We start from the raw sequence: 1,087,434 nt of genomic DNA on the forward strand, positions 1-1,087,434 counted from the left end.
ATTTCACAAGGAAACATGGTTAAAAATCTGAGAGGACAGTTTAAAACAAACTCCATCTTCAGCAATTGACAATGCCTGCCCAATTCTTTAACATGTAAGTGCAAAGGCGACTGGATTCTAAGAGATTAAAGATTTCTTGTCAAGGCCATGAAAATCTCAGCTTCTCTGTCGTCATTTCTTGCGTGCTTCATGCTGAAATGTGTACCTAATTTATGTGAGCTGTGCTGTTGTGTCTCATTTCATTTATGCAGATGCAGTTCTAGTCATGAGTAGTTAGGGTAGTTTTGCTTTAAACAAAAAAGAAGAGCCACTTATAAGAAAGAGGGGTCTTTAAAAGTACCTTTTCTCTAATGAAATGAGCATTGTTCAGCTAGGCATACATTACTCAGTCTGGTTCTTACCTTTCCTGTGTCTTTTGATCCTGAGGCCAAAGCCCGTGGCACTGATCCATGTGGGTGTTGTCATTCCAGCTGGGAAGGATGAGTTCTTGCAGCAACGTATGTGGGTCCAGACAGGCACAGGTTGCCGCTGAGGGCGGGTACCAGCGCTATGGAGTCCGGTCCTACCTGCACCAGTTTTATGAGGACTGTACCGCCTCAATGTGGGAGTATGAGGATGATTTTCAGATCCAGAGATCACCTAACAGGTGGAGCTCAGTATTCTGGAAGGTAAGAAAGGAGTATGTGTTTAACTTAGAGGATGGAAAAATTATTAGACATAGTTAATACTGCAGCTGTGGAGGATGAAGAGGCTTAGTACTCTCTGTGATCACTCCTGATGATACTAAATGTATTTTTCTCGGTACATCACTCTTGGTGCTACTAAATGCATTTTTCTTCCCTTAGGAAAGAAGAATCCAAACCTTGGGCCAAAGAAAGCCTCTAAACAGAGCACAATTATTGATGAGCGGGTTAAACATAAATAGGTGCGATTCCCATATGAATTATTAATATTGCTATTAATAATGTGCCACTAAATTCACTCACTGGAGGCATTCATAGGCAAAACATTACATTCTTTTAGCCTCCCTTACAGGGTTGCTAAGTATCATTTGACAAGTTGCAACAATTATTAAAAAGAAATCATTCAGTATTTAGAGAGAGTTAATGACGAGATATAGTGTAGTGGTCAGTATACCAGCTCTGCCTCTACCAAGTGTGTGATCATGGGGCTCTCTGACCCCAGCCTCCCCAGATGAAGGAGTCTCATTAGATAATTAGTGAGCATCCACTCGGTGCCAAAAGGGTTCAAAGTGCTGGAGTTAAAGTGGTAAACGGGCAAAGAAAAAGTCACCTCCCTCACGGAGCTTACAATCTATCATGGGAAACAGACTGTGAAGAAAGAAACCACATGATAGAATTATAGGTAGTGACAGTGCTGTGGATGACAAGGAGTGACGGAGACCAGATTTGGATGTGCTGATGGTCGAAGGCGTTCAGAGGAGATGCCATCTCAGTGAATGCTAGGATAAGCTGAGGGAACAGACCTGGCTGAACGTCACCCGAGACTGGGAAGTGAGTCCAGAAGCTCTGAAATGGAAACAAGCTTGGTGTGTTTGAAAAAGAGCAAGAGGTCTCCACTCTGGTTGGAGTGGGGTGAGAAAAGGGTCAGGCAATAAATTAAGAAAAATAACAGGGCACAGATGACTTTTGTAGAGCCTTGTATACCATAGTGAGGACTTGGGTTTTTACCTCGAGAGACATGGGAAGCCACTGGAAGACGGTGATTAGTTTAGAGGGTGTTGAAGTCCCCAGGCAAGAGATGCTGGTGGAGTTAACGGAGGTGGTGAAAAGTAGTCAGATTCAGCTAAAGGTTATGCCTGTTAGACATCCAAGCAGGGATCTCTAGTGGCAATTGAAAATATATAATCTACAGCTTGTGGCCTGGGAGTTACTGACACACAGAATCTCTGCCAGGCACGGGACTTCTGAGATCATCCAGGAGGGGACTATGGATGTAGCAGAGAAGAGGGCATTGGGACGTTCCGACATCTAGAACCTAAGGGAAGGAAGAGGCTTCAGGAAGGGATACTGAGAAGGTGAACCTCAGATGATGCCATGGTCTTCCCCCAGCTCTAACAATCTTTGTTTCTCTCAAAAGATTCCAGAACTTTTTGACATACACATTGACATAAACTTGCAACTTACTGGCCATATCAGGAGAGGCGTTATGACAGGAGAGGCGGACGAGGAGAGGCGTAGGACGAGAGGCGTATCAGGAGAGGCCTATCAGGAGAGGTGTATCGGGAGAGGCGCATCAGGAGAGGCCTATCAGGAGAGGTGTATCGGGAGAGGCGTATTGGGAGAGGCCTATCAGGAGAGGTGTATCGGGAGAGGCGCATCGGGAGAGGCCTATCAGGAGAGGTGTATCGGGAGAGGCGTATTGGGAGAGGCCTATCAGGAGAGGTGTATCGGGAGAGGCGCATCGGGAGAGGCCTATCAGGAGAGGTGTATCGGGAGAGGCGCATCGGGAGAGGCCTATCAGGAGAGGTGTATCGGGAGAGGCGCATCAGGAGAGGCCTATCAGGAGAGGTGTATCAGAAGAGGCCTATCAGGAGAGGCCTATCAGGAGAGGCGTCTCAGGAGAGGCGTATCACGGGAGGCAGTAGAGCATAGTAATCGTGAATATGAATTCTAACCTCAGACTTCATGAGCTCAAATCCCAGCTCTTCCGTTTAATCGTTCTACAACCTTGAGCAAATTAATTGGCCTTATGGGGGCTTCTAATGGTGATACTTATAGCATCTTCCACATAAAAGAGGCAAAATTAAATGAGGTAATATTCACAAAGAGCATAACACAGTCCTGGTATGTACTTAGTAAGCATTAGCTATATGAGCTACTATTACTGGTTGCTGTAGAAAGCACTGAGTTCTTAAATGGAAAAAAACTTGAAATAGAATTAATAAAATGTTAGGTAATACAGTTGTTAGCAAAGATAACCCAAGACCCGAGTGTCTTCATTCAAAATCACATTCTTGTCACACATTCTGCATATCAAAACTGGTCAAGTCAGCATCCTTGCCCTGTAGAAATCTCCCCTCTGACAAATCCTTACTGGCCTTAGCCAATGAAACGCTTAGCCAGGCTCGGCACATCTTGTATTTACCCAGATATGTGGGTGCTTGTTTCCCTATGTGTCAAAGAAAAGGTATTTGCCTGACAGATCTATTGTGCCAAGAGCCTGAAATGCCACTGACACACAGAATACTGTGTGTTCTTGGAACTCCAAAGCACTGGTTATGATTCATGAACCTGTAAACCCATCAAACAAGAAATGTGCATTCTGCGTTTAAAACACAGAACTCACAGTAAATTACCAACCCCAGAATTCAGATTTCATTAATTTTTCCATTCCAAATCAAGATCCAAAAATATTTATTTGCTGTGGCGCTGGAGTCCTGGATGTGTACCTTAACCACAAAACAAGAAGCCTAGTGTCAACTTGACTAACCTAGGAATTCACTGTCTTAAAGACCTTCTCTCTACCAAGGGATGAACCAGCTGTTCCTGGGTTTCCTCCTAGGGAATATGAGTGAATTCATTCCATTGGATTTATGAAGCGCTTTGTACCAACACAGGAAAAGGCGCCAGCTATGCTCATGTTTCTATTATCATTCTGTTTTTATGTTTTTTTCTTGTATTCAGACTGCATCTGTAGGTGGCTCAAGTTGCCGGCTTCTCCTTTGCCTGCTTCCACTGTACTGCTGCAAGGGTCATGCTGGCCTCTCACCGGGGGCTGAGTGCACAGTGCTTTAGCAGGACTCTGTCCTTGAGGCAGCTTTAAGCAGTGGGCAGCAAGACTCAATGAGAACAGAGATTGGAATCAAATGTGTCTGAGATAGAATCTTTATTGCATGTATCCGCCTAACATCGATTTTACCGTATCATTCTGCCTTTCTTCAAATATGTAGCTGTCCAACACGCACCAGGCTATACGGGAGCCTCCGGGATTCTGATGTGAGTAAGCTCCTCTTTTTCAGAGGTGAACAAATATTGTTCTTCAAAGATGTTGAATATTTGTGAACAAATATTGTTCTTCACCTCTGAATAAGATATAGCCCTTGACCTGAAAGAGTTGGCAGCCAAATAGGGGAGGTGACCATGTACACAGATTGTTATAATGCAATATGCTAAATGCCCCACTTAAAGCGGGCACAGTACTTACTGGGAGCACAGGGTTTGAGGGGCAGGGTGGAGTGGGTATCTGCTGCAGCCTAGAGGAAGAAATGGCTCTAAGAGGAGGTCGCATGTAAGCAAGCAGGAACGGGGTATCTCAATAGAGAGACGTTGCAAGAGCCTAGAGCCATCGGAGAGTACAGCATGTTCAGGAGGCTGCAAAGAGTTGCCTGTGGCTGGAATAAATGTTCAAAAGCTGAAGAGTCAGGAATTGAACATGGGAATGTAAACAAGAGCCAGTGCACGGAAAGCTCTGAAGGGCTATGTAATAGACATTTCTTCATAGTCTTTCAGCTTGAGTACAGTGAGGGGGCATGATATTCAAGCTAGGCTTTCCTAGGAGGGGTGTCATGATGAAGTGTAAACACACACACACACACACACACACACACACACACTGCCACATACTTTCTCAGTGTCTCAGAAATCCTAGGTTACTGCATGACTGCCTCAGCCACTTCTAATTTATCTCACTGCCCACAGCTGACGCCCTCCATAAAAATTGATGTAACATAGTCCCATCACCCATTGCTGCTGCTCCAGAATCAATCAAGCTATGGTGGAATTTTTTTTTCTTATCTTTGCCTTTGACCTTGACTAAGGCTGTCACCACTTGATTGTCCATGCATCAAACAGTGCCGTATGCAGGTGTGAAACCAATGGGAGCAGTCTTCTCAGCCCTTACCACTCTCTTCTCACCTCAGGGTTATCTTCTTGCCTTTTCCTCCACCTGTCTCAGAAATCGTATCAGCCTGTGTCAGAGGTTCATGTGTCATGAGGGCGCCCGATGCTGATGGGCAGGCGCAGGGCATGACCGCCTCCACGGCCTCACTAACTGTGAAAGTGACTCCGGCCCTTCTCTTTGCTGTCAAGACCCAGGCTGTTTCTCCCATCTGTCCTGACCTCTCCAGTTGCCCCTCTTAAGCTAAGTCAGAGTTTAAACTTAAGCCCTTGGATTTTCCTTCAAAGTTTTGTTAGATATTAAGAAGTTAGTTTTATACTAGAGATGAGAGTAGCTGTGGAAGACTCTTCTTTTTAAATCACAAGTAAATGTCGCATCTGTTCGTCATGTACAACACGTTGTTTTGAAATACATATACAATGTGGCATGACTACATCAAACTCATTAATATATGCATTACCTCACATGCTCTTTTGTGGTAAGAACACTTAAAATCTATTGCAGCAATTTTCAAGAACGCAAGACTGTTACAGACTGTAGTCACCATGTGTCCAATGGGTCTCTTGAATTTACTCTGCTTAACTGAAATTATGTGTCTTTCAAACAAAATCTTCCCAAGGCGGCTTTCTCCCACTCACTCCCAGTTCTTCTCTACTTCTATGATTTCAACTTTTTTAGATTTCACATAGAAGTGAGATCATACGATATTTGTCTTTCTCTGCCTGCCTCATTTCACTTGACTTAATGTCCCGTGGAAGACTAGAAAAGAAGCCATGTGGTACAATTTCTGTTGATAAAAGATTCCGCAGCTTGTCTTTGAAGGATGGAGTGATAGAGATCATCAGGACACTGCTGCAGTGTTCCAGGCAAGATATAATAATGGGACAGGACAAAAAAGATTCAAGAGATGCTTAAGAGAGAGAGTGACCAAGACTGAATGATCCACCACTCTGACTGGGAGGAGCAAGTTCATGGCTGGGCGGATGGGAAGAACACAAATAGAGAAATCGGGAAGGAAGTGGCTGGGCACCATTTTTAATTTTTTGGGTTTGAGGAGCCGTTGGGATATTTTTCTAGAGATTCCCCTGTTGGTTATCAGAAATACGGTCTAGAGCTCCAGACAAAAATCCAGGCTGGAATTGGAGGTTTGGAAGTCATTGGTAACAGGCAGGAGTTGAAACTGCAGCTTCCAGTTAAACCCTAAATAGAACATGGTGAATAAAAAGAGGTGGAGGTCAAGGGTAGACTCCTGAGCCCGGTGTGGTGGTGCGTGCCTGTAACCCCAGAGGACTCAGCAGGCTAAGCATGGAGGATCGCTTCAGGCCAAGAGTTCACAGCTGCAATGAGCCATGCTTGCACTGCTGCACTCTGGCCTGCAGGACAGACAGTGACCCAGTCTCTAAAAAAGGTGAGGAAGGGTAGAATCTTGGGGAACACCAATAATTTATGAAGAACATCCAGCAAAGCAGATTGAGCATGAGTTGTTTAGAGCAGAGATACAAGGAGAAGTATGTCAGAGACAGCATGGGGAACGGCTTCACAAAAGTTTAAGTGTTTCGTATCAACGAACGGAGAAGATCTAAGTGAGCTGAAGAAAGAAATTAAGTTTGACATTAAATTGGACAATTAAGAGATCCTTTGTAACCTCAGAGAAGCAGGTTTAAGGAAATTGTGGAGGACTCGGCGTGGCTGTCAAGGGCAGAAAGGACTCTGAGCAGTAGGAAGAGAGGGGACGCAGGGCTGGAGAACTGCTTTCGAAGATGGAGGTAGTTGAATGTGTTTATGCACTGGAGGAAGGAATCTCTGTTAGGTGGAAGAGGTGATGTGATTTCACTGTCCAGTTAAAGGGTCTAGGACGACTGTGAGGTCAGGCTGTGGAAGGACCTCGATCATCACCAGGCATCAGTTCTTGCTTCATAAAGCTCAGTGTCAAGCTGAGGCAAGCAGGGACTGAGGGGCTAGAGTCCGCCCCCACTGCTGGCATCCATCACGCTCAGAGCTGACGTCCTGCTCAGGAGAGGTCAGCACAGCCCTCAGGGCGGATGCAGAAGAAAAAGCCCATCTTCGCCCTTGATATGGTTCCCCTAAATAACCTCTAACCCAGATAGTGCCTTGCACACGCAGCTCCATCCAGCACTCCCCGCACGCCAGGCGGTTCTTCCCTGCCATGGCAGTTCCTGCTTCCAGCAGTCATTCCTGCCTCCTCTCTGCCAGAACAGCTGTGCCGCGGCTGCTGCCAGCTCTGTCTGTTGGAGTCAACTGCATTTTCAGGCCTCATCATCTCACTGGGATACAATGAAAGGATGCTGGTCAAAACAGCAGCAGTCTCTGGCCTGTAGCCCCCACCAAACAGAATTTCTGGCATGCAAATGAGTTCTCCTTCCTCTCCAACTTTCCTTTCCAGCAGCAGGAACTGGGTTTTCACACATCCTCCCACAGCCAAGAGTGGAATCGGAAGTCACAGCACAAAAACTGTCCTCGCTGCTGTTTCAGGGGTTTGTCACCACCAGGAGAGGCCCTTCTCTGTCATCACTGGAGCTGGCCTTCCCACCCCAAGGCTCCAGGCTGCTCCACTGAGCCTGAAGGAGGACCCTCCCAGGGCACGCCAGCTCTTCTGTGTGGCCCTCAACAAGGCTGCTTTGCCTGCTCAGAACCTTAAACAACCTCTGCATTGCAATGTTTTGACTCCCTCAGTTTGACAGCCCTCTTTCTGTTAGACCTGGGATCACTTCGACTTAGAACTGTGTCCAGAGACAATTTTTATGATGTTGTTGAAATCACAACTTCAATCTTTATTCCTTCCAGTGCTCCAGCCTGGTACCAGGACTAAGCCAATGTAGCCCAGCTGCTCTTCTCACCTCCCTTATGCTCTGTGAGAGGGTTGGAAGCAGCCTACTCATGACTGTCTCCTTCCTACCTAGCATCCCACGCTCTCCCTCTGTGCTTGAACAGGTCCGGAATTCTCAGTGGCTGCATCTCTTGGAGAGTCTCATTAGCGACTGGCGTGGAAAGCACCTTCAGAAGCCTTGAGGTCAGCTGTTCACTATGCTGCTTTCCCAGTACAGAGGGCGAGCCTCTCTGATTCTCCGACATCAGCGGGAAAGGGGAGCAGGTTCAGAAAGGCCAGCCATGTTCCAGTTCTTCAAGTGAGCAGGAATCTGCCATCTGCAAGCCATGGTTTGCCTTTTAGCTTCCAAAGGAAAGTCCAGGAGTGGATTTTGATCGAAATCACTGCTCAGCTGAGGAGCGGACTTCTCTGAGAACCAACCACCTTTCTCTGTGTTCAGCTGGTGGTTTACGTCAGGCAGGCAGGGTTGCATATTGAGTGTCAGGCTGGAACAGAGCCCTGGGAAGCAGGACACACAGACAGTGGGTCTCATTTGCTGTCAGAATCTCAGAAACTGGACAGATATCTTTTGGCTATCCTCAAGTTTTTAGAATTAATGCCAATTTTTCAGCAGGCAGGTAATTTAGTGAGAAAGGAAGCATGTCACCATGGGTATTTAATTTCATGTGTGCTTTCAGAATTTTCTGAAGTGAGTCATTTTCTAAAAGTTATAAATAATGGTTAGTCTTGGAAGGTAAATGTACTTGCCACCATTTTTAGAAAAATGTAGAAAGCAATCCAAAATGTTATATCTTACAGCCCAATTTTTCCTGTGGTACTTATATCTTACATAAAACAGCTTTTTTTTAATTTCAGAAGACATCCTATTGACTCTCTCTGATTTTCAGTTTCCTTACAATATGACGTAATGGAAATTTGTTCACGTATGGTGGCTAAAACTCCTTTGGGGTTCAAATAAAAATAATAGAAAGAAATATGCAAAATAGTAATTGGTGAAGTATTATGGGCAGAAGAAACATCATGGGTAGGAGGCTCACACACAGATCTGTATTAGAACTGGTCACACCATCTGCTATTTATGGGACCATCAACTATACTTCTTTTTCTTTTTCTTTTTCTTTTTTTGAAATGGAGTTGCGCTCTTGTTGCCTAGGCTGGAGTTCAATGGCACAATCTCAGCTCACTGCAACCCCCGCCCCCCTGAATTCAAGAAGCAATTCTCCTGCCTCAGCCTCCCAAGTAGCTGGGATTACAGGCATGCCTCATCACATCCAGCTAATTTTGTAATTTTAGTAGGGATGGGGTTTCATCATGTTGGCCAGGCTGGTCAAACCCCTGACCTCAGGTGATCTGCCTGCCTCGGCCTCCCAAAATGTTAAGGATTATGGGCGTGAGTCACCATGCCCAGCTGAACTATCCTGCTTTAACCTTATAAACATACATAAGATTTCTTATAGATGAAATGGGAATAAAAATACCTACTTCTCATAAGATGCTTGTGAGGATTAAATGAAAATACATCTAGCACTAGCCCAGATCATAAGAGATGTTCAATAATAGCAGTTACTTTTTTGCTAGGGTGATAGATTTGTGAATATGTTTCCCTTCTATTAGCCAACCCTCCTTTATCAGTGTATTATCTCAAAAATTTAAATATTAAAGAGTAAATGATGTTATGTATCTGGTTATTTTCCTAACCTTGTTATTCTAACTAAAGCCAATTAAGAACAGAAGGAGATGAAAAAATGTGTTTAAAAAGTAACAATGTTAGCTATTCCTTATTCCAAGGGCTGAGCAACTGTAATACTGTTACCAATGTAGCATAACAATTTTACAAGTGGTGTCTTTCCAAATGAGAAGAAGAATAGCTACTTATTACAATTTGTAACTTTGCCAGATGCAAGGCTAAGTGCTTTTATGCATAGTCTCATTTCGTCCTGGCGACTCTTCTAGGAGGTAGGTATTATGAGCATTTGTCATTTTATAGATGGGGAAATTAATGACAAGAGCTTTTATGTAACTTTCCTTCTATGATTCAAGAGCTAGGTAGTGGTGGTAGAATCCAAGTGCGAGTCTATTTATTCCAAACCTGTGATCGTAGCCACCAAATGGTACATCATTTCCATCTGTAGTGTGTGACATTTCATTAGGACTTGACCTAATGCAGTTTAACCTCCACCTGCCATTCTGAACACTTCCTAGCATCTGCACAAGTACAGCCCACATAGCTACACGTGAGAGGAGAAAGAGCACTGGCCTGGAGACTAGCTCTGTGGCTTCTAACCCTGCCTCTGCAGCTTGCTAGCTGTCCATCTTTGGCCTATGACTTACCCTCTCTGAGACTACATTTCTTTACCTGTAAACTGGCAATTAAGGTTCCTTCTCTGCTTACTTGGAAAAGAGGTGAGTAGTTACAAAGCCTGTCCATGTCCTCCAGCCAAAACTACTGGGAAGACCACTCGATGCTGCTGTATGTATTACTGGAGTTGAATGTATTACTCATTACAGGGACAGAGAAAGTCACCATAGGAGAATGTAGGGCGTTGGAGTCTGAGAGTGTGAAAGGAAGTATAATATCATAGGATGTGGCTCTGGTTGGGTGCTTTCAGGGAGGGGCTAATGAACCAAGAGTTCATTCTGGATTGTTAGGGACAGTGCTGTGACTGGATATCTTAATAAATCTTATGTATAGAGAGGGTAGACCAGAGTGAGACTAAAGCTGTCATGGGTAAAGAAGTAGCCTTCATTCGTATTAGCCAGGAGAAGGGGCCATGTGGCCTTTTGTGATTTTACAAGGACCTGGTTTTTGTCTGTGCATAGAAGAAGTGATGAAGAGGCACTGTGTTTTCTCATCACACCGTGGTCCCAGCACGAGCACGTGTCACCGTTCTGTGAGATGTGCCTGGCAGAGCAGCATGGCTTTGCTGTGAGCTCCTAGCCAGCTTCTAACAACATCGAGGCCTGGGGAACACAGCAAGGCCAGCTCCTGGATATCAGGGCTACTTTTCTCCCTCAAGACCAAATGAGACAATGTAAGCAAAAGAAGCAAAAGAAAGTTTTGTCAATTACAAAGCATCATGAAAATTTTAAAAAAAATTACATATATATGTATATATATATATATATATATATATATATATATATATGTATATATATATATATCTCAAGACTGAATGCTGGAGTTTTGGGTTGGTATTAAAATTGGAAAGAAGATCACCTTTCACCTTTTACAACCAAAAATTAAGTAGGTGTTTCCTGCAAATTTGGTAACAGAAATCTTCACTTCTCTCAGGAAACAGACAAGTGCTGCCCTCGAGGGCTCAGGGTAAGCGAAAGCACCCTCCTCACTCAGTCTGGCTTCTGTCGTTATCTGCCTCTAGGTCGGACTCATCTCAGGTGCAGTCTTCGTGATCCTCGGATTGACTGTTCTGGCAGTGGGCTTTCTTGTGCCGCCCAAAATCGAAGCATTTGGTGAAGCCGACTTTGTGGTGGTCGACACGCATGCTGTCCAGTTCAACAGTGCTCTTGACATGTATAAGCTGGCAGGAGCCGTTCTCTTCTGCATCGGGGGTACATCCATGGCAGGGTGCCTGCTGATGTCAGTGTTTGCAAAGAGCTACTCCAAAGAAGAAAAGTTCCTCCAGCAGAAGTTTAAAGAACGAATCGCAGACATCAAAGCCCACACTCAGCCCGTTACAAAAGCTCCAGGGCCAGGGGAAACGACGATTCCAGTCACTTTGTCCAGGGTTCAAAATGTCCAGCCTCTATCAGCAACCTGAAACTTTTCCCACCCCAGTTCTTGTCTGATTTATGCCTGTGGTTAAAAGCAGCAGGCCGATTTTTCAGAGGAAGAAGATGTGGCATGGACTGCCCCAAGGCTGTGTTCAGCTGTGGGCAGCACGGTGGGTGGACTCACACTTGCTCGGTCCAGCCGGCTCTGGCAGAGGTCAGGGCCATGCCTAAGTCTGTGCATGGGCATCCAGCTGCTTAAGATGGGTGCTTCCTTGTGCCTGGCCACCAGGAGCCCCCTGGAACTCCTCTTTCATAGATTGTGACTCTGTGTTGTTTTCCATGTTATTTGAAAGTGCCGAACAGTTTAGACCAGCTCACCAATGGCTAATGTGGTTCACTTTACTTTCTAATGCTGGTTTATCTAATGTTTCCTTCGTGGTGCTGTCTTCCCTTCCAGTCTCACTATGTGTAAGATTTTTGTCATGTGTGTTCATAGAAATGTGGAATTTTCTGATTTTGATCCGAATATGTCTTTTAACTATATCTTGACATGAGGTTCCTGACATTGAATACAAAGTTGTCAGCATTCACAAATCTTTTTGCTTTCTCCATGGTCTTTTTTTCCGTTTGAGATGAAGTGCTATTCTTTTGCCCAGGTTGGAGTGCAGTGGTGAAATCATAGTACACTGCAGCCTGGAACTCCCAGGCTCAAGTGATCCTCCCACCTCAGCCTCCCAAGCAGCTGGGACTACAGGCACCTGCCACCACCCCCAGCCAGTATTAAAAAAAAAAACTTTTTAGAGGCAGAAATTTGCTATCCAATTTTTTTAAAAAAGCTGAAATTGCCAACTTTCAAGTCTTGACCAAAAAATTAATTTTAAGAGAGTCTACTTCTGCAGTGTTCCAAAGTACTGAATTAGAAACCAGGAAATTTTAGTTTCTTCTACTACCTGTGTGATCTTGGGGAACTTATTTAACCTTTCGGACCTCATTTTTCCCTTTAGTATAATGGGAGTCCTGGATCATAATATGTCTGGGCTCTCATCACTCAGACATCCAAGATTCCATTTCTGTGGAATCTCGTTGTATCATCGAGTCTCTCCCCAACAGATGTTTGTAATGTTCTGTGGCTCTCACACATGGTGGGTTCTCTCAGAATTAGACTCCTGGAAAGCCACCGAGTCAGCAGCCTTCACACTATCTACCCTTAAATAGTCAACCCCAGCAATGTATAAAATGCTGTCGTATTTTTATAAAAACAAAAGTAAGCCATCCTCAAATAAGGAAGCCCTTGGTAGATATTCACCTTAAAAAGGGTTTTTGTTCTCAAACAAGATGCTTTGTGGTCCAGCAAGATGTTCATCTCATTCTTGCACTTTTGTTTAATTTGTGGATTCAGAGTAGACTGAGGAAAATGGAAAATGTGACCTTGGCATTTTCTTAGAATTGTACCACCTTAGAGCCATGTCTTTTTTTTTTTTTTCTCCTTCCTCCACTGGATAAATAAAATATGTGAACAAGCAGAACCTGGATTGCATTGTCATTTCTTCAGTGTGGTTATTTTCTCTCCAACATGTAATTTTCCATTCTGAGACTGAATAAGCTCTGATGTTTCCCCGGCTAAATGGAAGAATAAATGAAGCAATTAGTACTCTTTGTGCACAGTGTTTATTTTGCACAGTCCAGCATAAAACACAGGACAAATCAGTATCCTCAGCAAGGATCATTGGCCAGATTCTGGAGAAATCATTCCAGCTTCCTCAGGTTCTCTATCTTCCAGTGGAAATACCATTTTAATTTTATTCTGTAAAGACTCATCCAAGCCCCGAAGCAACTGTTCAAGGCAACATTGTTTGAAGCTCTCCCTGCTTGCCTCTGTCTTGTGTACCAATGAATCTTTGAGGACGAGACTTGACTTGTAAAAACCTCCAGAATGAAAAATTATGGCTGGCAGGGCTTGGAAACTTCTAGGTACAGACATAATAGCAACTATTTAAAAGGCAGCTGAAGGCCTAAAAGAAGCTGAGGTGGTTACAGTAGGAGCTGGGTCTGGAAGAGCAGCTCAGCATGCCCTGTCTTTCCTGTTCAGCCCAGGCTTCATGGAAGCAGGTACTTTGTAGGGACCCTCCCATCCCATGAGGCAAGGACTGGGCATTGTTGTGGCAGAGCAGAGAAAGGTGGCTGAACCGAACTAGGAATGCAGTATGCTCTTTGGAAAGAATGCAGGCTGTAGGTAATCAGAGGCTGGGAAGCAGTGGACTACACTTTTTTTTTTTTTTTTTTTTTTGAGACAGAGTCTTGCTCTGTCTCCAGGCTGGAGTGCAGTGGCATCATCTTGGCTCACTGCAACCTCCCACTACTGGTTCAAGCCATTCTCCTGCCTCAGCCTCCTGAGTAACTGGAATTATAGGTATGTGCCACCACGCCCAGTGAATTTTTGTATTTTCAGTAGAGACAGGGTTTCACCATGTTGGCCAGGATGGTCTTGATCTCCTGACCTCATGATCTGCTTGCCTCGGCCTCCCAAAGTATTGGGATTACAGGCATGAACCCTTGCGCCCGGCCAGACAACACAGTTTTTAAAGATATTTCCTGGCCTGGATTGAGCAGACATCTCAATTGTATGGCAAACAAGAATGACCATAGAGCCGTGATCCCAGCCTGAGTGCCTGCACTGAACCAGTCTTTCCCTTCAGTACTGACACTTCTAAAACAAAGGGAAACCACATTCCTATGATGCTAAGATGGCAACTGGAGAAACTTAGAAATGGGTTCTGGCCAAGAGGTCAGGTACTCACGGGTGCTTGGAGTGACAGAAACCTTAGATGGGGTTGTTTGTTTGTTTGTTTGTTTGTTTGTTTGTTTGTTTTTTGAGACAGACTCTCACTCTGTCGCCCAGGCTGGAGTGCAGTGGTGCGACCTCTGTTCACCGCAACTTCTGGCTCCCGAGTTCAGGCAATTCTCCTGCCTCAGCCTCCTGAGTAGCTGGGATTACAGGCATGCGCCACCATGCTCAGCTAATTTTTGTATTTTAGTAGAGACGGGGTTTCACCATGTTGACCAGGATGGTCTCGATCTCTTGACCTCATGATCCACCCGCCTCGGCCTCCCAAAGTGCTGGGATTACAAGCGTGAGCCACCGCACCCGGCCTGTTTAGTTTTTTTCTTGTAAATTTGTTTTAAGTTCTCTGTACAATAGGAAAGACTTGGAACCAACCCAAATGCCCATCAACGATAGACTGAATAAAGTAAATGTAGCACCTATACACCATGGAATACTATGAAACCATAAAAAAGGATGAGTTCATGTCTTTTGCAGGGACATAGATGAAACTGGAAACCATCATTCTCAGCAAACTGACACAGGAACACAAAACCAAACATCATATGTTCTCACTCATAAGTAGGTGTTGAACAATGAGAACACATGAACACAGGGAAGGGAACATCACACACCTGGGTCTGTCGGGGGAGAGGGGCTAGGGGAGGGATAGCAGGGAGTGGGGGCATTAGGAAGGAGAAATACCGAACATAGATGACAGAGGTATGGATGCAGAAGAACACCATGGCACGTGTATACCTATGTAACCAGCCTGCACGTTCTGCACATGTACCCCAGAAGTTAAAGTGTAATTAAAGAAAGAAAAGACAACAGAAAGAAACCTTAGATAACATGGGCCCACCCCAGGCAGATGTTTCCCCACCCCTTTGTCAATACTCACTGGCATTTGCTTGGGTACTTCCAGTGATCCCATGCCTACTGTCCTACAGCTGGGCTGCTACAGCTGATAATGGCTCTGTATGGTTAGGAAACCTGGCCTCGTGTCTTTCCAAACTCTGCCTTGCTAAACCTTCTACACATTGGATAATATTTCATAATTCAAAGTTACCTTGAAGTCTAATCCTCTTACATGTGACCAGTGAGCTCATTCTTTCAATTGTATCACCTCCCTGTTTGTCTTCTTCATAGAGATATTTCTATACGTTTTTAATGTTCCCAATTTAGTTAATGCCACCTATTAAAAAGGGTCCCCAGAGGTTTTAGGAATTATATATGTTAGAGATTCCCTAACTTCATTAATAGTGTTACTATGTGCACGGTACCGCAAACAAGAATACAATGACAGAAGGTTGTGTAAGCAGGCTCCTGGGATCTGTCCAGCTCCTTTCTGGTTTTATTCTAGTCATATCCAATCACACTCCCCTCTCTAAATGTACCTTTACTTTCATGCCCCTATGCCTTCCCTCACAATGCTTATTTTCCCAAGAATAACTACCTGCCTATTACCTGGTTATGAACTCATCATTCAAGGCCACATCAAGAAATAGTAGCAAGAATAACAATAACTAACCTGTATTGAGTGGGAGGCATCATTGAAGCGTTTCATATATATCAATTCATTTAATTTTCAAAAACACCTATGAGGTCAGGACTAATATCATGTACCCACTTTATAGGAAAGGAAACAGACAGAGAAGATAACTCATCCAAGGGTCATCAGTAACTGACACAGGCAAGATTTAAATTCAAGCAGTCTGGCTCCAGAGACCGTTTGAGTTAAGCCACTATGCCAATATGTTGTTCTGCTTCCAGGAATTCCACCTTTTCTCCGCAGCTTCTCCTTGCTTGCTGTCTCTCTGTCTCTGTCTCTGTCTCTGTCTGTCTCTCTCTCTCTCTCTCTCTCTCTCTCACACACACACACACACACACAGAGGCTCAGACTTAATGTCTCTTCCTCAATAAATTCAGCACTTCGTACAAACACATTCTATCCCATTTATCTCTCTTAATGATGGTGATTTGTTCACACATCTGTCCTTCCATTAGAAGCTGACTATTAGCTGCTTGGATACAGAAAGCATATCTTAATAAGTGGTACACGCTCAGAATCAAATATGTGAAAGCGATGTGTTACTACTATATGGCTATTTAAAACAATTACTGCACTTCTTTTATTCAGAGCTAAGCAATGTGCTGGCACTATAAAGGGATGATGAGTAGAGGCACTAATGTTTTTGCATATCGTGGGGGTGTGTGCGTGTGAGTGTGTCTGTGTGTGTGTGTAAGGAAAAAAAAGAATTTTCTAGAGAGGACTGAGCTAAGAGTATGAATATGGGTTCCCCAAAGCAAAGCTTCCCTCCACATAACATTTTAGTGGGAGAAGCCCTGTCTGATGACTAGCTCACCACTTCTATATCTAAAAGCAAAATCTTCCAGACAACGAGTCTTGCCCACTGACACAGAGCTAACAGTCATACTTTGCAGGCCAGCAAGAGACCAATGGAACAGCTCAACGCACCTGGTCAAGAGCAGAGTGAATTGTTTCCAGCAGTCCTGAATAAACAATCTGGTCTTTCATCCTTAAATATGAAAGTACAACCTGAGCCATCTGACATCTGTGAAAAACCAGCACCTTGAAGGAGGACATACACAGGGAGTAATAGACTCGGTGGGAAACATAAGTACTTCAGAAATCACAGAACTCTAAACAGAATCTCATTAGTCTTCAAGAAGAAATTAAAGCCATAAGATAAAAATAGAATACTATGAAAAAAGAACATCAAGCAGCTCAAAATAACAAATAACTCAGTAAGTTTAAAGTACTTCCTGGAAAGTTAAATAATCCCTCTTTTTAAAAAACAAAAATTATGAGACAATTGGTAAAGACATACAAATTCAAATCAAGGAGAAAAAGATAACAGAAAACAGTAATAGAGAAGAAATTATCAGTAAAATAATAGAAAAAAAATTCCAAAGCTATAGGATACAAAAAAAAAAATCTTCAGATTGAAAATGCCTGCTGAAGACCAGGTGTGGTGGCTTACAACTGTAATCCTAGCACTTTGGGAATCCAAGGTGGGCAGATTACTTGAAGTTAGGAGTTCAAGACCAGCCTGGCCAACATAGTGAAACCTCATCGCTACAAAAATACAAAAATTAGCTGGGCGTAGTGGTACACATCTGTAATCCCAATTGCTCGGGAGGCTGAGGCAGGAGGATTGCTTGTACCCAGGAGTAGAGGCTGCAGTGAGCAGAGTTTGCTACCCCACTGCACTCCAGCTTGGGCGACAAAGTGAGACTCCATCTCAAAAAAAGGAAAGAAAGAAAAATCCTGCTGAATATTCAGCAATATGAAAGGTTAAAAGGAAAAGTCAGGCATGCTTTTGTGAAATTTTTGGACACAAAAGATTAAAAGATCCAAGAAGCCTCCCAAAGAGCAGCAGCCCACCTACAAAATGATAAAAGTCAGACTGGGGAAAGAGCAGGTATGATCTGTGCAAAAGATGGCAATCGAGGTAACTGAGTCTATAGAAAACTTGTTCCTCTTAGCAAGAAGGAAAAGGCAAAGCAATAGAAACTCCAGGAAGAAAACTTTTTAATAAATTGCTCAAAGAAATAATGGTTGTGACATGATGGGGAAGAACTGGTAGAATATAAGAAAAATGAAGCCACTGGAAACTTGACCTTCCCACGAGACACACATTCTATTTATGTTGAACAAAAGCTGCGACTATTGAACCCACAGAGAAAAAACTCAAATCTTGTCACCTCAGTAGTTTGCAGTGATGATCATTATAAAGTCAAAGTAATGCAAGCTCTTCCAACTTGTTTTCACCTTTCAGAATCAAACTGTAGCCGAAAGTCTAAATTACGATTGTAAAAATGATTACAGAAAACAGTAATAGAGACTGGGACTTGGAGAGAAAGCTAACACATTGGAGCCTTCTACACATTGTAAAATGAACTCCATATATGTGATAAATCTGATTATATGAAAAGGAAGGTAGGGCTAGCAAAATCTGAAAAGCAAATTTAAAAAAAAAAAACTAAGAGGAGATAAAGACAGGGATACTAACAGTCTCACTGGTTTAGTGAAGAGTCATGATTAACCATCTTAGCCTATTTGGGCTGTTAGAACAAAATGTGGTAGACTGGGTGGCTTATGGACAGCAGACATTTGTTTCTCACAGTTCCTGGAGGCCGGGAAGTTCAAGATACATCAAGAGCAGATTTAGCGTCTGGGGAGGGCTGCCCTCTGTTTCATCGACGGTGCTTTCCAACTGTGTCCTTGCTTGTTGGAAGAGGGGACATCTGGTTTCTTTAGCCTCCTGCAAGGGCACAAATCTCATTCATAAGGGCTCTACCCTCATGCCCCACTCACCTTCCAAAAGCTTCACCTCCTAACTGTATCACAGCGAGGGTTAGGTCTCAACTTGTGAATTATGGGGGGTTACAAACAATCAATCTGTAGTCGTAGCTGCCTAAAGTTTATAGAAAAAAATGACAAGTTTATAATTTATAACTGTAAAGATAACTCAATGAAACAATTAAAAATAAAGCATATCAAACAATGGAAAGAGGAGAGAGAATAAAATGAGAGAGAGGGAAAATAAATTTAACCCCTTATCTTTAATTGTAAGAAATCAGGCCAGGCACGGTGGCTCATGCCTTTAATCCCAGCACTTTGGGAGGTTGAGGCAGGTGGATCACTTGAGCTCGAGAGTTTGAGCTTAGCCTGGGCAACATGGAAAAGTCCTGTCTCTACTTTTAAAAAAGTGCAAAAATTAGCCAGGCACGGTGGCGCATGCCTGTGATTCCACCTACTTGGGAGGCCGAAGCTGGAGGATCGCTTGAGCTAGGTGGAGGCTGCAGTGAGCCAAGGCTGCACCACTGCACTCCAGCCTGGGCGATAAACCAGACCCTGTCTCAAATAAAAGTCAATCATTATTATCTCCATTAATAAATCAAGAAATAGTAAATAGTATTTAAAGTTATAGAGGAAGCCACTAGAAGAATTTCAAACAGGAAGTGTTAAAAAGAGATTGCCTCTGAGGGGCTGGGGGAAGCCAGGGGTAAGGGAGGATGATTTTTACTCACATCATGAAGATCAAGAAGATCCCAGTCATAGCCCTGGTCCTGTAGTTCTTATACAGACTTTAATCTAATTTCTGTGGCGTTAGATGCTGCAAAAAAAAGAGGACACAAGCATTAACGAATCCTTAAAGCAAAATGATTGATTTACTTGAAGGTTCTGGGAAGCCCTCAAAGGAAGTGATATTTAATTTGTGTCTTGAAATATGAGTAGAAGCTAACCAGAGTGATCTTGGGTTCATAAGGGATTTGTTCTTTTTGGGGGGAGGTTGCAGGTCAGGGGTAGTGGCTGATGGGAAGAAACAGAGAAGAGCTTCCCAGGCAGAGGCAACAACATGTGCAAATATACACAGCCAAGACTGAGCGAGGCACGTTGAAAAATTGTAAGAAGCCCATCCTAGCTGGGGCAGCCCATGAGCCCTGGGGGGAGTGTCTAGAGATGGCAAGGCCGACAAGCTCTGTCACCAAGCCACTGCACCTCCGGCAGGCGCCATTTGCAGTGCCTACAATGTCAGTAACACCCCCTAGAGCTGTGCTGCAGGGCCGCACTGAGGGAGGAGCCTGAGTAGTCGCAGAGGATGAGGTTTGCTACAGAAGACCAAGATCAGACCAGAGGTAATGAGGGAAACTCCAGGACTGAAGACAACCGCTGAGAGCAGTGGTATGCGGAGCACAGCAGCGAAGGCATCGGACATAAACGCAAAGGGGACAGAGGAGGGTCCTTGTTCTGCGCCTCTACCCTCAAGCTGTGTTAGCTTTCTCTCCAATCCCAGTCTCTACAACAACACCAACTTCTGAATCAGAGGAATCGTTTCCTTTGCCTTCTGAGAAATGGAAACTGTCAACGAGAAACGCTGGGCTTCTGTCAGAATGGGCCCTCTAACGAATGTGACGCTGTATCTTGCCCCTAAGCCAATTTCCATCTGCTCTAGGATGAAAGGGGAGGTGGGAGAGCCCACAGTCTGCATGTCGCCAGTCAGCCTCTGCAGAGTATTGCGTCGGGAAACAGAGCTCAGGAATGGAGCCACACGGAGAGAATTCACTGAAACAGCTAAGATGTGTCGCAAGCTTCCTCTTTGCCAAGTGAGGTGACAAATAACATTATGCATTTCGCATTGAACATAATTTATCCTTGAAGGAATTCTGAGGATGACTACAATTACCTTCTCCATTTTAAAGATAAGCAAATCTAGGCTCAGAGAGAGGAAGTGAGTCACCCAAGGTGTCATGCAGCCAGAAAATGATTCAACTAGCATTTAAACCCAGGTCGCCTGACTCAAAGACTTCCTCCCCGTGAGAAGATTCTGCCAGAAAGAATGAGAAAGTAGCTGCAACTCGTCTCTGTTGAACATGTCCCAGATTCGACACACCTTTTAGCATGGGGCTCTGCGCTTTTACCAAGGATGCAAAAAAATAAGCAACAAATATTATATATAACAAATTATATGTGATAAAAGCTATATATGTAATCAAACTACTACATGGGAATTCACTCTAAACCATTGCAGGCAATAGAAATAAGATTCCACTAAACTAGAGTGCTGAGCTAGTGAAAGATTGGTCCGGAATGCTATCGTTGTCTTCCCATAAATTTTATAAGAACAAATCTGTAATCCGCAAGCTCCTTGAAGCTTGGTACCATGTCTTACTCATATTTCTTCACAACACCTAGCACAGTATCTGATTCACAGACACTCAATGACTGTTTGCTGAATTGAGGTGTTTGAGGGAACTGCAATAACTGTCCTTAGCAAACAGAACTCCTGGTGACCTGCACCAATCCATAGGCTATGGGTAAGAATCTTATGTGTCATGCAGCACGTGAGTGCCCTGCACACTTTGACCTATCTTAAAATGCATTCACTTGGATTCCTGGAAGGTGTCAATCTCCCACCAGAGATATCTGCTTTTTTTTTTTTTTTTTTTTTTTTTTTTTTTGAGACAGAGTCTCACTCTGTTGCCCAGGCTGGAGTGCAGTGGCACAATCTCTGCTCACTGCAACCTCTACCTCCCAGGCTCAAATAATTCTCCTGTGTTAGTCTCCCAAGCAGCTGGGACCACAGGAGCCCACCACCCCTCCTGGCTAATTTTTGTATTTTTAGTAGAGATGAGGTTTCACCATACTGGTCAGGCTGGTCTTGAACTCCCGACCTCAGGTGATCCACCTGCCTCAACCTCCCAGAGTGCTGGGATTACAGGCATGAGCCACCATTCCCGGCTGATGTGTGCATTTTTAACTATGTGAGCACAGCTCACCTCTGACTGAGGGAGGCAGGAGAGCCTAATGGTTAAGCATGCAAGCTCCAGAGTCAGATGCTATCCATTCAAGCTTTGGCTCTATCATTTTGGAGACTTTCAAAGGTAGAGCATTGGCCAAATCACAACTCTCTGGGCCTCGGTTTCCTCATCTATTAAGAATGATTAAAAATTTGTACCTACTGCGGTTGCTGTTGAGGATTAAGTGAGTTAGCACAGCTAAAGCAACCAGAGCAATGACTTACACAGAGCTAGCACTTAATAAATGCTCATTGTTACTGTCTGGGGCAAGGCCCATTTGAAGCACACCTAATTAAGGTTTCGGCAGAGTCTTAAGGTTCCCATTTGGCAATGTACACATTTGCCTTCCCCTCTACCGTCACCCCTACTGTCGGATCTGAAGTGATTTGGAACTCACCAAACAGGGCGCTGACCTTTTCAACATCAAGTGTAATTAAGGCTAGTGAAGAGCTCAAGTGTGATGTTTCATGTCTTTCCATGTAGTTTAGTGAGAAAGATTAACCATTAAAATGTCGCATCAGTTATTTTCAGCCTTTCAGAATGACGGCGACTTCCAGCCAGCTCTTTATCCCAGAAAAGATCCAGAACAGAATCTGACTTGATGAACTTCCTAGACCTGAATGGATGTTACTGGGTCATGTTGCTCCAACATTAAGGATGAAAAGCTTCAACAAACGTGGGTGGCTGGTGTAGACTCACCTGCTTCAGGTGACATTCAAAAGGCTGCTGATGTGTCATGGTGAGGCTGCACCAGGCTGGCCCGAGAGCCTCCTTCCTCCTTCCATGGAGCGGAGCTGGCTGAAGGGGCTGGGCATTCCAGGTTCAAGGAGCTGAGTCTCTGCGATGCATTGAATGTCTTGCTTCCTGTAGACTGACGGCTTGAGCGCATCAACCTCATGTTCATCCACCACATTTTCCATTTGGTTCACTGCATGGTTTCTATTTCCAAAACATAATCTCAGTCATGTCCCCACCTGCCTCACCCTAACTCTTTAAGTTGCAAATGTGTAGTCTCCTCTGAGTAGGCATGCTTTTGTGGAAGACAATAGAAATTCCCCAAATTGCCTTCTTACTCCCAACCTGTAAAATGTGCCTACCCTAGAGTGTAATAATATATCCATACTTTTATTTTTGCATACTCTGTCTGGTGTTACCTGGTTAAATTAGAAGCTGTAGAACATAGTGGTTAGTAATATGAGCAGAGAGGGAGTGAATTGAGACTTTGCAATTTACTAGTTGTGGGACTTGAAGCTAATTATTTACTCCATGTATTACACACTTCATCAATAAAACTGAAGTACCGCATGTTCTCTCTCATAAGTGGGTGTTGAACAATGAGAACACATGGACACAGAGAGGGAAACATCACACACTGGGGTCTGTTGGGGGGTGTGGGGCTAAAGGAGGGAGAGCAGGGGGTGGGGAGATTGGGGAGGGATAACATTAGGAGAAATACCTAATGTAGGTAATGGGGAGATGGAGGCAGCAAACCACCAAGGCATATGTATACCTATGTAACAATCCTGCACGATCTGCCCATGTACCCCAGAATTTAAATTTTTTAAAAAAAAGGAAGTAATAGTATCTTCCTCATAGGGCTCTAGTGAAATTTTTTTTAAAAATACACATAAGCGCTTTAGAAGGGGACGTATCAAGGACTTAGAGAATCACATTAACACAATATTTTTGTTCTTGAACTATTCACTGCTCTTGCAGCCAGCTGTTGTTGTTGTTGTTGTTTTTGTTACAAGTCTCCTAGTGGGCAGGGATTCAACCACTCACACACAGTGCCAAGCAGAGACTCGTGCTTAGTAATGCTCTTCTGTTAATGGCTAATGATGGGAATAAGAATGAGGGAAGAAGATGCCAAATAAGATCTAGGTTTTTTAAATAAACTAAGGGCAAAACGATTTCTCTAGCAGCAAAATTTCCAAATGCATTTCCACCATCATCTCAAGCTTCCAATTTGCTAATACAATTTCCTGCTTTCAAATACTGAACACCAAACAGGAAATTAGTTTGAGGATGATGGTCTCCAGCCAAAGAAAGGAAAGCAATTTCCAAGGCAAGCAACCAGACACCTTTCCTAGGACATCCTCGAAAACTGGATACAACCAGCATGGACCTCGAAGTAACCTCAGTGGACTTGAAAGTTTCACTCTGAGAAACGAAGGACAAAATTGCACTTCCTCATCTGAATAACCCAAACCATCATCAAAATGTCGTTTTCTGCCCGTAGATGGCCTGTCAGGAATGCAAATGCTGAAGAACGTGACGCTGCAGCCGGCTTTGCAGTGGTGACCCCTCTTTGTGTCAGGGTCACCTGTGCAAGGAACAGCAAAGCCAGGATATAGAGCTTGAATTAGACCTGGTTTACTCTCCGGCAGCTGAGGCATGATGCTCTACATGGCAGAGGTCCCAATAAACATTTTATTGATGATGAAAAACATATATAGATCGCCACCCAAGCGTGATGCCTGAGCAGGTACGCGGATGCCCACTAGTATTTTACCAGAAGCCTAACAACCTTCACCACTTCATGGATGACCACCTGCACATCATAGAAACTTTCCAATGTACCATTCACATCATCTGCAGCTATTCTAGGTGGGCTGCATGGGATGGGATCAACCATAGTTAGGGCTCTAAGGTAGCCATGAAGACCAATTCCCCAAATTCTACATAGAAGCAAAGAGTTTTTGTGTTCAGCGCTGTGAAGCTTACCAAAGCTAATGCCAAGATGATTACACAGCAGGCACAATGGGCTTGCTCCATCCCACTCTCAGACACACACACTCACGCCACCATTAGCGCCAATACCATCTCCCCTCTCTTTCTAAGGGACATCCTAAAAATTAATCAGAAGCTTTAGTTTAAAAAAAAAAAAAAAGCTGTGAACCTACATGGGCTGTATTTTTGTTAATAATGAAAAAGAACCAAGAAATCCGTTGTAGCTCAAAAGTGGGCAGCAGAGAAGCAGAAAGAAGCCAGGGAAGGTTGCCAGGAGTTTCAAAAGAAGATGCCAAAAACCAAGTAAAAAAAAAAATCAAGCTAATAATTATAAGCTCTCACAGCCACTGAATGCTCCCTCCATGCTGAGTGCCGTACAAACACTCGGCCTTAAATCCTCACAGGTAAACCAAGCAGCATATAATTATCATTTATCTTTTACATAAAGGAGGAAACTGCAGCTCAGAGAGGTTGGAAAAGTTGCCTAAGTCACACAGTAAGTTTCAAATCCAAAACTAAACCCAAGTCTGCCTGATGCTGCCTGTGTACGTAAGCACTAGAGACAGGGACGTGACCCAGATGGAAGAGGAAGATAGTCAAGGAGGTAGCAGGAGCTGGCAAGGTTAGGGTGGTCTGCGCATGAGGGATTCTGACTCAGGGACGCTCACAGAAAGTCAAGCTCGGCCAGGCCTGGTGGCTCACCAGCACTTTGGGAGGCCAAGGCACGTGGATCACCTGAGGTCAGGAGTTCAAGACCAGCCTGGCCAACATGGTGAAACCCCGCCTCAACTAAAAATACAAACATTAGCCGGACATGGTGGCGGACACCTGTAGTCCCAGCTACTCGGGAGGCTGAGGCAGGAGAACTGCTTGAACCTGGGAGGCGGAGGTTGCAGTGAGCCAAGATTGTGCCTCTGCACTCCAGCCTGGGTGACAGAGCAAGATTCCATCTCAAAAAAAAAGAGTCAAGCTCACCCTTGTCTGGTGATGGCATGTATTCCTGAGTGTTCTTAGAACGGAGCTGCGTAATGGTTACTTAGAGCTAGCATGTCCAAATCCTACTCATACACCTAGTCTCAGTTCAAATGCTACTTCTTCCACAGTCTTTGCTGATTTCTCAGATGGAAGTGGAAATGATCCCTCTCCTTCCACTGAATGTCTTCATCTTTATTTCTCTAATGCCCCTTTAGCACTTTCTATCTTATAGGATATCAATATTTCAACAAATATTGATCATCCACCATTAGACAGGAAAATGTTCAACTTATTAATATCCAATTGATATGAAATTGTAGTGATAGATGGCTCAGTCTCCTCTAAAGATGTGAGCTCCTCTTTCATTAAGTAGATTTGGGGGCTGGGTGTAGTGGCTCATGCCGGTAATCCCAATACTTTGGGAGGCTGAGGCAGGCAGACCACATGAGGCCAGGAGTTCAAGACCAGCCTGGCCAATAGAGAGAAACTCTGTCCCTATTAAAAACACGAAGAGAGAGAGATCCAAGATGGCTGATCACTAGCAGCTCGGGATTGTAGCTCCCAGTGAAAACGCAAAGAAGGAGAGGACGCCATACCTTCACATGAATTCTTGTTGCTCACGCACCAGGAGATTCCCAGCGGAGGAGCCCCACGGGCCACCAGCGCGACTCTTGTGACCGGCGAGGCGGTTTTGCCGGCGCCTTGGAGCGACGGTTCTTGGTGCAGAGTCAGAAAAGCACCATCAATCTTAACGCCGCTGATTCAGTCGGTGCAGTGGGTTGCTCAGATTTCGGCGCTGAGAATCAATAAGTCGGACGTCCACTCAGAAAACCAATTACAAAGACGGTAAATACAAAGACCACAGATGGATAAATTTATAACGAAGGGAAGAAAACAGCCAAAAAAGGCTGAGAATACCCAAGAGCAGAACGCCTCTCCCTCAACAGGGGATCACAGTTCCTCATCAGCAACGGAACAAGGCTTGATGGAGAACGAGTGTGTTCCAATTACAGAAGCAGGCTTCAAAATGTGGATAATGAGAAACTTCTGTGAATTAAAAGAACTTGTTTTAAACCAATCCAAAGAAACTAAGAACTTTGAAAAAAGATTTGACGAAATGTTAAAAAGAATACACAATTTAGAGAGGAATATAAGTGAATTGATGGAGCTGAAAAACACAATACGAGAACTTCGTGAAGTATGCACAAGTTTTAACAGCCGAATTGATCAAGCAGAAGAAAGGATATCAGAGGTCGAAGACCAACTCAATGAAATAAAACAAGAAGACAAGATTAGAGAAAAAAGGATAAAAAGGAATGAGCAAAGTCTCCAAGAAATATGGGACTATGTGAAAAGACCTAATCTACGCTTGATAGGTGTACCTGAATGTGATGAAGAGAATGAATCCAAGCTGGAAAATACGCTTCAGGATATTATTCAGGAAAATTTTCCCAACTTAGTAAGGCAGGATAATATTCAGCTCCAGGTAATACAGAGAACACCACAAAGATATTCCTCAAGAAGAGCAACTCCAAGGCACATAATCGTCAGATTCACCAGGGTTGAAATGAAGGAGAAAATACTAAGGGCAGCCAGAGAGAAAGGTCAGGTTACCCACAAAGGGAAGCCTATCAGACTTACAGCAGATCTCTCAACAGAAACCCTACAAGCCAGAAGAGAATGGGGACCAATATTCAACATCCTTAAAGAAAAGAACTTTCAACCCAGAATTTCACATCCAGCCAAACTAAGCTTCACAAGTGAAGGAAAAATAAAGTTTTTTGTGAATAAGCAAGCACTCGGAGATTTCATCACCACCAGGCCTGCTTTACAAGAGATTCTGAAAGAAGCACTACACATAGAAAGGAACAAACAGTATCAGCCTTTCTAAAAAAATACCAAAAAGAGCATCAATATAATGAAGAATTTACATCAACTAATGGGCAAAATAGCCAGCTAATATTAACTGGCAGTATTAAACTCACATATATTATTGATTCTAAATTTAAATTGACTAAATCCCCCATCCAAAGACAGACAGGCAATTTGAATAAAAAACTAAAACCGATCAGTATGCTGCATCCAGACCCATCTCACATTCAAGGATACACAAAGATTTAAAACAAGAGATGGAGAAGGATTTACCAACCAAACAGAGAGCTAAAATAAATAAATAAAAAGCAGAAGTTAAAATTAAGATCAAAAGAAACAAAGATCAAAAGAAGCAAAGAAGGACATTATATAATGATAAAAGGATCAATGCAACAACAAGAAGAGCTAAAGTTCCTAAATATATACGCATCCAATACAGGAATACGTAGATCAGTACCACATCATATCAACTTAGAAGTTTAAACGAAATGTTCGTTGGCTCCTTGTTTGTTATTCTCTTCCCTCATTTTCTTTTATGTCTCCATTATTAAGGACAATTATAGGCATACCCATATTTAGACTGTATTCTAGCCCAGGCAATAAAGCAATACCCCCATTCTCTCTCCCTCTTCTTCTTTCTCTTTCTTCCTCTTCTTTATTCTTTTTCTTATAAAAAAATAAAAATAATAGAAAAAAAAAGAAAAATGCTGAACCTCATTTGCATTTCACTAGAGAAATGCACATCAAAACCACCATGAGATACTATTTCACAAAAATAAATAAATAAATAAATAAATAAAAACACAAAAATTAGCTGGGTTTGGTGATGCATGTCTATAACCCCAGCTACTCAGGAGGCTGAGGTAGGAGAACCGCTTGAACCTGGGAGGTAAATGTTGCAGTGAGCTGAGATCACGCCACTGCACTCCAGCCTGGGCAACAGAGCGAGACTCTGTCTCAGGGAAAGAAAAAAAGGGAGATTTGGGAAGGTGTCAGCTTTTCCAGTCCCTCTTTCCTCTAGCTGGAGTCTGTGGCTGAGGCCTGGCCAACCGTATATGGGCAGAAATAATTGTGCACCTCACCCCCACCTGGCCTTTGAGAAGCTCCCCTGTGATTCTGGTTTCCCTCTTTTACCAATTTCCAGCTGGATGTCCAGAGGCTGGGCACCCTGGGAGCCGTGAGTAAACGGCCATTGCCCCATCAACCTGCTTCCCTAAAGAATTGTGTAGCAATACAATTCCCCAACCCTTGCCTTATACCTTAACTTTATGTGAACTCTTGTTTATATTTATATAAATGTATATTTTGTTAAACCACTGAAATGTTATAGTTATGTGTCAAGATAAAACAAGAGGAGTAAGATTCAGCCACTACTATGGTAAATTCAGGAGGTAAATTCTCAATATCCTCACTCATTTTCTATATTCCATCTGTTACTACAGCAAAAACTTCTCAATTTAGGTGTAGAAAAGTTTGTTTTCTTTGCTAATAAAGAATTTTGAAGTCGGTAAAGTTTCTCATGGAGCACGGTTTCATGTGAATTATCACTTCCGTGCATTGCCCTTCACTCTTTGTCATTATTTCTGGCCGTTATTTGATATTTTGCACTGAACTAAGGAGAAGAGCTGTGATAGGACAACATGCCGTGTCTAATCTGAGGACTCAAACATACACTCTCACCATCAAATGTAATGTTAGTTGTGGGTTTTTAATAAATACCTTAATGCAGGTTTTTTAAAAAGGGGACAGAAAAGAAAATGAGAGCTCTCCCTAACATAGGTTCTCTCATGCAACAGCCACTTTAGGAACAGGGAATTAGAAACAGTGTACTCTCCTAGGCTCCTAGAAATAGCATGGACACAAGATTTCTTGCTATCCACCATAGCCTCTTGGTAGTTAAAAAAAAAAAAAAAAAAGACCTGTATAAAGTCAAAGTCCAATTTTACAACATGCAGGTCTCAAACATATACTACCCAAGTAGTTTGGGACTCCAAAATCAAAGAATATACATCATGTTGGTCTAAGAACCGTGAAACTCTAGGACACTGGCAAAAGGAAATGTGAAACCTCTCCAGAAAGACTTCTACAACCCAGAGTATAAATGGCCTCATGCAAGCAAAGGATCCAAAGATGAGCTCACAGTGAAAATGCCCAGGCCGAACAAATAAAAGAACCTCAGGACAGCAGCTCAGCAGACGCAGCAGACGGGGAAAAAGGCACCCAAGGAAACAAAAATCATTCGTAAAATTCTGGGTATTTGTAACTGAATATTTAAATTTAGATATTCTCAAAAATATTAAAATTGTAAAAGGAATAGAAAATGTAACGAAAAAAACAAGATTTCTGAACAGACAAAAAGAAAACCAAATTTGAGAGAACCAAATAGACTTCAAAAAATGAAAACCCTAGTCATTAATCTTAAAAATCAAATGAAAGTAAAAAAAAAAAAAAAAAAAAAAAAAAAAAACCAGCAGATTGGATGCAGCCAAGGAAGGATTTGGGGAACTGAAGAAAGATCTGAAGTAACGACCCATAACCCAAAATAAAGATATAAAAGAATAAAAATGTGAAAGAAAGACTGAAACTAGGAAAAAGAACTAAATATCCTCGATGTATCTAAAAAGAGTTGAAGAAGGAGATAAAAATCGAAATGGGGTGGAGGTAATACTTGAAATGATAATATCTGAGAACTTTCCAGAATTAGGAGAAAAAATATGAAAAATAAATAGAAACAGCAAAATTAAGTAGTAGAATGAAGTCAAAACATATATGAATTGAACTTTCTATATAAAAGACAATGATTCACAGATTCGATTTTCAATATCCAGTTATTTGCCGTTTACAAGGGATACTCTCATAATGGCACAGAAAAGTTGAAAGTAAGAGAATGAAAAAAGTTATGTCTGTTCTAACACTACCCACAAAGCACTGTCACAGTCGTATGACATCCAAAGAAAAAACCAATAGCCCTTTAGCAAGATCATGAATGTAATTCTCTGGCTCACTGAAATGCAAACTGCTTCTGATTCTCCTTCCTGATAGAAATTGAGACGAATGCCTAGGCCAGATCAATAGCCACATAAAATAAAATGAACAGAGGCTGCGTTCATCTTTTCTAATAAAGATCCTGCATCTGACACAAGCTCTTGTGTTTGAGGCTAGTACTTTGTTCAGTAATGGTAGTACATTATTATCACCATGATCCATTACGATTTTGCTGTAGCCAGACCAGTAAATTACACAGGGATGTAACGGGAATGCTACCCTTGCAGCCTTTAAATATTTGAGGATAGCACTAATACCTCCCATTCCCTCACTATGTGGTATTTTATTTTACTGGCCTAGGAGGGGCTTCTACTTGGCCTTTTCTACTATAATACCTCTTATTCTATGATTCATGGGTCCTTCCAGTAGAAGATACCTTAAGATTATTTAAAAAAAAGGAAACCTAGAGTTCATAGGGACGAATATGTGAAGATTCTGTCAACACCTAAGAATAGTGATTGTGATTATACATTTGGGACCGAAGAAATATAACCGCTCATTGGATCTGTGAATGCAGAGGGCCCACTGTGCTATAGACTTTGGTGAGGACTCCATTTATTATCTGATTCTTGTATGTCCTATTGTAACAGAGGAGGCCAGGTGTTACCTTGGGTCTTCAAGAATCCAACAGTGCTCAGAAAAGCTGTACATTTCCTCTTTTGTCAGTGTACAGATTATCCAAGGAATTGGCTTCTAGGGCCCTTTGGGGAAGGACTTGGGAAATTACCAAACTGCCCACACCAGGGTGTGTCTGAGTCCTCCTCATGGGGACCCAGCTTCTTCAGTTGATGGGCTCTGACTAAAAAATAGCTCAGAATGAAACCCAGGCAAAGGATTTTCACTGTTTATTGAAACAGCTGACCTTTGCTTTCTGCTTAACCGTTCTCTTATTTATTTATTATTTATTTCTTTTTTCCGAGTCTCACCCTGTCACCCAGGCTGGAGTGCAGTGGCATGACCTCGGCTCACTGCAACCTCCGCCTCCCATGTTCAAGTGATTCTCCTGCCTCAGCCTCCTGAGTAGCTGGGATTACAGGTGTATACCACCACACCAGGCTAACTTTTGTATTTTTTTGTTGAGATGGGGTTTCACTATGTTGGCCAGGCTGGTCTTTAACTCCTGATCTCGTGATCCACCCACCTTGGCCTTGCAAAGTGCTGGGATTACAGGCATGAGCCACTGCACCCAACCTGCTCAACCATTCTTTACTCTACTGGATAATATACATTAAACACACCCTTGATACCCACCCATACATCTTGCCTTTGAAACACCATATCCAGTTGACCGTGTTTACAGAGTCTGCAAGTCACGGCCTTCTGGCTGTCCTTCCAATATTGCCATCCATAATACAATTCTCACCTTGCTTCTGATGGTTCAGTGCTGTTCTGGGACACCCTGTTACCTTTATTGCTGCTAGAGAACCAGCTTTCCAATGGCATCTCCTACTTTCTACCCTGGCCTACAAAGGACAGCCACTACTGAGATCCTCTAACATGCTGGTGTTCACCAGCACACCGATCATCTTGACAAATGCTGCACCTGCAAGCTCTCCTAACACGTCCCTGTTTTACATAGGAGACTCATTCTCACATGCTCATAACAATGTGCCTTTTGACCCCTTCCTCTATAGTCCACCATCACAGTCTGGCATCTCTACTTTATCTATTTGGGACCTGTGCTTTTGGCAATCTTCCAAGAGCCATCCCAGCAGCACCAGAGATCTGTCTTCCAGGACTCTTGCTGGGGGATTGTCTTGTGTCACCAGGGCATGGCCCCAATTTTACAAGCTCTTCCTTATCCAGTTCCATATTCTTTCCCAGTTGATCCAACACCCTCAGAACTAGCTTTAGGCATGCCACCCTGCCTCTTGCAGGAGAGTAAGCATTGTCTAGTAAGTGGGCTCTGCTCCCATTTGAAGCCTCCACAGAGACTTCAGGTAACGAGGGGTCTCTACCTTCCAACAAAGGAGAGTGGGTGATTTCCACACATGCAAAACATTTAGAGGAAAGGGGAGGAAGTTCCAAGTTCTCAAATGCAGACACCCTGATGGTCCCACATCAAGTCCTGGGGTTCTAATCCTTCCCCATAAAGGACTTGACACTGACATAGGCAACTTATCTAGACTTACTTGAGAATTCCTAGTTCCAATCTTCAGCTCTATGTGCTTTTGAATATGGTTTGTTTGTTTGTTTGCACGACAGAGTCTCACTCTGTTGCCCAGGCTGGAGTACAGTGGCACAATCTCAGCTCACTGCAATCTTGGCCTCTTGGGTTCAAGCAATTCTCCTGCCTCAGCCTCCTGAGTAGCTGGGATTACAGGCACCTGCCACCGTGTCCAGCTAATTTTTGTATTTTTAGTAGAGATGGGGTTTCACCATGTTGGCTGGCCAGGCTGGTCTAGAACTCCTGACCTCGTGATCCACCCACCTCGGCCTCCCAAAGTGCTGGGATTACAGGCGTGAGCCATCACGCCCAGCCTAAAGAAGTATTCTTCTAAGTGTTACCAATGAAGTCCTCTGAATTTCACTTGGCGTTGAATTGTTGATTAGTATATATCTGTGCTTGTCATTTCTTTTTCAATTCTTAAAGTGTGCTTAGTGAAAGCAACCTAATTCCATAATCTGCCTTAGAGTTACTATTTCTCCACATACCTCCTGTGAAAGAAAAATAAATCTCAGGACCCCAAACTCACTATGCCAAAGGGAAAGTTAAGCTTGAGTCACACCAAAACAAACAAACAAACGAACAAACCTGCTTGCCTTTTGTTCCCAGATAGCTGTAATTTCACATGCTTATTTTATCTTATATAATGTAAAATATAGATTTAATGTGAAACAAATGCCTGACTTTTCCCCCTACTCCCTTTTTAATTGCACAGAAAATGTAGGTTCACTGAGTGCTACTCAAAGGCTCCTAAGACTATAGTCTTATTGCTTACCCTCCCTTTTTTTCCCTCTTGCTTTCTCTTTTCCCTTAAATACTGAAATTTCCAAAGTCCTTTATGGAAAAAGCACTGGTCACAGATCCTACAGTTACTTTTGTTTCTACTTCCAGTCACGTCCTCAACCTTAGCAAAATAAACCTCTAATCGACTGAGCTCTGCCTCCGTCCCTTTCCGGTTTACACTCCAAACTCCACAGGCACTGCTCTAGCTAGTGCACCCTTTTCTACTTCTAAACTGTCCCAGTTTGCCACAGATGAAAATCTTAGCAATCACACTGCTCCAACCTGCCAGAGACTTTCAAAACTCCATTTACCTCCAGTGACGAGACATCCATTGCTGTCAGGCCACCAAGTTATCCATTCCCAGAATTCCATCCTGAAAATCTATTTCCAAAGCTTGAGCTATTCTGATACCCCTGTCTTAGGTTGGGTCCCCTAGATGCAGAACCCGAGATGGGGATTCTTCTACAATTTATTGAGGGATGGTTCATAAAAGGAGAGAAGCAGCAGCACAGGGTAGAGGGGAAAATAAAGCAAGATGTGGCCCAAGATTTGGATGAAAACGATTGCAAGACGCAGCCTGATCCCACCCTGGAGCAAAAGGATGCAGAGTGTGGAACTCTGGCGCACACACTGCACCAGTTAGTACCACCTTGTGGCAAAGGGATGACGTTTTCCCTTTTAGGCCAGTCTGTTGCTGACTGCAAGCTATTAATGCAAGAAGGAAACCTCCGGGCCAAGGCAGCTTCTGTTCGACTGCAGGCGATTCTCTGAAGCAAGTGAACACTCACTCGAGAGTGGAGAAAAAGCATCCCTAGGTGTGGTGGTGGCCATCTTGGACAGCGGTGTGCCACTTGTCAACACAAGGACTTGTCACAGTTAACAGAGACTGTGCTAAAGTTAAAGAACACCCACATAGCATGTGACAGGTGGGTGCACCAGCCGGGTGAAATGGGGTCTGGGTAGAGCACTAGCAGCACGCATCTCCCCATGAGTCAACGAACAAACAGAAAATTACAAAATCCATTTAAAGCCAGATGACCCCCAAAAAAATTTTACATCAAAATTTGAGGTTATAGCTAATGTGATACATACTAGTAAACGTATAGCCTCAAAAGCATGTTAAAATGAATAAAGCCAAATTGTAACTAGCAAGGCATGCAACTTAAGAAATTATAGAAAACAGAAAGTAGAAAAAAGGAAATATTTGTGATAGGAAAAGAACAACAAGGAAATAGAAAAAACAAATAGTACAGAGGATCAAAAAATGTGTTGCTTTAGAAAACATTAATAAAAATGAGTATCTGGCAATAATGAACAAAGAAAAGAAAAGCAGATGCAAATAATATTGGAAATGAAGAAAGATAACATGACTACATTAGGTAGGAGTTGTTAAAAGTTCTAAATCTCCTCTAAATAACTTTTGGAAAATAAATTTGAAAATATGAAAGAAATGAACAATTTTTTAAAGAAATATGGATTGCTAATTCAATTCAATAAACGGAAAACCTCAACAGACAGGTAACCAGAAAAGAAACCAAATTTTAAAAAAGAAAAACTACTTTAACCATACACATACACACACACAATACCAGGCTGAGCCAGTTTGATAAGTAATCAAACACTCAAGAAAGAGATGACCCAAATCGACAAATGTTTTCATGAGTAGAAAACAAGGGAAAGCCCTCTTCCTTATTTTATGAAGCTACCATAACCATACTACTATACTCAGAAAAGAGGATGTATGAAAACAATCAAAATACATCAATTCTATTTACAAACTGAGGTATAAAAATTCTAAATATTAGCAAATCAAATCCGGAAACATGTAAAGTTGCATATATATATATATATATATATATATATATATATATGAAACCAATTACTGTTTGTCTTAAGAATGTAAGAACGGTTTAACATTAGAGAAAAAAGTACTGTAATTTACATTTAAAAAACTAAAGGAGAAGCTTGAGAATCTTAATGGAAGCAGAGTTTTATAAAATTCATTCATAGTTCATAAATAAACTCTTGCAGACTTTTCAAAAAAAAAACAACTCTTAGAAAACTAGGAGTACATCGATATAAGACATCTACCAGAGACATAAGCAAACATCACACTTACTGTTAAATACTAGAAGCATTCCCTTAATGTTAAGGGAAGACAAAAATATCTGCCATGGCTGCTTCCATTCAATATGTACTAGTGGTTATGGTTTACTCAGTAAGAAAAGTAAGTAATAATTTTAAGGATTGAAACAGGAAAAAAACAAATGTTACTTTTGCAGATAACATTACAGTCTTCATTAAAGTCCTCCAAACCACTTCTAATAAATTCAGTAAGGTGCTGAATACAACATCAACTTAGAGAAATCAACAACATTCCAATAATAAACATATTTATTAACAACTGGAAACCATTTTTCAATTATCCCATTTACGACAGCCACAGAACTGTAATATAGCTAAAAGTAAATAGGTTAAAAAAACTCATGTTCAAGACTTTTATAATAAAACTATAAAAATTTTTGGAAGGTTTTTTTAAAGACCTGGATTAATTGATGTTTTAAATTTATAGATAAGACATCTTAATATTATAAACACCTAAGCATTTCTAATAAAAATCTCAAGCAGTTTCTTCGCAGAATCTGACAGTTGATCCTGTAAGTTTGTATGGAACAGTAAAGAGCCAACATATTTTTGAATGGAGTACAGAGATTCACTCAACCAAACATCACTTTTTATTATAAACCTATAGTAATTTAAATGTACAGTTTTGGCATTGAGAGCCCAATAAAACAGAACAGAAACAGACCATCAGACCAGAGAATGTACAGACAAACCCTCCTCTACAGGCCATTTACCGTAAACAATATTTCCTTCACCTTTGAATGTGAGAAATGTAATAAGCTATCGTGAAGACAGCTGGCGACCTCCAGACTTCTCCTAAGAGGTCATTCTTATCCCAAGAGGTCGTATCTAAAAGTTCCATGAGAAGGCGGGAACATGGCATGAAATACTGCATGCCGTTTTGTATTGCACATTGTCCTGAGCATTTTTTGCATGCCTGTTAATGTTTTCTAATGTTTTTATTAGAAACTCTGCCCTTCAGTATCTTAAATGAGATATGCTTCTCATTGTATCCAAACTGTCAGCCAGCCTGAATATAAAAGAAAGTGACAGTCACCAGGAGGTGGAGGAGCAAGTTCCAGATTGTATCTGACTTGACCCCAGTCACTTCTTTGCATCACCTCCCCACTCCCCATTGCTACCGGTTCCAATACCCTTCTAAGGAAGGGAGATTCTCGCCAGAAGACTAAGAAATCGGTACGAATATATATGATAAGAACTTAATGTTGCCTTGAGTAGGAAACAAAAGGAATTTATGGAAAACCCTTCTGAACTAATACTTTCTCTTGTCTACTCACTGACAATGACAAGAGTAAAAGAGCTTATTATATCATCTAAGACCTGGCAAGGAGAAGGAATTTGTATCAGTGTGTCCTAACAAAATACTGCAGACCAGAGCCTTAAACAACAGGTGTTTATAATTCTCACAGGTCCGGAGGCTGGAAGTCCAAGGTGAAGGTGCCAGCAGATGTGGTTTCTGAGGAAGGCTCTCTTCCTAGCTTGTAGGTAGCTGTCTTCACATGGTGAAAAGAGAGGGAGCTCTGGGGTCTCTTTCTCTCCTTATAAGAACACCCGGTCCTTCTGGATTAGGGTCCCACACTTAAGACCTCCGTTAACATTTATTACATCTACAGTATCATTCGTCTTAGCCAAAAGGCCAAGAAGCCATTGCTAATTACTTCTATAAAGGCCTTATCTCCAAATACAGTCACAATGCAGTTGGGACTTCAACACATGAACTGGGAGGAGGGGAGTGGGATCACAATTCAGTCTGCAGTTGGATTTTCCTCCAAACTTGAGCCAACAACGTCCCTAAAACACATGGGAACTTCGTGTATGACTAAGGTGCCATTATAAACCAATGGGGAAAAGACAGCTTATTCAATAAGTAATGCTAAGACAACTTGCTATCATATTAAAAAACAAAGCTCAATTAAGTCTTTAACTACAACACACGCAAGAATTTTCTCCTGATTGAAGCCCTAAATGCAAAAAGCAAAATTTAAATAAATTGAAAGAATTAATATATAATCTGTATAATAAATACACAGACAGTTCCCAACTTACAATGGGAATTTAATTTTTCAACTTTATGATGGTGCAAAAGCCATATGCATTTAATAGAAACCATCGTTCAAGTACCCATGCAACCATTTTATTTTTTACTTTCAGTCTTCAGTAAATGATATTAGACAGTCAACATCTTATTATAAAGTAGGCTTTCTGTTAGATGATTTTGTGCAACTCTAGGCTATTGTACATGATCTGAACATGTTGAAGGTAGGCTAGGCTAAGCTATGATATTTGGTAGGTTAGGAATATTAAATGCATTTCTGACTCACAATCTGTAATGTGTTTATCAGGATGTAACCTCATTGTAAGTCGAAGAACATCTGAAATTGACTTCAGAGTTCAGATTTCTTAAAGAAAGCACATAAAACAAGCTATCAAGAAAAATGTTAACATATTTGACTATACTAATATTAAAAACTTATCTAGACTAATATCATTTTTAGAAAAGCAAAAAAGAAAGATAAACCACAAGCTGGCAGAGATATTTGTAGGGCCTATGATCAGCAAAGGTTATAAACGGTATTTAAAGAAGTCCTTCCAAGCAATAGCAAAAAGTCTACAACACAGTAGAAAAAGTGAGCTAAGCAAATGAAGGGGAACACTTACGGCCAGTAAACAAGATCAGGAAAGCGCCTATTAGTAAACAATGAAGCAATATTTCTCAGAATTTTTTGTTATCAGATGAAGTAGAACTTAATGACAAAAGGAGTGAAAGAATTGTTTAAGAAGACTCTCAGGTTTCTAGGTAGGGAGGCGACTAGCATCATTAATCAGGATAGGCAATGTAGGAACAGACGTATATGTTCAAGAGCAGAGAACATCTGAGTTGGATGTAACTATGAGATATCCAAGTGAGTGTTGTGGACGTAGGTCTGCAGCTCTCACAGAGAACCCTGACCTAGAGACATAGATTTGGGCATCAAAAACACACAGGCAGCTGTTAAAATCGTGACTGTGAATGAGATTGCTCAGGGAAATCCTGTGTATTGGAAGAGTTAAGAGAAGCCACTAAATTAGCAGCCAGAAATTACAAAAGAGCCAGGACAATCCTAACAGTTATCTGTAGCCAAAGAGAACAAATATAGTATAACCGATGGGAGCTGCTTCATCTAGCTTTGAATTGAATGTGTATTTGTCTTTGCATTTTTAAAATGATTTCTGTTACCACTAAAGCAATGAATTTGTTAAATCAACCAAAAGTAAAGGAAGTGCCGGACATCTGAAATCATTTATTTTTTTTAAATGAATGAGTGAATTTGATTATGAGGGTATCTGAGAATCCTATGCAAAGCTTTAATAGACTACAGTCCCACAAGGAGGGAGAAAAAACACTTGGAAATCTGCAGGAAAGCTGCTTGTTTACACTCATAAGTAAGTATTTTACAACAACAAACACATGTTAGCGATTTTACAATACCTTGTAGAAATTACATTGGTGGTAGTGGAAAATTTCTAATGTCAATTAACCATGCAGTCTAGAGAGACTTGACGGTGGCAATTTAGATGCCTCATTTTTTGCAGAGGCTTGCTTTTTTTTTTTTTTTTTTTTTTTAAGAAATACATTAATGTACACTCCTTAGTCATGGGATCCAATCACACTTTTTTATTATAACATGTCAATTAAACAAAATGCTTGTGCTTCACTACTTTGGTTTCTCAAACATAGAGAAAATAACAAAACTATTTCAAAAATAGAATGAAAGCAGTGAATATCCACAAACTAAAGCAGAATTTTCATACAATTATAAACTGATTCCTATAGATGTATGTATACAAAATGTATGTAATGTGTGTAATCTATTCCGTTTTTAAATATACCTTTCTTTATCACAAAAGCTCTGGACCTATGTTTCTATAAAACTATTCCATAAAAGAAATAATGGTGACATTTTGAATATACCTAAAATTTTTATCAAATAAACAACATGTATGTGAAACTGTAAAAAAAAAATTCTTTACATAATGAAGCTTAATATACATGCCAAACAGAAATAGAAGTATCTTTTAATGTGCTGAATTTCTACATGGTTTTAAGTAAAAAATGTTTTCATTGTATTTGTGAAAAGCCATAAAAAGGATTAATACATGCAATATTAGCAACATAACATCCTAAACAAGCAATAAACCATCTAAACACATTTTAATTATATAAAATGTAGGTCTATTTACTCAAAAGATCAAACAGTAAACTTCTGCATTTTAGAGCGTACACTGATACAGAAGTAAAAACCTAAATGCTCATAGTTTGATCAAAACACAATTTTTCTTACAGAGACATTCTAAAAATACTAAGTCATTTAAAAACAATGAGCTCAATTGAATCTTTACTTACATCAACCATCACCCATTATCATTGTACATACGAAAGATTTAAGACACAAGAAAAAACACCGAAGCAGAAGACAAAACGGGCTTTCTCAAAAATTCTTCTAAGAATGACTACAACCATTCCCTCTTCCCATATGTCACTGCATTAGTGACAATAAATGAAACACAATTAAACTATATGGTTCAAGCTGATGAAACTGCAGAGAATTCATTTGGACCCATTCTTAGAGTAAAGCTGAAGTCATCGTTGGCGTAAGTCACTGGAGCTCCATCAGTTACCTCCTGATTCTATAAATGTCTTATGGTAAACCAGACAATTTAAAACAGTTGCCTAATTCCCCGTCTCCTACAGGATGTTATGCCTTTTCAAAAACAGTATCTTTTTCCTTATCAACATAAGGGAACACTCTTGTATTCCCCATTCATATCACTCGAACTTCATGGGAGGAAACATACAAATTTCATGTAGGGAGAACAAAAATCCGTCCCATCTAAATGTCCTGACATGTTTTAAAAAGGAAAAATCCTATGATATTTACAAAACCGATATTTAACAACAAACAACTGTATGTGTTCTTCATCACAGAATAACAGTCTAACCTTTAAAAAATGATTCTATTCCTGGAGGATGTTATATTCACATAAAAATGCCAAAATGCTTCTGCACTGAACCTGAACATTATATAAACCAGTGGACCAGCAAGTTAGTCTTTCATTCTATTTATGATACACCTGGCTAACTGGTATGAAAAAAAGTCCTTGCTACACCTATGTAAATCACACGTGCACACACACACATTCACAAACAGTAGTAACAGAGTCTGTATTGGTATAAAAGAGTCTGCACTTGAAAAGTACTGTGCATAAGCTTGAGGAAAAGAACCGCACTCTGTAGTTACTTCAGGAAAACAAGATGTATGTCTTGGTTTTTTTTTGGTTTGTTTCTGTGATATATCACATTTTAAAAACCAGATTTGTTTCAACACCTCCCTAGAATACATTTGTCATTGAAATGCTAGTTTCTTTCTTATTTGAAGAATTGTAAATCTCTTAAAAGTCTTAGAAAATCACGATTTAAAGTACCATACTATATGTCATTTCTTAGCATTTCCTCTCACGTTTTAACTCATCACTTCTCTCAGCTTCACCCAAAAGAGCCTTATTTTATTAGTAACACCAAGCCGCAGGAGGCCTTTTTAATGTTTTAAAGTGTGTGAGTGCATCTGTGTAAGTATTTGATATGTATCTATGTCTATATGCTATATTTCTGTTCAGATTGGCAAGAGTTTCATTTTGATGCTTTCTGTTCAGCAATTCATCTACTTTTTAAACTCTGCTTTTGCCATTTGCTGAACAAAAAATGAAAGAAAACTTCATGTTGTCATGCAGCCATTATTTCAAATACACAGATTTTTTTCTAGGCGAATAAACCTTATTCGGTTTATTCTAGGTGAATAAACCTTATTTGGCATATAAGGTAGGTCACTCAATGAAAATGTTGAAGATGTTAGTTTATGAGCTATAAACTGAAAGAGTTAGCATGAATAATACCATATTAACATGCGTTCACAACTGTGAACCTACAGAGATACCTCACTCTGAGCCACTCTTGTATGGGATGGTTCTGTCTTCACACACTACATAGCAAGAAATCATACAATAAAACAGGAGGCATGACAGTATCACACTCTTCCTATGAGTGTGGCATCCTAACATTCTCCCAAAAACCATGAAAAAAACCTTGAAATATAAAGTATTTCTAAGGTCATATAGAAGAGTAACAAGCAAAAAGTGATTTTATGGTCATAGTATCATATTTTATAACTAGAAGTCATTGGGCACTCAGTAGCTATTTTAACAGAAGCTAACCCAGGTAAAACATCCTCAAAATGACTTTCATCAAAATCTTTATTTGCTCTGTAAAACTCTTAATGCCCCAATTTTACTAACAAACTAGTTGTTTACAAGTGTCTTAAAATCCAGATAAGTTTAACTAAGTAGTTTCATAAAATATTTTTTAAAAGTATGTAGCATCACAAAGAATTAACATCTTAAAGCATTATATTGGTTATCACATAAAAGCATCATAAGTTTTTCATAGCACCCTCTCTAGAAAACAGTACATGAAGCCTACCGAGATCTCGTCTGTCAAACTCACATCAATGATCCCCAGTCTGTCAATGAGTCTCACTTAACTGGAGGAGCTGGTATGCCACAGAGATCACCATCCTCCACAGAGAACACTGCCACATTTGTGGTGTGAATGAACTTTCAGCATTTACGTTAAAGTCATCTCTGAAGTGACACCCACAATTTTAATTCCCAGTGGATGATTTCTTCCTCAGCTAAATACCTTTTTTTTGTAACATGTTTGCAAAGGGTCTTAAAGTGGTAAGTTGTTATTCATTCCCTCAAAATAGGTCACAATTGTATCTTGTCAACTGGTAGTAAAATAGGCACACACATGGAATGAATATGTCCCCAGTTTTAAGGTTTTTTGCTACGGTTATAGTGACCTTCTTGAAGTATACTTAAAATACCAAAGGCTATTCTCATGTAAAATATCAATGCTGTGCTTCCTTAAAATGACTCTTTAGGAGTTTCCTAAAACCTAAAGTTCATAATATAATGAAGAAAAGGACAGGAAAAAAAGAGAAATATTTTTATTAAAGGAGGAAAAGAGAAAGAGAGAAACTCTCCACTGAAGAAAGAAAAAAGAATCACCTTGATAATCAGTTATAATTTCTTACATGTAATCACTTACTTTTATAAACTATTTGAAATCATTAACTCCAGACCCAGTAATAGTGCACAAATTTAATATTAAAAGATCTATTGGGGCCAGGTATGGTGGCTCACACCTGTAACCCCAACATTTTGGGAGGCCCAGGAAGACAGATCACCTGAGGTCAGGAGCTTGAGACCAGCCTGGTCAAAAATGGGAAAACAGACATCTCTACTAAAAATACAAAAATTAGACAGGCGCGGTGGCGGGCACCTGTAATCCCAGCTCAGGTGCTTGAACCCCGGGGGCAGAGGTTGCAGTAAGCCAAGATTGGCCACTACACTCCAGCCTGGGCAGCAAGAGACTCCATTTCACAAAAAAAGTTTTTAAGTAATTTTTAAAAAGACCAATTGGTCTATTTGCCTAGTAACACAACATGGTTGCTTATAGCCCACAGTGCTTTATACCATCTCATTTGAAAAAGTAAGCCTAGTAGTAGAAAGCACAATTTAGATTTTACACTAGAAAGATAAAGCGCCCTGTGTATAATGCAGGCTCCCAGATCATTATATCCTGTGTCATTATCTCTTTCAAACACTGTTATATTATCATCTCTGTTTACACTTCCTATTTGTGGAAAATACTAAAATCATGTTGAGAAAAAAATACATCAATTTTCTATAGTCTTATTAAGTGCTTTATATAACTGCCAATTCTTTATTCCAAATGAAACCCGGAAGAGAAAAATCTTTTAAACTTACAATAATGAATTTTAGAAAAGCACCAGGAGTTAAAATTTCACACTTACAACTTTCACATAACTAAAAATATATCCTTTAAGAAAAAATATCTATATTTATGGAAGAACATCCTCTCTTAAGAATTCAGAAAAGAATGAAATTATGTTTTCCCCATATATACCTCACAAGTCAACTATAAATCAATCTAATCAGTCCAGGAAGTTGTGATCAGGAATCGGCTTCATTAAAATAACTTCTAAAGTTTTTTTCTGACAATTTCTATCAGATGCCTTCTAATTATAAAGAAACCTGCTCGAATTTCTAAATAGATCATGCTAGGAAAAATAAATATTTGCTGATACCCTTAGAGCAAAAACATTCCTAATAGAAATAAGGCAAAAAAAAAAAAAAAAAAAAAAAACAAGTGAAACTGAGCAGTCACAAACTCTTCATATAGCCTACTTTTTTCTTCCTAATACACTGTTTTATTTTTGTTAAAAACTATCTGAGAATAATTTAATCTTTGGAATGCCAATAACAACTTCTCTAATTTAATGACATCAGGGAGAAGTGAGAGATATTATTGGTAAAGATAGACTGGATTAGTGAATATCCATAGGATTTCCATTATTTGCAAACCAGTCATCCAGGCTTTACAATATAACGGGGAGCTCCTTTAGAATTCCTTCTTGAGTATGGGCCATTGCAGCCACAAGCATGCAAACCTGAAAGGACTGAGGGAGGGCGTGGCAATACTAGTCACTGACACGCTGAACCAGTGCTTCCTCCCACCAGCAGGAACACCTCGCATTGTCTTTGTCGTTCATTTAAGGTGGATTTTGTCTAAGAAGGAAGGAAGAAAGGTATGTTAGCAAGCACATACACACCATGGAATACTATGCAGCCATAAAAAAAGATGAGTTCACGTCCTTTGTAGGGTCATGGGTGAATCTGGAAACCATCATTCTCAGCAAACTGACACAAGAACAGAAAATCAAACATCTCATTTCTCACTCATAGGTGGGTGTTGAACAATGAGAACACATGGACACAGGGAGGGGAGCATCACACACTGGGGTCTGTTGGAGTGGGGGCAAGGGAGGGACAGTGGGTGAGGGGGGAGGTCGGGGAGGGATAGCATGGGGAGAAATGCCAGATGTAGGTGACAGGGGGATGGAGGCAGCAAACCACCTTGCCATGTATGTACCTATGCAACAATCCTGCATGATCTGTACATGTACCCCAGAACCTAAAGTACAATTAAAAAAAAATCTGGGAAAAAATACAAGTCATGGAAACATTTTGCTCTATTGCCATCTCCAAATTATGTCTGAAAGTAAATCGCAATTTGTTCATTCAAGAGTTTATTGCTTTAAGAAAACAGTGTATCCTTTCCTATTACCAGTTCTTTAAAATTCTATGTCTTCTAGATGAAAAAATTCTTTAGAATAAGCTGCCTTCTAAATGTATAATAATGTGTACAGTAAGAGTGATCCTATTTTTTTATCCTTTACAAATATAAGTGGCAAATTGTCTTCCATTGCAAATTCTCCTCTGTCCCCTCTTATCTGGTATTTCTATATGACTTTTTAAAGCACATGCAATAAAAATAATTCTGCATTAGTAGCCATTAAAAGTTATCTAGTCTTCCACTAGGATCCTAATGTTAAAATTCAGTAGGTAGTATTCGATCGTAGTGTCACATTATATTCAGCAATAAGTATGTGCTTATCTTTCAAGTATCATAACCCTTCATTTTTCTTGCAATCCATACACCCTTTTAAAAAATCTTCTATGCCACAGCAGCATAGTCCTTGTTTTGTTCGTTGTTTTCATTTTCTTGTGGACTAGTAATTTTTACTTCTGGCCTTGGTGGTCTTCGAGGGTCTAAATCAGCCTAGAAGAAGACAGAGCAAAACAACGATATTTAGCTGTTTGGTTCACAAAGGTCGTGACACTTACAAAGAAAAAAATTACTCAATATTCTATTTAATTACATAAATATTTAACTAAAAACAGTTCCTTGGGTTCCCTTTGTCTTCGTGTCTATCATGACCCAGTGGACATACCGTTTTCTCAACACTTGCACAAAAGTTCTTTTGGGGACCATCGTCTATTGTGTGCTTTAAAGGCACAGAATCATTTTGTATGCTGCAGGCTTTATCTTTCTCATTTTTCTTTATTTCTCCTTGAGTTTTTCTTTAATATATGTATACTTTTCAGTTTAGCATTTTCAGAGACAAAGGAAGACACAATTCAGGGGTGTTCTCCTAATTTTAGTTCCTTCCTAGAATTCACAAATTCATTGTGAATATGGTACCAATTACCGTCAAGTATCAAGTAGGTAAGAACAAGACAGAAAATCAAAATGTGGATGCAGGATCTCTCCTCAACTACTGCTCCTGCCACTGGGTTTCTCCTGTTATTAATAACATTGTCTCATAGACAACTCACCTTTCCCCAACTAAACTGAAAACTGAGCGGGTGACATTAGAACTAGCTGGTTTGCAAACTCTTCTATATGAAATCCTAAAGGCTCCACAGCCCCCACAAGGGCACTCATTGTGGGGGACAGAGTAGCTCCAGGATCCCCAAACCACACAAGCCATAATTTGTGCTTTAAAAAAGAAATCATATATATACATACATAAAATTTTTTAAATGACTTAAAAAAGAAATCATATATATACATATATATATGTGTGTGTGTGTGTGTGATTAAATGGAAATATATATACATTTAATGGAGTTAATGGAGTTACATGTATATAAATTTACATTTAATCACTTATTTTTATAAACTATTTGAAATCGTTAACTCCAAACCCAGTAATAGAGCACAAATTTAATATTAAAAGACCAAGTGGGGCAGGGCGCAGTGGCTCTCACCTGTAATCCCAACATTTTGGGAGGCCGAGGAAGGCAGATCACCTGAGGTCAGGAGTTTGAGACCAGCCTGACCAACATGGTAAAACACCCATCTCTACTACAACAATTAGCTGGGTATGGTGGTGGCAGGCTACACACATACACACACACACATACACACATTACTAATGCTGTGTCTTCTTTCACACTGTTCCTTTGTGAAATGTCTCAAATGCTATCTTGAATATAGTACAAGTTCTATCTCAATAAATGTAAATTGTTTCTTGTGAATTCACTGTATTTCCGGCTGTTTTCCTACAATCATCTCTCACTTTGTACAAGAATTGTTACATGGAACAAAATGTTACACAGTAAATGAAGTTTCTAGTCATTTTATTAGTAAGCAGTCCTTCTGTAAAAGTTAATTATTAATTTTAACTTATAATCCACATAAATTTGGTTTTTTATATATTTCAGTATGCTTAAAATACACCTTCACTAATATCTTAGGGAGAACAAGATAAATTATATCACTGTTATAACAAAGAAATGAGTCAAGTAAGATTAAACCTCTCTGTTAGTAACTGCTCTGTTACTAATTAGGCCAGGCGTGGTGCCTCACGCCTGTAATCCCATCACTTTGAGAGACCAAGGGAAAAGGACTGCTTGAGCCCAGGAGTTCAAAAACAGCTTGTTCAACACAGGGAACGGGATCGCCTCCCTATTAAAAAAAAAAAAAAAAAAAAAAAAAAACAGGCTGTCTGCGGTGGCTCACACCTGTAATCCCAGCACTTTGGGAAGCTAAGGAGGCCAGATCATGCAGTCAGGAGACCAAGACCAGCCTGGCCAACATGGTGAAAACCCGTCTCTACTAAAAACGCAAAAATTAGCTGGGTATGGTGGTGTGAGCCTGTAATTCCAGCCACCTGGGAGGCTGAGGAAGGAGAACTACTTGAACCCAGGAGATAGAGGTTTCAGTGAGCCGAGATTATGCCACTGCACTCCAGCCTGGCAACAGAGTGAGGCTCCATCTCAAAAAAAAAAAAACAGCCTGGCATGGTGTCATCTGTGGTCCCAGCTATTCACAGGAGGATGAGGTGGGAAGATCACTTGATCCCAGGAGGTCAAAGCTGCAATCAAGCCACTGAACTGACTACAGCCTGGGTAACAGAGTGAAACCTTGTCCTCCCCCCAACAACAACAACAAAAAATCCCTGATTAGGCTTTGCATCAAAAACAAAAAGAGGGCACTTCCTCATTTGAATTCCCAAGAATTTAGATTCACCCTCATGACATACTACAGACCATTGCCACATTACAGAAGCTTGATCTTGACAGATACTTAATTCCTATCAAAAGCCTATTTTACCCTTTAAAAAAATTATTCATTTATTATAATTGGCAAATAATGGTGTTTTGAAATATGTATTCACTGTGGAATGTCTTAATTAACTAGCATATGTCTTGCCTCACATACTTATTATCTTTTGTGGTGAGAACACTTCAAATCTACCCTCTTAGTGATTTTCAAGTATACATTGTTAGTAGAGATAGACACCTTGTTGTACAATACATCTCTTGAACTTATTCCTCCTTTCTAACAGGAACTGTGTATCATTAGACCAACATCTCTCCAACCCCCATACTCTGTCCCTGGTAACTACCATTCTACCTTCTACGTCTATGAGTTTAACATTTTTAGATTACACATATATGTGAGATCGCGTGGTATGCGTCTTTAGCTGGTTTATTTCACGTAACATAATAACCTCCAGGTTTATCCATGTTGTTGCAAATTACAGCATTATTTTTTTAAGTTATATTTGTAGAAGATGGAAGGACAGGCAATCCATTCGTTTCTGTAAAATCTATTTATGTCACATATTGAATTAAGCTAGACCGCTGGAGAAATTCATGCTTTGGATCTTACCATCTAGTCCCACATAGAATTACACTTTGATTTCATTTTGTAAGCTTTCATCAAAAGCTACTACAACCAACAGTTTTATGAAACCTACTATTACAATTGCCATATAAATGACACTAAGGACCATGTAGAACTACACATGGGGAATTTCTTACAGAAGAGGACTGTGATTATCTCACCTTGAGAAAAGATAAAATGAGAGACATGCTGAGCATTTTCATGTAGATGTTAAGAAGAGTTTCAATACGCCATATAGTGAATTACAGATAGCTGTGTACTGCTATTGAAACCTGGCCACCAGAACATTTTGCATTTTGCCACTGCTAAACTTGCTCTTCCTACGCAAGATAACTCAGATGCATCAACAACAAATCATCAAGCAGACCTCATTCATCACAGTGTGTGTTAGGAACGAGCAGATCAAGGCCCATTTCAGCAGTTACAGCCGAGGGAGGTGGACCTTGATCTGATGGACAGACAGGCAGGGAGGGGATAAGCAGATGGTGAGAATGTTGTGGAGAACATTCTGCCTCTTATGCTTTGAGACTCAACTTAAGCCTGGCAGCAATGGGGTCATATTGTCCCGTGGAAGAATGCCAGGACTGATGAGTATCCAGCTCCAGGATCAGACGCAGGAGGACAGGCTAGGAAGAGACAGGTTTCACCACGTATTACTTTTTTTGTTCTTTTGTTTTTACCACATTTTTCTCTATCTCCTCTGTGTACTAAATAGAACTGTATACTACCAAGTGCCTGATGTGTTGAATGCTTAATTTGATTAATCTATTTGAAGTAGAACAATCGAACTAGACTTCAGTACTTCCAGAGATCAAACAAGTCACTCATAATAGAGACAGTATTCTTTATTTCATGTCTAGGTCTCACTGGTCTTGATATTCTTTTCTGGTTTCTACCTTCTCTGATCTTAACTTATTTTTATTTTTTGATATTTCTTTGATTCTGTACGTTTTTAGAAGGCTCTGTACATTTTCTTGTAAAATGAGGCAGAAGGTGGACAGACGGAAGGATGAAAGGCAGAAGGGCCGACATGGACTGTCAGGTAGGTCAATGGCAGTACTTGTTAAATGGTTGAAATAACTAGTAAATAAAGTCACTAAATGGTATGGACTCTTTCATACTCAACCGTAAGGGGTTTCCATACAAGTACTAAACACTTGGTGAATTCTGTAAATGCATGCATGTATGCACACATACACATATTCAAGCATTCATGACATAAGTAAGCAAAAGCAATAGGAATACCTCATCTGGTTCACTGCCATCCCCTTGAGACATTCTTTCCTCTTCTGGGGCCAGGTGAAGCTCATTATTAACCTGCTCTAGCTCCTCACCATTTTCTTCATCAGTGACTCCACTGACAGGAGCAGGGCCTGCCCGCTCCTCACCGAGATCCAGAGTCTCCTCGCCTTGCTGAGGGGCATCTGTGGCCTCCCCACCTCCCTCCTCTTCAAGGTCGCCATTCACTCCCGAAAAGTCTTCGTTCTGTTCTGCATCCTTATTTGCCTTCTCTCCATCTTCTTCCTCATCTACTATTTCTGCTGGCCTCTGATGGATCAAAAGGAAAAATGCATAAAAATAAGAAGCATAGCAGAAAATTTCCACTGCACATCATAGTAATGTAATACTTATTACAGTCCAGTAAAACCTCCTTAAATGTGCATAATACTTTACAGTGTAGAATGTGCTTATGATTACTGAGTACTTACCATAAGCCACATGTGACAAGCACTCCCTCATTTAATCCTCACAACGATTCTTTGACATGGGTATCATTCCCATTTCGCAGACGAGAAAACTAAACAGGGAAAGCCCAAGATCCCACAAGAAGAGCCAGAGTTTTAACGAAACCTGTGACTCCAGAACAAGGGCTCCCCCATGGCAGACAGAAAACCAAACAAACCTCAGGGTCCTTGGCCAGTATCTAGTAAAGTGCCCGGCCCAGAGGAGGTGGTTTAAAAAAAAAAAGTCTTTGTGCAGAGATGATCATCCTCAGTGCTAAGGATGAGGGCAATGGCACCAGGCTGTGAATTCATGTTTTCTGATGTGGAATACAGACAGCTTTCTCCACAATGCCTAAGGAAGCTGACAGCTTATCTCTAAATACAATAACTGATTGTCCTGAAGATCGAAGGGCAAGAAAGTGTACATGTTCTCTATAAAAATAATAAATGCTGAAGTATTTTATAAGGCTTAATCAAACATTTTACTGTTCTACTGTTATTTAGATACACATAAATCTGCTTCAAGAGGGAACAGGAGGCCAAATTCCAGAGCCAAGACTTTGGAGAAAAACCCAGGTTCACATCCTAACTTTGGTTACCTAACTTTGGTGAGTTTCAGATTCCCCATTTGTAAAATGGGAATGTAACAAAACTTCCACGGAGATTAAATGAGAAAAGTTATATAAAACGTCATAGTTTGTGGCCCATCATAGATCCTAAAAACGTGGCAATCTCTTCCCATTTGTTACAATACATTCTTTCTTGGAGCTACCATATTTCTTCAATGCTATCAGTAAAACCACAGTTTTGTTTTAATGGTAGGGTACAAAGATTTGATGTTAGATCTCATTATTGCCTCTGTCTAGCTGCCTGACAATGGACAGGTCACTTAATTCCCCTTCCTGTAAAATGAGAGTTTGGAACCCAATTATCCCTGCCTCCCCTTTCAACTCGAGAAGCCCATCTCTTCTAACTGACCAAACAATTGACCAGACTTTTCTAACATTACAGAAGTTAACATAATGCTTTCCGTTTTAAAAGTAAAGGAAGGAAGGAAATGAAGGGGAGTAGACGAAAAGTATGGAATATAATTCCACACATTATATTTTGAAGAAGAAAGAATTGGAACTAGTAGTAATTCTTATCTTCTGTCAAAAATTAAGTCTTGGATTTAATTATATACCACCAAATATATATTTTTTAAATGGAGGAAAAAATAGTTGTTCTTCGATATTGGAAAAACCATAGTGTTTGTCATTATGCAGATTAAAAGATACCATAAGGTTGAGCTGTTCCAATTTTATTTGGATGCTTAAGGTCAAACAGTGGAGAGTCCTAGCTATCACTGAGCATGTCATCAGGGTGGATCCCTCAAAAACGCAGAATGCTGGACAGAAACTCAGGTCCAGAGGGAGATGGATCTGCCAGCTGGTGCTAAAAGGCAAAAGATGTATGAACGTAACTCACAATGCTTGGTAAGAGGTTTCTGATGTTTAATGCATGTGACCTAAATGAACAAAAATGAGAAAAGTCTCCAATCTCTAACAGAGAGTAACATTTCCAGTTTCCCCACCAGACTCTTGCCTTACCCTCTCTCCAAAGGAACAGGCTTAGCAAGGCACTGAGACACACACACACACACACACACACACACACACACACACACACACACCCCTGAAGTGATAAGGAGAGGAGAGCTTGGCAAGGGAAAGATCAGCATTGTCATTATAAAAACGAAACAGAGAATACATCACACATGAAAATGGGTTGCATTTCTACACTAACAGAAAGGACATTACAGAAACAATTTCATTTACAATAGCATCAAAAAGAATAAAATACTTAGGAATTAGCAAAGGAGGTGAAAGACTTGTGCAATGAAAACTACAAAACACTGCCCCCCCAAAATTTAAAAGACATAATAAATGGCATAATAAAAGGCATAATGAGCAGGTCCCATGTTAATGTATTAGAATAGTTAATATTGTTAAGATGTCAGTATTACCCAAAGTGATCTACAGATTCAATGCAATCCCTGTCAAAACCCCAGTGACATTTTTTTGCAGAAAGAGAAAACCCATCCTGCAATTCAAATGGAGTCTCAAGGGACCCTGAATGGCCAAAACAATTTCGAAAAAGGACAAAATTGGAGAATTTCCACCTCTTTATTTCAAAGCTTACTACAAAGCTGTAATACCAAAACCAGTTTGGTCCTGGAATTAAGACAGATGTACAGACCAATGGAATAGAACAGCGAGTCTAGAAATAAACCTTCACATATACAGTCAAATGGTTTCTGACAAGGGTGCCAAGACCATTCAGCAGAGAAAGGATAGTCTTTCAATAAACTGTGCTGGAAAGGACAGGGTGCCAAGACCATTCAGCAGGGAAAGGACAATCTTTCAACAATTTGTGCTGGAAAGGACAGTCTTTCAACTGGTTATCTACATGCAAAAGAATGAAGCCGCATCCTTACCTAACATATATACAAAAATTAACTCTAAATGAATGAAAGACCTGAATTTAAAACCTAAAACTATAAACCCTTAGAGGAAAACATAGGGCAAAAGCTTTATGGCACTGGATTTGGCAATGATTTCTTAGACATGGCACTAAAGACATCGGCAACACAAAAAAAATACATAAATGGGACTTCATAAAAATAAAACTTTGTACTTCAAAAGACAATACTAACAGAGTCAAAATGCAATTTACAGAATAGGAGGGAGTGTTTGTAAATCATTTATCTGATAGGGGCTTGAGATCCAGAACACACAGAGAACACCCAAAACACTAACAACAGAAAGTCTCATTCAAAAATGTGCAAAGTACTTGAATAGACATTTCTGCAAAGAAGATATACAAATGGCCAATAATCACATGAAAAGATCCTCAACAATACTAATAATTAGGGAAATACAATTAAGACTACAATAAGATACTACCTCCCACCCATCAGTATGACAATAAATAAATAAATAAACAGAAGAAAATAAGGCAAGGATGTGGAGAACTGGAACTCCTGGGCATTTTTCATGGGGAAGCAAAATGCTGCAGCCACCTGCAAAACAGTATGGTGCTTCCCCCAAAAGTTCAAAACAGAATCACCAAATGATCCAGCAACTCCGCTTCCAGGTAAGCACCCAAAAGAACTGATAAAGTAGGGTCTTGAAGAAATATTTGTACAGCCAAGTTTGTAGCAGAATTATTCAAAATACCTGGAAATACGGAAGCAACCCGTATGTTCATCAACAGATGAGTGGATAATCAAAATGTAGTCATTCCATACAACGGAATATTGTTCAGCCTTACAAAGAAAGAAAATCCTGATACAAAATGGGTGAAACAGAGATACTAGGCTAAGTGAAATAAGCGAGTCACACAAAAAGACAGATACTGTATGATTCTACCTATGTGAGGTACGTAGATCAGTTAAACTCATAGAGACATGGAGTAGAATGTGGTTGCCAGGTGGAGGGCGGGAGACATTGGCAGTTCCTATTTAATGGGTATGGAGTTTCAGTTTTGCCAGATGAAAGGAGTTTTGGAGCTGGCTGCTGGTGGTGGTTACACAACATTGTGAATGTATTTCATACCACTGAACTGTATGTACACTTAAAACTGGTCAAGATGATAAATATTGCATTATGACTATATTACCACACACAAAAAATAGAGCAGAAAATAATGTCCTGAGCCAAAGATTACATTTCTGCATCACTGAAGAGCAAGGACTCCTAGGGAGTTCAGGAAAGGAGCCCACACCAGGAAGTCAAGAGTTTTCCTTTCCCAAGACACTAAGACAGAGAGGAGACTTCCAAGAGGGAAGAAAGAATAGCAAACCCACCTAGAGAAAACACAATGGATGGCTCCCCACAAACATGTCAGAAGAACCCAGGAAAAGGCCTGTGGACCTTTGGCCCACAGACAAGTTTCCTTCCTTGGACTCTGCGGGATGGTGTACATGGCCATTGTGGGACCCTGAGATACACGTAGGGGACTCTCAGGCCTCATTGCTTCAGTGACTGGGCCTAGGGCACCCATCTGTGTTAGGCAGTAATCCGAGTTCCCAATTCAGAAATAAATACCACTGTCTCTGAGATCAAAGAGTGCTTCCAGTTGGGGTGCTTGGCCAGAGACTTCTACAACTCTGTGTCAACAGTGTTTGCAGGTAGTGACAGGTGAGAAAGGAGGGGCAAATGGAAGTGCAAATGCCAAGGACCCCTCTGTGCCAGACGTCACACTCAGCATTTCATGCAACGCTCACCACAGCCCTATGAGTTACATTTCTTATACCTGTTAGACAAACAGAGAAAATGAGAAGTCGCCTCAAACTTCCCACATCACAGGGCAGGTGACCAAGCAGGGCTAGGGTGCCAAACAAAGGCATTCTTATCCCATGGTCCTAGTGTCTTGCCTTAAATTAATAACCAAACAAGTTGCCACTGTAAGGACACTCACATGTACTTTCAATGGCCAGAAAACATGAGATCTGCAGTAGGCAACGTTACTTTTACTGTGTAAAGAATTACTGACCTGAGGCCAGGCATGGTGGCTCACGCCTGTAATCCTAGCCCTTTAGAGGCAGACTGCCTGAGCCTGGAAGTTCAAGAACACCCTGCGGGCAACATGATGAAACCCTGTCTCTACTAAAATACAAAAAATTTGCCGGGCTTAGTGGTACAATCCTGTAATCCCAGCTACTCGGGAGGCTGAGGCAGGAGAATTGCTTGAGCCTGGGAGGTAGAGGTTGCAGTGAGCCAAGGTCACGCCACTGCGCTCCAGCCTGGGTGACAGAGCAAAACTCCATCTCAAAAAAAAAAAAAAAAGTGAATTACTGACCTGGAAACAAAATATTTTGGGGATTTCTATCACTGACTTTTGGTGTGATCTAGGAAGGAAAATATTATAAGGATTGTCTAGCAGAGTACCTGAAGCAGTACAGAACAAAAGCCCCAACACACAACAGCACTGATGGCCAATAGATTTCTTTTTAAATTACCTCTGACAATTGAACTGTAAAACACTCTCCTAGAAATGGTTTCGATCCTTACTGTGCCTAAACTTGCCCTATTATTAAGAGCAACCTTTTTTAGTTTCAAAGAGAAGTTGTATAGAATTTCTTAATAAAATAATTAATAACTAAAAACTTGTAATTTACTGTAATAGTTCAGGATTCTGGATATGGTCCTCACCTCTCTGAGGATATATCACAAGTGCTTGCTGAAGTGTGTTAAGGTGATCACAGCTAAGTAAGAAAATGTCTATTTTCCTTTCCTGATATCTGGATTTACACTTAAAATTGCAAAATAATATGTCATTTTTTAATTTTTAGTTTTATGTTTCTCAGCCTTATCTCTTAATTTATCTAGAATTCCCAAACACATATACATTTTTTTTCTCCTTTTAATGCAAACGGCTGGTATATACCCTAATTTCTTTTTAGAGAAGAAGACAACTGGTTCTAAGTTCAGGCCCTGACTCTTAGCCATTATTACCACCAGTACTAACAAGAACTATTACACTTTCATCCCATTATTCCTATTAGACTTTCCCAGCACAGCTATTTTTAGTCATTAAATGAAGCCACATCTGGTTAGCTCAACTTTAAGAAATGCTAGATTATGGTGCTGAAATACCAATATGATCAATTTAAATAAGACTATAATATTAGTTAAAAGGTTTACAATCCTTTAAAATATCCTGAGTCATTATTACAATGACACTACAATTCAGGGCAAAAAAAAAAAATGCTGCTATGACAGATCTGTAATGAATAAATGAAAAGCAATGTACTTTTTGGTGTAATCTCCTTTGAAGCAGACATTAAATTATTAAAGATGTTTCCAGTGTATACATCAATCAAATCATCCCCAGAAGGAACACTGGATTTTACAACCATCCATCCATCCACACATACACACACACACACACACACACACACAGGTATACACACACACACACATATACACACACAGATAAAATCTATACCACGGTGCGAGTCTGCAAAGAAGGAAAACAGCACTGCTTCTACATAACTATTCTTTAGGATAAAAAAGAAATATCAGAGGCAAAAGAGGAGCATTCCTGAAGAGGAATCTGGTACCCCTCACACAAACTCAGAGCTATCACCAACCCTGGGAATCTCTAGTTCATTTAGACCGTTGGGTCTGATTCACATGGCCTAATCATCCTCACTCTCAGTGATGTTTATTCTTTGCTTCCAAGTTCCCTGGCATCCATGTTTCACAACAAGTTTACCATCCAATAGCTTTCGGCTGCTGTTTCCAAACTGCTATCTACTAATACTTCCAAAAGTCATACGAATGTACAAACAAGAGATACTAAACGAGGGTAACTTCCATACATTAGTACATGCACCCAAGCAAAAAATGACTCTATCTTCCATTGGAATGACAGGCTGGCAGTGGTCACTTACGGATGCAATAAATAATGCCAAACATTAGTTAGCATATTGTGCTTCTCAGAGCTCTTTCACATACAGGGGTCATCATAGTAACGAGGCACCTGGCTAAGGCTGACCCCTAATCTATAGCCAGTGGGTACAGAGGCAGAGGAGCCGCCGGGCGGGGCTGGGAGCCATGTCTCTGCTTTTCTCCGGCGTCTGCTCATCACTGATCATGTTTCTTACAGACTCAGACTTGAAAAACTGACTCTGCTCCCTGAATGTTATCCTTTTCATCTGTTTAGCAGTATCAAATCAGAGACAAACCCCATCTTCTCACTTTTTTGGGCTGAAATGTGCCCTCTCTCCTAATTCTTAGGTCAAAGTCTTAACCCCAGTACCTCATAATGTGACTGTATTTGGAGGCGATTATGTAAAAATTAGGTCATGAGAGTGGGCCCTAATGCAATCTGACTCATGTCACGCCAAGAAGAGAGGCCTGAGAACAAACCAACCCCGCCAACACCTTGATCTCAGACTTGGGGCCTCCCATTACCCATTCTGTGCCACCCCACTTCTCATGCCATGCCTTACACCTTCACCCAGGATGCCCTTCTTCCCCATGGGTGGAACCACCTGCTCTAGAAAGCCTTCCTGCTTCCTCAGGTGACTGCCACTCCTCACCTGTGCCCTTCTAGTATTTTTAGTGAATATAAATTGCTATTGTATAGATGCCCCCAAATATTTGGAATGATTATAGAATAAAGGGGAAATATCAGCCCTCACACCATGGAGGCCTTCTGGAAGTTTCTTGAAGGGCTTTCTGCTATTTATCTTTGTTCCTATCACCACTGACTCTGGATATTCATCTTAAGTAAGACACAAATGTTCCTCTCCCAGGTAAATGCGTCATGTGTCTCCAGGAAGGCACTGATGACAAGGCTCACATTTATCCAGAGCTCACCAGGTGCCTGGTACTACGGCCTAGGCACCTCATATGCATGATCATATTTCCACTAACCTCACAACAATTATTTGAGAAATTATGATCCTAATTTGCAGATAAGGAAACTGAAGCACAGGGAGTTAGGTAAACTTGTCCAAAATTCCTCAAGTAGTGATAAAAGGATTTGAATTCTTTGACCACTGGATTGTAATACATATTTTCCTAAGATAAAATACAGAGCAAACGAATATCTATGTTAAATTCGATGGATGTTCCCGAGTTACTTCCAGCCTCGTGGCTCCTAGGCCAGCACCTCACTGTCGCCTGGGGATCTTGTTAAAGGCAGAGTCGGAGACACAAGCTTCTGTGATGCTGACAGCACTGGTCCCCAGATGAGACTGGGCACAGCAGGGCTGTAAATCACGTATAACACAGCATGCTCGTGACTATGCCACTCCAAAAATCACTTTGGGTTAACAGTTCTCATTGTAATGGCGCCCTGAAATCATGTCTCTTTAAATGAAGGTTGCCTTTTGAACTTAAAAATTACCAGTCAATTTACGGAAAGTTGGAAAACAGTGGAAGGACTGACTGCTGACAATGATTTCTGGCCATAAAGACAGTTCTACAAGATTTATTCCAATTACATCACCATGCCACTGTTTATTAAGAGTCAATGTTATAAAAGGAAACTCATCGCTGCAAAAGCAATAAATCAGAAAGATTTTATATTTTATATTGTTATACTTTATGCTCAAAGTCTTAACCCCTCTGACACTTATGTCAAATTTCAGTCAATTTTGTGATGAAAATTTTTAAGAGAACCTGTTTTCAGGTAGAAATTGTTTCTCTAAGGAGTACATACATATTGAAACTTCAGGACTAGCTCATGCCTATGACTAATTGTGTAACAGTATACACTGTATAAAGCACAATTCTTCTGTTTCACTGGAGTTAAAAAAGGATATTCATTATATTCTACCCTAAATCCCCATTAAACTAATGTACATAATGGTATAACAATGATCACAAAAGTCATTTAAACCTAAATGATTCCAGCCTCACAGCTTCTCGGGCATGCATCCAGAGTGCAACTAGATTAATGGGCATGTTACACAGATAAAAAATATATGTACAATTACAGACAATACGTACCCTTAAACAGAGAGGTTTTTGTAAGAAAGTCAGGACTTCTACCTTTTAAGAAACACATTATTTATTATAAGTAATTGCTCCTAATACTTCTTATTAGAAAAGCTATGCCAGATTTTCTCCTTAACATGACACCAGCGTTGGCATTTTGAGTGCATTTTGCCTGAGTTTGCCTCCATGTGTACCTTGCTATTTATTTTGTAACTGACATTCTGAGAAAATGGTTGATTTGTATGGGAAGACAGAAAAGGTCTGGTAGTTATTATCGCTGGCTACATCCTAGCGGGGACAGCTCAGGGGAAATCGTTAAGTATTCAGGTTTTCAAGAGAATATGCATGCAGTTACTAAGGTTAACTCAGGATTCGTGAGTGGTAAGGGGAAAGAAGATGGAATATGGAAATTATATGGAAATCACCCACAAAATATTGAAGGCATCAATTACTTGGAAGGTATTTCCACAGGCAGATGGGGCTGCCCAAATGACTTACACTTTAAACTCATATCACACCTCTGACAGTAACAGCAGCAGCGAAAATTAGAAACGGGGAAAGGCATCTAAAGAGCGACCACAGCTCATGTCCAGCCCACTTTAGAAGTAAACGTGATATTTCTTATATTTACATCAGAATTCCTGGGTGATATTACTTTAATGTTTATGGCCTTTGCTATCAAAAATAACAGCACAAGTAAGAATTTTTTAGTCAGGATGTCCTATCTCACCACCCAGCCCTCCTCCTCATTCACACCCATTATTTCTCTGTCCCTGAAACAACCTAGACCCAGAAATTGAAGATCAAAACCAATAAACATGAAAAAGACTACCTTCGATGTCCTTTTTTTCCATGTAACATTTACCGCATTTGAAATCTGGGAAACTGTGTGGATTTGGTACAGGTTTTGAGGTAGGAGATATTTCTGTGGATTTTATGGCAGCATTCAGGCATAGATGCTGAAAATACAGAAGTCATCGTACTTGTTTTTATTATTTCTGTTCCCATGGAAACCAAAATCATCTCCTACCCAAGTTGAATGAGGTGTTTTGAAATAATCCGTTTCAACTTTTTGTGATAGCAAAGTACCACTTCTTGTTTTCAGCTTTTAGAGGCTCACAGAAAAAAAAGGCAGGAGCGGGGAGGGTTTGAAAGCACAAAGACCTACAAAAAGAGTGGTTATATTCAGAGACACGACTCTGTAAGTACAGAAGAAGACTGCAGCGGTGGCCAGTCACCCAGAAGTTGTCTCACCCAGGACCCGGAAGCCCCACCAGTTCCTGTGACACCCATATGAAAATATATGAAAAACTGAAAACGTACTTAAATGCCATGACAATAGTTAATTATCATTAGAAAAAAATTCCCCACCCAATTTTTTCAAGTTACAAGTAAATGTTGATTTTCTTTCATTTATATCAGAAATCCCTGAGGTCTACATTTTAATGTTTAAAACCATTTCTATCATTTAAATACAAATCTACAAACATGATGCCACAAAAAAAAGCCTTACTGATGACGCATAGAGAAATGAAGAACTCTGGTCATTCTGATTCTAACCCTTTCAGCCATGTGCAATGCTTGTAGTGCCTAATGTGAATATGATTCACTAAGATTAGACTGAAAATAAAGCATGATTAATACACCATTTTCACACAATCCCTTTTAAATCAGGAATAGCAGTGAAGGTTGCGTGGTCCTCAGATAGAATACATTGCCCTTTATGGGCTAATTAGAAGCCCCTCATCTTCTCACTTCTCTTCCTTAAGATGTGAAAGGAGAGGACCAAACTGAAGCCAGGACCCCTGTGTTAACTCTACTAGGAGATCATGTCTCTGCGGGAAAATGGCTTTTCTCCACTGTGGGGTTTTGTTTCTTCAATGGCAAAATAAGCAGCTTACGTCAGGTTCCCTTCTGGTTCTAAATATTTTATAATTCTGTTTAGTAAATGCATTTCTCATTGAAGTCAGTTTGGGGGACGTGTCACAGAAAGCAGCCTCCTTTACCTTTCTACATATTTTATCATATATGGAAAAGCAACACAGAAAGCTCTGCATCTTGCTCACTTTTCACAACAGGAGCTGCAGGTAGCTGCTGATTCTCCATTAGCAGCAGGTAGAGTCAATGACAAGACCAACTCAGAGCGTGGGGAACAAAGCTAGGGTGATGGGCATATTTGGTTTTTAAACCTCCTATTTCTGGATATAGCCTCTAACCTGCAGATTCTTCAAAACAGCATTATGTTACGTTTTGAAGACCGATACAGACCAATAGTCACAAGCTCAAATGATCCTGGGGGCAGGTCAATTATAAATTTATAACTGAAGAGAGAGAATAGCTAATAGGGACTGCTGCAGCCTGTGGAAGACTGAAGAACAGACCGCCTACTAAAGAGATGCACATGTTGTCAGCCCTGTGCCAGGCAAAGAAGATTCCTTCGGAGCAAATTTGGTCACAGGCTGCCATCCCTATTATGGATTCTCTGAAAACAGCTCTGATGGATCAGTATTAAAGTGGTTTCTTGTTAAACACAACAGACTGAACAAACATGAGTTTTTTTCTTAGCTGCCTTCAGATGCTCCTCTAAAGCATCAGTAAAGGCAATTTTAAAAGGATGAACCCATAAGGACACAGGAGAGTGGAAAGGGAATATCAGCCACCAAATTCGGGAAATAGTAAAGCAAATGGTTGTGGGGAAAATGGCTGGATGACGGCTGACCTGAGGAAGCTAAAATCCCAGCCTGTAGAAGAAGCCAAGAGGTAGGCCCCTGCATGCTTCGAAACCTGGAGAAGGCTCGGGGATGGGGGCACCATCTGCCTGTGAAATACGGGGCACAGATAACTGTGGCTAAAAATAGGTGGATTGGCTCAGAGTCTTTACAGGAAGCAAATAGATCCCCGAGATCACCTCCCTTAAGAAACATGGGAGGTTTGCTCTCTGGAGATGTAGAACCTTAGGGAAGCTGGACTCACGTACAGCTGAGAACAAGGGCACTATACTGAAACTGAGAAGAATCAATCTCTTGATTCATGCCTCTTTCTCACAGTCAGATCCCAAAATGTTGACAGCTAGGTTTTTATCAACAAGGCAAACGAATGAGACTCCTCCTTACAGATACTAAAAACTGGAGGAGGTCTGCCAATGAAATGGCCAAAACCAATCACCCCACAGTGACACCTCCCCTGCCTATGCGCAATGCGTTCTTAATGCCTCACTCTAAAATGTAACCAGCCAAGGAAAGACTCTGACATGGATACAGAGATAAAAACAGAAAGAGACAAACTAAAAAAGAAACTTAAAAGAAAAAAAGCATAGTTCAAGAAAGTAAAGTATAAAATAATAGAGCATCAATCCCAGGAGAGAAAAGGGAAGATATCACATTTATAAAACAAGAATAGGATGCTATAAAAAGGAACATTCAGAGAATGTGAAAGAGCTCTTAGATGTTAAAAATATAATGACTAGGAAATAATCAAAAGAAGATAAAAGTTGAGGCTTTTTTTTTTATGTGAAAAAGTTAAAAAAAAATCCATAGAGATGAAAAGTAGGAGAGACAATTAGATAATCCCTCTAGGATGCCCTATATTCAAATTCCTGGACTTCTAGAAAGAGAGTAGGGAAATAAAGAGAAGAAAATTCTCAAAGAAACAATATAGTAATTTTTTCCAAAACTGAAAGCACACATTTTAAGAATTAAAAAGCCCATTGACTACCCAGTCAAATAAGCAAAAAGGCCTACACCAAGACACATAACTGGAAATTTTCAGAATACCAGAAACAAAGAAAATAGTTCAAAAGCCTTCAGAGAAAGAAAAAAAGGTTATGTTGAAAGAAACGGAATACCATCAAACTTCTCAACTACCATTCTGAATGGAAAGAAAAACAGAGTAATCTTCTCACAATTCCGAGAGAAGTTATATCAAACCAAAAATTGTATACCTCGCCATACTCACTGTCAAGTTTGATTAGAGGAGGAAAATAAAAGACATTTTCAGACACGCAAAGTCTCAGAAAAATGTGTTTCCTATGAAGCTTTTCTCTGGAGGCAACTAGAGGTGAGTTTCACAAAAAATGAAGGTGTAACGTAACCAAGATAGAGGAAAACACAGAATCCAAAAAAATAAGAATCATCCACCGAGGAAGCAAAGGAAATTGTCAAAATAATGGTGAAGAAAAATGCCAGGACAACTCTGAAAAGCAGATCTAAGGAACAACTTACCAGCTTGAGGCGGCTGACTGGGGAGATGGAGAAAAAATAAAGACTTCAGTATCACTAAATGTGTATGAATTATGAAGAAGGCAGTTCTTGCAAAGTTTGGAGATGGCTAAGTAACAGGTACATAGAAAACAAAGCAAGGGAAGAAAATAGTCAATTATTAACTGAGGCAAGAGGGAAAAAAAGTTACCCAAGAAAGGAAACATAAGTAGAGTACACTAAATGGTTCAACTAAGAATTATACTTACAAAGTAGAAATAACGTACAAATGTGAACTTAACCAAAAGTATTACAAAATTATAGCGGAAAGAAAAAAGAAAGGCAAAGGCATCTGCATGTGTTTGTATGTCTGTGGCCTTATTTTTGATGGGGTAAGAGTTTGGTTAAAAAAAAAAATCTAAATAATCATCTTCCATAGTAATTTGACAAAAAATTAATAAATCAAGATATATACAAAGCAAGGCAAATCAAGAAAGTTAATAAAACAAATAAAATCAAGATTTTATCAAATTTGAGATACCACTCAATTAAAGGGATCTCCATTCTTTTATGTACATCTAAATATAAAATAATTTTTAAATTAAAAATTTGTTTAATTAAAATAATTTTTTACATAATTTTTAATTAAACTATGAGATGCCATCACTTGTAAGAACCAAGTGCCTCAGAGCTATTAAAATGGGGAACAGATTAGAAATAAAGCAGTATTCCGTAAGAAATAGCTAACCTAGTTTAAATGAGGTAACAATAAAAAAAAAAAGAAAAAAAAAAAAAAGAAATATATTATTATTATTATTATTTTTAGTTCAACAATAGATTTGTATATATTAAGACTTTGGTACTATTTTGGATATTTACTTATTGAATATTCAAAAATTAAACTTTTTACTGTAAATTTCAAAAAAAAAATAAAATAAAATAAAATAAAATAAAATAAATGAGGTAACTATATGAAACAGAAATTGTGGTGAGAAGGGGTGTGGTAAATGGTTGCTATTTTTGTTATAATCTTTGTTGAACTGATTGACATTTAAAAATATGTGTACAATTGTTATTAAAAATAAATTTTAAACAAATAAGAAAATAGAATATATCACAGCCTCCAATTTAAAAAAGTATTTCATTGTTTTAATGTTCACGATGCTGGATTAAATACTATTTAATGAAACTACTTAGCATAAAAATGTTTTTCCATTCTCATTATTTTACTAATCAAAATCAACTACAAATGGGAAAAGCAATAAAACAATCAGAAATCACTCCAAAGTTACTATCTCCATCTTCTGCTCAGTTCTGTCGAATTAAACTCCAAAAATACAATTGCGTATTTGGTTCTTTCATAATTATTGGCCCATGTTTCTGAAATGGTAAATTCTCTTGCCTGATCCTTAGTTACCAGGGCAGTTTACTTACCTAAAGGAAGCAGACTCATTTCTTACTTCCTTAGCTTGGAAAAGCACCACCTTATAAACGGGGCATATTGACACAGGGTCATGAGCGCCAAAGCATAATCACAGGCATCAGCTAATCAGGCACTTATTTCACTGCTGATGGCCAACCCCAGACTGATTTGGAACGTGCATACACAAAACAGGTTACTTTTGAAAAAGTATCTTAGACTTATTAGACCTAAACTCACCTCTAGGGAAAGACGTTTGCTCTGGCCTCCCCAAATGCATGCTAGAACGTGAACATCTTCAGTTTGGGCATGGGTGTGGAAGTGCTACCAGGTCCATCATCCTTAACATGTCTCTAACCAATGAAAAGAGTTTGGACCTTGGGGCAGAGCTCAGACTCTTTCTTAGCTGGAGTTAGTCCACAATGCCCCATAACATACACATGCAAATACACCTGTATGTACACACACAAACATGCATGCTGGATGGTACCAGGAGAGGCTAGCAAGGACGATGAAAGAGACAAGTTAGCATGCCATAGTTTCATGAGTGCTGGCCAAAAACATGAGACTACTGAGTCAGTGACAAAGGACTTTATTGCTCATGCAGTAGCAGTAGCCAAAATATGAGCATCTGCACCCAAGGCCCAATTCCCACAATGAGAAGGGGGCTAGGTATGCACCCAGTCCTTTGCATTTCAGGAGAAGAACCTCAAGCTTACGGCAACCAAACTTTTTTTTCAAATATTGTTATAGTAAAATATACATTACATAAAATTTACCATTTTAACCACTCTTACGTGTACAAGTCAACGGCATTAAGTCTTTCAAAATGGGCAGTAAACCTGCCTGACCTTTACACAATAGGGGGACACTGTCTTTATTATGTTGGACAATAAAGAAACCTGGCCTTTGCCCCAGAGCAGAGTTTCTCAATCTCCGCTCCAGTGACATTCTGGGCTGCATGTTTTTTTGTTGTGAAGACTCTCATGTGCATTACAAGATAATTCACAGCAGCCCTGGCCAACACCAACGAGATGCCCATAGAACTCCCCCAGTTATGACACCAAAAGTGGTCCCAGAATTCGCCGTATGTCTCCTTGGAGACAAAATCACCACCAGTTGAGAACAGTTGTTCCAGAAGAAGTCATTCTCTGTGTCTTCCAAGGCCATTCGCTATACAAATATCCCTGAAGGGATGGTTCAGAAGAAAGGCTAGCAGTGCCTCTGCTCACAAGATGTGCAGAATCACAGCAGACCCACGGAGAACTGCCTCCCAGTGAAAGCCTTGACACTGACTTCTAAAACTTAATCTGCTTCTCAGGAATGGATAAATAACTTGACCAATTTGCACATGATACTTACATACAGAGACACACACACACGCACACGCACACACACGCACACACATACACACACACTTCCTTCTTCGTGGCCCTTTGACTAAAATTACAACGCAGATCATTTCGATGACAGGAAAATAGTCCAAAGACATTAACTAGCTAATGGCCTTAAAGGGAGTGTATTTAAGTACCTTTTCTAGCTAAGTCAAGTAGTATACCATGACCATATTTTCTTTTTTAATTAGAATTTTGTTTTCCTTTCTGGATTAATAACTGGCTTTCTTTTTTTAATGTAGGGCTCTCCCCTCAGATCACTCCTCTACCTTTAAGTTCAACAGACTGCATTTAAGTCCCATTTCCTCCAATTAATGTGGTACAGCCTTGAGCAAGTAATTTCACCTCCATGAGCTCACTTCCTTTACATATTTATAGACAGATGGATACAGAGAGACCATTTAGACCTATCTGGTTTCTTTTTTGAGATGGAGTCTTGCTGTACCATCCAGGCTAAAGTGAAGGGGCACAATCTCGGCTCACTGAAACCTCTGCCTCTCAGATTCTTGTGCCTCAGCCTCCCAATTACCTGGAATTACAGGCGCACGTCACCACATCCAGCTAATGTTTTGTATTTTCAGTAGAGACCAGGTTTCACTATGTTGTCCAGGCTGTTCTCGAACTCCTGACTTGAGGTGATCCACTTACCTCAGCCTCCCAGAATTTTGGGATTACAGGCATGAACCACCACGCCCAGCCCCAATAAGACCTATCTTATAGGGCTGTTTTCCCAAGTATATGAGATAAATAAAAATGCCTAGTCCAGTGTCTGCCACCCAGTAGGTACTTAAGCAATGGTAGCAACTGTTTAATGCAGATCACCATTGTGGCCTGTTGCACAGTTGCTCTTACTGTAATGAAACAAATGGGCTTTCAACTAATTTCTCCACACTGTTATGTATAATATAGCTGCTTAGGATGGAGAGTAAACGTCAGAAGACCATAGAGAATGGCTCTAACCTGACTTCATAAGCACCTCGTACCGAACAAACAAACTGGACAATCCCAATGTGATGACCCAGAGAGTCCAAGAAGAGGGTAATTCTAATCTTTGGTTCCCTGGCTTCATTTCCTCCAAGCAGACATCAATTTGTTGATATTGCCCAGCTTTTACCAACTGGTTTCTCAGTATCTCTTGCACACCTGCATTTTAATAAGCTAGCACTCACAAGGTAAATAAGAAATCAAGCCCTGTAGACACACATCCAAGGCTGTTCAAGTATTATCAGAGATCAATTTTCCCTCCCAACTGCCCTTCCTGAGGATCATGAAACGTAAAAGTAAAGAAATATCTCTCACCGATTTGCAAGTTAAGTAAGTGATTAACAGAGAAATTTCTCTTTTGTTAATAATGCTATGATTTTCTTTTAATATTTGACATTGTAACTCTGGAATATAAATTAGTCTTGGTTTCTGCAGCTATCAGTGTTGTATATACATGATGACTGTGTATATACAGTGATCGTGATCATTCTGCTTTGTCTTAAAATATTTAATTATAGCTTCACAGAAGACTTAAACTTTCATCTCCCCTCAGGAAAAAAATACTTCTAAATTTGGTTTGTAAAAAATTGTTAGTTGTAACTAATCCTGGATAATAAATTGGATTTTTGAAATCTGCCTGATTTTTAGCACGTTAGGCTTTTCATCAGGAAGGCGGCAGTTGCAGACAACGCCTGTGGAATAATCAAGCAGCAATTTCACTGCCGCACTGTTAAGACAAATATGGTTGAGAAGATCATCTATGGAATTTGTTGGATTGTGAAATTTGCTTTTAGAAAAAGAAATATCATATAGCAGTCAGAGGACAAGTGGCAGTTCCTAGTGATTTCTCCCCATTCCCCTGAGTCTGGGATTATTATTTCCCCCTCCTCACCTAACAATCCTCTACTTAGAATTGTAGGGAAGCTTGCTGAATTATATTAAAAAGCAAAATTAACACTGTTAGTCTGTTCTATAAGCACATGTGAGTATGTATACACACACACACACACACACACACATACACACACCTCCTAGAAGTACAGTGCTCTACTGGCCTAAGAAAGAAAATCAATACACACACAGCAAACATTTGAGTTGCATTTATATACGCAATTTCTTTATGGAAAACAAATTCCAACCACAACAATTTCAACGACCCTAAAGGCAAGAACATAATGGCATCTTTTAAAAATGCCTTTCTGAAGATAGGCAAATAGGAGCAGCTCTGGTCTGCAGCTCCCAGCGAGATCAACTCAGAAAGGTGGGTGATTTCTGCATTTCCAACTGAGGTTCCCAGCTCATCTCTTAGGGACTGGTTAGACAGTGAGTGTAGCCCACGGAGGGTGAGCAGAAGCAGGGTGGCACATCGCCTCACCTGGAAAGTGCAAGGGGTTGGGGAACTCCCTCCTTTAGCGAAGGGAAGCCACAAGGGACTGTGCCATGAGGAATGGTACACTCCGCTCTAGATACTACGCCTTTCCCACAGCCTTCACAACCTGCAGACAAGCAGATTCCCTCGGGTGCCTACACCACCAGGGCCCCGGGTTTCAAGCACAAAGTTGGGAGGCCTTTTGGGCAGACACTGAGCCAGCTGCAGGAGTTTTCTTAATACCCCAGTGGCACCTGGAATGCTAGTGAGACAGAAGTGTTCACTCGCCTAGAAAGCGGGCTGAAGCCGGGAAGCCAAGTGGTCTATCTAGCTCAGCGTATCCCACCCCCACGGAGCCCAGCAAGCTAAGATCCAGTGGCTTGAAATTCTCACTGCTGGCACAGCCATCTGAAGTTGACTTGGGACACTTGAGCTTGGGGACAGGGGGGCAACCGCATTACTGAGGCTTGAGTAGGCAGTTTTCCCCTCACAGTGCAAACGAGGTGCCTGCAAGTTCAGACTGAGCAGAGCACACTGCAGCTCAGTAAAGCCGCTGCCAGACTGCCTCTCCAGATTCCTCCTCCCTGAGCAGGGCATCTCTGAAAGGCAGGCAGCAGCCCAGTCACGGACTTATAGAAAAAACTCCCATCTTCCTGGGACAGAGCACCTGGGGAAAGGGGCAGCTGTGGGCGCAGCTTCAGCAGACTTAAACATTCCTGCCTGCTGGCTCTTAAGAGAGCAGCAGATCTCCCAGCACTCGAGCTCTGCTAACGGACAGACTGCCTCCTCAAGTGGGTCTGGGACCCCCATGCCTCCTGACGAGGAGACACCTCCCAGCAGGGGTCGAAAGAAGCCTCATACAGGAGAGCTCCGGCTGGCATCTGGTGGGTGCCCCTCTGGGACAAGCTTCCAGAGGAAGGAACAGGCAGCAGTCTTTGCTGTTCTGCAGCCTCCACTGGTGATACCCAGGCAAACGGTCTGGAGACCTCCAGCAGACCTGCAGCAGAGGGGCCTCACTGTTAGAAAGAAAACTAAAAAACACAAAGCAATAGCATCAACATCAACAAAAAGGATGTTCACACAGAAACCCCATCCGAAGGTCACCAACATCAAAGACCAAAGGTAGATACATCCACAAAGATGAGAAAAAACTAGCACAAAAATGCTGAAAATCCCAAAAACCAGAACGCCTCTTCTCCTTCAAAGGATCACAACTCCTCCCCAGCAAGAAAATAAAACTGGATGGAGAATGAGTCTGATGAATTTACAGAAGTAGGCTTCAGATGGTGGGTAATAACAAACTACTCTGAGCTCAAGGAGCATGTTCTAACCCAACGCAAGGAAGCTAAGAACCTTGAGAAAAGGTTGGACAAATTGCTAACTAGAATAACCAGTTTAAAGAATAACATAAATGACCTGATGGAGCTGAAAAACAGCATGAGAACTTCATGAAGCTTACACAGTATCAATAGCTGAACTGATCAAGTGGAAGAAAGGATATCAGAGACTGAAGGTCAACTTCATGAAAAAAACCATGAAGACCAGATTAGAGAAAAAAAAATGAAAAGGAACAAATAAAGCCTCCAAGAAATATGGGACTATGTGAAAAGACCAAACCTACATTTGATTGGTGTATCTGAAAGTGATGGGGAGAATGGAACCAAGCTGGAAAAAAACTCTTCAGGATATTAACCAGGAGAACTTCCCCAACTTAGAAGGGAGGCCAACGTTCAAATTCAGGAAATACAGAGAATATGACAAAGATACTCTTCAAGAAGAGCAACCCCAAGACACATAATTGTGAGATTCACCAAGGTTGAAATGAAGGTTAAAAAATGCTAAGGGCCACCAGAAAGGTCATATTACCCACAAAAGGAAGCCCATCAGACTCACAGCAGATCTCTCTGCCAAAACCCTACAAGCCAGAAGAGAGTGGGGGTCAATATTCAACATTCTTAAAGGAAAGAATTTTCAACCCAGAATTTCATATCCAGCCAAACTAAGCTTCATAAGTGAAGAAGAAATAAAATCCTTTACAGACAAGCAAATGTTGAGAGATTCTGTCGCCACAGGCCTCTGTTCCAACAGCTCCTGAAGGAAGCACTAAACATGGAAAGGAAAAACTGGTACCAGCCGTTGAAAAAACATACCCAATTGTAAAGACGCTTGACACTATGAAAAAACTGCATCAACTAAAGAGCAAAACAACCAGCTAGCATTATAATGATTGGATCAAATGCGCACCTAACAATATTAACCATAAATGCCCCAATTAAAAGACACAGACTGGCAAATTGGTTAAAGAGTCAAGATCCATCATCAGTGTGCTGTAGTCACGAGACCCATCTCATGTGCAAAGACACTCATAGGCTCAAAATAAAGGAATGGAGGAATATTTACCAAGCAAAAGGAAATTAAAAAGAAGCAGGGGTTGCAATCATACTCTCTGATAAAACAGACTTAAAACGAATAAAGATTTAAAAAGACAAAGAAGGGCGTTACACAGCAGTAAAGGCATCAATGCAACAAGATGAATCAAATATCCTATATACATATGCACCAAATACAGGAGCACCCAGATTCATAAAGCAAGTTCTTAGAGACAAAGAGACTTAGACTCCCACACAATAATAGTGGGAGACTGTAACAGTCCACTGTCAAATTAGACAGACTAACAGGACAGAAAATTAACAAGGATGTCCAGGACTTGAACTCACTCAGCTTTGCATCAAGCAGACCTAATAGATATCTACAGAACCCTCCACTCCAAATCAACAGAATGTACATTCTTCTCAGCACCACACTGCACTTATTCTAAAACTGACCATGTAATTGGAAGAAAAACACTCCTTAGTAAATGCAAAGGAGTGGAAATCATAATAATCTCTCAGACCACAGTGCAATCAAATTAGAACTCAGGATTAAGAAACTCACCAAAAACCACACAACTATATGGAAACCGAACAACCTGTTCCTGAATGACTACTGGGTAAATAATGAAATTAAGGCAGAAATAAATAAGTTCCTTAAAATCAATGAAAGTCAGGCCACAATGTACCAAAATCTCTGGGATGCAGCAAAAGCAGTGTTTAGAGGGAAATTTATAGCACTAAATGCCTACAGGAGAAAGTAGGAAATATCTAAAATCAACACCCTAACATCACAGTTAAAAGAACCAGAGAAGCAAGAGCAAACAAATTCAAAAGCTAGCAGAAGACAAGAAAAAACTAAGAAGAGAGCAAAACTAAAGGAGACAGAGACATGAAAAACCATTCAAAAACCCAGTGAATACAGGAGCTGGGTTTTTTTTTTAAAGATTAACAAAAATAGACCACTAGCCATACTACTAAAGAAAAGGGAGAAGTGTCAAATAGACACAATAAAAAATGATAAAGGGGATATCACCTCTGATCCCACAGAAATACAAACTACTAACAGAGAATACTGTAAACACTTCTACGCAAGTAAACTAGAAAATCTAGAAAAAATTGGATACATTCCTGGACACATACACTTTCCCAAGACTAAACCAGGAAGAAGTCGAATCCCTGAGTTGAACAATAACAAGTTCTAAAATTGAAGCAGTAATTAATAGCCTACCAACCAAAAACAGTCCAGGACCAGACAGATTCACAGCCAAATTCTACTAGAGGTACAAAGAGGACCTGGTACCATTCCTTCTGAAACTATTCCAAACAAGAGAAAAAGAGGGACTCCTCCCTAACTCATTTTATGAGGGTAGCATCATTCTGATAACAAAACTTGGCAGAGACACACAAAATAAGAAAATTTCAGACCAATAGTCGTGATGAACATCAATGGCAAAATCCTCAATACAATACTGGAAAATCAAAGTCTGCAGCACAACCAAAGCTTATCCGTGACGATGAAGTTGGCTTTCTCGCTAGGATGCAAGGCTGGTTTGACATACGCAAATCTATAAATGTAATCCATCACATAAACAGAACCAATGATAAAAGCCACATGATTATCTAAGTAGATGCAGAAAAGACCTTCAATAAAATTCAACATCCCTTTATACAAAAAAAAAAAACCTCAATAAACTACATATTAATGGAACGATCTCAAAATAATAAGAGCTATTTATGACAAACCCACAACCAGTATCATATTGAATGGGCAAAAGCTGGAGGCATTCCCTTTGAAAACTGGCACAAGACAAAGATGCCCTCTCTCACCACTCCTATTCAACATAGTATTGAAAGTTCGGGCCAGGGCAGGCAGGCAAGAGAAAGAAATAAAGGGTATTCAAACAGGAAGAGAGGAAGTCAAATTGTCTCTGTTTGCAGATGACATAAATGTGTATTTAGAAAACCCCATCATCTCAGTCCAAAATCTCCTTAAGCTGATAAGTAATTCAGCAAAGTCTCAGGATACAAAATCAATGTGCAAAAATTACGGGCATTCCTATACACCAGTAATAGACAGACAGAGAAACAAATCATGAGTGAACTCCCATTCACAACTGCTACAAAGAAAATAAAATATCTAAGAATACAACTTACAAGGGATGTGAAGGATGTCTTCAAAAACTACAAACCATTGATCAAGGAAATAAGAGAGGACACAAACAAATGGAAAAACATTCCATGCTCATGGATAGAAAGAATTAATATTGTGAAAATGTCCATATTACCCAAAACAATTTATAGATTCAATGCTATTCCCATCAAGCTACCATTGAACTTTCTTCACAGAATTAGAAAAAACTACTTTAAATTTCAAGTGGAACCAAAAAGAGCCCATATAGCCAAGATAATCCCAAGCAAAAAGAACAAAGCTGGTGGCATCACACTATCTGACTTCAAACTATACTACAAGGCTACAGTAACCAAAACAGCATGATACTGGTACCAAAACAGATATACAGAAAATGAAACAGAACAGAGGCCACAGAAATCACACACACATACATCTACAACCATCAGATCTTTGATAAACCTGACAAAATCAAGCAATGGAGAAAGGATTCCCTGTCTAATAAATGGTGTTGGGAAAACTGGCTAGCCATATGCAGAAAACTCAAACTGGACCTCTTCCTTACAGCTTAGACAAAAATTAACTCAAGATGGATTAAAGACTTAAGACCTAAAACCATAAAAACTCTAGAAGAAAACCTAGAAAATACCATTCAGGACACAGGCATGGGCAAAGACTTCATGAATTAAACACCGAAAGCAATGGCAACGAATGCCAACATTAACAAATAGGATTGAATTAAACTAAAGAGCTTCTGCACAGCAAAAGAAACTAACATCAGAGTGAACAGGCAACCTACAGAATGGGAGAAATATTTGCAATCTGTCCATCTGACAAAGGGCTAATATGCAGAATCTACAAGGAACTTAAACAAATTTACAAGAAAAAAACAAAAACACCCCATCAAAAAGTATGCGAAGGATATGAACAAAACCTTCCCAAAAGACAACATGTATGCAGCCAACAAACATATGAAATAAAGCTCATCATCACTTGTCATTAGAGAAATGTAAATAAAAAACACAGCGAGATACCATCTCATGCCAGTTAGAACGGCACTCATTTCAATGTCAGGAAACAACAGCTGCTAGAGAGGATGTGGAGAAATAGGAACTCTTTTACACTGTTGGTGGGAGTGTAAATTAGTTCAACCATTGTGGAAGACAGTGTGTTGATTCCTAAGGATCTAGAACCAGAAATATCATTTGACCCAGCAATCTCATTACTGGGTATATACCCAAAGGATTATAAATCATTCTACTAGAAAGACACATGCACATGTATGTTTATTGCAGCACTGTTCACAATAGCAAAGACTTGAAACCAACCCAAATACCCATCAAGGACAGACTGGATAAGGAAAATGTGGCACATATACACCATGGAATACTATGCAGCCATAAAAGAGAATGAATTCACGTCCTTTGCAGGGATACGGATGAAGCTGGAAACCATCATTCTCAGTAAACTAACACAGGAACAGAAAACCAAACACCACATGTTCTCATGCATAAAGGTGAGTTAAACAATAAGAACACATGGACACAGCAAGGGGAACATCACACACCAGGGCCTGTCAGCGGGTGGGGGATTGGGGAGGAATAGCCTTAGGAGAAATACCTAATGTAGATGACAGGCTAATGGGTGCAGCAAACCACCATGGCACATGTATACCTATGTAACAAACCTGCACATTCTACACATGTACCCCAGAACTTAAAATATAATTTTTAAAAATTCTTTTCTAAGCAAGTAAAGACGTTTTTCCAGATGAAAATCTCAAAACAATACCCTTTTTTGTATCAAACTTGATCACTATTTATCTCATACCTAATCCCATCCCATCTTGTTCTTCAGTGCTCTTTATTAAGGATATATCATTTTCTGTATTTAAAAAAAAAGACTTGGTCTAGGCCGCGCATGGTGGCTCATGCCTGTAATCCCAGCACTTTGGGAGGCTGAGGTGGATGGATCACGAAATCAGGAGTTTGAGACCATCCTGGCCAACATGGTGAAACGTCAACTCTACAAAAAAGACTTGGTCTAAGCGGCTACTTTTCACAAGAATACTAGGATAAAGAATGGAAGGGTGTTTTGTCATGTTCTTAAGGTTGATCAGCCACATAGTATCTTAGAGGGTTTAATTCATGCAGGTATAGGAACAGTATGTAGAAGATAACACAAAACTTGAAAGAAAAAAAATGATAATTGGCTTATACATATTATTTAGGCATGGAGATTACCTGATCAAGCGGAACCTCAATTTGAGTATCTTCATCTTCTTGGACTTCTGCTGCCCCCCGTGTTTCAGACCTCTCTGCTCCAGCTTTGAAAATGCCTTCATCTATTGAGACAAACATACAGTGAAAATCAAAATCCAATTGTGACATCGTGTGGCTGAATTCAGACATTACAATCAAATACTTATTTTTAATCGATATTTGGGTTCACGTTTTAGTTGATAGTATTTTTGTGCCCCCCACTACCACCGTACCCCCAATTGTTTCACATTTTCATTGAGAAAACATCCAGGGGTCAAAACAAGGCTGATCCCATAGGGTAAAGCTCTCTCAAAGCTCCTGTTCACCCTTTGGCTACTGACTTACTAACATAGCCCCTTGTTCAGGCATTGAGATGGGAAGAAATTCACAGCTATAATCCCCGTTCCCCGTCCTATCCACAAAACAGTGAAAATGCTTGGTGCTTTAAAATACTGCTTTTAGAAATTTACCTTTCCCAAGAGAATGCTATACACTCAATATAATGTATTGGAATAATTCTCTCTATTCAGAGTATTATAAAAAGTGTTTTTACTGCAGCAGAATCATAGAGTTGACTTTCCATATCTCACCAAAAAATCAATGTCATTTATTTTGCAGATCTCTACAAGATTTTCACAGCCTATGACTTGAAATCCCTAACTATAAAATGTAAACTAAATCTCTGACTTGAGGTTAAGCTCCTTCAACTTGCTTTCCTCTGGAAAGCAATAATAGCTGTTTTCCATATTTGAAGTAGTTTAATGTCTCCCCTCAGCCTTCTCTTCTTCAGGCCAAGTAATCAAAGAATCGCAGAAGCATTTGTCATTCTGTCTGTCTACTCGCCTCAAGACAGGTTTAGTGCTTCAGCCATTCTCACAGATGTTTGCTCTGTCCAATTTTTAAGGCTCTCCAGGGATGGAGATTTTACCTCCTTCCCCGGTAATGTATTACAATATTTGATTAACCCTACAGTCTAGAAAATATATTTTTATCTTTGGTCTTAAAACCCCCTCTATCTCTTTAATGGAAGCTTGTCGCCCAGAGCATAATTATTTGACATGTTTTATATAGATCTTTCATATTGCTAAAGCTATGAAGTCACTCTTAATTAAATGTAAGATATATTTTTACACTTGGTGAGGACTAATTCTATGCAAGGCATGAGGTGAACCCAGGAGACAGCCTAAGACATGAATGAGATGTGAACTGTTCCCTCGAGTTGCTTCCAGTCCAGTGAGGAGACAAACACCTCCGATCAGGTGAATGATGAGTAAGGGTGATAGCAGAGTATTATGGAAGCTGAAAATATACAGCCCAGTGAGGAAGGAATGAAGGAAAGAAGGAAGGCAAGAGGAAGGGAGGGAAAGAGTGAAGAAAAATAAGTATGTGTGACATTCATTTCTACCTTCTGAAATTACCTTGGAAAACAACCATCACAGTCAGATGCTGAACTCAATAGACTACAGTTATGACGTATGCACATGACTTTTTGAATGACATTTTGTGTCCAAATGCTGTACTTGCTTGCACAGAGACTACAAAGAGAGGCCTACAGCTACCCAAGGAATATAGTCTTAATACATTCAATGAAATGTTTAACTATATCCAAGCAGAGCTATGAATGGTTTGCAGATGTGTTTTAGAAGAAACATTTTACCAGAAAAGAAGAATACAATTGATAATAACAAATAAAATAAAATTGAAAGGGCACTGGAATGGAAAATGACGACCATAAGGATATAAACAGCAAAGAGACAAATAAGCAAAGCTCAGAGCTGTGCTGTGCACAGTGACACAAAGAGAGAATATGAAGACTTTGTTTTAATGTTCACCGCAGGTATGGGGAAGGATGTTGTTTATCAGGGAACCAAATGTTTAAGCTATTGCCATTAGCAGCACAGAGCCAAATAATAAACATCAGAAAGAAATCCTTAAGAATAAACAGTGATCAAAAAAAGGCAGCACAGCGAGAAAGGCTTTTGTGATAGACCTACTAGGATTTTCATTTTTACTATAAATGTTATATAAAATTAAGGGCAGAATATTAATTTTTAGAGAAAAAATATTTTAAATATCTTTGGTTATAAATTGTTTATATGCATTTTAGAAAACTTGGAAGGTGATGAAAATAATTGTCTTTTTAATCTCATGACCCAGAGACAGTCATCACTAATATTTTGACAATTCTTTCCTTTCCTCCCTCACTCCATGTCTCTCTCTCTCTCTCCCTCTCTCTCTCTCTCTCTCTCTCTCACACACACACACACACACTCTCTCTCTCTCTCTCTCTCACACACACACACAAAACTGGGATCTTATTATACATGTAATTTTTAAAATCATTTTTTACTTTAAAACTGTATCATGAGCATTTCTCAGGACACTAAATGTTACGTGAAAACATAATAAATAGCTGCATGTTGTGGTGTCATACTTGAATCAATGGACGATAGATAATGAATAATGCAAAATAGAAACTTTTAATGAATAGGTACTATTCATTTGATTGATGGGTGAACATGCATTAAGATCTACTGCATACTAGTCACTCTGGAAAATAGGAAAGCGCTGCTCTTGAGGGTTTGGCATCCCATGGAGAGAGACCATCACAGAGACAAGAGCTGTCTCCCCTTCCACAGTCACACCCTGTAGCTCCTTTCCTATCTTAGGAGTTTGTTTCCCAAGAATAAGCATGGCGCACTGCACACACTAAGTCCTCAATTAGGATTTATTGAAATGTAAGACAAAACACAAGTCCCGGCAGTTTCATCTCTTTCTCACATGTTGACTCCCCTCCTGCTCTGTGCACCCCTACAGCCATGGATCGGCACCCACCATGCTCAGTATTAAGTTCTGTCTTCCAACATCATCTCCTGGGCATACTCACACCCTGGTTTTGATACAATTAATTCCAAGGAATCCTCAGGCTCTTCTTTGATTTTTCTCCTCTACTTCATTTTAAAGGAAATCTGACCAACCCTGTATGTAACCATCTGAGTCACTTCAGTACCATGTGATGAGTAACTTCAATACCAATACTCTGCACCCTTGAATACTCCAACTCTTCAACTCCATTGACATCCCCTCAATTTCACGTTGCTTTAGATCATTTTCATCAAATGGAGTGATTTCAATCACAGCCCACATGCGGTTAGGGCCAAAAACCTTGCAGGTCACGGACCCCCAGTGGTTTTTCATGGGTCACCCTATGCCCTCCAAGTCTAGGTTGCCGCTTCTACCCTGCCCCCGGGTGGCTGCCCGTCAGGAGTCTTACTCATGGTTCAAATCTTATTCGGCTGTCAATGTCTTCATGAAAATCTCCTCTGATCTTATCCTGTGACCCCACAACCACACAGAACCAACGGCTCCCTCCTCTGCACTACTTCTTTCTCCCACATACTTCATTTATTCATGATCACACTTACTTTAAACAATTTATTTTACCAGTTCTGCCCCCTTCTCCACTAGACCACAAGCTCCTTTAGGCACAGATCACAGTTTCTGTACTGTGCCTAGCACAATGTCAGCCTCATAACAGGTTTTGACATGCTCCTTAAACTGAACTAACAATACAAAGCATTATATAAACACCAAAATTTTGGCATTGTCTGCAAGTATTACTTGTAATAGAATCTATATGTGTATATACTTCATCCAAGGCCAAGATCCGTGGACCAATGTGAATGTTCACAAGCAAATTAGGCCTTACATCATAAAATTAAAATCATTTAACACCAAAGAATTGCCAACAAGGCCAAACTGCAGTGGAAAAGAATCTGAATGATAAGATGAGAATATGTTTCCCCTCTGCCAATGCCATCATTAAAAGCAACTGAAGACACGTTTCATGGAAGAAGTCAAAGATAAAACACTGAAAATTTAAAACACCTGCTTGCAGGGATAGATTCCATGCGAAGTTTGCGAAAGTATTTCCCTTTTTATCAAGGGTAACATTATTTGAGCACTTCAAAACCTTACCATATTCCTTTTATTACTGCTAATTTAAACTTGCACAGTAAATTTATGGATTTCGATCATGACAGCACTATTCTGTGCCATGGTTACCTAGTTATTGCTACAACAACATCAGATATTCTAACCACAACTCATGAAGAGTGAGTGGCACCTAGGGCTGAGGTATTTTGTCCCCAATGAGACACAGAAGCAGTTTTAACGTCGCTCAGGATTTTGAGAAAAACAGGAACTTAGTCTTACTCCACACTAATATCGACAGGTGAGCGATCCTTTCTGCCACACACGGCCCACCTGTGAACTTTTTGGTGTGCCTGTAATAGTTCTGCACACATTCAAGAGTTGTTCTGAGTCCCCTCTTAGTGAGCATTAGTATGTTTTTTCAACTGCTCATGAAATGTCTTGAGTTTTAGCAATTTTGCTTCCTCTAAAACAGATTGTACACGGTAAATAGAATAACAGAATGCCTGTGTACCATATAAAAGTAAACTTTTCTCTAGGTAGAAAAAGTGGGCTCCTGGGGAAAGTAATCATGGGATGGCCCACCATCTCGGAATGTGAGCACCTAGTGCTTAGCTGTCTGGAGTGGTGGTCTCTTCCTCGCCCCCACACTTTCCCCTGGCTCTTGCTAGTCCATCTTCTGTAACAGCACCCCAAAGCCATTGCTCTAGTCAAAATTATCAGTGAGCATAATTATGACAATATTTATTATCTCATTTGATTGATCTTTCGGCAGCTTTTAATGTAGCCGATCTCAGGATGTGGGTGAGTGGGTGGGTGGGTGTATCTTCACTCACTGTCCTGGTTTCACCAGAAGCTTCTCTTCAGTCTCCATGGCCAATCCATTCTCCTCTGTTCAACTTCTAAGTATTGGTCCACCTCAGAGCTGTACGGTGAACCAGCTTCTCTATCTTCACACTTTCTTTTAGATTAATCTCATGGCAACCTTAGTTTGAAAAACGTGTCAATGACTCTCTAATGTATATCTTCAGACTCAACTTCTTTACAGGTTCCAAAACATATATATCTACCTAATTGCCTAACTTGAAACTTCACCTTGGCTGTCCAATAGGCACCTCAACCTTAACATGGTCAAAACAGAACTCTGGCTCCCCACCCTAAACTGCTCATTTCCCGGATTCCCCATCCCAGGAAATGGCACCTCTTCTCAACCCCAAAATCCAGGAATTATCATTATGTCCTTCCTGACCTCAGTTTCTATATCCATTCCATTGTCAAGTCTTCTCAATTCAAGCTCCTTTTAAAAGTCTATCTCAAATATATTCATTTATTTCCATCTCCACTCCCAACTTGGTCTAATCACCAAAATTCGTCTCTTTCTTCTTCCACTCTTGCTATCTCATACTCATCCTCCATACAATAGCCAAGTTCTCTTAATAGATCATTTTTAAAGTATTTAATTAATTCCACAGCTTAGAAACTCTCCAGCATCGTTCCATCACACATGGAATCCCAGTTCCTTCCGTCGGCTTACAGAGAAGTGAGCTGGCACGGAACTCCTCCAGCTGCACTGTGTATTTCTTTATCTTCACACATGAAACTCAAGCTCCATAGACCTTCAAACGGTTCCTCACTAGAAAGCTCTTTCCTACCTTATGGCTTTGTTCTCCATACAGTCTGTGCTTTAAACGTTTTTTTCCCCATTTTCACATTGCCAGTCAGATCTCAGGAAACCCTCTCTGTTCCAATTCCAGTAGCCAATCATTCATTTCTAGTGCCCTGGCTTAATTCTCTACCTTGCACTCACTGTGTGTGTCAGTTTCCACTGAAGTGTAAGCTCCAAGAGACCAGGCAGTTTGTCTGTGTTTTTCACTGTTCCATCACCAGCACTTAAAGGTGCTCGGTACGTGGAAGACACTCAGAAGGTATTTGCTGAAAGAAGGAAGAGTGTGCAGTACAAAAAATATTTGCTGTACTGAAGTAGAACGTAAGGAGCCAGCAACTTAGCCATGAGCTCAGTGCATTAATCCTTCATGTTCTTACAAGGTTTTGCCCCAATCTGACCACACTTGGCAGTACAGTATTTGGATGGAGAGTAGAGAGGAGAAACGAAGGAAAGTGAAGAGAAAGACAGACTGAGGTACAACCTACACAGGGATCAACAAATGACGTGAAGGGTGGTAGGTAGAATAATGACCCTGGCAAAGATGTCCATATCCCGATCCTAAGAAACTATAAGCATATCATATTACATGGCAAAGGGGAATTATGGTTGCAGATGGAATTAAGGGTGCTAAGCAGCTGACCTTGAGATGGGAAAATAATCCTGGGTTATTCATATGAACCCAATATAATCACAAGGGTCCTTGCGAGTGAAAAAGAGGAAGAGACTCAGAGTGGGACTGAAACAGTGCAAACAAGACTTGAGGCTCCACTGCTGGCTTTGAAGATGGAAAGGCCGCAAGCCAAGGAACACAGGCAGCCTGAATGAACTGAAGAAAGCACTGATGTGAATTCTTGCCTAGAGCCTCCAGAAGGAACACAGCCCTGATGACACCTTGTTTTAATCCCGTAAGGCCTATTTTGGAGTTCTGACCTCTAGAACTGTAAGGTAACAATTCTGTGTTCTTCTAAGGCACCAGGTTTGTGGTGATTTGTCACAACAGCAACAGGAAAATGATGCAACATGTGTCCAGAAATCATGTTGTAGGGCAGGGGTCCCCAACTCCCGAGGCCACAGACTGGAAGTGGTCTGTGGCCTGTCAGGAACTGGGCTGCACGGCAGGAGGTAAGCAGCAGATGAGTGACAATTCCCGCCTGAGCTCCAGCTCCCATCAGATCAGCAGCGGCATCAGATTCTCAAAGGGGCGTGAACCCTCCTGCGAACCGCGCGTGCAAGGGATCAGGGTTGTGCATTCCTTACGAGAGTCTACCTGATGCCGTGTGATCTGCGGTGGAACGGTTTCATCCCAGAAGCATCCCCCCACACCCCTGAAGAAACTCTCTTCCACAAAACTGGTCCCTGGTCCCAAAAAGATTGAGAACCACTGTTCTAGAGAGAACATCTGCAATGGCCACCACAGACCCACTTCCTGAGTCCTGTAGATACCTGCTGTGCAAAAGCAGGCCTTTCAGATACCCTCTGCTCCTCCTGCTAAAACGATAGTGTCAGAAAACCCTCCTTTGAGCCCCTGCCTTCTGTTTTCCTTCTCTAACAGTTATTACTTCTCTTTCTCACGCTCCTCAAGTTGCAAAAACACTGACACCCACACATCTGCCAGAGAAAAGGTATTCTATTTTTTAAGTCTTACCCTGCCCTAAAAACCTCTGTCGTAAAAGCCATTTGCTAGCCAACTAAAAAACAAGGATAAATTTGATACACAATACCGTTCTGATTCAATTACTACGTGAAGGATCAGATTCAATGCTTGGATGCACACTACACCCAAATTCAGCTCTCGTCTCTTTTGCTTTGAATGTGAACAGACATTTTAGTGTATATTACACAGTAAAGCCATAACAAACACTCTAGTGAAAGTAAAAATGCTCCTCCATTATTTTTTACTTATCCCCTATGAATTTTATTGCTTACAAAATGAAAGCAGAGACGCTGAGGTAGGGAAGTCATGTCATCACTGTATTGTTCATAACAAATAGGAATCTGCTTCCCCTACTGAAACACGAAATAAATGCTTGTGTGATTTTCACTCTCCTGCAACTAGGAGAACTAAAATGAAAGCACTGCCTTGTTTCAGTTCATCACTGTTTCAGTTTAACAATATTGCAATTCTTTCATGTTCTCAAATTTTAAAAGTGACCAAATAATTAATGAAATTTTCAGGTAATTAAAGATAATCAGAATTTATGCCTACCATTCTTGCTTTTTCACCAAAATTACTAAAAATTATTCCTAAATGGTATTGTAATCCATATTTTAGTATGTTTAGTGTTTGAAACTGATTGAGATTTATCAGGATAAGTAAGAAAAAATAATATAATGGTCAGTTCTAAATACTTATAGAAATCTTAGATGTCTATCAACTAGAAACTCTTTTACTATAATTTATCACTAAGACTGCCTATAACAATAAAAATGTGGAATCAACTTTAAAACAAAGTATTAATTTTTAAAAGTAGCTCATTAAAACCAGCATAGTACTGGCAAAAAAATGTGGTGACCAAGGAGTTTATAATATTGAATATATAAATTATATCCCAAGAAGAAAAAAAGGTGTATCTATTTATAAGGCAATGCTCTTCAGGTGTCACATCAGTCACCAGAGGCAGAATTAAAATTGGTAAGAAGGTGATATAAAAATAATTTTCATTAGCTTAGTGCTAATGTGAACTACATTCACGTGAAATATATTGAATTTTTATATAACTTTTTACAGATATAGATTGTTGTCATCACAGCATCTCGCTGAAAATTAATGGAAGCACGTCCAGAAAAGTGACCCAGTAGGATAGGGTCTTTCGGAAGCTTGGCAAGTGGTGAGGTGGAGAGGAAGGGCCTGTTCACATGTAATAATATCTCCTTATGAAAGGGTATGAGCCAACTCTCCTGAGATCCCTGCCACAACTTATGTAATATGCCTCTTTGCGCCAGCTTTCTGGATTAAATATAAGAAATGTCATCATAAGGAAGACTGAAAAACTAATCAAATGACAGCTAATGTTCTGAGTGCCTGTAATTGAGTACAGTGATACAACCCAAATGTCCAAATGTTTTTTAAACTCTAATCTTCTCCACATGTTTTATTAAGTCCCATCAGCCCGATGGAAACTCTTCACCGAAACAAGAATATAACAAGTCATATTTTTCTTTGGCAGTTTATAACATTACATAAAAATAATTTTATTCACACATTTGTACAGGCTAAGTTTTCTTAACTGAAGTTTGAAATATCTGGCTTCTTTCTGTTTTCCAACTCCCACTTCAGGGTATTAAATCTCATCTGTTATGCAACTGAGTATACATTTGACTATTAGCTATTTGCATAGAATTGATTTCAGTCACCACAGTTATTTAACGTTAACTTTAAATAGGTGTAGCAAAATATTCTAAGGGTAGACAGAAAACAAAAGTAGGATTATTATCATTGATTTCCCCAGATCACAGGTAATTTTGTTCTTATTCCTACATTTCTATTTCCTTATTTTTAGATACAGATATTTCAGATTTTCATCAAAATCAGAAATATTCAGAGTATAAAGAATAAAGCACATATTTATAATACGTATAATTCATGACTTGTCTCATAACCTATATAAATTTTGATATGATTTCTAAAGTCTATATCCGATAAGTGGGACTGAAAATAATTAAGTACCTCTGAGTAGGTTTACCTAAACCAACAAGTATATATAGCCTTAATTCTTCTTTTCTAATTTTGCATCCTTATAAAAATTACACTGCAAATTAGTTTTCGTTCATCAGAATAATTGAATTGTTCCTTTTTCCACCCCAGTGATTTGGAGTTACTTATTTGGCCTGAAATTCACAATTTCTGTTCTTAATTCTGGTTGGTCCAACTACCTCCAAATGACCTTGTATCAGTAGAGCTAGCCGTACTTCTACACTCTAGATTTATCATCAAACAAAGGAAGCACCTGCATGCAACAAAGACACACAGTACTCTTTTAAAAAATTCCTTGAAAATTTTGTGTTCATTCCTTCCTTATTATGCAACATGTACTGAGCCTCCTCACGCTCAGGCATGTGCTGGACGCCAGCCACACAAAGATAAACAAGACACTGACCTGAGGATACGTATTATCTACCGGGGAAGTTACACGGAAAACTCAGCACAGAATGATAAGCGGAGCATGCAAGCCCTACATAAGCTGTTAAGACAGTGCATAAAGTAGGAAAGACAACGGGGAGAGGGAACAGTCAAAGAAGGCTCGTGAGAGACCGAAGCTGCAAATCAAAAGACAAGATAAATTATCATTAAGGAGCAGAGGAAGGGATTCAGGACAGAAAAATCAGCATACGCAAAGGCTTGGAGGCATTGCAGGTTGTATCCGGAGACCTGTAGGCAGATCCGTGTGGCTGCAGCAAGGCTGTAAGCGCTAAGGAGTGGCAGGGTGTAAGGCTCTCTGATGTGACCATGAATATGAACTTGACTGTAAAGATAATGAAGAGCAATTAAGAGGTTTTAGGTGTGGAGTAGGGTGCACAGGGCTGAGGGGGTGTCCTGGAAACAGAGTTGCCTGGTCAGAAGCAGGTGAGGAACTGTGACAGGCTGTGTGTGCAAGCATGAGGTAATGGAAAGCATGATCATCCACGCCCACCTAGGATTGATACCGCTGCAGAGGAGACACCAACAGAGTGAGACCAGACCAGACTGCAGAAAAGAATGCCTGAAACGTGGGCCAGACTGAAGCCACCAAAGGCAATACATATGAAAACGCTGGTAGCCAGGAGATTTCAAAGAAATGAAATGGGAAATAAAACACCCCGTGGTGGGTCAGGATTTCCGAAGCACAGGAGTCGCATCAGCACCAGTCCCGGCTGAGGGGCAGCACGGCTTGCTGGGGTCTCGGCACTGCTCTGCACACCGCAGGTCCTGGACGAAGGCAACGGCAGAAGGATGACACGGAACACTTAATTGACTAGACTCCATGACTGCCAGGATGCGGGAGATGAGGGGAATAGAAGAGCTGAAGGAGGACTCTCAGGTTGACGGCTTGGTTGTGTACATGGTTAACAGTGCTGTTCATCAAGGCTGACCAGGCAGGGGACGGAAGGGGCTGGGAGTAGTTAGAAAGGAAGTATGAGGTCGGATTTTGATAGATTGGTTTGACCCCCTGTTAAACACACTGATAGTAACGTCCAGCAAGTCGCTAGAAATTTAAGTCTGTTAATTAGAACAAGGTTCCAGGACAAAGATGTAGACTGGGAACGGTCAGAATACCACTGATAAAGTCACTGGTCTCAGAATTTGGGATGAAAATAGAAAATGGTCAAGGACAGAGTTCAAGCTAATAACATAACAGGAGGCTGAGGCAGAAGAATTGCTTGAACCCAGGAGGCGGAGGTTGCTGTGAGCCAAGGTCGCGCCATTGCACTCCAGCCTGGGTAACAAGAGCGAAACTCCGCCTCAAAAAAAAAAAAAAAAAAAAAAAAAAAAAGCTAATAACATATAAAAGATAGGCAGAAGAGAAACTCACCAAGATTGAAAAGAAATAGTAAAAGGGAACAGGGGAAAAAAAAAAAAGAGTAGGCTGTCAAGGAAGATGCCGGACAGTGGAACTCAACAACAAAGGCATAATCAATATTAAAGCATGCCACCGTTTCAGCATCCCCATGATCTGGTCACCTACTAACAGTCCTTTTAGTTGAGCATGAAAATCAGTTTACATTGGGGTGTGGCATAAAAAAGAGATGAGGTAGTGGAGACAAGCAGTACAGACGACTCTTTCAAGATGATTGGCTGTGGAGTAAAGAGAGACCATGGCCGTGGGCTAACTCAGAGGCCTGAGGCCATCACGATAGTCAGGGATGAAAGGGGATTAAATCCCATCTCCTCTGAGTCCTGCCTTTATCACAGATGTCAGCACCATAAAGCTTTGGCTAAAACTATGTCTCTAATGCACAGGCATGTCTCATGAAATCCAAACATTTCTGCAGAAACTTAAGCAATTCCCATTCGCTCACGGCCAAGCTAAACCAGAAGAGATCATCTGCATTTGACGACATCAGTGAAACTAGAATCGTACTTCACGAACATACCAATTACTCTTGCTATGCAGATATTTATTAGAGTTTGAACCTTAGCTAAAATCCCAGAATGAATTATGACAACAGGAATCCATTGCAGGAGGTCAGGGGCTGGAGGAGGCAGAAGAAAGTGAGAAACCTGCAGAGCAGCACACATCCAGGCGATAAGAGGCCTTCTACTTGCGTACCTGAATGAAAGCATCTCATTTACTATAATCACTAGCAATCATTTCAGACAGAGAAATACAACACTCCTTAGCTTCAGGCTTCCTAAAAATTCATACAAAGAATCAAAAAAAAAAAAAAAGAGAGAGAGAGAAATCAGGGTTGTAAATTTTCTAAATATAACTTCAGTTGATAAACCTAAGATAGAAGAGTGAAATCATTCTCTAAATATTTATTTCCAAATTACATACATAGTGCACATACTTAAAGAATTAAATACCTAGCTCAAATATGGAAATAAAAATGGACTGGATATGTGTTTTTCAATAGTTATTAATCCCAATTATTACTGAGTAACATCTTTAATAATCCAAGGCCCTAATATTTACTTTCAACTATGAGGAATAATGTTTCTACTGTAAGTATAAAGCAAGTATCAACTACTTTCAAAGCCAATCTAATTCTCAGACAAGGGCTAGTTAACTCTGTAAACTGTGGTTCTCACTCAAGGTAAAGTGGTTTACAGTGTAAATGTGCAAATTATTCATCCTGAATAAAGGGATTGGATTTTTTTCATCTAATCTAATTGGCACAGGTAATATGCCTGAATTGCTCAATAAATCTAAGTGAGGGTGTTTTTAATTTAACTGTTCGAGCATTTTACAGATTAGTATACTTCGACTTGTTTTAAACAGTCAAAGTGAGATCTCTTGAATCTTACGATTTAAGGTGTTTATATTTGCTCCACAGTAATGTTTGAAGAGGATGATAAATTTTTATCAGAGTAGACACCTTGCTAAGATATAATAACTTTAATTGGTGGTTAATCTTCCATCTTAACATAAAATAGAAGTTACAATGTACTCAGTTTAGCATATCTGTTTTGACTATGCATAAAGTCTGCAATTCAAGGAACTGCTGCCAATAAAAAGCAGATAAAAACAAATTTTCCACAAGATTTATTTGTCTGCAATATCCATCATGTTCCAAATTTTATTTAAAGAGTCTAAGATAAGCCCATTTAAGCAATTCTATTGGACTCCATTTTAAAATGGTGACCTAATACAAATATGTCCGTTTATCACCAACTGACACAAACACTCAGATACGAAATGACTGTATGCTATTTAGTGCCCAACTTGAGGGAATCAATTAAACACGAACTATCAAATCATCAGTGGGAAAAGATATTTCAGTAGCCCCAATTAATGATAGGAAGTATCCAAATGAGCCATAAAATAGTACTATTTATTATAAAATCATCAAGGAAGAAGATTCAAAATAGAACAAAACAAACCAGCCAGCATTTTTTTCAGGTGGATTAAGGTTGTTCCAATAACAGATATTGACTGAGCATCCACCAGATTCTGCGCTCTTTTTGTTGTGTGTCATGACTTGTAGACTTGCTCTGTATCTATAGCAAAAATGTATGCATGCCATATTTTAGAAAAGATAGCATACATACCATTTTATCTGCCAATTTTATTTTATTTTATTTTTTCTGACACAGGGTCTCACTCTGCAGAGGTCAGAAAAAATAAAGTGCAGGGGTGCTAACACAGCTTACTGCAGCCCTGACCTCCTGCTCTATCCTCTCACCTCAGCCTCCTGAACAGCTGCGACTACAGCTATTTGTAGAAACGAGGTCTCCCCACATTGCCCAGGCTGGTCTGGAACTCCTGGGCTCAAGTAACCTGCCTACCTCAACCTCCCAAAGTGCTGGGATTACAGGCTTGAGCCACTGCATCTGGCCTATTTTTAAAATAAATGAAGATAAAAGCTTTGGGTGGGGGGGGAAAGATAGGTAACTTTCCTCTCAAGCATATTAACCCATGATTGGGGTTTGTCAATAATTTCATTTCGAAATAAATAAATCTAGAGTCTTAAGTTCAACAGACAGTATCTTTCAGATATACTTGCTTCTTTCTTAACTGATTAATTATGAAATACTAATTATCTACCTGTTTTAATCAGGGAGGAGGAACAGAAATAAAAGTAGTCTTTCATGGAATTTCTTATTGAACTATAATTTTTAAAATATTTCCATTACATTAAGTGCAGCTGAATTAACTTTCATTTGGTTATTATATTTTATATACTTCCAGACACAAGAAAACACAGATGATGGTAAAGTTAAGAAAATATCTGTTTTAGGATAAGTGAGAATGCTGACAGTAGTCAAGAAACATTTTTTTCTTCAACATTTACCTAGAGCAAGATATAAATTAATAATAATGATGATTAATACTTACAGGAAGTTTATTGTGTAATAAATGCCGCTCTAAGCATGTTTCATGAATTCACGAATTTAGTTCCCATAGCAACTTTATGAAGTAATTCCTAGAACCTCCACTTTTTACTTGGGAAACAGAGATATCCTCGAGTTCACAGACAGCAAGTGGTGGAAGCAGGACTCTAAGATAGCAACCTGACACTGGAGTCCAAGCACCTCATGAATTTACCAGTGTTTTCTCATCTGCCAACCATGACCCATTAGCGGGTGGTAACATCAATTTAATGGGGTGCAACGAGTGGGGTTATTTTTAATACAACAGAAAATCAAATGTAGTTGGCTGCATGGATATACGACCTCTGCAATCGCACAGGGCCCTGCTCTGAAGGGCCCCACCAATTGATTTAACACTCGCCTGCCACCAACCACCTTGAAATTCTTAATCATTTTGTCCTTAAACTTGTGCTTTGTAAATGAAGTTCAATGAAAAACTGGAGCAGGCTCCTGAGAAGACAGGGTTGGAAGAGGTATGTTTGCGGTTACCAAGCAAGCATGTGAGGTCAGCATCTGAACAAGATGGGAAGGAGCAGAGAGGGTGCTGGCAGCCCCCAGAGGCCACGCTTGCCATCAACACCAGAACTTACTTCCCAGGAGGAAAGAAGGCAATGGCATTCTAAGAAATAAACACGACCAGGGATAATTCTGTCCTGTTCTTTCTTTCTTACTTAGATCAGCCAACCACTCACACTGAAAACGACCACACAGAAGGAAAGTGAAATATAAGGTAATCCATCCCTCCTTTCCTTCAGCCCTTACTCAACAGTAAGCCTAAGGTAGAGACAGTTGGTAGAATGTATACATATCAAGAAGTGAAACAGAAACAGTTGAGTTAGCGTTATACAGTATTTCCACTCTTCTAATAAGAACAGGATACAGGTACAAAGTAAGAAATGCCAATTGTGTAATTTCACTGATTTCATACTCTCACGTTTTGCATTTAAAATTGGCATTGTACAATGTAAATAGTAAAACTAGTGTTAAGAATTGAAATTTGTAATTTAACTTTTATTTACTCAAAATGACAAACAAGTAAAGCAAATAAAGCAAAACTGGTCAAGAAAGAGAGAAGAAAGGGAAAAGGATGTATTTAACTACTTTTAGCAGCATTTTTTCCCTTATTTTTGAACATGAGGTCCCACATCTTCGTTTTGCTCTCGACCCTACAAATTATGCAGTCAGCCCTGTGCAAGACACATTGGAAGGGTGATCATCATTTCATAAAACTTTTATTTCATGAAACAAATACAGTATACATGGGTGTTATGGATCATGATGTAAATTTTTATCATACTATGGCTCACAGTCAGAAAGCTGAAAAGCCACTTCACTACTATGTTAGTCTGTTATCACACTGCTATGAAGAACTGCCTGAGACTAGGTAATTTATAAAGAAGAAAAGAGATATAATTTACTCACAGGTCCACATGGCTTGGGAGACCTCAGGAAACTTACAGTCATGGCAGAAAGCGAAGGGGAAGCCAGGCACATCTTACATGGTGGCAGGAGAGCGAGCGGGCAAGCGAGCAGGGAAACTGTCACTTGAAACAATCAGATCTCGTGAGAACTCCCTCATGATCATGAGAACAGCATATGGGAACTGCTGCATGATCCAGTCACCTCATGGGGATGACAATTTGAGAGGAGATGTGGGTGGGGACACAGAGCCAAGCCCTATCAGCTACACTGAAGAAAACAAAAGGGGTACGAACCTTCTCTCCTCACCATCCCAAAGGGTAATTCACTTCAGGGGGCACCTTGGTCACCTGAATTTTGGCTCCCTGTTACGTTCTATGTCATATCTAAACTCCGACCAACTTCTAAGGCCGTCGGAATGTGGCCTCAGTTCAGCCTTCTTAACGACACATCCCACGGCTCTGCAACTGGACCCCTCAACCCCAAAGGGACTCGTGATGTCTGCTCACCTGCCCATCCTCCTCCCTATCCCCAGCTCCTACTCCCCTCGGCACCTTCGCTCACGCACACAGTCTCCTCACAGCCACAGTTTTCCCTTCAAGACACAACTTGATGGCCACCCACCCCCGCCAGAAGTCTTTCACCTCTCTGAAGTTTTTAGTCTTACTCTCTGTACCCTAAGAATACCACACAACAGACGATTTAGAGGTCGCTACAGAGAGGAGATGATACTCTTTCACACCGCTTCCCCAAAGCTCACAACATACAACATGGTCAGGTTACACAGAGCACTCCATATGGAGCTACAACAGGGAAAGTGACCTAGTTTTGTTTTGTGTTTTGTTTTTAGACTGTCTACTGCGTGCCAAGTACTTGCCTCACAATTACCCTGGCAAGTAGGTGTTTTTAGTCTACTTTATGGATAAGGAACCTGAAGTTTAAACAATGTGCCTAACATGGCATAGGCAGGAAGTGGCAGAGCCAGGACCAAGGCGCAAGCTTTTCCCTCCGTGATGCCTTTTATTACGCCCATCATTGTCTACAGAACCATGGAGGAAGCATCGCCACTATGACCGCAATTAACTGCAAAGTACACCAATTAGATCAAACCTGAACACATGCTTAAAGAGTCACAGGGGAAAGATATTTTACTTCGAATTTTTAGGCTGCCTCTGAAGTCATGGATGAGAAGAAGCAAATTCACAAGTTAAAAATGGAAATAGCAGGTCTAGGTGGGGAGGTAGGGGGCATATGAGGGTGAGTATGTTTTAGGTCATTTGGGGAAAAGATGAGAAAAAGACAAGAGAATATTCTTTAAAATAAATCACAACTGTATGGCAGTGTACAAATTAAACTTCGGAGGAACAAGAGAGAACAGAGAGCCACTGATTTTTTACAAAGGGCAACTCAGGCACAGCACATAAGGCTTGATGACTTTAAGTCTAGTGTGTGCCTTAACGGACTTTGGAGAAAGAAAAAAGTTTCAGGGTTTTTGCTTAGTGAATGAAAAGTCAATAATTTCACCTGTGAGTTGTGTTTTTTTTTTTTTTTTGAGACAGAGTCTTGCTTTTGTTGCCCAGGCTGGAATGCATTGCAGTGGAACCATCTTGGCTCACTGCAACGTCTGCCTCCCAAGTTCAAGCAATTCTCCTACCTCAGACTCCTGAGCAGCTGAGATTATAGGCGCCCATCACCATGCCTGGATAATTTTTGTATTTTTGGTAGAGACAGGGTTTCACCATGTTGGCCAGGCTGGTCTTGAACTGCTGCCCTCAGGCAATCCACCCGCCTTGGCCTTCCAAAGCGCTGGGATTACAGGTGTGAGCCACCGCACCTGGCCAAGCTTTGCTTTAAAAACTGCAAACCATTATTGAATCTCCTAACCATTTTTTAGGATAATTTTTCGCCAGAAGGAGACAAATTATATTCTTTTTCTCTAACTTAAGAGTTTAGCTATTGGAATCCTTCTATAAAGGGCATAATTGCCAAAATAACCACAGGTTTAATATCGGATTATACCAGGAATCTCAGTGAAAATAAAAATGTTAATGTGGGATATGTGTGTAACATGCACTAATGCACAGTATGAGAACATTTATAACATTTTTTAAATTCTTAGCTCAAAAGTTTAAAAAAGCAAGAGGTTTAATTTCAGGGTAAAGAAAGTCTGAAAAACCATCTGTTTTCCTTAGATGTTCCTAAATCTTATGTATGTTATTTTTCATTAAAATGAAAGTTAAAAATAAGAACATACTAAAAAGTTGAACTACAGACATAATAGCATATCCACATCCATAAAGCAATAGAATATGCTACAATACAAAATAAAAGCAATCAAGAACTGAGTAACTGTTTAAACAGCGATGTTACAAAGTTCTGTTGTTAAAGACGTTATTATTTTCAATCATATTTGCTTATTTGAATACATTTTCCTTTTTTAACTCATATAATCCTTTTTTAGCACATAGCTGAACTTTTAACAAAAAAGACTGATTCAAGTGTATACTTGTGTATGGATATGTGTGTATTAAAAAACCTGATTTTCTCCTTTTCAAAAAGTCAGTGGCCAAATGAATTTAGCACACAATAATGAATTCCAGAGCTGGGCTTAAATGAAAAGTCGCAAACCTCTATCAGAAAACTTTTGGAAAAAGCTATTAAGATGGAGCTCATAATACCATTGAAACTGTGCCTACCTGAATTGACTTCATTATGAATACAATTCCAAGAATATTCACACTGTCCAATTTTACCTTTAAATGTACCACACATTGTTCTTTGTTTTTTTGGTTTTGTTTTTTTTTTTTTTTTTTGAGACGGAGTTTCGCTCTTGTTACCCAGGCTGGAGTGCAATGGCGCAATCTCGGCTCACGGCAACCTCCGCCTCCTGAGTTCAGGCAATTCTCCTGCCTCAGCCTCCTGAGTAGCTGGATTACAGGCACGCACCACCATGCCCAGCTAATTTTTTGTATTTTCAGTAGAGACGGGGTTTCACCATGTTGACCAGGATGGTCTCGATCTCTTGACCTCATGATCCACCCGCCTCAGCCTCCCAAAGTGCTGGGATTACAGGCTTGAGCCACCGCGCCCGGCTATGTTCTTAAGCACATTTTAAGCTGCACTTTTTTAAACTAGGTGATGAAAACACATGCAATTTTATGGTATGGTCACAAAGGACACCTAAGAGAGGCTGGCATTTCTGTGCAAGGGCAAGCAGGGCTCACTGTATGCAAACACAAGGAGCGCTTTGTGGGTCCTGCTTAAAAGAGCTTCCAGAAAGTTCTATTTTGTGTATCGAGCCCACTCTCTCACTTTCCCAGTTTATCTATTTTGTGAGACTCACACAGGTTGCAACAGTTTGACCTTAATTTTAGCACGGCCTTGGAACCATCACAGGTGGTACACACTGGCAAATGAATAATTGAATAAATGCATAATGATAAATTATCCCCAAAAGAAAATTCTAAATTAAGTAAACAATCCATGTAAATTTTTTTGCACATCTGACTTACCTCTTTGAATTTCTTAGCTTATAAAAATAAGCCATAAACGGCATTGAATAAAGATCATACCAACCAGGTTGTTTATAAATTATCATGTGTGTGAGGATCTGCAGCTAACAAGAACTGCCACATTTGACAGTGTAACCGCCAAAATGGGACTTACAAAGAAAAGTACAATTGACACCAAGAGCAGATTGCTATGACCACTATGTATCTGAAAGGGCTTCAGAGTTCAAGCTGTTCTTAAACTTCACTGTGCTGAGCTTTCCCATCAATGGGAAATGTGTGAGAGTTGCTACTTCTAATGACCTTGACCTCATCCTTGGTCTTTGTCTTAACCCTGACGGTTGCGACCATCTGGATCAACTGCAGATGCCCTACCAGGTGCACAGATTCCCACCAACCCTCTCAAGACAGAAAAAAAAAGGAAGATTCAGGAAAGTTTCTCCCTGACAGGCAGAGGTGATGTAAAACTGGCATCATCAGAGTTCACTGGGAATGGGCTCTTTATTCTGCTTTGCAATTTACAAACAGTTCATTCATTCATATATTTGATCAGCTCATTCATATATTCATCCATTCATTCATTCATCTGTTCATTCGCTGAGCACCAACTTGGTACCAACCACTGCCACTACTCCATAGACTTTAAAGGTACAGAGAATCAGAGCCCTGCTCTTCAAGGAAATGGCTATGTGTGCAACTGGGGACACTATGTGTTCTCAGGGTCTAATAGACATTTGCCTGAGGTACAATGGTGCACAAGGGACAAAGTTGTTAACCTAAAGCAAAGAGCATGAGAGGAGAGAATACCAAAGCTGGGGGAAGAAAGAGCAGGGTAAGCAAGGTCATGCAGGTTATGGGTTGTGCATTTGATGAGGCACAGATGATGAACTACAAAGGGTTCCTGGGGTGTGAAGCAATGAAAATGAGGGGAAAAGGTCATGAGAGATAAGGCCTGCAGGGCAGGGTTGGTGGAAGAAGACTCATCAACCAAGTAAAGAAGTCTGGTCCTGAAAAGGGAAGGATCTGGCAAGGGTTTTCTTGGTTTGTGGCTTTATTTTTTATAGAGACAGGGGTCTCCCTATGTTGCCCAGGATTGTCTTGAACTCCTGGGCTCAAGCAACTTTCCCACCTTGGCCTCCCAAAGTGCTGGGTTCAGGTGTGGGCCTTGGCACCCAGCCTCTGGCAGAGTCTAAAAGAGAGGAGAGACCTGCTGAGGTTTGAGCTGCACGAAAACCACTCCGAAAGCAGTTTGGATTTGAGCCGCACTGGGGAAACGTGGGAGGCAGTGGAGCCATGAGGATGGATCAGAGTGTCAGCCTGAGAAGTCAGGGAGCAAACTCTGACACCTTAACATTCAAGGGGAGGCAGAATAAACTAGTCTCCATGAAGGAGGCTGAGAAGACAGACAGACAGACAGACAGAGAGCGAGAGAGAGAAAGCAAATCAAAGATGGCTATCAAAGTTCCAATACAGAAATAACTTTTTGTTGGGTGTGGTGGCTCACACCTGTGATCCCAGCACTTTGGCAGGCCAAGGCAAGAGGATCACTTGAACTCAGGAGTTTGAGATCAGTCTGCGTAACACAATGAGACTCCATCTCTACCAAAAATACACAAAGTCAGCCAGGTACAGTGGTGTGCACCTATAGTCCTAGCTAGTTGGGAGGCTGAAGTGGGAGGATCGCTTGAGCCTGGGAGGCCGGGGACGCAGTGAGCCCAGATTGCATCACTGCACTCCAGCCTGGGGGACAGAGCAGACGCTGTGACAAAAAAAAAAAAAAGAAAAAAAAAAAAAAAGAAAGAAACAACTTTTTAAAGAGAGTGATCAGAGAGCTAAAGAATAACACTTTATAGTCTTGCTTTGTGCCAGGCATTCTATAATAATATTATTATCTCATTTTATAACTGAGGAAATTGAGGCAAACATCATTTAAGTACCTTATGTAAGATTACACAAGTGTTGAGAGAGCCACTTTCATGGGGCAAAGAGGCCAAAAAGATGAAGCTGTAAAAAGATCACTGGATTTAACCAAAGTCACCCTCGGCCAGCATATTTTCCTTAGAAAGTTGAGAAATGACAAATGACTCCGACATGTTGAAGCCTGAATTGGAGGAGAACAGTAAGAGACAGCAAGGGTACGTAGTCTTTTACAGAAGATCATGAAAACGGAGTCGTTACTAATATGATCTGCTCAGTGCTGTTTAACCGAAGCACTTGCTGTGTGTGAATGTGAGTGTGTAGATGCATGTATGTGTACACACATGTGGGGTGTGCGCTGGTGCTCGAAACTGAGGTGGCTGAAGCCAGAAGGTAAAAGGCTTTGTAAGCCCCTCTCAGGAGTGCTGCCCAAGGATGACAGAGAACGAAGATGAGCTCACGATGACCTTCAAGCATCACCTTCTCAAGGAAGCCCACCCTGGCCTCTCCACCTGGTCTCAGCTACCAGTTCCCTCTTCCCTCAAAGAAGAGGGAACTGGTAGCTGAGACCCCTCTTCAGTTCCCTCATCACAGCATGCTGGAGCTGCCTCTATCACAGGTAGCACTTACCAACCCGTCTATACAGACTGATTAACTCCTCTGACTATGAATGCATTGACTCTCATTCTAAATATTACTTTAAAAGAGTTTGAGAGAGGAAGTTTTAAGGGAAGGGACTACATCTTATTCATCTTTGCATCCTTAGCATCTAACAGAGTTATGCAATTAATGCAAAAAATAACAAATGGGCCGGGCGCGGTGGCTCAAGCTTGTAATCCCAGCACTTTGGGAGGCCGATGCAGGTGGATCACAAGGTCAAGAGATCGAGATCATCCTGGTCAACATGGTGAAACCACGTCTCTACTAAAAATACAAAAAACATTAGCTGGGCATGGTGGTGCGTGCCTGTAATCCCAGCTACTCAGGAGGTTGAGGCAGGAGAATTGCCTGAACCCAGGAGGCGGAGGTTGCGGTGAGCCGAGATCGCGCCATTGCACTCCAGCCTGGGTAACAAGAGTGAAACTCCGTCTCAAAAAATAATAATAATAATAATAATAATAAATGTGTGGGTATGTGTTTCCACCAGATTGGTGCTTTAGAAATACACCTCTTGCAGCCATATAAGAGCTGGCATTCAGGGCAATGAGAATGGAGACATTAAAGTCTACTGCCAAGTCTCCACCTCCAATTTGGGGGTCCCTGCCATACCCAGATTTTTATAAATGGTTGCTGGGTCTAAGCCACAGAAAAAAATGTGAAAATGCACAACAGCTGTAGGACTCTGGGTGCTTTTATAATTTTTAAGAATGGTACCAAGTGTACTATTTCAATGAGACATACAATAATTAAGCTGCCAGTAACTCTTGAGCACCTGCGGTATGTTCAACCATTTGTTAGGTGCAATCATTCGAGAAGAAGCAGTAGACACGAGTAAATAAACACGTTTTCTCCTGACCAGAAAATCATGCAGTTAAACTCGATACAGGCACACAAATATGTCTGCATGTCTACATATACTCACTGTATAAAGATATGAAGATGGATAGGAAGCTTACAAACGAGCACCGAAAACTGAGTATCAGCCTGTGACTACAAATCAGTCAACCATACTAAATATACTAACCAGCTTCCCTTCCGAAGCACTCCTCAACATCAGGCAGTCAGAATGTTTTAACTCTTCACTTAAATGGTACGAAATTTCTAACGTCGGCAAGCCTATGATTTATTTATATTTTACGTATTACATTAAAAAACTCTTAGAAAGTTTACACACACACACACACACACACACACACACACACACACACACAGGGTCCTGAAACTATAGCTCCTTGGTAGGTCTGAAACTACTTTTCGTTTTTTTAATTTGACTACCTAATTCATTCCAACTAAATGAATTGTTCCCAAAAAAATCACAGCAACTGATTTCTTGTTTTAAAAATCGCATGCTCCATTAATATCAGAACAGTAAAAACAGTCAGTGTATTACACCAAAATCTAATACAGCAGTTATTCACTACTATACACCACTGTGAAACATTTACTTCTCATATTTTAGCCTACATGCCTGTCTCTTACTACTTTCTCTTGCTTACATCCTTAGCAAAAATCAGTCAACAAATATTTACTCTTTACTCTATTGTGGTCAGCATGACAAAAGGATAAAAGAAGTCTAAAACATAATACTTGCCCATAGTGCATTTACATTTTAATTAGAACTAAACGTCCATTGATTCATAAACTTCTACTGATACCTATGCCTCAAACCCCAAGATTCAGGTATTGTGCTAACATTTGGGATACAAAGATTAACAAAAGACACAGTTCCTGGCCCCAAACAGACCATCGTCATAACAGATAATAATTTACATAATAGATGCCATAAAAAAGGTATGTACCAAGGGCTATTCGTACCATAAGAAATTATTTCTGACTAAGGGCTCAGTGAAGATTTCCCAGATAAACAGATCTGACCAGGCTCCTACGAGGCTTTCACAAGCTCAGTGTGGTCACTACTATGGCCAGACCATCCCCTCTATGAGTCTTAGGGATGAAAACTAGAGTGGACAACGGCAAGGCTTGCATGCAATAGAGACAGGCTCCACGTTTGCGAACGGGAAGCCACCAAAGCTTCTAAGGATGATAGGACTGTGATCCTATCTGTGTTTCAGAACCATAATCTGTGAGAGTGTCAAGAATACACTTAAAGGAGAACACAGGTGGAGGCACACAACCCCATAAGCAGGAATGCTCACGGGAAGAGAACGTGATACAGGGCAATGGCAGCAGAGTCAAGAGGTGGAAATTGATTCCACAGCTATGTTGGAAATAGTCCGAACAGTATCCTGTGGGAGATGGCAAGGAAGAAACGTAAGCCAAAAAAGATGACTCTGAGGTTTCTCACTTAGGCATCTAAGTAGAATATACAAGAAAAATATAATTAAAAAGGATCCACAAAGAATAAATCTGATTTAAAATCTCTTAAGTTTGAAAATCTGGCAACATCATTTCACATACTTGGGAGGCAGCCAGGATGTCAGACTGGGTGATCTGAGAGATTTGGAGAGTAGAGATACAGAAGAGAAAGTGCTTGTGATGTAAGTCTTAGAACGTGACACTCAACAATACGAAGAGAAGGGTAGGAAGGAAGAGAATAAAGACCTGAACTTTCCCACGGCTTTCGAGTTGCTCGAGGGTGGTGATGATTCTCATAGCTGCTGGTCCTATCTTAAAAGAGCCTGCCACTTTCTTCCTTCTCTTCTGTGGTTCGTGCAAAACTACTCTTGTTTTAATTCATAAGTGAGAAGAAACAGAAAGATGTAAAAGCAGCAGACAGGAGTATTACAAAAACTAAAGGAAGGCATTTGAGAAGACGGCAGGGTACCCACAAAATATCAGCATCACGTACTGAGTTAATCAGGCATTAAATAACAGAGGGACGTTCTTGAAAACTAAGTTCTGCATGAGAGGCCAGTTTTGCAACTCAGTAAGCAAATATGAAAGGTTAAGATCAGAGAGAGTGAAAATGATGAAGTCTTTCCAGGGGTCTGCACTCCAGCTGGGCTTTTCCATATGGTCTGCAGAAGAGAGAGATGGGAGAACAGGGCATTCCGGATAGGAATTAGAAAAAAAGAACAGTGGTGGGGCACGGTGGCTCACGCCTATAATCCAGCACTTTGGGAGGCCGAGGTGGGTGGATCACGAGGTCAAGAGATCGAGACCATCTTGGTTAACATGGTGAAACCCCGTCTCTACTAAAAATACAAAAATTAGCTGGGCATGGTGGTGAGAGCTTGTACTCCCAGCTACTCAGGAGGCTGAGGCAGGAGAATTGCTTGAACCCAGGGGGCCGAGGTTGCGGTGAGCCGAGATCACACCATTGCACTCCAGCCTGGGTAACAAGAGCAAAACTCTGTCCCAAAAAATAAAAAAGAAAAGAAAAGAAAGAAAAAAGAAAAAATGAACAAAGCACTGAAGAAGCAGGGATTATCAAGAAATCTAACTAAAGAGACCCATCTTCTGAGATGAATGTCAAGGAGTGAGAGACGAAGCTAGACCACTCAAAAGAGCTATACTGTGGAGCACCTTGAGGATTAAGCAGAAACTCTGGCCGGGCGCGGTGGCTCAAGCCTGTAATCCCAGCACTTTGGGAGGCTGAGGCGGGTGGATCACGAGGTCAAGAGATCAAGACCAACCTGGTCAACATGGTGAAACCCCATCTCTACTAAAAATACAAAAAATTAGCTGGGCATGGTGGCGCGTACCTGTAATCCCAGCTACTCAGGAGGCTGAGGCAGGAGAACTGCCTGAACCCAGGAGGCGGAGGCTGCGGTGAGCCGAGATCGCGCCATTGCACTCCAGCCTGGGTAACAAGAGCGAAACTCCGTCTCAAAAAAAAAAAAAAAAAAAGAAACTCTGGGCAGTTCTAAGACAGGCCATAGCCATACCCACAGGTCCTATCTGCCAGGCATTCCCTACTCCTAGAAGTAACCAACCACAGCAGCCCCAAATTATCCTTGGCAACTCTTTCCACGCCGGCCCCTGACCTGTGACCTGACTCAGAAGGATGACGGAAATGAGAGAACCCACCTGCTGGTTCTGCTAGCTGCACATGATGCAAATGACAACTCTGCCCCAACAACGTTCACAACCGACTGTCCCCCAATTAATCTGGTAAACAGAAGGGGGCATGTCAGAGATGTCCAGGGGCTTACCTCTCAGAAAATTCTGATTAACCTATCAGGATAGGAAGGAAGAGATTAAAGACCTGAACTTTCCCACGGCTTTCAAGCTGCTCGAAGGTGGTGATGATTCCCATAGCTGCTGGTCCTATCTTAAAAGAGCCTGCCACTTTCTTCCTTCTCTTCTGTGGTTTGTGCAAAAATACTCTTCTTTTAATTCACAGGTGGAATGCTGGTAAGCTTCGATAATCTTTTTTCACAGTTTCTAGTAAACACACATAGCAGCAGATGAGACGTGAATTATCAGTATCATAAATAACTGAAGCTAATGAACAAAAAGAGTTTAGCTCTTAAACGATTAGGCATAAAAATCAGCTCTGGCTTTTTTTCAGAATCTGGAAGGCTCCTGTTACTGCAGACACGAGCAAAGGTTACCGTAAATTTGTAGAAATGTCTGCAACCAGCTTGGAGAAATTTACTCATTGGCTTTTTAAATGAAGGCACTTTTTATAGCACTAATTGGAGATTTTTAAGCAGCAGGTGGTAGGCTTTCGCTTTATTTTGTAAGGTAAAGTCTAACAGTTGTCAAATGGCCTGGGTAGAAGTGAATTATTTTGAGTTTTTTCTCAAGCTTTCTGAAATGAAGCGTTTACTGCCTGCCGAGCAGTGGCCTTCTTTTGCCATGTAAATGTGGGATCAATCTAGTTTTAAACAGAAAGATTTTTTTCTAATGCATTTTTGGTATTTTTCAAGCTGTGATACAGCTGATAGGAGTTCTGATAAAATGCAAATTATAGGAAATTCATATTTATAAGCTTTCCCAAGTAATTTTAGAGCACTGACTTTTCAATATCTGCTAATGAAGAATCCCGAAAGCACCACTGTGCACTAACTTTGAATACTTCCTACCTCTGTCTCTTTCCCTAACCCAGGCTCTGGCGGAGGAACCACATCTTGGGTCTTGCCACCCTGAGTCTCATTTTGTGAGCTTGTGGTCACTGTCCCTCGGGAGGATGTGGCTCGGAGTGGACACAGTGGCAGTGGAGGAGAGGTGGGAGTCGTAGGTCATCATCTCTTGAGGAGGGGTAGTTGTCTAGCAGTTATAGTTCTGTTGTGGCACCATTAGATTTCACCATCATATACTTCTAAAGTGCTTTGTGATTCTGTTTTTGGCTTTTAATTTTCCCCCAAAGAATACCGGAAATCATGGCACTGCTACGTAAATGCATTGTGAAAACATACAGACAGGTCTCCCCTTGTTCTTTCTGTATGAGTTTCCTACAGCTACCGTTACAAGTTCCCACAAACTTGGTGGCTTCACACAAGATACGTTTATCGTCTTACAGTTCTGTAGGCCAGAGTCTGAAACGCATCTCACTGGGTTAAAGTCAAGATGTTGGCGGGACTATGTTCCTTCTGGAGGCTCTAGGGCAGAATCCGTGTCCTTGTGTTTTCATGTTATAGAAGCCACCTGCACTCCTTGGCTCATGGCCCCATCCATCCTTAAAGCCAACAATAGCTTGTGGTCAAGTCTTCTTTACATTATCTCTCTGCTTCTAACTCTTCTGCCTCTCTGTCTCACATTTAAAGGACCTTATGATTACACAGGACCCACCACAGTAATTCAGGATCGTCTCCCCATTCCAAGGTCAGCTGATTAGCAACCTTAATTCCCCCTTGCCATGAAACATCTATCCACAGATCCTGGTTTGAGTGTGAATCTTTGGGGGCCATTGTTTTGCTTGACACATTCCCATGAAATCTTTCAGGAAAAAAAAAAAAGTGCAAAACATTTTCAGGGTAGATGTTATCAAAGTAAACTAGCTAGTCAAAAAGAAAAGCAGGTTTCATCTGAGGGAGCTGTCCCTAGAGAATGCTCAAATTCTAATATGATTTTTGTTAAATCCTAATCACTTATGACACTGTCTTCACAGAGCCTGTAAAAGGAGATACTCTGGAAATGTCTCATGCTTACATTATTTTACACTCAATTCCTTCAGCACAACCCCTAACATTGGCCCCACCACTTCCCCTTTGAGAGACCCATGGTTTGGCCATTGGCTTCCCTCTGACCCACCCAGCCTGCTCTTGGCTACAGGTTCCTTCCCAGGACCACAACATGTTCAGAAATTGTCTTGCGACCTCTAGGTTCCAAAGGTAAACAGCTCTTGAGAGAGTTTTCTAAGGAATTTTACTATTAGGAACACTTAAATAAAGTTTTTAAAAATCTTATGTTAATTCAACAATGTTTACTGAGCACCTACTATGTTTCAGGTACTTTTTTTTTTTTTTTTTTTTTTTGTTTCAGATGGCGTTTCACTCTTGTTACCCAGGTTGGAGTGCAATGGCTCAATCTCGGCTCACCACAACCTCCGCCTCCTGGGTTCAGGCAATTCTCCTGCCTCAGCCTCCTGAGTAGCTGGGATTACAGGTACACACCACCATGCCCAGCTAATTTTTTGTATTTTTAGTAGAGACGGGGTTTCACCATGTTGACCAGGATGGTCTCAATCTCTTGACCTCGTGATCCACCCGCCTCGGCCTCCCAAAGTGCTGGGATTACAGGCATGAGCCACGGCACCCAGCCTGTTTCAGGTACTTTTCTAAGCACTGGGAATGCAGAAGTGAACAAAACAAGCCGAAATCACTAGTCTCATATGACGTACACTGGAGAGGAGGCTGCCAATGGAGAGACAAGAAACAGGAACATGGTATCACGTAAGTGGCATGAAGTGCTAGAAACGGGGTCTAATTTTCAATACAGTAGTAACTGAAAAAACAACTTTTAAATAAAGACTCAAGGGCCAGGTGTGATGGCTGAAGCCTATAATCCCGGCACTTTGGGAGGCTGAGGAGGGTGGGTCACTTGACTCCAGGAGTTCAAGACAAGCCTCGGCAACATAGTGAGACACCACCTCTACAAAAAATAAATATAATTAGTTGAATGTGATGGCGCCCACCTCTGGTCCCAGTTACTTGAGAGGCTGAGGTGCAAGGACTGCTTGAGTCCAGGAGTTCAAGGCTGCAAGTGAGCTAGGACTGCACCACTGGACTCCAGCCTGGGCAACAAAGGAAGACTCTGTTTCAAAAAAAAAAAAATTGTAAAGCTTGGAGATTGTGTATCAGAGGGGAGATGCCTCCAGGAAGAGGGAACACCAGTGTAAAGGCCCTGAGGTAGAAGCAAACACAGAAAAACCACGAAGTATTAGGAACTTACAGCTTGTTCACTAAACAACTAGCCTGAGAATTCATTTGAATGCAAACGTACTAGCTCCTGATCCTTTTAAAAATTCTCTTCTACTATTATCTTCATTGTCTATATTAAGGCTCTGCACAGTCCATTGTGTAAATCACCAAAGTATCTACATAGGCCATGCTCCACTCAATAACAGCAAGGGACAAGGCAGAGTCCTAAGAGAAACCAGAAGTCATCACTGAGGGGCAAAAACGCACAGAAAAGGGGGCTTATGTAAGACCCACTTTCTCTGCCCCATGACCTGCCTTCCATCCAGGCAGAGTTCCAAATGCAGAAATGGGAGTGATGAGAAGAAACGTGGCCGGGCGTGGTGGTTCACGCCTGTAATCCCAGCACTTCGGGAGGCCAAGGTGGGCAGATCATGAGGTCAGGAGTTCGAGACCAGCTTGGCTAATGTGGTGAAACCCCATCTCTACTAAAAATACAAAAATTAGTTGGGTGTCATGGCATGTGCCTGTATTCCCAACTACTTGGGAGGCTGAGGCAGAAGAATCACTTGAACCTGGAGGCAGAGGTTGCAGTGAGTTGAGATCAATCTCACGTCTGCACTACACTCCAGCCTGGGTGATAGAGCCAGACTTGAAAAAAAAAAAAGGAAGAGGCATGCTGGGCACCAACTCCCTTTCCTTCCTCATTCCCCGCTCAGCATCACTGCCGTCACGGCTTTCCTTATTTCAGCATCTATGTCCAAGTGTGCTGTGTGCCTCCCTCAGGACAATGTTCACTCCCTGAGAGCAAAAATCTTCCCTGACCTGCTCACACCCATCACCAAGAGGACTCTGGCCCTATTTAGGCCCTGGGTACCATTACGTGCAGGAGGTGCTTTCTGAGACCGAGGCCAGGTACTCCAGTTGCAGGAGACCCATAAAGAAGGAGAAGGTGTCAGGCCAGAAGCTGACTCTTTCTCTGGAAAAATTACTGCATTTTCTACACACAAAAAGTGTGCTTTTAAACGGACACATACCTGTTTCCCGACACAGTCCTTTCCAGCCAGCTCAGATCTGGGTCTTCTTGGGACAAAGAAACAACCCTCCCCCTCCACCACCCTCCACCACTATCACCGTGTTTCTGCCTTTTGTCAATACTTGGGAAGCCTTTATCTGAAGGGAGTGCCATCCTCCTCATTCAAAGGGAACGTGGTGAAGAGAAAGAAGGAAGGAATAGCAGAAGGCATTAAAAAAAAGAGAACTGTAATCATTTATGTGATGAAAAGGTTGTTCTCAGGATGCTGTGCAGAGATACAATGTGAGGGAACTATTCCCATCACATTAATAATCATAATAAAAAGGCCTTCACCTCCCATGACAAGATGCTGCAAATCTAAATAATTCTATCTTCTCCTCTGAATATTTCCCAGGACACAACAGTAGCTCTCAGGCAGAGAGAAATTATTCACTGAGCACATTAAAACACTTTCTTTCAAAAATGACTTCAAGATAACATTTGTTATGCCTTTAGTAATTTCATACACACACACACACACACACACACACACACACACACAACTAAAATGCTCAATTTTGTTGACGGAGTAGTTTAAACTTTATACAACAATTTAATCGAATGGAACAGATATAAAAAGACATATGGTTATGCCATGTCTGAAATATCAGTAATATCCACACACTCCATCAGTGTGTTTAAAGATTTATTCACATAAAATGCCATAAAATTGAAGTACTGCATCTCAATTAACCAGGCACAGAAATATTTTAACTATAGCATAATAAATACTAGTTCACTAAGTTTTCAAACACCTAAGGAATGAAAGTTTATACATCCCCTACAAACAGAAGGACATTCTCTCATTTAAAGGAGCACACTCCTGTCAATGTATTTCAGGACTTTGTCTCACTTGCAAGTTCGCAAAGTCAACTCAATCAGCATGCTCAGGCACTACACAAACTCACAAATACCAAAGTGCAAGCCAGGAGGCCATAAGAATTAATTGGATCATTATATTTTAGAGCCTCAGAGGACTTGAGAAAGTAAATGGTTCAGCTCTTTCATTTCACAATTGAGAACAGAATTGTTGAGTAATTTGCCCAAGGCATGATTACACCCTTATTTCTCAGTTACACAGGCTATGCTTTTTAATTTACAATAGGCTAGATCTGGTTGATAGGCAAAATATTATTTTGATGGGTTGAAAAAGAGAAATCAAAATTATGTTGCTTTAGTGAACATGGAACTCTGTATAGCTTGACACCGGGCCTTCCAGAGGGTCAGTGCTCACCAAATAATGGATAAAGGTGAGTTAATGAATTAATGAATGAATAAAGCTCTTGGATTAAAAAAAAAAAATACTTGCTTCATGTTGTATTTCCTTCTGGCCTAGGAAAACCTGGCCAACTTCCCCTTCCGTATCGTCCCAGGAGCAATGCTGACTTCTTTGTTTTCTATGTTTAATATGGCTTCAAGGGGACACAAACCCTGCAGGTGAGGTGTCCTGTCTGATGACAATGATCAGACTTCATTCCAAAGTTCTAATAAAATAGTCTGCCCTATTCCAAATAATACGTAATTTTTAAGTTTAGGTATACTGTTATGTTCATTTCTAGAATAGTCCTACTGGCCTCACATATAGCTCAACATAAAATCAAAAGAGGCTCTGTTTCTTGGATGTTTGTCTGATTATAAATGATCTATACTTCTTACCTGTGGCCTCTGTCCATTCATATTATGTGGTGTGGTCACTTTCTGTTTATTTGCTTAAATCACTACTGTTTCATAAAAATGCCAAACACTTACCATCTCTACTATTCCAGTTGATACTTCACCCCTTGATGTATTTTAATGTTACCTATTTTGTGTATATATCTTCATCTCCCAATGAGATTATAAATTGCTGTCAAAAATCATTTCTTAAAATACGACAGTGAGTAGTCAATAAATCCATATTATTTTATGCCAGATTTAATTTTTTGAAGCCACTGAGGGAAAAAAATAGCCATGTAAAAGTGTTCTCCAGTGAAGCAGTTTAATTAGAAATTCACTCCTTTCAAAATTGTCTGTGTGCATTTAGGAAAATACACAGTAATGGAAAGGAGCCGAAAGAAGTTTAGTTAGAAGCTCTTAATGAGAAAACAATTCATTTACATAATTGCCGGTTTGCTAGATGAAGAAAAATCAAACATATAGAATATTTGCATTTCAACATAACGGCTAGTAGACTCACTAGTCTCTATATCTTTGTATATAAGATGGTGAAATTTAGTTTGGGAAATGTGTTGATTATGTGCATTTAAGAAGGTTCATTCGATCATTATTTTACTCAACAAACATTTACTGAGTATCTACTAAATGCCAGCTTAAATGCAAATGATACCAAAATGAGTGCATGGTGGACCGTGCCTTTCAGTAGCTCATCATCTTGTGAGGGATGAACGTAAAATGCAAATAGAGTCATGCACAGTTGCATACAGATCAACACTAAGAAGCCAGACATGGACGGACGCAGGAGGCCGACCACAGAAGAAGGTTTAAGGAATATCCTAGGGAAAGGCCACACCTAAGCTGACTCTTGAAAACAAGTAAGCTTTGACAAAAAGACGTTGGTTGGCAGTGTGAGTGAGGAGAACTTCAAAGGAGGCCGTAAAAAAAAAAAAAAATCACGTGGGGCACAGAGGAAATTTCAAGCCACTGAAAGTCATGAGTGATCAAGTCCAGCTTAGGAAGTGTTAGTAGATAATGCAGAAGAGTCAGAACATAAATGTGAGTGCAATATTGACGACACTGGGCTTTGCCCCATGGGCAAGAGGAAGCCAGTGGAGGGTTTGCAGCATGTGAACCATGTAGTCAGATTTGGTTTAGACAGATAACGTTGGGAATGAGTGCAGAACCGAACTCAGAAGGAAAAGACCAGAAGAAAGGACAGCTGTCAGGAGGTTATTGTTGCCTGTGGAGCAAAAAGGAACACCTAAACGAGGGTGGTGGTAGCGGTGGAAAGCAGAGGGGTTTCCTAATATTTAGTAAGTACAATTGCAGACTTGGTGAAAAACTCAAAATACGTAGTAAGAGGAGGAGAAGAGCAAGACTGTGCCTAGATTTCAGGCATAAGCAGATAGTGGTATCAAGCAATACAGACGGTTTTAGAATAGAAGACAGTTTGTTCAGTTTTAGGGATGTTGCGTACAAGATCTTTGGACCCCAAAAACACAGCACGGTCCAAGTGTCAATTTTAAGAAGGGTCTCTCTCACGGACCCCTAGTTATTTCAGTAAGCTTATAAAATAATTAGATCTCACATACACAGCACACTTGCCAAACGCCCAGATTATAGGACGATAGAAATGATAACAAATTAATACTTAATTACAAAATCAAGGCCCAAAATGATCCTGACACACTGAAATATGGATCAACAAAATTACATTTAACAGAAAAACGTGAAAAATTTTGCATTATGGGAGAAAAAAAATACAATTTGACAGCTGGTCATGTGGAAATAAACGAGAACTTTAGTAGTATTTAAACTTAATTTACCTATATTAAGTGTGAAAACTTGAACTTTATTCATAAAAATGTATAACATATTTTTTTAACAATACATCCTTCAGATGGGGGGCGGGGGGCAAAGAACCCTGAGTTTTCCCAAAATGTTTCAGCAGTCATCACAGTGAATGAGGAGATAAGACAGAGGGACCTTCCTCCTTGTCCTGCAAACTCCCTGCAGGCAGGAAAGATCCTTTTACTTCCTATACAAAGTGGAGCTTGCATAAAATGTCCTTCAACAACAGGGTTCCATAGACACAAACATACTCAGTTAAATCCTAGCATACCAAATCCAGCAGCACATCAAAAAGTTAATTCACCATGATCATATAGGCTTTATTTTGGGGATGCAAGTTTGATTCTACATAAACAAATCAATAAATGTGATACACCAACATAAACAGAATTAAGAACAAAAACCATATGATCATCCCAATAGAAGAAAATAAAAGATTTTGATAAAATCCAATATCCCTTCATAATAAAAAGTCTTTAAAAACTAGGCATCAAAGAAACATACTTCACAATAGTAAGAGCCATTTATGGCAAACCCACAAGCCAACATCATAGTGAACAGGCAAAAGCTAGAATCATTCCCCTTGAGAAATGGAAAAAGAGAAGCATCACCACACTCACCACTCCCATTCAACATCATACTGAAAGTCCTAGACAGAGCAATCAGGCAAGAGAAAGATATAAAAGGGATCCAAATATGAGAATTAGTAAGATTATCTCTTCACTGGCTTTATGATTCTATACCTACAAAACCCCAAAGTCTCTGCCAAAAGGCTCCAGAACTGATAAATGACTTCAGTAAAGTTTCAGGTTACAAAAGCACTGTACAAAAATCAGCAGCCTTTCTACACACCAATAATGCACAAGCTAAGAGCGAAATCAAGAACATAATCCCACTTACAATAGCCATTCAGAAAAATAAAACACCTAAGAACACATATAACAAGAAAGTGAAAGATTTCTACAAGGAGAACTTGAAAGAAATCATAGATGACACAAACGGAAAAACATTCCGTGCTCATGAATTGGAAAAACCAGTATCACTAAAATGGTCATACTGCCCAAAGCAATTTACAGACTCAATGCTATTTCCATCCAACATCATTTTCCATACAATTAGAAAAAAACTATTCTAAAATTTATATGGAACCAAAATGAAACCCAAATGCCCAAAGCAATCTTAAGCAAAAAGAACAAATCTGAAGGTGTCACACTACCTGACTTCAAACTATACTACAAGGCTAAAGTAACCCAAACAACATGGTACTGGTACAAACACAGACACAAAGACCAACAGAACAGATACAGACAGAAAGGCCAATGGAAAAGAAAGAGAATCTAAAAATAAAGCTGGACATCTACAGTCATCTGATCTTTGACAAAGTCAGCAAAAATAAGCAATCGGGAAAGAACTCCCTATTCAATATATGGTGCTGGAATAGCTAGCTAGCTAGTCATACATGGAAGAAAGAAAGTGGACTTTTACTTTTTACCATGCGCAAAAATTAACTCAAAATGATTAAAGATTTAAATGTAAAATTTCAAACTACAAGAATCCTAGAAGAAGACCTAGGAAACAGTATTTTGGAACATTGGCCTTGGCAAAGAATTTATAGCTAGGTCCCCAAAGCAACTGACATAAACAGAACTTGACAAGTGGGACCTAATTAAACTAAAGAGCTTCTGCACAGCAAAGGAAACTATCACCAGAGGTAACAGACAAGCTACAGAATGGGAACAAATATTTGCGAACTGTGCATCCAAATAAAAGACTAACATCTAGAATTATAAGGAACGTAAACAAATTGACAAGAAAAAAACAACCTCATTAAGAACTGGACAAACGGCCAGGCATCATGGCTCTCGCCTGTAATCACAGCACTTTGGGAGGCCAATGCAGGTGGATTATCTGAGGTCAGGAGTTCAAAACCAGGCTGGCCAACATGGTGAAACCCCATCTCTACTAAAAATGCAAAAATTAGCTGGTGACGGGTGCCTGTAATCCCAGCTACTCGAGAGGCTGAGGCAGGAGAATTGGTTGAACCAGGCAGACAGAAGCTGCAGTGAGCCGAGATCGTGCCACTGCACACCAGTCTGGGCAACAAGAGTAAAACTCCAACTCAACAACAAAAAAGTGGACAAAGGACATGAACAGACACTTACCAAAAGAAACTATATAAGCAGCCAATAAGCATATGAAAAATGCAATCAAAACCACAGTGAGATGACTGTCTCACACTATTCGGAATGCGTACTATGAAAAGGTAAAAAAATCAAGCCCTAATCGAGAATGGAGAGTGGAAGGAGAAACAGAATCAGAAAAAATTACCTGTTGAGTACTATATTTATTACCTAGGTATTGAAATAATCTGTACACCAAATGCCCATGACACTTAGTTTACCTATATAACAAACCCACACATGTACCCTGGAACCTAAAGTTATAATTTAAAATAGACAAAATAAATTGCAAAAATAAAAGTCAGAAAATAATACATGTTGTGAGGCTGTGGGAAAAAGGGAATGCTTATACACTATTGGTGGGAATGTAAATTAGTTCAGAGACTTTGGAAAGTAGTTGGGAGATTTCACAAAGAACTAAAAACAAAACTGTAATTCAAATCAGTAATCCCATTACTGGTTGTATATCCAAAGGAAAATAAATCCTTCATCAAAAAGACATATGTTATCGGATGTTCATTGCAGGACTATTCACAATAGCAAAGGCATGGAATCACCCTAGGTGTCGATCAATGGTAGATTGGGTAAAGAAAATGTGGTATATATGACCCATAGAATACTACACAGACATAAAAAAGAATGAAATCATGTACTTTGCAACAACATGGATGCAGCTGGAGGCCATTATCCTAAGCAAACTAATGCAGAAACAGAAAACCATAAACCACTTATTATGATATATAAGTGGGAGCTGAACATTGGGTATGCATAAAGATGGGAAAAACAGACACGGAGGACTGTAAGAGAGGAGAAGGAGGAAGGAGGACAAGGGTCGAAAAACTACGTATTGGGTAATACACTTACTACCTGAGCAATGGTTGAAATGTACCCCAAACCACAGCATCAATACAATATGCCCTTGTAACAAACCTGCACATGTCCCCCTGAATCTAAAATAAAAGGTTTTTTAAAAAATCTCAACAGATGCAGAGAAGACCTTTGACAAAATTCAACAGCCCTGTGTACTAAAAATTCTCAATAAACTAGGCATCAATGGAACGTATCTCAAAACAGTAAGAGCTATTTATGACAAACCCGCAGCCAATATCAAACTGAATGGGCAAAAACTGGAAGCATTCCCTTTGAAAGCTGCCACAAGACAAGGGTGCCCTTTCTCCCCTCTCCTATTCAACACAGTATTGGAAGTTCGGGCCAGGGCAAGCAGGCAAGAGAAAGAAATAAAAGGTATTCAAACAGGAAGAGAGGAAGTCAAATTGTTTCTGCAGCTGACATGATTGTATATTTAGAAGACCCCATCATCTCAGCCCCAAATCTCCTTAAGCTGATAAGTAACATCAGCAAAGTCTCAGGATACAAAATCAATGTGCAAAAATTATAAGCATTCCTAGATGCCAATAATAGACAGACAGACAAATCCTGAGTGAACTCCCATTCACAACTGCTACAAAGAGAATAAAATATCTAAGAAGACAACTTACAAAGGATGTAAAGTATCTCCTCAAGGAGAACTACAAACCAGAGCTCAAGGAAATAGGAGAGGACACAAACAGATGGAAAAACATTCCATGCACATGGTTACAAAGAATCACTATTATGAAAATGGCCATATTACCCAAAACAATTTATAGATTCAATGCTATCCTCATCAAGCTACCACTGACTTTCTCCTCAGAATTGAAAAAAAAAAAAAAAAAAGCCCTGATAGCCAAGACAATCCTAAGCAAAAAGAACAAAGCTGGAGGAATCACATTACCTGACTCCAAACTATGCTACAAGGCTACAATAATTAAAACAGCATGGTACTGGTACCAAAACAGAAATATAGACCAATGGAACAAAACAGAGGCCTCAGAAATAATACCACACATCTACAGTCATCTGATCTTTGACAAACCTGACAAAAAACAAGCAATAGGGAAAGGATTCCCTATTTCTTTCTTTTTTTTTTTTTTTTTTTTTTTTGAGAAGGAGTCTTGCTCTATTGCCAGGCTAGAGCACACTGGTGCAATCTCAGCTCACTACAACCTCTGCCTCCTGGGTTCAAGTGATTGTTCCACCTCAGCCTCCTGAGTAGCTGGGACCACAGGCGCATGCCACCACTCTTGGCTAATTTTTGTATTTTTAGTAGAAACAGGGTTTCACTGTGTTGGCCAGGATGGTCTCAACGTCTTGACCTCATGATCTGCCCACCTCAGCCTCCCAAAGTGCTGGGAAGGATTCCCTATTTCATAAATGGTGTTGGGAAAATTGGCTAGCCATATGCAGAAAGCTGAAACTGAATTCCTTTCTTACAACTTATACAAAAGTTAACTCTTACAACTTATACAAAAATTAAAGATTTAAACATAAGACCAAAACCATAAAAAACTTAGAAGAAACCCTAGGCAATACCATTCAGGACATAAGCATGGGCAAGGACTTCATGACTGTAATATCAAAAGCAATGCCAGCAAAAGCCAGTATTGACAAATGAGATCTAATTAAACTAAAGAGCTTCTGCACAGCAAAAGAAACTATCATTAGAGTGAACCAGCAACCAATAGAATGGAAAAAATTTTTTGCAGTCTACCCATCTGACAAAGGGCTAGTATCCAGAATGTACAAAGAACTTAAACAAATTTACAAGAAAAAAAAACAAACAACCCCATTGAAAAGTGGGCAAATGATATGAACAGCCACTTCTCAAAAGGAGACATTTATGCAGCCAATAAACATATGAAAAACAGCTCATCATCACCAGTGATTAGAGAAATGCACATCAAAACCACACTGAGATACCACCTCACGCCAGTTAGAATGGCAATCATTAAAAAGTTAGGAGACAACAGATGCTGGAGAGGATGTGGAGAAATAGGAACACTTTTACACTGTTGGTGGGAGTGTAAATTAGTTCAACCATTGTGGAAGACAGTGTGGCGATTCCTCAAGGACCTAGAACTAGAAATACCATTTAATCCAGCAATCCCATTACTGGGTATATACCCAAAGGATTATAATCACTCTGTTACAAAGACACATACACACATATGTTTATTGGGACATTGTTCACAATAGCAAAGACTTGGAACCAACCCAAATGCCCATCAATGATAGACTAGATAAAGAAAATGTGGCACATATATACCATGGAATACTATGCAATCATGTAAAAGGATGGGTTCGTGTCCTTTGCAGGGACATGGATGAAGCTGTAAATCATCATTCTCAGCAAACTAACACAAGAACAGAAAACCAAACATCACATGTTCTTAATCCTAAGTGGGAATCGAACAATGAGAACACATGGACAAAGGGAGGGGAACATCATACACCAGTTGGGGAGTGGAGGGCTATGGGTGGGAGAGCATTAGGAGAAATACCTAATGTAGATGACGGGGTGATAGGTGCAGCAAACCACCATAGCACATGTATACCTATGTAATAAACCGGCACATTCTGCACATGTACCCCAGAACTTAAAATATTTTTTAAAAAAAAGGAAAAAAGAAACACACACACACACAAAAGGAAAGAGTTCCACCTCTAAAACCACTGATTGTGATCCTGGGGTGTCATCATCCCTGCACAAGTCAAACCACATCTTATATACTTGTGTTTGGTTCCAGGCAGCTCAGGTATTTTGTTGGTGTTTTTTTTTTTTTGTTTTGTTTTGTTTTTTTTTTTTTTTTGAGACAGTCTTGCTCTGTCGCCCAGGCTAAAGTGCTGTGGCATGATCTCAGCTCACTGCAACCTCCGCCTCCCACATTCAAGTGATTCTCATGCCTCAGCCTCCCAAATGGATAGAATTACAGGTGTGCGCCACCATGCCCAGCTAATTATTGTATTTTTAGTAGAGATGGGGTTTCATCGTGTTGGCCAGGCTGGTCTTGAACTCCTGACCTCAGGTGATCCACTGGCCTTGTCTCCCACCAATTTTCTGGGATTACAGGCATGAGCCACAGCACCCAGCCTGACCATCCAAAAGTAGGCTATAACCAGAAGTGAGGGATCCAGAAATCCTTCCTGCAAAGCAATGGCTTAAAGAATCGGGATGTTTTCACGAGAGGAAGACCAAAGTAAGCATCTATACCTGTCTTCAAATATCTAAAGGGTTATCAAATGGAAGAGACAGGTTCTCCACACAGTTCTGCAGATAGCCCCATCGGGAGCACAGGGTGAAGATTATAGGGAATAGATTATAGAGCAACACAAGAAGGGGCTGGTTCATCTTCAGAGCAATAGAAAGGGCTGTCCTGGGAGAACATGAGCTGCTGAAGGTGTGCCAGGAACTCAGCCTACCACAGGAGAGTTTACTAGCTGGAAAAGTTTTGTTGTGCAATGCTAGAGTACATGACATGCATAATCTAACGACATTGTCATTCAGGGCCAAGCATTCATATCATAACATGAGTATTTGCAAACACGAATAAGGCATAGTCCTAGCCCTCACGCACCTCAAAGTCCAGTCAGGGAGGTGAATTTGTAACACATCGTTAGAGTATGTGTGACAGTACAGTGGAGGCAAGGACAACTTCAGTACCAACCCAGAGGAAGAACACCGGGAGGGGCATTCTCTTTGGACCAAAAGGAAGGAGGACAGGATACCATCCTTCTCCTGCTGGACCCAAGGTCCTCATAGACACACACTTCTTCCTGGTACCAGTATCTTATTTTCCATCAAAGGTGACACCTACATCAGAGTCTCTTCTCATTTTATTGTATACGCCTTATTCACTCTGTGATAGGCACATACCGGGAAAGATGACTGGCTCACAGCCAATTCTCTTTCTTCTGGTAGCAAGCAGTGCTCCTATAACACGGAGTCAGCCATGTGACCCAGCTACTCAGGAATCACTTCCATGCCACATTAGGTCCAGGGGTGGGCACATATGTTAAGCTGGGCCAATCGGAATCCTTTCCTGTGATTTTTTTTCAACCTAAAGCTAAAAGGGAAAAGTTCTCCTTATTCACATGTTCCTAGGCTAAAAGGAAATAATCCAGGAGCTGCCTATAGCTATGTTCCCCTTCAATGAGGGAAGTTTATATAAATAAGGGAGAATGAAGCCAAGGGTCTAGAAGAAGCAGAGCGAGACAATTCAAAAAGAAGTTTGTGGCTGTCTGTGTCCTTCATTCATGTTTTCGAGGTCTCTGCCTTTGATCTGGTTTTTGACAGTCTCCAATTCTGTAAATTACCTTTTTCAATACTGAAAATCACTTGGAAGAAAACATACATATAGTAAGATTATTCTTTTCAATACCACTTGGAGAATATCACACCAATCCTAGCTGGTGTGAGACGTACAGAGATAAAAGAGACTATGTGTTTCCGTTTGCTCAGCTAACAATCAACAAGGAGGCAGGCAATGTAATATAGTTAGAAAATACATAAAAATCATGTCTAGCATTATCTGTAAGGTTAAAAGTAAAAATATTTTAAAACCAATGAACACTGAGATTGACCAATTAGACAACATGAACAACCAGTATGGCTATTGACTCTACCAAGAGGTACGAGCTGAAAATCAGCCCTGATTATTTATTACTTAGATTACTTAGATTATTTGTTATTTACTTTAATTTACCCTAAAAATTAATTATCATCCTTGAATCCTCGGTAGCTTTAGAGAGGTACATCAGAAAATAGGAAGAGGTTGGAGTAGTAATTGAACATTGAGTTCATTCCAATTTTTCTGATTATAAGCATCATGAAATTCATCTCCCGCTAACTGAGCTGCAGAGTTCTTTCCATGGTGTTTATTAAACTAAAATTGAAACTGGTAGACTTTTACAAAACTATTTGGACAACAAGGTAAGAATAGGTCTATTCAGCCATATTGCTTTTCAAAGTTATTTCCATCAGTTAATTTACTTTGTGGGCCTAGGTGGTAGAAAATCATTAATGTTATTATTTGGATTACCAGGCATTTTGGAATAAATGATTTACAGACTAGTGGACTAGCCCATTTTCAAAATCAAAGTAATGCAAAAGGGCTCATCAGTGCTCCGCCATCACAGGCTGGATGGATAGTACACATTTAATAGCAGCATGCTGTGGGCAGAACGAGAGGTGGCACACACAGGAAGTAACAGGTAAAGCTGGGTAAGCCAGCGAATCAGTCCCCTCGACAGCTGAGAGTTTAGGCTATAAGAACACTTCGACTGCCCAAAAGCAGTGGGGGCAACTGCATTTCCAGTAAAAGCACGGGAAGGAAACTGAATAGTTTAACAAGATAATGGGCTCCTGGCTTGTGCACAACTACGTGTGTAAAGTCAGAATGTCTGTTCACAACGGGGAACAGGGGAGGCCATTTGTACAGGCTTCCTCGAGTAAAGTCACGTTTTGCCGGTTGTAGGAGTCAAGAATGTGCCATTCCCTAGAGTAGAGTACAGGCGGAAGTTTCACCTTTAGCTTATAGAGCTCAAGCCATGTGGGGCTAGATACGGAGCTTCATTACAGCTATGCACAGTGTACTGTTAGCCTAGATAAGCGGATAAAGGAAAAACAAAGGCCTTTGTGGTTTTTTGTTTTTTGTTTGTTTGTTTGTTTCGAATAAGATTTATTTTCTCAGGAAAAACAGGAACTTACGGAAACACACTACATTTTACAACCAACATTAACTTGTAGTTGGTCCTAACCAGTCCTGGCACAGCCGTCAGAAGTACTAGCTGTTTCACCAGAACCAAGGTGCTGACCCCCAACATGCTTCTCTCAGGGAAAAACGTGTAGTCCTTTAGTGTTTGTGTATATTCTCTTGAAGGCCTTTGTGTTTTACTCTGTAGTTCTCTACAAACCTTTTCAAAACTTCGACCAAAAAGGCTAGAAAGAATGGGGAGTCTTAGACCTTAACAATGCCACATTTTCTACATGGAGCCTCCAGGAGCAGAGGACGTTTTACATAAACGTATTTCACGGAATCATGCACTCCTACAACAGGGCTATGTTTCAAGATTGCGTCTCTTTTGCATGCCACAATAAAAGGTCCAATCAATTGTTTTCTTAGTATTTTTACAGGAAGATTTTAACAAAGAACTAAAAATTAAAATATTTGAAGAAAAAACAGTGACTAATTTCTTAAATACATATATCCTCTAGCATTTTAAGATCATTTCTAAAATACTCTCTAAGTACAGAAAACTCTAAGCTGAAAAAAAAAAACACCATTTTTTCCATATTCATGGAAAGTTCACGAGAGAGAATATTTGAATGGCTTTTGGCAGACTTTTTAAAGACTCACAAAGCATTTAGAGAGTAATCTCAAAAGAACTTATTTAGATAAGCCACCTTTCCCAAAATCCTTCAAACCAGTGATGGTTTATTTTATGTCTTTCCATATTTTAATTGTGTATCCCTGAAGACAGTAGAATATATGAATAGAATATATGAATGTACTTCATATTTTAGTGGCTTTTCAGATAGAAAATACAATTTTCTCAAAAAGAAATCAGGCCAGGTGTTGTGGCTCATGCCTGTAACTCCAGCACTTCGGGAGGCTGAGGTGGGAAGATCGCTTGAGCCCAGGAGTTTGAGACCAGTCTGGGCAACATAGCAAGACCCTACCTCTACAATTTTTTTTTTACATTAGCCTGGTGTGGTAGTGCATGCCTGCATTCCCAGCTACCTGGGAGTAGAGGCATGCACCACCTTTGGCTTCTAAAGCTCATGACCTAGGTGGTAGATACAGACCACGTGGGGTTAGACAGAGAGTGCACAGTGTACTATCACAGCTATGCACAGTGTACTGTTCACTTAGATAAGCACGTAAAGGAAAAACAATGACCTTGTATTTCCTGGGAGGCAGAGGCAGAAGGATCACTTAAGCCAGGAGGTCAAGGCTGACATGAGCTATGACTGCAACACTACACTCCAGCCCAGGTGACAGAGAGAGACCCTGTCTCAAAAAATAGCAATAGTAAAACATCCAAACAGTAAACTAATTGTATGTTATTATTTAGGGGCACCTGTACTATCTAACAAGTAAAATCCAATCTCAGACAGGTCATCGGGATCCTTTGAGCTCAATGTTGTGCCACCTTTGATAGCCTCCTGCTGTTTCAGCCTATGGTCTACACTGACTGGCCAGCCCTCCACTCACCACACCTGCTCGTTCCTCCAGCCTAGGCGCATGCAGGTTCCCTGCCTGAAACATCTTTCCTCTGTCTACCTGGAGAAGGTTTATTTCAGCATTCACTCAACTGCCATCTTCTCTGTGAAGTCTTCCCCCACCTCGCCCTGTTCTCCCACGCCATTCGCCTCCAGCCTCTGTGAGGGTTTTTACCATGCCACAGATGCCCATATCTAATTCTTCACAGGAGACTGTCAGCTTCCCAAGGACAGACACTGCGCTGTGTCCACCTGTCACAGAGCACAAGTGTAGGCCAGGAGTCAATAAATGCTGAATGAACACAGGAAGAAAGGTGGCTGGGCATGATGGCTCACACTTGTAATTCTAGCCCCTTGGGAGGCCAGGGTAGGTGGATCACTTCAGGCCAGGAGTTCAACACCAGCCTGGCCAACATAGCAAAACCCTGTCTCTACCAAAAATACAAAAACCAGTCAGGCACGGTGGCGTGCACCTGTAATCCCAGCTACTCGGGAGGCTGGGGCAGAAGAGTTGCTAGAACGCAAGATGAGAAATTGCAGTAAGCCGAGATTGTGCCAAACACTCCAGCCTGTGTGACAGAACAAGACCTTATCTCAAAAAAAAAGAAAAGAAAGGAAGACGTGAACAAAGGGAAAAATGAATGAATATATTCCCCTGAGAAGGCACTGGAAACCGCCAGTCAAGACGGCTTGGGAGTCCAGCCTCTGAGGCGTCTCATCTGTTCAGACACATAGCAGGGAGACCCAAAACAGAAGAGAACAATTTAAAGGACATTGCCAGACTCAGAAACCAGCTAAACCTCTCAGGAATCAAATGGAGAACAGAGAAACGAAATGGTGAGCAGAGCTGAAACCCTGGGCTCACAGGCATGTCGCCTGGAGAAAGGCAAAGAAGCAGGAAACCCCTGACCTGAAGGTAGCAGAATCTCACCCCATGTGGACAGACGCCAAAGCCAGGCTAGGCGTGAGGCTGCGCGCCTCTGGACACTCACACACAGCACGCTTAACCCGGCTTCTGCTACCTGCTCGCCATGTGATTCTGGGTAAGTTACCACATCTCTCTGTTCCTTATTTGCAAGATGAGGCTAAAAAGAGACCTACCTTATGGGGTCATTAGGACTCAATAATTTAATATGTTTAAAATGCTTGGGGTAACACCTGCCATCTTATGACTGTTGGCTATTGTTGTTACTGTTATTATGGTTATCATTGTTAATAGAATAACAAAACCCCTCTTACCTATTGCCTCAGATGGCAGCTGAGGGGCTAGTTTGGAAGGAAGGCCCAGGCATGATCTCTGGCCACAAGCTGAATTAAACTGTCCCTGGCTCTGTGGCTGATTGTGCCAAGCTTTGGAAATCCTGTGGGGCAGGACCCCCATACTCTAAGTGTGGTTCTGGCCTTTGGGATCAGATACAGACAGAGGGAACCCCAAACCACAGGAATGGGAATGGGAGGTTGAGTGAACAGGGAAGACAGATGTGGAGAGAGACAAGTGAGAAATGAACCACTATGAGGGTACAGAGACAAAACTCCTGTGTCCCTTCACCATCTGGTCTGCTTCAGGATTTTGGTTAATATTTCCCGCTAGTCCCAGTGCCTGTTTTTCCTTTCAGAACTTAGATCTTCAGTACACATTAATAAGGTTGATTAAGCAGCATTCAGCTCAAGACTGTTCACCTCCTGACGCCCAGACACACTACCACCCAAAAGATCTCTCAACAGACAAGCAGTTTCTCTGTTAGAAGCAAACAGCTGCCATACACAGAAAATTCTCAATCTAGAAGGTAAAATCCAGAAGACTTCAAAATAAATAGACTATGTGGCGACTCACAATTAAAAATCTGCTTCTGCTCCTAACATCTTTAAAGAAAGTGAAGAAATGGTGTCCTTCTAGGTTTGCTTCTAAGAGTTCAAATAAAAATATGACTATAAAATGATGTGGAACCAAGAAGCCGAATCAAAGGATTTTTCTTCAAAGAAAGTATGAGATTCATTTAAAACTAAATCAGGGATGGTGGGAAAAGGGCAGAAAACTTACCCACTGTAAAATTACCTGAGATGGGTAGAAATCGCCCTGACCTTTCAACCGTGAAGGAGGCTCACACGGCCACCTCTGAGGCCTAAGACTCTCCTTCATTTGATCTGGCTGGGTAAATGTCACCGTGTTCAATGAGAAAAACAAATTCTGCATCTGGAGGGCATCCTTGGGCAAGAGCATGCAGTGGTCTCTGCCACCTCCTAGACATGGTCCCTGTGCTTTCTCCTTCTTTTCCTGTCCATTCCCCACCGAAAAGGCCACTGCCCTTTGTCTCCCTCCCCTGGAGCCTGTCAGCCCAAGCCTGACTTTCCTGGGCAGTGGTCTGTATTCCACAACATTCTTTCCTCCCCCTGAAAACTCCAATAAAATCCCTCAATGCAAATCTTATGTAGCTGAAATGTAAAGAGACAAAAGAGACTGAGGTGACACAGACCCTCTTTCCTGCTACAAACACCCAGAAATGCAGACAAAATGTCAACTCAGGAGTTTTATTTGGCTGGATGTGGTGGTTCACATCTTTAAACCCAGCACATTAGGAGGTCGAGGTGAACAAATCACTCAAGGACAGGAGTTCAAGACCAGTCTGGCCAACGTGGTGAAACCCTGTTCTACTAAAAATACAAAATGTGGCTGGGTGTGGTGGCTGTGCCTGTAATCCCAGCTACTCAGGTGGTTGAGGCATGAGAATCACTTGCACCCAGGAGGTGGAAGCTGCAGTGAGCTGAGATTGCATCACTGCACTTCAGCCTAGGCAACAGAAGAGAGACTCCATCTCAAAAAATAGTTTTATTCATAGCTGAGCTCAAAAGAAAGGACAATCTCAGTGCTTTAAGGGAAAACAGACAGAAGTTTAGGTTCAAGGGGTTGGGAGTTAGCATTTTAAGGTCCACAAGCAGAGTGTTAAAACCCACATCCCAGCATCACACTGGGATCATTACACAGGTTCCAGATGCCTGAAAAATGCCAGCTGTCCACTAGACCAGAAATAGCAAGAAAGCTTGGCATTTCTCTGGAGTCCTTGAGAAATCAAAACTTCAAGCATGTACTGTGAAAAAGGCTGTAAGATCTGTTCATACTAGTCCAGTGGTCAAGAAAACTCCACCCAATATATTAACCATAAAACTGATCCCAAACCATCCAAAGCCAGAAAAATTCCCATGGACTCAACTGAAGCAAATGAAAAATACTCTGAAGTGATGTTTTCTTAATCCTAGACACACAAGACTGTCTTAGCAAAACAAACAAGACTTCCAATTGAAGATTAGCTCTACATCTAATCTTTGTTGTGTAGACACAACAAAGAGAATTAGCATTTAGAGGACAGCAGAAAATAGAACAATTTTTAAACACATTACTAAAAGCTGCATTAAAATGATTAGAGAGATCAAAGACAATACAAACAATACTGAAAGAAAACAAACGTATAAACAAAAACTGGCAAATTTGAAAAAGTCAACTACAACTACCAGAAATGAAAAATACTGTCATTGAAATTAAAAATTCAATGGAAGGACTAAATACCAAATGGACAGATTGAACAACTAAAGCCAGCTAAAGAGAGTATTTATTAGTGATCTGGAGGTTTTCTTGTTTTTCTTTTTCTTTTCTTTTCTTTTTTTTTTTTTTTTTTTTTTTTTTTTTTGAGACAGAGTCTCTCTCTGTCGCCAGGCGCCAGACTGGAGTGCAGTGGCACCATCTTGGCTCACTGCAACCTTCGTCTCTGAGATTCAAGCGATTCTCCCGCCTCAGCCTCCCCAGCAGCTGGGCTTACAGGGATCTGCCGTCATGGCCAGCTAAATTTTTTTTTTTTTTTTTGAGACAGAGCTTCGCTCTTGTTACCCAGGCTGGAGTGCAATGGCACGATCTCGGCTCACCACAACCTCCGCCTCCTGGGTTCAGGCAATTCTCCTGCCTCAGCCTCCTGAGTAGCTGGGATTATAGGCACGCACCACCATGCCCAGCTAATTTTTTGTATTTTTTTAGTAGAGACGGGGTTTCACCATGTTGGCCAAGCTGGTCTTAAACTCCTGACCTCAGGTGATCTGCCTGTCTTGGCATCCCAAAGTGCTGGGATTACAGGTGTGAGCCACCGCACCAGGCCTGGAGGATGGATTTAAGGACATCAGCAAAAAGCCAACAGACAGAAGAGGTTAAAAAAAAAAAATGAGAGAGCAAATCCCATCAAGCCAAGTTCTAAGAAAGCAAGCTGAGTATTTCCCCATAAGATAGGTATAAATCATGAAATGACATAGTATGTGTATTCTTCAAGGGTTATTTTTTTAAAAAACTTTAAAAATCTGTTATTCCAAAAGACTGGATCTTTAGTCATAAAATTTTAGAAAAAATAGAATAAATTCCCCAATCCTTTTAAATTACATGTCATCTTAGAGGTATTCACTTAATGAACCTCATTGTAAGATCTGCTTTAGATAATGACAAGTCTTTTTTTTTTTTCTTTTTTAAGATGGAGTCTCACTCTGTCATCCAGGCTGGAGTGCAGTGGCATGATCTTGGCTCACTACAACCTCCACCTCCTGGGTTCAAGCGGTTCTCATGCCTCAGCCTCCAGAGTAGCTGGGATTACAGGTACCTGCCACTAATTTTTTCATTTTTAGTAGAGACAGGGCTTCACCATATTGGTCAAGCTGGTCTCAAACTCCTCACCTCAGGTGATCCGCCCACCACAGCCTCCCAAAGTGCAGGGGTTACAGGCATGAGCACTGCGCCCAGCCCAGATAATGACAAGTCTTAACTTGGTAAATGAGAAGACAGAGGGTTGTTGTTGTTTTAATTAACTCGTGTCTTTCCAATATCCCACATACAGGTTTCCTCTTCTTTTGCTAAGTGAAGCATACAGAACTAAGTGAAGAACAATTGTTGCGAAACGAGTCCCATTTTCTCACTAATTTACCTTGTAAAATCAGAAGTATATACCCACAGAAAAAGGTAACCCCAAAAGAGATGAACATGTCTTGTAAAGCAGTTTGCTAAGACTCAGGCTGCTCTGCACTTATGTAAAGAGAGTCAACTATTGCTACGGTTTGAAGAATCCCCAAAGACCACATGAAAAACCTCCAGCCAGTATCCACCATTTGGAATTGCACTAAAGTTATCCCAGCAAAACATTGCTTGAGCACAGGAGTTTGAGGCTGTAGTGTAGCAGTTAAAGTAGTTCGATTGAAGCATACAGGGATTGAGCCACAATTGTGCTACTGCACTCCAGCCTCAGTGACAGGGCCAGACCTTGTCTTCTCAAATATATATATATATATATTTCACATACACATTTCATATATATTTCACACACACACATACATACACACACACACATATGTGTGTGTGTGTGTGTGTGTGTGTGTGTATATATATATATATATAAAATCATAGAAAATGCCCATAACTTGGGGAAGAATCAAACAAGAGACGTTATTATTTGGAACTTAGTGCAACCGAACTTACTGCGGGCTTTCCAGCATGTAATGGTACTGGGAGGGTAAGGAACAAGAGATGGTTTGACGGCCCTAGTCATCTAGAGATGGAGTACGTGGAAGATGGGGCAGGCTAAGGAGGAAAGAGCATGTTGAGAATAAGAAATACTCCGAAAGTAAAACAAAAAACAATCAAAAAAGAAATACTCCAAACAAACTTTCCAAATTAAACGCTATTCAGTCACTCACAGATACATGCTGAGCTTTCAATTCAAGTAAGGATTGGTTATGTATCCTTATCACACACATGAAGAAATGCTGAAGGGGAGCAGTTTGGAATATAGGTACAGTAACAGACTGTGGAGCCATAGCACTGTCTTTTGAAACTATGTTCCTTCACAGCTGTGTACTTTTAAGACTGCTCTTGGCCAGGCATGATGGCTCAGGCCTGCGATTCCAGCACTTTGGGAGGCTGAGACAGGTGGATCACCTGAGGTCAGGAGTTTGAGACCAGCCTGTTCAACATGGTTAAACCATGTCTCTACTAAAAATACAAAAAAATAAGCTGGGTATGGTGGTAAGCCCCTGCAATCTCAGCTATGCTGGAGGCTGAGGCAGGAGAATCACTGAACCTGGGAGGCAGAGGTTGCACTGAGCCGAGGTTGCGCCACTGTACTCCAGCCTGGGCAACAAAAGTCAAACTCCGTCTCAAAAAAATTTAAAACATTTTTTAAAAAGTATTCTTTAACTGTTCTTCAGCTCAGTTTCTGCACGTGCAGATTGGAATAAGATACCTAAAACTGTCATGGGTATTACATGAAAATGTGCTGTGAAGTCCTTAGCAGACCATCACCACCCCTGCCCCCGCTGCTCAACAGATGCAGCCACCATTGTCACCATAGGACACTGCATGGTATAGGGCAGGGGAGCGGCTGCTTCAAACACCAACTTCTTCACTTACCAGATCTAGAACTTCACATACAAGGTACATGGTCTGAACCTCTTCCAGCTCCCAATTCCTCATCTGTAAAACTGAGATACCAGCTGCTTCACGGCGATCTAATGAAACTTCAATTATACAACATGCACAAAGAACTCGGCCTGCCACACAGGCTGTCCTTAATCCACGGCAACCGTTAGTATCATTTTGAGGCACAATTTGCTAAAATCCAGTTTTTCTGGCAGGAGATACGTGATTAAGCAAAGGTAAGACCTTTGGAATATTAAGATACTAAGAGGTGAATTTAATTTGTAATTCCCTCTAGGGCAGACACAGCTGTTAACTACATGCCAGGTGCTTCACCTATTAATTGATGACTTACCCATATGAAAAAATGCACTGACCTACCTCATATAAAAAACCACACACACGCACACAACAAAAATGACTATAAACATTTTCAGAATATCAACTCTTACATAAATATTAAATTAAAATGGGAGCTCAATAGGGAATCACTAGTAAGACGTTTGAAAATCTAAAGCATCTGTTTTCACATTACGCCAATTAACCTAATGCCCTCACTCCTTTAAACCCGTAACTACCAATTACCAACGCCCCAACCAGCGAGCGGCTTTCGTTTCTTTTTGGCTTTAATAATTTTAGGTTTTAGTTTTCTAAATGAAATACAAAATGTAAAGTAAGGTGACCATAATCTCCACAGTTCCTTCTACTTTGATTTGTTATTCTTATTTAAAATATTAAAACTCTTACAATAAGCCACCCATTCTAAAGTGACTCACTTAAGAACACCTGATGACTCTCTAAACAAAGGAATTAGCAGAGTGAAAGGTGCTGCTTTATAATTCTATTTTTAAAAGTTAATGTGAGCCGATTGCTTCCAATGCTTCCATAATTAAAAATATACTACAATCAAAGCTCCGTGGAGATGGCTTTGACTTGCTGAAACCCATTTAACTAGTATTAATTGCTAAAATTCTATTTGGGGATCTGACAGATTGAGTCCCATGTAAGAAGACAATCTGTGTTCACGGATACCTTTTTTTTAATTCAATTGAAAAATTCAATACACTTTCTCTTCTAAAATTTTAAAATAGCAAAGCCCCAGCTTCGCTCACAGCTGTGCTGCTATGATATACAGTAATGTAACCTTTGATAATTTCAGAAGTTTCAGGATAAGGCAAAGATGCGTTTGTTGCAAAATTCCTGTTTCTATCTCCTTATACTCTTACGTATTTTATCCAAACCCAAATAAATCCAACCAAAAGTATTAAATTAAAACATAAAAACATTAAGAGATGAAGAGAAAAGACAGACTTCATTGTAATCATTGTGTATTGTTTTGAAAACCACATCTCCTAACTGTACTTCTCAGACATATCATACCCGTAGCACTATGTTTAGGGATATCAGATACACTACAAAGACTTGTGGAGTAAGAATGGTCCCTCCCTGCCTCCATTCCTCTTTATAATAGCCACATTTAAGTAGCAATATTATTTGAGTCTTAAAGTTAAAGCTCCTCTTCACTGTTTCAGAAGAGAATCGCTGATCGTAGTCTAACGAAATGAAATATATTGCTCACTTTAAGAAGGGCTGCCAGGTAGCAATGACTGAACATAGTAGTGGGCTCATCAACTAGCCACTGATGAGAGCAGAAGGTACTTTACGCACAACTGCAATTGCAGAGATCTAATTAGTTGGCTCAAGTCCTTTGCAGTCTGCCAGGTTTTTACCCTGGTTCTAGCAACCTCCCTCCCCTATCCTCCGACCCTTCTGATCGTCTCTCACTGGACTGAGTCAGAAGCGGACAGTGAATGGTAGAAGGCAATTGGCAAGAGCCTCCAGGCAAGTTGGAATCTATTAAGCCAGAGGTGAACACAAATCGGTGACCTAAAAGCACCAGGCTACAATCAAATGTCAACACCAGGTTGCCGGACCAAAGGAGAAGACAGTGGGGCCAAAAATAAGCAGAAGGTGGCCTGGGTCCTCTGTGTGTCAATAGGCCCTCATCTGTGGCCGGACATCATGGCTGGCTAAGACAGAGCACTAGGGTGGCCCTGCTCTGCTTCAACAAGGATCCTACAGAGGTAAAAATTTTGCAAATATTACATTCTTCTTCCTTATGGCAATGAAAAATATGTTCTCAACATCCATATATTTTAGGCATTCGATTTCTAAAAGCATGTTGTCCCTTCTAATGCTGTAAGGCAAAAGTTACTGCTGGTAACTTTCTAACATACACAATCTGCATACACAAATATATTTATAAAATATGTGAACAATTCTAAAAGGCAGACTGCTTTAGAAGAACAGAAATAATACAAATTATTCTGCAAAGTGTCATTTTCCAACTTATATCCCAGTCGTCACACCTACTCTATTAATTCAGAACTAAGAAAAATAACAGAAAATATAAATCATACCCCTAAAGCACTCCTACACCAGGCACCAAAATTACATCGCATGATGATGCATAATTGTGGCACTTTCAAACAGCATTTGAGAGTGTGTCACAAGCGATGAAAAATGTAATTTATTTCTACTGACAGATATTAATTGCTCTGTGTTAGAGAATTTTTGAACCATTACTGATAAGCAAAAATGGTAACATAAATGCCTTGAAAACAACCACAAGGAAAGACGTAGAGTCTGTTCATAAAACCTCCCATAGCGTAAGAAAAGGCAATTTCTCAAAGAGGACATCTGTTATTAAGATTTGCAAATTGTTGCTATGACACAATGGGAAGAAGCTTGGATGTGAAGTCGCTTCCAGCAAGTGTTATTAATCTCCAATAACACTGGCTAATTGGAGTTTAGAATTCTATCCTGTCTCTCCTAGCAAATTGCCTTAGCTGAGGCAAAACTGGACAGTTTCAGGGGAAACTTCAAAACAGGAGGATACACACGACAATGTGATTTGCTGCCTTCCTTCCCCTCACCTATATCTTTATGCAACAATCTTGCATGTTCTTCACTTGTACCCCAAAACCTAAAATGCAATTTAAAAAATTTACAAAAAAAAAAAAGAAAAAAATTTTAAAAACCCAGGAGGATACATGAAGAATAGCTTATTCCTTTAAAAGTGAACCCCAAATGGCACAAATGAATTTCACTTGTGGTTTGAGAGCTTGTTGTGTTTTTCCTTACTAGTGCTATTATTGTTAATCAGTTTTGGTCTGTTACTTTCGAGATGATAACTTTGGACAGCAATGTTAAGTTACACTGGCTTCCATAGCTGGTATGACTAACCCTAAGTCCTTACCAACCTCCAGAAATTCTGCTGTCTTGGAGAGAACTCTGGGGGAGCTCTTCCATCCACCCTCTTGACACCTGTGTCAATACCCATGCTCTTTTCAGTACAGTCTGCCTAAGCTAAACCTGCCCTCTGCAGCCTGGCTTCCAGCTCTCTGGTCTTGGGCACAATCTGACACCTGTGTCTGAATTCTGCTCTGCCTCCCTATGTCTCTATTTCTATCCACGGCACTGCTGATCTCTTAAAAACCTAAGCTGGATTTCTTAAACGTTTTAAGTGAATCAACTCCCTTCTCCAAAGACTCTATATTAATCTGTTATCATCTTTCTATGCACATTATCATCTCAAATCACATAATCTTTCTAGGATCTGAATGGACTCCTTCCCATTATATTCTGTATACAACCATCAGATAATTTTCCCAAAAACGTGCCATTCACCACATCAAATCCCTGTGCACATTTTCATCCTCTCCAGTGCCTTGCCTCTGTAGCTGCAGAATGATGTCTAAATGTAATAGCTTGGCATTTAAGGCTCTTTAAGACCTAGTACCATCCTACCTCTATGGACCAGGCTACTACTACTTTATGCACTAATACCATCCTGTCCGGCCAAAATAATTTATGGAATACAAACACAAAGTAGTTCAGCTTTCCTGCGTCTGGATTTTTATTCTGACAAATTCCCCATTTTTCCATCTTCTAATTTCAGATCAAATACCAACTTCCCTACAAAGCCATTCCAGCTCATGGTGACTGCCCCGTGACACACATATAGTTCATATTATATACTTCCTTATACTACCGTTAAATCTGTATATTTATCCTACACTTTCCAGCGAGGTGACGAGCCCCTTGAATGGACAATGTCAGGTATTTCTAAAATCCCACAACACATGCTAATGAATGCCTCCTGATGGAGCTATCTGATTGGCTCCTTTAACAAATAAGGTCTAAGGGACACAAAGAAGACCATGCCGGTTTGCCAAGCAAAGCCACAGAACAAAAGGGAAACGGGGCAATGACTGAAACCAGAATTTTAAGAGCAAGACAGCCAAATGAAATCATGCGAAAACATGTATGGATCAAAAAAAATCTAGATCAAAGAAGGAAGCTCTGGTAAAAGCAAGCAAAAGGGCAAACAGATTTAATGTGCGAAAAAGTAGAAAAAGGATGGCAAGGGGAGGATGAGCCTGGAGTCATTCCAAAGCCAAAGTGCAAAATTAAAGAAACCTGACCTAATTGTCAAACATACTGACACAGCACTCAGCAGTGATTACACAAAAACATTCTTCAAGTACCTCTGGAATTGTTACCACATTTCACCCTATACTGACCCATAATGCAAGTCTCAATACAAAGACATTGAAATTATTTATGTTCTCTCACCACAGTGGAATTAAGCCAGAAATCAACAAAAGGAACACCAGAAAATTTCAAACTGTTTTGAAATTAAGTAAGACCATTCTAAATAACCCTGGGTCAAAGACAAAAGGACAAGGGAAATTTTAAAACATTTTACATAAATAATAAGACAAATCAAAACATGCTGGATACAGCTACAGCTGTGATTAAGAGGGAAATTCATGGGCTTAAATGTAATGTTAGGGAAAAACAAGGGCTAAAGATTGATGCTTTAACCATTCCAGAAGATAGCAAAATACTAAGTTAAACTCAAAGAAAGCTGAAGAAAGGAAATCAATATAAGGCAGAGATGTAATGAAAAGTAAAACAAATGTACAATAGAGAAAAACCTAAGTCAAAAGTTAAACTGATTATAAAAAAAGAAAGTTCAAATACAACTGTGAGAATATAAATCATATAATACTAGATCCTACTGGCATTTTCTTTTAAAAGAAGATATAAGGAATACCTTTACACCAATAAATTTTAAAACTTAAGTAAATGAACTTTGCAAACATAGTGAGTCAAAACTGACGCTGGAAAAAATATAAATACGGTCATGCATCATTTAATCATGCATCATTGATCTGAGAAATGCATTGTTAGGCAATTTCATGGACGTGTCAGCGTCACAGAGTACACTTACACAAACCTAAATGGAATAGCCTCTTATACGCCTAGGCTGTGTGGTATAGCGTGCTCCCATGCTGCAAACCTATACAGCGTGCTACTATACTGAGTACTGTAGGCAATTATAACACAATGGTAACTATTCGTGCTTCTAAACACAGAAAAAGTACAGCAAAAAATATGGTATAGGCCGGGCGCGGTGGCTCAAGCCTGTAATCCCAGCACTTTGGGAGGCCGAGGCAGGTGGATCACGAGGTCAACAGATCGAGACCATCCCGGTCAAGATGGTGAAACCCCATCTCTACTAAAAATACAAAAAATTAGCTGGGCATGGTGGCACGTGCCTGTAATCCCAGCTACTCAGGAGGCTGAGGCAGGAGAATTGCCTGAACCCAGGAGGCAAAGGTTGCGGTGAGCCGAGATCGCACCATTGCACTCCAGCCTGGGTAACGAGAGCGAAACTTCGTCTCAAAAAAAAAAAAAATATGGTATAAAAGATTAAAAATGGGTTTTTCCAAGATGGCCTGTGCGACCCGCAGAGACCCTTCCCGAAGCAAATGAGAGCGAGGAGTTGTTAAGCCGAGTCCAGGTTTATTGGGATCTGCGGGCAACCCAGGCGGGAGGGGAGCTGAGCTGCACCCAGCAGTTGCCGGAGAGGGTTTTTATAGGGAGGCGGCCTGTTTAGGCGAGGTGTTGCGGAGTGATTGGTGGAAGGGAGAGCAGAGGAGGGTTTTCTGCGTGCCAGAAGGGGATTGGTCACCTCTTGGCGGGCTTAGGTTTGAATTTTATTGGCTGTCTTGTTTCTAGGCAGACTACTGCAACTGCCAAGGGGTGGGGGATGGGGGTTGGCTTTAGGTTTGGCGGGTTAAGGCTGAGCAGTGATTGGTCGCCCTGCGCTACCAGGCAGAATAGGGTCTGCAGGCGGACTCCAGGAAGTGAGGGACAAAATGGAGGACTGTGGGTTTTTCTACCAAACATTCCCGACTCCTTAAAAAGGAAAAAGGGCGACGAAGTCGTTCTGGCTACTTCCTGCTGGACTTGGGCGAAGAGGGGCCATCTTAAGGAGTCTGGGAGATTGGCAGAGGGGTGTAGGTGTAGTTTGGTGTTGGGTGGCTGGACACCGGCTGCAGCATCATTTGGTTGATGGTAACTCGGGTTAGTTCTTGAAACCGGCGTTGGAGGAACTGGAAAAAACAAGGAGCTATAAGTAGAAGAAGACAGATTATTAGTAAGGGTCCAAGTAGTGGGGATAGGAGGGTATACATGGAAGACGACCACCATGCGGAGGCCTCTGTTGAAAACTTGTAATTTTGGAGGCTGGTTTTGATTTTTTTGGAGATTTTCAATTCGCGTTTCTACCAGTCCAGATTCGTTGACATAGTAGCAGCATTCCTCTTGTAGGAAGATGCAGGTTCCTCCACGCTCCGCTGTAAGTAGATTCAGCGCCCTCCGATTTTGTAGGGCTACCTGGACGACCGAGGTGATCTGTCGTTGGAGAGATGCTAGAGACGCTGCTGAGTCCTCGATGGCTGCCTGAAGTTGTGAGGAAAGGCGAGCCAGAGCTTGGTGAGAATGGAACAATGCTCCTCCTCCCAATCCAGCGGCCAACGCAGAGCCTGCAAGGGACAGGCCCACAGCCACCGGGGGGAAGGCCGCCCTTCGGGTGCGATGAGACGGAGCCTGTGGGACCTGTAGTAAGAGGAACTCGGCCGGAGAGTAGACAGTGAGTCGAGGTACTAAGGTGACTGGAAGGCATAAGAGGGTTGGAGGTTGGCTAGAGGACAGGTTTTTGGTTAGGGTGCGATTGCACTAGAAGAAAATGCCTTGTGGAGCGGTTAGGTAGGTCGAAACCTGTCTGGTGTAGTTACAATGGGAATAATTGTGGCCTAGGGAGTAGCAGGCCGGGAGCTGAGACTCAGGTAAGGCATAGAGTTGTACGTTAGGAATGGGAGTAAAGGGGTTAGATGATTTCGGAGCATTACGCGGAAAGGGAACCAGTACCGCAACGAGAGGAGTCTGCCCAAGAGTGGCACACAGAAGGCAGGAGGTTAAATTAGTACGTCCGGACTGGTTAGCAAGTGCCAATCCCTCCCTGAGGAGGGCGATCCATGAAAAGGGGTGTTGCGGGGTTGGAGTTGCTTTTGTAGGATGTGCTCCTGGGTATGTATGGCAGATTGAACCTGCGTAGAGGTTAGGACGTAGGCGCACCATATGTACAGGTGTGAGGACGGGTACGATTGTTTTGGGAAGTCATAAAGGGCTGCCTTTTGGGGGCTGGTCCATCTTGGGTCCCAAGGGTCGGGAATGGGCAGAGTGAATTGGTCGTCTCCCGTAGGGGCGCCCTGGGAATTGAGTGCGTCAGTTTTGGTTAGACGTGAGAGACTGTTTCTGCCTTTTTTCAGAGTTTTTTCCAGGGCACAGGAGTTCATCCAGACACAACCCAGACAAGAATGCCAGGTAGAAGTCTTACAGGGTTTAGGTTGTCTGTAATGGTAGCAGAGAACAGGGAAGGGGACCCTGGAATTGTAAAACCTAGAAAAGTTGAGCTGTATGGGGCGTGAGCACCCCGTTGTGGGGCAGTCAGTGGTGGCTAGAAGATAATTGTGAGAGTAAGGAGGGAGGTTACAGATATGTTGTGTTTTGGTATAGTTTTCAGTAAGGAAGAATCTCCAGACATACTGAGAGGAGCTAAGTTTTGGTAAGCTTGAGAGATAGAGGGCCAGTAGGAGTACACTCCCAGCGGGGAGAGAGAGAGCCATCAGGGCACCTCTTCACTCGGGACAGGTGGACCCACGACGGGATTTGTGCGACCTTAATGGCTGAAGGGGTGGCGAGGATAACTGTGTAAGGACCCTCCCACCGAGGAACTAGGGGCTTTGGGGTAAGGGTTTTTATGAGGACTGAGTCACCAGGGGAGATACCCTTGGAACTGGTAGGAGAATTAGAGGGATGGGGTATGGAGGAGTTGGCGTGTTCCCTGAGGAGGTTTCTGAGGAGGGTGAAGTAGGGGAGATAGTTTTCTAGAGGGGTTGTGTTTGGAGGTGGAGGGGTGGACAGCAAAAGGGGCGCCCGTAAAGGAGTTCGAACGGGCTGAGCTGTGATGAGCCCCGTGGACGTGCCCGCAACCTGGCAAGGGCTAAGGGAAGCAGGGTGATCCACGACTGTCGGAGTTCTAAGGAGAGTTTGGTGAGCTGCTCCTTGATGAACCCGTTGACTTGCTTTACCTTACCAGAAGATTGAGGATGGTAAGCAGCATGGAGTTTTTACTGGACTCCTAGGGAGGTAGAGACAGCATTAGTGACTTTGGAGATAAAGGCAGGGCTGTTGTCGGACTGGATGGTAGCCGGGAGCCCAAAACGAGGAATGATGTCCTGGATTAGATGGTGGGCCACTTGGTCAGCTGACTCAGAGGTGGTAGGGAAAGCCTCTATCCATCCTGAAAAAGTGTCAACCAGGGTTAACAAATACTTAAAGCGTTTGTGTTTAGGCATATGGGTGAAGTCTATCTGCCAGTCCTGACCCGGTAGAAACCCGCGAAGTTGGTGAAGTTGCTGGCGGAGGTGACACGCCCCTTGAGAATTGGTCTTTGCACACGTGGAGCAGCTTGCGTGGACTTGGTGGATAGTTTGAGCAAGTCCACTGGGGTGTAGCAGAGGTGTAAGGAAGTGAAGTAAGGCTTTTGGTCCAATATGGAGCGAGTTATGGATGTCCTGTATGATAGTGGTTTTCTGGGACTGGGGAAGGATAAGTAGGTTATGCTTAAAGGCCCATCCATCCCTGAAGGCAACACCAGGGGTTTGTTGCAGGGTTTGGAGTTCGGTGTCAGAATACTGGGGGTTGTAACAATGAGATAGAAAACATATTTTGGCTGGGGGTGGACAGTTTTGCGCAGTGTTCCTTGCTGTCCTGTCGGCAAATGCATTACCGAGTGCCTCAGGAGACCCCGAGGACTGATGTCCCCGACAATGAATGATGGCTACTTGTTTGGGCAGTTGGATGGCCTCGATGAGGCCAGCGACAAGCTTGCCATTGATTACCGGGGTACCCTTGGTGGTGAGGAACCCTCTTTCTTTCCAGATCATACAGTGAGAATGTGCAATAAGAAAGGCATACTTGGAGTCTGTGTAGATGTTGACAATTTTGTCTTTTGCCCATTTAAGAGCTTGGGTGAGCGCGACAAGCTCTGCCTGTTGGGAGGTGGTACCTAAAGGTAAGGGGCGGGTTTCAATGACTTCAGAGTGGGTGACGACGGCATACCCAGCTGCGCGAGGTTTGGAGGGACGTGAGAAAGAGCTGCCGTCTACGAAGAGGGTTACGGCTGCCTCTATGGGGGTAGACTGTAGATCTGATCGGGGGGACTGGGCCTCAGATAGAACCTCGGGGCAGCTATGCTCCAGCGGGGAAGCGGCGGGATTAGGAAGGAGGGTGGCCGGGTTTAGGGCAGGACAGTGGGAAAGAGTAATGTTGGGATTTTCTATAAAGAGTAGATGCATAAGCTGGATCTTAGAAGGTCCCAGGTGTGGCAAGGACTGATAGGAAAGGAGTTCCCGGAGCTTATGGGGGGAGAAGACCTGAAGTGGCTGCTGCAAAATTATCTTGAGGGCTTCTGGGGTGAGAATAGTGGCTGCCGCCAGTGCCCGGAGACAAGGTTGCCACCCTTTTTCGGTGGGTCCCAGCTGCTTAGAGAGATAGGCTAAGGGAAGAAGGGTGGGGCCAACGGGCTGCGCTAAGACTCCTAGGGCCACATGAGCCCTTTCATCAGTGTACAGGTGGAAGGGGAGGCTAGGGTTTGGTAAGGCCAGGCCTGTGGAGGCGCATAGAGTTTGGAGTAAGGAGTGAAAGGCTCGTGTGACCGCGCCTGGAGAGGACAACGGTCCTTCAGGAGTGTCTGCGGCGGCTTGGTATAATGGTTTTGCCAGGAGGGCAAAGTTTGGGACCCAGTGGCGGAAGAACCCAACCATTCCCAGGAAGGAGAGTATTTCTGCTGCCGTCTGGGGCGGTTGGAGGGACCTGAGGGCCTGCAAGCGGTCAGCTGTGATAGATTTTTTCCCAGGAGTTATTTGCAGGCCCAGGTAGGTTACAGAGGGGGTGGCTATTTGGGCCTTTTTGAGGGATACGCGGTACCCCCTCGCGCCTAGAAAGTTCAGCAAGAGGGTGGTGGCCCGAATACATTCAGGGTGGCTGGGGGAGCAGACCAGCAGGTCATCAACATATTGAAGGACAACAGAAGGAGCGAGGTTGCAGTCAAGGAGGTCAGCGGCCAGAGCTTGCCCAAATAAGTGAGGGCTGTCCCTGAAGCCCTGGGGGAGGACCGTCCAAGTGAGTTGTTGAGAAAGGTCCGTGTGCGGGTCCTCCCAGGTGAAGGCGAAAATGAAGTACGAATCAGGGTGAAGGGGAATAGTGAAGAAGGCGTCCTTGAGATCCAGGACTGAAAGGAAAGCAGCGTTGGAGGGGATCTTTGAGAGCAAGGTGTAGGGGTTGGGGACAACCGGGTGTATGGGGATGACGGCATCGTTGACCAGGCGGAGATCCTGGACCAGTCGATACTCTCCAGACGGTTTGCGAACAGGGAGGATGGGAGTATTACATGGGGAGTTGATGGGGATGAGGAGGCCACGACCTTTGAGTCTGTTAACGATGGGAGAAAGTCCAAGGTGATGCTTCCTGGAGATGGGGAACTGGGGACGACAGAGGAATCTGGGAGAATGTTCCTTAAGGGAAATTTTGACAGGCTAGTGGTGTTTTGCAATTGTGGGTGTTTCAGTGTTCCAGACCTGAGGGTTGACGTCCGGGAGGAGGGAAGGAGAGTTAGTGGGAGTTGGCGTAGGGTCTGAGCTGTGGAGTAGCGCTAGGAAGCTGCAGTTGGTGATAGGAGGGAAGGTGATGTTGGCGTGGAGTTTGGCAAGAATATCTCGGCCTAACAGGGGTACAGGACAGGAGGGGATGACTAGGAAGGAATGACTAAACAAAGTGGGACCGTATGAGCAAATTAACGGAGGGGTTTGCCGTGGGACGTGAGGGGCGCCATCAATCCCCACAACAGAAACCTGGGAAGGACGAGTTTCGCCATGGTAAAAAGGGAGTGCAGAGAAGGTAGCCCCCGTATCGAGTAAGAAGGAAACACTTTTACCCGCTACCTGAAGCGACACCCTGGGCTCGGCAAGGGTAACCGGGGTTGAAGAGCCAGGGCCTCCCTAGTCGTCTAAGAGTCCCAGCAACTCGGGACCGAAACCTCCGGAAGAATCCGACTTCCGTGCGCTCTGGCCGGAAACCGGATCATCCAGGGTTGCCCTGCGCGATCCAATCCCTCTGCCAGGGGCGGCTGAGGTCTCGGACGCACTAGGGCAGTCTGACTTCCAGTGTCCCGTGAGTTGACAAAGGGGGCAAGGCTTAGTGGGCGGACGGGGTTGTGGGCAGTTGGAGGCCCAGTGACCCTCATTCCCACATTTGAAGCAGGCTCCCGGGGTGGGGGGGCGCTGACGGCCACCCGTTTTTCCGCCTCCTGCCGGCCGCAGAGCTGCTACCAAGGCTTGGGTTTGTAAAGCGACCTTCTGTTTCATTCGAGCTTGGCGAGCTGCCTCTGCCGCATTTTCCCGGGCTTGGCGGGCTGCCTCTGCTGCATCTTCCCGGGCGTTAAAAACTTTAAAGGCCATTTTTACCAGGTCCTGTATGGGGGTTTCCGGCCCATCCTCAACCTTTTTTAGTTTTTTTCGGATATCAGGGGCAGACTGTGAGATGAAATGAGAGGCGAGAACAGTTGCCCCGTTTTGGGACGCAGGGTCTAGCCGGGTGAAACGGACAAGGGCATCTTGCAAGCGGCTGAGAAAGAGAGCGGGATTTTCATCTGGCTTCTGAGTTATTTCTCTGAGTTTATCATAGTTTACCACCTTATTGGAGACAGTATCCATGCCCCGTAGGAGATATTGGAGCATGCGATCGCGAGCTGGGATGTGGGATCCTGGCCCCTCCTGATAATTCCACTGGGGGTCTGTGCTAGGGAGAGCTTCAGCTCCAACAGGGACCTGGTTGGGATTTATAGCATGGTCCCTGTCAGCTGCATGCCTAGCTGCTGCTAGGATGCGCTCATGCTCTTCGGCGGAAAGAGTGGAGGTGCAGATGACATGGATATCATGCCAAGTGAGACTATAGGCCCGAGTAAGGTACTGAAACTCCTTAATATAGGTGGAGGGGTCGGCTGAGAAAGATCCAAGTCGGCGTTCAATTTGAGCCAGGTCTTGGAGAGAGAAAGGAACGTGAACTCTGACGAGTCCCTCCGTCCCGGCCACCTCGCGGAGCGGAGCCAAGACAGCTGGTGGGTGGGATCTAGTACGGGCCGCAACTGGAGGACTTAAAGGGGGTGGTACTGCAACAGTTGGGAGGGAGGAGGAGGACGAGGAAGGAGGAGGAGGAGGAGCTGTGGGAGTGGGGGCGGGGTCTGCAACTGGCGCAACAGTTGGAAGGGAGGAGAAGGACGAGGAGGGAGGAGGAGGAGCTGTGGGAGTGGGGGCGGGGTCTGCAACTGGCGGAGGAAGGGAGTTGGAGTGAGCAGGAGGGGGATGGGATAGGTGGTCAGGCAGCTCCTCCTGCTGTTCGTAAGGAGGGGGAGAGCTGACCTTGGGAGGGGGGGTAGGCCCTGCAGCAGGCGGAAGTGGAGGAGGGTTAAGGTTGGTGTGGGAACGCAAATCCCAAAAAGCCTGGACGTAAGGCACCTCGCGATCCTTGCCAGTACGGCGACAAAAATGGTCTAGGTCTTGTAGGATGTTAAAATCGAAAGTACCAGTCGGAGGCCAATGAGACTGGTTATCAAGTTTATATTGGGGCCAAGCAACCTGGGATAAGAAAATGAGCTTTTTCTTGCGCAAGGTTTGTTTATATCCCAGTTTAGAAAAATTGAGGAGTAAGCACCCGAGGGGGGTGTTACTAGGGATTTTAGACTCCGTGTTCCCCATGGCGCGTGTGGCAGGACCTTCCCTTTAGCGAGATTGGGCTAGAGTGGTGTGGGAAGAGGCGTCCCGTCTGTCCCACGGCCCCTCTAGAGGACGGTAGGAAGAGTCAGGAAGGGCGTCCCCTTGTCTGACCGTTCCTATTGTGGAAGTGGAAGTGGGGGAAGGACCAGAGGAGGCGTCCCTCGTCTGATCACTTCCAAGGCTCCTGGAGCCTGGTTGGAGGATCTGACTCTCGGGCCGGCCGGCGCTTGGCGAGGGATCCGTGGAAGGGGAGACGCAAAAGGAAAAGAGGCCACCACACGCACCGCGGGGAAGATAGGCAAGTAAATGGACTTACCTTATCCGGAGCGTGGAGGCCAATTCAGAGGAAGGGGGGTCGCCGGAGGGAGGGGGCCGCTGGTGGACCAGCCGCCCACACCTCCCGGGTTTCGGCACCAAATGTGCGACCCGCAGAGACCCTTCCCGAAGCAAATGAGAGCGAGGAGTTGTTAAGCCGAGTCCAGGTTTATTGGGATCTGCGGGCAACCCAGGCGGGAGGGGAGCTGAGCTGCACCCAGCAGTTGCCGGAGAGGGTTTTTATAGGGAGGCGGCCTGTTTAGGCGAGGTGTTGCGGAGTGATTGGTGGAAGGGAGAGCAGAGGAGGGTTTTCTGCGTGCCAGAAGGGGATTGGTCACCTCTTGGCGGGCTTAGGTTTGAATTTTATTGGCTGTCTTGTTTCTAGGCAGACTACTGCAACTGCCAAGGGGTGGGGGATGGGGGTTGGCTTTAGGTTTGGCGGGTTAAGGCTGAGCAGTGATTGGTCGCCCTGCGCTACCAGGCAGAATAGGGTCTGCAGGCGGACTCCAGGAAGTGAGGGACAAAATGGAGGACTGTGGGTTTTTCTACCAAACATGGCCGAATAGGAACAGCTCCAGTCTGTAGCCCCCAGCTGATTTTCTGAAAAGGTCAACAAAATAGATAGACCAGCAGCCAAACTAATAAAGAAGAAAAGACAAAAGAATCAAATAGATACAATAAAAAATGATAAAGGGGATATCACCACTGATCCCACAGAAATAAAACTACCATCAGAGAATACTATAAACAGCTCTAAGAAAATAAACTAGAAAATCTAGAAGAAACAGGTAAATTTTTGGACACATACACCCTCCCAAGACTACAGGAAGAAGTCAAATTCCTGAACAGACGAGTAACAAGGTCTAAAATTGAGGCAGTAATTAATAGCCTACCAACCAAAAAAAGTCCAGGACCAGACAGAGTCACAACCAAATTCTACCAGAGTTACAAAGAGGACCTGGTACCATTCCTTCTGAAACTATTCCAAGCAAAAGAAAAAGAGGGACTCCTCCCTAACTCGTTTTCTGAGGCCAGCATCATCCTGATGCTAAAACCTTGTAGAGACACAACCAAAAAAGACAATTTCAGGCCAACAGCTCTGATGAACATCAGTGCGAAAATCCTCAATATAATACTGGCAAACTAAATCCAGCAGCACATCAAAAAGTTTATCCACCACAATCAATTCAGCTTCATCCCTGGGATGCAAGGCTGGTTCAACATACACAAATCAATAAACATAATCCATCACATAAACAGAACTAATGACAAAAAAACACATGATTCTCTCACTAGATGCAGAAAATGCCTTTGACAAAATTCAACAGCCTTCATGCTAAAAACTCTCAATAAAATAGGTATTGATGGAACGTATCTCAAAATAATGAGAGCTGTTTATGACATATCCACAGCCAATATCATACTGAATGGGCAAAAACTGAAAGCATTACCTTTGAAAACTGCCACAAGACAAGGATGCCCTCTCTCACCACTCCTATTCAACATAGTATTGGAAGTTCTGGCCAGGGCAGTCAGGCAAGAGAGAGAAATAAAGGGTATTCAACTAGGAAAAGAGGAAATCAAATTGTCTCCGTTTGTGGAGTTTGTATATTTAGAAAACCTCGTTGTCTCAGCCCAAAATCTCCTTAAGCTGATAAGCAACTTCATTCAGCAAAGTCTCAGGATACAAAATCAATGTGCAAAAATCACAGGCATTCCTATATACCAACAACAGACAAACAAAGAGCCAAATCATGACTGAACTCTCATTCACAACCGCTACAAAGAGAATAAAATACCTACAAATACAACTAACGAGGGAGGTGAAGGACCTTTCCAATGAGAACTACAAACCACTGCTCAACGAAATAAGAGAGGACACAAACAGATGGAAAAACATTCCATGCTTATGGTTAGGAAGAATCAATACCGTGAAAATGGCCATACTACCCAAAGTAATGTATAAATTCAATGCTGTCTCCATCAAGCTACCATTGACTTTCTTCACAGAATTGGGTAAAACGACCTGAAATTTCATATGGAACCAAAAAATAGCCCGCATAGCCAAGACAATCCTAAGCAAAAAGAACAAAGCTGGAGGCATCACATTACCTGACTTCAAACTATACTACAAGCCTACAGTAACAAAAACAGCATGGTACTGGTACCAAAACAGATATATAGACCAATAGAAAACAACAGAGGCCTCAGAACTAATACCACACATCTACAACCATCTGATCTTTGACAAACTTGACAAAAACAAGCAATGGGGAAAGGATTCTGTATTTGATAAACAGTGTTGGGAAAATTAGCTAGCCATATGCAAAAAGCTAAAACTGGATCATCCCGTCCTTATACCTTAAAAATTAACTCAAGATGGATTAAAGACCTAAACGTAAGACCTAAAACCATAAAAACCCTAGAGGAAAACTTTGGCGATACCATTCAGGACAAAGGCATGAGCAAAGACTTCATGACTAAAACACCAAAAGCAATGCCAATGAAAGCCAAAATAGACAAATGGGATCTAATTAAACTAAAGAACTCTGCACAGCAAAAAAATACATCATGGTATTCCCCTTACTAAAAAAAAAAAAAAAGTGTGTATTAGGAGGAGAGAGAGGAAAAAAGAGGAAAGAAGGAAAAAAAAAGAATTAAAAAAAAAAAAAGAAAGAAAAACAGAAGATGACCTTGATGGAAAAAAAAAGTATTTTTTAAAAAAAGATATACTGTGGAACGGTGGAGAATCCCATAACTAACTGCTGAGGAGGGACCTGCTTTGGGGAGTAGGGGAAGGCCCAGGGAGTGGGGCAGGGGGCTGCTTATTCACTCTGGGGATTCGCCATGGACACGTCTCAACTGCGCAAGCTGCTCCCCATGTTTCCCTGCCCCACTTCACCCCCTTGGGGGCTGCTCAAGGGTAGGTGGGCGTGGGTGGTAGGAGGTTTGTTTTTTTTTTTTTTTTTTTTTTTAACCCAGGGCTCTGGAAGGACACCAAACTGTTCTGCTTGTTACCTTCCCTCCGTCTTCTCGCCTTTCACAGTCCCCTCCTGCCTGCTCCTGTCCAGCCAGGTCTACCGCCCACCCCACCCCTCTTCTCCGGCTCCCTGCCCCTCCGGGTTGCCCGGTGATCTGTTTTGTTTCCTTTTGTGTTTCTTTTTCTGTTTTGAGGGTCTTTCTTTGCAGGTTTCTGTAGCTGTAAGATCTCCGTTCCGCTCCCAGTGGCTCCAGTGTAAATTCCCCTTCCCCCTGGGGAAACTTTGTTTTGGGGGGTTTAGGGTTGTTTTTGTTTTTCAGTTTTTGTTTTGTTTTGTTTTGTTTCGTTTTGTTTTCCTTTGCCTTTTTTCCCTTTTATTTAGAGGGAATTGGAGGAAGTGGGAACAGGGAGGTGGGAAGTGGATTTTGTTTATTTTTTTAGCTCATTTCCAGGGGTGGGAATTTTTTTTTAATATGTGTCATGTATAATGTTGTTTTTGAAAATAAAAAAAAAATTGTGGGAGAAATTTTTTGCAATCTATCCATCTGACAAAGGATTAACATTCAGAATCTACAAGGAACTTAAATTTGCAAGAAGAAAACAACCCCATCAAAAAGTGGGCAAAGGATATAAACTGGCTCGTCTCAAAAGAAGACATTTATACAGCCAACAAATATATGAAAAAAAGTTCATCATCACTGGTCATTAGAGAAATGCAATTAGAACCACAATGAGATACCAACTCATGCCAGTTAGAATGGTGATCATTAAAAAAATCAGGAGACAACAGATGCTGGAGGGGATGTGGAGAAATAGGAACATTTTTACACTGTTGGTGCAAGTGTAATTTAGTTCAACCACTGTGGAAGACAGTGTGGCGATTCCTCAAGAATCTAGAACTAGAAATATCATTTGACACAGCAATCCCATTATTGAGTATATATCTAAAGAATTATAAATCATTCTCCTATAAAGACACATACACACGTATGTTTATTGTGGCACTATTCACACCGGCAAAGACTTGGAACCAACCCAAATGCCCATCAATGATAAACTAGAAAAACAAAATGTGGCACATACACTCCATGAAATACTATGTAGCCATAAAAAAAGATGAGTTCATGTCCTTTGCAGGGACATGGATGAAACTGGAAACCATCATTCTCAGGAAACTAACACAAGAAAGAAACAGAAACACAGAAAACCAAACACCACATGGTCTCACTTAAATGTGGGAGTTGAACAATGAGAACACAGGGAGACTGGGAGGGAAACATCACACACTGAGGCCTGTTGGGGGGATGGAGGCTAGGGAAGGGATAGCATTAGGAGAAATACCTAATGTAGATGATAAGTTGATGGGTGCAGCAAGTCACCATGGCATGCATGTACCTATGTGACAAACCTGTACAGTCTGCACATGTATCCCAGTACTTGAAATATAATTTTTTTAAAAAAAGATTTAAAAGAGTTATCTCTATACAGCACTTACCATAAATGGAGCTTGCAAAACTGGAAGTTGCCCTGGGTGAGTCAGTGAGTCGATGGTGAGTAAATGTGAAATCCTAGGACATCACTGTACGCTACAGTAGATTTTATAAGAGCTGTATCCTTAGGCTACACTAAATTTATTTAAAAGAACCTATTTCTTCAATCATAAATTAACCTTAGCTCACTGTAACTTTTTTGTTATAAACTTTTCAATTTTTTAACTTTTTGACTCTTTTATAATAACAAAGCACAAACACATTGTATAACTGTACAAAAAGTGTATTTTCTTTACATTCCTATTCTATAAGCTTTTTCTATTTAAATTTTGTTTTTTATTTTTAAACCTTTTTGTTAAAACTAAGACACAAACATGCACAATAGCCTAGGCCTACGCAGGGACTGGGTCATGGACATCACTATCCCACTGAAAGGTACTCAGGGGCAATAACACAACCAGAGCTGTCATCTCCTACGATAACAATGTCTTCTTCTGGATACCTCCTGAAACACCTGCCTGAGACTGTTCCACCTATAACTGTTTTTCTATAAGTAGAAATACAGTCTAAAATAACAATAAAAATATAGTACAGTAAATACCTAACAATAGTTATTTATTATAATTATCAAGCATTATGTACTATTCTTCATTATCTCTGCTTTTATCCAAGTAGTGACACAATACATTTGTTTGTTGTTTATACCAGCATCACCACAAACACATAACTAATGCACTGTGCTACAACATTACGATGGCTACATCACTAAGGAAATAGAAACTTTTCATCTCCATTGTAATCTTATTGGACCACTGTCATATATGTGGTCTGTCATTAACCAAAAGATTGCTATGCAGCACATAGCTGCACAGTATGTCCCCAACTTACAATGGTTTTATTTACATTTTTTTTACAATGGTGTGAAAGTGATAGGAATTCAGTGCACTACTGAACTTAAAATGGTCTAAGTCAGACCTGAAATTGAAACCATCACGTAACAAAAACTCCAGATCTAAATGACTACATCAGTCAGATGTCAAAAAGATAAAATATCACAGCTAATTTATTCTAGAAATGCAAGGTTAGTTGGATATCCAAAAATAATCAATGTAAGTTGCATTATAAAAAGAGTTTAAAAATCATTTTGACAGATACAGAAAGGGCATTCATGCTCAATATTTTTAAGACTGATCTATAGATTTAGTTCAGTCCCAATCATAATCCCAGCAAGTGTTTTGAGAGAAATTAGGAAGTTGACTCTAAAATGTATATGATATTAAAAGGACCTAGAATAAAGAAGGCAACCTTAAGAAAGAACCAAATACGCTGAAGGATTTATACCCCCAGTATCAAGACATGATAAGAATAAAACTAAAGCAATTAAGGCAGTGCAGCATAAAGATAGACAACAGACCAATGGAACAGTATAGAGAGAACAGAAACAGATTCACATACCAATAAATATCTAAGTTAAGATGAAGGTGACACCACAATGCAGAGGGAGTATCGTGGCATTTCCAATGAAACGTACAGCATCAACTAGACAGCCACATGGAGAAAAACTAATCTTGACCCCTAGGGTTCACACCATGCATAAAAATCAATTCCATACAAATTGTAGCTTTAAAAGTAGAAGGTAAAATAATTTTATATCTGAGTCATAGCACTGAAAAAAAAAAAAGAAAAAAGAAACAAAAAGGACAACCATCAAGCTTCCAGAAGACAACACAGGACACCTTGGGATAGGCCAAAGATACATTTGTTTCGCTTTTTTTATAACCAGACACAGAAAACACTAATCCTAAGGAAAAAGTTAATAAATTATACTTTCTTAAGATGAAGGACTTTTGTTACACACAAAAAAAGTCATACAGAAGTGAAAAGACAAACCACAGAATGAGAAAATATATTTTTGATACATGTGTTCCATAAAGGAATCACATATGAAGAACTCCTACAAATCAACACGAAAAAGGCAGACAATACAACAGAAAATGGACACAAGACCTGAATAGGAAACTTATGAAAAAGCACTTCAGAATGACCAAAATATACATGAAAAGGTATTCAAATTCTTATGATTCATCAGGCAATTGACATTAAAACCACAATGGGATGCCACTACTCATCAGCTACAATGGCTAAATTATTCTTTTAACTGACAGTAATGAGAGTTGGTGAGGCTGTGCAGCAACTTGAATTTTCATACGTGACTTTCAGGAGTGTGAACTAGTACGAGCTCTTTGGAACAGTGTTTGACAATATCTACTAAAGATGAAATATGCTTATCATGTAGCCCAGCAATTCAACAGAAATACACAGGCTGACCAAAGGAAAACAGGAAAATCTTTTATAGTAGCACTACTCATTCAAGCCCCAAACTGGGAACAACACAAAACTCCATCAATTGGGGACTGCACAAAGCGGGGTACAGTCACACATGGAGTTCCATGCTGCTATGAGAATAACAAACCATTGTTATGGGCAACAAAACAGAAGAATAACTTTGAGTGAAAGAAGACCAAGCGTAAAAGGTTACAGCATCGTATATGGTTTTATTTTTAAAAGTTTAAAAATAGAAAAACTAAAGTCAGAATCAAGGTTTTCTTCCTGGGGTGATATCTAGAAAGATGCAGGAGGAGGGGCTTCTGAGATGCTGGACATGTAGTATTTTTTTGTCTGACTATTGATTACATTAGGTCTATTTCATCTGTGGACATTCATAAAAATACGTATGGTTTAAGCACTCTTTTGTATGCACATTATATATAAATAAAAAACTTTCTTTTATTTTCTTAAAATTTTAAATTTTTTTCAAATTATATTCTTTACAGAGATAATCATGTTAAAAAGCCTTTTTTTAAAAATGTGCCCATGTGGCATGTGTGTGTGTCTGTATAAAAAACTAGATGCTCAGATAACGAGAAGAATCTTCACATGCTGGGTATTTCTGCTAGTTGGAGTCAAAGAGAATAGAGCACATGAAAAAAAAAAAACAGATGTAAAAGAAGAAAGATTCATCAGAAAGCTAACAATTGTGTCTTTAAAATGTGTTTGGGAGGCCACTATTTAAAGTTATGCCCCATCATACAAAGTGAGAAATTAGAAATGTAAATAACATTTAGTCTAAAGTGGCTTTTAAATCCTCTAATAATGGAAAATCCGATATCATGTAGACAGCACTATACGAAGAATAATTTTACATTATAAATTGAGAAAAATTCCTCAACTCGGTTTGGTTTTAATAGGCTCCATTTTTTACTGGTATCTTCCTAAGGCTGTTATCTTAGCTGCACAGTGCACCAGTTCTGGGGCCACTCTACCACGTGGACTTTCTAATAAAATTATAACAAGATTAATTTTTCAGTTTTCTCTATACAGAGCCATATATTGCACCTAAGCTCTAATATTGATTTCTTAAGTCAAATAAATGGTCTTTTCTCTAACCTATTACTTCTCCTTGCATTTAAATAAAATGCCTCTGGTTATATAGATATATATCTACTTTGCCTCAACATTGTGGCGGAGACTCTGTTAATCTCTGTGCCACTGGGAAATATTTGATTGGCCAATCTGATTTAATCAAGCTAAACTAGATTAATAAGTATCATCATAAATAATTGCAATGCCTAACCTTCAAATAAAAACATGGCAAAAAAGTATACAATGTGTGAAAAAACTCAGTCCTTCTCTCCTCAAGCTCTTCAGAGATCTATGTGTTATAAACCAAGCCAGATGATGGGTTCACAAAGATGAAAAAGACAAGAAGGAGGAGTCCTGGCTCTCAAAGAGTTGACGTACCAGTGGAGAGAAGGGGCGTGACAGTAATCACAACGTGATACACCTGCGGTAGAGTTGTGTCCCACGAGGAGGCAGAGCAAAGAGAAAGCTCCACTCTGGGAGTCTCAGCGCAGATCTTACAGAAGAGATGACACCACCATTAGCTTAAGGAAAATAAAGTTATGAGTATTCCCTCAGTTGCAAAGAGACATGCGAAAGACATGCAATCGAGAAACTCTAAAATGTTTTGTTCGCCAGATGTTCACGTAGGGAGGCCTGTGGAAGATGAAGTTTGAAAGAATGGCCATGAAAGTGAGAAGCTTCTAAAGAAATGACATCAGAAAAGTTTTGTGTATTTAGAGCACTCTGGTAGAGCTGTGATGGACAGACAGGGAGGGAGCTCGGAGGCTATCTGGAAAAAAGGCTGCAGTAGTCTGCTCCTTAAAAATAAGGAGCTTAAATCAGGGATGGCCAGGAAGGGCCACATTGAAGAGACTCTGAGAAAGTGGAATCAATGAAAATTAGCTCTGACTGGGTGTGAAGAATGAGGCATGGGAAAAATCTAAGATGACTCCAAAGTTAACTGGATTAAAACTGTGTAAGGGAAGACATAGAGGGGATTAGAAAGGAATAAAGCAAGGATTGCTAACATACTGAATTAGCACAATATGTAAACTATTGTCAACAAATGTGAACCTCAGAGAGCCAATCATTCAAAATGAATCCTGAGTCACTCGCTGGGTCTAAATTTAAAATAGAGCCAAGTAGCCATTTGCTGACCAGAGGTCACACACATATAACTCTGAGCTCCCAGAAAAACCACACTTCTGTTCAACTTTGGGACGCTCAGAGTCACCTGAACCAACCAATCAGAGCTCACCTGCCTCAACCAATCAGGGCTCCACTGTAGCAACCAATAGGCGCTAAGCAAGTTTGAATCCTTCATTTGCATCAATGAACCTGGGCAGGAACTTGTGCTTTAAAACCTGAACCCTCCCTTTGTTCTCTGGAACACATCTTCATTTTGCAGTAACGGCTGCATGTCCTTGGTTTGCAAACTGTTCACAGGAATAGTCTTTCCTCAAAATTCCTTTTCAGAGAACTTTTGTTTGTACTGTGCCTCCTCTCCTTTTCTCCCTTTCCACTAACATGGGTCTCACTCAGATTTCAACCTGGGTGATAACCTGAGATAGGGCAGATGTGAAAAACAAGAGCACGTAGGAGGAATCCAAAGCTTGGAGAATTTTTTTTAATGTGTGCATGTAGGATGCACGTGACAAATCAAGGTAAAAATTTCAAGTAGTCAGAAATCTGGGTCTTCATGTAAGAAGAAATTTGTTTCCAGACTCAGATCTATAAAGAAGCTTTTGAGAACGTGTCAAGAGCCTTTCAGTGAGGGACACGTAATAATTAAAAATGAAAGTTTTGTTGTTAAGTAAGTGATGGGCTTTAGAGTAAATAGTGATATTCACAGTCACCATTATGATTTTTAGAAGAGTGCACAGGCAACTTTTAATCTAATGTGAAAACCCATATGAAAAGAACATTATAAGGTTAAACTAGCAAGGAAAACCCTTCCCAACATCAAAAAGAAAACAAAAACAGCAATTCTCTATTGTCCAAAAAGCAAATTTCTAAACAATCCCTCCCCTTCCCTGCTCATATTAAATTAAACTGTGTTTCCAATTTGGAGGGTTAATTAACATTTAACTACTCTTGGTTTAAAATGCATTAGAGATTTAAATGCTGAAACTGGTTATGGTTTTATTTTCTACTTTTTTCAAAATTCTATACCTAGAACTTCCTCTCTCAAATAAATGAGAATTCCCAGTCCCAGCAGTCAGATTTAACCTGTCTCCCCTCTGCTCTCAAAGCCTTGTTCGGTTACTCTATTCTGCTACTTACAATATCCTGCCTTGACTTAGAAACACTTCTGAGTCTCCAATTCAATTTTAAGTTTAATGAGAAGAAAACAAACCAATGTTGGGTTTTGTTTTGTTTTTTTCCTATTTTTATGCCTCTCCTCTCAGTACTCACCATGCTGACAATAAAATTCAGTGGAGCTTATGAGTAAAGACAGTAACCTAGAAGCTACCTGGTATTAAAAAGAATGAACGCTTAAGGTTATTTTTAGTTTGTAAAATTTTTATTAACACAACAAATGGTTCTGTCCGCCCACCTAACTTTTCTCTTCCCTCTCTCCTACTCCTTTCTAATCCTACTGACCTTCTCATAACCTTTTTATCATCTTCCAAGAAACTGCAGCTTTTGGCTTCAGACCAGAGTGGCAGCTGAGTCTTGGGAAGGGGAAGAAACAAAGCTATAAGGAGCAGCTACCGAGGGAAGCGTGAATTAATAATGGGTTGCTGGTTCCCACCTCTCGTCTCTAGGCTCTCTCAGTTCTGGTACTAAAGTTCCTGATCTCTGACTTGGAGACCAGTCCAAACTAACTCATATCTCCTTACATAGATACTGCCTCTTTTGGTACTTTGTACTTTACGGAAGTGTTTTCTCAGTCATATTCATTAGCGTTCCATTATTATAAAAATGCTAAATAACCAGAATCATGTTTCTAAATTATAACCTCAGGGTGAATGTAGGAATAAAGTCTAAAGAGAATTTGATTATTCTCCCAAGTAATTTCTAAAAATTAAACAGGTGGCTTGCCTCACAGTTGAACAGCTGCCTTATATCCATCTAGCTACTAAAGAAGCTTTATTCCTCTGTCCCTGCTGTCTGAGGCTTGCTCAGAAAATAAAAATTTCTAAGAGGTGAACTCATCCATCTAAAATTTATAGAGTGCTGTACTAATTAGGTCTGGAACTCTGTTTTAGTTACCAAACCTTACCAAATTGAAAATGTAATAAATCTCAAATATGCTGGGACAAAAAGTGCCAGAGAAAATATGGAGACCATTTGTCAATGGTGGTGCTCATCGGTTCCTTTCAAGTTTTCGTCCTGGGAGGCTACCCTTCTTGTCTCCCAGAACAATGACAGCCCACACTGCTTATTCCAAAACTGGACTGCATTATTGAGAACTCTGGTAGCAATGAGGGGTGAATGACAGAATCCTTTTATTTAAGAGAAATAGTGATTGTTCCCTTTTGCTCCTAATACATTCTTTGTCTAGTCTGACATGGGAACTGTCTATTCTTTTAATTGGATCTTTTAAACTATTCTGCGGTTACAGCAGAATATTAATTCATTTTAAGATTGCCAAATTTTCACCTCATACAAAAAGAACAATTTTTGAATTCTCAGTTAACATCTTCTCCATATCCTTCATTAAGTACATTTTAAATCAATTTTGCGACTTTTTTTTTTTTTTTTTTGGTGTCCAACTACTCTACAGAATGTCTCTACCTTTGTTTCAGATCCGAGATGTCAGTGCTTTTTTTATTGTTACTAATCTTACACACATAAGGTTTGTAGCCTCTTAGCCCAAGCCGAAGTTCTATGGCAGCTTTGGTGAACAGTTCTCATATGCTTTGAGGTCTTTCTACCTCAAGTTTCTGAGTCTCTCTGAATCCCTTCTCTGGCCAGGGAAGCATGTCCAGCCTGAGTATGGGGTGGGCCGGAGTACCAGCGAGGCAATGCTCCAAGTAAAGCCCTCAAGGGCTGTAACTGGCAGACAGACATCCCAGTTTCCTTGATCCTGCATGGGACAATTCTAAGGTGTGTTTCATGGGCTCTCTGAGAGGGTCCCAGCAGGACTGAGGGCAACTGCCCGCAGGAGTAACTTCTTTTCAGTAATGCCCCTCCTTACTGACTTTTCTCATCCTTCTGTCTTACCTGCCCCTGCTTTCCAAGGTCAATTCCCAAATGAATTGCATGCACCCCAGTCCTTTACTCGGCTCCTCATCTGCTAAGCTTAGCTTTTGGTGAAACCCAAATTAAGACAAACAGGCATCGGCTATCTTAACAACTGCAATGATCATCAACAATGAAGTCGCGCATTCAAAATTCCAACTGAAAAGTATCTCCAACCGAAAAGTCTATGTCAGGAAACTAGGGGGAGCAATATGGCCAAATAAAAGCCTCCAGCAATCACTGTCCACCCCTCAACAGGAAGGCCAAGTTGAACGGCCATTCACACAAGAAACCCCCTTCATAAAAAACAAAAATCAGGTGAGCAATCACAGTGCCTGGTTTGAACAGCACATCAAGGAGAAAGGGACTGAAGATGGTAGGAAAGACAGTCTTGAACTGCCTGCACCACCCTGCTCCCACCCCCATCAGCAGCCTTGTGACACGGAGAGAGAATCTGCGTGCTTGCGGGAGGGAGAGCACGGTAACTGTGAGACTTTGCATTGTAACCCAGGGCTGCCCTGCCACAGCAGAAAGCAACGTGAGGCAGAATTCAGCCAGTGACCATGGAGGTAGCATTTAGACCAGTCCCAGCCAGAGGGAAATTGTCCACCCCAGGATTCAGAACCCAAGTTCAAACTAGCCCCATCACTGAGGGCTAAAGCACTAGAGTGCTTAAATAAACCTCAGAAACTTAAATGAATTTGAAAGGCCGTCTAGGCCACAAAGGCTGCGACTCCTAGGAAAGCCCTAGTGTCACGCTGGCCTTGGACCAGCGGACTGGGGGTGCACACAGCCTAGTGAGACGCCAGCCAGGTGGCTAAGGGAGTGCCTGTGCCACCTCTCCCCCAGCCCCAAGCAGTGTAGCTCACAGCTTCTGGAGAGCTTCCTTTTTTCTGCTAGAGGAGAGGAGGCAGGGGAATAAAGACGACTTTGTCTTGCAACTTGTAAACCAACTCAGCTACAGTAGGATACGGTACCAGGCAGAGCCCTGAGGCACTCATTCCAGCCCCTAGCTCCCAGGTGACATTTCCAGATGCACCCTGGGCCAGAAGAAAATCCACCCTGGGCCAGGAGGGAGAGGAGCTTATTGCCGTGAAGGGAAGGATATGGTTCTGGCTGGATTCACCAGCTGCTGACTGAAGAGCCTGGGTCTGGGTGAACATCGGCAGTAGCCAGGCAGTGGTCACTGTGTGCCTTAGACAAGACCCAATGCTGGACTGGCTTTAGGTCTGATCCAGTGCAGTCCCAGTGGTGGTGGCCACATGGGCTCTTGTGACACCCCTCCCCCAGGATCCAGGCAGCTCAGTATGAAGAGAGACTCCATTTGTTTGTAGGAAAGTAAGAGAAGGGAGAAAGACTCCCTGCCTGGTAATCCAGGGAGTTCTCCTGGATCTTACCCCAGATCACCAAGGCAGTACTTCTGTGACTCTGCAAGATCACAGCATTATTGGGCTTGAGGTGCCCCCCCAATGCAGACCTAACTGCTGTGACCAAAGACTTAGATTACAACATGCAATACCATTTCGATACCTAGAGAGGATTCTCAAAAAAGATGAGTACAAACAAGCCAAAACTGTGAAGACTACAACAGATATCTAACAGTTCGATGCCCAGACATCAACAGACATCCAAAGCGTCAAGACCATCCAGGAAAACATGACCACACCAAACGAACTAAATAAGGCACCAAGGACAATTCCAGAGTGATACAGAGAGATGATCTTTCAGAGAATTCAAAACAGCTCTTTTGAAGAAACTCAATGAAATTCAAGATAACAGAGGAGGAAGTCAGAATTCCATCAGATAAATTTAGTAAGATTGAAGTTATTTGTTTTAATGAAACAGAAATTCTAGAGCTGAAAAATTCATGTGACATACAGAAGAATGCATCAAAGTCACTCAACAGCAGAAATGATCAAGTGGAAAAAATAAAATTAGCCAGAAGACAAGTTATTTGAAAATATACACTGAGAGGAGACAAAACAAGAATTTAAAAAGAATGAAGCAAACTTACAAGAACTAGACAACAGCTGCTAAAGGGCAAATCTCAGAGTGACTGGCCTTCAAGAAGAGGTAGAGGGGGAAACAGGAGTAGAAAGTTTACTCAAAGACTGGTAACAGAGAACTTCCCAAATGTAAAGATATGAATATTCAAGTACAAGAGGGTTATAGAACACCAAGCAGGTTTAACCCAATAAGACGACCTCAAGACATTTAATAATCAAACTCCCAAAGCTCAAGGATACAGAAAATGTCCTAAAAGCAGCAAGAGGAAAGAAACAGCATACAAAGCAGCTGAAATACAGCTGGTAGAAGACTTCTCACTGGCAGCCTGGCAGGCCAATAGAGAGGGGCATGACATATTTGAAGTGCTGAAGGAAAAAAAAAAAAAAAAAAAACTACGCTCCAGCCTGGGTGACAGAACGAGACTATCTCCAAAAAATAAATAAATAAAAATAATTTTATCCCAGAAAACTATATCCAGCAAAAGTATCCTTCAAACATGAAGGAGAACTACTTTCCCAGACAAACAAAAGTTGAGGAATTTTATCAACACCAGATCCGTCTTACAAGAAATGCTAAAGGAAGTTCTTCGATCAAAAAGCAAAGGACATTAATGAGCACTGAGAAATCATCTGAAGCTGCAAAACTCACTGCTAACAGTAAGTATGCAAACACAGAATATCACGCCACTGTAACTGTGATGTGTAAACCGGTAATGTCTTCAGTTGAAATACTAAAAGGTGAACCTATCAAAAGTAACTACAAAAACTTTTCAAGATGTACAGTATAACAAGCTAGAAATAGAAATCATAATATGATTAAAAGTGAGGAGGATGAGGTTAAACTGTAGTTTTTATTAATTTTCTCTTTCCTTGTTAGTTTTTGCAATTAGTGCTAAGTTGTTGTTTGTTTAAAATAATTGGTTTTATAGGATAGTGTTTGCAAGCCTCATGGTAACCTCAAGTCAAAAAAACCTACAACACATATACAAAAAACAAAAAGCAATAAACTAAAACATACCAGAGAAGATCATCTACACTAAAAGGAAGACAGAAGGAAAAGGAGGAAGAGAAGACCACAAAACAACCAGAAAACCACAAAGTGGAAAGAGTAAGCCTTTACTTATCAATAAGATTAAATGTCAACACGCTAAACTCTACTATCAATAAAGAGTGGCTAAATTGAGGTGTTGTTTGTTTTTTTTTAAAAAAAAAAAAGACCCAACAATCTGTTGCCTACAAGAAACACACTTCACCTATAAAGACACACACACTCTGAAAATAAAGGGACACAAAAGTATATTCCATGCAGATGGAAACCATAACATAGCAAAAATAGCTATACTTACATCAGACAAAATAAAATTCAAGACAAAAAGTCTAAAGAGAGGTCATGTGTGATGGCTCACACCTGTAATCCCAGCATTTTGGGAGGCCAAGGTGGGCAGATCACTTTAGCCCAGGAATTCAAGACCAGCCTAGGCAACATGGCAAAACCCCATCTCTACAAAAAAGAGAAAAATATGTATAAGCAGAGATGGAGAAGGTCATTATATAATAATAAAGGAGTTAATTCAGCAAGAGCATATAAGAATTGAAAATACATACACAGCCAATACTGCAGCACCCAGATACATAAAGCAAGTATTTTTAAAGAGAGATAGACCCCAATACAATAATAGCTGGAGACTTCAACATCCGCACTTTCATTATTAGACATGTCATCCAGACAGAAAATCAACAAAGAAATGCTGGACTTATATGCACAATAGACAAAATGGACCTAATAGATATATATGAACCACTTTATACAACAGCTGCAGAACACACATTCTTCTCCTCAACAAATGGATCATTCTCAAGGATAGATGATGATACATTAAGTAACAAAACAAGTCCAAAAAAAAAAAACCTCCAAAAACAAATGAAATCTTATCAAGTATCTTCTCCGACAATGAAATAAAACTAGAAATCAGTAACAAGAGAACGGTGGAAATTGTATAAGTACATGGAAACTAAATAGTACACTCCTAAATGACCAGTAGATCAATGGGTAAATTAAGAAGAAAATGAAAGAATTTCTGCAAGCAAATGGAAATTAAAACACAGCATAACAAAATGTATGGGATATAGTGAAAGCAATGTATAGTGAAACTAAGAGGAAAGTTGATAGCTATATGTGCCTACACCAAAAAAATTAAAAAGAAATTTCAAATGAATACCATAATGATGTATCTTGAAGAATTAGAAAAGCACAAGCAAACCAAATTCAAAACTAATAGAAGAAAAGAAATAAGAACAGAGCAGAAATAAATGAAACTGAAACAAAAAACACAAAAGATCAATGAAATTAAAAGTTAGTTAAAAAAATAAAATTGATAAATCTTTAGCCAGACTCACAAAAAGAGAGAGAGAGGTGGGGAGGGGGGGAGATCCAAATAATTAAAATCAGATAAAATAAAATAAGATACTTAGGAAAAAACTTAACCAAGGAAGTGAAACATCTCTACAATAAAACCTATAAAACATAGATACAAGAAATGATAGAAGACACAAAAAAAGGGAAAGATATTCCGTATTCATGGGTGGGGTACATGGTAGGGACTCAATAAAGGTTCACTGAAAAATCAAAGTGAGAACTTAGGAAAGTGGGGCGGGGCTCATAAGTCTAGAAAGTCATGAAACATGGGGAAGGAAATTCAGACACAGAGAAAGGCTTGGGTTGCAGAGCTTAAGTCCTAGAATGTTTAAGCAACTGTTTTAAAAAATAGGATTTGAGGCCAGGTGCAGTGGCTCACACCTGTAATCCCAGCTCTCTGGGAGGCGGAGGCGGATGCATCACGAGGTCAAGATACCAAGACCATCCTGGCCAAGGTGGTGAAACCCCATCTCTACTAAAACTACAAAAATTAGCCAGGCATGGTGGCTCATGCCTGTAGTCCCAGCTATTCAGGAGGCTGAGGCAGGAGACCCGCTTGAACCTGCGAGGCGGAAGTCGCAGTGAGCCGAGATCACACCACTGCACTCCAGCCTGGTGACAGAGTGAGACTCCGTCTCAAAAAAAAAAAAAAAGAATTTGGTCATTTGATAAATAAACTAGAGGTCAGCTCCCCAAAATATCTACCTTCGTCAAGGTCCCCAAACCCTGGAAAAGAGGGTATAAATGCTAAAGGCAGACTGGGTCCCCGGCTAGCATGTGTGAAAGAAGACAAGACCCGTTATTATATCAGACTGCTAAAGAGAAAAACTCCTTGTTAGAAATGACTAACTCCTACCAGCTGCAAAACAGAAGGGACAGAAATCAATCACCCCCATTTAAAAAGTTAATATGAAATACTGAAGAGTGGAAGAGGAGGCAAACAGGAACACCCCAAAGTCTCCCAGCTAAGCCTGAGTCTACTGTGATACAACAACTTTTTTTTTTTTTTTTTTTTTAAGCAGAGTCTTGCTCTGTCAACCAGGCTAGAGTGCAGTGGTGTGATCTTGGCTCACTGCAATCTCCACCTCCTGGGTCCAAGTGATTTTCCTGCCTCAGCTGAATAAACTGGTATTACAAGCACGCATGACCACACACGGCTAATTTCTGTAAAATTAAAACATCCCTATTTTTAGTAGAGATGGGGTTTCACCATGTTGGTCAGGTTGGTCTAAACACCTGACCCCGTGATGCGCCCACCTCGGCCTCCCAAAGTGCTGGGATTACAGGCAGGAACCATAATTGTGCCCGGCCTACGACACATCAACATTTTTCTCACTAAAAGAAGACAGGTCACAACACATACACGTGAGGGCTTCCCTCACTCGTCCCCCCACCTCCCCTTAGAAGCCGTCACACAGGCACATTCATCTCCTCACCAGCAGCTATGTGTCGGTCTGGCAATTTCTAGAAATCACTAACCACTGATAGATCCTTTGACTCTGGGTAAACTGGTTTCCCCTCTTTTCCCCCTCATTCACTGAACTAGGAAAATGCTGTTGATCCATTCTAAGCATTTGTAAATGAAGCTTATAAAATATCAGATGAAAATGCACTATGAAGACACTCCAAAGCCTGGGTATCGGCAGTGTACCATCACTCAGCGCTTACAGTCCATAGCCCTTAATTTCTACTGTCACGATACAGGTGTAGCTGACCTACACGCACATACACGTCAGCAAACACTGACCCTGTGCAGAACGCTCTGCTGGATGTTTATCTGTGTCCTTTACATGTGACCTACGGTCCAGGATCTGCTGGTACTCTAAAGGACCGGGCCCTTTCCAGGTTTACCCACCCCAGGCCTGACAGGGGAAACAGAGGTGAAGAGGGAGAAAGGGTAATAAACCCCATGGTTAGGTCTTCCTCCTCCCTCCGCCCTGTCACCCTCTATGATAGGCATCTCACCAACATTCGTGACATCAGACACTTCCCTGACCACGCCTCCATCTGGGCCCTTCCTCAGATTCCAGGATCAAATGCTCTGAGTGACCCAATGTCAGCTTCTTTCAGAAAAGCAGTCTTTGATATGCCAGAAACTCACCATCAGGGTGGATGGATATTTTATCTGCAGTAAGCTACAGAAAGATTCCCACCTAGCAGGGTGCAGTGGTTCACACCTGTAATCCCAGCACTTTGGGAGGCCAAGGCCGGCAGATCACTTGAGCTTCGGAGTTTGATACCAGCCTGGGCAACATGGTGAAACCCCGTACCTACAAAAATACAAAAATCAGCCTGGTGTGGTGGCACCTGCCTGTAGTCCCAACTACTTGGTAGGCTGAGGTGGGAGGATCACTTGAGCCCAGGAGGTCGAGGCTGCAGTGACTCGAGATGGTGCCACTGCACTCCAGCCTGGGTGACAGAGTGAGACCCTGCACCTCCACCCCACCTCCCCCCAAAAAAGAAAGTTTCAACCTGACTTTGGAGGCAGCAAAATTAAGGAAAGGCTGTGAACCTTGGAGTTCCTGCTTAGAAGTAATGGGTAGCATCCATGAAAAGGGAGGCAGGCAAGCCCAACTCTGGAACTGGGGAAAAAATAAAGATGTGACGATCCCTAGCTAATCCTCCTGCCAAGGATCACACAGGAAAACCTCTGCCCGTACCTCAGCGTCCCCACCCTAGTCACTCGAGGCCTGGCTCCTCCACCTCTGCATTCCTCTCAGACCCAAACCCAGTTGGATCCTGACCCGGAGGCTCGGCCTCCACCAGGAATTCCACGTAGGCCAGCTCTGTATCCCGCGGCAGCAGGGTCCCACGAGTTCTTGGCATTCTGAAGCGGGACTCCTCATTTGTTTTCCCACTAGAAACACCATTGCACACAGTGGGCGACCTACGTAGCATCGGCAGCACAATGCGGTAAGTCAGGTGAATTATGGCTTACGGAGAATTCTACGGGGTGTTTGTATGGAAAATGCAATCTAGGTATCAAAATACCTACTGAAAATGAATTTCTGGAATGAAATCTTCCGAAGGTTTAAAAATATCTCTGTAATTCAACACCTCACAAACTTTTCCTTTTGAAAACAAAAAGCGTCTTCACACTCAACGCTGGGCTTCATGAAAAAAATAACCCCCAAAAGAATTTACTGCACGGGTCTCAACCGTATATCCGCTGTAAAAGAATGCTTCTCTCATGGCACCTCTCTAGACAGCGAGCAAAGTGTTTAAGAGGACAGGATATGAAGAGAATCCTTTTCTAAAAACGACTAGTATGTTATTCCACTCAAAACTAAGCCATACATCTTCCTAGTATTCAGCCAGCTTTCAATTTTTCAGTCTCTCAGTACTAACACAGATAGCAACGTACACATTTTGAAACTAACTTTTATTAATAGAATCTGAATTCACAATAAACCTCAAGAAAATTATTAAGACCTCTCACTGTCCTAGAAATTGGCTGTACAATCTATCATTCCAATAAGTGGATCATGAAGGTGGAAAAAACACTGATCTTAATAATTTTTATCATACTAGTACTTGATGTAATAAAATCTGACCCCTGTATCCCTCAATACACATTGCCATCGAGATGGGAAGTTGTGATCCACCAAGGGGCAGAAAACCTGTCTTTCCCTGTCATTCGTTCCAGAATTTACAAGGAATTTAAAGAGCTCAACAACAACAAAAAGAGCTGCATTAAAATGTGAGCAAAGAACATAAACAGACATTTTTCAAAAGAAGACATACAAATGGCCGAGAAGCATCTGAAAAACGCTCAACATCACCACTAATCATCAGAGAAATGCAAATTAAAACCACAGTGATACCAATGTACACCAGTCAGAATGTCTATTCTGAAAAAGTCAAAAAAACAACAGACATTAGTGAGGATGCTGAGAAAGGGGAACATGAATACACCATAGGTGGGAATGTCCATTAGCACAATCTCTACAGAAAACGGCATGGAGATTCTTCAAAGAACTGAAAACAGAACTTTCACTCTATCCAACAATTTTGTTACTGGATATCTACTCAAAGGAAAACAAATCATTATACAAAAAAGACACCTGCATGTGTATATTTATCACAGTGCTATCCACAATAGCAAAGATATATAATCAACCTAAGCATCCGTCAATGGATAACTAGAAAAAGAAAATGTGGTGTGTATGCAGACACACACACACACACACACACACACACACACGTATTGTGTGTGTATATGTAGAGATATACACATACATAGATACAGCTATAAACACACACAATAAAGTACTATTCAGCCAAAAAAATGAAGTCATGTCTTTTGCAGCAATGTGGATGGGACTGGAAGTCATTATCCTAACAGAAATAACTCGGAAATGTAAAGTCAAATGGCACATGTTCTCACATATTAGTGGGAGCTAAATAATGTGTACACACGGACATAGAGGATAGAATGATAGACACTGGAGACTCGGAAGGGTGGGAGCCGGAAGAGGGATGAGAAACTACTTCATAGGGACAATTTACATTATTCAAGCTATTTGGACAATTTACGTTATTCAGACTTGACCATGACACAATATATCCATGTAACAAAATTGCACTTGTTTCCCTTAAATTTACACAAATTAAGAAAAAAAATAAAACCTGTATTTCCCTGTTACAGGGTGAATGTGGTGGCAAGGGATACCAATTAATCATAAATCTTACCTTAGCTTATTAAACAAAACCAGTGCGTCACCTGGTGATGTCACCTTGGTGCCTTCTTACATACTTGCTTAACGTACTTGATACCCCTTAGGAGGGACACGTGGGAGAGCACATTTTCCCGATGTGCTTCCGGTTTTGTCCTCAGAGTCTCGTATGCCTGGGAACCATGCAAGTGCCTGGGCTGGTTCATGGCTGAACCAAAGAAGCTCAAGTTTCAATGCCTCGTAACTCTGAGGATGAATTGCAGTTAACACTTCATGCTTGGGGCCACGCAGGCAAACCATGTGCAGGTTGTAGCTATTAAGAAATTCAAGAGCATGACTGCTCAAGGCACTCACCCAACAAGGTCATAATGTTCAGACATCCTTCTGCTGGCACTGCACCTGCTCCCAATCAGTCATCAGGCGTCAAAAAATCACAAGTTTCATGGGAACTATCACAGAACTACACTGGGAATAAGCCAGGATTTGCATCAAGAAAAATATTGGCCCATGTGTGGGCACACAGGCATGATCCCTCACGCAAAGTGAGAGAGAGCCACATCCATCAAAAGAAAACAACTCTTATTTTTGCCTTTGTAATACTTTGCCTTGAAAATATAATTATCACTACAATGTAAGTCAGAGAGATCAGGCTATTTTCTCTGTAGCCTTTTCAATATTCCTACAGAGACCTAAATTCACTACACTTCTTGTGTTCTACAAGGGTTCTAAAAGCACTACATTTTTTCATGTACCCATTACTAATACCTGTTGATATGATCAATCATCCAAAATGCTATGTCAAAACAATTATCATTATTGTTTTGGTTATAGTGGCGAATGCAGCTAGCTACCAGCCTCTAAAGCATATCTCAAGGCACTGCAACTCAAGTGGAAAGTTTAACAAAAGCATGCGCTGGCCAGTTAAGCTGGTATTTAAATGCAACGCTAAAAATGCATTTCACACTCAACTTCATCAATCACCAACCAATCCTACTTTGCATTTTGGCTACCAAAAGAAAATGGGATTTGTTTCCCTGAAGAAATATGTCACTGCTCTGCTTGAATTATTAAGCTTGACTATTACAGAGAGAAACAGAGTCAAAAAAAAAAAAAAGGAAACAAAACAGACCCAGGTTGCCATCTACAGACTGATACAAGCATTGCTCATTGATACAGCATTTGATAACTGAATAAGTAAATAGCAGCAGTTTAAAAATAAAGAAAAAATATGTGACTACAGTTTTAATTATAAAAAAAATCAAGATAGCCTATGAAGTCTCTTTTTTTCTAATTAAAATGAAAATAGTATATAGGTAAAGAACACTAAATCAAACATTTGTACAAGTTAGCATATGCTAGAAAATAAACATAGATATTCAGCCTAACCCTAAAATTTATCACTTTGAAATAAAACTAAACAGCGTATTTAATATCTGACTTAAAATACATTATAAGTAGGAAAAGATATGTAGATTTTATCTCTAAAACGAATTTTTTGTATTTTTTACATTATTATGAGTTCTTACACCCTTCACTTTCAATTTGCTTCCAATTCTTATCGCTTTTACCTTTCTAAAGAATAAGAACCCTCTTGAAACATGAGTATTCAAAAGCACATACTTGGTTCTAATTACTAAAATAGATGGCATTAAAGTAAAAAGCAACTTTAATAATAAATGAATATGAAGGCTGAATTAAAGAATAAGAGAGAAAGAGAAAGGGACGTTTGATATTGTAATCAGGAAATTTTCTATAGTCAAAGACATTTGCAGGGAAATCCATTAAGAAAAAAATTGCTCAATTTTCAGTAGTATGGCCTTAAGCTAATATGCTTAAAGTTATCAAGTGATGGTTTAATCTAGTGAACTGCATAAAACTCTTTTTCATTTTTCCTGGGGAAAAAAAAGTCTTTCGAAGCCAAGATTCATTTTCCAAGTTCTATTTTCTTTCTATCCAAATAAAAAGATACCAAATGCTTCTAGATCACTGGTACAAGCCTATTAGTGGAGAAAAAAATCATTCCCTAAAACCTTCCTTTAAAAGACACCAGCAGTTGTTTCATGTAACAATGAGATCCAGCAGTTTAAAAACCTATAATCTGCACATTAGAAAACCACATTGGAAAACAGAGACTTAAAATGGGCTATTACCTAAAACAACTGCAGGTTTCTCTAAAGACAACATAAAAGAACAGCTGAAGGCTTACACCTTTTCTTTTTAAAATGTTTGCTTCAATGTTAAACATATTTTGTTATCTCCATGCCCACCAAGACAAAATGTTGTTAAATACTACTTGTGAGTTTCTGCAAAAGCAAAAAGACTAATAATTCAACTTTATTTATTTATTTATTTATTTTTTTGGCAGGGTGTCATTTTGTCATGCAGGCTGGAGTGCAGTGCCACAATCATGGCTCACTGCAGCCTCAACCTTCTGGGCTCAAGCGAGCCTCCCATCTCAGACTTCCAAGTAGCTAGGACAACAGGTGCATGTCACTATGACCCACTTTTTTTTTTTTTTTTTTTTTTTTTTTGGTAGAGACAGAGTTTGGCTGTGTTGCCCAAGCTGGTCTCACACTCAAGCAATCTGACACCCGCCTTGGCCCCTCAAAGTGCTGGGATTACAGGCATGAGCCACTGTGCCTGCCAAAAATTCAACTTTTTAATGAAGGTTACTTCCCTGTGAACAAGGACTATGTTAATATAGCCTCTAGTGTTCCCAAGGTTTTACAAATGAGATAACCTGAAAAGATGATTGTTCTCTTTCTTCCAAAGACAACTACTTAATTTAAACACTTTAAAAAAAAATCCTGGAAGCAAGGATTGGGATTTCCATAGGCTAAGAAGAACCTCACAGAAAAGCAGCAAAGAACATCTTAGGAATGGCTTTTAACCACAAATAATTCATGAAAAGTTTAAAATGGGTCCTGTTTCATAGTGGGCTTTAAAGTATTACAGACTTAACCATTTTAAACTTCCATTATTCATTCACTCAACATTTATTAAGTGCCTCATATCTATGAGACCTGTGCCAGTTGCTGGGAATAAGAATAAACTACCAGGACATGGCACAAGGCTTTAGGGGCTTCCCAATCTAGTATGTATTAACTTTTGTAAAAGCCTCTCATATTTTTAGTGCTCAAGGTAAGGTATGTTCTTTGAGGCTAATTTTTTTTCCTTGGTTCCTGGTGAACATTTGCTGACTACATTTCACCCTAGCCTCCCTGGAAAGAACTGTACAAATTTAGAGATAATCAAAACTTTAAAGAGACATCTTAATAAGAACGCACATTTTGCAGATATATAATGAAGCTAAAAATAAATAAGTAAATAAAGTTAAATGAGTTGCCCCAGGTCAACGGCAGAACTGGGACGAGAATCTGGGACTCCTGACTTCCAGCTCCTCTCCACGGTTTAGGTCTTCGGTGATTGAGACCCTCCATTCCTCTGTGGAACTGGTTCACCCATTTCGCCTGTTCTTTTAACCCAGCCCCACGCATCTTTGTTCTGACGCTCTAATCATTTGCGCAGCCTCCTCTAAACCCTCGCAGGAGTTCAAACTGTCTCCTCAGCTGGGAAGTTCCTATCAGCTCTAATTCTAAGGTGACTCTTCATCTTGACTTGGAAATAAGCTAGAGCTTCCAGGTGGAACATAGGGCTCTGCTCATGAATCTGAAACCTGATCCCATCAAACCTCTTCCTGGCACCCCTCGCTGTCCCACGGGTGGGGTTTGTAAGGGGATCTCAGGCAGGAGGAGCAGGATTCATTTCACCTCCCACTGGTCTGCTTCCCAGCCAGCCATTCCCACCCCAGTGTCACTCCACTCTGAGAACATGCTCGGAATGAAACCACAAACGGCCCCTCTTCACAAAAACCTACCATCAAAGTTAACATTTTTCATTGCATACTTCCTTAGTCTACCATACTCTTATCTCACACCAATGAAATCTTGGACTAATGCAGTTTTTTATTTTATGTTATACCATCTCTCACCTGCTAGTGCAAGATGAAACTACATCTAATTATGCTGAATATGTTATTGTTTACTGACAAAATTTTATGTCTATTTAGCATTCTCTTAGTTATCAGTGTAATTAACAAAATGACTTTTCAGGAAGGATGATCTGTGACTAATAAATCATAATGAACATGCGCAAGGGTTACAGACACACAAGTAAGAGAGATCAGTGTCACAGTAGTTGTAGGTAAAAAATATAAATCAGGAAGTATCAGTGTGAGCAGAGGATGAGAAAAGCATACTTTTAAAATAATACCACCACAAGATATATTTGTTCTCAAAACAAGTGTCCGCATGGTATAACATCTAATTACAAATAAAAACTAAGCATAAACAACCCCATCAAAATGCGGGTGAAGGATATGAACAAACACTTTTCAAAAGAAGACATTTATGCAGCTAACAAACATAGGAAAAAAGCTCATCCTCACTGGTCATTAGAGAAACGCAAATCAAACCACATTGAGATATCATCTCACACCAGTTAGAATGGCAATCATCAAAAAATCTGAAGACGCCAGATGTTGGAGAGGATGTGAAAAAATAGGAATGTTTTTACACTGTTGGTGGGAGTGTAAATTAGTTCAACCATTGTGGAAGACATTGTGGCAATTCGTCAAGGATCTAGAAATAGAAATACCATTTGACACAGTAATCCCATTACTGGGTATATACCCAAAGGATTATAAATCGTTCTATTATGAAGACACATGCACACGTATGTTCACTGCAACACTGTTTACAATAGCAAAGACTTGGAACCAACCCAAATGTCCATCATCAATAGACTGGATAAAGAAAATGTGGCACATATACACCATGGAATACTATGCAGCCATAAAAAAGGATGAGTTCCGGTCCTTTGCAGAGACATGGATGAATCTAGAAACCATCATTCTCAGCAAACTGACAAGAACAGAAAACCAAATACTGCATGTTCTCACTCATAACTGGGTGCTGAACAATGAGAACACATGGACACAGGGAGGGGAACATCACACACTGGGGTCTGTTGGGGGCTGGGGGTCTAGGGGAGGGATAGCAGTGGGTGGGGAGATTGGGGAGATTAGGAGAAATACCTAATGTAGGTGATGGGGGGATGGAGGCAGCAAGCCACCATGGCATACATATACCTATGTAACAATACTGCAAGATCTGCACAAGTACCCCAGAACTTAAAGTATAATTAAAAAAAAAAAAATAAGCAGATCAGGCGCAGTGGCTCACACCTGTAATCCCAGCACTTTGGGAGGCTGAGGCGGGTGGATCACAAGGTCAAGAGATCGAGACCACCCTGGTCAACATGGTGAAACCCCGTCTCTACTAAAAATACAAAAAATTTAGCTGGGCATGGTGGCGCGTGCCTGTAATCCCAGCTACTCAGGAGGCTGAGGCAGGAGAATTGCCTGAACCCAGGAGGCGGAGGTTGCGGTGAGCCGAGATCGCGCCATTGCACTCCAGCCTGGGTAACAAGAGCGAAACTCCATCTCAAAAAAAAAAAAAAAAACTAAGCATAAAAACAACAGCATCTCTCGGACACAAATATAATTTTCTTTGAAAACTCTCACGTATGACAATGAGGATTATCTTCTGGGGGCCCAGCGAAACAAATGGATCTATTTAAGAATTAAAATTCTATCACAGCCTTAAGATAATAACAACACACTTACCACTGTTTGGAATGGTTTCTTGTGAATTCTTTAACTTGACATTTTGTTTCACTTTCGTCAGTTTTTCTGAATTTACATCTTCTTTTTTCCCTTTCCTCTTCAAGGGCTGAGGAGATACGTTGTCACTGGATCCAACTGTTGACTTAGATTGGCGATCATTTCCCTAAATGGCAAAATAGTACTCCCTTATTCCCTTATTATTAGCTCATCAACTCTCAGAAAGATTCCTAGTAAATACACGTCGTTAACTACTGGTAAGCAGGGCAGGGGGTTGCACTGTCCCAGTTCTGCAACTGCCCATCTTCATACTGTCACTCCAAATATACCTTCCCGGAGGCAGAAGGGTCTAGGAGAGGGCAGAGGATAAAAACAATAGCTAACCATCACTGCGTTTTTGATATGTACCAGGTACCCTATAAAACAGTATTTGCCCAGTCCTCATACTAGCCCTGTGAGATAGACATCACTGTTACCACGCCACTCTGTAGAAGAGTGAGTGGAGTTTAGAGGATAAATCTTGTGTAAGGTTCTGTAGCCAGCCAGGGACAGAGCAGCTGCCTCCAAAACCACTGTAAATCCACTGCCTTAACCATCCTCCCACTCTCACACCTTCTGCAGAATCACCCAGTCTCTGTTGGATGAGAAATGGTGACTGCCCCCAGAGTGATCAATTAATCTACAAATACTTTCTTAACAAATTGTCACTATGGGTATACAGACGTCATCCTACAACAAGCAGCTGTACACTGTGCTTGGAGATATTCTCGTGTAAATGAGTGTGTTGGTGACCACCATGGTCTCTAAGAACTGCAAATCCAGAGCAACACACAGACTCAAGAGGCTCAGTACCACATGTACCCACTTGCTCCCAAGGGAGCTGCACAGCTAATAGGCCCCTGCTCCCACAAGGAGGCAGCCAAGCTGATCACACCTTCCATGGTTATCTCTGGTCCCCATGTGCCCCTCACAATAAAGACCCTGTGGCTGCCCAAAGTGGGCTCCTACACATGAGTGAGGTTGAGTTTTGGTGGCTCTCATCACTGGCCCAGCACAGCTCCTGGGGAGCCACATGGCAGCCACTACAGTGGAGGCTACTGCAAGGAATAGCTGTGCTGATACTTAGCTACTGCTTGGCCACTGCTACACCAAGAAACTCCCTCTTGCCAGGCACGGTAGTCCCAGCTACTTAGAAGGCAGTGTTGGCAGGACCACTTGAGTCAAGAGTTTGAGGCCAGCCTAAGCAACGTAGCAGGACCCCCTCTATCTCTGAAATTAAAAAGTAGGCTGGTGTGGTGGTACATGCCTGTAGCCCCAACTACTCAAGAGGCTGACATATGTGACCTCAGTCACATCAGGGTCACCACCTGCAGAGGTCTGTCCTGCAGACCCTGACTCAATGCTGGATGCATAAATGCACTCTCACACCCATCTCAGTGATTCAAGTGGACTAGGGATGGTGGTCGGCTGCTGTCAGAGGGGGAATGCAGCTAATGGATCAAGACTCCCTCTGGATTCTCACATTTTTTCAGTGTAAATCTCATAAAAGAGGTTCTAAGTCAGCATGCTTGTGGATAATTCACATGGTTAAAAGAGTGGTTTTATGAATGATAAAAGCTTTTGGCTCCAGGAAGGCCCAGAGTAAAGACCATTACCGGGAAACTGTCCCCTTTGACCTCCCACTCAGAGGGCCATCAGCACAAAGTTTACATGAGCAAACAAATTAGACAAAGGACTGGGGGGTAAACAGAAACCCGGGAAAACCTCTTATCATCCCTGTCTTTTTCCTGTGCTAACTTAATCAACTGGCTTCCTTCAGCCTGTCCCAGTAAAACCTTTCGGCCTTCCAAAAGGTGTCAGACTGTAATCTATAGCTTTCCTCAATATTTCCCTAATATTTTGCCAGCCACCCGGAGTGAATCTTAACAGATACAGGAGGACCACTTAAGCCCAAGAGTCCGAGACGGCAGTGAGCTGTGATCACACCACTGTACTCCAGCCTGGGCAACAGAATGAGACCCTACCTCTAACCAAAAGAAAAGATAAAGATAAAGAAACTTCCTCTTACTAAGGCAGCCCTGGCTCTCAGATGCTCAGGTGCTAAACCTGAAAGTATATGGTGTGAAGGAGGCTGCAGATAGTGGAAAGAATGCAAGTTTTAAAAACCCCAAATACGTGGCTGAGAGCTACTGCTCTGCCACTGAATGCAAGGGACTATGGGCTAACTAATTCTTGATTTCTCTAAGCCTCAGTTTCCTCATTATTTGAGTGGAGTTAATGTACTTGCCTTTAGGTCTCACATGAGGATGTAATGAGAAGGCTTATCAAGTGACCGGTTCAGTGCCTGATGTATAGTGTTTGTTTAGTAAGTATCAGAATGCTTTCTTCAAGAGCAGAGAGTTAATCTTTTTCTTAAAAATCACATCAAGCTCACACCATATTGAGTGTAATCTTTATGCAACATCTGTACTATGCGTGTGTCTGAAAGTAAATGTAGTAATATTAAACAAATCTGCCTAGAAAACTATTATAACTGTTCATTTTAAACATTTATATATTCAGTCATCCAGAAGCATTTAAATGGTTTTAGCCATCACCCAATTAGGAAGAGAAAAATTCACAGCCCTACAAAATGAAGTTATTTATGCTATTTTGTCATAGCCTACAAGTAAATGAATTATGCATAGGTTTATTAACAGTATGAAAACTTGTCCAAATCTATAACACTTTTTGTGTAATTTAATTTCCTATTCTAACGGCAACTTAAACATACAGTTTCCATTTAATTATTACAGTATGCAATCAGAGTTACTTTTTTCTTTTCTTCAAGTATTCTTTCTTGAGAATCTGAAACTCAGCTATAAACTATCTGGCAGAGGAAACAGATACCCAATTATAGTAGAGGTTCCAAAACCATCAGCCAAGTATCATAGCCCCTTTTACTCTCAATACAGCCTTTCATCCCAAGACTCACTTATTTATTTATCTTGAGATACAGTCTTGCTCTGTCATCCAGGCTGGAGTGCAGTGGCGCACTCTCAGCTCACTGCAACCTTTGCTTCCCAGGTTCAAGCAATTCTCCCGCCTCAGCCTCCCACGTAGCTGGGATTACAGGTACATGCCACCACACCCAGCTAATTTTTTTTGTATTTTTAGTAGAGATGGGGTTTCACCATGTTGACCAGGCTGGTCTTGAACTCCTGACCTCAGGTGATCTGCCCTCCTCGGCCTCCCAAATTGCTGGGATTTACAGGTGTGAGCCATTGCACCTAGCCAGTTTTAAAATTTTAAAAGCTTTAGCTGAGAGGATCAACCTTTCACAAGCAGTGAGCAAGCCTCCTAGAATGTTCTGAGATGCTGCTGAACTTGAAGGGACTGGAGTGGAACCTAATGAATGAGAAAGCCTGGCACTCAGCAGGCTCACTTTCTGCAACTCTCTGGGGTAAGCATTACTCACAAAGGGGTACCGCAGGGGAGATGCAGAAGCCCCACTCTGGAGTGTGTGTCATTCTAAGTCACTTCTCTTGATTATGAAAAGACAGAAAAGTTCTGAGTTATCAAATTTCTGATAAAGACACTTGAAAAGGGGTCACACTGGAACACTAAGAAACACTAATTAATTCAAATCACTACATAATGCGCATATTTGGTAGCTGACTCTTGCACATTCAATTATTAATAACTAATCTCTGGGCACTTTGTGAGTAAAAAAGGTAAACCAAACTTGGAGACAGGAAAGAATTTTTTTTGTAATTAGAAAATGTTAAATAGTTGAAATGCTTTTCTTTTCTGGGATTTTTTGTTTGTTTGTTTTAGATCGGCTCTTGTTAGGTTTCCCAGGCTGGCCTCAAACTCCTGGACTCAAGCCATCTTCCCACCCCAGCCTCCTCAATAGCTGGGATTACAAGTGTGTGTCACTGCACACAGCTAAATGTTTTTCTTTAAAAAAAAAAAAAAAAAAAAGAGGGTGAGAGGGGAATAAGAGAAAAAAGTTGATTCATCTACAGTGTTAATAATGTGAAAATAAATACATTTTATATATATAAATATACAATATAAATTATATACACATAGTTCATATGTTTGTATTATACAATTACATAAATTATATATAGCTAGAGAGGGAAAAGGACAAAGAGGGAGGGTTTTTTTTTCTGTAAGCCTTCCACATGTGACTTGTAACTCAAATACATAGATAGTCGTTGCTATTTGCAGGGAATAAGAGACGGAGGAGTTTTGCTATGTCACACACCTATACCAGTAAATAAAACAGTGTCACTGAGTGTCTCTTAGGAGCTACATACACATTAACACAAATACTTACCATACAGGTACGTATTATTTTCACCATTTTATGGATAAATAAATTAACTTTCTCAGGGTCTGATTTTATCTACTGCCTTGAAGCTTTCTAATGCTCAAAGCACTAAAACCTTCTATTATATAGTATGGTTCCCTCAAACAGCCATCCCAGAAGCAACAAATTGTGGCTTTATCTCAAAGTGGAAGAAATCAAGAAGCAGCCTAATTTTACAGGGTGCCCTATGGAAAAACTAGAGCCCATGACATACCCAACCGCTGTCCTGCCCCTTGTCACACACGCATATCAGTATATTCAAGAGGAATACCAAACCTTTGGGCCAAACAAACAAAAAGCCAAAAACAGCCTCCATTCACCCCCTCACTCTACCAAGATTGGAATTTATTCTATTTGTTCTGTTTCCTCGAGACTCTTACTCTATCACCCAGGCTAGAGTGCAGTAGGGCAGTATCAGCTCACTACAACCTCTGCCTCCTGAGTTCAAGCAATTCTCATATCTCAGCCTCCCAAGTAGCTGGGATTACAGACACCTGCCACCCTGCCCTGCTATTTTTTGTACTTTTAGTAGGGACGGGCTTTCAGCACATTGGCCAGGCTGTTCTCGAACTCCTCACCTCAAATGATCCTCCCGCCTTGGCCTCCCAAAGTGCTAGGATTACCGGCATGAGCCACCACACCTGCTCGAGATCAGGATATTCTTTAAATAGTTCCCTAGGCTCTTTCCAACCAGATCCAACCAACTCAACTTTTTTTCATTAGCATATAAACTCATTTCTAGTCCCATGAAACTGTGGCAAAAAATATATAGACCATAAAACATCAAATTTAAAATAATTTTGTGAGAGGTTTGCCTCAGTGAGCAGCCTTCACTATGTGTATATTTCAGGGGTGCACCCAGAGATATTATGAGCCGGGGTGGGGGGGTAGGGGGTGGGGGCTAGATGGTGACTCCACCTGACATTTCTCTCATCTGCATATCTGCTGACGACAGGAGTAAGAAGCTCTTTGACCTACATGAGCCTCAGTTTCCCCCATGGCAAAATAAAGTTTTTGGTGTATGAGGAATTTAATATGTTTATAACTTGCTTCACAGTGACATTGTGATACTTGGATAATAATCAATTTTTTATAAAAACCTTGGAAATCATAATATTTGATCCTGTAAACTACTGGCCATAAGATGTATAAGCCGAATGGTAATAAGGACGACAAAAGATCACCTAGTCATTGGCTTTAACTTTCAAATACTTTTCCGATTTTTCATCTTTTCCAATAGAGGGCACTGCGATTCTACCTGGTGTCACCTCGCCACTGGAAAGCAGCCTTATGCGGATGGGTTTATTTTTCAAGCTCAGGGAATTTAAGATAATTGACTTACTTCTTCCTTTTGTTTTTAAGGCTAGAATCACAACTTGAAATTTTTCTCAGCATGCTCATTTCTGTGGCTTGCAGCACTGTATAAGGAATGACTTCCTGTCTTGCTGACCCACTCAAGCGTGCACCAGCGGGGGTCCCTGTACAGTCCATGGCAGCTGCTTTCCCTCAACTTCTACCAGTCCCTCATCCACACTCCCTTCTATATGCAAAAGAGCAATTCCTAAAAAGCCATGCAGGAAAAATAAATGTCTCAAACTCTAGTTCTGTGTCCCCTTTGATTTACCTCACGAGTTGGGATGCTTTCCCCATTGATTTTGCAGTGGTTCCTAAAGCTGGAAGCGAAGCTTGCCCCAGGCAGCCCCCTTCACTCACACCCCTCCTCTCAGTGCCAGGCAGCTAATGATCTATAAAATGCATGCATTCTCCAGGGAACCAATTCATTATAGGAAAGGAGGAAATTAATCCTGTTAAAAATCGAGTGTGGGACTTTGGATTTACTGGCATAGGAAGTTCTGTGTGGCTCAAAGCCAAACATTCACACGCTGCCTAAGCTGAGTTTGTGAGAGCCTAGCAGGCACTGGGCACCGTGCCAGGGGTTATTCTCCTCTACTCAAACGTAACCTCCCGAAAGAGGCCTTTCCAACCACCCAGCTGAAATAGCACACTCTTTCACCTCCTCTTCCCATGTCTTCATGTATTTTTATTCATGCTTATCCCTAGTGGATATCACATGTATCGTGCATTTGTTGCTGGAATGTAACCTCCATGCATTTAGTATTTTAGAATCTCTGGCCCCTGACGCACCAGAAAAGTGCCCAGGACATCATATGAACTCAATAAATGGTGTTGGATCAATGAATCCATCAATGACAATATGCTAAAAGAGGAGTAATAATAGATGTCTGCACCCACTGCGGCCACCTATCAAACTCACCTGTATCACATTCCTGTACTCCAGCCGTCCCACTGCCTCCTGCTTCTATTCTTGCCCCGATCCACTTCCCTATACCTACCGTAGCCAGAATGAGCACTTAGAAATGTGAAGCAAATTATATCATTCCCTTCCTATAACCCTCAAATGGCACCCTATTGAGAAATAAAATCCAAATTCCTTGCATGGCTGCCTGATTGCGCCCTGCCTGCCTGTCCAATTTCAGCTCCAAGCACCCTGGCCTTCTTTCTGCCCTCCTCGTGTGCCAGGCTCTTTGGCATGGGCCTGTGTGACTTTGTTTCCTCTTCGTGGGATGCTCTTCTTCCCCTGCCTCATCCCTGCACAGCTGGCTCTGTTACATCACTAAGGTCTCAGTTTTAGACAAGTTTATAGAAAGCAATGCCCTGCCACATTTTCTTATCCTCACAGCACTTATCACCATCTGAAATTATTTGTACATCTCTGTTTGTGTGTGTGCGTGTGTGTGTGTGTGTGTGTGTGGCTTTTGTTGTTGTTGTTGTTGTTGTTGTTGTTTTTGCAGAAAGTGATTTATTTAGGCAACGAGAAAGATGAGAGAGAGAAAGCTTCCACGAGGATTGTGGAAGGGAACCCAAGTATGGAATCCCAGAGAGGAAAGCAGCTTCCACACCGAGTGGAAGGGGACTCCAGAGGGGGAAATTCTGGAGAGAGAGTAAGCTTCCACAAGAATGGTCGAAGGGGAGCCAGAGATGGAATCCTTATTTGTACATTTGTTTACTAGTTCTCTCATCCTTCCCATCCAAACCCCCGCAAACACACACATACATACACGCACGCACGCATGCACACATGCACTAGAATGAAAGCACCATGAAATCCAGGTCCTTGTCTATCTACCACTCCAGGCTCAGGACGTATAGCAGTTCCTGGCACTGAGTAGGTGCTCAGTGAATGTGTTTGGAATGGATGACGGATGGGGTACCTGAATACACAGTGCTACGGGCACACTTCAGAAAGAGGGACAAACTCTGCTACCATATTATTTTTCTAAGTCATAGTGTGAAACTACACTTGACAACTTCGTCTTTGCTTTCTATGAGGTGTAAATATACATTATGACTTCGAGTCTTTGTTTGACATCACTTCCTCCTGACACACCGATCTTGTTTTCCTTTTCTCGTCTCTCATATGACTCTGCATTTTCCTTTCATTTCTATCATACTTCCTAAGTATCTGTTGATTTATGGAATCGTTTGTTTCACTTTTGTCTCCTTGAGTGGACCATGAGTCTCAGAGAGAGCATCCAATCTTTGTGTTCATTGCTGTATCCCTGGAGCTTACTGTCTTGTCATACACGTGGAAAATTCAATCATCAGATGAACTGATGTGATGCCCTTGATGGGTCCCAGTATCCACAGCATACAGTCTAATAAACTTCCAAATGAGCAAGAAATACAACTGTATGTATGTACCTACACATGCATTTTAAAGCAAGAAATGCTTTATCCATTTTCAATGAAAATTTTAGTTTTTCAAATTTCAGAATAGCAAACATGTAATTCCAAAGTTCAGTCACTGTGAATGCAAAGAGGTGGGCCATGATTTTTGTCCTGACATCGACTTTCCCTGTGACTTGGGGTCAATTATTCAAATACAATGGGTCTCTGTTTCACTGTCATTCCTCCAGCTATAGTGTAAGAAGTAACAAGCTATTATCTATACAGGACACAGAAGGGAATCTGCTCCAGAGTCCTAAAGAAAAACAAACCAACAAAAAAGCAAAATACAATTTCCAATCCCTAAATTCACGGGTTTTATTTAGCTTTATAGTAGCTATGATATATCTTTCAACTACTGAAATATTCTTCTCACTCCTCTTTCACCCCACACCTGTGAAGTTAGGCTGCCTCAAGCCTGGGCCCTCTGCGGTTCTCACTGCACTGTCTTCCTGCAGGCTCCCTCATCCATTCTCTCACTTGGTAGCACCGCTGAGACGTGCTCTGTGCAAGCTGTGCTGGGTGATGAAGCACCACAGTAACGCCATGTCTGGTCTTCAATGAGGACCATTCCACGGCTGGTCAAATCTGTAACTCAGGCCAGGTGCAGTGGCTCACACGTGGAATCCTAACACTGGGAGGCTAAGGCAGGCCGATCGCTTGAGCCCAGGACTTTGAGAACAGGCTGGACAACAATATGAAACTCTGTCTCTACAGAAAACACAAAAATTACGGGGACGCATGCCTGGAGTCCCAGCTACTCGGGAGACTGAGGTGAGAGGATCACTTGAGACTTGGACATCAAGGCTACAGTAAACCATGATCATGCCACTGCACACCACCCTGGGTGACACAGTGACACCCTGTCTCAAAAAAAAAAAAAAAAAAAAATGGCTGCAACTGTACAACTTCAATCCTGAGGTCCTTGTCCGGCCTCAGCTCTGCCATTTACAACTGCTTGCCACACACTTTAAACTACATTTCCTGATAATACTTCCAAATCAACATGTTTGAAATTATCTAGGTCAGTATTTGCTCTGACTGCCCTCTTCTTGGCCACAGATCATTTTCTCAGATTCCAAGCTTAAAAACCTCAGTTATCTGTGGCCCCAACCTCTCCTTTCCTCTCCGTTAACCCCTTGTATCCAGTCATCACACAAATCCTTTGTTCCCTGGTTTCTTCCTGAACAATCATCACTTCCTGCCGCCTCTGCCACCTCCCCCGTCTAGACTCTGATCCCCTTATACCAAGACAGCTGCAACTGCTTCACAAGCTTCGACTTATCTATGGATTCTCACCATGTGAAGTCTTTCTCCATGTACAAGATCTGATGTTCCCCATATGGACTCAGATTAAAATTCTCACCGCTCAGAAGGATAAAGACTAGACTTTTCATTCTTTTGTTCAAGGCCACATAATAACTGCCACCACCCACCACGTCAGGCACAGGAGCCCCCACGCCAAAAAGGACCATCTGATCCAGTCAGCCTAAGGGACTCACTGACCTGGGGCTCGGGAGCAGCAGCTCTGGGCCAGCTGTGTGGAAGCAATTCCTCCCCTGCTGTTTGCTCAATAGGAGCCTTTGTATTTTATGTTATGCTATTTTGTTTCATTTTTTTGAGACAGGGTTTCACTCTGTTGCCCAGGCTGGAGTGCAGTGGCTCGATCTCAGCTGACTGCAACCTCTGCCTTCAATGGGAGCTTTTGGACATGTCGCTTCTCCTCTGAGAACTTCCTGTACTCATTTCCTTCTTAAACGCAGATGACAAAGATGCCTGCTTTGTGGGGTGAGGTTAAATAAATCACTCGTGTAAAGAGCATGGCCTAGCGTTGAGTCGTCAATGCCCAGTAAGTGTCAGCCAGCGTGACTGGTTCTTCGCATGCCCCTGTCTGCTCCGATCCTCTCACCCTCCCTTGGACCTGAAGGCCCTCTCCCCTCAGCTACCTTTCTCTGAATTTTAAACAGTCTCAAAGGCAGAGCTCAAATTCAACTTCCTCTGTGAACCGCTGCCATGGTCCATTCATTCCTTCCCTCCCTCTCATGGTCACCAGTCTCGACATATTTGGTGTTTCACCTTAGCTTCTTACCTTTTTAAGCTATCTTCTTTATTTCAAGTAGAGGGTAGGTTGCCTGAGGGCAAGAGCTACATTGATTTTTATTTTATTTTTGTCATAAATAGTACAACAGTCTCAGCTAATGAGTTCTTAATAAATATCTGCTATGCTGAGTTCAGCACTAATATACACAAAATTATTTTTCTTTCTTTCAAGAATTGCACGTGATATAACAAAAAAAGGAGGGATCTAAATCATTAGGCGATATCATTTCCTAGAAATCATTTACTTTACAGAATACCAAATGAAGAATGTTGCTTGGTTGATTCAGGGTATTGGTAGGGGGATGTCAAATCAGTTCTGATCACAACTTGTCAGGCAATTCAAGCAAAAGAGAAGGAAGAGAAGCATCCATCAGGAAGAACTGCCGAGGCGACCCTCCGGCCTGACATGAGCTCACCCCATCGTGGAGCACAGACTGGAAATACAAGTAGATCAGGAAATGACCTACTGAAAGCTGTCACTGCTCCCACAGAGTAGGTATTTAATAAATGTTTGCTGAACTAACAAACGATGAATAAATGATAAATGGAAAAAATCTGGATGGCAAACTAAATACTGGGAACAATTCTCAGGCTTTTCAAGGAATATAAATGAGGATTACCCCTTTTCTCACCAAAACTTCCCTTTTAGCCTTTGTTAAAGATAGAAACCAAGACTAGATGATCATTGATGTGACTTACTACAATAGTTCTTATAGTTTCACGTATTACTGCCAAGATTTTCAGCACAATGTAAATTATGTCAGGTGTATACACAAGGAAAAATGTTAACATATATATTCTAAAAATGTTAGCTCTGTTTAGGATAGTTGTAACGGTAAAGTTCTAGTGCTGTTTCACATAACTGTTTATATGCCACAAAGCGGCTAAGTTTTATCTCTTGGAACGTAAATGAAACCCAAAGAACAGTGTCTTTGTATCATAAAAATACAGAACATTAACAAGGAAAGCATCTGATACTTACACTCCCTTTAGACTTTCTGGATCCTACAATAGGAGGCAGTGAAGAAGCTTTCTGACTGTGGAAACAAATTGCAATTTAGAAATCTGGATCGTATTTACAAATAATGTACAATGCAAGATAATTATCATCCCAACCTGGAAGTCAACTGTTTGCTGCTATCTGTGCTTCACAAAAGGTAACCTACACTTTACCATACACTTCACCTATGTTACAAAGATCACAAAATTTCCAAATTCCATCCCAAAAGATTTTTAATGTTTCCTTGTATACTATTTTAATCAATGTTTAAAAATAAGCTTTTGGTATCACCTGAAATTGGTAGAGCATTTTTATCCAGATCACAAAGTGTTCTATTTGCATTTCAAAAAATCATTTCCAAATGTGAGTGATGATTTTTCCAGACTGAGTTAAAAACAAATTTCCTTTGTTTCTCTGATGTCTACTATGTCTACCTCTGATAGAAGAGTAGAGGTAAAACACTGCCATTTGCATTCAGGTAGTTTTTAAACCAGTTGTCCTCACCAAAAAATTAAAAATTCTTTTAGACTATAAGAATAAGTTGTTTTGTTGATATCCGTGTTATTAGGATAAGTTGTTTTGTTGATATCCATGTTGAAAACCCAACTGAATCTCTCCAGAAGGACACATATATAAAAATAATTCTTACTAATTGTGTGAGAAGGACAAACATGAGTTACAGTTTTCTTTCACCATGAAGTACACACTGTTGCTCATAGCAATTAACCCAGAGTTGCTCAGGAAAGGTGGTTAAAGGATTTAATTTCATGGATAGGCAAGGTTGGTTAGCAATAAGTCAGCTGGTAAATAATTCAGAAGTGCTAGAAAACCATGTGCTCTTGCATAGTTCAAACACACCTCTGAAATTCCATGTCATCTATTACTTGTTTAGAAGCTCTTGGCCCGCTTCTCCATCAAGTTACACAAACAGTGAATTAATGGAAAATACGTTGGTAACATTCTGCTCTATCTCTGCAGATGAAAACCACACACACACACACACACACACACACACACACACACACAAATGGGTTTGCAATGGCAACGGGGTCACAGGATCTCTGGGAAAAGCAACAGAGATGGATCCCCGTGCAGCATGAGCAAGCCGAGAGCGGTCCTGCGGCAGGGCCCAGAGCTCTTCCTGAGTGACTCTGCAGCATAGCCCCTTGGCTGAAATAAAGCATCTTTCACAAATATATGACATTTGATGGAGGAAAACTGTGTATAGTACATTGTAATTAGAAGCATAATCCTTAAAATCTTAAACGCATTAACGGTACACCCATCCTCTCTATTTGTGTAAGTGGGATTACGTTGTTTTTATATTTTACAGTTATTCTTAAAACAAGTATAAAATAATAGGGGTTTTTTTTAACACTCTGGGATGTTGCTATCCAAACCAACTGAAAAGTGATTTGGTCTAGCAACTATTCAGACACAAAAACGCCAGGCGTGGTGGCTTGCACCTATAATCCCAGCACCTTGGGAGGCCAAGGCAGGTGGATCACCTGAGGTCGGGAGTTTGAGACCAACCTGAACAACATGGAGAAACGCTGTCTGTACTAAAAATACAAAATTAGCTGGGAGTGGTGCCGCATGCCTGTAATCCCAGACTGAGGCAGGAGAATTGCTTGAACCTTGGAGGCCAAGGTTGTGGTGAGCCGAGATTACACCATTGCACTCCAGCCTGGGAAACAAGAGTGAAATGCCACCTCAAAAAAAAAAAAAACACAAAAACTTGTAATAATGTGTGCCGTAGAGAAGCTCATTGCCCTGTATCTTCTTCAAAAGAATAAATTTTTGCATTTACTATAAATTTCGTGCATTCTAAAAAAAATACTATGTAGTCTTTCATAAATTCCCAGAAATTATATTTTTGTGCAATAACACTCAGTCTCCCATCATGGAAATAAAAACAAAGATCAATATATATCATATATGCTTTCCATTCTAAGTGATAAATAAGATTATCAGTTACATAAAATGTAACAGTGGTCAGCAAAAGACCCAGTGCTATTTCAAGTGATAACTAAAGCATGAGGAGTGAATAACTAGAACTAAGACTTACCCATAAGGCCTTCTCACTGTTGACTTAACAAAAAGTAACTCACTGTAAGGAAGTTTCTTAAACTTATCTCTGCCGACAGCCACATAAAACTGCCCATTCTCCAATTCTGCTCCACTCTCAACAAGTTTTCCTTCTAAAGTGTAAAGCCTGTCAAAAATATGAACACCAACAATTAGAATTTTAACAAATATTTAAAGAACTGCTAAAGATTCCATAGTATTCTGGATGCCAAAAAAATTAAAATTACAAAGTAAATAAAAACACTCTGTGCTTAATTTAGCTCATTTGTTACTATTCTCATTATTGATTATAGATGCCTCAAAGTCATTAGATTCCACTCAATGCTAATGTCATAATGCAGATACACAGACCACCTTGCTATACACCAGGCGTCCCCAAACTTTTTACACAGGGGACCAGTTCACTGTCCCTCAGACCGTTGGAGGGCGGCCACATACTGTGCTCCTCTCACTGAGCACCAATGAAAGAGGTGCCCCTTCCTGAAGTGCGGCGGGGGGCCAGATAAATGGCCTCAGGGGGCCGCATGCGGCCCACTGGCCGTAGTTTGGGGATGCCTGCTATACACAGTTTCATCCCAATGAGCCTGATGATCTAGGATAAGGATCTCTATCGCTGCCATATTAAAATTTTAGAGGAGAAAAATTAACTTGTACAGATCATAGCACTTTAAATAAAGCTCTTTTTCCATTGAACACTGATTCTTCTATTTTGTTAATACTTTTACATTTAATTTTCTTAGCATAGTCATTAGACTGGCAAGCTTCTGACTGCATTATGCGTAAGAACAGCTCTCAACCAAAGTATTACATACAAACACACAGAGAATTGGGTCAGAAACAATGGGGTGAGAGGGCAGGAGGGAAAAGAAGCCATTGCCAGGTTGAATGATGCAGAACTGCATAGCATTTGGGCTTCTTTCTTCTTTTGCCATCTCTTCTAAGCAAAAAAAAGAGTGAACATTGTATCTTCCCAGAATCGAGCAGTTTCACAACAACCTTCCTTTACTGTAAAACTGCTGCCATGAACTATGTTACTTATTAAAAGAACAGTGATAATTTTACCAGATGATTTTAAATGTCCACAGAATTATTTTTAAAGAACAGGAAAATAATTATTAGAAAACTAAGCCAGAAAGTGCGTATTTTTGAAGGTTACAGGTAAAAGCTATTTATAAATGGAAGAATTTCAGTACCATCAAAAAGCTTTCTGTCTTCCTATATTACACAATAAGATCAGATGTCATTTACAGAAGAAAAAAAAAACAAACACTGACCTCTCAGCTTGTTTACTGATGGTATAAATGACTATATCATACAGAACCATGAAATACAATGGAAATAGCCACCAATATTCCTGAAATGTATTTGTGGTTTTAGTTAGTATAAGGATGATCAACTTTCTTTCTTTATCACATTTTACCTCTACTCCTAACAAGTCTAAATATCAACACTTAACACAGAATTCTGTCTTTTCTGCCTTTACCTAGGCTAGACAAAGTGGCCCATGCCTACAGTTCCAGCTACTTGGGAGGCCGAGGCCAGAGGATCACTTGAGTCCAGGAGTTCAAGATCAGCCTGGGCAGTATAGTGAGTCCCTGTCTCAAAACAAAAACAAAAACAAAAACACTTGACCCAGGTTTCTGAATAGGGACATTATTGACATTTTGGACCAGATAATTCTTTGCTGGAGAAGTGAGCAGGCTGCCCTGTACACTGTAAGATGTTCATTAGAGCACCCTTGGCCTCCACCCACTAAATGGTAGTAGTAGCCACCCCTCCCCAGTTGAGACTACCAAAAATGGTTCCAGGCACTGCCACATGCTCCCAAGGGGCAAAATCATGCCTGGTTGAGAACCAATAGCCTAGACCCAAGCATTCTGTTTCCACTTTTCTTCAAAATAGTTATACCTGAATCAGCAGTAATTTTATAGCTGGAAATTAAAAGGCAGCATAGCTGTGGACTCTGGAAACAGCCAAGATTTGACTTGTTTCCTCTGCAAATAGGTAAAATATAGTGAATAAATTATTTTTGTTAATACAGACAAGGTCTTGCTATGTTGCCCCCAGGCTGGTCTCGAACTCTCAAGCTCAGTTCAACTGATCCTCCAGTCTTGGCCTCCCAGGGTGCTGGGATTATAGGCATAAGCTACCACAGCTGGCCCAGCACTGAATAAATTCTAATTCATAATTTTAGCCTTCTTTTAAGTAACTATTGTTTATTTACTTTCTTCTTTTGTCACAAACACAAGAAACATAAGAAGCAAGTTCAATAAACGTGTATGGGATGCTTTTTATATATAAATATACTAATGCATAGGGAGGGGCCAACCATAAGATTTATTAATGTTAAAGAAAAGTGGTCATGTCCCAAGAGAGCAACAACCAAATCTCTCATATCTGCCATTACATTAATAATTACATTTCACATATCCTAAATATATACACACCCAACACAGGAGCACCCAGATTCATAAAGCAAGTTCTTAGAAATCTACTCCCACACAGCAGTAGTGGGAAACTTCAAAACTCCACTGATAGTATTAGACAGATCACAAAGGTGGAAAATTAGCGAAGATACTCAGGACCTGAACTCAACCTTGGACCAAATGGATGTGATAGACTTCTATAGAACTCTCCATCCCCAAATAACAGAATATACATTCTTCTTATGGCCACATGGCACATACTCTAAAATCAACCACAAAGCCAAACATAAAACAATCCTCAGCAAATGCAAAAGAACTGAAATCATACCAATCACACTCTCAGATTGCAGCACAATAAAAATAGAAATCAAGACTTTAAAATTGCCCAAAACCATGCAATTGCATGGAAATTAAACAACTTGCTTCTGAATTACTTTTGGATAAATAATAAAATTAAGGAAGAAATCAAGAGTTTATTTGAAACTGAAAACAAAAACACAACACACCAGAATCTCTGGGACACAGTTAAAGCTGTGTTAAGAGGAAAATTCATAGCACTAAATGCCCACATCAAAAAGTTGGCTGAGTATGGTGGCTCATGCCTGTAATCCCAGCACTTGGGAGGCTGAGGCAGGCAAATTGCCTGAGCTGAGTTCCAGACCAAGCTGGGCAACATGGTGAAACCCTATCTCTACAAAAAATACAAAAAAGTTAGCAAGATATGATGTTACACTCTTGTAGTCCCAGCTACTTGGCTGAAGTGGGAGGACTGCTTGAACCCAGGAGGTTGAGGCTGCAGTAAGCCAAGATCATGCCACTACACTCTGGCCTAGGCAACAGAGCAAGACCCTGTCTCCAAAAAAAAAAGTTAGAAAGACCGCAAATGAACAACCTAGTATCACAACTAAAAGAACTAAAGAAGCAAGAGCAAACCAACTCCAAAGCCAGCAGAAGACAAGAAATAACCAAAATCAGAGCTGAACTTAAGGAGACTGAGACAGGAAAAACTATTCAAAAGATCAACAAATCCAGGAGTTGGTTTTGCAAAAAAAAAACTGATAGGCCAGTAGCTGAAAAGGAGAAAAGAGAGAAGATCCAAATGAACAAATTAGTAGTGACAAAGGGGATGTTACCACTGACCCTACAGAAATAAAAATAACCATCAGAAACTGCAATCTCTGTGCACACACTAGAAAACCTAAAAGGGATGGATAAATTTCTAGACACATACACCCTCCCAAGACTGAACCAGGAAGAAATTTATTCCCTGAACAGACCAGTAACGAACTCTGAAATTGAATCAGTAATGAATAGCCTACCAATCAAAAAGAGCCTAGGACCAGACAGTTTCACGGCCTAATTCTACCAGATGTACAAAGAAGTGGTACCATTTCTAGTGAAACTACTCCAAAAAATTGAGGAGGAGGGACTCCTCTCCAACGTATTCCGTGTGTCCAGCATCATCCTGATACCAAAGCTGGCAGAGATACAACAAAAAAGAAAACTTCAGGCCAAGTTTGTTGTCCTTGATGAACATCAATACAAAAGTCCTCAACAAAATACTCACAATCCAAATTCAGCAGCACATCGAAAAGCTAATCCATTATGATCAAGTAGACTTTATCCCTGGGATGCAACGTCGGCTCAACATATGCAAATCAATAAATGTGATTCACCACATAAACAGAACTTAAGACAAAAACCATATGATCATCTCAATAGATGCAGAAAAGGCTTTCAATAAAATCCAACATCCCTTCAGATTAAACACTCTCAATAGGTATCAGAGGAAAATACTTCAAAATAATAAGAGCCATCTATGGGGCCGGGCGCGGTGGCTCAAGCCTGTAATCCCAGCACTTTGGGAGGCCGAGGCGGGTGGATCACGAGGTCAAGAGACCGAGACCATCCTGGTCAACATGGTGAAACCCCGTCTCTACTAAAAATACAAAAAATTAGCTGGGCATGGTGGCATATGCCTGTAATCCAAGCTACTCAGGAGGCTGAGGCGGGAGAATTGCCTGAACCCAGGAGGTGGAGGTTGCAGTGAGCCGAGATCACGCCATTGCACTCCAGCCTGGGTAACAAGAGTGAAACTCCGTCTCAAAAAAAAAAAAAAAAAAAAAAAAAAAAAAAGAGCCATCTATGAGAAACCCACAGCCAACATCACACTAAATGGGCAAAAACTGGGAGCATTTCCCTTGAAAACCAGCAGAAGAGAGGGATGCCCTCTCTCACCACTCCTATTCAGCATAGTATTGGAAGCCCTTCCCTAGGCAGTCAGGCAAAAGAAAGAAATAAAGAGCATCCAAATAGGATGAGAGGAAGGCCAAACTATTCCCGTTTGCATATGACTCGATTCTGTATCTAGAAAACCTCATAGTCTTGGCCCAAAAGCTTCATCAGCTGATAAATAACTTCAGCAAAGTTTCAGGATACAAAATCAGTGTACAAAGATCAGTAGCATTCATATATTCCAACAACATTCGAGCCAAGAATCAAATCAGAAGCACATTCTCATTCACACTTGGCACCAAAAAAATTAAATACCTAGGACTACAGCTAACCAGGCAGGTAAAGGATCTCTACAATGAGAATTACAAAACACTGCTTAAAGAAAACAGAGATGACACAAATGGAAAAACAGCCCATGCTCATGGATAGAAAGAATCAATATCATGAAAATGGCCTTACTGCCCAAAGTAATTTCCAGATTCAAACTACCAATAACATTCTTCACAGAACTAGAAAAAACTATTTAAAATTTAAATGGAACAAAAAAGCTTAAATAGCCAACATAATCCTAAGCAAAAAAAACAAAGCTGGAGCCGTCCCGTTACCCAACTTTAAACTATACAACATGGATTCAGTAACCAAAACAGCATGGTACTGGGTAAAAAACAGGTATGTAGACCAATGGAACAGAATACAGAGCCCAGAAATAAAATAGTACACCTAGTTTAATCTGTCTTCAACAAAACTAACAAAAACAAGCAATGGGGAATCTATTCAATAAATGGTGCTGGGATAACTGGCTAGCCAGATACAGAAGATTAAAATTGAACTCCTTCCTTATACCATATACAAAAATCAACTCAAGATGGATTAAAGACTTAAATGTAAAACCCAAAACTATAAAAGCTCTGGAAGACAACCTAGGCTGTACCAATCTGGGTGTAGGAACTGGCAAAAATTTTATGACAAAGACACCAAAAGCAATCAAAACAACATTAAAAATTTACAATTGAGATCTAATTAAACTTAAGAGCTTCTGCATATCAAAAGAAACTGCCAACAGAGTAAACAGATAAAGTACAGAATGGGAGAAAATTTTTGTAAATTATGCATCTGACAAAGGCCTAATATCCAGCATTCACAAGAAACTTAAATGAACTTACAAGAAGAAAACAACCACATTAAAAAGTGGGCAAAGGATATGAACAGATACTTTTTAAAAGAAGACATGCAACCAACAAGCATATGAAAAAAAAGCTGATCATATAGAGAAATGCAAACCACAATGAGACACGATCTCACACCAGTCAGAATGGTTATTATTAAAAAGTAAAAAAATAGCAGATGCTAGTATGGTTGAAGAGAAAAGGGAATGCTTATACACTATTGGTGAGAGTGTAAATTAGTTCAGTCATTGTGGAAAGGAGTGTGGCAATTCCTCAAAGAGCTAAAAACAGAACTACCATTTATATTCTTTTGGTATACGCCCAAAAGAATATAAATCATTCTGCCATAAAGATCCATGGACACATATGTTTATTGCAGCACTATTCACAACAGTGAAGACAAACAATCAAACTAAATGTCTGTCAGTGACAGACTGGATAAAGAAAAAGTGGTACATATACACCATGGAATACTATGCAGCTATAAAAAAATGATACCGCATCTTCTGTAGGAACATGGAAGGAGCCGGAGGACAGCATCCTTCACAAACTAACACAGGAACAGAAAACCTAACACCACGTGTTCTCACTTACAATGAGGAGATAAATGATGAGAACACATGCACACAAAGAGAGGAACAACAGGCACTGCAGCCTACTTCAGAGTAGAGGATAGGAGAAGAGAGAAGAACAGTAAAAATAACTATTGGGTACTAGGCTTAGTACTTGAGTGACAAAATAATCTGTATAACAAACACCTGCGACACAAGTTTTACCTATGTAACTAAGCTGCACACGTTCCCGTGAACCTAAAGTACAACTCTAAACAAAAAAAGAAGTTTCTCTAAGCATTCAAGTGTTTGAGCAACATAACTACATTTTCCTTTCTATATTTTTACTTGAATATATTTTATTTCTATATGTAAATTTTTTCATGTTAATATATGCATGAATAGGTATATCTGGCCATGAAATTACCTGTAGATATCTTTGTGTGCTTTATATTACTTACTGTGTAGGTTTACATTTATGTATACCTCAAAGGTCAAAACTATATATGAAAAAAAATATAATTATTGAGATCTGCCTTCACTTCTGATACCAAAATAAAATCCAGCAAAATCAAAGGTTTAAATAAAATTTTAAAATATAAGGAGAAAACAGGAGAATATTCCTATAATCTTGGAGTAAGGAAGATCTAAGCAAGTTGTAAAACATAGTAATTATTATTATTTTTTTTTTTTTTTTTTTTTGAGACGGAGTTTCGCTCTTGTTACCCAGGCTGGAGTGCAATGGCGCGATCTCGGCTCACCGCAACCTCCGCCTCCTGGGTTCAGGCAATTCTCCTGCCTCAGCCTCCTGAGTAGCTGGGATTACAGGCACGTGCCACCATGCCCAGCTAATTTTTTTTTGTATTTTTAGTAGAGACGGGGTTTCACCATGTTGACCAGGATGGTCTCGATCTCTCGACCTCGTGATCCACCCGCCTCGGCCTCCCAAAGTGCTGGGATTACAGGCTTGAGCCACCGTGCCCGGCCAAAACATAGTAATTATAAAAAAAAGATTGAAAATTAGATTGCATTAAAATTTACGATATTTGCATAAAAAAAGAAATGTAGGCCGGGCAACGTGGCTCACACCTGTAACCCCGGCACTTTGGGCTGAGCTAGGCAGATCACAAGGTCAAGAGATCAAGACCATCCTGGCCAACAAAGCGAAACCCCATCTATACTAAAAACACAAAAATTAGCTGGGCACGGTGTCGCATGCCTGTAGTCCCAGCTACTCGGGAGGCTGAGGCAGGACAATTGCTTGAGCCCAGGAGGTGGAGGTTTGCAGTGAGCTGAGACTGCACTGCTGCACTCCAGCCTGGCGACAGAGCGAGACTCTGCCTCAAAAAGAAAAAAGAAATATAAATAAAATGCAAACTGGAAGTGTACTTAAAACTCACATCAGAAAAGGTCAATTTCCCCAATATGTCTATGGCAGTGGTCCCCAACCTTTCTGGCACCAGGAACTGGCTTTGTGGAAGATAATTTCTCCATGGACGGAATGGGGGACGAAATAGTTATGAAATGAAAGTGTTACATCTCAGATCATCAGGAATTAAAGATTCTCATAAGGAGCACACAACCTAGATACCTTGCATGCACAGTTCACAATAGGCTTTGTGCTCCGAGGAGAATCTGATGCTGCTGCTGATCTGACAGTGGGTGGATCTCAGGCAACAATGGCTCCTGCTGCTCACCTCCTGCTGGGCAGTTGGTTCCTAACAAGCCATGGAACAGTACCAGTCCATGGCCTGGGGGTTGGGGACCCCTGGAGAGGGCCTATAAATCAATAAGATAAATGTGCAAAGGCCATGACAGACACTTCAGACACAACGGATATAAATATGTGGCATTTATTTACAGAGTACCTTGGTCATTAAGAACACAGGCTCTGGAGCCAGAAAGCCTGCTAGGCTTGAATCCCAGCCCTGCTACTCAGCATCGGCATCACCCTAGGCAAATCATTTCCCACTACGTGTCTCCCATCTCATGCCTATTAAAAGAGGATCGAAGCACTACTTACCTCATAGAGTTGCTGAGTTAATTAAGTCAAAAATGTAAAGCACTGAGAATAGTGTCTGACACACAAGAATGAGTTTGTGTCCTTTGTAGGGACATGGATGAATCTGGAAACCATCATTCTCAGCAAACTGACACAAGAACAGAAAATCAAACACCACATGTTCTCACTCATAGGCAGGTGTTGAACAATGAGAACGCATGGACACAGGGAGGGGAGCATCACACACTGGCGTCCATTGTGGGGGCTATGGGAGAGATAGTGAGATAGAGGGTGGGGGAGGGATAACGTGGGGAGAAATTTCAGGTATAGGTGATGGGGGGATGGTGGTAACAAACCACCTTGCCGTGAATGTACGTATTCAACAATCTGACATGATCTGCACATGTACCCCAGAATCTAAAGTACAATTAAAAAAAAGAACTTTAAAAAAAAAGAGTCAACAGATGTTGTTGTATATTAAATAAATAAAAATCAAAAACAATGAAAGGCTGTTTTTACTCAACATGAGTGAAAAGACTAAATGTTAGTTTTACTAGACAGGTAACTGACAAATAGGCCTGCTCATAGACTTCTGGTGAAAATATAAATCAGGATAAACTCTTTGGAAGACAATTGGCAGTATCTATCAAAATTTTAAGGACATTTGAAACTTAATTCAACAATTCAACTTCTAGACTATTATATCCTGATAAACTTTGCTTATACAAAAAGACATATGCATGTAATAGCAAAAGATTAGCATGACCTAAATATCCATCCAACCCAAAGGAAAATAAATCATTCTACCAAAAAGAAGCATGCACTGGTATGTTCACCGCAGTGCTATTCATGATGGCAAAGATGTGGAATCAGTCTAGCTGCCCATCAATGGTGGACTGGATAAAGAAAATGTGGTACCCATACACCATGGAATACCATGCAGCCATTAAAAAAAAAAAAAAATCACGAAATCCTGTTCTTTGCAGCAACATGGATGCAGCTGGAGGTCATAATCCTGAGTGAATTAATGCAGGAACAGAAAACCAAATACTACGTATTCTCACTGGTAAGTGGGAGCTTAAATACTGGGTACAGACAGCCACAAAGACAGCAACAGTAGACACTGTTGACTACTAGAGAGGGGAGGGAGGGAAATAGAGCGGTGTGGATTGAAAAACTACTTATTGGATACTATGCTTACTACCTGGGTGACGAGATCTATACCCGAAACCTCAGCATCATGCAATATACCCATGTAACAAACCTGCACATACATTCCCAGAATCTAAAATGAAATTATGAAAAAGAGGTAACTGATCAAATAAATTAGATTGGAAACACTCATTCTATTTTACTGAATGAGATGTTGCCCAACTAAAAATTTTTTAATAAAAAAATTACAATTTGGAATACTTTGTGTTAAAACAGAATACTTTAGGTAGGGCGCAGTGGCTCACACAGATAATCCTAGCACTTTGGGAGGCCAACATGAGTGGATCACTTGAGGTCAGGAGTTCAAAACCAGCCTGGCCAACATGGGGAAATCCCATCTCTACTAAAAAAAATGTTTAAAAATTAGACGGGCATGGTGGCAGGCGCCTGTAATCCCAGCTACTTGGGAGGCTGAGGCAGGAGAATCACTTAAACCCAGGAGGTGGAGGTTGCAGTGAGCCAGGATCACATCACTGCACTCCAGCGTGGGCAACAAGAGCAAAACTCCATCTCTAAAACATAAATAAATAAAAATAAACAGAATACTTTGCAGTCATTAAAAATAATAAAATAGAGGTATCTGTGCTGCTAAGAATAGTTGCTAAGACTTATTATTATAGGAAAAAATCAAAGGGGTGTTTGTATACATGTATTTATTTATTCATATGTATATATGTATTTCCATTTATGTTTTTAAAAACTGGGCCAGGCACAGTGGCTCGTGCCTGTCATCCCAGCACTTTGGGAGGCCAAGGCGGGCAGATTGCTTGGCCCCAGGAGTTCAAGACCAGCTTGGGCAATATGGTGAAATCTCATCTCTACAAAAAAAAAAAAAAAAAAAGCTAGGTGTGGTGGTGCACGCTACTTGCAAGGCTGAAGTGAGAGGATCACGTAAGTCTAGGCAATCGAGGCTGCTGTGAGCTGAGATCACACCATTGCACTCCAGCCTGGGTGACACAGTGAGACCCCGTCTCAAAAAAATAATAAATAAAACAGTAAAAAATTAAAAATGGCCGGGCGTGGTGGCTCAAGCCTGTAATCCCAGCACTTTGGGAGGCCGAGGCGGGTGGATCACGAGGTCAAGAGATCGAGACCATCCTGGTCAACATGGTGAAACCCCATCTCTACTAAAAATATAAAAAATTAGCTGGGCATGGTGGCGCGTGCCTATAATCCCAGCTACTCAGGAGGCTGAGGCAGGAGAATTGCCTGAACCCAGGAGGCGGAGGTTGTGGTGAGCTGAGATCGTGCCATTGCACTCCAGCCTGGGTAACAAAAGCGAAACTCCGCCTCAAAAAAAAAAAATGTATTCGTTTGCATATGCATAGAATATTTCTGAGATGATGCTGAAAAGTACTAGAGAGAGGAACTAGGCATGCTTGAGGTGGGAGAAATACTTTTTATTTATACCATATTTGAAAAGTTTGCCACATGTCAAGCAATCCTTTTAATTAAAACACCTAACTATATTTAAAATCTCCATGGCTATGAGACTGTCGATATTAATATATGTAAATATACAAACATTAAACTGTATACACATTTACCTGAAAGAAATAGTATTCAATCATTTGAGAACTATTTTATCTTGTGTGTGCATAAAAACATAAAAACTTGAAAGAATGTACTCCACCAAAGCAGTATATACACATACCTACTTACAATATGTTGTGCACATGTGTATATTATTTGTAACGCTCCTACCTGAGGGAAAATAAATGTCAGCCTCCATCAGGGGATACTTTCATAGGCTTCACAATTTAAAGCTATGATTTTAATCCTACTTAAATTTCAGAACCTGAGAAAAACGCTTTTGATTTCTTACATTTATATAACTCCAATAAATTATTTCTATGGCTCCTCTTTAAACCCACTAATAGGCAAATAAACTATCAAATAATTATAAATACCTCCTTTTAAATAAAAGGACAATTAAGAGTTAAGAGGCTGGCTCTTTTAAATAATCCTTCTCAACTAAAGTAATGTTGATGCTTGCCAATTTACTCTAAATCAAAAAATAAACATCGTTCATATTTGTGGATGTGCTACTATGTGACAATGACTGTTTTAAGCTCTGCATGTCAATCACCTCATTCCTTAACCCTATGAGGTAAGTACTACTGTATTTCCATTCTACAGATAAAGAAACTGAGGCATACAGAGCCTAACTGGGGAGCCAAAATTCAAATCTACAGACCAGGGACCCCAGAGCCAACTGAGAATATCTTCAACAACATCTTCCAAAGAATAAAATCGTGCGGTTATCTACCAAAACTCCTCCATTTATAAGACTGTTCTGACGCACCTGTGAACAGCACCGTTCCTCAGAGTGATTTTTTCTGTGACCATTTGTAGTATATGATCCCACTGATTCAAGGCTTTCCTGGGGATAAGGAGGCGAGCAGCTGGGTTTATCAGGTCTCCATTTGCAATCAAGCTGCAAAACAGGAGGCAAACCATTTGAAACGGTTACGCCTTGAAAACTGCAATACAAATTCCCAGCCAAAAGGAAACCACCAAGCCAATTTTAACCTGAAGTATAAAGGGTTTCAACTTACAAGATAGTGCAGGGCTCCTGAAGTGGTTTTCTAAAGCGAGCTGACACATTGATCCTGCTGTGGATTACTGGTTTTACCTTTAAAAGCAAAGGGAAAAAATGTAAATCACTAAGCTTATATTAGCTTTCTTTTCCTATAAGGAAAATCTACAGGTTTCTAAGGAACTGCCTGAGACTGGCTACGCCTTTGTTAAAACCTTGCTTTTTTCCCCATTTATATAAACTCTGAGCTCACCCTTTAGCAATATTATAAGCCCTTAACAAAGCTCTCGGGAAAACAAAGAAAATTTTCCCTTAAGCCCTAGGCACACTGCTCGTGATCTGTGCCAAAAACAAACAAACAAAAAACCAGAAATCATGGACTATTACAAAAACATTAAGGCAATTTTTAAACAGTGCTCTCTGAAAAACAACAATAATCCTATAACATCTTGAGCACCACAATGAGATACCATCTCATGCCAGTCAGAATGGTGATCATTAAAAAGTCAGGAAACAACAGATTCTGGAGAGGATATGGAGAAACCAATGCTTTTACACTGTTGGTGGGAGTGTAAATCAGTTCAACCATTACGGAAAACAGTGTGGTGATTTCTCAAGGATCTAGAACCAGAAATACCCATTTTGACCCAGCAATTCCATTATTGGGTATATACCAAAAAAATTATATATCATTCTACTATAAAGACACATGCACACATATGTTTACTGCAGCACTATTCGCAATAGCAAAGACTTGGAACCAACCCAAATGCCCATCAATGATAGACTGGATAAAGAAAATGTGGCACATATACTCTATGGAATACTATGCAGCCATAAAAAAGGATGAGTTCATGTCCTTTGCAGGGACATGGATAAAGCTGGAAACCATCATTCTCAGCAAACTAACACAAGAACAGAAAACCAAACAGTGCATGTTCTCACTCATAAGTGGGAGCTGAACAATGAGAACACATGCACACAGGGAGGGGAACATCACACACCAGGGCCTGTCTGGGGGTCAGAGGGTAGCGGAGGGATAGCACTAGGATAAATACCTAATGTAGATGACACGTTGATGGGTGCAGCCAACCCCATGGCAGGCGTATAGCTACGTAACAAACCTTCACATTCTACACATGTATCCCAGAACTTAAAGTATAATTTAAAAAAAATCTTGAGCTCTGAAGTGCTGTACCTGCAGCCCAAGATACTGTGTTCCATCATCTTTCCTCTCCCATTCTCATGCTCCTGCTTTCTGATCCTTGGCCCCCACCGAGCGCCTGACCCTACCCTTTTCTCTCAAGACTGACACAAGCAACTTTTCCCAGGTTTCACTTCTTCCTCTATCGCCCACTGAATTCGATGCACTCTCACCAGCACCCTCGATTCCTGCAGGCTTTGCAACTGGGTAGATCGATCTCATCACCTTTGCCTCTCTTTTTGCTTCCAGGGTCCCAGCTGCTGTTAGAGAGAACCACTGGGCCCCACGAGCAGCCTTCACCTGAGGCCGACTTTCGGCATCCAGCCAGGGGCTGAACCTCAGTACTGCTTGCTCAGCCAGCCCTCCACTGCTCCCAGGTGGATTCTTTTTCCCATTTCCCACAGTGGAGAGTCCACATTCTCACCTCTCATGCTAACCCCTAAAATCCCACTCCAGGTGCACACACTCTCCGCAGATCATTTCATTCCAAATGTCAAGAACTAGAAGCCAGTAAGTATGAAGCCCCTCAACCTTCCTTCCTTCCGCAACCCACCTCATCTGTATCCTCACCATCTCTCTCCTTGTCTGTCTCAGAAGAAGGAACTGTGTGCCTTAACGAAGCTAGTCCCCCACCCTTGGTTTTGTCGTCTGCTGTCTCAATTTGTTCCATCCATTTCAGACTCTCTACCTCCACCTGGTGTCTTTAACTTCCCCTTGACCTTATGGCCCCTCTCAAGTACAGCTACCGTCTCTGTCTTCGTTATTCCTATTCCCACTTCCTCCCCCGTAGCCTCTCTTCAGGCTTCTGCCATCTGGTGTCCACCTTTAACCCTGGAAGATAAATCCTGACTTTCAAGCACGGCCTGCAAGAACTCCCAGGAACAAGCACCGCTCACCTGGTGCCCTCGTGTCCCAGCAATATTCCTTCCTTCCACACAGACTCCTCGCACGCACTGCAGTCGAACCAGCTGCTCCCTCCACCCCCGAAACAGCATCTGCATCCTCTCCCTGCCTTTGCCCCATCTGGCCAATACACCCTCCTCCTTTCTCTACCTGCTGGAATTGCATGTGCTCTCCAAGGCCCAGCTCAGTGATCACCAATCACTCCCCTCTCATTCTGCTTTCGCTTTCTGTCTCAAACTGCTACTGCTAAGATAGTATTGATTCTTGCACTTTGAGTTTTAGGTGATTTTGCCCCAGGATTTGAAAGGAAAACTTACAAGCAAAGAGCACTAATTTATAAGAATAGGTAACAGTTGTGCTACATTTCACGGCAAGCACTGTACTAAGTAATCTATATGCATTCTGTAGCTTTTAATTATCAAAACCATGTTCTCAAGTAGTATTACTATAGTTCAAATTCACAGGAAGTAACTGGAGCTTGATTAATTAATTGGCCTAAAATCACAAATATTAAGTGGCAGAGTTTTAGTGAACCTGTATCTATGAGCCCCTACCTGCTACACATTTTGCTAGCTTTCCTAAAATTCAAATAGTAACCCTAAATCATTTACGGGACTCCATTCTTGGTATAATTATGACATCTCTGAAAGAAACAAATATGAGTAATTTTTCCGTGACTCTCCTGTGCCTAAAATAGTACGTGGCATTGCCTATGAATTGCACAATAAATGTTTCTTACAATTTAATACTCTAGGCTGGCTGCAGTGGCTCACGCCTGTAATCCCAGCACATTGGGAGAATGAGGTGGGCAGATCACCTGAGGTCAGGAATTTGAAACCAGCCTGGCCAACACAGTGAAACCCCATGTCTATTAAAAATACATAAAATTAGCCAGGCGGGGTGATGCACGCGTGTAGTCCCAGCTACTCGGGAGGCTGAGGCATGAGGATTGCTTGAAGCCAGGAGGTGGAGGTTGCAGCAAGCCAAGATTGCACCATTGCACTCCAGCCTGGGCAACAAACTGAGACTCTGTCTCAAAAGAAAAAGAAATGTTTAACAGGTAATGTATGCACCTGAACACAATTCAAGTGGTTAAAGGGGGTGTATAGGAAAAATGAAGTGCCCTTCCCACTCCTGTGCCCTAATCACCAAGCTGCAACCAGAGTTAGAAATATTCCTTCAAAGATAGTCTATACATATACATGCATATTATCTTCTGTAGATAGCATGCACATATAATTTTTAAATGCAATGATGTCCTGCTCTACCCATTCTTCAGCACACTGCTTTTTTAATTTAACAGTTTATCATGGACATTGTTTCAAACTGGTACTTACAAGTGAGGGTTAGTTATATCATTCTTTTTCCTTTTTAGAGACGGGTTGTTGCTCTGTCACCCAGGCTAGAGTGCAGCGGTGTGATCATAGCTCACTGTAACCTGGAACTCCTGGGCTCAAGCATTCTACCTTAATGAATTATCTAGCGATGTACTAAGCACATATTTCATCCTCTTCGCAATCTGTGGCTCTCTAACCATACCCATTCTTGATGGTTTAAAATCTTGTTGGATTACTGAATTAAAGGTGAAGGTGAATAACTTTAAAAATCTTGTTTCATTGTCTGAAACGTGTTATTTGGTTTTAGGGCTTAGATAGCTATAAAGAATATACTGAAATTCATGAAAATACATGATTGTTGAAACAATTATGTGATTTGACTCTGAATATGTAAATTATTACTTGAATTCCATCAAACCATCTGTTTTAAATAATTATTGTTTTCCTCATTCGGCATGGCAAAACATTTGTTCCCCAAATGTTCATGGTTAACCAGTTGAATTGAAAACTAATCTTAAAGTTTTATTTCCTCGAGTTACTATAATTAAGTAAATTATTGTTTTCAGATACAGTAAATATCTGAAAAACTACTCAAAGTGGTATACCTGAATTGTAAAAGAAAAAAAGTAAGGTAACTGTATAAAATGCTGCATACTTTTTAAAAACAATACCAGTTTTTATATAAAAAGCATTTTTGGCAGACATTTTAAGTAATAAACCACATACATAAAAATTAAACCAAATCAAATGAGTATAAGGGGAACTTCTTCAGAGCCCCAATCAGGGATAAAGGGTTGGTCAATTGGGGGTACTCTGGGGACACGATCGCTTTAGATGATGGGGAACATAATGATAAATTAGAATTTTTAAATCAAATTTCTTATAAGTGTATTTTCCATACACTCCTCCTTGCACTTTGAAAATAAATGCTACTTCAGGCCAGGCACACTTTGGGAGGCCAAGGTGGGTGGATCACCTGAGGTCAGGAGTTCACAACCATCCATGGTCAACATGGTGAAACCCTGTCTCTACTAAAAATACAGAAATTAGCTGGGCATGGTAGGCACCAGTAATCCCAGCTACTTGGAAGCTGAGGTATGAGAATCGCTTGAACCCAGGAGGTGGTGTCTGCAGTGAGGCAATATTGCACCACTGCACTCCAGCCTGGGCGACAAAAGCGAAACTGTCCCAGAAAAAAAGAAAAGAAATGCTACTTCAATTATGGGGATAATTTTAAGTATCAACACTCCTAGTCATATGGAGGTGGACACCTAGAGACAGAGCATGAGGTATTCCCACTCAGACCCCCATGTACCCAGGGTTGGAGTTCACTGGTGAGCAGGCAGACGAGATTACTTGTGTAATCTGTGACTATGAAACCAATCAAACGGTAAGTTATCATTGCAAAATTCAGACTTTCACTTTGTACTTTGACTTTGTCATTTGAAGAAGAAATCAACACCAAGTAAAAGCAGGACACACTGATGACTGACCTCTTGCTTTGATTCTGCACTGTGCTCAGCATTGTCTTGAAAAACCAAGTTTATTTGGATATTGAGAAGTAGGTTAGCCTAGTGAATTAGAGAGAGGAGTCATCCTGGAACAGGCTGCAGAGGCTGACAAAACCCCACTTCTAACCCCTGAGTGGGGATTAGATAGAAGAAGAATGGATGGATGGATGGATGGATGGATGGATGGATGGATGGTTGGATGGATGGACGGACAGACAGGCAAAATGTTTCTTGGAAATATTTCCAAAGTCAAAGATGGCAAAAGTGACTTAACCATGCTTACCGTGCTGGAATGGGATGAGCTAGGATTCTGGTGCAGAATTTGGATACAAATTGCATGCTCTTTCCAATCTATCACTCTGTCTCTGATATCTTATTTAAATTTAGATTGTGCTTATGTCACAGAGGACCATATAAAAATAACATGCTTCATGTGAACCCAGTAAGTTTATGTAAGCAATTTAAGTCAACTTCACAAATTCCGTAACAGTAGGTCAATATCACAGCTGGGTCAACAGTCGAGTTAAAAGCTAGATGAATCCGTTTGCTATGAAAAATAAACTCAATGAAACCAAAATTGTTCTTTTAAAAATATATATTTGGGCTGGGCCCGGTGGCTTATGCCTGTAATCCCAACACTTTGGGAGGCCGTGGCGGGCGGATCACCTGAGGTCATAAGTTCGAGACCAGTCTGGCCAACATGGTGAAACCCTGTCTCAAAAAAAAAAAAAAATTTAATAAAAATAAAAATATGTATTTGGATTAAAATGATGAAAGTTGATAAACTGCGTGATGAAGGTTGATAAACTGAGTAACTGACTAAAGGTCTGGAATTCTCAATTTTGACACTGCCTAAGCATTTTTACATGAACCAATTCAACACCTCACACCTCAATTTCTAGACAGCTAAAAGTAGGAATAATCCTGCTAAACTAGCCCAAAGGGAGGCTCCATGAACTAATTAATAGAGTAGCAATATCACTCCTGGGGCTGTAAAGTGAATGCTTCAGAGAATCCATCTGCCTCAAATCTCAGCACTCACCACATCTTGAAAACCTGGTCCACAAACACGAAACTCAGTCTAAGGAGGAGAGGAAAGGATGCTGTTAAATGATCCCATCACAAAAATCTAATGACCACTAACCTCTTAGAATAACTGATTATAAAATTTAAAAGCACAGTTTTCAATAAATTTTTAAAAATACATATCAGATTTTTGTGACTGTCCATGAGACAGACAAGCATTTAAAGAAAAATATGTAGTAAAGTTATTTACTTACAAAATACAAGCCAACCTACACAAAGAAGCTTCAACTCTATTTTCTTTATTGTATGGATTTAAGGAAAAGTAGGTTCTCAAAATGGCAATTTTAGAGGAAACTGTTACTACTTAACCAACAGCACACAGCATCAAAGAGAACAAAATCCTTTACAAAATATTGAATCAGCTTTCACCACTTTTTGACAAATGAGAAGGGCCAAGACTAGCAAAAGACACCAGAGTAGAAAACAATTTATCTAGGAGTCAATATAACAAATATGTCCAAATTACAGATTGTTGTAAAAAAAGACTTTTAAAGACTCACCCATTTTTTTTTCCATGTCACTATTTTTTAAATAGGAGAAAGACTGGCTAAGATGTCTGATGAGATCTACTACATTGAGCGGGCCCTGTTTTTGAGGGGATGTGTCATAACTGACATTGCAAAGTGTCAACGTCACTTTGTTACGATGCAAAGAAGTCTAGATGAACTAAATTCCAGAGGGGGACGAACCCTTTCTAAGGGAGAAGAAATCTTCAGCTGCTTTCATCCCCACGGGCACAAAAGGCAGAGGAATAAATCTCCATAGACAGCCTGTGTTAGTCAGCATAACCAAGAAAACCCAGTTGTAGAGCAGATCCACATCACCCATGAATTTTTCCCCATGGGGCCTTCATCAAGTGCACAGAAGTGTAACAAAAGCCAAAAACAGGGCAAAAGAGCAGAGAAAGGAATCCCATGGTGTGGAAAGTTGGGTAATAGAATCTCCAGCAGGGTAAATAGCTAACAGCTGGACTAATTGTAGAGACAGATTTCTAAATCTCACCAGTATTAACTCCCAAGTCCTGCTGCACAGAAAGCAAGCCTTGATTTCACCCTCTAAGTGTTAGAAACCATTAGTAAACAAAATCTAACTAAAACTGAAGCCCAGTCTTTTCCCAGATCAACTATGGATTATACCCTAAGATCAGCTCCTTTCCCTAGCAGCCCAAAAGAAGAAGGGGACATGCTTCTACCTGGGGATAATTATCACCTACTTTAAACTTCTGTAAGTTTTATACAAAATTTCATACAAAATGACTGGCACACAGCAAAAACTACAAAACATACAAATAAAAAGGAAAACAGGATGACCCATTATCAAGAGAAAGTCAAACCCAGAGACGATCATGATACTGAAATTAGCAAATAAGGATTTTAATATAAATATTATACAGGTGCTGAAGAATTCAGTAGAAAAGGTGGAAAAAGATAAAATATGAGGAATTTAAGCCCCAAAATTGAAACTCTAAAGAACCAAATAAAAATTCTACAACTAAAAAAAAAAAAAGAGTATCTGTAATGAAGAATTCATTCCAAGCACTTTAGCAGATTAGACACAATAGAACATGCCCTGAGAAAATCTCTTCCAAGAAGGAAGTTGAAAGAAAGACCTTTTTCAGACAGACAAAAGCCAAAAGCATTGACTGTTGCCAGACCCATGGTACAAAAAAATTGTAAAGGAAGTTCTTCAGACAAGGAAAATAATACAAGATAGAAACCTAGATCTGCGCAGAATAACAGGACATTGAATGGAAATATGTGAGCAATTTTTAAAACTTAAAAAAAATTAATCCTAAAAGCTACTTTAAAGCAAAAATAATAATGATGATTTATGAGACTGGTAACATACATAAAAGTAAAATATTTAATAAGAACACAAAGGTATGCGTAAAGATAAATGGAATTATACTGTCGTACAGTTCTTCATGAGCTGGCACAATATTATTTGAAGGCAGACTAAAAGAAGTTAAGGACGTATATTGTGAGCCTAGAGTAACTACTAAGAACCAGATCCCTAAGAGGCATAGCTAAAAAGCCAATAGTGAGATGAAATAATTGTGAAACTGTTTGATGAATCTATTACTAGCAAAGGCAGGAAAGAAGGAACAAAAACAATTATTAGATGGAACAAATAAATAACAAGATAGACTCAAATCTAATCATGCCAGTAATTCAGTAAATTGAAATGAGCTAAAGACTCCAATTAAAGGACAGAGACAGGTGGACTAGATGAAAGAACAAGATCTCACTATATACTGTTTGTAAGAGACACTTAAATATAAAGACGTGAGTAGGCCAGGCATAGTGGCTCATGCCCATAATAATCCCAGTACTTCGGGAGGCTGAGATGGGAGGATTGCTTGAGTTCAGGAGTTCAGGACCAGCTTGGGCAACATTAATGAGACCTTGTCTATTAAAAAAAATACAACATTTTTTTAAAGACAAAAACAAGATATGGGTAGATGAAAACTAAGGAAAAATATTTACCAGCTAAATATTAATCAAGTAAATCCAGATGGTTTTGATCAATGCAAAATTATAAAAGAAACATAGTATCCATTTTCTTGATGAATTTTCATAGATTTATATTACAGTGTTTTTTAAACAAATATACTTTTACATCTGGATATATCTTATAGATCACTGTATCCTATATAATACCTGTCATGCTAAAATATCTTTTTCTAGTATTGTGCTCTTTGGGATGTAAGAAAATTGAGCTCCAAAAAATTAAGCTCCAGAAAATTAAGTAACCATTGTCAATCCAAAATAGTACAGCTCCCAAGTATTTGGGGTATATAATCTTCTATGGTATTGAAGAAAAACAGTACGGGAATGCGTAACTGGATAGTTCGTCTCAGTTCAGCAATATGTTGTCTCTGAACCCCATCCTTCTGTGACCATTCTAAGTTTCCTATACCAAGTCCTCCTCCTCTGCACACATTCAGTGCTGGTATTTACCCAACAGAGTTCCATGTCTGCTTTCCCCGCTTTTAACCCAAACACACCCTTGGTCAAATTTATCACATGCCATGTTGTGGATGACCAACATCATTTTGCCAGTGACAACCAAATCCCTAACTCTAGTCCAGATTTTTCTCCTGACACCAAATCTGTAGGCCCGGCTGGATATGTCTAATGCTTTTCATTAAAACTAAGATTTTTTAAAGTCTGTCTGTACCTAAACCATCGTCAATTCAGCAGAGTCACTAAAGCATAAAAAATTTGTTTTGCATTTTTCGATTTTCATAAATCACCTGCATTTTTTTCTCAAAGCAGTTGCAAGAAAATGTTACCACAGGACACATCATTATCAGTGATGACGTCCCAGAGCTCTCGCCCCCTCAAAATCACTTTATCTGTGTCCTTCTTATCTGCCCTCACAGCCCAAGGCCAGGTCCTCACAAATCCTCCAGGAACTATACCCAGCGCGGTCTAACCAGGATTCCTGCCTCTAGCATCTTTGAGGATTCCTGCCTCTCATCCAACTCTGTGTGAATTTGTCTTCCGGAAGCACAGACCCAAACACGTGACACCTATGCAAGCACCTATAAAAGCTGCCACTGGCTTCAGATGATGTGCTCGTGTGTCGGACTTGATTATTTGAGATCACATTTGAGCTGACTGCATTCCACCACACTGTGACCTTATTTCTCACTATTACCACACTTAGCGTTCACTCCGCCGGATAATTTCTCTCCTCTAAAATGCAAATGACTTTGTCTGAACTTTCCATACAATTCTTTTTATAAATTTAGCATATTCCCCAGTGGCATCAATATTTATGTAGACTGCATATTTATTTGTTTGCTTAGTAAACAGCCTTATCTATAACCCAAAAAATTCGTCTTGGTGCTCTGAATACAGAATATACTCAGTACATTCTTTAATTAAACAACAATTAGGACACCAATTTTTGAGCATCTATTATGCTCAGAACTGCATCAAATATGCTCCACATACTACTTTGACTTTTCACAATATCATTCTAAATTTTCTAATAAATTTACAGTTCAGAATTTACAAAAGATTTTCATTTACATTCACATTTGTTCCTCAAAATAACTTTATCTGGTTGCCATTACTCTAACTGTATAGATGGGGAAAGATGAGCCTCCCCATCTCTCAAGGTCACGCAGTAAGGAAAGAAGCAGTCACATGAATCCACTTCTGACTTCCAAGCCACAGTCCTTCCTACTGCTAATACTGTTCAAGACAGAAACTGGCCACCAGCAGAAATAACACACATATTTGTAATCATTTAAACAATATGTTTTTTGAATAAGTAACTGAATACATAGGCAATATTGCATATACTTGACATATATTTTGTGAGGCCTCCATGTGCAAGCCTGCAATCAGAAAGTCTAAAGTCCTGCCTGCCTGGGCTCATCACCCCCCACCACTCTCCACACCCCTCCGTCCCTCCACCCCCTCCACCACCCCCCAACCCCCACCCCTCATTTGCCATTATCCCTGATTGCCTTGTGGAACTTACTCAGAAATAAGCTTCCCCTTACCCCACCCTGCCATCCTGTTATTATGATAATGTGAATACTCCTTACCCAACCCTACCATCTTTACTTTTATCCCACCTGCCACTGTAACCGAGCTTATGGTAATATATACTCCTTGCCGCTACCCCCACCGCTGTAACTGATCTTACTCTCTGTAACTTTTCACTGCCCACCTCAAACCTATAAAACCAACTCCTATCCCACTGCCCTTTGCTAACGCCCTTTTCAGCCTTAGCCCACCTGCACCAGGTGAATAAACAGCTATGTTGCTCACACAAAGCCTGTTTGGGAGTCTCTTCATTCAAACTGCGCGTTTTTAACATGTTTATTTAAATAAATTGGCATATCTAGACCACCCTAATTCAATGGTCCCAATATGTTCTCAAGTCACTCAAGTCTCTCTCCCCCTGGCTACCGTCAACGAGTCTTCACATGAGGCTGACAGTACAATTTATGTACAACCTCAGTGGAATGAAAAATAAAATCTGTTAACCACAGAAACTTCTAGAAATTCCAGACTCCAGCCATGGTGGCAAAAATCAGACCAGCCATGGAAATATTTTGGAAAGAATCTCTTTACTGGCATTGTTATATAATATATTTTTTTTAAATTCCAATTGCACTAACCAGTGAGAACCTAGTTAGAGAAGATGTCTTTGATTATAATGAACAAGCTGTCTGGAACATTCCCAGAAGGGTCCAATTAGTTTTGATGAGCTGATGAAGCCACTCATCTCTACCTGGGTCATCTCTACTGATCCCCAGTTGCTGTACCCAGGACACGGGCTGATTCCCAAAGGAAAGGTTAGTGCTCCTCTGTCAAGTGTGGATTATCATTCCTTATTCAGACGGTTATTTTCCTCCCAATAATGGATACCATAGCAGCCTTGGTTTGCCTATTTTGCCTTATGTGCTATGATCTAAATGAACGCTTCCATTCGCTAACACAGGGAAACCCTGCAAATCAAATTAGCAAACAGCTGATGTGCTATTCAAAAAGAAAGTAAAAGAGTTCTCCTTTAGCCTAAAAAGTGACCCAAAAGATAAGAAACCTATCATAAGTAATACCTTCTTTGGAAAAATCTTCAGTGTAAGTATATATTTAAATAAATGTTTACATTGCTCAGTGTTAGCAAATTTTGATTCTTCAAATCAGTTTTCTTATACACCACAAATTTCCAAACTATTGAAATTCCAGTTTGATTTTCTCTTTCTCGTTTTCTGTGGAATAAATCTCCACAGAAATATTTCCACAGATAATCCCAATATAAACTGAAAACATAATGTAAAGCCTTAAGTGTACCAACTTATTCTAAAAATAATTATTTGCAGTGGGCACTTTATCTTACAAGAAAATAAAAAGTACTTGAATACTTGTTAACGTATTCAAAAGTAAATGCCCATGGGTTTCCCTAATGTTATGCTTAAGAGAATAATATGACCCCCATAAAGTTAAAGAATAACCAATTAACTCAAGAGAATTCTCAGAAGTTACAGGAACCGCCACTAACGAAGCAGAGGGAAAAAAATTAAAGTATTTGGGGACTGTTGGTCTCTTCTTTTGTATTCTTTCTTAACTTACTACACCATACTTCGACTTAACCATTGTCATTTTTCGTTTTATTTTCCCAAATGGGATTTTGCTACCAAGCGTATCTAGGCAGTGGAATGCAAATTTTCCACTAGGAATGCAGAGCAGCTGACAGTGTGTCCATAACAATGCAAGATGCAAGTGAGCGATGCTGAGTATGCCGCAGGCCACCCAGCAGGCGGGTGGACATGCCACCTGCAAGGCAGTAAGTCACCTAGTCCCAGGATCCCCACCGGAGAATGTGCCAACTGTACATCATCTACATTCGGTCCTTCAGAAATACTAAGAAAGCTGTGAACCCACCAACAGATGGCAAGAAAGGGGAAGACAACGTTTTTGGCAGATTTTAGTTTTTCACCCACAATGTGCTGGCTTTGTGATCTCTTCAGAGGATTCAGCAGAGGAGGACAGATGGGGTCCCCACTCACACTGAGCTGACAGGGATGGCAGACAGGAAAGGGGTAAAGGAAAGAACAAGGTGGTACAGCTGACTCAGGAGCACTGGACCGGGAGGCAACTCCTCCTCCCCCTAGAAGCGCAGCTCGTCACTGACTTTCCGGAGGCATCATTTCACCAACCGGGGTGACTTGTCTACTCAGCTACAGGATGAAGGCGCTGCATTTCGACAGTCTCTCCAAGTTCTCACATTCTCCAAAAATACCAAAATGTCATCAAGATCTAAGTTATTTTGAACAAAAATAGAGCTTTTAAAATTAAACTATTAAAAATGTGAGCCAGGGATGGTGGCTCATGCCCGTAATCCCAGCACTTTGGGAGGCCAAGGCAGAAGAATCACTTGAGGCCCAGAGTTCGGGATCAATCTGGGCAACATAGTGAGACTTTGTTTCTAAAAAGATTTGAAATGACCTAGGTGGGGTGACACATGCTTGTAATCCCAGCTACTCCGGAGGCTGAAGTGGGAGGATTGCCTGAGTCTAGGCATTCAAGGTTGAAATGAGCTATGATCATGCCACTGTATACATTCCGGTCTGGGCAGCACAGCAAGGCCTTGTCTCAAAAAAAATTAAAAAAATTAAAAAAATAATTGCTAAGGCAATAGGAATCTCTAGAATGAAACAAATCATCATTATGTGTATCAATAGAATCCAATATTGAAATCTTCTTATAACTTTATAAAATTAACATTTACTAGGTCAGCTAGGTTTTTAATAAAATAATCTATAAACTTCCGTTTCAATTGCTTACTAGATGCCACATTTCACAGGCAAATGTGATAGTAATTAAATTTGAATAAGTGTCAGTGTTTGAAAAAAAGTCCTGAAGATCAGAAACACTTCCTAACACGGTCACGACTGTTCCGCACGTGACCAATGCTGCTGCTAACTCACGTTGTTCTAAGTGGTTTCAGGGTAGAGAAATGTGTCCCGTCCTTAACCAAAACTGATATACTAGTGCTAAGTGCTTGATATTGATCTATGCTTCTTTTTCTTTTTTTTTTTTTCCAAAAGAAATATATTGGCTGGGCGCGGTGGCTCACGCCTGTAATCCTAGCACTTTGGGAGGCTGAGGTGGGTGGATCACCTGAGGTCAGGAGTTCAAAACCAGCCTAGCCATCACAGTGAAACCCCATCTTAAAAAATAAAATAAAATAAAATAAAATAAAATAAAAAACACAAAAATTTGCCAGGCATGGTGGCGCATGCCTGTAATCCCAGCTACTAAGGGGGCTGAGGCAGAAGGGTTGCTTGAACCTGGGAGACAGAGATTGCAGTGAGCTGAGGTCATGCCACTGCGCTCCATATTCCAGCCTGGGCAACAGAGCGAGACTCTGTCTCAAAAATAAAAAAGGAATATATTTTTCTGGAATAGGACTAAAAGCTAAATTTAAGAATCTGATTAATTAACTGATCTATTAATCTGAATACTTAATCAATTTAATCTCAAATTAATCCAGCCTCAGCAGTTTATATTCATTTTTCCCTCTGTTATATAATAGCTATACCTCTCTGATAGATATACTAGTGAAATACATTTTGATTTCCAGAAACACACTTTAAGGCCAATGTTCCTGGATGGAAAACGATATTGATCTATGCTGGGTTTTTTGTTTGTTTGTTTTTTCCCAAATAACCAGCCCCATAAATAGTCCCAGATAACACATGTTTCTGTAGCTCTTTAGCAAAGCACCTGCACCTTAAGGGACGTCCTAGAATCAAGTCATCCACACCAACCACGAGCCTTTACTGCAGTGGTTGAGGACATTCGAAGAACCCCAATGCAGAGAAGAAAGCCTTCCATACATGACACTTCCCTTCCAAAGGAAGAGACAGGCCCTAAGATGCACCCCACATTCTGAAATCTGAAGCTGTCTATAGTAAATCCTCTATGTACCTCATAGTTTAGTTCCTGTCCACAGAGAGGACTCATTCATTCAACGACATCTAACAGTTATCTACTGTGTGATGTGATGGGCACTGGACTAAGTGTTGATTATTTATTGATAAATAAAATAGTCAAGACCCCTGCCTTCACGAAGCCCACAAAATAATACAGAGGGTTAGTGATACATAAAAAAATAAGAAATCAAAACAAAAAAACAAATCATCACAAATTATGAAAAGTGCTCTGAAGAAAATTAGCTAGTCATGGGGTAAGACAGAGATGTCCAAAACCTCTGAAGAAAGAAAACTGGGCATGCCTTGGAGCAGAAAGGAGCTGGAGTGGCTGGGGCGCAGCAGGTAAGAGGCGAGACGGCCAGGCTGGAAGACACAGTGCAGGGCCGCCGACCGCAATGAAAGAAGGCTGGGTTTCAGCCGAGGCAGAAGGAGACTCCACCACAGAGTTTTACAACATCACTCAACTGCCATATGGAGAAGAGACTGCACAGAGCAAGACTGGAAGCAAGGTGACCAAAAAGGAGCCTGGTGAGTTACCCAAGTCAGAGACAATGTAGCTTTTCCCAGGGGATGACTGAGGAAAAAAAGAAAAGTCAGTAAAGCCTAGATATATGTTGGCAGCAGAAGCTGGAACCTGCTGACAGAAGTTTGTAGCTAGTAAAGAGAAGGAGACCCCGGGGCAGTCAGGTGGACAGTGATGCTGTCTACTGCGACAGAGAAGAGCATTTGCCCTGGCTGTAGACCCAGAGTTCAGTCTTGGACATTATATCTGAGACGCCCATGAGACCTCCAGATAGAGGTATCATTCATGCAGGCAGGCTGGCGCTCGATGAAGTCAGGGCTAGCGATACAAATGTGGGAGTAATCAGCATATTGATCATATTTAAAATCATGAAAATGAAAGCTCTCAGCAAGGAAGGGAGCAGAAAGCAAAGAAACTAGTTCTGGATCAAGCTTTGGGGTTGGGTAATGGAGGAGAAAAAAAACCCAGAGGACTCAAGAGAAAAGTGGACAGGGAGGTAGGAGAGTGCAATGGTAAGGGGTGAACCAAGACAGTTTATGAAGCTTCTTAGCAATGCTTCAGAAGCTGAGAGAGAAGGGTCAGCCGCGTGGACTGCCACTACGGGAAATATTACGATAAGCGAGTAAGAAACGAATGCCTAAATACTGCCAAATTCAGAGTGCTTTAAGAAAACCTAAAGTTTTACATATTCTTCAGGTTATTCAAAAACCATTTGTCCAATACTAAGAAATTTGAGGCAAAACTACCTTACCGTTAACATTTTAAATTAATATAATTACTCTGTAGAATTACATATTCAGAGACATAAAATGTGTTATATCCTTTGACACTGAATTTCTTGGTCAGATTTACCCTGATAAAATAATTCAGATGTGGAAAAAAGCTACAAACCTAAAGTTGTTAACTCATATGGCTTCAGTACTCCTCAAAAAAAAAAAAAAAAAAAAAAAAAAAAAAAAAAAAGTGGAATCTAACAATGAAAATTATCTAAATACAATTGAATTAAGTAACTTATGACATCATCTCAAAAAAAAGTATATATTACTATCCTAAATGATGACAAAGACTATGCAAGTATGAAAAATATAAGAAAAATAATATGAGAAAAATAAGAAAAGCTTTGTATAAAATACTCTATGATGACAACCCTGTATGTACATGTATAGACATGTATATATAGACACACATTTGACTTCATAAAAATAAAAAGTTATTTTTCCACGTCAAAAACACTACATATATGTACACATACATGCATATGTCTGTATGTACAGATATATGTATGGAGAAAAACTGGAAGAGAATTTAAAAAAATGAAAACCAATTCTTTTAATGATAGACTTAGGGACAGTATCTTTTGCATCTAAAAAAATTATACTTATTATACTTATTAAACTACTCTTTTGATAATTTTTTAAACAAACTTAAAAATCAATTTTAGCAGGACAGTACTTGTGCATAGACAAATAGACCAGAGGAACAGACTAGAAAGTCCAGAAATAGACCAAAGGAAGTAAGGCCGGGCGCTGTGGCTCACACCTGTAATCCCAGCACTTTGGGAGGCCGAGGCGGGTGCATCACGAGGTCAAGAGATCGAGACCATCTTGGTCAACAAGGTGAAACCCCGTCTCTACTAAAAATACAAAAATTAGCTGGGCATGGTGGCGCGTGCCTGTAATCCCAGCTACTCAGGAGGCTGAGGCAGGAGAATTGCCTGAACCCAGGAGGCGGAGGTTGCGGTGAGCCGAGATCGCGCCATTGCACTCCAGCCTGGGTAACAACAGCGAAACTCCGTCTTAAAAAAAACAAAAAACAAAAAACAAAAAAACAAAGGAAGTACACATGGAAATTTAGTATATGATAAAGCTGGCATTTCAAATCACTGGAGTGAAGATGAACTTTCAATAAATGGCTCTGGGACAGTGTGGTAGCCTAGGTATCTCTGGAAAAAGATAACATTTGATCCATATCTTATACTATAGACAAGAGTGAACTCCAAATGGAATCGCAATATAAAAGTACAAAGTGAAATCACACAAGTAATAGAAGAAAACATGGGTGAATTCTTCTTTAGCCTTGGTATAGAGGACTTTCAAATTATGACTCCAAATCCAGAGGCAATAACCTGGATAAATTTGACTACACAAAAACAAAAAATCATTTTTCCATGACAAAATTACCATAAGCAAAGTCATAAGACAATTGACAAACTAGGAGAAAATATTCACAACCTATACCAGAGATAAAGGTTTAATACCTTTAATGTATAAAGAACTCTCTACACAAATAGAAAAACTCTTTATACTCCGAAAGAAAAAAACTGAAGGACAAGAACAGGTAATTCACTTTTTAAAATAAATCTAAAATTGATCTTTAAACATACAAAACCTTCAAATTTATAACTAGAGAAATGTAAATTAGGACAATACCAACTAGATTTCTCAACTATTAGATGGTAAACAATTAAAAAGTAAGGCAACATATTTGTTTTTTAAGACAGTAGAAACAGACACCCCATGTATTGATGATAGGAACACGAACTGGTACAAAGCTCTAAGAGGGGAATTTAGCCATGTCTAACAAAACTACATATTCCCCATCTTTTGGCCCAGCAATGCCATTTCTATAAATCTACTCTAAATATGTATCTCCAAGAAACAAGACAAAAATACATCATCACAATTTCATTCATTGTAGTATTATTTATAATTGCAAAATATCAGAAACAACCTAGATGTTGATGCATAGGAGAGTGGTTAAATGCAGCACGTCCACAGGGTGGTGGGCTCTGAAGCTGCAGGAAGGAGTGAGAAAGATCTGCACATACCAATACGGAGAGATTTCCAAGACACACTAGGCTGTTTATTATTGTTGTTTTAGTTGTTTTTTGTATAAATTTAAGGGGCACTAGCGCATTTTTGTTACATGGATATACCGCATAGTGGTGAAGTTTGGACTTTTAGTGCATCCATCACGGGAATAATGTACACTATATCCATTACGTAATTTATCATCACTCATCCCCTTCGGCTCCAGCATCCCTCTGAGTCTCTAAAGTCTATCATTCCACATTCTATGTCCATTTGTACACATTAGTTAGTTCCCTCTTATAAGTGGGAATATGTAGCATTTGTCTTCCTGTGTCTAAGTAGTTTCACTTAGGATAACAACCTCCAGTTATATCCACATTGCTGCAAAAAACATAATTTCACTCTTTTTAACAGCTGAATTGTGCGTGCGTGTGTGTATGTGTGTGTGTGTGGTGTGATATCACATTTTCTTTATCCAGTTATTTGTTGATAAACACTTAGGTTGAGTCAGTATCTCTGCCAGTGTGAACAGTACTGAGACAAACATCTGAGTGCAGGTATCTTTGTGATATAACGATTTATTTTCCTTTAGGTAGATACCCAGTAGTGGGACTGCTAGAAATCTCTATACTATTTTCCACAGTAGTTGTGCTAATTTACATTCCCACAAACAGTGTTTAAGTATTTCCTTTTCTCTTGCCAACATTTGTTGTTTTTTTTTTTTTTTTGACTTTTGAATAATAGGCATTCTGACTGGTAGAAGATGATATTTCATTGTAGTTTTAATCTGTACGTCTCTGACGATTAGTGATATTGAGCAGTTTTTCATATGCTTTCATATCTTTGGGAAAATGTCTATTCTTGTCTTTTTCCCACTTTTTAATGAAATTATTTGTGGATTTTTTTTTTTTTTGGTTGTGTTGTTTGAGTTCCTTGTCAATTTGGATATTAGCCCCTGTGGGATGCAGGGTTTGCAAATATTTTCTTCCATTCTGCAGGTTGTCTGTTTACTCTGCTGATTATTCCTTTTGCTGTGTAGCAGCTTTTTAATTTAATTAAGTCCTGTTTGTCTATCTTTGTTTTTTGCTTTGTTTTGTTTGTCTTTTTCTCTGGTCCTTGATTCAGAATATTTTTGTTTTTGTTGCTTGTGCTTTTGAGGTCTTAGTCATGAATTCTTTGCCTAGACCAAAGTCCAGGAGAGATTTTTCCCAGGACATTTTGTTAAGTGAAATACAGAAAAGTGCCAAAGAATATCTACAGTATGTTATCCTTCATATAGGTAAGAAGGGACTATTTTAAGATGTATACATGTATCTGCTCATTTGTGCAAAAGGATAGGATAAGGACAGGAAGGATAAACCAGACTCTAAGGAGCATGGTTTCCTGCAGAGTATGAAGAGGAAGTAAGCAAAAGTAATGGGGGCCGGGCACAGTGGCTCACGCCTGTAATCCCAGCCGTTTGGGAGACCAAGTGGGCAGATCACAAGGTCAAAAGTTCAAGACCAGCCTGGCCAATATGGTGAAATCCCATTCCTACTTAAAAATACAAAAATTAGCTGGACGTGGTGGTGGGTGCCTATAGTCCCAGCCACATGGGAGGCTGAGGCAAGAGAATCACTTGAACGCAGGAGGCAGAGGTTGCCATGAGCCGAGATCACACCACTGCACTCCAGCCTAGGTGACAAAGTAAGACTCCGTCTCAAAAAAAAAAAAAAAAAAAAAAAAAGAATGGGTAGCATGTGGGTAGAAACTGAGTAGCAGAGACAGAGGCAGAGGAGCATCACTTCTCTCAGAATACATTTTGTATAGCTTATGACTTCTAGGACCCTTGCAAATAATTAATACCAACCAAAATATAGAAGGAACAGAAAATAGAAAGATACAGTAACAAATGAACCTAACCGTATTACAAATCAATAAATGGATGAGGATGGAAGAAAACTAACCCAAAGGGCTTGGGAAAATGATATTCTTACTGTATACTGAAGTCTAAGAACAAAAAGAGCTATACACAAATACTGTACCCTAGTCAATTAAATGCTTCTCATAAGAGAATAGTTAGCAATTCTAAAACTCTTTTGTATGTACATTAAAATTAAACCAATGCATAAATGTAATGTGGATAATGAGAGTAGGATTTCCTACTATTACAGAAAGAAGTTACAAATAAGGAACTGGGACAGACTAGAATAAATCCCATGTGCTGGAGTGGAACTGGAGGTATTAGTACAAACTCAGGTTTTTGTTTTCCGGGATTTTGGGGGGTATTTTAGAGACAGAATCTCATTCTGTCACACAGGCTGAAGTGCAGTGGTGCAATCTTGGCTCACTGAAACCTCTGCCTCCCCGTTTCAAGCAAGTCTCCTGCCTCAGCCTCCCAAGGGTAGCTGGGATTACAGGCACCCGCCATCACATCTGACTAATTTTTGTATTTTTAATAGAGATGGCGTTTCACCACGTTGGCCAGGCTGGCCTCATATAATACTGGTTATATTACTCACCAGTAATATAACATGTCCGTATCATATACTGCAAGGACAAACAGAAATTGAAAATAAGAGGCATAATTCTAAAAATAAGAGATCTCCCTCCCCTCCTTTTTCTCGGAGCATTTACTTTAGAAAACTAGAGTCTAAGCACTTTGTCCTCTCTGTGAAATATGTACAATGTTTTTGACCACTAGATGGGCCTTTAGTCAACTTTATGACCCAGGAATGTCCTGCTCAAGGACCTAGCAGTCATCTCTTTGAAATGTAAACAGCAAAAGAGATATCACTGCTATTTCCTAGTCTTTGTGGGAGGATAGGATCCTAACTTTGCTGGGTAGGAGCCTAACTTCCTGTCATAAAGATATGAGGTGTTTGCTTTTCCTCTGGATAAAAACAAATTAGTAATATAAATGGTCACCCCAAATACCAGGTAAAGTTAAAATGAATTAATTATGTGTGACAAATGGTGCTGTCGAGTCCTCTTACCTGAAGACTAGTTTTGTTTATCTTGAAAACATGTGTGTACTGGGTGGCCTCTACTTGGACTTGGCTTTCTAAAAAGGTGAGATTTCTTTTCGTCTTTGCAATCGTTTCATGGACTGCCTGTGATGGCTACCATATTCTGATTTAATGCTTATGTAACAAGAAAAGTTTTCTTTCTCTACTATGTTTTGTGGAGAGAATTTCTGAATTGGGAAAAGACTTTCTTTCAACTATGTTTCTGCAGCATTATCTTCTAACACAATGTTCCGCTGAACAGGGAACATCATTTCCCGGTATTCTTGCTCCCTGAGGACTAAGCTCTGATTTTTCCTCTTGCCCAAATTCCTATCTAAGGGATCTGGGGAATCATGCCCTATAAATCATAAAGTCTCATCAGATGGTTTTATTTGACCCTGTATGTGGCATCTTGCTGTCCAATCTGACTCTGGCATCACAAGGAAGAAAATCAAAATGTTTTACCCCAAAATATATTTCCTTGCCATACCTTGGAATTGCCCTGCAGAGTCTCTTGTGGGACAAATCCACATTCTATAGGAATCTCCTTTTCCCTTTGTTTTCCTTCCTTTCTTTCCAGATCCAGGAGATAACCAACTAAGAGCCAGGTACCCTTTTAAGTCCAATAAGGAACAATTTACAACGTGCTCTCTCTGAAGTCTGCTATCTGAGAACTTCCTCTGCACAATAAAACTAGGTACCCACAATCCTTTTTCTTTAACCTGAACATTGCTTTCTATAGACAAACTCAACCAACTGCCAACCAGAAAATGTTTAAATTTACCTATAGCCTGGAAGCCCCCACTTTGAGTTGTCCCACCTTTCTGAACCAAACAAATGTGTTTCTTGAATGTATTTGATTTATGTCTTATGCCTTCATAAAATATATAAAACCTAGTTGTACCCCAACCACCTTGGGCACATATTCTCAGGACCTCCTGAGGGCTGTGTCACAGACTATAGTCACTCATATTTGGATCAGAATACATCTCTTCAAATATTTTACTCTTTTTGTTGACTCTTTTTGTTGACATGCCCAAAAATAAATCATTTCAACCGGTCACAAGAAAACACCGGGCATGTCCTAAATTAAAGGACGTTCTACAAAGTAACTGACATGCTAGATGTGGTGGCTCACACTTACAATCCTAACACTTTGGGAGGCTGAGGCAGCAGGATCACTGGAGCGCAGGAAACCAAGGCTGCAGTGAGCCAAGATTACACCACTGCGCTAATTCCTGGGTGACAGAGCAAGACTCCGCCTCAATTCAAAAATAAAAATAACTGATCTTCAAAATTGTCAAGGTCATGAAAGACTGAGGAACGGTCACAGGGTCGTTGGTAGTTTTCTACCCAAAAACAACCTAGTTTTGGAAGAAACGAAGGTGACAGGAACACCAAACAAAATGTTAGATCTTAGACTGGATCCTGGACCAGGAAAAAAACATCAGTGGGAAAACTGACAAAATTCTAGTAAGATCTGTAGCTTCTTTAATTGTATCAATTTTAACATCCTAGCATTGGTAACTATGCTACGGTTATGTAGGACATTAACAAAGGAACGGGGTGAAGTAAGGTATATAAAGAATTCTCTGTAAGTTTGTCAACTTTTTTCTAAAATCACTTCAAAATAAACAGTTAAATTAATATAATGTTTAATACACCTTAATGTAAATAAGAGATCTGCTGCATAAGAGGCCTCTCCCTGTCTTCATCTCCCTCCCTGTCTTCTCCCAATAATCAAGCGCAACTATGCACTTACAATGTGATAAAACCACCAAGTGAGGTAACCAGCAACAGTCTCCATTTGCAACTAGACTACATTTAAGCACTTAAGCATAAACTTCCATCATTTGATTACATCGGGTTTTACTGTCGATGCAAAGAAATGTGATCCTCTATTGCTTTGTGAAGCAAGTTGAAAAGAACAACCAAAAACACTCAAGCTAAATTTAACACTAAAGTAATTATTTCCTGTACCACTAAAACAGAGGAGAAAGTACAGTTTTCCCCTGAAGATCAGTCATGGGTTTTGTCACTAATATTCAGAGGGGGTTCTTTTTCCACATACCAAGCTTATTAGCTCAGAACAGGGAGAAACAATGGCTTGTAGTTAACCAGTGAACCTAGCTTAATTGGAAAAATATTTGCATTCCCTAAGGGCAGAAATAGGTCAAAAGAACCCCACTTCCACATCAAAACTGTACCGCCCAGGAGGTCCAAGCACCTGATGTAGATACAGAAGAATGCTCAAGGTTCAGTGAGTTTTTTTCTCAAAAACTGTAAGAAGCTCTTAAAAAGCAACAGTTGAAAAGCGTCCGTGGCCCACCCTGTTACCTAACCAGCCCACTGTGAGCTAATCTCTAACCTACCAGAATGAAACACCTTCACCTAAGAAAGGAAAATGAATGAGAGTGAAACTGTTTTAAGAAAAACACACAGAGAAATAAAATCTGTATTTGGTCCATCTAGATCGTCAGAACTGTGTGTGTTAACAATATTAACACTGTTAATAAACGTTAGCCAAAATAAATAAATCAATCAAAGTCTGTTCCCTCTTTGTCCCATCTTTTTCATATTTTGCCTCCTTCTCTACCTCGATTGTTTGAGTGAGGGTAGCTCATCAAAGAGCCATGACATTTTGGGGCCAGGCACAGCGGCTCACACCTGTAATCCCAACACTTTGGGGGACCAAAGCTGAACGATGGCTTGAGGACAGGAGTTCAAAAACAGCCCAAGTGACATAGCAGACCCTATCTGTACAAAAAGTTAAAAATTTAACCAGGCATAGTGGCTTGTGCCTGTAATTCCAGCTACTGGGGAAGGTGAGGTGGGAGGAAAACTTGAACCCAGGTGTTCAAGGCCACAGCAGGCTATGATTGTGCCACTGCACTCCAACCTAGATGACAAAGCACGAGCTTGTCTAAAAAATTTTTTTTAATTTTTCAAAAAGAGAAAGAGAGGGCTCTGACACTTGGGCATCGAAAATAGTTCTGAGGAAGGAGACCCAGGCATCCGGGATCACCACTCCCTTGACTTCCACACTGCATTTCAATAGAAGAAAAGGCTGGCCTACTGGCGCCTCCTAAATCACCTTCCTATAGACAGCAGGCGTGGTATGGGGGAATCTCTCTGGAAGACATTGCTTTTACTTAAACAAGATCAAACCCCCACCCTACTCTTCCATCCGGAGACCAGAACCCTTTCACATGTGATTCCTAAAACTGTAAACCCAAGACCCTTTCACTTGTAATGTCTAAGGCTATAAACCTGAGATCCTTCCACGTGTAATATCTAGAGTATAAGCCTGTATAAAGGCAGAGCTTCTCTTTGTCAGGAGAGCTTGGCCGTTTAGATGAAGCATAAAGCCTCACTCCTGGGGCTGTAATAATAAACACCTCTTCCTTCCTAGTTCAGTGCCCGAGAGGTCTGTTTCTCACAGCCGATCCTGCATCAGTTCAACTACATCAAAGACAACACAAGTTGAGAGGAAAGGAATTCACATTAAGTGCAATTAAGAGTAAGGCCACGTTTATCTTACTCTCAGTCTGCCTATCATGGGAATGCCTTGGAATCAGGGGTTCCCTGAAGAGGACCCCTCCCCTCTTGGAATAAACCAAAATCAGAATCTCCAGAGCCATGTGGTCCAAACTCAAACGTCCCATCTAGGAGTGAAAGAGCAAGATATCTACTTCCTCACATTTCTCCTCAGTTCTCAAATAAAAGCGCTCTCTTACATTTGCCATCTTTATTCTGTGAACAGTTTTTGTGCTACAGTAAGTAAGCAAATCATGAGATCCTCTGGGGGACAGAAAAATCAGCATGGAATGGAAGTTATCGTGCCAGCAAGAGAAAATGCGAGAGGCTTGAAGCCTCAATCAACCGTCTTCCTTACAGAATAACTTAGATCTTGGTTTCCGTGGGTGAAGACAAGTGGGGGTTATTATCTTCTCTAAGAAGCTAAACATCCCCCACGTGCTTGAAGATGTCACAGGGGAGACCTGGTAGCCCCGTTTCTGTGAGGTTGTGCCTCAAAGAAGAATCAAAGATTTCAGTCACATTAGCAACACCATGTTCTTAGTCCCCAAGTTTTCAGCAAATGTACCGCACAAAATTTTCTGCAATTTCAAGGTACATTTAGCAGGTGCAGGGGGCTTTTATTATGTTTTAATATAACATACTAGAGAAAATCCAGAACATTCTTCTCACTCTCTTCTTCATCACATTCACATCTCACCCTACAGAGCAGAGTTTATTCCTTAATACAACACCAAGGCCTGTTTTTAAAAAAATAAGTATTATACATGTGAATGAGAGATGAGTCACATTTATTTTACCATGTCTCTGGTTTTTAAGTAAAATTACGAAGTCAGAAAGCTGGTTTTCAGTGTTACGGCCTCTCTATGCTTGCTACCATAATATTTACCTGCTATTATTTCAGGCCTTCCTTTACCACACCCAAGTTGAACCCTAGACCACAAACTACCATAATTTTTCTTTATTTCCGATGTATGTAGGAATATAGCATTAAAGTTACTGATCAAGTTTCATGCAAAGTTCCAAAACCAAAGAAAGAAAGAGAGGAAGAAAGAAGAGAGAACAAAAAAAAAAAAGGAGAAAAATAAAGAAAGGAAAGAAAGAGGAAGGGAGAGGGAGGGAGGGGGAAGCCTGCTCTGGCGGTCAACTGGGGCAACAGATGAAGCCTAAGTTTCCTACACGTAACTTGCAATCTTGTAGGTAGCCACACCTATACCAGATTTGCGATTCTCCCGGGTGATGGAGAAGAGAAGGAACATAAATAATCAAAGCACTGGCTAGTCCAAAAGTCATTTAAAATTAAAATCATTAAATCAGATCCTTTCGTTTTGTCGGGATACTTACCACCTCTCTTTTTGACTCAGGCTAATGTTAAAATGAGTCTCCGGGGCCGGGCGCGGTGGCTCACGCCTGTACTCCCAGCACTTTGGAAGGCCAAGGCGGGTGGATCACGAAGTCAAGAGACCGAGACCATCCTGGTCAACATGGTGAAACCCCGTCTCTACTAAAAATACAAAACATTAGCGGGGCATGGTGGCGAGTGCCTGTAATCCCAGCTACTCAGGAGGCTGAGGCAGGAGAATTGCCTGAACCCAGGAAGGGGAGGTTGTGGTAAGCCGAGATCACGCCATTGCACTCCAGCCTGGGTAACAAGAGCGAAACTCCGTATCAAAAAAAAATAAAAAGAGCTGGTTGACATATATATTAACTATAAAGAAAGCAGATATACAAAGGAAGCCAACATTTATCTAACAGAAGAAAAAACACCATCATTTGTATCAGTAAAAAGCATGTATAATGACCGGGCATGGCGGCTCATGTCCATAATCCCAGCACTTTGGGAGGCCGAGGCAAGTGGATCGCTTAAGTCCAGAAGTTCAAGACCAGCCTGGGCAACAATAGCAAAAACCCAACTCTACTGAAAATACAAAAAGTTGGCCAGGTGTGGTGTGCGTGCCTGTAGCGCCAGCTACTCAGGTGGCTGAAGCAGGACTATTGCTTGAGCCCAGGAGATTGAAGCCGAAGTGAGCCTTACCATGCTCCTGCACTCCAGCCTGGGTGACAGAGCAAGACGCTGTCTCAAAAAAAAAAAAAAAGTATGAAGAATTTTCATTTACATCCTCATTTAACCCATACCATACTGTATTCTACTTGCGGTATTTGTGATTACTGTGTCTCCCCAGATAGACAGGCCTACTGTGAGCCCAAGAATTGTCTTCTATCATAATCTTACTCCGTCAGCACAGCTCAGCACCTGGTAAATTGGAGGTAGCAAACGACTATGGATCCCTCTGTATCCGTGAACAAGTCAGTCGGGGCACCTGGACTGTCAGAACTTACTGTTAACTGGATGGTACGTATTTGATGAGGTGAACTGAATTACAAGGAACCCTAGGCTAGGCCAAGTGTTGCTTTCATCACCAATTCACAGTTAAGGAAACCGAGGCCAGGGGCAACCCAGCCAGGACTTTTGACTATAAACCCTGAGATCTTTCTACTTCACATAGCATTTTAATTGCTGTTGATACTTTGTTAACCCTGCTTTTTTTTTTTTTTTTTTTTTTTTTTTGAGGCGGAGTTTCGCTCTTGTTACCCAGGCTGGAGTGCAATGGCGCGATCTCGGCTCACCGCAACCTCCGCCTCCTGGGTTCAGGCAATTCTCCTGCCTCAGCCTCCTGAGTAGCTGGGATTACAGGCACGCACCACCATGCCCAGCTAACTTTTTGTATTTTTAGTAGAGACGAGGCTTCACCTTGCTGACCAGGATGGTCTTGATCTCTTGACCTCGTGATCCACCCGCCTCGGCCTCCCAAAGTGCTGGGATTACAGGCTTGAGCCACCGCGCCTGACCAAACCCTGCTTTTTAAAAACTTATTTCTGCTAATAGCTTCAGGGTCTTTAGCAACTGCTGGCAGGTAATGTGTCTGCATCTCATATATATAATTAGTTTTCGTGTCAACAGTCCACTTTCAGTCAATCTCTTAACATTATAAACTTATAAGGAAGATGTGGAGTGTTACTAGTAAACACAATGGATATTGTTTAAAGAAAAGAATTTTCTGAAAGCCTCTCAAATGTGCTTATTTGCCTTTCCCCTTGCATTTCTCAGTCTCTGCTTAATATATATTTAGCTTGATGCACACTTTGATGCCCAAAATGTGTTACTCTTTGATAGATAGCTGAGATGGCCAGCACAGGGAAATGAGATTCATGCTATTGCATTTCCATGGCTGAAAATACAGACACTTTCCAAGTGAAATAGAAATTCTATCACAATTAACATGAAGAGTTTCTGTGTCAGAAGATATCTAATAAATGTTATTTGCTCAAGATCCAAAGAGAAATACCTTCTTTAAGGGCATACATCTCCTCTGCATGTACAGAAAGCTGGTAAGCCCTATTGCTCAGATCACAGAGTAATTCTAAATCCCCTGCCTACTGGCACTGACTTGTTGACAACTGAGGATTTTATTTATTTATCGATCTATCTATTTATTTATTTATTTATTGGAGATGGAGTTTCACTCGTTACCCAGGCTAGAGTGCAATGGCGTGATCTCGGCTCACCGCAACCTCTGCCTCCTGGGTTCAGGCAATTCTCCTGCCTCAGCCTCCTGAGTAGCTGGGATTACAGGCACACGACACCATGGCCAGCTAATTTTTTGTATTTTTAGTAGAGACGGGGTTTCACCATGTTGACCAGAATGGTCTCGATCTCTTGACCTTGTGATCCACCCCCCTTGGCCTCCCAAAGTGCTGGGATTACGGGCGTGAGCCACCACGCCCAGCCGACAACTGAGGATTTTAAAGTGGATTCCCTTGTGTAGATTTACCTTTACGATTATTAGATCTCAGGGTAAAAGGAATTTAGATTTCTGTTAAGTACTCTATAAAGAATACATCAAGCTGGCTGTGCTTTGGACATCTGAATATGCAAGGCTTGTAGGTTCAACTAATTGAGGCCATAACTTATATCTGAATATCTTCGGGCACAGGGGGAGTTTGGATAGTGTGAATGTCCCAAGAGTTGAGAATCCCTGCATTGGGGACTTGTTATAGCCAGATCCCACTTCTGCCAAGTTTGAGGCCCAGGCCCATGGCCAATCATGCCCCACAGGTATATTGATCAAACTAGTAGCCAACACAGCTGCTAAATTTTATGCTCCCATGTCCCTACTCCTGGCCTTTAACCCACCCTCAATGTCCACTGATCGACTGATTTTTCAAAAACCAGCTCTTCTCTGAAGTGTCCTTTCCATGATTCCCTCATCATGCAATATTAATTGGATGCACCTTGAAACACTTGTCAGCATCGGGCTTAGACAGTGTGGAGAGATTACTACATGTTACTACAGTTATTTGTGTGCATATCTATGCTTCCTGGACAACAAGCTCTTCCCTGGAAAGCAGGAACCATATGGTCCTCATTTTTCATCAACATCATGTATCCGATACATGATAGATATTTACTCAATATTTCTTGATAACCACAGCTCTAAGATAGCCATTTTTTTTTCCAGTTTCCACAGAGGAAATTATATTGTAGTTCTCAGAATCAGGATTTAAACTGAAGGCTATTTGGTTCCAAAATTCACATCTTCTCCACCATGCCATGCCATCTCTCAAGGATAATGCAAAACAGAAGCATTTAGGTTAAAACTGATGAACCCTCCCTTCTGCTGGAAGCCCATAAATGAAACTTTAAAGAGATGATTCAGGCTAAATGAGCTTAATCACCCCAAATGCAGGCAGTATATGTACAGTAATCAAGGAAATATGCACACACACACACACACACACACACACACAAAACCACACAACTGAAGGAGAATATTAACCCTCATTCTTTTTGCACAGAAGCTAGACTTCCTGGAAAGCTTTTATTTGTTTGTTTTCCTGAGCATATAAGCATCAATATTAAGAAGAAAAACAAGCTGAATTAAATCTCTCTTACCAACTTAGGTTTATTTAAAGATTAGTTGAAAAATATACCATTGCATTCCTATTTCATTTCAACTCCTCATTTTCACCTTGCAATCCCAAAATTTTAAAGGTAAGGTAAGACGGAATGGTAATAACTTGGAAGTTAAGATACAATGCAGACAACTTGGGCAACGACTCAACATTCACCATTCAGTGTTCCAAACAGAATGGGGAACTGCAGTTAGAACCAAGCTACCTATTTCCGTGATTCATCTAAGTTTTGCAACAAGAGGCCTAGCTTGCTTGGTGCCTTAATTACATTCAACACAAATAATTCAATGAATCCATGAGATGACACAAAATTCATCCCACATGAAACATTCTTTCCTGCACTATCGTCTATTCTATCAGCATTTATTTTTACAATACCAAACTGAAGACATGAAGAAATTAAAAAAAGGGCACAGGCAGGGAGAAGCTTGTTTGTGTTCAAATGTCCACACTGTGTTCCTTTCCATTTAATTGTAATATTTGCCATAATATGAAATACTGGAGGAAAAACACATTTATTTAAGAAAGCAAGTTTCTTAGACTTTCTTGGATACAGAGGAAAAAATCAGCTACTTTACCCCTCAAATGAAAAAAGAATGATACTCCATCCAGTGTTAGTCCCAACTAAAGTCTTCAGTGAACTCATTACTAGGGACTACTGTGGAATTATTATTGTTTTTTGTTTGTTTGTTTGTTTTTTGAGACAGAGTTTCACTCGTTACCCAGGCTGGAGTGCAATGGCGTGATCTCGGCTCACCGCAACCTCCGCCTCCTGGTTTCAGGCAATTCTTCTGCCTCAGCCTCCTGAGTAGCTGGGATTACAGGCACACACCACCACGGCCAGCTAATTTTTTGTATTTTTAGTAGAGATGGGGTTTCACTACATTGACCAGGATGGTCTCGGGTCTCTTGACCTCATGTTCCACCCGCCTCAGCCTCCCAAAGTGTGGGGATTACAGGCTTGAGCCACCGTGCCCGGCCTATTATTGGTTTTTAAATCCCAGTAAATGTGTTTCAGAATTACTACACCCAATTAGCAATAACCAAAAACTAGCAGCCGGTTTTGTTTGCAAGGGCCGTCTAGTCAATTCCTGGCTGATCCCTCCTGGTATTACTCTCATTATGAGCACTCAGAAGAATAACTGTTTGCAAGGCTTGTTGTGGCAATTATGTTTCCAGGTTACCAACTACCAAACAACCCAGGGCCAAATGTAACTCCTACATGTACTGTTCCAAAGACTCTAAAACCTGCCATATGTATCACAAGATAGATTGCAATCTTCACACCCCGGGGACTACAATAATAAATCAAAGTAAAGAGTCTGGTCACACTGTACAAACATACTGATTGGGCAACCTTGCCCTAAAAAGTCATTCTGTCTAGCTTCAAAAGAAGAAGGAATTTGGCATCTACAACGATCAGAAAAGTTTTTAAAATGGACCACCACGAAGAACACTTGGAGAATTTTTCTCCTGTAAATTTGCTTTGCTAGTGTGCCAGGCGGGCTATCTTCTGCATTCAACACCCTTTCATCTCTCTCACGATTAGTGTGTGCACACCGGATCCCATAGCTCAAAGGGGACAGAGATAACTTGGAAAGAGCAGACAGCCATAGCAATGGAGAAACAGGAGCCACAAGGAATGGTGTTTCAGATGGAAATTATTCCATCTGAATAAGAGAAGGCTAGGTAGGCTGTGGTTTAATTGTATTTTTCAAGACTGTGATGAACCTTACCCACCAGAGGAGTGCCAAAAAGGCTTATATTGCAGTTTTAGAGACTAGGTAGTTTTATCATTTATAGTTGAATTATAATAAAAAGCAACTGGGACATTGACTCTAAGACTACAATATTTGAGGAGAAAAGGAATACTGATATAAAAAGGCAAAAAAAAAAAAAGAATGCTTCTTCCCTGTTCCTTCCAGTATAATAAAGATACATACTTATTGCTTTCTTTTGTTCCCAGCTCTTCCTGATATCTTCCTTCTTTTACTCAAACAGCTAATGAAATTTCACCCCTTCTATGAAATCTTTCCTATCTAACTGGAAGACGGGAAGAGCATTCCCTCCGGTAACAACACGTCATTTCCATAGCTCTCTCCACTCAGCCCTTGAAAGTGCATCGAGCCATTGCTTATACAGTGTTAATAAACCACAGTTAATTCCTCGTTTGAAGTTTTTTAAATTGTCTGTATATACTTTTTTTAAAAAATTCAGAGACAGAGTCTTGCTCTGTCATCCAGGCTGGAGTTCAGTGGCACAATCACAGCTGACTTCACCCTCAACCTCTTGACCTGAAGCGATCTTCCTGCCTTAGCTTCCTGAGTAGCTAGGACAGGAATAGATGGCATGGGCTGGAATGGATGGTACAGCATGGTAATATTTTAAATCTAATCCTTTATTTGATATGATTACTAAAGCACAAAAGTAATTAATTATATTTATAATTAACCTTTATTATATCTAAATATATATTTGAATCTCATCAGAAATATTTGGATATACTTAGAAATATCTAAATTCTTTTAAATATTTTTAGAATTATATAAAGCCATTTCTTTTAGATTATCTGCATGTGAGTATACAGATTTATCAGACTAAATCCTACATGTGATAATATATTTCTACACAATTTTGATGACAGATTATATTTCAGGAGATCAAACTAAGCGGCTTCTTCACATTCTTTTTCCAAGATTGGTAATCTTCCACAAGAAAAAATTTCCACAAGAAAGTGGTGCTTCCTCAGCAACCAGAAAACCAAGGAGAAATTATTTACAGATTGGAGTAAATATGTTGCACAACTATTTTTTAAGTGTACTTAATTCTGAAAGCAATTAGGTAAAAAATCAGTTCTTCATTTTAGGAGGCTAAAAAATAAGAGATTTGGAATAGAAGGAAGCCTGTGTGCAATTCACAAAGTAACCATCAACTATACCGGCATCTGAAGGAATGCAATAACGATGTACCTAAATGAATTGTAATTGAAATACATTCCCAGTGTGGGAGACTGTATTTTTCAAAAACAGCAGTATTTCTTTTTTTTTCTTTTTTTTCTTTTTTTTTTTTTTTAGACGGAGTTTCGCTCTTGTTACCCAGGCTGGAGTGCAATGGCGCGGATCTCGGCTCACCGCAACCTCCGCCTCCTGGGTTCAGGCAATTCTCCTGCCTCAGCCTCCTGAGTAGCTGGGATTACAGGCAAGCGCCACCACGCCCAGCTAATTTTTTTTGTATTTTTTAGTAGAGATGGGGTTTCACCATGTTGACCAGGATGGTCTCGATCTCTTGACCTCGTGATCCACCCGCCTCGGCCTCCCAAAGTGCTGGGATTACAGGCTTGAGCCACCGCGCCCGGCAAAAAACAGCAGTATTTCTGGCTCACATTGATTTTTATAATCTTGCCACTGCCCATCAAGAGATGGAATCTATTTCCCCTCCCCAAAAACCTGGACGGGACTTCGGACTGCCTAGAACAATAGAATGCCAGAGGAGAGTTGCTGCATGGTGTCCAAGCATCATCTTTTGCGCTCGCTTTCTCACTCTCTCTCTCTCTCTCTCGTGTCACCACTCGTGTGTATACAACAGCCCTCAGTTGACTCCAGCATGCAGCTTTTAGGTCTCCAGCTAAGGCTCCGGATATCGTGAAGCAGGGAACAGCCATCTCCGCTGCACCCTCCCCAAATTCCTGACACAGTGGATCCACACACAGAACAAGTCATAGTTTTTGGCTACTAAGTTTTGAAGCGATTTACATGTAGCCTTAATAATTGGAACTGTTTGTTTTTTTAAAAAAAATTGAAACAATTTAAAACATAAAGAAACAGTAGTATTTAAAGCAAAAACTCAATACAGCCATTTTCATATTCCAGTAAAACAGCAAAGTTACTATCCCTTTACACACACACACACACACACACACACACACACACACATTTCTGTGCACAAGATACTGTGCTTGATGCTGGGCTGGTACAAAGATGAGTATAAACAGGCATGGTACCTGACCTCTTGGAGTTTACAATCTAGGAGGAGACCTAGACTTCAGCTATGCAGTCCCACAAAGGTAAAACTCAGCTGTTACAAGTGCTACAAAGGGGAAAGGCCTGACGTACATCAATAATGGAAGACTGACCTCGTTAGGAAAATCAGTCAAGGCTTCCCTGAGGAAATGACACTTGAACTGGGGTAAGTGAATATGAAAAAAAAAAAAAAAAAAGGTAAAAAGAAGAATGAAGGAGAATGCTCCAAACTCAAGAGAACAGCCCTCTGCAAAGGCCCAAAGATAAGAGGTGGCAAGGGGACTCTGTGGACAGAAGAAAGGCCAGAAGTCAAGCCCTGTCTCTTCCATTGCATTTTATTCTTCCAAGTAGCCCAAAGTCCCATCCAGGATCCCAGAGAAAAAAAAAACAGACTCCACTTCTTGAAAGACGGCGGCAGGGTCAGAGAAAAGACAGCAAAAGGAAGTGTTGGAAGTGTGGATCCAGAAAGGTATGAAGATATCTACTGTTAAAAGTTGGGGGCAGTAGTCTAAAACTCTGAATGTCTCCACTGTTCAATGGTGGTGTAAGGACCATCTTTAATGGCTTGGTCCTGTGGCACAGTGTCATCTGGGATCCGGCTGTCTTGATTTTCTCGCTGCTCATTCTCCCAACTTAGTTCTCCAGCCCCGTTGGAGATTTTAAAGGATATTTAATATATTTTCAAAAATTCTTTTTCTGCTAAAACAAGACAGAGACTTCTTTTTTCCCCCCACTTATTGCAAGGAAAACTCTTGGCTACTGCTTCCAGCTTAATAGGGAAAAAATATTAAAAAAAAAAAAAAAGGAAAACTCTTGACTAATTCACATGTGCATGTGTATTTTCATTCTCTCTGTATCTCAGTCTTTGTGAAATTATGCAAACCCTGAACATCTGAAGTACAATTCCAAGATCCAGTTACACATGGAAGTATATTATGTGCTATTTTATTTGCTGAACTATTTTCCTTTTCATGTATTTATATAATAATGATCTCAACTATTTATCAAACGTCCACTCTATGATTACCTCATTCAGAAGTCACAATAAATAACACATAGCACCTGTAGAGAGACTTGTGGCTGACCAAGCACTTACATTTCATGTACACTTGCATTTTCTCCTTTTAGTCACAGCCTGATAAAGCAGCCAATATAATGTCAGGGATCTCTGCCTTCCTTTTTTTTTTTCCAAATACCCAGTCTTCAAGAAGTGAACCCTGTCTTATTTCACTTACGAGCTATTCAATTCATGCAGCCCTTTCTAACATCAGCAACAACCTGGCATAATTTCCATTTACTGAGTTCTAAATATGGATTAGGTATAGTGCTAGGAGCTAAACACATAGCTATACGTTTCTAAGCCAATTTTTTTTTTAAGATAGTAGTTACTATTTTCACATTTTAGATAAGGAACACGAGGCTCATAGAGATCACGTAACTGACACCTTGAGATCTTGGGGAGAAAAGCAGCTTGTCTCCGACACATGATGTTCTTCCCTGTTAACACTCCTCAAATCCTTCAAGTCGCTTTTTTTTTTTTTTTTTTTTTTTTTTTTTTTTTTTTTTTTTGCTTAGTAACTTGGTGTTACTCAAAACATCTGGAAAAAAAATAGCTAAAGGAACCAAATGGTCCTTTGACAGTAGCACAGTAAAAACTTTTAAAAGACGCATTCAGTGATTCTTGGCTCTATGTATCTGTCTGTAATCTCTCCACATTCTGTGGTAAATTTCCATGTAAAAATATTTCTGGTTTCCTATGGGAGCCTTGTTATAAGCAGATATGCCAAAGCCTTTTCAAGCACTGTACTGGAAACATTCAACATAAATATCCTGTCCTATAGGGAATATTTACAAAGCCAAAAAAGAAAAAATATCAATTGAGAATACAACTAAAACAATTCCAGGCAGTATTTTGTGACTAATGATGACTTGTTAAAGAAGAGTATTAAGGGATGGGCACAGTGGCTTTTGCCTGTAATCCCAGCACTTTGGGAGGCCAAGGTGGGCAAATCACTTGAGGTCAGAAGTTCAAGATCATCCTGGCCAGAGTAATGAAACCCCATCTCTACCATAAAAATATATTTTAAAAATTAGCCAGGTGTGGTGACGAGTGCCTGTAATTCCAGCTAGTGGGGAGGCTGAGGCAGGAGAATTGCTTAAACCTGGGAGATGGAGGTTGCAGTGAGCCAAGATCATGCCACTGCCCCCCAGCCTGGGCCATGGAGAGAGACTGTCTCAAAAAAACAAAAAAAAACCCCACAAAACTATTAAAGTAATTAAAAGAATATTTTCTTCCTTTTCTGGATTCAATTTCTAATTCTTTAGTCTTCCTTATATATTTTCTCCTTATCACTAAATCAAGGGATGAAAAATTTTTTAAACCCTTCACCCCCACAAACACCTTTTCGAGCGCAAAAAGATACTGAATGATCATCTTTTAATTAAACTGCATTAATTCTGTAGGAAATGCTTCGCTCTGCACTAACACACAGTATATGAACATGCAGTCCCTAGTCTGCGAGCTCTTGAAAAACATGTCTTCATCAGTTTCTTCCCATGTAAACTCAGAATAACAATGCCTACTTCATAAGGTTGTTGTGAGGATTAAATTGTATCATCTTTGTAAAGTACTTAGAACAACACTAAACACGTCTTAAAGAAATACATGCAGACACATGCGAGCATGCACACACATTCACAGGGAGTTCCAGTCTGATATATCTTTTAACATTTAAGCTGGCTCAGTACTCAAAGTTAATGCTTCAAATATGTCTGCCTGTCATTGTTACTAAAATAAAAATAAAAATAAAAAAATAAAATAAAACAAACTGTATCCCCTGTCTTCATGAAAGCAAATGCCATCTATCCAGTAGTCCAGGCCAGAAACTCAAAAATCATCCAGCTAGTCTTTCTTCACTACCCCACGCCCACTCAATTGCTAAGTTGTGTTTCTCAGATCTGATCCTTCCACCATCTCCACAGCCTCTCCCATCATGAGTGGCACATTTACCCCACCGCATGGTTGCCTGGCTTCCAACTTTGCTGTAGCAACAAGAGTCATTGTGTCAGTTTCCTGATGAAATCCTTCAATAGCTTTCACTTGGCTTTATTTATTTTGAGACAGAATTTCACTCCTGTCGCCCGGGCTGGAGTGCAATGGTGCAATCCCAGCTCATTGCAACCTCTGCCTCCGAGGTTCAAGTGATTCTTCTGACTCAGCCTCCCAAGTAGCTGGGATTACAGGCACCCGCCACCATGCATGGCTAATTTTTATATTTTTAGTCGAGATGGGGTTTCACCATGTTAGCCAGGCTGGTCTTGAACTCCTAACCTCAGGTGATCTGCCCACCTCAGCCTCAGAAAATGTTGGGAAAACAGGCGTAAGCCACCGTGCCCAGCAGCTTTCGGTTGGTTTTGGGCAAAAGTTTAAATTCCTTTTTAAAACCTTTGGTGTTGGTGCCTTTCTACCTCCCATGCCTGGTCTCTCACACAGTGCTGTCCCCATCCTTCTACCCCGACCTCTTCCCACACTTCAGCCAAACAGCACGTGTATGTTTCTCAGATGTGCCCTGTGCTCTCTCACCTGCAGATGTTCACACATGGCATCTCCTTTGCCTGTAATGCTCCTCCTCCTTCTGTTTGCCTGGTGAACATACTCATTTCCTTTAGGTCACAACATATGTATCGTTTCTTCCAGGAATCTTCCAAGGATTCCCCTGGCTTAGGGTGGCCGTCCCTCCAGCAGCCTGTGCCCCGTATCCTCCCTCGCAGCACACTTAGGATGGGTTGTATACAGACCCATGTTCTCCACTAAACAGTCAGCTTCAGGAAAGCTTGCCTCGTCTGGTTTCCTCATCATTGCAAATCCAACAAACCTCATGCCTGGCACATAAACTGGTGCTCAAATCATTTTTTTGATGAAATAATTGGTGATGTTAATTTTTTCCCACCAAAACGTAAGAACCATAAATTTGTGATTAGTGTCATTCCCTTGGGCTCCAAACCCTTCCACATGAAAGGAGGCTCAAAATAATAGCAGAGACCACAGAGAAATTCATCTGCGACTCCTGTTCTCCAGTTTCTGCCAACAAAACCATCTTTATAATCCTTTAGGATCACTTAGATGGAGTACTAGGAGAGTGCCATTATGATCTTATAATTCTGTCTGTGTACTCAGAGGGATTACATCGTGCCTGGGACACACAAGCTAAACTCACATTGCTACATGTTAAAATGTCGACATATAACCAAGATTGTCTATGAATGCATATATTTATAGTGTTGGCCGGGTCCCCTTGACACCAAATTTGATGTATACAGCTCCACTAACTTGATGCTGTAAGATAGAGAGAGCAAAGGGAATTCCTAAAGAGATGAAGAATGATTATTTGAATATGATTATACATAAGGAAATGAATTGGTGAAGCAAGGGAGAGGAATAGAGTTTAGGAATAAATAAAAGAATCACTAAGTAAAACTGCTGAAAATTCCCAGTAAACAATTACATTGCTTGGATTGCATTATATATGTGTCCATGTAGATACATTTAGATAGACTAATAGGTGAGGAAAGTCAAAGTTAATATTATTGATAAAAATAATTAAAATAGAAATAACACAAGGGAATCGAAATCTGATTACAAGAAGTATTGGCTAAAAGAAGGGCAATTTAATCCAATTGCACTTTAATCCAATTTTCATATACTATTTGACTAAATTAAATATTAGTCAAGAGCCTTCATGTGAAACAAGCCATATATTTGCAAAAGCTACACTAAAAGAATTTATTTGCTAGAGAATATTTTAGTTGACATTTCTAATCTTTTTTTAATCCAGCTTTTAAAAGCCAGCATGGAAGATTTAATATCAGCTAATGCAAAATTTATAATACTAGAAACCTAGTTATCCACTTATTTCTAATAAAACAAGCTATAAATATGGAGTTTCATCACTTAGAATTTAATTAACAAAATGCAACTTAAATAATATTAGATGACTTATTTTCTAAAAATTTCTTTTCTTTTTTTTTTTTTTATACAAGGTCTCACTCTGTCACTCAGACCAGAATTCCGTGGCAGCAGGATCTCAGCTCACCACAATCTCCACTTCCTGGGCTCAAGCGATTCTCCTGCCTCAGCCTCCCTAGTAGCTGGCAGGCACATGCCACTACGCCCAGCTAATTTTTGCATTTCTAGTAGAGTTCGGTTTTCACCATGTTGGCCAGGCTGGTCTTGAACTTCTGACCTCAAATGATCCACCCACCTTGGCCTCCCAAAGTGCTGGGATTATAGGCATGAGCCACCATACTCAGCCATTTTCTAAAAATTTCTATAAGTTGGCTTCCCAGTTACACACGGCTGTATAATTTGAAATAGCAAAGATGGCCACAGAGGTTCACAGATCTTTGATACTCAAAAATACAGCTAGAAAGGAGAAAAAAAATACAAAGCAGCAGAGATTGCCATTTGAAATTTCCTAGAGAGACGGTTCCAGGTTAAACATTAGACACTGCAAATAAACCAGGTCAATTTTTTTGTCTCTCTCCCACAATCCTTCACCACTTAAAGTTCTGCCCCCAGCTAACAGGTGGGCTGAAATCAATCTTATTTCAACAAACCAAACATCCAAACTATGTAATCATGGGATTACATCTGAGCTTGATCTGGCTGGCTGCTTATAAAGGAGTCTTTCACAACGATATATGGGAATTTTCATTGTTGACCAAGCTAGACACTAGGGCATACTTACCTGCATACTTCCTGCTGAAATCAACCAAGCGCAGATACAGACCTACTTTTTAAAAAAATGCCCCTATCCCTCCGTTTTGAAATATACTGAAACTTATTTTATTTTACACATGAAGATAGGACTATTAGCCTCCTATTTTCGAGACATGGACCTTTTTAGTTGTTTTCCGAGTTCAGTGATAGATGTAGGCTGAATTACATATATACTTTCCCACAAGCCTTAACCAATACCACACTTAAGAGGACAGCTGGCTCTATAGGGAACAGTCTGGGGCCAGGGACCTAGTAGAGATCTAAGAGGTCCGTGGGTTTCAAGCCCAGGTCCAACTATTCCTCCAGGAAAAATCTTTGGATTTTTTTTTTTTTTTTTTGAGACAGAGTTTTGCTCTTGTTACCCAGGCTGGAGTGCAGTGGCGTAATCTCGGCTCACTGCAACCTCCGCCTCCTGGGTTCAGGCAATTCTCCTGCCTCAGCCTCCTGAGTAGCTGGGCTTACAAGCACGTGCCACCATGCCCAGCTAATTTTTTGTATTTTTAGTAGAGACGGGGTTTCACCATGTTGACCAGGATGGTCTCGATCTGTTGACCTCGTGATCCACCCGCCTCGGCCTCCCAAAGGGCTGGGATTATAGGCGTGAGCCACCGTGCCCAGCCAAATCCAAAGATTTATTGCTGCTCTGGCTACTCTAGACCTTTGAAACAAAGTTTCTCACAATCCAAAAATACTCCCCCAACAATTAGATGTGTAAGAGGGCGCATACGCGCGCACACACACACACACACAATTTGTTCTCAACGAAAGAGAAATAAAATTTAAAGCATTTAACCCAACAAGCTTCTGTATCCAATCAAATGTGAAAGTATCCTCAGAGATGACTTCCTGTACTGGTTTCTTATTACTGATTCCTTTGGGCTTCACTTCCCTTATTCCTTTAATGCATCTCTTCTGGCCACATAATTGGTGGGGGCAAACTGAACCATCTCTTTAGATGGCTGCTATGTCTGTCCAGGGTACTATGCTACCTTCAGTTCTAAATATGAAAACCATACAGCAAAACAGGAATATTCCTCAAACCCTTTACTTTTTGAGACAGAATCTCACTCTGTCTGTCACCCAGGATGGAGTGCAGTGGCGCAACCTCAGCTCACTGCAATCTCCGCCTCCCGGGCTCAAGCAGTTCTCCTGTCTCAGCCTCCCAAGTAGCTGGGACTACAGGCGCCCACTACCGCGTCCAGCTAATTTTTTTGTATTTTTAGTAGAGACAGGGTTTCACCATGTTAGCCAGGATGGTCTCAATCTTCCGACCTCATGATCCACCCGCCTTGTCCTCCCAAAGTGCTAGGATTTACAGGCGTGAGCCACTGTGCCTGGCTGTTACTTTTTTTTTTTTTTTAAATTCTGACCATAAGTGCCAGCAAATCACAGCATCACATGTTTATCTGCACTGAAGAACTCTGAAAGGAGAAACTGTGACAGGAGGTGTCAACACGGATTGCTGCCAGTCACCCCAGCTGTCTTCTCCCACTACTCACTCCTCTGTGGAGTATGGCAGCTGGGAAGTGCTCCTTCTGGGCTTCTGCAAGAAAGCTCTGACCCAGAAAACCTTAGATTAGAGCGCATTTGGAAATTTAAATAAACCTCAATTCACCTCTACCATCTTGGCATACGACTGAAATGTGCAAGTCAGAGGAATGTATTTCTATTTAAAATAGACAGAACGAAGATATCACTCTTACTCTTTCTCTTTCAGTAAGTTTTTAGTAGTTTTCTCCAATGAAAAAGAAAAGGGTTTTCTTTCAAGCTGACTTAATTTGCCAGTGTTCACACAATACCTTAATTTTTACCCCCATTTTGTTACCCAGCTATGATGTAGAGGGCTGATTACCACAGTCTTTGTAGGTATTGAAGCCAATTATTAATTGGGTCTTAATAAATACATTTTTTCCCTTGGATTAATAATCTCTGACATTACATTCCAATACATTTGCTCTTTTTCATGTATCTTACCTTTTAAAACTCTTTACAGAATCCTCCTACAATTACCTCGTCATTGCTGATTGGCAGATGAGTCTTTTTATATCTGTAGGCCTAGAATGTAGTCCATCCACTGCCTGGCTGTTGGTAAATATTCTTGAGAAAATGTAAAATCATACATGAGCAGCATTCAATAAAAAGTTGAACATAATTTATTCGTCATCCTGGTTAGCTGTTGCTATTGATTGAGTTGCATTTTCCTACCATTTATACCATATGGAAATATACACTCATCAGGAAGAGTTCCTCGGACTTTACCAGAAAACTCAATGAGCTCATTCTAATAATTATCCTGAAATATGAATCTAAATATTGATTTTCTAGTAAGTGCACAAGAATCTAAACCTCCATGAACTAAAAGCTTGATATACCTTGGCAGAACTTCAGATCACGCATTATAGTATACAGCCCTGAAATTTCATCTTCTATAGTCCCGAATCCCACCCGATGTAAGAAAAATAAGCTCCTCTCACTTCAGTAGGTATTGCTGTTCCATTGCCAAAAGAATCTCATTTTGGTCAGAATTTAAATGAAAAGTTTTATTGAGAATAGTTTGATACTTCAACTAAGTGGTATTTTTATTTATTTTTAATTGACAAAAATTGTATATATTTATGGAGTACAATGTCATGTTTTGATATATAGTAGTACAGTGTGGAACGATTAAATCGAGCTAGTTAACACATCCATCACCTCACATATGCGTCACTTTTTTGTAGTAGGAACATTTAAAACCCATTTAGCAATTTAAAAATATACATGATTATTAATTATAATCAACATGCTATGCGTAGAGCTCCAGAACATGTCCTTTCTGTCATACTGAAACTTTGTACCCTTTCGCAAACATCTCCCCGTTCCCCACCCTGTCCTCATCCCAACTCCAGTAACCACCATTCTTTTCTCTTCTACGAGTTTGACTTTTAGATTCCACATGCGAGCTTCATTGCTATTCAGCCACAAAAACAAAAGAAACCCTGTCATTTGCAAAAATACGAATGAGCCTGGAGAACATTACGCTAAGTGAAATAAGCCAGGCAGAAAAAAGTGGTATTTTAGACATATTTAGTAATTTAACATTTTACTACTTTTCCTGTTTTTGAAAATGGTTAATAATTATTTTCTAAACGTGTATTAAATTTCTCTTTGCTTAGAACAGCTTACTACTATAAATAAAAAAAACTATACATGCTCTAATATGCATATCTTCTAATTTCACTTTTTTTTTTTTTTTTTTTTTTTTTTTTTTTTTTTTTTGAGACAGAGTTTCGCTCTTGTTACCCAGGCTGGAGTGCAATGGCGTGATCTCGGCTCACCGCAACCTCCGCCTCCTGGGCTCGGGCAATTCTCCTGCCTCAGCCTCCTGAGTAGCTGGGATTACAGGCACGCGCCACCATGCCCAGCTAATTTTTTGTGTTTTTAGTAGAGACGGGGTTTCACCATGTTGACCAGGATGGTCTCGATCTCTTGACCTCGTGATCCACCCGCCTCGGCCTCCCAAAGTGCTGGGATTACAGGCTTGAGCCACCGCGCCCGGCCGATAGGTATTTTTCTTTAGACTGATATTTCACTAGTTGACAGATAAACTTGTCTTTCTCAGTCTTGTTCGAACACACATGCGCGCATCCATACAGATCCATGCACACAGCTCAATACTGACAAAAGGGTAAAACAAGGAAATGCGAAAGAGAAACGAAACACAGCAGCTGTTCCTTAACAGAAAACCTTGGTAAGGTCATGAATACCTTGGAATCACCATGGTCACTGATGTGAACTGGTTTTCCTTAAAAGAATGCTTCTTATGTAGCACTTATATCAGAGTAGCCAAGGAAAGGTATAAAATAAAAGCTTGGGGAGGGGCTTCAATATTGTTGGAAGAATTTACAAAAGTAAGTTTTATTTTCTTTGATTCTCCAATAAATTAGTAAACCTCACTAATATAATCTGGAAAGTGTTCCTCAAGTTAACACAGTCTGGGAAGTGTTCCTCAAGTTAAAGAAGTAAATATTCAGGAGACGGTCTCTTTACTAGTTTCCTCTTTGGAGCCTCTTGGGTCTCAGAATTCCCAAGCTAAAGGTTAGTGAGTTAAACCACATAATCACCATGCCCTCCTGCAGTAAGGTTAATCATTAATGCCTGGAATCTCGATTAATGTCTAGAATCAATTTAATGTCTAGAATCCCATTCTCAACCAAAGAATTTCAGTAGGAAATCTTATAGGACGCTTCATTAGAGATTATGCCTGATTAAACTGAGATGTGAAGTTTTAATAATGATAATCAAAACCTTAAGGACATTCACCTGAGTAAACGACCTGAAATACAAGCTGGGTTCCCACAAACTTATCAGCAAGGCCAAGTTTTACAGTTTCAAACTCTTCCTTTCTCTCTTCCTCTCCTGGTACTCCTAAAATTCTCCACCCCACTAAGAAGAGCAAGGTTGATCCAAGTTTTCCATAAGAGAATACACCTACCTCAATGTATTCAAGAGGATTCAGTAGGATGGCTTATCCAAGAAGAAGGCTGCCTGTCTCTGGGAAGATTTTCACTCTGGTCTTACTTTTGAGGCAGCATTTCTCTGAAGTCCAGATAGCACACTTATTCACTGACAGATTCCGTTCAATCAGGTGAGCCTGACCTTCTACTCTCTCTTCTTGCCTGTATTTCTCTTTTGACTGGTTATTGAGGGTTACTGTTGGATATCAGTAGCAGATGAGGAAGAACTGATCAAAAAAGGGGAAACCCAAAACAGACTACTGATTTTTTAAAAAATATAAATGTGGAGAAGGGAGTAAAAATTACCTTTACTGTGAGGCTGTGCATGGTGGCTCATGCCCATGATCCCAGGATTTTGGGAGACCAGGCAGACAGATCACTCAGGTCAGGAGCTTGAGACCAGCCTGGCCAACATGGTGAAACCCAGTCTATACTAATAATACAAAAATTAGCCAGGCATGGTGGCACACATCTGTAGTCCCAACTACTAGGGCTAGGGAGGCTGAGGCATGAGAATTGTTTGAACCTGGGAGGCAGAAACTGCAGTAAGCCAAGATTGTGGCACTGCACTCCAGCCTGGGTGACAGAGAAAGACTCTGTCTCAAAAAAAAAAAAAAAAAAAAAGTATTTTTACTGCTGACCCTGAGAACATGAATTCACAGAAACAGGAGGAAGGAGAAAAGAAAGAAGTCATCACAAATCATAGTCTCGGGATAGAGCCTGAATTGGCACATAAGACGAAGTATTCTTAAGAATGGTGAAGTACAATAGCACTTAGAGTTGTTGACACTCCTACATGACTTACAAAATCCACTCTACAAACCACTGATAAATTTCACACCATGTAGGCCAGGCATGGTGGCTCATGCCTTGTAATCCCTGCACTTTGGGAGGCTGAGGTGTGTGGATCACCTAACGTAGAGTTCAAGACCAGCCTTGCCAATATGACAAACCCTGTCTCTACTAAAAATACAAATTTAGCCAGGTATGGTGACAGGCGCCTGTAATCCCAGATACTGGGGAAGCTGAGGCATGGAGAATCACTTAAAATGGGAGGTGGAGGTTGCAGTGAATTGAGATCACACCATTGCACTCCAGCCTGGGTAACAGAGTGAGACTGTCTCAAAAAAAATAGAAAATAAAAAAATTCACCACACACCAACTTTTATGAGTGGGGTATTCTTGTGGCCATCAATGAAAGGATTCCATCTCCGGGTAGATGGGGCCTTAAAGAGATACAAACTGTAAGGGAACAAGAGCATCCGTAACTCAACCAATACTAATACCCGTGGAATTCTCAGAAATCTTGGGGAAAGCAATGGAGATGCAAGCCTATTTATCTTAATCATCAGACAGGGACAACCCCAGCTATTATTGAGGTTACGATGAGTAGACTAGGTGTTTATAACTTTAGGAAAACAGAAAATACTTTCCAGGAATTGTTTATTACTCTTCAAAAATTATTCCCATTATACTCTGACTCATTATGAATAATAAAGTTGAAAAGCTATTTAGCCCCCAAAATAGAGCTCTTGAATCAAAGAAATCTGCCTTATACCATGTTCTGCAAAAAAGACCAACATTGGTACAGTTAAAATCAAGGGATACCACACCAGGAAGGCTAAAGATTAGTAAGCTCCATGGACAGCAACCAAGAGCTTAGTTCCCAGCTAACAACCAGTGTCTGGCACATAACAGGCACACATTAAACATAGTTGGCCCTCCAAATGCATGAGTTCTGCACCCACAGATTCAACCAACCACAGACCAAGAAGGAAGAAAAAGAAGAAAAACTTAACATTTTTAAATGACATAAAAACAACATAGTATAATAGCTATTTACATAGCATTTACATTGTACTAGTTATTATTAGTAATCTAGAGATAATTTAGAGTATAGGGAGGATGTGCATAGGTTATACACAAATACGATGACATTTTACGTAAAGACTTGAGAATCCCTGGATTTTGGTATCCTCAGGGGGTACTGGAACCAATCCCCAGGACTGAGTATGGTGAAGAATGGCTATACATGTTGCATGAATAGCATTCATTCAGTATAGCTGCAAATTATCCTACAGGGGTGATAAATGCATCAAACAGAGATTTAACTACAACTAAGTTTATCCCTGAAACAAAATCTAAATAGATGGTGGCAATAAAGGCTTTTAAATTACTTGCGACATCTACCCATTATGTGAAAATCAGAATGACCAGGCACGTGCAAGGCAAATGGACATCTACTTAAACTGGCCCATAAGGAACATCAAAACCATGGCAAATTTAAGCAATTCCCAGCCTTCAGTATGATGGGTACTATACAGGATTAGCAGACCTCCTAGAGACTGCAATCTAACACACAACTCTGACACGTATGTGAAATCCTAATCAGGAGGCTAATAGGAACAAGCTTGCCGTCTGACAAAATTAGACATGTGGACTTGGTGTAGCAAGTGCCAGCACTTAATCTATAAAATGACAGTGACAAAGAGGCAGGAGGGTTTGTAGGTTTCTAGGGTTTGGGGTGTCACTGCGGGATTCTGAAGAGCTAAGGGAAACAGAGATCAGTTTCAGATTCGTTTCTGTTTTTCAGGTGAAAGTAAAAGAATCAGGGATTAACCAGGTTTTCTATGAGGTACAGGAAGTTTAACCAGTAAAGACGTCAGTAAAAGATGGGACTAGCGAAGCCAGTCTGAGAGCACCAGCAGTAAGAAAGCAATAATCACTCCAACAGGAGATCCTTGTGGCATTTTACAGCCCTGTGTCACCACAGGAGAAACAATGTTTCCTGTTAGTTTTACAGTTGGCTTTAAATGTGTCTATCCTCTAACCTTTTCCATCCAAGCTGATTTTCACTCTTTCTAGAGACTGATTTTTGACTCTTTTACAGATATAAGTATTAAATAATGCCCTCTTAATCAAATTATATAAAGAGACTTTCTCAAAACGTTGATCTAAGAGACATAGGACCAAAAATGAAAGAGTCTATTATATTTTAAACCATTTCAAAGTGGCTGACCCACGACCCTAATCCAGTCTTTACTCGCCCGGTCCTCTGAGCACACCTCCAGCACAGCCACCTGCCACTAGGTAATCACAGCGGGTTTCCTTCTCTGTCTTTTCTCCTACATGCTGAACTCCTAAAAAGTAAGAGCAGTGACGTATCCATTTCATGCCTAATGCCTAGCACAATTCCCAGCCCATCATAAGTGCTCCGAAGTCAGGTGCCTCCTCCTCCCCTGTGTGTGTAATATGCACCAAAGCCCCTCACATGGCAAAACAGATGTGTACTCTAAATATCTATTTAAGAATGTCATTAATTCCACCTTGGATGGTTATGGAAAAAAAGAATGTCATTATTTGAAAGACTCACGACACGGATGAGACATGAGGCACATGAATGAACAGTGAGATCTACAATGCCAGGTCAAAGCAGAAGGACGCTTCCATTAGAAGCATCCACAAATGGCTTTGCTGCAACATGATAAAGCCAGAAGTACTTGAACTAGAAGGCTCAATGCAAACTTTGAGCCGTTTAGTTCAACATCTCTAGTACCACATACTAAATTGCATCACTTAGTATGTGGTACTACAGATGTTCATCTGTCTTTTCCGTAAAATTATAAATTCCTGGAGGTGAGAGGTCACACATGTCTCGTTCGTTTTGTTCACTTTGCCAACTGCATTGTATCGGCATTCGATAACATGGAAGCAAAGAGGACAAGGTAGAAAAAGAAGAAGAAAGGAAGCAGAAATCACGGTCCGTAAAGCAAAAGGGTAGGGGCAACAGTAAATGCTGGTAAAGGCATCACACACGCAGAATCAGATGTCCCCACTGCACAGGGACAGAGGACTCCCACAGGCTGCTTTAGGTGAAGAGGAAAGAAAGGAGCCAGTGAATCAGCTTAGAACATGGAAGACAGGATAAGATGTGCAACTGGACTGAGAGGAGAAAGAGGAGGAAGCAAAGAGAGGATGGAGAAGTCATAAATACAAGGAGCTGCGTTACCAAGGCCAGAAGCTAAGAGAATCATCTTCATGAAATCCACCAATGACACAGGGAACGTGGGAAGAAAAATGAAAATACAGCTGAACAAAATACTGAGGAGCAGGAAAAAGAGTACAAGAGCAATCCAGGAGATCTGTGTATTCAGATATTAGTAAAAGCAGGACCTGTGTGTAGAGAGACAGCAATAGGCTGCTCCGAGGTGCCCTGACTCCGCCTAGGTACTAACAACCACAGAGTCACCTTATTCCTCTTTCTCCGTCTCTCTCTTTATTCCCCCTGCCTCCACCCATACTTCCTGCTGTGCAAAGTGTTCACCAGATAGGACCCTATGCTTCTTTTGGGTTAGGTCCATCACAGTTCTGCCTTTCCCTGACCCCACGTGGAGGCCATAAACAGGAAGACAAATAGCACTGGCTGTCCTTTCAATGTCTCTTCAAAGATGAGCCTCCTGGAACGAGCAAGCAGTGACACAAACCACAAAAGAATTTCCAGTGTCGAGGTGACATGCACATTCTATTACCATGACTTGCGGTCAGTAAGCAGGTGCCATCTTGTCTCAATTATTAACTACATAAGAACAACAGATTGTACCATGGTCTTGGGCGAGCTGCTCTGTGAAAAGAGAAGGAATAACTCCCAGCACTCACCGAAAGGGTGTCCCAGCCACAGGGTGTAGGACCCAGTGCCACACACTCTACATGACCCCTGTGAAATGCAAAAGTCTTTCCCTGAAAATGCACTTGGAATAATCAGAATTAGTATGTTTTAGGCAACCAGAAAAACTGAATTGTGTATATTGGGGTGGTGGCTTTTATTATTCAGGCTCATCACTGAAAATCAAACTCTTTGAAATTACCTCAGATTTGAGGGAAATGCCTCCCCATTTTAGTGAAAAAGTTATTTTACTCATCCTTCATAATGACACATTTTTTGAATATGTTTGTGCTACCCCGGCAATGAAACTGCCCCTTGAAACGACTCTTAACCCTCCAATTTCATGGAGTATTAATGTTCTAAATCCAAATTATTTAAAAATAATTCCCTATTGATCTTCCTTCATAGATCATCATACTCCAAAGAATGTTGGCCCTCAATAGCACTTAACAAGATGTCAAATGTTTTCTCAATACATTCATGTTGAAAGGAAATACCTCACCTAAGATTTTTAACGAGCTACAATTTTTGTGAAATGCCAGTGTTCTACCAAGTCTGTTCTCAAAGTTTGAGCATAGATTATCCTCCAACTTATATCAACTTGTTGAACTCCAAAAGTTGGATTATAAGTCTGTTGTGAGAAAGAGAAAGGTAGTTTCCCACACTAAAAATCACACACACGATAGTCTCAGGGCAAATTTCAACTAAACTCTTTTTGACTCACGCTCTACCTAAAACGGCAGTGAAAATACCATAGAATCCACTGTCCAAGTGATACTTGCGCCAAAAAATGCTTTTCCCGTTTCCTTTAGAGATCCCAAGAACCCCAAAACCTTCCTTTCTGGCAATGAAAGTGGGGGCTCTCTTGGCTCAAGGCAGACTTTGAAGGGTAAAGGTCATGGTGTGAACTTTGGGGAGGAAGGTGTCTCCAGACGCGGCATGTGCAGTGAAAAGTGAACACTCTGCTTGTCCAGACCTGGAGGAAAGGTTAGGATGGCAGGGCGCCGTGGGAGAGCGGACTCCAGCGAAGGAGTGGGCAAGCGGGATGTGGGTGCACGGAGATGCGGGAAAGAGCTTGGACCACCAGCTTCTCACCACCTTTCCCATCTCCTTTGCATTCACAAGTCCTTCAACTTTCTCTCTTTTCATCTCCTTTGGAAGGGTTTGTGGGTAAGGACTCAGAAGAAATGAAAGGCCACAGCAGGGCAGCAAGTGTAAAGAAGTAAGGGGGAGGGAGTCATCAGTAGGAAGCAGGACCAAAGAGGGGCAGTCTTTTCTTTTTCTTTTCTTTTCTTTTTTTTTTTTTTTTTTTTTTTTTTTTTTTTGAGACGGAGTTTCGCTCTTATTACCCAGGCTGGAGTGCAGTGGCGCAATCTCGGCTCACCGCAACCTCCGCCTCCTGGGTTCAGACTATTCTCCTGAGGGGCAGTCTTTCATCTGGAGAAAAGACGTAGGTTTTTCACAGCTAAGACGTGCATTCATAAATAAGGATCTCGTATGCTGGCTTCTGCGTAGGTGCAAAGTAAACAGAAACCATGGCCACTGTCCCCGAAGCGAAAAAAAAGTTAGCAAATTAAATAAACTGGAGTTTTTGTGAATGTTTCTGTTATTAAAGATAAAATTTTAAGAAAAAAACTATTTTCGATAAATCTATGGCACACCTGTTGCCTTTTACTAGGGATAATGTCTTCAGCAAGACACTGGCATCCAGAGCGCATATACCATGCTTGCATTTTTTAGGAATTCCCACATCTCAAATTCTATTGTAGAAGTCCAGGTGCCATCACCAATTTCATGCAAGGCAGCATACTTTAAACAGATGTGTATCCTTTCAACAGAATCATATCCAGAACAAACTCACAAAATTGTCCTCTATTACTACTTGAGACAGATCAACTGGTGGTCATTCTTGAGCTGTATTGTAAGCACAACCTGAAAAACGTATACCTTTGTCTACTTGAGGTTACAAAGCCTATCACTTTCATGACTAATCAATTTGATGCCCTGAAAATCAAAAATACAAACCAAAATATTACATTGAATGATATCTGGGAAAGTATCTCTTTCCACAGATTATTTGAATAAGGAGTATAACTTCATCTTCTCCAAATACTGCACAAGTAGAATTTTTTCTTATGCAATATTTTTTCTAGAGGGACCTATTAGGCACAAACATGATGTGAGAGGAAATGGTGGGGGTTGAGGAGAGTCCCTCTGGGGCTCTGGACTATTACTTTTCCTGTTGGTCAGTTCTTCATTGGCAAAACTTACCCATTGGAAGCACCTGTTTATTTCGGGTCCGAATGGGAAGACTGGCTGTCTGGACCAGTGAACAGAGGCCCATTTTGGACCTAACTACAATTTTCCCTGTCTCAGCCTGTGGCCTCAACTTTGTTTTTAATCTTTTTTCCCCCCACAAACTAAAGAATACATCCTACAGAATACGTAAAAACTCCATCGGGGTTTCAGAAGCTATATGGAACGTGGTATTCTGAATATTTCACAAGCTCCTTTTCTAACCTTCACATAAGCTTTCACTAACTATGCTCAACTTGTACTTTGATAGAAGTTAAAACACAGGTGTTTTCCTGACATCACAAGTGTCCAGCATGAAATCTACTCATCCACTCTGAAAGCCTCAGGAGCAGTCAGAGTGATCCTGGCTATTTCCACAACTAAGTTATCACAGGCACGTTAGGATGAGGATACAGCTCTGGTAGATAGAGCTAACAATGGTCAGACTCTTCTCACTTGACAGGGAACCTTCCCATGGATTTCCATCAGAGAATATGCAGCTAGAAAATGAGAAAACATTTTGGACTCTTCTCACTTGACAGGGAACCTTCCCATGGATTTCCATCAGAGAATATGCAGCTAGAAAATGAGAAAACATTTTGTGTCTAATCTTGACATATCCTGCTCATCTTTTTTTTTTTTTTTTTTTTTTTTTTTTTTTTTTTTTTTTTGAGACGGAGTTTCGCTCTTGTTACCCAGGCTGGAGTGCAATGGCGCGATCTCGGCTCACCGCAACCTCCGCCTCCTGGGTTCAGGCAATTCTCCTGCCTCAGCCTCCTGAGTAGCTGGGATTACAGGCATGCGCCACCACGCCCAGCTAATTTTTTGTATTTTTAGTAGAGACGGGGTTTCACCATGTTGACCAGGATGGTCTCGATCTCTCGACCTCGTGATCCACCTGCCTCGGCCTCCCGAAGTGCTGGGATTACAGGCTTGAGCCACCGCACCCGGCATCCTGCTCATCTTAGGACACCTACTCAGTCTTTTCATTTCTGACAATGATTCAAAGAAAAAATTACCTTTGTCTTAAAACATATAACGTCCCATTTCTTTACATTAGAGAACTCATCAAACTAGTGCTGTCCAGATCTCTAAGACACAAACTAGTGCTGTCCAGATCTCTAAGACACGCCATAAAAAACAAGTGACACCATTATTTATTTGAATCTTCAAAATAATATTTGCATTACCTCTGTATTAACAACTTCCATTGGTCTTTTCTTGATTTCTCCTATGTCCAAGTAACTGGGGAAAAAACAAAGAAACAATACAGGTTGCTTTTATAAACTTTAAGTCAGTAATTTGTTTTAAAAAATAATTTAAAAATATAGCAACTGATAGGAAATACTCAACCTTAAAGCAAAAACAAACAGCTACTAATTAAAAGCAATTACAATAGTGAAAACTGATTGCAGTGTCACTAACCAGAGCTGACATGTGTCTACACTAAACTTCAAGAGAAGGAAAGTCGTAGAAATACATACATCTATTAGGAAACATTTTTCTCTCTTAATAAGTAGCTGCTTACTATATACAATATATTTCTAACTCTTACAGATTTGATGTTTAAAAAGACAGGCTTATGTGCAAAGCTTCTTAACTGTTCCATTAAACACAGGCTTGAGGTCCAAGAAAGTACTGGTAGCATGCATTAGGGTAACAACTAGGAAAGGCTGAGAAATTATTTTCTCTATGAGAGCACCTTAATGATTAAAAAAAAAAAAATGCTCAGTCATGTGGGATGACTTTGGTAACTGGTTCAGCTAAGAAACGGATGGGTGGACTAGTTAACCTCTGGGGACCCCTATTATTCCATTACTATTTGCTCTATACATTAACTAGTGATCGTTCTTTGCCTGTCACATAAGCACAACCTGAAAATTGTATACCTTTGTCAACTTTACATATAATATCACTGTGATGTGGTTCCAATTTCAAATGGTCCCTAAAGTGTACTTCATATATAAAATGTGATAAACATTTTAATATTAAAAAGTATGACTCTAACATTTAATTTATAATGATAGATCAATCCTTTACCTCAACTACTGTAATTGCCAACTTGTCCCAAAAAGCTTATGTTAGAATTAATTTTGGCTATTGAAATGTTTTTCTTGTTGCTGTTTGCCTTTTGGGATAATACGCTTTAGTTAATTGATCTATAGAAATTATCATACATTGCCCCTATGTAATAGTAGTCATATTTTAAAAACAGTGCAGACACTCTGTCTTAGCAATAAAATGGGTCTCTTGTGGATCTGCAGGGGCTGATTTTTGAAATAATACCAAAATATTCTGTCAAGTGCAGGAAAGTAATTTCAGATCTACAAGATTAACGTTGTAGAATCAACTTCTAACAATGCGCAGGGAACATCTTCGAGAAAATAATCTCTAGAATTCTCTGCTGTAAAATAAAGGTTTTTAGTGTACGGTATGACATTTGAAATAAATAAAATAAAGGTTTAATAGCTATCTGACATTTAGTTAATGTTTCAAAAATATTAGAAAAATCTAAGTGAAAGCAACTCAAGCTGCAATTTGATCAGTTCCATTTGAAAAAGATGTTGCCGTCTTTCCCAACATCATTTAGGATCTAAATGAAAGCCCATGAATTATCCTCAATATCATTTGGGCTTTATTTTGTTTTGACAGTTGCTCCATTCGATACATAAACTTAGAAGTGCTAAGTTTCAAATATATTCAGCATTCAAGTATTCTTGGCTTCTGTCATTATAACCATAGATACTACTTCTTTAACAGAAATAAAACTGTCATCTGTCAGCATGGAAACCTAACCATGGACACTGTCAAAGCAAATTCAGTTTTTTTGTGTATGAACTGAAAACAGAAATAACACGCAAATGTCTTCGAGAGATTTGAGTCCACCTTCTATTTGGTGTGGAACTGTATCTTTTTTTTTTTTTTTTTTAATCCTGTGAGTTGGTAAGACCCAATATACAAAAGAACATGAATTATAAAAGTGAGTCTACAATTTTTAGCTGTTCATAGATTCGGAACCAGACTTTCATTTCCATGAAATTGCTTTATACGGAAATATTTAATAAAAAATAAAGTATGTAGCAAAAGAAACTGGTCATGGAGATGTCTTACATTTATATAACACTGACGTTTACAAAACACATTCACATCCAGAGCATTTACTTTTTATCACAGCTCTGTGAGGTACAAATGGTTATGTACCTTTTCTGTATTAGGAAACTGGCTAGCTGAGTCAAGTGACTTGCCCAAGGACACAGGACTAATCAACAACTCAGTCTTCAGTCTCCTGGTTTTCTTTTAAGCCCACAGTTTCATTTAGCTCTTTTTTATGAAGTTGAACAAAGCATGCTTAAGAAGCTTCAGGGAAGGGAAAAATAAATCTAAATATATCCCTCCCTTTCCATAAAAAGAATGTCTGACATAACAAAAAGTAGAATAGAATACCTAGAACTCAATTGAAACAAATACAGGAGAGGAAGGATTATGTTCAAGAATTTTAGTGATATTTGAAAACCATTTCCATGAAGTTAAAAAACTTTATTTTTATTTTTATTTTTTTTTTAAGATGGGGTTTCACCATGATGGCTAGGCTGGTCTTGAACTCCTGACCTCAGGTGATCCACCCACCTCGGCCTCCCAAAGTGCTAGGATTACAGGCGTAAGCCACTGTGCCCAGCCTGAATTTTAATTATTAATAATTCAATAATGCTTATGAATTCATAAGCTTAGATTTATGGTCAAGACTTTTTGCTATCCTGGGGCCCAAGATGAATTTCAATTAAAATGTTCTATTCAATTATGGAATACAGTTACCATATGATCCAGCAATTTCACTCTTAGGTATACACAAAAGAGGAATGAAAACTTGTACACAAATATTCATAGATGTATTATTCATAATAGCCAAAATGTGAAACAACCCAAATATACATCAACTGATGAATAGATAAGCATTCATATAAAATGTGGTATACCCAAATCATGAAATGTTATTCAACAATAAAAAGAATGAAGTACTGATGCATGCAACAACATGGATTGACCTTGAAAATATTATAGTCAGTGAAATAAGCCAGACATAAAGGCCACATATTGTATGATTTCATTTATGTGATATGTCCAGAACAGATAAAGTCATAGATTCAGAAAATAGATTAGTGGTTACCAGATGACAGGGGAAAGAGGAAATTGGGAGGTATAAATATTTTGGTGGGAGGGGTGGAAATGAACTACAATTAGTTGGTGGTGATGGTTGTACAACTCTAAATACACTGAAAACAACTGAAATGCTGTGAGAAATATATCTCAATAAAGCTGTAAAAAAAATGGAATATAAAATTCTACCTGTCCAACAATGCTCACCCCAACCAACTCTCAACACACAGTTTCTGTATAACTTTATTTTTCTAATGGCATATATCCCTTTGTACCTTGCATGAAAAATGTTAGCTGCTAAACACAAGGTGTCATGTCTTGTTCATCTTTGTTCCCCAGAGTTGACGGTTTCTTGATTCACTGAACACTTACTATGAGTGAACTCCCTTCCAAGAGCTGGAGATAAGGACCCCTGCCCTTGAAGGTCTAATCACATTACTGGACACAGAAAGTCGACACATACAGTCAGCCAATAAACTCTTCCCGCATTATGCTAACAGCACAAACATGCAGGGGGTGGGAGCAGGGTCACAAAAGTGAGTGTTGTCAATTCTACATAGAATGAAAGGTTGAAAGAATTTAAACAGTATGGGAAATGCAGAGCAACTGTCTCCTCTGCTGGCAATACAGTGTCCAACACTTGCAAGTGATTTTTTAAAAGAAATGTTTATTTAAAGTAAAAGGATGGAGTTCCAGGGGGAAAAAAATCGGGCGGGGGGCGGAGTGGGGGTGGGGGCCGGGAAGAGGAAAGAAGAAGCTGAACAGAAAATGCAAAAGTAGCAAAAGTATCAGTTTGGTCACTAACCTTTTCGAGGATACTTTTTGGGTTTGTTTTTTTTTTTTTTTTTTTTTTTTTTTGAGACGGAGTTTCACTCTTGTTACCCAGGCTGGAGTGCAATGGCGCGATCTCGGCTCACCGCAACCTCCGCCTCCTGGGTTCAGGCAATTCTCCTGCCTCAGCCTCCTGAGTAGCTGGGATTACAGGCACACGCCACCATGCCCAGCTAATTTTTTGTATTTTTAGTAGAGACGGGGTTTCACCATGTTGACCAGGATGGTCTCGATCTCTTGACCTCGTGATCCACCCGCCACGGCCTCCCAAAGTGCTGGGATTACAGGCGTGAGCCACCGCGCCCGGCCTTCAAGGATACTTTTTTTTTAAAAAGGTTCCTCTTGTTTATACGCAGATTTTAAGTTGGCTCCTACTGCTACCCAGCTGAAATTCCTTCTCCAGCCACAGTGCTAACACCTGCCCGCCCAGCTGCAACCGGAGTTTTGAGAGGCATCCATCACACTAAGCAGTCCCAGCCCCTCACCCACTGGGGTGCGGTGGGGTAGAGGTCTGCGATTCCTCACCGCGACCCCGCACGTCGGGCACCCGACACGGTGGGCGCTGGGGGAGACCGACTCACTTGAGTTTCTTGAAGGCTTCCCGGCCTCCAGCCACGTAGTTGCCCCCGCTCTGGATCTGGTCTAGCTTCCGGATGCGGTGGCCGGTCCGCGGGGTGTAGATGTTCCTGACCGCCCCGAAGGGCGCCCGGACGCCGCCGGTCACCTCCTGGAGGAAGACGTCGAAGCTGGACACCTTCTTCTCATGGATGACGACGCGGCGCCCCGCGAAGAAGGGGTCCCCGTTGCGGTACACCAGCACGCTCTTCACCACGGGCTGCGACAGGTGGCTGGACCTGGCGCTGCCGCCGCTCATCTTCCCCGCTCGCCGAGGGGAGGCGCCTCCGCGGCCCCGGAGGCCTCAGCGCACCCAGGGCGCGGGATCGCCTCCTGAAACGGACGAGAAACTGACGAATGCACAGGTGAAAGAGAAGTAACGGCCGTGCGCCGGGCGTCCACCCCGCGGAGACGCTCGGAGCCGCAGGACTCGGGGGAGACGCTCAAGTTTTTCACCGTGGCGCGCACGACCAATCAGCGGCCGCCGTGCGCAGCGCACCTGCTCCTTCTCCTGCCACCGGCAGAATCCAGGTGGACCGCCTCGGAGCAGGTGCAGGAACGCGAGCCGCGCGGGGCCTTCCCACAGGCTCGCCGCGTGAGCGCAGAAGGAGAGAGGAGGACACACACACACACACACACACACAGCCCGCCAAGTGAGGGCAGAAGGAGAGAGGAGGACACACACACAACACACACACACACAGCCCGCCAAGTGAGGGCAGAAGGAGAGAGGAGGACACACACACAACACACACACACAACACACACACACAGCCCGCCGAGTGAGGGCAGAAGGAGAGAGGAGGACACACACACACACACAGCAGGAGAGAGGAGGACACACAACACACACACACACACACACACAGCAGGAGAGAGGACACACACACACACACACACACCCCGCCGCGTGAGCGCAGAAGGAGAGAGGAGGACACACACACACACACACACACACCGCCCGCCGAGTGAGGGCAGAAGGAGAGAGCAGGACACACACACACACACACAGCAGGAGAGAGGAGGACACACACACACACACACACCCCGCCAAGTGAGGGCAGAAGGAGAGAGCAGGACACACACACACACACACACACAGAGCAGGAGAGAGGAGGACACACAACACACACACACACACACACGCACACACACATATCCCAATTTCTTGCCTCGGATCTGTGCTACTCTTTCCAAACAGCTTCATGTTTCTTTTCCCTCCTCTTGTATCCTTACCCCTCAATCTCCTGCTTGCTCCCAAATGAAAGTAATTAAGTTCCTGGCTGTATTTGCCCAGTTTTTTTTGGTTTGTTTGGTTTTGGTTTTGGTTTTTGTTGTTTTGTTTTTGTTTTCGTTTTTGTTTTTTTGCTAGAAAATAATGTCTAAAGCGCATTCAGAGAAGCGGTGCAAAGCCAGGCTCCGTGGCTTACACCTGCAAATTCCAGTACTTTGAGAGGCCGAGGCGGGAGGAATGACTGAGACCAGGAGTTCTATACCAGCCTGGGAAACACTGGGGAACCCCGGTCTCTACAATGCGCCTGTGATCGCTTGAGGCAGGAGTTTGAGACCAACCTGATCCCGTCTCTATAATTAAAAAATAAAATAAAAATGAAGTAGGTGGGCATTGTGTGTGCCTGTGGATCCTGCTATAGCAGAGGCTGAGGCAGGAGGATCACTGGCGCTCAGGAGGTCGAGGCTGCAGTAAGCTATGATTTTGTCAGTGCACTCCCGCCTGGGAGAAACAGCAAGACCGTGTCTCAGCCAAAATAAATAAATAAATATATATATATATATATATATACATACATATATATATATATATACATACATATATATATATATGTATATATATGTATGTAATTGTGTATATAGAGAGAGGGGAGGTCCAGTAACTCATGTCTATAATCCCAGCACTTTGGGAAACTGAGGCAGGAAGCTCACTTGATCCCAGGAGTTTGAGAGTAACCTGAGCAACACAGTAAGACCCCATCATGGAAGGAAGGAAGGAAGGAAGGAAGGAAGGAAGGAAGGAAGGAAGAAGGGAAGAAGGGAAGGTGGGAAGGAGGGAAGGAGGGAGGGAGGGAGGGAGGGAAGAAAAGAAGGAAGGAAGGGGAAGGAAAGGAAGGGGAGGAGGGAGGGAGAGAAGGAGGAAGGAAGGAAGGAGGGAGGGCGGGAGGAAGGAAGGAATTTAAGTGAATGAATGAATGAATGAATGAGTGAATAAGAAACAGAGCGAAGACTCGCGTGTCTAGGACCCCTCCCCGCCTCCCCGCTGAGGAGCGCCGCCCGGCGGGGAAGCCCCAGCGCCTGTCGCGTGAGCACAGCAGGCAGCGCGCCAGCGGGCCCTGGCTGGGGGCGGCCGGGAGGTGCCCTCCGCGGTGGTACCTACCGACGCAAGCGCGCTGGCGAGGGGAGGGGGCTCGGGCGCCGGCCGCGCGGGGGGCGGGGGGCGGGGCGCAGCGGCTCGGTGGCACCGCGGGCACCTCCGCGGCGGCGCGCGTGGCTCACGCCGCTCCTGCAGCTGCTGTTACCTCCGCGGGCCTCGCTCGCCCGGGGGGAAAGGAGTTGTTATTTCCCGCCGTTTCCATAGAAACCGCAGCCTGGCGCGGGGAGCGAGTCGGTGAACCAGGCCTGGCGCCCGGGGATGTGCTGGCTGCGTCGGGCAGAGGCGCAAGAACAGGGGTTTGGGGGAAGAGGGAGAAACGGGTGACATTATCGTGCGCTCACTCAATAAATGGACGCCTCCTGTGTGCCAGGCGCTGGGCTAGAAGCTGGGGCCACGGCAGGGGAGAGGAAAAGCTACACAACGTTGACTGCCGACCCTGTGCCAAGCTTTACGCCAGGGCCGGATTTTTCACTGCAGCAAGAAGGCTGGAAAGGAAAGGCTTTTTCACTGAAAAAAGAAGGCTGAATGATTGGTTGTCCAACAGCCCACATCCGCACCGTTTGTGTAGATTACCTCTGTCTGAGGAATAACGGGACAGGACTTGTGAGAATACTAAGAGCCCCAGTAAAAAGTCGCTTTGTCCAATCCAGTCTAGGACATACATATTGTGGGACCAGGAAAATGTTTAAAGAGTTGAAGTCTTGCAGCTCTTCTCTGCCATGTTCCCTTCATTCCTCCTAAGGCTTTTCTACCATGTGTCGTGTCCCAGTTTCATTACTGACATTCCTAATTCATCATGTATGAATAAAAGGAATAACTGCCATTAATTGAACACTGTAACCACGGACCAGGCATTATGTAAGGCACTTTCTGTAGATTATCTAATTAATATTCACAATAACCTTCAGAGGTAAAGATTACTTTTTCCTCAGATGAGGAAACCGAAAGGTAGAGAAGTCAAAGAAATTTACCTCAGGTCACAGACACAGGAGTTCAAACTCATTCACAGGTTCTAAGGATTCGAAAAAAGAGAGTTTAAACCCAGTTCTGTCTTATTCCACAGGTTCCGTAATCACTGTCACACCACGATGAAAAATGAACGTGTGGCACATTGCAGTCTGGAGAGAAACTTTTTTTTTTTTCCTTCAAGATCTCTGTTCTGAAGAAACTTTTTTTTAAAGCCATGCAATACGTTGATGCCTTGAAAGTTAACAGTTCAAGCACGGGAACAAAAAGTCAAATATCCACATGTTCTCATGTGTAAGCAGGAGCTAAATGAGGAGAACTCACCGACACAAAGAAGGGAACAACAGACACTGGGGCCTACTTGATGGAGAGAGGAAGGAGGGTGAGGAGCAGAAAAAGTAACTATTGGGTACTAAGCTTAGTGCCTGGGCGAGGAAATAATCTGTACAACAAACCCCCATGACACGGGTCACCTATACAACAAACCTGCACATGTACCCCTGAACCTAAAATAAAAGTAAAAAAAAAAAAAAAAAAAAAATTAACAGGTTTCAAAAGAAGGCCAAAGAACAATACAGGGAAGAAAGAGACAAGGGAAATTTTATGAGCTGATTGTGGAGAATACACAAGTTGAGGGATGGATGGGGAAAATATCTGTGAAAATGTTACCACATAGGTGAGCAAGACAAAATACTAATCGACTTGTCATGTGGAATGGAAGGAAATCAATTAAGCAACGCCCTTCCCAAACATCCTGAAATTCCCTATCACCTATATTAGCCTAGTGTAAAATAAAGATGTGTCGCCTCTTTTTCAGAAATTAAGAATGTTATGATAGCAATAGCAGAGCATTAAACCAAACATGAGGTCCTTCTCGATCTGGGACCCCATCGCCAGCCCATGTAGCTGCCCGCATCAAGTCTGTGCCTCCCACGGTGGTATCTCCAGTCCAGATTTGTCTCCTGAGCTTAGATTCATTTATCCAAATGTCTCTTGGATATTATGTGGTGATAACTGTTTCACTGCTGGCTCTTAGGAAGGAAGAGAAGGCCTTGATTCACAGCATTTGCCAGTCTCTGTAGTTTACTCCCAACATGGCCAATTTCCAGATAGCAATCTAACATCACAAAGGCAAGAAAAGTGCAGTAGCAAGCCACTGTGTGGTTTCCACCATGCAGGCACAGCAGGCTTAAGTGACTTTAGAAGCACAGACAGTACTCAAATGTAGAGAGAGATGAGTTCTGAGTATCTATTATCCTTGTTTTCAATATAATTCATTTAATTTTTATTTAATTGTATATACAATTATTTTTATTCAATTGTATATTTATACAATTTTTTTATTTAATTGTGTATTTATACAATTGCTTTTTAACAATGCAATGTTTACAATTCCTGAGAGTTTAACAATTGCTTCACATGCCAGTACAAGGCAGCTCCAAGCACACTATTGTGGACAGCTTCTCTAGACCATCTAAAAGGCAGCCTAGACTCAAAACTCTCACATTGATCTCAAGTTTTCCTCAAAATCACTTCTCCTGTGTTTCCTGTCTCCACAAATGGACCCTCATCTACTCATTTGCTCAAAGCTAGAACATATACATTCCTCTTCCTCATAGAACGCACTGAACTGTGGCAGAGAAACAACAACAAATAGTCACATATGTGCAATCTCTCTCCCTGCTCCTGCTGCTGGCTGAAATGGTTTTGGAGCTCTTCTCTCTTGTGCAAAGTCTGAACACTGAGCAAAGAGAGGTGGCTTCAAGAAGCCAGAAAGGTTAGATAAACCCTGATCACGAAGAGCTGAGGTAGAATGAGGAGCAGAATGCTGGGGAATGAGGAGCTTCAGATGGATGAAAGGGAATATTTGAGAGCACACACAGGAATTCCTGGGAGGGAGGGGTGGGGAGAGTTTTGTATTTTAGCTCCTTCCTAAGTTTGCAAAAGGCATTGAGAACGAAAAAGATGGCCAAAGAAGATGCTCAAAGAACTTCTGCTGTGCATTAAAAATAATACCACCAGCAGAGCACGGTGGCTCAAGCCTGTAATCCCAACACTTTGGGAGGCTAAGGCAGGTGGATCTCTTGAATCCAGCAGTTCGAGCCCAGTCTGGCCAACATAGCAAAACCCCATCTCTACAAAAAAAAAAAAAAAAAAAAAAAAAAACAGAAACAATTATCTGGGTGTAGTGGCATGTACCTGTAGTCCCAGCTACTCAGGAGACTCAGGTGAAAGAATCACCTGAGCCTGGGAAGTTAAGGCTGCAGTGAGCCATGATCATGGCACTACAGCCTGGGTGACAGAGTGAGGCACTGTCTCAAAAAATAAAAAAGAAAAATAATAATACCACCAAGGTATTTGCTGTTTCCTCAAGAGCCTAAATCTCTGAAATGCTTTCAATTATATATTTCTGCTTAAACAATATTTATGTTGATGTAATACTGTGCTGAAAGCAGACCACACTGCACCCTAGGTTTATAAGGGTGCTTCAACTAATCACCAAGTTCTATCAATCCTAACTCTCAAATACTTATTAAATCCTTCAACTCATCACTACGCTCTGTCAATTCTACCTCTCAAATATCTATTAAACCCATCCTCTTATCTCCAAACCCATTTCCACTTGTTGAATTCAAGGCACTGTCATCCCCTGAAAGGCCCTGTCTGCAGTTTCCTTCCCTGCTGTGCATTCTCCACACTCCGGTCAGCCTGGAAGGCTGCTGAAAACACAGATCTATCCAGTTCCCTTTCTAGCGTTCAGTTCTTCAAATGTTCATCTTACGGTGAAATCCAGTATCAGCTTCGATTACAGAGCCCTAAATATACCGCTCCTGTGGCCTTAGTTTCCATCTCTTCTCACACATCCTCCTATGGTTCTCCAAGGTCGAGACTTGGACGCTCGCTTCCTTTAAAATCCCTTTGGGGCCAGGCACGGTGGCTCAAGCCTGTAATCCTAGCACTTTGGGAGGCCGAGGCGGGTGGATCACGAGGTCAAGAGATCGAGACCATCCTGGTCAACATGGTGAAACCCCGACTCTACTAAAAATACAAAAAATTAGCTGGGCGTGGTGGCGCGTGCCTGTAGTCCAGGCTACTTGGGAGGCTAATGTGGGAGGATTGCTTGAGACTGGGAGGCAGAGGTTTCAATGAGCTGAGAGTACCTCTGCACTCCTGCCTGGGTAACAGTGAGACCTCATCTCAAAAAAAAAAGAGAAAAATACTTGAATAGGCAGTTGACAAAAGAAGTAATCTAAATAACCAATAAACATATAAAAAAGGTTTGCTTTGTTAGAAATCAGAGAAATTCAAACTAAAACCTCCAATATTTGCCACAGGATTGACAAAAAATAAGAAATAACCAACCGAGTTCATCAAGAATGCAGAGAAACAGGAACCCTCAGACGCCACTGCTAAGACTATAAACAGGGACAACCACATTGGAAATTACTCCACATATTCTATAAAGCTGAATATGTGTGCACCCCCAATCCCAACAATTCTTCCACTTTGTACATATCCTAGGGAAACTCCCGCACATATGCATCAGGAGACATCTACAACGTCTGTAGAAGCAGTCACATAATGGAAAAACAATCCTGATGTGGCTTCGGCACAGAACGGATAAATACATAGTGACATACTAACACAATGGAATACCATGGAGCAGTGGAAATGAACTCAGGAGCATTCATCAACATGGAAGACTCTTACAAATGGTATGTTGAGCCAATTAAGCAAGACTCAGAGAGTTCACAAACTATAATCCCACTAGTACAAAATTCAAATACATGCAGAACTAAATAAATCCCTGTTTAAGGATCCAATGGGGTGAGTAAGGGACAGTGATAGATACACATTCAGGATAGTGGTGACCCATCGGGATGCAGAATGCGGAATGAAGGGAATGAGACCTAGCAGGTGCACACTGGGATATTGTAGGAAAATAGTAATCTCTCGTTCTTGAGCTGGGGTAGTCTTTGTGTTATTGTTCATGCTTTATGCCATTCACATACATTTACAAATATTCCTGTTATGTATTCATTGTTTAGTGACTTTTTTTCTTCAAAAAGAAGATGAATAAGCTAATTCTCATTTAGAAGGAAGTAAGGGGGAGGGAGGAAAAAGGAAGGAGAGGAAGAAGGGGCGAAGAGTGCGTAAGTTGGAATCTAGACGCTTGCTGGTATCCAGCAAAGAACAGATTGATGGGAGCAGTAACAGTTGGAAGGGCAGCCCACAGTGGTGGCTCATGCCTGTAATCCCAGCACTTTGGGAGGCTGAGGCAGGCGGATCACTTCAGGTCAAGAGTTCAAGACCAGTCTGGCCAGTACAGCAAAACCCATCTCTACTTAAAAAAAAAAAAAAAAAAAAATTACCAAAACATTAGACAGGCATGCTGGCTCACACCTGTAATCCCAGCTACTTGGGAAGCTGAGGCATGAAAATTGGTTGAAACTGGGAGGCGGAGGTTGCAGTGAACCAAGATTGGGCCGTTGCATTCCAGATTGGGCAGCAGAGCAAGACTCCATCTCAAAAAAAAAAATGGAAGGGCCACTCAGAGAGGAGGTGGGGTCTGAAGCTGGGCCTTAAGAGTTCTTGCATGTGAGACAGTGAAGAGATGATGAGGAAATAAAAGGACTTCAGGTGAGAGAAAGAAGATGAGCAAAGACAATATGGAGGGAGAAGCATGGGAACATCCAGCAGGCGAACAGTGGGGTCTCTGACCAGACGCAGCTCAGGATTAGTGAGGAGGCCTGCGGCTGCAGCAGGGAACCCATGGCGAAGGACCGCAACACACAGATGGTTCATCCCCATCTGGAGGAGGCTGAAAACCAGAATACTCAGCGAGGCTGCCAGGGAGGAGCCCCAGCTTGTGGTGACCTGTGTCCCCTCTGAGGAGTAAGAGGGAAACCGTGACTCCACAGGGGTGCTGAAGCCACCTGAGTTCCTTAGCTTTCCTAGTAATCCAAGTCTCACTCTCCTACACTATCTGAAATGCCCTGTAGTGAAGAGAAGTCCCTAGTCTTCTCCTGCTGGAGCTGAATTCTGTGGAATCTGGACTTCCCTGTGCATAAGGGAATGTAGGCTTCCCACCACCCTCTCTGTGGCTGTGATTCTGCACCTGCCCTGAGATTTCCCTGGAGCTCTCCTCCCTGTGGATTGAGGTGAAAAACCCTGAAAATCATATGCCCAGAGGCGCATTAGAGTGTGCAGTGGCTTGGCGATGCACATGTGTCCCGAGAGGAGTCTGCAGCTGACAGCCTGCAAGGCCGGGTCATTCATATGGGGTGCTGCTCAGGAGGGGCCCCAATGTTACATCTGGGTAAGGGGAACATGCTGATCATGGGTGGGTTCTGTGTAAACCAACCCCCCTTCTTACGTATTTAGAGGCAAGGAAGGCTTTCAGTGGTAGATTATGGGGTGCGTGTGTGTGTGTGTGTGTGTACAGATATAAATATTGTTATTCTCCCTGCATAGAAGGTTCCAGTGCCAGCTTTTCATATGATTGGACCCTTCTCGTCATGCAGATTTCAGCTGAATATTTTCCTCATGAGAAAGGCCTCCCTTCGTCCCTCCATGGAAGTCAGTCTCTGGCCACTGCGTGTCACAGCTCCCTGTCGTAGATGCAGGTCATAGCATTCACCACTCTACAGTATTCAAGAAAGTAAGACGTCTATTTCAACACTGTTCTATCTGAAGTGATTACAACAGTGCCTGGCATATAGGTGGGACTCAATGAACGAATAAATATTGTGTGAATGTAAAAGCAGAGAGCTGAAAAGGGAGAGTAAGAGACAGGAAGAGGGAAGGAAGGGAGGCGTCCTAGCTTGAGTCTCAGCAATGTCCACCAGCGGCATTCACAGGTACGTGAGCATACCCGACGGACTGTTAGGTAGACCCGTTAGAAATGTATTTTTATGAGAAACTAAGGCATCTCCCGAAAACAGCAAACAACAACAACAACAAAACAAAACAACAAGCAAATGCTGAAGCAAAAGGAAATAGAGAAGTACACCTGGTCCCAGTTACAAAGCCAGGTCATGAAGATGGGCTCAAACATGATGTAAGCCCAGAATTGCATTTGTCAGTTTCAGTCTCCTTGAACTCATGGAACATGGATGTTGCTACAAGTAAAACCTGAAATGAATATTCAATATAAATTCTATGAGGCATTGAACACAAACAGCCCTTCTTTTGTACTGTATGTAAAATATCATATGGGAGAGGGAGCGGGCGGGGAGAGGCATTCTGGGGCAGGGAGGAGCGTCGCCGTGGCAGGTCTCCCTGGACCCCTGAGGACTCCAGCATAACCAAGGCAGCGGTACTGGCAGGGGACAGCGTCATCCCATAGCGGCAACAGTGCCCGGGGGTCGGCTCCCAGCTGCAGGAGCAGCAAGGCAGGCACAATAAACAGCACCAGAGGGTGCTAGAATGGAGAATGAGGAGCACGTAGCAGCAGTACAGACTTAAGAGGTCCTTGCCTGGGAAATCCTGAAAATAACCGGGGAAATTTCGAAGAAGTCTACGGGATCCACATGTAGTTTTCATATGGAAGCAAGAACCTCACAATATGTGTTTATTAATTTTTACCCATTTTACCTCCAGTCTGAAAGTACAGGGGCTTCAGACATGAAAGTGAGGGAGACAGGTATATATAAAAAAAAAAAAGTCCTAATAATGCTAGGATAAAACAAAAACCAAGAAACTATTTCAAGTATCAATGTTGTTTTTTTAAAAAATAAGAAACTCTGCATTAGAGGGTTTTCCCCAGAAATACTGAGAGGCAGCCACACATCTACTCTAATTTCCTCCACAAACACGCCACCTTGGAGATCCCATTCTGGGGAGCCAAATAATGAGATTCTTCTACCTAAAGCCACTTGTAAACTACAGAACTCCTCGGAGAGATTCCTCAATGCCCCAGGCCTTCTGGAGGCATTTAACTAGCCATCTGGAGGATTCTCCTGTCTCTAGACAATTCTTTCACAGCAAGGAAGAAAATATTGCCTGAGGTTTTCAACCACAGCCAAATTCACTGGAGTCAATAAATGGGTCAGATGGACTATGTAGGGCTGCCGCAGTTGGTTAGGAACAAAACTTTACTCTTGAAGGGACTGCTCTTTTCCTATGCCAGATAGCATGTAGATGTGACCAAAAATATATATTCCAGATGCCAGAGTTCTTTGTTTCAGGCCTTTTTTCAGTTTCACCTCTGAAACTGACTTGTTCAATATTTATTAGTAATGGTAGACTTTTGCTGTAAGAGAGATATCAAGAAAAATGCTGACTAAAGATACACTATATTTTAAAACAAATACACATTCCAACTCATTCATCAAACTATTTAAGCCTTTTAACTAAGTAAATATTTGTATCTATTTCATAAGGATGGTCTCAAAATTGATTTTAAATTGCTTCGCTAAAAATATCATTATACTTCGAAAAAGACTGGTTATCTTGTTTACTTATACATGATACTCAAAACCTGATTTTGAATCTTGGCTTCATCACTTAAGCTGTATCAGCAATAGAAAAGTTACTTAATTTTTCTAAGCCTTAGTGTCCTTATTTATAAAACTGGCATATAAGATTCAAAGAATGTATAGAGCATAGGCCAGGCACAATAACTCACACCTGTAATCCCAGCACTTTGGGAGATCCAGGTGGCTGATCACCTGAGGTCAGGCATTCGAGACCAGCCTGGCTAACATGGTGAAACCCCATCTCTACTAAAAATGCAAAAAAAATTAGCTGGCGTGCTGGCTGGTGCCTGTAAATCCAGCTACTCGGGAGGCTGAGGCAAGAGAATCACTTGAACCCAGGAGGCAGAGGTTGCAGTGAGCCAAGGTCACACCACTGCACTCCAGCTTGGATAAAAAGAGTGACGCTCTGACTCAAAAAAAAAAAAAAAAAAAGCATAGTGCTTAGAGAAGTGCCCAGCACATTGTATGCACCAAAAAGCGTTGTCTCTCTCTCTTTTTGTTTTTTAGATAAATCTTTCTTCTTTCTTGTTAAAATAGTATGGTAAATTCTAAATATTATGTATACAGAAATTGGCCAGACCCAGTAAAATACAACAGAGCGGCTGGGCATGGTGGCTCATGCCTGTAATCCCAGCACTTTAGGAGGCTGAGGTGGGTGGATTGCTTGAGGTCAGGAGTTCAAAACCAGCCTGACCAACATGGTGAAACCTCGTCTCTAAAAAAAAAAAAAAAAAAGAAAAAGAAAAAGGAAAAAAAAATACAACAGAGCAGGAAGGAAAAGGGCCCTGCCTAGAGCTTAGTTGGGGCCTCACTTCTGAGGCGGGCACCATGGGGGCTCTGTCCACATTCACTGGCTTCTCTTTGGCACTGTGTGGCTCCCCTCCGGCTTCTGTGTGCCACGCCTGTGACTCTTCTTCCCATGCTGTCCTCAGACTACTGAAGCAGCATCATCCAAACTGGCAAACAGCAGAGAGTGCCTGACAATTTCTTTCCCTCCCCACCACTCTCCCTACCACCCCCATTCCTACCTCCATCCCTTCTGCTGGGACTGACCGTTGTGAGACTAGGAACGCCCAGCACCCTTGTTTTAGGTCAGGTTAATTCGGAGGCATAATCTATACTTCAGAGCTCCCAAGGGGAATAAAACTGAAGCTGCCCTTGGTGGGATGTTGCCTGACCTGACATCTTACCAATTACTCGGGAAACACTTGCAGAATAAATCACCGTGTAGAAATCCTTGCCTTAGGATCTGCTTCTGGGGAATTCAACACAAGACCCACAAGCGGAATTATCAAAGAAAAGTTTCAATATTACATCTACTTCCAGCTGTCATGCAGGGACATAAAGTCAGCCCGGCAGCTTCTAATTCCTCCCACTGAGGCAGAAATCATTTTAAAAACCGATCTCACAGCAGGGCACAGTGGGACATTCCTGAAGTCCCAGCTACTGGAGGCTGAGGTGGGAGGATTGCTCGAGCCCAGGAGGTCAAGGCTGCGGTGAGCTGTGAATGTGCCACTGCACTCCAGCCTGGGTGACAAAAGAGACTCTGTCTCATTTCAAAAATAAATAAAAAGGCAATCAAAGTTACGATGTCAACATATGAATCGTGGGCAGACATAAATTAGCCTATAACATCCATCGTGTGTAATGCCAGAAGCGCTGCTTCTAACCAGTCACCTCTCCCTTTGTTTAGCGATCCGTTTGTCCTAAAAAGTATCTGGTTTCCATACATTAGTTACGCCCATTTACTTCCTTTCTTTGAAAGTAGATAGACCCACAGGTCTTAAAGCGGACCGAAGATGAGTTGAAAGCCGGTGGTGAATGAAGAAATGTCTAGCCATCAAAGTGTCAAGGAAGGAGGCTTTACTCGGGCGTACCGTCGTATGAACTGTCTACCAGAGAAGGATGTGGCCGGACCCTGCCCTCTAGTGATCACCGACTCATCCACCCTTTGATATGTTTCAGTGTATCCGTTGGCAATATTCGTAATTGTTATCCTAGATTTGCTCTAATACACGCTAGTTTCCAGAAGCTGAAGAATAAAGTAACACACTTTAGTTACAGAAAATCAGAACCCCCCAAGAGAACTCATTAATTATGAGGAGTGAGGGCCAAACCAAAGAGGTGGGCTTTGGCTTATTTTCCCCTTAGCTTTGTTGAAGTATATTTGACAAATGAAAATTGCAGTCTGGGTGTAGTAGCTCACACCTGTAAACACAGCATTTTGGGAGGCCAGGGCTTGAGCCCAAGAGTTCGGGACCAGCACAGTGAGACCCCATCTCTACAAAAATAAAAGAAATTAATTAGGTATAGTGGCATGTGCCTGTAGTCCCAAGCTACTTGGGAGGCTGAGGCGGGAGGATCACCTGAGTCCAAGGTTGAGGTAGCAGTGAGCCGTGATCACACCACTGCACTGCAGCCTGGGTGACAGAGTGAGGCTTTGTCTCAAAAAAAAAAAAAAAAAAAAAAGTATTAAAGAAAACCACATTAAAAAGTTGTATACATTTAAGGTATACAACATGATATGATATACATATACATTATGAAATAAGCACAATCAAGTTAGCATATCCCTCATCTCACATAATTAACATTTTATATGCAGAAGAACACTTAAGATCTATTGTCTTTGCACATTTCAAGGAGTATACCAGATAGTGTTATTGATCATAGTCACAACAATATATGTTACATCCCAGAACTCACTCATCTGATAACTGAAAAACCCAGACACAGTGAGATCAACACTGTAAGATCTCCCTTACATGTAGAATCTTAAAAAAAAAAAAAAAAAAAAAAAAAAAAAAAAAAAAAAGAGGGAGGCAAGAGAGAGGGACAGAGGCAAGAGAGACAGAGAGATTGGCTTTTTTTTTATTTATTTATTTGTAAGACGAGGTTTCACCTTGTTGGTCAGGCTGGTCTTGAACTCCTGATCTCAGATGATCCACCCACCTTGGCCTCCAAAGTGCTTGGATTACAGGTGTGAGCCACCATGCCCGGCCTGAGATTGGCTTTTTAAGTGATTTCTGCCCCGATGGGAGGTTTAAGGTGCTGCTAAGCTGGCCTGATGGCAGAACAGCAGTAGATGCAATATTGAAATTTCTCTTTGAGTAATTCTGCTTGCGGCACAATTTACTCTCTCTCACCAGGAGTTGGTTGTGATTTTTACACAGATTCTTTGAGTCTTTACACAGAAAAGATATTTAAAAGGTGGGTTCCATGGTTCATGCCTGTAATCCCAGCACTTTGGGAGGCTGAGGCAGGAAGAATGCTTCAGCCCAGGAGTTAGAGACCAGCCTGGGCAACACAATAAGATCTCATCATTATTGGAAAAGAAGGAAAAAAGGAAGAAAGGAAGGAAGGAAGGAAGGAAGGAAGGAAAGGCAGGCAGGCTATTTAAATAAAGCAATTTCTCCTCCATGGTGATTTCACAGTCTAGCCACGGGGGAAAAAAACTTTCATAAAACTGGCCAACCTAAGCTCAAAATCCTTTCAACACTCCAGACAATTCTTCGTGTCCTGCACCTACAATTAAATTATTTTTGTCACTCTCAACAGGAGCAAGACCCTCTTAGATTAGAAGTCAATAAAATTATCACTCATTGTCTTCCGCTTGACTCTACAAACTCTGGCAAATACCGCTGGAATGATCTCAAGTGCTACTTACTGCATCAAACTAAGTTTTGTTTTTCTGTTTCTCAGCTCTCAATTACGTAGATGCCTAATCATTAGGTAAACAGGTGTAAATATCTCGTGTACATTAGTCAGAAGCAATGTTTAAAAAAATCAACAACGCCAAAATATAAGGCAGTCAGTGGCTTTCTTCCCCTAAAGAATTCAGGTCTATGATTTGGCTTGCTGCTCCTCCAAATTATCAGATTTCATTAAAGTGAAAATTATAGTAGTGTACATCTGAGGTTGCTGGTTTCTGTTGTTGCTCCTGCTAAACTGTGCTAATCCTTCTGTAATTTAAGATTTGAGCCATAGAACAGTGAAATGAAACTGGATTCACCCTGTTTCTAATTTTCCAGGGGCTTCTTTCATATTTTGACACTCCCGACAGGCTAAATTTCTCCACTGACCTTAATTCTAGACAACTGCAGAACAAAATGTTCTTCTTTTTTTTTTTTTTTTTAACTTCGAAATACTCTCACTCTCCTTTAATACCAACAATTGTGTTTAGATGGCCAAGTGTCTGACTCCATCTCATCAAAAGGCTGCTGCTGGCACCATCCAGTTTGGATTATAAGTTTTTTAGTCAGCAACTTTCACGGATTTTTTTTTTTTTTTTTTTTTTTTTTTTTTTTTTTTTTTTGGTTTATGGACAGTTACTGAGGTCAAACAGCACTATCTCTTAGTACCCAGAGGTTTTTGTTTCATTACAGGGTAAAATGTCTTAAGTCACTGCGAGGTACAATAAATAGCAGACTCGTGAAAGAAAACTACCCCCTGCTGCGAACAACTAAGAGAGAAGTTAACCATTACCAAGTAACAATTTTGCAGGAAATTATGTCACTGATACAGAAGTTATTGGTTAACTGGAGTCCAGTTTCTGGAATTAATATCAAGGACTACTTTCATGAACTCTGATGTCAAAGTCTGAAATTTTTAATTTAAAAAAATTGTACCAGTTGATAAGACTGTGAGCAGGAGAGGGGGTAGTATTACTAAGGCTGGACGCCTTAATATTTTCTACTCACATATATTGGGTTCCACCTTAACCATAAAGACTATGGAAGATTCAGTAATTGCCCAACATAGCATTTTTCAATTTTGGAATCTTTTTTTTATCATTTCCCAGTGATTTTTTATATAATACAATGAAGCCATACTGGGTGTAGATTTTGAAAGCACATTTTGAAGGATCTTTATGAGTGAATAAAAAGGTTTTGGAACATTTAACTTAAAAACGCAGTAAAATGTTACTCAGCACACCCTGAACCCTGACTAATGGAACTTTTCAACCATGATCCACTCAATTTTAATCTGAGGAAGACAACTGACCAAATTAATACCAGAAATTTATTCAAACCAGAGAAGGAGAAGAGAAAGGAAGAGACAAATCCCCACACTTCATTTATTCCAAGACGCACATTTCTTCCCACATCTTTAAATCTCTGAAATCAGGATGTGCCCAACAGTCAATGGAGTCTTACAGTTAACTGTCCTAACCACGTGGTGGGCACGGCATAGGTGCATGACACGAGCAAATCAGAACGTGGTCATACTGTTCACACTGTCACCGCTTCAGCTGAGGGGTGCGCATGGTTATTCTCTCAAATGTTAACTTGAATTTTACAAATATATTTTTTAAGATTGCAACATGATTTAGCACGGAAATGAAGTTTTAGGATGGCCAAGTGTGGTGGCTCACTCCTATGATCCCAGCACTTTGGGAGGCCTAGGCGGGTAGATCACCTGAGGTCGTAAGTTTGAGGCCAGCCTGGCCAACATAGAGAAAACCCGTCTCTACTAAAAATACAAAATTAGCCAGGCGTGGGGGCGCATACCTGTAATCTCAGCTACTTGGGAGGCTGAGGCAGGAGGATCTCTTGAACCTGGGAGTGGGAGGTTGCGGTGAGCCAAGATCGAGTTATTGCACTCCAGCCTTGGCAACAAGAGTGAAACTCCATCTCAAAAAAAAAAAAAAAAGCAGCTTTATGAATGCCTTAACTAAAATTTTGCTTGCATTTCTCCATTAATGTAAGATAATGTTATATTATAAAAATATATGCCTAAAAAAGAGAAATAAGAAAAAAAATCAATATCTAATACATCTAAAAGAATACTTGACCAGGTGCAGTGATTCATGCCTATAAATCCAACGCTTTTGGGAGGCTGATGTGGGAGGCTCACTTGAGGCCAAGAGTTTGTGGCCAGCCTTAGTAACACAGTGAGACCCCTGTCTCTACAAAAAATTTAAAAATTAGCCAAGCGTGATGCTGTGCACCTGTAGTCCTCGCTACTCAAAAGGCTGAGGTGTGAGAGTCATTTGAACCCAGGAGTTCAAAGTGACAGTGAGCTGGGATTGCACAACTTCACTCTAGCCAGGGTGACAGAGTAAAACCGTGTCTCTTAAAAAAAAAAAAAGAATACTTTCAGTAAGTATAACATTTTTGAAAATCTATGTCATAAGAAGGCATTGTGTCATCATTTAAACAGAAAATATTTTCTTTGTGAAGGGTACATAAAATAGTGGCACATCTTGTAATCACAATTACCTTAGATTGTAAGTAGTAGTCATCCCAACCTATAGATCACAAATCTCTCTTACAGCTTTACATATGCAGCTGGACTCTCCCACCACTTGACCTTTCCTTAAGTCTATGCTCCACCTGGCGCAGTGGCTCACGCCTGTAATCACAACACTTTGAGAGGTTGAGGTGGGTAGATCTCTTGAGGTCAGGAGTTCGAGACCAGCCTGGCTAACATGGTGAAACTCCATCTCTACTAAAATAAAAAATTTGCTAGGTATGGTGGTGCATACCTGTAATCCGAGCTACCTAGGAGGCCGAGGCAGCAGAACTGCTTGAACTTGAGAGGCAGAGGTCGCAATGAGCCAAGATCATCATGCCACTGCACTCCAGCCTGGGGAACAGAGCCAGACCCTGCCTCAAAAAAAAAAAAAAGTCCAGTTGCCATCAACATTTCTTCACCTTCAAAAATCACAAAGTTTCCCAGTAGAGGAAGAAGCAAAGCTGGTAGCTGTCTTCTTAGGATCTAGCCATCTTCCTTCACAGATGCTCTTCAATTTATAATGGGGTTATGTCCTGATAAACCCTTTGTAAATGCAAAATACTCTAAGTGAAAATGCACTCAATACACCTAACCTAGCAAACATCACAGCTTAGCCTAACCTGAACACATTCAGAAGATTTATATTACTTTACAGTTAGGCAAAATCATCTCACATCTTTATAACAAAGTGTTGAATACCTCATGTAATTTATTGAATACTGTGCTGAAAGTGAAAAACAGAACGGTTGTGTGGGTACCTTTTTTTTTTTTATTTTGACACAGAGTCTAATTCTGTTGCCCTGGTGGGAGTGCAATGGCACGATCTGGGCTCACTGCAACTTCTGCCTCCCTGGTTCAAGCAATTCTCCTGCCTCAGCCTCCCAAGTAGCTGAAATTACAGGTGCCCACCATCATGCCTGGCTAATTTTTGTATTTCTTAGAGACAGGGTTTCACCATGTTGGCCAAACTGGTCTTGAACTCCTGACCTCAGGTGACCCACCTGCGTTGGCTTCTGGGATTACAGGTGTGAGCCACCACGCCCAGCCGTTGTACTGGTACTCCAAGTATGGTCTCTGCTGAATGTGTGTTGCTTTCACAGCATCATAACTTGAATCACTGTAAGCTGGGGACCGTCTGCACTCTCATTAACCAACTCCGATTGTAAGATGATATGGAAACTAAAAGTGAGTTTATCTGGCATGAGAATGAATTCTAGGGAATTCACTAATAAGAAATTACACGTATAAACACAGCCCAGATCACCAAAGAATCACTAATTACTCTTGCAGAAAAGAACAATCCAGTTTAGAAACATTCCCAATAAGAAGGTTGAAAGAAACATGGATTTCAGGTAAGGCGATGAACGGTTAGCTAAACTATTCATCAAGGAAACCAGAAACCCATGCCCTTACTTGCTGGTTACCAGAAGTTCTGCTATCTCATATTGAAATTTGGATACTTTGAGACCTTTCCTTAGACGTACAGTTATATTAAAATGTACACTTAGCAACATCATTTAAATGAAATTAAAAAAAATTAAAAGGTGCAGATACCTCTCTTATCAGTTTTAAAACATCACTGCTAGCCGGGCACCGTGGCTCATGTCTATAATCCCAGCACTTTAGAAAGCCAAGGCAGGCAGATCACCTGACATCAAGAGTACAAGATCAGGCCGGGCGTGGTGGCTCAAGCCTGTAATCCCAGCACTTTGGGAGGCCGAGGCGGGTGGATCATGAGGTCAAGAGATCGAGACCATCCTGGTCAACATGGTGAAACCCCGTCTCCACTAAGAATACAAAAAATCAGCTGGGCATGGTGGTGCGTGCCTGTAATCCCAGCTACTCAGGAGGCTGAGGCAGGAGAATTGCCTGAACCCAGGAGGCAGAGGTTGCGGTGAGCCGAGATCGCGCCATTGCACTCCAGCCTGGGTAACAAGAGCAAAGCTCCATCTCAAAAAAAAAAAAAAAAAAAGAGTTCAAGACCAGCCTGGCTAACATGATGAAACCCCATCTCTACTAAAAATACAAAATTAGCTGGGCGTGGTGGCATGCACCCGCAATCCCAGCTACTCGGAAGGCTGAGGCAGGAGTACCAACGAACCTGGGAGATGGAGGTTGCAGTGAGCCAGGATCGCACCATTACACTCCAGCCTGGACGACAGAGGAGGACTCTGTCTCAAAAAAAAAAAAAAAAAATACGCATACAAAAAAAATTCACTGCCATGGCTGGTAAACTAAATAAAGTCTAGAATCTTTTCCAACCTTCCCAGGAAAGTGAAATCAAATTCTTCTCAAATCATCTAGATGAGGCATGTGTGAGCCTGGCTTCACATTGCTCATGGAGGCAGAAGGGAGCAGAAGTACAGAGGCATGTCCTGTAGTGAACCTGGCTTCTAAAAAGATAAAAGAGTGAAACTGAATAAATGATACACCATGTCATGCAAAGTTTTATTCTACTTAATTCTGTCTCCCCAAACTAAATTATGCTAAAGTCATTTCTCATGAAATTTGCTGTTATCATTCTTGGCTGTTATCCAGAGCCAATTCAAACATACTACAATATGAAGTGTGTGTACATTTATTTTTGAACACATACAGATGTACACTTGTTAAGATCTACTGTCTTTACAAGCCAAAATCTTAAACATTTGGACAGAAGTTAAATACTTATAAAAAGAAAAAACTGGGCCGGGCTTGGTAGCTCACACCTGTAATCCCAGCACTTTGTGAGTCCGAGGCGGTGGATCACCTGAGGTCAAGAGTTTGAAACCAGCCTGGCCAACATGGTGAAACCCCATCTCTACCAAGAATACAAAACTTTAGCCGGGCCTGGTGGAGGGCGCCAGTAATCTCAGCTACTTGGGAGGCTGAGGCAGGAGAATCACTTGGACCTGGGAGTCAGAGGTTGCAGTGAGCTGAGATCGCACCATTGCACCACTGCACTCCAGCCTGGGCAATAAGAGCAAAGCTCCATTTCAAAAAAAAAAAAAAAAAAGAAAAGAAAAAAGAAAAAAATGCTGCTTTATATTCAACACCTCCTCAATATACCCATCAATTACATATAAAGGTAGAGGCTGCACCAATTACCAACTGTCACCATATGCCATGTGTTTTCTTTAAAAGAGAGAATATTAGTTTTAATACATTTATTCTGAGAAATTCTTTTAAAATAGCTATGTGATATGGCAATATTTCATCTCGAGGCCCTATCTTACACTACTGATTTCAAAAATTAGAACTAAAAAAGGAAATGCAGTGTCAAGAAGCATGAACTTAGATGATAAGAAAGGAGATGTGCTGAGAATATTGTATAATCTTTGTTTCTGACTTCTAGATAGGAATTAACTCTGACAAGCATGTATTAAAAGGTAAGAATAAATAAGCAAGCTTAGGAACAGTGCTCCCTCCTGTGGCCAACCTCCTTGGCAATCACGGGAAAAAGCATCACCTGAAACCCTCTGATGGGTAATGGACACAGACCCCAGAGAAGCACACCTCCCACTGTAGGTGCTGAGTTTAAAAAAAAAAAAAATGGCTCACAAAGCTGGGATTTCAGTTTGTGATAATGGACACAATAAAACAGAACACATTTTAAGTCATAAAAGCATAAAGAAAAATAAACAGTGCTGGAGTCTACTAACGGTTTTACAAATTTTAGTGTCTAACGTATGCGAAGAAGATGTCTGTGAACATTTAAAGGGATACATCTTCTAAAAGAAAAGAAATAGTCTTGGCCAGGTGCAGTGGTTCACGCCTATCATCCCAGCACTTTGGAAGGCTGAGGTGGGTGGATCACGAGGTCAAGAGATCGAGACCATCTTGGTCAACATGGTGATGAGGAAGGAGACCCAGGCTTCTCAGATCAACTTCCCCTTTGACTATCATGCTGCATTTCAATAGAAGAAAAGGTTGACCGACTGTTGTCACGGGTTTTACCTTCCTATAGGTGACAGGCTAGGCCTTGGGGAAACTCTCCAGAAGGCACTATTTTTACTTAAAACAAGATCAAACGAGAAACCTTTTCACATGTGATTCCTGAAACTGTAAACCAAAACCTTTTCACATGAGTCCTAAAACTGTAAACCGGAACCCTTTCATATGTGATTCCTGAACGGTAAACAGAAACCTTTTCACAAGTGAGTCCTGAAACTATGAACCTAAGATTCTTCCACGTGTAACATCTAAATTATAAGCCTATATAAAGGCAGAACCTTCCTTTGTTAGAGGAGCTGGGCTTTTGACAAATTACTGCCTGGTCTCCCAGCCGAATAAATTCCTCCCTCCTTTATTCAGTGTTTGAGAGATCCGTTTCCTGCGGCCGCTCCTGCTACAGTACAGTGAAACCCCGTCTCTACTAAAAATATAAAAATTTTCTGGGCATGGTGGCGCGCGTCTGTAATCCCAGCTACTCAGGAGGCTGAGGCAGGAGAATTGCCTGAACCCAGGAGGCGGAGATTGCGGTGAGCCGAGATCGCGCCATTGCACTCCAGCCTGGGTAACAAGAGTGAAACTCCGTCTCAAAAAAAAAAAAAAAAGAAATAGTCTTGGAGAGTCCAGGTTCGGTGGTTCACACCTGTAATCCCGACACTTTGGGTGGCAGAGGGGGGTGGAACATTTGAGCTCAGGGGTTCGAAACCAGCCTGACCAACGAGGTGAAATCCCGTCTCTACCAAAAATACAAAAAATTAGCCAGGGATGCTGGCACACACCTGTAATCTCAGCTACTCAGGAGGCTGAGGCACGAGAATCACTTGAGGTGGAGGTTGCAGTGGGCCAAGATTGTACCGCTTCCCTCTAGCCTGGATGGCAGAGTGAGACTGTCTAAAAATTAAAAAAAGAAAAAGAAAAACAAACAGAAATAGAATGGTCTTGAGGTTTGTGGATGCTATTCCTTCTTATAAAACACAGTGGTTCTCAACCAGAACCACTCCTAAGACAATGGCAGTGTCTGGAGACATTTCTGGTTGTCCCAGCCCCGGGAGTGGTGCTACTGGGACCTGGTGCGTAAAGGTCAGAAATATTCACCTCTCACCCCCACAAAGAAAATGTCAACAGAACTGACGTTAAGAAATCCTGATATAAGAATATTCTATGATCGTTTTCATGTGCAATTTATAAACCGTAAGCTTTATAAATAGCATTTACTAAATTCAAAGCCAAATACATTTTCAATAAAAGTCCAGCAACTAAATCAGAAATTCAGGAAGTGTGATTCTTATGAACTCAGTCTCATGCCTGATTACATTCTTTTAGTCTTATAATATGGTATACTTACAGTGTTTAGCCATTGCCTTTCAAAATGCAAAATACAGACCAGACACCGTGGCTCACACCTGTCATCCCAGCACTTTGGGAGGCCGAAGCAGATGGATTACCTGAGGTCAGGAGTTTGAGACCAGCCTGGCCAACTTGATGAAACCCTGTCTCTACTAAAAACCCCAAAATTAGCCAGGCATGGTGGCACACACCTGTAATCCCAGCTACTCAGGAGGCTCAGGCAGGAGAATTGCTTGAACCCGTGAGTCGTAGGTTGCAATGAATGGAGCTCACGCACTACACTACTGCCTGGGCAGCAAGAGTGAAACTCGAGCTCAAAAAAAAAAAAAAAAGAAAGAAAATACATTTTGTTTTGGTAGATAGAAAGCATGAAATATAAATTAATATATGTATTATTGTCCCTTGGAGAAATGCTGAGAGAGTAAAATTGTTTAAATTAACTCCAGGTGGATCTAAATGTTTTCAGAAGAAAACATGCCTGCTAGCAAAAGGTGCTTTGAGAGCAGGAGCAGAGAGAGAACAGAGTAACACACACATTGTCACGCCGCCAACAACCAAGGAAAAGCCATTATTTTAGGACTGAGGTCCTCAGCCTGGGATCTTTGTATCCTTAGGTTCTGCAAAAATAAGAAGAGTCTGAAGGCTATTTTCACCGTGTCAAAAATCATCTAATAACAACGGAACATTTGTCAACGATCAAACAGATCAGGCTCTCTAAACTGAAAAACTCAGCGTGTAGACACCTACTACATGGAAGCTCATTCCATCGAATGTAACGTGGCTGGAATTTCTAGACCCTTTACTAAAATAAAATACAGTTCTTCATGTTTAAACAAAAAGTTGAAAACCACCAGCCTCAAGAAACCAAGTCGTTAAGGTGAGTAAGTGTGGAAAAGTAAAACCATAAGACAATATTGTGTCGACTTTATTCTCCCGTTTGCTACTTGCAATCTTCCTACAGTGCTTCGTATGTGATTACAAAGGTGTTAAAACTCAAGCTCTGAATGAAGAGACCCCCCCAGACAGGCTTTGTGTGAGCAACATGGCTGATTATGCACCTGGGTGCAGGTGGGCTGAGACCAACAAGGGTGGCAGCGGAGGGCGGTGAGATAGGAGTTGTTTTATAGGTTTGGGGTGGGCAGCAGAAATTTACAGAAGTTACAGCTGGCAGTTTTTGGCAAGCTGGGAGGGGGTCCTAGGGTGTGGAGTCAGGTGGTTGGGCCAAGGTCGGTTACAAAGTCCAATGCCCTGCTCAGCTGAGGCGGGAATAAGAAACAGTAGAGGAATGTCTCAGGTTAGTTAGGCGCCCCAGGGTTGATGGTTCTTCCTTCCAGCTGCTTCAGGTTTTCTAATTCCGGAAGGCCCTGCGGAGTGTATGTAGGGTACAGGGGTCACAGTGACACCTTACAAAATGCAGGTATTCTGGCTTAAGGCAGAACTTTCGAAAGGACTGCAACCTCCCCAAGTTCAGAATGGTGGCACGCAGTCAGAAAGCCCCAAGGAAAACAGTCAAGAGACTGTCAGACCAGACTTCTGAAAGCTTGACAGAGAACCTCCTCCCACATCAGAGCTGAGGATCCGCATTGGTTTTCATGAAGGAGGCCCATGGGTTGTTTCATCACGGAATTTAATGAAAATTAGAGTGATGGTAACTTCTAACCCCTTTACTACTGTTTTAACCAAGCGAGCGTGAAATCACCACGCAGGGTGGGTTTGCCCCCAATCGTTAAAGGAACCCGGGGCTCCTGGGGGCTTAACAAATAAGAGCCCCGGCTGTCAATCCTGACCTCCTACATTGAGGATCGCCCTCGGTGGCTTTTCCTGAGTGCTTACTCGGCTTTTTTTCTTGGGGCACTTATTTTTAAAGTCCCTCTTGTTTACAGCACGTACATTTTTTCCTAAGGGGGGCCAGGGCCTTTTGCAACGCCCCCTGCCCTCGTGGAATGACTCGTGTTTCCTGAAGGGCTGTTACTGCCTTAGTAACTTTTTTTTTTTTTTTTTTGAGACGGAGTTTCGCTCTTGTTACCCAGGCTGGAGTGCAATGGCGCCATCTCGGCTCACCGCAACCTCCGCCTCCTGGGTTCAGGCAATTCTCCTGCCTCAGCCTCCTGTGTAGCTGGGATTACAGGCACGCGCCCACTCTGTCCTTACTCAGCCTCTGGAATCACTATCCAGTAGGAAAACAGTCATCCAGGGGGCCACAGGAAAGACCACGACCAGGTCATGAACCGCAAATCAAGTCCTTAGCGTGAATTGCATCCTTGAGGTCCAGGACGGTGTAGTCATGGTGGTTCGGGTTCAGGGGTCTCAGGAGGGTATGTGGATTTGGAACCGTGGGGTGGACAGCTTCTACTCTTTCATTTACTCCCCTTACGTCCTGTACTAGCTGGTAATCCTTCGTGCCAGGTTTTAGAATACGGAGCAGAGGAGCGTTCCAGGGTGACTTATAGGTGGTGAGAATTCCTCCTCCCAGGAGTCTTGTGATGTGCGGAGCGACTCCCGGCCTGGCTTCCTGACTCAGTGGGTATTGCCGTACCTGGACCTGAGCTGTTGCCAACAGTTGGACCACGACCGGGGTACGGCGTTCTGCCAGACCTGGGGCGTTGGTATCAGCCCGCACTCCAGGTACACGCTCCTGGAATTGGCGGACGTCTGACGTTGATGCCTGATTTGTTTCTGGTGATGAAGCTTCCTGCAACAGATGCTCATCCGACAGAGCACAGGTGCTGAGGATTTGCTGAGGTGCTTTCGATACGGAGGCCAAAGTGGGGACAGAGAGGCAGGCCCGCTTTTCACAGAAGGAGATGGTATGGTTGCTCAGGGTTTGTGTAGAAGGTCCCGCCCTAATAGCTGGTAAGGGCATTCTGGAAGAACTAAGAAGGAATGGGTGGACATTAGTGACCATATCAGAGCATGGTGTACACCTCTTGCCATATTCAGAGTATTTCCGTATGGGCAGTAGCATCATCCTCTCCTTCCCTGGATATTAGGAACAATATCACCGGACGGGTGTACAGCCCGTCACATCGTGAGTAATATCATCTGTAATCCCCTAGTTATTAGGAGCAGTATCACTGGGGGCTTGTGCACTTTGAGATATTTGGAGTAATAGTCTCTCCGTTTTGGGATACTAGAAACAATATTACAGTGGCGGTGTACGCTTCCTGCGATATTCAGGGTATAATCATTCTCTCTCCCCAGGATATTAGGAACTACATCACAGAAGCGTTGTACACCGCCTGTGACATTGGAACAATCACAGAGTGTACACTTGCTTTCACAATGAGAGTAATACTTAGGATACGATGGATAATATCACAAAATGTACACACATGGGTGTATACCCACTTTGATATTAGAAGTAATTTTTATCTAATATACTAAAAATAATATCCCAAAATATACTCATAATGTGTACATTTATTGGGATCTTACAATAAATGTATATAATATGTACCATATGTACATTTACTGTGATGTACATATGTGTATACATGTCACAGCAAACGTACATAATCTGTACAATATGTACATTTATATGTACATAATGTGTACACAATACGAATGTACATAACGTGTGCAATATGTACACTTATTGTAATATCACAATATCATATATCACAATAATATATATAATACATATCACAGTAAATGTAGATTGTACACATTATGTTCGTATACGTTTATTGTGATATTACAATATGTAAACGTGTACATAATGTACACATGTACATATGTACTATATGTACACATCGTACACATACGTGTGCACATTATGTACATACATACAATATTTACACGTGTACATAATGTGCACATTATGTGCAGATGTACAGTATGTACACGTATACATAATGTACACATTATATTCACGTGTACATAATGTGCACTTTATGTAGAGATGCACAATATGTAAACGTGTACATATATGTACACATCATGTACATATGTAGACGTGTACACAATGGGCACATCATGTACATTATGTACACGTTTACATAATGTGTACATTATGTACAGATATATGGTATGTACACATGTACATATAGGTGCAGATTATGTACATATGTACACGTGTACACAGTGGGCACATCATGTACATTATGTACAATATGTACACATTTACATGTTTACATTATGTACAGATATACGGTATGTGCACATGTACATATAGGCGCAGATTATGTACATATGTACAATACGTACACATGTACCTACAGGTTCACATTATGTACATATGCACAGCCCCCTAGCCCAGGAGCACCGGCACCCCTCCGTGAGCCACAGGACGCTGTATTGCCCCAGTTGCCAGTCTAGCATGAGCAAGAGGGCCCTGCAGTGACTGGTCCGCCACCAGGAGGGGGCACCCAAGCCCACCTTTTCAGATTCCTGAGGCTCCGCCTCCGACGTGCACGCGTCACAGCACCGCCCTTTGTCGCGTCACAGGGGTCTGCGGAGCTGCGTTCTCCACCTTATAGACCTGGGGGCACTGCGAGGGTGGAGCTGCGTCCTCCTCAGCACAGACCCTGGGGTGGGGGTCTTACTGGGAGAGGGCCTTGCAGTGGCCCTAGCTGCCAGAAGAGGGCGGGGGCCCATCGCCGGGAGCAAGAGGGCCCTGCACTGCGCGCCGCCAGTAGGGGGCGCCCGAGCCTGCCCTTTCAGATGACGTCACCGTGCCGGCGTGCCTGGCATCATGGCGGTCTGCGGAGTTGCCTTGTCCTCGGTGCAGACCTGGGGGGCACTGCGAGGGCGGAGCTGTGTTCCCCACAGCATAGACCTAGGGGGCACAGCTTCCCTTTGGGGCAACTCTGGGCTGCGTCCACGGTGAGTAAAACCCTCCCTGTTTGCAGCCCGACTACTTAGGGTCAGAGACTAGTAAGAAGGTCTCGGTGCGGAAACCTGGGCAGCAAAAGCCCCTGTGAACCCTGCGCTCGGAGGTTCTGCGGACACAGGTGGGCGCAGTGCGACGTCCACACCGCAGCCTCAGGAACACACGTAGAGCATTCCTAAGGCACGTAGACATCCGAAATGCGAATCCAACACCCGCAGTGCCTGCGTAGAAACCAGCTGTGATGCTACTGCCCCGCCTCAGTCCTCACTGTGACCATCGAGTCCCCACGTGCAGGCGGCGGGCCACACAGCAGTTGGAATCGTCCGCACTGACCCATCAGTGCAAAAGCTGAAACTAACTAGTGGTTAGGGCTTAGGGTGAGGATTAAGGCTAGGGGTTAGGGTTAGAGTTGGGGCTTACCGGTTAGGCGTTAGGATTTAGGCTAGAAGAATTTTCACAAAATAAACGGTTTATTTGAGCAAAGGAATGATTCATGAATCACACCTGAAGCACCAGAACAGCAAACAGGGCTTGGGGCTTCCAGCTCTTAGCGGTGGCAGCTGAGTGAGGTTTCTCCTCGGCTCCAGCTAGGCGACCGCCTGTTGTGGGGATGGTTCCCTCAGCGTCCCTAGTCATACAGCCAGCTGGTGGCTGGGCTCATTGACATTGACTGGTTGGTTTGTTAATGTTTTTAAGTCACTTTAAATGCCTCCAATTCGGGTTCCGTTTGCTTTGGCAGGACCTCAGGCGAACGCTTCCTCCTGTTTTGCCTTAACGTGTCAAAACCATAATTCATTTTCATTTTACTTTACTGGCATTAATAGAAGTAAATTCACATTTTTGTTGTTATTCAGAAAGTCAGTGTAATTGGCAACCTATTTGTGATGGTGCATAAAATAATGTCTTTTAATCATTAGCATCTTAGATTAGATGAAATATGTTAACTCTATTAAGCTTTGTTATTAAAACATAACAGGAGTTGAGTTTTTCTTTTTTTTTTTTTCTCCTAGGCTTTAACCATTTAAAATACACTCAAGCATCTCCTAATGATGTGGATTTTTTCTGAGAAATTCGTCCTTGGCGATTTCATCCTTGTCAGAACACCATAGAGTGTCCTTTAAAAACATAGATGGTGGCCAGGCGCAGTGGCTCACACCTGTAATCCCAGCACTTTGGGAGGCCGAGGCGGGTGGATCATGAGGTCAAGAGATCGAGACCATCCTGGTCAACATGGTGAAACCCCGTCTCTACTAAAAATACAAAAATTAGCTGCGCATGGTAGCGTGTGCCTGTAATCCCAGCTACTCGGGAAGCTGAGGCAGGAGAATTGCTTGAACCCAGAAGGCGGAGGTTGCAGTGAGCCGAGATCGTGCCACTGCACTCCAGCCTGGGTAACAAGAGCGAAACTCCGTCTCAAAAAAAACCTAGATGGTGTAGCCCACTCCACACATAAGTTATATGGTATAGCCTATTGCTCCAAGGCTACAAACCTGTATAGCGCGTCTCTCTACTGAATGCTGTAGTCAACTGCACACCATGGTGGCTGTGGATTGTGATCCCAAAATGTCTCAATCAGGTCTCAGTCAATTTGGAACGCTTATTTTGTCAAGGTTAAGGACATGCCGGTGACACAGCCTCAGGAGGTCCTGACAACATGGGCCCAAGGTGGGCAGGGTAGAGCTTGCTTTTATGCATTTTAGAGAGACAGGAGACACCAATCAACATGTGTAAGATGTACAGTCGTTTGGTTCAGTAAGGTGGAACAACTAGAAGTAGGAAGGGGGGTGCTTCTGAGTCAGAAGCAGATAAAACAAAAGGTTGCGTTCTTTTGAATCCTTGATCAGCCTTCCACTGAATACAATTTAGTCCGGTTCAGAGAATCTGCATTTTTACATTTACAGTAGGGCAGAGGAATGGTGTGGTCCACAACCTCCGCCTCCCAGGTTCAAGCGATTGTCTTGCCTCAGCCTCCCGAGCAGCTGGGATTACAGGCATGCCCCACCATGCCTGGGTAACTTTTGTATTTTTAGTAGAGATGGGCATCCACCATGCCCAGCCTACTATCGGTATCTTTGCTGTGGTTGAGTATCTGTTTTAAATTAGATATTTACCCAGTTTTAAAATCACGTATATATTGTGTAAATATCTTCTCCGTCTGTCTTGTCTTTTTGTTCTCTGAATACCGTTTTTCACAGTAGAATATTTAGTTTTGTAAAGTCTGTTATCAATATGTTCATGAATTGACATTTGATGTTGTATGTTAAAACTCAACACCAAACCCAATGTCATCTAGATTTTCTTTTAGATTTTTTATAGTTTTGCATTTCCAATTACAGTCTCTGGACTATTTTGAGTAGGTTTTTGTTTTTCTTATTTTGCGTATATATTCGTTTCATTCTACATGACTTCCAGAGTCTTCCATCACTATTTTTGGGAAGGATATAGCTACAGTGGGCTTCATTTTGGCTTGAGTTTCCAAAATTATTACATTGAATAAACTGAATATTGAATTTTATAGGTATTTCAGGACAGCCAGGCGGGGGTGCACATTTGCCGAGAAACTGAGCAAGAGTGTCTGTGCTGAGCTCTGGCGCCACCAGAGGGCGCGCGAACCCATCCCTGACCAACTTCCCTCTGAGGTGCCAGAAGACTTCCTCGGGGCAGCACGGCGGTAGTGTCAACTAAGTCTCGTTCATTGGTGACTAAAAAGCTTCCTTTCCACGGCCCTGAGTGCAGAGAAGAGAGTCTTTAGAGTACTCAGCAAAGGAAGACATTTATCCAGAAAAATGAAATCCCCAAATCCCATCATTACGACATCCTGATATCATTGTCAATATACAGACACAAGGCCGGGCGCGGTGGCTCAAGCCTGTAATCCCAGCACTTTGGGAGGCCGAGGCAGGTGGATCACAAGGTCAAGAGATCGAGACCATCCTGGTCAACATGGTGAAACCCCGTCTCTACTAAGAATACAAAAAATTAGCTGGGCATGGTGGCACGTGCCTGTAATCCCAGCTACTCAGGAGGCTGAGGCAGGAGAATTGCCTGAGCCCAGGAGGCGGAGGTTGCGGTGAGCCGAGATCGCGCCACTGCACTCCAGCCTGGGTAACAAGAGTGAAACTCTGTCTCAAAAAATATATGTATATATATCCAGACACAGTGGCTGCTGAGATATGTTCTCACAGTGGCCTCTAATATAATAATCACACCGTGCCCTAACATTACTATGATATCCATACCGTACCCTAACACCAATATAATATCCACACCATACTCTAGCGCTAATCTGATATCCACACCGTTGCTTCTAATACCAATGTAATACTATCCACATGGTGCCCTGATGCTAATGTAATATCTGCACTGTTCTCCAACACAGTATAATATGTACACATGCCCTAACACTAATATCCACACCGTGCCGCAACACTAATATATCCACACAGTAGCCTCTAATACTAATAAGTATAATTAAATCTACTAAGTGGAGTCTGTTGACATTGAGGCTTTTATAAGGGTTCACAGCTTTGAATGAAGCGTAGCCTCTACAGTGGATTTTGGTGATGTCTCTGCTTTTCTGGCGTAGTTTTGATATGGTTGTTTTAAAAAGTAATTTACTTTTTAATAATGTCATACTTCTAGGAAACTTCCAGTAGCAGTTCAAAATATAACCTGTTTCTTAGAGTCCCCAGCAGTTCTTGCTGCACCAGATTTGCAGCATCCCACAAAATACTCCTGTATATTTTACCCAAAGCAGGGACACTCTCCTAGGTTACCGCCACATAGCCCCTCGATCAGAAAATCGGCATGGTTCCTACGTGATAATTCAGTTCACAAACTCATTTCACTTTTACCTCCTGCCCCGCCTGGGAGTATAACGTGTTTTTTCATTCGGATCCAGTTTTCCTGACACTGTTTCCAAGACTTTCTTGCATATTTATGATCTTGACATATTTAAAGAGCATGAAAGTTTCTGTTTGAACACCTGTTTTCAGGTCTTTGGGGTATATACCTAGGAATGGAATCACTGAGTCATATGGTAACTCTATCTGTAACTGTTTGAAGGAACTTCACATTGTGTGACACAGGCTGCACCATTTCATACTGTCACAGCAGCGTTTAATAGTCCAGGTTTCCGCACATCTTTGTCAACACTTGGTTTTTTTTAGTGTAACTATTCTAGTGTGAGTTAAGGAGTCTCTCTGGTTTGAATTAGGACGAATGATGTTACGCATCTCTCAAGTGCTTGCTGGTGAAGTGTGTATTAAAGGGCTTCATTAGTTTTTAGATTGGATTGTCTTCGTTGTTGAATGGTAAAAGTTATTTATACATTCCGGTTAACAGACACTTATGAAGAATCTTCTGTGCAGATTTTTTCTTCCATTCAGTGAGTTACTGGAACGTAATAAGAGTTTGTAGGTGGTCTCTGCCCAAGTGTCCTGAGGCAGAGCGCTAAGCCTTGTAATGTATGAAGTGATGTGTCTTTGTGTGCTAATGAGATGACTGATGGCTGGGGCCACCTGGACAGCCTCAGTGGGGCTGGTTGTCAGAGAAACCAACCCTGTTGTTAGAGGGTTTGAAATTTCAGCCTCCCTCCCATCTCTGTGAAAGTTAGAGGTGCTGATGGTTGAGCCGAATACCTAAAAGCGCTGTTGGGAACATGCTAACACAGTGGTCCACAAGCTTTTTGACACCAGGGACTGGTTTTGTGGAAGGCAGTTTTTCTATGGCCTGGGTAGGGTGCGTGGATTTGGGATGATTCAAGCACATTACATTTATTATACATGTATTATTATTACAGTGTAATATGTAATGAAATAATGATTTCAGATTGTCTTGTTGCAACTGGACGGTCCCATCTGGGGGTGATGGAGACAGTGACAGATCATCAGACATTAGATTCTCATAAGGAGCATGCAGCCCAGATCCCTCTCATGCACAGTTCACAATAGGGTTCCTGCTTCTATGAGAGTCTAATGCCACTGCTGATCTCTCAGGAGGCGGAGTTCAAGCTGTTGTAACCGAACCAGAGCGAAATCGCCACTCAGACAAAGACTAGGCCAAATGACAAGGTCTTTATTGCCGGCAGCCATGGAGGACTCGCATCTCTCTCACCTGCAGCCCTGAAATGAGGATGTCAAGACCTTTTATGCCTGTAGACCACCTCCTGGGCAGGGGTGAGGGTGAGGGGCTTCAGACATTCCGAGGGCCAGGGAACTTTGGACATTCCGATTGTTGCTTAAGTGGTTCACAGAAGTCAAGATAAGCGTTAGTTTACACATTGCCTGGGTAGGGTGGAAGTTACAGACCCTAGTTAATTATTACAAGTCGCAGGGGCCAAGATGGCGTGGGTTTGGAGTGCTTGCCTGTCACATCAGGGTTACAGAGAGCAGTTTCAACAGAAAGCCGAGGTGTGGTTGAGGTGTGTAGTTTTATGGGGCTTTTACCATGTCATACTACAACCATCCTAACCATCCCTACTCCACCGACAGACCCGAAAGCAGTGTGGTCTTGGGGTAACTTTACTATTTTATTTGGGCTTAACACCAGTTAGGCTAGTACAGATGGTCTCTGACTTACGGTGGTTTGACTGATGATTTTTCAACTTTATGACGGTGCCAGGGTGACACACAATCAGTAGAAACCATCCTTCGGATTTTGAATTTGGGTCTTTTCCCGGGTTTGTGCTATGCTGTGCAATACTCTCGTGGTGCTGGGCAGCAGAAGTGGGCAGAGCTCCAGGTCGGCCAGGTGTCAGCAGGATAAGCGCCCAGTACTCTGCAGTGTACTGTGGTGTCTGATGATTGTGCCCAACCCTCAGCTAACGCACGAGTTCTGAGAATGTTTAAGGCAGGCTAGGCTAGGCTATGATGTTCGGTAGATTAATTAAATGCATTTTTGACGTAGGTATAGATACAGAGATACATAGATATAGACATATCTATAGGGTTGGGCGCAGTGGCTCACGCCTGTAATCCCAGCACTTTGGGAGGCTGAGGCTGGTGGATCACCTGAGCTCAGGAGTTTGAGACCAGTCTGGGCAACAGGAAGAAACCTTGCCTTTACTAAAAATACAAAAAATTAGCTGGGCATGTTGGTACACACCTGTGATCTGAGCTACTTGGGAGGCTGAGGCACAAGAATTGCTTGAACCTGGGAGGTGGAGGTTTCAGTGAGCGGAGATCACACCACGGCACTCAGGCCTGGGTGACATAGGGAGACTCTGTCTCAAAAAAAAACAAAAGATACATCTATAAATAGATATACATGTGTTGATATATCTGTAGATAGACATATAGATATGGGTATATCTATAGATATATGTAGATAGATCTAAATGTGTGTGTATATATATCTATGTATATATGCACATTTTTTTTGAGACAGGAACTCATTTTGTCTCCCAGGCTAGAGTGCTGTGGTGTAATCTTGGCTCACTGCATCTTTGACTTCCTGGCCTCAAGGGATCCTCCTTCCTCAGCCTCTTGAGTAGCTGGGACTACAGGCATGCCACCAGGCCCAGTAAATTTTATTTTTTTTTTAATTTTTGAAAAAGGATCTCACTCTGTTGCCCAGGCTGCTCTCAAACTCCTAGGCTCAAGTAATCCTCCCCCCTCAGCCTCCCAAAGTCCTGGGATTACAGGCATAAGCCACTATGCCTGGCCAGATATTCTCAACTTAAAACGGGTTTATCTGGATGTGACTCTGTCACACATTGAGGACCACCTGGACATACTAAGAGGCAACAAAGGGCCTGCCCTCCTTAGCCTCGTTTGCTGGCTGTTCTTACCCCTCAGTGGTGGTGTTCGATGAGCCTTGGAGACGGTCCTGGGCCCTCTTCTCTCTCTCCCTAGGCAATATCCTGCATTTCCAAGGCCCTGCTTACAAACTATATGCCAAAACCCCTAATTTCTATACCTACCGTAGACTTACTTTCTTCCCAGGTCCAGACCAATGTACCCAACTGTTTTTATTACTATTATTGAGATGGAGTCTTAGTCTGTTGCCCAGGCTGGAGTACAGTGGCCCAATCTCAGCCCACTGCAACCTCGGTCTCCTGGGTCCAAGCGATTCTCCTGCCTCAGCCTCCTAACTGGGATTACAGGCGCAGTCTACCACACCCGCTAACTTTTTGTATTTTTAGTAGAGATGGGGTTTCATCTTGTTTTTCAGGCTGGTCTTGAATTCCTGACCCCATGATCCACCTGCCTCAGCCTCCCAAAGTGCTGGGATTTACAGGTGTGAGCCACTGCACCCTGCTTATTTTTATTATTTGCTTGTTTGTTTGAGATGGAGTCTTGCTCTGTTGCCCAGGCTGGAGTGTAGCGGCACGATCTTGGCTCACTGCAACCTTCACCTCCCAGGTTTAAGCAATTCTTCTGCCTCAGCCTCATGAGTAGCTGGGATTACAGGTGCATGCCACCACATCTAGCTAATTTTTGCGGTTTTTGTAGAGACGGGGTTTTCCCCATGTTGCCGAGGCTGGTCTCATACTCCTGAACTCAACTGATCTACCCTCCTCAGCCTCCCAAAGTGCTAGGATTACATACATGAGCCACTGTACCTAGCCCAACTGTTTATTCTATTGGATATTTATGTGGCAATCTCAAATTCAACAAGCTCAAATGGAACTCCCCATCTAAGCCATCACTTCCTCCAGGGTTCCCTGATTCAGCACATGGCATCATAATTCAGCTTCTTGCTCCTGCTACAATGATACAGTAGGTTTCATCTTTATCTTCTGTTATGAACTGAATTGTGTCCCCCTATAAAACCCGTATGCTGAAACCCTAACCCCCAGTATCTCAGAATGTCACTGAATTTGGAGAAAGGCCTTTAAAGAGATAAAAGCCTTATCTCCAGGTGGGGTTAACTCTATTAGGGTGAGCCCTAATGCAATCTAATGGGTGCCTTTAAAAGAAGAGATTGGGACATCAATAGATACCAGAGATGTGTGTACAGAGGAAAGCCCATGTGAGGACACAGAATATTGACATCCACAAGCCAAGAAGAGAGGTCTCAAATGAAATCAACCCTTGATTTTGTAACCTGATCTTGCACTACTAACTCCCAGAGCTGTGAGAAAATTAATCTCTGTTTTGTTTATGCTACCCAGTGTGTGATACTGTGTTACGGCAGCCCTAGCAACCTAATACACCTTCTTCCTCTAGTTAGTCATCAAGTCCTACTTACTCTACTTCCTATCTCTTTAGTCTAACTTCACCATATCCATTGCACCTGTCCTAGCCCAAGCCCCTGTCAAGTATTCTACGGATGCCTGCTGCATGTAGCCTTCCAAAGGTCTCTCTGCTTTCACTCTCCCCTCTCTATAATCCAGCCTCCAAAAGGAGGCCAGAACAATCATTTAAAAATGAAAGTAGAGCCGGGCGCGGTGGCTCAAGCCTGTAATCCCAGCACTTTGGGAGGCCGAGGTGGGTGGATCACGAGGTCGAGAGATCGAGACCATCCTGGTCAACATGGTGAAACCCCGTCTCTACTAAAAATACAAAAAATGAGCTGGGCATGGTGGCGCTTGCCTGTAATCCCAGCTACTCAGGAGGCTGAGGCAGGAGAATTGCTTGAACCCAGGAGGCGGAGGTTGCGGTGAGCCGAGACCGTGCCATTGCACTCCCAGCCTGGGTAACAAGAGTGGAACTGTGTCTCAAAAAAAAAAAAAAAAAAATGAAAGTAGAATCTCGCTACACACAGTGGCTTATGCCTGTAATCCCAAAGTGCTGACTTTGGGAGACTGAGGCAGGCAGATCACGAGTTTAAGAGATCAAGACCATCCTGGACAACATGGTGAAACCCCTCTCTACTACAAATACAAAAAGTACCTGGGTGTGGTGGTGCACACCTGTGGTCCCAGCTACTCGGGAGGCGGAGGCAGAAGAATCGCTTAAACCCAGAGGGCAGAGGTTTCAGTGAGTGGAGACCATGCCACTGCCCTCCAGCCTGGCAACAGAGTGAGACTCTGTCACACACACACACACAGAAAGTAGAATCTTTGCCCCTGGTTTAAAACCCTTCAAGAGCGCCCCCTGTCTCAAAGAGTGAAATTGAATCTCCTTGCCATAGCTGACAAAGCTTGAGACGAGCATGACCCATTTCCTGCCTATTCCACTGGCCTCATCTGGCATCACTCTGGCTCCTCACCCACCCTGCTCCAGGCACAGCTACCTCTGACAGTTCTTCCAAGACACCAAAAGCACTAGTCTGCCCACAAATTTTCCCCCATGGCTGGAAGTTTTTCTTAGTTCCACCTCTTCATCTTGCTCAGTGTGCCTCACACTATAGATTAGATTCCCATCCAGAACTGCTTCATCTCAGAAATGCTATAGTCTGAATATCCTGCTCTGACCACAGCCTCCTTAAGGCTTTACACCCATGGCGATTATATTATCCCAGCAGACTCCTCCTGGCTGCTCTTCCTTCTCTACCCAACCAAGATAGCGTAACTGATCATCTGAAACCACTATGACTAGGACTTGGAACAGGCAGAACTCATGGGGTGTAATCTTAGAGGACACTTTATTTTTGTCGCTTGCAGTCCCTTTAATCTTGCTGAGTGGGGCTGGTCCTTCTCCTGCCTCCTGATAACTTGGGCAGGTTCCATGACTTTTCTGATCCCTCAGTCCTCTGTTGTACTCTAGTAACTCAGTACCTAAGTTACTCAACTCACTAACTTAAAATGTCCAGTCTCTATGATAATTTCAATTCAGTATTTTACAATGTAAGACCCAATATACTAATCAACACTTCAATCCGCATTCAAAAAAAGACTTGGACCTTCTTTCCTTCTTGGGCTTGGAGAAAGTTTGGTGTAGGTGGAGACCCTGTGCCAGCTCCCTGATCCCTTGCTGCTACCTTTCTGACTCCATGGCTGCTGTGTCTGACTCTGGGTCTGGGGTAGCAAGGCACAGTAAGATGAACCCGAAGCTTTCATTGCAAGAGGGCATCTCGCTCTCCAGGTGGGGCAGATTTACTTTGTTTTTGAGACAAAGTTTCATTCTTTTTGCTCAGGCTGGCATGTAGTCGGACGATATTGACCCACTGCAACCTCTACCTCTTGGGCTCAAGCAATTCTTCTGCCTCAGCTTCCCAATAGCTGGGATTACAGGCATGCGCTACCACACCCAGCTAATTTTGTATTTTTCGTAGAGATGGGTTTCACGATGTTGGCCAGGCTCATCTTGAACTCCTGACCTCAGGTGATCTGCTCTCCTCAGCCTCCCAATGTGCTGTGATTACAGGTGTGAGCCACCACGTCCAGCTGGGGCAGATTTTAAAGCTGACTCTCCTTGTCCGCAGGTTCACATTGTAAAATGTTCTCCCGAGGACTTCTCTTCCACCCCTACCCCAGGCTCGTCTGGTTGCCGTTCCCTTGATAAGGGCAGTGCCCCGCCACATCACTTTGAGTTCTGCCTCTTCTTGCCTCTGAGGCCAGATTCCTCACTGCCTCATATACTGCTCTTTTGGGAAGGATTCTTTTTTAAACAATCCCAGGCTAATATTCTAGTCCCATCTGCACTTTGGGTTTTATGCATCTTTAGAGGAAACACAGTTACTTCCCTGGCGCAAAGCGTCTATTGCTTGCTCAGATGTGAGGCTATAAACTCTTTAAGCTCCTACAATGGTCTTAAGGAGCACCTCTCACTAGGCCTAAGATTAGTGGGCAGGCATCTCCCTCTACCTCTTCCTCCTCATAGTGAACAATGGGGAAGTGGGAATCAAGAAACATGGCTTTTTAGCTCAATGTGCCATGGCACCAAAAAGGTAAGGAAAGAGATTAAGAAATGTTGAGGCGAGATTGTTAATATAGATGAGATTCCGTTGTGGCCTGGGATGAGAGGGAAGACAGTGATCCAGGTTTGATAGCCTTCCGGTTCTTCCTGCCTGCTGTACAGACATAATCAATTCACTGAGACTGAGGTATTGCAGTAAAACAAGAGTTTAATTGATGCAAGGTCAGCCATACCAGAGATGAGGTTATTACTCAGACCAGTCTCCCTGAAGGCTCAGAGGCTAGGGTTTTTATGGACAACCTGGTGGGCAGGGGGCTAGGGAACAGGTGTTGCTGACTGGTTGGGGATGAAATCATAGGGGTGGAAAACAGCCCTCATGCACTGAGTTCTGCACTGGGTGGGACCACAGGACAGGTTGAGTCATGAGTCACAACTTTGGGTGGGGCCAGTCTGAAAAACTTCTCAAAGGACCAATCTTAGCTTCTACAATGGTGATATTATCTATAGGAGCAATTGAGGAGGCACAGATCTTGTGACCTCTGGTCACATGACTCCTGAACAGTAAGGCATTACAGAAACTATGCCTACATTTTGACAGAACTCACGCTTCTTCCATAATTCGAATTTTGAGCCTTTTATTAGTCTTCTGAAGGTGGTTTCAGCCCGCAAACAAGTAGGAAGAGGATATTTTTAGGGTGGGACTATTATAGTTGCTTCAAAGTTAAACTATAAACCAAATTCCTCCATGGTTAGTTTTGCCTATACCTAACAATGACGAAGGACAGCTTGGAGGTCAGCTGTCCTTGGTCATTGTTAGGGATTGGCAAAACTAATAGAGTTTTGAACTAATAGAAGCAAAATGGAGTCAACTATGTCAGATATCTCTTACTGTCATCATCGTTGCAAAGGTGATTTCACAGGTCCCTTTCCCTGCTACTCTATTGAAGCTGTTCCTATGAGGATAATTCCACAGCACCATGTCCAATATAGACAACTCTCATTTCTCATCTTACCCATCAGTAAAATTTGACGTAGAATGAGGAGCACCGACACACACGATTTATATTTTATATTTAATAAAATATAAGATAGCATCAATTCTAAGGTACCATTATTTTATGTACCACCAAGCAAGAAAAAAACCCTGATCAACTATGCTTTCTAAATATGTAGACCGAAAGACATACCTCTATTCCAGTCTTTAAAATATATTTAAAAAGTTAGTCTTAGGTTAAATGCAGTATGTTTGCATATTCTTAAAATATAAGTTAATGAATTGGTTGTCCCTTCCACAGTAGTAATACAAGGCGGACACAAGTTCCATAGAGTTTCTTTCAGGGTCTGTGTGTGGACACGAAGCTAAGGAGACACAGACAGAACCATTTATTCTGCAGTATACTGGAACTGGGGATGGAGTAGGAAGGCGCTGCACAAAGAGAAGGCTTCACACGAGAGAGGATGTTTGACCTGAGCACTGAAGGCAAAGGAAGACTTTCATTGTTGCCTCCAAGGGGCTGAAGTCTGGAAAATCCCTGGGTATAGAGAACATTGCTGGTAGATTTTTCATTTTACTAAAGCTTTAATGATGAGATAAGTATTTCAAACATATTGCATGCCTTCAGAGACATTTCTTTGAGAAAATATGCTATAACTCTCTCTTTTAAAACAAAAAATTTGCACGCAGCACAATGAGACAGCTTTAAGATAACTTTTGCAAAGTCTAAGGAAAATTCTGGAACCTGTCCAGACATAGGACCTTAATTTGTGGCAAGGATTTGCCTGAGAAGGGTGGAAGCCACTGGGGGACTTTGAGCAGAGAGGTCATGAGCGAAGGTATGTTTATGTTTAAATGGGTCACTCTGGCTGTGTGGGAAAGAGACTAGAGAGAGACAGTTGTGGAAGCAGAGAGATGGTGGTGATGGTTTGGGCTAAGTTGGGGGTGGTGGAGAGTAGAAGATGGGTTGGGCTTGGTACCATATATTGAAGTCTGAGTTGACAACATTTGCAGATGCGATATAAGAGGAAGAGAGGCATAGATGTTGGCTCCAAAATTTGTAGCCCGAACAGCAGAGCAATGGTGGTGCTATTTACTGACATAGGGAATTTTGTAAAGGAGCAGTTTTTAATTGAAAACAGACTATGGCATGACATTTGGCTTTGGATGTTAAATTTGAGAGATTTTTCTAGACAGATATCTGAGTATAGATGTCAAGTAAGCATTCTGGAATTCAGGGAAGGTGATGGAGGTACGTATTTACATTTGAGACTGTATAGAATATTTAAAGCCACAAGATTGGATAAGATCTCCCAAGAAGGCTGGGCATGGTGGCTTACACCTATAATCCTAGCACTTTGGGAGGCCGAGGTGGATAAATCACCTGAGCTCAGGAGTTCGAGACCAGCCCAACCAACATGTCAAAACCCCGTATCTACTTAAAATACAAAAATTAGTGGGGTGTGGTAGCAGGTGCCTATAATCCCAGCTATTCAGGAGGCTGAGGCAGGAGAATCGCTTGACCCCAGGGGGCAGAGTTGCAGTGAGCCAAGATCTTTATAGCAAAAGTTAAATACATGACTTTTATTTAACATTAATAAAAGTCGGTCATTTTTGCCACTGTTGGGGCTCAAACAATAATACCCAAAAATAAGATGTTTTGGTATGCTGATTTTTTGGTGTTTGTTTGTTGGTTTGTTTGAAGTCTGAGTATCTGTCATCCAGGCTGGAGTATACTGGCACGATCTGGGCTCACTGCAACCTCCACCTCCCGGGTTCCAGCAATTCTTCTGCCTCAGCCGCCGAAGTAGCTGGCTAATTTTTGTATTTTCAGTTGAGACAGGTTTCGCCATGTTGGCCAGGCTGGTCCTGAAGTCCTAATCTCAAGTGATGCACCCACCTTGGCCTCCCAATGTGCTGAGATTACAATCATGAGCCACCAGGCCTAGCAGCATGCTGAGTCTTTGAATTTAAGGAAACTAAAAGGGTCTCAGAAATAAGCCTAAAAATCAAGGTCTCTCTCTCTCTCACCTTTCCCCTTCCTTTTGTCTCTCTAATACTCTTACTTTTTCCAAGCACCTGGATGGGCTCTCTTTTCCCAATCCCACTCCCCACAGAGCTAGATAAGGAATTTCCTTATCTGACAGAGGAAACTTCTTTTCCAAAGAAATGCAATTGTCTTAAAACCCCCTCCATAGGAGGTTTTAATAACCAGAAGAGATTACCCACCCAGAGAAGAGAAAAAACTGAAAGCCATCACCACACTGATTTTTCATCGATACTTCTGAGGGTAGCTCCGAGAGTTTACCTGGAAACTTTCCCTGTATAATAGGACAATTTTTGTTCAGAGTGAAGTTTCACAGCCTGTCCACACACTATTGTTTGTACTTCTGTCCCACTGAATGTCCAAGGAGAATCATTTGCAAAACCTCTGGTTTTCGGGCCCATTTATACCCATCTGCCTCCACTCAACCAAGAAGGGTATACAAGCATCTGGATCTTATTCAGTTATTGGGTAATCAGTCTTCTGTGATTTTTCCCTATGCACATTAAGTAAACTTCGTATGCTTTTTTTTTTCTACCAATCTGTCTACTCTTAGTTCATTCTAGAAACCTTCAGAGGGCGAAAGTGGGGGCCTTCCCTCTTGCTCCCTACACTGCGTTAAATTTAAATACAAATTACTTGGGAATGGGTAAGCTGCTCATTTCCAAACTGCAATTTTCTTAGGTATGAAAATTCTCCACAAACTGCGAAGCCATGGCACTCCAAGGGCCCAAGAACCCAGGTCTGCCAGCTCACTTAGTGCGGGTAAACGTGTTCCACCCGTCTCCCAGCCCGCCTGCCCCCTCCCTTAGGTACAGGGGCAGGTGCAGGTGCAGGTACAGGGGGAGGGAGGAAGGCCGACGTCTATTGGCCACGGACTTAAGAGACACGCCCACAGGCACCTTCCGAGCGTGCGTGGGGAAGTAACACGCAGGCGCGGCACGCCCCGCCCCGCGCATGCCTGGTGCAAAGCGTCTTCAGGTCGGGCGGCAGATCCTGGCGAGCGCCGCGGTCACGGCGGCCGCCGTCCGGCATGCAGCTCTGGGGTCTGGCCGCTCCCTGCACCTCGCTCCGGCACCATGGAATGCCTGCGGAGTTTGCCCTGCCTCCTGCCTCGCGCGCTGGGATTTCCCCGGCGGAAGCTGTGTGCCCTGGCCTTGGACTTGACCTCTGCGGCCCGTCCCGTTGCTGCGCGCTGCCGCGCCGCCGACCTGGTTGGAAAGAGCCGGGCGGCGCAGCTTTGCGGGCCCGGCAGGCTCCGTGCGGCAGGTACTTGCCCCTCGGCGTCCCCAGCCCTGAGACGCTGGTGTTGCCCCAGCTGCCTTGCGCGGCGCGGCTGTTGCTCCGCGTGTCCTGTGAGATTCACGGGCCCGCGGGCCCAGCTGCGTCCCACCGCCCGGAATGCGACCTTGCTGTGTGCGCTGTGCCCTGCCGGGATCTGAGCGGCCGGCTCTCCGCCTTCTCCCCCACGGCCCTTGCTGCACATTTTGTAACCATGGGAACAACGCAGGAATCGTTTACAGGCGGTGCTCACGTTAGTTAACACCCCGCATAAGTGCTCTTGTGAGAGGTTTCTTGTTGTGTTTTTGAGACAGGGTCTCACTGTGTTGCCCAGGCTGGCCTCGAACTCCTGGCCTCAAGCAGTTTTTCTGCATTAGCCTCCCAAAGCGCGGGGATTACGGGCGTGAGCCACGACACCTGGCTGAGAGGTGTTTTTAAACAAGGGTTTCATCTTACTGTTCCGAAGTCATTAGTATTCATTTCTCTAACCTGTTTTCTGTTTCGTCCTTATGGACACGTTTATACAGTTACTCAGTTGCAGAGATTGAGGACGCTAGGCAGAAGCCTAGAAGTGAGGCTGAAGACTGAGTTGCTTCTGAGAACGACTTGACTTTATTTTCCAATACAGTACTGTATAAGTAAACAGCCAGGGAGATCGGATTGAGGGAAAAAAAGGAATTTTAGTTGCTGTTTATTTTTTCACCAAATGTTGAAGCGTGGTGAAAAGTTAAGATTTTCACAAATGTGAGTGCAAATATTTGAGGAATAAAGGTGTGGAAATCAGTGACTTTTTATCAAGAATATAGCAGTGTTTATCAAATTATGTTTTCTTAATTGTGCTCTCAAAAGCCTCCCACGGTAACTCCTCACCACCACCTCCTTATCCACTTACTAGAGTCTCTCTAAATTAGGTTAGGTGCCCTCACCCTCCATTGATAATGCTTGGGAATCCAGTTTCATCAAGTTGGAGGAATCTTTTAGGACAAGCTTTGACGTTCAGAGTCTCAATCCTGGCCTGGTAAAACCCTGTCTAATTTGTGACATTGAAACATTAAAAGGCATTTGTAATCAGCAAATGCCTTTACCTCTATTCATTTTACCCTGATAGTGATAGTTTGTATTTCGTAAAAGGGAAATGAAACTTCAGATATTAACAAATTACAAGAATTATTACATGTATATAGTGGAAATAGATTAGAAATAAGAATTTTTTTCCGCAGTCTCTGGAGTCATCGTAATTACTTTGGAAGCATAAAACAGCGTCCTCTGTCAGTCATTAAATGTACTTGATTATACTTCAGAGCTCACTTCGACTTAGTGTAATCATGTGTTTTAAGTAGACTAATTTGCAGATAAAGATTTGTCCTCATTCCAGCTCAGTTGGGTATTTCATAAGTATTCACTATAAAGAATATTTGGAGAAGAAGTAAGATCCATAGATTTCATAATTTATAAGCCAGTCAAATAATTCTGATACTGGAATGCTTGAAAGAGGTGGTACTTAGGACCTGTGTCTTCTAAAATGTATCTACTAACAAATGTGCATGAAGAGCCTTTTAAATTATGCAAAAAGAAAGACCAGACATTTTCTTAAATCTCAGAACACGATGTTGCACATTCCTTTATCCAACTCGGAGATATCAGTAATAATTAGAAAGTTAAAAGGGTGATTGGAATCCATCAGTTATTTTAAAGCCTCTCCTAAGCTTTTACGTCTAAAAGTCATTCCCTGCCAAACCTAAGGTAATCACCAACAAATATTAAAATTAACAACAGTATTTCTTCTTTTTTCTCAATAGGAAAAAGATTTAAAAGCAATTTAACAGTCTGAAGGCCTCCACATAGTATGAGAGTTGTGTTTTAGCTCTGTGAAAACCAGCTGTATGATCACAAGGAATTCTCTTAATTTATTCTTCAGGTGAAGTGCACCGGTTTAGAACTTCTGATGCCTCTCAAGCCACTTTAGCCAGTGTAGCCCCAGTATTTACTGTGGTGAGTATGTACAATACCTTGGATATCATACAGAAAGTGCTTCCCATACTTATTAACTCCTTGGACTATTGGCCAGTTTACTTATTTTGAGTTTAATAATGAATCATTATAGTTACTTGTCGTGGCTGTTGTGCCTGGCCAGTGACCTGAATGCCTACTAGATTTGCTTAATAACAATCTTGAACCTTGGCTAATGACTACAGCACCCCTTTTAATACTAGAACAGATCAATCACAATTTAGAGCCATAAAGAGGTTTGAATCTGTGGTTTGCAAAATAATATGCAGGCAGAAGCATCTTGAAGGCAGCAGAGTGTAGTATTTAAAAGTGAATGCTTTGAAAGGTCATGAAATCTGTAACTTTTCTCTGAAATGGTTTGGGTGGTGGCAGGAAGGTAATATGTATCATAAGTATTTTTAGAGAAAGAGAAGGCTGTGGGGGCAAAATGTTAACAAAGTTGACTCTAGGTGAAGGCTATATAGGAATTGGCTGTAATTTCCTTTATACTTGCAACTTCTTTGTAGGCTTTTATTTAAAAAGGAAAAAAATGTGTACCTGTTCTGAGCCAGACTTCCTAAATTCCGATCTCACTCTGCTTTGTATTGACTAGGTGGTCTTAGACAAGTTAGGATAACATCTTTACACTTTAGTTTTCTCATCTGAAAACTGAGCATAACCTACCTTATAGAACTGTTATGAGGATTAAATTAACTCATATATATAAAGCCCTTAAAGTAGTACCTCAAATATATGTCATTATTAGGATTATTTAGAGTTGTTAAGAGCTCTTCTTTATAAACTGTACAGAACTAAATAACCCCAGAACTACATTTAAAAGTTACCACTGTTACTCATTGTTCTGGAAGAGTTGGCCAGTGTAGTGAAGAATACAAAATCAGGGCCAGGCATGGTGGCTCACGCCTGTAATCCCAGCACTTTGGAAGGCTGAGGCGGGCAGATCACTTGAGATCAGGAGTTTGAGACCACCCTGGCGAATGTGGTGAAACCCCCTCTCTACTAAAAATACTAAAAAATTAACCAGGTGCGGTGGCTCATGCCTGTAATCCCAGCACTTTGGGAGGCCGAGGCGGGTGGATCACAAGGTCAAGAGATCGAGACCATCCTGGCCAACATGGTGAAACCCCGTCTCTACTAAAAATGCAAAAATTAGCTGGGCATGGTGGCGTGCGCCTGTAGTCCCAGCTACTCGGGAGGCTGAGGTAGGAGAATTGTTTGAGCCCGGGAGGCGGAGGTTGCAGAGTCGAGACCGTGCCACTGCACTCCAGCCTGGCACCTGGCGACAGAGCAAGACTCTGTCTCAAAAAAAAAAAAAAAAAAAAATCTTATCTATCTATCTATATATATGTGTGTGTATGTACATGTATAAAAATGAGCCCGTTGTGGTGGTACGCACCTGTAGTCGCAGTTATTCAGGAGGCTGAGTTAGGAGAATCATTTGACCCTGGGAGGAGGAAGTTGAAGTGAGCCAAGATTTCACCACTGCACTCCAGCCTGGGCAACAGCACGAGACTCTGTCTAAAAAAAAAAAAAAAAAAAAAAAAAAAATCAAACGTCAAATATTGAAAGTTAGTTGGTTTTTTGTTTTGGTTTTTTTTTTTTTTTTTTTTTGAGATGGAGTTTTGCTCTTGTTACCCAGGCTGGAGTGCAATGGCGCGATCTCGGCTCACTGCAGCCTCCGCCTCCTGGGTTCAGGCAATTCTCCTGCCTCAACTTCCTGAGTAGCTGGGATTACAAGCATGTGCCACCATGCCCAGCTACTTTTTTGTATTTTTAGTAGAGATGGGGTTTCACCATGTGGACCAGGATGGTGTCGATCTCTTGACATTGTGATCCACCCGCTTTGGCCTCCCAAAGTGCTGGGATTACAGGCGTGAGCCACCGCGCCCGGCTGAAAGTTTTTTGCAGGTGAAATAATTGCTAAGAACACTTAAGAATTTCATAAAGCTATGGAATCTGAGAAAAAGAAATTTATGCTGTTTGAAATAGTTTAGAAAGTGAGCTGGTTACAAAGTAAATATTTTTTAAATTATAATTTGTATGATTTTAAAAACAATTTTTAAGTTCCATTAAAGAAAAATACGGTATACATAAATATTGAGATGCAAAAGTTTTCCCCATATGTTGCTCATTGGGAAGGAGGGAGACTACAGAGCAGTTCGTATGATGTTAATATGTTTCATTAGGAAACTGTTTGGAAGGATATTCAGTGAAATAAATACTAACATGGTTTTCTCTAAAATTTGTCATTTCCGATAATTAATATAATTTTATTTTACATCTCCAAATTTTCTGCAGATTTATATATTTGTGAAATATAAGGAGGAAAGCTAGACTATTACACAAATACAGTTTTCTCTGATGTAAATTTTCCTTTAGTGTTGTATGGAATTTATATATTCATATGAATTTTATCTTTGCTTGTGAGAAGAAAGGTAAAATATATGGAGTGAGTTTTTATTGTGTGATTAAGTTAGCATGCATGTTTCCGTGGTAGTAACCCAAGACCTATATTGTACTTGCAACTATATGTTAAGAGTATCTTTCTGAAATATGTATATGATAGTAATAGTAGAGCTCAGTACATAGTGATTCATTAAATATTTCACAACTTTGTGCTTGACTGTGGATAAACATCACAGAAAGAGATTCCCCTACTTTACAGGAAATAGGTGCATTATCTGTATCAAATCCTCCTTCAAACTATCAGAAAAGGTTCTGTAAATCTTTTTTTCTTTTTTTTTTTTTTGGAGAAAGAGTCTTGCTCTGTTGCCCAGTCTGGAGTACGGTGGCACAGTCTCAGCTTACCACAACCTCCACCTCCTGGGTTCAAGCCAATTCTCCTGCCTCAGCCTCCTGAGTAGCTGGGATTATAGGCGTGTGCCACCACACCCGGATTATTTTTGTATTTTTAGTAGAGATGGGGTTTCACCATGTTGGCCAGGTGGGTCTCAAACTCCTGACCTCAGGTGATCTGCCGACCTCGGCCTCTCAAAGTGCTGGGATTACAGGCGTGAGCCATCGAGCCCAGCCAAGTTACTGTAAATCTTTATTGATTTTGCAACACCCACCAAAGAGATTTTAGCCTCATGCAGACATTTAGATTCACAAGACCGGCCTTACTTGGTCCCAGTCTCCTCGGAAGGATAAGGGACAGGAGAAACAGCAGGGTAGTGTTAGGTGTTTCCTCTTCAAAAGAAGTCTTTGCAGCCATCCAGGGGCTTCTTGGTCCTCTGAATGATCACCCAGTTACGAGGAGGTAAGATTCTCAAAGGTGGGTGTGAGATTCACGTTGGCTCGAATTCCCATTCCCCACAGTACCAGTATCTCCTATAACCATCTCAGAGGCACAGCTTACTCTGGTCATGGCAACTAGAGCCACCACGATCAGGAGAGGGCAGAGAGAGATACTGCTTCCGCCTGATGTCTGTAATTTGTTCATCATCTTCCGAGTCTAGTGCAGTCTACCAGTCAGTGGTCATTTTTACCATAAGGAATGTTTCCTAGTAATACAACTGATGATACTCCTTTATCAAATTTCTTTTTTTTTAATTTTTTAAAATTATTTTTATTTTTATTTTTTTCTTTATCTACCACTATAGTAATGAGGACCTTTGTCAAATTTCTAGAGGAACCAAGATAGAAAGTTAAGCCCAGGTCTGACTTTTCCTAACAAAGGAAAAAAGGATTTTTTTTTTTTTAAACCCTTAACTTATAACTGGATTTAATTTTAAAAAGGTCAGTAATGGTTTCTATTTGCATTTCAGCATTTTGGGGCTATTACTCACAATACCATAAGTAGCGTACTAATTTGAAAGAAAATAATTTCTTTTATTCTCTATCTTCAGACAAAATTTGACAAACAGGGAAATGTTACGTCTTTTGGTGAGTATCTGATTAGTATTCTAAATCATTATTTTAAACATTTAGTGAATGAATCTGATGGAAATCGAGAAATTGTAGTTTTTGAGTAGAATATTCTTTACATATGCAGGTGTGTTGAAAGAGGTCTTTCCTCAGCATTTGTCCATCAGTCTTAATTGAAGCTGGCAATACTCATACTGTGCGTATTCTCCCAGAATCATTTTCTTCTAGCAGGAGCCATGTTTCACTCTAACAGGCTGTTGAAGGAATATTTGGGAGAGCGGAGGCTCTCCCTTCTGGGGTAGAGCTGGAGCCCAGAGACTCACTCCTTTTCTCTTTTGTTTCTCTTGTCGGTGTCCCTTTCACTGCTGTCATTCATGCTCCTGAAGCATGTTTAAGGCAGAGTCACACTGACATCGCAGTGGGTGACAAAAGACGAACAGGGATAGGTCACTGCATGGCAGTCACATGGAGCTCTGCTGCTGATGGCTCTCTGTGGACAGCTACTTTTAAAAGTGAGAGTAGGTATTACTTTACTGTGTGACTTGAAATGTGAGTTTCAGATCTCCCCTGAGAATGAATCAGTCTCAAATAAAAAATTCAGTTTTTCTCATTGTAATATTAGTCCAGGAACAAAGAAAATCAAGCTTATCTGTTCACATATATAAAATACTGAAGGTGATATTCTAGTGAGAAAAAATACAAAGTGTGGTTCTGTACAGTTTATATTTAAGAAAGATAACCTGTCTCTAGACCTGGAAATGTGTAGGTTCTGATGATGCATAGTGTGGTTTCTATATTGGTCTCAGGGGAGTGAGAGATTTATGAGGTATAGATAAGAAAATCATTAGTTTGACTATATTTAGCCCAAGTGTGTTTTCTAGGTAAAAATGGATATTATAAAGATTTAATTTTAGTTTTTATTTCTGGTATTAACCAGTAATTATGTTGATGGGGGTGGGAGGACTGCTCTGATGGAAAAACAGAAGCCGCTTAATATATTGGTTTAGCCCTCTCTTTTTATTTCTTTTATAGAAAGGAAGAAAACGGAATTACACCAAGAGTTAGGTCTTCAAGCCAGAGATTTGAGATTTCAGCATGTAATGAGTATCACAACCAGAAACAATAGGATTATCATGAGAATGGAGGTAAAATAACTTATTTCCATCTGTGTTTCTCCAATACAATCTTATAAAAGTTACCTTCTAATTTCCTTGATCAGTATTTGGGTTAAAAGTAATTTTGGAATAAAAATAGCTACATGAAACAGGATATTTTATAGCTTAATGTGCTATTATGAGTAGAACTCATTTTACATGGATTATGTGTAACACTGCTGTGTTTTAAGTTGGGAAAGTTCTGACTGTGGTTTTCATTCTCACTGTTGGAATTTAGTCTCTAATTCTGGAAACTATAAGACAATCCTGATTTACAACAGATATATTTCCAATTGTGTGCAGTTACATGTAATTATAATGTAACCTCAGCTACCAAAAATGTATTCTGTCTTTCCAAATAGCACAGGAATAGACGTTAACTTTTATAGCCTTAATTTAAATTTTTTTAACGCAAAACTTCTGAACTTTCTACCTATTCAGAGAATGCCAAATATAATTTTACTTTCTTCAGTGAGTTAACGTGGATATCGGTTACATTGGTGGGTTAATGTTTAGGTTCAAAAATAGGTGACGAGACACAAGACTCAATGGGATTGGCCCTGTAGTTGGCATGGGACTTTGTTTTCTTCAACAAGTCTTTGATGGCAGATTTTTTTTTTAGTTTTCTAGAATTAATCAAAGTAACAAAAAAATGGGCCAGTAGTGGTAGCATGTGCCCATAGTCCCATCTACTCAGCAGGCCGAAGTGGGAGGGTTGCTTGAGACCAGGAGTTTGTGACCAGCCTGGGCAACAGAGCAAAGATCCCATCTCAATAAATAAATAATACTTTATCAGAAATGGAAGCAGTCTTCTCCCAAGTGATTTTCTCCAGAAATATTCTTTACCCTTGGCTCAGTAGCTAGGATTCTTCGGTGTCTCTTTGGTGGAGAGATACACAGGTAAGTGAAAAAGCAAATTTAGCAGAATGATAATTATATAATGTAACTGGTGGGTATGTGGTGTTCACTGAAATCTTTCAACTTTTCTGTATAATAATTTGCATGAGGCCAGTGCATTGGCTCCCAGCACTTTGGGAGTCCGAGGCGGGTGGATCACCTGAGGTCAGGAGTTCCAAGACCAGCCTGACCAACATGGTGAAACCCGGTCTCTACTAAAAAATAAAAAATTAGCCAGGCATGGTGGCAGGTGCCTGTAATCCCAGCTACTGCAGTGGCTGAGGCAGGAGAATTGCTTGAACCCAGGAGACAGAGGTTGCAGTGAGCCAAGATCGTGCCATTGCACTCCAGCCTGGGCAACAGAGCAAGACTTCATCTAAAAAAAAAAGTTTTCATGATAGACTGCTGGAAAAATGTAAAAATAGAAAATTAATTTCTATATAATGATAGAGTTGCTACCTTTATCTACTTTTAACATGAAAGATACTAGTCTTTTTAGGAAAAATTCTAATTTCATACTGTTCTGAATTAGAATAGTAAGGCTATATTTTATCTTCTTAATTTCAGATTTGGTTCATATGCTTCAGTGTTGTTTTAAAAAGGAAACTTCTATTTGAGCCAAACTAATTATGATTAAACTAAATCTTTTCTTTTTTTTTTTCTTTTTTTTTTTTTTTTTTAAATGAGACAGAGTTTTGCTCTTGTTGCCCAGGCTGGAGTGCTCACTGCAACCTCCGCCTCCTGGGTTCAAGCAGTTCTCTTGCCTCAGCCTCCCTAGTAGCTGGGATTACAGGCATGCACCACCACGCCCAGCTCTAAACTAAATCTATTCTAAAAGTCTACTTAATACCTGAGTTTTAGAAAGATCTTACCTTGTTCCCTTTATTTTCTGTTTTTTTTTCCTAACGATTACCTTGAAAGTCTTAATAAATACATAATTTATGTGAGTAATTCCAATTTTATTGGTATCAAGACATATATTTTTTTAGGTTTCCTTTCTTTTAAAAAAAAATACATTTTATTTTTTAAAAACAGAATGAACACTGATTTGGTTTAGTCTTAATCCAAAATTAGTAAAGTATTAAACCGTATTTTATGAATGCTCTTTTTTCCTACATCTCTACAACTTGCATATATATACACATATATGTATATATATGCATTATATAATATACGCAATATATATGCAATGTATATAATATATATGCAATATATGCATTATATAGATATACATTTATGTATACATATATGTGCAATATATATGTTGTGTACATATAATATACATACATATACAATGTATATACATACATATATAATGTATATACCTGTGTGTGTGTGTATGCACTTAGATATTTATATGTTTTGGGGTGTTTTTTTTTTTTAACAGCATTTGAAAGCTGTGATAACTCCAGAGTGTCTTCTGATACTAGATTATCGTAATTTAAACTTAGAGCAATGGCTGTTTCGGGAACTCCCTTCACAGTTGTCTGGAGAGGGTCAGCTCGTTACGTACCCTTTACCTTTTGAGTTCAGAGCTATAGAAGCACTCCTGCAATATTGGGTAAGTCTGTTTTTATTTAGCTTCTTGGGTTTATTCTGATTCTGAAATGTCATTGAATGGGAATACAAGTTGGTGGTATTGTTTCAACTGCATGTCCCCTGACCACACCCTGCCCTGTCTGTAAGGACCCTGCATGGAGATAACACTTAATCCTTAAAATTTATGACCCTATCAAATATCACTGAAGATTCTAGGTATCCACAGTCTTCAGAGTCACGTTATGGCAGTCAGTGAAGCACATTTCAAGTTTACTACCCTTTTATCCCTTGAGGGGTGATAATTCAAAATACTTAACATCCTGAATGTGATATAAATTAACATATATTTAAAAAATTTAAGTGGATTCCATTTTGTTCTCTAAGACTACGTATATTAAAGAAGTGCTTTACGTGTGATAAATATTAACTCATTCAAGTTATTTTTTGATTTGTCTGTACAGTCCTTTGTGTGACCAGGTAAATGATGCATTTCTTTGAGACCTAGATTGACATGGGAATCACACACAGTTCTTCCAGTGACTCCTTCTTTAAGGGTCCTTAGATGTCTGACACTTCTGCCAGGCTCTGAACAAGGGTGGTTCTTTGCTTTCCTGACCCCACAAATCTTTCATTGTCTTTTCTTGGCCCTGTTAGTCAGTATGGTACTGTTCAGTAACTGGCTACATGCAAGAATTGGTGCTGGGAGCATACTAACCAGAGTGGGAGGAGAGGCGGGTTGAGAGCACATGAGGTAGATTGGATTGGGTGAACCTGGTAAAATTCTCTTTTGTCTGCCTTGCTCTAAAAGAATAGATGGTTATACTTCCTGCTCTGGTTAATAAGCACCAGCTAGCACCAGCCAGATCTAGCACCAGCCAGTGAGACGCTAAGTAGTGGGAGCCCAGTTACCAAGCAGGGGGAAAGCAGAAGAGAGAAAGAAGATGTAAACAGTGGTTAGTGATGGGCTGCACAGGCTGGGTAAACTCTCAGGAGCTCATGCAGTTAGGAGAAAGGCAGGGATCTTAAAGGAGCAGGAGGTGAAGGAGCACGGCTGGGCTGACATGGGTCTCCTGCCTAGAGATTGGCTGTTGGGAGAATAGAGAGGGAGTTCAGATTGTCTGCTGTGATATACTTTCTTCTGCCTTTAAATGGGGTCCCAGGAAGATTTCTTTATGAAACAACACTACATATAAGCAAGACCAGCCATCTCTCAAAAGGGATAAGTTTTTGAACAAAGGAAAGCTCCCCAAACCCACCTGAGGGACCAAGACATGCCTTGAGTAGATGTGCCTCACAAATAGCCTATCTGTGACCCTTAGCAGCCTCCCCAACAATTTCCTGAGTCCACACCTTGCTGAGCAGAGGGTGTGGTATCTCTTAGACGGTAAAAAATGTGGTCTGCGTGTTTGGCTGTCCAGTCTTCCCTCCCCACCACGGACTTCTTTACCCAGAAGCAGTTCGTCTGGAGAATCACAAAATAAACATGTCTGCAAAGGCACTGTGATTCTGGACTCGTCAAATTTAAAAATCTTAGTTTCACAGTAATTGTGCTTCTGAGATAAAGACTGTATGCTGTAATTTATGTCATTAGTTTTATCGCTTGATTCAGTTATATATGCTGTTTGCCAACAGGTATGAAAGTGTTTCAGTATTTTAACAACTATATAGCAGGATTAGTGCATACCTGCTGAATATCAAACCATACTTGTATTAACCTACATGGTATATTTTTTACCTTACTCTGATATGTTTATGTTTTAAAGTTTAAGTTATTTTCAAAGAGCTTTGTAGGAATTTTGAACCATATTCTGTTTACAGAGAACACAAATATTACTAAAAGCTTGTGTTTTAATAATAGAATGGCAGATTTTATTTTAATCCCTCGTGTTTTCATAATGATTGTCTATAGGAGGAAGACTCTTGTAAGAGTTAGCTCCTTTTCAACCACATCTGTGCCTAATGATAACGTGACACATGGTTCTTGGAACCCAGAAGATGTGGTTTTGGAATCATCTTGAATAGGCATTCTAGAATTGACTTTGTTCTGAAATGTTACCAACATTTCAAGCTTCTACAGATTTCTGTATTAAATCAGAGGATTCACTGATCCTGAATATTCTAAAAAGATTGTTTTAATTCTTATGAAAGGTCATGTTGTTATCTAGATCAACACCCTTCAGGGGAAACTTAGCATTTTGCAGCCACTGATCCTTGAGACCTTGGACGCTTTGGTGGACCCCAAACATTCTTCTGTAGACAGAAGCAAACTGCACATTTTATTACAGAATGGCAAAAGGTAAATATGGGTGTTGTACCATATTGGGAGTTGGAGACAGATATCTTTAATTATTAACATTTTGTTTCATAACTATTTTTAAAGTAAGAAAGTAGTCTAGGTGGGAAGTTGAGCTAAAAGGCGCACACAGTCTAATGTTTGTTGGACAGCTACTTTGCATAAAATGTTATAGAAGGCTCTTTTATGCGTGTGATCTCATCTCATCACCCATTCAGTGGTTGGTATTGTCTTCATTTTGAAGATGAGAAAACTGAGGTTTGAGAAACTTTCCTAAACGTACATGGCTAGCAAATGGCATATCTAAATCCAAAATCAAAGTCCATGTTATTCTTTTTCTTTAAAATCATAATGGCTTCCAGAATTTAATAACATTTTATATGTATCATAAATTGAATAAACATGTTCTTGGGAGTTGTACTCCTGAAATCCCTTCAAGAATTAACTTTTAAAATTCCCGATGAGTAGTTTCTTGCCCAAAAATGTTGGAGCGTTTTTATCAGTTAAGAGTAATTTGTCTGTTTTATCACTGCCATGTTGATTAAGAATAAACTTAATTCCCAGACTGAAAATCTTAAATTCACAAGTGATCGTATGTTTCTGAGATAACGTATGCTGAAATTTATATCACTGATTAATTTTATCAATTAATTTAAATTTGGTTTGGGATTTTTGTGGAGTTTTTTGAGACAGGGTTTCACTCTGTTGCCCAGGCTGGAGTGCAGTAGTGCAGTCTCAGCTCACTGCAGCCTTGACCTGCTGGGTGGCAGCTATCCTCCTGCCTCTGCCACCCAAGTAGCTGGACTACAGGTACACACCACCATGCCCAGCTAATCTTTAAAATTTTTTTGTAGAGACAAGATCTCACTATTGTTGTCCAGGCTGGCCTCAAACTCCTGAGCTCAAGCAGTCCTCCTGCCTTGGCCTCCTAAAGTGTTAGGATTACAGGCATGAGCTACCATGCCTGGTCAGATTGATTCTTAATTTACCTGGTAAATACTCACCTTTTTTTTTTTTTTTTTAATAAGTCATTGTTTAGCATGAATGTTTAAGAGAATATACTTGGTAAGATGCTCTAAAAATGCTGTTATCATGAAATGTTCTTAGAAGTTTATTCTGTTGATCATTTTTGTGTACAGTCTATCAGAGTTAGAAACAGATATTAAAATTTTCAAAGAGTCAATTTTGGAGATCTTGGATGAGGAAGAGTTGCTAGAAGAGCTCTGTATATCAAAGTGGAGCGACCCACAAGTCTTGTAAGTATGTCATCATACTTTATTATTTATTTCCTGAGAATAAATCTTTTGAAATTTTTCACAACTTTGTCTAGAAAGGAAAAAAAAAAAGTAAATCTTTTGCCTTTTCTACTTCAAGGTGATTTTTCATACAGAATGTAACATTTTTCTGGACTAAAGAATATAGACGTTTTTCATCCCCAGCTTCACTTTTTCCCTGTGCAGTATCGCATCTAACTCAATTTAATGAGGATATATTGAGTGCTTACTGCATACCCAACATTGCTGACGTGTGGTGAATATAAACACACAGTTACCTTTATATTCAAGGGACTGACCACCAAATTGGCACACACATCTACCAGAATAACTTACCTAGGAAGTAGAGTGGGAGAGAAATTTACATGGAGGAGGGAACAGAGCGGGTAAATACACGAGTAAAGATTAACATGTATTATATAAGTTCATTCTAATAAAAATGCTCATCTTACAAACCTTTTATGAAGTTAGAAATTGTTTATGCTGCTTACTTGTGCACACTCTGGCTAAATGTTTACTTTTGAATACCCAAATATTTTATTTTTTTTGTCTTTCTAGAGCAATATCAGAAATTAATACATTTTTGTAATCAGTTTCCACAGTCTACAGATTTTCTTAAAGCACTTGGAAAAATTGGTTATTTATGTTCTGATAAGGAAATATTAAGATAAAGGGGGCTATATAACGTTTGATTGATAGCGGGTAGGTATGGTAGCAGAAGCTCTTGTTTGCGTTGCTTAGGCCATTCTGTCTGTAATGTGTTTTATGATACAAGCACCTTTTCAGAGTCCTTCCTTTCCCCTTATCTTTTTTTGGTAGGATAGGGGAGCAAAGTTACTACTGATATCATTCAGAAACATTTTTTTCACTTGAAATTAGAGAATGTACACACCTCAAAAGGAAATGGTCTTTACATTTTTAGCTGTGGATTTTGTTTTACCGATAGTGGTGTTGGATTTGCACTAATTCATCTGCATTCACATATCTGGAGTTTTCTGTAACTGGCAGCATGTATCCGCATAAGAGTCTCTTGTATTGTGACCATGTAACACAGTGACGCCAACTAGTCTACATAAGGATGGAGCCTCTTTCCTCAACTTACCTGTAAAGTGTTGAGGATCAGTTGACATAGCTATTCACAAGTTGGCCACAGTAATAGAAAAGACACAGGCGAGCTTTTCCACTGGTGGCTGAATGCTATATACTAATTTAGGAAGTTGTTACTAAGTATATGATACACATGTTGGGGGCATGTTAATTATTTTCTCTTGATTGAAGTGAAAAGAGCAGTACTGGGATTGACCACGCAGAAGAGATGGAGTTGCTATTGGAAAACTACTACCGATTGGCTGACGATCTCTCCAATGCAGCTCGGGAGCTTAGGGTACTGATTGATGATTCACAAAGTATTATTTTCATCAATCTGGACAGGTAAGAAAGTGTTATATAAAACAGTAAGTTTTTTTGTTGTTAGTTTTTTTTGGTTTGTTTTTTGAGACAGACTTCTGCTCTTGTTGCCCAGGCTGGAGTACAACAGCATGATCTCGGCTCACTGCAACCTCTGCCTCCTGGGTTCAAGCAGTTTTGCTGCCTCATCCTCCTGAGTGGCTGGGATTACAGGCATGCACCACCATGCCTGGCTAACTTTGTATTTTTAGTAGAGACAGGGTTTCTCTATTTTGGTCAGGCTTGTCTTAGCAACTCCCAACCTCAGGTTATCCGCCCACCTTGGCCTCTTAAAGTGCTGGGATTACAGGCATGAGCCACCATGCCTGGCCAATAGTAAATATTTTTTTATAAAATAATTATAAAGTTTTTAAGGAAATACCATTTTGTGAGGAATTATGCCATTATTATCATTTATAACTACTACATTGAAGTCCATTTTTTTTTTGGATGTGTAGGTTTCATCCATGTGGTCTCTAATAGATTTGGTGAATGTGCTGTATATAGTTAGTGGGCCCTTCTAATCTCAATAGGTGTTCTCTTCTCCAGCCACCGTAACGTGATGATGAGGTTGAATCTACAGCTGACCATGGGAACGTTTTCGCTTTCGCTGTTTGGACTAGTGGGAGTTGCTTTTGGAATGAATTTGGAATCTTCACTTGAAGAGGTGAGAATGTATTATTATTTCTAAAACTTGGGGGGTTTTGGCCGGGCACGGTGGCTCATACCTGTAATCCCAGCACTTGGGGAGGCCGAGATGGACGGCTCTCCTGAGGTCAGGAGTTTGAGACCAGCCTGTCCAACATGGTGAAACCCCGTCTCTACTAAAAATAGAAAACTTAGCTGGGCACAGTGGTGGGCGCCTGTAATCCCAGCTACTCAGGAGGCTGAGGCAGGACAATCACTTGAACCTGGGAGGCGGAGGTTGCAGTGAGCCCAGATCTCACCACTGCACTCCAGCCTGGAAGACAGAGCGAGACTGTCTCAAAAAGTAACAAGAAACAAAACCTTGGGGGATTTTGAAGATTTTTTTAATGGATTTAAAAAAATAAGTAAAAAGTCGAACCTGTATACTACCATGGTGAAATAAAATATATGCTGTAACTTACAATTCAGGCAGTATTGTTGGACCCTGTTATACCCTAGATAAATACAGCCTAGATTACTTTGTTTCCCAAAATATATAATTACAAGTGGGAAAAGTTAGATACAGTGTCTCTGTGAAGCAGTGTTAGGGTTTTTATTTTTTAATTCTTACATGTCTGGCAATCTACCAGGCAGTTTTCATACTTTATTTGGCTCAATCATTGCAACTCTGAAAATAGATGTATTATCCCTACTTTGTAGATGAGAAGACTGAGGCTCAGAACATTTAAGTAACTTGCCCACATGCACAGAGCTAGAAAATAACAAAATTAGGACTTGAACCCAAAGACTTGTACTTTTTACCGCTCGGCTGCTTTTCCATGTTAACAACTCCCAGAGTTTTTCATTTCATTGTGGTTTTTTGTACAGTCATCCCTCGGTATCCAAGAAGAATTGGTTCCAGGATCCCCACAGATAACCAAAGTCTGTGGGTGTTCAAGTCTCTGATACAAAATGACCCAGTAGAGTCAGCCTTCCAAACCTGCACATGCAGAACCCACTGATGCAGAGGGCTGACTGTATTTTCAGAGAATATCTGATTGTAAGTTTTCTGGAAGTGAACCTCGATGTGCATCTGACACAGTCTGGTGCTGGATTCTGTGTTCTCATTAGTCTAACAGGTCTACTCTCCATTGCTCACACCACCTCTCATTAGGACCACTATACCCTTTTTAAAAGTGGTCTTTATAAGGGGTAAGCCTAATTATTATGAGACGCTCTTCTACATACAACTGTTCAGTGACTTGATTAGCCCTAGGATAAGAATCCTGGCCAGTGGGGCCTTTCCCGGCTGCTGCAGCGACTTGTCCGCATCATGAGTCTCCTCCTGCCACTAGCTGTGTGTGTCCTCAGACGTGCTGCTTCCACTCCTCTCGCCTCAGATCCCTGCTTAGTAGGTGTTCCTTCACTGAATGCAGCGATAACCTGGCCCAGTAAAGTGACTCCCTTTGTCATATGTGCCCAAATAATCCTGCATTTCCATCTGCTGCATTCCTTAAATCTGCAGTTCCTTGTTCAAAGTCCACAAAAGATCATGAGCTCCTTGAAGCAAAAACAATATTAGTCATTTTTAACATACCTTATTGTAAAATGTAAAAGAAAAAGAAGTACATTTTTTATTGCTTGTTATATACCAAGCACTGCTATAGGGCCAGTTAGCAGTGAGTCTGCCCTCGTGTAGGTTACATTGTAGTGGAGGAAAGAGTCAAGAAACAAAGTATGTTAAGTGCTAAGTGCCTTAGAGAAAAACAAAGCCAGAAAAGCAGATAGAGAAAGTGAGGCAGTGGGATGGGTCACGTTTTAGAGATAGGGTGGTCAAGGAAGATGATTCTAAGGGGGTAACATCCTGGTCGAGGCAGGAAGAATCTGCGGGAATGTGTTCTAAGTAGAGGGAACCGCAGATGTAAAGACTGACGCAGGAACGATCTGAGCTTGTTCATGAAGCAGCAAGAAGGTTGGAATAATTAGAAGAGCATGAGTCAGGTGGAGTGGTGGAAAATGAGGTCCCAAATACAGAAAGTATGGTCATGTCAGTTATGTCAAGCATGGTAGCGGTTTGGATTTTTAAGTGGGATGGGAAGCCACTGGAGGTTTGAACCCAAATCTAGGTCATTGGAAAGTTCAGAAGCAAGCAGAATACCTTGTGCAACATAGTCCAACCACTGACATTCTCAAAAGATCTTACATCCAAAGAGCTTTACAGATTCCCTAAATGTGACTGTAGGACTTTCTGTACAAGTCCCTGTCTCTTCCCCAAATAATCTTAAAGAATCATGTTTATGTACATAGACTCAAAGCTAACTCCATTTTATACTTTGATATTTTTCTCTCACTTAATTGCCTACTTTTCAAAGTTTTAAAAGGGAAGATTTTTCCAATTCCTTTCTTGTAGTTTTAGTATGTGCGATCCTAAGTACAGCACAGCCCATTTGTAATGAGTGGTAGGTGGTAGTGAGCTAAGCTTGCTCAGTAGTGAGCTGAACAAGATTCAGATTAATGCCGCATCAGAATTAAAAATTACATATCTTTGTAGGTGTCCTGAAGAGTAGTTGAAACATTCATTAAATCCATGGATGTCAAATGTCTTTATTTCGATATAGTTAAAATTACTTAAAATGGTGAATCTGAGATAGAAAACAAAAATATTTTAAGGTAATTCAGACTTCCGGAAAAGTTCCAAGGATAGTCAAAGAATTCCCATATATTCTTGTTTTTTTTTTTGTTTTGTTTTTTGTTTTTTTAAGACGGAGTTTCGCTCTTGTTACCCAGGCTGGAGTACAATGGCACAATCTCAGCTCACCGCAGCCTCCGCCTCCTGGGTCCAGGCAATTCTCCTGTCTCAGCCTCCTGAGTAGCTGGGATTACAGGCACGCGCCACCACGCCCAGCTTATTTTTTGTATTTTTAGTAGAGACGGGTTTCACCATGTTGACCAGGATGGTCTTGATCTCTTGACCTTGTGATCCATCTGCCTCGGCCTCCCAAAGTGCTGGGATTAGAGGCGTGAGCCACCATGCCCGGCCGTCCCATATATTCTTAAACCAGATTCCAGACATCAATATTTTATCACATTTGCTTTATTCTTTATTTGCTAGACATACTTTATTTTCTAAATTATTTGAGAATAAGAGCAAACGTGATGTTCCTTTACTCCTAAATGTCTTAATAAGTATTTACTAAAACATGGACACTCTCTTTTATAGCCACAGTGCAATTATCAAAATCAAGAATACTGAAATATTTTCCGATTTACAGACCCTACTCAGATTTTACCATTTGTCTCAGTAGTGCTTTTTATCACACAGAAAATCTTGAAGCACATATTGCATATAGGGCTGGGGGCAATGGTTCAAACCTATAATCCCAGCACTTTGGGAGGCTGAGGTGGGCGGATCACTGTAGGCCAGGAGTTCAAGACTAGCCTGACCAACATGATGAAACCCCGTCTCTACTAAAAATAGAAAAATTAGCTGGATGTGGTGGTGCACACTTGTAATCCCAGCTACTCAAGAGGCTGAGACAGGAGAATCGCTTGAATCTTGGAGATGGAGGTTGCAGTGAGCCAAGATTGTGCCACGGCACTCCAGCTTGGGGGAAGAGCGAGACGCCATCTCAGCAAAAACGAGGCAGATTTCTGCTCAATAAATGACATGCATTTCCATCAGTAATAGCTGATCAGTTGTGTAACAGGCTATCTTTGAGAAAGTGAGCTCTCCATCATTGGAGCCAACCAAGCCATGGATGATAACGAATAGCATAGCTATGAATGGGACTCCTTCCTTTTGAGAGATTAAACTGTGTGGTTCTGTAGGTTAACTAAAAACAGTGTGCTGCCGAAGTATTACCATTCTGAAAATGGTGAGGAAGAATGTTTTCGAAGTCTGAGGTTCCTACACTTGGTTGGATCATGATGCCCCTGGTGTCTTAGTAAGTTTTTCACAGTATCCCTAGACAAATAGTGCCTTTTATGTTACAATTCTTTTGTGTTTATTTCCCTTGAAACTTTAAAATATTCTAAGGTTCTATGGTGCCCAGGGCACTAGAGCTCACAGTTTAACAACTGTAGCTATAAGCAAAGACCTTAAATTGCGTGTCCTCTAGCATGATGACGATTAAGATTTGTATGCATGTAAACAAGGTTGGAAAGAAACACAAAGCCAAAGCAGTACATTTGGCTTACAGAGGATTTAAAAATATTTAAAACCTTTTAAATCATGATCCTCTCCTGATTTATTCTCTGGGTGCTACTAAGGCACTTGTTTCTTAGTTTTTTTTTTCTACAGGAAATAGCTGTACAAATAACATAAGGCTTTCAAACTCTGGGGCAGTAACAGTTCAGAGAATCTTCTAAGGAGCCTAGCGTTTTGTGATTGAAATGAGCTGTGTGTTCTCTTTTAGGACCATAGAATTTTTTGGCTGATTACAGGAATTATGTTCATGGGAAGTGGCCTTATCTGGAGGCGCCTGCTTTCATTCCTTGGACGACAGCTAGAAGCTCCGTTGCCTCCTACGGTATGAAGCATATGGTTCGCGGTAGTATTGTGGAAGGGTTATGGTCATCGGCCCTCACATCAGACCACCTGGGCTTAAGCTGTCACAGGCACTATGGCCCTTGCGAGTTACTTTCTCAAACCTCTTTCAGTTTCCCTGTCTGTCAGTTAAGTCAGTATTCTGTGCTTTGTAGAGTTATGGGGAGAATTAAATGAGGTAATATGCATAAAGCACTTATTGGCACACTGCCTAACACAATAAATACTTTAGAAATAGAATTTGTTTAGAACTCTGACATACATTTAAACAGATGTAATTCTGGTATAAGGTTTTGTCATAACCAAATCAAAATGTAAGAAACATTTAGAATGTTCTCATAAGAGAGAGAAAATTCACCTGCATTTTCTTTGTACTTCAAGATGATACCACTTAAGACACTGATACTGCTTTAGTCCTGTCTTCATTAAGTAGTTATATACGATTTTACTATTGGCTTTTTAAAAAAAATAACACAAACTAACATTACTATTTCTGCTTTATTTAGATGGCCTCTTTTTCTAAAAAGACTCTTCTGGCAGACAGAAGCATGGAATTGAAAAGCAGTCTCAGACTGGATGGACTTGGATCAGGAAGGAGCATCCTAACAAACCGTTAGTAGCAACCCTGTGGATACTGAAGGTTTTTATGGTAGTCACAGGAAACTTCTGGTACTCTTTTATTATTTTCTTGTATAGAGTCAGATACTTGAAAAAAATTGAAGACAAAATTCTTTTGGCAGTCACAATACCACAGCTTGATTGCATTTCCAGAATTCTGAGTTAAAGAAACAAAGTATTTGCTTTGTGAAAGGCCAAAATTTTATTTCCTACAAACTTTAAATGCTGTTTTTATAGATTTGATATGTAGCAACACAAGGACAGTAGTGTAGATTTTATTTATACATAATTTATACATATAAAGAAAAGCGCAATTTTTTGCTGAAAGAGGCGCAGGAAGTTGGTAAGCCCATAGGTAGCTATAGTTCTTTGTCAGCATAGGGAATTACGTTCCTGTGAATTTCCTGATTCTCAGGTGACTAAAACTAGCATTCTATGTGTTAACCTTAAATTCTGGAAGTTGAGCTTTAAAAACCAAACTTGAACATAACCTTATTTTCTTGTACTTGCCACCCCTTTTTATTTAAGGTGAACAAAAAATTAATTTCAGCACTGTAAGGATTCCTAATCAAGATTTTACTTTCTCAAAAACTACAGACTAGTTTTCTTTGCTCTCCATAATTAGAGCCTTTGAAAGCAAAGTTGAAAGGAATTACTTCCATTCTGTTACTGTTCTGTAGCTACTGTGTCCATTTATCGATTTTTTAGATACCACCCCTGCCCTGCCCCAAAAGGAAAAATGTTTATTGCCCTGTTTATATGCAATATTCTCTGGAGCTTAAGTACAGTTATGCACTAGAACATTAGTTAAGACTCCCCAAGTAGTATGCATGGAAGGTTCTAGAGTGTCCAGAGCAGCCCTTGCACTACAAATGTACTACGAGAATAAATATGCTAACCCTGATGATATTGAGGGTACATGATTACCGTAATGTGATTTCATATGAGGAAGTTTAGGAGCCCATTTTTCAGGTGGTTTGGTGATAGGAGTAAGAATGTTACTCCAGTAGATGATTTGGAAGAAAACAGTACAAGGAAGGTTTCCCCACTCCTGCGTGTGGTCATGGGAAGCCATCAGAGGCAAGCTGGAGAACAGAATGGAACAGCCTGGGCTAGACTCGGAGCATGGAGCAGCCCCTGTTCACCATGCTGTAGGTCAGAAGCACGCGTCATGGTGTGGCTGTTGGAATGTGAACATACAGCACTCTCTAGTGTTAGGACTCTTAGGATTTTTAAGATTATATTTGATAAGACGTCGACGTCACAGGATACCCTTTCGGCACACCTCAGAGCACACTGCTGCTATTTTGGGTCTTACCACTATAAAATAATAGAAATACTACCTAACCGACATGAAGAATTGGAATCCCAGGGGACAACATTTGATTTGAGTAACATTAGGCATAAGATAGAATGTTGGTCATTTTTCCTTGCAGTTTTATGGAGTTTGTTTTTGAGCATGGGTAAAACAGTTTTCTGATGAATCATGTCAATAAAAGGAAAAATAATGTAACTACCTCCTAAGTCTGATAAAGAAGTTGCTGGTAGTTTACAGAATTCCGGAAGGTGGCTAAATCAAGTATGAGTTCAAAATATTAACTAGTTGCAATCAGCTTATGCCAAAAATATATGAAGTTCCTTGGTTTTAAATTTTGAACTAAAATGGACTGAGTACATGAAGTACTGTTTGAAAGTAGGTACCAAACTCTGGGTTTTGTGAGTGAGTAAGCAATCATATCCCCTGTCGAACATGTCTGGTGTAAGGTGTGATACTGTCTTTGGAAGGCCCGGAAACAAATGTGGGCACAGCAGGTGTCATTTGAGGATGCTACTAACATTTTATTCTTCATGAACATAGACAGATAAGCAGCACTAACCAATTTTGTATTAAAAAGCTATTTATTTTGGTGAGTTATTCCAAGAGTTGTATACAGCTTTATTTTTTTGGAATTGCAATATTAAAGTTGCACTTTGGATTTAGGACTTACTGTCATTACTTTAGTGATACCTACGGAGGTCATCTAATGGATGCTGCACAGAGTAGGGACTACAGGGACCCAAGTTTTGTCCCCATGCCATCTTCAAATAATTTGGGTCTCTTAGGTCCGTGATACAAAGGCATAAAACAATCTTGATCTTGAAGCCTTGAAGAAAGTCGTTACGTATACACAGACATATAGAAAATGCAAATATGTAAATGTCATCTGGTATCTTGAAATAAAGATAAATTTTAGTTCAACTGTTATGGAAGTTCAGATTTCTGTTAATGAGAAATTACAACCTATAAGGTAAGGTCTTTGCATTTTGGTTATTAAGCAGAATCAGTGCTTAGAACTACAGCTAATACTTAGTGGAATGAAAAAGTTAATCTACCTATCAGGATAATATATTAGACTATCAAGTATTAATTTTTTCCTGTATGCCAGGTTTTTTACATATTTGCCATATAAGTTGACATTTTACAGTAGGAGTATAATTTACATTTTTTTGACAATGGTGTTAGTATGGTTAAATGTCCTATAAACTTGAAGGATGCTTCCATTTTTGTGGGTCTTAGCCTCTACCTGGTGCTTGCTATTGGGTGTGTTCAGGACTGAGAAAGAGAAATAATGAGTGAGGTAAATAATGCTGTTTAAACATAGGCCTTATCATTTAGTGAAGTATAAAAACACTGACACTTTATATAAATCCCTCCGTCTAATGAAAAGATCCAGTACTGACAAAAACATACCTTTACTCAAGTGTCAGGTGTCATCAGAGTCTGCTCTACCAAACCGCTCAACGTATAAGTGAATACAGCTAAGTAATTTCTGGTGCCCTAAAAATAACCTTTTAATTAAAAGTAATTCTTCAGATAGGTTTTCACTACCAATAATTGTACCGAAATGAAAGCAAATGGTGCTTCCTTGTGCTTTTGCTGTGCCATAGGTTACTGTGCAGCTAGCAAAGGTACCTCTAAGAAAAATGAAGTCGTCCCGGGAGTGACCCAGAAACGCTCTCTAGGGCTGTGGCTGCTGACGTTTTTGTTAATCTGATCGTCAGCTGGATTCCTCTTCCTGTCCCCTTTTCACAAATCTCTACTCTGCCTTGAGAGACTCGGAGAAGAGAAGGGCTCTTCCCATTTGTTATTTTCTCTTGCTTTTAGTATCATCTCACCAGTGGCAGAAGAAAGAGGTTCTTCCCAATTTAACACAAAATAAACTACTTACTGTTTACAGAGAAGGCCTGCTAATGTTACCAGTGAAACTGAAGCCCTGTGATACATTCCTTTCCCTTTAAGTGTGCCACACTAGCAAAGAAATCCATCCTATAAAAAACAGCCCAGGAACAAGCGAGTCCAAGGCCTGGTTTCTCCTCCATCCCTTTACACTAGCCCGGGGCTCAGGCCACATCTTGTTCCTCTGGTTCTTTTGGCACAACTTGTAATCTAATGTGACAAAGGCTTCCCGTGAGATAGCTTAAAACTAGCAGTGTCGCTAGGCTCTGCTGGTGTTAGCACAGCCAACTCTACAAAAACATTGGAGGGTACAGAAGGGTGATAAAGTCTTAAGAGTTTTTATATTTGTCCTTCGCTATATAAACACTGAAAAGATATTCATCCTCATTAAGAAAGAATTATCGGCCAGGTGCGGTGGCTAACGCCTATAATCACAGCAGTTTGGGAGGTCAAGGCAGGCAGATCACCTGAGGTCAGGAGTTTGAGACTAGCCTGGCCAACATGGTGAAACCCCATCTCTACTAAAAATACAAAAATTAGCCAGGCATGGTGGCAGGCTCCTGTAATCCCAGCTACTCTGGAGGCTGAGGCAGAAGAATCACTTGAACCTGTGCGGGTCGCAGTGATTGTGCCGCTGCGCTCCAGCAGCCTGGGTGACAGCAAGACTATCTCAAAAAAAAAAAAAACAAAACAAAACAAAAAAAAAAAACAGCAGGGGAGATTCTCATTCTTAGCAAACTAACACAGCACTCGGGAACAGAAAACCAAATCGAGCATGTTCTCACAAGTGGGAGCTAACTTGTAAGAACTTAGGAACACAAAGAAAACGACACGGGTCGAGTTGAGAGGGGAGGGTGGGAGGATGGGGAACAGCAACAAAGACAAACCTTCACATGTGCCCCTGAACCTACAATAAACGTTAAGAAGGGCCAAGTCACATGTGACTTGGAAGGTGAGGTCAGCCCTCAGCCCTATGCTCTTCTCTTTCCTATTTCTCATCCCTCAGTTTCTGTTTTTCTGTGTACTGTGCTTTCCATTACACTGACTAGGAAAGTGCCACCAATCTTATTTTTAAATTCAATCTTTTTTTCCAACTTTTAAGTTCGGGGGTCCATGTGCAGGTTTATTACATACAGAAAGGTGTGTCATGGGGGTCTGGTACACAGATCATTTCATTGTGCTAAGTACCCATTTGTTATTTTTCCTGATCCTCTCCTCCCACCTTCCACCCTCTCACAGGCCCCACTGTGTGCTGCTTCCCTCTGTGTGTCCATGTGTTCTCATCTGGCGTCCACTTACAAGTGATAACATGCAGTATTGGGTTTTCTGTTCCTGCATTAGTTTATCAAGGATAACGGCCTACAGCTCCATCCATGTCCCTGCAAAGGGCATGTTTTTTGTTTTTGGTTTTTTGGTTTTTTTTACAGCTGCACAATTCTTTCTTAAAGAAGGATGTTTCTAGGAGGAATTGGGTACAGAGATTGTTCTAACAGATAGCCACAGAGGGACCTTTCCAGGTACTGGAAAGACATTCAAGAGGAAGAAGAAACAGGTTGTACAGCAGGTCTCACTACAGGCAGTAAGTGAGGAAAGAAGAAAGATTTACATGCAAAGGGAGTGAGGAAGTCACCTGTGGAAGGGGGTATGACTCCGCTGAGTGTCTGCTATTTTACATACTCCTGGTGCAGATTTCTTTCCACAGAGTGTGGCTGCTGGTTTGTGTTTCTACTCCCAGGAGCCCCATGTCTGTCAGGAACTACCATAGCTCCACTGGATGTGCCACTGTGTCCACCAAAATGCTCACCATGGATGTGATTCAGCATGAGAGAAGGGGGCAGAGTGGAGAGATGCAGGGAAATCTTCAATCTGAGCCAAGGCTGTAGACATGAAGTGCCCCAGAGAGTCGGGCTCCCAAAGAACTCCTTCCGGCAGCAATGACAACTTGGTTCTGGAAGAGACAAGACACAGAATTCAGGGCCATTCATAACATCTGTTGAGTTCCTACTGTGTAGTCCAGGCATCATGCTATACATGAGATATAAAGATGAGTAAGACACCGGCCAAGTCCCCTGGCTTGAACTCATGCCACTTTCCCTTTGTTTACATACCGCTTTCTGACATCTGTAGGTTCCGAAAACCACAGCGGAGGACGCTTACCCTAATCCCCTATTCTGGCACATAAATCATAAAGCAGAATTATGGCAGTGCATTCTTAGTTCTGGTACAATGTAGAAAACATACCTTGAATAATAAGGACTTCCCCCAGAAGTTGGCTCTGTCGAAGTACTTAGCATACCTCCCACTTAACCTGCTGGTTAAACATTTTAGGACCCATCATTCCGAATTGCCTTCAAAACCTGCTACAAGTTTTTCAAACATTTTCTTCTTTTTTGAGACAGTCTCGCTCTGTCACCCAGACTGGAGCGCTGTGGTGCAATCTCAGCTCACTGCAACCTCTGCTTCCTTGGTTCAGGCGATTCATGTCTCAGTCTCTCAAGTAGCTGGGATTACAAGCCTGTAATCTCAGCACTTTAGGAGGCCCAGGTGGATGGATCACGAGGTCAGGAGATCAAGACTATCCTGGCCAACATGGTAAAACTGTGTCTCTAACTAAAAATACAAAAATTAGCTGGGCATGTTGGTGTGCGCCTGTAGTCCCAGCTACTCTGGAGGCTGAGGCAGGAGAATCACTTGAACCCAGGAGGCGGAGGTTGCAGTGAGATTGCACCACTGTGCTTCAGCCTGGCAACAGAGCGAGACTCCGTCTCAAAAAAAAAATTGCAAAATGAATCAAATGGTAATTTCTTCTCCCTATTCCATGATTTATGGAATTACTCACTTACTAAATTTGCTAAATTTCGGCTTCTCTTTCTTGCCAGAGTCTAGTCATCTTTCCAGATGCAGCTCCAGGCCCGCGACCTCTGCAGGCCCTACCCTGACTCCACCAGCCGAGACTTCCACTCCAGTTGCTGGCTGACCTCCTTTGGCTGTTGGTCATCATATATTGACCTGGATGGTCTTATGGGTCAGTTGTATTTTCCCACCTAGACTCCAAGCACCTGGGGCTGGAACCATGTCCCAGGTTTGTCTGTCTCACAGGTGCTTGGTATAACACTACTCATTATACAGTCAGTTACTGCTCTGTTGAGGCTGCCAAGCTGATGGAAGGTGGCCCCATGAGAAGTTTCAGAAATACAGAGACAGTGACAGCACTACTTAAGGAGATGCTGAATCCTGATTCTAGTTTGTTATGACCAGTTTCATTACTGAATGCGCTTACACTGTAGAAACATAACTTGTATCCAGATCTCAGCAAAAGGCCACTCTGATCATCCTCTGATTGTCAATGCCCATCTTTGAAACATAACATCTGATTTACCTTTATACCCAGAGAGATCAATGCCCCCAAGCTCAGGTAGGTGCTGGAAAAGTAATTTTAACACTAACCCAGGTGAACAATAATTAGGAAGGTGCATTTTCAGTGTTTTATAAAAAGGAATCAAATGACCAGGTGCGGTGGCTCACGCCTATAATCCCAGCACTTTGGGAGGTCAGGGCAGGTGGATCACCTGAGGTTAGGAGTTTGAGACCAGCCTGACCAACATGGTGAAACCCGGTCTCTACTAAAAATGTAAAACTTACCCGGGCGTGGTGGTTACCTGTAGTCCCAGCTACTTGGGAGGCTGAGGCAGGAGAATCACCTGAACCCAGGAGGCAGAGGTTGCAGTGAGCCAAGATTGCACCATTGCACTGCAGCCTGGGCAAAAAGTCAAACTTCATCTCTGAAGAAAAATATAAATTACTTTTGGATAATCTATACCACTACTCTTAATTGATTAAAGTTATAGTTAATATATGTATAGTTTTATAATACATGGGGTTTTTGATCCTAATTTTTGAAATGAATAAAATTATAAATATAAGCTTGTGAGGCTTCCTGTGGTCAGATCTTTCTAGAATCTTCTAAAACTATTAACCTTTTTTTTGTGGTGTGGTTAATCCTACATTTTTAGACCACCCTATTAATGGGTCACTTAAATTGCTGGCCTCTAGAGGGCAGTTTCACCACAATTCTTCCTGATTTCCTCCTCCCACCTTCCACACTGGTCCGCAGGAGCCTGGTTCACAGCCCTTACCAAGTCTAATCTGTGACGGCTTCCCCAGCCCTTCAACCCACTGTTAAGAGTCATTCTTCATACTGTTCATTAGCATTTAATCCTACGGCAATAAAACTATTTGATTTTCCATGTATATAAATCTTATTTTCAAGAACAGGGACTTTGCCGTCTGTCACTCTCTCTCAGAGCCTAGCACAGTTCTATACAGTGTCATAACCTAAAATAAATGGATGAATGCAATCAGTGCTTTAGAGGTGTATTTTAAGGTTAAACATTTTTTTTTTTTGTTTTACTGGAGTGCAGTGGTGTGATGCGGCTCACTGCCACCTCCGCCTCCTGGGTTCAAGCGATTCTCCTACCTCACCTTCCCGAGTAGCTGGGACTACAGGCGTGCACCACCACGCCCAGCTATTTTTTTGTATTTTTAGTAGAGATAAGGTTTTACCATGTTAGCCAGGCTGGCCTTGAACTCCTAACTTCAGGCGATCTACCCGCCTGAGCCTCCCAAAGTGCTGGGATTATAGGTGTAAGCCACCATGCCCGGCCAGGTTCAACTTTCTAACCCACAATATCGAAATTTAAAATGTGTATACTTTTTGACAATCCCACTTTTAAGATGTGGGATATTTGCTCGATTATAAAAAATAGGTACAAGAATGCTCACTATGGAATTGCTTGAAATAGCCCCCAAAAAATGGGGGCACCAGGACTTGTGGATCACTTGAGCCCGGGAGTTCAAGACCAGTCTCTCTCTCTCTCTCTCTCTCTCTCTCTCTCTCTCTCTCTGTCTCTCTCACTATTAACAATGGTTACGCGTTAGGCGTTAAGCCTGGGCACGGTGGTTCAAGCCTGTAATCCTAGCACTTTGGGAGGCCGAGACGGGTGGATCACGAGGTCCAGAGATCGAGACCATCCTGAACCCAGGAGGCGGCGCCATTGCACTCCAGCCTGGGTAACAAGAGCGAAACTCCACCTCAAAAAAAAGACGTTAGGCTTTGTGGGGCATCAGTCTCCAAAGCAGCGAATTAGTTCTGCCTTTGCAGTGCGACAGCAGCCATGGGCAGTCCACCGCAAATGAGCCCACCGTGTTCCACTCCAACGGCATGGGCACTGACATGTCAACAGCATTGAAACTTCACATGTTACAAAATACTCTGTTCTGATTTCTTTTCAGCCATCTCAACATGAGGTGATGTTTTCCATTCATGGCTTTACAAAACTAGGTGGCAGACAAGTTGACCCCGGTCCCTGCCGTAGAGGACAAAACAGGAAGTATAACAAGGGAAACTTTACACCAAAAAAGTGATGGGATTATATGTGAATGTTGCTTTCTCTTTGTGTGTTCTCCTTTTCAAATAAAAATAAAATCTGAACTAAAGGTGAGACCACCAAATCCCACCCTTCGCACTAACATAAACATCAATAAAGCGCAGTTGCTGGGCTCACCTTTGCCTTGGACCTCACGGTGATCAGAGAGCTCCCAAATCTTGAGCTGGCCTGTAAAACACACTCAGTTGATGGGCTTTGCAGAACACAGTGTAATACTTTAAAGCCAAAGGGCATTTATATATATATATATATATATATATATAACCTTTCTTTAGTCCTTCAAGGGATACTTACTTCGGGAGAAATCAATACATATTGGGCCTGAAGGGAAAAAAATGAGAAGAGAACCAATGTTATTACTGTATGTGTGGCTTTTTAAACCCAATTTTTTTTTTTTTTTTTTTTTTTTTTTTGAGACGGAGTTTCACTCTTGTTACCCAGGCTGGAGTACAATGGCGCGATCTCGGCTCACCGCAACCTCCGCCTCCTGGGTTCAGGCAATTCTCCTGTCTCGGCCTCCTGAGTAGCTGGGATAACAGGCACGTACCACCACGCCCAGCTAATTTTTTGTATTTTTAGTAGAGACGGGGTTTCACCTTGTTGACCAAGATGGTCTCAATCTCTTGACCTTGTGATCCACCCGCCTTGGCCTCCCAAAGTGCTGGGATTACAGGCTTCAGCCACCGCACCCGGCCTTTAAAACCTTTAAAACCAATTTTAATTACACCCTTATACTCTCATTTCTACATTTCATTTGTTTTGTTTTGTTTTGGAGATGGAGCCTTGCTCTGTCACCCAGGCTGAAGTGCAGTGGCACAATCTCAGCTTACTGCAACCTCTGCCTCCCAGGTTCAAGCAAGTCTTCTGTCTCAGCCTCCTGAGTAGATGGAATTACAGGTGCGCACCACCACGCTGGCTAATTTTTTAATATTTTTAGTAGAGATGGGATTTCGCCATGTTGGCCAGGCTGGTCTCGAACTCCTGACCTCAAGTGATCCACCCACCTTGGCCTCCCAAAGTGCCGGCATTACAAGAGTGAGCCACTGCTCCTAGCCTCATTTCTACATTTCTTGAATAGCCTTACAAATCTGTATGCCCTTTGACCTCAAAAATTCTACTTATAGAAATACAGGTCAGAAAAATGACCAGATGTATGAAATGTTTATGTGACTATTCACCATATTATTTAAAAGAGTATTAGAAATGGCACAATTGATTAATAAGTTACTTAAATAATGGATAAACTATGGTTTATGTGTAGATAAAACACTCATCAGCCAATAAATATAATATAGAAGTTTATCAGATAACGTAAAAAAATATTCTTGGTATATTGTTAAGTTAAAAAAAAAAAAATCAAGGCGGGGCATGGTGGCTCAAGCCTGTAACTGCAGCCCTTTGGGAGGCTAAGGCAGGTGGATCACTTGAGGTCAGGAGTTTGAGACCAGCATGGGCAACATGATGAAACAGTGCCTCTATTCAAAGTACGCAAATTATCTGGGTGTGATGGTGTGCACCTGTAGTCCCAGCTACTCAGGAAGCTGAGACAGGAGAATCACTTGAACCTGGGAGGCGGAGGCTGTAGTGAGCTGAGATCATGCCACTGCACTCCAGTCTGGATGACAGAGGAAGACTCCATTCCAAAAAAAAAAAAAAAATCAGGTTATAAAATTATGCACAAATTATACACAATAGGATCACAGTTCTTAACCAAAATACCCACAGACATAGTGTAATACTTAAGAGCAGGCTTTACAATCAGATCTTGGTTCAAGTCCCTGTTGTGCCGCGTCCTTCCTGGCAGTGGAAACTTGGATAAAGTTCCTCTCTGATCTTTAATTTTCTTGTTTTAAGACAGGGTCTCCCTATGTTACCTAGGCTGGTCCTGAACTCCTGGGCTCAAGGGATCCTCCTGCCTCAGCGTCTCAGAGTGCTTGGGATTACAGGTGTGAGCCACCACATTCCCCTGAGATCTTTAATTTTTTTTAATCTATAAAGGTGCATAATGTTAATTTTATAGCTTTTATGTGGATTAAATGATACATAGTTCTTAGCATATACATACTAAATGCACAATAAATGGTAGTAATTAAATTCACAGGAAAAATAGTAGCAGGATCCACTCTAAAGGTAAACAGGTATTAGCTCTGCAGAGTGGAATTTTAGGTAATTTTTAACTCTTCATACATTTTTGTATTTTCTTAAATTTTCATAGTAAATTTTCACTAATGTTGCAATTTATTTTTCATATTTTTTTTTCTCTTTTAGACTTTTTATTAAGGCTTACAGCAGAATAATTTTGCAATTTAAAAAAATATTTAAATATTAAAAAATAGGCCAGAGACAGTGGCTCATTCCTCTAATCCCAGCACTTTAGGTTGTAATCCCAGCCTCGCCAACATGGTGAAACCCTGCCTCTGCTACAAAAATACAAGAAATTAGCCAGGCATGGATCTGCCTGTAGCCCCAGCCACTCAGGAAGCTGAGGCAGAAGAATGGCTTGAACCTGGGAGGTGGAGGTTGCAGTGAGACCGTGCCACTGCACTCGAGCCTGGACAACAGAGCAAGACTCTGTCTCAAAAAAAAAAAAAAAAAAAAAAAAAAAAAAAAAAAAAAAACGCAAATAATGAACAAATGTTTTAGGCCCAGGACATGTAACTTAAGGAAACTCACTCAAAAAAAGAAATAAAGAAATGAAACAAAAAGCAAAATAGATAAAGCTTTAATGCAACTCCAGTGACTGGCCAGGCATGGTGGCTTATGCCTGTAATCCCAGCACTTTGGGAGGTGAGGTGGGAAGGATTGCTTAAGCCCAAGAGTTCAATACCAGCCTGGGCAACATAGTGAGGCTCCATCTCTGCAAAAAATACAAAGATTAGCGAGGTGTGGTGGCCCATGTGTGTAGCCCTAGCTACTCAGGAGTCTGAGACAAGAGAATCACCTGAGCCCAGGAGTTCGAGGCTGCAGTGTGCCATCACTGCACCACTGCACTCCCGCCTGAGCGGTGGAAGAGGACTCTGTCTCTATTTTAAAGAAACTTCAATGGCCGTGGCTGTTTTCTTTCTTCTGTGCTGTGGGCACCTAACCAAGCAGTGGCAGGCAGTGACCAGGGACCTACATAACACCAAGTCTGGTGAGACTTTAGCCCTGAGGACAAACACTGCAGAACTGTAAGAAGTACAGGCAGCTGCGGCCCACAAAATACAGGCAGGTGATGGTGTCCTAACCCACCGCTGAATTCAGGTCAGCATTTTATAATGGACATGAGTTAACAAGGGATCAGCAATCAGTGATCCTTTCCCAGTAAGGTATAAATTGTGTACAACACTTTACCTTTTCTTCTGGACATGGAGTTATCCATGATCTGCATTTGCCTGTCACGTCACCAAGGGTGGTCTCTTTGCCATTATATACATAAACTCGGCCATCTTCTCCCCCAAGCAGTCCAGAGGTTATATCTGCTATCCTCAGGGGGGCTGCCATGATGATTTCATCTGTACACAACAAAAACCCACAGAAAGAAGGGTCTGACTCCTGTCACCCTTTCCTTGTTCTGCTACTGGATCCTAACCCAACCTCATGCAAATAATAATTAGTGTCTCCTTTAGTCTGCCCTGATTTCATCCTGGCAAAAGCCTTTGTTCCCTACTTCATTCATCAATAGCAATTACCACAGGTGATTCTCATATTGTCACCTTGAAGGCGTGCAACTCCCTTTCCCATCTCACCTAATTCAAGATCTATCTAAAGGTCCTTAGGCCACTGGGCTGTCACTTTTAAGGGCAGAGCCCAGACTATCCAATTAGGAGATTGGTCCGCTGGGCAAAGGGACTCATTCCTTGGCAACAGGTCCTGTTCCCGTCTTACCTAAGCCATCGTCATCCAGGTCACTCAAGTGCAGAACGCCACCAAATCGAGAGAAGCGGCGGTCTCCACTGAAGGTGCTGAGCAGAGAGGGCTGTGCGTCGGGTGTGAGCGTGTACATCCGAGTGACTCCGCCCTGGTGCAGGGTCATGGTCAGGAATGCCATCTTAGACACGTCATCTGAAAGGAACCACAGTTCCCGCTGGCCTCACAAAAATCAAGGCATTACAGAACACAGAACAGCATCTCACTCTCAAGTGACACCGATCACACGCGATCGTACCGCACTGTCCGTTTCAGTGCTGGTCAATTCCAGCAGTCAGGGAGGTGCAACCAGCTCAGGCACCACAGGACAAACACGAGAAACGTTCGGCGATGTCCCTCCAGGCAGGTATTCCTTCTTCCAGTCTTAGCCTCATCATACAGCTTCCACACGACCATCCTTTTATATTCTCACGTCACACACTGCCTCCGTCACCCCCAGGACTGACAGGTCCAAACACAAGTGGCCTCAGGATGGAGGCCAGACTCTTCACAGAGCCTTACAGAATCTGACTCCCAGTTGGGGACCCAGCCCCACTAACTCTTCTACCCATGCTTCACCGTAAGGAACTGAAACCCCAGCCCATTTGGTCTTAAATTTGGGCCTTTGGACATGACGTGCTCTCTGCCTGGAATAGAAGCACACGCCCTTCCTGCTCCCCTGCCCACATCCCTCTGCTGGCTACTCCTACAGAATTTAGCCCAGGTGTGCCCTCCTCTGGGAAGCCTTTCCTAACCTCCCTGATCTACAGCAGAGGCGGCTTCCCTGTGCTCCCATACATAACACCAAGTCCAGTGGGACTTTAGCTCGGGGCACAAATGCTGCACAACTCCAAGAACTGCAGACAAGCTGGGGCCCACAAAACATAGGCAGGTGATTGTGTCCTGACCCCAGGACCTCTGAGTTCAGGCAAACATTTGATAGTGGACATGAGCTGTTCCCAGTGCCTTCCCAATACCCACAGCAGCGTAGCATCGCTCTGCACTCAATTCTGTGTCTCCTGCCTCAGGCAAACATCCCATAAGCAATGGGGTCACATCCCTGTCCACGGTACCTAGCATGGTGCTTGGTCCTGTACAAGTTTTTAATAAAGTGTTTTTTGACTTCATGAATTTTCAACAGACTCTAAGTTAGTTTTTGGAATTTCACTGTCAACTTTGTTATTTGGAACACAGCTTTAATTTCAGAAATACCAGTGTCACCTGTGGGTTGGGGCAGCTGGTGCCCTCTGAGAAGTTTGCTGTATGCTGGCAAGATGTCAGCACATGGATATGATCTCACATCAGTGTCCACTGAGTTGTGTGTGTAAAACTGAGCTAATCTGACCTTTTTTTTTTTTTTTTTAAACAAACTTGTGCCTTGTTTATGGGAAACAGTTCACTCGAAGCCACTGAGAGCTCAAAGCGGAGTCAGCAATAAGTCAGAAATAACAGCAAGAAAACAGTACGAAATAAGAAATATTCATAAAAGCTCAGCAATCTGGAACTTTCTGATACAGGGTAAACAACCTCACCTAACACAGTGCCTCCTTAGAGAACAATGTGCCAATCAAGTATGACGGTTAATACTCAGAGTGAAAGCCCAAAGTATCAAGAAAAGTTGAAACCAGAGAAAATCTTCATTCCCTTTCTTTTCATGCTTTTTCAAGTGACCGTCAGCTCCCTGGAGCACCCAGGAAAACAATAATATACTTCCAGCTCTCTGTCCACTCCCTGCCTCAGTTCTTCCACAGGCAGGAAGGTGCTGAAGGCTTCTCCCTCTGGCATTGCCACCCACAGGGTGAACACTGGCCCCACTGCACGTGAGAGAATCTCACAGAAGTCACTCCAAGGTCTACCTTTCGGAGCCAAGAATTAGAAATCCTGAATAGAGCTGCCCATTGAGACTGTGTTCTCCACTCCAACTATGTCAGCTCTTCAGAGACATATATATTTTGATATCCATCTGAACGATTCATGAGTGTACTTTGAAAATGATTTCAAATGCACAAGGATGAGGCTGAGTTGTAATTAATCAATACTCCCAAGTCTCTAACATGCATCACACTCTGTTAAACAAGAGAACATAATTTAAAATAATTTCATCAAAGTTTTTTAAAACCCTTCAGAATTAAAACAGAAGAACATAGACACTTAGAAATTTCAGCCATTCACAACACCTCACCCACTCAATCATGCAAATTAAACAATGGATTATCATACACATTTAGACAACTAAGGAGAAAAAAACTCAAGGTACTGTTGCAGGCATTTCTATATTATTTTAGTAATGAAAGTAATTCAAAAGAATTCACTTTTAAAAGGGCTATGTGCAGAGGGCTTTATGAATTCCCAAATTCTACACTGCTGCTGTAAAACAGAATTCCTTCTGCAATGCTTAACCTTCCAGTTAAGGACCATTATCTTTTAGACCTCTATGTTATCTTCATTTCTAACCTAAGCACTAGCTCCTAGGGTTATGTTTGGGTTGTGGGGGTGGCAAGTATTTTTTAAATACACACACAAGTGTTTTACTTCTCAAGTGGAACTTTTCTTCCAGTGGAGGCAGCAGAAAACAGAACTATTGTAAAACACAGATGCATTTCACCAACTCTGTTCTTTTGAAAGCCACAGGAAAGAGGCTATCATCTTGTAATGTGCTTCAAACTTGCCTCTCAGAAAAACCATAAACCTGCCAGGCATGGTGGCTCATGCCTGTAATCCCAGCACTTTGGGAGACCGAGGCAGGAAGATCACTTGAGCTCATGAGTTCAAGACCAGCCCAAGTAATGCAGTGAGACCTCCCCCCCCCCACACTGCTACAGAAAAAAATAGGGCATGGTGCTATGTGCCTGTAGTCTGAGCTACTCAAGAGGCTGAGGTGGGAGGATCACTTGACCTCAGGAGTTCAAGGTACAGTGAGCTGTGATCACACCACTGCACTCCAGCCTGAGCAACAGAGCAAGGCCCTATCACTTAAAAAGAAAAATTATCAACTCTAAGTTACTTAATGTTACCAGCTTTCTGGATTACTGCAAAAGAGTCAAATCTATGAAGATGTCAAGAAGACCTTTTGTATTTGATCATTATAAAAACTGTGAAAAATCCTCAAAAAAAAAAAAAAAAAAAAGAACAGCAGCATAATCGAGGTGTGGTGGCACATGCCTGTATTCCCAGCTACTTGTGAGCCTGAGATGGGAGGATCATTTGAGCCCAGAAGTTCATGGCCAGCCTGGGCAATATTTAAGACTCCATCTCTTAAAAAAAAAAAAAGCATAAAGAAGATTTATATACTATATATTTCTTTCTGGAGAGGGAGTGAGGCAGGTAGGTAGGCAGGTATCTATACACATGCACTTTAAACAAAATGGAGATTTTGTGGATTATAAAATTTTAAATCTGATTCTTTACACATTTAGGCTATTTCTGGCTCTTTGCTACTGCAAAGAACACAGCCATTCCTCCGTATCCAGGGGGACTGGTTCCAGAGCCTTCCACAGATACCTAAATCCACGGATGCTCGAGTCCTGATAGAAAATGGTGTCCTGGCCGGTTGCGGTGGCTCACGCCTGTAATCCCAACACTTTGGGAAGCCTAGCCAGATGAATGGCCTGAGATTAGAGAGTTCAAGATCAGCCTGGCTAACATGGTGAAAATTCCAAAAACAAAACAAAACAAACAAAACTAGCCAGGCATGGTGATGCACACCTCTACTAAAAAAAAGTACAAAAACGAGCCAGGTGTGGTGATGCACACCTGGAGTCCCAGCTACTTCAGAGGCTGAGGCAGAAAAATCACTTGAATCCAGGAGGCAGAGGCTGCAGTGAGCCAAGATCACGCCACTGCACTCCAGCCTGTTGATACAGCAAGACTCCACTCACAAAAAACAATAATCAATTAAAAACCGGTATATCTGTATAACCTACGCACATCCTCTCATACTTTAAAACATCTCTAGATTATAATAGCTAATACAATGTAAATACTATGTCAATTGTTTGTCATGTTGTTTAGAAAATAATGACAAGAAAAAAGTTCTATACATATTCAGGATAGAGTCAACCATCCATTGTGTTTTCAAATATTTGCTGCCAATGGTTGGTTGAATCCACAAATATGGATATAGAGGATAAACTGTCTTGTGATAAATATTCTTTCCCACAGTCCTGAATGCTTTCCTAGGACAGATACATAGAAGTGGTCCATAGAGCATCCAAAGGATGGAAAGGACTTAAGGCTGTTGTCATTCTGCCAAGCCTCTATGAAAGGTTTGTCAACTGACATTGTACCATCAGTGCCAGAGTGCCCACCTCACTTCAGCCTTGCGATCGCTATTACCTCTTTCATCCTGAAAAACTTCATAGTTATTACTCAGCACTCTAAAATCTCTACTAGTCAAACTGCTACATGCAGTGGCCACCGCTGACCCAAGGTTCTGAGACAAAGACAGAGGACAGACTGTCAGGGACGGGACTATCTAAACCAGCTCTCTACACAGACTCCACACTAGCATCCTCAGGTGATGCCCTAAAAGGAGATTAAGCCCGGGCATGGAGCCTCACGACTGTAATCCCAGCGCTTTGGGAGGCCAAGGCAGGCGGATCACCTGAGGTCACGAGTTTGAGACCAGGCTGGCCAACATGGTGAAACCCCATCTCTACTAAAAACAATGTGCTCCATCTTGGGGGACAGAGACTCCATCTCAAAAAAAAAAAAAAAAATGAAATTCTCAAACTTAGATTAATCTGTACCTTACAGCTGCGATTCCCAAACTGCACACTCAAGTGCTTCAGCGAACTCCCAGAGATGCTGTGGATCTTTTGCAATTTCAGAGCTAACAGTGACATCCGTCTGATACCACATGAACTACAAGGTCACGGTTTCGACATGAGAGCCTGCATTCCTTTCAGTGATGCCACATCTTTGCAAGCTGCATGCTGAGGGAAGGTTGTGATCAAATGCAGGCACTATGCAAAAATTGCTCTGGATTAGGAAATGAGGGAAGTTATGTCTCACCTGATTCCAAGCTCAGAGAAGACGTACAGTGCCCAGAAGAGCTAAGTGGTTAGGACATAAATACAGGGTGTGTGCCCATGTCATCACACAGGCGCTGCATTTAGAGAGGTCCTATGCCCGTCTTCATGTTGTCCTGTCTCTGACTCAAAATTGTCAACAATTTTTTTTTAACAAGGGGCTCTGCATTTTTTTTTCTTTTTTCTTTTTTTTGGAGACGGAGTTTCGCTCTTGTTACCCAGGCTGGAGGGCAATGGCGTGATCTCGGCTCACAGCAACCTCCGCCTCCTGGGTTTAGGCAATTCTCCTGCCTCAGCCTCCTGAGCAGCTGGGAGTACAGGCCGTGCCACCATGCCCAGCTAATTTTTTGTATTTTTAGTAGAGACGGGGTTTCACCACGTTGACCAAGATGGTCTCAATGTGTTGACCTCGTGATCCACCCACCTCGGCCTCCCAAAGTGCTGGGATTACAGGCGTGAGCCACCACGCCCTGACGGGGCCCTGAATTTTTATTTGGAATTGAGCCCTACAAATTGTGTGGGCGAAATACAAGGAAAATACAAGTAAAAATGGGAAAATCTGAACAATGCAGGTGAAATGTATAAATAACAATAGCCTGATTGTGACATTAATTTATATAATTATATGTTATACATGTATATATGTGTTACATATATAATATACACTTATCTATGTGTTATGTACATGTTATAAATTAACATATATGCACATATAAAAATTATAATTAAACTTTTTTTACTTTTTTATAAATGTAGTCTCACTCTGCTACCCAGGCTGGAGTGCAGTGATACGATCATAGCTCACTGCAGCCTTGAACTCCTGAGCTCAAGTGATCTTTCCATCTCAGCCTCCTGAGTAGCTAGAACTACACGTGCACCATCACCATGCTACCATTTTTTTTTCCCTGTAGACACGGGGTCTCCCTGTATTGCCCAGGCTGGTCTCAAATTCTTGGTGTCAAATTCTTGGGCTCAAGCAATCTTCCCACCTTAGCCTCCTGAGTAGCTAGGACCACAGGTGTGTGCCACCACATCTGGCTAATTTTTAAAATTTTTAGTGATCCTCCCACCTTAACCTTCCACAGTGCTGCAATTACAGGCATGAGCCACCGCGTCCGGTCTTCTATTTTGTATTATACTTTAGAATAGGAAAAAAAAAATTATCAAGAGACTAAAGGGACCAAAGCCAAGGAACTTTGAGAAACTCTAATTCACAACAGTTGGGTAGAAAGAGTGATGATGAGAATAAAGTTAGTAATGTGTGTTGCAAGAGCTCAGAAATCACTCCCTAGACTGAAAAGCAAAAAAAGATGCCAAAGCGAAGTCAGCACTTTTTTGTTGTTTGAATGCTGTGTCCTCAATTCAATAAAACATTTAGCCATTCCTTTGCCTGATCCACTTCTCTTTTTTTTTTTTTTTTTGAGACTGAGTCTCGCTCGGTCACTCGGACTGGAGTGCAATGGCACAATCTCAGCTCACTGCAACCTCTACCTCCCAAGTTGAAGCAATTCTTGTGGCTCAGCCTCTGGAGTAGCTGGGATTACAGGCACATGCCACCACGCCTGGCTAATTTCTTTATTTTTAGTAGAGACAGGGTTTCACCATGTTGACCAGGCTGGTCTCTAACTTCTGAGCTCAAGTGATCCGCCCACCTCTGCGTCTCAAAGTGCTGCAATTACAGGTGTGAGCCTCAGCGCCTGGCCTGCCCGATCCACTTCTGTTTACTACTTAAATCTTTCCCATATGGCATGAAGCAAAAGTCTTCCCGAAAAATAGTTTGATGATATATAAGAAGAATTTTTTTTTATTGCATTTTAGGTTTTGGGGTACATGTGAAGGACATGCAAGAATGTTGCATAGGGACACACGTGGCAGTGTGATTTGCTGCCTTCCTCCCCTTCACCTATATCTGGCATTTCTCCCCATGCTCTCTCCCCACCTCCCCACCCACCCGTCCCTCCCCCATTTACAGGCTTGAGCCACCTTGCCCAGCCTTGTTTTTTTTTTTTTTTTTTTTTTTTTTTAAAGACTCTTTCCCATAAAGTAAACAGAATAATGATTTATTAAAATATGTCCTCAGGGCTAGGTACCGTCCAACAGGCCTATAATCCCAGCACTTTGGGAGGCCAAGATGGGAGGATCACTTGAGCCCAGGAGTTAGAAACCAGCCTGGCCAACATGGTGAGACTGTCTCTGTAAAAAGTAAAATATTAGGCAATATGGTGGCTGATACACACCTGTAGTTCCAGCTACTCAAGAGGCTGAGGTGCGAGGATCACTTGAGCCCAGGAGGTCAGGGCGTGAGCCGTAACAGCACTGCTGCACTCTTCTACTACGAGGACCTATCTTTTTTTTTTTTGAGACAGTCTTGCCATCTCAAAAAACCTATTCCTAGTGAACTGACTTACACAATTTTTCTCTAGCTCCAAGTTCAATGGGATGGGGCTTTAATACACACTAAGTTACTTTCTTATGTCATTTTCAACAAATCTTTGAAATAGATATTTTATTTTTTTGAGATGAAGTCTTTCTCTGTTGCCCAGGCTGGCGTTCAGTGGCATGATCGTGGATTGCTGCAACTTCCACCTCCTGGGTTCAAGCAATTCTCCTGCCTCCGCCTCTGAGTAGCTGGGATTACAGGTGTGCACCACCATGCCTGGCTCATTTTATTTTTAGTAGAGATGAGGTTTCACCATGTTGGCCAGGCTGGTATCTAACTCCTGACCTCAAGTGATCTTCCCACCTCAGCCTCCCAAAGTGCTGGGATTACAGGTGTGAGCCACTGCAGTGGGCCTATAATAGGTATTTATAATTTCAGTTTTGTGGATGGTCATCCAAAAGTTTTGAGAGGTTAAGTAACTTCCCCAAAGTTACATAAATTGCTATTAAAGAAAAAAAAGAAATACTGAAACCTAGATCTATTCGGCTCCAGATCTGGTATCTTTCCTCCAATAGGACGTGTACAAGGAGCCACGTGACTGGAAGGAAGCGGGGCGTCCGGGGGCACGACCTACCGTGTGTGGGGGCCCCAACCAGCAGCACCTGCGTCAGAGTCCCGTTCATCAGCACACGGCCACTGGACACGGAAGTACCCAGTTTCCCCATTGCCTGTGAGATGCAATACATCAGTAACTGCATAGCAGAGAAAGCCGCCTTGGGGTGTCCACTTCGCTGTGGGGGAGGGCTTGCCGTACCTTGTCTCCAGAAATGGTAAACCAGCTTTGGCGGTTTGGTGGGAAGTAGCCATACACCCTCCCAAGGCTCTTTTTCTCATCTCGGATGCGTAACAAACGGCCCAGCCTAGAAGGAAACACAGTGGGCTTAGCTGCCAGGGAGGGCCGGCCAGGCGCGAAGGCGCAAGGGAAGGAAACGCACCTCCCCATCCAGGCCTCCCAGCAGGGTCTCTGGCCCTGTGACGGGGACTGTCGGAGTTCATCTCAACATCCAGGCTCTCCAGGTGCCACACCTACCACCCTGCCTCCCAACTGACAGCCAGCATAGCGGTACCTATGGTTAGAGGCTCAGCTGTGGTACCCCAGCCCTACGCTGAAGTCCTAACCCCCAGTATCTCAGAATGTGACTCTATTTGAAGACAGAATCTTTAAAGAGGCGATTAAGTTAAGATGAGGACCCTGATCTAATACAACTGGTGTCTTTCAAAGAAGAGGAGAGGCAGGAGGATCACTTGAGGCCAGTTTGAGACCAGCCTGGGCAACATTTCAAGACTCCATCCCTACAAAAATATTTTTAAATTAAAAAAAAAAAAGCTAGGCATGGGCACGTACTTGTAGTCCCAGCCATTCAGGAGGCTCAGGCAGGAGGATCCCTTGAGCCCAGGAGTTTGAGGCTGCAGTAAGTTATGATCACCCACTGCCCTGTGGCCTATGCAACAGTGTGAACCCCCCCACCAAAAAGAACAAAATAGAAGTGGGGAATGGGTCACACACAGAGGGAAGACAGCCGTCTGCAAGCCAAGGAGAGAGGGCTCAGGAGAAAACGACCCTCTGACCTCAACCTTGATCTTGGACTTCTAGCTTCCAGAACTGAGAGCAAATAATACACTTGCCTATTGTATTTTTAAATGTCTGCGGAGGAGAATGTGCAACCTGCCCAGAGCCTCGGCTTTTCCTTCAAAGGCCAAGCACTTCCTCGCCTGTTCCCTGCGCCCCGCACTCTGTGGGCTCCGCAGCAGCAGGCGCCTGGCCCTGGGCTCATGGGTCCCGGGCCTCAGCACCAGCCTCACCTGCTGGCATTCCGCCAGGTGGGGCTCCCCACCAGCAGCAAGGTTCTGTTGTCCACGGTGACGCTGTGAAGGGAGTATCCCAACCAGGCAAAGTCTTCCTCGCCTCTTACCGTCCAGTCGGCTGCCTCCACGTTCAGTTTTTCTAAAGAAGACAACCCGTTCCTTTTGTTAATACTTTAAGTGAGAGGACTACTGGGATGGGAAAAAAGGGTCCTTTTTGTAGCCTGATAGAAATGGGTTCACTTTGCTGAGTTTTTGCCGAAAGTCTTTTATATCCTCATGAGGATTCCAGAAGCCCAATGTCAAAAAGGAATCTCACACTTCATATGAGAAATCCATTTCCAAAGCTTCTGTGGAGTGGAAGGTGTTATTTAGAAAGGCTCTGGCACAGGTGTGGTGGCTCATGCCTTTAATCCCAGCACTTTGGGAGGCCAAAGGGGGGCACATCACCTGAGCTCGGGAGTCCAAGACCAGCCCAACCAATGTGGTGAAACCCCATGTCTACTAAAAATAACAAAAATTAGCTGGGTGTGATGGCATATGCCTGTAGTCCCAGCTTCTCAGGAGGCTGAGAAAGGAGGATTGCTTGAACCCGGGAGGCAGAGGCTGCAGTGAGCCAAGATCATGCCACTGCACTCCAGCCTAGGTGACAGAGGGACACTCTGTCCCCAACCCCCCCCCAAAAAAAAAAAAAAAAAAAGCACAGTCAACAGCACCTCTGAGATGCTTTTGGTGCAAAGCCTCCTGTGTTTCTATTTTACATGGAGACACTATGAGAACAGTCTGCTCGCCCTCTTTGGGTCTCTGCCTAGAAGCTGTGGGTCACTTTTTGTCTGTTCAGTGAATCTATGCACACCACTTGCCAGAACGTCTTTAAGAGTAACAGACTGTGTGAAAATGTTGGTGACATAAACCTGTGTGCAGGGTAAGTCGCTGTACACACAGTGGCCACGGTCTCCACCCATTCCCCATCAGGCACTACCTTCGTCGCTGTGGCTGGGGCCAGAATAAAACGCAGCCACGATTCCCTTCTGCTTCCCTCCGCCTGGGGCGAACGGGGAGCCAATCACCAGATCAGGCTCGCTGTCTCCATTCACATCCGCGGCCAGCAGAGTCCAGCCCAAGTTACAGTAGACGTCCTGAAGAAGAAACCAGGAAAGCACCTTTTACCCAGGCCTGGTGGCAGCTAGGATACAAGTCCCAGGTTTCTGCGCCTGACTGAAGTGGTCAACATACCTGGCAAGAGATGGTGATGTTAGGGGCAGAAGACATTCTTCCTTGCTTGGAACCAAAGTAGACATACACGGCACCCTAGATAAGGACAGACAGCACAGACATGAGGCGCTGGTGGTGACCCAAGAATCTTAAAGAGTGGCAAGACAGCACAGACTGACTCTGGGTCCAGGTATAGTGGCTGATGCCTATAATCCCAGTGCTTTGGGAGGCTGAAGTGGAAACACTGCTTGAGGCCAGGAGTTCAAGAGCAGACTGGACAACACAGTGAGACCCTGTGTCCACGGCAAATTGATGTCTTTTTTGTTTCTTGTTTTTTGATTGCCCATGCTGGAGTGCAACGGGGCAGTCTCGGCTCACTGCAACCTCCATCTCCCGGGTTCAAGTGATTCTCCTGCCTCAATCTCCCTAGTAACTGGGATTACAGGTGAATGCCAGCCACAACACCCAGCTAATTTTTGTATTTTTAATAGAGACAGGGTTTCACCATGTTGATCAGGCTGGTTTTGAAGCCCTGACCTCAGGTGATCCGACCATCTCAGCCTCCCAAAGTGCTGGGATGACAGGCGTGAGCCACCGCACTCAGCAAAAAATTGTTTTTTAAATTAAAGTGAGACCTTGTCAACTTATCACCACCCCTAATGACTAGGAACTTAATGACAGACAGAAACCCATCCTCTGCGTTGCTGCTGGGCTGAAAGGAATTTTTGTTTGTTTTTTGAGACGGTTTTGCTCTTGTTACCCAGGCTGGAGTGCAATGCACAATCTCGGCTCACTGCAACCTCCACCTCCGGGGTTCAGGCAATTCTCCTACCTCAGCCTCCTGAGTAGCTGGGATTACAGGCACGCGCCACCATGCCCAGCTAATTTTTTGTATTTTTAGTAGAGACGGGATTTCACCATGTTGACCAGGATGGTCTCGATCTCTTGACCTCGTGATCCACCCGCCTCAACCTCTCAAAGTGCTGGGATTACAGGCGTGAGCCACCGCGCCCGGCCCAGGAATTTTTTTAAGTCTGTCACTTCCATCAGACTATGAGAGTCCGCACTGCAGAAATGATGCTGTTTTCCTCTTTGCCTCCCCAGCGTCTGCTCAGGATCCTCCATACCAATTGTGCGGTGCACTTCCAGAGTGACTCACTCAGCTCTGTGCCCGCCTCGGGCCCAGCAGTTTCGGGCTCTCCCATGAAGCCTCCTGGGCTGCAGCCCCTTGTACCCATGGCACATCTGAATGCCAACATACCACATGTGTACCATCCGCCCGCCTGAGGATACAGGCTGAGCTGTTTTATTCCGTGTTATCAATCAGTTCCTCTTACACCCTGCCTGTCTCCATCCCCCTTCATTCTAGAAGCACTTTTTTTTCCATCATAAGCCATGTACTAGGTACACAATGGCAAGTAAGACCAATCTCTGCCCTCCTGAAAAGCGGGCACACAGGTCATTATGACACCCATGGTAGAAGGAGCTTTAACAGATCCAAGCACAGGATGCTGTGTGTGGACAAAGAAGCATCAGCCTCACCCAGAAGTTAGATGATACTTTTTGCAAGAAGTGGCAGGTCACTCCTTAAAAAAGACGGGAGAAGACGCTTTTCAAGCAGAGGAAACTGTACGAGCAAAGATCGCAGAGTCAGAGAGCCTGATGAGTTCAGGAAGTGACAGGCGCTGGCATGTCTAGAGATGGAGTGTGAGGAGAAGGGTGAGAGGGGAGCCTGAGCAGGACATCTGGCAGGCGGGAGCCCGTGGCCTCCGTGGTCACACGTGGCTCCTGGATGTGTGGGCCCTGCTATGGTATAAAGTCAGCCCTGTAGACCAGGGCCCAAGATCTCAGCAGCAACAGGCTTGGATCAGCATTTGAGGAAAGGTCCCGGGAAGTCACCTCCCTTCTGTGATAACCAGAAACTACAGATCAGCTGGGATTTCTGTCTCCCTTCACTGGCCTTCAGCATGGTGGGGGAGGGAAAAAAGAACAAAATACCTGGTGCAATTGGGAACCTACAGGGCCCAAATCGGGCCAGGGAGGCAGCAGCAGGTGCCACAAGGTAACTCAAGGTCACGGCAAGAACCCCGCAGGGGCCTGAGATTATCTACTAACAAATGCCCTGTCTGCCACACTGGCCGTCTGCTTCGCTCCAGAAGCTCCCCCTACCGTGGACCTCCCTCAGAGTCCCCCCACCCCCGCCCACCCCATTCTCCTCCAGCCCCACCCCAGCAGCAGCCTTACTCTGTAGGTGAGCTGGTCGGAGCCCACGGAGGGAGCGCCCACAGCCAGGTCAGGCACGCCGTCTTTGTTAAAGTCCAACACCGCCAAGGCCGAGCCAAACCGACCTGAGGGCTGAAGGGGCACAAGTTTACTTACCCTAGGCTGAGCCACGTCCTTGGAAACAGCGCTCCTGACTCCCAGGGTGCGGAGAGGTCTGGGGACCCCCATTGCCACCCAGAAGCCAGAGGTGCAGCAAGCTGTAACACGTCTACAACACATCAGGTAGGGAGCTCTGCCCTCAGCACATTTTCGGCATGTCTGTCTGCCTTCAGAAGCAGCAAAGATGCCAGAGAGCAGAGGGTGGAACTTACAAGTTCTAGGTTTGTCACAAACAGCCTCGTGTATGTTCTGACCCACATTAAGCACCAAACTTATCTTTGAAAGTATCTAAAATAGGCTGGGCCCTGTAGCTCACGCCTGTAATCCCGGCACTTCAGGAGACTAAGGCAGGTGGATCGCCTGAGGTGAGGAGTTCGAGACCAGCCTGGCCAACATAGTGAAACCCCGTCTCTACTAAAAATACAAAAATTAGCCGGGCGTGGTGGCAGGCACCTGTAACCCCAGCTACTCTGGAGGCTGAGGCAGGAGAATCGCTGGAACCTATGAAGCAGAGGTTGCAGTGAGCCAAGGTCGCACCAGTGCACTCCAGCCTGGGCAACAGAGCGAGACTCCATCTCGAAAAGAACAAGTATCTAAAATAACAATCATACAACATTAGCAACAGTAGCTAACATTTGTTGAATAGTCAGGATGCTCCAGAGCCATGCTGACCAAGGTGGGAGCCCCTAGCCAAACAGGACTGTTACATTTAAATTGAAAGTAATTAACATTAATTATAATTAAAAATTCAGTTTCTGGCCCTGCGTGGGCATGGTGGTGGGCGCCTGTAATGCCAGCTACTTGGGAGGCTGAGGCAGGAGAATTGCTTGAACCTGGGAGGCAGAGGTTGCAGTGACCTGATATGGCACCACTACACTCCACCCTGGGCGACAAAAGTGAAATTCCAACTCGAAAAAAAAATTAAATAATACAAATTCAGTTTCTCAGTTGCAATAGCCACATTTCCAATGTTGAGAGCCGGTGTTCTGTGTCTCCTTCACTGGCCAGCACAGCTACAGGACATTCCTGTAGTGCAGAAAGCCCTGCAGGACGGCGCTGCCGTAGACCCTGTTCTGAGCTGTTTAAACGGATTAGGGTGGAACTGCTAGCATCCTTTCACAGCTTACAGATGGGAAACTCAGTCTCTTCAGGGATACTCTTCTTCCCTGGCCTGACTTTCCACATCGTTCTCTTCCTACTGTCTGGAATCAGTCTAGACCTGAATGCAATTCATTCACAACTTATGTAACAATCAGCGGCCTTTCACACACAGTGGTGATTGCCACATAATGCATGAGCTCCACGACCCAGGTTCATTACTTATTGGCTAATCTCTCCACACCCGTGGACAATGGCATGTGTGAGTACTGCCCTTTCCTGTAAGGCAGAAACTTGATAAACAAGACACGCTAGGGCAGGATGGGAACCAGTAACTGGGGCCCTGCCAGTGAGAACTGGTTCATTGCAACACCATCAGCTGCACCATCCAGCCCAGCATTACAAGAGGAACAGAGAATTGTAAAGCAGGCGAGGCCTTGAGATACCTGTCCGAACCTTCATCGTGTAAATGAGGACACGGAGAGGCTCATCGAGGTCAGGGCCTGAGGGCGGGATTCCTATCCCTGGTCCATGCCTTTATCTTGCCATCTTTGAAATCATCTAAGATCATTCGGGGAGGAGGGCATGGAGCCACTGCCTTCCTCACCCAAGTGGTATTTGAGAGACTTTATCACCCACCGGCAGCAGCTGCCTCTCTCATTCCCTGTTCACACGTGCCCAAAGCTTTACACTTTGCACAACAGTATGATGGGGAAAGGCTTTGTAGAGAAGTAAGAAGCAACCGGATTAGATAGATTTATTTTGGAAATTTTTCATTTGGTGTCAGAAGGCTCTGCTAAATGCTGTCCCTCTGAGACTGTGACCTGATATACTGGCCAGTCCCTTACCTGTACGTGTTGAATTTAGAGCTCCTTTCATCAGAGCCCAAACTAGATCATAAACCATTGCTCTTATTTTTCAAAGTGTGTTCATGGCCAGGCATGGTGGCTCATGCCTATAATCCCAGCACTTTGGGAGGCTGAGGTGGGCAGATTGCCTGAGGTCGAGAGTTCAAGACGAGCCTTAGCAATATGGTGAAACCTCGTCTCTATAAAAAATACAAAAATTAGCCGGGCATGGCAGTGCGCACCTGTAGTCCCAGGTACTTGGGATACTGAGACAGGAGAATAACTGAAACCCAGGGGGCAGAGGTTGTAGTGAGCCAACATCACACCACTGCACTCCAGCCTGGCCAACAGACAGAGTGAGACTGCATCTCAAAAAAAAAAAAAAAAAAGCATGTTCAGGTGTGCCATCTTATTTTCTCTTGACAGGATTAACATCACAGCTAACGGTTAAGTGGCTTGCCTGGAAGAAGAATCCCAATGATTTGACCAGAGATCTAGGGTTCCTTCCCTGGCGCTTGACACTCAGAGAACGCAGTGCCAGGCCATTGTCACCAGAAGCCCTACCCTCGTCAGTGACTAGCAGCAGGGCTCTGTGTACCCCTCCTTATTGCTGTTACAAAAACTAATGCCTCTGCTGTTACAAACACTTTCCAGGAGCCTGGCATTCCTGGGAGGAATTAATGCCTGGACTCCACGAGCAACGTTTGTAATTACTGCAGGTTTTTTCAGAAGATGAACAACCACGTAGGACAAAATAACAAAAATCTAAAGAAAAGTCTGGCATTTAGTTAACAGTGATGGACCAAATGTTTTTATTTTTCATTTCTGACAAGTATACCATAATTATGTAAGATGTTGACGTAGGGGAAAATGAGTCAACAGTACATGGGAACTCTCTGAACTATCTTTATATCGTTTCTGTGAATCTCAAATTCTGGCCAGGCGCAGTGGCTCACGCCTGTAATCCTGGCACTTTGGGAGGCCAAGGCAGGTGGATTACCTGAAGTCAGGAGTTTGAGATCAGCCTGGCCAACACAGCAAAACTCCGTCTCTACTAAAAATACAAAAATTAGCCAGGCACGCTGGTGCACACCTGTAGTTCCAGCTTCTTGGGAGGCTGAGGCAGGAGAATTGCTTCAACCTGGGAGGCGGAAGTTGCAAAAAGCAGAGATCACACCACTGCACTCCAGCCTGGGTGACAGAGCAAGCGACTCCACCTCAAAAATAAATAAAATGCTTACAAAGTTTTACAAATCTCTACACTGTGTGTGTGTGTGTGTGTGTGTGTGTGTGTGTGTGTGTGTAAAGAGGTTTTATATTATCAAGAAATCACATCCCAACTGGCCACACAAAGCATTTCTCAACAGCATGTGTGTTTTAGGAAGGTATTAGAGTAATGCCAGAATAACAAACGATGTGAACATGCTTTTAAAAATAAAAAGCGATTTGCAATTGTACACTACCAGCTGTTTGTTACTGTAATTCTTCTTGTTACTAGTTACTCATCCTGGAGAATCTGCCACAAAATGCAAGCAGTGGCTACTGACCACTAGAAGAGAAGGCCTGAGATGGTGTCTCACCTGGAAGCCGTCAAGGATCCCGTGCGCCTCCTGGTCCAGGTCCAGGTCGATGGGGGGCAGGCCCAGGCCACTGCCGTAGAGAAGGTACACGCGCCCGACGTGGACGTGGCCGGGCCGGCTGTAGCCTGGTGCGCCCACCACGAGGTCGCCGTGCCCATCCTGGTTGAGGTCAGCTGAGGCCATTGCCCTTAGAGAAGTGAAAGGACCCGCCATGGTGCCCACTGAGCACGAGCGGTGAAGCTGTCGCCTGCTCCTTTCCCTCCCACAGCCCGGCACGTCAGCTTTCTCTCACTGGTTTTCCTTTCTACAGCTGAGCACGTTAACTTTCTCTCACTGACTTTGCCGCCCTGTGCTGACTGCTGTGATTATTTGCTTCTGAGGCTGTGTTGTTTGTGTGATTCAGTCTCATTCTTTAAGGGGAAAAATACAATACAAATGGACACATCAAGGCTTCTAAGCCTTGCTGGACCACACAACCTGAGAGGATGGAAAGTGTCCTCATGAAGCTTCCCACCCGACGTGTCAAACCGGGGCTTGCCCGAGAGCAGAGAGGAAATCCAGTCCAGCCGAGCCCCTCCAGCCCCTGCGCAGGCTGCTTTCTGATCTGCTCAACTCATTTCGGTGTGTTACCTGATCAAAGACAAGCCTGTGTGAAACAGACTATGCTTCTACCGTCGCCACACAGGCAGCTGCTACTGGGCCAGATCAAGTGTAGCAGAGGCTCCTAGATGAGATGCCACCAGCCACCAGTTACAGAGCTGGGTAAGCCGAGCCAAAGGTTCAGGTGCCACCAATGGGGCTGGAAAGACCGGATGTCACTTGTATATTCTAGGTCTTATCGCCACATAAAGAACAAATGGCAGAACCAAGGACAAATGCAAGAGTACTTGTTTAAGGCCGTGACGGCTCGTGGGAGCGACAGGGATGCCAGGGTGTCCATTGCGCTGTTCTCTGCACTCTGGAGGTTCAGTGCTGGGCAGTAATGGCCCTAGGGATGCTGCTGTGACTGGCTGTCCTTGTGTGGCTGCCAGCCCAGCAGGAGGCCCTTTGGATCTTTCAGGAAGGTAGCCAAGAAGAGCCATTACTCACAAGTGAACGACCAGTGAAGAGAGCATTCACCCCACCCCGCCCCCATCTCCCACACTAGAGCTGAATGCACAGAGGCTCCGAAAGGAAGGGCTATCAGGAATTTGTGCCGAGGAAGGGCAATGCCCTTTGGAATTAAGGGGTGTGATTTTTTTTTTAAAAAAAGCCTTCATTCACACCTCCAGAAAACAGTCACTTTTATGTACTTGGGCTTGGTTTTGCATGTTGTTGCTGTTTTGTTTTGATTTTATTTATTTATAGGGGGGGCTTAGCTTTGGTTGATTTTAAAATCAGAGGAATTCCTAACGTTCTCTTTATACAACTATCACAGTATATCAGCTTTTACCATAAGAAGTTATAATATTTAAATCACTACAGCAGCTATCTGCTTCCATGCTTCTAATGTTATTAGATTACAAAAGAAATCTGTAACAATATATCTCCAGGAACATCAGAGCTTTGCAAAAATTCCAGGAAATAAACCTTTACTGTTGTGATTTAGTAAACCAAAACATCCTTGTATTTAAACACATTTGACCAAATTTAAGGAGATCATTTCGTTGTTACAGTAACTTAACCCTTAAATTAATGCTTTTGGCCAGGCACGGTGGCTCATGCCCGTAAGTAATCCCAGCAATTTGGGAGGCTGAGGCAGATGGATCACTTGGCCTAGGAGTTTGAAACCAGCCTGGATGACAAAGCAAAACCCCATCTCTAGTACAGAAAACTTAATTTTTAAAATCAAATAAGTTAATGCTTTTGTTGATGATAAATTGATTGGCAAACAAGATGCTAACACGTGCCATTTAAAACCATTGCAAAGGGCTGAGCGCTGTGACTCATGCCTGTAATCCCAGTACCTTGGGAGGCTGAGCTGGGCGGATCACTTGAGCCCAGGAGTTTGAGATGAACTTGGCCAACATGGTGAAACCTCGACTCTACTAAAAATTCAAAAATCAGCCAGGTGTGGTGGCACACACCTGTAATCCCAGCTACTCGGGAGGCTGAGGCAGAGAATCCCTTGAACCCAGGAGGCGGACGTTGCAGTGAGCTGTGATCACGCCACTGCACTCCAGCCTGGGCAACAAAGTGAGACTCCGTCTCAAAAATTAAATTAAATTAAAAAACAGATGCATAATGACTGAATAAAATTAATACTGAAGCAAACATTCACAAGTGAGGTAAACTTACAACGTACCAGCCAAGCCTTGCATAAGGAAGCGACACGTAGTAAGATGCCAAGGGGCTGGAGACATGCTTCTGTGACAGCTGAGAGTCACCTGCGAACATGGTCCTGATGTTCCTTTCCAATGCCTTGTACATGAAGGACATCGAATCCTGAAATGAAAGAATCACACAGTCAAGATACATGGCATCATCAACAAAGCTACTGTTTCCTATCCAAAGAATTGGACGTGTATGAAGGAAGTGAGTTTTTACAAGTGCTAAACAATGAACATTAGTTTCCATCAGCAAATAAGATCACGTCGGACAGGCAGTTAGGAGAGTGCCTTATGCTAATGCTGAGGGATGGGAGAGTTACAGCCTGAGAGGCGGGGACCAGCATGCAGAGAAAGAATTCTCGCTGTCCCCCAGGCTGGAGGGCAGTGGTGCAATCTCAGCTGACTGCAACCTCCGCCTACTGGATTCAAGCAATTCTCCTGCCTCAGCCTCCCTGGCAACTGGGATTACAGGTGCGCACCACCACACACACCTAATTTATGTATTTTAGTAGAGAGGGGGTTTCACCACGTTGGCCAGGCTGGTCTCAAATTCCTGACCTTAAGCAAGCCACCTGCCTTGGCCCCCCAAAGTGCTTGGATTACAGGTGTGAGCCACTGTGCCTGGTGGACTAAAAATTTTTACAAGACAAGTCTGGCCAGGTGCAGTGGCTCACACCTGTAATCCTAGCACTTTAGGAGGCTGAGACAGGAGGATCACTTGAGCCTAGGAGTTTGAGACCAGTCTGGGCAACATGGTGAACCCCCATCTTGACAAAAAACATACAAAAAATTCGCTGGGTGTGTTGGAGCATACCTGTAATCCCAGCTACTCAGAAGACTGAAATGGGAGGATCACCTACACCCAGGAGTTTGATGTTGCAGTCAGCCGAGATCCCACCACTGCACTCCAGCCTGAGCAACAGAATGAGTCCCTGCCTCCACAGCAACAAAGACAAGTCCTTTCAATCTCCAACTAGAAACCTTTCTAAACAAACAAACTGGAGTCACACCAGGATGCCAAAGAAATCCTCCAAATCACACCCAAGTTGAGATGTGGCTGTTTTTGCGGCCAGGCAGGCGTGAGAGGTCACATGCACAGTGCTAGGAGCCATCTACCAGAGAATTAGGGGGACAGCAAGCCCGTCAGCTTCGGGTGCTGAATCGTTCTTAACGTGGTTACTGCAGAGACGACGACACAAACTAGAGTCACCCTGAGCAAGCTGGCCAGATACTAGATCTATCCAAGTTAAGGGGACATAACTCTGCATCTACCCGAGAGTGACATGAGACCAAACACAGCGTGCTGGGTCTGCTCAAAGCAGAGCACAGCCAGCTCACAGCATTAAGGCAGCCCGGATGGCGCAGGCTGAGGGAAACCACAGGCTCCGGGGCCCTTTCCGGCATGACTATGCCTTCTGCTTTGCCTACTCTAATCTCGCTGGCAGGCCATGCATAGATTGCCTCGTGCTAAAGCCCAGCTCTGACTTGCTCATTCATCCAGGAAGCAATTAATTAGCTCCTACTGTACGCCGGGCACCATGACAGACACTGCAAACATAAATTCTCTTCTTAGACAATTCATTTCTTTTCAAAGGAGAAAATCCAAACATGGCAAGACAAAATGACATGTGCTTTGATAGAGTCATGTCCCCCTGGTCTGGGACCAGCAACATCATTTAAGGAGGCCTGGGCAAAATTAAAACGTGCAGGCTTTTGTTAACAAATTATTAAGGCCAGGCGCGGTGGCTCACTCCTGTAATCCCAGCCCTCTGGGAGGCCGAGGCTGGTGGATCACGTGAAGTCAGGAGTGCCAGACCAGCCTGGCCAACATGATGAAACCTTATCTCTACTAAAAATACAAAAAGTAGCTGGGCACAGTGGTGGGCGCCTGTAATCCCAGCTACTCAGGAGGCTGAGGCAGGAGAATTGCCTGAACCCATGAAGCAGAGGTTGCAGTGAGCAGAGATGACGCCACTGCTCTCCACCCTGGGCTACAGAGCCAGACTCCGTCTCAGAAACAAACCAACAAAAACATTAAGAATTTTAAGGCAGTAACAGTGGAGCATTAAACCTAAACCAGTCCCATCCCCAATTCCCAGAGACCCCATTCACAAAGGTGTCTACACCCTTCTCCTGACATTAGGAGCCACCGCAACCCAATGCCTACCTCGCTTCCTAAGCCTCTCACAGTAGCTCGTATCCCTTGTCCTGTGTTCCAAGCAAGTAACAGTACTCAGATTTCCCAACACCTGAAACTTCCCCCACCCACTAACAGAAACGGACCCTCACTGATTAAATACTATCTACTGTCCAAGGCCTAACTCAAATGCCACCTCCTGTACGAACCCTTCTCTGTCTGACAGCTTTCAAGGTGAAGCTTTTCTCCTGGTTTTTTGTGAGACAGGGTCTCACTGTACACCCAGGCTGCAGTGCAGTGGTGCAACCTCTGCCTTCCAGGGTCAAGCAATCCTCCCACCTCAGCCTCCTTAACAGCCGAGACGACAAGTGCACACCACCATGCCCGCCTAATTTTTGGGTATTTTTTGCAGAGACAGGGTCTCATTATGTTACCCAGGCTGGTCTGAAACTCCTGCGCTCAAGCAATCCACCTGCCTTGGCCACTTCAAGTGCTGGGATTCCTGGCATGAGCCACGACGCCCACTCTCTGTGGTACCTAGCGAGCCCTCACCCCACCGCTGGCTGCAGTCTGCACTTGCCGGAGTCTGCTCACATCATGGTTAGTTTTGGATTTGTCACTCCTTTTAGATTGAAGTTGTCTAAGCATCAGGGTTCATGGGTCTTTCATTTGATATCCCCCCAGTAGAATGTCTTCACCTAACAGGTAGCTTCACTGATGGATTTCATACACAGTGGGGCTATGCACAGTGAGCCTTCAACACTGCGAACATCGCCGAGACGAAAGCCAAAGCAGGACTGGCCTGGGGGCCCAGGGTCATCCTTACTTGACAGAGGCCACTGAGGAGCACACTCAGGGCTTCTCCAGAACAAACCACCTATGGATGCCAAGAGTATCTGCTGGCCTGGCACATGTCTAAGCCCAGGCTGGAGTGCAGTGGCATAATCAGAGCGCACTGCAGCCTGGAACTCCCGGGCTCAAACGATCCTCCTACCTTGGCCTCCGAGGAGCTGTGACTACAGGCACAGCCATCACACCCCGCTAATTTATTTATTTTTTGTAGAGACAGGGCCTAGCTATGTTGCCCAGGTAAGTCTCAAATTCCTGGCCTCGAGCGGTCCTCCCACCTCAGCCTCCCAGCCACCACATCCCACCACAGGTAACTTTCCATGTACGAATAAACACCCAGGGTCTCTGGAAAACAAGACATCACAAGCAGCAGCATTCCTTTTTCTCAACGTGAGCAGGAAATTCTTACCGGGGTCCAGGAATCAACACTAAAGAACACTCCTCTTTCAGTATAGTTTATATTCCTCTCAGTATTTTTAATTAGGGATGTAGTGAAATTCCTGTGAAAATCATTTTTCTGCATTTTCGAGCTGCGGAGGAGAAAGAGGAACAAACTGGTTAAACTGAGAAAATAATTAACCCCTGAAAAACCGAGCTGAAGAATCCAGTCATGTTCGTCACAGGTCAAAAGACTACAAAATCCTAACATAGGAAGGCTGAAGGAGCAACACAGAGTCTAATTTTAGAAAAACCTTCATTTCACAAAGTCTTTTAGTAAATACATTTCTAAGGCTTAAAATCCTATCCTTAGAAAAATATTTCATATAATCTCAGACCTCCAGGGTAGGAGTAAAAGGCCTCAATTCTTTCCAGATTATGAAAAAATTAAAGGTATTTCAGTATTTCACATAAAAGGGTAAGAAACAGGTATCAGCTGGTGGTGAACTGGTATACTTTTTGTTTGAGACAAAGTCTCGCTCTGTCCCCCAGCCCAGCGTGCAGTGGTGATCTTGGCCCACTGCCACCTCTGCCTCTGGGTTCAAGCAATTCTCCTGCCTCAGCCTCCGAGTAGCCTGGGACTACGGGCATGCACCACCATGCCCAGCTAATTTTTTTGTATTTTTAATGGAGACAGAGTTTGGCCATGTTGGCCAGGCTGGTCTCAGACGCCTGAGCTCAGGTGATCTGTCCACCACAGCCTCACAAAGTGCCGGGATTACAGGCAAGAGCCACTGACCCAGCGGGCATACTGATTTATCTTCAAAGACATGCTAGAAATGAAGATAAAAATACATTTCCACATTTAGAGATGTCAGCCAGCCGTAAGGCAGAGGACTGGAGGACTCAGAGAGGCTTCGGAAATGACAGAAGCGGGGAGTAGACCAAAGCCATAAGTGACGGGGCCCTGGCCAAGCCGCCAGCTAGTGTCACGGCTCTAGCAACCTGAAGGTGGCAAGCCTAACCTAAAGGTGTTCAATGTGATTAACAAACAACACAACTCGGTTAAATGAATAGTTTGCTAGAAAAAAACGAACTCACCCAATTCAAATAAAACAACGAGGACTTCACTGAAACCTTTCTGTGTAATTTTCATTCTTTCAAAGTGCTGATCATTCTACTCAGTACCTTTCATTGCAATACTCTGTATTTGAGTATCCAACTCTCGATCATCCTCAAAGACCTCAGGTAAGCCAACCTCCTGCTCCCAGGACAGGATGCCCTGTTGCAAATCCCCAGAATGCCTTGCATTTTTCTTCCTAACACTTACTGATGGCCACCATTACTCGTTCAGTGCCTATCTACCTGCCAGGCCATAGAGCTGAGAGCAGGAACTGTTTCCGTCTTGTTCACAATGGCATCTCTAGTGTCTGGCAGTTCCTGGCACCTAGTGATTAGTAAATACGATCGTAATGATATCTCTAGTATCTAACCAGTTTCTGGCACCTACTGATTAATATTTTATTACTTGTATTATTTTGGTATATTAATATACATATATTTATAATAACATTATTCAATGAATGCATAAATGACTGGTGGTTGGTGCTTTACTCCAGCAGGAAATATCATTTCCTAAAATACGAGGTGGGCCAGGCATGGTGGCTCATGCCTGTAATCCCAGCACTGTGGGAGGTACGAAGTCAGGAGATCGAGACCATCCTGGCCAACATGGGGAAACCACATCCCTTCCAAAAATGCAAAAAAAAAAAAAAACCTAGGTGTGGTGGCATGCGCCTATAGTCCCAGCTATTCAGGAGGCTTAGGTAGGAAAATGGCTTGAACCTGGGAGGCGGAGGTTGCAGTGAGCCAAGATAGCGCCACTGCACTCCAGCCTGCAGACAGAGCAATACTCCACCTCAAAAAGAGAAAGAAAAAGAAAAAACCAGATCTCTGGCCCTTACTACAAAGGGCTTCTCCCCACACTGTCTCACTGATAAACACATTTTCATGGTGAAATCTGGATAAAATGTATGCGTGCGACAATAATATTGATAGTTGTAATACCAACTCCATTTCTTTTTTTTTTTTCTCAGACAGGGTCTCATTCACCCTGTTGCCTAGGCTGGAGTGTACTGGCGTGGCCTCGGCTCACTGCAGTCTCAACCTCCTAAGCTCAAGCAATCCTCCTGCCTCAGCCTCCCAAGTGGCTGGGACTACAGGCACACACCACCACACCTGGCTAGTTTTCTTCATTTTTTGTAGGTACAGGGCTCTCACTATGTGGCCAAGGCTGGTCCTAAACACCTGGACTTAAGGAATCCTCCTGTCTCAGCCTCCCAGAGGGCTAGGATTACAGGTATGGGCCACTGTGCCCAGCCACTACCATTTAATGAGCAACTCACTCTGTGCTAATTGCTTGACATCCACCATTGTGTAATTCTGGGAGTGTTGATGTGTTTTTTCTGTTTTGCAAGAGGAGGAAGCTACAGCTCCAAAATTCAAGCAGCTAGTTTAAAAATCACATAGCTCTAAGTGGCAAATCTGGAATTTGAACCTACAACAGTCTCTCTACCTATCCCCTGTTGTCAGCCTCTACAGGGCACCCCCTCGAGGTGAGATATACTCTTTCTATGAACAATTTTGGAATCCACTTACCCCTGGGTGTGGTTTTGCTGGCCGCCACATGCGATGAATAGAGGGTTCTCAGGTAGGCTGCAGTCACTGGGGAGACAGTCAAATGAGTTAGACATTCGTCTACTTCTTCACGAGCATGAATTTTACCAAGAATCGGGCATGTGCTTCAACCACCTCCCAAAGGTTTGAAGTCTTCATTATCGCCGGGCACAGTGGCTCACGCCTGTAATCCTAGCAGTTTGGGAGGCTGAGGTGGGGGGATCACCTGAGGTCAGGAGTTCAAGACCAGCCTGGCCATCATGGTGAAACCCCATCTTTAAGGAAAATGGTAATAATAAAGTGTTCTTTATCTAGCCATACAGGACCAGTTAAGAGCCCATATTCTCCCAGAGAGGGTGAAGAGGCTGACAGCTGTCACTATCGTGGTACGCTGCCAGTCACCCCAGACTTAGCCTTTCTCTTCCCTCCCCACCCCACCTGCTAAGCTGCTCCATGCTAACATGAGATGTCTCAATTTGAGACTGTAATAAAAACTGGCTCCCAATTATGCCACCTTCTGCCCAATTATGCACATTTATGCCTATATGACTGCATTTCTCAATTTCATTTCTTTAAAAAATTCCAGCTGGGTGCGGTGGCTCACACCTGTAATCCCAGCACTTTGGGAGGCCGAGGCGGGTGGATCACGAGGTCAAGAGATGGAGACCATCCTGGTCAACATGGTGAAATCCCGTCTCTACTAAAAATACAAAAAAAAGCTGGGCATGGTGGCGCGTGCCTGTAATCCCAGCTACTCAGGAGGCTGAGGCAGGAGAATTGCCTGAGCCCAGGAGGCGGAGGTTGCGGTGAGCCGAGATCGCGCCATTGCACTCCAGCCTGGGTAATGAGAGTGAAACTCTGTCTCAAAAAAAAAAAAAAATTCCATAAATTCAGCAATTAAATAGCTAATGAAGGATGCCCTTTCACAAGTGAAAAAGCTTCTGAGAATGCAAAAGGTAAAAACTCTTCCCATTAGAGGCTCTCCCCCAGCACTGAACGGAAGCATTGAGGGAGTATTAACGTCAGAGAAGATTCTGGAATGAAGCCCATCTTCAGAAGATGCCTATGGAGGTCACTGAAGGAGGCTACAGTAATGCAAAGTCACGTGGAGTGGAGGTGTGAGGAACATTAGGTGCTGAAAAAGAAATTCCACAAAGGGGGTGGGAAAAAGCTGATGGCCAACTTTTCCTACCGAAACATTTCTCTGGCCAACTTTGAGCTGCGGAGAAGGTTCTCTCTTTGAACCTTTGCTCCTCCGTCCCAGGGTGCAGAAGGCGGTCTCACAACATCAGCACTATACTTTCAAATAGACTTTGAGGTGAGCAGAGTTCTGGCGGGGATCGCGACTGCCACTATTTCATTGCTTCTTTAGGAAAATATGCCGTAAGTTCCTAATAACCTAAGAGCGGTGTGGAAGATCATCTAGCACTGGTAAGCTGGGAAATGCCGTCAGTAAGAACATAAAACATTTAGCTTTTCCTTTCTCTTATGAATTTATTTGTGTTGCCTCTTTTTGGAGACTTCGCTGAATTTCCCACAAATATTCATAAATTCTCACCAATCTTTCTTTGCAGATGTATGCAAAGAATCAAACAGCTCACGAAATTCTAAACCTTGGTAAATTAGAACAGGGATCAAGAGATAAGAAGTATGTTATTTCTCAATTTCTTTTCCTAATGAAAGAGTCAGGTCTAGCTACACATTTTCCTTAGCTATTTGGAGAACCAAACCAAACACGAACCCCAAAAAGTGTTTCCCAGTTTGGATGATACAAAACAAGTAATTGCAGGGCCATCACTCAAACATGCCCATCTGTTATGAATCTTTCCAATGTCAACTTTGCTGCCTTCTAAGCATAATTATAATAGTAACCAACACTTCGTACGCGCTTACTCTATGCTAAACCCTTACCTGACTGATCTAATCTACTCCTCACAAAAATTCTATGATAAAAATAGTATTCCTGTCTCAATCTCATAGGTGAGGAAGTAAGATTTCGGAAAGTTTAGCAGCTTGCCCCAGATAACTCAGCAGTGAGTGGCAGGTCTCTTAAATTCTCTACAACCATGGCAGCATGCACCTAGAAGCCACGTCCACACAAGGAGAGCTTGGCGATTTTAGGTGAGGTTTATTTCACTATTAGAAATGGCATTCATAAGAGATTGCTACCCCTGCCAAACTGTGACTCATTGAGTCTTAGAAACCAGTTTATTATGTAGCAAGCGGAGGTCGAATCTGCCATCGAATGGAATTGTGTTTCAAATCAGCACAATATATAATCATGGATAGCGTTGTTTGGATGCCGGCACATGTTTGTAGGGGTGAGGGAGCCTTATCCAGTGTAACATTCGGATGTCTGCCTCTGGAGGTCACTCCCACTCATCAACAGCCAACCCTGCTACGATCCTGACCCGGAGCACTCTCCCAGGCACAGGACCTGCCCAGAGAACCTCTTTCCTACTGCTGGTGGTACGCCCTGAGGCCCCCGCTCTGCCCCATGCCGCTTGGGGGGCTGCCCTCTGTTTCCTAGCCACACCCACATCTGCACCTGCTTCGGGTCAGCAGTGGGAAGACACTGCAGGTCCAACAGGACAGTCAGAAAGGGGTTCTCGGGGCCGGGCGCGGTGGCTCACGCCTGTAATCCCAGCACTTTGGGAGGCCGAGGCGGGTGGATCACGAGGTCAAGAGATCGAGACTGTCCTGGTCAACATGGTGAAACCCCGTCTCTACTAAAAACACAAAAAATTAGCTGGGCATGGTGGCGCGCGCCTGTAATCCCAACTACTCAGGAGGCTGAGGCAGGAGAATTGCCTGAACCCAGGAGGCGGAGGTTGCGGTGAGCCGAGATCGCGCCATTGCACTCCAGCCTGGGTAACAAGAGCGAAACTCCATCTCGGGGTGGGGGGGTGGGTGGAAAGAAAGGGGTTCTCTAGGCTGGGTGTGGTAGTTCATGCCTGTAATCCCAGCACTTTCGGAGGCAGAGGCGGGTAGATCACTTGAGGTCAGGAGACCGAGATCAGCCTGGCCAACCAACATGGCGAAACCCCCTATCTACTAAAAATACCAAAATTAGCCGAGCACAGTGGTGCATGCCTGTAGTCCCGACTACTCAGGAGGCTGAGGCAGGAGAATCGCTTGAACATGGGAGGCAGAGGATGCAGTCAGCCAAGATTGTGCCATTGCACTCCAGCTTGGGTGACAGAAAGAGACCCTGTCAAAAAAAAAAAAAAAAAAAAAAAAAGAAAGGAAGAAAAAGAAAAAGAAAGAAAAGAGAAAAAAGAAATAGGTTCTCTAGCCAGGCGTGGTGGCTCACACCTATAATCCCAGAACTCTGGGAGGCCGAGGTAAGTGGGTTGCTTGATCTCAGGAGGTAGAGACCAGCCTAGGCAACATGGTAAAACCCCGTCTCTACCAAAAATACAAAAAATTAGCTGGATGCAGTGCCATGAGCCTGTGGTTCCAGCTACTTGAGGCTGAGGCTTGAGAATCACTTGAGCCCAGGAGATGGCCCGTTCACCCAGGCTGGAATGCAGTGGCGTATTTCAAGTGAGATCATGCCACTGCACTCCAGCCTGGGTGACACAGCAAGACCCCATCTCAGAAACAAAAAACACACGTGCTCTTCAAAAAAGAAAGAAAGAAAGAAGAAAGAAATTAGATAGCAGAGGAGCATTAGCTTCCTCTGATCTAGGGGTAGGGTAAGTCTCTGAGAGTCTAATGACCTACTATAGCTACAAGTGGGGAGAATCGCAGCCTACCTGATATGTATTTGGGCTGAGCTTCTGATTTACACTTGTTCTGAGCATGCTTAGGAGAAAAGGCACTGCAGGTTCAGCAGCTGTCCCATCTGGGCTCGATGCCAAATTTCAACAGAATGTTTCACAAACGCATTTATTTCTTATTTTATTTTGGAGCGTGTGTTGGAGGGCGTGTAGCTATGGCTCTGTTTGCTTCTGTTTTTTTTTAGTATTAGATGAGGTATCCTTTGACACCCTCAAACCCGAGAGCGTAGTCAGGATAGAGAACTGTGTCACCACACTCTTGTTGCTGTCTACAGCAAGATCACAGCCACTCTGGCGCCTGCGGAGACCTGGCACTCCAGCCCTCAATATGAGTTTTTCCAAAATAAACAAATGGAGGCCGGGTGCGGTGGCTCACACCTGTAATTCCAGCACTTTGGGAGGCCAAGGCAGGTGGATCACTTGAGGCCAGGAGTTTGAGACCAGCCTGGCCGCTGGAGTGAAACTCCATCTCTACTAAAAATACAAAAAGCAGCCATGCATGGTGGTGCAAACCTGTAGTCCTAGCTGCTTCGGAGGCTGCGGCATGGGAATCCCTTCCACCCAGGAGACAGAGGTTGCAGTGAGCCAATATTACGACATTGCACTCCAGCCTGAGCAACAGAGCAAGACTCTGTCTCAAAAAGAGAGAAACAAATGGAGCATGAGCCATTTCTCGCAGACCCCAAATTCTGCAATATCTATTTCTAAAACAGGAGCAATATCAACCAAGCCAAGCAGATGGGAACCAGTCAGGTTTGGAAGATGACTCGGTTTCCATTCTTTCCCTCTTTGAATAGGTTAGGAAACCACTTCACGAGACTTTTTGTTTTGTTTTCTTTTGATGTGATCAGTTGAAAAACCTGAGAGTTATGTCGGGGCCTGAGGTACAAAAGGAAGGGAGTGATTGGTATTAGAAATGGCATAGTAATTCACCTGGTCCCATTCTCCAACATGAAGCTTGTGAGATTGTAAATATTCGTGGACCAAAACGCCATATCATCCAGTCCTCCAAGAAAATACTCTTGGAATTGTTCCACCAAAAACGGGGACTTTGTAGAGTAACTGGGATATAGCTAGGCAGAGAAAAGGAAGCATAAATAAATTAATATAGTACTATAGCTGGTACCTTTACCATCCTTTAAGATTTAGGAGAATGACGCCTTTACCTTGGAAACAGCCAGCATCTCACCGTACCTGCAACATAAGCAGTAATTTTGACTTGTGAGTTGCAGTTTCTAACAGAGAAATGAAGCAAATAATGAAGAAAAAGTTTCATCCACCCATATCCACTGTCAGGCAACTGCCTTTCAATAAGCAGAACCCGTAAATCCAAAATCCAGTCTCAGGAAAGTAAAACATAAAAACTGCTAAGGAAGTCACAACAAAATCAGTTGCACACTGTCCTCCGAGTTCTACTTACATTTCTAAGAACTGGATATGTGCACAGTCAACAATTACATGTTCGGTGATGACTCTCCGACCATAGAGTTTCTCATAAATTCCCAGTAAGTCTTTGACTGGCACATACCTGAAAAACGCAGAATAAAATAAGAGTTGTTTTGATTCTGAAGCTGAAAATAATAGTCACAACAACTGCAGCTAACAGTTGCTCCATGATTATTTTGTGCCAGACACCATATAAAAGTCTTTACATGCGCTAATTATTTAATCCTAGCAGTGATCTCAGGTGGTTAGTACTGTCGTATCCCACTGTACATAAGAAGAAATTATTAAGGGCAAGAAAAGCTAACCAATTTGCCCAATGACGCAGAGCCAACAACTGGTAGCTTCATCAGATATTTATGTAGGTATACAGATCGGAAACTAACTATAAAGTGCAAAAAGAGTGCTTAATTTTGTCAATTCAGAGCTCAAGAGGTAATTTAACCTATTTTCATCCTTTCAAGTTGAATTATTCCCAAGAATTATAAACACCATTACAAAAATGCCTCCTCACTCTGACATCTTAATTTCACAGTATACAAAGTATACAAAAAAAGTATGCAAAGAATAAAAGTATTGTGAAAGGGAAATTAATCTCAGGACCCCCAAATCACTAAGCTAAAGGGAAAAAAAAAAGCCCAGCTGGGAACCATGTAGGGCAAACCTGATTCCCAAACGATTTCTAAGATTGCTACAAAGATTAAAAGCTCCGTATTTCCTCACAATTTACCCAGAAGGAAATTCCTGTGGACAAAAGACAGACAGAACTCCAAAGTCATCCCTCTGCTCCCCTCAGACAAAGGTATATCTGATTGCTTCCTCTGCCTAACTGTTTCACTAAGCCAGCCTAAGACGTAAGTGACACTATTCCCGTAAACTGCGTATTCGTGAAAGGCTAATCGGAAACCGGAAGAATGTCTCTTATCTACCTGACCTGGAAGCCTCCTGCTCGCTTTGAGTTGTCCCATCTTTCTGGGATGAACTAATGGACATTTTACCATTTTTTTTTTTTTTGAGATATTGTCTCACTCTGTCACCCAGGCTGGAGTGCAGTGGGGCAATCTCAGTTCAAACAAGTGGCCTATAAGGGGACTGAACCCATGACACTGATGTCATCAGCACCATGATCTAATTGATTGAGCTAACCAGCCAACAGCCGTTTCACATATATTGATTGACCCCAGGTCTCCCTAACACGTATAGGGAACGAAGCTGTGCTCCGACCGCCTTGGGTACATGTTGCCATCAGGACGCCCTGAGGCTGTGTCATGGGTATGTCCTTAATCTTGGAAAAACAGACTTCCTAATTTGATTGAGACTTGTCTCCAGTGCTTCTTGGTTTACAGTATAAAGCAATGAAAACAATTCTCAATCAGGCTTTTGGTTCACAAATATTAGTTCAGTTGGAAAGAGCAGCATTTAAAAATCAGATTTATACTGAATCATCTTTTAATTTAAAAATCCTCAGAATAAGCAAGCTAAAAATCACAACCAGTAAAATCTCATCTTAGTAGGTTTCTTTTAGGAGGTAAAAGAAAGAAACAATGGAGAGATTCATTTTTTAAGAGCAGCACTGGAATGGCATTCCCAATAAAAATAGCTTAAAAGGCTAGACAAAATAACAGAAAATATTTTTTTAAATGCATCACCAGGCTAGCAGGACAGCAGAAATTTTTCTAAGGCCAAAAACAACTGGACAGAAAACCGTGAGAGGTGAGCAAATGGGACAATCAGCTTTTGCCGAGGACATGTGCCACACCCTACACTGTAGAGTGGAACCTCGCTCTATCGCCCAGGCTGGAGCAGTGGCATGTTCTCAGCAGCTCTTAACCCGAGCCTACCTATTCTAGCAACATGGAATATCACCAAACACAACCAGTGTAACTCCTGTCGTATCTGATAAAGCAGACTTTAATGCGATGCAGCAACTATTATTAGAGATAAAGACGGTTTCTGCATCACAACAAAAAGCTCAATTCACAAGATATCCTTTTGACATTGAATGTACCTAACAATGTATCTTCAAAATATATATACTAAAACAAACTTTGACACAACTATAAGAAACTGAAAAATCTACTACCCTCATGGGGAAAATTTTTTAAACTAATTTATTTCATAATCAGTAGATCACTGTTGGTGGGAGTGTAAATTAGTTCAACCATTGTGGAAGATAGTGTGGAGATTCCTCAAGGGTCTAGAACTAGAAATACCATTTGACCCAGCAATCCCATTACTCAGTATACACCAGAGGGATTATAAGTCATTCTTCTAGAAAGACATTTGTAGCTGGGCACTGTGGCTCATGCCTGTAACCTCAGCACTTTCGGAAGCCAAAGCGGGCAGATAACCTGAGGTCAGGAGTTCCAGACCAGCCTGACCAACATGGAGAAACCTCGTCTCTACTAAAAAATACAAAATTAGCTGGGCGTGGTGGCACATGCATATAATCTCAGCTACTCAGGAGGCTGAGGCAGGAGAATCACTTAAACCTGGGAGGCAGAGGTTGCAGTGATCCAAGGTCGTACCATTACACTCCAGTCTGGGCAACAAGAGCAAAAAACTCTTGTCTCAAAAAATAAAAAATAAAACACAGGCACACGTATGTTTATTACAGCACTGTTCACAATAGCAAAGACTTGGAACCAACCCAGATGCCCATTAAAGACAGGCTGGATAAAGAAAATGTGGCCCTTATACACCATGGAATACTATGCAGCCATAAAAAAGGATGAGTTCACGTCCTTTGCAGGGACATGGATGAAGCCAGAAACTAGCATTCTCAGCAAAGTAACCCAAGAACAGAAAACCAAACACCACATGTTCTCACTCATAAGTGGGAGCTGAACAGCGAGAGCACATGGACACAGGGAGAGGAGTATCACATAGCAAGGCCTGTCGGATGTGGGCGACTAGGGGAGGGATAGAATTAGGAGAAATACCTAATGTAGATGACAGGGTGATGGATACAGCAAATCACCATGGCTCCTGTATTCCTAGGTAACAAACCGGTACATTCTGCACATGTACCCCAGAACTTAAAACATAATAAATTTAAAAACAAAAAAGTGGGCCAGGTGCGGTGGCTCAAGCCTGTAATCCCAGCACTTTGGGAAGCCGAGGCGGGTGGATCACAAGGTCAAGAGATCAAGACTGTCCTGGTAAACATGGTGAAACCTCGTCTCTACTAAAAATACAAAAAATTAGCTGGGCATGGTGGCACGTGCCTGTAGTCCCAACTACTCAGGAGGCTGAGGCAGGAGAATTGCCTGAACCCAGGAGGCGGAGGTTGCGGTGAGCCGAGATCGCGCCATTGCACTCCAGCCTGGGTAACAAGAGTGAAACTCCATCTCAAAAAAAAAATTAAAATAAAAAAAAAAAAGTTGGTAGATCAACCTGATAAAAAGAAATAGTGATGTTATCTTGTTTTTACCCGCTTACAAATCTTTTTATTTGAATGTTAAGTTTTTGGCTTTTTTTTTTTTTTTTTTTTTTTTTTTTTTTTTTTTTTTTTGCGACAGAGTTTTGCTCTCGTCACCCAGGCTGGAATCTAGTGGCATGATCTCAGCTCACTGCAACCTCTGCCTCCCGGGTTCAAGTGATTTTCCTGCCTCAGCCTCCCAAGTCGCTGGGATTACAGGCATGTGCCATATCACACCAGGCTAATTTTTGTATTTTTAGCAGAGACAGGGTTTCACTTTGTTGGTCATGCTGGTCTCAAACTCCTGACCTCAGATGATCTGACTGCCTTGGCTTTCCAAAGTGCTGGGGTTACAGGCATGAGCCACAGTGCCTGGCCTCAGTATTTCAAAATTGCTAATTTTCCAATCTCCAGATTCAATAAACCCTTAATCAAAAATTCCAGCAGTTTTTCTTAGAACATGACAACTTAAACCTAAATCTTATTTGAAAGAACAAAGGCAAAAAATACACAAGGCATTCTGAAGAAAAGGACTAGTTAAAAGATCTACCCTAACAGAGGCCAAGATTTATTATAAAGCTACAGCAATTAAAATAATCAATTGTTCAGGGACCAAAAGGACATAACCGAAAGCTCAGAAACTGACCCATGCATACAAGTAACATTTTAATTTATAACCTAGGGGGGTTCAGTGGCTCATACCTGTAATCCCAACACCTGGGAGGCCAAAGTAGGCGGATCACTTGAGCCCACGAGCTCAGGACCAGACTGGACAATATGGCAAGACCCCAACTGTTACAAAATACTCAAATTTAGCTAGGTAGAGGCTGAGGTGGGAGGATCACTTAGGCCTTGCAGCTGGAGGTTTTAGTGACCCAAAATCACACACTACTGCACTCCAGCCCGAGCAACAGAGTGAGACTGTCTCAAAAAAAAAAAAAAAAAAAAAAAAAAAAAAAAAAAAAAATCAGACAAAGAAAAACAAAACCAAAACAGAGAAGCTACTGCAGATCAGTAGGGAAAGGGTAGACTATTGATCAATCATTCTGGGACAATTCGGTATCTCCATAGGAAAAAAATAAAATTAGATTTACATCTCAGAACATACAAAAAATTAACTCCAGTTAAATGGAAAGACATAAAGCTAAGAAATAAAACTATAAAAGCTTTAGAAGTCTATGTTAGAGAATAACCATTTGCCCCAAGGTAGATGGGTTTTCTTTCCTTTTTTTTTTTTTGAGACAGAGTCTCGCTTTGTCACCAGGCGCCAGGCTGGACTGCAGTGGTGCGATCTTGGCTCACTGCAGCCTCCGCCTGCCGGGTTCAAGCAATTCTTCTGCCTCAGCCTTCCGAGTAGCTGAGACTACAGGTGCACGCCACCGTGCCCAGCTATTTTTTGTATTTTTTTTTTTTTTGTAGAGACTTGACCTCGTGATCCACTGCCTCGGCCTCCCAAAGTGCTGGGATTACAGGCGTGGGCCACTGCACTAGGCCTCCTTTTTTTTTTTGGACACAGGGTCTGTTGCGTAGGCTGGGGTGCAGCGTCAGTCATAGCTCACTAAAGCCTCAAACTCCTGTGCTCAAGTAATCCTCCCACCTCAGCCTCCTAAGCAGATTGGACTACAGGTGCTGGACCACCACACCCTGCTAAGAACAGATTTCTTTTTTGTTTCTTTTCTGAGACAGAGTCTTGCTCTGTTGCCAGGCTGGAGTGCAGTGGCTGGATCTTGTCTCACTGCAAACTTTGCCTCCCAGGTTCAAGTGATTCTCCTTTCTCAACCGCCCGAGTAGCTGGGACTACAGGCATACTCCACCAAATCTGGCTAATATTTTTTATTTTTAGTAAAGACAGGGTTTCCCCATGTTGGCTGGGATAGTCTCAAATCTGACTTCCTTATCAACCCGCCTCAGCCTCCCAAAGTGCTGGGATTACAGGCATGAGCCAGCATGCCCAACCAGAATGGATTTCTTAAATAAGACATCAGCAGTACAGATTAGAAAGGAAAAACTGATTCAGCTACATGAAAATTAATGAATTCTATTAATCAACATACACCATAAAATAAGTGAAAAGACACATCACAACTGTGAAAGACATTTGTAACAACAAAGTGACAAACTGACAAGAGAAAATATTTTAAATATTTAAATCACATATTTAAACGTAAATGTAAATTAGAGGACAGAATATGTCAATAATCACTAATAAGTAAAACGAATCAGCAATCCAACAGAAAAATAGATTGAAAACTGGAAAAAGTTTTCACTTAAAACCAAACACAAATGATCCATCAAACAGAAAAGTTTGACCTCATTAGTAATCTAGGAAATGCAAATTGCAACCTTAGTGAGATACCATTATACACAAACAGGCTGGAAAATTTTAACAGCTGGACAATACCAAGTATTGGAGAATGCAGAAGCAGCAGAATGGTTATACAAAGTTGATGGGAGTGTATGCTGAGATGATCATTTCGAAAAAGTAAAGTTAAGCAATGACTCGTCAACTCTACTCCATTCAAAATTGAGTGGAATTCAATTTTTCCAAGAATCTACTCAGACTATTCTAATCTACAGTTTTGCTTTTCGTAATTTACCAATGCAGAAGGCTTCTAATTATATTGTAAGTTACATTTTCTAAGGAAAAGAGTCAAGGTTCTAAATGCCAAATTTAAATGTACATTGCTCTTACCAGCGTCGTGCAAGGTAATTAAAATTAAATTCAAACTGGCTCAACACGTCTCCTCCTAGGGCATGAGAAAAATATTGACATTTGGTGGATTAGTGACAAACATACTATGCGTCTTTCAACATGCGGTCTGACAAGCCAGATTCTTAGTTTTTCACATCAATACATGTTTTTGTTCATTGTTTTAGGTAAAGACATGCCTTTTTTTTTTTTTTCTTAAGGAAAAGCAACTTGTAAAAATCTTAGTTAGTGAAGCATATAAATTAAGAAACAATTAGCCATATAACCAAAGGTGTTTTTTGTTTTACTTGAGGGAAATATACACCATAAGGGTTTCTTTTTACTAAACACCATTCACCACCTAGTTTAAATATTTAACAGTAATTTACTACTGCAGACAAAAGGTAGGGTTCACCAGTTTAAGGCTAAAGTATTAGGAGAGTAGAGACATTAGCTCATGAATTTTTTTTTTTTTTTTTTTTTTTTTGAGACAGAGTTTAGCTCGTTACCCAGGCTGGAGTGCAATGGCGTGATCTCAGCTCACCACAACCTCCCACTCCCGGGTTCAGGCAATTCTCCTGCCTCAGCCTCCCGAGTAGCTGGAATTACAGGCACGTGCCACCATGCCCAACTAATTTTCTGTATTTTAGTAGAGACGGGGTTTCACCATGTTGACCAGGATGGTCTCGATCTCTTGACCTCGTGATCCACCCACCTCGGCCTCCCAAAGTGCTGGGATTACAGGCGTGAGCCACCGCGCCCAGCCTAGCTCATGAATTTTAACCCAATGTATAAGTAAAGATTTTCTGAAATTATGACATGTTAACAATAAAATGCAGTTTTTTAAACAAAAAATAAACACAAGTTTTTAGAACTACATCTCCATGTTAAATGAGGTACATCTCTACTCTAAATAAACTGCAGCCTTAGAGAATACATGCAACAGGCAAAATATTAAAGACACATTCAAAGCACAGTAGTGATCTCATTATAAGTGAACTATAGCACAAGGAGGAAATCTGGCAAATACAAATAAACGGTACCGAAATCACCAGCCGAGTGAGCCTCAGAATAGGAGCCGTGAAAATCAATCTGAGAAAGAAAGAGAACCGTCTGGTGTGTATTACAAATTGTGGCCCCAACCCTTACTCCCACAAACAAGAGAGTGGTGGGGAGAAGAGAGCTAACTCAATGAACTGCTGAGGATGCGTAATAGACTCGACTTCCACACTAACATTTTATTAGTTAAAAATATGTATACATATATATAGGCAACTGATTTGGATACATACATCTAGTAATAAAGCTACTACAGACAATTCTGCCTTATAGAGTATACGTAACAATTTCTGAGTTGAAGTTGAAATTTCTAACACATTGTAATTAACATTTAAACATACCTTTTAAAATTAAACATTTTATATGTTTAATAAATGTTTAATAAATATCACCAATTAAATATAACACACATTCTAACAGAATGTCATTAACATTAACCAGGGGCCTTCCAGAGGCTAAGTCATCATGTAAGATCACAATTTTCAGTTTGGGGATATGGCATTTTCATATAGGAAGTTAAAAACAAAATGTCCAAAATGGTAGAAATATTAACTTTAAATAGAACTAAGTGGCAGGTATTCCTATCCTTATTAAGAGACACGGCTTGAATAAAACCTAAGATTTCTCAAATAGTTTCGTGACTGAAACAAAACCTTGCATCTATCACTGTCTTCAGTATACACCAGCTGCTCTGCTCTTGTGGATCAATCTACACAGTTGTCAAGACGAATGAAAGGCAGGAATTGGAAAAGATGGGGCCTCTAACCCAACACTGCTATGGGCAGAAGTCTGAACAACCTAACATTTTCCTTTCTTTTAAGACGGTCAGGTTTTGATCTTAGGTGTGACAGTATCCCTCCCATAAAGTCATTCCCCATAAAGGGATGTACTCACAGCTCCCATGGTCCTAAGGAATCCTTGTTCAATGCCCAGGCTATGCCAGCTGACATCTGCCACCATGTGAGAGGCAATTCCGAACAAGAAAGCTACCAATTTCTCTGTGTCCTGTCAAACAAGTAGAGTCAGGTGTGTTTGGGTGATTTCATAGCAACAATCATATGAAAAGTTTTAATAAATATAAAATCATTTATGTTATTGAAACGTAACAAAAAATTTCAGGTGAGTACACTGCAGTTTCTAGCTATTAAAAAAGGGGTTGGGACCGCCGGGCACGGTGGCTCAAGCCTGTAATCCCAGCACTTTGGGAGGCCGAGGCGGGTGGATCACGAGGTCAAGAGATCGAGACCATTCTGGTCAACATGGTGAAACCTCGTCTCTACTAAAAATACAAAAAATTAGCTGGGTATGGTGGCGCATGCCTGTAATCCCAGCTACTCAGGAGGCTGAGGCAGGAGAATTGCCTGAACCCAGGAGGCGGAGGTTGCGGTGAGCCAAGATCGCGCCATTGCACTCCAGCCTGGGTAGCAAGAGTGAAACTCCGTCTCAAAAAAAAGAAAAAAAAAAAAAAAAAAAAAAAAGCGGGGGTTGGGTGCACTGGCTCATGCCTATAATCCCAGCTACTCAGGAGGCTGGGACACAAGAATTGCTTGAACCTGGGAGGTGGAGTTGCAGTGAGCCCCAATCATGCTACTGCACTCCAGCCTGGGAGATAGAGTGAGACTGTCTCAAAAAAACAAAACAAAACAAAACAACACACACACACACACCATAAGGACTTTTAGAAATGTTTTGTGATGTGTTTGTTAGAAGTGCTTTCAGATTAATTACTATCGGAGCAAAATGATGAAGTGATACATCCCAAATTGTGTTTCTAAGTAATTCAAGTATTAGCTGACCATCTACTATGTCCAAGCAATGCACATGACACAAGGTGGAATGGCGAGCAGCCTACGGAGTGGTATAAATGGGGTGAACCAAGTCCGAAAACAGTACAAGGCAGGTCTGGTGCTAAATATTCTAAGGATTAGAGGACCACACCTACCTTCTCCCAGGGAAGAGGGTAGTTCTCTCGGATATAATGAACGCTTGCATTAAGAAACGGAGTCCAGTGAGTACTCTCAGACACATCATGGAATTTTCCTGACAAAACAAAAAGCAGGACTCTGGATTCTCTCTTAAAACTTGGAGAGTGTCAATCCAATTTTCCACAGCCACCCACTGCTGTGTCCCTTCTTCTCTTTCCCTCCTTGCCCCTCAGTTTCTTCTGTTGACATTCCAAAGAAGCCTTTAAATAGGCCAGGCTCAGTGGCTCGTGCCTGTAATCCCAGCACTGTGGGAGGCCAAAGCAGGTAGATCACGTGGTCAGGAGTTCAAGACCAGCCTGGCCAAGATGGTTAAACTCCATCTCTACTAAAAACACAAAAACTAGCTGGGTATGGTGGCACATGCCTGTAATCTCAGCTACTTGGGAGGCTGGGGCAGGAGATCTGCTTGAAATGGGACTCAGGAGGCTGAGGTTGCAGTGAGCCAAGATCGCGCCACTGCACTCCAGCCTGGGCTACAGAGTGAGACTCTGCCTCAAACAAACGAAGAGGAAAGAAAAGAAAAAAACCCGAAGAGCCAGCTGAGATTGTTGAAGAGGCATGGTATCGTTGGCCTGATGACTCAAAGGGGCCGACAGGAAGAAGGGCGGAGCCTAAACCGGTCACACATCTCCAGGCTGGCTACCGGCTTAGAATGGAGGCTGCAAGTGTGTCCATTGCTGTGCTCTGAAGGTAAGGACACAAGCTGAGCTTTGGTTTTATTTTGGGGGCTTTTAAAAAATGTCTTCCTTGCCCCTCACAGTCAGCCTCTTTAAGAGCACAAGAAATAAAAGCTAGTTCATACACTTCCAAGCACTTGTTTGAGTGGGCCAGTGGGTGTCCCGGGTAGCTCTTTTTTCCCCACAAGAAGGGTAGGAAAGACAGAAGTGGCCGCTGTGCTAAACCTCCTGAAGCCGCAAAAGCCTCATGGAGGGCCAAATGTTTCTAAAAGCAAACTAAAAGCAAAACCGCAGAATTCAGATCCCTCGGTTTAATTTTTCTATGCCGTTCCTAAAGTGACAATTGCCGAAGCCATATGAAATCACTTGTTTTTCTGAAAATGAACCAAGACGTTTGATTTGCTCCAACTGTTTTCCTAGAGATAAAGCTTTAAACAATTCTAGTTCTCCAGAGTACAGTAAAACTCCAGAATTAAATACAGCAGGAGCTCTTTTGAACAACCTCAATTTAAAGAAATTGCCAGATGAACTGAAGCTTCCTGATCCCTCTGTAAATCCTACAGACTGGAAGCAAATAAAGTCCCCCCAGGGCCTGCTGAAGGCTGACAGCTGGCAAGCCACACCTAGAGACTTGAACTTACCTGTCTATACCATAGCTCACAAAAGGGTCGCTCCGACCCACTTCTAACCCTGTTTAAACCAGATGTCCTTGTTACTGTAATTATAAAAGCTAATTCAATATTAGGTAAATTAATACAAATGAAGAGTTTTGCCTGTAATGCAGCACTTTGGGAGGCTGAGGTCGGAGAATCCCTTGAGACCAGGAGTTTGAGACTAGCCTCAGCAACAGAGCAAGACCCACCTCTACAAAAACGTTACAAATAAAAAATTAGCCAGGTATGGTGGAACACACCTATTACAGTCTCAGCTATTCAGAAGGCTGAGGCAGGAGGGTCACTTGAGGCCAGAAGTTTGAGGCTACAAAAAGCTGTGATTGCATCACTGCACCCCAGCCTGGGCAACAGGGCAAGGCCCTGTCTCTAAAAAATATATAAATACATTTAAAAAAAAAAAAAAAAACAGAAGGAGATTTTTCTTTGGCACTTAAGTATCTAAAAAAGCTAAAGGCCTTTGAAAGATAAAAGTGAATTACCAAAGAAAAAGAAAACTGCAGTTGAATTAGGTATGTATGAGACAAGGTAAGATGTGGGAAAAGGCATAAAAACTGAAGTGGAACTTGTTTTAAAAAAGAAGACACCGAAGTTGGGATATTTATTCTCCCAGCTCCCCTGGTGTGGGGTCACAGTGGGCTGGCTATGCCACTCAGCTGAAGGCCCAGCTCTGGTCGAGTGCTTTTCTTCATGCAGATGGCTCTCTCCATGGTTCCAGTCTTTGCTCCCCCCACCGAACTATCTTTTGCAATTCCTCACCTCCTGTGCCTATCTTTGAAAATGGTGCCCTTACTAAGCTCCTGTTGAATTACTCAGTTTGAGCGTAAGTTCTGGGTCCTCCTGGGGCCTGGACTGATACAAGCCATGAAGCTAATTTACTGATAATGACATAGGGGAAGGATCGTCAACTTGGACGAGCACTGCCATTTTAAGTTCATCTTGACCAAAAACGGCCTAAATTCAAAGGGCATCAGCCTAACGGGTAGGGTCAGCATAACCACAAACCACAAATAACATCTCCAACCAGAAACATTCCAAACCCCCACCCTACTAGAGACGTCCCAGCCCCGAGATAACCTCCCCTCCAGCTGGAGAAATGTTCAGCCCCAAGGTAACTTTCCCTCTGACCAGAGACATTTCAACCCCACCATAAACTTCTGCCCCACACAGAAACATTCCAAGCTCTCTCACCAATAAATACTCTTAGTCCGTTGTTATACCCAGGTGAGTTAGATGGAACAGTGCCATGCTCTCAGTTTCAAACTGAGAGCCCCTTATTAATTAGCCGGTGACCCGGAGTCGGCTAAGGCTCCAAATTCTCTATGCCTGAGGAAGGGGCTTGATGATCTTTTATACCTTGATTTAGGTATGTGAAGGGGAGCCTAGCTGGAGGAGTTTACAGAAGCACAACAAGCAAGTTAGATAAGGAGGCCGGTAACTAGGAGGCAGGAGGTTCTCATGACTGTTAATTTTTCAAAGACGGTATACACATGTGGTTTCCATGATTGCCAGTTACCGTACTTGTCATGTAATCAATCAAGGATGGGGGCATTCACAACGGCAAGTGGGCTTGCCAAGCAGGCTGTGGTCACAAAGGTTCTATGTTTTGATAGTTCTAAGTACAGCGTGACCCAGCACAGTAGCAAGACCCAGGTATGCACTTAAGGGAGGAGTGGCAGGAGGGGTGAGGCGGGGGTCAAGATGGAGTCTGTCTGGCTAACGCAGGGTAGGTTAGCACACTGAGAGAGCACACTCCCGACCAAAATCAGCCAGAAGCCCCTCTCAGGTTTATTTCTTCAAAATAAAGCTGTCTTTGACTGTTAAGTCTCTCTTCATGTTTCTTTCCTCTTTAACTCTCACAGATAACACTATCTGAGATTTGTTTAACACTTGACAAAATACTGTGCATTAATGACAAGGACAATCCAGTGAGGAAGCAGGGCGGGCATTGTCTTTGCCAAGACATGAAAATTGAGATTCTGTGTATAAGCCACTTTTTCAAGGTCACATGCTAATATAGAAGGAACACAAACTCGGACCCTTTTATCTCTTGCAAAATGTCTTGTATTATGTTTTCACCAAAAAATAAAGTTTTCAGAATTTCTGTGCTTCCGCAGGTCAGTTTTAGCTAAATGGAAAATGCAACTATGTAAACAAAGTCATTAACCAACAATAATGGAAAATATACTGTGCAATTAAAAATACATAATACACACATATGTATTTTAAGTCATAGCTATTCCTATTAACCAAGTAAAAGTGACTTTACTTAGTCCTCAAACCTTCATCTTACCTCCTTTGCAGATGCCGGGGTAAAAGCAATCAGGAAACACGGTTCCAGCCTGATATGCATCCTGGTGTTCTAGCAACAGCTGTAGAGCAGGAAAACAAAGATTAGGGGCTGCCAGTCAACAGCCTGTGGAGTGCAGGTCCCACCGATTTCCCATGAGATGCTAGAACTATGGGTGTATGGACGGAAGGAAAGGGAAAAAGAAAAGCAGGCACCAAGTAAATGAATGATTAAAAGTCATGCATAATCAAAGGTAACACGCAACAGTCTATAACGTCAGGTTCTTCCCTCCCAAACACAGAAAGGCTAATTAAGAAATAGCAGAAATCACTTACCTGAATTTCATTTTCGTTCATTTTTCTCTGTCAACCCAGTAAAGCAGGATTTCCCTAAGGCCTTAAGGTTGTGTGACTGACCCAGAGCGGTCTTTTTGGTTGCTGCTGTTTTTTTGAGATGGAGTTTCGCCCAGGCTGGAGTGGGCAATGGGGCTCACTGCAACCTCCACCTCCCAGGTTTAAGCAATTCTCCTGCCTCCACCTCCCAAGTAGCTGGGATTACAGGTGTGCCTGGCTAATTTTTTTTTTTTTTTTTTTTTTTTTTTTTTTTTTTTAGTAGAGACGGGGTTTTGCCATGTTGGCCAGGCTGACCTTGAACTCCTGACCTCAGGTGACCCACCGATTTCAGCCGATTTCAGTGTTGTGATTACAGGTGTGAGCCACCATGCCTGGCCCAGAGCTGGCTTTTATAAAATTTTCAATGATTCACAGTATAAAGAGAAAGATACACATAAATACACACATGTATCTACGCATCAGTTTATAGTTGCTACCTGAGTTTTTAGTGTAAGGTAACATCCTTTGTGTTTTGGGAGGGCAAAATAAAAAGTCCTTTCTTTTTTAAAATTATGTGAAAGTAGATTTCTTCAGTGTTCTTCCTTGTTCCACTGGCTCACTTCCTTTCATTCTGAGTCCCTTACAGGATGTCTAGCTGCATGCCAGAGGCTAGAAAACACAGACTATATTTCCCAGGCTGTCTCAACTCAGCCCGATACGGCCCAGCCTCCACCATGGAGCCTTCTGGTTTTTCTGCAGCAGAGGTGCCACAGCTCTGGCTTCGCACGTGTTTATGGGCAGAGGACAGGGCAACTGTACTGTTAGAAAGGCAGGTGCCTCAGGTGGTGATGAGGTCCCAGAACCAACAGGTGAGGTGGTGGCTGCTGCTTTTACAAACCGTGTATGAGACAGGTGAATCTGTAGCTAGCAAATGGGGCAGTGACTGTCAGTGGCATGAGGAGCTGCTCCTTGGAAAGCCCATTCTGTGCATGATTTTGGGAGTCCTTTCTCAGCACCTGGCTTAGTCTGCTCCGACAGTTCACCCAGTTGGTAAGCAGTGAATTCTCTAATTTTTGGTTAGAGAATTAATCCTTTCCCTGTCTAAACTAGCAGAGAGGTTTCCATGATCTGCAAATGAACTCTGATAGACACACTGGGCAGTAAAAGCAAAAGTCTGGCAACATCCCTCCCCCCAGGTTTGTTGAGACAGAGTCTTATTCTGTCACCTAGGCTGGAGTGCAATGGCATCATCTCGGCTCACTGCAACCTCTGTCTCCAGAGTTGAAGCAATTCTCCTGCCTCAGCCTCCTGAGTAGCTGGGATTAAAGGTGCATGCCACCATGCCCGGCTAAAATTTTTTTTTGTATTTTCAGTAGATACGGGGGTTTCACCATGTTGGTCAGGTTGGTCTCGAACTCCTAACCTTGTGATCCACCCGCCTCAGCCTCCCAAAGTGCTGGGATTACAGGTGTGAGCCACCACGCCCAGCTCCCTATTTTTTAAAATAAGAACTTATTAATAATGTGGACCATACGGAGTCAACAAAGAAGTACTTCAAGAAATTAATACACAAGGAAAGATACTATCATTTATTTTTTTCTAACCAGTATCCCATTGTCCTCCTTCTAGAGGCAGAATCACCCTCTCCTGCAGAAAGCCGATTCCACACCACTCAGGTAGGGCTGACCAGAGGGCTAAGTGACCAGCACACCCATCCTCACCAGAGTTTGACTCAGAAACTGACCCCTGAGCAAAGTTAGTTCAGTTCATACCTTCCCCAAGACCTCCACTAGAGCTCTGGGAAGATACCCTCTTTCACCTGTGGCTGCTGACCTCTGAGGCAGAGTCGTACACTATCAGTATCCTCCACGTGGAGAAATACAGAAACCGTCTAGAACTCTGGGCCAAGTCTCACACTGCAGGTATCAGTTATATGAACCTATAAAGTCCACTTTTTCCCAGAAGATAGCTTGAGTTGGACTTCTGTCACTGAAAAATAGTAATTAACCTTACTGGCTATTTACTTAACAGCCACTGTTCTAAGCTCCTTATATGTATTAAGACTTGTGCAATCTGCTTCTCCCAGTGAGACAGGTATGCTATTTAATGTGATAAAATAATCTCAAGTAAATTTTGAAAATTATGTCAAATACCAAACTGCTAGGGAATAAACAGGAAGACTAAGGAAGGATGTATCCTTCAGATAGAATAATCTATTTTTGGATTTTTTTTTTTTTTTTTTTTTTTTTTTTTGAGATGGAGTCTTGCTCTGTCACCAGCCTGTAGTGCAGTGGCGTGATCTCGGCTCACTGCAACCTCCACTTCCCAGATTCAAGTGATTCTCCTGCCTCAGCCTCCTGTGATTACAGGTGCCTGCCACCAGGCCCACCTCGTTTTTTTATTTTTTAGTAGAGATGGGGTTTCACCAGGTTGGCCAGGCTGGTCTCCAACTCCTGACCTCAGGTGTTCTACCTGCCTCAGCCTCCCGAAGTGCTGGAATTACAGGTGCGAGCTACCACACTGGCTAAATTCTGTATTTTTTTAGAAGAGACAAGGTTTTGCCATGTTGGCTGGGGTGGTCTTTAACTCCAGATCTCAGGTGATCCACCAAAAATGTATTTTTGGCTGGGCAAGGTGGCTCACACCTATAATTCCAGCACTTTGGGAGGCTAAGGCCAGTGAATTGCTTCAGCCAGGAGTTCAAGACGAGCCTGGGCAACATGGCAAGACCCTCTTTCTACAAAACATTTAAAAATTTACCAAGAATGGTAGTGCTTGCCTGTAGTCTCAGCTACTTGGGAGGCTAAGGCAGGAGGATCACTTGAGTCTAGGAAGTTGAGGATGCAGTGAGCCATGATCACGCCAGTGCCCTCTAGACTGGGCAACAGAGTAAGACCCTATATCAAAAAAAAAAAAAAAGAAAAAGAAAAAGAAAAAGAAAAATGCCTTTTTAAGCTATAGAAACAAAAGATACTGAAACCAAAAGAAACAGATCAATGTAACAAAAAGCACAGAAAGGCCAGGCGCAGTGGCTCACACCTGTTAACCCAGAGCTTTAAGGGGCAGAGGTGAGTGGATCACTCAAGATCAGGAGTTTGAGACCAGCCTAGGAAACATCGTGAAACTTTGACTCTACTGACAATAGAAAAATTAGTGGGGCATGGTGGCACACGCCTGTAATCCCAGCTACTCAGGTGGCTGAGGCAGAAGAATAGCTTGAACTTGGGAGATGGAGGTTGCAGTTAGTTGAGATCATGCCACTGCATTCCAGTCTGGGTGACAGAGTGAGAATCTATCTCAAAAAAAAAAAAAAGAAAAGAAAAAAAAGAAAGGAAAAATATATGCTTAAGGTACAGAAACAAAAATAGTATGATACTGAAACCAAAAGAAACAGATCAGGGAAGCAGAATAAAGAGTACAGAAAGGCTGGGCACAGTGGCTCACGCCTATTATTCCAGCACTTTGAGAAGCAGAAGTGGATCACCTGCAGTCAGGAGCTCGAGATCCGCCTGGGAAACATGGTGAAACCCCGACTCTACTGCAAATACAAAAATTCCCCGGGTATGGTAGCTGGCACCTGTAATCCCAGCTACTCAGGTGGCTGAGGCATGAGAATTGCTTGAACCTGGGTGGTGGAGGTTGCAGTGAGCTGAGATCACACCACTGCACTCCAGCCTGGGTGACAGAGTGAGACTCCATCCCCCCTCACCAAAAAAAAGTACAGAAACAGAGTGAAGCATACATGTAACTTAATGTCTAACAAATGAATAATGCATAGAGTAGTCAACAAATGGTGATGCCACAACCCCACAACAACAAGTATACCATCTTTGAACGGGCAAACCCACGTTCACCCTAGAGCAGGTGTCCCCAGTCCCCAGGCTGTGAACTGGTGCCACTGTGTGGCCTGTTAGGAATGGGGCCACACAGCGGGAGGGGAGCAGTGGGCAAGCAAGCAGTACCACCTGAGCTCCCCCTTCTGCCACAGCAGCGGCAGCACTAGATTCTCAGAGAAGTGTGACTCCCACTGGGAACCGCACATGCTAGGGATCTCGGCTGCACACTCCTTACGAGTATCTAATGCCTGATGATCTGAGATGAAACAGTTTCATTCTAAAACCATCTACCCTCCATCCCCCACCTCATCCATACAATGAATGTCTTCCAGGAATCCAGTCCCCGGTTTTTTGAAACATGGAGACCACTGCCCTAGGTGATAGTGACTTGAAATTAATATTAGCAATGGCTAGTCACTGGATCCCTGTCAACCTTTATACCCAAATAAACGAAAGATGAATTATAAGGTTAAATGTCAAAAATGAAGCCATAAAATTAACAGAATAAAATTTAAGTGAATAATTGTATATCCGTGAAGTGGGAATGATTTTTCTAAGCATCATTTACAAGTAGAAACTGTAGCAGAAAAGACTGATGCATTTAACTACTCAAAAATTGAACATTTCTGCATGTTAAAAATAAATAAAAGAAAAATAAATAGCCATGAGAATTATTTCCTAGATTGAGGGCTAATATCGTTCATAAATAAGCTATTCTTACATGTCAAAATAAAGATAAATATCGTAATACTAAAATTAGCAAAAGACAGGCAATTCACAGAAGGGACAGAAATGGCCAATAAATACTTGAGAATATATTTAAACTCATTAATAAGTTAATAATTAAAATGCCAGGTCAGGCATGATACTCATGCCTGTAATCCTAGCACTTTGGGAGGCCAAGGCAGAAAGACTGCTTGAGTCCAGGAGTTTGAGACCAGCCTGGGCAACATGGTGAAACCCTGTCTCTACAAAAAATACAAAAATCAGCCTGGTGTGGTGGTGTGCGCCTGTAGTCCCAGCTACTCAGGAGGCTGAGTTGAGAGGATCACTTGAACCTGGAAGCTGGAAGTTACAGTGAATTGAGATCATACCACTGCACTGTAGCCTGGGTGACAGAGCCAGACCCAGTCTCAAAAAAAAAAAAAAAAAAATTTAAAATGCCAATTAAACCTAAAACAAAAGCCATTTTCTACCTACCAAATTGATAAAAATGAAAATGAGTAAAGGCCGGGTACAGTGGCTCTGTAATGCCTGTAATGCCAGCACTTTGGGAGGCTGAGGCAGGCAGATCACTTGAGCTCAGGAGTTCGGGGCCAGCTTGGGCAACATCCTGAAACCCCATCTCTATCAAAAATACAAAAAATAAGCTGCTTGTGGTGGCATGCACCTGTGGTCCCAGCTACTCAGGAGGCTGAGGTGGGAGGATCGCTTGAACCTGGGAGGTGGAAGTTGCAATGAGCCGAGATCATGCCACTGCACCCCATCCTGAGTAACAGAGCAAGACCCTGTCTTACAAGAAAAGAAAATGAATAAAAATTAAGCCCTAAAAGTAAAACCATTTCCAAATCTGAAATTGCTTCAAAAAATGTTAATGAAATACATAAGCAATTAAGAGTATTGACCTTTCCCGTGTCATTTACAGTATATCTTCTTTATGTGTCTGTCATATACGTTTAGTTTTATTTTTTTATTCGTTTCTGGGCAAAGGGGATTCATCTGCCCCTGTCAGGCTAAGGAGCTTTGCTAAGCATGATCACGAAATTGGTGGCCCATGCCTGCAATCCCAGCTACTCAGAAGGCTGAAGCAGGAGGATCACTTGATCCCAGGAGTTCAAGACCATCTTAGGCAACAAAGCAGTATCCCACCTCAAAAAAAAAAAAAAAAAAAAAAAGGAAAAAAAGAAGAAATTGATTACATAAAGGAGAAAGAGCACATAAAGATACTGAGAATAATGGGAGCCAGGTTTCTCAGCGTTAGAGAAAGGAGTTAAAGATATGGACGTGGTGAAAGCGACAGTAAATCCTCAAGTGGCGGATTACAATTGGTGGTATTTCCATGTTAACTTATGGTTTAATTATTTATTTATTTTTGGGACAGAGTCTTGTTCTGTCGCCCAGGCTGGAGTGCAGCGGTGCCATCTCGGCTCACTGTGGCCTCCGCCTCCCAGGTTCAATCGATTCTCCTGCCTCAGCCTTCTGAGTAGCTAAGATTACAGGGGCACACCACCATGCCCACCTAATTTTTGTTGTTTTTTGAGACAATGCCTCACTCTGTTGCCCAGGCTGGAGTGCAGTGGCATGATCTCAGCTCACTGAAGCCTCCACCTCCCAGGTTCAAACGATTCTCCTGCCTCAGCCTCCAAGTAACTGGGACCATGGTTTTTTTTATTTTATTTTTTATTTATTTTTGAGACAGAGTCTTGTTCTGTCACCCAGGTTGGAGTACAGTGGTGCAATCTTGGCTCACTGCAGCCTTCACTGCAGTGACACTCTAGGTGTCTGCCACCATGCCCAGCTAATTTTTGTATTTTTAGTGGAGACAGGGTTTCACTATGTAGGTCAGGCTACATAGTGAAATGATTTGAGGATACAGTCAGTTTCAGTTATCTTACCATGCTGCTTCCCAAATGGATTATCAAGACTTAATGTTATCAAATGATCCAATTCTGATGTCAGAAGGGAAGCTAACCACTTACCGAATGTAGGTGTGAAACAATTACATCTTTGTCACAAAGTAGTATTTAGCTATAGAACAAACAGTGCACAGGATCAGAATGTTTTCATGTGAAGATGGGTAAAGGTGAGTCATGGGCTAGTCCTACTAGGATACAGTAGAACACAGAAGTCGGACAGAGAATCTCAGTGCCCATTTCTTAATAAATACTTCCTTCTCCTCCTGGTGACGCAATGTGTGTGCAACACACAGTAACAAGAAGTGGAAAATAAATGATCTCTCTCAATTATGGCTTTTCTTTATGAAAACAAAAAAGATAGGCCAGGCATAGTGGCTCACGCCTGTAATCTCAGTGCTCTGGGAGGCCAAGGTCGGAGGACTGCTTGAGCCCAGGACTTCAAGACAAGCCTGAGCAACCTAGTGAGACCCCATCTCTACAATGAAGACAAAACAGATGTACTCTCCTCAGCAGCACATCTACTAACATTCTAATGATACAGAGAAGAGGAGTAAATTTTCAAAAATGTACTATTTTTAAAATTCCTCAAGTATTTTTTCAAATTATGATTCATATCAAAATCTTTAAAGTGTGCTATATGTAAGATACATATAAAATGTTCAAGGAGCACTTGGAGTAGACATATACCTTTTCACCATAATATTAATGTCTCATAACATTAAACACGAAGAAATTAAAAATGAGTCTTTTTTTTCCCATGGAGTTTCAGTCTTGTTGCCCAGGCTGGAGTGCAATGGTGCGATCTCAGCTCACTGCAATTGAATGGAATCACTGGGTTCAAGCGATTCTTCTGCCTCAGCCTCCTGAGTAGCTGGAATTATAGGCAAGCACCACCATGCCCAGCTAATGTTTTATTTTTAGTAGAGACAGGGTTTCTCCACGCTGGCCAGGCTGGTCTCGAACGCCTGACCTGAGGTGATCCACCTGCCTCGGCCTCCCAAAGTGCTGGGGTAACAGGGGTGAGCCACTGTGCCCAGCCAAAATGAGTCTTAAAATTACTGTTAAAATATCTATTAGGACCTCCGTTTGGCACCTATAGAAGCTAGCTAATGCACAAAAAGAAAAGAACAATCAAGATTTCTACCTCTTTGTAGTTAACACGCCCATTGTGAAGCTCAAGAAACTCCAGCGCTCTGTGTCCTGAGAGAAATAAATACATCAATCAACTAAGTGCAAGTATTACTGAAAATGTAACTCAGTCAAGATTGTTTTCAAAGAAAAACACGTGATTATCTGTCAGGGATTCAGGAAATGAAATAAGTTTGCACTCACTGGCAATCTGCATTAGGTATAATCAGATTTGTGCAGTATTTATATAGTACAAAGCAAGTTTAGACAGTGATTTAGTTTCTGCTTAACTCTTAAATAGCTCTATCACCTTTAGTGCTATTCAACCTCTCTAGACCTCAGTTCCCTCCTACAGAAAAACAAGGTTAAAAAATACCAATGGTGTGGGTTGGTTGGTTGAAATAACTGCTAAGTGACAGAAAATAAATGCTGAATGACAAGCACACTGGCTTACACTTCATAGGAACTCAGGAAACTGTCATCATATTTCGCTTCAGTACTGAGGTAGATAAACCTAAGTACAAAATTCAATGTAACACCTAACCTATGGATTAACCAATGAACCTCAAAGGTGTTTCATCACTGGACCACTTTGGAAGAACAAAATAGTATCAGAAGGCTACTTACTCCACCCCGCACCCACCTGTATACAGACACCCACCCATAGCCTGAATCTCCCAATAATGAAGAAGAAGACTAACATTCCCTGTGAAGTGACATTTGAAGGTAATACCTTATTTATGTTGTGAATCACATCCAATTTTTAAAATTCATATAACAAAAAAACATAGCCACCACTATATTATAAACATTAATATCATAAAAATCACAATCCCCACATACAAATAACCTGTGTATAGGATTCCAGTGATTTAGGCTGAATGGAGAAATTTCTAATTAACTCACTCACATAATGCCAACTTTCCACTCAGGCTCTTTATAAGAAATGAGAAAGTAAACCAAAATATTGATAAAAATCATCTCATTTATTAGTAAATAAATGATGGAGTTTTAGTCTTTTTCTATGTAAAAAAAAAAATTCTCAGAATCTGTGCAGATTCTATTTCAGGAGTTGCCACCCATTACGTTCACATAAATATTATTCTTTAAATATCCATTAAGACCTTTGTTTGGTACTTACTGAAGGAAGCCAAGCAATTATCTGGTTTTATTAACATTTCAGATGCAATCTGTCTTGGAAATTTTTAAACTCTAAGAATTTAAAACCTGAATATTACCATTTATATTTGTTCGTTATCAGCTCACCCTGTAGTTCTGACAATTTCAACTTCACAGAACACAGAACTAGAAGACACTTCAGAATTCTTTAAGAAGTTCATCCCCCTCATTGCTCAGTCACACATCTGCTTACTGCAGGGCTGGAATGAGACCCAAGTCTGAGTCTTTTTCCACTGTTTCACGGCTCCCTTCCAGCAACACATTTTTAACCGAAAGAGCACGAGACCAACTGTCAGGACCCGTAACTCTAGGCCAGGCCACTAACAAGTGAGCTGTAAAGCTGTCTAGTAGCAGTTTCTTCATGCGTAACAGAAAAGAACTGGACTTGGCGACCTCTAGTGTCCTTTCAGATAGTCAAATTCTGTCGTAACAGGTTCTCGCCCATCATAGGTCAGTATATAGGTCTATTTTACACTGATACATTTTCATATTTTGCCTATAATCTTATTCTTTGAAACTTCTGGAGGTAGTGTAACTATTAAATTCTCTCATTTTTATCTAAATTAAAGAAAACTCAGAACATCAGGTATATCTGAAATTAATCTGAAAACTGCGGTAGAATGTTATCATAGCTCACCCTTTTCATGTGTTAAAACATCACAAATACACTTCCTAAAAGAACCAAATCCTTTTGCTAAGAAAGATCTTAAGTGTTCTCATCCCATATGCAAAACACGTGATAGCTATGAGAGGCGATGGAGGATGGCATTAATCACTTCACAAGGCAGACGTGTATCAACAATTTCAATAAAACTAGAAAAATAAAAATTTTAAGTAAGTCTTTGTGGTACCATCTCCCTATATCCAGGATGACTCTGCCTTTGCCCCTGAGGTCGGTGGCACTGGCTTGGTATCCCCTCCCTCTTCCCCCACTCCTGCCATCCTATCAGCACCGTGAATGCGGATTACAGAACTCCCTCACTTCCCTGCCCTTCCTGACGCCAAGCGCCTTTACGGCACCGTGACTCAAGGGACCCACTGCCATGGCCACACGTGGCTCTTTACATATACTTGGAAATGCCTGTCCTAGGACACGTAAAACCACAAAAGTACATTTCTCACTCCTGCCATATTCCACCCATCTTGTTCCTCACCCATTATGTCAGTCTGGCCGCTGCATCGCAAACTCCGGTTTACAGAACTGCTATTTCCCCACCCACAGAAACACGCAGGGGCGCCGTGACCAGCAGGGCATCCGCTCTCTTTATTTGCCCCTTAACTGAAGCCATGCTGCCCACCTCTAGCCCTGCGTGACTGCAATCACCGCCTTCTCCTCCCAGCTGTCAGGCCACTCAGCTCAGTCACGAGGGAAACGGTATTCATCCACGGGCTGGATTTTCAATCTCTTCCTGAATGTCTTTTCACAGATTTCCTGTCCCCTCAGGAACATAACAAGGCACCGGTACTTACCTATTTCTACGTGCGTTGAAATGCCACACGATGACCCTCTGCGGCACAGAGAACCCAGCACGATCAGCAGGCCCGGCCACAACCTGAAAGCAGACATGCTCTCCTTCCCCACAGGCTCTCTGGGGACGTGGGAAGGCTCAGAGCTGCGGCAGCACCCTGACTCCGAAATCCAGGCGCAGACCCGCTGCTTCTCTCTCAGCAGGTCACTGACCCAGGAAACCCAGTCTCATTTCAAAACCCTATCATTTTCCAACGAAGTCAACTGTTCAACTACTGTTTAACTTCACCAGAACAGCAAACAGACTGTACTCCTGGGGGTGGGGGGAGGAGGATAAACCGAAATCTAAAAAGCCTTAGGCCGGAAGCACAGCATCTTCTGCCAGAGGCTTTTTTTCTGAATTTCATTTTAACATGAAATTTCTGTAGACACGCAAGTAAAGCTGTCTCCAGATACGTTTTGCTTTCTATAAAAAGGTTCACCTGTGCATACAGTCAACATACTGGAGCAGCTCACCTTATAGGGGTGGACCTCTCCCGCATCCTTTCTACGCATTCATCAGGCTGTCTTGTCCTGCTTCCTCCGCCTCCCAAGCCACAAGTGTGGGGAAAGCTTCTATAGTGATCAGCTGGAACTGGCATCTCTCTCAGTATTTGGCAACAGATACTGACACTTGAATGGGATTACACAAGAGCGGCCACTCCTGGTCTCTCTACCTCTGGCTATTGTAATAGGCTTATCCAGAGCCCATGGCAAGGCCAGATTCCTGCAGCACAAGCAAAGATGCCAATTGCACTTGGGAGGTGGAAGGAAGGGGGCAGATTTAGGGCCAAGAGACAGGGTTTAGAAAATGTTAAGCTCAGGATAAGTCATGAGGTAGCCAGCTGCACTTAACCCATAGGAAAAATTCAGCTCTTCATGGAACAAATGGTAATCTTAAAGCATAAATTATGTATAGTTTACATTAAAAGCAAGAGATGCAGTCCTAAAAGAGTAGGAGGAAATGGTATTCACTCTCAGGTTAGCCAAATGAAAGGAAAGAAAATAGGGCACATACACACCGTGGAATACTACACAGCCATAAAAAAGGATGAGTTCACGTCCTTTGCAGGGACATGGAGGAAGCTGGAAACCATCATTCTCAGCAAACTGACACAAGAGCACAAAACCAAACACTGCATGTTCTCATTCGTAAGTGGGTGCTGAACAGTGAGAACACATGGACACAGGGAGGGGAACATCACACACTGGGGTCTGTTGGGGCATGAGGGAGCTAGTGAAGAGATAGCAGGGGGTAGAGATTGGGGAGGGATAGCATTAGGAGAAATACCTCATGTAGATGACGGGGTGGATGCAGCAAACCACCACCATGGCACGTGTATACCTGTGTAACAAACCTGCACATTCTGCACATGTACCCCAGAATTTAAAGTATAATAAAAACAGAATTTTACAATAAAAAAAAGAAAGGATGAATCGAAAGTGGGATGATTTGGTCAGGTTTGGTGGCTCACACTTATAATCCCAGCACTTTGGGAGGCCAAGGCAGGTGCGTCACCTCAGGTCAGGAGTCTGAGACCAGCATGATCAACATGTTTAGACCTCATCTCTACTAAAAATACAAAAATTAGTCGGTATGGTGGAAGGTGCCTGTAGTCCCAGCTACTGGGGAGACAGAGGTGGGAGGATCTCTCGAGCCCGGGAGGTAGAGACGGCAGTGAGCCAAGATTTCATCACTGTACTCTAGCCTGGGTGACAGAGCAAGACGAAAGAAAGAAAGAAAAAGAGAGGGAGAGAGGGAGGGAGGGAAGGAGAGAGGAAGGGAGGAAAAGAGAGACAGATAAAAAGTAGAACAATTTGAGACGCTTACTTGTGTGTCCAACAGTTTCCTCTGTAAGCTTAACACAGCTACCTGTACAGCCCCAAGGAAAGGAATTCCCCAGCTCTGCCAAACCTGAGTGCAGTAGGCCCAGGTTAGCTCAGAGCTGGGCTAAACTTAAATACATTTGATGTAAGTTTACAAAACAGCTTGTTAGCCAAACAAAACACACAGCCATATGGCCTCCAGACTAACAGGCATATGGCCTCTGGACCCTTCATTAGCCTAGAGGCCATACATTTTGTTTGGCTAAGATGTTTTGTAAACTTACCTCAAGTTTACAAACTTGTTTTAAAGTTTATACACTTTTTTTAAATGAGAAAATTCATGTAGCAATCTAGATTTCTGGCTCTCTTAAAAACCAAAGAACTGGCATCACCAACTGAGACTCCTATGTCATATGACAACCAGCGACAGCTGAAGAGCCAGCCACCCCCAATGGAGCACGTCCTGTTCCTCCAGTGCCCACCGTCCATGCAGTGTCAGCACGTTTCCACACCCCTTCTGGCCACCAGAGGCCTTTGAGCGTGCCTCCCTCTCACTCTGGGCCTTCCACAGCCTGTGGGTGAGGTAGTGGCAATGATTAACTGGGACTTTGCATATTCTCTCTGAGAAGATCCAAGAGCAGTCAATCAATGATTACAGTCAGAGGGTTGCAGAGGGTCACCAGGGAAAAAGTAATACTGCCTGGAAACAGTATCTAACCAGGTAAGATAAAACAAACCCATCCAAAAAGCACCAAAGAAACGCGTTCAGCCAGGCGTGGTGGCTCATGCCTGTAATCTCAGCACTGTCTGTGCAACACGGCAAAATCCTTCTACCAAAAAAAAAAAAAAAAAAAAAAAAATTAGCGGGCATGGTGGCTTGCACCTGTGGTCCCAGCTACTCAGGAGGTTGAGGCAGGAAGATTGCTTGTACCTGGGAAGCTGAGGTTGCAGTGAGCCGAGATCAGACCACTGCACTCCGGCCTGGGTAAGACCCCCATCTCAAAAAAAAAACAAAAGAAAAAAAGAAATGGGTTCAATTACCAAACAGTACTAATCACAAATGTCTCAATTTCTCATTATATATTTTGTATTGGAGGTACAGAATGATATAAATTTATGAATGTAATAAAATAAGAGGAAATTATTTGCTTAGGAACTGTGATAGTTATGAACACGGTGGCACGCGTCTGCCCTCCCAGCTACTCGGGAAGCTGACGCAGGAAAATCACTTGAACCCAGGAGGTGGCTGATGCAGTGAGCCGAGATCGCACCACTGCACTCCAGCCTGGGTGACAGTAAGATCTTGTCTTAAAAAAAAAGAAAGAAAGAAAGAAAGAAAGAAAGAAAGAAAGAAAGAAAGAAAGAAAGAAAATAGGGGGGATAAGGGTGGAAACTGGGGAGCAGAGGTTCCCGGGACAAAGGCAGGCAAAGGAGAAAGGAGGGAAGACGTCCCTCTCACCTGGTGGTCTCCTCCTTGTAGGTCCTGGTGAGGACACCCAGCCAGGTGCTACCGGCATCAGGACAGGCTGGAAGTAAGACAGGAGCCCAGAGGGAATTGTTTACTCTTGGAATGGGGCCTTGCAGAGGGCCACAAAACTGGAGGGAGACGGGAGGGGCACACTGTGAACTTTCTAAGCTCCGGGCACTTTTGCCTTTGTGAAGTACTTGCTGTTACACAAATAAACAATAAATAGAAAGCACATTTTACATCTGCATTGCTATGTGATTAACATATTAATATGCCACGGGAAAGCTTTTTTCTTTGGATTTTAGAAGAAATTTAACATTTTTGAGTGCTCCTAAAAGTTTTAAGGGCCCTCAGTATCGTCCCTACTGTGCCTAAAGTGTAAGTTATCTGGGAAAGGAAGTGGGCACCGTTTGAAATAGAACCTTCAAAAGGTAAGTGGACTAATTTTTTTTTTTTTTTTTTTTTCTGAGACGGAGTTTCGCTCTTGTTGCCCAGGCTGCAGAGCAATGGCGCGGTCTCGGCTCACTGCAATCTTCGCCTCCTGGGTACAAGCAATTCTCCTGTCTCAGCCTCCAGAGTAGCTGGGATTACAGGCATGTGCCACCATGCCCAGCTAATTTTTTGTATTTTTAGTAGAGACGGGATTTCACCACGTTGGCCAGGCTGGTCTCGAACTCTTGATCTCAGGTAATCCGCCTGCCTCGGCCTCCCAAAGTGCTGGAATGACAGGTGCGAGCCACCACACTGGCCCTAGAGCAATTTTTGAACAAGAGAGGCAGCCACAATTAACTTGACTTTTCTGGGCCTCAGTTGATTGAAGCCTCAATTAAATGATTTCCCCAGGCCAGTAGAAATGGGCTATTCTGGCCAGGTGTGGTGGCTCACGCTTGCAATTCCAGCACTTTGGGAGGCTGAGGCAGGCAGATCACGAGGTCAAGAGATGGAGACCATCCTGGCCAACATGGTGAAACCTCATCGCTACTAAAAATACAAAAATTAGCTGGGCATGGTGGCAGGCACCTACAGTCCCAGCTACTCAGGAGGCTGAGGCAGGAGAATCACTTGAACCAGGGAGGCGAAGGTTGCAGTGAGCCAAGATGGCCCCACTGTACTCTGACAGGGACGGGTACGGGGACAGAGGAAGCAAAGGAAGGGAGGAGAGAGAAATGCGCTATTCTGTTATCCCAGCACTTTGGTAGGCCAAGAAGGGCAGATCACTTGAGGTCAGGCTTTTGAGACCAGTCTGCCCAAAGTGGTGAAACCCAGTCTCCACTAAAAATACAAAACTTAGCCGGGTGTAGTGTTGCATGCCTGTGGTCCCAGCTTCTCGGGAGGTTCAGGTAGGAGAATCGCTTGAACCCAAGAGGCAGAGGCTGCAGGAAACCGAGATCACACCACTGCACTCCAGCCCGGGCGACAGAGTGAGTCTCGGACACACGGACACACACACACACACACACACACGCCCCTCTCCCTCTGCAGGTAGGAGATCTAAACACACCAGCTCCCCAGCCCCAACTGCGAGTAGCTGGGACCACAGGTACCCATTGGCCGACATCCCTATTAGTACTGCCTGGTTCTCCCCAGTTCCTGCAATCAAAGAAGAAAGTAGGCTGAAATTTATTAAACTCTGCTGTTATCAATTGTGCCAATATGACTGGCTCAAAATCGGCCTGACTCAGCAAAAGACAAAGTCAAAATTTAACGTTACTGCCTCAGTATTTTGCAAAAGTCCTAGAAAAAAAAATTCAACGTCCTAGAAAAAGGTGAAACTCTGCAGGAGTTGAGCAAGGGAGGAGCTATATTGAGACTAGTAACCGAAAATCAGTGCATGGGGTTGAGCTTCATTTGCACCCACAAATTCCCAGCAAAGACCTGCTATTTTTATTTTTATTCTCATTAGGCTTTAAGCTTCCCTGATGCTTTGAGAGTTTTAAGCCCAAGTCTAATTTTTGAACGGATAAAGAACGCTGTTTAAAGGTGTTCAATCCTTATACCTTGGTTAATTTTGACAAATGCTTCCTTTTGCTAGTTGGTGGCCCAACTTTAATCCTCCTAGCGGCTTGACCTAGGGGAGCTAGTACGACTTTGAGCACTATACTGAATTTAAAGTAGCAACTGTCATAAGCATTTTACGTTATGTCACAACAAACCCATGGGGTAGATTTGGTTCTATTTTATGTGACTGGACTGAGGTTAACCTGTCGAAGGTCACACAGCCTGTCGGCAACAGACTGAGTTTGGATTCTAGCGTGTTTCCTCCCAAGGCGCTGTTATTTATCGGGAGCGCCCCTAAGATAATGCCTAACACAGCCAGAAAAGCAGCCAGGCGGCAGAACGCGGGGTCACACTTCGCGCCCTCAGGGAACCATCGCTCCCAATGCACCCTTAGTGCTGCGGAGCTCAGCGACGAAGACGCGTGACCGCGGCCTTGGCATCCAGCGCAGGCACCAGCCCCATCTATAGACCGCGCACACATTCCGGGGATGCAGAATTTGGGGAGATGCTGAAAGCGGGTCTCTAGCAGCGGTTGGGGGGCTCGGGAGCAGTTAGTGACGACCGAGTACCCGAAAAGAGGAAAAGTGCCGCAGGTGCATCTGCCCGCGAGCCTCCTCCGTCCCCGACCCCAACCCTCTGCCGGGAGAAGGTCGCGCCCGGAGCGAAGCCGCGCGGCGCTCAGTGCAAGGTCCAGAGGGCGGTGGTGCCGCGCGAAGGGCGCGGAGAGAGGGCGCTGCTCCGCGGCTCGGCCGCCTCCCGCCGGCTCCTGCTCTTCCCCCGCGCGCCCCCGGCTCCGCCTCGCTCCTCCCGCTTCCCCTTGACCCCCGCGCTCCCGTGCGCGCGCGCCCGCTTGCCTGTTTCCCGTCGCCGTCGCGACCCGGGCCATGGCGACCTGCTTCTGGCTGCGGAGCTCCGGGCCCCGGCGCCTCGGGTGGACGTTTCCCGGCTGCCGCCTCCGCCCCCGCGCCGGCGGCCGGGTGGCTGCCTCGGGTCCCGCGCCCGGCCCGGCCCCGCTCCGCGGCTATGCTGGCGGCCTGGCGAGCCTCTCCGCCGCGCTGCTGCGCACGGACAGCTTCGTGGGCGGCCGCTGGCTCCCGGCCGCCGCCACCTTCCCCGTGCAGGACCCGGCCAGCGGCGCCGCCCTGGGCATGGTGGCCGACTGCGGGGTGCCCGAGGCCCGCGCCGCCGTGCGCGCCGCCTACAAGGCTTTCTGCAGCTGGAGGGGGGTCTCGGCCAAGGTGAGAGCGCCCGGGTTCAGGGGGCCAGAGCTGGCCGGAGGCGCGGCGGGGAGAGAAGGGCTTGGCCCCAAGGAGAAACCAGCCGCGTCGCCTCCCTCCGGTGCGCGGCTCCCAGGGATACACAATGCGGAGAGTCAGAGCAACAAGAAGGGAGACGACCAGGAATAAGTTTGCAGCTTTGCGCTGGGCGCTGGGGACGCGGCCCCTGCCCTGCAGCCTCATCAAACGTGTGCACGGCCCAGTAGGGGAGGCAGAACCCGAGCGCCTAGTACCACCAGCTGAGCGTTACGGTCAACAAGCCTAACCGTGGAGGGGCGGGGAGAAGGGGAGGGGTGTCGGGGAAGTGAGAGCACGTGTGGCCCATCAGAGTATCTACAATCACCTCCCCAGCTGCGGGGAGCCCACGTAGGAGGCTGCTACGGCGGCCCATAGGAAGGTTGGTAGTGAGGACCCTGGGCCAGAGGCTCAGAATCGGCCACGAGAGAATCGTAGAAAGATTTGGGCTTTGTGCAGGGGAAGGGAGTCCAGGACCATTCTCCAGGTTTTCAGCCTAAATATGTAAATGCTGCTATTGGCCATTGCGTAGAGAACACAGGAGAATTGGGAACAAGAGGTAAAGGGCCATTAAACAGGACGAACAGAATAAGAAGACGATTCTCCAGGTTTTCAGCCTAAATGCGTAAATGCCCCTATTGGCATTGCGTAGAGAACACAGGGGAATTGGGAGCTAGGAATAAAGGGCCATTAAACAGGAAGAATAGGGCCGGGCGCGGTGGCTCACGCCTATAATCCCAGCACTTTGGGAGGCCGAGACGGGTGGATCACGAGGTCAAGAGATCGAGACCATCCTGGTCAACATGGTGAAACCCCGTCTCTACTAAAAATAAAAAAAAATTAGCTGGGCATGGTGGTGCGTGCCTGTAATCCCAGCTACTCGGGAGGCTGAGGCAGGAGAATTGCTTGAACCCAGGAGGCGGAGGTTGCGGTGAGCCGAGATCGCGCCATTGGACTCCAGCCTGGGTAACAAGAGCGAAACTCCGTCTCAGAAAAAAAAAAAAAAAAAAAAAAAAAAAAAAAAAAAAAAAAAAAAATTAAAAAAACAGGAAGAATAGAATAAGACGACGACGATTATCCAGGTTTTCAGCCTAAATACGTAAATGCCCCTATTGGCATTGCATAGAGAACGCAGGGGAATTGGGAGCTAGGGATAAAGGGCCGTGAAACGGGAGAACAAGGTAAGAAGAAAACTAAGAAAGTTTCTTCTTCCTTCAGGTGTTATATTACGCCTCGAGTCAACGCAGTGCAATTTTTACCCCGTCCTTCAAAGCTCTCCCTCTGAAGGACTGCATCCCATGAGGCCTACGAGTCCAAGAGAGTCTTAGCACTCACGCAGCCGTCAGCTGTTTACTGAGCACCTGCTGTTTGCCCTGCACTGCCGGAGGTGCTTGGGATACATCAGTAAAAGAAAGAAAGATTCTGCCCTTATGGAGCTTACATGGGGTCGAAGGGGAGCAGAAGAGAGATCAGAACTCTAAACAACAAACATAACATCTAAACAAATAAGAATGTGAGAGGTGCTGGGTGCAATATGGGGAGAAAACGTAGACGCAGAAGAGGATCCGGGCCAGAGGGAAGGGGCGAGATGCAGCGTCAATAGTGTTATCGGGAGTATTCCTTAGCTAGGGCTGCCATAGCAAAGAACCCCAGACCGCGAGGCCTGAACAGCAGAAATTTCTCATTTTACAGCTCTGGAGGGTACACGTCCCAGAGCAAGGTGTTGTCATGGTTGGTTTTTTCCAAGGCCTCTCTCCTTGGCTTGCAGAGAAAGCGCATTTGGTCTTTGTATCTCCTCAGAGCTCGGTTTTAGACTCCTCGAGTCTGAGATGTCTGTTCACACCCGAGTGAGGATGTAAAGTAAGCAGCTGGCTATATGAATGAATCTTCCCTCTGTGTCTCCACGTGCTCTCTCTTCTGTGACTCTCTGTGTCTTAATCTCGTAAAAATAAGAGTCTGATTGGATTGGACCCACCAGAATGATTTGATCATAACTCAATTCCCTCTTTAAATGCCCTACCTCCAAATACACTCACATTCTGAGATACTGGGGCGTTAGGACGTCAACATGTCATTATTTGGGGAGCACCGTTCAGCGCATCACATCAGGGTAGGTCTCAATGAGGCCATGAGATGCAAAGACCAAAGGAAGTCAGGAAACTCAGCCAAAGCTGAAGTCAGGAGCATGGCTGACACACTTGGAGAGCAGCGGGAGGCCTGTGGACTGAGCAGAAGGGAAGAGCGGTAGCGGAGGAGGTCACAGGGAGAAGGGGAAGAGAGGGTGGAGCCTGTAGGACCTGTGGGTTATTTAGGGACTTGGGTTTCACTTTGAGTAAGGTGGGGTTTTACCCGTGTCAGGGTTTTAAGCAGAGATATGATCTGATTTACATTTTGAAAGGCCACTATGACCACAGTGCTGAGAATAGATGAAGAAGGGACGGTGGCAGAAGCAGAGACCGGTTAGGAGGATGTTGCACGGATTTAGATGGGAGGCCACAGTGGCTTGAGCCACGGTGGTAGCAGTGGACGAGGTGAAGACTTGTCCCATAAAGGATGTATTTTGAAAGTAGGGCCCGCTAGATTTTCTGATAGATTGTTAAAAGGGAAGTAGGTGAAAGAGAGGGGTTAGTCATGACTCTAGGGCTTTTGGCCTGAAAAATTGGAAGGATGTCCTGAGAGAGGGAAAGGTGTGTGTGTGGAACAGCATTAGGGTGAGACATCAGAGTTCAGTGTTAGACTTACTGAGTCTGAGATGTCTGTTCCCACCCCTGTGAGGATGTCAAGTAAGCAGTTGGATATATGAATCTGGGGTTTGAGAGCAAGCCATGGGCTAGAGGTGTAAATGTGAAATTCACACCTGTGTGTACTGCACATCTACTTAGAGCTGTGAGAATGGCGAGCTAACAGGAAAGGAGTGAACCAGGGCCTGAGCACTGGCTCCCCTAGCATCATGCTGGAGTCCCACGAGGGCCCACGAGGATCAAGGCTGCCATGCAATGGTGTTATACTACCAGTCTGGCCAAAATGGCAAAACCCCGTGCTATACTACCAACCCCAATCAGTGGTTGGTTGGCAGCTGCAGGGCTGGTGTTGGGAGCTGATACTAGCAGCAGCATCCTGTGTTCAGATCACACTGCCCATCCAACATGACAGTGATGTCAGCTTCCATCTTACAAGGGCTTGGATCTTCTCAGGGAACCTTCCTTTTTGAAAGGAGGGGATATATGCTCACACCTGTAATCCCAGAACTTTGGAAGGCCAAGGCAGGTGGATCACCTGCAGTCAGGAGTTCGAGACCAGCCTGTCCAACATGGTGAAACACCGTTCCTACTAAAAATACAAAAATTGGCTGGGCACGGTGGCTCATGCCTGTAATCCCAAAACTGGGAAGCCGAGGCAGTCGGATCACCTGAGGTCAGGAGTTCAAGGCCAGTCTGGTCAAAATGGCAAAACCCCGTCTCTACTAAAAACTATCTTAAAAAATAAAAAATAAGCTGGGCATAGTGGGAGGCGCCTATAATCCCAGCTACTGAGGAGGCTAAGGCAGGAAGAATTGCTTGAACCCCGGAGGCAGAGGTTGCAGTGAGCCATATCATGCCAACTGCACTCTAGTCTGGGTGACAGAGCAAGACTCTGTCTCAAAAATCAGTCAGTCAGTCAGCTAGGCGTGGTGGTGTGTACCTGTAATCCCAGCCACTCAGGAGGCTGAGGCACGAGAATTGCTTCATCTCAGGAGGCAGAGGTTGGTTGCAGTGAACCAAGGTCGCACCACTGCACTCCAGCTTGGGTGACAGAGTCTCACTCTGTCTTAGAAAAATCACGGTTCTTCTTGGCTTTGGAAACCCCCGTGCAGATGCGGGAAGCTGGCGCCCGGGGCAGCTCTCTCTTCACAGTGCCTGGATAGCAGCCCTGGGCTTCTCTAGGCCTTCCTCTTTTTCTATTTGTAAGTGGTTTTATGTGAATGCATTTTTAAAGACTCTTTTAGAAACCATTTCTTCCTTCTTTTTTTTTAGAGACTGGGTCTTGCTGAGTTGCCCAGGCTGGAATACCGTGGGGCTGTCGTGGCTTACTCCATCACTGCAGCCTCAAACGCGCAAGCCCAAGTGGTTCTCCCACCTCGGTCTCCTGAGTAGCTGGGACCACAGGCATGCGCCGCCACGCCCAGCTAATTTGTGTGTGTGTGTGTGTGTGTGTGTGTGTGTAGAGAAGGGGTGTCACTGCATTGCCCAAGCTGCTGTCAAACTCCTGGCCACAGGCAACCCTCCCTCCTTGGCCTTCCCAAGTGTTGGGATTATGGGAATGAGCCTCCACACCTGCTTCTATAACACTGTTAACAATCCAGTGTGTCCCTTGATCTGTTTTTTTGTTGATTGGAAATTTTTAAATTATGGTAAAATATGCCTAACATTTACCATTTCTGCCATTTTTAAGTGTGCATTTCAGTGGCACTCAGTGCACTCGTGTTGTTGTGCCTGGGCTCTCTTCTTAAGTGTGTAAAGCCCTTTTTTATGCCTCACGCCTGCCCCAGGCCTCACGTCAGTCTCTGGGACAAATCCAGCTTACCGTCGAGCCCCTATAATAGGGAACAATACTTGAAGACATTATGCTGACTGAAATAAGCCAGTCACAAAAGGGCAAATGCTGTATGATTTTACTGATATGAGGTACCTAGAGTTGTCAAATTCATAAAGACAGAAAGTAGAATGGGCCAGGCCTGCTGGCTCACAGTTGTAACCTCAGCACTTTGGGGAGGCCGAGGCATTAGCATCACTGAAAGCCCGGGGTCTCAGGTTGCGACGAGCTATGATTGTGCCACTATACTCCAGCCTGGGCATCAGATCAACACCCTATGTAAAATAATAATAATAAAATAGGGAACTATGCATCTGTATGGTAAAATTAAAGTCGTTCTTATTTATCATAAGCAATAATAGCTGTTTCCACAAAACTTTTCTCTTTTTTTAATTTATGACTCAGTATACCTCTTTAGATGTAACTTGAAATTGGATCTCTATTATGTATCAAAGAAGGGTCAGTTAGCATGAGCAATATAGTGGGACCTGGTCTTTTTTTGTATTAAAATACAAAAAAAAATTTATTTTAATTAGCTGAGCTTGATCATCCTGTAGATCCTGTTAGCATGAATAGTCTGTATGGCATGACAGCAACTACTTGAAAGGGAAGATAAGATTTCATTCTGCTTCTGAGTGATGCTGTGATACCTAAGGCACGAAAGCAGAGCTAATAATGCTTTTCTACTTTCACCTTGGCTTATTTTAACAGAGGTGATCGTCGTATGACGTATGTAACAAGATGTTAACTTTGTGATCTAAAGTGTTTAGCTATCGAGCTGGATTCCTTAGTAGACCAAATCTTGTTCTCAAAGCGTTCCCCAGCTATACCTTGTTGTTTAGAGAAAAAGTATTTGTTACATCTCGTCGGATCTATTTTTTGAACTTTTCATCCCCTGTAGTTGCCAATTCCGCATGTACTAGTCGTCTAGAAACAGGTTAAACTGAAGCAACTTGATGGAAGGAACTCTCCACAGGGCTTGTTTCCCAAGGAAAAGTATTGTTTGGAGGAACAAAGTTACAGGCCTCCATAAGCATATCATAAAGCTGTTCACAAATAACAAAGCCAGTCTTGTGGGTGTAAAGGTGGTGCCCGGGTCACATTCTGCTCAAAGTTGTAACAAATGCAAATGAGTTGAAGGAAAGCAATTGGAGCATGCTGGTGTGTGCCTGTGGTCCCACCTACTCAGCGGAGGAGCTGGGAGGATCACCTGAGCCAAGGGAGCAGGAGTTGCAGTGGGCTGTGGTCACACAGCTGCACTCCAGCCTGGGTGACAGAGCAAAATCTTAATCTCCTTTTAAAAATATGTTTTAATTTTTTAAAATTTGTATGCTTCCCACTGTCCAAACCCAGACCTGTCTGAAAGAAAAAACCAGAAGGTTGGTGTCTGTCTCCCATGGCGACTTACCCAGGGTTGTTCAGAAAAATAGAAACAATGTGCTGTGAGAACCAGTGTTATGTATAGACAAGTGGAATCACAGATATATAGGAATACAGGAAGGGACTTCTTGTAAAGGACTGGCTCATTTGACTGTGGATGCTAGGAAGTCCCACCCTCCACCGTCTACACACTGGAGACCTGAGAAAGCTGATAGGTCCAGTCTGAGTTCCAGCCTGGGTCTAAAGGCCTGAGTACCAGGAATGCCAGTGCTGGTGTCTGATAATGGGAGGAAATGGATGTCCTAGCTCATGCAGAAGAGTGACTTTGCCCTTCCTCGGCCACTTTGTTCTTTTCAGGTCCTCAGCAGATTGGATGATGCCCAGCTGAATTTGTGAAGGCAGATCTTTATTCAGTCTACTGATTCAAATGCTAATTTCTTCTGAAAACTCTCACAGACACACCCAGAAATAATGTTTTACCAGCTATCTGGGCATCCTTCAGCCCAGTCAAATTTATACATAAAATTAACCCTCACAGCCAAGGAGAATGAGACCATACAGCTCGTATTTTAGGATATCGAATTTTATTTGCCATTCTGTCTTACCCTTGGCATTTTATTACTTTTCTGCCTTATTTCTTTTGCAGGAGAGGAGTTCATTACTTCGGAAGTGGTACGACTTGATGATAAAAAACAAGGATGATCTTGCCAAAATAATCACAGCTGAAAGTGTAAGTCCAGGGTCCTGGCTTGGTGGGCTGAGAAATTGTCCAGGGATTCTGAGACTAAACTTGGAAAAGGCCCTGACTTCCCATCAGTGCTGGCTGTAGCTGAAGAATATGTGATTCCTTCGCTACTAATCAAATACCAAATCATTATTGTGCCAGGGTACATAGACTTGCTCAAATAAAATTTGTATGTTCGCGTTTATTCTTTAATAGTATCCCAAAACAGATTTTGTTTGGAACTATATGAATAACTGCTGTTTCACCATTCTGATTTTTTCCTGTGACTCTTTTTTTTGTTTGTTTTCATATTGTTTTTGTACATTTTTAATGTACCGATGTTTCTTCCATAGAGATAATAAATTATTTTATATCGTGGTTACAATACTTAGGAGATATTGAAAGGAAGAAAAAAATTAAGACGGTTCCTAATTTGTAAACAATTAGGAATGCAGATTACTCTTGTGGTTTAGGGTGATACAATCATGCATATATTTGGCATTGTAATTCTACTTTCTAAAACTCACACCAAGTCTTCTTGTACCTTGAAGAAATTACGAAGACAGAGCCATGCTTTGCTTATTAGAAGGTGATATGTGGCTTCTTTTCTGATTTGATTTAGGGAAAGCCACTGAAGGAGGCACAGGGAGAAATTCTCTATTCCGCCCTTTTCCTAGAGTGGTTCTCAGAGGAAGCACGCCGTGTTTATGGAGACATTATCTACACCTCTGCAAGAGACAAGCGGGCCCTGGTCCTCAAGCAGCCCGTAGGTGTGGCTGCAGTCATCACCCCGGTAGGTGACGGGATCAGCAAGATCATAGCGTGGGACATGGGATAGGGAGCTGGGAAACCATTCATTCTTCCTCGTGAGCAGGTGTCTTCACCCTGTTAGCTTTGTCACCTGCTCCTGGTTTCCTGATGCTTTTGCTGGATGTGGAAGTGTGTTTCCTGGTCCTCTGTGATAATGTTAGGTGTGGTGGCACTGAATGGAAGGAGGCATTTCTAATGCTGCAAAAGTGAGAAGAGCCACTGGAGGACCCGCGGGCTCTTCTGACTTGGCATAGAGGCTTCTTCCTGGCATTGCCAAGCACCTCTGAAAAGATCTTCTGGTATGTGTCATTCTTCAAAAGACTTAAGATATGACACATTTTAAAAGTTTGGGAAAAATTTTTTGGCTTAGTTGGTGGTTATCATCAACAGCAAAGCATTTGTGGACCCACCAGCAGGCACTGGGCTGGGTTCCAGAGGTGAGAGGCTAAGAAGTAAGGTATCACAGCTGCCACGTGGGGCTGCAGTATATTTGTGGCACACCTACTTTCCCTCTGGGTCCTGCCTTCTACTAGGTCCTGTTAACTTCTCTCCTGTATCTGTCAGCTGGTCTCAAGATGCCTGTGCGTTTCCTGCTCAGCTTAGTTACAGACAGAATCCCCGATGCCTAGACTGACTCGGTTTGACTTGAAGGTCTCTATTTACCAGCTATGAGACCTTGTTCAAATTATTTAACTTCACTGCTCAGTTTTCCTGAACTTGCACATGAGGTTAATATCGACCTCATTGGGTTGTGATAAGGATTTAATTAATTTTAATTTTTAAGTACTTAGAAAAATACCTGCTACAGAGTAAGCACTATGTAAGAGTTTTTCAAAATAAAATACAATACTGTTATTATAGGTAAGTCTATAGGCATCTATAAATATGTATGTGGAAGGAAGTGATCATCTGCCATTTTCAAAACCTTTGCTAATATTATCTCCCATGGGCCTCAGGCCGAATCCCACCCACTGCCTCTGTTTGTAAATAAAGTTTTATTGGGACACAGCCACACCCATTTATATACCTACTGTCTATGGCTGTTTTCACACTACAGTTGCAGAGTTAAGTAGTTGTCATAGAAACCATACATTCTACAAAGCCTAAAAAATTTATGATCTGGCCATTCACAGAAAAAGTTGGCTGACCCCTGGTCTAACTCATTTTTTACTGTGTTAAATACTAAAAATATTTTCTGTCTTCATGAGACTTTATCTCACAGTCCCTCAAGTTGGCGGGGGACAGGTGTTCTGAGAGATCACCTGTGCAACCAAACAGGTTTGTCAATCAGTTGTGCCATGGAATTTATTCACTAACTTCCTGACCTGCCTGCCTTTGCACTAATGAGGCAGTCCTTACTCTCATATACTTCCTCTGCTCTTCTAACCCCAGTGGAATTTCCCCAGTGCCATGATCACCCGGAAGGTGGGGGCTGCCCTGGCAGCTGGCTGCACTGTGGTGGTGAAGCCCGCCGAAGACACGCCCTTCTCTGCGCTGGCCCTGGCTGAGGTGAGCTGCTCCCTGTGTTTGCACAAAGCAAACAAAGTCCAAAACTTGATGTTTATCTGGGACAGAAGGAAGCAGTTTGGAGCCTACTTCTTTCCTACGTCTCCTGACACACAGTGTTGTGTTTTCATCTACTGGCAACTATTTTAAGTCAGCTGTAGCTCTTTTGGGGGAAAAAAATGGATGGGGGATTTTCTGACATCTGCAGGACATGTATTTTCTGCCTCCTGTAAAAATGGTATCCGTCATCTTCATTAAATAGGCACTTAAATGTGGATGTTTCTCACATTTAAGGAACGTATTTACCATTCCCATTCCCAGGTCAATCTGTATTCCATGAGATCTTACTCTCTTGATTTGAAAGCCTCAAGTGGCTTCTCGTGTCACTCAGAGTAAAGTTCAGATTCCCTAGTGGCTTTCAAGGTCCTGTAAGATATCTCTTCCCAACCCCAGTATGCCTCTGACTCGTCCGTCACTCTGGAGCCCCTCACTCTTCATTCATCTTCTTGGAACACTCTGGCCCCTGTCGTGCCCCAGACCCCATCAGACTCGCCCTGCACTCAGACTGTATACTTTCCCTCTGTCTGAAGCACTCTTCCCCAGATACCCACATGACTTGCTTCTTCACGTCTTTATGCAAATGCCACCCTCCCAGGGAGGCCTTCCATGGCCACTCTGTCTGAAAATCACAACTGGGCTGGGCGTGGTGGCTTACGCTTGTAATCCCAGAACTTTGGGAGGCCAAGGCGGGCAGAGCACTTGAGGTCAGGAGTCCGAGACCAGCCTGGCCAACATGGTGAAACCCTGTCTCTACTAAAAATACAAAAATTAGCCGAGCGCAGTGGCATATGCCTGTAATTCCAGCTACTCAGAAGGCTGAGGCAGGAGAATCACTTGAACCTGGGAGGCAGAGGTTGAAGTGAGCTGAGATTGTGTCACTGCACTCCAGCCCAGGTGACGGAGAGAGACTCTGTCTCAAAAAAAGAAAAATCACAACCTCACACTCCGATGCTCCTGCTCCCCTTCTCTGCTTTGCTTTTTTCCTGAAACCACCTACTCTGTCACTATTTGTAGGTGTTTTCAGTGGGCAGGGCTAGGAGATACACATTTACGTGTACACACAGGCACACACACAATACAATGCTGCATGCTGCAGAAATTCCTACAGAAACTTCCAATTCAAATTCAGTTCTATAGAGTTTTTACTTAACTTCTTTTATATCTGCATCTCCTTCTTTCCTGGTTTCTAAGAACTCAGGGAATGACTGAATTAATATTCCATGTATACTAATTACACAGAACAACAGCTTTTGAGTATTAATTTTATTTGGGGTTTTAAAAAATATTAATTTTAATATCATCACCAATGTGCCTATTGGAAATGGATTACTTTTTGGTATTTTCTCTTTCCATTCTCATTTTTAGTAATAAACTCTTATTTTAGAATGTTTTACATCACAGAAACATTGCAGACCGGCGTATTTCCCACATACCCCACACTCAGTTTCTCCTATTACTTACATTAGGATGGCATATTTGTTACAATTAATGAACCAGTCGTGATACATTGTTATTAACTAAAGTCCATACTTTAAAATCCATTGTCAGATTTTATTAGTCTGAACCTAGTCTTCGTTTTCTGTTTCAGGATCTGTTCCAGGATATCACATAACATTTAGTTGTCTTGTCTCCTTAACCCCTCTTGGCTATGAACATTTCTCTGTATTTTAAAATAGTTACGCTGTATCTGCACTGCCAAGACCACAGCCATTACATGCTCTATTCTTTCCAGTTTAACCTTCCTTTAGACTTAGTCCAATAAGCAGCTGTATGTTTATGCTCACCACCACTGCTTATGTCCGTGTCTCTCTGAACCTCATTCTGTAGCAGATTCCTCAGGAAGGGCTCATGGGAGTAATAGTTCCCCTGCTTAAATGTTCACAGTAGTCTGTGCCCGATGTGCTTATAAAGCAGTTTTGCTGGGTATACAATTTTTGGCTTACATTTTTTTTTTTTACTTGATTATCTTAAATATATTCTCCATTTTCTGCTGATATAAAGTGTTGCCTTGAAAATTCAAATGGTAATCTGAGTTTCTTGCCCTTCTAAGTCAACCTGTTTCGTTTTTGCCTACATACACAAAAGTGTTTGGTTGGATTTTTTTCTCCTTTCTCTTTAAAGACCAGTAACGTCACTAGAATATGTCTTTCTGACGATTGCTTTGAGTCCATACTCTAGGTATGCAGTGTGCTCTTTCAGTATGTAGTTTCTAGCCTTTTTGTTTTATATCTCTATAAAGTTTTCAGGACTTGTTCTTCATTGGTTTGGTTTTACTCCTTTAGGAACTCGTATTATCCATGAGTTGAATCTTTTTTATCACTTTCTCTTGTATCTTTTTCATCTTTTCCCTAATTTTAAAAACTATCTCTTTTTTTCCTGGGTACAAAAGATGTGATTTTATTTTTTAATTTTTGTTTCATAGGTTATTGGGGAACCGGTGTTTGGTTACATGATTAAGTTCTTTAGTGGTGATCTGTGAGCTTTTGGTACACCCGTCACCTGAGCAGTACACACTACACACAATTTGTAGTCCCTTATCCCTCACTCCCATCCCACCCTTGCCCCCTGAGGCCCCAAAGTCCATGGTGTCATTCTTAAGCCTTTGCTTCCTCACAGCTTAGCTCCCACTTACACGTGAGAACATACGACATTTAGTTTTCCATTCCTGAGTTACTTCACTTAGAATAATAGTCTCCAGTCTCATCCAGGTCACTGCAGATACCATTACTTCATTCCTTCTTATGGCTGCGTAGTTTTCCATCCTATGTATAAACCACATAGGATGCACTTTATCCACTAGTTGATTATGGGCATTTGGGTTGGTTCCATGGTTTTGCAATTGTGAATTGTGCTGCTATAAACATGAGTGTACAAGTATCTTTTTCGTGTAACGATTTCTTTCCCTCTGGGTAGATAACCAGTAGTGGGATTGCTGGATCAAATGTTTGTTCTACTTTTATTTCTTTAAGGAATCTCCACACTATTTTCCATAGTGTTTGTACTAGTTTATATTCCCACCAGCAATGTAGAAATGTTCCCTGTTCACCGCATCCACGCCAACATCTATTATTTTTTGATTTTTTGACTATGACCAAGCTTGCAGGAGTAATGTATTATTACATTGTGGTTTTTATTTGCATTTCCTTGATCATTACTGATGTTGAGCATTTTTTCATATATTTGTTGGCCATTTGTATATCTTCTTTTGAGAATTGTCTATTCATGTCCTTAGCCCACTTTTTTATGGTATTGTTTGGTTTTTTTGCTTGCTAATCTGTTTGAGTTCATTGCAGATTCTGGATATTAGTCCTTTGTCATATAGATAGATTGTGAAGACTTTCTCCTGCCCTGTGGGTTGTCTGTTTACTCTGTTGACTGCTCCGTTTGCCATGCAAAAGCTCTTCAGTTTAATTAAGTCCCAGCTATTTGTCTTTGTTTTGGTTTCATTTGCTTTTGGGTTCTTGGTCATGAAATCTGGTCGTGGGCCGAGGCCCATGTCTAGAAGGGTTTTTCCAATGTTGTCTTCTAGAATTTTTATAGTTTTAGCACTTAGATCTAAGTCCTTGATTCATCTTGAGTTGATTTTTGTCTAAGGTGAGAGATGAGGACCCAGTTTCATTCTCTTACATGTGGCTAGCCAATTATCCCAGCGCCATTTGTTGAATAGGGTGTCCTTTTCCCGCTTTATGTTTTTGTTTGCTTTATTAAAGATCAGTTGCCTTTAAGTATTTGGCTTTATTTCTGGTCCTCTATTCTGTTCAATTGGTCTGTCTGCCTATTTTATGCCAATAGCATGCTGTTTTGATGATTATGGTCTTACAGTATAGTTTGAAATCAGGTAATGTAATGCTTTCAGATTTATTCTTTTTGCCTAGGATTGCTTTGGCTATGCAGGCTCTTTTTTGGTTCCATATGAATTTTAGTATTTTTTTTTTTAAGACAGAGTTTCACCATGTTGGTCAGGTGGTCTTGAACTCCTGACCTCAGGTGATCCGCCCGCCTTGGCCTCCAAAGTGCTTGGATTACAGGTGTGAGCCACCATGACCAGCCACAATTGTTTTTTCTAGTTCTGTGAAGAATGACAGAGGTATTTTGAGGGGAATTGCACTGAATTTATAGATTGCTTTTGGCAATATGGTTGTTTTCACAATATTGATTCTACCCGTCCACGAGCATGGGATGTATTTCCATTTGATTCTGTCATCTGTGATTTCGTCCAGCAGTGTTTTATAGTTTTCCTTGTAGAGGTCTTTCACCTCCTTGGTTAGATATGTTCCTAAGTATTTTATACAAACATGTTTTTGCAGCTGTTATAAAAGATGTTGAATTCTTGATCTCTCAGCTTGGTTGCTGTTGGCGTATAGAACAGCTACAGATTTGTGCACATTAACATTTTTATCTGGAAACTTTACTGAATTCTTTTTTTTTTTTTTGAGACGGGGTTTCGCTCTTGTTACCCAGGCTGGAGTGCAATGGCGCGATCTCAGCTCACTGCAACCTCCGCCTCCTGGGTTCAAGCAATTCTCCTGCCTCAGCCTCCCTAGTAGCTGGGATTACAGGCACGTGCCACCATGCCCAGCTAATTTTTGTATTTTTAGTAGAGACGGGGTTTCACCATATTGACCAGGATGGTCTCGATCTCTTGACCTCGTGATCCACCTGCCTCGGCCTCCCAAAGTGCTGGGATTACAGGCTTGAGCCACCGCGCCCGGCCCTTTACTGAATTCTTTCATCGGCTCTAGGAGCTTCCTGGAGGAGTGTTCAGGGTTTTCTAGGTAAACAATCATGTTATCAACAAACAGGGGCAGTTTGGCCTCACCGACTTGGATGACCTTTCTTTCTTTCTCTTGTCTGATTGCTCTGGCTAGGACTTCCAGTACTATGTTGAGGAGAAGTGGTGAGAGTGGGCATCCTTGTCTTCTTGTTCCAGTTCTCAAAGGGAATGCTTTCAACTTCTCGCTATTCAATATTATGTTGTCTGTAGGTCTATTATAGATGGCTTATATTACATTGAGGTATGTCCCTGTATGTCCATCTGGCTGAGAGTTTTAATCATAAAGCGATGCTGGATTTTGTTGAATGCTTTTCTGCATCTATTGAGATGATCATGTGATTTTTGTTTTCAATTCTGGTTATGTGGTATATCACATTTATTGACTTGCTTATGTTAAACCATCCTTGCATTCTTGGTATGAAACCCACTTGATCATCTTTTTGATATGTTCTTGGATTTGGTTAGCTAGTATTTTGTTAAGGATTTTTTTTATCTGTGTTCATCAGAGATACAGTCTGTAATTTTTCTTTTTGGCTATGTCCTTTCCTGGTTTTGGTATTAGGGTGATACTGGCTTCACAGAATGATTAAGGGAGGGTTCCCTCTTTCTCTGTCTTGTAGAATAGTGTTAATGGGATTGGTATCAATTCTTCTTTAAATGTCTGGTAGAATTCTGCTGTGAATCCATCTGGTCCTGAACTTTTTTTGTTGGTAATTTCTTTATTACCATTTCAATCTTCCTACTTCTTATTGGTCTGTTCAGGGTATCTCATTCTTTCTGATTTAAGCTAGGAGGGTTGTATGTGTCCTGGAATTTATCCATCTCCTCTAGGTTTTCTAGTTTATGCATGTAACAGTGTTCATAGTAGCCTTGAATGATCTTTCGTACTTCTGTAGTATCAGTTGTAATATCTCCCATTTCATTTCTAGTTGAGCTTATTTGTATATTTCTCTCTTCTCTTCTGGGTTAATCTTGCTAATGTTCTATCAGTTTTATTTGTCTTTTCAAAGAACCAGCTTTTTGTTTCACTTATCTTTTTTATTGTTTGTTTCTGTTTCATTTAGTTCTGCTCTGATCTTGGTTATTTCCTTTCTTCTTCTGGGTTTGGGTTTGGGTTTGGTTTGTTCTCGTTTCTCTAGTTCCTTGAGGTGTGGCCTGCGATTATCTGTTTGTGCTCTTTCAGACTTTTTGATGTCAGCATTTAGGGCCATGAACTTGGCTCTTGGCATTGCCTTTGCTGTATCCCAGAGGTTTTGATAGGTTGTGCCACTGTTCATTCAGTTCAAAGAATTTTTTAATTTCCATCTTGATTTCATTTTTGACCTAATGATCATTCAGGAGCAAGTTATTTAACTTCCATGTATTTGCATGGTTTTGAAGGTTCCTTTTGGAGTTGATTTCCAGCTTTATTTCAGTGTGGTCTGAGAGAGTGCTTGATGTAATTTCCATCTTCTGAAATTCTTCAATAAATCTTCTTAAATTTATTGAGGCTTGTTTTGTGGCCTATCATATGGTCTATCTTAGAGAAAGTTCCATGCGCTAATAAATAGAATGTATATTCTGCAGTTATTGGGTAGAGTCTTCTATAAATATCTGCCAAGTCCCTTTGTTCCAGGGTATAGTTTAAGTCCAGTGTTTCTTTGTTAACTTTCCGTCTTGATGACCTGTCTAGTGCTGTCAGTGGACTATTCAAGTCCCCCATTACTAAACTGATTCTTTCCTATATTCCTTCACCTCATTTCCAAAGTTTTCTGGCTACAGTTCATGTTGGTTATTCTTTTGGGTCTTGGTATAATTTCCTTGTCATCTTTTACCTTGTTTTGAAATTGTAAGTTATGGTTTGAGTATGGGTTTTTTTGTTGTTTGTTCCGTTTTGTTTTTGAGAGGGAATTTCACTCTCATTACCCAAGCTGGAGTGCAATGGTGTGATCTCGGCTTACTACAACCTCTGCCTCCCAGGTTCAAGCCATTCTTCTGCCTCAGCCTCCTGAGTAGCTGGGATTACAGGCACCTGCCACCATACCTGGCTAATTTTTTGTATTTTTAGTAGAGAGGAGGTTTCACCAGGTTGGCCAGGCTGGTCTTGAACTCCTGACCTCAAGCAATCCACCCACCTTGGCCTCCCAGAGTGCCGGGATTACAGGCATGAGCCAATATGCCCAGCCCAGTTTGGGTCTGTTTTGTAGGCATATCTTTCTGACGTGCTTTTGTTGTCTATAGGGATATTATTCTACTTCTTATTATTTTTTCTATTATTTTTTCTTTTTTTTTCTTGAGACAGGGTCTCACTCTGTCACCCAGGTTGGAGTGCAGTGGTGTGATCATGGTTCACTGTAGCCTCAACCTTGAAAGCTCAAGCAGTTCTCCTGCCTCAGCCTCCTGAGTAGCTGGGATCACAGGTGTTGTCAGAAATAAAGCTGTATCATAAGGAAAAGCGAGCACTCAAACAAAACATTTCTCAACAAAGCAAATTTACTTCTGCAGAAGGGTGCATCTTGCATATGGAGCAATGGCGAGAGCATAGAGAGCAAAGGAAAGCAGGGGTTTCTAATTATCTGTAATGCAGCGTCCGCTTCTGTGTCTTTCCCCTTTTTGGCTAGGGTTGGACCACACAATCTAAACAAGGCCTGGTTGGCTAAACTTTCTTAGATAAGGTGGACGCATGATGGGAGAGAGGGGCGAGGAGGAAGGGGTCATCTGCAGTGAACTAGGGAGCCAGTCCTTTCTCAAATAAGGAAAGGAATGTGAGCTGGGGCTCTGGCATGGCTGGGCATGTGGTAAAATCAGAAGAAATGCAGAATGGAAGGTTCGGGGGTACTTGGAATTAAAGAACGAAGAGCAGGCTGTTTGAAGAGGAACCTTGCCGTATCTCACAGGTGTGCACCACCACACCCAGCTAACTTTGTTTTTTTATTTTTTGTAGAGATAGGGTCTCACTATGTTGCCCAGGCTGGTCTAGAACTTCTGGGCTCAAGTGATCCTCCTACTTCGGCCTTCCAAACTGCTGGGGTTTCAAGCATAAGCCACCACACCTAGCTTCTTTTTTATTTTAACAACTTTGTATGGGATTTGACCTCAGTGTTTTTCTCAGAATTTTGTTTACTTTTATGTGAAGTTCATTTTCCTGAACTTTTGGAAGAAGGCCCCATTAGAAACAGCTTCTTTACCTTCACAGAGTACCTGCTGCCTCCTTGTGTGTCGAGAAGAGATAAGGCAGCTTGCTTCCTGAGCCTCTTTCCCCTGCTTGTATCGGCGCCTCCTCACCTTTCTTCACATGGTTCCAGCGGCTGCACTCTCATGCCCTTCAGTCCTTATTGCAGCGTCCCACGTATTCACCTGCCATTGATAAGGCAAGACCCGTTCACTTACAGCTGCTGTCCTCAGATGGAACAGCTGTGGACTATTTGGGGTTCTCGGTTATGGGGTACATCACACAGCCTGTTGCTGCCCCCTGCTTCCTCTCACACAGGTGCTGATAGGACACTCAGGTCTTGTCAATGCAGGTAGTGTATTCTCACCCACTTGTAATTTGTGCTTTATTGTGGAGATACTTTGCCATCTCATCTTGCTGTCAATGTTTGTTATAACTGTGTTGTGAATTGGGTTTGCTAATTGCTGTTTTCATGATGACATTGAGGGAGGTTCACAAACTCTGCTGCTGCCACCATCCTCCCAGAATCTCCAGTCAGATTTATGTAATAAGCTAAGTGTTAATGGATTCTGGAAATTACAATAATTCAGGATATGCCTTATCCAAAGGGAATCTCTACCGAAAGAGCATGAGTGTCCGGCTCGGGCAGCCGTGGGTTTGCACGTGTGTTCTGTTACTCACTAGCACGTGGCCTGGCTGGACTCTTCTCTGCTATGCCTCCCTTCATCGCTTCCCTGGAAAATCACCTTTGGAAAGGCTTTGCCCTGCTGCCCTGCACCTAGTAGGTGCCCACTGAATGCCCCTTTCCAGTTTCCCACCCTTGATTCTACAGCTGATTCAAATAACTTTTTGTTTGGCATCTTTTCTGATTTTTCTCAGGATAGAAATTCTGGGCTTTTTATTTGTTTCTTTGTTTGTTTGAACAGAAGACGGCATTGAAATTTATGCTCTGGCCAGGCGTGGTAGCGCACACCTGTAATCCTAGCACTTTGGGAGGCTGAGGTGGGCGGATCACTTGAGGTCAGGATTTCAAGACAAGCCTGGCCAACATGATGAAACCCTGTATCTACTAAAACTACAAAAATTAGCTGGTGCACACCTGTAATCCTACCTACTCGGAAGACTGAGGCAGGAGAATCACTTGAATCTGGGAGGCGGAAGTTGCAATGAGTGGAGACTGTGTCAATGCACGATAGCGTAGGTGACAGAGCAAGACTCGGTCTCCAGAAAAAAAAGAATGAAAGAGACTTATACGCTAGGATTTTTTTTTTTTTTTTTTTTTTTTGAGACAGGTTCTTGCTCTGTTTCCCAGGCTGGAGTGCAGTGGTGTGATCTTGGTTCACTGTAACCTCACCCTCCAGGGTTCAAGTGATCCTCCCACCTCTGCCTCCACAAGTGCTGGGATTACAGGCGTGAGCCATCGAGCCTGGTAGAAATTTTACTGTAATGATGTTTAACAACACAGTAATATTAATGTGACTTTAGCACTAATAAGAATTGTATCTAAGTTCCAAATATGTTCTTACTCTGTCCCCAGTGTCAGCTTAATTTTTTTCCCATTACTTTTTGGATTAAACATCTTATTTATTCCTTTTTTCCTTTCTTTTCAGTTTGACAAATTGTTTGCTGTTTCTCTTTATAGCTTGCAAGCCAGGCTGGAATTCCTCCGGGCGTCTACAACGTCATTCCCTGCTCTCGAAAGAATGCCACAGAAGTAGGGGAGGCGATTTGCACGGATCCTCTGGTGTCCAAAATTTCCTTTACCGGTTCGACAACTACAGGAAAGGTATGTGACTCAAGTCTCAAAGAAAACAAATGTCTTCCTAATATTTTATCTTGATAGGTTACAAAAGTACTATTTCATTCTGATCACCAATTTTGGAAAGATTTCCAGCAGAGTATTGAAAGCTCTGTTGCAAGCCAGGCATGGTGGCTCACGCCTGTAATTCTACCACTTTGGGAGGCTGAAGTGAGCAGATCACTAGAGGCCAGGAGTTCAAGACCAGTCTGGCCAACATGGTGAAACCCCGTCTCTACAGAATATACAAAGATTAACGAGGCATGGTGGTGCACACCTGTAATCCCAGGGACTCAGGTGGCTGAGGCTTGAGAATCACTTGAACCCAGGAGGCGGAGGTTGCAGTGAGCGAGTCTGCACCACTGCACTTTAGATTGAGTGACAGAGCAAGACTCTAAAAAAAAAAAAAAAAAAAAAAAAAAGGTCTGTTGGTTGAATAAAGTACTATCTGACCATCCTCTGGAGACATTTTTGACAGTTCTTTATGGCATGACATAGGTTCCCGCTTGAAGAAAACCAAAGAAATTGGGGCAGCAATGGGCCCATTATTTTTTGCATTATCTGTTGTATGTGATGGAACTCACGTTTCTTTTAATAATCTAGAATTAGAGATTCTAGAAACACACAATTAATGTTGAAATGGATGTTTCTGAATTGAACAAAAATTGTGTTTAGTCTAAAAATACTTAGAGAAATGGAAAGGTCTTTTTCTTTGAGGTTTTTTCCCCTTAAATAATGAAATGTTCTTTTGTTGTTGTTGTTTTAAATAAAGATGGGGTTTCACCATGATGGCCAGGCTGGTCTTAAACTTCCGACCTCAGGTGATCCACCCACCTCAGCCTCCCAGAGTGCTAGGATTACAGTTGTGAGCCACCACACCTGGCTATAATAAAAGGTTCTTTCCTGAAAACTTAACATGCGTGCCTGTAAGTAGATATTCATTTATCCTTTTAAATGTCCCAAAGAGAAGAAATCAAAGTAGAACAAAAGTTTTTGTTTATGGTGTTTCTCTTCAGAAGGTGTGCTTTTTTTCTACTGGTTTACATATACACATACACATATATGTGTCTACTCATACTGTTCGGCCAAGGCAAGAGGATCGCTTGAGCCCAAGGAGGTCAAGACCAACCTAGGCAACATGGTGAAGCCTTGTCTCTACAAAACAAAACAAAACAACCAGGCTTGGTGGCACACACCTGTACTCCCAGCTTCTTGGGAGGCTGAGGTGAGAGGATCACCTGAGCCTGGGAGGTCCAGGCTGCAGTGAGTCGTGATCTCACCACTGCACTCCAGCCTGGGCAATATGTGTGAGACCCCATTTCAAAAAATAATAAAACTTAAAAAGTCTAATTTCAAAGCTCTTGTAAATCTGTGGTCATTTTAGAAACCATGAGAAGCAGGAAGGAATAATATAATTTTTTTTTTTTTGAGACAGTTGCCCTGTTGCCTAGGCTGGAGTGCAATGATGTGTTCTTGTCTCACTGTAACCTCCGCTTCCTGGGTTCAAAAGATTCCTGTGCCTTAGCCTCTTGAATAGCTACGATTACAGGCATGTGCCACCACGCCTGGCTAATTTTTGTATTATCTGTAGAGATGAGGTTTCGCCATGTTGGCCAGGCTGGTCTGCAACTCCTGGCCTCAAGTGATCCTCCTTCCTATTTTTAACTATTTTGAAAAATAGTTAATGTTGCGTCCAATAAAGAAATACGTTTCGTCTTAAAATTTGAATGACTTTGTTGAACAGTCATGTTTTAGAAAAGATTGTTGATTTTGATTGCTGAAATATTACCATTTGATTGCTGAAATATTAACATAAGGGCACGTACAGGGTACCCACACAGGCCCAGCTTTCCAGCCACTCTGGGTTTTTACCAAGAACCATGTCACAATACTCATGACGCCAGAGTGCACATCACTTCAGGGACAATCCTAGAGCCACCTTGGGCTTGTCACCACTGCCTGTTTCTCTTGAGTCATCTCAAGTGTGGTCCCGTCTTTCCTGAAGCCATGACCAGACAAAGACCTACTATCCTTAATAAAGCACTTAAACATTCCCGTGCAGCTCCTTAGGCTATGAAATCTCCTGCTGGATATTTAAACTGTAATAGCTACGTGTATCAAAAGCCTTACGATCGTACACTGAACTAGCAATTCTAATGTTCATCCTGAAGGAATAATCAGTGTTGTTTTAGCAGCAAGGATGGAAACAACCTAAATGTGCAACAGCTGGGGCCTGGATGCATAAATGACAGAGCAGCCATGCAAGGGGATACCATTCAGGCATCTAAAGCAGAGTTCTAGGCTGGGGACAGTGGCTCACGCCTGCAATCCCTGCACTTTGGGAGGCCGAGGCAGCAGATCAGTTGAGGTCAGGAGTTCAAGACCAGCCTGGCCAACATGGCAAAACCCCATCCCTAATAAATATGCAAAAATCAGCCAGGTGTGGTGGTGCATGCCTGTAATCCCAGCTGCTCGGGATCCCAGGTACTCAGGAGGCTGAGGCAGAAGAATCACTTGAAACCAGAAGGTGGAGGTTGCAGTAACTGGAGTTTGTGCCACTGCACTCCAGTCTGGGCAACAGAGTGAGACTCCATTACAAATAATAATAATAATAATAATAATAATAATAATAAAAAATAAGTGAAGTTCTAGAAACACATGCTGACAAGAGATCTTCATATTACAGTGTCACATTAAAGGAGCAAGGCATAAAGTATTAAGAGTTAAGATAGACGTCCCAAATATGTGACTCATTGGGAAGATAAAGCAGGTGACAAAACTGTTTAATTATATAATTGTACCATCCAGTTTTGTTTTGTTTTTTTAAATAAAATGTACATTTAAAAAAATGTAACCTGCATGGCTAAATTCTAAATGGATATACTTTAAAATGCTATCAGTGCAAGCTATGGGCTGTGGGATACTAGGTGATTTTATTACCTTATCACTATGAGTTTTAAGCCCATCATGTAATTGTTTTAAATAGATAATACACTTACTTCTATGGTTCAGAAAGTAAGACAGTATCAGTGTTTACTGTGATGTCTCATCCTTTCCCCAGCCCTCACTCCCTCCCCTTTTCTATAAGTAATGATTTTTAGTGTCTTGTCATCCCCGTGTTTCTTTTACTAGTTTATTTATTTAGTTAGTTTTTCAAGTGGAGACTCACAATGTTGCCCAGGCTGGTCTGGAACCCCTGGCCTCAAGTAATCCTCCCACCTCAGCCTCTTAAAGTGCTGGGATTTCAGGTGCACACTACCATACCCAGCCTCTTCCCAATGTTTCTTTATCAAATACAAACATAAATTTATATTCTTATTTCTCCCTTTTCTTATGGACAGACTTACCCACTTATCCCATGTATGCTACTCTGCACCTTGCTTTTTTCACACTGTTAATTTTTTTAAACAAAAGCTTAAGAGTCCCGGTAGCGGATTTCTGTGCTCACTCATTCTCTCCTCTGCTCACAGGTCCTGTTGCACCATGCAGCAAACTCTGTGAAAAGGGTGTCCATGGAGCTGGGTGGCCTCGCTCCATTTATAGTATTTGACAGTGCCAACGTGGACCAGGCCGTGGCAGGGGCAATGGCCTCTAAATTTAGGAACGCTGGACAGGTGAGTCCTGGAGAGTATTTCAGGATGTGTGTGTGTGCATGTGTGAGTGTGTATGTTTGTGAGAGTGTGTGCATGTGTGAGTGTGAATGTTTGTGAGTGTGTGCCTGTGTGTGAATGTTTGTGTTATGTGTGCTTGTGTGTATGTTTGTGTGCATGTGTGTGTGCATGTGGGTGAATGTGAGTGTATGCCTGTGAATGTGTTGTGTGTGCATGTGTGTATGCATGTGTGAATGTATTTTGTGCATGTGTGTGTGAATGTGTGTGCATGTGTGAGTGTGAATGTGTGTGCCTGTGTGTGAATGTCTATGTGCATGTGTGTGAATGTGTGTGCATGTGTGTATCTTTGAGTGTGCCTGTGTGAGTGTGAATGTGAGTGTTGTGTGTGCATGTGTGTGTATGTGTGTACATGTGTGAGTGTGAATGTTTGTGAGTGTGTGTGTGGATTACAAAGATCGCACCACCTCTCCTGCCTTATATCCCAGAAGGAAACTTTTCGGTTCCTTCCGTTATTCATTCTTTATTCACTGATTCTTTCAGCAAGTATTTAATGTGTGCCTTCCTTTTTTTTTTTTTTTTAAACCAGGGACTATACTAGGCTCAGAGGGCCTCCCAAAAGTACAGTCCAGTCCCTGGCTTCAAAGAGTTTTCTGAACAGCAGATGCCCTGTAGTCAAATTGTTCTCTCTTTTCTTCTTTCCCCTGCCCTTTGAATCTGGTTATTTTTATAGTTTTCTCTCATTGATCTTTTCTCTATTGAATGATAAAATCATCTGCTCAGACACAGAACAGCCTTGAACAGCTGGGGTCTCTGAGGCCCACAGTGCTAAGGGAAAGAAGGTAAGAAAATGTGGAGGGTGGTGGCAGGGAAAACTCAAAACCCTGCTGCCTGCTATGACCTAGTGAGGCCTCGCTCTCGAGATGGAGGCCGCATCAAAGGTGCCCTCCACAGGGACAGGCCCATGCCAGCAGTGTTTCGGAGGGGTTCTGATTTCCCAGCCTGTCCTGGGGGAGCCGAGGCCTGAGCTCGTGTCTTCATAGGAAATCCTGGAATATGTGATCTATCCGGGACCTTCACAGTTATCTGCTCTACAGACATTGCATTTTACAGATAAGGAAATGAAACTCTTGAAAGAAAAAGTGACTTGCGGTCAGACATCCCTGGGCCATTGTCTCAACTCTGCTGAGGAGCTGGGACTCTGATCCAAGGAGCTGGGACTCTGTCTTCCACTTCTACGATCTTGCCTTCTTAAATATGCTTCAGCATTTCATCGTAAGGGTGCCACCAGTATGCAATTTTAAATGCATTCTAGAAACAGAGTAAATACCCCTGAAAGGTTACATTGTAACAAAGTTATGAAATGTTGCATGATATTCTCTATCAAATGATCTTCATCCTTGCTTTGGCCTTTGGTAAAAAAGTTTTTCCCTTTCACATAAGCTAAATCAGCTTGGTTTTGTCAGAAATAGGTATATTTTCCTTCATAAACACAAAATGTCAGTATGTGTTACCATCAGTTACACTAAAAGGCTACATACAACTTAAGGATAGGTATGGTGGCTCACAGCTGTCATCCCAGCACTTTGGGAGGCCAAGGCAGGAGGATCACTTGAGCCCAGGAGCTGGAGACCAGCCTGGGCAACAGAGTGAGACTCTGTCTCTACACACTTTTTTATTTTTGAAACAGAGTCTCCCTCTGTTGCCCAGGCTGCAGTGCAGTGGTGCGATCTCAGCTCACTGCAACCTCCACCTCCCAGGTTCAAGAGATCCTCCTGCCTCAGCCTCCCGAGTGACTGGGATACAGGTGTGCACATCACACCCAGCTAATGTTTGTGTTTTTAGTACAGACAGGTTTCACTGTGTTGGCCAGGCCAGTCTCGAACTCCTGACCTCAGGTGATCCACCCACCAGCCTCGCAAAGAGCTGACTATAGGCGTGAGCCACTGTGTGCAGCCAAAAAAATTTAAAATTTACCTGGGCATGGTGGCAAGTGCCTACAGTCCCACATACTTGGTGGGCTGAGGTGGAAGAATCCCTTGAGCCTTGGAGGTCAAGGCTACAGTGAACTCACCACTACTGCACTCCAGCCTGGGCAACAGACTGAGACCCTGTCTCAAAAAAAGAAAAGAAAAGTGTATCAGTTGGTGTTGGACCATATTCCTCGTACCCTCTGCGGCAGCATCCCGGTCTCCCAGGAGAACTGCATTCTTCCCCCTTCCCTCCCCCAACCCCGCCATTGTTTTATTATGGCTTATCGAAGCCATTTGAAAAAAACACGGATTGGGCGGCTTTTTTCCCTTTTGTTTTACATACAGGTCCTTACTGCCATCTAATCACAGGTGCGTAACAGCTGTGGAGGGAACTGGAGAGGGACATGTGCTGACTCAGTGCTTTTATCTTTGAGGCCAAGCCCACGTGAGGAGGAAAATGGCAGGTTGCACACAGACAGAACCACAGGGGAAGTGTTTTCACGGGAGGCAGCTTCTGACAGACTGTGTGGGTGTTTTTGTCTCCTGTCTAGACTTGTGTTTGCTCAAACCGATTCTTGGTGCAAAGGGGCATCCATGATGCCTTTGTAAAAGCATTTGCCGAGGCCATCAAGAAGAACCTGCGTGTAGGTAATGGATTTGAGGAAGGAACTACTCAGGGCCCGTTAATTAATGAAAAAGCGGTAGAAAAGGTAAGTTTATTGTATTATTGGTAGTAAATTTCATGGTTTCAGTATCAAATGCTTAATCAGCAAGAAACACTGGCTGGAGCATGTGGGGACAGACATAAGAGGGGTGGGTTGACAGAACGTTACAGCTAGACAGGAGGAATAAGCTCTGGTGTTCTCTAGCACTGTAGGCTGCCTGTAATTAGCAACAATGTATTGTGTATTTTCCAATAGCTTTTATTAGAAGAGTGGATTTTAAACGTTTCCAGTACAAAGAAAGTATCAATATTTGAGGCGACAGATGTGCTGACTACCCTGATTTGGTCATCACATATTGTACACATAAATCAAAGTATCACACCATACACCCCAAATAATGTCCAATTATAATCTGTCAATTAAAGTTAATACCAGCTAAAAAATAAATGATGTTGGAAGGGAAAAAAGTGAAAATAAATGTTAAAGAAAGCACAAAGTATGAGAGATCTACATCTCTACATGGAGTAGATGGAGTTTTCAACTATATTTTCATTAAAAAACTGCAAAAGTTAAAATAAGTTAAAAAATAATAACAGCTAAAAAGAATGATGTTGAAAAGAAAAAAAAAAAAAAACTGAAAACAAAAAAGTCACTTTGGTAAAGTGCCCAGCAATCCTATGTGGAAAACGGTGGAGAAACCCAGGAAAAGTGAGTTTCTGCCTCCCGGTTTCGGAGTCGCGGGCATCGTCTGGGCATGAGCTGCTGGGGCCCTGCCATGGCACCGAGGCCTCCTGCAGTCTTCCCCACAGGTCTTTACTGCCCTCCATAAATTTTGTTACAGTGGTGGTAATTCTATGCTTCACTGCCTCAGCAAGTAGGATCTTGAGACAAAGTTTATTCCTCTTTTGGAATACCTATGGAACGGAAGACTGGCTTTGTTTTGAGACAGTTTGCATTTCAGCTATAATTCTGACGTCCTGTTCTTTCTTTTCTTGATGAAAAAATCCTGGTCAAGAACACGCCTTGGTGAAAGTATCCCAGCCCGGGGCGCAGGATCGCAGATGCCATGTTCAGGATTTAGAGATGTTGAAGGGAAACTGCTTTTAAGAAGAATTTGTTTATTTTAAAAAAAGTTCTAATCCACACTACTGGCTATATGAGACTTCTCTCCTTATTCTACTGTTTTAAAAAAAAATCCTTTCTGGAGTGACAAGAAACTTTCTTATATCAAACATCCAGTATTTTTTTTTTTTTTTTGAGACAGAGTCTCGCTCCGTTGCCTAGGCTGGAGTACAATAGTGCGATCTCAGCGCACTGCAACCTCTGCCTCACTGGGTTGAAGTCCTGCCTCCACCTCCTGAGTAGCTAGGATTACAGATGCCTTCCACCATGCCCGGCTAATTTTTATCTTTTTAGTAGAGATGGTGTTTCACCATGTTGGCCAGGCTGGTCTCAAACTCCTGACCTCAGGTGATCCACCTGCCTCAGCCTCCCTAATTTCTGGGATTACAGGCATGAGCCACCACACCCACCCAGAAATGGTTTTAATGGAATATTTCAAATCAGGAAGACAGTAGAAGCTGAAGATTCTGTGTGGGAAAGAAAGGAGGAGAGGTTGCTGGAGGGAGACACACAGTGAACACACAGCCAGCCCCTCGGTGTACCTGAAGAACCAGAAGCAGGTGAGAGCCGAGTCAGTACTCAGCACAGGAAGCACAGCGAAGCACAAGGAGTGAGAGCCAAGTCAGTACTCAGCACGGGAAGCACAGCAAAGAACCAGAAGCAGGTGAGAGCCGAGTCAGTATTTGGCACGGGAAGCACAGCGAAGCACCAAAAGTGAGAGCCGAGTCAGTACTCAGCACGGGAAGCACAGCAAAGCACCAAAAGTGAGAGCCGAGTCAGTACTCAGCACGGGAAGCACAGCAAAGAACCAGAAGTGAGAGCCGAGTCAGTACTCAGCACGGGAAGCACAGCGAAGAACCAGAAGCAGGTGAGAGCCAAGTCAGTACTCAGCACGGGAAGCATAGTGGAGAACCAGAAGTGAGAGCCAAGTCAGTACTCAGCACGGGAAGCATAATGAAGAACCAGAAGTGAGAGCCAAGTCAGTACTCAGCACGGGAAGCATAGTGGAGAACCAGAAGTGAGAGCCAAGTCAGTACTCGGCACGGGAAGCAGTCAGACCGCTGCTCCTCAGCCTCCTCAGAGCCTAAGAGCCAAGCCCTGACTCCATGGCTGCCTCCACCCCATGGGTGTCGACTCGGCTGAACCCACATCCATTGCCTTGGGAAACACAGGGAAGCATCGAGGTTTGACAAAGTTCTGATAAATTTCTAGATACTGCCTTGGGATTGCTCTAGATAAAGAGTAATTAAAGTTTACATTGGTACTACCTGCGTTTTAGAGGTGACTTTGTACCTTGGGGAAAAACCAGAGGTATGCACTTTCTAGTGAAGGCAATTTGGGTCTAGGCCAGCTGTGGTTCCAGTCCTAGAGTGGGGGTCCTTCACTCACACCGTGCCTTCATCAGCTACAGGTGCCTGGGACTCATCCAAGAAGATGGCGTGCTAGTTAACCTGGGTGTTGGTTTATGTGGAGCAGGCCTAGGCACTGGCATTTTTTAAGTGCCCAGGATGATGCTGGCTTGCAGCCGGGCTGAGAAACCATCCTGTCTTGGAGACGTTTTCCTGTCAGGAAAGACACAGATGTGACCCTCCAGACGGTGCTGCATGCCAGGACTTCAAACAAGCAAACCGCGAGATCTCTTTTTTTGCTGGAAAGAAGTTTGGTGGAAACTACTTTGTTTAAAACAGTTCATTGTGTGCCTTTAGTGTACATACTGTCACAGAGTGGGTTCCAGGAAAAGAAAAAAAGTGCACCTCACATTAATATGACAAGAAAAGGGCAAAGCAGATTATATTTGGGGACCAAAAGGGTAGATCCCTGTTAAGTAGAATTCTTTCTAAAATATAAAATTCATAGGAAGTAAGCCGTCCCAGCTAACGGGGATTAGTTGCAGATGATGCACTGTGAGAGCATTGCAGCGGGGCGTGGATGTTCAAAGAGTGAGTCTCAAAGACAGAATGCATCCATGCCTGTACCTACCTTTCGGAAACCCTATAGAAAATTCAGCTGAAGGCCAGGCGTGGTGGTTCACACCTGTAATCCCAGCATTTGGGAGAGTGAGGTGGGTGGATCACTTGAGGTCAGGAGTTCAAGACCAGCCTGACCAATAGTGAAACTCCATCCCTACCAAGAAAAAAAAAAGGCAGAAAAATAAGCCAGACGTGGTAGCAAGCAGCTGTAGTCCCAGGTACTCAGGAGGCTGAGGCAAGAGAACTGCCTGAACCCAGGAGGTGGAGGTTGCAGTGAGCTGAGATCACACCACTGCACTTCAGCCTGAGTAACAAAGTGAAACTCCATCTCAAAAACAAACAAAAAAAAACAGGAAAGTCAGCTGAAAATGGAAGGGAAAACAACTCCAGTGGACCAAAGATTGTATTGAACTTCTGGAACTCAGAAGGGATTATGCCAACAGAAGTCAAAACAGATGGGTCTACCCAGGGGAACCCTGCAGAGGAAGTTGGTGCCACTTTAAATGACAGACCGTTTCTAGATCCTTTCCAGAACTGGTAGGTATAGAAAACAGGGATGGGGCGGGGGAGATGAAGCTGGTGGATTCGACTTTTACACGGTTTTCTCGGTCCTTCCCACCATCCCTCCCTACCACTACTACCACCAAGACAGCAGAGGCATCTTTTCTGGGCAGGACAGTATTTCTGAATAAATACCGTCTTCCTTTGGGGAAGGGAGCTGCTCTTACGTGAAGCCTGTAAGTTACAATAAACCCAAACTTAAAATAGAAAGACCACTCATGCCACACATCCTCAAATGGATCAACCCAGTTCTTTTGTGTGTGTGTGTGCCCCAAACACACTGCTGGGGCTGGGAGGGAGTAGACCAAGTTAGTTTTGACAGCTCAGTCCTTCATTCAGGAAGATGAACAAGCAAGGGTCGTGATGCAGTAACCGTCAACACGTAAGAGGAACGGGCAGGAGGAAGAAACCCAACAGTCCCTGAGGGAAGCAGACACATTAGGGAACTGGAAGGAATTTTCTAAGAATCTCATTGTGTCCTACAGGAGTTCTGAGAAGACAGAACATCTGTAAACTGTTGATAAGAAGGAAGTTCTAGAAAATGAAGCAATGTAAACAAAGTCTGTAGAAATTAGACACGACTGTCACAAGATTCGGTAGCTGAAGATAGGTAATAAAATGTAGGCAATCTCATGGAGTTTAAAGCAAATGATAGAAAGGCAAAAAATATAGTAGAAATGCCAAAAAATCAGAACTAATCTGAACTACTAATACCTGTCACAGTAGTAGGAGCTTTAGAATAAAATATTTGAGAAGATGGAGGAAGTGACATTACCAAGTAAATTATAAATGGAAACTTCTCAGAATTAGGGGAAAATAATTATTCTGCAGATTGAAAGATTTCACCGATTACCATGTAGGATGAATGAAAAGGGAAATATATATATAATTTTAACTATATATATATAGTTAAACATATATATATAATTTTAACTATATATATATAGTTAAACATATATATAATTTTAACTATATATAGTTAAAATTATATATACGTGTGTGTGTATGTGTGTGTGTGTGTGTGTGTATATATATATATATATTCATGTAATCTCCTAGGATCTTCTGTGCTCCCATAGTGTAAAATTTTAGCTATATAGCTATCACATAAAAGGGTGAGAACCATTTTTGGCTCAGACTTCCTCAGCAACACTAGAAGCGGAGAAGGGCACTCTAAGTGCTGAGGGGAAGTTATTTTGAATCAGAATTCTGTACTCAAGCAAATTATCAATCAGGTGGAGTACCAGATAAAACACCAGACACTTGGTGTATGAAAATTCAGAAACTAGACCACACTGGGTGTACTTTTTTAAAACAATTACTTGAGGAGAATGTGTGTGTCAGAAAGCCATAAACACTCAGTTCAGGAGAGAGGACTACATGGCATGCCAGACGCTGGAAATAATGCAGAATGCAATGAAAGCAAATCCCAGAAACAGCTGGGCCGCCGCGCTAGAAAGAAGTGAATATATATCAGACTACTCAACACACAGGAAGATCAAACACAGAGAAGAGATCACAGAGCAAGGATGAAGGTGACGCTCTTGCCTCTGAGTCTCTGCAAACGTTGTTCCTTCTACAAAAGGAAACCCGCATGCTTTATTTTTAACCTTCTTTTAAAGAAAAAAGATAGAACTAGTTCTAGTTTTCTGCAGTTTAAATGTTCTAAAAGATTGTATCATGTCGAAAGCTGTTTTTCTTCCTCACCACGCAGGTGGAGAAACAGGTGAATGATGCTGTTTGTAAAGGGGCCACCGTGGTGACAGGCGGAAAACGACACCAACTTGGGAAAAACTTCTTTGAGCCCACCCTGCTCAGCAATGTCACCCAGGACATGCTCTGCTCTCATGAAGAGACTTTTGGGCCTCTGGCACCAGTTATCAAGTAAGGTCCCCCAGCCAGCGGGGAGACGGGAGGAAGAATAGAAACGAAAAGGGGAAACCCTGAAAGAGATTTCTGTGCTACTTTAAGGGATGGCTAGGAGGTACACAGCTGTGTTGAGTCCATTGAAGAGCAGAGTGCAATTTATGGGCTTTTAAAAAACAAATCCTAACTTATTTGGACCAACAATTCAACAATTTATTTTCTGAGACAAAGAGTTTTACTCTGTACCCCCAGGCTGCAGTTCACTGCAACCTCACTTCCCAGGTTCAAGTGATTTTCTGGCAACAAACATCCTGAGTAGCTAGCTGGGATTACAGGCGCGCGCCACCATGGTCAGCTACTTTTTGTATTTTTAGTAGAGATGGGGTTTCACCAAGTTAGCCAAGATGGTCTCGAACTCCTGACCTCAGGTGATCTGCCCACCTCAGCCTCCCAAAGTGCTGGGATTACAGGTGTGAGCCACCACGCCCAGCCTCAAATTCTTTAATATACTTTTTCTTACGTTCTGCTAGACTCATTTTTTTCTTTTTTTTGAGACGGAGTCTTATTCCATCACCCATGCTGGAATACAGTGGCACAATCTCAGCGATTCTCGTGCCTCAGCCTCCCGCGTAGCTGGGACTACAGGCGCATGCCTGGCTGATTTTTTGTAATTTAGTAGAGACAGGGTTTCACCATGTTGGCCTGGCTGGTTTCGAACTCCTGACCTCAAGCGATCTGCCCGCCTCAGCCTCCCAAAGTTCTGAGATTACAGGTGTGAACCACCACACCCAGACCTGAGCTCATTTTTCTTCTTAACATATTACACTTCCAAGGGTTATTTCATTGGCGTCAATAGAAAATGAACTTTCTGTGCCCTTTCGTTGTCTTTTGTCTCCCATTTCACAAGTAGATAATAATTTAACCTGGATAAAATTCTAGGTCTAACCTTTCAGAGATACTACTCCTTTATCTACTTGGTTTTTTGCATTTTTTTTTTTTTAGATGGAGTGTAACTGTCGCCCAGGCTGGAGTGCAGTAGCATGATCTCAACTCACTGCAACCTCCACCTCTTGCGTTCAAGTGATTCTCTTGCCTCAGCCTTCTGAGTAGCTGGGACTACAGGTGTGTACCACCACACCCAGCTAATTTTTATATTTTTAGTAGAGACCAGGTTTCATCATGTTGGCCAGGCTGGCCTTGAACTCCTGACCTCAAGTGATCCATCCAACTGCCTCAGCCTCCCAAAGTGTTGGAATTGCAGGTGTGAGGTACCACACTCGGCCTCTTAATCTACTTTTATCCAGGGTTGTTGCCAAGAAATCTGATTCTTGCTTCTTTGAAAGGGATCTACTTTTTCTGTCTAGAAATGATTAGAATTCCTCTTGATCTTTGATACTCATAAATTTTACTATCTGGTATGGCACAGTGGGCTTTCTCAGTTGAGGTCCTGATGTCTTTAATACGGTTTTTTTTTGTTGCTGTTGTTGTTTTGAGATGGAGTCTTGCTCTGTCACCCAGGCTGGAGTGCAGTGGTGCGATGCTGGCTCACTGCAGCCTCCGCCTCCTGAGTTTCCCGGTCCTCTGGCATGGCCAGCATTGGATTCAGAGACAGCTGGCAACTGGTGCTGTCCATTCCATCTTATCCAGGACCAGAAATCTTTCTTATTATGTATTTCATTGGCCTTGTTACATCTTGCTTGTGAAGTTTAATTTTTATTCCACTATTGGGGAAATGGACCACTTGAAGAACATTCATCTTCATTGTTTTAATCAAAACTTTTTACCAAAAATGTGAACTGGACGTTTTCACAGGAAACCGAAGGGACACACCGGGTGGGAATGCAGGCTTTGGGGTTGACTGTGATGTAACTGTACACTTTGCTGCTTCATGCCTGTGTGGCCTTGGACCAGCTGACTTTCCTGTGCTGGCTCTGCCCAGCCCCGCTTTGCAAACCCTGCAGAGAGACAGCTGCTTCCCACTGCTCGTAGAGCTCTGAATTTGGAAATTGGCGTGCTTAGAACTTTCTGCCCCAGTTACAGTTCTGGAACAATAGAGAAATGCCACTGACATCTTATTCCTGAAATAAGATTTTAAAGCTAGAAGGGATTGCACGGGCTGCGGTGCAGTCCCTCATTTCAGAGGGGAAGAGACTCCAAGCATCAGGACATTGTTGAGTAGTGGAGGACACATCGGAGCCTGGCCCCAGCCTCTTCTGAACGTTTTCCTTCTGCAACACCAGGCTGGCTTCTAAAATAGTCGTTAAAATTTTTTTTTTTTTTTTTTTGAGACAGAGTCTCATTCTGTCACCCAGGCTGGAGTGCAATGTCACAATCTCAGCTCACCGCAACCTCCACCTCCCGGGTTCAAGGTATTCTCCTGCCTCAGCCTCCCAAGTAGCTGAGATTACAGGCATGCGCTACCACAGCCAGCTAATTTTATATTTTTAGTAGAGACAGAGCTTCTCCATGTTGGTCAGGCTGGTTTCGAAACCCTGACCTCAGGTGATCTGCCCACATTGGCCTCCCAGAGTGCTGAGATTACAGGCATGAGCCACTGCATGGTCAGTAATCCTGTTTTTGTTTAAAGGGATTTTGTTTGTTCTGGTTATCTCACAGTTGCCGGCATGTTGGTCTGCTTTTTTCTTGTTCTCAGTGTTGATTTGGACACGCCAGCCTTGATCACTGAGTTATCTCGGGAAATGGCGTTGCTTTTTTCTGCAATCTGCTCTTGGATCTCTTTGCACAACTCTGATTTACTCCTTGTGATTATTTGGGAAACGAATCAGAAGAAAAGAAAACCAGCTTCCTTTCCTCTCCCCCTTACATACTTTATAACCTATCTTAACTTTGGCAGGTTCGATACAGAGGAGGAGGCTGTAGCCATTGCCAACGCAGCTGATGTTGGGTTAGCAGGTAGGTGTTTGTCCTTGTCAATAGCAGTCCTGATCATTTTTCTCAAGCTCGTGCCAGATGTACCTTTTTTTTTTTTTTTGAGACGGAGTTTCGCTCTTGTTACCCAGGCTGGAGTGCAATGGCACGATCTCGGCTCACCGCAACCTCCGCCTCCTGGGTTCAAGCAATTCTCCTGCCTCAGCCTCCTGAGTAGCTGGGATTACAGGCACACGCCACCATGCCCAGCTAATTTTTCGTATTTTTAGTAGAGACGGGGTTTCACCATGTTGACCAGGATGGTTTCGATCTCTGGACCTCGTGATCCACCCGCCTCGGCCTCCCAAAGTGCTGGGATTACAGGCTTGAGCCACCACGCCCGGCACCCAGATGTACCTTTTAAACCTCACCCTGGGTTTTGAGACAGAAGCTTCAATGAAGTATGCTTTCCAAGTGGTGGAACGGATTTGGATTTGTGCAGGGACCTGTTTTTTTGCCTTGTCCCCATGATACACATTTGGGAGCTCTCGAATTACAGTGTGGGCCAGGGAGAGCTGTGGGGAGAAGAGAATGTGCACATTATTCTACTTTTCTAGGTGGAGAACTGCACACATCTCAAAGTTCCACGTTCTCAGAGACTTATGCCCAGAAATTCCAAGTGCTCTTTCCTCCCTTTTGCCTGGCTCCTGTAAGCCTGACAGAAAAGGAAGGGCATCAGCAAGGAGCGTCAGGGACAGTGAAAGGAGTGAAGGTGGTGTATGCAGTGGTGCCTCGCTGATGGCCGCCATTCCTTTAGTTTGGAGATGGCCCAGGTGGCCACTGCATGCACTCTATAACCCTGAGAAAGTTATGTCATAGCATCCACAGCAGATGAAGTACCGCAGGAGATACAAAGGCATACAAGATACCACGACAGCTCTATAGAAGCTTCTCTAGCTGTAAGAGAACCATTTATACCAAGAGGAACGATAAGCATGCCATGGGGCCCCGCAGAGGTATCATAAAGCTGGAGTAAGATGTGTGCACAAGGACTTCTAACCCTCAGTTCAACGTTCGTCTCTTCCTTCTCAATGGGATGATGATGGAGGAAGGTGTACCCTCAACTAGGTCATAAATGATGGGCAGGATTCTGGTTGTGCAGAAATTGGAGGAGAGAGATTCTGGGCAGAGGGCGCCAAGGGGGTTCAGAAGCAAAGTTAGAAAGGATGAGGAGAGTGCAGCTGACAGGTTTGGAGAGGATGGCTGGTGACTGGAGCAACGGAAGGTGACGCCGGAAATGTTGGATGAAACTCTGCGGGGAGAGGGTGTTGAATACCCACTGAGGAATTTAACCTTGTTTTATAATCAGGAGTCACAGCAAAAGGCTTGGGCAAAAATGTCATGTAGAAATCTAACAGGTGTGCAGAGTGGACTGAGTAGTAGAAAACAGGAAGAGGGTTTTGATGGGAAATTGTGAGAATAGAATGGAAGCAAGAGGTGACTTTCAAAGGTTTTGAGATGAACAAGTGGACAAGACCAACCTGGGATTTAAATGGGCGCAGGGAAGATTCTAGGCCCAAGTGACTGGACAGTCATCAGTGGTGGCCTCATCTTTAGTTGTGATATCTTTAGTGACTATTCTAAATGCTGGTTACGTCTTTTCTCCCGACGGCAGGTTATTTTTACTCTCAGGACCCAGCCCAGATCTGGAGGGTGGCAGAGCAGCTGGAAGTGGGCATGGTTGGCGTCAACGAAGGACTCATTTCCTCTGTGGAGTGCCCTTTTGGTGGAGTGAAGCAATCCGGGCTTGGGCGAGAGGGGTCCAAGTACGGTATCGATGAGTATCTGGAACTCAAGTATGTGTGTTACGGGGGCTTATAGGATTCTTTGGTTCTTTAAAAACATTTTAAAGGAGGCTTACCTACATATATAGGTACGTGCCATCCGTTATTTTAAACAAACTAATAGGTTTTCAGAGTTACGAATTTTTCAAAACTCATCCAGTCCTTGTAATCTTAAGCAGATGCAAATCCTACCCCTGCCCTTAACCTAACTAGGGACCAATACGTGCCACATGCCTGTGGCTGCAGACTCCAGGAGAACCAGCACTGGATGTACAGAATGAGGCCCTGGCTCCCCGCCGCAGCCTGGGCTGCCTGAGGGTAGGCACAGCGCGAGGCAGGCCAGCCCCTCGGCCGTCACGAAGGCTTGATCACTGCCTGGGCAGCGGCACAATTATCCCCCACGTGGCTACAGAATATGGGCCCAGAGCAACTTGAAGGAGACCCTTGCCTGTGACTGGCAGGCAGGTGAGAGGCCCAGCACCCCTCCCCGGCACCTGCCAGCTCAGCACCTGAGACAGCGAATGTGCCTCTGGGGTGCTGCGGCAGTTTTGAGTAAGTCCTCTTTCAAAGGCGATAAATAGCACGGAATTGTCTGTGCTTCTGAGAGACATGAAGGAGCACCTCTCCCTATTCCTGAACCAGTTTTTTACTTGACGTCTTTATTATCCTAAATTTACCGCTGAATTCTATTTTCATTTCTGTCCTGTTTGCCATTTCATTCCCCTTCCTTAAGGAGGTGAGCTGAAGTGTAAAGCAAAGAATAGCAGGAGCAGCTGGGCAGGGTGGAAGTCACGCAGGGGCATGGCCTGGCTCCTTCCTGAGCTGCCTTGTTCTCTGGGGCGAGTGTTCAGCACCTCCTGCCTCCTACATACGGCGGAGATTCCATACGGGCCTTACTTAGCTCCCTGTGGTATCGTGAGCCAGAGAGAAACTAAAAAGTACTTTGCAAAAAAGTGAAAATTCTAAGGACGTACAGAGCCATTGTTACGAGCAGCATTGCCCAGCCCTTTTTTGCCTCCTGGCAATGGCTTTGCCAAGATGGGAGGAGGCCGATTCCTACCTGCCCACCCACCTGCACCTGAATACATGGCTTTCACCTGCAGCCTGTTCTTTCTGTCCTGGTGTGGTGCTGCTCCCTCACCTCCACAAGAGCTAAAGGACTTTCACGACGGTCAGCTCAAAAGGGAAAGAATTTCTGTAATTGCCAATCCAGTCTGCAGAAGAGGCATGAGCCCTTGAATTTCAGGCACCTTTTATCTAGCAAGAGTTTTTACAGCTCATCATTCAAATAGCACACAAGAAACAAAAGCCCCTATGACCGGTGTTGCCTGTCACTCTGAAAGAAAGACTATCATCTTAAACAGATGCAAATCCAATTAAGAAAATTCTAAGTTCTTCTAGACATGCCTCCTCGCCAAGTAAGAATAAAGGTAATTCCTGGCCAAGAAGGTGGAGATGAAGCGCCTTCCTTTCCCCATCTTTCTCTGTGTAGCCTCCACTTACATCCTGTGGTTATTCTGGGTTGTAAAAGGAAAATGCGAATGAAAGTAGTGCTGGATGCAATTACTCCGGAACCGCACCTAGGATTTAACATCCCTCACTGAGCCACGGGGAAGCTATGTTCCAGTGAGTAAAAGTCTGGCAAGTCCCTGCGCACACAGGGAGCTGCCTGACACCTGGCCTGGGGTGTACCCGCCACCTCCCCAAGGAGAAGGAAGAGCTGAAATCCATCTCCTAGGGACACGGCCCTGGCCTGTCAAGAATCACATCCTCAGCATTTTGACAGCATTTTGCTCTTTATTTGTAGAGTTTTTAGGTGGTTTTATATAACATTCTAATTACTTATGATTTAGGTGTATCCATCCTTTTTCTATTAAGAATACAAATGCTCCAGTCTTATTTTCTGTAAGTCTGGATTACTGATGCTGAGCTGTGTGCAGGAATACTTCCTAATATATTTTTTAACATCGTAAGCCAGTGATTCTTTGGTTGGGTGGCAAATATTGAGTCTGCCTGCATATTTGGCTCAGGGGTTCATAAATTGAGGGCCAGAGACTCATTGTAATCTCCTTGATCCATTTTGTCATTAGAGGAACTAGCTTATTGTTTAGTAAAATGGTCCTTGTTTGTGGGAAGAAGGTGAAGTGTTTTTAACTGAACATTTTGTTGTCTTTTAAATAAAGTACCCATATGTGATGCGATTTTAAAAATGAATACATTGTACCACATGGACTAGAAAAGAACCATCAGATCAGGGGTTGGCAAACTATGGCCCACCAAGCAAATCTGGATGACACTTGTTTTTATACAACCCGCGAGCTAAGAATGGTTTATATGTTTTCAAATGATTGGGTAGAAAATCAAAAGAACAACAATATTTCATGGCATCTGAAAATTGTATGGAATTCAGATTTCAGTGTGCATTAATAAAATGTGATCAGAGCATAGCCACCCCTATTCATTTACGGTACGGTCTGGGCCTGCTTTCTTGGCAGAGTTAAATCGTTGGGACAAGGACAGTATAGCCTGCAATGCCTCGAATGTTTACTGGTCATCTCCTTAAAGAAAAAGTGTGTCAGTTCCTGATCTAGACCAGGAGGGAGACATTGACCTTACTTGCGTTGCTCAGGCATTATTTCATTTTACTGGACACCTCCTGTGAAGAAAGTATTTTTCCAGCATTGCTACCCTGAGTTCCCAGAGAAACTTCCCAGTGATGATAACGCAGATGAAATTAGCCGTGTAACAAGAGTCTATTGGCCTTGAAAAAAGTTCTTGAACTTCCTCCAGCTATGCTGGGATTCTCATTAAAGAGCTGATCTGCTTCTGTATATCCATTTCAGTGGCTTTTAAATATGATTTTATGTGAAGTGCTGTTTATTCTACTAAAGAGACGTGGCAAAAGTAAAAATCAGAAGCAAATTTAAGCAAATCTGCTTCATTGTTAACTTCAGTTATACACTTGAAATTGTGCCACATGACTTTTGCCTCTAAAGACTGGAGCCTAGTGTTTTAATTACCTATGTGGAGCTATTTTAAATAGCATTTTACTTGAATAATACTGACGCTGTCATTGTTTCATGCCGTACTTTGTGGGATAAAATTTACGAATGAGTATGGTAAGGAATTTATAAAGTTTTGCTTTTTAAACATGTGGACATAACTTATTTTTCTAGTTTCTGACAATTGTGTGTTTCAGTGTCTAGCCTGCAGACAAGAGTTGTGTGTGCAATTAATAAATGTTCAATGAACAAACTTTCCTCTCCCAGTGTTAAGGTGTCTGGCTGTGCTTTTTCTCCCTGCTTGGTGACCATTTGAGTATTTACTGGATGATATTACACCAGTTTGCATTTGTGTAAAGAGCACTTCCTCCTGAGAGAGCCGTCATCAGTCAGTCCCTCGGGGAAGGAGCTGGCATGTGAAACTAGAAACCCAGAACTCAGAGAAGGGCCTGTCCATGGTATGTGCTCATAGGATGTTTGCTAAGCTGTACCGAGAGTTTACCCAGTTGCAGGGGTGGCAGTCACAGAAAGGGTATAGTCCAGCCATCCAGCTGTCACAGATTGGCCTCTCTCTCTCTCCTACGTGCCCCACTGTTATCCATTATATACTTTTTTTAAACTGTTTTGTTTGTTTGTTTTGGCTTTTGAGATGGAGCATCACTGTGTCGCCCAGGCTGGAGTACAGTGACACGATCTTGGCTCACTGCAACATCTGTTTCCCAGGTTCAAGCAATTCTTGAAGGTTCTGCCTCAGCCTCCTGAGTAGCTGGGATTACAGGTGCCCACCACCATGCCAGGCTAATTTTTGTATTTTTAGTAGAGACAGGGTTTGGCCATGTTGGCCAGGCTAGTCTCAAACTTTGGATCTCAAGTGATCCACCCACCTCGGCCTCCCAGAGTGCTGGGATAACAGGTGCGAGCCACCACCACGCCCAGCCTGTGTTTTTAAAGTATGAGGGAGAAACTTTCTGAAACCTGCTATCCAGATATAATTACTGTTCATTATTTTAGCAATATGTATTTTAATCCAGTGTTCATTTATATTTTAAGAAATTCCATGTGAGTCCAGGCACTGTGGCCTATGCCCGTAATCTTATCACTTTGGGAGGCGAAGGCGGGCAGATCACTTGAGGTCAGGAGTTTGACACCAACCTGGCCAACATGGTGTAACCCCATCTCTACTGAAAATACAAAAAAAATTAGCCATATATGGTGGTGCATGCCTGTAATCCCAGCTACTCGGGAGACTGAGGCAGGAGAATCACTTGGATACAGTAGGTGGAGGTTGCAGTGAGCCAAGGTCTCACCACTGCACTCCAGCCTGGGTGGCAGGGTAAGATTCCATCTCCAAAAAAAAAAAAAAAAAAAAAAAACAACCCAAAAAAGCAAATTTCATGTGGCCTCACTGAATCTCAAATTCTATCAGGAAGCCTTTAACAAAGGTAGGATCTTCACCAGAAGAAAGAACAGCGTCACCAGACTCACGTCTTCCTTCTAGCCCATTTATTTTATGTATTTCTTTTATTCTGCTTTTGATTTTTAAAATTATTTTGCTGCCAGGAGAAACTATCCAGTTGCTTCTCAATGTGTTTTTTACATGCCAGACCTAAGCCTCTGCTTAGAAGAAAATGTATGGTCATCTTCCTGGTATTTCTTTCACTAATTATCATTACATGTTCACCTGTTATAGCTTCTTGATGTCCCATTTAGCTTACAACACATTAAAAAGCAAATTAGTGTGGTTTTTATTAATCAAGTATGGGAAACCTGTAATCCATCACATAAACAGAACCACATGATTATCTCAACAGATGCACAAAAGGCCTTTGACAAAATTCAAGAGCCCTTCATGCTGAAAACTCTTAATAAACTAGGTATTGATAGAACATATCTCCAAATAGTAAGAGCTATTTATGACAAACCCACAGCCAGTATCATACTGCATGGGCAAAAGCTGGAAGGATTTCCTTTGAATACCAGCACACGACAAGGGTGCCCTCTCTCACCACTCCTATTCAACATAGTATTGGAAGTTCTGGCCAGGGCCATCAGGCAAGAAAAAGAAAGAAAGAGTATTCAGTAAGAAAAAGAGGAAGTCTAATTGTCTCTATTTGCAGATGACATGATTTTATATTTGGAAGACCCCATCATCTCAGCCCCAAATCTCCTTAATCTGATAAGCAACTTTAGCAAAGTCTCAGGATACAAAATCAATGTGCAACAATCACAAGCATTCCTATACACCAATAACAGACCGAGAGCCAAATCAGGAGTGAACTCCCATTCACAATTGCTACAAAGAGAATAAAATACCTAGGAATATAACTAACAAGGGATGTAAAGTATCTCTTCAAGTAGAGCTACAAACTACTGCTCAAGGAAATAAGAGAAGACACAAGCAAATGGAGAAATAGTCCATGCTCATGGTTAGGAAGAATCAGTATCATGAAAATGGCCAGACTGCCCAAAGTTAATTTATAGATTCAATGCTGTCCCTATCAAGCTACCATTGACTTTCTTTACAGAATTAGAAAAAACCACCTTAAACTTCATATGGAACCATAAAACAGCCCATATAGCCAAGACAGTCCTAAGCAAAAAGAAACAAAGATGGAGGCATTATGCTACCTGACTTCAAACTATACTGCAAGGCTACAGTAACCAAAACAGCACGATACTGGTACGAAAACAGAGAGATCAATGAAACAGAACAGAGGCCTCAGAAATAATGCCACACACCTACAACCATCTGATCTTTGACAAACCTGACAGAGACAAGCAATGGGGAAAGGATTCCCTGTTTAATAAATCATGTTGGGAAAACTGGCTAGCCATATGCAGAAAGCTGAAACTGGATCCATTCCTTACACCTTACACAAAAATTAACTTTAGATGGTGTAAAGATTTAAACATAAGACCTAACACCATAAAAACCCTAGAAGAAAACCTAGGCAATACCATTCAGGACGTAGGCATAGGCAAGGACTTCATGACTAAAACACCAAAAGCATTGGCAACAAAAGCCGAAATAGACAAATGGGATCTAATTAAACTTAAGAGTTTCTGCACAGCAAAAGAAACAATCATTAGAGTGAACCGGCAACCAATGGGATGGGAAAAAATTTTTGCAATCTACCCATCTGACAAAGGGCTAATATCCAGAATCTACAAAGAACTTAAATTTACAAGAAAAAAAAAAACCCATCAAAAAGTGGGTGAAGGATATAAACAGACACTTCTCAAAAGAAGACATTTGTGCCGCCAACAAACATGAAAAACAGCTCATCGTCACTGATCATTAGAAAAATGCAAATCAAAACCACACTGAGATACCATCTCAAGCCAGTTAGAATGGCAGAATGGCAATCATTAAAAAATAAGGAGACAACAGATACTGGAGAGGATGCGGCATGCAATATTTATAAATGAACAGAAATGGGTTTGGAAACTGGTAAGGATTTACCTATAAGCCATTCATTGTATCAGCTACCTTGGAACGACTTGCCCCAATTTATTATTATTATTTTTTTCTGAACAGGGTTTCACTCTGCCACCCATGCTGGAGTGCAGTGGCGAGACCATGGCTCACTGAAGCCTTGATTGACCCCCTGGGCTCAAGCAGGCCTCTCACCTCTGCCTCCCAAATAGCTGGGACCACAGGCACATGCCACCACACGCAGTTAATTTTTCTTTTTTTTTTTTTGTACAGTCAGGGTCTCACTATGCTGCCCAGACTGGTCTCAAACTTCTGGGTTCAAGCCATCCTCCCACCTCAGCCTCCCAAAGTGCTGGGATTATGGGAGTGCACCATTGTAGCCAGCCCTCATCATCATTTAGAACACAGATGACACCCCTGCCCAGTGGTTTAGTGGATGGGTGTTTTTGTAAATGTCTCACATTATACAATCACATATTGCTCGACAACAGAGATATATTCTGAGAAATGCATCATTAGGTGATGTCGTCCTTGTACAAACATCATAGATGTCACACAAACCGGATGGTACAGCCTCACACACACCTAAGCCATACGGTCTAGCCTCACACACGCCTAAGCTGCACGGTCTAGCCTGGCACACGCCTAAGCCACACGGTCTAGCCTCGCACACGCCTAAGCCGCACGGTCTAGCCTCGCACACGCCTAAGCCGCATGGTCTAGCCTCGCACACGCCTAAGCCATACGGTCTAGCCTCGCACACGCCTAAGCCATACGGTCTAGCCTCGCACACGCCTAAGCCGTATGGTCTAGCCCAGGCGTCCCCAAACTTTTTACACAGGGGGCCAGTTTACTGTCCCTCAGACTGTTGGAGGGCCGCCACATACTGTGCTCCTCTCACTGACCACCAATGAAAGAGGTGCCCCTTCCTGAAGTGTGGCGGGGGGCCGGATAAATGGCCTCAGGGGGCCGCATGCGGCCCGTGGGTCATAGTTTGGGGACACCTGGTCTAGCCTCACACACGCCTAAGCCACACGGTCTAGCCTCGCACACGCCTAAGCCACACGGTCTAGCCTTGCACACACCTAAGCTGTACGGTCTAGCTTATTGCTCCTAGGCTACAAACCTGCACAGCATGGTACTGTACTGAATACTATAGGCAGTTGTAAGACAATGGCAAATATTTATGTATCTAAACATGGGAAGGTACAGTAAAAATCGGGTATGAAAGATTTAAAAACTACACTTGTATAAGGCACTTACCATGAATGGAGCTTGTAGAACTGGAAGTTGCTCTGGGTAAGTGAGTGAGTGAGTGAGTGGTGAGTGAATGTGAAGGCCTAGGACATGACTGTACACTACTGTCGACTTTTAAACACTCTACACCTAGGCTACACTAAATTTATTAAATAATGTTTTTCTGACCGGGCGCAGGAGCTCACACCTGTAATCCCAGCACTTTGGGAGGCCAAGGCAGGCGAATCATGAGGTTAGAACTTTGAGACCAGCCTGGCCAACATGGTGAAGCCTCGTCTCTACTAAAAATAAAAAAGTTAGCCAGGCGTGGTGGCGCACACCTGCAATCCCATCTACTCAGGAGGCTGAGGCAGGAGAATCACTTTAACCCAGGAGGCAGCGTTTGCAGTGAGCCAAGATTGGGCCACTGTACTCCAGCCTGGGCAACAGAGCAAGACACCATCCCAAAAAGTAATATTTTTCTTTCTTTAATAATAAACCTTAGCTTACTGTAAATTACTCTCTAAACTTAAAATTTTTTAACTTTTTGACTCTTATGATCACACTTAGCTTAAAGCACAAACTAACTGCACAACTATATAAAAACATATTCTTTATATCCTTGTTCTATAAGCCTTTTCAATTTTAAATTTTTTAAAAAACTTTTTTGTTCAAAACTAAGACACAATTACACACATTAGCCTAGGCCTACAAAGGGTAAGGTTCATGGATAGCCACCTCGTCATCTTGCCCTGCTGGAAGGTTTTCAGGGGCAGTAACACTCAGGGACAGCTGGGCCCGGTGGCTCACGCCTGTAATCCCAGCACTTCAGGAAGCTGGGGCAGGCAGATCACTTGAGGCCAGGAATTCAAGGCCAGCCTGGGCAACATGACGAAACCCTGTCTCCACAAAAAAACACAAAAATTAGCCAGGTGTGGTGGCACACGCCTGTCGTCTCAGCTACTCGGGCGGCCGAGGTGCGAGGATTGCTTGAGCCTGACATGTCAGTGCTTCAGTGAGCCATGACTGCTCCACTGCACTCCAGCCTGGGTGACAGGGTGAGACCCTGACTCAAAAACCAAACAAACAAACAAACAAAAAAACAAAAAAAACGCCTGGAGCTAGGATAACAATGGCATCTTCTGGAACACTTCCTGAAGGACCAACCCTAGGTTCTTAGGAGTCGTCACACATCAGAAATACGCCTGTGGTCGTCTGCTGGGTTTCTTTTTTCATCACAGATTTGGTTGGAAGCAGATAATGCGCAAAGAGCACTCCTCCGCTAATGAAAGCCTTTTGGTATTGAGGGGCCCATGTTTCCAAAAAGCACTTACTGAGATGTGCATAAACTTCTCAACTCTTCACTGAATTTCCATGGGATTCTTTTCCTTCTCCTGCAGTTTTTTCGTCCTTGCCTCTTCCTCAGGTATGTGCTCCTGTTCCAGTTCCAACGGCTTCTCATTGGTCAATTCCTCAGGAACCACCTGGAGGGGCCCCTCAGTGTCGTCCTCGTCCGCCCCCAGGTTAAAATAGTTTGCCATCTCAACCGCAGCCTTGAGGATTTTTGCACCCTCCTCGTCCTCGGCAAATCCTTGGAAGTCATGGATGAAACTCTTGACTGTCTTCTTCCAGATGTCACTTATACATTCCTTGGTGACATCACCCCAAGCCCAAGCAAGGGTCCTGATGGAGTCATAGATGGAACCCTCTCGGAACTGCATCAGCGTCTTCTCCATGTGTTTTTCTTGTTGCAGCAATAACCCGAGCAAAGGTTCTCCTCCTCCGGCAGTGGGCCTTAAAAGCTGCTGTAACCCCTTGACCCATTGGTTGGTAGTCATTAATTTCTTGTTTCAAGATTAGTCACTTGATGTGGCCTCTTACCGGCAACAGTAGCCATGGATTTTGTACGCTCGGAGACCATGATGAGCAGAGCAACAGGAGATTAAATCAAGCACAAGAGAAAATAATGCAATCAAGAGACACCACAAACCAGACATTTATGAGGCTACTGCTGGTATAACCCGACATCCGTTTGCTTTGTTTCTGAGACAGGGTCTCACTCTGTCACCTAGGCTGGAGTGCAGAGGCACCGTCACAGCTCACTGCAGCCTTAACCTCCTGGGTTCAAGCGATCCTCCTACCTCAGCCTCCTGAGTAGCTGAGTCTACAGGCACACGCCACCACACGCATCTAACTTTTTTAAACATGTTTTTTTTAATCGAGATGGGGTCTCACCACGTTGTCCTGGGCCCAAACAATCCTCCAGCCTCAGCCTCCCAAAGTGCTGGGATAATAGGAGTGGACCACTGCACCCAGCATACTGTTTTACAGTAAATGTTTTTTATATGTAGAAGGAGCACACTCTGAAATAATAATGAAAAGTACAGTATAATAAATACAGAAACCAGCAGCATGGTCATTTATGATCCAGTATCATATACTGCACATAATTCTATGTGCTATACTGTTACACAACTGGGAATGCAGATTTGTTTCCACCAGCATCGTCACAGATATGCGAGTGATGCACTGGGCTGCATTGGACTTTACGACGGCTACATCACTAGGGGACAGGAACTTTTCAGCTCCATTATCCTTTCATGGGACCGTAAGTCATATATGCAGTCCGTCAACGACAGAAACATCACTAAGCATGGTGTCACCATGTAAAGCTAAGTGCTCTCCTCCTGCTACGGTAACATCTCAGTCCTGCAACCTGGGTTCATCATCTTTAGAACGGAGGCTTCAAATAAAGGAAGTTCACTGCTCACTAATCTCAACTCAAAAAGAGAGGCTCCAGGGACCCACTGATTGGAGAAATGGTGACTTGACTTTTTCTTTCCTTTCTTAACTTTGTTCCTGATTTTAATGGAAATGTTTTTCTTATTTCACTGTTGATTGTATGAGTCTGGCCTTTCCTCCTCAACATCTTTTAACTTTTAATTTTGAAATGATTGTAAATTCATAGAAGTTGCAAAGATAATGCAGAGTCTCGTGTTCCCTTCACCCAACGGTTTGCTTATTACCTATGTAATATAGTATCAAATTTAGAGACAGGGTTTCTCCATGTTGGCCAGGCTGGTCTCGAACTCCAGACCTCAGGTGATCTGCCTGCCTTGGCCTCCCAAAGTGCTGGGATTACAGGCATGAGCCGCCGTGCCCAGCCCCAATTTCACTCGTTTTTATGTGCACTCTTGTAAGTGTTCATATAGCTCTACCCATTTTATCACATCAGCAGGTAGATTTATGCAGGCACCACCTGAAACAAGACACAGAACTGTTTCCTCTCTACCTAGGAACTCGCTTGCAGTATCTCTTCATAACTGACTTTGAAAGTAACTTGGCAAAATTGGTTGCTTTTTTAAACTTTCATTTCACTATAATATACAAAAAAAGGATACATATTTGAGGATGTGAATAGCTCAATGAATTCTCAGAAACAACACACTCTGTAACCAGCACCCAGAACCATGAACTACTACCAGTCCCTGCTTGTGGCCGCTTCTGAAATGACTGTTTCTCAGTGAAGTCACCGAGGCTACAGGTATCTCTTGTTGGTTTTGAGGACTTAATGTTGGGAAACATCTCATTTTTCCTCGAAGATCAACAGGATAATACTTCACTTTGGGAACCTTTAAAATAAGACTTTCATGCTAAGCCTTAGGCTGATTAAGTTACCTCTGCATATTAGTTTGCATTGCTGTAACAAAATACCAGACTGGGTGGCTTACGCAACAGATATTTATTTTCTCAGAGTTCTGGATGCCAGAAGACCAAGATCAAGGTGTTGGCAGGTTTGGTTTCTCCTGACACCCCTCATCTTGGCTTGTAGATGGCCACCTTCTTGCCGTGTCCTCTCGCGATCTTTCCTCTGTGTCTGTGTGCCCTGATGTCTCCCTGCAGGTCCTAATCTCTTCTAATAAGAAAACCAGTTGAAGCCAGGCGAGGTGGCTCAAGCCTGTAATCCCAGAACTTTGGGAGGCTAAGGCAGGCAGATCACAAGGTCAGGAGTTCGAGACCAGCCTGGCCAACATGGTGAAACCCCATCTCTACTAAAAATACAAAAATTAGCTGGGCATGGTGGCATGTGCCTGTAGTCCAAGCTACTCAGGAAGCTGAGGCAAGAGAACTGTTTGAACCCAGTAGGTGGAGGTTGCAGTGAGCCAAGATGGCGCCACTGCCCTCCAGCCTGGGTGACAGAGTGAGACTATCTCAAAACAAATAAAAGGAAAGAAAGAAAACCAGTTGATTTGAATTAGGATTCACCCTAATGGCCTCATTTTACTCATTTTAACTGAATCACCTCTTCAAAGGTTCTATCTCCAAACACATCTGAGGTACTGGGGGTTAGAGCTTCAACCTATGAATTTTGAAGTAACACAATTAATTTAGTTGGCTGGGCACAGTGGTTCACACCTGTAATACCAGCACTTTGGGAGACTGAGGTGGGTGGATCATTTGAGGTCAGGAGTTCCAGGCCAGCCTGGCCAACATGGTGAAACTCCGTCTCTATTAGCCACGTGTGGTGGTGTGTGCCTATAATCCCAGCTACCTGGGAGGCTGAAGCAGGAGAATCGCTTCGACTGGGGAGGCAGAGGTTGCAGTGAGCCAAGATCATGCCATTGCACTCTAGCCTTGGCAACAGAGTGAGACTCCATCTTAAAACAAAGAAAAAAGAAAAAAGGTCATTTAGTCCACAACACTGAAGAAACATTTTTTTAAATTCCTTTATTTTCTGGCCAGTCATGGTGGCTCATGCCTCTAGTCCTAGCACTTTGGGAGGCTGACGCAGGTGGATCATTTGAGGCCAGGAGTTCAAGACTAGCCTTGCCAGGGCCGGGCACGGTGGCTCAAGCTTGTAATCCCAGCACTTTGGGAGACCGAGGCGGGTGGATCACGAGGTCAAGAGATCGAGACCATCCTGGTCAACATGGTGAAACCCCGTCTCTACTAAAAATACAAAAAATTAGCTGGGCATGGTGGCACATGCCTGTAATCCCAGCTACTCAGAAGGCTGAGGCAGGAGAATTGCCTGAACCCAGGAGGCGGAGGTTGCGGTGAGCCGAGATCGCGCCACTGCACTCCAGCCTGGGTAACAAGAGTGAAACTCTGTCTCAAAAAAAAAAAAAAGACTAGCCTTGCCAACATGGTGAAACCCAGTCTCTACTAAAAATATAAAAAGTAGCCGAGTGTGGTAGAACACATCTGTAATCCCAGCTACTCAGGTAGCTGAGGCACAAGAATCACTTGAACTGAGGAGGCATAGGTTTCAATAAGTGAGATTGTACCACTGTACTCCAGCCTGGGCGACAGAGAGAGACTCTGCCTCAATAAATAAATAAATAACAATTTTAGTTTCAGTAATGGAAAGTCATCATTGTTGAGATTATAAAGATTTGGTTCCCTCACTTAGCCTAGTATTTGCTGTCTCAGTAAACTAATGCAGAACTCTTACAGGACTGAAGATGATACAGGAGCCACTTAATGAGTTTAACTACAATGCCCCTATTCCCATTCTGAATACCGCAACAAGCATTTGCCTCAGCAAAATTATGTGAACAAATGTGAACTTGAAAGAGCCAATCCTTCAAGATAAATCCACAGTGGTTAACTGGGCCTTAATTTAAAACAGGCCTAAGTGGGACACCCCCACACACACACACACTGTGGCTCAAACCTGTAATCTCGACACTTTGGGAGGCAGAGGCAGGTAGATCACTTGAGCAGAGGAGTTTGAGAGGAGCCTGGATAGCACTGTGAGACCCCCATCTCTAAAAAAATTAGCCCCCACCTGTAGTCCCCACTACTCAGGAAGCTGAGAGGTGAGAGGATCACGTGAGCCTGGGAGGTCCATGCTGCAGTGAGCCATGATGGCACCACTGCACTCCAGCCTGGGTGACAGAGTAGGACCCTGTCTCAAACAATCAAAAACACCTAAGTGATTATTTGCTAACTAGATGTCACACACATGCTCCTGTTCCCCAAAAACCCACACATTTGTTCCATCTGGGGACTCCAGAGCTCACCTGAACCAATCAATCAGAGCTTACCTGCCTTAACCAATCAGGGCTCAACTGTATCAACCAACCAGAACGCAGCTACACTGACCAATCAGAACTAAGCAAGTTTCATTCCTTCATTTACATATGGACCTGATTGGAAACCTGGGTGGAATTTTGCTGTAAATCCAGAACCCTTGCTTTGCTTTTTTTTTTGAGATGGAGTTTCGCTCTTGTTACCCAGGCTGGAGTGCAATGGCGTGATCTCGGCTCACCGCAACCTCCGCCTCCTGGGTTCAAGCAATTCTCCTGCCCCAGCCTCCTGAGTAGCTGGGATTACAGGCACGCACCACCATGCCCAGCTAATTTTTTGTATTTTTAGTAGAGACGGGGTTTCACCATGTTGACCAGGATGGTCTCGATCTCTCGACCTTGTGATCCACCCGCCTCGGCCTCCCAAAGTGCTGGGATTACAGGCTTGAGCCACCGCGCCCGGCCCCCTTGCTTTGCTTTTTAAAACACATCTGTTTTACACAGAAGGCTGTATCTCTGTGGTTTGGAAGCTGTTCATGCAATAAAGTCTCTTTCCTTCACATTCTTTTTCAGAGAACTTTTGTTCACAGTTGCTAAAGGAGTTAACACAGCCTGGAAATGAAGGGACTTGTTTGAGGGGAAACATAGTATACTATACATGTACAGTACACAGTACTACTATACATGAAACTCCAAAAATACAAGCTAATCTCTAGTGATTGCCAAGGGAGGGGGATTACAAAGAGCCATGAGGAAACATTTATGGGTAATTATATTTGTTCAACAGTTTATTGTGGTCATGGTTTCACAGATATGCACATACATCAAAGCAGCAAAATTGTACTATGTGCAGTTTATTTTTTTTTATTGCATTTTAGGTTTGGGGGTACATGTGAAGAACATGCAAGATTGTTGCATAGGTACACACATGGCAGTGTGATTTGCTGCCTTCCTCCCCTTCACTATATCTGGCATTTCTCCCCATGCTCTCTCTCTCCAACTCCCCACCCCCCGCTGTCCCTCCCCTATTTCCCCCCAACAGACCCCAGTGTGTAGTGCTCCCCTCCCTGTGTCCATGTGTTCTCACCGTTCAACACCCGCCTATGAGTGAGAACATGCGGTGTTTGATTTTCTGTTCTTGTGTCAGTTTGCTGAGAATGATGGTTGCGCAGTTTAGGTGAATTATACCTCAATCTGCCTTTCTTCAGACAGGGTCTCATTCTGTCACCCAGGCTAGAGTACAGTGGCCTAATCTCTGCTCACTGCAGCCTCCATCTCCAGGGCTCAAGCAATCCTCCCACCTCAGTCTCCTGAGTAGCTGGGACTACAGGCATGCATCACAATGCCCAGCTAAATTTTTTTGTGTGTGTTTTTGTAGAGACAGGGTTTGGCCATGTTGCCCAGGCTGGTCTTGAACTCCTGGACTCAAGTGATCCACCCACCTTGGCCTCCCAAACTGCTGGGATGACAAGCATGAGCCACCATGGCCAGCCCTCAATATGCTATCTTAAAAAATGGCTCTATTACTGATAAGAGCTAGATTAGAGGATGTAGTGTAAGTATACTCTCCCCCGAATCTAGTCACCCAACACACTGCAGGCCTTCTAGCACTAGGGATAGACCTCCTGTTACTAGCAGAGAGCTGGCCAGGTGCAGTGGCTCACGCCTATAATCCCAGCACTTAGGGAGGCCAAGGCAGGTGGATCATGAGGTCAGGAGTTCAAGAGCAGCCTCTTCAAGTTGGTAAAACCCTCTCTCTACTAAAAATACAAAAAATTTAGTTGGGTGTGTTGGCAGGCACCTGTGATCCCAGCTACGTGAAAGGTTGAGGCAGAGAATTGCTTGAACCAGGGAGGCAGAAGTTTCAGTGAGCCAACATTGAGCCACTGGACTCCAGCCTGGGCAACAGAGCCAAACTCCATCTCAAGAAAAGAAAAAAAAAAAAAAATAGCAGAGAGCCACTCACGCAGAGGAAGGCAAGTTGACTGAGCATTCTCAGTTCTTCCCAAATGCTTGTCTTCCAACAGGGAAGGAGCAGAGGATATTAGTCCAGGCTTCCACAATTTTTTTTTTCTATAAACAGCCAGAGAGTAAATAGTTTAGGCTTTGCAGACAGTCCCTGTCAAAACTACTTGGTTGTAACATAAGAGCAGCCATAGATAATACGTAAATGAATACGGATGTGTTCCAATAAAACTTTATCAACACAAATCTATATTTCATATAGCTCACATGTTTCAACATTTTTTTGATTTATTTTTAACCATTTGAAAACATAAGACCCACTTTTCGGCTCGTGGGGCGTGCACATACAAGCTGCAAGCCACAGTGTGCTGACCCATACTCAAGGGAAACGCCTCTACAATTTAGCATGAAGAAAACAAATTTCCCCCTAAAAATAACTAAACATTACAGAAAATACAGACACCTTTAGATTAGTGCATATATTTAATAGTGTTATATTAGAAATGATACCTTGTCAACATATAGGGAAAAATATTTTAAGAAATAAAACCAAGATTAAAACAGTCCATAATAGCTTTGTCACTCACGAAAAACGGCAGTCACGCCCTCCCCGCGCACAAAGGGTAGCATCGCAGCTTATTAAGTGCTACATTTTCCCACCTCACTGCATGGTTTTCAGATAATCCTTTAGTCATACACATGCTTAGCCTTGTCATGCCATGGGTTTGAATCCGCCTTCATAGAATGTAAACCAGCAACTAAAATGCTTGTTAGCCTGTGAGCCCTCTGAACACCCACTCCCATATTCTGGGGCCTGTTTTTCACTGTCCAAAGCTCTTCGGGTGCTTTATCTCCCAAAGACCCTCAATAATAAGTGACTACCAGTCCACCATGAAGACTGCTGGCTGGTCATTCCATCTCGTGCTGGGTTCTGCTGAGAAATGGGGTAACAAGACAGGACCCACTCTCCGATCACTACTGTGATGCTTGATTTCCCATAGATTCAAGATCCTTCCTGTGATGGAAGGATCAGAGGCCAGGCTCAGATGGCCAAGGACAGGAAAGGAGGAGGGCAGAAGTACACAGCAAGCCTACAGGGAGGGGTGGCCCGGTGTGGTCCACAGGAGACCAGGCAGGCCACCTCTCCCTCCGTCCTTGGCTCTCTGCACCCATTAAAAGGAATTCCTCTTAGTCTTGGGAACAGAATTTTCAGGTGGCCTGAAAGTTCCACCAGAATTTGCCCTCCATCCATCAAGGCAGGAATTCTTTGTGTAGTGGAAAGCACAATTCACAGTTCAAAACATTTGCATTCTGTTCTTAGATCCCCTACTTCTTGGCCCTGACCCTTGGCAAGCTACTTAACCTCTCTGGGCCTTCAGAGGGCTATCTGCAACATCAGAGTAATAGTGTCTCCTCTTCAAGGTTGGTCCTAAGGATCAACTGAGTATGTAAAATGCATACGTTATGTGGGTGAAGCATTAAGTGTCCACTCCCTTCTTCAGCATTATGTCCGATAACTTCACAATTGGGCTGCTGTCCTCCACGCGAGAAATTCCCATTTGCATGCGAAAAACCATACCCTTGGTCACTTGTTAGGGCAGATTCTAGGCTTATGAAGCTCAATACTGTTTTTTTTTTTTTAATGTTGGTTTTTTTTTTTTTTTTTAAAAAAAAAAGCATCACATTTTCCTTCTAACACTATAGACAGTATTGAATTGGCTAGTTACACAAAGTATAGGCATAAGCAAAAGAATTAATTTAAAAATAGAACAACACTCACACTTTTTGGTTCTACCTTTTCCCAGTAAATGTCCCATGAGGATGAATAGTCCTGAAGATGACAAAAATACCTACAAGCTGAATTTTTTTTTAAGAGCCCATGGAGAAACATTTTCTCTGGCACTCCTGCCCTGGTTGTTTAAATACCTTGCTTATTAATCAGCAATGCAATCCCAGTTTTCCCATGTGTTACAAAAGCTCTGCGCAACAGGCTATTAGGTGTGGTCACAGCACTGGTTCTCTCTCTCATTCTAATCTTCCCACAAAGAATGCCAAAGGCACCACCAAAGCCACCACCCTCAGGGCCAAGGGCGGATGGGGAACTACCCTGAACCAGTCAACTCAGCAGGCTATAATTAACTCCAGTTAATTATAGCTCTGGAGTCCTGCTTTGTGGGTGGGAATATTTTAATTTTCTTTCATGATTGAAATAAGATTTATTCAGTAGAAAAACTTAAACATATATATTTCTGATATGGAGTTTCGCTCTTGTGGCCCAGGCTGGAGTGAACTTAAACGTATTTTTTTTTTTTTAAGATGGGGTTTCACCATATTGGTCAGGCTGGTCTTGAACTCCCTACCTCAGGTGATCCGCCCGCCTTGGCCTCCAAAGTGCTTGGATTACAGGCATGAGCCACCACGCTGGGCCTTAAATGTATTTTTAAACATAGGAAGTGAATATATCTACGTCCGATTCTTTTGGAAAGCACCTGTTGGGTGTCGGGGACCAGAGTATCATAAACACGCCATCCAAGTTAAGACTGACTATATTTCAGAGTTTTGGAATATATACACAATTGCTGAGTCGTTACCCCTATCTACGGCAGTCCAAATGCACAGCCTACAGAACAGAGTAAATATTTAATGAATGAATCACTTCTATTGCATTTAATGTAAACTGGGGCTCGGTTTACATTAGAGAATTATCCCACTACACAACACCGAGAAGCTTCAGTGCAGTTTTTCTTAGAGGAAGAAAAGATAATGTTAAAATGCTACCTTCAACCTGGCTCCTCCGCGCCTTCCCTTGGCCTCAGTCCTGAGAACACAATTCTTCCTCAGCTCTTCAACTGCCCACAGCTGCTTTCTCGAGAGAAGGAAACTGCCACTGACAGCCCAGAATTAAAAACCAGGGGAGCTGTGCACTGTGTGAGGGTTGTCGGCAGAAAGCTTGCTGCGGGCCAGACCCTCCACACCTCCGCAGAAGACAACCCATGCCTCTTAGATAAGCTGTTTTAACAGCCGTCTAACTACAGGTCTTACGAGAGAAACCATGTTTAGAATGCTATTCCTTAGAGGCAGTCACAGCTGCTAAGAGAGAAATCATCCCTCTGTAAATCCTTATTTAATCCACCTTCTCTAAGGTTCTATAGAAAGAGTTGTTCATCTTTAACATGAGCAATATGATATTGTGCCAGCTACAAAAACACAAAACTCTTTTAAGTATATACCTTAGAGTTTTGCCCAGCCTTTATTTCTGTTAACAAGCAGCCCAGTTAAAAGACCAACCTTTTGTTTTGTGCCTCAAAAACCGGTCTTTTAAGACATGGAGATACACACCTAGCCCATTGTCAAAGGATGTAAATGAACTATTCGAAAAGAGTGGGTTATGTGCCGTAACTCACACTGACTGGTGCTGGATTCAAGGGTTCCCAACGGACTGCTCCATTATCTGTCCTTTGAGCAATAACTGGAGGAAGCTCCACTTCTGATGGAACCGTTCATGGAAACCTTTGGATTCCCTCTCTCCCCCATCTTTTCTCGGCTGAAGATTGTGTCCTGGTCACTGTCAAACTCAGACTCGGACACCATCAGGCTGGAGTTGTGCTCTGTGCTTCTGTGCTTGATACCTAGAGAGAAGCAGAGAAGCCCTGAGGAGGACTGCCACGATTCACTTCCGGCTGCCAGTCGTCTGGCTGCAGGGCCCGTGGTGAGCGCCGAGCGGTGCTCTGCGCACCTGGAGAGCAATGGCCCACAGCAGCAGAGTTTGGGTTTCCTAGCAAGTAATTGCAGGGGTTTTGGTGCCTCACCAGAGCTTCAGCCGCAGCTTTGACTCGCCAGCTGCTTAACCCTGGGCAAGATACCTGAGCTGAGCTCTCTGAGCTTTCAGTCTTTATGGGGAAGGTAATACAGCATCTACCCCTGAGTTTATGGGGAGGATTAAGTGAAACAGTGCATTCGAGCTCTTGGCCCAGCCTTTAATGCATCATAAGCATCCGACAAATGAAAGCTGCTGTGATTTTACCACTTGGTTAAAGTATTTTTGGTAGACTATTTGTTCTCAGGGGGTCAAACCAAGAGACAGAACAGGTATTAGATACAATTCCTGCTCTCAAAGAATTTATAGTGTCTAGCTAGCGGTTTAAGACATAGACTTGGCAGGGCATGGTGGCTCATGCCTGTAATCCCAGCCCTTTGGGAGGCTGAGGCAGGAGGATCACTTGAGGCCAGGAGTTCGAGGCTGCAGTGAACTGTGGTTGCATTGCTGTACTCCAGCTTGGGTGACAGAGCAAGACCCTGTCTCAGGAAGAAAAACAAAAAAGACATAAAAGGCACAGACTCATGAGAAGATGGCTCACAACAGGTAATACATTTTTAAAAATCTTCTATAAATTCAGAGGCGATAAGCACGTACACTTATGACGGGGGTTGCTGCAGTGACGATTCCCGTAGGGTGATGTTGCAGAACCTTCTCCTTATTCAGCTAACCGGGTTCCTGTCACACTGCCAGGAAAGATGAGGCTCTTGGACACATAGAGAGGTGAGAAAAATGGAACTTATTGGGCAAAAAGTAAAGAAAGAAAAACTCTGAGCAAATAGGGAGTGTTGCCAACACCGTCTCTCCTCACAGACTGAATTCCAGGTGACCACACAGGAACTGAAAAGGCAGCCTTCGCCCCACTGCAAATGACGCGAACTTCCGTGGCTCCCTCCCCTTCCCGCAGTGCACAGGTGGGCATTATTGACAGAGGATCAGCTGGGGAAGGGCGGGGCCCTCATCAGGACTCAGCAGTCCGGTTTTTCTGCCTTCAGGCTGTTTTAGGCTTGAAGGTGGCCTTTCTCAGGGACCCTTGGCTGTCTCCTGTCTCTATCAGTGAGATTTGAAGAAGGAAGAGAAATTCGGAGGGCAGGGGAAGGGCATGGAGTGTGCAGAGGCATCCAGGAATATTTAGAAAAAAACTAATTTGGAGCAAATGATTCATGTAGGAAATAATGAAGGAGAGGCTGGAGAGAGGCAGGGACCTCACAGAAAAGCACGTGAATACGAAGTTTGGATTTTATCTTATAAGCAGAGGAATGACACTATTAAAATGTTGTTCTAAGATATGCATAAAACCACAGTGTGCAGGATGGAAGGAGAACAGACAGTAAACACAGAGGCTGCTGGGGTCTGAATGTTTGCACCCCCACAAATTCATGTGCTGAAATCTAATCCCTAAATGGTGGTACTAAGAGGTGGGGCCTCGGGCGGTGATCAAAGGGGATTATTACTCACATGAAAGAGGCACCAGAGGCCAGGCACGGTGGCTCACACCTGTAATCCCAGCACTTTGGGAGGCCAAGGAGGGTGGATCACCTGAGGTCAGGAGTTCGAGACCAGCCTGGCCATCATGGTTGAAACCCTGTCTCTATTAAAAATACAAAAAAAAAAAAAAAAAAAAAATAGCTGGGCATGGTGGCAGGTGCCTGTAATCCCAACTACTTGAGAAACAGGCATGAAAATCGCTTGGACCTGGGAGGTGGAGGTTGCAGTGAGCTGAGATCATGCCATTGCACTCCAGCCTGGAGGTTAGAGACTCTGTCTCCAAAACAAAAAGAGGCACCAGAGGCTGCCTTGCCGTTTGCACCATGTGAGGATGCAGGGAGAAGGCGCCGTCTATTAGGAAGTAGCCCTGGCCAGATGCTGAATTTGCCTTCCCAGTCTCCAGAACTCTGGGTAATAAATCCCTGTTGTTCATAAGCTTCCCCGTCTGTGGCGTGTTGTTAGAGCGAGCGGCCCCCGAGGGCCAAGGCGGAGGCAGTGCAGTGTAGGGGAAGAGCCCGGCCTGCAGCCCACCTTCAACACTCACCAGATGCGTTACTTGGGCAAGCTGCTAAACTTTCCCTTGCCTCAGTTTCCTCTTGTGTAAAATGGGGATAATCATTGTACATACCTCACCGAGCTGTGGGTAGGATTAGAATTCAATGAGTAAAGTGCTTCAAAAGTTCCTAGTACGTGTTCAACATTAAATATCTGTTAATGGTTATTATTACTAATAGTTCACAGGTGAAACTGTAAGGACCTGAACTATGGTGGCGATGGTAATGATGAGGAAAGAGGGCAAGAGACTAGCAAGGTTGGGGGGTCTGGAGTGGGGGGCGGCGTGTGCGGAGCACCCGTGACTGAGGTTTCAAACTGGGGTGGTGAGGATGGGGGTTCTATGAATAGACACGGGAATGTCAGAAGGATGAGTGTATTTCAAGATAAAGGTGGGTGTGCCAATGCAGCCTAAAGCACGTTGAGCTCTTAGGAAAAAGTCCGTTGATAATACTAATGATGTTACGCAGTGCAAATGGCGAGCACTCAGCATATGCGACCATGTCTACTTCCTGAGACGCTCTCCTGCCACAGCCCTGTTCGCTACACTCTGTACACGATCGTTCCTCTGACTCGAGTGCTCCTACCCGGCATCGTCCCTGCACTGGCAGAACTCCTTGCACTCCAGTACAATGATCCTTCCTCAGGCTGTGAGCTCCTGTAGAGGCAGGCTCTGTGCTTCCTCCTCTCCCAGTCTCCAGGGCCCACCCCGGTATCTGTGCATAGCACAGGCATTCAACATTCACTGTGAACAATGTTTTGCACCTCACAGCTCTGAAAATGATTATATCTTCCACAAAAACTCACTTAGGCATGAATCCACAATTAGGGAAAATCTACAGAATCGGTGTTCAGCAGCCTCAGAAGGGCCAAAGAAGTTTCATTAAGTGTGCAACAGTTTTAAAAAAAGGCCAGGCAGCATGGCTCACGCCTGTAATCCCAGCACTTTGGGAGGCTGAGGCGGGCAGATCACAAGGTCCGGAGTTCAAGACCAGCCTGACCAACATGGTGAAACCCCGTCTCTTAAAAAGAAAGAAGAAAGTATGCAACAGTTAATAAACAAGAGTGAAAAAGTTAACCAAGGTGGGCAAGAGGTGCTCGTAAGCACAGGGATCAGTACACGTTGTGAGGAAAGCCCATTTTCTGTGAAGCCTTTGTGGCCATCTAGATCAATGGCTAAGTAGATAACGCAGCTGCTGAAAAATGTGAGGCTTTAAAGTGCAAGTGTCTTCTTGCTGCATTTCCGGCCTAGTGGACCTAAAGAGAACAGCATTCAGAGGTGTGCTGTGGGAGCGTGTTCCACTGTCCCCCACCCTCCAACCAGGAGTAGAAAAGTAACCAGGTGCTGGGGACACCTCTGTTTAAAGAGCAGTCCTTGCCCTGTGGTCACTCGTTGGTGCTCAACTGATAACTCTTCATATCCCTTATCCATGCGTGCCTCAAAGTATCATGCCAAAATTTATTAAATTTATAATGAAAACTACTGCCTCCCACCCCCACCCTGCGTTAGCATATTCTCAGGAGAGATGAAAGTTGTTTTCCTTTTTTTTTTTTTTTTTTTTGAGACAGTCTCATTCTGTAGCCCAAGCTAGAGTGCAGTGGTGCAATCTTGGCTAAGTGCAACCTCCACCTCCTGAGCTCAAGTGATCCTTCTGCCTCGGCCTCCCGAGTAGCTGGGATTACAGGCGCGTGCCACCACACCCAGCTGATTTTTTTTTTTTTTTTGTATTTTTTAGTAGAGACAGGGTTTCATCATGTTGCCCAGGGTGGTCTCGAACTACTGAGCTCCAGCGATCCACCCGCCTTGGCCTCTCAAAAGTGCTTGGGTTACAAGCATGAGCCACCGTGCCTGGCCTGAAGGCTGCTTTTGCCCACAGAATCCCAGCCTCACTCTTCCTTCCCAATCAAAGTGCTGACTCCAGCTGACCGTTCTCCCTCCATCCTGGTTAGCTCACAGGCATACCGAGGTTAAATCGTGTGAAGGTGCCAGGCAATGGTTCTAGAGACTGTCTTACCATATTTGGGCCTCAGTTCCATTCTTTCCTGTTCATCCATGTTATCCAGGATGGTGTACTTTGTTTTCTTCCTGATTTTAGTCCTTTTTTGTCTGAAAGGAACAATGAAAAGCTCAACTCAGATCTTTAGAAAGTTAACTGAGATCCAGGATTTAAAACACAGGAAAGACACTGAAGGAAACATTTTGCCTTTATTATGAGGTAGTTTTGGTCTTTTATTAAGGAAGCATATAGAAGGCCAGGTTGAAGCTCAGAGGGACTTTATGCATCTTGGAGAAACACATATCTGGGTATAAACAGCCACATCACTCTTGCCCACTTAGCTACAGGTCTCAGTTAAGCCTCAGGCTGCGGTGCCAGGACCTTTAGTGCAATTCTCAACACCTGTGTTGGCCCAAAGAGCTCCTCTTCATGAGTAATTCCTTACTCAGAAAAGCCTGGATGAGCAAAGGTTCCCCTGAACCTATACCACCCTGCAATGTCCAATGGCTCAGAAATGAAAAGACATCATCAACTCGCAATCAGAAAAAAAAAAAAAAATAGCAAAAATTGACTGGGCGTGGTGGCTCATGCCTGTAATCCCAGCACTTTGGGAGGCCAAGGCTGGTGGATCACTGAGGTCAGGAGTTCGAGACCAGCCTGACTAACCTGATGAAACCCTGTCTCTACTAAAAATAGAAAAATTAGCTGGGCATGGTGGTGGGCACCTGCAATCCCAATTACTCAGGAGGCTGACACAGGAGAATCGCTTGAACCCGGGAGGCGGAGGTTACAGTAAGCCGAGAGCAATGCCACTGCACTCCAGCCTGGGCAACAGAGCAAGACTCTGTATCAAAACAAAAAGCAACAACAAAAAAATACCAAAAATTATAATAAATTCCCACAATGAATTAGCAACAACTGCCCCCTACCTTTCTCATTTTTTTTTTCCCCTCCACATATGAAAGCTAGGCTGGTCCCATATACCTCATCCTACATACAGAGGCTGTTTGAAAATACACATCAAAACCATGCTAAGGCGTGTAGAGAACAAGATAGTAATTTCACAGCATAAAAGCAATTTTCTGAGACCATGATGATCAGGAGCATGGGTCTTAATTTAGCACTTACTAGGTGGTGACTTTGAGAAAATTATTTGAGACTTTTGTGCCTCCATGCCCTTGCCTGTAAAATGGGAGTAAGAATAGTTCATTTCTCACATGGTTGTTGGGAGGACTAAATAAGATAATACATACAAAGCATTTAGCCATTAGTCACAATGGCAAACACTTAATAAATGCTCACAGTTGTCCCTACCATCACCTTCTTCTACTTGACAGATATGTCACAAAGCTCTGGATGTTTAATGCCACGCATGGTAGGGTCACGCCATCCCATATGTCTCTGGGAAAACATAATGGAATTTAGGCCTCTATGTGCCTGTGCCTGGCTCCCTTTCCCCAGTCTCACTTTTGGGAACATAATCACAAATAAAACTAAAATAATCTGTAAGTGATTTCTGAAAAACAACTATTAAAATATATTCTTTTTTTTTTTTTTTAAGACCGAGTTTCACTATGTTGCCAAGCTGGAGTTGAGTGACACAATCTCAGCTCACCACAACCTTCACCTCCCAGGTTCAACCAATTCTCCTGCCTCAGGCTCCCAAGTAGCTGGGATTACAGGCGTGCGCCACCACACCCAGATAATTTTGTATGTTTAGTAGAGATGGGGTTTCACCACGTTGGCCAGGCTGGTCTCAAACTCCTGACTTCCAATGATCCACCCTCCTCAGCCTCCCAACATGCTGGGGTTACAGGCGTGAGTCACCATGCAAGGCCTAAAATATACTTTTTAAAAAATCACATCTTTGGAGAGCATTTGTAGTGTTTCACATGGAAGAGGAGACCTGATGCTCTCTTCTAAGGACTTGAGTAATCACTTTCCCTACAAGTCTCCTCACTGAGGGCTGAGCTTGGAGTTCTGGAAGATTCGGCCAATGAGGCTGCTCGAGGCTTCTCAGAGGTCAGCTCCATGGAAAAAGGAAACACCCGAAGCTAAAGTTCTCTTTGGCGGTGTTATTGCCTCTATGACAGTTTCAAACTTATTAAAAATGATTCAGGTAGATTATTGTTTCACATAATGACGATAATCAAAATCTGCTATTTGTAACAGTATGCTTCTAGATCTCCTTCCTCTGCTGAGACCTGGAAGGCCACTTAGGTACTTGTGATATAGATATAAAATAGATGTCTGTTTTTATCATGGTTCCTGGCTAATAATTCCCACAGCCCTTATAATGCTGGGGCACTTTGGGCCTCAGAAAACAGAATCTCCCTCTCTCTCTGACCTTCTCCTGCCCTCCTTTCACCTGCTCTTTATTCTCCCCAAGGCAAGAACCTTCTCCTGCCTTTCTGTATCCAGTCTGGCTATAAAGAAATTCTCTGACCTACTTTGTCTGATTATAGGTCATAAAACCCTCATTTCAGAAGGAGTTCTGCCTCCTACCCAGGAGGATGGGGCGCTTTACAGAGGGGCGAGAAGAATCTGGACAGGTCTTGCTGGGCTTGCCCACTCAGCCTGTTAGTATCGAATCCTACCCTTTATGTCCAATTACTTTTATACATAGTTATCAATCATGCCTATAAATATCCAATGACGTCTTCAGAGAAGGCCCAAGATGCTGGGGTTCAGAGCGCTTCCAGACAGTCAAACGTGGGGTTCCCGGAGGATGGCACGCCCAGAGGGCATGGAAGCTCTGGGCCCCTTCCCCCTACCTCACCCTGTGCACCTCTTCATCAGTATCCCTGGTAATATCCTTTGTAATAAGCACTGTGTTTCCCTGAGTTCTTTGAGCCACCCTAGCAAATTAACTGAACTCAGGAAGAGAACTGAGGGACCCTATTTATAGTCCGAAGCCCAAGTAAAACAACTTGGAGTATGTAACAGGCATCTGAATGGGGTGGGGGACAGTCTTGGAGCCCTTAACCTGTGGGATCTGACACTATCTCCAGGTCGACAGCATCAAAACTGAATTGCAGGACACCCAGCTGGCGTTCACTGCACACTGTTGCTTGCCTGGTGTGTGGGGAGAATCTCCCAGACACTGGTCACAGCAGTCCTCTGTTGATTGTTGCTGAGTGAGAATACAGTACCAGTTTAGTGACTCTAATGGAGACCGGCAGAGAATAACATTAGATTTGATACAGAACCATTGAACCTCCTAGAAATCACAGGAGCTGCAATGAGAAAAAGCCGCCTCTAATATTCCACTTATCTGGGCACCTATACCTTGTGGTAGAACGTGCATTATAAGGTGTGCTTCAAGTCGAGTTTGTCTTCACAGATAATGTGGCTATTAAACAGCTTAGCGGTTTAACAAGCCCAAGTAAACAATACCTAAGCTGCCATAGCACACTCAGTGTGGTGTCTCTGTTTCCCGAGAATAAGCGCTCTAGGTACCTCTTGTAGCAGCAGATGCAAAGCCAGGTGAAGCCTCCCGTTAGCACAGTAAGAGTAAAAGCCAACACTGTCACATAGAATATACTCCACTCTGAAACACAGGAAAACCAGAGAGGATACAGTTATAGGCTCTTTGTGGAACAACTTTATTCTGATATCACAACAAATATTTCTGAATCCCTGTGAGTAAAGGCCGCCTGTGGCCTACCGTCTGTAACAGTATGGAGTTGATAACGTCTCATCAGGCTGGTAGCAGAGCACAGCAAGGTAAAACACAGATAAATCAAGAACAACCTAAAATTGCCCTGTTTTTATCTACTGGGTTTCAGGGCCTCACGGATCAGGTATTTCATGCTAACCTGGGAACAGAATAATCTGAAATAACTAAAAGCAGTCAGTTACATAGCAATGCCTTTTATATAAACACATACATATGTCACATCAAAATATTCATTCCAGAATGCCAAAAATCACAACCCCCACCCCTAAAAGTTCTGGCTTGGTTTTAATACAGCATCTGTATGGCTGTTTATGGCATGAAAACATTTTTCACAGCCAGAGAACAATTCAGAAACTACTTGACCCTTGTTCTTTCCACATCCTTGCAGAAATCTAATGTGAAAATCTCTGCAACAGTAATTCAGTGGCAGAGAAGCCCAGTTTAACTCTACTAGGCAGCAAAGTTTAATAGGCTGGGCATGGTGGCTCACGCCTGTAATTCTAGCACTTTGGGAAGCTGAGGCGGGCAGATCACTTGAGGTCAGGAATTTGAGACCAGTCTGGCCAACATGGCCAAACCCTATCTCTACTAAAAATACAAAAATTAGCCAGACATGGTGGCGCACACCTGTAGCTCCAGCTACTTGGTAACCTGAGGTAGGAGAATCGCTTCAACCCAGGAGGTGGAGGTTGCAGTGAGCTGGGATTGTGCTAATGCACTCCAGCCTGAGCAACAGGGCAAGACTCCATCTCAAAAAAAGAAAAAAAAGTCTAATTTTATTAAATGTTATATAATCTCACTGGACTAATGATCCAAGAGCTGGCTATTTTCTGCTTTTTATATAGTATTCAATGGAAAGAGAATTTGGCAGTCAGCTCTTACTGTCTTTGCTGCCAGTCACGTCCATCTGGTTCCCCAAACAACAAATTTACTTAGTAGACTGCCATTAAAATATCATGTTCTCCCCGGAAGGGAGCTCAGAGGCACCAGCTCGGCCTGCTGTGGCTCCAGTTTTTGGCGCCTGCCTGTGTAAACAGCTGGAAGAGTGGGCCAAATTCTCTTCTTGACCTGATTCAAGCAGACCCACACCAGGGGCCACCTCACCATCAAATCACACTGAGCCTCGGCCAAGGCAGGCGTAACCCGCAAATGCAGCCCATGGCCCAGGCAGTTCTTCCTTAGAAATGCCAGCAATAGCGAGCTGGTTCTGCTCTGCCAAAGGGAATTTTCTCATTAGGAAGTTTTATGTAAAAGCCTAAAGACATGCCAAAAAGTAGATTGTAAGAAGGGTCTTAACTCACTGCCAAGTAAGCTGGTTCACTTGGCTTCAGGTGAGAAAACACTGAATGTTTTATAGCTGCAAAGCTAGGCAGATAGTTCTCTTTTTTTCTCTTGTCTTCCCTTCTCTTTCTTTCCCTCCCTCCCTTCCTCCCTCCTTCCTTCCTTCCTTTCTTTATTTTTTTTGAGTCAGAGTCTCACTCTGTCCACTCACTGCAGCCTTGACTTCCTCAGCTCAGGCAATTTTCCCACCTCAGCCTCCTGAGTAGCTGGGACTACAGGTGCATGCAACCACACCCAGTTAATTTTTTAAGACAGGGTCTTTTAGCTGGGCATGGTGGCGCGTGCCTGTAATCCCAGCTACACAGGAGGCTGAGGCAGGAGAATTGCCTAAACCCAGGAGGCGGAGGTTGCGGTGAGCCGAGATCGCGCCATTGCACTCCAGCCTGGGTAACAAGAGCGAAACTCCGTCTCAAAAAAAAAAAAAAAAAAAAAGAGACAGGGTCTTACTACGTTGTCCAAGCTGGTTTAGATGTCCTGGGCTCCAGTAGTCCTCCCACCTCAGCCTCTTGAGTAGCAGAGGCTGTGAGAATGCACCACCATGCCTGGCTTATTTTTTAATTTTTTGCAAAGGTGAAGTCTCACTATATTGCCCAGGTTGGTGTCGAGTATTAGGCAGATTTGCCCGAGAATGAGCTGCCTTAAAGCTCCTCGCCCAAAGCCACCTCTGTAGCAGAACTCACCACAGTTGCTCTCTCCATCCCGGATATAACGCTGTATAAAGTTCTCCATCCATAACTGAGAGCAAATGCAGCGCTTTGTGAGGGGGTCGCAGTGGCCATGGCCAGAACACTTCAGAAGGCAACCTGCAGAGCGATGTGCAGGGCTGAGGTCAGCACACAGGAAAGGGAATCCCTGCATTCAGCGTCTTTTGTGTTTGCAGTAGCTTAGGCCCCAAATAAATGCATCCTGCTGAATGAAGAATGTCTTACAGTGTGGACACGGCTTCTAAAAATAGCCCCTCATCGTTGACGATCTCATCAGAAAGCAAATGACAGAAGAAGCCAATCCACACCACGTAGCAAAAGCCTTAAAAATCTTTACTGGTGGTGGGTGGTGGCTCACGCCTGTGATCCCAGCACTTTGGGAGGCCAAGGCAAGTGGATCACTTGAGGACAGGAGTTTGAGACCAGCCTGGCCAACTTGATGAAACTCCATCTCTACTAAAAATTAGCTGGCTGTGATGATGTGCGCCTGTAATGCCAGCTACTTGGGAGGCTGGGACACAAGAATCACTTCAACCCAGGAGGCAGAGGTTTCAGTGAGCCACAATCACACCACCACACTCCAGCCTGGTGACAGAGGGAGACTCAAAAAAGTAGCAAAAACATAACAAGCACATACGGCTGGCCTAAGAACAGAATTCTGAGTATTTATCTGGAGTGTAGTAGCAATCATTGAGGACATACCCGAGGATCTATCTACATTGTAGCATTATTTTAAAACGAACCTTAAAATCCAGGAATAAGGAACTGGTTGTACAATTATGGAATATATCCAGGGTAGAATACTATGGCCGTACAAATCTTTGAGGACATAATCATAATATATATATTTTTAAGAGGCAAGGTCTTGTTGCTGTGTTGCCGAGGCTGGTCTCAAACTCCGAGCCTCAAGACATCCTCCCTCCGCCTCTGGCGTAGCTGGGATTATAGGCACGTGCTACTGTGCCTGGCTCAGAATAAGATTTGAAGTTAAAAATCAGATTAAAAATATATATCAAGTCATCCTGATGGTAGTATTTCTAGAGGTGAGGGAACTGGGAAAACATATATCACAGTGTTAACAAAAATTATCTTTGGATGGTGAGAATTTTGGACTTAGAATTTGGAAAATTATTTTCTTTTTTGTGCCTTTCTGGATATCCTAAATTTTGTACAATAAATAGATAATATTTTTGTAGCTAGAATAAAAAGGAGTTATTGCCAGAGCATGGTGGTTCATGCCTATAATCCCAGCACTTTGGGAGGCCGAGGCAGGCGGATCACTTGAGGCCAGGAGTTCAAGACCAGCCTGGCCAACATAGCGAGAATTCATCTGTACTAAAAATACCAAAAAAAGAAAAAGAAAGAACGAACAAATGAACAGACAGATATTAAAAATTACTTGCTGGGCACAATGGTTCATGCCTGTAATCCCAGCAGTTTGGGAGGCCAAGGCAGATGGATCACAAGGTCAGGAGTTCAAGACCAGCCCGGCCAAGATGATGAGATCCTGTCTCTACTAAAAATAAAAAAATTAGCCAGGTGTGGTGGTGGGTGCCTGTAGTCCCAGCTACTCAGGAGGCTGAGGTAGAGAACTGCTTGAACCTAGGAGGCAGAGGTTGCAGTGAGCCTTAATTGCGCCATTGCATTCCAACCTGGGTGACAGAGCAAGACTCCATCTCAAAAAAAAAAAAAAACTTAGTCCATATTATAACTGAGAAAGTCAATTGTATGCAGACATATGTGTGTGTGTATGTGTGTGTGTGTATATATATATATATATATCTGAAACAAATTAAGTTTTCCTGCCCAAACATTATCATGTCCCTGTAACTCTCGTTTCCCTGGTGTCTACTGAAATGACTACTTCAACATAACAAGTGATTTGTGTTACTCATGAAATGAAGACAGAAACAATGGGACTGTGAATCATTCTGGTGCCCTGGAAGTGGTGGCAAACAGGAGCTAAGAAAAGAGGTACACCTGGAGGAGGCGTTTGTGAGCTGCCTTAAATTTTCAAGGAGCTATATGGCATTATCATCACAACCTAAGGCAGGATGTTCAGAGGACATAAATTATATCTACATGGCTTTTCCAGCCAGTAACACTTATTTGCCTTTAACATTGTTCTTTCTGCCAACGGCCATTATCTTGTGAGTATAACCTTAATTTTGGGCCCATAATTATTATTGCTCTCCATTTTTCTCCCAAGACCAAGAGTAGCTGGCAAATGTGTGTTGCAGGAAACCCACTGGGGAAACAAATGCAGAACAAGTCCCTGGACGCTAAAAGGAAAATGTTCACATGTCACTTCCCTTCTGTGTTTCTAAAACTTATCCATGATAAGCAAGTCTGATTATTCTGAAATATTCCATAGGAACATACCTGCTGTATCAATCCTCAGGACCTTGAAAAGCAAGAAGTCAGCCTTCTCCTTTGAGAGCCGCATGTGCAGAGTTTGGGCCACTTCAGCAGCTTTGAGAACCTTGAAAGGTGGCCCGCTCTGTACGTAAAACACAAGCACGGTGCTGCAGAGGAGACGATGAGAGAGGACAGCCATGTGGTCACTCGGTGACTGACATGGCCTGCCCACCGTAGCATCTGACCTATGAAGCTGGGGAGGTAGACGGCCACAGCTCTGCGGCTTGCCAAGAACAGGGGCATATCTGTGAGCTAAGGAATTGACCCGTTTCTATTTGCAAAGCCTCTTCAGTCTCAGTGTACAGCTGATCAAAGACAGATCTTCAGATAAAAGGAGCAATGTGTCATTTATGTATCAGGTTTTGAAAATCCTAAGCAGAGGGGTCTGGAGAGCTACCAGGTTAGTGAAGAAGAATGCATCTTTGCGCTGGGATGTATGAAGTGTCACACCCCAAACTCCACGGGGATGGAGGCTCCCGTGCTCCGGCCCCTTCTAGAGCTTTCCCTATGTACCTTTTCAGCTGGCTGTTCATTTGTTTCCTTTAATACAACCTTTGCAATAATTCCATAATAGTAAGTTTTTTTAAAGGAGCAATGTATATATGTGCGCAAAAAGACAAATATACACAAAACGATAACTTGCAGTCATGTCTTTCTTTTTACCCTTTTTGAGACATAGTTTACATATCATAAAATTCACCCTTCTAGAATGTCAATTTCATGGCGTTTAGTATATTTACAAAGCTGCACAACCATCACCACTACCTAATTTCAAAACATCTTCATCACCCCAGAAACACAATCCACACTCATTAGCACCCCCTCCCCACTGTCCCTGGCAACCACGAATCTGCTTTTGGTTTCTATGGATTTGCCTTATCTGGACACTTCAGGTAGAGGGAATCATGGAACATGTGGCCATCTGCGTCTGGCTTCTTTCACTTAGCGTCATGTTTTCAGAGTGCATCCGTGTTGTAGCACGTGTCAGTACTTTACTCCTTTTTATTGCCAAACGATATTCTGTTGTATGAATGTATCACATTTTTTATTTGTTCATAGGTCGGTGGACATTTGAGTTCCTTCTACATTCTGGCTATTATGAATTCATGCTATGACCATTCATATAAAAGTTTCTGTGTAGACATAAGTTTTTCATTTTTATTGAGTATATACCTAGGAGTGAAATTAATGGGTTATATGGTAACTGTATGCTTAGTGTACTGAGGAACTGTCGAACTGTATTCCACAGTGACTGTACCATTATACACTCCCACCAGCAATGTACAAGTGCTCCAGTTTCTCCACAGGCTCGTCAGCACTTGCTACGGCCTGTCTTTTGGATTCTAGCCATCCTAGCAGGTGTGAAGTGATAGCTCACTGTGGTTTTGGCTAGCATTTCCCTGGTGGCTAATGGTGAGCATGTCTTCACGTGCTTATCCACCAACTGTATATCTTCTTTGGAGAAATAGCTACTGTAATCTGTCATCATCTCCTAGGGTTGCTGTTAAACATGTCCTACAAAGTGGGTTAAACACGAGAAACTTCTTCTCACAGTTCTGGAGCAATCAGAGTGTTCTGTTAGTTTCGGTGCTGCCGGCGATCCATGGTATTCCTTAGCTGTGGAGGAAATCACTCCAGTCCCTGCCTCTGTCATTAAGTGGTGCTCTGTCTGTGTGTCTCTCTTTGTGTCTCTTGTTCTCTTCTTTAAAGAATGGCTGTCATGGCCAGGTGTGGTGGCTCACACCTGCAATCCCAGCACTTTGGGAGGCCGAGACAGGAGGATCATGAGGCCAGGAGATCGAGACCATCCTAGCCAACATGGAGAAACCCCATCGCTACTAAAAATACAATAATTAGCTGGGTGTGGTGGCAGGTGCCTGTAATCCTAATTACTCAAGAGGCTGAGGCAGGAAAATCGCTTGAACCCAGGAGGCAGAGGTTGCAGTGAGCCGAGATCACGCCACTGCACTCCAGCCTGGTGACAGAATGAGACTCCATCTCAAAAAAAAAAAAAAAGAACAGCAGTCATATTGGTTTAAGAGCCCAGCCTACACCAGTATAACTTCCTAACTAATTATATCTGCAATGACCCTATTTCTAGGTAAGGTCACATTCATAGGTAGCAGAGGTTACGGCTGGACTAGATTTTTTGGAGGATAGAATTCAATCCACAACAAGTGTTTTATAATGAAAGGGTGTTGGATTTTGTCAAATGCTCTTCCTGTGCCTATTGAGAAGATCTTGTGGTTTTGTCCCTTATCCTGTTAATGTGGTTTATTGCATTATTGATTTTTATATATTGAACCACACTTGCATTCCTGGGATAAATCCCACTTCGTTAATCCCACTTGGTTATGGTCTATAATAAACCTTATAATAAGTTGCTGGATTCAGCAACTTACTATGATAGCATTTTGTTGTAGATTTTTGCTTTGATATTCACAAGGAATATTGGTCTGTAGTTCTCATTTCTTGTGATGTCTTTGATTTTAATGTCAAGGTAAAACTAGTCTCATTGAATGAGTTGGGAGATGTTCCCTCCTCTTCTATTTTTTGGACGTTTGTGAAGGACTGTTAATTTTTTAAACGTTTTGCAGATTTCACCAGTGAAGCCAACTGGTCTTGAGCTTTGTGGATAGTTTTCACATTACTAATGTAATCTCTTTGTTACTAATGTAATCTTTATTTGTTATAGCTCAATTTAGATTTTTAAGTTCTTCTCAAGTGAGTTTTTGTAGTTTATGCCTGTTCAGGAATTTGCTCATTTCATCTAGGTTATCTAATTTGTTGACACACAATGATCCATAGTATTCCCTTATAATCTACCACCCCCCACCTTTTTTTGGAAACAGGGTCTCATTCTGTTGCCCAGGCTGGAATGCAGTGATGTGAACATGGCTCACAGCAGCCTCAACCTCCCAGGTGATCCTTTCACCTCGGCCTTTTGGGTAGCTGGGACCACAGGCATGTGCCACCATGCCTGGCTAATTTTTTTTTTTTTTTTGCCCAGGCTGGGGTGCAGTAGTACAAACTCAGCTCACTGCAACCTCCGCCTCCTGGGTTCAAGCGATTCTCCTGCCTCAGCCTCCCAAGTAGCTGGAATTATAGGCACTCGCCACCACACTCAGCTAATTTTTGTGTTTTTAGTACAGATCCAGGCTAGTCTTGAACTCCTGACCTCAAGTAATCCACCCGGCTCAGCCTCCCAAAGTGCTGGGATTACAGGCATGAGCCACTGCGCCTGGCCACCTGGCTAATTTTTTGTGGAGATAGGGTTTTGCCATTGCCTAGGTTGGTCTTGAACTCCTGGGTTCAAGTGATCTGCCTGCCTTGGCATCCCAAAGCATTGGGATTACAGGCATGAGCCACTGCACCCAGCCCTTTTTATTTCTATAAAGTCAGGAGTCATCTGCCTTATTTCATTCCTAATTTTAGTAATATGAGTCTTCTCTATTTTTTTTTCTTAGTATAGCTAAAGATTTATCAATTTTGCTCATCTGCCCAGGAAACAACTTTTGGTTTTGTTGATTTTCAGGCATGTTTTGGATTCAGTAGTTGCTATTTTACAAGGGAAATATATGATCCATTTTAGAAACAGTTTCTTAGAAAATAATTAAAACATGTTTTAATTTGGTGTTTTTCTAAGTGAACTTACATAGTTCTCTGGAAAACTAACCAAAGTGGATGACCTGACAATAGCTAGGCAAATGGAGTTACCGTGAATAGTGGGTTTTCATTTCCATATTCTTTCTCTCCCTCCTCCCCCGCATCCTGGGCTAGATAAGACTTTAAAAATAAAACTCAGCTGGGAATGGTTGCTCACACCTGTAATCCCAGCACTTTGGGAGGCTTAGGCGGGCAGATCACTTGAGGTCAGGAGTTCTGAGACTGGCTTGACCAACACGGTGAAACTCTGCTTCTACTAAAAATACTGAAATTAGCCAGGGGTAGTGGTGGGCACCTGTAGTCCCAGCTACTTGGATAGCTGAGGCAGGAGAATCACTTGACTCTTAAAGGTGGAGGTTATAGTGAGCTGAGATCGTGCCACTGCACTCCAGCCTGGGCAACAGAGTGAGACTCTGTCTTTAAAAATAAAAATAATATGTAAGCAAATAAATAAATAAATAAATAAATCCCAATTAAATACAAAAATCTCATAAAAACTAAAGGCCGGAGTTTCAGCCTCATATCCTCCCTGGAGATGGCAAATGGTAGTCAGTGATCATTGCACATGGAGAGAAGCCTCAGTCCCCACGAGCATGGGGTGGGGACCAGCCCAGCTGTGAGGCATCCTCTTCACCTGCCCTGACCCCTTGCCCGGCTCTGAAGACACAGGAGCTCACAACCGTCTCCCTCTGCCGTTCCTCAGCTCCTTCCCTGAGAGCATTGCCCATCTGTCCGAAAACATCTACTGAGAATCACAGGAAGGACCTGGAAGGAGGCTGGCCTTCCTACTGCCCTTTGCGAAAAAAAAGCACATGAATGGGATGAAAGTGTGTGTAAAATACAGAAGACGCAGAGGGCCGAACAGGTTCCTACTGGACCGGGATGAGGTAAGAGCTGGAACTCTGTAGGGCCAAGGCCCCGCCATGCGTGTGCAGCTCCTACCTGAGATCTGAGTGGGCCCGAATCTTCTGGACCTTGATGTCCGAGTCCAGCACGTTGAGCAGCACAGCCAGCTGCCTCACGAGCGTGTCCTTCCGCTGCTCGGTCAGCTGCCCGGCACCAACCTGCAGGGTCAGCTCCACCAGGCCACTCTTCCTAGGGTCTGGGAAAAGAGAAGGGACAAGATTTTGCACAGGCTTTAGCGTATAGGGAGTGAGGTTTCCATAAGAGCTCAAAATGACTCCCGTGCCACTTCTACATCTGAGCTGCAGGACGCAGGGAAATTCTTCTAAGCACCATTCTAAGAGGCCCAGTATGTGGGAGGCCTTTCCCATGTTGGATCCCAGTTTGTTACTATTTCTTTTCCAGAAGATAACTGGGTGTACCTAATTAGCCTCTGGGCTAACCGAAAATTTCAGCCTCTTCCTACACTTCCCCAGGACTGGAAAGAGAATTTTGCTTGTGAGTGCCACGGGCCCTGCGCGGTTCCCTTAGTGCTGGGTTGTTACGGCCGCTTCACTGGAGCTGCCTCTTCCGTGCCGCAGTATGGAGGCCCTGGTGTCTGCTTCACACTGGGTCTTTGTCTTCTGGCAGGAAAAGAAAATCTAGTTGCCAGATAACATTCTCTCTTTTTTTTTTTTTGAGACAGAGTCTTGCTCTGTCAGCCAGGCTGGAGTGCAGTGGCACGATCTAGGCTCCTGCAACCTCTATCTCCCTGGCTCAAGCAATTCTTCTGCCTCAGCCTCCCCAGCAGCTGGGATCACAGGCATGTGCCACCAGGCTCGGCTGATTTTTGTATTTTTTTTTTAGTAGAGATGGGGTTTCACCATGTTGGCCAGGCTGGTATTGAACTCCTGACCTCAGGCAATCTGTCCACCTCAGCCTTCCAAAGTGCTGGTATTATAGGCGTGAGCCACTGCAACCAGCCAGCCAGATAACATTCTCTTTAAAGAGTGAAAAGGCTGGATCTACCTGGGGATACACAACAAGGTGTAAGAGACATCCTCAAAGTGGGTCGGGCCAAGAGCCGGAGCCAGCCACAGGAGGCCTCCCATGCTGGTCACACCTCTCAGCACAAAGACTGCAAAGGCGACCGGCCAGATCACGCATGGCCAGCCCCAGAGCCCAGGAACACACCTGGCTGCACTTCCACAGTGGCAGTGTCCATGTCCCAGGCCCCCTGACTGTCAGTGACTCGCAAGTGGAAAGCGTACACCCCCTCCACCAGATTCGTAAGCTGCAGCGCCGTGCTGTGGTCAGAGCCGTCAATGACATCCTACGAAAGAACACGGATCACAGGGCAGTTGTCAATACTCACGCCCCAATTTCTGGGCTTCTGTTGACCCCAGTGTCCCATCTTTTTAACACAGGCATGACTTTCAGAGGGAGGCTGCAGGGGAATGGGGTTGTGGGGATAGCTAAAGACAGGAGAAATCCTCAGCATCTCTGCTCCAGAAAGCGCCAGGGGTCGCATCCTCAGTATTTCCTGAGCGGAGTTTACCAAGCACATTCCCGGAATTATTACCAAATAATTAACTGCATGCAACAAAGGGAAAGACCTTTTGAATTAGGGCAAGGACCCTGAGAACAAAACACAGGGTTTCTGGGTCCTATTTTCTTTTTCATTTATTTATTTATTTAGAGAGGGAGCCTCGCTCTGTCACCTAGGCAGGAGTGCAGTGGTGAGATCTCCGCTCATTGCAACCTCTGCCTCCCGGGTTGAAGCAATTCTCCTGCCTCAGCCTCCTGAGGAGCTGGGATTATAGGCACATGCCACCATGCCTGGCTAATTTTCTGTGTTTTTAGTAGAGACGGGGTTTCACTGGGTTAGCCAGGATGATTGCAGTCTCCTGACCTTGTGATCTGCCTGCCTCGGCTTCCCAGAGTGCTGAGATTACAGGCATGAGCCACCACGCCTGGCCCTAGCTCTTATTTTCAGACATAGCTTTACAAAACTCTCATCTTGAATTCACTCATAACATATCATGTTCACCTCAAATAACCAAGACCCTGGGTAGAACCCTCTGTTCTGTGTGCTTCTAAGCTCCAAAGTAATTAGAGAAGAACCTCCCAGATCCCTGCTAACAGAAGGCATGATAGCGAATAAGTGCTCTGAACAGAGACCCACTGTCATTCTATTTAAAGGCTAACCCCCGTCCAGTTGAATCGTGCTAATTCGAGAAGTGCTGAGAAAGTATAAAGCATTTTCAGTTCCTCCCCTGTGACCACTCCTTCAGTACATCGCCAAGCGTGAATCTGTATCACTGCAGTCCTCAGAAACGGCAGGAATGAAGATGTACAGAGTTGTGTCCTAAGAGGCAGAGTGGTCTAATGGGGGTACTATGCCGGCCAGGCGCTAAGAATCCGGGTGTGTCTAGTTTGATTAGAAATGGATTAACCTTGGCCAGGTCACTCTTCATCTCTGTATTCTGCTTTCTGCATCTGTGAAATGGAAACTGCAATCCTTGACCTACTGACTCATCTGGTACAATGTGAGGAACAGGAATGAATCTACCTGGACCAAATGGGAAAGATGGAAAAGCTAAGGAGCAGGATGATTCCCACTGGAAGACTTGACCTCAAAGTCCTTCCAAGCTACGGCTTCCTGCCCCATCCAAAGTCTGTTCAGGAAAAAGAAAGGATTTCAGCTTTTGTTTAAATCTCAAAGCAGCCTGCTGCCCCCAGCCTTGAGAACATTCAAATGTCGAAGCATAAGCACCTTACAGGGAACATGGGAAGACAGATGAAGTCACAGTAGAGATGCTGCCATGGACTGAATTGTGTCCTTCCCAAATTCATATATTGAAGCCCTAACCCCATGTGACTTTATCTAGAAATAGGACCTATATGGAAGTAGTTAAGATTACTTGAAGTCATGAGGGTAGGCCCCTGATCCAATAGGATTAGTGTCCTCATAAGAAGAGACACCAGGGTGCTCTGTTCCCCTGCTATGGGAGGACATGGTAAGAAAGCAGCTGTTTGCAAGCCAGGAAGAAAGACTTCACCTGAAATGGAATTAGCCAGCAACCTGAGCCTGTCTTTCCAGCTTCCGTAAGGGTGACAGAATGAAGTTCTGCTTTTTTTTTTTTTTAAGGATGGGTTTCACCATGTTGGTCAGGCTGGTCTTGAACCCCTGACCTCAGGTGATCCGCCCACCTTGGCCTCTGAAGTGCTTGGATTACAGGCGTGAGCCACCACACCCGGCCCGAAGTTCTGCTGTTTAAGGCTCCTTATGCTTATATCCTACAATATTCTGTGGTATGCTACTGAGGCGGCCCAGGCTGACTGGTGCAGAGGTAATGATAAGCAGTCCAAGTGCCATTCTCTGTCAGTACTCACTCCAGCTGCTGGACTCTGGCCGTCCCGGATCCACAGATAGGACACAATTCCTTGGTCATCAGTAGACTCTGAACCATCCAAAGTAATGGAGTTATTGGGAAGCACAAGAGTATGTCTTCCACCAGCCCGGGCTCTGGGAGGACTATTAGTTTCTAAGTCAAATAGAGCAAAAATGAAAGGAAAGAGACTGATTTAAAACACGAGTGATAGAAGTGGTGTGTCATAAAACACCCACAACTCTTCCACCTTGCAGATACAGTATGCAGATTTTAAATATCCAAAAAGGCACTCTTTCCCAAATGCCTGTAAGATAATGATAGACCTCCTTAAAGCTCCATTTATGCTTAGCTAGCTATCATTTGGGATGAAAAGGTAAAGCAGGTGGCAAGCTATATATTGGGAATTTTTCTAATATTGTTATGCTTTTTCTGTCCTGAAAAACAGAAACAATGATCTTACATACACTTAGGGTGCTGTAAGTGAAAACATTTTAAAATATACTCTGGGTCATTTTGTACTGGTCCACACTATCCGGCCAGAAATATTTCCACTTCAAGTACTGCCAAATCTTGACTCTCTAAGATTAAAAAAAAAAAAAAAAAAACTGAACAAAAAATAAGCTGTGTGCAGTGGCTCACACCTCTAATCCCAGCACATTAGGAGGCTGAAGCAGGAGAATCACAGGAGACCAAGAGTTTGAGACTGGCCTGGGCAGCACAGCAAAACTCCATCTCTACAAAACATTAAAAATTAAAATAATAACAATGGTAATTCAGCCCTCACCTCTCAGACTAGGTGTTAAATGTAAATGAGGCAAGGCCAGTCATGGTGGCTCATAACTGTAATCCTAACAACTGGGGAGGCGGAGGCAGGAAGAGCATTTGAAGCCAGAAGTTCAAGACCAGCCTGGGTAGCAAGACCCCGTCTCCACACACAAAACAAATTAAAAGTATTAGCTGGGCACGGTGACACACACCTGTAGTCCCAGCTCCTCAGGAAGCTGAGGTGGGAGGATCACTTGAGATCAGGAGTTTGAGGCTGCAATGCGCTATGATCGCACCACTAGACTCCAGTCTGGGCAACAGAGTGAGACCCTGTGTCTAGTTTTAAAGTAAAATAATGAGGCAATGTAAGAGCTATTTCTGATGTAAGAGCTTCAGAAAAGAGAGGCCAGGGAGCACTAACCAGACTGGGGCAGAGTGGGGAGACCATAATTAGACACGGCGTCCCCTGAAGATGAGCCTGCCGTGAGGCAAATCCTGCTTGTCCAGATGGGGCTCTGGGACCCGCCTGATCCCTCCAATTTCCCCATAGAAACAAGTCAACATGCCTGTGCAAGCTGTATCTCTACAATAAAATCATTTTAAAAATCTGAATCTGTATCACTTTGCTATTAAAATTGCTTCAGCCTCTCCCAGCTTCCCAGAGGATAAAGTCCAAAGCCCTAGGCATGGCCTGTGGCACATACAACCCTCCATGGCAGAGTCCGTGCCTTGGGCTGCAGCCACTCTCCCGGCATCCCACACCCCTGCCATTCCACAAAGCTTGGACCTTTCCATCCGGCCCGTCTCTTACACTCCCCTGCACTTCAACTCGTAGTGAGTATCCGTTCACTGATTCATTCAACATCTCTGATTTGCCATGAGTCTAGCACTTGCTATACTGAGGATACAGTGGTGTCTGAAGCAAAGGCAATCAGGCAGTTCACAGCCAAATGGGAAGACAGATGAGGAGACAGGTACCTAAAGCAGTACTGCCAGGTCTAGACCACAGATTCCACATTAGGAAACAATACGGAATTTGAAAACATCTCTTTTCTTGAATTTCCAAGGGAGAAAGAAATAAGAAAGCATAACGGTGTCATTTGGACAGGGGTCAGTCATCGCTGGCAGTTGCAGAGGAAGCGTGATGTCGTTAGATGATATGCTTCACAAATAAAAGGAAAGCCTTCTTGCAGAAAGCGACAGGACACAGCTCACGGGAATAGAAGTGAGCTGGCTTTTTTTTTGCCAGGCAGGGGTTCGACATCTGCTGTGAAGAAATAAGCAAACGCCAACATCTCTGAACAGTCGTGACCTGGCTGATGGCCCTGCAGACTCGAGGGCGGAGCGGGCCCAGCCCCGTCCTCAGACCCACTCACCCTTCTTCACGGCCACGGTGAGCGCGGACGTGCTACTCAGTCCCTGCCGGTCTCTCACTGTCAGGCGGAAGTGGTAGGTTCCCACCTGGAGGCCAGTCACGGTGGCTACCGCCTTGTCAGTGTTCTCCATGTCCACTGCACTGGGGCCTCTGGAACACAGGGAAGCCGTTAACGCGAGGGAGGAGGCTGGGCTCCGAACACGACAGGCATGTGATGTGCGCGTTCGTCAATGTTGTGCTCCGGCTGTGATATATGCCATTCAGAGAATTCTAAGAACACTCCATTCATCTGTACTCTCTAGTTCAGTGTACGAGTCACAAGCTAAAACCTATTTCAGATGGAGTCTGCTGGATTACTGGGAAGAGAATACTTGTTCTCGATTTTTTTTAAGTCAAGCTGCCATTGAAATCATCTATCCTTGGAAAATGGAGCCTTAGAAATGACTCCCATTTCTTCTTTGAGTAAAATTAGGTTAAATCCTCACGTATCTTTAGGGAGTCCATGGAGGAGGAGGGAATAAGCCAGGTAAGCCCTCTCCTAAGAGAGAAGCCACAGTAGAGTCATGAAGACAGCGGCTTATCAGCAGTACCGAGGTGGGTCCAGGCTCTTTCTCTGACTATCTGGGCAACCTTAGTCCATGTTATTAGTGTCACAAGCCTCAGTTTCTTCAACTTTAAAGAGGAATAAGATTCTTATTTATCTCTTACAAACCAATACAGGGTTCTATGAGACAGGGCATGTAAAGCTCAGAAAATGTTAGATGACATGGGTCGCCCTTACACTCTGCACTTCTGCTGTCCACAGTCCCTGCAGGGTGGCGTGAGTGTAGACGGGATCACACACAGGTTTCCCTGGGCCTCTTCTGCGGTGAGCTGGTCTCACAGCAGGACGGCCCTGTTCACCTGCCCCGAGCTCCGCCTCCTTCCACTGTCAACACGTCCACCCACACTTAATGAATGTCCTCTTCAACCAGTAACGCCCAGCCACTTCTAGAAACGTGCTTAAATCCCGACTCCTCAAAACACTCTAGCTGACTGTTTACCGCAGATCCTGCAGAGAAGGGATAATATGAGCATTCGGCATGGGCGTGAGTCTGGCCCAGCAGTGAGGCGGGCTACCTGACGTGCTCCCAGTGGTAGAAGACAATGCCGTGGTCATCGCTGCTGCTGCTCCCATCCAGGGTGGCACTTTGCACTGGAAAGATCAGCTCTTTATCAGGGCCAGCCACAGCCACTGGAGGTCTGTTGTTTTCTGGGATTAGGGAAACAGTGTGAAAAAGTATTATCTCTTTAAGTCTGCAATCCCGTGATTTCTTGATTTAAGCAAATCACTCATCTTGAGACCAGGCAGCCATTAGAATATGCAGTGTCCTTTGGAACCCTGGAGTGAAGCAATCCAGCCTCCTAGCTGATCTAGGAGTTGAACAGTTCAAGCTCAAGACTGGGGTTACAGGCAGCCAAGAAACACTGTCTCTAACAGACACATCTTTGGTTTCTTTAAAAAAAAAAAAAAAAATCTTCAGTCAGAGGGACCAAGGAAAGGGAGGAAGGGTGGAAGAAGAGAGGGAAGAAGGGGTTAGGGAGCAAGAAAACTGAGAGGAAGAAAAGAAGGAAGGGAGACAGAGAAGGAGGGAGGTGACATCACAGAGAGGGCGGCGGGGACATTCATGTGAAAAGACCTGCTTCCTCAGGTAGGGCTTACTTCCTTTTGTCTCTGCAGCCTCAGTGCTAACACTTTAAATTAAATGTTGAACAAAAGTAAAAGATATAAAGTAGGCGGGGCATGGTGGCTCACACCTGTAATCGTAGCACTTTGGGAGGCCGAGGTGGGTGGATCACCTGAGGTCAGGAGTTCAAGACCAGCCAGGCCATCATGGTGAAACCCCATCTTTAAAAAAAGATATAAAGTATTGCTGATATTGGCGGGGCGTGGGAGCTCACGCCTGTAATCCCAACACTTTGGGAGGTTGAGGCAGGTGGGTCACTTGAGGCCAGGAGTTTGAGACCAGCAAGGCCAACATAGCGAACCCTATTTCTACTAAAAATCCAAAAATTAGCCAGGCATGGTGGCAAACACCTGTAATCCCAGCAACTCAGGAGGCTGAGGCAGGAGAATCGTTTGAACCTGAGAGGCAGAGATTGCAGTGAGCCGAGTTTGTGCCACTGCACTCCAGCCTAGATGACAGAGTGAGACTCTCTTGAGGAAAAAAAAATTGCTGATATTTATATAAATAGACGAAATATCTGTTAACAAGTAAAAGGTCCAGGTGTGGTGGTTCACGCCTGTAATCCCAGCACTTTGGGAGGCCAAGGGTGAGATAATTGCTTGAGCCCAGGAGTTTGAGACCAGCCTGGGCAACAGATGAGACCCTGTCTCAAAAAAAAAAAAAAAAAAAAAGTCATGTCGTCAAAAGTTGTGGCAGCCATTACCCAATGTCTGGACCACACCACAGTCCTGATGACCCTACTCACTACAGGACTACAGGACAGTGGTCTCCCCTGGCTTTAGGATGGAGTATTGGGGTGACATACATTTACAAAGCCCTTTAGGATGGAGCCCCGGGCACTCTGGGATCATCCATGGACATTCCAGTGCCCGCCCTCCACACCGCCTCCCATTCCCACACCCCTACCTCTTTTCCCTCTCTTCAGTCATAGTAATTCCTTTTCATCTTCGAACGCACGGGACCCCCTTCCTTCCTCGGCGCTCATGCATACTGTCCCATACTGTTCTAATGCACGGGACCCCCTCCCTTCCTTGGTGCTCATGCACACTGTCCCATACTGTTCTAATGCACGGGACCCCCTCCCTTCCTCGGCGCTCATGCGTACTGTCCCGTACTGTTCGAATGCACGGGACCCCCTCTCTTCCTAGGTGCTCATGCACACTGTCTCATACTGTTCTAATGCACGGGACCCCCTTCCTTCCTTGGCGCTCATGCGTACTGTCCCGTACTGTTCTAATACACAGGACCCCCTCCCTTCCTCGGCGCTCATGCACACTGTCTCGTACTGTTCTAATGCACGGGACCCCCTTCCTTCCTCGGCGCTCATGCACACTGTCTCGTACTGTTCTAATGCACGGGACCCCCTTCCTTCCTCGGCGCTCATGCACACTGTCTCGTACTGTTCTAATGCACGGGACCCCCTCCCTTCCTCGGCGCTCATGCACACTGTCTCGTACTGTTCTAATACACAGGACCCCCTCCCTTCCTCGGCGCTGATGCACACTGTCCCGTACTGTTCGAATGCACGGGAACCCCTTCCTCGGCGCTCATGCACACTGTCTCGTACTGTTCTAATGCACGGGACCCCCTCCCTTCCTCGGCGCTCAAGCACACTGTCTCGTACTGTTCTAATACACGGGACCCCCTCCCTTCCTCGGCGCTCATGCACACTGTCCCGTACTGTTCTAATACACGGGACCCCCTCCCTTCCTCGGCGCTCATGCACACTGTCCCGTACTGTTCGAATGCACGGGACCCCCTTCCTTCCTCGGCGCTGATGCACACTGTCTCGTACTGTTCTAATGCACGGGACCCCCTCCCTTCCTCGGCGCTCATGCACACTGTTCCATATTGTTCTAATACACGGGACCCCCTTCCTCGGCGCTCATGCACACTGTCTCGTACTGTTCTAATGCACGGGACCCCCTCCCTTCCTCGGCGCTCATGCACACTGTCTCGTACTGTTCTAATGCACGGGACCCCCTCCCTTCCTCGGCGCTCATGCACACTGTCTCGTACTGTTCTAATGCACGGGACCCCCTTCCTTCCTCGGCGCTCATGCACACTGTCTCGTACTGTTCTAATGCACGGGACCCCCCTCCCTTCCTCGGCGCTCATGCACACTGTTCCATATTGTTCTAATACACAGGACCCCCTTCCTCGGCGCTCATGCGTACTGTCCCGTACTGTTCTAATGCACGGGACCCCCTCCCTTCTTCGGGGCTCATGCATACTGTCCCGTACTGTTCGAATGCACGGGACCCCCTCCCTTCCTCGGCGCTCATGCACACTGTCCCGTACTGTTCTAATACACGGGACCCCCTCCCTTCCTCGGCGCTCATGCACACTGTCCCGTACTGTTCGAATACACGGGACCCCCTCCCTTCCTCGGCGCTCATGCACACTGTCCCGTACTGTTCTAATGCACGGGACCCCCTCCCTTCCTTGGCGCTCATGCACACTGTCTCGTACTGTTCTAATGCACGGGACCCCCTCCCTTCCTCGGCGCTCATGCACACTGTCTCGTACTGTTCTAATGCACGGGACCCCCTCCCTTCCTTGGCGCTCATGCACACTGTCTCGTACTGTTCTAATACACGGGACCCCCTCCCTTCCTCGGCGCTCATGCACACTGTCCCGTACTGTTCTAATACACGGGACCCCCTCCCTTCCTCGGCGCTCATGCACACTGTCCCGTACTGTTCTAATGCACGGGACCCCCTTCCTTCCTTGGCGCTGATGCACACTGTCTCGTACTGTTCTAATGCACGGGACCCCCTTCCTTCCTCGGCGCTCATGCACACTGTTCCATATTGTTCTAATACACGGGACCCCCTTCCTCGGCGCTCATGCACACTGTCTCGTACTGTTCTAATGCACGGGACCCCCTCCCTTCCTCGGCGCTCATGCACACTGTCTCGTACTGTTCTAATGCACGGGACCCCCTCCTTTCCTCGGCGCTCATGCACACTGTCCCGTACTGTTCTAATGCACGGGACCCCCTTCCTTCCTCGGCGCTCATGCACACTGTCTCGTACTGTTCTAATGCACGGGACCCCCCTCCCTTCCTCGGCGCTCATGCACACTGTTCCATATTGTTCTAATACACAGGACCCCCTTCCTCGGCGCTCATGCGTACTGTCCCGTACTGTTCTAATGCACGGGACCCCCTCCCTTCTTCGGGGCTCATGCATACTGTCCCGTACTGTTCGAATGCACGGGACCCCCTCCCTTCCTCGGCGCTCATGCACACTGTCCCGTACTGTTCTAATACACGGGACCCCCTCCCTTCCTCGGCGCTCATGCACACTGTCCCGTACTGTTCGAATACACGGGACCCCCTCCCTTCCTCGGCGCTCATGCACACTGTCCCGTACTGTTCTAATGCACGGGACCCCCTCCCTTCCTTGGCGCTCATGCACACTGTCTCGTACTGTTCTAATGCACGGGACCCCCTCCCTTCCTCGGCGCTCATGCACACTGTCTCGTACTGTTCTAATGCACGGGACCCCCTCCCTTCCTTGGCGCTCATGCACACTGTCTCGTACTGTTCTAATGCACGGGACCCCCTCCCTTCCTCGGCGCTCATGCACACTGTCTCGTACTGTTCTAATGCACGGGACCCCCTCCTTTCCTCGGCGCTCATGCACACTGTCCCGTACTGTTCTAATGCACGGGACCCCCTTCCTTCCTCGGCGCTCATGCACACTGTCTCGTACTGTTCTAATGCACGGGACCCCCCTCCCTTCCTCGGCGCTCATGCACACTGTTCCATATTGTTCTAATACACAGGACCCCCTTCCTCGGCGCTCATGCGTACTGTCCCGTACTGTTCTAATGCACGGGACCCCCTCCCTTCTTCGGGGCTCATGCATACTGTCCCGTACTGTTCGAATGCACGGGACCCCCTTCCTTCCTTGGTGCTCATGCACACTGTTCCATACTGTTTTAATACACAGGACCCCCTCCCTTCCTCGGCTCTCATGCGTACTGTCCCGTACTGTTCGAATGCACAGGACGCCCACCCTTCCTCGGCGCTCATGCATACGTTTCCTCTGCGGAGAACTCTTCCTCTTGCCCTGCACTGCCCACCCCTCCCCTTCTTCCCTGACTGACTGACTGTGACCTGGGTTCTAACCCTGAGCTCCTGTAAGAGCTCTGTTCGGATGCGTCACACCCAGGCGAGCGCTCCCTCTTTGGAATCCTCTAGCACCCTGTGGTTATTTTAGTAAAGCACCAATCACAAAATTTTATGTGAACTTCTCCAGAAGCCCTGCAAGGGCAGAGCTCAAGTCTATCTTGTTTAGTTCCACATCCCCAAGTCTAACTGACAGCTCTTTTTGTGTATTAGCGGCATAAATACGTTGTCTACAGGCTGAGTATAATCTCATCGCTACCTCTAAGGCTGTTTGACTCAGGCGTAGGCAGAGGCCTGCGTTTTCATGAAACTACTAATCAACAGTGACGCTGAACTGTAACGTGTTCCCCAAGGTCAGGCTACATCTGAGTGTCAGGCCACACATGAGAACCAGCCCCTTCAAGACCCCCGGAGCGTTCTACAGCAGAGTGGGGCATGTATGGAAGCATCCACATGGCAAATCAGAGCCCACAGCAGTGCTGTGGATGGCTCTCACTTCATCCTCCATACCACAGATTACAGACAGTCAAGGCGGGATTTAGAACCTCAAAATCAAATTCGTTTTACATGGATCTTCAGCAGCCACAGGCCAGTAACACCACATGGGGCATCTTCAAAGCCCAGAAGCCCAGCTATCATTTCTGCTTTAATCTTCAAGGCCAAATCTCTTTCCCCTCCACCTACCAGGCAAGACGATCACAGTCACCACAGCAGTCGACTGTTGCCCTGAAGAATCTGTCACCACCAGCTGAAATGTATAATATCCTTCCTGCATTGCAGATAAATGAAGGTATGGCGTCTGTACTCCCTAAGTAATGCAAATACAAAAATAACAAACACACAAACGTTAAAAAGCACAAGTAAGTAGTATGACAGAATGAAAAACTAACGATTTTACTTAATACAGAGATCCTGCTCAAAAAAGAAATGTGCTTGGCCGGGCACGATGGTTCACATCTGTAATCCCAGCACTTTGGGAGGCCAAGGCAGGCGGATCACTTGAGGTCAGGAGTTAGAAACCAGTCTGGCCAACATGGTGGAACCCCGTCTCTACTAAATATATATATATTTTAAAAATCAGCTGGATATGGTGGAGGGTGCCTGTAATCCCAGCTACTTCAGAGGCTGAGGCACAAGAATCACTTGGAACCCAGGGGCTGGAGGTTGCAGTGAGCTGAGATTGCACCACTGCCCTGCAGCCTGGGTGACAAAAAAAAAAAAAAAGAAAGAAAAGAAAAAAGAAAAAAATGTGTTGGTCCCCAGGAAAATGTAACATAAAGTCTACCATGTATCCTCATACACTGTTGAAGGAGTGTAAATTAGTATGTGCTTTTTGGAAGCCAATCTCAAAACAGCTATTAAAATATTAAATAAGCACATACTACAACCCAGTAATTTGACTTCTTAGTATCTATTCTAGAGAAACGCACAAGGAGACTCGCCCGTGGATGTTGACTGAAGCACAGTCTGTCACAGCGAAACATGGAAACAGTCCACACGTCCACAAGAGGAGGGCGGCCAAACAGCCTGCAATACACTGTGGAGTGTTAGTTTACAAGAAAGAAGTTGGCTAACACCCTTCTCGGCCTTAGCCCACCTGCACCCAGCTAAATAAAAAAGTAAAATTAAATTTAAAATAAATGAGTTTAAAATCTTAAGGCAGATTTACAAATACTAAAATGGAAAATGTGAAAGACACATCAAGCAAAAAAAGAAAGTTGGATTGTATTAAAAAGCAAACGGCAAAAAAAATTTATAGAAATTACACACGAAAGGTGTGGAACAATGCACACAGTTTGAAAGATACTGCTATGTGTACACACACACACACGTACTCAGACACATGGAAAGGATTCTGGAAGTATACACATTAAACTGATAAAAGTAATTCTCTCCAATAAGGAGAATTGGATGACAGTGATGATCAATTTATTTGAACTTATTTTACCAAAATTTATTTGAGCTTTTTTTTTTTCTAACCACAAGAGGCAATTCATGTATTACTTTTGTAATTGGAAGTAATTTTTTGCTGGACGTGGTGGCTCATGCCTGTGATCCCAGCACTCAGGGAGGCCATGGCAAGAGGGTCACTTGAGCCCAGGAGTTCGAGATCAGCCTGGGCAATGTAAGGCTGGTTGCCTTGCCGGAGTTCGGACACGCCCAACTCCCTCCCCGCTTGAAAATTTACATTATGTCAATCATCTAGCTCCGCCTTGGAAATCCCCTCTGCATTGGGCACCTAACCCCACCCTTGGAAATCCTCTCTGCACTGGGCACCTGACCCCACCCTTGGAAATCCCCTCTGCACTGGGCACCTGACGCCACCCTTGGAACTCCCCTCTGCACTGGGCACCTGACCCCACCCTTGGAAATCCCCTCTGCACTGGGCACCTGACCCCACCCTTGGAAATCCCCTCTGTACTCGGCACCTGACCCCACCCTTGGAAGTCCCCTCTGCACTGGGCACCTGACCCCACCCTTGGAAATCCCCTCTGCACTGGGCACCTGCGCCACCCTTGGAACTCCCCTCTGCACTGGGCACCTGACGCCACCCTTGGAACTCCCCTCTGCACTGGGCACCTGACCCCACCCTTGGAAATCCCCTCTGCACTGGGCACCTGACCCCACCCTTGGAAATCCCCTCTGTACTCGGCACCTGACCCCACCCTTGGAAGTCCCCTCTGCACTGGGCACCTGACCCCACCCTTGGAAATCCCCTCTGCACTGGGCACCTGACCCCACCCTTGGAAATCCCCTCTGTACTCGGCACCTGACCCCACCCTTGGAAGTCCCCTCTGCACTGGGCACCTGACCCCACCCTTGGAAATCCCCTCTGCACTGGGCACCTGACCCCACCCTTGGAAATCCCCTCTGCACTCGGCACTTGGCCCGCTCACCAGAAATCCCACCTACCTACCAATAGCAGCTCACCCTGTCCACATCCTGTTTCTCCAAATCCAATCAAATGCCTTCACTCCCTATAACAACCCACTCCTGAGAGGAATCAGGCGCGACTTCCCTGGCCCCTCTCCCCAGGACCACAGAACCTTGCCCGGGAGCTGAATAAATTGGCATCTAATTTTCTTGTGCTGGCCTCAGTTTCCTTGTTTTTAACTCGGCAATAAACCTTTCAGAGAATAAACTTTACAGGCAACTTGACAAAACCCCATCTGCACAAAAAATGCAAAAATCAGCCAGGTGTGGTGGTGTGTGCCTGTGGTCCTAGCTACTCGGGAGGCTGAGATTGGAGGATCTTTTGAGCCCAGGAGATCAAGGCTACAGTGAGCCATGTCGAATCACTGCACTCGCGCCTGGATGACAGAGTGAGACCCTGTTTCAAAAGAAATAAATAATATAATTTTGTAAAACTCTAAGACAACAAAACTTTTTACAAAGTCATTTATTGAACTGGGTATGTAGTAACTACACTTGGTGACTCCAGTTCACGCCCCTTCCTTGTTATTGTTGGTAACACTTTTAATTACTGCTTATGTTTGAAGTTCATGGCATTATGAAAAGGATTTTTAATTTTGTCTTATTACAATTCATTTACTTTTACAGATCCCAAGATTGTCTAAAGATAAATGTATTTGCATGTATTTTTTAAGGTTTTAATGGAAAACTTTAAAAGAAAATGGATTCAAGATCAATTGCGTTACTAGGGGAACTTCTGAAATTTGAAATGCATATTTTTAAGAACTTTTGAAAAAAACCTTTTTTCCCCCCTACTTTGACTAAATAAGGCAAAGCACCCTTCTCTGAAAAGTTCATCAGAGAAAGTGTAATTTCCCAGGAGTCGCCTCCAAACTGACGTGGTATGTGAATGCTTCTGCACACAGTGTAGAGGAATGCTGTATCTCACCGACACCCCCAGGGCAGCCATGTTTCAGGCAGTTGCAAAGGCTTCACTTCCTTCCCCAGCAAGAGCACAGCCTCAGCAGGCGGCTTGGCACAATTTTTAGATGAATATAGAAGGGTCTGATTCACAGACCTCATCTTTGTGATTGCCGCAGTTAATACAAAGCATCACCCCTTTGGACATCTTAAACAAGCATAAGGCAATAAGGCTGTTACTGTGGAAATGCTTTGGGAAGGAAGAGAGAGGATGTCTGGCAACGGGGCTGGTGTGTAGAGGGGAGGCTCACAGTATGGCCCAGCTTTCAGGAACTTTGGATACATGTCCAGTATGCATGGATGAATGCTGGAGTATTAGCTTTGAATGCATAATTCCTAATAATTAAGTAAAAGAAAATTAGGATTTTTTTTTAACCATGAAAATACAAAATATCCCATCTTCCTGAATCAGAATTCTTAACACAACAGAAGCAAACAGCACACTTGCTACAACCCCTAGGTAGAGATGGACACCACCCAGAGGGTTCTCCAAGGATATCCAGGCAGCTCATGGCTCTTTGGTTCCGTAAATCTACCCGGTCACTTTTAACTCCTCATAATTGCAAAGCATGTTCCAAGAATACGGGAAAGTAAAGCAGGTAAGTTTCCGTGGAATATCTGATTTTATCTTAAATACTAATGAGCAATGTATCTTGGACAGGTGAGGGAACATTTGAAGAAGAAAAGGAAACTGGAAATGTAAGTTCCTATCTTTTGTTTTTTTTTTTCATGAAACTCTCAAATAGTAACATAACTTCAAAAACAGGAAGCTGGTTAGCAGCAAAAACAGATAGCTCTGCCTATCACAAAAAGAATAAATAAACAGCTAGCTCATACACACAACAGAAGTTTCAAGATTATTATGCTGTTAGACAAATACACTCAAAAGGTTTGAGCAAATCAAAAGGCAGATATAAACAAGGTCCTAAAAAGCAACCAGAGGATGCAGACAAGAGAGTAGGGAGTTTCTACAAACAGAAGAAACAGAGTAACAAACCCGATGCGATTCTGATAATGAGGTTTAGATTCAATTATTTCTAAGGTTGCTCCCAATATGAAAATATTTCTCTAACAGATGTGAGACTTTTCTCAAACTGATCTCAAGATCTAATTGTAAACACAGAACCAACTGGTTGCTGTCCTGTGCTTATCTAAGTGGATGAGGGGAGAGGATGTCACCTTGGAAGATCTGTGAGCTTAGGCCCTTTTCTAATAGTTGTAATATATCAGATAATTTCACAAAACAAATTATCTAAATTTAACGGCCTACCCCAACCAATAGCAGATAGATAGATAGATAGAAAGATAGACGATAGATAGATAGATGATAGACAATAGACAGACAGACAGACAGACAGATGGCATAGAGACAGACAAGAGTCTGAAGGCAGCATGGAGAACTTGCCTGCATGGCCACATGCTTGCCCTCACTCTCAGGACCCAGCGACCACTCATAGAAAACAATCTCGTGGTCGTCACTGCTCTGATTTCCATTCAAAGTGATGGAGTTTTGGGGCAAAGTGATGGTATGATTTGGTCCTGCATTAGCAACTGGTGGGAAGTCCACAGCATTGTTGACAATTAGGGCTGCGGTTGTGGCGTTAGTGGCTCCATCCGAGTCTGTAACTGTCAACCTACAGAAAGGAGAAGAATCCATAGTTGCAAGAATATGCCAGGCTGGGCACAGTGGCTCGTGTCTGTAATCCCAGCACTTTGGGAAGCTGGGGTAGGAGGACTGCTTGAGCCCAGGAGTTCTGAGACCAGCTGGGCCACAGAGTGAGACCCTATCTGTATTTAAAAAATAAAAAAAAAATTAGCTGGGGGTTGTCGTGCATACCCATAGTTCTAGGTACTTGGGAGGCTGAGGTGGGAGAATCGTTTGAGCCTGGGAGGTCAAGGCTGCAGTAAGCCGATATTGCTCCACTGCACTCCACCTCAGGCAGCACAGCAAGAGACTGTCCCAAAAAACAACCACCAAAAAAAAAAAAAAAGGGCAGACCAAAAAAATAACTGCCAAATCTCAAGGTACACTTAGGTCAAGTTAGTCGGTTCATGGAACAGTCCTCAGACCAACTTAGAACAGGTACAGATAGAAATTTAAGGAGGAAGCAAAGATAAACACAAAGACTTGACATTTCTGTTTGATTTTGTTGCTGTTGACTATTTTATTTTTAGTTCATAACATATTGATGTTAGAGTTTAACCTTTATGGATTTCTGACTAGTCTGAGATGCTGGGTAAGAAAAACCATCCTCAGCCAACATAGATACCACTCTCCAGTAACAGAGACTAAAAATGGGTCAGGTTTAAGTTCTGCCTTTAGGTTGAGCATACAGAGACAGAAAATCACTCCTAATTTTCAGCTACAAAGCTTTTTAATTTTTAATCCTTTTCTAGAAGACTTGATATTACATTTTCAGGATACGCCTTGCAGAGCAGTGTTAGAATTAAGCACTTTCACATGTGAACCAATGCTCACCCTCTGCAAACACAAAGAGAAATGCATTAACCTCCCTGCGCTAAACTGATGCCTCTGTGTGTTTGTGTGTGTGTGTGTGTGTGTGTGTGTGTGTGTGAGACAGAGTCTCGCTCTGTCGCCCAAACTAGAGTGCAGTGGCATGATCTCGGCTCACTGCAACTTCTGCTTCCCTGGTTCAAGCGATTTTCCTGCCTCAGCCTCCTGAGTAGCTGGGATTACAGGCACCCACCACCACACCCGGCTAATTTTTGTATCTTTGGTAGAGACAAGGTTTCACCATCTTGGCCAGCCTGGTCTCAAAATCCTGACCTCATGATCTACCCGCCTTGGCCCCCGCCAAAGTGCTGGGATTACAGGAGTCAGAGACTGCACCCGGCCCCACTAAACTGATTCCTAATGTGGTCCTGAGAACAGTGAATTCACAAATAGGTCACTTCATCCTTCTACATCAAAGGTGGTGATAGGGACTAGTGATGATGCTAAATAAGTATCAGTAGGCATATGAGAGCAAAGCTGTGGCGGAACGCAGGCCTTCCTCACAGGGCGGGTACACGCGTGGCCTTCCTCATGGGGCGGGTACACGCGTGGCCTTCCTCACGGGGCAGGTACACACGCGGCCTTCCTCACGGGGCGGGTACACGCAGGGCCTTCCTCACGGGGCGGGTACACGCGGGGCCTTCCTCACGGGGCAGGTACATGCAAGGCCTTCCTCACGGGGCGGGTACACGCAGGGCCTTCCTGGCAGGGTGAGTACACGCGGGGCCTTCCTGGCAGGGCGGGTACACGCGGGGCCTTCCTCACAGGCTGAGTACATGTAGGGGGCACCTGTGCATCCTGGGCTTCCTTCCACACTATGCCCCACACTCCACACAACCAAGATCCAGCTTCCACCCTGGCTCTGACAGCAAACCAAACACCTAAAAGTCCTTCCTTCTCAACCAGGCTGAGTCGGGACACCTTCTGGGCCCTTTAGAAAATTTCTTCCTGGGTTAGCAGCAGTAACCTCCTCAATCAGATGGTGAAGAAGAATTAAATAGAAATAAATCAAATGAATCTTATAAAGTGTATTTCACTATATACAAATTTTACCCCAATACATAAATAAAGTTCATATTAATTGATGAGGATATCAGTGTTTCCAGTGGCATCCAACCAAAACCCCCACGAAAGCCAAATCTCCTCTCTTGATCAAAATAAGAAGTGCAGTGTTTTATATGCATTAGTTTAAAGAAACAGTCAACATTTAAGTAGCAGGAAGCACAGTAAAGGCAGGGACCCACTTGCCTGAAACTGTAGTTACCAGGATCAAGGTGAGACAGGCGTAAGATGGGGGAGTCAACGGAAGTCTTCTCTTCCACAAGGGGCCCGCTAATTTCTTCCCAGTGGTAACTCACTATTTCAGTATCATCTGTACTTTCTAAAAGATTGAGAAATAAAGACAAGAATGAAATATAAGAAGAGGAAAACAAGTTTTGTAATTTAATTACTGCATGTTTAAATTCATTTTTACAGGAAATTATATACTTGCCTAGAGCTCAACTGCTATGTACTGTATATTAGAAGGAGGTTCTTTCCTGCTGCTGAAATTATCATTGCTATTTTTCTCCTAGATTTCCACCTGATTTGAGTGAGGCTGTTCCCACTCAGTTGAATATTTAAGAAGCACAATGACAGATGCTTTTGCTTTTAAAAAACAGGGGCCAACAAAATGCAGCACATGGAAACGCTACTTCCGCTCACCTCAACTACAGCATGTGAGCTCCTACTCAACACTGTAAATAGGCATCTGAACTGACAGGCTCAGACTTGAGATGCTTTTCTAGAACTTACAAAACATCTTTTACTGCTTTAATTATTAAGGGGTAAATCCAGAGAAAGGGTCATATCCCTACATGAACATTTTCTATTTCTACTGTAAAAGTGAACAAACAAAATGTGCCGTGCGGATTCGTAGAAACTTAATCCTGGAAGGGGGTGGGTTTCATCTAATTCATTTAAGGAAAGAGGAAGTTTGTGTGACAGATAAATAATCCTGAACAGTGTCCTGGAAATAAGCCATACTGAATTAGAGGAATCAAAATGCGATATATTTCCATTTAAAACATGCTGTAGTTTCACATGGCTAAGAAAGTTCTTTAGGGCCTGGCCATTTGATTGGCAATCGCTGTGAAATATGGGCTATATTTGAATAGAGGCAAATCCTCATGTCAAGGTGCTCTCTGTACATCTTCAGGCTTGCAAAATAGAGCAGCTTCAGCGGCTAACAAGCATTCTCCCGACCACCAAGGCGACCATTCTTCCCTCTTTACAGGATTTGGTATCAGCTTTGTGAGTAAATGTACATAAAACGCAGTTACCTGGTACACTGATAAGGATGAACCTAGTCAATCACAGGATGTTTTCAAAATATATTTACACAAACACCTCTAGTCACTCAGGGGCCCCTTCCACATATACTCCAATAGAAGAATGGACTCTGAACTAACCATTTAAAATACCACACCCCCTCACTGAAGACACCCTTTCTAAGAATTGTTAAAAGTGATTTTACCAGGCCAGGCATGGTGGCTCACGCCTGTAATTCCAGCACTTTGGGAGATTGAGGTGGGCAGATCACAAGATTGGGAGTTCAAGACCAGCCTGACCAACATGGTGAAACCCTGTCTCTACTAAAAATAAAAAATTAGCCAGGTGTGGTGGCGTGCTCCTATAATCCTAGCTACTCAGGAGGTTAGGACAGGAGAAGTGCTTGAACCTACGAGGTGGAGGTTGCAGTGAGGTGGAGGTTGCAGTGAGCTGAGATCACGCCACTGCACTCCAGCCTGGGTGACAGAGCCGAACTCTATTAAAAAAAAAAAAAGTGATTTTCCCATCTGGTTGGGGGTGCTTCCCCTCCTGAGGATCACAGGAGCTCCTCTCTAGCTTCTAATTAATTCTTTTAAAATAATCTAATGGGAGCTCCTCCCTGGTGTCTAATTAATTCTTTTAAAGTAATCTTCTAAAATAATTTACACACATAAAGATGTATCTATACAGTGATTTTCTAACCACTAATCATATATACCACACCAGAAGAGGATTCTTCAACGGTTGCTCTAATTCCCAATTAAATGGCCAGGCCCTAAAGAACTTTCTAATAGAACAGACAAAAGCTGAAGGGAAAATAAGCACAGAGCGGAGAAGCTAAAGGAACTAAAGACAAAAAACTGAGGAAGGAAGTGATCGTTTATCCGAGTAACAGCCCCTAAGTCCTCCCAGCCTTGATGCAGAGCACCCATTATACTTCCTGGCATGCAGAGAAAAAAAAAAAAAATCCCTGAACTATCACAGGATACGCACGGCTGCCATCAATGAGGGCTGACGTCAAAGGCAAAGTGAGCTCCTGCACTTGGGGAGAAACAACTGCTACAGGTGGCAAGCTGACTCTTCTGGCTGCAACAGAAAAAAAGGGCAGTGACTGAGCCCACGTTGTGTATGCATATGTCCTCACCCACAGAAAATTATCTGCTTTCAAAAACTGATGATAAATGTCCTGTCAAGGAGGTGTTTACCCTACCGGCCTCAACTGTGGAGAGCACTTTTTAAAGTCTGGAGTCTCTGTGGATTTCAGGAGCTTGTCTGTACATTTACACTTTTGAATGTAAGCCCAGGCTCAGTTAAGACATGCAATAATAACCAAGGGGCTGGTCACAGAACATGAGCAGTAATTCCAGAGCAGGAGCAAGGAGTTACAGTTCCAGCTCCTGGGATTAACTGGATCTTCAATATCTGACTAAAGGCAAGCCACCACTCCCAACCATGCTTCAGCTGTAAAAATAACCAGGCAGAGTATGCAAAATTTAGAGCTGTCAGGTCCGAGGGTTGGGCTGAAGTTGGTTCGGGGGAGGTTTACCTTAACTGTGTAGGTTGTGCTCTCAGCACAGGTGAGGGGGTGGTGGAGGCTGAAAGCCAGCTGTTCCACTCACCAAGCCAGGGCTGTGACCGCCCAGCTCAAGAACTACCAGTTTCTAATTCACAAGAATGCACTGACTGATGGGCACACATTTTCCCCTGACCTCCTGGTTGCTCCATTGAATGTATTTAACATGCCCCTGCTCCGAAGGTGAAGCTGACTCATGGAGAGTGTATGTAGAAGTTAGGGTGGATGGAGTAATTGCCAGCTAGAGAGGGCTAAGGAAGATTCGCCACCATTCAAGAGCAGCCAGCAATAACCTTGTCAAGCAAGCCCTGTTATACAGAAATTACAACACAACACAATAAAACAAAACCATAATCTTTGCATGTTTTCTCTACCATAGAGTCTAATATAAAATAGATTTTCTCTCTGTCTCTCTCTCTCTCTGTCTCTCTCTCTCTCTCTAGACAGACAGACAGACAGATAGATAGACAGTCATCCAGGCACCGAACATTGAGATAAATGTGTACAACAGGAGGCCATTCTCTTACACAGGCTTACCAGGCTTAACAGTGACATTGACAAATGCTTCTCCAAAGGCATTTTCACTAGAAACAGCGACTTTGAAGACATAAAGTCCGACGGACAACTGTAACATAAAGAAAAGTTACACAAGTCAACTTGCAAAAGCTATGATGGGTCCATTACCTAGTAAAAGAAAAAATATCCCAGAAGCCATGCTCCTAAAGTCGGCATGGAGAAGCGGCTCAGCAGGGAGTCTCATCTGGATCTGTCTAGAGGCTGCCACGCGTTTGAAGCCTGAATTCCGGAACACTAAGGATCACCTAGACAGGCCTTTAGCTTCGCTACAGAGGGCCTCATAGAGGCCTAAGTAAGATGGACCAGCAGAGGACAGCAGTCCTCAACCGTGTGTGTATGAACCAAGCACTTTTACCACCTAGCTCTGGTGGGCTGGCTGCAGGTGGCTGGACGCCACACTTTGAGAACCAGAGCTCAGTGACATGGGAATGATGCAAGTCCACGCTGCACCATGAGCTGTGTGGTCCCAGGAGACAAAGTCAATCATCTGGTAGGAAACCAGACCTCTAGCGGCAAAGTCAGTTTACATAACCTCCTAGGCCAGAAAGACGGCGTGTTTTTTGTGAATGCTTGTATCATACAGCAATACGGCATAGGGCGATCTGTGACCCGGGATGGAATTATTGGCAACTCTAGAGATGCGCCTGATTGAGAACCAGAGATAAGTCGAATGTACTTAACACTGCAAGGAGAGCGAGTGTTAGAACAGGTTTTAACCTCACTGAAGTGCCTGTGGGACACGCAGACTCTTTTCCCCAAGCTGAGGCACACCAAGTAACTCAAATCAAGAAAAGCCATCTGAAGCCTCTTAACCACCTGCCTGGTTTCTTGCATAGCTGAAACTTTATTCATTCATATCCTTCTTGTGGTCTTACCATAAGAAAGACACTTGTGGCCAGCCGTGATGGCTCATGCCTATAATTCCAACACTTTGGGAGGCCAAGGAGGGTAGATCACTTGAAGTCAGGCATTCAAGACCAGCCTGGCCAACACGGTGAAATCCCATCTCTACTAAAAATGCAAAAAAATTAGCCAGCGTGGTGGTGTGCGCCTGTAATCTCAGCTACTCAGGAGGCTGAAGCAGGAAAATCACTTGAACCCGGGAGGCGGAGGTTGCCGTAAGCTTGACTGCACTACTGCACTCCAGCCTGGGCAACGGAGTGAGGCTGTTTCCAAAAAAAAAAAAAAAAAAAAAGAAAGATGTTTGGGTTCCACAGCGAAGAAGGTATGAGCTGAGCTCTGTGCCACTATGCTGTGCTATCAAACACAACCTGCCTCCAGTTACTTACCTGAGAGAGGTTGAGAGTCTGCATGTGTCCTTGTTGTATTTCACCTTGGTAGTCTATGGGTTGGCTTATTAAACTCCATTCATAGTTGTAGGTTGTTTCTGAGAGCAAAAAATAAATATGAGTAGTTATAAATTCTCAGAGGTCACTAGGTAACCTGGGCAGAGGGACAATGATAGCCTTAAAACTACCAGTATAGATTTCTTTAGATATACTAAACTCTGCTTTCTTTTTTTTTTTAACTTATATAGTTTTTATTTATTTGTTTATATCCCCTCACTTTTGCTATCATTTTATGAACTTGATTTTCAACTATCAGCCAAGTAAAGAATAATATGTATCTTCTTAATATAAAATTTCTTTTTTTGTTATAAAAGCATACAACTTACAAGAATTTTTTTAAATGTATAAAGTTAAAAAAAAAACCCTCCCTAATTTAACCATTAGTATTTGATGACTTTTTTTACTAGGGTGCTACATCTGATGATCCGTATCAGTTTTAACATAGTATAATCCACTGTACTTTTCTGTTTTTAACAAAAGGCAAGGAGATTTCAGTTCATTTGATCTATTGTAGGGGTTTATTTAAGGACGTGAAAACAGAATGTAAACATGTCTCTGTGAAGATGAAACTGTCTCCCACCTTCAGATGTTAGTAGTTAAAATATAAGGTACCTCATCTCAAAGGATTAAAATGCAAATGCCAAATATTATCATCTCTAGTTATAAAAATTTGACCCATATGTGATGGAGAAAAAAATTAATTAAGGAACTAACCTCAATGAGAAATAGTCAAACATCTTAAGAATGAGTCTACGTTAAAAAAAAATGCATCTGACAGGCCACAGGTCCCAGGTCAAATGTTCACTGAATGGCAGAGCGCTGGACAAGCAGAAGAGCATTTTCACTGAATTTTTTTGAGCAGCTAGTGTGAGGTATCCTGAGAAGCTCAGAGCCGTGACTGTCAACACCACAGCATCTGCGAACAAACCTGGGGGTGCGCACCACTTCCCTCTCGTTCCAGGGGAGTCCTCCCAGGTTCTGTAGGTTATCCCAGGTCAACAGCTGCAGCGTGGCAGCCTGTCCTGCTCTGCTTTGCATCATCAGAAAGTTATGACTTTCCATCCTGACCAACTAAACACTATCTACTGTATTTAATGTCCTAGACTCTTACTCCATTTTTTTTTTTTTTTTTTTTTTTTTTTTTTTTGAGACGGAGTTTCGCTCTTGTTACCCAGGCTGGAGTGCAATGGCGCGATCTCGGCTCACCGCAACCTCCGCCTCCTGGGTTCAGGCAATTCTCCTGCCTCAGCCTCCTGAGTAGCTGGGATTACAGGCACACACCACCATGCCCAGCTAATGTTTTGTATTTGTAGTAGAGACGGGGTTTCACCATGTTGACCAGGATGGTCTCGATCTCCTGACCTCGCGATCCACCCGCCTCGGCCTCCCAAAGTGCTGCTCTTACTCCATTTTAAACTATTTCAACAAATGTTGATGCTTAGGATAATCAAAGCCTTGTCTTCCAGTTTGGTTTGTGACGTTGTGTGATGTTGTGAAAAAGAATCTGCGTTGTAAACGGCCTGTCAGGACCTGCTGAGGGAGAACACCCACTTCCTGGCGGGGAGGGAGGAAGGTTAAACTCTCACCTGCAGGTGGCGCTGGCACAACAAAGGCCTTCAGCTCAACTTCGTCGTCGGGAAAAGTTATTACTAAGTTATCTCCAGCCGATACCATCAGTTCTTTCACTAAAAGTTAATTAGAAATAATACATGCAATTATATAATACAATGATGTTGCATTACAGTTCTACAATAGATCTGTTTTTAGTATCCATAACATAAAATAGCATATGCTTTTGTAATAGTTCTTCACACGATTTTAGCTAAGGCACGTTTTTCCTCTGTCTAGAAACTGAACTGTGCCCATATTATAGTGCAGGGCTTTAAACCGCATACATGAGTTGGCACTGTGACAAAAATGATGATTCAAATTGACTGAGCAATGTATTGATTGGGTGACGAGTTGCGTGAAACAGGTCTCACACAATCGTGGATTGGGTCCCTTTTCTCCCTTGCTCCCAGCCTTTCTTGACTCCCTGGTGTGAGCTATTTTTAGATAGAAAAAGACTGAGTGTAATCCGAAGTGTTTCTGTCTCCTTAGTCCTACTCCACTCAGTTCTCATGAATTACTGCTAATGGCCTTGTACTTGGAACCTTTCCAAAACAAAATCCAGTCACCCTCAATATAAAAAGCCTAATTTAACTTAAGCAGCGGGAACATTAACTCTTATGAAAAGTGCTTATCCGCCAAGGGAGCATTCAGAACAATACTTGTTTACTTTCTCTATAACCAGGATGACATTGATATATTCATCCATTCTATCGGTTCGCGTCCACTAGACATTAGTTTCACTTATAAAATATATTGTGGTATGTCCAGATAATAAATAGAGAAAAATCAAAGATTTTTTTTTTTTTTTTTTTTTAAAGCTGAGTGCTCTGCAGAGGGACCCTGCCAGGAGAAGTGGGCAGGCTGCTTGTTTTAACCCCCTCCTCTCCTCAGGCCTCAATGCCTCACATGCTCCTAGATCAGCTGCAGAGGCTCTCTGTGGCTTTGCTGGCTCCTCTCTTGCCACTTTCACTAACTCTTTGCCCTGAAAGTCAGGAACTATAGACCTAGAAGGAACGTTGACCCAAACCTATCATGTTACAGATGGGGAGATTAAATCCTAGAAGGGCAACGTTGTCCAAGGCTATGGATAATTAGCAATAGGTCCACCAATAATCAATTAATTTAAAGGTATTTATTTCAACAAACACTTATATACCCGATTAAACTGTGCCAGGCATTGTCCCAAGGGCTTTAAAATGATCAGTTCATTTAATCCTCATTACAACTATGTGCAGTAGGTTCTATTAAAACCCACAGATCCTGGGCCAAACTCTCAGGCCAGTTTCTTTTTCCGTAGACTACACAGCTTCTCTTCCACTATTATCTTTCTCTCAACTGAAGCTCAGAATCAAAGTAAATACAAAAGTTAGAGAGAGTAATCTCCGAAATACATGGCCCACAGAAAAGCTCAGGAAACTGACCCTTAGGTCTTACATATTCTAATAACTTCTTTATTGGACAATCTAATGGAAGCTCTGCAATCCTCACCATGGCCTTTGCAATACCTGGAGTTTTGGCACATCTTCCTTTTTGGAACTACAGGAGATTGGAACATGCTAAGCCAAGATATGACTTGTGAAAAGAAACGAAACCTCGGGACTCCCAAATCACTAAGCCAAAGGGAAAAGTCAAGCTGCGAGGTGTGTCAGGCAAACCTCCATCTCATTTTATTCCTAAATAAGATAACTACAAACATAAAAAAGCTACATTCCTCCCTTACAACTTGCCCACGAGAAGATTCCTCGTGGGTCTCAAGATCTTTACCCTAGAACAGTTTTGGTGAATTTCACCTTGGCCATGTAAATCGATAGCTTCTCTTCACGGGTGCAGGACAAGGGACAGGGCTCTGTCGTCCCTCTGCTCACCTGAGACAAATGCATATCTAATTGCTTTCTCTGCCCTATTGTTTACATAAAAACGCAGATTCACTGAGTCAGACAAGGCGTAAGTGACTATTCCTCTTCACCCTCTCACAAGTACATTGTGTGTTCAGTGACAGGCTGATCAAAGATTCAAAAGAATGCAACCTTTGTCTCTTATCTACCTATGACCTAAAACACCCCCTTCCGGTTGCCCTGCCTTTCTGGACTGAACCAATGTGTGTCTCACACATACTGACTGATGTCTTATGTCTCCCTAAAATGTATAAAACCAAGGTGGTCAGGCACAGTGGCTCACACCTATAATCCTAGCACTTTGGGAGACTGAGGCAGGCAGATCACCTGAGGGCAGAAGTTCAAGACCAGGCTGACTAACACGGAGAAACTCTTTCTCTACTAAAAATACAAAAATGAGCCAGGCATGGTAGTGGGTGCCTGTAATCTCAGCTACTCAGGAAACTGAGGCAAGATAATCGCTTGAACTGCGGAGGCAGAGGTTGCAGTGAGCCGAGGTCACGCCGCTGCACTCCAGCCTGGGTGACAGAGCAAGATTCTGTCTCAAAACAAACAAACAAGCTGTACCCTGACCACCTTGGGTACACGGCATCAGGACCTCCTGAGGCTGTGTCCCTGGTACATTCTTGCCAAAATAAACTTTCTAAATTAATGAGACCTGTCTCGGTTACTTTTGGTTCACAGACTGTAGGAGACTAGACTATGCTACTGAAACTATAACTCTTTGATACATGGATTATTTTGAGCTGATTTTTTTTTTTTTTTTTTTTTGAGAAACAGCAAAGAGGAGCTCTGAAAACAGAAGTTACTCCTTTGTAAGGGGAACTGGTATCCACAAAGGAAATCCCCATTAGTTTTGTTTTGAGACAGAGTCTCGCTCTGTTGCCCAGGCTGGAGTGCAGTGGTGTGATCTCAGCTTACTGCAACCTTCACCTCCTGGGTTCAAGCAATTCTCCTGCCTCAGCCTCCCAAGTAGCTGGGATTACAGGTGTATGCCACCATGCCTGGCTAATTTTTTTTTTTTTTTTTGAGATGAAGTCTCCCTGTCACCCAGGCTGGAGCACAGTGGCACAATCTTGGCTCATTGTAACCTCCACCTCCCAGGTTCAAGCAATTGTCCTGCCTCAGCCTCCCGAGTAGCAGGGACTACAGGTGCGCACCACCACACACCACTAATTTTTGTATTTTTCGTAGAGATGGGGCTTCACCATGTTGGCCACGATGGTCTCAATCTCTTGACCTCATGATCTGCCCACCTCAGCCTCCCAAAGTGCTAGGATTACAGGCGTGAGCCACTGCGCCAGGCCAGAAATCCCCATTTGTAACAATGTCCCTTTCTATACCAGGAAGAGAAGGGTGACTAAATCCCAAGGGATCCCCATCAGTGGAGAAGGTCCTGACAAATCTGCATAAGCCCCACTCTTGCTTACTTTGCTGTTCTGGGCACCTCTGGCCACTTGGCTTCCCCACAACCTTCTTTTCTTTAGTTCAAGATGCTATATAAGCCAGAGTTCCAGGCTACCTCTTTGAGATTTCCTCATTTCCCTGGGTATCTCTCATGTATAGGTAAGATGTACATGTTATAAACTTGTTTTTTTCTCTTGTTCATCTATCTTTTGTTAAAGGGGCACTAGTCTGAACCTTAGAAGGTTAAATGGAAAATGGTTTTATCCTCCTCTGTAGAACTCTCCCCTTCCTTTCTTCCCAGATTCTAGCTTTCCTCTTTACCTCCCACCTCTCTGGCACAACTACCCAATCAGATTTACAGGCTCATTCTGCACTGTCAGCTCCTTATATAATGATGTCCCTCAAGTCCCATACTCAGGCCTCTCCTTAGCTCACTCCCACTGTCTCCCCAGATGATCTTCTATGTCCCCTGTGCCTTCAACTGTCACCTCCACACTGATGACTCGTAATCCTTTATCTTCAGCCCAACTGCTCATCTAATTTCAGTTCTGTATTTTCATATATCTTAGCATCCTCTTCCTTCATCCTTACCTTCATTCAGTCACTCATCTAATCATTATGATTCTGCTCCCTTGCTACCTCCTGAATCGAGTTTCTTCCCTCCATTCCTGCAGCTGCTCACCATAGCCTTTCCATGGATCTTGTTGCCTCTGGTCAACTTAGTCAACTCCACACAATTTTCTTTTTCTTTTGTTTTCATTTTTTACTTTTTTTGAGACAGAGTCTTTCTCTGTCACCCAGGCTGGAGTACAGTGGCACTGTCTCGGCTCATTGTAACCACTGCCTCCAAGTTCAAGCAATTCTCCTGCCCCAACTTCCCAAGTAGGTGGGATTACAGGCGTGCACCACTATGCCCAGTCCTTTTCATTTATTTATTTATTTTTTTTGTAGAGATGGGGTTTCACCATGTTGGCCAGGCTGGTCTCGAACTCCTGACCTCATGATCCACCCGCCTGGGCCTCCCAAAAGGCTGGGATTACAGGCGTGAGCCACCACGCCTGGCCAACACTATTTTCTTAATACAAATCTGATCATTTTGCTTTCCTGCTTAAAAGCATTCAGGGATTCTCCAAACCCATCCAGTAAAGTGCAGAATCTTTAGCATAAAATACATGATCTTTCCAGTTCTTGCCCTGCTTGCCACTCCAGTTCCAGCCACACTGAACCCCTTACACTTCTTCCAGAATGTCCCAGGAGTTCTTGAACTTCTGTTTTTTTTGCATAGGTGATGAATGAGATGATGGATGAAACACTGAACATACTGCCTGGCACTCTATAGGTGCTCAATAAATACAATGATGACTATTGTCATTAAACATGTTGCTCCCTCAACCTGAACAACAGATCAATGCCATTTTTGCCGGCTCACTCTACCCTAGCATCTCCTCTGGAAAGGCATCCCGGGGCCCTCCTAGTGGGTCAAGGTGCCCCTCTGCCCCAACAGCAGCCTCTTACAGCACTCACCACATTGTATCAGAACCACCTCTTTACCTGTCAGTCTCTTCTCCTGGACTATGGAGTCCCTGAGGGAAAAGACACTGTCTTTTTTTTTTTTTTTTGAGACGGAGTTTCACTCTTGTTACCCAGGCTGGAGTGCAATGGTGCGATCTTGGCTCACCGCAACCTCAGCCTCCTGAGTAGCTGGGATTACAGGCACGCACCACCATGCCCAGCTAATTTTTTGTATTTTTAGTAGAGATGGGGTTTCACCATGTTGACCAGGATGGTCTCAATCTCTTAACCTCATGATCCACCTGCCTCGGCCTCCCAAAGTGCTGAGATTACAGGCGTGAGCCACCCCGCCTAGCCTAAAAGACACTGTCTTATTCTTCTTTTTGTTCCCAGTATGCAGCACCGTTTCTGACTAGATGCTCAAAATGTGCTTGGAGGGAATGAGTCAACTTTGAAAGCCGTGACTACCACATTCTACAGCCTTTCTTCAGTACGTCTCTTCCAATTATATTTTTTCAAAGTTACCTGTCCCGGGAGCAGTGGTAGGAGATATGGGTCGTTCAGGTGGGGTGGACCCAGAGAGGGCTGTGCTAGTGGGAGGTGTTGGAAAGCTGTGCTCTGTACTCCCCGCGGTGACTGTGAGCACTGGGCTTTTCTCCATGGCGGCTGGGCTGAGTTCCAGGCTTGCTGGAGGAGGACTATGGGAAGGCATTAGAACCTAAGAGATCAATTACAAGGACAAATAGTTACAAAAAAAAAAAAAGTTCAATTCTCCCAGCAACTCAGTGTTACCTTTTTCATAAACTAGCTTCAGTAATGTTTGAAATGCCATGAACAATATTCCAAAACTCTCAAGTACACTCTTTGCCATCTATTAGAAATATAAGGCAACTGTGGGTTGGACGATTAGTACAGGTGAACACACAAACACTCAAAATAAAGAACGAGAAAGTAATTACAGTAGCCCCTAAACTAATCAGTTCACTGGACTGAATGCTTCTGCCCCACACCTCCCCCGACACCCCACAGATTCATTTGGTGAAATCTTAACCCTCAATGTGGTAGTATTTGGAGGTAGAGCCTTTGGGAATTAATGAGATTATGAGGATAAAGCCTTCATAAATGGGATTAGTGCTTTTATAAGAAGAGGAGAGACAGCTAGCTAGTTGTCTTTCCTCCATGTCAGGACACAGCAAAAAGATGACTACCTCCAAGAAACCCTCACAAGAACCCAACCCTGCTGGCATCCTGATCTCAGACCTCCGAACTTTAGAACTGTGAGTTATACAAGGTTACACCACCCAGATCACGGTTGATATGGCTAGGCTTTGTGTCCCCACCCAAATCTCATCTTGAATTATACTCCCCATGTGTCAAGGAAGAGATCAGATGGAGGAAACGGGATCATGGAGATGGTTTCCTCCATGCTGTTCTTGCCATAGTGAGTTCTCACGAGATCTGGTGGTTTTATAAGCATCTACCATTTCCCCCGCTTGCTCTCTCTCACCTGCCATGACTGCAAGTTCCCTGAGTCCTCCCAAGCCATCCAGAGCTGTGCGTCAATTAAACCTCTTTCCTTTATAAGTTACCCAGTCTTGGGTATGTCTTTATAGCAGTGTGAGAATGGATTAATACAATGGTATTTTGTTGCAGCAAAACAAGCTGAGACAATCACTAAAGCAACAACTGAACACAATCGAATAATTCAGTAGTCAACAGGCTTCTAGAGTAAATCATATTTATTCATTTATCCATTATGTATGACCGATAAAGTTACAGTTAGTCAAGTTAAAGTTTTTTAATTAAATAGTGTATGCCAGAGGGAAAATTCTCATAATATGATAATAAAATATCCTCTGAGACTCAAAGTCAGTAACTGTGTGGAGCCAGGTAAGTAAAGTTCTTAGAATACAGAAGACCCACAGAGGCCATGTACAGTGAGAAACCCACAGAAAGAAAAGCTGTAATTCAAATGTAAATCAGAGAGGGGGGCATCGGTGCTAACTGAAAAGATAACTACTCTTTTCTACAATTGAGAAAAGTGAGTAAGGATACAGCATAAATTTTGTGCTTGGAGGTGTGATCACTGGTATCACCACTAACAGCAATTGAGCTCCCACTGGGTTCCAGATATTTACCGGGCAACTTGTGAAACCTTCTGCAACTACATTTCCAGAACCAAAGCAAAAAAAAAAACAAACAAACAAACAAAAAAAATAATGAAATTACGCTGTATGATCAAACTAAGAGAAACCAATCGACCTACATTTTAAAAATCAGGTAGTGGGTCTACTATATAATTTTCAGATGTTTGATTTAATTGAATTTTCAGGCATCTGGGATTGTGAAGTGAGTGCTATGGATTAAGCTGTGACTCTCTAAGAACAGTATGAAATTTAGAATTACTACAAACCAGGGCTGTAGAATATGTGTGCACAGCATTTTATACTGGGGGCTCTGCAAATCCCATGGGATAAATTGGGGGATTTTTTTGTTTTTAGTTTTATGAAGTCCTGAAAAATTATTGCCAAGCTGAAATAAAGAATGAAGGTAGGCGGTGGTCAGAGAAATTAAGGTACCTTGGGTTGGGGTCACTAAGCCAGAAATGGCTGAGGGGGAAGAAAACCCTTGTCCTGCTTTTCTCTACAACATTCACTTTTCTACCATGCTGCATCTCCAGGCTGGAATCAGATGCCAGTTCTTCCCTTCACTATTCAATAATCCGCCCACAACCTCCACCACAGAGCTCCTCACTGAGTCATCAGGACAAGGTCCTCCCTGACACACCCCTCCAAAGGAAAACGGATCCTCCATGGAAGCCACTGAGCACCAGTATCGCCCACTTCAGCCTTCAAGTTCAGCTGGGCCTCCTCAGTAAAAGTCCCAAATGGCTCTTGTTTCTATGTTCTATACTCATTTACTTTAAAACAGCTTGTTTTAGGTGATTTCTCTAGTCTTGTCCACTGGAAAACACAGTTAGAAAAAATGTCCTGTATCCTCTACAAGTTTGATCTTGATTTATTTTTCATAGACGTCCTATTCAATGGCACTATTTCATGCATAGTGCTGTTATGAATATTCATGTACAAGTTTCTATATAGACATGTTTTGTTTCTCTTGTGTAAATACCCAGAAGTGAAACTGCTGAGTCATGATAACTGCATTTAAGGTTTTGAAAAAATGCAAGGCTGTCTTCCACAGCAGCTACACTAGGGCCAGGCATAGTGGCTCAAACCTATAATCTCAGCATTTTAGGAGGCCAAGGCGGGAGGACTGTTTAAGCCCATGAGTTTGCGACCAGGCTGGGCAACAGAGTGAGGCTCTATCTCTACAAAAATAAAAATAAAAAATTAGTTAGGCTTTGTGGTGCACACGACATAGTCCCAGCTACGGCGGCAAGAGAATCACTTGAGCCCAGGGGTTTAAGGCTGCAGTAAGCCATGTGGCACCTCAGCATTTCAAGCTGGGTGCAGAACAAGAGCCTATCTCTCAAAAAACAAAAACAAAGTGGCTGTAACATCTCACATTCCCACCAGCAATGTATGAGAGTTCCCGTTTCTCTACATCCTGATTAACACTTACGATCTGTTTTTAGTTTTTCTCTAGCTATCCAGTCGATGTGAAGCATCTCATTGTGGTTTTGATTTGCATTTCTCTAAAGATTAGTGGTGCACAGCAGCTTTTCATGTGCTTGTTGGCCATTCTTCTATGATCTTTGGAGAAATTCCATTCAGATCCTTTGCCCATGTTTGAATTAGGCTATTTGTCTTTTTATTATTAAGTTGTAGGAGTTATTTATATATTCAGCATATACAATATTTATGGTATATTTATCCCATTTTGTGGTATATTTATCCCATCAAGAAAGTTTCCCTTTCTTGATGTTGTCATCTGAAATACAAAAGCTTTTACTTTTGATTAATTCAAATTTACCATTTTTCTATTTTAATCCTATGCTTTTGATGTACTAAGAAATAACTGCCTAGCCCAAGTTTACAAAGATTTATGCTGAGTTTTCTTCCATGTATTTTATAGTTTTAACTTATATTGAAATGATTGGTCCATTTTGAGTTAATTTTTTAAAAATAAGGTAAGAAGTAGGGGTCTAAATTTATTCTTTTGCATGTAAGTATCCAGCTGTCCTAACACCATTTGTTGAAAAGACTATTCTTTCCCCATTAAATTTTCTAGGTACCTTTACCAATGGAACTATTTTACTTTTTTTTTTTTTTTTGGGTGAGAGAAGAGATCTTAGTTTCTGTCATGAATTCCAAACTTGGCACTGTGTCACAATGAAATAATGTTTCTTTTGTTTCTTTCTGTTTTAAGAGAGGGGGTCTCACCATCTTGCCCAGGCTGCTCTCTAACTCTTAGGCCCAAGCAATTCTACCTCTGCCTCCCAAGTACTTGGGATTACAGGTGTACATCAGTGTATTGGGCTTGAATATCTGGTTTCTTATTACGCTATGCATCTAATTTTTATGAACACTTATTCGGAGATTGCCTACACATCTCTTGTACTTCAGAAGAAAATCTGTATTTCAGTGGAAGACAGCGTGTTATCAGCAGGGTGAGTTGGCTCACATATGTAATCCTACCACTCTGGGAGGCCAAGGCAGGCAGATCACTTGAGCTCAGGAGTTTGAGACCAACCTGGGCAACATGGCGAAATCCCGTCTCTAACAAAAATATAAATATCAGCCGGAGGCCGGGCGCGGTGGCTCAAGCCTGTAATCCCAGCACTCTGGGAGGCCAAGGCGGGTGGATCACGAGGTCAAGAGATCGAGACCATCCTGGTCAACATGGTGAAACCCCGTCTCTACTAAAAAAAAAAAAATACAAAAAATTAGCTGGGCATGGTGGCGCGTGCCTGTAATCCCAGATACTCAGGAGGCTGAGGCAGGAGAATTGCCTGAACCCAGGAGGCGGAGGTTGCGGTGAGCCGAGATTGCGCCATTGCACTCCAGCCTGGGTAATAAGAGCGAAACTCCGCCTCAAAAAAAAAAAAATCAAAAAAAAATATATATATATATCAGCCGGGTATGGTGGTACGTGCCTGTAGTCCCAGCTACCTTGGTGGGGCTGAGGTGGGAGGATTGCTTAAGCCCAGGAGGTCGAGGCTGCAGTGAGCTGAGATTGCGCCGCTGCACTCCAGCCTGGGTAACAAAATGAGACCCTGTCTCAAAAGATTAAAATAAAATAAAATAAATAAAAAACATATTATCTATTGGATACCCCTCCAGGATGTCTGACTTGTTCTTGTATTTGAGCTATTTTTACAACTCTGTAAGTTGCAGGTCACTGATAACAATGTAATATCCTTATTGTCTATAGACATATAAATTCTCCCCTGCCTGCTAGCGGTTCAACTGAGCTCCCTCCTTTCCTCACCGGAAACCCAGTTTTGCCTCTATTTGCACATTCATTTCAATATATTTTTAAATCTATGAACGTGTCTGTTCTTCAGGTTTTCTGGTAGGATAATTATAATCTCCTAGTTCCCTCAGTGATTAACGAGTAGAATCAAATCTCTAACGTGTTCATTTTATATCTAAACAATTCACAATTTCACCTATTTAGATAATTATCTTTTAACAAAACCAACCTCAAAGAACTAATGAGCCAAACAAAGGATTTTTCGTAGAGCTTGATTTTAGAGAGTTCCATCTATATAAACCAGGAAGTAAATGACTTGGCAGCATTAAAGAGGGTAATTGATACTAATATTTACTGAGATGAGTAAATATGGTTAATCTTTAATACTATCAGATTATTTCTAATGGAAAGTTTTTTCATTTTAATCTAGTTATAAGTACAGAAAAATATAGACACTTCGGAGTTCAAAAAAATATAAGCGGAAAAAAATCTTCTGATTAAATCTTGGCTGGGTGCTGTGGCTCATGCCTGTAATCCTAGCACTAGAGGAGGCTGAGGCGGGTGGCTCACTTAAGGTCAGCAGTTCCAGGCCAGACTGGCCAACATGGCAACATCCTGTCTCTACTAAAAAATACAAAACTTAGCCGGGCACGGTGGTGCACGCCTATAGTCACAGCTACTTGGAAGGCTGATGCAGAAGAATAGGTTGAACCAGGGAGGCAGAGGTGGCAGTGAGTCAAGATAGTGCCACCGCACTCCGGCGTGGGCGACAGAGCAAGAATGTCTCAAAAAAGAAAAGAAAAGAAAAGAAAACTCACATGTAAAAATGACTTCTAGACACTTTTTAGTGATTTTTCACGGTTGAGATTGTGATGTCAATTCAATCCAGCATTCCTCACTTACTCTAACATAAGCACTGGAATTTTAAAAAGGAAAACTTTTCCTTTAAAAAATTCTTAAAGGATTCCCAGGTTCCCTTTTGACTTCATTTCCACATAGGCCTCAGCTTTCTCTGATCAACATGCCGACCACATTCTCAAGTCCTGACCAGGGTCCAAACAAACAGCCTCTGAGCTCTCCGGCTGCCCTCTGCTTGCCACACACGTCTCCTTCCCCGCCTCCCTGGCCTCCTGCCCTTAACACTTGGGCTTTCCACCTGCTTTTGAAATCGTTCCACTCCAGTGACTCTCATTCTTTTTTAACCTGAGCTTTTTCATGGAACTTTTTATGGCGCTTAAGTTCTCTCCTTCGTATCTCTCGTCCTATCCAACTGTTCATGATGCCTTGTGTTTGCAGCAGCCAGAGCACCTGGTCGGTCTGGAAGAAACCTACTAGCATGATTTTCAAGGCCCCTGGGTGGGTGTGTGTGCTGGCCCCAGGGACGGAGATACCATCTCCCTTAAATATTCATAGAGGCATCTCTAGGGAGAAGTGCTCAGTCATTACGAGCAGGCTGACTCCTGAAGGCAGAACTTTGTTCTTTTTAACAGCCTGGTCATGGAGGCACAGCAAAGGAACAAGATGTTCTGCTTCCTAGAAATCTCTGAGAGACAGTCATCTTGCTTGCCACACCTGAGACAGGTGCAGTTAGGAGGAAGCTCCTTATGCTATACAGCCTGAAACAGTGCCCGGCTCCTGAAACCCAGCCCCTCCTGCGGTCTGCCAGCCCGTCCCACCCGCAACCACATCCTGAACACACCCACCTCTTTTCCAGAGCTGCTGCTGGATTGTCCCTGGAGCTGAGAAGCCTTTTCTTTCTCCAGCACGTCTCCTGAAGATGGAGTGGTTGCCGAGGGAAGCAACACACTTCTCTCAGGGAGTTTTGGGGCATGGGTTGAAGCAGGCTCATTCAGGTGATGGAGCTCAGAGTCCTGCTGTTTCTCCGCTGGTACCGCGGGGCCATCTCCAGCAGAGGAGTTGAAGCCCCCCTCACTGCCCGGCAGCAGGCCCCAGTCCGGGTACTCGGCACCCCCTCTGGGCTCCTGCTTGCCACTGGGTTGCAAGAGGTCCTTGTCCAGCTCGCGATAGTCAGCTGAGTACTCAGACATCTCCTCTGGGCCCCGATCTTTGCCTAGAAAGGGCAAGTCCTTTCTGATATCCTCCGGTGAGTCCCCCCAGGTCCCCGAGGGAGAGCCCCTGTTCAGCATCATGTCCCTATAGTCCAGCAGCTGTGCAGGCCTCTGAACCGGCCTGAGCACAAACGTGAGGTAAGACCTGATCGGACCCATCTTCTTGGGCTCACAGTTCTCTTTGTGGGGGCAGCTCACCAGGTAGCAGCGGCCCTCCAACCACCAGGCCAGGTCACAGCTGGGCAGGTCACAGCACGCAGCCGTGCAGTCTACCACAGGGGAGGTATGAGACAACCGCATGATTCTGGTGGTTTCCAGGTTCGGTGAAATGACTGCACTGGAATATGTCCTCCCCTCACTGCACTGCTTACAGGCACAACCTGTAAACAAAGCAGTTTCTAATGAGGGAGAGAGGCACAGCACAGGGAAGCAGCTCCAGCTTAAGAAACCAGAAAAATGGAGTCTTCTCAGTCCCTGGCCAGTCTGGCAAGCAAATAAACAATCAGCATTTCCCACAGAAAGATCACAGCATGATCTTACAGTCAATCCATCAAAACATCCGTCCATACATTCATCCTTCTATCTTTCCACCCACTCAATCATCCTTGGTCCACTCATCCTTCCATTCATTCTCCCATCCATCTTTCTTCCTATCCTTCCACCTTTCTACCCATCCATCTATCCATCCTTCACTCACATACCCATCCATCTACCTTTCCACCCACCCATTCATCTGTCTTTCTAATCTTCTATCTTTCCACTCATCCATCCATCCCTCCATCCCTCCACGCATCCACCCACTCATCCATCCCTCCATCCCTCCATGCATCCACCCACTCATCCATCCATCCATCCCTGCATCCCTCCACGCATCCACCCACTCATCCATCCACCCATCCCTCCATCGCTCCACGCATCCACCCACTCATCCATCCATTCCTTCATACCTCCACGCATCCACCCACTAATCCATCCACCCCTCCATCCCTCCATGTGTCCACCCACTCATCCACCCATCCTTCCATCCCTCCACGCATCCACCCACTCATCCATCCATCCCTCCATCCCTCCACACATCCACCCACTCATCCATCCCTCTATCCCTCCACACATCCAACCACTCATCCATCCATCCATCCATCCATCCATCCCTCCCTCCATGCATCCACCCACTCATCCATCCATCCATCTATCCCTCCATCCCTCCATGCATCGACCCACTCATCCATCCATCCATCCATCCATCCATCCCTCCATGCATCCACCCACTCATCCATCCATCCATCCATCCCTCCATGCACTCACCCACTCATCCATCCATCCATCCATCCCTCCATGCATCCACCCACTCATCGATCCATCCATCCATCCATCCATCCCTCTATGCATACACCCACTCAACCATCTATCTATCCCTCCATCCCTCCATGCATCCACCTGCTCATCCATCCATCCATCCATCCCTCCAACACTCCATGCATCCACCCACTCATCCATCCATCCATCCATCCCTCCATGCACCCACCCACTCATCCATCCATCCATCCATCCCTCCATGCATCCACCCACTCATCCATCCATCCCTCTATCACTCCATGCATCCAACCACCCATCCATCCATCCATCCATCCATCCATCCATCCCTCCAACCCTCCATGCATCCACCCACTCATTCATGCATCCATCTATCCCTCCATCCCTCCATGCATTCACCCACTCATCCATCCATCCCTCCATTCCTGCATGCATCCACCCACTCATCCATCCATCTACCCCTCCATCCCTCCACGCATCCACCCACTCATTCATCATACATCTATCTATCCCTCCATCCCCCATACATCCACCCACTCATCCATCCATCTTTCTAATCTTCTACCTTTCCACTCATCCACCCACCCCTCCATCCCTCCACACATCCACCCACTCATCCATCCATCCCTCCACGCATCCACCCACTCATCTATCCATTCATCCATCCCTCCAACCCTCCATCCATCCACCCACCCATCCATCCATCCCTCCATCCCTGTACGCATCCACCCACTCATCCATCCATCCATCCCTCCATGCATCCACCCACTTATCCATCCATCCATCCATCCCTCCATCCCTCCATGCATCCAACCACTCATCTATCCATTCATCCATCCCTCCATCCCTCCATCCATCCACACGCTCATCCATCCATCCATCCATCCCTCCATCCCTCCATGCATCCACCCACTCATCTATCCATTCATCCATCCCTCCATCCCTCCATCCATCCACTCGCTCATCCATCCATCCATCCTTCCATCCCTGCACACATCCACCCACTCATCCATCCATCCATCCCTCCATCCCTCCATGCATCCACCCACTTATCCATCCATCAATCCATCCATCCCTTCATCCCTCCAAGCATCCACCCACTCATCCATCCATCCATCCATCCCTCCAACCCTCCACGCATCCACCCACTCATCCATCCATCCATCCCTGCATCCCTCCACCCACTCATCCATCCATCTTTCTAATCTTCTACCTTTCCACTCATCCATCCATCCCTCCAACCCTCCACGCATCCACCCACTCATCCATCCATTTATCCATCCCTCCATCCCCCCACGCATCCACCCACTCATCCATCCATCCCTCCATCTATCCCTCTATCCCTCCACACATCCACCAACTCATCCAACCATCTTTCTAATCTTCTATCTTTCCACTCATCCATCCATCCCTCCAAACCTCCACGCATCCACCCACTCATCCATCCCTCCATCCCTCCATGCATCCACCCACTCATCCATCCATCCTTCCATCTCTCCATGCATCCGCCCACTCATCCATCCACCCATCTATCCCTCCATCCCTCCACACATCCACCAACTCATCCATCCATCTTTCTAATCTTCTACTTTTCCACTCATCCATCCATCCCTCCATCCCTCCACACATCCACTCACTTATCCATCCATCCCTCCACCCCTCCACACATCTACCAATTCATCCATCCATCTTTCTAATCTTCTACCTTTCCATCATCCATCCCTCCATCCCTCTATGCATCCACCCACTCATCCATCCATCCATCCATCACTCCATCCCTCCACACATCCACCCACTCATCCACCCATCCCTCCATGCATCCACCCACTCATCCATCCATCCATCCCTCCATCCCTTCATGCATCTACCCACTCATCCATCCATCCATTCCTCCATTCCTCCACACATCCACCCACTCATCCATCCATCTTTCTGATCTTCTACCTTTCCACTCATCCATCTATCCTTCCAAACCTCCACACATCCACCGACTCATCCATCCATCCATCCCTCCCTCCATCCCTCCAGGCATCCATCTACTTATCCATCCAGAGATTCCTGCACCTGTCCATGCACCCTTCCATCCATCTGTTCTCTCTTCATATAGTTTCACTGCACTTACTTATATTATTTATAATATTTTGCTCCTCACTAAAATTCAATTACACAGGTTTACTTTACAAAATAGCATCATGTCTTTGTTGCATTGTTGTTGTTAATTGATTTTTTTTAAGTCTCACAGGCTATTTTAAATTGGATGGATGGATAAATTGACAGGAAAGCAAACTGTCAAGGGAGGCAAGTAGACCTTTGTCTGGTGACGCCTTCAACTCAAAGCTTAGGGCAATGTTGAGTGCAGCTGAAGGTGGCAGATTCCTTGGCACACCTCTGGCATGCACCATTCCTTTGTCCTGCAAAACATCACCTGAATGGGGACTGTTTCGATATACACACTTTAAAAGCAAAGATCTTAAGGCTAAAGTTTGAGAAGGTGGGGCTCCCAACAACGAAATCATTCTTCATTTGGTCCAAGTTGCCATAATTACTTCAGAATCTATTAGACACACTCAAGGAAGCTCTTCAAGAACTATCAAACTAGAGACCAGGGAGCCTGCTGCCCATGTCTGTATGCTCTATAAATCCTAGCCCCATCTGTGGACACAGTAGTTACTTGATGATTGTTGACAAATTAATAAAATCACTGGTTAGCATTTACAAAGGTAAACAAGAAAGAGAAGTCTGAGTATAATGGCTCATACCTGTAATCCCAGCACTTTGGGAGGCCAATGTGGGAGGACTACTTAAGCCCAAGAGGTTGAGGCTGTAGTGAGCCATGATGGCACCACTGCACTCCAGCCCAGGTGACAGAGCAAGACCCTATCTCAGAGAAAAAAAAAAAAAAAGCACCTAGAAGCACCTGCACCTTCTTGAATCTCCACCTGGTTTAACCTTCCTGCCTCCACTATGTCCATCAAGGTGACCCAGAAGTCCTACAAGGTGTCCGCCTCTGGCCTCTGGTCCTTTAGCAGCCACTCCTATACAAGTGGGCCCAGTGCCTGCATCAGCTCCTTGACCTTCTCTAGAGTGGGCAGCAGCAGCAGCTTCCAAGGTGGCCTGGGAACCAGTATGGGTCTGGGTGGAGGCTATGGTGGGGCCAGTGGTATGGAAGACATCACAGCCATCACAGTCAATGAGAGCCTACTGAGCCCCCCTTAAGGTGGAGGTGGACTCCAACATCCAGGCCATCTGGACCCAAGAGAAGGAACAGATCAAGACCTTCAACAACAAGTTTGCCTCCTTTATCAACAAGGCGTGGTTCCTGGAGCAACAGAACAAGATGCTGGAGAGCAGGTGGAGCCTCCTGCAGCAGCAGAAGACGGCTCAGATGAACACGGACTGCACATTCGAGAGCTACATCAACTTTCGGCAGCAGCTGGACATGCTGGGCCAGGAAGAGCTGAAGCTAGAGGCTGAGTTTGGCAACATGCCAGGGCTGGTGGAGGACTTCATGAACAAGTACAAGGACATCAGTAATTTTACAGAAGGCTGGGTGCAGTGGCTCACACCTGTAATCCCAGCACTTTGGGAGGCCAAGGTGGGTGGATCACCTGAGGGCAAGAGTTCAAGACCAGCTGGACCAACATGGTGAAACCCTGTCTCTACTAAAAACACAAAAACTGGCTGGGCATAGGTGGTGGGTGCCTGTAATTCCAGCTACTCAAGAGGCTGAGGCAGGAAAATTGCTTGAATCCAGGAGGCAGAGGTTGCAGTGAGCCAAGATCATGCCATTGTACTCCAGCCTGGGTGACAGAGTAAGACTCCATCTCCAAAAAAAAAAAGAACCACAAATAATTTTAGAGATGGAGAATGAATTTGTCCTCATCAAGAAAGATGTGGATGAAGCTTACACGCACAAGGTAGAGCTGGAGTCTTTCCTGGTGGGGGATGGATGATGAGATCAGCTTCCTCAGACAGCTGCATGAAGGGGAGATCCGGGAGCTGCAGTCCCAGATGTCGGACAGATTCGTGGTGCTGTCCATGGACAAGAGCCGCTCCCTGGACAGAGACAGCATCATTGCTAAGGTCAAGGCCCAGTGCAAGGAGATCACCAACCGCAGCGGGGGTGGGGCTGAGAGCCTACACCAGATCAAGTATGAGGAGGTGCAGGCGCTGGCTGGGAAGCACAGGGATGATCTGCATCATGCAAAGACGGAGATCCCTGAGATGAACCAGAACAGCAGCTGGCTCCAGGCTGCGACTGACGGCCTCAAAGGCCAGAGGGCTTCCCTAGAGGGTACCATCGTGGATGCTGAGCAGCATGGGAAGCTGGCCATTAAGGATGCCAGTGCCAAGCTGTCCTGGCTAGAGATTGCCCTGCAGGTGCCACGCAGGACATGGCACAGAAGCTGCGTGAGTACCAGGAGCTGATGATCATCAAGCCAACCTGGACATCGAGATCGTCACCTGCAAGAAGCTGCTGGAGGACGAGGGGAGCCGGCTGGAGTCTGGGATGCTGAACAAGCGTTTCTGTATGAAGACCACTAGTGGCTACTCAGATGAACTGAGCTTGGCCTATGGGGGCCTCACAAGCCCTAGCCTCAGCTACAGTCTGGGCTCCAGCTTTGGCTCTGGTGGGTGCTCCAGCTCCTTCAGCCGCACCAGCTCCTTCAGGGCCATGGTTGTGAAGAAGATCGAGATCCATGACAGAAAGCTGGTGTCTGAGTCCTCTGATGGTCCTGCCCAAGTGAATGGCCACAGCAGCCCCTCCCAGACCACCCCCTCCTGTGGCTGCCCCAGAGCCTGTGGGGGAGGCTGCTGTGCAGGGGAGCACAGGGGACAGGAGACCCACCTGAGGCTCAGCCCGTCCCTCAGCCCACCCACAGGGGAGCTCACTCCCGACTTGCCTATGCCTCTAGCTACAAAACAATTCAATTGGGATTTTTTGGAAAATAAAGCCTCAGCTAGTTCTGCCAACTGCCCCCCACCCAACAAAAAAAGATGGAAGATGAGCAAATTGCAAATAACATTTATTGGGATGCCATAACTCAGGTACTGATATTTTGAATTAACGGAGAATACCACCTCATAAGAAAAAGGCAAAAGGAATGAAAAAGTAGATATTTGTAAGGAAAAAAATATGGGTCTCTAAACATTAATGACATCATGTAAAACACGAATGAAGGTATTCTCTGGAGTATATTAAACATGAAATAAGGGGACATTTTGTCTTACACACTAAGCAGCGGTGAGTTTAATAAGCTGGGTGGTGGAGCCCCCCCAGTCATGGCAGGGCTTTTCCAGTGGCAGGACTGTCTGGAGTGGCCCTCACATGTAAGATGGTGCTGCTCAGAATCTGAGTGCTTCTAAATCATCTCCAGGTGCTGCTGAAAACTGAGATCCCCAAGCCACACCCAGGAGTTCTAATCCAGTAGGTCTGGAGTGTGGCATGAGAAACCATATTTTGACAAGGGTCTCTCGGCTCGGTGCGGTAGCTCACACCTGTATTCTCAGCACTTTCAGAGGCTGAGGTGGGTGGATCATGAGGTCAGAAGTTCAAGACCACCCTGGCCAAGATGGTGAAACCCAGTCTCTACTAAAAATACAAAAATTAGCCGGGCGTAGTGGCAGGCGCTGTAATCCTAGCTACTCAGGAAGCTGAGGCAGGAGAATCACTTGAACCTGGTGGGGCAGAGGTTGCAGTGAGCCGAAATCGCGCCACTGCACTCCAGCCTGGGAGACAGAGTGAGACTCTGTCTCAAAAAGTAAAAAATAAAATAAAATAAAGAAGGGTCTCTCTAAGGTCATCTTCATTATGGCTTTGCTTCACTTTATCAAACTGTACATAACAGTTTTTCTAGTCATATCACCACCCTTAACGCCTGGTACACTCGGAGGGGCTGAGCTGGACCAGCCTAGCCATGGATCACCATAAATGATGCTCACCAATGATGTTTTGCCATGAGTGTATCCACCATAAACAAAGTGAGTATAGTAAAAATAAAGATTTCTGACCAAAGAAAATCTGGCTTTACCAGTTAGATCTAGTATGCAATTCTTTTCAATATACAAACATAAAGTTTTCCTAGTATATTTGAAATGTGATTTTATTTTCCCATGAAACAGTCATGATAATAAATTTAAATTCCTGTTTACAGAAAACCACTCATGCATGAGGTCTGCCTTTCATGCTTTTACATGTAAAAGAATTCTATTGCAAAGCAAACCAACAGCCCCTTCACTTCGGGTGGATCTGAGTTGCTTACACTAGACAAGAAGCTCATGCCCAACACAGGTATCTCCAGGGTAGAGGTTTACCTGCAATTGTCACCAGCAGCAGCAATGAAGAGAGCACACCTGTAGGGGCTGCCATTCTGCACTGCACAGTGGGTGATGCCAGGCTTCTGAAGCAGCCCTGAAGAGCGTTTGGTGCAAGCTTTCTTTGATGTTTTTCAGGAACCAGATTTGACCTCAAGAACTTCAAAGGAAAAACAGAAAAGAGTAAGGAAGAAAATAGGTAAATGTGGAAACATCCAAAATTATTTCTATCATTCATTCATGTCAGTGGGAAGCCTGTCCTGGTCACATCACAGAGCCACATCCCAGGCATCCATCCAGAGTTTATTCAAACAGACAGTACAGCTTCTAAGAAGAGTCAAGGAATTTTACGCTCACTCTCCTTACAAGCTATGTAAATAAACGAAGACCAACCAAATGAGAAACACAAAGGCTATTTCTTGAGAGCTTGTTATAGCGAGGCAGTCAGCTACCATCACCTATGTTTAGCAGAGACTCAAAGACAGGCAGAGCAGAGGAAAAGCTTTAGAGTGGAGAAAGGGAAAGCCTCAGGTGTGCTGTAATTGGAGGCTGTTTCGGGGAAGGCTGCAGGCGGCTCAGGCTCAGTAGAAGTAGGGCATCCTACGTGGTTGATTAAGAAAGCATGTCTGGCTTTCTCTTACTGGTCCAAAGTTGGAAGAAGGGATTAAAATGAAGGTAGCCACTAGTTATTAATCAAGTCCTGGTCATTCGGGGCTGATTGTTACAGAAGTTACTGTGGAGCTTCCCGGATTGTTTTCCAAGATAGCAATCTGGCTTCTGGGAAGTTTGACTTAGAGCAGGCTGGCTTCCTAGGCTGCTTATTGCAGATAAGGGACTGGTGTCCTGGGCTGTGGATTGTCGGTCAAAATTCTATTTTATGTTTGATCTGGCCATTGTCTGCTTTTATATACAGCCTCTCAAAGCTAAAACGATGAAATAATGATGGAATAAATCATACTACTATATTTCATAAATTCTTTTTTTTTTTTTTTTGAGATAGAGTCTTGCACTGTTATCCAGGCTGAAGTGCTGTGGTGGAATCTCAGCTCACTGCAACTTCTGCCTCCTGCGTTCACGTGAGTCTCGTGCCTCAGCCTCTGAGTAGGTGGCACTACAGGCATGTACTACCACACCCAGCTAATTTTTATATTTTTAGTAGAGATGGGGTTTTGCCATGTTGGCCAGGCTGGTCTCAAACTCCTGGCCTCAAGTGATCTGCCTGTCTTGGCCTTGCAAAGATTACAGGCGTGAGCCATCATGCCCAGCTTCTATTTCATTAATTCTAACACATAAATATTTTTACATTTTACCATTTCTGATATCAGGATGTCCTATAGTTGCAGAAGGCCATGTGCCAGGCAGGAAGTGGGTGGCACTGCTTATGCATGCACATCAGCTGTGCAGAACTGGGGTCGCAGGCTTGGAAGAACATCACGAAGACAACACAAAGCACCCTCCTAAGAAATGCCGCCTCCCCCAAGCTCATGATGGCACACAGGCAGTATCTGTCCTAAGAAACGCCACCCCCCCCAAGCTCATGATGGCACACAGGCAATATCTGTCCTAAGAAATGCCACCTCCCCCAAGCTCATGATGGCACACAGGCAGTATCTGTCCTAAGAAATGCCACCTCCCCCAAGCTCATGACAGCACACAGGCAATATCTGTCCTAAGAAATGCCACCTCCCCCAAGCTCATGATGGCACACAGGCAATATCTATCCTAAGAAATGCCACCTCCCCCAAGCTCATGACGGCACACAGGCAATATCTGTCCTGAGAAATGCCGCCTCCTCCAAGTTCATTATGGCACACAGGCAGTATCTGGAAAAGCCTCAGGTATCGGTAAACACACTGACAAGTTATTGGGCAGGAAGAAAATTTAGGAATACCTTAATGTATGTCACTTATACGTTCCTTTTTACATATGCACAAGAACGAGTCATGATAAAAACTGTCTAAGCACCCCCTCAATCTTTTTCAATTTGTTTAAAACTCTAAGTGAGAAGAAAGTGACGTATCTTGGCTTAGTTGACAACATTTTTTTCCTTAGTGGTATTTAAAACAATTGTGCATCTTATTAAATACAATCATAAGCGTCTTACATTGAATTGAATTTAGTTAATATAAGCACTGTATTTTTGCCTGGTACTTTCTCAGTGTGATCTTCACAACAACTCAGACAGTATTATCATCTCTGCATTAGATGATAGAATTGAGGTTCAAAAAAAGTCAACTGGTTTGCTCAAGGCAGAAGAACCAGTACTAGGTAGTCTGGACTTGGAGCTGCACTCCAAGTGCTTGTTATTTCAAATATGTGACAAAGGCTCCCAGGAGGAAACACGCAAGTTCATGTTCAAAACATCTAGATAAGGTTTCCTAACGTGGTATCAGAATCCTCAGGTGAGTTGCCAGTTGGTATGTTGTAGTAAACTAGATTTTAGTTCCAGTTCACACCATTCTTTCCTACCCACCCCACTTTATTCCTCCTCCCTCCACACAGAGGATGTGTGGATAAAACCTTATGGGAAGGTAAGACTCCTCCTTACCCCTGTTTCCAGAAGCCCTGCAGTACTTTTAGAAATTTATAAGTGTTGGCCAGGAGCAGTGGATCATGCCTGTAATTCCAGCACTCTGGGAGGCCAAGGTGGGTGGATCACCTGAGGTCGGGAGTTTGAGACCAGCCTGGCCAACATGGTGAAACCCCATCTCTACTAAAAATACAATAATTAGCTGGGCGTGGTGCCAGGCACCTGTAATCCCGGCTACTCTGGAGGCTGAGGCAGGAGAATGGCTTGAAACCAGGAGGTTGAGGTTGCAGTGAGCCCCGAGTACACCACTGTACTCCAGTCTGGGTGACAGAGTAAGACTCTGTCTCAAAAAAAAAAAAAAAAAAGGAATTTATAAGCATCCCAGGGATGAAAAAGAGAGAAGGAAACACCGCAACAGGTATCTCCAGTCAGTTATTTCAGAACTCTGGCAGCCTAGGGCAGGCAGAAAATAGCCGGAAAGGACAAGGAGCCTGCAAACAAATCAAGCCTTACTATGGTGTCTGGAAGTTCTAGGCCTTGTTTTTGAGTTTAATCGAGAAACAACTCCAATCATGAGAGTGCTGTCTGTTGAACTGCACCTAGGGGCCTGCCACTGGCCGAAGCACAGGAATGCCTAGCCTGCCACCATCGCCGGCCACGCTCTGGGTAGGTGAAAAGGATCTTTAAGGTCCAGAGCTGGGCTGAGTTAGACCAAGGGACAGGGAGGAACCAGAGCGCAGGTGAGGTAAGGTCAGGAGGTGGGGATAACGCCTCTGTGTCAGTACAACAGATCTGAGGCTATCAGAACACCACTCTGATAAGGTGAAATGGAGGGGGAAAACTAAGCATTTCATGTTTCATGCCTAAAACCTTAGAGGAACAATACCTGGTTGTGCAAAGTTTGCCACCAATAACTTCCTTTGCTTCCAGTGAGGAAAATGTGGTTCGAGACAGGAGGTGGAAGGGAAGACTGGCCATCTCCCATCTGCAGCCATTGACCGCTTCCTAACCAAAGGGCATGAGAACAGCAACTGGTTTCCCAGAAATGACATTTATTCACCTCCCCAAGGTGCTGGGGCCCACAATAGCAACACTGCTATCAGCCAGGGATAACTGGTCAAGAACCCCATGGATAAAGACTGAGCCTCCACAGGACCATATGGTACCTTCAGGCAAATGAAGAAAAGGCAGCTCTAAGAGAAGATACGACTCTGAAGGCACACAGTTTGGTGAATGGACTATAAACCAAATGCCCAATCCCACGGCCCTTTGGCGAATGTCTTTGGTTGTGCAAGGCACAACTTTCACAGCCATATTGTACCTGGAAAGCAATTCATCGTCATTATCTCAGTGCAAACTTACAAGTGCTCAGCATAAAAAGCATTTCCCATTCTCAACAGAGGTACATTAAGGCAAGAAAACACTGCGTCTCCATTTCCTCAACATTAAAAGGCATATGGACTAGATGTTATAAAAAATTCCTTCAGCTCTAATAGCTTATAAGTGTTGCCTTTTTTTGTTTTTGTTTTGAGACAGAGTTTCGCTCTTGTCACCCAGGCTGGAGTGCAACGGCATGATCTCAGCTCATAGCAACCTCTGCCTCCTGGGTTCAAGCAATTCTCCTGCCTAAGCCTCTTGAGTAGCTAGGATTACAGGTACCTGCCACCATGCCCAGCTAATTTTTGTATTTTTCGTAGAGATGGGATTTTACCATGTTGGCCAGGCTGGTCTTGAACTCATGACCTCACATGATCCACCTGCCTTGGCCTCCCAAAGTGCTGGGATTACAGACATGAGCCACTGTGCCCGGCCCAGTGGTAGTACTTTATGGGTTAAATAATGCTTCACATATCTTATTTGATCTACTTGTAGCAACTGTTTCTGAATTAGGAGTTCTCAGTTCTCATTTCACAGGAAAGGATGCTGAGTTTCACAGTCAGCCTTTAGACTGAAGACCTCAAGCTTTCGCTGTGGCACCCCCATTGTCTTTGATGGCTCTGTAAAGTTCGTCCACTCCATTCTGGATTACGTAAGACCTTCCTTACTTATTATTCCATCTACAAATGACCCAGTTCTCTTGACGAACTCGTGCTCTCTCCTGCTCCGTGCCCTTTGCCCACTGCACTGTAGTTTTCCGTCATCAAAAAGGCAGAATTTACATAGAAAGCCTTTCAATTTTAAAGATAAAGCTGAACTGAGAGACAAAATAGAACTTTTAAAATAAGGCTTCACAAGTTCAAAATGTTATAAATAGTACAAGCCCATATATCCTTCCACAAACTCTGCATGGATCAATTTTAAACATGTAAAAGATCTGAAAGCAAATGTCCCCCGCAGTGAAAACTGGTGAGAATAACACATGCTTTTTTATTTTCCTTGTTTGCTTCCTTTCTGATCTGTATTTTCTATTTTTTCTACATTGAACACATCTTACCTTTACATTAACAAAATATGCTTGTAGTTTTCATTTTTATAGAAAACAGGTATCTCAACATGGTCATTCTGATACAGATTTTTAAACAAAATTACCGAGAGATGTTGGAATGGATATTTCTGACTCCACATCTTCCTGGCCGATCTTGTTCCTCAATCTCATCCCTTCTCTGGGTTTCCTGTCATGCATGACCATTCGAAAAGCCTCCCCCCAGCCGAATTCCCTCCCTTCTTTGGGTGACGGTGATGACATCATTGATTCAGAGATGGGATAAGGCTCTGACTGGTGTCAGAGAATGAATGAGATGTGGCGATGGGGTGAGCCCAGAGATGGGCTAGAAATGGGCAAAGCACAGAAACGTATTCCGCAAGGACTGAGCGAGCACTTCCTGTGCCAGGACTTGAACGAGGAAGGGATGAAGGTCAAGGATGCAGAGAATGAGGCTCAAGGCTAAGATGAAGGTGACTGTGGCCAACGCTGCCAGTTCAGTGAACATTCTCCATTTATTCCTTAGCAACAGAACTCCCATAATTATCTGGGGCCCCAGAATACCCCAGCTAACAGACTACATTTCCCAGCCGCCCCTGACCCTTGCAGCTTAGTGTGGTCATGTGATTGTGCACTGGTCAAAGAGGTAATTATTGAATAAAACTTGAGGAAAGCTCTTTTTGGCCTCCTCCTCTCTTCTTCTTCCTGCTGCCTAGAATAGAATACAAGTTCTGGTGCCACAGCAGCCATCTAGGGCGACACGAGGGCCTAGAGAAAGCAAGGCAGTGCTGGGGAGATGGAAGGAGCTGGGTCCTGGAAGGCATGGCACTGCCTACAGCCCCAGACAGCCAACCTCTGAATTCTCTTTTTTTTTGGGGGGGTGGGGGGATGGAGTTTCACTCTTGTTGCCCAGGCTGGAGTGCAATGGCACGATCCCAGCTCACTGAAACCCCCGCCTCCCAGGTTCAAGTGATTCTCTTGCCTCAGCCTCCTGAGTAGCTAGGATTACAGGTGGCCTGGCTAATTTTTTTGTATTTTTAGTGGAGACGGGGTTTCTGCATGTTGGTCAGGCCAGTTTCGAACTCTCGACCTCAGGTGATCTGCCCGCCTCGGCCACCCAAAGTGTCGGGATTAAAGGCATAAGCCACGCCACCCAGCCTTTTTTTTTTTTTGAGGCAGAGTCTTGCTGTGTCACCCAGGCAAGAGTGCAGTGGTGCAATCTTGGCTCACTGAAACCTTTGCCTCCTGGGTTCAAGCAATTCTCCTGACTCAGTCTCTTAAGTAGCTGGGACTACAGGCAGGTGCCACCACGCCCAGCTAATTTTTTGTATTTTTAGTAAAGACAGGGTTTCTCCATGTTGGTCAGGCTGGTCGTGAGCTCCTGAAATCAGGGGATTCCCCCCTCCACCCACCTCAGCCTCCCAAAGTGCTGGGATTACAGGTGTGAGCCACTGTGCCCAGCCCAACCTTTTAATTCTTGAAGAGAAAATAAACTTTTCTCTCATTTAAGCCACTGCTTATCTCAAACATTTCTAAGAAGCCAGGCCAGGTGTGATGGCTCACACCTAAAATCCAAGCATTTTGGAAGGCGGAGGTGGGTGGATCACCTGAAGTCAGGACTTTGAGATCAGCCTGACCAACATGGTGAAACCCCATCTCCACTAAAAATACAAAAGTTAGCTGGGTGTGGTGGCGCATGCCTGTAGTCCCAGTTACTTGGGAGGCTGAGGTAGGTTGAACCTGGGAGGCGGAAGTTGCAGTGAGCTGAGATTGCACCATTGCACTCCAGCCTGGGCAACAAGAGGGAGACTATCTCAAAAAAGAAAAGAGGAGAGAGGAGAGAGGAGAGAGGAGAGGAGAAGAGAAGCCAGACCTATTTTTATCTGATAAGTGACACTATTTAGCCTTTTTTTTTTTTTTCAGCTTATGGATTATAAAATTCATTGGTTCGGGTAAGATTAAAGCAGACACCTACAGTGAGTAATGGCTGCTTTATGGAGAAGGCAAATACTATAAAGCCAAATGAGAATCTAGCCATTTTTAAAGTGACAGATATACCCCTGAATTCTGAAATCACTTATATATAACTAATATGCTTTCGTATAGAAGCAATTAATTTTTTAGGTATATGTATATTTTCTCTCCAACTAAAATACCAACTTCCTAAGGGACCAATTTAAAACATAAGCTGATACATTTATACTTCTAGGTTCTACTTATTTCTTATCTACTAATATTAACAATTTTAGTTAAAAAAATAAATGTGCATTTATGCATAAATGCATGTATGCATTTTAAATAAAAATATGTTCCTTTAGTTAAAAACATTTTTTTAAATGACACGATTTCAAAATTGCTGCTCTATGTGCCAAATAACTTTGCAATCCCCAACTGTGAACAAAGTAATTGGCAGCATAGATAGAAGATGCTTAAACGCCTATTTTTAAGTCTCAAGGAGAAAACAGTTTAAAAAATAAACAGAAGATTAAATTATATCCATCTCTCTTCAAATTCTAACAATTAACAACAGCTAAGTGGGAGACGTAGCAGAACAGCAGCCCAGTCACCGCCACCAGCCCGCACACCTGCTCTCCCGTCGCTCCACTGCCCCTCTCCTCTGCCAGCCACAAAGGAAGAAGTCCCTGCGCTCAGTGAGTGACAATGGCTCCGGCTAATGCAAAGCTGGCTTTGCGGGGGACATGGGGATGGACTCTGGAGACAGGGCCACCCACACAGTGCCCATCTACGAGGGCTATGCCTTCCCCTATGCCATCCGCATCTCGACCTGGCTGGCCAGGACCTGACCGACTACCTCATGAAGATCCTCACAAATGTGGCTACACCTTCCTCACCGTGGCCAAGCAGGAGATCCTCCATCACATCGCCCTGGACTTTCAGCAGATGGCCACCACTGCATCCTCCTCCTCCCTGGAGAATAGCTATGAGCTGCCTGATGGCCAGGTCTCCACCATTGTCAGCGAGAGGTTCTGGTGTCAGGAGGCGCTGTTCCAGCCATCCTTCCTGGGCATGGGATCTTGTGGCATCCACAAGACCACCTTCAACCCCATCATGAAGTGTTACGTGGACATCCTCAAAGACCTGTTTGCCAACATGGTGCTGTCCAGTGGCACCAGAACGTACCCAGGCATCACTGACAGGATGCAGAAGGAGATCACAGCCCTAGTGTGATGAGGATCACGTCGGAGTTACAACCCGAGACGCTGATTACAACTTGTGGAGGTTTGTTCTGCAGACCTTGACTTAACCACGGATGAATGAATGCACTTGTACACCCAGTACGGTAAATTTGAGTGGGCTAGGGATGGTCCTTAGCTGCTTTTAGAGGGCGACTGCAGCTGATTCTGACTCCTTGTTCTTTTTGTATTTAGTATAGATTAAATAACAGAGGTTCTAAGTTAACACACTTGTGGATAATTAACATGGTTAAAAGAGTGGTTTTGGGATCTCGGACTCCCTGGACCCTCCCTCCAGCCCAGCCTTGCTAGCTCCGCCTGCGGTGCGTGCTCCCACCTCTAACTCAAAACGCCTGTCTAGGGCGGTGGAAACAGGTGTGGGGCCTGTGGGAGGACCGTGTACCACGCAGAAGAGGTGCAGTGTGATGGCCGGAGCTTCCACCGCTGCTGCTTTCTCTGCATGGTTTAGCAGGAAAAATTTAGATAGCACAACAGTGGCAATTCATGAAGTAGATGAAGAGATCTACTGCAAATCCTGCTGTGGAAAGAAGTATGGGCCAAAAGGCTACGGTTACGGCCGGGGCGCTGGCACGCTTAACATGGACCGTGGCGAGAGGCTGGGCATCAAACCAGAGAGTGTTCAGCCTCACAGGCCTACGACAAATCCAAACACTTCTAAATTTGCTCAGAAATACGGAGGTGCTGAGAAGTGTTCCAGATGTGGGGATTCTGTATATGCTGCCGAGAAGATCATTGGAACTGGAAAGCCCTGGCACAAAAACTGTTTCCGATGTGCAAAGTGTGGGAAGAGTCTTGAATCAACAACTCTGACTGAAAAAGAAGGTGAAATCTATTGTAAAGGATGCTATGCGAAGAACTTTGGGCCCAAGGGATTTGGCTATGGCCGAGGAGCAGGGGCTCTTGTTCATGCCCAGTAAGGTGTAAACCCAGAACTAATCATCACACACTGAGAATCTCTTCATAATCTAGGCACAGATAAATCCTTAAGACTAAACTACTGTGAAATTCTACCAGCATTAAGTACTGTATATTACCCTGTACTTGGATAGGCTGGCTAACTCGTAGGAAGAGAGCACTGTGTCATATCCTTTTGCTGTGTTCACCAGCATTTTGGGGGAACATTTCTTTTATGTTTTAAATAAAACTTCAGCTCGAAAAAAAAAAAAAGAGTGGTTTTACGAATGATGAAAAGGTTTTGGTTTGCGGGGGCCTAGAATAAACACCATTAATGGGTAATTCTTTCTCAGCTTTCTCCTGAGAAGACCATCCAGCACAAAGTTTACATAGGCAAACAAATCAGAGTAGAGACAAAGGAATGTGGGATAAACAGACTTAACTAGGGAAGCTTTTATTGTCTTTAAATTTTTACCTTATGATGTAATACTTTAAGAAGAACTGGCTGCTTTTAGCCTGTTCCATTAAAACTTTTCAGCTTGGGCCGGGCGTGGTGGCTCAAGCCTGTAATCCCAGCACTTTGGGAGGCCGAGGCGGGTGGATCACGAGGTCGAGAGATCGAGACCATCCTGGTCAACATGGTGAAACCCCGTCTCTACTAAAAATACAAAAAACTAGCTGGGTATGGTGGCGCGTGCGTGTAATCCCAGCTACTCAGGAGGCTGAGGCAGGAGAATTGCCTGAACCCAGGAGGCGGAGGTTGCAGTGAGCCGAGATCGCGCCATTGCACTCCAGCCTGGGTAACAAGAGCGAAACTCCATTTCAAAAAAAAAAAAAAAAAAAAAAACTTTTCAGCCTTCCAAAAGGTTTGAGACTATAATCTTCTAACTTTCCCTAATATTTCCCTAATATTTTGCTAGCCATCCCAAGTGAATCCCAGCACCCTGACATCCAGCACCGTGATCAAGATCACCGCATCCCCAGACTGCAAGTCCTCAGTGTGGATCGGCGGCGCCATCCTGGCCTCACTGTCCACCTTCCAGCAGATGTGGACTAGCAAGCAGGAGTACAAGCCGGTCCCCTCCATCGTCCACCGCAAATGATTCTAAATGGACCGCGAGTGATGCGTAGCGTTTGCTGCATGGGTTAATTCAGAACTATATAAATTTGCCCCTGGCCAATGCATATACCTCATGCTAGCCTCACGAAACTGGAATACACCTTCAAAAAAAAAAAAAAAAAGTCGTTAAAGCTTGTATCTGGTATCAGCACTGGGTTGTAGAACTTGTTGCTGATTTTGACCTTGTATTGAAGTTAACCGTTGCCCTTGGTACTTGGTCAATACTGTGTAGATATCTTTGATTTCAACCCTTAGCACATATGGCTTGGTCATTTTGTGGATCAGGTAAGAACATGCTTGTGGCACACAAGTCTGTGGCTTGGTGGGTCTGCATAGCCAGCAGTCTCCGACATGGGCAGGGTATTCATGTGTCAGTGCTGAGTGTTCTGGGATTTCTCTGGGGGCTGGCAAGGGCTCCTGAACCAGTGGTTTCTGCCCTGCCAGTCTGTCAGGGTTGGAAAATGCAAGTCATAGGACCCAGTTTCCTTGCTTAGCTGACGTTTTCCTGCCAGAACAGTGTGGGCTGTCACTTGCTTTGAGTTGGAAGCGGACTGCATTTACGCCTGTGTAAATGTATTCATCCTTTTAATTTATGTAAGGTTTTTTGTACGCAATTCTCAATTCTTTAAAGAGATGACAACAAATTTTTGTTTTCTACTGTTATGTGAGATTATTAGGCCCCAGCAACACATCACTGTGTAAGAAAAAATAAAAGTGCTGCGGTAACAAAAAACAAACAAACAAACAAACAAACAAAAACACAGAAGACTATAGCAATAAAAAAAATACAGAGAGCATAATAGAAGACTATAGCAACAGCCACAGCAAAAAAATAGAAGACCTAAGACTGACTTTAACAAGATATTTGCATATCTATTTTAAGACAACCTTAAAATGCTACTGAGAAAAATAAATAAATAAAATGCTGCTGAGGAACACACACACACACACACACACAACTTAAATAAATAGAGAAAAACCTTAAATAAATGGAGAAAAACATGAATAAATGTTCTTGGACAAATAGACTCAATATCATAAATGCATCAGCGTTTACTAAATTAACCCATAAAATTCTTCATGTCCAGTAAAATGATACTGGCAGAATTTTTACTTGGGTGAATGAAAAACTAGAAAAAATGAATTTTAAAATTCACATGGGAAAATTAACAAGAAAAAAAGGCCAAACAAAAATTTTTGTAAAAAAAGATTATTGAGGGAAAACTAGTCCTACCATATAATGAAATAAATTGTAAAAAAAAAAAAAACATTAAAAGAGGATGATACAGGTGCAGAAATGGATCACTGAATGGTAAAGATATCCAATAAATGGATCCAAATAGTTCCAAGACCACAAGACATGATTTAAAACGGCATTTCATATCAGTGGAGAAGGCCGGTGCAGTGGCTCACACCTGTAATACCAGCACTTTGGGAGGCTGAGGCCGGTGGATTGCTTGAATCCAGGAGTTAGAAACCAGCCTGGGCAATAGGGCGAAACCCCATCTCCACTAAAAATACAAAATTTAGCTAGGTGCGGTGACAGTCACCAGTAAGCCCAGCTACGCGGGAGGCTGAGGCACGAGAATTGCTTGAACCTGGGAGGTAGAGGCTGCAGTGAGCCGAGATGATGCCACTGCCCTCCAGCCTGGATGACACGGATGGGTGACAGAGCCAGACTCTGTCTCAAAAAAAAAAAATCATCATTGAAGAAAAGTTCGCTATTAAATAAACTGTATTAGAGAAACAGGTAGCCATCTGAGAAAAATGCTAAGCTGTATCCCTGCATCACACTAACACCAAGATAAATTTCTTTTTTTAATTTAAAAAATTTTTACTTTTGGCCAGATACAGTGCCTCACACCTGTAATCCCAGCACTTTGGGAGGCCAAGGTGGATGGATCAACTGAGGTCAGAAGTTTGAGACTAGCCTGGCCAACATGGCAAAACCCTGTCTCTACTAAAAATAGAAAAAACTTCGCCAGGCACGGTGGCAGTTGCCTGTAATCCCAGCTACTCGGGAGGCTGAGACAGGAGAATCGCTTGAACCCGGGAGGCGGAGGCTGCAGTGAGCTGAGCTCATCTCAGGAAAAAAAAATTGTTTTTATTTGCACAGGCGTTGAAATAAATTTCTAATGAAAAACACAAGCCCATAAAAGCAGTATGAGAAACTACAAGACTGACTTTGGCAAGGGTTCCAGGACAATTCAATGGCGAAAGAATAGTCTTTTCAACAAATGATGTTGCAACAGACAGGTATCAACAAGCAAAAGAATAAAATTTGACCCGTACCACACACCATATACAAAAACAATTCAAAATGGATCAAAGACCAAATGTCAGAGCTAAAACTACAAAGCTATTAGAAGAAAACATAAGTGTAAATCTTCATGAACTTCAATTATACAATGATTTCTTAAATATGACAGCAGAAGAACAAAAACAAAAGAAAAAATAGATAAGATCAACACAAAAATGAAAAACTTTTGTGCTTCTAAGGACACCATCAAGAAAGTGAAAAAGTCCACAGAATGGAATGAAAATTCTTGCAAATCAAAATTCTAATATGGGATTTTTATCTAAAATATACAAATAACTATAATTCAATAATAAAAAGATAAATCATTTTAAATATGAACAAGGATCTGAATAGACAGTTCCCCAAAAAAGATACATAAACGACTAATAAGTTCAAGAAAATATGCTCAATATCATTAGCTATCAGGGACATGCAAGTCAGAAAGACAATGAGATACCTCCTCACTCCCACTAGCATGGTGATAATAAAAAGGAAACAATTAAAAATATCATGAAGGATATGAGAAATGGAACCCTCTTGCACTGTTGGCGAGAATGCAAAACAGTGCCCTCACTTGGAAAACACTTTGGCAGCTCCTCAAACACTTAAATAGAGTTACTGTATAACCCAGCAATTCCACTTCTATGTATATATTCAAGAGAAATGAAAACTATAGCCACGAAACAATGTGTACATATTACAGGAGTTAGGCCTGGCAGGGTGGCTCATTCCCGTAATCCCAGCACTTTGGAAGGCTGAGCCCTTTGGAGGGCTGAGCAGGGAGGATTGACTAGGCCCAGGAGTTTGATACCAGCCTGGGCAGCAAAGACTGAGCCTATGTTTTTTTTTTTTTTTGAGCCAACGCTGTCTCAAAATAAATGAATAAATTGTATATGAATGTTCATAATAGCCAAAAAGTAGAAACAAACCAAACATCCATCAACTGAAAAATGGCTAAAAATAATGTAGTATATCCAAGTAAAGGTATATTATTAGAAATGAAGTACTGATATATGCTAGAGTATGAGAAGCCTTGAAAATATGCTTTAAAAAACCCAAAAACATTATGCTAAGTGAAAGAAGCCAGCCAGGAAGAACCACGTATTGTATGATTCCATGTATATAAAATATGTAGGATGGCCAACTCCACATAGACAAAAAGTAAATTAGTAATTGTCCAGGGCTGGGAGACTGGAGGGAAACAGGGAGTAAATTATAAGATGTACAGAGTTTTTGCTTTTTTTTTTTTTCCCGAAGTAATGAAAACATTCTAGGCCAGGTGCAGTGGCTCACATCTGTAATCCCAGCACTTCGGGAGATCCAGGCGGGTGGATCACTGAGGTCAGGAGTTGGAGACCAGCCTGGCCAACATGGTGAAACCCCATCTCTCCTAAAAATACACAAATTAGCTGGGTATTGTGGTGGACACCTGTAGTCCCAGTTACTCAAGAGGCTGAGGCATGAGAATCGCCTGAATCGGAAGGTGGGGGTTGCAGTGAGCTGAGATCATGCACTCCAGCCCGGGTGACAGAGAAAGACTGTTTCCCAAAAACAAGGGAAGGGAAAGAGAGGGAAAGGGAGGGGAGGGCAAAATTGTATCCATTAATAAAATACATGGATTTTTAAAAATGTTATAGGAAATCACCATAAGCGAAGTAAAAGTATCAACAACAAACTGGGAAAATATTTGTAACTCACACTGCAGACAAAGGATAATTTCCCTAATACTTAAGAGCACTTTCAAATTAATAAAAATTCAATACAAAAAGTCTATCAACAGACAGAACATAGAAAAGAAAATATAAGTGCAACTGAAATATATTAAAAGATGCTCAGGCCCAGGGGCACAGTTGCTCACCCATGTTAATTTCAGCACTTTGAGAGGCTGAGGCAGGTGAATCGATTGAGCCCAGGAGTTCAAAACCAGTCTAGGCAACATAGGGAGGCCCTATCCCTTAAAAAAAAAAATTAGCGTGGCATGGTGATACATACCTATAGTCCCAGCTACTCAGAGGGCTGAGGCAGGAGGATCACTTGAGCCCAGGAAGCAGAGGCTGCAGTGAGCTGAGATCATACTGCACTCCAGCCTTGATGATAAAGTGAGACTGTCTCAAAAATAAAAAAAAAAGATGCTCCAATTTACTCTTAAAAAGAAAAATGCAAATTAAAACAATGAGATGCCATTTTTTACTAAGAGATTGTCACATATGAAAAAAGTCTAGGCCAGGCATGGTGGCTCACACCTGTCATCCCAACACTTTGGGAGGCCCAGGCGGGAGGGTCACTTTAGTCCAGGAGTTCAAGGCAGGCCTAGGCAACACAGCGAGACTTGTCGCCACAAAAAATAAAAGAATTAGCCAGGCATGGTGGTGTCATCCATAGTGCCAGCTACTCAGGAGACTGAGGCGAGAGAATCACTTGAATCTGGAAAGTCAAGGCTGCAGTGAGTCCAGATGGTGCCACTGCACTCTAGCTGGGTGACAGAGTGAGACTCTGTCTAAAAAGGAAAGAAAAAGAAAGAAAAGAAAAGATGGAAGAAAGAAAGAAAAACTGGAAACAACCACGTTTGTCAGCAGAAAACCGATTAAATAAACTACAGTCTGCTCATAAAATGGAATACCTTGCATCAATAAAGCTCTTCATGTACTGCTGCATACCGAGAGCTTTTGTGAAGTGCAGAAAGCCAAGTGCAGAATCGTATACACAGTACTCACCTCTTATGGGAAAGAAAATGGGTGGGGAAAATATAAGTATCAATTTGCTTGAAAATGCATAAAATATCTCTGGAAGAATAAACAAAAAATTGTTAACATCTATGCTAATGAGGGGAGAGAGGGCTCAGGGAGATTTTTAAAAAACAAATCATCTTTTGTACTCTGTGAATTATGTGAATGTCTTTAATATTTTAAAAATAAATAAATTTAATAATTCCGCTTTTACTTTTGGTCACTGGGGTCTTAGATCTACTCAGCATGAAGAGCTTTGAGTGAGTTAACACCAGAGAGCAGAAAGAAAAGACCTGGGTTACATGCAAGAAGGGAATCCACCCACAGCACAGAGAGGAGCAGGAGGTGAGCAGGGTGGCCAGACCTAGCAAATGAAAATACAGTGCAGGATTCCCAGGTAAATAAGAATTTCAGGTGAATAATAATTTTTTTCATTCTGCAATATTTGGGACATTGTTTTTTCTTTTTTCTTTTTTTAGGTGGAGTCTCGCTCTATCTCCAGGCTAGAGTGCAGTGGTACGATCTCGGCTCACTGCAACCTCTGCTTCCTGGGTTCAAGCAATTCTCACACCTCAGCCTCCTGAGTAGCTGGGATTACAGGCACCCACCACCACATCCAGCTAATTTTTGTATTTTTAGTTTCACCATGTTGGTCAGGATGGTCTCGATCTCCTCACCCTGTGATCTGCTCACGTCAGCCTCCCAAAGTGCTGGGATTACAGACGTGAGCCACCAGGCCTGGCCAGTATTAGGGACATCCTTATACTGTTTTGTCTGGTAACTCTAGCTATGAGAAAATGCCTATGTGCCCCAAGCGGCCCGTTGAGAACTACAGCTCGTCTATATCTCTCCCAGAAGATCCCCAAACACAACACTGTGAAGAGAAAGAGCTGACATCCACACTTCACTCCAAGAAGCAATAGCTCAACCCAGATTTCAGTCCATATCCTGAATCCCCACTGATGTCTTTATCACTTAATATAAGCACAAACAACTGGTTAACAAGAGAACGAACACAAGGAGGAACAGATAGATCACTTGAGGGAAAGAAAGAAACAAAATAAGGGAAAGACCTCAAAAACAAACTATTGAACAAAAGGAACGGGTTTTAATTTTAATTTTCAATTTTTTTGCATTGAGTAACCTTTATTTCAAAGAGATGGAATTATCACGCTGCTCTGGAACAAATTGTTTGTAAGAGCCGGCTAACAGCTTTCATCTCAGCTGGGGCTGAGTGTATGAAAAACAATCCTGTGTGTGGCAGCCAGGATTCAACAGAGCCAGAATCTGACATTTACTTCTTCACTGGCTTGTGTTTTGGTAAGCCTTGCCCAGAACTATCCTGTGGATAATAAGAGGAATATATTATTGATAGATTTCTCTTTCCATTTCACTGCAGTTGAATTTACTTTTTAGAAAAGTAGCTGTGACCAATAAACAAAGGTCAAATAAGAGCAACCTCAAGATACCCCATGGCAGCTTTCCTAAGCCTGTGATGAACTGCGAGCATGTTTCACAGATTGATTCAAATGATGGAAGGAGCCAGCCTTAGCAATTCCTGCCATATGTCAGGACAGATGCCTCGGGAGAGGGAGCAAAGGCTCCCCACCGTGTCTCCATGCCCTTTTCTCCTCCTGCTCTTCTTTCTCTCACCTCCCAATCGCCCAGTGCTCTCTCCCATACCCTGGAAATATCCAGCTCAAAAGCCGGTTATCTATGCAGCCTTCCTCAGCTTCCCAAACACAGCCTCCAAGCTGAGGTCACTGCTCCCTCCTCTAGACAGGTCCCAAGGCCAGACTATCACCACAAGTGTAACTATGTATTAAAATCATAATTGACATTTGTGAAAAACTACCATGCATTCCAGTGTGTTCCTGGCACTTTGCATCCATTACTTTTAATCCTCTGGGAAAAAAAAAACCAATTACATATTATTGTCCCCGTTTTATAGATGATGAAACTGAGGCTCAGAAAGGTGAAGGTGTCTACGAATTAGACCCAATCTGGGTGTGTCTGATACCACAGAATATGTTCTTTCCCATGCTGGGCTGCATATGTGTCTCTCTCCTTCACGAAGAAAAAAAAATCAGTTGGGTTTTCTTCTAATTCACAAAAGCAATAAATATTTATCATAGAGAATCCAAGCAATTAGGTGTAGCAGAGTGAATGACACTGTTTTATCAGCCATTCCCTCAGCGTCACTCTCTTCTCTGCCAAGTGACCCCACTATGTCATCATCACTCAGCATCTCACTGCCCGATTCCCATACATCCCATTGTAAGCCACAGGGCAAGGGCTCTGTCTGGTTCCCCAACTGCATCTCCAGGAACTATAGGAGGTGTTGGTATATAGTAAGAGCTCGAATTTACTCAATACATGTACGAATGAATAAATGAAGGATAAATCTCCTGAGTAATTAAAAGTGAACTGTAATAGTACTCAGAGTTAATTGTTACAAGTTTTTAAACAATTGCATTAGTTTACATTGTGCAGCTGTTTTACTTTGGTCTTACTTTTATTTGCATACAAGTGGAATGACAAACGTATATTACAGCATTATGAATAATGAAAGACTGGAGACAACCTAAATGCCATCTGACAGGAGACTGCTTTACCAAATTATGATATAGCCAGGTAATGAAACTCGATGCAGCTGCATATACACGTTGGTATTTTGAAATCGCTAGATATTACGTAGAAAAAGCAAGCAAGGTCAGTGACTACAGTGAGCTACCTTTATTAAGAAGAAAGGAGGATGTTTATTTTTATATACCCTATTTGTTTGGGTTTGCAAAAAAATTACAGAAGAATGTAAAACAAAGAATATAAAAGAGAAGTGATTATATTCGGAAGGGAAGAAAAGGAAATTGGTCAGGTGAGACAAGGGCGGGAAAGAGACCTCTCACAGAGTATGTTTTTACATGATTTTACTTAGACAACGTGACGCAGCCCATAAATATTTTAAGTTAATCACTTTTAAAGGCAAATAGTCTTAAAAAACAGCAGTTCCATGCCTACTCTAGAAAGCAGAGCGGAAAGCTGATGGTGAAGCCGCAGCTGGCAGCACTGATGTGTACAACCAGGAGATGTGAGTTTTGCGGATGCAGAAAGGACAGAAGTCAGAGCCTTGGGCTCACTCAAGGTGAGGAGTAGGAACAAAAGTGTCTCACAAAGCCAGAAACCTTAAAGCAGCAGAACCTCGGTGGGGCACGGTAGCTCACGCCTATAAAGCCAGCACATTCGGAGGGCCAGGCAGCCGGATCGCCTGAGGTCAGGAGTTTGACACCAGCCTGGCCAACATGCTGAAACCCCACCTCTACTTAAAATACAAAAATTAGCCAGGTGTGGTAGCGCACGCCTGTAATACCAGTTACTTGGGAGGCTGAGGCAGGAGAATGGCTTGAACCAGGGAGGCAGAGGTTGCAGTGAGCCGAGATTATGCTGCTGCACTCCGGCCTGGGTGACAAAGCAAGACTCTGTCTCAAAGGAAAATAAAAATAATACAAATAAATAAAAGAAGTAGAACCTCGTTCGTGAAAGGGTAGACCAGAAAAAAAATTTGGCCACTGGGCTCTGTATGAAGATTAACTTCCCCTTCTAGAAGTGGTAATTACAGGTCTGCTTCACATGGATTTGGGCTTGGCTTTTCATTACCAGTTTGGTTTAATAAACCCCAGGGGAAGAAATTAACTTAAAGTTGTCCTCAGTTGTCAGTGCCACAGGTACTTGGCAGAGACAATTATAAGTTCCTTCTAGAAGAACTTTTGTCAACCCCAGAGAGAAAATAGACAAACCAGAACTTATAATTCAAAATCACAGTCCAAGTGGAATAGCTCACAGCCATAATTCCAACACTTTGGGAGGTCAAGGGAAGAGGATCACTTGAGTCTAGGAGTCTGAAACCAACCTGGGCAACATAGTGAGACGCCACCTCTACTAAGACTCTAAAAGAAAAAAATTAGCCAGGCATGGTGGTGTACACCTGCAGTCCCTGACAGCTGGGAGGCAGAGGTGGGAGAGTTGCCTGAGTTGAGGCTGCAGTGAGCCATGATCAAACCACTGCAGTCCAGCCTGGGCAACAGGGCAAGACCCTGTCTCAAAAGAACAACAACAACAAAAAAACCCAAACAACAACAAAACCACACAAAAAGTACAAAACCATACAAAAAGTACAAAACACACAGGCACCACAAAGAAAAGCAATGAAAAAGAGATAAGAGTATTAGGTCCCGAGTTCAGATGATGGAATTCTGGCATATAAATATAAAACAAGGTGCTTAAATTTTTTTTTTAAAGGGTCAGGTACAGTGGCTCATGTCTGAAATCCTAGCACTTTGGGAGGCCGACATGGGCGGATCACAAGGTCAGGAGTTCGAGATCAGCCTGGCCAACATGGTGAAACCCTGTCTGTACCGAAAATACAAAAACTAGCTGGGCATGGTGGCATGTGCCTGTAATCCCAGCTACTTGGGAGGTTGAGGCAGGAGAATTGCTTGAACCAGGACCCAGGAGGCAGAGGTTGCAGTGAGCCAAGATTGTGCCACTGGACACCAGCCTGGGCAAAAAAAAAAAAAAGTAGCAAGGTACAAGATTAAAAAAAAAAAAAAAAGATCCTGGCAGATCTGAAAAACAACCAAGCACAACTTCTAAAAACAAAAAGATTTTGGCTATTAAAAACTCAATGGATGAGCTAAATAGTGGATTAGACACTGCTGAAGAGAGAATCTGTGATCTTAGAAAGTCACAGTTGAGCAAGGACTTAGAAAAGATGAAGGAGTGAATCACGTGGAAAGCTGACAGGAAAGCGTTCCCAGGCAGAGGGAAAAAGAAACACAAAGGCTTGAGGAACGGGACTGTGCCCATGTACTGCAGGGACAGCAAGAACGTGAGCATGACTAGAAAAGGGAAAGTGCTAGAAGGTCAGGGAGGGGACGATGGAAGGCCACGTTGTAGGTTAGTACGAGGGATCCTGGCTCTCCCCGTGAGACTGGAAGCATTGCAGGATGAGCTCCCCCCAGCTTCTGTGTTGAAAAGACAGTTTAGCAGTCAAAGGCAGAAACAGAGACAAGTTAGCAGCTTCTGCAATAAGCCAGGCAAGAGGATAGTGTCTTGTAACAAGGCGGTGGCACTGAAGGCCCTGGGAGTCAGAGCCTTGATTTATTTTAAACACAGCATGTAAGATTTGCTGATGGATACGATATAAGGTGTGACACAAGAACAAGAGTCCTAGACGCCTCCGAGCAGCTGGAAGAACGGGGTTGCCATTCTCCAAACTCAAGAGACATCTACATGGAACTGCTGAATAGGCCACAGGATAAACACACCCAGGGTTCATGGGGCAGAGGGCTGGAGATATGCACTGGGAGGCATCATTGTGTAGTTGGTATTCAGAGCCACAAGCCTGCTTTCACCACCAAGAGAATGAGTGCCAGTGAAAAAGGAATGCTCATGCTTGAGGGACAAAATTGAGTAGAAAGAGTGAAAATGCATGAGGGGGGAAGTGGCCTATTTTCAAAATATTCCATGAATATGTCTTAACTAGTCACATGCAGCTGCCAGAGAGGCCTTAATGTGCAAGGGGAAAAACTTAACATAGAGACTTCTGATCTTGACAGTGCCATGTTTTGTGGCAGCAGGGGTGCAAATCACACTACAGCAAATTCCCTGGCTGCTTCAGCCAGAGCAAACCAAACACAGCTCCAGCCTGACTCAAAAGTCCTAACCATCTGAAATGACAATCACTTGGATCCCATTCGCTGTTCATTCTAACACTGCTGGATTAATTGGCTTAAAATCCTGCTTTGTATTTCCTTGGTCAATAATATACTGCTGAAAGTAAGTTAGCAATTTATTTTCAATGTATTTTGTGAAATTGGTTGGAATTAGGGGAGTCAATCTTCCTGAACTTGATATTCCGACATGAAAAAATATGCAAAACTGCTTCACAAATGTAAAGAAAAATCATTTTCATCACAGGGACTGTGGCACTCCAGAGCTTGTTTTTTTTTTTTTTTTTTTTTTTTTTTGAGACGGAGTTTCGCTCTTGTTACCCAGGCTGGAGTGCAATGGCATGATCTCGGCTCACCGCAACCTCCGCCTTCTGGGTTCAGGCACTTCTCCTGCCTCAGCCTCCTGAGTAGCTGGGATTACAGGCACGCGCCACCATGCCCAGCTAATTTTTTTGTATTTTTAGTAGAGACGGGGTTTCACCATGTTGACCAGGATGGTTTCGATCTCTTGACCTCGTGATCCACCCGCCTCGGCCTCCCAAAGTGCTGGGATTACAGGCTTGAGCCACCACGCCCGGCCCCAGAGCTTGGTTTTAATCTTAGTTAAGAAGATCCCAAACATGAGGCCCCTTCAATTTTTATTAAAAAAGGAAATGCTTACAATCCATAATTGCATTTTTGTTTTTCGAGAGTCTTTCTCTGCCACCCAGGCTGGAGTGCAGTGGTGTGATCTCAGCTCATTGCAACCTCCACCTCCTGGATTCATCCCATTCTCCTGCCTCAGCCTCCCAAGTAGCTGGGATTATAGGCATATGCCACCATGCCCGGCTAATTTTTTATTTTTAGTAGAGATGTGGTTTCAGCAAGTTAGCCAGGCTGGTCTTGAACTCCTGGCCTCAGGTGATCCACCTGCCTCATCCTCCCAAAGTGCTGGGATTACAGGCATGAGTCACTGCTCCTGGCCCTATAAGTGTGTTGTGTTTTTGCTTTTTTTTCTATATTCAATATTTCCCTAAAGACAACAGTATTAGTCTGTTCAAGCTTCCATTTAAAAAAAAAAAGTACTCTAGAATGGGTGGCTTAAATAACAGAATTTATTTTCTCAAAGCTCTAGAGATTGAAGGTCCCAGATCAAGGTCTGAAAAGGTCAGTTTCCGGTGAGGGCAGCCCCAGCGCAGGGCACTCTGGCATTTCTTGTAAGAAGTATACTAATTCTATTGGATCCAGGCCCAACCCTTATGACCTCATTTAAATGTAATTACTTCCATAAAGGCCCTGCCTCCAAATATAGTCACAATGGGGGTTGGAGCTTCTTCATTTTGGGGGACACAAACACTCATTCCATAATAGCGCTTATCCCTATGCCTGGGAATGCAGCTGACTTCCTACTGCCAATTCAAAGTAAGAAACAGAAGCTATGTGATATAAGCCAGGGTGGGTAGAGAAGAAAAGTGAAAAGCATACAGTTACACCTACTTCCATTTTAGGGAGTCCCTGTCACGTCCTCCCCACCCTCCCATCTCCCTTCCATTATGTATCTACAAACTCAAGCTTCCAAACGAAGGTGTTCGCTGATATTTAAGCCTTAAGGTCTTATTCTTTCTTAGGATGTTAGCATTTTCATATGGAGATTCCTGAATACAAAAAGGTATTTCAGGTACCTTGGACAGACAATGTATGGGAGATATCCGGGAGATGGGCGACTGTCTTGCGGTTCTCTAATAATAGTTCCTTAAAAGCCTGAGAGAAGCAGCGTGTTGTAGCAACAGACCAAGCCCCCAAGTGTTCATTAAAGAGGAAACTGAGCTCTCCGAAGAGGCAAATCATGGAGCCACGAATCACAATTCGAGGGGACATCCAGAGACACAGCCCACACAAAAAATATATTCACATTAATCGACCTGGGAGGAAACCGGCATCATTGATAAAACCTTGGACAGCTCAGAATAAAGAAGGTTCATCCAGTTCTCCTCTTTCCTGTGCATGGTTCCATTTGGGGAAACAGTGAGTGGAGGCAGACAGGACATAAGAACAGACAAAAGAAAATAAACCACAGTGGGGCCGGGCGCGGTGGCTCAAGCCTGTAATCCCAGCACTCTGGGAGGCCGAGGCGGGTGGATCACGAGGTCGAGAGATCGAGACCATCCTGGTCAACAAGGTGAAACCCCGTCTCTACTAAAAATAGAAAAAATTAGCTGGGTATGGTGGCACGTGCCTGTAATCCCGGCTACTCAGGAGGCTGAGGCAGGAGAATTGCTTGAACCCAGGAGGCGGAGGTTGCGGTGAGCCGAGATCGCGCCATTGCACTCCAGCCTGGGTAACAAGAGCGAAACTCCGTCTCCAAAAACAAAACAAAACAAAACAAAACAAAACAAAACAAAACAAAAAAACAAACATTAAAAGAAAATAAACCACAGCAACACTAGAAAATAAGAATGGACACCCTGAATAGACCCATCATTTCAAATAATTCCTGGAAGCTAGAAAGCAGATGGCACGGCACTGACTGGAAAGGAAGAGAAGCAACTCATTTCCTAGAAAAAGGAAGAGCAGGACTTTCGGTGACAGCACTGGAGAAACTCCAAGCCCTGAGCCGATGTGGATGCAGACAGACAGAACAGGCCGAGGCACAGTCGTGGGGGTGACGCACAAAACCAAAAGCAGATCGCAAGCTAACGCCAGAGAACGACGCTCTTAAGAGATGGAGATCCGCCTGCTGGAGCATCAGAGAAAAGGAGTCTGCGGAAGCACAGCTCTGCCCTGGAATGATCTACTTTATTCCGAAGCACCACACCTCTAGGGCAGACCTCTCCTTGCGGTCGCTACATGGGGAGAGCTCCCCTGCACACACCAGAGAGAAACCTGACCAGACACCACCCACCTATGCACTCAGATGCCACAGCAAACCTCACACGCAACCAGTGAGTGGACAGCTATGTGAGAAAGCAGCCAAGTATCCTAATCACTAGAATGCCTCCCAGAGCAAAGGGAATAGGCGACCAAGGACTGCCAGACACTTGAGAAATTAAAAAAAAAAAAAAAAAAAAAAAAAAACCAGAACATGAAAAAGAAAGACTGTGATAAACAGAAGATTAAAGGAACAAAGAAAAACTTTAAACCACAATTAACAACAATCATTAAAACAGTAATCAATAACCTTGAAAAAATTTGAAAGGATATTGCCTCCATAAAACAAAAATAGGCTGCTACAAAAGACTGCAATAAACTCAGAGAATTAGAAAAATTATTGGAAATTCAAAATATGATTGTTAAAATGAAGACTCAATGAACAAGTGGAATACTTGTTGACAATGCTGGCAGCTAATATGTATTAAGTACCTCCTACATGTTGGGCCCACGCTCTGTTCACATTTTAAACCTACTTGCACACCTAATCATCAAACTAACCCAGTGAGGCAGGCACTATTATTCCTCCTATCTCACAGGTGAGGAAACAGAGTTAAAGAGATTAATGACAGGCGCAGTGGTTCATGCCTCTAACCCTAGCACTTCGGGAGGATAAGGCAAGAGGATCACCCGACGTCAGGAGTTCGAGACTAGCCTGGCCAACATGGAGAAACCCTGTCTCTACTAAAAATACAAAAATTAGCCAGGTGTGATGGCAGATGCCTGTAATCCCAGCTAATCAGGAGGCTGAGGCAGAAAAACAGCTTCAACCGGGGAGATGGAAGTTGCAGTGAACCAGGATTGTGCCACTGCACTCCAGCCTGGGAAACAAAGTCAGATTCTGTCTCAAAAAAAAAAAAAAGAGAGAAAGATAGTAAGTCACTTGCTTAAACAGCGAAAAACTAGTTGAGTCAGAATTCAAAGTCAAGCTATCTGGCTCCAGAAAACCTGTTCCATGCGGCTGAAGGCAAGTTACAAATCTGAAGGTAGAAGTGAGGACATTCCCCTAATGTGGACATGAACACACACACACACACACACACACACACACACACACACGTACACAATGTACACATACAAAAACAAAGGAAAAGAAAATATGGGGCGATGCTGGAAGGCATGGGAAGAGTCCAGAATTTCCACCATCTAGCTAACAGTCATTCTAGGAAGAAAGAACAGAGACAATAGAAGGGAAGAAATGAAGAAATAATAGAACAAAATTTCCTTAACATGAAGAAAACAAGTCTTCAAATTAAAAGGGCCTACACAGTACAAGCAGGATATATGGCCTAGATATCTTGTTAAAAGTTAAGAACTCCAAAAGTAAAGGAAGTACCCTAAAATCTTCTAAAGAGGAAAAAAAAATAGATTATCTTCCAAAGAACCAGGATTACAGAGTAATATCATATTTCTCATAGGCAATGCTAGAACCATGAGGGCAATGGAGGAATTAAAAATTCTAAGGGAGATGAGGAGTGCTGGTGAATGAGTGTGAAATAGTTAGATTAGTTTTTTTTTTTTTTTTGAGACAGAGTTTCGCTCTTGTTACCCAGGCTGGAGTGCAATGGCACGATCTCGGCTCACTGCAACCTCCGCCTCCTGGGTTCAGGCAATTCTCCTGCCTCAGCCTCCTGAGTAGCTGGGATTACAGGCACGTGCCACCACGCCCAGCTAATTTTTTGTATTTTTAGTAGACACGGGGTTTCACCGTGTTGACCGGGATGGTCTCGATCTCTTGACCTCGTGATCCACCCGCCTCGGCCTCCCAAAGTGCTGGGATTACAGGCTTGAGCCACCGCGCCCGGCTACAGTTAGAAAGAATAAGTTCTAGTGTCTGATAGCAAAGTAGAATGACTATAGTTAACAGTAACTTGCCATGTATTTCAAAATAGCTAACGGAAAAGATCTGGAATGTTCCCAACATAAAGAACTGATAAATATTTGTGGTGATGGATATCCCAGTTATCCAAACTGATCTTTATACATTGTATGCTTCTATCAAAACACCACATGTACCCCATAAATATGTACAATTATGTATCCACAAAATAGCCATAAAGATTAAAAACTTTAGGCCGGGCACGGTGGCTCACGCCTGTAATCCCAACACTTTGGGAGGCCAAGGCAGGTGTATCACGAGGTCAAGAGATAAAGACCATTCTGGTCAACATAGTGAAACCCCATCTCTACTAAAAATACAAAAAAAATTAGCTGGGCATGGTGGTGCGTGCCTGTAATCCCAGATACTTGGGAGGCTGAGGCAGGAGAATTGCCTGAACCCAGGAGGTGGAGGCTGCGGTGAGCCAGGATCCGCGCCATTGCACTCCAGCCTGGGTAACAAGAGCGAAACCCCATCTTAAAAAAAAAAAAAAAAGATTGGCCGGGCGCAGTGGCTCAAGCCTGTAATCCCAGCACTTTGGGAGGCCGAGGCGGGTGGATCACGAGGTCAAGAGATCGAGACCATCCTGGTCAACATGGTGAAACCCCGTCTCTACTAAAAATACAAAAAATTAGCTGGGCATGGTGGCGCGTGCCTGTAGTCCCAGCTACTCAGGAGGCTGAGGCAGGAGAATTGCTTGAACCCAGGAGGAGGAGGCTGCGGTGAGCCGAAATCGCGCCATTGCACTCCAGCCTGGGTAACAAGAGCGAAACTCCGTCTCAAAAAAAAAAAAATAAAATAAATTTAGAAGAATGAATTAAAACTCAACAGAATCCTTTAAAATACTTAATAAAATTTATTTGAAAACATAAATAGGCAAAAATATGAATGGATATTTGGGAAATGAGAAGAAAATATAATGATAGATTTAATACTTATTAGAACAAAAAAATCTTCTAAAATGTAAAACCCCAAAAGACTTTTTATTTGGGCTTACTCTGTAACAAACTACAAGTAACAGAACTACAGGATAAGAATTCCTACTTAATAAATGCTCTCATGACAACTGTATATTACTCCTAGAAAGAAAATTTACTTGGATGTTCAAAAGACAAACAAAATAATTAATATGAATAGTAAAGAAAAAAGAAGGAGAAGAAAGGAAATACAGTATTAGTTTCAAACACAGGAACAAAATTATTTTAGATCAATTAAGGAATTAGATATTATCAAAGGCAAGACAAATCCAAAAAAACAACCAATTTCCACAGAACAAAAAGTAGCATTCTCCAGCTAGGCGCAGTGGCTCACGCCTGGAATCCCAGCACTTTGGGAGGCCGAGGTAGGCAGATCATGTCAGATTGAGACCATCCTGGCCAATATGGTGAAATCCCATCTCTACTAAAAACACAAAAATTAGCTGGGCATGGTGGCACGTGCCTGTAGTCCCAGCTACTCGGGAGGCTGAGGCAAGAAAATTGCTTGAACATGGGAGGTGGAGGCTGCTGTGAGCCGAGATTGCACTATTATAGTCCAGCCTGGGCGACAGAATGAGACTCTGTCTCAAAAAAAAAAAAAAAAAAAAATAGCATTCACCAAAAAGCATTTATTTAACACTTGCCATGAATGAATAAAAGTACTAAATATTAGGAATTTAAAGATGAATAAGGCAGGTTTGAGCCTGGCAGACTAACACATGGAGGGAGCCTCCTTCCAACAAACACATGGCCAGGCAGAATTAAATGCAAGCACCCCTTGAAACACACACTCCCTGAGTCAAATTAAGTTCTACAACATGCCTTATTCAATCCACTGTAGCCGCTTTTCTGTCATGTATTCTATGTACTAGAGGAAAGTCTGACCCATAACGGGTGACAAAAGATAAACAAGTACCATAATATTGCCAGACATATCAAAACCAAAGAAACAGCACAATTAATAGTAAAATATAAGTTTTAGTGTGGCTCAAAGTATACATTTTCAAGGGAAACAGTCAAGAAGCAGACAGTAAATGTCAACTGATGTAATAGGCAGAATTCCAAGATGGCCCCATGATGCCGACACCATGTTATTCGTCCCACGATTACATAATAGCAGATGGCAAAAGGATTTTGCAGATATAATTAACATTACTAAACAGTTGCCTTAAAGATAGGGAGATTGTCCAAAGAGTCCTAACCAGTCATATGAGCTGTAAACCAAAAGCTATTAATACAGGTCTCAATCAATATACAAGTTTATTTTGCCAAGGTTAAGAACATGCCCAGCCGGGCGCGGTGGCTCAAGCCTGTAATCCCAGCACTTTGGGAGGCCAAGGCGGGTGGATCACGAGGTCGAGAGATCGAGACCATCCTGGTCAACATGGTGAAACCCCGTCTCTACTAAAAATACAAAAAAATAGCTGGGCATGGTGGCACGTGCCTGTAATCCCAGCCACTCAGGAGGCTGAGGCAGGAGAATTGCCTGAACCCAGGAGGCGGAGGTTGCGGTGAGCCGAGATTGCGCCATTGCACTCCAGCCTGGGTGACAAGAGCAAAACTCTGTCTCAAAAAAAAAAAAAAAGAACATGCCCGGAAGAAAAAAACAAGAAATCACAGAAGTATTCTGTGGTCTGTACCTTTCTTCAAAGATGATTTTGAGAGCTTCAATATTTAAAGGGGAAAAGCTGGCTAGAGTGGAAAGGGGGAGGCTATGGTAATCCACATGTTGCAAGCCAGGGGAACAGTCAATTACATATTTCCCTCAAGCTCTGCAAATCAGTACTTTACAGAAGATAAGGTGAGCTGAGAGCAGCCACCTGTGGAGATATTTATATCTGTAGCTATCTGCTTAGGAATGGAAGGAAAGGCAGTTTCTTGCAGGCCTCCGCTTTCAGCTTATTATTATTTTTTTTACCATAGTGAATTCTGTCCTGAGTTTTTATTTTCCTTTCACAGAACCCGTTAAAAGCAGAGTGTTTTCTCCAGCTGAAAACAGATGAAGCAGTCAGAGAGAAGAGACCCAATATGAGAGAATCTTCCATTGCTGGCTTTGAAGGTGGAGAGGGCTACGTGGAAAGAACCCAAAAGCAGCTTACGGGAGCTGAGAGCAACCCCCAGTGGATATTCAGCAAGAAATGGAGACATTAGTACTACAATCCCAGAGAGCTGAATTCAACAGCCAAAATGAGCTTGGACACAGATTCCTTCCCAGAACCTCCAGAGGAGACTGCATTCAACTGAGAACTTGATGTGGCTCCAGTGAGACCCAAATAAATGCTAATAAATGGGTGTTTTAAGCCACTAAGTTTATGGCAAATTGTTCCACAGCAATAGCAAATTAATGCAACAGGAAGTGGGTAGACATCTTCTGACATTATGAAATATTATGAAAGACTCACAGACACCACTGCACCCTAGAAAGACTAGTGAATCATGTAAATAACGGCTAAAAGAAACTAGAGGCATGTCAATGAGGGACTGAAAACAAATGGAACAAAGATTGCCAAGTTATGCCTCTTTGACACTGCTGAGAATTAATTTACAGTTTCCATTTCCAGAAAAAACGGAACATACATACATGCAACCACAAAACACTGTGAATACATATTTAAGCCCAAAAGAAAAGGAATCTCTAGATATCAGAGATCCAAGAAAAACCAAGGCCAAAGCAGCTATCAAGAGATGACATGGCCGGTTTCCACGGGATTTCAGGATCTGAGCATAGGCGCTAGCAGCAAGCACTGGGCTTTCAGTGGCCGCTTTGGAACAGGATGTACAAGGGATCTTCAGAAAGTTCATAGCCAATGCATATTATGAAAAAACTATGTACATATTTTAATTTTTTTGCACCAAAATAAACTTGTACTAGCTTGTTATAACTTGTCTGAACCACAGCTAGTTTGAGGCACTAAGAAGAATAAAACATCAGTTTGAAAAGAGCTCCTGTTAGAGCAACATGAATTCTGTTAAAATTGAAGCAACAACAAACATCACATTTATGATCAAGTTTGGGTAGAAGAATAGTAAAATCACTGATACTTTACAAAAATCTTTATTAAGAGAATGACGCAAAGAAATCAGCAGTTTATAAATGAGTAACTCGTTTTAACAATGGGTGAGATGATGTGGAAGAAGAAGCCCACAGCAGCAGACCATCCACACCCATTTGCAAAAAGAAAAAGTTCATCTTGTTCATGCCCTAATTTTTTTCCCTTTTTAATTTTTTCCCCCTCAGAGATTATTGTTCTGATGATAACAATAATAAACAAATAATAAACAGCAGAAATAATAGCAGACACCACAGACATCTCAACTGGTTCAGCTTACACAATTCTGATAGAAAAATTAAAGTTGAGCAAACTTTCCACTCCATGGGTACCAAAACCAGAGTGCCCTAGCTGCAGACAAAAGCAGAGCTTTCAAGGAAAATTTTAAACAAGTGGGATCAAAATCTTGAAGAATTTCTTCAAAGCACTGTAACAGAAGATGAAACATGGCTTTACCAGCATGATCCTGAAGACAAAGCACAATCAAAGCAATGGCTACCAAGGAGTGGAAGTGGTCCAGTTAGACCAACAGCAGACTGGTCATGGCAACAGTTTTTCAGGATGCTCAAGGAACTTTTCCTGTTGCCTTTCTGGAGGACCAGAGATAACATCTGCTTATTATGAGAGTGTTTTGAGAAAGTTAGCCAAAGCTTCAGCAAAAAAAGTAAAAATAAAAATAAATGCCTGAGAAAGCTTCACCTGAGAGCCCTGCTCATTCCTCTCATCAAAGAAGAGGAATTTTCAAGAGTTTCCATGGTAAATCATTAGGCACCCACATTACAGTTCCTTCTGTCTTCTTTTTGTTTCCTAGTCTTCAATAATCTTTAAAGGACACTCATTTTCTTTAGTAATGTAAAAGCAATTGCCCAGACTGCTGAGCCCTAGGTAGAAGCATTACAAAATCTGTCTAGAGGGCTACTTCCCAGCAGGGAGTGCATAGAATGTCACCAGAAAAGCAACTCCTACTGAAGATGAGTCACCTTTAAAATATGTAATACATGCTAGGGAGCAAACCAATACAAAGGAGAGGTGGCAGACGAAATCAATGAAAGCAAGAACTGAAAGTAAAAGAGTATCCGAAAGACAGTACAAAATAAGTATGTTTGAAGTGTACAGGGAGAGGCAGAAAAAAATCATAGTAACAAGACAGTAAGCTATTAAAGGTTATGGTTTAAAACATCTCTCTCAAAAGTTGTGTGATTAGAAATACAGCTGCTGAATTTTAAAATCCAGTGAACTGAAATGGAAGCTATATCTGTGGAAATAACCCAAGAAAATAAAAAGCTTGAAAATGCAAACAAATAAGAATTGTAAAGTCATAAGTGGTCCAACAGACATCTTCTGATGGCTCCAAAAGGAAAGAATAAAAAGAATTAGAAAGAGGCAAGATGTGAAGACATCAATTGTAAGAAGAACATATACTAGGGATCTAATGTACAGCATGATAATTATAGCCAACAATCCTGTATTGTTTACTTGAAATTTGTTAAGAGATTAGATCTTAAATATCTTTTTTTTTTTTTTTTTTTTTTGAGACGGAGTTTCGCTCTTGTTACCCAGGCTGGAGTGCAATGGCGCGATCTCGGCTCACCGCAACCTCCGCCTCCTGGGTTCAGGCAATTCTCCTGCCTCAGCCTCCTGAGTAGCTGGGATTACAGGCACGCGCCACCATGCTCAGCTAATTTTTTGTATTTTTAGTAGAGACGGGGTTTCTCCATGTTGACCAGGATGGTCTCGATCTCTTGACCTCGTGATCCACCCGCCTCGGCCTCCCAAAGTGCTGGGATTACAGGCTTGAGCCACCGCGCCCGGCATTAGATCTTAAATATCTCATCAAACACAAACAAACAAACAAACAGACAATAAATAAATAAGTGAGGTGATGGACAGATTCATTACCTGGTTTGTAGTGATCATTTCACGATGTATACAAAATATCAAAACATCACATTCTTCCTGGTAAATACAGCCTATTTTTATCTATCATCATAAAGCTAGAGGGGAAAATCAGACGTAAAGAGATAATGGCAAATAATCTGGCTTATTAACAAGAAGTTATGAGCCAGGTTAAAGTAAATCTATTCCTTTATTCACTGAAATCAAACTGTAGAACATCAAAGACAAAGAGTAGATCCTATAAGGAGCCAGAGACAAAAAACAGATTATCTTAAAAAGAACAATAATTAGACTAACAGCAACATTTTTGTTGGTAACAATAGATGCTAGGAAATAATGGAAATAAAATCTAGCAACTGCCAACCTAGAACTTTATACTCATGTTAGCACTGAAAAGTAGTAATAAAATAAAGGTTCTTTCAGATAGTGATTGAGTTTACTATCCATACATTCTCATTAAAAGAGTTACTATATGACATTTGGGGCTGAATGAAATTTTTTTTTTTTTTTTTTTGAAACGGAGTTTTGCTCGTTACCCAGGCTGGAGTGCAATGGCGCGATCTCGGCTCACTGCAACCTCTGCCTCCTGGGTTCAGGCAATTCTCCTGCCTCAGCCTCCTGAGTAGCTGGGATTACAGGCACGCGCCACCATGCCCAGCTAATTTTTTGTATTTTTAGTAGAGACGGGGTTTCACCATGTTGACCAGGATGGTCTCGATCTCTTGACCTCGTGATCCACCCACCTCGGCCTCCCAAAGTGCTGGGATTACAGGCTTGAGCCACCGCGCCCGGCCTTTTTCTTTTTTTAAGACGGAGTTTCACTCTTGTTACCCAGGCTGGAGTGCAATGGCGCGATCTCGGCTCACTGCAACCTCCGCCTCCTGGGTTCAAGCAATTCTCCTGCCTCAGCCTCCCTAGTAGCTGAGACTACAGGCGTGTGCCACCATACCCAGCTAATTTTTTGTATTTTTAGTAGAGTCGGGATTCCACCATGTTGACCAGGATGGTCTCGATCTCTTGACCTCATGATCCACCCGCCTCGGCCTCCCAAACTGCTGGGATTACAGGCATAAGCCACGGCGCCCGGCCTGAATGAAATTTTTTAGAAGGAGTTATTTATTAAAAGAAAAGCTCAACAGAAAGGACAAAAGAATCATTGGTAAGGAAGAAACTGGCTAACACGTTGGTAAATAATGACATTATTTAAATTAAAATGCTAAATAATAATAAAGTGAAAGACAACAGAGAGGGAAACTGAAGTTAAAGTACACAAAGTCTTATATGCTTTTAGAGAACAGAAAATATAAGTTTAGATTCCAGTGGGGAAAAAAGCTGCAGTTTTATTGATACATAATAGTTGTATGTATTTTCAGGGTATTTTGCTACATGCATACAATGTGTAATTTTTTTTTTTTTTTTTAGACGGAGTTTCACTCTTGTTGCCCAGGCTGGAGTGCAATGGCACATTCTTGGCTCACCGTAACCTCCGCCTCCTGGGTTCAAGCAATTCTCCTGTCTCAGCCTCCCAAGTAGCTGGGATTACAGGCACACGCCACCACGTCCGGCTAATTTTTTTTGTATTTTTAGTAGAGACGGGGTTTCACCATGTCGGCCAAGATGGTCTCGATCTCTTGACCTCGTGATCCACCCGCCTCGGCCTCCCAAAGTGCTGGGATTACAGGCCTGAGCCACCGCGTCCGGCCCCAGTGTGTAATGTTATTAACTTTAGCTATTTTGAAGTAAATATGCACGTTAAAAGTAAAACATAGTCCCTTCTCTATAGAAGCTTATACTATACAGGAATAGGGGAAGTGATGTTATAAAGCGTGCCCAGTGAGCAAGAATGCCATCAGGGAAAGAGAGGTGACATGAGGACATTAGGGAAGACTTGAAAAACATGATGTTGAAGCTCTAGCCTGAGAAATTAGCAGTTTGTTGGAAAAAGAATGCAATCAGGCTGTGGGGACTGGCTGCACATAAAAGGCATGGACTCTTGGAAGAGGTGGCATATTTTGAGTGGTTCCATGTGGCTGTAATGTGGAATAGGTGTGGGTTATGATGCGATAAGAGGATGAAAAGGTAGACCAAGAAGAAATGTTAAAGAACTATACTGGATGGGCCAGGCGTGGTGGCTCACACCTGTAATCCAAGCACTTTGAAGGTCAAGGCGGGTGGATCACCTGAGGTCAGGAGTTCAAGACCAACCTGACCAACATGGTGAAACCCCATCTCTAAAAAATAAGAATAAAAAATAAAATTAAATTAAAAAAAGAACTATACTGGTGACATTAAGAGATCTGCACTTCATTTAGTAGGTGGTGGGGCATACTGATATATTTTTAAAATTTTTTTTGGCGTGGTAAAATATATATAATATAAAATTTACCATTTTAACTTTTTCTGTTTCTGAGACAGGGTCTTCTTCTGTTGCCCAGACTGGAGAGCAGTGGCACAATCATGATAAACTGCAGACTCAACCTCCTGGGCTCCAGTGATCCTCCCACCTCAGCCTCCTGAATAGCTGGGATGACAGGCATGCAGCACCAAGCCTGGCTGACCTTGTGTTTTTGTAGAGACGGGTTTCACCACGTTGCCCAGGCTGGCCTCCACCTTCTGGGCTCAAGTTATCTGCCCACCTCAGCCTCCCCAACTGCTGGAATTACAGGCATGACTGCGCCCGGCCCATTTTAACCATTTTTAAATATGCAATTCAGTAGCAGCCATCATCACTCTATCTACCTCCACAGCTTTTTCACCATCTCAGACTGAAACTCTATATCCATCAAACAATAACACCCCATTGCCACCTACTCCCAGGTCCTGGCAACCTCGATTCTTCTTTTTTTTTTCTTTAAGATGGGGTTTCACCATGATGGCCAGGCTGGTCTTGAACTCCTGACCTCAGGTGATCCACCCACCCTGGCCTCCCAAAGTGCTAGGGTTATAGGCGTGAGCCACCGTGCCCGGCCTCTTCTTCTTGTTTCTACAAATTTCACTATACTAAATACTTCACATAAATAGGATCATACAATGTTGTTTGTGTCCAGCTTATTTCATTTAGCATAATGTCTCCAAGGTTTATCCACGCTGGAGCATGTGTCAAAATTTCCCTCCCTTTTAAGGCTGAGTAACAACCCAGTGTGCGTATTTAACACATTTCATTTATCCACATATCCATCGATGGACATAACATTTAAGATGTATAACCAGGGGAGTAATGTGTTCATGTAACTGCTTTAGAAAGGCAACCCTAGAAGGAGATTCAAGGATACCGCCTGTGAACCAAAAGAGGAACCTGTTTCCAGAAAGTGAAAATGACCAAACAGGTGGAAGAAGTCTAGTAAAAGGTGGTCAGAAATTTCTTTAGGTTTGGGAAAAGCAGTTGTAGAATAGCAGTGGATAGGAAACACTGAAGACTAGTTAACCTAGTTAGCAAGCTCAGAAACACCTATCTGTACGGGAAGACCCTTCCCATAGTACAATAAATTTTGAACATTTGGCACCTATGTTTAAGACAAAGAGGGTGAAGACAGCAAATTAACAAATTATGTTAGCTTCTTCATAAATACAAAATATACTGAGAGATGGTAAAAACAGTTTTCTTGAAAATGAGACATCTCAGCTGGGCGCGGTGGCTCAAGCCTGTAGTCACAGCACTTTGGGAGGCCGAGGCGGGTGGATCACGAGGTCGAAAGATCGAGACCATCCTGGTCAACAAGGTGAAACCCCGTCTCTACTAAAAATACCAAAAACTAGCTGGGCATGGTGGCGCGTGCCTGTAATCCCAGCTACTCAGGAGGCTGAGGCAGGAGAATTGCCTGAGCCCAGGAGGCGGAGGCTGTGGTGAGCCGAGATCGCGCCATTGCACTCCAGCCTGGGTAACAAGAGCAAAATTCCGTCTCAAAAAAAAAAAAAAAAAAGAAAAAGAAAAAAAGAAAATGAGACATCTTAGGCAAGGTACGGTGGCTCATGCCGGTAATTCTAGCACTTAGGAAGGCGGAGATGAGCAGGTCACTTGAGGCCAGGAGTTTGAAACCAGCTGGGGCAACATGGGACCTTGAGGACCTTGTCTCTACAAAAATATAAAAATTAGTTGGGCTTGGTCATGCCTCTAGTCTCAGCGACCAGGAGGCTGAGATGAGAAGATCACTCAAGCCTGGGAGGCAGAGGCTACACTGAGCCAATATGGTACCATTGTACTCCAACCTGGGTGACAGAGCAAGATTCTGTCTCAAAAAAAAAGGAAGGAAGGAAGGAAGGGAGGGAGGGAGGGAGGGAGAGAGGGAGGGAGGGAGGGAGGAAGGGAGGAAGGGAGGAAGGAGGGAGGGAGGGAGGGAGGGACAAAGGAAGGAAAAGAAAGAAAAGAGAGAGAGGGAGGGAAAGAAAGAAGAGAGAAAGAGAAATAGAGAAAGAAGAGAGAGAGAAAGGAAGGCATTTTAAGGGGTTACTTAGAAAAACTTTCAAAGGCAACTTTGTCATATTGATTACAAGACAGTACAGCTGCACATCATATGCTTCACCTTACCGATGAAAACAGAAGGTGCAAAGGTATGCTGACATAACCACAATCCTAGAATAACAGAACTGTGATCCTGGGAAGGGACAGCTCATACCTCCCCACCATCACATGAAAAAACACCCTATCAACTGGAACGCTTAAAACGTATGGGTGTTATGGGTGGTGATGCTGAAGTTAATTTTTCCTCCATGCTTATCACTCTGATACTTAACACATAGAATGGCCCCAACTTCGAAAATTCATTTTTAGGCCCAAATCATCCTCTTATTCAAGCTACTTTACTTAAATTAAATAGATGCTTACTACAATCCTTTGCTTTTTTTTTTTTTTTGAGACAGAGTCTCACTCTATGGCCCAGGCTGGAGTGCAGTGGGGATCTGGGCTCACTGCAACCTTCACCTCCCAAGTTCAAGCAATTCTCCTCCCTCAGCTGGGATTACAGACACCCGCCATCACGCCTGGCTAATTTTTGTATTTTTAGTAGAGATGGGGTTTCACCACGTTGGCCAGGCTGGTCTCAAACTCCTGAACTCAGATGATCCACCTGTCTTGGTCTCCCGAAGTGCTGGGATTATAGGCATGAGGCACGGTGCCCAGCCTCCTTTGCTTTTTTGAACTTAAGGAAAAGAATGACCAGCAAGTTGGCAGGCAGTATAATTCTACATTATTTAGAAAGAAAAATAACTAAAATTTGAACACTATTATCTTTATCTACTGTGTCGTTTCTTTAAGAAGCTTGACTTTAAAATGTAAATACCTACTGTTAAAAGACTGCAAAATGATGCAACATCAGATGCTATTCTGACCCAGCCATTTTTGTTGGTTAATACAAATAAATGAGAAAATATTTTCTCATGATTGAATTCACATCAATAGTGTCTAAAAGTACAGATTTTTAAAGACAAACAGAAAAATAACCTATACTATTCGGGTAATGGGTGCACTAAAAGGTCAGACTTTGACACTATACAATATATCCACATAAAAAAACTGCACTTGTACCCTCTAAATCTAGAGGACAATTAGAAAACAAACAGAAAAATAACCTACCAATTATCCCAGGCCTACTAAAGCAAAGCTCCTTCATTGGGGTATTATATTACCAGAATATTAAACTGACATGATTTTATGATTTTGATTATTACATTTATTATTGTCGCTGTTATGAAGATGCCACAAAAAAGTATACATTTTACAATGATTTGATATCACAAATCAGAACAATCTTTGGACATGTCAAACTAAATCTATTTTTAGTACCAAGTTATTTTTAAGGTATGAAAAATATTTCATGAAAAAGAAAACATCTAAAAAAGAACAACTTTTATTGAAGCGTTATTATTAAAACATGCCAGTGAGCAAAGATCTCTTCAACATATTATTGTATTTAATTTCGTTAAGTAGATCCCATTATTATCTCTGTTTTACCAGTGAGGAAACTGAGGCTTAAAGGGTTTAAAGAATTTGCCAAATGTGATGCAGCCACGAAGTGGCCGAGCCACGCCCAACCCACACCCTCTCAGCGGTCGGTAGCACTCTGCTCCAGAAACAGGCATGCCTGGCTCTACATACAGCAGGTCCTCAATAACAGTTTCATTCACCGTTGGTGACAAAAAAATTCCTGGCCAGGGCCACTGTCTATATGGAGTCTGCTCATTCTCCCCACGTCTGCGTGGGTTTTCTCTGGGCTTCAGTTTCCTCCACATCCCAAAGCTGTGCATATGTCTACACGGTCCCCGTCTGAGTGAGTGGGTGTGTCTGTGAAAGCGCACGCTGTGATGGGTTGGCTTCCTGGACAGGGGACAGGGTGGGTTTCCACCCTGAGCTGCCCAGAGAGACTCTGGCTACCCATGACCTAAAACTGTAATAATTGGGTAAATAATTACCTTGCTTTTATTAATCCTTCTTAACTGTATGTATAGCTCCATTTATTTCTATGTTTAATATTAGAAGTGTTTTGGTCTTTACTTAGAAGTTTGGTGATTTTTTTGTGATCAGAAATATGCTGTAGGAACTTAACTCCTGTTTATATCAATTAGCCTATGGTAAAACTGGTTGTGTTTAAAGGTTCACAGTTCCCAAGAACCTATCAACAACGTTAAGTGAGGACTTAACTATATTTATTTAAAGAGAATGCTTCCTATCTGTTGGCTAGGGGGGAAAATTTAACAGTAAATGTATTATATTAATACATTACCAAAGCTCTCTTTTGACTATTTTTAATTCATAAAGATTTTGGCTGAATTATTTTCATTATTCTGGAACAAAAATTAAGTCCTTGCCTTGGTATTTTACATTACCTGTAGTTCTAAAGAGTCCTTATGTAGTATGCTTACATTTCCCTTTTTCAAATTACAGAGTAATTCAGCTTTCTCTGTGACTCCTATGTCTATAGCTGAATTGGTATCTCCAGTTTTCTTCATATGAATTAAAAATAATATTTTTAAAAGCATAAAATAAAAGTTTACATTTGGCATAACTTTAGTAGTCTCCATGATTGTGGTCTTCTTATAATAAACAAATTGAAGCATTTGGAAAGTGAGCATGTATTTCAGGAACAAAGAAATGAATACTAACATTTACTTCCAAAATTATTGTGTGTAGGCGGGCCATTGTCTACAATTTATTTTTTCTGTTATTATCAAAAACATCCTTCAACTTTTCCATTCAAGCTGTGGAAAAAATACTAACATTTAACCCACAAACAAAAACGTTTCAGATGAACAAATCGGCAATAAAAGTGTATATGAGTATGTACATTGTATTTTTCCTCCTTGTATATTATTAAGATAAATGACCTTAAGATGAAAACTCTCAAAATTTCAGGTTTATCCTCCTGATTAATTTGTGACATTCCTTGGAGGGAATTCAAAGGGAAGAAGAAAAAGGTTTTAAGCTTCAGGTTATGGTCAGGAACAGAGACAAAATGCATTTAGCAAATAACAGGAAAGATCACATAAATAGTTCTGAACGAAGTTTAAAGAAAACGACTCTTCAGCTCTAAAAAAAATTCGACTCATGAGGTTGGGAAAAGACACTCAAATTTCCCCGACCCCACCCTACTAGTAAACAATCCGTGCAGCAATCAAAAAATGCCCTTTCCTGAATGAATGCCCAGAAGAATCTTAAGAAGCTCACCTTCTGAAGTCAGGGTGTCTCGATTCTACTTTTACTGGGTATAACCTGCCTACTGGCTGCCCTCCTTTCCTATTTCTCGGCCAGCCAGGCTGGAAAGCAGATACTGTACCTGGGGTCACTGCTGGCGACACGGAAGCTCGCCCCATTCGGTGCTGCTGGCCCTGAGCATCCCTCGCCGTCCCACTTGTTCCTCCTCGTCGTCACGGCAGGTCTCACACACACACACGTTCACACTCTCGCGGGCGCATCTGCGGTTAGAGGTCCCGCTCCACGCCAGCAACACCCTCGCTTTCTCTTCCCCGGGACTTGGCCCCAGAGGGGCGACTCTGGACCAAGCCCAAGACAGGATGAAGCGACTGCTGCGCTCTCACCTCCGACAGTAACGGCGACCGCCGCCGCGGCTCCACGCAGGCCAGCCGGGTCCGCCGGGGGTGGCACAGCGGGAGCCAGGTTGCACCCCGGGGATCCCCGCCCGCCGGCCGCGGCGCTCCTGCAGGCTCGTGGAAAGCGCGCGCCAGTGATTCAGCGCCTTTCCGTCGCCGCGGTTACCACGGCGACGCGCGCGCACGCGCACACAAGCCCCCGGCGATGGGGGGCGTGGCAGCCGCCCGAGCCCAGCTCCCCGCGTGCGCTCTGAGGACCCGCACCGCGGCGACACTCCCACCCCGCAGGGGACCAAGCAAAGGGCTTTCGGGAATCTGACGGACCTTCTTAGCCTACACCTCCTTTCCTTCGCCAGACCCTTCCCTGTCACCGTGGCCCCAAAGGGTCTGGGGTGAACACTCCCTCCAAATAAACACCTGAGCCAGGGTGGCTCAGGAGAGCCATGGACGCACTGCCTGGGTCAAAGACCCTTCGTGAATGTGTCCCTGAAGAAATGTCACCGCAGCTACATAAGCCCTACTCTTCCAGTGGGAGTCTCTTTGGGCCCTGCTCTGTAATTACCTTTCTATTTTGAGCACGTGCTTTCTGACTGAGACGGGGAACCTGTGCTGGGAGGGGCCCACATCCCCTCCAAGCCTTGCAGGCTAACTGGGTGCCCAGTATAGTTTGACACTGGCATCTTGAGGAAGGTGACAGTCTAAACCACAGAAAACTTGTATGGAAGACTGCATTATTACTATTTTAATAAAGATGCAAAGGCATCTAGAGGTAAGAACGTGAGCAGAAAAGGAAGCCAGTGCATTCTTTGCACATCTCATTACTATGAAGTGTAGTGCAGTGCTTAGGACTGAGTCACACACACACACACTTGATAGATAAGCTCCTTCTAGACCACTACCATTTACCAAAGTGTCTTAGACAAGTTACATAATCTTGATAAACCTGCTTCCACAATTATAAAATGAAGATAATAGCATTCATATAGGATGATTCTGGGAATTAAACAAGATAACCCACATTTAAAGAGTAAAAACCTGTCCAGGACTGAAAGAGTGAAAATTAGCTTGGACTTAGAAAAGGTAGTACTGTCAATCAGGCAGAGAGGACAGACACAAAGTCAGAAGCAGAAGCAAAATTAACAGGCAGTATCGTTTCTTCTGAAATCATGCAGCAGCCACAAAATGACACAACTCCGTATTTGAATGACTACTGCTTTCTGCCTTTGCTTTACTATTCCCATCCATAACTGGGGATACCCAGTTGCTAAACGCCCTTCACTTCCCGCCAGCACCCAATCCCTCATTAATCTGTTTCTCTCAATCTGCCTCAGAAACAGCAACCAACTGGATCCCAGCCTTGATTCCAAGACTCCCTGGAATCCTCTAACAGGAACACAAACCTTACAAAAGACACTTCCTCCTTTCTCTGCTCACATGGCATTCCACAGGTACTCTCTCAATGCATCCAGTCAATTTTCTGATTTTCTCCCCAGTGATCCTTGGCTGATTAGCCTCTGAAGAAATATACTCTTAGCACATACACACATGGGCTTAGGTCAGAACATTTAAGTAAACCGTCTTTTAAACTCAGAGACACTATAATGAGTATCTATTTTCATTTTTGACGAATATATCAGTTTGGTATTGTATGAAAGTGTTACTCTCCATCTCCAGGACAAAGATGTGAGGCCACTCATTACATTTCACTTGTTTTAAGCATTCAGTGGACATCCATTGAGCTCCTGCTATATGCCAGACACTGCAGTAGGTAGTAAGGATAAAATGATGTATCTTAGTATAATTCTTTTACTTTGTGTGCTCTTGTTTATGGTTTTGGTTGGGACATTTGTACAGTAAAAGACAAGAAACTTATTTTGAAGGTGGGAAAAACTGAGGTTTAGCAAGGTACATTTCACATCAGTGGTAAAAATGATGCTTAGCGTGAAGACAGTGTTGCCTCATTGAAACACAAGATTCTAGGCCAGGTGCAGTGGCTTACACCTATAATCCCAGCACTTTGTGGGCTGAGGCAGGAGGATTTTGTGAGTCCAGGAGTTAGAGACCAGCTGGGCAACACAGCAAGATCCTCTCTCCACAAAAAATAAAAACTAGCTGGGTGCATGATGTACACCTGTAATCCCAGCTACCCAAGAGGCTGAGGTGAGAGGATCACTTGTGCCCAGCAGGTTGAGACTGAAAAAAAAAGGAAGATTCTAAGTTGGAATTTCACTAAGCAGGAAGGTAAGGTAAGCAAAGCTATTACACTGGAAAAAGTTTGAAAAGTTCCAAGTAAAAAACTCAAGATACAGCAGATTAGTAGGTTAATGCATTGAGAACTACTGCTCATGCAAGCAGACTAAAAGTGGTTTCTACATGCTTCACTTATAACTTGTTTTTTAGATTTTGTCATAAGCAGTACACAAGAGGGTATTGCATGTAGATGCTGTGAGTTATATAAAAGAAATAATACTTTCACAGCTTTAAGACAATTTGACAATCCTTTATTTAATTAATTTTTGAGATGGTGTTCCGCTCTTCCCGTACTGGCTAGAGTGCAATGGCAGGATCTCGGCTCACTGCAACCTCCGCTTCCAGGTTCAAGCCATTCTCCTGCCTCAGCCTCTTCAGTAGCTGGGATTCCAGGTGCCTGCCATCACTCTCAGCTAATACTTGTATTTCCAGTAGAGATGGGGTTTCATCATGTTGGCTAGGTCAGTCTCTAACTCACGACCTCAGGTCATCCACCTGCCTTGGCCTCCCAAAGTACTAGGACTACAGGTGTGACTCACTACACCCGGCTGATAATCTTTTGTAAAATCTAATATACTACATTGTACTTTTTAAAGAATTTAAACTTTTGGCTGAGCACAGTGGCTCATGTCTGTAATCCCAGCACTTTGGGAGGCCGAGGTGGGTGGATCATGAGGTCAGGAGTTCGAGATCAGCCTGACCAACATGGTGAAACCCCGTCTCTACTAAAAACACAAAAAATAGCTGGGCGTGGTGGCTGGGAGTGGTGGCAGCACATGCCAATAATCACAGCTACTCGGGAGGCTGAGGCAGAATAGCTTGAACCCAAGAGGCGGAGGTTCTGGTGAGACGAGAGTGTGCCATTGCACTCCAGCCTGAGCGACTGAGTCAGACTCCGTCTCAAAAAAAAAAAAAAAAAAAAAAGAATTTAGACTTTCACCCATCTATTTTTTGCAATGTGATTTGAAGTTAACTTTTCCAAATGAAAGCAATTTATGCCAGAACAATCCGTTTCCCATAGAAATGAACTATTGTATTACCTCTATGATGTATGCTACTCAACTATGAACATCTGTTCTCATTTTTTGTTTTTAATGATTAAAATTATGATTAATGTTTAAACTCTTTCTCGTTGTCACTACAAAGGGAATATTACATAAATGTCTTTTTTTGTGTTTAAATTTTGGCACTCCTGATATAAATAAGGTTCTATTAAGTCTATTTATTCTCCCTTGCTTTCTTTTTTTCATACACAGGAAGCACATATAATCTTGGTAATTCTTGGTGGAATCAGAAGAAAATGGAAATCTGTTTTCTTCCACACAAAGAGGAAGAAGCAGCTACAAAGAAGAAGAACTAGAAGCAATTAGCAGGTAAAAAATTTAATCTTATCATGGACACAAAAACATACTAAACCAAACTATAAACAAATAAAATTCTTTATTTAAATTTCTCTTGTGAGGAAAATATTTTTCTTTAAAGCATATTTAAAAGTAATTTGCATTTACTTCCTGTAAAACATTTCCATTTTACAATTAGCCACACTAAAGGCTCTATCTCTTTATGCATTTATTTTTCTGTTAGAAAAATGTTCCATGGTGTTATCAAACTGATTTTAACCATTATCAAGCCTAACTTTGCCTCCGTTGGCAACATGACTAGAAACATGAATCAGAAAGTATTAAGGAATTTTAAGCCATAGGTTTCAATTATAGCTTGCCAATTATGTAGTTAGCTAACAAAAATCACGTCTGATGTAGAATAGCTGTCATCTACTTAACTGCAGATCATCATAGCCTTTCATTTAAGATCAATCAAACTTATGAAATAAAGGATCCAGTCTCAAGAACTCAACAATATCTGTTTTCTTTTGAAGACGTATTTTAAATATTAACAATTTCAGTGCCTGGATGGAAAAATATCAACATTAGCCCAGAGACAATGTGGTCCCTGTCTGGAATCCAGCTGGCAGCTACAAGCACTGTTAAAAACTCTGACAGGCTCTGTGCTCTTTTTTATTAAATAGACTCACATCCTGAACACAGGAATGCATTCATTTAAATAACATTAATCTTTAATGTTGAATTCCGAAAACACAAACACAAATCATAGTTGGCTGTTCTGTGACAATGATCTAGTACATTATTTCCTCCACATAAACCTATCTTTCCAGAAGGTGGAATTGTATCTGCAAAAATCACATTTGAAAAGCATTTTACAATATTACATCTAAGTTGCACAGAAGACCCCAGTGATCACTAGGAAATCTACCACAGTCCAGTTTTTCCAATCCAAGAAGGTCCAAACTTCGGGGAATAATGTGTCCCTCTTCTGCTGCTGCTCTGAAAAATATTCGATCAAAACGAAGCTTACAAGCAGCAGTTATTCCAAGATTAGAGTTCATTTGTGTATCCCATGTATACTGGCAATGTTTAGGTTTGCCCAAAAACTCCCAGACATCCACGATGTTGTTGGGCAAACCACCACATTTGGTAACCTAAAAAGAAAAAGAGTATTACGATATACATAACCTTTTCCCCACTACCTAAAAAACATCCAAAAAGGCCGGGCTCGGTGGCTCAAGCCTGTAATCCCAGCACTTTGGGAGGCCGAGGTGGGTGGATCACGAGGTCGAGAGATCGAGACCATCCTGGTCAACATGGTGAAACCCCGTCTCTACTAAAAATACAAAAAATTAGCTGGGCATGGTGGCGTGTGCCTGTAATCCCAGCTACTCAGGAGGCTGAGGCAGGAGAATTGCCTGAACCCAGGAGGCGGAGGTTGCGGTGAGCCGAGATCGCGCCATTGCACTCCAGCCTGGGTAACAAGAGCGAAACTCCGTCTCAAAAAAAAAAAAAAAAACCATCCAAAAAAGATATTTTTGCTATTATTTGCTATACCGTGTCTGAGTTCAACATTCAAACCAGAATCTCAGAAATTATTAATGCACAAATGCAAAATAACTAGATACATTATAAAAATTATTATGTTGCATAGTAGTAAGAAGGTTAATATAAAAATATCAAGACAGCCAGAGAGGCCAGGGAGGTTTGGAATTTGCCCCTTCTCTTCTGCTGTAAGTAGCTTCCTAACTTTGGGTGTCAGATAAAACTTAGAAGCCTGAACATACATGGCCTGTTACTGCTGTTACCTGTTTTTAAAAACTGAAGTCAAGTAAAAAGAAGACAAAACTGCCACTCCGCTTCAGTCTACAACTTTAGAGGTAGAGCATTTAAATGATCTGATAATGTCAACTGCCTTCAGTTTTATTGGAAGTTTATTAATAATATTAATTCTCTGTTCATTCACACTCCAGGATTTTTTTTAAAAAAATGTATATAGTAACATATACACAATATAAGATTTATCGTTTTAGAAAAAAAAAAAAAATTATTTTTGAGATAGATTCTCACTCTGTTGCCCAGCCTGGAGTTCAGTGGTGCAATCTCAGTTCACTACAGCTTCTGGCTCCCAGGTTCAAGCACTCAGCCTCCTGCCAAGCTGGCATTACAGGCATGTGCCACCATGGCTGGCTAATTTATATGATTTTAGTAGAGATGGGGTTTCACTGTGTTGGCCAGGCTGGTCTCAAACTCCTGGCCTCAAGTGATCTTCCCACGTCGGCCTTCTAAAGTGCTGGGATTACAGGTGTGAGCCACCATGTCTAGCCATTTTAACAATTTTTAAGTGTACAGTGATATAGCATTAACTACATTTACATAGTTATGCAACCGTGACCATCATCCATCTCCAGAACCTTTTCATCTTCCCCAACTGAAACTCTGTATCCATTAAACACTAATTCGCCATTCCCATATTCCCTAGTCCCTGGCAGACACCATCCTAATTTCTGTCTCTATAAATTTGACCAGTTTTGGATATTCATCTAAGAGGAATCACCTAGTATCTTTTCCTTTTTGGAATGACTTCATTCACTCAGCATAATGTCTTTAAGATATACCCATGGCCGGGTGCGCTGGCTTACGCCTGTAATCCCAGCACTTTCGGAGGCCGAGGCAGGTGGATCACGAGGTCAAGAGATTGAGACCATCTTGGCCAACATGGTGAAACCCCGTCTCTACTAAAGTACAAAAAATTAGCCGGGCGTGGTGGTGCATGCCTGTAGTCCCAGCTACTCAGGAGGCTCAGGCAGGAGGATTGCTTGAAACCAGAAAATGGAAGTTGCAGTGAGCCGAGATCACGCCACTGCACTCCAGCCTGGCAATAGAGGGAGACACTGTCTAAAAAAAAAAAAAAAAAACCACCCATATTGTAGCATGTGTCAAAGTTTCTTCCTTTTTAAGTCTGAATAATATTTCACTGTATGCATACAGCACAGTTTGTTTATTCATCTATCAGTGATACCTGGGCTGCTCCCACCTTTTAGCTATTGTGAAGAACATGGCTGTGAACATGGATGGGTACACAAATATCTGTTCAAATACCTGCTTTCACTTCTTTTGTGTACATACACCTAGAAGTGTAACTGATGTATCACACAGTAATTCTACGTGTAATTTTTTAAGGTCCTGAAAAGTTCCAGTGTCTCAACTTAAGTATAGGCAGAGAAAAAGACTTTTGTTTCAGACCTGGAGATCTGGGCATGGTGGTGGCAGGAAAAGTGTGTAAAAAAGGCTAATATGCCAAGAAAGAAAAGGAAACCTCACAAGAAAGGGAGTTATGGATAATCATCATGGTCAAATCTTTCTGTTATTCTCATCTTGCAACTAGGAATACTGCAAAGAAACAACCTTTTCTAAACTCTTCTAAAATCATTTTCTCTTTCTTTCTAATCCTGTGTGTGTGTGTGTGCGCGCGCGCACGTGCACGTGTGTGTATTGTTTTGCGTTGTGTATTTCTCATGCACATTCTTATTTTTCTCCAAAAAGAGTTCCTTCTACCTCTAGGCATACAGCATAGGCTAAACAAGTATCTGCTGAATTGCAGGGTCACTTAAGACATTTTGAGTGACTAAAGGCCCTAGCTTTAACAGCTTTAGTCAAAGGAACCTAAATTAGTTTGCATAGCAATAATCTGTCCTCAAACATCGAACTCAATTTGTACTCACCTCTTGATCCCTTAGGTTTGTATCTCCTGCAAATATAACCGTTGCTGACTCTGGAGCCTCTTGCATTTTCTTTAAAACTATTTTTAACTGATTCATTCGTTCCTTAGCATGCCCTCTGGTGCTCTCCAAATGGGAGGTCATAAGACAAAGCTCATTTCCTGACACATTTGCCTGCAACAGGACAAATAACTAGTTATTAAAATTGGCCGCTGACTATTAATACTTAACTTTGATAACAAAATCAGCAGACTGATCTACCAATTGGTATATATTTACAAACAAACTGTGTAATCAGCACTGTGTGTATCCCTCTGGTTCAAAAGGAGTATTAAAGTACTAACCCTGCCCCAAAAGAAGACTGTTCAGCAAGTACAACCTACCCCCAAATGTCACCTTCACTGTGAACCTTTCCCCAGTGTCCCCAGGCCTTTTCCCAGGGTTCCCAATGGCTCCCTCCTCAATACACCTACAGCATGCTGAACAGACTGTTTTAAAGCCCCTTAGACTAAATTAAAAGGATAATTATTTCCCTCCTACAAAGCCGTAAGTCATTTGCAAAGCAGAGATGATTCTTATTTATTGCTATATTACTACGGGCCTGGCTGGCATACAGGTATTCCAAAAGTCAGTTAATTGAATAAGAATCATTTACCATTTGCAATTAAGACACAAACAACATACAACTGTCATTATACTAAGTGCCTGCAGAATCAAGTCTAATTCTTTCATATTGGTCATTCATGCTCTTCTATAATCTGGAGCCTACCACCTACTTCTCAACCTGTCACACTTCCCTCTCCATGGCCCCTACACCCAACTGAATAGAATGTTCACTCATACTCGTACACGTATACCTCTCGCAACTTGCAGAAGTTTGCCAATGGTGATTTCTCTACCTGGACTCTTCTTAATGTCTATGTTCACATATTTTTCAGGGTTCAATTCAAATACCATCACCTCTGTAAAACCCTCACTAAACAACCTGGCTAAAAGTCATCTCTCCTTTCTCTAAACTTCCACACATCATTTATGTCTATGTTTTAGATACTATATATACACTCTCCCTTACTATACGCGAGCACGATCTATTTTTCATTTTTTAAGTCTCATACAATACAATATAGTAGCATGTAGAGTAGAAAGTAAAAACATTACTTTAGGAAGCGAATGTGGAATGTTAGCAAACTCTCAAATATTCTTTTTTTTGGGGGGGTGGGGGGAACAGAGTCTTGCTCTGTCACCCAGGCCGGAGTGCAGTGGCGCGATCTTGGCTTACTGCAACCTCCACCTCCCAGGTTCAAGTGATTCTTCTGCCTCAGCCTCCCAAATGGCTGGGATGACTGCCGTGCCACTACTCCCAGCTGATTTTTGTATTTTTTAGTAGAGACAGGGTTTCATGATATTGGCTAGGCTGGTCCTGAACTCCTTACTTCATGATCCACCCTCCTCGGCCTCCCAAAAGTACTGGGATTACAGGTGTGAGCCACTGCACCTGGCCCAAACTCTCAAACATTGTTAAGAAAACAACAGACTGATAATTCTATCTGCATTTAAAATTTATGTAAAAACTTTATTTTAGAAAGTTTTTAAGACTAAAAGAATCCACATATGTGGAGCAAATTTTTCTCTACAGGCAATGGTTTTAAAAATAACACCACAAAACTATGAAAAAGTCTATTCCTTTTTTTATAAAACACTCAATTTTTTAAAATTACTCACATGCACACACAAAAGGTTTCTCATCATGCTGGTACTTGGAAAAGGTATAATCTCTTGGCTTTTTAATTTCACTCTTGATTTCTTCAACATTATAGCAGTGAAATATCCTTCTTCATGACCTACAAATGTTTGTGGATAAGAATTTAGGCTGAGAAGGTCAAAGGTATTTTCAGTTTACCACAAGTTTGCCTATGGAAGATTTTTATAACAAACAGGTAACAGACATTTACATGGATCTAAATCTTCAAAGTAAACTGTTATTTCAAAATAGCTCATCATGGCCAAACAAGTCTACCTCCTCCCTCCCAAATTTTAACTAAAAGCTTAGAAGAAATTTAAAAAATAAAGGCACACAAGTGCCAAAAAATAATTAACGCTGCCAGTATCAGAGGAGAAAACTTGAGAAATTTCTGAAAGACACGGAATAGATGAGACGAACTGTGGCCAACTGATATCCACTCACTACTTCTCATACTACAAGTTCCAGAAAAATTATAGGAAATGAATAAAAATATACAAAGATATAAACCTACAAGAACAGAAAATAGGGTCAGAGGGGCCATGATTCAAAGCTTCCCATAATTTTTCAGAAAACAGATGGAGACACGGTGACTGGTTTATCAAAGCAGAGAGAAACCACTTGAGTGACCATAGCAGAGAACCAAAGCCAGGAAGCAAGCAGATGTGCTCCACCGAAATCTGGAAACACTTAGTATTCAACATAAAGGTACCACAGAAGTAAGGTGCTGGGCTAAGAAGAAGAGCCAGTTCAAGGTCTGGATATGGGGTGAAAAAAACTCCCAGGTTTCCTCAACTCCTCGAAGGTAAGTGACTGCCCTCTATTAACAGGCAACTACAGTTTTACGGAGAAACTAAATTTTAGAAGGTCCAGAGTCACCAGGCACAGGGAGGGCCATGTGTGTTAATGCAGGGCTGATAAGGGAATGAGCTGAACAGGGATTAAGTAAAGTGTGCCTACTTAGTTTCCTTTCCCTGACCTGCTTCCCGAAGGTACGCAAAACAAGCACACCACCCCAGCCCCAAAACCCAGAAGGCAGAAAGCTAAATAATTCTTTTTTGGAAAAACAAAATGGCCTCAGATTAAAGGCCTGTATATACCAACACACTGACAATTGTGGGTCTCCCTCAAATAAATAAGCAGTTTGCTCCACAATTAATCCCTTATCCCTCTCCGATAAGGTGTACTACTTAGCCTAGCTCAGGCATACTAGGCTGTAATCAACATTTTAGTGTCTGGTGTTTAAATGTGAACCAAAAGCCAAGGATCCCTACATATTTAAGGAACAGGTCTAACATGACATGATGGATACTGACATGACATAAGATAAAACAAACAGAAAGAAGAAAATAAAAACAATGCAGGTAAAGAGATTAAAACCTAAAGATAATGCATCCATAAACCAAGAAAAGTATGACCGTAAAGAAGATATTCAGTGAACAGGAGGCCTAGAAAATTAAAATAGTGATATCTATACGTCAAGATATTTGCCAAGAAAGTAGCAGACAGTCAATTGGGATAGGAAGATAAGAGAAAGTTAAGAAAATTCAAGGAAGTTAAGAAAAATCAACTCAGGATCCGTTTAACAGAGGGGGTTCAGAAAAAGGGGAAGGGTAAAAAAATTTTAAAGGAGGGAAGAAGAGAGAGGGAGAAAAGGAAAGAGAAATAATGAAAAAAATGAAAGGAGAGGCAAGGGGAAGGGTGGGACGGAGGGAGAGAGAAAAGGATTTTCCTCAATTAAGGTCTTCCACAACTAAGGTATTCCACATATCCAGATTTAAAGTTCCCACCAAGCATTCAGCACAATAAATTTTAAAAAGACCCAAAGAACATGAGGGTTAAAAACAAGACCCTCAAAGCTTCCACAGAGCAGGGAAAAAGAAAAGATGAAGCATTAGAATGGCAGCCTTATCATCCATCATCAATAATGGAAACTAGAAGACACTGAAGAATGCCTTAGAATTCTGAAGGAAAACATCTATTTACCGAGATATCTATCTTCAGTCAAACTATCAAGAACTACAATGCTACAACACAGGCATTTTCTACTATGCTGGGATTCAAAAACTTCACTAACTATGCACTACTTCTTAGACAGTAATAAGAGAAGGTGTTCCAATAAAATTAGTAAGTAAACCAAGAAGGAAGCATGGAAATCAGAAATCCTAAAAGAATCCCCAAGAGAATACAGAAAAGTTTCATAAAGAGAGACATACACAGACTGAGAGAAAAGCCTCTCCTTAGCAATTCTCGATTAAGGAGTCAAAATTAAAAATGAAATTAAAAATCACATACTATGTAAAAATGAAAGTCAGAGAAAACATTACACAGTTGACCCCTGAAAAACATAGGTTTGAACTTCAATCTGTCCTTTATACAGATATTTTTTCAATAAATACAGTTGGTCCTCTGTATCTGGGGGTTCTGCATCCACAACCAAATGTGGGTTGAAAACACAGTCTTCCCAGACGCGAAACCTGCTAATATGGAGTGCTCACTTTTCACACAGGTAGGTTCTGTAGGGCAGACTAAAGAACCTGAATATGTGTGAATTTTGGTATCCACTGAGGAACTCTAGAACCCATCCTCTGAGGACACCAAGGAAAGACTGTATATGAAAATCACGAAGCCGGGCACAGTGGCTCACGCCTGTATTCCCAGCACTCTGGGAGGCCGAGGCGGGTGGATCACGAGGTCAAGAGATCGAGACCACCCTGGTCCACATGGTGAAACACCGTCTCTACTAAAAATACAAAAAAAAGATTAGCTGGGCATGGTGGCGCGTGCCTGTAATCCCAGCTACTCAGGAGGCTGAGGCAGGAGAACTGCCTGAACCAGGAGGCGGAGGTCGCGGTGAGCCGAGATTGCGCCATTGCACTCTAGCCTGGGTAACAAGAGCAAAACTCCGTGTCAAAAAAAAAAAAAAAGAGATAATCACGAGATGTGGCCATAGTAGTATTTTAAATATAGTTAGCAAAAACAAAATAGATGGAAAATTTAAAGACTAAATTACTCAAGGCAAAAAAAGTCAAAAAGAACAACAAAATGAATTATAAAGATTTTTTGAAAAAGCATAACCACAATGTAATTATCCCACTTAAAACTTTTAACAAGGCCGGGCGCGGTGGCTCAAGCTTGTAATCCCAGCACTTTGGGAGGCCGAGGCGGGTGGATCACGAGGTCAAGAGATGGAGACCATCCTGGTCAACATGGTGAAACCCCGTCTCTACTAAAAATACAAAAAATTAGCTGGGCATGGTGGCACGTGCCCGTAATCCCAGCTACTCAGGAGGCTGAGGCAGGAGAATTGCCTGAACCCAGAAGGCGGAGGTTGCGGTGAGGCGAGATCACGCCACTGCACTCCAGCCTGGGTAACAAGAGCGAAACTCCATCTCAAAAAAAAAAAAAAAAAAAAAAAAACTTTTAACAACTGATTTTCACCAAACTGATTTTCACCAAAAGTATTCAGTTTCTCAAATTTTAGTAATTTATAGTTCCCTGAAAAATCACCCATTTCAACCATCTTTTCACACTGATTAAGTTGTATGAAATATTCTCCTATACTTCTTGTAGTATCCTGTGTCTTGCTTAGTTTTCTCAAACTTCTTTATTTGTGCTTTTTCTTCTCTATGTTCCAATAGACTAACTTTGATTTATCTTTCACTAATCTGTTTTTCAAAGAAAAGTTAAACAACAAAAATTGTTACCTGTAATAATCTCATAATTTTTTGCTCTCTTCTTTAGGTAGCTACAATACGGGGGAATAACTTCCTGTAGAAAGACCACATCTGGGTTGTACCTAATGAAAAACATCAATTTATGACAAATACCAAGTATACCGTTTCACTTTCAGCTACCTAGAAGAAGGAAATTCCACAATATACCAAAAACAAAAAACTATTATCCTCAAGGGCACCTAATATTGAGTGTTTATGCTGATCTTTGATAATTATAAAATGAGAAAGATCTGTGCTTTTTCTTTTTTTTTTTTTGAGACAGAGTCTCACTCTGTCACCCAGACAGGAGTGCAGTGGCGCAACTTCAGCTCATCGCAACCTCCGTCTCCTGGGTTCAAGTGATTCTCCTACCTCAACCTCCCGAGTATCTGGGACTACAGGCACACGCCACCACACCCAACTCATTTTTTGTTGTTGTTGTTTTTTATATTTTTAGTAGAGAAGGGGTTTTACAATGTTGGCCAGGATGGTCTCAATCGCTTAACCTCGTGATTCGCCCGCCTCGGCCTCCCAAAGTTCTGGGATCACAGAGGTGAGCCACTGCACCCAGCCCTGTGCTATTAATGTAATACTATAAGAAACTTATTTTTCAAAACTAGAATAACTGACAATAGAAACCACTATATTGAGAGACTGCAATGGTCCTACACACTAATAGATGCTTTCAACGTTTCTTTCAATCCTCTTGAAGCAGTTATTATCTACAATGAAGAAAACTGACCACCAGAGAACTTAAGTGATTTGCCCAAGGTCACAGAGCCAGTACGGGGACACAAATAGAATCTTTTTGGTAGTTTTAATTTCACAGTTATTATAAACAAAGTTTAAGAAGAAAACGGTACTAAAAGGCTTCTAACAAAAATTAGTGTTCCCTCTTTGCTGCAGCCTGCAATATTGCTTTCTCAGAGGTAATCACCTCAGTTCTTTCAGATATTTCTTCTCAGAGCTGGACATTGAACTTAGGTTTTGCTTTTTTTTTCTTTGAGGTGGAGTCTTGCTCTGTCACCCAGGCTAGAATGGAGTGGAATGATCTCGAGTCACTGCAACTTCCAACTGCCAGGTTTCAAGCAATTCTCCTGCCTTAGCCTCCCGAGTAGCTGGGATTATAGGTGTATGCCACCATGCCTGGCTAATTTTTCTATTTTTTTTTTTTAGTAGAGACGGGGTTTCACCATGTTGGCCAGGATAGAATTTACCTCCTGACCTTGTCATCCACCCACGGTGGCCTCCCAAAGTGCTGATTACAGGCTGAGCCACCATGCCAGGCCGAACTTAGGTTTAATTCTAAAGCTCATAACCTTGAACTGTTACTTTGTATATATGTAAGACACATTACTAGTAAAGCGAAGTGATAATACTTACAAAACTAAATAGGAACACACCCCTCGAGCCCTCTCTGCCAGATTGTTTAGATCTAATCCATCAATATTCCAGGTAATGAAAGAGAACATGCTGCCATTTTCTTGCTGAGTATCTTCAGATGGGCTGATTTTAGAACTGGTGGAATCAGTTGTTTCTTCATTGGTTAGGTCAACACTGGCAAGATAGGAATAAAACACAGCTTTGCAAATAATCTATAAACTGATTAAGAATTATTTTATACTGTATTTGTAGCCCTCATTTTACAGACAAATTTTAACAGAGCCCTAAAAGTGACACTGTCCTCACAGGGTTAACAAGAATTACATGCCAGGTTCCAGATAAAAATATAATTCAGCATTCATCTCACTTAACTTTGGCCCATAGCACTTTCATCCCATAGCACTACAAACTGACCACTTGCATCCTCATGGTTCCTAGGGGTAGGATCTCCGACATCAGAATCATAAGGCTTTTGTTTTAGAATTGCTTAAGATGGGCTGGGCGTGGTGGCTCATGCCTGTAATCCTAGCACTTTGGGAGGCTGAGGCGCGTGGATCGCCTGAGGTCAGGAGTTTGAAACCAGCCTGTCCCACATAGCAAAACCCCATCTCCACTTAAAATACAAAATTAGCTGGGCACGGTGGTGCATGCCTGTAATCCCAGCTACTCCGGGGGCTGAGGCAGGAGAATCGCTTGAACCTGGGACGTGGAGGTTGTAGTGAGCCAAGATCGTGCCACAGCACCCCAGTCTAGGCAATAAGAGCAAAACTCCACCTCAAAAAAAAAAAAAAAGAATTGCTTAAGATGTTTTTCAGACCCTCAATTCCAGCAGAAAGCTGACACCAACCAGTTTGAAGACACCCTCAGAGCAACAGAATCAGCATGAGAATGCATTTCTTCATCTCCAGATCCTATGACTTCATCGCTGCACTCTGACCAACCAACAATCCTCACACCTCGGTCCACTCCAAACCCTTTAAAGTCTCAAGCTCCAAACTTTTCAAGGAGAACTTGGTCTCCTGGTTTGGCAGCCTTCAAATAAAATTTTTTTCTGCTGCAACCCTTGGTGCGTCAGGGCATTAACAAGCTGTGCCCGACTACCCTGGGCACACGTCCAGCAGGCAGTCAGCACCTCCCGAGGGTGTGTCACAGGGGCATCCTTAACCTTGGCAAAATAAACTTTCTAAATTAAAAATTTAACTTACAAAAATAAACTTATAAATAGACCTGTCTCAGATACTTTTGGGTTCGTAGATTCTTACTGCACTGTGCAAATGTTTGCTCACTGAGGCAGTCATAGGCAACTCAATATCCTTCAATGACACGTGTCACTAAAATAACTGCATAAAACTATGATCTCAAATTACTCAGAAACATAAGATTTCTAAATCTTTTTGAAATAATTTAAAATCATATTTTAAATAAGATCTCCTTGTGGCAGATAAATAACAACTGCATATTCTTTGCTACCCCTCCCCTTTGAATCTGGGCCCTAGCGGCTTTCTTAATACAGGGAAAGCATAGTCCAGACTTTTGACGCCAGGCCTTAAGATAACCTGCCACCTCCATTCAAGCCTTTTGGAACACTCCCTCGAGGAACCCTGGAACTGCCACGTAAAAAGTCCAACCACCCTGAGACTGTCACGCTGGAGAGGACAAAGGTATGTGCTTCAGTCCATAGTCCTGACTCCGCCATCCACCAGTTGCTCCCCCAACCAATGCCCCAGACGTATGAGTGGACAAACAGTATTAAAAGGTGACTAGTAGGCATTTATAAACTATTCATACATTTTTAAAATAGGCAGGGTGCAGTGGCTCACACCCGTAATTCCAACACTTTTGGGAGGCCAAGATGGGCAGATCACGAGGTCAGGAGTTCGAGACCAGCCTGACCATCATGGTGAAACCCTGCTTCTACCAAAAATACAAAAATTAGTCAGGCATGGTAGTGCATGCCTGTAATTCCAGCTACTCAAGGAGGCTGAGGCAGAATTGCTTAAACCCGGGAGGTGGAAGTTGCAGTGAGCCAAGATCGTGCCACTGTCCAGCCTGGGAAACAAGAGCAAGACTCTGTCTCAAAAAAAAAAAAAAAAAAAAAATTTAAATAGGTGTTTGAATTTATAATTTTAATGCCAACATTTTAACGCCAACATTTTAACTTTTCTTTTTTTTTTTTGAGACGGAGTTTCACTCTTGTTACCCAGTCTGGAGTGCAATGGTGCGATTTCGGCTCACCGCAACCTCTGCTTCCTGGGTTCAGGCAATTCTCCTGCCTCAGCCTCCTGAGTCGCTGGGATTACAGGCACGTGCCACCATGCCCAGCTAATTTTTGTATTTTTAGTAGAGACGGGGTTTCACCATGTTGACCAGGATGGTCTCAATCTCTTGACCTCGTGATCCACCCGCCTCGGCCTCCCAAATTAACTTTTCTATTTTTAAGTAATTTCACTTTTAGCACTACAAAAACATTTTTTAATTTAGTTTAAAAACAAAAAATTCCTATACACCATTCACCCAGCTTCCTCCAATGTTAACATTTTTCAAAAATTTCATCTATCTATCTATCTATCTATCTATCTATCTATCTATCTTTAGAGATGGGGTTTCACCATGTTGGCCAGGATGGTCTCGATCTCTTGACCTGGTGACCTGCCTCGGCCTCCCAAAGTGCTGGGATTACAGGCGTGAGCCACCACGCCCAGCCTCCAATGTTAACATTTCACTTAACATTTACTTGCAGCCAGGCACGGTGGCTCAAGCCTGTAATCCCAGCACTTTGGGAGGCTGAGGCGGGTGGATCACGAGGTCAAGAGATCGAGACCATCCTGGTCAACATGGTGAAACCCCGTCTCTACTAAAGATACAAAAAATTAGCTGGGCATGGTGGCACATGCCTATAATCCCAGCTACTCAGGAGGCTGAGGCAGGAGAATTGCTTGAACCCAGGAGGTGGAGGTTGCAGTGAGCCGAGATCGCGCCATTGCACTCCAGCCTGGGTAACAAGAGCGAAACTCCGTCTCAAAAAAAAAAAAAAAAAAACCACATTTACTTGCTTTATTCTTTTTATTCTGAACCATGTTTAAATATTTTTGTGTTATTTCCTAAACATGAAGACATACTTAGAGATATGTATCACATTTGAAGAAGTGTGTCATTAGGTGATTTCACTATTGTGCAAACATCAGAGAATTTACACAAACCTAGATGGCACTGCCTCCTACACAGGCTATATGGTCGAGCCTATTGCGCCTATGCTACAAACCTGTACAGCTGCTACTATACTGAATACTGTAGGCAACTGTAACAATAACTGTGTATTTTAAAAGACCTAATATAGAAAAGGTAGAGCAAAAATACAGTAATACAATCTAAAGGGATCATCTTCATTTATGCAGTCTGTTGTCAACCGAGACGTGGTACATATTTGTATATTCTAGTATAATCATCAAGTCAGAAGATTATCATTGATACATATGTTTTACTTTTTTTCCTTATTGCCTCGTCAGATCTTGCCAGTTGTGCTACTAGTATCCTAATACAGGCTCACATGACAGTTAGATAGCATGTCTCTTTTAATTCTCTTTAATTCAGAAAAGTTCTTCAGGCTTTGTCTCTCATGACTCTGACTTTGTTGCAGAGTACAGGCCACTTATTTTACAGAATGTCTTTCAGTTTGGGTTTATGTGTTCTTACTATTTGATTCAGGTTGTGCATTTTTTGGCAGGAATGTCACAGAAGTGATGGTATGTCCTCCTCCATGCATCACATCAAGTATCCGATATGGAGCTGTCCTATTCCTGGCAAAGCTAGCTTTGATTACTTGATTAAAGTGTTGTTAACCAGATTTCTCTACCACAAAGTTACGATTTTCCCCATCAAAGCATTTTGTGGGAAAGTACTTTGTGATTATATAAATATGCTGTGGTTCACTGAAATTGCCTACTAGTTTTATTGCCTGTTGATGATACCTGCCTGAAATAATTATCAACATGGCAATTCCCAAATGAAAATTTTTCTAATTCTTCATACCTTCTACATTGAATTGTTGGAGTTTTCCTGTAAGGAAAAATATTCCCTTTTCGCTTGAACAACTGTATTTCTAAGAGCATGGGTTCCTTTTTTCTTTTATGGATTGTATTCCATTCCTACCAAGTATTCTGTTGCTTGGATTACATCAGATTTGATGGGAAATGAGGGTAGGCAGCTTTTAAACTAGGTCGTGTGCCCTTCTGGCACGTCAGCATTTTCTGGGCACCTCCTTACCTTCTAATACCACAGATATCATAGGCTCATCTTGTACTTTTTTCACTCCTGCTCTGGAATCAGTCATTTCTTTTTAACTTCTTTATTTTTGCATTAAGCCCCTTCCATTCTATGAAATCAGTTATTTCTTAAAAGCCCTTGCTCCTTTCAATGAAAAATGGTATTTACAGGCCACGATCTGGGTGCCTTATGAACTTAATGCCAATTTTGAAGCATAAAGTATTTTGAACTGTCTTCCTTTTACATAAAAATAACCTTCAAGAGCATCAAAAACACCCTGTAAGTTTAAGTGCAAAACTTTCTTTTTTTTTTTTTTTTTGAGATGGAGTTTCACTCTTGTTACCCAGGCTGGAGTGCAATGGCACGATCTCGCCTCACCGCAACCTCCGCCTCCTTGGTTCAGGCAATTCTCCTGCCTCAGCCTCCTGAGTAGCTGGGATTATAGGCACACGCCACCATGCCCAGCTAATTTTTTGTATTTTTAGTAGAGACAGGGTTTCACCATGTTGACCAGGTTGGTCTCGATCTCTCGACCTTGTGATCCACCCACCTCGGGCTCCCAAAGTGCTGGGATTACAGGCTTGAGCCACCGCGCCCGGCCCAAAACTTTCTTTTGTGAATTTCACCCTGCCCAAAACTTCTCTTATTGAACAATGAGCTAATAATAGACTTTTTTCAAGGGCTTGCCACCAGAGAAAGCCAAATGATTCCAAGCCTAATCAAAGATGTTATTTCCTTTTTATTGAAAGCAATAAAACCAGAAAGGAAAGACTGTTGGCGCTTTATTTCTGTCAAATCTTCTATTTCATAATTGCATTTAAAAATACATACATATTATCAAAGACCAGGTGTTTGTTCATCACATTAGGCCCCTTACCTATCCAGCACGCACATTTTTCCCCCCAAGTTTAAAGATGCCCAACTATAACTCAATCTACCTCATAAAACTCTTAACACAACCCTTACTTTCCTCAATGGGTGGACTGTCATGAGTGATACATGGGGAGAGCATGATGGTGTCATTAATTATTAATCATAGCTTATACTTACTGGGCTCCATATGCCAGGCACAATTCCAAGTGTATTACACCGATTAGCTCACTTAATCTTTACAACAACCCCACGAGGAAGGGGCTGTGCAGATAAAGAAACTGAAGCGGCCGGGCGCGGTGGCTCAAGCCTGTAATCCCAGCACTTTGGGAGGCCGAGATGGGTGGATCACGAGGTCAACAAATCGAGACCACCCTGGTCAACATGGTGAAACCCCGTCTCTACTAAAAATACAAAAATTAGCTGGGCCTGGTGGCGCATGCCTGTAGTCCCAGCTTCTCCGGAGGCGGAGGCAGGAGAATTGCCTGAACCCAGGAGGCGGAGGTTGCGGTGAGCCGAGATCGCGCCATTGCACTCCAGCCTGGGTAACGAGCGAAACTCCGTCTAAAAAAAAAAAAAAGAAACTGAAGCAGGGCCATGCGCAGTGGCTCGAGCCTGTAATCCCAGCACTTTGGGAGGCCAAGGCGGGTGGATCACCTGAGGTGAGGAGGTTGAGAACAGCCTGACCAACACGGTGAAGCCCAGTCCCTAATAAAAATACAAAATTAGCCAGGTGTGATGGCACATGCCTGTAATCCTAGCTACTCAGGAGACTGAGGCAGGAGAATTGCTTGAACCCAGGAGGCAGAGGTTGCAGTGAGCCAAGATCTCCCCATTGCACTCCAGCCTGGGCAACAAATTCCAAAAGGATGTCTCAAAAAAAGAAAGAAACTGAAGCAGAGAAAAGTTATACAGTTACTAAATAGCACAGGTGGACCTAGAACCTTTGCACTTTGGCTCTGATTCAGTAGGTCTGGATGAGGCCTAAGATTCTGCATGCCTAATAAACTCCCAAGGAGCGGCATGCTGCTGGTCCAGAGGTCCACACTCTGCCTAACAAAGCTCTGGGACATGGGCTATCAATGCTGGCCTTGCACTGGAATCACTGCACAGAAAAAAAAAAAAGCCAATGAGAAATAAATGGGCCCCACTCCAGACTAATTAAATTAGAATCTCTGGGTCTTTTTAATTTCCCCAGATAATTCCAATATGCAGCTAAGATTCAGCATAGTTGGCCAGGTGTGGTGGCTCTCACCTGTAATCCCAGCACTTTGGCAGCCTGAGGTGGGCGAATCACCTGAGGTCAGAGTTTAAGATGAGCCTGGCCAACATGGTGAAAGCCCATCTCTACGAAAAATACAAAAATTTGCTGGGCATGGTGGCAGGCGCCTGTAATCCCAGCTAACTGGGAGGCTGAGGCAGGAGAAGAATCTCTTGAACCCAGGGGACGGAGGTTGCAATGAGCCACCCTTGCACTTCAGCCTGGGTGACAAAGGAAGACTCCGCCTCAAAAAAAAAAAAAAAAAAAAAGGACTCCGCATAGCTGTTTTTTTTTTTTTTTTTTTGAGACGGAGTTTTGCTCTTGTTACCCAGGCTGGAGTGCAATGGCGCATTCTCGGCTCACTGCAACCTCCGCCTCCTGGGTTCAGGCAATTCTCCTGCCTCAGCCTCCTGAGTAGCTGGGATTACAGGCATGCGCCACTATGCCCAGCTAATTTTTTGTATTTTTAGTAGAGACGGGGTTTCACCGTGTTGACCAGGATGGTCTCGATCTCCTGACCTCGTGATCCACCCACCTCGGCCTCCCAAAGTGCTGGGATTACAGGTGTGAGCCACCGCACCCGGCTGAGCATAGCTGTTTTAAGAGGATTTCCCTTGTCTCTTATCAGACACTGAAGATAGATTCCAATGTAGAGGGCTAAATCACTTTAGTGTTCAATTTCAATTTTTGTTGATTGATATCCCAGGAATTCACTGAAGAATTGAGATTCCTGCCCCATTCATTTAAGACAGCCAAAGGCCTTGCTCGGCAGGCTTGAGTGTTTCTGGTCATAAAGTCTTCTAATTGATTTTTTTCTTTTCCTTTCATTTTTGCTAAAGCCAACATCAAAAATCTAATCAGGTCACGCTCTGTGAATACACAGCCCTTAGAAACACCTTGAAACTTGACCCTTCCCCATTTTTCTCTTTAGCAAACTAAACTTTAAAAGCTCACTCTCATTCATACTTGACCTGAGTTTTCAGAGACAAAGAGACCACAGCCTAATCAACAACTTTGCTGTTTTTGCCAATTTACCATCCCGGGTTAAGAGAATCCTAAAAGCCATGCACCACTGCTAAGCTTGATCCACATCTTTTTCTGAGCGCCTATTCCAGGAAATCCACTTATTTTGTTGCTATTTATTGGTTACAATATAGTCTGTTGCAAAAAACAGACATTAACTCAGGTTGGTGTGACCAAAACATGAGAATTTATAAGGAAACAAACATGTCACAGAGCCTAGTACAGAAATGCAGCCATGTTTAAGGAAGGGCAATCAAAGACTTTCTCTCAATCCTACTCTTCAACTTCCCTCTGTAGACCTCTGTTCTCAGCTTCTCTGCACACAAAAAAAGATATGGAAGAATCTCCACAGGTGCTTAAGTTAACATATTACAGTTCCAGCTCCATAGGAAGCTTCAGACTTGACTCTCTTGGTCCTAATTCTGAAACCAAGGAGAGGATCTGACTGGCCAGTTTGAGCTAAGTGAACACCTCCTAGTCCAACTTGCTCTGGTTAGTAAAACAGGGGAGCCAGAGACAAATCACTGTGGGTGAGTAGACAATTCCCCAATGGCAAGACAGAAAAAGGAACTTAATGAAAATATCTTATCACATCTTGTAAGCGAGGGTAGCTGAAAAGGCCAAAGGGAAAATACAGTCTCCACTATTAACAGTCAATTTCACAGGCTGCACATAGCTGGAAGAACTTTATACATTCAGTATGTTTATTGGGAGCTTACTATGTGTCAAACGCTGTGTCAGACTGGGAAATCAACAATGTATAAAACAGATACTAGACGTGCAGTCTAGTAGGCGACATAAAATAATGAACAGCAATTATAATATGGACTAAGTTACTATAACAGGGGTCATGCAGGATGCCGTAAGAGTACCCAAAAGAGGAACCTTACCCAGACTTGGGACATCAGGAAAAGCTTCCTGGAGATAAACCATGTTTCAGCTTGGGCCTTTAAGACAAATATTAGCAAGGAAGGAAAGAGAAAAAAATTCCAGGCAGAGGTAATAAAGATATTTATGAAGGTTCAAAGACAAGAGAAAATGACCCGTTGGCAAAAACTAAAAGTTTTGTATACCTAGAACCTCGAAAGACAGGTTCCAAGTTGTGGAGCCGAATAGTAGAGGGCCTTGTAAGGCATCTAGACTTTTTAAGAGCAGTCGTGCAGGACCTGGGGAGGGGCAATGAAGTAACAGGAGTGGGTGTGCATTAAAAACAACAACAACAGGCCGGGCGCGGTGGCTCAAGCCTGTAATCCCAGCACTTTGGGAGGCTGAGGCGGGTGTATCACGAGGTCAAGAGATCGAGACCATCCTGGTCAACATGGTGAAACCCCGTCTCTACTAAAAACACAAAAATTAGCTGGGCATGGTGGCGTGTGCCTGTAATCCCAGCTACTCAGGAGGCTGAGGCAGGAGAATTGCCTGAGCCCAGGAGGTGGAGGTTGCAGTGAGCCGAGATCGCGCCATTGCACTCCAGCCTGGGCAACAAGAGCGAAACTCCGTCTCAAAACAACAACAACAACAACAACAACAAAAACGATTATTCCGGCTGGCCAGCCTAGAGTCCACAGCAAGTAAACAATACAGGAAGCCAGGAGACTTCCAATTCACCATTCTTCGTTAGAAGATTTTGCCTTCGTTCATTTGTTTCGACCTCTCGCTTACCTATTTCCTATCATTTGAGTCAAAAATTACATTTTCCGCTTTTCCTCCCTGGACTCCAAATGACGTTCGAAGTGATCATCTAGGGGAGCAAAGCGCTCGATCCCGCTGCTGGGGCGCCTCTCCGCGCAGCAGCACCTCCCGCCCAGCTCCAGGGCAGCTCCCAGGACGCGCAGCGCAACCCGGCATCACACTGCCTCCGCCCGGACAGGCTCCCGCTGCCCTCACCACTTACTAGATCTCGGGCTCAGCGGCGGGTTCAGGACGGCATTCCAAGGCGCTCTCCTCCACCGGAGGCTCGAAGTAGGAGTTCAGTGCCCTCTGAAAAACAAAGGCGCAGGGATGAAGTTAGCGCGCTCCGGCGACCCGGTCAGCGGAGCGGGACGCGACGCCAGCGAAAGCTTACCTCCATCTCCCAGTCGTTCTCGGCCAGGTAGCACTGAGCCACAGCGGAATCGCAGTTCGCGACCGAGGCAAACTCCAGACACAGAAGTCGCCGCTTCTTCACCGCTGGCTCGCCCTCCTCCCCCGCCGCCTCCGTCCCGCCCTCCACGCAGCTCCCCGGCTCCATCGTTTTACCGCTTCCGCACCGCCCCTTTGAGCGGAACAGGCGGCCCACACCCGGCTCTGCGCAGGCGCCCGCGCCCCGGCGCGCCCGCATCCACTGCCCGGCGGGGAAACTTGCTCCGCTCTTCGAGAGGAATTGGTGCAGCTGCGCCACAAGCGAACCTCCGAGGCGGTGGGGGTGAAACGCGCGTGCGCGCCCCGTTACTAGGGGGCGGACGGCAGTGGCAGGCGGCGCGCGTGACGCCCGGCCTCCTGCGCGCCTAGCGGGGTGGAGCGGTGTCGCCTCTTCACCCTCCGCGTCCTTCTTCCATTAACTTCTGGGCTTTCCGGCTCTTCCGAAGTTTGTTCTTGCGCACAGCCCAAAAGCCAGAAAACGGTCCACGATGAACGGCGTGACCCAGAATCTGCGGGAGGTGGTGAAGGTCTTGGCCAAGACTGGCGGTTTTGATAGAGTTTTGGGAAAGGTATGGGAAAGGTTTGGGAGGCGTAGCCCCGGGTTCTAATGAAGGGAAGGAAAGCACCGTGCTTGGTGCTGTTGTGAGCTTGGAATAATGATCTCTTGATAGGTTCTGTTGTAGTACGCGTGTAAATTCATCTTAGTATTAATGATGGCTACTTTAACGGAGCTCCTAAGTGTGCTGGGTCGAACGCATACGTTCTCTATCTAAACACAGATAAGTGTGATGACGACTCGTGGAGACAGAATTCCTCAGTTCTAGAGCTGGGAGGGACTTTGGAGTTGGATACTTCCACAGCCAAGCCTCTGCATTCCTCCAGAGAAGAGTTAAGAGAAACCTTTACATTTAAGGCACATGATTCATTTTCTAGGCTCTGGATTAGAAGTTAAATAATTTCAATAAGGTACAAAAGCCAAGTGCTTGGTAGGGTGGTGAATGAACGGAGAAGTTGTTCCTCCTATTGGTTTGGGAAATTTCTCCAATGCATGCAACTCCTGAAGAAGTAAGTTAGCCCTTAGGGGTACACTGAGTCCTTTTTCGAGACCAGCACTCACAAAGCCTGGAGGTGTTTTAAGAGATTCATTTTGGGAAGCAGCGAAGTGCCACAGAGCTAGACAGAATCGTCACTGTCCCTTTCGTTTGAGCTAGGCCAGGGTCAGTAGTTTTAAGTGTCCTTGTGTAGAGAGTCTTGATTGCAAATTGTCTTAAGTTCCAGTCAAAGCCTTGGTAAAATAATCAGTTTCTCTAGTTGTATCCTTTTACAAATGAAAGCAGATTCTTTTTTTTTTGAGACGGAGTTTCGCTCTTGTTACCCAGGCTGGAGTGCAATGGCGCGATCTCGGCTCACCGCAACCTCCGCCTCCTGGGCTCAGGCAATTCTCCTGCCTCAGCCTCCTGAGTAGCTGGGATTACAGGGACGCACCACCATGCCCAGCTAATTTTTTGCACTTTTAGTAGAGACGGGGTTTCACCATGTTGACCAGGATGGTCTCGATCTCTTGACCTCGTGATCCACCCGCCTCGGCCTCCCAAAGTGCTGGGATTACAGGCTTGAGCCACCGCGCCCGGCGAAAGCAGATTCTTATTACACTTACGCAAATAACTGTATTGCCACAAGTTAAGAATACTTACAAATGTTTCCAAATTCTAGAGAAATCACGTAGAAAGAAAGAAATATGCTCTAGATATTCGTAAGAGTATACATATTTTTTTTTGAAGCAGAGTCTCACTCTGTCACCCAGGCTGGAGTGCAGTGGCATGATGTTGGCCCACTGCAACCTCCAACTCCTGGGTTCAAGTGATTCTCCTGCCTCAGCCTCCTGAGTCACTGGGACTATGTGCACATGCAACCACACCTGGCTAATTTTTTGTAGATTTAGTAGAGATGGGGTTTTACTGTGTTAGCCAGGATGGTCTCAATCTCCTGACATTGTGATATGCCTGCCTCAGCGTCTCAAAGTGCTTGGATTACAGCTGGGATTACAGGCATGGGCCATTGCGCCTGGCCTTTTTTTTTTTTTTTTGAGATGGAGTTTTGCTCTTGTTGCTCAAGCTGGAGTGGGAGTGCAATGGCACCATCTCAGTGCACTGCAGCCTCCACCTCATGGGTTCAAACTATTCTTCTGCCTCAGCCTCCCAAGTAGCTTAGACTACAGGCACACACGACCACAACTAGCTGATTTTTGTATTTTTAGTAGAGATGGGGTGTCACTGTGTTGGCCAGGCTGGGCTCGAACTCCTGACCTCAGGAGATCCACCTGCCTCAGCTTCCCAAAGTGCTGGGATTACAGGCATGAGCCACCATGCCTGGCTTGGAGTATACTAAATTGTTAAAAACTGTCAATAGCTCAAAAGAAAAGTTTCAAGACTCTGAAAAACAAAACAAAAGATCAACAACGTTTTAGGCAAAAAGTCAAAAAGATTAGTTCAGTATGTGTAGCTAATTCTTGTTCTACTTGCTATTCGTGAACATTTTAGCTCTCCATGAGTCCTGAAAGTTTTTCCTCTATTCTCATGTAATAATTTCCAAAGTTATTGGAGACCAGCATTTGAGAGGACCTGTTAGAGTTTTATAGCTGATTATAAAACCACTTCCTAAAGAGGACCAAAGCAGTACAACATTTGTCCATTGTCATGTTGCAATCCAGAGGTTGCATTGAGTTTCAGGGCAGCCATAGTCAACGACACAATTGACAAGGAAATGTGTTACTTCTCTGTAGCACACAGTAATTTTAAGGTAACAATTATGATTATTACTGATAACATACACTAAGTTATATCAGAATTACAGGAGTTTCCCATAATTTTGGAACACATACCAATAACATATGTATACAAATACATCTCAAAGAAAACCAAACACTCTCTTATTTGACAATGCTTCCTGTGTTTTTGTACCAAATAAGACAAATTGCATTATTTTTTGGACTTTAGGGAACCTAATATCTTAAAGGACTAATTAGGTCAGAAAAAGACATAATTTATAATTTGATGTTGGAAAGTTTGTCAGATATAAATGTTTAAAACATCTGATATCACAAAATAGGATCACATTTCATTGTAAAATAAATCATTCATTTAGCCAAAGTGATAACTCAAGGATTCCAAAAAAAAGTGAAAACCTTCATTCTTTGAGAGAGGAGACAACTTTCCAAACAAACCCTAATAAAAACAGCATGAAGTAAATTAAATTTGTTTTTCAAAATTTTATAAACAATCTATAAAATTTTAAACTTGACCATAAGATATAACTTCCTAGCAGGCACGGTGGCTTATGCCTGTAATACCGGCATTTTGAGAGGCCAAGCGAGGTGGATCATGAGATCATCCTGGCCAACATGGTGAAACCCTGTCTCTACTAAAAATACAAAAATTACCTGCACATAGTGGCGCACACCTGTAGTCTCAGCTACTTGGGAGGCTGAGGCAGGAGAACCGCTTCAACTCAGGAGGTGGTGGTTGCAGTAAGCCAGGATTACACCACTGCACTTTAGCCTGGAGACAGAGCGAGACTCCATATCAAAAAAAAAAAAAAAGAAAAGAAAAAGAAAAAAAAGAATAAGCCTTTATAACCTCTTTTTTTTTTCCTTTTTCTTTCTTTCTTTCTTTTTTTTTTTTTTTTGAGACGGAGTTTCGCCCTTGTTACCCAGGAGTGCAATGGCGCGATCTCGGCTCACTGCAACCTCCGCCTCCTGGGTTCAGGCAATTCTCCTGCCTCAGCCTCCTGAGTAGCTGGGATTACAGGCACACACCACCATGCCCAGCTAATTTTTGTATTTTTAGTAGAGACGGGGTTTCACCACGTTCACCAGGATGGTCTCGATCTCTTGACCTCGTGATCCACCCACCTCAGCCTCCCAAAGTGCTGGGATTAAAGGCGTGAGCCACCATGCCCGGCGCCTTTATAACCTTTTTTAAGGAATTGGTTAATGTGTCAAGAAAACCTTGTTAATCTTATGCAGGGGCTCATATGCTGGTCTTGCATCATTGTGCCTTTGATGTGAATGATTAATTTATAGAGAAACTGAACTTACTTTCTTTCAAACTTGTCCCTTACAGTCTCAGTTGAATAGCTTTAATTTCTGGCCCTGTGTCTCTGGAATGCAGTTTATTTTGATTGACATCTTCAGAAGGGGCCTGAAGATGAGGCTTTCATTGCTGTCAGTGTTTACAATTTAGCAGGACCTGGTGTCCTTTTTACACCCAGGAGTCAAAGCCCTGTAACTCAATGTCACAAGGACTTTTAAAGCACATGCAGGAAGATACACAGATGTAATCATGTTATTTAAAAAAAAAATTTTTTTAATCTCAGTTTTTTCCTAAGCAAACCAAACTTAATAATAGTGGCATAGGAATTATTTCAACAAAATTTAAAATCTGTTAGGTCGGCCGGGCGCGGTGGCTCAAGCCTGTAATCCCAGCACTTTGGGAGGCCGAGGCGGGTGGGTCACGAGGTCAAGAGATCGAGACCATCCCGGTCAACATAGTGAAACCCCATCTCTACTAAAAATAAAAAACATTAGCTGGGCATGGTGGCACATGCCTGTAATCCCAGCTACTCCGGAGGCTGAGGCAGAATTGCCTGAACCCAGGAGGCGGAGGTTGCGGTGAGCCGAGATCGCGCCATTGCACTCCAGCCTGGGTAACAAGAGCGAAACTCTGTCTCAAAAAAAAAAAAAAATCTGTTAGGTCAGTTAACAAAAGGCAAAAGAAAAGACCTTCTGCAATGCACAGAATATTATGTTGGAAGAAAACATTTCCTTTAGACTTTAAGAAAATGAGCCTTTTTAAAGGAGAGAGAAAATTGAAAAAAATGGCAAGATGCAATAAAAGTTGAACTTTCATATTAAACTCATATATATATATATATATATATATATATATATATATATATATTTTTTTTTTTTTTTTTTTTTTTTTTTTTTTGAGACAGAGTCTCACTCTGTTACCCTGGCTGGAGTGCAGTGGCACAATCTGAGCTTACTGCAGCCTCTGCCTCCTGGGTTCAAGCAATTCTTGTGCTTCACCCTCCCAAGTAGCAGGGACTACAGGAGCATGCTGCCACACCTGAATAATTTTTGTATTTTTATTAGAGACAAGGTGTCACCACGTTGGCCAGGCTGGTTTAGAACTCCTGACTTCAAGTGATCCACCTGCCTTGATGTCCCAAAGTGCTGGGATTACAGGCATGAACCACCATTCCCAGCAAAAGTCTATTATAATTTAAGAATAGGTCAACCCCTTAAGAAAATTTTATTTTTTAAAAAAATAATTTAATGTATAAGTTAACTGTTTTAGGTTTTTTTTTTTTTTAGATGAGTCTCATTTTGTCGCCAAGGCTGGAGTGCAGTGGTGTGACCTTGGCTCACTGCAACCTCTGCCTCCTGCGTTCAAGCAGTTCTCTGCCTCAGCCTCCTGAGTAGCTGGAATTACAGGTGTCCACCACCATACCCGGCTAATTTTCGTATTTTTAGTAGAGATGGGGTTTCACCATGTTGGCCAGGCTGGTCTTGAACTCCTGACCTCAGGTGATCCGCCCTCCTTGGCCTCCCAAAGTGCTGGTATTATAGGCATGAGCCACCATGCCCGGCTAGTGTTTTAGTTTTATAAACATAAAGTCCAATCTCTAGAAAGAGCATTATCATTTCTCTTTAATTATAAACAACTTGATCATATATAAGTTTTTTTTTTTTTTTAAATAAATCTTATTGTGATTTACACAGACTATTCATGAAGTGCTTGGACTTTCTGGTTGCCATGCAAGATTCTTTCTCATATAAAATTATTTTTCTTTAAGCTTTCTTACCATATACACACAAAAAAACATTTATTTTATAACTTCCTTTACATCTCTCTTATTTCCTGGTTCCTTTACCTTGTTTTATACATGAGCTTTAAATAAGTTTTTTTTTCCTGAGAATCTTGTTCTAGCACCCAGGCTGGAACACAGTGGCCCAGTCTTGGCTTACTGCAACCTCTGCCTCCTGGATTCAAGTGATTCTCCTGCCTCAGCCTCTCGAGTAGCTGGGATTACAGGTGTGCCACAATATTCAACTAATTTTGTATTTTCAGTAGAGTACAACTAATTTTATATTTGAGGTGGAGTCTCATTCCGTTGCCCAGGCTGGAGTGCAGTTGCGTAATTTCAGCTCGCTGCATCCTCTGCATCCTGGGTTCAAGTTATTTTCCTGCCTGAGCCTCCTGAGCAGTTGGGTTTACAGGTGCCCACTACCACGCCTGGATAATTTTCATTTTCTGCATTTTTAGTAGAGATAGGGTTTCACCGTGTTGGCTAGACTGATCTTGAACTCCTGACCTGAAGTGATCTGCCTGCCTCAGCCTCCCAAAGTGCTGGGATTACGGGCATGAGCCACTGCACCTGGCCCTAGTGTTTACCTTTTTTTAAAAGGACACATTTTTTTTAAGCAATAATATTTTCTTATATTATTGGAAAATACCCAAATAATGAAATATCTGTTATTTAACTTTACAGTCTAGATTATGACAAGTTTGTCTACAAGTATTTGTCCCATTATATTTACTTAATTATTTTGTTTACCTAGATTATTTTTGAAAACTGAAATAGTCATCATTTAAAGTTATGGAACTACCATTGCAAAATTATAACTGAGACAGTGAAAAAGATTTGACCTAACTGACTCAATCTCGCTTTTAGCCTCCAAGCCATCCTTGCTCATTTCTGGGCATAGGCCGAACTAACTTTGGGAGGAACTTAGTTTATATAGTTTAGTTTTGAAACAGAGATAATAACAGCCGTTTCCCTAAACAAACCTCCTTACTGCCTGTTGACTAGACTGCCTAAAGCCACAAGATTAAAAGTTATGGTAATAATACTAAATTCAAGATGCAGCTATTTCATTAAACCAATATCAATGTCTTATTTATTAAAAAACTACACAAGCAAGCCAGGCATAGTGGCTCACACCTGTAATCCTAGCAGTTTTGGAAGTCAAGATGGGTGGATCACCTGAGGTAAGGAGTTTGAAACCTGGCCGACATGGTGAAACCCTGACTCTACTAAAAATACAAAAAAATTAGCCAAAACCCTGTAAGGGCAGTGCATTATCTCTGTAGATGGGGAAATCTCAGTTCAGGGTCTTGACTAAGTCACCTTCCAGAGCCAGTACTCGTAACCGTTAAGTGGAAGCCACCTGTGTAATGAAGCTTATAAGGCAGCAATGCTGGACTGATAATAGCAATGTGGTTGAACCATGGCACCTGTATAGCATCTGCCTTTCTAGAGCCCTTTGAACATGTCATCTGTTTTTGCTGTTGCCACCCCATCACACTGCCACATCCTTTTTACCCCCTCTCCTGCTTATATGAAGGTCCATTCACATACTGTCCTTAGACACACCTCCTGTCATCTGCCCTGTCACACATGAAGTCCTCAGTGTCCGTCGTCAGGGAAAATTGCTTGAAAACAGCCTTATTCACAAAGATACACATAAAAATTCTCATCCATTAAGATTGTTCTTCTCTGTGCCTCTGTATCCAGCCTTTTTTGGGTATCTCACATGTTTATATACACAGATATTTCTCATGCCATATGTCACACTCTTGTGCGTTAGGCCCCCCACAGACACCCTTACTGAGCCAGAGACAGACATTCCTTTATCTGTTTAGCAGAAGCAGTGGTGGGGACTTGCACCTCAGTCAGCAGCAGTCACAGTGATGGCAGTGGCTTATTTATTTATTCCTCTGCTCAGCAGAATACAACTCTTTGAGAGACCAGAATAATCTAAAATGCCAAGGCCTAAAGACAATTCTTGGTTCTCAGCTTCATGAAGGACCATCTCAGTGATGAATAACATCTTCACTGCTGTTATTAGGCAGCCCTTCTCCCTATCGTTACTGAAAAAGTGAGGAAAGGGTAGACTCTCTGTCACCTGGAGTGTCTATTTGTGATTAATTTAAGCTCAGGTGGGAGAGGGAGGTTAAGGGGCTGTATGTCAACCTGAATCCTCTTTTTTTTTTTTTTTGAGACAGCCTTACTCTGTCGCCCAGGCTGGAGTGCAGTGCCCTGAACTTGGCTAACCACAACCTCTGCCTCCAGGTCCAAGGGATTCTCCTGCCTCAGCCTCCCAAGTAGTTGAAATTACAGGTGTACACCACCATGTTCAGATGGTTTTTGTATTTGTAGTAGAGTCAGGGTTTCACCATGTTGGCCAGCCTGCTCTCAAACTCCTGACCTCAAGTGATCTGCCCGCCTCGGCCCCCGCAAGTGCTGGGATTACACAGACTAAGTTGTATAAACGCATGTGAATGCATGAGGTGCTGGGAAGAGACAGCATGTATAAGGTCATATAGAAAAGGGACGGATTATTGTATATGTGTGTGTGCATGTAAGAATTTTTATGATAAACTAAGGAGCCCATTGTGCCAAATGGTGCTGAGCCATAAAAGTTCTTGGCAACCTACTGCAGTTGCCCAACCCGCAGGATCCTGGCACTGGAACATATCTGGGCAGTTCTGTGTTGTTAGGCCATGGCAGGAAAATTTTTGACCCTTTGACATCATAAAAGCTTCCATACTCATCTTCAGTAAGACACCTAATGAATCAGGACCCAGATGTTTGTAGCAGTCCAGATCTGGGAGAGCAGGCTGTTTTGCGTAATTGTTATATCTGAGACATCCTAGTTACACTTAGACTAGCTGTTTCTCATCTGTAAAATGGAGACAACAGTATTGTTTTCAAACGTTGGCAGCACCGAGACAGCGCATGCCAAATTGCTCAGCGTGGTCTCTAGCATGGAGTTAGCTATGCTGATATAGCCGAATAAACAAGCGTGCTCCCTACAGCCCATCTTTACCAAGGCCACGATTTTTTTTTCACAAGGTTCTCTCCCTGCTCCCCCTCTTCATCAGAAACAAGTTCTGCATTGGCCTCTTCCCCAACAAGACTACTTATTAGCTCTGAGAGGGTGGAGAGAACTATTCATCATTTTCTTCTGTTGGTTTCATTCTCTTATTTGACTTGTGGAGACAAGAATTGAGAACATATAAAGGCATTTATCTTGCTTTATCAGGCTGCCCAGTACAGAATTCTCTCTATTCCAATGTAAATCTTAAAACAATTTTGTTACTATGTCCTCTGGCCTTTCCAATTGGAAGGAAAAAAATCTACACCAATATTCTGTACTAGAAAAATCTAAGTGACATTTGTCTCACCTTTTGTCATCTCAGCCAAAGTTAGGTAATAAAATGGAACTAAGCTTTACTGAACAAACTGCCTTAAAATACACTAAAACCGAGGCGCAGTGGCTCATGCCTGTAATCCCAGCATTTTGGGAGTTTGAGACCCGCCCGGCCAACTTGGCAAAACTCCATCTCTACTAAAAATACAAAAATTAGCTGGGTGCGGTGGCATGCACCTGTAGTCCCAGTTACTCCAGAGGCTGAGGCAGAATTACTTGAACCTGGGAGGCAGAGGTTGCAGTAAGCTGAGATCGTGCCGCTGCACTCTATCCTGGGTGACAGAGTGAGACTGTCTCAAAAAATACATATATACAATAAAACTACCTTTGATGTCTACAAGCTGCTCATATTTAGTTCTATTTCTTAAACTGCCTGGGTTTTTTCCTTATCTTTACCTGGCTAACTCCTGCCTCTTCCTCAAGACTCGGATGTCTTTCTCCAGGAAGCCTTTCCTAATGTCTTTTCCCGGGAAACATATATTTTTAAAAGTTAAATATCTTTACTCCAGGAAACCTATATTTATTCTGTCTACAGAAATGTCTTCTACTGCAATTTCTGTACTTGTCTCTGCCTTTAGGCTGAACCCACTAAGAAAGAGCAGGGATTAAACTTCATTCATTTTTTTACATTGCCAATGCCTGATATAAAGAATCACATAAATGTCTGAATGGGGTGAGTTTACACCTTATTCCTATTTGGTATGTATTATTAGTTTATGAGGCCATCTTGTGGCTAGATCATTTATTGCTATAAAAAGATGATCCTGGGTCAGGTGTGGTGGCTAACGCCTGTAATCCCAGCACTTTGGGAGGCTGAGGCGGGCCAATCACCCAAGGTCAGGAGTTTAAGACCAGCCTGACCAACATGGTAAAACCTCATCTCTCAAAAATACAAAAATTAGCTGGGTGTGGTGGCATGCTCCTGTAATCCCAGCTACTTGGGGGACTAAGGCGGATCACTTGAACCTAGGAGGCAGAGGTTGCAGTGTGCCTAGATTGCACCATTGCACTCCAGCCTGAACAGAGTAAGACTCCGTCTCAAAAAAAAAAAAAAAAAAAAAAGCAAAACAATGTCGTATTCTAACATTTATTTTTGACATTGATTTACCTGTTGTGCAAAACGTGACATAATATTTTTTAGGCTGTTTTATGTTGCATGGTTCTGTTTTCCTTCAGGGCCTTCAGCAATACAACCTCTAAATAGGTAGTTTGTGAAACTCTCAACTGTCTTCCTGGTAGGAGCCATAAAGGCTACTACATACTTAGAGGCTACTTATATAGTGAGTGACTAGGGAGATATGAAGGTGGGAAGGCCTAGATCTGAATGTCAGTTTCTATCACATCTTGGGCGACCTTTGAAAATAAATCACTCTGCATTAAAGTTCTCTGCAAAATGGACGTTGTCTTTTCCTTACTATGTAGTGTATGTAAGGTGCTTGGCACAGTGCATAGCATATCAAAGTGCCCAACAAATGGTACTTAGCTAGAATCTAACCAACCGTTTAATGCTCAAGACATCCCTCCTACTCCCAAATACAACAGAGACACCAAATATTCACCCATATCCTTCTCAACACCTCTAGTGAGGGTGAAAATTACTGTTGCTGGATGCAGCACATTCCATTCATAGCTCAGCTCTAACTTCTAAATATTATACATGTTTGTTTTTCCTAGTTATTTAAATATATAGGAAAACTTACCTTTCTATAAGTTGCCTTGTTAAAGATGTTTGATATAAAAATCATGAAATTTTATGAGCATTGTTACATGTATCTTTCATGTAATACTTTTTCATTATACTTGCAAATGGGGCAACACCTTAAAAGCAATAACTGACTTTGCTGGCTGGATGGTACTGTTAGACTTTACACTAATGGGTTTATAAAAGTTTTTTTAAATACTGGTAACTCAATGAATTTGTCAAATTTTAAGTTGAACTGTTCTTTAAGTCACTTAAAATATTAATATTATTCTGCTTGTACAAAACTAGGAAACAACAAATTGAACCTATAATGAGTTAACAGATCTCAGCTGGGTGGCTTTGTTGGCGTCAGATGTCCAAGGAGACATCTAAAAATGCCAGGCATCGTACATATGACTGGAAAGCTCAGACTGGATGTTTGGTTTCTACAGAGGAGTAGAGATCAGTAAAAACTACTATTTTTCAATAAACACGCCTTTTTCTTTAAAAATAACTTGAATAAGGGTTAATTTCTATCAGAGAGATTGGCAATTTATTTGAATTTCTGTCAACCTTTTTTGGAAGATTCAGTTCAATCCAATGATTGTCTTCATGGGCTGTTTGAGCTTTTCTAATTCCTCAGAATGAATGTTCAGAATTCTTTTTTTTACACTTAGGTGACTCTTGTCTCTGCTGCTCCGGGGAAAGTGATTTGTGAAATGAAAGTAGAAGAAGAGCATACCAATAAACTAGGCACTCTCCATGGCGGTTTGACAGCCACGTTAGTAGATGGTATTTCAACATGGGCTCTGCTATGCACGGAAAGGGGATTACCTGGAGTCAGTGTCGATATGAACATAACGTATGTATGCAAACCGTATTCCAAATACCTTCAGTGTGGTAACTGTATCAACAACTGAGACTAAACACATTTATAACATTAGTAACACATGAGATTGGTGAGCTGCTTATCTCCTTAAGTGCAGCTATCGATTTTGTCCTAAAATACTCCAGGGCCTTAAAAGCTAGAACTAGAGCAGTAATTTCCTAGTACAGTGTGTATAAATAGTAAAGGGGGAATGATCCCAAACATTCAAGTGCAGTGGCATGATCTTGGCTCACTTCAGCCTACGCCTGCAGGGCTCAAGCAATTCTTCTGTTCTCCTGCCTCAGCCTCCCTAGTAGCTGGAATTACAGGTATGTGCCACCATGCCTGGCTAATTTTTGTATTTTAGTAGAGATGAGGTTTCACCATGCTGGCCAGGCTGGGCTCAAACTCCTGACCTCACGTGTCTGCGCCCACCTTAGCCTTCCAAAGTGTTGGGTTTTAAGAATGGGCCGCAATCCTGGATCTCTCCCTGTGACTACACAGACATGCTCTGAGTTAAACTACATGATTAGGGAGCAGTGCCCCTTCACTGCAGGGCCAAACTTCCAGAATGTAAAACACTCAGTTCCAACATGAACTGGTACTATGGCCCACCCCATTCAATAAAGAGCTGGGTCCAAGGATTTACTTTCAAGACAGCTGCTTTTTCCACCTAAGCAACAGAAAAATGTAATTGAGAGGTTAGGTTGAGAGGGCCATTGTGACGAGATATTTCCAGGTAATGGAAATAATATAGGCTTTTAAGGAATCTAAATCTTTTCTCAGTTTTACTTAAGAAACATTCAGCCCTTCTTTAGGGAAATAAATTGAGGGTAAAGCATATCGCAAGATGCAGCCAAATGCTCTTTTTGAAATTAAGATGTACAGAAAAGAAAGGCTCTGCTTATGTTACTGGTGAGCATATTCAGCAGTCCTTATTTCATGTGATAAGTGGTAAGACTAGTTGATGACTTGATTTACCCCAAAGTCTCTCTTAAGAGCAGAGAGATCTTCAAATCTAGCACCGCATTTCATGATCTACTAAGGTACTGTTGCTTTTACAATCCTATGGAATTTTTAATAAGTCAAACATAGTCTTGTCCTTTCAAAGTATGTGTTGCCAAAAGCATTGGCTCTTGATGAGCTACCTAAGCTTCAAAAACTGATTCACTTGAACAAAAACTAGGGCGTAGTCTCTCAAAAATTAGAGATATTTCAAAAGTAAATGAACAATGTTTCAGTAAATGAACGCCTCATGATTCACTCTTTGATTTACTTGACATGGTACCACATTTACTGTACCCTTGCACATTAAGTTCTATATTACACAGACTGAGGATGCCTGTTAGACTGTGACTTAGGTTAAAAACAAGTGAGGTTCCAAAACAACAGGGGAAATTTTAGATTACTGACAAAATGCGAATTTCCAAATTGCCCAGATTGAATGTTTGCTCATCTGTAGCACAAAGGGTTTCTTATCTTCCCTCAGTTTAAGTTAATGGCTGTTAGCCAAAATTCTTGATTTCTAAGACAACATTTGGGGAGATAATCAAAACTAGGCAAACTACTACTAAACATACCATTTTTCATTTCTTTAAATTGAGGTAGATGAATTCAAGACAAGTCTGTTCTTTCCAGCAATAAGATCTGCCTTTTTTTTTTTTTTTTTTTTTTTTTTTTGAGATGGAATTTGCTCTGTTGCGCAGGCTGGAGTACAGTGGTGTGATCTTGGCTCAGTGCAACCTCCGCCTCCAGGGTTAACACGATTCTCCTGCCTCAGCCTCCTAAATACCTGGGATTACAGGCGCCCACCACCATGCCCAGCTAATTTTTATATTTTTAGTAGAGACAGGGTTTCAATATGTTGGCCAGACTGGTCTCGAACTTCTGACCTCAGGTGATCTGCCTGCCTCAGCCTCCCAAAGTGCTGGGATTACAGCTGTGAGCCACTGCACCCGGCCAGATCCACCTTTCTTATACCTCCTAGCCGTAAACACTGAAGACTTATTTTGAATTTGGCAAAAATACATATCCTTTTTAAAAGCTTCCTTTTTAAAAATTGTGTATGTATATATATATATATACACACACACACACACATACATATATATATACACACATTTTTTTTTTTTCAAGACAGGGTTTCACTGTGTTGGTCAGGCTGGTCTTGAACTCCTGACCTCAAGTGATCCACCTGCCTCGGCCTCCCAAAGTGCTGGGATTACAGGCGTGAGCCACCGCGCCTGGCCTAAAGGCTTCCTTCTAAAAAGCAGAAACATAAAAATAAACTATAAGGAAATTATTTCCCTTTAAAACATTAACATTTGTTTTAAACAATCCTTATCTCCAAAAGTTTTTCTTTTTAATTAGCTAGTCAGCTGAGTTAAAGACAACTTATAATTACAAGTTGGTAGGATATAGATCTCTTAAAAATATTTGTAGACATTACATCACCGAGACTGTAAGGACATTGTATCAATTCCTTATAGTTGTTATCTTGTCATTTTAGAATCAAATAAATTCTTTTTTTTTTTTTGAGACGGAGTTTCGCTCTTGTTACCCAGGCTGGAGTGCAATGGCACGATCTCGGCTCACCGCAACCTCTGCCTCCTAGGTTCAGGCAATTCTCCTGTCTCAGCCTCCTGAGTAGCTGGGATTACAGGCACGCACCACCATGCCCAGCTAATTTTTTGTATTTTTAGTAGAGACGGGGTTTCACCTTGTTGACCAAGATGGTCTCGATCTCTTGACCTTGTGATCCACCCACCTCGGCCTCCCAAAGTGCTGAGATTACAGGCTTGAGCCACCACGATGGCTAGAATCAAATAAATTCTAAGTATGGATAGGACAATATATAGACACCAAGTGATAATTTCACCTAAGAAGTTAAGGAGAGTAAATATAAGGTGGAGGAAATCTTTCACCATCCCCAAGTAAATATGAAGTGGGAAACTTAAGGGAAAAAAAAGGGAGGCAAGAAAACTACTTCTCATATATTTGGGAAAAGAAACTTGTGTGGGTAGCGAACGGGCACGATTAGTACAGAAACTTACCAATACTACTGTTGTAAACTATTTGTACACACTGTCGTGAGATGCACACAACTTTCCCTCTGAAAAATTCTTTGCTCTTAACTGTATTCATTTCCTTTCAAGGTACATGTCGCCTGCAAAATTAGGAGAAGTTGTAGTGATTACAGCACAGGTTCTGAAGCAAGGAAAAACACTTGCATTTACCTCCGTGGATCTGACCAACAAGGCCACAGGAAAATTAATAGCACAAGGAAGACACACAAAACACCTGGGAAGCTGAGAGAACAGCAGAATTACCTAAAGAAACCCAATAATGAATGACAAGTGCAAATTTGACTCAATTTTAATTCTTGAAATAAACTAGCAAAACCTTAAGTAGCTACAAATATTAATTTAATTTTAAGGAAAAAAACCTGGAAACCAAGTAGGGTAGAGTGAAGGTGGGGGTGTCTACATTTTTGTTTTGTTTTTTCATTTTAAACATCGTTTTTAATCGTGTGATAACTGGGTGAAAAATTCTTAGCTCAATGTGTTTTGAAAACAGGTAAAGCAAAGAAGCTAGCAGGGCCATTCTTAGATTAAAACCAAAGTCCAGTATTAAGCTAAAGGAGAAATAGAAATTACTGTTTCTGTTTGTGCTGCTATTGCCAAATATCACAGACTGGATAGCTTATGGGAACAACAGAAATTTTTCATGGTTCTAGAGGTTGGAAAGTCCTGTGTGAAGGCCCCAGCAGATCCTGTCAGATGAGGGCCCGCTTCCTGGCTCATGGATGGTGCCTTCTTGCTATGTGGTGGGAGGGGCAAATGAGCCCTCTGGGTTTTTTGTTTTTTGTTTTTTTTTTTTTTGAAACAGAGTCGCCCTGTTGCCCAGGATGGAGTGCAATGGCACGATCTCTGCTCACACCTGGGTTCAAGTGATTCTCCTGCCTCACATGTAGCTGCAACTACAGGCCTGTGCTACCACACCCAGCTCATTTTTCTAACTTTTTTCTAGAGATGGGGTTTCACCATGTTGGCCAGACTGCTCTCGAACTCATGACCTCAGGTGATCCACCTGCCTTAGCCCCGCAAAGTGCTGGGATTACTGGTAAGAGTCACTGTGCCTGGCCTGGGTTCTCTTTTGTAAGGGCACTTATTCCAATTTTCAGGTTTCTGCCCTCATGATCTAGTAACTTCCCAAAGACCCGCACCTGCTAATACCACCTTGGGGGTTGTGATTTTAACATACAAATTTAGGGGGCACACATTCAGACCATAGCAAGTGCTACCCCATACTTAATTTCCTTTTTTAAGATAGGAAACTTCAAAACATATGAACTACAGCCCATCATGAAAAATAAAATAGACTGGGCCATATGGCCTAAAATAGACCTCAAGAAAGTTTGAGGTAAAGCAAGTTAGTGATACAGGAAATGGTCCAGTAGAGGGGAAGGGAAAAAAGCATGCTACTAGCCCCTTTCCTTGTACCGAGAATAAAACCATGCAGATCCCAAATCTCCCAGTCTACAGTACCGCAAAGACCGAGTTCATTTCTCAAGTCTCCAAATACAGCTGACAGTGGCACTCTAAGACAGGGTCTGTCACCGAAGCTGGAGTACAGTGGTACAATCCCAGCTTTTTGTAGCCTCAACCTCCCAGGCACAAGACATTCTTCAACCTCAGCCTCCTGAGTAGCTGGAACCACAGACATGTGCCACCATGCCTAACTTTATTTTTGTAGAGATAAGGTCTGTTTGCCCAGGCCAGTTGCAAACTCCTAGGCTCAAGCCATCTTCCCGCCTTGGCTCCCAAAGTGCTGGGCTTACAGGTGTGAGCCATGGCACCCAGTTTGATTTCTATGTCAGGGAGTCTTAACATTTCATGACTAAAGACTAGAAAGGAAGCAGCTTTAAGTCAATTTAACAATCAAATTAGCAGCTAATGGCAAATCCTTTCCCTACATTAGATCGCACACTCATCTGTCCACTCAAAGGGCAGAAAGAAGTGGACTCCATAGTAGCAAAAAGCATACAGGAGTTTACTTCTAGTTTCCCACTTAAAGGAACCTGAAGTCCCTGAACAAACAGGGTTTGCGGCTGGGACAGAAAAGTTACAGTCTCATGCCTGAAAGTAAGGAGATGCTCAAAATAATAAAGGCAAGCAAATTATGATTTGGAGGGGAAAAAATGAGGCCGTAATGTTTAGGTAGATAATAAATGGCAGAGATAGAACCCTTTCTTACAACAAATGCTCAAAATGGACGGGTAGATTTGGAAAATCACTATTTTGTAACCATCACAAAGACTGGTTTTAGTCTGGAAAGCATCAAGGGAGCTCCTCATAAAGCAGGATATTTTCACGTTGATTGCTAGTAATAAATACCATGTATAGGACAAAACCAGGACACTTTGACCATGTACTCAGAAGTAACATCAATGAAGAGAAGATAGAAAGTATGCTTGAGAAGGGTATAATGACAATCTAAGCATGAACAAACAATTCAAATGCAAAATGAGTAACAATTTACAAGAAAAATTGCCCTGTATTCCAAAAAAAACGCAGAGGTCACGAAACACAGAAAGGCTAAGGAACTGTTTCCACATTAAAGACAACCGAGGGCAACTGAATTCAATGATCCTGTAATCCAGGGGGATTAAAAAAAAAACGCTACCAAGGATATTGGGACAAAATGAATATGGATGGTAAAAAGTATCACATGCCCTGAGTTTGGTAATTTTTCTGTAGTTATATGAAATATTCTTGTACTTAGAACATATGCCAAAGTACTAAGGAAGGGTTAAGGAAGCACAAAGTATGCCACAAACTCAAATGGCTCAGAAAATATGTATAAATATAGGTAGGGAAAATGAAAAAAATGTGGCAAAATAATAAAAGAGAGTAAAGATTACACAGGAGCCTTCACGTTACCCTGGGAACTTTTCTAAAGTATTCAAAAATAAAAACTTAAATGGCTGCTGAAATGCCTAACTTGGTGAACGTTAAGTGTAATTCAATATGATAAATTAAGAGCACAGGCCCTAGAGCCAGACAGCCTGGTTTTAAATCCTCCACTACTTACGATCTGAGCTTGAACAAGTTACATAACTTTTGCATCTATTTCCACCCAAGGTTGAGAGGTTAAGACAAGAGCTTACAACAGTACCTGGCTGTAACAAACATTCAAAATGTTATTTCAAATGAATTCTAACTTTTAAATGGTAAGAGGACACCTGAAAGGATTGAAATTAAGAATGGCATTTTCTCATGAAGCAAGGCATAAGGCCAGACTGCTGTTGAAAGCTGACAGTATATCCTTGATGCCTGTTCTTGTTGAAGTTACACACTCAACTGTCAGTATTTTTCTTCTGAATTTACTGTTTAGCCCGAGCCTATCAGATGAAATAATCCCCTAAGGTGACCGGTAACATCAATGAAATGGAAAAAAAAAAAAAGTTAACACTTCAAACTTTATGTATTCACCTGAACAGTCAGGGAACTTTCACCTATTTTATTTAGGTTTTCTTTTTTTTTTTTTTTTTCCTCGAATTCCAACCAGAAGCTAAATACAATCGGAAACTGGTAAGCACTAGTTTTACTCCAAAGGAGTATTAAGCAAAGCTTTTCTTCATTTAAAAGAAAAAAAACAAACCTATACAGTAGTCTTTCCTTATGTTCATTGCACAAAATGAGTTCTGCTTTTAGAACTTTGACACTCAATGGTTAATTTTACAATTTAAGGTTCCAACTTTATAACCTTTTTCTGCTCCCAAAACACCCTCGTGAGTTTTTCTTTCGGAGGGTGTAGAAACCATTTCTGCACAATTCACTGGAATTTTCTTTGTAATAAAAATCTCTTCTCTGTAAAACCAAAAAACAAAACCAAGACCAAAAAGGAAAGTCTTCTACCTATCATGGTTTCTGCAGCTATGAATGTATTTGTTTTATAGCTGCTTTATAGCTACTTCAGACTCCAGATCTGCTTTAATGTGTGTAACTGCATCCACACACAGCAGAATACTCTTACAATAGCAACTTGGGAAAAGAGATCTGGAAAAAAAAATACATATATTTATGAGTACCAGGAAACAAACATGGCCCAGTAAAATATGAGGCAAAAGCCTACAATGAGATGCGTTTTTCATTTAAGATTTCTTTCCCATGGTTGTGTTTTCTTTTTTTAAACAACCAGTTCTGGTCATTAGTACTGAATCTGACAGTGCTCTGGAACAACTGTGATTATAGCAAAGCTATTATGTTTTTTAAAATGTTATTTATACCTGTTACATTCACTTCTCACCCTCTAAATACTGATGACAAATGTCAGAGGCAAAAACCAGCACACATGGGAAGACCATACAAATTAGTATCACCTTGTGCTTTCAGATACATTTAAGCATTTCAGTGTACAATATAGTCCTTTCATTTCACATTTTTAGTAAGATACTGATGCAGTGCAGCAAATATGCAAAGCATCTTCTTTCACATAGTCTGTGCAGAAGACATCTAATTTTTTTTTAAGTTCTGAGCTAAAAATGATTTAAAAAAATCCAGGATGAACAAGTTTCAAAATGCATAGTGTTCTGTGCATGAGTCCATTTTCTTTAAACTCTGAAAGAATAAAGTGTTAAGAAAACAAGAAAAAAAATGCTGCTGCATTCTCTGATCTTCTCCATTTTGCTGATCAGTACTCTACTCTGGCATGTAAGGACGGAGGTGATCCTCTATGGTGCCAACTGCCCAGTGGGTGAGCTGTTCCTGTGGCAGGTAGAGGCAGATGCTGCATAACTTGAAGATTGTAGCTTTGTTTTTTGGAGTCTGGAAGGGCAAACATATATTTTTAATATATAAGACTTTAACATAACGGTCACATGAAGTCAATCTCCCACAAACCTTCCCCTGTAAGATACAGGAAAAACAGAGTTAAGAGAATTTATGCATAATTAAAAGAGAAAAAGTTAGGGAAGTAGGCCAGGCACAGTGGCTCATGCCTGTAATCCCAGCACTTTGGGAGGCCAAGGTGGATGGATCATGAAGTCAAGAGTATGAGACCAGCCTGGTCAAAATTGTGAAACCCAGTCTCTACTAAAAATACAAAAATTAGCCAGGTGTAGCGGTGGGCACCTGTAATCCCAGCTACCTGGGAGGCTGAGGCAGTCGCTTGAACCCAGGAGGTGGAGTTTGCACTGAGCCGAGATTAGGCCACTGCACTTGAGCCTACGCAACAGAGCAAGACCCCGTCTCCCCTCCCTGCTCCCCAAAAAATTAAGGAAGTAAACCAGAGATAACTTGCTATAAAAAATTAAAGAGGGCCAGGTGCAGTGGCTCACGCCTGTAATCCCAGCACTTTGGGAGGCTGAGGCGGGTGGATTATGAGGTCAGGAAATCGAGACCATCCTGGTCAACATAGTGAAAACCCATCTCTACGGTGGCGCGTGCCTGTAATCCCAGCTACTCAGGAGGCTGAGGCAGGAGAACTGCCTGAACCCAGAGGGCGGAGGTTGTGGTGAGCCCAGATTGCGCCATTGCACTCCAGCCTGGGTAACAAGAGTGAAACTCTGTCTCAAAATAAATAAATAAACAAATAAAAATAAAAATAAAAATAAATTAATTTAAAAAAAAAACGACATTTCATGGGGACAGATTTGAGTACAAGTTTAAAGTCATTTTTATATACAGGAAGATAAAGCAGATGTGGTAAGAACATAAACCAGTGAAAGGATGAAGAATAGACAAAAAATTTAAGGCTGGGGGTAGTGGCTCAGACCTGTAATCCCAGCACTTTGGGAGGCTGAGACACAAGGATCGCTTAAGCCCAAGAGTTCAAGACCATTCTGGGCAACATGACAAAAACCCATCTCTACAAATAATACAAAAATTAGCTGGATGTGGTGGCACACGCCTCTACTCCAGCCACTTGGGAGGCTGAGGTGGACTGCCTGTGCTGAGGAGGTCAAGGTTGCAGTGAGCTATGATCACAGTGCACTCCAGCCTGGTGACAAGAGTGAGACCCTGTCTCAAAAAATAAAGAAAAGATTTAAGCATATACTCAGGTTAGGGACTAAAAGAAACCCAAATCCCAGCACTTTGGGAGGCTGAGTTGGGTGGATCACGAGATCAAGACATCGAGACCATCCTGATTAACATGGTGAAACCCCGTCTCTACTAAAAATACAAAAAATTAGCTGGGCATGGTGGCGCGTGCCTGTAATCCCAGCTACTCAGGAGGCTGAGGCAGGAGAATTGCCTGAACCCAGGAGGCGGAGGCTGCGGTTAGCCGAGATCACGCCATACCCAGGCTGTTACTCCAGCCTGGGTAACAAGAGCGAAACTCCATTTCAAAAACAACAACAACAACAACAACAAAAACCCCAAAGTTATTACCAGCTAAATCAAAACTCTTATTTTTAAAAAGGAGTTGGCCGGGCGCGGTGGCTCAAGCCTGTAATCCCAGCACTTTGGGAGGCCGAGGTGGGTGGATCACGAGGTCAACAGATCGAGACCATCCTGGTCAACATGGTGAAACCCCGTCTCTACTAAAAATACAAAAAATTCGCTGGGCATGGTGGCGCGTGCCTGTAGTCCCAGCTACTCAGGAGGCTGAGGCAGGAGAATTGCCAGAACCCAGGAGGCGGAGGTTGCGGTGAGCTGAGATCGTGCCATTGCACTCCAGCCTGCGTAACAAGAGCGAAACTCCGTCTCAAAAAAAAAAAAAAAAAAGGAGTTACCATTTGAACACCCAATTTAACTACAAAGCTCATCTTTATTTCACTATCTAGCATCTCTAAAAGGCAAAATAAGGACTCTGAAGATGTCAGAGTAAGTCCACAAATGTAAATATCAATTTCACATGCTCACAGAAGTTACCTGTCCAAGATCACACACACGTGGCTGCATCTAAAAATTAAATTGCAATCCTTGGGATTGCTGCTTAAATGGGAAGTGCTTATTTGTTGCTGGCAGTGGGGTGGGTGGGTGTCTCGTGTGTGTGTGTGTGTGTGGGGGTGTCTCGTGTGTGTGTGTGTTTGTGTGTGTGTGTGTGTGTGTGTGTGTGATGGGGTCTTGCTGCATCATTCAGGCAGGAGTGTGCTGGTGCTCTCATGCCTCACTACAACTTTGAACTACGGGGTTCAAGCGATCCTTCCCTGCCTCAGCCTCCAGAGTAGCTAGGACCACAGGAGCATGCCACAATGTCTGGCTAATTTCTTTTTCTGTAGAGATGAGGTCTCACTCTGTTGCCCAGGCTGGTCTTGAACTCTTGGGCTCAAGCAGTCCTCACCATCAGCCTCCCAAAATGCTAGGACCACAAGCGTGAGCCACTGTGCCCAAATGGAAGTGCTTATTTGAAATACATGTGGATCTTTTAAATATATGTCCCTTATCCTTTCACAGTTAAAAAGTCAGGGCAGCTTCTGGAAATACAATGTATTTCAAATCACCTGAGGGTTCTGTTTAAAGTACAGATTCTGATTAGTTAGGGTCTGAGTCTATATTTTTAACAAGTTCCCAAGTGATGTTCATCTGTTACCCACACATCTGGTAGAAATGCTTTAGGGCAATGGTTCTCTACTGCTCACTGGAATCATGACTTTTAAAAGCTTCGCAGGAAGTGGGTTTTTTCCTTTTGTTTAAAAAAAAATAAAAATAAAAAAGCTTTCCAGGTAGCTGTAATGTGTAGCAAAATTTAGGAACCACTGTTCTACAGTGAGGCCTAGGAAATACCTTTTTTTTTTTTTTTTTTTTTTTTGAGACAGAGTTTCGCTCTTGTTACCCAGGCTGGAGTGCAATGGCGCGATCTCGGCTCACCGCAACCTCCGCCTCCTGGGCTCAGGCAATTCTCCTGCCTCAGCCTCCTGAGTAGCTGGGATTACAGGCACGCGCCACCATGCCCAGCTAATTTTTGTATTTTTAGTAGAGACGGGGTTTCACCATGTTGACCAGGATGGTCTCGATCTCTCGACCTCGTGATCCACTCGCCTCGGCCTCCCAAAGTGCTGGGATTACAGGCTTGAGCCACCGTGCCCGGCCTGGAAATACCTTTTTAAAAATTATTTTTATTTGAGACAGGGTCTTGTTCTGTCACTCAAGCTAGAATGCAGTGGCAAGATCTCAGCTCACTGTATGCAGCCTCCTAAGCTCAAGCAATCCTCCCACTTCAGCTTCCCAAGTAGCTTGGAATGGACTACAGGCACATGCCACAATGCTTGGTTAGTTTTTATATTTTCTGTAGAGATGGGGTTTCTCCATGTTGCCCAGGCTGGTTTGGAATCCCTGAGCTCAAGCACTATGTCCACTTCAGCTAAGTGCTGGTATTACCAGCGTGAGGCACTATGCTCAGCCTATTTTTTGTTTTTTAAGTAACTTCAAAAATAGTGCAGTGTTTTGGGGACAAAACAGAATTAAGTAACTTTTATAACAAAGTTTCCAAACAAACAAGTTTTTTGAATGAGCCTGTAAGTGGTTTTAAAAAAATGAACAAAAGCTTACCTGCAGGTGCTGTCTGTCAATGAAGAGAAACACTGACTGGTTAGGATTGTTGACAACAATTCCAGTCTTGTCCTTGCGGCTCAGTACATGCAGAAACTGTTTTTCATAGTCACCGTGATGAAACTCAAATTTGGCCTAATTGCAAAATACAACATTTATATTTAACTACAAACAAGTTATACTATCTGGAACACCTGCATCCATATGCAGATAGCTGTGTTGTCCAATATAGCAACCAATAGTCACACATGGTTATTTCTTCCTCTTTAAAAAACAAATTATGACAAACCTTCACAGCCAACATCACAGGCAAAAATGAGATCAAAAGCAGTTATAATTCCATTTTTCAGTAAGACTAGCCACATTTCAAATGCTTAATAGTCACATATAGCTACTGGGCACCATTAAGAACAATCTTTTGAGATACAGAACATGTCCTTAATGGCAGAAAATTCTATTGGACAGTACACTCCACTGCATAAGTTGATCAGAAAAAAGCTCTGCGTCAAAATGACTAAATCCCAGTACTCTATGGTCATAAAATTTTATTTTCAAACCTATTAGCTCGTGACTCCCACCATAGTACTTTAAACCCCAAGGACGTCTCCCTTCTTTCAATTTGGAGGCACACTGTTAATTGCTGTTTGAAAAAAAAAATCTGTTTATTCCAACCCTAGCTGCACAACTCACTAGTTACATGACCTTATGCGAATCCCTTAACTTACCTAAACTTCAGGCTTTCTCATCTACAAAGTAAGGCTGTAACCCATTTCACAGGACAGTTAAGAGGATTAAATGAAATGTAAGGCCCACACCTAAAATATAGTTCTGACACAGACAGGCTATGTTTTTATGTGAATTTTTTCCACAGCTAGCCTTGGGTTGTTTTCAAAAATATGTGAAGTTATAAAAGACTGTTAACAAGTTAAGTCAGAACACTTCCTCCATCCTCCCACAAAATATCTTTTAGGTACTGGGAAATACCAAATGCTACGTGACAAGACCAGGCTTGATGGAGAATTCCAGAAACCTAGATTTAACAATATGAAATTTAGATAATACTGAGTTGCACACGTCATTGTTAGTCCACTTGGTTCAAACAAATTTTATTGCTTTGTTATGTCAAAAACAGCAAGAAATAAAAAACCATTAGTTCCTGCTATCTAGGATTTTATACCCAGGAGCTTTTCTTATAAACCATAACATAAAATATGATATGGCATCACAATATACTATATGTAAAATGATACTGAACTGGACTTCTGCACAATTCAAATATTAAATTCTTAATATGATTATAAGCATATTAAAAGCATGCTATTAGCTGAGGCAGGAAAATGGCTTGAAGCTAGGTGGCAGTGAGCCAAGATCCGTGCCATTGCAGTCCAGACTGGGCAACAAGAAGGAAACGAACAACAACAAAAAGATTAAGAGAATTTTCCCCCAGGCAAAGTAGTGATGGTAAGTAGTCTGATAAATGCTAACTGGGTGTGGTGGCTCAGACCTACAATCCCAGCACTTTGGGAGGCTGAGGCAGGAGGATCACTTGAGGCCAGGAGTTTGAGACCAGCCTGGGCAACATAGTGAGACTCTATCTCTACAAAAAATACAAAAATTATTAGCTGGGTATGGTGGTGCACACCTGTGGTCCCAGCTACTCAGGAGCCTTAGGTGGACGGATTGCTTGAGCCATGACTGTCACTGTACTCCAGCCTGGGTGACCGGGTGAGACCCCATCTCACCATCTCAAAAAATAAAAAGCTATACTAGGAAACAGAACAGACACAAAAACAAATGTGTTAAAAACTGAAGTACTGTTCAAGTAACAAAGCTACAATATGGTAAAAAACCAGGGTAGATTAAAGAACCAAAAATCACACTGAAAAGAGCTTAGAGTGAGACTGAAAATGGCCTTCCACATAAATCTATAGCATTTCAGTTCTATCATATTCAATATCCACTTATCTGAAAAAATGGTACAAACACACATAAAACTTCTCATAAGCAGCATGAAAGTATTCCCATCAGAGAAGTAATGAAATAATCTAATAGGGGAGGAGCAAACCTGGGCAGTAGCATCAATAATGAAGAGGAAAGAAGAAATACATTTTAGTAGTACCTCCCAGCATTTCATAGTACTGTGAAGAACTCAGTATTTAAAAATAATCCTTCTTCTAGTTTTGATTATATCCTCACTACCCAAATACTCAGATTTTAAAGGGCTTCAAAAGGCCAGGCAGTGACTCATGCCTGTAATCCCACCCCTTTGGGAGGCAGAGGCAGGAGAATCACTTGAACCCAGGAGTTCAAGATCAGTCTTGGAAACAAAGCGACACCCCATCTCTACCAAAAAACTGATTAAATTCAAGAGTCAAAAAAAAAAAAAAAAAAAAAGAGGACTGCAAGTTAAAATTTACCATTCCTTTTCTCATTTTAAGAACTAAGTGAAGGCCGGACGCGGTGGCTCACGCCTGTAATCCCAGCACTTTGGGAGGCCGAGGCGGGTGGATCACGAGGGTCAAGACATCGAGACCATCCTGGTCAACATGGTGAAACCTCGTCTCTACTAAAAATACAAAAAATTAGCTGGGCATGGTGGTGCACGCCTGTAATCCCAGCTACTCAGGAGGCTGAGGCAGGAGAATTGCCAGAACCCAGGAGGCGGAGGTTGCGGTGAGCCGAGATCGCACCATACCCAGGCTGTTACTCCAGCCTGGGTAACAAGAGTGAAACTCAAGTCTCAAAAAAAAAAAAAAAAGAACTGAGTTATATTTAAGGCCCCTCATTCAGGATATTCGTACATTTTAAATTGCTTTAGAAAAGCAAATTAGTTTTTACAATATTAACCTATATACTACAGTTGAATTTCTAAAGTTATTACCTATATCATACTGCTTATATTCAGTATAGAATTTTAAGATGCTATAATATAAGTAACTTTTCACAGTACAGGGTAATGAGTTAAGAGCATAGTCAGTTCAGGCTTAACTAATGCCGTGGGCCTGTTATTTACCTAATTTCTGTCTCAGTTTCCTCTTATCTACCCAGTTATTTTAAGGACTGATATTACATGCATTTAAAGTAAGAGAAAGTCTAAGGGCCGGGTGCGGTGGCTTATGCATGTAATCTCACCACTTTGCGAGGCCAAGGTGGGCAGATCACTTGAGGTAAGGAGTACGAGACCAGCCTGGCCAACATGGCAAAACACCATCTCTACAAAAAAATACAAAAATTAGCCGCGCATCATCATGCACACCTGTAATCCCAGCTACTCAGAGGCTGAGGCATAAGAACGGCTTCAACCCCAGTAGGGGGTAGAGGTTGCAGTGAGCTGAGATCATGCCACTGTACTCCAACCTGGGCAACAGAGCAAGACTCTATCTTTAAAAAAAAAAAAAAAAAAGCTGGGTGCAGTGGTTCACGCCTCTAATCCCCGCACTTTGGGAGGCCAAGGCAGGCGATCACAAGGTCAAGAGATCGAGAATATTCTGACCAACGTGGTGAACCCCGTCTCTACTAAAAAAATTAACTGAGCATGGGGGTGCACACTTGTAGTCCCAGCTACTCAGGAGGCTGAGGCAGGAGAACAGCTTGAACCCAGGAGGCAGAGGTTGCAGCGAGTCAAGACTGCACTACTGAACTCCAGCCTGGTGACAGGGTGAGATTCTGTCTCAAAAAAAAAAAAAAAAGAAGAGTACTTGACACAAGACTAAAGTTAGCTTAACTATCTCAAATAAGGTCCCAGTGGGAAAGGCAGGGTATTAGAAATTTGAAAACAAACTGTAATAAGCAGACCTACAATTTTCCAATGGGAAACCCTTCACTAAAAAGCAACAAAATCCTAATAGTACTTCCAGAGAGCAGTTAAAGAGTTATCAGCCCTGCTCTGAGAACTTTAAACATGCCTTTTCTATTTATTTTCCTGCCTTTTACATTCAATTAATATTCTCCAGCATTCCTGTCAGAGATCATCCATTAAATGACAGAAATACAGACGCTCCACAACTTATAATGTTACATCCTGATAAAACCAGCGTAAGTTCAACATAATCTTAAATCAAAAGGTGACTTTTTAACTTATGACAATTCCAATTTGCAGTGAGTTTATCTGGATCTATCAATCAAGGAGCACAATGAATTCATATGGTTTTCACATCATAGTAAAGTTGAAAAATCTTAAGTTGAACCACTATATGTCAGGACAGCTGTATACAATACTTCTATATGTATGTAACCGATGTATTATCTTTGGAACTTAGTTGAATTAATCTTAAAAGATTAAAAATAATTGAGCTTATGTGTAGCAACATCACCACGGGGGCAGAAAAGCGTTATCAACTTATATAGTCTATGACAAAAGCACCACAAAGATATTTCAGGGTAATGAGTAGAAACAAAATTTTAAAACGACAATCCTCACAATTAGCTTAAAGAAGCCTTCCAGTATATGATTTAGTGTATTTAAAATGAGTCCTTAATGTCATTATTTTTTTCTGATTATAAAAATATATTTATTTTAAGAAAATTGTGGCTATATACCATAAACTATAAAGGAAACATATACATGCAAATGTATATAATAAAAAAGGAAAGTTAGCTATACCTGACCTACAACTAAGCATCATTAACACTAGGTGGATTTCCATCTTCTCTGCACACAAACATCCTATCAATAAAATTGGGTTCAACATGAGTAAATGCCGTTAACACTAGAGGGGGCATTTGCTAGAGCAATGTCCAGTGCATCAAGTGACAAATAGTCAAAAGTCAGCAATATTTTAAAGTTAAGAATATTAACTTTACTTATTTCCTCTATGATTTTATATACAAATTAACTTCTAGAAAATGACTTATTTACCCAATTCAAATCACACTCCTTTGGGAAGTAGCATAGTTAAATATACTATTTTAGAAGGATGTGTGTGGTGAAGGGTACAAGAATCGCAGATCATCAGAAGCTCATCCGTGGGCCCCTCTAAAAATCAGTAAATGTCCACGTTAAAAGATTTTCTCTAGCCATCATTTCAAAGCCACGCTGTGTGTGAAACCACCGTAATGTCAAAAGATTCTATAATCCAAATGCTTTCTTCTCTTGCAACACAATATTCCAAATAGGGGAGACTATTTGAAATAAAAACATCAGAAAGCATATTCTCAAAGAATTTCTCAAGTGACATCCTATTCTGTTCTAGCAATTTTCACATATTGAAAGGCTCATCACACTTATTTTAGATCAAAATACCTGAACAGGCCTAAAAGGCTCATCAGATTCCTTCCACCTAGAAAACAGGAGACAGACAATTTTTTCAATATCATTCCGAGGCCAAAGAATGAAATCCATCTCCTGAGTACAGCCAATTACATCCTAGAAAATGATGAGAAAAAAAAAAGTTTACGTTTAAAGAAACAGCTACATCAAGTAATGTCACAAATTACAGGGTTTGCCTATAAAAACATTCTATAAGTACAAAAGACCTACCATGTATCTTTTTATATCTTAGGAGGTAAACATAATAGGACTGTATACAATCTGAATAGCTCATGACCTAACTTTTTCTTTTTTGGAGACAGAGTCTCTCTCCGTCTCCCAGGCTGGAGTGCAGTGGTGCAATCTCGGCTTACTCCAACTTCCGCCTCCTCAAGCGATTTTACTCAATTACCCTTCTGAGTGGCTGGGATTGCAGGTGTGTGCCACCACCCCTGGCTAATATTTTTTGTATTTTTAATAGAGACAGGGTTTCGCCATTGGCCAGGCTGGTCTTGAACTCCTGACCTCAGGTGATCTACCCACCTTGACCTCCTGGAGTGCTGGGATTACAGGTGTGCGCCACTGCGCCCGGCCCTAATTTTAATTTTTATCTCGTAGAGAGTCACATATACTCAGTCCAATGCTCTTAAGATTAAGACCTAGGTTTATCTGTGCATGGCGAAAACTCCAACAAAAACTCTGATTTCTATTGTGCTGTCAGACCCTGAACATTTATTTCCAACTTTAAAAATCGGAATCTATTTAACAAAGATGTCCTACAACTCCTAATATGAATCACTATCTTATTACAGCTGAAATGCTATTTTTATGTTGACAGAAAACTACTTTTCTCCATTCCTGACTTCTGCTTCATTACTGCAGTTGCCATATTAATTTCTGAAGGTATATAAATCTCTTCCAGATCAGTACCTGGTTATCTCCAGCATTCTCCCCAAATAATTGTGAGGATCTCTTGGTTCAGGTATGCCCAAATTAACTTTTAATATGTTGCAGAAGTTTATAAAGGCTGGAAGAACTTCCTTATTTTCGTATTCCCCCCAAAAAGGAAATACAATCAACAAAGACATAAGTCACTTATCCCACAATAGTAACAAGACACCATTATGAGCCTAATTTGAGAAAGTTATCCATGTTTTATTTAAGGTCACATTTTAAAAAGCAAACCTATCTAAAAAACTTTAAAACAACTTGAAACCAGGAAACTGGAGAAAAAAAAATTTTAAAAACAACTTCATGCGTAACACTTAAATTATTAAAAACAGTTGACTACTGGCCGGGTACAGTGGCTCATACTTGCAATCCCAGCACTTTGGAAGGCCAAGGCAGGCAGATCACCTGAGGTCAGGACCAGCCTGGCCAACATGGCAGAACTCCATCTCTACTAAAAATACAAAAAATTAGCCAGGTGTGGTGGTATATACAACTGTAGTTCCAGCTACTCAGGAGCCGGAGGAAGAACTGTTTGAACATACAGGGGCAGAGGCTGCAGTGAGACAAGATCACACCACTGCACTCCAGCATCAGCAACAGAGTAAGATTGTCTCAAAAAAAAAAAAAAAAAAAAAAAAAAAACCAGAGACTCCTATCGTCAGCACCTAACATGGATAAAAGAAATTCCTTTATATACTTCATCCACATAAGACTGGGCTGGGGCAAAAATGTATTTTTCTAATCCTATGTAAACACAGTGCATGTTTAAAGTCATGATCCCAGTTATCAACATGCACAAAGACAAATTTACCTGAAGAGATTGGTCATATTATAACTACCCACTTTAAGGGTGTAGGGGGGAAATACAAGGTTAATCCACAGAAATTTATCAAGTCAAGACTTAAGGCAGAACTTACCCTTCTCATAGACTGATATCGAGGCGCATGGAGCTGTACCACATCCTTCTGTAAAAGCTCTAAGGAACTTTCCAAGGAATAGCTGGAATCTCGCACACCTTTCAGGATATTTTCTTCATAATTATTTGTCATGACTGGTATAACCTCAGACACTTCAAAAAGTGCCGACTTTTTCTTCTACAAGAAAATAAAATGGTATATTAACACAAAGAAGCAGTCTTTTAACACTCGGTTTGTATTACAATGTCATGTAACTTTTAACTCCACAAAATGTTTAACTGCCTGAAGTAACTTATATGCTAAAAACACATTTTCAGATAAGTAATTTCTTCTGGTCTTCCCCCACTCTTCCCCTCCAATCATACATGTACAAGCTGTCATTAGAATGTTTTTTTAACTCTTGAGTTGTATAGTATAATGGTATCCATAGCATTATTTTACACCATACTTCTTAAAATTGTATCTCACCCATTTTAAAACAATGCTATTCACACAAACGAATTGTTTTATTCCTTACATGGATCAATTTCCATTACTTTCTGGATACTATATAATCAAAACCATCTATATCTATACAGATTTTGAGATGGAGCCTCGCTGTGCTGTCCAGGCAGTGGTGTGATCTTGGCTCACTGCAACCTCTGCCTCCTGGGTTCAAGGAATTCTTCTGCCTCAGCCTCCCATGTAGCTGGAATTACAGGCCTGTGCCACCACACCTGGGGAATTTTTGTATTTTTAGTAGAGACAGGGTTTCACCATGCTGGCCAGACTGATCTCAAACTCCTGATCTTAAGTGATCTGCCTGCACTAGCCTCCCAAAGTGCTGGCATAACAGGCGTGAGCCACCTCACCCAGCCAAAACCATCAATATTTAAAACACTAAAAAAAAAAAAAAAAAAAAGTTCTCTTTTAACAGTCAAGACCAAGTACTAGTCACAAACCTACCTTTAAAAATTCTGTACTATTAGGTATATATCATGAACTACTGAGAGCAACTGCAAGGACACTGCCCATTCACAGAATAAAATCAGATTATCATGGGTGTTCAAAAATTAGTTGGTGCAATTTGGGGCAATTTACACATTAAATACAAAGATCAGGTCTCACCACTGGTATCTTGGATTTATTTCAAGAGCATACAGCATATTATCTTCAACTAAAATTCAATCTCATCAATTTAGCTTGTCAACAGAACAAAACAAAACAAAAAAGTGGGGGTGTAAATCCTTGATACTACCCAATCTTGGGAAAGTCACTTCAAAAAGTACTTCAAAATCACTTTACAATGCTATACTTCAGCAGCTAAGAATGCTCTCAAATACAAATAACCTTTAAGAGTTAAGAGTTGGGGCCATGCATGCGGCTCCTGCCTGTAATCTCAGCACTTTAGAAGGCCATGGCGGGAGGATCACTTAAGCCCTGGAGTTCAAGACCAGCCTGGGCAACATAGTGAGGCCCATCGCAACTACAAAAATAAGTAAATAAAAGAGTTAACAGAGAAAAATCTGGAAAACTTCCAAATACTAAATAGATACCATGCTAAGATTTTATTTCTCATCTCAAATTAGCTCACAATTTAAGCACCAAAATCCAAGTAGTATTTCCTTATATGTATAACCTCATCTCAGATCAAATAAGCCTTGTTGGTAATTTTTAAAAACATTCCTTTTAAGTCACAAAAAATACTGTTTTTATCATTCCATCCTTCACTACTCACAACTCAGTGTTTATTTAACTGTGGAACTAATCCTAATTAAGACCTCCACTGCCCCCCAAAATGAAACTACTTCTAAGTCATTTTGAATTTTTAAAAACTGCAGTTCTATACAAGTCAAAATGAACTTGAAGTAGAAAAGAAACAGTAACAACAAAAAAAAAATCACACTTCCAACACAAATTAACCATTTCAGTATTTAATTGCTCCTCAAAGTCAAGATGTATTCTACTTCATTAAATGTATATGAGAAGAGGTTACCTACATTATGAAGTTTAAGAAACAGGCTAACTTTAGCATATAAAATTTGAATACAATTTAAAACTTTCAAGCATCTTATTTATACTCTACATTAGGTAACCTTTAAATTACATCATAAGGTTTCCTATGTTAACTCCACATAAAATTTTAAAATGCTGCCCACCCCATGTCAACTTGAAGTGTATACTAGTACTAAGTTTCAGACTCAAGTATTTCCAAACCAATGAACGCTCAAGGATCTTTTTGTTCAGTTATGCTGCAACTGCTCAATTCGAAGAATCACCCCAAGGGTGAAAAACAGCATACAAAACAGACTTTTTTCAACCACTCTTTAACTTAATATTAATAATTTAAGAGTAACATATAATATACACTTACAAAAATCACTTGTGCTAATTCACTATTAAAAAGTTTAAATTACCTTCTCTTTGAATACAAAGGCAATATACATCTTGAAGTCAAACTGGTCAGCTAGAGATTCTTTTTTCTTTCTAAGCTGAGCACGTAGTCTGTTCAGAGCTTGTTTCTTCCGGGAGTTTGGGTCCCCCATTTTGAAATAGAGGTGGTACTAAAGCCTTTGGAAATTGTCACTAAACTATGGGCACTTTTTCTTAAGACTCAAGTACAACAGAAACAAGTCATTTTTTTTTTCCTGCTAATATGACTGAATAGCGAAAATCAGGACTGTAACCCAAAAACTGCACCTTCTGGCAATATTAGCAGACTGTCATATTACAGGGTCAAGAAACAAAAGCTGCTGTCCAGTCATGTTTGGACAATAACGCTTGGGGTTAGCCGGGAAAAAGGGAGGGGAAAAAGGAAAGAAAGAGGAGAAAATACTTGAACTAACTTTCTGGAAAACACATTTGGCTTAACTGCCAAAATAAAGGCTTTCTGGAGAAATGAAAAGCCTATAATCAGGATTTAGGTGTGCAATAAAACACAGCTGACACCAGACCAATCCCTCAAATCCATCCGGATTTCCCCCCCTTTTTAGAAAAGGGATTAAGAAAAGGAACAGGGAGGGGGAACTGTGATCCTTGCTTTCCAAAGGAAAAAAAGGAAAAACCACCAAAACCAAAACCAAACAAAACACCAAAACAGGGTAGGTGAATGAAACTGAAATATCCAATTAGATTTCACCCAGCCAGCTCCATGGCTGTAGTACCTAATTAATTCTTAGTTATTTCAGATTTCACTATTGCTATGTATTGTCAGTGCTTGTTATTGATTACACTTGGTGGTGCGCATAGAGGAAAGTGCAAAACCGGTAGAGAAGGAAAGGGAGAGGTACAGGGTTTCCCTGCAATCAACTACAGTGTATACCGGGGGCGGGCAGCTGCTGCCCAAAAGAGCCATGAGAAAAAACAGCGGAGTCGTTACCAACTTCCCCGTCACCCACATTTTCACCCTCAGGCGGCTGCTAACGCGGCTGCCAAGGAGAATCATGATAGCAGAGGGAAAAGGGGTATATAATACGGTATTAATTATTCCGGCTCTGTGGTTAGACCTGATTAATGCCCGGGTTCCCAACACCCCCAGCCCTGCAACTAGTCGTACATTCCCCAAGGGAGACGTCCCTGAGGATTTGCCCCCGTTCAAGATGGTGGTGAGTGCGAATTATCTTCTGCTGAGCATTGCTGAGGCAAAGGTGGCGGGTGCTTCTCCCAAACCCCAGGCGGTGCCCGGAGACCACCTGCCTTCCACACCCCAGGTCCCACCCCCACCCCTTGCCTTCAGCGGCAGCGACTCACTCGCACCACGGGAGACACAGGATCACTCAGGTTTTCACTCATTTCATCGTGGAAACAATTCCCGCCCGGGTGGAGTAGGCGGGAGAGGGAAAATGGGAAGGATCAGTGGGAAAAAAAGAAAATAATCGTGTTAATATTACTTCTGAAGTAAGCCCACCCACCCTCCCCCCCAAAAAAATTAAGTTCCCGGATTAGCGCTCTCTCACGTTAAACAGACCATGTTTCCAAAGTTTGGATTGTTTAGGGTGGGGTTGTTAGTTTGTTTCCCGAGGGGCAGGGGATGGAATCGAGGCAGCTAGGGCGGGGTAGGTGACGGGTAAATCCCCTCCCCTTCCCCGCGGAGCCCGGGACTCACGGACCGACTCTCGGGCGGGGTTTGGGCCCTCTAGCCGCAGCCTGCGGGCGGAGCGGTGGCGGCGGCGGCGGCGGCGAAAGAGGAGGCGGCGGCGGGGGCGCTGCTCGCAGCACTGGCAGGAGCCATGTCAAGAGAAAACCACCAGCCAACTGAGCCCCGCCATCCCCGCTGCAGTGCGCACTGTGACCCGGCCGCCCGCGCTGCTGCCGCCGCTCAGCCCCCACCTGGGACCCATAGTCTGGCTCGGCGCCCCGGGCGGCGACGGAGGGGAAGGACGCGGAGACAGCGGCGACAGGGAGAGAAAAAGAAAAAGAGGAAAAACGAGGAGAAAGGTGGGGAGCTGGATTGGTACTGGCGGCTGAGGGGGAAAGGAGAGGAAGCCCTGCGCTAAGGGTCAGCGAAGTAAACCCCCCAAAATAAAGTTATTTCAGTTCAAGCATCTGCTCTTGAGTCTTTCTTCCCCCTACAATCGGATTCCGGCTCTCAGGAAAGGTCGAGGAGACCCGGAGGGGGGGAAAAGCCGAAGCGGTTGCTGAGCGTCCGCGGCGATAACGCCTCGTTCCCCCCCCCACCGATGGCTGCAGAAGCGGCGAGGGCCTCGGGCGCCTCCCGGGTCCGGGGCAGAGTCGCGTTTGAGAAAAGAAGCGAGAACAAACAACTTAAAATGGCAGCGACGGCCGCTGCGTCACCCGCCTCTCACCGGCACCGCCCCGGTGCGACTGCGACTGCGCAACTGCGTGACCTCACTATTTGCGCAGGATCAAAGGGGGAGAAAGGATTGGAGATAGGAAAGTTTTCAAGGTTACCAAAAAAGAGGAAAACAGATCAAGAGGATAGAATAGTAACAAGTCTTTTAAAAGTTGAGTCTTTGAAGTTAACGCGTTCCATTTCAGCAATCTCTCCTCAAACGGGAGCTTGAGAGTTGAGACTCCTCTCTCCTCCTGCATGGAATCTTCAAGGGGCGTGGAAAGGGTCTCCGCGCCACTCCTTCCGCCCCCTCTTCTTCAGGAAGTCCCAGCCTCCGGAGTTGGCGCTTCGCCCCGCCCCGATGACATCATAAAAGCACGCCCTGTGCCCTCTTCAACAAAACACCCGGATGGAGTCGTACTTCCGAGTCTCGTCAGCTTCTCAGCGTAAGGCTGGGCGCGGGAAGGAGGCGAGGCAGCGAGCTGGGCGGGCCGGAGCCGGGGAAGTGGGCCGCGAGTGGGCTAGGGCAGGAGGAAAGGGAAAGTGTGTTGGAAGACTGGAAGCTGTTTATTTCGATTCTTATAATTGTTAGTCCTTCTGGGGGTCGGCCCACTTGCAGTAACAAACCTGGAACTCACTTCGACCCCTGGAGTGTAAGCGGCGTGCGGGAGCCGATGTTTCCCCTGAGTGCCCCTTTGCTCTGTTCCCACCCCGCCACGTGCGCAGACAGGCAGGGCGGTCCTGAAGCTTCCAACAAGGTCAGAGACGCTGTTCAGACGCTGCTGCTGTGGCTTAGGCGAGGAGCAGCCCGGTCTGACTCGTGCGTTTTTGCTCGCTACTGCCAGAACGTAATTTCTGTTAGGACTCCCCAAGACCTCAGACCTAACAGACCCACAGCCTGCCCCTTGTGTGGTTCTGTCTTCGTCAGAGCGTTTGCCCCCGAATCGCACGTCCTCGGCACCAAAGAGCAGGGAGTCCGTTTCTCAGAGCTCTGCTGTGCTCGTGAAAACCCGGTTACGTAAGTACTTAGCAAAGGTCAGCACTCCACATAAGCAACGCTTGTAGAGTCATTGGCTACTCTGCTGAGAGTTTAGAAGTCCATTGGGACCCCAATGACTACTTTTCACTTCGTGAAATCAAAATAGATCCGCTGTAATAACATTGTTTCTGCCAAAGAGCTGAGACAGTGAACCAAAAGAATAACTGGTACCCACGCTTCAGTGTAAATTGTCCAGAACCAAAGGATGAGAGTTCTGAGGTTTCTAAATAATTTCTGACCTCGGAAGATAAAGCTTGCATTTTCCTAGTCCTTTGCAGATTTGATTTCAAGATGATGTAGCTGTGGAAAACTCAGGTGGGTCAAACTAAAAAACTTCATACAGTTTATGGCATTGGTTTTAAAAAGAAAGATTTTAAAAATTAGGCCGAGCACGGTGGCTCACGCTTGTAATTCCAGCACTTTTGGAGACCAAGGTGGGCAGATCACTGAAGTCAGGAGTCCCGAGAGCAGCCTGGCCAACATGCTGAAACCTGGACTCTAGTAAAATCAGCCGGGCATGGTGGCAGGCGCCTGCGGTCCAGCTACTGGAAAGGCTGAGGCCGGAGAATTGCCTGAAGCCGCGAGACGGAGATTGCAGTGAGCCGAGATCGCTCCAGTGCACTTTAGCCTGGGCGACAGAGCGAGACTCCATCCAAAAAAAAAAAAAAAAAAAAGAACGTGTGAGACATACGAGCCAGTATGATCTTTAGGTGATCCACCTGCCTCAGCCTCCCAGAGTGCTGGGATTACAGGCCGTGAGCCACCACGCCCAGTGGCTCATATGTTCTTCACCCTGCCCTGGCTTGTATCTATGATCAGCTTCATGGAAGGATTTTTTAAATAACAGGTTTATTGAAATATAATTCACATGCCATATTTATCTACTTCAAGTATACAATCTAGTGGTTTTTAATATATTCACTGTAGTGCAGCCGTCACATTATCACCCCAAGAAGAAATTCTGTACCCATTAGCAGTCACTTCTTTCTCATTTATGTTCTGTTTAAAGATTTGCCTTTTCTGAAATTTCATATAAATGAAATCATTAAATATGTAGTCCTTCATGACTGGCTTCTTCACTTAGCATAATGTTTTCGAGGTTCATGCTGTGGCATATATCAGTACTTAATTCTTTTTTATTGTGGAATAACATTGCATTGTACGACTGTTCTGTATTTTCTTTATTCCTCAATTGATAAACATTTGGTTTGCTTCTGCCTTATGGCTGTTATAAGTAATGCTGCTATGAACATTCGTTTTGTGTAGATATTTTTAATTCTCTTCATATATGCGTAGGAGTGGAATTCCTGGCATATATGTTAACTCTATCTTTTGCCATGTAAGAAACTGCCAGATGTTTTCCAAGTCTGTTGCACCATTTTACATTTCCACCAGCAGTGTATGAGGGTTCTAATTTCTCCACATTCTTGTTAGTTGTTTTTTTTAGTATAACCATCCTAGTGAGTATGAAGAAGTATGTCATGGTGGTGGGGTGTTTTTTTTTTTTTTTTTTTTTTTGAGACAGAGTTTTGCTCTCGTTGCCCAGGCTGGAGTATAATGGCTCAATCTCAGCTCACCACAACCTCCGTCTGCCAGGTTCAAGCAATTCTCCTGCCTCAGCCTCCTGAGTAACTAGGACTACAGGCATGTGCCACTATGTCCAGCTGATTTTTGTATTTTTAGTATTTTTAGTAGATACAGGGTTTCTCCATGTTGGTCGGCTGGCCTCAAACTCCTGAGCTTTGAAGATCTGCCCACGTTGGCCTCCCAAAGTGCTGGGATTCCAGGAGTGAGCCACTGTACCCGGTGTCATGGTGGTTTTGATTTTCTTTTACTCAGTGATTAATGATGTTGAGCATCTTTTCATGTGATTATTGACCATTCTGATATCTTCTTTGGGGAAATATTTATTCAGAGCTTTTGCCCATTTATATTTATTTATTTGTTTGTTTATTTATTTTTTGAGACATAGTCTCACATTGTTGCCCAGACCGGAGTGCAGTGACACGATCTCAGCTGACTGCAACCTCCACCTCCTGGGTTCAAGCAATTCTACTGCCTCAGTCTCCTGAGTAGCTGGGACCACAGGCCCCCACTGCCATGCCCAGATGATTTTTGTATTTTTAATAGAGATGGGTTTCACCATGTTGGCCAAGCTGGTCTCAAACTCCTGACCTCAAGTGATTCACCTGCCTCAGCTTCCCAAAGTGTTGGGATTACAGGCGTGAGCAACCAAGCCCAGCCTTTTGCCCATTTTAAATTTAAAAAAAAAATGTTTCTTAAATTATCGAGGTGTAGAATTTATTTATTCTAGATACAGGTTCCCTGTCAGATATATAATTCGCAAATAATCTCCCCCATTCTTTTCTTTCACTTTCTTGGTGGTATCCTTTGCAGCACAGAAGTTTTTAATAGAGTCCAACTTATCTATTTTTTTCATTTGTCCCTTGTGCTTTTTTTGTTTTATCTAATATACCATTGAAGAATTTTTTTACTACGATAATAACCATGAAAAAAACAGTATGGAGCAGATGTTGAGGAAAAAAGTGAAGTTTTTAGTTTCAGCTACTGTGAAACAGAATTGGAGACACCTGGTCACAGATGAGCAAATTCTATGACACTGTGTTGGGGACCGTGCTAGGTCTTTATGAGATGAGCCAAGAAATAGCAACAATTCGCCCTGGAGGAAGAAAACACTGCTAGCTCAATTTTCTCTTGAAAGGACTATAAAATAATAAGGTAATCAAAGGAACTAAAATTTTTAAAAGCCATGACCAAACGTTCCTCACTGAAATTCACATAAAAGTCAGAGAGCACTCACTTAAGATTTAGCTTCTGTAACTGTGGAAAAAAGTGCATTTCATTATGTTAGACAGGGCTTACTTAGACTGGGTGTGGTGGCTTACACCTGTAATCCCAGCACTTTGGGAGGCTGAGGAGGGTGGATCACAAGGTCAAGAGATCAAGACCATCCTGGCCAACATGGCAAAACTCCATCTCTACTAAAAATACCAAAATTAGCTGGGCATGATGGCAGGTGTCTATAATTCCAGCTATTCAGGAGGCTGAGGCAGGAGAATTGCTTGAACCTGGGAGGCCAAGATTACATTGAGCCAAGATGGCACCACTGCACTCCAGCCTGGTGACTGAGCGAGACTCCGTCTCAAAAAGAAAGGAGAAGAAATGGCTTACTTAGGTTAAGCTGCTCCAAATACAATGGGATCCATGGAGTGATGATAGTGGCACCTTAGCTAAAAATATCTGCTTAATTTCGCTTTTAGAGTTTTAAATTATACCACTAGCTACAGTGAAATTTCTGTGGTTGAAATGCAGATACCACTGCAGAGGTTTTATTTTAACGAAATAACATCTTATAAAGATTCTATGCCAGCCTTCTTCCTGAAGAAACACAATCCAGACGAGTTTGGGAGGGCTCCTGTGTTAACTTCCAACCTTAAAGAAGGACAGCCCTGGATAATCCCAGTCTCTGACATTTATAGCAAGTTAGAAAATGATTTCTCAAACCTGCGCTTACAGAGCCTGAATATATGACAATAGGTAGACAGTAAAATATTTAATAACTGGTCTTCACTTTTCTAAAAAGTACCGACCTTTTCTTTTACCTTTAAAACATACGTTGTAGGTACACACATGCTCTTCTTTTACAGAAATCTAGTTTTCTCAACGTCGTCAGGCATACTAGACTTCTCAGGGGTTCTCAAACATTTTGTCCCTTCATTAGTGCTGTGAAATTTGTCAGACATGGGCCTTGAATTTTGGCCATATTTATGATTAACAGTTCAATACGCAAGATAAACGTCTTCAACAGAACAAGTTTATGTTTAGACTCTGCAGGCCTTGAGAACAAGTTCTGTTGCTCTGCAGTTTGATCCTGAAAGCAGCCACACCAGAGATCTTATCACCAGATTTCAACCCTACAGATTTACCATCTAGGATAATTATGATATTGTGTGTTAGTAAAATTTAACAGTCCAATGGGATTTTCTCAGCACATACTCTAGCACACACAGACCTCCCATCCACAGCAGAGCCGCATGGTTGTGAAACAAAAAGGCTATTAAAAGGAGAAACTATGTTTGAGCGCTTTTCTTACTCTTTTTAGGGGCATCAGTGGATAGCTTGGTAATTTCTTCTTTAGTCTCACCCTTATTTCTTTTCTTTTTTTTTTTTTTTTTTGAGACAGAGTTTCGCTCTTGTTACCCAGGCTGGAGTGCAATGGCGCGATCTCGGCTCACCGCAACCTCCGCCTCCTGGGTTCAGGCAATTCTCCTGCCTCAGCCTCCTGAGTAGCTGGGATTACCCTTATTTCATATAAGCCCAAACTATAGAGGTCACTGCTTATTTGCAGGCTGATAGTTGAATATTTACTGAAGGCCTGAAACAAGTTGTAGGCTTAAAAAATGAAGTTTGGGCCAGGCACAGTGGCTCCAGCCTACAATCCCAGCACTTTGGGAGGGTTTTATCCATGTGGATCACCTGAGGTAGGAGTTTGAGACCAACCTGGCCAACATGATGAAACCCCATCTCTACTAAAAATACAGAAAATTAGCCAGGTGTGGTGGTGTACGCCTGTAATCCCAGCTACTCAGAGGCCTGAGGCAGGAGAATTGCTTGAACCAGGAAGGCTGAGGTTGCAGTGAGCCAAGATTGTACCACAGCACTCCAACCTGGGCAACAACTCCATCTCAGGAAAAAGAAAAAAAAAAGACAAAAGAAATGAGATTCGGTCAGGTGGCAGCCATTGTTCAGAAGTCTGGGACAGGGTTGGGAACCAGAGGCATTTTCAGATGAGTACTTCTGGCCCACCATGTGTTTTCTTCACTTTTTAACTGCTTTTCCCTGCTGCTGCTTTTCCTCCCACTGCCTTTCTTTTTTTCTTTTCCACTTCTCATGCTTTATGTCCCCCAGCATTATCCAAAAATATTAATTATATACTTTTTGTTTACACTTTGGGTTAAGGCTTTGCAGATTACTGTCCAAACACATCTGCTGGTACCATTTAATAAGGAATTTTTTAACCATTATCTTTGTTTGTTGGTCTCAGTTGTTATCAAACACACTTACATTTAGTTTTCCTTGACCCTAGGCTCTCACAGACTTTTGCTTCTTGACTACTTCTTAATTTCCTTTCAAATCTTTTTCTAGATTCCAGCTGTCACTCTTATAATTCAAAATGTTCTTTCTATTCCATTTAACATGTCTAGGAAGATTACAGCACATAAATTGAAAACGCGACCTTCTGACACTTTTGTTAGAAATCCATCATCATCCTTAGAAATCGAATGTTAAAGTATTACAGAAAGTTTGCACCACTCTTCCTACCCTCTTCCCACATACAAAGAACTTAAGGCAAATTTGAGCAGTTAGCATATCAAGAAAAATTTAAATATTTTAGAAATTTTTTTCTTCTGTTCCCAGAACACATTCCACCCACTATTCCACAAAGATTAAGTGTGGAAAAGGAATGGGAAAGATATATACATGTATAATAATTTCTTCCATAGATAAGGTAATTCCACTTATCTAAAATCATACAAGTATACTGTAATTTTGAACATCCATGATTCTTTGTTCAGTAATAATATATGTTTGTATATATATAAGCCTATGTGCAAATATATACATACATAAGTATACAGGGCACCGGTACACTTTTTCATTTGAACACTGTATGTCAGTCATCCCCAAACTACGGCCCGCAGGCCACAGGCGGCCCCCTGAAGCCATTTATCCGGCCCCCCGCCGCACTTCAGGAAGGGGCACCTCTTTCATTGGTGGTCAGTGAGAGGAGCACAGTATGTGATGGCCCTCCAACAGTCTGAGGGACAGTGAACTGGCCCCCTGGGTAAAAAGTTTGGGACGCCTGCTGTATGTTATCAATTTGAAACAAATTGCCCTAAAATTTTGCAGCTTAAAATAACAAAAATGTATTATCTCATATTGATTGTGGATCAGGAATTTGGTAGCAGCTTTACAGTTTGGCCTCACAGTCTTTCATGGGGTTGCAGTCAAGATTTTGGCCGAAGTACCGGTCATCTGAAGGTTTGACTGGTGTGACTGTTGGCAGGAGGCCTCAGTTTCTCACGATGTGGGCTTTTTTTTTTTTTTTTTTTTTTTTTTTTTTTTTTTTTTTTTGAGACAGAGTTTCGCTCTTGTTGCCCAGGCTGGAGTGCAATGGCGCGATCTCGGCTCACTGCAACCTCCGCCTCCTGGGTTCAGGCAATTCTCCTGCCTCAGCCTCCTGAGTAGCTGGGATTACAGGCACGCACCACCATGCCCAGCTAATTTTTTGTATTTTTAGTAGAGACGGGGTTTCACCATGTTGACCAGGATGGTCTCGATCTCTCGACCTCGTGATCCACCCGCCTCGGCCTCCCAAAGTGCTGGGATTACAGGCTTGAGCCACCGTGCCCGGCCACGATGTGGGCTTTTTAAGTATCCTCACAACATGGTAGCTGGCTTCCTTCTGAGTAAGTGATTTCAGAAAGAGGAAGATGGAAGCCATAATATCTTTGATGACCTAGGCAAAGAAGCAATACTCTGTCCTTTCCTTATTGGTTATACAAGTCAGCCCTACTCTGTGGGCAGGGACTGCAGAAGAGTGTGAGTATCAAGAGGCAGGAATCACTAAAGCCTTCCTAGACCCTGGCTGCTATCAACATCTTTTGTGTTGTGTACAGCAGAGAAAGTAGCCATCTAAAGACATTTACCAGAGACCTCTAGGTCTATTGTAGTCAGCACAGACTAGTTCAGAGGTCAGTAAATTTTTGGATTGCAGCCTGTACAATCTCTCTTTCAACTACTCAACTCAGTTGTAGCATGGAAGTAGCCATAGATAATACATAAACAAATGCGTGTGCCTGTGTTCCAACAAAACTGTAAAACAAACAAACAAAACAGAAAAATGCAGCCTGCCTGCAGGTTGCCTTGGACTAGATTATACTAAAATAAAACCCCCAAAATCTCAGTGGCTTAAACAACAAAGCTTTGTTATTCACTCACAATGAGTGATAGGTTTTCAGGAGTTCAGAATTATGGAGAATCACATATTTCCACGTTCCCTGAGGCAGAAAACAGAGACATGACAAATCCCACATTGGCTTTTAAGCTTCCACCTGGAAGTGGTAACAATCTCACTCTAGTTTCTTTGGCCAAAGCAAGTCACATGAGATCAAGGAAATACCAATACAAACCTACCAAGTGTCCAAAGAGATGGTGAAGCAGATATATTTGGTGATATGGATACTAGAAGCATACCATTTCCAATTCTTTTGCTCTTGTTTTACCTCTAAACCTTTAGTTGAAGATGACACCATTAGCAATGTTAGGAGAACTCGCTCACTGTGGAAATGCTAGACTGTAAAGTCTATTTTTAGTCACATTTTGCTTTTACTTTTCTGCAAACCACTCTTGCCCTGCTTGCTTCAACTCTTCTGGATCTGTCTATTGTCATTGCTTTCAGCAAATAATATTTATGCTATAAAACTTAAGTTTTTCCTTAGTGTGGAATAATTAGCAATTTTCTTTATGACTGAAATGGACCTTCACTCTTCAGCTTCCAATTCAAAGACAGTCTTCCTACTGTTTCCAGAAAAACGAAACACGAGCAGTTAGTTATCTCCCTCCTCTAATGCAAATAGAGAAGTTAATCAATTACAAATATTTGTTGAATACCCACTATATAAGCACACCTGTGCTGTGTGTTTTGAAGGCTAGAGAAAAATAAACACTTGTTCCCAAGGAGTTTTAAGTAGGTCAGAATAATAATAAACATCTAAAAAGAGTCAGTAATACTCGGCTGTATAATTAAGAACTGACCTGTGAATGACAAGCATTGAGCAAGATAATAGTAAGACAAGTAGGAAAATGAAATGAATTTAACCCAATGAAAGCTAGGTTAAATGATTCACAAAGGAAGTGTGCTCAAATTAAGCTTTAAAAGTTGGTAAGAATTTTACTAGATTTAAGTGGAAGAAGAGAGGGAAGAGAAGAATGAAATTTCTGAAAAGGAAACGTAATAACTGAGGGCATAAAGGTGGATATTAGCTTGGTGTATCCATGAGACAGTAAAGATATCACACGGGAAACAATGGAAGATACACATTTAGATAGAGCAGGAAATCCTTGAGAAAAGATAGCATGAAGCTGTGGTTCAAGATGGCTGCCTGAACACACTTTGGTCTCCCTCTCTCCCAATACACAATTAAAAAGAGTAATAAATAATTTTCAAGTGAACAAAACTAGAACACCTAAGAGAATGAGAGGAAGACAATTAGTAGACCATAGTTTTTAATTAAATTCTCATAAACTAATGCTGGTAGTGGCAACCCAGTTAAAGCCCTCTTTCTTGGCTCCCTGTCCCTGTATCCTAAAGGGAATCCCTTTAGCACTGTCTACTCAGCTGATAAAATTTCCTTTCATGCTGAGCTTGGTGGCTCATGCCTGCAATCCCAGCACTTTGGGAGTCTGAGACAGGTATATCACCTGAGGTCAGGAGTTTGAAACCAGCCTGGCCAAAATGCCAAAATACTGTCTCAACTAAAAATACAAAAATTAGCCAGGTGTGGTGGCAGGCACCTGTAGTCCCAGCTACTCTAGATGCTGAGGCAGAAGAATCACTTGAACCTGGCAGGCAGAGGTTGCAGTGAGCCAAGATTATACCACTGTACTCCAGCCTGGGCAATATAGCAAGACTACATCTCAAAAAAAAAAAAAAAAAAAAAAAAAGAACTTCCTGTCAGCCTCTTCTGTTTTCTGGACAGTTAACTAGCAGGAAAACAGCTTTGTATATAATAATAGAGGAAACACAGGAAAATCAGCTAATTTCCTCTTTCTCTTTTTAACATAAAAAAGTACCCTCAAATCGCTGGAAACATGAAGAAAATCAGCTAGAAGCAATTTCAAAAACTAGAAGAAGCAAAAATAAAGGCTGACTACACAAGAAACAATTTGGGGAACAGCAAAAGAATTGTTTAAAGACTCTAGTTAGTATTCTCAGAGGTAGTTTAGAAGACAGTACATGAAATCACAATGAGATGTTACAATAAAGCACAATGGAGAACACCAGAGAGCACTTGGAAATTAATAAGCTTGTCATACTTCAAAATTGGTCAAAATGTGACATTAGTAAAAAGGAGAAAGAAAAGCAACTAGAAAACAAAACTCCTAGAGGTCTAATCCCAGTTCCAGCTCTAACTAATAGGAGTTCCAGAAAGAAAACCCAGAGAGTATGCAAGAATAGAAGTTACTGCAGAAATCATTGAAGAAAATATGCCAAAGCTGATATACCTGTGAATCTTCAGATTGAAAGGGCATACTGAAAGACAAACAAGATAACAGTAGATGAACTAAGGAAAAAGATAAGATTCAGAAGGCACCCAGAACAAAGGCAAATAGGTTACCTACAAGGGAATGAAAATCAGACTAACAACAGGCTAAATATCTACAATTATTAGATATCAGAAAACAATAGTATCTTTTCAATAAATACTGCAGAACAATTGGGTATACATACTGGGTGGGGAGGTGTTGGGGGGATCTTAACAACTACATCACATCATGCATAAAAATTGATGAACCTTGGGCCTAAATGTAGTAGCTTATGCAAAAGACAGAAGAAGACACTGGAAAATATTTTCATGACTTGAGGGCAGGCAGAGTTTCTTAGATAAGACACTAAAAGCAAAACCTTTGTAGAAAGAATTGGCAAATTAAAATCCTCAAATTTTAAAACATTTCTTTATCAAAAACACTTAAAATAAATAGGCAAGTCACAACTTGGAAAAAAAATCTTTAAAACATTTATTTGACAAAGAATTAGAATTCAGAATGTGTAAAGAATCCCTACAACTTATTAATAAAAAGATAAACAATCAACTTTTAAAAATGAGTTAAAGTTTAATCATATACCCCCTGATATGGTTTGCCTGTGTCCCTCCCCAAATCTGATTTTGAATTATAGCTCCCACAATTCCCATGCATCATGAGAGGGACCCAGTCACAGGTACTTGAATCATGGGGGCAGGTCTTTTCCTGTGCTGTTCTCATGATAGTGAATAAGTCTCAAGAGAGCCGATGGTTTTATAAAGAGGAGTTTCCCTGCACAAATTCTCTTTGCCTGCTGCCATCGATGTAAGACATTACTTGCTCCTCCTTGCCTTCTGCCATGATTGTGAAGCCTCCCCAGCCATGTGGAACTGTGAGCCCATTAAACCTCTTTCTTTTATAAATTACCCAGTTTTGGGTATGTCTTTATTAGCAATGTGAAAACAGACTAATACACCCCCAAAAAGATACAGAAATGGCACAAAAAGTGCTCAGAATTATTTAACATCAGGGAAATGAAAACAGAAATAAAAATGAAATACCACTATATACTCATCAATATGGATAAAATTTAAAGGACCGACAACATCAGATAATAGCAAGGATGTAGAGCAACCAAAATTCTCATATATTATGGATAGACTATTAAATGGTACAACCTCAGCCTGGCAACATTGCAAGACCTCATCTCTACAAAAAATTTTAAAAATTAGCCCAGCATGGTGGTGCATGCCTGTGGTCCTAGCAACTCAGGAGGCTGACATTGGAAGATCGCTTGAGCCTGGTAGGTTGAGGCTTCAGTGAGCTATTATCACACCACTGCACTCCAGCCTCGTTGATGGAGCAAGACCCTTCCTCGCTGCTCCATCAACGAGGCTGGAGTGCAGTGGTGTGATAATAGTCCTACCCTGTAGACTCACCAACTTCACTCCTAGGTATTTATTCAAGAGAAATGAAAACTGTCTACAAAAAGATGTGTACAAGAATATTTATAGCAGTGTCTTTTTTTTTTGAGACAGAGTTTCGCTCTTGTTACCCAGGCTGGAGTGCAATGGCGCGATCTCGGCTCACCGCAACCTCCGCCTCCTGGGTTCAGGCAATTCTCCTGCCTCAGCCTCCTGAGTAGCTGGGATTACAGGCACGCACCACCATGCCCAGCTAATTTTTTGTATTTTTAGTAGAGACGGGGTTTCACCATGTTGACCAGGATGGTCTTGATCTCTCGACCTCGTGATCCACCCGCCTCGGCCTCCCAAAGTGCTGGGGTTACAGGCTTGAGCCACCGCGCCCGGCCAAGCAGCGTTATTCTTAATAGCTGAAAATTGGAAACAGCCCATGTGTCCATCAGTGGGAGAATGGGTAAATGACCTGTGGAATAGTCATGCAGTGAAATACATACAGACTACAACGTGGATGAATCTCAGAAGTGTGCTGAATAAAAGAACGATATAGAAAAGATTTAATGTTTGGGAGGCCACTTGAAGTCAGGAGTTCGGGACCAGCCTGGCCAACATGGTGAAACCCTGTCTCTACCAAAAATAAAAAAATTAGCTGAGCATGGTGGCAGGTGTCTATAATCCCAGCTACTTGGGAGCTGAGGCAAAAGAATCACTTGAACCTAGGCGGTGGAGGTTGCAGTGAGCTGAGATCATGCCACTGCACTCTAGTCTGGGCAACAGAGCAAGACCCTGTCTCAAAAAAAAATGCTATAAGAATTCATCCTCATGAAGACATACCATGGGGTAGGTGCAGGGATTTACTAGAAAGAAACATAAGGGAACATCTAAAATGTTCTGTATCTTGATATGGATTTGAGTTGCAATGTCAGAACTCATTGAATGGTACATTTAATAGTTGTGTATTTTATGCACAATTTTTACCTTAAATGAAAACAATTATAAACAAATATTGAATTCTAAGTAATGGTATGCATACTGAAGTACTTGAGAGTAAAGTGTAGTGATGACTGCAATTTATTTTGAAATACATAAAAAAGAAGGGTCAACAGATGAATAGAGGGATAGATAGATGGTTAGATGTTTGGTAAAACAAACAATGTTATTTGTAAACTTAGATTGTAGGTATATAGGTAGGTGTTCACTATAAATTCTTTTAACTTTTACTTTGAAATCTTTTATGATAAAATTATAAGAAGAAATAAAACAAGGTAATGTTGTTTTCAACATTTTAAAAAAGAATTATAAACGTATACTTTTATGTTCAGCTAAACTATCAACCAAGTGTTAGGGCAACATAAAGCTATTTTTCCATTTTTCAAGGAATAATGAACATGTGTTTTTTGCCTCCCAAGAATTTCTTAGGGCTCCATCCCTACCCCATGCTTAGTTCCTGTGGTTGGGGTGGGATATTCTCACCTCTCAACATCATGTGTGGGCTTATGGCTCAGGTTTGGCCAAGTGAGTTCTTTCATGGCCCTGGCCACAGTGGTTGGTTCAGAAATGACTTAGGCAAGTTCTGTCAGGCAGTCCATGGGTATTTTGCTGGAACTATCTAGAGAGTTGTTTTTATTTTTGCTAGGATCACAGTCTGTGAAGAGGAGATGCTCCTAGAAGGATACCGATACCTCTATTTGCCAGTATATGAAGTGAGCTTGCTTGAGAATAAAGCCAATACAGAGGAAAACAAACTAGAATATGGAGAGAAAGAAACATTGCAGTGATGACATTGTTTGAGCTCCTGGATTAATCTTTGTTTAGTTATCTACCCTATAAATTCCCTTTTTCTTTACATTACTTAGAGTAAGGAAGATATTAATGACATCGTGAGCAAGTCTTATTTTTCTTCTTGTAGTGGGATGAATAGTATATATCCAAAACTCATGTCTACCTGAAACCTCAGAATGTGATCTGATTTGGAGAGAGGATCTTTGCAAATGTAGTTAGTTAAGGATCTCAAGATGTAATCATCCTGGATTTAGGGTGGTCCCTAAATCCAATGACTGGGTTACTTAAAAGAATAAGAGAAGACACAGAGATACATAGAGAAGAAGGTCATGTGAAGAAGGAGGTAGGGATTTGAGTGCTGAAGCTGCAAGCCAAACAATGCCAAAGATGGCTGAGAGCCACCAGAAACTATTCAGAGGCAGGAAGTTTTCTTCTCTTCGGAAATAAAAGAAAAAATAAAATAAGAAAAATAAAAAGAAAAGAAAGAGAAAGAAAGAAAGAGAGAAAGAAAGGTTTCTTCCTTAGAATTCAGAGAGAGCATGGCTCTGCTGACTTCCAGCTTCCAGAACTATGAGAGAATAAATTTCTGTTGTTTAAAGCCACCTAGGTTCCAGTAATTTGTTATGGCAGCCCTAGGAAACTAATATACTTCTAAATAAAGAAAGATAATAATTAGAAATACAGGCTACCTATAAGCTCAGTACTTTGGGAGGCCCAGGTGGGTGGATCTCTTGAGTCCAGGAGTTTGAGACCAGTGTGGGCAACATAGTGAGCCTTGTGTCTACAAAAATTACAAAAATTAGCCAGGCATGGTGGCACATACCTATAGTCCAGCTACCAGGAGGCTAAGGCAGGAGAGTTGCTTGAGCCCAGGAGGTCCAGACTGCAATGAGCCATGATGGCACCACGGCACTCCAGCCTGGGTGACAGAGTGAAACGCTGTCTCAAAATAAAAATAAAAATAAAAATGCTGAGAAAAAAATGTCCAAATATGGAGCAAACTAAAAATGTGGCATTATTTTTGAGCAACTGAATGAAAAGAGGGTCTATTTGGATAGATGTTAAAAACACTTTATTGTAGGCAGGCACAGTGGCTTATGCCTATAATCCCAGCACTTTGGGAGGCTGAGGCAGGTGGATCACTTGAGGTCAGGAGTTTGAGACCAGCCTGGCCAACATGGTAAAATCCTGTTTCTACCAAAAAATACAAAAATTAGCTGGGTGTGGTGGCATGTGCCTGTAGTATCAGTTACTTGGGAGACTGAGGTGGGAGAATTGCATGAACCTAGGAGGCAGAGGTTGCACTGAACTGAGATCATGCTACTGCCCTGCAACCTGGGCAACAGAATGAGACCCTGTCTGAAAAACAAAACAAACAAGCAAACAAACAAACAACAAGAACACTATTGTGAACGGCCCAGGCATTGTGATAACGGAACTTGGAGGGAAGGCATTATTCCCAGAACAACGTTTTGCTCTATAGTGAACAGTATTTACATAGTCATAACAATGCAACCTTATATATTGGCATTACACTCTTAGAACAAACCTATAGAAATAACATATACTCCTGGAATATTGTCATGCACAGAATACCAGTGCTGTTCCCCCTTGACAATGTGAAACTAAAGACATAGCTAACAGAAGTTGGAATGCGGAAGGGGAAAGATACATGAGAGGGAGTGTATGAGACAATGATCTGATTTTACTTTGTAAGGAATTAAGAATATTCATGGCAGCACAACTATTATGTATACATAAAAAGTAAAAATCAACAAATTAAAAGAAAAAATTAATGCCACCAGAGAATAGAAAAATGTTTGAAGAAAAAAACCAGTGAATGACAAAGTGTGTATTTCTTCAAAGTACTAAGGTTAACAAATGTCAACCACAATGCTATAACTGGCTAAACCTTTATTCAGGGTGGAGAGAGCAAAATAAAGCATTTTTATATATTTTTAAAAAAGAATATTTAAAGCATTATTATTCAGAGTAGCTCCAAATAGAACACAACCTAAGTGTCCATCAACAGTAGAATGGGTAAACAAATTGTGATATAATATAGGCATACAAAGAAATGTTTTACAATAATCAGTGATAGCTACATGCAACAACATGGATGAATCCCACAAATATTATATTGAGAGAAATTAGCCAGACACAAAATAATGCTAACTATATAAGTTTGTACAATACAAAGTATATAACTGTATAAAAGTCTATTTATATAAGGTTGAAGAATAAGCAAAACTAATCTATAGTAGCAGAAGTCAAGGTAGTGATTACCCTTGGTAGGAGAAAAGAAAATAGTGCCTTGGTTATCTATTGCCACATAAAAAAACCACCCCAAATTTAGCAGCTTAAAACGACAACCACAGTGTGCTTTGCTAGCAAGCCTGCAATTTAGGCAGGGCTTGGAGGGGACAGCTCATTTCTGTCTCACACAGCATCAGCTTGGACAGCTCAAAGGGTGGGGGTAGTGAGGGTGGGTATTGTTGGAGACTTGAGAGTTGGAGGTGAAATTATTGGAAGTCTTGCCCACTTACACGTCTGGCAGCTAACTGACTGCTCAGACCTCAGGGACTGGTTGGCCAGAATACCTACACCTTCTCATGTAGGTGCATGGTTTTTCTTTATCATGGTGGCTGGATTCCAAGAGGAAACGTCCTGAGAAACAGGAAGAGAAAGCTGCCAGTTTCTTAAGGCCTGGCCTGAAAACTGGCACAGTATCACTTCTGCAGTATTCTTTTTTTTTTTTTTTTTTTTTTAAATTATTTATTTATTTATTTATTTATTTATTTTTGAGACGGAGTTTCGCTCTTGTTACCCAGGCTGGAGTGCAATGGCGCGATCTCGGCTCACCGCAACCACCGCCTCCTGGGCTCAGGCAATTCTCCTGCCTCAGCCTCCTAAGTAGCTGGGATTACAGGCACGTGCCACCATGCCCAGCTAATTTTTTGCACCTTTAGTAGAGACGGGGTTTCACCATGTTGACCAGGATGGTCTCGATCTCTCAACCTCGTGATCCACCCGCCTCGGCCTCCCAAAGTGCTGGGATTACAGGCTTGAGCCACCGCGCCCGGCTACTTCTGCAGTAGTCTATGGGTTAAGCTGTTAATTGAATTATGATTCAAGGGCAGGACTTAGAGATGTTATTTCTTGATGGGAGGAGGTGTCAGAATATTTGGGGCCATATTTTATAATCGTTGCAAGCTTTAATTAGGAGCACATGAGAGGAAAGGGTGTTTCTATGGTTCTGGTTTCTTGAACTAGGTGGTGATTATACAGTTATCTTCAGTTTCTAATGATTCCTTCATCATTTCATATGATTTGTACAACTTCCTGAACATGTGTTTCACTCCAGTAATAGAAAAGTTTGAAAAGAATGCAACTTTTTATGTCCAGGTTTAGAACAATCCCTAAGACATAGTAACATGCTATTGTGGTTAAGTTCTGAGCTCTAGGGGCTGGCCTTCTAGGTTTGAATCTGATTCTGCCAATCGTCTTTGTGTCTCAATTTTCTGATTTGTAAAATGGGGATTATATTAGCTCTTACCCCAGGAGGTTATCTCAAGGGTTAAATGAGTTAAAACATGCAAAGCATTCAGTATACTAATAGGAAAATAGAAAGTGCTAAAGAATTGCTTGCTACTTTTGTTATATTAAATGATAATTGCAATGTGTATCGGTAAACAGTGTCTACAATATGCTGCCTGATATTTGGCTGTGTCGCCACCCAAATCTCATTTTGAATTAGCTCCTATAATCCCCACATGCCATGGGAGGGACCCGGCGGGTGGTAATTGAATCGTGGGTTTTTCCCATGTTGTTCTCTTGATAGTGACTGGCCTCACAAGAGCCGATGATTTTATAAAGGGCAGCTCCCCCGCACATGCGCTCCTGCCTGCCACCGTGTAAAATGTGCCTTTGCTCCTTCTTCACCTTCTGCCATGATTGTGAGGCCTCCCCAGTCATATGGAACTGTGAGTCCCTTAACTCTCTGTTTTTTTTATGAATTACCCAATCACAGGCATTTCTTCATAGCAGTATGAGAACGGACTAGTAAACTGCAATTTGTGGGAAAATCAATAGACATACCCATGAATACAAATTATCTGTAAGATCAGGATATACGGGCCGGGCGCGGTGGCTCAAGCCTGTAATCCCAGCACTTTGGGAGGCCGAGGTGGGTGGATCACAAGGTAAAGAGATCGAGACCATCCCGGTCAACATAGTGAAACCCCGTCTCTACTAAAAAATACAAAAACTTAGCTGGGCATGGTGGCACGTGCCTGTAATCCCAGCTACTCAGGAGGCTGAGGCAGGAGAATTGCCTGAACCCAGGAGGCGGAGGTTGCGGTGAGCCGAGATCGTGCCATTGCACTCCAGCCTGGGTAACAAGAGCGAAACTCTGTCTCAAAAAAAAAAAAAAAAAAAAAAAAGATCAGGATATACAATAAACTGATAAGATTGGTTGCCTGTGGGAGGGAGACTTTTCACAATTTAGACTTTGGTACCTTTTGAATTTTCAACTATATGAAGGCTGCATTTGGGAAATGGGTCTAGGGTAGGGAAGAGGACCGTTGCTTTTTTATTGACTGAAAGTAGCCAGACACAAAAATATAGTGTTATATTTTCTACAGTGTACATGATAAAAATAGTAAAAGAAAAGACAAGATGGGTCAGATTACATAGGGCCTTATAAAAGACCAGGCAGGGAAATTTAGAGTTGATTAAGGCCTGAAAATGGCACTGGCAATGGTGATAAAAAGATGAATTTAAACACTTAATAGGAAGAATCTAGAAGGTAAAATATCTGGATAGAAAATTAGAGAGGTGAAGAGGACACCCAAGTTTTTGCCTGGGTAACTGTTAAGGACTGAATTGTGCCTCCCCAAAATTCATATTCAATATTGAAATCCTAATCCCTAGTGTGCTTCAGAATGTGCCTGTATTTAGAGATAAAACCTTTAAAGAGATGATTAAGATGAAAAAATTATTAGTGTGGTCTTTAATCCAGTAAGATTAATGTCCTTATAAGAAAAGGGAGAGAAACCAGAAATACATGCACAAAGGAAAGGCCATTGCTGGGTACAGTGGTACATGCCTGTAATCCCAGCAACTTGAGAAGCTGAAGTAGGAGCATTGCTTGAGCTCAGGAGCCTGAGGCAACAGAGTCAGACCCTACCTCTGGGGCAAAAAAAAAAAAAAAAAAAGTCATGTGATGACCCACCAAGAAGATGGCCATTTGCAAGCCAAAGAGAAAGAGTTCAGGAGAAACCAAACCTACCAGAACCTTGATCTTCGACTTCTAACCCAGAGAACTATGAGAAAATCAACTTCTGTTGTTTTAGCTATCCAGTCTGTGGTGTTTTGTTACAGCAGCATAAGCAGACTAAGACAGTGACTAAGCAAGTGACCATGCCATGACCACAGGCAGGAAAGTGGGAAGGCGAACTAGTTTGAGAAGGCAGGTGTATTCACATTGCAGCACCAGCCAGGCACAGTGGCTCATGCCTGTAACCCCAGCACTTTGGAAACCCAAGCCTTGAGCCCACCTATGGGAGGACTGCTTGAGCCCAGAAGTTCAAGACCAGCCTGGGCAATATAGTGAGATGCCATCTCTACAAAACACTTATAAAAATTATCTAGGCATGGTGGCTTGTGCCTCTAGTCCCAGCTACTTAAGAGGCGGAGGCAGGAGGATTGCTTGAGCCCAAGAGCTTGAGGCTGCAGTTAGCTGTCATAGCACCACTATACTCCAGTCTGGGTGACAAAGTGAGACCTCATCTCAAAAATAAATACATAAATAAGGCCAGGCATGGTAGCTCACACCTATAATCCCAGCTCTTTGGCAGGCCAAGGCAGACGAATCACTTGGGGTCAGGAGTTTGAGACTAGCTTGGCCAATATGGCAAAAGCCCATCTCTACTAAAAATACAAAGAAAATAGCTTGGTGTGGTGGCACACACCTGTAGTTTCAGCTACTCGGGAAGCTGAAGTGGGAGGATTGTTTGAGCCCAGGAGGCAGAGATTGCATTGAGCTGATAACTCACCATTGCCCTCCAGCCTGGGCTACAGAGTGAGACTCTATCTCAAAAAATAAAAAATAAATACATACATACATACATAAAATAAAATTTTATATTGCAGCACTAGTGAAATGTCTATAAGTAAATAAATAGTAGGTAGTTGATAAAGACGAATGAGAGCTTTTGTGAGAAAACAGGACAGGCCCGGCATAGTGGCTCATGCCTGTAATCCCAGCACTTTGGGAGGCTGAGGCAGGCGGATCACCTGAGGTCAAGAGTTTGAGACCACCTGGCCAATATGGTGAAACCCTGTCTCTACTAAAAATACAAAAATTAGCCAGGCATGATGGCAGGCATCTGTAATCCCAGCTACTTGGGAGGCTGCGGCAGAAGAATTGCTTGAACCTAGGAGGCAGAGGTTACAGTGAGCTGAGACAGAGCCATCCAGCCTGGCCCACAGAGCAAGACTGCTTAAAAAAAAAAAAAAAAAGAAGAAGAAAAGAAAAAGAAAACAGAACAGGCCTTTTTTTTTTTACCACAGAGTTAATGGCTATAGAGAAGATGATGTGACTTTGGAGTGAAAGGATAGAGAGAAAACAGGGAGCGAGGGAATGTGTAGCAAAGGAATAGCAAGAGAAATAGAAGGCAATGAAAAGGAGAGGGACTGCTAGCAAACAGGGTGGAAGCCAAGGAAGCAGAGCGTTTGAGGTAGAAGAAATCTTTTTTTTTTTTTTTTTTAATGCTGTGGAGAAGTATAGAAAAAGAAAAACCAGGAAAGAATTGTTAACATTTTAGAAAACAGTTTCAGTGTTGCTGAGAGGGTGGAAACCTCATTGTCAAGTATGCAGTACATGAGACTATAGATAAAGAGCAAATCTAACCCCAAGCCGTTTGCCATCCATTTAAGAGGTTTGGTAGCCCACAGAAACAGCGTTCTGGGACCTGGGCTGACTATCCACAGAGACCTGTTGGAGAGTTGAAGGTAAATGGGGAAGGAACCAATGAAGTGGGAGAATGAAGGCCAAGTAGAAGTGAAGTCCTCTAAGGTTTGCCTAGGATAGTTGGGAACACCTTAGATGAATTTATTTTAGAAAGGAGGGAGATAAGACTCCCAGAAAGGTAGGAGGTAAGGTGGAGAAGATGATATAACAATATACAGAAGTAGAAATTAGAGTAATTGTAGGAGCTTGAGACTTAGTAGTGGCATACACAAGAAATTCAGTGAATGTGAAGGTAAAAGAATGGAAGGAAAGCTTTAGAAGAGAAAAAAAGCGCATGGCTAAGATTATGAATTTCATACAAGTAAAAATTCCTAAGAATTCAGTTAAAAGATAACAAGCAATAGTAATACCAAATCACTAATAAAACCTCAAGCATCTGTAAAACAGAAGAACAAAGAATTAAAGACAATCTGGGCTGTTTATGAAATCCATGTGTGTGACCTTAAAGAAGCTCTTTCCTAGGCCAGGCGCTGTGGCTCACGCATGTAATCCCAGTGCTTTGGAAGGCTGAGGCAGGTGGATCACCTGAGGTCAGAAGTTCGAGACCAGCCTCACCAACATGGTGAAACCCTGTCTCTACTAAAAATGCAAAATTAGCAAGGTGTGTGGCACATGCCTATAATCCCAGCTACTCAGGAGGCTGAGGCAGGAGAATTGCTTGAACCCTGGAAGCGCAGGTTGTGGGTTTGTGGTGAGCCAAGATCCTGCCTTTGCACTTTAGCCTAGGCAACAAGAGCATAAAAAAGCTCTTTTCTGAATCCTTTTCTGTTACTGCATTGCTATTTCCAGAGTTCTGGAATTCTGTGCCACAAGCTGAACACATTAAGGTCACTGATATCATCTGAAGCCAGGAAGACCCTCTGCTAGGAAGACTTTTAGCACAAAATCAACTATTCTTTGCTTCAAGTAAAAGATCTAAACTGTCTGCAAAGGCAAATGGCTAAAAGCTTTGGACAGGAATACTTTGTTAAGTGAGATTAATCATGACCTGTTTGTAATATAAGCCTGAAGAAAGAAATAAAAGTTGGGAGTAAAGACATGAGTCATACTGCAACTTGGTAGCTGGCATTCATTCAGCAGCTCAGCAATGTCAGCAGATCTCAGCCTCCTTCCTCCTCTGCCAGTTCCTCTTCCTGTTAATTCACAAATTCAAAATGATTGCCACAGCTCCCAACACCACAGTTCAAAGGCGGAAAACAGGGTAGTCAGGGTAAAAGTCTTTATCCTCCTGGGGCTACTTTCATCAGGGGAAAGATATTTCCCAGTAGCCCTGTAGTAGACCTCCCCTCAAATCTCCTTGCCATATAGTTGTCTACTCTTAGGTGTAAGGACAGCTGAAGACAGGACACAGAATGGCTGTGACTGGTGTAGCCAATAGTGACTTATCTGCCAGGGCTGGGTACCTTCCCCAGCCAAAATAAGTCAGTGGGGAAGGAGCAGGGAAGTGGCTATTGATTAAGCAACAGTGTCTGTCACAGTGAATTCAGCCCACATACACATAGGTTCTGTCTCAATTCTGTATCCACTTTTGTATGTTTTCTGGGTTTTTTTTGTTGTTACTTTTTGAACATTTCTCTACTAGACTGTATTTTCTTTGTGTTTGTCTGTCTGTGTGTTTCTTAATGATTTATAGGGAAATACATTTTTGTTCTAGTGGTTACCTTATAACTACAAGTTTATAAATGCACCTAATCCTCTTTCTTCAAACAGAACCAGCTGACTCCGTACTATGAACACTGACGAAATTAGCACGTTACCACTTCCCTTTTTCTGTTCTTAGAATTTATCTTTTTTTTTTTCTTTTTTCTTTTAAGTAGAGACAGTATTTCACCATGTTGGCCAGGCTGGTCTTCCAACTCCTGGCCTCAAGTGATCCACCCACCTCAGCCTCCTGAAGTGCTGGGATTATAGGCGTGAACCAGCCCACCTGGCCTTTATCTTTGCATTTTTAAATATACTTATTCTATTAGGTTGGTGCAAAAGTAATTGCGGTTTTTGCCAAGTACTTGATTTATCATTTTTAGATTATCCGTTTTCATCCCTGGCTATTACAATGATTAAATCAGCACACTTCTACCTCCCTCTCTTTGTCACCTTTTCTCTCCCTACTGTTGTTCATTTTATACTTTCTTTATAGTAGGTGAGAATTAGAAAGAATGTAGGTTCTTGGTACTTTACTGATGTATAAGGGAGATTTTCTTGCTTAGGAGGTTGAAAAGAAGATGGCTTTCACTTTGATAATGGAACCAAACATATGGCCTGGTCATGAAGGAAGGACAAGCTTCTAGCCCAAAGTCATTTTGATGAGACACAGAAGTCACACTATCAACCAGGTGTGTTGGTACAGAGTCCGAGCTACTCAGAAGGCTGAGGCAAAAACATCATTTGAGCCCAGGAGTTTGAGTCCAGCTTGGGCAACATAGCGAGACGGCTCTCTAAGTAAATCAATAAAGTAATCAATACTATGTGGAACTGGATTTTGAGAAAAGTCTAGTATGGGAGAGGTATGTAGTTTTTCTTCAGCATCCATCACAGGAGTTACATCTCTGGAGAATGTGGGGTTACCTCAGGTTTTTTATTTCCTTCTGAATGTCCTAAGTAGATTTGGACCTAAGGCTGTCCAATTCCAGAGAACAGTGTAAAATGGGGAAATCACTTTTGCCCTAAGATTAGACTGTGGCTTGGTTTCACCCTGCTTGTTAATGCAGTTCCTGCAAATGCTGACTTTCTGGACTGTGTGCCTAGACCACACAGGCCTTGTGTCTCCTATTCCTCAGCTCACTTCTTTTTTTTTTTGAGACGGAGTTTCGATCCTGTTACCCAGGCTGGAGTGCAATGGCGTGATGTCAGCTCACCGCAACCTCCGCCTCCTGGGTTCAGGCAATTCTTCTGCCTCAGCCTCCTGAGTAGCTGGGATTACAGGTACGCACCACCATGCCCAGCTAATTTTTTTGTATTTTTGGTAGAGACGGGGTTTCACCATGTTGACTAGGATGGTCTCGATCTCTTGACCTTGTGATCCACCTGCCTTGGCCTCCCAAAGTGCTGCTGGGATTACAGGCTTGAGCCACCACGCCCGGCCCTCAGCTCACTTCTTAAAATGGAACTTCCTTTCTCTCACATCTTGTAGGGCCTGCCTAGCCTCCTCAGCTGCATACTAATTATTTCTTCATATCTTATCTTCCTGTTAGTGTCCACCAGCCTCCTGATTAGCCACACTCCTGCTCTGGTCCTCATCAGACCACCCTTGTCATATCACTGCTTAAATCCCAGAGTGCCAGTTGAGAACATAGAAAGCCAGATGAGAATGCTGCTCTGAACGCCAAGAGGGAGATCTGTGTGTGTAGGAAGTTGTTTCTTACAGGACTGGCACATTTTTCAGTAAAGGGTTAGATCATGATTATACTAGTCTTTGCAGCCCTGTAGTCTCTGTCATTACTACTCAGTTCTGCTGTTGTGTCGGGAAAGCAGTCACAGACACTGAATGAACAAATGAGCTTGGCTGTATTCTAATAAAACTTTCTTTGTAGATGCTGAAATTTGAATTTCGTATCATGTGTCATTTTCCTTTTGGTCTTTTTTCTTTCAAGCATTTAAAAATATAAAAACCATCTTTTTTTTTTTTCTTTTTTGAAACAGTCTTGCTCTGTCGCCCAGGCTGGAGTGCAGTGGCATGATCTCAGCCCACTACAACCTCTGCCTCCCAGGTTCAAGTGATTCTCCTGCCTCAGCCTCCAAAGTAGCTAGGACTACAGGAGGGCATCATTATGCCCAGCTAATTTTTGTATTTTTAGTAGTACAGACGGGGTTTTCTCCTGTTAGTCAGGCTGGTCTTGAACTCCTGACCTCAAGTGATCCACCTGCCTCAGCCTCCCAAAGTGCTAGGACCACAGGCGTGAGCCACCGAGCCTGGCCCAAAAGCTATTCTTAACTCTCAGGCTGTAATGAGAAAGACGATGAGGCAGATTAGGCCTGTGGGTCATTGTTTGCCAATAACTGGTCTATAAAACTAAACGTTAAAAGCTGAGGAAAGATCAATGAGAATCATAATGGACAGAGATTCTTTAGTTGGTTAGTTTGTTTGTTTAAAGAGAAGATATAAGATCCTTAATGAGCTCTACAAAAAATTTGAGTTTTTTTTTTTTTTTTTTTTTTTTTTTTTGAGACAGGGCTCGTTCTGTTGCCCAGGCTGGAGTATGGTAGCACGATCCAAGCTCAATGCAGCCTCGACCTTCTGGGCTCAAGCAATCCTTTTGCAAGCCTAGCTACTCAGAGATTGCTCAAGTCCCGAGTAGCTAGGACTAAAAGCGTGGCATACACCGCTATGCCTGGCTAATGTTTTTCTTTTTCTCTTTTGTAAAGATGGGGGTCTCACTGTATTGGCCAGGCTGGTTTCCAACTCACTCCTGGCCTCAAGTGATCCACCTGCCTCAGCCTCCAAAAGTGTTGGGATTACAGGCATGAACCACCAAGCCTGGCCCAAAATTATTTGTTAAAGGGCCCTGTCTTATGGATTTGGGGATCTCAACATTTGCCACAACCCAGGCATATCCAAACAGCAGAATGAAAAAAGAAGAAACAGGTGAGCTCTGATCCACTCAGCTTCTTGGTCTTTCTTTCCAAATAAGCCGGAAACGCAGAAGAAACTGGCAGAAGATTGTTTTCTCTTAGTCAGCTGGTCTCATCCAATTTATTTTAGGCTCAAGAAAGACAGTACTTCCATATATTCTACAAAATACTAGAGAATTGTTCTGGTCTGATTGTGCTTTATCAGTCATTTGTGAGGTTAGAATGGATAACCTGAGCTGAGTTTTAAAACAGAGATTTTACTTGGAATGTGCCAAAATTGTCATTATGCTTTTTATTATATAGAACTTTTTTTTTTCTTTTTTTTTTTTTTTTGAGATGGAGTCTCACTCTGTCACCCAGGCTGGTGTGCAATGGTGTGGTCTCAGCTCACTGCAGCCTCTGCCTCCCAGGTTCAAGTGATTCTCTTGCCTCAGCCTCCGGAGTAGCTGGGACTACAGACGTGTGCCACCATGCCTGGCTAATTTTTGTATTTTTAGTAGAGACGGGGTTTCACTATGTCAGGCTGGTCTTGAACTTCTGACTTCAGGTGATCCGCCCACCTCAGCCTCCCAAGGTGCTGGGATTACAGGCGTGAGCCACGGTGTCTGGTCTATTATACATAACTTTAATGACTATAGTATCCATCTGGAGAACACTAAACAGGTCATTATCCAAACATCCATTGTTATAATCATTGCCACATGCTAGGCTTGTTTTTTTAAAGTAAACTTTTTATTTTAGAACAATTTTACATTTATAAAAAAGTTGCAAAAATATTTCAGAGTTTCCATATCACTCTCACTCAGTTTCCCTCAATGTTAACATGTTTACATTCCTGTGGTACAGCTGCCAAAATAAGAAACTTAACATTGACACGTACTATTAACTAAACTTGAGACTTCATGTGTATCACCTGTACTAGACTTTTTATAATAAAATCAGCGTACTGGGCTGCCATTTTATAATAAAGCAGGCATACAAGATCAGTAATTAGTTTAGTCTCTAATTAGATTAAGAGTAGGTTATATGGGGCCGGGCACGGTGGCTTGCCTGTAATCCCAGCACTTTGAGAGGCTGAGGTGGGTGGATCACTAGGTCAGGAGTTCAGACCAGCCTGGCCAACAAGCTGAAACCCTGTCTCTAATAAAGATACAGAAAATTAGCCAGGCGTGGTGGTGGACACTTGTAATCCCAGCTACTTAGGAGGCTGAGGCAGGAGAATCGCTTGAACTCAGGAGGCAGAGGTTGCAATGAGCCAAGATTGCACCATTGCACTCCAGCCTGGGTGACAGAGTGAGACTCTATAAAAAAAAGAAGAAGAAAAGAAAAACAGCAACAATAAAAAACCCTACTAAAGGACTCTGCTGGCCTCCTTCTATGTTCCTTTTCTGATGCATCGGCATTGCCTACTGATTATTTTTTTCTCTTAGTCTCAAAGTCCACTGCTCCTCATCCCAGGCTTAATTCATAACATAGATGTTTTCTCAATAGCAACATGTTCCCTAAAGGGAACAGTACCTGTCATTCAGGTATTACAAGGAGTTGACTATGCTTTTTTCCTTTGATGCTTAAAAAATTAGGTACAGATCTCTCAAGCAAGCAAAACAGACTGATTAGCTCTGTGAAGCATTACGGCTAGAAATCAATGTGTGTTGTGTGTATTTGACCTGTGAATAGGGTCTGTAATAGTCAACTTTAAATTAGCAGTGGAGATGGGGGAAATAGGACTTTATCATGGATAAATAACATCCTACAACTTCGTAATAAAGACAACAGGCCGGGTGTGGTGGTTCAGCCTGTAATCCCAGCACTTTGGCAGGATGAGACGGGCAGATCATGAGGTCAAGAAATTGAGACCATCCTGGCCAACATGGTGAAACCCTGTCTTTACTAAAAATACAAAAATTAGCTGGGCGTGGTAGCGGGCTTCTGAAGTCCCAGCTACTTGGGAGGCTGAGGCAAGGCAATCACTTAAATGCAAGAGGCAGAGGTTGCAGTGAGCCAAGATCTCACCACTGTACTCCAGCCTGGCAACAGAGGGAGACTCCATCTCAAAAAAAGAAAAAAGAAAGACAACATTCTGTTTCTTTAGCCATCAATCCTTTCTCTAGGCCATAACAAGCAAGATCATTTTGCCTTTTACCTGCATTCTTTCCTCTGAATAGCCTCTGGGTATGATTTTATTAAACCTGCAAAGGCCAGAAGACCTATAACTGGAGGATCGAAAGAAACCAGTTGATGAAGCAGTCATGAAGCAGTCATCCTCATGGGTTCTCTCAAATAAAGAGTTTCTCTTCATCATCTTACAGATACCTGAAATTCCTGTAATAAGGGACAAAATGGTGAAGCTCTTGATTGGAGACTAAGGATGGAGTTGACGCCATTTAGAATGCTCAGATTCAAGAGGCAAGCACAAAGGAGAGTTGATGATGGGTCCTGAGCAGGGACAGCTGGAAAAGCAGGTGAGTCAGAAGTGAATGCTGCTCTGGCAGGAGGAACAGATTTCAAGATGGAGCTCAACAGCATGTAACGCCAAAAAGAGGAGCCTGGCTTCTGTTGAGTTTCCTAGTGATGAGGCCCCAGATGGTGCCGAGGTGAAGTTGTGTGGAGGGCACACTGCGGTCTATTGAGACCTACTGAGAGGTAGGAAGTGGAAACAGGAGTGTGGACTCTCCTTTGAGAAAGTGGGCTGTGAGAAAGAAAGAGACAGATGGTGGTGGCTGGGGTGAGCACAAAGTTAAGAGCACTTTTCCTCTTTTCTAAGAAGGCTTCTATGTAACAGCCTTCTATGTAAGGTTGTTAGAAAAAGGAACCTGCATACAGGAAGTCAGAAAACAAGACTAAAAACTCAGGAGGAAGGAAAGGAACTAGAAGAAGCACAAGTGTCAAAGACTTTCAAACAGTTGTGTTTTTAAAAAAGCATTATACGGAGAGATGAATAAATGTGTCAACAAGATGACAGTTGTTGAATCTAGGCAGAGAGTACACAGGCCTTCATAATAATATTCTTTCCATTTTCATATGTATTTGGAAATTTTCAAAACAACAGGATGTGACAAATCTGTGGACCAGCCATATAAGTTTGAAAATTTTCTTTAAAAATATTGAGAGATACCCAAATGTAATGTGAACATAAAATTACAACTGAAAAGTTATGATTAAGTGTTTACAGCCATACCTAACCTAATGGACTGCAGATAATATTATAGACATAAAAAATTGTTTCACTTGAATTTTTTATTGGAGTTTATTTAAACTAAGAAGAAAGGTCATGGCCAGGTGTGTGGCTCATGACTGTAATCCCAGCACCTTAGGAGGCCCAGGTGGGCAGATCACTTGAAGTCAGGGGTTTTAAACCAGCCTGGCCAACATGGTAAAACCCAATCTCTACTAAAAACACAAAAATTAGCTGGGGATGATGGTGCACGCCTGTAATCCCAGCTATTTGGAAGGCTGAGACAGGAGAATCGCTTGAACCCAGGAGGTGGAGGTTGCAGTGAACTGAGATCGCACATGGCACTCCAGTCTGGGTGACTGAGCGAGACTCTGTCTCAAAAAGGAAAAAGAACAAAGTCATAATATTTTCACACAATCTACACTCGGCTTTTTAAGTGATAAATAGCAGAAAGAATTAAGGAATGCCACACTTGTAATTCACACAAAATATCAGTGTTTTGGGTGATACATAAAGAAATATCATAAATACTTTTCAAAATGTTATAATAGCCAATATACAGGGAATGCCTTTGGTGGGCATAGAAAGCCAGTTTAGAAAAGAAAATCATACTGCAACAATTTGATTTATTTAAAAATCACTAAACAAGAAAAGGTGAATTGAACTTCACATATGTACTGATCTTAGGCAACTTCTGTACAATACCTTGACTTAAATCCAAGAGCAAAAGTTAAGATTCTCCTTTATTTTTGGTAAACAACTACAAGATGACCTTTTCTCCTTGATTTTACTGAAAATAGACTTTAAAATTTTTTATCTAGGCTGGGCGCGGTGGCTCATGCCTGTAATCCCAGCACTTTGGGAGGCCGAGGCAGGCGGATCATGAGGTCGGGAGTTCAAGACCAATCTGGCCAACATAGTGAAACCCCATCTCTACTAAAATACAAAAAATTAGCCAGGTGTGGTGGTATGTGCCTGTAATCCCAGCTACTCAGGAGGCTGAGGCAGGAGAATCGCAGGAGGTGGAGGTTGCAGTGAGCCAAGATCACACCATTGCACTCTAGCCCTGGCGACAGACTGAGACTCCACCTCAAAAAAAAAAAAAAAAAAAAAAGAAAAGAAAAGAAAAATTACCTAAAAGAAGGCAGGTTTGGCATTTTTATACCCATGTCATCAGTGTTAATGTTTCTTGGAATCTTGGGAAGATTAGTATTCTATATAGCTGATACAGCCTGGGTTGCTAGGCTCCTACAAAGCCAACCTCTGGTTTCTTCAGCTAATTTTTTGCATTAATTTGTATAACAATCTTATTCTTGTTGGTCTCTGATGTGACTTCGTTCCGTGTTCCCACCCAAATCTCATCACAAATTGTAATCCCCGCAGGTCAAGGCAGGGACCTGTAATCCCCACATGTCAAGGGAGGAAGGTGATTGGATAATGGCGGAGGTTTCCCCATGCTGTTTTTATGATAGTGAGTGAGTTCTCATGAGATCTGATGGTTTTACACAGGACTCTTCCCTCTTCCCTCTTCGCTCTCTCCTGCCACTATGTAAGACGTGGCTGTTTCCCCTTATATCGTGATAGTAAGTTTCCCAAGGCCTCCTCAGACATACAGAACTGTGAGTTAATTCAACCTCTTTCCTTTATGGATTACCCAGTCTTGGGTATATCTTCATTGCAATGTGAAAACAGACTAATACAGTCTCTAGTACCATTCCCCCAATACCATTTCTACAAGAATATTATGAGCCACATGGAAAATGAAATCCAGTTTACAGTTTACAGATGTTTTCAGAAACACTTGCCTAATGTTTCCACAAATACTCAAATTAGATCTAAAATACCAAGTTTATTTTCTGAAGAACCCACACAGAAGAAAAAATATGACATTTTGTGAGATCTAGAAATCAGTTTGTTGTCATATCCTCCAATTAATAATGCTCCTTCTAGAAACATACATTTTCATCTCTCTTAGATACCAAGTAAAAAGTCTCCCTGATGGTTTGCCATTCTGTGTCTTCACTGTAAAGCTGGTAGAACTTGGAGAGCTGTGGCTTCCTGTGGTTGTTGAAGGTGACAGTCACCTTGATTCTGGCTGGGCAGTGCTGCAGCAGCTGCCTTACCTGGGGATCTCAGTGGCTAGCCTTCTTCTCAACTTGGAATTTTAGTTGTTTTTATTTATTTGTTTATTGTTGCTATTGGTTTTTTTGTTGGTTTATTTCTTATTTTGGGACTTTTAGCGCATAGGGTGGAGCTAATGAATGGTTACAGAATAGGAAAGAGTGGGTATAATGACATGCTGCATACACATCACCTACTTTCAACAATTACCTCCATTTTCCCAGTCTTCTTCCATCTATTCCCCACTCTATTGTCTATTTTTCTGGAATATTTTGAAGTAAATCTAATATATCATACCATTTTGCTTGTAATTATTTTAGAGGATATCTCTAAAGATAAGGGATGTTCTTATTTAAAAAACACAGCCACAAGTTATCATCACACCTAAAAAATTTTATTGGGGTAAAGTTTTTAATATCTTCAGTAGTTTTTCCTATTATTTTGGTTGGATTTTCTGTTATTTTTAATTGAACGAATACAATATTGAAGAAATAAGTCTCTATACTGATGCAAAGGCCTTTAAGAAATGGAAATTTAGAAGGAAACACTACTTATGATAAAAAAAAATGGTGCTCATGCCAAGAAACAATAAAAAATTAAAGGAGTATTTTGTATAAAATCTTTAAAACATTTAACATGCCATTAACAGCAAGAGTATGGGAAAACAAATATTCCTATAGTGAATCAGTAGGAGTGTGAATTGGATAGTGTACCCGTCAGATGGCATCTTGAGAGGGTAACTGAAGGAAGTTTAACGAAAGGATTGTTTATAGAGATGTGCTCAGGGTTAGGGGAACCTGCAAGGGCTGGTGAAAGACCCAGGGACAAGCACCTGCAGGAAACAGTTCCTACCTGATCTGACTGACAGGGCAAGCGGAGAGAGCTTTTCTTGAAACACGGTGGGGACCAGGTTTGGTGGCTCATGCCTGTAATCCCAACACTTTGGCAGGCCAAGGAAGAGGATTGCTTGAGTCCAGGTGTTCGATACCAGCCTGGGAAACAGGGAGACTCTGTCTCTACAAATAATTTTTTTAACAATGGTTGCAGATGTCTGTGTGGTCCCAAATACTCTGGAGGCTGAGACAGGAGGATCACCTGAGCCCAGGTCAAGGATACAGTGAGCTGTGATCTCACCACTGCACTCTAGCCTGGGCAACTGAGAGAGACTCTGTCTTATTAAAAAATAAACATTTTTTAAAAAAAGAAACCTGGTGGACTTAGTAGCTACTGGGGAGGAGCTGCTTAATGGGAGCTGGCTTCTGGTAAGGGAACATAGCCAGTGCCAAACAGAGGCCTGGGGCTCCTTCCTTCTGCCTGCCCATCTCTCACAGAGGTCCTGAATAGACACTGGGTGCTGGAGATTTACAGCCTCCTGGGGTATAGAGCAGGATCAGGACAAGGTAGAGTTTGTATCTAGAGAGGCAACATGATCCAACACAGAGGACAATTTAATATTATCTGTGAGTTTCATTTATTTTTATTTTATTTTATTTTTTTGAGATGGAGTCTTGCTCTGTCACCAGACTGGAGTGCAGTGGTGCTATCTCAGCTCACTGCAACCACCACCTCCCAGGTTCATTCGATTCTCCTGCCTCATTCTCCCAAGTAGCTGGGACTGCCTGCATGCACCACCAAGCCCAGCTGATGATTATATTTTTAGTAGAGACAGGGTTTCACCATGTTGGCCAGGATGGTTTCAATCTCCTGACCTTGTGATCTGCCCACCTTGGCCTCCCAAAGTGTTGGGATTACAAGTGTGAGCCACCACACCTGGCCTATTTGCCATTTTTAAATGAACACCCTTGAATCTAGCAGTTCTACTTCTAAGAATTCACCTTACAAGCTGAAATGTATATAAAGTTGGAAAGTTAAAATGGGGAGTATTTTATATTTGTTAAGACCTTACTGTGTAGAAGCATCAAACAAGGCACTCTACATTTAATCCTCGCAAGAACCCTATGAGTTTGGCACGATCATCATCCCTATTTTACACTTAAGGAAGTCAAGGTTGGTAAAGCTCATTTACCCATGCTCACAGTTAATAAGTGACAGCACAGGTATTTCAATCCAGACAATCTGACTCCAGTATCTGAGCTACAAGGAAGTTCATAGCAGCATTGTGTGTGGAAAAAAAAAGACTGAATACAAACTTTAATAACTGTAGTTTGGGGACCTGGTAAATAAATTATGGCACTTCTACACTGGAATGCTATACAACTTAAAAAAGAATGGAATAGGCCAGGTGTAGTGGTGTACACCTGTAGTCCCAGCTACTTGTAAGGCTGAGGCAGGAGGATCACTTGTGCCCAGGAATTGGAGACCAGCCTGAGCAACATAGTGACATCCCTTGTCTCCAGAGGGAAAGAAAACAAAACCAAAGAATGCAATAGATCTACATATAATGATAGGGAGTTGTCTACAAGATACACAACAAGTAAGGAGGAAAAGGCGCAGACCATTGTGCATTCTGTGTACCCATTTGTACATAAAAATGAAAGGTGCATTTTAATTTAATCTCTTAGTAGAAGGACTGATAATTAAGGGAGAATATTTCAGTGTATACCTTTTAGTATTGTTTTCATATGTGTATTACTTTGCAACGAATACATGTAATTAAATAAAAAGCCACATACATACACATGCAAATGTGTGAAAAGTGTCTAGAACAATACAATAACAGCTAACATTTATTGAGCACTGTTCTAAATTTTTATATGTGTTATCTCATTGAGTTATTCAAAAGAATCCTGTTAAGTAAATATTGTTCTTACCCCCGTGTATTGATCTGTTTGACTAGGCAATTTATGAAAGAAAGAAGTTTATTGGACTTACAGTTCTACATGGCTGGGGAGGCCTCATATATCATGGCAGACGGTGAAAGGCACATCTTACATGGTGGCAGACAAGAGAAGAGGGCTTGTGCAGGGAAACTCCCCATTATAATACTGTCAGATCTCATGAGACCCACTCACTATCACAAGAACAGCACGGGAAAGACCTGCCACCATGATTCAATCACCTCCCACTGGGTACCTCCCATAAGATGTGGTAATTCAAGATGAGATTTGGGTGGGGACACAGCCAAACCATTATCACCCCCACTTTAAAAATGAAGGAATGTGGTCACAAAGAGTTGACAATATCACCCAACCGGTCTAGCTCCAGAGCCAGTGTTCATATCTCCCTCTCAATAAATGATTACCATTGTTTGTAACAATTTGTCCAAAGCAGTATTAACTTTTTCAATAGCTGCATCATAGAGCTTCTTCATTTTAATGCATAATCAATCAAAACTTAAATTTTGTTCCATCCTATACTTCATCTTCATTTGGAAAAGAAACTTTAAGGTTTTTGTTCTATGAGTTGCAACCAAGCCTGGTCACCACCTTTCTGGTTTTGTTAAAAAACAAAATTAAAGCAAAAACTTGTTTCAATGTAAAAATATCTATTACATTTATTCTAGTCAAAATGTCAACTTGTTGACATTTGAGATTGAGATTCCATCCTGTGGAGATAATTGTGAATCTGTGAAGCCATTATGTTAGCCATCCCTCCTAGTTTTGGGTGGTCTTTAAATCTGATAAGCATGCCTTGGTGCCGGTATATAAATTACTCATAATGTTGCCAAACAGGATAGTGATAAGGCAGAGCTTTGTGAGATGCCATAGAGACTCTTGGTCAAGTTGTCCCTGATGTATTAATTCATTAACCCTGTTTAGATTGTTGAAACTGCTAGGTCACCTATCACATTTCTTCATCTTGTCTCCAAGGACAACATGATAAGTTTTGCTCATATTTTGCTGAAATTATTTCTGTTGTAGTTCATTGATTTACCACCATAATTGTGCCTCTGCACCCTTTAAAAAAAGAGAGAGAGAGACTCAATTGAAAGGGTTTGCTCAGAGAACGTATAGGGTGGCTTCTATTATCATCTCATCTTACATGAGTCCTTGCAAAGTGCTTATACAATGGTGTTTGTTCACAGTTTACCAGTAGCCAATTCCAAGCTTACTAATTCCTATTTTGATTAAGCTTTTCTCCTCTTTTTAAAAATGTTTGAGTTTTTCCCCCTCAGTCTTTTGGTATGTGTCCTATAATTTCTCAGAGTAATTACAGTGACTCAGAGCACATACACCTATTTCTTTAGTATTCTAGGTGTTATCAGAAATGGGGTCCCTGATCCAGACCCCAAGAGAGGGTTCTTGGACCTCATGCAAGAAAGAATTTGGGATGAGTCAGTACAGTAAAGTGAAAGCAAGTTTGTTAAGTAAAGGAATAAAAGGATGGCTCCTCCACAGACAGAGCAATAGCATGAGCTGCTTGACTAATTACACTTTTAGGATTTCTTGATTATTTGCTAAACAAGGGGTAGATTATTTATGAATTTTCCAGGAAAGGGGCGGGCAGTTCCCCGAGCTGAGGGTTTCCCCCCTTTTTAGACCAAATGGGTAACTTCCTCATGTTGCCATGGCATTTGAAAACTGTTATGGTACTGGTGGGAGTGTCTTTTAGCATGCTAATGCATTATAATTAGCTTATGATGAGCAATGAGGATGACCAGAGGTCACTCTCATCACCATCTTGGTTTCAGGGGATTTTAGCCCACTTCTTAACCACATGCTGTTTTGTCACCAAGGTCTTTGTTACCTGTATCTTGTGCTGACCTCCTATCTCATCCTGAGACTTAGAATGCCTAACCTTCTGGAATGCATCCTGATAGTTCTCAGCCTTATTTTACCCAGCCCCTATTCAGGTTGGAGATGCTCTGGTTCAAACGCCTCTGACAAAGGGCTGCATTTTGTCTAGTTCTAGACACTTAAATTCATTTTTTAAATAGCCGGATTTTTTTTTTTTTTTGAGACAAGAGTTTCACTCTTGTTACCCAAGCTGGAGTGCAATGGCGCGATCTCGGCTCACCGCAACCTCCGCCTCCTGGATTCAGGCAATTCTCCTGCCTCAGCCTCCTGAGTAGCTTGGATTACAGGCATGTGCCACCATGCCCAGCTAATTTTTTGTATTTTTAGTAGAGACGGGGTTTCACCATGTTGACCAGGTTGGTCTCGATCTCTTGACCTCGTGATCCACCCGCCTCAGCCTCCCAAAGTACTGGGATTACAGGTGTGAGCCACCGCGCCCGGCTATATCTGCATTATTATTTGATACTCTTATGTATTCATTTATTGGGTTTCAATTTTTTTCTTTGCTAAAACTGCACATTACTAAGTATTGCTTTACAAAAAAGATGAAGAAAAATAAATGGTTATTTTCCTTGCTAATTGTTATCTCTTAGCGTTTATGCTAACTCCATCAAAACAACAGAGAATACTGCTCTTCCTGATTATTTTTTAAAAATTCAAATGTATTTAAAAGCCCTTTCCCTCACAGTAGGCTGAAGAAGGAACAGGAGAAAGTCTCTTTTCCAGTCGCCATCTTTGCTCCTGTCCTAGAAGAGGTGCTGTTAATCTGATTAGATTCTAAAATAGTGAATGGCACACTTCTGCTACAGGGAGAGGTCACTAAAATGCACTTTTCTCTTCTACTTCTCCTGGGACAGCAGGTGCCTTCTCTCTTCTATTTGTCTAAACTTTCAGGAATCCTCAGTTCTGCTCAGCAGAAAGACTCTACTTATGTCCTGAGCCTAAATGTTGTGCTGCAGCATAGCTTATCCAGGATCCCTAAAGAGGCAGTTACAGGAACCCACTTGAAAATAAAGGAGTACCTGCTACGATATCTTAAATGTGGTGTATCTTGCAAAGTTCCTTCTAGAACCTCAAAGGAAGTGGAGATGGCCACTTCCCGATTTAGAGAGCAGTAACAATTTGCCTTCCCTCCCCACTGAAGCCATAAGTAGAAAAAAATTAAGCTATAGTTAAAAGAACTTGTGGTTGTTAAATTAAATTTATAGGAGCCCATTGGTTTAGACTGAGCTCATTCACTAGGCCCCAGCAGATCAAACCAAAATGGAGTCACTTATGGTAAAATCCCAGGCCACGTTGGCCAGGTGCTGTGGCTCAGGCCTGTAATCCTAGCACTTTGGGAGGCAAAGGTGGCAGGATCGCTTAAGCCCAGGACTTTAAGATCAGAGGGGGCAACACAGAGAGAGTCTGTCTCTACAAGAAATTAAAAAATTATCCAGCCATAATGGTGCACTCTGCTGTCCCAGCTATGCAGGAGGCTGAAATGAGAGGATCCCTTGAGTTCTGGAAGCCGAGGCTGCAGCGAGTGGAGATCGCACCACTGCACTCCAGACTGAGTGACAGAGCGAAACTCTGTGTCAAAAATAAAATAATCCCACGCCACCAAGACAAGATCAAGTTGTTTGCTTGACCTTCCAAGAAATCAGGAGATACAAATCCCCAAACAGGCCAGTTTTAGCCGGCATGATAAGGAAGTCCCCTCTGCTCTAACCTTTACCAGGAAAGTAACTATGAAACAGCCAGTCTCTGTTCTTTGTTTCTGCTGTCTTTGGCTATTTATATGACAGTCTCACTGATGCCCAGGCTGAAGTGCAATGGCACAATCTCAGCTCACTGCAACCTCCACCTCCTGAGTTCAAGGATTCTGCCATCTCAGCCTGCTAAGTAGTAGCTGGGATTATAGGCATGAGTCACCATGCCTGGATAATTTTTGTATTTTTAGTAGAGACAGGTTTTCACTATGTTGGCCAGGCTGGTCTCCATCTCCTGGCCTGAAGTGGTCTGCCCGCCTTGGCCTCCCAAATTGCTGGGATTACAGGTGTGAACCATGGCTCCTGGCCTCTTCATCCTTTTTCTATAAATACTACCCAGGTTGTGGAACTGAATTCTCTGAACTTCTGGTTCTGCTGACAGATGTGCAGATTGTTCTTTGTTCAAGCAAACTGTTAAATTTGTTTTGTCTAAAGTGTTTCTTTTGTTGTGACCTTCAACACTCGCTGGGCCTTAATCCCATAGTTCCCGGTTCTTTCTCCCTCTCTCCACAGCAGCCATTTCAAGCCATTTCTCAAGTTTAAGAGCACTCCATTGAACTCTCTGTTCTTGGCAAGCCTATCGTCCTAACTACTAAGCTTTCTAGGTAAAATACTAGTTTGTGCTGCTTGCTATAAGCCAACCTCACTGCCCCAGTGAGGAGTCAAGGCAGCCCAGCTCAAAGGGATTTCCTCCCACTCAGAGAGGTCCACGGGGAACTGCACCCAATACGGATGCTTGTTGCAGTGAATATTGGTGGACCCCTTTCATCAGACTTTCTTTTAGTGAGTACAAATGCTTATGGGGCCTCCAAAAGGGAGCTTTCCAAAACTAGGGTCATTCAATTTTCTGAGGTCTCTTATTAACCTCAGTTTTAGAAGTACAAGCGCACACAGTGACTGGTCAGCTGCTGAGGGGGTCCATCCTATTTCTGAACCGTGTGCATGCTTGCAATATAATCCCACATGCATCCTTCTTGCAGTCTGTGGGGGCTCTAATAAATGCAGGCTCAGCTGTAGTCCTGACCTAGAACCAGTTTCCCCTCATTCTTGATGGTTGACCTTGCTCTTACCTCCAGGCCAAGTTTGCTTTTGCTAGCTTCCTTTAGGCTTTTTTTTTTTTTTTTTTCTGCCACAGGTGAAGCTTGAGTGGCCTACAGAGGGGAGGAAGGGTTGGAGCAGTCTGCTCCGGGTGCAGGCAATTAGATGTGTGATGTCCGTGGAGATTTTTAAACAAAACTGATTAATTTATCTGCTCTTAACCATTGCCATAATAAAACCATCATAAAAACCATTGCTTGCCATACTAAAGCATAGCAGATAAGTAAGATACTGTTACAGGATCTCCGGGGTGTTAATTTTTCTGGCCAGAACCATCTGTGGGTGTGGTGCATCCAGAATGAGGTACGCAGACAAACGAAAACTGAATAAGAGTTTTATTTAGTGTTAGAACAGCTCAGAGGAGTGGGAGTGGGTAGCTCTTCTCGGTAGGCAGGTCACCCCATAGAGTGTTCAGCTGTCTTAGAGAGAAGGCCCTGGAGAGAAGAGCTTTTCTCTGCAGACAGATGATTTGGACATTTGTGCAGGTCGCCAAAGCTCTCAGCAGAGAGGGTAGTCCTCTCCGCCGGCACTCTCTGCAGCTCTCAGAAAAGAGAGTCATCCTCTCTGGAGCTGGTTGCCCCATCGCCTCCAGCTACCAGCAGAGAGAGAGAGAGTACTCTTCTGTACAGTGGGCCGTCCCATCCTCTGTTTGCTCTCTTAGTTCTCTGACCGTCCTCTGCTTTGGTCCAGCTGAGCCCAGGGCTTCTATGGACTTCAGAGGGGAGGAGGTTCATGCCAGTTGGTCCACAGGCAGCCGTGGACAGCCCCAGAAAAGGCACCACAAGTCCCCATTCTGGTCCAAGGGACTGGCAGCCAGACTTCAGCCTTCAGGCCCTCCCTGTACTGAAGGTGGAGCCTTACTGGGAACCCACCCCCTTTGGCTCAGGAACTAATCTTCCTGCTGCTGCCACGGATGGCCCCAGAGCTGGGCCCCAACCCTGCTAGGAGATCAGAGCTGGCACCAAGAGTAGAGAGAGGCCAGGCAGGGAGAGCAGAAATCCCTGAGCCTGCAGGGATGGGACAGGGCCAAGGGGAGCATCCATGCCCCCAAGGGGAGCAGGGTGGGAGGAGAGGACATCCCAGGCCCCTAAGGGTACAGGCTGCAGAGATGCCTAGGTCCTGAGCCCGGGAGGGCAGCCACAGCTGCACCAGCAAAGCTCCTACCTGCCAGCTTGGCAGGGTCAGGATTCCTGCTTTTCCTTGCCTCCTGCTTGCTCTGTGAAGTGGGAGGCCCAGTTCTGCAGCCACAGGTTGGGCGGTTGCAGCTGCACCCAAGAGGGCAGATGCTGCGTGCTCCTGGCCCCCTCCAAAAGTACAGGGAGACTCCCACCCACAGCCACAGTTTGGGCGGTTGTAGCCCCACCCAGGAGGTTGTAGCTCCCACCAGTTGCATGATGGAGTATGCAACCCCTGAGGTGCCTCCCTGCTGCAGCCGGAATGATGACAGCAGCCACTGCCATCACTGCTGCCTGAAAACAGTCTTCTGCTGCTCAGTTCTGCACAATGGCAGTTGTTACTGTCTTCATACATGTGTGCTTTGCTTTGGATGTTTGACCTCTTCAAATCTCATGCTGAAATTTGGTCCCCAGTGTTCAAGGTGGGGCCTACTGGGAAATGCTCGGATCATTAGAACAGGTCTCTCATGAATAGATTAATTGGCTGGGGTTGGGGGTGAGTGAGTTCTCTATAGCTCCATCAAGAGCTGTCTATTAAAAAGAGCCCAGTAGCCGGGTGCGGTGGCTCAAGCCTGTAATCCCAGCACTTTGGGAGGCTGAGGCGGGTGGATCACGAGGTCGAGAGATCGAGACCATCCTGGTCAACATGGTGAAACCCCGTCTCTACTAAAGATACAAAAAATTAGCTGGGCATGGTGGCACATGCCTGTAATCCCAGCTACTCAGGAGGCTGAGGCAGGAGAATTGCCTGAGCCCAGGAGGCGGAGGTTGCGGTGAGCCGAGATCGTGCCATTGCACTCCAGCCTGGGTAACAAGAGCGAAACTCCGTCTCAAAAAAAAAAAAAAAAAAAAAAAGAGCCCAGTACCTTCTCCCCTCCCCCACCTTTGCTTTCTCACTTCCTCTCTCACCATGTGATCACTACACAGCAGATCTCAGCTTCACCTCCACCTTCCCCATGAATGGAAGCAGCCTGATGCCCTCACCAGAAGCAGATACTGACACCATGCTTCCTGTGCAGCCTGAGAACTGTTAGCCAAATAAACCTCTTTTCTTTGTAAATTACCCAGCCTCAGGTATTCTATTGTAGCTACATAAATGGATTAAATCAATGTGTTAGCTTGAAATTGGCACTTTTTTATTATTTCACCTTTAATAAACATTGCATTCTACGTGGAAGGTAATTCAGAGAACTCTGTTATGTAGTTGGCTCCAATAAACCGAGCCTCAGCCTAAGTTTCTAATGGAATTGTTTAGTTCGCTCTGGGTGAAGTTCCTGTATCTGCTTCCTGTGTTACTGTACTTCTGCCTTTCTTTTCTTCTTCTTCTTTTTTTTTTTTTAGACGGAGTTTTATTCTGTTGCCAGGCTGGAATGCAGTGGCATGATCCCAGCTCACTGCAACCTCCACCTTCCAGGTTCAAGTGATTCTTCTGCCTCAGCCTCCCAAATAGCTGGGAGTAAAGGTGCCCGCCACCATGCCTAGCTAATTTATGTATTTTTAGTAGAGATGGGGTTTCACCATGTTGGCCAGGCTGGTGTCGAACTCCTGACATCAGGTGATCCACCTACCCCAGCCTCCCAAATTGCTGAGATTACAGTCATGAGCCACCATGCCCAACCTATTTCTGCTTTTGTGCACTAGATACAAAGTAAACAATGAAAGCGCAGAGACTATAAAAATGGAGAAAGAGAACTTATTTCAATTCTGTCGTTGTGTAAGTGACCACCTGGAATATATATTATGCTTAAGATTTAAAACAAAGAATGTGAACTGAGAGTTGTAATATTTTGTTTGGAAAGAAACAATTTTAGTTCATACTTGAAATATTTTACTGAGTTTGAATAAAGTTGTTTTATAGTAACATTTATTATTGTTATTTAAAATTAATGACTCAGTTGGGCACGGTGGCTTACACCTGTAACCCCAGCAGTTTGGGAGGCTGACGCTGGCAGATTTGAGGCCGGGAGTTCAAGACTAGCCTGACCAACATGCAGAAACCCCGTCTCTACTAAAAATACAAAAAATTAGCTGGGCATGATGGTGCATGCCTGTAATCCCAGCTACCCTGGAGGCTGAGGCATTGCTTGAATCCAGGAGGCAGAGGTTGCGGTGAGCCAAGATCACGCCATTGCACTCCAGCCTGGGCAACAAGAGTGAAACTCCGTCTCAAAAAAAAAAAAAACAAAACAAAAAAACTAATGACTCAAAAACATGTCCATATCAGTGGCATGATTTCGTATTATTCCCTACGTTTTATCTCTTTCCTGTAACACAAAAGTATTAATGCATTATTATTTTCTTTTTTGTATTGTATTTTTAATTTTTTTATTATTTATTTATTTATTTATTTATTTTTGAGACGGAGTTTCGCTCTTGTTACCCAGGCTGGAGTGCAATGGCACGATCTAGGCTCACCGTCACCTCCGCCTCCTGGGCTCAGGCAATTCTCCTGCCTCAGCCTCCTGAGTAGCTGGGATTACAGGCATGTGCCACCATGCCCAGCTAATTTTTTGTATTTTTAGTAGAGACGGAGTTTCACCATATTGACGAGGATGGTCTCGATCTCTTGACCTCGTGATCCACCCGCCTCGGCCTCCCAAAGTGCTGGGATTCAGGCTTGAGCCACCGTGCCCGGCTATTTTTTTATTTTTTAAAAGATACAGTCTTTCTCTGTCACACTGGAGTGTAGTGGCATGATCGTAGTTCACTATAGCCTCAAACTCCTTGGCTCTAGGGATTCTCCTGCTTCAGCCTCCTGAGTAGCTAGGACTACAGGCACACACCACCATGCCCAGCTTATGATTTAATATTAAACAATTTTTTAACTCCCATAATTATATGTAGAGAGTTCAAAAACAGAAAAATGTCACTTTCTGCTTTTACTTTCTGGAATTTTCTTCATGATTATTTCTGAAGATAATGTTGTCATAGAGTGGGTTTGTGTGTTAAAACTTATCCTCTGGGTGGATGTCTAATAAGCCCAGCACACCTCTGGGGTCCTTCTTCCAGTGCAGATGTGTTCACTCCTATGCTCTCCTGCCTTCTCAAATGCCACACTTGTTCCACAGCCTTACCTGCCTCTCCCTTACCACCTTCAAGCTTTCCCTATCTCCTGGCTCCTTTTCAGCAACAATTGAGCATGCTCAATCATGTTTAAATGTTTTCCTTTCTTGACTTCTGCTTCAGTGCCAGGTTTCTTTAAAGGGGTTTCTGTAGCGAGTGACTCCGTAGGTTACTTGCTGCTCTATCTCCAGCCCACTGCAGTGTGGCCCTTGCACCTACCGTGTTGCTGACCTTCTCTCACAAAGTCCGACAGCTACTTCTTATTAATAAAACATTGGACTGCTTTTCATATTTAGTGTTATTTGACTTCTGACAGTTGATCCTTTTTTTTTTGAAACAAAGTCTCGCTCTGTTGTCCAAGCTGGAGTGCAGTGGTGTGATCTTGGCTCGCTGCAACCTCCACCTCCCTGGTTCAAGTGATTCTTGTGCCTCAGCCTCTTGAGTAGCTGACTACAGGTGCTTGTCACTCTACCTGGCTAATTTTTATATTTTTAGTAGAGACAGGGTTTCACCACGTTGGCCAGGCTGGTCTGAAACTTCTGGCCTCAAGTTATCTGCCTGTTTCAACCTCCCAAAGTGCTGGGACTACAGGCCTTAGCCGCTGTGCCTGGCCTGCGGATTTCTTAATATGCTCACATGTGAGATGCCACACTCTCCCAGTGTGTGTTGCCCCTCAGGTTCCTGCTTTGCAGCGTCCCTTGCTACTTCTCTTTTCTCTGCCTGTCTTTTAAGTGTCAGTGGTCCTCGGGTTTGTCCTGAGCCCTCTTACCTCCTTCTCCACAGTCTTCCTGAGTGATCTCATTCACCTTCAGAGTTAGGACAGCAAGGCTCCAAGAAGTGGAGTAATCTTTCCAGGGTCTCATTGCAATAGCAGCAGAGTAAGGGTCAGAATTAGTTCATTGTGTTTAACATACGTCTGTTGTGTGCTTGACGTGCTGCCGCACACTGGGGAGACAAGTGTAAATAGGATGCTTTCCTTCTCCCTCCAGCTTCTGCAGCCTGCAGAGGCCTCCGTCTCTCCTTCCATTTCATCTGGCCCCTGCCTGTCTAGCTCTTTACATGTCTGTTTAGATGTCCCTTCATCTGGGAAACTTTTCTACTATTCCTAAGGCTTCCTTCTCCTGGGTGCGTTATACCTTTTACCTGTTCTCTTGCATTTCCCACATTGTCTTCTAATAACCGTTAAATGTACTTTTCTGTTCTTCCCCACTGGGCCTCCCTTTCTTATAGGATTTCTCCTCTGGTTGAGCGGAGAAGAGTAGAACAAACTAAGCCACTAGGACCCACACCAATGCTTCCATTTTCCCAAGAGGGCCAATGGTCAGGGCAATGGACAATAAGCCTCTGGAGGCAGCAGGACTGTGTCTGTGGCACCATCATATCCTCCGTACCTAAGCCCTACCTGGCAAATGGCAATTGCTCAGAAATTGTTTGCTTTATGAAGAATGACTGAATAAACCACATGGCTTTATGCTAAATGTTGGACTAGAACTTTGAGAAATGTCGTCTCTCCCAGGCAAAGAAAAAAATTATAGAGTAGGAGGGTATTCTGTTTGGAAGTGGACAAAGGGACTAGCTGATTTCTGGAGGTTCCTAACAATCCAATTGATTCTGAGTTTGATTACAATATAGTCCTTGTGTGGGAAAATAGTATCATTTTTTCTTTTTATTAAAATTCTGAAGAACATTACGCAGCTATTCATGAAAGTCTAGTTTGCTCGTAGGTGAGAAAGATCAATACAGGCTGTTAGATGAATGTCTTTCAAATAAAAGGTCTGCTTATAATTAGATAGCATTGCCATCTAGTGGGTAGTACAGATTCCTTCACAGAACTACATGCCATCAGTATTTCTTGGTAAATTATGAATAAGGTTACTAACATTCTGAAACTGAATCTAAACAGGCAAGTTCAGGAAGAATTCTGTTGTCCTGGTGTTTACTGTACTTGGGAGTTCTGGCTGACTTCTTATCGTGAAGTCAGCAAAGATTTTTAATAAGAAAAGTTCAAAATTTCCTTGAGATTTTTTGTGCTGATAATACACACCACTAAGAGAGTTACAGAATTATGTGTTCAAAATATACCTGAATAAATTCTTTGTTGTTGTTGTTGTTGTTGTTGTTGTTGAGACAGGGTCTCACTCTGTTGTCCAGGCTGCAGTGCAGCTCACCGAAGCCCTGCACTCCTGCCTCAGCCTCCAGAGCAGCTGGGATAAAGGTGTGTGCTACCACACCTGGCTAATTTTTGTATTTTCTGTAAACACAGGGTGTCATTATGTTGCCCAGGTTGGTCTTGAACTCCTGGGCTTAAGCTATCCTCCTGCCTCGGCTTCCCAAAGTGCTGGGATTACAGGCGTGAGCCATTCGCCTGGCCCTTGAGTAAATTCTTTTCCCTGTGTGGTTACATTATCAATTTGCTACACAGTTAGGATTGTTTTAGGGTTTGCTGTTTTCATCCATTCTTATTTAATTTTTTCCAATAAAAATAAATATTTCGAGCATGGAGGAAAACTAAAAGTTTTTCATAATAAACACTTAGATTCTACCTAGATTTTACTGTCAACATTTTAATAGATCTTCTTTATTGCATCTACCTATATATCCCTGTCTCTATCCATCCATCTTATTTTATTTAATTAGTTAATTGATTGATTTTTTGAGACTGAGTTGTTCTGTCACCCAAGCTGGAGTGCAGTGGTGCAATCTCAGTTCACTGCAATCTCCGCCTTCTCGGTTCAAGCCCTTATCATGCCTCAGCTTCCCAAGTAGCTGGGATAACAGGCACCCGTCACCACACCCAGTTAATTTTTGTATTTTTAGTAGACATGAGGTTTTGCTATATAGGCCAGGCTGGTTTCAAACTCTTGACTTCAAGTGAGTGATCCGCCCATCTCAGCCTCCCAAAGTGCTGAGGCTATGTTATTTTTAAAGAAACATTTCAAAATAGATTGCATTTTGGCCAGGAGCAGTGGTTCACGCCTCTAATCCCAGCAATTTGGGTGACGAAGGTGGGCAGATCACCTGAGGTTAGAAGTTGGAGATCAGTCTCGCCAACGTGGAGAAACCCTGTCTCTACTAAAAATACAAAAATTAGCTGGGTGTGGTGTCGGCTGTCTGTAATCCCAGCTACTCGAGAGACTGAGGCATGAGAAACCCTTGAACCCGGGAGGCGAAAGTTGCAGTGAGCTGAGATGGCGCGACTACGCTCCAGCCTGGGTGACAGAGTAAGACTCTGTCTCAAAAAAACAGAACAAAACAACAAAGACAAACCCCTGCATTTTATAAAACATTTAATAGTTCCAAAGTTAAAAATTAGGTCAGGCATGGTGGCTCATGCCTGTAATCAGTGCACTGTTTTCCCATTCTATTCCCTACACTCTTTTTTTTTTTTTTGAGACGGAGTTTCGCTCTTGTTACCCAGGCTGGAGTGCAGTGGTGCGATCTCGGCTCACCGCAACCTCCGCCTCCTGGGTTCAGGCAATTCTCCTGCCTCAGCCTCCTGAATAGCTGGGATTACAGGCACGTGCCACTATGCCCAGCTAATTTTTTGTATTTTTAGTAGAGACGGGGTTTCACCATGTTGACCAAGATGGTCTTGATCTCTCAACCTCGTGATCCACCTGCCTCGGCCTCCCAAAGTGCTGGGATTACAGGCTTGAGCCACCGCGCCCGGCCTATTCCCTACACTCTTAAGCAACCGAAACCAATTTCTATTTTCACTAGTTTCAGATGTAGCCTTTGTCTATGGTTTTTTGTTGTTGCTGTTCTTAGACAGAGTCTGGCTCTGTGCCTGAGCTGGAGTGCAAGGGTGTGGTCTCAACTCACTGCAACCTCCACCTCCCGGGTCAAGCGATTCTCCTGCCTCAGCTTGCCAGGTAGCTGGAACTAAAGGCGTACACCACAATGCCTGGCTATTTTTTTGGTATTTTTAGTAGAGATGGGGTTTCACCATGTTGACCAGGCTGGTCCTGAACTCCTGATCTCAAGTGATCTGCACACCTCGGCCTCCCAAAGTGTTGGGATGACAGATGTGAGCCACCACACCAGGCCGTGTGTGTGTGTGTGTGTGTGTGTGTGTGTGTGTGTTTGTGTGTTTAATGAACAAATACATATATTCTTCTTTCTTTCGTTCATTAAATTTTTTTTTTTTAGAAATAGGATCTCCCTCTGTCTTGCAGACTGGAGACTGGAGTGCATTGGCACAATCATAGCTCACTGTCACCTCAGACTTTTGGGCTTAAGCAAGCCTCCTGCCTCAGTCTCCTAAAGAGCTGGGACTACTGGCAAGTGACACTGTGCTTGGCTCATTTTATTTACTTATTTACTGTATTTATTCATTAATCTATTTTTGTAGAGACAGGGTCTTCCTGTGTTGCCCAGACTGGTCTCAAACTCCTGGCCTCAAGTGATGCTACTGCCTTGGCCTCCCAGCTTGCTGGGATTACATATGTAAGCCACTGTGCCTGGTGTCTTACTTCTTTCTTATGTATGTAGTAGACTATTACATATGCTCTTTGACTTTGTTTTTTTCATTTAAGGTTGTATCTCAGAAATGTGTTCATCTGAGAGATCTTCTTAATTCTTTTCATGACTCCATAGTACTACCTTATAATTTATACAACTCATTGCCTGGAGATGTGCAATTAGGTTATTTCCAATATTTAGGTATTATAAATAATGCTACCATGAGAAAGTTCAGAGTAAATTCTTAGAAGCGGAGTTGCTGTATCCAGAGTCAACGTACATGTCACTGTAGACATGCCTTGTCAGATACAAATTCCCTTCTATAGGGCTTTTAACATTTGACACTCCGTTAGCCATGTATATGAGTGCTTGTTTCCCCTCAGCCTCACCGGTAGAGTATTTTATTAGTTTTCTGTTGCTGTGTAGAAATTTGCACAATCTTAGTGGCTTGAAACAAAACATGTATTATCTCATAGTTTCTGTGCCACGGAATCCAAAGTTCAGCTGGGCTTTGATCTCAGGGTCTTACAGGGCTGTAAACAAAGTGCTGGCCAGGTTGCATTGTCTTCTGGAGGCTCCACTGGAGAAGGATCTGCTTCTAAACTCATTCCAATTGTGGGAGAATTCATTTCTTTTTTTCTTTTTCTTTTTCTTTTTTTTTCCCCCAAAATGGGGTTTCACCATGATGGCCAGGCTGGTCTTGAACTCCTGACCTCAGGTGATCCACCCACCTCGGCCTCCCAAAGTGTTAGGATTACAGGCATGAACCACCACGCCTGGCTGAGAATTCATTTCTTAATTGTAGGAGAATTCATTTCTTTGGAGACATAACACTCATGGTAGCTTCCTTCTTCAAGGCCAGTACGAGACATGTTTCTGACATCAAAAAAAGTCTAAGCCCTCTGCTGAAGGACATGCTAATGGTTAAATCAAGGCCGACAGAATAATCTCCCTTTAGATAATTTAAAGTCTACTAATTTGGGGCCTTAGTTACCGTTATAAAATCCCATCACCTTTGCCTTATTGAATAACCTAATCATAGGCATAATATAACGGGCGGCCTTTTAGAATTCTGTCATCACTGTGTTGTCAAGCTTTTCTGTAGTTCCTCCTCTAACAGTTGAAATGGTTTCTCAGAGTTTTAATTTGCAGTCTCTTATTCTCAGTAAAGTTGAGCATGGGTTTATATGTTTAAGGAGCATTTCTCTGTTGTTTTCTGTGAGTTATCCATACCTGTCTTTTGCCCATTTATCTGTTGGTTTGCTGACTTCCCCCTGTCAATGTTTTATAGCTCTTTAAAAATTAGGGAATGTAGTCTTTCATATGTGAAAGAAATTATCTATATCTTCTCTTAGTTTATCATTTGTCTTTGCTTATGGAAATCATCTGATTTTTAAAATATTGGCAATTTCAATTTTAAGACAATGTTCAGGCCACCACTATGTATGTGAAACAAAACATAACTAAAGCCCAGGGGCTACCTTCTAGACCATCTTCAGGGCTTTAAATAATTCTGCACTAAAATAATCTCCTAAAGATGCTGACTATGTTATTCTTAACGTCATCTGGGTCTCAAATCCCAGAACCTTCATTAGTAATATGTTTCATCATCTCGCTTCTCTTAGTTGGGCTCATACTCATCAAAGAAATGATTTGTCAAAAAATAAATTAGTGCAATGTAATTATTTGTCAATTTGAAGTAAAACTTAAAAATGAAAAAAAAAATGGTGCAAATATTTCTGATTGCTGAAGTTTTTGTTTGTTTTTAGATGGAGTCTTGCTCTCTTGCCCAGGCTGGAGTGCAGTGGCGCGATCTCGGCTCACTGCATTCTCCACCTCCTGGGTTCAAGTGATTCTGCTGCCTCTACCTCCCATGTAGCTGGGATTATAGACGTGTGCCACCATGCCTGGCTAATTTTTGTATTTTTATTAGAGATAGGGTTTCACCATGTTGGCCAAGTTGGTCTCAAACTCCTGACCTTAGGGTGATCCACCCGCATTGGCCTCCCAAAGTGCTGGGATTACAGGCATGAGCCACTGCGCCTAACAGTTGCTAAAATTTTTATGGTCAAACATTTTCCGGTATTTCTATCTCCTTATCCCATAATTTAATCCTTTTAAAATTAATATTTAAAATTTTTTATTATTGAAAGTTTCAAACATATATAAAAGTAGAGGGAATGAATAAAAAATCTTCATGATACATGCTAGCCTCAGCATTTATCAACACAAGGCCAATACTGCTTTATTTATACCAGTGGTTCTCAACTCGGGGTGGTTTTGCCCTGCTGAGGGTATTCGACAATGTCTGCGGACATTTTTGATCCCCCCAATTGGGATGTACTCCTGGTAGCTAGCGGGTAGAGGCCAGGGATGCTACTAAACAGATGTCGTGCAGGATAACCCACACAACAAGCACCTGCTCAGTCTAAAATGTCAATAGTGCCCATGCTAAGAAAGCTTGATTTATACCTTTTCCCTTCCTTCTCTCAGTAATTATTTCAAAGAAAATGTATGGTATAAAGTTACAACTATGAATACCATTTATAGGTAGAAGCTATTACAATGAAACCCACAACGTTGTCATTATAACTAATACCTCTTTTTTTACCCAGTGCTCATCAGTTAACCTTAAACGACTCATATCTTACCATCCCAAAATAGTCAGTGTTCAGATTTCCCTTGGGCATTTTTTTAAATAGAGTGGTTAGTTCAGACAAGATCAATACATTGCATTGGGTACTATCTCTCTTATTTATACTCAATAACTCCTTCCTTCTGCTTTTTATTTTTTAAATATTTTTAAATTAATTATTTTTTAGAAACAGGGTCTCCCTTTGTCACCTAGGCTGAAGTTCAGTGGTGTAATCATAGTTCATTACAGCCTCCTATTTCTGGGCTCAAGTGATCCTCTTATCTTAGCCTCCTGAGGAGCTGGGACTACAGGTGTGTGCCACCATGCCTGGCTCCTTCTTCTCTTCCCACTGCAGCCTCCCATCTTGCTGTTTATTTGTTGAAGAACAAGTTGATTTGTCTTGTAGAATTGCCTATACTTTGGATTTTGCTGATGGCATACCCATGGTGTAGTTTAAAATATTTCTCTGTCCCCAGTATTTCCTTAGACTGGCAGTAAATCTCCAATTCAGATTGAATTTTGGCACAAGTGTTATAATTGTCTTTAAGGGGAGATTTCCAGGAAAAAGTCAGTGAGCCTTTGCTTCCTAAATATAAGGTTGGTGATCTGGGAAATAAATTCTGAACTCTGACAATCTCATATTAGAAGATTTAAGAGAGGGGAGGGTCTACAGAGCTCCTATTCTGAGTAGTTTTCTTAGATGGAAGCTTCACTTGGGATGACGGCCCTTCTTGGCACTTACCTTAGCAGTGCTTTGCAGTTTCCTTACTTGTAGCCCAGTGCCTAAAGGAGACAACCGGAGACTAAGATGAATGGCTTCTGATTTCCTGACAGCCTCTCAGCAATTTGGATCCCAGTTTCTTGGGTATGAAATAGTAAACTCCACTCTAGGGAGACTGAAAGGACAATGTGATTTAAAACTAGGCATTCATCGTATTATTTAGAGGTAAGAACTTTGTAAGAGCCAAGTTCTAAAGGAGTATAAGTGTCTTTCTGTGTGAGTGAGTGCACAGATCAACACACTGAAAGTCACTAGGGCCAGGTGTGGTGGCTCATGCCTATACTTTAGGAGGCTGAGGCAGGCAGGTCACCTGAGGTCAGGAGTTCAAGACCAGTCTGGCCAACATGGTGAAACCCCATTTCTACAAAAATATAAAAGTTAGCCAGGCGTGATGGCAGCTGCCTGTAATCCCAGCTACTCAGGAAGCTGAGGCAGAAGAATTGCTTGAACCTCGGAGGCGGAGTTTGCAGTGAGCCGAGATTGTGCCATTGCACTCCAGCCTGGGTGTCAGTGCGAGACTCCATCTCAAAACAAAACAAAACAAAACAAACCACAGTCATTGCAGCTACAATGAGTTAGAACAACCACTGTCCTGCGGGTGACTATGTAGAAAAAAAACTTTGCAAGTAAGTTTTCTCTCCTGTTAATACTTAGTGCTTGTGAAGTAGTTCTGCAGACAGAGGCCAGTCTAGAAGCTTCAGGAAAGGGCATAGGTACACAGATACAAGTAATAAGTCAGGCTCAGCACCACATCATTAGGACTCAGACACCAGGGGCTTATGCTGTATTTGCTTCAGGAATGTAAAGGTAGAGAAGCTCAGCTCCATCTTCGGGAATGTAATGCTGAAGAACATTCACTGTGAGACAAGGGAGATGTATAATGATTGTGATCTGCCTGAGTGTAACACCTAATAGTTGGGATTCTTTGATAAAGCTCCCTTCCAGCTAGTACTATGGCCTCTGTACTTAAAAGTAGTGAGATTCTTTCTCGTTTCTGTTGAGGGAATTTAACCAAGGCATGCAACATTTCTTCATGCCAAGATCTTTTCCTCACAAAACTATTTAATAAAATCAGTAATCTTACCAAAGATAGACTTGCCGGGAGGGCGCTTTTGCTCTGGGCTTCTTTTTTGATAAGTTTCAAGCAACAGCTAAATGCTTCAAAGTAGGCATTTATGTCCAATCCAAAAGTGAGAAGATTGGAAATTTTAAAGTTCCAACTGCCTTCAACTAACAAGTAATTGAAAAAGAGAATTGGACTGGGCGTGGTGGCTCACCTCTTTAATCCCAGCACTTTGCTCAAGACCACCTTGGCCAACATGGTGAAACCCAGTCTCTACTGAAAATACAAAGGTTAGCCAGGTATGGTGACACATACCTGTAATCTCAGCTACTCGGTTGGCTGAAGTGGAAGGAGTGCTTGAACTGAGAAGGTTGAGGCTGCGGTAAGATGCGATTGCACCACTACACTCTAGCCTGGGTGACAGAGTGAGACCTTGTTTTTTAAAAAAAGAAAAAGCCAGAATATACTGAATCAATTAGTCTTATTCTATTTGAATTACACAGCCCCAGCATTAAAACAAAGGAAGTGAATAAAATGGACTAAAACTCTTGTTCATTTGCTTTCAGAATATAGACTAACTTACTCATTATGACACTTCACAAGGAAAATATTAACCCACGTTTTTTCCTTGATAATAATTGATCATTTTTTATAAATTCATATTTTGCTTAAAAACTTGGCTGGGCATGATGGCTCATGTCTGTGATCCCAGAACTTTGGGAGGCCGAGGAGGGTAGATCCCAAGGTCAGGAGTTTGAGACCAACCTGACCAACACGGTGAAGCACTGTCTCTACTAAAAATACAAAAATTAGCCGGGCGTGGTGGTGCGCACCTGTAATCCTAGCTACTGGGGAGGCTGAGACAGGAGAATTGCTTGAACCCAGTAGGTGGAGGTTGCAGTGAGCTGAGATCATGCCATTGCACTCCATCCTAGAGACAGAGCAAGGCTCCGTCTCAAAAAAAAAAAAAAAAAAAAAAACCCCAAAACTTTATTGTTTAATTTTTAGAAACCCAACTTATTGTAGGATTGTAGGTCCCATTATTTGACCTTGACTATCTGAGACATAAATGAAAATTACATAATAAGCAAAAACTACCCCAATATTTAGTTGAGAAATTATTTTAAGAAATGTGGTTCTCTGATTTCTCCTTTTATCGATTATAAGGAACAATTAAAATGAAGAAGGGGCTACTAGAGGTACACAGATACAAGTAATAAAAAGTAGCAGCTGAAAACCAATTCAAAAAGTTACAAAACAGTAAGAAGATTGAAGAATTTAAAAGGCAAAGCATCTTGAGATTCATTAATTCTTTAGCCTGGGAAGTTCGTCAGAATCATTCTGGCACAATCATACTGTACTCACAAATCTGCCCGAAATCTATTGGTGAAAATTCTCTTGAGATGGAACTAGTCAAGAATTGTCAATGGCCTGGGATTCTACCCTACTTACTGAAGTTAGAAAGCTATTCTGTTTTTGTTTCATGGATACTAGAAGATATGAGATTCCTGGGTCAGAGACAAGGACTGTCTTGCACACAGCAAAAGCAGCAGCCAGAGGTTCATGGTTGTGACAGTTCCTCATATTCTTCGAGTCTCACTGGGTGACACACATGAGCTGACATGGATGTCCTACATGCAGTTGGTCATGTTACAGGAGAGGAATACTAAATTTAGGGATTCATCACTATGGGCTGGGTGTGGTGGCTTGTGGCTGAAATCCTACTACTTTGGGAGGCTAAGTAGGGAGGGTCACTTGAGCCCTGTCTCTACTGCAAGTACAAAAAATTAGCCGGGCGTGGTGGCGTGCACCTGTAATGCCATCTACTCAGGAGGCTGAGACAGGAGAAACACTTGAACGTGGGAGGTGAAGGTTGCAGTGAGCCTAGATCATACCACTGCACTCCAGCCTGAGCGACACAGTGAGACTCCGTCTCGATAAGAATAATAATAAAAATAAACAAATCAAATCCAATCTGGATCTCATGTATCAAAACTTCCTCAGAAGTTATTCTTATGTTTAATTATGAACAAGATAAACAGACCTTCAAAGCAAGAAGCTTTCGCCTCTTGAAAGCCCTTTTAACATGTAGGATCTGCTCAGCATTCCACAAAGACAATAAAGTTAAAATATAATGACCACAAAAAGGAAAAGGTCCACACAATGGCAGAACTGCATGGATAGTAGAGTCTATGCTGTTTATTCCCACGTGGAATGGAAAAGCTGAAAAGCTTTCTGTTATAGGTTAAATTGTGTTCCCAAATTCACATGTTGTTGTCTTAACACCTCAGAGGTGATAAATTGAAATGAAGTCATTTAGGATGGGCCCTAATGCAACCTGACTGGTGTGCTTATAAAAAGGGGAAATTTGGACATAGAGACGTGCATAGAAGGAAGATGTGCGGAGACAGAGGGAAATTAGCCTAAACAAAAAGTTCACATTGAAGAAATGGAAAACCGGCTCTCATGACCAAGTTAATTTAGCATAAAAATGTAATTGATAGTGAAGCTATAAAGTGTAAAACCATCATTTAAACCTCTCCTCTGTCATTCACAGCTAACTTGCTTCAGAATTGCAATGGAAGAAGATTATCCTACTGGGTAGAATTTCACTGAGATGATGGTATAGAATTTGGGTCTGGGGAAACGTTTTTGTGGCCTCCTTAAACCAGCTGTTGTGATTTTATTGTTTGTGAGTTAATTAGAACAAAGATTTTCTTTAAAACAAAGATATAACAACTAGCAGACCAAAATGTCTTCTATACATAATAAACTTCTTAGAATCACTCACTTCTATGAAACCCAAAATGAAAATCCTCCTTTGTATCAAGAAGAGGAGCTGTAAGCTTTATGTTTATCATTAATGAATGAACAAACTGTGGAAGTTAGATATATTATTTACTATAGTTGGTGTTTCAGACAACATACTGTTTATGCTTACCACTAACCAGGATTCTTACTCTGTAAAACCAGTCTTTTTTTTTTTTTTTTTTTTTACACGGTGGTGGTGACGGAAACCTGTCTTTTGATAGTTTTCTAGTCAATGTATTGTCTGCTTTATAAATAGAATTTCTTATTCTTCTTCCTTTTCTTTGTATTTTTTTGAGACAGAGTATTGCTCTGTCACCCAGGCTGGAGTGCAGTGGTGTCATCTCTACTCACTGCAACCTCCACCTCCTGGGTTCAAGGGATTTTCCGGCTTCAGTCTCCCCGATAGCTGGGATTACAGGCGCGCACCACCACGCTGGCTAATTTTTGTATTTTTAGTAGAGACAGGGTTTCACCAAGTTGGCCAGGCTGGTCTCGAACTTCCCTGAGAATGATACTGCCATGAAAAGTTAAGAAATGGGAAAACAGGCTTGTGCTAATATCTATGGTTGTTGTAAACAAAAGCTCTGACTGGACTCCAGTGTGCCCAAACGTACTAGGTTCACAGGGCACTCATCTGATAATTTTTTTTTTTTTTTTTTTTTTAAGACAGAGTCTCGCTCTGTTGCCCAGGCTGGAGTGCAGCGGCCAGATATCGGCTCGCTGCAACTCCACCTCCCGGGTTCAAGCGATTCTCCTGCCTCAGCCTCCCGAGTAGCTGGGATTACAGGCGCCTGCCACCACGTCCGGTTAATTTTTATATTTTTAGCAGAGACGTTTCTTCATGTTGGCCAGACTGGTCTCGAACTCCTGACCTCAGGGGCTCCATCCGCCTCGGGCTCCCAAGGTGCTGGGATTACAGACGTGAGCCACCGTGCCCGGCCGAGAATTTTATGAAATAAGGAAAGGCTAAACGTAATTATTACCAAGTTTTTTCTGCAATTTCAGTGTCTAGAACAGCAGTAACTGGCACGTAGTAGGCGCTCCGTGAACAGCAGCAGGATTAAGTGATCGCGGTCTCCCTGAACAACTGCGATGGCACCACAGCATAGTCAAAACACAAAAAGTCAAACTATAAAAGCTCCTAGTACAAGTCCGTGGAGCCAGGGCTTCACACAAATATATGTCGTGCACTACACATTAATATATATATGCACATTCAATATTTCGTTCTTCCGGTGTTAACGACTAATGGAGGCAAATCTTTACGCTTTTGGTTAAGGGCTAAAACTTCGCACTTTAAGGACGTTCCGAGCGCAGGATCGGAGGGGCGAGTCAAAGAAAACAGACCTCCCGGCCCGCGCCGCCCTTAAGTACACGCTGCCGCTGACCGCGCAGACGCAGGAAGGGGCGGGGCGGAGGGGAGGGGCCATTCGCGGGATTCCAGAGGCCCCGCCCCTCGTCTGCGTCGGGTGGTCACGCGGTCGTCCGGAGCGGGCGAGCGGAGTTAGAAGGGCTTTACTGCCGCGAGCGTCGGCCGCTCCAGCGACCGTGGGGATCGGCGTAGGTGAGCTGCGGCCTATTTCGAGGTGCTGCTGCCACAGCTACCTGCGTTCGTTACGAGCATTGAACGTCTCCACCGCGTAAGTGTGAAAGAGGTGGCAGGAGGTGGGCACGCAGGGGCGCAAAGCGCACGGCCCCTAGAAGACTCGCCTTCGCTCCTGCCAGCCGCTGAAGCCGCGTCCTCCTCTGACAGCCGCGGGGCCACGGCAGGGGTAAGGGCCAAGGGGTTGTTGAAAGGTCGCGGGAGCCGGCGCGGGGTAGGGAGGCGACTCGAGGGACTGCCTCATTGGCTGAGTCGGTTTTGGCGCGCTCTGACTTCCGCGCTCCCGATTGGTTGGCGGGCGCCGTTCCCGAGGCGCGCGCCGCGATTGGTGGGCTCGGGCGCGCGGGCCCGCACCGCCCGCCCTCTCGCCCGGCGCTCCGGGACTAGCTGGCTGAGTCCGGGCTTAGGGACTCAGCCTGGGCGTGGTTGGCTGTGGGGATGAGGCGGAACGTTCCCTCCTCTCGGCAGTTAAGTGGCTGGTTCTTACCTGAGGGATCTGTAAATCTGGCTCCTGGGAAGAGGTCGCTGAGTCCCGCGTGTCCCATTGAACGGATACCGGCTTTGTTGATAGGGTTTCGCAGGGACCCTGTCCTATGCCAGGGTTTTCAGTGTAGCTGTTAAAGGAACCCGAGAATCACCGGCGAGTAAGGGTGCAGGGCTGCTGTCGGGTGTGGGAGACCTGTGAAGGGTTAGACTTACTTGATAAGTGCTGAAGTACGCCTTAGGTCGCAGCCGTCTCACCGAGTGAGCCGTAGATCGAAGCAGCATTTCTGTCTCTTCCGTTCCGTTCTGTTCAGTCGCGTGTTTCTAAACAGTGTTGCTCGCGACTCACTCAGTAATTCGAGATCACGGCCCGGGGCCCGCGACCCGCAGTTTGAAAAACATTGCCCGGGCCCAGCCAGCATTTTCTTAACATGAAATAAAGTAGAAAATGGCAGGATGCCCCGTACAAATTAGATTGCTCGGCTTCCTAAGATTTTTTTTTGGTTGGTTTGTTTTTGAGTCGGAATCTCGCTCTGTCACCCTGACTGGAGTGCAGTGGTGGGATCTCGGCTCAATGCAACCTCCCCCTCCCGCGTTCAAGCGATTCTCCTGTGTCAGCCTCCCTAGTAGCTGGGACTACAGGCAAACACCTACACTTGGCCATTTTTTGGGTATTCTTAGTAGAGGCGGAGTTTCACCTTCTTGGGTAGGCTGGTTTCGAACTCCTGACCTCAGGTGATGCACCCGCCTCGGCCTCCCAAAGTGCTGGGATTACAGATGTGAGCCACGACGACCGGCCTTTCCTAAGCTTTTTTGTTTGTATATGTGTGTGTGTGCGCGCGCCAGGGCACCACGTAAAACGTATTAGTGTTAGAAAAGTCACTGCACTGAGTAAAGGCATGGCCACAGCAATTAGGGAGCTCTGTCGGCGAGGCACAGGCACAGACACAGCGGGGGCCAAGTGGTGGCGGGCCTTGGAGGAGCGGTTCAGATGCTGAATTTGTTGTGACTTTGGTCCAGTGGTCTACTTAACGACATTGCATATATCCCTTTTTATCTTTTTCCTTCTTCCTTGCTTGTTAGTCCTTCATTTCATGTTGGTGGTTAAACATTTCCTACGAATGTAAATGCATGATCTCATCTGACCAGTTAGTAAGTCAGTATTAGGTGATCGTCAGAGCCGAGTTTGTTATACCTTAAATCTGTCTTTGAAGCAGGGATGTTAAGGTGCTGCTCTGTAGAGTGGACCTGGGCACACCTAAGTATCTGGGTTGGTTTTTTTTTTTTTTCTATTTCTGGTTACTATTTCTCAGATCTTTGAGAGCCCTGTATTTAATCTAGGACATGTTTAGATATTTTAAACCAATTCTTAAAATTTGTTTAAAATACATTAGTTTCATTTTCTTCAGACATAATTATGTGCGCATATATATAAAATTAGATATCAAGAGTCGTTAACGTTAGTCACCTTAGTCATCTACAGGGCTGAGTTTGGATTAAGTGAGAAAAAAATAATAGTTCTACTGTACAATAGTATGATTTTTATGATTGTATTTTAAGCAAACCTAGACTTCACCTTCAGCATTGCAAACCATATTGTTTTTTAATTATTAGTATTCTGTGCTTCACCGTCTACACAATGAATCCCAGTATGAAGCAGAAACAAGAAGAAATCAAAGAGAATATAAAGGTATGTGATTGAATAACTTTAATTTTTTTTTGTAGAAATCATGGGGTTAAAAGTATTTTGATATCATTTAGCCAAATTTAGCCTGGCTATGATTTCTGGAAGCCTTGAGTAGTCAGAGGATGAGTAACAATAGAGAACATTTTAAAAAAATTAATTATGGTTGAATATTAAGTCTGACTCAAGAATATGGGATGTCTCTTATTTTGGTCTATCAACAGTATTTTGTAGTTTTCAGAGCATAAATTTTACACTGTTTATGTTAAATTTTTTCCTAAGTATTCTTTTTGAGGTTATTGTGAGTATAATTGTTTCTTTAATTTCATTCTCATTTGATCATTGCTACTACATAGAAAAATAATTGACTTTTGTATGTTGATTTTGTGTCCTGAAACCTTACTGAAGTTGTTTATTAGTTCGAATTGTCTTTTAGTAGATTCTTCAGGATTTTCTTTTCTTTTTGTGTTATCTCTGTGAAGATTCCAAAAGTATCTTTAGGATTTTCTATGTGTAAGATTATTACTGCTTTGTTTCTGTGCTTGTATTTCGTGAAATGATTTTATTAAAATCCCTTGTGTGTATCTTCAGAATTAAGTGTCTGTGACTACAGACATGTTGTGCATTATATTGCACATTTTTCGAGAGTATACCATATTTGGCCGGGCGCGATGGCTCACGCCTGTAATCCTAGCACTTTGGGAGGCCGAGGTGGGTGGATCACCTGAGGTCAGGAGTTCAAGAGCAGCCTGGCCATCATGGTGAAACCCCATCTTTACCAAAAAGAAAAAAGAGAGTATACCATATTCATTACCATCTAACCTATTGGATTTGCAGTACTATTAGAATCCCTGTATGGTACTCTCACTGGAAATCTTATTCCAAGTATTTATTCTTATGACAACAGGACAGAATTTCTTTAGTTTTGAGTTTGTAATTTTAACTAGGTTCATATGTATGGTTCTAAATGAATTTACAGTTTAGCTAGGTCCTTCCATACAACTGAAACTATATGAATACCCTGGAAATTGGACTACATCTTCAGAAAAACTATCAATTAGTGGGTTTAAATTAAATAAAGAACCATATGCCCATGGTAGCTCAAGCCTGTGATCCCAGCTACTTGGGAGGCTGAAGTAGGGGGATTGATTGAGCTCAGAAGTTTGAGACCAGCCTGGGCAACAAAGGGAGACCCTGTTTCTAAAAAAACCATAATTAGCTGGGTGTGGTGGCACCCACTTGAAATACCAGCTACTTGGAAGGCTGAGGTGGGAGGAATTGCTTAAGGTTAGTAGTTTCAAACGCCTTGGGTAAGTTATGATTGCTTCAGTGTATTCCAGGCTGGGTGACAGAGTAAGATCCTGTATCTAAAAAAAATAATAATACTAAACTAAATCAAGTACTTAAAAGCCATTGATAAGTATACGCAAGTACCTTTTGATGGGTTATTTATTCGCCTTGCCTTTCTTAGGATTCTTAGATTTTCTTGAATAATAGTTCACATTGACAGTTTGTAAATTTAATTTCATTAGCTTCCATTTAGGATGATGACATCTTCCCACTGTGCTTTGGATGTGATTATTTACAATTTTTGTTATGAAATTTTTGAAATACTTAGAGTCAGTATTACAATAATTTGCTTCCCTGACTTCAGCTATTACCACCATATGGCCAATCTGATTTCATCTATGTCCTTATTTACTCCACCTCTCCTTCAATGAATTATTTTGAATGAAATCACAGCCAAATAATTTCTATACTTCCAGCAGATTACATTTTTAAAAAGTCTTGTGTTTACTAGCTACAATAAAACTCCCTTGAATATAAAGGTACTAGGTTCTGTTTGATTTTGGTTCTACCTCCAAAATTGAGACCTTGGGTGGGTTAGTTAGCATTTCCAGCCTCAGGTTACTCATCTGTACATTGAGGAACCGGACTAGAACTAGATCTTTACGAGTTGTATGCAAAATTCTGTGTGAATGTGCTTTTATATGAATTTTTTAGGGGAAGAGGATTCACAGAATATTAAACAGTTTTCCAAAAAGATTAAGACCCATCAACATGCAGGAAACTTTCTGGCTTTAAGAGTCTATTATTTCGGCCAGGCGCGATGGCTCACTCCTGTAATCCCAGCACTTTGGGAGGCCAAGGCAGACTGATCACGAGGTCAGGAGATCAAGACTATCCTGGCCAACATGGTGAAATCCCATCTCTACTTTAAAAAAAAAAAAAGTCTCTTATTCCAATGTATAATCTATATACAGAAAATAAAAATAGTAATATTACATTGTTTTAGGCCAAAGTCTATAAAGCCTATATAAATAAAAGTTAAATCTTGGAAATGGTCTTTTTTTATGTGTGGCAGTAACTTAGCTGGCTTCTTTGACCATTATTCACAGCAAGCATTTAAATAAATTAACACCTCTTATTATTAAGGTTCCAACGTTACATTTTCTTTTATTTGTCTGGAGACTGTTGACTAATCTATAATTTAAATTATATTTGAAACGTTGGTGTAATATTTGTTCTCACAGTAGCTGGCATTTGTCCCTCAGTTAAATGGTGAGATAATAATCAGCAGTAGAAACTTTACCGTGGGAAAGGTGAACTCTTGTCATGTGAAGTACTGTGTGGTATCAGTAACTTTCTCACGCTGGTATGGTATCATGTTCTTGCTAACCTTGTTTGAGTATTCACCATTGTTTGCTATCCCATGGTGGCAGTATAACTAATGATATTTTGCAAAAAAACAAGAGAGAGCTTTCAGATCATGAAATATAAAGGAAGTTATTTACATATTACAAGGAAGGCAATATTTTCACCAAAACAATACTTTGGGCATTTTAGAGTGGCTGTTTTAGTATGCCTCAGGCACTGACATTTTAGCCAACTTCTAATGAATGGGCTTGAAGCAGAACTGCTTCTGCTATCAGGTAATGCTTGAGGGGGGATGTCTATTACAAATGTACTTTGTTTTGTGTAAAGTATATTCTGGAAAATTATGTTCTTTTAGTGAGTACTTGTAAGTATTTGGGGGATAGTCATGATTTAAGGAGGTCTGAGATGAGTCTTTGATTAGGGGAAAACATTTTGCGATGTAAATGATTTTTTTCTCCCAGTTTACCTGTTTTGCGAATTCATACTATAAAGGTTACAGTGTTTGGTTTTATGAAAGAGTACCTGTAAGATTGTAGTTTTTGTGTGGACGATTTTTCAGAGAGCTAAGGAATTTTGTTAAGTATGTTTTAACTAGATATGATTAACAAAATAACCACAGCAAGAGCATACATTGAAATGAGAGAAGTTACTTGTATTTGTGTCTAGTTTAGGTAATACGATTCATTCTTAAGGATTCTTCAAACTTTATTATAATTTTTGGAAATAACAAGTTTGCCAGTTGACTAAACGAGTGTCTTGTTCATAGGTAACCTTATAAAATTATATAGCAGACCAAATGTTTGTGTTCTTATTGTTTCTTCCCCACCCCAAATTATAGAAGGATTAAGAGTAACTTGAAGTAACTGAATAACCATATGCAATTCAGGAACCAGATAATGAATTAATTATCTTAACTTTCAGAGTAGTTCTGTCCCGAGAAGAACTCTGAAGATGATTCAGCCTTCAGCATCTGGATCTCTTGTTGGAAGAGAAAATGAGGTTTGTGCTATATGGCTAAAGTGGGGTACTGTTTGTTGATAAAATGTCTGCATAAAAACATTTCTGCTATTTTGTTGGTCAAAAACACATAAATTGTGGAAATTTGGAAATAATTTGGAAATAACAATTATATATTCCCCAAGTAAGTGATTTTAAAAAGAATTATTCAATTTAAGAAGTTCACTGGGTGCAGTGGCTCGTGCCTGTAATCCAAGCGCTCTGGTAGACTGAGGCGGGCAGATCACCTGAGGTCAGGAGTTTGAGACCAGCCTGGCCAAGATGGTGAAACCCTGCCTCTACTAAAAATACAAAATTAGCCAGGCATAGTGGTGTGTGCCTATAATCCCAGCTACTTGGGAGGCTGAGACAAGAGAATCACTTGAACCCAGGAGGCAGAGGTTACAGTAAGCAGAGATTGTACCACTGCACTCCAGCCTGCAGCCTGGCCAACAAAGCAAGACTCTGTCTCAAAAAAAAAAAAAAAAAAAAAAAAAAAAATTAAAATTGCGGTGAATACCTGTAGTACTGGAATGATGTAAATTATGAATGCTCCTGTAGAAGTAATGTTTGATACTTTTAGAATAAAGTATTAGATTCTTTACCCGTGCGTGTAAACAACGCCGTCATGCATAAGCATTTTTAGACTTTGGCAGAATGAAAATATTACCTTTCTGTGGTAATGATTTTAAATACAATATTTAAACACAATAAAAATAACTTTAGGCCAGGCATGGTGGCTGATGCCTGTAATCCCAGCACTTTGGGAGATCAAGGTGGTTGGATTACTTGAGCTCAGGAGTTTGAGACCAGTCTGGGCAACATGGTAAAACCCCATTTTATAAAAAATACAAAAATTAGGCAGGCGTGATGGCACACGCTTATAGTCCCAGCTTCTTGGGGGTCTGAGGCGGGAGAATTGCTTTAGCCTAGGTGGTCGAGGCTGCAATGAGCCACATTTGCACCACTGAGCAACAGCCTGTGTGACAAAGTGAGACCCTGTCTCAAAATAATAATAATTTCATGGCTAGGCATGGTGGCTTACAGCTGTTAATTTCAACACTTTGGGAGGCTGAAGTCGGTGGATCACTTGAGGTCAGGAATTTAAGACCAGTCTGGCCAACATGGTGAAATCCCGTGTCTACTAAGTACAAAAAAATTCGCCGGGCATGGTGACACAAACCTGTAATCTCAGCTACTAGGGAGGCTGAGGCAGGAGAATCACTTATATCTGGGAGGTCAACGTTGCAGTGAGCTGAGATTGCACCACTGCACTCCAGCCTGGATGACAGAGAGAGACACTTGTCTCAACAAAAATAAAAATTAAAAAATTTTAAAAATAATAAATAAATAATTTCAGCTAAGCTGTAGACCATAGTCTAATCCAAAATAGTTGTTGCAAATGAAATTCCTAAAATGTTAGTATGCATTTTGGTAGAATTTTTAATTATATAACTTTTTTAGAGATTCAGAGATACAAAAAACATAAAATACTCATTTTCTTTTTTAAATACATAAATGAAAAACCACCTAGTTTCTTGTTAATTAAATCAAAGTAAATACAGTTAAGTGTTTTCATTATAGTTGTCCACAGGCTTGTCCAAAAGGAAACATCGGAATGATCAGCTAACATCTGCAACTTCCAGCCCTGGGGTTATTGTCCCAGAATCTAATGAAAATAAAAATCTTGGAGGAATCACCCAGGAGTCATTTGATCTTATGATTAAAGGTATGAAAAAATAGATAACTTTTGTCTTATAGTTTTAAATTATGATATAAGGAAAAATTTGTTAATACTGTTATGAATTCTGCAATTACCTTGATCTAGGGATACTGCTAGATATAAACATACTTGTATGTTTTCAATGATTTATAATTTTTTATGATTGTAAATACAATGACACTCTAAATGTTTTTGTGTGTGACGATTTGTTTGACAAGATCCATGTGGGGATGAAATGTTAAGGAAAAGGAGGCCCGGTGTAGTGGCTCATGCCTGTAATCCCAGCACGCTGTGAGGCTGAGGCAGGAGGTTGGCCTGAGTGTAGAAGTTTGAGGCTAGCCTGGACAATACAGTGAGATGCTATCTGTGAAAACATTAGCTGAGCATGGTGGTTTGTGCTTGTATTCTTAGCTACTCAGTAGGCAGAGTCAGGAGGATCATGTGAGCCTAGGAGTTTGCTGCCACAATGAGCTATGATAGTGCCACTGCATTCCAGCCTGGGTGACAGGTCAAGATCCATTCTCTGAAGAAGAAAAAAGTTGGGAAAGGATAGTTATTAATATGACAGCTCTGATATTGAATTGCCTTGTAGGGGGTTTATAAGACTTGGAAGTAGACTTTTTAGAAGAACAACGTTTAGAGGATGAGTTTGAGGTATGAAAGGAATTTGAATATTCCAGGAGAGTGTGGCATAAAGAAACCAGTAAAAATGTGGATGAATAGGCTGGAAAAGTGGCTCATGCCTATAATCCCAGCACTTTGGGAGGCCAAGGCAGGTGGATCACGAGGTCAAGAGATTGAGACCATCTTGGCCTACATGGTAAAAAAACCCATCTCTACTAAAAAAATACCCAAATTAGCTGGGCGTGATGGTGCACGCGTGTAGTCCCAGCTGCTTGGTAGGCTGAGGCAGGAAAATTGCTTGAACCTGGGAGGCGGACGTTGCAGTGAGCCGAGATCGGCCACTGCACTCCAGCCTGGCGCCTGGCAACGGAGTGAAACTCTATCTCAAAAAACAAAAACCGTATAGATTAAAGAGCAGGATTTGTGACACTTACATATTGATTAGGTTAAAATTAAATCACCGATTGGCTAAAATAAACTGCTAAAGTTAAATATCAGAACAAATAACGATATGTTATATTGCTAATATAACCACAGGTGAAAAACATTATCTGTGTAACCCTCAGTGGGATATATGGTAAGAATTGAAAGAACTGCAAAGAAATCCTGAACTTTGTTACATTTGTTGTTTGAACTTTATTATATTTGTTGGCAGTGGTACTGTTGTAATTTTGAAAAAAAAAAAAAAAGTTATATTTTAGGATTGAACAAGTGAGTAACATGTTGGTGCTGTTGGGAGCCAGGTTCATAATGTGGTAAATGGAAGTACAAGTATGAAATGGGAGAAGGAAAGGAAGAATTATGTTGTTACATTGGAATTGGGGATATCAGTATAAACTGATTGTTTTTTACAGAGTATTACATTTCCTAGCACTGCCCCTAAATAAGTAGAAACAAACTACACTTCTGTAGCAAGGAGCACACCCTGTATCTAGTTCTTGGTTTGTAAACACTATTCTTGACTAAAGTTCCTTGGAGAAATTGCTGATTCCAGGTCAGGGGCAGGGAAACTTTAGGTGATCATGGATTATCTTGTGACAGAAAATAAGGAAGTACTCAGAAATGGGTGGACACGTTGAAAGAACACACATCATCTTGGAAGGATTCTCAAGGACTGCAGTTGAAAAAATTTGAGCATCAAAATGAATAATGACAAGAATGGATTATAATACATTGAGGAAAAAAGGACATATGAGTCCTTTTATAATACATATGAGGAAAAAAAGACATACTGATAAATTTTCTTTGAAATTCGGGTAGGAAAAGTTTTTATTTACGGAATAATGCTAACTAGTTCATGTAGAAAGAATTTCATAACTGAAAAATCAGTTTTCCATCCACCGTGGAAGTAGTAGATACAAGCCAGAAATGTCAATCATCAGTGGAATTACATTTCAATTAAACAGTAAAAAGTTGTTGGCGGACAGGATATTGACACGGTCTCAAATATTTTACTCTACAGATCATTAGTTAATTACCAAGGGAAAACGTTTTCTTTATAAGGCAGAAGTATGGTGGATAGCATCTTAACCAAATGATCAAATTTAACATCTCCAGTATCATGACAAGTTGGCGTGTGCTTCTTGATGGTACACTGAGGATACAACATACTTATGTGGTATTCCTGCCAAAAATGTTTAGTTTGAATCTGATCATGGAGACAAATAAAAAATTAAGGACTGTACAAAATTGATCTGTATTTTGTAAAAATGCCAACATTAAATAAAAAGTTACAACCTCACAAAAAATGTGTTGCAAAAATTTTTAATAATCTACTTGGAAGATATATACCTATTGTACTTTTGTTGTAATTCTTCTGAAGGACTGAAATCTTTGAAATGTTGGGGAAAATAGAGTAATACTGATTTATTTTCTAACTTTAATCTTTTGAAAATGAATATTACTAAACAATATGGGCCGTACTAAGATTGGAAATTTTTTTGAAACAGGAGAAATTACTGGGATTTGACAGTAATGATTTTTTTAAAGTTATATGTAAAACATTATTTTAGAAAATCCATCTTCTCAATATTGGAAAGAAGTGGCAGAAAAACGAAGGAAGGCGCTGTATGAAGCACTTAAGGAAAATGAAAAAGTATGTATTGAGTATAATTCGTATCTTTTTTTAAATTCCAGGATTGTTTTACTCTTGCTGCTTAGCATATTAGAGCAATATAAACTAGCTGTAATACTGGCTTAAGAAAAGTTTAAATAAAAAGGCAGCTCTTGATGGAATTATCATACAAAATGAATCCTGTTGAGAGTCAGATCTATGCTGCATCTCTTCCACGTTACATACTTGTAGGCCTGCAATTTGATTTATAGCATAGCAAATCTATAGAATACTGAACTTTATTTATGTAATATAGCTTCATAAAGAAATTGAACAAAAGGACAATGAAATCGCCCGCCTGAAAAAGGAGAATAAAGAGTTGGCAGAAGTAGCAGAACATGTACAGTATATGGCAGAGCTAATAGAGGTAGGTAATGTAACAGTTACCTGGTTCACATTTATGTGTTTTTCTGTAAAGTTGAGGGAGTATAGTGTGATCACATTGAAGGGTTTGGGCTCTGGAATCAGATTTCCTGGATTTGAGACTTAATTTTCTTCCTGGCACCATTAAGTTTGGGTAGAGTGGGTTTATCCTGTCAGGGCTTCATTTTCCTCATCTATAAAGTGAGAGTGATGGTGACCACTTGATAGGCTTGTTATGAGAATTAAATGAGCTGTAATACATGGACAGTTGCAAGGAGTACTTGCAGAGAATAAAAGTTCGGTAAAAGCAATTAACTTATGCCTGGAAAATACAGAAAATTATTTAATAGTTGACACATTTTTAGGTAGTTTTAATGCCAGCTTGACATGACTGTCATTTATAAAATTGTGAATTTGTCCACTAAATAAGTTTGGTGGTTTTATCTGACTAAATAATTTTGTAAGAGGCTAATGTGTTTGTAAGAATTAGCCTGATGACTATTGTTTTACCATACCTGCCCTTAAAAAGGTTTTAAGAGGCCGGGTGCGGTGGCTCAAACCTGTAATCCCAGCACATTGGGAGGCTGAGTCGGGTGGATCGCCAGGTCATGAGATTGAGACCATCCTGGTCAACATGGTGAAACCCCGTCTCTACTCAAAATACAAAAAATTAGCTGGGCATGGTGGCGCGTGCCTGTAGTCCCAGCTACTCAGGAGGCTGAGGCAGGAGAATTGCCTGAACCCAGTAGGCGGAGGTTGCAGTGAGCTGAGATCGCGCCATTTCACTCCAGCCTGGGTAACGAGTGAAACTCCATCTCAAAAAAAAAAAAAAGGTTTTAAGATTTATGTATTCATGTTTGCAAAAAGTTTGTCTTGCTGATAGGAAGAAAGTATTTGAAATCAAAACTTTTCATATAGCTGAATTGTTACCTTACATTTGAGATCCATGATAGAATTCATGTTTGAAATTTTCATTTGGAAATAGTATAATAGTTCTCTTAACTGCCTTAAAAGTATTGGTCTACAGCTGACTGGAAATGTAGAACACCTAGTTGTTCCTGCAGCTGCTTGGGGAAGTAACTGTTTTAAATTATACTCTGAAATCATTTCAGTGCTTAAAAAAAAAGGCAAATTATTAAACACTTCGACATTGCTGACTGTGATCTAGCATGGTAGAGACTTTGATATAACCCTGTATATAAGTGAATTTATTGAGGGGCAAGATGAAAACAATCTCATTGCAGCTATATCAGTATGCTGATCAACTTAGGTTTTAACATTTTTACAATAAATTATACTGGTTTATTCTTTAAAAGAGACTGAATGGTGAACCTCTGGATAACTTGGAATCACTGGATAGTCAGGAATTTGATTCTGAAGAAGAAACTGGTGAGGATTTTGAAGTGGAAGACTCAGAAATTGGCACTTGTGCTGAAGAAATTGTATCTTCCTCTACAGATGCAAAGCCCTGTATATGAAATGCATTATTATTTGACTGTTGAGAATTTTACTGCCAAAGTTTACCTCCACTAGTTCTTTGTAGCAGAGTACATAACTACCTAATGCGAACTCTGGAATCAAGCTTCCTTGTTTGAATCCTGGGACCCTATTGTATTAAAGTACAAATACTATGTATTTTTAATTTACGATGCTTTATGTAAATAGGATTTTCTCAGTTGTCAGGCATGACATGCATATGACTAAATAAACTTCAAACTCCTGTTGAACATGTGTACAACTTAGAATAATACAAGGAGTCTGTGTAGAAAATTTGTCTATTTCTATGCTTTTATGTTGTTCTCTTTCTGTTCAATTGCTGACTACCTTGGAGGAAACAAGGAGAAAATGAACTTAACAGTATTTAGACTGAGTTAGCTGAGGCTTTAACCTGAAACTTGGTTGTACCTCAAGCTTACTGTAGGCACTGTTGGTAATAACAAGTAGCTTTTGGAATGGGAGCATGAGAATCTGTTTTCCAAAAGCTTTTCAAGAGAATGTGATTAGCCAGCATGAGGCTCAACTGGCTGGCAGGGTCAGACTCTTCTTGGAAGCTTAAAATGATGGGTGATGGTGATAATCCTAGAGCAGGCGTCCCCAAACTACGGCCCGCGGGCCGCCCCTGAGGCCATTTATCTGCCCCCCACCTCCCCCTGCTGCACTTCAGGAAGGGGCACCTCTTTCATTGGTGCTCAGTGAGAGGAGCACAGTATGTGGCGGCCCTCCAACGGTCTGAGGGACAGTGAACTGGCCCCCTGTGTAAAAAGTTTGGGGACGCCTGTCCTAGAGAAACAAAGTGGAGAATGGGTAAAAGTTGAATGGAAAAAAACAAAACAAAACAGGAGTAGCTAAAAATGATAGAACTTTAAGTCACTACAGGAAGCTAGTGGCAATTGATGTTAGTGTGGCTCTGTATGTTTCAAGTGTGGGTCACTAGCCTAAAGATTTAATTAAAAAATAGGTAACTTAATTTTAAAAAAGGAATTGAAGAATATTCTGGATTGGGGCAAGAGGAGAATCAGCTGAGAGGCCTCTGGAATGCTTAAGAAAGAAAACAGATAAGTAGAATAGGATGGCTTGGCAAATAGTATTTCTGTAACATGCCAGGATTTGATGGTGAGGAGCAAAGGGAGAGGGAATTGAAGGGAATTTAAAAACTAATGTAGGAGCAGAAGGGTTGGAAAGGGAAAACAATGGCGGCTGCGGTGTGGTTGGTGCTGAGATGGCGACCTTAGTGCTGGATAACGGAGCTTACAACACCAGAATTGGTTACAGCCATGAAAATGTGTTGGTTATTCCTAATTGTCAGTTCTGGTCAAAAACAGTATGCCTTAAAACTGTTACTGCGAACCAGACAGATGAAATTAAAGATCCTTTTTGGACTCTTCTACATCCTTCCTTTTCGAAAGGGCCTCTTGGTGAATTGGGATATTCAAAGACAAGTTTGAGATTACCTTTTTGGAAAAGAAATGTATCAGGTAACAAATTAGAGTTGATTTTTTAGATACTAATATTATCACTGAACCATACTTCAAGAATCAATGAACGGAATTCTATTTGAAGAATACCAGTTCCAAGCAGTATTAAAAGTAGGTGCTGGGTCTCTCAGTGCACATAGATATTTCCGAGGTAATCCTTATGAATTATGCTGTATCATTGTTGATAATGGATATTGCTTTACACATATAGTTCCTTATTGTAGAAGCAAAAAGAAAAAAGCAGTTATTCGTAGCTACGTGGTATGGATGAAACACGTGATTAATCAAGTGAAAGAAGATGTATATTATGTGTCAGGATTTTTGATAGAGACATGGATATTGCAAAGTTGAAAGGAGAAGAAAACACAGAAATGATAGACTCTGTCTTGCCTGACTTCCGTACAATTAAAAAGGGCTTTTGTGAGCCAAGGGAAGAGATGGTATTGAGTGGAAAATATAAATTTGGGAAACAAATTCTTCATCTGGCCAATGAGAGATTTGCTGTTCCAGAAATACTCTTTAATCCTTCTGATACAGGCATTCAAGAAATGGGAATTCCAGAAGGTAATGTCTATTCAATTCAGAATCTACCTGAAGAAATGCAGCTGAATTTTTTTAAGAACATTGTCTTGACAGGAGGAAACTTCCTTTTCCCAGGATTTAGGTATTGGGTTTACTCAGAAGTTTGATGTCTTACTCTAACAGATTATGATGTTTCTATTCTGCCTGAAAACCCTATTACTTGTGTCTGGGAAGGTGGAAAATTGATATCAGAGAATGATGATTTTGAAGGTACGGTGGTAATGAGAAGATTATGAAGAAAGTGGATATAGCATCTCTGAAGAGAAATTTGATATTTAAGCAACATTTTTGAATGAAAATCTTGACTAGTTGTGACCGTAAGGTTTAATTTTGAAAAGAGTCTTTGAAAAGAGGTTAAGGAACTGTGTTACCTTTCATCCTAAGAAAAAGCCTAGAATTTATGTAAATACTTTGATCCATTGCTAATTTTCAAAGGCTTCCTAAGTTATTACAGTAAACTGTAACTCAGTCCACATTTTCATTTAGGAGCTAGACTGCTATAACAGTGCTTATGCTGTTTCCAAGGATATGTATTATTTTTCATTAAAAGCAGAAAGGATGAATTCATTTTAATTCTTCAGAGCTGAAAGCACAAATTTAACTGCCTCACTGGTATTTCCTTAGAAGGTAGTTTTGTGTGATTGTGACTGAAGTATTTAAAAATTGTCATCCTTATTTATACATTCTAAAGTTGGAAAGACTGATCTTACACGTATGTAATGTTTATTTTGTACCTAGAGCACATTTAAAAGAGTGGAGACTAAAGCTAATAAAGTTTTCTTGGTTAAAAAAAAAAACAAAACTAATGTAGTTGCTAAAATCATAAAACTTCTAGAAGTATATATAGGAAAGTTCTTCGTGACTTTGGGTTTGGCAAAGAGTTCTCAAATAGGACACACAAAAAAGCATAAACTTTGTAGATTTTGGAAACCTTTTGAAAGACGAATGAAAAGGCAAGAGCAGACGGGGAATGTACTTGAAGAAGGAGCCAACAAAGGATTTGTATCTGTAAAGAACTCTTACATCTCAATACTAGACGACTTAATTTTTTAAATGGGGAAAAGATTTGCACACTTCGTATATGAGATGGCAAGTAAGTGCATGCTCAACGTCTAGTTATTAAGCAAGTGCAAATTAAATGACAACCAGGTACTGCTGTATACTATCAGAATTGTTTCAATTTGGAAAAATGAAAACAACTATATTGAGTGTTGAGGGTGTGAAGCATCTGAAACCCGCAATGGTGGTGGCAATGTTAAATGCAACAACTGCTGTAGAGAAATTGAACCATTCCTCAGAAGTTACACGTGTTTTATATGACTCAGCCATGCCACCCCTGGGTATTGACCCAAGAGAAACAAAAGCATATGTCCACATGAAGACTAGTTCATACATTTTCATAGCTTTATTTGTAATAGCCAAAATATCCATTGGTAACTGAGTGGATACATTATGGTAGAACCATTTAATGGAATTCTATAGCGATAAAAGGAACAGAAAATGGATGAATCTCAGTGTGTGAAAGAAGCCAGGTACATACATACTGTATGCTTTCATTTATTTAAAATTACAAAAATACAAAGTATAATGAGAAAGGAGATTAGTAGTTGCTTAGAGGTCGTGTAGGGGGTGATTGGGGGATGTATTTTAAGCTTCTAGTCTGGAAACTGATGCTAGTGATGGAGAATTTGTAGGAATTTCCTGTGGAAGATGAGTCTCATTTTTAGTTAGGTATCAAATATTAAGTATAATAGCTGGATGTGATGGCTTACGCCTGTAATCCTGCACTTTGGGAGGCCGAGGTAGGCAGATCACTTGAGGCCAGGAGTTTGAGACCAGCCTGGCTGACATGGCAGAACACTGTGTCTACTAAAAATACAAAGATTAGCTGGGCATGATGGCACACACCTGTAGCCCCAGGTCTTCAGGAGGCTGAGGCACAAGAATCTTGAATCTGGGAGGCAGAGGTTGCAGTGAGCCTAGATTGCACCACTGCCCTCCAGCCTGGGTGACAGAGTGAGGCTCTGTCTCAAAAAAAAAAAAAAAAAAAAAAAAAAAGTCAATGAAAATTTCTTGGAGTAGGGGTGAGGGAGTTAATCAAGCCCGGACAGTTAGAACAAGTTCTTTGAAGTTGATTTAATGAGATGCAATCGAGCTTCCTTAAGGAAATGGCAAGTGGATGAGAATCAGTTGGAAAAACAGTATGCGTGAAGCCTGGATTAGACAACTAATTTGTCAGTATGTTTTACAAGGCTAGCATAACATATCAAGATATTGAGGATGGACCAGTCTGGTGCCTGTAATTTCAGCACTTTGGGAGGCCAGGGCTGGTGGATCAACTGAGGTCAGGAGTTCAAGACCAGCCTGACCAACATGGTGAAACCCTGTCTCTACTAAAACTATAAAATTAGCTAGGTGTGGTGGTTGGTGCCTGTAATCCCAGCTACTTGGGAAGCTGAGGCAGGAGAATTGCTTGAATCCCGGAGGTAGAGGTTGCAGTGAACCAAGATTGCACCTTTGTACTCCAGACTGGGGAACAACAGTGAAACCTTGTCTCAAAAAAAAAAATGATGATGAGGATGGACCATAAGGCTAGAGTGGGGTAATCTAAAGCCCTCGTAATATCAATTAAAAACTCAAATAAAATGGCAAGTATAATCTACTAAAAGATAAAACGATGACCAAGTTGGGGTTTATCTCAGGAATGCAAGACTGCTACGATATTAGTAAACATGAAGTTCTTTGTATTAAAGGGGAAAAAACATATCATCTTAATAGATGGTGAAACAGCATTGACAAAATTGAACACGCTTTCTGGTAAAAACCCTTGGTAAGCTAGGGAAAGAAGATTTTAACCTGAAAGAAGCTGTGCTGTACACATGCTTAACATAATGCGTAATGGTGAAGGTTTGGAATTTGTTTCAAGGTGAAGAGCTAGAAAAGGATGGACCCCAATTATTTTCAATTCTTTTGGAGGTGGATGCAATAAGACCAAATAAAGGGTAATTATGGGAAGGAAAGAGAAAAGCAAATCCAAGAGCAGCTAGAAATGAATTTTAAGACTCCACCATGGGTAGGCTCTCATCCAAATTAACTGAAGTGTCATTAGAAGAAGGAATACATTCTAGTGAGCCAAAAAGCAACAAACATCCTTCACACTGCCTTAGGGCCCTTCCTTCTATTTTTGGTTTGTTTAGAAAACTTCCTTGCCTATCCCCCACCCATCAAGATGTTTCAGTTGACTTTTAGGTTGTAACTAATTAGATTGTTAGGTCAACCAAGAAGGCTAGGAATTGGTGTATACCTATCTGAGCTCCTTGGGACCTCAAGTCTGAACCTAGTATCTTAACCCGTTCAACTTACAGGCATTCCGGAGACCGAAAAAGAATTTGAATAGAACATATTATTAGACTACCTTATAAGCTAATCTGTAGATAAAACGTTAACCCAAATTTCTCTAAACACTGTCACAGAGAGGCCTTCAGCAATTTCTGGTTAAATATGTTAATTGAACAGAGCCATCTCATTTCTGTCTTTCCCAAACCTTATTAACATGACCGTAAGCTGTAAATAACATAATCCCACTCCAACAAAAGCCAGAGTCAGCAGAAGGTGCGGCAAAAGTGAGAATGCAGCGAACGGAATGAAACAAAAGCAAAAGGTGTAAGTCTGGCCAAGCAATTCCATTTCTAGAAACTTACCCAACAGGTATACTCACACATACGAGATGGCACATATTTAAGGTTACTAATTACAGCTTTGAACTATCAAAATACTGGAAATAACCTAAATGTTCATCAGTATAGGACTGGTTATATAAATTACAATTCGCCCTTGAACAAGGCAGGCATTAGGGAAGCCAACACCTATACAGTTGAAAATCCACATATAAAATTTCCCTTTTTTTTTTTGGCAATCTTACGCTTTTAACATTTAGATAATTTCTTTTTCTTTTCATGAGGCAGAGTCTGGCTCTTTCGCCCAGGCTGGCATTCATCGGCGCAATCTTAGATCACTGCAACCTCCACCTCCCGGGTTCAACGAATTCTCCTGCCTCAGCCTCTTGAGTAGCTGGGATTACAGGCACACACCACCGTGTCTGGCTAATTTTTATATTTTTAGTAGAGAGAGGGTTTCACCATGTTGGCCAGGCTGATCTCAAACTCCTGGACTCAGGTGATCTGCCTACCTTGGCCTCCCACAGTGCTGGGATTACAGGCCTGAGACACTACACCTGGCCCAGATAAATTTTCTTTTTCGAAATTATTGGTGACAGGGTCTCAACTCTGCCACCTGGAGTGCAGTGGCATGATTTAGGTTCACTACAACCTCTGCCTTCTAGGTGCAAGCAATTCGCCTGCCACAGCCTCCCAAGTAGCTGGGACTATAGGTACACACCACTACACCTGGCTAATTTTGTTTATTTTTTGTAGAGATATCTTACTATGTTGCCCAGGCTGGTCTCGAATTCCTAGATTCCAGTAATCCTCCCATCTAGGCCTCCCAAAGTGTTGGGATTACAGATGTGAGCCCCACCCCACCTGGCTGAAATTATTTCTTTAATTTGAGACAAGGCCTTATGTTTTTCACGCTAGGCTCAAGTGATACTCCTGCTTCAGTCTTAACAGGTAGCTGGGATTACAGGCACGACACTATGCTTGTCCTTACATATAATTTATTTTTTACTCTCAAAACTTAATTAGCCTAATGTTGACTGGAAGCCTTGCTGATAATATAAACAGTTGTTTAACATACATTTTATATGTTGTATATATTACACACTGTGTTCTTACAGTAAAGTAAGGTAGAGAAAAGAATTTTATAAGCAGATCATAAAGAAGAGAAAATATTTTTTACTATGCGTTAAGCAGAAGTGGTTCATCATAAGGGTCTTCATCCTCATCATCTTCACACTGAGTAGGCTGAAGAGGAGGAGGTCTTGCTGCCTCAGGGGTGGCAGAGGCAGAATGAAATCTCCGTGTAAGTGGACCTGAGCAGTTCAAACCCATGCTGTTCAAGGGTCAGCTGTATAGTACAGTCATACAATGATCTCATTCTACTCTAAAGCAGTAGAAAAGAAACTCTTTAAGATGTAGAATCAAGTCTGAAATTATGTATGTATAGAATGCTATTATGTGTTAAAACAAGGATGAAGAAAGGGATATTTGTATTATTTTCTTGCATATAGATAGAATACCCCTGGAAAGATACAGAGGAAGCTGCTTCTTTTCTTTTTATCCATACATGAATTTACACATTTTAATTGGTTGTGTATATGCCTATTTATTTGTTATTCATTTATTTATTTTTGAGACGGAGTCTCACTCTGTCGCCCAGGCTGGAGTACAGTGGCACAATCGCAGATCACTGCAACCTCCCCCTCCTGGGTTCAAACGATTCACCTGCCTCCGCCTCCCGAGTAGCTGGCCTACAGGCACGTACCACCACACCCGGCTAATTTCTGTATTTTTAGTAGAGATGGGGTTTCACCATGTTGGCCAGACCAGTCTCTAACTCCTGACCTCATGATCCGCCTGCCTTGGCTTCCCAAAGTGCTGGGAATACAGGTGTGAGCGTATGTGCTTCTTTTCCATATCTAATGTCTTCCTGGAGTAGGAAGCTCCAGTAGCTGCAACACTCCTGGTTTTAGTGGAGATGAGTGACTCTCCTGATCGGTGACTTTGGGAAGCAAAAACCTCATGTGCTTGCCTCAGCTCTTCCCTTCTTCCTCTGGGGAGTGAGGGCTTGCACAGAGCACTGATGTTCTCAGCTGCTTCTCTTGGTTCAGGGACAGGCTGAAGTCAAACTGTTAATCAAGTGAAGTATAAAGACATCATTGGGCATGCAAATACTTAAGATATGTACTTCCTCTTCATTCTTTCTCAGGAAACTACTGAAAAATTTTCAAATTCAGATGTTGGAATGGTCCAGGAAAAGGGAAGAGATGGTATACAGGAAGCAGAGGCTTCAAGATGAGAAGGGTAATGGGGGGTCCTGGATGTTGAAGGGAACCCCTAAAATACTGTATTTGTTAGCTGTAGGGCAGTCGCAGATTGGAGCAAGAGGATGGTGGGGCTGGGGCTGACAGTTACTCAATACATGATGGTATTGAGAGATGTTAGACATTTAGACGAAAGCGTGGGAATAAAGCAATGATAGATATTCAGAAAACTAAGCAAAAACCAAAGTCCAGAGAAAACAGAATTGTACAAAGAAGGAAATGTAATCATACTATCCTGTATGACTTAGCCATGAAAAATATTGAATTAATCATACTGGGTTTTAAAATAGTCATTTACTTATAATAGAGCTGTCTTGCTATGTTGCCTAGGCTGGTCTCAAACTCTCAGCCTCAAGCAGTCCTCCTCCCTCACCTTCCCAAAGTGCTGCGATTACAGGTGTGAACCACTGTGCCCAGCTATCCTATTTTTTAAATCAACAATTGCGACATAATTAGATGGAGAAGAGGAGAGCAGGTGGGGGTAGGGAAGAGGAGTGTGGGAGCGCCGGATTCCATCGGTCTTTTCCCGGAAGGAAGAACAAACATCCCCAAAATTAAAATATATAAAAAAGCCAAGAATTAACAATGTGTATCAATCATTTAGAAATATGGAGGTAAATAAATACTAGAAGAAACAATGGAAGGAATTCAGATGGTCAGCTCTGGGAGTGCAGATGAGGAGGGGGCTCAGGGACTGCTGTTCCTCACTAAAGGCCTGATGTTATTTGACTTTTTAAACTGTGGATATGCATTCCTTTGAAATAAAAACTTAATTTTAAAAGCACTCAAAGGCTGAATGTGGTGGCTGACACCTGTAATCCCAAAACTTTGGGAGGCTAAGACAAGAGGGAATGCTTCAGCCTGGGATTTTGAGAACAGCCTGGGCAAAATAGCAAACTCAATCTCTGTTTTAAAATATTTGTGTGTGTGTGTGTGTGTGTGTGTGTGTGTGTGTGTGTGTGTCGGGCCAGATGCAGTGGCTCATGCTTGTAATCCCCACACTTTGGGAGGCTGAGGCGGGCAGATCACGAGCTCAGGAGATCGAGACTATCCTGGCCAACATGGTGAGACCCTGTCTCTACTAAAAATACAAAAAATTAGCTGGGTGTGGTGGCACCTGCCTGTAGTCCCAGCTGCTCAGGAGGCTGAGGCAGGAGAATCACTTGAACCCCGGAGGTGGAGGTTGCAGTGAGCTGAGAACGTGCCATTGCACTCCAGCCTGGGCGATAGAGCAAGACTCTGTCTCAAAAACAAACAAAAAAAGTGTGTGTGTGTACACTTTTCATATACATATGAAAAAGAAATTAGCAGGGCATAGTGGTTTGCACATGTAATTCTAGCTACATGAGGGGCTAAGGCAGGAGGATTGCTTGAGCCAAGGACTTCCAAGGTTATGTGTGATCTATGCCTCCAAATTTTCAGAGGCTGATTTGAGTAATAACAAAACTCTGATCTCCCATTTAGCCAGCTCTGTGTGTATTAAACTCTCTCTATTGCATTTCCCCTGTCTTGATAAAGTTCATAACTCAGTGGCATGAACTGTGATTGCACCACTGCACTCCAGCCTGGGTGACAGAGTAAGACGCTGTCTCAACAATCAGTCAATCAGTCAGGTAATTATGGTTGCAACCAAAGCTAGAGGCACGTGCCAGCGTAGTCAGAGAAGCAGGTACATATCCCTTAGGCACTTTTCTGCCAATATTATTTTTTCAAATAAAGCTTTTTATGATAGTGCATACTAAATCCTGACAGTGATTTAGTATCTAAATGGAACTTTGGATTTCCAACACTTAGTCTCTTCCTATCAACTGGATTCAAGTTGACAAACTCCACATTCCACACTTCATGAAACCACAAAGAATGGACACGTACAGTTGCTCAGCAGAACGTAGCCTTTTCTGTTTCTAAGGTCTGAGAAAACTACTCCCTCCCCGCCGTTGCTTCTCCAGGAAACCCCATGTAATGATGTGATTAGCATCCTCCACAGCATTCTTATCCCAATTACAAGTGAGGATCATGAATCTACATGACTTTTTTTTAATAGCCCCCTCTGGGCCGAACCCTAAAGCACAGCTCAGTCAAAGCAAGTGTGTGAACGATGAAAACACTTAATTCAATGTTACGGTTGCAACCAAAGCTAGAGGCAGGTGCCAGCGCAGTCAGAGAAGCAGGTACATATCCCTTAGGCACTTTTCTGCCAATAGTATTTTTTCAAATAAAACTTTTGGTGAGGTCAGTTAACACACATAGAATGCAGGTACTCTGTTACAGATTATCTAATAGATGAAACAGAATACAATCTTTTTATGAAAATCTAAGAGCCTACCTAACTGTAGGCTGGCTTTAGGCATCTGGACACATGCATTCCATCTCCATCCAGACCTTTGTGCCAGTGGAGTTGCGGCTGCTGCCGTCTAGTGCTAATTCCCAGTCAGCCCTATGTGCAACCAGATCATGCTCTCATAGTCAGAGAACAATCTCAAAAGCACCACCACCAGAGGTTCTGTACTGAAATAGGGCCAAAAGGATTCGGGTGAGTTAACAGTGCCTGCTGCAGGAGTGGCTGTGGGTTGAGCTGGGATTTGGCTTTTCTGGGTGCCTTGGTTTAATGTCATCTAATAACTACGATAGTGCACCATTGCTCCTAACAGTTATGTGCATGTTGCATCTTACGAATTTCCATTTTATCAATTTAAATTTTATGAGGTCTTTTTTTTTTTTTTACTTTTAATAATTTTTCTTTTAACCACACAGAAGCACATGGTTAAATAAAAATTACCAGCATAGATTTTTTCCCAATGGGAAATCAATTGTAAAATACTTACTTTTAAACAACTTCAAAAAGAGATGTATTAGAAAATAAGAATTTTATGATTTAATGGCAGACATTGGGGCTAGATATTCTGGCCTTTGTATAACAGGTGGCAAAAAATAAACATTCCAGCTTTGTAATTTGACGATGATTCATGTAACTGCCTCTGTTTCTTTACCGAAACAGAGCAGATTTATTGAGACAGGGAAACTGCAATCGAGAAAGATTTTAATACACATAGAGCTGGCTAAATGGGAGACCAGAGTTTTGCTATTACTCAAATCAGCCTCTCTGAAAATTTGGGGACTAGGGATTTTTAAGGATAGTTTCATGGAGGCGGGCTAGGGAATGGGGAATGCTCATTGGTTCCGCTGCAGACGAAATCACAGGAGGCTGGAACTTGTCCTCTTGTGCCGAGTCACTTGCTGGTTGAGGACTGCAAGACCAGAAGAGCCAGCGTGGCAGTCTGGGTGGTGCCGGCCCATCCGTCAGAATGCAGGATCTGAAAAATACCTCACATACTAATCTTAGGTTTTACAGTACTAACGTTATCTGTAGGTGCAGCTGGGGAGGCTAGGAATCTGTGGCCTCTGGCTTCTTGACTCCCGAGCTGTGATTTCTAATCTGTGGCCAATGTGTTAGTTTTACAGAGGCACTCTGGTCCCCAAGCAAGAAAGGAGTTTGTTTCCGGGAAGGATCTAGGTAATCATCTTGGTTTCATAGTGAAAACTGTGAACTAAATTCTTCCCAAAGTTAGTTTGGCCTATGCCCAGGAATGAACAAGGGCAGCTTAGAGGTTAGAATCAAGATAGAGTCAGTGAGGTCAGCTTCCTTTCGCTGTCAGATTTTTCTCACTGTCCTTGTTTTTGCAAAGGTGGTTTCATTCATATTCCCCATGGTATCCAACTGCATGCTTTAACATCTTTATTTCCTAGTAAGAGAGAACACACGAGCACGCTCAGTGGGCCCTGTCTACGAGGTAACTGTAAACAGCATTGCTTTTCTGAAGTTTGATTATTGCAGTTAACTGTATGAAAATCTATACAGAACTCTTCAACTACAAAGGAAAACACTGAAAATTAAGACACCGATTTTTATTATTTATTTCAGTTTTCCAGGATAATACAGCGGCACAGAGAGCTGCAACACATAACTGAGTTTGGAGAAACTAGTTCTTGTGAAAACCAATTAGGTAATACAGCACCTGAGCGAAGTTCTCTGGCCATCCAGACCAATCCATAGAAGCCATCGTTTGCAAACAGTCTTTTAGATTCTTGTGGTCTTTAAGCTCCCTGACGTAAGACGAGTTGTTGCATGTCATGACAGAGAGAACGTAGCAGGTCCAAAATTTAAGGAGGAGGTAGCTGTTCATTTCACTTTCGATAGAAGACTCGAAGCTGCCTTCTAAAAAACTAATGAGAATAGGAATAAATTGCAGACTTTTGGCTCTCTTCTGGCTGAAAGGGTTTAAGTAACACCAACATGCCACACTCTGGAGCAGCAGGATCTTTATTTTGGGTGCCAACTCCTCATCTTGCAGCAAGTGAGCCACTTCTTTCATGTACTCAGCTGCAAATTTCCCAGTAGGTGGTCCTCCTGTAAAACAAGTATTTGCATTTCCAGAAGTATTTGGTGTATCTAGTAGCTAGTACCACTTTGGAATGCTCCTATGTGTTCATATTCCTGTTGCCCTATAGAGGACACTTTGTATATTTTGAATTCTCCTTTTTCCCCACTTCCCATTTTGCTGCCATGAAGACCAGAGAGTGTGTGTTGATAAGCAAGAGGTGATAGGAAAAGCATGGCGAGGCCTCTGCCTGCTGGTCTCCTCCCTGGTTCCTTTAAGCAAGCACCCAGGAATGAGCATTTCTTTTCTTTTTCTTTTTTTCGGGAGGGGGGAAGGGGTCTCTTTCTGTCGCCCAGGCTAGTGCAGTGGCTTGATCTTGGTTCACTACAACCTCCACCTCCTGGGTTCAAGCGATTCTCCTGCCTCAGCCTCCTGAGCACCATGGACTACAGGCGTCCACCACCAAGCCCAACTAATTTTTGTATTTTTAGTAGAGACACAGTTTCACCATGTTGGCCAGGCTGGTCTTGAACTCCTGAACTTGTGATCCACCTGCCTCGGCCTCCCAGAGTGCTGGGATTTACAGGCGTGAGCCATTGTGCCCGGCCAGTTGGGAGTGAGTATTTCAAGGTGAATAAAACCGGGCTGCGTTCGCTTAGCACAGGCGTCCCCAAACTACAGCCCGCAATGCGGCCCCCTGAGGCCATTTATCCGCCCCCCACCCCCACCCGCCGCACTTCAGGAAGGGGCACCTGTTTCATTGGTGGTCAGTGAGAGGAGCACAGTATGTGGCAGCCCTCCAGTGGTCTGAGGGACAGTGAACTGGCCCCCCGTGTAAAAAGTTTGAGGACGCCTGGCTTCGCAAATCCCCTTCATGATCTCATTCTGGATTATCTGCCTTTAGTACTGGAAAAAAAAAAAAAACCCAGAAGGATCCCACAGCATTAGAGCCAAGAGCAAATTGAGAGGTTGAGCAGCACAGCCAGGGACTGACCAGTGGGAGGGAGGTTTTCCTTAGTTTCTATCCATTGCTGTCCTATTCCACTTACACATTTCTTGCCTCAGCTTTTTTGCAGCTATGGGACCAACACGACCTTACAAGATTTTTCTTGTTTAGCCAGTAGACCCAGTCTGGCCCTAGACTCTACTTTGACCATATACCTGACACCCTATGCAAATCTCAAACTCCAGCAAGGTACTAGCCAAGAAGACAGTAGTTGAAGACTTTTTAGGTGGTGAGGAGTAGCTGACAAAGCAGGTCAGATTATTGCCACTGGAGTTTTTTGGTTTTGGGGGTTTTTCTTGAGACAGGGTCTCACCCTGTTGTACAGGCTGGAATGCAGTGGAGTGATCTCGGCTCTTGGAACCTTCACCTCCTGGGTTCAAGCAGTTCTAGTGCCTCACCCTCCCAAGTAGCTGGAATTACAGGCACGTGTCACCACAGTTGGCTAATTTTTGTATTTTTAGAGATGAGGTTTCATCATGTTGGCCAGGCTGGTCAAGTGATCCACCCACCTCTGCCTCCCCAAGTGCTGAGATTACAGGCATGAGCCACCGTGCCTGGTGCCACTGGAGTTTTGATCCCACTGGGATTTCTCTTACTTGTACTCCACAGTTCCATGGTCCTAAGAATGTTATATTCAACATTACAGCTTTGCCTGCAGCCTAAGCAGAGCCCCTTTCCCGAGCTCCTACCAGAACAGCTAAGGCCAAATACCATCAGATTAAAGAATTCTGATCCTTTTATAATTAGCTAGCTCTTCCCACAATTGGTGAAGATAGCTACACAGAGAACTCAGCCCGCCCCATGATGGGGGAGCCCTTTCCCCCACTCAGATGGCTGCGTCTCCTATGCTTCCTGTCTCCTTTCTAGCTGTCAGTGGTTCCCAGCCATTCTGGCAACAAGGACTCCTTTTACCGTCTTCTTTCACGAAGTCCATTCTTTGAAAGATTTAGTCTACCCAACTACATCTAAGTAATTCATTTTCCCACTTAAAGCTCAATCTAAGGGGCCAGGCGTGGTGGCTCACGCCTGTAATCCTAACTATGGGAGGCTGAGGTGGGTGGATCACCTGAGGTCAGGAGTTCGATACCAGTCTGACCAAGATGGTGAAACCCCGTCTCTACTAAAAATATAAAAAATTAGCTGGGCAGGGTGGTGGGCACCTAATGTAATCCCAGGTACTGGGAAGGCTGAGGCAGGAGAATCACTTGAAGCCAGGAGGTGAAGGTTTTAGTGAGTCGAGATCAGGCCACTGCACTCAAGCCCGGGCAACAAGAGCGAAACTCTATCTAAAAAAAAATTCAAATTCAAATTAAAACAATCAATCCAAGACTCTTAGAGCCACCAGCCAGAGCTTCTTATTAGGAGATGTTTTACTGAGGACAGGGACAGTCTATAAAATCTCATTACACATCCTAAAATTTATCAATTAGAAAAAAATGGAGTTTGGACTTGATGATTATTAGAGCGATGTGTGTTCAAACGGTTACCACTTTATTTTCCATTTTACTTTCTAGCCATTTATACATTAATCGTTGCCCCTATTGGCTTACCTAGCAGGTGTCTTAAGAGTACTATGTTTTCGGCTGGGTGCGGTGGCTCATGTCTGTAATCCCAGTACTTTGTGAGGGGAGTTGGAAAAATCATGAGCTCAGAAGTTCAACACCAACCTGACCAACGTGGTGAAACCTTGTCTCTACTAAAAATACAAAAAATCAGTCAGTATGGTGGCGTGTGCCTGTAATCGCAGCTACTTGGGAGGCTAAGGCAAGAGAATTGCTTGAACCCAGGAGACAGAGGTTGCAATAAGCTGAGATCGTGCCACAGCACTCCAGCCTGGGCAACAGAGCAAGACTGTCTTGAGAAAAAAGAAAGAATATTAAGTTTTATTGATTTTTCTAAGATATTTACTGTACAATGCAAAAAATAAAAAGTAAAATATCAGGTAGTTTTATTCTGCATTGGAATCATATCACTAGATTGAAATTATATCATAATCTGTCATAATATTAGAAAAAAATATTAAATCAGTGTAGTCTTCAATTTTTTAAATGTTAATGAGAACTTTGATAGGCACTTTAGTACATAATATTTTAATTAATAAAAAATTAATTTTTAAACATTTAACTAGTAGCTTATTTGTCGGGCACATTCTTTTAAAACATGAGATCCTTGAGTAGAAAATAATTAGTAATATTTTTGGTGCAAAGACAAAATAATTTGATCCAGTGAAATGTTAGCAGCATTTTAAGATTACAGCTAACAAAAATTGCCAAAGTACAGTGTTATGGGTGTCGAGAAACACTTATTTTAGCACAGCTGGTGAGATCAGTACCTGTGAAGGCCAGCAGTCCAATTTTCTTGGCAGCTTGAGCTCTCTTCTCAATGGGTAGAAATTCATTCATCAACACTTGGCCAAGTACAACAACTTTTTCTTTATGAAAATAAGTCTCAGCTGGAGGGATTTGTTTTTCCTTCTTCTTAACAAAAAAGCCCTTTACAATGACACAGCAGAAATATGAGAGGCGCCAACACAGCCTCGAAAAATACCCATGCATCTTAACCCAAATTTGCATACAAGAAAATCGGCTCTTAGCCATGTGTAAGAAGGCCAGTGGTCCTTCAGGTACACCACTGGCAGTCACAGGAGTTCACAGTCAAGAACTCTGGAATGCATCACTTAGCAACACTGTAGAATGGAATATACAAACCAGTGGAAAGCAATATATTCCTAAATTCTTCAGCTTGTCATTGAAGGCCTTCTACCATTTGGACCAAACCAATTTTACTTTCACTTCTCTGGTGTGCAAAACCTCCGCTTAAACTTGTTTCCCCTAATGCATATGAATCTCACTACTGTCTTTGAGCCTTTGCTCAGGCAGGGCAAATTTGGAACTTGCCCATTCTGGTCTGACTATTCCAACATGTACTTAGCTTCTTTCCACTGATCTTTCATAGTGTTATTACCTCTTTTGCTTGTTTGTCACCCAAAGAGAGTTCTCTGCATCATAGGTTTATCCTGTTTTGCTGAGAAAATAGAAGCAATTAAAAGAGCGCTTTTGTTACCAATTACTGCAAATAAAAAAAAAAAAGAAGGAAAGAGAACTTGCATAACTCTTACCCACCCACCTGTCTGTGTCTGCAGGACCTGTAGACTCTGACTTGCCTCTGGTTACTATGGATACCCTCTCTGCAGTAGATGTCAATGAGTTCCTCTCACTGCACTCAAGGATATTGGGCTACAATTCTTCTCTTCTCCTGGTAGTTTTTCCATCTCAACTGGATCTTTGCATTATCAACAAACACTCTCTTTTTTTTCTCATTGAAGAAAGAAAACTGGCTGGGCGTGGTGGCTCACACCTGTAATCACGAGGTCAAGAAATTGAGACTATCCTGGCCAACATACTAATCGCTTGTCTCTACTAAAAATAAAAAAATTAGCCAGGCATGGTGGTGCGTGCCTGTAGTCCCAGCTACTTGGGAGGCTGAGCCAGGAGACTCCCTTGAACCTGGGAGGCAGAGGTTGCAGTGAGCCGAGATTGCACCACTGCACTCCAGCCTGGCGACAGAATGAGACTCCATCTCAAAAACAAAACAAAACAAAACAAACAAACAAAAACCAGTCTCTTGACGTGATATGCTTTTTCCCTGCAGGTACTGCACATCCGCCTCCCCGCTCCCCTTTACAGCACAGCTCTTTAGAGAGGTGCTGTACTCACCAGCTCCAGTCTTTTCTCATTCTTGTTTAGATGAACTCTAAATAAGATTTCAACGCCATGACTCCACTGACATTGCCTGTCCGGGTCACTGATGACCTCTCTTCTGCTGAATTCAATTCTATGACATTTGATACTCCTTTCTCTCTGAAATACTTTTTTTTCACCCAGCTTCTAAGATATCACATTCCTGATTTTTCTCCTCCTGGACTCATCATTTTTATTTACTGATTCTCCTTCTTTATGACCTCTAAATATTGGAGGGCCCCAAGGCCCATCAGTCTTAGTATGTGTTCTTTTCTTCTTCTTCTTTTTTTTTTTTTCTTTTTGAGGCAAGTCTCTCTTTGTCCCCCAGGCTGGAGTACACTGCGTGATCTTGGCTCACTGTAGCCGCGACCTCCTGGGCTTTGGTGATCGTTCCACGTCAGCCTTCTGAGTATCTGGGACCACAGGGGCACACCACCATGCCCAGCTAATTTTTTGTAGAGATGGGGTTTTGCCATGTTGCCTAGGCTGGTCTTGAACAATCCACCCACCTTGGCCTCCTAAATGCTGGGATTACAGATGTGAGCCACCATGCCTGGCCCTTATCTATACTTTCTAGATGAGATAAACCTGTTTATAGCTTTAACTATTATCCATATACTGAAGACTCCCAATTTTATTTATTTATATATATATATAAATTTTTTTGAGACCTGTTGCTCCGTTGCCCAGGCTAGAGTGCAGTGGCCCAATCACAGCTCATTGCAGCCTCAATCTCCTGGGCTCTTGCCTCAGCTTCCTGAGTAGCTGGGACTATCAGCCACCACACCTAGCAAAATTTTAAATTCTTTTTAAGAGACGGGGGTCTCACTGTATTGTCCAGGCTGTTTTGAACTTTTAGCCTCAAGTGCTCCTCCCACACTTGGCCTCCCAGAGTGCCGTAATTACAGGCATGAACCATTATGCCTGCTCTAACTTTACACCTTTAACTGGATTTCTCACCTGAACTCCAGACTCATATTCAGACATCAGCTTGATCTCCCCATTTGAATGTCCAAGAGGCTTTTCAGTTTTTGTTTTTTTTGTTTTTTGTTTTTTTTTTTTTTTTGAGACGGAGTTTCGCTCTTGTTACCCAGGCTGGAGTGCAATGGCGCGATCTCGGCTCACCGCAACCTCCGCCTTCTGGGCTCAGGCAATTCTCCTGCCTCAGCCTCCTAAGTAGCTGGAATTACAGGCACGCGCCACCATGCCCAGCTACTTTTTTGTATTTTTAGTAGAGACGGGGTCTCACCATGTTGACCAGGATGGTCTCGATCTCTTGACCTCGTGATCCACCCGCCTCGGCCTCCCAAAGTGCTGGGATTACAGGCTTGAGCCATCGTGCCCGGCCCCGGCTTTTCAGTTTTAACACATCCAAAACAGAGTTCCAGGTCTTCCTCCCTAGACCTGCTGCTTCTCAGTTTCTCTATCTTGGAAGATGGCATTCCATCCTTCTAGTTGTTCAGGTAAAAAATTCTGGATTCATCCTTGGCTTCTATCTGTCTCACATCTCGTTTTCAATTTAACAAATGTATTGGCTCTACTTTTTTTTTTTTTTTGAGGCAGTCTCACCCTGTTGCCCAGGCTGGAGTGCAATGGGGCGATAACCTCACTGTAACCTTCGCCTCTTGGATTCAAGGGATTCTTCTGCCTCTGCCTCCCCAGTAGCTGGGACTACAGGTGAATGCCACCACACCCTGCTAATTTTTTGTATCTTTAGTAGAGATGGGGTTTCACCATGTTAGCCAGGGTGGTCTCAATCTCCTGATCTCATCATCTGCCCTCCTCGGCCTCCCAAAGCACTGGGATTACACGCGTGAGCCACTGTCCCCGACATCCATTTTTAGGTCTTTTGTTGAGACACTGTCCTGAAAATCAGATTAACGAAGGAAAAATAAGCAGAAGTTTATTAATGTGTGTCGTACCTAACGCGCGGGAGAGACCTCAGTTCAGAAGTATTTCTCTCTCTAGGCAATAGCTTAGGGGCCTTGCTTAAATAGGATTTTGACAAAGAGCCACGCGTCCTGTCTAGTGACAAAACAAAGAAAAGACCATCTTCAGGCTTCCAGAAGGTTGGAAAGTGGGAGGAGGTAAATCGATGGGAAGAGGGAAGTCTGTTTCTGGGTCCTCTGGCACTGCTGTCTCTGAGCTCTGTTGAGGAGCTGACTGAGGCACACAGGAGAAGTAGAGTATGCCCCTGTTTAACCTTTTCACTGTAATCCCCCGAATTTTAGTGAGGAATATTTTGGTTGCCTCCAGTTGCCTCTGTCTGGAATGTCCTTCTCAGAGATAATCCACACGACTCATCCCATTAGCTCCTCAGGCCGTTCCTCAAAGGTAATTTTCTGTGAGGCCTTTGCACTCTTTTTTTTTTTTTTTTTTTTAAGACAGGGTGTTGCTGTGTCACCCAGGCTAGAGTGCAGTGGCACGATCATAGCTGACTGCAGCCTCGAACTTCTGGGCTCAAGCAATCCTCCCACTTCGGCCTCCCGAGTAGTTGGGACCGCTGGTGCACACCACCACATCCAGCTAGTTTTAAAATTTTTTTAGAGATGAGAGTTTCAGTATGTCACACAGGCTGGTCTTGATCTCCTGGCTTCAAGGGATCCTTAGCCTCGGCCTCCCAAAGTGCTGGGATTACAGGTGTGAGCCACTGTGCTGGGTACCTGACCCCTCTCGTTAAACTTGTGAACTTTGCCTTCTCCCTGTGCCTCTCTTCACCCTAACTGTGCAATCATTTTTCCCCTTCTCTGCTTTGCTGTCTTCCTTTGCCAGGATATGAGGCCTGGGAGGGCAGGGGTTGTTATGTCTTTTGTTTTTCTCCACTGTATCTCCAGTGCCAAGAACAGTCCTTGGCATACACCTTGTTCATAGTAAGTAAGCAACAAATACTTGTTGAATGCCTGAGAAGTTAGAGACCTAATTTTTAGCAAACAATTATTATTCCTTGAACAAGTTGTACTTAGGACTTTCTCAGAATCAAAAGATACTATTTGTTTATTAAGAGGTACTGTCTCTAGGAAAAAGTCAGGGATAAAAAGATTTTTTTATTTGAGTTTTTCTGATACAGCGAGAAGTACTGGCATTTTTCAGTGAACTAAGGTTTAAAATTTTACTTTATAATTTTGTCAAGTAACTAAGGCAATTTAAATAGTATGGTAGCAAACCTTATAGAGGAAACTGTTTTTACCACTGACTTAGTAAAAGCAGTCACTGGTATTTCGTGAGTTCCTTGGTAAAAACTGTCTGAGTTCGAAGTCAGGGGCTCCTTTGTGATAATGCTTGTGGTCTGAGTGGGAGCATACACATATCAATGCAGGCTTAAAAAAAATTTTGTTTTTTTTGAGACAGAATCTCACTTTCTTGCCCAGGCTGGAGTGCAGTGTTGAGAAATGTAAAGTTTATGAATATTGAGAAACGCTGAGTGTATGATAAAACATATTGTTTGCTAGGAAGAACGATGGCAAGGAACACCTAGCCACCCCCACCCCGAGCAGAAAACTACCTGGGGCATTCCAACGTGGCAGGACAAGGTATAAACATCACACACCGGTTAAAACAGTTCTTTGAGATATCTGCCCCTGCCCCCGTGGCTCCCTCGTGGAGAATACCTTTTAGCTTGTTTGTAATCATTGGAAGGGAGCAACAGCTGCCTACTTGGTATGTTTTGTTATGAGAAGACACAGAACACCTGTTAATAATAATCACCTGTTCAGAGAGACTAAATATGTGGATCAGAATCTGCTGGAGGCCTTCAGCCTGGAATGCCGTCAGCCCCTCAGGCTCTCAGTTGGGGAGGCCACTGGCCCCCCCGGGATAGTCCCATGTTGCTGTTCTATCTGGGTGACTGCCTCTTGATTCGTTCAGCGCCGCCTGGCTGGGGGTCTCTACAGCCGAGCTGGCTCTCGGTAGTAGAGTGGCATGATCTTGGCTCACTGCAACCTTTGTCTCCTGGGTTCAAGCAATTCTTCCACCTCAGCTTCCCGAATAGCTGGGATTACATGTGTGTGCTATCACGCCTGGCTAATTTTTGTATTTGTAGTAAAGACATGGTTTCACCATGTTGTCCAGGCTGCTCTCGAACTCCTGACCTCAGGTGATTCTCCCGCCTCAGCCTCCCTTCGTGCTGGGATTACAGGCTTCAGCCGCCATGCCTTTTTGCCCTCAGGGAGCTCACAGTCTCTGCTCACAGACCATAGCAGTGAAACACAGCTGTTGACTCTCCAGTTAGCTTTACAACAAATCTGAGATTTATGATCTCTACTTAGAGATAAAGGAATTTCAAATTAAGAATAAAATCAAGGGCCGGGCGCAGTGGCTCACGCCTGTAATCCCAGCACTTTGGGAGGCCGAGGTGGGTGGATCACGAGGTCAAGAGATCGAGACCATCCTGGTCAACATGGTGAAACCCTGTCTCTACTAAAAATACAAAAAAGTAGCTGGGCATGGTGGCGCGTGCCTGTAATCCCAGCTACTCAGGAGGCTGAGGCAGGAGAATTGCCTGAACCCAGGAGGTGGAGGTTGCGGTAAGCCGAGATCGTGCCATTGCACTCCAGCCTGGGTAACAAGAGCGAAACTCCGTCTCAAAAGAGAAAAAAAAAAAAAGAATAAAATCAAGTCGAGAATGAGGTGCAGTGTGTTCATAAATACCAACTCAGAAAGGGCATGTGTAAAAAAGTAACAGACTCTACACATGATGCTAGTAATTAAAAAATAATTTTTATTTTAACTTACATGACTGAAAGAGCAATGAATACAAATGCCACAAAACAAAAGCCACCCCCTCAACCAAACATGAAATACAGAAGTGAATACAAAATATCTGGAATTAATTCCTCATGCAGTAGTCAAAACAGTAAAAAATAAACCAAACACAAAATCCTGTAAGATCTGTGATTTGACTTGCTATAAAAAGAACCATTTCAACCATTTAACATAAACTATAGACTATACATACTAACTATAGACTGTACAATGTACCTTTAAGGTGAAGGGTATGTGAATATATATAATATTTATAAATATACAGATATGTACATTATAACTTCACAGTTGAAAGAACTATTTGCCAGAAGCCTGGCAAACAATTTGCAATTTGAAATGAAATGAGTCCTTTTTAAAAGTCTTGCTAAGATGTAAATATTTAAAATGATATCTAAATGATACAAACACGTCCATAGTACAGTTGATATTCCACAGTTTAAATTACACTCACATATACTGTGTTGATACCTTGGCATACCCCACCTTGTATATTCTTTAGAGGAAGAAAGGATATTTTAACAAGAGCTACTGAATGGTCTTGTACTTTGCTTAGTGGACTTTATCTCTGATAGTGAAGCAATGATGGAACCTAATGTTTTAACTGGCCAGGGAGTCCTCCCAGTGAGTGATTTCCCTGGGGGCAGTAACCGTCCCTCAGGGTGTCCTTCTTTTTTCTAATCTCATGGTCATTTTTACAGATGCAGGGACCACTTTAAATGTTCCTCCGCTCCTACTCCATTAGGATTTCTCCGACTTCCAGATTCTTCCACCTCAAAGAGCATCACAGCTTTGTGAATCTACAGCTTTTGGTTTTGATTTGTCTTAGCAGCAAAATACCCCTACGGTAAGAATATCATAAAAAATGGCTCTTAATTTTTTTTTTTTAAAAAGCACAAGCTTTGAGTTTTTTGTTTGTTATTCAGTGTATAGGTATAATCTTAAGGTAGTTCTTCGTCATTTACTTATCTGTTTTCTATAATGGAAACCTGATTTTTGAATTTTCAGGATTGGGAAAAGAAACAAAAGAAATTGAGGGAGGGTGTTTTTTGTTTGTTTGTTTGTTTTCTTTTTGAGACTGGGTCTCAGTCTTCTGTCATCTGGGCTGGAGTGCAGTGGTACAAGCTCAGCTCACTGCAACCTCTGCCTCAAGCGGTCTTCCCACCTCAGCCTCCAGAGTAGGTAGGCGCACATAAAATTAAAACATCTAAACCCTCACAATGGGTCATTCTGCCAGGTTCTGCAGGCAAACTTTTATTTGAAGAGATTCTTCTTTGTGCTTTGTATTGAAAGTAAAGTTAGGTAGCTAAGGGGACCACTCAACCCTGAGAACATGACAGAGAAAAACTGCAAGGCATAAGATATTTATCAAAGTATCACGTGACTATTTCAAGCTTATAGAGGAACTTGCAAAATAGTACAAAGATGGCTATTTTAAAATTTCATACATATTAAGATGGACTCTTTCACTGAGTATTGTCAGACACAATCAAGGATGTAATCTATTGAATTATACATACCCCTATTCTATATTGGCCAAAGGAAAAGTAGGTAGATACTGTAACACTAGACTCTGAATTCTTTCTATCACATGTTTTTTTGTCTTTGCTGTTGTTTTGTGTTCTGAGGCAGGGCTTTGCTCTGTCACCCAGTCTGGAGTGCAGTGGTGCAGTTACGGCTCACTGCAGCCTCCATCTTCTGGACTCAAGCAATCCTCCCACCTTAGCCTCCCAAGTAGCTGGGACTACAGGTGCACGCCACCACACCTGACTAATTAAACTCTTTTTTTTTTTTTTTTGTAGAGAAAGGGCCTTGCCATGTTGCCCACGCTGGTCTTGAACGCCTCAGCTTAAGCAATTCTCCTGCCTTGGCCTTCCAAAATGCTAGGAGTATAGGTGTGAGCCACCATGCCCAGCCTATAACATGTTAAATATTCAGGTAAGTTCAGCAGAACTTTGAGGTTCTAAACAATTTCCAGCCAAACCACAGCACCATCTTGATGAAAAGGGCAGATATTAAGACAGCTGTTAGGCAGTTAACCTGTAATTAAAACGCTGTGGCAACCTCAGTTCCATGACGACCTCCGACTTTAACACAGTCTCGAGGAAATTTGTCCAGTTGTTCATATGCCAGCCGCCCATCTTCTCCTAAATATAAAACATTAAACATACACGCTGATTCAAACTTAATGTTTTTATTCGTTACTCAAAGTAACATAGCACCAATTGTTTAAGTGTGCATTGCTGTAATACGCTGTGTTAGCTTTTGTTATTCCTAAGTATGTCATTGTTCTCCAGGTATCGCTTAGAACAAACAAGAACTTTTAAGCTAATAATGCCAGAGACCAAAAGAATGCCAGGGCATGAAACAGAGTAGAAGTCTTATGGCCATTTGATGTTGATAATTTCACATAACAGCTTTATTTCAGAGCAAGCATATGGCCTCTATTTTAAGTACATTAGGGATTTCAGTATGGCTGGTCCTTGACTTTAATGCATTGAACTTTTACTTAATTTTTACTCGTATACAATATATATTGATACATCTAAATGATCATTGGTAAAATCAATTTTCGGCTTTCAAACTTCAGCTGAAAATTACTCTTTGCTATGTAAACATATGGAGCTCCCTTCTACCAGCCATCAGCTAGTTCAGTTTTCCCTGTAGCACCACCTTGAACAGTTAAGATACATTTGCAAATAATTTTAATATCTTACTCTATTTTCTGCTTTAAAAAATGATTAAAAAATGAGAAAATAAAATGCAGAGACAAGTGATAAGAAGCAGGCTTTCATACATTTGAGGCAAGTAGGACAAAGATGGAATAGTTGTGCTTCATCAGAAGTTCAGCTGGGCATGGTGGGTCACTCCTGTAATGCCAGCACTTTGGGAGGGCAAGGTGAGTGGATCACTTGAGGTCAGGAGTTTGAGACCAGCCTGACCAACATAGTGAAACCTCACCTCTACTAAAAAATACAAAAAAAAGTTGGCTGGCCTGGTGGCATCCGCCTGTAGTACTATCTATTGGGAGGCTGTGGCAGGAGAATCACTTGAACATGGGGCCAGAGGCTGCAATGAGATGAAATCACACCATGGCACTCCAGTCTGGGTGATTAGAGTGAGACTCTGTCTCAAAAGAAAAAGAAAAAAAGTTCACCGTGAATGAAAACAAAAAAAAGATTCAGAAAATGTTGGAATTATATTGAGATAAGGGAGTTTTAGAAAAGGACATATCTGCCTGTATTTAAAAGAACGTTGCAGAGTGAGCTTTTTCTGCAGGTAAAAGCCTGCTAACTTTAAAAAAAAATTTTTTGTTTGAGACGGAGCCTTACTCTGTCGACCGGGTGGGAGTGCGATGGAGCGATCTTAGCTCACTGCAACCTCTGCTTCCTGAAGTCAAGCCATTCTTCTGCCTCAGCCTTCCAAATAGCTGGGACTACAGGAACCCACCACCATGCCCAGCCAAGTTTTGTATTTTTGGTAGAGACAGGGTTTCACCATATTGGCCAGGCTGGTCTTGAACTGCTGACTTACTCGCCTTGGCCATCCAAAGTGCTGGGATTACAGGTGTGAGCCACTGTACCCGGCCAAGAGATGTTGTTTTTTTTCTTCTTCTTTTTTTGCACTATGTTGCCCATGAAAAAGATGTTTTTCAGTAGTCTCTGCATGCCTTGACTTTTCAGAGGCAATGCTCCATTTTTTCTATTTTGGTAGTTTTCAGATTTTTATTACTTTGGAGTAGGACCCTTTACTCAAAACAAAATGTTGATATACAAAACACTGATATATAAAATAGATTAAATAGGACCTTTCCCATTGACGGCAGGAGAAGATGGAGAGACAGAGGGCCTGAGTCAGGCTCATTCCGGTGCTCCCTCCTTGCCTACGTGCACACCCCCGATAGACAGCGCCGCTAACAAATGCACTTGAAGAACCACAACTGCTAGGCCAGTTCCGTTCCTAGTTTCCTCATGAATAGATTTTAGTTTAGAGGTGTTACATTCTTCTCCCAGAGTCCCACAGGGTACAGTGGCGTCCAGGGTCAAGATTCCATGTTGGTGCCTGACTAGGGTGCCGATAGGCAAGTTATACAACCTCAGCCTGCTTTCTGTAAAATGCAACTAATAGGGCTTCTGCCTTTATGGAGTTCTTGGGAGAACTAAATGAGTTAACCCTTGCAGATCCCTCAAAACAGTGCCTGGCCTGGAGCAAGTCCTCTATAGGTGTTAGCCAGTATTATTACAGTGACATGAAGACAGTGGGTATCTCACTCTTACTCAGTTTTCAGTGGCTCTTGATCTGTGTTGGCTCTTCTCCTAGTCCTTTTTTTTAGAGCTAGAGCTAGAAGGCCATGACACAGTCACAGCTCACTGTAGCTTTGACCTCCTAGGCTCAAGTGATCCTCCCACTTAGCTTCCTGAGTAGCTGAGACCACAGGCTCATGTCACCATGCCTGGCTACCTAAAAAAAAAATGTTTTGTTTTGTTTTGTTTTGTACAGAAAGTGTTATTATATTGCCCAGGCTGGTCTCAAACTCCTGGCCTCGGCCAGTGCAGTGGCTCATGCCTATAATCCTAGCACTTTGGAAGGCCGAAGTGAGAGGATCTCTTGAACCCAGGAGTTAGAGACCAGCCTGGGCAACATGGCAAAACCCATCTCTATCAAATTGAAATTTTTTTTTTTAATGAGTAAAATTATTAAACAAACAAACCAAGAAAGAACTCATACCCTCAAGCAATCCTTCTACTTTGGCCTCCCAAAGTGCTGGGATTACAGGGATGAGCTATCACGCCCCCAGCTCCAGCTAATTTTATTTATTTTTATTTTGTAGAGATATCAGGCTGTTCTTGAACTCCTGTGCTCTCGCATTCAAGCAATCCTTCTGCTTTGGTCTTCCAAAGTGCTGGGATTACAGGCATGAGCCATTGCACCCGGCCCTCTGCCAATCCTTTAACTGCCTTGTTAAGTAGGCAGAGTGCTGAAGGGGAGAAAGCAGGAGCTTTGGGGAGTCAGGGAGTGTGGTTCCAAGCAGGCCGGAGGTGTCAGAGTGAAACTGTTCTGTACATCAATCACATGTGGCCACCAACCACATTTACACTTAAATGGTAATTACAGATGGTCCCTGACTTATAGTGGCATAGACTTAGGATTCTTTGACTACAATGATGCAAAAGCTGTATGCGTTAAGTAGAAACCTTACTTTTTTAGCATGGTATTCAATACAATCCATGAGATCTTCAGCATTTATTATAAAATAGGCTTTGCGTTAGATGATTTCACCCAACTGTAGCCTAATGTAAGTATTCTGTGCATGTTTAAGGTAGGCTTGGCTAAGCTATGATGATCTGTAGGTAAGATGTATTAAGTGCATTTCTGACTTAACAATATTTTCAGCTTACAATGGGTTTATTGGGATGTAACCCCATTGAAAGTTAAGGAGCAGCTGGCCTCAAAATTGAGTAAACTTAAAACTTTAGCTCTTCAATCACAGTGGCGAAGGTGAACAACTGAATAACCACTTAGGATGACTGCTGTCGTACTGGACAGTGTGCGTATAGAACAACCCTATCACCACGGAGGGCTCTATTGCATAGCTCTAGATTAAAATATCGAAATCATTCCATACTGGTTGGTAAATAGTTGCAGCCCCGAGTCCTTCAAGTGCCTGCAATGACCTTCTGCCCTTTGTCACAGGGCATTTTATTAATTCCTATGGATAATACTATTTTCATTATATTCAGTCATTTGTTTGAGAGAAAAATGTGCCAGTATTTGTGTATTAGGGTCAAAGAAGATTCACAGTATTGAGTTCAGGGGGTTCTCAAACTTTATATTAGAATCCCCTGGGAGGCTTTAAAAAATCCTGTGCCAAGGCACACTTCGGACCAGTGAAAGCAGAATCTTTCAGAGTAGATTGTTTAAGCCTCCCTGGCGAATGTGCAGCCAGCGTTGAGCACTGCACACCGGTGGTGTGAGAGGGCATGGGCTGGTGAGAGTGTGCGTGAAGAGCTGAGGCGAGGCAGGCATGGTGATGGCTTCTGGAGATGCTGCTGTTTGCACAGCTCTAGTGGGTCCCGGGGCACATTCTGTAGGGATTAACTTCCTTAGGTGACACTGGAAATAGAAGCTTTGTTGGCTATGCTTTGTAAGCGCCTGGCTTACCTTCATGGTTATTTTGGAATACAAAGGGATAAAGGAGTTTAAAGTAATAATACCCTGGGTATATTTTTAGAGAATTAAATAATTTCTATGCTAACACAGTCATAAGGAATAACTTTTATCCTTTAAACAAATATACACTGGCTGATTTCTGTGCAAGAAATAATACATTCAATAGCGGAACGAAGCCTTGTTAAACCCATAATTGTAAGAAAGAGGGCCTAACAATAAGTGGGATTTTCACAGTGATTATAAATGCCATGAGATTCTTCTTCATGTTGTTAAGTTACTGTCACCAAACAAGGGTGGCTTTTTTCTTTTTCTTTTTTTTTTTAAGATGGAGTCTTGCTCTACCACCCAGGCTGGAGTGCAGTGGCATGATCTTGGCTCACCACAACCTCCACCTCCTGGGTTCAAGCAAAATTCTACTGCCTCAGCCTCCCGAGTAGCTGGGATTACAGGCGTGTGTCACCATGCCCAGCTAATTTTTTTTTTTTTTTTTTTTTTTTGCAGTTTTATTAGAAACAGGGTTTTGCCATGTTAGCCAGGAAGGTCTCGATCTCTTGACTTCGTGATCCACCCACTTCGGCCTCCTGAAGTGCTGGGATTACAGGTGTGAGCCACCATGCCTGGCTGGGTGACTTTTTTCTAAGCTGTGTTATTGATTCGCTATTGAGGATTTCTAGGAGCATAGTTTTTATACTTTAAGAGTATGCTGTTGAAGTAAAATTACTTATAGTAACTATTTATACTTTTTTTTTTTGAGAGAGTCTTGCTCTGCAGTCCCCCAGGCTGGAGTACAGTGACACGATTTCAGCTCACTGCAATCTCGGTCTCCTGGTTTCAAGCGATTTTCCTACCTCAGCCTCCTAAGTAGCTGGGACTAAAGGTGCACGCCACCACACCTGGCTAATTTTTGTATTTTTAGTAGAGACGGGGTTTCATCATGTTGGCCAGGCTGGTCTCAAACTCCTGACCTCAAGTGATCCTCCCGCCTTGGCCTCCCAAAGTGCTGGGATTACAGGCATGAACCAGCACACCTGGCTACTTATAATTTTTAATACAGAGTTAAGAAAGGCTTTCCTTACTCTCCCAAGTTCCCAAAAAAGAATAAATGTATAACACCTGCTGGGAGTGAATCTTCATAAAATAAAGTAAAAAGGAAGGGTTATCTGGATATTCCAGAATAAAATAAGTACTCCAATTCTTTTCTTAGATATCAGGGCTCAGATGGGCAGAGGCCACAGGACAGTCAGAGGTTAACCTGGGAGTCAGGGTGAGGCTGAGATACCTGGGGCTGTACAGCATTCCCTGGGATGCACCTCTGGTACCTCAACCAATCTCTGTCCTTCAGGGACTGTCAACCCCACCCTGGCAACCCAACCTGGCTTCCTATTGCCTCTGCTTTATGGTTTGACTTCTGTGTTCTTGATTCCAAATAGTACACAGACTGATCAATCCATAGAGAAAGGCTCCAGAGAATATAATTATATTCTTTATTATATTCTATATTGTAATTAGCAACCAGACAGAAGAAGGAGTTGGGGCGAGATGGACACTGACAGGTTCTTTGTACTCGGAGTGTGAGAAGACAGCCTCCAGGGAGGAAACTGCTAAAACAGGGTACATGAAACTTCTCCTTACCGTTCTCCTTGAGAGTGCTAGAAGCAATTGATCATGTTAACAACAACAACAACAGTAAAACTCACCCAGAGACAAGAGGGTTTCTGAGGCCACATTTCTGATTTCTTCAGTATCAGACTGACACAGTATCACCAGCATTTTAATGCTTTCAGTAGCCTATGGGGGAAAAATAGTTTATATCGTGTTCTGACATTTAGGTATAGAGTCCCATGAGACTTGGCATTTCACAGCTGGTGGGAACTTTAGCCTTTCTTCGTTGCCCAGGCTGGAATGCAATGGAGCGATCATAGCTCACTGCAGCCTTGACCTCGCGGGCTCAAGCAATTCTCCTGCCTCAGCCTCCTAAGTGGCCAGGACTAATTTTTAATTTTTAATTTTTTGTAGAGATGAGGTCTCACTATGCTGCCCAGGCTGGTCTCAAACTCTTGGGTTCAAGCAGTCCTTCTTCTGCCTTGGCCTCCCAAAGTGGTGGGATTACAGGTGCAAGCCACTGTGCCTGGCCAGCTGGTAGGAACTCTAAAAACCAGCTTACCTGTGGGGTTAAACATAGCTGACTGTCTCAATCCCTTAAAAGTGCATATTCCTGGGTGCCACTCCAGATGCACTATATTGGAATTTCCTGGGATGGAGCCCAGAGTTACTTTCAGGAATTCTGATAATCAGCAAAATTCCTCGTTCCACAGCAGACTCCTGGTTTAGAGGAGTGAAGTGACTAGCTTGCTTTTCCAGAATAGAATCCATTTTCTCCGGTTCTTTCCAGAGATTCTCACTGATTCCAAAATGGCTCCAATTTAAAAATTCTTAATATTTAGCTTATATACTAAAATAGAGGAGGAGGTAAAGGCTAATAATGAGAATTCTTCTATTTGTTTGTTCCACAAATATCTATTGAGCACTCAATAAACCAGACTATTCATAAGGCATGAGAGATTCCACAGTGGACCAGACGTGGTTCTGGCCCTCAGGAATTTAGAGTCTAGTGGATTTAAAGTATGAAAATCCATGAAAACCATATAGATCACTGTATCCTTATGTCTTTATTTACTTTGTCTCTATCACAGACATCCATCACTGATATGTCATTGGAGATCAAGAGAGTACCCAAATAAATAGCGATCACTGTAGGCTTTCTCTTTGGGCATCTGAAGGTGATTTTTCTAACCAAGTAACAAGGAAAGCAAAATTTCCTACAGCTGTTTTCTTTTCCTTTTTTCCTTTCTTTTTTTTTTTGAGACAGTGTCTCACTCTGTCACCCAGGCTGGAGTACAGCTGCATGATCTCGGCTCACTGCAACTTCTGTCTCCTGGGTTCAGGCGATTCTCCTGCCTCAGCCTCCCAAGTAGCTGGGATTACAGGTGTGTGCCACCCTGCCTGGCTAATTTTTGTATTTTTAGTAGGGACAGGGTGTCACCACGTTGGCCAGGCTGGTCTTGAACTCCTGAGCTCAAGTGATCTGCCCACCTTGGCCTCCCAAAGTGCTGGGATTATAGGCGTGAGCCACCATGCCTGGCCCTAGAGCTGTTTTTGATCATGGACCATTAACTTTTTCTTTTGAGGTATTAGTCCCTTTCTTTATGTGTCATCAGGCCTGCAGGTCCCTGCCTCTTTTCCAATATTTTGGCAAGTTCTAAAGTACAGTCTTTTCTCATTTTTTTTTTTGAGATGGAGTTTCTGTTGCCCAGGCTGGAGTGCAGTGGCACAGTTTCAGCTCACTGCAACCATTGTCTCCTGGATTCAAGCAATTTGCCTCAGCCTCCTCAGTAGCTGGGATTCCAGGTGTGCACCACAACGGCTAATTTTTTTGTATTTTTAGTAGAGGCTTTCATCATGTTGGCCAGGTTGGTCTTAAACTCTTGACCTCAAGTGATCTGCCTGCCTTGGCCTCCCAAAATGCTGGGATTATAGGCATGAGTCGCTGTGCCCAGACTTCTCTCATTCTTTTCTCAAGACTGATTTGTCTTATTTTTTGCGATGAAGGTAGGTCAAACATTACATCCTGCCTATTGAGAGGGAAACTTCAATGTCAGGAGTTCTCAGTCTTCGCTTACTTATTTACATTTTAGCTTTCTCTCTGCTCACAACACCTCATGACAATCAAAGCTGGTTCTCTGCTTTGTAAAGAGAGCGTGTGCAAAGAATCTGGGAATTCAGTGGCATACTCCAAAAATTAGTCCTGGCTACTTAGTATGCTTCTTTTCAAATCTTAATTGTCCCTGCTTTTTGTTGTTGACAATAAAAATGAGTGCAGTCACCAAACAACTCATCTCCCTTTTAAGATAAGTAACGTAAGATATGTAAGATAGACTTTTCTTTTCTTTTTTTCTTTTTTTGAGATAGGGTCTTGCTCTGTCACCTAGGCTGGAGTGCAGTGGCACGATCTTGGCTCACTGTAACTTCTGCCTCCTGGGTTCAAGTGATTTTCCCACCTCAGCCTCCTGCATAGCTGGGATTACAGGCACCTGCCATCATGCCCTGCTAATTTTTTTATTATCATAGAGATGAGGTTTCACCATGTTGGCCAGGCTGGTCTCAAACTCCTGACCTCAGGTGATCCACCAGCCTCAGCCTCCCAAAATGTTGGGATTACAGGTGTGAGCCACCATGCTGGCTAATCAGATATACTTTCCTAATACTGACCTAAAGGCAAACTGATTCCCTTAAGCTAGTGAAAAACATGATTGTTTTCTGCCGCTTATTGACTATAACAAAACAAAGTCACATGTAGTTACTGTTTAAGGGGAAAACAATACTAAAACTAATATATGGTGCAAAGGAAACAAGAAATACTGTTTAAAAAAAAAAAAGTCTTTTCAAACATGAAACAAAAGCTGTTATATGCGCTCAGCTTAGCCTGGCTCCATGCTCTCCAAGCTGAGCTGCCCGGGATGATGGGGTGGAGAGGGTGGTGGTTGAGGGGTGGATGGGTGGGGGGCTCTGAGGCTGGGCTTTACCTCAAGGATTTTCAGGGCCAGGCAAGCTGCTTTCTGGAGCTGGAGGTTTGTCTTTGTTAGTGCTTCACAGTAATAGAGCAAGGCCTGAAAGAGAAGGAGGGACCCCGTGAGGGCATTTTGGTTTGTTCGTAGTGTAAGAGGTACATCTCATTTTCACCCCTGGGATAACCTATAGCGTACAATACAGACATTTTGCATTACCTTCAGAGCAAGAAAAAAAAAGCCATTGAAATTCATATTAGTTAAAAGAGCTGTTCATTCCATAAATTGATCGCTTATATTCTCCTAGACCTATAATGAAGGTGGGCTTTTTTTGGCCACCTAGAGGTAATTTTTTAAACTAAGCAACGAGGAAGGCCAAATTTCCCAAAGCTGTTTTTGATCCTGGGTCATGAACTGTGTCTTTTGAGGTCTTAACCCTTTCTTTATGTCCCTTCATAACGGCCTGCAAGCTCCTGTCCCTTGTCCCACGTGTCATTCCAAGATTTGAACTAGTCCCCTAAAATCCATGACTCTAGAAGAATATAAGGGATCAATTTATTGAATAAAATTGGGAGATAGAGAGTTATGGTTCTGGCTTCTAAGAAGCCCTTAGATATAGTAGAAATGCTGACTGTTAGAAGGAACTGAAGAGAAGAAATGTACTAGGTGCCATAAGAAAGCTACAAGGTAAGTCAGTCACTTGGGGAAGAGAAAATCTTACGGAATGCCAGGGTAGGTTTCAAAAATGTTTGAGCTTGAATGGAAATGATGGGTTAGATTTCAGTGGGGAAGCTGATTGAAAAAAATGTATTCAGGCAGAAATAAGGAAGACAGGAAGAGGCAGTACATGCCAGGGAGGAGGGTGGTGATGTCAGTTTGAGATTTGCCAAGTTTGACGCACGGCAAATAAATGCTCTGTGCAAAAATCTCTACATAAAAGTTGTCTTTGTTTGTTTGTTTGTTTTTTGAGACAGAGTCTTGCTCTGTCACCTAGGCTAGAGTGCGGTGGCACGGTATCTTGGCTCACTGCAACCTCCGCCTCCTGGGTTCAAGTGATTCTCCTGCCTCAGATGCCTGAGTAGCTGGAGTAGCTGGGACTACAGGTGACCACCACCATGCCCGGCTAATTTTTTTTATTTTTAGTAGAGACAGGGTTTCACCATGTTGGCTCCTGAGGTCAGGAGTTCGAGACCAGCCTGGCCAACATGGTGAAACCCTGTCTCTACTAAAAATATAAAAAAGTTAGCCAAGCATGTGGTGTAATATTTTTAGAATTAGACACTACACAAATGTCCACCAATATAGAGTAAGAAAATAAATTCTAGGATATTTATATTCAGATATGCCATCTATCCATAAATATAATTAAGTAGATCCATATGTTCGGTCAAGGAAAGAAAATAACCATGATATATCACATCAAAAAGTCCATTATGAAACAGAATAGCGTGATCTCCCTTTAAAAATTATGCATGTTAGCATATGTATAGACAAAATCTGAAAGAAGAGACAGTATGTTATTAACAGTTTTTTTCTGGGGGCCGAATGTAGGGGGTACCTATCTATATTTCTTTAGTTTTAATTATTTTACAGAATATGTATTATTAACAAGCAGAAAAATTATTTTATAAAAGAATAAATGCTAAAATATTATTAGTAAATGATAGAAAATTAAACCGGCTTCTGGCTTGATGGCCATGGTTCAGTGTCCTACCTTTTCCCTGAAATGCTGATTTTTGGAGGCGGCTGCCAAGTAAAGCGTCACAGCCTCAGTGACTTCATTGTCCTCTCTGGTTAATAGCAGAGCCAGAGTCCTGAGTACTTCCTGCTGGGCCAAGAGGTTGCTGGGAGCAAGGTCACTCATGGTCTGTAGCAGTTTTTCATCTCTTAGTGACTGCAGAGTCTGAACCATGGAAACTAGAGGGTAAGAAGGAAGGAGATTTCATGTTCTGACATGCTGAAGTAACAAGCTCATTACAAACATAAACAGGACTCAAGTACAAAAGAAAGTATAGTATATAACTCAAATACATAGGAAAAATTAGCATCTGATAAAGGTGGTATTTCAGATTGCTGAGAAAAGGTCAGACTATTCAAATAATTGGATTATAGTGATGGATAAAGCACATGGGAAAAAGTAAAGGTGGGTCTCTATCTCATAATGGCTACAAAAATAACTTGTAGATGAATTAGCCCAATGTAAAAATATACAGAAGAAAATATACATAAACATTTTTATTTATTTTTTTTTATAAGATGGGTTTCACCATGATGGCCAGGCTGGTCTTGAACTCCTGACCTCAGGTGATCCACCCACCTCGGCCTCTCAAAGTGCTAGGATTACAGGCATGAACCACAGCGCCCCACCCTACGTAAACATTTTTTACAATCTTCCTAATGTATGTATGGTAGACTCGATTGCTCCTCTGTCTTTTAGTCAAACCTGGCTGGCAAAACCCCAAACCTGGGTGAACCCAGTGCAGAAACCAAGTCTGCACTGAAGAACTGGGCCCTGATGAAGAAATGTATTTCTTTCTTTCTCTCTCTCCCTTTTTTTTTTTTTTTTTTTTTTTGAGACAGAGTCTCACTTCTGTTGCCCAGGCTGGAGTAGCTGGGATTACAGGCATACACCACCACACCCAGCTAATTGTTCTGTTTTTAGTAGAGATGGGGTTTCTCCATGTTGGCCAGGCTGGTCTCAAACTCCTGGCCTCAGGTGATCTACCCACCTTGGCTTCCCAAAGTGCTGGGATTACAGATGTGAGCCACCATGCCTGACCAGAGCAACCCATTTTGTTGGTTGGAATATGAAGACAATATAGTAAAATATAAGGTCTTGAGTCCCACTTGGACAAGTTAACCATGTTCCATGAATAAGGAGTGTCTTCTACTCCTTAACCAGAAATCTAGCATGATTACCCATTAGTCACAAAAATACTGGAATGAGAATGTGTCTGGTCAGTACAGATGGAAGAATAAAAGCCAAACTCATGCTCCATGCATAAAGCAACATTCTCTACACAGTAGACAGATTTGTGACTTATTTAATTTGTTTTTTGCTTGAATTTCCTGATTTCCTTGCTTTGGATGCTCCATTAATTTCACTGCTTTGTAAATAAACACCCTAGTCAAAAGCCTCAAGGAAGCATTATGTATTATAACATCGAAATAAATCACAGAAATTATCCTATATGTTCAACAACGTAATCAAATACATTAGTATACATTCAAATGCTAAACTATTAATCTAATATCTCATATAATCTAACATAAATGCTTTCAAAGAATATTTAATAACACAGAACATAATATCAAAAAAACAGGATGAATATTAGGCATAATTACAATTTTGAAATCTAAAACCCACATGCATTCAACTGGAAAATACATGCAATTTAAAAAGTAGGAGAAGGAGAGATTGAAGGCTTTTCCCTTTTATGATGAAAGAAAAAAAGACACTTCAAAGGTTAAGGGTTTTTTTTTTATTGTCAGTCCCCATTCCTGTTAGCATATGAGTAGGCCTTTTTGGGGACAATGTAATATAAGAGGCTAGAGATGTACCTCTCCACTGATAAAAACTAACAGTAAGTTTCTCAGAAAATTGATTTAGATCAGGACATATTTAGTACCAAGAAATGAAGACTGTAATAGGGCTGGGCACAGTGGCTCATGCCTGTAATCCCAGCACTTTGGGAGGCCGAGGTGGGCGGATCACGAGGTCAGGAATTCGAGACCAGCCTGACCAACATGGTGAAACCTTGTCGCTACTAAAAATACAGAAATTAGCAGGGCATAGTGGCACCTGCCTGTAATCCCAGCTACTCGGGAGGCTGAGGCAGGGGAATCGCTTGAACCCGGGAGGCAGAGGTTGTAGTGAGCTGACATTCATGTCATTGCACTCCAGCCTGGGCGAAAGAGTTAGATTTCATTCAATAAAAAAATAAATAAGAAGACTATCATATTATAAAATAAGACTTTGTGGTCCTGAAACAAGGTCTTTCTGCACATGCTTTCTCTTCCTGTCCTTTGTGCTGGCGTCTGCCCCGTTGTAAGGGGTCATGCACGGACTGTCTCCCACGCCCCGTGCTGGTACAGTGCTGGGTAGAGGAAGATCTGTCTTCCTTCACGGTGATGCTACCCAGTGCGCTGACTGTGTTGTTGCAGGCTCTGATGTTCTGGAAACAAGGGCTAAGCCTGGGCGTGCGCCAGACACGTTGCTGCTGCCTGGTGCCGTGCCAGACTCACCTCGCTCCAAAGAACACACCTTGTTCTTCCTGTCCCTTTTAACCTGCATTGTCAAGGCTCTGTGGATTGACAGAGCACAAACCTGGGAAGCAGAAAGCAGCCCCTCGCTACCTGGCTGCACTCCCAAAGTGGTTTTCACTTGATTCCGATCATTATTTTATTTCCTGTCTCTGAAGGGCCACGTGGAATGGCGGGAGCCGGCTTCATTGCTGCACGCCTGCTCCGGCAGCCTCTCCCCTTGTTTCCTGCACATGTAGCTCTGGAGCTAGTTTTCCACCTTCTCCTCCTTTCCCTTCCCACAGTGACCTACCTGCTTTCTTTGAAACTCCATTTCTTCCTATTATTAATGAAAGCCTCACCAAACAGGGCAATATAAAATAGTATTACCTGTCGGGTTGATCTGACTAATGGCAAATACATTACTGAAGGAAATAAGTGCAGTGAAAGCTCAAGTCATTTGCCAGCTTTCTGTAAATGGTACCCCTCTGCCAGATGATCGAGTTGCTCCTAGTGAATCCCTGATTCATTAACAAGGGGTTCGCTGGTAGTAAAGGTCCAGAAGTCATTTAAAAGGCAAATTGCACCTCTACTGTGAACTTGAAAAAGCAAAAGCCTATCATTGCCAAAAGCCGTAATTTAAAAGACCAGAGATAACACCCAAATTGAGCCACCACTATAATGTGACAAAAGAATATGTCTCACCTTGCCTGGCCAGCTGGCTCAGGTAACTTTCCAGGTCACTCACGCCGTGGCTGGTGAAGTAACTGTAATACTGGAAAACAGTGACGACTTCCGAGGACAGGCTGGTGGAAAGCAGAGGCTCAGCCCGGTCCAGAATTTGGGACACCAGAGTTCGAAACACTATTTGGAAGGGAAAGACACAGAAGCTTTAAATATATGACCATTCATTCATTCAACTTTTTATTTATTTATTTACGAGTCTCGCTCTGTCACCCACACTGGAGTGCAGAGGTGTGATCTCAGCTCACTGCCAACCTCTGCTTCCCAGGTTCAAGAAATTCTCCTGCCTCAGCCTCCCAAGTAGCTGGGACTACAGGTGCATGCTGCCAGGCCTGGCTAATTTCTTTTGTATTTTGGTAGAGACGGGTTTCACCCAGGCTGGTCTTGAACTGCTGAGCTCAGGCAGTCCACCCACCTCTGCCTCCTCAAGTGCTAGGATTACAGGCGTGAACCACTGTGCACGGCTGTTCTTATTTTTTTTTAGAGATAGGGTCTCACTTTGTTGCCCAGGTTGGTCTCAAACTCCTGGGCTCAAGCGGTCCTCTGCTCAGCCTCCCAAGTAGATGGAATTGCAGGCATGAGCCATCACACCTGGCTCAATAAGCTGTTTATCTTTTCCTGTGGTCGAAGACAGAGTGAAGTCGGTACAGTAAGCAGCTAGATGTGCACACCTGTGTAACTGCCATGTCGATCAAGATACGGAGAGGGCCCGCACTCCACAAGGTTTCCTTGTGCCCCGTCCCAGTCAATAGCTACTCTTCCCTTCCCTTATATATATCATATATAATGAATAAATATTATATATCCATGTGTAGGAGAGAGATAAAAAGGAGGAGTAAGAGAAAAGTCAGAGAGGAAAAGAGAAGAAAGGAAGGAAAGAACGAAGGAAAAATTCAGGGAAGAGAAAGGACAGGAGGGGCACAAATAGGTGACGAGCAACCTGACCTCTATCAACATAAATCGGTTTTGCCTGTTCTTGAACTTCATGTAGATGGAGTTACATAGTATGTACTTTTGGGGCCTTGTTCTTTTATACAGCAAAGCATCTGTGAGATTCCTCCAAATTATTGCTTATAGCTACAATGTATTTTTTTTTTTTTTAATGGCTGGCCCAGGGCGGGTGCAGTAGCTTACACCTGCAATCCCAGCACTTTGGGAGGCCGAGGCAGGTGGATCACCCAAGGTCAGGAGTTTGAGACCAGACTGGCCAACATGGTGAAACCCTGTTTCTACTAAAAGTACAAAAATTAGCTGGCCATGGTGGCGCGTGCCTGTAATCCCAGCTACTTGGGGCTGAGACAAGAGGCTCACTTGAACCTGAAAGGCAAAGGTTGCAGTGAGCTGAAATCATGCCACTGCACTCCAGCCTGGGCAACAGAGTGAGACTCCATCTCAAAAAAAAAAAAAAAAAAAAAATTGCTGGCGCACTGCAGTGGCTCATGCCTATAATCCTGGCACTTTGGGGGGCCAAAGTAGGAGAATTGCTTGAGTCCAGGAGTTCCAAACCAGCCTGGGCAAGTGGGTGAAACCCTCTGAAATCCTGGGCTCAGATTCTACTGCCTCAGCCCCTTTTGTACTGGGACTATAGGTAGATGCCAACACGCCTGGCTAATTTTGTTACTTTTAGTAGAGATGGGGTTTCACTCACTTGCCCAGGCTGGTTTGGAACTCCTGGACTCAAGCAGTTCTCCTACTTTGGCGTCCCAAAGTGCCAGGATTATAGCTTTAAATGTCACTGCTGGTATTCTGAATTAAAACACGTTCAGCATCTTTCTTTTCTTAAATCTGATGTTTTCCCTGGACAGTACAATTCTGTTTTCAGGGCTGGCCTTTTGTGTGCTTCCCATCTGCAGGCAAATGGTAGGAGGACCCCTGCACCCCCACTCCAGCGCCCACTCTCGCTGAAGGACAGGAATTCTCTTTCTACTGCCGCCTCATACCTGGGTCTGCAAGTCCTGGATACTCTCTGTTGACAGTTCTGGCAAAGCTGGTCTCCAGCTGATTAATCACTCTGTCCGCCGAGCTGTGGTACACACCAGTGGGGCTGCAGCACTTGGTCCAGAATGACAGCAGAGACAGCTTTTTGTGAAATTCTGGTATGGCTGGAAGAGAAGAGCAACCATCATCCGATGACACATTTGAAACGAAGCAGAGGGAAACATGTTGGGGAAAGGGTATGTCTGTGTGTTCTTTGGGAACCTTTTTTTCTCCCCATAATACTAAAAATGTAGTAGCTTTATTATTATTATTGAGATGCAGTCACACTCTGTGACCTTCACTGGAGTGGAGTAGCATGATCTCAGCTCACTGCAGTCTCTGCCTCCCAGGTTCAAGCGATTCTCCTGCCTCAGTCTCCCAAGTAGTTGAGATTACAGGCATGTGCTACCATGCCTGGCTAATTTTTGTATTTTTAGTAGAGACACAGTTTCGCCATGTTGGCCAGGCTGGTCTCCAACTCCTGACCTCAGGTAATCCACCTGCCTTGGGCTCCCAAAGTGCTGGGATTACCAATTCCTGTGTGGCTGGCAGATGGCCTGAAGGATAAAGAAGTTATGACAAGAAACTCATCCTGCCTGGGGAGCAAAGAAAAGGGAGCAATGCAAGGCCGTTTGCTGCCAGTGCTGGGAAACACAGGAGCTCTACCCTTGGGAGACATTCCAATCATGGGATTTCCTGTAACTCCACACAGATATCACACAGGATCAGAGACTGAAACTTCAGGAGAGTTTCCTGAAGGGGATGGGAGGTAGCAGTAGGTGGTTGGAGGACATTTTTACCCTGCCCAGGTGTTCTCTGACTGAAATGACTGAACAGCATGGTGCCAGGCGGTGCAGGAACAGTGTTTCACTGGAATGTGTTACCGTCATGAGGAGGGGGCTGGGAGAGGAGAGTACACAAGTCACTGGCGGCCTGACTGTCCTGCCCCTCTTCATGCCCCTCAGAGACCAGCCAAGGTCACCTGCTTCTAGTGGGAATGGATTTGGGAGGCAGAAATGTACAGGGAGAAGATAGAGGACGTTTTAACCTTAATCAGAGATTACCTGGAAGACCCTATTTCTGCTGAGTATCTGATACGAAAAAAGACATAAATTCTGGTCTCTACAGAAGTGCCCCATCACCAGATCACACAAATTCAAAGGCATCTTTCCCGTATCAGTTTCTTCCTTTAAAACTCTTAGAATCGGGAGCTCTCCTGGGGGCGTCTGCATCCATGTATTTGCACCTTTCCCCAGGACGGTCTAGTAGCATCTTCCATTTGACAGTCGCTATAGGAGTTGTCTTAGCCAGCCCCAGGGAGCAAGAACAATCCTAGTCATCTGTCCCTAAAGGGAACCGTACCAGCAGAAAGTCTGTGAAACTCTGCCTATTTTCTGTTTCTGTGTCTGACTTCTGGAGGTGGAGGCCCTCTGGGAGAAACTGTGTCTGCTGCTTTGACTCGGAACGCCGAAATGTGATGCTGATGAGCCCGATCTGTTTGAAGACCTTTCTCAATCCTATGACCTAAGGACGCTTTTCTGTTTTCCCGAGAAAGCAATGAACATGTGTAGGGAGTGGATGGGGCTAGTGGTGGCGTCATTTGCATGAGTAGCGGTGTAACCGGCAGATACTTACCTTCCACAACAGAACTGATATTTCCTATGTTCTCATCACTGACAGCTGCGAGTTTCTCCATCACCTGGATCTGCCTAGAAAGCTTCTCTAAGAGACTTCTGGCCACAAACGGGGTTTTGCTTGAGAAAACAATTTGCTGGTAAAAGAAACAAAACCACTGTTTCAATTACGTTGTTTTCAGTAGAGCTTTCTCTACCCAGCCTCGTCCTTCCTGAATGTGGTGATGATACGAAATAAACTCATGCAATGTTTTTCTTCCAGCTTGATCATGTTTCTCATTCCATGCCAGTCACACATCTGAGGAAATCAAGACATGTTTTTGTTGCTCTGCATATTTTCCTGCCTGCATAAATTCTGGAACTTTCTCAGCAGTAAGGCTACAAGGTTATTATAAAGCTGCTTTCCCTTTTATGTATGGTGAATCTTGATCTTACCTTTTGAAACATGAGGGACAGTTTAGGCTGGTGTGTAAGCAGAATAGATTTGTCTTAACAAATGCAGTAATTTTTCACAGCATGGGTTTATTTGTGTGTGTGTGTTCAAGCTAAAAACTAAGAGCAGGTTAAATAAGAATGATAATTACAGAGTTGTCTCTTGATAACAAATTCGTGCTTACTATGTTTCAGGCTCCAGTCTGAGTCTTGTATAAGTGTAGCTCATGTTATTTCTATTAACTTCCCAATGAGGCAGCTCCTATTGATATCCCCATTTTACTGATGAGAAAATTGAGGCACAGAGAGGTAAAGTAACCCACCAGAGGTCACTTAAGTTGTAAGTGGGTTTGCTTGTGTGTAGTTCACAAGAATGAGGCCTAAGAGAGGAAAGAACGTAAGTCACTTGCTGCCCAATGATTCTACTCCTTTCTGTGTCTCTCAGAGACCTGTCTTGATCACCTGATGGGCATAGATGCAGAATGCAGACTGTGCTACCTTGCTGTATTGTCTAAAGTATTTGGACTCTAATAAAACAAATAGGATTTTCAAATGCAAAAGTCTAGTGCAGCCATTGTGTACTAACACCTTTCCTGTGAGTAAATACAATAGCAATGAACTGCTTTATTTTGAGAATAATCTTAGTGATTATGATTCCTAGAAAATGCACATTTTTGTCTCTCTGTGATTATATACCTAATGAGAAAGGAAGCTCACACATGAGTCAATGCAAGTGAGAAGTTAACTTTCTGATCCTCCCTCCTTCAGCCTACATCTTTATATCCACCTCTTCTGTTTTGGGACCATTGCTCATCCCCACAGAAAGGCTGAACTGTTGGAATCATGGCCCTAGAACAGGCAGAAATGCTGCACTGGCTGCTTGCAGTGAAAGCATGCCAATTAGTCTTTGTGAGAAAACAGTCACTCCTTCATAGACAAGAAATCTCTGATGTTTCACAAAATAGCTATTTTTCTCTGAAAGATAAATAAGTGGTTTGCTTAGTGTCGTATCAGGCTCAACAAGGACAAAGAGCTGTCTTGTTCAAATGGTTAGTGAGTAGAAAACAGTTATATATAAACAAAAATCACTGTTTTAATCAGAAAAAAAAAATTGCACCTTCTACCAGATTGATTGTCAATCTCATGGGTTGTGAAAACTTTCTGGTTTTTGACCTCGAAACTCAACAGAAGAGTTCAACTAAGTGTTGGCTAACCAAGTGGCAGGAGTTGTCATCTCCAGTCAATCTCCCACAGCATACAGTTGTCTGAGGCTGCTCTGGTGCTCTTCGTCTCAGGTGGTGAAGCATATTCTCCTACATCTCAAAACACAAGTGTTACCAAGGAGGCAACACTGCCTCTCTGCTGGGCTCCTGAGGGACCCCTGGCTCCTCACCCTGACTCTTGTCTTCCAATGGGTTCTGTGCTCTTGAGAGTACAATGCCTCCTCTTTCTGCACCCTTCCTGCCTGGTAATCCCCTTGAAACCTTTTTTTTAAGACAGGGTCTTACTCTGTCACTCAGGCTGGAGTGCAGTGGTATCATCACAACTCACTGCAACCTCTGCCTCCCAGGCTCAAGCAGTCCTCCCATCTCAGCCTCCTGAGTAGCTGGGACCACAGGCGGGTGCCATCACTCCTGGCTAATTTTTGTATCTTTTTTGTAGAGATGAGGTTTCACTGTATTGATCAGGCTGGTCTCAAACTCCTGGGCTCAAATGATCCTGCTTTGTTCTCCCAAAGTGCTGGGACTACAAACGTGAGCCACGGCACCTGGTCTGAACCATTATATTTGCTTCTGCATTCTCTTCCTGTTCCACATACATCCAGGCAAGCTGGGAGAAGGACAGTACTAGACAGACAAGTGACCAGGCAAGGAGAAAGTTCTTAAGTAGATGCTTGAGGAGAAACGCTTTAAGACAGTTGAAACCCTTCCTGCAACAAAACAATTTCAGAACATTTGCTCCACTGTGGAAAAACCTCAAGTGGCAAACAGCTTGAGATGAGAAGAAAAAGCAGCTCTGTGCTGTGCCGGAATGAGAGCTAAATGGCGATGTTGATGGCCTCGAGAAATATCTCTTACCATTGCTAATAAGAAGTATTTATTCAAGATGCAGGAGACTGGGGTTAGATTCTTTAACAGTTTCTTTCAGCTATCCAGGTGGTGAAAAACGAATTCATCTGACATTCACATTAATATATATTCAGTATCACTAGCTTTCAAACTCCATTGCAGATGGTGGAATACGAATACCTTCCCAGCCCCCTCGATCGCGTGATTCTCATTTACTACCAAATGAGTCAAAAGTGAGAGCTAACCGTATTCCACTTGCTACTGTTAAGAACTGGAGAGTTAGGTTTGAAGACGAAAACGCAAGTTGTAGAGGTTTTGACTGGGCTCAAACCAGAGCAAGACTGTTCTCTTACTCCTGAATTCTCATTTCCCTGGCAACACTAAAAAATGAAAGCACGCTTCCTGATATGCAAGCCGCCTGACCTCTCACACACAGGTTCGTCGCCGCTCCTACCTGCACGAGCTGGGTGCAGTACTGGAGGTGCCTAACGATGGTGATGTCCAGGCTCTCGTTCCCTGTGGTCAGCGGGAGAGGACTTCCCGCCACACTGGTCCCAACTCCTGTGTCTTCGGTCAGCGCTTCACTGAGATGGCCCCTGGCTTCTGGGTGAACCGACCTGTAACTACTGAAGGTGGGTAAAACGTTAACTTTTTTTTTTTCTGTGCACAAACCACAGGTCATGCCAATATGGTTTGCATCAGACCTCAACAGCACCCACCGAAAACAGTCTTTCACTTGCTTACCTTGAACATAGAGACACCTTTCAGAAATTACTTAATTCAGGCTGGTCATCAATTTGCCTACTGTTAAAAGAGCATGCAAACAAATTGCTTTCCAAGTTCTCTCTCTGCCTCTTAAGCCTAATGAATCACTTATGAAGTAATTTCACCCAGAAGGCTTTGAAACATGCCCTCATTTTGAATGTATTGCACCTTCCTGCTCTGTTGACAGGGTGATCCGCCAAGTTTTCTGGGATTAAACTGTCCTTTATGTTTGTGGTTTCCCAAGGGCAATACCATTAAGAACTAATCTGTCAAGGCTTTTTTTGGCCTCAGATCTGTTGCTACTTGAATAAAAGGAAAAAGGAAAGCTGCCAAGAAGAGAGACATGATGTTCTACTCTGAACAAAAGTTAAAAAGCGTGTTTGAATATTTAGAGGAACAGCTTAGTTCTGCCTCTCATGCTTTGTTTCAACCCCATCGCTGAACCGTCTGAAGTTATGATGGGCACCTAAATTTTAAAAAATCACTTGCATTGATGATCTAATTTTTTTCTTAAAATAAATCTGTGTACTAGGGAGGGTGAGCACAGTGGTCTTGTTTCACATGATTAGCAGGGATGTTAACAAGAGTGTCCTGATTCACACAGCTAGACAGGACAGGGCAGAGTTGGGCTCCAGCCTCACACTGTCTGGTGTCGACAATTTAAAAAGATCACACACCAGAGCTTACAGGCTTTGAATGCTTTATTCTGATTCACATTTGCCTCCAAGGGGAAAACACTCAGCTTGTGTCTGGGCACTCCACACATAGCAGCCAATACATATTTAAAATACACACACACTCTCTCTCTCGCTCTCTCCCCTAATACTTCTGATGACATACAATAAGACTGATCAAATTAGACATATTTAATATCAATGAGGTATAACATTTATAAAATCTGTGATGTTTTTGTTGTTAAAATGTTTCTTATAGCAAGAAGAAAGAAAACTTAGATTGATGCCTGGCTTTGCTATACCCTGTAACTGCTTCCCCCCCACCCCATATTCTTTCTTTTTGGAAAATCTGTAACAGCTTAAAGTAACAAGTATGTAGAAAAATTTTTGGTTAAGAAGCATTTCACAAATTCCATCAAGGTAAAAAATAGGAATGCAGAACAATTTATATATGCATATATATTTTTGAGACAGATTCTTGCACTGTCACCCAGGCTGGAGTGAAGTGGCGTGATCTCGGCTCCCTGCCACCTCCACCTCCCAGGTAAAAGCCATTCTCCTGCCTCAGCCTCCTGGGACTACAGTGCCTGCAACCATGCCCAGCTAATTTTTGTGTCTTTGGTAGAGACAGAGTTTCACCATCTTGGTCAGGCTGGTCTCGAACTTCTGACCTCAAGTGATTCACCCTCTTTGGCTTCCCTAAGTGCTGGGATTACAGGAGTGACCCATCATGTCGGGACTTACTTATTTATTTGAGAGAAGGTCTCACTCTGTTGCTGAGGCTGGTGTGCTGAGGTACAATCTCAGCTCACCTTGACCTCCTGGGCTCAAGTAATCCTCCCATCTCAGCCTCCCACATAGCTGGGACTACAGGTATACACCACCACACCCAGCTAACTTTTGTATTTTTTGTAGAGACGGGATTTTGCCATGTTTCCTGGGTAGTCTCGAGCTCCTGAGCTCAAGTCATCCTTCTACCTTGGCTTCCCAAAGTGTTGGGATTATAGGCATGAGCCACTATGCCTGGCCAAATGTAGAATTTAAGCAGTACATCCATTTAATAAATTTTCTTTGCCATGTCCCGTTTGCTTAAGGGGTAAATTCAAGTTCTCATGGTCTTTTTCCTGGTTTTATTTTGAAAAAGGAAACCCTCTAGGGACAACAGAAACCCAAAAGAGATTTGTGAAGGTTGAAGTCATAGCTTGCTGTAACTTGAAAACCTGTTTATGTTATATTGCGCCAAAGGTAAAGATGAGTGGACAGTCCACCCCTACTTTGGGAAAGTGTGTTTTCTTTCACAGCAATGGATGGAGGTGGGCATATTTCAATACTGTGCTTATTTTGTTTTATCTGTAGTTATAAAATTGGACCCCAGGCTCTAGTTCTTAAAATGTGATTAGGCTGCACGAGGACACCTGATGGTGAAGGTGACGGTATTTCACCTTCATCCGCTGCTTCCAGAGAAGGTCACATTCTCCACCTAGAGAGCTGCAGAGCCAGGGCAGTCACAGGACATCCTCTCTCACATTCTAAGACAAATATGCACCATGGGACTTAAAGTTGGCATTGATGAGCTCAATCTCATGCAAAGACTCACGGGGTTGAAGGAAGCATGAAGGGCTGGGAAAGTGAGGCAAAACAAAACAGGCACTGGAAGGAGAGTGCAAGCCAGGGAGAACCGGGCCCAAATCCGTCATCTAGGATGAGTGAGTTCTCCATAACACTGAGCCCTGTCAGACACGTGTGAGGGCTGGGCCCAGTGGCTCACACCTGTAATCCCAGCACTTTGGGAGGCTGAGGTGGGTGGATCACCTGAGGTCCAAAGTTCAAGACCAGCCTGGTCAACATGGTGAAATCCCATCTCTACTAAAAATACAAAAATTTGCTGGGTGTGGTGGTGGGCACCTGTAGTCCCAGCTACTCGGAAGGCTGAGACAGGAGAATCACCTGAACCCGGGAGGCGGAGGTTGTGGTGAGCCGAGATCACACCACTGCACTCCAGTCTGGGTGACAAAGCGAGACTCTGTCTCAAAAAAATAAAAGACGTGTGTACACATGTATGTGAATATAAACACTCTATATAAATAAATTTTCCTCTTTATTTATAAGGAAGTTATTTTTCTTTAAGCAACCCAAAATAGGTGAATAATGTCGACCGTTTTATGGTACTTGACCATAAAAAGGAACTGTAAGCCAACTGGTCACTCATGTGGGGAGTTTGATCTTCCTGGACATGTGTACCAGGTCCCCTCTGACAGTAACAAAGAAGTAGTGTATCAGCTGTGACAGGAGAAAGATCAGGAGATACAGTCTTCAGACTTACCTGTGTTTCTCAGTCTCAGTGTCTGAAAATACTGAGTCAGCGCCTCCGCCGACATTACAAACCTCATCACCATCCTCCTCCTCGTCAAAATCAGAGGTGTTCAGGAAATCAAAGCTTTCTAAAGCACTTTCAACTGTAAGACTTAAACTGGAAGACCTGCTGCGGCTTGCGGCGGGCTTGCACTGTAAAGCAGAAGGCACCAGGAGAGCATCAGCACACCCGGAAGGAGAAGCGGGTTACGGCGCTCGACTGGAGATGCCACACTTTTTATTTTGTTCAGGCTTTTATTTTTTGTTAGCATTTAGAAAATGCATTGAAAAATCTTTACATCCAAAAAAGAGGCACAACCATGGATAAAATGGCACAATATCTGGGACTGGTTAATGGAGAATCCAGAGGGAAGTCAGTAAGTTGAATAGAAAACAGGATTGGCCATGAGCTCATCAGTGGGGAGGCTGGGGGCTGGGCACACTGGGCTCCGTTAGAGGATCTTCTCTACTTCTGTTTGAAATTTTTACAACAAAAGTTAAAAAAAAAAACAAACCCACATGTCAAACACAAAAGTCTTGGGAAACAACTGCTATATCCCTCTGCCTAGTGCTCACCCCCAAATAAAATACAACAAGCAGACAAATTTTAAGTCAGTGAGTGAATGCTGAATACTGACCCATCTCTAATTCCAAGGGGCAATGCCTTCAGTGTTCTGCAACAGGCACTAGTTATCTAAGGCACCTGCTCTAAAGGACCAACAAAACAAAGCCCAGAAACAGGAAGTGGTTCCAATTCACCTAGCCCACGCTCCCTAGGTAAGAAGCCCTGCAATTTTTTTTTTTTTTTTTTTTTTTTTTTTTTTTTTTTTTTTTTTGGGACAAGCTCTTGCTCTGTCACTCAGGCTGGAGTGCAGTGGTGTGATCACAGCTCACTGCAGCCTCAACCTCCTAAGCTTAAGCAGTCATCTCACCTTAGCCTCCCAGGCAGCTGAGACCACGGGTGTGTGCCACCACACCAGGATGATTTTTTTCTTTTCGTAGAGACAGAGTCTCCCTATGTTGACCAGACTGGCCTTGAACTCCTGGGCTCAAGCAGTCCTTGGCCTCCCAAAGTGTTGGGATTACAGGCATGAGCCACCACACCCGCTCACAGCATGTAATTTCTCCTGTGAGCACTGAGGAGAGAATTAATGCCTGGGCATGACAGGCGGCAAAGCCCTGCTTCCTTTGGAGCTCTGCCTCAAAAGGAACAAGTCCCACCACTTCCCTCACCAGGCCCTGGCATCATGGGAGCAATCTCATTCTCTGGCCTGGAGCATTCTATAGTGCTGACCACATGCAGAAACATTACAAGCAAAACAATGCCAGTTGCTGTGGGCACAGAGTTGGAGAGAAGTATTTCCAAATATTCAAGAGGATGCTGGAGTGGGTCGAATGGGACAAATTCTCAAGGGAGAAGCACTAAATGTCCTCCATCCAGTTAGGTGACACTCCTTGCTGATTTCTTAGTGCAAGGTAGGAAGGGCCTTGCAGGGATCTGTCTCTGACACTCAAGATGGCACAAAAGCACATGGGCAATGTCCTTCGGTCTTTTAAATCACAGTTGTCTCATTCACCCTCAGTGATCTCCGTCCAAGAGGCAGCACCATTTAGTTTCTGATCGTCAAGATGTTTAGCATCCTAGGAATGTGAAGGAGGGAAAAAAGAGAAAGCTTTGTCCAGCTGATGCTTAAATTCTGGCCGGACACAAAGCCATTTGCCTCAGACCTAAACACACTCACTAGTGACGTTTTCAGCAGTCTCGGGGGAAAGAGGGAGTCAGTCTGGACTTAACCCACTTCAGGGTCTTTTTTCCTAAGCAAGCTGTCTGCACAATGATCTTTTACAGTACGGATGTGTTTAAACATTGGTCATGACAAAGAAAGGGGCAGTTGAGGATTTTAGTAGCAGGACCATTTTGGAACAGCAGATTGAAATAATGCTCCGGAAAGAAGTCTCTGATCACCAGTTTTTAATAAGACTAATAGATGATGTGTTTAGTGTTTCCTGTGGATTGAGCTACTTATCCTTATCAACACCCCGGATGCCTGGAATGGGAGCCGCTCTCAATACTGGATTTCTCTAAGGAATTCACTTTAGATGGCATCCATCTGTGTCATACCTCTTTGAAATGAATACGTTTTGCCCGCAAAGCAAAGCTGGTCAACTGTGCAGAAAAGATAGGTGTTCAGTGGAATACAAGACAAGCGGCCTGCACATACAAGCCCTGAGCTGATGCTTTTGGATCAAATATTTTACAGAAAGCAGATTCACAGTGCCCTTCTGTTTCTCCGAGGCTATGCCATCAGCTGAACTAATCTGTCATGAATGTTTGAGGACCTGGAGAGTCAGGGCTTGAATTATCCATCTGCCTTGGGGACAAATCTCCTCCAGGCTTAGATCAGCAGGACTGAGTAGAGGATAGCATGGTCAAAAAGCCTTGGAAATGTAGTTTAAGATGCCACTGGGCAGGCCACATATAAAAACAGTCATCATGTTCTTTTTTTTCCTTTGAGATAGGGTCTCACTTTTTTGCCCAGCCTGGAGTGCAGTGCTGTGATCTCGGCTCACTGAAACCTCTGCCTCCTTGGCTCAAGTGATTCTTCAACCTCAGCTTCCCAAATAGCTGGAACTACAGGTGTGTGCCACCATGCCCAGCTAATTTTTGTATTTTGGTAGAGGGGGTTTCGCCATGTTGCCTAATCTGGTCTCCAATTCCTGGGCTTAAGTGATCCTCCTGCCTCAGCCTCCCAACATGCTGGGATTACAGGTGTGAGCCGCCACGCCCAGCCAGGAAAACAGTCTTAGAGAGGGATGCGACAGCCTTCTGTGGGTTGGTTCTCAGGTTGGCCCTGCAACCTGACTTTTAAGACTTTTTACAGACTAGGTCCCTGAAGAACTGCTCTTTTAAGAAAAATGATCCGAGTTCTCTTTTCTTTTATATGACAATATAAATCAGAAGGGCAAAGAATACAAGAAGTGGCATTGAGATTCAGGACAACAATTCAAGTCTGTCTTCTTATACAGTGTTTTTTTTGTTTTTGTTTTTTTTAAATTAATCTGTATTCAGGAGGAGACAGATAAATTCTGCTGCAGCAATAATCATCTCATTATCAGGACCTCCCACCTGGGAGGAAATCCTCCCTCTCATCCTCCCCTTCCACTTCCACCCTGTGCTGTCTGATCCCCGTGGATCGAAGAGGGTATCTCTGGTGAGTCTGGATCCCCATTTCTAGAGTAGAACAGATGATGATTTCTCTGACGATTAATTTGGGATTCTGACTTGGTTATTTGGACCAATTGTGAGAGCAGGCAGACTCCTCCAGCACGCAGTGGCTCCCGGCTCTCATGATGGAACTGGAGAACTCTGACTCCAACCAGGGAAAGGGCTCCCTGCTTTCCTGACACCCTGAGAAGGATCCTGTCTAGGAGTAACAGCTGTGAGACTGTAATCATGAAAGTGCCACTATTTCACATTTGGGATAAGAATGATTAGCTTGAGGACTGGGGTAATTGCAACATTCTCTAGAGCTCTTTGTTTCAATCCTAATCAATTTAGATAAGTTGATCTGTTGTCAAGAAAATAAAAATTCATATGCACAACTGGGCAATTTTAAATGCATGTACATTTAAAATGATGATGAGCTATTAATCCCCTTTTTTTTTTTAAAGGATATATATTTTTTAAAGGATACATCCTCTTAAATAGAATGTTGGCTTAGGACACCTATCTCCAAACCTAATCCAATTTCTCAGAAAAGTTACTTACTTTTAGAATATCATCCAAATGCATGACTTCCTGGTTCAGATCCTGAAACTCTTTATACTGCTCTTTGTGTGGTTCTAATGCAAGAAAAAGCCCATTAAAGGCATCCTCTAAGCTTCCATCCAGGAAGGATCTGCAGCCTTCGGGTTCTCCACCCACAGAGCCCTCAGAGAGCAGCCTGTCTGGGGCCACCGGCACCTCTGCGGATGTGAGCCTCTTGACCAGCTGCTTCGTGATGTTTCCTTCCAACGTGTCTAGTTCCACGGGCTTGAGCTCAGAGGCCTCCTCGGACTCTTGCAGAAGTGCCTCCGCAACGTCATTCTCAAGGAACAGGTGCTCAGCCCCAGCACCTGAGGACTGTCGACGGCAAGCCTCTGACAGGGCCGAGGCAGGTTTCCTGGGCTCCTCTGGGTCTTCCTCCTTCACGTGTGACTTTGGCTCTTGGCCATCTCCCAAGGAGTTCCTGGAAGATGCGGAGCTGGTATCATCCGTACCCTCATTCTGGGAGGACAGGCTGCTGTGATTAAACTCGGCAGGGGTGATGGTAATTTCTGGATTTGTTGAGTTGGAAGGGGAGCCTGTTGAGTGGGAGCTGAGGGCACAGTCCCCATTGGGCAGGTCACTGAAGCTGAGCGACAGTGGCATTTTCTCCTCGACTGCCTTTCCATTCTCAAAGATGTCATCAGGTAGATTCGACTGCAGATAAAAGATACCTCATTATTATTTTCAATACCCATGATGCATTTGGCCTGGCATGGTCTGTTCCCAGGTGAATGTAAGGCAGTTACAATAAAGAAACCCAGAACTTTCATAATAGTAGCATGTTATTAGTTGGGGTGTGTGTGTGTGTGTGTGTGTGTGTGTGTGTGTGTGTCTGGCAAAAGAAAGCAGACCATCAAGAACTGTTTCTATTGTTGAATCTAGGTGAAAGTTCCTGGCAGTGGTGTCAAGGTTGGACATTTTTCAAAAGAAAAGATTGCATAGGAGGGATGGAACTTGCTTTCTGAATTCCAAGAACTCATAATATTTGGCAGCCATAGTACAAATAACATTACCGATGTCTTTTTCTATTTAGGCATGTATCTTAAAAAACTTTCCAACATCCATGCAATTTAGTTCCCAAGATGTGATGTTTTGTTCTGCTTCAATTCTCAAAAATTACTTTTTTGAAAATCTCTACCCACAAATCCCAAGCTCTGGAAAATGTTTTTTTAATTTAGTAAGCATGCCATAAATAATTCACAGCCAGCCATAAATTTGCATAGCTTCTCTAGAAATAAGAGGAAAAGACTGATAAATGCAACATCAGTCTTGCAGAGAGGCAAACCCCGGGGCTCTCGGGGTGCCTAGAAACACCGATTCGTCTGTCAGACAGACCCAGGTGGTGTCATAGGTGTGCCCTGTGCTTCATGAAGCAGAACTCTGAAGAGAGAGGTCAGAAATATCCAGGTAACCAAGATCATTCCTTTATTCAGGCATTTCCATTTCTCAGTCAGCTCTCCTTGTGCTGTGGTCTGTGCATAATGCCTAAATGCCAAATGCCGCTCCGGGAAAAGGGCTTTTTAGTTATTGAGATTAACCCTTCAAAATGGTTCATTTTTTTTCTCCTTTTATTTATTTCTTTTTTTTTTTTTTTTTTGAGGCAGAGTTTCACTCTTTTTGCCCAGGCTGGAGTGCAATGGTGCGATCTCAGCTCACTGCAACTTCCACCTCCTGGTTTCAAGTGATTCTCCTGCCTCAGCCTCCCAGGTAGCTAGTACTACAGGAATGCGCTACCATGCCCAGCTAATTTTTGTATTTTTTCTTTTTCTTTTTTTTTTTTTTTTTTTTTTTTTTAGTAGAGATGGGGTTTCGTCATGTTGGCCAGGCTGGACTTGAACTGCAGACCAGACTTCAGGTGATCTGCCTGCCTTGGCCTCCCAAAGTGCTGGGATTACAGGTGTAAGCCACTGCACCTGGCCCAAAATGATTAATTTTTCTTAGATTCCAGATTTGGTTTTCAAAGTAAATGCTAAGTATCATACTAATACTTTGTTTTGTTGTTTGAGATGGAGTCTTGCTCTGTCACCCAGGCTGGAGTGCAGTGGTGTGATCTTGGCTCACTGCAACCTCTGCCTCCTGGATTCAAGCAATTCTCCTGCCTCAGCTTCCCGAATAGCGGGGACTATAGGTGTGTGCCACCATGCCCAGGTAATTTTTTGTATTTTTAGTAGAGATGGGGTTTGACCATGTTGGCCAGGATAGTTTCGGTCTCCTGACCTCGTGATCTGCCTGCCTCAGCCTCCCAAAGTGTTGGGATTACAGGTATGAGTTACTGCGCCCAGCCCTAATACTTGTTTTAATTATATAGAAAGTGACAGATTCTCACAAGTTGCTGGGAATAAGCCCGGCAAATAAAAATGTTACGGCAAATGCAGTGAGGAGCAGATGGGAAGACAAAGGCTCCGCGTCCTCCTCCAGCTGGGTCCCTGATCCCATTGCTGCTGTCTCTGAGGCCGCTAGATCCTGACACATGCAGTTTGTTCCACCCAAACTCTATTGTAGGATGGATGGAAGGTGATTCGCTTTAACTACAGGACGAGTAAAATAATGCGTCACTGTCCGCTTGATTAATCTCCGCAGGCTCAGTCTTTTTACCTCCAAAGCTGAGGATGCTTTACTCTGTTAGTGATTATTGAACTGTGGTCCGCAATGTTGCTGGGGCGCTGGGCTCTGGTGCTGTTCTTCCTCTCCTCCCAGTTTGTGTGTTTCAGCTTCTTCCCTCCCATATTTGCACCCTCTACCTCACACACACCTTATGCCTCTAGGAAAGATAAAAGGAATCTTTATGGGGAGGGATGAGGGATGCTTGGGGTCTTCTCCCTAGGCCTCATCCATGGGGGTCCCTTAGGCTTCTAGAACCCATGGGCCCTCCATGCGGTCCCACTCTGCCTCATCTGATCTGTGCACACATCTCATGGCAGCACCGAGGGAGGTGGGAGGCCCTGGCTATGGCAGGGAGATTGGGTAGTCAGGATTCTTATTCAAATTCCAAAGTCCTTCCCAGCCATTTCTCTAGAGTCTCCAAGACTCAAGCCCAATTTCCAAGCCTCATTTACACCTACTTAAGTGGCAAATACTGAGTGAGAATACACGGAGATGTCTTGCCCAAGGGTACTTGCAGTCTACCCAGGGGACAGTGCAAGAAAGGAGCACACAGCAGCACAGTGGAGCGCACGCTGTACTGAGTGATGACGTCATGAGGGAGGGGCCCCAGGGAGGGCGTGGCTGCTGCCTGAGAAACAGCCAATCCTGGCGCTCAGCGTGGAGGATAGTGAGGTGTGGGGGCCGGGCACCAGAGGAAGCTTCTAGAAGGAACCACGAGCAAAGACATGACCGCCTGAAAGGAGCTGGTGCATCTGGAGGACACTAAGAAGCTCCAAGGGGCCCCAGCAGAGGATAGGGAGTGGAAAAGTGAGATGGGCTGGTGGTGGGCTGTGGTCTGATGGGAACAGCCACTCTGAGGACCTTTGCGTTTATCTAAAAGGCTTCAGGAAGCCATCCAGTTGTTTCTAACCTTGTTCTTAAATTATGGCATGAAATCTCTGCTAAGTCTCCCCACAATCCTCCACCTGGAGCATATGAGCATGAATGTACACGTTATGTTAATGCTTGTATAGTTGTGTTGCCTCTGTGTTTTGGTTCATGTTTTCATGCATATTTCCCTCATATATGCTTCCCCTTTTCCTTTAAAACTCCACCAGAGCTTAGCCTCGTCCTTTTCACCTGCTTTTTTTTTTTTTTTTTTTTTTTTTTTTTGACAAGGTCTTGCTCTGCTGCCCAGGCTGGACTGCAGTGCAGTGCTGCAACTGTGACTCACTGCAGCCTCAACCTCCTGGGCTTGAGTGATCCTCCTGTCTCAGCCTCCTGGGTAGTTGGGACCACAGGTGTACACCACCACACTAAGCTAATTTTTACATAGAGACGGGGTCTCACTTTGTTGCCCAGGCTGCTCTTGAACGCCTGGGCTTGAGCAGTCCACCTGCCTTGGTCTCAAAGGTGCTGAGATCACAGGTGTGAGCCACCATGCTCAGCCTTCACCTCCATTTTCTCATTCAATGAAAAAGATGCAATTATTATTATTATTAACCCGAAGACTTTTCATCCTTTCCTCTGTTGACACTTACGTCTTCCTTTTATACGTCTGTGAAGAGCAGGATATTCCATGCATGTGTGTGTGTGTGCCTGTGTGTGTGTATCCTCTCGTGACATAATGTGTAATACATGTCATGTAGATTACTTATTGTATTCCTGACTGCGAATTAAGGGCTTCTTGTTGTCAGAGTGTTAGAGAATTAACAAACATTACCCTGAACTAAGACTGAGAATCTTTCAAATAGAAGGAACTCTAGTAAAATTCATTGAAATCCTTCTGAGTTTGTATGCCAGCTTTTTGTTTGTTTTTGAGATGGAGTTTGCTGTCACCAAGGCTGGAGTGCAATGGCTCTGCAACCTCTGTCTCCCGGGTTCAAGCAATCCTCTCCCCTCAGCCTCCCAAGTAGCTGAGACTACAGGTGCATGCCACCATGCATGGCTACTTTTTGTAGTTTTAGTAGAGATGGGGTTTCACCATGTTGGCCAGGCTGCTGTTGAACTCCTGAGTTCAAGTAATTCACCTGTCTTGGCCTCCCAAAGTGCTGGGATTACAGGTGTGGGCCGCTATGCCCAGCTGAATGCCAGTTTTTGAAAGGCTTAAACTTATCTTGTTACCATGGATATCTTTGCCACAATGGAGAAAAATCACAGCACAAAAACAGGGACCGTTAGAAGAGAAGGACAAACTGGCTCTCTACCAAAGTGGCATGCACGACCAGGTTTCCCGCCCCAAGGACAGTACAGCTGTGACCACTACGCAGTAAGAAAGACAGAGAAGATAAAAGGAGACATGCTGAGTCACACATGCCACAAGCCCCCGAAGTCAAGCACTCCACACCCGGGCAGGCCACACTCACATAGAGCTCTAGCACAGCCTTGGGACTCGGCCTGAGGGAGGGCAGGTCACTGAAGGAGCGGCTGCGGTGCAGCTTGGCAAAGAACGTGTCTTGCAAGGCACTCAAGACAGACAGCCGCCTTGGCTTGTCTGGGGAAGGATGCAGCCACCTCTTCAGAAGTGAAAGCAAGATGGGGGCGTTGTTAGTGAGAAGAATCAGGTTACTACGTTTTGTTAGCTTTTCAGCAAGCATTTTTGATGAAAACAAGGAGGCGATTATTTATATCCACTTCTTTCAAAGGCTGACCTTAGAGAATGTTCAGAAAAACCTACGTGTTACCATCACAGCGATAAGAAAGGTGGGCAAGGGGAGAGGAACAACAGAGGGGGCTCACCACCTCCGATAGAGTTACTGAGAACTCCCAGCCCTGTCTCTTAAGCATTTCAAAGGCTGGGTGCGAGCATTGGGTCAGGTGCTTTGATGCTACTCGGGAAATTACACTGAACTTACAAAGAAGGCGTGGTCTTTGAAGGTGGGCGTTTCCGGGGTACCCTGGCTGTACATGGACATTCTCCTCTGAAGGGCTGCTGCCTTGTTCCCAGCGCCTGAGGATGGGGTCGTGTCCTCCACGTCAAATGGACTGCAAAACAACAGGTCCCCAGGTATGCACATTCGGTAAAATCACCTGTCATCCACAGACCGCGGGCCTGGAGAGTACCTCGTTATGTGAAAGTAAACTCAACCAGAGGGAACGGGGCTGGTTTTGGCTAAACTGTTTAGCAGAAAATAAAGCCAGATAAAAGAAAAGTGGAGCAGAAAACAGTCTAGATTCACCCAGATTATGATCACAGCTGTAAGCACAGTTTAGCTATACACGGAGACACACCTGTTCCTCATTAGCACCAGAAACATAAACTTGCTTCGACATAAGATGTTGAAAAAGTCTATAAAAATTATCTGAGCTTTGCAGGGCTAGATACCTTAATGATATATCGACAGACTGTTGTTCAGTTCTAAAGAAAGCAGTCAAAAATAGATTCCCACTCATTTCACTTGACACGGAGCCTCTTGTGTGGGAGGAAAATAACAGTCTGTTCACAGTGATGCCACTTAACATCACGACACCAGATTCATCCAGAAAGGAGAATGATCTTGCGCGTGAGACGTCGGTGAGTGCAGATGACGAGGAGGGAAGGGCTGGGCAAAGCGTCTTTGCTGCTTCCACACCTGACTTTGTATATTGTAAATGAGACGCTGAGCATGAGTACTCAACATGTCATATTTACTCGGCAGTATACCAGGAGCATTATGTTAAACACGAGCTACCAGTGTTAATAATTTATCATGACCTTTCTCACGGGGTGACTTTGGAAAACTATTTCTAAGTTCATTGTTTGACAAAAGATATCTCTTGCCCTTTGGGAATATTCTATTTGAACAAATACAGTGCAGAGGAACTAAGGATGCTTAGAATTTTCCAGAGCAGCGTGAAGTTATGAGATAAAGAGGAATAAGCATTTAAAGCATCATAGTGAGAATTAGGATTTTTCTGAGGTTGAAGTACTGCCTATTAGATATTTTCTTTCAAATTAGTTTACTTGAGAGGACATATTTCTTTATATATTTAAAAGTAGAGAGGGAAGGAAGGTGACAGACAAAATATTTTAAAATAAGTAGAAGAGGAGCATAGTGCTATGACCCAGGCTTCTCCAACTGTAACACGAGTGCACCTCACCTAGGGCATGTGTTAAACAGATTCTGGGGCCTGCGCAATTCTGACGCAGTAGTTCTGGGGTAGGGCCTGAGATTCTGCTTTTTTAACAAGCTCCCCGGTGACGCAGGTGGTCCATGCACCAGCTCTGAATAGCACTAGCTGGTATCAGCTGTTTCTATGTGATGAAATCAAAAAGCTAGAGGCACTTACTACCAGGTGATTTCCAGGTTCAGTTTGATGGTGCCAAGGTCATTGATGTCGACAGCCACCACCTGAGGTCGGGCTGCAAACAGCTCTTTGGTTTCACAGGTCACGCTACCTACCAGGATGTGAGTTGCTAGCCCTTTGAGCTCCGTGACCTGGCAGAGAAAGCGGGAGGAGAAAGGCCTTACATCACAGCAGAGGAGAAAGGTAAAATAATGTGTCATTTTTCTTTTTTACTGAGCTAGGTTGGTCATTTCTTTCAGAATATCTGAAATTGGAGATGGATATTTTGGAGACCAGGGTCTCACTCTGTCACCCAGGCTGTTGTGCAGTAGCGTGATCATGGGTCACTGCAGCCTCTACCTCCCGGGCTCAAGTGATCCTCCCACTTCAGCCTCCCAAGTAGCTGGGACTACAAGCATGTGAATCATGTCTGGCTCATTTTTGTATTTTTGTAGAAATGGGGTTTCGCCATGCTGGCCAGGCTGGTCTCAAACTCCTGGGTTCCAGTGATCCAACCACCTCAGCCTCCGAAAGTGCTGACATGAGAGGCATGAGCCACTGCACCTGGCCAGGGGTGGATATGTCAAAAGCATATATCTTAGATTGACTTTACCCACTGTGATGCGAGAGCGGCTGTCTTTGTAACAGACACGTAGCACAGAGAAGTCTGCAGGATAGAGGGCGACAGGCGGGGGTCACGGGTAAAGGCCCCGCCAACGGATCATCCAGCCGCGGCATCAGGAAAGACAGCAGGCAGTGACAGTACTGTACCTTGATGGAGATGAACCCAACTATCAGGGGCAGAAAAACGGTTTCTTCTCCATCCCAGCTCTGCTTGCCGTTTACTTCTATTTTGCCTTTCAGTTTCCACCGCTGCCGGCCATACTTCATGAAAATCTGGAGGGGAGACATCCAAGGGCCCTCAGTCCTGCCACTCGCCCTTCCCCACCAGAACAGCAAGATCATAAGGAGAAAGACCTAAAGCCACTGCTGCCCTCCCTTCTCCCTCCCTCTGCCTCAGTCCCCTTACTCTTGGGTGTGGATGGAACTGGGGATGAGTGAAGAAGATAACTTTTTTTTTTTTTTGAGATAGAGTCTTGCTCTGTTGCCCAGGATGGAGTGCAGTGGCATGATCTTGGCTTACTGCAACCTCTGCCTCCTGGGTTCAAGCAATTCTCCTGCCTCAGCCTCCTAAGTAGCTGGGACTACAGGCATGTGCCACCACATCTGGCTAATTTTTGTATTTTTAGTAGAGACAAGGTTTCACCATGTTGGCCAGGATGGTCTCGAACTCCTGACCTCAGGTGATCCACCCACCTCGGCCTCCCAGATTACTAAGATTACAGGTGTGAGCCACTGTGCCTGGCCCAAGACTTTTAAAGCACAGTAAGTTCTGCTTCTCTGAGACAGGGGGGTACAGGTTTTCCGTAGTAAAAGGTCATTGCACTGGGTCCTTCTGCTCACTCATGACAAGCAGTTCTCTCTCTTGTTCCACTTCAGTAGGGCAGCCACTGGGATTAATTCTCCACACAACCCAGCTCCTTTAGTGGGACTAGGAAGTATCAGCTAAAACCTACTTAGCAGTCAGAAGCAAGAAATAAAGACATCTTTGCTCTGGATAGGGAGGTGAGGCTGGCAAGGACTTTGAAATCCAGCATTCTCTTGGGGGAAGGTATGCAGTATCTCCTTGGCAAGACTGCTTTAATGTTTATGGCAAGATACAGCCTCTCCCCGGCTAAGAGGTATGAGTGTAGAGGGTTTTGGAGGAGAGGTTAGATGAAATGGTTATGTAAGTTTCCTTTTGAAGAGGAAAAGAACAAAGGCTATTTTTACTTTTCGGAGTACATTTTTACAAAGCTCTAGATGTTATTTTTCTTCAGTCATGGTACTTATGATCAGCCATGATCCTGGATTGGCTCTTGGATCAGGAAAAAAAAAAAAAACAACCCAAAAAACCCTGCTTACCTAGTACAATATTAGGACAACTGGCAAAATAGCAACATAGACTAATTCCAGGTGACGTTAGCTGAAGAGCCAATGTCAGGCTCACTGGTGTTGAGGACTTATGCCTATGTGAGAGAATGCCACTCCATTCTTAGAAGAAGAATTTAGGGGCGAAGAGTCCTGGTGTCTGCATCTTGCCCTAAAATGGTTCAGGGGCTGGGCGCGGTAGCTCACACCGTAATCCTAGCACTTTGGGAGGCCAAGGTGGGAGGATCACTTGAGGTCAGGAGTTCGAGACTAGCCTGGCCAACTTGGTGAAACCCTGTCTCTACTAAAAATACAAAAAAATTAGCCAGGTGGGTGCTGGCGCGTGCCTGCAGTCCCAGCTACTCTGGAGGCTGAGGCAGGAGAATAGCTTGAACCCAGGAGGCAGAGGTTGCAGTGAGCCGAGATCTAGATGGAAGGGTATATGACAAGTCCTGTACCAGTTTCCAGACTTTTTCATTGGCTTATAATTTTCAAAATTTAAAATTTAAAAAAAAAAAAACTTGAGAAGCAAAATAATGACAACTGGCTTCTACCCTTGAGATCTGTAATTCCAGCACCTAGACCAAGACAATACTTACTTCATATTGATCTCCAGGACAGAGGCGTGCGAAGCCAGCCAGACCTGTAACCAAGCAATCAGGAAGTGAGGTGCAGAACGATGTTCCCCCTTTGCAGACACATACTGGGGTGTAAAAGGAGTTCAGATAAAGTGTCACAACTTTGTGCAAACTCACATAACATTTTTGGGGGCCATTCCTGGGGAACAGCTGTTTTTGGGGGAGTTCCTTCTATCATAGGTAAAGAAAGCTGTCCTGGAGGGGGCGATGGAAGAGATGGCCTCCCAGGCAGGGAGGCTGGGCAAGTGAGGGCTAGAGCTCGTATCTTGGGCTGATTTAAGATACAGCCAGATTCCAGAGTCGGAGTATTAGGGCCAGAAAGATAGATTGATTGATTTATCCAACATATTCCCATGAAGATAATCTGATCTCCTATTTTTCTTTCTGTCCTAAAATGTGTGATTTGTAAGTGCCTCCCATTTTAAGTTAAGATTCCATGCAGTTATTTCCCTCGCTGGCCCCCAATCCACTCATTCCTGTGTTTACCCTTTTTATCTGGTGTCATGACACAATCTACTATGTTATGAAATCCCTGAAGATGGATTATTACTTACACAAACTAGTGATTAAGAAAGCAAAATCAATGCAACCAACCCAATGATACAACCCCAAAAGAAAGATGGGACTTTTCTTCTACTGTGACATCCGGCAAGTCCTGTCTACCTGAATCTGCTCGACTTGCAATCTCGCTCTGGTGCAGCAGCAGAAACTAAGCTTGTCAGACTAGATGGCCACCAGCTTAGGCCATCTCAGGAACTCTGAGTTTGTCCAGTCTGTTTGTAGGTATTTACCGAGAGCCCACTGTATGTAAGGGTCTAGGCTAGACATTGGGGTAATAATTTAGAAGTTAAAGATTTTATGGATACCCATGATATAGAAGAAAACACGTTTAAAGACCACAGAAATGAAACAGACAAAGATTTGCAGGCAGTAAGATGAGGTTAAACCTAAGGTGAATCTGTTTGTCTACCGGCTGTCCTACTCCAGAAACTTTGCTTATCCCAAGTCTTTTCACCTTTTGAAAGGATAACAGTGTCCACTTAATAGGATTGTTTGTAAGGACAACAGATGGCATCTAACACAGTAGGTCCTTGATGGATGGTAATGATGACATATCCAAGAGTGGGATAGTACTGTTTATTCAGTACATGGCATCCACTATTTAATGAAAGACGTAATCTATACGAAAAGACACAAAGCTGGCATGGCGGCTCACGCCTGCAGTCCTAGCACTTTGGGAGGCCAAGGCAGGAAGATCACTTGAGCTTAGGAGTTCAAGACCAGCCTGGGCAACATAATGAAACATCTCTACTAAAGAGAAAAGAAAATTTAGCCAGGTGTGGTGGTGCATGCCAGATACTCAGAGGCTGAGGTGGGAGGATCGCTTGAGCCCAGGAGGTCTAGGCTACAGTGAGCCGTGATTACACCACTGCACTCCAGCTTGGGTAACTGAGTTAGACTCTGTCTCAAAAGGAAAAGAAATGAAAACGCACAGTGAATTGATATGCATCAGGGAGGTAAACGGCGTGGGGAGACAGAAGGAGAGCTTTGCTTTTTGTCTGCATTTTTATGAGACTATTATTATATAATTAAAAAAAGAGAGACTATCTTATTTAATGTAGAATAGGTTCATGGAGGAAAATAGCATTTGAATAACAGAATTTCACTGCAGTAAAATGAGGACATGCGTGTACCGATGCTTCCAGGCTGAGTGACACGTGCGCATTCCACGATGTTTCTTCGGTGTCTGCGGTGTCAAGCATGAACAAAGTCGTGGGGAGGAAGGTGTGTGAGTCACATGTGCACAGCCAATGAGGAAACTAAGACCGTCAGCAGAGGCTTGTTAGTGACCCAGCTTTACTTCAATCCGTTGTTTCTGGCTTTAGTCAGTCGTGAGTTGTTTTCGTGCCAATCACAAAGCAAAGCCCTTTACACTCACAGGGACTTAAAGACCAAACGTTTTATTCAAGGAACCAAAAGAATTTAACAAAAATGGGTAAAAATCTTTATCCCTTTAAAATGTTCTGAAGGGAAAAAGATAAAGTTTTATTATAAAAATTCCAGTTAAGAATTCAGTACAGGCCAGGCGTGAGCCATCACGCCTGTAATCCCAGCCCTTTGGGAGGGCAAGGCAGGTGGATTGCTTGAGGTTGGCAGTTCGAGACCAGCCTGGCCAACATGGAGAAACCCTGTCTCTACTAAAAATACAAAAACTAGCCTGGCATGGTGGGGAGCACCTATAATCCCAGCTATCTGGGGGCTGAGGCAGGAGAATCGCTTGAACCTGGGAGGCAGAGGTTGCAGTGAACTGAGATTGTGCCACTGCATTCCAGCTTGGGCAATAGAGCAAGACTCCATCTAAACAAAAAAATAAAAATTCAGTACAAATATTTGGAGTGAACTTTTAAAGGCAAGATTTATAATGTAATATTAAGTATATAAAGAAAAAAGGCAGGACACAAAACCTTACATAAAGTATGACCTCAGCTATGTAGAAATGGATCCCCAGGGAAAAAAAGTGTAGAAAAACATACCAAACTGTTAAAAATTATTATCTCTGGTAGGGAAGAATTAAGGAGAAAGTTAAATTTTTGTCATTAAGTGATTGTTTTTATTCGCTTTTTTAAAAGATCATATATTTATTTTGTAATACAGAAAAAAGATGTAAAAAAGATCCCACGCCTTGGCAGGCAGCATGTGCACACGGAAAAGCTGGTTGGATATTTACAATAATTTTAGCAAAGCTTAGCACTGGGTGGAACAATTATATATGATTTTAATTTTTTTGTTATTTTTCTCAATTTTTTAAAAAAGAAGGTACTACTTTCAAAGTGTTTAAACAGAGATGGAAGAAGACATGAACAGTTCTGCCCTGTTTACCCAGTGACTTTGTAGTCACAGCCAAGAGGAAAAAATTGTGTTGAGCTGGTCCAGAAACAGCTGTCAGCCCTAGGGTCGTTCCCACACAAAGACATCCATATGGCAAATGGGTCCCTTGGTACCTCAGCCTCCTTGAGTTGCTATTTATAACCTTTGTGTTCTGGATTGTTTTTGCGTTTACGTGATTTTACCCATATAAAGATGATGTGGAGGTTATCACACAATGTGTTTTGCCTTCTGTGAATAGCCCTGTTAATACGCTGAGACTTTTGGCCAGGCGTGGTGGCTCACATCTGTGATCCCAGCGCTCTAGGAAGCCAAGGCAGGAGGATCCCTTGAGCCCAGAAGTTTGAAATTAACTTGGGCAACATCGTGAGACCCTATCTCTACAAATAATTTAAAAGTTAGCCAGTAACTTGTAATGGCATGCACCTGTGATCCCAGTTACTCAGGAGCTTGAGCTTGAGGCAGGAGGATTGCCTGAGCTTAGGAGTTTGAGGTGTCAATGAGCCACTGAACTCCAGCCTGGGTGACAGAGAGAGAGAGACCCTCGACTCAAAAAAAAAGAAAACAAAGCAGAAAACCCAATAAGTTGAGAGTCTTAAATGAACGCTTCTACTTTCACCTGCCTGATGGACGTTACATGGGTAAGATGACAGCAGAAAAGATCCCCGGATGCTTAAAAAAAAAAAACAAAAAACACTTGCTGTTACCATCACTTGTCAGTAGATGGCAGCAACTCACTAGCTCGGCCATGCCTTTCTGCCCATGGAGGCAGTCCATTTAAGAACAGCTTTCAGGCCGGGCGCGGTGGCTCAAGCCTGTAATCCCAGCACTTTGGGAGGCCGAGGCGGGTGGATCACGAAGTCAAGGGATAGAGACCATCCTGGTCAATATGGTGAAACCCTGTCTACTAAAAATACAAAAAAGTAGCTGGGCATGGTGGCACATGCCTGTAATCCGAGCTACTCAGGAGGCTGAGGCAGGAGCATTGCCTGAACCCAGGAGGCGGAGGTTGCGGTGAGCTGAGATCGTGCCATTGCACTCCAGCCTGGGTAACAAGAGGGAAACTCCGTCTCAAAAAAAAAAAAAAAGTACTTCCGAAAGACAGTACAATAGACTGGCTTTTGTAAATCCTAAACTGGACATGGTAATTCTAATAAAATCCAAAGTGCTCTTTAAAAACGTCTGCAAATTGGCCAGGCGCAGTGGCTCATGACTATAATCCCAGCACTCTGGGAGGCTGAGGTGGGTGGATCGCCTGAGGTCAGGAGTTTGTGATCAACCTTGGCCAACATGGAGAAACCCCCTGTCTACTAAAAATACAAAAATCAGCCGGGTATGATGGTGGGCATCTGTAATCCCAGCTACTCCAGAGGATGAGGCAGGAAAATCGCTTGAATCCAGGAGGCAGAGGTTGCAGTGAGCAGAGAAAATGCCACACTTCTGTCCAGCCTGGGTGACAGAGCGAGACTCTGTCTCAAAAACAAAACAAACCTCCGTAAGTTGGTTCAGGATTAATCCATTGCCTATTTATCTGTGTAATTACAGTGGAAGACTGGTTGAAGAGAAACTGATCTTGTCTTGTTTCTAGATAAAGGTGGATAAAGGGGAGATCCTCTGAAGGTGTTTTTCCCCCTTTTACAATTACCAGAAATTTTCTACCTGAAGAAAACTGAATGTGAGAAAGGTGCTTGGCAGTGATTTTTTTTTAGCTTCTGAGTCCATGTTATTAAGCAAAATGTCTTGGCACTGCTGTAGTGGCATCACTGATCCTCTGATGATAGCAATAGCGTCTTCCCGTGGCACTGTCCAGGCTGATGATAGTGATAGCGTCGTGCCGTGGCACTGTCCAGGCTGATGATAGCAATAGTGTCATGCTGTGGCACTGTCCAGGCACAGACAGCTTTAGTGCTGTGCTCCTTCACGTTGGATCTGCTGTGTAAGCCACTGGCGGTGCTGGCCACGGAATTAGCACTAACAGTCGGGCAATGACAGTTACAATCTGTCCTTGAGGCCTGGCCAGGTTTCTTTCAGGCTCTTGTCTGGGGGCCTGCTGGCATTTTCACAGTTGGAGAAAGCTGCAGATTTTCTCAACAGTTTGTGATTACAATTGCATCATCCAGAAAAACTTAATGAAAGCTTTCTAGCTTTCACTCAAAAAACCCATGATGGGGGTTACCTCTGAGGATGAGCATGGGGGGCTTGCAGGAGTCATACCTCTGGATATGTCACGGTGCTCACACATCACTGATCTAACACCTCCTCCACAGTCTTGTCCGGAAGGTCTAGGTGTGACAGCAGCTGCCTCCTCTTACCTGCATTCGTTTCCTAAGACACCATTCTGCCAGAAGAATACTCTCCATCATTTTTCCCAGTTCTGTGATTATCTTCCCTTCCAAGACTCACACTTCCTTCTTAAAGACGAACAGCCAAGTAGCTAGACAGTCGGGGGCTCCTGTTACAGGCCTTACTGGTTTATTGACCAGGCATAAATAATGCAAGTTTACTAGCTCAGTGGTGGTTCTTCCTTCTCAGGAATGCTGCCCTGCCCTGGAAACTGTAAGGACCAGCACAGGCTTCCGGATATGTACACTGCCCAGAACAAAGAAGTAATCTGGAGAACTAGTTTGCTCGAAGGAACGGCATCTCTTCACCTCCATCCTGTTTGATAGTTTGCAGATTAAGTGCTCTCCGTTCAGCCTGGCATTCATGGCTCTTCAGAATCGGAACCCAACGAGTTCTCCACAGCTCTTCTCCCGACAAGTACACCAGCCACACGGTCTACCTGTCACTCTGAACACGCCTTCCTCTGTCTGGTGAATGCTCTTCTGGTGCTGTTCACCATACACGACACTGGGAAGCCTTCCTCTTTCCGGCCCCCCTCCCCACCTAGAGAGAGGAGTAGCAACCTTTTCCTCCTCTCCCCTGCTGCTTCTGCAGCAACCGGGGTCACGCTCTTGGTTCACGTGGTCATTCATTGCATTGGATTAGAATGCACAGCCTCATATATCCATTTTCTCCGGCAGAACATGTGGAACTCAAGGCCAGGGAGCAGTCATCAGGACGCAGCCCCGTGCCTGCGCGGTAGCGGGCACCCGGTAAGTACCTGCTCTGTTCTCTCTAACATCACCACTCCAAAAGGTTGTTGTCTAGTGTGGGGGCTGGGGCCAAAAGGGAAGTGAGGAAGGGTGTCGTGGGAGGAAGCTGGGGGTTGCCAGGTCTAAGAGCAGTATGAAATAGTCTCAGTTTGTCAATATGTATGTTGGAAGTCGTTTTTACCAGAATGAGTAACAGATGAGAAAGCAGCTAATTGTGAAGACATAGGATTTCTTGGCAGCATGAGAAGGTTTCCCTTTCTCTTTATGGAGGAAGAGAAAGATTTCCATGGGGGCGTTTACCCTCGAAAGCCTTCACAGATGTAGTTTCTGAGTTTGCGTGTTAGATGAGGAAAGTGGAGGAGAATGAGGAAGGAGGTTCCGTTTCAGGCCTGAAAACCCCATGGAACCGAGTGTTCAGGTAGACTCTCGGGAAGTAGATCAGGCAGGCAAGCAAGAGCAGCAGCGAGAGGCGGAGCCGGGGAGCAGAAGCAGCGTCAATCCGTCAGTCCGTCAGGGCTGGGATGCAGCGGGGCGGCCAGGACCCCCAGGAGGTGGCAGGGACTCCAGCACCAGCCCCTCACTGACCACCAAGCCTGAAGCTGCAGATGGGGTGCAGGGGTGGTCCCTTTCCTGCCATCCCACTCCCAGGGTGCCTCTGGGCTGCACTGAAGGAGATCCTCCATAAAGAGGCCACTCTTTGAGCAATGGCTTACAGTGTCTACTCGGCTCTGAGTTTCCCTCATAACATGCAGTTAGAGGTGAGAAGGCATTAGGAACAAGGAGCCCAGGAATTCAGTTTCCTGTCTGACCCCCATTTACGTGTGACTCCTGGGACAAGTCATTTAGCCTCACTAGGCCCCTATTTCCCGTCTGTAAAATCGGGAAGTCACCACCCCACCAAAAATAGACGCATTTGATGATACCGAGCATCAGAAACAGAGGAAATAAGTACTTTTTATATTAGCAGTGCTAGGGCCTGTGCATGATCTGAATTACGTTAGGCTGTGAAACTCTGCAACTGTGCTAGTCTGTGTGGGTGGTGTCTGACTGTGGGGGAAGGAGAGGGAAGTGTTTTCTGCTAAACACTGATTCAGGGCTGTTGTTTTCCAGAATCAGTCAGGCTGCTGATAGAATCATCCCGAAAGTGAAAACGAAAATTCCAGGGCCCATCGTGGGACTGGACCTGCATGATTTTGGCAACACTGACTCCAGTGAGGACCCAAAACTGGAGAGAATGGACCTAAAAAATGGAAAAAGCACAGATGCCAGACTCAGTAGCAAAGTAAGTGTTGAAATTTAACACTGAATACTAAACTGATTCCCTACCAGATCTTCCGGAAGAGAAGCGTGCAGCCATTTGGGAAGCCGAGGGTCAAGGTCATTATTATTCCAGGTATCCTGAGAGAGGCTCTCACATGTCAGTTCCTAGTGCTCGACAGAATAATTTCCCTCCTGAGTTAGATGATTCATTGGAAAATGAAGCCCTCCTGTCGAGCCCTTGCAAAAAAAGCTCTCCTTTCTTTACTCCCTTAATTGCAGAAAGTAGAAAGAGGGTGATTCAACCCCCATTAGCAACCCATGGATCAGGCTGCTCAGAAACCTCAGAAATGCATAAGCACCAGCCCTCTTTGTTGCAGTCAAATGGGTCAAAACTTGGAAGAGGAACTGACTTGCTGTGATGGCTGCCCGTTTGACAGCCATGCCTGGCCACTGAGCCATAAATCTGGCAACACCTGAGCAATGCTCTGTTTTCTAAAACCAGACTTCAGTTTTGTTCTGAAGATGCCATGGTATAAATCAATAATGTGTCTACTTTGTAACTTTCTGGAATAAATACCAGAAAGGTACCGGAAGGGGAAGAATTCTCTGTGGTTTTAACGCCAAGGTGTATAAAATTTTGTAGGTAGTTTGCTAGAAACATGAGGCGTTAAAGGAAGAACTTAAACATCCCCACAAAGACGCTAACAGACAAGCTAGGACATTCTGTACAACAGTGGTTTCGACAGCAAGTCAAGGGTAGAAAAAAAGCAGGGAGGAGTTTCTTTTAGATTAAAGGAAATCTGAAAGATATACCTAACAACCACTTGTAATGCATGGGCCTTGTTTGCATCCTAATTTGAGCTAATCAAATGTGCAAGGCATTTTTGAGACAGCGGGGGAGACTTGATAATGGAATGGGTTAATAACAAAGGCTTTTTATTTTCACGAGACGTGAAATATGACAGTATTTGGCACGTGGATATGTGAGATGACAGCCCCATGCTTTAGGAGATGCACACTCAAGTGTGAAACAACAGCCTGACATATCTGGGTTTTATTTCATCAAAGGACTTCTCTTTTATCGAAGGAAAAACAAAATCAAAGAGTTGGAGCAAATGTGGCAAAATCTTGCTAATTATGATATCTAGGTGATGGTGACAGGTTTAGGGTGTTCATTATAATGTTCTCTCCACTGCTATGTATGTTTGAGATGCTGTCATAATATTTGTGTGTGTGTAGGTTAGCCTAAGGATGAGAAGCATCAGTCAGCTATCACACGTGGGGAGGGTTGAGAGTGGGGGGCACTGTGGCTGTGCAAGGAAAATAAAAATAGCATGGGCTCTCAAACTTCAAGGAGCGCTGCAGAGATGGCTCCTTACTCTGTCAACAGGGAAAAGAGTACCTTTCATTTTGATGGAGAATTCCCCCAGCAGACTCTCCAGCTCCGCTTCAATGGTGCACATATTCTGCAGAGGGGACAAGAGACAGGTGTGAGAGCTGGCCTTTCACCCAGCAGCTCCGAGCACATGACGCTTCAACAGCAGCGCAGCCACTGCGTGAACAACACGAAGCCTTTACCTGTTTGCTGCACACAGCACAGCCCATGAAACATTCTTGACAAAATGTTCGATCTGAGTCTAAGCCCACCTTTTAGTGTACAGGAAATTTAGGGCATAGATGAGCAAATCAGATTACGTCAAAAACAGACAAATTCAGAATGTGGGATAGTCTACAGGAATTGGCATGAATTCTACAAAAAGGCTGTGTCACAGGTGCAAAAGATTTCTAGATAAAGAGACTAGACAAACATTAATAACCAAATGCAACTTTTTTTTTTTTTTTTTGGAGACGGAGTCTCGCTCTGTCACTCAGGATGGAGTGTAGTGGTATGATCTCGGCTCATTGCAACCTCTGCCTACTGGGTTCAAGCAATTCTTCTGCCTCAGCCCCCTGAGTAGCTGGGATTACAGGCTCCCACCACCATGCCCAGCTAATTTTTATATTTTTAGTAGAGACAGGGTTTCGCCGTGCTGGCCAGGCTGGTCTCGAACTCCTGACCTCAGGTAACCTGCCCGCCTCGGTCTCTCAGAGTGCTGGGATTACAGATGTGAGCCATGGTGCCCGGTCTCCAAATGCAACATGTTAACCTTGATTATGTCCTGATTTGAAAGTAAATAAAACAGTTGTAAAAGACATTGATCCAAATAGGGAAAACTTAAAAATGGACAATATGTAATATAATTCTATAGGATGATTGTCAACTTTCTTGCTTGTGGTAATGGCATGTGGTTATGTAGGAACTGCAGATGTTCTCTAGGTTACTATTAAGAGATCCATGGCTTGATTTAGCCATTATATTACATATTTCAGTATACATAAACTTCAAAACATGTTGTACACCATAAATATATGCAGCTTTTACTTGCCAATTACAAATAAATCTTAAAAAGAGATCCAGGTTGAAATATTGATAGAGTGAAATGTCATAATGTTTATCACTTACTGTCAAATGACTTGAGGGGGATGGAGGGGAGATTTGAGCGTATCAGAGAGAGGGAAAGCAAATATGGCCAACTGTTACTGATTGGCAGATCTAGATAAAGGCATATGGTGTTCAATGTACCAGTCGTTCCATTTTTCTATAGGTTTCAAATATTTCTTAATAAAAATTTGGGCCAAAAGAGCAGAAGAGCTGAATTCTGCTCAAGTAAGTAAGGCGGACTTCCTGCTGCAATGCCACAGCACCCCCAAAGTAATTTTTGGGTCTGATAAGCGTCCTCTCTGTGTGGTTGAAGGAACAGGATAGAGAGAAGGAGTAACCCCATCTGTACGTGTGGTTAGAGACGTAACTACCCTGAGCCTACTTCCTCAATAGCAAGGACCTAAATAGAACAATTGCAGTTAGAAGGTGCTGCAGTTAAAAGGGAAGGTGCTACGGCCAGGAGCCAGCCCCGGGGGCCCTGCTGCTGCTGGACCAGCTCCCAGTCTGGAGGGTGCCTCTGCTATGCTCAGCAGCAGTCTCCACTGGAGCTTGACGCAGGGTGCTACCTGCAAGCTTGTGGCTCAGTAGGCCATGTCCCACAAGGCTAGGGGCTGGAGGGTGGTCTCACGGACAGAAGCATGGCCAGCTTGGTTAGTGCAGGCTGGTACTGCTGTCATTGGAATCCTGTATGCTGAGGAGCTCAGCCTAGAGGTTCTGATTCTTCTGTGTTTCTTTGTTCTGCTCCAAATGAGCGCTCTCACGGGACGCCAAGAGAATGCATTGCTTTCTCCCTTATAAGGTTTCAGTACCTGAACTACCTAACAAGGCTGGGGAAAACTTCCTGAAGTCTGAGTTCTGTATAGCTTGAAAGCTTTGAAAAATGAAGCCTCAGTATTATAAACCAATTTACTTCCTCGGAGTATTGGGCACCTCTGTGAAGAAATGCACTTTGGTTTCCAGAAATAGCAACTATGCTGTCATGCGTGCCAGGATTGCTACCAGTCTCTCTGAAAAACTCAAGAGCAGCTAGGTTAAGACTTGAGGGGACATCCGTGGTCAGAATTTTCTCCTGCCCATACCTCCCTCCTGCAGCCACTGATGAAGACTGCTGCATATGCAAAAGCACCTGAGCCACCTTGATCTCACTGTTAAATCCTCATTTCAGACCCTCATCATAATAAAATCCTGGCTTTTATGGTTATATGGTTATGTGAGGATATATTTCTTTTCTGTGTTTTTGCTTTTTTTTTTTTTTTTTGAAATACAGTCTTGATCTGTCGCCAGGCCGGAGTGCAGTGGCACCATCTTGGCTACTGCAACCTCTGTCTCCCAGGTTCAAGTGATTCTCCTGCCTCAGCCTCCTGAGTAGCTGGGATTACAGGCGCCCGCCACCACACCTGGCTAATTTTTGTGTTTTTAGTAGAGATGGGGTTTCACCATGTTGGCCAGGCTGGTCTGACCTCAAGTTATCATCCCACCTCGACCTCCCAAAGTGCTGGGATTACAGGCGTGAGCCACTGCACCTGGCCGTGAGGATGTAAAACTGTCTGATGCCAAGTGAGATGAGGTACCGAGCTACGGAGGTCCTGGACTTCTTTCTTCTCTAAGGCAGTTTAAATTGCACTCTATGTCTTTGAATTTGTGAGCAAGGTCATGATGCCATACCCTGGCACTTGACCGAGGTGGCTCTGTCTGAAGTGACCTGCAGATATACCAGCACCGGCAGCCCCTGCATGCTGCTGGCCCGTTATCTGCATTTGTACTATAAACATCCTCTGTAACTGGAAACGGCTCTTCTGATTTCAGAGATCTGTAGACTTGGGGTCTCATGAACTACGGTTGCTTCAATGTGCAGGTCTGTAAAGTAGGAGAGGGGAGGGGAGGAAGAGTCGGATCCTTACTTCACTGACCTGTAACTGAAATCAAACGTGTTTAGGTATGATGAGGGTAGAAAACGAGCCACAGCAGTATCAGTCATAGCCGAGACTTCGACGGTGAGAGAAATCACATATAGGTTCCTGGCACATCATTTATTGCAGATAACTTTTTAAAAAATCATTCATAGTTTTCATTACTTTGACATTTCAGCAGTTGTTAGAGCCACGGCTAGAGCTTTTAATTTGCTGTGTTAATAAAGCAGCAGCATAGAACTATGTCACACATTTGACTTTTGAAATATTTTAAAAACTGTATTCATGATACTGAACTGTATTTCAATATATTTTCTTCTTTTCAATTCCTATGTATTTTATTTTATGCATTTAAAAAACACTATTCTAGGCCGGGTTTGGTGGCTCATGCCGGTAATCCCAGCACTTTGGGAGGCCGAGATGGGCGGATAACCTGAGGTCAGCAGTTCCAGACCAGCCTGGCCAACATATAGTGAAACCCCGTCTCTACTAAAAATGCAAAAATTAGCTGGGCATGGTGGCGCATGCCTGTAGTCCCAGCTACTTGGGAAGCGGAGGCAGGAGAATCACTTGAACCCGGGTGGCAGAGGTTGCAGTGAGCCAAGATCACACCACTGCACTCCAGCCTGGGTGACAGAGCAAGATTCATCTCTCAAAAAATAAAAAGATAATAATAAAAAATTATTCTAAAGGAGGAACTTAGGTAAAGAAGTCCTGCTTTAAGTCATATAAAGAGACAAACTTGGTTCAGATGAGAGACAACATGGGGGCGTACACACAAAGGGATCCTACTGACAGTCATCCAAGATGTCCCTCTGGTCCCAGGCTGAGACAGATGCTCAGCTCTGGGAATTGTCCAACAGACCCTCTTCAGGCTGATGACTTCATTCATGAAATCTGATCTCTGAACAAAGACTCATGCAATAGTGAGGAGTACTGCTTTAATAATTTAGTCATTTCATCAAGACATTGGTATTAGGTGACCCCAGGAGGAGTGAAGACCTCTCTACATCAGATGCTTGGGCCCCAGAGAGTTGGAAACCAGGAGAGCACACTTCTGTTCATACTTCTTAATCTTGGCTCCTTTATGATAAAAATCTCTCACAATAAAAAAAGAAATGGTAGGCAGAGGGTTGCTGATACCCATCACTGACATCCAGTGCAGCTATCTGAACCACAGGGTCTGTACCGCTTCATCGGTTAAGCTAGATTTAACTGTACACTAGAATATTTAGAAGTGTATTTAAATGACAACAATCAGGGCAGTGCGGCTCATGCATTCATTTTATTTTATTTTAGAAATGCATCCGTGCACTGTCACCCAGGCTGGAGTGCAGTGGCACGATCATAGCTCACTGCGGCCTCAAACTCCTGGGCTCAAGCAATCCTCTTGCCTCAGCCTCCTGAGTACTAGGACTACAGGTATGTGCCACCACTCCCAGTTTATTCCTTCATTTTAAGCCATTCCACACATTGCCTTTGTTGCATAGTTTTAAGGCTAATGGTAAAGACTATCTTTAGAGAGGGGAGAATGAGGTTGTGGGTTGCTGTTTGCCTCATTCTTGGCAATTACCAACAATTCACACTAGGCCAGGCAGGGTTCAGCAACTGAAGCAGGTTAGTGAGTTATACCTCTGTGTACTCCTTGTAGCTCCGATTGATCTCTGACAGACTCTCCCGGGCAGCTTTGCTGGCAGGGGATGTTGCAAAGGCTTGCTTCATTTTGCTGGCACCATCCTGGAGGCGTCGCTGGATACAATAGGCTTCATAGAGTTCATCCACCTGCCAGAATCAAACCAGGAAACAGAAATAAATGTCAGGCTTGAAAAAAATTACATAGATCATTGTTATGTGCTTAAGGTACTTTATATTTCTGACCTCTGCAAAGAGAATTCTGTAGAAATATTATCCTTTTAGATACAGACCAATCATTTTTATTTTAGCCACTGTGATACATTTTGTCTCAAAACAGATTTTGCACTAATCCTGTTTTCAAATTACGCAGAAGGGAAATGGCTCTCTTGCACTGTTCGAGGCTATCATTGGAATTGTTTACAATGACTCCTAGGTGACTTTGTGTGTCCATGGGTGGACTGTGTGAGTTCAGAAGTAAGGAAGGTGAGAGCCTTCTGCGTATAGAACAAACACTGAAAGAGTTTATGCAATTTCATACCAAAGCGACAACTATGTAGTATCCTAAGCTAGTATCACTTTAAGACATAGTGTCACAGTATTGGGATATGTAATCCTGATATTCACATATCCGGATTTAGCATTTCATAAAATAACTTGGGGATATTTACTGAAAATAACTTTTGTAAAGCGTTGGCTCAACTGTAAGAAGAAAAAGTTATTCTTAAAATTAGAGTAAAACATAATTGTCAAAATGTATCAAACTGAACACTTAAGAACTGTGATCTCTTTTGCTTATAAATTATATGACATTACAAAAAAATAGATTGAAAGCAATATAAATGAACTTTTGTTACATATGTACAGTTATGCTTCTAAATAATAATAACATACCTTTTTCAAATGACTATTGATTTTATACCCTGTAAGCCTGATAATCAGCTAATTCTTCTAAGGCAGTGATTCTCACTCAACCCAAGGCAATTTTGACCCCCAGGGGTCTACTGGCATCCAGTGGGTAGAGGCAGGGGTTGGTGTTAAACATCCTATAATGCAGAGGACAGCTTTCTGCAACAGAGAATTATTCCCAAATACCAATAGTGCCGGGCTTGAAAAAAAAATCTGTCTTTTTTTTTTTTTTTTTTTTTTTTTTTAAAAGGTGGGGTCTTGCTATGTTGCTCAGGCTGGTTTCCAACTCCTGGGCTCAGGTTGTCTTCCTGCCTTAGCCTCCCAAGTAGCTGAGACTACAGGTGCACATCACTGTGCTTAGCTGAAAAGAACCTGTTCTAAAGTTATTCCTAATGATATTTGTCTCTATAAGTCTTGTACTGTCTTTAACTGACTGCAGTGAACTGCAAGAATTTTCAGGCAGATAACAAACAACAATACCATCAGGCATTGTGAAAAGCAGATAAAAGCTGTTGCTTTGGGGAGACTTACTTACCTAGCACTATTTCAATTTTCATTTCGGTATGAACTTTGTTCCTTCAAAAAGGAAGCTTAATTATAGATCCAGAAGAAGGCGGAGATACACATACTGGATTTCAGAGTTTACGAGTCTCCTTTTGTTCTGAAGGTAGACTTGGCTGCTCACTGAAAAGCATTCCTATAACCTGGTAGAGGAGGACGCTTTTCCATAGTTGCTTTCTATACACAGATGTCAATGACACTTAGCTTAGAATGCAAACATTAAAAGACTCAAAATTATTCTCTTGACTAAAGGATTCTTTGTTGCTATTTACTTCAACAATGCACTCAACTCTGCCAAGAAGAATGCCCAAACTGAAAAGAATCATGTTTAATCTTCAGGGTGAATGGATTTATGTCTGATTAGGAGGGAGATGTAAGACTCAAGGTGTGTCATATCTGCTGATGACATCCTGTGGTTGATGACAGGCATAGAGGGTGGTTTCCATGCTTTAAAGCTAAGCCTCATCTGGTGAGCTTGTTAAAATGCTGATGCCCAGGCCCCACTCTGAGGTGTTGATTCAGTAGGTTAGGGCTGGGCCAGGAATCTGAAATTTTAAATAACCATTGCAGGTTGTTCTAATATGGGAGATCCCCACAAAACTTTTGGAAACTCAAGTGCTAATATCTCTTCCAGTGCAGGTCAGGCTATGTGCTAGTATCTCTTCCAGTGCAAGTCAGGCTGTTTCACCCATGTGGTCTTCTGGGAAAATATCCCTGCAACCCTTTCCCCTACGAGCAGGTACACTAAAGTTTCTGAGCTTGTAATCCTTTCAGTGCTCATGGGACCATCAGTATAGCCATAATGACTTCATCTATTACTTTGTGTAGCAAGAAAACTTATTCTTTGGTTTGCTTAAATATCAACCTATCCTAGCCAAATGGAATTAAACTTTAGCTTAAAGCATACCCATGTAGTCACCTTAGCAGAAACTCATTTGTAGGCAAAACCATTTGCTTACTTATCAGTCAGCAGTGGCTCATTAAATAAAATAATGAATGGAATCACTCAGTTACATACAATTTGTTAGGCATCTGGATATAAGGTACTGCAAATAGAGTGTCACCGACCTTTAAAACCCATTAGGATTGTTGTATCTAACAACCATGGGTACAAGACTGATAGATATACCATTACCTAATACTGATTATTTTCTTGCTCTTGTTTTTATATGTCAAAACTTGCCTGTCACATAAATACCTTCTCACAGATGTCATTGTTTTATTTATTGAGTTTAGCAGAAATAGGAGCAATTTCAGATTTGCCTAGGTAGAACATACCTTTCAAAGCAAGAATGAACCAAGGCAGTAGCATATACGTGTGTATCCATACACACAAACCATCCTAGAATTTTTAAACGGGAAAGCATTCTTAGGATCATCTAGATCAATCTGTGCACCTCCTCAGCTCCTCTTCACAGAGTGGGGAGCCAAGGTGCACACAGACGACACAGCCAGTGAGTATGTGGCAGAGCTGGGAATACAACCTAGGGCTTCTGACTCTTGGGGAGATCTGCCCAAACCCCCAGGATCCCCACTTGGAATAGAGGCTGATGGGTATAGACGAACAGGAATTGATAATGGTGTGACTTAGTTGCCTCTCAACGTAAATATTTTCCAGCTGGCACTAATAACGTCTGATAGTTCCCAGAACGAGGGGGTGATGCCAGCCTCATTGGACCACCAGTGAGGTACAGGGTTCAGGGCTGATGTCAGGGACACTGACAAACGAGTGCACATCTTTGGGAGAGGGGATTAAATGGCACCTGAAAACCATGCCATACGACCCAGACCGGAAAGAACCGCGGGCTTGAGAGAGATTGAGGGAGGCTTGTCGACGGTGGTGTTTTGGTAGTTACAAGGCCTTCATGAAGAAGTTGATGGGGCGCCAAGTGTTATGTGGAACCCGAGTGTTAAGTGAGGACAGCATGGAGTCTTTGGCAGGGCTAGTTTGATTGACAGTTTATCTCCAACCACACTACACTGAGGCTGTATGTCCACATGTCCTCCACTGGGTACTGTGCCTGTTACTTAGCACTTAATACACGTTTGTGGAACTGAGGTCGAGCCACAACTGTGCGGGGCCATCAGGTCTTCCATTCTTACTGCTCCTCCATCTTTAGTGCCGCTTGAGGACTTAACTGCTAGCTGAGGAGTCAATTGGATAAGAAACTCTCCATGCCCTCGATACTATGGTCAGGCCAAAGGTGTATTGGTTAGCAGCACAACTGAAAAACAGACTACCAGAACAGGAACTTCAATTACCTTACTAATGTGAAACTCCAGGCGTCTCATGTATCTTTCAATCGTTTTAATTTGCTGGAATTAAAAGAAGTTTGAAAAAGTATAGTCATTTACAGTTGAACTGATTTAGGCTTGTGAGAATAACTTTATTATATCATACTCAAAAGTACTAGGAAATCCAATATATTTCCATTTTCCTCCTGTCTTTGATGCTATTTTAGTCTCTAATAACAATTTGGAAAGTTTTTTTTTTAAATATTCAATACATATTCTGAGATGTGAACTTGAGTTAGTTATCAGAATCCCTGTGTTTAATATCAAGAAAGGCCAATCCAATGGAAGTCATTAGATTCTGACAGAACAGTACCATATTGGAGTATATTTCAATTTCTTCATAATAATGTATTTCATCTTCTAAGATTGGATTTTTTTTGCCCATTCACACTTTAGTGTCTCTGAAATTGGGGTGCATTTTACAATTGCTACCAGCAGACAGCTGCCTGTACAAGCTCAAAGATAATCATAGTTGTTCATCTCTTTCAGTTGTAATTATTATTATATGCATTTAATTGCCCTTTAAAATGTCTTCAGAAAGAATATACTATGATTCAGCATTGAAATAAAATTATTGTACGCATAGAAAGGCATGGAGCAGCATCATATATAAATTTTTTCAAAAAGAAAGAAAATCTGCATCTAAATAGACCTAACAGAGTTTTCCTGATAACTCTAAAATACGGATTTTAGATGAAAAGAAAGGACTGTCAGAATTTAACTGGAATCCTTTTTTTCTCTTCATGGCACATGAAATCATAGTGCATTTTCTAATCAACAGTGACTTAGATTTGATGAAGTAATTTATATTCAGAGACAACACAGGTAAAGGCCTCCAAATGCTTGGGAAGTTCTTAAACTTACCAAAACACTACTACCTAGTGGCATTTTTATGGAAGTGACCTTAAACACTTTCATCTGTAGATCACAGTACCTATTCATTATCCTCGTTAGACAAAAGTACGCAGTTTTCCAGGGTTAAAAAAACTATCAGTTCTCTAGGATTTTACTGTCCCTAAGAGGGCCTCCCATTGACTTCTCAAGGATGCAGAGTTTTATTTTTCGAGACAGGGTTTTGTTCTGTCATCCAGGTGGGAGTGCGGTGGGCGCAATCACAGCTCACTGCAGCCTCGACCTCCTGGCCTCAGGTGACTCTCCCACCTCAGACCCTTGGGTGGCTGCGACCACAGGCACACACCACCAGGCCTGGATAACGTTTGTATTTTCTTTTTTGGCAGAGATGGGATTTTGCCCCATTGTCCAGGCAGATCTCGAACTCCCAGGCTCAGGCGATCCACTCACCTCGGCCTCCCAAAGTGCTGAGATTATAGGCATAAGCCACTGCGCCCACCAAGGGTACCAAGTTCTTTTCCTTATTAGCACCCCAACACAGAATGGTAACTTACCTTGTCTAGGTCATACAGCACACCCTACAATTAAAAAAAAAAAAAAAAAAAAAAGGAATATCTTGAATTAAACATCATCCTCCAAAAGGCTACCCATCTTAATAGAATGATTTAGCCCATATTTTCATATTATCTGTGGAAATAATAATCAGCCCTACAAAATTCTGCTGGTTATTTTACATTTGCTTTAAAAGAAAAAACGGTGGGCTGTTTTAAATACCAGTAAGAGTACCTTTACGAGCCACCATTTATTCACACTCTGTTACTAGCATTGCGCACAGCCCTCTCTGCCCCTTGGAAGCTTTTAAGTTTTCACTTGCTTTGAGCTCTCCCGTCCTACATGTTGAGGGGCATGTAAATTCACAGTAACTAAAAAAATCTTTTTAATAAATAGTATGAATATAAAACACAGCAATGGCATATGTGCTAAAAAATACTTCCCTCACTGTCTAAACAAATAAAATTGATATTTAAGAAGAGTTCTTGAGGCCGTGATATGCTTTTCGCAAGTTGTTTTTAAAGTCAGCCCATTTCCTGTGTGCTCACAATATAATAGTATGATCAGTGCACTATTCTCGTACCCTCCAATTGAGAGAGTTGTATGAAACACAAGGTTTCGGCAGAAGCCCCTTCATTTGTTCACCAGTGTTTTCCAGGAGGGACATTTGCAGCCACTGAGGATGCTTAAGGGCATTCAGCAGCTCTGAAGGCCCTAAAACGAGGGATTCCACATAGATGCAGGCAATTTATACCCTAACATCAGCATAACATAAACACTTTCAACACTGAGAAAGCCTTGAATCTCTAAGCCTTTGAAAAGGACAAAGTATACATCTGAGCACATTTTCTGCAAAAAACCCACATAGCAGCTATGAATGGCTAGCTGTACCTCACCTCTTAGGTATATGCAGAGTTTTCTTGGGCTTTTTGATTCCTTGAAACAGTAAGGTATAATACATAGAACTGAACAAAATCATTTAAAATAGTGTAGACAGAACCACCTCTTCAATTACACGAGTTCTCACAAAATCATTAAAAGAGAAGAAATTTGCAACGTAACATATACTTGATGTGGTCTAAGAACTAACTTCTCATGGTGGTTACATCTAAAGCCTCTTTTCCCTCCCTGATTTTACTGGTTATATTTTTGAAAAGTTGGAGACAAAAGTTCTAGATTCCAAATTCTTTATATTTTTTAAAAACAGAGACGGGTCTCACTTTCTTGCCCAGGCTGGTCTTGAACTCCTGAGCTCAAGCATTCCCCCAGCCTTAGCTTCCCAAAGTGTTTGATAACAGGCATGAGCTGCCGTGCCTGGAACCAACTTCTGTATGTGGGAACAGTATGCTAGGGAAACTTCACCTGTTCATTTCCTTTATATTAAATTATTTGAGGGTGGTAGAGGACAATAAATTTTTTTTCCTGATCATCAAAGTTTCATGAAGATAGACATTTAAAAAATGATCTCATAAACATGCTTGGAAAATACTGAAAAGTATTAAGAAGAACGCATGAAGTAGAAAAAATAGTCTTCTTTTTCCTCCTGAGACATACTGGGGGATGTAGATAGCACTTTGCCCCTTGGATTTGCTTTTCGTCAACATTCCTCCCCAGCCCCATCCAGTAAAAGAAGCTGTTTGGCCAAAAAGAACAGTGTTAACATCCTAATGACTGGATGGTACCTACCAGGCGAGAGTTTCTTTTCATATCTTTTAACTGAGCTGTCAACTTGTCTAGCTCCGTCTGGTGAACCTCCAGATACTCACTGCAAAGATAAGACAAGATGTAATCTCTGTGCCTCTTAAGTGGGACCCGGTGCTGTCTCTGACCTTTCCTTCTCAAACGGGATTAAGAATCGAACCTTGCTCTGTAATTGGGGAGGAGGCTTTGTATTTTCCCAATATTTCAACATTTTGAAAGCTCTGGCAGTGGCACTGGATACTATCCAGCTGCATCAAAAAGGAGAAAAAGGCTCAAAATCCAGAAAAGAAAACCAGTGGGGAGGCAAGGGGCAAGATGTCTGTAGAGTGAGCGCTGGGGCTGGCCTCACAGAATTCTGTCTAGCCAAACAGAACAAACAGTGAATGTCCCACTGCACACTAGGAAGATCTTATTCTGGGCTCACAATCTCTGTAAGATGTGAGGGAGGTTTCAGAACCCTCTTCAGCAATCTCCAGAATGGATGTGTATGTCTGTCCATCATTGCTTAAGTGAAACTCAGTTCTGCACAGGGTCCAACGTCTCCCTCAATGTTATGAATGTGATGTGGAATACCAACGTATTTCCCGCCTTTGGGACTTATTTCAGGCCTCCCTAATGATGGTGCAAGAATATTTCCTATAGAAATAGACATTTAAAAAATGATCTGATAAGACCAGCTTTTCTCTGACCCCTTGGGTCTTTCCTTAGGTATATTGTCAGGTTCGAGTTCTTACTCAAGTCCATTTTTCAAGGCCCGGTAGACTTCTTCCACCCTTTTAGGCTGAGGCTCTTTTGGGGGATTGTTGTTTTTGTGGCCTAAATTGTGCATTTTCTTCAGTTTGGCCTGAGGCTTCTTGAGAGCGGAGGGATTTTCAATGAAGGAGTTACACCTATGGAAAGAAAAAAAGAACAGAAGAAATTGTGAGGACTGGGCATCCAAAAGGATTTAGCCAAAGAACAATGTCTTTTATTGTTTATTTATTTGTCTTAGAGACAAAGTCTTCCTCTGTCATCCAAGCTGGAGCGTGGTGGTGTGATCATAGCTCACTGTGACCTTGAACTCCTGGGCTCATGAGCTCAAGTGATCCTCAGCCTCCCAAGTGGCATGCACCACCACACCTAGCTAAATAGTTTGTTGTTGTTGTTGTTGTTTTTAAGAAGAGGGGGTCTCACTTTGGTGCACAGGGTGAAATGCAGTGGTGTGATCATAGCTCACTGCAGCCTTGACCTCCTGGGCTCAAGTGATCCTCCTGCCTCAGTCTCCCAAGGAATTGGGACCACAGGCATGCACCACCACACCTGGCTAATTTTTTTTCTTTGTAGATACAGGGTCTGGCTTCAAGCAGTCCTCCTGCTGTGACCTCTCAAAGTTCTGGAATAATTCTTCTAAACTTTGTAGAGATGGGGTCTTGCTATGTTACCCAAGCTAGTCTTGACCTTTTGGCTTCAAGCAATCCTCCAGCCTAAGACTCTCAAAGTGCTGGGATTACAGGCATGAGCCACTGCGCCTGACCAAGAAATGTCTTTGTAATCATCTTGTGTTCTCATGAGTGTTCTTTGCAGAAGGTAATATTCCCAGATAGGAGCCATCCTGCATTTCGTTTCTTGGTATTAGATTTGTTAACCGCTGAAACGTGAAAGCTTCGTTGGGCAGAGGCTACCTAGAGTCAAAGTCTGGCTTCAGGGAACCGTATTCCAAGTCAAAATACATTGCGTCTCTAAAACCTCACAGGAAGCTAAGGGCAAAGAGTTCCCGGTCGACATAATGAACAGGCAGAAGGATATCATCCAACTAAAAACGTACATGCACTGTGCAATTTTAGGTATGAGTGTCTATGAAATTCAACTGGGAGGTGAATAAATCCTTTTCGATAAGGGACCATAAGCATGACAAATAGCTAATTCTAAATGACATTAAAATACATGTAGCTTCTTTTTAGCTTGATTTTTATGACATAAATTACTAATTAGGTTTAACTTAGAAAAATTCATCTCTAGTAGTGCCAGGAATACAGCTTGCAGCAGTAAGGTGAATATCTGAGAACTGAAAACCAGAATACTCATCTGATTAGGAGCTGCAGAGGCTAGGGCACTCACACACCCAGCTATCAGCAGGACAGTCACGACCTCTGAGGCTGCAGGTACCACTGCACCCATCCCAGGTTAGTTATGAGTTACAGTCTCTGCCATCACCATGTGCCTGAGGGGGACAGTACAGATCAAAGCACACAGCACCCCTCCGAGGGCAGAGACCTTTATGATAACAGAAACCCTGAAGATAGACCTGATCACACGTTGCTTCTTCACTCTCTGTTCTTTCTTCCTGGAGTTCCCCCTAAGTCCAGTTTCAGATGAGAGGAGACTGAGGAAACTAGAAAGACTAACTTTGGCAACTCCTGTCTGAATGCTCTCCTCCCCAGTCAGTCTGCAGAGGCATAGTCATTATCCAGTGCGTGACTTCATGGCAGATGGTGTCTCCAGAGTGCGAATGCAATGGGAAATGTGCTTCAAAAAGGGTGGAAGTAGGGGTAGTGAGAGGTCGGTGCACGTATCATTAGTTTCTCCTAAATCCTCAGCCGTCATCCTTGCAGGAGGAATTCTAAGTGAGAGAAAATAATCCGTGGCACTTAACTTTTGGTACATCCTTTCTATGCAAAAGAGATTAAAATTGTGTGTGTGTGTGTGTGTGTGTGTGTGTGTGTGTGTCTGTGTGTGTGTGTCTGTGTGTGTGTGTGTTGTGATGAGGCCGAAAGTACGCAGACCCTCTTCACAACGTCAAAGTTCTCTTCCTTGGCGAGCTGCATCCGGGAGCAGAACCACACAGTACTTGCCTGGATCGCCTTTCCTGAAGGCCGCTGAAACCCGCGAAGGACTGGCTTCTAATGATCCCATTGGGCCCTCCAGGCGAAAAAGACTGGGATCCTACCAACATGATTTCCGGGAGTCTGGTCGGTAGTCCTGGAAGACAGTGGAAAGATCACGACAACTTACAGGCAGGTTCAGATAGAAGGTGCACTGAGCTCGTCAGTGATGATAAAGGCTGTAAAGTGAGCCATGAAACCGTTAGGTGCTTATGAGGTTCTTTAAGATGGAGCATCCTGAAGACCAAGGGTTCAACTCCCAAATGAATAATAATGACACCCATCTGCCTAGACGAAAATGAATACAAATTACACCATCACTTTAGGTTTTCTTCAAGAGTTGTTTTTTTTTTTTAAACAAGGTTCAACCACACCCTCAAAAACATGAAAACTGTTGCAACATTTACTGCCATTCAACAATAAAAACACACAAATAGGCCAAGTCAAAGCCTCAGGTAAGTCCTGCATCAAACTGAAAACACAGTGAAGTCTTCAAGCAGAATTCTACACCTCAGAGTCATAAGGCTAAGATACTAGGTTTCTTTAGAGATGAAGTTACTTACACTAATTCTCCCTTTCTATCCTTAAGAATATTCTGAAAGCTAAGATTGTGCCACTACTGTGACAGTGCACAGTAAGAATGGTAAAGGGAACACTCACCAAAGAAGTGATAATCTAGGTTAGATAAGAACACCGGGTTGGGGTGGAAGGTAAGAGGAGAATACAGCAGAAAGCGCACAACCTGTATTTCAGTCATTCGCTTGGCTTTTGTGAGGACTTAACCACAGCAGACCAAGGAGCACTGTCAAAACACAGCTTTAGCTGAACAGAAGCTGAGGGCTGGTTCCCCTAATGATGGCCCTGGAACTGTTAGGTAATTCTATTCCTTTTAGATCAGGAGTCAAAGCACATACCATTGTCTTGGCAAGTGACTTCAGTCCAGAGAGGGCGACAGGCTAGCAGGATAAAGGGAAATAGTTCCTGCCCAGATTGAAGACTCCAGAGAGGGCAGACGCCAAATTGGTATGCTTGCAGAGCATCAACAATTGCCCTTTAAAAACTTAATGAAAAAGAAAGAAAAGCTAAAAACTACAGCAGCAGAACTCTCTGGCAGAACATCCAGATGTAATGGAAAGACCAGTTTCACTAGACCTCCTCAAAGCTACGTGAAGCGGTTCAGCAAGAAAGGCAGTTTGAGCGAGTTACTTCCCAGAGAGAGAAGGGCAAACAGCCACCTCCCCCATGCTGCTACTGGATTTTAAGTCTCCCCCACTCCCTCCAGAAGAGAGCAGCCCTGGGGTTTGTATGCATTCTTGCAAGGTACAGGTGCTGACTCACTTGGCCATAGGTCTGGCAATCAGCTTGCTCTTTATCTGGATGAGATGCAAATCCCACACTAGCTGGGGAGGAGAAGCTTTTGTTTTAGGGCATTCTCCAGAATTTATAAGTAATGAAGAAGTACGTCTGAGCAGTAGAAGTAATATGTAGGGCACAAATGGTTAGACAAAATGCAGGTGCAGGTAAGGTGCTTGCTGGTTTCTCCCCAACCTCAGGCTCAAAAAACTCCTAATTACTTTAAATCCTTAATGAGGTTCTCGGTGTTCTCTTCTGGTCACTAAGAAATCTGTCTACATTTCTTTTTTTTTTTTTTTGAGACGGAGTTTTGCTCTTGTTACCCAGGCTGGAGTGCAATGGCGCGGTCTCGGCTCACCGCAACCTCCACCTCCTGGGTTCAGGCAATTCTCCTGCCTCAGCCTCCTGAGTAGCTGGGATTACAGGCACGTGCCACCATGCCCAGCTAATTTTTTGTATTTTTCGTAGAGACGGGGTTTCACCATGTTGACCAGGATGGTCTCGGTCTCTTGACCTCGTGATCCACCCGCCTCGGCCTCCCAAAGTGCTGGGATTACAGGCTTGAGCCACCGCGCCCGGCCTGTCTACATTTCTTTAAGGGGACCTTTCTTAGGTTCATAAAGCATGCCTGTGGTATCAGTGTGTGCCATGCAAGCTTCTAGTAAACTACTGTGCTTTCTTGATACTTATGTTCTTTCTCTACTCAGTTTGACAACCAAGCAAACACCCACCTTAAAGTCTCCATGGGCAAATTTTACTAGCATTCTATCTTGTTTTATAAATTATTGTTCAATAGATCTATTGGATCACAGACACTCTTTGATCAAAGGAAAAAACTTAGGGTATTTGCAATATTTAACTATCATTTCTCATATCTGCTAGAAATTATATTTTTCAAGCCAATTTTCCCCTTAGCCATTGCATCACTGCAGTTTCAACTACTGACGCCTGCCTCCTATCCCCAGGCACTGTGTAATTAATGTGGGTATCACCTGGGTCTGGGGAGGTGTTTAAAGTCCCCAGGTGATTCTGATGGTCATCAATTTGGGACACCACTGATTTAGGAGAAGTTTGGATTGAACAATCAGTTGCACTAGTGATAGGCAGAAAAAAAGGGAAAGAAAAAAAAAGACACAAACTTTATTGCAAATGTAAGACTTCTGTTAAAATAATCTGCTACAATTAATCAACTCCAACGCTTTCATTAAATGAATTAAACGCTGCAGAGTCAATCACATGTACCAGATTGTAAAATAATTTTCCTTCTTCCTCCTTTTCTGTAACAGGTAAGCAAGGTTCTCACAACCAGAACAAATGTCTGTCCAGGATCCTAAGATTGTCAGATACTTTGGGAGGGGGACTAATGCTCAGAAACTTTTCATTAAATTTATGGCCAGGCGCGGTGGCTCAGGCCTGTAATCCCAGCACTTTGGGAGGCCAAGGTGGGTGGGTCACCTGGGGTCAGCAGTTCAAGACCAGCCTAACCAACACAGTGAAACCGGTCTCTACTAAAAATACAAAAATTAGCTGGGCTTGGTCCTGGCGCCTGTAATCCCAGCTACTTGGGAGGCTGAGGCAGGAGAATCACTTGAACCTGGGAGGCAGAGATTGTAGTGAGCTGAGATCGAGCTACTGCACTCCAGCCTGGGCAAAAGAGTGAGACTCTGTTTCAAAAAAAAAAAAAAAAAAAAAAAAAAATTTGAGAAACTTTTCATTAAATGTGCATATGGAACTGATGTCCACTAGGAATGTGCCTGGGTGAGCAGTTTTGTTTTGTTTTGGCTTTGTAGTCTTAGAAATGATCATTATCTCTCAAGAAAGAATTTGGCCCAGAGCTGGTTTAGGCTGGTATCTCTCTATCCCGCCATCAATTCCCTTAGGTGACACATGGCCTAAGGAAAGTCATAAAACAAGCATGCACACACACAAGTCTGGCTCTGGAAGAAATACAGGAGGAGGTTGGGGCAGGGTAGAGTAGAGGTGTCAGGGAGGAAAGTACATAAACACCCCCATCCTCATTCCTCCCAAGTCTGTGTACATGCTTGTTTTATGACTTTCCTTAGGCCATGTTTATATCAGTTCGTATTTTCCCATTCCTATTAACATTGTCTGTAGTGAACATCTCTACATATGCCTCTTCATGCATTTGGGTATTTCCCTAGAGGAGCTATCAAAGAAGTGCCCTGTTAAGGGATTAGTATGTTTTTTGCATTTTAAACAGATACTGCCAAATTGTCCTCCGAAGTTTTAGTTCAACTTTACATCCCTACCAGCAGTGATGCTGCAATTCTGCTGTAGCCTTCTCTTTAGGTTAAGGCTTTTGGTTCATAAATGCAGATTACTATGGCAGGGGCAATTAATTCCTTAAAACTTGAACATTTTCGAGGTAGCTTTGCTGAAAGCTGGGAAGAGACCAGGTTTTTGGAACTTCTAGGAAGCCAGGAACAACCGGAAGATATAAGGCGCTAAGAGGTAGGAGTGGGGTGGTCACAAGAATGACAGATGATAACGAAGAGGTGTAGGACCAGTTGCAATGGAGAAGAGCTGGGGAAGTGGGAAGAATAGTAGCTCTTCGCCAGTCCCTTAATAGGGCACTTCTTTGATAGCTCCTCTAGGGAAATACCCAAATGCATGAAGAGGCATATATAGAGATGATATAAATGATCATCACAAGACCGGTTAACACTCAAAACTATAGAACATTATGTAGCAGTTATAAACAACACAGCCACATAGACCCTCAGGATAAATTGCAGAATGAAACAGAGTATGATAACAAGAATGGTAAAAACAAAACTCTATGAAACCATGAACACAAATTGAAAAGTTCTGAAAGTATATATACACAGTCTGTAGAGAGGTGGGATTTGGTGGTAGTTGGAAACATTTTAATTTTTTCTGAATTGTATTTTTATACAGAAAAATATTTCCAGTCTCTAAGTTACTGACCTCTCACCCGTTTTTTTTTGGAAAATTCCACCATAACTTTCATTTTTGTGCGGTAAATCCCAGAAAAGATTCAGATCCTAGACAATGAGGCTGCTGTGGTGTGCTCCTCGCTTGGCTTTGTTGCAGGAGGCCCTGGCTGTCATACCAGGTGGCCAACCCCGTGCCCTGCCATTCCTATAACCAATGGGAACAACACAACAGGGTCTTTCTGGAAGGAATCCCAAGCACCTTGACTAAGAATGGAACAAATCCTACCATCCTGAGCTGAGCCTCTAGGCACAGAACCCTGAAAGCCACAGCTGTTTCTCTTCCTGATTTCTTCATACAATGAAATGCCAGATATAGGTGAACGGGAGGAAGGCAGCAAATCACAGTACCACGTGTGAACCTATGCAACAATCTTGCATGTTCTTCACATGTACCCCAAAACCTAAAATGCAATAATAAATAAATAAACTCCCATTAAAAAAAAAAAAGAAAATCACTGCCTTCTCTCTGAGTATGCAGTGCTAAGTTCCAGTTAAACACATATTAGGGTCTTTTGAAATAATAATAAGATTTTACGTGCTCTTGTATGAATGCTGTCACACAGGTGTGCTGGGCTTTAGTGGATGCTATGCACACCTTGTGTCTGTTTAAATTAGAAGGTAGCTCATCAAATCGGCAGGTGGTTTTTGGACAAGAACACTGACTCTGAAGATAGAAAGGGGCTGAGGCAGATAAAAAGAGACCAAGGGATTTCCCGTCACCCATCAGGTCTCAGGTTCTGATTGGACCAGAAATAAAGGGTGGAATATGATTGCAATGCAGAGGGGAAAATGTGCAGCTCCTTGGAGAACTTGGAGATAGCCTGACTCTTAAGAATAAAGGACAGGAATCAGTCTTGGAGGGCTGCTTGGAGGATGTGTGATGAAGGACATCTGTCATGTAGCAGGCATATGCAGCAGGCCCTAAAACGCAGCTTACAGTGGTGCCACCGGTCAAAGTAGTAAAAGTGATAGGAAGATGTTGGGAACATCCAGTGTAGGTGATGGTTTTACTTCTTCCTATACTTTTATGAACTGGCATTCTGGCTTATGTTTTCATGTGAGTTTGATTAGCTTCAGTTAGCAAGCCTCTCCCTTCAAATTTCAACAAGTTCGCTAGGAGATGGGTAAGGCTAGGTATGCTAAAGTAAGAATCCTGATCACCTGGCCACTGGCCGACCTCCTTTCAACACCTGTCAGGTGTGAACCTCCATGCTCACTAGTTCAGAGTAGGAGTGCTGGAGGCACTGGTTAACCTGTACGGCAGCTGGGCAAATTGACTAGACAGCTAGAAGGAATGCTCCTATTAATTGTTAGAGGTAAGAATACTGAGACGCATTAAAGGAAACGTGGCCGGGCGCGGTGGCTCAAGCCTGTAATCCCAGCACTTTGGGAGGCCGAGGCGGGTGGATCACGAGGTCAAGAGATCGAGACCATCCTGGTCAACATGGTGAAACCCCGTCTCTACTAAAAATACAAAAATTAGCTGGGCATGGTGGCGCGTGCCTGTAATCCCAGCTACTCAGGAGGCTGAGGCAGGAGAATTGCCTGAACCCAGGAGGCGGGGGTTGCGGTGAGCCGAGATCGCGCCATTGCACTCCAGCCTGGGTAACAAGAGCGAAACTCCGTCTCAAAAAAAAAAAAAAAAAAAAGGAAACATGATTCAGCAGGTTATTTTTAGTTTTTACAAGCACAAAAGTACTCTCCTGTGTTAGGAAAATACAGAAAGGTAGAAAGAAGGCAGTGCAGGGAGGAGAGAAGAACCATACTGTTGATACCATCCAAAGACAACCACCAGGGGAATTTTCTCTAGCTCGTCCCGTCTTGTACAAAGCATAATGATTTGAGCATACTGCATGCAAAATTTTGTATCCTGCTTTTTCTATTGGGTTCTTTTTTTAGAGCTATGCCGAGGGGGCTATAAATTAGCTTTTTAACAAATCTATCTTTAAAAGGATACTCAAGTCTACCCCATATTCCATGTGCTCCTTTGAATACTAAGAGGAAAACTAACCAGTCCACATGATATGTGCCTTTTATTTCTGATTTTTCAGATGTGGTAGTTTGGCTAGAGGCAAAAGAAAACTCCTGCAACGATGAGATGGCTAGAGGCAAAAGAAAACTCCTGCAACGATGAGACCAGGGCTTTTCTGTGGGAAACACGGGGTCATTTGTGCATGCTTGAGCTGTAGGACATCCAGTATCATGAAATTAAAACAAAATACAATAGCTAGATGCTACTGCCTTAACCCTTGCGGTGTTTTCCTTTTAAAAAAATCTCACCGGCCAGGTGCGGTGACTCAAGCCTGTAATCCCCGCACTTTGGGAGGCCAAGGCGGGCGGATCACGAGGTCAAGAGATCGAGACCATCCTGGTGAACATGGTGAAACCCCTTCTCTACTAAAAATACAAAAAATTAGCTGGGCATGGTGGCGTGTGCCTGTAATCCCAGCTACTCAGGAGGCTGAGGCAGGAGAATTGCCTGAACCCAGGAGCCGAGATCGCGCCATTGCACTCCAGCCTGGGTAACAAGAGCAAAACTCTGTCTCAAAAAAATAAATAAATAAAATAAAAAAACAAATAAAAAAATCTCACCAAATCTTCTATCCAATTAAGAGTACAAAGAGGCAATTCTGAGAGATCCTTACTGATGATAGAAAATATGAGAGAAATCTGTGATTTCTGAATGACATGCGTAAGGACATCTCAGTTCTCACCACGGCATTTCTCATGGGGGCCAAACGTTAACTTGGAAACCAGTAGTTGTCACAGTTACAAAACTATGCCATATGCACAAGCTAGGCTGAGATCAGCCCCTCTAAGACAAGACAATCGGCCCACAGATCAGTTGGTGGTAGCTGGAGTGACATGCTGGCAAAAGTAAAACATTCCACAATTCAAGTGTTTGCCTGAGGCCAGGGATGGGAGCCGGCAAGGAAGCAGAGAGAACTTTTGGGGGTGGTGGAAGCATTCTAAAACCAAATGACGGTGATGGCGGCGCAAATGTATACATTGACTAAAACGCAAACTGTCCACTTCAGATGAGTAACTTTTATGGTATGTGAATTGCACATCAATAAAGCTGTTTAAAAAATCACTACCAATTTCTAGGAAAAGTCATTCCTTCTGCAAGAGGAAGTGCCAAGAAATCAGGACTTGGAAAAGTTGAATCAGTCAGCAACCAGCTGAGAGTTGCTTTGGTGATCTGATCCTGTCAAAGCGAGGCTTCATCAGACGTTAACACCTGGCCCCACAGCACGTTCTGAGCCATTTCTTCATGCCTGACTTGGGTTCTTCCTTTCTTTTTCCCCTAATAATGCCATCGTGTTTATGCTCCCCCTCGTCTTGGTCAAGACCAGATGTGTAATTGAGTTGTCTGAAAGAGGCATGCGGGCCAGATGTAAATAGCCTGCCACGCGAAATGATTATTTAAGATGAATCCTAAAAATAGGTGTCTGCTTGTTATATGGTTACAAGGTACCTATTACAGAGCAGTTGACTAATCTTTTTTAAAAAGTAAATATATTTATGTCCTTGGCCTTTAAAAATTATGGCTGCTTTAAAATAAATCAAGGCATGCTAATATTTGCATCTCAGTTGTCCACGTTGTTTGCTAACCCAGTGATGAGTACAGGCCTGATACTCCGCTTAACCAAGACAGGTGACGCTGACGGACGAAAAGAAAGTACAGAACAGCTCAACACAGCCTCACTCCTCAGCAAGGGGATGGAAGAGCCAAGCATTGTCAGGTTCAATTGAGATCAAAGTTTGATCCAGTCTAACAATCATGAGACTACCTGGACATCCAGACTGACTTTCCACCATCTCTGTAGATCGCTGGATTTCTGCTTTAAACACAGAGAAAATGAGAAAGTGCTCTACAATAGGCAAAGTGCTTGAGAAACCACAAAGACTACTATAATGAATACTTATTTTTAACTCACTTGAAAGAAACTTAATTTTCAGAATCTCTGGAAAGCGATAGGATTTTCTTTCCATGTTTTCTAAGACTCCATCAGTCGACACATAATTATTAAGTACCTATTACATGCTCAGCACTGGCAGGATGCTATTTGTTGTCCAGGATCCAAAGACAACCTAAAACTGAGCTCTGCTTTTAAAAATTTTTAACAATTTAATTGAAGAAGATAACATGACTATACATAAAGCAGATTGGAGACAATTTTTGATGTAAGAAATAACAGAGTAAAAATTTAAATGGTACTTATTTCTGTTTTGTTTTGTGTTTTTTGAGACACAGTTTTGCTGTCGCCTAGGCTGCAGGGCTGGAGTGCAGTGACTCAGATGTTCTAACTGGCCTCTTGGACAAGTCCTAACCTCAGTGAACCTCAGAATGTATCTGTAAAGAAGTAATTCCTCCCCATTTGAACAGGCAAGCATTGTCAGGTTCAATTGAGATCAAAGTTTCATCCAATCTAACAATCATAGTGCATAGCCTGAACCTCAGACTGCAGCCTCAATCTCCTGGGCTCAAGTGATCCTCCTGCCTCTGCTGTCCAAGTAGCTGGGACTACCGGCATGTGCCTCCACACCCAGCTAATCTTTTCGATTTTTAGTGAAGACGAGGTGTCGCTATGCTGGCCAGGCTGGTCTCAAACTCTTGGGCTCAAGCGCTTCTCCTGCCTCTGCCTCCCAAAGTGCTGGAATTACAGGTGTGAGCCACTATGCTCGGCCAAAGTCGTACCTATTTCTTACTCTTCCAAGGAAAGCAACACAGCAGGGATAATAAGAATGTGGAATCCAGAGTCAGACAAATCTGGGCTCACTTTGGGTTCTTTGAACCCAAAGTGAGCCCAGATTTGTCTTTTTGAACTTTTACACATTATTGAACTTCTCTGAATCCCAGTTTTCTCATTTATATAAAAGGATTAACATTTCAGAGAATTTTTGTGAGGTGCAAATGAGATAATAGACCTAAGGCCTGGTATGTAGTGGGTGTTTAATAAGCCTAGCTGTTAAGAATAATCGAAAATAACAAGGAGTTTTCTCAAAGGAGAGGGAGATATATAAGACAGGGAACAGCCAGGCAAGTTTTGGTAGTTCTAAGGAAGCTAGAAAGTAGCATGTTTTTGAAGATAGCAATTTTTAGGTAATTAAAAAGCATGGATTGATAAGGATTATAAATATGGGTACTTTGTGTAGTTCAGAAGTCAATTTTATAAAAAAGAGTTTGATTTTGAAATAATTTGAAGCTTATAGAAAAGTTGCAGGAAAAGTACAGAAAGTTCTCATCTACCTTTTGCCCAGATTCATGCGTTGACATCTGCCACAATTCATTTTGCCATTCCTCCTCCAAACACACACACACACACACACACACACACCCCATTTTTCCCTAAATCCTATGAGAGTAATTTGCACATATGTATTTATATACATTTCCTCCCCCACACTGAGTAATTTGCAGATGTGATGCAAATTTACTCCTAAATACTTCAATGCATATTTCCTAAAACCACAGACATTCGCAGACATTTGCTGACATTCACTGACTATCATAGTCTACTTATCAATATCAGGAAATTTAACATCAATACAATACTATGATCTAATGTACAAACTTTATTCCAGTTTTACCAATTGTCTGAATAATGTTCCATATATTGCCCCACCTCCGCGCATTCCAGGAGCCAGACCAGGATCAGATGCTCCTTGTTTTATCATGAGTCTGTCCATTAATCCGGGACAGTTTCTTGGCGATCCGTTGTCTTTGACGTTGACATTTTAATGGAGCGGAGGCCAGTTGTTTTGTACGCTGGCCCTTACTCTGGGTTTGTCTGCTGTTTTCTTGTGGTAGAGAGTCAGACCGTGCATTTTTAGCAGTGATAGCGCATAAGTGATACTGTCCTCCTCACGGCAGTCCATCAAAGGTGCAAGGAGTTGCTTGGTGCCATTACTGGTGATGTTAACTTTGATCAGTTGCTTAAAGCGTTGTTGGCCATTTCTCCTATGGAAAGTTACTATCTTTGCCTTTGAAATCGATATGTAATTGGTAAGGAGGTACTTTGAGGTTATGCAAATATCTTGATTCTTTAACCTTGGAGTTTTAGTATCCATTGATGACTCTTACCCATGTCAATTACTTCTATAATATTGGTAAAATGGTACTCTTTAAACTCTATCTTTTCTTCTACTGTATAGAAAGAGCTTTTTCTGATCTTTTATTCATTTGTTGTCACTTTATGACATATGTAAAAGACTTCGTGTGGAGTGATGGTCTTTCCTACTAACTAGGATTTGCAATTTGAGAGATATCTGACTTTCTTCAAACAGAATGTGCTAATTATAAACCCATACACATTTTACAGGTGAAGAAATACATAGAGATGAAGTAATTTGACATTACTGCTCTCCTCTTTCCCTCTCCTTTATTCCTCTTCAAAGCAATGACAGCAGAGTACGTTGAAGCTATTTTAAGGGTCTGGCTAAGTCATTTGAAGAGTAAACAAGAAATGTTAATAGCATCTCTGTTCATTGGGACAGTCAATTGTAGGAACTTCTAGATAATTGACACAGTTTCAGCCCTGGGGAAAAATGAAAACGATTTCTTCTCCTTTTCTGGTGGATTAAATAAATGCAGGGAGTAGCAGCTGGCCTCACGATAATTAGAAGAGAAATGATTCAGGGCGTAAAACTCACTTAAATCTAATGAGGGGTCGGGTTGATTTTGACTAACGTTGTCATAACTCATTTTAAAATGCAAAATCTAGAACACTGTAGACCATGTCAAACCAGCTCAACTGTTTTCTTATTAGAAGGAACAGCATTTTGCACTTAAATGAAGGCTAAGGCTGTTTGTAATAATATTTACCCATTTTAAAACCCCCCCAGCAAAACCCGTGTATATCAAAAAAGGAACATCTCTTGGGAACATGATCTTTGGAGACAGCTTGGCTGATCCTGCTGAGAGAAAAATATACCCACCAGGGGATCCTCATTTTTTGATCCCCAGTTTAAAAAAACACTACCATATAGAAGAAAATGGCCCCATTCCTGGTATTATCAGCTCCTTCAGGCATGTTTGCATGCAGCCTCTTTTCCCTAGAGCCTGGCAACTCACTTCCAGCTGAGAGTGATTATTGCTTCTTCAGAACAGCATCAAAATGATACTGACATCTTTGCTTCTATTAGTATTTGACTTTACTGAAATTTCCATTTTTGTAAGCTAATTATTTTGTTCTCATGACCACAAGCTACATCTTTGGAAATCCTAAACGGAAATGGCCACTAGGTTCTAGGGGAATGTCCCGGCAATGTGCAGGGAGGTAGAATTACACACTGTGTGCTTGTTTCCTTTGTCCAACATGCGCAGTTAATGCTGGTGTTTATTAATGGCCCTGAGAGTCAAGTAGGAAATTAAATCAAGCCTTGTAAATAAAGCTACATGCTGTATTTCATCTCACAGAAAGGATAAGAAATTATCTTAAATGAAAGCTTTTCAGATACGACCTACATAATCACACTAATAGATTTTTCATATGGCTAATTAATTTCTTTCTGTCCATCCCAACAAGTAAATTGAATTGATGGAGAATTGACTTGGCAATTATGTGATGGTAAAAATAGCTGACAACATTACTCCAATATGGTAATGTTCTATGATCCTGGCCTTTGTTTGAGCTAGGTTAGAGTTAAACCCTTGCAACATGAAGGTAAAAGTAAAGCAGCGGACTTAAGTCAGCCCTTTCAAACTCCAGTTACATTCGTCATTTTATTCCTGTTGTTATGACAACACTTTAAAAAGCAGCACTCAAATGCTTAGCATTTAGGCATCTTATTATAGCCTGGAAAATAATACATGAGGCTATAAAGTGTTGTTCCTAGGGGCTTAAAAGGGGGCCTGGTGATCATCAAGAGGTGCAGTTGGAACACCTGGACTCCCTTCTCTGCCGTGGCCTCTAGAGCTCAGTAACTTTCCTTTTTTCTACCCTCAAGGGAGTAAGAGCTCATCCAAGGGAGGGAAGCTTAAAGATTTTATGTGGGAAGATACGTATTATTCAGTCTCTATTCTGTGGCTGCATTTGTGAATACGAAATTCATCCATGACCTTACATATTTTATTTTCTTGATTATAGCCTGTGTCATGGAGTTTTAAAAAGTCTGTAAGTGATGATGTGTTCCAATTGATTTTAGTTGCTTATATTAGCTATTGGAATGACCTGTTTATGTAAATATAACTTTATAAAAGGAAATTCATAACAATTATTATGAAAATTATTGATAAAGAGATCATGGCTTTGGAGTGAACCTCTTACATGGATAGTGAGCTATTGTGTTTGTACTATAGTCTGATAAAAGCATAGGAATGTTTGTTAAATTTAAAATGTTAATTTTTTAAAGCAACTATGTTGCTTTAAAACAATGTATGTCCCTATACATAGGGAGATGTTTTCATTAAGGAGACAAGCTAGTTGAATGTTGGCACTTTCCAGTTATTACGTATCAGTAGGTTGAAAATTATCTGTCATGTTTAATTCTCTCTGCCTTGAAATAAATTTCTCTGATAATTTTACCTTGGTAGAAAAGGAAATAATTGCATCAAAAGGATGCCTGCACCTGTATGTTTAATGTAGCACTATTGACAATAGCAAAACTATGGGATCAACCTAAGTTTCCATCAAGGGTTGATTTGATAAAGAAAATGTGGTATATATACACAATGCAATGCTATTCAACCATAAAAAAGCAGAACATCATCTTTTGGACATGATTTTCTTCTTTTTTGTGGTTGCATAGTATGAGCAATATAGATGTAACTGTAGGCCATTATCTTAAGTGAAACAAGTCAGACACAGAAAGACAAATACTGCATGTTCTTACTCATAAGTGGAAACTAATGTGTACAAATGGACATAGAGTGTGGAATGATAAACAATGGAGGCCTGGGGCAGAGGGGAGAGGAGTGGATACAAAATTATTTAATGGATACCATGTATGTTATTTGGGTGACATATAGACTAAAAGCCTGGACTTCACTACTATGCAATCTATGCATGTAACAAATACACACTGGGACCTGTGTACATAATATATTTTTTCTTTTCTTTTTTCTTTCTTCTTCTTCTTCTTCTTTTTTTTTTTTTTTTTTTTTAAGAAACAAGGTCTGTAATCCCAGCACTTTGGGAGGCCGAGGCGGGTGGATCACGAGGTCGAGAGATCGAGACCATCCTGGTCAACATGGTGAAACCCCGTCTCTACTAAAAATACAAAAAATTAGCTGGGCATGGTGGCACGTGCCTGTAATCCCAGCTACTCGGGAGGCTGAGGCAGGAGAATTGCTTGAACCCAGGAGGCGGAGGTTGCGGTGAGCCGAGATCGCGCCATTGCACTCCAGCCTGGGTGACAAGAGCGAAACTCCGTCTCAAAAAAAAAAAAAAAAAAAAAGAAAAGAAACAAGGTCTTACTATTGCCCAGGCTGGAGTACAGTGGTGCAATCATAGCTCACTAAAGCCTGGACCTCCTGGGCTCAAGTGATTCTGTGTCTTTGGCCTCCTGAGTAGCTAGGACTACAGGCACACACCACCACTCCCAGCTAATTTTTAAATTTGTTTGTAGAAATAGGGTCTTGCTATTTTGCCCAGGCTGGTCTCAATCTCCTGGGCTCAAAAGACCCTACTGCCTCAGCCCAGCATTACTGGTGTGGGCCACTGCACCTGGCTCCCATAAATTTATGCTCCCCCCAAAAAAATAACCTTGGTCATTCTAAATCTATGCTGTTTTGTATGAAGTCATGTGAATTATTACTGAAAAACGTATAGCTGGCCAAAAAAACTAGAGGAAGAAAATTATAACAAACTGACCCACTGCAGAACAACCCAGTGTCAAAGAGTTATTCCAGGATCTTAACAAAGTAAGGCAGTGCTGTGTACGTGTGTGCCTTAATATGCCAGCAGTTGCAAAGTTGAGTGGCTTCCCAGAGGCCTGTACACATGTCCTCTGCATGGTAATTTTAGCAAATTAAACGGCCATAAAAGGAATAGCGGTTTCATTGCTGGTCCTAGCTGCTGCATACCAAAAGGTAGCCACATGTATAACATCTGCTGAGTTATTTTTGGCTGCCAAAGACAAATAACTTGTCATCAGAATGCAAGGCAGTTAGGTACAGCTACGTGCAAATATCTAGATTATTAACAAAGCAGAATTATGTTCCTTTTTATTGTACACCAAGAGTTTAGTAATTTCTTACTATGCTTTGTCTAAAAATTTGAAGCTGTAATGACAGTAATGAGATTAAAAAGGCCATCTACCAGGCACGGTGGCTCACACCTGTAATCCCAGCACTTTGGGAGGCCAAGGCAGGTGGATCACCTGAGGTCAGGAGTTTGAGACCAGCCTGGCCAACATGGTGAAACCCCGTCTCTAATAGATATACAAAAAAATTTAGCCAGGTGTCGTGGCTCATGCCTGTAATCCCAGGTACTTGGGAGGCTGAGGCAGGAAAATTGCTTGAACTCGAGAGGTGGAGGTTGCAGTGAGCGGAGACCAAACCATTGCACTCCAGCCTAGGCAACAAGAACCAAACTCCATCTCAAAAACCAAACAGACAACAAACAAAAGAGGCCATCTAATTCTTAGCTTTAAGTACAATATAGCATAAAGAAGGAACGAATGTTTATCTATCCAACACTGGATCCATCAACATATGGTAAATTCCCAACACCAAAGACAAAAGAATACATCAGAGGCATATTTGTATATGTGTGAAATGCCGTATTACTTGTATTCTGAGCCCAAAAGATACTATCACATTGTTTCCCCCGATACGCCCCTGTTAACTCTTAGAATCACACCAAACTTTCACGTAGGGTAGTAAGTTAGCTGCCACAATCCTCTTGCCTGTTTATGGTCCTTAGTCAATTTACCTAGATTCGAGTCACAACCATTCTTATTTATTTGTTTGTTTTGAGACAGGGTCTTGCTCTGTTGTCCAGGCTGAAGTGCAGTGGTGTGATCTTGGCTCACTGCAACTTCCACCTCCCAGGTTCAAGTGATTCTCGTGTCTCAGCCTCCCAGATAGCTGGGACTACAAGTGCTTGCCACCACCCCTGGCTAATTTTTGTATTTTTAGTAGAGATGGTGTTTCACTCTATTGGCCAGGCTGGTCTCGAACTCCTGACCTCAAGCGATCCACTTGTCTCAGCCTCGCAAAGTGCTAAGTGCTGGGATTACAGGCTTGAGCACATCTATTCTTATAGAGCAAGAAAAGGAGGGTTGGAGACATTTCCCAAGACTCCCATCTGCCCTAATGCACGACTCCATCACCTCACACTCACCAGTTTGAAACCCTGTTTCTCCTACATCATTCGCTATGCTCACTCCCAGAACATACTCTGTCCTCTGGGTCACATAAGAATTGTCTGAAGGCCACTTTTTCTTTTCCGGGACTGAAATCTCACTCTACTTCCTGGCCTTCTTTTGGCCCTTGTCTTTCCCACTTTTTCTGGTTCACTGGGGAGAAAGTCGTTCTTAGTCATTTTCCTGTGTCCTTACCTCATCAGCCTGGCTGAAGTTGCAGAGTAAGAGGTGCTGGTACTTTGCACAGCCTGGGAGAAATAAAGCCGGGAAGAGATCTTCTCTGGAAAGCTTTTCACAGGGCCTCAGACTTCTTACTGATCAAAGAATTTATTCATGGGAAAAAGGGGTGGGAGAAGGATATGCAGAGATGCAGGAGGCATAGCAACAGAGGCAGTGTGTGGATTCTGTTTGGATCATGATGGCAAACCAACTGAAAAGTCATTTTTTGAGATGCTTGGGATGTTTTAATATGTCCTAGATGTTAGATTATATTAAGGAAGTATTTACTCATTTTGTCAGGTGTGAAATGGCCCTAGGGTTATGCAAGAAAGTGTCCGCACTTAGTCTGAGGCTACAGTGAGTTATGATCTCACCACTGACTCCAGCATAGGCAGCAGAGTCAGACCCTATCTCTAAACAAAACAAAACGAAACAAAAATGTGCATATTCTTGAGATGCAGTGGACATGGGTAGAAGCGAAATCCAGACATGAGGTCTGAATGTGCTTTAAGATGCTTCAACAAGAACAATCACCAAAGGGAAAATCTTGCTAATATATGCTTCTGGGTGATGGATGTTCAGGTATTTGTTATCTCATTTAATGTATTCCTATGTATGTTTGAACAGCTTATTTATTGGGTGTCTACCAGCCGACTGTTGATATAAGACGATCCCAATAGCTTAAGAGTGTCAGGGCACTCATGTAGCATCAGGTAGGTGACAGTAGTCTCCGAGACAGTGGTGGTTAACCTTTACCCCCTTTACGGAGCACTTTAGGACACAGTGAATGTAAGAATGGGGGACATAGAATGTAGGCAATATATGAAAACCCTTGTCCTCCTCAGGTCTCTGAGTAGATAAAGATGAGGCCATGGAGAAGGGAAGTTTGTTTATTTTCTCTAGAAGATGATTTGGTTTGGTTTGGCCTTTTAGCCTTGTGCATTTACCCTATCCCACTTCAAAGCCACCAAGAACCCTATAATCTGACCACACTGGTGCTCAAATTAACTGGCTTAAATAAATTCCAGATCTACCTAATTTTCCACTCCACTCAGGCCAACATCTGTGTAAATACAGAAGCCCCAACCAAACTGGGGAGCATCCTTCTTGGATGTGGCCCAGATCAACAGGGGAAGAGAATCGTGTTGTCTGGGAACTTTAGATTTTGCCTGTATCCTGTGGTTTACAGGGAGAAGCTGGTGGGAATATTCTAGGACTTTCACCATAAACAAGAGGACAGAGAGCTCCTAGGCTGTCAGGACCCAAAGAAACTAGTGCACAGTCTGAGCCAACTGGAAGCGTTGAACTGGGGCACGTCAGCCATGCACAAATGAAAAGATGACTCTCCATGTAGGGAAGTTGGGTGTTCAAGCCAACTGCCAGCCGCCTTGTCCACCGTACCTAGCTACCAAAGAATGTAGTAGTACCAGGTGCTGTGAGGAGCAGGTGACCCGTTTGAGATCAAAATCAACAGAAAGAGAGGTTCATCTTTTGGTGGCTACACAGCTGTTTGTATCTCAAATATTACTTGGAGCTTCAAAGAAAAGCCTTGATTGATGAGGGGGGTTCATGACAATATTTCAGTTTGCAGACTGCACTTTTCCAAATGCTACCTACTCTATATGCTAACAGCAGCCCTCTGAGTTAGGTAGGACGGTGGCGATCATGCCTGTTTTACAGGAAAAGGAAGAGGCTGTGTAGAAGGGGATTTCATCTGTATTCTGGAACTGACCTGTAGCAACTGCTCCAGCAAGATTGTTAGCAGAACTGCAGCTGGAATCAGGGTTTCTACTGCCTAGATGGGGTGTTGTTGCTACTTACCTCCATTCTCCTTGAGCTAAGAGTGCAGAATCCCTTACTATTAATACTTTCCTTTTCCCATTTCTTATTTTTCTGTCAACCTGGAGGGGAGGATCATCAGTACTCAGAATGCCCTGTGGCCCCACGAACATCATCCATCAGTACAAATCCAATTCGCTGCTCATGTGGTTTAGGAGCCTAACTGGTATCTCACTATGACCTCCTGTTCCCACCCCCGGGGGTTTCCCTTTCATATCCCATAGCCGTTTCCCACCACTGGTTGCACATTGAGGGCCAACAGCACAGTATAACAATAATCACAGCATTTCAGTATCAACAAAGATAAATGGATAAATGGGTCATCTTTGCTATTCAGAGTATAATGCCCTGTACCTCTACTCTTAGGGTTGAATCCACAGCCATGTCGACTGTTAGAAATGGATTTAATGGGTTTATTTGAAGACATCTGCTACGTTAAAATATTTATCCTTGTTCCAACCTCTGCATCCTCCTATTGATGTAACTATCAGTAGCCTCTAGACAGAGCCTAATATAATGCAGTGTCTAAGTTAGAGACTCTCAAACCTGGCCGCATCTTAGTATTACCTGGGGAGCTTTTCAAAATGTCATTGCCCAAGCCTCATTCCCAGAGATTCTGACTTAGTTGATCTGGGGTAGGGGCTGGGCATAAGAACTTAATAAAATTCTTCCTAGGATTTAATTTTTCTCTATACACACAGCATGCAGTAATCATGTCACATTTGCCTCCTATCCTTTTAGTATGGAAAGAAAAACAAAGTCATTCATGTTCTTTAGTTGCTTGACTCCAACTTCACTAAAAAAATATATTTGAAAAAGGTATTACAGATATTTACTAGAAAGACAGAATAAAGTTGTATCACTTGTTCAGAGGCATACAAGGAATGGTTCTGGGAATCTTAGGACTTAAAAGAACTCCATTGCATTGTTGTGAAGACTTAAAAGGGGCCCCGTGTCAGGACTGGACCTTGCGGTCATGTGTCCCTGTGTTTTCCAGTGTTCCGCTAGCAAAACAAATGCCTTCTACTTTAGCAGTGCTGAGATGGAAGAATCCAGCCTGCTTGGGTTTGCAGCATGGCAACACTACTTTACACTGGGTGGTTTCACAGGTTGCCTAACCTTTCCAGACCTATCTGTATCATAGGGATGAAAAAAGATCCAAACTCATAGGCTGCTATGAAAATTATATAGGTCAATTAATGGAAAGTGCTTAAACAGTGAAAGCGTTCATTGATGTTCTTGTTATAATGACTAGGATATATTGTCAAGTCAATTCCAGTTTACTAAAGTCTAGACTGAGACTTTTTGTACATCTCCTAGATGAAAAAAGCTTCAAAGGAAGTTGATTTCATGAATTTTATAATGTACCTGGGCTGTCATTTTTAACTACTGTGCATTCTCAACTCTCTTGAAAGTTGAATTAATAAGGTGAGATTCAATTATAGAGGCTATATAATATCAGGAGGTCAAAAATAGTTGGTTCTTGTTATTACAAAATGGATGGGGCTTGGTGGCTCATGCCTTTAATCTCAGCACTTTGGGAGGCTGAGGTGGCAGCTCAGGAGATCGAGACCATCCTGACCAACATGGTGAAATGCCATCTCTACTAAAAATACAAAAATTAGCTAGGTGTGGTGGCACTTGCCTATAATCCCAGTTACTCAGGAGGCTGAGGCACAAGAATCGCTTGAACCCAGGAGGCGGAGAGGTTGCAGTGAGCTGAGATCGTGCTAATGCACTCCAGCCTGGTGACAGAGTGAGACTCTGTCTCAAAAAAATAAAAAAGTGAAAAATAGTTGGTATTAAATGTGGCACAGGATCCCAGGGCGTTTTACCACCAAGAAGGAGGCATTTTTTAAGAGTCAGTTTTCTATGACACGATTGTGAGCTTTTCAGTGACACCCTCCAGACAATCAGCTGCTCCAAACATTGTCTTTTTGAAGAATGCCATTCACATTGTTTATTTCTTAAACCTCATCCCAAGACATTGGAAGTGAAAATACAGGGAGCAATGAATGTGGGTATTGAGTGTCATCAAATGGGACAAGCGGAGTTCAGAATGTGAACTAGGCAGTGTCTTTCACAAATGGCATGCATTCATTTAAGAATGTATTTCCATCCCTAGGAGGGCCAGAATTTTTTTCTATACCAAAAATACATCATTTGGCAGGATGGGTCTATTGTTTGAGTCAGCAGTGCGGGTGTTCCAGCCCCAGGAGCAGATGCCCTCCAACTGTTCAGACTGGGGTATTCAGGGTGAAGAGAGAAGGGGCCACAGCGTGGACAGGTGGCTGCACACAGCCAGTCATGGCACCTCTCCCCCTCTGCCACCCTCCAGATTTGGATTCCGGATTACACCGTGCGCCATAATTAATATTCGCAGCAGGAAATGGCACGTATCAAATTTACCAGTTATGTTTCTGTTAGCACTTCCAGAGTGAAGGAAAATTGTTTAGTAAGGGCATTTGTCTTAGTAAATGAAAGTTCGTCTAAACTTTACATGTGTAGTATATATGACATATTTCCTGAGAGTTGGCTCCAAGACCATTTCATGCCATTGTACATCTCATTAACAGAGGGCCTTAAGTTACAGAGCATCTTAAAGATGGTCACCGTTAAGTGTTTTTATTTTTATTTACTTGTTTGTTTATTTTTTGAGATGATGTCTGGCTCTATTGCCCAGGCTGGAGTACAGTGGCGAGATCTTGGCTCACTGCAGCCTCCGCCTCCAAAGTTCAAGGGATTCTCCACCTCCTGAGTAGCTGGGACTACAGGTGTGCACCACTATGCCAAGCTAATTTTTTTTCTTTTTGTATTTTTAGTAGAGACAGGGTTTTGCTGTGTTGGCTAGGCTGGTCTGGAATTCCTGGCCTCAAGTGATTCTCCCTCCTTGGCCTCCCAAAGTACTGGGATTACAGATGTGAGCCCCTAAGCCTAGCCCCCAGCCAGTGTTTTTAATAAGGGGTGGAGAGAAGTAGCAAGTAAGAGCTAGGAAGTAGCAGGATTCAGAAGCTTACACACACACACACACACACACACACACACACGCCACACACGTGTGCACATGTATAATACGCGTATCCAGTTGTATGGTATGTGGTTAGATAATCAGTTTGCAGTCATACAAAGAGTGTGAATCTTCTCTTTGGAACAAAGACCTCTGCTTAGTTTCCTCTCCTGTAAGGTGGGGGGATCATAACATTTGCATCCTAATATTGTGAGGATTAAGAAACATCAAGCTGGCCAGGTGCGGTGGCTCACGCCTGTAATCTCAACACTTAGGGAGGCCAAGGCGGGTAGATCACTTGAGGTCAGGAGTTTGAGAGCAGCCTGACCAACGTGATGAAACTCCCATCTCTACTAAAAATACACAATTAGCTGAGCATGGTGGCGCATGCCTGTAATCCCAGCTACTCGGGAGACTGAAGCAGAAGAATCGCTTGAACCCGGGAGGCAGAGGTTGCAGTGAGCAGAGATCATGACATTGCACTCCAGCCTGGGTGACAGAGTGGGACCCTGTCTCAAGAAAGGCAAAACAAAACAAAAAAATGAAAGAAACGTCAAGCCAAAGGGAAATGCTAGTCACAAAGTATGCCCTCAGTTAAACCGATACCTGTTATTATCCTCATCATCACGAAGGTCAAGGGTAAAAAGACAAAGGGCCTTACCTAAACAAAGTTTTGGGGTTTTATGCTTTGCTGTATTTTCCTAATTAAGGTGGCCTCACTTGAACCTAAAATCTGAAGTGATAAGTTCTGGCACAGTAACAAGATTCTTACGAAGTTGTAACTCCGTTGTCTAAGCTGGGCTCCTCTGTGAGGGGGTGTGGTGCCAGGGGTGAGTCATCTTCAACTCACCCTGCTAACATATTCTGCAGACAAAATCTGATAATGGCAATTAAAGTTGCCTTAGATAAGTTGTATCACTTTTTCTTCAAAAAGGGCAACTGAGGGCCAAATATAGGTCTTCCTTTTTCTCTCAAGGACATTCCCTTTGGTTGGCTTTTTTGGATCTTTAGGGAGCTTGATGGAGGGATGAGAAAATAAGAGTGAAGATCAACATGCAAGGTGTTACCTCTTGAACTTCACTGCAAAGAACTAAATGTCAACTCCTGTGTATACATTCCCATATAAGACATTACTTTATGACTCATCACTAAGGGAATGTGTCCTCTAAGGAACTGCTGTATTTTGTATGCCCGTCTTTCTGCTAGCAGTAACTTAGGTGATAACTTCCTGTGTTCTCTGTTCTGCCTGGCTACAAGGGAGCTCAGAGTAAAATTTACTGCTCCATCATAACAAGAACATTGATTCTTCAAAGTTAGTATATTTTCTAACTTGCTCTGGCTCCTCTTTTTTGATACTGGTATTGTTTTGAAAATTGTTCATTATTGTAACCTGTCTCAGCTGATCATCAGGGAGTGCTTTTTTCCCCAGTAAACCTGAACCACCTCTTAGTCTGTCAACTACTAGGTGTGAATTCAAAGAGGTCTTAGCAGCTATCTATTGCTTGACAGAAGCCACAAGGAAATGTCCATTGATGTCCATTCATTGCCCCATAATTTGTTCCAGCTGTTTATTTTAGTTTTAGCTTTTGGAAGCCACTGGATCATGGAGGTTCAGAGACAATGTGGGAACAAGTAATGCGATCATTACTGTAAATCTCCCACAAATCTTGATAAAGGAAATAATCATCATTCCCATTGAATTATACACAGGCTAACACGGGGCCCATGAAGGTAACTTCTCGTGCACCGATTTGAAAAATGGGCATTTCTGGAAGAGATAAAATATGAGTGAAGTCGGTGAATCACAGCTATTGTTCTGGAAATTATATTCAAATCTAGTCAGTCCAAATCTGAGAACTCTATTTGTGATGCAAATCAAAGAAAAAAAAATACTTCTGCTAAGCAAACCAATGCAATTTTGCATATCATTCAGCTTGGTTACCACTTTAAATCTGTTCTGATCAAGAGATAGAAGAGTAAACCATGCGTGAATTAACCACATCTGACGCTATTCATTTTCCTTCAACTGCAGGTAATTATCCTGCATAATTCTCCTATGCATAAATTAAAACTGCATGAATTAACAATGAGCTTGTTTTCCTACATTCAGTAATTAAGACAAAATTGATCAAGGGATACTTTACATGTGGGCAGGGATCAGACAAAAGTCCTCACAAAAGAAAAGGAATGATTCCTTTTTTCTCTCAAGTTTGTTTTTCTCCATTTCCCTCCCCTTTTATGGGGTTGTTCAGATCTCAGAGGCATCAATCGCTTGTAAGAGGAAGGAGAGGGTACGCCGCTGACTTGGTGTTATTTATCGGGAAGCATTGCTTATTTGGAGAAAAAGTGCCCATTTCATTTCCCGATGATAGGGCGTCTTTGCAGACGCACTGCTTACCCAGCTGGAATAATAAACCTTTCAAAGATGGATGATGTGAAAAAGCTGCTTCTTGACTATAATAGAAGCCCGAAGATTCTCATTAACGCCTTGATAGCAACTGAGAACCTCAGCCTGCGTGGATAGTCTCTGTTTCGAGTTGCTAAGCCAAAAGATCTGGCAGTCACAACTCAGCTAAGTTATGTGGGAGAACTCAGGCTTTTTGAACATGCTACAAACTGGCAGTTGCTGTGGGAACTGTGGCTCGGAATTTGGAGTCTGTGTATTTACATCCACAGCCGCAGCACGGCCCAGACTCCGATGCAGACGGCCTACGTTTAAAAAAACCAAGCTCTGCCTCTTAGTAATGTTTTGGAGCCTCCATTCTCTCATCTATAAAATGGAGTAATTAACTCAGGGTGTTGTGAGCACTCAGTGAATTAGTATATGTGCCTGGCATGTTAGAAATGCTACTTACTGATATTTAGTGATAACTGTTACTTTTATAATAATACAAAACCTGTTTGTGTAGATTGGGCATTTCACTGTATGAGAAGTTTGGCCAGGCGTGGTGGCTTCCACCTGTAATCCCAGCACTTTGAGCGGCCGAAGCAGGAAGTTGCTTGAGCCCAGGAGTTTGAGACCAGCCTGGCCAACATGGTGAAACCCCATGTCTACAAACAGTACAAAGATTAGCTGGGCGAGGTGGTGTGAGGCCGTGGCCTCCGCTACTCAGGAGGCTGAAGTGGGAGGATCACTTGGGCCCAGGAGACTGAGGCTGCACTGAGCTGTGATCTGGCCACCGCACTCCCGTCTGGGTGACAGAGACTGTAGCTTTCTGTCAATATGCAGTAAGAGATATGTGTACATGTATCTGCAATTCAGAATTTGCATTTACTTGTTTTTTGTCATGTTTTTGTTGTTGTATAAGAGATGGGTTAGTCAAACTGCACGGAAACTCCTGGGCTCAGATGATTTTCCCACCTCAGCCTCTGGAGTAGCTGGGACTACAGGCACAGGCTACCACACCTGGCTGAGACTTCGTATTTGTGTTTTGAAAATTTCAGGGGCTGCAAACTCCTCTTGTGCCCAGGAAGGCCTTGCCTCTGTACCTACACTCAGGATCCTATGATTCACCCGAAGGGAGATGTTAGAGGGAAGATCATTTTTACCATATGTAGACTCTCATGTGCCAGGCTTCGCCAGGCTTATACTCCCCCAGCTGGATTATAAAGGAGTGAAACCAGTCCCCTACATAAAAACTCTGCATCCTTTCAGTGGGGCGTTTTTTAGTCCTTTAGCCTGATTACTATATATTCACATTGATGGAAACATCTTGAGTTAATGTAGCCCCTCAGCCCCTTCCTGCTTTGGCTGTTTTCTTCCATCAGTGGGGGAAAGAGCTATTTGGTGATGACCAAAGAACAACACTAAAACAAAGCAAACATTACATCTGGAAAACATCCTAATGTCAAGAAATACACACTGAGGATCTGGAAAAAAAATGACACTTAAAAAAGAAACACCACGTGCCTTTTCTATCCTATTTTAGGCCAAAGACCATTATGACAAATTTCAAAGGGCAAACTTTTTTTGGAATGTCATGGGAGCCTGAAAAAGGGAACAATTCCTGACCTTTCTTATGTCATTATAGGGGCACGTTTCCATTTGCAAAACCGAGCGTCCGACTGAGGGCATCAGTTACTTTGGAAGAGAACATGGTCTTACTTCAAAGAGGCCATGGTTTGGTGATTGAAGGGGGAAGGCAGGCAGAACAAATCATCCTCACACCAGAGAAACACTGTTTTTGCTGCCTCCAGGTTGGCTGGGTGCACCTCCTGGGGCACAGAGCCCGCGGTGAGGAGTCAGAACATCTCAGCGCTAAGCAGTTAACCCCTTCGTTTGGGTTCCTGGTTTGTGAAATTAGAGACATTGATGTTTTATCACAGGGTTGTTCTGTGGTTTAAATGAGACCATGGTTGTAAACGTCATTGAAAATTGCAAAAATCTACAGAGATATAAGGCAGTACCACTTGGACTAAAGTATCAAAATGAACTATTCTCTACTGGACCTTGAACTTGAACTTGAGGATCAGCAGACTCTAGGTATCAAAGAAGGGGGCGTGTACAGATGAGGAGCGGTAGGAAAGGAAAAACCAGCAGTCAGCCGGCTAGAGGAAGTAAGGGATCACCAGATGTGGCAGAATGTACTGCAGGTGCCAGAGCATCGTGCTTAATCCAATTACTTTTGTTTTCTTTTTTTTTTTTTTTTTTTTTTTTTTTTTTTTTTTTTTTGAGATGGAATTTTGCTCTTGTTGACCAGGATGGAGTGCAGTGGCGTGATCTTGGCTCACTGCAACCTCTGCCTCCTGGGTTCAAGTGATTCTCCTGCCTCAGCCTCCTGAGCAGCTGGGATTACAGGTACCTGCCACTACACCTGGCTAATTTGTTTGTACTTTTAGTAGAGCCGGGGTTTTACCATGTTGGCCAGGCTGGTCTCGAACTCCTGAGCTCAGGTGATCCACCTGCCTCGGCCTCCCAAAATGCTGGGATCACAGGCACAAGCCACCGTGCCCGGCACTTTTTCTTCTCTTTTTCTCTATCTCCTAAGTGGGCCCCTGAGTTGAGGACATTTCCCGAAGTAAGGTTTGCGCTACCTATACTTGCTACACTGAGACAGTTCTGCTTTGAAAAGAAGTGATTTGGATTCCTGTTTGTTCACGTTAGATTAGCTAGTTTGAAACGAAACTCCTTCTCACTGCTACCAACTCCACTTTCCCAAATCCCTTCCCAAGAAACACACGAAAATGTACAACAGTTTGTTTCTGAGACACAATTAAGAATGGGTTTCTTAGACCAATATTCTGCAGGAAGAGAAGGTGGGCTTTAGAGTTAGCTGTTCTGTGACTGATACTGTCATGTTGTTTACCTCACAGGGAAGAAATTTGATAGGAATAACACAAGACTGTGGTCATATTTGACCTTTTTCTGTGTCTGACCGTATAAACCAATCTAGTTATTTGCTGCTGTGTGACAAATCATTTCAAAATGTAGTGGCCTGAAACAACAGCAGTGAGTCAGGAATTGGGAAGGCCTCTGCCAGGTACTTCTGGGTCTCTCTTCAGCCAGATGGTGGCTGGACATGGAACAGTAGGGTTTGGAGGAGCTGGAGGCTGGCCAGGCATCCTTCCCTTTCTCACAGTCTCGTCTATCTATGTGATCAGGTACCTTGGGCTTCCTCCTAGCATGGTAGTCTCAGGATAGTCAGACTGCTTGCATGGCGGCTGATAGCTTCAAGAGTTAGCATTCCAGCCAATAACATAGAAGTTGAATGATCTTTTATGATCTAGCCTTTAACATTCTCTGTTGGCTGAGAAAGCCACAGTTTTGAGGAAAGAGAACATAAATCCTTGTCTCTCAATGTATCGGAGTATCAGAGTCACTTTACTGAAAGCTCATATAGGGGTGGGAGTTATTACTGAAGGCATCTTTGGAAAATACAATCTGCCAATCTGCCATATGGATGGAGTGTAAATAGTTAAAGGTTAAATTGCAGAAAGTCAATATTTATCCCTGATACTGATACTTACATAAAATCTCTCCTTAATCTCCAGATAGCAACTTCTTTTTTGCTTTAAAAAATTTTTTTTAAACTTATCTATTTATTTTTTATTTTTTTGAGACAGAGTCTCGCTCTGTCACCCAGGCTGGAGTGCAGTGGTGCGATACCAGCTCACTGCAACCTCTACCTCCCGAGTTCAAGAGATTCTGCCTCAGCCTCCTCAGTAGCTGGGGTTATAGGCAGGCACCACCACACCCAGCTAATTTTTGTATTTTTAGTGCAGACGGGGTTTCACCATGTTGGTCAGGCTGGTTGCGAACTCCTGACCTCGTGATTCACCTGCCTTGGCCTCCTAAAGTGCTGGGATTACAGGCGTGAGCCACCACATCCAGCCTATTTTTTAATTTTTATGGGTGTATAGTAGGTGTGTATACTTAGGGGATATATGAGATATTTTGATACAGGTACACAATGAATAGTAATTATATCAAGGTAAATGGGGTATCCTCCCGAGAGTGCCTTCTAATGTAGTAAAGCAGGCAACTATTCTGATGCCTCTCCTCTAAGTCCTCTTTCTGTCTTAATGACTTAACACTTGTTAAACTTCCTAAAAATCTCAGGCATCCACTTGTGTTCTGCCACATGCCACTGTCCCTCAGAGAAGGACAGTGCCATGCACATACACCTGCAGCTCCCTGAGTTCCTCCTGACTTCCGTGGCAGCTGCAGTGGCTGCAGTGATCAGCATTCAGCATTGTCCCAACCCCTTCTTGCTGCCTTCCTTACTGGAGTTGGGAAGCTGAAAACAGCACTGCCCCGAATCCCCTGCAGCTAGGATTCCACGCATGAGTTGGTTTCTCCGTCAAATGCACTTGTACGGGATTGAAGGTAGAAGTGAGGGCAGGGCTGTGTGTATGAGCTGCAGATGGCTGCTGTAACAAATCACCACAGTTGTACTGGCTTAAAGTGAAAATGACACATATTACGGTTCTGGAGGACAGAGCCTAACATGGGTCTCACTGGACTAAAATCAAGGTGTTGACAGGGCTGCGTTCCCTTCTGGTGGCTCAAAAGGAAAATCTATTTCCTTGCCTTTTCTAGCTTCTAGAGGCCACCCCCATTCCTTCCCTTGTGGCTCCTTCCTCCATCTTCAAAGGCAGCAATGTTCCACTCCCCTGACCTTTTTCCCACAGTGCCCTTCCCTCTGACACAGCCGGGAAAGGTTCTCTGTTTTAAGGACAAATATAATTAGATTGGGCCCAACCGGGTAGTCCAGGATACTGTCAAGTCCTTGACTTAACCACGTCTGCTAAGTCCGTTTTGCCATGGAGGGTGACGTAGTCACAGGCTCCAGGCATTAGGACGTGGACATCTTTGGGGGTGGATGGGCATTATGTTGCCTACCATAGCAGACTTCCACTTCTTCTGTCATCACTGCTGGCAGCCACCTTCATAGAGTGTCTGCTTTTTCTGTAGTGGCTTCCTGGATGGCTGTTTCCTGAACATGCCAGTGGTAGCTTCTTTCTGGAGCTGGTAGCTTCTGAAATCAGTGCACAGCTGCTTTTTTTTTTTTTTTTTAAACGGAGTCTCACTCTGTTGCCCAGGCTGGAGTGCAGTGGTGTGATCTCTGCTCACTGCAACCTCTATCTCCCAGATTCAAATGATTCTCCAGCCTCAGCGTCCTGAGTAGCAGGGATAATATGTGTGCACCACTGCACCCAGCTAATTTTTGTGTTTTTTGTAGAGATGAGGTTTCACCTTGTTGGCCAGGCTGGTCTCAAACTCCTGACCTCCAGCGATCCACCGGCCTCGGCCTCCCACAGTGCTGGGATTACAGGTGTGAGCCACTGTGCCCGGCCAGTGCACAGCTTCTTGAGTATAGGTTAGGCAGTGGCTCCAGTAGCCCTGTTTTACAATGTACCTTTCTTAGTTGTTCCAAAGAGCTCAACCTAGAGTGTGTTTAGCCTTTAACTTAGAGTGTGTTTCCTTGGCTTTCCTTACCCAACAATCCTGTAACCTTCTTTATTTTATATCCTTTCTGCTGAGTGGATTCTCTTCTCTGCAACTGAACCCTGATGAATGCTGGGTCACCTGTGTGTGCCATCACCTCAGCTTCCTCTCTCATTTCTAAGCTCCACTTATTCGGAGGATGAAGCATCAGAGACAACTCTAAATTATAGGAGAACTTGGGAGGTTATAGATCAAAATGACTAAAATGCTGTGAATAACCTTGTAAACTACAAGTACGGCACTGCAGTTCAAGGGTTACAGCTGGCAGTTATCCTGGAATCTTCACACGGGGCAGGCTAACCTTGGTTAACCTTGAATCTCTGCATATCAGCAGGGCACCTAGTGTGCGTATCCATTAATTGGAAGGTATTCCGTCACAGCTAAGACCAAGGCCAAGTCATTCCAGGACTTCATACGTAGCAAAAAGTGGAGACATCAAATGTCACACTGGGATTGACCTCCTGGGAGTTGCACCAGCTCCAGGAAACTGTCACTTTGAATTTATTTCTCCTGGTAGTAGGAGGAAAATCACGTGTGCTTTTGGTATTTATCTGCCTTGCTTTCGTGTTTCTCAGTTTCTTTCTCCTGCCTTTTCCTGCCCTTGCCTCCCTCCCAAGAGCTCTTCTGAAGGCCAAGGTCAGAAAGACACAAGCCTGAAGAGAATGGAGTTATTGTTTCTTCATTTAACTTCCAAAACAATTTGAGAAGGAAGAGATCATTTCCAGGGGTAGAGGTGGAGGCCAATAACACTGAACTCAAAAGTTAAGAGGCAAATACAAGAAAGAGTTAAAAGACGCTGTTGCTTTTCTCTACGTAAGGCTGGTTTTCGGTGTGGTCACTGACCTCCTTGTTCTGGCATCATCGTCATCCACAGTAGCCTTGTTTCACAGTTATTCTTGACTGACCGTCTTTGCAAGGCACGCCTTTCAACTGTCCCACACTTTCCTACCTTCAGTCTTCATCTTAAATCTAGGTTCATGGGCAGTTGGCTAATAGTTGAGACCTACCATCCGGTCGGCAGCGTGCAAGCCCCAGCGATATAGGAACAAACAAAACTGACCCTCTGTGCCTTCAGGGAGCTCACAGTCTTCCTAGTCTTTTTGTCTGGTAAATAGTTCCTTCTCCTTTCTGTTTGTCTGTAATCTTAGAAGAGGCACCTGAATGAAATCTTCAGTGACTACTCCAGTCACAGCCTTCTTCCTTTGACCTCTCATAGTCCTTCTTTCTAGGGTGACTGTGTGATTGCAACACTTCTGAGTGAAAGGCGGTGTTATTGATCATTATGCTGCAACAACAGGTGTCTATGGGGCGAACCAAGACATCTGGTCACCCACAGCACACTGTCCAACTCAGTGTGCTCCTCCTACTTCTCCACCAGGCTGTGCTCCCTAGAAGGTATGATCCATATCTGACACTTTTTCTTTTCTTGAGAATCTCGCTCTGTCACCTAGACTGGAATATAGTGGCATGATCTGAACTCTCTGCAGCCTCCATCTTCCAGGTTCAAGGGGTCCTCCCGCTGCAGCTTCTGGAGTAGCTGAGACTACAGGCACGCATCACCATCACCATGTCTGCATAATTTTTTTTTCTTTTCTTTCTTTCTTTCTTTTTTTTTTTTTTTTTTTTTTTTTTTTTTTTTTTTTTTTTGTAGAGATGGGGTTTCACCGTGTTGCCCAGGCTGGTCTCAAACTCCTGGGTTCAAGCGGTCCTCCCGCCTTAGCCTCCCAAAGTGCTAGGATTACAGGCATGAAGCCACCGTGCTGCCTGGTCAATATGTTATGCTTTTATATTGAATGAGATGTCCAGCTTGGTCCTGACCTTAGATTAGCTGCCCAGTAAACACATGCTTAAGTTGAAACCAAAGTGAGATTCTCCTAAATTATATAACGTTAAAGACTTAAATCCACCTCAGAATTAGAAATGATTGTGAATCAGTTTTCGAATGCTAAATGCTGTAAAAAAAAAAAAAAAAATACTTCCTTTGAGACTCCTCTCTCCTTGGTCTGGTAGAGAACTCATTTTGATCTAATGGAACACAACACAGAAATATTGCACCTCATTTGCTTTCACAGTGGCAAAAATCTAATTTCCTTTTTAATTAATGTAATGAACTTGTGAAAACATTCATCTCCTCCACACAGCACTCACCAGTGTCATGTAAACAATGCACAAGAAAATAAATTGGAGCAGCTTCTTTTCTTGATAGTGTTTCGGGTTTCCTTTGAGGAAATCAAATCCAGCACAGGGCCAAGTATGAATGATCTTTTTTTCTAGGTAGCCTGCTGCACTCAAGAAAACATCTATTACTTTTTGGGAACGTTTCCAACCTAAGTGACATGAGTTTACTATGACCAAAAAAAAACAAAACAAGACAAAAACCTGGACCATGAACCTAGAGAAGTTGGTGGCTACAGAGAGCAGACGCGGAGGAGAGAAGAGGACACGTGGGTGTTTGATGCTTAATTCATTCGAGATACATGATGCATTGAGTGGTGTTGCTCCATTGAATCAACTTGAACGCTTTCATATGCATAACAGTGAGGCTCTCGTTTTCGGGGGAAAATGTTGTTTCAAGAAACTGCCTATAAGGATATGAAATGAAGAAACGAAGCCAAAAGTAGGGCTCCTTCCAGATGAAAAGGCGTATACTCATGATCGTTCTTTTCTGAACAGATCTTTCTCATAATCATCTTGCGGGGTGTTGACATGACAACTGCTTTATGACACCGTTCTACACCTAGGTTTGCCTTTGGGGAGCCAATTATGAACAACTGGGCTATCTGTACCTCCTCTCCCCACCCCCACCCCAATTCCCTTGCTCCATTGTCTGTTTTCAGCTGGTATTCTTTTCTGGTTGAATGGCCACAAACACAAGCTGTCTATCTCCCCCAACTCATGGAGCTCAGCTTGGCAGATGAAAATAACCCTGGTAAAGGAGCTGTTCGCAAGCACGAGGCCCTGCTCACAGGACCACCGGTGCAGGAAGCCCCAGTAGAAAGTCAAATCTGCCATTGCCCCGAGGAGCGCCCATTGTGTAAATAAAATTGGACTTTCACTTCTATCAGCACTTCCTCCCAAGAAACGCAAGGAACTGTTTTTAGACTTCTGACTTCTTTCCAGAATGAAAACAGATAATCCATTGAACACAGTAAACGATTAAATAAAACTCTGGTTTGCAAACTCTTCAGCCCAAGGGACTGTTGTATATATAACTCAGCCATTTAATATAAAATCTGAAAGCTATGCTATTCACCCTGCACAGCTGCCTTTGTCTATATTATAGTCTCTTGACAGAGGCGTGAATCAGTAATCTGTGAATTAACACAAAATGCAACAGAGAAGTGGCTTGGCTATACTTAGAAGTGGGCATGTGGTTGGTATAACAGTTGCACAGTTGGGCCGTGGGGTTTTATCATAGGGCTGTTTCCACTTTAGTGACCACAGATTTAGGGAAGGACACTTGGCAGTCATCAGCAGGTCCCCAGGTCAATGGGCATCAATATTAAAGCATAGAATTTTTATGTGGTTTAGCTCAGATATAAATATGTCTTCCTCCCCGCGCTCCCCCCCGCCCCACCGCCTCCTTGGCTTCTCCAGGTTACCCTTGGGTGGGTCCCTTCTCTGCTGGAAATAACTTTACTTTGCAGTTAACAAAAGGAAGGAGAGCCATTTCTGGAACTGTATTTGGGTAATCAGAATTCTGTGCAAGTCCCTAGTGCGTGCTTTTAGTTTTCCTTCTCTCTAGCTTGGTATTCTTTATATTTATACTGAGGATAAAATATTCAAAGCAAAATCTCATATTAGAGTGTCAGAGGAAAAGAGAAGCAACAGCAGTTGGGGGGTCTTTTGGAAAAGCAACATATGCAGTGTGTTTTTACTACACAGATTCTCCGGTGTTTAAGTTTTCAGATGTTCGGATGCAGGAAATTTTTGGACAGGCAAGTGCATTACCTTCCCGGGGAAAAGACACGATTTGACGCTATGGCAACTGAAGCGGAAACTGAGCACGGAAGGCTAGTCCTGAGGGCTGGGAGACGGGGGCTTCACGTGGGGGAGTTCCTCAAGCTGCTGTTACCCTAAGTTGGCACATCCCTGCAGTTTGTTCCTACAGAAGGGTAGCTACTGATGCTTCCTAACTGACCACTGGAGAACAGCCATGATGATGCTGGTTCTTGGAGAGGTCACGGCTGACATCCCCTGCTTGTGACAGAAGCGGAATACGATTTGATGGAGTTAGATGGTGTGAGTGGGAAGCTCAGAGGCTGGTCCAAAATGGCTGGAGAAGCAAGGGGAAGAGGGGAATTGAGTGAGTAGAAATACCTCAGGAGGGGAAGGAAGGAGGCAGGTACAATCTCAGAGCAAGACAGACCTGATAAAAAACCAAAGGGCAGAAAGGAATGCATGTCAGGTAACAGTCGGGCAGACGCTCACACAAGACCCGCAGAGATGGCCAAGTACAATTTCTTCAGGATGGGGTTCGTGATCAGTCACAGCCCTAGACCTTCTACCAAGTGTGTGGTCATGAGAGGGTAGGAAATGGGGAGCAGGAAGGAAAGAACTCCGACGTCTGTTTTAAGACAATCACAACTGTTTTCCCAGATCAAAAGCCTGAGCGTTTTTCCTCAGTCACTGAAGCAACATGTAGGTACCTCCACGACCAGGATCTAGGAGGCCTCAGATCTCACTCTGAGCCACCCCACCCCCCACTCCCTGCAGAATCAGCCGGATTCTCTTGCTTTTCCACTTGTTCTCTTGTTCCCCGGGGAGCTGTCACTTCTCACAACACCGCTGCCGCCTTAGCACCTGATGGCTTCTGCTTATCTAATTTCAAAATGCACCTACTCCCTTCGAACGTGAGGGGTCTCTGTGTGCTGCCCACTGCCCTGGGAGAGGGAGCTAGAGGGTTATCGTCTTGGGGAGGGGGAGAGTGCCACGGACGCTCCGCTTGGCCAGCCCCCTCCCAGGCCACGGCTCCTGCTAGGGCGCCCCAGTCCTCAGGTGCATCCCCTCCCCCCATCTTTCCAGACACAGGTCGGCATCAAAGCAACACATCTTTCCTTTCTCGCCCCTCTTCCCAATTTTCATCCTCCTACTCCACCCGGCCAATTTGGAATTCAGACACAGTGGGGAAGGGGCTGGTTCATAGTCCAGCTCAATCGGGCAGCCCCGGGGGCAGGTGAAGACCCTTGAGACTGATACCCCAGCCCTGAGCTGGATTCCCCACAGGCTCTGCGCGCCGAAGTCGTTCCGGGCCAGGGGGCCACCCAGGACTCCCATCTGGGGGCGCTCGCGCACACACCCCTCCCAAACTCCCAGGGCCCGGAGAAATGTCCCCACCCCGGGCGGTGCCGCGGGCCCTCGAACGTTGCCCGTTCTCCCACTGTCCAGGACATCTTTCAGTTCTGCTCGCAAAAAGCGCGCATGCCCCTTTCGCTCAGCAACTCCCGACCGTACCCTGTGGGCATCCGATGCCGGAACCCCCCAGGGTGGTGGAAGCCGAGGACGCTCCAGTCAGTCTCCACGGCAGCTTCGCAGGCAACGCTCATGCAAGTCGAGGACACCCTCCCCACGCAGACCGCACCGGGTTGTCAGCAAAAGCAACATCGGAAGCAAGAAATGCAAGGTGGACCCACCTAACGACGACGGCTTCGTGTCATGTCAGGGGCACACTCGGGCTCTCGGGCATGGACAAGCCTCCGCAGCGAAGCGATGCCCGGGCTGCCCGCGCCCCCGGCTCTGCAGACTGCCTGAGCTCGGTCGCTTGGGTGCGGGGGCCCGCGAGGCGGTCGGTGGACGCTCTCGGTCCCAGCGCCGCCTGCCCCGCAGGTCCAGGTCCGCTCGCAGCAGCTGCTGCGCGGGGCGAAGGTGCCGGGCTGGCGCGCGCGAGGGCGGCGGAGCGCGGGGCTCGAGGGCGGCGCGGCGGAGCGCGCGGAGGGCGGGAGCCGTGGGGAGGGGAGGCGCGGCGCGGGGGCCGGCGCGTCACGGGTGCTGGGAGGGAGGGCCGGTGGGGACAGCTGCTTGACAGCTACTTCAGCGCAACTCCAGCTGATCGCCGGCATGCCGGGCTCCTTTGCCAGAGCTGGCGCGGCAGCTTTGGCGCGATCCCCGGAATCGCGCGGGGGAGCGGTCCCGGCGGATCCAGCGCGAGGGAGGCAGAGGGCGGAGAGGGGCCGAGGCAAGGAAAGGCCCTTTCAGCTAATCGTTTGGTACCTTTCATACAGGCTGGGCTGTGCATTGAAAAAAACGAGGTGGTGGTGTATGGGGTGGGGGTGGCGTGGGGGTGAGGGTGGTTGCCCACGGCAAGGGTTGTGCTGGAAAGCCCCGCTGGGGAGGGCGGCCTTTCAGGGCACTCTGCCTACTAGGGCTTCTTTGGACATAGCTCTCATAAAGATAGGAGACACTGAATTGTTTTTTATTTTGTTCTGGTGGATTTGAATTATAAAGGTCTGCCTGATAGACACACATTCCCCAAAAAGGGCCTTTTGGAGTGGAAATTTTGGAGTGGAACTGGGAGTCCACAAGGACCCAGGGACAAGGTCCTGACTCAGTCTCCATCCCTACATAAGGATTCCCTGCTATGTCTCATTTCCTCATCTGTTAAGTGATCATACTGAATAAAGTGTGTATTTAGAATATGTTAACTAGAATAGTACCACAAGACACATCCACTCCCACCCACACCAACTTGAGGTTCAGTCACCTTGTGAAAGGATCAGTAAGAATCACTGAGCTTAGACGTTAAGGGAAAGGGAACATCCCAGGAGACGTGTTAACATGGGAAACACCCACATCCAGTCGTGGTCAGGGCACTGTATCCTCGGGCTGCAGCACGAGCAGCCAGAAACGTTGCCTGATAAACTGTGTCATAACCCACCTAGGGATACAATAGAAAGGGCAAAATCGGCTTGATGCCCAGAAAGAACATCCAAGAGCCTGCCTTGGTCACCACATGTCTCCCTTAGACCACGAAGAGTGGCCTGAGCAGTGCCTTGATGATCTGAGCCCTCGTTACAGCTGAAGTTTTCCAGAGATCCACCTCCTTCTTCCCTTCTTCCAACTTACAAGACAGTTTCTGACAGCACTTAGTCTCATCACGTAAGCATTCCTTTGGAGGAGAAGATGTGTTCAGCACATGGCATGGATATGTCAGGCAGCCTGGCAAGTTATTCCTTAGGTGTTGTTAATACTGGGACTCTGGTCAGTAAGTGAGTCTCTGTTGAGTCTGGTTGACTTGAGTCTGCGCTTACACTGCTGAACACCACGGTTGATCCACTCTCTTATATTGTAGGCTCCAGAGCAGACATTTTACGAGAATTTTATCACTTATTCCTGATTATAATCCTACAGTAGGTGTTATGCCCATTTTATAGATGGGGAACCCACGATTCGGGAGACTTCACATGACTCGTCCAAGATGACACAGGTTAACCAACCTTATTTTTATTTATATATTTGTTTTTTATTTTTTCGAAATTGAGTTTCACTCTCGTTGCCCAGGCTGGAGTGTGACGGCACGTTCTTGGCTCACCACAACCTCTGCCTCCTGGGTTCAAGCGATTCTCCTGCCTCAGCCTCCCGAGTACCTGGGACTATAGACGTGCACCACCACGCCTGGCTAATTTTTGTAGTTTTAGTAGAGATGGGTTTCATCATGTTGGCCAGGCTGATCTCGAACTCCTGACCTCATGATCTACCCGCCTCGGCCTCCCAAAGTGCTGGGATTACAGGCATGAGCTACCCTGCCCAGCCTTAGGCTAATCAACTTTAGATACACATGTGAAACTTGGGTTTGGACACCCACAAACATGGGACATGGGGTGATACTGTCTTGTCCCAGGTCCTCACTCTTCAGAGGACACAACTTAGCCGTGCCTGGACTCCTGAGCTGCAGAAACTGTGGGATCATCAGCATGTGTTGTTTTAAACGGCCGTTTGTGGCAATGGGTTATGCAGCAGAGATAATGAAAATATCTACACCACAGAAAGAATCATCTTCAAAAGTATGATTATGCCGTGGTCACTCTGCTGCTTGAAACCCTGCGTTGTTTCCTCCCCCACTGGGAGTACAGCGCAAAAGCCAAACTCCACACCAGTGCTTACCACATGCCTCCCAGTCCCACAGCCTCACTCATGCCTCCCTCTTCTGCCTCCTCTCAATTCCTTGTATACTCCAAGCCACTTCTCAGAGAGCCTCCTCTGACCACATCTTCAAGAACACCCTTCCCCCACCAGTCATTCTCTTAATGCCGTGTGTGTGTATGTGTGTGTGTGTGTGTGTGTTTAATAGCACTAACTGTAAATTGTAAAGAGTTTATTGGCCTCTTTGCTTATTTCTTGTCTCTTACTGGGCTGTGGGATCATAGGGCAGGGACCATCTCTGTCTGATACACGGTGTCTCCAGCACAGAGCAGAAACTCCATTGCTATATACTGAATAAAAGATGGATCACCCAGCCATTCTGAAGCACTCCTTCACTCTTACATTGATCCTTTTATTCCCTTGCCAACCCCACCCTGCAACCTATCTGCAACCACATAGCCTTTTCCAATTTCCGAATAGCCACATCTCTTCACTAAGATCGAGTTTAAATATCTTAATCTGCGTCATTTTTCCGAGGTCCCTTGACCTCTTTTTGTTCCCTTTCCTTTCAGAGCGTTTATAGCACCTTAGTTTGCTCTCAAGATGTCTAGCGCCTTCCACCTTGTGTCATGCCTATTTGTATAGAGGTAGATGGTTCCAAACCTTCTTCTACTTACGGCAGCCTGGAGAAAGAGACCTGGAAAGAAATACAAGTATGCAGTAGAAGTCTGGGGAGACATAGGTAAAGAGCTACTGCAGATGAGCACAGCCCTAACAGGCTCATAGGACGAATCTGGAGGGAGAAGGGCCAGAGAGAAGCCAACTCCATTTCCCCACCTTCCCACTCCCACCACCTTCCTGACTCAGGCTTGGGACTGTTGTAAATGACATGTAACGTTTTATGGGAGGGCAGGGGAAGAAGATGAAATGAGAGACTAGGCAGACGATGCTAGGTACTTTACAGACATTATCCCACCAAAGCCTGTGATCTCTTTCCCGTAAGTGCCCCACTTAAATATTGATACTCTGAGAAGATGAACGAGGGACTTCCTTATGATCGCAAAAAGGAAGCTACTGTTGAAAGTCAGATGCGATTGCAAATCAAGTGCTCTTTTTACTACAGCACATTCCGCTCCCACCCCTGGCTTTCTCTGTTGGGCTGAGGGGTACCTTGCTGAGGCTTGGGCATGACTGTAGGCATGACATGAGTGTATGTGTGTGTGTGTGTGTGTGTGTGCGCGCGCATGTGTGTGTGTGCGTGCGTGTGTGTGTGTGCATGCGCACGCACATATAGAGCAGACAGCAGAAAGCACAGAGTGGCTCCCTGAGCTGCTGCCCTTAGAGATTCCTTGAGGTCGCCCCACTCAGTGTTGTGGATTTGGGACTGAAGCTCTGAACAGGAATGAAGAGGGCACAGTAAGCTGGGTCACTCCTTGAAGGAGCTTCCTTAGGCAGGGGGCAGAGTGTGTGCAGTATGGAAGGTGAAGGGCCACCGCAGGCCGGACTGACAGCGTTAGACTGGAAGCTCTGGGAATTGGGATGTGTCCTGGGTGACTTTGCAGACCCCACAGTTCCTCCTACAGAGTACCTCCAGAGAGCAGGTACCTGTGTGAGTGAGGGGTCAGGCAGCACAGATCTAAACAACCGCAACCAACTGTGTGTTGGATTGTCTGGTCCTGATTCCAGAGATGAAGGTCATATCACCAAATAAAAGGCCCACACCAGGTCTCCTGGTGCTTAGTTCCAAGGTCTTCACACTGCCTCTCCAATCACGGCTCCTGCTGTGGTCACCCGCGTCTTCCTTCAGGGGTGGCTAATTTCTGCTTGTGCCCATTCTCTTACAATGCTGTTTACTTTCTTCTAGCTTCCTACTACCCCTTAGGCAGAATTCTTTATCCCCAAAACTTCACAGAGCAGAGCACTCAGATTTTGTGGCTGTGTCCTTTTAACCTTATTCAGGGAAATAGTGAAGACCAGAGCCTGACAGGCATTGGGGGTGTGGGGATAGTATAGAAACCTCCTCACCCCCACCCATGAGACACTTGCATTGTCCTTTCAGTCCAGTGAAAAGGAATAGTTCTTTCCCAAGAAATAGCTTGTATTTTCCCTTCTCATACATCAATGTTAATTGAAAAACACCCTTAAGGACCAGGCGTGGTGGCTCACGCCTATAATCTCAGCACTTTGGGAGGCTGTGGTGGGTGGATCACTTGAGGTCAGGAGTTTAAGACCACCCTGGCCAACATGGTGAAACCCCGTCTCTACTAAAAATACAAAAAATTAGGCCGGGCGCGGTGGCTCAAGCCTGTAATCCCAGCACTTTGGGAGGCCGAGGCGGGTGGATCACGAGGTCAAGAGATCGAGACCATCCCGGTCAACACGGTGAAACCCCGTCTCTACTAAAAATACAAAAAATTAGCTGGGCATGGTGGCACATGCCTGTAATCCCAGCTACTCAGGAGGCTGAGGCAGGAGAATTGCCTGAACCCAGGAGGCAGAGGTTGCGGTGAGCCGAGATTGCGCCATTGCACTCCAGCCTGGGTAACAAGAGCGAAACTCCGACTCAAAAAAAAAAAAAAAAAAAAAAACAAAAAATTATCCAGGTGTGGTGGCAGGCACCTGTAATCTCAGCTACTCCAGAGGCTGAGTTGGGAGGATCACTTGAACCCAAGAAGCAGAGGTTGCAGTGAGCCGAGATTGTGCCACTGCACTCCAGCCCGGGTGACTGAGCAAGACGTCATCTCAAAAACAAATAACAAAAAACCCTAAGTGCCAATAATAGCTATTATTTCAGAAAATAACTGAATGCAACCCAGGTGTCAGGCACTCTGCTAAGGGCTGGAGACAGAGGTACGCCCAGTAGTGGTGAGAAGTGCCTTGTAGAGTCTGGTGATGAGGACAGCTGTACATGAGGAGGATGTGTGTTATGAAGGAGGTGGCACTGTGGGTGCTATGGGAACTGTGATTATTTTTTGTACCACCGTAAAACAAGGTGTTTGAACTTAGCAGCACTGAAAATGGGACAGTCTTACCCTGTTGCCCAGGATGGAGTGCAGTGGCGCCATCTCAGCTCACTGTAATCTCCACCTCCCAGGTTCAAGCGATTCTTCTGCCTCAGCCTCCCGAGGAGCTGGGATTACAGACACATGACACCATGCCCAACTGATTTTTGTATTTTTAGTAGAGATGGGGTTTCACCATGTTGGCCAGGCTGGTCTCAAACTTCTGTCCTTGTAATCTGCCTGCTTCGGCCTCCCAAAGTGCTGGAATTACAGGCGTGAGCCACCGCGCCCGGGACGTCTCTTTTAATAACTCAACTGTATCCCATTCTCCTCTCAGGAGCACTTTCTAAGCCAATGTGTGGTGAAGAACAGAATTGGCCCAACAAACCTGATTGTTCTTACAGCCATCATTCGATCCTAGCAAATACACCATTCATCAGAAGAAAGCAGAACAGCAACCAAATGCAACCAATTTAGTTCCCTGATTTAGAGCTTCACATATGTCATAAAGAACTGAGAACGTGCATAAAGAACCACTCCTGTTATGAAGTGAAGTCAGTGTCCAGGTCTGATCAGAAGGTCCCTTAAAGATTTGGCTCTATCTACCAACTGTTTATCTATCTATCTATCTATCTATCTATCTATCTATCTATCTATCTTATCTGTCTATTATCTATGTATTATCTATCTACCTGCATTTTTTTTTTTTTTTTTTTTTTTTTTTTGCATTCCCTGCAGAAATAAGAAGCTGTAATTCTGTGTCTACCTGTGTCTAGTGTTCTGCTGAATTTTGGCTTCTGCTCTTGCACTAACTGACTAGTCCTAGAAAGAAGTGGCCAGGTACAACGGAGGTTAAATCTCCCTTTACAACTCTGGTGCTTCACATGCATGTGAACAGCAGATCTGACAGCCTTGAAAGTCTTTTCTCTACTCTTATGACCTTTCTCTATAGGCACTTGGCCACCCAGATACAAGGCCAAAGTACAGCTCGGAATGTGCCAGTTCTAAGATTTTTGCCCTCCTTTGTAACAGGATAACCTTTTGGCCTCCACGTTGCTCATGTCTGTTGAATTCTTCGTTTTCTGCTCTGACCAATCTTTCTTCCTCTCTCTGTATTTTTGATTTCCCAGCTGATGAAGTGTGTAAGGATCACCCTGGGAAGAAATTTGACGTGCAGATTTTTAGGTCACCCTCCCTTCCTCATGTCGTTTAACAAGCACACTGATGGTTCTGGCAGTCATCTCAGAACGCACTTCAGGAAACAAACACTGGTCTGAGCCAAGTCCAAAAAGGCGTCCGGCCCCCTCGCACTGCAGGGCGCTTCCAGAAGCCTCTCCAGCTGCATGCCCGCCACTCTGCCATGCAGGCTCTCAGCTCTGGGTCTTCTCAGCCTGCACTGAGGGAACAGCCCTGGAAACAGTCCTGCACTCAGGGTCAGCGCCCGGGTTCTATTTCCGTGTCGCCAATACAGAACTCAGGGCCTTTATGGGCCTATATCCTCATCTGTCAAACGACGTGTTTGGACAACCTGATCGCCAAGCGCTAACGTTTGACAATGCCTGCTTCCACCTTTTTCCTCAGGCCATTCCTACTGCCTGGAAATTCTCTGATGAGCCTTGCCTATCACGTTCTCGCCTACCTCTAATGCATGTCTCTCAAAATCCTGCCTGGCCCACAAAGCCTGTTCAGACATGACCTCTTTCATGACACCTTCCTTGGCCATCTGTGCTCTCCCTGAGTCCTCCTGTAAGTCATCTGTCCCCTGAGTGCAGACTCAGTCACACATCTTCCTTTTGTTGTAGATTTTTTTTTTTTTTTTTTTTTTTTTGAGACAGAGTTTTCATTTTTGTTGCCCAGGCTGGAGTGCAATGGTGTGATCTCGGCTCACTGTAACCTCTGCCTCCCGAGTTCAAGCGATTCTCCTGCCTCAGACTCCTGAGTAGCTGGGACTATAGGCATATGCCACCATGGCCGGCTAATTTTGTATTTTTAGTAGAGATGGGTTTTCTCAATGTTGATCAGGCTGGTCTCAAACTCCCAACCTCAGGTGATCCTCCCGCCTCGGCCTCCCAAAGTGCTGGGATTACAGGGACGAGCCACCGCGCCCGGCCCTGTTGTAGATATTTAATACACTCTTCCTCATTGGTGTATAAGCTCCGCGATGTCAGGAACTACGTTTCGTGCTGCATATAGGCTAGTAACCTCTATATTAATGAGCGTCGAGGGTAGCCAGTAAATACTAAATGAGGAATGAGGGCGTACGCTGCCCCTGCTGGCTTCTGCCACCTTTTCCCCTGGAAAAGGAACATAACAAGCCTGCATTTATTGGCATCCGAATTGCACCTATAGAAGCATATTTCAACCTGACAGGTGACAGCTGGATCTTCCCACTTCCTGAACTGCTGAGAGCAAGACCCCGTTATCCTCTGCCCGTGTGTGGCACTGATGAGAAGGTTCTCAGGCTCTTGGCTCGCCATTGTCACACGTATCTGGTTGCACAGTGAGAAACCTGTTTGGCCAACACCCTTAGCATCTTAGTATGTCCCAAGAATCAATGTCGCGGAGGTTCTGAAATCAGTCCTCTGTACTTGGGCAAATTATCCCGAATCTAAGCCTCCTCTCCGCCCCCACTTCTAGCTTTCACACCAAGTGACCTGTAAGGCTGGATGGGTAGGCCGTCATCAGTGAAATGTTCCAAGCCGATGGGTGATAAAGTGTTCTCTAAATACAGCAAACAGTCTCCTTCTCTCCAGAAACTGGGCTGGATTTCTCATAATTATGTCGCTACACATAGAGGTCATTTTCGGCAACAATGTAATCTAGACCAGCAGTTCCCTCCAGCCTTCTTTTGGTTTCAAGACCCATTTACACAAGACTATAATCTAGAATTGGCTCTTTGAATTTTTGGTGCCAAGACCATTTTGTGATTTAAAAAAATATGGAGGATCTTGGGGGCCCTGAAAGGGTCGTGGGAAACCTCGTGAGTCTGGAGATCACATTTTTGAGAACCAGTGATCTAGACTGATAAAAATGTGGGCAACATGTTAATTTACAAATTCGTATAGTTCTAAACCCCATAGGCTGAAAGTAAATGGCATACACTTAATCAACATGCATTATTGTAGAAAGATATTAAAGTAAGTATAGCATGATTCAAAGCAGCTGCAGAAGTGATTGCAAACTATCAATATCTATGTGTAAGCACAATGCTAAGTACTTGATATGTAGCAGGCGTTTTTTTTTTTTCTCGAGATGAAGTCTTGCTCTGTCACCCAGGCTGGAGTGCAGTGGCACGACCTCCACTCATTCAACCTCCATCTCCTGGGTTCAAGCAATTCTCCTGCCTCAGCCTCCCGAGTAGCTGGGATTACAGGTGCACACCACCACGCCCGGCTAATTTTTTGTATTTTTAGTAGAGACAGGGTTTCATCATGCTGACCAGGCTGGTCTCGATCTCCTGACCTCATGATCCACGCACCTCAGCCTCCCACAGTGCTGGGATTACCAGCGTGAGCCGCTGCACCCGGCTGTAATAGGCTTTTTTAAAGGTTCTAAGTTGACTTTCACTTCACAACATCTTTCCTTTTTCTCTTGTGAGCAGGGGAAACATCGGCTGGAGAGATGTGTCCGTAAGCTCCTCCAGGCTGATTTATTTATTCTGTGTCCCTGGGCCTCATGCAGTCCTGGCTTGCAGCGAATCTCATGTTGTCCCTTCCTGTCCATCTCTAGCTTTCTCTGTCCTGGAGGGCTCACCCGCAGGGACCACGTCGTTGGCCACTCTGTGATGTCCTGGTGTGTCTGCCCAGTGGTGTGCCCCAACAGAAAATGAGAGTGAGGTGAGGGTATGCATTCCCTGGCTCCTCCCTGTGAGGTCATCTTGGGCAGGCTGTGTCCCTTCATAAAAGGCGACCGCTTCCCTCCAGCCAGGCCTCTCTCCACAGCTCTCTCTCTCCTTGCAGCTTATGGCAACTTCCTCTCCCATCCTTTGGGCCAGCAGAGGTTCTGTTCCTGCTGCAGCCAGCCCACCGTCCCCTGCTTCCCCATCCTCCGGGTAACTCCTCTCATTTGTAAATAAGGCTTCCTTGAATTGTTCTAACTTGAGGGAGCCGCCAGTTTCCTGACGTTGGCTGATTGATAGCCATTAATCATTAACTATCATTGAAAAATTTAAAATATCTGTTTTTATGCAGTCATTCCTATGTTAAAAATATTTCTTCTTCAGGAGCTCCTTTAATGTAATTTTTGCTTCTCTTTCCATTGGAGGCCAGGGCCGTTCTCGCATGTAATCCTGTTTCATTCTTTTCCCTCTCCCTGCTCCCAGATGTGCAAAGACCTTCCCAAAGGTTAGTTCCTCCCAAATTCGGAAAGCTGGGACCATTAATTTCGGGAGGTAATTTCAGGAGGAATTACAGGCCCGAGAAGCCCCATTGCTTAAAACCTTGTCACTGTTAATCTTCGAAATCTTCATGGAGATTATTTTGGAGGCTGATTGACATCTGGAATTGAGGTCTCCGGTTAAATGAGCTCTCACTACCACTCAGATAAAGCTATAGAAAGCTCTGGAGAGTCTCAAGATAGCTGAAAACACGAGGGAGCACATCCTGAAGCCCAAACAGGGGCTTCTCTGGCTGTGCTCTGTTCCTCTCTCTGGTCCTCCTGCCCCTGGGCTCGGAATCCAGCTGCATGCTAAAAAGGCCTGTGCCTCCTCCGTAAGCCTGGAAACATGAGATATCCTAGCTAGCTTCAGGGTCTAACGCCTCTTTCCTTCCTAAGTCACTCTTCCACAGCCTGCACCTCCTCCAACTAACACACATTTTATGCAAAATCAGGATACTGGATACAAGATTCATCCCCATGGGCCCAGCGCGGTTTCACTTGGCAGAGGTGAGAGTGGAAACCTAACTCCTACAGCACCGCCTGCTCGACCCACAAAGCCTTCTTTGGTAGCAGGAACCTGGCCCCATATCCCCCCTTTCCTTCTCTGCTCACGTAGAACCCACATCCCTGGCAGCTTTGGAGAGGAGCTGGGACAACAGGATAGAGCGCTGTCATCCTCCATCATTAGCCAGGCAGGCAAGACTGCTGTCACATCACTACGCTGACGGTGCTCTTGCACCTAATAAATTATTCATGCCCCCGAAGTGTAATCGCTGTCACGTTCAAAATAGGTCATTCACGCTAAGGCTGCTGGAGGTGACAGTTTCACAGCAATGGTAACAAATCCAAGAGCTTTGGTTTAAGCAAATCTCCAAAGCAAGTGGCTTCTCCAAGCAACCCGAGGTTAAATATGTTTTCTGGAATCCGGCTATATTTTCATTAGCAGCAGCAAGAAGAGCCTGAAACAGCTGTCTGCTGGCAACAGTGAGAGCCGGGGGATGGAAGACTGTATTTCAGCCTCTTCCTTCACTGACCCTCCCCCAGAGAGCCTCCAGGGGCTGCTTGAGGAAGATAAATGTGAACACCTGCTCTCGTCTGGTCTCTGCACACGAGGCGATGGCTAAGTCATAATGAGCATAGGCTCTGGACATCTAGAAGAGCAGACGTGCACAGGCTTCTCTGAGAAGTGCCTCTCAGCTGTGGGGTTTGCATTCACAGAGGAATTCAAGTTCAACAGCTGTAGGCCGTGTGCCCCTGCATTTCTAACCTAATTCACAGCCATTGGAGCCTCTTCACCGCTGCGAATACACTCACCCTCTTGTCGGCAGTAGATCTCGTTCGACTCAAGTGCCTGATGGAATACAAATACTGGACTGGCGATTTCAGTGTTTGGAGAGTTATTAGTGTGTTGCTATGTTATTTTAATGCTTTTTGAGGACTGTCTTATAGCGAGAAGAACAATTTTCCCCCAGAATTAGAATAAAGAGAAGCGATTGAAGACATAGCCTGTGGGATTTGAGTTAAAATAAAAGCGAATGTGCTGCCTGCTAGCTATCGACTGTTAAGTGAATGTGTGAGTGATGGAGACCGATGAATCTCCTTTGGAGGGAAAAGAGAGGCAGCTAAGCACTGGGGTTGACTGCTTCCCAGTCTTCTGTTAGGAACGTAGACCAAACACGTCTTTATGTCTCCTCCAGCTGAGAGTCTATGAATGTACGGTCTTGGAGCAAAAGAGCAAGTGAACTTGGTACGCACAGCACCAAATGCAGGAGAGCACGTGGAGATGAAGCGTTCCCTGATGCATTCCCACCACCGTCTTGTTTATCAGAACACTACTTCCAAGGATGCTAAGCTCTCACCTTCAGATATTCACCTCCAAGAAGCCTGCTCAGATTATTCCAGCCTTTTCCCTCTGATCTTTCCCTAAATTCCCCTTTAGTGTTCTGAGCAGTTTACATTGTGTTATTGAACTCGTGGCCTTATGGAACAAACCATATAGGTTATATAGCCCAATCCCTATAAGCTGGAGATAAATCGATAAATAATTTTCCCTTATGTATATGCTGCTTTATAGGCAATATTTCAGCAGCTCTTTCCTGAGTGCTCACTATTCTGAGTACTTAGAATGAGACTTCATTAAGTCATCCACAATTTATGTGTATACTAGAAACCTAACTGTCCAAAACTGGATGCCTGATTCATCACAGCGATACCCTGCCTCACCTTAAGTCTCCTCCTCCAGTGGCCGGCTTTATCTCAGTGAAGAGCATTGTTACTCTTCCAGATGCTGAGGCTGAAGCCCTGGGGTCGTCCTTGACCACTTTTCCCCATACCCCAGTATTCAGCCAGAATCAGGCCAGGTAAGGATCCCATGAGCTCTTCTGGAATATGCCAGTAGTCTCCTAACCTGCCCTTGCCCCCATTCCCCAATCTTTCTTTCTAGGACAACAGTCAAAATAATCCTTCTGTAGGGTAAATCAGATTGTATCACTTACTCAACACTGGCCAAGAGCTCCCCATCTCATAGAGTAAAAACTCAAATCTTTACAGTAGTCTGTAAGGTTTTATAGGAGCTGAACTCCCCCAGACCTCTTAGATTTCTCTCTCTCTCTCTTTTTTTTTTTTTTTTTTTTTTTTTGACAGAGTCTTGCTCTGTCACCCAGGCTGGAGTGCAGTGGCACGATCTCAGCTCACTGCAGCCTCTGCCTCCGCAGCCATAAGCAATTCTCTGGTCTCAGCCTCCCAAGTAGCTGTGGTTTCACCATGTTGGCCGGGCTGGTCTGAAACTCCTGATCTCAAGAGATCCTTCCACCTTGGCTTCCCAAAATGCTAGGACTACAGGCATGAGCCACCGCGCCCAGCGTTAGATCTCACCTTCTCCCATTCTCTGCCTTGCTCACGTTGGTTTCTTTACTATTCCTGGGACACTCTCCCAGACCTCCATATGTTCGGACCTTGACATCAAACGTCTGGGCACTTGTCAGTAAAGCCTTCCCTAACCGCCGGGTTCCGTTCTGCCCACGCTGCACTTAACTTTTTTCCATAACATTTATGGTGTGCCCTCTCACCCCCAATGTACTGGATATTACAGGCTTGCCTATTGTCTGTCTCGCTTCTCTGCAGCATAACGTCACAAGGCTGGGACTTTGTTATATCCACTGCTGTATTCCAAGAGCCAGACTATAACTGAACCAAACACATGGAAGACTTTCAATTGATATTCTGGATTTATTTACTTATTTTTAAATTTGAGACGGAGTCTTGCTCTGTTGCCCAGGCTAGAGTGTGAGGTGCGATTTCTGCTCACTGTGACCTCTGCCTCCCAGGTTCAAGTGATTCTCCTGCCTCAGCCTGCCAAGTAGCTGGGATTACAAGCATGTGCCACCCCGCCCAGCTAATTTTTGTATTTTTTAGTAGCAACAGAGTTTCACCATGTTGGCCAGGCTGGTCTCGAACTCCTGACCTCAAGTGATCCGCCCTCTTCGGCCTCCCAAAGTGCTAGGATTGCAGGCATGAGCCACCACTCCCCGCCGATATTCTTCAAATGCATAAAAAAATAAACCTATGTCTCTAAATAACTCATAAGCTCCCAAGGGAGGCCCATTTTCTAATTATGCTATCCCTCTCTAGAGGAACCTCGGTAAGTGCTCATCTCAAAGTATTTCTGCAGAGTTCCTAAAACTGATGCCCAGCTAGGAAGAAAGTAGTAGCAAGAATCCCATACTTAACTCTCACATATGCTGTTATAAAGAAAACAGTCTTCCTAAGATTGCAGCAGATATGCTTAGGCTTGGTCAGCATCAGTTTCCTAGAACCACTGCTGTCTTCTGTGGAAATTCAGTTCCCACTGTTACATTTACCTGGCTCAAGAAAAAGCAGCTGCTCTGCAGACCCTCAGGAACTGCCTGGTACTTTCCTGTTTTTCTGGTGTACCCATTCGTAACTTAAAAAAAAAAAAATGTGGTTAGGGCCCAGGCATGGTGGCTCATACCTGTAATCCCAGCACTTTGGGAGACCGAGGCAGGTTGATCATTTGAGGTCAGGAGTTCGAGACCAGCCTGGCCAATGTGGTGAAACCCTGTCTCTACCAAAAATACAAAAATTAGCCTGGTGTGTTGGTGTGCACCTGTAGTTCCAGCTCCCCCAGGAGGCTAAAGCACAAGAATTGCCTGAACCTGGGAGGCAGAGGTTGCAGTGAGCCAAGATGGTGCCATTGCACTCCATCCTAGGCAACAGAACAAGACAGTCTCCAAAAATACACATAACATGAAATTTACCATCTTAACTGTTTTTAGGTGTATAGTTAAGTTCTCTTCACACTGTTCTGCATCAAACTCCAGAACCCTCACTTTGCAGATCTGAAGCTCTGTGCCCATTGAAACAGTTTCCTACTCTCTCCTCCCCTCAGCCCCTGGCAACCATCAGTACTTACTGTTTCTATAGATTTGATTACTCTTGGTACCTCATAGAAGTGGATTCATACAGTATTTGTCTTTTCTGACTGAGTTATTTCACCTAGCATAATGTTCTCAGGGTTCATGTAATATGGTGGCATGTGTCAGCATCCATCCTTCTTGCAGGCTGAATAGTATTCCACTGTAGGTATACACTGAACTACGTCTTGCATATCCCTTCGTCCCTGGGCAATACTTGAGTTGCTGCCACCTTTTGGCTATTGTGGACAATGCTGCTCTAAATATGATATAAAGATATCTTTTCAAGGCTCTGCTTTTAATTCTTTTGGGTATATACCCAGGATGGAAGTGCTAGATCACATGGCAATTCTATTTTTAATTTTTTTTAGGATCTGCTATACTGTTTTTTATAGTGGCTGTACCATTTTACATTCCCGCCAACACTGACCAAAAGTTTCCTAACTCTTTTTAATAGCAAGATTTTTATCCCCTATGGCAAGTTAGAAGTGCTCAGAGGCTGGGCGCTGTGGCTCAGTCCTGTAGTTTTATCATTTTTTGAGGCTGAGTTGGGTAGATCACTTGAGGCCAGGAGTTTGAGACCAGCCTGGCCAAAAGGTGAAATCCCATCTCTACCAAAAATGCAAAACATTAGCCGGGCGTGGTGGCATATGCCTGTAGTCCCAGTTGCTTGGGAAGCTGAGGCATGAGAATCGCTTGAACCCAGGAGGCAGAGGTTGAAGGGAGCTGAGATCGCTGTGCTGCACTCCAGCCTGGGTGACAGAGTGAGACTATCTCAAAAAAAAAAAGGGGGGTGGGGTGGGGAAGAACTACTCAGAAATGCCTCACAAAGCACAACATTCCTGCCTCTTGTAGTGCTTAGCAACCAGGAGCTCAGTGCCCCTCCAAATGTACATGGGTGTGCGTGGCAGTGCTTTTAGCGCTCTCCTGTTGTGTCTGTTTTGAAAAGGCTTCCTTGTTCTGGAATTAACATGCAGGCTGAGCAGACACATGCTGGTGTGCTTTACAGACGTGGGGCAGTGGGCAAGAGCCAGCACTGTTCTGGGATGATCAAAGCTCTGCTAATCCCATGTAATCTCTGAACGTAAGGTAATGCATTTCCAATTTGGGGTTTCTTCGGGAGATGCTCCCTGAGGCCTGGCACCATCACTCCTTGGTGAACAGGGACTCGTATGTGTGCAAATGCCAGAAAGACGGCTTCGAGTCATGCTTGCCTATCATTCATTACGGTTCATTATGGTTAGGTCTAAGGGCTTCAGATCTTGGAGATGCGTGAGCTCGAAGCATCAAATGGGGAAAGAAGTCCCTTGAAATGCTGCAGAGGTATAAAGAGAAAAGACCCCTTGGGCACTTGCTGTGTGCGGTCCTCTTTCACCTGATTTACTGTCGAGCTGGGAGGAAAGAGCCTTTGTCTTACTCTGTCTCTCCTTTCACAGGATGTTGTCTTCTGTTCCCTCCCCAGCCCAAGGCATTCTGTCTTAGCCACCAATTTTTCATCCTCCTTCCAATTGGTATTACAGAGCAATGTAATCTAATGACATATATTCTCTTTAAAAGAGTATTAAAATAACCATAAGAAGGGATAAGTCACTTCTTACATTGGGGCTTTAATAATGATAAGACCCTCCCAGCAGACATAAAAAAGGAAGGAAGAGATGGTTACAAAAGGGGAAGAGGAAGAGATGATTACAAAACTCTCAATGACCTTAAGATTTGGAAGTTGACATAGACCAGGAGTTGGCAGGCTTTTTCTGTAAAAAGCCAGATAAATATTTTAGGTCTTGTGGGCCAAGTGATAAAAATGAGAAAATTAGATAAATACCTCTAACAAGAAAGACAATGAAATTTCAAAAATGATCCAGTAAGGGGAAGAATGGAATTCTTTTCCTCTGGGATAATGTTTTGCTTAATGGAGATTCTAGGTTAGTGATCCCTATCACCAAATCAATTACAAATGTTCATCTGTGAAAAACCATTCAAATCAATTATAAACGTTCATCTGTGAAAAGCCTATACAAAAACAGGCAATGGGTTGGATCTGGCCTGAGGCCGTGGCTTACCCACTTCTGCCTAGACCAAGAGCAGTGCAGAAAGCCACGGACTCACTGTGTGCAGCTCTCAGTGTTAACCTGGTGCGTCATAAAGGCACAAGCATGTATCTTTCTGGGTGTATTATCAGCATTAGGAAGACGCACAGGGGTATCTGTGTCCTCTGCATTGAGTCCTTGTTGTAAAGGACCAGATGTGTTGTCTTTTGCATAGAGCAGACGATGCAGCTTCTGACACACCATCAGTCACCTTTCCACAAGTGTAGAGAAGTTAGGTTCATCCATTCTTGGTCTACTCTGCTGCAGCTGGTACTGTTGCCAAACTAACCGACTAATGATATGCCCTGTTCATAACTTTTATGAGTGGTACTCAATACATATCTGTTAATGAGTGCACAGAGGATTGATTCTATTCACTCGTTCTCTGTCCCATGTAGTATTCTTATGAAGTAACTGAGCTAATGTTCATCCTGCACATTTGTATAAAAGTTATGTTTACGCACAAATACACATAAACAGATTATCATCATTTTTTTCAGGAAGTTTTACCACTGAGAATATTATTTTTAAAACAATGGAAGCTAAAACAAAACCAAAACACCAGTAGAGGGAACATTGCAGCGGCTTTATTTAAAATCTGAATTACTGTCCTAAAACACTGTAGCATATCCAACATTAAAGTTTTCAGTGGGTGTTATCTTTAAATAAGGAATGTCTTAACAAATACAGAAAGTTCAGCCTTTCTCAGGTTACATTTTCAAAAGAACTCGGTGTGGTGGTGATGGGGGAGGCAGTGCCTCTGATGTGTTTACCACAACTAAATATTTACTCAGGAAATAGGACCTGCATACTGTTCAATATATGGTTAAAGATATGATTTCACCTCCAGCATTTGTGGAGGAGGCAAGGGGCCCCTGTACACAATAAAACTGCCATAGCACGTGTTTCTCCCACGTGGAATGATACCCAGAGAATTTTCAGGCGGAGACCAGATTGATTAAAGCACTAGCACGTGGGTAAGCAATCATGTATGTATTCCATGCCAAGCAGTGGGGTTATCCTGAGCCCTTCCTTGGCCACATGGTGGAGATCAGATAGCAACTAGGTTGGCTAATCCATGAACCAGAGGGACCTCTACATCAGGCGTCCCCAAACTGTGGGCCGAGGGCCGCATGCGGCCCCCTGAGGCCATTTATCTGGCCCCCTGCCGCACTTCAGGAAGGGTCACCTCTTTCATCGGTGGTCAGTGAGAGGAGCACAGTATGTGGTGGCCCTCCAATGGTCTGAGGGACAGTGAACTGGCCCCCTGTGTAAAAAGTTTGGGGATGCCTGCTCTATATCCTCAGGAAAGCATTTGAGGTGAGTAGTCTCAAAAGCTCTGCTCTGATCAGCTTGCACTTTTATTAACCCAGCCCTTCCTGACAAAGGCCAGGATTAGGAGAGGGGACTTGTATAGACTTGGGAGGCTGAGACAGCTGAGAAAATCACAGTTAAAAAATAACTGGCATTTACACAGTAAGTCCTTATGGTTTTCAAGTATATCATACATTATCTCGATTTAAACTCTGCAGTTCTTGAGTCGTTCATCATCATCATCATCACCATCATCACCATCATCATCCTTATCATCAGCATCACCACTGTCTTCATCTCCACCATCACCATCATCATCATCATCCTCACCACCACCATCATGATCATCATCATCATCACACCATCACCACCACCCCCACCACCCCCATCACCATCACCACCCCCATAACCATCACCATCACCATCATCATCATCATCCTCACCACCACCATCATGATTATCATTGTCATCACACCATCACCACCACCCCCATCACCATCACCACCCCCATAACCATCACCATCACCATCATCATCATCATCCTCACCACCAGCATTGTGATTATCATCATCATCACACCATCACCACCACCCCCACCCCCATCACCATCACCACCACCTTCATCATCATCATCATCATCATTATCATCACCACCATTACTACCACTACAACGACCACCCATAACCATTACCACCATCATGATCCTTATCATCAGCATCACCACTGTCTTCATCTCCACCATCACCAGCATCATCATCATCCTCACCACCAGCATTGTGATTATCATCATCATCACACCATCACCACCACCATCATCATCATCGTCACCACCATCACCACCACCGCCATCACCACCCCCATCACCATCACCACCACCTTCATCATCATCATCATCACCACCATCACTACCACTACAACCACCACCCATCACCATCATAACCAATACCAGTACCACTACCGTCATCATGATCATTATTACCACCTTACCACCGCTACCGTTATTATCTCTGTAACCGCCACCATCATCACTATCATCAGTCCAGCCACTACCACCACCGCCATCTTCATCAATATATCATAATCGTCATCACCATCACTGCTGCTGCAATCACCACTACAATCACCCTCGTTATCATCATTCTCACCTGGAAAAAGGAAATTAAATCTTCTGAGGGGTTAGGTACTGTGCCTAAAGCCAAACAACCAGTAAGTTGGACTAGGTCGTATGAGTTCAAATATTTTGCTCATTCCAAAGCATATATGCTACTTTGTAGAAGTCAGTGTAGCAGTCTGGATGCTAAAAATCAAAGATTTTAAAAGAACAATGCCTTCAGAATTTCCTTCCTTCTTCCTTCCTTCCTTCCTTCGTTCCTTCCTTCTTTTTCTTTTCTTTTCTTTTCTTTTTTTTTTTTTTTTTTTGAGATGGAGTTCTGCTCTTGTTGCCCAGGCTGGAGTGCAATGGTGTGATCTCAGCTTACAGCAACCTCTGCCTCTTGGTTCAAGTGATTCTCATGCCTCAGCCTTCCGAGTAGCTGGGATTACAGGCATATGCCACCACGCCCAGCTAGTTGTGTATTTTTAGTAGAGATGGGGTTTTTCCATGTTGGTCAGGCTGGTCTCAAACTCCCGACCTCAGGTAGTCTGCCTCCTCAGCCTCCCAAAGTGCTGGGATTACAGGCGTGAGCCACCGCGCCCAGCCTTGGCTTCAGAATGTCTGTATGCAAAGTACCCAATACAGCAATATGGTTGGAAAGGGGTCCTGCCCTTCTCTAGAGGCTGTTTGCAGAGCAGCACGTGATTTTTTTTTTACTCAGATTGTAGAATGCAGAATACTCAAAATAGCAATGTTTTCTTCAGAAAGTTTTCTATAATGCTTTCTATTAAGATTTACAATTTTAATTTATTTTTGAGTTTTTAGAGATGCTCATGGAGATTAATTAACAGGGGTGTGAGTCATGTCCTAGCTCAGAGATATTCTTGGTACCCCTCAGCATGTGAACCACAAGTTGAAGAAGAGTTTGTTTGTCCTAACATTTTAGTCACATAATTTATCTGAAGACAGTTAAGAGTGCCTTTCACAAATCATATCTGCTTATTTGAGTCTCTGGTATATTTTTCTTTAAATACCATTCTACTAATGTATTTTGCTGTTATAAATAGAAAGAAAATTCCCGCCATAGAAAATGTTTTCATATTTATTCTCTCTCAGAGATTTCGGAAGTTCAATTTATAGAGAATAAAAAATTATCTTCAAAGGCTCAGCCAGCTGACTCATCTTGTGATCTGAAAGGCAAGTTGTCTTCTTGCTACTTCTCGTGCTGAATGAACAGTTTAGGATGAAGTCGAGAGGGAGAAGGGACCAGCTGCTCTTACGCTGCTGCTGTGTGAGTGGTGTGGTTTAAATATTTAAACCTTTAACTCCCAATAATCCAAAGGCAAATAAAGAAACATTTGTGTTGAAAAGTGGCACCATAACCTCAGAACTTTCCAGAAGGCAGCAACTTCTTTCTTCTCTTTATTTGATTTAGAAATAATTTGTGTCTAGGGCTAGACGTGTAATACAGCCTCAGGTGAAATAACCGTGATCTCTTCTCTGGGAGGTTCTCTATTAATGAAAATCTTTACAAAACTTCATTCAAGTGTTTTCTCTCTTACTCAGTTGGGAAAAAAGATACCTTACCCACCCCAAAAGTTCACGTTTTCTCACGTTTATATTTTAAGTTCCGAGAGTTTTACCTTGTATCCATCACTGTGTCCTTAAGTATCTTCTGCCTGAAGCATTTGTTAAGCAAATCAAAGCATGAAAAAGTTGAAGATACAGAAAGCCAACATGTGACATGATGCTACAAATCATTATTGATCGCCTTCTGGAGAAACATGGCCCATTATATCTAGCTTTTGATTGCTTTCACAGCATAGGTCTAAATCTTTCTCTTAAAAATATCTGAAAAGGATGAAGTAGATGGTGGTTCTGGTTTTTTTTTTGGAAGGAATATTCTAAATGATAAGATATGCTCTGGCTACACAGCACAAAGTGAAGTGGGTTTTTAGCGTACACGGCCTGATTTGTCTATCAATAAGAATCGAACCGTTTCGGTGCTTGACACATCCCTCTTCATCCTAGGCGTGCACGTGCTGTGGAATCATTACCCTCATAGCCAAGCACATCCGCACTTCAGGCTCCCGGAAACTGACAGCCAACACGGCCTGGACCATACTGAGGGCTGAGGAAGTACAAGAGTGTTTACGGTCTCATCAGCACCTGCGTTTCTAGTTTCATTTTCTTCTTTCCATTTTCGCCTGCTGGGACCATTTACTGGTTTTCTTCCTCTCCAGCTTTTCTCTGTCCTTTGGGTACTTGAAAGAGTCACTTTAATTTGTCTCAACTAATACCTTTTCTCCTTTAAAATATCTTCCAAAATCAATGAATTTTAAACATTTTAGTTAAACATCGAAGCTTTTGACAAATAATCAGTAGACGAAATTTGGCCATCCAAAATTAAATGAGAAGTTGAATAAACTGACATTTGCTTAGCACAATAAAATACAGATGGCAGGCAGGCACCGTGCATGGCTCACGCCTGTAATCCCAGCACTTTGAGAGACCTAGGCTGGGGGATCACTTAAGGACAGGCGTTTGAGACCAACCTGGGCAAGTTAGTGAAAGCCTTGCTTTACAAAAAAATTTTAAAACGAGCTGGATATGGTGGTGCACACCTGTAGTACCAGCTACTTGGAGGCTGAGGCAGGAGGATCCCTTGAACCCAGGAAGTTGAGGCTGCGGTGAGCTATAATCACACCACTGCGCTTCAGCCTGGGTGACAGAGCGAGACCCTGTCTCTTAAAAAAAATACAGGAGCCACAGTTAACTAGATAAATCACATCTTTTTAATAAATATGTTGGCTTGTGTAAGTGAAGTGGCTTCTATCAAAAAGAGAAGTGGGAGGGCAACCCTCCAGATTTATTGCAGTGTTTTGGTCATAACAACTACACATTTCTTTTTCTTTTTTGATTTTCATAGCTACAATGAGTATGCATGTACTTTTAGTTTTCAACTCAAGCACTGTGGAAGACAGACTCTAGTATATCTTACACACACCATTCCTAAAACGTTAAGATTTGGCTGGCTGCTCATGAGATATTAAAATAAATGTCTAAAATGTTTTACTAGCAATATTGGGCCCCTTTTGGCATTGGCCTGATCTAAACAGGTTACTCTGAGGTCACTGGGGGCCATAAATCAGCGGGGTGGACTGGTGGCTAAGACAGCCTGCATAGCTCTAGTGCAATGTGCTATTTTAGTTTATGCCCCTGCAATGACACCATCTCTTTGGCACCAGCCAAAGAAAGCTTCCTAGACATCTATGGGAAGAGAATGTTGTGCAGTAATCCAAGGCAGAGGTCACGCAAGCATGAATTACTGCGAGGAGGTCTTTGTCTGCTCCAGACCCTGGGACGAATAGAGTAGGGAAAGTGACTTCCAACTAAAGCGTTTATCCAGGAATTGCGGGGTGGAACCTGATCCAAACAATCTTGGCGTATCGTGAAAGGAATTCTTTTCAACCCCGGGAAACTCGGGCAGCCTCTTTCTGCCCGTGTTCCATTCTCATTATCGGGTCCACTTGAGAACTTCAGGTATTTTTGGAGAAAGATTCAACATAGTTAAATAGCAGTGTTTATATGCTATAAAATGTGGCATAATCACGCAAGAACTCCAGTTCTTTCTAGCCAAGGCTCATATACGTCCACATTTGATTTCTCTTAATTTTTGCATGGTGGGTATGACTTAACCAGTCTGAACATTCAGGATTTATTAGTTTTGTACATAATCTTCATTTAATTGCTTTTCCCCCCTTTCTTCTTTCTATTAATTTTGGAAGGGGCAAATAGAATTCGGGAAACAATATCAAAATATTCCAGATTATAACACATTGCATCATTATTTACCTATTGAAAGAAAAATACTCCCTTGGTTTTGTAAACAGCCTACATAGACCCAAAAAAAAAAAATTAGATATTTATCCTCACTACAATTCTTTTTTTTTTTTTTTTTTTGGTAAATGTTTTGTAGTATTCTTGCTCCCTCTGACCTGCAGTTCCCTTTGAAAGGGATAAAGTGCTAACTTATTTGGCTTAGAGAAAGGAGAGCGGTTTGGTTCAAAAGTGAGTGGCAATTTTTTCCAGACAGCTGTTGGCCTGTTTAAGAGCAACAGGCAGCTCGTGGCTGAGTGGACTTCCTTTTGCCAGTTCATCTCCACCTGGGAGAGTTCCCCTTTTTTGTGGAGGTTGAAACAACTTTCTCAGTCACAGTTATCCAGGACAGGAAAAGTATTCTCAAGCTCAGCGGCACTGTGTCAGCTCTGGCGGACATTTGAAGATCTGACAAAAGCTCTGTAGTTTCTTGCAGTCTTCAAGCATAATCTTAAAAGGCATGTAAGTGTCCAGGAAGTGTAAGAACCTGAGGAACACTTTGCACACTGTGACCTTGGGTGTGTTATTATTCTAACCGTTGCGCTTGACAACAGATTACTGAGCAGTGCTGAAAATGGACGCAGGGATGGGTCGCGTTTCTAAGGAAAGAAGCACCTTCAGCTTTAAGTTGTGCCAAGGAGTGACTTTGGCTGCTAAAATACTGACCACCACCTGGCGAGCCGTTTGCTCCCACACGTGAATTCTGTTCTGGTCTTGAGAGCAGGATAGGAACCTCCCCTTCTGTTTTTCCTCTCTTCGCTGATCCTCATGACTGTCGCCGTCATCAGCAGCAACAGCAGCATTGTCGTAGTCATTACCATCATCACCATCCAGTTATTTCCGCTAACACTGACCCTCAAGATCACACAGTGGCAAACCAGATGAAAGCCCTTTCATTTGATGAGCTTGACTCTACAGTGGGAAAAGAGTCTCTAAGGCTAACTACCGGTTTTTCAGTACCTTGATAATCAAATACATCGTTTCTCCAGGAAAGATTAAGCCTACTTGATAGTAACCATTTTCTAAATGACATGATGATGTTGTGAGGAAAGCAAATTTAGGGCTCTGTGTGTCTGTGTGTGTGTGTGTGTCTGTGTGTGTGTGTGTCTGTGTGTGTGTGTCTGTGTCTGTGTCTGTGTGTGTGTCTATGTGTGTGTGTGTGTGTGTGTATGTGTGTTTGTGTGTGTGTGTCTGTGTGTGTGTGTCTGTGTCTGTGTGTGTCTGTGTGTGTGTGTGTGTGTCTGTGTGTGTCTGTGTGTGTGTGTGTGTCTGTGTGTGAGAAAGAGAGAAGAAACAGAGACAGGGAGCAACAGAGAATAGACATTGGGATTTGCAGTGTGTGGGTGAATGCCTTTTCTCTCTTCCTCCCTGTCTCTTTCTGCCTGTTTCTCTGTCTCTCTTTTTCCCTGTCTGTCTCTCTCTCTCTTTCACTATATGCAACCCTGTTCTAGAGCAAGAGTGGTTACATACCCATGCTCCGAAGTTCTGTGAACCTTAACATTTTCTTCAACCACAAAAAACAATTGCTGAAGCAAACAGGATCTCAGAAAGGCAGTTTAAAACATACACTGTGAGCATGACTCACTGACTCATTGTTTTCTTCCCAGATCTTTACAATGTCATATATCTAAGTGGATTTATACATACTTTTAAGCAAATGAACCTAAATTCTAAATCCATGTAACCTCTAGGGGAAAGGGATCTTAAAAATGTGTCAATTGCAAGGAAATATGGTTGCCCTAATAACAAGCTTCTGGGCATTTTCCTTTTTTTTTTTTTTTTATGTTACAGAAAACTCGTTGTACCAAAAGCTTTCTGCTTAGGCACCTTAAGTGAGCTGAAAGCATGGGTGAATCATACAACAAGCATGAACTTTGATTTGTAGATACATCATTTTGAAGAGAAGACTGGTAGTAGAATGCCCAGAGAATGTGTAATCAGTCTTCTTGTTTCAGATGAAGAATGAGGCTCAAAGAGGATAAATGACTTGCCCAAGACCCTTCAGCTGTACCACGGCAGGGGCAAGGCTACCACTCAGGCTCCTAACAACTTGTTCAGTGCTCTATGCATATTAAACCTCCGAAAAGTTATTTCTAAGCTGAAGTTCCATAAATAAGTCCTATTTTGAACCTGAGGTTAACCAGACACATGAAAAATGGTCGCTATTCAATAAACCCATTTTGTAACTACACAGTAAGGACTAATATGTATTGTGCACTGACCTCGGTTCTAAATGCTTTCCCTGTCTTAGCACGTAATCCACACACAGCCATATGAGGTTTGGACTCCATTTTATAAGTGAGTAAACTGAGGCACAGAGCGATTAGGTAACCTACTTAAGGTCAGGGGAATTGGTTGGCAAAGCCCAGACAGTGCAATTGCAGAGCTGAAGTTCTTGGCTGTTACCCTACACGGAGCTGCTTAAAATGAGGCACCAGCTGGACTTGCTTTCACAGAAATTGCCAAACATGAGCCACGGCTCTGAAAACTGAATAAAAATACACTGGATGTTGGCCTTGCGAGGATTTTCTCTTTAATCTTTAGGGATTAAGTTAAATGAGATGATCCGTTTGGAAAGGATAAAGCATACTACATTGAAGGGCAATGCAAATATTATGGATCTACGGCGAAGACAATCTGTACAACCGATAGGTGTTACTGTGCCCCTTCACCATTGCGTAGACCAAAGTCAGCTTGCGTGGGGACCACCAGGCACAAGCAGAATTTGAGTCTGAATCTCGTTGGACTCTCAACTTATCTCTACAGCACGGTTACTGAGGCTGCAGTCATTACCTCGGTAATGATGAACGCCCAGGACAGAGAACACACAGGTTCATCTGGCCCTGCTTGCTCTGAACTCTTCCCTTCAGGCTGCGGCCACACGTAATCCGGAGTGCAGCGCATCAGCCTATAGAGGGTGCTCTGAAGCGTCATGGCCAGATGTAAAAGCAAAATTCCCATAGGCAAAGAACTGCGGGCTGAGTGTTTTGAAATGCCATTCCTGGAGGGAGCGCTGGGTGAATGATTCCCAAATTTTCTGTGCTAAGCATATCTTCCTAGTTGTGAGCATTTTTCAAATCCTAAAAAGAGTCAGTATCTAAGTGTAAATTTCCTCTTTAAGATGTTTCCCGTCGGGCACAGTGGCTCACGCCTGTAATCCCCGCGCTTTGGGAGGCCGAGGTGGGTGGATCACAAGGTCAGGAGTTCGAGACTAGCCTGGTCAATATGGTGAAACCCCATCTCCACTAAAAATACAAAAATTAGCTGGATGTGGTGGCAGGCGTCTTTAGTCCCAGCTACTTGGGAGGCTGAGGCTGGAGAATCACTTGAACCTGGGAAGCGGAGGTTGCAGTGAGCCAAGATGGCACCACTGCACTCCAGCCTGGGCAACAGAGCAAGATTCTGTCTCAAAAAAAAAAGTTTCCTTTTTCAGGAAACATCTTTAAGAAGTGAAAGCTGAAGAATGCAGCCTAAGATCAAACTTCAAGGTATTGGTGGCTCTAAATGCCTACCATCAAAGTAAGGCCACAGATTAATAATTTGGTAAACAGCAGCAAAGCTCAAGTCAATATTCTTCTGTTCTTCAAACTGATTAAGTTGTGATAAAAACCAAACCCAACTTATGATTTTAAATATTTCTGTAACTAGAGCAACATAGCAGAAAAACAACATCAAAATATTAACAGTGATTACATTCCACATGACTAGATTACAGGGATTCTTTGCGACACTCTGATTTGTCTTCAGCAAACTTGTATTGCTTGGGTAGTGACACATACACAAAAACCTTATTACTGCTCCTTTTAAAAAATTACCAGTCTTAGTTTCTTGAGGAAAGTAACCAAATTCATGAGATTCTTGAGTCCAGATTTCCTTTTCTTAGGCAGCTCCCAATTCTAGAAAAGCTTTTGCCTATAGCCCAATCTCACAGCCAGCATTTGAACAGATCATCTGTTGATGACTAGATCAGTCCTGCCAAATCACAACCTTTACAGTGAAATTCCAGTGCATAGGTCAAGTCATGGAAGAGCAGCAAGATGACAACAGAAAGCTCAGCAGGGCCAGCGGGGCTTGGAAGCTTCCAGCGATCCAGCATCCCTACTAGAAAGTAAAGGAAATGGGAAAAGGGAATGGAAGGTTGGAGTGCCAAGAACGTGTGAGGAAGAGGGCCGGGCGTGGTGGCTCGTGCCTGTATTCCAGCCCTTTGGGGGCCAAGGAGGATGGATCACCTGAAGTCAGGAGTTCAAGACCAGCCTGGCCAACATGGCAAAAACCTCTTCCTACTAAAAATACAAAAGTTAGCTGGGCATGGTGGCCGGTGCTTGTAGTTCTGGCTACTCAGGAGGCTGAGGAAGGAGAATCACTGAACCTGGGAGGTGGAGGTTGCAGTGAGCCGAGATGGTGCCAGTGCACTCCAGCCTTGGTGACTGAACACGACTCTGTCTCAAAAAAAAAAAAAGGGAAAAAAATGGGAGAAGTACCTAGACAGAGAGAGGAGGGGGGGGGGGGGGAGAGAGAGAGAGAGAGAGAGAGAGAGAGAGAGAGAACAGACAGATGGAGAGAGAGAAGTGCAGATCAAAGCAACGTGATACCATGGAAAACCACTCCTGGTCCATTGTCCAACTTCTACCCTGGCAGCCCTGCTGTGCTTAAAGCACTGTGTCAGGCTTCCCTTAAGGTGTTAAAGATACAGCACAGAAGAGAGACAAGGCAAAGAAGTTAGTACTGCTTTCCAGCCTAAACTAAACCTTTATTTTAGTCATGACTTTAAAAAATGCGTTCGTGGGAATGACTCAACTCCCTTGTCCCGCCGCTTGCCTTGTGCTTTCCTCCAGTGCCTAAGTTGATATTTGCAGCCACCATCTCACTCAGGATGCTTCATTTTTATCGTTTCAAAATACTCAAGTCTTTGCCCAAGCTGGGCAAAAGTGTCCAGTGGTGTCAAAAGAAAGCAAAGCAGACCAGAAAGGCTCCTGCCAGAAAGACGTGTTTACCTTCACCAAAAACATCATCCTCTTCATGGACCAGGAGCTCCTCAGCGTCAAGAAACTGCATCTCGGGGAGGACGGGAGCGAGAGGCAGCAGGCGGCAGCCCGGCGGTCCCAGCAGCCACACTGCCACACTACCACCTGAAGTGGCTTCCTGTCCTCGGGTCGCCTAAGCCCTCTGGAGGGCAGCTTCCGCATCTGCCCTGAAGAACGCAGTTGCATTCGTGTGAATAGGCTTCTTGAGCCTTTTGAAGAGTGAATCCCAGGTGGGGTAATTCTCACCACTGAGGAGAAAGGATTTTTTGAAGGGGGCTGCCGATCCGATTGGATCTGAATACAGATACCACTCAAAGTCCGAGTGCAGTGAATTCTGTTTCAAAGCAACAACTTTCATATTTCCTTAAAGAGGAAGGTGGACGCTTAACTTTCTAGCTAATGAATTTGAACACAATGGGTCACGTTGAAACAGGGAGTGCACATTTCTCACAGCTTGGTTTTGCTTCAATGACAATTTATCTGAAAGTAAAGCAAGCCACGGTGTTAAAGCAAAGCGGGTACTGAGAGGACAGAGCTTTCATTCATTTTGCTCAGTAATAGGTGCGTTTTTCTTTTTCTTTTTTTTTTTTTTCAAACCTCTTGCATTTAAAGATTGGAAACTTTACAGCATTTAAACCAAATTGAACCATATCTAGGCTTTCTGTGGCTCGGTTAAATCTATAGTCAATGAATAGATTGCTGGTTTTCGTCAAGCAACTTACATTTCACAATCTTTACTCAGTCTGCTACTTCAGACTGTACCACCAAAGAAGCAAGAGGAAAATTCACTCAAAAAGCAGCTCCTCCCAGCGGGATGCGTAACCCCTGGGCTTCTCCGTGAGCGCCACTGGCTGGCATCACCGTGTACAGCTACCTAACGTGTGCCAAATTCTGTGTGGCTATACAAACAAGCACACATCTCTCTGAGTTATACCGATACTTCATTTTGGGGTTTCCCAGACCTCCCACCGCGCCGTAAGATGTCTCAGGTGGCCAGAAGATCTGAAAATGCAAATGGAGATGACAGCAAGAAGCTGTTGACTCAGGGTGTTTATTTTGGGCCCTTTATTTAATGCATGGTTTTGAAGATACTCCCAGTGTCACCCTAGAGAAACTGTCTCCTCCTCCTGCAACTGCAACCTTAAAATTGTACCAGTTTCTCCCAGAAGAGAGTATGGACAACAGGACTGGAGAGATCCAGCAGTGAGAGGGGGTCACCCAGAGGAATTCAGGAATCAGACACTAAGGGTTAGCTGAGCGGCGACAGTCTGTTCATCCCTGCACCGGTGGCTGCTGCAGTTCCCAAAGACAGTGTGCAGCTTGGGTCCTGCTGGGGTCACCAGTCGCTGTCAATCAGGGCTGCAGCCATCCTTAAAGGACAGCTTGGAAATGTCTGGGGTGTTTTGGGTGGCACAATGACTGGGGGTTATTACTGGTATTTAACGTCTTAGCACTCGAGGGCCCAGGAATGACAGTCTTACTGTAATGCCTGGAGCAGTGGCTCAAGAGGAAGAACTGCCCACCTCCAAATACCAATAATGTCCACCTTGAGACGTACAGAGAGGCCGGGAGCTGGAGTTATCCTTTTCTCTAGCTCTCCTTTGCACCTCCCCTTCCTGACCCTTCTACCACCCCCTACCCCGATCCCCACTTGAATGATGTTTCTGGCCAAGGGTTGCACTGCGTTACATAAATTAAAGCAATTAAAATGGGCCTGGGTGTAGGAGATGTGGACATGGACTAGAGCTCCCTTCTGCGTGGTTGGGGTAAGAGGATGGGCATCCATTGTGACAATCACTACATTTCTCAACTACCGTCCTGTGTCCTTGAATCTCCACGACTTCATCAGGTGGGTGCCATCGTCCCATTTTACGGATAAAGCAATGGGGGCTCAGAGCTTGAACGACATTCCTAAGATCAGGCAGCAGGTGAGTGGCAGGTTCGACTAACTGCAGAGCTCACTGTTGCCTCTTGTCTGGACGACTTTATGGGAGTGGCTGCACCAGTCTGGGTCACTGCAGCATCCCAGTGGCTCTTGGGGACCTGTGCTACCTCCCTTACGTCCCACTGCAGAATTACCCGGTTACCGTGTGACCTGGGGGCTCCAGCCATTCCAATTCAAAAAGTCGGCATAACCTCTCTAGGCCGATTTCATTATCTTAACTGGGTGGAATGGGGTCAACCCTACTGAATTCATATGCTGAAGTCCTAAGCGCCAGTACCTCAGAATGTGACCTTATTTAGAAATAGGGTCATTGAAGGTACAGTTAGTTAAGATGAACTGATATCATATCGGAGGAAGATGGGTTCTTAATCCAAGATGGCTAGTTTCCTCATAAAAAGGAGAGATTTAGACAAAGACATACACACAGGGAGGATGGTATGTGAATATGGAGGCGGAGATCCACAGGCCACGGAACACGAGCGCTGGCCAGGAAACCACCGGAAGCTGGGCGAGTCCTGCAGGAGAGTGTCCCTCACATCCCTCGGAAGAGTCAGTTGTGCCAGCACCTGGAACTGGACCTTCCAGCCTCCACAACTGTGACACACTAAGTTCCTGCCGCTTAAGCCACATAGTTCGTGGTCCTTTGTTACAGCAGTCCCAGAAAACTGATATGCTTTCTCATTTGGCTTGTTTTGAGGATGAAGTAGGATAATTTATGTAAAGGAACTGACACAGCACACGGTACACAGTAAATACCCAGTTATCATTGTCCACCTAAAGCTCTCACAGGGAAGCTTAGGACATTTCCTTAACTGGAGCCTTAATGGGGTTAGAGAATGAGAAGTCACCACGCTTTGTACAAAACTTCAATAACCGTTAAGAAGTTTCCCTCAATGTCCTCTTCTCGAATTCAGGTATCTCGAAAACACAGCTAACCATCTCAAAGAACAAATCACAAATGCCACCAAGAACTCCTTGAAAGCAGAGACCATAGAAAACATGGGTCTTGCTCTCCAAAGTTAAAATTACCTTAGAGAGATATGACATACACACATAATGTGTTAACTAAAAAGAAAAACTAACAAATTACAGATGCACGCATCAATATGAATGAATTTCAGAAACATAATATTGAATTTAAAAAGTCTCAGAAAATTATGAATAGTATGATTATGTTTGTACGTATGTCCAAAATGAGCAAATAAAAAAATGTAAATAATTGCTAACACTTACAGACTGCCAGCAACAGTTCTAAGTGCCTTGTTCCACTTACTTCTTATATCAACCCTAAGATATAGATATGCTTATTATCTCTGTTTTAGTTTAAGGCCCAAGAGGTGAAGCGATCGCTGCCTGAGGTCATGCATTCATAAGTGGTAGAGGTACTGAGATTTGATCCAGGACCCAGAGTCCGGACTCCTAAACACCAGGCTACGGTATCTCTTATCTTTTTTTTTTTTTTTTTTTTTTGGAGACGGAGTTTCGCTCTTGTTACCCAGGCTGGAGTGCAATGGCGCGATCTCGGCTCACCGCAACCTCCGCCTCCTGGGTTCAAGCAATTCTCCTGCCTCAGCCTCCTGAGTAGCTGGGATTACAGGCACACACCACCATGCCCAGCTAATTTTTTGTATTTTTAGTAGAGACGGGGTTTCACCTTGTTGACCAGGATGGTCTCGATCTCTCGACCTCGTGATCCACCCGCCTCGGCCTCCCAAAGTGCTGGGATTACAGGCTTGAGCCACCGCGCCCGGCCCTCTCTTATCTTAAAGGATAAGAGAATGCTGAACTTCTAGATCATTTTAGCAAAGGGCAATACATTGTGAAGAAGTGACTAGACAAAGGAAGCAGAGCAGGGGAGTGGGCTCCTGAGAGTGGTGATTTGGGGGGAGGTAACTAGGAGTGTATGATAGCTAAGGATCAGTAGGCAGATTCATCTCTCATACCAGGCAGAGGACCATGACTCTTCGTCACCCTAGTTCGGGGAATGCAACACCTTTACAAGTGGAAATTTATGGCACTTAAAGCAGAAAGGGGAAGAGCAGAAGAGTCTTTCTCAAAAATAGTTCAAAATAGTACCTATGCTAAAGTAGCATATTTTGGAGGACACATTCTGATCCCCTTCAAATCCATAGTAGAAAAGAAAGACTGAAGCTAGGGAAACTCGGTGCTTAATTAAGGGAGATGTAGTTCACAGAGAGTAGGTTTCGTGAGGAAATGAGGAATGAGTTGGAACAACAATGAAAGAATCTCGCTTTTCAGTGATTGAGGCAGACAGCTCCAATCGCTGGATCTGGGGAAGAGAACAAAAGTGTAGATGAAACAGTGTAAGCAATTCCTTTGATAAAATGCTGATGTGTGACAACCTGTGCTAAGTTTCACAACAGAATTTCATCAAGGCCATAAGCACAGGAACATAGCAAAGTTTTTATACTGTAAACAGTTGGTGCCCACTTTACGCCATACTAGGTCTGTGAATTACAAAGACATGCAAGATCTGGTCCTTGCTTTGTGGAACTTTACTCACTCTTGTGTTCCTTCATCTGGAGAATAATAAGGAACCTACTATGTTTCAGGTACAGTGGAAACATTTAAGTAAATTTATAAGTGACAAGGCACATGTTATGTTGAACATACGAAAATCAACACAGTATTATTATTTTGTGTTATGAGAATTGAGGCTATATTAAGGATTTATTTATTAATTTGAAATATTCCTGCATAGTTTGATGTTTTGAAAAAAAACCACTGTCTGTGAAGCATGCAAAGGAAGAAGCCATGCTAGTGGAAAATATCATCGTCCAACGTGGGCTTTTATTCCAGCAGAAGAGTTTCACAGTCTGCTCTCTGTGCTTTGGAGAATTTCCCACTCCCTTCAGAAGGTGTTTTAAAAACTTAATTTTCTGATATACACACTTCTGAACAGGGAGAAAAATCTGAAGTAATTAGGAGCAAAATGTCTGAAACAGAAAGGAGAACAAAGTAGGAGAGAGGAATTGAAACAGTGAGGAGTGGTAGGAATCAGGAAGGAAAAAGGTGAAAAAAGCCACAGATTCAGAAATAATCTTATCTTTGGTTAACTTTGCCAGTAAAGATGCACCTCAAAATCTGTCTAACTGTAAAATGCCACATCTAAAGAGCTGGGACTAAAGGAACATGATTTTTTTTTTTTTTTTTTTTTTTTTTTTGAGACGGAGTCTGACTCTGTCACTAGGCTGGAGTGCAGTGGCTTGACTTCAGCTCACTGCAGCCTCAGCCTCCGGGGTTCACGCAATTCTCCTGCCTCAGCCTCCCGAGTGCAATAGCTGGGACTACAGGCTAGTATCGCCATGCCCCGATAATTGTTTTTGTATTTTTAGTAAACATGGGGTTTCACCATGTTGGCCAGACCAGTCTTGAACTCCTGACCTCAAGTGATCTGACCCCTCAGCTTCCCAAAGTGTTGGGATTACAGGCATGAACCACCGCACCCAGCTGAAACATTGTTTTTAATAGTGTTCCTGTTTTCATGTTGCAAAGAGGAGGTACCAGTCTCATGGGTACAATCTCATGAGGGTTGTCTCATGGGAAAATCCCTCCCAGAGCCTCGGAAGTCTTCCTGCCTGCATCCCCCATCTTCAGGCGCATCATAGGCTGCAGGAGCCACACTTAGGGTCACTTACTGCAGCTGTTGGGGAAGCCTGACCAAAGCCCAGGACAGTTTCCTTCAATGAGATTAAAGACAATGAGGGTAATTGCCCACTGAAGGAATCCGCCCCTTCCACTTACAAAAAAAGGGTAAGAACCCAGCAAAGGAGAGTTCCATGGCAAGACTCCCATTGGGTATGGCTGGCAAGGTCGTAACCATGGGATAAGGGAATGATTGCTTGCAACTAGAAACAGGAAAAAAAGCATGCAAAGTCACTGGTTTTGGGATTTGACTGGGCTGAGCTGCAATCTTGGCTTTGTTACCATCTAGCTCTTTGACTAAAGTTAATAATTTCACTTTGAATCTGTAAAATGCAGTAATAATCAATGACTGAGTTAAGGGATGGTTAGGCCCTTTCCGACTAAGTTGCCCCAAATTAAAATACAATCTATATTAATACCTTGTGCTAGCAATGCAAACACAACTTCAAGACCCTGTCCCTAGTCCCTGGCCTTACCCTCTGTCTCAACCAGAATGTAATCATAAAGACTCTCCAATAAAGAAATCCTGTAACTGCCACTGATAATAACATTTACCTCTCAGGGTTTGGTGACCTTAATTAAGGTGGGAATCCTTTCCTGTGGCCCTAACACTGACTTTAAAAGCATTTTCGGTGATCACTGTACAGTCTGCCCCTCCTCCCCTTTTTATAACCTCACGACAAATTTCTTGGTATGGGAGCTACTGAAAGTGATAGAAGGGGTGGAGAAAAGATACACGGGAAAATAAACTTGTAAGAAGGCAGAAAGAAACAGTCTTCCATGTCTGTGAGAGATGTGGGAGAGTTTAGGGAGAATCATAGTCCTCCCTCTCAGAATTCGACCCTAGACCCAAGAACATCCCTGTCCACAAAAAGAGGGCCAGATGAGAAGGTATAACTTTCTCAGCTTTCAAAGAAAGGTGTACGTTTCATGCACCCTAAATGTATTTATTGTTCATAACAATAAATACATTTACAAATGTATTTATAATTTGTCTTGTAAATACATTTGTAAATGTATTTATTGTTCATAACAATAAATACATTTCTACTGTCTTTCATGTTTACTTATGCAGTTAAACATAAGTAAACATAAAAGACAATTGCATAAAATAATTATACATCTGCGTTAATGGCATATAATACATAAAGGTGTAATTTGTATGACAGTAACAGCACAAAGAAGAGAATGAATGAAGTAACAGAGGATAAAAGTTTTCATATTCTCTTGAAATTAAGGTAATAGTAATCAAAACTGGATTGCTATAAATTAAGATGTTAATTGTAATCCCCAAGGCAATCATTAGAAAATAAATTAAAAGTATAGTAAGAGAACCGACAGAAAAATTAAAATTATACACTAGAAAGTGTCAATTTAACATAAATAATTCAGTGATATCGCTGTAAAAAATTTCTTTTATTCTCATTTTTTAAGTGAACTTGGCTTCTTAGTGCTTGCACCTATATATATAAGATATAAGAATATAAAACAAATTCCTGTCTCACTGTAGCAAAGTAATATTCATCCATAGACGAATGAACTCATTGAAAGAAAGTCAGCCTCGTTCATCTCATTAAGAGATACATTTCTAATAAAATTTTGATTTCATGCTGGAAGATATTTATTTATTTATTTTCAATTAATTTTTTTTTTTTTTTTTTTGAGATGGAGTCCTGCTCTGTTGCCCAGGCTGAAGTGCAGTGGCGTGATCTCAGCTCAATGTAACCTGAACCTCCTGAGTTCAAGCAATTCTCCTACCTCAGACTCCCAAGTAGCTGGGATTACAGATGTCCACCACCACGCCTGGCTAATTTTTATATTTTTAGTCGTGACGAGGTTTCACTATGTTGGCCAGGCTGGTCTCAAACTCTAGCTCTCAGGTGATCTACCCACCTGAGCCTCCCAAAGTGCTGGGATTACAGGTGTGAGCCACGTGCCCAGCCCGATAATTATTTATTAAAATGTGTAATATAATTATGTTGTTTCGATCATTTGGTATGTTAATAATTATAATGATAACTCTATCTGGAGAAAACTTTTAATACTTAAAACCACTTAGTCGCAGAAAAATAAAAAATATCTACATACTATTTTCCTAGAGAAATATGACAAAATACTCAGAAAAGGCTTCCAAGTATAATTAATAACATTATGAGGAGGCATACTGCCCCAAACCCGTGCCAAAGTCGAATTTTTTTTTGAGGTGGAGTCTCACTCTGTGGCCCAAGCTAGAGTGCAATGACGCGATCTTGGCTTATTGCAAACTCTGCCTCCCAGGTTCAAGCAATTCTTTTGCCTCAGCATCCTGAATAGCTAGGATTACAGACATGTGCTACCACACCCGGCTAATTTCTGTATTTTTGAAAAAGGTTTCCCCATGTTGGGCAGGCCAGTTTCTAACTCGCAACTACAGATGATTCGCCCACCTTGGTCTCCCCACGTACTGGAATTACAGGCATGCGCCACCGTGCCTGGCCTGAATTAGAACGTTTTGATATGGTGGTATATCAGTGCCTTCTGGGATATATCTAGCATTCCTAATAAAATGTATCTAGCATTCCTAAAAAAATTCCTATCAGTTGTCTGATTTTAATGAGATTAGAGCCCTTCTGTAATGGTGATTTATTTTACCTGCCTAATTTTGGGTCTTATGTTGAGTCTAATGGTCTTGAACTAAAAAAAAATTTTTTTAAGTCTAGTAACTTAATGAGTTTTTTAAGTGTTTCTATCAATGCATAATATTTATGATAGCTCTCTCAGGAGTCTTTCTCTTGTGACAAGTTTGAAATAAAACTTTGTGAATGTATCTGAGAAGTTGCCTTAACAATTAGGATAAAATTCTGAGGGAGAAATGGAATGGAAATATGGATTCGACAAGGAAAAGGAATAAAGTGAGTTTCCAAATCTCAACAAGAGTGGTTATGTATTTCGTACATGGACAACGGTGATATCGCTACATATTACTCCATAAATTACGTCCTTTGTAGCCTTTAAAACATGATAAGTGGTTTCCAATGCTTGAGGGTATGTAGTTTTTCAGAATCTACAGTTGGCCGGACTCGGTGGCTGTAATCCCAGCACTTTGGGAGGCTGAGGCAGGTGGATTGCCTGAGGTCAGGAGTTCGAGACTAGCCTGGGTAGCATGGTGAAACCCTGTTTCTAACAAAAATACAAAAATTAGCTTGGCGTGGTGGCAGGCGCCTGTAATCTCAGCTACTTGGGAGGCTGAGGCAGGAGAATCGCTGGAACCCGGGAGGCGGAGTTTGCAGTGAGCCAAGATCGTGCCACTGCACTCCAGCCTGGGCAACAGAGAAAGAGTCCATCTCAAAAAGATAAAAAGACATGGTTAAAGACCAGTGGTGCACATCTCACGTTGAGCAGAGTAGGACCACAGCAGGACCTGTAGGGCCGGAACTGGGGTCAGGGGATTCCTGGGGGGGCCCAAGGGCTCTGGGTCCCGCAGGGGGCGGGCCTCGGAGTGCTATCCCTCCACACATACTAGCTCTGTGGGCTGGGACCCCGGCTCTCCGCACCTGTTTCTTTTTGGCCTCCGAATTTCTTGTCCTCAGAGAAAGAATAAAACAAGGATTTAGAATTCAGGATTGTTAAGTTGATTTTGGCCAAGTGTTTTTTGAAAACTCTTCCTGGTGTGGCTTCTCTTCAGTATTTGTGTCTTAGTGACCTCTGACTATACAGAAGGCAGAAAAACAGTGTCGAGAGAGAGATCTTTTGAAGACTATGTGACAGACAGAAAGAAGAAGAAAAAAAAGAGGAGGAAGAAAGAGAAGCAGGAAGGAGGAGCGGAATATTCTTCTTCTGGAAGGAAAATATTTCCAGATTGTGTCTGTTTTTTAAAAGATTCTGTGGAAGGATATCCAGGGACCCTCCGCAGTTCAAACCTTCAGCGTTCCCTTCCGCAGATCGGCTCTGGGAGCTGTCCGTGCTGCGGGACAGGGAATGGCCCAGATAAGGCTGACACACACCTCAGCTCTCCCTCCCGGGTTTTCGAGATGAGCTCGCCTCTGTTCTGTCAGGCATCCCGGAGAACCACATGCATTTGGGTCAATTTGGATGGAGGAAAGGAAGGATTATGGAGGAAGAAATCCCCATTCCTCTTGTGTGTACTGGCAGGCTCAACCCCGAGTGCAGCTTCCTACTTTAATGTCTGAAGTGTGTGAATAAATCACAGTAAAGAATGGAACGGTGAAAGCAAAAGCCCAGAATAAAAGAAAAGCCAACATGTCCTGTGGACTGAATCCTGGAACGGTCCTGCTCAGGACGGAGTAAAGTCTCATGTTTTCCTGACAGTGGAGAAAGAAGACAGTCTGATTCTTCTCTGATTCCTTACAGTGTAATCGGCAGCCTTGATCTTCTTCAAAAAGGAAAGCTCCCTTTTCTTCTCTTCCAACTAACAGGGGGCGAGGAGAAGGGAAAAGTAGGGGCCAGGGGAGGAAAAAGAAAGGAGTAGGGGAAAGGGAAGGAGAGAAGTGAAGGGAAGGAAAGAAGAAAAAAGAAGAAAATTAAGACATTGCCTCAATGATTAATTTACGGGTTATATCCTGTATAGCGTAATGGCTCATCAGTTCAATGAGGGCTTCAAGATGCTACATCCCCTGTTATAGAAGAAGCACTCACTTTCCATGGCCATGCTCCTATAATTATTTTCCTAATTACTTCCCTGGTCCTACACATTATTTCCCGAATTCTCACAACAAAATTAACTCATACTAGCACCATAGAGGCCCAAGAAATCAAGACCGTGTGAACTATTTTACCTGCCATTATCTTACCTTTAATTGTCCTCCCATCCCTACAGAGTCTGTACATAACAGATGAAGTTATTAACCCTTCTCTTACCACCGAAGCGATTGGCCACCAAAGGTATTGAAGCTATGAATATACAGACTATGAAGAATTAGGCTTCGATTCTTATGTAGTCCCAACAGCACACTTATAGCCAGGCAAACTTCGACTCCTCGAAGGTGGTAACTGAACAACCCTCCCAATGGATATCCCCATCCATGTATTAATCTCATCCTGAAGACATCCTGCACTCATGAACTGTCCTTTCATTGAGCCTCAAAACAGAGGCAATCCCTGAATGACCTGCCTATGGAGAGAACCTCTGAGCGTTGAGATGATGAGCCCAGATCCTCTCCTTTGCTGCTCTGGGTCTGTGTCGGGTGATTGCTCATGGGAGTTGTTAGTTATTGATCACTCTGCTATTTCAGACACTTTTTTGCCTTTTAAGCGTCAGTTCAGGTTGACCACAGGGAAACTCTGCTATGACCAACGGGTCGAGCTCCTGAGGGCTGTCACTGGCCCCCTTTCCTCCTGTCCCCACCCCTCTCCCTCTTGTCGCTGTCCCTGTCCCTGACTTCTCTTTAGCAGAGAGGTGTACAAAACAATTCAGGGCTTATTTCGTCTCTGCTCATCCTTGCTGCTCTCTCTTCCTTAAACAAGACCTTTTTTTCCCCTTTTCTTAGAACCGTATTTGGTGTGACAACAGTTTGAAAGGCGCCACCCATCCTCTCTGAGACCACAAGCGATGCTGAAGGCAGCGAACCAAGACTTACAAACAAGGGTGTAGACCAGAGAACACGCTGGGGCCAGAGGAGGGGACAGCAAGATCTAAGCACCACAGTTTCAAGTGCGAGGGGAGCAGAAAACAGCCAGCTCTAAAAAAAAAAAAAGAAGCAAAACCCAGAACTCAAACCTCATGAAACTATCACAAGTTTCAAGCCTTTAAAAGGTGTTTTCACTGCAGATTTTAGAGACTTACCACCTCATCAACGGGTATGAACCCAAATCCTTGCAAACTGAACAATAGAAGCATTAGATTGGTCTCTCAGTCTCTGCATGTGAAGGGTCTCCGGGCTTTTCAGGACACCTTTAGGGTCAGGTTTTGTGAAATAGGTTGAGCCAGCTTTCTGGGGGGCTGTAAGCAACCCTGGAGAAAATGGGCCTGAGGAAATAAAGGTATGCCAGTGTGCTTTTCCCAGTGGGGGCCTGGCAGTGGCCAAAGCAGGAGAAGTATTAGATTGCCGTCTTTTCACATCACGGAAGCCCGTGGTGGTGACGGGGCGCAGGGCTGACTAACCATCCTGAGGTCAAGAGGCGGCCCTCAGGGATCTGAAGCTGTTTAGCAAGAGCTCAGCAGGGCCCAGCTCCTTGTCCCTCAGGGAGAGCCCCTGGGGCTTCAGCCCACCGCCTGGAAGGGACAACCCCTGGAGAAATGTTAGCATGCTGGGTGAATTATTTTCTTCTGAAATTTCATCCAAAGTTTTAACAAGGTACCAGATAGAAGAGTTGTTAAGTACTGTGAGTGGGTGAGGTGGAGGAAGCAGAGAGGGGAAGGGGCAGCTCCACTCTCACTATATTTACTGCTCATCCTAGAGATGACCTGATGTCAAAAACTTTGCAAAGGCCACCAGCTGCCTGTTGCATCCACGTGGTTCCGTCGTTGCTATTTACAGAGTAGTATAAATGCCTGGTGCTACTATGAACCAGGGTGCTGAGTACCAAACGTTCCTGGAAATGCACCTAGTAGTGTATCTTTCATTAGCTGATAGTTAATAAAAACTTTATGCAGAAGTAACACGGTATTGCTGATTGTAGGTATTATCTGATGACGATAATCCTGTTGAGTACTTGTTGGGCCAGAACACTTTGTGAGGGCAGAAAGTTGGTAACACTTGTCTTAAATGCAAGATTCTTTCTCTTTTCTTCTGCCCTCCCTCCCTCCTATTCAGCAATCCTTTCTTCACCCTTGGAAATATTTGGGCTCTGCATTTGCTCTTGCACAATCCTGGGGTCTCATGGTTTCCTTTATGACGACAATATTAATGTCAATAAAGGCACATTTTCCCTAAGACACTTGGGAGTATGCGTGGCTTATCCTTCTGTTTTTCTTACAAAGTAAAAGGGTGCACAGTGTATCTGTCCTCACTTTACTGACGTGGAGATTAAGGACAAGGAATCTAGGCGAACGGGCAGTAGGGCATGGGAAACGTGGCAGGGTCTCCGGAGAAAGGAAAAGCACTTTCAAAGAGCCAGTGAGTCAAACCTGTGGGAACCCCTGCCGGAAAGTTCTTACAGGGAAGGCTGAACGGTTCCATCTAAAGGAAAAGAACATATATTCATTTAAACAAGCCCTGAAGTGCAGCTATCTAACGGGCTGGGTACATGGGGTTGGGCACAAAGGGTTTGCTGCGTTGATGCTGATTTCTCAAGTCTTTCATTTTCTTTGCTGACCTCTGCAGTCCCATAGAACACAGTCCAGGCATTAGACTCGCAGCCACAGGATCTAGGTCTTGTGTGTTAGTTTTGAAGGCAGCATTGCCCTGCCAGACTGCAAGATCCTGGAAGACAAAGGTCAACCAAGACCTTGGCATGAGGCCTGATGGGAATCGGTGTTTCACAGACATTTTTTAAATGAATGACTTGATCGATTTCCAGGAGTTCTTTAGGGAAGAGCGATCAGAGACTTTAGAAGTTGGTATCAACATGGAAGTGGTAGAATGACACCTGAGAGAGTGGTGGGTTGTCACCAGGTCACAGCTGTCAGGATGATTGGAACACCCCTTTGCCATGCAGTGACCTTTGTTTTAGCTCCCACTATTAGGCAGAGGAACCGTCATCACACAGAGCCTGATGACAGTTTTTATGCTCAGGAGAACTCGTGCTGTCTTCCAAGAGCTGCAGCCCCCAGGTTTTGGTAAGAGAGGGGCAAACAGACATTTTCTCACATCAGTTAATCAGCTCATCCATGAATTTTGCAGTTCAATCGCTGTCTTTACAAGGTGTTGTCTGCCAACGAATGGAATAGGGCATCTTCAAATTTTATTGACAAAGATAAGACTTCCATAAAAGGATCCCTTTGAAAGCAGCTTGAAAAGAATTCCAAAGCCATGTGCTTATGATAATAAATGCATCTCCACCACTTGCTTTCCAGCTCTTGTCTCAGTCTTCTGCTACTCTAGTTGTTTTTTTTGTTTGTTTGTTTGTTTGTTTGTTTGTTTTTAAGACAGAGCAGAGTCTCACTCTGTTCCCAGGCTGGAGTGCAGTGGCGATGGCTCACTGCAACCTCTGCCTCTCGGGTTCAAGTGATTCTCCTGCCTCAGCCTCCTGGGTAGCCTCCTGGGATTACAGGCATGAGCCACCATGCCCAGCTAATTTTTGTATTTTTAGTAGAGATGGGGTTTCACCATGTTGGCCAGTATGGTCTTGATCTCTTGACCTCATGATCTGCCCACCTCAACCTCCCAAAGTGCTAGAATTACAGGCATGAGCCACCATGCCTAGCCCGTATTTCTTTTTCCTAGTTTCTCTCCTGTTTTCATTTGCTGAAAGAAAATTGTGTAAGACACTTTATGGGAACATTAAAAACTGTTAGGGGTTGGGGTTTACAAAGAGTTGGTGAGAACAAAAAAATCCAGACCTTGCTTCTGGCATTTGCTGGGTGCTATTTTTTCACTGGTCCCTAACTCACAGAATAATCAGCTTTGGCAGTAATACTTAGTTCCCCTTTCTTTCTACGTGCTGGGATGAGGGCATATGAGAACGGAACTTGCGGTAAAGACTACCTTGCCACAAGGGGACCCCACCCTGCTTACCTTCCTCTGGATGCACAGCAGTTGTGAATATGCAGTGAATGGTAACTGTGGGCCTCCTGTATTCTCTAGTGGACATTGCCACATCACCGTCTCCAGCGGAATGAACCAGAATGTAAAGCTTATACCTCTTTTGAAATGCACTGAAGCAACACAGGATGACCACATTTTTTCTGTACCATATTGCACTCTTTTGCACAATGTGTAAGAGCACAACATTAGAAACCCACAAAAGAAGGAAACAGAACAGCCGAGGTTGTTGGCTGGGCAGGCTGCAAGGTAAAGGGCAGAATAGCGAATGCCCCACCTAGTCGGCATCCTCTGCCAGCTGCTATTCCTGGCTCCTGACCTCTGCTGCTCTCTCTCTATTATCCTTTCCCATCACCCATCCAGTCAGCAAGCCAGCATTTACTGGGCTTCCTGTCATGCTGGCTGCTGGGGATACAGACTGTGAGTAGTATGCTGGTAAAAACTAAACAACGCGCTCTGAGACGGGAGCTGATTTGCAGGCTTATTGATTTTCATAGAGCTGACACTCCTACCACGACTGATTTCACACTACTAACATGACATCATTGAAGCAACGTGGGAAGAGAGGCACAGTCGCACACCACTGCCCCCAACTAGATACAATCGATGTAAATAAGCTCCAGTGCACGGAAAATAATACAACGTAGTGATGAGGAGCTGATGAGTTTTGAGGATTTATTAGCATTGTTTTCAATGTAATTTAGTTCATTGCACACTTACATATTTTAAATCATAACTGTTTTAACAAACAGCTTACAACATTTCTCACACTAACAACTGGCTCTCATGAGCAGGTATGTGCGGACTCCAGCACACCACTAGACAGAGAAACAATGTGTGCTGCCTGCTTTACAAACGTCTTTTTTAAATCTAGAAAGAAAGACATACATATGTAAATAAGTAGTACATACAGTTGGTGTGATAATGCAGTAGGAGAAAGTGCTGGGCGTAAAATTAGTGGGAAGCACAGTGAGACCCTGTTATGCCCTGAATGCATGTGTCTCCCTGAAATTCACATATGGAAGTCCTAATTCCTAGTGTGGCTGTATTTGGAGTAAGGAAGTGTTAATTAAGGTTAGGCTGGGCAAGGTGGATCAAGCCTGTAATCCCAGCACTTTGGGAGGCGGAGGCGGGTGGATCACGAGGTCAAGACTGAGACCATCCTGGCCAACATGGTGAAGAAACCTTGTCTCTACTAAAAATACAAAAATTAGCTGGGCATGGGGGCGCACACCTGTAGTCCCAGCTACTCAGGAGCCTGAGGCAAAAGAATCACTTGAACCTGGGAGGTGGAGGTTGCAGTGAGCTGAGACGGTGCCACTGCACTCCAGCTTGGCGACAGAGTGAGACTCCGTCTCATAAATTAATTAATTAATTAATTAAAGGTTAAATGAAGTCATAAGTGTGGGGCCCTGATCTGCTAAGATTAGTGGCCTTATAGAAGAAATGCTGGAGAGCCCCCTCTCCCTCCAGCGTCTGCCCCTCAGAAAGACCGTGTGAGGACATAGTGAGAAGGCAGCTTCCCGCAAGCCAGGAAGAGAGCTCTCACCAGAAACCAAATCAGCGGAGATGGGGTTCAGGCCATGCTACTGCACAATGTGGTACCTTGGCATTTGAGAAAGCAGAAGCAGGAAGGTCACTCTCACCTTTCCCTCATCCTTCTCCTGAAGCGGGTCACAAGGCTCTCTTTTGAGAAGTACCTTCCCTGTACCTGGAGAAATGGTAGGCCCTTATTTCTTAAGACACGGGGCACAGCAAGGAATCGGAACAAACAGTCCTCAAAACATTCCCCCAGTTTCTGACCATTAGATGTTCCCTTTGTCCAATCATACATCTGCAGGACTGTCTCCTCCTCGTCAAACCTAAGCATAAAAATACACAAGCTGGCCGGGCGCGGTGGCTCAAGCCTGTAATCCCAGCACTTTGGGAGGCCGAGGCGGGTGGATCACAAGGTCAAGAGATCGAGACCATCCTGGTCAACATGGTGAAACCCCGTCTCTACTAAAAATACAAAAAAAATAGCTGGGCATGGTGGTGTGTGCCTGTAATCCCAGCTACTCAGGAGGCTGAGGCAGGAGAATTGCCTGAACCCAGGAGGCGGAGGTTGCGGTGAGCCGAGATCGCGCCATCGCACTCCAGCCTGGGTAACAAGAGCGAAACTCCGTCTCAAAAAAAAAAAAAAAAAATACACAAGCTTCTCCATTTGGGTTTTTATTTCGAAAGGCTCTCGTGTCACGTAAAACTTACGTTCGTTAAACTTGTCTGCTTTTCTCGTTAATCTCTCCCTTATTACTGGAGCCTCAGTAATGCACCTAGCCATGGGAAAGAAAGATAAGCTTTCTCTTTATAGCTGGAACACTGATGATCGTGGCCTTCTAGCCCCAACGATCGTGATGAAATACATTTCTGCTGCTGAAGCCACCGGGGCGATTTTGTTACGGCAGCCCAAGCTAACACAGAGCCCTAACATAAAATCACCTTGAGAGCAGGTTGGTCACTCGGACTCAGCAGAAGCACCTGCGGCTGATCAGAGGCAGGCTGGTTTGCACTTAGCCCGTGGCCCTCCTGTTCATGAGTGTTTTCTCTTCTGGCTAGTCATTGTCTTCAGATGCAGGCACCCTGGCAGTTATCATCCTTGGCAGAATGTTGACTGCGGAAGGGAGAACTCTAACTTTGTAGCCCAACCTAGTGAGCTGTGCAGATCCAAGCTGTCTCTGTTTTTTTAGACAGGGTCTCACTCTGTTGCTCAGCTTGGAATGCCGTGGTGTGATCATGGCTCAGTGCAGCCTCAACCTCTCAGGCTTAAGCATTTCTCCTGTCTCAGCCTCCCAAGTCGCTGGGACCACAGGCATGGGTCACCACACCCCAGCTAATTTTTTGAATTTTTTGTAGAGACCAGACCTCACTATGTTGCCCAAGCTGGTCTCGAACTCCTGAGCTCAACTGATCCTCCTGCCTTTGCTTCCTAAAGTGCTGGGATTATAGGTGTGACCCACCTCACTCAGCCTTAGGCCCCAGTCTGTAATAGTGGCTTCTTGTGGCAAAGAAATGAACAGCACAAATTGGATTAATAACATTTTCTCATTCCCAAGAGTCCTAGCATTGATAATAAAATTCATGCCCTTTAGAATGAGAAAGGCTTTGAGATTCTTAGACACTTTGGTGGCTGGGCAGCATGTAGGGCGTTCTTCCTCATGTGGTACGTACAGACACGAGCACACAGTAAAAACATTCAGAACTGTGGCTGTTCGTATTCTGATCCGCAGAACCAGTGATGACATACATACTGAGTATGTGTAGACGTGCTCAGAGGAAAGGATGCTGGCCAAAATGTGAACCAGGATGTTATCTCTGGATTAGATATTTTGGGAGGAGACTTTACTTCTATATATTTGCTTGTATTGCTTGCATTTTAATAACTTTTTAATCAAAAACCTTATCAATTTATAATACCTGTCTATTGTAAATGAAGCAAGTAAGATTTAAAAAGAAAGGTTAAAATTCAATCATAGTCCCAGGAGCCAGAAAGAAGCACTATTTAATATTTTGGACCACCCTCCAGATCTTCTGCTGTGTGTGGCGTATTTCCTTGGTGACCTCTCGTCAGCCTTGGATTAATCTGCCTCCATTTCCTAGACCAGGCTTCTGAGCCCTGGGGGGCAGAAGGCTCAAAGCTCAAACAATGTTAAGTTAGGTCTTTCAACACAGTAGGCCCTTCATCCATTCTCACAATTTTTAAAAAACAATCTTTAATTAGCCCTTTTTCATGCCCACCACTATTTCAAAGCTTCAGCCATTCTCCCTACCTCACCTCCTATTTCAGAGAAAATATAGACCATCAAGTGTGACCCTCTTACTTTCTTTTCTTCTGCTTTTAAGTCTGCCCTTTCTTCCCCACTGTTTTAGCTGAAAACCTTTCTCTTACCCTGTCTAAGGTCCATGCTGCTCCTTCCAAAAAAAATTACAGGCCTGGCACCGTGGCTCATACCTGTAATTCCAGCACTTTGGGAGGCTGAAGCAGTGGATAACTTGAGGTCAGGAGTTCGAAACTAGCCTGGCCAACATGTTGAAACCCCGTCTCTACTAGAAATACAAAAAAATTAGCCGGATGTGGTGGTGGGCGCCTGTAATCCCAGCTACTTGGGAGGCTGAGGCAGGAGAATTCCTTGAACCCGGGAGGTGGAGGTTGCCATGAGCCGAGATTGCAGCCACCACATTCTAGCCTGGGCGTCAGAGAGAGACTCTGTCTCAAAAAAAAAAGATAATAAAAAAAAATTACAACTTTTCTCTGGTTTTATAATTAATCACATCCATATTGAAAATGTTAGGAAATATAAAAGACACAAAGAAGAAAAGAAAAATCACATGTAACTCGAACATTAAGAGACAATTTCTGCTGGCACTGTAGATTCTTTGGTTTTTCCACACATGAGATTGTGTGTCTCAGTATATTAAAGAAGTATTTTTATACAATTGAAATTATTCTACACATGCTATTTCATAAATCTTCTTCCCTCTTACAATGGATCATAAATCTTTTTGTGTGACTACAAATATTCTACAATGAGATTTTAAGATGATTTTTTTAGGTTAAAAATAACTATTTTTCCTTATTTTAAAAGCACTATATGTGTATTGTGGCACCATTAGACTTTTTTTTTAAAGGGAGAACAACTTAAATTGTTATCATCTTAGCTCTGAGATATGATGAGCTGACATAATTTTTATATAAATTTATTTTATAAAAATAAGTTCAGTCGGGTATCATTCTGTATCATTTGTGATATACAAATATTTCCTTTAATCCTCATGACACACTAGGTAGTTGTGGTTGTTACGATAATCCCCATTTTCTAGACGAGGAAACTGAGGAGGCCTGAAGCAGCTAAGTAATCTGTCGGAAGTTGGTTTTTCTTTTTGAGACAGAGTCTCACTCTGTCGCCCAGGCTGGAGTGCAATGGCGCGACCTCAGCTCACTACAACTTTTGCCTCCTGAGTTTAAGCAGTTCTCCTGCCTCAGCCTCCTGCGTAGCTGGACTACAGCTGCACACCACTACGCCCGGCTGTTTTCTTTGTATTTTAGTGGAGAAGGGGTTTCACTGTGGTGCCCAGGCTGGTCGTGACTCCTGAGCTCTGGCAATCCACCTGCCTCAACCTCCCAAAGTGCTGGGATTACAGGCACCTGCCCGGCCTGTTCAAAGTTATTGAGTGGTAGAGGTGGGCCATGGACCTACGCAGTCTGCCTCTAGAGGCTGGATTTTTAATCACTGATCTGTACAGCTCTCAGTTTAGAGAGAACGTCTTTCCACGTCAATAAATCTTCCTCCCTGTGCCTCTCGTGCAAATATCTACTCCAGCTCAGAGTCAGATAAACCTTGTTTTGTTTTCTTGGTTTTTTTTTTTTTTTTTTTTTTTTTTTTTAAGATTGTCTTTGTCCATTACTAGTTGCCTGGGGAATTACTTGTGTTAATGCTGTGAGTGGCTTCTCACTGCAGTTTTTCCCCACATGGTTAACAAATGATCCAAGTTGTACGGAACAGCCTGTCATTTCTCCACTAACTTAATGCTAACTTTGTTTCTGCTCCTGTCTTCTCTTGACTTCTGTGAAAATTTATTTCATTTATTATCCACCATCTCTCCTGGATCCTGAAAATTCAAGGTAGCTTTGAATAATCAGTACATTTGCTTGCTTGATTGATTGACGTACTTATTCATTCAGTAGCATTTATAAAGGATGTAACAGTGAGTAAGATTTTTTAAAATCCCTCTTGGGACTCACTGTCTAAAGACATATACGACGCTTTTTAGGAAACACTTGATTTGCACTGATAATGTGCCAGGCACTGCCCTTGGTGAATTTACAAATATTATTTAATCCTCATAGCAAGACTATGAGGTAAGTACTATTTATATCCCCATTTTTCATATGAGGCAATAAAGCACTGAGAGGTTAAGTAACTTGCCCAGTTACTTAGCTGGTAAATGGGGGGTTGGGAAAAGTTAACTGGCAATTCCAATTTTATGCAATGAGTGTCATTAACATAGGGGAAGTACAGGGTTCTGTGGGCTCTTAGCAAGGGCATTTCACAGCACCATGGGAGTCAGAAAAGACTTTTGGAGGGAGTGACAGTCAAATGATTCCTAAGGAATGAGGAGGAGGGCCAGGCGTGGTGGCTCATGCCTGTAATCCCAGCACTTTGGAAGGGCCGAGGTGAGCCGATCACCTGAGGTCAGGAGTTCGAAACCAGCCTGGCCAACATGGTGAAACGTTGTCTCTACTAAAAATACAAAAAAAATTAACCGGGCGTGGAGCCGGGCGTGGTGGCAGGTGCCTGTAATCCTGGCTACTTGAATGGCTGAGGCAGGAGAATTGCTTGAACTCAGAAGGCGGAGGTTGCAGTGAGCCGAGACTGTGCCATTGTACTCCAGCTTGGCAACAGAGCCAGACTCTGTCTCAAAAAAAGAATGAGAAGGAGTAGGCTGGACACAGGCTGGTGAGGAAAACTGTGAGTGGTGAGTGGGCGTAGTAGCAGAAATCTTTCACCTGGCGAAAGCAGTAGTACAAAGGCTTAGAGAAGAGAGAAAGAGAGAATGTTGTATGCTAGAAGCTGAAAGAAATGCAGGGTAGTTGAAACAGAGGGCTGGGTGGGGAGGGAGGGTGGGAGGCGGAAAGCCCTCCAGTTGGAAGGGTCAACAGAAGCCCATCGTCCTGAGCCTTGGGAGACGCTTCGTGGAATTTTAACTGTAGTCTAAACACGAGAGGAGATACTGAAGGGTCGTAAGCAGGAGAGAGATTACTCTAGCTGCTGGGTGAGGACTCATATCAACATATCAACAGGGCCAGAGTGTGGGCAGAGTATGCTGTTGGAAGCGGCTCTTGCAACAATCGGCACGAGAACTATGTTGGCTTTAATTAAGTCAGTAGACACGTGGTGAAGCAAACAACAGGCTTCAGCTGCTTGAGACGAGCTTAACTGGGCCACAGGTGAAAAGAGCCAAGTCAGTGATTGTGACCTGGCTCTTGGCCTGACTAATAAGTCTCCATATTAACATCTAAGCTGCCTTAGCCCGTTTTCAGTTGCTTATAACATTGTACATTAAATTGAGTAATTTATAAAGCAAAGGGATGTATTTCATGCAGTTACGGTGGCTGAGACGTACAAGGGCAAAGGGCTACCTCTGGCCGCCTTCTTGCTGGTGGGAACGCTACAGGGTCCCAAAGTGGGGCAGGATGTTGAGGGTAGGAGGGCTGAGCAGGCGGACATGCTTGTGCAGGGCTCCCTTCCTTTGCTTATATAGCCACCAGCCCCACTCCCATGACAACCAATTAATCCGTTCATTCATGAGGGGATTCATCCATCATGAGGGCAGAAGCCTTGTGACAGTCACTTCTTAAAGGCACCCTCTCTCAATATGACCACAGTGGGTATTCAATTTCAATATGAGTTTTGGAGGGGACAAATATTCAAACCGTAGCCTAAAGCAGTGCTAACAGCGTGGATAGTAAATTGATTAGACTTATATCCATGCAATACAGAGAAGGATGGACTTGCCTGTAGCCCAATCAGCATTCCTATGACTTCTGCCTTCACACTCAGGAAGCGCTCATTGCGGACGGTGGATAAAGTTTATAAATATGCAAATATTAAAAGCAGTATCTTTAGGGGTGTGATTACATACAATTAACATCGTTTTTTGGCTGTTTTTCTTTCCCCCAACACAGAGTTTTGCTCTTGTTGCCCAGGCTGAAGAAATAGCAGGATCTCAATTCACCACAACCTCCACCTCCCGGGTTCAAGCGATTCTCCTGCTTCACGCTCCCTAGTAGCTGGGATTACAGCACGCGCCACAATGCCCAGGTAATTTTGTATTTTTAGTAGATACAGGGTTTCTCCATGTTGGTCAGGCTGTTTTTGAATTCCCAACCTCAGGTGACCTGCCCACCTTGGCCTCCTCAAGTGCTGGGATTACAGGCATGAGCCACCGCTCCTGGCCCCTTAAAATCGTTTTTTTAAAAACAGGCTTACTGAGATTTAGTTTACATTTCCTAAAATTCACCCATTTAGAGTGTACACTTCAGCGGTTTTTAGAATATTCAAAGTTGTGCAACCATTACCACAATGTGTCCTTTAGAACATCTTCATCATCCCATAAAGAAACCCTGTGCCCATTTCACAGTCACCCCCTGTTCCAGTTGCCTTGACTAACCCTAGCTCCAAGCAGCCATTAATGTCCTTTCTGCCTCCGAATTTGTCTGGCTATATCACCTAAATAACATCACATAAGCTGCTGTCTTTTGTGACTAGCTTCTTTCACTTAGTATAATGTTTTCAGGTCCATTCTCATTTTATTTGTATTTTACTTTTTTGAGACAGGGTCTAACTCTGTCATTGGCCTGGAGTGCAGTGGTGTGATCAGGGCTCACTGCGGCCTCAGCCTCTTGGACTCAAGTGATCCTCCTGCTTCAGCCCTCTGAGTGGCTGGGACTCCAGGCAGACGTCACCCCACGCCCGGCTAATTTTTGTATTTTTTGTATAGAGGGGTTTTCCCATGCTGACCAGGCTGGTCTCCAGCTCCTGGGCTCAAGCCATCCTTCCACTTGGTCTCCCAAAGTGCTGGGATGATAGGTGTTAGCCATCGTGCCTGGCCCGTTCTCGTTTTATATCATGTGATAGGACTTCCTTCCTTTTAGTAGCCAAATAATAATATGGATATAGCACATTTTTTGCATTAATCTGCTAATAGACATTTGGTTTCCACTTTTTGGCTATTATAAATAAAGCTACTATGAGGATTCATGTACAAGGTATCGTATTGACGTGTTTTCCTAAGTGGGTATACCGTTTTATGTTCCCACAAGCATTGTGTGAGGGTTCCAGTGTCCCTGTGTCCTTTTCAACACTTGCTGCTGTCTTTTTCATTTTAGCCATCCTAGTGAGTGTGCCATGGTATTTCACTGTGGTTTTGGTTTGCATTTCGTTAGTGACTATGATGTTGAGCAGTTTCTCATGTGCTTACTGGACATTTATATACCTTCTTTGCATAAATAGCTACACACATTCTTCTCCGACTTTTAACTTGGATTGTCTTTGTGAGAGTTCCTTCTATACTGCGGATACAAGCCTCTTCTCAGATACATGATTTACAGATATTTACTCCCATTCTGTGGGATGTATTTTCTTAAGTCCTTGATATACAAAAATCTTAAGTTTTATGATTCATTTTTAAAATTTGTGTTACTTGGGCTTTTGGTGTCACATATAAGAAACCATTGCTCAGTCCCGGTCATGAAGACTTACTCCCATGTTTTCTTCTGGCAGTTTTGTAGTTTCAGCTCTTACATTTAGGCTTTGATCCACTGTGAGTTAATTTTTTTATATGGTATAGGATAGAGGTTCAAACTTAGTCTTTTGCATGTGGGTATTTCATTGTCCCAGTGCCGTTTGTTGAAAATACTGTTCTTCCCTCATTGAATTGTCTTGGCATGCACAAGTTAAATTTTATTCATTATACCTTTTCTCTTTCCAAAATTACTCCCCACCAAAAAAAAAAAAAAAAAAAAAAAGGAAGAAAAGAAAGAAAGAAAAAGCCAAATTCAGATTCGTTTTCATTTTCACAGAAGAAGTAGGTCATCAGAAACCCTGTATGTACCAAAGATGAAGTTGAGTTGGACTTAGCTGGGTTTCTTTGCTGACACCAAACACCAAGACAAACTATTCCTTTTTCTTCAGCTCAGTGTCAAATAGCCAGTCTCTAGCCCGGTGTGGTGGTGTGCGCCTGTAACCCCGGCACCTCGGGAGGCTGAGGTAGGAGAATTGCTTGAACGCAGGAGGCAGAGGTTGTGGTGAGCCGAGATCATGCCATTGCACATCATCCTGGGTAACAAGAGCAAAACTCCATCTCAAAAAAACAAAACGAAACAGCCAGTCTCTTCCCAACTCCTGCTGGTTTGGAGTTTGTGACATTAGAACTGTGTGGTGAATTTTAGCTCTAGAAGAAAAGTGAAAGCCTCATTAAAAAAGCAAATAATTTTTTCAAGAGCTTTAAGTGTCAGATACTTTTCTGACACTTTTCCGAGTGTCAGATACGTATGAGAAGGTACTGTGTGCTGAGGCAAGAGCAGATGCAGTTTAACTGCACAGGTTATTTGATCATAATGCCGATTTTAAAAGAAGGTTTGTGATGAAGTGCATGATGTTTAGTCGTGTACATTTGCCAAATGAAACTTTAACACCTTTCAACAGTGAAATTGTAAACATTACAAATCCTTCTGATAACACTGTTGATATTGTAAAGTGGATCAGTCTTTTTTGAGTATATGATGGTGCATGTAACATACTCTTAATAGTCTGACCTAGTAATGTGTTTTGAAAATTCACTTAAGGACATAATCCAAGAGAAGAAAAACTATACACCAAGATGTATTATTTAGGCAAAAATTTAAAAAACATCCCAATGCCTAAGAACCCGAGAATGAATTTTAAAAACTATGTTTTGCCATGAAACACTATGAAACCCTAAATGGTAACTATGGCTATCATAGTGTGGTATGGTCATAAGTACGAGTGCATCTTCTAAATAACGTTGACAGGAGCAAAGCAGAATTTGCATATATATCTTAATTCAAAGTGATCTAAGGATAGACAGATTCTGATACTCAAAATTAATTTAGCACAGTATTAATATCCATTAGATTTATTTTTAGCCCTCTCGCAAAGCCAATTTAAATTTAAAATGTAGGTTAAAATAAACCTTTCTGAAAACCAAAATAAACACCTTTATTTCTTCAACACATCTTTTCCTTAGTTACTTCCCATTGCATTAAGTCTTTATTTTAGTATGGGAGGAGAATGTATAAGCACTTAGAAGAAATGAAAGATTTCTTAGAATTTTGCCATTAAAATTAATTATTACTCCTGAGAAGTATAATCAACACCTAATGATGTGTTATCTCTTTGATGCTTGATGAGCTCCACTGGAAACGTGTCTGCATATAATTTGGAGTAAGAAACAGCGTGAATTTTCATTCTTGGGCATAGAGTGGTTTACTCATTTTCTAGGACTGTTGTAACAAGATACCGCAAACTGGGTGGCTGAAAACAACAGAAATAAATTCTCTCACAGTTCTGGAGGCTGGAGGTCTGGACTCAAGGTGTTAGGAGGGCGGGTATCATTCAAGGACTCTGAGGGAAAATTCCTTCCATGCCTCCTCTGTCTTAGCTTCTGGAAATGGCCGTCAATGCTTGGTATTCCTTGGTTTGTGGATGCACCACTCCAAGCTCTACCTCCGTTTTTGTTTGTTTGTTTGTTTGTTTTTTGAGCCGGTCTCACTTTGTTGCCCGGGCTGGAGTGCAATGACCAATCATAGCTCAGCGTAGCCTTGAACTCCTGAGCCCAAGCCATGCTCCAACTTTGATCTCACAAACTGCTGGGATTACAGGCAGGGGCCGCTGCACCTGACCCTTCGGCCTCCATCTTTACGTGGCATCCCCCTGCGTCTCTGTGTCTTCTTAGGGGCCCCCTATTGCAGTATATTTCATTTTAACTAATTACAACTGCAATGATCCTGTTTCCAAATGAAGTCACGTTCTGAGGTACTGAAGGTTAGGACTTCGACATATCCTTTTATGGGGACAAATTTCAACTCATAACTGATAGCCTTGGGGTTAATGTAATTAATGTTACTGTTTCATTTCAGAATTTTCTCAGAGCAAAATCTGTGATGTCCATGACAGGTCCTAGGAGGATCCACACAGGAAAAGGGGCTGGTAATGGAGAAATGGTCTCATGAAAGGAGGCAAGATTGCTTTAATAGACTGCTGACCTCTCTCCCCGGGAGGGTGGCCTCGCTGCTGGTTGACCACAGATGTGGTGCTTAAGTCCAGTGGGTGAAGACAGCTGCAGGCTGTCGTGGGGAATCTGTCTCCTGGATTTTATGTTTCCGCATGGAGGAACACACATTAGTCAAACACTCCTGTCCTCATCACTCTCTCATGCGTCCTCCTCAGCTAAGAGCAACTTGGCTGCTCAGCACATGTTGGAAGAAGGCCGTGAGCATGCCCCAGCTCACGCCTCCACGTTTTCTGTTTTCTTCCTCCTCTTTGTAGCAAGCTGCTGGCATGTCCTCTGTCTTTCCACACACTGAACTGTGTTGGGGCAAAACTCTGCAGGGAAGGTGTGTGTCTACGACTTGGTGGGAAACGCACAGTAACTCTGTGGGGGATATATCGCTCCATCTTTGGGCCAACAGTCCTAAGCCACACTCTTCAACCTGGCTTTTATCTACATTAAAAATGTGTCTGAATTTCCTATAATACACGTGGTGATTTTTGTTTTTGTTTTTTTTTTTAGACAGAGTCTCACTCTGTTGCCCATGTTGGAGTGCAGTGGCACGATCTCAGCTCACAGCAACCTCCCTCCATCTCCCGGGTTCAGGCAATTCTCCTGCCTCAGCCTCCCGAGTAGCTGGGATTACAGGTGCACGCCACCATGCCCAGCTAAATTTTTGTATTTTTAGTAGAGACGGGGTTTTGCCATGTTGGCCAGGGTGGTCTTGAACTCCTGACCTCGTAATCCACCCACCTCAGCCTCCCAAAGTGCTGGCATTACAGGCGTAAGCCACTGTGCCCAACCTAATACAGGTGATGGTTTCATTTTCTTTTGTCCACCTCCTTCTCTAAGTCTAAATTTGTTAAAAGCTCAGGGAGAAAGGAAGATCGTCCCGCTAGGCATTCTTGAACCTACAAAAGTGGATGCAGTTAGTTCATCTTTAGGTACTTCCTCTACATTGTAAGAACCAGGTATGGCAGGCACCCAAAAAGGTGTGGGACGTGCATGTTGTTGTCTGTTTGTATCGCTACAACAAAATCCTGAGACTGGGCAGTTTATACATAATAGAAATGTGCTTCTCACAGTTCTGGAGGCTGGGACCCAGCAGTTTAGGTGTCTCTGAAGGCCTGGTCTCTGCTTCCAAGATGATGCCTTCATTGCTGTGTCCTCACTTGGAGAGGAGAGGGAAGGGCCCACCTAATTCTCTCCATTCCTTTTGTAAGGCATTCAGCCCTTCCATGAGTGCCCCACTCTCATGGTCTAATCACCTAATCACCATCTAAAGGCCCCACTTCCTAACACTGCGGCACTGCGGATTAAGCATCAACATAAAATTTGAAGTTTTTGTTTGTTTGTTTGTTTGAGACCATTTCTCACTCTGTCACCCAGGCTGGAGTGCAGTGGTGAGATCTCAGCTCACTGCAGCCTTGACCTCCCCTCGTGCAGCTGACCCTCCCACTCAGCCTCCCAAGCAGCTGCGACTACAGGCGTGCGCTGTCACACCCAGCTAATTTTTCCATTTAGAGATGAGGTTTCTCCATGTTGCCCAGGGGCTTGTCTCGAACTCCTGGGCTCCCAAAGTGCTGAATTACAGGCGTGAGCCACTGCGCCTGCTTCAACGTGAATTTTGGACAGACATTCAAACCACAGCACATGTTATTAATCTCCAATTCCCAAGACTCTCCCCAGCTATGCGAGTGAGGGGTGGGACCTGCTGCAGCAGGAAAGCGGGTGTTGGTGGGAATCAGGGGCTGCTCTGTCCGTTTCTAGTTGCTTTTGCCCCTATTTATCAGTCAGCAACCATCTGAGGAGAGTCCGCTCTGGGCAAGGTGCCACGCTGGACCCTGCCGAGAACACAGAGAACCGTAAGGCAACCACCACCCATCCTCAGTGGATTTACAGTCTTGTTGGCAAAACAAGCCACATAAAAAAGACAAGTTACTACAAGACAGGATATGACCAGTGCCAGTGAGTTTTATAGGCAGTTAAAGTGTCATAAATATTCAGAGGAGGAAGAGAACACTATGCAACAATTAGATAAGAAAGTGGGGGGATACTTTTAGAGAAGGGAGGAGTCCAGGCTGGGGGAACAGTGTGTGAAAAGGGACTGGTGCTGGCATGTTCAAGATATTTCAGTAAACAACTTCAGCAACACTTATGAAGTCCCTAGAGTGTGAAAAGCCAGGGGGTTGATGGATACAGTGTAACGTGGTGCTCGGCAGGGTGGCCCTGAAGCCAAATGTGTAGCCTAGAACTCTGTGCTCTGGGGCAAGTCTCTGAACCTGTCTAAGCTTCTCTTTCCTTGTCTATGGGGTGGCTGCTGTCACAGGTACTGAGGATAGAGCAATAAGCAAGAAAATCCCTATGTATGCATAAGCATAAGGATAACCATGCAAAATTCAGCATAAGCATAAATCCCTATTTATGTTTACTTCAGGGTGCAGTTGTTATTCTAAGTGTTTTTTAAACGTTAACCCAGGTACTTTTATTACTCTGATTACACACATGAAGAAAGTATGGTCCATAAAGGCTAAGCCGCCCGCTCTAAGTCTCCCAGCTAGCAAGAAGCAGCAGCCAGGTTCACGCTCGGGCAGCCTGGCACCAGAACCCCTGCTTTCAACCACTGTGCTAACTGGCCTTGAGGTGGAGGTTTGTGGAGGGACGTTGCGGTGGGAGATGTGGTTGGCGCAGGGTGGGGATGACGTTGACCACCAGAGTACGGAAAGCAAGAGTGTCTCGCCACCGAGATTCTTTTCTGTTTACTGCTTTGTTGCTTGAACAAGTTGTTTGGACTTAAAATGACAGGTTTTGGGTGGCCATGCAAGGACCGGCAGAAGAGATAAGTAAAAAGCTATTTTAGGAAGATTATTCTTCCTGTGACATAACCTATGGTTTGGGGACGAGAGAGTTTGGAGGTAGGAGAGAATAATTAGAAGGCAATAATAAAGCTTGCATCTAGGGCAGGTGCGTTGGGAATGTAAAGGGAGAGACGGGTTTGAAAGACACCACTATGGGAAGAATATTCACTCCATTAAAGAATGTTTAACCTACTAGTCTATCCTTGTATTTAATGCCATGGATATATAATCTTTTTATTTGGTTTTCATGGTAACGTGTATTATCTAGGAGAGGTGGGATGAAAGAAACTTCATGTTTTTTTTTGATATGGTAGGGTTTGGGCTTTTAGCCACTTAATAGCATTTGTAAAGGAGGTACATTATAGGAAAAGGGAGATTGTACATTGATATACATCAAAAGGTGATATAATTCATCCTGGCTTCCTTGGTCCTGGGAAAATCTCTTTGAAGAGTAGCATACCACTGTTCAAATTCACTAGAGGTATTATTGGAGAGTGAATTTGTTTGAGGTCTCCACTTGGGATTCAATGATTGGGAGTGGAAAAATGCATGACTCGAGATATCTTTATTGATGGAAGCCAGCCTGGAAAGAATTGAAAATGCAAATCCAGCTGGGGCGGGTTCTCTAGTTCTCCTGCATTTATCCCTTTCTTTGATTGGCTGTGGGAACCACAGCAGAAAACGCATGGTTTTTTTTTGTTGTTGTTGTTGTTTTGAGACGGAGTTTCGCTATTGTCCAGGCTGGAGGACAGTGACATACCTCCACTCGCTGCAACCCCTGCCTCCTGGATTCAAGCAACTCTCCAACCTCAGCCTCCGGAGTAGCTGGGATTACAGGTGCCGGCCATCACACCTGGCTAATTTTTTGTATTTTTAATAGAGACTGGATTTCATCATGTTGGCCAGGCTGGTCTGGAACTCCTGATCTCAGGTGATCTGCCCACCTCAGCCTCCCAAAGTACTGGGATTACAGGCGTGCGCTGCCATGCCTGGCCTCATGTGCTCTTCACCCCACTTTTTGAACCCCTACACAGAGGTTCGCAATGGGAAATACTGAACAAGTAGCAGTTAGAGGAAAAGCTTGGGCTCATCGCTTCATAAAAATATTAGTACAGTCTTAAACCTCTAGATGATACCTAAGAACAAGTGTAAATTAACGGACTAGAACATGTGGCTGTTCATGAAATGGACAAGTATATGTACACATGTACACGTATATACCAATATGTACATATTAATATGTGAGGCATTTTTCTGGGAGGACAAAGATAAAAAACGATCTCTCATGGAATTTGCATTGTTAAGAGAAAAAGCAAGCTGCACGAAAGTTAGGTATAGCACCATCCTATTTCAGTTTTAAAAAAAGGTATACGTATGTTTGTGCAGGGATGTGAATGTGTGTGTGTGTGTCTGTTTATCCTTCTTGGCATTCATTTAGCCTTTGGGTAAAAATACATGTCTTTGATCTTGTGGAAAATTCTTACACCTTATGTTTTCATTTCTAACTTTTCTTTTGAAATAATTATAGAGTCACAGGACATTGCAAAAATAATACAAAGAGGCCCCATGTAGCCTTCACTCTATTTTTTGAGACAGGGTCTCCCTGTGTCACTCAGGCTAGGGGATCCTCCCTCCTCCCACCTCCCCTCCACCTTCCGTGTAGCTAGGACTGCAGGTGCTCGCCACCACCTGGCTCTAGTGTTACTTTTAAGGTAACTTTAGTGCAGTATCAAAACCAGGAAATTGACATTGGTTGTGTATGTGTGTGTGTTTCTTTGCCATTTCACCAGCTGTGTAGGTCCCTGTAACTACCATCACAGTCAAAATGCGGAATGGTTCCATCTCTACAGGGCTCTCCTTCCTGCCACCCCTGCATAGCCCCACACACCACCTCCCATCACTGTTCTTGACCCCTGACAACTCCTGACCTGTTAGAAGATGTTTTACGATGTTGCCACATCTATCATGGAGCCCACACAGGCTGCCGCCTTTTGAGACTGGTTTTTCCCTCCGCACGTTGCCCTCAAGGTCCGTTCAGGTTGCCGTGTGCATCAATAGTTTCCTCCTTTTTGTTGCTGAGCATGTTGTATGGCTGGCTGTAACATCGTTTGTTTAGCAGTTCACCTACTGGGAGACATTTGGTTGTTTCCGTTTTTTGACTATTGGAAATAATACTACATGGACATTTGTGTACAGGTTTTTGTGTGGATGTAAAGGTTAATATCTGTAACATAAGGATGAGGAGTACCGAGGTACCATATGGTAAGTGACTGTTTAGTTTTTTGAGGAAATGCCAAACTAATTTCCCAAGTGGCTATGCCATCTTATACCCCCAACCAGCAATGTATGAAATATCCAGTTTCTCCACAAACTCACCTGCACTTGGGATTGTCGATATTTTTTTATTTACTTGTTCTAGTAGATGTGTATTGATATTTTACCTTGGTCTTAACTTGCGTTTTCCTAATAATTAGTGATGTTGAACATCTTTTTATGTACTTATTTGCCATCTGTATTTCTTCTCGGTGAAGTATCTGTTTAAATTTTGCTTATTTTTGAATTGGGTTGTTATTTTCTTATTTCTAAGACGTGAGAGTTCTTTATGTATTTTGGATATTGTCTTTGCCTTATTACGTTTTTACTCTGTCTTCCACATCTTTTAAGCTTCCTTTCAATTTTCCATTTCTTTATCTCCCTGAGCTTTACTTTTTCTTTTTGTTTTGTTTTCTTTCTCTCTTTCTCTCTGTCTCTCTCTCTCTCCTCTCTCTCTTTCTTTCTTTTCTTTTCTTTATTTTTGAGACGGAGTCTCACTGTCACCTGGGCAGGAGTACAGTGACACGATCTTGGCTCACTGCAATCTCTGTCTCCCGGGTTCAAGTGATTTTCCTGCCTCAGCTTCCTGAGTAGCTGAGATTACAGGTACATGCCACCACCTGGCTACTTCTTATATTTTTAGTAGAGATGGGGTTTCACCATGTTGGCCAGGCTAGTCTTGAACTCCCGACCTCAGGTGATCTGCCTGCCTCAGCCTCCCAAAGTGCTGGGATTACAGGTGTGAGCCACCACGCCTGGCTCTTTCTTTCTTTCTTTCTTTCTTTCTTTTTTTTTTTTTTTTGAGACATGGTCTCGCTCTGTTGCCCAGGCTGGAGCACAATGGTCAATTATTGCAACCTGTACCTCTCAAGCTCAAGAGATTCTCCCGCCACAGCTTCGTAAGTAGCTGGGAGTTCAGGGGTATGCCACTACACTCAACTAACTTTTGTAGTATGTATAGAAACAGGGTTTCACCATGTTGCCCAGGCTGGTCTTGAACTCCTGGCCTCAAGCAATCCTTTTCCCTCTGCCTCCCAAATTGCTGGGATTATAGGCATGAGCCACCACGCTTGGCAGAGTTTTAATTCTGTCACTACATTTTTCATTTCCAGAAGTGCTACCTTATTCTTTTTGAAGTTTGCTTGTTTGTTTTATACAGGTCTTGGTTTCCTGCACATATTTTCAAACCTCTGTATTTCTTTAAACATATGAAACATAACCATCTTATAGTCTGTCTGATAATTTTATTACATGACGTCTGAAGTCTTTGTGGGTTTTTCCCTACTACCTGTAGTTTCTTTTACAATTGTTTGCAGATCAATGATTTAAAAAAACCTTTCATTGGAAATAAAACCTATATAAAGAAAAGCTAGACAAAAAAACCTGTGTAAGCTAATGAATTATTATAAGGAAAACACCGTTGCTATTTACACTTAAGTCTAGAAATTGAATTTCAAGAGCCATTTTGTAGACAGACCCTGCCGTGTGCACCATCTCAGTCCCAGTCAGTAACTTTGAGACATATGGTCACAAGGTAGATACAACTGTGGACAATTTTGTTTTCTCTATAACGCAAGAGTTTCAAATTCTCTAATCCGGAGGATCTCAAATGATCACACAGAATGAACTGAGGACTCTGAAACATGTACAAACCAAACTGCAGTAGGAAATTAAATGACTGCCTTAGTAGAAACACAGAATGATGCTGGGTGAAAAGCATGAAAGAGGATATGAAATCTCTTGTTCCTCCTTTGGCTCTGGTACGATTTCTTCTCCTTAGCTATAGAGAAGGAACAGAAGCTGTGGACCATGCTTTCCATCTGAGCCGGTCCTCACTGTATGATGCTTAAAGAGCTCCACCTGTGACCCCAGAAGCACCAACCAGCATATACATCAGATGGACAGATTACCATCAAGCACTCTGCAGGACCAGAGAATGCATCTTATAAAGCTCCTTAGATAACTGGAGCTGTCACTATGTATTTCACTATCATAATACAAAATTTTCATGAAATAGTATTGTGTTTCATCATCCTTATTAAGATGATATTAAGTTTACAAAATTACCTAGCCTCTCCCCCAAATGTTTTCTTTAATACTGTGTTTTTGATCCCTGTATTAGACAGCTGGGATGCCACATGTTGGGTCCCTGCTGAGTCGGGAAATTATACATTTGAGGATTATGAAATTGGGCTTGATTGATTTAATCACTGTAATCATTGGCATTGTGCAGATATGCAACCAGGAGGTTTTCATTCCAACAATTATGCATGATGAAGTCATGTTATGTGGCAGGCTCATCCCTGTGTTTATTTCTGTCTACATGGGAAGGACAGTGGAGAGTGAGGCATGACCCAAGGTACAGCACGGCCGTGTGAACCCACGTTGGCAACCGGGGGAGAATAAGGACAGGTGATGAGCTTAACAAGGCCTCTGTGCTGTACTTGACCGTGCAAAGAATTTGTATCTAATTAAATATATACTTATGCCATTATCCTTTGAAGAGGATTAAAAGGCGGAGTATCTGGTACCTGATAAGAACTCCATAGATATTAGTTTCTTTCTTTATGACAAGTCCTTCAAGGTGGTCTCAGGGGCTGTACAGAGGCGGAGCTCCTTCAAATCCTCCACTTTTCTGCAATATCCTGGAGGCAGTCAGACAGGGACAGTAATGTTTTCCCCCCACTGATTCTATAGATTTATTTGAGTTACTGACCAAAGGAGTGTCTCCCCATAGGGAACTGGTACATAATTAGAGGGGCTAGTGAGTCAGTCTTTGAAGAACGCCAACAGAGCCTAAACCATTCTTATCATTACGGAACCTCAGAACTCTGTCTAGGGAAGGAGCATGTCACGGCTTGAGAAATCATGTGAGCTCATTTTCACAGGGCTCTGGGCATGTGAATTTGAAGGAGATTGTGTGTCGATATGTGGAAGTGAGGAATAAAAAGAAGCATGCCGGGAGAAGGATTGTCTGAGATATCGTCCAGGTGCAGTATAGAGGATAAAGACCCACGGCCACAGTGCACAGAATCACAGTACGGTCGAAGGAAGCGGGACCTTGGTACCATCTGTTCCAACCTCTTCATTTCACTGATGAGGAAATTGAGAGCTGGCAGGAGTGATCAAGATCACACAGCTGGTGAGAAGCCAAGTGGTCCCTGCAACTCAGGCCCTCTGATGTGCCCTGGGCACATTTCCCATATGACTGTACCTGAGAAATCCAGGGGTCTGTTTATAACATATAACTGGTCCCTCTCCAAGCTGGGATAAAGCTTCCATAAGGGCAGAAGTTACAGGATGAATTAAAGAATATATTTGTTGTTTTCTTGTGTAATAATACATGATCTGATTTAATCCTCAAAATAGCCTTGCAAGATAGACATTCTCATTATTTTCCTTTGTGGAGGAGGAAATTGAGATGTAAGAGAAGTTATATGACTTAGAGACTAAGTATCTGGGACTTGAGCTGTGATCAGAGCCCAGGTCTTCAGACCTGAGACCACAGGCGACATGTGGTGGCTGTAAAATCCCAGTCTAATATGTAGTTAATTTTGTGCATGGCACCTTGACCTCGATCCCGCCTTTCAAATGAGGGCCTTGACTGCCTTTCCTCTGTCTGACAATGATTTGAGATATTGCTGCCACTAAGAGGGCCTGGCTCACACCTGTAATCCCAGCACTTTGGGAGGCCGAGGCGGGTGGGTCATCTGAGGTCAGGGGTTCGAGACCAGCCTGGCCAACCTGCTGAAACCCCATCTCTACTAAACATACAAAAATTAGCTGGGCATGGTGATGGGTGTCTGTAATCTCAGCCACTCAGGAGGCTGAGGCAGGAGAATCACTCGATCCAGGGAGGTAGAGCCACGATTGTGCCATTGCACGCTAGCCTGGGTGACAGAGCGTGACTCTGTCTCAAAAAAAAAAAAAAAAAAAAAAAAAAAAAAAAGAAGGCAGAGAGGACGTCTCCAGTTCAGGAAGCACCTCGGGGGTATTTTCTATGTCCCCTCCTGCTGGCGTCACTCCCTGCTGAGTGGACACACTGTCTATACCCAGCGTCCAGTTGTAGGACCTGTGGATTAGGACTTGAGTCTGCAACTTATCCTCGCACCTTCCACTAGCCAGCAGTTCTCAGCTGGGACCGTTTTCCTCCTCAGGGGACATTTGGCAATGTCTGGAGGCATTTTCCATTGTTAAAATTTGTGGAGGGGGATGATGAGAGGTTGCTCCTGGCAGCTAATAGGTCGAGGCCAGGGATGCTGCGAGCTGCGGGGCCGGGGCGAGGGCGTTCAGGAGGGCACGTTCAGAATCATGCAGATGCCAGACCTCTCCTTGCAGGCCCCTGAGAGTGAGTAATTCCTTACATTATGGGCCCCGGCGTCTTCCTGGCCTCATGTCAGTCCCTGGTCTGCTGCTGCTAAATGTCCTACAATGCACAGTATAGTCTCCAGCACCAAAGAATGATGCAACCCCAAATGTCAGGAAACCCTGCATTACATAGGTTTTCGGTTGCCTGGCCTGCACGGAACCGGCTACACCTTTCAGAGGCAGTACCTTTGACTCCTGGCTGTCTCTGTACGTGGTGGGTTTCATCATCACCTCATTTGCTTTTACCTCTTTTCACGACTTTCAGCCACCTTCCCGTCATGAGATAAGCAGTATAAAGTGCTTGTGAGAAAACCCTTGGTAACCTAGGGCAGTGGTTCTTAAAGTTTAGCTTGTATCAGAATCACCTGGAGGGTTTGTTAAACCACAGATCTTTGCACCCCACCCAGTAGGCCTGGGATGAGGCCTGGGAATCTGCATTTCGCTTGTGCTCCGGGGTGCTGCTGTTACTGTCAGTGCAGGTGAGAACCACTGATTTGGGCCTCAGTCTGCAAAGAGTGGTCCAAGGACCGGGAGTATCTGACCACCTGGGAAGCTTAGAAATGCAGACTCCCAGGCCCATTCCTGTTGAGCCACTGTTAGGGAGAACCAGAATTTGACATTTAACAAGATCCTGGGGTGATTCATGTGCAGTTTAAATTTTGGGGAGCTGCGATCTACAGCAGTGCTTCTCTATTCTGGTTGGATATTCTGATGAATAACCCGAGGAAGCTCTTTGACAAACTGAGTTGAACAACTTTTACTCAGTTAATTTTCACGGGGAACATACTTTTATGGGTCACCTGTTGGAGAGGGGTGTGAGACCCCAGTTTGCAAACTTGAAGAGCTGAGGGGGCCCTCTAGGCCACTAGGCTGTCGTCTGAGGTCAGTGAGCCCTAGTCACTGGCAAGGCTCTTTGTGGCTGACGCTGCCTCCTGCTCCACCTTCTCTTCCCTCCGCTGTCCCCTTCACTCGTGGGGCCAGCCATACAGCCCCCGCCCTGCCCCTCCTCTGCCCTGCTGAGCTTGCACGCCTCGGGCCCTCTCCACTTCATGCTCACCTTTCCCCATCTTCACCTGGCTGGCGTCTTGTTCCTGGTCCAGTCTCTACCAGATGCCACCTCCTAGAGAACTTTCCAGAGCAAACAGAGACCTTCCTGGTCTGTTCACTGCCCTCTCCCCAGTGCCTAGAACTGTGCTGCACATGGCAGCTGTTCCAGAAATATTTGTTGAGGGACAGGTGTGGTGGCTCAAGCCTGTAATCCCAGCATTTTGGGAGGCCGAGGTGGGTGGATCACGAGGTCAAGAGATCGAGACCATCCTGGTCAACATGGTGAAACCCCGTCTCTACTAAAAAAATACAAAAAATCAGCTGGGCATGGTGGCACGTGCCTGTAATCCCAGCTACTCAGGAGGCTGAGGCAGGAGAATTGCCTGAACCCAGGAGGCGGAGGTTGCGGTGAGCCGAGATCGCGCCATTGCACTCCAGCCTGGGTAACAAGAGTGAAACTCCGTCTCAAAAAAAAAAAAAGAAATATTTGTTGAATAAACACAATAAATGAGTCTGGGGATAGTTGAGGGGGGGTCGAGTTCAAATGTTCTTTACAGAAGAGGCAAGAGGACTTTGAAGTTCCCGGGTGGGAACCCTGCGAAAGGGGAGGAAAGAGACGCTCGGGGCTGAGCGCCTCCTAGAAGTTGGAGGGGAAAGAGAGGGGACAAAAAAGCAAAAGGTCCCATTGTCAGAGCATGTGGGACCGGACAGACGGAGACATCTAGTTCAGATGTTCACCGTGAGAGGCATGTGTTATGATCCCTCACTCCTCCCTGCAAAGTCTTCATTAAAGTCTCTGCATCACTCAAGGACAATTTTTGCGAGGTGAGCGGGGAGAGTGGAGGATTACTGAAGGAAACTCAGAGAGGTCCTGAATTCTGCACAAGGATTGGCTCAAGGCTAAAAACAGAAGAGACGGGGGTTTTCGGAAGCAAGAGCAAGAACCAGGGGACTTTTCAAATTCAAATTCCTGCACCTGCTCCCACTCCAGGCCTACTGAGCTGGACTCGAGAATACGGTGAACTAAAAGCTATGTTGGTAATCTCTGGGGAACCCTGGGTCGATCATGTGAAGCCTCTGGGTTCACATGGATGACGTGAATTATATATTAAGAGTAGGAGAAAAGAGACTGTTGGACACTCATGGATGTGTATTTAAAGAACTGGGGTGGGGGGAAGGGCGGAGATTCTGAAATCAGGGAAATATCCTGCTGATTTGCAATAAAGGGTAAAACAAAAGCGTGAGATGTCCATGGAGCTGCCGTTGCCGCTTTGTAATGGTAGGAGTCCGCACTCTGTAGTCGGATGCTTGGGTTTGAATTCTGGCATCCCTAGCAAGCAGCTATGTGATATTAGGCAAATTTCTTAACACGTCTAAGCTCCAGTTTCCCTATCTGAAAGTGGGAATGACAGCAGTACTCACCTCTTTGTGCCAGTGCCAGAAATAAATGAGAACCTCATGTAAAGCACCTGAATCGTGCCTGGAACATGGTCAAGCCTAGTTGTGAGAGTGTTTTTATTATTGTGGTGGTTGAACAAGATATTGACGTGGACTACTAAGGGGATGTCTCATAGGACTTAGATGAGGAAGCAAAAAATACAAGCGAGAGTGAGCGTCAGGATAATTAATAGCTGTTGTGGATGTCTCCTTCCGTTCGGAATGGACACTGGCCATAGCACAGCGTGGACCCACGGGCAACGAGGCAGCCTGCCATCACTGCTTTCCTGCCAGGAGGACTTCGATCAGGGAGATCAGGGGAACATGGTGTCTCTGGCTTTAGCAAGTCATTGACAAGCACTTTTTGGATATCCCGTAGACATGGAGACACACGTGCTGGATGTAGGGATACAGGAATGAGTGAGCAGGTTCTGACTGACTAGCCGAATGCCGACCTGGCAGCAGCCCTCTGGCAGTCCCTTGTGGCTCTTTTCTATCACTGGTCCTTTCAAAATGTTGACTGATAGTTCAGGATGGGTGCTTTGCAAATTTATTTTGGGCCCCAACATTTTTCTTCCCATGAGTGGTTAATAGAAAGCCCAGGATACGAAACAGACAAAAGCAGATCTGTTCTGAATACAGGACTTGATGACATTGAGGAGGGTTCCCCTCATTTCCGGAAGCAGCTATGAACATTTAGGGCTCAGTGGTTTGAAACTTTGGAGCTAGATGAAACCATGAAGGCAGATACCCAGCGCCCACAGGCAGCGATTTGAGGAGCCTTGAGCACTGAACTCCACAGCCCAGGAGGAAGTGAGGTCAGCCACTTGGGAAAATCAGCAGATACGGTTATGACTTTGAGCAAGTTAATGATTCTTGCCGAGTCCCAGTTTCTTCAACTATAAAAGGAGGAGAGTAATTGTATCTACCTCATAGAGTATCTGTGCAAATCAAAATGGAATAATGAACATAGAGCTTTTGACATATTATTATTAATATTATTATCATTAATTACTTGACAGAAACAAATGCATCAAGATGCAAGACGGCATGTAACAGGGTAAAGGCAAAATTTTATATTTGAATCCCACAAAGATACGCAGAAATACAGACATGGAATTTGTTAGCAGTCTATGTAGAAAAAAAAATGTAGGCATTTTAGGTAACAGTGAAACTCACTGTAAAAGTTAACCATAGGTAGTCAGCAACAACTGCAAAACAGGGTTCAATGTAATCTTAGCCTGCATAATTTAGCACATTTCCGTCTTTCCTGCTCCTGGTCAGTTGACGCCTCTCATCTCAGAAGTCACTCTCACAGGGAAATGAGAGATTAGACCGGAGAAGGTTGGTGAAGGCCCATACAAAACCCATAATGTTAGAAGAACAGTTGGAGGCATTATGACATTAACCCTAAAGAAGAGCGGTCTCAGAGGAAGGTAACACAACAGAGGTTTTCAGATATGAGGGTAAGCGTCAGGGGTTTTATAATGTCTCAGTGTGATATTATAATGCCTCATGGAGTGAAACTAGGAGGTGAAAGCTTCAGAGAGGTAGATTGAAGCTCTATATAACAAAGAACTCTCCAGGAATAAAGTTCTTTGTCCAGCAATACAATGACTGCCTTGGGAGATAATAAATTCCCTGTCACTGGATGTGTGTATAATTTGGCAGCTATGTTACGGAAGGAACTCACGGGTGGTTGAGTCTGGACAAATTTTAAAAGCTCTTTCACCCTTGAAAAATCTGTTTCACTATTAAGTTATGAAATGCTGAGTAATTACTTTATTTTCGGGTGGAGACAGGGATAGAATTTCTTTACAGAAAACACCTGTTAATGTGAATCCTGGGTCTGCAGCCATGCTGGAGACAGGCTTTCTCCACTGCTGAGGGACACACGTGCATCCCAGTTCTTTTAATTGTCTATGGCACAAATTTGAGAATAAAGTAATGAAAGGAAGAAAAGAAAGGAGGAAGAGAGGGAAAAGAAAGTATCTATCAACATATATTCATTCGATCTGAATAAACATTTCTCCAAGGGCTGGGCGCAGTAGCCCACACCTGTAATCGCAGCACTTTGGGAGGCCAAGGCAGGCCTCCCAAAGTGCTGGGATTACAGGCGTGAGCAGGCAGATCACAAAGTCAGGAGATCAAGACCATCCTGGCCAACATGATGAAACCCTGTCTCTAATGAAAACACAAAAATTAGCTGGGTGTGGTGGCATGCACCTGTAGTCCCAGCTACACGGGAAGCTGAGGCAGGGGAATCTCTTGAACCCAGGAGGTGGAGGCTGCAGTGAGCTGAGATTGCACCACCGCACTCCAGCCTGGTGACAGAGCGAGACTCCGTCTGACAAACAAAAACAAAAACAAAAACAAACATTTCTCTGAAAAAGATATTTAAATAGCCAATTAGCTGTAGAGAATAGAGAATGCTTATACGCTTGGTGGGAATGTAAATTAGTTCTGCCAATATAGAAAGCAGTTTGAAGATTTCTCAAAGAACACAGAACTACCATTCAACCCAGCAGTCTCGTTACTGGGTATATATCCAAAAGAACATCATCCTTGTATCAGAAAGACACATGCACTCATATGTTCATCACAGCAGTATTCACAATAGCAAAGACATAGAATTGATCTAAGTGCCCATTGATGGTGGACTGAATAAAGAAAATGTGGTATATATACGCCGTGGAATACTATGCAGCCACAAAAAAGAATAAAATCATGTCCTTCACAGCAACATGGACACAGCTAGAGGTCATTATCCTAAGTGAATTAATGTAGGAACAGAAAACCAAATATCACATTTCTTACTTATAAGTGGGAGCTAAAGCCCGGGCAATAAAGCAATACCCCCATCCTCTCTCCCTCTTCCTCTTTCTCTTTCTTCCTCTTCTTTATTCTTTTTCAAAAAAAAAAAAAATTTTTGTGTGTTAGAAAATATTTTTCATTAAAAATGCTCTTTATGGCCGGGCGCGGTGGCTCAAGCCTGTAATCCCAGCACTTTGGGAGGCCGAGGCGGGTGGATCACGAGGTCAAGAGATCGAGACCATCCTGGTCAATATGGTGAAACCCCATCTCTACTAAAAAAAAAAAAAAAAAAAGCTTGGGTACACATGGACATAAAGATGGGGACAATAGACACTAGGGACGACGAGAGGAGGAAGACAAGTGGGGGGATGGATAAGGGCTGAAAAATTAACTATTGGGTACTATATGCACTACCTGGGTGACCTGGGTCAACTGTACCCCAAAACTCCGCATTGCACAATATTCTTGTGTAACAAACCTGCACATATGTTCACTGAGTCTAAAATAAAAGTTGTGCTGGATGGTGGCTCATGCCTGTCATCCCAGCACTTTGGGAGGCAGAGGTAGGAGGATTGCTTGAGCCCAGGAGTTAGAGACCAGCCTGGCTAACAGAGTGAGACCATCTCTCTGCCAAAAAAAAAAAAAAAAAATAGCCAGCTGCAGTGGTGAGCACCAGTGGTTCTAGCTTCTGTGTAGGCTGAGGTGGGAGGATCACTTGAGCCCAGGAGTCTGAGGCTGCAGTGAGCTGTGATTGTGCCTCTGCATTTCAGCCTGGGTGACAGAGTGAGACCTTGTTTCAAAAAAAAAAAAAAGGGTGCAATTATAATAAATAAATAGTCAATTAGCACATGAAAAGATGTTCAACATCATTAGTCATCAGGGAAAATGGAAATCCAAACCACAAGAAAGTATTTCACTCCCAGCAAGATGGCTTGAACACACTGATCATCACAAGTGTTGCGGAAGATGGTGAGAAACTAGAGCCCCTGTACATTGCTGGTGGGAATGTAAAATGGTGCAGTTGCCTGTACCACAGGACTCAGCAATCCCATTACCAATTATATATCCAAGATAAATGAAGATAGCTGTACAGACAAAAACATGTGTGCAAATGTTGGTGGCAGCATTATTCATCATAGCCAAAAATGGAAACAACTCAAATGTCCATCAGCCGCTGAATGGATAAAGTGTGGTATAGTCATACAGTGCAAGATTCTTTGTATTGATGCACCCTGAAGCACAGACGAACCTTTAAAACAGTATGCTGGCTCATGCCTGTAATCCCAGCACTTTGGGAGCCTGAGGCTGGCAAATCACCTGAGGTAGGGAGTTCAAGACCAGCCTGACCAACATGGAGAAACCCCATCTCTACTAAAAATACAAAATTAGCCAGGCATGGTGGTACACACCTGTAATCCCAGCTACTTGGGAGTCTGAGGTAGGAGAATCGCTTGAACCTGGGAGGTGGAGGTTGTGGTGAACCGAGATCATACCATTGCACTCCAGCCTGGGCAACAAGAACAAAACTCTGCCTCAAAAAATAATTATGCTAAGTGAAAGAAGCCAGTCACAAAAAAAGCTACATATTGTATGAGTCTATTGACATGAAATGCAAAGAATCAGCAAATCTACAGAGACAGAAAGTAGACTGGTGGTGGCCAGGAGCTGGAGTCAAAGAAGTGGGAAGTGACTGCTCATGAGCACGGGCTTTGTTTTCCCCACACCCATTGCTCTAATATTGATAATGGTGATAGCTGTATGACTCTGAATAGACTGAAAACCATTGACTTACACACTTTTAAATTGGTGAATTGTATGGTATGTGAATTAAATCTCAATACAGCTAAAATAAGTGATGAATCTCTATCTTCATCTGTAAATTTCACCAAACTACTAGCATTTAACTGTAGGAGTTTAAACACAAATAATTTAGAGATATTTACAGCATGTATAACAGAGATTGGGAAATATACTTTAATGAGGAACTCTTTCAAATGAAATAAACAAATATAAATAAGAAAAAGATGAACACAGTAAAAAACTGGGCAAAGGACAGCACTGCAAGAGAAGTACAGATGAACAGAAAATTCAGAAAAGCGTGGGATGGTGGAAAGGGGAGATATTGATTAAAGGGTACAAATCCTCAGTAATCAGACCTAATGTTCAGCATTGTGACTACAGTTTTGTTTTGTTTTGTTTTGTTTTTGAGATGGAGTTTCGGTCTTGTTACCCAGGCTGGAGTGCAATGGCACGATCTCGGCTCACCGCAACCTCCGCCTCCTGGGTTCAGGCAATTCTCCTGCCTCAGCCTCCTGAGTAGCTGGGATTACAGGCACGCGCCACCATGCCCAGCTAATTTTTTGTATTTTTAGTAGAGATGGGGTTTCACCATGTTGACCAGGATGGTCTCGATCTCTTGACCTCGTGATCCACCCACCTCAGCCTCCCAAAGTGCTGGGATTACAGGCTTGAGCCACCGCGCCTGGCTGTGACTACAGTTTTAATAATAATGTATTGTTAGCCAGGCTCAGTGGTGCATACCTGTAGTCCCAGCTACTTGGGAGGCTGAGGCAGGAGGATGGCTTCAGCCCAGGAGTTCAAGTCCAGCCTGGGCAGTGTAGTGAGACTCCATCTATAAAACAATGATAATAATAATGCATAGTATATTTGAAATTTGATAATAGAGTAAATCAATTGTTCTCAGCATACAAAAAAAAACTATGTGATGTGATATGTAAATTAACTTGATCTTAGTAATCATTTCACAATGTGTACATATACTGAAACATCACATTGTAGATACATAAATATATATAATTTTTATTTATCGATTATATCTCAGTAAAGCTGGCAAAAACCAAATTTCTGAAGGTTGGTTATACAACAACGTGAATATACTTTAGCAGTACTGGACTGTGTACACGTAATGATGACTAACATGCTAAATTTTATGTGTATTTTGCCACAGTTAAAAATTTTTGAAAAAAGAAAAGTGTCCAATTTATTAACAGCTAAAGAAATGCTAGTGGAAGGGTTAATTGGTTCAGCCTCTTTGAATGTCAAATTAGTAATATGCTAAAATAATTTTTAAAATTCATCTTTTTGATGCAGTAATTTTATATCTAGAAAATAACAAGAAAAGAGAATATATGCAAACATACTCACTATGGCATTATTTATAATGACAACCAATTGCTGACAGTCAAATGAATGACAATAAGGAAATAGTTACATGTATTGGAACATATATATGCCTTTTAATATTGCGAAACCACTTAAAGTACGTGTTTTTTTTTGTTTTGTTTTTTTTTTTGAGACGGGGTTTCGCTTTTATTACCCAGGCTGGAGTGCAATGGCATGATCTCGGCTCACCACAACCTCCGCCTCCTGGGTTCAGGCAATTCTCCTGCCTCAGCCTCCTGAGTAGCTGGGACTATAGGCGTGTGCCACCATGCCCAGCTAATTTTTGTATTTTTAGTAGAGACGGGGTTTCACAATGGTGAACAGGATGGTCTCGATCTCTTGACCTCGTGATCCACCCGCCTCGGCCTCCCAAAGTGCTGGGATTACAGGTGTGAGCCACCGCGCCCGGCCTTAAATTATGTTTTTAAAGATGACTAAATTATTCTAGAAAATATGATGTTAAGAAACAAGAAAAAACCCACTGCATATATATCGAATGACACCAATTTTGTGTCAAATAAGCCGTATGTATAGAAAAAAATACCAAAAATTGTGGTAGGATTGCCAGTGTTTTCAGTTGTTTCTGCGTGAAATTTCTCTGAATGTTCTAAAAGGTGTACAGTGACTAAGTATCCCCCTTCCCTTTTTTTTGATATGCCTTTTAAATCTTAATAAAGGTACATGTTTCATTTAAAACAGAGAAATTCAGAACACAAGCCACTGTCAACTTCACCTAAGAGCCAATTCTATCAGATAGATCACAGGAAATAGAGACCAAATATTCATCTACAATGTCTAAATAAAGCAAAGGAGTTTCATATTTTGTTGTTCAAATATAAGAAAACTCAGGAGAATCATGCAATAAACGTTTTCTAGTTTTGCTAATAATCTTGATGAAAGGAAAGAGCCGGTCCGTCCCTGGCACATCAGTGGTGGTAGGGTGGCTTTGCTCCTGTTGAAAGGCTGCCCTGAGGTTTTGTTGGTTTCTGGAAACACCTTCCTCTTGAAATTCTAATTATTCAGTATGCAAAAGTTTTGAGAATTACAGTCATTAGAATTTCCAAAAAAGTTACAAGTGTTTATTGAAGCGCAGAGGAAGCTTCCTTCTCCACCTCCAGGTATTCATCTAAAGCTGTAATATCAGCAGTGGATGTTGGGCGGCCAGCCTGAATGTCGGTCAGGACTCCCGTTAACACAAGGGCAGTCAGGGCCAGGTGTTTATTTTGCAATGAGCCCAGGAAGGAAAAGCAGCATTAGGTCTGTTAAGCTGTGAGAACTGAAGCTTTCCTGCAACTGCCAGAGTGGGGTTTTAATCTCCTACTAGAATGAGAAAACCTTTTAAAGTGAGAACTGCTTTAAAAACTACTGTATTGCTCAAACGTGGAATCTAAGGCCAGGCGCGGTGGCTCAAGCCTGTAATCCCAGCACTTTGGGAGGCCGAGGCGGGTGGATCATGAGGTCAAGAGATCGAGACCATCCTGGTCAACATGGTGAAACCCCGCCTCTACTAAAAAAATACAAAAAATTAGCTGGGCATGGTGGCGCGTGCCTGTAATCCCAGCTACTCAGGAGGCTGAGGCAGGAGAATTTCCTGCACCCAGGAGGTGGAGGTTGCGGTAAGCCGAGATCGTGCCATTGCACTCCAGCCTGGGTAACAAGAGCAAAACTCCGCCTCAAAAAAACAACAACAAAAAAATCCCCCAAAAAACCATGAATCTAGTGTGAGTGAGTCTTTTTCATTGTACAGGCTCTGTTTTCAGGCCAACTGATTGCAGTTTCAGAAGTATTTTGTTAAGCTGCAGGTCACCAGCGGCACGGTTTTAAGCATATCCCATCACTTCACTGAGCCTGAATGTCCTTGTTTCCAGTGTGTGTTTCAAGTTTAAAATTAAAGAATTCACTGAAACAGGCACGTTTATTCACTCCTCTCTGTGCTCCCACACTCCTCACATGAGTATGTAAAGATATATCACTTTAAGTAACTAGTTTCAGGGTCTTATTTATACCAAAGGTCTTTGCGTATAAAAGTCAATTGGCTCAACCAAATGGCCAAGAAAAAAATGTCCCCTTCTCTCCCCAGCCTCCCCGTATCTCCTCACACCAGATGGCACAGTCTCTGAAATTCTATCTTCAGAGATTTATTATTTAGGGTTAAGTTCGATCGATTTTTTTTTGTCATTAATGCTTCATGGTGAATGGAGGTTAGGAATATTGCTCTGGGATAAGACTGCCTAGGTTTGAATCCTAAATTTTGTTTAGTTGTGAGGCCTTGGGCAGGATAGTTAATCATTTTATACTTTAGGGTCCTTATTCATAAAATGGGACTAATTTTACTTCTGTTCTCGTAGGGCTGTTATAAGAATTAAATAGATGACACATGTACATTCTCAGTAAACGTTCATTCCTTTTTCTTCTGGTGGGAGAATTCCAGAGCCATGTGAGCACCCGAGGCTAAGATGTGAAACTGTCCCAGAATGGAAATTGTCACAGAATGCAACTGACATAAACCTCTCCTACTGCGTACATTAGCTTAGGCCTAAGGTGCATGCTGTTGAGATTTACATATTTTTGGAGAAAGGTTTAACATGATTTTCTCTATTTCATGAACTATTTCCTTCCCATCCCCAACCTCCTTTTATGATGGGCGTCTCAACATTTTCTCTCACTCCTTATGAGATAACGAGAAACAACGTGCTTGATTTTTCCTCTCTCAGCTGTCGTGGACCCTATCTAAGGTTGCAAAGACCCCCTCTCTGCCCGACTCCCACTGGCCTATTCCTGGGAAAACCAAGAACCAAAGAAGGAACGCACAATAGTTGCTTGAAATGATACAGAAATTTTTTTTTTGCTGGTTTGTTAGCCCTAACTTGACGTTCCATTTCTGTTTTTAAAAGTCACCCTGGGCTGGGCGCGGTGGCTCAAGCCTGTAATCCCAGCACTTTGGGAGGCCGAGGCGGGTGGATCACGAGGTCGAGAGATCGAGACCATCCTGGTCAACATGGTGAAACCCCATCTCTACTAAAAATACAAAAAATTAGCTGGGCATGGTGGCGTGTGCCTGTAATCCCAGCTACTCAGGAGGCTGAGGCAGGAGAATTGCCTGAACCCAGGAAGCGGAGGTTGCGGTGAGCCGAGATCGCGCCATTGCACTCCAGCCTGGGTAACAAGAGCGAAACTCCGTCTCAAAAAAAAAAAAAAAAAAAAAGTCACCCTGCACATTAACTGTCCTAAGGGAGAGACCACACCCCCCTCCTTGCCATCCCAAGCCACATTAATGAGCCCACATTACCACGCAGAAATGTGTCTTCTGCAAACATGACACCAAGAGCTTCCCATTTTGAAAAGCTCCTTATAGAATTAATATGAACTGGGTCTCATTCTTTTTACTGTAACCAACTAGCTGCTGTTAAAAAAAAGACTTTTGCAGAATTCTAGGCAAGAATTATTAATGCATGTTAATGGGAGGCCTCCGGTTCTGCTTTGCTGGGGAAAGAAACTTCCTCCATACCATGTTGGGACTCAGAGCCAAATAAATGGTCCATCTGTCATCCATATGATGAGTTTTGATTTGGAAAATTACAAGGCTCGTTTGAGTTACTGGAAGCAAGTTGGTGGTATAGCATGATAATTAAAAGCACAGGTTTTAAAACTGACAAATCTGGGTTCCAATTTCCATTTAGCTACGTACTGGCTTTGTAAGTAACCAGTCTCTGAGCTCTGCATGATACAAATAGAGATACATCTTTCAGAGAAATTAAACGAAGTTATGTAAGTAAAGCATCGGTCATACAGTAGGAACTTAATACTGCTGTTGGTTGGCTAGTAACCACGTTTTGACCACTAAATATAACACTGTAGGAAAGGGAGCAACTGGAAGAGGAGAGCCATACCTACAGAGCCCCAGGTGAAAGCCCTCTGCTAGGATGCATTCGAGAACATCATCTTAGATAGGCTCTCAGCTTTGACTATTTAAAGCAATCCAAGTTTTCTCTGCCATTCCACAAACTCAGCACTGTTGCTTCAAGAGCCATTGAGAAGCTGCTAAGAATCTCAATAAACACTATGAATAACTTTAAATTATTTCCTGTCAGCTTTGTCCAGATTCAGAAATTTACACAGCAACAATGTGCTTCCCGATTTATCTACTGAAGGGATATGAGTTGCGCCTGTTATAGTGGGAAAGCTTCCTTGGAAGGTTTTTCCATATCACCAAGAGAGCAAAATCAGGACACCTGGTCATCTAAAATGTGACCCAACATACTGTTTTACAAATACATGCATTTTTATCTAAATGGATTTTTTAAGTAGTACTCTGTGCTCCCTGACGCGAAGATGAGTTCATGAGTAATCCTGTGGCTTCCCTCTCTCTTGCTCTTGTCACACCCACAGGTGCAACTCCGGTTTGGCCCCTCACACCTGTACGGTAAAGTGTGACTGAGGAGTGGTAGGTACAGAGCGCTGCAACTCTCCAGCTGCACAGAATCCCCTGCCACAACCACAGGTGCAGGTGGGTAGAAAGGCACGTGGATAGAAAGACTCCCGGGGGCTTCTGGGCCCTGGCGTTTTGTTCCGCTCCCGACTCCCCGCCGCCACATCATCAGAGGCTTCCTCTGGCTGGGTGTAGCCGGGCTCTGGAGAGGTAAGTGAGCTTGGCCAGGATGGGAGCAGAGAAGGTGAGTGAAGCTGGACAGAAACGGGAATGGAGATGGGGGCACACACGCTTTTGCTGGCTCTCTGAATGAGCACATTCATTCATTGTCCCAGTCTTCTATCTCAAATTCCTCTGCCTTACTTCTCTGTGGGATAACTTTCTCCACCTCTGTAGGAGATACAAAAACAAGGGTGGGTCTCAAATAGCTGAAATTCTTTTCTATTTTGCCACTGCCTTTGCTCTCCTTCATTTGAACGAAAGGGTGTAGAGTTTGGATGAAAACCAACAGGGTTATAAAGAATTTTATCTTCGGATAAGGCTTTCAATGGCTGCTTTCTACGTTCTGTGAGCCTAGAGTGGCCTCACGGGTAAGTGGAAAGCACTTATCAACCTAAACAAATATTTTCCCAGGTTTCCTTCCCCATAGAGCCACAGGGGATTCTAAAATGAAAACAGTCAGCATGAATTCTTGCTTACCCTGCACACTTTTTTTCCGGTAAAGCAGAAGGAATTCCGAATGTAGGGGAGGAAAGGGCTAAGTTTGAATGACAACGAATGAAACCTAATGGAGGGAGAGGCTCTCTCTCCACCTCTAGGGAGCATTTTCTTGCCCTTGGTATCTGCTGCCCCTCCCCCAGCACCGCAGCCCCCCCCGCCCCCGGCCCCCACTCCCTGCACCCAGTTATGCCAGCCCGCTAGGCCTTTACCGAGCTTGCTCTGGTGGAACTAGGAGTATAAATCTGTACTCAGGGACGCCGGGTCTCCTGGCCAGCCCTTCAACCCGCTGAGCCTTGAGTCACCCCCACTCGGGTACATTTCATGTTCGTGGGTAACACTATAGACTCTGGAGCCGTATTGTCTAGGGTCGAATTCTTAGGTCTGCCGCTTGCTAATGTGTAACCCTGAGCAAGTCACATAACCTCTCTGTTCCACGATGCCGTCATCTGTGAAACAGGGTAGTAACACCTACCTCCCGGGCTTGCTGCAGGGATTCCATGAGGTACTACCTGAAAGAGGTTTAGAAGGGTTTCTGGCCGAAAAAGTCAATAAACGCTGGTTATGTTTGGCAGGCCTAAGGTAGCATAGAGAGGAAGGGGCTCACCCTGTCCCTCGGTGCTGCAAAAGCAGAGTCTGGCAGACCTTGCACAGACCCTGAGCCGGCCTCCTCCCCTCAAGGTTTGCCTTATGAGGAATGGACTGATGAAAAGTGACCCTAATCCAGGGTACTTGTTTAAATAGCAAACTTTTAGAGATTAATAATGTCTTAGCAATCTCTAACTTCCAAAAGATCTCTTTTTTAAGTAATAAAAGAAAACATATTTGAGGTAAAAATCCATATATTCTATCTAGGAAGCAGAGAAAATGAAAACCAAAAGCATTTCTCAACAAATTCCCCTTTGCAAAGGCTGTTCACGACCGACCACTGGCTTTGTGCGGAAGAAATAAAGGAATAATAGTTGTGTTTGGTTCTTGCTGCCTCCAGGCTCCGCATTCTTTTAGTTCTGCTGTCTATTCAAACAAAATGAATTATTCAGGAGTTTGTGTGACTGAATGTGAATGAAGCTAATTGAGTGAGATTTCTTTTTCCGTTTCTATGTGACTCAGCTTGCCTTGTAACGATGGCCCTAGTAAGATTCATTCTCTGCTAGTGTTGCATTTTGCTAATTACATATTTCTGGGGCCAAGTGAGCTTATCATTGATTCAGACACTAAGTATTTATTAAGCCAAAGAGCACTTTTTTTTTCCCTTACATTTGAGCCCTATGACTTGCTCACTTGGTGGCTTACTAAGAATCAAATAAAAGTAGTCGGCTGATGAGCCTGTACTGCTGTACGTAGAAAGTGGGTACAATATATTCATTTGTCAGATAGTCCTAATAAGTTCCCAATAAATGCGAAATACCTCCACTACAAACCAGCTAATACTAAGAAAAGAAAAATGGCTCAGAGCAGTCTGCATTATGTAAGGCCTGCAAAATTTAGCAGGCCCAGAGAGACTGAAATATGGGACTCCCTCACCTCGGCGCCCCGTTCCTGGGGAGCAGTTGCGTAAAGACATCTTGTACTTTCTCTTTCTTCCCTGCCTCACCCAGTATCTTCGTGTTGCTGAAATTTGTGTCACACAGAACAGCGTACCACCAATCAGCAGCTTAGGTTATTTTCATGTGAATTCTTGGTAAACATTTGAGAACTACCTCTTTTTTTCCTTCAAAAACCTGCTTGTAACTGCTGCTTATTGGAGCATCTCCTCAGGGAACTAGCATCTTACCTTCCTGGGTGGTTGCAGTCGTTATACTTGGCCCAAATAACCTCTCGACATGTATTAATTTTGCCTCGGGTTTAATTTTAATTTTGCCTCACTGTTCAATTCCTTTAGTTTGAACACATATATATCTATATACATATATATCTATAAACAAGGATATATATACACATATATGTATATACAAGTATATATATACACATATAAGTATATATGGCCTCACTGAGGCTGTATTTCCAGAACGTCCTCTTTTTAAACAAAATGACTAATTGTAACGTACATGTATACGTAAGGCAAGTACCATCCAAGCTTTGGAATCTGATCCTGTACTAATTATGGCAAAGACAGCCAGTTGTCCCCCAATGCCCATACTCCACTTATGCCTTAAATATTAAAGCCCTGAGTGTTAGTGGTGCCGCTGGGGCCCTGAATGCCTGGAACAGAGACCAGCCTTTTCTGACCCTGTGCGGTGGGTGTGGCCATGGCTAAGTTCTATTCAATGGGATAGAAAGAGAAATACCATGTGGGGCTTGGGAGAAGCGTCCCTGATGGGTGGAGCACCCCCTTCTTTGATTTGCCTCCTTTCTGCTGGTAGAACAAGGACTTGCTAACTCCAATCTGAGCGGTCCTCATGGACCGGGAGGAAGATGCTCCATGTGGATAACAGGGAGTGACAGAACGGAAGGAGCCGTAGACCCCGAGACCTCGGGGCACCGGGTCAGCCCTGCACTATTTGCTGCCAGTCTTTTTTTTTTTTTTAAACGGCAAGTGTTTTCATTTTTATTACTCAAAAAAGTTTCATTTTTTATTTAGCTTCCTGACTCTGTGCTTGCGCCTTCAACACTTTCACAACAATTTACTGCTCCCCCATAAGAAAAGCACGCTTGATCCTGTCGCATATACATTTAGCACACATGGAACCACCATAGGCCCTACGGACACGTTTCTTTGTTTTGGACAATCTCATAAGAACTTTAGGTCTTAGAGCGGGAACCCCTCGAAGTCTGCCTGGGCACACGCCACATGCAGATTTTGGTGCTTTTCCAACCTTGGTATAAAGGTAAACAACTCTATTACCAGGGGTTCGGGACAGCCTAGTTTTGTTAGAGGCTGTATTGTAGGAAAGCCTATGTCAGTATGGCAAATGCTGGACCCTTTTGAGTGCCTGCTGGCAGTCCCCGGAAGAGCACTTCCAGCCTTTTTATACATGAGCAAGAAAAAGAAACTCCTACGTCTTGGTTTTTCTCCCTTTTTTCTAACACACATAACTGGGGCTAATACTGCTGGATACATTAGACAAATTACTCACAATTTTCTAATCTGTACAGTTGGAATAATAACGACTGTCTTAAAGAGCTGTGAGGGCTAAATGAGACGATGCCTTTAAAGCACTTGGAGCTGGGCGGGGGGTGCACGTCAGTAGTCCTAGCTGCTTGGGAGTTTTGAGCCCAGGAGTTGGAGACCAACCTGGACAACACAGTGAGACCCCATCTCTAAAAACAACCCCCCCCCAAAAAAAATACAGCACTTGACATTGTATCTGGCCCCATAGTAAATGCTCATTAAAATGTAAGCTTCAATTATTATCGACATGAATTCACCCGTGATTTAGAAAATAGCCCAGTAACTGAGAGGACACGTTGTGGCAATAGAGGAAAAGCAGGCCGCGTGGTCCTCCCCTTTGCCCCGGTGCCCTGGCATCCCGACAAGGCAGCCTGGTTGAGGTTTCCCTTGGTGCTCTGTGTATCCCATCACTGCTGCTGTGGCGGGCACTGTGGCCCTGGGAAGCCCTGCAAGCCTCTCTGCCACCTGCCAGATCCACTTGACGGATGCAATTGTAAAGGAAATAGTAGAGCACTGGACTAGGGTCCCCTCCTCAGGAAATGTGCCCTATGTACACGTTTTGTGACTACCAGTAGACAGTTTTGTTGTGAACAATTCCAAACTGGAGAGAGCTTATTTTTTTCCAGTTGGTGATAGGCAATCGACCAACGACCGTGAGGAAACAGCATTGCTTAAACCATTATCAACTAGGATAGAAAGGCAGTTTTGGTGAGAGAAAAGGGGCCAGTTACTGCTTGGAATTCAAAACCTGCTTCCCTTCTAACACTGCCAGAAAATAATCAGAAACAGCAGTTTAGGTAAGCTGGATTCTGAAAGGCAAGAGGTGGGACCAGGGGCTCCATAGACCAAGTGATTTTTTTTTTTTTTTTAACCACTAAAATAAAAGGCTGCAGGTGATGAAAATCTCTTGGCAACACAAGTTGCTGACTGGCCCTGAATGTCTCAGCAGGAGCACATTGTTTCTAGAAACCCTACCCCAAGTGGATTATGAACGAAAGAATGGAAGACAGTCAGTTACTCAGGACGTCCAAGCTGGCTTGCCCTGCCTTGTTCCTCATGAGGTGATGACAGGAACACCGACAGGATAAATGTGTATCCCCCGCTCCCTTCACACTTCCTATTACGGAACACGAGAAAGAGAAGTAGGGAATTCTGGGACACCCTAGACCCCTGGTTGACGTAAATCCTATGACTATCCGTGGGTCCTAGGTGAAGAAACGCCAGGACTGATGTACAGGGTACTTGCATGTAGATTTACTGACAGCAGTAAGTCACTCAGGGAAACTTGTAGTTTATGTTACATGATTTGAAGTAGGAGTTAATAGAATGAATGACAGGATCAGCATTCCAGGGGTATAGAAAGGCTGGACTAAAGTACTGAAAACAGGGTGAAATGTAATAGCACAGATGCCAACATCCTGCGTTTGGGTTCTGCTGTACGAACAGAGAATGGGAAAAGTCTTGATAATAGTTCAGTGTGACAACGACCTAGGGAAGTGCCATTCAAACACTCTTGCACAGAATTCTCTTTAGGAGATTTGTAGTGTGTGTGGCATGATATTAACTAACATTTTCCTGAGTGTTTACTGCACACCGGGTCCTGTTTGAAGGCCTTCATGTATGTGCACTTATTTAATCTTTATAACCACATAACCACCCTCTGTGACAGGTACTATTGTAATTCCAGTCTACCTACAGGGAAGCACAGAGTGGTTAAGTAACTTGCCTAAGGTCACACAGTTGGCAGATGTGGAATTTAAACCACTGTCTATCTTTTTTTTTTTTTTTTTTTTTTTTTTTTTTGAGACAGAGTTTCGCTCTTGTTACCCAGGCCGGAGTGCAATGGCGCGATCTCAGCTCACCGCAACCTCCGCCTCCTGGGTTCAAGCAATTCTCCTGCCTCAGCCCCCTGAGTAGCTGGGATTACAGGCACGCGCCACCATGCCCAGCTAATTTTTTGTATTTTTAGTAGAGATGGGGTTTCACCATGTTGACCAGGATGGTCTCGATCTCTTGACCTCGTGATCCACCCGCCTCAGCCTCCCAAAGTGCTGGGATTACAGGCGTGAGCCACCGCGCCCGGCCTCTGTCTATGCTCTTAACCACTGTGTCATGATGCTTTTTGGAGGATTCATAAATAGAAACTTGCTGAACTTTGAATTAGGATTTGACATTCTTGTTTGAGCGCTGAAAACTTTTAAAAAAGGCACTTACATTTGGTAGATCAGCGTTTCTTTAAACAGTAATTTGGGAACTAGTGCAGAACAGGTTATTTGACTTGAATAAACACCAACGAAGGTGTGGTGTCTCATGCCTGTAATCCCAGCACTTTGGGAGGCTGAGGTGGGCGGATCACGAGGTCAGGGGTTCGACACCAGCCTGACCAACATGGCGAAGCTCCATCTTTTCTTAAAAATACAAAAATTAGCCGGGCATGGTGGTATGCACCTGTAATCCCAGCAACGTGGGAGGCTGAGGCAGGAGAATTGCTTGAACCCAGGAGGTGGAGTTAGCAGTGAGCCAAGAGTACGCCATTGCACTCCAGCCTGGGCAACAGAGCGAGACTCCATCTCAAAAAAAGAAAAAACCAACCAACCAAATAATGTAGTTGCCAGAAAAAAAAAAAAAGAAAAAGAAACCGAAGAATCTGAAACTGTTTTAGAAGAAGCATCGAAGAATCTCACTGACTGATGATTAGCCTGTCTGACTCTACTCAAATACAGAATTAGGATTTTCAAGACTCTTTCAGTCCAGAAGTAGACTTGATGAAAGTAGAGCTTAACCCGAAGATGAAGAAAGTAAGAACTAATATAACCTAGGACTAAAATAACTGACCATGCTGTGGTTAACGTTGTATTGTGAATAGCTTCTTTTTTATTATCTATTTATTAGAGACAGAGTCTCTCTCTGTCACCCAGGCTGGAGTGCAATGGTGCAATCTCGGCTCACTGCAATATCTGCCTCCTGGGTTCAAGTAATTCTCCTGCCTCCGCCTCTCAAGGAGCTGGGATTACAGGTGCCTGCCACCACAACCCACTGATTTTTCTATTTTTAGTAGAGACAGGGTTTTGTCATGTTGGCCAGGGTGGGCTGGAACTCCTGGACTCAGGTAATCTGCCTGCCTCAGTCTCCCAAAGTGCTGGGATTACAGGCATGAGACACATGCCCAGCTATTATGAATATCTTATTTTTTAAATTATTTTTAAAAAAAGATATGAAGATGGGGTTTAACCATGATGAGATGGCCAGGCTGGTCTTGAACTCCTGACCTCAGGTGATCCATCCACCTTGGCCTCCCAAAGTGCTAGGATTGCAGGTGTGAGCCTCCGCGCCCAGTGGTGAATAGCTTCTTTATCTTTATCTTTCAGTTGAACACGCTTCTATTTGGTATCTTGTTCCAACTGACCCATTCGATTTCAAATACATACCTTATAAAAGGTAGGATAAACTGTCAAAGAATAATAATTATGTAGAAAACACATATATCGGCTTGACCATCCCCCCCACCCGACGTGTGTGTGTGTGTGTGTGTGTGTGTGTGTGTCTATCATGCTCTTAGAACTTCCCTTTTCTCGCTCCATCATGCCTTGTCCTTGTCATGTTTATGTTACAATCATCCAGAACAGGGGTTGGTTAGCTTGTGTCTTCCTTTGGTAAACAAAGTTTTATTGCCCATTCATTTACGTATTATCTGGCAGCAGAACTGAGTAGTTGCGGCAGAGACTATATGGACCAAAAACTGAAAATATTTGCTATCTGTCCTGTTACAGAAAACCTTTGGTAATGTCTAATCTAGATTTTAACATATACCATATTTAGACAAGTCAACTGGTTTTTCCTCTACATGGATTCGTGAACTCTGCATCTTCGTCTTTCTTGAATTATGTATTTTGTTGAAGTTTATGCTGTCATTATTCTTCCAAAAAGATTCTATTGGTGATACGTATCTGCTGAGTTTCTAATATAAAAAATCATGTTGTTTAATTTCTTTTTTTTTTTTTTTTTTTGAGACGGAGTTTCGCTCTTGTTACCCAGGCCGGAGTGCAATGGCGCGATCTCGGCTCACCACAACCTCCGCCTCCTGGGTTCAAGCAATGCTCCTGCCTCAGCCTCCTGAGTAGCTGGGATTACAGGCACGCACCACCATGCCCAGCTAATTTTTTGTATTTTTAGTAGAGACGGGGTTTCACCATGTTGACCAGGATGGTCTCGATCTCTTGACCTCATGATCCACCAGCCTCAGCCTCCCAAAGTGCTGGGATTACAGGCGTGCGCCACCGCGCCCAGCCATGTTATTTAATTTCTAGGATCATTGTTTGCTTTATTTTCATGGTCGTAGTATCTTAAACTTCTTTGAGAAAAATTGTTATATTTGTAATACTTAAAAGTATATATTTTACTTATACTAAGTGTACTTTTCTTAAAATTATAAGATTTCTAAAATAAAGACATATATTTATTTTACTCTTGGAATAGCAGGTAAACACTATGCAAAGTGCATTTATTAAGTTTTGTTATTTTTTTTTTGAGATGGAGTCCCACTATGTCACCCAGGCTAGAATGCAGTGGCGCGGTCTCGGCTCACTGCAACCTCTGCCTCCCGGGTTGAAGCGTTTCTCCTGCCTCAGCCTCCTGAGTAGTATCTGCAAGCGTGCGCCACCACACCCAGCTAATGTTTTGTATTTTCAGTAGAGACGAGGTTTCACCATGATGGCCAGGATGGTCTCGATCTCTTGACCTCATGATCTGCCTGCCTTGGCCTCCCAAAGTATTGGGATTACAGACCAGAGCCACCGCGCCCTTTCAAGTTTCTTTACCTTTTGTTGTGATGTAGTTATTTGCATAGGTTTAATATTGAATACATTTCGTTGTATCAATGTAAATAAAACAGGCCAAATGCAGCAAAACATACTATATCAAAAATCAAATCCTCACTCTCGGTTCCTGGACATTTTCTCAAATGGAAGAGTTGGCTTATCCAAAATGATGTTTGTAGTCATATTGTAACAAGTGCTTTTAGGCAATAATGCCTCCATGTGCTGAAAAGATGAAGGTCTCAGTTTCTGGATGTGTCAAAGGACAAGACCAGATCAACTTTAGTAGGTGGATATTTGCCAAACTATCACTGTACAAAAGATCAACAGCAAATAAGAAGTCAGTACCAAGAGAGGATCTCTGACATTGCAGACAATTAGAGCTGGTGACAAAGATGTGATACCCGGACGCTTGGAGCTTGATATGGCCTCATGGTCTCCAGAAGCCACAACCATGAGTCATACCCTGGGGCTTCTGAGAAAGCAGATTGATGGGATTTATGTTGATATGAGTGAATAGTTTAAAAGCCACAGTGTCAATATTGTTTACTAGGATGGTGATGATTTATCGTTTAAACTTCTCTGTATGATGTATTAGAATGAGAGAACTGAATACTCTAAGGGTGACTCATAGTGTGCATTTGTTGCATTGTTTGAGAATATTCAGCTATGCTGTAGAAGGAAAAAAAGAAATGGGATATGTCATAAGCTCATAAGATGTGTTAAGCAGTTAGTAGAGCATGTGTATGTTAAATACAGATAGAAAAGGATGGATGGGCCAGGAGAGTCCTAATATTTTATGAGATCATAAGTATACACGAGGCACTTGGGCACTAAATGTACTTCAGACATGAAGTGCTAAGTACACAGTAAAATCCAAATACTCAGGATACATAAAACATGCATGTGCACTCCATGTTCATAAGATTTCAGTTTGGCCGGTCATTGGTGGTACCTACGATGACCCACATGTTCTCTGCCCAAAGCACACATAAAACCCATGGCTGTTCAGTAGTCTAATCAATGAGCTACAAGTGTGGACAGCATACATGGCCCTGTTCCTGTGTCTTTCTGACGAGCATGTGTTATTAGCCCGGGCACCTTCTGCTGGTGGAGCCCTTGCTCAAACCTCAGTGAGGTCTGGTCTTTAGAACCGCAGCTTCAGTGTTGGAGGCTGATGCAGCTGAGAGAGAGGACATAAGCTCTGCACACCCTAGGATTCAGATAATATTATCCTTTCGCTCCACTTGCTCTTTATCTTACGTTACCTTACCAAATCTCTTCTTGCTATGGATTTTAAATTGTTTTAATAACCTATATAATTGGAGAATTTTAATATAGTCTGTGAGCCATTGTGTTTTGTGACTTCTTGGGCAGCTTGTCTGGTAGTATACTAGGAGGTACATTGCAACAAGGTAATTCCCCGCATGACAGACAGAATCCAGAATTCTGGAGACCTCAACCAGCTAGTTACTAGGATTATGTCCCCCTGCTAGGTAATCGAAGGACATCTGTGCACAGTGGCTGAATGCCATTCATGAAATCCTACCTATGGATTTAGGTTTGTGGAATTTCATACTCAAACCTCCCTGGGCCCCCAGTGTGCTGGGCCTCTTGGAGCCCTGAGAAGTCCTCTGCTGAGATTAGGTGGCCCCCAAAACTGGCTAAGTGGCCTTCATATCTCCCAGACCCATATCCAGACCTCAGCCTGAATGGGTTTAGTGAAGCCCTCAAAGGAAAAAAAGAACAGCTTCCTAGAGACAGCTGGCCAAGGGAAGAGTTAGGGGAGCTGGTCTAACCCGCTTATTCCAGACCTTCCGAGGGAAGCTAACTCCATCCAGCCCCACATTCGTCGTCTTGTACCTGATTTCTGGGATAAGAGAGAGTTCCACAGAGAATCCACCACGTGGACTCACTCAGTTTCAGTTCATTTTGCATCCACTATGACATTCTAGAAGCTCTGGCTCTTGGCACCAAAGCCCTAGGGGGCATGGCAGAGAGCCTGACACTCCTCCTGGTGGTCAGAGTGCTGTATTAACAGGGTTTTGCTAAGAATCGGTGCACTGAGTTAGGAAAGCATTTGATAACGGCGTTTTCTGAAGAGCTCCGCACACGAGGTACTATAGGAGGAGATCCTTTCTGTGGAGGCCACTTGGCCTGAGTGACCTCCATAGTCCATTCTAAATCTTAGCTCTCATGAAATTTTCGTAACTTATCACACAGATACTCCCCATTTTACATGGTTCTGACATGCACAGATTTGTTCCTCCAGCTGATAAACAACTTCAGCAAAGTTGCAGGATACAAAATCAGTGTCCGAAAGTCACCAGCATTCCTAAACACCAGCAATAGCTAAACCAAGAGCCAAATCAGAAAGGCAATCGCAGTCACAGTTGCCACAAAAAGAATAAAATACCTAGGAATACAGCTGAGCAGGCAGGCGAAAGATCTCTATGATGAGAATTACAAAACACTGCTCAAAGAAATCGGAGAAGACGCAAGTGGTAAAACATCTCATGCTCATGGATAGGAAGAATCAGTATCATTAAAATGATCATATTGCTCAAAGCAATTTATAAATTCAATGCTATTCCTCTCACACTGCCAAAGACGTTCTTCACAGAACTAGAAACAACTATTTTAAAATTTATACAGACCTGAAAAAGAGCCCAAATAGACAAGGCAATCCTAAGCAAAAAGAACAAAGCTGGAGGCATCACATTACCAGACTTCAAAATATACTTGCAAGGCTTCAGTAACCAAAACAGCAAGGTACTGGTACGAATCTGGATTTACGTGTAAAACGTCACAATTTTAAAAGAATGACAGCAATTCAAGCTTAAATATCCTATGAGCCAAGCAAACAAAGTACCACCAGGGAATGGCCTTCATTGCAAAACACCTAGAATAAGGAAATCTTTGAATGGAAGACACATTTGGTTGTTGTTTGTATTTCTGTCGGGTCAATAGTAATATTTCTTACGGCATTTCTAATTGTGTTTATTTGATCTTCACTGTTTTCTTTATTAGCCTACCTAGTGGCCTATTTTATTAACTTATTCAAAAAACCACCTCCTAGATCTGTTGATCTTTTGAATGGTTTTCCCATCTCAGTTTCCTTTAGTTCAGCTCTGATTTTTGTGATTTCTGATCTTCTGCTAGCTTTGAGGTTGATTTGTTCTTGCTTCTCTAATTCTTTCACTTGCGAAGTTAGATTGCTAATTTCAGATCTTTCTGACTTTTTGATGTGGGCGTTTAGTGCTGTGAATTTCCCTCTCAACACTGCTTTAGCTGTGTCCCAGAGATTCTGGTATGGTATATCTTCGTTCTCATTATTTTTGAAGAATTTGATTTCTGCTTTAATTTCATTATTTATCCAAAAGTCATTGAGGAGCATCTTGTTTAATTTCCATGTAATTGCATGGTTTTGAGCAATTTTTACAGCCTTGACTTCTGTTTTCATTGTGCTGTGGTCTGAGAGTGTGTTTGGTATGATTTTGGTTCTTTTACATTTGTGGAGAATTGTTTTATGAACAGTTGTCAATCACATGCCAATTACATGTCAAGTACATGCCATGTGGTGATGAGAAGAATGTATATTCTGTTGTTCTGTGTGGAGAGTTCTGTAAAGGTTTATCAGGTCCATTTAGTACTATGTTGCCTCTACGTCCTCAATATCTGTTAATTTTCTGCCTTGATGATCTAATGGTGTCAGTACAGTGTTGAAGTCGCCACTATTATTGTGAGGGAGTCTATGTCTCTTTGTAGGTCTCTAAGGACTTGCTTTATCAATCTCAGTGCTCCTGTGTTGAGTGCAGATATACTTAGGATAGTTAGACCTTCTCGTTGAATTAAACTCTTTACCATATATAATGCCCTTGTCTTTTTTTTTTCTATCTTCATTTGAAATATGTTTTGTCTGAAATTAGGGTTGCAACCTCTGCTTTTTTTTTTTTTTTTTTTTTTTTTCTGTTTCTATTTGCTTGGTAGATTTTCCTCTGTCCCTTTATTTTAAGCCTATGAGTGTCACTGCATGTGAGATGGCTCTCGTGAAGATAGTATACTACCGGGTCTTGCTTTTTTATCCAGCTTGCCACTCCATACCTTTTAAGTGGGGCATTTAGCCCAATAACTTGCTTTTCATGGAGTAAGTAACTGGGGGATGTGTGTGTGTGTGTGTGTGTGTGTGTGTGTGTGTACATGTGCACATGCTCACTTTCAGTATCCTTAACCAGAGGTCTTCAAACTGTGACCTGAGGGCCAAATTCAGTCTGCCAACTGTTTGTTTATTGTAAGTAAAGTTATATTGGAAAACAGTCATGTCCCTTTGTTAGTGTGTTGTCTATGGCTGCATTCACATTACAATGGCAGAGTTGAACAGGGTCACAATTTGTATATCCCCCAAAGATGACAATATTTACTATCTGACTCGTTGAGAGCAATTCTGCTAATGCCTGCTTTAAATTTTGATTTCGTATCATTTTTTAAATCTCATTAAATTTTAGGAGACTCTTTGATCAATTAAGTTGTAGTTGAGCCCAAGATAAGAGTTGATTCTTGAGTTAACTGGTACCTAACATTTCATTCAGAGTGCATTCCTTTGGCTAACTGCATTGTTCTTGGTTAAATGTAAGCTCCCAGACAAAGGTATGACACGCAGTAATTTCTGAGTTACAGTAATTGGGAAACAAGTAATTTCCAAAGTGTAGGTTTTTCCAGATGATGGGTATAAGAGGATCTGAAGAACTGGACTCTGAGACTGAGGAGGATACACCAAGCAGATAGGTTAAAGGGATATAAAGGGGAGATTAAGGAACGAGAAGACTCCGCCTCTATTTTGTAAATTAGTGGAAGTCTGGCCCAACACAAATCAAACAAAGTGCAGGTCAGGAAATACCATTTCAAGGTCTGATCACATTTCTCTGAAGCATCTTAGAGTACATCACAATATAGAACCTTATTTCCATCAGAAACACCATGGGATAAGCCGTGTTGAAGCCATTCGTAGGTCCCGTGGTGCTGAGACTGTTTCTGATCTGTGGTAATGACTCTCATCCCCACTGCTGCTCCCTGGCCCACTTTTGCTTTTTCTACCTTTATTCTCACCTGTAGAAGAGGAAAGAACAAAAAACGTGAAGGATGTGGGGGAAGCCGTTGGGGTACTTGTGAGAGCAATAGGACATGGATTGGGATGTCTCTGGCCACCATAAGGCAGAGTTTTGAGTTCGTGCTTCCTGGCTCCCTGGACCCGTGCTGATGACTGAGCGCCATGACACCTCACATGCCAGAAACATACTCCAGGGATCCTGGGCTGGTCTACGCTCGCCCCATCTCTACTTGAGTTTAAAGCTTTATTCTTAAAATGAGGATTATCTCTGCCTCTCTCTTCTCACTTCTTGGATGTACAGTGAACCCTGACGGCCAGTTGAGCTCACGTTTTGTTTAGCCATTGTACTGTGATAACAGCTGGTGCTGCCCCCGGTGTCTGTGGCCAACCATCCTCTCTGCCACGCAGAACTTGGTTGCTGAGGCCACTAGGGAATACTCTGAATCCAAGGGAGCCATCTGGTTCAGAGGAAGAAGGGCTGCGAACTCGGCCTGAGCTTCCCGTTTGGAGGCTTTTTCTTTCCTCTCGGCATCATCTTCTCTTCTTACTGTGAGGGTTTTGCCCTGGAGAGCAGGACCCCAGCCTCAACAGGCTCCCGGGCTCTGCTGTTTGCAGTCCATCTAAAGGGGCCCCAGCCGGGGAGTGCACAGTGAAGATCTTCCCTGGGGTGCACGTGGCTGCGGAGGAGGGCGAGGCTGCAGCAGGGGGAGCTGCTCGAGGGGCGATGAATTGTCTCAGAGGGTCCATGAGGATGGAAGAGAAATGGTCCCAGAGGAAAGCCATTTGGTCGGATGAAGTGTGCTATCCCAGGGCGCCATCACTGGGGGAGGGGAGAAGGGGCCAGCGGCCCTGGGGACGGAGGACTCGGGACAACCAGGCCTTGCCTGCGAAGCTGCCAGTCCCCGCAACTCAGGCCACCCTTTGTCCACAGCTTGTCATCTTCTAGATTCTGTGCCGTAGGAGCATCAGGAAAGTGAACTTGGGGTGAAGGTGGCAGGGCTGCCGTCTTGCACAACTCCACAAAGCTCTGCTCACAGAGAATACAACATGCAAAGCCTCTCTTGTATGTGCTCAACTAATTCTTTATTTTGTGAACCATTTTTATAAAGTTCATCGTAATCCCCCAAGGGATGTTTTTGGTGACTATAAATACAGATGTTTCTGTGAAGATCTAATCTAACATCCAAATCTACCCCCCAATCTGCAACTAGGGTGATATTTTTAACCTAGGAAATCGGATTCCTTCATTTCCATGCTTAAAGCCTTTCAGTGTTTCTTCATTGTTCCTAGACAAAGTACAAACTGCTTATCATTTTTCATGTGGCCTTTCACCACCTGGATTCTACATATTTTTCAGGTCTCATCTGTAAACAGTGGGCAAAAAAATACAATAAACAAAATATTGAAAAAATCAGATAAAAGGCCGGGCACAGTGGCTCACGCCTGTAATCCCAGCACTTTGGGAGGCTGAGGCGGACAGATCACGAGGTTGAGGGATCGAGACCATCGTGGCCAACATGGTGAAACCCCCATCTCTACTAAAAAATACAAAATTAGCTGAGCGTGGTGGTGGTGTGTGTGTGTAATCCCAGCTACTGGAGAGGCTGAGGCAGGAGAATCGTTTGAACCTGGGAGGCGGAGGCTGCAGTGAGCCAAGATGGCACCATTGCAATCCAGCCTGGTGACAGAGTGAGACTCTGTTTAAAAAAGAAAAAAAAGATAAAGACAGGCTGTCGTTACTTGTTTTCTAACCCTGGGTTACTGCACAACAGGAATTGATGAATGCATTGTTCAGTTATAGCCCTCAAGTGTGCAGAGGACGTGGGGATCGCCGTCAGCTCACCTCCTCACATCACGTCTCTGTTTCATCATCACTGGCTGCCTCTTGTATACACCTTTCCGACCCCTGAGCAAGTGGCTCTTCATGGATGGCCTTATGCTCTCAAGCCTCCTGTTCCTCTTTCCCTTCTCTCCTGCCACAGTTGCTCCTTTTTTTATTTTTAACACCAGCCAATCCAACTATGTCCAGCCACGCTGATGTACCAATCAACAGTGTTTAGTTTCAACACCCAGCTGAGAGGCTTTTCTGGGAACCCCTTCCTCAACTCCCATGAGGCCCTGGGAAAAGTAAGTCACTTCCTTTATTGTGATGCTTCCTCTGCGTGACTCAGGCACTTTGCACAGGCTTCTATTACAGCATTTATTGTAATGCTCATAGTTGACTTCTCCGTTGCACTAGGAGGTCCATAGAAGGCAGAGCCCTTAAACTTTGCAATTTTGTTTTCCTAGCACATAGCATGATGGACAACTCACAGGCAGTAATTAGTGACATTTTGTGAGTCTAACTTGTCTTGGAATGGGCTTTCTTTAGTTGCGATCATATATATGCTCAAGCAGCTGGCTGTTGTTCCTTTTCACTCTCACAGTTTCAAGTGTGAACTGCCAACTAGTGAGGATGGATTCCAGTAATTTTCAACCTTGTCTGCTCATTGGGTTCACCTGCAGAGCTTTTAAAATTCCCAATATGCAGGCTATAGCACACAACAATGAAATCAACATCTCTGCTGGTGGGACGCTGGCATTTGTGTTTTAAGAACTGCCCAGGCAATTCTAATACACAGTTAAGCCCGAGAACCACAAGTTTAAGTGTTCCTAGGTAGTTACTTTAAAAAACCTTTTCCTGTATGCTCTCTATGTAGTAAGCACTGTATTAGGCATTTAGAGGGCGGAGGGTGGGAAGGTTGTGTTTGGCCCAGAGAGAGGAAGAGCTTCGGAATTTCTCTATTAGACATAGTGCTTGCTTTTAGGAAGCTGCATGAGCAATGGTAAACTGTGACGGTCTCTAAACTGTATGGTTCAAATCAGGGTTTCCCAACAGTGGCATTCTGGGTTAGATAATTCCAGATTGTGGGAGGCTGCCCTTTGCATCCCAGGATGTTTTGACGCTTCTGTGGCCTCCACCCGCTAGGTGCCAATAACGAGCAAAAGCACTTCTCACTTCCCACTGCCACAGTGTATAACACCCAGAAATGTCCAACACGTCTAAATGTTCCTTGGGAGTAAAGTCATCTGTTGAAAAGCACTGAGATAGATCTTAGCGTAGCATCTTTTCCAAGACCCCCAGGTGATCTGTATGTGCATTAAAGTCTCAGTGACACGCTGGTTTCAAGCAATGGTTCCCAAAGTGAGGCCTGTGGCCAGCATCACCATCATCTTGTTGGAACTTGTTGGAAATAAATTCTCAGGCCCCACCCCAGACATACTGAAGCCGTAACTTTGCTTTAGTAAGTCCTCTGGGTTATTCTCACACTTAGAAGTTTCCGGGCCACTGACTAAAGGGGAAGAGGAGACGGATGCATTGGAGCAATCAGAAAATTCTTAGGAATAGAGCTGGATTTGGGCCTTGAGATGGACTAGGCAGTGGGGCGGATATTCCAGGTGCAGAGAACAGCATGAGGGGATTTTCAGATGTAAATGAGCCCACACTCTTAGACTGCCAAGCCCTTCTTTTTCTCCTGTTTTCCCCTTTAACTTCCTCAATCTGTTTGCTTTCTTGTGTTTTGGATAGAAAATGGTCTCCTCTGCAATTTACACTCCACGATGTGTTCATCAGCTTGCTCGAGGAATTCTTTGAGACTCTCAACAAAATGATCATTTGCGAAAACACAGGAGTGTGTTTTTGAGAAGTTGTGCATAATCAAATTTACCATCAGACATATGTACAAATCAGTACATATTTACAAATGTGTTTCTCATTTACAGGGATTTTATCTTGCGAACCATTTTTATAAAGTTAATAGCAATCCCCCAAGGGATATTTTTGGCGACTATAAATACAGATGTTTCTATGAAAAATCTAACATCCCAAATCTACCGTCCAATCTGCAACTAGAGTGATATTTCTAACCCGGAAAATCTGATTTCTTGGTTTCCATGCTCAAAGCCTTTCCACGATTCTTCATTGCCCCTAGGGGTCTAGGGGTCTACATATTTCTCGTCTATGGACTATGGGCAAAAAAAATCTACGATAAACAAAATACCAAAAAATTAGGGCCTGGCATGGTGACCCATGCTTATAATCCCAGCACTTGGGAGGCTGAGCAGGTGGATCACGAGATCAGAAGTTCAAGAACAGCTTGGTGAACATGGTGAAACTCCGTCTCTACTAAAAATATAAAAAGTAGCCAGGCATGGTGGTAGGTGTCTGTAGTTCCAACTCTTTAGGAGGCTGAGGCAGGAGAATTTCTTGAACCTGGGAGGCAGAGGTTGCAGTGAGCTAAGACGGTGCCACTGCACTCCAGCCTGGGCAACAGAGCGAGACTCTGTCTCAAAAAAAAAAAAAAAAAAAAAAAAAAAAGATAAAGACAGGATGCTGTGATTTGTTTTATAACCCTGAATTATTGTACCACAGGAATTCCAGTCAGCCCAAGGTTGGCCAGGCCAGATAGTGTCCTGAGAGTAGTCAGTGGCCCGGGAACAGTTGGGACAATGTGGAACTTTATGTGCGGTCATGTTCTTTATGCGGAGCTCACATTGACTTCCACAGGCTGCAGGAGCATTTCTGGGTAAATGTTCACCATAGGAGTGCATGTTTCTTTTGCCTCAGCCTCCAGTGTGGCTCCACATGGCGCCAAATCAGTGTTCCTTCTTCCTAATTGATCTGGGAGATCAAATGAAGGCTGATAGGGAATCTTGGGGTGTTGATTTGGATGTGAGACAGGAATAATAGAGGGTGGTTACAGGAGAATAAAAATTCCAGGCAGCAGTTTCACAGGGTTAGAGGCTATGGGCTGAAAAGACCCTGAGAAACGAGGTGTATGGAGCAAGCTGGCTGAGACTGACGAGACACAACATGGAGCTGGATTCTACCTGGGTTTCACCTGAGCTGGAGTCTATCTGGGTTTTACTTTTGCCCTTATTATATTCTCATGGAGCATCCATATTTGCTGGGAAAATGGGTGGCATGACACTTTGGAGAAATCTCCACCTTTTCCCAGGAATTTTCATGAATATTCCACCCCTTGGTTAAAGAAACCCATAAAGGTAGCAACCCCAAACCCCCTTGTGTATGACTCTTGAATACAACCACACTCCCTTTTCTTGGATGTGTGCTTTTCTCTCTGCAATAAATCTCTGTACTGCCGCTATTTTCTGACTCATCCTTGAATTCCTTCTTGCAACAGTGTCAAGAGCCTGGACACCAGCTGGAGTCCCCACCCGTGTTTGGGGACCTCTCCCAGCCCATCAGTATCTGATGGTGGTGAGAGGTCAGCCAGCTGACTGAGATTTTTAGCTTCAACTATGCCTTGCCCCACTCCTTGCCACCTTTCACCCTTTGTCTTCTTGGCACCAGACACCCAGAACCATTTGCATAACCCCAATGCCATGGTCTCTCTCAAGTCTAGTCCTATGAACACATTGGTTCTCTTCCCTAGAAAGTTCTTGCTGCTGTCTTTTCACTTGGACAACTCTTAATTTCCCTTGACTCTCCATTAGAGGCTGCTTCCTTTAGGAGCCCTTTCCTGACCATGAAGGTGTCAGGAAGGCTGGGCATCCTTCCTGTTAGCTCTGCAGCACTCTGCTGACCACTCGTGAATGCTCACACAACTCACTCCAGTGTGAGCGTTCACCCACCTTTCTCCCCCACTGGATTGTCAGGTCCGAAAGGGCGGGGATTGTATCCTGTGTACTGCTCTATTTCCTGAGCCCAGCCTTGTCCCTGACACATAGTACGTGCTCAATTAGTCACTTATTAAATGAACAAGTGAACTCAAGAATGTCTGGCTTGAAGGGTTTTATATTTGTGTTTTAATCTGCAATTAATGCAGCACTTCTTTTTCCCAAACTAAAATTAGTGAACAGCGTAGGGCTACGTCGTTGGTGTTTTACATAGAGCCAGCCCCTCTTTTCTTTCTGCACTGTGTTTTCTTTCTGCTCTTGGTGGGGCTTCGAGTAACTCTGCGGGAGAGCAGCAGGTCCTCACCGAGGAATCCGGAGCTGAGCCCGTGGCCCTGAAGTTCCCTAGCCTTGCTGCCTTTGTTGTGCTCCAGCCTCCTGGGCCAGCAGCAAGGAAGTACTGACTGAAGGTCTTGGCTATAAACATCCTTGCAGAAATGCTTTCTCTAGACACAGACCCGTAAGTGAAGGACACAAAGAACACAATTCCTGTATATTGATCAGGCCTCATTTACCACTTACATGGAGGAGAGCAAGTCAGTATGTTCAGGGAAGGGGCTGCAGAATTAGATTTTTTTTTTCTTTTTTTTTTTTTGAGATGGAATTTCTCTCTTGTTACCCAGGCTGGAGTGCAATGGCGCGGTCTCGCCTCACCGCAACCTCCGCCTCCTGGGTTCAGGCAATTCTCCTGCCTCAGCCTCCTGAGTAGCTTGGATTACAGGCATGTGCCACCATGCCCAGCTACTTTTTTGTATTTTTAGTAGAGATGGGGTTTCACCGTGTTGACCAGGATGGTCTCGATCTCTTGACCTTGTGATCCACCCGCCTCGGCCTCCCAAAGTGCTGGGATTACAGGCTTGAGCCACCGCGCCCGGCCGGCAGATTTTTTTTTCAGGTGTAAATAAAGATGCCATTCCCTAGTGACGGCCTGCTTAGAATTCAATTAATCTCGAACATGTGCACACACATACATACATACATATACATGCGCACATACACATGTAAACACACATACTTGTGTATATGCATACACACATTTATATACATACACATGTATATGTATACCATGCATATGTATGTTTGCATATGTAGCTACATATGGGTATACACATATGCATTTATGTAATCATACAAATACAGAAACAATATACTTATTTTTAGTCCTAAAGTTTTAATGACTTAGGTCAGGGATCGGCAAACTTTGTTCTGTAAAGGATCAGAGAGTAAATACTTTAGATTTTGCAGGCCTTATTTCTCTGATGCAACTATTCACCTCTGCCATTGTAGTGTGAAAACAGGCATAGGCACTATGTCAGCAAATGAGGTTGACTATGTTCCAATAAAACTTTATTTACAAAACAGAAGTGAGCTGCATTAGGCATACCAACCACAGCATGCCCACCTTTTCCTTAGACTATAGCTATGTCTAGAGCATTTCATAAATAGTATTTAAAACAAAATTACCTCAAATTTAGGACAACCATATAAGTATTGGGTCTTCTCTTAGCAAATACTACGGTAAAGTACAAATTCTGTGGACAAGAATGGAACGTATGTCCTCCAACTAGTAGACTCTATATTCAGAAAATGAGGAGAATGGCCACCTGTTACAGAAGGACTTATCCAAATGGAATGTATCTCTTCATTTTTCATCTTTTTGTTGTTTAAATATGTTTTAAATGCTTTAGGAAATAGTCCACTGTGAATCATTCATATTTCCTTATCTATTGAGTGAGTTCTCAAGAAATGGATGCTTTTTTACTTCCTGCACATTCCCATATGAAGCAAAACCTGTGTCTCATGTTTTCCGCTTACAAATGCTGAAGGAATCTGCAGAAGCAACAGTGCCCTTTCAAGACGACCAAGTGTTTTAGATAGACAACATGTTATTTCTTTCTGAATCACACTCAGCTTTTTGTCACAAAATCCCTGGACAAGAGTCAAAGCAGGGACCCAGCTCCACCTGGCACGGTGTCAATCAAAAATACCACACGTAGAGGTGATGGCAGCCACAGGAAGGTGGCAGCCCGAGGTGAATGAAAGTCATGGTGAGAACTGCCTGAGCATTGTCAGGTCTGGGAAAGATTAAACAGCCATTCCGAAATGGAATGTGTGGTTTATCCATAGTTGCAGCCAGCGATGTGCCTTTTGCAGTTTGCAAAAGATCCAAGTACAAAAGTGATTTAAGAAAAGTTCATGTGGGTTGTAGCTCCTGTGAATTTTTCTGTGGTTAAAACATGGAACAGGCTCTCTAAAACATGTTTATGATTTACTTTGATTTTTACCAAGCAGATTAGATTGTAGAGAGAAAAGATGGGTGAGTCACTTCTCGACTGTTTGTTCACATAGGGTTGAATCTTTAAAACTTTCGAAATAACGTTTCTCAGAACATGCATTTCTAAAACACAAAACTATTCAGCAATCAGGAAAATATAGAAAACATATTTTGACTTCAGCCTTTGAGAATATCACTGGGTAAGAGGTACCTCAAGATTTATTTTTATTTAACTCTTTCCTCTTTGAAAGAGGTCTTCATAAATCATCAATTTTTCAGAATTAACACATTGTTATTATCATCATCATCATCATCATCTACTTTTTTTTCTTTTTGAGACAGGATCTCATTCTGTTGCCCAGACTGGAGTGCAGTGACACAGTCATGGTTCGTGTAGCTTCAACCTCCCTGGGCTCCAGTGATCCTCGCACCTCAGCCTCCTGAGTAGCTGGGACTACATCCATGCACCATTACACCTGGCTAATTTTTCTATTTTTTGTAGAGATGGGGTCTTACTATGTTGCTCAGGCTGGTCTCTACCTTCTGGGCTCAAGCAATCTGCCCACCTCAGCCTCCCAAAGTACTGGGGTTACAGGCATGAGCCACCATGCCTGGCCTATAATATCCTTTAAAGGTAGTGTTGCCTCTTAATCCAAGCCTAACTTTTTTATATCTTCAGTAGAAAGTGTCCCAGTCTTAGCTTTTCTAAGAGGTAAGTGCAAACTTGAGATACTTATTGTTTGAATAGTATTTTGAATTTATAGGTTAAAAATAGTCTAATAAATCTGACCCCAGTTCAGCTATAACTATTTACCACCCTTCTTTCATTTACTCTGTCACTGTGTGGATAAAGTGCACGTGGAAGCAGCTCCAGGGGTGTTTTGTGTGTCCTAAACACAGAATAGTGCATCTGGAGGGGGTTTGAGCAGCACACGGTGAAAGGGAGTAACTGAGGGAAAACAAACCAAGAGAAATTACGGTTGTGATGTGTTCATTGTTCAACTTCCTGTGACTTACGGACTGTTTCTGAATACCTCAAAAAAGCAATAAATTTGGCTCAAATAGCGAAAAACCACAGTGATACAGAAACTCAGTGAAAGAGGGAAATTAAAATGGAATAACTGGTAAGTTCTGGTTGTTGAATGATGGATACAGAAAAAAAAAGAACAAAGCACAGACAGTCTTTAGACCACCAAACTGATGTAACTAAATATCCCATAATCAGATGCAAGCGAAGGGAAGTCTCTGTATGCCTCAGAATCCCTGCAGCATGGTCACAGTGGAGCATTTCCATGGCAGTTTTGTTTGGCCTGGAGAGGGTAACAGCTTCTCCATTATGCTCCACCATTCACCCCCTGTCCTGGATTTTTCTCCACTCTGCCACCTCCTTTCCAGGTTTTTTCCTTCTGAGAAAGGAGGTGCATGCCTGCAGACAGCACTGATTTGGCAGTAGCCAGAATCAGGACTCAAAAATCCAGGCATCCCTGCTCAGCACGCCGGTCAGAGAGATCCCATGATGCGTGGGTCTGCTGAGGGACTCTTTCTCCAGGAGTGGAGACAGACAGTAGAAGGATGCCCTTGTAGAGTTTGCATGGGGTTGTTTTTGGAGGGAAGCCATGCTACCTTTTTTAAACTGGCACCTAGTTTGTGCGTGTGTTTGTAATGTGTGTTTGTGTGCATGTAAATCTGTTGTCTTTGAAGGGAGACAAACATTTTTCCAGTTTCTTCCTCAAGGTGCTTTAGTATTCTCAAATTTTAAATCCCCCTTGTTTTAATTCCTCCCACTCAAATATGTTATGATCTGAATCAAAAGCTAGTACCCCAAATTATTCAAATAGCACGTGCACACACACACACACACACACACACACACACTGCTGTGTCAGCCATTCTATTACCCTCAACATCATGGTATTAATTAGTGAATTCTTCCACCCTTAAGCCACAGCTGATAGCTTTGTACCAGGAGAATTTCTCTGCCTATTTCCCTATTTGGCAGAGCTGATAGGATTGGAGTGGTTATTTCCGCAGTAACACTTCACGCTGTTCTGGTCACCAGAGATTGAAGAAGGCCCTGGGATTTTCATCTACGAAGGCTGACTGTGACTGAGTCGTCCGTAGACTTAGACTGAGTTCCACCTTAATCAAACCAAATGCAGCTCGAAGTGTTTCTCCATCAGGTTACAAATCAATTTATTAGACGAAACTCCCCATTCCTCTGTAAGTATCATAAGCCACCTGTGCAGGTCTGCAGAGTGTCTACACAACAATGATAGTTTGGGTTCTGATTTTCCTACTTGTGTATCTCCAAATAGCCAGTGTTTACAAGTTTTCATTTGAAAGGCAGAGACATAGCATCTTACAGTGAGAATGAAGAAGTTATGCAGGACCAATTTAGCTTCTGGTGAATGTGACAGGTATTTCCAAGGGACATCTCAAAAATAAAATCCCTATGGGGAGATATATATATATTTCTACATATACATATCTTTTTCCATCTATATACATATATATCTATCAATATAAAAATATGCCATAATATACATCACCTTCTTATCCTCTTTAACTTGACATTTTCTTCTTGGTCACTGAGCTCTGGGATCCCAGCCCTCCTGCCATAGTACTCTCCTGCATGGTGACTCACTAACTTGTTCATTTCAAAAGTGTTCTCAGATGATGAAAGCAGTAGAACATTCAGAAAATAAAATAAAACCCTACAATTTTATGCCCAGCACAAAAGCTGCTCTAAGATTTGCATATTTCCTTTGAGTCTTTTAAAATTTTGAATCCTTAATTTAAAATATTTCTATTAAGCAAGCAGGAGAAGTAATTACAGGAAAATGAGACTATAACAGAAAATTATAAAAGGAAAATAATTAGACTACTCTCTAATCCCTCCAGTCAGAAATAAACACTGTTAACATGTATACAGTTTTACTTTCTCTTTCCGTATACCGACATATATATATATATATATATATATATATATATATATATATATGTTTTTGAGACGAGTCTCACTCTGTCGCCCCCACTGGAGTGCAATGGCGTGATTTTGGCTCACTGCAGTCTCTGCCTCCCAGGTTCAAGTGATTCTCCTGCCTCAGCCTCCTGAGTAGCTGGGATTACAGGTGCCTGCCACCATGTCTGGCTAATTTTTGTATTTTTAGTAGAGACGAGGTTTCACCAGGTTGGCCAGGCTGGCCTCGAACTCTTGACCTCAGGCGATCTGCCCATCTTGGCCTCCCACCAACATATGTTTTTAAAGAATTTCTTTTCAGTGCTCATGACTGTTTTTGCCTTCATTCATCCATTTATTCATTTGTTCAATAAGCATTAACTGAGCACCTACTGTGTACCAACCAGCACTTTACTAGAGTTAAAACAATGCACAAAACATGGCATGGCCTCTCACGGTTTTCCTGATTCTTACAGCCTACAGGGGGAGAAGGTCTTAAACAGTTACTACTTTTTCTCTGAAGAATAAATGGCATTTGTCTTTGGGCCGTAAAGTCTCATCTGCCTTTGAAACCCCTCTTGCCACCTCACCCCAAAAATGCCAGTCTCTCTGTTGTTTTTGTTCACTGATAAACCTTCACCACAGTTCAAGTGAGAGGTGTCCTGGAACTCTCTGTTCCTTCTTGCACGGTTCACCCCCTGTGTCCTCCAGGCACAGGTGAGTCACTAAGCTGGGAGGTGGCTCTGTGGAGCACGAACTGTACCACCAAGTGGCCTTGCACAAGTTTTTGATAACACCTACCAGAGCCATGAGAGTTCTGAGAATTCTACCCACAGGAAGAGGAAGCATTTGGAATAGGAAGTAAGAGTGAGCTGTCAAATATAGCACAGCTATATAAGAAGCCAGGTTGAGAAAGAGGAAACATGCACTCTCCTGTTTGAGCTGCCAGGCAGTACTTTGCTTCGGGGAAAAACAAACAAACTGTGCTATGGCGGAAAGCCTAGAGGAGCTGGAACTGAAGTGCTGTGTGGCGCTGGGAGGGATGCCGTTTGAGTCCCAGTGCCAGGCTCCAGGAGGGTCTCTTACTCAACCAAATGCAGAGGGAGTTCTCCATAGCCCAGGGCCTGCAGCAATTTCTTCATTAACGTTACCCAGTTGCTGCTCTGTTTTCTGTTTCAGCTATGGTGACACAGACTTTTATTATTATTACTATTATCAGTCTTCTTCATACTTTCTTATTATTCTTAGTCTTCTTAATACTGTTGGAGAGAATGGCCAGTATCTTAGCATCTTCAATAGATAAAGAAAAGGCTATTAAAGGCAAAATACCATGACCAGAGGATATTCTGTGTCTGCATGCTAAGCTGAGTCTTCTAGCCCACCTGAGTAGTGGTCTCCTGCTCAGCGGAGGTCACTTCTCCGATGCTGTTGGTCTTACCCTGTGGGTTGGAGAAATGAGCACGGAGGATCTGCTGATTGATTTTCCCATCCTCACTACTGACACAGTGCCTGGCTCACCATGGGTGCTCAATACGGTGGCAAATCCTCACTTGGTCAGTTTTGTGAAAGTGACATACTGGAAAATGTAGCTGTAAATAAAATGAGTGGGTTTCCCCTATATACATAATAAACAGGACATGATCAAATGAAGTATCACTTTACCAATATGCAGGCAATTATTATTTTTATAATTATTGCTTCATTTTCCTTTGGCCTCTCTAACAGTTGTATGCTTTCTGACCTTCTGCTTCTTCCCCAGACACCTTGCATTCCTGGCCCTTCGTGCCTGTCCTCCTCATCTTCCTACTCGGTGATCCTAGGCACCCCCATGGCTTCCATTGTATCCTCTCTGTCAATGACTCCTACATTTTCATCCATGCCCAGGCTTCTCTCCCAGGCCCAGACCTGTTCTTCCTACTGATAAAGACATTTCCACATAGATCTCCTAGAGGAATCTCAAATACAACATTACCAACAAGGAAGCACGCTGTATCCCCACCTGCCCCCTGCTCCCAGTCTGCTCCCACATCTATTTCCTATCATGTTTACTGGCATCATCCCAGGGATGATGTAAACACTGGAAATACGTACTATGTGTTACATGTAAATTTTTGGTACCACAGAAAAGGTAGCACTTGAATATAAATTTCCTCAGCAAGGCAATTTACTTCTATAGAAGGGTGCGGCTCACAGATGGAACAGTGGGAAGTGCACACCTGGACAAGGGAGGGGAAGGGGTAAACATTCCTGATGAAGATCGCCCTGACTGCTCTGTCACTCCCCTATTGGCTAGGGTTAGACCGCACAGTCAAAGCTAATTCTGATTGGCTGTTTTAAAGGGAGCAGGGTAGGAGCCAGAGTGGCAGGTGGGTAGTTTGGTGGGAAGGATGGTTATGGGCAGGTCAGAGCAGGTAAGCAGGGGTTAAAGCAGGTGACCGGCCGGGCGCGGTGGCTCAAGCCTGTAATCCCAGCAGTTTGGGAGGCCAAGGCGGGTGGATCACGAGGTCAAGAGATGGAGACCATCCTGGTCAACATGGTGGAACCCTGTCTCTACTTAAAAAATACAAAAAATTAGCTGGGCATGGTGGCACATGCCTGTAATCCCAGCTACTCAGGAGGCTGAGGCAGGAGACTTGCTTGAACCCAGGAGGCGGAGGTTGCGGTGAGCCGAGATCGCGCCATCGCACTCCAGCCTGGGTAACAAGAGCGAAACTCTGTCTCAAAAAAAAAAAAAAGCAGGTGACCAAAGCAGGTGACCAGGATGAGTCAGGTGGGGCAGGAGACCAGGGGAACAGATGCGAACTACTGATTAGAACTGGTGGAAAAAGTTGTTTACTGGAACTACAAGGAAGTTAAACTTTAAAATAGAGAAAGAATAAGAGAGCTGAAGATACTGACATACTGATTCTTTGAAGAGAAACTTGGAGATCAATATGTCAAACTTAGGGAAATGTCAAGTGGAACTGTTTCTGCCTCTTTATTATTATTTTTCTTAAACTCAGTAGTAAGAATCTGCCTCATGTTTTACTGTGGTGCCAAGACAAGCGTGGTAGCTGAGTGATGGTCCCCCAGACATCCACACGTTACTCTCTAGAGCTGCGTGGTGAGAGGCACTTTGCAGATGTAATTTAGATAAGGAAGATGGCCCTGGGTCATGCAGGAGGGCCTGATGTGCTCAAAAGGGTCCCCAGGAGAGGCTCAGTCAGAGAGAGATCGAAGTGAGGACAGAGGCAGAGGCAGAAATGCTGTGGCCACAAGCGAAGGCGGCTCTAGAAGCTGGAAGAGGCGAGGAGACAGGATCCACTGGAGCTTCAGGGGGGCATCCTTGGAGGTCAGCCTTGTAAGATCCATCTGGGGCTTCCGGCTTATAAGACTTGGGCTTCTGGCCTATAGAACATAATAAGATCATGCTGTTTAGATCACCGCGTTTTTGGCAACGTGTTACGGTAGCAACAGGACACCGATACAGTAAGAGATCTCAGATGAGAAAGGGAGCGGGAGATGATTTCCAAAGAACGTGGCCTCTCTGGCATCTGCTTCTTCAAGAGTGAAAACGGGAAATTGGTCAGGGAGCCGAGGAAGTTTGGTGAGCTAGGCAGGATGATAGCTCTGGAGGAGCTGTTGGCATCTGTGGTCTCCTTCCATCCCCCAAGGAGGTACCAGGGTTGACAAGCACTGTTTTTTTTGTTGTTGTTTTTTTTTTTTTTTTTTTTTTTTGAGACGGAGTTTCGCTCTTGTTACCCAGGCTGGAGTGCAATGGCGCGATCTCGGCTCACCGCAACCTCCGCCTCCTGGGTTCAGGCAATTCTTCTGCCTCAGCCTCCGGAGTAGCTGGGATTACAAGTACGCGCCACCATGCCCAGCTAATTTTTTGCACCATTAGTAGAGACGGGGTTTCACCATGTTGACCAGGATGGTCTCGATCTCTTGACCTCGTGATCCACCCGCCTCGGCCTCCCAAAGTGCTGGGATTACAGGCTTGAGCCACCGCGCCCGGCGACAAGCACTGTTACTGGCAGTTTAGCAGGGGCTACTTTCCACTTGGTATGTGGGGAAACTAAAGCAGGGAGAGGTCAATAGCTTGCTTGACCTCATGCAGCTTGGTAGGGATGGAGCCAGGCACTGATACAGGATGGTCTGGTCCACGCTTACTGCCGCCTCACCTCGGAGAAGGCAACAAAAGCAGGGACTGGAGCTCTGATTGATGCAGCGTCTTGCTGGTGGCATCCCACTGCTCTTGGATTCAAAAGCATGAGCAAATGATGGTGTCATGGGGACAGGCACGCCTCTAGCAGTAGGGAGCGCAAAGGAAAGAGGAGCTTACTCAGACCAGTATTAAAAACGAGAGAAGACCCGCTTCTGTAAGCAGGTCAGACAGAACGCAGTGTTCTTCACCCCGCGCTTCTCTGCCTGGCAACCTTTATCTTGATTAACAGTTTCTCTGAATTCGCTTTCCTCCTTCTGATAGCTGAATCCTAGACACTCCTGAGGTGTTAATTTAGTGGATTAAACAGCAGAAATGCCTTAGAAATGACCTTACAATTCTGAAGTCCAGCTTTCTCCAGAAATATTTACTTCTGCCAGATTCCGAGGTTCATGAAAATACCAATGAATTAGTAGGAAATGTTTCCTCCATTTTAACTTTGATCAGACTTCGTTCAAAACCACAAAACCAAAAGAAGCGTAAGAAACCGTAAAGCTAGTTACCCCCGAGATGGCTCCCAGCTTATGAATAAGTTGTATTCCAGAAGTTGGCTTGTAAATCGGCTGTTCGGTGTGGACGGTAGCCTTTCCCACAGAAACCATGTTTTAAATGGTGGTCAAGTCTCAAGCTCTCCCATACAGCCTGTCTAACTCATGAGATAACAAGTAATATTATCAGAGAATAGCATTCCACACATTCTTTAGGATTGTTTCTTTGGAGAAAAGCAGGATAAGGAAAGAACTATATATACTTTGTGTGGGTGGAGTTGGGGACCCAACTGTGTCTAAGCAAAGGGGCCACATAGCCTTCCACTGCCCTGGGCCGGGTGGGGAAAGGCCTGCTGGTGAGGCACGGGGCAGGAGAGGGTGGGAGAATGGAATGCCCAGAAGAGCTTTAGGAGAGTCAGGAGGAAGTAGTTAAGAAAGGGCGGAGGATCAAGAACAGCTTCAAGAGAAGGGGAAACTGGAGAGAAAGCAAATGGAAAGTGTTTATAGGTGTTTCACCAGGTTATGAGTTTAATCCTTTTTCATGTTTGCTGTGGTTTGAATGTTTGTACCCCATTAACCTCATGTTAGAATTTAAGCCCAGTGCTGGAGGTGGGGGCTTATGAGGGTGTCTGGCCATGGGGGCAGACCCCTCCTGAACAGTCTCACGCCTTCCCTGGGGATTGTCCTATGAGTCCCCTCTTCCTATCAGAGCTGGTTGTCAGGGCCTCGCCTTCCTCCCTCCCTGCTTCCTCCTCTCACCCTGTGGGCACCACAGAGCTGGTCCCCTTCACCCCCGCCTGGAGTGGAAGCACTCTGAGGCCTTCACCAGACGCAGATGCTCTTGCCCGGATCCCTGTACAGCCTGCAGGGCCATGAGCCGAACCAGCCCCTTTTCTTGACAGAATACACAGAGTCGGGGGCCGGGCACAGTGGCTCACACTTGTGATCCCAGAACTTTGGGAGGCCGAGGCGGGTGGATCACGAGGTCAAGAGATCGAGACCATCCTGGTCAACAAGGTGAAACCCCATCTCTACTAAAAATACAAAAAATTAGCTGGGCATGGTGGCGCGTGCCTGTAATCCCAGCTACTCAGGAGGCTGAGGCAGGAGAATCGCCTGAACCCAGGAGGCGGAGGTTGCGGTGAGCCGAGATCGCGCCATTGCACTCCAGCCTGGGTAACAAGAGCGAAACTCCATCTCAAAAAACAAAACAAAACAAAACAAACAAATAAAAGAAAACAGAATACACAGTCAGTTTTTCCTTTAGAGTAAAACAAAATGAACTAAGACAGTGTTCAAGAGATTCAAGTAGAAATTAGAATTATTTTAAAATTACTCTTTCTTGCTAGATGGCATTTTCTGACTAGAACTCCTTAAGGATTGGGTTATGGGAGCACCAGGATTTATAGGGGCTTTGTAAGTAGAAGCCAGTGACATAAATCCTAGAGGCAAGCAACTATGTTACTCAGGCAAACAGGGAAGAAAAGAGGATTTCCTTCTGCTTCCACTCAGTAAACGTTTATGAAGCCAGCCTTGTTTTGAGTGCTTGCTAAGTCTCTGGTGCTGCAAGGCACACTCGAAAGGATGAGATACGAAAATAAATCAGACGGACTTCTTGCCTTTGAGGAGCACGTAGGTTATAGGGGGAGACGCCACTGCCAACAATGATACCCGTGCATGCTCCACTAGAAGGATGTGTAAGCAGCGTAGGGACACAGGTCGAGAATGGCGTCTGTGCCTGGGTGGTTGGGAAAGCTTCGTGAAGATTGTTCCCTCTAGCTGGGAACCTGCTTGAGTCTGTCCCTTATATCGTCTGTCTTCAGAGATCTTCATGCTACTTCATCCCGCTCTTCACTTTTGCATCTACAGAATCTATGAAAAAATGTTTTTTTACAATGACTCATTGGAAAAGAAGAATTTCGCAATAGAGCCCTGGAGGGAGGATGGGAATGCCAATAGTAATGGTGGTTACATGTTTTACTATTTAAAAAATTAGGAATTGGGTTTATATCTAAACATACACATATGTATATATATACATGCAGGGATATATGTGTGTGCATGTCGATAAAGAATTTAGGAATCAAAAGAATGTTTCCAAGAGGAGCAGTTTCTCAGGACCCCGTCTTCTGGTGAGACACTGGGGATGGCAGGGGATGGCCAGGGCTCCGGGCATGACTGCCACGTTACTTTGGATCTTGTATCTGAGCTCTAGAATATGTCACGTAGTCATCAAGCCACAGTTGAGTCTGCTCTTCCACAAAGGAAAACTTGATCTGGTTGGCCTGTGTTACACTCTAATGTGTGATGGGACCTGGATGGTATTACACTGAGAATCCAAGCAGAGCGTATTGTTTCTTGGGATTACATTTTCATATTTGTACATCTTTGACAAAGCACAGGCTGGAGCATGTGAAGGAAAGCACATTCTTAACTATTAAAAATGGACTCCGTGGCCCCGTCTCACACCACAGAAAAATACTAGCTGAAAGCAGGCCGTAGACCCAATGTCAAAGCTAAAACTATGAAACTCTTAGAAGGAAACACAGGAGTAATTCTCTGTGACCTGCCATTACATAATGATTTCTTAGACATGACAGTAAAAGCGTAAATGACAAGATACAAAATAGATAATGTTGGACATCATCAAAATTAATTATGTGTTTGAAAAGACATTAATAAGAAAATGAAAATACAGTGTACAGAATGGAAGAAAATGTCTGCAAATCATATCTAATAAGGGGCTTGTGTCCAGAATATATAGAGAACTCTTAAAACTAAGAATAAAAAGACAAATAACCAGATTTTTTAAATGGGTAAAGAGTATGAATAGACATTTCTCCAAAGGAGATATACAAACGGCTAAAGATCACATAAAAAGATACTCAAAGTCATATGTCATCAAGGAAATGGAAATTAAAACCACAGTGAGATCCTGGTAGGATGGTCAAACTAAAAGAGATAGATAATATATGTTCATGAGAATGTGGAGAAATTGCAGCTCTCTTATGTTGCCGGTGAGAATATAAAGGTGCAGCCACTGATGAAAATAATTTGGCAGTTCCTCCAGAAGTTAAATACAGATTTACCATATGGTCCAGCAATTTCACTTCTAGGTATAAACCCGAGAGAAATGAAAACATACATACACGTAATGACCTGTCCACAAACGTTCACAGTACCATTTTTTGTAATAGTCAAAAGAAAAACAACCTAAATGTCTATCAATTGAGAAAATGGATAAACATGGTGTGGTTTATCCATATGATAGAATACGATTTGGGTATAAACAGGATGAAAGTACTGATGCATGCTACGAAATAAATGAACTTTGAAAACATTATGCTAATTGAAACAAATCAGTCACAAAATGCTACTCAGGATCATATGATTCCATTTACATAAAATATCCAGAATATACAAATCCATAGAGAGAAGGAGTTAGATTAGTGCTTGCCTGTGGTTGGGGAGAGGGGAGAGAGGAATGAGGAGTGCCTGCTAATGGGGACAGGTTTCCTTTTGCAGCGGTGAGAACGTTCTACAATTAGACAGTGATGATGGCTGCTCAACTTGACAAATAGGCTAAAAACCACTGAATTGTATGTTCTGAAAGGTCAGATTTTATAGATTATGAATCACATCTCAACAAAGTTGTTTTAAAAAAAAAAAAAAAACAGATTGCACAATCCCTGCATCCATATGGTGTGGGGTGGGGGCAGGATCACTAATTGTTCTCTTATCAGACAGTGGTCTGATTACTTAGCACTCCATCTCTGAGTTAGGGGGTTCCTCTCTTCTTCTTCCAGAGAGGTGAGCATCTGCAGAATGCTGTCTGGCACAGAGCATTCATTAGAATAAGCAAAAATAGCATCCCACCTGCTGAATAGCTGTCATTGATGTTTGGATTACTTTTTTTTTTTTTTTTTTTTTTTTTTTTTTTTTTTTTTTGAGACGGAGTTTCGCTCTTGTTACCCAGGCTGGAGTGCAATGGCGCGATCTCGGCTCACCGCAACCTCCGCCTCCTGGGTTCAAGCAATTCTCCAGCCTCAGCCTCCTGAGTAGCTGGGATTACAGGCACGTGCCACCATGCCCAGCTAATTTTTTGCACTTTTAGTAGAGACGGGGTTTCACCATGTTGACCAGGATGGTCTCGATCTCTCGACCTCGTGATCCACCCGCCTCGGCCTCCCAAAGTGCTGGGATTACAGGCTTGAGCCACCGCGCCCGGCCGGATTACTTTTTTACTTTCTTCTTTGCTTTGTTTTTTCAAAACCCATTAAATAAGCACAGATTTCCCCCCAGAGAAGCTCTAACTTTTGATTGAATAATTCTCGGGGTGAATTCTCTGGAAGATCAGTGATTTTTTTTTTTTTTTTTTTTTAGAAGAGTGATTCTTCAGTGGTGGTCTGAAGATGGTGGGTGTTCATTGAGGGAGCCAGTAAGCCAAGCATCTGTAACTCCCTTGTGCACAGGGCAGGGCAGGGAAGTGAATGGGGCTATAGTGGGGTGTGGGCTGTGGTATACTGGAAGGGCAGCGCCAGGCGACTGCAGGGAGGTGAGCCCACCTTCATCAGCTCTGCCAGTTATATAAATAGACACTGAACACCTGAATTTTTTATGCAAAATCTTTGTTTTAAATGCTGACAACATTTACTTCAAGAAAATGTAAATCATTTGCCTGGGTCCAGCAAAACATCTGTGGGCTGATAAACGACAAGCTGGTGAGCTGGGCCTGTAGGAGTTCTCTGCACTGGCTCTTTTGTATAATTAATACCAGATTTTCACATCAGAAAGCGAGTGTTGAAATGGGGCTGAGAGTTCCTGCAGTTCCGTCTCCCACTCCACGTTGAAGTCCTTTCTACAGGAGGCACTCTGAGTTTAAGGAAGCGAATATTTTGCGCCAGATGTTTGCAGTTTCCTTGTTGTGTTTTTATTTTAAAAGAATATGGAGTGAGGACTTAGGTGAAGGGATGGAGGCAGAGGGAGGTTTTGGGGAGCAGACCAAGATTTCGGACTGGAAGGGGCTTCGGTGTTGATTTTGGTTTTTTGGATGATTCTTTCCTAGGGCTGACCCTAGTAATTTTTAACCTTAATTTATCAAAATGCTTCAGCAAGGTTGGGGCTTAGGCTTTCCAGAATTTCCAGAGGGAAACAGAATTTTCGGCCTGGAGCAGACCTTAGAATCAGTGTTGTCCAGTTGTCTTATCTTACAGATGAGGTAACTGTGAAATCTGTGAGCTTTAAACTGCTTGCTTTAAGACATGGCTGACATTTGTAGCTGAATCCAAATGTAGTTAATTTTCCTTTTAACAGGTCAACCTCCACTGATAAGTAGGATCCAAACGAAACTACAGTCACCTTGAAATTGCCTGTACCTTTTCCACCTCACAGCGCAATAGCTCTCCCTTTTTGAGAGAGAGAAAGATTTATTTTTAAAGAAGCAGCTGGTATTTATTTGACTTTATGAGCTACCTTATTGGAATAATGAGATAACTAATAAAAGTGATTTTGAAATAGAGCCAACTACAGATGACCCGTGATTCCAGAAACAGGGTTGGCATGAACCACAGATAATCCCCGTAAGTCATTTCACTAGTTCCCGTTTTCCTAACAGAACCCTTTGGAGGAGTGCTAATAAGTGTCAAATTAACCATCGTGTGTTTCTGTTCCTCTATTTGCCCTCTGAAAGAGATGTTGGCACAATGGCAGATAACAGCAGGAGTGGGAAGGATAAGGGGGAGAAATGAATCAAAATCAAAGAGCTCCAAAATTTAGACAGTCCATCCCTGAATAATCGGAAGGTGTGTGTAACATGGCCCAGATCATCATGAGTTGCATTCGTTTGGTCACTAGGGGCAAGGACAAAATAGGGCCCCCGAGAGTGTGAGAAGGACCTGAGGGATCCTTCACTTCAGCTGCATTATTGCGTTTCGTTTTTCCCTTGGTACAGCACCTCCACACAAATTTGACAAGCCAAAATAGGAATAAGAACACAGGCGGTCACAGTGACCTTTTATTAAACACAGAGATAGTTACGTGTCACATGAAACGTCAACAGAAGCCCGGTTCCAGTAATCGGCAAGATTTTTTTGCTGCATTTCGACTTGGTCCTCTCTGATTATACAGAGTTGCCCCCAGTGTGCTGAAATGATAGACTAGAACACGATGACTTCAGCAGGGGATCAGAGCTTTAGAACGTCATCGTTCATGTGAGCCAAGCGCGAAATTTCAGCCTGTCTCTCCTCTGAATGCAGTTAGGAGTCTTCTAAACCTTTTGTGTGAATCCAGGAGGGGAAACTGTCTGGCAAATTCTGATAAGCATCATGTCAAGAGCACATTTGTACTCTGCTATGAAGCCCGGGCCAGTTGCTGCTGGGTTGTCATGGCAACACACACACACACCATTTACACATCAGCTTCTGAAATGAGTACAAAATAACAAAACCGTTTGGACAGGATGGGAGGCGAGGGGAAGAGCGGCATCTTCATGCAGCCTGGTGGAACACTGTTTATACGACGTCTGCACGGCTCTAGCAGGCATGCTGGCTCCTTACATTGTGTCATATTTTTAACCCAGTGGGAAATTCGTAAGATCCTCCTGGCTCTGCATAGACTGTGGGACAATTCGGTCACTTTTACCAAATCCTCATTTCCTTTTCAAACCTAGTTTACTAATTGATACCAAATAGTGTTATAGTCATTGGGAAATAAAGGGAGTCCCTCTCTTGTTTATTCCTCCCAAAGTACATTTCTTTAGCTTTTCTTTCTTCTTTTTTTTTTGAGATGGAGTTTTGCCCTTTTGCTGTTGTGGCCCAGGCTGTAGGGCAGTGGTGTGATCTCAACTCACTGCAACCTCTGCCTCCTGGGTTCAAACTATTCTCCTGCGTCAGTCTCCAAAGTAGGTGGGATTACAGGCACGTGCCACAACGCCTGGCTAATTTTTTTTTTTTTTTTTTTGAGATGGAGTTTTGCTCTTGTTACCCAGGCTGGAGTGCAATGGCGCGATCTCGGCTCACCGCAACCTCCGCCTCCAGGGTTCAGGCAATTCTCCTGCCTCAGCCTCCTGAGTAGCTGGGATTACAGGCACGCGCCACCATGCCCAGCTAATTTTTTGTATTTTTAGTAGGACGGGGGTTTCATCATGTTGACCAGGATGATCTTGATCTCTTGACCTCGTGATCCACCAGCCTCGGCCTCCCAAAGTGCTGGGATTATAGGCTTGAGCCACCACGCCCGGCCTTTTTTATTTTTATTTATTTTTATTTTTTGTTATTATTTTTTTTGAGATGGAGTCTTCCTCTTTCACCAGGCTGGAGTGCAGTGGCGCAATCTTGGCTTACCGCACCCTCTGCCTCCTGGGTTCAAGCGATTCTTCTGCCTCAGCCTCCTGAGTAGCTGGGACCATAGGCGTGTGCCACCACGCCCGGCTGATTTTTTTGTATTTTTAGTAGAGATGGGGTTTCACCATGTTGGCCAGGATGGTCTCAATCTCTTGACCTCATGATCCGCCCGTCTTGGCCCCCCAAAGTGCTGGGATTACAGGCATGAGCCACCTCACCCAGCCCTAAAAATGCAATTCTAAAAATGAATTTTAAAAAAAGTGATTCATTCCAGTAGTTCCTGAGGCATAGGACAGGGCTTATGTCACATAGTTCTGAACTATAGTTGCAGAACTATATGAAATAAGTCTACAATGTTGACAAATTTAGACTGAATGGAAGCTGGATCCCTGAAGCTAATTTCAGCGATTTAAAGTAGAGAATAAGGATGGAATGCATCCCCCTCCATTAGTGTTGAAGTGAAACCACAGGAACTCTATTCATGAGAAGTAAAATTAGCTGTATGTTCAATTTTCATGACATTTGTTACCGTACTAAGCATTCCACAGCATGACTTAATTGCTGCTGACACACCTAAGAGGAAAGAGATGGAAGGAAAATAAAGTGTTTGATCTTTGAATGATAAAATATTCGTGAATCTGGGAACATTAAGTAACTAGAGATGGAGTTAGTGTCACAAGCAACACATGACGAAAGTCTTGTGTCTGGTGATAATAAAATTCCCTCAACTGATTCATCACTTTTCCTTGCTATAATTATAAACATTCATCAGAAAAGCTCTGACATTAAAATTTCAAACTCTTGTAGTTCTGCTTTTCTGTCTTGTAATTAGAAAAATTTATTAATTCCATTTTTAGTTCTCAATCTCTAAAAAATTCCAGGAATAAAGCCTAGGGAGAAAGTTCTTGTTTTATATATCTTCTTGGGGCTTCATGTTCTGGGTGCTCCACTTAGACATGGTAAATTGCTAACAGGGAAACAAAAGATCTAGAAACAGTAGTCAGCCTCTCCCAGAGATTGCACAGTGGCATGCAGTCAGCTGACGGACACTTTGTAGGGAGGTAGGGACTGGAGCGGTGTTAAATGAAATGGCATAAGACAGGTGCGGTCAGTGGCACACGCCTGTAATCCCAGCAGTTTGGGAGGCCAAGCCAGGTGGATCACTTGAGGTCAGGAGTTCAAGACCAGCCTGGCCAACATGGTGAAACCCTATCTCTACTAAAAATGCAAATATTAGGTGTGTTGGTGGACACCTGTAATCCCAGCTACTTGGGAGGCTGAGGCACGAGAATCACTTGAACTCGGGAGGCGGAGGTTGCACTGAGCCAAAATTGTACCACTGCACTCTAGCCTGGGTGACCGAGCGAGACTCTGTTAAAAAAAAAAAAAAAAAATTGGCATTCAATGCCTTTCAGGCTGAGCAAACCCCGGTTGTTTGCCTCAGTCGTCTCCATTCTTTACTGCCCTGCATCTAGATTGCCTGCTTATTTCTGTCGCCTGCTTACAGGTTTTGAGTTCGCAGTCGATGCACACACTCGCTAGTGCTCCCCAGATTTTCTTCCTTTGGAATTCAGTTGCCCTGTCTTCCACAAAGCCCTCTGGGCCCTCTGGTCTCACCTGGCCACACCTAGCACTCCTATGCAGCGCCCTTCAGTTTTAGTTCTTACCTGTTCTGTAATGTGGGAGTAACCTAGCGGTCAACGCCCCGAGGGCCAGGTTGTGATCCACAGTTGTTGTGTTTTAACCCAGGACAGTGCTGTGTGCTGTGTGAGCTCAGTTTTCCACAAATGGGAATGCAGGAACCAGCAAAGTGAGGCAGTGTGGACCCTGGCACAGCCCTGTGCATTGGTTTCAAAAGACAATGGCAGTTCGGTCAAGTCTTTAGGATGCCTGAGATAGAAATATTCTTTTAGAAGCTCAAAATGGGTATTTTGGTTCTTAGTAGAATAGTAAAAACACACATTTCTGCTTGAAATCTCTAAGTACTGAGAATGACAACAGGTAGGATGAACATACAAATACAAGTAATTTCTTTTTTTTTTTTTTTTGAGACAGAGTTTCACTCTTGTTACCCAGGCTGGAGTGCAATGGCACGATCTCGGCTCACCGCAACCTCCGCCTCCTGGGTTCAGGCAATTCTCCTGCCTCAGCCTCCTGAGTAGCTGGGATTACAGGCACGTGCCACCATGCCCGGCTGCTTTTTTGTATTTTTAGTAGAGACGGGGTTTCACCATGTTGACCAGGCTGGTCTCGATCTCTTGACCTCGTGATGCACCCGCCTCGGCCTCCCAAAGTGCTGGGATTACAGGCTTGAGCCACTGCGCCCAGCCTTACAAGTAATTTCATAATACCACCTAGGGAAGCCTTAGCATTGAGCTTATTTGGTGACTGTACCAGTTTCCTGTGATGACTGCTCTTACCCCTTGCTTAATTGAGTCTGAAGTGCTTTATGTTGGGTTTAGAAAAGCTGGAAAGTGGCGCCACCTGATGGTTACTACCCAGAGTGCTTGAATTGACCTTGCAATTTCAAACGTCATCTATGACCTTGGCTAGCTCAGAAGTCGACTTACTAATGCTTTACAAGAAAGGAACAAACTGAATGAAGTATGTTCCTCTTGGAAAATCAGAAGCATAAAATATTTTAAATTTGGACAGAAGCAAACCCACTCATATACAGAATACCACCAGAAAAAGAATTTGCATATGATATTAGTTGGATATTAGATTTCGAATAGGTATTAAATAAGATTTTATTATCCTGTTTTTCTGTCTCCACTTCTTAAAAGCAGATATTTTTTCTACAAAGAACTCTCCTTAACCAATTGTTTGATTATAACCTTCACCCCTCCCAACAAATACTATGTATTTATTTTTTTGAAAAAATTTTATCACTTGCTCTGTAGAATTTTCCACATTTTGGTTTGTGCTAATTGCATCCTCCAGTAATGTTTAGCTTGCTCTTCTATTCCTTGCATTTCCTGGAAATCAGTAGTAAGATCTACATTCAATTAGATTTGATTAAATTCCAGTTCCATTTTTTGGCAGGATAATAGGTGGTCCTATAGGATACTATATTCATCAAATCCTGAAGCCCGTGCCTAGTTGTCCTACTTGTCATGATGTTAAGATTTGTGGGTACAGGTGATATCACTTGGAATTCTCTATGATAAAGTTCCCCAACAACCTTCCATTGAGAGTTTGGATATCTATTGATGATCATTGTCTCCATCCACTGTTTTAAGCGGATTGCAAAATAGTGATGGTATGAGTTCTGTGATTACTTATGTACTATTACATGGGATTTTCTGATCAGCTATTGAGTTGGCTTGAAGTACAGTTCAAACAGAAAAGAAAGGACAAATATGTGATCAAGCTCTTTAAAATACATATTTAGAATAATAAATTAGTGTCCTGGCAACCTTTAAAGATGAGGAGTGATGTTTTGTGTTTCATTAGGAATCCATAGATTTTTATGTTTGATGTATTTTAATCCATTGCAAGCATTATTCTTGTTGATGCCCAAATGGTCCCATATTTGACAGATGCGTATTTTTTAACATAAATATTTTAATATGTGGCATAGTTGTTAAGAAAGCAGGCATACTGTTATGTTCTCAGGATAAATTATTACCACTTTCAAGGAAGGTGATTTGGCAATATGTATTAGCAGCCTTAAATTGATGCCCTTTGATTTATACTCTAGGATCAAACATAGAGCAATCTTTTCTATGAAAATAATCAGGAACATAGCTAATAGTTGTATAAAGATATTAATTCTAGTGAAAGTTAGAGATGTAAATAAGTTTTGATATATTTGTATGATACACTATAGCTACCATACTAAAAATCCAGTCTTTTGAAGAATATTATCATGGGGACATTTTTATATTACATTAATTGAAACAAGACTACCAAAATTGAATATATGGTATGATATCAGCTATTATATATAACATGTATATAAACAAAAGACTAGGAAGTCATACTTCAAAATATTAATAGTTATATCTAGATAGTGGGATTACAGGGTATTTTTAATGTCTCATTTGTGTTTTTCTTTACTTTAAAAATGATTTCCAGTATTATCTATCACAATATGTCTTATTGAAAATCAGCTAGCAAGCTGGGTGTGGTGGCTCAGGCCTGTAATCCCAGCACTTTGGGAGGCTGAGGTGGGCAGATGACCTGAAGTCAGGAGTTTGAAACCAGCCTGGCCAACATGGTGAAACCCCATCTCTACTAAAAATAAAAAAATTAGCTGGGTGTCATGGCCTCTGCCTATAATCCCAGCTACAAGGGAGACTGAGGCGGGACACTTGCTTGAACCCGGGAGGTGGAGGTTGCAGTGAGCCAAGACTGCACCATTGCACTCCAGCCTGGGCAACAACAGGGGAATCTCGTCTCAAAAAAAAAAAACAAACCAATAAATAAATAATATAAAACAAAATAAAATAAATCGGCTAGTATTATAGGTTTCTCTGGACAGTGTTAATTTCCTGTTGTTGGGATAATAAACCAAGTAAATACTTTATAATAAACAAAATATCTCTTTATGTGTTAGTGAAAATTGTACATGACGGAAAGAACACTTGTTCCTCAGCCAAAAGATCCTTCTGACTTAAAGAATGAAAACAGAACTAAGCAGGATTTGACATAAAACATGCAGAAACCTTCCTGAGATAGGTTGTATTTTTCCTCCTAGAATCTGCTCATTGCAATTAGTTGGGCTTCTCCAAAAGTAAATTTTCCCTGTGCTATCCAACGAGTCAATGTGATATTCATCTTGATTCTTGCTGTGAATGAGAGCATCAGCATAGATTAAGATGGCTGCACCTGCCATTGGTAATGAGATGCCACAGGTATCTCCATGCACCAGTTCCTTTCTGATACTAGTCATTTCTAATTTTTGGTATCCTAATGTCTCATTGTCACATCCAAAAGTCGGACAACCTCTAGTCCAAACCACTTACTAATCCTTAATCTCTGCCTCCCCCATTACCAAACAGGTATTCATGCCCAAAATTAGATAGCCCCAATGAGATAAAAGAAAATAAAACTCACAAATAATATTGTCAAAACAACTTTTAACATGCTGTTATAAATCCTATTTCCTGGAAGCTCTTTGGGGACAAGGTTTATGTCTAGTTGAATCTATTTTTTTTTTTTTTTTTTTTGAGATGGAATCTCTCTCTTGCTCAGGCTGGAGTGCAGTGTCCTGATCGTGGCTCACTGCAAGCTCCACCTCCCACGGTTAAGATACAGAAAAGTTATATCACACAAAAAAAGTTTCCTCGTGCCTCTGTAGTCAACCTCTCTAACCAGCCCATGGCATACAATTATTCATTTTCTGTCCTAATAGTTTTGCGTCTTCCAGAATGTCTTTTGAGCGTTATCCTACGGCATGCAGCCTTTTGAGTCTGGCTTCTTTCAGTTAAGATGATGCATTTAAATATCCATGTGGTTGCATGTCTCCGTTCATTCCTTTTTATTGCTCAGTCATATCTCATTGTATGGATATACCCACAGTTTGCTTAATCATTCATAATTGAAGGACAGATATTTCCTTTCATTTTTTCTTTCTTTTTTTTTTTTAAATGGAGTCTCACTCTGTCACCCAGGCTTGAGTACAGTGGCCCAATCTCAGCTCACTGCAATCTCTGCCTGCTGAGTTCAAGCGATTCTCCTCTCTCAGCCTCCTGAGTTACAGGTGCCCGCTATCACACCTGGCTAGTTTTTGTATTTTTAGTAGAGATGGGGTTTCACCATCTTGGCCAAGCTGGTCTTGAACTCCTGACCTTGTGAACCACCCGCCTCAGCCTCCCAAAGTGCTAGGATTACAGATGTGAGTCATCTCACCTGGCAGGACAAATATATATATATATATATATATATATATATATATATATATATATATATATTTTTTTTTTTTTTTTTAACATAACACATACAACTCATATGGTACCTTCGATTTTTTTTTTTTTTTTTTTTGAGAGACAGGGTTTTGTTCTGTCATCCAGGCTGGCATGGAGTGAGTTCCTGGTTGACTGCAGCCCCACATTTCTGGGCTCAAACCATCCTTCCACCTCAGCCTCCTGAGTAGCTAGACTATAGGCGTGTACCACCACACCCAGCTGATTTTTTTTTTTTTTTTTTTTTTTTTTTTTTGGTAGAGATACAGTCCTGCTATGTTGTCCAGGCTGGTCTTGAACTCATGGGTTGAAGCAGTCCTTTCCCGACTGCCTCCCAACATTTTGCGATTATAGGCATGATGGCGTAACTGTGGCTGGCCCAAAACTATTTGTAAGGTTTAGGGATTTATTTACTAATTGTCAAAGACAGGTGAAGACAGGAAAAGGAGAAAATGCAAATAGAGTATGCATTAATTTCAGAAATGTGAATGTCACTGCCCAGTAGACTTGTTTTCAGAGCAGTCAGATTTTTAACCCGGTATCGAAGGTTTCCAGTTCTGTGTCCTTCTGGAAGTAACGTGGCCCCAGACGGACAACTGACCCTCAGCGCGGAAGGAAAGCCCTCAGGCTGCTCCCGGTTAGTACTGCAGTGCTGTTTCTCATAACTTGTAACTGGTGCTTCCCTACTCTGGCCACAGAGCCCGTGGAGTATCGGACTTAGCTGAGGCTGATAGCGTTTCTGGATTGTTGCCAATGCTTTGCCTTCAGTTTCCTCTTTATGTGTGTTTTAATCCATTAATATCCTTCTCACCATGGGTTTTCTTTGAAGACTTGGAAATCTGCTTTTTCTGTTTCTAGTTACTTATTGAAAATTGAGGCCAGGTGCAGTGGCTCATGCCTGTAATCCCAGCACTTTGGGAGGCCAAGGCAGGTGGATTACCTGAGGTCAGGAGTTCGAGACCAGCCTGGCCAACATGATGAAACTCTGTCCCTAATGAAAATACAAAAAATTAGCTGGGCATTCTGGCAGGTGCCTGTAATCCCAGCTAGTCCTAGCTACTTGGGAGGCTGAGGTAGGAGAATCATTTGAATCTAGGAGATGGAGGTTGTAGTGAGCCATTGAACTCCAGCTTGGGCAATGAGAGTAAAACTCCATCTCAAAAAAAAAAAAAAAAGAAAGAAAAAAAGAAAAGAAAATTGAAGTTGCCATCCTTTGAGCTCTACAACATTCTCTGGAGCCAAATTCGTGACTTCAGGTGGCATGTAGATGGGTGAGTCATCAGACATGTGGGGCTCTGCCCAGTTTAACCTCCAAATATTCACACTAAATGGAGGCAAAAAGAGTCAAAAAAAAAAAAAAAGGATAGTGTTGGTATGTAGAGGTCTCTTTATTCATTTAATGGTAATGGGAAGCCCTCTCTGCCTCATGCCCGCTCCACCCACAGGTCCTGGTGTACACGTGGGTGGTGGGAGTTCTAAGAATTTGAACTGCTGGGCGCAGTGGCTCACGCATGTAATCCCAGCACTTTGGGAGGCCGAGCTGGGTGGATCACAAGGTCAGGAATTCGAGATCAGCCTGACAAACACAGTGAAACCCCGTCTACTAAAAGTATAAAAATTAAGCCGGGCGTGGTGGCTCAAGCCTGTAATCCCAGCACTTTGGGCGGCCGAGGCGGGTGGATCACGAGGTCAAGAGATTGAGACCATCCTGGTCAACGTGGTGAAACCCTGTCTCTACTAAAAAAAAATACAAAAAAATTAGCTGGGCATGGTGGCGCGTGCCTGTAATCCCAGCTACTCAGGAGGCTGAGGCAGGAGAATTGCCTGAACCCGGGAGGCGGAGGTTGCGGTGAGCCGAGATCGTGCCATTGCACTCCAGCCTGGGTAACAAGAGCGAAACTCCGTCTCAAAAAAAAAAAAAAAAAATAGGAAAAAAGTATAAAAATTTGCTGGTCATGGTGGTATGCACCTGTATTCCCAGCTACTCAGGAGGCTGAGACAGGAGAATGACTTGAACCCGGGAGGCAAAGGTTGCAGTGAGTCGAGATTATGCCATTGCCCTCCAGCCTGGGCGACAGAGCAAGATATTGTCTAAAAAAAAAAAAAAAAAAAAAAAAAGAATTTGAACTAAGATAGGGTCATGAGGGTGGATGAGGGGGGAACGTTACTTTAGAAGCTTCTACTTATTAGCTTTAGGATTCTTCTAGACAAATTCCAGTAAGGGCCTGTGGTGTTAAAGTTTCTGCCATTTGGAGGTAGTACTTTGGGTTTATATAGAAACTCTCTGTTGAGTAACAGTGCTCTGGAAGCCTAAAGTTAGGGGAACACTGGGTGCCAGAGAAGGCTTTTTTGGGTTAGAAGTGTAAAAGCAACAGGACCTTTAAAAAAAAAAATGACAGGGACAGACAAGTTTACCTCCACGTCCTCCGAGCACTATGTGTGCCTTGAAAGAAGAAGAAAACAAAAGTTCTTTTTAATTTATACTGAATTTCTAAGGTGAAAAAATAATTGTTTTTAGAATATAACTGTAAAACAAAACTGAATGTTAACTTGAGAAAACCATACAAATTAAAGAAAATGCACATAAGGTTTTAAAGAAAAACTTCCTGTGATATGATGACTATGCATACTCAACATGGCTTTGGAAAACAATGTTTTTGCACTTGGAGGAGCATTCGCTCCCTTCACTTAGTCCTCTAGTGAGCAATTGCTCAGGAAGAGTAAGCTGCGGGTTTCCTTAGGGGTCAAGAATCAGAGCTGTAGGAGACTGAAAATACGGGCTTCACCAGAAGACTGGGAAACATTGACGAGCTTCTTCAGGACTCCAGAGGGACGATTTGTTTGTGCTTTGATACATGGTATTTCAAAACCAAATTGTACATGTATTCAGCAAAAGAAACTGAAGAAGTTGCGTGGATGGAAAGGCACAAAGATTGTTGGGTTTTTTGTTTTTGTGTCACAGCCAAGTGGTTTTTGAAAGCATTGTGCTCGGCAAGACAGGTTTATAAATGAAAGCTGCTCACAGGTGGAAACTAAAGAATGAACAGAACCAGTAAAAGCTAAACAAAAGGTTTCTTATTTTTCAGCACTGTATGATTAATCAGAGCCATTGTGTGCAAAAGAGAGGAAAATTGCTTCCCTTCGATGCAGTTAGCTGTTGGGGAGCTTTTATTAGATATTTATATAGGTATACATTTTGCCACGTGCATAAATGACAGCGAAGTTCATTATCTGAGGTCTCACTAATTGGGATTTATAAGTCACATAGAGATGGTTTCAAGTTTACCTTTGCTTGGCAAATGAAAAATAAAGGACTGAGAAGGGTGGATTAAAGAGATTAACCTTCTAAAGCACTTTGGAAGCTCAATATGGAAACAAGAGAGACACTAATTAGAAATCCTTCCTTTTGCTTAAAGAAGCCTCAGAATTTCTATAAGGCAAATACTTCGTTACCCTGAGCAACTGTCGATTTTTCTTTTTCTGTATATTTTAAAGTGAAAAGAGGTTTATGTGTACTTTTAAAGAAATCATTTATATGAATTTATATGAATTTTAGAAGATGAATTCTGCAGTTTCTTTGACCATTCACTGTCAAATGAAGATGATGGTGGTCTAAAATGCAAGACCACGACAACTTCATAAATGTGAACAGAGGAGAATCCTGGGGCATGCAGCAGGAATGCCTCTGAAAGGAAGTTGGCAGGAGATAAGAGGCTGAGGCCTGGAGGAAATAAATAATAACTCCAGGGCTCTCCAGCGGAGAGGAGGCTGAGAAGGGGCCGCTCTCTCTTGCTCTACAGGCCCTAGACCACTCCCAGGCTGCTCAGGCCTGAGGGTCTGTTTGCTGGTTTACGGCCTCACAAGTCCTGACACAGCAAGGCCAAAAGACCCCACTCAGGCAAACGACACATGCTGGGATCTCCAAGTCTCCTATAAGCAGGTCTTCCAATTTCCAGATATTAAAACAAAACAGAGTAAACTCATTAAGAACTGGCCTATGCATTATGTTTCAAAAATAATAATTTGGGTGATTCTGCACAGCTGACACAATATTTCCACGTGCCTTATCTTCATGCGAAGAGCAATCGCGTCGGGGTGGATTCGATTCGCCTGGTTTTGCTGACGAGGCGGCCGAAGCACCGAGAAGCCAGCACTTAGCACACGGGCCTGCGGAGCCACCCAGCCCGCTGCGGTTCTCAGGGGCGCTGGAGGGTGAAGCGCGAACCCACCCCCAGCCTCCGAAAGGAAGGTCCTCGGGCTGACCTCTGCGGGCGGGCGGAGCCCCGGGTCTAAAACAGACGTGCGGCGCAGCGCTGTCCGTTTCTTCCCACGCAGCGCAGAAGGAAAAGTGTTCGGGGCTCCGGTTCTCCCGGGAAACGGCTCGCCCGCCTCGCGGTGCCCGTGCTGCGGCTGGCACGCTCCGAGCGGGCCCCTCGGGGGATGGCAGGGGCGTCTTCTGCTAAGCGTGGGAACGGCCTGGGGCGCCCTCCCCGGGTGTGAGTCCCCCAAATCCCGCAGAGACATAGGCGCTCGTGCCCCGCCCCGTTCTCCACCTCAGCCCAGCCTCTGAAACGCAGGGGTCCGCAGGCACCCCCAGGCTGGGAATCCGACCGAACAGGAGGGAAGAGGCGGGTTCCGTGGGCCAGGGCAGCACCCCACGGGAATCCCCGGAGACGCGCCCGGGAGCCGAGGGGGCACAGGGGCTCCGGTCGGGCTGCTGAGCCCGGCTGCCTTGCTCGGCTCTGAGAGGAAAGGGGAGTGGGCACTTTGGGCTGGACGTGGGCTGGCTGCCTGCGACCCCAGCAGCGCTAAGCCCGAGGGTACTGCGGGTTCAGATTTTCTGAGTGGTTCCTAGCACCCTCGTCCTGCTTGAAAAAGGATTCGGGGGCTCAGGAAGGGCATTCCGCAGAGATCTGAACATTCGGTTAATTATCCTTCGGTGTATTCTCAGATACCTGGACGCTCAACACAGCAGGAAGATGCAGTTTCCAGTCGATTTCCAAATACCTCCTTAGCTGCCCTCAGACATCGCCAGCCCTTGTCCTGCCTCTAGGAGACTCCCAGAGCTGTGTGCATTTCAACCTGGCCCGTGTTTTAAGAGAATGGTAGGGTGCCTTTTCTGAAGAGACAGTGTGGGCACCGGAAGAAACATAAAATTAGGAGTTGATTGATTTGAGCTTGAACCCTAGTTCCAGCAGTGAAAACCTGCTCTGGACTTGGACACGAGTGTCTGAATGTTGGCTCTGTTCTGCCACACGGTGGCCTGTGATTTTTAATACGGCCTTTAACTTCTCTGAGCTTCGGCCTCCTCACTGGCAATATGGATACTATTACCAACCTCATAGGGCTGGACTGAGGATTGAGTGAAATAATGTCCAACAGAGGCACTGGTACAATACGTGATATGAACACTGCCCCCAATAAATGACAGAGACCCTGTCTTACTCTTTTCTCTCTAAGCTTCAGTTTCCACACAAGAGAAAAATTAGGGGGCAGGGACAGTACAGATCCTTCTAGCTTCCCAGGGTAGTTGTATCTGATGAGATCACGTGTGTGAAATCACTCCCACCCCTAAGAATGTGAAGTTTTAATCAATTTTATCAGGTTGGCACATTAGGGCCCTTCATCTGGTCCACACTAGGGTGGGGAAGTCTGGGGAGGAGTGGATTTGGTTTGATGTGAGATGAGGTAAGGAAAGGTCCTGAGAGGCCAGCTCTGTCCAGGACTGAGAGGAGACACCACTGATGCGTGCAGCCGGAGGTGGCAGAGTACTGGGAGAGGTTGCTTTCAATAAAGTAATGAGGCCGGGCACGGTACCTCATCCCTGTAATCCCGGCACTCTGGGGAGCTGAGGTGGGTGGATCACAAGGTCAGGAGTTTGAGACCAGCCTGGCCAACATAGTGAAACCCCGTCTCTACTAAAAATACGAAAATTAGCTGGGCATGGTGGCATGTGCCTGTAGTCTCAGCTTCTCGGGAGGCTGAGGCAGGAGAATCTCTTGAACCCGGGAGGTGGAGGTTGCAATGAGCCAAGATCGCACCACTGCACTCCAGCTTAGCAACAAAGTCAGACTTCGTCTTAAAAAAAGAAAGAAAAAGTAATGAGAAAAGGGATAGATAGGCTATAAACCAAGAAAAATCTTCTGGCCTGGACACAAAGGAATGTTCCTGTCCTGGCTGTGCTGAGAGGGTGAGTGGTCTGACTGCTGCCTCCCAGATGAGCAGGGCAAGACCAGGAAACAAGTCCCCTACCCTGAGCTGGGCCCCTCCGTGCCCCACACCACCTTCTCAGGCGATACAGAAACAGAGACAGCATTGGGAGCGAGGGTGAAGGAAAAAACATGTAACCTTGCCCTGAAGTTATGCTTCTCATCCTAAAAAACCAGACATCTTCGTTTTTTAACTGCTGCCGGGAACTAGAAGAAAATTGATTTTTTTTTCCCTCCTTTGAGGGAATTGTAAGAATGTCTGGGCTACTCAGTTGAAAGCTGGTTTAAAAACATGAAGTTAAGCTATACGGTTTTCTTAAGAGATCAAGAAATTCTTTCATTCTCGTCCTGCCGTGTGCGGGATGTTACTGCTTTAGATTGAAAACACAGACTTTTAACTCAAAATAGGGAAAGAAAATGGAGTGGGAGAAGCAGGAAAGCCAGACAGCTCTTCTAGCCTCGCAGGACTCCTGGTTCCTCCACAAGTGGGTCTTGGCTTCACAGAACCATTGGCGCCTTCACCGTAGTGTCTCTCACCTTGTTCCTCTGTATCCTCCTGCCTCTGCTTGTCTGTGTCAGCCTGGCTCCAGGTCTGTCTTTTTTTTTTTTTTTTAATCGAAGCCTTTATTTCTAAGATCACTCATGGCCTACCCATGCATAGAGTGGACAGGCTCTTAGATGGCAACATTCCCCACTAACACTGCAGTCTTTCTTCCAATATTGAGCCCTGTCCCACTGGCTCTGCCCGGAAGCCACATAGAGGTGTTAGGGGACATTTGTTCATAGGGACGCCATAAGTTTGAGGCCCTTATCACAATGACCCCAGATTCCTGTTGGGTGTGTTGTAAACAGAGGAGCCATTCTTTGGGCCCCCTGCTCTGAGCACACCCCATGGCTCCAGGTCTTAAATGGCGGGGGAGTGCGGGGGTGGGGAGAGCTCTGTTTTGTGTACAGGTTGTGTAATCATATACAGTGTCAAAGACAAAAAGTGTAGGGTTGACAACTGGCCCAGTACATTCTGAATTATAATCATCTAATGCTGATGGAATAAACTATCCCTGCATAGTTGCCACTGATGATATTCTCAGGGTACAGCTGAGGCGGAGTGGGACTCAGAGAGTTCAGAGTCCCTCATTTGTTCAGAGCTTCCCCTGAGAGAGAACCAGAGCTGTGGATAGAACTGGAATGCCCCAGAACTCAGGGGCTGTCCGCTCTGATGATCATGTTTACTCGTGCTTTTTGGTGATTAGAGATCTTGCCACTTGCAGATCTTTATACTTTATAAGAACACATCCAGTAGTGGGATACTACTCAGCAAGGAAGAGGAATAAGTGTGCATGCAACATCATGGAGGACTCTCAAATGTATCACGTTAAGTGAAAGAAGCAAGACTGAAAAGGCGACATACTGTAGGATTCCATTTATGAGATACTCTGTTTTATTTAAGGAGATGAGACCTTGCTACTGCACTTACCCATGCTGGAGTTGAGTGGGTATTCACAAGCACGATTGCACTACTGATCAGCACAGGGGTTTGACCTGCTCTGTTTTTGACCTAGGCCAGTTCGCCCCTCCTTAGGCTACCTGGTGGTCCCTCGCTCCCAGGAAGTCACCACATTGCTGCTAAACTTACTACAGACACCTGATCAGCAGGGCACACTCTACTCCAGAACTCCTGGGCTCAAGCCATCCTCCCGAGTAACTGGGACTACAGGTATATGCCACTGCACCCGGTTTATGAGATATTCTGGAAAAGCCAAAACGATAAGAACAGGAAACAGATCACTGGTTGACAAGGGCTGGGGAAAGGGACGACTCCGAAGGGGCCTGAAGGAATGTCTGGGGTGATGGAAGTCTCCTGTATCTTCATTGCTGTGGCGGTTCCATGACTACAGGTGTGCAGGTGTCAAGATTCATAGGACTGTACACTAAAAAGTACATTGCACTCTATGTAATTACACCTCAATAAGCATGACGAATTTTTTTTTAATTAGTAACAAAGGTTGACTGATTTATATGTTGGAGTGTTTAGAATAAGTTATACAGATGTTTGCAATTTATTTTCAAAGTATTAAAAATAAGATTTATCAGAGGATTCATAGATATATGGTGAGGTATGCGATAACTCAAGTTCAGTAGATTATTAATGTTAGAATGTAGATGGTAGTTATATGGATATTCACTATGATTATTTCAACTTCATATGAAACGTGTTAATAAGAAAATGTTGGAAAACATTTAAAAATACATCTCATGCTTTTTTTTTCACCATGTATACCATTTAGAGGGTCGCTCGCAGACCCACACATTTGCTTTCATATTCTCTGCTGAGTTCAAGAGTATTCTCCCTCTCCTTTCAAATCTTCCTAACAGGAGTAAAGTTTCCCCTTGGTCCAGAGGGGAAGAGGTCTGCGGTTCTGTGTGGACTCACTTAAATGAATTTACTGTCTTTTCTTTGATACAGTATCAGCAAGCAAATCCTTTATGGTGTTTTTTTCACTTGCTTGAAAATTGAAAGACTGGATTAATTTCACTCAATTTGTAACAAACCTCAGGGAACAAGCTTTGGGCAGCAGCAATTCGAAGTGTTACCAAATATCTCAGACTCTGTTTTTCTTGATAGAGCCTGGTTCTTTCTGCAGGCTCAGGCTTTGGTGCCTCTTTTCACCCCACCCTGTAATGGAGATAAGTACTAAGCCATCTGCTCCCAAGCATAGGAGCCTCTCTGATGCCTCAGAAACCAGGCACCCCAGGAGCCAGCCCTTGAGGGGATTCGAAATGGTCCCGTTTCCAAATCACCCTCTGTTGGGTGGAGGATGAAAAGATCTCCCCTTCAAAGGGTGTATGAGGGGTAGTTTTTTTTGAAAATAGGTTCGCATACCTTCTCCTGATTACCCTGACCTTTGAAATAGCCCGGTTTCCATCTGGAAACAGAGGCCAACACAGCATGGCTGCGGTATCACAGACGTCGGTCTTCATAAGTAAGAACGTGGACGGTTCAGTTCCCACCCAGTACAATCCGCTTTATAATTAGAATCATTTTTAAATATTTAAGTGAATCAGATTAGATACACTTAAAGTGCCCCAAACTCTATAAGCTTTCATTTGGATTTGGCTATACAGATCCTGTCTGAAGAAATTTATTGCTATTGATGGACATAAAACCCAAGTTATGTTGCAAAATGAAACAGTAAGTTGTAGAACATGGTATTATTCTGATCCCATTAAAAAATATACTTAGGTCAACAGTTTGGGAGGCCAAGATGGGAAAATTGCTTGAGCCCACAAGTTCAAGACCAGCCTGGGCAACATAGTGAGACTCTGTCTCTACAAAAAATTAAAAATTAGCTGGGCCTGGTGGCACATGCTTATGGTCCCAGCTACCTTGGGAGGCTGAGGTGGGAAGATGACTTGAGCCCAGGGGTTCAAGGTTGCAGTAAGGCTCCACACCCCTGGGTGACACAATGAGACTCCATCTCAAAAAAAAAAAAAAAATTTTACGGTTTTAGCTTTTATTTTTAATGTTTAAAATATTTAACTTAGTATCATTTATTAACCTATTAACATCATTATTTATTTGATGCTCACATCATCCCAGTTTTGCCAGTAGAAGCCCCTCCAAGGCAGCTTCCAAATCCTTTTGACAGATTCCCTTAATTTTTTGAGCACTTCTTTATTTTCTGGCACAAGATGTTTCAGGCTCATCTTGTGCTTTAACTGCTCCAGCCCTAGAATCAGCATTCTTCCGGGAGCCCTCATTTCTTTTGGTGTGAATGACATTAAAAAACCAAGCTCTGGGTACTAGGTTGCTCATTGCTATTGGGCATTACTGCTTCTAGGTCCTTTGAGTGGACAGAGCTAGGAAATAACTGTCGACCTCGTGATCCACCGGCCTCGGCCTCCCAAAGTGCTGGGATTACAAGCTTGAGCCACCGCGCCCGGCCAAATAGGATTCTTTTTTGTCTTCACTCATTTTATGTTTGTTACCTGCCTTCTCCCACGGTGAGAACTCTGGCTCCCAATACGTCATTAGGTACTTGTTTGCTTAGTTCTATAATACACAAATAGTTTTAGAATTGTTATAACTGTGGTCTACACAAAACAAATCTGCTAAACAGAGTTTAAGATTATTTCGATTATTATTTTTTTTTGTTTTTTTAACTGAGGATATTTAGCGCAAGTATTGTGTTCAAATGTTCCTTGGATTAACTCATTTCTTTTTCTTCCATGTAGTTGGGCTATTCATTTGAAATATAGTTAATTTAGCTGGGCGCAGTGGCTCAAGCCTGTAATCCCAGCACTTTGGGAGGCTGAGGCGGGTGGATCACGAGGTCAAGAGATCAAGACCATCCTGGTCAACGTGGTGAAACCCCGTCTCTACTAAAAATACAAAAAATTAGCTGGGCATGGTGGTGCGTGCCTATAATCCCAGCTACTCAGGAGGCTGAGGCAGGAGAATTGCCTGACCCCAGGAGACGGAGGTTGCGGTGAGCCGAGATCGCGCCATTGCACTCCAGCCTGGGTAACAAGAGCGAGACTCCGTCTCAAAAAAAAAAAAAAAAAAGAAATATAGTTAATTGGTTTCTGTTTGCATTCAATTTGCATTTTTTCTCATACCTGTTTATTTAATTTTATTTTTGAATGTGTAGAGGATGGATAATGTTTTAAAACAAAAACTATACAAAAATATATTTATATGTTATATTTTACAAAAGAAATGGGAATGCTATGCTGTACAGGATGGGGGCTGGGAGTTCTAGATGACTTTTTCTCTGTTGTATGTTTCTGTATTGTTTGATTTTTATACAACATGGGCATATTAGCTTTGTATCAGATGAAAACAAAATCAAGACTTATTTTTTGATGCTAAGGCCCAAGCTCAAAGTTCGGACAACTGAGGGAGGAGGGCGGGAGGGGCAGGTGTGTGTGTGTATAGTTAACATACTGTTACGCAGTGAAACAATTTCCTGGATCTTGCTATGTCAGAGGAAAACCTGGTGGTCCCGTGGTGGGTTGAATCTAGGCTAACATCTTTCAAGATGTTTTTCCATTCCCTGAGATCCTCCTTACCCCCAACTTGATACGCCAGCTTAATGCTTCTGGGAGAATTGGCTTTTCTGGTCATTTTTTGCTACCGACCAGAGACCAAGTTATCATTCTAGTGATTAACCTTAGGGCGCTTTAGATCCCTCCCCAAACAAACAACCTGAGAATGACAGACCAGAACCCGTCGAGGCTTTGCGTCCGCTATTCCCCTGCTCTTTTCGTTTTCGTGTTTGTTAGCTGTATTTAGATTTGCTGTTTCTTCCTCTCCTTTCCTTTTCCCCCCACACCCTCTCTTTTGTCCATCCTTGGCCGGAGACAGCGAAAACATCTGTCCAGATCATGTACATACAAAGAGAGCACTTTCTCAAGCAACGGGCCTCCTTGAATTATTCAAAGTACGTTCCTTTCTCCAGTTTCCCATCGTTTTTCTTCCTTGACAGTATAAACTGGAATTGGACATTTGGCAATTGTACCCATGGATTTAATCATTCAGGCAGGAAGGAGGAGGGGAAGCCTTCTGCAGAAGCAATTAGTCTTCTGAATGATGAGAGAATAGGGAACACCACGTTTGAAGGCATGTAAATAATTTTCATGCCAGTATACACACTAGGGTTCCTAAAACAAAATGCAGTATCATTCTCTGTAATTGGCAGATCTGTTGGTAAACAAGATTCAGGACTGGGGAGAAACCCAGGCCTTGTGGGGCCCAGGTGGCTGTTAGTGGGTAAATTTAGCAGGTGTCTAGACTGAAACCCAGGAAAATATGTGACCTATGAATTATACAGAATATTCTAAAAGCCTTCTTTCTGTTTTATACTTAGGGTAACTCCCTCACTGACCTCCTCTCAAATCTTTAAGCTTATAGCTTAAAGGAAACAGAAAGCAAGAGAGGCATGTGCCTGGTCTATTCTTCTCTGCTTCAGAGCAGCGAAGTCCAGTCTGAAGGCTAAAATCGCAGCACAAGGGACTTGTCAGTCAGTAGCAATTGCGATGGTCAGAACAGCAGCAAGAGACCAAATCAGCAAGTGGGAAAGGCAGCAACACAATTTCTGCTGTGGTCTGGACACTCGGGTGTTTGTATCTACATTGAAAAGCTCAGTCTGCAACCATGGTGCCTCCCCAGGCCCGTACAAAATCCCAGAGGCGGGGAGACCCGGGCAGAAACATGAGTGTTGTGAAGGCCTGACCCTTGCCAGATAACAGGTAAGCCAGGACAGAAAGCCGATAGGAAGCTGGGCTGCTCTGTAAATTGACGCTGGATCTCTCTGCATGCCAGGGCCATCTGCAGAGTGGGTGGCCTTGTGCAGCTGGGGGACTCCGGGAAAGCTGCCTGCATAGTCTTCCTATCCCAGGCCCCTCTGTCTCCCTGAGATCTTGGCCTCAGCTTCTCATCTGAAGACAGAGGTATTTAGAAGAAAACCTAAGAGCTTTTCTGTGAATCGGAGTGGCTTCCAGAGCTGCACATGCAGTGAGGAGTGGCCAGCTCGGTTCCTACCTCCTTGCGTAGAATTGTCAGCCCAGGATGGCGGCAGACGGGAGAGCTCTCCTTCAGAGTCACACCCACAGCCCGAAACACAGTCCAGCACGTGGTCTGTGAGTCAGACTGCTGCCTGACAGGTCCCCTGGCCCAGTCACAATTAAGAATGCCATCACACTGAGTCAGGAAAACAGCCAAGGAAGCGAACGAAACAAGACAGTGAAGTCACATTGACACTGGGAGGAAGTCACCAGCGGTGTCTTTGAGACAGCAGATTCCCTAATATCAGGTATGTGTCAGCTTTGTCACTGTTGTCTTTTCAGTGGGGCAGAGAAAACTCACTTCCATTCCTTTGACTGGAGTCCACAAAAAGGGCTAAGCAGCAGCCTTCTCCATCAGAGCTCACCTAACAGAGTTCAACTAGTTTTCTTTTTTGAGACAGCATTTGCTTCGTCAACTAAGCTGGAGTGCAGTGGCATGATCATAGATCAGTATAACCTCCAACTCGTGGGCTCAATCAATCCTCCTGCCTCAGCCTCCTGAGTAGCTGGGATTACAGGCACATACTGCCATGCTCATTAATTTAAAAAAAATGTTTATAGGGATGGGATCTTGCTGTGTTGCCAGGCTGGTCTCTTAATTCCTGGCCTTGGCCTCCCAAAGCATTGGGATTACAGGCCTGAGCCACTACACCAGGCCAGAGTTCAACTTTTTAAAGAGGCGAAACAACAATTTCCACATGGGTTGTGCCATCTGGTTGCATTTACTTGTGCTGAAAACACCCGGAGGCCCTCTGTGGGGGCAAACACTCTGTTTTCCAGGAAGAACAGGAGTCCCACCCTTAGGGCCTAGACTGGTTTTTCCCTGGTGCGTCTGTGTTGCCTCCTGTGTGGTGTGGTGCAAGCCAGCTGAATGTGAGGGTGGGGTGCGTGGCTGAGGAAGACGGGGATGTCTTTCCCAGTGTGATGTTGATCCTGTTATTTTGGGAGAAGTTGCGGAGGTGGCAATGGTAAGCCCTTCATACGGCCTCAAATGCCACTGTTGCCATTTGCAGGCCCTCAGTTCCCGACAGCTACATTGCCAGGCACTGTGCTAGGCCCCTGACATATTTTATGTCTTTTAATCCCCCCAGTAACAAAGGGTGGTATCATTATAATAACCGTTTTAAGGTTGGGGAAGCGGACACTCAGGGAGGTAGAATAAATCGCCCACAGACCAACAGGTAAGAAGCTGTTGAAGGCACATGTCCCGGTTGTCAAAGCTTGTATACTTTTCAGGGTTTCTTTCCTTTAAAGCTCCCTACCCCCAACTGTGGCAGACCAAAGGGGAGAAAGACTCACGGGGCACCCAGTTACCGTGCCTGCCTCTCCTTCCCATGCCCTGCCTCGGCCCTGCTGTCGTCATGCAGAAGGCCCAGGCACCCACGGAGCTGTTGTTCTGTCTGAACTCCTCCTTACCTGAGCAGGTCACAGGTAAGCGGCTTGACAGGGTTTCCGGGGCACCAGATAGGCCCTCCTCCCAAATGTGTGCTCAGCATCACACACGTGTCTTTGCAGTAATCTTTGGCCTCTTTTAAAATTCAGATATTCCTAAGAAGGGTAACGTATTACTGTTCTCATACCTTGGTTTGATTATTTGTTTTTACTCGACTGCTATGGACTAGAAAAGAAAATAATCTAAATATTTTAGTACTGATTCTGGGGTGAAAGAAAGACGTGAGGAAGGCATAGGGAGATGGACTTTGAGATCCATTGCTTTGATATAAGTTTAGTTTTGATGGACCCCAAATGGTTATTGAGTAGATGAGGGCCAGGTATTTTACTAAGGGGGATCGGCCTGGAGAGCATATTACGGATTGGTTCTTAGCTGGGAGATTTGAATGTGGTCCGGGTATTAAATAACATGTGGGGATTATTGCCAATTTTATTAGGCAGTTATGTAGAAAATGTCCTTATTTTTTAGAGATGCTCTTACTAGCGTATTTGGTGTGGAGATGTCATAATGTCTGATTTATTTTTAAATGTTTCAACAGGAATGCAGATGAAGCAAATACGGCAAAATGTTAACAGTGGTTCAGTTTAGTTGATAGATCCATGGGATTCTATATGGGATTCATTATACTATGTTCTCAACTTTACTGAATGTCTGAAAATTTTCATAATAAAAAGTAAAATGAAAACAAACGAGCAAACAAAGCAACCCCCAAACCCAAAACTTTCCATTAGCTCAAAATGCAAGTTCTATTGCAAAGATGACAAGTTTTGTAGTAAGCAGAATTCGAAGATGGCCCTGAGATTCTTGACCCCAGCATACAGGCCCTGTGTAATTTTCTCCCCTTGGGTATAAATATGATGAGATTTTACTTCTGTGATTAGCTTATGTTATATGGCAAAGCTGAGAGATTTTGCAAATGTAATTAAAGTCCTTGATCAGTCCATTTTTCACTAATCAAAAAAGAGATGATCCTGGATGAGCCGACCTAATCAGGTGAGCCTTTTAAAGAAGAGTCTATAAGCAGCGAAAGGTCCTTGCTGGCCTTCAGGAAGCAAACTGCCATGTTGTGGAGCGGGCCATGTGGCAGGGAACAGTGGGTGGCCTTTCGTTGCTGAAGGCCTTGGGCCTACAACTGCAAGGAACTAAATTCCGTCCACAACCATTGAGCTTGGAGAAAGACCCTGAGCCTCAGGTGAGGTTGCAGCCTCAGAGGCCACCTTCATGGCAGCCTTGGGAGACCCTGAGAAGAGAATCCAGCTAATTCATGCCCATGGAAGTTATAAGGTCAAAAAAATGTATGTTGTTTTAAGACAATAAACTTGTGGTAAGTGTTACAAAACACTAGAAAGCAAATATAAATTTCAACCAATGAGGCAATTCTAATTGATTAGACATGGCAGCCTAAGGTACTGGATTGGAAAGGATTCCAAGCCAGAGCCTGGTTTCCTTGGGAGAAAAAGAGAGCTGTGGTCGATTAACGATGTCTGCATAGGCGTGGAAATGGAGAGTGGTAGCACATGCCCCTGTTGCCTTTCAAGGTCCCTCTGTGTATTGAAAGGAAAGGGGTTTACTAACTTATTTTTCTTAACTACAGAATAACCCCAAAGGGTTATAAAACTTGAGTCCTCAAGCTGGAGGGAATGCTGACCTATGAGAAAAGCTTCAGAGAAAGAAGACAGGAAATATTATCAAAGCAGATTTTAGCAGTTGCAAAATATTGTTGAGGGCCAGCCTCGCAGGCTGATGTCTGCAGTAATGAGCTTCCTTCCTCTGCAGGTGGCCTTGCTCTTTCTTCCTTTCCACTTTCTCTAATTTGCTGCCTGTAAACACGCACAGATCTTTTGTGAGTTGGAAAAAGCACCCCTCCAAAGATGTCACTTGATCCTGTTCCTATTTCTAAGTCACACCAACTCTCATGCAGCAGGGCTCTTGACCAACCTGGAAGAATGTCAGAATTCCTTCCTTAGACACTATGCCAAAGAGGTCAGCACCAGCCTACTTCATATTGAGCTTACATTCAACATCGATTAAGATACCATTTCATATGAAAACTGTTTAGAAATCAGCGCAGTATTCAGATGCTCGTCTCAACATTTAAGTAAGTCTCTGTGGTAAAGCAGGCTGTTGGCGTATAGTTCTTGTTTTAAGAGTATAGGTCGACTTCTCACCCGTACTAGTGAAACCATGCACATCTGTAATCCAGCTTTTCTCAGTGACGCATTCCACCATGGAGGTATTAAAACTGTAGGATCACAACTATTTTCCTATAGATATAGAATGAGGTTTCACAAAAACTGGAGTTTAAATTTAAGGTGTAGGCACAAGTAAAAGAAACATGATCAAGAAGGTAAAGGCCCTGGGAAAATGACTGATGGCTTCTTCAGTTATTTCAAAGAAAAAGAAGCATTGTGCTTAGTGCGGATCATTTCTTTGTCTTTGAATTGTCATTTGGAATCCAACCAGCCCGGCTTGTCTCCTAAACTAGAAGACCATGACTATGCTGGACATGTGTTCCTAAACCACTCATTCGTCTTAATTTTACAGTCTATACCAGGAGCTTTGAACCCATAAGGAGGAGTTACCAACCTATAGCTAGGCATAAAGAACACTGTGTGATGGGCTTCTATCTTATTTTATTTTATTTTTTTGAGTTGGAGTTTCGCTCTTGTTGCCCAGGCTAGAGTGCAGTGGTGTGATCTCCGCTCATTGCAACCTCTGCCTCCTGGGTTCAGGCGATTCTCCAGCCTCAGCCTCTCAAGTAGCTGGGATTACAGATGCCCGCCACCACATCCGGCTAATTTTTGTATTTTTAGTAGACACGGGGTTTTACCATATTCTTCAGGCTGGTCTTGAACTCCTGACCCCGGGTGATCTGATCTGTTCACCTCAGCCTCCCAAAGAGCTGGGATTACAGGTGTGAGCCACCGCACCTGGCCTGTGTGATGGATTTCTAATGAGAACAGCACCTAGCACCTAAACCAGGGCTTGTCACATTTTGCCTCAGGACGCTGGTATTACATATTTAAAATTCAAAGAATAAACTGCTGGCATTTAAATTTGAGAGCTTTCACATAGAAATCAGTATTTCTTGCTTTTTTTGAAAAGTCAGAAAATCTATCACCCTGTACCCCATTCCTCATGGGAACCTTCTGATGGCGTTGATGGTGGGTGCCCCGCTGTGATGGGACGCATTTTCTCACTTGCTGCGCTCTCCACCACTCCCTATTGCTTCCTCATACCGAGGCCAAATGTCAGCTGTAATTTATCATCATGGTTTCACTATCATTTTTCTCACAACAGACACAGGAAGAAAGTGAACCATTCCTTATCCCAGTGAAAACAGAGCCCTTTCACTCATTCACCTTGGCAGCCCCTACAGCCATTTGCATTTGCAACATCTGAGAGACATAAACATCTCCAGCAACAGACACACACAAGTTTGTTCCTTGTTCATGGGAAATGGTCTTGGCATGCATTTGGAACTCTTTTTCATTCTCAGATTACTCCAACGCTAAAAACTCCCTTTCAGATAGAGTTCCTGTCTACTCAGCTGTGAGTTTGATAAAGTAACTAAAAAAAAAAAAAAAAAGCATGCAACTGGGTCCTTTAAAGGAAATATGACTCACTGGCCCTTGACTTTCACCTCATCCAGCTACACGACTCACAACCTGTTTGATTCAGATGCTCCATTTTTCCCCCACTGTAATAAACAAACATTCCAATCCACATGACTCCTCAACCCACGAAAATATTTATTTGTATTTTCCGTCTAGATGGAGAAGTAAAGAGGTCCGGTGGCCCTGTCTTGCTCACCACTTGAGACAAAATGGATCTAGTTACGTATAATTAGGATAGGGCTGGGAGAGAGAGAAGAGAGTGGGGAGAAAATGCAAGTGTCCCCTGGGAAAGGGAGCACGGGAGGGTGGAAGACAGAAGAGGGAAGGACTGGGGAAGATCTGCAGGGCGCAAGACAGGAGTGCGCTGTGGGCAGGTGTGGGAAGCAAAGGCAGAGGGTGGGCCACACCCGCCGGGCACTCACGGTTGAGCTGCCGCCTCCGGATCCTGTCCCTCCATGGCCTGTTTCTGATCCAGTGTAATCGCGAAGGTAACACCATGGTCCCCAGAGAGCGGCCTAAAACCCGCTCATGGCAAAGGAACAGAAGGGTCTTGCAGCGATCCCGGAAGTTAAGTCCAGACGTATAAAAATGAAAAAGAAAACATAAACCTCTCTCTTTTTTTTTTTTTTTTTTTTTAAGGTATGTGAGGTTTCCGTTGACTTCTTTTATCTTGTAACTTGCCTTGCCTTTCCTTCCCTTAACTCCCGACTCGCCCGAAGGCAGCTGCTGTGCTGGGCTGCCCTGGCCTCCTGTGACATGTTTTATGCATGAAGATGACGGAGTGGTAATTTATTCGAGCAGAGACGATCCCCGGGCTCCTGTGTCTGCCCTCACGTCAGAGGAGCCGGGCGATGGCCGGGGGAGGCAGGTGTGTCTGACTGCTCCGAGGCATGGCCTGAAATGGGAATCCCTCTCTGCAGGCAGAAATGAAGAGCAGAGCTTTGCTGCCAAGCTGAATCACGGCGGCACCCCTTACGTTTTAGGGTGCATTATTTACTGCTGGGCCCCTGGTACCTAGATTAGTGCCTGGCACTTGGTAGGTGAGCAGTAAGTATTTGTTGAATGAAAGAATGATTCGGTGATAACTAACACAAGTGATTTCCTGCACATACGTTCCTTTTCACCAGTTAGTCTGCCCAGTGCTCAGTCGTCAAGTATGTCTATTTGAATTTTCTCACCCATTCTTTTTCTCTACCTATTGATCACGCTTGCCCCTCGCCTACCCATCCACACTTCAAAACCTTACTTTTCCATGAGGCTTTTCTGAAGCCACAGACATACAGCTATCCTCCACACACCTGTCACCTGCAGCTGGCCCATGTCTGTACTGCCTGAATTTGTTAGGCCTTTTGTGTGTTCTCTGGTTTCTTTCAAAGCATACATCCAGGCTGGACAAGAGAGCTCACACCTGTAATGCCAGCGCTTTGGGAGGCTGAGGTAGGAGGATCACTTGAGGCCAGGGCAACACAATGGACCCCATCTCTACCAAAAAATTTAAATTAGTTGGTCATGATGTGTGTCTGTAGTCCCAGCTACTGAGGTGGCTGAGGCAGGAGGAACTCCTGAGGCCAGAGTTCAAGGTGGCAGTGAGCTATGATTGCACTATTGCTCTCCAGCCTGGCCAACAGAGCAAGACCCTGTCTAAAGAAAAAAGAGAAAAGAAAAAAAATTTCCCACATTTGAATAGTAAGCTTCTTGGTGGTAAGAACTGTATATTCCTCCTTCTGAGCTGCAACATACAGGGGTTTACATGGGGGACTGGTACATCAAGGGGTAGTTTGGGGAAGTTTTAGTCAGCCCCCCCAAATTTCCCCATGTAAAAATACACTCTAACGAAATACATTATGTTGGCTCTAATACAATCCTTAGGTGCTCCAGCCTCTTCCAAACGTGTGGCTGTGCTGAAGCCTCTCTTACTTAGACAAGCCTCTCTTACTTAGCTTTAGAACGCCTCTTACGTAGACATTCTAAAGCTGCCCCTGGCAGGGAAAGCTCAGTACATTGATTACCTGTTTTGTTTCAGGCTTTTCCTCTGTGCAATGTCAGATTGCTCCAGAGAACAGAAAGTTATTATTCAAGGCCTCAGGAGTAGTCTTTCCCTGAAGATGACACTGAAAAAAGTGACAACCGAGTTACCAAATTTAGCCCAAGATCACCCATACACTTGCTGACGGCAGAAACTCGGTCGTCTATCTTTTGCGTCTCTCATGGTGCCACAAGCAAAGGAACTGGGGGAACTGCAGAGAGATGGGAATCGAGGCATGTAATTGCAGCTGACCAGATGAGTGCTTTAGGCACGTCTCTTCGTCTCGGTGTCTTGTTTGCTTCAGTTAAAATGGGAATGACCTACAGATTTCAGAGTTGTCAAGATGGTATGATATCAAGTAACCCTTTAGGAATTGGTGGGGTATTGGACTGACATCCAAGAGCTCAGGCTCCTCTTCTGTCACTATGTCTGGTGGTAAAGAGAATACATTCCAGAGCAGAAATGCCTGGGTGCAAGCTCTTAGCAGCCTACTTAGTATCTTCATGACATTGACATCCTATGCCTCAGTCTCCTAATCTGCAAAATGGGGATGAGAATGAGGGCTGCTGCCTTAGGGTTACCCTGATGACTTAATGAGTAAATACACGCTAAGGACTAAGATCTGTGTTTAGCATAGAAGAATTTCTCAGTGTTTTCAGCAGCTAGTATTAACTAGCCGTGCGACTTCATGACAGTTGGGAAATTCCCTGGGCCTCCGTTTCCTTATCTGCAGTATGAGGGGTTCTGGGACACTTTATATCAGAAGTCCTGTGTATTTGTTTCCTACTGCTGCTATAACAAATTATCACAACTTTAAAGGCTTAAAACAACACATATTTATTATCTTTCGGTTCTGAAAGTCAGAGTCTGCAATGGATCTTACGGGGTCAAAGCGTATAGGCAGAGCTGCATTCTTTCTGGAGGCTCTGGGGGAGGGTCTGTTCCTTGCCTTTTCCAGCTTGGAAAGGCCCTTTATATTCCACAAATCTATTTCCCGAGTGTCTTTGTTCACTCTGTGCCGTTACATCCACGGGCAATTGCAGGTTAAGTGGGGCATTTCCCATAATTGCTATTGGATATAGGCAATTGCTCATGGATCTTGATCCCTTACAATGTGCCAGCTTCCCAAGACTCATTTTCTGAATCGTGGGGGAAGGTAGAGACCAAAATTAAGACAAAATCTACGTAAGGCAGCCAGTGAGGTTTTCTCGACTGTTGCCACTGAGCACAATTTCCTAGAATGGCAAATGCAGCATAAGAAGACTATTTGATAGACTGGACCAAGCAGAAGAAAACAATTCAGAGCTTAAAGACCAGTCTTTTGAGCTAACACAATCAGACAAAAATTAAGGAAAAATACTTTTAAAAAATGAATAAAGTCTTCAAAAAATAAATGATTATATAAAGCAACCAAACTTAGGAATTATTGGCATTCCTAGGAGAGAAGGAGAAAAAAATAAACAACCTCGAAAATCTGTTTGATGGGAAAATGCAAGAAAATGTCCATAATCTTGCTAGGGAGGTAGACATCCCGATACAAGACCATCCAGAGAGCACCTGTGAGCTACTGTACAAAATGAACATCACCGAGGATTTCAATGAAGAACCTCAAACTATAAGAATCCTGGAAGAAAACCTAGGAAGCACATTCTGGACATTTATCTTGGAAAGGAATTTGTGACTAACTTGTCAAAGGCAAGCACGACAGAAACAAAAAATGAAGTGGGACCTAATTAAACTCAAGAGCGTCTGCACAGCAAAAGAAACTATCAGTAGAGTGAATGGACAATCTACGAAATAGGAGAAAGTATTTGCAAACTATGCATTTGACAAAGGTCTAATATCCAGAATCGATAAGGAACTTAAATAACTGAACAAGAAAATGATAACCCCATGAAAAATTAATAACCCCATTAAAATATGGGCAAAAGACATGAGCAGACATTTCTCAAAAGAAGGCATGCGAGTGTCCAACAAACGTGAAAACATGCTCCACATCACTAATTCTCAGAGCAATGCAAGTCCAAGTCACAGTGAGAAACTACGTGACACCAGTTAGCATGGCCGTTATCAAAAAGTCAAGAAGCAGCAGATGTTGGTGAGGCTGCAGAGAAAAGGGAACATTTATACGCTGTTGATGAAAATGTCAATGAGTCCAGCTACTGTAGAAAGAAGTTGGGAGATTTCGCCATTCTACCTGGCAATCCCCTTACTCTGTATATACTGAGAAGGAAACAACTTGTTCTACCAAAAAGACACACTCGCATGTTCCTCACAGCACTAATCACAATGGCAAAGATACGTGGAACCAACCCAGAGGCCTAATAGTGGTGGACTGAATAAAGAAAATGTGGTACATATGCACCATGAAATACTGAACGGACGTTAAAAAAATGAAACGATATCCTTCGTAGCAACATGCATGCCCCTGGAGGCCATTATCCTAAGGAATTTAATGCACGAACAGAAATCGAAAGACTGCGTGTTCTCACCTATGAGTGGGGGCTAAACCTTGGGGTCTCATGGACTTAACGATGGGAACGATGGGCACTGGGGACTGCTAGAGCAGGGAGGGAGGGATGAGGGCTAAGTCTGAAAAACTAACTGTTGGGTACTATACTCAGTACTTGGGTAGCAGGATCATCGTACCCCAAAACTCAGCATATCCTGCACACGTCCATCCTGAATCTTAAAAAAAAAAAAACGTTGGAAGAGAAAAGAAAACTATAATTGAGAGACCTAGAAATGATCTTGTTCTAACAGTCTCCTCTGTTCTGGGTTTCTACAGTTGTTAATTGCAACACATTTCTGTTCTATACGGCACGTAACGTAAATCAGATAGCTGCCAAGTAGGCAAATTCCAGATGAGAGCAATCTCAGAGAAGCTGTGGGTACTGTGACTGTGTTCCCTCCGTCACCTTCTTTCATTACACAGCTCTTGAAATTCTGTGCAAGCAATGAACTTGAATGTGATACAAAAAAATCAAGTGCTTTTTTTCCTCCTTTTTTTTTTTTTTTTTTTTTTTTTTTTTTGCAATCAGCATCAGACCTTCTTTCCTCCTCATTAAGCCACACATTTCCTAAAGCCTCTGCTGTGTGAGTCACCCACGTTTCTGATGTACATAATTTACAACAGCAGATGAGAGACAGCAGCGGGCCAGAGGGGGCGGCAAGTACAGTTGGGTCTAAAATGAGAGGCAGTTGCAAAGTTTGCATGGTCTCCACTGTTGTGAATTTAAATACAGATCTTGCCAGTTTCCTTATGATACTCGTAGAAAGCGGGCGTGGGTGTTCGGAACACCGAGTGGAGGACTTGCCGCCATCTTCTGCTGTTCTTTCCGGTCACGCTGGCAACGCTGGAGATCTGTGGCTCGTACGTAGGGCTCCCTGTTCTGACTCTTCATGCTTTATCTTTTAGCAAGTAGACACTCATAAATGCCTGGAATAAACAGCCCTGTGGGCTGTTATTCTCCCAAGGAACATTTTCATTTGTGCTAAGTGTAGAACATCCATTTTTACTTTCCTGGGCTTGCCTTGCTATTAAATTTTCATAAATCTCAGAATTGCACGGTGGGAGCATACAGAGTCTGCAAGGAGCAACGTGTTTAAGAGAATATGGGGGAAGAGGCATAATTATGTGATCCTTTCTTCATTTTTCCTTCAACTCACTTTCAGTAAATGGAAGCTAGATGTTAGACGCGGGAGAAAAAGCACCAGCATGTCTGTTTCTACTTTAAAACCATCCTGGGGAGAAAGAGACCTTCAATTACTCAGTGGACAGTGGCAGCTGCTGAGCCAAAGTACGTTGTGTGACTTGTCGGGAAAGTCAGCGAGGAAAACTTGGTATTATTTTAAAATAAAAGCTTATCAAGCACCAGGAAGAAAATGATAGCACAGCACCTGAATTATTTCTCTTCTGTGCCAGATATGCAGAAAAGGAATATGAGGTCTCAGTTTGCTCTTTGGAAATTGAAATGGGAGTGGGAATCGGGTTCTCCTTGTGGGTATCTGGCTATCTGCACACATTTATTGAGCACTTAGGGAGAGATAGACTGTGTGTTGTAGGCTTTTAACAGAGGTGGTTTTGTTTTATTTCTCCTGCATTCTTATTGATGAGGAGTTATTAGCAGTCCTACTTTACATATAAAAAAGTAAAGGTTAAAGAATACTCTAAGTAATAATCAAACACATAGAGTACTTCACATGTGTTAATTCATACGATTGTCATATAATAATCCCATGATCATTTTGCAGATAGGGAGACAGGTGCAGAGGAGTTTAGTGACTTGTCATGGTCACACACCCAGCAAGTGGCTGAAATGAGATTTGAATTCAGGTAATCTGGCTCCAGAGCCCAAATCCACAACCTATACCAGGCGTCCCCAAACTACGGCCCCCTGAGGCCATTTATCCGCCCCCCACTGCACTTCAGGAAGGGGCATCTCTGTCATTGGTGGTCAGTGAGAGGAGCACAGTATGTGGTGGCCCTCCAACGGTCTTAGGGACAGTGAACTGGCCCCCTGTGTAAAAAGTTGGGGGACGCCTGATATATTAACTCTTCAAATTAGGTAGATAAACACTGCAGTGTAACCATTCATTCATAACATTTTATTTTTAAAACTGTACCATGTAGCTTTGACAAAGGCAATTACTGAATAATGAGTTAGAAAATTGGACAGCTATTAGAGAATTACCCTAGACAACGTCATATCCAAATATCTCATTTTACAGAAAATGAAACTGACACTCAGATTAGGAGACGCCCCCACGTTGGAACAGCAGTCCGGCACACCAAGACCGAGTGGTGTCCCCTCCTTCTCCCCAAACCTCAACGCAATGCCCTTTCCACTGCTGCTCCAATCAGAGTTCAGGGGATTCGTAAGGTTTGGACATTTTTGGAAGGCAGTTTTTGTGGAATCGAGGCAGACAAATTTTGGAGTATGAAAGAAGCAGCTATGAGGCTGGAGAAAGGCCAGTGTCTGCATCTTCCCTGCCCTCTTCTAGTCAGACACAGCCTGTGACTGCCCTCTCTCTCTCCTCTCCCTCCCTCCCCGGCTGGCCTCCCCAGCGTTTCCTGTCTTGGTGACCTCCCACCCAGCTGCTCAGGACAGTGCCCTAGGTGCGACTCTGTGCTTCCTAGCCCTTCTGTCCCACATTCCAGCCAACAACTGACCCACCTGATTCTGCCTCCCACTTGTTGATGGAAAGGATTAAATGCCATAAAATATTCTAGGAGATTTATTCCGAGCCATGTATGAGTGACCATAACATACGACACAGCCCTCAGGAGATCCTGAGAACGTGTGCCCCAGGTGGTCGAAGCACAGCTTGGTTTTATATATCTTAGGGAGACCTGAGACATCAATCTAATACATTTAAGCTGTACGTTGATTCAGTCCAGATAGGCCAACTCACAGTTGGCGTGGTGGCGGGAGGGCCTGCCACCTCTGAAGCCCCAGAGGGAGTGTTTCAGTGCCTGTTAGCTTTGCCATCTGCAGATGGCTTACGTGCCAATGGCTCAGTGGGCGGTCAGCGCGACAGCCTTTGCGCCCACACTCGCGGCACCCAAGTTCTTGTCTGGCGTCCAGGAGGAATGAGATTAAATGAACGAGTTGAAGACGGGGCTTTATTGCCAGTGAAAGTGGCTGTCAGCAGGAAGGGGAGGGAAAAAGGGGATGGAGCAGGAAGGTAATCCTCCCCTGAAGGAGGGGGAGTCTGGTGTCCCCGGCCAGACTCCGCTCTGAAGTTATGCCAGCAAGCTGTCGCTTCTCTCCAACTTCCATCCGTAGGCTCTCATGGCCAGCAGCTTCCCCTCTCTCTGCTGGATAAGCCTGGCGTTTTTATGGGCACAGGATGAGGGGCAGGGTGGGCCTTGGGTGATTTTGGAAAAGCAATATTTGAGCAGGAAAACAGGGATTAAGTTCTCACTTTGGGGTGCAGTATCAGGATTTTCAGCTTGTGGGTGGGGACTTCCCCAGGGGCCTACCCTCTTCTGCCCAGAATTTCCCTGCCGCTTGTTCCTGTCGATAGTAACTAGATATGAACTTATTAATGTAGCCACCCAGTGGCTACCCCAAGAGCCCTCTAAATCTGCAATCACTGGGAGGCCTCACCGAAAAGTCTTCCTTTCTTCTGCGATTAAGGGGCCAACATTTTAGCTTTTAGAATAACTTACTATGCAAATAGTGACCGACAGACATCAGTGGAGCACTGGTGCCCTTATGAGTCAGAGTAGAGACAAGAGAGAAGTCACTTTTCTCTCTTGATTCAATCAGCCCCAATTGAACAGCCTCGGTTTAAACAGAGGAACATTTTTAATGTAGTGATCTGTTTAACTTTTGGGCTGAGCTCCCTCTGGAGAAATATCTAGATGTAGAGGAGAAATAGTTCCTTATTATACTTGGTTTTAAAAGAGTTGCCTTTTCTTTGACCTTAATGCCATGAGATGTGAATCCTTTTCAGCCTTGGCAGAAGAGAAGGGGGTGAAAGACGCCACCATCGGAAGGCAGCTTCTCTTCTTTTTACCTGTAAGTCAACCATGAAATCAGAATCTCTCAGAACTTCAGAGCCAATGAGACCTCAGACGTCACTGCCCTATACCTTTATTTCACCGTAGAGGGAACAGAGCCTCAGGAGGATAAATGTCTTGTCAACAGCCACAAAACTAGTTAGTTCCTAAGGCATTATTAATAGTTGTTGTGACTCATAGCTCAGGCCTCTTTGTAAATTCACAAACCATTGCAAATCTGACGTTTCAGTTATAAAAGATAGGTGTTTTTCGACAATGTTTTAAACGTTGTATTTTATGTGTGAGCAACCTGCGTAACAAAGACCATCTTTTAAGACGTATGCTGTGAGACCAGAGATTCTCAAAAGTTTTACGCAGCTTGTTCCCAAAGGGACGTCTGATTAGAGGAGCATGATTCTTATACGTGTTTAGGATGGAGGAGGAAGCAACTGGAGGGAGATAAAGAACAGAGCAATAAGGGCCTTTTCCCCTTGAGGTCTCTGCCAAGCCTCCTTGACTCATGAGAGTGTCCTGCCTGCTTGAGGAGGATTGTCCCAGTAGCCCAAAAGGTTTCCTCCTTATGAGGTGAATTCAATTCATGTTTTAAAAATGTGGGAGGCACTGGGTGTGCAGAGATGAATGATAGCCTTTATTCCAGGAGCTTGAAATGCAGTTGAGAAAGTAGACAGGTACACAGTATAGGCAGCCCTCTGCATCTGTGAGTTCTGCATGCCGGGATGCCACCAACCTCAGTCAAAAATGTTTGAAAAAATAAAAAGTAAGACTGTAATAAAATAATACAAATAAGAAAACAATACGATATAAGGACATTTACCCAGCATTTGTATGTTATTAGGTATTAGCAATCGAGAGTTGATTTAAAGTATATGGTAGGATGTTCACAGGTTATATGCAAATAGTACGCTAGTTTCTATCAGGGACTTGAACATCGGAGGATTTTGTTGTTCTCAGGGGGCTGGAACCGATTCCCCACAGATACGGAGGGACGACTTGTCACTATATTACCAGATCCAATGTGACTGGTGTCAGAACAGCAGCAGGAAAGTCATTTAGGCCCCATGAAGATGAAGAGCCAATTCCGACAGGGGAGGAGAGCCAGGGCGGGTTTGGGGAGGAGGTGATGTTTTTGTGATGCTGGGAAAGATGGGGGATGAATCCAGGAGTGGAGAGGAGTGAAGAGAAGGGCATTCGTAGCCAAAGACTCACAAGAGCAAAGGCTGGGAGTCAAGATGACAGGTACGTTATGAATGGGGTGAAAGAAGGAGGGAAGGTTGGGAACAGCCGGGAATCGGAGGCCTCCCTCACAGCCTGGGTGCCTGTCTTCCTCAGGGCCCTGACAGTCCTCATGCTTCCTCCCTTGACCACAGCCGGCTTTAGCAGGAAGTGCGGCAGATACTCCTTCATACCACAGGGCGTTGCCATGGAAATGGATCAAAGTAGGGGGATATCCGGAGAGAACAGCAGCCGCCACTTGGAGCCTCAGAGAGAGGAGAAAGCCTTCACGGAGCCTTCACGCTCTAAGGTGTGGTGTTGAGGTCCAGAACGTGCCTATGACCCAAGGCATGAAGACAAGAACTGTCACCGGGAGCTACCTGGCACTAAGCAGAATCTCAGCAGAGCCATGGACACCCACATCCAAAAGAAAATATGCTGCTGTATATAAAAAGTACCAAGAAAAAGGAAATATTTTAGTTAACTGGTCAACATATTTTTAAATGAAACAAACTTTTAAAAATTATTTTTATATTTTTTGGTATACTTTAAGTTCAGGGGTAGACGTGCAGATCATGCAGGTTGGTTACATAGGTATACATGTGCCATGGTGGTGGTTGGCTGCATCCATTGCTCTGTAATCTACATGAGGTATTTCCCCTAATGCTATCCCTCCTCATTCCCCCCACTCCCTGCTATTCCTCCCTTAGCCCCCACCCCACAGGCCCTGGTGTGTGATGTTCCCCTCCCTGTGTCCATGTGTTGTCATGGTTCAACACCCACTTATGAGTAAGAACATGCGGTGTTTGGTTTTCTGTTTTTGTGTCAGTTTGCTGAGAATGATGGTTTACGGTTTCATCCATTTCCCTGCAAAGGACATGAACTCATCCTTTTAAATGGCTGCATAGTATTCCATGATGTATATGTGCCACATTTTCTTTATCCAGTCTATCATTGATGGGCCATTTGGGTTAGTTCCAAGTCTTTGCTATTGGAAACAGCGCCGCAATAAATATACGTGTGCATGTGTCTTTGTAATAGAATGATTTATAATCCTCTGGGTACATACCCAGTAGTGGGATTGCTGATCTGAATGGTATTTCCAGTTATAGATCCTGAGGAATCTCCATACTGGCTTCCACAATGTTTGAATTAATTTACACTCCCACCAACAGTGTAAAACTGTTCCTATTTCTCCACATCCTCTCCAGCATCTGTTGTCTCCTGATTTTTTAATGATCGCCATTCTAACTGGCGTGAGATGGTATCTCAATGTGGTTTTGATTTGCATTTCTCTAATGACCAGTGATGAGCTTTTTTTCATATGTTTGTTGGCTGCATAAGTGTCTTCTTTTGAAAAGTGTTTGTTCGTATCCTTCACCCACTTTTGGATGGAGTCGTTTGTTTTTTTCTTGTAAATGTAAGTTCTCTGTAGATTTTGGTTATTAGCCCTTTGTTAGATGGGTAGATTGCAAAAAATTTTCCCATTGTTTTGGTTGCCAGTTCACTCTATTGATAACTTCTTTTGCTGTACAGAAGCTCTTAAGTTTAATTAGATCCCATTTGTCTATTTTGGCTTTTTTGCCATTGCTTTTGGTGTTTTAGTCGTGAAGTCTTTGCCCATGCCTATGTCCTAAATCGTATTGCCTAGGTTTTCTTCTAGAGTTCTTATTCTTATGTTGTTAGACCTCATGTTTAAATCTTTAATCCATCTAGAGTTAATTTTTGTATAAGGTGTAAGGAAGGGATCCAGTTTCAGCTTTCTGCATATGGCTTGCCAGTTTCCACAGTACCATTTATTCAATAGGAAATCCTTTTCCCATTGCTGGTTTTTGCAGGTTTTTCAAAGATCAGATGGTTGTAGATATGTGGTGTTCTTTCTGAGGCCTCTGTTCTGTTCCATTCGTCTATATCTCTGTTTTGGTGGCAGTACCATGCTGTTTTGATTACTGTAGCCTTGTAGTATAGTTAGAAGTCAGGTAGTGTGATGCCTTCAGCTTGTTTTTTTTGTTTTGTTTTGTTTTGTTTTTTTGCTTCGGATTGTCTTGGCTATGTGGCCTCTTTTTTGGTTCCATATGAAGTTTAAGGTGCTTTTTTCCGATTCTGTGAAAAAGTCAATGGTAGCTTGATGGGGATAGCATTGAATGTATAAATTACTTTGGGCAGTATGGCCATTTTCATGATACTGATTCTTCCTAACCATGAGCATGGGATGTTTCTGCATCTGTTTGTGTCCTCTCTTATTTTCTTGAGCAGTGGTTTGTAGTTCTCCTTGAAGAGGTTCTTCACATCTCTTGTTAGTTGCCTTCCTAGGTATTTTATTCTCTTTGTAGCAGTTGTGAGTGGGAGTTCACTCATAATTTGGCTGTGTGTCTATTCTAGGTGTATAGGAATGCTTGCAATTTTTGCACATTGATTTTGTATCCTGAGAGTTTGCTGAATTTGCTTATCACCTTAAGGAGATTTTGGGCTGAGACAATGGAGTTTTCTAAATATACAGTCATGTCATCTCCAAACAGGGACAATTTGACATCCTCTCTTCCTATATGAATAGCTTGCTTTCTTTCTCTCGGCTAATGGCCCTGGCTAGAACTTCCAATACTGTGTTGAATAGGAGTGGTGAGAGAGGGCACCCTTGTCATGTGCTGGTTTTCAAAGGGAATGCTTCCAGTTTTTGCCCATTTAGTATGATATTGGTTGTGGGTTTGTCATAAATAGCTCTTATTATTTTGAGATACGATCCATTGATGCCTAGTTTATTGAGAGTATTTAGCATAAGGGGCTGTTGAATTTTGTCAAAGGCCTTCTCTGCATCGATTGAGATAATCATGTGGTTTTTGTCTTTGGTTCTGTTTGTGTGATGGATTACATTAATAGATTTGCATATGTTGAACCAGGCTTGCATTCCCTGGGAGACACCGACTTGATCATGATGGATAAACTTTTTGATGTGCTATTAGATTCAGTTTGCCAGTATCGTATTGAAGATTTTCTATCAATATTCATCATGGATATTGGCTTGAAATTTTCCTTTTCAGCTGTGTCTCCCAGGTTTTGGTATCAGGATGATGTTGGTCTCAGAAAATGAGTTAGGGAGGATTCCCTCTTTTTGGATTGTTTGGAATAGTTTAAGGAGGAATGGTACCAGCTCCTCTTTGTACCTCTGGTAGAATTCAGCTGTGAACCTGTCTGGTCCTGGACTCTTTTTTGGTTGGTAGGCTATTAACTGCTGCCTCAACTTTAGAGCTTTCAAGGAAAGATCTAAAATCAACACCCTAATGTCACAATTAAAAGAACTAGAGGAACAAGATCAAACAAATTCAAAAGCTAGCAGAAGATAAGAAATAACTAAGATCAGAGCAGAACTGAAGGATATAGAGACACAGAGAAATCCTTCAAAACATCAGTAAATCCAGGAGCTCATTTTTTTGAAAAGAACAATGAAATAGATAGACTGCTAGCCAGACTAATAAAAAAGAAAAGAGAGAAGATTCAAATAGATGCAATAAAAAATGATAAAGGGGATGTCACCACCAATCCCACAGAAATACAGAATACTATCAGAGATTACTACAAACAGCCTCTATGCAGATAAACCAGTAAATCTAGAAGAAATGGATAAATTCCTGGACACTTACACCCTCCCAAGACAAACTTTTAAAAATACAAAAATATAAGCATTTAATGAGTGCTTACTATACACCAGACTTTGTGCTAAAGGTTTTTGAGGCATTATCTCCCACCTGGAAAGCCAAATCATAAACCAAAATTTGCTTGGTGAGAGTGGAATCTGAAGCAAATTATCTAGTTGTTGGAGGCATTGGCCTTCTGGCAAGCATAGTGACAGCAGCCAGCAGGCGCAGGCCTGCATGTGTATATTACACTCAAAGAATATTGTGAACAAAGCTGCAGTGGACCAGCCGCTTCTGATCATGGCAGAGGCATGGTTTCTGGGGCCCTGCTGGCAACAGCAGACCAATTCTTTTGAGGGATTCAGTCTAGATTGTGTACCTGCAGCCCTTCTGATGATTTTATGGAGCTGTTAGCAGCCATTTATCACTCTCCTTTTGCATAAACTAGTCGGAGGATTCTGTAATTTACAACATAACAGTACGGCCTGACACAGATGGCATATAGGATGCCATCATCAACAGCCTAATAATGACTTTCTGGAATGCTGCATTGAGAATTCTGAGACCTCCTCCAGGCTTAGTGAGAAAGACTGCTCTGATGCGTTGGGACCTCTTCGAGTCCCCAAGAGAGAAGAATTGTATTTGCATCAGACTTTTGCCATCTGTGGTTGAGACTATTGACACAATCATGTCTTTTTTTCTTTTCTTTTCTTTTACATTCATTCTGGCATTTTAAGATGTAGTCTGCTAAGGTGTTGATAACTCTGGAAATCAGCAATTTTAGACATATTTCTTTAACCTTAATTTTAGAAATATACTTGTCTTTGATATGAAGAACTGAATAATTGCTGATGTGAATTTTTGAAGAATGTAAATGCTCTGTTGAAAATTTCTTGCTTAGTAAAAATAAAGATTAAAAGATTTTGCATTCTAGTGACTATTACATATTCACTATTATATGTCTATGCATTACAGCATGTGTACATTACATTCAAAGAGTATTACGAACAGAGTGACTAGGCAGAAGGAATGAAGAGCTTACTCAAGTTTAAATCTATACGTCCTATTTCTTATCATCATGATCACAACTTCCCTTTAATATTTAATGGTTTGAGAATGAAATTTGCTTAGTCCTCTATAAAAACTGTATTATGTGTTTGTAATAGGAAAGTATGTTTGTTCAGTTGGCCGTGGAATATGACCATTACAGGAAACTAAATCTCACTTAAACTCCAGATGAGTTTGTGATTAGCCTTTTGGTATTTTCTTTTCCACTCTACGCATTGTTCATGTTCTCTTGTTAGAGAACACTTTGGCTGCCCCCCTCTTTTTTTTTTAAAGATATAACTTTTTTTTTTTAATTGTACTTTAGGTTCTGGGGTACATGTGCAGATCATGCAGGATTGTTGCAAAGGGACATACATAGCAAGGTGGTTTGCTGACTTCCTCCCCCCATCACCTGTAGCTGGTATTGCTTCCCACGTTCTCCCTCCCCACCCTCTCCACCCCCCAGTCCCTCCCCTAGACCTCCCTAACTGACCGCAGTGTGTGATGCTCCCCTCCCTGTGTCCATGTGTTCTAATTGTTCAACACCCGCCTATGAATGATTCCGTGCTGTGTTTGCTTCTCTGTTGTGTCAGTTTGTTGAGAAAGATGGTTTCCAGATTCATCCATATCCCTATGAAGGACACGAACACATCATTTTTTTTATGGCTGCCTAGTATTCCATGGTGTATATGTGCCACATTTTCTTTCTTTTTTTTAATTGCATTTTAGGTTTTATGGTACATGTAAAGAACATACAAGATTGTTGCATAGGTACACACGTGGCGGTGTGATTTGCTGCCTTCCTCCCCCTCTCCTATATCTGGCATTTCTTCCCATGCCATCCCCCTCCCAACTCCCCACCCCCCACTGTCCCTCCCCTATTTCCCTCCAACAGACCCCAGTGTGTAGTGCTCCCCTCCCTGTGTCCATGTGTTCTCATTGTTCACTACCTGCCTATGAGTGAGAACATACGGTGTTTGATTTTTCTGCTCCTGCGTCAGTTTGCTGAGAATGATGGCTTTCAGGTTCATCCATGTCCCTACAAAGGACATGAACTCATCATTTTTGATGGCTGTGTAATATTCCACGGTGTATATGTGCCACATTTTCCCTGTCCAACCTATCATTGATGGGCATTTGGGTTGGTTCCAGGTCTTTGCTATTGTAAACAGTGCTGCAATGAACATTCGTGTGCACGTGTCCTTGTAGTAGAATGATTTATAATCCTTTGGATATATACCCAGTAATGGGATTGCTGGGTCAAATGGGATTTCTATTTTTAGGTCCTTGAGGAATCGCCACACTGTCTTCCACAATGGTTGAACTAATTTACATTCCCACCAACAGTGTAAAAGTGTTCCTATTTCTCCACATCCTCTCCAGCATCTGTTGTCTCCAGATTTTTTAATGATCTCCATTCTAACTGGCATGAGGTAGTATCTCAGTGTGGTTTTGATTTGCATTTCTCTGATGACCAGTGATGATGAGCATTTTTTCCTATGTTTGTTGGCCTCATGTATGCCTTCTTTTGTAAAGTATCTGTTCATATCCTTCGCCCACTTTTGAATGGGCTTGTTTGTTTTTTTCTTGTAAATCTGTTTTAGTTCTTTGTAAATTCTGGATATCAGCCCTTTGTCAGATGAGTAAACTGCAAAAAATTTTTTCCCATTCTGTTGGTTGCTGATTCACTCTAATGACTGTTTCTTTTGGTGTGCAGAAATGTGCAGTTTGATTAGGTCCCATTTGTCTATTTTGGCTTTTGTTGCCAATGCTTTTGGTGTTTTCGTCATGAAGTCCTTGCCTACGCCTATGTCCTGAATGGTTTTGCCTAGATTTTCTTCTAGGGTTTTTATGGTGTTAGGTCTTATGTTTAAGTCTTTAATCCATCTGGAGTTAATTTTAGTGTAAGGTGTCAGGAAGGGGTCCAGTTTCTGCTTTCTGCACATGGCTAGCCAGTTTCCCCAACACCATCTATTAAACAGGAAATCCTATCCCCATTGCTTGTTTTTGTCAGGTTTGTCAAAGATCAGAATCAGATGGTTGTAGTTATGTTGTGTTGCCTCCAAGGCTTCTGTTCTGTTCCACTGGTCTATATCTCTGTCTTGGTACCAGTACCTTGCTGTTTTGATTACTGTAGCCTTGTAGTATAGTTTGAAGTCCGCTAGTGTGATGCCTCCAGCTTTGTTCTTTTTGCTCAGAATTGACTTGGCTATGCGGGCTCTCTTTTGGTTCCATATGAAGTTCAAGGTGTTTTTTTCCAGTTCTGTGAAGAAGTTCATTGGTAGCTTGATGAGGATAGCATTGAATCTGTAAATTACTTTGGGCAGTATGGCCATGTTCATGATATTGATTCTTCCTAACCATGAACATGGAATGTTTCTCCATCTGTTTGTGTCCTCTCTTACTTTGTTGAGCAGTGGTTTCTGGTTCTCCTTGAAGAGGTCCTTTACGTTCCTTGTTAGTTGTATTCCTAGTTATTTTATTCTCTTTATAGCAATTGTGAATGGCAGTTCATTCTTGATTTGGCTCTCTTTAAGTCTGTTATTGGTGTATAGGAATGCTCATGATTTTTGCACATTGATTTTGTATCCTGAGACTTTGCTGAAGTTGCTTATCAGTTTCAGTAGACTTTGGGCTGAGACGATGGGGTCTTCTAGATATACAATCATGTCATCTGCAAATAGGGACAATTTGACTTCCTCCTTTCCTATTTGATTACCTTTTATTTCTTTTTCTTGCCTGATTGCTCTGGCTAGAACTTCCAGTACTATTTTGAATACGAGTGGTGAGAGAGGGCATCCTTGTCTAGTGCCAGATTTCAAAGGGAATGCTTCCAGTTTTTGCCCATTCAGTATGATATTGGCTGTTGGTTTGTCGTAAATAGCTTTTATTATTTTGAGATAAGTTCCATCAATACCTAGTTTATTGAGGGTTTTTAGCATAAAGGGCTGTTGAATTTTGTCAAAGGCCTTCGCTGCATCAGTTGAGATAATCATGTGGTTTTTGTCTTTGGTTCTGTTTATGTGGTGAACTACATTTATAGACTTGCATATGTTGAACCAGCCTTGCATCCCTGGGATGAATCCTACTTGATCATGGTGGTTAAGCTTTTTGATGTGCTGTTGCAATCGGCTTGCCAGTATTTTATTGAAGATTTTTGCATCTATGTTCATCATGGATATTAGCCTGAAGTGTTTTTTTTTGTTGGGTCTCTGCCGGGTTTTGGTATCAGGATGATGTTTGTCTCATAAAATGATTTGGGAAGGATTCCCTCTTTTTGGATTGTTTGGAATAGTTTCAGAAGGAATGGTACCAGCTCCTCTTTGTATGTCTGGTAGAATTCGGCTGTGAACCCATCTGAACCTGGGCTTTTTTTGGGTGGTAGGCTCTTAATTGCTGCCTCAACTTCAGACCTTGTTATTGTTCTATTCAGGGTTTTAACTTCTTCCTGGTTTAGGCTTGGGAGGAGGCAAATGTCCAGGAATGTATCCGTTTCTTCCAGGTTTACTAGTTTATGTGCATAGAGTTGTTTGTAATAATCTCTGATGATGGTTTGAATTTCTGTGGAATCTGTGGTGATATCCCCTTTATCATTTTTTATTGCATCAATTTGGTTATTCTCTCTTTTCTTATTCATCTGGCTAGTGGTCTATTTTGTTGATCTTTTTGAAAAACCAGCTCCTGGATTTATTGATTTTTTTGAAGAGTTTTTTGTGTCTCTATCTCCTTCAGTTCTGCCCTGATCTCAGTTATTTCCTGTCTTCTGCTAGGTTTTGAGTTTTTTTGATCTTGCTCTTCTAGCTCTTTCAATTTTGATGATAGGGTGTCAATTTTAGATCTCTCCTTTCTTCTCATGTGGGCACTCATTGCTATATATTTCCCTCTAGAGACTGCTTTAAATGTGTCCTAGAGATTCTGATATGTTGTGTCTTCATTCTCGTTGGTTTCCAAGAACGTCTTTATTTCTGCCTTCACTTCGTTGTTTATCCCATCAACATTCAAGAGCAAGTTGTTCAGTTTCCATGAGGCTGTGTGGTTCTGAGTTAGTTTCTGAATTCTGAGTTCTAACTCGATTGCCCTGTGGTCTGAGAGACTGTTATGATTTCCGTTCTTTTGCATTTGCTGAGGAGTGATCTGCTTCCAATTATGTGGTCAGTTTTAAAGTAGGTGTGATGTGGTGCTGAGAAGAATGTATATTCTGTGGATTTCGGGTGGAGAGTTCTGTAAATATCTATTAGGTTTGCTTGTTCCGGGTCTGAGTTCAAGTCCTGGATATCCTTGTTAATTTTCTGTCTCGTTGGTCTGTCTAATATTGACAATGGGGTGTTAAAGTCTCCCACTATTATTGTGTGGGAGTCTAAGTCTCTTTGTAAGTCATTAAGAACTTGCCTTATGTATCTGGGTGCTCCCGTATTGTGTGCGTACACATTTAGGATCATTAGCTCTTCTTGTTGCAGTGATCCTTTTACCATTATGTAATGTCCTTCTTTGTCTCTTTTGATCTTTGTTGCTTTAAAGTCTATTTTATCAGAGATGTGAGTTGCAACTCCTGCTTTTTTTGCTCTCCATTTGCTTGGTAAATCTTCCTCCATCCCTTTACTTTGAGCCTTTGTGTATCCTTGCATGTGAGATGGGTTTTCTGGATACAGCACACTGATGGGTTTTGGCTTTTTATCCAATTTGCCAGTCTGTGTCTTTTGACTGGGGCATTAAGTCCATTTACATTTAGGGTTAATATTGTTATGTGTGAATTTGATACTGCCATTTTGATGCTAGCTGGCTGTTTTGCCCATTAGTTGATAGAGATTCTTCATTGTGTTGATGCTCTTTACCATTTGGTTTATTTTTGGAGCGGCTGGTACTGGTTGTTCCTTTCTATGTGTAGAGTCTCTTTCAGGAGCTCCTGTAAAGCAGGCCTGGTGGTGATGAAATCTCTGAGTACTTGCTTGTTCGCAAAGGATTTTATTTTTCCTTCGCTTATGAATCTTAGTTTGGCTGGATATGTAATTCTGAGTTGAAAGTTTTTACTTTAAGGATATTGAATATTGACCCCCACTCTCTTCTGGCTTGTAGGGTTTCTGCTGAGAGATGTGCTGTGAGGCTGATGGGCTTTCCTTTCTGTAACCCAACCTTTCTCTCTGGCTGCCCTTAGCATTTTCTCCTTCATTTCAACCCTGGTGGATCTGACTATTATGTGCCTTGGGGTTGCTCTTCTTGAGGAATATCTTTCTGGTGTTCTCTGTATTTCCTGGACTTGAATATTGGCCTGCCTTGCTACGTTGGGGAAGTTTTCCTGGATAATATCCTGAAGAGTGTTTTCCAGCTTGGATTCATTCTCTTCTTCACATTCAGATACACCTATCAAACGTAGATTCAGTCTTTTCACATAGTCCTACGTTTCTTGCAGACTTTGTTCATTCCTTTTTACCCTTTTTTCTCTAATCTTGCCTTCTCATTTTATTTCATTGAGTTCATCTTTGACCTCTGATATCCTTTCTTCTGCTTGGTCAATTTGGCTGTTGAAACTTGTGCATGCTTCATGAAGTTCTCCTGTTGTGTTTTTCAGCTCCATCAATTCACTTATATTCCTCTCTATGCTGTCCATTCTTGTTAGCATTTCGTCAAATCTTTTTTTCAAGGTTCTTAGTTTCTTTGCATTGGGTTAGAATATATTCTTTTAGTGCACAGAAGTTCTTTATTACCCACCTTCTGAAGTCTGATTCTGTCATTTCATCACACTCATTTTCCATCCAGCATTGTTCCCTTGCTGGTGAGGAGTTGTGATCCCTTGTAGGAGGAGAGGTGTTCTGGTTTTGGGTGCTTTCATCCTTATTGCGCTGGTTTCTTCCCATCTTTGTGGATTTATTCACCTGTTGTCTTTGTAGTTGCTGACTTTCAGATTGGGTCTCTGAGTGGACATTCTGTTTGTTGATGAAGTTATTTCTGTTTCTTAGTTTTCCTTCTAACAGTCTGGCCCCTCTGCTGTAGGACTGCTGAGGTCCACTCCAGGCCCTGCTTGCCTGGGGATCACCTGCAGCAGCTGCAGAACAGTAAGGTTTGCTACTAGTTTCTTTTTCTGCTGTCTTTGTCCCAGAAGGATTCCCGCTAAATGTCAGTCTGATCTCTCCTTTATGAGGTGACTCTTTGGATATATGGGGATCAGGGAGCTGCTTGAGGACACAGTCTGTTTTTTACATGAGCTCAAATGCTGAGTTGTGAGCTCCATTTTTCATTCAGGGCTGCTGGACATGTACGTTTAGGTCTGCTGCAGCAGAACTCAGAAACACCTTTTATTCCCCAGGTGCTCTGTCCCAGGGAGTTAGGGCTTTATTTATGAGTTTCTGTCATGCTGCTGCCTTTTTTTTTTTTTTTTTCAGGGCTACCCTGCGCAGCAATGAGGCAACCTAGTCACTGTCTGCCTGCAGAGGCTTTGTTGAGCTGCTGTGGGCTCCGCCTAGCTGTTGTGTGAACTTCCCTACAGTCCTGTTTATATGGGTGTAGTTAGAACTGTCTCAGCATTGGTGGCCCGCCTCTGTAATGTCGGACTCTCGCTGTAATGATATGTGCCACATTTTCTTTATCCAGTCTGTTGTTGATGGACATTTGGGTTGGTTTCAGGTCTTTGCTATTGTAAACAGTGCTGCAGTAGAAAGAAAATAAAGCCAACTTGACATAATTTAAATACAACACAAAGCATGATTTCTTGAACGATTTTTAGAATTTGTGGTTCCTCATTGTACTACCCACACCTAAAAAGGCTTATGTCTCTTGAGGGAATTTTCTCTGTTGAAGAGATTGTGACTTTCACTTTCACGGGGCAAAAAGGCGAGGCTGCAGTGGAAATGTGATGAGCCGTCCAGCTGCTGGTATCACAGGGCCCAGCTTTGCTTGTTCTGACCCTAGAGCCTAATCAGGGTGAAACCCCTGTGCAGCAGACCTGGGATGTGGGAGTACAAAAGGAAACTTAGGAAGTTGGAAAGAACTGAAAACAAATTTCCATTTGTTTTTCATTTCGTCAAGAGTGGTGTCCTCACTAAGGGTCTTTTAGTTGCAAGCCTCAAAACATCCGCTACAAGTATAAACTGATTTTTTTTTTTTTAGGTGAGGGGATGAAAAGGGAACAAAAGGTAAACAGATTAGGGAGAAATAATATTGCCTTTATTTACACGTAATGTGACTGTCTGTGTAGAAAATCCAAAAGAATTAACCAAGAAAACTGGAACTAATAAGCAGTTACAGCAGGGACACAGGACACAAGATTATTACACGGAAGTCAACCACTTCCTTATATACTGGAAGTGAACAAGTAGAAAGTGACATTTACAAAAATGTGATCAGCTCAAGCCTGCAACCCCGCCACTTCGAGAGGCTGAAGCAGGAGGATCACTTGAGGCCAGGAGTTCAGGGCCAGCCTGGGCAACATATTAAGACCCTGCCTCTACAAAAAATTTTTAAAAATAATAGCCAGGCATGGTGGCCTATACCTGTAGTCTCAGATACCTGAGAAGCTGAGGTCGAAGATTGCCTGAGCCCAGGAGTTCAAGGCTGCAGTGAGCTGTGATATGCTACTGCACTTCAGCCTTGGCAACAGAGTGAGACTCTCTCTAAAATCAAACAAAAAAACAAAAACAAAACCCCACGTTATCATTTACGAAAAAAAAAGGGTAGGCGTGTTGGAACAAGGCCAGTGTATAGACGGCTATCTGAGGATGAGGACGGCCACTGGGAACCCAGGAAGCACTCCATCCAACTTTGCCAGGCCTTCTCCTGTTCTCAGCACCCACAAGGTCTATTCTGGGTTTCTGAGCACTCAGCTGTCTTCCTGACCTTACAGGCAGCACACAGCTCTGGAGTTAAATCAGAGGACTAACTTTTGAGCCCACCCTTTAAAGCTGTGTGACCTTAGATAATCTGCTAAAGCACCATAGACCTGAGTGTCCTGTACTATGAATAAGAGCAACTGTAGTTCTGGCTGGGTGCAGTGGTTCACACCTGCCATCCCAGAACTCTGGGAGGCCGAGGCGGGTAGATCATGAGGTCGGGAGTTCAAGATAAGCCTGACCAAAATGGTGAAACTGTCTCTACTAAAAATACAAAAATGAATCGGATGTGGTGGCATGCACCTATAATCCCAGCTACTCAGGAGGCTGAGGCAGGAGAATTGCTTGAACCCGGGAAGTGGAGGTTGCAGTGAACTGAGATTGCAACACTGCACTCCAGCCTGGGTGACAGCAAGACTGTGTCTCAAAAAATAAAAAAGCCTGCCGCATAGCCAGCACTGAATAATCGTTAGTGTTGATTCGGTTGTAGGCCCTTTTTGCTCTCTGGGGCTTGCTTTGCTCAATTTCACTGGATCTCTGTCTAAGCTTGGCCACCTCACAATGGTGACCTCAGTTTCTACGTTCACACCACCCCAGTCCAAGCCAGCAGCCAGATGAAATGTGATTTTCTTCATCTCCAAAGCAAATTCTTAGGAGGAGTCTCCTAGGCTCCACTGTAGTCAGGGAGGCAAATGAACTCAGCTGAGCTGTGGAGGTTTGAATTGCGTGTGTGTGTGTGTGTGTGTGTGTGTGTGTGTGTGTGTGTGTGTAATTGGGGGTCAAAAGTTATCAGGTGGAGGCGATGTCATAGTCCTCAGAGAAACAGTATCTTTATGAGCTGGTTAATTATTCCCAAATAGGTTATGAGCTGGTTAATTATCCCCTAAATAAAAAATCCAGCAATGCTGGATTTTGTAGGGTATCTTCTATGATATGTCTTTGATAAGCACTTGTGATGATAAATTTTAAGCCTAACTTGACTGGGCTCAGGGATGCCCAAATAGCCAGGAAACATCTTTTCTGGGTGTGTCCATGAGGGTGTTTTTGTTATTCACGTCCAGGAGTACTGAATATTAAGTGAATTTCATAAAGAGATTTTCCAAACAGGCTTTGTGTGGGCAACAGGGCTGTTTTATTTCTCCACTGGGGACACGTGGGCCGAATTCGAGAAAGGATGAGTGAAGGGGTAAGGTGGGAATTGGCTTTAGAGGTTAGGGTAGGTTTTTGGGGGCGGGGGTGCTGCAGAGTAAGATCAGTTACAGTGGGGGGGGGGGTGTAGGGGTATACGTGACCACAAGTTCAGTTACGATGGTGGGTGGGGGTGAGGCGGAAGAGCAGTTATGATGGCAGGATGGGTGAGAGGTATTCACATTATCATAAGAACAGTTAAGATGGCAGGGCAGGGTGAGGGGCTTGTCGGGGAAGCTCCGCTGGACGACCAGGGACAATGGTGAATGCAGGCAGGGGTGGGGCATGATCAGGAGGCAAGCAGGACTTCAGACTTTCAGGCTCCAGGCTTGCATATGTGGGCCTGGCAGTTTTCAGAAGAGATCAGCATTTACGTCAATAGGCTGAGTACAGAAGACAGCCCTCACCAATGTTGCTGGACTCATCTAATCCGTTAAGGGCCTGAGTAAAACAAATAGGACCAGGGGATGTAGCTCAGTGGTAGAGCGCATGCTTTGCATGTATGAAGGTCCGGGTTCAATCCCCGGCATCTCCACTCTTTTGGGGCTGGGCACGGTGGCTCACGCCTGTAATCTCAGCACTTTGGGAGGCCGAGGCGGGCGGATCACTAGGTCAGAAGTTTGAGACCAGCCTGAGCACCATGGCGAAACCCCGTCTCGACTAAACATACAAAAATTAGCTGGGCGTGGTGGCGCACGCCTGTAATCCCAGCTATTCAGGAGGCTGAGGCAGGAGAATTTTTTGAACCCGGGAGGCGAAGTTGCAGTGAGCCGAAATCTGGCCACTGCACTTCAGCCTGGGTGACAGTGAGATTCTGCCTCAAAAAAAAAAAAAAAAAAAAGGTGGAGGAGGAGTGAATGCTTCCTCTGTGTGACTGGGGACATCAAACTCCTGCTCTGAGACATTGAAGCTCCTGGTTCTTGGGCCTTCAGACTCAAACTGGACAACGTCACTGGCTTTCCTGTGCCTCTAGCTTGCAGGTGGCCAATTATGGGACTCCCTAACTGCATGGGTCAGTTCTTCTTAACATACAACTATCTATCCATCCATCCGTCCTATTGCTTGTGTTTCTCTGGAGAACCGTGACTGGCACAGCCCTCTTGGCGTTCAGCCCCGGCGCCTTCCGTCCTTCCAGTGCCATGTCTGTGTGCTGCTTTCCCCTCCCCTGCCCCGCGCACTTTGACTTGGCCCTCAATCTCTTGAATCATTCTGCTCCCAAGTGTGAAGAGCCGGAAGGACCTGGGAGTTTGCGTGTTCCCTTTCTCCAGGGCAGCCCTTCACCAGAGACTGCAGCTGAAAGCCCAGCTCCCCTGCCCCCTTGAGTGAGGACAACTCAGAGGCATCATTTGCCCTCAGAGCTGCCCTCTGGGATCCGCTGAGGCTGGCACTTTGCCTGGGGTGGCACTCCACTTGCGTTCTTTCCCCTCTATCTGGCTTCACCTGGAAGTGATTTTTAAGTAAATCACTGACAGTGGAATCCCGGTCTCAGCGGCTGTTTCTAGAGCTCAGCTGAAAACAATCCGACAGATGAAAACCTGGGGCTGAACTCATGTGTGAGCCATTAATGTAACGAAGGTCCACGTGAAAAGGATTCTTTGATTCCTCTGAGATTTGGTTTTGGTTCTCATCCTCGCCTTCTTCGGTGGCTCCCACCCACAGAGAGAGGCTGTTGGAGAGCCTGGATTTCTCCACCTTCCGAAGATGATCTTCTTTCAAAGAAAACAAGGAGGATAGCTGCTCTCAACAAACAAACAAGAAGAGAGAGGTCAGTCTGGTACGTGACTTGATCTTTGCTGCTCCCCCAGCCACCACCAAGCCCCCAATCCCATGGCCCCTTGTCGGCAAGAAAAGCCTCTTCTCTTTTGTATTGGCATGTTTGTTCCCAGACCTTATCTATTCATGTAGAGATAGAAATATCGACGTAGATGTTTAAACAGATGTAATAACTCTACATATATTACTCTGCAAACTGCTTTTTTAACCACACATCAAAAACAATGTCTCGAGCTTTATTGAGGTGTCGTTGACAACACTGTATAAATGTAAGGTGTGCAATGTGACATTTAATGTACCTAGATGTTGTGAAATGATCAAGTTAGCTAACACATGGTTCCTATCTGTGTGTGTGTGTTTGTGCGCGTGTGACAGAGCATTTAGAATCTACTCTCTGAGCAAAATTTCAGTATACAAGTCAGTATTGTTAACTAGAGTCACCTTGCTGTTCATTAGACCCTCTAGGCTTATTTAACTCACAGCCGAAGAGCCCTTTTAGGTTTCAGGAAAGGAGACTCTTCCTGCTGAGTCCAACTGCCTGACTGAAACCGAAACTTGGATAGGCTCGCACATGGAGGCAGGATGAGATGTGACAGTTCTAGGATGAGCTGCCATCATAGCTGATTCTCACTTAGTGACAACTCTTCACTCTTCCTCCAGAGCTTACACCTGCTGGTGTTAAGGAGAAGTGCTTTGAATGGATCTCAGGAACGTTGTCTCACGGAGGCATCACACAGGGCTGCTGCCTTTCAGGCCCGAAGCCACCCAAGCAGCTCCTTGAGGCCAACAGGGTCAGTCCTTTGAGCTGGGCAAGTCTTGGTGTTTAGCAGATGGGCCAGTCATCGGTAGACAGGGCAGGGTGTGAGTGTCCCTCGTTCTTACCCCCACTTCAAAATATTCCGCCTCAGCTTAAGAAGAATGACTAAAATTCTGCCACACAAATTCATCTATTTGGACTGAAGACCTATCTAACGCTAAAATGCAAACCTTTTGAGAAGGATCGCAGATTTTCTTGTTGCATTAACCAGCCTCTTTCAGTTAAATGGAATGTATTAATTGCCTCAATCATTATCATAGATGGCTTGAAACTCAGGTAGATCAGGTGTCAAAACAGCGTCATCAGCAATGCGTTTTTCACTTGCCAGCGCTGGTTTTCTCTGTTGGCTTGTCTGGGGACAGGGATGGCCTCTGGTAACTTCTTACTCACTTAGCAACCCAAAGGAAGGAGTGGCTCTTTCCCTGTCATCCCAGCCCAGATCTCAAGACTGTGTCCCTTTGACTGAAATGGAGCCATGTGGGCTTTCAAAAACCAATCACTGTGACATTGACGGATGAGGGAAGCAGGGTCAACCCCACCCAAACCACATACAGTGGGAGAGGGAGGGGCCGTTACCTCCTAATAAGATACTACCTTCCTAATACCTCCTCTAACCGTAAGGGGACCTGAAGCCAGGAAAACGTGGGGTGCCCTTACAGTTAGAGGAGGTATTGGGAAGGTAATGCCAACACCTGTCCGCCACACTCATCAGTCACACCACAAAGGTCTTCGCTAGCAGAGCACAGTAACCTACTAGATGAGACATAGGAGAGATGGTAACAAGTCCAGAGCTTGGGGTACCTTATCGGGAAGGCAGGTTGGGGGATACTGCATTAGGGCTCCTTGAAGAGCTAAGGGGAACTCAGGGGCTCTGAGATTTAACAGTACGTGCTCAGAAGCTAAGAAAAACCCTCAGACCATGAGAGAGTGGCAGGAGAATCCTAGGTAGCTTGACACGTTCAGGCAGGGACCAGCAGTGCCACTCACAATTCATTCCCACAGGCTTCCCCTGATGTGCGTGGTTAAGCTCAGCCTCCCTCCTGATTTAACAGGGGGGAAATCGTGTGTTCGTGCTTTTCTGTATCATCACCCAGGATCCTTAGTCATGCTCATGTGAATTGGTGCCCAACAGGCACAACTGCGTTGGACTATTCCGTGATCTCTTTTCCGTTGTTCTCACAAAGTGATAATAGTATGACGAAGGGGCAGCTGACATTTTCCAAGCACAATATTATTAGAACCCCTTGAGACCCAGCCTGTTCTTCTGCTCTGCATTTACAAACACTTGGGCTTGGGGAAAGTTGAAGTGATTTGCCAGCCTGTCGGGGTGGGGCCAGGCTACGGACTCCAGCCAACATCTTTAAACATCTTTCAATCTCTAAACCAGAGCCAAGTGTCTGAAGCCAGGAAAAATTGAGAAAGCATGGAGGGGAGAATTTCACGGAGAAAAGGGAGCCACGATCCTGCCATTGCACTCCAGCCTGGGCAACAAGAGCAAAAAAGATACCACTGTGGGTAAAGGGGCCATATAATTGCTGGTCCAAACCAAGGCCTTTCGAGAGTGAGAGGGCACTGTTGATAATTGTACTGGAAGATGGCAATAAACCGAGATTGGTTTGGGCACACCAGAACACAGGGTCACTCTAACTAGGGCTACTAACAGTACAGTTGGGACTGTTAGTATCAGTGATGGACATGCATGGATTCATCCACAGCCCCTCCCTCCATCATCCTTTTGGGGTTGCAAGATGGCTGGTGATGAATGTAGTAGCTAGCCTTGGTCTTTGGAGCCCTGTGCTCTAACTGACAGAATTTATCTCCAGAGACAGTAGAGTCAGGGGACAAAAGACACAATTTCGATAATTAATTGAAATAACTTTATTTCAATAAAATTAATAAGTTAGCAGAGTGGGTTAGCAGTTTAGTTTCAGTATAACAGAGTGGTTAGTGAATTTCACTTTGAGGTTTAGATCTCAGCAATGTGATTCTGGGCATGAAACTTAGTTTCTATGGGTCTCAGGCTCCTGATGTGTAAAATAGGGGCAAGAGCAAACAGTATCTGAGCTTTTACTGTGTTTCAGGCACTGGACTAAGCGCTTTATGTGGATTATTCACTTTCATCATCATCATCAAAACCTTGTGAAGCACACATTGTCTTCTCCATTTTGCAGACCAGGGAACTGAGGCTCAGTGGGACTGAGTAACTTGATGGAGGTCATACTATCAATATATATCAATTCTACAGGAGCTGTTTTTGGTGATGAAATGAGACAGTGCTTATTAAAAGCTTAGCATATTCTCCCTGATTAAATTGATTATTTTTTTTTATTATACTTTCAGTTCTGGGGTCCATGTGCAGAAGGTGCAGGTTTGTTACATAGTTATACACGTGCCATGGTGGTTTGCTGCATCCATCACCCCATCATCCACATTAGTTATTTCTCCTAATGTTATCCCTCGCCTAGCCCCTGACCCCCTGACAGGTCTGGTGTGTGGTATTCTCTTTCCCGTGTGTATGTGTTCTCATTGTTAAACTCCCACATGTAAGTGAGAGCATGTGGTGGTTGATTTTCTGTTCTTGTTAGTTTGCTGAGAATGATGGTTTCCAGCTTCATCCATGTCCCTGCAAAGGACGTGAACTCATCCTTTTTTATGGCTACATAGTATTCCATGGTGTATATTTGTCATATTTTCTTTATCTGGTCTAGCATTGATAGACATTTGGGATGGTTGCAAGTCTTTGCTATTGTAAACAGTGCTGCAGTGAACCTATGTGTGCCTGTGTCCTTATAATAGAACGATTTATACGCCTTAGGATATATACCCAGCAATGGGATTGCTAGGTCAAATGGAATTTCTATTTCTAGATTCTTCAGGAATCGCCACACTGTCTTCCACAATGGCTGAACTAATTTACACTCCCACCAACAGTGTAAAAGTGTTTTTATTTCTCCACATTGTCTCCAGCATCTGTTGTCTCCTGATTTTTTAATGATTGCCATTCTAACCAGAGCGAGATAGTATCTCATTGTTGTTACGATTTATATTTCTCTAATGATCAGTGATGATGAGCTTTTGCCATATGTTTGTTGGCTGCATAAATGACTCCTTTTGAGAAGTGTCTGTTCATATCCTTCACCCACTTTTTGATTTTTTAAATATAAATTTGTTTAATTTCTTTGTAGATTCTGGATATTGGCCCTTTGTCAGATGAGTAGACTGCAAAAAATTTCCCCATTCTTTAGGTTGCCTATTCACTCCAATGCTAGTTTTCTTTTGCTGTGCAAAAGTTCTTTAATTAGATCCCATTTGTCTATTGCGGCTTTTGTTGCCATTGCTTTTGGTGTTTTAGTCATGAAGTCCTTGCCCTTGCCTATGTCCTGAATGGTACTGGCTAGGTTTTCTTCTTGGGTTTTTATGGTTTTTGGTCTTACATTTGAATGTTTAATCCATCTTGAGTTAATTTTTGTATCAGATGTGAGTAAGGGGTCTCGTTGCAGCTTTTTGCATATGGCTAGCCAGTTTTCCCAACACCATTTATTAAACAGGGAATCCTTTCCCCATTGCTTGTTTTTGTCAGGTTTGTCAAAGATCAGATGGTTGTAGTTGCGTGGTGTTCTTTCTGAGGCCTCTGTTCTGTTCTATTGGTCTATATCTCTGTTTTGGTACCAGTACCATGCTGTTTGATTACCATAGACTTGTAGTATAATTTGAAGTCAGGTAGCGTGATGCCTCCAGCTTTGTTTTTTGTTTGTTTCTTTTTCTTTCTCTTTTTTTTCTTTTTTCTTTTTTGTGCTTGTTTTTTTTTTTTTTTTTTTTTTTTTTTTGCTTAGGATGGTCTTGGCTATGTGGGCTCTTTTTTGGTTCCATATAAAATTTAAGGTGTTTTTTTCCACTTCTGTGAATAAAGTAACTGGTAACCCAATGGGGATAGCACTGAATTTATAAATGAGGTTGGGCAGTATGCCCATTTTCATGATATTGATTCTTCCTAACCATGAGCATAAAATGTTTTTCCATTTGTGTCCTCTCTCATCTCCTTGAGCCGTGTTCTGTAGTTCTTCTTGAAGAGATCCTTCATATCCATTGTTAGTTGTAATCCTAGGTAGTTAATCCTTTTTGTAGCCATTTTTAATGGGCGTTTACTCATGATTTGGCTCTCTTTTTTTTCTGTTATTGGCATATAGGAATGCTTGTGATTTTTGCTCACTGATTTTGTATTCTGAGACTTTGCTGAAGTTGCTTATCAGCTTAAGGAGACTTTGGCCTGAGACTATGGGGTCTTCTAAATATACGATCATGTCATCTGCAAATAGAGACAATTTGATTTCCTTTTTTCCTAATTAAAAACCCTTTATTTTTTTTTTTTTTCTTGCCTGATTGCCCTGGCCAAAACTACCCATACTATGTTGAATAGAAGTGGTGAGATAGGGCATCCTTGTCTTCTGCTAGTTTGCAAAAGGAATGCTTCCAGTTTTTGCCCATTCAGTATGATATTGGCTGTGGGTTTGTCATAAATAGCTCTTATTATTTGAAGATATGTTTCATCAATACCTAGTTTATTGAGAGTTTTAGCATGAAGGGCTGTTGAATTTTGTTGAAGGCCTTCTCTGCATCTGTTGAGATAATCATGGTTCTGTTTATGTGATGGATTATGTTTATAGATTTGCATGTGTTGAACTAGCCTTGCATCCCAGGATGAAGCTGACTCGATTGTGGTGGATAAGCTTTTTGATATGCTGTTGGATTTGGTTAGCCAGTATTTTATTGAAGACTTTCACATCAGTGTTCATCAGGGATATTGGCCTGACATTGGTTTTTTTTGGTTGTGTCCTTGCCAGGTTTTGGTATCAGGATGATGTTGGCCTCATATAATAAGTTAGGGAGGATTTCTTCTTTTTCTATTGTGTAGAATAGTTTCAGAAGGAATGGTACCAGCTCCTCTTTGTACCTCTGGTAGAATTTGACCGTGAAACTGTCTGGTCCTGGACTTTTTTTGGTTGGTAAGCTACTAATTGCTGCCTCAACTTCAAATATTGTTATTGGTCTGTTCAGGGATTCGATTTCTTCTTGGTTTAGTCTTGGGAGGGTGTAAGTGTCCCTCAGTTTGTCCAATTTTTCTCGATTTTCTGTTTATTTTGCGTAGAGGTGTTTAGAGTATTCTCTGATGGCAGTTTGTATTTCTGTGGGATCAGGGGTGAAATCCCCGTTACCACTTTTTATTGCACCCATTTGATTCTTGTCTCTTTTCCTCTTTATTAGTCTGGTTAGCAGTCTATCTATTTTGTTGATCTTTTCCAAAAACCAGCTTCTGGATTTGTTGATTTTTTTGAAGGGTTTTTCGTGTCTCTATCATCTCCGGTTCTGCTCTGATCGTAGTTATTTCTTGTCTTCTGCTAGCTTTTGAATTTGTTCTTGTTTCTCTAGGTCTTTTAATTGTGACACTAAGGTTTTGATTTTAGATATTTCCTTGTTTCTCTAGTGGGCATTTAGTGCCATAAATTTCTCTCTACACACTGCTGTAAATGTGTCCCAGAGATTTTGGTATGTTGTAAATTTGTTCTCATTGGTTTCAAAGAACATCTTTATTTCTGCCTTCATTTAATTATTTAACCAGTAGTCATTCAGGAGCAGGCTGTTCAGTTTCTATGTAGTTAGGTGGTTTTGATGAGTTTCTTAATCCTGAGTTCTAATTTGATTGCACTGTGGTCTGAGAGGCCGTTTCTTATGATTTCCACTCTTTTGCATTTGTTGAGGAGTGTTTTACTTCCAATTATGTGGTCAGTTTTAGACTAAGTGTGATGTGGTGCTGAGAAAAATGTATATTCTGTGGATCTGGGGTAGAGAGTTCTGTAGATGTCTCTTAGGTCTGCTTGGTCCAGTGGTGATTTCTAGTCCTGGATATCCTTGTTAATTTTCTGTCTCATACTGACAGTGGGGTGCTAAAGTCTCCCACTACTAGTGTGTGGAAGTCTAAGTCTCTTTGTAGGTCTCTAAGAACTTGCTTTATGAATCTGGGTGCTCCCGCATTGTGTGCATATATATTTAGGATAATTAGCTTTTCTTGTGGCATTAATCCCTTTACCATTATGTAATGCCCTTCTTTGTCTCTTTTGATCTTTATTGGTTTAAAGTCTGTTTTATCAGAGACTAGGATTGCAACCTCTGCTTTTTTTTTTGCTCTCCATTTGCTTGGTAAATCTTCTCCCATCCCTTTATTTTGAGCCTCTGTGTGTCTTTGCACATGAGATAGGTCTCTGGAATACAGCACACCAATGGGTCTCAACTCTTCATCCAATTTGCCAGTCTGTGCCTTTTAATTGGGGCAGTTAGCTCATTTACATTTAAAGTTAATATTGTTATGTGCAAATCGGATCCTGCCATTATGCTAACTGGGTGCTTTGTCTGTTAGTTGATGCGGTTTCTTCATAGTATCAATGGTCTTTACATTTTGATATGTTTTTGCAGTGGCTGGTACTGGTTCTTTCCATGTTTAGTGCTTCCTTCAGGGTAAGGCAGGCCTGGTGGTGATGAAATCTCTCAGCAGTTGCTTGTCCATAAAGGATTTTATTTCTCCTCTGCTTATGAAGCTTAGTTTGGCTGGATATGAAATTCTGTGTTGAAAATTCTTTTAAGAATGTTGAATATTTGCCCCCACTATCTTGTGGCTTGTAGGGTCTCTCCATCAGAGCCGCTGTTATTCTGAGGGACTTCCTTTTGTGGGTAACCCTACCTTTCTCTCTGGCTGCCCTTAGCATTTTTTCCTTCATTTCAACCCTGATGAATCTTATGATTATGTGTCTTGGGGTTGCTCTTTTTGAGGAGTATCTTTGTGGTGTTTTCCGTATTTCCTGAATTTGAATGTTGGCCTGCTTTGCTAGGTTAGGAATGTTGTCCTGGATAATATCCTGAAGAGTGTTTTCCAACTTGGTTTCGTTCTCTCGGTCACTTTCATATACGCGGATTAAACATAATCCCATATTTCTTGGAGGCTTTGTTCATTTCTTTTCACTGTTTTTTTGGTTTTTTTTTTGTTTTTTTTTGTTTTCTAATTTTGTCTTCTTGCTTTATTTCATTGAGTTGATCCTCCTTTCTTTATTCTTATTAAACATCCTTCCTTGGAAAAAAAAAGACAGAGTATATTATTGAGACTTACACATATTGTCCAAAAATGAGTTGACTGGGTGTGGTGGCTCATGCCCGTAATGCCAGTACTTTGGGAGGCTTAGGTGGGTGGATCACCTGAGGTTGGGAGTTCAAGACCAGCTTGACCAACATGGAAAAGCCTGTTCTCTACTAAAAATACACAATTAGCCGGGTGTGGTAGTGTATGCCTGTAAACCCAGCTACTCAGGATGCTGAGGCAGGAGAGGTGCTTGAACCCAGGAGGTGGAGGTGGCAGTGAGCTGAGATCACAGCATTGCACTCCAGCCTGGGCAACAAGAGCAAAACTCCGTCTCAATAGAAATAAGTAAATAAATAAAATGAGTCATATTTCTGAAGTCTGGTTGCCCTGGGGGCAGCCTGCAACATTCAAGAGTTTTCTGATCGCCGTACTCTTGTGTCTTCTGCTGAGAACAGAGATGTATACATTCATATTAGCATGAGAAAGTAGGTTGAAGCCATGTTTAGTAGTTTAGATGAATGTTCATATAAAGGATGGCTAGCAGCCACAACGCTGCGTGGGTAGAAAACAGCAAAGTGCTTAGTATTTGAAATCAAATGACTTCAGATCCCAGTTCTGGGCCCACCACTGTCGTGGCTCAGAGCATGTTACTGAGCCTCCTTGAGCCTTTGTCTGTAAAATGGGTTGAATAATACATATCTTTGAGAGTTGCCGTGAGGATTGGAGATAACATACGCAGAATGGTCATGTAATGGACACTCAGTAAACACTAGTCATTATCACTGTTAAAAAGCTTAGCTTATTGACTGAAAGTCAGTAGAAAGCCCACATGTAAGTCCTTAATAATAAGTTAACATTCAGTAGTATTGTTTTCTTAGGTTTGTAATTTGGAAACTTTGGGTCATATTTCTAATGCACCATATGTCAGGAGAAGTCTCTGAATGAAAACCTTTAATACTCTTTAATATCCTAAGAGAGGACAGCATTGTTGACATGACCCATCTCTCAAAGTCCCAAGAATCTGAAACATCCAGGCTGTTCTTGCCGCAGCTGGGAAAATAAAATATCCACAGGTATACGTCAACCCAGACAGTTTTATTTTTTAGAAAAGTATCCTAACTGGAGAAAAGTCAGCAGATACAGGATGGGAAGGGAGACAGTTGTCCAATTGCCTGTCCTAATTCCTCCTCAATCAATGCTTGTGTTCTGGGAGCTCATTTCCAGGCCTCCTGAGCCCTTCCCCTGCCAACTAACCACTCTGGTAGCTCCAGAAATGCCTTTAGCATTGCAAAGCACAGGTTTTATGGGCACACCGGGAGTACTCTACCAACATGCAAAGGTCCTGGGGCCAGACGAAATCACTGGAATCGCTTTCCCCTACACCCAGGCGGAGGGCACGGGAGAAACCTGCCTTACGTGGAAGAAGACGTGAGTGGATGCATATGGGTAGTGTGACGTTGGGCAGGTTAGTTAACTAGCTCTCTGAGCCGTAGTTTTTTCATTGCCAAAATAGAACAAAATCTTTGTATTTCAAAAGAGACAATGTATGTTGTATGCTTAACAGAGCATCTGATACATCATAAAGGTTGCTATATGCTGGCTGTTACTGCTAAGGATTCACTGAAAATGCCACTGTGTTAGAATATCAGGTGCCGTCCCTGACTTCCAGCACTTGCAGGGCAGTCAGCACGAACTCCCCTTAAATGGCCAGCCATCAACTACAGGCTCAGTTGTGTGGTGTGATCGGGGTTTGGAGAAGGAGGGTGCAGGCTGCAGATGCCACAGAGGTAAGCGTTGAGGACGGTGGGGGTCTTCCAAGATGCAAAGAAAGAAAAGACAGTGCGAGCTGTAACTGGCCCAGAGGAAAGGAGTGCAGTGGAAATGGGGTACGTGGCACCCCGGAATGAACGGGAGCTGCTGCTCACCTCACCTGATCGCTCCATCCCAGGGTCTTGTCTCCGTGGCGAGGCAGAGTCCCCTAAAGGAGTCATCTCATCGACCACCACCCAGGGGTTCTTCAAATCCTGAGCCTACAAACGCCGGCACAGGAGATGAAATCAAATCCACACTCTGCAGTGAGAATCAGTTGCAGGTTTGCTTACAGGTTCTTTGAACATTACACATGACAAACGGTAAATGACACCATGAGTTTTTAGTATGACTAGTTCATTTGTTTCCAATACAAATCGATGAAAACCCTTCGCTGAGTGTGGCGATAAGAAAGAACTCTGCTCTGTTCTGATTTGTGTGTCCATTTGTGTCTCTATGTCTGGCAGTCCCGTTCTGCAGCCAGCTTCTGTATCTATATAGTATCTATCTATAGCCCATTTCTACGTCTCTGGTGTCCATCCAGTTCATAACTCCTCTGTGTCCAAAGTTACTCTTACTCTACAGGGGGCTAAACTCAAATAACTGCTAGAACTAATCATGCATCAAAGAAAAATCTGCATTTTGGTGTAGCATTATAAGTTCAGTGTTTTTGCAATTATACTCGTAAGGAGTTTTTACTTTCTGTAATAAGCTTTACAAAATAAAAGCGCAGGATGAATTTTGATCCTGGGAAGGATTTGCCCGTTATCTGCCCAGTTGTGTAGCACTGCTCTTTCCGCTCAGTCTGGACATGCTTTTTCTCCAGTTGCCTCTTTTCGGCCCCAAGTCGCTAGTGAGAAGGGTCAAGTTTGCTATTTTGTCCTCTTAATGGGAAAAGTCAACTCCAGATGAGACCCAATGAAGCTCAAAATACTTCTCTTCTGTGCAGGAACACACATGCTGCATCTTCTGAGTAATGTTAGTGAAGCATGTCTGGCTCCATAAATACTTTGAAAAAAAAAAAAGGTATACGAGGATAACATAATAATAATTGTTATTAGGCAGGTCCCGTTTTCAGAATTCACTGTAAGTTCTGCATAGATGCACCAGGGCTGTGGGTGCTTTAGCTGGTGGGGTCCAGGCAGCTGGGACTCACTCTTGCAATGGTCACGAATGTCCTAATCACTGAGTCTCAAATGTGTAGTTGAACTTAATGCTCCATAACATCTGTCTACCCAGAGGGCAGCAGAACGTTTCTTCCTGGCTTGTGAGCCCACGGATATTTTAATTTTTTTCCACAGACGCATTGGCCTGAGGCCCCTGGAAACGTTGCTTCATTGCTTGGTCTTATAAGCATTTACTTGACCTATTTTGTGGAAGCAAATTTACCCTGGTCCTAGAGGTTTTTCATGCAAAAGGGATGAATGAAAAATGTGTGCTGCTAAGTTTCATTCACCTGAGCCAATCACAGCTACTGAAATGACCGGGCTGGCAAATGCTGTTTTAATGGAAACAGGCTCTCCTCAGGTCCAGATCTGGGTAGGTCCATGCTTCAAAAATGAATAATTTTCTTCTTAGCTCCTATAGCTGGATTACTGGGCAGGCCTACCATTTTGTGATTATCAGATAATTATTAACACATGGGGCTCTCTCTTTTAGACCACACCCCTCAATGGTGTGATATCTGTGGTTACACGGAGCAATCCAGTCCTCCCATCCTGGTTTTTAAATTATGTAAATGAAAGAACAAAACTACCCAACTCTCATCTGCCCACAGACTGAGGCCGAGGACAGCCCTAAGAACCTACCCCTCACAAGATGGCACCTCACAGTTAAGGGAGGCTAGCTTTTGTGTACTGAAGGGGATGTTCACTAAGAAATAAATGTCTTGGACATAGGCCCCTTTCTTATTCCTGGTTGGCCTAAAAATGCATAATTTGTAAACAAGAAAAGCGGCGCTAGGGGGAGCTGGGGAGGAGTGACTTCCAAACAAAAGCAGTAACATTGCTTTGCCTAAGCAAGTGAAGCTTGAACTCCTCTGCTTGGCAAGTTAGGCAAACAGCTGTTGTTTCCTAAAAATGGAGACAACTTGCTGAGAAAAAACTAACATTTATGGCTCAGAGGTCTGTGGGTTCGAGTGCACCTTTCCCTGCGTGTCTAGCCACGGACGGGTCTCTAGGCAGCCATACTAAGAGTGTGCCCGCCTGTGCTGGACCGCGGGAGGCCTTGAGGGCCAAAGCCAGCAGGGTGCTCCCTCTCAGCCCTGGACCCTGCGGTCTTGTGGTGATAAGGGTGGTGGCTGATTCTACCTACAAAGCCACTGGGGAATTATTAGTGTAAATATGTCATTTGGAAATGCACTGCCTGGGAACAGGCATGGTCCCCGGATGAGATCCCACGAGTGGCAGGGTCTCCTGGATCTTGGGTGAAGGATACCTGGCTGAGACAGGAAGGAGAGAGAACATTTTTTTCCTTCCCGCTACAAAGAGGCCTGGATTTGAGAGCAGAAAAGAAGGGTTAGGAGTTGTGTGCATCCCAACGCGTCCTCCTGCGAAGGGTGCCTTAGAGATGGGTGTGGTGGGCATGCTTGTCGTCCCAGCTGTTGGGCAGGCTGAGGTAGGAAGACTGATAGAGCCCAAGAGTTCGAGGCCAGCCTGGGAGGCACAGTGAGATCTTCCATCTCAAGAAAGGAGCAGAAGGAAGGCAGGAAGGGAGGGAGGGAGGGAGGGAGGGAGGCTGGAGACATAGTGAGATCTTCCATCCGATTCAGAAAGTAAAGAAGGGAAGGAAGAGAGGGAGGGAGGGAGGGAGGGAGGGAGGGAGGGAGGGAAGGAAGAAAGTCGATTTTTCTACCAAAATGGAGGAAGTCACACTTAGCGTGAAACTTTACTCTTTAACTTTCTGCTCCGCAGTGTCCTTAATCACCCCCAAGGCGTCAGTGAGGCATGCCACGCAACAGCCTGCAGGGCAGTGGGGTGAACAGGAGGCTACAGGGCGGAGGGGGTGTCTGTGTGAGGACCCAAGGGAGAGCTCCCAAGGGACCACTGGGACCCCAAAGGAAGCCGTCTCTTCCTAGATACATGAGAGGAGGCAGATTCTTGAAAAGGTGGCAGGCAGCCGCTCTGGTTACCTTGAGGTCCTCATGGGCTCCACGGCTGCACCTCTCAGAGGGGCAGGGAAAGCAGGGCGCCAGCCGCAGGGGTTTGATGCGGTCCTCTTCCGCCACCTATCGACGACATAGGCTCATTGCAGTTTCCAAACGCACCTGCCTTCAACTCAAGGTCACATTTTCTCCATGCAAATTAAAATGGAGTCCACAGGGAAAATACTTATTGTTACCAATCTAGTTTGACTATTTTAAGGTTCAATCAACCTTGATTGTTAACTGTTAAAATAATAACATGGCCATAACAAGGAGGCAAAGTTCTGATATCTTTTTTTTTCTTACAATTGTTTAATGCTTTAGAATATTTAGAGGTACTGCATATTTTTAAGGTTTTTGTTGTTTCTTAGAAAACATTATCAGTCTAAAGGTGTTGAAGGCATTTTGGAAAAGAGTGTACGAGTAACATCTGCAAACAGCAGAGGGGTAGTTTCTGCAGAATTAATACTGTGGAGCACCGGAAACCAGCATGTTTAGGCAGAGCACACGACATTGTCCATGTGTTACACGGACTTCCACGTTCACCGGAAGACTGAGAGGCAACAGGAAAATTGTTCATATCTTTTGATTCCATAATCCAATTTTAAGAATTTTCTTGTACAAAAGAATTTAGGGCCGGGAGCGGTGGCTCACACCTGTCATCCCAGAACTTTGGGAGGCCAAGTCGGGTGGATCACCTGCGGTCCTGAGTTCGAGACCAGCCTGACCACAGATAAACGCAGTCTCTACTAAAAATATAAATGTTCATTAAGAAATAAATGTCTTAGACATAGGCTGCTTTCTTATTCCTGGTTGGCCTAAAGATGCATAATTTGAAAACAAAAAAAAAAAAGTGGGGCTGGAGGGGGTTGGGGAGGAGTGACTTCAAAACACAAGAAGTAACATTGCTTTGCCTAATAAAAAATTAGCCAGACGTGGTGGTATATATCTGTAATCCCAGTTACTCGGGAGGCTGAGGCAGGAGAATCATTTGAACCCGAGAGGCAGAGATTGTGGTGAGATGAGATTGTCCCACTGCACTCCAGCAGCCTGGCAACAAGAGTGAAACCTGACTCAAAAAAAAAAAAAAAAAAAGATTTAAAAAACATGAAAAATGTAATATGGATGACATTCTTCATAAGATTATTTAGTAGTTAACAATTGAAAAAAGTTGAAGCTATGGCTTATTCGGAATGCGAACTATTAGACAAAAACTATTTGAACATATAGTAACATGGAAAAATGATGCCTAAGAAGATATAAAACATCTAAGTAAAAATAGAAATATTTAATAAAGCTGGAAAAGAATACTAAAAATATTATGACAGAGTTAGAGTGGTGGAGTTAAGAGTCTACAATGTTATATATACTACTATTTTTGTTTTTCTAATTCCACAATGAATATAAAAATGTTTTGTAGTAATACATTTAAATAATACAGACGTATACAGAGAAAGAGGTAGAAGATCCCATCACCATCCTGTCTTTCTTCTCCCTATTAATAGACTGGTATAAGTCTTGATGTCTTTGTCCTTGGAGTTACACACACACACACACACGCACACACATATGCACACACACACACACACGTACATATACATGATATCTTATTTGCAGGCATACCTCAGAGTTACTGTGGATTTGATTGCAGACCCCCACAAGAAGACAAGTATCTCAATAAAACGAGTCACACAAATGTTTTGGTTTCTCAGTGTATATATAAGTTTTGTTTATGCTATACATAATGTAGTCCATTAAGTATGCAAGAGCATTGTATCTAAAAATCCAGTTATATAAATTAATGTTTAAAATGGTCGATTGGTTAAAAAATGCTCATGATCGTCCGAGTCTTCAGCGGGTCACAGTCTTCTTGCTTGCTGAGCGCCTTGCCTCGATGGTGGTAGATGCTGGAGGGTAAGGTGGCTGGGCAATTTCTTACAATACAACAGCAATGAAGTCTGCCACATCAATTGGCTCTTCCTTTCACGAAATATTTCTCTGTAGCATGTGATACTGGTTGATAGCATTTTTAAGAATTTTATTTTATTTCGTATGTGTTACTGAGTGTATCAACAGTTTGAAAGTTTTTTTTTTTTTTGTACTTTAAGCTCTGGGGTACATGTACAGGTTTGTTACATAGATATACACGTGCCATGGTGGGTGGTTTACTTCATATACCAACCCGTCAACTACATTAGGTATTTTTCCTAATGCTATCACTCCCCTAACCCCCGTCCCCCTGCTATTCCTCCCCTAGTCCCCCACACCCAACAGGCCCCAGTGTGTGATGTTCCCCTCCCTCTGTCCATGTGATTTCATTGTTCAACACCCACCTATGAGTGAGAACATGCGGTGTTTGGTTTTCTATTCTTTTGTGAGTTTGCTGAGAATGATGGTTTCCAGCTTCATCCATGTCCCTGCAAAGGACATGAACTCATCCTTTTAAATGGCTGCATAGTAGTCCATAGTATATATGTGCCACATTTTCTTTATCCAGTCTATGTTAATGGACATATGGGTAGGTTCCAAGACTTTGCTGTTGTGAACAGTGCCACAGTAAACATACATGTGCATGTGTCTTTATAATAGAATGATTTATAATCCTCTGGGTATATACCCAATAATGGGATTGCTGGGTCAAATGGTATTTCTAGTTCTGGATCCTTGAGAAATTGCCACACTGTCTTCCACAATGGTTGAACTAATTTACACTCCTAGTAACAGTGTAAAGGTGTTCCTATTTCTTCACATCCTCTCCAGCATCTGCTGTCTCCTGATTTATTTAATGATCACAGTTTTTTAAATCTTTTTGTAAAAAATTATACTTTAAGTCCTGGGGTACATGTGCAGATCGTGCAGGTTTGTTACGTAGGTAGCCATGTGCCATGGCATTTTCCTTCCTCCATCACCCTGTCATCTACATTAGCTATTTCTATTAATGCTGTCCCTCCCCTAGCCCCTCACCCCCTGCTATCCCTCCCCTAGCCCCCCATACCCTGACAGGCCCCGGTGTGTGATGTTCCCATCCCTGTGTCCATGTGTTCTCACTGTTCAACACACTTTTATGAGTGAGAACATGTGTGGTGTTTAGTTTTCTGTTCTGGTGTCAGTTTGCTGAGGATGATGGTTTCCGGCTTCATTTATGTCCCTGCAAAGGACATGAACCCATCTTTTTTATGGCTGCCTAATATTCCATGGTGTATGTGTGGCATATTTTTTTATGCAGTCTGTCATTGATGGGCATTTGGGTTGGTTCCAAGTCTTTGCTATTGTAAACAGTGCTGCAATAAACATACGTGTGCATGTGTCATTATAATAGAATGTTTTATAATCCTTTAGGTATATACCCAGTAATGGGATTGCTGGGTCAAATGGTATTTCTACTTCTAGATTCTTGAGGAATCACCACACAGCCTTCCACAATAGTTGAACTAATTTACACTCCCACCAACAGTGTAAAAGCATTCCTGTTTCTCCACATCCTCTCCAGCATCGTCTCCTGTTTTTTTAATGATCGCCATTCTAACTGGCGTGAGATGGTATCTCATTGTGGTTTTGATTTTCATTTCTCTAATGACCAGGGATGATGAGCTTTTTTCATATGTTTATTGGCTGCATAAAAGAAGACTTTTCTTTCATTCACATCCTTTGCCCGCTTTTCGATGGGGATGTTTTTTGTTGTTGTTGTAAATTTGTTTAAGTTCTTTGTAGATTCTGGATGTTAGCCCTTTTTCAGATGGGTAGATTGCAAACGTTTTTTTCCCATTGTGTAGGTTGCCAGTTCACTCCATTGATAGCTTCTTTTGCTGTGCAGAAGCTCTTTAGTTTAATTAGTTCCCATTTGTCTACTTTGGCTTGTGTTGCCATTGCTGAGAATGATGGTTTCCAGCTTCATTTACATCCCTGCAAAGGACATGAACTGATCTTTTTCGGGGCTGCATAGTATTCCATGGTGTATGTCATGAAGTCCTTGCCTATGCCTATGTCCTGAATGGTATCGCCTAGGTTTTCTTTTAGGGTTTTTATGGTGTTAGGTCTCATGTTTAAATCTTTAATCCATCTGGAGTTAATTTTTGTATAAGGTGTAAAGAAGGGATGCAGTTTCAGCTTTCTGCATATGACTAACCAGTTTTCCCAACATCATTTATTAAACAGAGAATCCTTTCCCCATTGCTTGTTTTTTTCAGGTTTGTCAAAGATCAGATGGTTGTAGATGTGTGGTGTTACTTCTGAGGCCTCTGTTCTGTTTCATTGGTCTGTATATCTATTATGGTAGCACTATTATGCTGTTTTGATTACTGTAGCCTTGTGTAGTTTGAAGTCAGGTAGCATGATGCCTCCAGCTTTATTTATTTATTTTTCTTTTTTTTGCTTAGGATTGTCTTGGCTATATGGGCTGTTTTTCATTTCCATATGAAAGTTAAGGTGGTTTTTTCCAATTCTGTGAAGAAAGTCACTGGTAGCTTGATGGGGATAGCACTGAATCTATAAATTTCTTTGGGCACAGTGGCCCTTTTCACTATATTGATTCTTCCTAACAGGAGCATGGAATGTTTTTCCATTTGTTTGTGTCCTCTCTTATTTCCTTGAGCAGTGGTTTGTAATTCTTCCTGAGAGGTCCTTCACATCCCTTGTTAGTTGTATTCTTAGGTATTTTATTCTCTTTGTAGCAATTGTGGAATGGGAGTTCACTCATGATTTGGCTGGCTGTCTGTTATTGGTGTATTGGAATGCTTTCGATTTTTGCACGTTGATTTGATATCCTGAGACTTTGCTGAAGTTGCTTATCAGGTTAAGGAGATTTTGGTCTTAGATGGTATAGATATACAATCATGTCATCTGCAAATAGAGACAATTTGACTTCCTCTTCTCCTAATTGAATACTCTTTCTTTTTCTTGCCTGATTGCCCTGGGGAACTTCCAATACTATGTCGAATAGGAGTGGTAAGAGAGGGCCTTCTTTTCTTGTGCCAGTTTTCAAAGGGAATGCTTCCAGTTTTTGCCCATTCACTATGATATTGGCTGCGGGTTTGTCATAAATAGCTTTTATTATTTTGAGATACGTTCCATCAGTACCTAGTTTATTGAGAGTTTTTAGCATAAATGCTGTTGAGTTTTGTTGAAGGCCTTCTCTGCATCTGTTGAGATAATCATGTGGTTTTTGTCTTTGGTTCTGTTTATGTGATGGATTATGTTTATTGATTTGCATATGTTGAACCAGCCTTGCATCCCAGGGATGAAGCCATCTTGATTGTGTTGGATATTAAATTCAGTTTGCCAGTATTTTATTGAGGTTTTTTGCATCAATGTTCATCATGGATATTGGCATGAAATTTTCTTTTTTAGTTGTGTCTCTGCCAGGTTTTGGTATCAGGATGATGTTGGTCTCATAAAATGAGTTAGGGAGGATTCCCTCTTTTTGTATTGTTTGGAATAGTTTCAGAAGGAAGGGCATCAGCACCTCTTTGTACCTCTCGTAGAATTTGGCTGTGAATCCTTCTGGTCCTGGGGTTTTTTGTTTGTTTGTTTGATTGGTTGGTTGGTTGCTAGGCTATTAACTGCTGCCTCGATTTCAGTTCTTGTTATTGGTTTATTCAGGGATTCGACTTCTTCCTAGTATAGTCTTGGGAGGATGTATGTGTCCAGGAATTTATCCATTTCTTCTAACTCTATCGGTTTATTTGCACTGAGGTGTTTATAGTATTCTCTGATGGTAGTTTGTATTTCTGTGGGATCAGTGGTGATATCCCCTTTATCATTTTTTATTGCATCTATTTGATTCTTATCTCTTTTCTTCTTTAGTCTGACTAGTGGTCTATATATTTTGTTGATCTTTTCAAAAAACCAGCTCCTGGACTCATTGATTTTTTTTTTTTTTTTTGGGAAGGACTTTTTGTGTGTCTATATCCTTCAGTTTTGCTCTGATGTTAGTTATTTCTTGTCTTCTGCTAGCGTTTGAATTTGTTTGACCTTGCTCCTCTAGTTCTTTTAATTGTGATGTTTGGGTGTCAATTTTAGATCTTTCCTGCTTTCTCTTTTGGGCATTTAATGCTATAAATTTTCCCCTACAGGCTTCTCAAACATGTCTCAGAGATTCTGGTAGGTTGTGTCTTTATTCTCACTGGTTTCAAAGAACATCTTTATTTCTGCCTTCATTTAATTATTTATCCAGTAGTCATTTAGGAGCAGATTTTTCAGTTTACATGTAGTTGTGCGGTTTGGAGTGAGTTTCTTAATCCCGAGTTCTAATTTGATTGCACTGTGGTCTGAGAGACTGTTTGTTATGATTTCCATTCTTTTGCATTTGCTGAGGAGTGTTTTATTTCTAATTATGTGGTTAATGTTAGAGTAGGTGTGTTGCAGTGATGAGAAGAATGTATATTCTGGGAATTTTGGGTGGAGAGTTCTGCAGATGTCTATTAGTCCACTTGGTCCAGATCTTATTTCAGGACATGGATATCCTCATTAATTTTCTGTCTTGTTGATCTAATATTGACAGTGGGATGTTAAAGTCTCCCACCGTTATTGTTTGGGAATCTAAGTCTCTTTGTAGGTCATTAAGAACTTGATTTGTGTATTTGGGTGTTCCTGCATTGGGTGCATGTATATTTAGGATAGTTAGCTCTTCTTGTTGCATTAATCCCTTTACCATTATGTAATGCCCTTTTTTGTCTCTTTTGATCTTTGATGGGTTAATGTCTGTTTTATCAGAGACTTGGATTGCAATCCTTGCTTTTTTTCTTTTTTTGGCTTTCCATTTGCTTGGTAAATATTCTTTGATCCCTTTATTTTGAGCCTTTGTGTGTCATTGCACTGAGATGGGTCTCCTGAATACAGCACACCAATGGGTCTTGACTCTTTATCCAATTTGCCAGTCTGTGTTTTTTAATTGAGGCATTTAACCCATTTACATTTAAGGATAATATTGTTATGTGTGAATTTGATCCTGCCATTTTGATGCTAGCTGGTTATTTGCCCATGAGTTGATGCGGTTTTTTCATAGCATTGATGGTCTTTAAGGTTTGGTAAGTTTTTGCAGTGGCTGGTACTGGTTGTTCCTTTTCATGTTTGATGCGTTCTTCACAAGCTCTTGTAAGGGAGGCCTGGTGATGAGAAAAATCTCTCAGCAGTTGCTTGTCCATAAGGGATTTTATTTTTCATTCACTTATGAAGCTAAGTTTGGCTGGATATGAAATTCTGCATTGAAAATTCTTTTCTTTAAGGATGTTAAATATTAACTCCACTTTTGTAAGGTTTCTCCCAAGAGATTCGCCATGAGTCTGATGGGCTTCCCTTTGTGAGTAACGCAGCCTTTGTCTCTGGCTGCTCTTAGCGTTTTCTTCCTTGATTTCAACCCTGGTGAGTCTAACGATTACGTGTTTTGGGGTTGCTCTTCTTGAGGAATATCTTTGTAGTGTTCTCTGTATTTCAAAATAATCTATTAAGCTAATAACCTATTCATAAGCAATTATGAAGCTGTTCACTCAGAATGGTATTAAGAGAATAAAAAGAGAAGCCACAAAATGGCTTTTACAAATGAAAACGTCCAATAATAGAGTAATAGAAAATTGTGAACTAGTCACAAGAGAAGCTTCAAAAGATACTCAAATTAATTACTCACTGGGGAAAGGCAAACTAAAATTCCACTGAGCTACCACTACCCATCTACCAGAATGGCTAACATGAAAAAGGCAGCTTCAGGTGTCACTGAGGATGTGGATTCGTAGGAAATCTTACACTCTGCTGGTGACAGTATAAATTAGTTCCATCCCTTTGATTAATCATTAGGCAACACAAAAGTGAACACACATATAATCTATGACTCCATTATTCCCATTCATCAGTATATACCCAGCGAAAATGTACACGTATTCACAAAAACACCTGTGATCTGTAAGAATGTTTATAGCAGCCCTTTTTCTGATACAGACTGGAAGCACCTCTAAATACCCATCAGAGAAGATGAAATTGTGGTATATTCATACCATGGAATCCTCCACTGAAGCAATTTTTTATTTTTATTTTTATTTTTTATTTTATTTTATTTTTTTTTTTGAGATGGAGTCTCACTGTGTTGCCCAGGCTGCAGTGCAGAGCTGGTGCCTCTCAATTTCATAAAATAAGTACCTGTTGAAAGGCTTAAAACTTGTTGGGTAAAATTGACATTTAAAAATGTTGAGTCTTCCAGTTAATCTGCATGACATGTCCCTCTATTAGGTCTTTGATATTTAGAGTTTTATCTCAATATTGTTTTGTAGCCTTTTAGAGATAGTGCACATACCTTTATTCAATTTATTCCTAGGTATTTGATATTTTGATGCTGTTATAAATGGTATCTTTTTAAAATTTTATTTTCTGCTGATCACTGATAAATGACTATTAGTTTTTTCTGTATATTGATCTTATATCAGGAACCTTGGTAAACATAATTTCTTAACACTTATCAGTAGAACATTTTGAATTTTCTGTGTTCACAAGAATATTGCCTGCAACTAATCTATTTCTTCTAATAATTATACTTTGTATTTCTTGTGTTTTTGCACTGACTAGAATTTTCAGTATATTGCAAAGAAGTGTTGATGGCTGGTCTCCTTGCAATACTTCCAATCTCAGAGGGAAGATTTAAACATCTCACTGCTAAGTAAAATATTTGCTGTAGTGTTTCTTTTGGTGAAAGATCTTTTCTATTCCTAGTTACCCTGAATTTCTTTATTCTCTTAAGTTCCCAAATGGCTACTAAAGCATTTATCAAATGTTTTTGTACAGATGTTGAGATAATCCTATACAGTCTCTTACTATTTATTTATAGTCAAGGTGTCAGCCTGTTGCCCAGGCTGAGTGCAGTGGCATGATCACCATTCACTAAAGCCTTCACCTCCTGGGCTTCAGTGATCTTCCTGGCTCAGCCTTCTGAGTAGCTGAGACTACAGGTGCGTGCCATCGTGCACAGCTAATTTAAAAAAAAAAATGTTTGTAGAGTCTCACTATGTTGCCCAGGCTCAAACTCCTGCACTCAAGTGATCCTCCTACCTCTTCCTTCCAAAATGCTGGGATTATAGGCAGGAGCCACCATGCCTGGCCTGAAATTTCTCCTTTATTCCGTTAATGGGGTGATTGATTTTCACATGTGAAACTAACTTTGCATTGAGCCTAAAGCCAACTGAGTTAGCATTTTGTCTAACCTTTTTTCAGGGTTCTTAGCTTCCTTGCATTGGGTTAGAAGATGCTCCTTTAGCTTGGAGAAGTTTGTTATTACCCACCTTCTGAAGCCTGCTTCTGCCAATTCGTCAAACTCATTCTCCGTCCAGTTTTGTTTCCTTGCTGGTGAGGAGCTGCAGTCCCTTAAAGGAGATTTGGTTCTGGTTTTTGGAGTTTTCAGCCTTTTCGCACTGGTTTCTTTTCATCTTCATGAATTTCTCTTCCTTTGGTCTTTGAGGTTGGTGAATTTTGGATGGGTTCTCGGAGTGGACATTCTTTTTGTGGATGTTGAAACTATTTCTTTCTGTTTAGTAGTTTTCCTTCTAACAGGCCCCTCTGGTCCAGCTCTGCTGGAGTTTGCTGGTGGTTCACTCCAAACCCTGCTTGCCTGAGAATCACCAGCAAAGGCTGCAGAATAACAAATTTGCTTCCTATTCCTCCTCTGGTAGCCTCTTCTTAGAGGAGTACCTGCCAGATGCCAGCCAGAGCTCTCCTGTATGAGGTGTCTGTCGGCCCCTGCTGGGAGGTGTCTCCCAGTCAGGATACACGGGGGCCAGGACTCACGTGAGGAGGCAGTTTTTTTCTTATTGTAGCTCGAATGCTGTGTTGGGAAATCTACTGCTGTCTTCAGAGCTGCAAGGCAGGGACATTTAGGTTTGCTGAAGCTGTACCTAGTACCACCGCTTTTCTTAGGTGTTCTGTGCCAGGAATGTGGGGGCTTTATTTATAAGTCCCTAAAGCTTTCTGCCTTTATCCAGAGATGGTCTGCCCAGTGAGGGCATCTAGTGGGTCAGTGCCTGTAGCTGCTGAGCTGTGTTGGGCTCACCCAGTTCAAACTTCCCAGCAGCTTTGCTTAGACAGTGGGGTTGAAACCACCTACTCCAGTCTCAGGAATGGTGGATACCCCTCCCCCATAAGCTCGAACTACCCAGGCTGAGCCCAAGCTGCTATGCTGGCTGCAAGAATTTCAAGCCAGTGGATCTTAGCTTGCTGGTCTCTGTGGGGGTGGAACCTGCCAGGGCCAGAGCACTTGGCTCCCTGGCTTCAGCCCCCTTTCCAGGGGAGTGAACGGTTCTGTCTGGCTGGCATTCCAGGCACCACTGGGGTAGGAAGAAAAAAAAAAACTGCTGCGACTAGCTCAGTTTCTGCCCAGTGGCCGCCCAGTTTTGTGCTGGAAACCCAGGGTCCTGGTGGTTATAGAGGTACTAGAGGGAATCTCCTAGTCTGCGGGTTGTAAAGACTGCGGGAGAAGTGTGGCATCTGGGCCGGAGTCCCTTCTAGGAGAGGGTGTTCCCTGGCCTTTTGCACTTCCCAGGTGAGGTGACACCCCATCCTGCTTTGGCTTGCCCTTCTTGGGCTGCCTCCACTGTCCAACCAGTCCCAATGAGATGAACCAGGTATCTCAGTTGGAAATGTGGAAATCACCCACCTTCTCCATCAATCTCACTGGAAGCTGTGCACCAGAACTGCTCCTTTTTGGCCTTCTTGCCTGGGGCTCCCATGGTTGAGGATTTTGTTTTCTTGAGACAGAGTTTCCTTCTGTGGCCCAGGCTAGAGTGCAGTGGCATGATTTTGGCTTACTGCAACCTCCGCCTCACTGGCTCAAGTGATTCTCATGCCTCAGCTTCACACGTAGCTTGGACTACAGGCACCTGCCACCACACCTGGCTAATTTTTGTATTTTTTAATAGAGATAGGGTTTCACCATGTTGAGCAGACTGGTCTTGAACTCCTGACCTCAAGTGATCTGCCCACCTTGGCCTCCCAAAGTGCTGGGATTACACGCATGAGCCATCATGCCCAGCCAAGACAGATTTTATGTATAATTCACTTAATAAAATGATATCTGATACTATAGGAAAGGAATGTCAAATCTATCTGTGCCAGACAAGTTTATCGTCATTAGTTCAAAGGAGGAGAGAGAGGTCTACTGGAAATGAAGAGCTGCTGCTTTCCAGCTCACTCTCTGTTTTTAGTTTTTCTCTCTTCAGTTTTGTTTGCTGTTTTCCCTCACGTGCTCAGGTTTACATTCTAAACCAGGTGTCCCCAAATTACGGCCCGCGAGCCGCATGCGGCCCCCTGAGGCCATTTATCCGGCCCCCCGCCGCACTTCAGGAAGGGGCACCTCTTTCATCGGTGGTCAGTGAGAGGAGCACAGTATATGGCGGCCCTGCAACGGTCTGAGGGACAGTGAACTGGCCCCCTGTGTACAAAGATTGGGGATGCCTGTTCTAAACACACAACCTGGAAGAATTTTGTTTACTTACTGGTTGTATGTTTACCTCAACGAGGCCAAAGGGTCTATGGACTCTGGACTGGATGTGCTATTTATTTACTTTTTGGGGGGAGTGGGGAATGGAGTTTTGCTCTTGTTGCCCAGGCTGGAGTGCAATGGCATAATCTCAGCTCACTGCAACCTTGTCCTCCCTGGTTCAAGCGGTCGTCCTGCTTCAGCCTCTCCAGTAGCTGGGATTACAGGGATGCACCAACACACCTGGCTAAATTTTGTATTTTTATTAAAAATGGAGTTTAACCATGTTGGCCAAGTGGGTATTGAACTCCTGACTTCAGGTGGATCTACCTGCCTCAGCCTCCCAAAATGCTGAGATTATAGGCGTGGGCCAGTGCACCTTGCCTGCTTTTTCACTTTTTAAAATAGTTGAGTGTTCTTGTAATCTCAGCTGTTCTCGATCCCCCAAAAGTCAGGTTTCTGTCAGTCAGGATGTCTGCTTAATTTAGGTGTCAAAGAGAGTATCCCAGGATGCATGGTAGGATGGCTCCCAAACCCTCAGAACGTTCCTGACCTGCAAAGTCCCAGGCTCGTTCTGCTCACAGCACGTCAGGGATGACCTACAGCTGGGTGGCATGAGGGGGAGTTTTATTTGAACACAGTTCCAAAACCTGTAAGAAAAAGAAACCCTGGGAATGTGTTCTGCAAACTTCTATGCCTGTTGTTTTGCCAGATCTATTTGGTTAGTCCTTCCTTTTTAACAGGTAGTGTTTCTGTACTGTTCCAGCTGTTGATGTAGCTCCGAACTTCCAGAATGCTAAACATAGATAGTCCCTCAGAACATGATGACTTTGTCTTATTTTTATTGTACTGTGATGTTCCTTGTTTTAAGGAATCTTCCTAGGCGAAAATCTAGATCTCTATCCTGTACACAAAAGCAATAGAATCTAGTATTCGTGAAGGTGCGGGTAAATGCGTTCTCGCGTACATTATTTTGGGAAGGATGAACTGGCTTCCTGAAGAACCATTTGGCAGAGGGCACCAGAAGCCTAGACACTGTAATCATAGAATCCAGCAGCTCCACTCCTAGGAACTTATCTTACAGAAGTCACTATGAATTTGTACAAGACCCATCCACATGATTATTTGCCATTGTTTCAAATAGTGAAAAGTTAGAAACAACTTAAAGGTCAAAGAGGTTAAAGTATTAATATAAGTATATGATATCAGGTGAGCAGGCATTTAAAATAATGTAGGACAATACAGTATTGGGGAAAACTGCTTTGACAAGCACACAGGTAGAAAAGAATGTATGGTATATGTGTATAAGCAAAAAAAAAATTAGACACCAAAATATAAATTATTTTTTTCTGGGTAGCTTTCAATTTCTTTTTTATTTTAAAATGTATTTTCACATTTTTGACAGTGGATATGTATTATTTTTATAAGCAGAAGAATGATTAGTAAACTCACAAATCCCATTTTCAGGGCAACAAGATAAAGTGGGCTGTGACTGTGTTGCAGAATTTGAGAGACTGGAGAGACAGCTGAGGTCGCAGAAGGAGTTTATTTGAGGTGTACACCAGCGCAGCTCAGATTTGCATCCAAAATGGCTGAGGACCTAGCAAAGACAGGGCTTGACTTTTTATACGTGAAGTACAGTGTCAGTAAAACAAGTTTGCAGGCACAGAACAAAGGCAGTTTATTAAGCAGTGACAGGCATCTAACTTAGGCTTACATATGACTGTTGCCATGCAACCTAGATGTTTGCTCTCTGTAGAGCTCCAGGATTCTAGCGCGGGCTTTACCTATTGCCTTCTGCTGCACCTAGAAGGCTGGAGTCCTGCCTGCTTGGGCATTTTATATGACATTTGCTGTGTTACAGAAACTTACAGTTATCAGCCACAGAGAAGAAGAATACAAGAATTAATAAACTTATAAAACTTGTAAAGCAGGACGCAATTCCATGGGAGGGGGAGGGACTCAGGGAAGTTTGCTTATAGAAGAAGAATTTAATCTCTGCTTCTCTTTCCTGCATTAATTTTATTATTATATTTTGTTGTTTTATTTTTCTTTTCCCTCTTCATCCCTACCCTTTGGTGCATTTTATATACGTAATACTTTTAATAGACTACACCAGTACAATGGCTGCCTCTTTGAAGACAGTACTAAATTATATGTAGGAGAGAGCACCTGGGTAAGACAGATGCTTCAATTCCCTTTTATGTAAGTTGCACCTTGATTCTTTAGGACCAAGTTTTACTTCCTTTTACTTTGGCATGTCTAATAGAGGGGAGGCACGCTCCATGGCTGCTCTGCTTTGGTACCTTTGTCAGGTGTAGTGCCAGGGCCTTTTTCTTGCCTTTGCCTTTATGCTCCTCTGCAACTGGGCCAGTCTTAAGTTGTTCCTCCCTTGAGGAATTTCGCCTGTCATTGGCTAGCCTGCCATCTTCTGGGGCTAGATAGGATGCCACTGTGGCCCTGACAAGGAGGTTTAAATAGAATTTCTCAAAGCTGATTGCAGGCCTTTGAGAGCTTTGTCTTGATACACCTCTGAATTATTTACTTGTGCAAACAGGCATTAGTTTAGTCTTTTGTGTTTATTGAGGTGCTGCTGAGTTAATTTAATCAGTTTTACCTAGTCACCCGGTTCCTACTTTGGCTTAAACTTAAGGCAAGATTTATGTAAGTTTTATGAGCCCACTGCCTCCAGGCAGCTCATTGGGGGTGATGACATTTTTTTCTGAGGAATGGGTTGATAGTTAAAGCCATATTTGGGTGGTGGTATGCTTGTCTACCACTTCTTCTATAGTTGACTGTATGCTTCTAAACAAGAGACGTAGGAGACAAGAAAGAATTAAGCACCCATCTAGAATAAGCACAACCCCTCCTATTAGCATTTTAAATCCTCCAAAAGATGAGAACCAACCTCCAAAGAGGGAGTCTGTGACAATCTAGGTTTCCAATTTTGAACTGGGACATGGGCTAGCTTTCTCATTTTTGCAGTTATTTTCATGACAGCTTTTTCATTATTACTAATTTTTAAGCAACAATTAGTTAAGTTAAACTTTCCATATACACTTCCTTCTTGGCAAGGAGATAATCCAAAGCTAGCCTGTTCTGGTAGATGGCATTTCTTGTCTTTGTGGATTGCACAGCCAGCAGATCTGAAGCCTGTGCAGTGTCATTAGGAAGGATTTCAAGCGCTGCTTGTAGGCTTATCATGCAGCTGAGCATATAAACAGGAGTTCAGTAACCCATGACCCATCCTGTGCCTAGGTAGCCAGCCTATAGAATTGAATAATTCTTTTAGGGGGCCAGTGTTTTTTCAGTCTTCTATTTTTATACCTCCTTTGATGTCTACACTTCTTTTATTTTTTTTACTTCATCATAAACAGGTACCCTAGAGTCTCTCCTAGCTGCAGAGGGAGTAAGAAGGAGGATGGTTGATTGTCCCTAGGATGCAGGCTCCTGTCCAATTGGCTGGTCACTGCCGATAGGCTCACTGTCGATAAATTTAATAAAGGCCAGGGCCTGCCTGCCAACTACTGGGTGCTTCAAGTTGATACCAGGAGTGGTTTAAAGCTGGAAAGTGAGAGAATGGGTTGTACTGTGGTGACCTGGAATGAGGTTTTTGCTTTTGCCGCGCCACGAGGTTTTTCTTATTGTTTTGTTACAATAATGCTGCCGTAAGCAAGCCAGTTTTCCTGCTGGGTTGATGAAAGTGTTTCCCCAGTGGGCAATGCAATACCTGTTGAGAATGGAAGATTTTAAGAGCTAAATGCTTGAACGCTTGTGCACTGGCTCAGGGAAGGTGGGGAGTAAGGTTATATTTTCTTGAAGCATGATTTCCTCCATTTCCCAAGGCCACGGATCCCTTATGTTAGAGCCTCCACAGACGTAACAAGAGGGAACACCTCTCCTAGATGGTTAGCGGTACTGTCCACCAGCTGGCCGAACAAGTTACTGGCTACTGGAGGGGTTTAAGTAACTCTTAGTCTTCCTATAGTTTTCATAAAATGACTCGAAAACTCAGAAATGTTGCTTAAACAAACGTTTCTGAGTTTTCTTAGTAATACATGAGATAACCGTTTTCCTGTCACTCAAATGCACTGTGATACAACAGCCTGTGAGCCATATAGGCAGGTTTGGTTTGCAGATGGGAAGGGTTCCAGGGTGGCAGTTGTCTGTCTTACAATTTAGTTTGTTTAACATTTTTATAAACATGATTTCTTTTAGTGGTGGTTTCTTGGTGGTTGGGATATGGGTCAGTGTTTGGCAATTTCAGCAACATGTTTTTGAGCAAGTAGAAGGTGAGTAATCAGGTCTACGACAGTAAATGTCATATTTTACATCATTGCCATCCCTATTACGCAGGCTCCTGTCCCATTGGCTGGTCACTGCTGATAGGCTCGCTGTCCATAAATGTAATAAAGGCCAGGGCGTGCCTGCCAACTACTGGGTGTTTCCGGTGGCAGCACAGCCAGGCTGTCCTTGGGAATGTTGTCTGACAGAAATTAAAGTACAGATTTATGTTTCCTTTCGGGGAAAGAGGGACTTCAGTCTGGTCTGGAGGATCCCTTTCTACTGACTCATCTTGGACTTCAAACTGAATCCTAGGCATGAACTTGGGATTATAACATATAAAAGGTTGCTTATTGCCTGGGTCACAAGCTGAATAAGTTGTCTGATTGTAAGTCCAAGTCCTGAGTTCCTGTACACTTATAATGTTTGCTACAGCAAGGCTGTAACGACTGTATTTCTAATTCAAGTAGTCTGCAGCCAGTAGTACATTCTTTTACCGGTCGCCTTTCCTTTAGTACAGATATTGGAATTAACAATAATGAAGTAAAAATGAACATTTCTCTACCATTACATAGGGACAGGATGAATTTTTCCTTGGACATAGGGGTTGGCAAAGATGTCAGCATAGTAATAGAATAGTTAACAATACTAAGATAGCAATTAGGCTTAAAATTGTGATTCACATTTTCTTTCGATGACTCCTCAAGCTGCAGCCATGCGTGGACTAGTCAGCCTCTGGCTGCGTAACGAGAGCAGGGCTGTCATTCCTGCTGGCAGTTTGGGCGTGTTGCAGGATCAGCCTGGTTGGATGCTTTGGATTCTGCCTACTGATCTGCTTTTCCTGGGCTGCTGTGATGGATCCATGGGCAGATGCCTGCAACTTTTAACAGCAGTCGGGGTGGACGATATTGCAACATGGGGCCCATCCCATGTTGGCCCTAATGTGTTTGGGTTCCGCTTCCTGACCACGAATGAGTCTGGGTTTAAAGGGATTACCTTTAAACTGTAGGTTTAAAGTAATCTAATTTAATTTAATTTAAAAATTACCTACAGTCTCACAGACCCTGGGTTTATGGGTTTAAAGGGATACAGAGGTTCTGTTAGACTGTAGGTAGTTTTTCTTGCACCCAACCCTGTATTTCCTGCATGGTTATGCCTAAGGCCGGCCTTTGCTGTCTCAGGGTTAATTCTCCAAGCTCTCTGATGTCCTCTTTAATTTGGGTCATGACTGGGGGTGGGCAGCCAAACAGAATTTCACTGGGTGAATACCCAGTTTGTTTGGTGGGGTGACACCTGACTCGGGGGAGGACCATGGGCAAGACCTGATCCCACCGCAGATGGGTTTCCTGGCAGAATTTCTTACCAGCTGCTTGAGCGTTCCATTCATACGCTCACCCCTTTCTGAGCTCTGTGGGCGACAGGCAGTATGCAGTTTCCAGCTTATTTTTAACAGCTGTGCTAGGTCTTGGGCAATTTTGGCTACAAATGCTGGGTCATTGTCTGATTCTATAGTTGAAAGTAGCCTAAGTCTGGGGATAATGTCTTTTGGTAATATTCTAGTTACTTCTCATGCCTTTTCTGTCCTGGTGAGGAAAGCCTGTACCCAACTTGAGTAGGTACAGGCAAACAGTAACATACAGCGAGAGAACTCCTGCCCAAGGCAGCTCTGTAAAATCCACAAGCACATTTTCACAAGTTGCTGCCTCTACCTCTTGAATTCCCGGGGGTTGGGTTGGCCCCTGCCATGGGTTGTTCTGGGCACAGGCTAAGCACTATTCACAAATGGCATGGGAGATGACAGTAAGCCATGGCACATAGAAGTGGCATCCTAACAGCGCTTCTAATGCCTCTTTCCCGTATGAGTTCCTTGAGGAAATTGTTTTACAAATCTAGGGGCTATTCCTTCAGGAATGGCTAACTTCCTGTCTGCAAACTTCTACCATTCTCCTTTAGTATAGCTCCCAGTGTTCTGAGCAAACCAGGCCTTTTCATTTGGAGAGTAATCTGGAGTCTCTGAACACAGTGCCTCTGGGAGGAGGGTCATGGCCCAGGCAGCCTTCCTAGACTCTACGTGGGACGGTGGGACGCCACCTAGGCCTGCCCGCTTAGCCTCTTCGTCTGTTTTTCTATTTCCTTTCACTTCCGGTGTTGCTACCTTTTGGTGGCCTTGACGGGGTATAACAGCTACTACTTTTGCTGCCCATAATGCATCTAAAAGTTGAAAATTTTCTTCTGGATACTTTATGTTTGTCCTTTGGGCTACTGAGAGCCATCCTTCTTTATAGATACCCTCATGCACATGCAGGGTGGCACATGCATATTTGGGGTCTGTGTCTATGTGGGCTGTTTAGTCTTTTGCCGGTAACAATGCTCTGGTTAAAACCATTAATTCTGCTCTCCGGGCTGAGGTCCTGTTGGCAAGCATTGGGCCTCTACTGCTAAGTCCAAAGTTACTGCTGCATATCCAGCCCTGTGATTTCTTGTCTCTAAGAAGCTGCTCCTATCAATGAAGTATTCTGCATCTGGGTCCTGGAGAGGGTGATCTGTAAGATCCTCCCGGCTAGAGAAGGATTCTGTTATTTCATCTATTGTTTCTACACAGTCTCTAGAGTTATGTGAGAGGTCCTGCATAAGAGCCCTTGATACTGAGTTATTCTGCGATTTGACAGCCAGTGGCGTCCTGTTGGATGCATTAAGGTAGGAATGAGTGTGGTACTCATGTAGTCAAGTGTTGCCCTAAGGTCAGTGTGTCTGCTTCCTTCACCAACATGGCTGTGGCAGCCAATGTCTTAAGGCAGGGGGGCCATCCTTGTGCCACTACATGTAACTGTAGGCCACCAGGTGGTGCCAAGATCCTAGGACTTAAGACCCCAATGGCCATTCCTTTCCATTCATGTACGTACAAGAAAGGCCCGGTCATGTCTGGTAGTCCTAGAGCCGGGGCCGTAGTTAAGTCTTGCTTAACTTGTTTAAATGCCTTTTTTTGGTTCAGTTCCTGAAAGGAAAAGTTCTTCCTCCCCCAACCCCGTTTTTTGTCACTTTATATAAGGGCTTTGCTGTAAGTGAGAAGTTTGGAATCCAGGTATGGCAGAACCCTGCTGCCCCTAAAAACTCTCTTACATAACGCCTGCAGGTTGGCGTTGGAAGGCTGCAAACAGCCTTGATCTGGGGCATACCTAGAGTCCACTTCCCTTGGCTTGTGCGAAATCCTAGGTACCCAGTACTTCTTAGGTGGACTTGGGTTTTTCTTCCTGACACTTGATATCCTGCCTTCTGCAACAGGTGGAGCAGACTTGGTGTCTTTTGGTAACTATCTTTTACGGTTGGGGCTGCTAAAAGAAGATTATGCATGTCCTGCAGCAGGACACGCTTTTTGTTGAGAGGACTGTAGGCCTTAAGGTTTGTTGCCAGTGCTTCTCGAAAGATGGTGGGAGAATTCTTAAACCCCTGCAGAAGTCTGGTGCAAGTGAGTTGAAAATTGCCCTACTGGAAGGCAATTAATGGTTGGCTTATTGGTTCTAGATAGAGACAGAAAAAGACATATTTTAGATCTAGTTCAGTCAACCAGGCTGTGCTTGCTGGAATGAGTTAGTAGAGTGTAGGTTTGGGCACTACTGGATGAATAGTGACTGTGGCCTCATTGATAGCTTGCAAATCCTGTACTGGTCTGTAGTCATATACTCCTGGCATATGAGGTTTTTTGGTTGGGTTCCACACTGGTAGGAGCAGAGTGTTCCAGCGTGATTGGCATGGCCTGAGAATGTCGTGGTTCTGAAGTCGTTCTGTGTGTTTCCATCTACCTCTGATGGCTTCGTGAGGGAAGGGGTACCTGCCAAGTAAGACAAGGATGGCACCTGGTTTTAATTCTGCAATGGGAGCATGATTTATTGCTAACCCAGGCAGGTTAGTTGCAGCCCAGACCTCGGGGAATTCATCTGTTAGACTAGCCCACGTAAGTTCTTCCTCTGGGGATATGGGGCAGTTTGGCATCTCCATTCCTCAGCCTGTGGCGGTCAGGGCTAGACCACGGCCAGAGGCTTGCTGAGATCTAAAGTTACACTTCCTTCCAGCCTAAGGGAGCTCTGTGCCCATAGTTTTTGAAGCAAGTCTCTCCCCAGCAAAGAAATTGGGCAATTTGGGAGGTATCAGATTTCATGCTGGACTTTCTGTTCTCCAATAACACCTTTTTGATCAGCAGAAAGGCCTTTTCTCTGCCACCCTGGGGCTCCAATTATGTAGCATATGATTTAGTCCAGGGGTCCCCAAACTTCTTACACAGGGCGCCAGTTCACTGGCCTCAGACCGTTGGAGGGCCGGACTATGCAAGGTGTGACACCCTTCACAGCCAGCGCTGCTGCCTCCACTATCCCAGACAGCGGTATACAGTGTCACAGGCCCAGCACCGCCTCCAGTGCTGTCTACAGGGATGGCGGTGATCAGCCTGTGACACTGTGTATACAGCGTCCTGGACATCTGCAGCAGCGGTGGGCCTCTTCTGTGGGAAGCCCACTGCTGCCTGTTTCCCCTATTATAAGACACCTCCTAAAAATAAGACAGCCCTCGTCTTTTGGGGGTAAAATTAATATAAGACAGGGTCTTATAATAGGGGAAACACGGTGTGTAGTCATGTGGGGGGAGACTTTGGGCAAAGGGAGGTTATAGGGGCCATTATGTTGTTGTACATTTGGGGGAGTATGGGGGCCGTTGTACTGTGTAGTAATGGTTATAGTGCTTTGCCTTTCTTCCTACTTCTGCTGTTATCTCACACTGCTTCCGTGATGTGGGGCGCCGCAGCCACAGACCGGATGTGCGTCATATGACGGGCTTCCGGAGCCGTGACGCGTGCGTCCCGCGTCGCCGGAAGTAGTACTGTACATGAGCAACGTCGCGCTTTGTGGCGCATCCTGTGATCCTCTCACTGACCACCAACGAAAGAGGTGCCCCTTCCTGAAGTGCGGCGGGGGCCGGATAAATGGCCTCAGGGGGCCGCATGCGGCCCGCGGGCCGTAGTTTGGGGACCCCTGATTTAGTCACTGGTCCAATTGGTTGAGTTCCTACTGAGTGTTCAGCACCTGTGTCTACGATGAAGTCTGTTGCTTGGCCTCCTACCTCTATTCTGCCCATAAGCTCCTGGGGACCTAAAGAAATGGAGCCCAGTCTGTCTCAGACCTCACAGCACTCAGCTCCTGCCAGACCGATTAGCTTGGCATCCTGATTATATAGGGCACGGCGACTTGCCTTTTGATTTTGTGTCTTTCTGGCTCTCATTACTGTCTGCTTCCCTTTCTGCGCAGAGGAAAGGGAAGCAGATTCATTCTTCCGCACTCCTTTCCTTTCGCATATTGCACACTGAGTTTTCTCTAGCCTAGGCCAATTCTCAAAGTCTTCTGGAGTTAAACTTCTTTGCCGTCCTCAACCACAGCTGTAACCTCTTGTGGCATTTGCCCCCCTTTCTCTGAGGGCTGCCACTAGCAGACTGGCCTTCCCTTTAAGCTTCTGATCCACGTCTCTTCAAGCCTCCCTTTTTGCCTCCTCCTCCCAGTTGATGAGCACTTCGTGGGCCACTTGTATGAACTGAGTGGTAGTCATACCTTCCAACCCTTCCAGTTTCTGAAGCTTTCTCCTGATATCACTCTGAGCCTGGCTAATGAAGACTGCATTCACCATGGACTGATTTCCCACTGCCTGTGGATCAAATGGAGTATAGAGTTTTATCCTCCCAGAGTCGTTCATAGAACCTGCTTGGGCTCTCAGTGCCTTCTGATGGACCTCTGAAAACTTCCCCATATTCAGGGACTTCTTCCCTCTGGCCTTGATTCCATTTAGAAGTGCCTCCCTAAATGCTTGTAGGGGTTGTAACCCTTCTGCCTCATTGGGGTCCCACTGGGGATCTTTCACTGAGTAATGTTCCTCGGCATCCACTGTGCCTGCTGGAGCATTTCTCTCCAGATACTGGAGGGTTGCCTGGGTTACCCTGTGCCGCTCCTCTGTGTTGAGCAGTGTTAACAGGAGCTCCTGGCAATTTGCCCATGTGTGGTTGTGAGTTGAGAAAATGGACTGCATTAAATCAATGATGGCTTGGGGCTTTTCCATGTAGGAGGAAGTGTGTTGTTTCTGATTTAGGAGGCCAGTGGTGGAGAAAGGCTGATGAGTAAAGAGCTTTTCTCTACCTCTGACTTGGCCCTCTGACCTCTGCCTTGGCCCTCTGACCTTTCTCTACCTCTGACTTGGCCCTCTGAATCCTGGTAAATTTGTGACCTGGTCTCCCGGAGGGGCACCTGCAAGGCTTGGGTGTGGCCAGATGGAAGGTCTCCTAGGAGAACGGTCCCTCTCCATTTCCTCGGTTTCTATGGGCATGTATTTCCATTTCTTGCCAAGGTGTGACACTGGAGTGTCACTTTTATCGGAGCCTAATTCGCCTGCTGCATGTCCCTTGCCTTGCCTTAGATTAGCCAGTGAAGAGTATATTGGAACATAGGGAGGTGAATATTCTTTCTCCTCTGGAGGGGGCTGTAGGACTGTTTTGTCTTGATTTCCCTGTTCTCTCTTCTCCATTTCTGGGTGGAAGGCACTGTGATTCCCTTTACTGCCTAGGTTCTGCTGTGGCTACTAAAGTTTTACAGTATACTGCTTGACAGGGCTGTAGCCACTTGGGATTTAATTGTACCACATTTAGCCAGGAGTTAATGTATGGATACTGATCAGAGTGTCCAGGTTACCCTCCAGCCTGTCACTACCCTATACACATGGCAAACCACCTCATGGTCTCTTGTCCCTTCGGCTGGCTACCCGACATTGAAAACAGGCCATTCTAATTCACAGAGAGTTCTTAGTCTTTAAGGAGTTAGTTTAACCCTGTAATCTTCTTCAAAACCTTTTTCTTTTTTGTTATACTTTAAGCTCTGGGGTACATGTGCAGAACATGCAGGTTTGTTATGTAGGTATCCACATGCCATGGTGGTTTGCTGCATCCACGATCCCGTCATCTACATTAGGTATTTCTACTAATGCTCTCCCTCCCCTAGCCCCCACCCCCCAAACAGGCCCCAGAGTGTCATGTTGCCCTCCCTGTGTCTATGTGTTCTCATTGTTCAACACCCATTTATGAGTGAGAACATGCAGCGTTTGGTTTTCTGTTCTTGTGTTACTTTGTTGAGAATGATGGTTTCCAGTTTCATCCATGTCCCTGCAAAGGGCATGAAATCATCCTTTTTTATGGCTGCGTAGTATTCCATGGTGTATATGTGCCACATTTTTCTTGACCAGCAAGAGGGTTCCAACCTGAATGGGGAGTGCGCAGGAAAAGAAAGAAGACAGAAAGTGGGGTCAGGAGGGGTGAGGAAAAACCTCATCAAATTTATTTCTCAACGCTCAGAATACATACATTTTCAGGGTTTGATTGACGTCATGGTAAGGAGAAATCAAGTAGCTAAATCATCAATTCTATACAATAAATTGACAGCTAAGCAATGAGTGGTTATAATAATACCTTTGGTGCTCATAAGCAAGTTTCTGTAGCAAAAAATACTGTTTCTCGTGACTGAGGGGCCGTCTAGTTTCGCCCATCTGGTTATCTTTTAACTAGATTCTTTTTTCTTTGTCCCTGACTTCTCCGTCTTAACATCCGTCTGCCTGGGGCTCTGCTCCTGGGCTCAACCTCCCGTATAGTGAACACCTGCTCTGAGGTGCTCACACGGAAGGGCTCCCAACAACATTATCTAGTGTATCATTGATGGGCATTTGGGTTGGTTCCAAGTCTTTGCTATTATGAACACTGCTGCAAAAATAATATATGTGCATGTGTCTCCTAAAAAGATTTATAATTATTAGGCCCCAGTAATGGGATTGCTGAGTCAAATGGTATTTTTAGTTCTAGATCCTTGAGGAATCGCCACCCTATCTTCCACAATGGTTAAACTAATTTCCACTCCCACCAACAGTGTAAAAGCATGCCTATTTCTCCACATCCTCTCCAGCATCTACTGTCGCCTGACTTTTTGATGATTGCCATTGTAACTGGTGTGAGATGGTATCTCATTGTGGTTTTGATTTGCATTCCTCTAATGACCAGTAATGAGCTTTTTTTTCATGTTTCTTGGCCACATAAGTATCTCCTTTTGAGAAGTGTCTGTTCATATCCTTTGCCCAGTTTTTGATGGGTTTGGTTTTTTCTTGTAAATTTGTTAAAGTTCTTTGTAGATTCTGGATATTAGCCCTTTGTCAGATGGATAGATTGCAAAATTTTTCTCCCATTCTGTAGGTTGCCTGTTCACTCTAATGATTGTTTCTTTTGCTGTGCAGAAGCTCTTTAGTTTAATTAGATCCCGTTTGTCAGTTTTGGCTTTTGTTGCCATTGCTTTTGGTGTTTTAGTCATGAAGTCGTTGTCCATGACTATGGACTATGTCCATATCAGGATATACGACATATGACATGGACTATGTCCACGTCACGCCTACGTCCTGAATGGTATTGCCTAGGTTTTCCTCTAGGGTTTTTATGGTGTTAGGTCCTATGTTTGAATCTTTAACCCATTTTGAGTTACTTTTTGTATAACGTGTAAGGAAGCGATCCAGTTTCCGTTTTCTGCACACGGCTAGCCAGTTTTCCTAGCACATTTATTAAGTAGGGAATCCTTTCCCCATTGCTGGTTTTTGTCAGGTTTGTCCAAGACCAGATGGTTGTAGATGTGCAGCATTATTTCTGAGGCCTCTGTTCTGTTCCATTGGTCTCTATGTCTGTTTTGGTACCAGTATCATGCTGTTTGGATTACTGTAGCCTTGTATAGTTTGAAGTCAGGTAGCGTGATGCCTCCAGCTTGCTTTTTGCTAAGGATTGTCTTAGCTATGTGGGCTTTTTGGTTCTCTATGAAATTTAGAGTTTTCCAATTCTGTGAAGAATGTCAATGGTAGCTTCATGGTGATAGCATTAAATCTATAAATTGCTTTGTGCAGTATGGCCATTTTCATTATATTGATTCTTCTAAAAATGAGCATGGGATGTTTTTCTGTTAGTATCCTGTCTTATTTCTTTGAGCAGTGGTTTGTCGTTCTCCTTGAAGAAGTCCCTGCAGTCACTTGTAAGTTGTATTCCTAGATATTTTATTCTCTTTGTAGCAGTTGTGAATGGGAGTGCACTCATAATTTGCCTCTGTCTGTTACCGGTGTATAGGAATGCTTGTGATTTTTGCACATTGATTTTGTATCCTGAGGCATTGCTGAAGTTGCTTATCAGCTTAAGGAGATTTTTGGGCTGACATGATTGTGTCTTCTAAATATACAGTCATGCCATCTGCAAATAGAGACAATTTGACTTACTCTTTTCCTAATTGAATACCTTATATATTTTTCTCTTTTGTGATGGCCCTGGCCAGAACTTCCTATACTGTGTTGAATAGGAGTGGTGACAAAGGGCACCCTTGTCTTGTGCTGGTTTTTAAGGGAATGCTTCCAGCTTTTGCCCATTCAGTATGATATTGGCTGTGGGTTTGTCATAAAGAGCTCTTACTATTTTGAGGTATGTTACTTGAATATCCAGTTTATTATGAGTTTTTAGCATGAAGGGCTGTTAATTTTGTCAAAGGCCTTCTCTGCATCTATTGAGATGACGTGGTTTTTGTCTTTGATTCTGTTTATGTGATGGATTACATTTATAGATGATATTTATAGATTTGTGCATGTTGAACCAGCCTTGGATCCCGGGAAGAAGCCAACTTGATTGTGGTGGATAAGCTTTTTGATGTGCTGTTGGATTCGGCTTGCCAGTATTTTATTGAGGTTTTTTGGATCAATGTTTATCAAGAATATTGGCCTGAATGCGTGTGTGTGTGTGTGTGTGTGTGTGTGTGTGTGTGTGTGTCTGCCAGGTGTTGGCATCAGAATAATGCTAGCCTTATAAAATAAGTTAGGGAGGATTCCCGCTTTTTCTATTGTTTGTAATTGTTACAGGAGGAATGGTACCAGCTCCTCTTTGTACCTCGGGTAAGAATTTGGCTGTGAATCCTAATTCAAAATCCCTTTATGCTAAAAAACTACTTAGTAAACTGGGTATTGATGGAACATATCTCAAAATAGTAAGAGCTATTTATGACAAACCCATAGCCAGTATCATACTGAATGGACAAAATCTGGACATATTCCCTTTGCAAACCAGCACAAGACAAGGAGATGATGTTCTCTCATCACTCCTGTTCCCTTAATTCCACTCCAGCTCTTAGATAGACTGCTTTATTCAGTCACTTTTTCCAGGTGTTTGGCCCAAAGGATCAGGAAAGAGTGGATTAGCATACTTCCCTGTAACCTGAAGTGCAGCTGGCCCTGATTTGCAGGTGACCGGCAACTTTTCATCTATGTCTCAAAAACGTCATCTCTTCACTGACCATCTTGCCTGATGAAGCCCCTCCGCGTCATCCCACTCACCCCAGCCACTCTCTGTTCCCTTGCCGTTTTCTTTTCCTCACGGCGCCTCACTCTTTGCAATGACTTTATTTATTTACTCCATGAGAGCAGGGACCTGCTTTGCCTTGTTCACTATTTTATTCCCATTAGCTGGAAGCACTCAGACAGAGTAGGTGCACAAGACATTCTCACTGGTGGATGAATAAGGAAAAGAACAGTGCTGAGAGAGGCATCATGACTCCATTTAGAGAGAAGAAACAGACATGGAGAGCTTGGTAGTTTGCCCAATGCTGCACAACCAGTAGGTGGTGGGTCAGGATTTTCATCCTAAGTCTGACTCCAGCGTCATGTATTATCAGATTATGTTGAATACACCTTCTATAATCTACAAAAATAAGTCATTTCCATGTTAGTAAACATTTAACAATTTCAAGAACTACAATGCCCTTTAAATGTGCATGAACACCAGCTGAGATTATGCATGCTGCCCTGTGTATCCAGCTAGGCTCCAAATGATTTGCCATATACAAAGAGAGAGCTCAGTGCCTTTGGCTGGCTTGGCAACATTCTCCTAGTAACCAACTGAGATTTGCATATAAAAATGGGGGGTGGAGAGATGCTTTACTAATGACATGGAGCTTTGCTCTATTTCTGCCTTATCTCTCAATTTTATCTTCTGACGGAGTTCCAGTCTGCTAGAACATGTGTTTTTCTGTGATTTTTCCAGTAGAGGAGACCAATCAAAATCCTGTCATTTCAGAGTAATGGAAAGCCTAATTCATTAAAACAAAGGAAGAAGCTCCTGAACTATACAAGGCTTGGCTGGTGAAGAACTCCAAATTTACTGTCCCTTTGTTGGGTATTTTGTGGAATCTCACCCATCAGACAAGTATGGCTAGACATTTTGTATATTTTATACATATGAATTTTAACGTATGGTAGAATGAGAGACTTCACTGTGAAAGCTATGGGACGTGAGAAGGAAAGTGATCAGTAGGCATCTAGAACTTTTAAACAAGCTGGTGGAGAATAGAGAGCATGAATAAAAGTCACACTTGGCAGCCACAGTTAATTCAGATAGATATTCTCCACAAGGATGCCAGGAAAGAGGATGGCAACCGCCATTTATTATGTGCCAGAAAGTCAACTGGGGACTTTTAACTAAGCCGTCTAAGGTGGTGTCCCAATAGCACTGTGAGGAAGGTGATACTGTTTCTTTTCTGCAGATTGGAGATGTGCAACTCGGAAAGGCCAAGGGACTTGCTGAAATCACCCTGTTGGAAACGCAGGTTGAGAATAGAGCCCTGGTATGGTTAGTTCCAAAGGTCTTTTCTCTTAACCCATACTGCATTCCAGAATGGAATCGTATCGTTCTCAGAGTGAAGCTGTCTTCTCATGTTTTACACATGTGATGTGATTTTTCTTGCAGCAATATAACTTCTGCAAATGCTGTGAATCATCATTAATTTATGGAACGTGTTGAAAGAAATAAAAGACCTGTATTTGACCTTGTGCTCTTTGCCAAGGCTTAGTTAAGTCAAGAAACCCTACATGATTAGTTTCAAGTCAAGATTTTCTTAAAACAAAAGAAATGCTTGCCAAATAGGGAGGAATCAAAGATAAAATCTGGCAGTGTGGTTTAGTTTTTAATCTGATACCACAATGCATATGGAAAAACTCATTTTAAATCTCTAATAAAAGGAAAAGCTTAATTGTGACTTAGTTATACAAGGAGAAATACTTTATTAGGTTCCCAGTGCTGTTGGAACAAAGGAACAGAAGGTGGGTGATTTCAGAAAACGTTCCAACAGCCCTAGGAACCTAATACAGTTTTTCTAACAAATATTTGTTAAGTTCCGGGGGCCAGAAGTCTGAAATAAGGTGTGGGCTGAGCCATGATCCCTTTAAAGCGGCTGGGGAAGGATGGGTTCCAGGCCCTGTCCCAGCCTCTGGTTGCCTCAGACACTGGTTGGTCTGTAGCTGACCCTCCCTCCGATGTGTCACAGCATTTTCCCTACATGCCTCTGTGTCTTTTATAAAGACATCAGTCAGATTGTTTCAGAGCCCACCTAGATGACTCATTTTCACTTGATTACCTCTGTAGGACCCTGTCTCCAAATAAGGTCACAGTCTGAGGTAGTAGAACTTGGGACTTCAACACTTCATTTTTGAACACCATCACAAGCATTTACGTTAAAATAGAAACTTTTTATAACATGAATTAATGATTTGTACATTAAAAAATAAACTGATAAGCAGATTTGATTTTAAATCGACAGCATTACAAGTCACTTCAAAGGTGTAAGTTTGAAGAATGTTTCGTTCGTATTGATAATTTATAGTTGTTTTGATTTATGTGATACCACTTTGAATTCAATGTTAATGAGTTGACACAAAAGTTAGTGAATTCACTAAACTTGGACAGGCATATTTTTAAAACTGTTGAGCTTTTGCTTCAAAAACAAATCAGTTCTTCTAAAAAAAAAGTATGAACCAGTTGTGTCAGTGTGGATTTGAATGTGACATGAACATAAATTGTTAGTACTTCTTTTATTGGGAACCTTTTAAAGTATGTGTGGAGCAATCTGAGCATGAGAATCTACTTTTTGAACGATACATTTTATAAAATCTAAATATAGATCAAGTTTTTCTGATGAAAATGTAGGATCTAAATTGAGATGTACTCTTTTTAAAATAGGTATTGGATTCCAAACAAACACTTCATATGCAGAAAAGATATGCAGAAAATAATGTACAATATCTCATTAATAATTTTTTAGGCCCGGCATGGTAGCTCACACCTATAATGCCAGCACTTTGGGAAGATCCTTTGAGGTCAGGAGTTCGAGACCAGCCTGGCTAACATAGTAAAATCCCGTCTCCATGAAAAATACTAAATTTAGCTGGGTGTGGTGGCATGTGCCTGTAATCCCAACTACTAGGGAAGCTGAGGCAGGAGAATCACTTGAACGAGGGAGTCACAGGTTGCAGTGAGCCAAGATCATGCTACTGCACTCCAGCCTGGCGACACAGCAATATGAATTGATTTCACATTAACATTTTGGTTGGATTCAGTAAAATCTATTAATTTTACCTGTTACTTTGTGCTTTTTTAATGTTGCTACTAGAAAATTAAAAATTTGCACACAGGCTTGCATTGTGTTTTTCTTGATCAGGGTTTAGACTGAGAAATTTAATAATTTTTGGCATCACACGCCCTTTAATGGAGTAAAATCTCAGCTATGTAGAACTTCCGGGAACTTAAACATTCTGGAAATGAAATCACGCCAGGTGGCAAAGCTGATTTCTCTAAGATGTCAAAATTTTATGATTTTGGTAGAATTGTCTTCTCAAAAAGAGTATTAGGACATAATTCATCTTTTCTGCCTATCACAGAACCGTCACTTCAAAGTTTTAGAATGTAATGTAACAGCCTGATGTTTCTACAGTTCACTGAAGCGTATTATAACAGATGTTCTAGTCCATTGAGCTGTTTGCCTTTGCACTAAATGGCCCCAGGCAGCAAAGCATTATATTGCTTGTTGCAGTTTTGCTAAGAGGCTGGTAGCAATCATTCTTCACTGCTGTAACAAATCTTTACCAACAGCCTTAATCCTCCTCTTTGATTTGCTGCTTCTAGCCAGGTAATTAAAAGTCAAAAATTGACTTACCATCCCTTTCTTGTACATATGCTCTGGGGGAGGCCCTGAGCAACTCTCCTGGTGAAGGACTGCTAGAAGCCTCGTTCATACATTACACTGCAAGGAAAAAGAATCCTCGTCTCAAATCAAAGTAATCTTCTTGTCACTGTTTCTTCTTTCACTAACCTCTCACCACTTGGTTCCAGAAGCGTATGCGGTTTTCAGAACTTGCACAGCACAACAGGGAAACTGAAGCCCTGGCTTTTCAACCAGAAGATGAAGAAGGGGACACTTGGGAGGCAGAAAAGATTGGGGAGATCCCAGACAGGAGGAGTGAGCCCATAAATTTATGGATAAACTCCTGGGTTAACACCAAAGCTGCAGTGTGCATGTGGATTTGACTCTAAGCAGAATGTCAAACAGAATACCTGCAAAACAGATGAAAGAAATCAAAGACTCTAATTAGATAAATGGAACAGCATACCATGCTCATAAATTGGATGTTCAATATAGTTCACATTCAAAATCTCAGCAGACTATTTTGTAGCTCTAGAAGATAATCTCTAAAATTTATAAGAAAGGCAAAGGAATTAGACTAATCTAACTCAGAAGAATAAAATTAGAAGAACATATTATCTAACTTTAAGATTAGCTATAAAGCTGCGGTCATCGAGATAGTTGGTACTGGTAAAGTAATAGACACAGACATCAGTGGGACAGGATATTGTCCAGAAATAGATCTACACAAATATGGCCCCTTGATTTTTGACAAAGATGCAATTTAATGGAGAAAGGGCCATCTTCAACAAACATTGTTGGAGTAATTGCACATCCATAAGCAAAAAAAAAAAAAAACAAACAAATCCAAAACACACAAAAAAAACCCTTAATCTGAACTTTGTCATATGCAAAAAATAAAGTGGATTATAGATATAAATGTAAATATCAAACCATAAAATTTTTAAAGGAAAATATAGGGGAAAATATTCATGACTATGGGTTAGGCAAAGACTTCTTAGATGTTGCATCAAAAGCACGATGTATTTTAAAAATTAACATACTATTAATCAAAATTTAAAATCATTGCTCTATAATTAGAATATTAAGAGGATGAAAAGGCAAATTACAGACTCCGAGAACATTTTGCAAATAGCATCCCTGACAAAGACTTGTATCCAAAACATATAATGAACTCTCAAAAATCAGCAATAAGATGATTTGAAAAAAATTAATAAAAAATCAATATTAAGAAAATTTAAAAATTGGCAAAATACCTGAACCAAAGAACACAAGTGGATGTCAAAGCAGCATATGAAAAGATGCTCAACAGCATTAGCCATCGGGAAAGGAAAATTAACACCACAATGGCATAACTGTTAGAATTAACGGCACTTTGTAAAATTAATACGCGGTGGCTCAAGCCTGTAATCCCAGCACTTTGGGAGGCCGAGGCGGGTGGATCATGAGGTTGAGAGATCGAGACCATCCTGGTCAACATGGTGAAACCCCGTCTCTACTAAAAATACAAAAAATTAGCTGGGCATGGTGGCGTGTGCCTGTAATCCCAGCTACTCAGGAGGCTGAGGCAGGAGAATTGCTTGAACCCAGGAGGCGGAGGTTGCGGTGAACCGAGATCGCGCCATTGCACTCCAGCCTGGGTGACAAGAGCGAAACTCCGTCTCAAAAAAAAAACAAAAACAAACAAACAAACAAAAATTAATACGAACTTACATCACAAATGCAGAGTGACAGGAGCCCTCACACCTTGCTGACAAGGCTGCAAAATGGTGCAGGCCCTCTGGAGAACACTTTTTCAGTTTCCTTGAAGCTAATCTTACTCTGTGATCCAAGAGTTTAAAACTTTTACTCACACAAACTATGCAAATATTGATAGTAACTCTATTTATAATCACCAAATCAACCCAAATAGCCTTCAACTGGGTGAACGGACAAACTATGGTACATTCATTCAACAGACCACTACTCAACAGTAAGAAAGAACTGCATGCAACTGTGGATGAATCTCAAAGGCATTGTGCTGAGTGACAGACATGTCTCAAAAGATTCTATGTATATGATTTTCCGGAAAGGCCAAATAATAGGGCTAGAGAGCAGATCAGTGATTGTGAGGAGGTAGGGGTTAAAGAAAGCTTTTACTACAAAGGTGCAATGCAAGGAAGTTTTGGGGTGTTCTGTCCTGTACCCCGATTGTAGTGCCAGCTACACGAGTTTATATTTGTGTTAAAATCTATAGATATGTACTCCCTCAAAAGGTAAAAAAAAATTGAATCGGTAAATTTGAAAAGTTAAAGATCAAAAAAGGCAAATAAGGTGATTCTTGAAGAGCACCTTAGGCCTTGGTAGTTAAGGCAAGCAAAGATCGCTTGTTTTTCCGTTTTCTTTCTTTTCCTGTAGAGACAGTCCAGCTCTCTCACCAGGCTGGAGCGCAGTAGTGCGATCTTGGCTCACCGCAACCTCTGCCTCCCAGGTTCAAGGGATTCTTTTGCCTCAGCCTCCTGAGTAGCTGGGACTACAGGTGTGCACCACCATACCTGGCTAATTTTTTTTTTTTTTATTTTTAGTAGAGATGGGGTTTTGCCATGTTGGCCAGGCTTGTCTTGAACTCCTGACCTCAAATAATCCTCTCGCTTCAACCTCCCAAAGTGCTGGGATTACAAACGTGGGTCATCACACCTAGAAAGCGTATTTGTGATACAATCAAGTTGTATTACATGCACATTTTATGGAATTCAGTCTCTTGCAAAAGCAATACATAACATAAATCTACCCATTTTGTGTTACTTGGAGCACACTTTTAAATGCTCAACAGAAGTTTATAGATGTTTAAACTTTGCTTTGACAAGATTCCATTCCTAGCTATAACGTTATCATGAGCAATTATCTGCTTTACAAAAATTTTATAAAATGGTTACTGATAGTTTGTGAACAAAGGGCAGGGACTGTCCCTATGCAGGCAGGAGATGCATGTGTCATTTTTCCATGAAAGTATACTAACCTATACTTGTCTGAATTTACTGGATAGTAAGTCAGTCCTCCAGGTGAGTTTTCACCACAGTAACCGTGTCAGGACTGCCCATGACTTCTCATCAACCAGAGCAACAGTGCAGTAGAAGGACCAGTCAGTGCACATGGGATTGTGGTTCTGGTCCTACCGCCATCTACCTGACTTCTCTGGACTTGATTTGTCTCATTGTGAAAACCTGGCATCACTTTGACATTCTATGTTCTCTTGCAATGTAACTACATGTGTGTAATTGCTTAATGTGGTCTCTTGCCGACGTGTTTTCTTTTAAACCTGCTTGTTAACATCGTTTAGCCGTCTTGTATCTTCTAAATTGTTTTCAGGAAAGACTGGTATTAAGGTTAAACCATAATTTCTTTTGATCAATGTTCTTCATTACTCGTAAATTCATTTGTCATTCACTCAGCGGCACTGTGCTAAGTACTAGAGACCTAGAGATCAAATGATTGTTCTCAAAGTGATGGTCGATTAGAAGAGAAGAACAATTGTCACACAGAAGGATCACTGTGGGCAAGGGGATAAACTGGATGAGTCTATGAATGCTGCATTTTAAAGCATGAGTAGGCACTGACCAGCAAAGATGAAAAGATGCTGCGATGAGAGACTGCAGTTGGGAACAGGGGATGGGGTTGTATGAGCACTTTAGGACACGCTGTGCGATTTGGATGATTTCCTGGAAGGATGGGGAGCCTGACGGTTTGGGGAGGAACAGGGATATAATCAGATGTGCACTGGAAAGGCTAGTTTGTATGCCTGTGTGATAGGAAAGGGAGACCAGTCTGGAAACTATTGCAATAACCCAGGAAGGTATGATGAATGGCAGTGGGGAGTAAGAAGTGAATGCAAATTTGAGAAATAGGAAGAAGGCTGAGTTGCAAGGACATGGAGAAGAACTGGAGGTGGTGGGTACTTGACCACTTAATGTCAGGCTGTCAATTAAAACAAAAGCTGCACTGTTGCATGCAAGTAGCTGGCAAATACTTTGACTTCCCACAATACCCCATCTAGATGCTGACTTTAGTTTTATTTTACAGAGAGACAAAGAAGCATGAAGAAGTTACAGAACTTTGCGACCACCACACATTATGTTTTAGGGAGAGTCATGAATCGTAACAGGGTTGGAGGGGTGGGGGGTTGGAGGCTGCGAGACCTGGCAGGGAACCATTTGGAGACGAAAAGCCCTAAGATCAGACAAGGGGGAGGATATTAATGTGTGTAAAAAGGAAATAAACTACTGATGTCTTGGGTGCAGTGACAGTGTCCTCACTCGTGTCTATAAAATTTAATTCCAAGATCATAAATTTGTCCCCTTAGTGCTATAGAAATACTAAATGATTATTTACACTTTGCGTATCTGACTAAATATATCTATCAAGTCTGGGTAACGAGTCTGTAGCTCAATAAAGTAAAATTGCCTGTAACAGAAATGTCTGTCTATAAAACCCACGTTAGGTAAATCACAATGACATATCCTCTTTCTGCTCCAACACAACCGCAGTCACCTTCCTGTACGACATTGAAATTGAAGAGTTACACCTTTTCAAGAGACACTGTGGTCTGGAATTAGATTTGGAAGACTTGAGGCTATTATCAATGCCACAGTTAGAAATTTGGCCGGGCATGGTGGCTCACTTCTGTAATCCCAGCACGTAGGGAGGCCAAGGCAGGTAAATCATGAGGTCAGGTGATCAAGACCATCCTGGCCAACATGGTGAAACCTTGTCTCTACTACAAATACAAAAATTAGCTGGGCCTGGTGGCGTATGCCTGTAATCCAAGCTACTTGGGAGGCTGAGGCAGGAAAATGGCTTGAACCAGGGAGTTGGAGGTCGCAGTGAGCCAAGATTGCGCCACTGCACTCCAGCCTGGTGACAGAAGCTCCTTCTCAAACGAACAAACAAAAAATTAGATTTCGGAGCCCAGAAGTCAAGACCAGCCTCAGCAACAACGTGAGAACCCTATCTCTACAAAACATCAAAACAATACTTTGGCATAGTGGTGCATGCCTGTAGTCCCAGCTACTCAGGAGGCTGGGGCATGAGACTTGCTTGAGTCCAGGAGGTTGAGCCTTCAGTGACCATGTTCATGCCACTATACTCTACTCGGATGAGAGAGTGAGACCTTCTTTCAAAAAGAAAGAAAAAATATTAGATCTCAAGATAGGTTGCAACTGAGGATGTGTGTGAGACCTGTAGATTGTTATTGATTTTGAATGCAAAAGCTTTCCAGATTTTATTCCCAAAGTTGTGTGCCCCTGTGAGGGCTGAGCCTTCAGTGGCTGTGCAGTCTGCCTTGGACAGCTGGGTGGAGTGCTGGAGCTGGGCTGAGTGCTAATGGTACGGCCTCAAGCAAGTCTCGTGTCCTCTCTAAGCCTTAGTTTCTCTCTCTATAAAATGAGCATCATAATAGTATCTCATGGGGCACTGCGAAGACATAATTAATTAGTTCATATTAAGCACTTAGTATAATCCCTGCCAAATAATAATCCATATATTTAATTAACATTAAATACAAGACTACGCAGTTACCACCTAAGTTCAGTAGTCAGTCTTGCTACATCTAACTTCAATTCCAATCACTACACAATAATACTTAAAAACGAGTATGAAGGCAGGATGACCAAATAGCAACAGCTCTGCCTGCAGCTCCCAGCGAGATCGATGCAGAAGGCGGGTGATTTCTGCATTTCCAACTGAGGTAACTGGTTCATCTCATTGGGACTTGGTTGGACAGTGAGTGCAGCCCGAGGAGGGCGAGCAGATGTAGGGTGGGGAGTCGCCTCACCCAGGAAGCTCAAGGAGTCGGGGAACTTTCTCTCCTAGCCAAGGGAAGCTGTTAGAGACTGTTCCCTATGCTCCAGCCCAGGTGCTGGGCTTTTCCCACGGTCATCGCACCCCGCAGACCAGGAGCTTCCCTCAGGTGCGTACACGAGCACCACAGCCCTGGGTTTCCAGCACAAAATGGGGTGGTAGCTTGTGCAGACACTGAGCTAGCTACAGCAGCTGGCTTTTTTCAGACCCCAGTGGCACCTGGAATGCCAGCAAGACAGAACCACTCACTCCCTTGGAAAACGGGCTGAAGCCAGGGAGCCAAGTGGTCTGGGTCAGTGGGTCCCACCCCCATAGAGACCAGCAGGCTAAGATCCACGGGGTTCACGGGGTTAACGTTCTCACAGCCAGCAAACAGCCTGAGCCCTCTCTGGAGCTAGCTGGGGGAGGGGTGTCCACCATTGCTGATGCTCAAGTAGGTGGTTTTAAAAATCGCAGTGTAAACAAAGCCCCGGAAGTCTGAACTGGGCAGAGTGACAGGTGAGCAAGGTTGCAGCAGACTGACTGTCTCCCTAGACACCCTCCTTGCTGGGCAGGGCATCTCTGAAAAAAGGCAGCAACCAGAGTCAGGGACTTGGAAATAAAGTCCCCAACTTCCTGGGACAGAGCACCTGGGAAAAGGTGTGGTTGTGGACACAGCTTCAGCAGACTTCAATGTCCCTGCCTGGCAACTCTGAAGAGAGCAGTGGAGCTCCCAGCACAGCATGAGAGCTCTGATAAGGGACAGACTGCCACTTCAAGTGGCTCCCTGATCCCCTTGTATTCTGCCCAGGAGGAATCTCCCAATAGGAGCTAACAGACACCTCATACAGGAGAGGTCTGGATGGCATCTGGCAAGTGCCTTCTGGGATGAAGCTACCAGACCTCAGCCTCATGCAGTATATCCATGTACAAACCTGCACACATACCCCTGCATCTAAAAAATGAAAACAAATCTGTTTTGGCTGTATGCTTGCAATGTCTATTAGAAATTCATGTTAAAGTAGTGAGTAGGTAGCTGCATATCAGAGTCTGGAACTCAGGAATGAAGTCAAAACCAGAGAATATTTTTGGAGTCAACTAAGATGGTGTTTAGAGCCAAGGGATTAGATATGGTCACTTAGAGTATCACTTAGAGTTCAGATACAGAGAATTTAAGAGAAAGGTCAAAGGCATTCTAACATTCAGAAATCTAGCAGGGGATGAGTCAACAGAGGATACTGAAAGCTGACTATGTGCAGCAGGAATAAAACTCAGGAGAGCGTGGTGGATAGAATAATGGCCTCCAAAGATGGCTGTGTCCAGTCCCTGGGAACCGTGAATAACGTAGGTTGGCAAAAAGGACCTCAAGTTGCAGAAGAAATTAAGGTTACTGATCAGTTGACCTTAAAATCTTAAAGTTACCCTGGATTATCTGGGTGAGTTCCATGTAATCATTAGGGTCCTTAAATGCAAAAGACAGTGGCAGAGATGAATACAGGGAGAAGTGTGGCATGACAGCAGAATGGGCAAAGAGATCAGTGGGGCTGGATTTAAAAATGGAAAAGGCAAAGGGAAGCAGTTCCTCCCCAGAGCATCCAGAAAACAACATGATTTCAGCCATGGAGGCCTGTGTTGGATTCTGCGCGGCAGAACTGTAAGATAATAAACTTCTATTGTTTTAAGCCACTATCTTTGAGGCAGTTTGTTATGGCAGCCAACAGAAAATGAATATAGAGATGGCTTCCCAAGTGTGTCCAGGAAGAGAGAGCCGTCCACTGTGCTGTGTGCTGCTGAGAGTCTGAGTAAGATGACAGTGGAAAAGTGAGTCCTGGGTTTAGCCACAGGAAGAGCAGTGGTGACCCTGACATGGACTCAAGTGAGAGAGACGGAGGTGAAGGCGCAGATGCTGAATGTGGACGCCTGTTTCAAGGGGGTTGGGTGTTTAAAGGCTAGAGAGGGACGTCGCTTAAGGAGAATGGCAGGTGTAGCAAAGGCTTACATCGACACTAGAGTGTGTGTTCATGCATGGACACGCACACTAAGACACAGGGACCAAGTGAACGGAAAGGGGGGGAGCTGGACAACGACGGGAGTGGAGATCTGGAGCAGGTGTGAGGAAACGGGACCCAGTGGGCAAGGGGCAAGGTGAGCCTGGGCAGCAGGGTCAGTTCATCCACTGTAACGGGAGGCCAGGGAGGCTGTGTAGGCACAGAGGCAGGTGGCTTGATACCAGAGGGTAAGAAAACTATTCTCCATTCCCGACTTCATCACCACATCGTAGGGTCAGTGCGAGAGCAAAATGAAATGATTCACACAAAATATCTAATACTGTATCTGGCACACTTAAAAAAAACAATACCGGATTCCTCTGAATTCTTAGACTACCATTCAAGACCCTACTTACAACGTACCTTTTCAGTCTTGTATTTTACTACTTGCTGCACATGCCCTGTACTCCAGCCAACAAAACTACACGTTGGGCCACGTAACACGTCGCTCATTTCCTCTTCCGGGAAAATGTGCTCCTTTCCCTTTTCTGCCTGCTGAAATTCTGCCCGTCTTTCAAAACCCAACACAAAAGCTGTCTTTGGCATGAGGTTTTCTGTGATTGCTGCAACAGATGAGACGATTTTTTAAAAAATAACAGTCATTCTGAAACATAGCATGTCCAACAGCTGTGGCTGTCAGTTGTAAGGATTGTCACAAGTCACTTTTCTACTGATAAAACAAAACTCTAATAAGAACAGACAAGTCTATGTCTTGGTACCTATGACCAAGCCCCTCTTACTCCTATTTCCACAGGCTTTTCTGAGTAGAGAGAGCAGAGCAGAAGTATCTAGAAGCAGAGCAGAAGTCCCATTCCAGCATACTGAGAATCAGACAAATTCCAGCTTCTTATCTGTGCCACAAAGAGCCATCTCATTTGAAGTACTTTACTTCCCAATCAAAACTGTGACATTTTATCAAATTGTTGAGAGGCTCGTGCTCATGAACACAGTCTATCTTGGGTATCTTCACAGATAAAATATCAGAGCCACTATGTGACAGTACACTGTATTTCTCTTAAGAAACCTGTAACAACATTCCTTGTTCTTAGCTGTGTACAGTCTTGTCTTAGCCACCGTTTCATGTCAATGTCATCTCATTTATACAGACTCTACCTTACCTATCTTCGTATCACTTAATACCTACTGCAATGTTTACGCATGGTGAGGTCTTAACAAATGAATGAATGAAGGGATATTTTAACACGAAATTACAAATAGGAGGAATAAGTCCAGTGTTCTGAGGCACCGCTGGGTGACTACAGTTAACAGTAACTTATTATAGACATTCCAATAGCTAGAAGAGAGGATTTTCAATGTTCCCAACATTAAGAAATGATCAACATTCGAAGTGAAGGATATGCCGATTACCCTGATTTGGCCATCACACGTTGTATGTAAGTATCAAAATAGCACTCTGAAGTGAAGGATATGCCGATTACCCTGATTTGACCATCACACGTTGTATGTAAGTATCAAAATAGCACTCTGCACCCCCCAAAAGATGCGCAATTCACATGCATCAGTTGTAAAGTAATAATTATATAGAAGGCATGACAAAACCGTGTGAGTGTCCTGGCAAGAAAGCAATTCATTAAAATTAACTAAAAATTGAAGAACCTCTGGGAAACAGAAGAGGAAAATGCTGGAGAGTTAAGAATTTCTTCTATTTTGTCATTACCTAGTGTCTGTAAACAATTGCTACAGGGCACAAACGCAACTCATGGGATGGTATCTTACAGCACTGTCCTTATGCATCAAGTAAAGCTAGTTCATCCCTGCCCCTGGATGAACGTGAAAATGGAGACTACAGCTATTAGTTGCGAAGAGTCTTGCTTCAGTTAAAATGTTCAGTTGCATGTATTCATTATCAAAATTCTGAACTTGAATAAACGTTGAAGCCTCTCCCCACTCCTAGAGTATGCTTAGTTGCTTCTATGTGCCTTTTTTCTTTTTTTTCTTTTCTTTTCTTTTTTTTTTTTTTTTTTTTTTTTGAGATGGAATTTTGCTCTTGCCACCCGGGCTGGACTGCAATGGTGTGATCTTGGCTCAATGCAACATCTGTCTTCCGGGATCAAGCGGTTCTTTTGCCTCAGCCTCCCAAGTAGCTGGGATTACAGGCACCCACTACCACACCCAGCTCATTTTTGTACTTTTAGTAGAGACAGGGTTTCTCCATGTTATGCAGGTTAGTCTCAAACTCCTGACCTGGGGTGAACCACTGACATCAGCCTCCCAAAGTGTTAGGATTACAGGCGTGAGCCACCGCAGCCAGCCTCACCTAGTACTTCTATTCCTCCTCTCCCCTCACTTCATCCGAGGTTCCTGACCCTTCTAGACGTGGAGCTGGAGGGAAAAGGAGAAGTAAGGAGAGCAAGGGTGCTTCGGTCACAGGGCAGCAGCACTATTTTGGGCTTGGCTTTTGCTTAAAGCTGATTCTACGAAGAAACACCTCAGTGGGTTATTGCAAGAAACCACTCAACTGCTTGGCAACACCCACCTGAAGTTCTCTGCGCCTAGGTGTCTCTATGCTACCTGGTTACTTATGCTTTCCTTAGCCCCTAGCAATGCAGCAACACATCCAACTTTTCTCTGCAGGCCTTTTGGACTTAGGACGACTCTAGGTTTCTGCCTCCCATCCATCACCCACATCAAAACCACAGTAAACACTCATCTGCCGTAGCCCCCCTGAATTCTGGGAGTGCCAGGGCGCCCAACACAACCTCTTCTCCTTCAGCTTTTCTGTCACAGCTACACAGCCAATTTCTCATCCTTGAGAGTTCTCAGGGGACAATCAGACACCAGTCCACTGTGTCCTTCCACCCCGGAGAACACACAGACTCTCAAGGTGGCTCAGGTGAAGTCTGGCCTTTGAAGAAGGGCAGGCTTCCCTCGCACCTTCCACCCGCCGGGGGCATGGCCTCTCAGTACATCTTTCCAAGTAACTCCCTTAAGCAGTGGTATTTCAGCGTCCTCCTCTGTGCTTCAGTATTCCTTATATGGGTGAGGGATTTAAGAATGATCTACTGGTTCTCAGCCTTTTACTTCGTAAATCCTGGTCCAGAACTGCAACTTGGAATAGGCGTCTGTTGTTTTGCAACCTCAACTTCCATTTCACCACCCTGTTACAGGGTATTACTTATGTTCTATATTTAGCATTTTCCATGTTTACATATAACCCAATTTTCCCAGGCCTCCCCAGACTGAAAATATAAAGTTGCAGTCTATCTTTATGCACAAATTATGATGGCAAGACCCCCAACTGTGTTGCTGACTAGAAATTAGCACATTTTCAAGTGTTCCAAAGGTATTTCTGGACCTTCCCCAGAAGCGTGCCACACACATGCCCACAGCCCGTGCTGTAACTGCGGCGTCTGCTTCCTCCCTCTTCCTACTCTGGCTTATCATCTTCCATTGTCCTGCCTACGAGTTTGAGGACTGTCAGTTCATTGCTAGGTTTCAAGGGTAGGTGAAAGAAATAGCTTTCTCTTACACTGTGTGCCACATGTGGTCAGCAGAATGTGAAATGGCTGTTCTTTGCAAGTTTCGGCCACCTCCTACTTCCCAGGAATCCTCCAACTTGCTCCTAAAAACAGTGCCATTATTTTCCTGATTGCCACTTTTCTGAGCTTGGGCAGTCCAGCTCGGTCTACGGCCCAGAACAATTCCCATTTTTAGCTCCCCACAAACCACAGACTTCACTACCCAATTTCCCTTCATGCCCAGCCACAAAATAGAAACCTCTGTGTCTATTAACAGATGGGAGGGAAAGGCAAGTTGAAGCCTCACCTGTAGCTTCTGGGGCAACACATTTCTGGATTAGGGATATTCAGTATTATCTTTCTTTTACTTTCCAAGTTCAAGAGCAATTCAGGAAAAAAAAGCAAAGTGGAGGACAATGTATATAGTCTGCTACTAAGGAAGGAGAGATTATAAATATGTATTAGTTTATAAGTGCAAAAGATGTCTCTAGAAGGACCCACAAGAAACTAACAATGGTGGTTGCTTCTACGGTGGGAACTTAGTGACTAGGGATCAAAGGAGGAGAGAAAATTTAGTTTTTACTGTACTTAATTTTGTATCTTTCGAAAATTTTACATGTGCACGTATACCCCAAAGAAATTAGCACTTAGCAAATGGAAAACTCATTTTAAGAAGAGAGAAGACAATGTTCAAGTTGAAGTCTGCAGTGGCAGACCACTCTCGTCAATTAGCAAAGAAAAAACTAGTTTTGTTCGAGCCCTCAGCAGAAATTTTAAACAAGTGGGATGAAGATCCTGAAGCATCTATTTGAAGGATTGTAACAGAAGATGAAACATGGCTTTACCAGTACAATCCTGAAGACAAAGACCATCAAAGCAATGGCTACCAAGAAGTGGAAGTGGTCCATCAGAGCAAAGCCAGACCACTCAAGAGCAAAGGCCATGGCGAAAGTTTGTTGGGATGCTCAAGGCATTCTGTTGGTTGAATTTTTGCAAGGACGAAGAATGATAACATCTACTTATTATGAGAATGTTTTCAGAAAGTTAGCCAAAGGTTTAGTTAAAAAAAAATGCCCAGGAAAACTTCACCAGAATCACACCACAAAAATGCCCCTTGCTGATTCTTGTCATGAAACAAGGGCAATTTTGCTAGAGTTTCTGTGGGAAATCATTAGGCATCCACCTGGTTACAGTCCCGATTTGGCATCTTCCGACTTCTTTTTCTTTCCTAATCTTAAAAAAAATCTTTAGGCTGGGCACGGTGGTTCATGTCTATAATCCCAGCACTTTGGGAGGCTAAGGCAGGTGGGTCACCTGAAGTCAGGAGTTCAACACCAGCCTGGCCAACATGGTGAAACCTGTCTCTAGTGAAAATACAAAAATTAGTTGGGCATGGTGGTGGGCACCTGTAATCCCAGCTACTTGGGAGGCTAAGGCAGGAGAATCGCTTGAACCTGGCAGGCAAGCAGTGAACCGAGATCACACCATTGCACTTCAGCCTGGACGGCAAGAGCAAGACTCCATCTCAGAAAAAAAAATTAAGTATAAAGGGCACAAATTTTTCTTCAGTTAATACTTTTAAAAAGACTGCATTGATATGGTTAAATTCCCAGGACCCTCAGTTCCTTAGGGACAGACTAAAGAATAATGGCTGATATCATTGCTTACAAATGCATCTTGACCTTGATGGAGCTTATGTTGAGAAATAAAGCTTTTATTTTTTCTCTCTTAATTCCATTTTTCCACAAATTTTTTGAAGTCTCCTTCTACTTAAAAAGAGAGATAATGGTTTAAAATCAGAATGTATCCTAAGCTTCGAGTAGGATTAGAAATAATTTAACAACTGCAGTAACAATAGCAGAATACATATGATATTGACAGTGTCTACCCAGCTCACATCTAATTTCCAGGTGTGCTTTGTGCATCTAATAGACCTAGATGAAAAGCTGTACTTAAGTTTATGAAGTGGTAAAAATACAAATTAATCTTGATTAGACTTAAATGTATTCTTTCATCATATTAAATTATAATGGAATCGGTTCAACACAAAATATATAAAACAAAAGCTATCTAGAGCTAATACTGAAATATTCCAAAAAACAGACTGATCAATAGATAATTTTTTAAATGAAGACAAATTCCGGGACATAAATGTCACGTTTTAGAGAATGGAGTCAACAGAATAAAGAAGTCTTCAGAAACACCTCTTTTATAAAAGCCAAGCTGGGTAAGATCCAGCTGGGGCCAACGCAAGGAATAACTGTAGTAAATACCTACCTATGGTATCACTCCAAAATCCCTGACCCCTAGGATAGTAGTCACTCAGAGTTTACGTATTCCAAAGATAAAAGATCGTATCATTTACGATTTTAGGGCACATATGTGAGATAAAATATAAGATCCTCAGTTAAATATAGTTTTCGGATAATTTTGAAATATAAATATACTTTCTATATTTAAGACATACATATTCTGAAAATTTGATAATCTGTAATTTAAATTTAACCAAGCGTTTTGTATTTTTATTTGACAGTAGAACCCTGTTTTAGAATGAGAACCAGAGTGTAACAATACAGGTTGCGCAGTATCTTTCCCCCACCTTACCACAGCTTCGAGAGGCACAAAGGGACTACAGGTGGGATATAAATGGTTCCATTTCTTGTATTTCGGTGGTGTTTCTGGTGATGTTTTGTTGGTTTTAAAAGTTAAATAATTATTTTAAATAAATATATCTCAAACCAAAAACATCAAATTTTTTGAAATGAAAAATATCTACTTTAACATAAGTGAATCATGCTGACATTTTTGAGTTTTACTCTATCCAGAATTATTTCATATCCTCCAAGTTACAGGGCAAAAGGCATATTCCACATTTCAATTTTTGAAGGATTATTTCATGACTCCTCCTTTCTCACTGATGAGTAGCCAACCTTTCAGTAATTCAGATGGAACATTCCGGCTGCAGCAGGCTACGCAAGGGAAGACTGGCAGAAGCATGTGCTCATGGGTGACACGTAGACAGCAGGGAGACAGCAGCTGCCCAATGAGAGGAGGCTGTGAAACACGGATAGGTTTTAAAAGCGAGATTCACAGCTTATATGATTTGTTGGTTTGGGTTGCAAATTTAAGTCTATTTAGCTGACAACCACCTAGGGTTGTGAAACAGGTTATCAAGAATCTGAAAGTCTGAAAGATAAGGGAAAGAATCTGAAAGGTAGGGGAAAAACAGGTTTCTATAAATCTTTAAGATGTACTTCTCTCTGCGTGCCTAAATAGATGCATTAAGCATTGTTTACACAATGTTTCACTACAGAAAATATATAAAAGAGCTCTAAGTACTTGGCTCAAGAACACGAAAGTGTTGGCCAGATACAGTTGCTCACTCCTGTTATCCCAGCACTTTGGGAGTCCTAGGCAGGTGGATCACCTGAGGTCAGGAGTTTCAGACTGGCCTGGCCAACACGGTGAAGCCCTGTGTCTACTAAAAATACAAAAAAAATTAGCTGGAGACTGTGGTGGGCGCCTGTAATCCCAGCTACTTGGGAGACTGAGGCAGGAGAATCACTTGAACCAGAGAGGCGGAGGTTGCAGTGAGCCAAGATCATGGCACTGCACTCCAGTCTGGGCAACAAGAGTGAAATGCCATCTCAAAAAAAAAAAAAAAAAAAAAAAGAAGAAGAAAGAAAGAAAGAAAAGAAAAGCATATGCATCAAATACTTTATGAGGAGATAAGACTAGTAAAATGTTTTTCAAGTTTACATAACTTAAGTAAAATTTTTAATAAATAAGCTAGCTTTAAAAATTATCGGTAAAGTAATATTAGAAAAGTCTGAATTGTCAGCATACTTTTTATTACATTTATTAATCAAGCAATTTCATACTTATCCTGGCCAAATACTGTAAGATGTCAAACTTTGGCACAAGGGTTACAAAACTATAAACCCAGCCCAAGACAGAATGATCTTTGTGTAATCTTTCATAAATAAAATATTGATACTAGTTTAATAAAAATAGCTACATCTTGAATTTAGTAAGAGTACTGTAACTTCTAATCTTGTGGCTTTAGGCAGTCTGCTTCACAAGCAGTAAGATTTGTTTTGGAAAGGACTGTTACGTTTTCTGTTTCAAAGCTAAACTCTAAGTTGCTCCCAAAATTAATTTGGCCTAAAACCAGGAATGAACAAGAACAGCTTGGAGGTTAGAAGCAAGATAGAGTCAGTTAGGTCAAATCGTTTTCACTGTCTCAGTTATAATTTTGCAATGGCAGATCCATAACTTTAAATAATGACAATTGCAGTTTTTTAAAGTAATCTAGGTAAATGATTAAAACAATTAGGTAAATGTAAGGGGATAAATACTGGTAGACAAACTCATAATTTATAATCTAAAGTTATATTACGTAATAGATATTTCATTATTTGGGCATTTTCCAATAAAAATATATTTATAGAAAAATTCTAAACAAATAAAGTATGTCCTTTTAAAAAAGGTGAACAATTTTGGTCTAATTCAAAGCTTATTTAAAGGGCATGTATAAAACAAGGTAAAAAGGAATCAGGAAATAAGATATATTTAAAAATACAGTTTTTTTTTAATAAGAAAGCTTAAAATGAAATAATTTCATATGAGAAAGAATCTTGTATGGTAAATTTGGTCCTAGAGTAAAACAACTGTCTACGAAAGAAGGATGTCCAGCCGAGCACAGTGGCTCAAGCCTGTAATCCCAGCACTTTGGGAGGTGAGGTCAGCTGTATCATCTGAGGTCGGGAGTTCGAGACGAGTCTGGACAACATGGCAAAACCCCATCCCTACTCAAAGAACAAAAAGTAGCCAGGCATGGTGGTATGCACCTATAATCCCAGTTACTCAGGAGGCTGAGGCAGGAGAATTGCTTCAACCCGGGAGGCAGAGGTTGCAGCAAGCTGAGACTGTGCCATTGCACTCCAGCCTGGGTGACAGAATGAGACTCTACGGAAGGAAAGCAGGAAGTCAGGAAGGCAGGCAGGAAGAAAGAAAGGAAGGAACCGTTAGTGCAAGACAAACCAGAAAACCTAAGTATGTCATGAACATTCTGTGTAAAACAAAACAAAATCTTTCATATGGTCAAGTTGCCTGTCATTAAGGGAAAATTACAATGGTCTTTCTACAGATGGGGTGTGATGTTTAAAAAAAAAAAAAAAGTCACTTATACACTTATATTGCATCTCGGTGGTTTTGGTTTCCTGTCCCCTCTTAAAAGGTGTGAAATAGAAGCACTCCTCTTCAAGTCATTCTCAGTTCTTTTCTATGATCAGGTTCTGTTTTGTGTGTGGCCTGATGCTAACAATATTTTCTTAACGGTCTAAAGGAATTGTTTTCTTTCAACATAAAATTCTGTACATCGCAGAAGGTCTTTTCTTTTGCCTTTTGGTAACTGGGCTAACAGATTTTACATTTATAAAAAGAACTCCTATGCCATTATTAAGTTTGGTTTGCTTGGGAAAAACTGAGATTTAAATTTTTTTAATTAAGATTATATTCTTGTATCTTCCCGTATGTGCTTTTAAAGTCCTTGTGACTTTAAGTTATAGGGCTTTGACTCCTGAGTGTAAAAAGAACATTAAGTCCTGCAAATTTCTTAAACACTGACAGCAATTAAAACGTCATCTTCAGGCCCCATGGAAGATGCCAATCAGAATAAACTGCATTCCTGAGACACAGGGCCAGAAACTAAAGCCACGCAACTTCTCAAGGCCCAGGGCCTATCATGGAACAGGTGGGCTTGTGAGGTTGTAAGGGCTGATTTAAAGAGAGAAAATTTCAGTTTTTCTATAAATCAACTGTTAATGTCAAAGGCACACTGATGGAAGACCAGTATATGGACTCCAGTGTCAAATTAACAAGGTTTTCTTGAAACATTAACCAACTCCTGAATAAAGATTACCAAGGTTATAAAAGGCATATGGAAGGTGTATTTTATAATCAAGATTAAACCTTTATAGATTGTTCATAAAATTTTGAAACACAAATTTAATTGGCTTCATGCTATTTATTAGGGCTACTGTTTGGAAAACTAAGTCTCCTTTCTCAAAAAATGAAGGTTTTTGCTGTTTTGAAATCCTTATCACTTTGGTTAAATGAATGACTTGTTTTACAATTACTTGCAATCCTATTTTGTGATATCAAGTGTTTTAAACCTTTGATATTTGACAAACTTCCCAAAATGAAATTATAAATTATGTATTTTTCCAACCTAATTAATCCTCTAAGATAGGTTCCCTAAAGTCCAAAAATGATGTATTTGGCTTATTTGGTATGAAAATTATATAGGAAGCACTGTCTGATATGAAATGGTGTTTGGTTTTCTTTGGACTATATTTGCATAAATATGTTACTGTTATGTGTTCCAAAATTATTTATCCTGTAATTCTGATATGACATAGTGTACATTATCAGTAATAATTATAATTTTTATGTTAAATTATGTGCCACGGAGGTAACAAAATGCCTTTGACTATGGCTGCCCTAAAACTTTTTGTTACCCACAGGTAATTGTTGTCTTGTTTTGGAACTCTTTAGAAGGTGGTTTTATAATCAGCTATGACACTGTAACAGGTGCTCCTGAATAGAGGTTTCTGATAACTCTGAAGACTATGACATCAACATAGAGAAAAAACTTGGAAGACTCATGGAGAACTGAAATGTTCATGAACAATCAAGCAAAACAGGAATTAACTACATGGACTAAACTAAGAATTCTGAAATAATCTTTCTTTTTACTTCTTGCTTAAAACATTGCTGATCCTTTGTTTTTCAGAGTCGAGAAACTTTTAAGCTATTTACAGTTGAGTAAAGTATACTATGAACAAAATTTGGAGCATATTTGTTTTTCTACCTGATTTTACAGAATCTGGGAACTATTTGTGGGTATTCTTTACTCAGGACAATGCAGTTATTTGCGTAAGTGCGACAAGAATCCGTTTTCATTTCTAACAGGATACAGTTGGAGAAACTGCTTATTTTTACCGAGGCTTTGACTGGAATGGCGTGCTTTCCTTTAAAAAATTAAACTTCATTTATGGAGCCAGTAAAAGCCCTTTGGAAAAACTAGCCTCATATCTTTGTCTTCACCGTCTCCGTACAGGACTCCTGACCTGTGCTAAGTAAAGAATGTCACTTTCTGACAGGTCCAGGAGCCCCAAGTTTTTCTTAGAAGTGCAGAAGGAGAGGAATTCACCCAACTCATAGGTATTTCATAGTGTTTCATAGCGCAAATCCATGGCTGGGGTTGGCTTTATTAGGGTTATTGTTTGGCTTTAAAAAGTCTTCACTGAGATTCCTTCTGTGGAAGAGTTCCATCAAAGCCAATTTAAAAGCCTGTGTAAAAAATAATTATTCTTGCTGCATTGTATGCAAATAATTGGGTCAGGTGTAATAAAGCAAACCAGTCCTATCATGATTTGCCTTTAATAAAAATGGGAAACTCGAGAGAGAAAGTTATGTTTCAAAAACTATAGTATACCTCTTGTTCGATTCTAGTCTTGTGTAATGCTTTTCATTTTTTATTGTTTTCCGCAGTTTGGACTGAATTCTAATTTTTCTTGGTTACGTGTCTTCAAAATAACGTTTTCAGTTTTTTTTCTTTTTTTTTTTTTTCCATTTTTCTTAACTTGGGAGTCACTGGAAACTAATCTGTGCTTTTTTAAAGCCCTGTGAACCGAAGCTACACAACTAAACTTCAGAAGAAAATCACAGCAACTGTTTACATTCCTAAGACACTTTCATACCTGCTACTGGCATGTGGACTTCAGAGTAATGTGGCCTCTATTTTCCAGAATTGTTCTTCTGTTTGAGGTTGTTTTTCTCTCTTCCTCCCCCTATTTTCTCTTTGTAGGACATGAGACTTCACAACCTTCTAAAAATGAGCTTTCCTAGTAACTTAGGACCTGCCTGTTTGGGAATAAACTCTCCTGGCCATGAGAAATCAGACAAAACCTGAGGTCAGGGACTCATTTTCTTCTAAAATGCTTTCTCCAACAGATTTTTAAAAAGAAGATGGGGGAAATGTAAAAGGAAAATGCTTTGGGTCCCTCAAATCACTAAGCTAAAGGGAAATGTCAAGCTGGGAACTGCTTAGGGCGAACCTGCCTCCCATTCTATTCAAGGTCACCTCTCTGCTACCCAGGATAAATGCACATATGATTGCCTCCTTTGGAGAGGCTAATTCGCAACCATTTGTATTTTATCTACCTAGGAACTGGAAACGCCCTCCCTGCTTCAAATTGTCTCACTTTCCCAGACCAAACCAATGTTCATCTTACCTATGTTCATTGATGTCTCATGTCTCCCTAAAATACATAAAACCACACTGAGCTCTGACCACCTTGGGCACCTGAGGCTGTGTCATGGGTGCACGTATTCAACCTTGGCAAAATAAACTTTCTAAATTACCCGAGACCTGTGTCCGTTTTTCAGGGTTCACAGTGGTTAGCATTTAAAAATCAAATAATATGAGGGGCTGCGGCCCTGCAACTAGGTATAGAAAATACCTAGTTTTTCCATACGTAGTAAAGACTACATCTTGTTCAACAGTAAGAGCCAAATGAGGGCATGCAAGAACGTGCAGGCGCTGAGGCGGCCCGTTCAGAAAAGACGCTGAGGATTCAGCTGGAAGGTACCCAGAGTCCTTGGCTTTCTCACCGGCGAACTTTCTTGCAGTTAGATTTTACAGGAAATGGGCTCATCTAGAAATTTTAAATGATCCAATCAGCAAATGACTTCTGCTAGTAAATTTTAGTCTTGCATGATTAGGACATCTCTCTGATCTCAAAATTTTATGTTCCCATTTAATATTCCTCTCTCACATTCATATCAAGGTGGGGAGAAATGCATCCACAGCTTGATATGAATGTGAGAGAGGAAAATTAAAGTGAAGAACATCTGTGTGAACATTTAAGTACATTCTAGATTTGCGTAACAGTTGTGGACCACTACTCAGCTCTCTCTCTGAACACACCAGCACTAAGTACCCCAAAATGACCTGGGAAATAAGACTAACAACACAATGGAAGAAAAAAGCCTAATACCAAGTGAGCAAAGCCACGTAGGTCAAATTAGGCTAAAGCAAAGTTTGAAAGGTGGGGCTTAACACTCACAGCATTACCAGTGTTGACAATTAGACTGATAAAACACAGGCCCAAGAGTCCTTTCTTGCTCTACCAGGCAGTGCTAGTATTCCTTTGGCATTCATTGAGAAAAAATTCTAACAAGACAATCCTGTCTTGGTATTGCTGCTGCACTGGGGAGATGTGATGTATCTAAAGGAGAGGGAAGAGGAGGTGGGGTGGGGAAGGGAGGGCGAGGGGAGGGGAGGGGGGAGGGGAGCGGAGAAGGGGGAGGAAGGGGAGGGGAGAAAAGGGGGAGGGGAGGGGAGGAGAGGGGGAGGGGAGGGGAAGGGAAGGAGGAAGAAGGGGAGGGGAAGGGAAGGAGGAAGAAAGGGAGGGGAGGGAAGGAGGAGGAGAGAGAAATGGGAGGGGAGGGGGAGGTAAGCAGAGGGGGAGGGGAGGGGGAGGGGAGAGGGAGGGGAGGAGATGGGAGGGGAGGGGAGAGGGAGGGGAGGGGAGAACGGGAGGGGGACGGGAGGGGGACAGGAGGGGGACGGGAGGGGGACGGGAGGGGGACGGGAGGGGGACGGGAGGGGGACGGGAGGGGGACGGGAGGGGGACGGGAGGGGGACGGGAGCGGAGGAGGAGGGGAGAGGAGGGCAGGGGAGAGGAGGGCAAGGGAGGGGAGGGCAGGGGAAGGGAGGGGAGGGGAGAGGAGGGGGGAGGGGAGAGGAGAGGGGAGGGGGAGGGCAGTTGGCAAGGGCATCAGTTCTTCTAAGAAATAATCAGAAGAGCCGCTGTTCAGGGCAGGAACATTTGGGGACCTGCTATTTTTGTTTTGCAATCACAACTAGGCTCCCAGGAAAATCCTATTTGCTCTCCGGCAGGCTTTGGCAAAGTGCCCCCATACACACACTTTCACTTTCTCTCTCTCTCTCTCTCTCTCTCTCTCTCTCTCTCTCTCTCTCTCTCCTCTCCTCTCCCCTCTCTCTTCTCGCTCTCTCTCTTCCAGGGGAGAGGGGAAGGAGACTCATAGGAAGCTTGAGTCTTTGAATATAAAACCAGGTAAATGTGTGCTTTCCCTATGCACACCCAAAGAGAGACACACACACCCCCGCTAGAGGTTTTACTATTTATCAAGCCAAGAATAAATTTTAAATTAGCGTTCTTCTAAGAGAGAAGAAAATTAATGGAACATACAATTTTGAGATCAGAGAGATGTCTTAACCATGCAAGACTGAAATTTGCTAGGGGAAGAAATTTGCTGATTGGATCATTTTAAATTCCTAGATGAGCACATTTCCTGTAAAATCTAACTGCAAGAAATGTTGCCAGTGAGAAAGCAAAGGAGTCTTGGTAGCTTCCAGCTAAATCCTCGGTATCTCTTATGAACAGGCCTCCTTGGTACTCGCACATATTCCTGCATGCCTGCAGTCGGCTCTTTCTCTGGTACAAGACGTAGTCTTTGACGGTGCTCTTGTTGCGAAAGAAATTGATTCCTTCCTTAAGACTGGCAACTTCAACCGGTGAGAGGTACACCAGGAACTCAGCTGTCTGATGCTACAAAACGGCAAACATTTTGAGGGGAAAGTTTCATAATATTAGGTTGTAAGAGACAATCATTTCAAACTCACAGCTCAAAACCCCTTTTCCCTAAAATACTTTGTAAGCCCCTCGTGTTCCAAGTACCCAGGTTTGCTGGCTATCTGGGGGTGCATTTCTCCCCACCTTGATATGAATGTAAACATACATCTTACTAGTTAAATGGGCCTCTCCACTCTTCTGTACAACAATGGCCCTCTTACCTGCCTGTCCATCATCTGCTGGTTCCCCTGCCTGGGTATTTTGCAAGAACAGCACTTGCTCTTACCATGTCTGTTGCGCATTTGCTCCCAGAAGACATTAGGCAGTCTGGAGAGAGCTGTTCAGTGCAGTTCACAGTTTTGACAGCTTTCTCCCTCTACCACACCTCTTTTAGAAGACTCACACTATATTCAATTCTGAGAAGCCACTGCGCTGTCCCCCTCATCTCCACTCTTCCGCATCTGGACTTCTTCTGCCTGGAATACCGTTCCTCTCCTTCACCACATGTCCGTCTTGGTTCAAATAGGACTCCATTGTCCCCTTCCTGGTTAAGTCTTCCAAGACACACCCCAGGTCCAGGCTAGCCTTCCTGGTGTGCAGACCTCTTGTGTAGAACCCTGTAACACTGCACCTGGCACACTGCTCTGTCTACTTACACGTGGGCTTTTTTGAAAGCAGTCTTCCTTCTTCCCCAACCACTTAGCAGACTGCTTTTCAGGTGGCATGTCTTCACTAGCTCTCGAGTTAATGAATCACCCCTCCTACTGCACTCAATTTAATTAATTTACAAAAACCTCTGGCAGCAAATGAAGCATTTGAATTTTTCATGTTTGTTTCTTTTTACCCATTCGACTTCTCAAACCCCAAGTTCTAAACACTCTGTTTACAGTGCAACACTGAATCGTAGGGGTATATAATTTTTGCCAAAAAGGGTTTCAAAATATCTTTTGCAAATCCATGGTAGGAAACCTGGGCACATGTTGTTTAGTTTCATATTCGACTTCCAATGAAAAGTAACCAAAATTCTCTTTGCATGTTAACTTAAAACTGATTTGGAGCTCAAGCATATTTGTGGCATTTTCACTTTCATTTTTAGAAGCACTGCAAATTTCTTAAACGGGATAAAAATAATTTTAAGAGGACTCAAGGGTAGAGAATAACAGAGAAGCTACTTCCAATTTTAAACTGATAAGGCATAGCTTTGTAATATTATGATCTACTTCCTTAAAGCAGATTCTCATTGTTACCTCAGTCCCAAATTCCTGGTAATGTATTCCCAATAGACTTGAAATTATTCCAAAAATAGGTTCTAAATGAATTTGGTAGAATCTGTTCTAAACATCATGACTTCCTTTTTGACTTTGTTCTTTTGAGTACAAGTATCTGACACCAAGCTAACGTAGGCACTGAGGCAATTCCTGGAATAATTGGTCTGAGTATAAAAGGTAATCCTGTCTTTATTTGTTTTGTTGTTCCATTGAATGAATTCATATAGCCAAAGTTCTGTTTCAGATTTCAATTTATATCACAACCATGTAGAAGAGGTTAAATTAACCACACTTCTCATTTTCATGTGAAAGTCACAATGGAGCAGAAGAAAAAAATGTGTGCACTTACATGTATGTTTTTCTGTATTTTTTTTTAAATGATTAGTTTTTCCCCAAAGTGTCTTTAAAGATACCGATGAATTTGCTTCTATTAAAATCAAAAATCAAATTGTAGCAAATTCTTGTTTTGCTATAAAACATTAAAACTAAAAGGTGTTTTAATATACCTACTTTTCAATGTTTCAATATTTTTTCAAATACTTTAATATTCTGGAAAGATAACTATTAAAAATACATTTATAAAGGGGCACACTTTTCCCTTTTGCCTAAGTGGTGGCTCAGTATGGCAGCATAATATCCTCTATTTAAGTTTTTGATATTTTGCCATGGAATTTGTACATTCAATTTAGCTTTAAAAAATATTGTGTTGGCTAGACGTGGTGGTTCACACCTGTAATCCCAGCACTTTGGGAAGCCAATGCAGGCAGATCACCTGAGGTTAGAGGTTCAAGACCAAACCAGCCTACATGGTGAAACTCCTTCTCTACTAGCAATACAGAAATTAGCCGGTGTGGTGGCAGGTGCCTCTAGACCCAGCTACTTGGGAGGCTGAGGCAGGAGAATCGCTTGAACCTGGGAGGCAGAGGTTATAGCGAGCTGAGATCACACCACTGCACTTTAGCCTGGGTGACAAAGTGAGACTCCATCTTTAAAAAAAAAAAAAAGAAATGAAATGAAAAAATATTGTGTTAAAACAATTTCCATTTTCATCAAGATTTTTTTTGGCATTTTTTAAATTTTGTGCAAAGGCGGTTGTCTCACTTGTCTCACCCTAAGCTTGGGCTCGTTGTTTTCTAATGCTTAATTCTCATCTAAACTAGGGACTAGTTAGAAGTCAGCTTCATACGCAATGTATATATTTCACCTGAATTGTCTCCGTGCTGTTCTTTTTCTGGAGATTAGTGGGAACCAGCTATAAGTGTGTAACAAATTCTAAAAATTTACCTTACTAGAAATCACAGAAAATACCTATATTAACAAAAATATCATTCGTTTACTATTTCAAGGGCCTACAGAACAAACAGTGATGCTCTTGAAACTTATTTTGAAAATTCAAAATCCAGACCTCAAAAAAATAGAGAGGAGTAGAATTTTATGAGGTAAAAATGTCATTCATTTTCATGCTCTGATGGCACCACAAACCTTGAGGATCTCCTAAAAGATCCGTGGCCCGGGCTTCTAAGCTCAGAGTGGAAGGAGAGGCAAGGATAGGAATGATATAAATGTCAACTATGCTTTGAGTCCAAGCAGGGTAAGAAGGCCAAATAAAGACAACTTCTCATGCAAACTAGAAACCCTCCAGAGGGTTATAATCTGAGAAAAGGGTGGAAGAGGAAAAGGCAACTCATTCAGAATTTTCAGTCTGTATGTATGTTTTGCTACCTGTGGGGAACATTCCCGTGTGAGACCCCCAAAAGGCGTGAGTCTCACTATACGGTGAGTTTGATCCCAAACACAGTTTCCTACTGGAGGCAGTCGAGCTATCGGAAAAAGGAACTGAAAGGTGGATGATCAGTTTCTATCAACCACGATATCATCTGGGCCTAAAACTATGCGGTGCTGCTAGACCGAGTGACTCCCTACCAGCAACCAGTTTCTGCTTTTAATCTTTATGACTCTTTCTTTAAGTATAGCTTTAAACTTTTCTTTACTTGCCTGACTGCCTTGTACCCTAGATAATGGTTTAACTGTGGGGATATTTGCAAAGCAAATGCCACCATACGGATGGCTTTGATCCCTGACTCAGAGACTCCTGAATGGGGGAGTTGAGATAAGTTGAGTCAGGAGCAGACAAAGGAGAATCTGGTTAAAAGATATTCTGATGAGAAAAACCAGAAAACCTTTTCACATCTCAGTTCTAAAACAAGATCAAACCAGAGATACCTGCAGCCAGGAGGAATAATGTCTGGATGTAAACAGGCTTTGCGATCACAGGAAATTCTGTTACTTTTTACAACCACTGATTGTGTATCTGACTTCTCTATTGTATAGGCCGTGTAAGGTATACATTTGCATTTCCTCTTGCAATGACGTAAACCAGAGCAAAGAAAGTGTATTTATTCCAGGCCTTTGAAAAATAAAATTTGCTGTTTAGGCACGGCCTATCCAGCCCTCCAGACGCCTCATTTTCTGTCTCCCTTTCTTCTGCGCACTCTCTCTTCCAGGTATCGGGACCCTCTTGCAGGTCGAGAGACCCCTGGCAGACGTGCCGTCCCGGACCGGTCCCCGACAGCTACCCATAATTTTAGATATTTTGTTTTGTTTTCAATGGGAGGATGTTCAGTATTCTGCTCAAGAAAAGGTAAACTATGAAGGCCAAGACTAGAGTGCCTGTCCCATGGTAGGGGCTCAGTCAATAACTAGTGAATAAGGGAATATCTTCACAAGAATAAAATGTGTACTCCATGATTGGAGGAAGGAAACTTTACCTACTGTTCCCTAGGACACTCCATGTCTAAAATCAGTCACATAAGCTTCCACTTTAGGAGACTAGAAAAAGAAAATTAAATTCAAAGTAAGCAGAAAAAATAAAAAATAAAAAGTGGAGCACGAATCAATGGAATTTAAACAGAAAATCAACAGAGAAAATCAAAACCAAATGTTGGTTCTTTGAAAAGATCAAAAAAGTGATAAGCCTATAGCTAGGCTAAGATTTTAGAAAAGAGAGAGAAAGAGACAAGGAGGATTCAAAAATGTGAATATCAGGTTGGGCACAGTGGCTTACACCTGAAATCCCAGCACTTTGGGAGGCCAAGGCAGGAGGATCGCTTGAGCCCAGGAGTTCCAGACCAGCCTCTGGGCAACACAGTGAAACCCTGTGTCTAAGGCAGGTGTGGTGTCTCACACCTGTAATCCCAGCACTTGGGGAGGCTGAGGTGGGTGGAGCAATTTGACCTCAGGATTTCAGCCTGGGCCACATGGTGAAACCACATCTCTACAAAAAATGCAAAAAAAAATTAGCCAGGCCTTGCTGGCTTGGACTTGTAGTCCCAGCTACTTTGGAGGCTGAGGCTGGAGAATCACTGGAGCCCAACAAGTGGAGGTTGCAGTGAGCTGAGATCAAGTCATTGTACTCTAGTCTGGGTGACAGAGTGAGACCCTCTCTCAATGGAAAAAAAAAAAAAAAAGACCTGTGTCTACACAAACAAAAATACTAATATCAGAAATGAAAGAAAGGTCAACACTATGGACCTTATGGACATTGAAAAGATAATAAAGGAGTGCTATGAAGAACTCTATGCCGACAAATTTGATAACCTACGTGAAACAGACCAATCCATTGAAAGACACAATCTGCCAAAACTTGGACAAAAAGAAATTGAGTAGACCTATATATATTAAATAAATTTAATCAGTAACTAAGAACCTCCTAAAACAGAAACAATCAGGCCCAGATGGGTATACTGGTGAATGCTACTAGAATTTTAAAGAAGAATTTGTACCAATGTTTGAAAATCTCTTACAGCAGACAGAAATAGAGGGCATATTTCCTGGCTCATTCTATGAGTTTATCACACTAATACGAAAATCAGACAAAGTTATAACCAAAAAAAAACCAAAAACCAAAAACCCACAGGCTAATTTCTTTCATGGACATAGATGCAAAAATACTCAACAAAATATTATCAGATATAGCAATGTATAAAAAATTATAGGCTATGACCAAATGAGATTTATTCTAGGCTGGTTCAACATTCAAAAGTCAATTAATATAAAGTATTACATCAATAAGCTAAAGAAGAAAAGTCACCTGATAATAGCAATAGAAAATGCATTTGATAAAATCCAACACTCGTTCATGATAAAAACTCTTAGCACACTAGAAATAGAGGGAAACTTCTTCAGTTTGATAGAGAACATTTACAGCTGGCCACCGTGGCCCTATCATCTAAGTCTTTTGGAGCATCAACACAGAAGGATTACTTGAAGCCAGGAGTTTAAGACCAGCCTGGGCAACATAGCAAATTCTCATTGCTTAAAAAAAAAAAAAAAAAAAAAAAAGTTGCCAGGTCAGGTGGCTCATGCCTGTAATCCCAGCACTCTGGAAGGCCTAGATGGGTAGACTGCCTGAGGTCAGGAGTTCGAGAGCAGCCCGGCCAAAATGTTGAAACTTTGTCTCTACTAAAAAAATTAAAATATGTCTGGCATGGTGGTGCATCCCTGTAATCCTAGCCACTCAGGAGGCTGAGGTAGGAGAATCGCTTCAACTCAGGAGGCGGAGGTCGCAGTGAGCTGAGATCATGCTACTGCACTCCAGCTTGGGTGACAGAGTGAGACTCCATCTCAAAAAACAAACAAAAAAAAGACAATTAGCCAGGCATGGCGGTATGCATCTATAGCCCTAACTACTTGGTAGGCCAATATGTAGGTATCATCTGAGCCCAGGGTTCAAGGCTGGGGTGACCTATGATCACACCACTGCACCCCAGCCTGGAACACAGAGCAAGACCCTGTCTCAAAAAAAAAGATAAAGAAAAATTTTAAATAAATGGTGAGAAAGTAGAAGCTTTCTTATTAAGGACAAGGCAAGAATGTCATCTTCACTGCTTTTCAACATCGCATTGGAAGTTCTAGACGATAAAATAGGGCAAAAAACAAAAAAGAAACAAATGGTATATAAATTGGGAAGAAAGAAAGAAAGCCGATTTTGTTCACAGGTAACACGATTGCCTATGTAGAAAACCTGAAACAATCAACCAAAAAAGTTCTTAAACGTGGGCTGTACATACAGACATCCTTTCAAAGAGTACAGTGTGGAAATGATGAAAAAAGAGTAACTTGAACAGTAGGAAAATGCAACAATGACTACGTCATCTAGGTGATCGAAGTCAGTATCAACAGTGATAAATTAGGTTAGAACGTAACTTTAATATGATGTGGTCTTCCTCCCTCAAACCCTGAATCCCAGTCTAATCATGAGAAAAAATTCAGATAAATTCCGACAGAGAGGTAACCTATAAAAGTACGTCGTCAGTACTCCTTGAAATTCAAGGTCATCCAAAACAAGGAGTCAGGGCAAATAATACAGCCAAGAGAAGCCTAAGGAGACATGGTGACTAAATGTAATGTGGTAACTTAGATGTAACCCTGAAATAGAAAAAGACATTAGGAAAAATTAAAGAGACCTGAATAAGCTACTCAGAGCATTAAGGCAAGAAAAAAAATTCAAAGACCTAAGGAGTAGAAATAAATCATTTTTGAAGATAGACTGTATATATAAACATTCAGAAGAACCCACGTATAAATCATAAGACTCAGAGTTTAGCAGAACTGTTAGACGTATAATCAATAGTTTAGGAAATCAGTCTATTCTCACACCAGCAATAAAAACTACAAAAATTGAATTTTGAAACTATATTATTTAAGACAGCATAAAAGGCAGAGGTGGGCGGATCGCCTGAGGTCAGGAGTTCAAGGCCAGCCTGGCCAATATGGTGAAACCCTGTCTCTACTAAAAATCCAAAATTAGCTGGGTGTGCTGGTGCATGCCTGTAATCCCTGCTACTTTGAAAGCTAAGGCAGAACTTCTTGAACCCGGGAGGCAGAGGTTGCAGTGAGTCAAGATTGTGCCATTGCACTCCAGCCTGGGCAAAAAAAAGAATGAAACTGTCTCAAAAAAAAAAATTGCATAAAATATAAAATATCAAGAAATAAATCTAACAAAAGCTGATCTCTGTGGAGAAAATTATAAAACACTGTTGAGAGACATTACATATATCTATAAATGAAAAGTTACAGATTACATTCATAGATTGAAAGCTCAATACTATAAAGGTATCAATTTACTCTAAACTGATTTATAGATTTATTAGTCTCAATAAAAGCCACAGAATGTTTTTGTCTTTTTTACAGCTTAAAAACTTACTCTAAAATTTATTAGGAAATGCAAAGGGCCAAAAAGAGATAAAACATTCTTCAAGATCAAGGCAGGAGGTGAAGGAGGATTTGTCCTATCAAATATAAAGTCTGATGGTAAGCTATAGTAGTCAAGATAGCGTAGTGTTGGCTCAGTGGTAGATCAAATAATCAAGGGAACAGGACAGAGGCCTGTAAACAAACCCAAATATGCACCAACACTGTGACACTGTGGATCACTAGGGAAAGAATAAATGTTTCCACTAAACTTGCTGGGGTAATTGGGAACCCATATTGGAAAAATAGATTGGACTCCTTATTCCATAGACAAAAATCAATTTCAGATAAAGATTACATTTAAAGGACAAACAATCAAGCTTTTCAAAATTATTTAGGAGAAAATTTTCATGTTATTGGGATAGGGTGGATTTTTTCAATAAAACACAAAAACTATTACAATTTTCAATTACACCAGACGAGTAACATATACTCCCCACAACACCATAAAAGAGTAAAAAGGTAACACACATAATGGAATATTTGCAACATAAATATGACAAAGGATTTCTATGCAGAATATAGAAGAACGTCTACAAATCAATAAAAAGACAATCTACAAGAAAAATGGGCAGAAAGTTTTAAACAGATACTTCACAAAACAGAATATTCAAATTGTGTCAGCCTTACTAACAACTGGGGGAGTGAAAATTAAAACCACAATGAAGTACCACTATGCCCACCAAAATAACTAAAATTAAACCAGCTGCAAGTACCAAGTATTGATATAGGAGCAAGGAAACTCTCATGCATTACTAATGAGAATGTAATGCAGTTCAATTTCATTAAAAAAATTATGTGGCATTCTACACTAAAACAGAAAATACACACGTACTGTGACCTAACAATCCTACTCTTAGCTAAGTCTCAGCACTGGAGAAATGTGTTCTTCTGTTCTTCAAGATACGTGTACAAGAATGTACATGACACCATCACTCACATTAGCACCAAACTGGAAACAATGCAAATGTTCATCGACAATGAAATGATAAATTATATATTTATATGTTATATAAATTATACACTGTAACAGTGAAGTAGCATTCTGTGGAATGCAAAAATATAAATGAACCAATTAAGACTACTTTTAACAATATGCACCCATGCCCAAACATAATATTGGATAAAATGAACAATACACACACACACACACACACACACACACACACACACACACGCACACGCACAATGTGACTTCATCTAAATAAAGTCCCTTAAGAAAACTAAAGTGTATTGTTTTGGAAAGTGAGAAAAATATTATAAGAGTCAGAGTAGTATGTATCTGTCACGTGAGAGTTTTAATCAGAAAGGAGCACATTCTGTAGGATGTAATTAAAGGAAGACGTGGGGCAAATTTATAGCTTTAAATGGCTATACTAGCAAAGAAGAATTATCTTAATAATCGAAGACTTCAACTTCAGATCTAGAAAAAGAAAAGCAAACGAAACCGAAAACAAGTAGAAAGATGGAAATAACAAGATAGAAGTAAAAAGAAGTAGAAAAAAAAAACAAAAACAGTAGAAAATCAGTAAAATCAAAAATTGGTTCTTTGAAAAGATCAGCAAAATTGGCAAACCTTTAGGTAGATTGACCAAGATAAAAAGCACAGATACAAAAAATCAGGAATGAAAGAGGATATATTACCATTAATCGTACACATCTTAAAAGGACTGTAAGTAAATACTACAAACAAGTATGTGCCAACAAATTAGATATAATTACGGTAACATGAACAAATTCCTAGAGGAACACAAATTAGATATAATTACGGTAACATGGACAAATTCCTAGAGGAACACAAATTAGATATAATTACGGTAACATCAACAAATTCCTAGAGGAACACAAATTGCCAAAATGTACTTATAAAGGAATAGAAAACCTGAACAAACCCATGGCAGGAAAGAGACTGAATCAGTAAGTTAAAGTATTTTCAAGGAAAAACACAGGCCCAAAGGCTTCACTGGTGACCAAACATTCAGAGAAAAATTAGTATTGATAGTCTACAAACTCTTCCAGATCACGTGGGATTTATCCTAGAAATGCAGGATTGATTTAATACATGAAAATCAATTGATATACCATATTAGTAGAATAAAAGGTTAAAAATTACCTAACAGTCTCAAAAGAAATTATCATGCAGGGGTGGGCGCGGTGGCTCAAGCCTGTAATCCCAGCACTTTGGGAGGCCAAGGCGGGTGCATCACAAGGTCAAGAGATCGAGACCATCCTGGTCAACATGGTGAAACCCCGTCTCTACTAAAAATACAAAAAATTAGCTGGGCATGGTGGCGCATGCCTGTAATCCCAGCTACTCAGGAGGCTGAGGCAGGAGAATTGCCTGAACCCAGGAGGCGGAGGTTGCAGTGAGCCAAGATTGCGCCATTGCACTCCAACCTGGGTAATGTGAGTGAAACTCCGTCTCAAAAAAAAAAAAGAAAGAAAAGAAAAAGAAAAGAAATTATCATGCAGAAAAAAAAATTGAAAACAATCGAATACCCTATCATGACTAACTGCCCTCCACCCAAAGACACATTTTACAAACTAATAATAGAAAGTAATTTCTTCAAATTGATAAGAGAATCTATGAAAAACCCAAAACTAACATTATACTCAATAGCAAAAGACTGGATACTTTTCCCCTAAAATCAAGAACAAGATAAGGCTATCTACTCTCACTACTTCTATTCAACACTTTACTGAAGGTTCTAGACAGGAAAGTTAGGCTAAATAAAGCCATCAAGTTGGAAAGGAAGAGTAAAGCTATTTGCAGACAACATGATCTTGTACATAAAAAATCCGAAAACATTTACTAAAAGGTTTCTAGAGCTAATAGACAAGTTAGGCAAAGTTGCCGATACAATATGAATATATAAAAATCACTTACATTTCTACTTGTTAGCAATGAACAATTCAAAAAAATTTAGAAAAAACAATATTCAGAATGTCATTAAGAACAATAAACACTTGGGAATAAGTATACCAAAAGAAGTACAAAACTTGTACACTGAAAACTACAGAATATTTTTTAAACAAACATCTAAATGAAGAGGAAGATACTCCATGTTCATAGATCAGAAGGTTAGATGGTAATACTCCTCAAATTGATCGACAGATTTAATGCAGTTATTTTCTAAATTCCAGAAATTGACAAGCTGATCCTAAACTTCTTATGAACACACAAAGGACTCGGATTAAGGTAATCTTGAACAAAGTTTGAGAACTCATACTGCTCCATTTCAAAACTTATAATAATATTACACTAATTAAGATAGTGTACTACTGGCATGAAGGTAAGCATAGAATTGAGTCCAGAAATAAGCTCCTTTGTGTGTGGTCAATTGATTTTCAATAAAATGTCAAGATCATTCAATGGGGTAAAGAATAATCCTGTATTCAACAAATGGTGCCGAGACACCTGAATAGCCACATGCAAAAGCATACATTGTACTCCTATTCCTCTCACATACGAAAATTAAGTCAAAATGAATCACAGACCTAAATATAATAGCTAAAACTATAACACTTATAGAGGAAAACTGTAGGGAGTGAGTTCAAGGATTTCTGGATTGATCGAAGAAAAAGATATGATGAGCTGGCAACAACAAGCAGTAAGGTTTTGCTTCAGCAAGTAAGCAGGAGGAATGAGTCCTTCACATCTGCAAAGTATCCAGAGTCTCAGAGGGGCCACCATTGAGAAGGGGAGGAGAGCAAGGGAACTTGGAGGAAAGTGGGTAAGAAAGGTTGCTTGGCTCAGCAGCAGGTTCTCAGGGTCAGTGAATTCCAAGGATGGCAGCAGCCTGGCATCTTTTTAACACTGGAGCTTATCTTATCTATGGGTAGCCAACATTGAGCAGTTCCATAGGGTATGCAGATCAGGCCCTAAATGGCTAAAAATGTGCTTAGTGGGGCTATGTTTAAAACAACTGCATGTGTGTAATTTTAAGTCTGGTGCTACCAGCCTTTCGGCTAATGGATCTCAGCCTGCTGTGAAGAAATCAACAACCTAAGAGCCAATACATAAAGAAAATCTCTGAGTCATTTGTAGGTTGGTGCAAAAGTAATCACAGTTTTTTGTGGGTACTTTTAAAGGTAAAAAACCGCAATTACTTTTGCACCAACCTATACCTTAGAAAAACAGATCTCTGTGACTTTGGGTCAGGCAATGATTTTGTAGATACAACACCAAAGCACAAGCAAAAGAAGAAAAGAAATGAAACATTTCACTTTATCAAAATTAAAAACATTTGCTTTTCAAATGATACCATCAAGCAAATGAAAACCCACAAGCTGCGAGAAAATATTTGCAAATTATATATCTGTAAGAACCTTGTATCAAGAATATACAAAAAAATCTTTAAAACTCAGTAATAAGAAAACAGCCCAACTAAAAATAAAGGAGAGCCGGGCATGGTTGTGCACATCTGCAGCCCTAGCCACTCAGGAGGCTGAGGGAGGAAGATCACTTGAGCCCAAGAGTTTGAGACCAGCCTGGGCAACATAGCAAGACTCCTATCTTTAAATAAATAAAATAATCAAAGGGTTTGAATAGACATTTTTCCAAAGAAGATATATAAATGGTCTGTAATGCAGGGGAACAGAAGTTAATCATCATTAGCCATGATAGAAATTCAAATCCAATTACAATGAGATGCCACTTCACATCCATTAGGATGGCTCTAAGAAAAAATACAGATAATATCAAGTGTTGCTGAGGAGGTAGAAATACAGGAACCAACATACATTGTTGTTGATAAATTTTTGCAAAGTTTCGCAGATTCTCAACATGTTAGAATTTCTGTTGATCCAGCAATTCTGCTACTCAGTCTCCACCCAAAGAACTGAAAGCCTATGTCCACACACACAAAAACCTGTACATGAACGTTCATTCGGCTATGACTCATAGTAGCCCCGAAGTGCAAACAACCTTAATGTCCACCAATTAGTGGATAAATAAAATGTATACATCCATATAATGAAATACTATTTGGGAATACAAAGAAATTACTGATACATGCTACAACATAGATGAATCTCAAAAACTTCTGCTAAGTGAAAGAAGTCAGACACAAGAGACCACCTATTACATAATTACATTTGTATGATATTCCCGGAATAGGCAAATTCACAGAGACAGTAGATAAGCGGTTATCACAGACAATGGTGGAGGCATGAATGGGACATGGAGACTGATCAAGGGCATGGGATTATGCAGTCATGGAAAAATCCTAAAATTACATTGTGGTCATAGTTGCACAGCTCCACAACCATACTAAAGACCACTGAATGGTACACTTAGGTCAGTTTTATGGTATGTAAATCATATATTCATAAAACTATTTTTAAAAAGAAGAACATGAGAGATTTCTGGCATGCTTACAGATAAATTTTTTTTTTTTTAAACCTAGGTTAATTAAACTGGTGTTCATTTTTTAAGTGTTCTTTATTTATGTTTATTGAACTGTTCTGTATGTATATTGCACAATAAAAATAATGGGGAAACTGGTGTTTTAAACATACCTTTTCAAAGTGTATTCACTCCTCACTTATTCTGATGTATAACTGTAAGACAAGTTTGACCTCTCAAGAGAGAGCAGCTCACCCCTGCAACCAGCTATAATCAGCTATGATCAAACTATAATCTGCAAAAAATCTATAATTAAGCAAAGTCCTACTGCAAACAGGTGTGGCTTTTAAGTTAGCCAAATTACGTCTGTGGAGTGTCTTCCAGTGACAAGTTCCGGGAGTTCTGAGTTATACTTTAATAAGAGAAGTGCTTCCTGTACACAATGCATGAGTAATAATGATGATTGTAATAATTAGATTACACTTGAAGGACACAACACTGAAGAAAAAGTCATTGTAAATTTCTTCTTTTTCATTCTGTCATTGACTTTTTAAAACATCTTATCTGGAAATAATCATCGACTCAAGGAAATTTGCAAAAATAATCCAGAGTCCTCTGTACCCTTCAGTTAGCTTCCCCAATAGTGATCTCTTGTATAACTGTATGACTGAATCAAAATCAGGAGATGGACATTGGTACTCTACTGTCATCCAGAGCACAGACATTACTCTCACGTCACCGGTTTTCATAGGCATCTATTTGTGTGTGTGTATACAGTTCCATGAAATGTTATTCCATGTTTTGATTTGTGTAGCCGTCACTACTCTCAAGATACCTAACTCAGGCCAGGCGAGTCTGCTAAGGGCGGAAGTGGTCGGCCGTGTTCCACTGGGCCCAGCTGGTCCTGCCTGCCCTTCAGTGGAATGCCTGCCCAGCCCTCTGACCACCTGGAATGGAATGAGTCTATGCTTCCTCGAGAGAAGGGTGCGGGCCCTTTCTGTGCTGGTGGTCATCACCAAGGCAATGCACAGTGACACTTACCCCCTGGCTGCCTTCCAGAGGACACCAGGCAGGATTCAATATCCAATTGCAGCCATTGCCAACATGGACACAGAGTCTAGGGCCCAAGAGGAAAACACCAGGTTCAGTTACCTGAAAAGGGGCTACCTAACCCTATCAGACAGCAGGGACAGGGGTGGTGAAATGAGACAAAGACCACTGTCTCTTAGAGTCCCACCCGGTGCAAAGTGGGGAGGGGTGTGGAACTCTTGGATCTGAATGTCTTCGGTGGGGAACTCTACTCTGAGGACAACGGGACAAGGGTCACCTATCAGAGGGAAGGCAGCAAGGTGGTGCCCCGGGTAATTCTCTACTAAGCTGATGGGACGGTGGAGAGGGACATCATGGCAGTGGCTGGCTGTGGAGGTCATCTGTCGGAGGGCAGCCTGGACAAGGAGGGGACATGGTGACAGAACACGGAGTGTGTGCGACTGGCAGGCCACAAGAACCGGGTGTGCAGCTGCAGTGCCTCCAGGGCCTCCGTGGAAACCGACTCCAGGCTGCCTCACCCCTAGTCCACTGTTCAGAACGCTGCAGGCCCGGTCCCGCCGCCAGCGGTGCAGCCAGGACTCCGGGGCAAGCCAGCATCACCCAGGACTACGTTTCCCTCATCCACATGGGGGAGGTGGGCCCCGCGCACGGCTTCTCATTCTTCAAGTTCATCCCCAACACCGACAGCCAGATCCTCGTGGCCCTCAAGTCAGGAGAGGGCAGCGGCCAGATGGCCACCTGCATCATGGTCTTTCTCGACGGACTCGTCCTCTGCCAGACACCGAAATCCCAAGTATAAAGTATGAAGGAACAGAATGTATTTAAACTTTACAAATTTAAACATGAAGCAGGGCTGAGGGGTGGGCAGTTTTAAGCTACACTGGAACTCACATTTTATAAATGCCAAAGGACTGTACTTTTGCTTTGGTTTTGGAACGTGAGGTGTATGGATGGTTTAAAGATCCCCAAAGCAGGGAGTTCAGTCCCAGGCTGAGGACAGGGGCAGAGGTTCAGGAACTCGGAGGCTGCCCTGTTCAGAACGTTCCTCTCTGCTGCCAGCTGGTGCTTAGCACTGAGCACTGCAGGCATCTCCACGGGGAGCCCACGTGTGGAATTGGCCACGGGCCTCCTTCCATCTGACCTCCCTTTCTTCTCTTTACCTTCGTTCTTTTGTTCACATAGGTGTTCCTGGAGCTCCTACTGTGTGTGAAGCACTGTGCTCCACCCTGGAAATACGAAGTTTGAGGAGGAACTCCCAGGTCGCCCCCTTTTCTTCCTACTTCATGAGCCTTGGACTTTATGTCCACCCCACCAGATCCTTGGAAAAGAAAGTGTTTACAGTGCAGGACACTGTAGCGCTGTGAGCAAGGGCAGGCCCCCCGTGGGGGACACATTTACCCACACCTGCGTCAGGAAAGAGCACACGCCCAGCTGTTCCCACACCGCAGATGAAACCATCTCCAGCTCATACGGCTAATGACTCTCTTTTCTTCCTTCAGGAAACTTCTATAGCTGGGCAGCACTTTGAAGTTTTAATTATTTACCTATTTTAATAAAAGCGAATTCCTTTCTTAGAATCACCAAATCTTATCTCACAGAGCAAAGTCATGTACTTAACAAGTCCATTCCCAGTGGCGGAACAGATCACACTGAAGCAGGGACAATTGGTCCAGCAAGTTTATACAGGTTTCTGAGTTCTTGGCCAACGGATACAAAACTAAAGAAAACGGTTGCCTTTTTCTGAGGCAGAGTAGGAACAGGGCTTGGCTTCGGCCTTTATCAACAGAGCATTCTTTCACACATCCCTACTCCACAAAACCCACACTACTACCCCCTCAGGCCATAATGTTTGAACCATGCCTTTTAATTAATGAATTCCAGAAAGTGGCCTTAGGAGATAACCAAAGTTATTGAGCATCCCACATAGGTAAAGAATGCCGCACAATTGATGGACACTCATGTTGCCACCAGCCAGATCACCAGGTGGCCCACTGCTAAAGAAAACCACCGTAACCAAACATGCTGACCGGCATACCCAAGCCTTCACTTGCCCAGCCCATCCTGCATACCCTATTGTTGATAAATTACCACTCTGTGATATTTTATTATAGCAATATGAAACAGACTGAGACATACCTATAAATGTGATCATGTAATATTTGTCTTTTTATGCTGGCTTATTTCATTTAATACCATGTCCCCTAGTTTCATTCACGTTCTCACAAATGACAACATTTTCTTTTTTAAGACTGAATAGTATTCCACTGTGTATATATGTACCAGATTCTCCTTATCTTTTTATCCACTGACAGACTCTGAGGTTGATTCCCTATCTTGGCTATTGTGAATAATGCTGCAATAAACATGAGAGTGCAGATACTCTCTACACATATCTCTTTGACATACTGACTTCAATTCCTTTGGATATATACCGTTAATGGGATTACTGGTACATGTATCACTATCATGGGATAGTTCTGTTTTTAATTCTGGGAGGAAAGTTCGTAGTGTTTTCTATAGCAGCAGCACCGTTGTGCACTTTGCCAGCAGTTTAAGGGTCCCTTTTCTTCTACATCCTCACCGACATTGTTACCTTTCACCTTTCTGATAATAGCTATTCTAACAGGTGTGAGGGGGTAAGCAGGAAGCCTTTCGAGGAGGCCCTTGTGTGTCATTCTGAGATGACTCCAATAGTATTTGTTATTTCCTTGCCTCTCATATCACAAGATATTTCATGTTCTTCTTTTATATTTTCTGCCCCACACCTTGAATCAGCCATTTCTCCTAAAAGCTTTGGTTCTTCTTGTTGGAAAGGTGTCTGAAAAGCACAATCTAGGTGCTGGAGGAGACATGTCACTTTGAGGCCCGGTGCAGTGGCTCATATCTTTAATCCAAGCACTTTGGGAGAACCAGGTGGGTGGATTGCTTGAGGTCAGGAGTTCAAGACCAGCCTGGCCAACATGGTGAAGCCCCATTTCTATTAAAAACACACAAAAAAATTTGCTGGGTGTGGTGGCACATGCCTGTAGTACCAGTGAGCTAAGATTACGCCACTGTACTCTAGCCTGGGTAACAGAGTGAGACATCATCTCAAAAAAAAAAAAAAAAAAAAAAAAAAAAAAAGATGTCAATTTGCTTACTCTTTGGTTGCTGTAAAGTATTTCTTTCAAACTGTATACAGGCCTAAAAACACTTGATTATTTAGAAATTTATTATCTGGATCTCTTACTTTTTATAAATGCTTATGTATCTGTGTCCTTTCTGAGACCAGGAGTTTAAAAACCATAACCTCTTCCCCAGTCCCTGGTGCAAAGTTTGTAATATGCTAGACACGCAGAATGTATTCATTGAATGAGAAAAATCAGGCTTTAGATGCTGAAAGAAATGACCAGAAATGAGTTTCAAAAATACGAGAAGAAATAGCAGCATAGTTACAATAACTTGGTAGCTTCTGAGGACATTATTTTAATAGGGCCTACATTTACTTGGCTGTTTAAATTCATGTTTACTTAAAAAGCAAGTACTTTGCATTACATACCTACGCTATAGTTTTAAAAGGGCATTTCTGAGCTGGTTCAAAGGGTGTGGGTTATTGTTGAGTAACACTGTCTCCTCCTAAAACTACCCTTGATTGGCTTTAGAAAAAAAGAGTTTCTGTGAAAAGATACGTGTTAATTTTCTGTTGAGATCATCCTCAGAGAATTTCAATCTATAATGATTATCAAACAGGGACCAAAGTCTAAGATGACAGCTGATAGAGTGATGGAGATCCAGGCCCTCCCTGTAGAGCAGGGATTTGGCAGGGACGGGGTACATGGCGCGTTAGCGAGGTGAGGCTCTTGGTTGGCTGGGTGGCAAAGTGTACGGAAGGAATGTGCCCGAAGGAAGCTGCAGACTGGCCCTGGACAGGTTACAGCCTGGAGTGGGGAGGACAGGATCTGAAGAAGAGCAGCAGAGGGCTTTGAGAGGAACTGGGATAAGGAGGTGGAAGGGAATCTGGTTCTTGTTAAGAGGCAGAGAAAGGATGAGCAAAAACACTTGGTCCTCCTGTCTTTCTCCCATGCCTCATCTACTACAGCTTTCTGCTGAGTTTTGCTCCTGCAAACCCCTTCTTTGCTCTTGCTCTAGTTGCTCCCTTTCTCTTCCTATGGCTCTCTCTCTGGCTGACAGCCTCTTTCTCTAGTAGCGTTTAATTGACCTTAACTTGCAAAAGCAGCATAAAATTTTTGCTCACTAGTGGCAAAAATCCAACCCTGGCTACTTCTAGCAAAAGAAAGGTTAGTATAAGGAACTTGGTAGCAATGAGAATCTGTAGGCAAGTTAAGAGAATGGGCCTTGGAGACCGGCAGAATCCAGGGTCGCTCTAAGGACTGAAAAGTAGGGATTGGTTTCCCAGCAGAAACGATATGGACAAGGATGTCACTGCTGGGGTAACCATCTGTGAAAATCTCAGTGACCTCCCTCGGCCAGGTCATGAGAGGAAGAAGCTTATGAAGTAAGAAGCAGACCACTGGACTTCCTCTCCCACGAGGGCTGTGCATGATAGAGCAGACGTGTTTGGAAATTGGCAGAGCTATTAGAAAAAAAAACAGTGAGTGCCAAGCAGCCAAAAAAAAAAAAAAAAAAAAAAAAAAAAAAAGTCTCTTTACTCAAAGACATCAACTTATCTTCATCACAATTACTTAGTGATTCAAATCCTATGATTTTTTAATTTCTTAGATTTTCAAAGTTAGTGCTCTCATGTCTTAAAAACTATTTTTTAATTTTTAAAATTCAAACGTTATGTCCCGGTGTTGTTTCATTTCCTCCGATGAGTCAGTGACCTTAAGAATCCAAAGTTCGGCACCCTGGAGTAAGGCCAGGAGTGAAAGCATGACTAACATTAGTCAGCCCTGAAACTAAACACTCTTCCCTCTGGCCTTTTCATGACTTCTCTCTACCGCAGTAGAAACAATTAGCCATTGAAACTAAGGCTTTTTTTCAACTTATGAAAATTTTCACAACATACAGGTGTCGAGAATAATGTATAACGAAAGTCCCTGGGCCAGCTTCAACATTTCATCTCTGCCCACACATCCTCCCACCCGTGCACCTGTCTTCACACAGTTTTGTTCTTAGTCGGATGATTCTAAGGCCAGCCCCAGACATGATTTTCCCTGTAATGTTTTATTATGTTTCTCTAAAATATAAGGACTCTAAAGATCGATAACCACAGGATCACTACCAAACCTAACACATTTATTAAGAAGTATTTCCAGTCCTCAAATGTCAAGCCAATGGTCAAGTTGCCCCAGCTGGCTCCTATGTTTCTGGACCAAATCAGGATCCAAACGTGGTCTGTACATTCTGGACAAATGTTTAAGGAGATTACAATAACTACCCAACCTTTTATAGTCTCAATTTTAAGCTTGAACACGGCTTTTTCTTTATATTTATTTATTATTTTTTGAGACAGAATCTCACTCTATCTGTTGCCCAGGCTGGAGTGCAGTGGCACGATCTAGGTTCACTGCAACCCCTGCCTCTGGGTTTAAATGATTCTCATGTCCCAGTGACCCAACTAGCTAGGATTATAGGATTATAGGCACCATCACACCCGACTGATATTTGAATTTTTAGGAGAGATGGGGTTTCATCATGTTGGTCAGGCTGGTCTCAAACTCCTGGCCTCAAGGGATCCAACTGCCTCAGCTTCCCAAATTGCTCAATTACATGCGTGAGCCACCCACGTCCACCCTATTTACTTATTTTTATTTCAGTAAGTTTTTGGGGAACAGGTGGGGTTTGGCCGCATGACTCTGTTCTTCGGCGGTGATTTCTGAGATGCTGGTGCAGCCATCACCTGAGCAGTGTGACCGAACACAGCTTTTTCATTTTAGTTTTCTTTAGTTGGTAGTCTAAGCTCATCTATGTCCTAAAGCTACCAGAGTTGCAAGTGTTGAAACGACTCAGCATCCCTCAGCCCCTATCTTCAGGTTCAATAAGCCTATTTTGCAATTTCATTTAGAAAAACTATCCAGACCTTTTTAAATATGCTTCTATTATTTCTTCTCAAAGAGTAGAGAAAGTAGCAACTGTTTTCTCAGATGTAAAGTTTATTTATGGTAACATTGTTTATGGTGACTTCAGATTGGAACTAAGTCAAAGGCTCACCAAGGAGCTTGGCCACAGACTACCCTATGTCCAACCTACAGGAAACTAAGCCACATTCAGAAATGATGCGGTCACTCTATCTGTAACAATGTGAAAATGCCCACTGCCGTGATTCGTTTGAGGCACTCGGCCTACAGTCATTCACACGGCCGTGACTTATTGCAGTGAAATGATACAAAGCAGAATCAGCAAAGGAAAAAGACACAGGGACAGAGCAAGGGGAAAAGGAGACCCAAGTTTCCAGAGTCCTCTGTCACTGGGTACATGGGATGTGCGTAATTGCCCTGGCAACAAGTTGGCAGCACACCTGTGAAATGTTACCAACCAGGAGAGACTCGGCGCTCAGGGATTTTATTGGGGGGCTAGTCATGTAGGCATCCACTGCTTGGCACATGCCCGAACTTTAAATTTCCAGAAGACAATCAAGCGTTCACTGTAACCACATTGTCTGTTCAAATAGCTTAGGTACAGTGAGCCACTCAACTAGTTAATCACGGGAACCCTCCCACAACCTGAGTTCGAAGTCGCCAGCCTTATAACCAGGCCAGTCAAACAATAGCACTCAGGCCTCTTACGCCAGCCAACTCTTTTCTGTACAGCCTCGAAAAAGTATAAGGAGTTAACAGTTTAAGTATAAGGAGTTAAGTGCACAATGAAAATACAATTACATCAGCAGCCTCCAGCCTGTTTTCATGGTGAACATGGTTGAAGCCACTTAATATTATTTCTTTTCAGCAAATAACAGTTTTCCTCCAGGGCCCTAGCATCATCCACTTATAGCCCAGACAGCCCTTTCAGATCTACTTTTTTTGGCCACAGGCATTGTAGTTCTTATCCCTTTCACTTTTCACAGCATCTTCCAAGAAAGCTTACAGACAAAATACCCCAAAGAAACAGTTTCCCCACGATGCTGATAGCAGTGCCTATTGGATTGCCCATGCAGAGAAAGACCTTTGATGTTTCATTTTCAGTAACTATTTGAAGGTTTTTAAAAAGATTTGAGTGTAAGCTTCTTCTTCACTATTATGACCTTCTCTTTGATGTTGACTTCCAAACCAACGACTTGTACATAGAACGGAAGGTTTCAAAAGAAACAAGCCAGGTGCCTGATCACTCAGAAAATACTGTTCTTCTCATGTTAATTTGCCATACTCCAGAAATTGTGGCCTTACTTTTAGGGTGGTAACTTGTTGCCCTGTGCTTTTTACATGAAATGTAGAACTTTATACAAGCCGGCACCCACACCCAAGATGTCTTGCAATTTAAGATATGCTGTCTGATGAATGTCAGGACACACTCAGAGTTAAGCAATTTGAGGATTAACTTATTGCCCCAAGCACTAGACCAACTTGTATAGTCCACAGAGTTCTTTCCTTGTTTGCAGTTCAATCTCTACTGAAAACGGTAAAAACAGAGGAGCTGAAAACTGACTGCACTTGCAAAACTGAATAAAAATTTACAAACTCAGTTAAGTTCTGGTAATATTTATCCACGTTTTACTTATAAACATAAAGGGCTGTATTTCCTTCTGCATGCACACCCTTGTTACAACCATTATGAGTTAGTTGTGTGCCTCCGTGGGTTTGGAAATTACTAAAGTTGCACATCTGTACATACCGCTGTAGAGACTGAGGCAATTCCAGATAACACTTCACATCCGCATAAAAATTAGCAGTATGTTTCAGGGGATGAATGTGCTTCTATGTAATCCCCTGATGGGAAATTTTAACAAATATATTGGGAAAGTTTTTCTCTGTTCTAAAATTTGTTTCAAATTTCTGTCATTGAATAATTCACAAAGATACTCAATTATCCCAAGTACCTGTGTAATTTCTACCTGCGAGTAGCTGATATGGTTTGGGTACCTGTTCCTTCCAAATCTCATGTTGAAATGTGATCCCCAATGTTGGAGGTGGGGGAAGGTGTTTGGGTGATGGGGGCAGATCCATCATGAATGGCGTGGTGCCCTGAGTGCAGTAATGAATGAGTTAACATTCAGTTCGTTCACGAGACGTGTTTGTTTAAAAGAACATAGTATCCCTCCCTCTCGCTCATGTTTTTTCTCTCACCAAGTGACCTGCCTGCTCCGCTGCCATCTTCTGCCATGAGTAGAAGCTTCCTGAAGTGTCACCGGAAGCTGAGCAGATATATGCAGGTGCCATGCTTGAACAGCCTGCCGAACCGTAAGCTAATTAAACTTCTTTTTTTCATAAATTACCCAGCCTCAGGTACTCCTTTATAGCAATGCAAAATGAACTAACACTGTAACTATGAGTGAGCATATCAAAAACTTTCTATAAAAATGTAGAGAATTTTGTCTACTATTTCTTAATTCATTTTGTGATCACTCGCCTACTGCCTTACAATATCTGTCTATTGCTTATTGACTAATGGTTTATATTCAGCTTCGTTCTTTAATACTTTAGGCCTTTATCTGCTTTTCATCAAAATTCCCTAAGGACAGTGACTGTATTTTGATTAATCTGTGTTGAGGCCAGCGTAGGAAAGGTAGCTGGTACTTACTAACCTGTTTTTCTGCTTCATGGATAAGTGAATAAATGAACAGGCTGTAAGCTCCTGAAGACTGTTAACTAACTATATCTTCCACACAGCGGGGACTACAGGAACACTTCTCCGCTGAAGGAAAATATGAATCCTGATTTAAATTCAGAAATGTGGTTATGCCATGTTGCTTCTCCACAATCAAAAATTAAAAGCAGTCTTCATGTTTTAGAGATGCATGCTAACATTTATGAATGAAAATAGGTTAATGTTCGAGATTTTCTTCAAAATAGTGGGGCTAAGGAAAATGAAGGAATGAGTGCAGGTAGAGCTAAAATAAGAGAGACCACCAGGAGACAACAGTTGAATCTTCGTATGTATTTCAAAGTGTTACTAAAACTTCGTAGTGTACTTCACTCATATAATCTGCTAATGGAGGTTTATGTATGTATTCTAGTATATGCTTCTCCCTGGGGAAGAGGGTACCATCTATTGACCACCTACTGGATTATTTGTCATGCTTTCTGGCAACTTTTTAACAACTTTTCATGTATTTTGGGAATTCCCTACCAATTGGAGTCCCTGCTTCTTGAGTAGAGAGGCCGGAAACTCACTTATTTAACCTGGCTTGTGGGTGGGATACAGGTAGGGGACCCAGACTGTTGATCAGAACTACCTAGCTAAGTCATCAATTTAAAAGAGTAACGTGAATAAGGAGGTGCTGGTAAGAATTGTTTCTTGCCAGGATGGAGAGGAAGAATTCAGCCTTCAGAGGCAGCACTTGCTGAGGGCCCAGCAGTTGCACCCATGTTCAGGCCTGTGTCCAGCCATGAAGTCTTCCTTAATATTAATTTGTTTTAATATAAACATTGTAAAATATTAAACATTGTTCCTGCTTCTCTACCTGCCATGGTTATCCCGCCTTCGAGATTCTACTATTCTTCAACAAATTTCTTTACTACTTACATTAACCAAAGTAGGCTTATTTTTTGCTTTTATAATGATATACCTTCACTAATATATCTACCTTATACCAAGTTTTTGATATTTCGTAGCTCATTTAAGCTGGAAAAAATAACTCATTGAGGCTTGAAAAGAAAGCAAGGTCCGTAATATGAAAAACCTTACTGGACAAGCTCAGTGGTTTCAAATTTATTTTCTAAACCCAAATAGTCTAGAACACCTCAGCACAAAGTAAACCTTACCCTGGCCACTGGCAACCCCTTGCTCGGGTGCCTGCTCCTGTCTGTACTGAGCAGTTTGGATGTGGACATGCCCAACCCACTCACTCACTCACCAACCCAGAAGTCGACAGCTCTCTTCTTGCCTTTATGGAAACAGATCTGCAGACCACTGAGGAAAGTCACTGCAACTACCTACACTGATCACTTCTGTCCTTCATTTTAAACATAAACGAGACCCTGTGATAGGCAGAGTAAGGGTCCCACCAAGACATCCATGTCCTAATCCGAATCCCTGAAACCTGTGAATACATTATGTTACATAGCAACAGGGAATTAAGGTTGTTAATCAGCTGACCTTAAGATGGGGAAATTATTCTGGATTGTCTGCGTGGGCCCAGGGTAATCATAAGGGTCCATTAAAATGGTAGAGGAAGAAAAATAGATCAGAATGACGCCATGTGAGATGGACTGAACCCTCCACTGCTGGCTGTGATAATAGAGGAAGGGCCATGATCCCAAGAGTATGGGCAGTCTCTAGATGCTAGAAAGGCAAGGAAATGAATTATTCCCTTAAGATCCCTAGAAAGGAATACAGTCTTGCCAACACCTTGATTTTAGTCCAGTGAGAAACATTTTAGATTTCTAACCTACAAAATGGTACACCAGAAAATGTATATTGTTTTAAGCTGGTGAGTTTATGGTAATTTGTCACAGCAACCATAGAAAACTAACATAGCTCCAAGGACAAAAACAATTAACATGAGAGAATTAATGTAATAAATACATTGAACCTTGGCAAATGGCTGAAATGAGACTTGGGATCTGTGAGATAATTATGTTTTTAAGTATGACGATTACCTCGTTTCTACTTCCTAAAAAAAAAAAAAATTAAGATAAAGCTACTGCAGGTCAACAAGTTTATAGTAACGAACATAATAACAAGAAAGATCCGGCATGGGCACTGGGCTGGCTATGGGGTCCAGGACAGTCAGCCTCTCTGAAGCACTGTTTACCATGTGCAAAGTGAGGTTAATGTCTGCCCTGGTTAGTGCCATTTTGATTGGATTAAATGTCCATACAGTAAATGCTACACAAATATAAGGTATTTTTAAAGTATTATTGCTAGCTTGTGGCTAAGCCAATAGCGGGGAAACCACCTGAGCAATCACAGATTCCTGTTATTTGTTGACTATTCAGGTGACCTCATTATCACATTTCATACTGTACATTCAATAAATATTCTTGACAGGCATACAAGAATATTTATTGTATAAAATATAAATATAATGTTTAAAAGCTTAGGCTATGGATTCAGACAGATCTCAAATCTATCTCTGAATGTTGTTAGGTAAATTACTTAAATTCCTCATCTCTAAAATGTGAATAATAGAGTTGAGAAGTAAGATAACATCAGTAAAGCAACTAGCACAGGGCCCAGAACATATCAAAGCTAAACTAAATGGCAGCTAGCATTAGTAATATGTATTAGGAACAATGAACATGACATGAACCATTTTTGACCATATAACCAAGTTTTACATTGGATTAGCACAGCCTCTTTTCAGAAAGCAGCATGTTAAATTTACACCCGTGTTTCAGATAAGAAAATTATGCAGAGCTGGGTGTGATGGCTCATGCCTGTAATCCCAGCACTTTGGGAGGCTGAGGCGTGTGGATGACTTGAAGCTAGGAGTTTGAGACCAGCCAAGCCAACGTGGCAAAACCCGCTCCCTAATAAAAATATGAAAATAAGCTGGGCGTGGCGGCCCATGCCTGTCATCCCAGCTACTTGGGAGGCTGAGGTGGGAGGATAGCTTGAGCCTGAGAGGCAGAGGCTGCATTGGCCAAGATGGCACCACTGCACTCCATCTCACTTTTGAGATGGCAAGACTCTGTCTCAAAAAATAAAAACAAAAAAATAAACACAAAATAAAGAAATAAAAATAAAAATAGAAACAAAAAAAGAAGAAGAAAATGACGCACAGAAAGGAAGTATGCCTTGCTGCAGTGAACGAGAGCAAGAACCAGTTCCACCTGAAAAGACTGCTGGGCACTACAATAGCTCTAACAGTCTAGGAAGCAATTTCCTTTTGCTCAAGTAAACAATGCTAGAAAACCAGCAGGAGATAAATAATGAGAATCTCCACTACGTTTCATTTTTAACTAGTATTCAGTAGGAAGACAGTGGCATACTAGAGAAGGAGAATTCAGGTAGATTTAAAAGGGCCAAACCTCACGCCTGTAATTCCAGGATTTTGGGAGGCTGAGGCAGGTAAATTGCTTGAATCCAAGAGTTTGAGACCAGGCTGGACAACATGGCAAATCCCTGTCTCTACAAAAAATACAAAAATTAGCCAGGTGTGGTGGTGTGCATCTGGCAGTCCCAGCTACTCAGGAAGCAAGGTGGGAGGATCACTTGAGTCCAGGAGGTCAAGGCTGAAATAAGCATGAATGACCACGTCATTCCATGCCAGCCTGGGTGACGGAGTGTCACCCTGTCTCTTATCAAAAAGGAAAAAGCTTGGAGTGGTGGTTCACACCTGTAATCCCAGCACTTTGGGAGGCTGAAGCTGGTGGATCACTTGAGTTCAGGAGTTCAAGACCAGACTGGCCAACTCAGTGAAACGTCGTTTCTACCAAAAACAAAAACATACAAAAAAATTAGCCAGGCATGGTGGTGCATGCCTGTAATCCCAGCTACTCAGGAGGCTGAGGTGGGAAAATCACTTGAATTTAGGAGGCAGAGGTTGCAGTGAACCGAGATTGTGCCACTGCTCTCCAGCCTAGGTGACAGAGTAAGACTCTGTCTCAAAAAAAGAAGAAAAGAAAAAAAAAAGTCAAAGAGCCACTTTCCACTTAGGAAGTGGAAAGATTCTGTTTTGGCCATTCAAAGGAGGGATGTCAAAAGAGGAAAAAATCATCTGCCAAGAATGTTTCGTTAGATTTGAGAAGATGAACCATGATAGGATCTACAAGAGGAGTTGGAGCCATACAAAATTAACATGTGTGTATTCCTTTTTATCCAACAGAAAGGCATAGGAGAAAACCAAACCTTACATGTAATCACTTGGAAAAAAAGACATTTGGAATGTTATTCAGTTGTTCCTCCCATTACCTCATGGGAAAGTTTTCCTCGAGTTGCCTGGCTTTTCATCAGCTAAAAATAGTAAGGGTCAAATAACGAAAAAAGTTTTGCAAGGCAAGAATGAACTACATTGGAAGGCTCTTTCTTCGAACGATGGGATGGAGAAATGGGATGGTGGTTCAGAACACTGCATATGTCGAGCAGCTCCTAAGTATGATACTAACTCCATCTTCTCTTTTCCTTCCCTCTTTTATTTCTGTCTTCCTTCTGTTTTTCCTACTTTGTCTTCTTCCCTCCCTCTCCCTCTTCCATTCCTAATGAAACAACTCAGCACTGTGTCAACCATCAGAAATAAGCTCAAGCTCAGCACCTGGCATGTTAGTCTATTGTACTCTTACCACACATCATCTGTACCATTTTGTTTTATTTCATAATAAAGTACTATGGCCAGGCATGGTGGCTGACGCCTGTAATCCTAGTACTTTGGGAGGCCGAGGCAAACTCAGGAGTTTGAAACCAACTTGAGCACCAAAGTGAGAACCCCATCTCTACAAGAGTCAAAAAATTAGGTAGATGTGGTGGCATGTGCCTGTGGTCCCAGCTACTGCTGAGCCTAAGGTGGGAGGATTGCTTGAGCCCAGGAGGTCAAGGCTGCAGTGAGCCATGATCGCACCATTCCATTCCAGCCTGAGTGACACAGTGAGACCGTGTCAGTGAATAGATATATGCAACCTATACATCCAACAACAGGAAAATAGTTAAATACATTAAAAATACTTATTTTTGGAAAAGATTTAATGTTATAAGGAAGCATTTAGTGAAAAGGCAGAATTTAAACTGTATCTATTTGTGCATGCCTTTAGAAAATGAGAGGGCTACACGTCATATCGTTCATTGTGATTATCCCTTTAAGAGGATAGAAAGCAGCAACTTTCATATTTACTTCATTTACTTTTAAATTGGTTGAAGGTTTTCCCTGCAGTTAGTATATATTGCTTTTAGATTATAAAACAAAACTAGAAGATAGATGAAAAAAGTCTTAATATATTAACAAATCAAATCTAGCAATCTATTAAAAAGATACATTGGGACAAGTTGCAGATTTTCCCAGAGAAGCAAGTTTAGTTTCTTGTTTGAAAAAACACTGCAATTCGGAGTCCCCAAAGTAGCCGAGTAGGAACAGCTCCGGTGCGCAGCTCCCAGCAAGATCCGCACAGAAGGCGGGGGATTCCCACATTTCTAACTGAGGTACCTGGTTCATCTCACTGGGACTGGTTGGACAGTGGGTGCAGCCCAAGCAGGGTGAGCTGAAGCAGAGTGGGGACCTGCCTCACCTGGGAAGTGCAAGGGGTTGGGGAACTCCCTCTCCTAGCCAAGGGAAGCCATGAGATACTGTTCCCTGCATTCCCGTCCACGTATTGTACTTTCCCCACAGTTTTCACAACTGACAGACCAGGAGATCCCCTCTAGTACCTACACCACCACCAGGGCCCTGGGTTTCCAGCACAAAACTGGGTAGCAGTTTGGGCAGAAACTGAGCTGGCTGCAGCAGTTTTTTTTTGTACCCCAGTGGTACCTGGAATGCCAGCAAGACAGAACTGTTTGCTCCCCTGGAAAGGGGGCTGAAGCCAGGGAGCCAAGTGGTCTGGCTCAGTGGGTCCCACCCCCACAGAGATCAGCAAGCTAAGATCCAGTGGCTTGAAGTTCTCACAACTAGCACAGCAGTCAAGCTCGGTGGGGTGAGGGGTGTCGGCCATTGCTGAGGTTGAGTAAGGGGTTTCAAATCCACAGTGTCAGCAAAGCTGCCAGGAAGTCTGAACTAGGAGGAGCCCAACACCGCTCAGCAGCTGCAGGTACTGTCTCACTAGATGTCCTTGCTGGGCAGAGCATCTCTGAAAAAAGGCAGCAGCCCGTCAGGGGCTTATAAATAAAGCCCCCCACTTGATGGGGCAGTACGCCTGGGAAAAGAGGCGGTAGTGGGTACAGTTTCAGCAGTCCTAAATTTCCCTGCCTGGCAGCTCTGAAGAGAGCAGCAGATTTCCCAACAGTGTTTGAGCTCTGATAAGGGACACACTCCCTCCTCAAGTGGCTCCCTGATCCCCATGTACCCTAACTGGGAGACACCTCATATAGGAGAGCTCTGGCTGCCATCTGACAGGTATTCCTCTGGGATGAAGCTACCAGAGGAAGGGACAGGCAGCAGTGTTTGCTGTTCCGCGGTCTGCACTGGTGATACCCAGGTGAACTGGGTCTAAAGTGGACCTCCAGCAAACTCCAGCAGACCTGAAGCAGAGGGGCCTGACTGTTAGAAGGAAACCTAACAAACAGAAAGAAATCATTTCAACATCAATAAAAACGATGTCCACTCAGAGACTCCAACCAAAGGTCCCTGACCTCAAAGACAAAAGAAAGATAAATCAACAAAGATGGGAAGAAACCAGTGCAAAAAGGTTGAAAACTCCAAAAACCAGAAAACCTCTTCTTTGAGGGATCACAGCTGCTTGCCAGTAAAGAAACAAAACTAGAGGAAGAATGACTTTGACAGATGGACAGGAGCAGGCCTCAGAAGGTGGGTAGTAACAAACTGCTCCAAGCTAAACGAGCATCTTCTAACCCAATGCAAGGAAGCCAAGAACCCTGACAAAAGATTACAGCAAGTGCTAACTAGAATAACCGGTTTAGAGAGGAACATAAATGACCCAATGGAGCTGAAAAACGTAGCATGAGAACTTCGTGAGGCATATACACATAAAAATAGCCGAATCCATTAAGTGGAAGAAAGGCTATCAGAGATTAACTATCAACTTACTGAAATGAGGCACGAAGACAAGATTAGAGAAGAATGAAAAGGAACAAACAGAGCCTCCAGGAGATATGGGACTATGTGGAAAAGACCAAACCTATGACTGATTGGTGTACCTGAAAGTGAAAGGGAGCAGGAACCAATTTGGAAAATACACTTCAGGATATTATCCAGGAGAACTTACCCAACCTAGCAAGACAGGCCAACATTCAAATTGAGGAAATACAAAGAACACCACTAAGATATTCCTTGAGAAGAGCAACCCCAAGACACATAATCACAGATTCTTCAAGGTTGAAACAAAGGAAAAAAATGTTAAGGGGAGCCAGAAAGAAAGGTCAGGTTACATACAAAGGGAAGCCTATCAGACTAACAGCAAATCTGCAGAAATCCTACAAGCCAGAAGAGAGTGGGGGCCACTACGCAATATTCTTAAAGAATTTTCAACCCCTCACATCCAGCCAAACTAAGTTTCATAAGAGAAGAAAAATAAAATTATTTCCAGACAAGCAAATGCTAAAGGATTTTGTCACCACCAGGCCTGCCTTACAAGAGCTCCTAACGGAAGCACTAAATATGGAAAGGAAAAACCAACGCTAGCCACTGCAAAAAAACACCAAGATATAAAAATCAATGACACTATGAAGAAACTACATGAACTAATGTGCAAAATAACCAGCTAGCATCATGACAGAATCAAATTCACCCATAACAATATTAACCTTAAATGTAAATGGGCTAAACGCCCCAATTAAGAGACAGAGACTGGCAAATTGAATAGTCAAGACCCATTGGTGTGCTGTATTCAGTAGACCCATCTCATGTGCAAAGACACACAGAGGCTCAAAATAAAGGGATGGGAGAAGATTGACCAAATAAACGGAAAGCAGACAAAAAAGCAGAGGCAGCAATCCTGGTCTCTTATAAAACATACTTTAAACCAACAAAGATCAAAAAAGACAAAGAAGAGCATTACATAATGTTAAAGGGATCAATGCAACAGGAAGAGCTAACTATCCTAAATATTATGTACCTAATACAGGAGCAACCAGATACATAAAGCAAGTTCTTAATGACCTACACAGACACTCAGACTCACACACAGTAATAGTGGGAGACTTTAACACCCCACTGTCAATATTAGACAGATCAACAAGACAGAAAATTAACAAGGACATTCAGGACTTGAACTCAGCTCTGGACCAAGCAGACCTAATATAGACATCTACAGAACTCTCCACCCCAAATCAACAGATTAATACATTCTTCTCAGCACCACATACCACTTATCCTAAAATCAACTACATACTTGAAAGTAAAACACTCCTCGGCAAATGCAAAAGAATGAAAATCATAACAGTCTCTCAGGATTAAGAAACTCACTCACCTACATGGAAACTGAGCAACCAGCTCCTGAATGACCACTGGATAAATAATGAAATGAAGGCAGAAATAAAAACTTTCTTCAAATCCAATGAGAACAAAAACACAACGTACCAGAATCTCTGTGACACACTGAAAGCAGTGTGTAGAGGGAAATTTATGGCACTAAATGCTCACATCAGAAAGTAGGAAAGATCTAAAACTGAGGCCCTCACATCACAATTAAAGGAACTAGAGAAGGAAGAGCTAACAAATTCAAAAGCAGAAGACAAGAAATAACTAAGATCAGGGCAGAACTGAGGAAGACGAAGACATGAAGAACCCTTAAAAGAAAATAAGTGAAGGCCGGGCGCGGTGGCTCAAGCCTGTAATCCCAGCACTTTGGGAGGCCGAGGCGGGTGGATCACGAGGTCAAGAGATCGAGACCATCCTGGTAACCATAGTGAAACCCCGTCTCTACTAAAAATACAAAACATTAGCTGGGCATGGTGGCACTGCCTGTAATCCCAGCTACTCAGGAGGCTGAGGCAGGAGAATTGCCTGAACCCAGGAGGCGGAGGTTGCGGTGAGCCGAGATCGCGCCATTGCACTCCAGCCTGGGTAACAAGAGCGAGACTCCATCTCAAAATAAATAAATAAATAAAAACAAGTGAATCCAGGATCCAGTTTTTTTTTGAAAAGATTAAGAAAACAGATGGCCCACTAGCTAGACTAGTAAAGAGAGGAGCATCAAATATACACTAAAAAATGATAAAGGGGATACCACCACTGATCCCACAGAAAGACAAACTACCATCAGAGAATATCATAAACACCTCTATGCAAACGTACTAGAAAATCAAGAAGAAATGGATAAATTCCTGGACACATATACCCACCCAAGACTAAATCAGGAAAAAATCCAATCCCTGAATAGACCAATAACAAGTTCTGAAATTGAGGCAGTAATTAATATCCTACCAACCAAAAAAAATCCTAGGACCAGACAGATTGACAGCCAAATTCTACCAGAGGTACAAAGAGGAGTTGATGTCATTCCTTCTGAAGCTATTCTAAACAACAGAAAAGGAGGGAATCCTCCCTAATTCATTTTATGAGGCCAGCATCATCCTGATACCAACACCTGGCAGAGATGCAATGTAAAAAGACAATTTCAGGCCAATATCCCTGATGAATATCAACGTGAAAATGCTCAATAAAACACCGGTAAGCCGAATCCAGCAGCACATCGAGAAGTGTATCCACCATGATCAAGTCGACTTCATCCCCTGGATACAAGGCTGGTTCAGCATAATGCAAATCAGTAAACGTCATCATCATATAAACAGAACCGATGACAAAAGACACAAGCTTATCTCAATAGAGGCAGCAAATGGCTTTGATAAAATTCAACATCCCTTCATGCTAAAAACTCTCAATACACTGGGTATTGATGGAACATATCACAAAATAATAGGAGCTATTTATGACAAACCCACAGCCAATATCATACTGAATTGGCCAAGTGGAAGCATTCCCTTTGAAAACCAGCGCAAGACAAGCATACCCTTTCTCACCTCTCCTATTCAACACAGTATTGGAAGTTCTGGCCTGGGCAATCAGGCAAGAGAAAGAAATCAAGGATATTAAAATAGGAAGTCAAATTGTCTCTATTTGCAGATGACATGATTATGTATTTAGAAAACGCCACTGTCTCGAGCCCAAAAACTCCTTAAGCTGATAAGGACTTTCAGCAAAGTCTCAGGATACAAAATGAATGTGCAAAAATCACAAGCATTCTATACACCAATAATAGACAGAGAGCCAAATCATGAGTGAACTCCCATTCACAACTGCTACAAAGGGAATAAAGTACTTAAGAATACAACTTACAAGGGACACGAAGGACCTCTCCAAGGAGAACTACAAACCACTGCTCAAGGCAACAAGAGAGGACACAAACGGATGGAGGACATTCCATGCTCATGGTTAGGAAGAATTCATATTGTGAAAATGGCCACAGTGCCCAAGGTAATTTATAGATTCAACGCTATTCCCATCAAGCTACCATTGACTTTCTTCACCGAATTAGAAAAAACTACTTTAAATTTCAAGTGGAACCAAGAAAGACCCCATATAGCCAAGACAATCCCAAGCAAAAAGAACAAAGCTGGAGGCATCACACTACCTGACTTCAAACTGGACTGCAAGGCTACAGCAATTCGTGATATCAGTAACATCAATGTGGGATGAACCTGTATAGGAATAGAGCTTTTGTATATGTCTGAAGTTAAATTATCAATTCAAAGTAGATCATTACAACTTTAGGACATTATGATGATCGCAAAGAAAATATCTATAGAAAACGTACAAATAAAATGAAAAGGCAATCAAAACTATAAAGACACATGCACACATCATGGTACTGGTACAAAAACAGAGAGGTAGACCAGTGGAACAGGGGAACACAGACCTCGGAAATAACACCTCATCTTCAACTAACCTGCCAAAAACAAGCAATGGTGAAAGGAGTCCTATTTAATCAATAGTGCTGGGAAAACCGGCAAGCTATATGCAGAAAACAAACTGAACCCCTTCCTTATACCTTATACAAAAATTAACTCAAGATGGATTAAATAATTAAATGAAAAACCCCAAACCATTAAAACCCTAAAAGAAAACCTACATATACATCATGGAATACTATGCAGCCATAAAAAAAGAATGAGTTCATGTCCTTTGCAGGGACACGGATGAAACTAGAAACCATCATTCTCAGCAAAGTAACACAGGAACGGAATACCAAACACTGCCTGTTCTCACTCATAAGTGGGAGTTGAACAATGAGAACACGTGGACACAGGGAGGGGAACATCACACACCAGGGCCTGTCAGTGAGTGGGGGAAAGGGAGAGGGAGAGCATTAGGACAAATACCTAATGCGCACGGGGCTTAAACCTAGATGATGGATTGATAGGTGCAGCAAATCACCATGGCACATGTAGCCTATGTGGCACACCTGCACATTTCTGCACATGTATCCGAGAACTTAAGGCAAAATAAACATTTTTAAAAATTTTGCAAACTTACCAAAGATTTAAAATCAGTCTTATTGTAATTTTGATTTGTAACACTACTTTTTATTCTCTACAGGATTTAAAAGACAAATGCATAAAAATTATAAATGTATATTAATGAGTATACAATATATAAAGATGTAATTTTGGTATCAGTAACAAACTAAGTGAGATGAGACCGTATAGAAATACAGTTTTTGTATATGAATGAAGTTAAATTATCAATGCAAAGTAGATCTTTGTAACTTTGTAATTATACGTATCCCCATAGTGGTAACAAAGAAAGTATCTATAGAAAACACACAAATGAAGTGAAAAGGTCATCAAAATGAGTCAGCTCTGAAAAAATCAATTAAAGACAAAGGCAGTAACAGAGGGTAACTATGACATACAGAAAATATGTACATGTTGACATACAGAAAATAAATTTTAAAATGGTAAAATTAAGTTCTTACCTATCAATAATTACAGGCTACAACATGGTTAAATCTTGAAAACTGTGTACTAAATGATATAAGCTAGACAAAAGAATAAATATTGTTTGGTCCCACTTAAATGACGTATCTAGAAGAATCAAATTTGTAGAGAAAGAATATGTAATAGTGGTTACCAGGGGCAGGAGAACAGGGAGTTTCAGTTTGGGTTTGGAGACAGTGTGTAGTGATTATTGCACAACAATGTAAATACAATTAATTCTACCGAATTTCACACTCAAAAAGGTTTAAAATGGTAACATTTTTAAGTATTTTACCACAACTTTTTTTTAATAGTACGTTGGAAATCAGCAAACTAACGCCTCCGCACTCCCACTGGCACATGACTTGTTTCCAACTTGCTGAGACTACTTCCTAGTAGAGCAGTAGATGCTAATGTTCTGTTGTAGGGGAACTCATAGGACCAAGAGGACAGATTTTTTTAAATGATGTAACTGGAATACAAAGAAGTCCTCACTGACACATTCATGATGTTGCAGGCAAGAGAACCATGAAGGGGAAGAATGGAGTTGTGACTGCGCCTAAGAAAGCACCCACTGAAGCACTGAATACTGTTTTCCTGACCCAAGGCATTCCCTTTCTCTTCACCAGGAAGACATATTGAAGATGGCTTTAAGTTATTATCTGAAGTTACTAGACAGAAACATCATATCAACATGACTTTTTACTTACTTCGCTGCCAAGTCATTGTCAAGCTTCGAAAAAGCTGTCTACAACTTGTCATTATTAATACCTGTATAATATCCCATATTTTAATTCTCTTTTAGTTAAGTATTTCAGTTGAGACCAGGTTTTTAAAAACTGTTGATACAAATAATCCTAAACAAAAAATTCTAAACATATTTTAGCCATACATATAGCATGGTCCCAAATTCATATATATATATATATATATATATATATATATATATATATATATATAAAACTATCCCTACTTATATAGTCACTGTCTCCTAATACTCTTTTTTTTCTTTTTTGAGACAAGGTCGCACTCTGCCACCCAGGCTGGAGCGCACTGGTGTGAGCTTAGCTCACTGCAACCTGCACCGCCCAGGTTCAAGCGATTGTGTAGCCACGATGTGGTTTTGATGGACTAACAACCTCCTCAGCCCATCAGGGCAGTCCCATCCCCCTTGCCATACTGATAACTTTACACAGTCCTAACAAGCTGCTCAAGGCAGATTCCCCCGGCCACCGGGACTGACGTAGAAGTGCATACCTGACCCAAGATACTCTGAGAAGCTCAGAAAATTTTCACAATAGCTCCAAGAAGTCTCTCTCTGCATGTGAACAAGGATGCATGAAGCCCCAGATGTTACTGGCAGCCATTGTGTGTCCACAGAAGTGGCCTAGAGAATAAAGATCGCACACAAGGGAGAACAAAGCTCAAGTTCTCAGAGAAGTGAAGTCAGAACACAGATTGAACCGTTCGGCCCTAAGATGAATGCACAGTACAATGAACAACCCGAACCTCCTCCGTTGTGTTTCATCAGATTTTAGTATTTTGCCTGTTTGCCTCAGGAGCAGAAGTTTGGGGAGTTTTAAGGTTTTTGTTCTTTGTTGTGGCTTTGTTTTATTTTTTGAGACAGTCTCCCTCTGTGGCCTGGGCTGGAGTGCAGTGGCACAATCACAGCTCACTGCAACCTCCCACTCAGGCTCAAGCGATCTCGTGCCTCGGCCTCTCCAGTAGCTGGGATTACAGGCCCACATCCTGCCAGCTAATTTTTTTTTTTTTTGTCTTTTTCGTAGAGACGGTTTCATCATGTTGACCAGGCTGGGTCTTGAACTCCTGTCCTCAAGTGATCACCCACCTCAGCCTCCCAAAGTGCTGGGATTAAAGGCGTGAGTGACTGCACCTGGCCTGTCACTGTCTTCTAATCAGTATACAAAACCACTATGGATTTTTGTATATTGATCAATCTAGAAATGCTGTTGAGGCCTCTTACTAATTGTTTATAATAGTCTCTGGATTTTCTAATAATCATATTTATGCAAATTAGTTTATTCTCATCTTAATGATTACACACTCGATATTGGGTATCTCTTCACCACTTCTGACCTCTTTGCCTAGTGCCCTCCGGTGCAGCCTGATGGCAGCTCACCACCATGTCCTGGAAATTCTTCCTGCCCTGGAAATTTGCTCAGCAGGAGGGAGGGTTAATGCTTGCAAGGAAACCTTGACGTGTGAGGAATAGGGACAGGTGCCGCTATGCAGACAGCTCTGAGATGCATTTCATAAGGCTTCTGAGCAAGTCCGATGAAGTCAAGCAACCATGGTCTATATTAGACACTTCCTATTTCTTTTTCAGGTCTCACCACATTCAGCAAATTCTCTCTGCAATGTTGGCTAACGTGGGGATTTTACTCACAGGGGTGCTTGTCTTACTTTTGGCTTTAATAGGAATGCCTCCAGTAAAAGAGGTATGTCGATGATGTGGGTATCTGTGTCCTCATGTGCACGCTCACCAAAGGGCAACCCCTGCAGGCACATGAGATCACATTCCTTCAGTCAGCCTCTTTCCCAAATCCAAAGTGGCCATACTGGCAAGGATCAATAAAGTGGGTTCCCTTCTCTGGGGCCAGCTACGAACATGACCAGATGCTGAATCTGCCAGCTGAGAGACCAATACCGAGCCTCCAATAAAGCACCATTCTCCAGGGAAAATCAGCCAACCACACGGTGGCAGGTGGTTGACATCAGGCCCCTTACATCACCGAAAGAGAACTGATTCGTCCTCCTTGGAATAGACACTATCCCGAATATGGATTAGCTCTCCCTGCCAGAATATGTACTAGCCAGCACCACCTGCACTCTCAAAACGGCACACCCATGGACACATGCCCTTGAAATTCACTGGCCTTTCCAGGTAACCCAGGACCCCCAGACAGGTGGGTCATGGTAAAAAGCTGGTCAGAGGCCTACTGAAAACTCAGCTACAGATGGTACCGATTAGGGGACAACACCCTGAAAGGGTAGACCCTATCTTACAGAATGCCAGAGGGAGACAGGGAGGGAGGGAGAGAGTGGGGAGAGGGACGGAGGGAGGAGCAGCTGATACACGAGTACTGTTTCTGCCACCAGCCCAGGATCAAGGAATGGACATGAAGTGATTCCCCTTGTTCTTTCATAGCCAACAACTCGACTGCAGGACTTTTCCTCCTGTCCCCTCAACTCTGAGCCCTGCGGGTTGTGAGGTCTCAGTAGCAACAACAAGGGGGCCCTTGAACTGTCCGCTGAAACAACCACCTGGCCTTTTGGGGCTTCTCCTGCCACTGAAACAAAGAAGGGCAGTTTTCAATGGCTGCAGCCATAGATCCTGGTTACAAAAGGAAATGAGATTGCTAGTACACAGCAGGGCTAGGGAAGTCAGTCTGTGTCTAAACCCAGGGAATTCTCTGCCACACTGCTTAGTGTCTCCGTGTCCCATACTAAAGTGAACAGGAGGTGCAGGGAACGACCTGAGAATCCAGCAGGGCACGTCCTGCTCCCCGCCACCCACACCCCAGTCCCTCCCAGGGAGGTCGCGGGCGCTGGAGCTTCTCAGGTCGGAAGCCCGGGGCAGGGGCATGGTGGGGCACCTTTCTCACCCCAAGAGAACGCAGCGATGGTCACGGGGAGGGGTGCCACTGCGCACCACCCAGGCCTGGATTCCAGCTAGCCACGTCAGCCTTCTCTACTTCGTGGCAGTGCCACCGCGGGTGTAGACCATCTCAGGTGCGTCTACATTCAGGACTCCTGTTCTCAGCCCCAGCTTGGGTGTGCCCCAGCCTGCTGGAGCTGTTGGACGTGACCAGGCCTCGAGGTGCCCTGGCCGCCCCCAGGAAGACCGAGGGAAAACAGACACAGTCCGAGGCAACCCAGAGCCTGCCAACCAGGGACCCGTCACCCCCGGTGCAGGCGGCTGCACGCCAGCGGCAGAAACCCCATGCAGAAAACATTAAACCAAACAAGTCTGAGAGAATCAAAGGAAACTATTTCAGGTGACAGAGACTCTCCTATTTCAGAATTCGCCCGTTTGGATAGCATGTCACCTTTTTCACAAGATTTTATCAGTAAGCTGAGCACACAGTTTATGGACTCATTATCAGACACCTACGTTTTCTTAAGGTTGCATTAAAATCTTTACCCAGTTAACAGAAATACAGGCCAGAATATCATAGTGTGAAACTCAGAAAGCCTGAACAGGGAAGGAAACTTCTTATTTCGGGCTCCACATAGCTTGGTATTAGCTGTCACTCTAAACCTTTTGTGTTTCTACTATACAATGTTCCCCGGGGTTTCTGCTTCTGATGTCAGCGTCAGAGATGCTTGAACTGAACCACCCTGAAGCCAGAGCTCAGCTTCCGCGGCAGCCACACTGGGCATTAAAACTGGAGCTGCTGGCTTCCTGAAACTCTTTTTATGGAAATGTGCTTCCTCTGCCAGTTAGGAAGTCTGCTGGATAGACTTCCTGGCCATAAATTCCCAAGAACAATAAAGTATCTTAATGGACAGACAAGAAGGAGAAAGATGAATCTTCCACTTCCCTTGGCTTTTATACAGTAGTTGACCCAGCTGGACTTCAACTTCTGTTCATATTGAAACCTAAACAAACAAACAAATCTCTAGAACTAAACACAAACTAGATTTTATACCCACAGACTGGGATGCCAAAAAGAAGAATTGTTCTGGCACAGACTGAAGCGAAATTGTGTGCATGGGGCATCAGGCTGGTAATACACCGTTGAGTCAAAAACCGTATTCAGATGAGTAAGCCTGAAAAAAGAGGCCTGAGCAGATGCAGGCTTTCTACCAAAAGCAGCAATGGACCTGGGTCCAGTTCAACATCATCTTTGTTTTTAAAACGGCAGCCTAGATTGTATTAGTGCAACTCACGACAACTCCCAAATGAAGGAAAAGAACAATTACCAAAATAAAATAGAAGTTACCTTTCATGTTTACTGCTGGAGAAGCTGTGATGGATGAGATCATCAGCCCATTCCCTGCCATGATGGAACTCTTACCGATGAGAACTAACAGTAGCACTACTGGACAAGACTCTGCTACCAAAATAACTCAAAATAAGGATTCCATTAACCCTACCTCCCTTCTGAGGGCTATGACGCAACACAGGGAGTCTGGGTGTTTTTATCGTGTTTCAAATACCGTGCCCTTTGAAAGAGCTTTTTAAATGCATCTGTGAGTGAAGGAAGTTATCAGCAAGATAATGTTGTGTCAAATAAAAAAAGGCAATGTCTTAAATCATGAATCTACTGATGCATCTCAACAAATGCACCTGACATTTTGTGGCGATCCTGACAGTTTCCTTCCATATAATAACAACAACAATGACTTAATACAACACTAGGAAGACTTTAAACATTGATTTTGAAGCTATCAAACCCAATCAGCAGAATGAGGAACTTCAGATCTGACTTTCTGGTGAGGTTTTTTATCTATTGGCATAATAGATAAAATCCTAATTTATATCCAAGATCGTTTTCTAAGTGTACCTTTGTGTTCAGGTCACGAGCAGCAACATTCCTCGGTTGTCCACCCAAGCTACAGGGCAGTTACAGCCACCCCAACATCTTTAGCACCAGCCAATTCATGAGGAAGTAGCAGCACTGAGTCAGAAAATGAGGCACAGGAAGTTAATGGCAGCTTGCAGATTCAAGCTCTAATCAGGCCGTGCTTGGCAGTTGCCCCCAGGAAGACTTGCAACAGTATAAGGTCTTTTCCAGCTTCCATGCCACCAATCAGACTGTCCACACAAACCTCAGTTTAATCCTAGGCCTCATATAGAGAAGCTTAGTGCCTGTATTCACACTGGGCCCCATGGCATTCCAAGTGTACGCAGCTAGACTTCCCTGTAGAAATTCTGAACCATTGCTATTATCAACTACTTCTAATTTACAAGATTTGGTCAGTTATTTCTAAGTTTCTGAAAACCAACAACGTGGAGAAAAAAGCACAGATTGTTAGGGTAACTTCTCAAGTGTGTTATGCCAAGAACATGTCAATAGATCCGTGCCAGCCAGAAACCGCACAACTTTGTGGATCTGATGCAATATAAATACAACCCCAAGCTCACAGACATTTTTTTAACCAGTTGCTTTCAATGCAACATATCCAGCTAAATAGCATAATACTTGGACTATGATGTCTTCAGCGTCTATTATCTATCAGAAACCAGACTGATATCCAGTGAGTTCTGCTAACTCCAGGCCTGATTTCCACTTGGCTTTGGAGGCTGTATAAATTAGCTTGCAGTAGGTTGCAGAATGACAGAACTCAGTGTTCAGTGTGCTCACATGGAGGCATCGCTTGCACTGCCATTCCAAACCAATTGTTTATCTTAAAAGATGATTTTTAAATAAAATAAAAATACAAAATCTTAGATTTTAATATGGATATATGCATATATAAATTTTAGGGTAAAATTTTAAATAATCGGCTATTAAAACATAAACAGTGCTGCTACAAATAGCAACATACTGCATTTCATCTTATTTTGAGCACCATGTTATAGGAGGTATTTATTGGAGGGGAAAAACGAACTTTTAAGATACTTTAAGAATTTTCTCTACTTAAATTATTATATCAGAATAAAAATGAAACACATGGGGTTTGAACCTCTGTGCTATCAGTATATCAAATACAAATTTAAAAATCAAAAACTCTTTCCTTATTTATTAGCTTCTGTTTCTACCTCAGATGCTAAAAGTAGTGTGGTACTTTTATGAAAAGAAAATATCAGTGTTTCCCTTCTTCACTATTAATGTAAATGCCTCATTTTTTTTAAACTGTAATAGTATACGATTTAGACTATTTTAATTCTTTTTTTTTTTTTTTTTTTTTTTTTTTTTTTTTTTTTTTTGAGATGGAGTTTCACTCTTTTTGTCCAGGCTGGAGTGCGATGGCGTGATCTCTGCTGACCACAACCTCCACCTCTTGGGTTCAAGCAATTCTCCTGCCTCAGCCTCCCGAGTAGCTGGGATTACAGGCATGCACTACCATGCCCAGCTATTTTTGTATTTTTAGTAGAGACGGAGTTTCTCCATGTTGGTCAGGCTGGTCTCGAACTCCTGGCCTCAGGTGATCCACCCACCTCAGCCTCCCAAAGTGCTGGGATTACAAGTGTGAGCCACCATGCTCTGCTAGGTCTCTTATTTCTTATATGATTATTACAATATAGCTAGATAATACAGTTCATAGAACTTATATTCTTAAACATTTTGACTTTAAAGTTAAGACTTTCTTTGTGACTTAGTACCTGGGGCAGGAGTGAGGTAAGGTAGTATTTGAGATTTGAATAGGATATGATTGGAGTTTTAAACAAAATGATGTTTAATAACCAAACTGATCTTGACATTAAATCTCCCCAAGATTTCATTAAGTGTCAGAAAAGGGATATTTTACGGCGCCCAAGTAAAAGCAACGACAGGAAAAAAGAAAATGTCTTCCCACTTTCATTGACCAGTGAAGCAAGATTGCTCAGTAAACCGATTATAGTAGGTCCTCAGTTCATGCTTGCTGAAAATAATCTCTAGTGTAAATCTTTTATCTTCTATCGGATACAAGCAGGGCTAGGCTTAGGCAAAATTAGAAAGTGGAAAACTTTGTTTTTATTATCTTCTTATCTCTGTTTCCAATTTCTGGCATTTTCTTCTGCCCGCTTTTCTGCCCAGTCTTTGTTGAGGAGCCATCACTCCACGTGTTTGTGGCTGACCAGCTGGGAATCCTTAACAGAGCCTGGCACTCCACCCACACCGCCCTGGGTGTACCCCAGAGCCAGGCACAGATATTCCCCTACTGTCCCTCCGTTTCTATCAGCAAGCCCTTGCTGCTCTTACAGAGCACATCTCTAGTAGGGTTCAGGGAAATATTCTGGCTTAATGGAGTCCCAGGCTGTAAATAACATTCGCAGAAACAGTCACAACTTGGAAGGACCACTGTAGTGGCTAAGGAAGGACACTCACTGCACCCAAGGGTGTCTGTGGCTCTCCTTAGTGGGCAAGGAAGCTGCCATGCTTCCTCCTCTAGCACAAGCCCTGTCTCCTCACCTTTCTAGTGAGGCCCTGGGCCTCTTAGTCTAGATTCTTCTCAGTCATCCCAATTAGCTTTCAGAGAGTCTATGATAAAAAACAAAGACAATCTACAATTCAAACAATTAAAATTTATACTAGTAATTGTGCCTGTAAGTTATCTTTTAAAAAAATATGGAAGACTTTAAAATTTTGACCCTCAGTTTTTACAAAAATCAAACTGAAATGTACACCACTGTTTCATAGAGGATAATATTGTAAGAGAATTAGAATGGCTCAGTCTGAACTTGGTTTCCGTAGCTTCTCACATCCAGAAATTCCAAATAAAGTAACTCACACAACTGCAATCTAACAACTTTCTATCAGACCCAGAGGACAAAGAGACCCATCTTGCACCTATTAAAGGGCGAGGAAGTAAAATAAGAAAACAAAAAAGGTATGATTTATCCAAGAGCCTGCATCTTCCCCAAATGACTTTACATTCAGAAACTCTTTTGCCTAACTCTCCCCCATTTGAGAGGTCTTTTTCTTTAAAATCCCAATTCTGCTTTGATTCCCTGTTTAGTATAAATTCCTGGCTAAACACACTAGCTCTCAGACAACCATGTCAACAGTTACCAAAGTCAAAAAAGCTTTTCTTGTTTTCCAAAAGTCCTCTGAGATCCTGAGACGATGCATTTTTGTTGTTGTTGTTATAGGAAGTCCTACATTTTACTTTACCCTAAAAGGAAGCACCTATTTTCATACTGTCTTATTCTGTGGCTGTATGGAAGAAAAATCAGCATTTCTAGAGCTCTATGTCAACATGCCACTGGGTGGCAGCCCTGAGCTGTAACGTAGAAGAGAAGCATCAGGAAAACATGTAAAACAGAGCGGGAGGGGTAGCGATGCTCGGGAGATAACGTCATCCAAGATCAACCACTTCCCACCTATAGAGCCAAAGTAAATGAAACGAATCAGAGCAGGAAAAAAGGAGGCGGCATCGTAAGTTTAAATTAAAATTTCCCAGGATGCTTAGATAAAATTGGTAGAAAAGCATCCTTCCTTCTACTTTCATTATCACCAAGGTAACAGGGTCCAGAGTGGAGCTGGATGTCAACCCTGTGCTCACGGGCGGGCTTCTTCCTACTCAATCTTCCGTTTTCCTCCAGGACTTCAACATAAAGTCCTAGAACTCACAATGTCCTGCTCTGCAGGCTCCAGCCCTGGATTAACCCTGAAATCCCCTTCTCTGCTTCTGTATCTTAGTGGATTAGGGCGTCTAGAGAAAAGTACAACTATGGAAATGGTATCTTCACAAAGGCATACCTTCCGGTCTCACAAGAATACTCAATGCAGCTTGTCGGTACTTCTCCTTATCAGTGCCCCTCTCCCCACCCCTTCTCCTTCCCTCCCTCCTCCCTCTAGCTAGAACCTCACACCTTCCATTCTGCCCATCCTGTCAGCAGGTGATCTTGTCTCCACAGAGACTACTGAGCCCACAAACCCTCAAATCTTCACTCTCCCATCCTGCCCATGTAAGCATCCTGCAGGTTTATCTTCATTTTCACTCCTTCTCACGTCCTGTCCCATCAATCACAAGAAACAAAACAGCTGCCTCCTCTCCCCTGCACGTGTCTCCGGCGTTTCACTGCATGCATCGATTTCTGTATCTACAGAAACTTTTTGCCCCACCCCTACCCCCACCCCCAGAATGTGAATATGAGAAGACGGAGGACAGTCGAATTCTCGTAGCAAATGGCATGAACATTCCTTTTGGTGATGTCTTAGAAAAATTCATGAATAAGCCCATTGAGGTTGAAGTGAGACCTTGACTGTGGGCTGATCACTCAGTTCTAGACAAGAGAAGTAATTCCTTGCTCTAGAGGAGGAGGAAGTTGGGGAATGTGGAGGAGGAGCCGGCGGGATGGCAGAGGGCAGTGTGGCTGGATGTGTAACCCCTCTCCCGAAGCACCTCCAAACTACCTGTGAAATTGCTAATTCAATAGATTACGAGTAACATGAGTGTGTTTATTGGTGGAGAAGCTGGCCGAGAAGGCTGACATTTGCACTGTGCTGCCACAAGATGGATCTGAGACCACAGGTACAGACGTGGTAGTGGACACAAACAGAAGCGAGAGGGAGCCAGCCTCGGAAGTTTAGGGAAACCACGAAAGGAACCTTGGACCGTCTGTGGCTTTGGACCCAGTTTACAAAGACGGACAAACACCTCACAGAGGCAGGGAGGCGCCAAGCGACATGGGTTCGCTCCGGCTCCTCCCACCCTCAACAAAAGCTTCTCTATCCTGAGCTCCTTTTCACTTTCTCCTTCTCTTCCTGTCCAACTCTCTCAGAAGCGTGGTCTGCACTTGTGGTGGCGGCTTCAGCACCTCCCAATAATTTCTCAACCTTCTGCTGACTGTTCTTACCAAGGTCACCCATCATGTCCTCAGGAGGAACATTCTCAGTCCTTATGTCACAGGACAGCTCTTCTTCATTAGGCACCAACAATAACTTTCATCCTATCTCCCATCAGGTCTCTGACCTTCCAGTCACCTTCACCATGGGCTGCTCCTCTTTTTTACTGCAGCTTAAATGTTGGTGTTATGGATTAAAGAGCTGCATTTCCAACAAGCATCCAAAATGATTCTTAAGTTCACCAAACTAGGGTTAACAAGCCTCTGAGCTGAATTTGACTACAATTGAGTCAAACTGAATGATGCTAACAGAATGTAAATGAAGGAAAATAAAGGAACAAAGGCGGTGTTAAAAATGGCAGGGAAAATATAAAGCATTCTTAATGTTGAGAATATTAGGAATATTCTGAGAATAAAAGAAACAATCTGGGTATGGTGGCTCGCACCAGCAATCCCAGCACTTTAGGCGGCTGAGGCAGAAAAATTGCTCGAGCCCAAGAGTTCCAGACAAGCCTGAGCAACACAGCAAAATCCTGTCTCTAATAAAAATACAAAAAATTAGCTGGGCATGGTGGCGCATGACTCTGGTCCCAGCAATCCGAAGGCTACTTGGGAGGCTGTGACAGAAAAATTGCGTAAATCCCGTAGGTGGAGGGTGCAGTGAGCCAAGATTGCACCACTGCCCTCCAGTCTGGGCCAGAGTGGGACCTTGTTTAAAAAAAAAAAAAAAAAGAAAAAAAAAGAACAGAGTAGTAGAGTAGAACAAAAGTCAAATTGCAATACATAAAAAAAGGATAGCTAGGCACAGTGGCTCCAGCACACTGGGAGGCTGAGGTGGGTGGATCACCTGAGGTCAGGGGTTCGAGACCAGACTGGCCAACATGGTGAAACTCCGTCACTATTTCCATAATAAAAAATTTATTTAAACCAAGAGAAAGGATGACATTGTGAGAGAAGATGCATACGTTCAAAGATAGGGGGAAGTAATGTTATAAAAACTGAAACTATATTTGTGTAGTTTAATAGAACATAAATAGTTCCTTGACAGGAAAAAAAAAGGAAGCACTGTGCTACATAAATCCAACTTGAAATGTGTTCATGCAGCCATCTGTCATAATCTGTCTGGGCCAGTGAAATACAAATGTTCTTCTTGTTACCTGCAGTAGGCTTCACAGTCAAAAGGCATTCAGACTATGTATATTCCCACTACATTCTAACAGGAAAATCAATCCATTCACTAGATAGGGTTAGCAATAAAACACACTAGAGCATTCCAAAACACACAATTTACTTTGTTTGCGGCCAGACTGTCTTTCTTTGTAGACATACGACCCTTCTTTGAAAAGCTTTGTCCTCATTCAGCTTTTATTCATGTGACTAAGTGCCAGAGTTTCACTATAATCCTACGTATTCCAACAAAGAATTCAGGGTAGAATATTCCGTCTTGGACTCTGTTCAAGAAAATGAATCAGAAGAACTGGCAGAAGAACTGAAACACAGCATTGTTACACCCATTCTATAGCCCCACGTTGTCCAGTATTGTTATAACTACATGTGGCTGTTTAAATATAAATTAATTTAAAATTCGATTTTCCCATTATACTAGTCACCACTCAAGTGCTCAATTGCCACATGTGGTTAGTGGCTACTTCACTGGACAGTCAAATAGTATTTCCGTCATTGTGGAAAACTGTTGGACAGCATGAACACACACACACATCTCAGTCATTAGCCAAGGACCATCAGAATAGCATTAACGGAAAATGGCTATGTCAGTGCAGGAACCATATACCAAACTTTAACTTCCATGTGCTAGCTTTAATTTCTTTGTCAGGTTGTCTTATTGTCTCATTAAGCTAATCTGTATTGAGATCATTTTTCCTCCCAGGGGTATGTTAGTCATGAGTCATTCGATTGAGTTACTAAGGAAAACTAGCATCTCCTTGAACACAAAATAATTTGGATACTGCCCCTCTTAGATATTGGTAAGTAGAGTTACGAATTCTGCAAACTTCTTACATTTATTTTGCTCAAATAGAAAGATGTATAGATTTAGCAAAACTCAGTCTATTTGGGCAGTGCTAGCTCATTAGCCCTTCCTATATCCTTAGATGTTAGGTCCCAAATGGGTTATTCACTGGGTAAGCCACTTACCTTCCCAGAGACTCAGTTTCTTTGACTATAAAAAGGGAATTACGACATCAATGTCACAGATTCGTTATAGGGATTAAATATGGGATTGTGTAGGGAAGTGTAGGCTTCATAAAAGTGGGCAAGAACTAATTACCCAGTCACAACAGTGGCCAGTCAGGTGGAATGTTAAAGATTCCATTGACTTCTGTACCTCAGTCTAGGAATGGCTTGCCACCAAAGAGTCAGAAGCTTGCAGAAAATTCCTCCTCTTACCGCAAAGAGCGTAGAGCAGAAACCCAATTCACAAATAACCACTGGTGGAATGGATTTTCTGAGATACGATTCTGTGATCTTCAGAAGCTGCCAGTGAAGAGACATTTGTACACCTGTGTTCCTAATAGCACTATTCACAGTAGCCAAAAGGTATAAACCACTCAAATGTCTACTGACAGAGGAATGAACAAAATATAATATATACGATGGAATATTACTCAACCTTAAAAAGAGGAATGAACAAAATATATACAATGGAGTCTCATTCAACCTTAAAAATGCTTATCAACATGCAGCAAGCATGCCGATACTTGCTGCAAAATGGATGAACACTGAAGGCATTATGCCAAGCGCAGTAAGCCACTTAGAGAAGGGCAAACCCTATATAACTCCATTTATGTGAGCCACCTCAAGTAGGCAGATTCATACCTATACGAAGTAGGATGGTATTGCCAGTGGTTGTGGGGATGAGAGAATGGGGAGTCGTTTGGACTGTTTGTTTGATCTGGAGAAGTATTACCATAAAGGTGGCAGCCTACATTTTAGGGAAAGACTTCTCTTTTTCAGGTGGAGGGGGCACTAATAGATTTTAGCTGTGCACAGCAGGGCCCAGAATCCTGCTCCAATGGTCATATAAAAACCACCTCTCATTGTGGATGGAACACTGGTGAGCAATGTCACATTGGAGCCTGAGGCAAAATGACAAATATGTACCCCTATATACACCTACAAAATAGCCTCCACCGTATTTTGAACCCAGTAGAAAAAAGTAGTAAAAGTTCTACAATTTAAAAATATGACCAAATAGGCCAGGCATAGTAGCTCATGCCTGTAATTACAGCACTTTGGAAGGCAAAGGTGGGTGGATGATGTGGTAAGGAGACCATCCTGGCTAACAAGGTGAACCCCTGTTTTTACTAAAATATATATATAAAATTAGTCAGGTGTGGTGGCATGTGCCTGTAGTCTCAGCTGCTCGGGACGCTGAGGCAGGAGAATCATTGGAATCCGGGAGGCGGAGGTTGCAGTAAGCCAAGATCATGCCACTACACTCCAGCCTGGTGACAGAGATTCCATCTCAAAAAAATAAAATAAAATAAAAAATATGACTAAGTATAAAGCACTGTATTGCCCCATCTGTTCACACAGCAGCATCTCCCCTTATAAACCCACCTAGCCTTGTGGGCCCAGGAACCTTGAGCTAACTGACAACTATGCTTTATTGCACAAAAATGCAGAGTTGGAAAACAAACAGCCTGTTTTTATTTAAATGATCGCTATTTTGTTAATCATGGATTTTTGCATTTAAGTTTTAAAATATTGCATTAACATATTCTTGCTCTTAATTATTGCATTTTTTGGTGCTCCATTAAAACTTGTGGCCTCATGTATCATTGCCTTACCCTCATCCTGGCCCTGTGCCTAGAGATGATCATGAGCTTAACTCCAGTTAGCCTATGACGAGAGCTAGAAGACACAATGGTGGAGCTACGGACTTTATGATGGAGAAGGTCAAGGGAACTGTTTGTGCAAGTGGGAGGCAGACCCAGTGCTATGGTCTGAATGTCCACCAAAATTTTTATGTTGAAACTTAACTACCAAGGTGATGGTAAGAGGAAGTGGGGCTTTTGGAAGATGGTTAGGTCATTAGGGCTGAACTATCATAAGTGGAATTAGTATCCTTCTTACAAGGGACCCCAGAGAGCTGCCTTGTCCCATCTCTCATGGGAGGTCACAGCAAGATGATCGACGTCTACAAACCAGGAAGCAGGCCCTCACTAGACACCGATTTCATCAGTGCCTGGATCTTGGACTTCTCAGCCTCCAGCACTGTGAGATGTAAAGGTTGTTTATAAGCCACCCACCTTATGCTATTTTTGTTATAGCAGCTGAAAAAAAAACTAAGACAGCCAGTAACTTGGAGACACTGGTGGGAGCAGAAGGTGGGTAGAAGGATGACCAGGGATCATCCTGTGAAAAGGCGGTGACTCAAAGATTTCCGGAGCAATGAAATCTGAGGACGACTGAGGCTTTCTTTTATGCATTGCAGGTCTTCGACTTTATTTTCGAGTCTTCAGTAAACTTTCTTAAATGCTACAGTGATTCTTGGAAGAATGAAGAGCAAAATCAGAAACCACAGGAGGGACAGATCAGCCTAGAGAAAGGTGAAATAGCAAGGAAGACAGTGACTTCATTGAACAGATACTACGTGAGAAAAAGGAGGGCAAGATCTTATTATTCAAGTCACACACATGAATTGCATACTCCCTTGCCACCGATTAAAACTGCAAGTCCTACAGGCCCCCAAACTTAGGCACAGATGGCAAGAGCTGCAAGTGATGGTAAACCACACCCTGTGGTCATTAGGTAACTAAGTCAACTCAGGTGTGAAATGAAGGCAGCGACAGGCCCAACCGACAGAAAAGTTACCGCGATTTATGAAATCAGACAAAATAGTTGGTATCTGGAATTATATTCTAAACGAAAAAAACACATAGGATTTGAAAAGTAGAAACAGGGCAACTTCAGAAACACCAAAAACCAGATTGACATGAATTGGAGCCTATTTACAGTTCTTCAGTTTCCAGCACAGCAAGAGCAGCTGAAAGACTGGATGCCTTTACTACAAATGGAGGTTTTACATTAAGTAAGACACAAAAAAGTCAGTCAAATATTTATTTATTGACGTTTAAGTGTTTCTGAGCCGAAGAAAATCTGTATTAGACTATCTGTGTTAGACAATCTACATTAGACCAATTGTACGTATTGTACCCGAAAGGAGGTCATCATAGGCAGACCTTGGAAGGTGGGGCACACATGGCATGACCTAATTTCCCTTACAGGAATTTCCTAAGTTCAAAGATACTAAGTGGAAGTTAAAGATTGCTATAATAAAAGATGCTGGGAGCAGTGGAGAAGCTGAGCAGAACAACGGGAAATGAGAAGTAGTATCTTCAAGAATGTGTGTGTGTCTCATTCTTGGGAGAGACCCCGTCTCTCAGAACGGGGTCCCAGATATGGGACTCTGAATATTAAACTGAAAAATGGCAACTGATACTAGAAAATTCAAAAGAAGAATGATCATTTTAGGACAGACTCACCTACAGCATATAATAGGATAAACAGACAACACAGATCCTGGAAAATCGACAAAAAGCCAGGAGCCAGGTCCTTGAACAGAAAAAGACCCAAAACGGATGATTTGCCTGCATTAAGGTTTGGCTTGAAATGCTTTCCCTCTCCATGCAGATTGCATAGGTACTGACTATGGAAATCACACACCACAACTTGACTGCACCTAATAGAGAAAAAGGGGGATTTATCACTGGAATGACACTGTAAGTTGTGACATACACATTCATGCTTAAGTGTTTAGCAAATTTTACTTAGTTCTTACATGTTTTCACTTACTGTCAACGAATGTCAATAAAATAAAATGCCTAACATTCCGAATTAAGGAGCCCCTCTGGAGAATGCTGGAAAGATACACCCAGCTGACAGCAATCAAAATTCTAACGGTTGGCTTAATCTAGAACAAGCAGACTAATTACACAGTGTATCTGACTTACGTGCTATCTATTTGGATCAGAAGCATCTGGGATGCTTGTTAGAAACACCGATCTCCAGGACCTACCCCAGACCCAGCAAATTTGGGTTTAGGCATCTGTTGGTCAGCAGCTTCCCCAGGTGTTCACTGAAATAAATCATTGAGATCTGAGATGTTTACCCTTCTACAAGGGGTGGGGTAGCCTCCAGCCTGGCTTCTACCCTAGGGGCTCCATCAGCTGCTAAGCTGGCCTTTGAGGACCAGATGACACCTGCCTCCTTGAGCCAAGCCCAGAATTTTTTTTGAAGAGGGGGAAGATAGTGGACTGCCACCAGCCCCGGTAGCATGGCCACATGGAGACCCCCAGACCTCCGTTCTTCAGATTTTAACCTGGCACCCCTAGGAAAGCCACAGGCAAAGTCCTAGGGAAATTCCCCATCCCACCGTGCTATCTTACAAGCAGCAAACTCCCTCTGAGACGCCACATACCCCTACAGGTGTTATAACTGGAATTTTGGGAGACACAAAGAACTGCTTAAAATGTTGGGAAACCAGTCTCGCTGTGGATTTGTTCTTCAGCATGGAAGCGAAAGGAGCATGAACTGCTCCCAGGAAGAATTTTCCTATGTTCTTAAGAACTACTGGCTTGCACCCCACACATATGAAACTTCATGTTGAATGTTTCTCTTTTACAGGAAATCGTTGAACTCTTTAGTTAAAAGTAAATAATATGCTCGTCAGGCACAGTGGCTCACCCTTGTAATCCCAGCACATTGGGAGGCTGAGGTGAGAGGATTGCTTGAGCCCAGGAGTTCGAGAGCAGTCTGGCCAACACGGCGAAATTCTGCCTCTACTGAAAATGCAAAAGTTAGCTGGGCATTGTGGTGTGTGCCTGTTGTCCTAGCTACTCGGAAGGCCGAGGCAGGAAAATCGCTTGAACCCCGAGGCAGAGGTTGCGGTGAGCCAAGACCGCTCCACGGCACTCCAGTCTGGAGGACAGAGCAAAACCCTGTCTCGTAAATAAATGCAATGCCAATGCCAGTGTTTTAGCTTTGGCAAATGTTCCGTGGTAATACAAGATGTCAACAATGAGGGAAAGTGGGTAAGAGGTATATGGCAACTCGCTGAACTCGCTCTGCCATTTTAAAACATTCCAGATTATTCCAAACTAAAACGCTTATGAAATGTAAAGAAGCAACTGAGAATGACCTGTGGTTGCCTGCAGGTCTCCCGGGGGGTTGTTTCCGATGCCACCTCTGCTTCAGGCTCAGGCCTCGCACGCGGAAGCTCAGCCAGCAGGAGCTGGAGATTCTCTCGGAGCAGCCTCCCTCGGGATGGCGTTTCGGCACTGGCTTTCTTGCCCTCGGGGACGTTTTTACACGCAGCGGCTGCGTGATTGTTGGTGCTTCACGTCCAGGTGCTGGTTCTAGCCCCCGCCCCGCAGCTCTGGCTCCTGGGAAACGATTTCCATCTGGTTAAGAATCTAAGATTGAAATCATGTGGAGCTGATTTGCCTACATCTAAGATTTGGCTTGAAATGTATTTCCTCTCTATTTATATTCTTCGCCTATATGTCTACCGTAAGAGCCACACAGTATGAGGCACTGTGGGAGGAGGTGTTAAGAAAGATCTTAGGCTTATCAACTTCATTTGAAATACTTCATAAGAGCACAGCGTCATTTTTTTTTTTTTTTTTTTTTTTTTTTTTTGGCAAGTGGGTTTTTAAAATTGTTTTCCACCATGCTTATTTTCAGCGGTAACAATTAAGAGGGTTACATTAAAAAAAAAAATTTGAGCGTTGGACCTTTCAAAAACTCTCTGTTAAAAGAACATCAAGGAAGTAGGGGGAAATGTTCCGTTTGTGAACGAACTCTAAATGGAGTGCATTGTGTGAGGCTAAAGGAAAACCTCATTTGGGTAAGATTCTAATTGTATTCTTCCGTATAGTGCCAGAGAAGCTGACAACCTGTATTTTACTGCTCAAAAAAGAAAATGCAAGGCTCAACTTGTTTCTGATGCAGAACTCGGGAGCTCCTAAAAGAGCACGTGTAATGAAATGTTTCCTTTTTTATTTTCTTCTCTTTAGAAACCGTTAACCCGTTGTTTATTTGGAAACGGCTTATGTGGCATGCAGAATATATGAACACAAAAACTGAACATTTATTTATCCAGTATATTAAACATGCTGTGACTGCTTCAAGTTGTGTGAGGCACAACCTGTGTCAATGAAATATTCAATATAAAATTCCGACATATGTTAATAAAGCTTTGGTATAAGGCAGTGGATCTTCCTTTTTTTGTACTTTAAGTTCTGATATGTATGTGCAGAACGTGCAGGTTTGTTACATATGTATACACGTGCCATGGTGGTTTGCTGCACCCATCAACTTGTCATCTACCTTAGGTATTTCTCCTAATGCTATCCCTTCCCTAGTCCCCACCCCCTGACAGGCCCTGGAGTGTGATGTTCCCTTCCCTGTGTCCATGTGTTCTCATCGTTCAACTCCCATGTATGAGTGAAAACAGGCAGTTTGGTTTTCTGTTCTTTTGTTAGTTTGCTGAGAATGATGATTTCCAACTTCATCCATGTCCCTGCAAAGGACATGAACTCATCCTTCTTTATGTCTACATAATATTCCAAGGTGTATATGTGCCACATTTTCTTTATGCAGTCTATCGTTGATGGACATTTGGGTTGCTTCCAAGTCTTTGCTACTGTGAAGAGTGCTGCAATAAACATACATGTGCATGTGTCTTTATAATAGAGTGATTTATAATCCTTTAAGTATATACCCAGTAATGGGATCGTTGTGTCAAATAGTATTTCTAGCTCTAGATCCTTGAGGAATGATCACAATGTTGTCCGCAATAGTTGCAGTAATTTACGCTCCCAGAAACACTGTAAAAGCATTCCTATTTCTCCACATCCTCTCCAGCATCTGTCGTTTCCTGACTTTTTAATGACTGTCATTCTAACTAGCATGAGATGGTATCTCACCGTGGTTTCGATTGTATTTCTCTAATGACCAGTGATAATGAGCTTTTTTTATATGTTTGTTGGCTGCATACATGTCTCCTTTTAAGAAGTGTCTGTTTGTAGCCTTCATCCAGTTTTTGCTGTTTTTTTTTTCTTGTAAATTTGTTTAAGCTCTTTGTAGATTCTGAATATTAGCCTTTTGTCAGATGGATGGATTGCAAAAATTTTCTCCCATTCTGTAGGTTGCCCATTCAGTCTGATGACATTTTCTTCAGCTGTGCAGAGCTCCTTAGTTAAATTAGGTTCCATTTGTCAATTTTGGCTTTTTTTTTTTTTTTCCATGAGAAATCAGGCTCTCGTGACCCTCAGTACATTCACTTACTGGCTAATTTCCCTCCGCCCCATTGCCTATAAATGACTAACATCACATGGGTGCTGCCACCACAATCCCTCAGTCACATGTGGGTGAGGGTGACCTGCTCACCCCATTTGGTCTCTGACATCCTGTGTGTGACCCCCCTGCTACTGCCCCCCATGTAGGTGCTCTTCTTACCCTTCTTTAGCTTGAAAACCCAGTACTGGGTTGCTTCGGATATCCCCAAGCCCAGGCACAGATACCCTTCGCACTCCACTGGAGCTGCAATCCCTTATACGGGACTGCTGCCACTCCTGCCCAGGACCGACCTCACTCTTCCCTTCTTAATGACTTTGGACTGAATTATTCAAGAAGGAAAGAAGGAAGGCATGAATCAACTAAAATATTTTTGAGACAATCTGGAACAAAAGTAAACGTATTTACAGCTTTTTAGGACAGATACAACGTTCTTCACGATCTCACCTGGTCTACATATGGTGGAGTCAGGTGAGAGCACTGCAATACTGTGCTCTTAATATGCAAGTGTATACTTTCAATTTACAAGGGGAAGCCTTCACTGAAAATTCCACTGTCAAGCAGAATATTCATTTTCACTGACACATGGCCTTGTAAAAAGAAAGCTCTGTTTATTGGAATCAACACAATATCCATATCCAGGGTAAAGACTTTTTAAAAATGAAATCTCTTAAAATGATCTTTGAGTTCAACTCATAGTAAGGAACTGATGAATCTTGCCAAGGAGGCCTATAATGTTATGGAAGAGAAGCTGGGTAGAAGGTATTTCTCTCTCAGAATGAATTGATACCTGTATCATCACCATGTCTAATAGAAAAACACTGTGAAAGTCTCAAAGCACTACTGAAAAATGAAAAGCCTTACTGAAGTGAAAAAAATATTTGAAAGAATAATTAGAAATACAAGTACCAGCACATCTAACTACTTCAAAATAATGTATATAACAATTTACAGTTATGGTAGCCCAGTCTAGTTATGTGTAAACTGAGAGAGAAATATAAATACATATGTGTATGTACATCCTTCAAAATATAATGGGGGAGGGACGCGGGGGTGGGGAGGTGGGAAGAGATAGCATGGGGAGAAATGACAGATATAGCTGAGGGGAAGGAAGGCAGCAAACCACACTGCCATGTGTGTACCTATGCAACAATCTTGCATGTTCTTCACATGTACCCCAAAACCTAAAATGCAATTAAAAAAAAAATATATATATATAGAACTGCAACTATTTTGACCATATGCTTCCTAAAGCTAAAAGATACAGCATTAAAAATATAGATTTTTTTCTAACAAAGTGATATATAATCACTTAATAAATATGATACAGGAGAAAGAGGAAAATGCAATTATGTATTGCATTTTTTAATTAAATTAAGCCTCTGCCACCCAGGTTTAACTCTTTATCTGATATTTCGGTATATTTCCTTTCAATCATGTTTGCTTTCAGAAATGGGATCATGCTATATATACTGTTAATGTTTTAAGTTTTTTCACAATGACACATCACACTTTCCCATCACCTTGGATATTCGATACCATAATTTTAATGGCTATGTAGTATTTTGTTGTATAGACATGCATCATAATTTATTTAACCAATTGTCTACTGTTGGTTATTTAAGTGGTTTCTAATTTTGGATATCACAAATAATGTGGGCTCCCCTGGGTTACTTTATTTTGTATTTCATCCTCAGTGATGGAGACAGGGTCTTGCTCCATCACTCAGGCTGGAGTGCAGTGGTGTGATCTTGGCTCACTGCAACCTTTACCTTCCAGGCTCAAGCAATCCTCCTCTCTTAGCCTCCCAAGTAGCTGGGACTACAGGCGCATGCCACCATCCCCAGATAAAATTTTTTAATATTTTTAGTAGAGAAAGGATTTCACCATGTGCCTAGGGTAGTCTCAAACTCCTGGGCTCAAGCAATCCACCCACCTTGGCCTCCAAAAGTGCTGGGATTATAGGCATGGGTCACCATGCCTGATCAGGAATAATGTTTTAATAAACAACTGTATATAAATCTTTGCTCGTATGTCTGATTACTTCTTCAGAATAAACGATTAGTAGTAGAAATTGAGTTGCTGGAGCAAATAGTGTTGTGCAAAATTATGTTAAGAAATCGATAGGATACAAAGAAGAGTAATATACTTTCCCGAAGTATGTGACAGTTGTTGATAAATATAATTAATTTGAATTCTTAGTGTTTTGGTTGAATTATGTGCTTAACAACCTCTAGGAAAACTAAAGAAGAAACTGTCTGCCAAGTCTCCGAGAAACAGGATTATTACTTTGATGCTGGTTCCAAGGACCTCCCTTAGCTTTCCTAGTAATAAAGTATTGTCTGACATTACACTGGCAGAGAAAACAGTAAAATATTTATTTTAGAATGCCTGCTTTCTATCTGGCAGAGATATGACATTTTAAAACCTTTTCAAAATATTTCAGAACCATAAAATACAATAAGCTTTGAATTAAGAATTAATTATTCTTGGCCGGGCGCAGTGGCTCACGCCTATAATCCCAGCACTTTGGGAGGCCGAGGCGGGTGGATCACGAGGTCAAGAGATTTGAGACCATCCTGGTCAACACGGTGAAACCCCGTCTCTACTAAAAAAAAAAAAATACAAAAATTAGCTGGGCATGGTGGCGCGTGCCTGTAGTCCCAGCTTCTCAGGAGGCTGAGGCAGGAGAATTGCTTGAACCCGGGAGGTGGAGGTTGTGGTGAGCCGAGATCGCGCCATTGCACTCCAGCCCGGGTAACAAGAGTGAAACTCCATCTCAAAAAATAAAAATAAAAAAAGAATTAATTATTCTTTTCTTTATCCCTATTGTTTGATCAATTTTTAAAAAGTCAAAGAAGTGATCCACAGAATACAATTAACATTAGTTTTGAATAATTTTAAAGTGTGCTGTTGCTTAGAAGGCAGGCTGGACCAGAGGACCTTTTGAGATCCCTTGGAGCTCAGTCATTCCAACTTGTATATTCAATGAGCTTTAACTCGGACTTATCACCCATTGCTCAACCAGGCCCTTTCCTCTTTACCACATATTTTCTTTATGCCTTAATTTTCCTTTTATATTCACAGAGGGTGTCTAACCCTTTATTTATGTAATTATGGAAATGTTTCCTCATGAACATTAATCTGACAATGAAGAACACAAGAGCAGAATGCCAAGTTCAGTAATGTTTATGCAGTCATGAACATGAAACATTCTTAGAACATTTATTTTATTTTTTTATGACAGGGTCTCACTCCGTCACCCAGGCTGGCATGCAGTGGCACAATCCCGGCTCACTGCAAAACTGCATCCGTGGTTCAAGGGATCCTCCTAAATCAATCTCCTGGGTAGCTGGGATTATAGGCATGCATCACCATGCCTGGCTAACTTTTGTATTTTTAGTAGAGTTGGGCTTTCCCCATGTTGCCCAGGCTAGTCTCAAACTCCTGACCTCAAGTGATCCATCCACCTTGGACTCCCAAAGTGCTGGAATTCAAAATTAAGTCTTGGTATGAAATCTGATGTAATGTGGCTATATTTGAGAATAAAAGGAAATTTCCCAAATGCTAAAGACTTAAAGTGCAAGAGAAAGTCAGTGTTCTTTTTGCATACATAACTTTCTACAAGAAAAATAAAAGAAAAACTATCACAATATTATATATTATTTACCATCTCGAGTTTATCAAACCACAGTTTTGTAATGTAACAAAATTCCTGTTTTCTATATGAGTACATAGCTCTAACATACTCTGTAAATGATTTACTTTTCATCTGTTTGGTTAGCTACTGCTGGTTGCTCTGTGTGTGTGTGTGTGTGTGTGTGTGTGTGTGTGTGTGTGGGTGGGTGCGCGTGCGTGCGCGCAAGCGCACACAAGAAAAAAAGAGAGACCATGTTAAACACAGTAATATTCACCTGTTGTTCACCTATTCGTTAACTCTCTGCTGTCCATCTCCCACTTAACCTTTCCCAACAGTCTCCACTTCTATTGGAAATTTATTGTTACTCTACCCCCAACTATCCCATTATTTTAGGGCTAAAACAAATGACAGTGTCTTAAAATGAAAGAAAATATCGTATTGCCCTTACTAGTAAGTAGATCAGTCCTGGGTCTGTGGCCTAAGTCCAGTGTGAATTTCAGGATTTTTGCCACAATTCTGGAACATATGTTTCTTTCTTTCTGCACAGTGTGGGATATGGATGTGAACGCTGGACTGCTCTCCTCACTTTGCCACCATATAGGATGTTCACTTCAGAACGAATCCAACACATTTTCTCTGATCATACAGTACAAAAAAAAAATTTTTTTTTAAGAATTACCAGGCGCTGTGACTCACACCTGTAATTTCAACACTTTGGGAGGCCAAAGCAGGCAGATCACTAAAGGTCAGGAGTTCAAGACCAGCCTGGCCCACACAGCAAAATCCTTCTCTACTAAAAACACAGAAAATTAGCCAGACGTGGTGGTGCATGCCTGCAGTGCCAGCTACTCAGGAGGCTGAGCATGACAATCACTTGAACCTGGGAGATGGAGGTTGTAGGGAGCCAAGATCAAACCACTGCACTCCAGCCTGGGTGACAGAGTGAGATCTTGTCTCAAAAAAAAAAAAAAAAAAAAAAAAAAAAAAGAGAGAATAAATTGGGCAGGCCCAGTGGCTCACACCTGGAATCCCAGCACTTTGGAAGGCTGAGGCAGGGAAGTCACCTGAGGTCAGGAGTTTGAGACCAGCCTGTTCAACATGGGAAAACCCCGTCTCTACTAAAAATACAAAAATTAGCCAGGCATGGTGGTACATACCTGTAATCCCAGCTACTTGGGAGGCTGAGGCAGGAGAATTGTTTGACCCCCAGAGGCGGAGGTTGCATGTGCTGAGATTGCACCACTGCACTCTAGCCTGGATAACAACGCTAGACTCTGTCTCAAAAAGAAAAGAAAAGAAAAGAATAAATCTAACACACAAGAGGGAAAATTAAAGAAAAATTTAACCCTGATTAATCCATAACTAAAGGAATAAATTTCCTCTGCTTTTTTTTTTTTTTTTTTTTTTTTTTCTTGAGATGGAGTTTTGCTTTTTGTTACCCAGGCTGGAGTGCAATGGCGCGATCTTGGCTCACCACAACCTCCGCCTCCTGGGTTCAGGCAATTCTCCTGCCTCAGCCTCCTGAGTAGCTGGGATTACAGACACGTGCCACCATGCCCAGCTAATTTTTGTATTTTTAGTAGAGACAGGGTTTCACCATGTTGACCAGGATGGTCTCGATCTCTTGACCTCGTGATCCACCCATCTCGGCCTCCCAAAGTGCTGGGATTATAGGCATGAGCCATCGTGCCCGGCCTCTCTGTTTTATAAGGAAGTTTGAATTAAGCTTTTGGTTCCTTGCAACTAAAAATAAAACCAGTGCAGGATCTCAGATGTGGATATGGTCTTGGAAGCATGGAAAAAGCCAAATGGTTTCTGGCCTCCAGAAACAATGCCTTGTAAGAACTTCTTAGTTTAGGAAGAGACTAAGGGAGTGTATGAAAAGATGGTATCTGTTAGTTTCATTCACTGTTACTGACTTTTTGCTTAGTTGTTCTATCCATTATTGAGAGGTATGTTTAAATTTCCAACAATGATTGTGGATTTGTCTATTCCTGTCTTTAGTTCTGTCAGAATTGCTTCACACATTTTGAAAGTCTGTTATTAGGCACATATACATTTATAATTGCTTCATTTTACTGATGTATTTGACCTTTATATTGGTATGAAGTATTGGTCTTTGTCTCTAGTAATACTTCTTGTATCGAAATCTATTTTTTCTAATACTAATAAAATCACTCCAGCTTTCTCCAGTTTTCCATGCTACATAGTTTTCTATCCTTTTACATTTAATCTATTTGCATCTTTGCATTTAAAACACGTCTCTTGTAGACACCTTATAATTTGTTCTTTTTTTAAATCCAGTCGTACAATAATCTCTACCTTTTGGTTGTTTAGTCCATTTACATTTAACGCAGCAAAGGCCAGGCATGGTGGTTTATGCCTGCAATCCCAGCACAATGGGAGACTGAGGCAGGCAGATTACCTCAGCCCGGGAGTTTGAGACCAGTATGGGCAACATGGTGAAACCTCATCTCTACTAAAAATACAATTATTAGCTGGGCATCATAGCATGTGCCTGTAATCCTAGCTGCCCAGAGGCTGAGATGGGAGAATCACCTGAGCCTGGCAAGCAGAGGTTGCAGTGAGCCAAGATCACGTCACTGCACTCCAGCCTGAGCCACAGAGTGAGACCCTGTCTGACCAAAAAAAAAAAAAAAAGAAAGAAAGAAAAGAAAACCAAAACAAACATTTATTGCTACAGAGAAAGTTAACACAGCAGATATTTTTATTCACTTCTTGCTTATTTCTGTAGCTATAACAGTGACTCTTGGTCTAATGCTAAGAACTAAAGTACTGTAATCTTTACCTAGTACTGGGTAATGATGTCATTCTATACACCCAATCCAGTAGGTCCAGATAAAACAGGAGGTCAGCAGATTTAAAGCAGACATGAAGATTCATGATGTGCACCGGGTACCTGGTTTGCGGTCTGCACGTGGCTACTGATGTGGCAGTTATGTGTGAATGTGGCAAGCTCTCTTCAAGAATGTCGGACTCCAAGCCCCAGATGGGATTTCCTGAATGTGGAAATCTTGCTTATGTCTCTACAGTTTGAAGCTGGAGATAGGATTACACTAGTGTGATAATCTCAGAAAAGGAGGACTCAGGAACCTGTACATGATCTCTCTAGCCTTTGGCTAGGTATATCTTTTTCCTGCTGTTCCTGCACTGTATCTTTTGTAAGGATAAACTTCAGCCATTGGTTTAACTCCTGCTCAATTGTGGTGAGCTCTTCAGTAAATCACCCAACTAGTGGGTGATTATGGGACCCCTGAGACAGATATAATTATTGAGATGGTTGTATTTGTTATTTATTTATTTATTACTACTTTTTTTGAGACAGTCTTGCTCTATCATCCAACCTGGAGTGCAGTGGTATGATCTTGGCTCACTGCAACCTCTGTCTCCCGGGTTCAAGCAATTCTCCTGTCTCAGCCTCCTGAGTAGCTGGTATTACAGACACATAGCACAATGACTGGCTAATTTTTGTATTTTTAGTAGAGATAGGGTTTCACCATATTGGTCAAGCTGGTCTCAAACTCCTGACTTCAGGTGATCCACCCACCTTGACCCCGCAAAGTACTGGGATTACAGGCATAAGCCACTGCACCTGGTCAAGATGGCTGTATTTCGATCAGCCATTCTGCTATTCATTGATTACTCAGTTATCTTTGGTTCCTCTTTTCATGCTTTGGTTTATGTTAATCAATTATTATTTTATTTTGGTATTTATTTTGTTCTTCTCTAATAGTTTCCATTATTCTTTTGAGGTTTCCTATCTGTTTACCATCCCTCGTATTTTTCTATAATTCTTAGAATATATTTTCATCTTTTGACAATTTTAATAATAGCTGCTTTGAAGTCTTTTTTGCTAAATTCAACATCTGGGTCCACTTACATTCCATTTCTATTGATTGCCTTCTTGGCTATACATGGGTCACACTTCGTTTTTTCAGATGTCTAGTAAATTTTGGTTGAAAACTGGACATTATAGGCAGTAGCTTTAGAATCTATTGTGTTCTGAAGATTATTAGTCATTTGTTGTATTAGGTAGTTAGAAGTTAACTCGCTTGGAATCAAATTGCAAACTTTGTCTTCCCTACTATTCCACTGCTAATATCTTTGCTGTTTCTATAGTCTCCCGCTGCTACTTAAAAAAAAAAAAAATCTGGCCATTTGAGAGGTTTCCTCCTTTCCTGCATAATTTATTAGTCGACCAAATATTTGGACAGAGAATATCCTTGGACTTTATGGCTTCTCCGCGACTTACTTGCTTCTAGGGATTCCTCCCTCAGTTCTGACTTCTTTGCAACTTTGGATTCTGTTCTACACCTCAAGCCTGCAAGACTTGAGCTTTCTGCTACCTGAGCTGCACATTCTTCGGGAATAAATACACTCAGCCAAAAACCAGGAAACTCGCCGATCTCACTCCGTCATTCTGTTTTTTGAAAGTAAATATCTCTCTGGTCTCTGCCTGCTTTTTTACTATGCTCTTTAGGCCTCCCACGTGCATGCACAATATAGCTGGTGAATTGATCCAATGAGTTGTTAATTTCAGATATGGTATTTTTCTCTTCTTGAATGTCTAGTTGGTTCTTTTGTTATGAATTCCAATTTTCTTTGTTTTTTTTTTGAGACAGAGTTTCACTCTTGTTGCCCAGGCTGGAGTGCAATGGTGTGATCTCGGCTCACTGTAACCTCTGCCTCCCTGCAAACTCCACCTCCCAGGTTCAAGTGATTTTCCTCTTCAGCCTCCTGAGTGGCTGGAATTATAGTACCCGCCATCACGCCTGGCTAATTTTGTATTTTTAGTAGAGATGGGGTTTCTCCATGTTGGTCAGGCTGGTCTTGAAAGCCTGACCTAAGGTGACTGACCGGCCTCAGCCTCCCACAGTGTTGGGATTACAGGTGTGAGCTGCCACACCTGGCCGACCCAATTTTCTTCCAACACGCATCTTATTCTTTTTAATCAATTTTCATATACATTTTTGACATATCATTAATGGTTATTTTTAAATCATCGTCTGCTAACTCCAATATGATGGATCTACTTCTATTTCTGTTTTTCTCTTGATTTTAAAGTCGCATTTTCCTGTGTTTCTGCATACCTAGCAATTTTGATTGTATTCTGGAGGCTCTGCATAAAAGAATAATAGAGACTCCAGGTGGTATCTTCCACCAGCGCGAGTTTCTCTTTTCTTCTGTCGATAGGATGAGAGATTGATTACCCCAATCCACCCAGGGGTTTAACTGGATTGGGACCACATTGTAATTGCAGTAAGCAAGGTCTGCTCTAGTTCACCCTATTCCTTAGACATGGGCCTCCAAGACCTTCGACTGAGAGTGTAGAAGTCTTTGTCTGCTGAGTCCAGAAAGCACAGCACTTTCTATTCTGCTCTTTGGAGATTCTGAGCTTCAAATGCGGCAGATTGTCTTGAGGTGGAATCCGGCTATATGCTCAAAGCAGGCCCTTTCTCTCTAGCAGGATTTTGTCTCCTAAAGAATGCAGAACTGTTTCATAGGAACGCTAACCGCATTTGCAGCTCTCCAGGTTTCCAGGCTGTGATACCAGCCTTGCACAAAACCTCAGTGGTTTCTCTTTCCTCCTGCAGAGTCTCACTGTACAGTTCAGCCTGATGTTCCCTCAGTGCTCAGATTCAGCAAACGGCTCCGTGAAGAAAACAGCAGGTAATAATCAGCTTATTCCAGAAAGACTTCCCACGCTCTTTCCAATTCCAATTCATCTAGTCTATGTTGCTCTCATAGCTCTCTGATGTCTAAAAAAATGTGATTTTTGTAATTTATCCAGTTTTCTGATTGTCGTACAGCAGCATTATGCGGCCATGACCTATTTCCACAAGTGGAAAGCCACTTATGGGCAACATCTTAATCAAATTGGTATTTATTGGCGGGGCACAGCAGCTCACACCTGTAATCCCAGCACTTTGAGAGGCTGAAGCAGGTGGATCACTTGCAGTTGGGAGTTGAAGACAAGCCTGGTCAACATGGTGAAACTCTGTCTCTGCCAAAAATGTAAAAACTAGCCAGGTGTGGTGGTGCATGCCTGTAATCCCAGCTACTCGGGAGGCTGAGGCATAAGAATCACTTGAGCCTAGGAAGCCGAGGTTGCGCCACTGCACTCCAGACTGGGCGACAGAGTTAGACTCTGTCTCAAAAGAAAAAAATAAAAGCCCAAACTGCTGTTATTGCAGCCAGGAACAGTAGCTCACGCCTGCAATCCCGGCACTGTGGGGGCCAAGGAGGGCTTGCTTGCCTGGGCAATATGGCAAAACCCCGTCTCCACAAAAAGTACAAAAATTAGCTCAGTGTGGTAGTATCGGTCTGCAGTCCAAGCTACTCAGGAGGCCTAAGTGGGGGGATTTGATCCTGGGAGGTGGAGGTTGCAGTGTCAAGATAGCGCCACTGCTCTCCAGCCTGGGTGACAGAGCCAGATCCTGTCTCAACAACAACAACAAAAAGAATAATACTGATATTTATTTTTTAAAAGAAAAAAATTGGTGTTTATTGCAGTGACACAAAAACTCTTCTTGATATTAAATCATACTAGCTATTTGATTTTAGAGAATTCACCTAATATCTCTTAAGGATAATAATGGCTACTTATTTGGGTTCTTATATAGGTCAAGGGAAATAATATTTATGTAAGCACTTTCAATATGCAAAGTGCTTTACATAAAAAGCAATCCTTTCATTCATTCAAAGTCACTTATTGAATACTTGATATATGCTAGACACTTTGCTAGGAGGTAGGTGGGAGAAAAGCATGAATAAGACTGAAAAACATGGTCTCTCAAGAAGCTCCTAATTCTAGTGGAGAAGAAGAATACATAATTAAATAACAGCATTCTATTTTTACTAGTGTAGATGTAGGTGTAAGGTAAAATGGCAGCACAGAAAAAGGAGTAACTCAGTATACTCGGATAGGGAAGAAAAATTACAGGACATGTCCCAGAGAAAGTGAGGATATAGCCAAATCTCAGGGACTGACAAGTGAAAATAAATCCACTGTTGTAGAGACTACCTGTGGTCCACCTGAATCCACTTTCTATCTGTTCCATAGAAGATAGTCATAGTTGGTTAAATAGCTATGCAGCTAGAGAATATAATCTCATCCTCCCTTGTACCTCGGTATGACAGGGTTATATCAAAGTTCTCACTTAGATGAAAATAAGTAAAGTTTGCCATGTATGGGTCCTGGCCTTAAAACCATATATATGGTCTCACAAGAAACTCATAATTCTACACACACATATATTCTTCAGGCTTCTTCTCGCTAAGAGCTAGAGTACAGGCAGTCTTATTCTTGACCTAGCCATGCAGACAAGGAGAGCAACCTAGGAGATAGCTGAGCAACAAGATAAAGACACTCCAGTCCCTAAAAGGCCATGTGCATCAGAGACATCCTACTAACTTCGACTGCTCACCTCTAAACTGTTTCATGAGAAAAAGGTAACCCTGTTTTATTTAAGCCACTATTTTGGTAACTTTTTGTTACAGTTTCTCATCTGTACTGCACCTAATCGCCCTAAATAAATACTTGCCAAAGCCAATAAGCAAAAGATGAACAACTCAAATGGAAAATGGGTGAAGACCATGAACAGACAACTGATTTAGATGGCCAATAAACATATGAAAACAAATGTTCAAATTTACTCATAATTAAAGAAGTACAAATGAAAATAAGATGTCTTTTTACCTATCAAATGATTATGTGTACCTAATACAACCTAGCAATTCACTTCAAAGGGAATTTAGTTTAGAATATGAGAATATGTTTAGAGTTACTATAATTTACATAATTCTGAATTCAGAAATAACTTATGTGCACAACCCCAGGTTATTGTGTTAAATAGATTATGGTATAATGGAATGATACTCCATTACTAAAAAATAATTTGGCATAGGCCCAAATGAGAGTAATCCCAGCTGACTGGACAGTCATGTTTGAATGATTGTATTTGTGGACCCAGATTCTAGATACAGAAATATATGTTAGGCTGAGGTGCACAGATCATGAGGTCAGGGAGTTAGAGACCAGTCAGGACAACATAGTGAAACCCCATCTCTACTGAAAACACAAAAAATTAGCTGGATGTGGTTGTGTGTGCCTGTAATCCCAGCTACTCAAGAGTCTGAGGCAAAAGAATCACGTGAACCCAGGAGGCAGAGTTTACAGTGAGCCAAGTTCACGCCACTGCACTCCAACCCAGGTAATAGTCTAAGACTCCATCTCAAAACACACCACACACACACACACACACACACACTTTAAGAGATTTTGATCCAACACAAGGATCCAAAAAAAAAAAAAAAAAGTCATTCTTTTCCAAATACTTGTTAAAGGGGAAAAAAATCCCTAGGAAGTTATGCCGTGACTTGGTAATAAAAAATTACATGATTTATGCAGGCCCCTGCCTGAGAAATTATTCCATGACAGTTGAATATATTTGTTTAGCTGAAGTGGTTATGCTTCATCACAGAGGGCCCTTAATAAAAATATAGTGAGTATTTTTCTGAGGCCTCTCATAACCATGAATCAATGACATACATTCTGGAATTTAATCTGGAATGTGGCTTCAGCTTCTGGAGGAAGAGAAGTGTTAGTTAACTTTGTAGCACTCTTGGTGTGGTGTTGCTTTGTTTTCTTACGCTTATCAATAATCCACAGAAAGAAAAATAACAAATCTCACTTTGCAGTTGTGTTAAGTTGCCTCTTACAAAATCATTACTCTAAAGTAAATTAAGAATATAAAATAATTGGTTTAAATGGACTTTAAACTGTTACTTTTAAAAAGGCCAAACCAGGCCAGGTGCCGTGACTCATGCCTGTAATCCCAGCACTTTGGGAGACCGAGGTGGGTGGATCACAAGGTCAGGGGTTCAAGACCAGCCTGGCCAACTTGGTGAAACCCTGTCTTGACTAAAAATACAAAAAAAATTAGCCGGGCATGGTAGCACATGCCTGTCATCTCAGCTACTTGGGAGGCTGAGGCAGAAGGATCGCTTGAACCCAGGAGGTGGAGGTTGCAGTGAGACGAGATTGTGCCACTGCACCCCAGCCTGGGTGACAGACCAATACCCCGTCTCAAAAAAAAAAAAAAAAAGGCCAAATCAAATGTGATGAAAATAAGATTTTAAAACGATTAAATGAAATAATGGAGATGGGAAGACCATCTTACTTTGGTTTCAGAACATCCTAGTCATATGGCTAAGTATGTACAGGCATTTTTATTGTGGTTTCATTGAAAGGCTTTGCCTACTAAATGAAATATTTTTTGATTATTCAAAATATCTTAAAATATACAGCTTCCAGAAAGATATCTATCTGGAGAACTATGAACTGTGCAGGGAATCAAAACTGTTTTTTAAAGCCACATAATGAAGCCATCAATGAAACAACAATCTAATTCACAGCAAAATAGAAAAACATCTGAAAGAACATTTTCAACCTCAGTGACGGGAAAATGCACTGTGAAAAATTCCTTCAATAAAATTTCTAATACTGTTTAAGAATGCTTTGTGTTGGCCGGGCGTGGTGGCTTATGCCTGTAATCCTAGCAGTCTGGGAGACCGAGATAGGAGGATCACTTGAGACCAGGAGTTCAAGACCAGCCTAGGCAACAGAGCAAAACCCTGTCTCTAATATTAGCTGGGCATGGTGGCATGCATCTGCAGTCTAAGCTACTTGGGAAGCTGACGTGGGAGGTTCACTTGACCCTAGGAGGTAGAGGCTGCAGTGAGCCCCCTGACTGCACTACCGCACACCAACTTGGGTGGCAGAGTGAGATCCTGTCTCAAAAAAAGAAAAGAAACCCCACAAAAAACAGAATACTATGGTTTAAAGCAGTCCTTCATATTCCACAAGAACAAAATTTATACTTTCATAAAGACAGTATTTATTACTAGAAAGAGCAAATGGCAATCACTATTAATTTGTTTTAATATTTTATATGAAAACATTTAAATGTATATAGCTATTTTCTTATTTTGAAAAATATTTAAAATATTTTAATAGCAAATAATCAACATTAATATTTTGTTCATACTGAGATATTATGTAAAAATATTAATGGTGTTGATTATAATATTAATAAGCTAATATATGCTATTATATCAATAACTATTAAAAATTAAAACCATTATGCTTTTGACAAGATGAAACACATCTATGAAATGTTGAGGTTTTATATTCATACAGAATGTTGCTGGTTGCTGTTGAAACTAACTTCACAGAGATCATGAAACTGAAGAATATTTTTGGTATCTCTGATTTTTGCCAGAATCAACATGACATAAATGTGTATATTGTATCCCTGGGAAAGACAAAAGGTGTATGAGTTTGCAGATGCTTAAGTTGAAATGTTTATGGAATTAGCTAATTTATATTCACCTTTTCACTGCATGCAGATTTCTAATATCTCTAGTTCTATATCTTTTAAGTTTCTTTGATTTGAATAAATTCATTCTTTCTGGCTTTTGCCTTTAGAAATTTTACGATGGTTTCCAGTTTCATCCATGTCCCTATGCAATCCTGCATGTTCTTCACTTGTACCCTAAAACCTACAATGCAATAAAAAAAAATTAAAAAATATATACATATAAAAGAAATTATGGAAGTTCATTTATCTACACTGAATGATTTTCACAGCATATTAAGGGGAAATAGCAGGCTATGAGCTTATTTTTGTGCAAATATGACATAAGGATAGAAAAAAGTCTACAGCAGATACTGGCTGTGGACGACTTGAGGGACTTTTAAACATCCCATGACCAGACCCCAACTCAGCATGATTAAATCAGAATCTCTGAGCGGGCGTCCCAGACATCTACTTCCATAGTTCCCCAGGTGAGCCAAGGCTGAGAACTGCTGATTTAGAAGCATGCACACAGCCTCCCTCAACACACACACACAGTACATCTACCCATAATGTGGACTATGGGAAGTTGACATTCTTCTTTTAGCTTATCTGCTTTGTCTACAATAAACATGTATATTTTCCTAAAACACACATGTACTTGAATGCTTGTAGATGGAAGGGAGAGAAAGAGGGTGAAAGGAAAGATTTTTTTTTTTTTTTTTTTTTTTTTTTTTTTTTTTTTTTTTGAGACAGAGTTTTGCTCTTGTTACCCAGGCTGGAGTGCAATGGCGCGATCTCGGCTCACCGCAACCTCCGCCTCCTGGATTCAGGCAATTCTCCTGCCTCAGCCTCCTGAGTAGCTGGGATTACAGGCATGTGCCACCATGCCCAGCTAATTTTTTTGTATTTTTAGTAGAGACGGGGTTTCACCATGTTGACCAGGATGGTCTCGATCTCTTGACCTCGTGATCCACCCGCCTCAGCCTCCCAAAGTGCTGGGATTACAGGCTTGAGCCACCGCGCCCGGCTAGGAAAGATTTTAAAATTAATTTTTAAACATCTTTTGTAGAGACATGGGTCTCGCTATGTTGCCCAAGTTGGTCTGAAACTCCTGGCCTTAGACAATGCTTCCACCTCAGCATCCCAAAGTGCTGGGATCACAGATATGAGCCCCTGCACCTGGCCAATTAAAAAAAATGTTTTAAACAAACCCCACATCAACACAGCACAAATGCAAGACAACAGTGGGGAAAACACGCATGGTGTCTTTCCGCCATCCTCACGGATAGCTGAAAAATGCTTCATGGGCAGAAAAATGAGTCAGAAGGAGTTCACACCCGCTGAGTTTCCACCATGTGTCATGGCTGTATTTTTCAGTGCCTTTAATTCCCACAACTACCTTGCAGGGTTGATAGATGATACTTCTCTTATAGGTGGGGAAACTGACTCCCGGACAGATGAAGTCACTTGCTGAGTGCATGGCAAGCACTCCGGCATATGAACACTGTTTGAGCCAAAGGCACTGTCCGACTCCTGAAACTCACCTTCTACGGTGAGGAGGAGGAGTGGCTGGCACCAGGGCCTTTTCCTTTTGTGTACCTAACAGAAAGCTGTTAATCTTTCTTGCTTTTCTTCGCTTTTGTGGGAAATTGATACTTCATTAAGGTTTTTTAGATGCCACTTATTCTCCCCAAGCAACCTCCCGTTGTTTGTTTTTGGATGACGACGGAGAGCCGTCACTCAGTACAGGAAGCTTCACAAATCACTTTGTCCGACAAATTGTCTTGACCTTCCACTGAAGAGCAGCTGTTACCACTTTCTAATAATGGCCCATAAAAATATTTTTAAAAACCACCTGGATTCCTTTGAAAACATGGCCAGGATAGACCTTGTCACTTGTGTCTAAATGCACAGTAATTTGGCTGTCAGCCAGGATGATTTGACGGCGGACAAGGGTTGATGATAAACACAAAAAGAAAAGGAGGATCTAAGTGGCCAAAGCTACAGAAGCCGGAGAGAACCAAGCAAGAAGATATATTTTAGAAGCAACCGCTCTAATAAGGAAATTAACCATTGAAAATAGTATATCAATCAAGTTTTTTAAGTAAATGAAGCTGTGGAACCCAACTTTCTTCCTCACATGCTTTTTCTTTTTTAAAGACAAGAGTTTCACTCTGTCACGCAGGCTGTAGTGCAGTGGCATCATCACACTCGCTGCTGCCTCAACCTCCCAGGCTCAAGCAATCCTTCCACCTCAGCCTCCCAAACAGCTGGGTCTACAAGTGTGCACCACCACACCTGCTTAATTTTTAAAAGCTTTCATAGAGATGGGCTCTTGCTATGTTGCCCAGGCTGGTCTTGAACTCCTGGGCTCAAATGATCCTCCCACTTTCGCCTCCCCAAGTGCTGGGATTGCAGATGTCACCTCCCACGCCTGTCTTCGCATGCTTGTTGATGTTGATGCTCTACGTCTACATTTCAGTCATATATATTTCGGATTAAAGGAAACATTTTAAGTTAAAGGGACAAGCCTGAGACACATGGTAAGATTTTATTAAAAAAAAATATATGTATATGTAAATTAGCCACGCTGGTGGGTGTCTATAGTCCAAGATACTCAGGAGGCTGAGTTGCGAGGATCACTTGAGCTCCAGAGGTTGAGGCTGCAGTGAGCTATGATTGTCACTGCACTCCAGCCTGGGCAACACAGCAAGACCCTGTCTCAAATAAAGGGGTTGGGGGAAGCATTCCGATTTCTTTCTGACCTTGTTCTTTATCTCCTCCCTCAAGTTCACATTATTTATTGTGAGGATTTATTGGTTGGTGACCCCCAGATAACTTAAGAACAGCATAGTGGAACCACAAATAACTTCGAAGGCAGACTGGCTTCTTTGTTCAAAGAATTTCAAATGTTTAAGATGGTGCCCTTGACCAGCTGCTCTTCCCTCTGACCCCATTTGACCTCTGTCTTCTCAGACACTTTTTTTGCACATGATGGTATAAAAAAGGAAGCATAAGCTCTGGAGTTGGGCTGCTCTGGATGTGAATGCCTGCAATGCAAATTACTGGTTATGGGGACTTGACAATAATTGTTTTATTTCTCTGAGCCTTAGTTTCTACATTGTCAAAGTTGAAAGAAAACTTTCCATGTACTCCTTAGAAAACCGTCAGACTAAACAAGTCAAGGGCCTAGCCCAGGGCTTGGGACAGGGCAGGCAGTTTAAAAATGTTAGTTTCCATCCCACACATGGTTAACTTCAGTACGGATCCCATCCACTTCTATCTTCGGCATGTCATGACAGGGCAGTTCCCTAAGAATGTTATACGACATCCTCCCTGAAACTACACGATCACTAGAAATGGGGCCACTGCCCAGTCTTTTACAAAGATCTTGCAAACCCTGGCTCCAATAATGGGCAGTAATCGACATGCATGGCTAACCCACACCTGTAGCCAAGTGTAATCTGGGTGTATGGCTAGGCTACTGCTTGTCATATCAACTATTAGTACACTCTATTCAGAAAACCTGGCAATGGCTGGTACATTTTCTAGTTCTAGCAAGGTATTTTCCAATATCCAGTAAAAATATAGATTTTTTAAAACTATTGAAATAAACACACACTAGGCAGGATCGTTTGAAAGTGTACACTCTGTGAAGACAGTAAGTCAATATTTTATGGAGGCTATTGATTTTTTATTTGTAAACACATGATCCCAGGCTACCCTACAGGACGACGCGTGGGGCTGTTCACAGATAAGACACATCATTTTAAAAACGACACAGCAACAAAAAGCTTTGATGCTGTCTTGGAGAGGATTCAAGGCAAATATGCCTTCAATAATTGCCCTTAGTCTCATAGTGTTCCAGATGCAATGTGCTATTTTGCAGTCTTGGACATAGTTTCTGAACTATCAACTGAAAAGGATTCACTGATCTACGATATAAACTTCTGTGTGCTTTGAGGGAAAAGGTCAGGACTTTTTGAAATCTCGTCTACCTTTGTAGATCAGAGCATATAGTACCATGAATTACGTAGGTGCTAAATAACTGTGGGTTGCATTGAATCAAAATATCACGGCTGATACGTTTGAGGGCAGAAAGAATTAATTTAAGAATCCTTTATTTTTATGTTTTAATTTTAAAAGTGATGCTCACAATCTTATTGCAGCTGAGATTTTTCAAGGCCGGGGTATTTCCCATAAGTTATGAAGCTTGCTAATTATGTTTGGAAGTTTGAATATACTTGTGCATATTTAGAATCAAATTCCTTCTGTTAATAAATATTCTTGTCTGTCAATATTTCTCCTTCAAATTCTGTCTGCTTCAGTTTCAAACAGTTTAAAACATAAACAGGCTTATATCAAGCTACAAAATGAGACCTCTAAGCTAAGATTTGAGAAAGACCATCTTTTCTATTTGTACATCAGAATAATGGAATGATTGAACATCATTCCAAATGGGAGTCATCACCCGTCTTAAAGATTGCTTAAGCACCCCATTCAGTGAACTGGTGAAGTGGTAAATTAGATACATTGCTAATTATTGTGTCTTCCTGTAGCTACAAGTAAAAGCCAAGATGCTGGGCACAGAGTGGCTTTGGCTCAGCACCTGTAAATTCTAGCACTTTGGGAGACCAAGTCAGGAGAATCACTTCAGCCGAGGAGTTCAAGACTGCAGATGCCACACCGCTTTCCTCTAGCATGGGTGACAGAGCAAGATCCTGTCCCAAACAAAAACAAAAACCTAGAGTGAGGGATCAATTATTTCCTATTGAAAAGGCAAACGTGTATTATAAAAAGCTGGAATATCCGGCCTGGTGCAGTGCTTCACATCTGTAACCCTAGCACTTTGGGAGTCCAAGGTGGGCGGATCACCTGAGGTGAAGAGTTTGAGACCAGCCTGGCCAACATGGCAAAATCCCATCTCTACTAAAAATACTAAAAATTAGCTGGGCATAGTGGAAGATGCCTGCAATCCCGGCTACTCAGGAGGCTGACACATGAGAATCACTTGAACCTGGGAGGCAGAGGTTGCAATGAGCCGAGATGGTGCTCTGTCAAACACACAAACACACACACACACACACACACACACACACACACACACACAAACATATACACACAAAAATATGGTATTTCATGCCAAAGAAGCGACAGTAAAACTGGTGCTCTGAGGCACTGCTGACAGCAACAGAAAAAGATACACTCCTGGAAAGAATTTAGGAAGCCACAAAAAAGTTTCTAGTCTCTGATCCAACTTCTGCGATTTCATCCTAAGAAACTTGTCCAAACAGGAACCAAAACCATGTGCATGAACATGTCCATTGCAGCACAACTTATACTGCTAAGAAATGAGAAGCTACAATATGGCAATGTTTAAGGAAGTTACAGTTTATCTACTCTATGGAATTTCAATTTCAATAACAATTATTGGCTACTCTAATTCCAGCAATTTGGGAGGCCAAGGTGGGTGGATCACTTGAGGCCAGGAGTTCGAGACCAGCCTGGCCAACGTGATGAAACTTTGTCTCTACTAAAAGTACAAAATTTGGCTGGGCATGGTGCTGCTTACCTGTAGTCCCAGCTACTCAGAAGGCTGAGGTAAGAGGATTGCTTGAACCCAGGAGACAGAGGCTGCAGTGAGCCGAGATCATGCCACTACACTCCAGCCTGTGTGGCACAGTGAGACTCCATCTCAAAACAAACGAACAAAAAAGAATAATTATCAGATAAACTACAATATTAAAAATGCTTGGAAAATGTCAAACTAAGCAACAAATAAAAATTGTTAAATACAAAGGTATGTGCTGTGTTATAGCAACAGCTATGTAATCAATGCCTATAATTCAGAAAGACTAGCCAAAGATACACCAAAAGGGATGGCAGTTGCTTTGTTAGAAATATAGCAGCATAGGAGTGTGGGTAATTTAAAAGTAGGTCAGGTACGGTGGTTCACGCCTGTAATTCTAGCACTCTGGGAGGCCGAGGTGGGCAGGTCACGTGAGGTCAGGTGTTTGAGACCAGCCTGACCAACATGGAGAAATCCTGTCTCTACTGAAAATACAAAATTAGCTGGCCATGGTGGCACATGCCTGTAGTCCCAGCTACTCGGGAGGCTGAGGCAGGAGAATCACTTGAACCCAGAAGGTGGAGGTTGTGGTGAGCTGAGATTATGCCACTGCACTCCAGCCTGGGCAACAAGAGTGAAACTCTGTCTCAAAACGAACAAATAAATAAATAAAAGTATTTATATTTCCCAAACATGTCCTACTATGACACTATTTAATAAGTTTAAAAAACTCCATCAGGCCTTTAGAGAAGAAAATTAAGTATCTTTTCCTATTTCTTTTTCCAGTGAGCAATAAACTTAACTGTTAAGTGAAATTTTCCTTAAACACAACTTGCCTTTCTTGTGCTTTGGCTTCGGTATATTTCATCTTGCTCTGTTGTGAGGATAAACATTTCCATCCTCCGTATTTGTTATTTTGGCTAAGGATACCTTATTTCCATGTTAGAATTTCTTCAGTTTTTTTCTACTGCCTTGAGATTGCACGTAGGTATGTTTACAGCTGGGGATTTAAATTCTAAATATACATACACTTGACCTAATACAGTACTTTCTTTTTGAAGGCATGTTTGACAATTGTCTGGTTAATAATGCAATCTAATTGATGGTGTATTTAGAACTCTAAAATTCTATGGTTGTTTCTAGACTGTTCTTGAAAGGCTTATCATTTTAAGTAAGAAATCACACAAATGGGCCAGGTGCAGTGACTCACACCTGTAATCTCAGCACTTTGGGGGGCCAAGATGGAAAGATCACTTAAGGCTAGGAGTTGAAGACCAGCCTGGGCAACATAGTGAGATATCAGCACTACAAAAAATAAGCAAAATTAGCTGGGTGTAGGGGCACACACCTATAGTCCCAGCTACTCAGCAGGCTGAGGTAGGAGGATCACTTGAGCCCTGGAGGCCATGAGCTGAAATCACATCACTGTACTCTAGACTGGGCATCAGAGTGAGATCCTGCTTGAAAGAGAGGCGGGGGGGGGGAATAGTAACAGAAAAGAAGAAATCACGGCCAGATGTGGTGGCTCACACCTGTAGTCCAAGCACTTTGGGAGGCCAAGGTGGGCAGATCACCTGAAGCCAGGAGTTTGAGACCAGCCTGGTTAACATGGCGAAACCCTGTCTCTACTAAAAATATAAAAATTAGGCAGGTTTGGTGGTGTGTGCCTGTAGTCCCAGCTACTTAATCCCCTGTTACGATTATAATAGGGCAAAAAACTTGAGAGCTTCTGATAGAGTCTCAGCTATGTGCCATGACTAAAAGCTTGCTGATGTTCAGGCAAGTAGATGCTTTCAATGGGTCTGAACAACCTATTTCGAAAAGAATAAAACGTCCCTCCACACCTTCATCCTCATCTCAGCCACTGCTAGATAGACACTGAGAGGATGCACATTCTTAGCTAAGAACGCAGTACACCCGTTGCAGAAGCAACAACCTCAGAGACTCCCTTCACGTAGCTAAAGGAAGAGTCATAAATTAAGTGGTTATGGCTTAGCCTTAACCACTTCTGATTTTTGGAAGTTCCAGAAAAAGCTCTATTTAGGAGCAGGAGATTAAAATCAGAGCCTTCATACACATTGCTAGTGGGAACATAAAATGTTGCAGCTACACGGAAAGCAGTTTGGCATTTCCTCAAAAAGATAAACATAGAATCAATATATAAAACAATTCCACTCCACAGATATATACAAAAGAATGGAAAACAGGGACTGAGATGCTCATATGGCAATGTTCCTTGCAGCGTTATTTACAACAACCAAAGGGTGGAAACAAACTACGTGTCGATCAACAGGCAAATGAATAAACAAATAATTCAGCAATAAAAAGGAACGACATTCTGATATGTGCTACAACATGGATAAATCATAAAATTACCATGCTTAGTAAAATAAACCAGGCACAAAAGGACAAATATTGTATGATTCAACTTACATAAAATACCTAGAACAGATGAATTTATATAGATAGAACATAGATTAGAGCTTAACAGAGAATGCAGAAGAGGGAAATTGGAAGTTATTGTTTAGTGGGTACAGAATTTCTTTCTGGCATGATAAGTAAACTTTAGATATAGTGGTAATCGTTGCATAAGATTCTAAATGTAATTAGTGCCACTGAATTATACACTTAACATAGTTAAATGGCTACACACACCCACACGACTACAATTTTTTTAACGTTTAAAAAAGTGATAGTGGAGGAGGATGGATTTGTGACAGATAGAATGGGTCTTCTCAAACCAAACACAAAATATATTGCAATTAATAAATATAAAATAAATTCAACTATGTTAAAAAATGAAGGGCTTCTGTTATTTCAAATACAACAAGAAAACAGGAGATTAAAAGGAATTAAATGTAAGGCTGGTTGCCTCGCCAGGAGTTCGAACACGCCCATTTCCCTCCCCACTTGAAAATTATGTTAACAGAATATGCCCATCATCTAGCTCTGCCTTGGAAATCCCCTCTGCACTCGGCACCTGACCCCGGCCTTGGAAATCCCCTCTGCATTCGGCACCTGACCCCACCCTTGGAAATCCCCTCTGTACTGGCACCTGACCCCACCCTTGGAAATCCCCTCTGCACTCTGCACCTAACCCCACCCTTGGAAATCCCCTCTGCACTCAGCACTTAGTCCACTCACTGGAAATCCCACTTACCACCTACCTACCAATAGCAGCTCACCCCATCCACATCCTGTTTCTCCAAATCCAGTCGAACGCCTTCACTCCCTATAACACCCCACTCCTGAGAGGAATCAGGCACGACTTCCCTGGCCCCTCTCCCCAGGACCACAGAACCTCGCCGGGAGCTGAATAAATTGGCTTCTAATTTTCTTGTGCTGGCCTCAGTTTCCTCATTTTTAACTCGGCAATAAACCTACAGAGAATAAACTTTACATTAACCACTGCAGAATAATGTGATATCCTGGAAGTACAGAATGTTTTCCCTCTTTGTGGGTTCAGATGGTCTCAATCCTGAAAGTGGTGGTTTGTCCTGTGAAGGATGTATGTGTGCACAGTTAGCTCACCATTTGGACAATCAACAGAAGAATCTGGCATGCTTGGCTTACCCTGTGGCGCTTCCCGGATTTTCTTTAAGCGCCCACAAAGTGTACTCCGGGCTGAATGGCCCAGACTTGGAGAATTATCCTACTGAGAGGTATGGCAGATCCCACTGACAGGGAACCTACGGGAAGGGGCCAAGGCTTCCTGCAAGGGGCATGAAAATTGTCTGTAATTAAGTAGTGGTTAGCCAGGCATGGTGGTTCATGCCTGTAATCCCAGCACTTTCAGAAGCTGAGGCAGGTGGATCACTTGAGCCCAGGAGTTCGAGACTAGCCTGGGCAACATGGCAAAAGCCCATCACTAAAAAAAAAAAACAAAACAAATAAAAACAAAAAATAAAGTGGTGGTTAGGAGCACAGGACTCCAGAGTCAGACTCTCTGACTTCCCACTGCTAAAAGCTACAGTAATGAACATGTTATTTAACTTCTATCTACTTCAGTTTCTTAATCTCTAAGATGAGTATCATCATAGTACCTATATCACAGAGATTTGGTAAAGATTAAATTACTTAAGGTATTGAAAACCCCGGGAAGTACTTGGCATGTAGAAAGCATTTAGTAAATAGTAGTTCTTAATATGAACGATCTGTATGTTGGAGGTAGGGAGACCTGAGGGGAAGAAAATCAGGTTAGGACCAGGGTGTGCAATGAAGGGAATCCCTGTAAACAGTAGAATTCTTGGGTTATGAACAGCTCTAAATACACTGTTCTACACTAATTTTTCTAAATTATCTGTAACATTTCACTAAGCCTGAAATTACTGCACAGTCTAGTATAAGGTAGGGGTGTTATGAACTATAAAGGGTGAAGACAGTAAAGAAAAATGGGTC

The 1,087,434-nt window shown here is 42.7% G+C and overlaps 13 protein-coding genes, 2 long non-coding RNA genes, 3 other non-coding genes and 3 pseudogenes across 51 annotated transcripts; 11 read left to right on the forward strand and 10 right to left on the reverse strand.

Moving 5' to 3' along the window:
• The first annotated feature begins 479 nt into the window (after positions 1-479).
• Positions 480-12,966, forward strand: NRSN1 (neurensin 1). Its single transcript, XM_003927305.4, has 2 exons — positions 480-668; positions 11,089-12,966. The coding sequence occupies exons 1-2, from the start codon at positions 480-482 to the stop codon at positions 11,485-11,487; spliced, it is 588 nt and encodes a 195-aa protein (XP_003927354.1). The 3' UTR covers positions 11,488-12,966.
• A 4,211-nt stretch (positions 12,967-17,177) lies between these two features.
• LOC141584175 (uncharacterized) lies at positions 17,178-22,907 on the reverse strand. Of its 2 annotated transcripts, none has more exons than XR_012517114.1 (3): positions 22,290-22,907; positions 19,320-19,405; positions 17,178-18,550 (listed from the first exon to the last, which is right to left on the reverse strand). It is a non-coding gene; the product is annotated as an uncharacterized LOC141584175 (long non-coding RNA). The 2 variants fall into 2 exon arrangements; XR_012517113.1 differs by having other exon boundaries at positions 17,178-18,703.
• Positions 22,908-33,949: 11,042 nt separating this feature from the next.
• LOC120361194 (small nucleolar RNA SNORD46) lies at positions 33,950-34,054 on the forward strand. The gene has a single exon (XR_005577538.1). It is a non-coding gene; the product is annotated as a small nucleolar RNA SNORD46 (small nucleolar RNA).
• Positions 34,055-35,637: 1,583 nt separating this feature from the next.
• DCDC2 (doublecortin domain containing 2) lies at positions 35,638-246,979 on the reverse strand. Of its 3 annotated transcripts, none has more exons than XM_003927304.4 (10): positions 246,473-246,954; positions 242,096-242,150; positions 190,337-190,413; positions 190,084-190,215; positions 178,167-178,313; positions 176,081-176,135; positions 164,898-165,060; positions 74,291-74,391; positions 49,211-49,513; positions 35,640-45,049 (listed from the first exon to the last, which is right to left on the reverse strand). In XM_003927304.4, the coding sequence occupies exons 1-10, from the start codon at positions 246,763-246,765 to the stop codon at positions 44,945-44,947; spliced, it is 1,431 nt and encodes a 476-aa protein (XP_003927353.3). In that variant the 5' UTR covers positions 246,766-246,954; the 3' UTR covers positions 35,640-44,944. The 3 variants fall into 3 exon arrangements, with proteins under 3 accessions (XP_074254609.1, XP_003927353.3, XP_010336315.3); XM_010338013.3 differs by having other exon boundaries at positions 44,976-45,049; positions 49,300-49,513; positions 246,473-246,979; XM_074398508.1 differs by lacking the exons at positions 242,096-242,150; positions 246,473-246,954 and adding an exon at positions 192,418-192,743 and having other exon boundaries at positions 35,638-45,049.
• A 41,453-nt stretch (positions 246,980-288,432) lies between these two features.
• Positions 288,433-320,318, forward strand: MRS2 (magnesium transporter MRS2). 4 transcript variants are annotated; one of them, XM_074398521.1, is made up of 13 exons: positions 288,433-288,736; positions 290,667-290,740; positions 294,607-294,643; positions 295,658-295,770; positions 298,064-298,237; positions 300,381-300,511; positions 301,648-301,764; positions 303,061-303,213; positions 303,778-303,895; positions 308,271-308,384; positions 308,908-309,013; positions 315,116-315,261; positions 317,529-320,318. In XM_074398521.1, the coding sequence occupies exons 1-12, from the start codon at positions 288,547-288,549 to the stop codon at positions 315,211-315,213; spliced, it is 1,425 nt and encodes a 474-aa protein (XP_074254622.1). In that variant the 5' UTR covers positions 288,433-288,546; the 3' UTR covers positions 315,214-315,261; positions 317,529-320,318. The 4 variants fall into 4 exon arrangements, 3 of the variants coding, with proteins under 3 accessions (XP_074254622.1, XP_003927351.2, XP_039318506.1); XM_003927302.4 differs by having other exon boundaries at positions 315,116-320,318; XM_039462572.2 differs by lacking the exons at positions 315,116-315,261; positions 317,529-320,318 and having other exon boundaries at positions 308,908-310,995.
• GPLD1 (glycosylphosphatidylinositol specific phospholipase D1) lies at positions 308,823-378,198 on the reverse strand. Of its 2 annotated transcripts, XM_074398518.1 has the most exons (26): positions 375,429-378,198; positions 374,915-374,997; positions 372,282-372,337; positions 364,337-364,415; positions 360,653-360,750; positions 359,605-359,715; positions 358,695-358,743; positions 357,655-357,709; positions 351,519-351,626; positions 351,265-351,292; positions 351,032-351,171; positions 346,299-346,364; positions 343,672-343,792; positions 340,252-340,391; positions 337,968-338,154; positions 334,304-334,414; positions 332,081-332,155; positions 331,827-331,983; positions 330,845-330,986; positions 329,796-329,901; positions 329,616-329,709; positions 321,551-321,727; positions 321,017-321,177; positions 317,978-318,004; positions 317,801-317,851; positions 308,823-314,184 (listed from the first exon to the last, which is right to left on the reverse strand). In XM_074398518.1, the coding sequence occupies exons 1-26, from the start codon at positions 375,551-375,553 to the stop codon at positions 314,098-314,100; spliced, it is 2,634 nt and encodes an 877-aa protein (XP_074254619.1). In that variant the 5' UTR covers positions 375,554-378,198; the 3' UTR covers positions 308,823-314,097. The 2 variants fall into 2 exon arrangements, with proteins under 2 accessions (XP_074254619.1, XP_003927350.1); XM_003927301.3 differs by lacking the exon at positions 375,429-378,198 and having other exon boundaries at positions 374,915-375,393.
• A 2,860-nt stretch (positions 378,199-381,058) lies between these two features.
• Positions 381,059-420,043, forward strand: ALDH5A1 (aldehyde dehydrogenase 5 family member A1). Of its 3 annotated transcripts, none has more exons than XM_074398519.1 (10): positions 381,059-381,482; positions 388,135-388,218; positions 388,835-389,005; positions 390,415-390,531; positions 400,156-400,299; positions 403,782-403,925; positions 406,444-406,602; positions 411,925-412,094; positions 414,369-414,445; positions 414,931-414,985. In XM_074398519.1, exons 1-10 carry the CDS (start codon positions 381,129-381,131, stop codon positions 414,954-414,956), a joined length of 1,446 nt encoding a protein of 481 aa, XP_074254620.1. In that variant the 5' UTR covers positions 381,059-381,128; the 3' UTR covers positions 414,957-414,985. The 3 variants fall into 3 exon arrangements, with proteins under 3 accessions (XP_074254620.1, XP_074254621.1, XP_039318505.2); XM_039462571.2 differs by lacking the exon at positions 414,369-414,445 and adding an exon at positions 416,620-420,043 and having other exon boundaries at positions 381,061-381,482; positions 414,931-414,989; XM_074398520.1 differs by lacking the exons at positions 414,369-414,445; positions 414,931-414,985 and adding an exon at positions 413,079-413,167.
• An 11,494-nt stretch (positions 420,044-431,537) lies between these two features.
• Positions 431,538-537,943, reverse strand: KIAA0319 (KIAA0319 ortholog). Of its 10 annotated transcripts, XM_074398510.1 has the most exons (22): positions 501,536-506,555; positions 498,120-498,279; positions 490,125-490,870; positions 483,571-483,763; positions 478,207-478,305; positions 476,561-476,658; positions 475,233-475,320; positions 474,116-474,208; positions 472,061-472,193; positions 469,703-469,931; positions 465,088-465,211; positions 459,658-459,790; positions 458,540-458,688; positions 456,400-456,551; positions 454,198-454,336; positions 453,064-453,223; positions 448,420-448,562; positions 446,014-446,136; positions 443,773-443,863; positions 440,332-440,423; positions 435,864-436,088; positions 431,538-432,567 (listed from the first exon to the last, which is right to left on the reverse strand). In XM_074398510.1, the coding sequence occupies exons 1-21, from the start codon at positions 501,632-501,634 to the stop codon at positions 435,907-435,909; spliced, it is 3,426 nt and encodes a 1,141-aa protein (XP_074254611.1). In that variant the 5' UTR covers positions 501,635-506,555; the 3' UTR covers positions 431,538-432,567; positions 435,864-435,906. The 10 variants fall into 10 exon arrangements, with proteins under 10 accessions (XP_074254611.1, XP_074254613.1, XP_039318649.2 ...); XM_074398512.1 differs by lacking the exons at positions 431,538-432,567; positions 501,536-506,555 and adding an exon at positions 537,792-537,943 and having other exon boundaries at positions 434,134-436,088; XM_039462715.2 differs by lacking the exons at positions 431,538-432,567; positions 501,536-506,555 and adding an exon at positions 537,530-537,943 and having other exon boundaries at positions 434,134-436,088.
• Positions 505,771-506,260, forward strand: LOC104651291 (actin, cytoplasmic 2-like; annotated as a pseudogene).
• Positions 506,639-507,453, forward strand: LOC104651262 (cysteine and glycine-rich protein 2 pseudogene; annotated as a pseudogene).
• Positions 537,944-541,474: 3,531 nt separating the features above from the next.
• Positions 541,475-561,751, reverse strand: TDP2 (tyrosyl-DNA phosphodiesterase 2). 2 transcript variants are annotated; one of them, XM_010338009.3, is made up of 7 exons: positions 561,441-561,751; positions 561,270-561,355; positions 551,959-552,132; positions 550,567-550,658; positions 546,841-546,959; positions 545,122-545,292; positions 541,475-542,395 (listed from the first exon to the last, which is right to left on the reverse strand). In XM_010338009.3, exons 1-7 carry the CDS (start codon positions 561,693-561,695, stop codon positions 542,321-542,323), a joined length of 972 nt encoding a protein of 323 aa, XP_010336311.1. In that variant the 5' UTR covers positions 561,696-561,751; the 3' UTR covers positions 541,475-542,320. The 2 variants fall into 2 exon arrangements, with proteins under 2 accessions (XP_010336311.1, XP_003927345.1); XM_003927296.4 differs by having other exon boundaries at positions 541,475-542,550; positions 561,441-561,747.
• On the forward strand, positions 561,745-576,732 carry ACOT13 (acyl-CoA thioesterase 13). The gene is made up of 3 exons (XM_003927298.4): positions 561,745-562,065; positions 573,135-573,319; positions 576,481-576,732. The coding sequence occupies exons 1-3, from the start codon at positions 561,985-561,987 to the stop codon at positions 576,635-576,637; spliced, it is 423 nt and encodes a 140-aa protein (XP_003927347.3). The 5' UTR covers positions 561,745-561,984; the 3' UTR covers positions 576,638-576,732.
• A 3,074-nt stretch (positions 576,733-579,806) lies between these two features.
• Positions 579,807-596,713, reverse strand: C4H6orf62 (chromosome 4 C6orf62 homolog). Of its 2 annotated transcripts, none has more exons than XM_074398528.1 (5): positions 595,669-596,713; positions 591,940-592,116; positions 590,066-590,188; positions 584,824-584,958; positions 579,807-581,154 (listed from the first exon to the last, which is right to left on the reverse strand). In XM_074398528.1, the coding sequence occupies exons 1-5, from the start codon at positions 595,708-595,710 to the stop codon at positions 581,029-581,031; spliced, it is 603 nt and encodes a 200-aa protein (XP_074254629.1). In that variant the 5' UTR covers positions 595,711-596,713; the 3' UTR covers positions 579,807-581,028. The 2 variants fall into 2 exon arrangements, with proteins under 2 accessions (XP_074254629.1, XP_039318510.1); XM_039462576.2 differs by lacking the exon at positions 595,669-596,713 and adding an exon at positions 594,336-595,138.
• Positions 596,714-597,051: 338 nt separating this feature from the next.
• Positions 597,052-673,301, forward strand: GMNN (geminin DNA replication inhibitor). Of its 7 annotated transcripts, none has more exons than XM_039462718.2 (8): positions 597,052-597,156; positions 624,191-624,343; positions 654,413-654,488; positions 658,062-658,139; positions 659,721-659,865; positions 662,496-662,578; positions 662,853-662,963; positions 664,276-673,301. In XM_039462718.2, exons 3-8 carry the CDS (start codon positions 654,438-654,440, stop codon positions 664,435-664,437), a joined length of 630 nt encoding a protein of 209 aa, XP_039318652.2. In that variant the 5' UTR covers positions 597,052-597,156; positions 624,191-624,343; positions 654,413-654,437; the 3' UTR covers positions 664,438-673,301. The 7 variants fall into 7 exon arrangements, with proteins under 7 accessions (XP_039318652.2, XP_074254632.1, XP_039318651.2 ...); XM_074398531.1 differs by lacking the exon at positions 597,052-597,156 and adding an exon at positions 597,175-598,064; XM_039462717.2 differs by lacking the exon at positions 597,052-597,156 and adding an exon at positions 597,175-597,728.
• Positions 665,679-673,301, forward strand: LOC141584409 (actin-related protein 6 pseudogene; annotated as a pseudogene).
• A 3,120-nt stretch (positions 673,302-676,421) lies between these two features.
• Positions 676,422-680,525, reverse strand: ARMH2 (armadillo like helical domain containing 2). The gene is made up of 2 exons (XM_010338007.3): positions 680,235-680,525; positions 676,422-676,925 (listed from the first exon to the last, which is right to left on the reverse strand). The coding sequence occupies exons 1-2, from the start codon at positions 680,497-680,499 to the stop codon at positions 676,498-676,500; spliced, it is 693 nt and encodes a 230-aa protein (XP_010336309.1). The 5' UTR covers positions 680,500-680,525; the 3' UTR covers positions 676,422-676,497.
• A 5,811-nt stretch (positions 680,526-686,336) lies between these two features.
• RIPOR2 (RHO family interacting cell polarization regulator 2) lies at positions 686,337-919,959 on the reverse strand. 8 transcript variants are annotated; one of them, XM_074398527.1, is made up of 23 exons: positions 919,630-919,959; positions 748,258-748,384; positions 746,161-746,316; positions 745,412-745,490; positions 743,728-743,751; positions 742,289-742,342; positions 738,557-738,706; positions 733,935-733,998; positions 725,253-725,296; positions 723,454-723,579; positions 722,686-722,834; positions 721,272-721,401; positions 720,783-720,932; positions 715,795-716,487; positions 711,997-712,178; positions 708,689-708,857; positions 705,735-705,870; positions 704,063-704,224; positions 702,084-702,242; positions 698,851-699,053; positions 697,155-697,238; positions 694,269-694,359; positions 686,337-688,547 (listed from the first exon to the last, which is right to left on the reverse strand). In XM_074398527.1, exons 1-23 carry the CDS (start codon positions 919,703-919,705, stop codon positions 688,447-688,449), a joined length of 3,309 nt encoding a protein of 1,102 aa, XP_074254628.1. In that variant the 5' UTR covers positions 919,706-919,959; the 3' UTR covers positions 686,337-688,446. The 8 variants fall into 8 exon arrangements, with proteins under 8 accessions (XP_074254628.1, XP_074254623.1, XP_074254626.1 ...); XM_074398522.1 differs by lacking the exon at positions 720,783-720,932 and having other exon boundaries at positions 919,630-919,956; XM_074398525.1 differs by lacking the exon at positions 720,783-720,932 and having other exon boundaries at positions 708,689-708,860; positions 919,630-919,950.
• On the forward strand, positions 731,059-779,311 carry LOC141584411 (uncharacterized). The gene is made up of 4 exons (XR_012517461.1): positions 731,059-731,272; positions 732,383-732,554; positions 738,224-738,346; positions 779,219-779,311. It is a non-coding gene; the product is annotated as an uncharacterized LOC141584411 (long non-coding RNA).
• LOC141584410 (uncharacterized) lies at positions 903,465-919,623 on the reverse strand. Its single transcript, XM_074398533.1, has one exon. The coding sequence runs from the start codon at positions 905,886-905,888 to the stop codon at positions 905,367-905,369; it is 522 nt and encodes a 173-aa protein (XP_074254634.1). The 5' UTR covers positions 905,889-919,623; the 3' UTR covers positions 903,465-905,366.
• LOC120361199 (small nucleolar RNA SNORA11) lies at positions 908,337-908,464 on the reverse strand. Its single transcript, XR_005577543.1, has one exon. It is a non-coding gene; the product is annotated as a small nucleolar RNA SNORA11 (small nucleolar RNA).
• A 23,165-nt stretch (positions 919,960-943,124) lies between the features above and the next one.
• TRNAA-UGC (transfer RNA alanine (anticodon UGC)) lies at positions 943,125-943,196 on the forward strand. The gene has a single exon. It is a non-coding gene; the product is annotated as a tRNA-Ala (tRNA).
• The last annotated feature ends 144,238 nt before the right edge of the window (positions 943,197-1,087,434 follow it).

Source organism: Saimiri boliviensis, chromosome 4 (genome assembly GCF_048565385.1).
Source record: "Saimiri boliviensis isolate mSaiBol1 chromosome 4, mSaiBol1.pri, whole genome shotgun sequence".
NCBI lineage: Eukaryota > Metazoa > Chordata > Mammalia > Primates > Cebidae > Saimiri > Saimiri boliviensis.

Coding starts and splice junctions, on each gene's coding strand:
- NRSN1 (XM_003927305.4), top strand. CDS start 480: ATGAGTTCTTGCAGCAACGTATGTGGGTCCAGACAGGCACAGGTTGCC. Junction 669..11,088: donor GGAGCTCAGTATTCTGGAAG/GTAAGAAAGGAG, acceptor ATCTGCCTCTAG/GTCGGACTCATCTCAGGTGC.
- DCDC2 (XM_003927304.4), bottom strand. CDS start 246,765: ATGAGCGGCGGCAGCGCCAGGTCCAGCCACCTGTCGCAGCCCGTGGTG. Junction 190,414..242,095: donor TGGAAGTTGTTAATACAGAG/GTAATGCAAATA, acceptor TTGCTTTTAAAG/GTAAAACCAGTAATCCACAG. Junction 190,216..190,336: donor CAGGAGCCCTGCACTATCTT/GTAAGTTGAAAC, acceptor CCTGTTTTGCAG/CTTGATTGCAAATGGAGACC.
- MRS2 (XM_003927302.4), top strand. CDS start 288,547: ATGGAATGCCTGCGGAGTTTGCCCTGCCTCCTGCCTCGCGCGCTGGGA. Junction 290,741..294,606: donor TAGCCCCAGTATTTACTGTG/GTGAGTATGTAC, acceptor CTCTATCTTCAG/ACAAAATTTGACAAACAGGG. Junction 309,014..315,115: donor AAGGAGCATCCTAACAAACC/GTTAGTAGCAAC, acceptor CTTTCTTGCCAG/AGTCTAGTCATCTTTCCAGA.
- GPLD1 (XM_074398518.1), bottom strand. CDS start 375,553: ATGCCAGTTCCAGCTGATCACTATAGAAGCTTTCCCCACACTTGTGGC. Junction 351,627..357,654: donor AATTACCTTGCACGACGCTG/GTAAGAGCAATG, acceptor TGCGTTTTTCAG/GTATGTGCCAGTCAAAGACT. Junction 340,392..343,671: donor GTGTTGATTCCTGGACCCCG/GTAAGAATTTCC, acceptor CTTTCATTTCAG/GATTCGATGTCCTTCATGTA.
- ALDH5A1 (XM_039462571.2), top strand. CDS start 381,129: ATGGCGACCTGCTTCTGGCTGCGGAGCTCCGGGCCCCGGCGCCTCGGG. Junction 400,300..403,781: donor GTTCGACAACTACAGGAAAG/GTATGTGACTCA, acceptor CTCTGCTCACAG/GTCCTGTTGCACCATGCAGC. Junction 414,990..416,619: donor AGCTGATGTTGGGTTAGCAG/GTAGGTGTTTGT, acceptor TCCCGACGGCAG/GTTATTTTTACTCTCAGGAC.
- KIAA0319 (XM_074398510.1), bottom strand. CDS start 501,634: ATGGGAGATGGCCAGTCTTCCCTTCCACCTCCTGTCTCGAACCACATT. Junction 498,280..501,535: donor GGCAAACTTTGCACAACCAG/GTATTGTTCCTC, acceptor TTTCCTTTGAAG/TTCTTGAGGTCAAATCTGGT. Junction 436,089..440,331: donor GGAACTGAGGCCCAAATATG/GTAAGACAGTCT, acceptor GCTTCTCTCTAG/GTATCAAGCACAGAAGCACA.
- TDP2 (XM_003927296.4), bottom strand. CDS start 561,695: ATGCGGGCGCGCCGGGGCGCGGGCGCCTGCGCAGAGCCGGGTGTGGGC. Junction 550,659..551,958: donor GTGTGTTCCTATTTAGTTTT/GTAAGTATTATC, acceptor GTTTTTCATTAG/GTACAACCCAGATGTGGTCT. Junction 542,551..545,121: donor CAAACCTAAGGGATCAAGAG/GTGAGTACAAAT, acceptor TTTTCTTTTTAG/GTTACCAAATGTGGTGGTTT.
- ACOT13 (XM_003927298.4), top strand. CDS start 561,985: ATGAACGGCGTGACCCAGAATCTGCGGGAGGTGGTGAAGGTCTTGGCC. Junction 562,066..573,134: donor TTGATAGAGTTTTGGGAAAG/GTATGGGAAAGG, acceptor TTTTACACTTAG/GTGACTCTTGTCTCTGCTGC. Junction 573,320..576,480: donor AGTGTCGATATGAACATAAC/GTATGTATGCAA, acceptor TTTCCTTTCAAG/GTACATGTCGCCTGCAAAAT.
- C4H6orf62 (XM_039462576.2), bottom strand. CDS start 594,464: ATGGGGGACCCAAACTCCCGGAAGAAACAAGCTCTGAACAGACTACGT. Junction 592,117..594,335: donor CCTTTGTATTCAAAGAGAAG/GTAATTTAAACT, acceptor ATTTTCTTGTAG/AAGAAAAAGTCGGCACTTTT. Junction 590,189..591,939: donor GATATCAGTCTATGAGAAGG/GTAAGTTCTGCC, acceptor ATCATTTTCTAG/GATGTAATTGGCTGTACTCA.
- GMNN (XM_074398529.1), top strand. CDS start 652,754: ATGAGGCGGAACGTTCCCTCCTCTCGGCA. Junction 654,489..658,061: donor AAATCAAAGAGAATATAAAG/GTATGTGATTGA, acceptor CTTAACTTTCAG/AGTAGTTCTGTCCCGAGAAG. Junction 662,579..662,852: donor CACTTAAGGAAAATGAAAAA/GTATGTATTGAG, acceptor TATGTAATATAG/CTTCATAAAGAAATTGAACA.
- ARMH2 (XM_010338007.3), bottom strand. CDS start 680,499: ATGGCTAAGAGCCGATTTTCTTGTATGCAAATTTGGGTTAAGATGCAT. Junction 676,926..680,234: donor TGGACTGCTGGCCTTCACAG/GTACTGATCTCA, acceptor CTTGTTTTACAG/GAGGACCACCTACTGGGAAA.
- LOC141584410 (XM_074398533.1), bottom strand. CDS start 905,888: ATGTCTCTGCGGGATTTGGGGGACTCACACCCGGGGAGGGCGCCCCAG.
- RIPOR2 (XM_074398527.1), bottom strand. CDS start 919,705: ATGGTGTTACCTTCGCGATTACACTGGATCAGAAACAGGCCATGGAGG. Junction 702,243..704,062: donor TCCAGGACTTGCAGACCCAG/GTATGAGGCGGC, acceptor CCTTCCAAATAG/TGTTTCGAACTCTGGTGTCC. Junction 697,239..698,850: donor ATCAGCATTTCAGGGAAAAG/GTAGGACACTGA, acceptor CTTCTCTTTCAG/GCCTTGCTCTATTACTGTGA.